Raw genomic sequence first — 1,059,506 nt, 5'->3', positions numbered from 1 at the left:
TCTTTTCCATTGTGGTGCACTTGCAAATGTTTTTATAATTGTATACACTTATCTTTTCCCCTTTGCCACTCTTCCTTTTTCATTAGCAAACAGCCCCTCAGCAACAACACCAAGAAGTCTGATGATCATACCTGTCAACACGGTCAGAACCTTTTTTCCAGAAGTCTCCCATATTTCACACCCATCTCCTGCAACCCTCCCGTTCTGTATTTTCATCCAGGGAACTCGCGTAATTTGTATGGCCCAAACCTCGTCATACGAATAATCACATCAATATACTGTACTACTAGGTTGTACAGTTGCCAGATCTTGTATGAAACATCATACTCACACAATCAACACATCATACAAATCTCAACCCATATGTGACCTGAGTCTGGCAACCTACACTACAACCCATTTGCGCTGTTGACGTCTGCGCAGGACGTGAGAAGTGGAATCAAGCATCACTGGTATAAATGGGAGGAGAAGACTCAGGTGGTGAACATTCTGGCATAGTATAATATATACAGTATAATGTTGAAGGGGGTGGATTGGAATCCACTGCTGCTTCAATGTATAATGAGTGGTTATAATCAAGGTATTAATAAATATTTTTCCTTCTAAATTTCAAATTAGTTGAATTTGATCTCTCTGGAGATTTTACTTGGTTATAGAAGTTACCAGTGTGATCACTGAAATGTTTTTTTAATGTATTCTTTAATGTCTGTATTTGATATTTGAATGCAGTAACATTGCTTGCCTATTTATCCCAGCTTCCAGAAATGAAATGAGGAAATGTTTTGTGTTTGAGAAAGGTCTTCAACATGTTAAAACACACAGGGTGTCATTGAAGTCTATAGTTTAAGGGACCATTTAAAGAACTTACTTTCCATTTAGACTAAAGTTTCCTATCCTTGAGAGAAAGAACTTGTTATCTTGATGTTTTGAGACGAGACTCCTGTTTATTGTTAGAGCCTGATAAAATCCAACCTTGGAAAAGATGTGTGTCTGTGTGTGTGTTAGTCTTCTTGCTTACAGGTTTAAGGGATACTCCACTTTAAAATGAAAATTCTGTACTCACCCTCATGTTGTTTCAATCCTTTATGAATTTCTTTCTTCAGCTGAACAGAAAGGAAGATATTTAGAAGAATGTCAGTAACCAGACAGTTTCTGGTCCCATTGACTTCCATAGTATATTTTTTTCCTACTATGGAAGTCAATGGGACCCAGAAACTGCAGATTCTTCTAAATATCTTCCTTTCTGTTCAGCTGAAGAAAGAAATTCATACAGGTTTGAAACAACATGAGGGTGAGTATATGATGACAGAATTTTCATTTTAAAGTGGAGTCTCCCTTTAAGGAACCACTGACATTATTGTAGATTGACGGAGTTGTTGTTCGGGACATGCTGGCACCCAGCAACCCAAATCTGCGACCTGAAACTTCAGAGTCCGAGTGTCAGCTGCATAATCTATGGAGATATGCTTCTGTCTATCTGTATATGTGGAAAATTACTATGTTTATCAATTAGACCTTGGAAATGGTATAACTGCTGTGATCTTTGTAACTGTAAGTGTGGCGGCCTACGAACTCCTGTGTGAGTCTTGAAGCTGACTTCTGCTGATGAAACTATCTTCAGTAAAACTTTTCTTAAATTTTTTATAATTCTGACTCTGGGTCTTCTTTCAAACATCTGGTCCTTGGGGCCTAAACTGTTAACCCCTAACAATGGGGAAGGGGGATCTTATTGTAAAGAAGATATTATTGTATCCCTTACACTAAGATATTCTGAATAACGGCAAACGAAAAGCTTTCTTGAACTCATGAAGTGCATTAGCTTGCCCATACTGTCACGTTGGTTTGGACTCCTTATGTTTTGTATCCACATGCCTTCATCACTCATCTGTTGTCATGGACACTAATTACATTCAGCTGTGCAATCATCACCATTCACCATCATTAACAGCTGTATATATGTTCTGTTCTGTGTCAGCAGTGTCCGGTATTGTCTACAGTATGTTAAGTGTGTTGCTATCCGTTTGCCTTTCTGTTGGATCTGTAGAGAAGAAACCTTTTGAATTGAATCGTATATATGTTCCTCATCTGTCTGCTAGCAACCACCCGGAGACAGATGTCAGTATGTTAACTCACTGTGTTTTTTATTTTCTCTCTCAAGATCAAAGCTGCTGAGGTTGTTTCAACCAAACCAGTGTTCAATTTTGTAAGGCACTTTTTTAAAATTATACTTTTAAGTTGTTTTTAGTTGTTTCTGCTTGTTGTTTGTCTTGTATATATAAAAAATAAAATAAAAAAAAGCATATATATAATAAAGTTGAGTGCTCAGTGACAACCATCTCACCCTAAATGCCATGAAGATAAAATATCTCATTGTGGATGTAATGAAAATAAAGGATTCATGAGTTGGTGAAAGAAAGCAGTTTCTACAAGACCATCAAAGGTGTCCTCACTTCTGATAGAGATTGTAATATATTATGAGTTTCCATCAGTCCATGAGAGATTCACACCAATTACTGTCACAGTAAGACTCAATCCACCATTCACTGCTTTTGTCCACCATGTGCACTGTTTATATATGTATGAATAAAGTCCTCTTCTATAATGATGCAAAGGATGTTAAATGCCGCACTGTACAGCACACGGAGAGTAAGGACAGCAGTGTGTCCTATTAGATAAAACTGATTTCAGATCATTTCCACAACACACACAAAGTCATGTTTGAAAAAACTGATAATTCAGCAAATAGGATGGCAATTGGTGTGATTAAGCATTATTGTGATTCAATATAAATGAATTAAACATATCTGTTGCTCTCTCATTAAGTCATGCAAACTTCTTCAGGATCAGTATTTGGTTTACAAAAATTGACATATGTGAATCTTTCAATAGCATCTGCACCAACAGGCTTTTTCAAAGAGTTTTTGTTTTGTTACCTCATCCAATCTTCTGGATTCATTCATTTTCACCTTGAAAATGGTGCCGTCCTTTTCCATTAGCTGCTGGTTTGGAAATCTTAGTGTGAAACATAAAAATGCACTAAATAAATCAGTCACAAACAGTGGGAAGATCAGAAGCTTGACAGTTCGAGTCCATTATGTGATTTAAGATAGTGACCGCTTCCTATTGCCTTCAGGTCTCGCTATAGATTACCAAAGAAAGATAAAAAAATAAATAAAAAAACGATGCAAATACTTCTTTGTTCCCTGCATGTGCAACTCGATTGTTAAATAGTCTTAAATGAATTTCTTAGGTATATATATATATATATATATATATATATATATATATATATATATATATGTGTGTGTGTGTGTGTGTGTGTGTGTGTGTGTGTGTGTGTCAGTTTGTGTCTATTTATGCCTTAATAAAGCTTGACCTTGACCTTGTCCTATTCTAAATATCTTAAGTCAAACCTCTTCTTCTGTGATCATAATAAATGAACGTATGGTTCAATAAAGGTCCCGACCTTCAGTTATTTACTTTACTGACCATAGCCAGCCAGTAATCAAGTTCCTCTGTTGCTGAAGATCATTAATGTGTTGTGACGTCATCACCGACACCTGGCTGGCGAAACCAACAGTTTTTCTACACTCACAGAGCTCTGCTCAGCGTGCAGTCATCACTGTTTCTTTGTTTGTGTTATTGTTTTTGTCGTTATGATTCAGCGACTCCAACCCGCTCGCGAGTCTTCTGAGGTGAGTTGTGCAGTTTACAGAGTTTCGTACATTTACCATAAAACACACATATAGGCTACTAACACGGGTCATTTCTGCATTGTTTTAATCGCGTCGTTTCTGATGTTTGCAAGCTGAATAATCATTTAGTGGCAGGTTAGCATTTAGTATTCGTTTAGTAGTTTTGTATAGCCTACTTTAAAAAATATGACTCAAATAATCTGTTTAAATCACTGTATAATAAAGTGAGATCTGTGCTGTTGATCGTGTCAAGCTTGTTTCAAGAGTGTCACTGTTAACAGAGCTGCTGACTTCATGTCAACAGTTCGTGTTTTTTTTCACTTCATTCATTATGCTGTTGTCTTCAATCTCATGTAAACTGCCACTTAAAGCTCATTTCATCGGTGCTGACAGACTGAAACAAACTACACCATTATCACTTTTGAAATCGACAAGATAGGCTATCTCTAAAAATCATTTAATTTCAGTCTGAAATGCAAAAACGACACAAACCTAAAAACCAACAAACAAAAACTAAGCTATAAATGAAGTTGAACTGAATTGGTGTGTTATTTCTTGCTTACAAATGTATTTTACCTTCTGTTTTATTTTTTATGTATTATTGATATATTTTTATATTTGAAAATGGAATCTTTTAATTATGGTAGGCCCTATTTATTTCCATTTTTCTATTTCTTTTGTCCATTTGTTCATATGACAGATAAAATAACTTTATTTGTAACTTTATCCATCTATGAAAATCAAAACAAAAAATTGAATGATTAAAATGTGTGCAATAATGAAAACATCAGTTTGCTAACTGATTATTTTTGATTTTAGCAGATCTGCTGTTCCTGCCACAGAACCTGAAGCTCCTCCCACAGCAGTTCACCTATAAATGCTGGAATATTCCCATCAGTCTAGAACTGAAGACAGTTGAACAGTGAGAACATGAGTGATCCAGAGTCCTGCAGAATGAAACCTGAAGATACTGAAGAACAAATAGGTTGGTGTTTGTTCTTGATTCGTCATTAATGAGTAATGAATATTAAATTCATAAAACTGAATTTATTGAACTAAAAGAGCTGTGAAATAACATGTTTAAAGTATCAAATAATATAGAGGACACTGGAGCCTGAAACTGAAATGTTCTTTTCAACAAAGTTATAAATGAAACAAGTTACTGATACACATCTACAGTTTGTGTAAAAGATTGTGTAAATTTTTTTTTAAATTAATGATAAAACAAAAATCATTACATTAATTAAATATCAGAGAGATTGTGTCAGAAACATGACATTTGTGTGTGTATATATATATATATATATATATATATTTGTATTGCAGTTGTCTATGTTCTTGTGTTACATTAGTGTTAACTTTATGACATTTCTTTTAAATTTTTTAAGGATATACAGAAAATAAACTCCCTCACGACTCTACATAGAATAACTGGTTTGGGGAAGTGATGAATGAAAATAAAACTTTGTTTTAATTAATTTTAGGCTTAAGTGAACAGAATGAGGAGAGTGAAGAAAAGAGTGAAAGAGATGAGAAACATCATCATGTCAAAATCAGTGAAAGATCTTTGAGTAGAGCCAAAAATTCTTGCCTTCATTGTGGAAAGAGATTCCCAAGCAAAACAAGTCTTAAACTTCACATGAGGATCCACACTGGAGAGAAGCCGTACACATGTGATCAGTGTGGGAAGAGTTTCACGCAAAAAGGAAACCTTAATGTACACATGAAAATCCACACTGGAGAGAAACCACATACATGTGATCAGTGTGGGAAGAATTTTACAGTAAAAGAAAACCTTAATATTCACATGAGGATCCACACTGGAGAGAAGCCGTACACATGTGATCAATGTGGGAAGAGTTTTACACGAGAAGAGCACCTTAAGGAACACATGAAAATCCACACGGGAGAAAAGCCACATACATGTGATCAGTGTGGGAAGAGTTTCAGACAAAAAGGAACCCTTAAGGATCACATGAGAATCCACACTGGAGAGAAGCCGCACACATGTGATCAGTGTGGGAAGAGTTTCACAAAAAAATACTTTAATGTACACATGAAGATCCACACTGGCGAGAAACCACACACATGTGATCAGTGCGGGAAGAGTTTCATACTAAAAGCAAACCTTAATGCACACATGAAAATCCACACTGGAGAGAAACCACATACATGTGATCAATGTGGGAAGAATTTTACAGTAAAAGAAAACCTTAATATTCACATGAGGATCCACACTGGAGAGAAGCCGTACACATGTGATCAGTGTGGAAAGAGTTTCACGCAAAAAGGAACCCTTAATATTCACATGAAGATCCACACTGGAGAGAAGCCACACACATGTGATCAGTGTGGGAAGAGTTTCACACACAAAAGATCCTTCAATGATCACATGAAGATCCACACTGGAGAGAAACCACATACATGTGATCAGTGTGGGAAGAGTTTTACACATGCATGCAGTCTTAAATTACATCTACATTTTCATTCTGGAAACCCATCTTTTTATTGTGATCAGTGCGGGAAAATGTATTTTTCAGCATCATCCCTAAAGGTCCATCTGAAAGTTCATACAAAGGAGAAGCCTCACGTGTGTTCTTTGTGTGGAAAGAGTTTTAGACAGCCGAGTGATTTAAAAGCACACCAGAAAAGACACAGTGGTGTGAAGAACCATGTGTGCTTTGATTGTGGGAAGACCTTTTTTAATAATGCTGAACTGAAACGGCACCAGAGAATTCACACTGTGATACAAGATTCAGTCAGTCAGGAAACATGAAAAAACATAATAGGATCCACACTGGAGAGAAGCCATGCATGTGTTCAGTGCGGGAAGAGTTTCACATGAAAAGAAGCCCTTAATGATCACATAAGGCCATGAGTACCTGGGTATTCGTAAGAGACAACAGTGATCAATTGTGAAAACTCTGAGAACACTGTTGTAAATTCCTTGTACTTTTAGCTGCCTGTGTAATATTCTCATAATTTTCATGAACAGTATTTTATTTTATTTTTTTATTAATCTTTTAACTGTTATGTTGATTTATCAATATTTTAATCTTAGCGAATAAAATGTGGCATTTTTTGATCGCCTCAAGAGTATTATGTTACTACTTACACCCTCACTCGAGCTATCATTTCTTTGTTTTGAGTATACTGATAAAAATTATTATTTTGTGGTGAAGTAAATGCTACAGAAAAAAAAAACAAATGTAGTTCAGGCAAGTAAGTAAATCCTATATTGGTACTCAATTCAATATTGCGCTATTTTGTGCATTTTCTCATCAGTCAGAAAACGATCGGTCATAAAAAAAAATATATATATACTTTTTAACCACAAATGCCCATCTTGTACCATCTCTGAGATGCGCCGCGCATTGCATCATCACGTTGGAAAGGTCACGCGTCACGTCATCTAAGTTATTTGTCTATGTATGTTCAAAAAGGTAGGGAAGGGCGAAAAACTCCATTGCTGCGTTCCAGTCCACTTTTAGACACGCACTTGCGAACTTCCCTAAGGCTGCGTTCCAGTCCACTTTTAGACACGCACTTGCAAACTTCTCTAAGCACTTCCCCTTGGGGGAATCCCTGCCGCCATTTTGAAGTGCGTTCCACTTCGTGAAGTGGACGAGGGAAGTTTATATGGACAGACCCTCGCTCCCTCGATTTTGACAGAGGGAGCGAGTCTGCTTCATATGTAAACTTCAGGCACCTATATGTCCCACAATGCAGTACGATTGTGACGTCACCACAGATCTCGTCTAATCACCACCACAACAGACAGCTCTATGATATATTAATTATAATTTTTTTAATTTAAAACAACCCAAACACACCTATAAACATTTGGATGCTGCATTAAACAAATTCTTAAAGGGACATTTTTTTTAAATAATAAATGATTCCAAGTGATCAAGGGCTTAGGACGTTCCAATTCAGCCCATTGCAGTTTCACCCAGTAGTGGGCACTCGCAATGACGTACATCCGAGTGAACGAGACGGAGGGAAGTTAGCGAGTGAAGGGCATGACAATTTTGGACTGGAACGCAGCACATCTCATTTTCTCCTCCAACTTCAAAATCGTCCTCCATCTTTGTTTAAATTTGTTTTTCGTTTTTTTCATTTTTCATTACCTTTCCAACGTGATGACGTAATGCGTGACGCATCTCAAAGATAGTACAAGACGGGCATTTGTGGTTAAAAAGTGTGTTTATTTTTTTATTTATTTTATGGCTTGGTTGAATTTCAATGTAGAATGCGGTCTGTTATTTCTTGATAACAGACCGCTGCGAAGGATAACACACCGTTGCCATGAAAAACAGAGTGTTGCTATGGACGCAGGATTCTAACCGTAGAGACGGAACATATTCATATTTATATATATTTATTTAATAGAAAATGACAATCGTTTCGCTAGATAAGACCCTTATTTCTCGACTGGGATCTTGTAGAGACTTTGAAGCTGCATTGAGACTGACATTTGAACCTTCTTTGAACATTTGAATGGTTAGTTGCCATTGAAGTCCATTATATGGAGAAAAATCCTGGAATGTTTTCCTCAAAAACCTTAATTTCTTTTCAACTGAAGAAAGAAAGACATGGACATCTTGGATGGCGTGGGGGGTGAGTAAATTATCAGGACATTTTTATTTAGAAGTGAACTGATCCTTTAAGACCTGACCGAATTTGTGTTTCATTGTGTATGTTGGTGTGGATGATTATTTCAGTATTTGGAGTGATAATTTTAAAGTCAGAATGGGAATTGGGAATCAATCACAAACAGTGGTGAAGCGATTGTATTGCTGTATTTCTCTTTTGACATTAACATTTGCAAATAGAATTTTAGTTACTTTTAGTTTTGAGAGTTTCACTATTAATATAGCAACGTAAAGGCCTCTTTATTTAATGTAAACCGCAGCAAACTAAACCATCACCATAAATCTTAACAGTATTTCATTATAATCTGTATAAATCATGTTCAATGTAAAAACAACAAAAAACTAAATGACAAGCTAAATTATGATGAACTCAGTTGAAATATTATTATTTAATGCTTACAGCACATTTTTTCTTCTTAATTTGTTTGTCTGTTTTTTTTATTATTTATTTTGATTATTTTAAATGTCTTCCTGTCATATTCTGTGGGAACGATGGGAAACCACAGTTTACCTAAGTGAAATGTTTAGCAGCTGTGGTAAATAGCTGTTGTTAGTACAGATTTACCATTAAGCTTGGTTTGCTTGATTATTTTTAGCATATACCATAAATTCTGTAATGTGACCAGCAATATTAACATTAACCTATACCTATGATATTAGGGCCTTAATATTGACAATGACATGATAAAAATGTACTGAGACCAAGCAAAAAAAAAAGTCCAGTTTCTTCCCCTACTCACATAGAGATGCAGGATGTCATTTTTTCTAATGCATCCCATATAAAATTAACACTGGTTAAATGACGTACTAGAGAGAAGTGCAATCCTCACACACTGGGCCATTTTGTGAATCTGAAATGAATAGAGGTTGAGTTGAAGTTTCAACTGTTTTTAGCAGACATGATGTTCTGGTTGAAGAACTTCAGGATCAGTCGGGATGCAGTTACCAGATACTTTACTCAGCATACTCGCATAGTGGTTTTACTTACAGCTGTTTTACTATAATTGTGAAAGTTAAAATGACAATAACCCATACTCAGAAATTTTCCTCTGCATTTAACCCATCCAAGTCAGTGCGCACAGATTAGGAGTAATGAAAACACACACACACACACACACACACACACACACACACACACACACACACACACACACACACACACACACACACACACACACACACACACACACACACACACACACACACACACACACAAAGCAGTGGCCAGACACTTTTGCTGTGGCACCTAGGGAGTGATTGGGGTTATGTATTGACTTGCTCACCTCAGTCATTTCCTGCCAGTATTGAGAATCAAAGTCTCCAGTCTGTGTCTCTAACCATTAGGCCATGACTGTCCCCAAATGTGAGGCCCAAAATGTTGAAACTAGTTAAAAATATCCTCACTTATATGGTGCAAGCTGTCGAAACAACTTGAGAGTTGACATCACTATTTAATAGGCTTTTAAATGAATCAAATAACATTTTATTTTATATGTAATAATGTAAACCAGTTTGTGTGAGGGTTTTGAGTAGAACCAATATCTAGACAAGCTCCTCACAATGATGTGCGTTTGTGTACCTGGTAGAAGTGGTTGAGTTTGAAGTAGCACTACCGTTTTTCATACTCTGAAGAACTGTAGTGCGACCGTAGCTCGTCTCCTTTACTCGTTCTGCCATGCGCTTCTCATACATGTTATTTTTGAAGTTGAGGTTTATATTTGAAGTTTATTAATCACATTAGGCTGTATCGTTTTTTCCATTCACAAATTGAAGACCTCTTAAAATAATTAAGATGTTTGTTTAATCATTTAAGATATTTAAGACATTTTATTAGCACTTGTGCTCCGGAATAAATGTTACAGTTAGAGAATAACTGATTGATTGAATCAGTCGTCTGACACATTCAGATCACTAGATCATTGAAATCCACAGAAGAAAGTCAGACCAACTATCCCTTTAAATAGATGTCCTTCGAAAAAGAGTAGGGGTGTAACCCCGGCATCCTGGCCAAATTTGCCCCTTGGCCTCTGTCGATCATGGCCTCCTAATCATCCCCATATACTGATTGGCTTCATCACTGTCTCCTCTCCACCAGTAAGCTGGTGTGTGGTGAGCGTTCTGGCGCAATATGGCTGCCGTCGCATCATCCAGGTGGATGCTGCACATTGGTGGTGGTTGAGGAGATTCCCCCATCTATGTGAAGCGCTTTGAGGTCTCAGAAAAAGCGCTATATAAATATAATTTACCATAGCATAGATGCATTAACGCTTTCTGATACTTGTTTCAATTATCATTTGTTTATTTATTTTATAACATTTTCCAGACGCCTTGGAAACCACAATGAGGAGGAAGATATGCTTTAATAAAGAATACAAAATTTTAACACAATTACTACAATATACATTTCTCCATACAGCACAAAAAAAAAAAAAAAAAAAAAAATATAGAAGTGTTTTAAAATGTAATGATATGATGATTTGTAAATTGCCATTGATTTGCAAAACAAACAGAAAAACTCTTAACACCTACTCACAGTGTATCATTGGTAATGGTTGTTTAAGTTCACCATCTATTGACCACATGGGCGAATATAGGATTAATCATTGAGGAACTGATGATGATTGACTGTTTTCTGTCTGTTTCCTCATTTTCTGTTCAACTTTCATGGATCTGAAATGATCAACCAATACAGCAACAGTAGCCACGCCCACCAGAACAGAGAGGACCAATCGGAAAACACAGCTTCAGTAAAACTACACTGGACAGAGTCTGAGAGAAGAAAAATAAAAACACTAAACCATTAGTGCACCCAATACCTCAAACAGTTGCAATATGCTTGCACCAAAAGCAGATTATATTAAAATATTAATCAAAAAATTATTTTTATGGTGTTTTCCAAAACAATGCCTCACTGCCTGAAAATGACCATATTACATCCATTGATATACCTGAACATTGTTGACAAAGTTGCGTGATGTTGAGATGTGTGGTCTGGTTTCTGATGGGATTGTTCAGCACACAGCTGTAAGTGTTGTTATCCTGATATTCCACCTCCAGAGGTAGAGAGAGACTGATGCTGAGATCAGACACACTGATGCTGGACAATACACTGATTCCTTTGTACCAGGAGAGAGTCACATCACTCACATTCAACACTGAACACACCAGTGAACATCTGGACTCTGATGATCTTGATGATGTTGAACATTGTGAAGAGTTACTGACAATCTCAGGTACAGGCAGAGGAGCTGGAAAAGATCTGGAAGATGAGGGAAGCTTGATGAGGTGAGACTCGCCTTGATCACTTGGAATTTGACTCTCTTCGTTTTGTGTGATTGTAGTGATGATTGAAACAGCTTCTTTCAAACAAAAATCAACAATTGAAATTGACAACAAAATGTATGAAAGTAAGAGAAATAAAGGTTAAAAGACAATGTGACAGTGATATTTATCTCACCATCTACAATAACCATGAATATCTCCCGCAAGGTTCTTCTGGAGCTGCTGATAGACACTGTATAATATCCAGCGTCACTGAATCTGGTGTTTGTGATGGTCAGAGATCCAGTCGGATGCAGTTTCAGTCGGTCTCTGAATCTCTCATCAGAACCAGGATACGTATGCATACTGTGTTTATAGACTTCAGCAATACATGATTTATCAGGTTCAAACTTCCATGTTATGTAATCATTTCTCTGAATGTTAGTAACTTTAGTGTGTAGAGTGACAGAATCTCCCTCCATCACCGATATTATCTTTATTCCATCCGCTTCCACATCTGCAATATATTTAAATAAATAAAAGATTTGATGGATAAAAACGTTTACAAATTTTAAAAACGGAAGTGTACATCATCAGGATTTTTTAATTCTTATTTCCAGAATTAATATGATCTTAGTTACCATAATTGTTCACTGCATGTTCATAAATCTGAGAACACAAATTCTAGATAGCATGAAAGCAAAGAGAGATCCAGAGAGCCAAGAGATTCATCAATGCACTTGCAAAACGCATTTATTAGAAGCAGAATAATTAATAATAATAATAATAATAATAATTTAAAAATACACTCACCATGAACGCATATAAAACAAGTCAACAAGCTCCACAGAAACATTTTTGAAAGACTGGATTTAGAAGAGCACAAAAAATATATCTGATAAGCCTCTTATTGTTATGAGAAGTTTTCCACTGAAAATAGCCACACGTTTAGAAGAACTGGGTTCGCAACAGTCTCTGATTTGTAGAGTATAATTAGACTGAAGGTTTATTCTCAGGTTATCATCATTATCACTCACACACTGAAACTGAAACTAAAGTAGCCACTTCTTGTTCTGAGCAACTTTCAAAAACAACAATGAAAGGTCTTGCATACTATTACTAATTTCACTATTGGCTCATTTCACCATGGTGAAATTGACCAATGTTGCACTATATTTTATTTTATAATTTGAAAGATACAGAGATTGAAAAAGAAAAAGTTGGCAAACTTTATGTTTATGTGGTTGAGAGATATGTAAATGTGCTCCTTTTCCTCATGGATATTATCAATGGCCAACTCCCTAGAAATATAATATTTACATTTTACATTATGAATGGGAATAATATAATATATATTTTTTCTTTGTAGAACTAGGCTACGTTTTTCTCACATAGCAAAAAATGCTGCCACTTCCAGCTCAACACCGGTCTTCACAGTCACAGATGTTACAATATTAGTTCCTGGAATATTCATGATATTTCAGAGGGCGTGTTCTTGAGGCATAAATGAATGGAACTTAAAATATTGATGCACACGCCTCAAATCACAACTTTATAATGGATTCTTTTAAAAAGGTAATAAAAGATTCAATGTTCACACAGGTAGGCCTATAACAGGGGCAGCGCCAAATAATTTTTAATGCATGTGCTAAGGGGGTGCTAGATCATTGACAGGGGGAGCTGCACAATATATATATATATATATATATATATTTTATAATTATAATATATATATATATATATATATATATATATATATATATATATATATATAATTATTTTAATGATCACAATTAAAGTTTTAATTTTATTAAATTGAACAAGCACAGCATTCAATCAAATATTCTAAAAGACGTATTATTAATAATAATGTTATTTCGACAATATCTCGTCATATGTGTGCGTGCAACAAGCAAGATGTGCATTTGTAAATCCGGTTGACCCGTGCATTGATTTTTATTAATAAACTAGTGTTTTATGTGTCAGGCTGCAAAGATGAAGTTGATCGCCATATTCGTAGTGAACGCGAAATGCACATAATGGATTACATAATCAGAGAGTAGCCTATTTCTTTTTGTTTTGAATTATTTTGTTTAAAGACATTTCAAACTTTGTGTATTTGATGTATTTCTCATGTCTGTGAGGCATATGAGTTTCAGTTAGGATGAGATGCACTTCAGTTAACGTGCAATGCAAGTGACTGCGCGGGCGCTTATATTGTCTGCTATATTTGCTTCTTATTTATTCAATCCAGGCAATGGTTGATGGAAAATTGATTAAATTTAAGATACAATTTATCCAAAACGTAATTCACTTTAAAGAAAGGTTTTCTACAAAACAAAACTTAGGCTAATGAAGTGGTCAAAATCATGTCTGACCCACTCCATGTCTCTCGATATATTGCGCATCCTATCTTACTCGTGCTGTTCACTTTTCATAATCAACATAGATGGAAAAAAATAACATTATAATATTTTAACAAATATGAAACTAAATGCGCTTTTTTAATGGCTACAACAGTATAGTAGGCCTACAGACACTCTCATGGGCGTCATATAAGGGGGGAAAAGTTAGGACAATTCCAAGGGCCCCTGACTGACAGGGGCCCCAACAAATAAGTAAAAACTAGTTTAAAAATTGTATTATATTATACACTATATATAATAAATTGATATAATAAATATAAATATAAATATAATAAACTAAATTGACAGTGTTTTGTTTGTATATATTGTGAAAATTATGGTAATGTACTTTGTATGATGGTCATCTTCCTTTGTACTTTAATAAAAAATTCAATCAATCAATCAATATAAACCATCATCGTTGAGTATATTTCAAACAATAATAAAATGAATGATGTCTTTGATTTTACTCAATACAAGTTAAATATCCCCATTGACCAAAAAGTAAACATTCATATTGACCGACCACTAGCGTTGCCACCCGTCCCGGTTTTCCAGGGATTGTTCTCTTTTTTGAGCGACAGTCCCGGAAAATGTATATTCTTTCCCGGGACACGAATTGTCCCGTTTTTTTGTGAAAATGTACTTCTAAAGTAGAATTTCCTGGTTTCAAATTAAACCGTTTCCTTCTACTGTTTTCTTCATGGTTGTGTACATCCAATCCTGTGTCCGTAAACGGGTAAAAACAGTGGATTGGCCAATGCCAGGCGTTTACTTTTATTTGATTGGAAGCTCAACTTATCGCCTATCGCCTATCAACTGCCTGTGCTGTCGGTCTGTCGCACGCATCCACACACATCCAGGATGAAACAGCTTTTTTTAAACTTTCTATTTACTCAGTTTTGTGAAATGGGGGGAGAGACGGACGAGAAGGATAACACAACAAAATCGGATGAGCCACCATGGTGCATTATGTGTGTGTGTAACACAGATACTGTCGCGTTCATAGGCAGGGGTGAGCACTGTACAGTGGGCACACATCCTACACTTAAAACATGAATGGCATGAGCCGGTTTGACTGACATAGACCAGGGGTGGTGTGAGACACCGTGTGGGTGACGCTTATGTGTAGGGGCGAACACTGGGTAGTGAGCACTCTTTCTACACTTAGCGGTCGAGCGGCATGAGCCAGCTTTATTGTTTTCGACCTTGGATGAGTATGACACACAGAGAGGTTAGTGTTTACGTGTAGGGGTGGGCACTGGGTAGTGGACACATTTCCTACATTTAGAACACCTTCGGCCTGAGCCGGAATATGACCAGACATAATGCTCTTTTTGAGATTTATGTGGGTCGCCGTGAGAATGGCGTTTGTGTGCAGTTGAGAAACCGGCTCGTTGGCTGCTGAATACACTCTTCGAAACGCCTCTGCTGAGGGGACTGAGAGAGCGAGTCGTGTCGATTTCAATGGTGGTCTGGCCACAGCGGGACTTAACCATCGGCGCCTTCCTAGGGGGGCTAGGAAGACTTAGGATGCCCGGCAGGCTTTGGTAGGTAGAGTTCCCTTGGAACGCCATCCAGCAGAGGGCGGACACAAGTGCGCAGCAACCGCTTCCTCGACCGGAGGTACAGAGAGATATCCTCTGTCTTTGGCGCCGTCAACCGCGGAGAGCGCCGAAAACGGAGCAGCCTGGCCGAAAATGGAGCTCCCCACGACTTGGAGAGCTCGTCATGCAGTTCAGGGAGGAAGGGAGCAGGCCTCAGAACAGGCGACGAGCGGCGGCCTTGAAGAAAGCAGCTATCCAGCCTGTTGGGCGCGGGCTCCTCTTTTAGAGGAATGACGTGCGTGTCGCAACGGCGAACACACACGGAAGCAATAAAAAGGATATAGGCGCCGGATAGCGCAGCAGGCACGGTGAGTGAAGGCGGTGATAATCCAGCCGGCGTCCTCTGTCTCAAGCTCGTCCCGCTGAATGCTGTTTGACGGCGCAGCTTCTTCTTCTCTGTAGATCCAGCGATGTGAATCACACGCTGAAAGGAGACGAAATCAAAGTGCAACATGGGCGATGGGAATTTTTAGGCTTAGGCCACACCCATTCTGGCAGGTCATGACGTGGCGCTGGGAAGGCTTCCCATTGGCGCTGGAGTCATGCCAGACGCACTGATAGGTTGCAGCAGTTGCTGCAGAGCAGCCAATGGGCGTGCGAGCTGCCTCGCCTATAGAGACAGAGCGTATTTAGGCCACGCCCACACCCAGGGGGAAAACAATCAAACCGTCTCCATTGACTTTGCATTGCGAGAGGCTGCCTCCTTGTCATTTCTTGCTTCTAACAAAAGACAGACAAATGCCTAAAAGTTGCTGTGTGACAAGGTGTACAGCAAACAAGCTAAAAAAAACAGAAATACGTTTTTATTAGCTCTCGACCTAAAAAAACGAGTGTTTAGGACATAAAAGTGGATACAGGCAGTTGAGACAGAGCGTCACGTGTCTCATTACTCTGAGAACTAATGTACGTCCGCTGGAGGAGACCGTAATCGGCAACACAGGATAGTTTATCTTACAGAAATATAATATATAAAACTGACATTTGGATATTTGACTCACCAGTGACCAAATGTTTAACTTACTGCACACGTAGTGTATTTTAGTGCATACTGAGTGTCAGGATCCCACAATTTACCCATTCGTTCCAGCCTGTATCCACTTTTATGTCCTAAAACGCTCGTTTTTTGGGGTCGACAGCTTATGAAAAATTATTTCTGGGTTTCTTAGCTTGTTTGCTGTACACCTTGTCACATAGCAGCTTTTAGGCATTATTCTGTCTTTTGTTAGAAGCAAGAAATGACAAGGAGGCAGCCTCTCGCAATGCAAAGTCAATGGAGGCAGTTGATTTGTTTTCCCCCTTGGTGGGCGTGGTCTTCCGATTATGACGCGTTGCGCTCTGTCTCTATGTCTGCCTGCTGCAGCAAGATGCGTTTTAAATGTTCAAAAATTAAGGATAATTTTTTGCTTCAGTATTCTCGAGAATAAGATGTCTGTTAGACATGTTGAGGAAAATGGTTTGGCATTCCGCTTGTGTTTTTCCGTGCTTACATGTTGTAGGAGGTCTCCATGGTGAGCACAAATCTCCGTTTTACAGTATCTGCACATCATTTTACTCTGATCACCAACCACTTGACCTATCCAGTCTTTAAGTTGTTTATCCTTTTCCCAGTCTTTTTTATACTTTTTGCCATACTTGGACCACTTCGTTGGAGGCATTGTTTGTAGAAATTGAAATATGTGCATTTACGTCTATCATAGCTTGGATTACAGCGTTGCACGCGCCTGCAGTTGAACGGGATTTTTCTCCAATGAGGGGGATAAGGGGGCAGATTCAGCGGAATGTTTTGACGAATTACGCCACAGCACTTATATGATTGCACTGATTGAGTATAGCTCTACAGGTTTGAGCAGACAGTGTCAATCAATGTATTGGAGATTGAGAAAACGGCAACCGCGACCATAGATGTAAAGAAAACGATGTTGCTTGTCAAATTTTCCTAACAAGCAACCATATTTTTTTTAAAGCCCAGAAAAATGCAACCCGCAGCCCATGCTGTTTTAAAGCGACTTACTAAAAAAAAATCCCAAAGTCGCGTTTTATAAGCGGACTTGGCAACTATGCTGGTGTCCACCTGAGATGATTTCATTCGCCACCGTTGCAAGCAAGTATCCTATTTGAATCAGATTCATTTCCACATCAGATGAATGAGGCCTGAAACCGATCTGAGAATTTCTCTTTATTACTGGTGAATCCAAGGACGAGGTGCCTCATCATATTTTCTTGTCTTATCACTGTCTACACCTTACGTGACGGTCCAATGCATCAGCTTCTACTGGATGCAACAATGCGTTAGCGCAGAACCATGCATCATTAATTTATATAAATTAAAAAGAATAAAGAATAAACAAAAATAAAGATTTCATTTGTCTGTTACAAACCAGCCTCTTCATTAGTAATTAGAAAAGTTTTTGGGGCAAACGTGTTCTGTTGAAGAGAGATGGTATTCATCCCTCCTGGGATGGTGCCACTCTTTTCTAGTTATATGGCACATAGTCTGAGTGTTAAACATTGACTAACTGGGGCTCAGCTAGCAGAAAGACTGGCTAAACAGACCGTCTGCTAGATGTCTCACGTCACAGAAGTCAGATAAACCCATCACATATAGACTCTTTCACCTAGATATCGTCATATAGAGACTGTCTGTTTCCAGAATTAGTAAATACAAAAACCCTCAAAGTACTTTAGGAGTAAAAATGTAATTGATGGTCAACAAATAAAAAACACACATAATACAGATGAACAAATGATAATTGCACTTTGAAACCAAACATCAAAGATTGTGTTCTCAGGTCACCAAAAAGCTGCTATCATGTAAATGAATGGCCAGAACACATTAAACGTTTTTTCTTTTTTTTCAGTAGAAAACAGTGTCATGAGTTAATGACTTATGATTTTAAATTTTAAAGATTTAAATTTTTTATATTTTTACCAACCTATGACTCGTTACCTGTCCCTGATCTATAAGATATATTTTTAGTGTGTCTATTATATATTTTTTATACAATATCTAATATCCAAATCTAATTTCCATGTGTAAAGTCAGTTTTTTGTAAAATGTACAATATTTGCCTCTGTAGAAGATTTTTACTCAACTCCACTTCATCTCAGTCACTGAATCGAGACAGCTTTTGAGTTGATTTGAAATCAAACTTGAAACCGCTGGTCTTGAAGATGAACTCTGTTTACTGTAAAAACTTCAGATTTCGTTGTCCTCTCGCTTGTTGTAAAGAAGATAAATGAGTGAAACTCTTCCCTCGTGGAGGAGGGCAGTGATCCGGCTTCTCTCCAGTGTGGATCCTCTCATGTCTTTTCAGGTTTGCTGACTGACTGAAACTGTTGTCACAGTGAGAACACTTGTAAGGTTTTTCTCCAGTGTGGATCCTCTCATGTGCTTTCAGATGTCCTGAATGACTGAATATCTTGTCGCAGTGAGAACACTTGTATGGCTTCTCTCCAGTGTGACTCCTCTCGTGTGACTTCAGGCTTCCTGACTGAATTAATCTTTTGTCACAGAGTGAACACTTGAAAGGTTTTTCTCCAGTGTGGATCCTCTTGTGTGATTTCAGGTTTGCTGACTGACTAAATCTTTTGTCACAGTGTGAACACTTGAAAGGTTTTTCTCCAGTGTGGATCCTCTCATGTTTTATCAGGTTTTCTGACCATTTGAATCTCTTGTCACAGTGAGAACACTTGTAAGGTTTCTCTCCGGTGTGGATCCTCTCATGTGTTTTCAGAGATGATGACTGACTGAATCTCTTGTCACAGTGTGAACACTTGTAAGGTTTTTCTCCAGTGTGAATTCTCTGATGCTTTTTCACGTCAGCTTCTGTAATAAAGGTCTTCCCACAATCAAAGCACATGTGATTCTTCACACCACTGTGTCTTTCCTGGTGTGCTTTTAAATGACTCAGTTGACTAAAACTCTTTCCACACAAAGAACAAATATGAGGCTTTTTCTTTGAATGAACGTTCAGGTGGATTTTCAGGGATGATGTTGAAAAATATGATTTACCACATTGATCACAGCTATAAGGCCTTTCTCCAGAATGAGAAAGCAGATGTGATTTAAAAGTGCTTACATGTGCAAATCTCTTCCCGCACTGATCACATGTGTACGGCTTCTCTCCAGCGTGGATTCTCATGTGACGTTTCAGGTTATCTAGATACGTAAAACTCTTCCCGCACTGATCACACGTGTGCAGATTCTCTCCAGTGTGGATTTTCATGTGTATATTAAGGCCTCTTTTTTTTAAGAAACTTTTCCCGCACTGATCACGTGTGCAGATTCTCCCCAGTGTGGATTTTCATGTGTATATTAAGGCTTCTTTTTTTTGTGAAACTCTTCCCACACTGATCACATGTGTGTCGCTTCTCTCCAGTGTGAAACTTCATCTGAATTTTAAGGGTTCCTTGTTGTGCCAAACTCTTCCCACAATGATCATAGGTGTGAGGCTTTTCTCCATTATGGATTATCATGTGTCTCTTCAGGATTCCATTTTCTGTGAAACTCTTCCTACACTGAGGGCAGGTGAAAGATTTTCTCAATAAATTAATTTCAGTCTGTGAGCGACTTGATTTTTCACCAGCTTTGACATGATGTTTCTCCTTTGCTTCTTTAAGTTCTTCACGCTCCTTGTCATCCATCAGATCTAAAATGAAAGAAAGGTTTAATTTTCAGTAAATCATAAAAAAATCTGGAGAAATGAGAAGGAAAAGAACATGATTTAACCTTGATAATTTATCAGGAAGAAACTAATAACTGCCTTTATCAAAAACAAAAAAATCTGATATCTATCCATTCCCAAATCACTTCTCCTTTGTAGGGTCACAGTAATCCTGGAGACTATCAGCATCTCTAGCCATAGACAGGGAAACACCCTGGATTGATTCACACAGAGTTCACAGATTACAGTGTTCACAGGTAGGTTAACTTGCTTTGATTTAATTACTAAAATGGTGCTGTCAGCATGTACATGTGACATAACATGCCATTAGAGGTGAACACTAACTCAGTTATGTATGTCCTGTTTTGTTTGTTACTTTCCTAATGTATAATTATGCCAGTAAATAGGGGTAGGTGATTTACCAGTAGAGATAAACCAGTAGAGAGTTGACAACCTCTATAAATGTTATACTATCATCATGGTTATACTCCCATAACCAACTTTTTGGGTCTGGTTCTCAAGGGAGCACCTGAAGATGATGCTCGTTACTCACACTTTATGCGGCACGCTTATCCTACAAGCTGTCTAAATGTAAAATAACACTATTTGTTCACTGTAGAAATTAAATATAGATTCATGTATATTTGGATAAATCCATTTTATGACAGCCACCATTTGAATGTTAATATTAAAAAAACTCGTAGAATCATAATTATGTAATTAAAAATGTATTACAACATTATTATAAAAACTTCCTTATGTAATTTATAAATCACGAATCAATTAATTTTAACCTTTAATATAAGGATGTACCAACTGTGGTTGCCTGTATAATTTACTGCATTAGATGAGAGATATTTTAGTCTTTGAGGAAATTTGCCATGTTAATCAATATTGAATCAAAATTGGATCGCAAGCTTATGAATCAAAATCGAATCCAATTGAGAAATTTATGTAAATGCCCAGACCTAGTGTCAATAAATATTTTTCTTTATTTTTACTTGAAGCAAATTTGATCTTTTCCCTTTATTTGAGTGCACCAGAATGCTTCGTAAAAACACAAACATTTTCTCCTGTGGGACGATGCTCCCAGACGCCGTACAACTATTTACTTCATAAACATGTCACCTTTTTCACCTCTTGTGAGTTTGCAGGTCTGTGCTATGTTTCAAGAGTAAATATCACCATTCAAAATACTTCTCTAACATTTCAAAATTCAGCATATCCCTAAACATGCACTTTCTGCAACTAACATTAATTGTTCATTTTCCAGGACAACAACAAGATTTTCCAAGGCCATTTTACATTTTACATGTGTTTTCCAGGACTGGAAACAGGGCGCATGAGAACCTTCATAGTTCTAATGACGGTTCTAACAACAACCATTAAATCGGATGAACTGCTTCAAGTTCTATAACCTTAAAGGCACAATATGTAATTTTTTTGCTTTAAAAATAGCAAAAATCACTATATCTATGTTATATATATTTTTTAGTTGTGTACTTACATTATCCCGACTGTTTCCAACAACTTTCAAACCAGGAGAAATTTTAATTTAATTCGAAGACACGAGTTTCTTCGAGTTTCTTCGAGTTTCTTTATTTCCGTTTTGTCGCAGTCAATGGCGTCATATCCGCGTTGTCCCTGGTTTCCGCTTGTACTGCCATGGTAACCAGAGCTATGAACCAGAGCCCTCTGATAGTAACCAAAGCGACTGACGGTAGTTCGCAATGTCTATCTGCACGCTGTTGTTATTTCGTTCAAACATTATGGACCATGGCAAGCAGACTTTGGATAAAAAAGGAGAACTAAACTGAGAATCAATATCAGCGCGGTGTTTTCGAGATGCCGAGAGCTCCCATGGACAGTAACGTTATATAAACGAGAGCTCCACGTCCGAGACTTCAACCGCTCCTACATGTACTTTATTAAACACATTTACATAAAACGAATCAATGTTATATAGCTCAACCTGATGAAATGTCAGAATATGATCTGTATGTTATTCTAATGTTGATCTAGCTTACTGCTAGTCTCATACAGACAAACTAACACATACATTTCAACACATTCAAATGCAGTTTATTGTGTGCTAGTGTAATGTTAGACCAAGTGAAACAGTGCTGCGTTACCTCACAAGTTTAATTTGTCTATTAAACTGACCTGTGAGTTGTAATTCTGCACTTGCGTGTAGTTCGGTAGAATGAAATGTCATATTCCTTTTATATCTGCGGGACTCGCGTCGCGTGTGGAGCTGATAGCTGTCTCTTAGCAACCCCGAACTGCTTCATATCACAGTCATGATAAAAGCATCGATGTATTCAGTCATCCATAAACATTATTAGATCGGTCGGCTTGACGTTGACGACAAGATCCATAATTCTTAGCAAATGTTGCGTCATCAAACTACGCCTTTGTTATTGTAAATATGTTAGCGACCCCTAGTGGAGAAAAAATTCCATAGTGTACGTTTAAAGGATTAGTTCACTTTCAAATAAAAATGTCCTGATAATTTACTCACCCCCATGCCATCCAAGATGTCCATGTCTTTCTTTCTTCAGTCGAAAAGAAATTAAGGATTTTGAGGAAAACGTTTCAGGATTTTTCTCCATATAATGGACTTCAATGGCAATCAACCATTCAAATGTTCAAAGAAGGTTCAAATGTCAGTCTCAATGCAGCTTCAAAGTCTCTACACGATCCCAGTCCCAATCCCATTTTTCATCTCTGAGCATCTTTGTTTTAATTTTAATTTTTTTTCATAACCTTTCCAACGTGATAACGTAATGCGTGGCGCATCTCAGAGATGGTATAAGACGGGCATTTGTGGTTAAAAAGTATATAATAGTTTTTTTTGTGTGTGAAAATTACCAATCGTTTCGCTAGATGAGACCCTTATTTCTCGACTGTGATCGTGTAGAGACTTTGAAGCTGCATTGAGACTGACATTTGAACTTTGAAAATTGGAATAGTTGGTTGCCATTGAAAGTGAACTAATCCTTTAATGTTCTTAGGGTGACCAGACGTCCCAAAATCCAAGCTGTTGTCCCAAATCCGGCCCTAATTGTCCCGAAAATTATACTAAAGCAAAATCTTGAGTAGTTATTGTTTGATAAAACATTAAAAACTGTCCATGGAGGTTGAGTCTTCCTGCAGTCAGCCCCCGCCGGCTGCTCATTGGCTGCAGCATCTTTTTTCTCTTTCTTTTCTTCATCTTTTTTGATGTTCTACAAAGATACCGTAGGCGCAAATTTATATGCATTGATAAGCGAGCGCAAGTTTCAGCAGCCGTGAGGACAATGAATGTGCAGGCAGCCAGTCGTAAAGAATTATAACAATTATTTAGTTTTCTTAATGACGGACAATTTAGTCGTAATAATAATTTTGGCATAAGGCTTATTAGCGTTAGGCTATAGCCTGAGAGGTCTGATTTACGCACTGTTACAACAGCCATTGTTTTTTTTTGTTTTTATTCACAATGACATTTGAGTTCATGATTTTAATGTTTTTTTGTGGCAGAATGACAGACTGTTGATCTTTGAAAAAAACTATGTTTGGTTCAGGTTTAAAATTCATTATCTTTTATTATAGGCTATGTAGTCTAATATCATAGCAGGCCTAGACCACCAAAGCAACCCCTCCATCCCGAATTTCAGCCAATCTCATCTGGTCACCCTAAATGTTCTTCAGCATCATTTATGAAGAATCAAGAATAAACACCAACCTGTTCAGTATCTTCATGTTTTATTCTGTAGGGTTCTGGATCATCCATGTCCTCTAAACTCTATTTCTTCACTTGTAAGTTGATGAAAATATTCCAGCATTCCACGGCCTATTGGTGAATTCCTGTGGGAGGAGCTTCACTGAATGCTAGTTGCTGTATAATGGGAGAATCAGATCTGCAAAAAATAAATAAATCGGTTTTACACATTAAGCATTTATGTGTTACGTTTAACTATCCACCAACAATCTATCAAAATGTAAATAAATACATAAATAAACAAAATAAACTGTTTTATATTTGGCTCAACTTTTCAACTACCTGCATTTTGTTAGCAGCTGATTATTTTAAACATGTTTTCCACCCCACATACTATAACAAAATTAATAAAGTTAAGAGATGTTTATCTTTAAGATCTCAAAAGAGTTCACTTTGCCTCAGTCCATTAATTACACCAATTAAATTAATTTAAGGGACAGATTATTATTTATGATCAAATACAATTTACGAGAGATCTAACAAATGAGGAGAAAACAAAAGCTGTTGACATTAAATAAAGAGATAATAATTTGATAAATAATCAGATAATATGAGTCAGTATTCTGAAAAAGATAAAACTGCACTATTATTTCTCACAGCCTAAAACGAGAAAAACATTAATAATGTATCAAACGTACAAGAGTAACATTCGAACATCGAAACAGTCATACACACAAACAAACAAAAACACAAAAAATCTCACAAAGAAACTGTCAAATTGCCAGCTATGCTAAATGTGTATTCCAGTAGGCAGACGCCAGAAAAATGCAAACAAATAGTGCAGAATCAAATGAAAGCAAGACAGAAAGGACAGCAAAAACGTCGCTTATACAAACGTTTTATCATGATTTTGTTAATATACAAAGCTGTGAGTAACTCACAGAAGACGTCTTTGACTGAGTGAGAACCAGACTGTAAAAAAAGACATTAAGCATTTATGTGTTACGTTTAACTATCCACTAACAATCTATACAAATTTTAATACATTCAATTGTTTTATATTTTACTCAACTTTTCAACTACCCGTATTTTGTTAGCTGGTTATTATTTATTTGTTTAATGTTTAAAACATGTTTTCCACCCCACCCCACAGACTATAACAAAATTAATGAAGTTAAGAGAGGTTTATCTTTAAGATCTCAAAAGAGTTCACTTTGCCTCAGTCTGTTCCACCAATGAAATTACTTTAAGTGACAGATTAAAATGATTAAAGACAATTTACAAGAGATCTAACAAATGAGGAGAAAACAGAAGCTGTTGAGAGATTATCATTATATCAATAATCAGATAATATGAGTCAGTATTCTGAAAAAGACGATAAAACTGCACTATAACAGTATTATTTGCCACAGCCTAAAACGAGAAAAAGAATTATAATGTATCAAACGTACAAGAGTAACATTACTACTTCAAACATCGAAACAGTCATACACACAAACAAACAAAAACACAAAATATCGCACAAAGAAACCGTCAAATTGCCAGCTACGCTAAATGTGTATTCCAGTAGGCAGACGCCAGAAAAAGGCAAACAAATAGCGCAGAATACAATGAAAATAAGAAAGAAATGACAGCAAAAACGTTGCTTATACAAACGTTTTGTCATGGTTGTGTTCATATACAAAGCGCTGTGAGTAACTCACCTCAGAAGACTGCTTTGACTAACGCGCCGGTGGACACGTCATCACTCCGAGACGAAATGTACTTTATGAAAAGCTGAATAAACAAATATTTCCTTAGACGAATGGAAGGCCATACAAACAGCTATTTCTTTAGACCTAACGTGTACAGACGATACAACGCGAAGACGCATTAAATATTGCGTGTTGACCAAATTGCATTAAACTATGGTGCAGACGTTTAAACCCAGGAGTTCAACTAGTCCCGCAAAATCTACACTTTTTATATTAAAGGTCCCATATTGTACACCTTTCTGGAGTTTTATTTCAGGTTTTGATGTCCTTAAAAATATATATTTGCAGTATAAGCACCAAGAAATATCTCAATATATTTTTACAGCTCTGCAGTGTCAAAGAAAAAACGATTTACAACCTACAACTCAGACTGGGCGAAAAGAAAAAAACTTTTCTGAATGGGTAAGGCCCACCCAAGGAGACCCGTTCTCCGCTAATTAAGTTGGCTTGAGAGAGCCAACTTACTGATATTGTACTTAAACTTAATATTATTCTTCTTCTTCTGAGACTAAAAAAATATAACTTTAATACAGCCTAGAGCTTTAACTCTACATACTCCAAACTCGGCTCAGACCTTCTGACTATTCTGACTCGGTATGCTATATCTTTTCTAACTGATCGGACTTACGGTTTTCCTAAAAATGACGATCAAAACTCGGAAAAACTCCCATTGACTTTTTCACCAACCGACAAAAATTCAAATCTAAATCCCTTGAAGACTAAACCAAACTGCCGTTCTATATACTATATGAGCCATTGAGACTCATTTAAACTAATAAACTCATCTATCTATCTACTTCAAACTAAATTAAACTTCAAACTAAATTAAACTTCAAACTAAATTAAACTTCAAACTAATTTAAACTTTAAACTTCAAACTAATTTAAACTTTAAACTAATTTAAACTTCAAACTACTAAATTTACTTCATTTAAACTAATAAACTCATCTATCTACTTCAAACTAAATTAAACTTCAAACTAAATTAAATTTCAAACTACTAAATTTACTTCATTTAAACTTATAAACTCTAAACTCATACACTTATAAACTAATTAACTTATAAACTCATGAATTCATAGACTTATGAACTCTTAAACTCATAAATGTATAAACTCTGAACTCTTAAACTCAAACTTATAAACTGTAAACTCATTTAAACTTATAATCTCTAAACTCAAAAACTCGTACTTATAAACTCATCAATTTATACTTATAAACTCTAAACTCATAAACTCTGAGTGTGCATGTGTGTCTGAGTGAGTGTGTGAGCGAGTTAGTGTGTGTGTGTGTGTGTGTCTGTCTGTCTATCAATCTAACTTATCTATCTATCTATCTATCTATCTATCATAAACTTCAAACTACTTTAAACTTCAAACCACTTTAAACTTCAAACCACTTTAAACTTCTTAATTTAGATATACCAGCTCCAAAGCAACGCCATAGCAACCAAACTTGAGTACCCTAGCAACCGTTTTGCAAGACCTATATCTCTGTATCAGAACATCGTATAGAGATGAGGTTTGGCTCTTTTGACTCATGCTAGCAAACAGCACTTTCAACATGCTACACATGCAAGCAGTGAATAGCTACATGCAGGGCTGGACTGGTAATCTGGCATACCGGGCAAATGCCCGGTGGGCCGACGTGCTTTTTGGGCCGATACATCTCATACTTTTTTTTTTTTTTTTTTTTTTTTTTTTACGGCCCATAAAACTTGTACATCGGCGGCCCATTCGTTTTGTTTTGTTTAGTTGACGGCGCTGGGTTAGTGCCAGTGTAATGCATTGGTCAAAAAAAAGTAAGCGTTAGTTTTTTTTCCACTGACAGACCGCCCAAGAAACGCGTAGATCAGCGCCCCATTGGTTGTTTTCTTGATTGACACTGGGCTGGCCCAATCACAGCTTTAAAAACCTCCCCCTTTGGGCTTTGAGTGAGCGTGCAATGTCAGTGTGTATCTGTCAAAACAGTCTGAGAGATGGAGAAGAAACGCAAGGAATGTGCAGATAAATAGCGTGTAATAGAAATAGCAGACGCTGTAAAATGTGTCAAAATATATACGTTTTCTGCAGCAGCAGGACCTTCATCAGCTCTAGTGGCTGATGAGGAGGATAGTGAGGAGGATCAGGAGAGATGAGAAAGTGTAGAGTCCGCGCGCGGTAAGCAGAACTACTTTCAAAACACTTTGGCTATGAGTGTAGGAACCCATTACCCAGTTACGCTTTATTTCCACATCTGCATAGTTGACGATTACAGAAATTTACTAGAAGTTTAAAGAGACGCGTTTTTATCCATGTTTTCCGCCAAAATAAAAGCTTGATGCAGTTTCCGTAAAAATAAAAGATCATGTGCTGATCTCTTTCAAGTTTAGAAATTAGTACAAAACTAATTATGAAAGTTTTCTTTATTTTTCAGTGCATTTGTTTTACAATATATGGCTATTAGGCTACTGTCATAAGATTAATATTATAACTATTATTATGTAGTAGTGTAATATAGACAGACACTGTTACTAAAAGAGGTTTGATTTTTTCTTTGTTATATTTGTACACTGAATATGGGTTGGAGCTTTTAATTTTGAACCCTCAAACTGCACCAGATTGATGAATTTAACATTAAAATGCACAAAATTTTCCACCCACCACAGTTTTACCAAAATTCCTGAGAAAAACACCGGTATTGCTATGCCAATGCAATAAATTACAATTTTGTACTTGTTTCATCTGTTAAAGGTCCCATGACATGCTACTGTTTGTAGGCTTTAATATAGACCTTAGTGGTCCCTAGTACTGTATCTGAAATCTCTTTCCAACCAAAAATTCAGCCTCGGTGCAGAATTATAGCCACTACAAGCCAGTCCCAGAATGAGCTTCCTTCAGACAGGCCGTTTCGGTGTCTGTAGCTTTAAATGATAATGAGGAGGAGAAAGGCGGCGCAAGGTGGAGGGTGGGCGTGGCCTTGACCATCTTGCGCAACGATACCATGCATGTTTGTATAAATTTTGGATATATTGCAATGGCACGAAGACACGCAGTCGTTCAAGCATTTCAGTTTGACCCAGAATCTGATCCAGATGGAGAAGCAACGGATGAAGAAGTTGCAACTCAGCGGCTCCAGCATAGTTGGGGGCCTTAAGCACATTTTCGCGCAAATTCATCTAAAAGCGCCAGATTTGGCACAGATGTAGCTCAGGTCATACCGAAATGATTTAGCTAGGGCGCCAGAGCCAGCGACCCTCGGGGCCAAGATGGCGGCCAAATCCAATATGGCCGCCGCCCGAAAAGGGTCCCGGCTAGGGATGCACCGATCCACATTTTTTCACTTCCGATCCGATCCCGATACCTGAATTTGGATACCGGCCGATACCGATACTATTCCGATACCAGAGCTGTGTTTGCTTTAATATTATTATTATCATTATTGTTTATTTTATATGATGCTGAAATAAACTCCTCTCAACAGGCAAGTATGATATGTAGGCCTACATATTTATGCATGTATGGTAAGTATAAGGTCAGAAAAGGAAGTCAGAAAAACAGTAAATCCTGTTAACAGGAAAAATCCCATTCTGAAAACAAATATGCAACTGTAGGTCATGTCAATATTTATTACATTCCCAAAATGTCAAATACTTGAGTCTTGAAATATAAGAAAAGTGCAAGTGTAAACATCTTACACACACACACACACACACACTATCTAAAGGGTGATCCTCGCTCCGATGCTGTAACTCTCTCGATGAATGCTCGATCAACATCAGCCATGTGCAAACAGACAAGCGGATTTCGCCTCAGACGCGCGTCAATTTCGCCTCAGACGCGCGTCAATTTCGCTTCAAACTTTTGCTTTTTACGAGCGTCAATTTCGCTCTGGGCGCGCGAATGGATTCAAAATATTCAAGCGTCCAACTAGACGCGGCAGACGCGAATTTGACGCGCTATTCGCGTTTGGTGTGAACGCACAGTAACGTGGTGCTTTTTTAAATGTTTGATTGCATTCGTTGTGTTGTACGACGCGAGGGAGCTTCAACGAGCTCTGAATTACGGCTTTGCAAACATTGCATTTTGCTGTCTTGCTCTGCGGTGTTTCCAGTGTGAAGAATTTCCACACAGCGGCCGCAAACTGCGGAATGGATTTCCTGAGCGGTGGCGTGTCTCATAACTCTGTGTCTCATTGAGCCGCGCCTCCGTTCAGGAAATCCATTCCGCAGTTTGCAGCCAGCTAGCAGACTAGCCGGCGGGAATCACTTTTGGAGTCATTTCAGCAGACAACGTTAAAGCGCAGACATGACTCAAGGATATCGGATATCTCCGCAGGTTGGATCGGGAAAATCCGATACGTGAATTACGCTGGTATCGGTCCCGATACCGATACTGGATCGGATCGGCCCCATCCCTAGTCCCGGCTTTAACTTTTGAACCACATGAGTTACAAATACAAACTTGATATGTTTTTCAGCTTAATTGATCATGAGAAACACATAGGAATGTTTATATTTATGACCCAGTATATCTGGACCCCTCGATCCTCCAATTCCAATATGGCTGCTGTCCAAAAAAGCAGTTTGGGCTGTAGTATGGGGCCTTACACACCATTGTTCGCGCAAATTCATCTACAAGCACCAAATTTGGCACAGATGTAGCTGAGGGGATACTGAAATGATTTAGCCAGGGCGCCCGAGCCAATGGTCCCTGAGACCAAGATGGCGGCCAAATCCAATATGGCCGCCGCCTGAAAGGGTTTCGGCTATAGCTTTTGAGCCAGATGAGATACAAATACAAACTTGATGTCTATTTTACCTTCTTTGACCATGGGAAACCCATAGGAATACTTACATTTATAATTGGGTATATCAGGACCCCCCAAATTCCCTAAATTCAATATGGCCGCTGTCCGAAAAACGGTTTTGACTACAAATTTTGAACCAAATGCGCTACAAATGAGGATGTGGTGTCTATGTTATGTTTATTGACCACAGGAAGTCCATTGGCATATTTATATTTATGCTTGTGTAAGTCTGGAACCTGTATTCTTTTCAAGACTGTGGTTGAAAATCCTTTTTTTTACCACAACTTTGAAGGTTATTCTCAATGTTGATTCATTTCCTTATAAAAGTGAAATGGTTTTCAGTGTACCACAGAATACATTTCAAAGTGTAATCATATAAGAAAGAATAAGACACAATTATTATTGCAAGGCAATATTTATATTATGTTAAATTGTTAAAATAATAATATAGTCAATTTTTCCAAAACTCTTAAAGGTTTGCTTAGCATAACAAAAAAACAGCAATAACATAAAAAACAACAGTGAATTCTTATGGTCTCTCACATGAATTATCATTATCACTCACAATCACCGGATCTCTCATTGTCTTCACCATCATTGTTTGTACAAGCACCCTCACATGCACATATAGAAGTGCAACGAACTCCGGCTTTACAGCACTTACAGTGCCCTCTACATGCTGTCTTGCAGCCACAGTGGAGGAGAATGGTGCAGGCTTTACTGGCGTCTCCGAGATTAGTCCAGTAAGGTTCCCAAGTCTTGCTCGTAGAGTCCCGAAACCATCCCCATGCATTAAACTCTGGGATATCTTGCTGGACAGCGGTTGCCTGATTCCAGTAGAAGCTGGCCTGCAGCAGTGCTCTTTTGATGTGCTGAATCAATGCAGCTTGGGTGGGTGGCAGGTTCTCGAGAGACTTGGTACCATTCGAGAAAAGGTGATGTCTAGCTTCATCTACACGGCTGGCACCACAGCTCTTGCTGTACATGATGACGACCATACGCTCCAGTCTTTGGACATGGACGTCATTGTTGATCTGTTCAGGCTCCAAGGTGAGGGTAACCAGAGATTCTGTGAGATCTGGTGTTGCCTCCCAAGCTGCCCATGCACTCTTTTTCCCATGGCACAGGAAGGCTGAGGTTGTGTCACAGCCTGTTAAAGCGTGGAAGAGTGGTAAGGCTAGTGACTTCTGGGGACCAAGATCCTTGCTGATTTCATGAGCAGGAATGTCCCTATAGTTTTTTCCACCTGCAAAGCCGATCCAGAGCTCTGTGAGGCCGAGTGTGTTGAAGAAGCGGATGGCAAGGATGACAACATCGCTGTCGACAGTCCGGACAAATGCCTTTTTATGGCCATTGGCCCCAGCATGTGCAAGATGCAGGATTATTCTTGTATCTGCTTCTGGATGATTACAAGGCTGAAGGGCAGACATGTCATACCCTGGTCTGTTGGAGAGTAGAGCATCTTTCTTGGTGGAAAGGAGGAGTTTACCTGACATGCCATGCTTGGTTATCTCTTCACTGATATATCCAAATAGTTAGATATATAACAATATATCCAGTATATATATAATAGATATATCCAGTTACGTTTTGGAATTGGAGTTCTCCCATCTACTTTAGTTCTTGATCTGGTTCCTCTGCGTTGGTGAGTTTGTGTTTTGAGGTTCTCCTCTGGATATGTATCAAACACAATATCCAATCACGTGACAGATTCATAGCTCATGTGTGACCTCACAAACCCAGCAATATTGGTGTTAACGTAGTCATGGAATGTTTTTTCAGTAGTTGGCCGGACCATTTGGACCATGAGCTATGAATCTGTCACATGAGCTCATCATGTACATCAAGAGCTGTGGTTCCAGCCGAGTAGATGAAGCTAGACATCACCTTTTCTCGAATGGTACCAAGTCTCTCGAGAACCTGCCACCCACCCAAGCTGCATTGATTCAGCACATCAAAAGAGCACTGCTGCAGGCCAGCTTCTACTGGAATCAGGCAACCGCTGTCCAGCAAGATATCCCAGAGTTTAATGCATGGGGATGGTTTCGGGACTCTACGAGCAAGACTTGGGAACCTTACTGGACTAATCTCAGAGACGCCAGTAAAGCCTGCACCATTCTCCTCCACTGTGGCTGCAAGACAGCATGTAGAGGGCACTGTAAGTGCTGTAAAGCCGGAGTTCGTTGCACTTCTATATGTGCATGTGAGGGTGCTTGTACAAAAAATGATGGTGAAGACAATGAGAGATCCGGTGATTGTGAGTGATAATGATAATTCATGTGAGAGACCATGAGAATTCACTGTTGTTTTTTATGTTATTGCTGTTTTTTTGTTATGCTAAGCAAACCTTTAAGAGTTTTGGAAAAATTGACTATATTATTATTTTAACAATTTGACATAATATAAATATTGCCTTGCAATATTAATTGTGTCTTATTTTTTCTTATATGATTACACTTTGAAATGTATTCACCTGTGGTAAACTGAAAACCATTTCACTTCTATAAGGAAATGAATCAACATTGAGAATAACCTTCAAAGTTGTGGTAAAAAAAAAAAGGATTTTCAACCACAGTCTTGAAAAGAATACAGGTTCCAGACTTACACAAGCATAAATATAAATATGCCAATGGACTTCCTGTGGTCAATAAACATAACATAGACACCATATCCTCATTTGTAGCGCATTTGGTTCAAAATTTGTAGTCAAAACCGTTTTTTGGACAGCAGCCATATTGAATTTAGGGAATTTGGGGGGTCCTGATATACCCAATCATAAATGTAAGTATTCCTATGGGTTTCCCATGGTCAAAGAAGGTAAAATAGACATCAAGTTTGTATTTGTATCTCATCTGGCTCAAAAGCTATAGCCGAAACCCTTTCAGGCGGCGGCCATATTGGATTTGGCCGCCATCTTGGTCTCAGGGACCATTGGCTCGGGCGCCCTGGCTAAATCATTTCAGTATCCACTCAGCTACATCTGTGCCAAATTTGGTGCTTGTAGATGAATTTGCGCGAACAATGGTGTGTAAGGCCCCATACTACAGCCCAAACTGCTTTTTTGGACAGCGGCCATATTGGAATTGGAGGATCGAGGGGTCCAGATATACTGGGTCATAAATATAAACATTCCTATGTGTTTCTCCTGATCAATTAAGCTGAAAAACATATCAAGTTTGTATTTGTAACTCATGTGGTTCAAAAGTTAAAGCCGGGACCCTTTTCGGGCGGCGGCCATATTGGATTTGGCTGCCATCTTGGCCCCGAGGGTCGCTGGCTCCGGCGCCCTAGCTAAATCATTTCGGTATGACCTGAGCTACATCTGTGCCAAATTTGGCGCTTTTAGATGAATTTGCGCGAAATTACCTATTTATGTGCTTAAGGCCCCCAACTAGCAGGACGTTTCCGAATGGTAAGTTTAAAATATTATGTTTGGATACAGTACTTTATTCGGATGGTTTACTGTTATCATCATGTAGCTAACGCTAACCTACTGTTGCCTTTTCATGAGAGATCTGTAACGTCTGCAATTTATCTTATTACAATTACATCAAGCTCTGCGATCTTGAAATGCGGATATCGCGCGCGCCATATAACCAACAGGAAAACGGTTATCCAAATAACAAAGAAGTGTACAACACTCGCGTTACAGTGTGTGTATTCACACACATAAACTGCATAGCTCATGTGACAGCCACATTCTACGTGTAACAAGCTAGGTAACCATAAACAGTAAAGCAACACACTTATATATTAGTTGACTTACTTGTCCGAGGTGTGTAGCTGAGCCAAAGAGAGTGATCCAGACTTTAGTTTCAGACGTTCAGCAAGCCCAGCTTTGTATTGACCCTTCAGTGTTCATTTGTACATCCAATTATTGAGCAATTATTATGCTTTGCTCGCTCAAAAGCCATGATATCTCTCGTGGACAAACTAAAATCGCGCGCGCGCGTTCCTGTTTCCTAGCTCGTTTTCTCATGGGCGAGAAATATCCTCTGGGCGGGCAAAGCAGAGAAAGGGGAGGTAACATTTCTCCTTGTAACATCATAAAGAGGGGATTCAAGATCAGCCTGATTGAGCCTCCATTTTCTCAAAGGCAGAGAAAGATAGGAAAAGCTCGATTTATACCGATTGAAATTTCTAGAAACTTGGGGACCATATACAGGCTAGGGGAACTCATATTAATGTTAAAAAACCTCAGAAATTGAAAATTTCATGTCATGGGACCTTTAACTCTCACTCGTTTATACTCACTCATTACATGGCATTAGTGGTTTTAATGAATAGGAGTTGAACAAAAACATATTCAAGGGCATGCAAAGATGGGTGGTGTTTATGATCATATATAGTGGGCCAGTCTGGGCCAAAATGCCAGGGCCGATTTTCTGTCCCAGTCCAGCCCTGGCTACATGCTAATAGCGATTAGTTAAGTAAGAACTCTATAAAAACTCCATAGTAACCATCTGTGACAACTACCAACCAACCTAGTAACACCATATCAACCGCTCTGAATACCATAGCAACCACCCAGAACACCCTAGCAACCACCTAGCAACCACCCAGAACACCCTAGCAACCACCCAAAAGACCCTAGCAACCACCCAAAATATCCTAGCAACCACCCAGAACACCCTAGCAACCACCTAGCAACCACCCAAAAGACCCTAGCAACCACCCAAAATACCCTAGCAACACCATAGCAACCACACAAAACATCCTGGTAACCACCCATAACACCCTAGCAACCACCTAGCAACCACCCAGAACACCCTAGCAACCACCCAAAACACCCTAGCAACCACCCAAAATACCCTAGCAACACCATAAAAACCACACAAAACATCCTAGTAACCACCCATAACACCCTAGCAACCGCCTAGCAACCACCCAGAACACCCTAGCAACCACCCAAAACACCATAGCAACCACCCAAAATATCCTAGCAACCGCCTAGCAACCACCTAGCAACCACCCAAAACACCCTAGCAACCACCCAAAATACCCTAGCAACCACCCAGAATACCCTAGCAACCACCCAAAACACCCTAGCAACCACCCAAAATACCCTAGCAACCACCCAGAATACCCTAGCAACCACCCAAAATACCCTAGCAACCGCCTAGCAACCACCCAAAAGACCCTAGCAACCACCCTAAATATCCTAGCAACCGCATAGCAACCACCCAGAATACCCTAGCAACCACCCAAAACACCCTAGCAACCGCCTAGCAACCACCCAAAAGACCCTAGCAACCACCCAAAATATCCTAGCAACCGCCTAGCAACCACCCAGAATACCCTAGCAACCACCCAGAACACCCTAGCAACCACCCAGAACACCCTAGCAACCACCTAGCAACCACCCAAAAGACCCTAGCAACCACCCATAAGACCCTAGCAACCACCCAGGACACCCTAGCAACCACCTAGCAACCACCCAGAACACCCTAGCAACCTCCCAAAATACCCTAGCAACACCATAGCAACCACCCATAACATCCTAGCAACCGCCTAGCAAAAAACTTTCTGGTCCAAACTTTCTCAAGCCAACTTAAAGTTTGGCTGCGTTCGAAACCGCATACTTCCCTACTATTTAGTATGGGAAAAAGAGTAGGCGAGCGAAAAAGTATGTACGAATCCAAAAGAGTAGGCGAGAATTACCTGGGTGACGTATTAATTATCGCGAGATTCGGACTTAAGTGCGTTCGAATATGCCTACTTTCCTACTATATAGTAGGCGGAAACAGTACGTGAAGGAAGCAGTACGTTCGAAACATCAGTATTCATAAAAGAGTAGGCGAGAAGTTCCCGGATGGCTTACTGCTTCCACACAGATTTTTGAGTGCTGATCCGTGGATACTCTTCTATCCCAGGAGGCCACGCGAGAGGACACGTCATTATCAAACATCGCGGAGATCAGCGACGCGGGTGCTTTCAAATGTGAGTAAACACGGTTCCTTGTTGAAGGTGTAAAGACGTTACACAGTGTAGTATAGTTGTGATTTTGCTGTAAAAACACGTTTTATTATGTATAACGTTAGCTAACAGGGGAGCTCCAGTAAGGACACGCAAGTTACGTCTCTAAAGTGGATTTACATAAGCCATATATATCTTAAAGACGCTTATTTTAAATGTCTATTTACATCTGACAGGAAAATATTCAGTAAGTATTGCAGAAGAGCACATCACTACATGAAATAGACATCTGAGTGATGAATGTGTGCTAGAACAAATAAAGTAACTGAACATAAGTTATCTATTTTATTTGTCCATTACTGTTGATAAATTGAGGAACATTTATGTTGGATAAAAAGTTAAAACAACCTCAACATGTAAATGTAGTGTTGCTCATAAATCACAGAGGTAATGTGAATCTTGTCTGAATGTTACAGGGTCAGATGAACAGATGTGTTTATCCAGTGGAGAGTGGCTCATGAAGCTGAATGCTGCCATCAAAGGCTTTGAGTGAGTATACTACAGACATGAATAACAACAACTATTTAAATATTAAGTTGTAGTTTATTTTAATTATTGTAATTTGAAACAGAGCTATTACAGCACTTTTCTGATTCTTGATTTCTGTGCATTTGCCGCACAGCTTTTGTGGAGCAGGACCTGCAAGGAAAGATGATGGCGGCATTTGTGAAAAAAAAACACGGCTTTGTCTTCTAAATAATACTGAAATCAAATGACATTGTGCGGTTAAAATGACTGTTTTTTGTGTTATGTTTGTGCATTTTTGTAGGATCTGAAATGTCAGCAGGCTGTTGTGAGCACTGAGGATGAGGAGCCCAGAGCTGAATCCTGGAGATGATGCCATGGATGAGACCCTCCATCACTCCACCTGCCCTTACGAGACCCTCCATCACTCCACCTGCCCTTATTGCCTCAGATTGTGAAGCACAACACAGCACGCAACAACCTCAGGCACGAACTAACGGCTCACCTGGTGGTCAGCTGATTCATAAGAATAAAGCCTCAGAATGGGAACCGCTGTGTTGAGATGGCAGAAGGATGTGGGGTTCAGCGCCTGTAGTCTACATACATGATTGTAGTTTGAATAAAGCTTTGTTTCATGTGTTGACTTGTATATGCATTTGTTTATTGTGTGATGGTGACTTTGATTCATTCTTTTACTAATTTATTAATATTTCTCATTGTTGTCAGTAAATAAAATATAAATATTTAATTAATGCTTTATTTATTGTTTGAATGAAAATGTAGATATGTTCACTATACACATCTAGAGTGTATTCATGCATAGCTTTGTTTTATTGAATTATTTTCAGTAAAAATTAATATAATTAAGTATTGGTCAGCATTTATCGTTGTTATTATTGTATGTTTTGGGGTGGGATAGCAATGCAATTCATTCTGGGGTAATATTAATTTTTAACATTAATGATACTTACATTTTTCGAGTATAAAATCAACAGTTTTCTCCAAAGGCGAATCTTCGCACAGCTGCCCTTTGTGCAGACATTACAAACGCTGGAGAAAACCGTTCTAGGTAGGGCTGTTGAGTTACTGATGTTATGAGGTATATATATATATATATATATATATATATATATATATATATATATATATATAGGCCTATATATATATATACACACACATATATCAATCATGGGTTTGCATACATAATATGAGATTTTATATACAGGGAAAAAGAACCTACAAGGTTGAATATCGTTATATATATTTTCTTAAATAATTAGTTATAATACACTTAAAAAATTAATTTTTTTTTATTTATAGGCCTAGGCCTGAGGGATGAAACAAGAGTTAAATTCATCAAGAAAAAGAGGAAAACAAAGCAGTAAGCCATTTTTGCTTGTGGCTGAAAATGTTTGGATATTAAATAAAGAAATTAACAACATATTCAAGAGATGACAATTTGGGGATTTTGTAATAAAAATAAATAATATCGTTAAGGATAAAACGGTGGGTCACATTAGTAGGGTTAAATATAAGAACTTAAATCAACCCTAAATGTATTCACAACATAAATGGGCAGCAGTTTCTTCAAAAAGACCACAAAATGAGCAAGTTTAATCAATATCAAGATATTTACAGATAGATGAATTAAACGTGTCGTTCAAATTTTTCAAGTTGTGGCTCTTGTGATAACGCGTCGTAGGTCACATGATAACGTCAACATGGCAGATGTCCGGTTCGCATTCATACTCAACGAGATCTGGCTATAAAGTACCTACTCTTTTAGCGCTCGTTAAGTAAGTACTTATTGAAATTAAGTACCTACTCATTGAGTATGCGGTTTCGAACGCAGCCATAGTCTCGACGAACTTTCGCATCTAGTTGTATTTTGTGTCCTGCCAAATTTCAGTTAAATATGAAGGAAAAACAGCACTGGAAAAGCATGCAAAAACAAAGAAGCACCAGAGTTTTGCATTAAGCAAACGCAAAACTCTAGCTATTGCAAAGTTTATGAAAAAACAAACAAAAATCATCTGAGTGTCCCGGTTTTTAACAAATCAAAGGTGGCAACCCTACCGACCACCCCCCTGTATCTGCATGAAATGGTTTGGTCCTGCCTTAGTCTGCGCGGTCTTTTGCAGACACAGACAGTCAGTCGATGCGCCAGAAATGTTGCATTGTTAAAAGAAAAACTGGTTTTCAAAAAAGGAAAGAGAAAAAAAGAGAGGTAAGACAAAAGAAAGGGTGTCAATCTGTAACCCAGTTTTCCCCAAGAAAGGTGGGTAGCCTTTAGTCTGTGAGTTGTCCATAGTGAAATAAGCTAGCTAGCTGCAGGCTAGTGTTAGCCTACATTTCTTTAACATTTAATCAGTGCAGTGAAACGTTTAGCAGGATATTCATATTAAATCATTGTCCATGCCTCTTTTAGCAGACTTAACAGACGAGTCAGCAGCACCCCAGTCTCCCCATAACTGCACCCCTCCCAGTCCCAGTGAAGAAGGTGAGCAACACTGTGTTAATGACTTTTTTCTCTGACTGTCTCTCTTGCTCTTTTTACCATAACAAAAAAGTAAATGAAATATTTATTAATGGCAAATTATTTTCTCACATAATGACCATTATGACATAAAAAAAAAAAAAAAAAAAAAAAAAAAAACCTCCTGTCTGTACTGGATGCAGTTAGAAACAGTTAATAGCTTACCTCAACCTGCATGTAAGTTACAGGCAATATTACAATAATCCAGTTTGATGCGTTCATTTAGACTGAATTTTGGCCGTTAAATGACATCTACAGATACAGACTTTATTATTACCATCATTCCAAACCTCAAAACCTATTTATTTAGTGATCACTTGATCTGTTTTGTAGCACTATAATAACCCTGATGTGGAAATTCTGTTTTACATGTCAACTTTATTTTGTTGTTGGCATATATGTGCAGTTAAGTAAAAAAATCTGCTGTTTTCATTGCTTTGAGATTATGATGTTAATTTATTTTAATTAAAAAGTTAATATATTTTTTTTATTATTTTTTTATCCGTCATTAATTTTACAATAAAAATACATTTGAGACTGTAAAGGACTGCCTTAAAGGACAAGTTCGGTATTTTACACTTAAAGCCCTGTTTACAGATCGTATCTGATGAAATAGAACGGTTAAGATTAAAATCTGGACACATGCTCCTGTCCCGAGAATTTTAGGTTTATTTTGGTTTTGTTGACCTATTTTGCCAAACGCGTCACGCCCGTGATTCTTCCGTTGAGAGCTTGAATAATAGACACTCCAGCCCAGTTGGTGGCGATAATGCACCTTTGCCAATTGCAAGCAAACCACGGGCATTTCATTGAATACACAGAAGAAGCAGAAGAAGAAGCGGCGGAGTAATACCGTAAAGGTGCTGCGGTCTCACAGTCAATGGAGTTGGACAAAAACTACGATAAAACCTGTTGGAATGCATCTTTTTCAGCGATTTTTGATGGAACATATCAGTGAACACCCCCTGACCACTCGGTGAGTTTCACGTCTTTGTAAACGAAAGTTTAATGTGTTTTTAGGACGGAATCTTCCAGTGCATATAGACAACCATTGTGGAGGTGGGGGGGGGGGGGAAGCGAAATAAACCTAAAATTCTCGGGACAGCAGCATGTGTCCAAATTTTAATCTTAACCGTTCTATTTCATCAGATACGATCTGTAAACAGGGCTTTAAGTGTAAAATACCGAACTTGTCCTTTAAAGCCACAATATGTAACTTTTTTGCTTTAAAAATAGCAAAAATCACTATATCTATGTTATATATTTTTTTTAGTTGTGTACATACATTATCCCGACTGTTTCCAACAACTTTCAAACCAGGAGAAATTTGTAATTTAATTCGAGAAACGTCCCGTTTCTTTATTTCCGTTTTGTCGCCGTCAATGGCGTCATATCCGCGTTGTCCCTGGTTTCCGCTCGTACTGCCATGGCAACCAGAGCTATGAACCAGAGCCCTCTGATAGTAACCAAAGCGACTGACGGTAGTTCGCAATGTCTATTTGCACGCTGTTGTTGTTTCGTTCAAACATTATGGACCATGGCAAGCAGACTTTGGATACAAAAGGAGAACTAAAACGAGAATCAATATCAGCGCGGTGTTTTCGAGATGCCTAGAGCTCCCACAGACAGTAACGTTATATAAACGAGAGCTCCACGTCCGAGACTTCGACCGCTTCTACATGTACTTTATTAAACAGGTGAGCACATTTACATAAAACTAATCAATGTTATATAGCTCAACATGATGAAATGTTAGAATATGATCTGTATGTTATTCTAATGTTGATCTAGCTTACTGCTAGTCTCATACAGACAAACTAACACATACATTTCAACACATTCAAATGCAGTTTAGTGTGATAGTGTAATGTTAGACCAAGTGAAACAACGCTGCGTTACCTCACAAGTTTAATTTGTCTAATAAACTGACCTGTGACTGTGAGTAGTAATTCTGCACTCGCGTGTAACGTTAGTTCAGTAGAATGAAATGTCCATATCGCGTCGCGTGTGGAGCTGATAGCTGTCTCTTAGCAATCCCAAACTGCTTCATATCACAGTCATGATAAAAGCATCGATGTATTTAGTCATCCATAAACATTATTAGATCCATAGATTAGATCGGTCGGCTTGACGTTGACGACAAGATCCATAATTCTTAGCAAATGTTGCGTCATCAAACTACGTCTTTGTTATTGTAAATAGGTTAGCGACCCCTAGTGGCGAAAAATTCCATACTGTACGTTTAAGGACATTTTTATGGTGGCTTTTAGTAAATATTGTGCTAGTACTAGTATTGAACTACAAGAAGCAAGACAGTTGCAAGCCTTTGATTAGAGTTATGTTATGCTTTTGATGGGACAGTTAGGTCCTAGAGATGTGCTGACAACAGCTGCACAGAGGGGCCCAATTCGATTTTTTTTGTCATGGGGCCCAAAATTCCTGGTGGCGCCCCTATTTGTACAAATTGCTGCACATTAATTCTGAATTTTGCACACACAAGTTGAAAGGCATTTGTTCAAATCAAGTTCACAGCTAAATTGTGCGTGCATTTATTAATCATTATGATACGAAATTCATAACAAAGTAGGCTATGATGTACAAAAAATCAGATGAGCCCAGAATATGAACGAAACCTTTAATTACACGTTAAGCATTTTCCTCCCATAGAAAACCATTATAAGAACACTTAATGTGGCTTAATGCAGATTAGATTGTGCCCTTATTATGTCGAAATAACGAGTTATTATGTCGAAATAACAAGATATTATGTCGAAATAACGACTTATTATGGTGAATATAATTGCTTCCAGAAATTATTTTTGGGGGTGCTGAAGCACCTGCTAGCCCCTCCCTAGCGCCGCCCATATAGACAAGACCAGACAAACAAGTCCTCAGAATTAAACGCTAGAATAGACCCCTTTTCAGTTGGTAAACATGGTGGCGTTTTTTGTGGGCGGAGCTTAGGTGGAGGCAGAATGATCCCTCTGGCCGCTTCACTAACGTTAGTTTGCAAGTTTTGTTAGCTTGTTTTTTTGACAATGACTGGAGAAAATCCGATTTTATCTTAATGTGCAAGGTCACTCAATGTCCAGGACCGTGATTGTTAATTTGCAAAAGTTAATTTTAATGGACATCCCAGATTGGCTGACCCGGCATACACGCTCATTCAATGGATGGACGATCTGACAGGATTAACGTCAATGCTACCTCCGGTTGAGTGGCCTGACTTCTACACCTACCCGATAGAGAAACTGAGGGTAAAGAGAAATTGAGGGCATATACATATTTAGATGCCTATAACTGTACTAAATGGTCACAAGACTTGTGTGGTAGCTTACGATCCGCAGTTCTGCCTAGCCAGCGCCAAGGCCAGTTGGTTTTAGTGACATTATGGTGCAATTTTAACGATGTGAATATTTTCTAGAAATAAAAATTCCAGATACAGCATATTCATTTTTTAACTATGTATTTGATTACACTTTCTTAGCAGTTTCTTCAAAAAGTCTAGTCACAATCAATCAAAACAATGTATACAGTCCAGAGTTTCCGCTAGAAAAAAATGGTGCCGGTCAAAGTGACCGGCAGAGATTTCGTTTTCCGGACATTTTGATGATATGCCGGTCAAATATTGCCTCTTAATTAGTCAAGTTGAGGAAAACTGGAGGCAGGCTATGTAACTTAAAAAAAATGACATAATCAGGCCGTATAGAATGCAACATGTTTATTAGCCTAACTTTCAAATAGACGGGAAAAAAAACATGAACGTCCGATTGGCGTCAATCAACGCCAATTGTTTTTACTATGGTTTCACATTCATAGTTTAACAAACCAATCCCCCTTCCCCACATAAAATATCTGAATATCTCGCGGTGTAAATAGCCGCATTTCCATTACAGATTTGCGCAAATGTTTTGCGCTATTATCTAAATATCGATAAAAAACTATTGCGAAATGACGGCGTTTCCATTAACCGATGTTATGCGACTAAACGTCCTTTTTTCTCTCACGATAAGTCATTTAAAAAATCACGGCAACAGACGTTGGTTTATATAATATCACAGCCACCGCATTAGACATTATTATTATGATTAATGGAAGGAGACGTGGCGTGTTATCCAAGCATTAATGGCAAGGAAAGACCCTTGTACTGCGAACGACACATAAGGAGTTTCTGGGTGTTTCGCCCTCATTTCTGCTCCGAGGTTTTGATTGTGGCATTTCTTTGAGATTTAGAATCCAGTATTCCTATAGGCTAATTATTGTTTCTTTTATGAATTTAATAAAGAACTCTGTCTCGTATTCTGTCCAAACGATCCATGTAGGCTACTTTTGTCCATTCGTTTTTCCTTTTTTAACCCGTAATTGAAAAACGAAAAATGAACGGTTGTTGTCTTTTTAAAACGCAAAGTTGAACACCAAAATTTTAATTTGAACTGGCTACACCAACTGCTGCGCAAAAAAGTAAATACCGACGCATTTTCTGATTTTTGTTTATGACTTTTTGCCCCTTTATTAAACATTTAAAATATTCACAAATTAATATGAAAAACATGTCGATTTTACTGGTTTTCTAAGGCCAAATTAGAACCTGGAATTGATGTTTTTCCCGCAGTGCTGAATGAGAAGAGCCATTAATATTATGAATAAACTATTGTTTTCTAAGTGTCGGCTAAAATCACATCTCCATCTCCGCTGTTAAGCAGATGCGCTTTTAGAGAGAAATGCACCTTTCATACGGATTAGGTAGGCTACATAATCAGAAGGTATTAGCTTTCGATTCGAATTTGTTCGTTTTAAAGTGGACATTTCAAGCTTTAGCCTACATAGGCTATATTTTGTTTCAGTTCTCGCTCCAGTTTATGGAGATCATGAAAGTGCGTCTGATTGTTTTATTTTATTTTACAAAAGCACAACGTTTTCTTGTTATTGTGAGTTTACACAAATAAAAGTAGTTGAGAATAATGTATTATTATTTTCTGTATGACCAGAAATGATAGAGTATTTTAAGTTGTTTCCACTGTTAATAGGAAAATGCAAGTGGTCACGCCCGCGCCTCCGTGCCATGCAGTGCGCGCTCCACGCTCAGCTTTGTTCCTTTTTTGCAAATGCGCAAAAACTGTTTCCATTGCAGTTTTGCGAAATATTCCTTTTTCGAATTGCCTGAAAAACCACCTCATGCGAGCATAAAAACGTTCTTGCGATAAACGGGAGTTTTTGCGAAATTAACGTGTTTCCATTGTGCGTATTTTTAATTTGCAATTTCAATTTGCGCAATTTGAAGGGTAGCCTAATGGAAACGCGGCTAGTGTCTCTCCACAACTTGCAATGCGCATAAGCCGCGTAACCTTGTTCTCCGCAAGGCGACTTCGCTGCTTCGTCTTGATCCGATTCTGCTTTTTCTCCGGTGGTGGTGGAGCTGTCTGGACATCTGAGGCTTCAGGCGTTCCTGATTCACCATCGTCCGTCGCGTCTGGCCTCTGAAAAAAGCTTTTACGGCTAGTCTGCCTGGGCCTGGCCATATTTGAAACGTCTCACTCATTCGTTCGTTGTTTAGGTCTATATTACAGCCGTTTTAGGCGTGCGCTTTATTTGAAATGCAGCATGATGTTGTTTAATAACTTTCAAACGGTAGAACCTGTTCCTACATAGCCAAAGGTTGGTGTATTTTTGTTTTATACATTTTAGGCTTATTCTCAAATTCAGATTGTGTTAGGGGGGCGGGATTATTAGGTCATTTTAATCGGACAATTTGACCGGAGAGATTTAATTTTGTCGGACATTTCATTTTTTTTTCGGCCAATGTCCGGCAATTACCGGACAACGGAAACCCTGATACAGTCATAGATGATTCACAAATAATCACAATAATTTAGAAAACATTGATATGGCAGTTTTTCACTAAACAATCATCTTTGGCGTAAGAGACAGTCTGGAATCAAATAATCATTTCAAAAGTAATTTATTTCTTGCAAGAAGGCCCAGTTGCCACACAGAGGTAGACAGTACAGTCTGTGGAACAAGTGCGACCAGGAGAGAGGGGCAGGCCAGTCTTTATACTGTTATTGTTATCTCCAAGGTTCTTTAAACACTCCATAGATGGATAAGACACTCCACCAGTGATCCTATTATACACTGAACTTTAGTTTAGCTTAACTTAGCAAGTCCTAAATTGGACACCCTTTGACCTTAGGGGTCAGGGCTTCAGCCTTCAAAGCTCTCCCCCTCTTCTCCTGCCTCACAGACGTTCCACATCAATCATTATATCACATGGTCAGCAGCACATAGAAGTCAATCCTGTGTATGTTAATGAAAATCAAAGTAATGAAAATCAAAAATCTCCCATTACAACATTATGCGATAAAATTTCAAATTGGAGCCTGTACTCCGTCGATTCTTGCACCCAACAACACAACAAGATGACATTTAATAACAATAATAATAATTTAAGCTCCTTATTATGTAGCTGAATCTGTGCTGTTTGTATTGGCCGCCTCCAATTTTCCCTTTGTTTTGCCACCAGCTAGCGCCGTGACGTAACTGTGACGTCGGCTCGTAATTGGTCTATGAGATGGTCTAGTAAGTGTGCATCACATCTTCCTGCCACCACAGCCACGATGCGAAAATACTATTACAATTCTATTCCACCAGGCGTCTTTATGCTCTAAAAGTGGTGTTTGTAGAATGGTGCACTGTTGCAGATATCGACCCCACGAGCTGTCCCGTGTCGGATGTTTTTAAGTTCCCTGCAGCACAGGTAGTCTACCTACCAAATAGTTAGGCTAGGGGTAGTTGTGAAAGTCGATGCCACGTAAATTCTTAGTTCGCCCATGTAGAGATCGAATATTCAAACCGTTTCTCCAATTTGGTTTTATTGTTTTTCCATTTGGCAGATTAGAACACAAGGTGATGAAAACAAAATTATGCGAAATATCTTTATTTATGTTAATGAGAAGGGTTGAATATGCGATACATGAACGGTTTCTTCTTTTTTCTGTTTAGGAGAAAAAAAACGAGAAAACGAATTATCCGAAAGTAAGGTACACTGGTCATTTTGCGGATTTTTAGCCACAAGTGAACAATCTCATTCCTTTTTTGCTATGGAAGCAAAAATTAGATAATCAAATTTACAATAACTGGTAGTAAAACGGTAATTTATATCTACTAGGCCTATATCTTAAAGGGGTGGTTTGGGATTTTTGACATCGGACCTCATTTTTAAGTCAGCCTGGTTGTTATTCGTCAGTGGAGAAATTTTTTTTTCAAAATTATCCAGTCCTTATATTTGGATAGTTAGCCGATGCTAGGCTAGCGCGAGTCAATGGTATATGTTAGCCAGCCATTAAAAAACGTTTTACCCACTCCACAGTGTACCAAACGCAAATCAATTATAACACTAGACTATCGATGCAAATGTCCGTTGAGAGAATAATGTTAGAAATCAAACTTACCTTTCATCTCAATGATCCCAAAGGAACTAGTTTCTCAGCAGCTGCGGAATTTTACTTTGCTCCGGTTAGTAATGCGGCAAAAAGTAAACACAGAACAGAAGCGCACTGTAATCAGTGTACCAGCGGCAGGTAAATACACTTGCGTCATGTGTGTACCGGCTCACTCGGTTGCCTAGGTAATCAATATCACTCCGCTGCTGCTGTAGACAAGGCTTATGATTACAGGGAACAAATTATAACTAATGCAATGTGATGAAAGGTAAGTTTGATTTCTAACATTATTCTCTCAACGGACATATACATCGATAGTCTAGTGTTATAATTGATTTGCGTTTGGTGCACTGTGGAGTGGGTAAAACGGTTTTTAATGGCTGGCTAACATATACCATTGACTCGCGCTAGCCTAGCATCGGCTAACTATCCAAATATAAGGACTGGATAATTTTTTTTTTTTAAATGTCTCCACTGATGAATAACAACCAGGCTGACTTAAAAATGAGGTCCGATGTCAAAAATCCCGAACCACCCCTTTAACTCAAATTATCTGTTTCTACCACAAAATCTAATAATAAAGTGAAATGTCTACTGATGATCCTGTAAGGCTTGTGTTGTTATGTGTCACTCTTAACAGCTACTGTAATGCCTCAACATTTCATATCAATTATTGGTTTCACCTCATTCATTTTGCTGATGTTTTTAGATCACCTGTGAATTGCTACTTAACGCTCAATGCAATGAGCGTTAAGCATTTGCTCATCCAGCAATTCTCCCCCTAAAACAATTCACCTGTGAAGCTCCTTCCACAAGAATTTACCAATAAATGCTGGAAGATTTTCATCAGTCTTCACTCTTCAAGTGAAGTAGAACAGCGACAACATCAGGTGTGATCCAGAAATCCTGCACAATGAAACCTGGAGATACTGAAGAACAAAGAGGTTGGTGTTTATTCTTGATTCTTTATTAATGATGCTGAAGAACATTAAGATTATAAAACTTAAAGCAGTCACACAAGCTGTAAAATATATTATTAAGGTAGCCAACAACAATCAGGACAAGGAACAATCTGGATCTTTTTGTTTTCAATAAATGTTAAGTGAAAGGAGGTTTGAGAAACGTTCATATTGTCAACAGCAAGAGTTTTTTTTTGTTTTTTTTTGCAAGGGTTTCAAGCATAAATGTATAGCTACTATTTAACTAATTTTCTCTTAAATTATATAAGTTAATCATAGTTATAGGAGGTGTTTTCTTACAGTAATTTTGGTAACACTGAATTGCACATGAACACATGAATGCAGTCAACGTTTTTTATTGATTATTTTCATATCTTCCCACCGTACTGTAGAAAGGGTCAAAATCCAGCCTGGTCTCAAATGTTAATATGTAGGAATTAATAAGTCTTAATTTAAAGGTACAAACATACTTTTTTGTACATTTGGATAGATGCGGAAACTTTCAGTATGGACATTTTGGAAAGATTTAAATGTAAACACTGGTTGTTAGAAGGCAGCTGCATGACTCTGAGATGGTGAACAGGGTCATATATGGCTGAACTAAACAGTATTTCCACTTGCCGTTGTGCAGCTTTAACTACAGTTAAAATGACCGAGTGGTGCTGGTATGAGTGAGTAGAGGCGGAGCTAATTATCATATTTGTGGTTTTGCGCATACTAAATGAAGCAAGGGTGTATAATTACATTCAAGCTATTTTAAGGCATGAAGATTTTTTTTTTCATAGGTAAAAACATTTAAATATGTAATTTTGGTGATCAAAGATGAGTTTTAAGGGATACAATTATTTACTACAGGGGACTTTAAAAATATGTACAGTTATAAAAGAAAACATAACAGCACCACAATAACTTATATATTGCAAAAATTAAAAGGGGTTCCAAAAGTAATCCAAATTATGTTGCAACGCAGTCCTTTCTAAGTTTTGTATGTGGCACAGAGCAGAATTTAAGCTATTAATAGTTGAAAATCTTATCCTGATTAACTCCGTGAAGGCGCACATTTCTCAAACAAACATCAACCAAAACACGAAATGTGCAATCTGTTACAAAGAAGGTGAGAGCCAATGAACGTTTCTGTAAACCCTAACACTCAAAATAATGAATTGGTTTGAGTAGGACAAACTTAATTTAAACTAATTAGTTCAGTCAAAATAACTTATATGAGTATTCAGCACTTTCTTTTTCTTTCAAGTTCACAAAACTGATATATTTTAAGTAAACTGAACTGTTTCATCGTTTTGAGTTTTATGAAATTATTTCTTTTAATTTAGACAAACTCAAGTGTAACACAAATTTTCACATTGAGGTTACATGAAATTTTTAAGTTAAATGTATGTATTAATGTACTCTAACACTTCACGCTAAGAACAAGCAAAATGTAGGAGAAAAAAATAAATATCTGCAAGTTCAGCTTACTTAAACTTTGAATATTTGAAACTTATATATAAGTTTCAAAGTTAAGAATATTTTGAGGCAATTGATTGCCTTAAATGTATTGAGTTTTGCCAACTTATTCAGGTTTACAGTGCATCACTGCCGTAAAGTGTGTTGTAAAGCTTCTTGAGGCACCAAATTTTAATTCATAATGTATACAGGATTTGATGCTTACTGAGAAAATAAATAAATAATATAGAAATAAATATTACATGATAAATAATTTTTAAACAGTTATAGAAATGTTATTTTAAGGTTTTAGAGTGTAGTCTTGTTTATCATTATGCAATCCTTAAAAGTGAGATTCATATTAAACTCCATTTAATAAATGCGACTGAAAACATCATTGATATGAGAATTGAATACAATAGAATCAATTTGTGCCAATGCCAAAAATGTAATATTCATAAATAAGAATTTGTACATCTGCTAATTTGTTCATGCAAATAATAATAATTTACGTTTTAGTGCTGTCAGTGTCAATACATCAATATTCTATGTTTCAGACTCAGTGTGTGTGAAAATGTAAGTTAATGTACGTGTGGTAGAACCATTTTATATAGAAATGCACACGCATACTCATGAGATCTCTTTGTAGAATCATGTCTCTTCCGATGCTAATTCTAATTGTAAAATTGTGCAAAATTATGCACCCATTGTATTTTTTGTTTTGTGTTAAGTTTATGTTAGATGGAGTTGGTCAAAATTATTTAATAGCTCTCACTACAAAAACATGGGATTTGTTCCCACTAACCAACATTAAAAAATGGTTTGAAGAATGGAGGGATGGATGAAAATGTATGTTTTTACTTTTCTATTAGACATAAAGGAAGAGAACAAGGAGAGTGAAGAGGAGGAACATCATGATGAGAAAAATGGAGAAAAATCTCAGAGTTCCTCACAAACAGCAAGGAATTTTTTGACAAAAAAATCTTCCACCAGCCCTCATGGTGGGAAGAAAAAAAAGTTATGCAAAAAAAGTCGTAAACATCACAAGAAAGTTCACACTGGAAAGAAGCTGCACAAATGTGACCAGTGTGGGAATCGTTTCACACAAAAAGTAAGTCTTACGAGACACAAGCAAATCCACACTGGAGAGAAAGTGCACACATGTGATCAATGTGGGAAGAGTTTCACACACAAAGAAACCCTTTATAATCACGTGAAAATCCACACCGGAGAGAAACCACACGTATGTGAGCAGTGCGGGAAAAGATTCACACACAAACGTTCCCTTAATGATCACATGAAAATCCACACCGGAGAGAAGCCGTACACATGTGATCAGTGTGGGAAGAGTTTTACACAAAAACAAACCCTTAATGATCACAAGAAAAGCCACACTGGAGAGAAGCCGAACACATGTGATCAGTGCGGGAAGTGTTTTGCACGAAAAGGAAACCTTAAGAAACACATGAGAATCCACACTGGAGAGAAGCTATACAAATGTGATCAGTGTGAGAAGAGTTTTGCATATTCAGACAGTCTTAAATTACATCAACGTTGTCATTCAGGAGAAAGACCATTTTATTGTGATCAGTGTGGAAAATTGTTAATTTCAGCATCAGCCCTGAATAGCCACATGAAAGTTCATACACAGGAGAAGCCTCACGTGTGTTCTTTGTGTGAAAAGAGTTTTAGGTGGCTGAGTAATTTAAAATCACACCAGAAAATACACATTGGTGTGAAGGATTATGTGTGCGTATAGTGGGAAGACCTTTATTAGAAATGTTGAACTCAAACAGCACCAGAGAATTCACACTGGAGAAAAACCTTACGAGTGTTCACACTGTGACGAGATTCAGATGGTCAGGTGAACTGAAAACACATGTGAGGATCCACACCGGAGAGAAGCCTTGTGAATGTGATCAATGTGGGAAGAGTTTCACACATAAAGGAAACCTAGGATTCATATGAAAATCCACACTGGAGAGAATCTGCACACATGTGATCAGTGCGGGAACAGTTTCCCAGTAAAATCAAGGCTGATCAGACGCCTGAAAATCCACAGAGATAATCCACAGTGATCAGTGTGGGATCAGTTTCACACGAAAAGGAACCCTTAAATTAGAGTGGGAATGAGGACCTGCATACTCAAAAAAGAAAGCATAAATCAATTGCTGTAATTGCTGCAACTGAAAACACTGCAACTCATGCTGAATGTGTGTAACATGGGAAGCTAAAGCACAAAGAATTATCAACAATATACTTCTTGGTAAATTGTACATGCATGTTTACATCATTTTGTGCAGATGTAAGTTATAATAATACATTTTCTCTAGGATGCATTTGGTTGAGGCTAAGTTCTTGAGTTTTGCTCTTCAGCTTCATCTTGACATTACTGACTATGATTGGGTTATTTGAAACAATCATATATTTTCTTTTCAAAAACATTGATGATGCATTATTAATAATTAGCAATGTTCATTTTCTCTCATCATATTTTTGTCAACAGAATGTTTTTTATTAACAATGTTTAATCATTTTCATGAGTCACGGAAATAATTTTCGTAAACATCTTTTCTAGTCATACAAAACCACAAAATGTTATTGCGGCTGGTTCTTCAAAGCTAGCTGGAAAGATAGTTGGCTACACATCTGCATTGATGCGTGTTCTAGTAGCGTGTCGTCTAATACTCTCACACGTTTATTTATTTATTTTTATTATTTTGGGAGGAGTAAAATTTACAAATGCGGTTTCAAGATGCATTTACACTTGTCTCGTTTTATTTGGAATGAGTCTCAGACCACTTCCTGATGTGGTCTGAGTGATCGGATTTAAATCCGTCTTAAAAGTGTTTCAGAGGGCATTTACACCTGGGCCCGTATTCATAAAGATTCTAAGAATCCTCTAAGAAAACTCTTAATTTAGCTTAAAAACTTTTACGTAGGAGTCTTAGCTTAAAAGCGATTCGGGACCGATCTGAGAGCAACTCTGAGTAAGGAAAAGCCAAAAACTTTCATCTTAGTAAGGAGGCGTGGTTGACCCCGTTGCTATGTATGACACAATCTTTTGAAGACTGTGATTGGTTGGTTGTCCAAGAAGGAAAAAAAAAAGTGATTTTAAGTATAGGGTCTATTCTAAGCCTTCACTTTGAAATTACATGCGTAATTTTTCCTATTTGACCGTTCTCACACACACACACACATTATATATGTGTATATAAATCCTTGTTATTTTATTTACCATGCTGTTAATTTCCTATAAGGTATTTGATTGGCTTAGAATGATAAAAATTGTTCCACTCTTTCCAATTACACTGATTGCTGGCATGTCTATTTAAGTGGTGGTTTGAATGTTGGTTTTAATGTATCAAACATGGAATTTTCCCAGTTGCCAAATATCGTAATGTAGTGATTACTTTCATTTCTGGCGCTATGGCATTTCTGTGCTGTGTCGGAGATGTTAGCGCGTCTCTCATAAGATCTGTCACAAACATGATCCCTGCACGATCTAATCTATAGCGTCTTATTAACTCACTGTTATTCATTGTCTGCAACACATTTCTTCTCCCTCTTCGTCTTTCTGCCATTTTTCTCCTCTGCTAAAGAAACTCTTAAGCCTCTTAAAAGTCCTCGTCCGTGCTCCTAACAATTTTGACCTTAAGACCTCTTTTAAGGGTTAAGATGCTTTCTGAATTACTTTTTTCTTTACTAGGATTTTTTCTTTAAATTTAAGAGTAAACGCCCACATTTCTAAGAATATTCTTAGAATTTTGTCACTGGGAGCTACTCTTTGCATTAAGATTCTTTATGAATACGGGCCCAGGTGTTTACAGGCCCATTGACATACACTGTTTTTGTTTTAAAAATGGTCTCACACACAGAAAGGAAGCAGAAAAACTGTATAAAGACGAGTGTGATTTGTATTTGCTCTTATGTATTGCTGTTTTTTATTCATCGCAAATTGTAAGAAACAATAAAATTATAGAGCAGTTTTATACACTTTCAGCAGTTTTCTTGACTCTAAGTAATGTTTCTAACTCAAACACTAAAGTGAGATCTGTGCTGATGGTCCTCTAGCTTGTTTCAGGAGTGCCACTGTTAATAGTTCCTGTTTTCACCTCATTCATTGCTGATGTCTTTAATCATCTGCATAATGTCACTGTAAACCGCCACTTTAAGCTTGTTTCATAGGTTTCAATGGATGAAACAAACTACACCGTTACCATTTTTGAAATCTACATGATATAAATCTCTTAATAGCATTTTTTTTTCATTATAGTTTGTGATAAACTGTTTCATGCAAAACTGAATTTGTTTATGCTTCTGTTTAATTATTTTATATTATTCTGTTTTATTACATCATTTTTATAATTGGAAATTAAATAATCCTACATTAAATATAATCCTACAATTAAATCTAATTTGAATACTTGGTTCTTCTATTTCTTTTATCTGTTCATATGACACATAAAAGTATAAAAAAGTTTATTTTAAATCGACCAACAAACAAAATAAAAATATATAGAATGAATTTGTAACTATCAATCCATCTATGAAAATATAAACAAAAAATGTAATGCAGTTTTAAAAATATTAGCAGATCTGCTGTTCCTACCACAGAACTCGAAGCTCCTCCCACAGCAATTCAACAGTGAAGCTCCTCCCACATGCAGTTCGCCTATACATGCTGGAATGTTCCCATCAAGTGAAGAAGACAGTTGAACATTGAGAACATGAGTGATCCAGAGCCCTGCACAATGGAAGATGAAGATACTAAAGAACAAAGAGGTTGGTGTTTATTCTTGATCCATCATTAATGATTAAGGGGATAGTTCATCCAAAAATTTTAATTAGTCCATGATTTACTCACCCTGAAGCCATCCTAGGTGTACATGACATTACTCTTTCAGACGAATACAATCAGAGTTATATATATATATTTTTAAATGTCCTGGCTCTTCCAAGCGTGATAAACTGAACTGGGTAAAATCTAGAGCCTGAAACTGAAAATTTCCATGCAATCTTTTGTAAAAAAAAAAAGATCAGTGAAAAGAGTTTTTTCTAAATATTTTATTTACATTTATTTTATATCTGGTTCAGAATTTTTGCAATTACTAAAGTTTTGAATGTGTAAATTAAGCAAAACCTAATTTAACTGGTAAATGTTTTTCCATTGTTTCAATTTTCTGAAATTTTGGTAACAGTTTTGATAAATGCATTAAAAAAAACTACAGTTTGTGTAAAAGCTTTTTTGTTAAAACTAATATATCTGAGAGATTGTGTTGGAAACATGGGATTTGTGCCTATAATTTATTTTTTTAAATAAGAACTTGAAAATCAATGTGCCCATTTCATGGAAAGTTCCAATGACATATAATTGATTTCATTTTGATATCAAAATTCATCGTACCATTGTATTGTAGTTGTGTTCTGGTGTTATGTTAGTCTTCACTTCCTCATTTTATTTTTTTTACGGATATTGTTGAAGAATTTATTATTCAGATAATAAGTAATTTAGCTATATATTTGTACACTATTATTTCCTCTGTGAGTGACTTTGGTCTGACTTTTGGGGGCTTAAAGGAAGGCTGATGCAACAGAGAATGCTATTTCAGTAAAGTCACATGGTACAAACTATTTCTCAAAATAATCTATAGAATGCATTACCATATTTGGTACAAGGAAGTGTGTATATATGTTAGCTGGACACTTTTTCTGGAGGCGTCGTTCTGCAGAAGGGCACTCGGCTTTGTTTGATTAATAAACTCAAAGATCTCTGAAGTCATTTCCCTGAAAAGAAAGAACTAAACCACAACAATATACATGTCAAACTTTTTTATTATTATTTCAGACTTAATGGAACAGAACAAGGAGATTGAAAAACTGAGCAAAGGAGAGGAGAAACAACATCATGTCAAAACTGGAGAAAAATCTTTGAGTAGAGCCGAAAATTCTTGCCTACATTGTGGAAAGAGATTCCCAAACAACAAAAGTCTTCAAATTCACATGAAGATCCACACTGGAGAGAAGCCGTACACATGTGATCAGTGTGGGAAGAGTTTCACACTAAAAGGAAACCTTACTAAACACACGAAGATCCACACTGGAGAGAAGCCACACACATGTGATCAGTGTGGGAAGAGTTTCTCATACAAACATCAACTTAATGATCACATTAAAATCCACACTGGCGAGAATCCACACACATGTGATCAGTGTGGGAAGAGTTTCACACAAAAAGGACACCTTAAGAAACACATGAAAACCCACACTAGAGAGAGGCTGCACACATGTGATCAGTGTGGGAAGAGTTTCACACGAAAAGGATACCTTAATAAACACACGAAGATCCACACTGGAGAGAAGCCGCACACATGTGATCAGTGTGGGAAGAGTTTCTCATACAAACATAAACTTAATGATCACATTAAAATCCACACCGGAGAGAAGCCGTACACATGTGATCAGTGTGGGAAGAGTTTCTCATACAAACATCAACTTAATGATCACATTAAAATCCACACTGGAGAGAAGCCGTACACATGTGATCAGTGTGGGAAGAGTTTCTCATACAAACATAACCTTAATGATCACATTAAAATCCACACTGGAGAGAAGCCGTACACATGTGATCAGTGTGGGAAGAGTTTCACACAAAAAGGACACATTAAGGAACACATGAAAACCCACACTAGAGAGAGGCTGCACACATGTGATCAGTGTGGGAAGAGTTACATATACAAAAGAAACCTTGAGTATCACATGAGAATCCACACTGGAGAGAAGCTGTACACATGTGATCAGTGTGGGAAGAGTTTCACGCACGCCATCAGTTTTAAATCACATCTGTTTTCTCACTCTGGAGAAAGACCATTTTACTGTGATCAGTGCGGAAAAACATATTTTTCATCATTTTCCCTGAAGAACCACTTGAAACTTCACACAGAGAAGCCTCACGTATGTTCTGTTTGTGGAAAGAGTTTTAGTCAGCCGAGTAAATTAAAAGCACACCAGAAAATACACAGTGGTGTGAAGAATCATGTGTGCTTTGATTGTGGGAAGACCTTTATTACAGATCATGCAGTGAAACTGCACCAGAGAATTCACACTGGAGAAAAACCTTACAAGTGTTCACACTGTGATAAGAGATTCAGTTTTTCAGGAAATATGAAAGAACACATGATCATTCACACTGGAGAGAAACCGCACACATGTGATCAGTGTGGGAAAGGTTTCATACAAAAAAGACGCCTTAATATTCACAGGAAAAAACATAATAGAGACAAGCCACACATGTAAGAACTCACATTGTCATTCTGGACAAAGACAGTACTTTTTTTTGCATTATCCCAGAAGAACCACATAAAAGTTCATGTAAGAATTGAGGAATTAGGAAATGCTTGAAGTGCGACCAGACCCTGAGAGAACAAAAGGACTTCTCTGGAAATTAGCATTTAAACTCACCATTTGTGAGACAAAGTCTCACCTCAGAACACATCTCTTCCCCCTCTTCCTCACTCCCCCCTCTCACATGCTGAGACCACATGTAAATCACCCAAGAAAATGTATAGTTTAATGTGAATGGTTACCACAGAGTATATTTAATGTTTGGTATCATTTAAAATGTCACAGTGCGACTGGTACAAATGTCTCATTTCCAAATAAGTAAAACAAAAGGTAATAAGGTTTTTAAGAGTTTATGGATAACTGACTTACAAAGGAAGGTGGTCTCTCAAGCAAATGGTCACACAACCCCAAAAGGTGTCAACTCTGAATGCAAATGTCTTTTGTTAGTACATGTTTCCATGTGAAAGGTTTGTCTGTATAAGGAAGTGCAGCATGGTGTAGCCACAACGACATCTGCTTCTCGCGTTAAGTGATCATATGGGAAGACACATCGTCTTGTGTCCTTGCTGGTTAATAATTGCCCCACGAGGACCCATTTACCAGCGCCCATGTGACTCGTATCCCCCAACTTTACGGCCTCATGGCATTCCGCACACACACACAAACACCCTTTTGTGTATAACTGAGAATAAGAGAAATATCTGTTATTTTCCTTTATAATGTGTGTACCTTCCTATATGCACGTGTGATAGAGGTTTGGTTTGCTAGAGTATAGTTTTGAATTCTAAATGTTCATTGAAGGGAATTCCTCAGTCGTGTCTTGTTGTAACCCTAACTCAGACCATAAAACTTTACGACCCAAGCCTCAAAGGCATTCCAGAACACACACACACACACACACACACACACACACTCTCTGGAACTTTGGAAACAGATATTCTTCCACATAACAAGCCACTAAATGTTTGATATGTATTCCTATGTTTCTCAAAGTGTCGTCATTTGCCATAACGGAAACACTGACAATTTTATTGTGTGTTTAATCAAGCTTTATTTGTGTGTAATGAGGCATATGAACGTAATGTTATGTGTGTCCAATATCTACCTGTAATTCTTGGTATCTGTCTGACCGTCCTGTTTTAATTCAGCCAGTCCCGCACATAGTATTACAGTAAGATGTATTGTTCCAGGTGTACAATCTTAAGAAGAAATATGAATTCTTTCTCTCATAAGACATATGGTGAAAGTAGGCGTTTTCTTCTTCACACAAAGAGAATTTTCCCGCTTCAGAAAAGACAATCTGATTCGCTGTCGTTCCAAGAGGGGGCGTAAACAGAGGTCTGATAAAACGTCAGAAGCCCCCTCATCGGGCTTCTTCTCTCCTCTCTTCCAACTCAACTCATCCAACTTCTCTGGACCCTCTTCCTCGGCGCAGCGTTTCTCCAAGGAACATCTGAAGGAGGCCCTGGCCTTCTCCTCGGACCAACACATGTTCGAGTCGTAGCTGCCGTTCGTTGCAACTAAGATTTCCAGCCTCTCCCATCCCGGGAGACGAATCTGAACTTTTCCGGTAACGTTAAATTCAAGTGAGCCTTTACATCGTTTTTCGAAACGACCCAGAAGAAGAAGCTAGACGCAAACCAGCCGGACACGCGCACGCGCGTCCCCTTTTCAGCATCACACTGAAAGAGTACCACATCTCGCAAGTATATTGATTCCTATAAAAGCTGTTCCAGGTGTCTAGGTCTTAGGTCTGTGATTTAAGTTACCCTCTATCTTCCCTCTATATCTTTCTTTCTTTCATTCCATTTTCATTCCGATCACGTCATGTTTGTTTAAATGTTTATGTGTTTGTTTGCATTTTTACGTACGTTTATATTTGTAGTTTATAATCTCTAGCGTGTGCCATTTTATTAATAAACCCATTTATACTTTTAACTGTCTCTGTGTTTGAAAACCCACTTTTTATAAAGTCAATGAAACAAAAGATCTATAAAGCTACAGGCTCTATAATATTAGACTACATTCAGTAGTTTTAATTAATAAACTCAATAAAGTTTAATGTTCTTGGCCAGAACCTAAACTTTAGTGGAGTTTGTGAATACCCCTTCTTAACTGTACTGACCTTACATCTACTCGCTGGCCGAGTTAAAGGTTGGTCAGACCAGTTACAGAACGAGGCATTTCCTATAATAAAAAAAAAATAAATGTACATGCGACTTATGAATTATGACCATGAGTCATAGATATTAATATCCCAAGATTCCCCATATTCTTGAGCTAATTCATATTTACCCAGATGCATATTCGCTACAATGGTGTTCAGCGCCTTTTCTGTATTTCAGATTGGCTCGTGAGGCTCAGCCTCATGTATTTCTTAATGTTGGGTTTGCATCTTCTCTCTATTCCATAGTATTTGATGTTTTGTATCAATTATCTTTTAATTGATTATGAAATTGGCATTATACATATACCTGACATAATAAATTGTTACATTTGATTATTCTAACTGAATTTTACATTATTTTCATTGAAGAGTTATCGGAATAGGCAAGGCAAGTTTATTTATATAGCACATTTCATACACAATGGCAATTCAAAGTGCTTTACATAGAAGAAATTAAAATAATTAAAAGGGATAAGAATAATTTCAACAGTTTAGAAAAATAAAATAAAATACAGTACAGCACAAACAGTCGGACGAACATTGGCACAGTGCTCATTCAGTAAATGCACAGCTAAACAGAAGTGTTTTGAGTCTGGATTTGAATGTGACTACAGTAGGAGCACATCTGATCTCTTCTGGAAGCTGGTTCCAGCTGTGGCTGGCATAATAGCTAAAAGCAGACTCGCCATGGTTAGAGTGAACCCTTGGTATTTCTATCTGATATGATCCTAATGATCTTGATCTGTTGGGTTTATATTCAGTGAGCATATCTGTAATGTATTGAGGTCCTAGGCCATTCAATGATTTATATACCAGTAATAATACTTTAAAATCAATCCTAAATCTAACTGGGAGCTGCAACTGTCTTATGGTATTTTTGGGAAGGCCAGTGAGGAGTCCATTACAATAATCCAATGAAAGCATGCACAAGTCTTGTCTGGGAAAAAAAAAGCATCTAATTCTTGCAATATTTTTGAGATGATAGTATGCTGATTTAGTTATTGCTTTGACATGACTACTGAAACTAACGTCTGAATAGTCAAACATTCGCTCATAATTAATGATCCACAGATATCATTAAAATCCTTTTCATTTATGGAGTCAGATGAAATAACGAGAGAATACATATTCAAATGTATTGCATTTAATCAAAAAATACTTTGCCTCGAGAAAAGGACAGTAACACGTTAAGACCTTCCGCACTGGTCGGATGCCTCCATTGGGGAGATTTAGCGCGAGCTTACATTCATATAAAGGAGGAGCCTCACATGTTTTTTTAATGGTTGTTTGTGGAATACAAATTCAAGATTGTGTTTAAGATCCCCTGATTCTATGGCCTGACATGACATCACATGATAAACTAAGGTGAAACACATTGGATCGCACTGATACAATGTGAAGGTGAACATTGAAGGTGAACATGATGGTGTCAGTTACTGATTCAATTGAACAGAGATTCCAGTGAGGGAGTTCTGATGGTCTCTGATCTTCTTACTGAGAGTCAGGCTATGTGTGAATTTTTACATGTTACCAGGTGCCATTCAACCAATCAAAGAAAAGATTCATGCTGCAATGCATGCTGGGTGCCAACATAGATCAAAACTCCCAGCATGCATTGCAGCACAGTTGTCCTATTGTTGTCTTCACTTCCATATCTTACTGTTTGCTCTTTTTTTTTTTCTGTTGTTTGACTTTTTAGTAGCTTGTTTTGAGATGTTCAGTGTTTATGTTTATCTAAATAAAAAAAATGTTGATTGTCACCATTGTTGAGTCTTGATGTCTAAATGTACCTCAGTGCTCAATGCATCATTGGGAAATGATTTCTGTTCTAACAGCAGTTTAATATTATTTCAGTAATGTTTCATAGATTGAAATTATAATACAACTACCGGTAAGTTAAAATAAAAGTGCATAAACTGAAATTTAGAAAAACATTAGATGATTTTATGGCACTAATTCAAAGGTCATAAACACTTAATTTAACATTGAAACCCTTATGTTCAATGTTAAATTGTCAATCATGATGACCATGATTGATTTTTGTACATCCCAAATAGATTTTGCCTAAATTATATTTATTCCACTCACTTTTTTCACACATGACTGAGATTGAATAAGGTTACTTTCCGCCAATTAATTTCAAAAGTAGCCTATGTCAAAAATAAATGGCACGTAGCACTGGAGATTCTTTCTTGGGAAATTTGTACCTCTTAGTCAAGAATTTGCCATTATGGTCACACAAACATGACAAAGTTTATATTTATTTAGATTTTTTTTAATCTAAAATATATATATATATTTTCAGTTATAGATGCATGAAAATATGTTTGTCAACGTTACATGAATGTGCATACACACAAATATATGCGCCATTACCTAGAAAAACACAAAACAGGCCTATTAGCAAAAGAAAAGTTGCCCTGTGTATCATCACCTTAACATCCACGTTTACTTGAGGCTTAAATCAAACTTCATTCACGCACACATATATGAAACGCTTGCATACACATACTAAGTAGTCACACATACATTTATAGGCCTACTGCTGAATGCTCAAACACATAGGCTACATTCAATGCACAACGTCACACCTAAAGTCACTCACGCACATACGCGCAAACTCTACACACACGAGACGAGTCATCTGAGACGCAAGCACACACACACACACACACACACACACACACACACACACACACACACACACACAAAAACTTGCGCACATAGGCTACTCAATGAGATGCGAGCACACACACACAAACTCAGGCACATACTCATATGAGACGCATGCTCACACACCTACATGATGCAGATGATTCTCAGAGTGAACAGAAGTCATTTCAGTGTAAGCGGAAGGCATTTCACTACGCTCAGATCATCATTAAACATGAAGTTGCGAGGGGTCTTTTTAACAGCTTTATTTGTATTTCGCAAGCAGCAATGAGGACGATATAATCGAGTTCTTTAACAGTGTGTTAAGGTGTGCATCAATACAGCAAGATCACGGAGATTCCTTTTAGAATTAGATGACCATGCCAGAACAGTTTACGGTAGGCTATTTCATCTGTAGTTTATCAAGATGCCCAGACTAGGGAACACATTGTTTTTGAGACCTTATACAGATGTATGCACCAAATCATCCACCAGCAGAGTGGCAGGAGAGCAACAGGACCACAACTGGCTCCACCATCATCTCAGATTTACCGCAGGGGTTGCCCAAGCTACGACATTTCACATGACCAGATTTCCCACAGTCTAAGTCATGGGTTGAATTGACAAGGAATTGCATCTTTATTCGGAATAGACCACCACACTTTATTTAGGCACAGACAACGTCTTGGAACAGGATAGGAATTTACATCATTGCCTAACGCTGCTTAACACACTCGTAAGACAGATTTTGCAAAGAACCCCAAATTCTGGCGAGAACTACATCTTGGACTGTCTCCGGTCTCGTGGCATCCAGCGTTGGAGGGTCCGACAAAGTTGGCAAGAAATAGATCCAGTGAGCCGATCATTCAGAAGCAGACGTGCTATTCGGAGAAGGGTTTATTCGGAACAAACCCCCAATCAACTATGGTAAGTTTCGCAGTTGTTACTTCGCTTTGAAATATAATGATAAAAAATAAACATACTTTTGAATTATTCGTCATATACAGTCTGAATTTATATTGAATCAGTTTAAATTGCATCAGTGTCAGACCCTAATAACTAATCCTCTTTATTACAGACATATAGATGGGAATCATAAGCTGATGAGGTGGAGACTGGTGTTCCATGGGTGTGTTGATGGATACAGCCGTACCATTATTTATATTGATTGTTTAGATAATAACAGAGCATTAAGTGTTCTATCTTTGTTCCAAGAAGGGGTACAAACTTTGGATTGCCATCTAGGGTCAGGTGTGACCATGGCCTGGTAAATGTTGAGGTTGCACGTTAATAAATAGACGTCTCAATAGGTCTCAATAGAAGATCTATTATTGCTGGACGAAGTGTCCACAATCAACGGATAGAAAGATTATGGGCAGTGTTAAATAGAGTTGTATCATACTATTATTCTAACTTGTTCTCTTTCATGGAGGATTTAGGCATACTTAATTCTCTTTGTGAGCTACATTTATTCTGTCTCCATTATATTTACTTACCCCGGATCCAGAGGGCAGTTAGAGAGTTCAGGAACATGTGGAACAACCATGGATTATCAACTGAAGGGAGACAAACACCTCTGCAGTTATGGCACAGGGGTATTGTTAGTCATATCTGGCACAACAACAAAGCTGTATCGAGTGCGTTTGAAACTGATAACCATTTTTACATGGATGAGAATGTACCTGAGATAGTACCAGACTAGAGACCAGAAACAATGTTGTAGTTCCTAACAACAGATACCAACCAAATGACACCACATTGGTAACTATTCATTAATTAATACAAAAAGGGCTGTTAAGAACATTTTCAATGCATCTTAAAGTTTTCAATGTTCTAAAATTTCAAAGTGATGAAAAGTTCATAAGTTTTACTCACTCAGATGTAGTTCTAAACCTGCATGACTTTTTTCTGCAGAATGCAAACAATGATGCTAGGGACTGTCAGCCTTACCATTCACGATTATTGCATTTTATTTTACTTGTACATTGAACATGAATGGTTACTAAGGCTGTCCATCCCTAATGTCATTTTTTGCATTCTGCAGAAGAAAACAAGTAATACAGGTTCTTAAAACAACAGGTTCTGTAAAACATTGCTTGATGTGGACAGATAGTTCGGAACATTGAACTTACAAAATTTTATACAACCATTTCATACAGAATTTGAAACAGTTTTTTTTAATAATAAAACAAAATAGCAAAATAGCAAACATGCTAAAGTATTAAAATTAAGTAAAACATTTGTAACATTTATCACTGAACTATTATTAAAAGGGATAGTTCACCTAAAAATGCTAATTATGTCATTTACCCTCATTTACATTTAGTCATTTAGCAGATGCTTTTGTCCAAAGCGACTTACAAATTAGGACTAAATTAGCGAGTCATCGTGAAGAGACAAAAAACAATGGAAGAAATGCTCAAAATACGAAGTTCAGGCACTGTTCAGAGTAGCATACCGGTAAGCCCGATAAGCGAGGATTTAAAGGAAAGGTTTTTTTTTTTTTTTATGTTCACGGAAGAGATGGGTTTTCAGATTCTGCATTCCGGATGAGGGTGGGGAGAGCCTTCCACCAGCATGGAACTGTGAATGAGAATGTTCTGGAAATCGATTTTGTGGCTCTCTGTGATGGAACCACGAGACGTCGCTCGTTGACCGATCGTAGGCTTCTGGTAGGGATGTAGACTTGTAGGAGTGAGTGAAAGTAGGAGGGAGCTGAGCCTTTGATAGATCTGTAAGCAAGCGTCAATGCCTTGAACTTGATGCGAACAGCGAGAGGTAGCCATTGACGTTAGCAATAGATTAGTCAGGGCAGCATAGCTCCGAGTACTCCATGGTGTTGATCGACGCTGATGAGATGAGCGCGTTCACAGAAAATCTGGTGCACACACACTGACGAGCACAAATGGGAGGGTGCTCGGTGGTAGCAGGGGAAGGGCATGAGACTTGTAAACATTCAAAATTTGGCCTAACTGTGCGTTCACTCCGCCGCCGGCGAGAGTGGCAAAAGTTGCTTGATTACAGACGTGTTGGAGCAAGGTTGAAAGTGAAGTCTGCAGGACGGTAGCTCTCCAGGAGTAGGGTTGGAGACCCCTGCTTTAAAGCTTTCATGCATCCAGGCACAGATCATTGACTTCTTTAATGACTATGCAGTCAATTTATAATAATTACTTATTACATTGTTACCTTCTGTAGTCCCTCCAGAAAGCAATTACTCTGTTCTCATCTGCTCTTTTGTTGCTTCCACTCTCTGACCACCGAATGTCAAACAGCTCATCCATTAAGTCAGCCGTGAGTGAATTTGACTGGTGACAAACACTAAATAAAGCATACATCAACATCACAATTGTGCAACTATTCAATTTTGTGTAACATCTTTAATGGACCACCAATCTCACAGTTTGGATCATATTACATTTTGAGTCACGGTTAGTTTTCCAGATCATCTTAAAAACAAAACAAAAAAACAAGGGGGTGAGGCAAATGTAACTTTGCTACAACCATAGAGACAGCAGGTATTTATTTAACTTTAAAACCTAATGCACAGATCCAATATAATGAAATACATTTGATTTCTTAACGATTTACGTTCACTTAAGACAAAACCAACAGTGTTTGTGAATGCTTGAGGTATTTTAAAAATGTTGTGCATGTATGTGTCGGTTCAAGCGCAAGAAGACGTGAAATAGAACTTTATTCTGTGCAAGACATCGCGTGAGTGCCGAATTGCGTTCTTTCACCTCTTCTGGCTCTTGAATGTTTTCAAATCACTTGAACGGTTTAAAATGGCAAGATGTGCAAATGATAAACTTTCAATGGTTTGATATGAACCCTGTAATTTTTAAAAAGCCTATACAGTATGTATTGGTACACAATTATTACAAAAAGGTACACAGTGTATGTTCTCGCTAAATTGCTCCCAAATGTAAGATTGTTGTATCATAATAGTAGAATAAGTACCCTTAGTTCTATAATACTTACAGTATAAATATTTTTTTAATTCTCCTGGTTGTCATTCCTTTATTCCCCAAACTTTACATATTGTTCCCTAATACTTACATGCAAGTACTTTATACGTACACTATAATTACCGAAAGTTACGCTGTAAATTTGTCTTAATTACACAGTACTTTCCGGGCTGTAATCTAAAGAGTTACCTTATCAGCCGAGTTACCAACTCTAAACTTTTCTACATAGCATATAACATAGTTATATTTTAAGGAATACAGATTTTATGGAAAACATTTGGTGATCTAAATCTTAACCATAACTTAACGGCTCAGTCCACCGCTCACCTTTCGAAGCACATGGTGGCTGACACGGGACAAAGATGTCGTCGTCTGAGACAGCAGTGAGTAGCCAGTCAAGCAATGAGGTTTCTTCTTACTTCTAACAAAGAACGGTCTCTGCTTCTAATAAACCAGACAACTACTACTTTGTGCGTATTCAACGTAGTGATGATGCAAGCTGCCTCTAAAACACAAACGAAGAAGATCAACATAGTGACGAAACACGCTCTGTAGAGCAGTTTGTCCATTTAGGGCCACTGTGGAAACATGTCGGCGCAAAACGGCAAGGAGACCCGCGGTGTATGTAGATAGAAATGGCTCATTCTAAGGTAATAAAAACAAAGGTTTATTATCTAAGGTCCTTAGGCACCATTCAAAACATAGTTATGTACAGTAGTCAACATTTGAAGTGGATCAAAAAAGTTCTAAGACAAGAACGAGTATTGTTGTGGTTTTAGGACAACTTTGATTAAAAAGGTTTTGATACAGTTCAAATGTTGACTACTGTATATTATATTGCATTTCAGTCAATAGAGCCTCCTAAACATTACACACTGGAGCTATAAAGATTAGGAATGGGATTTAAAAATGAATGAGATTTGTCAAAGATTAGGATGAATCAAATTTACATAAGCCTTATTATATATGGTAAATTGTAAGAGACAATACAATTATAGAGCATTTTTATACTCTTTTAAGCAGTTTTCTTGACAAAGTAATGTTTCTAACTCAAACACTAAAGTGAGATCTGTGCTGATGGTCCTGTAGCTTGTTTCAGGAGTGCCACTGTTAACAGTTGCTGATTTTATGTCAATAGTTCCTGTTTTCTCCTCATTCCTTATGCTGCTGTCTTTAATCATCTGCATAATTCCACTGTAAACTGCCACTTTAAGCTTGTTTCATAGGTTTCAATGGATGAAACAATGATGTAATTGATATATATTATATAAATCTCTTAACAGCATTTTTTTTTAATTATAGTTTATGATAAACTGTTTCATGCAAACAGTAGCACCTCACTGCAGTACACGAGATCCAGGGGGCGGAGTTGGATCCAGATCTAAGGGGTAGAGATTTGTAGGTTTAGGGTGGGTTTAGGGATCAGGGGTGGAGATGGGTAGGTTTAGGGCAGAGCCATTGATAAACAGAGTTACGAGCAGAATGCGACACTCGGCGTGAGGTGTGGCGGAAAATGGCGACGGAAGGGAGGAAAGTGTGGGGAGAAACATTGGATGACTGGATGACCCCGCAAGAACAATTACAGTGCTTTACAACTATAGAACAAAAAGAGTTAAATAAACGTATCACTTCATCTAAAACAACAACATGTTTATTAGATCCTATACCAACTAAACTACTGAAAGAAGTGTTACCTGTAGTGGAAGAGCCTCTCCTCAATATTATTAACTCTTTAAGATAAAGATAACTCTTTATCTTTAGGTCATGTTCCAAGAACATTTAAACTGGCAGTTATAAAACCTCTCATTAAGAAACCACAATTAGACCATAATAACCTAGCAAATTATAGACCCATTTCAAATCTTCCATTTATGTCTAAAATATTAGAAAAAGTGGTGTCTGCTCAACTGGGCTCTTTCTTGCAACAAAATGATATCTATGAAAAGTTTCAGTCTGGATTCAGACCGCATCATAGCACTGAAACTGCGCTCGTTAAAATCACAAATGATTTACTTTTAGCTTCTGACCAAGGCTGTATCTCAATACTAGTTTTACTTGATCTTAGTGCTGCGTTCGATACTATAGATCACACATTACTCTTAGATCGACTACAAAATTATACTGGTGTTCAAGGACAAGCACTAAGCTGGTTCAAATCATACCTATCTGACCGCTACCATTTTGTCTATTTAAATGGAGAAAAATCGATCATAACTCCAGTAAACTATGGAGTGCCGCAGGGATCTGTGTTAGGCCCTCTGTTATTCTCAAGATATATGATGCCACTTGGAAATATTATAAAACAACCTTTTTCCACCTTAGAAACATTGCTAAGCTACGTAATATGCTATCAGTTTCTGATGCAGAAAAGTTAGTTCATGCATTCATGACCTCGAGACTGGATTACTGTAATGCTTTATTAAAGCAGCACTCAGTAGCTTCGGGATTTCTTCGCTGTATTCTCGCTTTTTGCTAGCAGGTTTCTCTCTAGAGCTCCCCCCACAGCTTCGGAATAGATATTTGACAACACTGTTGTAAAAACTCGTTGGTGATTCTCAGACACCAGAGGCTATAGATCAACGACATCAAAGCAGATGGGACATTCTTTAAAACGTCTTCTTCATTCGGGTTCGGACAGCGTGAGGGAGCGCAATAATGACAGCATTTTAGCAGATTTCTTTTGGCCATAAAGCAATTGTTTACATCGCGAGACCTGATATCACGCGAGACTTTCTGACGCAGCGGCCGGCGGCCCGCCGGCTCAAAGTTGCAAGTGCGTATTTTCTGCTCACGGGCACCAGGGGGGTGCGAAACGACCACCATTCAACCCGAAATAAGTAATATAACCATTCCAATGACTACGAAGCTGTTCAGTTCAGGTAAAAAAAGATACTTAGTTCACCTTTAACTGGTTGTCCTGCATCCTCAATAAACAAGCTACAGTTAGTCCAAAATGCCGCCGCTAGAGTTCTTACGAGATCAAGAAAATATGATCATATAACACCGATTTTATCATCACTGCATTGGTTACCTATAAAGCTCCGTATTAATTATAAGATATTGCTACTGACTTATAAAGCCCTAAACGGCTTAGCTCCAGTCTATTTAACGGATCTTCTATCACCCTATAATCCATCGCGCTCTTTAAGATCACTAAATTCAAGGATTTTGGTCATACCTAGGATATCCAGAACCACCAAAGGAGGGAGAGCATTTTCACATTTGGCTCCAAAACTCTGGAATAGTCTTCCTGATACTGTTCGTTGCTCAGACTCGCTCTCCCAGTTTAAAACTAGATTAAAGTCGCATCTCTTCAGCCAGGCATTCATATAATCCTACAGTTCAAACTACAATCCGGCCTCTAGCTCATAAATGCCAGAGGAGAACTGGCCCCCGACTGAGCCTGGGTTCTCCCAAGGTTTTTTTTCTCCATTAGGTCACCTGATGGAGTTTTAGGACACCATTAGGTCACTTGATGGAGTTTTTCGGTTCCTTGCCACTGTTGCCTTTGGCTTGCTCAGTTGGGGATATTTTGGGGATATTTAATTTAATTTTATCAATCAATAAATTCCTCTTGAAACAAACTTTGTTGTATTATTTTAATTTAATACTGTGAAGCTGCTTTGATACAATCTGTATTGTGAAAAGCGCTATACAAATAAACTTGACTTGACTTGACTTGACATGACGACAATGATCAAGAAATGGATTATCAGGAAGTAAGATACAATAAAAAGAAGAAAAAGAGCAGTATGGGTGATGGATCTGATTGTGAACGAACAATTAATAAAGTAAATTAAATGAGAAGTGAAGCTGATAATGAGGAGGAAAGAGAAATCAAGGTCCTAATTTTGCTAAGCAGTCAGAACAACAAACTCATCCTGTTAAATTATCGAAAGCAATTGAGAAAGAGATAGGAGTAGTGAAAGCTGTCGAAACAATGGAAGAATAATGATTAAATGTAAGGATGAAAAGCAAAAACAAAAAATACTGAAAATGAAAATGCTGGCAGGAGGAAAGATATCATGCACAGAAATAGGTAATGGAATTAGAGGGGTTATTTCAGGAGTACCTCTTAATGTAAGTATGGACAATATTAAAGGTAATCTAAGTGGAGGCACAGTTGTCTCTGTTAGAAGACTGCAGATGTGGAAAGACAACAAAAGATGTGAGATTATGAGCGTGATGAATCAGTTTGAAGGGAGTAAACCGCAAGAGTGAAGCTAGGATTTGTTAGCTTCTTGGTGCGAGAGTTCATACCTCCACCTTTGAGATGCTTCAAGTGCCAACGGATGGGATATACTGCAAATGTTTGTAAAGGGAGAATGCGGTGTGTAAAGTCTGGGGGGGAACATGAATATGGCAAGTGTGAGGAGGGCGTAGAGATGAAATGCTGTAACTGTGGCGGTATACACAGGATGTCCTACAACGAGAAGCCCGCGAAGCACCAAAATTAAAACGGTGCAAAATTTTACATATGCAGAAGCTATGCGTAAGATAAAAGACAAAGGTAAAGCTGAACCTAAAGTAAATAATGTGCGAGGAAATAGGATGGAATCCTATTCTCAGAGAGCAGTAAATCATGATAGGAATGAGCCAGATCTGCATATCACAGTAAATAAAATTGACTTTGTGGCATTCATTTGTGCGGTGGTGAATGGTACCTCACAAGTGGAAAAGAAATCTGACAAATTAAGGGTTATCGTAGGATGTGCTAATAAATTTCTCAAGTTAACAGGAGTTTCAGCAGAGGAGGTGCATGGGATTTTGAAAGCGGAGGAAGGAAATGCTGCCATGGATATGACTCAGAGTAATAATACTTAACTGTAAGATGTCTTTCCTACTACTACATTGGAATGCTAGGAGTTTAACAGCAAATGGTCAAGAATTTAAAAAACATATCTCAGAAATGGAAAAGGCACCAGACATCATGTGCATTCAAGAGACATGGTTAAATAATTCTTTGGACTTTAAGATCAATGGATATGTATAGAGATGAAAGACAGATTAACTGGAAGAGGGGGAGGGTGTGCAACATTTATTAAAGAAGGTATAGTTTACTGTTAGGGGTTAACAGTTTAGGACCCATGGACCAGATGTTTGAAAAGAAGACCCGGAGTCAGAATTATAAAAAATTGAAGAAAAGTTTTACTGAAGATAGTTTGCAGTTTCATCAGCAGAAGTCAGCTTCAAGACTCACACAGGAGTTCGTAGGCCGCCCGCTTACAGTTACAAAGATCACAGCAGTTATACCATTTCCAAGGTCTAAGCTACGTCATTGCTTAAAGGCTGAATGATTCTTATTGGCCAAGAAATTGATAAACATAGTAATTTTCCACACATATACAGATAGACAGAAGCATATCTCCATAGATTATGCCGCTGACACTCTGACCCTGAAGTCAGGCACGTCATGACCTTCCAGGTCGCAAATTTGGGTTGCTGGGTGCCAGCATGTCTCGAACAACAACTCAGTCAATCTCCAACAATGCCAATGGTTCCTTAACCTGTAAGCAAGAAGACTAACACACACACCCGGCACACATCTTTTCCAAGGTTGGATCTGGCCAGGCTCTAACTATAAACAGGAGTCTCGTCTCAAAACATCAAGATAACAAGTTCTTTCTCTCAGAATAGGACACTTTAGTCTAAATGGAAACTATAGGCTTTAACTGACAAATGGTCCCTTAAACTATAGACTTAAATGACCCCTATGTGTTTTAACATGTTGAAGACCTTTCTCAAACACAAAACCAGTCCCTATTTAATTTCTGGAAGCTGGGATAAATAGGCAAGCAATGTTACTGCATTCAAATATCAAATACTGACATTAAAGAACACATGAAAAGAGCATTTCAGTAATCACACTGTAACTTCTATAACAAAGTAAAATCTCCAGAGAAGTCATTCAACTCATTTGATATTTAGAAGGAAACATATTGATTAATACCTTGATTATAATCACTCATTACATATACATTGAAGCAGCAGTGGATTCCAATCCACTCCCTTCAGTATAAGATAATAAATACAAGTAATAATGTAGAATGTGTAAGTATAGAAGTAATGGGGAGGTATGAAGAAATTAGAATTTCAAACTTTTATAACCCATGCAAATAAATAGTATTCTAGAAGATGTGATGGGTGATTCACAGGGTAAAATTATTATATGTGGGGATTTTAATGCAATAATGGTCTATGGGGTAGTAAGAATACAGACAATAACGGGTTAGTTGTAGAAGAATTTATAGAAGAACACTCATTAGTATGTTTGAATGGTGGGAAATCAACAAGAATGGATATAGTTAAAGGTGGTTTGTCTTGTTTAGATCTCACAATACCATCAGCTGCATTAGCAGGTAAGTGCACTTGGAGCGTACAAGAAGAAATTTTGGGCAGTGATCACTGGCCAGTAGTTTGTAAGATACAGTACAAAAGCAAAGTGTCAGTCAGTGTGCAAGGTGGGGATTTAAACAGGCAAGGTGGGAGGAGTTTTATGAGTTGTGTGAAGAAAATTAAAAAAATGTGAAGCTGGAAGGGAATATTGAGGAGAGATATAAAAAAGTAGTTAATGGAATAATTTTAGCACCGAACCTGTCTATACCATTAATAAGAGGCAATGGGAAAAGAACGAAAAATGTCCCATGATGGTCTGAAGAATGCATAATGGCAATTAAAGAAAGGAATAAGGCATTCTGGGTTTTAAAAAGGTTAATAACTCAAGATACAGTAATAGATCAGAAAAAAAGGGCAGCTGCAAGAAGGGTAATTAAAAGTGCAAAGAGAAAAGCATGGCAGGAGTTCTGTAACACAATTGGGAGAGAGACTGGAATGCACGAGGTATGGAGAATGATAAGGAAAATGAATGTTATTAATACTCATAAACAAATTCCTATAATTGAGGAAGATGGAAAGGTGGCCAGAAAAGATAAAGAAAAGATATAGAAATACTGGCTAAAACATTTGCTAAAGTCCATATGAAAACTTGAGTGATACGTTTTTAAAAAGAAGACAAGAGTTAAGTAAAATGTATGAGAATGTTTGTATGAAAAAAACAAGAAGTTGACAGTAACATGGATGCTGATTTTAATCTCTTTGAGCTAAAAATTGCTATTAGCAATTCAAAGGATACAACACCAGGAAGAGACAGGATCAGCTAGGGTACCTTCATTCCATATCTGGTTATATACATCCAATATTAGATTAATGGCTATACGTTCGGTAAGTTTTTAAACATACTATAGTATGTTTAAAAACTTACCGAACGTATAGCCATTAAACTAATATTGGATGTATATAACCAGATATGGAATGAAGGTACCTTACCCAAAGAGTGCAATAGTGATACCAGTAGCAAAACCAGGTAAAGATGCAACAAAATCAAGTATAGGCCAATTGCTCTTCTACATTATGTATAGGTGATGGAAAAAAAGAGATTTTATCAGCTCAAAGTGGGTTTTGGAGGAAAAGATCTACAATGGATGCTTTGATACTATTTGAAAGTTTAACAATTAAATAATTTCTTGTTGCTGTTTTATTTGATATTGAAAAGGCATACAACACTTCATGGAGGGAGGGACTATTAATTAAGCTAGATAAAAACGGAGCATGGGGGAGAATGTACAACTGGATATTGGATTTCGCTAGCCTGGCAAGCCAGACCTACATCAAGATGTTAGGTCTGGCAACTCTCCATAGACACGGCTTCATCCGAGGGGCGGGATAAACGTCTGTCTCTCAAAATCCCTCTGCACGCAATAGGACAGCGCTACAACCAATCAGAGCAACAAGCGGAGCTAATCGGTATCAGAATGAATAGAGAATCTCTCTATGGCTCTGATCGGTAGGCTATATTAAACTTTTTCCGTATCCAGTCGGCAAAACTCCGAACACATCTTCCTTTTTTTTAAATGACTGAAGTGCCGTTCTTTGCTCTTTTCTCAAAGAAAAACTTAACTGCAAGTCCTCCAGTGTTGCGGCCAAAGCCGATTCAAAAGGCCGCTGTTCTCCAGCAGCAGCTGCCATTCTTTGTTTTCAAGGTTCCCTAAAGGCCAATTTATACTTCTGCGTCGGGTGCGCGTAGAAGGTACGGCGTAGCATACGCATTGACATGTACCATACGTCGTACCCTTCGCCGTACCCTGACGCGCACCTCCTCAAAAATGTAACTACGCGTCACGGCGACGCGGACCGCAAGATCTGTGATTGGTCGGCTGGATAGCATCGCGTTTCCTCCTACCCATTTCCGGAATGATCTTCTGCACTCTCCACCGCCCGCCCGCCATTTTTAAATTCCGAAGATCAGTGAAGAGCCATGGAAATAAACCAAGTGACCGAGAGATTGCTTGAAGAAGTGCGGAAATACAGCCATCTGTATGACTCCTTCAGTCGCCATTGCTCGTAGAAACCTAAACTCAAAACAGCCGCGAGGAATGAAAACACAGTGGAACTGGAACATTAAAACCCACCCGCGCCAACTAGCGTTTCGGCGGTGTAACTGCCGAGCAACACAGACATTCGCAGAAGTATAAATGCTCACGACGGCGTCGCCTACGTGCGTACCCTACGACGTACACTACGGCGTACACTCGACGCAGAAGTATAAATTGGCCTTAACCGTCGCAACTCTGTCGTCATTTTGTTAAGCCCGCCCCACCGACTCTATACACGACGTGATTGGCCTGACCCAATTTAGGTTTTTGCAGCAAAAAGGTCTATGGAGAGTTGCTAGGCTACCCTGGCTGCAAAATACATTTTGCTGCAACTAGGGTGCGTCTAGATTTCTAGGCTAGGATTTCGCACTACTACATGTATATTAAGCCTTAATACGGTCAAGTTTAGATTATGGGTGTGCAGTGTATGATGCTGCAGCAAAATCAGAGCTAAAGAAGTTGGACATTTGCTGTGGAGCAATAAGATCAACCCCTTTAGATGCCATTAGGGTTGAAATGGGGGAGATGCCACTAGACTTAAGAAGGGAAAAGCTTACAATGATGTACTGGGTCAATTTGCAGGGTTGTAATAAGAGTCATCGCACACAAGCAATTTTAAATGACTGTTGGGAATATAAAAAGAATAATGGGAATAGTTTTGGATGGAAGTATAAACAATGGGTTAAGGAATGTGGTCTGGAAAATGTAGATATTTGTCCCAATATGCCATTAAAAGGGGTATCGGTGTGGAATATTCCTGAGCCTCACTGAAAAAAATTATTAATTTTTATCATAAGTGGTTGCACACAATTGATTTTAGCTAAATTTAAACAAATGCATTAAGTTGAACTAAAATGTATTAAGTTCAACTTAATGCATTTGTTTATAGCTAAAATCAATTGTGTGCAACCACTCACGATAATTTTTTTTAGTAAATTCTACTATCATTTTTTTCAGTGTAATGTTGAAATGAGATTGCTGGAGGATCGGGAGAAAGCAGAAGGAAGATAAACTAATAGTTATGAAATGAATGGTTTTATGAGAGAACATTTTTTTTTCTTGTATACAGATTTATACAGATGGATCTAAAGACCCAGTCGAACAAAAAGTGGGAGTAGGAGTATATATTCCAAAATTTGAGACGAAAATAAGTTTAAGGTTCAGTGACAAAATGTCTGTATATTCAACAGAACTAACTGCTATAACAGTAGGATTGCAGTGGTTAGAGGAGACTAACTCAAATGGGATGCCGAATGTAATTTGCTCAGATTCTGCATCCGCACTTAAAAGTATATTATCAACAAAAACTGACGGAGAAGACCTGCTAGTAGAAATTTATACATTATTATATAGGCTGACCATAGAGTGTATAATTGTATACTTTTGTTGGGTGCCGGCACATTGGGATAGTAGGAAACGAAATAACGGATAAATTAGCAAAAGAAGTGTTAAGGAAAGACTTGATAGATATTAAGATACCTTTAGGAAGAAATGAAGTTAGATCAATAATTAATAGAGAAATAATAAGAATATGGCAACAAAGATGTGAAAGTAGCAGTACAGGTAGGTGGTATTATAGTATTGTAAAATCAGTAGGGAAAAAATAATCGTGCAATGGGGGGTGGGGGGTGGGGGGGGGGGGGGGGGGGGGATGGGTATAGAGATACAAATATTTAAAATGTTTCTCTCTTTTTGCGTTTGTAATTATTATTATTTTTTTTTTTTACCCTTAACAGGTCCTGTATCAATTAAGTAACTTTAGATTTGATAAAAAGGGGCAGGTCTTTTAAAATAACTATTTACATCACTAATACACTTTACAACATTATAGCTTTTTGCTCATTTTAGAAAACTGTTACAAACTAAAAATGTTAATTTAATCTGAAATGCTGTTTTTCTTAAGAATTATTCTCACATCTGTTAATGTAGTATAACATTAAAGATTTTTGGCCATTGTTATTTTTTACATTTTTATTTTTACATTTTTATGTTTATTTAGACATTTTTTTTCTTCTTTTTTTACCACAACAGATCTTGTATCAGTTTAGTAACTTTAGATTTGAGGAAAACGGGGCAGGTCTTGAAAAAGATCTACTTCACTATAAGTTACAACATTAGCTTTCTACTCATTTTAGAGAATTCTGTTACAAACTCACCCATGTCCAGTTCATGCGTTATTGCTTTTTCATGAGCTAAAAACACAAGGTGTTGTGTTTTATTAGGCTACAGAGTGTGGTAACTCTTGATTACAAGTCATCATGAAGATGACTTGTAATCAAGTTCACAAAAAGTTCTAATAAAGCTCATTGGCTGTTACTGTCGTTATATTGCTTCATAATTCAGTACGTTCGTTTAAAGGGATAGTTCACTTTGAAATTAATTTTTGATATGTTTTAGCTTACCTCAAGGGCATCCAAGATGTAGGTGTCTTTGTTTCCGCAGTAGTTTCAATTTTTATATTTTTAGGTCAAACCGTTCTTGTCTGTCAGTCATATAATGCATGTCGATGGTCACTGGCTCAAAACACAAGCACAGAGTCCAAATTAAAACAATTCCCCATCGTCCAAATGAAACAATTCCCCATCATAAGTACACATTGATGGCCTAAGACACGAAACGAGCGGTTTGTGTGAGAAAACGAACAGTATTTATATCGTTGTTATCTCTTGAACACAGCACACGTCCAAATGATCTGACGGCGCGGGCGGGTATAGATATATACATAGATGTCGCCTTGGCTACTGCAGTTCATTGGAACGAAACCGTAGCCAAGGCGACATCTATGTATATATCTATACCCGCCCGCGCCGTCAGATCATTTGGACGTGTGCTGTTTGAATAACGGCGTGTACTGACGTCTTTCCACGGTTAAAACAACATTGCTTCTTATCTCTCTCTATGGCTCTGGGTGGGCCAAGCTTCTGATTGGGTGGGCCCATAGACTGTAAAAAATATGGACAAAGCGTCTGTGACGTCACCCATAGACTTTCTGAAGAACGGGTTTGAAGCCGTTTATGGGGGGTATGGGCGGCGCCATCTTGGAAAATCTTGGGAAACCCTAACCCCGCCCACCTTCACTCAGCTCGCTCTGCTACTCCGGTTATCTCTGTGTATATTTTAGGCAACGAAATATGTTATAAAACACCATACTAACTCTTTTCGTTTTCATTTAAAGAAATCTTAAACATTATAGCCACACAAATGTGGTTCAGGCAACGCGTATTGATTATATTCACTGCACATAACGTTTGCCTATTTATAACAAAACGAAATATAAAACACAAACCTGCCTCTTTTCGTTTTAAATATAATATACAAATATTAAACATTTGAATATGGTCCAGGCAATATGTGCATTTGTACTAAACAACAGATGTTGCAGTAAACAACATTACAGATCATCTTCTTTGTATTAAAATTTAAAATGACAAAACTCAACCCAGTCTCTTTTTGTTAAATTTCAGTTTTATCAATATTAGCTATTATAAAAGTATAAGTAAAAGGTAAAGTTACAAGAAGCTATACAAATAAAGCAAACAATTCAGTCAAACATAAAAAGTCATGCGCTCGATCTCTAATACAACGGTACAAGTTAAATATAGCTTATAAAGTTATGAAACTTCCCCTCAGCCAAAACGATTGCCCACGAGACCAAAAATCGCCCGTTAGATATAGACAAGACGAATTATATCTCATGTTTAACCACTACAGAGACGCCAGAGTCAGCGGCAAACCTCAAAACGTCTAGCCGATGAAAGGCTGCTCCAGGCGGGGTACATCGCGCCGAGCGCCCGGTCATCGCTGGATCTCACAACTGGATACAATTTTCATAAATCTTTATAAATAAACCACAGATTTGAGCTTTAAACAACTACATTCTCGCCTGAAAAACTCTTAAAACTACATTTCATGATACAGAAACAGTAGTATTATATGTCAACTGTATTAAAAAATGGCGCTTCTTATGTTGTCATTCTCCGTGGCGCTGCCTTTCAGCTGTCAATCAAGCTGTCAATCAAAGTTAACCACGCCCTTATTGTCATACATTTTATATCTAAATACTATCTAAACTAACGAGTTAGAAAAAAATTCACTACCCTCGCCGTTGTCAGGCACTCGGAACCTATCGAAAAATCCAATAAAAGTCCATGGGACCAACCTGTAAAAACATGATTTTATGCTGTGAAAACGGACATTTTAACATGGGGGCTATGGACATTTGCTCCCTTTTGGGACCTTCCCCTAGCGGATTTTCGATGTATTGCAGTTTTTCGCACTTCCGGGTAGGCTTCATTTTTCAGATCAGAATGTTGCCCCTTGGGTGGGCCAGGCCCACCCTGACCCCCCCGTGGAGCCGGGCCATTACTCATGTGCGCAAGGTATACAGTAGGTGGCGGTAATACTCGGCCATGAAACAGAAAGAAGAAGACGAAGAAGAAGAAACGAGGGCGCCGCTTTTGAACTTCCGTTTTTGCGGTCGCTCTGTATATTTCTGTGGCATTGCTGTCCAGGAGTATTTAGCTTTTGAAGAGGATTTACTGAATGTAAAGGTAAAAGTTATAACTTGATAAATCATGAGGATTGTAATGTTTAAAGCAGATGTCTTAACAAATGTCAGTAGACCGGGAAGATTTTAAAACGAGCCGTTCATTCATAAATACGTAAGATCGCTGTGAAAATACAGACGGGGAAAAAGACACGAGCTCAGCGCAGCGCTGAAAAGGGGCGGGGCTACATAAGGTCTGTAAATGCTGGAATGTTCCCAAGTCCCATCAAGTGAAGTCAGTTGAACACTGAGAACATGAGTGATCCAGAGCCCTGCATAAAGGAAGATGAAGATACTAAAGATCAAATAGGTTGGTGTTTATTCTTGATCCTTCATTAGTTCACCCAAAAATGAAAATTAGCACATGATTTACTCACCCTGAAGCCATCCTAGGTGTACATGACACTCTTTCAGACGAATACAATCGGAGTTATTTAAAAAAAAAATTATCCAAATATTATCTGAGCTGTTTTATTTACATTTATTTTATATCTGATTCAGAATTTTTGCTACTGTGTTACTAAAGTTTTTAATGTGTAAATTAAGCAAAACCTGATTCAACTGGTAAATGTTTTTCCATTGTTTCAATTTACAAGTTATAAGTAACCTGAAGTTATTTTTCTGATATTTTGGTAACAGGTTTGATAAATGCATTAAAAAAAAACTAAAAGCTTTTTTTGTTAAAAGTTATATATCTGAGAGATTGTGTTGGAAACATGAGATCTGTGCCTATAATTTTTTTTTTTTTAAATAAGAACTTGTAGGTCAATGTGCCCAATTCATGGAAAGTTCCAATGACATTGATTTCATTTTGATATTCAAAATGTATCATACCATTGTATTGTGTTTGGGTGTTGTGTTAGTCTTCACTTCCTCATTTCCTTTAAATTTTTTTACGGATATACATGACAAACTTTTTTATTATTATTTCAGACTTAATGGAACTGAACAAGGAGATTGAAAAACTGAGCAAAGGAGAGGAGAAACATCATCATGTCAAAACTGAAGAAAAATCTTTGAGGAGAGCCGAAAATTCTTGCCTTCATTGTGGAAAGAGATTCCCAAACAACAAAAGTCTTCAAATTCACATGAAGATCCACACTGGAGAGAAGCCGTACACATGTGATCAGTGTGGGAAGAGTTTCACAAAAAAATACCTTAATGCACACATGAAGATCCACACTGGCGAGAAACCACACACATGTGATCAGTGTGGGAAAAGTTTTATACGAAAAGGACACCTTAATGAACACATGAAAATCCACACTGGAGAGAAGCCGTACACATGTGATCAGTGTGGGAAGAGTTTTACACAAAAAGAGCACCTTAAGGATCACATGAGAATCCACACTGGAGAGAAGCCGCACACATGTGATCAGTGTGGGAAGAGTTTTATACGAAAAGAGCACCTTAATGAACACATGAAAATCCACACTGGAGTGAGGCCGTACACATGTGATCAGTGTGGGCTGAGTTTCAGACAAAAAGGAACCCTTAAGGATCACATGAGAGTCCACACTGGAGAGAAGCCGCACACATGTGATCAGTGTGGGAAGAGTTTCACAAAAAAATACTTTAATGCACACATGAAGATCCACACTGGCGAGAAACCACACATATGTGATCAGTGCGGGAAGAGTTTCATACTAAAAGCAAACCTTAATGCACACATGAAGATCCACACTGGAGAGAAGCCACACACATGTGATCAGTGTGGAAAGAATTTCACAACAAAAAATTACCTTAATGGTCACATGAAAATCCACACCGGAGGGAAGCCACACACATGTTATCAGTGTGGAAAGAGTTTCACAACAAAAAATAACCTTAATGATCACATGAAAATCCACACCGGAGAGAAGCCACACACATGTGATCAGTGTGGGAAGAGTTTCACATACAAACACAACTTTAAGAATCACATGAAAATCCACACTGGAGAGAAGCCGTACACATGTGATCAGTGTGGAAAAACATATTTTTCATCATCATCCCTGAAGAACCACCTGAAAGTTCACACAGAGAAGCCCCACATGTGTTCTTTGTGTGGAAAGCATTTTAGTCAGCTGGGTTCTTTAAAAATACACCAGAAAAGACACAGCGGTGTGAAGAATCATGTGTGCTTTAATTGTGGAAAGTGTTTTATGACAGATGATGCAGTGAAACGGCACCAGAGAATTCACACTGGAGAAAAACCTTACAAGTGTTCACACTGTGACAAGGGATTCAGCCAGTCAGGAGATCTGAAAACACACAAGATGATCCACACTGGAGAGAAACCGCACACATGTGATCAGTGTGGGAAAAGTTTCATACGAAAAGGAAACCTTAATGTTCACAGGAAAAGCCACAATAGAGACAAGCCACACATGTAAGAACTCACATTGTCATTCTGGACAAATACATTATATTATCCCAGAAGAACCACAATACAATGTAGTAGCCTACCATGATTGATTTTTGTCCATCCCAAATAGATTTTGCCTAAATTATATTTATTCCACTCACTTTTTTCACTCATGACTGAGACTGAATGAGGTTACTTTCTGCCTATTAATTTCAAAAGTAGCCTATGTCAAAAATAAATGGCACAAAGCACTGGAGAATTCTTACTGGTTTCACACGTAAATTAAACATTAAGATGTACTTAAAAAGCTGCAATAGAGACAAGCTCTCTTAAGTTACCCTCTGTATTGTAATTGTTGATTTACATTAAAAAAAATGTATTGTGGAAGGTAACTGCATGTCATATAATGTGGATTACACATCCAATCTGGTCAGCAAGGCACAATTTAAAAGCAATACAAATGCTCAATATGTCATTGTTCACTTATATTAAAACAAAATAGATAAAAAATCATAGATAAATTGTAATTTTGTTGTGACAGAACTGATGCGGGCTGCTTTCAAATTCACTTGGGAAATCTTACAAGTGATTGGTTGGGTCCTTACATGCGCTTCGTGAGGCACACGCAAGGTCTCTCGCTCCCTCTCTCTACACGTTCTTCCCCCGGTAGACGTACAATCCACAGCTAGATTAATGAGAAGCCCTATGATTACAACGACCATCATTTGAAGTGTCACATAGTTCTGAAATTATCGTACATTATAGGATTTTTTCCATTATTGATCGTACATCGTACAGAGGTCGAAATTATCGTACAGAGGTCGAAATTATCGTACAAATACGATAATTATCGTACATCTGGCAACACTGCTCGTAATACGCATGTGAACGCCGTCAGGTTCGCGTTTTAAAGTTTGCGTAGAGAGAACTTAAAGAGTTGGCCTCTAAGTTTATAACTCTAATGATCATTGCGACAGAAGTAAATCAATCAAAACTAACTTTAGCTGGACAATAACTTTATCCTTGAGCTGCTATAAAGACAAAACAATATATTTTACTTTAATTTCCTATTATCTCTGCAAAGCCACTTTGGAACAACATTGTTAAGAGCGCTATATAAATGAAGATGACTTAGAGATATCTACCTGCGTCGTTGATTGGAGTTGTGGACTCCAAGCAACTGCCATTTATACAATGGATCCTTTTCACAGACTGATGCGTTTCCAAAGGTAGACTATCAACATCACAAATGTAGTAAAGTTTTTCATACTTTTAATTATAATAATAATAATAATAATAATACACATAATGCTATACTTTTTACCTTGGCATTACAAATCTGATTAAAACTGCGCAAGGATATTTCAGTGGTTGGCAGTGACTGATTTAAAAAAAAAACATAATTCTCTCTTCTGACTATAGTTTATTTCTCTATATTTTTTCCTCCTTTTAGAATGTCGTCAACAATCTTTCATGGATTTTACCTTTTCTGTTGGAGCGAGTTGTTACACATTATAATGTATAACTACTCGCTCCAACAGAAAAGGTAAAATCTTTAAAATAAGCGATAGTTGTCAGATCGCTTATGAGATTCTCTGAAATGTGAAAAAGGTCTATTGATCTTCCATTGAAGGTAAAACACTAGTGATGGTAATGCATGGTTTTCGATATGAAATGATGTCAGCACGTCTTTAGACTTTCTTTCTATTGAAAAAAACAAAAACAATCAGCTTATGTACAAAATGATCCACAGGCAAACCTCCAAACAACCTATCTACAACCCTATTTCCGACTTAAAAATGTGAGCCGATATTCTTTGACTTTAAAAATGAATGACAAAAACAACAATGGTTCACAGAGAAGATTGTTGTATTGCATTGAGTATTGTATACAGAGCCAATGAAAAACACATCAAAACACTCTAGGATAAATACAGTCTTTCACAATAAGATCAGATTTAATATTCAGTTATAGAGAATCAATAATCAAAAGCAGCAAAAACAAACAGAAAAATGACCTCTTAGCACATCTGTCAAAGTTCCCTTCCTAAGAGTAAAAAAATAAAATAATTATTCGCAAGTTTACTACAGGCGAGCCGTTATGTTACACAAACAGACACACAGGAAAGGGTCCCTGTTGTTGAACTCTATGAAGCGTAGTGTTGTTGGAAGAGTTTTACTCTGGTAATGGTCATTTTCACAACTGCTGTAGGGAAGAGGTGCTGAAACACTACAGGCGTTCACTGCAGGAGCTCTTCCCAGGAAATGGGTTTGGAAAAGACCTCACGCTCTAGCCAGAGGTCATAGTTCATTTGGAAGTCTTCTGGAAGGTCGATCCGCTGTCCCAGCACACTTTGCAGGCAGTTGTCCACCGGGAGGAATTCTGGGTTGCTCTGGTTCTTGTCATAGCGTCGGCTGTTGAACCGTTCAATGTTGGCACGTAAGGCGCATTCTTCCGCCTGGAAATCCCACGGGCGAGCGTCCAGGTCTGCTGTCGGAAAAACAGAGAGCACGTTTAATTCTGACACCCAGGTGCTACTAAAATTTCAGGTTTAATATTGACGCATCAAATTGTTTAGTGAAGATCCCAGTCCAGTTTCTTCCCCCTACTCACCGTTTCCATAGGCCCAGTCGTCGTTGAGGCGATGACGCACTTTCTGGTATATCGCTGACATGGTTTTCATGTTGCTTTTCCTCCATTGCCGCCCCAGATACTTCGTCTGGACTTTGAGCAGCTTGAGCACATAGAGCTGCATCATGGCCTGCTTGACCTTCAGCGCCCTCTTCAGGATGGGAGCTGATTTGAACACCACCAACATCTAGAAATAAGCAAAATTTGAATTGACCACTAATGGATGGCTCTCTCCAGCTACGTTAAATGTTCGTGGTTTGCATGCTTGATTTGTGTGGTGTCTCACCATGGTCCTGGAGTGCTTCCATTTGGTGAGTTTGTTGAGGATGCGCAACAGATTAATACAGGAGAACAAGTTCCTCCAGCAGAACTGATTATTATCACCAGCTTCCTGTAATCAGAACGCATCAAACAGCTCAAAGACTAGCTCAGAGGAGCATTAGACACATTCAGGTGTGTTTTTCTCACCAGACTCTCAGCGGTGAGCTCTGGAAGCTCGTGAACGACGCAGTGCGGGAAATCCAGAGCCGAGATACTGCCGAGGAGATAAGATATGACAGATGTCATTACCCATAAAGCGTCATGAAAAATGAACACGGGTTAAAGCAAGTGCAAAGAAGTTATGGAATATTCATGCTCTGGGTCATTTTGACCCATGAACAGATGTTTTGTGAGCCTGAAATGAACAAAGGTTGACTTGAAGTTTTACCTGTTTTTAGCGGTAATGTAAGACATGATGTTCTGGTTGAAGAACTTCAGGATCAGCGGGATGCAGTTGGCAAACACCAGATGCTGTGCCATGTATTCAAACTGCAGGAGAAAACTTGCGTCAACATTCTCTTTTTACTTGCAGCTGTTTCGCTATAATTATGAAGCCCAAAATGGTGTCACTAGTCAAAAACATCCTCATTACTATGGTGCAAGCTGACAAAAAGTGAGCTGGACCTCACTATTTAAAAGGCTTACAAACGCCTCAAATCACATTTTGTATAATAAAATAATAATGTCAAATGGTTTGTGTGAGTTGGATGTAGGTTATGGTTAGGGTAAAACCAACATCTAGAAAAGCTCCTCACGGACAGCTTCAATAGTGTGTTTGTGTACCTGATAGACGTGGTTGAGCTTGAAGTGTTTCAGTAGCAGCAGCAGTATGGCTGAAATGGCTTTGACAATGATTTCTTTATGGCGATTCACATCTACGCCCAACTTCATACTCTGAAGAACCGTAGTGCTAGAAAGAGATACCAGACAGGCCGTGTCAAACCATGCACAAGTAAGGTACGATGACATTAACGAAATTGCAGCAAAAAAGTTCATTGTCTATTGTCAATAACGTAGTTGTATGAAGCACAGCTAACACAAGTCACTTTCAAACCATCAGCTTTCTGCTGTTCAGACCATATCATTCATGTGGCCTTGAAACTTGAAAATAACCAACATTTGGACAAAATGGAACTTTTCGGATCACATGGATTCCTTTCGGAATGACTGGATTTCACCCACGAAAATTCACTGAGCAACGGTAAATGTGACAACACCTTTAGTAAAGTAAGTCAGTCTATGGAAAGTGTTAAAAATGAAATTACACAGCTAAGTGACATTTTAGTTTCTTACCAGAGCAAGTTAACATGACAACGCATTAAGAGTAAAAAAAAAATAGTGACAAACCTCTAATATTATAGTAATATTATAGTAACCTTAAGAAAATCAAACTATTGGTATCGGTACATATCATTCTAAATAATCTGCAATCGGTATCAGCGGAACATTTTTGTATCAGTCTCATCTCTAACTAATACAAAAAATAAAATAATAAAAACGACAACAAAATTACTAAAACATTTAAATGTAAAAAGAACATCTATAAGATAATTTTATATATTAATAAATGCTAGAACAGTATCTCAAATTATCCTAAAATAGCTCTGATTTTAGGTACACGCATATTTGACAAAATCACAATCAATAATTTCAGAGAGAATGTCATGAATACTTATTACCCAGGAGATATTTTTTACAGCATCTGATGCCATGAACTCACTGTTGCCATGGCAACCAATGTGAGCGATTCAGCTCAAACACACACACACACACTCAAGTTGTTTGGAGAATCACTTTGATTCAGTTCATCAGTGGTATGATTCATTCACATCATAGGTTTACAAGCTCCACTGAAGAATCATTCAGTTTGATTCACGGAAGGCACAACTACATCTGCAACTGTGCTGTTTAACAGTGTCTTACGGCATTTCCTCGGGCAGCACGTCCGCCAGGATGTTGATGGAGTCGGTCTTGGCTTTGGATGTGGGAGCAGCAGCCAACAGGATCTTGAGCAGAGCGATCTGAACACACACACACACACACACACACACACACACACACACACACACACACACACACACACACACACACACACACACACACACACACACACACACACACACACACACACACACACACACACACACACACACACACACACACACACACACACACACACACACACACACAAACAAGGTCTGTCAGTATGAGAACGGCTCAAATCCAGTGCGACTAGTGTGTGAACTGTCAGTCTCTCACCATATACTGTGGTAAACTGGGTAAAATACCCTGGTACAAGAGCTCTGTGGAACACAACTCCAGCTCCTCTTCACCCTGAACACACACACAGGGTTACTAAACTCATCATCAGATGGCATTTTGCAGTTCTATCAGTGTACGGTCACTCACGCCAGAGAGTGGGGTCTTCTGATACTCCTCTTCTTTAGCGATCTGGACCTCAGCGATGGACACATACTTGTGCTGAAACAAACACACAAACTAAATGTTACAATGAATCTACATATGTATCTCAGAGCATTTAGCCACAAGTGTGATTTCACTATTGTTAAGATGTGTAAAATCAATAAACAACAGCTAGTTGAAATGGTTTACTGTTTTTATAAAATGGTAACAACGATGAAATAACATAAAATGATGTTCAATAAAGTTACATAATGATTAATATAATTAATCATTAAATCACAATAAACAATTCTTCCACCAAATAATGTTATTTGTTAGTCTTACAATTTTAACTAGTAAAAAATGTAAATAGATTTATGATTAATAAAAATTTTCACGAACGGTTACAAATATTGTATTAATTAAATTTAGTTGATAATTGTGTTAATGCTGATAACAAAAACAACACTACTACTAACAATAATATTCACAATAAACAATTCTTCATTAGTCTTACAATTTTAGGCTAACTAATAATTGACGTTTGATTTACGACCAAAAGAATGTTGTCGATTTTTTGTCACAAGAACAACTTGCAGTAAAAAAAAAAACATATGGGTTGCAAATATTTTATTATTAATTTAATTTTCATTCTATACTTTTACTATTGTTACAAACAATTTTTTTTATGGAGGACTAAAATGCTTCTTAAAAAGAAAATGAAGGAATCAATGATCAATTTATTTATTTATTTATTTAAATTTGAATAAATCACAAATGACAACCATTTTAACTAAAACATTGAAACCATGTAAAAAAAATAAGTGTAATAACAAAAAAGTACAACAATTTAATTCAAACTGAATATTGGTCTTGCCTAATTCAATCAGAATTAACAAAACTATTAAATTCATAAATCACGTTTTTTCAGTTCAAAGCTAGTATTGATGCGTGAAGAAATTGTGGAGTTAAGTTAATAAGTCATGGATGATGCTAATTACCTGTTTAAGAGTTTTGATGCTTTCATGTATCGGTCTGGGCAATCCGACCACTGTATCCGTGTCACTGCAACACAAACACAAACATGCATCACTGAGGCTCACAGGAAATGAGCAATTGAGTGGCATATAACAGACTCACTTTCCCAGTGTGTAACCGATGAATTTACTCCTGCTGGAGTCCAGGAAGTTCTCAATATCCTTTTCCCTGTTAAAATCAACATAGACACCAACTTATATTTGAGAAAACCATCAGACAAACCATATCAAATGGATGAAGTCGAGTTTCTACCTGACTTTCGGAGCCCACGGCAGACCCTTGGGAAAACAGACCCTCTCAGAGGGGGGGTGCGGGATGGGCGGCGGCATGACCTCATCGCGCTCCAGCGGGAAAGCCTCCGCCTCTAAAGAGTTGTCATTGTCGTCATTTTCCTCTTCGTCTTCGCGGGATTCATCGGCTTTATATGGGTCCTTCTCGTTAAACGCATCCAGATTGTCCTGCTTTATAAGACCCTGAAGAAATAGATTTAAAGGGTTCACTTTATCGTTTTATTTTCCACTCCACAGGTTTCCGTCAAATATATATGCGTCAGTGACCTTGTGTTCTCTCCGGGCACGTCTCTGTTGTTGCTCGATGAGGTCAGAGGCGGACGCTGGCGGGGATGCGGCTCTCATGCTCCGCACCACACGGATACTGTCCTCCGGCAGCGGCGGGAGACCCAACGACACCCGTCTACTGACCTTACAGCCCTGCAGCTGCTCGAACCCTCCCAGAGTGAACTGGGATGAGTCAGGAAACACACAGACCATTAATCATAAATCAATCATAAACCTCCTTTGAAAGTATTCATTGAGCATTATCAGCATCTATTATCTCTTATTGTCAACGGCTGCAATCTGATTTGAGCAGATCCAAAGAAACGAAACATCTGAGTGCAGTGGTTCGCGAAAATTAATCAGACTTTGCATCACTATTAGTGAGAGACTGAGAGGCGAATTAATATCTAGCTCTATTGAACTGAAAAAGGCTGTTAAAGAGGAACAGATTCCCTTTGAAAGAATGGATTCCAACCTTTAGAATCGATTCATTCCTTGGAATTCTTTTTGGAATCGATTCCCAACTTTAACAAACACAAGAATCTATCTAAACCCAAAAATTCAAGTTAAACCCATCATTCTCACCAGGATGGTCTTCCAGAGCAGCAGCAGGACTTTCTTCATGGGGAAATGGGGCGCGTGGCCACTGCAGAACTTGGTCACCATCCCGAACAGCATGACGGAGACGGGCTCATGGTTATAGAGAGGAGAACCTGCCAGGAAGAGTTACAGGGACATTCATGACATTTATACTCTTCCATACTCAACGCGCATCTTCAAAGCAACAGTCATTTTTCAGATAATCTTAGTCTAACTAACGAACCAAGCTCAGATTTGAAGGTTTCTCTAATGGTTCTCCATTCTGGACTGTCTGTGGGATCTTCACGCTGGATAGTCTCCACTATCAGATACATGATGTTCAGCAACACCCTGAAAACACAAGCATGCGCAGGGTTATGGAGGACTATGAGTGCGTCTTAAAGGTGCAGTATGTAATATTGACTAGCTGATAAAATGGGCACTGCAGTCCAAATTCAAAATATTGGAGATCTGATCCCCAAACCGCCTCCTCAGACTTGACACTCACGCGGGTTGCCAAAATTGAGGACATGCAACAAGAACAAGCGCGATTGACAATGGAAAGTGATGAGCTTTACACTAAGTTGATCAGTTAATGTATATGCAATGTTTTTATTGTTGAGGCCATTTAGGGCAAGTAGAAACTGCGATCTCTGACTAGGGTTGGGTATCGTTTCATTTTTAGCGATTCCAATTCCGATTCTGCTTATCGAATCCGGTTCTTATCGATTCTTGTTTCCGATTCCAATATTTTTTGGAGGGAGAAAAAAGGCCGAATAATTGAAGAATAAATATTTCTACCTTTTATTCTTGCCAATTTTAAGTAATAACCAATAAAATGGCTAAAGTGAAAGGAGTCTCTTCATATAAAGGTGTTGATTACATTATTACTCCAGCAGTAGGTGGCAAAAATCGACTTTTTAAATTTTTTTTATTGAATTATTTATTGAAGAAGACTCGAGAGATTCGTTCAAAAACGGTGAATCACTTTTACATGCAGCCAATAACCCGTTCAAAACCGGGATATTAGCAATAACCCGGTCGCGCACGGCCATGTAAACATGCATGGAAAAGCACGGCCGCGCCGTTTTCTCCTTCTTTCCACAAGCACTTGCGCTCCCGTGGCGTCTGTTGTTGCTATGCAACCAACCATTTACTAGGCTAAAAACCCGCCCTATTCAGCTATGATCAGTAGGGGTGTTCGGTTCCGGTTTCTTTGGAGTCGACTCCGACTCCTAATTTTGGAGTCGGTGGAATCGACTCCTCGACTCCATTTACTTTGAATTAAAATAGGGTCAGGATTCAGAAGGTGCGTCTCAATATGCTTCCTCGTTTCTCGCTCGTATGTCCTACGACCCTGAAACCGATCGAGCTCCGCTCTCATGTAGGACATCTAAATTCTTTAATTCCACCGGGAGGAGGATCACCATCTTGTCTAATCTTATTCTAAAAGTGACGTATTTTTGTAAGGGTTGTAGGTGATTTTACTGTCATTTAAATTTGATATATATGGACATTAACTCCTAAATAAACTCCTTATTTGGATTTACATTTCATTAGCTGAATTACGTGTTTTATCTTAATTAAATATTTATCTGGGACTGTACAGGAAAACATATAACTAGCGTTACAGCGTTTACCTCATCCATCTCATCTTGACTGGTGCTTGGCCGTTGAAGACTTGCGAGTTCTGTTCGATGAAACGCTTTCAAGTGTTTCCACATGCACGACGTTGAACTGTTGAATTTTAAACAACGTTTACAAATATCACAACGAACTTTAGTTTTGTCTTCGGTCTGGTTGAAATATTTCCACACGGTTGAGGTCGGGGGTTGCCATTATAAGTTAACGTTACTGGATTCAAAAACAGTCATCACTCAACAGTATCACTCAATCAACCACCACTTACCAATTATGGGCATGTCCCACTCTCACCCTGAGGACTGGTACATGATTGGTTCGTAAAACCTACTGCAGTGTTTTGTGCCAATCACAACCAATTGACTGTATTGAACCACATCATGATTGATTGAGCCGCAAAACAGACCCAACAGAAAAAAACTATCTATACATTATTGTTCTTTGTTTTCCTGGCATTACTTATTTTTTCCTCTCATTTCTTTATCTTTTTGTTTTAATTTCCGTATCTTTACATTCATTATAATCTTTTCGTTATAATGAACTGTTGCTGTGTTGAACTTGAAAAAAACACTCAACACTGGGAGTCGATTCCTGACCTGGAGTCGATTCCGACACTAGGGCTAGTGAGAGTCGAGGAATCGACTCTTTTGGAGTCGACTCCCCATCTCTAATGATCAGCTGTTCAGCCGAGCTTTTGATGTTACAAAAAGGTCGGTTGTTTTTTGTCACTTGACCTGCGCACCGCTTGCGCCATTCTGAAAAGTTGAGATGTTTTCATCTCGCCGAGGCATAGGCGCGCCTGCAAAAACGAGCGCCACGCACCGTATGCTCGTCGCGCCCACGGCGCTTCTATTATGAACGTACTTGCCGCGCGCCTACATTTGAAATAACGGATAGTCAGGAATCGATAAGAGGAATCGTAATGCGTGCGTCTTATCGAATACCCGGTTTTTGGAAATTTGTTACCGGTTCTAAAATGGAACCGGTTCTCGATACCCAACCCTATCTCTGACCCATTTTTTTTTTTGGCTTCAATGGCTGTTTCTGCTAACTGGCAACCCAGTGTGTCGAAATACTAAGGGGACATGGTTTTGCGTTCTCTCGTAAATGTCACATGGAAAGTGCGTGGATGGCCAAAGTATACTAAATGCATGTAACGTGTGGTGTTGTACCTGAGGTCAGTGCTGTCGGCCAGTGAGATGGCGGGTTTCCTGACCGCACTGCTGCACGCAGCACTGTTACTGAGAGACATTTAACAAGAGTTATTTCAGTTTTCACATGTGTAATATGAATGTTTGCATGTGCAGTTCATCTCACTCGATCTCCATGTTGAGCAGCTCCATTAGCGCAGTGAACGCTCCCACATCCAGCAGCAAGAAGACGTTATATCTCATCCAGTGCTGCACCTCCAGTTCTGAAGAACACTCACCAAATGTACCTGAAAAAAACAAACACACACCATCAATTCTTATTAACACGAGACTCTAGGGTGTTTACAATCAAATTAATGCATATATAATGCATAGTTTACCTTGAGCCATGTACAAGATGGCTCTGGCAACTTTTAATCTGCGTTCTCGGCCGATCACGTCCAGTCCGTCCAGCAGACGCATGGCGTGAGTTTTGTGCTGAACCAAATCCAGTTCGGTCCATTTCTGATCGGGCACTGCAAAAGCACATGGACATTTGCTCTTTTGTGACTTACTCATTATCTTGCAAAACCCAAAAATGTGCATCTTAGATGCACAAAAGAAAAAACATTTCAATAAAATGCGAGTTTGTATAACTTTGAAACAATCGAGTGAAAAATAATTAGATCAGTACTTACTGTGAGTGTGGAAATCTTCTTCGAAGCACTTTCTGTTGAGTAGAAACTCTGGTCCCTCTGTGTAACTGTACAACTCTACAAACAGTTTAAAAGAGGAAAATGCATTATTGTAGTAGCAGTTGGTTAATGAAGGCTGAAAGTTGAATATGATATTAGTACAGAAGAAATGAGCAGTAAACCAAATGAATAAACGCTCACCTGACAGTTCGATTGTCCATTTATCTGCATCTGAATATTCAAACTCCAAATCAGGAGTATCTGATAAACCCTGAGACACAAACACTGAGTCAGTGTAACTGTCCAATAGGAGCTGACAATTCAGTCACAACATTTAAGGACAGACAGAACAGGCCGTATTCACATTACATGGATCAAGTGACCTAATTCCGATTTTTTTTCCCTCCCATGTGGCACAGATTGGATATGACCCACAAATGTGTAAGCAGGAAAAAAGCACATGGTATTCTCAGATTGGTTTCAGCCCTATAAATCGGATATGTGCATTTGCGTCTGCCCTGTAAGCAGAAAGATCGGATATTTCTGTCCACGTGACCAATGTCGGATATTCCTGTCCAATGTCATACGTCATAAAAAAAAAAAACCTACGGTGGCGAATGATGTCTACTCAGGTGCAATCAAATGACTTATCAATGGCGCAATGGAGGACGAATGCTCAAACCACTTAAGAGACCAATGTTTTGCTGAACTTTAAAGATGGTGCTGAAAGCAAAAGCTTGTATTATCATTTCATCTGTATCCATTGCAAATCGCATCATTTTTAACTCCCTTTTCAGCCTAAGATTTTCCGGGTCAGTACGGTTGTTTTTCCCAAGTGTATAGTATAAATTCAGATATTATCGGATATGAGTCAACTTTAAAAGATGCAAGTCTGTTGGTCGTCAAAAAAACAAAATAAACAAACAAATTGGATATAGTCAACCAATCAGAATTGGGCATCAAGACATGCAGTGTAAATGCAGCCTTGTTTGAAATGAGTTATCCTTGTGAAAAGAAGTGCACTTAACTTTATGTAATGTGCACTTGTAGTGTATTTCAAATCTTAGAAGTATATTTAAAATGTTTTACTTCTTGCAGATAATATAAATGAAAATATATGCAAGTAAACTTAAGGTACACTTTCATGACTAACATGTTTTAAGGACATTTTAAATAATTGTTTTAATAATCTTTTGTTGTGCTTTCAAGTAAATTTGATATTGCATTTAAAGTTAATATATTTTAAATGCACTAAATTGCAACTTCATCATTAGAAACTTGTAATTTCTAATATATTTAAATACACGACATGCAACTTTCAATGGAAATTACATTAAAGTATATTAGTATGTATACTAAAATATATAGCCTACATGGTATGTATACATATACATGGTATATGGTATATGTACAGTGAGGAAAATAAGTATTTGAACACCCTGCTATTTTGCAAGTTCTCCCACTTGGAAATCATGGAGGGGTCTGAAATTGTCATCGTAGGTGCATGTCCACTGTGAGAGACATAATAAAAAATAAAAAAATCCAGAAATCACAATATATGATTTTTTAACTATTTATTTGTATGATACAGCTGCAAATAAGTATTTGAACACCTGTCTATCAGCTAGAATTCTGACCCTCAAAGACCTTTTAGTCTGCCTTTAAAATGTCCACCTCCACTCCATTTATTATCCTAAATTAGATGCACCTGTTTGAGGTCGTTAGCTGCATAAAGACACCTGTCCACTACTACTAACATGGCCAAGACCAAAGAGCTGTCCAAAGACACTAGAGACAAAATTGTACACCTCCACAAGGCTGGAAAGGGCTACGGGGAAATTGCCAAGCAGCTTGGTGAAAAAAGGTCCACTGTTGGAGCAATCATTAGAAAATGGAAGAAGCTAAACATGACTGTCAATCTCCCTCGGACTGGGGCTCCATGCAAGATCTCACCTCGTGGGGTCTCGATGATCCTAAGAAAGGTGAGAAATCAGCCCAGAACTACACGGGAGGAGCTGGTCAATGACCTGAAAAGAGCTGGGACCACCGTTTCCAAGGTTACTGTTGGTAATACACTAAAGACGTCATGGTTTGAAATCATGCATGGCACGGAAGGTTCCCCTGCTTAAACCAGCACATGTCAAGGCCCGTCTTAAGTTTGCCAATGACCATTTGGATGATCCAGAGGAGTCATGGGAGAAAGTCATGTGGTCAGATGAGACCAAAATAGAACTTTTTGTTCATAATTCCACTAAACGTGTTTGGAGGAAGAAGAATGATGAGTACCATCCCAAGAACACCATCCCTACTGTGAAGCATGGGGGTGGTAGCATCATGCTTTGGGGGGGGGGGGGGGGGGGGGGGACAGGGCTGCACATGGGACAGGGCGACTGCACTGTATTAAGGAGAGGATGACCGGGGCCATGTATTGCGAGATTTTGGGGAACAACCTCCTTCCCTCAGTTAGAGCATTGAAGATGGGTCGAGGCTGGGTCTTCCAACATTACAATGACCCGAAGCACACAGCCAGGATAACCAAGGAGTGGCTCTGTAAGAAGCATATCAAGGTTCTGGCGTGGCCTAGCCAGTCTCCAGACCTAAACCCAATAGAGAATCTTTGGAGGGAGCTCAAACTCCGTGTTTCTCAGCGACAGCCCAGAAACCTGACTGATCTAGAGAAGATCTGTGTGGAGGAGTGGGCCAAAATCCCTCCTGCAGTGTGTGCAAACCTGGTGAAAAACTACAGGAAACGTTTGACCTCTGTAATTGCAAACAAAGGCTATACTGTACCAAATATTAACATTGATTTTCTCAAGTGTTCAAATACTTATTTGCAGCTGTATCATACAAATAAATAAATAAAAATCCAGAAATCACAATGTATGATTTTTTAACTATTTATTATGTCTCTCACAGTGGACATGCACCTACGATGACAATTTCAGACCCCTCCGTGATTTCTAAGTAGGAGAACTTGCAAAATAGCAGGGTGTTCAAATACTTATTTTCCTCACTGTATAAATACATATATACATGGTGTACCATAAATGCTTGTCAGTACATTCAGCAGTACACATAACTTTAATATTTCAAAGACCACAGAATTACAAATTGCATATAAAGATGTACTTAAGCATGATTTTATATATATAGATAGAGATAGATAGATAGATAGATAAAACTCTTACAATAATACATTTTAATCTAATTGCAAATAACATGCACTTATGTGTGAAAAAACATTACATTTATTTCGCACTCAGGACATTTTTAAAAGTAAGTTATGCTAAAGTCTACTTTTTCACAAGGGCAGACAGACCGATATTAATGTTCATCAGTAAATCAGCTGATTATGTAGTGTTAAATAACCGATCAGAATCAACAAGAGAAGAGATAGACTTCAGAAATGGGCAATGTTAATAACATTACTCAATCATTTTAATGTGGTTTTCATTAACGTGAATATTCAAAAATAACTGTTTTATTAACGAGATAATTACAAAACGTTGTTCAGGAAAACTTACATTTTAATATTTGATTAATGATGCACTTTTCATATTATCAACTGTGGTTTATTTAATTAGCGTTGCTTAATCACTTGATACATTTTATTCTTGGAATTTCTGATGTTTATGCTAACATTGCTGTCAAAACAAACATTAAACTGCAAAAATACAAATCATAGGGACTTAAAAAGCTTCGTTTGACTCTTACCTCAGAGTCTTTCCTCTGGTTTCTGGTGAACTCGCCTCGCATTTTGTTCGGTAACATTTGATTTTGTTTCTGTTTGTTGTTAGCACATAATCCGACACCCTCCATCTTCACTGCACTTCCTGCTCCCGCTCACCTCTCGCGCTACTTGCACACATCTCGCGATGCTACAACCTGTGGCGAAAGTGACCACTGACGTGATGTGTCAGACGGACCTGTATGAGTCGTGTCTGACTTTAGTTACTAGTTTGCTTGATTTAAAAAAAAAATATATTGTTTGTTAAACATGTTTTATTCACGCAGACAATTTTCAAAATATTTCAGGGGACAGGATATTCCTTCAAGGTAAAACATTTGATGTGTGAAACAATCGGTGCTCACAAAATAGGTTATCATTCCAGCCATATTGAGTGAGAGCTCAAGAGCTGAGGGAAATACTGTCAGGATCTATTCTAAATGAATAAACTTACTTTTATGCCCACCAGGGCTCGCTAGAGGATCAAATCATTTCTGCCAACCCACTGCTGGAGGCTTATGGTAATGCAAAGACTGTGAGGCATTGTTTTGTAAGTCTGAGGTCATATGAAATACATTTGTGCATTTCATTAAACCTCTGCAAAAAGTTCTGAATCATTTCCTTCTCCTTAGGGTAAATTCATTAGGATTCACTTTGGATCCACTGGAAAACTGGCTTCAGCTGATATTGAAACTTGTGAGTCATGCTGTTTGGAGACAAATATGTTTTTTTTTTAGTTGACATTGACTGCATATTCAAAGTCAATGTTCTATGTCAAAGATCTGCTGAAAAAGTCAAGAGTACAATTCCAGTTGTCTGCTGAGAGGAGCTACCATCTTACCAGCTCATGACTGGACACAAGCCAGAGCTGATTGGTGATAAATCTCCAGTATTTTGGTGTATAAACCCCACGAAATGTCTGATGAGTCTTATTGTAAATAGCCTTTAGCTTTACCTAAAATTTTAAGTTACTGATGGGGAAAAAAGACACTATTAATAAACTCCAGCCACTTACTTAACAACCCAAGAATAGACTAGTCGTTTCATTTAATGAACCAACTAGTCTATTCTTGGGATATGGTTTACACTGATAAAAATGGTTTTGTGGTCAAGTAAATACTACAGAAAAAAACATTGTAATTTACATGGAAAAGTTAGTTCAGGCAAGAATAATAATAATAAATAAAAAAACGAAGTAAATTCTATATTAGTACTCAATTCAAGCATATAGAAATGAAAGCGTAAATATCAACGTTGGTGTTCCCATCATGCACTGGGCCTTGAATAATTAATGAGGTTGATTTTTCACTGTTTTCCAGCTGTATTTACACTGTTTTATCATTGCTTTTGTTGTTAGGATTAGTAACTTGCCATATTGTGACATTTGGAGTTCATTTTCTACTCAAAATGACACATTTAAACAAAAATGATCCATCACATGTTATATGCTGTCTTACGCTATATATGTCATATTAATTACTTAGGTATCTTAAATAAAGCATATACTTTAAAAGTGTGGCTTAATTAAGTATTATATTGTTTAAGTGAAATGTATTACAAAGGAAACTTCAACTAAATAAATGTAACTCAACCTTTTACTAGCCAAGTTAAAATGACTTTTCTTTGTTACTTTCACTTAATTAAGTAGTTTACTTGATTCCATATGTGAAATTTACTTCAAAAATATGCGTGTGAAATTTACTTAAAAAATATTTGTGCAAAAACTTGCCAAAGAAAAATTAAGTAAATTTTACTTATTGTTTTTTCCAGTGTAGACATTCTGTTAAATTTTTCACTGACAGCCCAAATTTTGCGTCTGGGCTGTGTTTGGATGGTTATTAGACGTCTTTTAAGCACAACATTGTGTGATTCCCTATGTAAACTGGTGTTGTAGATTCTAGGTTGAAGATCAGCACTGTAACTGTACTGGAGCAAGAGGAGTACAAGAAAGAAGGCATCGAATGGGAGTTTGGTATGGACATGGCTCCCTGTATTGAACTCATTGAGAAGTTAATTTGAGTAAAATGAGTAATTCACATAATGTTTAAATTTACCTTTTGCTTGTATGCGAGTGTGATTATTTCTCGAACAGCTAATGGACATCTTTTCCATCCTTCAGCAGGAGTGCATGTTCCCCAAGGCTACAGACACAAGCTTAAAAAAAACAAGCTCCATGAGCATCTTGGCAAAACCCAAGCATTCCAGAAGCCCAAGCCTTCCAAAGGTAAGGCAAAGCTACACCGGCACTGTGGACAACAACATTGTTGGCTGGTTGGACAAAAACAAGGAACCACTGAACAACCAAAACCACAATATCCAGTCAATTAATGAAGTGGACTAACTTTATTTTAGGTGCATGAATTGGAGGCTGAAGTTGAAGATAAACAGAGATGTTTATGAGACGTGTGCAAGTATGAGAGAAGAGTGAAGGAGCTCACCTACCAGGTACTTCCAATCTGTGCAGTGAAATCAAAAGATTGAACAATTTACAGTGTTGGATGAGGTTTTAAACCATTTCAACTTTACAGACAGAGGAAGACAAGAAGAACGTGACCAGACTGCAAGATCTGGTCGACAAGCTCCAGCTGAATATGAAGGCCTATAAGTGTCAGGCTGAGGAAGCTGTGAGTGATGACTCTTTGTCATGGTTTTCCTTTCAAAGCTTTATAGGAAAAAACGTTCATAGACACTCTTTCGGCTTGTGAATCATTTTGAGCATTCTGGTTTGCTGAGGGCGCATGTGGTTAACACATAAGTTAGCAAAGTGGATACATTCACTTAATGGCACATTCACTTCAAAGACTACATTACATTTTTTTCTATATAAAAATGAATTTGCCAGATCACTGAAATACTGAAGTGAACCGTCGAATAACTAAAAATATAGACTTTCCATTACAAATTTGAACTAAATCTTTTTGTCAAAAAAGATGGTTGACATTTTATTTGTCAACTATCAAAATACAGAAATAGTGAGAACTGCTACATAGCTATTTGTGATTGCATGATTAGCTAATCTTTTGGAGGGAAAAGCATTTTAGTTGTCAAGAACTAGCAAACACAGTTAGGGAGATTAGTTAGCACATATTCTAATACCAAATGAACTTAGCAATGAGTTATTCATGTAAATAAAACCTTTCTTAACAAGGGCTCATAACCTAGTGTTTAAAATAAACGATTGAAAAGTGTATTATATCAACACATAAGCTATCTGTGTTAGCAGTGCCAGTTAGCTAGCCACATTATTTACCACATAAACAATCTCGGGTTATTAACAGTAGTTACAGGAAAGTGCAGCATGAGCTGGAAGACATTGCCGAGTCTCAGGTCAACAAGCTGTGAGCGCCGCCAGCTACTACCTCTAATCTGAGACAAATACTTTACTGATTTTTAATTAATACAAATAAAAATATCTAAAAATGTAAGTTAAAATATATAAAGAACATAAACTAAATACCTTAAAATAAATTAAATATAGAAATATCAAAAAAAAAATATATATATATATATATATATATTTTAATGTACAAATAAGTAAAAATATGAAAATAAATATATTAATAACTAAAAAAAAAGTTTTTTACAGGGCAAGGAAGCAGCTGAGTCTTTAAAGCCTCAAGCTTAGAACACCACAGGAAGCAATCATAAAATATGATTACTTGCAATTGTTTTACTGCTGTAATAAAAACCTTCTGTTCTCTTTCATAATCAAATACATAACTCTGGAGTAAAAAATAAAAATCCATACCAAGTTGACGTGAAAAATATGAATGTCTTTATCTCACCAATTCTCTTATAAACATCTCCCAGAAGTGAATGACACAATATGATACAAAGTTAGCCTTTCTTGATAGACTTGTGCCATCTGTACAAAATGAAGTGATATGGAAGACCGCAGAAAGGGAGGAAAAACCCTTTCACAAAGTGTACAAACATCTGCAGAACAATGAAATAAAAAACAAACAAAAATAAAAATAAAAATACTTAAAACATTCCTATTCACATAATTAAATTCAATGTAACACTGAGAGAATTTTACATAAAGACAGTAGTATAAATACTCTTATTGGCATTAAATAATTCTGTTAGAACACTCATAGCTCACATACAAACATTAAGCCGATATTCAAAGACAAGCCTGAATCAAAGTCATCCAAAGAAAGCGGCTCAATACTGATTTCATGCTCTCCTTACACTAATTCAGTAGCGCTCACTTGCATTTCAGCGTAGTTGACATAATTCAAAGTATTGCTCAAGCCATTACAATACAAAACACGTCAAGCGAAACCCTTTCAGAATCTCGGCCCAGTCTGATTCATTTGGAAGTACAGTTGGTTTGGAAGTGTGGCCACATTAAAAGATGAAATACCACCAACTACTTTTTTTGGTCTAGATTGACCTTTGTTATAGATAATCAATGAAAAGCAACAAAACATCTGCGATAAAAACCAAAACATCTCAATAAAAGCATGAAAGCGTCTCAAAATTCACACTCGATACATTTCGCAAGCAATATACATAACGTATCTTTTAAACTAAATAAAAATAAATACATATCGACCCTTCGATAGCATCTATGAACTCAATGAGAACATAAAATCGGTCCATCGAATGGCTGTAAGGGTCGAGTGTCTTTCCAATAAATGTCCTGAAATCATTAAGTTTAATAGCAGTAATCATTTTTCCCCAGCATGCAGCAGGACAGCGAGACATCAGCTTGCATTCCATTTCATTAAAACACACTGAACTAGATCAACTCAGTGTGGAATTACCATATTTACATCAAAGAATTTAAAACCATTTGAGTGCCTTTCTAAAGACAGAATCAGTAGAACATGTATAGTAAAACCCATACTGAATGCTAAAGGACGTGCGCGGGGCGAGTCACGAGAAATCACCCCAAATTCAACAGAAAAGAAAATTATTAGAAGAAAATGAAAGGTATTTGTAGGAACACTGTGGATATTTCGCATTGTTACATTATTTTCATGTATTTTTTTATTTATTACTGAATTACAGTAAAAAAAATAAATAAAAAAAAATCACAAATTAAGGTAGTATAACAATTGCTAAAATCTGTATTTTGTCCACATTACGGTAATGAGAATTTTTTTTTTTTTTAATGAAGTGTATTTGTAGGAACACTGGATTTTTTTTGTTGCATTGTTACATTATTTTCATGTTTTTTACTGAATTACAGTAAAATACATTTAAATAATCACAAATTAAGGCAGTATAACTTGCTAAAAAAAATCCACATTACGGTAATAATAATAAATGTGTTTTATTTTTCATTTCGGTAATGAGAATTGTAAGGAAAATGTGCTTTATTAGTTTTAAAATCTTAATGGTCCTCAAAATACGCTTCATTTTCTTTGTGAATTTTTTTGTTTGTTTTGATTTAGGGTGAAAAATGCATGTTTGCCAGGTTTCATGACATTCACCCTTATGCTGCAAACCAAAGTCAAGTTAACATTCAATATAGTGACTTTCTTCAGCATTCATTCAGGGTCACTCTAATCCACGTCCAGTGCTATTATTGGTCCATTCGGACAAGTGCGCCAAGGCACTGTTGGGTAACAAACCAGGCAGCAGTTTTATACACAATATATGCCCTTAAAACATTCGACAAAGCTGTAAATAAACACGAAGCGAAATCAAAATCTTTTTCTTTTTTCCTAAACAAAGCAGTTTGCGATAATACGGCATTCTCTTTTGGCAAGAAAGCCTTGGAACAAAATATTTCAATGAAAGCTGCGTGTCCCTCACGTTTGAGCATACATCAGGGTTTGGCACTAAATCCAGAACAAAGCAAGACTCAAATAAACACTCAATGCGAGATTGTGATAATAACCGTCAAAACTTGTGTCGTGTTTCAGTCTTTCGAAACAAACCAGGTCCTTTCCTGTTTTTGGATTTGGCAAGCAAAAATACTTCACGGCAGCAGAAAGGTTGTTGTTGTTTTTTTGTACGTTTTCTGAATATAAAGGTGAACCATTTAAGACAGTTGTTTTGTTTTTTTGGGGATCTGCACAATGTCAGGGGTTACTAAGACATGTTTCCCATCATGCTCTGCTGTAACGGTACACAGCTGGAATGCACCTCACGATGAGAACTGGATAATCAGACGGATGTCAGGAGAGGACCCGGAGCGTTGTACGGATGAGGGACAGGAACACCAAAGGCAGTGGGACTCCGATTACGATCGTAGAATGAGGTAAAGCGACAATAACTGAATCCAGAGCAGAACTCCCATGGGACAGTGTAAAGAGTGAGCGCTGCCACACTCAGACGTGTTCTCCTGCAGGAAACAGAGGACGTTCCGGTTAACATTCACTATAAACGCACTATCACAATGCCAGGCTGTTTGTTGCTGGTTGCTAGGGTGTTGCTATGCAGTTTTAAAGTGTTCCAAGTGGTTTTAGTGCATTGCTATGTGGTTGCTTGAATGTCCTTGACAGTTGCTAGCACAATGTTATGAGGTTGCTAGGGTGTTATGAATGGTTTCCAGGATCTATATTGTTTCTTTGGTATTCTGAATAGTTGACAGGACATTATTATGTGATTGCTTGAGAGTTCTGGGTGGTTGCTAGTTCGTTGCTAGGACAATGTTATGAGGATGTTCTTGGTTGGTTGCTATGTAGTTTCTAGAGTGTTCTGGGTGGTTGCCAGGATGTTGCTATGCCGTTGCTTTAGTGTTCTTGGTGGTTGCTAGGACAATGTTATGAGGTAGCTAGGGTGTTCTGGGTTGTTGCCAGGATGTTGCTATGTGGTTTAGAGCCTGACCGATATATCGATATTAGGCATTTTCCAAACTATTGGTATCAGCATTTATAATGGCCGATAAATGAATATTTAAAAAATAAAATAAAAACAGACGAAACACCCTTCAACCATGTTATGAGTGTTGGCGTTGCATAGTTTGTCCACCAGAGGGCACTCTACAACGTCCCTGTTGAACAAAACACCAGCTGATCCAGCCAGAGTTAGGCCTAGCGAACATCCACAACTGAGATCATCTGTGAAGTGTGTTCATGGTAAGTTGGCAACTGTCACGAGACATACATTGCTTGAATAACAATTAAAAGAACATCCCATCAGTTCTCTTAACTCAAATAAGCATGACACAATTTGTGACAGCCATGTCCAGTTTTGCTGCTGTTACATGTAAGCCGAGAGTGAAACGGAATTAGCTAGTAATTGCGTTACGTTGTTATAGTATAGTTGACTGACTGTCAGTTTAACTTGGACAATGTGACTGAAGATTGTATTTCTTTAATAGCGTGACAGTTATAGCAATGAGATGTGTCATCTCTCCCCGGCCTGTTATTTTGAAAAAGTATGTTTTACAATAATTTTCAGTATGACGTTATCCATTGCTAAATTATGGCTATCATAGACTTTAGCTAACCACAAAGCTAGCTAATGCCATGGCTATCAGTGGAAGACCGCTAACATTAATGAACTTAGAAATCACAATGAACTTATTCTGCCTAAATAAAGTAATGATTACTGTATTTATAACTAGCATATCTGTAGTTCCAGTCCCTGCATTGTAAAGCATAAGTTAGGCACACGAGAAGTGAACATTTAGACATAGAGAAAAACGAGTCACATAATGGATTTAGTGCATCACTAAGTAGTAGATTTTAGAACGCAGGCAGCAAATGATGATTGAAAATGGTTTGTTGTAGCTTGATGGATAGAATTAAAAGAGTGCAGGTAAAGGGATAAGCAAGTTGACATTTATACATTTCATTTATTTTGATGTTCCTCTGTTCTGTTGTGACAAAAAAACAAACAAGTTTATTTTTAAACTGCATTATCATATTATTTTAGTGAGGACTCATAAATAACTACAAATAACTAATGTTAGGGAAATCTGTTTATGTTTTGTTACGCGTTTCTGGATTTTTTTTTTTTAGATGTATATCGGCCGATATATCGGAATATCAGATTTTTAAATCACCAAATATTTGGATCGGTATCGGCCTTAAAAATGCTAGGTTGTTCTAGGTAGTTGTGTGTGTGTGGTTGCTTGATTGTTTTTGGTAGTTCCTAGGACATTGCTATGAGGTTGTTAAGGTGTTCCGTGTGGTTGCCAGGATGTTGCTATGTGGCTGCTCAAGTTTTCCTAGTAGTTGCTAGGATGTTCTGGGTTGCTACTGTATGTAGTTTCTAGTGTGTTCTGGGTTCTTGGCAAGATGTTGCTATGTGGTTGCTAGAGCGTTCTGGGTGGTTGCCAGGGTATTGCTATGTGTTTTCTAGGGTGCAGTTACATTATAAAAATCATCTTTACAAAATATAAACTAAAGATGCAAAACAAACAGTGTTTGATCAGAGCAACAGACAACAATTCACCTCTGAGTTGTAGTCGAAGCATTTGTCAGGTCCTTTCCGATAGCGGGCAGAATTTAACACATCACACGGGTTCTCTTCTTGAGCTGGAGAAGAAAGGATTAAGGAAACGCCACAAGCTCTGTCTGTCATCCATCCATCAATCAAACAGAAAACAGAGTAGTTTAGGGTTAAAATCAGATCTGTTAGTGTTGCTCTGTGTGCAGGGGATCATGGGAAGGAAGGATACACTTTGTTCTGACAGGCAGGAGTTTCTCGATCTCGCAAGAGCTGCAGGGCAGCGTCTCAGCCACCACAAACAGCAGGTTCGTGTTTTCTATACGCTTGGCGTGGAACAACCTGACAGAAAAAGTGTTTGAGTTCAGAAAAGTGTGTTCAAATGCACAAAGGAATGTTCACACACACAAACACACACCTGGAGCAGTTCCCACAGTCCTGCAGCACGTTGAAGGAGTTGGTGGTGTTGGTGAAGTAGAACTGACTGTGAACCGTCACGCAGCTGCTGCTCCCTTTAGTGTCTGAACTCTCAGCCCAGGCGTCTGCTAGAAAACCGGCATAATGCAATCCCAGAATGATCAAAGCTCATTTAAAAATATATTCTATGAAGTATCAAGAGAAAATGTCTATTTAAATCTGTGTGCTGTGTATTTATTGAGTTTGGAGTATTGCTTCATTAGTTTAGAAACATGTGAATGCTATTTGTGCGATGCACCTTGTTGCTTTCTATGAGTGTTTCAGATGTTGAATTATGGTTAGAATGCGACTTTAAGCCTCGTGCACACCGGGGCGATTATCACTCGTGCTTATCACTCATGCTTATCGCCGACATTTAACACCTCGTGACTAAACAAAGGGCGCCAATGTGAGTATGCACACCGACGCGCAAAACGCCAGCTGTAAAAGTGCATTTTAAATAGAAAGAAACATCTCGGATTCGTTTTTTTGGTTTGACGCGCCACGTTAAAAACTGGCCGACCAATGAGAGCTGCTGAAGTTACAATATCGGCGTCTTTTCCATCGTCTTTCCTCATTCAATAGAACAATAATCTCTTCATAGTTGGAGCTTTTACTGCTGCTGCTTGAAATATACATGTTCTGTTTGCCATTTAGCAAAAAGTGTGTGAATGGTTTTGGCAAGCACGTAAATACTGGCTCCCTTCTTCTTCTGTGTGACAAGCGAGTGTCAGAAGCGTAAAGTTGCGCAGCGCCACTTTGTGTACTTGCGTACTGTTTTTCAATAAGCGCCATCTACTGTCAGGGAGTGAATTTGCACGTTCACTCGGCGTATCGCCAGTGTATTGCTTGGGTATGAACACAAAGACGTGTCGGAAAACGCTGGTGATAAGCGCGAGTGATAATAGTCCCAGTTTGCACGAGGCTTTAGAAGGTCCTGCAGAGAATTACTTCTCCAACCAGCCTAAACAGCTAAAATGTGCTCTATAAAACAAGCTAACAGACCAGCCTGACCTGTTGTAAATGTTTTTTTTAAACAACGTGACAAAATCAGAGAAAAACAAACCTGTGGTGAACCAGCTGCTGTAGATAAGTCCATACAGGGACTGCTGGAGAACAGACCTGAAAGAGACCAGCGACATTAACGCATGAGTATCTGAAACAATGTTATCAAGACATGAATGGATTTACCAAAACAGAATTTCACTTTCTTATATTTGACGTATATCTACTGAATGTTGCTCTATCAACCAACAGGGAAGGTTTTATCAACGTTCTTCAGTTGTACTCACCACGCTGCTGCTGACGTCCACCAGGCCAGACTGAGGAAATCAGCAATGGAGGGCTAATGACAAAAAAAGACTTTTAATACCAAAACACTGCTGCATTTCATCAGTTTCCCTACATGAGATTCAAATGGACACCATCAATGAATCAATGGAACATGAACAAATGAGTTTCTCACCACATAATATCCCCTGTGTGCGGCTCCCGTGTGGCTGCTGGCCGTCGGCTCACAGGCCGACTGAAACTGGAAGGTCTGATGGCGGGCGTAGATTGAGTTGTTGTAGAGGGCGAACATCAGGTAGGGGTCGACCTGGCCGAAGAACAGCCCCACCTGAGACAGACGTGGACATAAAGACGTGCTTATTAATATATTAAAGGGGACATATCATGAAATCTGACTTTTTCTGTGTTTAAGTGCTATAATCAGGTCTCCGGTGCATCTACCAACCCAGAAAACGTGAAAAGTGACAACCCAGTAACTGGTAAGCCTTTTCCTGCAAGCATGTAAATAAGCCGATCAGATTTCGCTCCCCTTCTGGCGTAGGAATATTATTATTATAATATTACCACCCCTTAATCTGCACGTTTACACACACGGCGCCGTCATTTGTTTTTTGCCAGCGACAACAGTGAGTGTAACCAGTTCTAACCAAGCGTGCCGCACAAGCCCTGAAAAGTGAAGCCAAAACGTCTCGATCGCCCCCCGGTGACTGGTCCTAGTATAGGTCATAAGCCCCGCCTCCCCGTGCTATTCAACGGGACGTGAGACCAACTAAACAATTAAATTACACTTCAAATATCTTTTTTCCAAAGGTGGTTTCTTTCATTTGCTGTCGTTTTTATCACGCTGATGTAAGTTCAAGTGTTTGTTTCAAAAATAAGTTGGTTTTTAGTTAGTTACGTGATGCGGTGGTGTAACGTCATGATTGACAGCTGTGATTGACAGGTTCTCTGAGCGAAGTAGTCACTGAAGCACCAACGGACATTTTTTTCGGGATCTTCGGAGGACTGAGGAGATTTGTATTTACTTTATTTTAACAAGCCTCTTGTCGTACTGCAATCAGTTTGTAAAAGAGTGCACTCAGGGAGAATGCATTCTGCGAGAGTGAGGGCGGAGCGTTGATTTCGCGGCTTTACTTCCTGCTCACTACTGCGCAGGTCTGGTCCCGAGATCGCTACTGCGCAGACTCAAGTTCCAAGATGTCAGCGCCATATCGGGACACTGGCGGCTTCACTTCTCACCAATGGAAGAGAGCGAAGGGGCGTCGTCCATCTTTTTTTACAGTTTATGGTTCTAACGCAATGGCAAAAGTTTGAGCAAAGCATGTCATATAATGAATCATGATTAATGTGTAGCTAACACAAATGTGAATTTAATTTAGGTATACTACAAACGAAATGTTTTATATTCTAAATATATATATTGTCGCTGTCGGGCAGAAACCTTGTATCACCATATTTCGCCAAGTACGATGCACTTACTGTTTCACATGCGGCCGTTCTAATGACGAACACAAATTCTCAGAAAAACTCCATTTGAGCTTGATCTTGGTAACATGTTAATTATATAATGACACATGCAAGTGTCTGACTATATATAAATCCACAATATAAAAATATAGACATCATAGTGTTCTTTCCATTTCCTAAAAAGAGCAAATGTATGCATTACATTTGGTGAAAGCACTACATAAGTGTACGTAAATGCGTTACCAATTTTAACATTATTTTTTTTCCAAAACTAATTAATTAAATTAACATTAAATCGACAGCCCTAAATATGATCTAATATAATCTAATATAATATTGTGTTAACAAACATTTTTATAAGTTTGATTTTTATATATAGATAGATTTCATGTGACTGTATACATATTATTTTTGGTGTTTTGGAGCATCTACCTTTTTCCAGTGATCTCTCTGATTGGACATAACCAGGAAACCGCCATCATCGATCAGATAACACAGCAAATCCTGAAACACACATTCAAAACCAGATCAACCAAAACATGTACAGCCAAGAAGATCTGTTATCATGTAGAGTTTGAGTGTGCAGGTTTTCTCACATCGCTGTTCACTTCACAGTCCATCTCACAGGATCTGGACGGGCCGCACTGCACAACACAAACATGAAGTTACAACATCTCACCACACTCATGCCAGTACAGATGAACATAATGTGAGAAGGGTGACGTTTTTCTTCCATAATTCCTCTTTTCCAAAAACAATCTTACCTTATGTGCGGACTGTCTGCTGTCTGATACGTTGCTGGCGAGGATCTTAAACTTGTCGACCCAGGCCTCAAAATCCAGCTTAACGCCGACCACTAATAACAGGAACACACGATGAGGATTGTCAGAGTACAATGTGATTTTAAACCTCAGCCGTAATGACTTATCAGCTTTGTCTCAAATAGGTTTTTTCTGAGAAACACACCAGCAGGCCTCATGGTTTTGCCTCCGATCACGACCTCCACAGCGGTGGTGACCAGAATCCCCACGGTGCCGTTCTCTGAGATTAACAGATCATCCATCGCTAGACACAAACATCAGAGTCATTCAAACGGTGAAAATTTTACATAAAGGGATGAATATCACCCATACTTAATGTATAAAGTCAACAGGAAATCAAAATTTAGAGACTTTATTTAGTGTCTTAACAAAGTTTTATTGCACAAAAATGTCTTCATACTCTTTCGTAATTACTTGCAACTTCTGAAACCGGTATGAAATGTATGAACCATCTAATCAATCTGTAAAAGACAAGACCCACCCAACTTTTATTTTCTCATTGAATATCCTAACGATTAGAAATATGTCACATTATGAAAGTTAAATGGGTTCCGGTTTTACGGTTGATAATTATGATTTTACAATAGCGGTCGAGCAATATGGGCTCATATCTATAGAACATGGTGGCTAATATCTGATTTAATGATGCTAAAATTGAAATGCTATTTAATGAACAAAAAAATTACATTTAGTCAAAAAATTATAAATATATAAAATAAATCACAAATATTTTCTAAATCTACTAATATAATTTAAATTGATTTTATTGATAAATAAAATTCTATAATTGTTATAAAATAAATTATGCATTTTTTAAATATAGTTTTGTTAAAAACGTTTATATACTGTAGATACCAGTCCATTTTGCAGCAGAGACAGCTATTGTTATAAGCAAAAAAAAATAAATAAATTATATATATATATATATATATGAAGAGTTCAGATGCAAAAGCCTCTAAATGCCATCTCAAATTTTCTTCTAGAATGATCATTTTTATCAAGCTCGTATGTTTAAGTTCAATAATTTCACTTAAATGGCAATGCAAATTACCTATTAATTGTCATTTAAGTGAAATTACTTAACTTAAATTATACAGGCTTTATAAAAATGATCATTCTAGAAGAAAATTTCAGATGGCATTTAGAGGCTTTTGCATCTGAACTCTTCATATATATATATATATATATATATATATATATATATATATATATATATATATATATATTATCCATTGGTTGATTTATTGTTCGGCCACTTTTTGCTTAGTGTTTGTAATTTATTAGGCTCACAGGCTCGTGTTGGCGCTCTGAAGATGTAGCCTTTGTTGTCCAGACTGCGACGGAAGAAGTTTGAGTTCAGGGGCTCGGGGTCCTCGTCCCATGATTCAGCAGCCCTGAAACACACACACACACACACACACACATATTTTAACGAAGCCTCCAGTAATTGTAATGTCATTACAGTACCGGCAGCGCCGTCACTCACATGTTGGGGTAAACGCGTGTGACGCCTCCATTGGTGGACGCGAACAGCGCCAGGAAGCCGTACCTGCAGAAATCAGATTGTCCAATGAACAGCTGAAAACATTCAAAGTAAATAAACAGACTCTGACGGGTCTGATCTTACGTGTTGAGGTCTTTGTTCTGCCAAACGCGTGTGGCGAGCTGCCAGAGGATCATTGAATCCAAGATCAGGTTATGAATGAGTCCCTGATCACCTGTGAGCACGGTTAAAAACATAAAATTATGAGATTCTCACAGTTAATAAATACAGTCTTCCCATTTTAGATGGCGAGAAAATATTAAATTGTGCATTATGACTTAGTTTTAGTTCATGAGGATTTTGTTGTTATTAGTCATTGAAAATATATTACTTTTATTTAATTATGGGTGCCTTAATATAATAATGTCATATTTAGTAATCAATACTAGCTGTAATATTAAGTAATCAATGCTGTAATATGTAGCCATTAGCTGTAATATTTTGAAATCAATATGAATTCATCAATATAGTCATATTTACTAAGAACTGTAATATTATTTAATAGTGTACTATTTAATTAGATCTGTAATATTTAGTAATAATTGCTGAAATATTTAGTGATTGATACTGTACTATTTAATTAGAGCTGTAATATTTAGAAATGAATGCTGAAATATTTATTAATAAATAGTGTAATATTTATTAATCAATGCTGTAATATTTAATTAGAGCTGCATATTTAGTAATCAATGCTTTAATATTGTAATATTTAAATGGAGCAGTAATATTTTGTAATCAATACTGTAATATTTAGTGATCAATACTGAAATATTTAATAATAAACGCTGTAATATTTAATTAGAGTTGTATATGTAGTAATAAATCCTGTTATATTTATTTAGAGCTGTAATATTTAGCGATCAATAGTGTAATATTTAATTAAAGCTGTATATTTAATAATAAATACTATTATATTTAATTAGAGCTGTAATATTTAGTGATCAGTAGTGTAATATATAATTAAAGCTGTATATTTATTAATAAACACTGCAATACTTAATAATCATTACTGTAATATTTAGAGCTGTTTATTTAGTAATAAATGCTGTTATATTTATGAGAGCTGTATATTTAGTAATCAATGCTGTAATATTTATTAATACATTTTGTAAAATTTAATTACAGCTGTAATATTTAATAATGAATGCAGTAATATTGTAATTACCAGAGGACACAAAATAACTGTTGCTATCATGTTTTATTACAGATCTGTAATGTTCAATAATAAGTGCTGTAATATGTAATAATCATTGCTGGTGTCGACATGTTCTCCGGTCTGGAGGTGAAGGTTACTCACAGTCTTCAGATTCAGGTGAAATCTCCACCATCAGAGACAGGAAGTTCGCCAGGAACTGTGTGTTATTCTCAGCCAACTGCAGACGCTTGCAGTATTCTCTACAGATAGAGAGAGTCAGTGAGCGCCCATACATATACACAATAATATTTAACAGAGGAAGTATCATAATGGATCTATGTGCACAAACCTGGGGGCCAGAAACACATGACCGGCGGACTCAAAGGAGTTCGGCAGCAGAGACTGTAAATCTGAGAGAAGGGCAGGAGAGATTATTGAGGATGAAACAGCAGGATCACTAATCTTACACAAGACAACATCCGTATTAAAGGAAACACTCACACTGCAGCTGTAGCATGACATCGCTGAGATCAGCCTGGATGTAATATTCATTGTACGGAGGAAGTACCAGACCCAGACTGCAGGAAAACACATGAAAACAACCAATGAGCTCAGAATGTTTAACGTCAAACCGTATAATCAGAACAGCCGAATCGACTCATACCTGTAATCAGTGTCGTTAATTGGTGTCCAGGAGTAAATGCGTATGACCTCATCAATGTAGCGCTGCAAGAAAAAAAAACATTTCATTATCAGACTTTTTTACTCAAGGATTTCAACTGTGCATTTGGGCAATATGGCGCATTTACTTAGATGTAGCAATTGCACAGATCTCTAAGAATCTGCAGTATTCTTGTTAGATTTCAAAACTAAACGTTTTTAGCCGTTTCTAGCCATTCTATGTATGTCTCAAATAGAAGTGCACTTAAAATTTTAATTTAGTGCACTTAATTAGTGTGTAGTGCACACTATTTCCGATGGATTTTTAAAGTATGCATCCATGCTTTTCAGTTATTATTAGTAAATGTCTATAAATAATAAAATTATTAGGAACTTGTCATTCGCTCAAAAAATGTTTGCGATTCACTGAGAAACATATACGTTTTGAAAAAAACGTTTGAGTTTTTGAGAGAGAACACAAAGGTCTTGTGAGCGAATGCAAAGTTTCTCTGGGGGTATGCAAAACTTTTGCTAGCGATCACAGAGTTTATTGGGGGAATGCAAAGGTTTTGTGAGCGAACGTGAAAGTTTTGCAAGCAAACGCAACGTTTCTCAGGAAAAGCAACATTTTTGACAACGATCGCAAAAGTTTCTTGGGGAACAAAGGTTTTACGAGCGAACGCAAAGTTTATCGGGGGAATGCAAAACTTTTGCGAGAGAAAGCAAAAGCATTGAAATATTTTTTTTTCCCGTTCCTTTAGGGGCTCCATATAAAATTTAAATATGTAAAATTACTTTTATTTTAACAAAAAAAATTATCTAGATTCTAAAATTTTCACACAAACATGCAAATAAATCGATTTGTGGTTTTAAGATGTAATTTTATGTAAAAACTGGAGTACTCTAACAAAATCCTCAATGTACTTTAACATTAGTAGTGAAGTATATACTTCTATTGTATATTTGGGACATAACGCAATTATGCAAATTGGGATCCGGCTAATTAATGACATCGTTTAGGGCATCATAGACATGTACATCTGAAATTTGAAACTGTAATTTTGAGCCATTTATAGAAAGTCATGTCCCAGATATCACACATGTCCTAGTTTCATCTGACACATTAATTGCACACACTTGCCTCGTCCAATGACTTAATTAGAGTTTTGATCGTCTTTTCTCCTGATCGGCCATCAATCATTTGCCGACGAATCTGAAGAGGATCAAAAGCAGGCGTTAGAACGTTATCCATGAGCTCCTGCTGATTTAACATACATTATCAGACATGATTCAGCCAAACGTCATATTTAACACATGAAGTGAGTGTGCTGGTGCCGCCCACTCCGAAAACAATGATTCATTTATTATGAACAACAGAGAAAGATGCGAGTTCTTTCGAGGATAATCAGAATGTTAGATCAGTAAAGACGGCACCTCCTGTTTACTACTGTCTTCTACTTCTGCGTCCAGGAAGTCCAGTGTCACCGGCTCTGGCAAATCCTCTTCCTGCAATGAGACAAACATCAACACAACCAGCGTTATTATCGCTAACTAAAACTAAAAACATTTTCGTTACTTGAAATAAAATAAACTTGAAATAAAAAGCTACTTGCCAAGGCAACAAATCTATTCTTTAGTTTAACTTTAAGTACTAAAATAAAAAAATATATTTAAACTATATAGATGTATATATATGTAAAAGACAAAAATGCACAACAATTACTAAAACTATACATCAAATTAAAATGGAAATTATTATTAAAAATATTAAATAAAAATATATATTATACTGAAACAACACTGAGACAAACACACAATCATGAGCATGATGAATCTTACGAAACCCGTCAAGAACATATCTGGGTCATATTGCATTCCCCAAAATAATACAAAATACAAAAATGGGCTGTTGGTGCACTTTGTTCATGAAAATGAAATTATTAAAAGACAAATGAGCGGGATTGTTTAGTCCTTTCGGTTTGCACACAGACAATCAGAGTCTCACTCGAGGCTGCAGGTTCGGATGCATGAGCACGTATCCATTTGGGTCAATGGCGAAGATGTATCCGTTTGCTCCCAGCTACACACAGAGAACGAGAAAAACAGTCTGTGATGACGTTTCCTGTTTCTCATAGTGGACGGATAAAAGACTAATAATAATACAATTACAATATACTGTATGATATAAAGCAACAATTGCAACTGAGACATACACAAAATTGCTAATATTAAATGCCATGATAAAATGGGAATCATGCTTTAACCTTTAACATGAAGGTGTTGGAGCAAACACACTTTTATTGATTGGACAAGCACATAATAAAAATATTATTATATCAGTAACATACATTTAAAAAAAAAAACTCATTAACCACATTTACAAAAAAGAATAATTTACATGAATATATTTATAATATAATATAAACTTATAAATGTATATACTGTAATATAATTAATATATATTGAATCAGTTACACAATTTAAAACCTCACTAACCACATTTAGAAAAACATATATTAATAATATACATTATAATTGCAATAAAATATAAATGAATATATGTTTATAATGTGATATAATAAATGAATACACATTTTTATTAAAATATGTATTTTCACAAATATTAATAAAACTTCACCATTTAAGTTAACCATCAGTGTATATTAATATATTATTAATATGATAAAATATGAATGTTTTATCATCACACACATTTTTAAAAACCTCATTAACCACATTTAGAAAAACATTAACAACATAATATTATATAATGTAAAATAACAATATTATATAAAATAATATAATATAAAAGTGTTAATATGCTAACTGTTTAATGTGGTAACATCTAACCTTTTTTATTTTATTATTAAGAGAAAAACAGAAATAAATCGAACTAAAGAGGTTACAGCAACAGAACTAAAAGGTAAAAGTAGCTCAAGAGAACAATTGCAGGTTGTGAGTGTAGAAGACTTCACCTTGTACTGTGGCGTGAGTCTCTTCAGCTCATCCAGATGAACGTCGACCCCCATCACTCCTAAAAGCAGCTGATTCTGAACACACAAACACTGCCATCAATGATCTGCACACAGCAGAGTTCAGCGTGAAGATGATCCATCAGTAATCGAGCGTCACCTGAGAGTTTCCGTCTATGGTGAGGTTGAAGACCGGCATCGTCCCCGTCACCACCAGCCCCAAACCCTGCGAGCGAAACAGAAACTCACGTTTAAGTACGACGGACCCAGAGTGGCCCATATGTTTCAGAGACAGAAGGCGGGTCGAAGCGACTCTCACCAGAGCATCCTGATAGACGTTGGTCCATTGCACCTGCTTGGCACTTCTGCCTGCCAGAACCATGGGGCGGCCCAATACGTCCAGATACTCCTGTGACACACATTCAAGCATTTTACCTTCCGGAAAATACCACCATTTGTGTTTGAATTAAGGCTGAGTGATTTGGCCAAATAAAATCAAATAAAAATGATAAAGTTATGAAAACAACAATATACATCTTGATATTTTTGACTATATTGAATATCTCAATATTATGTATTTTTTTCCATTCAGAAGAACAATAATAATTATATGCACCACTATAACGAAACATAAATACTTACTTGTACCCACACAATTTGCATAAAACAAATAACACTATGTTGCTCTCATTCTTGCAAATTGTTAAAGGGGTCATATAATGGTATATGCACTTTTACAAGTTGATTGTACTGAAATGTGTGTTGGCAGTGCCTGTACACAACCATCATAAAGTGATAAAAATCCATCCAGTGATTTTTTTATTATTTCCTTATATGTTTTCCCCTGTCTCAAATCAAGCCGTTCGATCTTGTGACGTCACAAGATCGGACGCCCCTCCCACGATTGTTGATTGACAGCAGCGTTTCAACACAGACCCGCCCTCGCTCGTGAGCGAGCTGTCTGTCATCATAGTCCGCGCGGTCATTGTTGATACGCTGGAGTAGAATGGCGTGTAAGAGATTGTGGTGTTCTGTTCTTAGGTGTAATAAGGAACACAGCAGTCATTTTGATGTTCCTAAATCCGAACCGCTGAAGACGCAGTGGCTGAGTTTTGTTTTCGAAGGGAATATTCCCCACGATCAACGTCAATGCTTTCATGTTTGCACGAATCATTTCACACACCAGACTGCTTTATAAACGAGGGTCAGCATAAAGCTGGTTTTGCTAAGAAGCTGCTCCTGAAAAAAGGATCGGTACCAACTATTCGTGTTCCTGCTGCACCTCCAGAAGAAGTGAGTGTAATGTTTTTTAACCTTTATATTAATCTTTATATTAATCTTTGCAAATCGCTTACACGCTTCACGATGAATGCGGCTAAGGTTTACACTCAGGGTACATTACGGCATGTTTTCTATGTACAACGTTCTCTCAATATAATTCATAATCCCACGTTTATAATGAACAACGCGTTATGGTTATTGTGTTATTATTACAAACGGTGTCCGCACAGAACAGAGGGGTGGGGTGAGCAAAGCTCATTATCATTTAAAGACACATGCACTTAAACGGCGTGCTGAAAACAGAGCTGTTTTTGACCAGGTAAAATTAGTGTTTTCTTACAATACTAATGAGAATTTTTAATTAAAGTATATTACAAACTTTTAATTTAGACCCTAAAGAATCATATTAGCTTGTACAAAAATGGCATTATATGACCCCTTTAAACAAAGAACATTTTTGCGTGAAGCACAGATGTTGTATAAAATCAGTTACAAAATTAACTGAAATAAACTGATTCCCTAAAATAAATCAACTTTAAACTCAAATGTTGTTTGCTACTGAATTTTTAATCAATTTGAATCACACTATTAAAGAGTCGCTGATTTGTGAGTTGCGAGACAACATTTTTGAGTGAAGCACACATGTCGTGTAAAACATATCAATTACGAATTGATTCATTGAAATGGACACTTTGAACTGATTCACAGAAATGTTGTAACAAATTAGTTAAGAATTGATTAAATTAAACACTTTTTCACTGAAACGAATCAAATGTATAAATCAACTCACTGACTGAATTGTGAATCAATTTGAATCATACCACTAAAATGTTTTGTTTCTCATATACTCGCGAGACAACAAACATTTTTGAGTGAAGCACGTCATATAAAACAAATCAGTTACAAGTCGATTAACTGAAACACTTTTTCACTGAAACAAATCAAACGTACCAACTAAATTGTGAATCAGTTTGAATCATACAAAGTGTTTTTTTTATAACATACTGTACTTGTGGGCTGCGAGATTGTGGGAGGTATTGATTCGTAACAAATCAGTTACGAATTAATTCATTAAAAATGAACACTTTGAACTCATTCACAGAAACGAATCAGATTTACCAGCTCTAACATTGATTTTGCTATAGAATTTTTAATCAGTTTTCAATTACACTATTAAAGTGTCTCATATTTGTGAGTTTCGATAGAATGAATAATCGTGAAAACAGCCTCTTTTCTTTAGTAACCTTAACTAAATAAACCAAGGCGCATTAAAATCATAAAATCATTTACAATGTTGCTTAATTTGATATTGCCAGCCATAACAGGAAAAAAAAACTTGCACACATTAATGTGTGTGTGTGTAACTCACTTGGGTGTTAATCCTTATAGCACAGATGGAGCGGATCTCAAAATAGTATCCTGCCGAGACAGTGAGACACTTAGTGAGATGTCACATGTGATTTCTGTATTTTTCAACATGCATCAGCATAAAAATCTACTTATATTATCATAGTAAGGGCAGATTTTAGTTTTTTTTCAGGAAGAAATCGCATTTTTACAAGAAAAATCCAATTGAGCATTTGTCTCACCCTTATTAGCACATGCGATCCACTGCAGCGGAGTGACATCATAATTGTGCTGCCCCACCGAGAACGTGAACACACGGACCTGCAGATGCCATCACATATCCCACAATTACCCCGGCAAATTAGACAGGAAACAAGCTGTTTCACTGGAGGAAAGTGCTAATTATGAGGAACACACACTTCCAGAAGACAACAGCAGAGCAGAAACACAAGACGCTCAACACACAATGAAGATATAAATCATAACATGTCAGGAAAGTGATGATCAGACCGTCTTATTGGGCCAGTTGTACTGCTCAAAGATGTCCTGAGCTCGGTCCTCCCCTCCATCAGTAAATAACATGATGATTTTATTGCAGTTGGCTCGAGGAACATTCGTCTTCTGTGAGAACGAGAAACGGAGAGAGAGAAGATTATAATACTGTGTCCGAACCAAAAGAGCAAGCAACAAATCATGACATCTCTTTAATCAAATGAACCGTGATTTTGTCGAGGCCTGGTTTCAAGCTGGGTAGCTCCGCCCACGGTGAAATCTCATTGGTCCAAATTTTCACAAAATGCAGGTGTGTTAAAGAGATATTCTGGGTCTTGTACAAGTTCAGCTCAATCTGCAGCATTTGTGGACTGATTTTTTACAAACTTAAATTTCAAAACTGACCCAAGAAGTCAAAAGGTGTTACAGATTTTAAAGGCAACATGAGTAAATCGTTATTTTTACAGTCATATGTGACCCTGGACCACAAAACCAGTCTTATGTGTAATTTTTTTTAAATTGAGATGTATACATCATCTGAAAGCTGAATACATAATCTTTCCATTGATGTATGGTTTGTTAGGATAGGACAATATTTGGCCGAGATACAACTATTTGAAAATCTGGAATCTGAGGGTACAGAAAAATCGAAATATTGAGAAAATCGCCTTTAAAGTTGTCCATTTCTATTGGCGATAGTGCTGCATCCATTCACAAAAGTAAATGTTTTATATATTTAAGGTGGGATATTTACAAAATATCTTCATGGAACATGATCTTTACTTAATATCCTAATGATTTTTGGCATAAAAGAAAAATCTATAATTTTGACCCATACAATGTTTTGTTGGCTATTGCCACAAATATACCCGTGCAACATAAGACTGGTTTTGTGATCCAGGGTCACATATTAGGGTTTATGGCATTGCATTATAGCAATGAAGTTGTGGAATGGATATATAAAGGTGAGTAAGTGATTTTCTGCACTAAAATCATGTTAACACTCATATTGTTCATGTCTTTTGGTTGTACTATTGAAACTGAGTATTTATATAAGCCATATATTCCGCTACAAATGCTGTCGATGAACTTCTCGTGTAAACTGTGTTCAGACTCACGTTGAGCAGCTGGTTGAAGGCGAAGTGAAAGCCGGATTTGTAATCGGTGGTTCCTTTGGCCTGCATCTGCTGCACAGCCTCTTTAAAGATCTTTTTGTTGCGTACATTGGCCTGAACCAGGTGCCTAAAGCAGGGCACCACTGCCTCAGCCTTCTCATTGAACTACCACAGAACGAGAGAGGAAATACAGCTCAAGTAAATGTACAGGTTCATGAATTATAAAAAAAAAAAAGAATAAACAGTGAATATTTAACACATAACTAACTTAGTAGCTTTATATTACAGCCTTTGTATTCTATTATATCTGCAAAAATTTCAAGAATATTTTATCAGTCGATTAACAAAAGTGTCAGTGCACTGCTAAAAAAAACAGCCTAGGCTGGTTGGCTGGTCTTCGCTGGTCTTAGCTGGTTTAAGCTGATCTCCAAGGCTGGCCAAGCTGGTGTTCAGCTTGTTTTGGCTGGTCTTTTAGCAGGTTTCCCAGCTAAGACAAACCTGGTCAGCTAAAAAGTGTCCAAAACCCCTTCTAAAACCAGTATGGGAGACCAGAAGCTACTTTCACAATCCAAAAAACATCATGGCATGTTCGAAATAGCACACTGACCCTAGCCACATTGACATAATCGTCATCGGAGAGCGTGTCGAGCATCTCTGTGACTGAAGCTTTGATCAGTTTGAGAGTGAGTCCACTGACGCTGCCGCTCCTGTGGATGGAAAAAAACGTCAAGGTAGAACAAACAACGCAAACGCACAGCAAAAAAGCACGTACATACTCACACGTCTACGAGGATGACCATGTCTTTCGGCGATGACGCTCCTTGAATGTACCTGAGGAAAACAGCAACACAAGTTTGAGTATCAACATGCCCTAGGCCACGCCCACAAACTGACCAATCAAAGCCAGCCAACTGTTTCTATAGATGTCTAGATGATTATGGATTTAAAAAAAAATTCTGATTTAGTTTTTGACAGTTTGACATGATTTCATGTCTCCAAATGAATATTACCACCATGTTAAATGCATAATTCAATTATTTCTTTGAAGAAAGCAGCAGATATGAATAATATATACAACATTTACTATTTTATGAGCACATTTTACAGGAAAATCAAGTTTTTCATCTAAAACATCACTTCAACTAGGCTATATGACAAAGTTTTGTAAGAAAAGTCTGGCTTAACAACCAAGGGGGAGGAGCTTAGCGAAGGGTCAATCTAGTGAATGAGTGCTTATTACATAAATAATATTAAATGAAAAAAATGTATATAGTAGTATTCTTATATTATCTTGCTGAATGTATTGACAAGCATGGTAAATTAAAATATACCATGATGTCAATTCTATTGAATGACATTTATTTAAATAATAAATTTAAATAAATGTAGTTTGACATTTTCACAAAGTGCACTTTGTAAAAGTGTACTTAAGTGTCATAAAAGTGTTCTCTCTTTAAGTACATTTAAGTGGCCTTTTATTTCATCAATATTATATTATTTGCAAATACAGTTATTTAAATATACTTTTAAGATTTGAACTACACTACAACACATTTAATACAATTAACCACACTTTTTTTTCACAAGGCAACTTATTATCTGATTCCTGTAAACACTTTAAAGATACAGAAAGTGTTTACCAGGGTCTCCGTCGTACATCGTAAAGGTCGATCTTATCCGGCGCTCTCCAGGGAGCAGCTAAAATGTTACAAAAATGTTTTGGGTAATAATATATTAATGCAAAACATACTGAAACCTTCAGTTAGACACAGATAAGTATGCACAGATAAGCATTATATCTGCAGATAAGCAGATTACCTGGGTAATATCTCGTGACCCCCGTGGCGCTCCCAAACGCTTGCCAGAGTAACGACGGGTCGTCTCTGCTGTTCTCCATGAAGACTCGCTCTAACGCTTGAGTCCAGTTCAGCTCATTTAGAATCACTGGAGCTACAGACAGACAGACACATTACAACTAGGACTGTCAGTCAATAACAATTATTTGGGCAATCAGACGATTATTCTGATGATTAATAGAGTAATCTGATCTTTTTTTTTTTTTTGAACAACAGCCTTTAAATGACTTAAAATACATGTGTAAGAACAATAAGGCAATAATAACTGTTTCAAATAAAGTATAAAAAGATAGTTTTAGTGAACAACACTTAATACATATTGTATATACATAATATAAACAATGCCAGCAGAGTGCGCCAACGCACATTGATTGTTGTTGTTACACTTTACAGCAGGATCAAATCCTTGTTTAATATTGACCAAACATTTAGTTCAAATGTCCACTTAATCTTTAATATTTGGCCAAATAGAAATGCTACAGCCACTGTAATTTCTTGAACAAGAACATGTCGACATAAAAACATGCAAACCCAGAGCGACGGTTCAAACTTTTATTTTGAAATCGCGATGAACATCTTTGCACATTAAGAAAGATATTGATGTATTCTCCAGTGTTGGCGTAGGTTTATAAATGATTTTCGTTATAAATCTGGTGTAATGTGTAACGCAAAGTTGAATGTTGTTGCCCAGAGAGAGAAAAACAATATGTGGTGTCGGAGGAAAAGATTCACGAGAGATGAGAGATGGCGTATTTTTCCCGGGTTTAATAAAATGACTTAAACGTCACACTCGTCCACATACATGGGGATTGAGTGAGAAAAAGCATTCAAATAAAAATTCAACTCAGGTCACAAAATATAAAAGGAAATAAAAGGAAGAGTACAAAGGTCGATAGAGCGGTTATCTCTTCTCCTCACCTGTCGAATCTATTACTGACACTCAACGCACATGCGCAGTTCTCATTTTACCTCAGATTACCATAAAAGCACAAAGTGACCGTTACAAATGGCGCACTTTGCATTTCCAGATAAACGTTATAAGCAACTCAAACTCAAAACTCCAAGCATGTAAATGATAACCAGTGGACCAATCGCATTGCACAGCATCTCAAATGTTGGTTCGTTCTTTCTGAAAAGTCTGTCCTCAAAATGATTTGGTATAATCACTTCCCACAACCATCTCACACGATTACATTCCCAAACATAACTACTGGCTCTTAGAGATCTAATAGCATCAGACTGGTTCCTCACCGCCTTTGTAGATGTCTGTGGGGATCTGGACGGCGGTGTGTGAGAAATTCACATGATTTTTAAAGATTGGGTCGTACACGAACTCCAGTTTCAGCGACATCTGAGAATCGATGTCTTCACCATCCTGACGAGAATAAACGATATAATCAGATACATTCACACACACATATTACATATGAGGCCATCGTTTCAGCTTGAGTTTGATTGTCAAAATCATAGTCATATGGTGATAAATGAATATGCAAAATAGTAGTTTTGAAGTTAGAAGTTTGAGCAACTAGCTTCTAAAAATAAATTGTGTATGAATGCATGAATATTTCCTATATACATACCAAGAAAGCGTCATTTTCATTAACATAAATATGCTTTTTCTCAAATAGTTTAAAATGTTTCATACAGGCCCACTTTCTAAAGCATGTAAATCTACATATTAAAAACTTTTACATGTTTTTCACATCGGCGATAGATAGAGATGTACTCAGTACTTACATAGTCCATCTCTGCTTTAGAGTTATAATATTCAATATTTTCCTCCTGAAATAAACACACAGAACAAAAATACAAAAATCTGCTGTTTAAAATCGGCTTGAGTATTTGAAGAGTCAAATACAGATGTCCTCCGCATGACAAACGCTCATTTAAGCACAGTTCACTCATATGAGCATGTGTGTTGTCAGTCGAGCTGAACATCTCTAATGAATCAAATCAGTCAGAAAAACGAGACGTCACAATCTATCGGGCTTAAACAGACCCTCAAGCTACAGACTCACAGAAATCATGACTCACAGCGAGTGTGTGTAAAGCTCGTATCTGGATCAGAGATATACGGATGTGAATATGAGAGGAAGAGGTGCATCAAGGTACACAGATGGAAGAAATGTAAAAAAGAGAGAATGAATCCGCTCAATTTGTGCGGTTCATTTGAATGAATCAGTTGAAGCAACATAGGAATAATTAGTCTGAATCGACTTGGATCATACATGCAAAATCAATTTTAAAAGTGAAATGTCGAAGTGCATGAAGAGTCTGGAAAATGCTTGCAAAATTATTGTGGAATGCATAAAAGTGAGCATAAAAACTATTGGCGCCGTTAAAACCATCTGACCTTGATTCCATCTTGCCAGTGATGATCTTTCTGAAGACGCTCCGCTTCACTCGCCAGTTTCTGACCCAAAACATAGGCGAGAACCGTCAAGAGTAATCCTGAAGGAAGTGCGTGTGTGATTGTGTGCATGTTTTCTTACCTCAAGCGCTTTGCGTTTCTTGGCCAGCAGTCTCTCAATGTCAGTCGCCACTTTTTCTACGATGTCTCGAGGGTTATTTCTGACCAGACTGAACTGTCTTCTCTTCTCACTGTAGATCTGAAACAACATTGACATCCATATTATATATATATATATAAAAAAATAATACTTGACTTGCTACTGCTAACAGATACACAGACGCGCTGCTGTGAGCATGTAAGATATGCTGCTGCTGCTGCTGCATAAATACATACATAGGCTAAATCCTGTAGCAGATCTCGGCAGGTGGAGCTGGGGGAGGTGGAGAGGTTCAGAGGAACTACTTTACAGCAAACAATGAACCAAACTATTTAAATGTTAAGCAAGCAATCTCATGGGCTGCAGAATCACCAGAGGCCAATCAGCTTGTGCAAAACAATAATGATGTGATTGCTTGCACTTTAGGACCTATCAGCCCGGGCAGTGCCGGTCCTCCCTATACACAAACTACACAAGGTGCATAGGGCCCCTGAACTACCAGGGGGCAACCTTGCTCTCAAAGACTATTTAAGTAGCATATTACTATGTAAACACATTTTTTTATAACATGCAAATATAAACGCAGATTCGGCTTAAGCAGAGTCGTGTTTACTTAAGCTTTCTCGGGTAAACTATATTTATCATGCTTTAGTTTCGTTAGTAAATCAGCCATTTGGAAAATCATTTCAGCTGTGTGTTATAGTTTTTCTGACAGCTACATGGTGACAGATCATTACTTTCATAAAGCATTTATTAAGCTGTCAACAAACATTTGGTTGACAGGTTGATTTTACTTGTTCTTACTGGCAGTTTAATGCGTTTTAAAGGGTTTTCCTTTATATATTTATATACTTTCTCTAAAGTGTAATAATGTTTATTGAAATTCAAATCACTGTACGCTATTTAACAGTCAAGGCTTCTTGAAACCTTCTCAAAGGTTTGCTTAGGGCCCTCAGAAGTGTTGGGCCAGCACTGAGCCAGCACCCTCCCTCTAGAGTTTCATGATTTCATATATATATATATATATATATATATATATATATATATATATATATATATATATATATATTCACCATCAAGAGGATATTCATCAGCTGGAGGAAACAGCGAACGAGATGCATGTTTGTGTTTTAAATTATTAATGCTCATCACTGGGAAACCCGTGTAACTTCCTGTCAGATGTGACGCACTAAAAATAAACTCATTTAACAGTGATTTTTGAGTGTAAATGAGTGTTTGCGCTCCAGCGTGAGATGTGAGACAACAGCTGCTGTAATCCAGCGGCGTGACTGAAGAAGACGAGCCTCATTAAGCCGGTAAATAACCTCTGAGTCCAGAACAAGAGCTGTTTAGAGCTCAGATCAATACAAGAACATCAAACACACGCTCACTTACACACTGACAACTTTAACTTTCAGATGCTGCATTTAAAACAAGACAGTGAGTCAAGATGAGACCCATGAACTTGTTATTCCAAAGAAAAAATTTAAATAAATCAATAATTTCGTAGCCTAACATTACACAATCCAATGTAGTCCTGCTAAATAAAATGAGACTCAGCATTTATTTAGCTATATTTATCTGCTTGCGTTATTTTGGCTCCTGGTTTTAAAATATTAGCACAAATTAAAGCCAAATGCAATTCGCAATAATAAAAACATTTTTATGTTAAGTTCAATTTGTCTTTTTCATTAATTTAGCTTTTTCGAGGTTAGTTTTATTTACAGTAATTAAGAGTTTTCTAGTTTCAGGTTAGTTTTTAGTCAACAATGTTTCAAAGTTAGTCCTGGTTTAACAAACAGGGCATAGATTAAACCAGGATTAGGCCTTAGTTGAATTAGGACATTTTAGTAGCTTTTAAAAACGTGCCTTAGAAAAAAAAAAAACATTACTGATGTCCATCTTGAGACAAAACAATGGCACTGACATATTTTAAGATATGTCAGAGTTGCTTTCAGTTAAAACAACTCAAACATGCATTTTGGTCTGGGACTAGACTTAAGCCATGTCTGTGAAACCAGGGGTTCATGTGTCAACTGGTATCATCAAACATGGTAAACTGTTATATTTCAGCATTTTTATGTTAATGAAGGTGGGTTTTAAAGTCACCATGAAATAAAAATTGTATTGAGTATTTATAATAGATGATTTATCTATGCATGTTACTATTATTTTTATATATATATATATATATATATATATATATATATATATACGTATTCACGTGCCCTTGTAATATTTAATCTAATTAAAGTGATCTGTTCTCTTCTCTGATAATGTGTTTACTAGCGTGAGGGCGGGTCAACCTGTCACTCACATGAGATCGACCAATAGTAAACCACAACCATTCTAGCAATTCCCCATTGACAAAAATCTTTATTTATTTAATCTTTATTTAGTTTTATAGTCATGAAAATGTATGTATTTTATTTTACTTTCAGTTTTATGATAAAGTTACTTTCAGTAATTATGATGCTAATCCTGATTACTCTGAAATGCATCACATTATAAAAATGTAATGAATTCTGTGTGATATTTCATGCTAAAAATGTTAAAAATATTAAACATGCAAGATGCTAAAAAATAAATATTTCAGAGAAAAGCATAAACGCAAACTCTGACAGAAAAATAAGCAGTCTGTACGGATGGAGAGACAATCAAACACTCGTCGCACACAGGCTGATGAAAGTCGAGGTCAGAGGTCAAGTATTAGGGTCAAGAGCATTAGCTCAGGGTCAGGTTTGATCAAAAGACATGGCGATTACATGGAGTGTATTTCGGCTTTATTTTTAAATCTCAGCTCTAGAGGTTTTTCAGAAGATCATTAGCCATCATTAGAAACATGTTTATCTCTAATAATAATAATAATATGATGATGATGATGACCGGACAAATAATACAACTATAAAGGAGCTGTCATATGCCTGTATTGATCATCAGCAGTGAAGCGTTCTGTCTACAGCGCTGTGGCATTCTGGGTAAATGAATGACTTTAGCATCAGAGGGGTGAACCATCTGTTCTCTCAGTGATGTGAGCAGACACACACAGACACACACACACAGACACACACACACAGAGCTTCAGGATGCATTCAGACACTGCAGCCTCTCAGTGCTGGAATGGCAGGATCATTATATTCTCCAGCACGGATTTTGCAGGAGTGTCTCAGTTCCTCATTGTTTGTGGGTGTTTGACATGCGGGCCAGACCCAGAGTAATGAGCACACGCTTGACAGAGATACTGGAAAAGCCACACACACACACACACACACACACACACACACACACACACACAGAGTCTTACCCCCTTCAGTTGTTGAGCGCCGCTGATGTGCTGCAAGACTCTGTCAATCTCCTGTTCAATGCGACGAGCCCAGTGCATGATCCTACACAACACACACACACAAACGTTACACAATGGGGGAAAAAAACAGGTTTGCTGTAGGTTTCATGACAGGCTTCAGAGGTTTATAATCACTGTAGCTGAATATATCATGATTTTTTTAAATGTTATTTTTACTTGAAATTCAAAGAAATGGACATGTTTATGTCATGTTCAGCAAAGAGCGAGCAGATTCTCAGCAATTTGCGCTGTGAATTATGGGAGCAAAAAGTTGTGAGGTACTGAATTTCAAGTAAATTATTAAGGCAAAAAATCTTTAAAAATCTAAATTGTGTTGACAATTGCAGCCCAGACCTCTATTTTGAGCGGGAGCACATTCGGTGCCATCTTGTGTCTTGTGTTCTAGAGTGTAGTGAAAATTACCAGCTCATAGGACTAGGCAGATTGTAATAATGCATTTTTCATCTGTGTGGTACAGTCAAATAAATCTCCTCAGGATGACACAATACGAGCGCTCCGCGATATTACACGGCTGACTGTACATCAGGGCTTTCAAATTCTGTCAATTTTATTAGAAAATATCAAACAATAAATACCGTTTTGGCCCTCTTTAAAGGGTTAGTTCACCCAAAAATGAAAATTCTGTCAGTAATTACTCACCCTCGTGTTGTTCCAACCCTGTAAGACTTTCGTTCATCTTTGGAACACAAATTAAGATGCCGACGCTGGTCATGTGTGTGATGCTGGCCAATAGTGAGCCTACATTCTGACATACAACCCAGAAGCGCTGTGCTGTTACACTATGTGAACTCACTCAGAGGCTCAAAAAGATGAAAATGAATAAAGTTGTTATTTTTGTTTGTTTTTTGTGCACAAAAAGTATTCTCGTCGCTTGAGGTTGAGCCACTGTAGTCACTTGGACTATTTTAAACATTGTCTTTACTAACTTTCTGGGCCGGCAAGTTTCAATTACAGAGAAGCCTATGGAGGAGTGAGAGAGCTCTCAGATTTAATCAAAAATATCTTAATTTGTGTTCCGAAGATGAACGAAAGTCTTACGGGGTTGGAACAACATGAGGGTGAGTAATTACTTTCCGAATTTTCATTTTTGGGTGAACTAGGCTATCCCTTTAATGTGGCGTATCACTGTATCGCCTCAGTTCAAGCGGCAAGTGAACCGATCTGTGTTCCTCTTTCTTACTAGTTATAGCACCAAATAAACATGAACGAACACCAGAAGCAGTTGAAAGATACAGTACAGTTTACTTAAATGTATCATGTCTCATGCAATCGTTCAATGAATGTTTCAACCGCGAAAAGACGTCAATAAAACAGCTTGTGAAAAATGTAACAAAGCCATTCAATGACTAGAAAAAACTCTAGAGAGGAGCATTTTGCTAAATATATGCACTATATTACATATTTACTATATTTTTAATTAAAAATATTCTAACACTATTATAAACAACACTTTTTATTTTTATAAGAATGAGTTGTTCATTTTAATTATTTGACAGGTTTCCTTGTATGTTTAGAGCATTAGTTGAGAGAGATTTGCTTCTTTGAGAAAATGTGTATTTAGGCCCTAATGTACTCTACTGTAATTTAGCCAAATGAATCAATTTTGAAACAAGATCAGAATCGAATCGCAAGCTTATGAATCAAAACTCTGTACTGCAGCCCTGCAACGTTATGATGATGATGATTATCTGAAAACATTCAAATGTTGTCTTTCTCTGCAATACAGGATAATGAACAGTTTGTAGAGTCTAATTTCACATCTTTTGTGTAAACAATGGATGCTAAAATCACTAAGTTAAACAATACATTTTCAGTGACCTCAACAGAACTGTCCTCATTCGTACTACACACAGTATCAGTGACAGAATATGATATAATATCCTCACAGTCGGCTAAACCGATCGATATAATCAATGTACAGAATGTGATGTTTATACTGTCCACAAACACACAGGCTACAAACAAACCGTGCTGCTCAACGAAACTGCCCTGATCTACAGATGCAGATGAATTATTGAACATCTGCGAGGTCTCGTTCAGCTTCATTAAACCGCCCTGTTACAGAACAGCATGTACGGTTAAATCATAACCCTGCAGTCTGATCATAAATATCACCTGTTTCCACGACAACAGAACAGATCTGCAAGTGATTACAGCCCGACTGCAGTTATGTTATATTACGTAAGTTCAGGTTGTTAAGCATCCATTGCTCGAACCTAATTAAATCGGAACTGTCAATTAACACGAGGAGATCATAACGAGCGAACGCTTAGAGAAATCTCTGAGGGTCCAGCATTTAATAATCAGTTTTAAATGAGAGGATAAGATGAGTTTGGGGGGCACAATATATCAGTAAATTTGTTTATTATTGGTATCAGAAGCAAAATGTAAAGGTTCATTTTTGGTAAAACCCTTGCAATGTTTTTTTAAAACTCTTATTTTTTTGTTTTAAAACACTTAAATAGTATACATTTATAATATCAGTCATATTATTGGTTACTTATCAGCCATAATAACACTAACTAGGCCTACATTTTTCGCATGTCTGATAAAAAAAAAGTGAGTGGCATCTTTGTTTGGTTATTAAACAGAATCAATGATTACAAAATGATTTGCATAATTATTGGCATACTGGTGCATTCTTTTTGCCAATCTGATAGATGAAATGTTGACTTTACTGAAAAAGGGGTTCAGTTCTTTGTTAAAGTGAGGTCACTTGGAAAATTAATAGGCTTTGCTATCATAGATGAGATTTAATTATATTAGAGGAACTCAGTCTGCAATTTTTCATCAAAGACGCTGTAAACACACAGCACACACACACGCACTTAATCTGGTTCACTGCACGTTTAGCATCATGTGTTACACAATATGTAAAGGTGAGAGTGTATCAGGGTGTGTGTGTGTCAGTGATTCAGGCGATCTGATGCACTCTCAGCAGCTGATCTGAGCATGCCCAGAAACACACACACACGCAAACACATCTTAGATCTTCCCCACTGCCTATTACCTGACACACACTCCCTAGAGACACGGACAGAGAAACAGGGAAATGAGGGGCTGTTGTGACCCATATTCACATTACAGAGAAAGAGCAGCTTTAAACCACAGAAGACAAACTGTGAGCATAGATAGATAGATAGATAGATAGATAGATAGATAGATAGATAGATAGATTAGTTGTGACAGTAATTACTTTGTGATGCTGAGGATTATTGAACCAGTTCATACATCTCAAATCACTGCTGTCTGTCTGCCAGAAGACACACACTGACCTTAAATATACACACGCATCCATCTATCTAAACGAGATAATAGATTGTTATATAAAAAGCAAATTAGAATGAATTCAAACACTAACCCTACAATAAATTATTTTAGAATATACATATAATGTCACCAAAAGTAGGTGTTTGCCATATTTAGCTCACTTCTAGGGGATAAATGTGTCCCCAAACTATGACTTATTAAACTTGCATTTACCCTAAACTATGAACAAGAAGTTAATGTCACCATACATCCCTTAAGTGTGTGGTAATGAGTTTTTCCTATGTGTAGTGTTGTGGAAATTAACATTTTGAAGTGTAACGTTGAGAAAATGTGTGTAATGTTGTGGAAATTAGTATTTCTTAAATGAAACGTTGTGGAATGAGCACTTATGTGTAATGCTGTGGAGAAGATTATGTCTTTCATATTATGTTGTGGAAATGAGCTTTTCTAACCAGTAACGTTGTGGAAATGAACATTCTTACGTGCAGTGCTGTGGAAATGAGGGTTTGTTACGTGTAATGTTTTGGAAATGAGCATGTTTTACGTGTATTACTGTAGGAATGAGTTATTATTTCATGTAATGCTGTGAAATTGTTAGTGTTTCTTACGTGAAATGCTGTGGAAATGTGAGCGCGTCCACTGCGGTCCACGATCCGCTGAAAATCACCATAATCAGCAGCAGACACGCGTGAGCCCATCTCGCCATTTTCCATGAAAACACTTCAATCCCGCGGCGCAAATATCCTCACGGTTATCCAGAAGAGCAGAATATACAGATATGACGCAGTAGTAGACGCTCTTTTTGTCTGTGAAGTACAAATTAATTGAAACGCTGAGATGTCTGTGGGCGAAAGATGCTGCGCGTGATGATGCTGCCGTGCACGCGCGCCCGAGACACCCCACAGAACTGCGCGCGACCCCATTCATTTCACAAACACACTGAAACACAAACCTCGTTATCAGAGAAGATATATTTACATGATATTCATCTCATACAAAAATATTAACACATTCTGAGCAAAGAGAAAACACTACAACACATCGAGGGGAGGAAAAGAATGGCTGAGCAATTTTAATTTGTTGTTAATGAGGAAATATGTTACATAAAGTTGCTATGTCAATCATTTGTTTTTAATCAGATTTAACTACTGACCCTCTGGCCTCCTGGTCTTAGGAACAAATCAATTTAAATTCAAGTTAATTAGTAGATTAAATAATATTTGTAGGGTGAATTCAGGTTGATTGGGACACTTTTTCCAAGTCATCTCAATGGCAAAAAGATTGTCTAATTCATCTGCATTAGTGATTACTGTCTAATAAAGATAATTTATTCATTCATTACATAATCTGTACACTTGCTGAGGAAAGTCTCAGCAGTGGTGAGGAGCAGGGAATATAGTGGAGTACAGAGTGGAATAATGGATCACAGCAGGAAAAGCAATCACACATAGAACTGTACAACACTTAGTTCTGCTGTCAGTGAGATGAGATTCTTCTCAAAGCCAGCTCATACTGTTGTGAAATTTTAAGTTCAAGCCCACAGCTTTAAGCAGGAGAATCTCTTAGGAGCACTAATTATACTTAAAGGTGGCTAGTGAACTAATGAACGTTTCAAACAAAATAAAATAATCAGAGTTTCAACTTTATATTCTCAATGTGCCACACAATACAATACAATACAATACAATACAATACAATACAATACAATACAATACAATACAATACAATACAATACAATACAATAGGGTACATAAATGCTGTGAACTGGTAAATACTGAAGCTTAATTAGATGGGAGAAGAGACTCCTCAAAGCATTATTGTCTCATGTACAGAACAACAAACATAATGAAATTCTTACTTGGATGCTTCCTTGCAGGAGTTGTTTTGCTTATGTGTGCATTAGTAATATAGTTATATAACTAACTTAATACAAATTCATATATATTATATATATTATATATATATATATATATATATAGATAGATAGATAGATAGATAGATAGATAGATAGATAGATAGATAGATAGATAGATAGATAGATAGATAGTATTGATTTGAATCTGTATATGTAGCCCACAATGATTTTAATCCAAATGTTTTCAGGCCTTTCCTGAAGACTAATAATCCACCTTATGAGCTCTGACCACATTCTCCTTCCTTCTCTTTTCCACCTGTAAATAAAACTAAATTAATCAAGGTATTCATATGTATTAATCAGTATTAATAGTAATACATAAAAGCTAGTTTAACAAACTTTACATTTGTAAAAGCAATGCTACTTGAAGCAGTTTAAGTTGTTTAAGCGTGTTTAAACGCATTGAATTCATAATAGCTGTAGGTTTTGAACAGTGTTTGCATTCATGAAATGCTGTTTGGAATTATCTCACTAAAAAATCCCAGTTCTGACATAGTTCAGTTTACCTTTTTGTGTGTGTGCTGATATTCATAGTTGACAACAGAGTTTATATTCGAATAGAATGTATATTTTAGATTTTGGTATACAGACATCACTTCATCACACATATTAATTTATACTCATAGTACTATAGTAAAGCTCTTCCGATGATCCCTCACCTGATGTTCACTGGTCTTGTTCTGTTGATTTCACAGGTTCTTGAGCTTTAGAAAATGAGGTAATCCATCCACCGATGCTACCAATGAGGTTTACACCAGCTCTCCAGCTAAACCAATGATCTCTCTCTAGGCTGCAAGAGGGAATCAGAAGAGAAAATAATCAATGTTGGGTGGAACAAGTTTCAAATTCTAATAACTTTTTTTTTTAGTGAAAAGGTGTAAAGTTAAATTAACAAAATTCCTGTAATCAGATTAGTTATGACTTTACTGACATTATGTGGTGAATATTTCTAAAAAAATATTTATTTTAAATATGAGTTAAAACACAAATTATGTTCATTTGTTTGTTGGTGTTAGCATGACTGTAACAAAAATATGTTTACTCACCTCAGTGTACAGTTTGAGTCTCGTAGCACGTCAATGAGCTGCGCCTTTGAGTCTCCTATGTTATTTTTACTCAGATCAATCTCTTTTAAAAACTCCAGTGCTTTTGTGTTTGTCAAAGACTGAGTTAAAGAAGAAACGTCTGTGATTCCACAGTCATTTAGGCTAGAAAGAAACAAACAAACAGAAAAAGAGAGAGTTCACCCAGAGTTTGAAATTAACTTTTTAAGGCATGGTCATATTTACCATGAAAAATAAAAGCACAATCAATGTGTCAGGGGTAGAAGGTTCTGCAGGTACACATACATTCTGCAACTTATTAATGATATTTTTCTGCAAATATTATTTTCATTATCTGATTTCATTACAGTTACTGTTATTTATAATCACATCAATTCTCAAATTTGTGAAAAATTCAATGACAAATATTTAATCAAAATGCACATTTTAGTCAAAATGTTTTGCTCTCATTTTGATTATTGTATGTGAATGTTACTGACCTCAATCTCTCCAGTTTACAGTGTGAATCCTTCAGTACGTCACATAAGTGATTCACTCCTTTGTTTTCTATTTTATTCCCACTGAGGTACAGCTCTCTCAGGTGTGATGGGTTTGATTTCAGAGCTGAAGTCAGGATGAGACACTGTTTCTCTGTAATACTGCATCCACATAGACTAAAGGCAGAAAGAGAAAAGAACAATGACTCAAGATCCACGTTAAATTCACGTGTTAAACACATCATGAGTAAACGCCATAAAGTCACTAATACACTCCCAAACACTTGGAAACCTAAAAACACAAAATGGGGGAAAATGTTTTCAATTTGAATCCCATTTCCTGCATTTACATAAATTTAGGGACTATGTTGATACAAAATCCAGGAAATAATTTGATTATAATGATAAATTCTGCCAAAAAGAATAGTAGGCTACTAAGGCTTCATCTAATAAGAAAAAATATGTCTTACTTTCTTTAGGGGCCAATCGCCAAGACTTTAGAGAATCATTTTATAAAGTCAAAAATGTTAGCCATTAATGTTTTGAGTAAATAAAATTTAAATAATGTGAGACTCAATTTGCATTATAATGTAGAAACAACATAAATACAGTATATTTTAAATAATTGCTTAATGTCATCTTTTTATGAATGAAGGCCAGTATCACTGATATTAATATAGCTACTGATGTCTCGATGAAAATTATTTCCCCCCCAAATTTAAACATTTATTAGGCTTCAAAAAATATAACAACTTTTAATTTAAGTGAACTTAAAACAAACCTCACATAAACCCATAATAAATGTCATATTAACCAGTGCATTTCCTGTCTAACAGGTATGAAATATACAGACATTGAATAAGGTTATCAAATAGTGCGCAGAACACGAAATCCAGGGGGAGGAGTTGGATCCAGATCCAACTCCTCCCACCTTACATATACCTAAACCTACCCATCTCCACCCCCTGATCCCTAAACCCACCCCTAAACCTACCAATCTCCACCCCTTAGATCTGGATCCAACTCCGCCCCCTGGATCTCGTGTACTGCAGTGAGGTGCTACTGGCTGCTGACAGGATCTCACGCATCTCATTTTCTCACTACTCTTTACTGATACACACACTGAATCATGAGCCCATAATAAACTTTAATCACACTGTAACTGCTGTACAGTATAATTATACTAACACTAATTTTTCCAGGTTGAATTCTGGGTTCATCAGTAGATCACTGAGGTTTTTCACTCCAGAATCTCCTAGTTGATTCCCACTCAGCTCCAGCTCTCTCAGGTGTGATGGGTTTGATTTCAGAGCTGAAGTTACAGCAGAACAACCTTCATCTGTCATACTGCAGTATCTTAACCTACATGGATAGAAATGAAATAAATGTATTCTGTAAAGTTACAACATCTTAATAACAAACAAACAGAGAGATACTTTATTTCACCAGATCACAAAACACATCACACATCACTAAGGTGAAGAATTTTCCACAAATATAATATGAACTCAAGCTATTTATAAGACATTGAGTATGAAGCAGGGGCATTTCTAGGTTTTAAAAACACCAGGGGCTGAGCCCAAAACATCAGGGGCTGGGTAACAAGATAACATGATTCGATACAGAGAATAATGTATATTTTAGGCCTATGTGCAGAGGGGCAGACTGGTTAAAAAATTCAGTCCTGGCACTGTAGCCACACCAGCCCATATTACCACACAGACACACATTCAAATGTGAGGTAGTTAGGGGGGTTCGGTGGCATGCTCCCCCGAGAAAATTTTGATTTCTCAGACCTACATATGTGCATTTTAAGGTGTTTGAAGGCCAACATTTTTTGATAACAATAGCTTTAAAAGCATGTCAGTGGGCAGTAGCATAAATTATTTGTCAACAGATTCTTAAACATGAGAATGAGGATAAATGTTGAAATGAATGATCCACACTATAAAATGGAAATGCAAAATCTGCTTATTGTTGACAATACACAACCACATATTCCAAACAGGAATGGCCTTAAATGAGAAATCTTTCAAGGATTATTTTGCATAGATGTAAACTTTTTAGCATTAAAGATTGGTTTCAGCAACTTGTTTCTTTCTTGAGTTAATCAATGTTTTTGGCACTATTAAATCAGTTCAATTAAATTTCAATTGTTCACTCATAAAGACAGTCACTTGTCACCATTACTGGCCTAATGATGCAAGTTGTGCAAACACAGACAAGCGGAGTAATAGAAACTGTGAAAAGGCTGATGCTGGTGAAATATTCGAACACATTCGAGGACCTTATATATAGGCTACATATCAGAGTAAAATAGGAATACATTGTAATAATGTTAATCAAGCAGACTAAATCACACGACTGCGCAGCAATGTTGTTGCACATTATACAAAGAAATAATACAGATCTAGACAAATTGGGTTGCTTATAGTGAAAAGAATGTCATGAACGATCATTTAGGCTAGATGTAGGCCTATTTTTCACATTTTTGGTCACAAAATATTTAGTCAGTTTTGATGACTTTGCAATATTGATAAAATGTTAGAATATTAATAAAGAAAATTGAGTAGGGCTACGCCAAAATGTGTAACATTTATGTAGCCTACAAAGGAATACAAAAGACCCGACATAGAGTTTTGACGCAGCTTTAATCTCCCTTTTGGTTATTTCAATACTTAATTGACGACAGAACACGACGTTACATGCTAGTTTATTTTGCGTGATACAGGGCACGCCGCATTTGGGTGATTGAAGAGTGCGCGCCGCGAGCAAACGGCTGGCACGACGTAAGTAAGTTCGTTTTTCTGAGTTTTACTGACATATAGCCTGACAATATCTGGTGTGACTGAAGACTGTGCGGCGGTGCTGACTGCGTTATTTTTTTGAAACCGGTACCGCGCGCCCCCGAAGTTCATCCGTGAGAAACTTGAAACCGGTGCTTGAACTTGAATTCAGGTGACTCATTAACACTCGCGCTACTGTCCACGCCCTGCTCTCACGGCTCGTGGACTCGTGCTGCTTGCCACTTTGCCTAATAATAATTATCAATAAATAAAAAAAATTGAGATGCGGGGCTATAAAAAAAACATCCGGGGCTTCAGCCCATGTCTAACGACGCGCCTGGTATGAAGGCCCTGAGATATTCAGCATAAAAGTAATTTTCTGCTCGGGTGTAAAAGGAAGAAAAACAGCTGAAAAGCAGTATACTGTGTGGCGTTTTAGTGGAGCATTTAAATATGTGACTCCGGAACAGATTAAAACGGTTGAAGTGATTTTAAAGGGGTCATGACATGAGAAATCAAATTTTCCTTGATCTTTTAGTGTACTTTCACATGTGGTTCGATTGCCCACCCTTCCCCCGCTGGACTGTGTTTAGATTATATTATTTGGGTCCGGACCGCGGTGCATTTGCATCAAAGCAGCAGCTGTTTACCCCGTTGCTTGGTAAAGACGGCGCAGCGTGTTGCTCACTTCACTTTTATATTTTTGTTTTTGAAGCATTGGTTTTGTTTCCAAAGCTTCAGTACGTCTTGCGTCTATCTGCTGCGAATGTACTGCAAATGCTCTAAAGAATGCTGAAGGCGAGCAGAAATTAGATATACAGCTCTCTGTTGGCAGTGCGCCAGTTACGCTCATCAGGAAAGTGAGTGAAACACACACACAAACACAACTTTTTATCAAATCATAAGTCATTAATAGCAGTTCACTTCGGCGATTTAGTACGATTGTGTTCATATGAGCAGCGAACTGTACCGGAGTTCACATGAACTGTACCCCAGAACACCCTTTTTAAGAGGACTCGGGTACGGTTTGCGGGTGCGCACCCGAGTTTGGAAGACAGTGTTCACAACTTCCAAACGAACCAAACTCAATAATGTCAATGGACCCCGGGTGCGTGCCAAAAGTGCTATTGTGAAAGCACCTTATAGAGGTCTTTGTACCATTAAAACATCCTCCTCATTATAAACAAAGCATTTAATTAATCAAGCTCAAAAAACATCTCACTTGGATGTTGGGGGAATTGTGACGTCACATGGGCCAATACATTTGCATATGGCTGCCTCCAAAACAAGACATCGATGAATAGTTACATATCATCGCATCATAGTCCTCGCTCACTGCCGTTCAGACATTTGCCTAATCTGGATGTAAGCACCATGGGGACACCATGGCAGAGATGATGGAGGGAGGAGCCAGCAAGGAGGTTATGGAGGAAGGAGCCAGAGAGAGACCCAGAGGTGAGCCATCCTGACGAAGGCCCATGGCGCAACCGATGGAGGGAGGAGCCAGGGTAGGTTTAGGAATACGACTGACAATAGTGGAGCCAGGAGAGTTGGAGACCCAGGCCGAGCTGAGGAGACGAAGGGACCGGGCAACACTGTAGGACCAACAGCCCAAGGCGGAGCTGCTGTCACAAGCAGCCCTGGTACAGCCAGGGTGCCAGAGGACAGAGGTGGGACTGAGGACCAGACGGAGCCGGAGGGAAGGAAGAGCCTGACGGAGCTAAAGGGGAGGAACTCCACTCTATGCCATCATACTCCACTAGAATGCCCACTTTGACAGATGTTGTTGCCGGGTCACACACCTGGTCAGACTCTCTGTAGGGCTAGGGCGGGATGAAAATGCCCTCAGTATTAAGCTCAGGCACTCGCACGCCTGTCTCTGGCTCAGCGCCAGCCAACGCGCGAAAGCACATTGAATTTAGCAGTTGATCACGTCATGCATTGACCGTTCTAATCACACCGGTGTGATCGTACGCTCCAGGGACCAGCCTAGACTGATCACACCGGTGTGATCGTACGTGCGAAAGGGTTAAAGTGGATTGTATTTTATACCTTGTACAAATTAATTGAAAGTTATTTGCAAATCAAAACTGACAAATGAATAGGGAGAAAAAAAAAAAAAGGCCAGAGAACTTTAATCTCTTTAACTTTTAACTCACCCAAGAATCTCCAGTTTACAGTCAATTTCAAGGTTAATCTTCGAAAACTATACAGGAGTGAAAGTCTTTGATCTGAATAAAATGTGCAAATCCTCAGTAGAGATCACGTTCCAGGGAGGTTGTGGTATCTTGGATTTGGAATGACTAATTTGGAACGAAGTAATTGATAAACAGAATTTTAAATTTTGGGTGAACTATCCCTTTAAGCATTTTTCATACTGCCCATATGAAGGAAAAATAAAAAATTAATAATTTGTCAATTGAATGTCCATTCAAAAAATGCAATCCCATATATAAATGTTCTAAATCATATCTAAAAGAAATCACACTTTCAGTTTTGCTTGAGCTCATTTTTTGTCTGTCACACTTACCTCAGTATCTCCAATTTACACTTTATATTCTTCAGTCCAGTGCAGAGCAGCTTCACTCCGGAATCCTGCAGATTATTATTGTTCATGTTCAGCTCTTTCAGACTGGTATCTGATCCGAGAACTGTAGCCAGAGCTGAACAGCTTTTGTCAGTTAAATTACAATCATTTAGTCTACAAAGAAAATAAATTACATAACAGAATTATATTGAATATAATACATTTGCTAAATACAAATATTAAGTATAATTAACACCTATTAAAAAACTAGTATAGATAAAACTTGATAGATAAAACAAAACAGAATGTTTGAATAAAAATGATTATGGTTTGTAGCATTAATAACAATAAGTTATACAGTTGTGGTCAGAATTATTAGCACCCTTGGTAAATATAAAAATAAAATAAAAACTGTAAAAATAAATATGCATTGTTAATCCTTTATTTTATACACACACACACTATACTGTGTATATATATATATATATATATATATATATATATATATATATATATATATATATATATATATATTCTAGGGTTGCCAATAATTGTGGCCAATGTGTTTTGGAGAAAAACATTTATTTCATAAAGAGATTTTCCCCACATTTTCAATTTTTTTACTTCAATCAAAGTTTTTTTGTGATTTATTTGAACAAAATATCAAAAGGATAAACAATGCATATATTTTTTTTACAAGCTTCTTTGTTCATATTTATCAAGTGTGCTAATAATGACCAATAATGACTTGAAAGTGCTAGCTTTATTGTGACTTGAGGTGTAGAATCTGGGGGTTAATAATTTGAGCATTGAGGTTTCGTAAGAGTGTCCTCTATAGCAAAAGTTAAAGAGAACTGCATTACTGCAGTCAAAAATAATTATGGAGCAATGTGTTGTATAATAACGTGAGTCTTCTTTCTCTGTTAACTTAAGTGCATGTTTTGCTGAAGAACAGAATTTTCTAGATAATACATTAATATAAATACAATCAAATAAGCATTATACTTTAATCATATTTGACTGATAAAAAGATAAAGAAAAAAATTATCATTGATCCGTGTAGGTAAACATGTTTATCAGATGAGTGCAAAAACGTGACTTTATTAAATGACTTACAGAGCTCTTTTGGAGGTTTTGATGACTGCAGATAGTCTAATGAGAAACTCATCTGATTTCTTGAATTTCTGAAGCTCAAACTCCTCGCGTTCTTCTTCTGATGTCAACAACACAAAGGCCAAAGCAGACCACTGGGCAGGTGAAAGATCACCAGATGAGAGACTACCTTTGCTAAGGTGAGTCTGTATCTCTTTCACCAGACTTTGATCACTCAGTTCATTCAGACAGTAGAACAGATTGATGGATCTCTCTGGAGACAGATTATCTTCTAATTTCTGCTTGATGTACTGAACTATTTCTTTTTTGCTCTGGTCATTGTCTTCTTGCTGTGTCAACAGTCCTCGTAAGAGTCGCCGATTAGACTGGAGTGACAAACCGAGGAGGAAGCGAAGGAAAAGGTCCAGGTGTCCATTGTCACTCTCGAGCGCCTTGTCCACTGCAGTCTTGAGCAAATCAATCATGGCTTCATTTTTGTTTTCCTGTTCTGCAGACTCTTGATTAAACACACTTTTCTTGTTGATGTCTTGAAACAGATGTGCATAAAGGCCTGCAATAAACTCTTGAATGCTCAAGTGAACAAAGCAGTATGTGGTACCAACAGTGATCCCTGTTTCCTCCTTAAAGATCTGGGTACACATGCCTGAATACACTGATGCTTTATAGACATCAATACCACAGTCTTCCAGGTCTGTGTCATAGAAGATCAGGTTGTTTCTTTCCAGCTGATGAAATGCCAGTTTCCCCAATGAAAGGATGGCGTCTTTATCCCAGGAAACATCTGGTGTGTATTCTCCATCATATTTTCGTCTGCTCTGCTGGATCTGAAAGCGGAGAAAGTGTGTGTACATTTGTGTCAGAGTCTTGGGAGTGTCTTCAGTATTTGATTCCTGCAGTGTTTTTGAGGCTTCATCTGCCTGATTGTTTTTTACATCATTATTTCTTTTTTCCTCCAAAATGTTCTGGAGAACAGTGGCTGAAATCCAGCAGAAGACTGGGATGTGGCACATGATAAAGAGACTCTTTGTTTGTTTAACATGATCAAATATTTCACTGGCCAGATTCTTATCCTTGAATCTTCTTTTGAAGTACTCTTCCTTTTGTGCGTCATTGAATCCTCTTATCTCTGTCAGCCGGTCAATACATTCAGGAGGAATCTTAATGGCAGCTGCTGGTCTGGTGGTGATCCAGATGAGAGCAGAAGGAAACAGATTTCCCTTGATGAGGTTTGTCAGAAGAACATCCAGAGAGACTGGTGATGATACATCACACCAAGTCTCATTGTCCTTAAAGTTTAGAGGAAGACGACATTCATCCAATCCATCAAGGATGAACAGGACTTTGAATTGATTCCTTCTTGTAAGGCTCAGTCCTTTTGTCTCTGGGAAAAATGTTGATATAAGATCCATCAAACTTTTTGTTTCTTTCTCCTTTAAGTTCATCTCTCTGAATGGAAGAGGAAATAATAAGTTGATATCTTGATTTTCTTTTCCTTCAGCCCAGTCCAGAACAAACTTTTGTACAGAGACAGATTTTCCAATGCCAGCAACTCCTTTTGTCAGTACAGTTCTGATCTCCTTGTCTTGTTCAGGAGCTTCAAACAAATTTTTGCATTCAATCGGGATCTCTTGTGGTTCATGACGCCTGGAAAAGGACTCAATCTGTCTGACCTCATGTTCAGTATTGACCTGTTCACTACAACCCTGAGTGATATAGAGATCTGTGTAGATGTTATTCAGAAGTGTGGAGTCACCAGGCTTTGCAATTCCTTCAAACACACATTGATACTTCTTCTTTAGGCTACATTTCAGTGGATGAATGAAGGCCAGCTCATCTGAACACCGGGATAAAAATACAGATATTTTTATCCTAATTTTCTCTCAATTATAAGTGACACAATTATAAGTGATAATCTGACAGATGGTCATGAGTCTCTTACCTTCTAGAGTATCAGCAGCTTCATCTTGCTTCATCTCTCTCAGGTAGTGTAGTGTGAGATCAAGAGCTGCTTCTTTAATACTGCATCTGTTCTCATTAAAGTCCTTCACAAAGCATTGTGTGTTCTCCTTTTGTAATATTTTCTTAAACTTTCCAAGCTCATTCTTCAGAAACTTGATTATTTTGCTCTCAAGATCCTACAAACAAAGCAAGAAAAAATATATACAGAACAACAAAATGTAACCAAATCATCCACCAATATTTGGTCAAAACTATTTATTTAGTAACTAACAATTAGACAAAAATATTAATTAGCTTTCATTTTTGACAAATAAAAAATGTCATCCCTATTTTTTGGCTAAGGAATTAGAAAATAAATTGTATTGAGTATTTTTGAGAGGGTACTTTGTTCAATAACGTTTGTTATGTTAAAAATATAAAACAAAGGAACATGTGTTTTCCTACCTGGAAGATCCACAGGAGATCACCTTTGAAATCCTTGTTGTTCCTCTGAGTCTGGAAATCTGAATCTAATGACCCATACTGAATGCTATTAATAAATAAAAGAAACATATATAAAATAAAATACAATACAGAATTTTCAGGCAAAATATAAGAGAAATCACATTATAACCAAGAGAAAAAGAAAGCATAAGTTCTTTAAGTTATTGTTAAAGGGTAGGATCTGGGTACCTAATTTTTGCTTCAGAAGGCCTTTATTAACCCCCCGGACTCCCGGAGCCATGTGGAGTTCTTTTATGATGGATGGATGCACTTTTTTGAGCTTTAAACTTATGGTTGCAATCCACTATACAATCTATTATAAAGCTCGGAAGCGTCAGGGTGTTTATTAATATAACTCCGATTGTATTCGTCTGAAAGAAGGAAGTCATATACACCTAGGATAACTTGAGGGTGAGTAAATCATGGGGTAATTATCATTTTGAAGTGAACTACTACTTTAAGTTCAATTTTAAGCATTTTTTTTTCCTATTTTGAGCTTTATTTTATGAACAGATTTAATTTGGGGTTTTATTCACATAAACATCAATCAACGGACATATATAGAGCACATAAAATACAGTCAACTGCAGCTCAACCTTACATGCTTGAAGCACAAGAACAAACATCACTGGTCCTCCTCACACATCAAGAACACATGTTTGAACCTCCGTTTACCATATTTGATGTGCTCTATGTATGTGCGATGATTCATGTTTATATGTCAATAAAATGCTAAATTAAATCTGTTCATCACATAAAGCAATCGTGTTTCTTCAGAAGACTTTGATTAAACCGCTCGATTCATATGGATTCGTTTTAAAATGTTAATGTACTTTAAAACTTCAAAGTTTTGGTTGCATGGACATTCAGTGGAAGGACAAAAATTATGAGAGACTATTAAAAAAATATCTTTCTTTGTGTTCCGAAGATTTTGAATGACATGATGGTAAGTGAATGATGACAATTTTCACTTTTGGCTGAGCTATACTTTTAAATAAAAACTAGGTCTTATTGTAATATTTTCTGTCCTATGAGCAAAGAACACCAGGCCAAGTGTTAATAGTAAATACTGTATTGACCACAGGCATTTTAACCTGTTGTGCAGCAGTTCAGCACACCAGAATGAAATGGGTAATATAAAAAAAAAAAACTCACTTCAAAAATATAACTCACTCCCCAAAAACACAAATTCATGCTTTTAGCATTACCATTAACGGAGAGATAGTTAAAAAGGGTAGAGTATATCAAATATTACAAGTATATCAAGTCCCAAAATGTGCATGCATCCTTCACAAAAGTAATCCATCCGGCTCCAGGTGGATAAACAAAGGCCTTCTGAGGGTAATCCGTGCGGTTTTGTCGTAAAAACATACATACAGTATTTAAAACTTTATAAACTTTATAGGCCTTCGTTTATCCCCCTGGAGCCGGATGGATTACTTTTGTGAAGGATGCATGCACATTTTCGGACTTGAAGAAGGTGAACACCATAGCTTCACATTATAACCACTGAAAGATCTAAGACATTTTCTAAAATAACTGAAAATGTGTTCGTCTGAAAAAAGATTGACATATGGATCTCGAACGGCTTGAGGGTGAGTAAATCATGGGTTAAATATAATTTTTGGCCGAACTATCCCTTTAAGACACTTGACTGTTCAACCTCGTCGTCTTCTTCTTTTGTATCACAGTATAATTGAGCCAGTCCTTTTTTTTCATATGCTAACAGTTACCAACAAGAACAAATTCTTAAAGATAACTTATTTAGCAAGTACAATTATTGGTGTCCCTAGCCCTAATTTTTCGGATAGTGTCTACATTGACGTTGTGAAAGGCACAAAACAATGTAAACGACCCAGACCACCCACTCTATAAATATTTTATCCCCCTGCCTTCTGGCCGTAGGTATAGGTTACCAATGTGTAGAAAGGCAAGGTATAGTAAGAGTTTTGTTCCTGTATCTATACGAGCTCTAAATTCATAGAAAATCAGCTATTGATACGTCACTTATGCTCTCTTTGTTGTTGTTTTTTTGTGATGTCAGCGACTATTTTTGATTGTATTGTGGTATGTTGATAATTTAACGTTATGTGTGTTTGTGTTATGTACGCATCTACAGTGGAAACAAATTTCCGCTCGAGGACAAATACAAATATCTACATCTATAGATCTAAATAGTTTCAGTGCTTAGATCTTTTCTGCTGATGCTCCCTTTAGGTTTTTAAATCACTGCTCTTTGCATATCCTCTTTGTGAGAATAAGTACAGTTAAACATCTTATTAAAACTCTAAAATGAATACTCTGATAAATATTTGAAATTTAATGTTTAATGATAAATGTTCAATGTTCTATGTGTGACCAAAAATAAGAAACACATGAAGTACCCTTTGGTTAACATTTAAGCCATTTTAAACGTAAATTTGGTAAACATATCTTTCATTAATGACACAAAGAGCAGAAAGGAAAAAAACACTTTAATAAAGGAGATTCTTCAGTCTCATTTGAAGAGCTTTGGTGTAACTGAATGCAGTCTATAGCCATACATTTGTCCTTCTCATGGCAATAGACAGTTTTATGTTTGATTGCCTGGTGTCTTTCCATGGTGAATGTATGCCCCCTAGTGACTACCTGTGTAATTGTGTTAATGGAAAGAAGCTCTAAAGTTCATTAGAGAGAAGCAGCTTCCCAGAAATCTTGTTCTGAGATTAATTGTTTTACTCAGTCAAGTTCTATCACATACACCACAGTGGAGAAATTAGCTAATGCAGGGCTATATGAAGAATGACAAACCGTTCGGTAGATGATGTTGTTTTCTCACTGAACTTTGGAGGTAAACTTTGTTTTGAATGGTCACTCTTCACAGACACAGAGCTGGACACATGTGAGCCTGATATTTCACTAATGACACAAAGAGCAAAACACTTTACAGTAGATATTTAAGTCTCATTTGAAGACATTTAGTATGGAAAATTGTGGTCAAATCCAAAAGACACTAACAGGCAATTTTTGCACAACACTTTGCACCTTGCACAAATCATATCTTGTTACTTTTTGTTCTGCCACAATATAAATGGGCCCTTTGTCATCTGTGCAAGTAGAACAAGGACAAAAGGCACAGTTATTTCCTGCATTCCTCTATTTAACTCTAGTTTTTCCTGCCTACATTCTTTCCGAGCGTAGGCTATATCTTTGCCTTCCCTTAACTCTTCTAAACTTAATTCATCTAAACTGAGTTTTAAGTTTTTTTGAGTTCTTAATCTCCCACATCACATACTTCAGTCTCACATGAAGAGATTTATCATCCAGATGGATATCATAGAATAAAAGTATGACCTAATATAATAAATACTCATAAAACTGAGTGTGTACTTGAACTGTGTGCAGTAAATGAAAGGCTGAGAAAAAGAGAAAAACCTCAGTACATTATTTATTAACTTGGACATTGTCTATAAAGTGCAGTCTTACCTCTGTTTCTCTGAGAGACTCATCTCAGATGGAGAGTCTTGTCCTCGTTCCTCTGACATTACTGCAGCAGAACAATGCCAGAAGAGATGACCTGGAGATCACAGTATGTTACTAAGATAAACAGAGATATGTTACAGTTATTCAAAAAGAAAAATGACCAATGTTGAGTTAGCCGAATACATTGTATCACAGTTTTGCTTTCATCTCCTCACAACACATGGCTCTAGCCATAAGTAGCCTACATTGCAATGGAGGGAATAAATATATTATAAACACTACCTGTAGCCTATGTGTTAGCCTGCATATTGTATCAGTTTACATGATTTTCACTATATGTGCTTAACCTTTAATTAACTGGACAAATTATAGTTACTTTCATGTGTCATTTTAATCTTTTCTTCAAGTTCACAATCTATTCTATTATTTTTGAATTAACTTAAAATAATTGTTTATTGTGAATTATTATGGACATAGGCTATTCCTATAGAATATATGAATTAGCCTACTATTTGTGAACCAAATATTTAATTTAGCCCACAGCTTTATTTTGTTTCACGTTTCGTTGACAAAAACTAAATGCATAAGCTCATTCACCGTAAACGCTGGTGGTTATCTGTCTGTCTAAATCTAACGGTCTGATTTCAAGATAACGTTACTTAAGTTTTGATTTCGCATAATCACATAATAACAGCCTAAGATAAAAACAGAAAATTGAGGAAAGAAAAACATTTAGAAACGTTTTATTCATTTTCAGGAGCCTAACGCTTTCAACAAGCTTCATGTCTGTGGCCGTTTAAAAGTTCGAACCCACTGAACAAGAATAAAAATAGGCGTAGGCTACTCTAACTTCGAATTTAAATCACGATAGATCACATTCATACTGTTTTACCAAAGAGCTGTAATCTGTAAACTGTAATGAGAAAGTATTAAAACTTACGTCCAGTCTTGCGCACCACTGATAAGAGAATTTCGATGTATTTGAAACACTGCTTCTGTCTTTTCTGTTTGTTTTCTGTTTGTCACGTGGTACGATTCCAAAACAAGAAGCCCAGTCTGCCCTCTGATGGAGAGTCTGTTTGATGTGAAATATTTAATTATTTTTTATAAAGTTAAAGATAATAATCATTTTTATTGTTAGTAAAAAATCAAGATGGACATTTAATGGACTGAAGCGACTTGGGTTTACCTGATTGTTAGGCTATCAATATCATTTAGCCTATGTGTATTTATTTTTCTAATAATGCTTTTTGTATTAGTAGCCATTTTAAAGGGGTAGTTCACAGAACAATGAAAATTCTCTCATCATTTACTCACCCTTAATTGTTCCAAACTTGTATGAATTTCTTTGTTGGCAACCAAACAGTTGATGGGCCCCATTGTGGAAAAAAACTGTGGTGAGATCTGGTATTACTCTCACTTTACTGATTAACCCCTAGTATCAATGTGTCTAGGCGGTGTCTAGGCGGTCTTTTGCTGTCAGGTCAGTATAGGTATTATTCCCTCACTTGCTTGTTATAATTTATACCAGTAAATCTAGGTGTAGTCCCTACACTCCCAGGAAACAATAATATCCATTACTTACAAGACATATGAATGAAATTCATGCTTACCTTCCAGCAGAATCGCTCTTAGAACCCTTGTTTTCTTTGGTTATAAAAGGATTAATTAATTGCTCTGTCTTTTGCTATTAGAACTGTTTATAATAGCTGAAGTAAGACTTAACAGTGATTGTCTTTAGAAATAAAAATGTATTTATACAAAAGATAAAAACACTGGTTACACAAAGATTAAAACTCGTAGCAAATAAAAGAAAATGTTACAGGATATAACACTTCAGCTTATTCAATCTCAACAGGGCAGTCCTGTATGAGTGAATATTACAAAGGCTAATTACCTTGTAAGCAGTTCAAGCAATTGGAGTAAATATGAACTTGTTCTCATCCGAGGTTTTTCAAGTTACAGTAATACAGCAGAGCAGTTTAGACCAAAAGAAATTTAGCTAGGATTAAGCTAGAAGATATTTGATTTCTCTCTAGGGATGCAATCAACATCAAAATCAAAAATGCAGCAACGAACAGTCAAAAATGCAGTCATATTTATACGGAACTGGGTTACATTGTTCCAATGCAGTTTCTTGGTTTTTTTCCAGAAGAACTAAGTCCCATGACTGAGCCTTGCAACATTAAAGGGATAGTTCACCCAAAAATGAAAATTCTGTTTTCAAGTTGTTCCAAACCTGTATGACTTTCTGTCTTCTGCTATACACAAAAGAAGATATTTTAAAGAAGGTTTGTAATTAAACAGTTGCTGGTCCTGCAGGAAAATTTTTTTTCCTACTATGGAAGTCAATGGGGTCCATCAGACATCTGGTTACCGACTTTCTTCAAAATATCTTCTTTTGTGTTCAGCAGAAGGAAGAAAGTCATACAGGTTTGGAACAACTTGAGGGAGAGTAAATGATCACAGAATTTTCATTTTTGGGTGAACTATCCCTTTAACCTTCTATTGCTTCAGATGGGGTTTTTGGTGACATCACTGTTTCCCATATATGGGCATTCTTGTGCCCTTTGGACTTCTATTTATGTGTGTGCGTGCATATGTATCTGGAAGTGTATTTGTAGGTTCAAAATACCTATTAAAATGTACAAATCCTCCTACAAAACACACACACAAAAAAAAAAAAACACAGTTCACCTCCCACAGACTTGCGAGACACAACTTTATCTAGGCTCTATGTATAGCAATTTAAGGATCCTGAATATTCCTTTAACCAAGCAAGTCTCTTTGAAAAATAACAAGTGACTTTGCCTAAAGTCACTGACTGTCATGTTTAATTTCCACTGCCAATTCATCAATTTTATTCCTCAGTATAGCATACATTAAGGTATTTACCGGTATAAGGGAGTTTTAACGCCTCTTTGTTTGAGCCTTTGCTGACCCCACCACTCGATCCTTGTTTCTTCTTAGATGGGTGCTTGCATTCTTTTGCCGTGGGATACCTAATCAATCCATTACAATATTCTGGTAAATTCACCTGGCTGTAGACGTCAGGGTCGAGACCGTTCTGGCCATTCATAGTATTCGCTTCTGAGCCGGTCATGATTAAGAATGTTGCCAGACATACCGCCATCCAAACCATAAAACAATAGCTTACCATTCATAACCCTAGTTCTCTGAAACATATGAAACACGTACCTGACCTCTGCAGAAGCATCCAAATGCACCAAGTCTGGCTCGACAGAGTGAATGTCCAATGCCAGGTAAGGGACCGCATGGACTTAGAGCCCCCTGTGGCCGTGCATCGGGCCGGCTGCTTGCGTTTGGGGTCAGAGGGATTGGTGTTTGGTTTCTTGGCCACAGCCTCAGCGAAAGATATTTTCCCCCAGTAGGAGAGGGGTTACTCTGCTGGGCCGATGGCTTACCATGGTATTCATTAGCCGTGTCTGCATTATGGACATGCCATCCAGTGGCAGGGGAGTTAGGCTTTCTAGGAAAGCAAAGTTTGAAAGCCTCGCAGCGCTGAGGCATTAAAGTGACAGCAGGTACAAGGAGAGCCTGGCCAGGCTTAACCGATGCTCCAGCTATGCGCCACTTTTCACTATCGGGGAGACCAGATAGATTAAGCCACAGTGGACATTCTCCGACCACAGAGAGAGCCATTGAACACCTGCTAGCTTGGACTACTTGACAGGCATTATAGGGAACAAGGTCATTAACAGCAACAATCTCCCTCCAGGGAGCAGGTGAGGGCATTCTTTTCTCCAGTTCCCCCATGTCAACAAGGAGCACGGTAAGCGTAAAGTAGGGAGACGTACAGCAAAGGCAGAAGCTTTATCAGAGGCTGTTGTGGCCAATGCACAATCTTTGGTTCAGGTCTTCGATGTGTGGTTCAGGTCTCAGAAGAAATCTTTCAGAGTCGAAGTTTCAGGTCTCAGAAGAAATAACTTTATTGAGCAGTTCAACAAAGTGAGATGGTAGCTAGTCATCTGATCTTACAGTGGTTTACACTCAGGTCTTATACCTTTTTTCTCATCCCTTGGTGTCCAATTAGCTTTAACATAGTTATCTTTTTCTTTTTGCTCCTCCTCGTCACTTCTCCACGATTAGAAACACCTGCATTAATGTCCAATTTCTATTGGTGGCCATACTTGCGCATGCGCTTTTTAAAATATTATTTCATATATGTTTTTTTGGGTACTTTTCCACTCTCGTCCTCACACAACCTTTCACTCAGTTTTTATCCTGTCCTCACACAACCTTTTTCCCAGTTCTTATCCTCACATACACTTTTGACAGGTTCAGTGTTTCCCATCATTTTGTTCCCTTTTGACCTGTTCTCTCTGTTTCCCATAATTTTAGGCCTCTCATATCTTAGGCCTAGTATCCCTAATATTTATATCATGCATTTGAATTGGACTCATGTATGAGACAGATTAGACAGATGAAATTCTCCAATAAGGCCTGGTGGATGGACGTGTGAAAGCGATTCATTTTGCCAGGGAGAACAGGTTAAGGAGGTGTGAGGAGCCCATCTTGGCATGGGTTAAGGTGCCTTAAAGGAATAGTTCACTTAAAAATGAAAATTCTGTCATCATTTACTCACCCTCAAGTTGTTTCAAACCTGTATGAATTTCTTTCTTCTGCTGGACACAAAGGAATATATTTTGAAGAATGTCGGTAACCTAACAGTTGAGGAACCCCATTGACTTCCATAGTATTACTATGCAGTTGGCTCAAAAATCTGAGGGGGCACAACAGGTACTGTCTGAATTGGCATGATGCATCTTTGTAACTATCTACAATGTATGGCATGTAAACTACATTTACATGAGCACCTTTTGTTTAATTTAATCCCGAATAATTCCAATTGATGCTTTAGCCTAAGATGTGTGATTAATCAGTATCTAGGAGCCACATCTTTGAAAGTTGTGTTATATTTTTAACCATTCGAACTGTCACATGTTGTGCATGCAAATTAGGAAATGCGAATGGAAACTGAATTTGCAGTCGTGGTTCAAACGCATTGATCAATATACTTGCGTAGACTTCAGTGAAATGTACTCTGGTTTCTCTGAGCTGGTGTGCGAGTCTCATCGACAATAAAAGCAAACTCTTATCAGCCTCATCCAGTGTATTTACATAAAATGTGATTAATACTGTATCATTTCACATGTACATGCTTCTGTGTAAAAGTGTCTGCTCTCAGATCTGTTGAAGATGCGGCTTCTGTTTATGTGTGCCAAGACATTTTAAAAATCCCGACCGGATGATTTTATTATGGCCATGTCCAGGATAAAGAGTATTTATGATCACCCAATATAGCATGCAGTTAGGGTGATATTAAATGACTTCGAGATGGGAAATATGGCCAAAATCTTTTATCATGCTTTAAGTCATTAATTTCCTGTGTGACTTGCAAAGGGCATGTGCCCACAGCCCACACACACCTCTCAACACACACCTCTCATTTCGTTTGTTCACACCACAAAGTGTCACTGTGACCTCAAAGCTTCAGCACTGCCACTCTGAGCTCTGTCTGAGGTAAAACATGCCCCCCTTATTACATGAGGACAAAGAAATGTAGAAATAAATAAATAAGAACAAAATAAAATTAAGACATAAATACATGTATACAAAAATAAATGTGGAAATATTTTTATTTCTTTATTTATTCTTCATTATGTTTATTTATGTACTTATTATTTTGGCAGCTTTGGAATTCCAAAGGAAAAGCAATCACAAACAGAGCTGTAAAATACTAGTTCTGCTGAAGATGTGGGATAGTGATGTGCTAAAATGTGTTGGTTGTTGACCTCTCGTGGTCAGCTTGAGAACTGCAGATGTGACATTTTATTTCTGTCTACTGAACTAATGAACACGTCAAACAAAATAATATTATACAATTTTATTTTACAATATGCCAACACATTACAATACCATGGAAGCCCTGAACCGCAACGTGAAAAACAAAAACAAAAAAAATACAAGGTGGGGGAAAAAATAGGCACAGTTTCACAGACAGGGCTTAGATTAAACCAGGATTTGGCCTTAGTTCAATTAGATTATTTTAGGTAGCTTTTATAAACTTTTTTTAAAAAGATAAAAAAAGATCCTGGTGTGCATCTTGAGACAAATCAATGGCACTGATATCATTTAAGATATGCCAAGGTCTCTAGAAAGAGGTTTGGTAAAGTGCAGCATTGTTTATAGATACTTGGATTTTTATCTAAACAATCGTGATATTTGAATCAGGATAATAAGGCATAATGAAGAGGTTTTGTATTATGCTTCTCAGAGTTTTCTGTACAGGTTATTTTCATTAAAAGCTGCATGTAACTGGCAAAGTTCATTTGTTTCAGCTTAGTGGATGATTGACAGGCATGTAGGAGGAACTTCAGTCTTTTATTTTATATTTTTTTATATTTTGTTTACTTGTAAGGCTTTGTTTTTAAAATAGGGAAATTAGTTTGGCTGTAATGGTCACTTGCAAAATAGTAAAATCAACATGAAAAAGAAACGTGATAAAATCATGAATCGTGATTTTCCTAAAAATTTTTTTTATATATTTTTGTTATATCTAGTTTTTAAACGTTTTACCTCAAAATATCTTCTTTTTATAATCCTTGGAAGCCAAAATCAAAAATAAAATTAGATTAATATCACAGCCCTAAAGTGTAACCAGACTAAACTTTTGTTTAGTTCTATCGGCCATTACTATCACTAGTGGGGATTCACTCTCTCTCTGATTGCGAATAGCAAAAAACATTAAAGACAAATGGTTTAATATATCGCATAACGTGATTAAGATGAGAGGGCAGTGATCAACCCACCAAACCCCCCACCCAAACATTTTTATTACTGATCTGCATGAGTCACGTGGGTCATGATTTTAGGCCGATTATTCCGGAAGAATCTCATCCCTGAAAATGTCCACAAATGGAAAATGACAGTAAGGCATAAAGAAATCATGTAGCTCACAACACTTTAACGTTCAATATCACTTGATACATTTGAGTGCTGAATTTGGCAATGACAGTTATGATTAACAATATTTTAATTGCTTCAATATGGATGAGTTTAATTCCAATAACATCATGATTGTAGGCCTTATACTAAAGACTTATTTATTCTTGCTTCATCTCAGCTCTGACCAAGATCTTCTCAATCCATTTCACCTGTAAATAAAATAAAATTATAATTTGTAAGAGTACTAAACCAACAATAATCATTCAATATCACTTATGTGTACATGTATATTTCTAATAATGCTGTTTACATTACTAGTCATTTTAAATAGTAATACATTAGAGCTAGTATGATAAACATTTGTCGAGGCAGTGTGGTTTGAAGCAGTTTAAATTTGCTATTAAATTCATGCATTTCTGTATAATCACTCTGAATTCATAAGATATGTTTTAAATGGTCTCACCAAATCTCACCAAAATCCTCGTTCATTTTAAAGATATAAAACTGATCTTGTTGAGAACAGACTTTATATTTGAATATAGAATGTAAATTTTAGATTAAGTTGTACAGACATCAGATCCTCACTCGTTTCTTAGAGTTTATAAAGTAAAGAAAGCCTAAAGCAATGTGACGTGATGCTTGTGAAAGTAGAAACACAAGAGAGAGAGACATTGATCATGTGAGGCTGGGCGGCTGTGAGCTGAATAAAGCTATTGTTAAACAAAGTTGTTTGTTCCTTAGTTTTTTTCTCCAGAAACCACTAAAGTACAAACCCCGCCCCCCGGCTGATTCTAGAGATTTCATAGGTCATGTCAAGCCAAGTCACCTTCATTTATACAGCGCTTTTTACAATACAGATTTTTAAAAAGCAGCTTTACAGTGATAATAGGAAATTGATGGAACAGATTTTTTGTCTGTACAGCAGCTCTAGAAGAAAGTCATTGTCCAGTTTAAGTAAGTTCAAGGTTGATTCATTTCTGTTGTAAAAATCATTACACTGTAAAAGATTTTGGGTGCAGCACTTGTGCTTGTGCAAAAGAAACCGTATTCTCTTTTGATTCCATTATATTGTGAACACCAAAAGGACTGAGGTCACTTTCGGCTGGTTCGCTTTCTGGTTCACTTTAAGTGAACTGGGTTTGGTTCTTTTAAAACAAACTATATGTGACAACACCCTGAATATTCATCTGGCCTGCATAATACCGATTTTTAGTCGTTTTCATGGATCAGTGTGGACGAGGATCATTTTTACTGATTGCCTACACAATGATGAAACAAATCTACTAACCCCTATCCTACCCTAAATCCTAAACTTAACCTAGAAGTTTGTAGCACATCATGGTAGAGAGCATTACAGTTTTTCACAATCAGATCCATCCATGATTTTTCTGAAGTCTGAACTGTCTTGTCAGGTGACTGTGATTGACCAATGGTTTTGAATTAGCTTGTGCTTCACTGGTTTTCAATTCATTTAAATTTTGCACTCATTGTTTCAATAAAACTTAATTATAATTTCCTTGCACAAATATTTAAAGACTGTCAGAGATAAATGAAAGTATCTTTAACATCACAGTGATGTTTACTCACCTCAGTGTACAGTTTGAGTCTCGTATCACGTCTCTGAGCTGCTTTGAGTCTCTGATCATATTGTCACTCAGATCAAGCTCTTTTAAAAACTGCAGTGCATTTGAGTTTGTCAAAGACTGAGTTAAAGCAGAAACATCTGTAATGCCACAGTGCTTTAGGCTAGAAAGAGACAAACAGACAGAGATCATCTTACTTTCACCAGATCACAAAACACATGACTAAGGTGAAATATGTTTCACTTTAAACAGTCTTTTCAGGAGAGAAAGAGTATAAAGTGTCTTGGTTTAAAAGGTTGAAGTGTTTGTTAAAGAGATCCTCCACACAAGGTTACAGTTGGTTTATAGATATGATGGTTTATTGTTTGAAAAGTTTAAAATATAATTTTTCCTCACAAACAATTATCGTTTTTTCTTTTTATCAACTGGGCTCGTATGGATAACGTGTGTGCTTTGTGTGGTGTATGAAGCGTCATCTTTGGAGGTCTAGTACATAGAGAGAGATTGTTTATCTAAAAATCTTGTTCATCTGAATAAACTCATATAAATCTGAGATGGCGTTAAGGAATGTAAATGATGAAACTTTCATTGTTGGGTTGAGTATCTCTTTATCGCTACACTACAATACACTTTTGTCCCTCTATTGGTGAAAAATAAAGCTAACTACTGGAGTTACTTTTCTCTGTGTAAGTGTGTATGATGCAAGTAATTTCCTATGATATCCAAACAGCTCTAAAATACAGTTCAATATTACAGGTTTATCAAAGTGTATTTGGGTAAATCCACAGTTTGGAAGACTGATCTGTTTGCACTCTCAGATTAATAACGTGTTATTTAAAAAAACATAAAAAACAACTGCATAGTGTAGCTTTAAACATTTTGATTCTTTCAGTCGTTCCTATCTCAGGTGGAACAAAGCACAACCAGGCCTGGATATACGGGGTGTTGAGCACCTATTGATCTTTAAACCAGACAGAGCACTTCAAGCACCTCTAAACAGATGGGAAGAGTTTTGAAATAGACTGAATTACTACAGATGTTTATGTAAGGAATAATTGACTCCACTCCGCTTCGTGTCGTGACCGCATTACCACCTCGGGTGTGCATTATTTTTCTAATAATAATAATTCAACGGCCTGGAGTCAATTATTCCGCTTTTTACAGTTACCACACCTCGAAACATTGTTCAGACGATGTATTTCAAGACGCTTGTCAAGTTTTTGTCATTAAAACGCTCTTGTATGTAGGACTAATTTCTTACGCATCAATTTCCATTACTTTGTTGCTAATTCCAAAAAGTAATTTAAGAGTTAGTAACGGAGGTTTGAGCCACTGATAGCAGACTAATGCAGTTATAAGGGCAGTTATTAGATAGAAAAGCATGTGTGTCAATATTATTTAATTTATTTATTAATTAATTCGTTTTAATTCATTAATTAATTGTTTATATTATTAACAGTAGGCTGTAACGAAAACCCGTGCAGCAGGACTATTTATGTATATTCAGTTCAATGTTCTATTGATTATAGATAGGACTATATACTTTATTAAAATTAAACTGCACATTTCCATTGATTGTGAAGTTATCGAAAATGGCAGATCAAGCGCATGGGGCTGCATGTTAGCAGAGGTAATATATAGTAGCCTATTATTATATTATTATATAGCGGTTAAGTCCAGCTCGTAGGGAAAACTTGACACTGAATACTCTGCGCCTGATGCGTTTCGGACAGTGGCATAGAAAGCCCGCATCAGGGTATTTAAAGCGTCTCCCCCATCTCTCTCTACTTTGTCCACATACGTATTTTTGGCCTTAAGCCAGTCGTTAAACACATTGACAGCCCAAGCTGTTGTTTTTTTGTGTTTTCTTCATGTTTTTCGCCCTTGAGTCTGATCTAGCTGTTCTTCACTGATTGTTTTATGTCTTTTGTTGTTGCCTGCTGCTTCTGATGTCCTCTTCCGTTTATTTGTTTTTTCATCTGGGTTGTCCAACACTGCCGTCGCCCAGTTGTTAAAATTTTCATGTTCACTATAAATATTCAAATTTACTTCCGGAAAATCAAAATAGTCTGTCATTTTTTTTTTTATTGTTATGAATTGTATTTGATATGAATCCTATTTTCCGTTATTACAGTTAACTACGCGAAGTGATATGGAACTGTAATGCGGTCGACCTGCCTGGAACTACTTTAGCCGTGCGCTTCCCTGAAAATAATTGCACACATTAGAACGTTCGTCAACCAATCAGATACAAGCATTCAACGGCCCTGTAGTATAAATGTATTTATTTGGCTTTCAAAACTTTTAAGTGTTACTATTGTGGTGTGTGTGTGTGTGTGTGTGTGTGTGTGTGTGTGTGTGTGTGTGTGTGTGTGTGTGTGTGTTATTAGATTCCACAGATCTGCAAAAGGAAAGAGTCAAAGAACTGATGTGTGTCTCATAAGCACGTGATTCATTAACTGGACTACATGAAAATTGATTTTAAACAAAATATGATATCCAAAATGTGGTTTATGACCATAAGAGAAGTTTGAGAACCACTGTTGTATGTGAATGTTACTGACCTCAATATCTCCAGTTTACAGTGTGAATCCTTCAGTATGTCACATAAGTGATTCACTCCTGTGTTTCTTATTTCATTTCCACTGAGGTCCAGCACTCTCAGGTGTGATGGGTTTGATTTCAGAGCTGAAGTCAGGATGAGACACTGTTTCTCTGTAATACTGCATCCACGCAGACTGAAGACAGAAAGAGAAAAGACAATGACTCAGATCAATGTGAACCACCAAACTGAAGTTCTATATCAGACACTAGTTTAATTCCCATATTCTATAAGATGTTGTTTATTCTCTTTCATTTTTCTTCAATTTCTTTTATGTCTCTTTTCTTTACTCTTTATCATAGCAGTAGATTTATTTTCCACATTTACACAATCAGTACATTGTATTAAATTCTTCATATTTAACACAATAGACCTCAGGTTAGATGACATATTTTATTTTATGTGGATTAAAAAAAATGAGGCTGTTAGAATTTTTTTAATATATATCAGTGTACTAAGATTTATTACTAGTTAAAAGACATTTAAAATAAAGTGTAACAGAAGGTGCCGAGCTATAAACACTATTTATATACACTATTTATATACACTATATATACCGAGCTATAAACACTATCACTATTACTGAGGTTTGATTTAAACTGTAGAAGTGATTTTAAGAATTATGATTGATGTATGTTATTGTTACTGACCCCAATATCTCCAGTTTACAGTGTGAATCCTTCAGTACGTCACATAAATGATTCACTCCTGTGTTTTCTATTTTATTCTCACTGAGGTCCAGCTCTCTCAGGTGTGATGGGTTTGATTTCAGAGCTGAAGTCAGGATGAGACACTGTTCCTCTGTAATACTGCATCTCCACAGACTGAAGACAAAAAGAGAAAAGACAAACTGAAGAGCTACATCAGGCATTAGTTTAATTTCTGCTACTCTGTTTTTAAGGCTGTCACACTAATTCTGTGTGTTGGAAGATGTCGATTCTTCTCTATTATTTTTCAACAATATATTTTGTCTGTTTTCTTTACTCTTTATCGTAGCAGATTTCTGCAGAACAACATTTACACAATCAGTACACTGTATCAAATTCTTCAACAGTAACACAATAGTACATATCTAGCTGTAAATTCTGTTCACAGTAATAGTTATCTGTATATTATATTCATAGGACAAATCTATCTGTAAATTTTTGTTTATAATAGTATTCAACTCTATATTTATTCAGTACATATCCATGTTCTGCACTTATGGAACCACTGTATATCCTGCACTTGCTGCTATTGCACTTCTGGTTAGACCTAAACTGCATTTCGTTGCCTTGTACCTGTACTTGTGTAATGACAATAAAGTTGAATCTAATCTAATCTAAAAATAGACCTTAGTTAGGTTAGACTCCATATTAAATTTTATGCATATGAAAATGAGTGTGAGAATTTTAATATATACACTGGTACACTAAGATTTATTACTAGTTTAAAAAACATTTAAAACAAAGTGTAACAGAAGGTGCAGACTCAGAGCTATAAACACTATTACTTGAGTCCTGTTGTCTTAAAATAAACAGTGAACTGTAATCTCACAGTAACTGCTTTACAGTATAATGTTACTAACTGTAGTTTCTCCAGTTTGCACTGTGGGTTCATCAGTAGATCACTGAGGTTTTTCACTCCAGAGTCTCCTAGTTTATTCCCGCTCAGGTACAGCTCTCTCAGGTGTGATGGGTTTGATTTCAGAGCTGAAGTCACAGCAGAACAACCTTCATCTGTCATTTTACAGCAGCCTAAGCTAGATTTGGAGAAATGAGAAAAAGAAAATATTCATTCTGCAAAGTTATAGCATCTTCAAAACAAATAAAGGACAAATTCCACACTGATTTTTTGCGCCCTTCAATGGCAGAGGAGACACGATCTGTAGGGACGTTCAAAACTAAAGTGATTAACTAAATCCCTTCATGAAGGGACCTTCCACAAGTCTGTTAACAAAGGGTACATGTGATGGTCAGTTTTTAATTTTACATTACAGTTTTTTATTTTATTTTATTTATTTTATTTAATGGTCATGTGACCCAGAGGACAAGGCCTCGTGATTCATTTAAAAGACAGATGACGGGAGAGTTTGAGTAAACATATGATCAAAATAATTCAAGTTTTTTTGTTTTGTTTTTGATATATAGGCCTATTACACACATTTTCATCTTGAATTTCATATGAAGTTTAAATAACTTAACAGGTAAAAAATGTTTTTAATAAGGTAAATGTGACTTTACCAGTGTCCAAAGAAGACACAGCAAGTTTTTATAAATTTGAGAGAAGAGAGAACACCCACACACACACAAAGCATATTTTAAAAGCTTCATTACAAAATGTATATTTATTTGCAAAAATCATATTATTGTAAGAAAAGCTAATGGGCTGCTGGACGCCAAACTGCGTTGTCATGGTAACATTCCAAGTGAAAATAATGAGGAAATTACATTGTCTTTTTCTTCACCAAGTGTGTTCCAAACAGCTTCATTATGACACACAAAAGCCCTGATGCCCTTAAAGTCCCATTTCAAGGACTATCAGAGTGAGAAGGGCATAAGGATGCTCACTTACAGTTGGAATTCACCAAAAAAACTCAGGACATGAAGACACTAGACTCAGTGTCTTGATTTAAACTGTAGAAGTGATTTTAAGAATTATGATTGATGTATGTGAATGTTACTGACCTCAATATCTCCAGTTTACAGTGTGAATCCTTCAGTACGTCACATAAGTGATTCACTCCTGTGTTTCCTATTTCATTTACACTGAGGGTCAGCACTCTCAGGTGTGATGGGTTTGATTTCAGAGCTGAAGTCAGGATGAGACACTGTTCCTCTGTAATACTGCATTTATACAGACTGAAGACAGAAAGAGAAAAGACAAACTGAAGAGCTACATCAGACACTAGTTTAATTTCTGATACTCTGTTTTTAAGGCTGTTACACTAGTTCTGTGTGCTGGAAGATGTCAATTCTTCTCTATTATTTTTCAACAATATATTTTGTCTGTTTTCTTTACTCTTTATCGTAGCAGCAGATTTCTGCAGAACAACATTTACACAATCAGTACATTGTATCAAATTTTTCAACTGTAACACAATAGACCTTATTCAGGTTAGACTCCATATTGAATTTTATGCATATGAAAATGAGGTTGTGAGAAAAATCGTAATATATACTGGTACACTAAGATGTATTACTTACTAGTTAAAAAACATTTAAAACAAAGTATAACAGAAGGTGCAGACTCAGAGCTATAAACACTATTACTTGAGTCATGTTGTCTTAAAATAAACAGTGAACTGTAATATCACAGTAACTGCTGTACAGTATAATGTTACTAACTCTAGTTTCTCCAGCTTGCACTGTGGGTTCATCAGTAGATCACTGAGGTTTTTCACTCCAGAGTCTCCTAGTTTATTCCCGCTCAGGTACAGCTCTCTCAGGTGTGATGGGTTTGATTTCAGAGCTGAAGTCACAGCAGAACAACCTTCATCTGTCATTTTACAGCAGCCTAAGCTAGATTTGGAGAAATGAGAAAAAGAAAATATTCATTCTGCAAAGTTATAGCATCTTCAAAACAAATAAAGGACAATTTTCAAACAGTTTTTTTTTGCGCCCATCAATGGCAGAGGAGACACCATTTGCAGGAACGTTTGAAATGAAAGTGAACAACTGAATCCCTTCATGAAGGGCCTTTCCTCAAGACTGTTAGTGATGGATTGCAGAGTTCACACGGCATGATTTTAAAAGTGATCAGATCACTGTTCTTTCCACACTACACGACTATCTGGGGTAACATTCAGTTGCTGCTGTGTTCACTGCACAATGGATCGGTTTGGTTACACATTGAAGGACTTTACAATAGGAAGATTCACTGACAACTCTAAAATGTAAATCACCCTATATATATATTTTTTTTCGTGGGCCTTTATCGTGGGGGTGCAGGACAAGGTAATAAACACTCCTCTTTCATATGGAGAGTGTCGGATTATAGCCAACCTGATGATCAGATTTTTTCTTAAAGAGCGGGCAAAGGCAAAGTTCCTTTCAGGATAAATCTCTCGATGTGTCCAAATGTAGGCCCTACCTAATTATAAATATTGTAACTAATGAATAAGGCTTTTCATAAAAATGTTCAATTGAAGTGTTCAATCCAGTTGTTTCAACTGGTTTTGTAGAGTTTTAGAATGTTTGATCAGTGGGTAGGGCTGGGTACCGAGTTCGATAATTTTTAGGTACCGACCGAATTGCCTCGATACTATCGAGCATCGAAAAATTACTTGTTTTTCGGTACCAGATTTCGATACCTAAGGGGTTAACTCGTCAACGTCAGTGCTCAAACAAATACATGTGAAATACACAACGACACACCTAAAGTCGCTCACGCACATACACGCAAACTCTACACACACGAGACGTGTGGAACTCTCCGCGCACATACTCATATGAGACGCGCGCGCGCACAAACTGTCCATGTACATACTCATATGTTTTCATATTTCTGAAGGATCATGTGACACTGAAGTAATGATTTTGAAAATTCAGCTTTGACGTCACAGGAATAAATTACATTCTGAAATATATTCAAATAAGATTTTAAATTGTAATACTATTTCACAATGTTACAAGTTCTACTGTAATTTTGATCAAACAAATTCAGCTTTGGTGAGCATGAGCTCTTTATAAAAAAAATTTTGTTCCTTTCTGGACTGACTAAGGAGCATGAGTCAAACTGAAAAAATAAAACCAAAGTTTTTCTGAGGTAATGTGTTATGTAATATTGTTACAATGGATTTCATAAAATTGGTATCGAAAAAAGTATCGTTCAGGAACCGGTATCGAAATCGGTATTGGTATCGAAATTTTTTGAACGATACCCAGCCCTATCAGTGGGTGTATGATTGTCAACAATCTGGCATTATCTAAACATGAACTTTTGATGAAACGCGTTCATGCCAACTAGAAACGAATGCAAGTGAGCAATAGATACAGAGTGCTTTTATTGTAAAGTGAATTCAGCAAGGCATTCTGTTTCTTTTCAGCAACAAAAGCTAAATAATTTGTTGCAGTTTTTTTCTTTTTTTATTGGTGTGGATGACACGCAGCGACATACAGTATTATCAGCTATATGATGTGTTTCTACCCTGAAGGGCGCGCGCAGTGAGGGATACAAAATAAACTTGCTAAAAAAAGATCCAGCCATACCTGTCAAGTACACCTTGCCATACCTGCGAGAATAGACTAGCTCCCATATATCACACCCATCTCCTGTCCTCCTCCCGTTATTTATCCCGTAAAACTCCCGTAATTTGTATGGCCCAAACCTCACTATATGAATAACCACATCAATATATTATTCCAAGGATGTCCAGTTGCCAGATCTTGTGTGAAACTCATCCTACTCACACAATCAACACATCATACAAATTTCAATCCATTTGTGAGCACAACCTGGCAACCTACAACCGAGTCGCGCTGTTGATATTTGCGCAGGAATTAGATGCGGGAAGTTGAATAAAGCGTCACTGGTAGAAATGGGAAAAGAAGACTCCGTGGTAAATATTTAACGCAATTAACGCAGCATCCGTTTTTTTCCGTCATCCTTTGGCTGGCGTTACATTATATGATGCACTTTTATTCATTCAAATGATTTTAAACCATTCAAGCCGAGACAAATTGACTCTTTTGGCTTGAAGTTGAACGAACACTAACACACGCAATTATGCCGAAATGTCCGTTTTGTCGACTATCCTCATAAGAGCAGACTGAGCAGTCTGTTAAATGAGTTAAATAAAGTCTTAAATGAAGGCAAAGAGTTGTGAGAGAATGAGATGTGTGAGATCCGCGTCTCTGTCAGCAGCGGTTGATTTTAAAGTGACAGCAGCCAATAAAGCTTTTTATCAGTGAAGTTAATCAAAGAACAAAGGTAACAGGGAAAAACACTCACTGCTCTTGACTAAACTTTTGAAACTTGAATAAGGATTAATCTATGTATAATTTAAAATGTATGCAGTGCAGACTGTCTGAGATAGCTTTATTCAATTTCTGTATATTTCCTACATGTTAGACAAATATTTAAAATATACTGTCTTTATGTTGTTTCTACATTAATTTGGAGATTAACTGTGAAATTATTACATTATAAAATATTTTAAAAAACGTAAGGTGATAATCGTGATTAATCAGAAAAAAAGTTGGATTAATCTAGTTAATTTTTGCAATCGATAAAAAAAAGAAAAAAAGAAACATGAATAAGTCTTATTCATGTTTATTTTTATTGAATATTATGTATTTATGTTAATATCTGCACAATTAATCTGTATTTAGACTGCCTCTGCCATCCAGCACCCCCCATAATCCCGCAAGAGAGAGGCAAAGAAAAACGCCTGTTCTTAATTTGTTTCTTTGTACTATTTTCATTTTGTTTCTTTGTACTATTTTCATTTTGTACTGTTTTAATTGTACACAGCAAAGCTGCAATTTCTTTGGCAATACAAATTGTAAAGAATAATATTTCTCATTTTGCAAACAAAGGGAATAACGCTAAACTTGATGCAACCCTGTTTTAAATAAATAAACTGCCCTGACACTTTATTTAAACCTTGAAATTTGCGATGGGGTTTTAATTTTAGTGTTCTTTTACATTTTCATTGGTTTTTATATTGAAAGCAATACGATTTAGTTAGTCTATTATTTTTTGTAGCCAAGTCAACAAAATGTTAAGAGTATTTTTCTGATTTGTTCAATGTATGGATCTGTTTTGAAAATGTTCTTTCGTTGGGTCACTTTCAGTCATCTCAATTTCGTGAATGATTCACAAATCAATAATTGAGCAGATTAAAGATGAGCTTTATCGGGTGTTATCGCCTGTGCGTGTTTTGTCGTCTGTGCAGTGCAACAGAGGCTCTACTGGAGCAAATTTATGTTGTAATGTGCCATTATTAATTCAACAAAACGCTTGACTTTAATAATATGTTACCTACTTGAGCATCAAGAACGGTAAAACATAAACACTGTTGGCCAACATCGGTTAACAGCAGGCTGCAATGTTATCGTCTAAACGGCTATTAATAAAAATGACAGACAATGAATAACAAGCTCTGAAAAGTGTTTTGAATCAATAAATGAACATTTTAAAAAAATCTATATTTTTGACAAATATTATGGAGATATTTTTTAGCGCTGAGATTCGAACTCAGAACGCTTGAAACACCGCGAGACACATGTCGAAGCGTAGACCACACAGCTATCGTCTGAACACTGCTTTAAGAGCATGAGCTTAACTAAGTCTTATGATCATGCAAAACCTCATTGATGTAACATTTTTCTATTGTAATGTTTTATGTTGAAATGTTTCCATTATTTAAGAAAATTATGCTAATCATAACAACCTACTGTAAACCTATTTAATTCTTAATATAATAAAGAATGCTTAAACAAATGCTGCCGACTGATATCGGTTAGCAAGTCCTGACAATGTTTTAATTTTACAATCATTTAGTATAATGTATTTCACTGTTTCAGTAAATAAATCTACTAACAAATTAAAATAACACAACGTATAAGACACATAACCTATTGACATGCGTAGCCTTTCTAAATCATAGAAAAACTGGGCACACAATGTTAATATTTACCATTTTAATGTTTAGCCTACTTTGCTTAAATTTGATCCAATAATAGAAGCCTACATTTGTTTCAGTTCTAAATTTGTACTGTAATTTCAGTATTGTGATTATGAATTCGTTTAACTATAGTGTTTCTCTTGAATTTATCTGCTACAGCTCTCAATGAACTGCGACAGTTTACGCAATAGAGACTGACACTTTTCAAAGTCTGTGATTATAGCAGCTCTTAGTGATAAAAGGCAGCAAATACACACCCGCAATTTTACCACTGCGGAAACGACGGCGGTAAAAGTATTATTCTGGTTGTCTACCAACTGTATGATTCATGTATGTGAATGTTACTGACCTCAATATCTCCAGTTTACAGTGTGAATCCTTCAGTACGTCACATAAGTGATTCACTCCAGTGTTTGTTATTTCATTTATACTCAGGTCCAGCTCTCTCAGGTGTGATGGGTTTGATTTCAGAGCTGAAGTCATAGCAGAACAACCTTCATCCGTCATATCACAGTCTCTTAACCTACATTGGGAGAAATAAGACAAACAAAATCTTAAATCTGTTTTAGTCAAATACCAAAACTCTATTGCCTTTCGTTTAGATTAAATTAATCTTCCTCACCACAATCTCTCCAGTTTACAGTGTGAATCCTTCAGTATGTCACATAAGTGATTCACTCCTGTGTTTTTTATTTGATTCTCATCGAGGTACAGCTTTCTCAGGTGTGATGGGTTTGATTTCAGAGCTGAAGTCAGGATGAGACACTGTTTATCTGTAATACTGCATCCACTCAGCCTGAAGACAGAAAGAGAAAAGAAAGTGACTCAGATCTATGATGGCCCACTCATTATTTTTGTTTTGTGTTTTTGTTTATTGGAGGTCATGTCCAAGGACGTAGTTTTGGTTTGAACATTGGGGGAGTTGAAGTGTCAACCATTTAGTGGGGTCCCGGGACATGCTCTCTCATGAGATTTCTTTCTTTCTTTGTTTTAGCAAAATAGTTTTTTTTGTGGTATCATCCACACATGCATTGATAACATAACTGCAATAAAGTAATAGCCTAGTTAACAATTATTTGTTTACATAGGATAATAATGTATTTCTATTTTATTTAAGCTAAAACTTATCAGTTTGACAGACTTTTCTAAATCAAAGTGCCATGGTAGGTCAAACTAATGTAGCAACAATGACGTCCGGCCAGCTGCTTTTCACATTAAGTGAATCATGAGGGTGTCGAACACATCTTCTTTGTCCTTAGGAAGACGAGCTCTGGTTAATGTTACTCCCTAAGGGCTAATTCACCAGCGCCGGGGTGTCGGTTGCCCCCCCAGTTCAGCGTGGGCTCCCCGTGACTTTTATAGACTCGTGACATTCCAACGCACACACACAAACACACTCTGGACTTTGAAACAGAAACCCCCTACAGAAAAGGACTTATACCCATAAAGTCACTCTTAAATGTACTAAATATATACATTTTTGTGTTAAGAGGTGTGTGTAAACCATAGGAAAGCATATGTCCTATTGTAACATTAATAGAACTGCAAATGCCTATACTAATGCATAATAATGTATCTTTGCATTGCTACAACGTCTATATTCTATTTTTGATATCTCTGTAATCCTCTCCAGCTAACGGAGTTGAATTTTGATAACCAATTGCAATAATTTGTATCGTTTGACACCTTTCATATGTCTGGAGCAAATCTTCTCAAATTCGATCTCTCACATGACAGTCAAAGTGGGCGTTTCTTCACAAACAAAGAAACCTCTTCCCGCTTCAGATCAGAAGATCCGATTCGTCCTCCACGCAAAAGGAGGCGTACACGGGATTCCCTCAAAAGACGGAACTCGCCTGTTACACGCTCTCTCTCAACTCTCTCTCTCTCAACTCAACGCTCTCAACCCTCTTCTGACCTTCTCCTCCACGCGCAGCGCTTCTCCTCAACGCAACCAGCTGGACAGGCCTTGGCTTCTCCTCTGGGACGCCTGCCCGCGTCATGTAGAAGCTGCCGTTCTTTTGCAACTAAGTTCCTACACGTCTTTCCCCTCCACAAGGGAAATTATCTGAACTTTCTCGGTAACGTTAAATTCAAGTGAGCCTTTACATCGTCTTGCGAAACGACCCAGAAGACGAAGCTAGACGCAAACCAGCCGGACACGCGCACACGCGCGCCCCCTCTTCAGCACCACACTGAAAGAGCACAGAATCTTGCAAGTAACGTGATCTCTCTCTAAACGCTGATTTCAGGTGTCCAGCTCTTAGGTCTGTGAATTAAGTTACCCTCTATCCCTTCTCTCTATTTCTTTCTTTCTTTCTTCATTTCATTTTATTCTCTCTATCACGTTATGTTTTATGTTTTTGGTTTGGTTAAATGTTTGTGTGTTTTACTGTTTGCATTTTTACGTACGTTTATATTGTAGCTCATATAATCTCTCTAGTTTACATTTGTTAAAAATCAATTTATACTTTTAACTGTCTCTGTGTTTGAAAACCCACCTTATGAGTCAATGAAATCAAAGATCCAAGCTACAAGCTCGATATTGACTACCTTGAGTAGTTTTAATTCATAAACTCAGAAAGTTTTATGTTCGTGGCCAGAAGATAAACTTTCTTGGAGTTTGTAAACAGGGATACTCCTTCTTAACTGATAATCTTACATTTATTCGCTGGACGAATGACTGATGACGAGACCAGTTACAGAACGAGGTATTTCCGAAAATTGATAAAGTAATGTATATGCGATTTATGAATTATGACCATGAGTTATGATTAGTAATATTTCCCAAATTCCCTATATTCTTGAGCTAATTCGCATTGACCCAGAGTCGTTTACGTTACACTAACTTTACTTAACATTTTCTTATATTGAAAATGTTAATTTCCTGTCATCTCTTGGCATATCTGAAAGCCAGGGTTTTCCTAATATCTGTCATTATTAGCAGAAAACACACATTGTTTAGTCAATAATTCAAGAAGGTCCTCTTGATTCTAACTTGTACTTGTTAACTTTTTTCTTTCTTTTTTATCTATAGCATTTGCAATGAAAAATAGCAACCTACACATTCAGAAACTATACACATGCCACAGTTGGAATATGAATTTAGTGAAAAAATCTATACCCAGATAATCTATTTTAAATTCTACAAGTTAGTCAAAATTTACCACAATAAATAAAATAGAATTTGATAAATTCTAGTAAAAGGTCATGAGTTATTTAAATAGCTTTCTATTTTATGTTGGTGCAGGATAATGCTTTCTCCTCTTTTCATCAGTCTTTTTGGTTTATGTGGCTGTTTTAGATCATGTTTGACTTCATCGATTATGTTTTAAAGCGGTCAATTCTCAATAGAATTCAAATGGATTGCACATTTTATCACCAGCTCGGAACGGCTTGATAGGAACGTCTCGAGCAAATCTTATCACACTTTTGTAACGCGCTGGTGAACGCTCGTAGAGTAGCGGTGATTCGCGAGCGGCACTCATGCACAGTCAAATAAACTCCAGACTTCAGTCATAATACACAGATAATTGGTCCGTTTGATTCGAACAGGTGTTGTGCCGAATTCCGACCCTCTGCCAAATTATTATCCCCCTCGTTGAAGTCAGTACCTGACTGCCTAATCCTAACCCCACCCCTAATCCTAACCCCTCCCCCACAACTAAACCTACCAATACTAGAGGGGAAATAATTTGGCGGGGGTCGAAATTCGGCACAACACCGGAACTTTGTGCTTGCAGTATGGGAGAGCGGGGCACAACCTAACACATTTTGGTTTTGGCTCAATTATTAAAAATATAATTAAAGGGTTAGTTCACCCAAAAATGAAAATTCTGTCAGTAATTACTCACCCTCATGTTGTTCCAACCGCGTAAGACCTTCGTTCATCTTCGGAACACAAATTAAGATATTTTTGATGAAATCTGAGAGCTGATCACTTCTCCATAGGCTGCTAGGTGGCCCAAACTTGCTGGCCCAGAAAAGTTATTAAAGAGATTAAAGAGATGACATGTAACAGACGCGCTACGCAAAAACACTATGAGGCCCAGAGAGAAGGAAATGAATAGTGGAATAAAGTCGTTATTTTTGTTTGTTTTTGCACACAAAAAGTATTCTCATCGCTTGATAAACTTAAGATTGAGCCACTGTAGTCACTTGGACTATATTAACGATCTCTTTAATAACTTTTCTGGGCCAGCAAGTTTGGGCCACCTAGCAGCCTATGGAGAATTGATCAGCTCTCAGATTTCATCAAAAATATCTTAATTTGTGTTCCGAAGATGAACGAAGGTCTTACGCCGTTGGAACAACATGAGGGTGAGTAATTACTGACAGAATTTTCATTTTTGGGTGAACTAACCCTTTAAGTTAGATTCATCTTTTTTTTCTTTTTTTTTTACACAAGCAAGATACACATCTCAGCTACAAATGAACACTTGAAGTTTTTCTCTAGGACCTACCGTTTTCGTTCAGTTGCACTGAAAGTGACAGAAGTCCAAATGTTACAACTTACCCAATGTGCGGGGTTAATTGTAACAGACATAGGGGTTAGTTGTAACACTTGTGTGTAACACACACAGTTCAATACTATTTTGTCTGTGTAGTTTGATATTGTTTGTACATCTGTATAGATAAATATCCATACATCCATCCCTCACCCAATCACCCTTCTATTATGGATCAATATCATAGAGATATATGAAAAGGGCTGCACAGTTTAGCAATAAATAAATAAATAAAATCATCAGATATCGAAACCGATATTGAATTATATTTGTGTGTAGCAGCTGCATGCAAAATTATTATTATTAATTATTTCAAAACACTCTTTGTCCAGGTTCTTCACATAATCGTATCAAAACTTTCCACAAATCCGCGGGAGACCTTCTTTTGGCAGAGAGAAAATAACCGGAAACACAACCTGCTTGACCCTGAATAACTATGCAAAAAGTCTGTGTTACATTTAACCCCGCGTTAGGTTGTGCACCGAGCTCCCCGAAAATCTCCGAACACGCGATGTATAATTAATTAATTGCCTGATTCTATTATAAAATCTCCGAACACGCGATGTATAATTAATTAATTGCCTGATTCTATTATAAAATCTCTGAACGCGCGATGTATGTAATTAATTAATGGCCTGATTCTATGTTTACATTAACCATTGGGGGGTTATTGGTTATTGTTTTGGTTATTTACTACGCCCCTGGTCATGTCTGGCTAATTTGTCATTTGAAAATCACTACACATATTAACTGAAAAAAAAGAAAGAAATCAGAATAATCTAATGTGTTTCCTTCAACAGTCAAAAACTGAATTAATTATTAAAATCAATTTATTGTGGTTTTCTGTCTGTCAATCGCCCCTGACTGAATCAAATGAGGAAATAGTAACATTACTATTAAAGGTAATAAAAATACTATTATTAACCATGTGAAATACTCACTTCAGTGTGTTGAGTTTACAGTGTTTATCCTGCAGTAGAGCAGCGATCTGATTCACTCGTGTGTCTCCTAGTTCATGTCCACTCAGATCCAGATCTCTCAGGAGTAACGGGTTTTTACCCACAATTCCTCTCACATACTGACAGGCTTCCTCTGCATCAGGACTCAAAAACCTACAGAAGAGAAGATGAAGCAGGATTCAGCTAAATTTTCAACTAAACTTGGTGTAATGACAAAATCCATTTTTTCATGACTTTAGTCTTGGAATGCAGTCAACTTTGATGTAACAACATATGTAGCTTGTTGTATTATTGAAATAATATTTCTATAAATAAATAAGCTGCATGCAATGTATGTTGTATAATTTCATCACGTCTCACCTCAGTGTCCTCAGTTGACAGTTTGGATCCTGTAGTAAATCACTGAGCTCCTTCACTCCTGATTGTCCATGATCATTTCCTGTGAGATCCAGCTCTATCAGGTGTGAAGGGTTTGATCTCAGAGCTGAAGCCAGAGCTTTATAACCTTCTTCTGTGATTCTGCAGTCTGAAAGTCTAGAAAAAAAAAGACCATGTAACATTCAGTTAATTAAGGGACTGTTCGTTTTTTATTTAAGGGGCCACCGGAGGAGTTTTGAGATCTGTTGTCAAAAAAGACATGACCCTCCCTTCGCCAGCAATACATTTTTCTATGACCCTCCAAAATGATTGTGAAAAAAGGCATGACCCTCCCCGATAATTTATTGATTAGCCTACTTCTGTACTGCGCTTGACAAAGATGTTCAGATAGCCATTGTTTGTTTGTTTTTTAAAACCATAAACTCTTGCTTTCTCATCTTACTAGGGCTGTAACGATAGACCAAACCTACGATTCGGTTCGTATCACGATTTTTGATTTTAGATTTGAAAAAAATCATGTGGGTGGCGCTGCCAACAAAGCATCTAAAAGCTGTCACAAAGAACCGGCAAAAGTAATTATTATGAATATGTCAAATATAGCAAGGAGACATTTTAATTGTTTATTAATAAACGTGTTTTCTGTGTCGACTGCAAAGATGAAGTTGACGATGCGTCGCGATCTTCTCAGAACGCGCCAGAGAGAAATGCACATTTCATAAGCAGAAAGCAGTCTGTTTTCCTTCGTTTTGAATTGTTCTGTTTAAAAGTAGACATTTCAAGCTTTCTATATATTTCTCAGGTCTGTGAGGCAAGTAGCCTTACGCTGAGTTTCGGTTCATTTATGAGACGAGTCCAGTTCTCGCCCGCGCCTCCGTGTCATGGTTATCTATTTTCTACTATATTTACTTCTTAGGCTATTTAAATCCAGATAAAACATTGATTCAAATTAAGATACAATTAATAAAAAAACGAAATTCACTTTAAAGAAAGGCTTTGTGCTTTCTGTTTGAGGTCTCTGTGAAATTTTTAAAGTCGCTTTCAGAGCAGTCATGTCCGTAATGGAGAACTGTCACGCCCGTAACATTGGTTTTTTTTTTCACATAAATGCGACCACGAAAAATAAAATAAAAATAATATGTTATGTTCTGTGGAGGCCGATCTTTATTCATCCGGTGGGTATATATCTTTTGGTTTGCACAGTGTAATTTATAGAATTACAAAAAAATATTTTGCCACCTAAAAGTTAAAGATTTTTTGTGTCACGTCACATGTGTATTTCCCTCATATTAAATATAAAACGCATGTGTAGACTGATATTTTTCTAATGTCTTGACTCCTTTCAGACGTTTCAAAATATTGGTATTAAATGCATTTTCTGAGAATTTATATTTCACGTATTGACTGCAAATGTCACGTCCATAACACTGGAATCGCCCAAGTTTAACGAATTTATCCTCAACTAGTTTTTGTGGTGTAGGTCTACGTATTTATGTTAACTTAAATAAATCTAATAGTAATTTAAAGATGTGGTAGCCCTACATCTTCGTGGAAACAAAATAAGAATGGAAACTAAAATATGGTAGTATGCGCCTCAGTCCCAATACTGTAAAACTCGACGTAGGCCTACGTTCACAACATGTTAATGCAGCGGTAGAGTTAAGCCTGTTTTATGCTTCTGCGTCGAATCGACGGCGTACCCCCGCGGACCCCTCTGCGTCGACGCGAACCTCGACGCGACCCCTCCGCCGTAGCTTGACGTGCACCTCCAAAAAATTGTAACTACGCGTCGCGGTGACGCAGACCGCAGGGGCTGTGATTGGTCAGATTATACATCATTTCCGGAGTAAAATATATTAAAATAGAAAACAGTCATTTTAAATTGTCATAAAATATGTTTTGTTTTATTGTTTTTTATATACTAAACACAGCCTTGGTGAGCAGAAAAGACTTATTTTAAAAACATAAAAAATCTTACCGATCTAAAACTTTTGACCGGTAGTGTATATGTATATATTTATATATATTCTTTTCTTTTTTTGTTGTTGCTAGAAATAAACTTCAATCAATCAAATCAATGTTTGTTTTGAAAAAAAGTTTGTTGTTTATTTACAATACAATGTTCACGGGTACATCATGGATATCAAGTAATTAACCAAGTCTGCCACGGGACACTACATTATCCTGCCATGGCACCGTGGTCGAACCCATTTTGTAGCCCAACCCGGTGATCTGTTGGTTTGCACCCGAAGATAAAATCTTTAAAGTCACTGCCAGTCTCTGAGCGAGGTCAATAGGCATACTGTGTGTAGTCTGATGCTGTATTAACGGCTTTAAACGATGAACAAGATCGTCAAATCGACCTTTCGACATCCGAAAATACTTAAAGTGCATTTCTTCGTCCAAGTCCCTCAGCGGTCGAACAACCGTAACAAATTCGCCAATCCTTCCCCTGTCTTCGTGCACTGGTCGTACAGACCACCTTCGCTGACGTCTTCTTTTTCTTCTACGATTAAACATTTGCAATAAAATCATTTGTTGTTCAACGTTGATTAGCTCCAGCTGCAACAACACTCTCTCTCTTTCGCTCGCCATTGTCGGAAATGAAAAAGCGGAACCGGCGCATGGAACCAAAACAAACTAGGAAAGAGATTCGCGAACCACACCACCCCCCTAGCGTTCTGGCGGTGAAATGCACCGCGATGCAACGCAACCCGACGCAGAACCATAAAACGGTCACGACGCCGTTGGAGTGACGGCGTAGCTACGCCGTGGAGTTGACGCAGAAGCATAATGAGGGCTTTACACTCACAGGACACTGTGCACTTATTCGCAATCACAAAAGTTCATTATTTGCTCGTGCTTTAAAGCTCTGCCGGGTAAACATTTCATTGGCATTCTGTTCTGACATGATGCACTTTTTCTAAGCGCGAACTGAAGTGCGCGCGCACTGTCAAACAGCGCCAAACTGGATTTTTGTTGGGTCAGACCCATCTGATATCGAAGGGGGGCTGATAACGCGAGATCAACATCGATCTAAATGGAAAAAAATAGCACCAAACAATAGGGATGCACCGAATATTCGGCCACCGAAAATTTTCGGCCGAAAATGGCCCAAAAGTGTATTTTCGGTTTTCGGCCGAAAGACTTTTATCACCGAAACAATACGGCCGAAATGTTGTGATGACGCAAACAGCAGATACCGCGACCTGCACGTGCTTGTCTGAAGCAACATATCTGCGGTGTGGACGTATTTCAATATATCTGAGAGTGACCCACGGACAGCGATTTTTAAAACACAGACGTCCCAAGTCTTCCGGAAGTTCCGGGAGTCTCCCGCGTATTGATAGCGGCTCCCTGATGCCCGCAAATTAGTTTAAATCTCCCGGAATCGCGAGCGAGCATGAGCGCGCATACGTAGCGCGCGCGCAGCAAAGAGAGGGAGCGAGAGACCTTGCGTGTGTGTGCAGAGCAGCCGTCATTTATCAGAGGTGTGTGTGTTTACCTTAGCTGTTTATGGTTTTTGCAACTCACGTCCATGAGCATATAGCTGCAGATATTATTATGGGCTATGGCAGTATTGACCTAAATGCACTTTGTTTTTATGAGAGAACATTTCATTTTTAAACCTTTCTGCAGGCCAGTAGGCTTTTACATTATTATTTAATGTACACATGAGTGGGGTCAAGTTAAACATTTAATTTTATACTTTGCAATGTGCTAAATAAATATTTGCATAGAATTTTAATTGATTTATTCTTTGAAACTTTAATATTAATTTATGCAATGCCTTGATTATAGTAAAGTTAGTACACAGTCATAGCCATAAATGCAATGGTACTAATAATTGGCATAATTTATTTCGGTGTTTCGGTTTTCGGCCTTAGTTTCCTCTTTTTCGGTTTTCGGTTTCGGCCAAGAATTTTCATTTCGGTGCATCCCTACCAAACAAGCCACTTTGAAATGTTGCTGTTTTCATGAATATAAAAGTTGGGTGACCCTCCCCCTAGACTAAAAAAAATTGGATGACCCTCCCCTCAACAAAGAATAAAAAGACATGACCTTTCGTGCATTGCTATTTTCCTCCGGTGGCCCCTTCCATAAATACCGAACGGTCCCTAATCAGTTATTCTAGAAAGTACCTGAACACAATAAATAAAATTAACTGAACTGAATTATATTTTGTTCCTTGTACAACACAATTTAAAGTCAGTTGCAAAACAAAAACAGACAACTGGAAATGCAGTCAAACAAAAGGCCCCAAAGAAGATGTGAAATGTACAGTTCATGCTGGAAAGCCTACATATTTCACTCTAGATGAAGCAGTTTTTTTAAGGCTGAATCTAACAAAATGTTTCTAAAATATATCCAGAGTGGTGTAAAACTCATCGGCCTGGTTTCACAGACAGGGCTTTGATTAAACCAGGAGTCGGCTTCAGTTAAATTAGAATATCTAAACAGCTTTTATAAACAGCATTAGAAGAAAAAAAAGAAAAGTAAAAAACATTAGTGCTGTGCATATTGAAACAAATCAATTGCACTGACATATTTTAAGATATTTCAGTGCAAGTTGCTTTCAGTTAAAACCTCTCAAACATGCATTTTAGTCTAAGACTAGACTAAAGCCTAGTCTGTGAAATCGGGGGATAAACAACTACAGGAAATGTTTGGTTGGGACAAAGTTGGCAAGCTGAAAGCAGAATCAATAATAAGTATATATCTTAAAGCACTAAGATAATTTTTTTAACATGTAATTTTAAGATATCTAAGTCTTAAATATCAGGGCCCTAATTTATCAAGCATCTCAAAGTGTCATTTTAGTCTCAAGTGCTGATAATTCATGAAATTTACTCCTACTTTCAAACTTACGAATAAAAGCAAGTTATCAACTTTCTTAAAGCTAAGAATCACTCTTTACTCTCCCAGTTATTTAAAGGTGCATTGCGAAAGTCTCTGAGTTTTTGCAGAACTATGCCCCCTCTGGCGGCAAGCGAAACTGCAGCCAGAAGTGTGCACGCTCACGGACAAAAGTTTTCTTTTTTTTATCTTACGTGGAGTTTGCGTTGGTGTTTGAAATGAACTACAAGCCGGTCTCTTAGAATCCATCTTCTACGGAGAATGGCTGCGAATACACAAACCTGCCAGACAGCCAGGTGAGCGTGCCGTGAACGCGCATGACGTCACGCCCAGTCTAAAATTCCGGCCCGAATCCCTCTTATTTATTTTACTTTACAGGATTATAGAGACAATCTCAGTGATCAGAGAAGGGCTCATTCAGCCCATCAGGCAATTGTTTAAGCATGTATGGGTTAGAAAACGGGTATTTTTAACATGAAAAAGTTGCTTAATGCACCTTTAACCCTCTGAGGTCTAAGGGCATTTTTTCACTTTTTCTTCGATTTTACATATCTTATTAAATTCACCTTTTAAAGGCAATTACATAACACAATCCCATGTGTTTTATATCAAAATGTGCAGAGAAACCCCAGCTCTCTTAATGACGAGGTCACCACTTGTCCTAGAGCATTGTGTAAAGAGAGAGAGAGGGATAATTTGGCTCTAAAAGGTGAAAAATATAAGTCCGATTTTTGAAATTCTTCAAATCTCTTGTGGAAACATACCATTACTCATGTGGACGAATTATTTTGGTCCTTGATATGGGTTTGCCAAAGTCTTAGGGTCACAAAAGTAGTGTAAGTAGTAATACCAGACACCATGTGTCAAAATGATTGATGGCTTCCGGTTGTCATTGACCTTTCCGGTTGCCCTTCCGGTCACTATTGTTATGGATTGACCTATTGACCCTTCCTATCCGTTGATCATGTGGTTTTGACAGTTAGTTTTGACCTATTGCCCCTTCCTATCCCTTCGATCATGTGTTTTGACAGGTTGACCTTCCGGTGTCTATCCGGCATATGTTGTTATGGTTTGCCCTATTGACCTAGCTATTCTTTAATCATGTGGGTTTGACAGAAGCTTTTGCCCTATTTGAACCTTTTTAGTCCTAGATCATGTGATTTTGACAGAAGCTTTTGCCATTTAACCTTTTTAACCCTAGATCATGTGGGTATGACAAAAGCTTTTGCCATTTAACCTTTTTAACCCTAGATCATGTGGGTATGACAGAAAGTTTGAAGGCTCTGTTAGGATATGTGTCAGCATCTCCTCCGCATTCCAGGGCACATTGTGGGCCCCTGCGGAAAAGTGAGAAGAAAAAGACTGTTTTTCCTGAATGCCTCACCAGCCAGAGTAGTGTGTGTGTGTGTGTGTGTGTGTGTTTGTTTGTGTTTGCGCGCGCGTCCTCTGACATGATCCCCTCCACATTCCTGAGGTAACAGTGAAAGTGAGAAAAAGAGAGTTGCCCTAATCATGTTTTATATTTCACACAAATAATATACAATAATATCTTACTAAAAATCTACTGAAACCATTTAATTCAGTTTTAGATAAACAAAACAATAAAAATCATATTACATAAAACATCCCGTTCTTTATAAGTGTATAAAATAAAATGGTTATCTTGATAATTTAACTAAAGTTGAAAACCATTCAGTTCTTTATAAAAGTATATAATGAAATGCTTATAAAATAAATATCTTATTGATCCAATTGTTTTAGATAAACAAAAGAATAAAAATTATATTACATAAAACATTCCGTTCTTTATAAATTAAAATAATTATATTGCTAATTTAACTAAAGTTGAAAAACATTCTGTTCTTTAAAAGTATATAAATAAATTGCTTATAATATAATATAAAATCACAGAGTGGTTCTCTCTCTCTCTCTCTCTCTCTCTCTCTCTCTCTCTCTCTCTCTCTCTCTCTCTCTCTCTCTCTCTCAGCTCCGTCTATCGTTCTCTGACTCAGAGGGGCCTCTGTGCATCATGTCAGAGCGTATGTAATGTTAGTCTGCTAATGCATTTCCAGAGACAAAGTTTTGTTCATACTAAATTTATTTCAAAATATAATCGTAAAAGTTTAAATATGATCTTTTAAAATGAAAGACTGTTTAAATTAAATCTTTAAAGTTTGAATACATACGCATCTTCTATTTATCTTTTAGAAGATTACTGTAATGATTTTGTTTAACGGTTTAAAGTATAATTGTTATTAAACAATGTCTGTTCAAAAACTTTAGATGGTTGAAAAACTGTACTTAGTCAATCATAATTTTTTGTCCATGCGGGGGTTTCAATTTTTATGTTGGGGGCTTTCCATAGAATCCATAGAATATTGCATATTCTATCCCGTACACCTAAACACGACCATCGCAGAAAACTATAAAATAAATAATTTAATATCATTTCTAAGCTGTGTTGTGTGCGCACACACGCGGTTCTAAAAAATCTCTATTTTAAATTAAATTATTAATAAATATATAACCAATGAATAATAACATATGTTACTAAAATGTATTTAAAAAATGTAAACAAAGTTTTGGCTAAATAAATATATAAATAAAAACACCTTACATTTCCAGAGAGGCGAAGAAGTTCTTTATGCAACGATAAAAAACAATCCAAAAAGCAAATAGTTGACCAGATGAGCCTCGGGAGGACAATGTCACAGTAAATCTAGTCTGCGTTCCAGAGTACATCCAGAGTTTTATACTAAATTCATTTAAAAGCATAACCTTATAAATTAGATATTTTAAAATTAAAAGACTGTTTAAGTCAAATCTTTAAAGTTTTTTTTTTATTTTTTTATATAAATTAATATCTATTTATCTTCTTAGAAGACTTATGTATTTAAAAAAAAAAAAAATTTTACTAAACAGCGTCTGTTCAAAAACTTTAGATTTAAATAAAAGCAAAAATGATGCTTAGATCTTATTTATACAAAAATATTTCAAACAGTATTTTTGTCCATACAACATGAAACATGTTGTCAAAGTTTGTCACAATGTTTTTGTTGTTGTTGTTGTTATGTTGTTTTTAAGAAATCCGAGGACTCCACGTTGCTCTTATTTAGACTAAGTTTGTATCATTTGGAAAATCACCACACAATTTCAGAAACGCGATGTGTGATAAGTAAAGTTTGTCTTGAGCGAATATTTAATTTGACTCGTCTTGATTCAAAGCATGATCTTACTGGTAGCTATGATCTATTACACGTATAAGATAATTTTTACTTGTATCTCCCGAACTATCCTTAATCAGTGTGGAAACACACAAGGTGAAACCCTTTACTGAGAATATACTATCGGTTATCTACTCAAAATATATGTAGAAGTTTAAATCCGGTGTTTAAAATCTGTCTGGTGGCCGCATGAACAGACTTTGGGTAGAGCTATAGCAGGAAGCATCCCCTTTGACCTCCTCAATTGTGGAGGGGTTTTTTTTGTTTGTTTTTTGTTTGTTAAAGACCCTACTACAAGTTAGTTCTCCCAAAATAATTTCTCCCATCTAGCGGTGAAATTGTTTTCTGCATTTAAACAAATAGTGCTCTCTAGCGCCTCGCTTTTTGCAACTGCGTGTTGCAACTGCGGTAGCCGTTATGTGAAACTATGACAACATGTCTTCCAATAGCACTTCATCGAGTTTAATTGTACATGTTCTACTGTTATGCTGCCTATATAATGATTTACACAAGCAAGCAATGAAAAAAAGCTTGTAATTCAGACCGTAACTTTGACTCACCCGTCGAGAAGAAAGCAGACAACTTCCCTTTCAAAGTCTTTCTCCTTCATTAGCTCTTTCCACCTGGGAGAAGCTATCCCGATATTTATTTACATACCGATAAATTACATTTTTGCTTTTTGGCCTCGAGGATTCCTTCTCCTGTGGCTCGGCATAAGTATGATCCAGCATTATATTGTACCGTGCAGTGTAGCCTTTTCAAATTTGCCGGGGGCAGTATCAACGCCTCTCATATGGTCTAGCGGTTAGGATTCCTGGTTTTCACCCAGGTGGCCCGGGTTCGACTCCCGGTATGGGAAGACAATTTTTTTATATTGCCAACAAAATTCAAGTTATTCAAGTTCATCAATAATCATTTTTAGTCATTCATAGTCTTAGAGGCCTACACGAACTGCAGAAACAAGAAGAAGATATGTAAAAACTCATAAATGCTGTTTCAGTACTGAATCATTTTCACAAATACAATTATATTGAATTCAGAAAATTTCACTATGGAATATTTACTTTATCTATCATAATTTCAATTTAGTATGTCATCATTTCAATTTTTCATCTCATAATTATGGCGTATAGTCATAATTTAAATTTCAACTTTTTAAGTCATAATTTCGACTTTTTGTCATAATTATTACTTAATTAAGAATTACAATTTTAGTCAATTACGCCTTTTTTTTTTATGTAATACTTAAAACGTTTTTTAAGTCATGTGCTGCTGACTATAGTAGTGTTGCACCTGCATGTCCACTAACTCGCTTGTGAGAGTCAGAGTGTGTAAAGTAAACTCTCATTAAGAGTGGTGGTGGTGGCGCAATGGATAATACACATGCCTTTGGTGTGAGAGACCCGGGTTCGAATCCACTGTGAGACACCAATGTGTCCCTGAGCAAGACACTTAACCCCTAGTTGCTCCAGAGGCGTGCGACCTCTGACATATATAGCAATTGTAAGTCGCTTCGGATATAAGCGTCAGCTAAATGAATAAATGTAAATGTAAATGTCATTAGTGTTAGTAGAGTATTAGTGGACTGGTAGGGTTAGAATAAGTTGAGATATAGTTGAGTTACTTATAGTCAGTACTAGAATATCTGTTGGGGAGCATCACAGTAAAGAGTTAGCAGATATTGAGCACAGTCTATTTTTTCAGATATTTAAATGACAAAATACCATTTTTCAACCGATTGATTCTAGGCCTTCAGAAGTCATAACTTCAGGGTTCAACGGTTTAGGCCAGTTGGCGAAAACACTGCGTGTGTAAAAATCAAATACTGTATTACACTTTTCAAAGGATAATCTAGTTAGAATAAAAAGTTAAGTGTCACAAAGTCTGACACAAGGTCATTAACTGGTTCTTTTTGTTTTATAAATGTATTTTGCTTATTTCTACAAACATCAACCTGATAAATATGGATTTACATGATTAAACAAGATAATCATGCTACCCAATACGTCTGACACAACATTTGTAAGAAAAAATTGTGAAATACAATCAAAAATACAAAATTAAAATATTTTTAAAATTTTGACAGTCCTACATAAATGCATGTTGATTACTAAGCTTCAGACGTAGCGCAACCACGCAATGTTAGATTTCTCTAACACTGCGATGTCTCATTCACAACGCACAACTTTGTAAATAAAATCAAATATTATGGAAGTCATTTCCAAACTGTAATTGTACCATATTTTATTAATATTATGTTGATTTAAAGTTTTTGTTTGTTTGTTATTAACTAATACCTTCATCTTTTAACTAACATCCAGCACAAAATTAAAGAGATGTATGAGCTGAGGGTGTTCTCTGACCCCAAATAAACAGATAATGGAATGTTCACAATATACAGTTAGATATCTCCTACTTAGTATCTTTGGGTGTATCTTTGGGTGTATTTTTAGACACCAGAGTGATGCAAAGTTCCACACCCTATGGACCAACTTTTTAAAAAACAAAAAATACCCATACATAAATATATATAACATACACCAATCATTTCTTAACCAAGCAACTGTTTCTTAAATTATCAGACACTCACCGCACCGATGTTAACATTTTCTACCATGATTGTAGCAACTATTGTCCCACCATTCATCTGGTCAATTGTTAAGTTAAGCCGATTAGGGTTCTGAATTAATGGCCGTCCGAATGATGTAGAATTATTATTATTAGTATTATTATGCTGTCGTTGTGGAAGGTTGTTAGGCTGTTGATTTGTCATGTTTCCAGAATGTGTTTGAACGTCACCATCTGTTAAAAAAAATTACAATTAATTACACAACCAAAACCATGTAAACATTATAGTAAAGCTTATTGAAGATTGAGAAACATACTGACTACTAACAAAGTAAATTATAAATCTTTTCCTACGTTTGATATTCTTTTTTCTGATTTTTTTCACTATGGACTTGATCCTTTTTAATGCTGTTTTCTCTCCATATTTATTCTGTAGTTCCTCTACTGTGTCTTCCAACCTCCCTGTTGTTCTTCTCCAGCTGTGTTAACCAAAGACAAACAGTTAGAAGAATAAAATGTATGTACAATAGCTAAAATAATTTTGGTCATTAGTTGTTAGGGGTAGATACACCTGTAGACACATTCATACACCAGTTCAAAGTCAATGAACCGGTTGATGCTGCAGGTGTTAGAGCACATGATGGACAGTGAACAGACGCACAGCAGGTTAAACCAGAGTTAAAACAATAGTCTATGTTAGGACAATAACAATAATAGTCTATGTTAGGACAATAGTATGTTCACAGGAGCCGCTGAGAGCGAGTTCCAGCTGATAATGGTCATAAAGTGCGAAGTAATGTGCAAGTAGCTAAACTAAACATTTCATATTTGACAGCTGTTTTGAGAAATGTTAAACAACGACAAAAATAATCAGGCAAACTAATCAACTTTTTTCCTAATTTCACCATTTTGAACTTAAAATAGGCCTAGATAATACATGTGATTTAATGTGATAGGAGAAGAAACAAATAACAGCCATTTTCATCATATGTGACCCTGGACCACAAAATCAGTCTTATGTGTATTTTTTTTTAAATTGAGATTTATACATCATCTGAAAGCTGAATACATAATCTTTCCATTGATATTAGGTTTGTTAGGATATGACAATATTTGGCCAAGATACAACTATTTGAAAATCTGGAAACTGAGGGTGCAGAAAAATCAAAATTTTGAGAAAATCGCCTTTAAAGTTGTCCATTTCTATAGGCGATTGTGCTTCATCCACTCACAAATTTTTTTTTTTAATATATTTAAGGTGGGAAATTTACTAAATATCTTCATGGATCATGATCTTTACTTAATATCCTGATGATTTTTGGCATAAAAGAAAAATCGATAATTTTTACCCATACAATGTTTTGTTGGCTATTGCCACAAATATACCCGTGCTACTTAAGACTGGTTTTGTGATCCAGGGTCACATATTAGGCATAAGATTAATAATGAATCTGTACATATTGTGAATTAATTTAATAAACATTTACCTAACATCCATAGCCTTCAGTAAATTAAGGCTAGACAAAGTTCCTTTTTAACTCTGCCCCCCTGCTCTAGTTAGAACTTTGGAGCGCTTAAAAGTGTCGGGCTCAAAAATAACTGTCATTTGGAACTCTATATAGTTATTTTTATCAAAAATATGTTGATAATGATTAAAAACTTCAGTGTCCTTCGAAGGCACCATTTTAGATAGTTTGGCATGTATGAGATCTTTACACTTTCCCCCGGATATCTGTTTCCTACTGTTAGCTGTAATGTTAGTGAACTCTAGGTCTTCTCTTTGTTCATATACGACAGTATTCGCATGAATTGGCTTGATTTGATAAAATGATGGTTTAAACCATCATCTTCATGTGAGACATTTACATTATATTATTATACCGTCCTAGTTTTAAATAGCGCTAAAATGTATATTTTATATTTCAACCCTTTATGCGGATATAGAATGCCGCACAAGGTTCTCTGTTCTCTGGTTCTATGTTTTAAAAATACCGCGAAACAAAGACAAGGACACCTCTTTCTATAAGCGACCCTCAAAATCTGTGCATACAACAAAACACATGTATGTGTACGATGATTTATCCGAAAATTACTTTTGTTTGAAGAAAAACTTAAATCAGCTGGTGCTTGATAACTATTGAAGTTATTAAACTGCCCTGAATTCGGTAATGATGCGTTTAATGCGATATTGATTTTAATTTTAACTCAATGCGCTTAAGGTCTATGAACTTTAACATCTTCATAGTCAAATTAACTTAAAGCATGTGCAAAATGAAATAATTTCTAAATGTTTGTTACAGAACTTATGGTGAACAATTCACCCATGTTTAATCAGATTTTGTCACTGGATTGAGTGAAAATAATAAACTTCTCCTTTGTTTTTATTCATCAAGTTAAATGTAAAACCTGTTGTTACTTGGATGATAAATATCTTCGTTTTATGATAGGAAAGTACGGACAGCGCCTTTGACCAAGCCTCTACATATGGGGCACTTGCTCAGAGAAGGCGCACATTCTTTGCACACAACAAGGTGACCACAGGGGATGAAGACAATGTTCACTTCCTTATCCATGCAAACTTTGCATGTGCGCTCCTCTTGAAGTCTTCTTAACTGTTCCTCCATAGACAAGTCTGAAAGATCTTGACTCGGGGATGCTGCTTCATTTGTCTGGGCCGTCAGGCCACACTCAAATTCCATCTCTAAAGCAGACTTCACCACAGGATTGTTCTCTTGTTCTCTCACAAATTCTCTTGAGTCGCAGTCTCCATTAGTCAATAGCTGTTCAAATAGTCTTGGAAATCTTGCTTGAATCTGATGAACAAACTCTTGGCCCTTTTCTTGCAAGAGGTATTCACATCTTGGAAACCACTTGGCATGTTCTACCCATGGATCATCACCAGACTCCCAACATCCGAGTCCACCATCGCAACAAAAGCACTTCACGTCATCATTACGACCAACATAGTAAAAACCAGCCATAGCCAATTGGTCTGGTCGAACAGTTATTCTTGAGGGCCAGTAGACAAATGTGAGCAACCTTTCTTCACACTGTTGCATTGCCGATACATTGAAAAGGCTAGATAAAGGTACATTATCTGCACGGTCACCTCGAACGAAGCGGCAGTTGGGGTAATGCCTCTGGTGTTCTGATACTGCACGATCTCCCGGTTCCCAGTTGCTAAGCTGGCCTCCACAACTGAAGCAAGCCACTCTGTCGCCCTGGCCAAGGTAGTAGAAACCAGCTTTGGCAAGCTCGGTCGGAGCTACTGGTGCAAGAGTCCAATTCTGAAAGGTGTCAAGGCGTTCCTGTTCCCGACGCATGCCAATATTGTGACAAGCCGGAGGGCGCTGGTGAGACATATCCTCAACTCCACGGGAGGAAATGGGGCTGGAGAGGGTCAGGTTGCTGAATGCCATGTTTAACTCCTCCGTTTGACCTGAAACGAATGCCGTGGTGGTCGATGTTACGGCTGTCACAGGGGCGGAAAGAGGATGGCTACGTTGCGAAGCGGGGGAAAAGGCAGAGTGAGAGGACGACAGGAGGTTTGCGGTGGCGGGTAAACTCTGGATGAAGACATAAAAATGTGACCACTCAAGCCCTTCTCTCTGTCGGACATGCCATGACTAGTGTCTAGTCGTCCTCTCACATAATCTTATTAAAAAATTAAATGAACCTCCTGAACAGATAGAAGGTCGACGTAGGGGGTATGAGCTTCCATGAAGCAGGAACCGATGCTAAGAACAAAATCGAATTTTGTTCAACACCACAAAATGTCCTTTCTTCTGTTCTGTACACAGCAGGCAAATTAGTTGTATCATTTGAAAAATCACCACACAATTTCAGGTATTCACATCTTGGAAATGGTTGCCACTTCGGGAATACAGTAATTAAAATGCAGAAAACAAATATTGGAATATTTAATCTTTTAAATCATGTAGTATTTTTAATTATTCTAAATATTATAATACTATTTTTATAAACTCAGACAGTACCACAATAGTCATTTTTGTATTTTTATTTCAACATTATACTTTAGACATGATAGACCGGCATTACGTACATAAAGTAAAACAATAATGACATTTACAGACGATCTAACCAGAATAGAAAATCTCTGCAGGCTATCATGTCTTGCTCTAGGATGTAGTTGACCAGATTTTCAACTATTTCACCAACGTCAGTTTTTGCATTTTTTGACACCAGTGACACACAGAGATCTGTTACAAAAGTACATATACAGAGAATTTCGTCAATTTCGAATTCGTCGCAAAATGAGCGCAACACGTCCAGAACTTTTCTGAGGATTACGCCGTTCGGCTCTTTGCCGTTAAAAAACATGGGCGTTACATCAGGCCATGACTTTGTCAGGCCTCTTACGACATCCATTTCATTTTTGAGATTTGTCACACGTTTGGTATCCTGTGCACAATCGTTTTTCATATCACACGCAGCATCGATGATCCTGTGCATCAAGCCAACCATCTGGCCTCTAAAATGATCTTTAAACATAGAGTCTAGCGTAGCTCTTAAAGGACACTCTTTGCCCGTGGCGCACTCACAAGCCGGATGATACCTGTGCCCAGCATCGTCAGAACTCAACGGGGCACCGCTCTCCATCAGGTTTTGCGTCGCCATTTTAGAAGTTTTCAGCTTTTTGTTCCTGGAATGTTCCTGGAATCTCCTGAGTGAGTCCTTGTGGCACAGTCGTCCAGGGTTTGTGCGTTAATGCTCGGAAGTTTTTGGGTCAGAAGCGTGACTTGTAGAAGCGTAGTTTGCGTCAGGTTCAGGCAAACAGGAATGTTGAACCGGGCTTTGATCAATGAGATGTTGCAGTAGCGCAGCAGTCCGCGGCTAGTAGAGCTAGAGCGTGCGATGTCCTGAAATATTTATCAGGACAACAGCTCAGCCCGCCCCACTGTTGTGTAGAATGTACGGGGGTACAGGAAAGCCATAAATAACTAGTCCCTGCATAACCAACAAGTCCTACATGTCGCCAGAGAGAAGTTTATTATTTTCACTCAATCCAGTGACAAAATCTGATTAAACATGGGTGAATTGTTCACCATAAGTTCTGTAACAAACATTTAGAAATTATTTCATTTTGCACATGCTTTAAGTTAATTTGACTATGAAGATGTTAAAGTTCATAGACCTTAAGCGCATTGAGTTAAAATTAAAATCAATATCGCATTAAACGCATCATTACCGAATTCAGGGCAGTTTAATAACTTCAATAGTTATCAAGCACCAGCTGATTTAAGTTTTTCTTCAAACAAAAGTAATTTTCGGATAAATCATCGTACACATACATGTGTTTTGTTGTATGCACAGATTTTGAGGGTCGCTTATAGAAAGAGGTGTCCTTGTCTTTGTTTCGCGGTATTTTTAAAACATAGAACCAGAGAACAGAGAACCTTGTGCGGCATTCTATATCCGCATAAAGGGTTGAAATATAAAATATACATTTTAGCGCTATTTAAAACTAGGACGGTATAATAATATAATGTAAATGTCTCACATGAAGATGATGGTTTAAACCATCATTTTATCAAATCAAGCCAATTCATGCGAATACTGTCGTATATGAACAAAGAGAAGACCTAGAGTTCACTAACATTACAGCTAACAGTAGGAAACAGATATCCGGGGGAAAGTGTAAAGATCTCATACATGCCAAACTATCTAAAATGGTGCCTTCGAAGGACACTGAAGTTTTTAATCATTATCAACATATTTTTGATAAAAATAACTATATAGAGTTCCAAATGACAGTTATTTTTGAGCCCGACACTTTTAAGCGCTCCAAAGTTCTAACTAGAGCAGGGGGGCAGAGTTAAAAAGGAACTTTGTCTAGCCTTAATTTACTGAAGGCTATGGATGTTAGGTAAATGTTTATTAAATTAATTCACAATATGTACAGATTCATTATTAATCTTATGCCTAATATGATGAAAATGGCTGTTATTTGTTTCTTCTCCTATCACATTAAATCACATGTATTATCTAGGCCTATTTGTCACATGCCTGTCCTGTCTTGTGCTGCACATGGGTGTTTTGTTATTTTGGGCCATGTGCTCGTGTCTATTGTCTAGCCCCTCCCATCTTGTTATCTGATTATTGGTTAATTTGTCCCACCTGTCTGTCTCGTTACCCTCCTTTGTTTGTTCCCCTATTTAGCCTCCTTGTGTTTGTAGTCTTGTGCTGGTTCGTTGTCTGAGTTACCTGTCCTTGATGTTCCTGTCTGTTGGATATCTGAGTTCTGAGTTTTTGTACTTTGTTTGTGTTTGTTTATTAAATCTCCTCTGCACTTGAATCCTCGTCTCTCGTTTAGTGTTCCGTGACAGAACGAACCAGCCAAATATGTGGATTCAGCGGAGTGAAATTTTTTCTGGCGAGGATAAGGGGTCTTCAATTTCCTTGTTTGAATACTTCGCCAGGTGTGTTCAAAGGACTATGGAGGAGGAGAGGACCATGGCAGATGGCGGTCAGCAGAAAGGCAAGCCTTCACCGCTGGTGCCGAAACGGAGGAGAGGAAGGAAGAACCCCTCCGTGACTGTTCCGGTGGTGCCAGTTCCGGTGGTGCCAGTTCCTGTGGTCCCAGTTCCAGTGGTCCCAGTTCCGGTGACCCCGAAACGGAGGAGGAGAAGGAAGACTTCCTCCATTCCTGTTTCGGTGCTCCCGAGTCCGGTGGTCCCGAGTCCGGTGATCCCGAGTCCGGTGGTCCCAGTTCCGGTGGTCTTGAGTCTGGTGGTCCGGAGGAGGAGGAAGACTTCCTGCCTCCCCAATGACCCGGAGGCCGTCCCCTCCGAGCAGCCCGCTGTCGTCCCGGAGGCCGTCCCCTCCGAGCAGCCCGCTGTCGTCCCGGAGGCCGTCCCCTCCGAGCAGCCCGCTGTCGTCCCGGAGGCCGTCCCCTCCGAGCAGCCCGCTGTCGTCCCGGAGGCCGTCCCCTCCGAGCAGCCCGCTGCCGTCCCCTCCGAGCAGCCCGCTGTCGTCCCGGAGGCCGTCCCCTTCGAGCAGCCCGCTGTCATCCCTGAGATCGTCTCGGAGTCGCCCACCATCAGTCCTGCCACGGCCAAGAGAGTGGTCTTCCTTTTTTATGCAGTGGCGGTACTGCAGGCGTGGAGGAAGCACAGGACGTCTGCCGATCCAGAGACTGTTCTTGAGCCTGTGTCTTCGGACAAGATGGCCACCGCCGAGCCTGTTCACGTCATGCCTGCCGAGCCTGTGTCTTCGGACAAGATGGCCGCCGCTGAGAGTGTTCACGTCACGCCTGCCGAGCCTGGGTCTTCAGACAAGATGGCCGCCGTCGAGCCTGTTCACGTCACGCCTGCCGAGCCTGTGTCTTCGGACAAGATGGCCGCCGCCGAGCCTGTTCACGTCACGCCTGCTGATCCTGTGTCTTCGGACAAGATGGCCGCCGAGCTTGTTCACGTCACGCCTGCCGAGCCTGTTTCCCCTGACAAGATGGCCGCCGTCGAGCCTGTGTCTGTTCCTGAGCCTGAGCCGGTGGTGTCTGTTCCAGTTCCTGGGCCGGTGGTGTCTGTTCCAGTTCCTGGGCCGGTGGTGTCTGTTCCAGTTCCTGGGCCGGTGGTGTCTGTTCCAGTTCCTGGGCCGGTGGTGTCTGTTCCAGTTCCTGGGCCGGTGGTGTCTGTTCCAGTTCCTGGGCCGGTGGTGTCTGTTCCTGTTCCTGGGCCGGTGGTGTCTGTTCCTGTTCCTGGGCCGGTGGTGTCTGTTCCTGTTCCTGGGCCGGTGGTGTCTGTTCCAGTTCCTGGGCCGGTGGTGTCTGTTCCAGTTCCTGAGCCTGAGCCGGTGGTGTCTGTTCCTGAGCCTGAGCCGGTGGTGCCAGTTCCGGTGCCTGAGCCGGTGGTGCCAGTTCCGGTGCCTGAGCCGGTGGTGCCAGTTCCGGTGCCTGAGCCGGTGGTGCCAGTGCCAGTTCCGGTGCCTGAGCCGGTGGTGCCAGTGCCAGTTCCGGTGCCTGAGCCGGTGGTGCCAGTGCCAGTTCCGGTGCCTGAGCCGGTGGTGCCAGTGCCAGTTCCGGTGCCTGAGCCGGTGGTGCCAGTTCCGGTGCATGAGCCGGTGGTGCCAGTTCCGGTGCATGAGTCGGTGGTGCCAGTTCCGGTGCCGCGGCCGCCCGAGGGGTCTTCACCGCCGTGGCCGCCCGAGGGAAAGTCTCCGCCCTGGCCGCCCGATGGACTGTCGTCTCCGCCCTGGCCGCCCGATGGACTGTCGTCTCCGCCCTGGCCGCCCGATGGACTGTCGTCTCCGCCCTGGCCGCCCGATGGACTGTCTGCTCCGCCCTGGCCGCCCGATGGACTGTCTGCTCCGCCCTGGACTCCCGAACTTTGTGTGCCTCCCTGGCCTTCTGAACGGTCCATTCCCCTTTTCCCGCCCTGGTCTGTCCCCCTTTTCCCGCCCTGGTCTGTCCCCCCCTTCCCGCCCTGGTCTGTCCCTCCCTTCCCGCCCTGGTCTGTCCCTCCCTTCCCGCCCTGGTCTTATGGAGCGTCTGGTAGCCGCTCCGTAGGGAGGGGGTAATGTCACATGCCTGTCCTGTCTTGTGCTGCACATGGGTGTTTTGTTATTTTGGGCCATGTGCTCGTGTCTATTGTCTAGCCCCTCCCATCTTGTTATCTGATTATTGGTTAATTTGTCCCACCTGTCTGTCTCGTTACCCTCCTTTGTTTGTTCCCCTATTTAGCCTCCTTGTGTTTGTAGTCTTGTGCTGGTTCGTTGTCTGAGTTACCTGTCCTTGATGTTCCTGTCTGTTGGATATCTGAGTTCTGAGTTTTTGTACTTTGTTTGTGTTTGTTTATTAAATCTCCTCTGCACTTGAATCCTCGTCTCTCGTTTAGTGTTCCGTGACACTATTTTAAGTTCAAAATGGTGAAATTAGGAAAAAAGTTGATTAGTTTGCCTGATTATTTTTGTCGTTGTTTAACATTTCTCAAAACAGCTGTCAAATATGAAATGTTTAGTTTAGCTACTTGCACATTATTTCGCACTTTATGACCATTATCAGCTGGAACTCGCTCTCAGCGGCTCCTGTGAACATACTATTGTCCTAACATAGACTATTATTGTTATTGTCCTAACATAGACTATTGTTTTAACTCTGGTTTAACCTGCTGTGCGTCTGTTCACTGTCCATCATGTGCTCTAACACCTGCAGCATCAACCGGTTCATTGACTTTGAACTGGTGTATGAATGTGTCTACAGGTGTATCTACCCCTAACAACTAATGACCAAAATTATTTTAGCTATTGTACATACATTTTATTCTTCTAACTGTTTGTCTTTGGTTAACACAGCTGGAGAAGAACAACAGGGAGGTTGGAAGACACAGTAGAGGAACTACAGAATAAATATGGAGAGAAAACAGCATTAAAAAGGATCAAGTCCATAGTGAAAAAAATCAGAAAAAAGAATATCAAACGTAGGAAAAGATTTATAATTTACTTTGTTAGTAGTCAGTATGTTTCTCAATCTTCAATAAGCTTTACTATAATGTTTACATGGTTTTGGTTGTGTAATTAATTGTAATTTTTTTTAACAGATGGTGACGTTCAAACACATTCTGGAAACATGACAAATCAACAGCCTAACAACCTTCCACAACGACAGCATAATAATACTAATAATAATAATTCTACATCATTCGGACGGCCATTAATTCAGAACCCTAATCGGCTTAACTTAACAATTGACCAGATGAATGGTGGGACAATAGTTGCTACAATCATGGTAGAAAATGTTAACATCGGTGCGGTGAGTGTCTGATAATTTAAGAAACAGTTGCTTGGTTAAGAAATGATTGGTGTATGTTATATATATTTATGTATGGGTATTTTTTGTTTTTAAAAAAGTTGGTCCATAGGGTGTGGAACTTTGCATCACTCTGGTGTCTAAAAATACACCCAAAGATACACCCAAAGATACTAAGTAGGAGATATCTAACTGTATATTGTGAACATTCCATTATCTGTTTATTTGGGGTCAGAGAACACCCTCAGCTCATACATCTCTTTAATTTTGTGCTGGATGTTAGTTAAAAGATGAAGGTATTAGTTAATAACAAACAAACAAAAACTTTAAATCAACATAATATTAATAAAATATGGTAGAATTACAATTACAGTTTGGAAATGACTTCCATAATATTTGATTTTATTTACAAAGTTGTGCGTTGTGAATGAGACATCGCAGTGTTAGAGAAATCTAACATTGCGTGGTTGCGCTACGTCTGAAGCTTAGTAATCAACATGCATTTATGTAGGACTGTCAAAATTTTAAAAATATTTTAATTTTGTATTTTTGATTGTATTTTACAATTTTTTCTTAATGTTGTGTCAGACGTATTGGTAGCATGATTATCTTGTTTAATCATGTAAGTCCATATTTAGCAGGTTGATGTTTGTAGACATAAGCAAAATACATTTATAAAAACAAAAAGAACCAGTTAATGACCTTGTGTCAGACTTTGTGACACTTAACTTTTTATTCTAACTAGATTATCCTTTGAAAAGTGTAATACAGTATTTGATTTTTACACACGCAGTGTTTTCGCCAACTGGCCTAAACCGTTGACCCCTGAAGTTATGACTTCTGAAGGCCTAGAATCAATCGGTTGAAAAATGGTATTTTGTCATTTAAATATCTGAAAAAATAGACTGTGCTCAATATCTGCTAACTCTTTACTGTGATGCTCCCCAACAGATATTCTAGTACTGACTATAAGTAACTCAACTATATCTCAACTTATTCTAACCCTACCAGTCCACTAATACTCTACTAACACTAATGAGAGTTTACTTACACACTCTGACTCTCACAAGCGAGTTAGTGGACATGCAGGTGCAACACTACTATAGTCAATAGCACATGACTTAAAAAACGTTTTAAGTATTACATTAAAAAAAAGGCGTAATTGACAAAAATTTTCATTCTGAATTAAGTAATAATTATGACAAAAAGTCGAAATTATGACTTAAAAAGTTGAAATTTAAATTATGACTATGCGCCATAATTATGAGATGAAAAATTGAAATGATGACATACTAAATTGAAATTATGATAGATAAAGTAAATATTCCATAGTGAAATTTTCTGAATTCAATATAATTGTATTTGTGAAAATGATTCAGTACTGAAACAGCATTTATGAGTTTTTACATATCTTCTTTTTGTTTCTGCAGTTCGTGTAGGCCTCTAAGACTATGAATGACTAAAAATGATTATTGATGAACTTGAATAACTTGAATTTTGTTGGCAATATAAAAAAATTGTCTTCCCATACCGGGAGTCGAACCCGGGCCACCTGGGTGAAAACCAGGAATCCTAACCGCTAGACCATATGAGAGGCGTTGATACTGCCCCCGGCAAATTTGAAAAGGCTACACTGCACGGTACAATATAATGCTGGATCATACTTATGCCGAGCCACAGGAGAAGGAATCCTCGTGGCCAAAAAGCAAAAATTTAATTTATCGGTATGTTAATAAATATCGGGATAGCTTCTCCCAGGTGGAAAGAGCTAATGAAGGAGAAAGACTTTGAAAGGGAAGTTGTCTGCTTTCTTCTCGACGGGTGAGTCAAAGTTACGGTCTGAATTACAAGCTTTTTTTCATTGCTTGCTTGTGTAAATCATTATATAGGCAGCATAACAGTAGAACATGTACAATTAAACTCGATGAAGTGCTATTGGAAGACATGTTGTCATAGTTTCACATAACGGCTACCGCAGTTGCAACACGCAGTTGCAAAAAGCGAGGCGCTAGAGAGCACTATTTGTTTAAATGCAGAATACAATTTCACCGCTAGATGGGAGAAATTATTTTGGGAGAACTAACTTGTAGTAGGGTCTTTAACAAAAAACAAACAAAAAAAAAACCCTCCACAATTGAGGAGGTCAAAGGGGATGCTTCCTGCTATAGCTCTACCCAAAGTCTGTTCATGCGGCCACCAGACAGATTTTAAACACCGGATTTAAACTTCTACATATATTTTGAGTAGATAACCGATAGTATATTCTCAGTAAAGGGTTTCACCTTGTGTGTTTCCACACTGATTAAGGATAGTTCGGGAGATACAAATTATCTTATACGTGTAATAGATCATAGCTACCAGTAAGATCATGCTTTGAATCAAGACGAGTCAAATTAAATATTCGCTCAAGACAAACTTTACTTATCACACATCGCGTTTCTGAAATTGTGTGGTGATTTTCCAAATGATACAAACTTAGTCTAAATAAGAGCAACGTGGAGTCCTCGGATTTCTTAAAAACAACATAACAACAACAACAACAAAAACATTGTGACAAACTTTGACAACATGTTTCATGTTGTATGGACAAAAATACTGTTTGAAATATTTTTGTATAAATAAGATCTAAGCATAATTTTTGCTTTTATTTAAATCTAAAGTTTTTGAACAGACGCTGTTTAGTAAAAATAATACATAAGTCTTCTAAGAAGATAAATAGAAGATATGATTTTAATAAACATTTAAAGATTTGATTTAAACAGTCTTTTAATTTTAAAATATCTAATTTATAAGGTTATGCTTTTAAATGAATTTAGTATAAAACTCTGGATGTACTCTGGAACGCAGACTAGATTTACTGTGACATTGTCCTCCCGAGGCTCATCTGGTCAACTATTTGCTTTTTGGATTGTTTTTTATCGTTGCATAAAGAACTACTTCGCCTCTCTGGAAATGTAAGGTGTTTTTATTTATATATTTATTTAGCTAAAACTTTGTTAACATTTTTTTAAATACATTTTAGTAACATATGTTATTATTCATTGGTTATATATGTATTAATAATTTAATTTAAAATAGAGATTTTTTAGAACCGCGTGTGTGCGCACACAACACAGCTTAGAAATTATATTAAATTATTTATTTTATAGTTTTCTGCGATGGTCGTGTTTAGGTGTACGGGATAGAATATGCAATATTCTATGGATTCTATGGAAAGCCCCCAACATAAAAATTGAAACCCCCGCATGGACAAAAAATTATGATTGACTAAGTACAGTTTTTCAACCATCTAAAGTTTTTGAACAGACATTGTTTAATAACAATTATACTTTAAACCGTTAAACAAAATCATTACAGTAATCTTCTAAAAGATAAATAGAAGATGCGTATGTATTCAAACTTTAAAGATTTAATTTAAACAGTCTTTCATTTTAAAAGATCATATTTAAACTTTTACGATTATATTTTGAAATAAATTTAGTATGAACAAAACTTTGTCTCTGGAAATGCATTAGCAGACTAACATTACATACGCTCTGACATGATGCACAGAGGCCCCTCTGAGTCAGAGAGAGAGAGAGAGAGAGAGAGAGAACCACTCTGTGATTTTATATTATATTATAAGCAATTTATTTATATACTTTTAAAGAACAGAATGTTTTTTAACTTTAGTTAAATTAGCAATATAATTATTTTAATTTATAAAGAACGGAATGTTTTATGTAATATAATTTTTATTCTTTTGTTTATCTAAAACAATTGGATCAATAAGATATTTATTTTATAAGCATTTCATTATATACTTTTATAAAGAACTGAATGGTTTTCAACTTTAGTTAAATTACCAAGATAACCATTTTATTTTATACACTTATAAAGAACGGGATGTTTTATGTAATATGATTTTTATTGTTTTGTTTATCTAAAACTGAATTAAATGGTTTCAGTAGATTTTTAGTAAGATATTATTGTATATTATTTGTGTGAAATATAAAACATGATTAGGGCAACTCTCTTTTTCTCACTTTCACTGTTACCTCAGGAATATGGAGGGGATCATGTCAGAGGACGCGCGCGCAAACACAAACAAACACACACACACACACTACTCTGGCTGGTGAGGCATTCAGGAAAAACAGTCTTTTTCTTCTCACTTTTCCGCAGGGGCCCACAATGTGCCCTGGAATGCGGAGGAGATGCTGACACATATCCTAACAGAGCCTTCAAACTTTCTGTCATACCCACATGATCTAGGGTTAAAAAGTTTAAATGGCAAAAGCTTCTGTCAAAATCACATGATCTAGGGCTAAAAAGGTTCAAATAGGGCAAAACTTTCTGTCAAAACACATGATCAAAGCAAGGTCAATAGGGCAAACCATAACAACATATGCCGGAAAGACACCGGAAGGCCGAACTGTCAAAACACATGATCGAAGGGATAGGAAGGGGCAATAGGTCAAAACTAACTGTCAAAACCACATGATCGATGGATAGGAAGGGTCAATAGGTCAATCCATAACAATAGCGACCGGAAGGGCAACTGGAAAGGTCAAGGTCAACCGGAAGCCATCAATCAAATTTTGACACATGGTGTAGGGTTATTACTACTAATAGATTGTGAACTTGAAGCAAAGATTAAAATGACACATGAAAGTAACTAATTTGTCCAGGTAATTAAAGGTTGAGCCCATATAGTGAAAATCATGTAAACTGATATAATATGTAGGCTAACACATAGGCTACAGGTAGTGTTTATAATATTTATTCCCTCCATTGCAATGTACTTATGGCTAGAGTCATGTGTTGTGAGGAGATGAAAGCAAAACTGTGATACAATATATTCGGCTAACTCAACATTGGTCATTTTTCTTTTTGAATAACTGTAACATGTCTCTGTTTATCTTAGTAACATACTGTGATCTCCAGGTCATCTCTTCTGACATTGCTCTGCTGCTGTAATGTAAGAGGAACGAGGACAAGACTCTCCATCTGAGATGAGTCTCTCAGAGAAACAGAGGTAAGACTGCACTTTATAGACAATGTCCAAGTTAATAACTAAATAATGTACTGAGGTTTTTCTCTTTTTCTCAGCCTTTCATTTACTGCACACAGTTCAAGTACATACTCAGTTTTATGAGTATTTATTATATTAGGTCATACTTTTATTCTATGATATCCATCTGGATGATAAATCTCTTCATGTGAGACTGAAGTATGTGATGTGGGAGATTAAGAACTCAAAAAACCTTAAAACTCAGTTTAGATGAATTAAGTTTAGAAGAGTTAAGGGAAGGCAAAGATATAGCCTACGCTCGGAAATAATGTAGGCAGGAAAAACTAGAGTTAAATAGAGGAATGCAGGAAATAACTGTGCCTTTTGTCCTTGTTCTACTTGCACAGATGACAAAGGGCCCATTTATATTGTGGCAGAACAAAAAGTAACAAGATATGATTTGTGCAAGGTGCAAAGTGTTGTGCAAAAATTGCCTGTTAGTGTCTTTTGGATTTGACCACAATTTTCCACACTAAATGTCTTCAAATGAGACTTAAATATCTACTGTAGTAAAGTGTTTTTCTCTTTGTGTAATTAGTGAAATATCAGGCTCACATGTGTCCAGCTCTGTATCTGTGAAGAGTGACCATTCAAAGATGAACCGCTAAGGTTCAGTGAGAAAACACCATCATCTACCGAAAGGTATGTCATTCTTCATATGCATTAGCTAATTTCTCCACTGTGGTGTATGTGATAGAACTTGACTGAGTAAAACAATTAATCTCAGAACAAGATTTTCTGGGAAGCTGCTTCTCTGTAATGAACTTTAGAGCTTCTTTCCATTAACACAATTACACAGGTAGTCACTAGGGGGCATACATTCACCATGGAAAGACACCAGGCAATCAAACATAAAACTGTCTATTGCCATGAGAAGGACAAATGTATGGCTATAGACTGCATTCAGTTACACCAAAGCTCTTCAAATGAGAATCTCCTTTAGTAAAGTGTTTTTTCCTCTCTGCTCTTTGTGTCATTAGTGAAAGATATGTTTACCAAATTTACGTTTAAAATGGCTTAAATGTTTACCAAAGGGTACTTCATGTGTTTCTTATTTTTGGTCACACATAGAATGTGTTAGAACATATTTTGGTGAACATTTATCATGAAACATTATAGTTCAAATATTTTTTGTTTTTTAATAAGATGTTTAACTGTACTTATTCTCACAAAGAGGATATGCAAAGAGCAGTGATTTAAAAACCTAAAGGGAGCATCAGCAGAAAAGATCTAAACACTGAAACTATTTAGATATATAGATATAGATATAGATATATTTTTATTTGTCCTTGAGCGGAAATTTGTTTCCACTGTAGATGCGTACACAACACAAACACACATAACGTTAAATTATCAACATACCACAATACAATCAAAAATAGTCGCTGACATCACAAAAAAACAACAGCAAAGAGAGCATAAGTCGTATCAATAGCCGATTTCCTATGTATTTAGAGCTCGTATGGAACAAAACTCTTACTATACCTTGCCTTTCTACACATTGGTAACCTATACCTACGGCCAGAAGGATCAAATATTTATAGAGTGGGTGGTCTGGGTCGTTTAAATTTTTTTGTGCCTTTCACAACAGTGTTTGAATTTGAAAGAATTAGGGATGGTAGTTGATAATTTAACGAACGTAAAATACTGTACGATTGTTTTTCAACCTCAGCCTGGTCTGTATGATACTTTGTAGTTCAATTTCCTTGATTTAATTTCTTGTGTAGCTAAAAAAAATCAAAAAAATTCTTCATATCCATTTCCTCTGCAGAAATCCTGAACAAAGGTCGAAAAGGCTGAGATGAAGGAAACCAAACGTTTACACATTCCTCCAAGACTGCTGAAGTTCCTGTATGAACAACTGAAAACCCATGTAAAGTTTAAGCTTTTGTCAAATCTCTTAATGGACCTTTAACTGAACATACCGAAGAAGGAAAGTTTTTCACGCAAGTTGTTCACTCAAAAATGAAAATAATGTCATTAATTACTCACCCTCCTGATGTTCCAAACCTGCAAGACTTTAGTTCATGTGAAATGAAGATCTTTTTAATGAAATCTGAGAGCTTTCTCTTCCTCTGTTGACAGCTTACTCAACTACCACTTTCAAGCTCCAGAAAGGTAGTAAAGACATCAAAGTAACACGGTGTCCTAATCAAATGCAATGCGATACGATTCTAGCAACAAGCTGTTTTTCTGTCCACATCAAATGCATCGTGACCATGTAAAGCGACAAAATCAATTAAAAACCAAAAAGCCAATCAGAACAGTGTGTGGGCAGGTTCTCTTGGCAAGTGCACAGCAGTCACAATGAAATTGATAAGTACATAATCAAATTCATAAATATTACACCATTTAAACAACTGAGTGACTGAAACAATCTTTGTCAAAGAATACACCTGTTTGTTTACAATGATTTGACAGGTTTTTTTTTTTTAAGGCAAATGAGATATTATTTTTGTTGATTTATTTGAAACTTAATAGATATCATGTAAAAATCTAGTAGCCTATTGAATCGAATCGAATCGAACCGTATCGCGGGGAATTCTGAAGTATCGAAAATAATCGAATCGTTGGCTTAAGAAATCGGTATCGTATCGAATCGTCATGTAGGCGTGGTAGTGGCGCAGTGGATAAGACACATGCCTTTGGTGTGAGAGACCCGGGTTCGAATCCACTGTGAGACACCAATGTGTCCCTGAGCAAGACACTTAACCCCTAGTTGCTCCAGAGGCGTGCGACCTCTGACATATATAGCAATTGTAAGTCGCTTTGTATAAAAGCGTCAGCTAAATGAATAAATGTAAATGTAAATGTAGGCTCCGATTTACACCCCTAATTCGTATTCCTTTTGTTTGTTTGTTTCTGTATTGTATTTGTATTGTATTGCATTTGAAAATGTTTTGAATCTTGACTTTTATAGTTTATGAGTTTTTTATTTTTTTATTCTGTCTCTTGTTTGTTTAATCTCTAAACTTATTCCACAATACAAGCACTTTTTAATGGTGCTTTGTACACGGTTTCATTTATGTCATATATATGTATGTATATATATATATATATATATGGGCTGTCAATCGATGAAAAAATTTAATCGCGATTAATCGCATGATTGTCATGAGTTAACTCGCGATTAATCGCAATTAGTCGCACATTTTATATTTGGTCTAAATGTACCTTAAATTAATACTTTTCAAGTTTGTAATACTCTAATCAACATGGGCATGGATAAATATGGATGCTTTAGAGCATGATGACGAGACATGTTTCAAAGGTTTATGTTTTTTAAAGAACTTGTTCATGTCTATTAGACACATGTAGAAAGAACAAAGAAATGCCAGGTTCCCATTACTTCTCTTTCTTTGCACTGAGCAATTTACTAACACAAACATGTTTAGATTTTTGCATGACAGGGCAGCTCTTCTGAAAATGCTAAATGTACATTTATTATTTATTATTACATTAGTTTGTCTCTCTCTGTGCCCATTTTGATGTAGCTAAATTCTCAATAAAACTGTTTTCATTGGTATATTTTACTGTTTCTGTTGTCAAACAACGGAATGAATATGAAATAATGACTGAAACGCGCCATTAAGACATAACCAGCTCTCCCTTCAAGACGTTAATCTGCACAAAAATCCTGATAATCGAGCCGTCGTCTGATGAAATCAAATACACATAAGATAAAGACAATATCTGTGTTGTGATTTCGGCTATACTTGCATGTAAAATTAGAGAAGCAACATAATATCTGTGTTTAACTGAATTAAAGTGCTGCTCCTCTCTGCCGCGCGAGACGCAGAGAGAGAGAGAGAGAGAGAGAGAGAGAGAGAGAGAGAGAGAGAGAGAGAGAGAGAGAGAGAGAGAGAGAGAGAGGTGCGCGCGCATGCTGGGAGAGCAGTACCGGCGATTCTCAGAAACTAAATAAGGTTTGGGCGCTTTTTTGAAGGGAAAAAATCAATAAAGGGGTCTGCAATGTCGCTAAGTTGGCAACACTGTGTATCTCCATGTGGCGAGCACGACGAGGTCGAGGGCCGTGGGAGGACGGCGCGAGGCCGGTGGCGCGATTGATAATGAGCGACACGTGCGCGACGCACCGGTCTCGCATCTCTCACGGAGGAGCGGAAGCATAAAGGAGGAGCGACGACAGTGAAGAGCGAGAGAGGACTGTGTTTCTGTTTTGTGTTGCCAGCAGTCGTCCGTGAGGGGCTGCTGGCTTTTACTTTCATTTTTGTATTTGTTTATTTATTTATTAAAATGTTGAATGTTCGCCGGTTCCCGCCTCCTTCTTCCCATAACATCTGTCTGAACCCCGTTACATTGGTGCCGAAACCCGGGAAGAAGGAGTGACACGCTGTCGTAGAGCCCTCACTGCTGGGGGGGATCGCGGTGCTGAGGAGGTCGGGCAGCACGAGGGAGCGACGGCCGCCGATTGCTGCCCGAGGCGATGGTGCTGGAGCGATGGAAGATCTGGTGGGACGGAGAGCTCGACACCGTGCTCCTGGATCGAGGAGGGGTGGCTGCCGTCCAAGAGGGAGCGGAGGAGTCGCTCCCGTTCGCCGTGGGCCGGAGCCTGTTGCCGTCGGCCATGATGGGGGCGGAGCAGGGAACGGGAAACTCGCTGCCGGCTGCCCTCGACAGGAGGAGTCACCGCCGGCCGCCAGGAGGCGGAAGAGCGTCGAGCCGTTCCCCAACGAATGTCCAGTACCATCGCATGGCACCGCGAGTGACTCTCAGCCGGTTGAGGACCGAGCGGCAGTGTGTCCGGGAACCGGATCAAGAATTTTATTTTTTTTTTATTATTTTTTTTTCCTCTCTCCCCTCTCTCGTCTCTGTCGCTCCTTGTGCTTCCGTTTCCTTTCTCTCGTACCTCGTCTATCCATACCCCCAGCCCAGGTACAGCAGCCGCCGTTATCGGTCCCCCCCGGGGAGGGGGGGGGAGTAGGCACAGTCGCGTGGGTGCCCCCCGGCCTGCGAGGGGTGATGGGGGTATGTGGCGAGCACGACGAGGTCGAGGGCCGTGGGAGGACGGCGCGAGGCCGGTGGCGCGATTGATAATGAGCGACACGTGCGTGACGCACCGGTCTCGCATCTCTCACGGAGGAGCGGAAGCATAAAGGAGGAGCGACGACAGTGAAGAGCGAGAGAGGACAGGCCTGAATTTTATTTGATGTGTTTCTGTTTTGTGTTGCCAGCAGTCGTCCGTGAGGGGCTGCTGGCTTTTACTTTCATTTTTGTATTTGTTTATTTATTTATTAAAATGTTGAATGTTCGCCGGTTCCCGCCTCCTTCTTCCCGTAACATCTGAACTTCGTTACACTCCATTTCTCCAACTAGAGGTTGGGCCACGGGTCAAACAGAAAATACGCGCTGCGTTAAACGCGCGTTAAAAAAAATAGTGCCGTTAATATGATTTTGCGTTAATGCGTTATTAACGCGCTAACTTTGACAGCCCTAATATATATATATATATATATTCTGCAAGTTCTCCCACTTAGAAATCATGGAGGGGTCTGAAATTGTCATCGTAGGTGCATGTCCACTGTGAGAGACATAATCTAAAAAAATATCCAGAAATCACAATGTATGATTTTTTAACTATTTATTTGTATGATACAGCTGCAAATAAGTATTTGAACACCTGAGAAAATCAATGTTAATATTTGGTACAGTAGCCTTTGTTTGCAATTACAGAGGTCAAACGTTTCCTGTAGTTTTTCACCAGGTTTGCACACACTGCAGGAGGGATTTTGGCCCACTCCTCCACACAGATCTTCTCTAGATCAGTCAGGTTTCTGGGCTGTCGCTGAGAAACATGGAGTTTGAGCTCCCTCCAAAGATTCTCTATTGGGTTTAGGTCTGGAGACTGGCTAGGCCACGCCAGAACCTTGATATGCTTCTTACAGAGCCACTCCTTGGTTATCCTGGCTGTGTGCTTCGGGTCATTGTCATGTTGGAAGACCCAGCCTCGACCCATCTTCAATGCTCTAACTGAGGGAAGGAGCTTGTTCCCCAAAATCTTGCAATACATGGCCCCGGTCATCCTCTCCTTAATACAGTGCAGTCGCCCTGTCCCATGTGCAGAAAAACACCCCCAAAGCATGATGCAGGGAATTCACATGGCAGGGAATTCACATGGCAGAGCATCCCCGCTAAACGCCGGTGAGCAACGGACTTTCAAAATAATAATAAACTGCGTTAACGTGCGATAAAAAAATTGTCGGCGTTAATTAATAAATGCGTTAACGCGATAATAACGCGTTAACTTGCCCAGCCCCTAATATATATATATATATATATATATATATATATATATATATATATATATATATATATATATATATATATAATATCTTTACCCATTGAATGTATTTAAGAATGTTTACATGAAAATTTTTTTTGAAACATCTTCATGAAAATAAAATTGAAATTGGCACTGTAGCAATCTAGAAATGCACTGCAGCTAAAGCCACATGTGTGACCATGTTATATTTAAAATCTGAAAATAAGTCTAAAACTCTGTATTTAGTTAAATGTTTTTCAAGATCATGTCAAATTACTTTTTGATTAGACTCTAAAAATGCTACTGATGTTTAGTCATCATCTAAGTAATCTATTCAGTCTATTGTCTCTATTGTTTTGTGGTGCAAACGAGCCCCATTCAGTCTCCCCCTGCACACATTCACACACCTCTCCACCCAGGTTATGGCTCTAAATATGCATATCTTTTGTGTGCATTATAGTTACTAACGATTGGCTATTCACAGGCTATTCATAGGGTTTCAATCCCTAATTTCTTTTATCAAAGTTCTCGCGTCACATTTGAAACTGTATCAAATGCACTAAAACATTTCAGTAAGCATTCCTATTTAGAAAAAAAATAAAAATCATAAAAGAATAACTTCTAGGTGGCAGGTGCACCTGGGCTAGCTAGCATGTTAGCTTAGCACACCATCAATTCACGACAATTTATGAGATTAAAACCATTTTTGTGCTCCAAACTTACTTTATAACGCAAGTCGAGTGTTTTAAATAATCTTCTGTGATCTAATTTGGCTTCAGATAAAAAAAAAATCAGACAGAAAATATATTATTTATAGTTTTCTGCACAATGATAAAGTCTATATCGATTAGCATTACATTATAAATATAATCTATTGTTTTTAAATACCTGGCATGGCTTGAAGAACACAGGCAAATGAAATATCATTGCAATCATGTTTATTGTCTTCAAAACGTCTATATCTGCATGTTAGAGCGATCTCTGGTTAGCTTTTTATTTTTTTTATTTTTTTTTACAACAGCTTTATTGAACTTTTTTCTTATCACAATAAACAATAAAAACGTCTGACAAAGAAGAAAAAAAAATAAAAGAAAAAATATGACATCCTCAAAATGTACAATATAAATCTTATTGTATTATAAACTAAGAGTCACACCTCCAGCAAATCATCTGAAAAGACATTTTCTATACTGTACACATGACAAGGGAGAACAAACTAGATTGAAAGAACTCAAAACAATAAAAATAAGCTAAAACAAAATAAATAACATAAAACAAACCAAATAAGAGGGACTCAGCTCATCTGAAGTGTTATTAAACGTTTATGCAGTTTTTTAGCCTGGGCATTCTCAACCTTTATAAGACAGTTTTGGAACAGCAAAAGTTCATTTTTAAGTGCAGACCATGTGGGGGAGGACTTAGCAAATCGACATTTATGCATATAATATTTTGTTGCTATAATTAGATTATTGACCAAAAACTCATCATTTTTATTTTGTAGGATTACACCCATCTGAATGTTTTGATATGAAAAGAAATCTATGTTTATAGATCTGGAGGACAACAGGTTGTGAAGAGATTTCCATAAATTCTGAGCCAGTTGACATTCATAAAACAGGTGTTCAGTTGTTTCAACATTAATGTTGCAGATATGACAATTGCCTACCTCAAAATCGAATCTTTTCTTTACAAATTCATTAGAGGGATATATTCTATTTATTGTTTTAAAATGTACTTCCTTAAATTTAGGGGGAATTGGATATTTTAGGAATTTTGTTCTAATTGAAGATATTTCAGATTTGTTATAACCAAGAAAAAAGAGAGTGCTTCTTGTTCTACCCGGGTACAAAATGTTAACAAGAGTTTGCTTAAGGAATTTATTATTACATTATCAACCAGGTCCACATAATCGATTTTAATTTTGTGTAGTCTTGGTGATGCAATGTTCAAAAAAGTATTCTTTATTGCTTGAATAAGGACCTTTGGAATGTTCTGTGTTACTTTGTTGTAATCCACAATTGAGCAGTTAATATTATATTTAGAATTAAATTCCTCCAATTCAAGAATATTACCATTTTCATCCAATATGAACAATTGACCATATTTGTTTTTCCCACCAGTCTTTCAGAAACATAGATTTCCTTCTACACAATATAACTCTGTTGTTCCATAATGGAACATTGTGGGGACTGAAGTTATGTTTAAACATCAGTTTCCACTGTAACAGAACCTGTTGATGAAAAGTTGAAAGTTTTATAGGCAATTTAGATATTTCAAAGTCACATGTTATTAAAAATGTAATACCTCCCACTCTATCAAAGATATATGTCACGGTTCATAGATCCAATGTCTCTCTCTCGTCTCGTGCTTTGTTTGTTTACATGTGTGTGAGCGCGTGAGTGGGTGTGTCCGGCTTGTTATCACTGATCAGCGATCCAGCTGCAATCACTCATCATCAGCTGCAGCCCATCTCATCACAATATATAAACTCACCACTTTCTCATCTCCCCTGTCAGATCGTTGTATGAAGTCCTTGTGTTGTGTCTGATCCCGTTCCCGTTCCTGTTCATCGTCTCCGTCCTGAGTTCCTGTGTTCCGGTCTCCGTCTTGTGGATTCGTTTGATGTCAGGATTTTGTCGGCACTTCAGAGCACCCTGCACTTCTGTCTTCACCGCGTCTGGCCATCGAAGTCCCTGCGCCACAGCCTGCATCATCTTGGACTTTCATCATCATCATCATCATCACTACTTCATTCTAAATAAAAGAGCTTTTACTTGCACATTGTTTCCTCGTTTCTGTCGTAACAGAACGATCTGACCCAACATGGAAACAGCGAGTAGTACAGCACCATCGATGGAGGATTACATCAATAACAGCATGGCGCGTATGGATCTTCAAGAGAAAAACCTCAATGATACTGGTCGCGCTGTTCAGGCTTTAGTGGCGCAGGTGTCCGAGCTCACCCGGCAGATCCAACAGATGCGAGCTCCCACTGCGCCGCCCACACCAGCCGTTCCCCCCACACCATCGGAAGGCCCATCCCAGTCAGAGCCCCGCCTACCAGTTCCAGAACCCTACTCAGGTGAACCTAATTTTTGCAGGGCTTTTCTAACCCGGTGTTCCATGCATTTCTCCCTCCAGCCCAAAACCTTCAATAATGAACGTTCCAAGGTCGCCTTTGTCCTCACTCTCCTGACTGGGAAAGCGGCATTATGGGGGACGGCGGTGTGGGAAAATCAAGACCCGTGTTGTTCCTCGTTCCAGGAGCTCTCCGCCGAATTGAAGAGAGTGTTCGACCGCGCTGTCGCCGGGAGAGAAGCCGCAAGGATGCTGGCCGATTTACGTCAAGGAGAAAGATCTGTATCAGAGTTTTCGATCGAGTTTCGAACCTTAGCGGCGGAGAGCCAGTGGAACGAGGAGGCGCAGTGGGACATGTTCCTGCATGGGCTGGCTGACCGCGTCCAAAGGGAAATCTACGCCTTGGACTTACCTCAGTCACTCAATGACCTCATCGCTCTGGCGCTACGAGTCGACGCACGGCTATCAAGAGTCGGAAGTCGCGCAACGAGCAGTCGCCCTCTGGCAGGAGCCGAGGGTCCACGTTTTGGAGGCGGGGACGCGGTCAGCCCCGTCTACGATCACGAGCCCATGCAGGTGGGTCGAGCTCGGCTTTCCCGGGAGGAGAGGGAAAGGCGGAGGTCCCAGGGCCTTTGTCTGTACTGTGGAGGAGCCGGGCACTACGCTTACAACTGCCCGGTAAAAGGCCAAGCCCGATAGTAAGTATGAGGCTACTATCGGGTGGGATCTCCGCCGAGAAGACCTCATCAACATCTACCCTCCTTCCGGTAAGACTGAGATGGTCAGCACGCATTCACGATTGTCGAGCACTCTTGGACTCCAGGGCTGAGGGTAATTTTATGGACCATTCATTTGCACGTCAGTTTCAGATTCCCCTCAAACCCCTCACACATCAGATCGCTGTACATGCACTCAACGGACAAGAACTTCCTACCATCACTTTTGCTACTGAAGACATCACCCTCATCACATCAGGCAACCACACTGAGACCATCTCATTCTACATCCTGGACACTCCCCTTGCACCCATAGTACTTGGTCACCCCTGGCTCACCCGTCACAACCCCAAAGTGGACTGGCAGCTCAAGTCTGTGTCAGCGTGGAGCAGTCGATGTCATGAGTCTTGTCTAGTGTCTGCTTGTCCGTCTGTTTCTGTCCCTGTGTTCCAGGAGGAGGCAATGGATCTGTCTAACGTGCCCGCGGAGTACCTGGACCTGAAGGAGGTGTTCAGTAAGTCTCGGGCTGCTTCTCTTCCTCCACATCGTCCCTATGACTGTGCTATAGACTTATTACCAGGTACGGCTCCGCCTAAAGGCAAGTTATATTCACTCTCGACACCTGAGAGGGAGGCTATGGAGAAATATATTTCTGATTCTCTAGCAACGGGGTTCATCCGTCCTTCCTCTTCACCAGCGGGGGCGGGGTTCTTTTTTGTGGGGAAGAAGGACGGATCCCTGCGACCTTGTATTGACTACCGGGGGTTGAACAACATCACGGTAAAGAATACCTATCCTTTGCCGTTGATGTCTTCAGCCTTCGAGAGGTTGCAGGGAGCGTCCATCTTCACAAAATTGGATTTACGTAATGCTTATCATTTGGTCCGCATCAGGGAGGGGGATGAGTGGAAGACCACTTTTAACACCCCCAGAGGGCACTTTGAATATTTGGTTATGCCTTTTGGCCTTTCCAACAGCCCAGCGGTCTTCCAGGCACTCGTCAATGACGTGCTGCGAGATATGATAGATCAGTTCATATATGTCTACCTGGACGACATACTGATTTTTTCTTCTTCTCTCCAGGAACACGTGCAGCACGTCCGACGAGTGCTTCAGAGGTTGCTAGAGAATGGGCTTTATGTCAAGGCGGAGAAATGCGATTTTCATGCACAGTCTGTTCCATTCCTAGGGTACATCGTGTCGGTTGAGGGAATGCGCATGGATCCTGAGAAGATCAAGGCTGTGGTGGAATGGCCAAGTCCAGAGTCTCGTAAGGCCCTACTGAGATTTCTGGGGTTCGCCAATTTCTACCGGCGTTTTATTCGCAACTTCAGCCAACTAGCCGCACCTCTGACCGCCTTGACCTCCCCCAGAACGACGTTCAGGTGGTCAGACGCAGCCGAGGCTGCGTTCGCCAAACTAAAGGGTTGCTTCGTTTCAGCCCCTATTCTGACAACCCCTGATCCATCACGTCAGTTCGTGGTGGAGGTCGATGCGTCAGAGGTGGGGGTAGGAGCAGTTTTATCCCAGCGCTCTCTTTCAGACGACAAGATGCATCCTTGCGCGTTTTTGTCTCATCGTCTATCTCCTGCCGAACGCAATTATGACATTGGGAACAGAGAGTTGTTGGCAGTCAAGTTAGCATTGGAAGAGTGGCGGCACTGGTTAGAAGGGTCGGGGGTACCTTTTATCGTTTGGACTGATCACAAGAACTTAGAATACATTCGGACTGCTAAAAGATTGAACTCCAGGCAGGCTCGGTGGGCACTTTTTTTCGGTCGTTTTGATTTTACTCTCTCGTACCGCCCAGGTTCTAAAAACATCAAACCTGATTCTTTATCGCGCATTTTTGATCGTTCCGAACGCCCGTCTACTCCCGAGTGCATTTTACCGGAGACTCTATTCATCTCCACACTCGTATGGGAGGTCGAATCGAAGGTCAAGAAGGCCTTAGAAGGGGTAACGCCTCCGGTCGGTTGCCCACCAAATCGTTTATTTGTGCCTGAGGGTCTGAGGTCCAGCGTCATTCAGTGGGGGCATTCTTCCAATGTGGCTTGTCATCCAGGAGTCAGTCGCACTAGATTTTTAGTCAAGCAACGATTCTGGTGGCCTCTCATGGCTCGTGACATTCACAATTTTGTTTTGGCTTGCTCAGTTTGTGCCACTGGTAAAACTTCCAATCGACCTCCAGATGGGTTACTCCAACCGCTGCCGGTCCCTTCGAGACCCTGGTCCCATATCGCTCTAGATTTTGTTACCACCCTCCCACCCTCTCAGGGTCACACGGTAGTTTTGACTGTGGTGGACCGGTTCTCGAAGGCGGCCCATTTCATTCCCTTGCCCAAATTACCTTCAGCCAAGGAGACAGCGGTGAGTGTCGTTGACCACGTCTTTCGGTTACATGGCCTCCCGATAGACGTGGTTTCTGACAGGGGACCCCAGTTTGTGTCCAAATTTTGGCGAGAATTTTGTAAGCTTTTGGGGGCGACTGTCAGTTTGTCCTCAGGGTTCCACCCCCAGAGCAATGGCCAAACTGAGAGAGCCAACCAGTATTTGGAAAGAACGTTACGATGTTTGGTTTCCAAGAATCCTTCCTCGTGGAGTCAACAACTTTCTATGGTGGAGTACGCCCACAACACGTTGCCAGTGTCATCTACGGGCCTATCTCCGTTTGAGTGTAGCGTAGGGTACCAGCCACCAATTTTTCCTAGTCTGGAATCCGAAGTCGCGGTCCCCTCCGCTCACGCCTTCGTCCAGAGGTGTCACCGCACGTGGACTAGAGCCCGTGAGACTCTACTCCAGGTGGGGTTGCGCACCAAGGCCAAAGCCGATCGCCACCGGTCTAGGCCCCCCGTATACGTCGCTGGTCAAGAAGTGTGGCTTTCTACCAAGAACATTCCTCTCCGTTCCGTGTCTAATAAACTTGCTCCCAAATTCATTGGCCCGTTTACTGTCACCAAGATCATTAGTCCGGTGGCAGTCCGCCTCAACCTACCTCCAGCGTACAGGAGGATTCACCCCGTCTTTCATGTATCCAAAATTAAACCCGTATTTCATTCTCGTATTAATCCGCCAGTCCCGGTTCCTCCCCCGCCGCGACTCGTAGATGGGGAACCCACTTATTCGGTCAATCGTGTACTGGACTCAAGGCGGAGGGGACGCGGATTTCAGTACTTGGTGGACTGGGAAGGTTACGGTCCAGAGGAGAGAAGTTGGGTACCTGCCAGAGACATTCTGGATCACTCCCTTATCGATGATTATAATCGGCAGGTAAGGGGGCCTGGTGGAGGGGGGTACTGTCACGGTTCATAGATCCAATGTCTCTCTCTCGTCTCGTGCTTTGTTTGTTTACATGTGTGTGAGCGCGTGAGTGGGTGTGTCCGGCTTGTTATCACTGATCAGCGATCCAGCTGCAATCACTCATCATCAGCTGCAGCCCATCTCATCACAATATATAAACTCACCACTTTCTCATCTCCCCTGTCAGATCGTTGTATGAAGTCCTTGTGTTGTGTCTGATCCCGTTCCCGTTCCTGTTCATCGTCTCCGTCCTGAGTTCCTGTGTTCCGGTCTCCGTCTTGTGGATTCGTTTGATGTCAGGATTTTGTCGGCACTTCAGAGCACCCTGCACTTCTGTCTTCACCGCGTCTGGCCATCGAAGTCCCTGCGCCACAGCCTGCATCATCTTGGACTTTCATCATCATCATCATCATCACTACTTCATTCTAAATAAAAGAGCTTTTACTTGCACATTGTTTCCTCGTTTCTGTCGTAACAATATATGCCGGTAAGGAGAACCATATCTCTTCGCCGTTCCTCAAAAAAGATTGGAGCCATTTAATTTTCAATATTCCATTCATAATTTCAAAGTCGATTGCCTTTATGCCACCTTCCTCATAATTTTTCAACAGATCCCCTTTTCTAATGTAGTGATGTTTATTTTTCCAAATAAAATTAAAATTGATTCTATTAATTTCTTTAATTAACTTTGGAGAAATAGCAAGAGAGTAGGATGGATATATCAGTCTGGAAATAGATTCAATCTTGGTCAACATCGTTCTTCCAAATAATGTTAAATCTCTTTGTAGCCAACTGTTTAATGTTTTTCCACATTTAGCAATATTATCTTGGATATTCTTTTTTTCACTTGTATCTGATGATTTGGTAATCCAAATACCTAGATATCTAATGTCATTTTTGACTGGTATATTATATAGTGAGGATTCAGAGCAGTTATGAATGCTCATCAGTTCACATTTACTCAGATTCAGATATAGGCCCGATGCTTGTGAAAACCGCTCTATTACATTTACAGCCACTGGTATTTGTTCCTTATTTTGTAAAAACAGAGTTGTATTGTCAGCGAGCTGACTTATGAGTAACTTGTGGTTGTTCATCTCTAAACCTTTAATTTTTCTCTGGTTAGCTTTGTGTGTGTTCGTGGCTTCCTGGAATGTCACATGATTATGGCTCTTCTTCATCTTCCATATATGGAGTATTATTGTGCATATAGCGCCCTCAGGCTATTGGTATGAATTGAAAACACAGCACATCTCAGTAAGAAGCGCTCATAATGATTACATCGACGCATTTGGGTATAAATTCCTTATTCCTTTCTATAGAAATATGATGTAAATCTATGAGAATCTATCAATATTTCTCCAAATCTGCTAATTTTTGAGCTGAAAGACCTGAGGGACGTTGTTTTGTCAAGCACTGTCATGACGACAGCACAGAGTTTTTTTTTCTGAATGGGAGCGGCTGACGCTCATAATTCATATTAAAGGTATCGACTCATTTTTTCATTACATAACTCCTGACACAAATTAAGACATAACTGTCACTATAAGTTTCTCAGAATACAATAGTGGTCAAATACTGAAACTTGAGTCTTATATCTTTTTAATGATGTAGTTTGTCAAGGTATAACATTAAATCTGATAGTAACTTTGAACCAAAAAAAAAAAAAAAACGCTTCAGTGCGCGGGCGCACTGGCAACGGTTAACAGGTTAAAGGGGTCATATAATGGTACATGCACTTTTGCAAGCTGATTGTACTGAAATGTGTGTTGGCAGTGCCTGTACACAACCATCATAAAATGATGATAATTTTGTGACGTCACAATATCGACGCCCCTCCCACGATGGTTGATTGACAGGAGCGTTTCAACACAGACCCGCCCTCGTGAGCGAGCTGTCAATCATAGCCCGCGCCGACCGGCGTGTTCAGTGTTGATAGCTGGAGCACTGAGTAGAATGGCGTCTAAGTTATTGTGGTGTTCTGTTCTTCGGTGCAATAACGAACACAGCAGTCATGTTTATGTTCCTAAATCCGTACAGCTGAAGACGCAGTGGCTGAGTTTGTTTTCGAAGGGAATATTACTCACGATCAACGTCAGTGCTTTCATGTTTGCGCGAATCATTTCACCAGACTGCTTTACAAACGAGGGTCAGTATAAAGCTAGTTATTTGCTAAGAAGCTGCTCCTGAAAAAAGGATCAGTACCAACTATTCGTGTTCCTGCTGCACCTCCAGAAGAACTGAAGTGAGTGTGTTTTATTGACCTTTATATTAATCTTTATATTAATCGTTGCAAATCGCTTGCACGCTTCACGATGAATGCGGCTATTTTTACACTCAGGGTACATCACAGCTATGTGTGACGTTCTCAATATAATTCATAATCCCATGTTTATAATGAACAACGTGTAATGGTTATTGTGTTACAAACGGTGTACGTACGCACAGAACAGAGGGGCGGGGTGAGCAAAGCTCATTATCATTTAAAGACCCATGCACTTAAACGGCGCGCTGAAAACAGAGCTGTTTTTGACCAGGTAAAATTTGTGTTTTCTTACAATACTAATGAGAATTTTTAATTAAAGTATATTACAAACTTTTAATTTAGACCCTAAAGAATCATATTAGCTTGTACAAAAATGACGACATATGACCCCTTTAACGGAAAATGTCCTGGTAATTTTCTGCCAGTACATTATCCGTTTTTTTACGGAATTATTTTTTACAATGTAAGTCATCTTAAACGGATATCTGTTCTCCGATCTAATAATGTTTGCAGATGGTCTCAGTTCTTGTGGTTTATTTTCAGCATCTTCTGTTCTCTGTGGTTACTTACAGACCCTGTCTAAAGAACAACAGCATTAATAAAACCTTTCCAAACCTAGATACAACCAAATCACTTTGGTATATTAGTATGTGGATACATATCAAAACTCACAAAAATAGTTATTTTCATTTATCATTTCATACCGACTGAACTTTGTTTTTTTGTCTCTTTGAGTTCCAGTAGACCACATCCTGTAGATAATAATAATAATAATAATAATACATTTTATTTAAAAGCGCCTTATCAGGACACCCAAGGACACTGTACAAAGCAGATAAAAACATTAAAACAATAAAATTGGCAATACAACATTGAGATGATATGGGTCAGGTGGAATATGATTGTCTGAACAGAAAAGTTTTGAGTTTGGATTTGAAGAGATGAAATGAGTCCATGGTACGAAGGTCTGGAGGGAGTGAATTCCAGAGATGGGGAGCAGAGCGACTAAACGCCCTGCTCCCCATTGTGACAAGACGGGCAGGGGGGACAGAAAGCTGGCAGGTATGGGAGGATCGAAGTGAACGGGTCGGGATGTTTAAATGAAGGAGATCAGAGATGTATGGAGGAGCCATATTGTGAACTGCTTTGAAAGTAATGAGAAGTATTTTAAAGATGATCCTCTGTTTGATGGGAAGCCAGTGAAGTTGTTGCAGGATGGGAGTGATATGATGAGAGATGGGGGTCCGAGTAATCAGGCGTGCAGCAGAGTTCTGTAGGAGCTGCAGCTTCTGGAGTGACTTATTAGGGAGGCCAAACAGGAGTGAATTGCAGTAATCTATCCGAGATGTGACAAGGCTGTGAACCAGGATGGCGGTGGTTTGGGGAGTGAGAGAGGGACGGAGACGGGAGATGTTACGCAGGTGAAAATAGGCGGACCGTGTGATGCTGTTAATGTGAGAGTGGAAAGATAATGTGCTATCGAGGACGACACCCAGACTCTTAACCTGTGGGGAGGAAAGGACAATTGAGTTATCAATGGCAATGGAAACTTTATTGCCTTTGGAGAGAGTATGAGGTGTGCCCACCAAGAGAACTTCAGTTTTTGAACTGTTCAGTTTGAGAAAATTGGATGAGAACCAAGAGTGGATTTCTTGGAGATGTGCTCGTCGAGTCGAGTATAAACCAGATATGCTATGCTGTTGGACATGAGGTGATTATGAAGTTGAGAAGCGACTGTTTTTTCCAGAATTTTGGATATGAAGGGTAAGTTAGATATAGGACGAAGATTGCTGAAATTGGTGGGGTCCAGGCCAGGTTTTTTCAGAATGGGTGTGACCGAGGCAGTTTTAAGTGAAGGTGGGACTAAACCAGAGCTTAGGGAGGAGTGGATAATCTCAGTGATGAGAGGGGCAAGTGAAGAGCAACAGGATTTAACCAGAGTGGAGGGAAGTGGATCGAGCTGGCATGTGTAAGGTTTAGATTTATGAATAATATCCGAAATGGCTTGAACGGAAGGAAGGTCAAAACTGGAAAAAGTATTAGTTAGTGATGGATAAGGGGTGTTGAAGTTGCCTCCAGAAGCTGCAGCTCCAGATGAAATCAGGTAGTTATGGATATCAGTGGTTTTGGAAACAAAGAAAGACATAAGTTTATTACAGAAATCCTGGGATTGCATATGGTAGGGAAGAGAGTCAGGAGGTTTTGTAATGGAGGTGAGAAGGGAAAACAGGGTTTTAGAATTGTGATGATTAGAGTGAATTAAATGAGAGTAGTAGGCAGATTTAGCTGAGGAGAGGGAGTCCTTATACAGATTGACATGGTCCTTGTACATATTGTTGTGAATGGTGAGTCCAGTTCTATTGGCAAGGCGTTCCAGCTGACGGCCCTGAGATTTCATAAGGCGTAGGGCGGGAGTGAACCAGGGTGCTGAGCGGGTGAAGGAAACTGATCTGGATCTCATAGGAGCATGGGTGTCCAGGAGAGTGTGAAGATTTTTATTGTAGTAAGAAACTAATTCATCGGGTGAACAGCCGGCAGATACTCTTGGAAAATTATTGATATCAGATGCAAAGGTGACAGTGTTAATGTCCTTAATATTCCGGAAGGAGATGGTGCGAGGGAGAGTCATTTTAGATAGCGGGAGGGTGATGTTAAAAGTAATGAGCATATGGTCCGAAAAGGCAACAGAGTGAGTTTTACAGGCAGGGGGGATGACACCAGAACAACAGACTAAATCCAGTATGTGCCCCCTACAATGAGTTGGAGAGTCAATATATAGATGCAGACCGAAGCTTTCCAGGCAAGATAAAAAGTCTCTTGAGAGCGGAGAACTGATATTATCCATATGAATATTAAAGTCACCCAGGATGATTCAATTATGGGATAGGGTTGAAAGATGAGTGAGAAGCTGAGAAAAGTCATTCAGAAAATCTTTGTTATATTTTGGGGGACGGTAAACAGTGACCACAACTGTGGGAGAGGGTCCGGGCAACAATGATGCAGAATACTCAAAGGATGAAAATAGAGAAAAAACAGGAATCGGCGCAACTTTCCAGGTCTCGCGATGAAACAGTGCGAGACCTCCGCCACGTCCAGAAGCACGGGGCTGGCAATTGTAAACAAACCCCGGCGGGGCAGACTCATTAAGAGGAATAAAATCGTTAGTCAGCTGCCAGGTCTCAGTCAAACATAAAAAATCAAGATTATAATCCATAATGACATCTCTGATTAATGGACCCTTGTTATTGAGAGAACGAATGTTCAGGAGACCGAAGTTAACAGTGGCAAAGCTACTTTTACAGGCAGAGTTAGCCACTTTGGGCAGGCTAGCCAGACTACTATGATTGGCTCCCCGGCTAGCGTTACGAGAGCGGCGGCGTGTGGTAAACCAAGTTGGTATGGAAGAATAAAGGTTCTTGTAAAAGCGCTTACCGCGCGATCCACGGTGGATGTATCTCCGGTTTGGCTGGAAGAAGATGTCCGAAGGAATGGAGCAACCAGATGGAGGCTGGAGGACATCGACATGGCGTCGGAGCTTCAGAAGCTCAGCAACAGAGTACTGGAACAGAGCGTCGGCATGCAGATGGGCAAGGGAGACCAGAAGCCAGCCAAGCACAAACCAGAGAATTGACCGGAGAATCCACGTCATCCTGCACAGGAGAGAGAGAAAGGCTGGGGGGGCCAGAGATCCTCAGGTAAGCTCAGCGGTGAAGATGTTAGGACGCAGTCGGGATCACAGAAGAGCGATACTCCAACAGTTACTGGTCATAAGCAGCAACCAATGTTGTACAGGCGATGTAATGATTCAATTTGATCAGATTGAAACACTGTCTATCTGAAAATTCGCTGGTATTGTCATAATTTATGCCAAAGTTATACCGGTGAGTAGCGGCGACAGTCACGCCAGCGTTCACTCCCCGCCCTTTAGATGTTTGACAGTATCTCAGCAGACACTAACTGACCCTTCATGTTCTGTGCACAGTTTAATGTAAATGTGTATTTAGAGAGAATCTAAAGTTCAGAGTGTGTATTTACTCCCTGCTAGTATTTAATTCCTCACTTTGGCATGATATTCTGCACTTTTTGTCTAATGATACATTATATTTCAAGGAAACTGAACATGGCTTGTGACTTTGTTTGGAACAATACTTTTGTGCATTTTTTGTTGTCTTATTATTATATTAGGTTATTTTAAACACATTGTTTTTTAACTTCAGACCTCAGATTTTACTAAGTAAGGGTCTTGGCACGCCCCCTAGTGACTTGGGTTGGGTACCGAAACCCGGTTCCAATAGGGAACCGGTTCCGACGTAAACGGTAGTAACGAGACCGAATAAGAACGAAACTTTCGGTGCCTGATTTCGGTGCCTGACTTTTTTCACCGCCCCCTATAAAACATCTCGCGGCACGAATGTTCCAATAATAAAACATCTCCAGTTAACCAGCAGAGCATTCATTTAGTTCGTTTGTTAAATAAGAGACGATGTGTTTTTTAAATCAAGTGATCAAAGTGCTCGTTGCCACTGCGATCAGTGGCGCGGATACAGTGTTTTCTCTTGTGGCTCGCGCACACCGCACTTTCTTCACTCGGATGCGCGCTTCAATACGTTGCAGAGATCGATCTATTTATGAGGCGCCGTCTATGATATGAGTATGTGCGCGGAGAGTTTGTGTGCGTGCTCGCGTCTCAGATGAGTATGTGCGAGTTCGTGTGTGTGTGTGTGTGTGTGTGTGTGTGTGTGTGTGTGCTCTCGTCTCAGATGAGTATGTGCACGGAGAGTTTGTGTGTGTGTGTGTGTGTGCTCGCGTCTCAAGCCTTGGTTATACTTTCGCCTGGCTCCGCAGCGCGAGTCTCCGCAGACTGCGCGCGCACCTCCGCAAACGGACGAGGCGTTTATACTTGACGCGCTCGCCGTTGTACTATTCTGTGAAACGATAGGGGGCGACTCGAGTAATTGTCCTCTAAACCATCAGGAATCAGCGGTGAGAAGAAGAAAGCTACACACGTGACAATGTTTATTTTAGTACACCACCAATACCACACTACAAAAAGAATTGTGTAAAACCCAGTAAACCCTGAGATTATTACTCGTGACAATAAAACGAAATATATGGATATGAGAATGTGTATACAATATAACTAAATTAACAATCTCTAACATATTTTCTAATTTCACTAAACATTTCATTAAGTTTCGTGAACATTTTTATTAAACATGGACCTTTATGTTCATTAAAAATACTTTTTATGCTATTGAATGCTCATTTTTTAAATGTAAGCAACTAATTTAGACGTGCAAACTGGGTGCCGGTGTGGTGAGAAGTTCGAGCTCGGCCAGATTCGGCTCGAAGTCGTTCATCTTCGGATGCGGCGCCGCGCGCGTTGTTACAAAATCTGCCGTGCACACCGCCAGGCGAAATGGGCCCTTGCGCACCCAACGCGCGTGACCGCCCACACCGCGATGACGTCATTTTTGCCGCGCGCACCTTCGCGCTCGTGCGGACGCGTCGAGTATAAACCAGGCTTTAGATGAGTATGTGCGCGGAGAGTTCCGCGCGTCTTGTGTGTGTAGAGTTTGCGTGTGTGTGAGCGACTTTAGATGTGACGTTGTGCATTTCATATAGTTGGAGCATTCAGCAGTATACATGTGTGTGTGACTACTTAGTATATGTGTTATCAAGCGTTTTATGTGTGCGTGAATGAAGTTCGATTTAAGCCCTAGACGGCGCCTCATATCTATTCGTTCTGGTGAAATCACAACATATAATGCACACAAAGTGTCCCTGCTTGATATACAACCACTGATGAGCATAATCAAAAAAAAAAAAAAAAAAAAACTACGAATGCGGATTAGAACCCAAAACCGGGTAAATCTAGTATTTTAATGTCAACTGCAAATATTGCATATCAAGAATGAAGTATATCAAGTATATTTATATGAGGCTTGAGGCTATACTATGTGTGTTAAATATTTCTGCTCAGTGTCAGATATTTCTCTGTTTTGTAAAAGTCTATAATATATAATATGTAATATAATATATATATATATATATATATATATATATATATATATATAATATATATATAAATAATATGAGAAGACAAAATTTTGATCTTAAGTGTTTTCGGCTACATCAGCACAATTTTTAATTTAATCAGAAATCAGAAAATCTTTTTCAGAAAACACACACAGGTATTATTTTTTTTATAAAGTGTGTGCGGTTTCGTTTTCTTAAGTACCGGTTTAAGAACCGTTTAAGCACCGGAACCGTTTGAAAAATACAGAGTAGGTACTGGTATCGGATAAAACCCAACCAATACCCAACCCTACTAGTGACTAAACATGAACATCTCTTTTTTCTTCTTACTGCTGCATGCCATGAGGAGGGGGATCATGGCTTTTATTTCATTTCATTTTAAAATTTTATTCAAAAATGAATGGTCATCAGCTACTTCCTAAACCACTCACACCTCATTGTTTAAAACAGCATGAGTGTAGGTAAGTCTTAAAAATAACCTTCTTAATTATACAGTCAAAAATTATTACATTTCAATATGTAAAACTTGGCCTATTTAAATACTTGAATTTTAAACTCACTAAAATAAAATTCACAAATGTTGAACTGGTTCACAAACTTTTTCAATAACCAAGGGAAAATCAAAAGCATTAATATGATCATGATAGACAGTAACTGAGAGCTACCGGTAATACGGTGTATATTGAGAAATGACAGCGCAAAAATTGTTTTTTAAAGGTTTATTTTGTTCAGTGACCATTCAGCATTAACAGAAACATGTAAATGATGATTTTTTTTACAGGTGGAATAAAGGAAGAAGAAGAGGCTGGTCAGATCATAGATGGGTCCTGTCAGCAGAAATCTGGCTCTTCAATAAAAAGCCTACAAACTATTGAGATTAAACAAACATAATGAAGTATATGTTGCTGATCTTAAATCTGATTTAGCAAATCAAAATTTAGCACATACATATATCAAATGATACAAACTGTACTGTGTCTAAATTGTAAGTTAAATCATTGTTTCTTACATTTTATATATTGCATCCTATATATTAACATCCTTTTTGTATATTTATTATTCCATAATTTCAGTTTACATTTATATACATTATATATCTCTTACATTTTATGTACTGATTACATTTATTTTTGTTAATTTGTTTTGTAAGCTGTATCTGGCCAAATATACTGTATGTATTCTTATTTCAGTGAAGAAACATTAAGCTAAGAGTTTCATTGTGTTTTGTACTCTATACTCTATTCCTGCTTCCTGCTCAGCTACTGTTCGGACGCTCTTGCTTACTGCTCCGCGCTTTGCTCTATCGCTTTTATATTTTATCTTCTATACTTTTATAATTTGAGCTCCTTTTATCACCTAATTTTAACTTCAGCAAATCAGCACAGTGCTCAAACGACAAAGTTTGGATTACTACAAAAACGCAGAATTCTTCTACCCGACCAGCTTACATTCCGGGGAAAGGAAAACACAACTGCCTACAAGGATAAGAGAGAAAATGCCTCTTCTGGAATCTACTTGCTGCACTAACTGCCACAGACTTTTACAAAGGATTGCAGTTCTTGAAACAAAGTTATTTACGGGACCACCAAACCAGACGGAACACACAACAGAGCTTCGTCATGGACGCCCTCAGCATATAGCCGGTGAGTCCCATGAAACTAGTGCTCCTCGACAGGTAGAGAAACAAGCCGATCGACTTACAAACCGATGGCACAAACAGGGAGCGAGACCCAAAGGCACTCGAGACATCAGATTGTCACGAGCCTCACATATTACCGCAGTAGCATCCTCTACCCCAGATACAGCTCTGACAAAGATTGCAAACACTGGTCTCCCACCAACACCTATACATCTTGAGAACAGATTTGAAGTACTAATGAATGTAAATGAGGAATCCCAAACGTGATGAATGTGATCGAACACAGACTGTATCAGCCAGTAGCTAACACTGATGCTAACTGGCGCTCAAGGTCGAGCAGACAGCGGCACAGAGCGCAGCCGAGCCCAGGACTGCAGGGATACAACTACGTGCTGCCTTCCACAAGCAACAACTTCTGATATAAACAGGGAACTTCAGAACATTCTAATGAAACATAAGACTGCAAATCGACTCATCATTCATGTGGGGAAGAATGACATTCATAAAGAGCAGTCAGAACTCCTTAAGAAGGATTTCAATGAACTTTTTGAAACACTTAAAAAACTGAAAGTTCAGACATTCATCAGTGGACCACTCCCAGCAAGAGGAACAAACAGGTTTTCACGGTTGCTTGGGATTAATACATGGCTGCAAAAAACCTGCAATATAAAAGGAGTAAACTTCATTGACAACTTCAATCTCTTCTGGAGTCAGAGACAACTATTTCATCGGGATGGCCATCACCCAAACAAACTTGGTTCAAGAGTGTTAAAGGACAACATCTACTTCTCCCTCAATCATCCTTCTGGGTAGTCTGGTTCATGCTGGAACCAGACTATCACACTCTTTTGCTGCAAGCCCCCAGATATCAACCAAAAAAGTCGGGCACCGCTACCACCAAAGCCTGCAGGCCCAGCTCGCCCTCCCCCTGGATAAGACCATATTAAGCAACTATAGACCGATCTCAAATCTTCCTTTCATAGGCAAGATCATTGAAAAAGTTATCTTCAATCAGCTGAACAAATTCTTAAGCTCGAATGGATACTTTGATAATTTTCAATCTGGTTTCCGACCGCATCACAGCACAGAGACAGCGCTCATAAAGATAATAAACGATATTCGCTTAAATACTGATTCAGGCAAATTATCAGTGCTGGTACTACTCGACCTCAGTGCTGCATTTGACACTGTCGATCATAACATACTTCTTGACAGGCTGGAAAACTGGGTGGGGCTTTCTGGGATAGTCCTAAAATGGTTCAGGTCATACTTAGATGGGAGAGGTTATTATGTGAGTATAGGAGACCATAAGTCTGAGTGGACATCCATGACATGCGGAGTCCCTCAAGGCTCAATTCTTGCGCCACTCCTGTTCAACCTGTATATGCTCCCAATGAGCCAAATAATGAGAAACAACCAAATTGCTTACCACAGCTATGCAGACGACACACAGCTGTACTTAGCCCTATCGCCTAACGATTACAGCCCCATTGACTCCCTGTGCCAATGCATTGATGAGGTCAACAGTTGGATGTGTCAAAACTTTCTTCAATTAAACAAAGACAAAACTGAAGTTATTGCGTTTGGAAACAAAGATGAGGTTCTCAAGGTGAACGCATACCTTCTCTCTAGGGGTCAAACAACTAAAAATCAAGTCAGGAATCTTGGTGTGACACTAGAGTCAGACCTTAGTTTCAGTAGTCATGTCAAAGCAATAACTAAATCAGCATACTATCATCTGAAAAATATTGCAAGAATTAGATGCTTTGTTTCCAGACAAGACTTAGAGAAACTTGTGCATGCTTTCATCACCAGCAGGGTGGATTATTGTAATGGACTCCTCACTGGCCTTCCCAAAAAGACCATAAGACAGTTGCAGCTCATACAGAACGCTGCCGCCAGGATTCTGAGCAGAACCAGAAAATATGAACATATCACACCAGTCCTCAGGTCTTTACTCTGGCTCCCAGTTAGATTTAGGATTGATTTTAAAGTATTATTACTGGTATATAAATCATTCAATGGTCTAGGACCTCAATACATTGCAGATATGCTCACTGAATATAAACCCAACAGATCACTCAGATCATTAGGATCATATCAGCTAGAAATACGTCTCGGTTACGGATGTAACCCTCGTTCCCTGAGTAGGGAACGGAGACGTTACGTCGGATGACGACGATTGGGGTTTCGCTTAGAAAGCCTATCATCTTCGAGTATATAAAACGAGCCAATGGCAATGAAATGCCATGGGTCTGCGGAATTTGCATAGCGTAACTCCGCCCCACCCTGGGGGTATAAAGGAAGTGCGCTGGCAACATGCAGATATGTCTTCGCTGAGGAGCCGAGACTGAACTCAGGCGTTCCAGCGGTACAGCGGAAGTGGCAGGAAGACGTAACGTCTCCGTTCCCTACTCAGGGAACAAGGGTTACATCCGTAACCGAGACGTTCCCTTTCGTGGTCACTCCGAGTTACGTCGGATGACGACGATTGGGGTTCCAGTCTAATCACGCCACCTCGGCTGTCTTCCAGTGCCCTGCGTAAGTCTGAGCTCCCTGTTGTGAGACTAGCACGAACGAAGGAGTCCTACTTAACACAGGAATACCAAGGTACACTGGGAAGCATATCTCAGCGGAAATATGCAATCATGCCCAACCCGAAGGGGGGGACTTGGAATACACATATGGCCCAGAGGGCTGCATATGGAGTATCACTGGGGTGTCCAGCCGCAGGTGGAATATTTCAACCCCAGGGGTGGCAAGGTGGCTTGCCAAGGGAAAGACACACGCTCAAAAGAGGACTTACAGTGGAATACACATGTGGGGGTCGCCCAGAGGGGGGACCATGCACATGGAGGCACCTAGTCAAGCGCAAAAGCTGCGTTATGGCAGATTGGCATAACTCAGGCGTTGACGTAACCAGCGCTGGAGGAAACTCAGAGCTTATCAGACTCACCTGAGAAGATAATCGCACGTATCCCGTCCGTGGAGAGGAATGGCGAGCAAGCGAAGACACCTGAGCAGAATCTAGTACCGGCTGGTTGAAGCGAGTACATGGGAAGAAACTGGCTCTACTCGGAGATTATAGAATCTCGTGAATGTGTTGGGTGTCGCCCAGCCTGCAGCTCTACAAATGTCTGTTAGCGAGGCGCCATGCGCTAGAGCCCAAGAGGAAGCCACACTACGAGTGGAGTGGGCTGGCTTTCACACCAAGGGGGCATTGACGACCTTGCTGCTGGTATGCCAAAGCAATGGTATCCACTATCCAGTGAGATAACCTCTGCTTTGAGAGAGCCTTTCCTTTCAGCTTCCCACCATAACAGACAAAGAGCTGGTCTGAGGTCCTGAAACACCGCGTTCTGTCTACGTAAGCACGGAGGGCGCGTACTGGACAGAGCAGTGCCAAGGCTGGGTCTGCCTCCTCCAAGGGCAGCGCTTGCAGGTTCACTACCTGGTCTCGAAAGGGTGTGGTAGGAACCTTGGGCACATATCCAGGCCGGGGTCTCAGGATCACGTGAGAGTTAGCCGGCCCGAATTCCAGGCACGCTTCGTCAACCGAAAAAGCCTGCAGGTCCCCTACCCTCTTGATGGAGGCCAATGCAACCAGGAGCGCTGTCTTCATAGACAGGAACTTAAGCTCCACTGATTGCAGAGGCTCAAAGGGAGCACTCTGCAGGGCAGTTAAAACCACTGAGAGGTCCCAAGAGGGAACGAGAGGAGGGCGAGGAGGATTCAGTCTCCTCGCTCCTCTCAGGAACCTGATGATCAGGTCGTGCTTTCCAACGGACTTACCATCAACTGCATCGTGATGTGCGGCAATGGCGGCAACATACACTTTCAGGGTGGAGGGAGACAGCCTTCGCTCCAACCATTCTTGCAGGAAGGAAAGCACGACACTGATCGGGCATTTCGTGGGTTCTTGATGTTTAGAAGAACACCAGTTGACGAAGAGGTTCCACTTCAACGCATAGGCATGTCTCGTGGACGATGCTCTAGCGGAAGTGATGGTAGCCACCACCGCAGGTGGTAGGGTACTCAAACCTGCCTCGTCCCGTCCAGGAGACACACGTGGAGGTTCCAAAGATCGGGACGAGGGTGCCATAGGGTGCCCCGTCCCTGAGAAAGGAGGTCCTTCCTCAGAGGAATTGGCCAGGGAGGTGCTGTCGCGAGGAGTACTAGTTCGGAGAACCAGGTCCGGTTGTGCCAATACGGGGCAACCAAAGTGACCTGCTCCTCGTCCTCCCTGATCTTGCGCAAGGTCTGCGCAAGAAGGCTCACTGGGGGAAACGCATATTTGCGTAGGCCCCGCGGCCAGCTGTGCGCCAGTGCATCCGTGCCGAGCGTGCCCTCGGTCAGGGAATAATACAGGTCGCAGTGGGAAGAGTCGTGGGAGGCAAACAGATCTACCTGTGCGTCCCTGAACTGATCCCAAATCAGCTGGACCGACTGGGGATGGAGTCTCCATTCTCCAGCGAGAGGCCGAAGCCGAGACAGCTCGTCGGCCGCCTGGTTCAAGTGGCCCTGCTACCAACTCTTTAGAAGAACTGATCCCTAACTCCAAGGTGCCCATCTCAAAAGTGCTGCTTAGCCTGGCGTTTTGGCCAGCTAAGGGGCGGAGACGGGCAGGACCGCACGGACGGATGACCGTCGGTGCAGAAGGCCTCGGTCTGCTTCTGGGGGGGTCAAAAGGCTGTAGGGTACAGTCCTCAACCACACCGCCGAGGAGCCCAGCCTGGGACATGGGGGAGCTGAGAAAATGAATTCTCAGATCCCCTCACATCAACCTGGCTGAGCCCATTCCTGGACCACAGCTGTGGACATCACCTGGCCCCGGGATCACGCAGGTACCGATGTCGCCCGAGAGCGAGGTCAGTAATGTGCGCGGCGGAACGACCAGGCCGGGCATGGGAGGCATAGCGTCCCAGCAAGGGGGCGTGGTCGAGATTCCGCGTTCTGTCAGTGTTGGCCAGGGAAGGACTAGCGTTCCACTGCGGCCGGTTCTGACAGAACTCCCGAGTCAGCACTGCCTCGAAGGCGAAGGCGACACACAGCACTGCATGCCTGTGCCACGATAGTGACAGAGAACATACAGCCCATGATCACCACGCGATCGAGTGCAGCGAAGGCGGAGGACGCCCGCGAAAAGTCACGTGGACTCCCGCGGGCCGGAAGCATCCTGATGCACATCCGGGAAGCCTACAGCGCTCGGGGGGAGGGCGGCGCCACTCCTGCCGATGCTTTCAGCTGCCCGGGAAAGCATGGCCATCAGCTCTGGATCTGACCCGACTAACGCTGACACTCCAGAGGGAGGCAACGCAGTCGAATCCTCATTTCCAGAGGAATCAAGCCCGCCTTGTGATGCTGTGAGTGACATGACACCACCTGCTGGAGCCCCGAATGAAAACACTGGGTCCCCGAGAGGAACCAGGCACACACGGAAGCCCCACGGTTTGCGATGTGGAGGGGGGCGTGGCCCGAGGAATGCTCGTCGGTATTATGCCACACTGTAACCCTCAGATCACCCTGGCCACCAGCCAAAGTATCCCCACTCGTAGGAAGAGATAGATTGGGGTGTGGCAGAGGGGACTCTACCCACACGGAGATCATTGAGTCTCGATCTATAAACATCGCGATGGTCATGTTCCCGCAATGAAAACATGACTCATCCACGAGCGCTGCCAAGCGTGATTAAGCCCAACACGCAAAACAGCGCTCGCGACCGTTAAACAGATGAGTCACGCGCCCACATCCAGTAATACACGGGCCGCTGGAACACGCCGTCACACCAACACACTGAAGAGCCGCTTGTCTCGTAGAGTGAAGATGATACAGAATGGCTTGTAGGAGTGAAGAAAACTCTTGGCTCCGAAGCGAAAACATATCTGCATGTTGCCAGCGCACTTCCTTTATACCCCCAGGGTGGGGCGGAGTTACGCTATGCAAATTCCGCAGACCCATGGCATTTCATTGCCATTGGCTCGTTTTATATACTCGAAGATGATAGGCTTTCTAAGCGAAACCCCAATCGTCGTCATCCGACGTAACTCGGAGTGACCACGAAAGGGAACCAAGGGTTCACTCTAAACATGGCGAGTCTGCTTTTAGCTATTATGCCAGCCACAGCTGGAACCAGCTTCCAGAAGAGATCAGATGTGCTCCTACAGTGGTCACATTCAAATCCAGACTCAAAACACTTCTGTTTAGCTGTGCATTTACTGAATGAGCACTGTGCCGCTGTTCGTCCGACTGTTTGTACTGTACTGTATTTTATTTTATTTTTCTAAACTGTTTTAATTATTCTCATTTCTTTTAATTATTTTAATTTCTCCTATGTCAGCAGGGCATTTAGCCCGTAACTGTAAATGCCCACTCAGAAGGTGTAAAAGAAAGTGATAATGTGAAAGTGACGTGTATTAATGTGGGTTTGAAAGTAGAACAGATTTTAAATGACGATATTAAAGTTTTCGTCTGAGAAAGAATGTGAACGCAGTGCTAAAGAAAGTGAAAAGAACGTGTGAGTAAATGAGGGAGAAAAGAAAGTTAAAGGAAAGTTGATAGATGGAAGTCGTAAGAATATTGAAGGTTAAAAGAAGGTTGAAAGATTTAAGTCTTAAGGGAATCCTTTGAAGGAAAGATCTATAATAACATTCTTTTTTTTATTTTTAAAAGTACTGTATTTTATTTTATTTTTCTAAACTGTTTTAATTATTCTTATTTCTTTTTATTATTTTAATTTCTTCTATGTAAAGCACTTTGAATTGCCATTGTGTATGAAATGTGCTATATAAATAAAATTTCCTTGCCTTGCCTTGCCTATCTTTCTTACAGTCCCAGTTCACATTGAAATCTCCAATTACAATAACTTCATTGGACTTGTTGTGTGTTGTATGATGTTTAAGTAGTGCCTGCAGTTGTTCATAGAAGTCAACTTTGGCTGATGGTGGATGGTAAAGGCAAACCAGAGTAAAACTCATCTCTGCAGAGAGGGACATTTTAACTGAAATATTGATCTCATTTGGCACACTTAGTTGTAAACACTTCATATTATTTTTCACATACAGCAGTACACCCCCACCTCTTCCTTTACCTCTGTCCCTTCTAAACACATTATAGTCAGGGAAAACAACACCAGCTTCAGGGGATGATTCTTTAAGCCAAGTTTCTGATAGGCCTAATATATCAATATTTGAATTCCTGAGAATATGGTCCAGTTGTTCACGTTTAGGGAGCATACTGCGTATGTTTAGGTGAGCACAAAGAAGCCCTTTTGGCCTATTTTTATTGTCCCATATTAATTTAGCCTGGTTTAATGTATTAAAAATATTTGTCTCTCGATATCTTCTCATTACATAATTTCTAATCTTTTTAATAACTTGGCAGGAGTTTGGTGCAGTGCAGTCAGGTACGAACCCGTTTTGGATCCCTGGCGTAGGTGGCGTTGTTTCCAATTCAGCTGTCATGTTGACATCCAATGTCACATGACCATCGATGCATGCTGCAGTTGTTTGTAGCCTCTTAGCCGACACGCTAGCAGCAGTAGCCCCCACTGCCGCCATGCCACATCGAGGGCTATTGCGGACTGCATCTCAGCTGTCAATCCTCCCTCCGCAATCCCGACTCCACCACAGCCCGAGGACACCCCCGGCACAAGGCCCAACGTGCCCACGGCAGTCCCCGCGGGACCTCCGGCGCGCGTCAACGGACGCAGCGCATCGCACGTGCACTGCTTTTCCTGTTTTTAATTGAGCAGTAGAGAGATGGAAAAACAAAAGCCGCAGCAACGGCGTGTCTCCCAAATCCAAAATGTTTATTGTTCGAAATTTTGTGTGGAACTTGTAAGATTGCTCCCGGATATTTTTTGCAATTTTTGCCAGCACTGTAGTACTTGCATTGTGATGAAAAACAGGCAGTGTCGTTGAGTCTATATCTTAAATTGTCCAAAAATAGCACATAAACAAGGAGCGCTATGACAACTCCCGTCATACCTGCTGCTGCCATCTCATCACATCTCCAGAGCTGTGATTAATACTGTATAATTTCACATGTATGTGCTTCTGTGTAAAAGTGTCTGCTCTCAGATCTGTTGAAGATGCGGCTTCTGTTTATGTGTGCCAAGACATTTTAAAGGAGTCATGACCTGTAATTTTAACTTTTCCACGAGAATCAATGTATGTTATGATTGCCTAACGATTATACACTGGCCGGGAAGCCGATATTTAAAAGTGAAGCGTTTGTTTACCCCTGAGTTCGTAAACCAGCCCACGTGCACGCGCACTCAAATACGAGATTTTAATTTCTGCCCTGACTTGACGTCAAGACGGGGCAGGATATACCATATATGGACACCGCAGATGCTGCAGGAAGCCCGCCCTGCCCCTCTCCCCCTCATATTCAGTCGCGAAAGATGCAGAAACATAGTGCACACGTGAGTTGCTCTGTTGTTGACTGCCAGAATCAACGTGTTACTTAAATGTGTTTTCTCTCCCAAGAACGGACCAAGCTGTCAGGGACCAGTGGATTAAATTCATTTTTAATGACGCGGTTCCTACAACCCTTCCCACTGGCTTAACGTTAGGTGTCTGTGCTAATCATTTTACGCCGGAATCGTTCACAAATTTGAATGTCTAAAAAACCACAACGTGAAACAAGGCAAAAACACCACATAATAGCAAACGTTGATCTCAATAACCACTGTAAGCTGATAAAAAAAAAAGTAGACTACATCTCCGTTAATGTAATCTACATTAAATAAAAGGTATAATGTATGTCTCAGTCAAAATGATTGTCTTTACCATTCAGAGACATCTTGATGTAGACGTCCTTCCATCGACTCTACATCTTCCCTTTCCAGCTCAGGTTCAGAGTCTGGCTCGTGCATATACGGTTGAATTCCGTAGGTCGCGGCCAGGTCGGGTTCATTCACAACTTGCGCCATGATGTCATTTTGGAATGATATGCTGAAGTTTCCTGCGGTGTCAACCCCCCTCCTTCCTGCCACCAATCAACGCGCCCCTCATTTGCATTATTAAAATGACCGTCCACGACAGCCAAAATATCGCATCAGATCTCGCGAGACAATAATGCCTTCAGAAATAAGGGTCAGAGGAGCTCTGTGTTTATTTTTTTTCCACTTTTCTTTTTTAGAAGGGCCTGAAAGACTATAATAGAGCATGGGTATCCAAGGTAATACTAGGTTATGACTCCTTTAAAAATCCCGACCGGATGATTTTATTATGGCCATGTCCAGGATAAAGAGTATTTATGATCACCCAATATAGCATGCAGTTAGGGTGATATTAAATGACTTAGAGATGGGAAAAATGGCCAAAATCTTTTATCATGCTTTAAGTCATTAATTTCCTGTGTGACTTGCAAAGGGCATGTGCCCACAGCCCACACACACCTCTCAACACACACCTCTCATTTCGTTTGTTCACACCACAAAGTGTCACTGTGACCTCAAAGCTTCAGCACTGCCACTCTGAGCTCTGTCTGAGGTAAAAAATTCCCACCTTATTACATGAGGACAAAAAAATGTAGAAATAAATAAATGAGAACAAAATTAAATTAAGACATAAATACATGTATACAAAAATAAATGTGGAAATATTTTTATTTATTTCTTTATTCTTCATTATGTTTATTTATGTATTTATTATTTTGGCAGCTTTGGAATTCCAAAGGAAAAGCAATCACAAACAGAGCTGTAAAATACTAGTTCTGCTGAAGATTTGGGATAGTGATGTGCTAAAATGTGTTGGTTGTTGACCTATGGAAGTAAAATAATGTCAAATGTTTTTGAAATAAAAAGCCTGTTGAATTGCACTACTTGAAAAAAAATAGGCATTGCATTAACCATGCTTGCATTTTAATGCATTGTATTTTTAGGGCTTGCATTTTTATGGGCTGAAATTCAACATGGTTGAATATTTAAGCTGTGAATATTTCAATTAAAAACATTTCAAACACCTTTTCATTATTAAAAATTCAATAATCCATATTCACCTTTCATATTTCACTTCCAAAATATTCAAACTGTTTAAAAATACAACCAATAATATTCAACAGGCATTTTTCGGTCCATTTTATTTCGCTTTGCAAATTCGCTTCCACAAATTCAGTGGTTCAAATTCGACAGTAAATTCAACATTGACGTCCAGGAACTGCAGGAAAAGCAGTAGATTACCGAGCATACTCTCCATCTGGTGTTAGTCGACCTCACCATCAGATGGTGCAAAAGCGCTTGTTGTTGACGAAGACATTCATTCATAAAATGGAAATGATTATCTGTGTCAGTATATGCGGAAAAGATGATAAACACACAAAAGCTGTGTTTATGTTTCATTCAATAACTTCATTGTTACTTTCCCTGTGTAGCCTACATGTCATCAGCTTTCTCTACCATTAACGGGATTATAATCGGTTTCCCTCAATACCTCATACTCAAGGATTCCCCTTCCATTGGGACAAAACGCTAGCTTAATGGACTAATACAGTGATATGAAAGACCATTCTTGCACCTTATTGGGGAAGTAGGCTGTAGGCTACTATATAGGCTACAGGCAAGAAGATGGACTCAGAATATGAACTTAACGCGCAAAATTTAATGCTGAGCGTTTCGTGATATACTGGCATAAAACACAGTTTGATCAATTAATACTAACACTTTCTCTTCTATTCTCTTCTATTCTATTTTCTCTCTCTCTCTCTCTCTCTCTCTCTATATATATATATATATATATATATTATGCCTACGTGTATTGCATTAGCTTAAACTGTCATAGCACTTGCATATTGTTGTCCTATTGTTAGTTTAACTGTAAATCGCTTTGGATAAAAGCGTCTGCTAAATGACTAAATGTAAAATTGCCTTGACATTGGACACTCGCACATTTAGGGACCGTCTCTAAAGTTGCATACAACATTGGCATACACGTTCTCTTTCATCATCTCGTTTCGAGATCCACCTATGGGAAGGGCATCCTGTACCTGACCTCTGCAGAAGCATCCAATTGCACCAAGTCTGGCTAACAGACAGAAGCGCACAGCCAATGCCAGGTAAGGACACACCCCCTTACCTAAGGCATATAGCTGTCAGGCGCGCTCCTCCCCCTCAGTTGACATTCGCTTCTCGCGATCTCTGCACTGACACAGTTCGGTTGGATTAACGTTACGCTGCTCACTTTCGAGTCTTCAGGAGGACATATCGCCAGATCAGCCTCCGCCAGACGTGAGTGACAGTCGTTTCTTCAGCCTATCCGCTGTGTTTTTTGCATCCGGAGCCGCCCGCGCTCTCGCTTTCCTTCACCTGCTCCTCCTTACATGGCTGCCCGCCACGGATTTTTCCCGAGTTCTTCACCGCTGGCCCACCCATGGCTATGTGACCGTCTAAACCGCCGCTTCTCCGGGGAACAGCCTATCACGACGAGCCTGCCCGGCCGCGTGTGGTGCTCTCATCGCCGCTAAGGACCCTCTCGTTCTGCGCGGTCTGCTTGGGCTTAACACGCTCAAGAAGCTTTGGAGAACCCGGAGATTTGCGGTCATTGTAATTGCTGCCCATGTAGCTTTTACTAAGCCGGCTTTAGTTGCACGACCCAGCGTGCCGTGCTCGGCCTTTCTGACTCGGATGGGGGACACAGTGATGACGCACTACCGGGGGACTCCCGGAGCGCCACCTCTCTCAAATATTTGAGCTGACATCAGCCCAATCTGCATTCCCTTAAGAGGACATCTTCGCGGGAAAACCTCACTTTCGTTGACGAACCGGCCGGTTCCGGCGACGGGGATGACGCGGTCCTTTTAGCGTTCCCTAGGCTAGCGCTCACGCGGCTTTGCCTCAGTCTATCCTCCTGGAAGTTTGTGAGCGAGCGGCCGTTCGTCTCAACATTGTGTGGCCAGCTCCACAGAGCGCCACCGACCAGGAAATAGGAATATTTACGACGGGTAAGCGCTGGGACCACCGCCCAGTCTGAGGAAACAACTCTTAAAACCGTTTCTTCCAGCGTTCGCGAAGCTCTTAAGCACGGCTGGAGCGTCCCGCTAGACTGTTAACACGGTCTCACGGGCCTTGATGTGTTACGATTACGGGTTGAGGCTTTAAATTTATGCCTTCCTAGGAAGGCGGCCCCGAACGCAAGCAGCCTGCCTGTTGTTCGACCGTTGGGAGTATCGAGCCCTCCGGATTCTCTCCCGGTCCTGGAACCCCTGTCCAAAAGACACAGGGTCTCCCGCGGACGGTCGGTTAATCCCGTCTCGTGGCTGCCCAGCCCGTCTGTTTAGTGGACTCCTAAACAAGGGAGCGATTCAGATGGTGCCACCCAATCTGATAAACCATGGTTTTTATTCCTGGTATTTTCATGTTCCAAAAGGCGTGGCGCCCCCCGCCCTATATTGGACCTTCGAGTGTTGAACAAACACTTGAGGAAATACAATTTCAGAATGTGACACAAGGCTCTCTCGCCTGTGCCATAAAGCAGAACGACTGGTTCACATCAGTCGATCTGAAAGATGTTTTCTTTCACATAAGCATCTACCCTCCACACAGGAAATATCTTCGTTTCGCCTACCAAGGCATTTGTTACGAATTCACAGTTCTTCCGTTCGGGGCAATTTGAGTCCCCGAACTTTCTGTCTGTGTGTGGAGGCGGGCGTGGCGCCCCTGAGACTATCAGGGCTGAGAATTCTGACTTACATTGACGATTGGCTCATCATAGCCAAATCGAAGGTGAAGGTGTCGCTGGACACCGGCCGGGTGCTCGCGCACATCACATCCCTCGGGTTCAAGGGGAATGCGAGCAAAAACAATCTGACTCCCAGTCAGAATGTCATTTTCCTGGGCTTGGAATTGAACTCAGTCTCCATGCGAGCGCTTCTCTCTCAAGAGTGCGTTCGGTCGCTGATGGACTGTCTGTCTCAGTTCAGAGAAGGGGCAAGAGTACAATATCGCACATGCCTCAGGCTGCAGGGTCTCATGGCTTCATCTATCCAAGTTGTGCCGTTGGGTCTCCTGAGAATGAGAGCGTTCACGAAATGGGTTTTGTCACTACATTTCAGCCCGATTCGCGATCTCTGCCGCTCGGTAACGGTGACGCCTGCTCGGCGGCCCTGCGCCATTGGGAGAGCGAGAACTTTTACGCATGGGGAACCCCCCTCGGGACGGTTCCGATGCAGAAAGTTTTGACGACAGATGCGCCCTTAACAGGCTGGGGAACCACCCAGGAAGGCAGAACGGTGAACGGTCTGTGGCTGAGCAGACTACGTTCAGCGCACATTAACTATTTAGAGCTTTTACCATTTGGAAAGCTCTGAATCATTTTCTGCCTCGCCTGCAGGGACATCCCGTTCTAGTACGGTGCGATAATACCACGGCAGTGGCTTATATCAACCGTCAGGGTGGCATGCGCTCGTTGAAACTCCACGCTCTAGCTTACAGGCTTTTGGTGTGGAGCAGACGGGTTTTTCTGTCATTACGCGTGACTCATGTTCCGGGCATTCTGAACAGAGGCGCGGATCTGCTATCGAGGGGAAACCCAATCTACGGGGATTGGCGTCTTCACCCGCAGATAGTGGAGATGTTATGGATGAGATTCGGACAGGCAGCCGTAGATCTTTTCGCCTCGCGCGAAAACCACCATTGTCCTATGTTCTTCTCGCTGAAGGACGTGGACGCGCCCCTCGGGGCAGACGCACTGGCCCACCCATGGCCCAAAGTGCTGCTGTATGCTTTTCCTCCCCTGTGCCTGATAATTTCACAATGGCCAGGGTGAGAGAGCACGGCCTGTCTCTCATTCTGATAGCACCCAGGTGGCCCAAAGCCCCGTGGCTGGCAGAGATAATCCCTCTGTTATACGCCGAGCCATGGCGCCTCCCCCCTCGCACGGACATACTGTCCCAAGCCAACGGGGAGATTTACCACTCCCACCCGGACAGGGTGGCTCTCTGGGCCTGGCCCGTGAGAGGACGAACCTAAATGCACTGGGGCTCCCGCCGCGTGTAATCGCCACTAATCAGAATGCCAGGGCCGTTTCCACGCGATCCCTATATGGCTGTAAGTGGCAAGTGTTCGAAGGGTGGTGTGATGGGCGTGGTCTCACATCTTATCAGTGCTCGGTGCCTAATATTTTGTGTTTCCTGCAAGACCTCATGGAAAGAGGCAGGTCCTTTTCCACCATTAAGGTCTACCTGACTGCGATTTCAGCCTGTCATGTGGGTTTTGAGGACTCCACCGTCAGGCAGCACCCTCTAACCCGCAGTTTTATGAAGGGTGCATGCCGCTCTTTGCCGGTCATCAGGAGATCTGTTCCAGAGTGGGACATCTCCATGGGGCTGGAAGCGTGTTCTCTGTATCCTTTTGAGCCTCTGGGGAGTATTTCCCTTAAGCTGCTGTCCCTCAAGACAGCTTTGCTCTCGGCCGTGGCATCTGCTAAACGGGTCAGTGAGCTACATGCACTCTCGGTTCACCCCTCGTGCGCCAAATTCTCCCTAAGTGGAGATAAGGTTTCCCTTAAGCCTAACCCGGCCTTCATGCCGAAATGCTTCCCTGCGTTCACTTCGGAGGTTTTGGAGCTATCCGCTTTTCACCCTCCACCCTTTGCCTCCCCGGAGGATCAGGGGCTGAATGTTCTGTGTCCCGTCCGTGCTCTGCAAGCATATATGACCAGGACCAGTGCTTTCCGCAAGAGCGACCAGCTCTTTGTTTCAAGGGCTCCCCAGCACAAGGGGAGTCCCATTTCAAAGCAATGCCTCTCACATTGGCTTGTGGACGCTATACTATGGCTTATGAAGCAAAGGGAGTGCAGCCCCCAGGGGGCATCAGAGCTCATTCCACAAGGGGCTTAGCCGCCTCTTGGGCTTTGTTCAGGGGAGTGCCACTGCAGGACATCTGCTCCGCAGCCAGCTGGGCCTCTCCTCATACCTTTGAGCGTTACTACCGGTTGGATGTCACCAGAACCTCGGTGGCACACTCGGTCCTAGGGGTAGGGTCCTCTTAGCCCTTTCCCACAGCCCCGTTTGGTTAACCAACGAGGAGTGAATGGGCCGGCTGGCCGTGTTCATTCCTGTCACAAAGCATTCGCATTCCTTCTTGGGTTTAGCTATGTGCATTGGTGGTGCGGGGGCCATTATCATGTATGTGTCTCATGCGTGTTTCATGCCCTGCTTGCCCACAGCAGTTTAGCGTGGCGTCACCCTTGCAGGGTCATGTTTGTGGGACGTGTCAGGCACCGCCTCTCTGAGGTGACCGTCCTTCTCTGGCCTTCAGAACCTCACTGTGAGTGTATTGGGCAATCGGGGAGCTGTCCATGTCTCTTCCCATAGGTGGATCTCGAAACGAGATGATGAAAGAGAACAATAGGTTACTGTCGTAACCCCGGTTCTCTGAAACATCGAGTGGAGAGATCCACCAGCTTTGCCCCGCTTGCCGCACGAGAAGCGAATATACTTACTGAGGGGGAGGAGCACGCCTGACAGCTATATGCCTTAGGTAAGGGGGTGTGTCCTTACCTGGCATTGGCTGCGCGCTTCTGTCTGTTAGCCAGACTTGGTGCAATTGGATGCTTCTGCAGAAGTCAGGTACAGGATGCCCTTCCCATAGGTGGATCTCTCCACTCGATGTTTCAGAGAACCGGGGTTACGACAGTAACCTATTGTTTCTAACTTCAATAGCAAACTTAAATTTATTTGAATAAATATAAAAAATCCAAAGGGTGCGCATTATGCCTGACACTACATGAACACTTTACAGTTGGTTTTATGACTGTAAGTCGTTCTATTCAAATGCTATCGGAGTTAGAAACGTGTATACCAAAGTCGTATACACTTTAGAGACGGTCCCTAAATGTGCGAATGTCCAACATCAAGCCATCTTTATGCCAGTCTAATCTATCACTGGGAAACGCTCAGCATTAAGCTTTGCGCGTTATTCTGAGTCCATCTGCTTGCCTGCGAGTTTGGTCTTTTACATCACTGTAGTCCATTAAGCTACGTTAAGCATTTTATATGTGAAATGGAAATGGTTAAGTCCAAGATGGCCGAACCGCCGCGGTGCCAGGGTGTAACGTTTGACAAACAAAAGCTTAAACTTTAAAGACTGACTACTGCTTGTGGACTCAGAGACAGTTTATTACGACTTGAACCATCAAGTTATTATTAAAGAAAAAAAAGAGCGCCTAATAATGCCAAAACCAAGTCAAAGACGAGGCGAGTTGTTGGATATCGTGCCAGCAAACCAAACCTGTTTGGAGGGAAAGGGCGCTGGTAGCGCCGATAATACTTCAGAAATACTGAAGGAACTCAAATTATTTCGAACTGAAACGGCTGAAAACTTTGGTGTGCTGAGGAAGGAGGTGAGCGACATAAAACTGAATTTTGAAGAATTAAAAACAAGGGTGAATGACGCCGAACAGAGGATTGCGGACAACGAGGACCGTAACATGGATTTGACTAAGGTGCTGTTTCATCTAATGCGCAAAAAGCAAAAAGCAAACAAAAGTACCTTGAGGAGAAGTGTGAGGGTCTGGAAGGCCGTTCACGGAGAAATCAATTAAGAATTTACTCTGTACCGGAGAAAACAGAAGGAAGTAATATGATTGAGTTTATAGAAAAGCTTATTCGTGAGCAGCTTAATATCCGGGAAGAGATTTACATTGAAAGGGCGCATCGCGCCGCAGCAACAGGTGTCTCCACGGGACGTGTAGCGGACTTCACCAGATCAATCATTGTTTGTTTACGTAGTTTTAAGGAGAAACAACGAGTGCTATATGCTGCATGGTCTCTAAAGGACATTCGGATCAAGGATCAACGGATATATTTTGATGAGGATTACACCACCGATGTTTTTAAGGAGCGCGTAAAATACAGAAGCGCAAGGAAACAACTCCAGGAGCGAAAAATCAAGTCTCGCATTCTCTACCCCGCAAAACTCATGTTGTTTCTGCAGGATGGAAAGACTAAGATTTTTGAAAACCCACGAAAAGCAGCTGAGGGTCTAAAGGACTTTGGCGTAGCGATGGAAGTACCAAGAAAAGAGCCGGATTGGGACTCAGCGCTGCGGGCTGTAGGATGGCAGTCTCCCCGCAGTAGGAGCAAATATGCTCCCGCTGGGGAAATAACAGCCAGCGTTGAATCTCTTCGACTTTCCTTGGACAGTTATGAAATTGATAAGACACACGATGAATAAGGTATGTGGAGATTACATTGTGGAAAGCGCTAATTTGTATAATTGAGTGCAATGTCCGCAGTGTGTGAACATATCCTTACACAAGTTGAACATTCAGAAGGATGTGTCTATGACCATGATGAACTGGACTCGGAGTCAAATTTATTTCCAAACATAAATGATACATGTAAATATTACACAGATGCAGAATTTACTAGTAGTATAGAAACGGCTGGATCATTTTCTCTTATTCATTTAAATTGTAGAAGCCTGTATTCAAATTTTAGTAAAATACATGATTATTTGAACACATTACAAAATAAATTTACTGTTATAGCTTTGTCTGAGACTTGGTTAACGGATGAGAAAGGTGTGGAATTTCATTTTGAGGGTTATGAATTGTTTTATGTAAATCGGATTAATAAGAGAGGAGGGGGGGTTGCTCTATATGTTGGTAGTGATCTGAAATGTAAAACAATTGAGTGTATGACTAGTGATGTATGTCTCGAGACCGGTCTTGGTCTCGAGACCGGTCTCGAGACCACTTTTACGTGGTCTCGGTCTTGTCACGGCCTTGACGGTCTATGGTCTTGGTCTTGTCTTGGTCTCGGACCTCTCGGTCTTGTCTAGGTCTCGCTGTCTCAGACCGACATAGTGGTCGGGGAATTTAGCAATACAATACTACAATATCCACGACGACACAACGTTCGATAATGCAACATTATTATCCGCAACGGAACGGATTGAAGCGCGCGTCCGAGTGAAAGTGCGGCGTGTGCGCGAGCCACATCAGAAAACACTTTATCCGCGCCACTGATCGCAGCGGCAACGAGCACTTTGATCACTTGGTTTAAAAAACACATATCAGTGACATGATGGGTTTTAACTTCATTCAGGAGATTTTGGGTAACTGCACAACTGACAGATGACTTTGAGCGCACCGCCAACGGTGTGTGTGTGTGTAACCATAGCGACAAAACGATCAACTTTCGGATCCTGCACTTAAGCCTATAATTTCGTTTTTTAAAATTGAATTATGTATTTAAAAGTTGCAGAATGGATTCATTTGGAGACTCCGAAATCGGCAGAGATAGGCAGGCATTTGCTTAGATGAATTTGTGACTTTGATATCTCTGTGTGTGTGTGTGTGTGTGTGTGTGTGTGTCAGTGTGTGTGTGTGTGTGTGTGTGTTGTTTGATTACAGTATTGTATTTAAGATGGTGTTAGACTAAATAAATATCTAAATAAATAGTCTTTTAAATATCAAATGCATATCTCCGTTGTGTTGACTAAACATTAGGCCTAATCCAAGTTTACAATTGTGTATCTTTAATTTGATGTTATGATTTCATCTACACATTAAGTATAATTTCAATTGGTTACATATTTCTCATTCTTTAGACAGTTGTTGGAGGAGCAAGATGGTGTTGGAGGTGTTTGATGTTTTGTCAGATGAACCATCAGTACCAGTCATGTCAGTCCTCAACAGTACACAAAAGTTAAGGGAGTCTCAATCCTTTAATAGAGCAATAACAGCCATCATGCAATTGCTACACATAGTTGATCTCACCCAGTCTGCAAAAACATTTACAGTGAGCTCACAGTCACACACATGACATGGTCTGTCTCTGTATTGTTCTGCCTGTGAAGTTGAAGTAATACCGTCTAATATGTGTTGAATGTAAACTGCGGCTGAACCCTAGTATGCTGCTGTTCTTGAATTCATACAAGTTGCTTAGCTTCAAGTCAACACTAGTCTGTTTTTTTCCCCCTCCGGTCTCGACTTGGTCTCGGTCTTGGTCTCGACTTGGTCTTGGTCTTGGTCTTGACTTGGTCAGTCTTGGTCTTGGTCTTGGTCTTGTCTTGGTCTCGATACCCTCTGGTCTTGGTAGTGTCTTGGTCTCGGTTTAGGCGGTCTTGACTACAAGTCTATGTATGACTACTGCAACAGAAGATTTAATGGAATGTTTAACTGTTGAGATCGAAATGAAGAAACAGAGGAATATTGTTGTCACATGTATATATAGAACTCCAGGGTCTAGTATTGCAGTATTTAATAACAAGCTGGAGCAATTATTAATTGGGATGAATGAAACTAAAGTGTCTATAATTTGCGGGGACTTCAATATAAATCTTTTGAATGTGTCTAATCATACTAGTAGTTTAGATTTTCTAGATTTAATGTATAGTAGAGGCCTTTATCCTACCATTACTAAGCCTAGCCGAATAACCTCCAGTTGTGCTACATTAATTGATAATATTTTTGTAAATATATTTGAAAAAACAGTCAAAAGTGGTCTTTTGATAAATGATACAACTGATCATTTACCGATATTTGTAACTCACTTCTGTGAAGTAAAAACAAATAAAGAAAAGTCTAGTAAAGTTGTTAGGTTAAGAACTGAGGAAAGACTAAATAGATTTAGGGATGATCTTATGAAAGAACATTGGGACAATGTTTATAGTACAAATGATGTAGATAGGGCTTATTAAATATATTTTTTAAAGTATCTATGGTTATATAATAAAAATTGCCCAATAAAAATATTGAATGATAAAGCAAGAAATAATAATAAACCTTGGTTAACGAAGGGTATATTGAAATCTTGTAAAAAAAAAGAATAAGCTTTATCGGGACTTTGTAAAATATCGGACAGTAAATGCAGAAAAAAAATATAAAGTCTATAAAAATAAGTTGATTACTATAATGAGATGTGCAAAGAAAGATTATTATACAAACTTGTTGATGGAAAACAAAAGCAATATCAAAAGAATGTGGAAAGTATTAAGGGAGGTTATGGGCAGTAAAATGAATTATAGTCAGCCATTATATTTAATGAATGAACAGAATGTCGAGATAAGTGGTGAAAAAATGGCTGATGAATTTAATTCATTTTTTGTCAATGTTGGTCCAAATCTTGCCAAAACTATACCACTACATAATGAAAATAAAAGCTGGACAGGTGAAAGCAGAGTCATGCAATCCCTTTTTTTGATGAAGTTAGTGAGACTGAAATTATGTCCACTGTCTCTAAATTAAAAAGTAAATATTCATGTGATAGTGATGGCTTAGATATGTATATTGTTAAAGAAACTATATGTTGCATTATTGGACCATTAAAATATATAATTAATTTGTCTTTTAAAACAGGTTGTTTTCCAGATAAAATGAAGGTGGCTAAAATTATTCCCCTTTTTAAATCTGGTGATAGGCATAGTCTCACAAATTATAGGCCTATATCTTTGCTTTCTCAATTTTCAAAAATTCTGGAGAAGCTTTTTGTAAAAAAATGTGATAATTTTCTTGAAAAACATTCTTTGATACATGATAATCAGTTTGGGTTTCGAAGCAGCCGCTCAACAGATATGGCTTTGATGAAAATCACAGAGGACATTATTACAGAATTGGAGAATAAAAATCACACAGTTGGTGTTTTTATTGACCTTAAAAAGGCCTTTGACACTCTTGATCATGGTATATTGATATCTAAATTACATACATACGGAATTAGAGGTGTAGTATTAAACTGGATTATTAGTTACTTAAAAAATAGACAACAATATGTAGAGTATATAGGCCATGAATCTAAGTTGGAAACATTACAGTGTGGAGTCCCTCAAGGCTCTGTGCTGGGGCCTAAATGATTTACTTTATATATTAATGATCTCTGTGATGAATCAAAGATTTTACGTTTTGTTCTTTTTGCGGACGATACAAATTTTTTTGTATCGGGGAAGAACTTAAAAATATGAATGAAAACTATTGAACAAGAATTGGTCCTACTTCAGAAATGGTTTAATAAAAATAAACTGTCGTTAAATTTAAGTAAAACAAAATGTATGTTGTTTACAAATAAAAAATGCCCTGATAATGTTCGTTTGACTTTAAATGGAATAACTATTGAGAGAGTGTCAGAATTTAGGTTTTTAGGAGTACTCATTGATGAAAAGTTTAAATGGAAGTCACATATAGCGTATGTAAGAAATAAAATTTGTAAAAAACATTGCCGTTTTGAGTAAAGTAAAGTATATGTTAAATTATAAGGCAATGAGAATCCTATATTGTTCCTTTATTTTGCCATATTTTATGTATTGTTTGGAGGTATGGGGTAATTCTTATTTCACAAATTGAATGCCTTTATTTATTTTGCAAAAAAGGGCTATAAGAATAATTAATGGAGTTGCTCCAAGAGAACATACTATAGGACTGTTTCTGAGGTCAGGACTACTCAAATTGAAGGACTTGGTTTCTTTACAAACTTTATTAGTTGTTCATAAAGCAAAACATTGCCTGTTACCGTATGGACTGCAAACCCTTTTTACTGTAAATAGTGAGACAAGTAGAAGAAATAATGACTTTAAACAGCCTTTTGCTGGAAAAACCCTCAAACAAATGTGTGTTTCAGTTTCTGGTGTGAAAATGTTCTAAAATGTTGTTCAAATATTCTTCAATTTAAATATAAGTATAAACAGAAGATACTTACCTTGTACAATGATGAATGTGAAAATTGTTAAAATTATAACAACAATGATGGTCTCGTCGTTGTTTTTGTTACAAGACTCATCATTGTATTATTGTTGTGTTTGTTTTTGTTTTAGTGTTGTGTAAGCAGAACTAATAATAAAAAAGAAAATTTAAATAAATAAAAAAAAAGAAATTTGTTAAACTGGAAAGTAGATTACATCTGGTCTGCGCTATTTTGTTATTTTTTTGGCGTTGTTATTTTTTGTTATGTCGGTGAGGCCATCTAATTTGTAACTTTCTTAATATAAGAATGGGGTAGGAGTTTATAAGATTTTTTTTCTTCATCCTACTCCTGTTCTTTTTGTCATGGAATGTATTTTTGTTGTGTTTGATTGTTGTTGTGGCATTTCGTGTTGCATTACCATGAAAAGAGAATATATAAATAAATGAAAAATGAAATGAAAAATGAAATATGTCCAGCAGGGGAATCCTGAAGTATTGAGGGAAACCCTAATAGCCTGCATGCAGCACATCGCCACAATATAAAGTTAAGGCAACTGAACAACCAAGAGAAATATATGTCAACCTCAAAAATGTAATATTGGATCTGTATATCCGCATCGGGGAATAACATTAATCTCATTCACGGCAGAGAAAGATGCATGTAGGCTACACAGGAAAAGTAACCGTGAAGACACTGAATTTAACATAAAACAGCCGTCATAATAATCACAAATACACTTACATTGCTGTAAATGAGTTTTATGAATGAATGACTTGCTCTAATTTTGCTGGTCTTCGTCTACAACACGCGCTTTTGCACCATCTGATGGTGAGGTCGACTAACAGCAGATGGAGAGTATGCTCGGCAATCTACTGCTTTTCCTGCAGTTCCTGGACGTCAATGTTGAATTTACTGTCGAATTTGAACCACTGAATTTGTGGAAGCGAATTTGCAAAGCAAAATAAAATGGAACGAAAATTGCCTGTTGAATATTATTGGTTGTATTTTTAAACAGTTTGAATATTTTGGAAGTGAAATATGAAAGGTGAATATGGATTATTGAATTTTTAATAATGAAAAGGTGTTTGAAATGTTTTTAATTGAAATATTCACCGCTTAAGTATTCAACCATGTTGAATTTCAGCCCATAAAAATGCAAGCCCTATAAATACAATGCATTAAAATGCAAGCATGGTTAATGCAATGCCTATTTTTTTTCAAGTAGTGCAATTCAACAGGCTTTTTATTTCAAAAACATTTGACATTATTTTACTTCCATATTGACCTCTCGTGGTCAGCTTGAGAACTACAGATGTGACATTTTATTTCAGTCTACTGAACTAATGAACACTTCAAACTAAATAATATTATACAATTTTATTTTACAATATGCCAACACATTACAATACCATGGAAGCCCTGAACCGCAATGTGAAAAAAAATAAAATAAAATACAAGGTGGGGGGAAAAAATAGGCACGGTTTCACAGAAAGGGCTTAGATTAAGCCAGGATTTGGCCTTAGTTCAATTAGATTATTTTAAGTAGCTTTTATAAACTTTTTTAAAAAAGATTAAAAAAATAATAATAATAATTCCTGGTGTGCATCTTGAGACAAATCAATGGCACTGATATAATTTAAGATATGCCAAGGTCTCTAGAAAGAGGTTTGGTAAAGTGCAGCATTGTTTATAGATACTTGGATTTTAATCTAAACAATCGTGATATTTGAATCAGGATAATAAGGCATAATGAATAAGTTTTGTATATGCTTCTCAGAGTTTTCTGTACAGATTATTTTCATTAAAAGCTGCATGTAACCGGCAAAGTTCATTTGTTTCAGCTCAGTGGATGATTGACAGGCATGTAGGAGGAACTTCAGTCTTTTATTTTATATTTTTTAATATTTTGTTTACTTGTAAGGCTTTGTTTTTAAAATAGGGAAATTAGTTTGGCTGTAATGGTCACTTGCAAAATAGTAAAATCAACATGAAAAAGAAACGTGATAAAATCATGAATCGTGATTTTCACCCAAAAAAATCGTGATATATTTTTGTATAATTAATGTATAATTTGCTTGTCTTTTGCGGTCCGTTTCAGAGCACACACACACGAGCCACCTTGAAATTGAAAACACCGTCTCTCGCACAGTATTAGTTTACAGCAATCACGGAAAGGGAAGGAAGTTGTGCTAGACAGAATGTAGCTAGTTTTTAAACGTTTTACCTCAAAATATCTTCTTTGTATAATCCTTGGAAGCCAAAATCAAAAATAAAATTAGATTAATAATCACAGCCCTAAAGTGTAACCAGACTAAACTTTTGTTTAGTTCTCTCGACCATTACTATCACTAGTGGGGACTCGGACTCTCTCTCTCTCTCTCTCTCTCTCTCTCTCTCTCTCTCTCTCTCTCTCTCTCTCTCTCTCTCTGTGATTGTGAATAGCAAAAAAAACATCAGAGAGAAATAGTTTAATATTATCCCATATCACATAGCGAGATTAAGATGAGAGGGCAGTGATCAACCCACCAAACCCCCCACCCAATTTGTTTAATTACTAATCTGCATGATTCACGTGGGTCATGATTTTAGGCCGATTATTCCGGAAGAATCTCATCCCTGAAAATGTCCACAAATGGAAAATGACAGTAAGGCATAAAGAAATCATGTAGCCCACAACAATTTAATGTTCAATATCACTTGATACATTTGAGTGCTGAATTTGGCATTGACAGTTATGATTAGCAATATTTTAATTTCAATATCATCATGATTGTAGGCCTTATACTAAAGACTTCTTTATTCTTGCTTCATCTCAGCTCTGACCAAGATCTTCTCAATCCATTTCACCTGTAAATAAAATAAAACGTACTCGGTAACTAACGTAACCTTGGTTCCCTTTCAAGGGAACTCCCGTTGCGTCGAAACTGACGCTATGGGAACGCTTTGTGTGATGACGTCTTGAAGCACATGTAAAATCAGTCCAATGGCGTGGCGGAACGTCAGAGGCGGGTGACGTCACGTACCAGGAAGCTATAAAAGCCGGCCCGAAACAGAAAACGAAAGCTTTCTGAGTCTTCAGTTGCGCTCTGTGTTGAATCTGTCCTTGTTATTTGGTGTTGTCTGTCTATATTATATATATATATATTCAGTATGGCGAGCAAGCAGCAGTTTAGAGTGTGTGTCCATCCCTGCCCGCGTTATTTAACGGGAGGTGATACTCACACTCTTTGTGTTGTTTGTTTGGGTGAGGAGCATGCCCAGTCAGCACTCGAGGGTGGTGACTGTGTGCATTGCGAGGCGCTTCCATTGCGTACGCTCCGATCCCGCTTGGCTCGGTTCAATCCCGATCACGTTCCCCAGGGCTTGGGTCCCGCCGCTGCCGAGGCACGGCGTCGATCTCAGACCTGGGGTTCACAAATGGATTTATCAGGCAGAGCCCGTCTCAACATCCTTCTGATAGATCCAGTGCCTCTCATCAGGGTGTGGAAGCACGCGCTGCGGTTTCTTCCCCCCCAATGGAGGCACCAATACTGCAATTGTCCAGCTCTGAGGAGTTGGACGTTGTTAGTATTGAAGCTGAGTCTGAGGATTCGCCACCTCAGTCTCACGCTTTTGAGGAATTGCTCGATGTTGTCACGAGAGCAGTTCACAGATTATCTATTGAGTGGCCAGAGGATAGGCAGGACGTTCGTTCGAAAAGTAAGCTCGACGAACGCTTCCTGCCATCTCGTACACAGCCTCAGCGAAGAAGCCTTCCGTTTTTCCCCGATCTCCACACCGAGGTGTCGAAATCGTGGGGAAAACCGGTTTCATACAGAGTGTATGCACCACAAACATCCCACTATTCTTCCATTCACAAATATAAAGAATATGGTTATGGGGAGATGCCGAAGGTGGAGGAGACGCTTGCGAGCTATCTCTCTCCAGCAACGGCATCTTCCCTGAAAGCTCCTTCACTTCCCTCTAAGCCAGTAAAATTCACATCATCTCTGGTTCATAAATCGTATGCAGCCGCTGGTCAAGCTGCAGCGTGTCTGCATACGATGTCTATTATGCAAGCCTATCAGGCAGAATTATTGGGGGATTTAGAGGAGGGCGGGGGAATTGGTCCTGACACAGTGGCTGAACTACGCAGAGCCACAGATCTGTCTCTCAGGGCCACCAAGGAGACCGCTAAATCAATCGGGCGGTCTATGGCAGCCCTGGTGGCCACTGAGAGGCATCTGTGGCTCAATTTGAGCGATATAAAAGAGAAAGAAAAGCATGTTCTCTTAGATGCTCCGGTTTCCACTGTTGGTTTATTTGGTGATGCAGTAAACAGTGCGGTAGCTAAATCTCAGGAAGCTGCTAAACAGGCAGCTGCATTACAAAAACTTCTCCCCCGCCGTTCTTTCATTGAGGCTGCTGAGCGGGAGCAGCCTCACTCCTCTAAAAAGAGCGCTGAACATCGTGCCACTCAAAAACAGAGTGTGTCCTCTCGTGCTCCCCCACAAAAATCTCGGGGACACGGAGGGCGCTCTCAAACCCAGCAGTCTTCGAGGGGTAAAACGGATCTGCGGACCGTTATTACCGCCAAGAAGGCTGCTGGGAAAAAGTCCTGATGTCTGAGGGCTCAGGACAAATGAGGGTAGTCCCCCCGAAGCAGAGCGGTTAACACCTCTTTTCACGGTGCCCGTCTCTCTTCGGTGCCCTCAGGGGACCGTTCTGCCAACCCTGCCACCTCTGGTGTTACAGGGCGCAGCGGTCTCCGGCGAGCACATATCTCAAGGTCCACCCGGAAACGTAGTGGCCTCGGGATGCCCGCCCCCTCTGAGGAGGGTGCTAGAGCAGTCTGTTTGGTCGTTCCCTGCCGGTGCGCCGTTACAGGGCGACGAACCGACTACTCAACAGCAGGAGAAAAATACGGTGCCGTCTCTCTTCGGTGCCCTCAGGGGACCGTTCTGCCAACCCTGCCGCCTCCGGTGTTACAGGGCGCAGCGGTCTCCGGCGAGCACATATCTCAAGGTCCACCCGGAAACGTAGTGGCCTCGGGATGCCCACCCCCTCTGAGGAGGGTGCTGGAGCAGTCTGTTTGGTCGTTCCCTGCCGGTGCGCCGTTACAGGGCGACGAACCGACTACTCAACATCAACAAAATCCAGAAACCAGTCTCGAGAGACTGGTACCTCTAGTAGAATCTTTGACAGCGTGGAAGCTACTGTCAAATGTTTCTCGTTGGGTCCTGCAGACCGTGGAAAAAGGGTATTAGATACAATTCTATTAACGCCCACTGCGGTTTATGGGGGTCCTGCCCACAGTGGTGGGCCCCGAGCAGGTTCTGGTTATGGAACAGGAAGTAAACACTCTGTTAGAGAAAGGGGCCATAGAATATGTACCCCCCTCCAACAGGGAAACCGGGTTTTACAGCCGGTACTTCATAGTTCCAAAAAAGGACGGGGGATTGCGTCCCATTTTAGATCTTCGAGTTCTGTACGAGTCAGCCATGCAGCTCAAGTTCAAAATGTTAACCTTGAGACAAATCGTGCCACAGATCAGGTCCGAGGACTGGTTTGTCACGATAGACCTCAAGGACGCATATTTCCATCCGTCCATGTCATTGGAAGTTCCTGAGGTTTGCTTTCGGGGGCAAAGCATACCAATATCGAGTTCTTCCATTCGGCCTGGCTTTATCACCCCGCACTTTCACCAAATGCGTGGATGCAGCTCTGGCGCCTCTGCGCCTCCGGGGTATTCGCATCACGAACTACATCGACGATTGGTTGATTTTAGCTCAGTCGCATTAGATGGCGGTTCAACATCGAGATGTTGTTCTCGCCCATATGAAAGAGTTGGGGTTACGGCTGAACGCCAAGAAGAGTGTGCTTTCTCCATTTTAGAGGACCACTTTTTTAGGCGTGGTTTGGGATTCAGTGTCGATGCAGGCGCGCCTGTCATCGCCACGCTTCGATTCCATCCTGGCAGCTGTGAGAAGTGTAAAGCTAGGCCAGCTACTCACTGTCAAACAGTTCCAGAGACTGTTGGGTCTCATGGCAGCAGCTTCCAACGGGATACCTTTTGGACTGCTACACATGAGGCCCCTGCAGTGGTGGCTCAGGACCAGGGGGTTTTCCCCGAGGGGCAACCCATTTCGCACAATCAAGGTCACGCGGTGATGCCTACGTGCCTTGGTTATGTGGAAGAAACCTTGGTTCCTGTCCCAGGGCCCAGTGCTGGGAGCTCCTTGTCGTCGCAAACTGCTAACGACGGATGCTTCCCTCACGGGTTGGGGAGCGATCCTGAGGGTCGCTCATCTCAAGGTCTGTGGGAAGACCATCATCGTTCCTGGCATTCTATAGCCTAGAGATGTTAGCTGTCTTCCGGGCTCCGAGGAGCTTTATCACAGGTCTCAGGGGACACCATGTGTAGTACATACGGACAACACGTCGGTAGTCGCCTATATCAAGGGGGTTTGCGCTGGCATGCCATATCCTCTTGTGGTCCCAGGGGAAGTTGCTGTCACTCAAGGCAGCCTACATCCCCGGGGTCCAGAATATAGGAGCAGACACTCTGTCGAGACAGGGGCCGAGGCCCGGGGAATGGTGGCTCCACCCCCGAGGTGGTGGAGCTGATATGGAAATTATAAGTGGATCTGTTTGCGTCTCGAGAGACGTCTCACTGTCCACTTTGGTTCTCCTTCACGCATCCAGCTCCTCTGGGACTGGATGCTATGGTACAGACGTGGCCGAGGCTACGTCTGTACGCCTTTCCCCCAGTTGCTCTGCTCCCAGGAGTTCTGGAAAGAGTTCGCAGGGACCGGGTTTGCCTGCTTCTTATAGCCCCGCGCTGGCCGGGCAGAGTATGGTTTCCCGATCTTGTGTCCCTCCTCGACGGGCCTCCTCTGGAGCTACCCGTCAGGAGGGACCTTCTGTCCCAAGCAGGGGGCTCAATATTTCACCCCCACCCAGAACTGTGGAACCTGTGGGCTTGGCCTCTGAGGGGGCCCAGCTCATAGAGTCAGGTCTCTCAACTGAGGTTGTTGAGACCATTCTACAGTCCAAGCTCCCTCCACGAGGAAACTTTATGCCCTGAACTGAAGAGTATTCACCTCTTTGTGTAGTGACCGTCGGTTGGATCCAGTCAACTGCCCAATTGGTACAGTTCTGGAGTTCCTGCAGGACCGGTTCACTGCAGGTCTGACCCCGTCCACTTTAAAGGTTTATGTGGCGGCCGTAGGTGCTTACCACAGTCCTTTGGGTGGAATGTCTGTGGGGAAAGACCCTTTGGTATCTCGTTTCCCTCGTGGCACTTGGAGGTCCTCCTCCCTTTCGAAATCAGACCAGGAGGCGAATAATTTGCTTTGCCCTGTTCGGGCGTTAGACGCGTATGTCCACAGAGCTGCCCTGTGGCGTAAAAGTGACTTTTGCTCCCCTAACAAGGGAGGTCCAGTGTCTAAGCAAAGGATGAGCAAGTGGGTGGTTGAGACTATCTCACTGGCTTATGAGGCGGCTGGACAGCCTTCTCCTTTGGCTGTCCGGTCGCTCTCTACTAGGAGTATGGCGGCCTCTAAGGCCCTTATATCAGGAGTATCGTTACAGGACGTCTGTGATGCGGCAGGCTGGTCCTCACCGCACACCTTCGTCAGGTTCTACTCTCTGGATTTAGACTCTACTCCAGGGTCTCATGTTTTGTCTTCTTAGTGCTGCTCACATGATTACACACAGGACAGACATTTGTAGCTATGGAGGCGTTGGTATAGACGTTCCCATAGCGTCAGTTTCGACGCAACGGGAGTTCCCTTGAAAGGGAACGCCTCGGTTACGACTGTAACCTCGGTTCCCTGAAGAGGGAACGAGCGTTGCGTCGCCTTGCCATATCTCCTTCATGCCTGTCAGCGCGACTTCAGACTTTCGGGCCGGCTTTTATAGCTTCCTGGTACGTGACGTCACCCGCCTCTGACGTTCCGCCACACCATTGGACTGATTTTACATGTGCTTCAAGACGTCATCACGCAAAGCGTTCCCATAGCGTCAGTTTCGACGCAACGCTCGTTCCCTCTTCAGGGAACCGAGGTTACAGTCGTAACCGAGGCGTTCTCTCTAGAAGAGGGAACGAGTACTTGCGTAAGTATCTTACGCTAGGGGAAAACCTCTTTTCCTCGAGATATTGAAGCCAAAAATTATCCTTAATTTTGCAATAATGTAAAACGCATTGCAGCAGCATGCAGACATGGGCGAGACAGCTCGCGCGCCCATTGGCTGCTCTGCGGCAACTGCACCAGTCTATCGATAGAGGCCCCTCATGACGTCAGAACCAATGAGGGTGCTTCGCGCCCATTACATCATGTCCCGCCGAAAACGGGTCGGGCTAGGGCTATAAATATGGCCCAGAGAGGCTGGTTTGGTCAGTTTTTTCATCGCTGAAGCGAATCAGAACGTGACGCATGCACGGCAAGATACGCAAGTACTCGTTCCTATCGGGCACCTATCGGGCATTGCAGGCCCTTGGATGTGTAAGCTAGCGCTTTAGCATCAACTATCCATCTGGATAGACTCTGTTTTGATGCAGCTAGTCCCTTAGAACGTCCGCTGAACAAAACAAAGAGCTGCTCCGTCTGTCTGAAAACAGATGAGCGAGACACATAGGCTCTTAACGCCCTGACCGGGCAAAGGAAGCCTGCGTCCCCTTCCTCTTCAGATACCGGCAGGGCCTACAGGGAGATAACCTGTGCCCTAAACGGTGTATTGAGGGATTTAGGAACATATCCGTGCTTTGGTTTGAGTATGACTCTCGAGTCATTAGGCCCAAACTTCATACACGTCGCGCTCACTGAGAGCGCTTGCAAATCCCCTATGCGCTTCACTGAAGCGAGAGCCAGAAGAAACACTGTTTTGAAAGACAAGAGTTTCAGGTCTATTGACTGTATTGGCTCGAATGGGGCACCTTTCATGGCTTCCAGAACCGTGGAAAGGTCCCAAACGGGAACTGAGGGAGGTCTGGGAGGGTTCAGCCTCTTAGCTCCTCTAAGGAAGCGAATGACCAGATCGTTCCTTCCTAATGACTGGCCAAGCGGTGGTTCAGCGAACGCTGCTATGGCCGCCACATAAACTTTGAGCGTGGATGGGGTTCTGCCCTTATCCAGAAGCTCTTGTAAAAGGAGAGAACCTCCGCACCCCACAGCGTGAGGGTGAAGTGCCACTCGCTGTACACCAGCTAGTGAACACAGACCATTTTGAGGAATAGAGCCGCCTCGTAGATGGAGCTCTAGCCTGTGTGATCGTGTTTAACACTCCCGCTGGGAGGTTAACGGGTACCCGTTGATGGCCCACACATGTAGGGACCAAAGCTCCGGGTAAGGATGCCAGATCGAGCCGTTTGCCTGCGAGAGGAGATCCCTCCTCACCGGTATCGGCCACAGGGCGGTACTCGTCAGCTGCATCAGGACTGGAAACCAGACTTGGTTTGTCCAAAAATGGGGCGACGAGTAGCACCGGGCATCCGCTCTCCCTGATTCGCTTTAACACCTGGGGTAGGAGCGTGACAGGGGGAAACGCATAGAGCGGGCAGCGGGGCCACGTGAGCCAGCGCATCCCTGCTCTTGGAGAAAAATTCCTGACAATGAGCGTTCTCTTGAGACGCAAATAGGTCTATTTTCGCTCTGCCAAATGTCCTCCATAGCAGTTTGACTGTCTGTGGGTGTAAAGACCATTCTCCTGCCGGAAGATAGTTTCTGGACAGTCTGTCTGGTCCCACATTCAGATGGCCGGGCACATGCGCTGCCCTGAGCGAGCGCAGATTGTGCTGAGCCCAGACCAGGAGGTGTTCCGTCAGCCTGTGAAGGATTCTGGATCTGATACCTCCTTGGTGATTTATATAAGCCACCACTGACATGTTGTCTGAACGGACCAAGACGTGGTGTCTTTTATCTGGGGACAAAAAAGCGCCTCAGCGCGTTGTCGACTGCCATCATTTCCAGGCAGTTTATATGCAGAAGCTTCTCCCGTTCCGACCACTGGCCGAATAACGGTCTGCCCTCGAGCAGCGCTCCCCATCCCGAGGTAGAGGCGTCCGTAGACACCACCTTCACACTCGAGGAAGTCCCCAGGCTTACTCCTGACCGGTACCAGTCGGTCACTGTCCAAGGTTTCAGAGCTGCGACGCATTTCTGATCGACCTTGAGGCGCGCGAGACCGGAGGTCCAAGCTCTGCGCGGCGTGCGCTTTCAACCAATACTGCAGCGGGCGCATGCGAAGCAGACCCAGCTGAAGCACGGAGGATGCTGAAGCCATGAGACCCAGCATCCTTTGAAACTTTTTGAGCGGGACTAAAGCGCTGTGGCGAAAAATCTCTGTCATGCGCTGAACACTTAGTCTGCGCTGCGGCGACAGCTGTGCTGTCATAGACAGCGAGTCCAGATCTGTGCCCAGAAAATATATTTTCTGACTGGGAGACAGCGAACTCTTCGCCCAATTGACTGTGAGACCTAAATTCTCGAGGTGATCGAGTAATATGGTCCTGTGTTCTATGAGCTCCGACTGTGATCGAGCTAGAACCAGCCAATCGTCCAAATAATTCAGCACTCGTATGCCTCGGAGCCTGAGGGGTGCGAGCGCTGCATCCATGCACATCGTGAATGCGCGAGGTGCCAGGGATAGGCCAAATGGCAGGACTGTGTACTGATATGCCTGACCCTCAAAGGCGAATCTCAAAAATCGCCTGTGACGTGACGCTATTTGTATTTGAAAATAAGCGTCTTTCTGATCTATCGACATGAACCAGTCCCCTTGGCAAATTTGCGAGAGGATTTTCTTGGTCGTGAGCATTCTGAACCGTCGTTTCAGAAGTGCTTTGTTTAGTCGTCTTAGATCTAGAATGGGTCTGAGACCCCCGTCTTTTTTGGGTACCAGAAAATATCTGCTGTACATGCCCCCTTCGCTCTGAGCTTGTGATAAGGGTTCTATAGCCCCTTTGCTCAGTAACTTCGCTATTTCGGCTCGAAGTAGGTGTGCTACTTCCTTTTTCACCGTAGTATCGATTCGCGCCGCTTTGCGTTGCGGGCGTCGACCGAACTGTAGCGAATAGCCTCTTTCTATAATGTCTAGCACCCACTTCGAAACCCCAGGTAGCCTTGCCCATGCGTTTGCACGAATGGCTAGGGGTTGAATGCGAAGCGCGCTCTGGTCGCTCAGCGACAGAAGGGCTTCAGTGTGCTGCAACATAAGCGTCGCGCTTATGACATTTGAGGCAGGGGGCGCGCTGATAACAGCGGGCAGATTGCCCGCGCTCGACTCCTCTGCGGTGGTCAACCGAGAGGGGGAGGGCTGGGCGAGTCCCGTAAGACCTGTCATGTCTATGTGTGAATGTGGGCGTGGGATAGCGGGCACATTTACAACACTGAGAGCATTGTCCGCCTGAGCAGAGCGAATGCATGTTGGTTTCGTTTTACAGAAACCTTGAGACATGCAGAACGTAGTGTTTGTGGGCACTGGGCAGTGGGCACATTTACCACATTTAATGCACAATCGATCTGGGTCGATTTCATGTGCGCGAGCCCTGTGTGACGGGCTGTGTTTCTGTGTAGGAATGAGCACTGGGCAGTGGGCATTTTGTCTATACTCATAACACCATCGGCCGTGGCCGGAACACCAGAAAACACACTCTTATGGGATTTATCTGGATAGCCGTAAAAGCGGCGTTTGTGTGCAGGCAAGCGGGCTGTGTCGCCGACTTGTTTACTGCAGAATACACTGGAACAGTCGCATTTACTGGAACTGAACGAGCGAGAAGTTGCCATAGAAACAGAGAGCGTCAACATGCTGGCGCTTGTTTGTAGGCGTGCGTGTATTACAATAGGCTCGTCCACTGCAATATTGACATTTCCAGCTGCAGCTGGACTAGGAACACTCTGTTTTCTCCTTTCGCCAGTGACGCACGGAAACCATAGAAACGGTGCTTGGGTGCAGGCGAGCGGGTTGTACAACGCGCTCGTTGGCTGCAAAAATACACATCTGCAGTCGCCTTTTCAGGGAACTGACAGAGCGAGCATTGATGGCATAATTTTATCTGTCGGTCGACCCGGGCTCGAACACGGGTCTCTCGCGCGATAGCCTGAGAATCTGCCACTGGGCCACAGGGGAATACACATAGGTATTTAGTTAGCGCGAGTATTATCAGAGAGCGTCAACATGCTGGCGTTTGTTTGCGGGCGTGCGTGCATTACAACAGGCTCGCTCACTGCAGTATTGACATTTCCAGTCGCCTGAACTTCAGAGGGGAATGAGAAATGTGTGAGAAATAGATTTCGGCCCGGCCGCAGCGGGACATAAACGCTCTTTTCTCCTTTCGCCAGTGACGCACGGGAACCATAGAAACGGTGTTTGGGTGCAGGCGAGCGGGTTGTACAACGCGCTCGTTGGCTGCAAAATGCACATCTGTAGTCGCCTTTCAGGGAACTGAAAGAGCGAAGCATTGGAGCCATAATTAATCTGGGATTCGAACACTGGTCTCTCGTGTGAAAAACCAAAGATTCCGCCACTGAGCCACAGGGGGGGACACAAAGGCTTTCAGATGCACGAGCATATAAGAGCGTCAACATGTTTTCTTCGGCGTTTGCTTGCAGGCGCTGCAATATTTATATTTCCAGTCGCCTGATCAGGGAACTGAGAAATGTGTGAGAAAATTCAGGTCCGTCCAGCTTCGGCGGGACTATAAACACTATTTTCTCCTTTCGCCGGTGAGTGACGCGTGAATGGGGCGCAGGGGCAGGGTAGCTTTCTTGTACGTAAAGAAAAACTAACCCCGACCGTCCGCTTCCAGCCTCCCCTGTGAACGGCGCAGTTTGCGCGTCTCGAACAGAGGGAGAGAGAAAGCTAGCCCCGTGACCGTCCGCTCCTGACATCCCCTGTGAACGGCGCGGTTTGCGCGGCTCGAACAGAGGGAGAGCAGGTATCATCCTCCAAGCAGGCAAGGCAAGCGGGCGCACCGGCGAGCTTTGCGGGCGGGGGGGCGGAGGCGCAGTCTCGGAGAAGGATGCCAGGTGAGTCCGCAGAGTCACCATAGGCAGTAACTAGCTCGCAGTGAGGGCAGTCGCCGTCAGCGAGCGCGAGAGCTGCGCGTCCTCAGGAAAGGGGCGTCTTGAAAAAGACGCCCGGCTCTTTTAGTGCAATGAGAATGTGTGTCGCGGCGGCGAACACACACATACACAAAACACAGTAGCAGAGAAAAGGATATGTACGCCGGAAAGCGTGAGCAGGAACGGCGACTGAAGGCGGCGAGTTGTCGACCGGCAGCTTCAGATGCAGAACAAATCCCGCTGAGTGCTTGAATCAGACGGCGCGGCTTCCTCTCAGGATCCAGCGATGCGTAGGCTCGCTGAAGAGATAAAAAACTGACCAAACCAGCCTCTCTGGGCCGTATTTATAGCCCTAGCCCAACCCGCTTTCGGCGGGACATGACGTAATGGGCGCGAAGCACCCTCATTGGTTCTGACGTCATGAGGGGCCTCTATCGATAGGCTGGTGCAGTTGCCGCAGAGCAGCCAATGGGCGCGCGAGCTGTCTCGCCCATGTCTGCATGCTGCTGCAATGCGTTTTACATTATTGCAAAATTAAGGATAATTTTTGGCTTCAATATCTCGAGGAAAAGAGGTTTTCCCCTAGCGTAAGTAACTTACGCAAGTACAAGAGAACCTCTCGTAAGAGAACTATCATTTGTAAGAGTACTAAACCAACAATAATCATTCAATAACACTTATGTGTACATTTATATTTCTAATAATGCTGTTTACATTACTAGTCATTTGAAATAGTAATACATAAGAGCTAGTATGATAAACATTTGTCGAGGCAGTGTGGTTTGAAGCAGTTTAAATTTGCTATTAAAAACATGCATTTCTGTATAATCACTTTGAATTCATAAGATGTAGGTTTTAAATGTTCTCACCAAATCTCACCAAAATCCCTGTTCATTTTAAAGATATAAACTGATATTGTCAGTTGAGAACAGAGTTTATATTTGAATATAGAATTATAATTTTAGATTAAGTTGTACAGACATCAGATCCTCACACATATCTTAGAGTTTATAAAGTAAAGAAAGCCTAAAGCAATGTGACATGATGCTTGTGAAAGTAGAAACACACAAGAGACAGAGACATTGATCATGTGACGCTGGGCGGCTGATTTTACCTGCATTTTACAATCTGTGAACAACTATCAGTCTAATTTTATTCTATCAAATTCTATTGATTTTCTGCTGATGAGCTATATACTATATATTATATATATATTATAACATAAAGCTATTGTTCAACAAAGTTAATTGTTCTTTAGTTTTTTTCTCCCAAAACCACTAAAGTCCAAACCCCGCCCCCAGCTGATTCTAGAGAATTCATTGGTCATGTCAAGCCCAGTCACCTTCATTTATATAGCGCTTTTTACAATTGATTTTTTTGGCTGTACAGCAGCTCTAGAAGAAAGTCATTGTCTAGTTTAAGTAAGTTCAGGGTTGATTCATTTCCATTGTAAAAATAATTTATAGGGCCATTTACACGACAGTTTTCAACAGAAAACGTTGAATGCATTCTGGTCATTCATTTACATGACACAGCATGTTGGTGGCATGAGAACGCAAACTTTGAAACACATTGCAATAAAACTTAATCATATTTTCCTTGCACAAATAATGAAAGACTGTCAGAGATAAATGAAAGTATCTTTAACATCACAGTGATGTTTACTCACCTCAGTGTACAGTTTGAGTCTCGTATCACGTCTCTGAGCTGCTTTGAGTCTATGATCATATTGCCGCTCAGATCAAGCTCTTTTAAAAACTGCAGTGCTTTTGAGTTTGTCAAAGACTGAGTTAAAGCAGAAACATCTGTAATGCCACAGTCAGTTAGGCTAGAAAGAGACAAACAGACAGAGATCATCTTACTTTCACCAGATCACAAAACACATGACTAAGGTGAATTATGTTTCACTGTAAACAGTCTTTTCAGGAGAGAAAGAGAATAAAGTGTCTTGGTTTAAACTGTTGAAGTGTTTGTTAAAGAGATCCTCCACACAATGTTACAGTTGGTTTATAGATATGATGGTCTATGGTTTAAAAAGTTTAAAATATTAGTATTTTTCTCACAAACACCTATCGTTTATTTCTTTTTATCAATTGGGGTCGTATGGATAACCGTTGTGTGTGCTTTGTGTGGTTTATGAAGCGTCATCTTTGGAGGTCCAGTACACCAGATCATAGAGACAGATTATTTATCTAAAAATAAACTCGTATACATCTGAGATGGCATTAAGGAATGTAATGAAACTTTCAGTTTAGGGGCTCTGTACTTTATCGCTACACTACAATACACTTTTGTCCCTCTAGTGGTGAAAAATAAAGCTAACTACTGGAGTTACTTTTCTCTGTGTAAGTGTGCAAGTAATTTCCCATGAAATCCATACAAACAGCTCTAAAATACAGTTCAATATTACAGGTTTATAAAAGTGTATTTGGGTAAAGCCACAGTTTGGAAGACTGATCTTTTTTGCACGCTCAGAATAATAACGTGCTATTTTTTAAATTAATTAAAAGAAAATGCATAGAGTAGCTTTAAAATTTGGATTATTTTAATCGTTTTCATCTCAGGTGGTACAAAGCACAACCAGGCTTGGATATACGGGGTGTTGAGCACCTATTGATCTTTAAACCAGACAGAGCACATCAAGTGTGTGTGTGTGTGTGTGTGTGTGTGTGTGTGTGTGTGTGTGTGTGTGTGTGTGTGTGTGTGTGTGTGTGTTATTAGATTCCACAGATCTGCAAAAGAGTCAAAGAACTGATGTGGGTCTCATAAGCACGTGATTCTGAACTACAGGAATATTAATATTAAACACAATATGTGACCTGATCCAGCAAAATGAGTCACAGTGACCCAAACTTCAAAATTGAGATTTTGGTATTAATGGAAAGAGGAGACCGTAAGCTTTCAACTGATATCCTAGTCAAAGTCATACCTTGAATGGTTGTAAAGATATACACATTTGAATTATGGTCGTCTGCCCTCTTTTTCCAATTGAAAACCTGAGAAAATCGCTTTTAAAGTTTTTTGCCCGTTTTTTGTTGATATCTTTCAAAATCCATTGCATTTAAAGGGATGAACAATTTATTGTACAGCTTAATTTGACCAAAGACATTAATATATGCTATTATGCCAGGCTGAAGCTCAAATTATTTAATTTTTTTTTATTTGAATAAATAATTTAAAAGGCACTTTTACAAACATTTACTAAAATCAGAAAGATTGAACAGAGGTGCTACAGTTTTGCTTGAGAGAGGGTGTGTGTGTGTGTGTGTGTGTGTGTGTGTGTGTGTGTGTGTCTGCGTGTGTCTGCGTGTGTCTGTGTGTGTGTGTGTGTGTGTGTGTGTGCGTGTGTGCGTGTGTGTGTGTGTGTGTGTGTGTGTGTGTGTGAGAGAGAGAGAGAGAGAAAGTGAGAGAGGCAGAGAGACAAGGAAACAGAGAACAAATAATGTTAGCCTATGCAATCATATCTTTGTGTAGGCTAGATGACAATAACAGTGTAACATATTCATAACGGAGATACCAACAGTTAAATATTGGGTTCAAATAAATCAAACACATTGTAATGGATTCTCCTTGCAGATAAATACACTCACAGAATAATTGCACTCACTCACATCCATACACGATAAATACCACAGGGCTGTCACTTTCGCTGTCACTGTCATCAGAGGATGACACGTCTCCAGATCCCAAAAAAATCACTGACTAGCCTTAGCCACTCTTGATGACCAGCAGCAGAGCTTAAGTTAGAAGCCTCTAGTGAGTTCAACGCTTTTGGCGACTTTTTGGCGACTTTGCTCTCTTTTGACAGCGACATTTCTCAAATTAATAATATTTAATCTTTCTGAGGAGATCTGCTAGCTTGTTTACACATAGCGCTACGAGTCTGACAGGAGGATGGCTGGACCAATCGCGTGCCGGTCAGTCGAAACGGGGCTTCCCATTGACAAATGATCAGCATTTGTGTACATTTCTAAGCTTTATGATTGGTTCTATACAACGTGTAACACCATATTTGGAAAGCAGAGACGTTTGAGGGGATTCCCGGGAAATGCTCAGAGGTGACGAGAGGAGTTGAGAAAAGCAATATTCATTCCCAGCGAATTTAGTAAAACTTTGTAATCTTTAATAGTCATTTAAATACCTTTTCTCAATTATCTGGACTACGAAACTTTAGGATATTATTTTTGAATGTCTGTTCTTTGAAATTTAGCAATAATAATAATAATAAAAAAAATCTATTATTTCATTGTTTTTCCACATAAACGGCCCATATCTTAAAATGGAACGTTGCGACTTCCGACTCATTTCGCCAGATCGGGTCACATATGATATCCAAAATGTGGTTTATGTCCATAAGAGTAGTTTGAGCATCACTGTTGTGAATGTTACTGACCTCAATATCTCCAGTTTACAGTGTGAATCCTTCAGTACGTCACATAAGTGCTTCACTCCTGTGTTTCTTATTTCATTTATACTCAGGTCCAGCCATCTCAGGTGTGATGGGTTTGATTTCAGAGCTGAAGTCAGGATGAGACACTGTTTCTCTGTAATACTGCAACTCCACAGACTGAAGACAGAAAGAGAAAAGACAATGACTTGGATCAATGTGAACCACCAAACTGAAGTTCTACATCAGACATTTTTCTTCTATTTCTTTTATGTCTCTTTTCTTTATTCTTTATTGTAGCAGCAGATTTATTTTCCATTCTTTTCCATTTACACAATCAGTACATTGTATTAAATTCTTCAAATTTAACACAATAGACCTCAGGTTAGACAACATATTGAATTTTATGTGTATGGAAATGAGGCTGTGAGAAAAAAACCCACATACATAGCAGTGTTCTAAGATTTATTACTAGTTAAAAGACATTTAAAATAAAAAACAAACAGAAGCTGCAGAGCTATAAACTATTACTTGAGTCCTGTTGTCTTAAAATAAAATAAACAGTGAACTGTAATCTCACAGAAACTGCTGTACAGTATAATGACACTAACTGTAGTTTCTCCAGCTTGCATTGTGGGTTCATCAGTAGATCACTGAGGTTTTTCACTCCAGAGTCTCCTAGTTTATTCCAACTGAGGTCCAGCTCTCTCAGGTGTGATGGGTGAACAGTCAGGATGACACACTGTTTCTCTGTAATACTGCAACTCCACAGACTGAAGACAGAAAGAGAAAAGACTAACTGAAGTTCTACATCAGTCACTAGTTTAATTTCTGCTACTCTGTTTTTAAGGCTGTCACACTAGTTCTGTGTGCTGGAAGATGTTGATTCTTCTCTATCATTTTTCAACAATATCTTTTGTCTGTTTTCTTTATTCTTTATCGTATCAGCAGATTTCTGCAGAACAACATTTACACAATCAGTATATTGTATCAAATTCTTCAACTGTAACGCAATAGACCTTATTCAGGTTAGACTCCATATTGAATTTTATGTGTATGAAAATGAGGTTGTGAGAGAATTTTTAATATATACTGGTACACTAAGATTTATTACTTACTAGTTAAAAAAGATTTAAAACAAAGTGTAACAGAAGGTGCAGACTCAGAGCTATAAACACTATTACTTGAGTCCTGTTGTCTTAAAATAAACTGTGAACTGTAATCTCACAGTAACTGCTGTACAGTATAATGATACTTACTCTAGTTTCTCCAGTTTGCACTGTGGGTTCATCAGTAGATCACTGAGGTTTTTCACTCCAGAGTATCCTAGTTCATTCCCGCTCAGATTCAGTTCTCTCAGGTGTGATGGGTTTGATTTCAGAGCTGAAGTCACTGCAGAACAACCTTCATCTGTCATTTCACAGTAGCTTAATCTACATTTGGAGAAATGAGAAAAAGAAAATCTTCATTCTGCAAAGTTATAGCATCTTCAAAACAAATAAAGGACAAATTCCAAACTGATTTTTTGCACCCTTCAATGGCAGAAGAGACACCATTTGTAGGGACGTTCAAAATGAAAGTGAACAACTGAATCCCTTCATGAAGGGCCTTTCCACAAGTCTGTTAGTGATGGATTGCAGAGTTCACATTGCATGATTTTTAAAGTGATCAGATCACTGTTCTTTCCACACTACACGACTATCTGGAGTAACATTCAGTTGCTGCTGTGTTCACTGCACGATGGATTGGTTTGGTTACACATTGAAGGACTTTACAATAGGAAGAATCGCTGACAACTCTCACAACCAAACACACACGAGAAGCGATAAGGAAATAATGCAAGATTACGCGTGAGACCAGAGTTCTGGCGCACAACTGGAATTGTTATTAAAAATGGTAGCCCGTAAGAAGCTTGGGATCTGATAAAACATCAAATAGACATGGATGCTTCTGTCTAAGCTCGACTAAACTTTCCTCCATTTCTTGGGTCCAAATGAACAGAGGAGGAGCCTTTTTCAGAACCGAAGCCATGCTTGCTGATATTCTGGTCTATAACTCCTCCCTGAACTTCCCGCTGCCCTGTATCTTGCTCTCTTATTGGCTGTAAGTCATCGCCGATGTAGTTTTCAGTCAGAACACATTTCTCACAGCAGGATTTTGAATCGCCGACAGATCCAGATATTTAGGCATGCCAAATCTGGGCTAAAATCCTGCAGTGTGAACTCAGCTTTATGGTCACTTCAAGGGAGTCATTTTATAATTTATGGTCATGTGACCCAGAGTGACGAGGCCTCATTTTAAAGACAGATGACGGGAGAGTTTGAGTTAACATATGATCAAAATAATTCAAGTTGTTTTGATTGTGATATATAGGACTATTACACACATTTTCATCTTGAATTTCATATCGTCGCTGTCGGGCGGAAACCTCGTATGTCCAAATTTGGTAAATTTCATATTTTTTCACAAATCGATGCTATTGGTCAGTCCCCACGTGGTTCTGTTATTTTTACAAATTATTAACCAATTCAAAGTGTTGAAAATAGCTTGAGAGCAAATCTCGTAACTCCATTGGACACTTCAACTGTCTGAGAATCCTCGTAACTCCACCTCTTCTTCAGTCCGCGGCGGGCGGGAGCCTCGCGGCATTTTGTCTCCTCAGGATTGAAACTCGCAACGATTAAGAAACCCTCGTCGAGCAAAACGTAAAGCAAGCCTTAACTCTGATTTTATCTGTGTTAAACTATGATATCAGTTATTGATGTATTTTAAATGTCATTATAGCCTACTTGTGCATTGAAGTTTTAAAATGTATCTAATATAATACTTGAATTGAAATAAATGTTTTGGATACCAGCTTTAAATTATTGTTTTTATTATTATTTTAATGACTCGAAGTTGGCACTGTGCATGTAAAATACCCCAAGTAGCAGGTTTTATTTATGGGAGAAAAAGGGTCTGTCTACTGGCGCCAGTAAGTTAAGCCTATTTTTGCATAACTCTGTCTGTTTTTTAGACAATAACGAGTGAAAATAGTTTGGTTAGATACATTTGAGTAGGCTTGTTTTGTTAAAAATCGATAGCTGTAATGCTTCGGTGCAGAAGGAAGCCCGTGAGCCACGGAGGTAAGTTTGCGTGCAGATTAGGCAAATTTCCACCTATTAGACAACTTTAGTCAGCTCATCATTTTTTGTTCTGCTTCACTTATAGCTCTTAAACCTTTAAAATGGAGTTTAGGAAGATGTATGTAACCACAGTCGTTAGCTTTAGTGAACTATTGAAGCCTTTTCTCTTGTCAAAAGGCTCAACGCGACCGCCGATTTTGTTTGCGTGCAGATTAATTTCCGCCTATTTTAGACAGCCTAATATTTTGGTATTGCATCACTCATATCTCTTAAACGTTTAAAATGGAGTTTAGGAAGATGTATGTAACCACAATCATTAGATTTGAATGGCTCTTAAAGCCTTATCTCTTATCAAAAGGCTGAACGCGACCGCAGACTTTGATAAACACTGCTGGCAGCAGCGACGTCTGTGTCCGTTCCATTCTAATCAATGACATCGTAACCTCGTATCTCCCTGCTCTCAAGTCATAAATCTCGTATCTCCGATTAAACATAATTTTAGGGAAATGTTGTGTTAATGTTGGTATACAACAGTATATGATAGCAATATAAGGTATAATACCAACTTTAACGATACAATGTTTAATAGCTCAAAAAATATGCAGTTTTTTTAATTTCCTGAAAAATAATGGTTTTGGAGATACGAGGATTCCGCCCGACAGCGACGATATGATGTTTAAATAAGTTATTAAGTAAGAAATGTTTTTAATAGTAGATATGTAAGGTAAATGTGACTATACCAGTGTCCAAGTTTTTATAAATTTGAGAGCAGAGAGGGAACACAGCAACACACACACACACCCACAAAGCATATTTTAAAAGCTTCATCACAAAATGTATATTTATTTGCAACAATTATATTACTGTAAGAATATTAATGTAAGAAAAGCTATTGGGCTGCTGGACGCCATACTGCGTTGTCATGGTAACATTCCAAGTGAAGATAATGAGGAAATGACATTGTCTTTTTCTTCACCAAGTGCGTTCCAAACAGCTTCATTATGACACGCAAAAGCCCTGCTGCCCTTAACCCTCTGAGGTCGAGAAACGCGCCGACGCGTTTTGCTGGATTTTTTTCACATAGCAGCAACATAAACTTAAATTACTCCGTCATTTATGGTTATACAGAAAAAAGAAATATAAAAAAATAATCTGTGATATTTCTACTTTTGTATGTGTCCACTTACAATCAAATCAAAACATTGTGCTTTTGTAAAATAAAGAAAATAAACAGGATGTGCGTTCTGCCTCTCCGTCGCGGTGAACTTTTTTTTCTTGAGCACGTCTATAAACTGAAACAAAACTCAGCGAATACTTCTCACACATTTATGAGCCATATACCTTTATACACATTTAAGTGTGTACTTTTAAATGATCGGATTCAAACTGAAAACAAATATTCTCTGTTTAAGTAATTTGTATAAAACCAACAGGATGTCCAGTATCTCAAACGCTTGCTAATTACTTTTTAATTCGACACGCCCACTCGCGCAAAAGAGATTCACATGCAAATCTCCACATGGAATGCGAACGCCCTCGTTACCTCAAACACAAAACACCAACAAACTTCACAAGTCTCTGCTTTTCGTCGAGTTTGGAAGACACGTCTGAGCTTACATTGGATTTACCCCCAGAAGAAGAAGAACGCGATTTGAAGACAAGAAAGATGTAAGGTAAGAAATTCTTACTTATTAGTTTATGGTATTGTTGCATAAACTTCACATTGCAGTTGAACTGTTGCTAGATATGTGGTGAATATTATACTATTTAGACCCGTGTTTACTGTTAAATACTGTTTGTGGATATCTGCTCAAACATAGATATGTATAACCATAATGTTTAATATTTTGGAGCGCGATGGCGTTTGAATGTATCATATTTTGGAGCGCGCTGTGGGTTTTAATGTATCATATTTTGGAGCGCGATTGCGTTTGAAAGGAAAAATGCACCAAACATTAGGCTTTATGTTTTTACTATTATCTCATTTCATATCATCATAACGAATGGAAACATTTGAAGTAACATATGATAATCAATATATTTTTCTCTAGCGTAGTTGTTCTTGAAATCTTTTGGAAGATTTAATTTATTGTTATTATTATTTTATGCAGCACTGCGGAGCCTATGCCTACAAGGCACAACAAACCTGGTGTTCATTATATATTGTTGGAAACGTGTGTGTGTGTGTGTGTGTGTATTCTGTGAATTTTAAAAAGAAATTTTAACCAGAAAAATCTCAAATCTATTCCCAAAATCGGGCAGCCCTATAGTTTCTCTTGATATCAGTATGTTCACAGTTTTTTCTTTTTTTTTTCTTTCAGGGACCAGATGCAACTGAGTCCTGCTGACTTCAACATTCACATGAGTCTCTGTACATGAACATGGTAAAGTGAAAATCAAACACCTTGGAAATAAAAGGTATGTACAATGTTTTTAGGAATGGCACAAAGGTCTCTGTCTTTGGATCATTGTTTTCAATGTGCTCTTTTGTCATTTGTATTTTTGGATTGTGTTGTGTTGTAAATAAATCCAAACAATCTAAAAGCCATTCTTTTTTAAATCTCCTCATTCTTTGTGCAAGGTTGCTCTGAATGACAGGGCCTGATCGCTCCTAATAGGGCAGTTAGGGGAGTGTCTTTGTCTTTCTCAGGTGTTGAAGGCTTACATATTCATGAGATGATCACGCCTCTTCGCATATGGCTTTCTCACACAAAACACGTCTTAGAAATTTTAAATCAATATATTGTCTTATCTGAATGAGCAGTCAGGGTGATTTTCACATAGTTTTGGAGCAAATATTCTAGGCTATGTCATACAATTTTCAAAAGTCTTGTGAAGAAATAATCAGTATGGGTTTCATGGCCTTATTTCAGTGAGAATTTTTTTTTGTATTTTCACAAACCACGCATAAATGTCATTATCTCAAAACTACAAACTTTTACATACATGCTGCTGATATATTATTGTAGCAGAGTTTGTGCTGAATACAGTGTAATTAGACTTTAGCCATGAAAATGTCACTAGTAACAGAAAAAAACACAAATGTCAGAGCATGTCAGACCACCTCCAGGGCCCAGAAAACAGCTGTTTTCTGGGCCTGGAGGTGGTAAAACATGCTCTAACATTTGTAAAAGTTTGTTTCACACACACACACACACACACACACACACACACACACACACAAACACACACACACACACACACACACAAATGTTTCCAACAATATATAATATAAAGAACACCATATTTGTTGTGCCTTGTAGGCATAAGCTATGTGCAGTACTGCATAAAATAATTTTATTTTACAAAGCAGCCTATAAATCTTCCAAAACATTTCAGTAACAATGCTAGAGAAAAATATATTGATTATCTTATGTTACTTCAAATGTTTCCATTCGTTATGATGATATGAAATGAGATAATAGTAAAAACATAAAGCCTAATGTTTGGTGCATTTTTCCTTTCAAACGCAATCGCGCTACAAAATATGATACATTCAAATGCCATCGCGCTCCAAAATATTAAACATTATGGTTATACATATCTATGCTTGAGCAGATATCCACAAACAGTATTTAACAGTAAACACGGGTCTAAATAGTATAATATTCACCATATATCTAGCAACAGTTCAACTGCAATGTGAAGTTTATGCAACAATACCATAAACTAATAAGTAAGAATTTCTTACCTTACATCTTTCTTGTCTTCAAATCGCGTTCTTCTTCTTCTGAGGTAAATCCATGTAAGCTCACAGCGTGTCTTCCAAACTCGACGAAAAGCAGAGACTTGTGAAGTGTTTTGGTGTTTTGTGTTTGAGGTAACGAGGGCGTTCGCGTCCCATGTGGAGATTTGCATGTGAATCACTTTTGCGCGAGTGGGCGTGGCCGAATTAAAAGTAATTAGCAAACGTTTGAGATACTGGACATCCTGTTGGTTTTATACAAATTACTTAAACAGAGAATATTTGTTTTCAGTTTGAATCCGATCATTTAAAAGTACACACTTAAATGTGTATAAAGGTATATGGCTCATAAATGTGTGAGAAGGATTCGCTGAGTTTTGTTTCAGTTTATAGACGTGCTCAAGAAAAAAAAGTTCACCGCGACGGAGAGGCAGAACGCACACCCTGTTTATTTTCTTTATTTTACAAAAGCACAATGTTTTGATTTGATTGTAAGTGGACACATACAAAAGTAGAAATATCACAGATTCTTTTTTTATATTTCTTTTTTCTGTATAACCATAAATGACGGAGTAATTTAAGTTTATTGTAATACAATGTGAAGAAAATCCAGCAAAACGCGGGGGCGCGTTTTCCGACCTCAGAGGGTTAAAGTCCCATTTCAAGGACTATCAGAGTGAGAAGGGCTTAAGGATGCTCACTTACAATTGGACTTCACCGAAACTGTGAACTCAGTGTCTTGATTTAAACTGTATTTGTGATTTTAAGAATTATGATTGATGTATGTGAATGTTACTGACCTCAATATCTCCAGTTTACAGTGTGAATCCTTCAGTACGTCACATAAGTGATTCACTCCTGTGTTTGTTATTTTATTCCCACTCAGGTACAGCTCTCTCAGGTGTGATGGGTTTGATTTCAGAGCTGAAGTCAGGATGAGACACTGGTTCTCTGTAATACTGCATTCACGCAGACTGAAGACAGAAAGAGAAAAGAAAGTGACTCAGATCAATGATGGCCCACTCATTTTGTTTATTTTCATTTATTTATTGGAGGTCATGTCCAAGGGTGTAGTTTTGGTTTGAACATTGGGGGGAGTTGAAGTGTCAACTGTTTAACGGGGTCCCGGGGCATGCTCTCTCATGAGATTTATTTATTTGTTTGTTTGTTTTACATACGTGTACGTATTTAGAGTGTTGCAATAGGGATATGTGGGTAGTTTGTTGTTGTTGTGTGTGTGTGTGTGTGTGTGTGTGTGTGTGTGTGTTTGTTTCAGATGTTCATTGGATCAATCTACAGCCTGTCAGTTTTCCTGAAGGATGATGACGTCCCGGTTCACCCATCCAATCACATTACACCACCTTCCTCAAATACCCGTATCTCTTCCACGTCCCCAGCTTTTTGCTCACTCTGGCATTTGTCTTTGTTTGGCTCGCTGTTGCTGATTTCTGTGTGTCTATCGTGTGAATTAATCAGTTGTCGTATAGTGGTTGTGAAGTGTTTTTGTTTGTTATACTGTTCATCCTTGTTCAGTCATCACGGTGCATGTGAGGCTGGGAAGGAGGGAGCAGGTTAGTAAGTCGGACATTTTGAACTGTATTAGACACACTAGGTTTAGGAGAGTGCCACACCCTGTAATTTTTGTTATATTGTAGTTAGTGTAGTTTGGTTAGGGCGTCTTGACGCCGAAGACTTTTCTTTTCTACATTTTTCGTTTGGTAGTTAGTTTAGTTTCATTAATCTTATAGCTAGTTTGTTCTGTTTTATATATTTATTTTATTTGGCATCTCTCAAGCTCGCCTTCCCACCTTTGTTTGTTTTTGTTTAGTATTGTTATTTGTCTTGTTGTTTCTCCTCATTGTTTGTAAATATTGTAAATATTATTTTCTCTTCATTCTTTCACTTTTGGGTTCTGTAAAAAATAAATACTTAAGCGGAGTTTTTGAGTTTATCTTACGCACATCTTTATTTAAATGTTATACTCCCTTACCTATCTAAATCAAAAAGGGACGTAACTTTTTTTTTTTTTTTGCAAAATAGATTTTTTGTGTCGTATCATCCACACATGCATTGATAACATAACTGCAATAAAGTAATAGCGTAGTTAACAATTATTTGTTTACATAGGATAATAAAGTATTTTATTTTATTAAAGCTAAAACTTATCAGTTTGACAGAATTTTCTAAATCAAAGTGCCATGGTAGGTCAAACTAACTTTACATTTTCTTATATTGAACATGTTAATTTCCTGTCATCTCTTGGCATATCTGAAAGCCAGGTTTTTCCTAAAGGTCCCATGACATGAAATTTTCAATTTCTGAGGTTTTTTAACATTAATATGAGTTCCCCTACTCTGTATATGGTCCCCAAGTTTCTAGAAATTTTAATCGGTGTAAATCGAGCTTTTGCTATCTTTCTCTGCCTTTGAGAAAATGGAAGCTCAACCGGGCTGATCTTGAATATCCTCCTTATGACGTCATAAGGAGAAATGTTACCTCCCCTTTCTCTGCTTTGCCCGCCCAGAGAATATTTTCCGCCCATGAGAAAATGAGCTAACGAGGATGTAGGAACGCGCGCGCGCGATTTTAGTTTGTCCACGAGAGAGATATCATGGCTTGTGAGCGAGCGAAGCATAATAATTGCTCAATAACTGGATGTACAAATGAACACCGAAGGGTCAATACAGAGCTGGGTTTGCTGAACGTCTGAAATTCTGGATCAGTAACAACTCTCTTTGGCTCAGCTACACACCTCGGACAAGTAAGTCAACTATTATATATAAGTGTGTTGCTTTACTGTTTATGGTTACCTAGCTTGTTACACGTAGAATGTGGCTGTAACATTAGCTATGCAGCTATGCAGTTACTTGCGCTAATATAAAGGTAGACAGCATCAAGTATGTGTGTGAATACACACACTGTAACGCGAGTGTTGTACACTTCTTTGTTATTTGGATAACCGTTTTCCTGTTGGTTATATGGCGCGCGCGATATCCGCATTTCAAGATCGCAGAGCTTGATGTAATTGTAAGAAGATAAATTACAGACGTTACAGATCTCTCATGAAAAGGCAACAGTAGGTTAGCGTTAGCTACATGATAATAACAACTGTAAACCATCCGAATAAAGTACCGTATCCAGACATAATATTTTAAACTAACCATTCGGAAACGTCCTGCTGGAGCCGCTTAGTTGCAACTTCTTCATCCGTTGCTTCTCTATCTGGATCAGATTCTAGGTCAAACTGAAATGCTTGGACTGCGTGTCTTCTTGCCATTGCAATATATCCAACATAAACATGCATGGTACCGTTGCGCAAGATGGTCAAGGCCACACCCACCCTCCACCTTGCGCCGCCTTTCTCCTCCTCATCAGCATTTAAAGCTACAGACACCGAAACGGCCTGTCTGAAGGAAGCTCATTCTGGGACTGGCTTGTAGTGGCTATAATTCTGCACCAAGGCTGAATTTTTGGAAAGAGATTTCAGATACAGTACTAGGGACCACTAAGGCCTATATTAAAGCCTACAAAAAGTAGCATGTCATGGGACCTTTAATATCTGTCATTATTACCCCCCCCCACCCCACAAACTACGCCCCTGGTCATGTCTGATAGTACTTTGTCATTTGAAAATCACTACACATATTGACTGAAAAAAGAAAAGAAAAAAATCTATCTGACTAATCTAATGTGTTTCCTTCAACAGAAATAATTATTAAAATAAAAATGTTTGTGGTTTTGTGTCTGCCAAGGGAAAATTGCCTCTGACTCAATCAAATGAGGAAATTGTATTACCAACTACTGTAACGTTACTATTAAAAGGTACTAAAAATACTATTTTTAACCATGTGAAATACTCACTTCAGTGTGTTGAGTTGACAGTGTTTATCTTGCAGTAGAGCAGAGATCTGATTCACTCGTGTGTCTCCTAGCTCATGTTTACTCAGATCCAGCTCTCTCAGGAGTAATGGGTTTTTACCCACAATTCCAGTCACATACTGACAGGCTTCCTCTGCATCAGGACTCAAAAACCTGCAGAAGAGAAGATGAAGCAGGATTCAGTTAAATTCTCAACTAAACTTGGTGTAATGACAAAATCCATTTTACATGATATTTGTCTTGAAATCACTCTGATTTCTTTGATGTAACAACATATTATGTAGCTTATTGTATTATTGAGATAATATTCCTATAAATAGTTTGGTTGCATATAATATAATTTCTATTATTTCATCACGTCTCACCTCAGTGTCTTCAGCTGACAGTTTGGATCCTGTAGTAAATCATTGAGCTCCTTCACTCCTGATTGTCCAGGATCATTTCCTGTGAGATCCAGCTCTATCAGGTGTGAAGGGTTTGATCTCAGAGCTGAAGCCAGAGCTTTATAACCTTCTTCTGTGATACTGCAGTCTGAAAGTCTAGAAAAAAAGACCATGTAACATTCAGTTAATTAATCAGTTATTCTAGAAAGTACCTGACCAAAATAAATTATATTAAATAAACTGACTTATATTTTTGTTCCTTGTACAACAAAAATTATAGTCAGTTGCAAAACAAAAAGAGACAACTGTAAATGCAGTCAAGCAAAAGGCCCAAAAGAAGATATCAACATCACTTTCAAAGTTTCAATTATATAACATTATATTTATTCAGTTGGGGATATCTTGGGGATATTTAATTTAATTTTATCAATCAATAAATTCCTCTTGAAACAAACTTTGTTATTTAATACTGTGAAGCTGCTTTGATACAATCTGTATTGTGAAAAGCGCTATACAAATAAACTTGACTTGACTTGACTTATTTCAACTATATTTCACAGGTGTGAAAGTTTTTGATCTGAATGATCCACAATGTACAAGCAACATGTTTGGAAATGTCCTAAAAGTTCACATATAAACCCCATTGAAATGTTATGGCAAGACCTGAAATGTCCAGTTCATACTGGAAAGCCTACATATTTCACTCTAGCTGAAACAGTTTTGTAAGGAGGAATCTAACAAAATGTGTCTAAAATATCTTCACAGTGGTGTAAAGCTCATAGGCCTGGTTTCACAGACAGGGCTTAGATTAAGCCAGGAGTCGGCTTCAGTTAAATTTAAACAGATTTTATAAACGTGCATTAGGAAAAAAAACATTAGTGCTGTGCATCTTGAAACAAAACAATGGAACTGACATATTTTAGGATATTTCAGTGCAAGTTGCTTTTGTAAGAATTGAGAAATTAGGAAATGCCGGACAGTCTGTTTGAAGAGCGACCAGACCCTGAGACGACAAAGGACTTCTCTGGAAATTAACATTTGAACTCACCATGTGAGAGGCAAAGTCTCACCTCAGAATACATCTCTCCCCCTCTTCCTCACTCCCCCTCTCTCATGCTGAGACCACGCGTAAATCACCCAAGAAAATGTATAGTTTAATGTGAATGATTATCACAGAGTATCTTTCATGTTTGGTATCATTTGAAATGTCTCAGTGCGACTGGTACAAATGTCTCATTTCCAAATAAGTAAAACAAAAGGTAATAAGGTATTTAAGAGTTTATGGATAACTGGCACACAAGGAGGGGTTGGCCTCTAGACAAGTGGTCTCCCTACACCCAAAGGTGTCAACTCTGAATTTTTCCAAGTGAAAGAGGTCCTGACTATATAATGAAATGCAGCAGAGGGTTCAGGGCCTTTTCTGTAACTCAGATTCGCCCGTGAGGCTGAGAGGTCTCCCTCTCTGTCAGGGAGACCTCTCAGCCTCATGTATTTCTTAATGTTGGGTTGCATCTTTTCTCTTTATTCCAGAGCATTTGATGTTTTGTATCGATTATCTTTGAAATGATTATGAAATTGGCATGATAAATTTACCTGACATAATAAATTGTTACATTTAATTATTCAAACTGACTTTGACATTATTTTCATTAAAGAGTTAAAAGGAATAGTCAAACATTCACTTACAATTAATGATCCAAAGATATCATTAAAACATTTTTATTTATGGAGTCAGATGAAATAACGAGAGAATACATATTCAAATGTATTGCATTTAATCAAAAAATACTTTGCCTCGAGAAAAGGACAGTAACACGTTAAGACCTTCCGCGCTGGTCGGATGCCGGGTTTTGGGCCGATCGAGCGCGAGCTTACACTATCAGTTAACCTGTTAAGCTTTACCAGTGCGTCGGCGCACTGAAACGTTTTTTTATTTATTTAGTTCAAAGTTACTATCAGATTAAATGTTATACTTTGACAAACTATACATCATTAAAAAGATATAAGACTCAAGTTTCAGTATTTGACCACTATTGTATTCTGAGAAACTTAAAGTGACAGTTATGTCTTAATTTGTGTCAGGAGTTATGAAATGAAAAAATGCGTCGATCCCTTTAACCCCCTGAGGTCTACGGTATCGCCGGCGATACCAGCTCGCTTTTTTTTTGTCAATGTAAAAGAAACTCATAAATACTCTGTTGACTTTGATTTTCCATAGGAATTTCATACATCAATCGATTCTGTTAAATGTGTATTATTTTTGTGTATACTCACAATAAAAACAAAGTGTTGTGCTTTTTGCCAAATAAAGAAAAATAAACACGAAGCGAGTTCTGCCTTCTCTCTGCCAGTGAAGTCCATTCTGAAACGCGTCCGAAAATGAACAATAACTGAGCGAATACTCAGTCAAACAGGCATACAGACACACAGGCATGAAGCTTGAATTTTCTTCTTTTAAATGAAGTAATTTATATAAAAAACAAATATTCTCATCTTGTGAAATCTGTATTAAAAGAGAGCGATTCCAGTCGAGCTCATCTCATCTCATTACGTTATAATCGGCCCCGCCCACGGAGAGCGCGCGCTATTCAAACGCAAATGACTGAGACGATCCCATACAAACTGTGAACGCCCCCATATCAGCTCGAGAAAACACATCAAGTTTATTCAGATAAGTGTAGTTGTCTACACTGTCTCGCAGCGCTGTGAGGAATAATAATAATGGAAAACTTACCTCAGAAGTGCTGGTATTTCGAGGAGCAACGGATGGAATAATGTAGTAAGTTTTTTTTTTTCATTCTCAAGTAAATCGCGTTTCTGTGTGAATGAATGAACGAAAGAGATGCGCTGTTTACCACAACTCGCAAAAAGACGGTTTAAATTTGAATTGCGTTTCTGTGTGTGAATAAATTATCTGCTTTTAGCAAACTATTTAGCTATACCTACTGAGTAAAATCGATTGAAATATGTTGAAATAAAATGTATTTGTATAAGCAACGTATTAAACTGCAAATTAACATTTATATTCCTTATAATAAAAACGAAAGACCTATGTTACAGACATATGAAAGACAACATTTCGTTGATTAGTTTTGGATAGATTACACATTTTTACTGTAAAATATCTGCCACCTCAAATAAGCTTTTGTTTGCCAATTTTTGCTAATATGTTAAATATAGTATGTTTTGTCAATGTAGGCTATATTCGAAGTTTGAAATATGTATGATAAAATGTATACTTTAGTTTTTACAAAGAAAGATTACACTTCAATTGTTGTTGTAATTGTAACCTTTTTAATAAAAAAATATATATTTACAAGGTAGATGTAAACAAATTTTAAAAGGTAAATATAAGCATTTTCTTTAAATAATTTTTATTGTGTTTTATTATTGACAAATTTGGGGAGAGGATACATATTCCAAAACTGAAAATACAGTATGAGAATTAACTGCACAATTAATAGACATGTTTTCCTTGGATATTATACAATTTGCAAGCAAAATTTGTGAAAAAAAAAAAAATTGACATGCTTCCAACTGTGAACCAATTTGGTAGAATATATATATATATATATATATATATATATATATACTGTATATATATTGCTCTTGCATTCTTTCTTGTGGCTATAGGTGACACACCTGAATGAATGGCTCATTAGGTATGCGGGCCCCATTGTCTCCTGAGGTGTGAACCACTACATATGCATGATGCTGTTGAATGGTTGACGCCCCTTGCGCATATTGCCTTTACAAACAAAAAGTGTTTTACAAGATTTAAATCAATGTATTGTGTTATGTGAATGATAAGGGCAGGATGATTTTCACATCATTTTGAAGAAAAAATTCTAGGCAAAGACATCAATTAGTCAAAAGTCTTATTGACACGTATTTAGTATGTGTTTTGTGGCCTTATTTCAGAAACTTTAGTTTTTAGTTTTTTCAATAACCATGCATAAACATTATTCTCTCAAAAATACAAACATGTACATGCATGTTGCTCACATATTATGGTAGCCCTGTTTGTGCTAAATAGAGTGTAATTATACCTTTGCCATTAATATGTTTATAAGCAACTGAAAAAAGCACAAATGTCAGGGCATGTCAGAACATCTCAAGGACCCCAAAAACCCCTCAGACCTCAGAGGGTTAATATGATTTATGAACGTCAGCTGGTCCATTCGTAAAAAAAAACTCCGTGCTGTCGTCATGACAGTGCTTCACAAAACAACGTCCCTCAGGGCTTTTAGCTCAAAAATGTGCAGACTTGGAGAAATATTGATATATTCCCAGATAGCATGTATAATCGGCCCGAGCTCGGCTGCCCCGCGGCGCCTGCGGCTCAGACTCGGCATCGGCGTGTGTTAACCGGGCCGATTGTGGCCCGCAGCTCGCTCTGGCACATGCATTTTTGTTACGGCTGTAAAGCACTGGGCCGATTCATGTTCACCGTAACTGGTCGGCTCTGCTGTATGATCTGGACCACTTCTGGAAATGACTCGGCTTAGGTTAAATCAAGGATGGTTTTAATGTAGCAATAATTAACATAAAAAATATTTTAAAATTGACGTAAATTCCTGACTGTATCTTAGTATGTTATACTCGTCGAATGTCGTTGTCCAAAACAAAATATATGCGGTAAATAATAATAATAATAGAGTCATTTTGCACAGAGCAATTTTTAATATTTATAACCATAGCAAAAATATTTAGTTGTCATGAAGATTCTTTACGTGTATTTTAAAAATGCATGGGCGCTCGACATCACTCGCACAGTCACGGTGATTGCAGTCGCGCATCGGCTGAGTAGTTGGGTAGTCTAAAATTAACACTGAGTCTAAAATTCATTTTACTGGCTATTTCAAATGTTTACCAGCAGTGACGGTTAAACTCTGGGCGCTCGGCTCAGATGCGTTTACCGGTATGAAGCCGATTTCAACAGTTGCTGCAGCGAGCGTCAGCACGCAAGACGTGTGCACAACTTTCGGTGAGATAAAACTCAACGCCTGACTTAAAATCATCCCTTTTCGATCCTGCGTCATTACAGTGAACTTGAGGTAAGTTGTGTTCAATTTCCTTAAAAAGCATCAACATTTCACGCCGAGCATAGTTTCAATCGAGTTACGTCGACCTACATATTTCGAACTGTTGCTGATTAAATGTTGATTATTATCGATCCGTTTAAACTTTGTTCATGTTCATTTGACAGTGCTTCCCTAGATGAAACGAAAAGAAAGAATTCAGAACTTGAATTCTATTAATTAGGACAACAATATAACATTTTTGTCTGAGTAAAGTAGTGCAAATGTGGGGGTAATATGAAAGCTTTTATGGCGCGAAGTTAACAAAGCTAACATTGACTAACGTTAGCTGCGCTGTTTTTGCGCTAGCAGCTCATATTTTCGTTCTGCTAGTTGGCAAAGAATTAGTTGCTAGGCTAGACACCATTTTTATTGAATGCAATTTACGTGAATAATATTTACGAGCACAGTCTTTGATCTGTGGAAGAAAATAAAGTGGAACAAATGTTAGCTGGCTTAAGGCCAATTCATACCGCACAGACAAACGCCAACAAACATTTTGATCCTGTAAGAAAATATTTATTTTACTTATGTAAATAGAGGAATGATGTGGGACTTTGGTCTGCTGAAAGCTGGGTCATGTCTGTTGCTGAGTGAGATCGGGACTCTTATTATGAAAATGAACTGAGGACTCTTATAACGGTAGAGGAGCAGCTGCGCCTGCGCCGGCGACCTCACAGTTGATGGGGATTATGATTACGCTGACACGTTTGCTCCTGGTTTTACAGGTATGATACAACATATGTTCATGCTGCAAATATTTTGTGTATTAATGTTCTGGGTTGTGAAGATCTATGTGCAGACCGTCCGCCATTTTGTGAACGCTGTGTATGACGTCGTGAAGTGCATTTAATGGCCTTTTGCACAGGGGCCTGTAACAGATGCACTCTCGACATTTAACAATATAAAACGAGAAGAAAGTTGTGTCTGAAAGCTGCAATCTTTTACTTGTATTGGTTAAAATTAATGAATATCTCGTGTTTTTCCGTGGGTGCTTGAGTTTGTCGGTTTCTGTTGGGGCAGTGTGAACATGACACTTATTTTTCATAACATTCTGAATACAACGACCAACTTTTGTTGGTGACTTTTTTTTGTTGGTGTTTGCTGGCGTTTGTCTGCGGTGTGAATTGACCTCTAGTTGTACTTTTATGGCGCAAACTGAAATCGCACTTTATAGCTAACATCAACATTACCTTTGGCTAAATGCGGTCTGTACAGACAGGTTTGAAAAGTTTATTAGCTACCCTAGGGCTGGGCGATATGACTGAAAACTGTATCATGATGTAAGCGTTTCATATCAGTCGATAATATTGATATTTTTTATGACCTATTTAAAATAAGGACCAGGAGAAAAATATATTACATTAAAAAAATTTATTTTAAACTTAACCTTCCTCTGATTATAATCCCCTCAGTTATAAAGGCAGAAATGTCAACACAACCATGGAAAGCAACACCATGGAAGACACAAAAGACAGGTCTTCTCAGGAGGCTGTGCCTACAGGTAGGAATTCTACAAAGTGAACTCTCTCGGTTTCCTCTGACATATCTACGTACAATGTTTTGCTACTAATCTGTTATGCCTGCTTTTTCTTGTGTCTTACAGCAATTGCTAAGGAGATCCTCATCCAGCTTGATTCTATCAGAGAGCAGCAGTTGCTCATCCTGATGCAGCTCCTACAAATCTCCAGCAGTTCCAGACTTCACGCCAGACCCAACACATTTTGGGCTCCTACTTTCAACTATTGAGGAGCTACAATGTTTGGAGGAGACGTTAAAGAATCCAGAGGAGAAGAAGAATTTGGTGAGTTAAATTATGCATTAATCAGATCATTCCTAAAAGTCAGTCCCCACTCTCACTCATGCTATATTCCTTAAATAACTAACGAGTTACATGTCTTTGTTTCAGACTGTTCTCCTTGGAATGGTCGGAGGCATGACTCTTAAAGACACTGTGGGGCAGGTCCTGAAAAGAGCAATGAACACTTCGCTGGCGAGACTCATTAAAAGTGTGGTTCTGGGTGAGTGTCAGTGCTGGATAACTGCACTGTGGTGACACCCCAGGGCTCTACAGTGCAACCTATTTATTTATTTATTTATTTATTTACTGGCTGTGACGGTGACAAAGTATTTAGGAGCACCAGTGCGACTGACCTGATCAGGTTCTATGGGTGCACCCTCCATTGAAACTAGAGCTGCAACGATTCCTCGATTAAAGTCGAGCACTCGATTAAAAAAAATCCTCAATAGCAATTTACCCGTGTTGAGTAACCGGCAAAATACCGGAAGTGGCGCATTCCACAGACCAGAATCCATGAATAACATTATTACACCGTTTTCTAAGGCTACGCGATCTATTTAATTAACCATTTACAATCATAATATAGCATAGTGCTATCATGAAATCACAAAGGCTGTGATTTAGTTAAGAATATGCGCTTTAAAAAAAAAAAATGCCCCGGCAAGTCATTTTATCAAATACCGCCTTTTAATGGGTAGGTTAATTTGTCATTGATCAGAAGGTGCTCCTAAATTTTTGACTGTGCTCCTAAACTTTTTAAATTAAAAAGAAATGTAAGTGTAGAGCCCTGCATCCAAATTAAGTTTTGGTGGTTGCTGAGTAACATCACGTGGTCATGCTGCCCTCTTTTATCTTGTGTTTTTCTCAGATGCAGTCCGCCGCAATGCCCTGACCAAAGATTCTACAGAAGAGGAAACAGAGCTGCTCATCACCAGGTGTCTGTGGTTAGCCTCTGATAGGGATGGTGGCCGAAGTCAGAGGGCGAACAGGCAGACAACGTAGACAACTCAAATATCGCGGTGGGCCAGAATTAAATGTTTCAAAGTTAAAAATGTTGATATTGGAAAATGGTATTTGAACTCCTTGATTCTACATTAATGCTGTGATATTATTTCTATTCTATTCTTTTCAATTCAAATCTGTTATTAAAAAGTGTGTGCGTAGACTACTCAAAAACGCAGTGGGCCAGAATTAAATGTTTCAAAGTGAAAATGTTGATATTGGAAAATGGTATTTGAACTCCTTGATTCTACATTAATGCTGTGATATTATTTCTATTCTATTCTGTTCTATTCTATTCTTTTCAATTCAAATCTGTTATTAAAAAGTGTGTGTGCGTAGACAACTCAAATGCAGTGGGCCAGAATTAAATGTTTCAAAGTTAAAAATGTTGATATTGGAAAATGGTATTTGAACTCCTTGATTCTACATTAATGCTGTGATATTATTTCTATTCTATTCAAATCTGTTATTAAAAAGTGTGTTTATCCTATTTTTGTAGTGTGGTCCAATAAAAAATGCATTAAACATGAAACCTGTCTTCCTTGTGCTGTTTTACTTTGTTTATCTTGCATAAATAACGGCTGCATAAATAACGGCTGCTAAGCAATTTTAGTATTAACCTGATATGAATGGAAATCAAAGTTCAAATAAGCCCAAATAAGGAACGGGATTGGAGGCGAGCTATACGTCCTCTCACTCGGTTTCCGCAATCGGGCCGCGTTAAAACCGAGCGCTCGGCCGAGTGTCTTTAGCCTTAATCGGGCCGCGTTAAAACCGAGCGCTCGGCCGAGTGTCTTTAGCCTTAATCGGGCCGCGTTAAAACCGAGCGCTCGCGGAGCAATCGGACCTAGATTCATGCCGAGGATTGGCCGATTGTTTTAGCCTTAATCGGGCCGCTTTCGGGCCGCACAATTTTTGCTAGCTGGGTTCTCATAGATTCACATCATATTTCTATAGACAGGAATAATATTTATTGAATTTATACCCAAATGCGTCGATGTAATCATTATGAGCGCTTCTTACTAAGATGTGCTGTGTTTTCAATTCATACCAATAGCCTGAGGGCGCTATATGCACAATAATACTCCATATATGGAACATGAAGAAGAGACATAATCATGTGACCTTCAAGGACGTCACTGATAGCAGCTACACACAAAGCTAACACAGAGATCGCTGTAATATGCAGATACAGACGTTTTGAAGACAATAAAAAATATTGCAATGATATTTGATTTGCCTGTGTTCTTCAAGCAATGCCAGGTATTTTTATAATAATAGATTATATTTATAATGTAATGCTAATCGATATAGACTTTATCATTGTACGTAATTCTATAAATATATTTTCTGTCTGATTTTTTTTTATCTGAAGCCAAATTAAATCACAGAAGATTATTTAAAATACTCGAATTGCGTTATAAAGTACGTTTGAAGCACAAACATGGTTTTAATCTCATAAATGGTCGTGTATTGATGGTGTGCTAAGCTAACATGCTAGCTAGGCCCAAAATAAAGTAATTTGACATGATCTTGAAAAACATTTAACTAAATACAGAGTTTTAGACTTATCATTTTCAGATTTTAAATATAACATGGTCACACATATGGCTTTAGCTGCAGTGCATTTCTAGATTGCTACAGTGCCCACTTCAATTTTATTTTCATGAATATGTTTCATAAAAATAAATTTCTAATAACTTTACAAAACTTTGAAGCTATTTAAAAAATGTTTTTTCATTATGACAATAATTAATTCTACATTTACAATAAACTACCAGGAGTCAGCTTTCAAATGATATACTTGTGCTTTTAGTGCAAAGGGTTCATGAACTGTATGTGTTTCAGTTTGGGTATGTCATTTCTGGGGATTTTTCAAAAGTGGCGTTGCAGCTTAACAGGTTAAAACAGCTCAAACATGCATTTTAGTCCAAGACTAAACTAAAGCCTAGTCTGTGAGACCAGGGGATAAACAACTACAGGAAGGGTTTGGTTGGGACAAAGTTGGCAAGGTGAAAGCAGAATCAACAATAATTAGATATCTTAAAGCACTAAGATATCTTAAGATTATATGTAATAAAAAATAATCTAAGTGATAAATATCAGATCTCACCCTTCTTTCTCAAGTTAACAGACAGATATAAATCAAAATACACAACACCACTTAGCTCAAGTTTTTTTCTCTGTTATCTTTAAATGTTCGAGGTATTATGTGCAAAGTTAAACCTAAGGCACTTTTTCTAAAAGCAAGTAAAAGTTAATTGTTTCTTTCTTCAAGAGACTCATTCAACTGATGTAGATGTGAGATTTTGTAAGTCACAATGGGGTGGAGAGGCTTTATTCTCTCTTTATTCTGGAACTTCTCACACAGCAGAAGTCTTCTTTTGTTTAAACAGCAAAATTGTTGCAAGTTCAGGCGATAACGGGTCACTGGATTATCGTGGTTCTTGAATCAAATGGATATTGATCACACTAACAAGGCCGGCAGGCCGCTAATAAGTGTTTTTTTTTTCTTCAGAATATGGCTACCAAAAATGACGACTGGAAGAACACATTTTACAGACAAAATTATTATGGGAGGGGATTTTAATGCCGCTCCAGATGAATGTCAGGATTCCCTGATTTCTAATATATCCCAGTTTCTTGATCTGATTGATGTTTGACGTGTTCTGGGTGCATTCAATGTTCTAGATTGAATTTTTGTCTGATAACTAGTAATCTTCTTTCTTCCTAATTTGACTGTAACACTTCTCATTCAGTTTTAAAGGGTACCAATTATGGCACTTTTTTACAAAATGTAATATAAATCTTAGATGTCCCCAGACTGTGTTTGTGAAGTTTCAGCTCAAAATAGATTATACAACACAGATGCGCTGCGCTAAAACACTACGTGAACTAACTCGACGCCCAGAGAGAAGGAAATGAATAGTGGAATAAAGTCGGTTTTTTTGTTTTTTTTGCGCACAAAAAGTATTCTCGTCGCTTGATAAACTTAAGATTGAGCCACTGTAGTCACTTGGACCATATTAACGATGTATTTAATAATTTTTCTGGGCCGACAAGTTTCAATCCCTTAGAAGCCTATGGAGAAGTAATCCAGCTCTCAGATTTCATCAAAAATATCTTAATTTGTGTTCTGAAGATGAACGAAGGTCTTACGGGGTTGGAACAACATGAGGGTGAGTAATTACTGACAGAATTTTCATTTTTTGGTGAACAAACCCTTTAATGCATTGTATTTTTAGGGCTTGCATTTTTATGGGCTGAAATTCAATATAATTCAATTCAAACTATTGAATATTATAGCCAGGTTGTATTTTTAAACAGTTTGAATATTTTGGAAGTGAAAGAATTTTTTTTAAAATCAAAGTGCCATGGTAGGTCAAACTTACTTTACTTAACTTTTTCTTATATTGATGTCTCCTCATTACCATAAGGCCAATGCTAACTTTTTTTTTCTTTCCTTTTCTATCAATAGCATTTGCAATGAAAAATAGCAACCTACACATTCAGAAAGTAGACACATGCCACAGTTGTAATATAGCCTAGGCTAAATCTTTAGTGTAAAAATATATTCCCTTAAAGGTAGGGTAGGTAGGATTTTTATAAAAAAATGTTTTTCAAATTTGTTTAAACTGTCTTTATATACCAATACATAATAAAAATGTAAGTGCTCTGAAAAAGAGAGTATAAAAATCGAGTGACTGTAGACCTTTTAACGTCGAACGAACACTCGTTCTCATGGAGACGCGGTGTGCACTGAGGGGAGGGGCTGTGTGTGTGTGTGCGTCCGCGCGCATGTGAGAGACGCAGGGAGAGCAGGGAAAGGAAATGCAGCTGAACGAATATAGGCCTACGCTGCGTGTTTTAAATAGCGTTAAAAAATGGAAGACATTGACAAAGACGAAAACTAAGGACATTTACTCTATAATTTTATTTTATTTTAGTTAGTTTTGCCAAACACACATTACAGTTTTAGTTAGTTATCATTTTTTCGTAATGCCTCGTTTTTATTTTTATTTCAGTTAATGACAATGTTTTTTTCCCACCTAGTTTTCGTTTTTTTCGTTCGTTTTCGTTAACGATTATAACCTTGGTCATGTCTGATAGTAGTTTGTCATTTGAAAATCACTACACATATTAACTGGAAAGAAAAGAAAAGAAAAACAAATATCAGAATAATCTAATGTGTTTCCTTCAACAGTCAAAAACTGAATTAATTATTAAAATCAATTTATTGTGGTGTTGTGTCTGTCAATCGCCTCTGACTCAATCAAATGAGGAAATAATATTACCAACTACTGTAACATTACTACAGAGGGGTTAAAGGTACTAAAACTATTATTTTTAACCATGTGAAATACTCACATCAGTGTGTTGAGTTTACAGTGTTTATCCTGCAGTAGAGCAGAGATCTGATTCACTCGTGTGTCTCCTAGTTTATGTTCACTCAGATTCAGCTCTCTCAGGAGTAACGGGTTTTTACCCACAATTCCTCTCACATACTGACAGGCTTCATCTGCAGCAGGACCCAAAAACCTGCAGAAGAGAAGATGAAGCAGGATTCAGTTCAATTCTCAACTAAACTTGGTGTAATGACAAAATCCATTTTTACATGATTTTAGTCTTGGAATCATGCAGTCAACTTTGATGTAATAACATATTATGTAGCTTATTGTATTATTGAAATAATATTTCTATAAATAATTTGGCTGCATATAATGTTTGTTGTATTATTTCATCATATCTCACCTCAGTGTCTTCAGTTGAAACTTTGGATCCTGTATTAAATCATTGAGCTCCTTCACTCCTGATTGTCCAGGATCATTTCCTGTGAGATCCAGCTCTATCAGGTGTGAAGGGTTTGATCTCAGAGCTGAAGCCAGAGCTTTATAACCTTCTTCTGTGATACTGCAGTCTGAAAGTCTGTAAAACAAAAATAAGTTTGGACAGAGATTAGTTGTGGGCTTATAAATACATTCTGAAAAACATCATGAACTAAAACACATTTACATAGTTTATTCAGTAATGTAGTGCTGAAATCATGAACTCAAATGTCATTGTGAAAAGAAAAAAAAAAACAATGACTGTTGTAAGTAACAGTGCATAAATCAGACCTTTCAGTATAGCCTAACGCTAATAAGCTTAAACGACGTTTTGCAGTGCCGTGAACAATCAATCACAATCAATCACTCCTTTACGCGTGCAGCACTGTCCTCGCGGCTGCAGCAACTTGCGCTCTAATAATAGGCAAAATAGGCTACAGAATATTTCGTTCTGTATTGACAGGTGCAATATTTGAAAATCGATCATATATATTTTTTTATTACATTTATATCTGCATTTATGTAAAAACTTAAACTTTCAAACATCAAAATGTCATTTATTAATAGGCTATGTTTTCATGTCAAAATGACATACAAACATCTTTTCCTATTCTATTTTGCCTGGAAACGCTTCCAACACGCTTGCGTGTCGCGTGAAAAATAGGCGTCGGTTCTATTTCTAGCATGCACGCGTTTTCCGCGCGGCTCGAGGCACGCCTGAGACACGCGTGTCACGCAGGCAGTGTGCAAGCTCTAACCTGTTAACAGGGGAGCCGAAATAAAAATGGACACGCCACGCAGCCAGTGTGTCGCCGGCCTCAACCTCCGCAGACAGTTTTTAATGTTTATAAGACAATAACTACTCAAGATTTTGCTTTAGTATAATTTTCGGGACAATATATATATAGTATGCCTACGTGTATTGCATTAGCTTAAACTGTCATAGCACTTGCATATTGTTGTCCTATTGTTAGTTTAAAGGTGCTCTAAGTCATGTCACGCGTTTTTTAGGCCAAAAATATTTTGTCACATACAGCAAACATCTCCTCACTATCCGCTAGCTGCCTGTCCCCTGAACACACTGTAAAAAAAACGCGGTCTCTCTAGACACCACAGGCTCCACAAACGGCAACAAAAACAAACTGGGCTCACCCGCACCACGAAACATAACAAACAGTGCTCCAGCCAATCACTGCAAGAAGTATTTGAGGGTGGGGTCTGGGGGTTAGTGCGCATACACATGAAGGGGGTGTGTGGAGGAGAGAGAAGCATGAAGAGGGAAGTTTGAATTATGGCCGACACACGACCAAAGAGACGACGTTCCGATGAACAGAACAACTTGCAAGAGGGACAAGGATAAGGAACGCGTGAAGTACCGAATTTACATCGGAAAAACCTTTGAAAGGTGGCGAGAACTCCGCCGGCAGAAGGGATTAGCTACTATCCGACATTCAGTTTCTCTGTTTTTGCAGAACAGGTAAATCCACTTTTCTTTCTAAACTGACGTTCATGTTCGCAAAACCAACACAATGATGTAATTAGCTAGATTTATGCTGTCAGCGTTAACTTTGGTGAATACAACATGTATGTTTCTAGCAGCGATCAATCTCTATTGTAAATGATCAAGCAAATTCACAATAGGGCGACAATTTGTGTAAGTTAACGGTTGTTTTCACCCACGGTTTGTTATGAATTTGAATGTTCATATATAAGTTAGGCTATTGACAACTTTGACTAAATTTGTTTACGCCGCCACCGTTGTTTATGCTCACTGGGAAACGCGAAGCTAACGTTATCTTGCTATCATTGCGTCCTTGTATGGGAGCTAACATATAGTTATAACCTCAGGTGGCGAGACGATTTTAAGATAATGTTTCTCTTTTTCTGTATTCTGTTCTGCAATATATAAAAGCATTTATCTAACTTGGCGACATTACACATTGAATGAAGTATCAGTAAAACTTAACTTTGTAGTGACTATTTTGACTTTCCTTTATGCCGGAAGGGAAGGGAAGGGAAGGGAAGGGAAGGGAAGGGAAGGGAAGGGAAGGGAAGGGAAGGGAAGGGAAGGGAAGGGAAGGGAAGGGAAGGGAAGGGAAGGGGAGGGGAGGAGGGAGGAGACGGGATGAGGAGGAGGGAGGGTCTAGCCAGCCTCCGTTTTGTTTGACAACAATTCGAATGTCAACAAGAAGTAACGTCTCCCGACATCGGTTAGAGAACCTTTAACTGTAAATCGCTTTGGATAAAAGCGTCTGCTAAATTACTAAATGTAAAATTGGCTTGACATTGGACATTCGCACATTTAGGGACCGTCTCTAAAGTTGCATACAACATTGGCATACACGTTTCTAACTTCAATAGCAAACTTAAATTTATTTGAATAAATATAAAAAATCCAAAGGGTGCGCATTATGCCTGACACTACATGAACACTTTACAGTTGGCTTTATGACTGTAAGTCGTTCTATTCAAATGCTATCGGAGTTAGAAACGTGTACACCAAAGTCGTATACACTTTAGAGACGGTCCCTAAATGTGCGAATGTCCAACGTCAATTGCCGTCTTTATGCCAGTCTATCACTGGGAAACGCTCAGCATTAAGCTTTGCACGTTATTCTGAGTCCATCTGCTTGCCTGCGAGTTTGGTCTTTTACATCACTGTAGTCCATTAAGCTAAGTTAAGTGTTGTATATGTCCAGCAGGGGAATCCTGAAGTATTGAGGGAAACCCTACAATGCAGCACATCGCCACAATATAAAGTTAAGGCAACTAAACAACCAAGAGAAATATATGTCAACCTCAAAAATGTAACATTGGATCTGTACATCCGCATCGGGGAATAACATTAATCTCATTCACGGTAGAGAAAGATGCATAGGCTACACAGGAAAAGTAACCGTGAAGGCACTGAATTTAACATAAAACAGCCGTCATAATAATCACAAATACACTTACATTGCTGTAAATGAGTTTTATGAATGAATGACTTGCTCTAATTTTGCTGGTCTTCGTCAACAACACGCGCTTTTGCACCATCTGATGGTGAGGTCGACTAACAGCAGATGGAGCGTATGCTCGGCAATCTACTGCTTTTCCTGCAGTTCCTGGACGTCAATGTTGAATTTACTGTCGAATTTGAACCACTGAATTTGTGGAAGCGAATTTGCAAAGCGAAATAAAATGGACCGAAAATTGCCTGTTGAATATTATTGGTTGTATTTTTAAACAGTTTGAATATTTTGGAAGTGAAATATGAAAGGTGAATATGGATTATTGAATTTTTAATAATGAAAAGGTGTTTGAAATGTTTTTAATTGAAATATTCACAGCTTAAATATTCAACCATGTTGAATTTCAGCCCATAAAAATGCAAGCCCTAAAAATACAATGCATTTAAATGCAAGCATGGTTAATGCAATGCCTTTTTTTTTTTTTTTCAAGTAGTGCAATTCAACAGGCTTTTTATTTCAAAAACATTTGACATTATTTTACTTCCATAATATTATAATTAAACTTTATTCGGAGTACTTCTTTATTGTACAATTCACATTTCTTGATTAAGCCTAAAATGTGTTTTAATATCACTATTAGTAAGGATAGTATGATCAATGTATAACATCAGTTTTAAATGCAAGATATTCAAAGTACATGTCTTTTCTCTAGTTTACTAATATAAACCTTGTTTCCAGCCAGGCAGTTCTTTTTCATTTACAGAGGTCAGCCCAGCTGATGTGCAAAGGGCCATAAGTGAACTGTCCTCTATCAGTGGTGCTGGTCCAGATGGCTTTGAGAATAAGTGTATTAAAATTGGTTCTCATGTACTAGCAGTGCCATTGGCCTCACTTTTCAACTTGTCGTTCTCTTCTTGTAAATTTCCTTTAGCCTGGACATGTGCCAAAGTTATCCCACTTCACAAAGGTGGCGATCCTGAAAATATTAATAACTACAGACCAATCTCAATCATCAATAGTGTTGAAAAAGTTTTTGAGAAAATAATCTTTTTCCAATTATCGAATTATTTAGCTGACAATAACCTATTATCTCAATGCCAATCTGGATTCAGAAAACATTTTTCTACCACTACAGCACTTCTTAAATTTACCAATGATGTGTTTTCGAGCTTTGATAATCACAGGTGCATTATTTTTAGATCTTACTAAAGCTTTTGACTTAGTTGATCATTATTTACTCTTAGACAAATTGTATTCTGTTGGTCTGTCTACCTCTTCTTTGCTTTGGTTCAATTCTTATCTACATAATTGTCGCCAGTGTGTGTCCGTTGGGGGCAGCATCTCTTATTTCACTGGCATTGACAGAGAAATTCCTCAAGGTTCCTCTCTCGGGCCTTTAAATATTTTTCTATATTTATCAATGATCTTCCACGTAGCTGCACTGAATGCAGTATCCAACTTTATGCTGATGACACGGTCATTTATTGTTCCAAACCTAATATTTATGACATCAGCACTACATTACAAAATGGTTTTGATTCAGTCCAGCAGTGGCTATTGTCCAACAAGCTTTTACTTAACAAATCAAAATCATATTCAATGTTTTTTCAAAAAAAGCCAAATCCTTCATCTGAAAATTCACTAAAAATTTAATTTCTTGATCAAACTCCCATAAAACCTACTAGGCAGGTCAAGTATCTTGGCCTTTGGCTTGACTCTGATCTTTATTTTAGCACTCATGTACATAATATAACTAATAAGCTCAATTGCTCACTTAGAATTTTATACCAGTCAATTAACTGTTTTAATTTTCCTGTCAGAAAAATAATTGTTTCTCAACTTGTATTGCCAATCTTGGATTATGCCGACACCGTATACAAAAACACTACTGCCTCCTGCCTTCAGTCTCTTAACACTGCCTACAATAGCCTGTGTAGATTTATTCTCCGCTGCCCCTACAGAACACACCATTGTGAAATGTACCATCAACTGTCCTGGCTGACCCTACCAGATACCAGGCGTTTTCATTGGTTACAATTTATTTTTAAATGTATTTATATGGACTATCCTTCCTATTTAAAACAATATCTAATTCCATTTAGCTCATTTTAAAACTTGCGACACAATAACCAAATCTATTTTCTCATTCCTCAAATCAATAAAGAAATAGGAAGATATGCATTTCAACATAAAGTACCGGATGAGTGGAATAACCTTCCAATTTCAATTCGCTCTTTGACTTCCTTTCCGATGTTTAAAAATGCCCTAGCTCAACATCTTCAGAATACATGCAATTGTTTTTACTTTTTTTTTATATATATCTCTGTGCTGATTTGAGGGCACAGGTCAGGACAGATGCTGGAGCATTATCGGTGGTCACTACTGCACTACTGCTCTACAGTGGTTACTATTGATAGAGTTTACATTTATTTGTGCATATGTGTTTACTGGTGTCTAGATGTGTGTTTCGGTACATACATATTACATGCGTTTACTCTGTTGAGGGATGAGTGAGCAACCTTTGGAGAGTCTTGTATGAGTGAATGTCTTGATTGTATGAGTTATGTATTATATATTTCTGCACTTAATATTAGCGTAATGTGTTTTCTGTTTCATTTGTGTATGTGTTTTCTGTTTTATCTGACTGCCGCTGTAAGTTCAATGTCAATTTTGTACCTGGACTCGAGGACCCCCTCGAAAACGAGATGGTTCATCTCAAAGGGTTATTCCTCTTCAATAAATGTCAATATAAAATATTTAAACTTTGACCAGAAGATAATTTCACTATTAAAAATAAACAGTGGTTAATTTAAATCACCTGAGTTTCTCCAGTCTACAGTTTGTATTTTCTAATGCGTCCTGGAGTTTCTTCACTCCTGAATCCTGCAGATTATTGTTGCTCATGTCAAGCTCTTTCAGACTGGAGTTTGATCTCAGGACTGTAGCGAGAGCTGAACAGCTTTCCTCTGTTAGACCACAATTACGCAGCCTAAAATGATGAACAGGAGAGAGAGAATTTACAAACACAAAGTACTTAATGCCAATATTCAGTGATTACTGAGGATTATTGTGTTATGGTCACCTGATTTCTGTAAGATACTTTAGATATACAATAATAAAAGAATACAATACTCACATCAGTGTGTTTAGTTTACAGTGTTTATCTTGCAGCAAAGGAACAAGATTATTCACGTCTGAGTCTCCTAGTTCACGATCACTCAGATTCAGCCTTCTCAGGAGTAACGGGTTTTTACCCACAATTCCTCTCACATACTGACAGGCTTCATCTGCAGCAGAACCCAAAAACCTGGAGATAGACGTTCATTAAATGGCCAGTAATGTCAAAGACATACAGTATCTTGTGAAAGTGCCTTCAGTCATTTCCAAGACACCATAAACAATTTTTTATGGTTTATTTCTCTCTGCTAAAACTGTTTTAAAACTACTGGACTTTGTTATTTTAATAACACTAACCTCAGTGTCTTCAGTTGACAGTTCTGATCCTGTAGTAAATCATTGAGCTCCTTCACTCCTGATTGTCCAGGATCATTTCCTGTGAGATCCAGCTCTATCAGGTGTGAAGGGTTTGATCTCAGAGCTGAAGCCAGAGCTTTATAACCTTCTTCTGTGATACTGCAGTTAGAGAGTCTACAGAAAAGAATACAGAGATAATATCACTGAAAAATAGAGACAAATGAAATTACCAGTGTTAGACACAGTAGAGTTAGAGTCTAACATTAATTTGTTAGACATTAACTCACCTGAGTTTCTCCAGTTTAGAGTTCTCTTTCAGTCCATCAGAGAGCAGCTTCACTCCTGAATCCTGCAGATTGTTATTGCTCAGGTCAAGATCCTTCAGGGTGCTGGAGTCTGAACTGAGAACTGAAGCCAGATCTGAACAGCTTTCCTCTGTTACCGCACACTGGCTGAGTCTGAAAAAAAATTGTCAATTTATATGATTCAAACCATCTTCACTTGTCTTCACTTTCATATGGAGAGTGTCGGATAGCCAACCTGATGATCAGATTTTATCTTAAAGAGCGGGCAAAGGCAAAGTTCCTTTCAGGATAAATCTCTCGATGTGTCCAAATGTAGGCCCTCAAATGTAAAATACTCACTGAAGTATGTTGAGTTTACAGTGTTTATCCTGCAGTAGAGCAGCGAGCTTCTTCACATTTGAGTCTTCTAGTTTACGTTCACTCAGATTCAGCTCTCTCAGGAGTAACAGGTTTTTACCCACAATTCCAGTCATATACTGACAGGCTTCATCTGCTGCAGGACCCAAAAACCTGTAGAGAGAAGATGAATTAACTTTCAATAATGAAAAACAGCATCCGATTATGATGGGAAAAAAGTGTAAAATGTTTTTTCTTGAATTTATTTTGATCCAACAGAAAGTATTAGTTAAATAATATTTCTATGAACAATTCACTTGCATATAATTTTTCAGTTATTTCATCATATCTCACCTCAGTGTCTTCAGTTGAAACTTTGGATCCTGTATTAAATCATTGAGCTCCTTCACTCCTGATTGTCCAGGATCATTTCCTGTGAGATCCAGCTCTATCAGGTGTGAAGGGTTTGATCTCAGAGCTGAAGCCAGAGCTTTATAACCTTCTTCTGTGATACTGCAGTCTGAAAGTCTGTAAAACAAAAATAAGTTTGGACAGAGATTAGTTGTGGGCTTATAAATACATTCTGAAAAACATCATGAACTAAAACACATTTACATAGTTTATTCAGTTACATCATTGATTACGATTTTTAAAATAAGTGACACGTGAAAAGTCAAACTATCCAAATAGTGAAACTGAGCTGAAAAGAATAAATATTAAATTTAAGCCACTGTTTTCATTTTCAGTTAATCTGATAAAAGGGACATTTACAAATGTATATTAACATTCAGAAATGTTGATGAATAAAAATACACACTTGAGTTTCTCCAATCTGCATTGTGTATTTTCCAACAGAGGACAGATACTCATTATTCCTGAATTTCCTAGTTTATTCCCACTCAGATCCAGCTCTATCAGGTCTGAAGGGTTTGAATTAAACGCTGAAGTCAGAGCAGAACAACCTTCTTCTGTAATACTGTTATTATTCAGCCTGAAGAGAAAGAAAACAAAGACAGGAAGATTCTTCAGTTTATTTCACCCTCAATAACAGAGAGATAAATCAATATGATGGTTTATTTAATAGCCCCCCAAAACTTTAAAGAACAGCAATAAAAGTATTCGATTAGACTCTGAAATGTATTACTTTGCAGAGTATATAACAATATAAAATACTCACTGAAGTATGTTGAGTTTACAGTGTTTATCCTGCAGTAGAGCAGCGAGCTTCTTCACATTTGAGTCTTCTAGTTTACGTTCACTCAGATTCAGCTCTCTCAGGAGTAACAGGTTTTTACCCACAATTCCAGTCATATACTGACAGGCTTCATCTGCTGCAGGACCCAAAAACCTGGAGAGAGAAGATGAATTAACTTTCAATAATGAAAAACAGCATCCGATTATGATGGGAAAAAAAGTGTAAAATGTTTTTTCTTGAATTTATTTTGATCCAACAGACAGTATTAGTTAAATATTTCTATAAACAATTCACTTGCATATAATTTTTCTGTTATTTCATCATATCTCACCTCAGTGTCTTGACTTGACAGTTTGGATCCTGTAGTAAATCACTGAGCTCCTTCACTCCTGTTTGTCCAGGATCATTTCCTGTGAGATCCAGCTCTATCAGGTGTGAAGGGTTTGATCTCAGAGCTGAAGCCAGAGCTTTATAACCTTCTTCTGTGATACTGCAGTTAGAGAGTCTACAGAAAAGAATATAGAGATGATATCACTGAATATAGAGACAAATGAAATTACCAGTGTTAGACACAGTGGAGTTAGAGTCTAACATTAATATGTTAGACATTAACTCACCTGAGTTTCTCCAGTTTAGAGTTCTCTTTCAGTCCATCAGAGAGCAGCTTCACTCCTGAATCCTTCAGATTATTATTGCTCAGGTCAAGATACTTCAGACTGCTGGAGGCTGACCTGAGAACTGAAGCCAGAGCTAAACAGATTTCCTCTGTTACCGCACACTGGCTGAGTCTAAAAAAAAAAAACACCAGTATGAGAAGCATGCTAGCGCCTCTTGAGGCCCAGGGAGTGAGTTTTACTGCACATCTCTTACTATTAGGCCTCAGTTACAGGCTCATAGTTTCATGACTCATGATTAGTTAAGATACAGTTATCAGGATACTGCAATATTTCATGATTCTTATTATTCATCTTTTTTTCATTTGGACCTTGCCACAATAATTTTTCTATGTTATAATTCACGTGGCTTCTTCAATATTGAAAAAGCAGAGCAGATAGATCTACAACCAGCAAATCATGAATTCATTATGGTCATGAAGGCAATGTAAATTGACCATATTTGTTTCTGAAAAAAGTAGATGGTATAGTAGTGGTAAACTAATTTTTAGTCGTCACAATTTATGTTAATTAATTAATGGTATTGAAATCTATTTATACACAAACTTTGTAAAGGATATCTAAATCACACCTTACCTCAGTATCTCCAATTTACACTTTACACTCTTCAGTCCAGAGCAGAGATGAATTACTCCTAAATCCTGTAGATTATTATTGTTCATATTCAGCTCTTCCAGATTATTATCTGAGTTGAGAGCTTTAGCCAGACTTGAACAGCTTTTGTCTGTCAAGTCACAATCATTTAACCTACAATAAATAATTTAGAAATAAAGTAAAATTTAATACAAACAATGGATTTGCTATATAGAAATATTTTTGAATTACCCATTTAGTAGTTTTAAACAAACAATAAATATATTCTAGTGTGGTGGGCTACACTGACAATACAGTTAATCTCATTCTGCTACATAAAAACAAACAAACATGATTGAATAAAATAACTGTAATCTTTAAAGGTGCCTTGTGTAATGTCCGCCAATAAAATCAATTCATACTCCACATTCCATACCAGATGGGGGCAGTATACCTCCAGAAAGTAAGTTGGTCTACTCTAGAGTAACAACCGAGAAACGGCATAGTCTCTATGCTCCTAGGGAAAACTAGTTGTTGTCTCCAGCGATGGAAAGCAGTGGCAATATTTACTCTGGTTCTGTTCCTTTTTTTATCAGATTTTATTTGCGATTCCGAGCGCGGTTTTTTCCCTGCAGCGGGTGGTTGTGGTGGTGGTAAGGCCGGTGACACACTGGCTGCGTGGCGTGAGCGTGGCGTTTTCCATGTCTTTGCACACCAGAAGCGTGTCTGACGCGGCGCTGCTGCTGCTAGGTGACATATGATAAGCCTCATTGGTGATATATTTGACATATGGGGAGAGAGTTGTGGAAGGTCTATACTTCATTTTAAACATAAATATATAGCAGCAAAGACAACGTCGGCAGTGTTGACGGCAAAATAGGCAACGTAATATTTTGTTCTGTATTGACAGGTGCAGTATTTGAAAATCGATAATATTTAGTAAAATTACATTTATATTTGCATTTATGTCAAAACCTAGACACTATTAAACATCAAAATGACATTTATTAATATGTATTCGTGTCAAAATGACATATAAACAGATTTTCCTATTCAATTTTGCATGGAAACGCTTCCAAGACGCTTGCGTGTCGCGTTAAAAATAGGCGTTGGTTCTATTTCTAGCATGCACGCGTTTCCGCGCGGGACGTGCGTGTCACGCAGGCAGTGTGCAAACTCTAACCTGTTAACATGGGAGCCGAAATAAAAACGGACACGCCACGCCACGCAGCTGAGACGCTTACGCCACGCATCCAGTGTGTCACCGGCCTAAGGGTCTCTTGCCAAGGGCTTCAGCCATTCTTCCGCTCTCTTCCCTGAACTGAAATGTAGTAGTGGGCTGTACTTTCCACACGATTGACATCAGGTTCAAGTACGCCCACAAGCCGTGCGAGTTATTCGTGTATTGCAGTTTGGCTGGTGGTTATGTTGCCCGCATACCGCCTCCCATGGCCGAAACTGGTATTATGACACCTGTCGGGCTGTGGCTAGTAATTTAGCATGCTAATTCAGGTTGATATCTCTGCAGCACTATAACTTGTCATTTTTTTAATGATATCATCGCCCTTATTTCTTCTCATCTTCTGATGCGTGTAGCTCATCTTTTGGATATTTTTACCTCAATTCTTACAAATGGCACCTTTAATCAAAAGGAGTTTGATTTAACTTTCTTAATGAGTCTGCAGAGGTAGATAATCTGGGAGTTAATGATGATTTGATGTGGGCGACATAAGTATATATTTTGTCACATGACTCGTACAGAGATCTGGAGGGCAAAACATCCATAGAACTACAGCACAGATCTGTCAATTTTACACCTTTTCCTAGCTACAAATATTTAGATTACCTCTCAAAATAAGAAAATCAAAGATAAAATGGCTGGACATTGTAAAACACTCAACGTAAAAAACAAAGCTATATGTTTAACTGCAGTGATATTAAGAGATCAAATTTAGTACTCCCTAATAATGATGCATACTATATAGATGCAAGCAGAATACAACCTCGACTCGCTGTATGTCAATATGATTTGCAGAATTTAATTTTAATGGTGTTGTGTTTCTTCCTCTACAAAAACAATTGTTGAAAAACAGAATGTCCTATGTGCTTAAAACTATTTTACACATTTTTTACTATCTTAATAATCAACAATGGTTATAGTTAACCATAAAAATTGTAAATAAATATGGTTAAATAACATTAGTAGTGTAGAACACAGACTCTTTATAATTGTTGTGAAATTGCTGTTTTATTTTGCACCGGCATTCATAGGGTTAATTCATAGGGTTTCAAAGCGGGGACGAGGAACTAGAGAGTGAGTTAGGCTGGTGCGCCTGTGATACATTTGTTCTCCGTTACGACTGCCTGTCGTTCTTCAGACATTACAGTATATACTTATATCTGGTATATGATTAATAATTTCTTATGGAGGTTTGTGATTAATTTTTAATCATAAAATCATGTCTTCAACCTGGCTCCTGGAGGCCCAGTGTCCTGCAGAGTTTAGCTCCAACCTTAATTATCACATCTGAACCAGCTAATCAAGATCTCCAGGATTACTTGAAAATCACAAGATAAAGCAGGTTAGATATACACTATGTAGGACAGTGGGCCTTCAGGGCCGGGTTGAAGACCTCTGCTTTAAATTACTTACAGGGCTTTTTTGGAGATTTTCACAACTTCCAACAGTCTGAAGAGACACTCGTCTGATTTCTTGAATTTCTGAAGCTCAAACTCCTCCATCTCCTCCTCTGATGTCAACAACACAAAGGCCAAAGCAGACCACTGGGCAGGTGAAAGATCAGCAGATGAGAGACTTCCTTCTCTAAAGTGGGTCTGAATCTCTTTCACCAGACTTTGATCACTCAGTTCATTCAGACAGTAGAACAGATTGATGGATCTTTCTGGAGACAGATTATCTTCAAATTTCTCCTTGATGTACTGCACTATCTCCTTTTTGCTCTGGTCATTGTCTTCTTGCTGTGTCAACAGTCCTCGTAAGAGTCGCCGATTGGACTGGAGTGACAGACCGAGGAGGAAGCGAAGGAAAAGGTCCAGGTGTCCAGTGTCACTCTCGAGCGCCTTGTCCACTGCAGTCTTGAGCAAATCAATCATGGCTTTATTTTTGTTTTCCTCTTCTGCAGACTCTTGATTAAACACACTCTTCTTGTTGATGTCTTGAAACAGATGTGCATAAAGGCCTGCAATAAACTCTTGAATGCTCAAGTGAACAAAGCAGTATGTGGTACCAACAGTGATCCCTGTTTCCTCCTTAAAGATCTGGGTACACATGCCTGAATACACTGATGCTTTATAGACGTCAATACCACAGTCTTTAAGGTCTGTCTCATAGAAGATCAGGTTGTTTCTTTCCAGCTGATGAAATGCCAGTTTTCCCAATGAAAGGATGGCATCTTCATCCCAGGAAACATCTGGTGTGTATTCTCCATCATACTTTCGTCTGCTCTGCTGGATCTGAAAGCGGAGAAAGTGTGTGTACATTTGCGTCAGAGTCTTGGGAGTGTCTTCCGTATTTGATTCCTGCAGTGTTTTAGAGGCTTCATCAGCCTGATTGTGTTTTACATCATTATTTCTTTTCTCCTCCAAAATGTTCTGGAGAACAGTGGCTGAAATCCAGCAGAAGACTGGGATGTGGCACATGATGAAGAGACTCTTTGATTGTTTAACATGATCAATGATTTCATTGGCCTGATTCTCATCTGTGAATCTTCTTTTGAAATACTCTTCCTTTTGTGCGTCATTGAATCCTCGTATCTCTGTCACGCGGTCGATACAGTCAGGAGGAATCTTAATGGCAGCTGCTGGTCTGGTGGTGATCCAGATGAGAGCAGAAGGAAGCAGATTTCCCTTGATGAGGTTTGTCAGAAGAACATCCAGAGTGGCTGGTGACGATACATCACGCCACGTTTCATTACCATCAAAGTTTAGAGGAAGACGACATTCATCCAAACCATCAAGGATGAACAGGACTTTGAATCGATTCCTTCTTGTAAGGTTCAGTCCTTTTGTCTCTGGGAAAAATGTAGATATAAGATCCATCAAACTTTGTGTTTCTTTCTCCTTTAAGTTCATCTCTCTGAATGGGAGAGGAAATATGAAGTTTATATCTTGATTTTCTTTTCCTTCGGCCCAGTCCAGAACAAACTTTTGCACAGAGACAGATTTTCCGATGCCAGCAACTCCTTTTGTCAGTACAGTTCTGATCTCCTTGTGTTGTTCAGGTGCTTCAAACAAATATGTGCATTGAACTGGTATCTCTTGTGATTCATGATGCCTGGAAGCAACTTCAATTTGTCTGACCTCATGTTCAGTATTGATCTGTTCACTACAACCCTGAGTGATATAGAGATCTGTGTAGATGTTATTCAGAAGTGTGGAGTCACCGTGCTTTGCAATTCCTTCAAACACACATTGATACTTCTTCTTTAGGCCACATTTTAGCTGATGAATGAAGATCAGCTCATCTAAACACAGGAACAAATACAGATATTTTATTTTCTCTCCTACATTTATAAGTGATAATCTGACAGATGGTCATGAGTCTCTTACCTTCTAGAGTATCAGCAGCTTCATCTTGCTTCATCTCTCTCAGGTAGTGTAGTGTGAGATCAAGAGCTGCTTCTTTAATACTGCATCTGTTCTCATTAAAGTCCTTCACTAAGCATCCTATATCATCTTTTTGTAATATTTTCTTAAACTTGTCCAACTCATTTTTCAAATAGGTGATTATTTTGCTCTCAAGATTCTACAAACAAAGCAAAAAAATTTAAAATAAACAATAATAATAATAATAATAATAATAATAAATCCATACATGTACATTTGGTTTAAACTAATAATAATAATAATAATAATAGGCATAATAATAATAATAATAATAATAATAATAAATAAGTAAAAGTTAAAAAAATCTGTTAAAATAAAAATAAATAAATTATTAGCTGTCATTATTATGCATTTTTATTATGCATTATTAAGCTGTCGTTATAAATAAAAATAAACAATTTTCACATTTTCATTCTTGTTTTATGAGTTCTTAAAATGAAAAGTAAATGGTCACAAATAATTAGAAATTAAATAATACATGATAAATAATCCATTTGTTTGTTATACTTATTAAATATTTATGACAATTTAAGAAAGTTTTCCTACCTGGAAGATCCACAGGAGATTGTCTATGAAATTCTTGTGTTTCCTGTCAGTCTGGAAATCTGAATCTAATGTTTCATATTGACGCCTGCTAGCGAACAAAATAAATCAAAAGACTGCATTTCCAGGAGAAATATTACCAAAATGTCCAGTAAATATTTTTAGCAAAAAAAAAAAAATACAAAAAAAAAAATACTCTGGTAAATATTAGAACGATACAGCTTTAAGATAATTATTCATCAATACACTTTCTAACACAGTCTGTGACCAAAAATAAGAAACACATGAAATACCTTTTGGTTGGTGATGGTGTTTCCTCACTGAAGTTTGGTTGGTCACCATGTTTTGAACGGTCACTCTTCACAGACACAGAGCTGGACACATGTGAACTTGATCTTACACTGATGAAACAAAGAACAGAGAGAAAAAAACACTTCACTACAGGAGATACTTCAGTCTCATTTAGGACGTTTAATGCTTCAAATGGTAATTAAATACAGTATAGTTGTGTATTTGTCACTGATAGATGGATTTATTCATGTTTGGTTGCATGATCTTTTTTGGTAAATTTATGCCCCCTAGTGGCTGCCTGAGTGTAAGGCCTGTCCAATCGGTCCAATGACAGTTTCCACTAAGCGGTGAAGGTTTAATGTGTGTTCCTGTCTTTTCATTGTGGCAAAGTTTTAATTCCAATTTTAATTCCAATTAAACTCATCTGACTCCATTTTATCATGACATCGAATTTAGGTTAGAATGCCAATTGGTTATTGGTCATTTATATAATAGTTTAGCAATACATTTGATTATTCTATTTAACCCTTTACTTTATATTTTACCCGTTCATTTTAGGAATCTATGTCGCGTTGAGGTCCTCATGCCGATCGTTTAAAGCGGGTCTCACGATCACAAACTCGTCAGTTTTGGTCACTAAACAGAGGTGATTGGCTAATCTCTTTAAGGGATATTTCACCGCTGGAAAGATGAATGTGTATTTAAATTGGGTCATTTATCTAGTAGAAATGGGTAATTATTTTAGAAGTTGACTGAGAAAAGCCACACTCTAAAAAATGCTGGGTTGTTTTAACCCAAATGTGGGTCAAATATGGACAAACCCAGCCATTGGGTTACATTTTTTTAATAAAATGTTTAACCCAATGTTTGAGTTTGTCCATATTTGACCCAAAATTGGGCATTTTTTAGAGTGCAGAAATTTTTTTTTTGGCTCATGTGGATGAAAGACAACAACTCCCAGAATGCACTCGCTTCGCTGCCCTACGAGGCCACTCCCAAGCCACGCCTACCGGTTACAGAGGGCAGTATTGAAAGAAATGATACAACTAAAACGCTGTTTTATCGTGAGCCTATCGTGACCCCAGCTCAAGTCTGCCCGGGATCTTCGGACATGTCCGGCCAGGATTTCGAGATCACCCAAAATGCCCAGGATTCGGCTTTTGCGTTCTACAGTCGCCAGGAAGCACTGTAATTCGAAAATACTTCAGGTTTTCTACTGATACAAAGTTTAATGCTAATCGGTGAAGAATCCCTTAAATAGGTAAAAGATTACAAAGTAAACAAACATTACAAAGACAGCACTTCAAGTAATAAAAAACATTACTGGGTATGGGGTTAGAATTGTTGCATTATTCCAAATAAACAGTTTAATATTCACAAATAAATGTAAAGAGATTCACAAAAATGTATCAAATTCACAAATAAATAGATTAAGATCCACAAATAAATGTAAAGAGTTTCACAAAAAATTATAAAAATTCACAAAATAAATAAAATGAGATTTGGAAATAAAAAAACATTTACAAATGTTTTATTATTTTACACACATACAACTCTGCCTGGCCATTATTTTTGAACCGCTTTCTGTGCATTTGTAAATCCCCTCACGCATCTGTGGATTTTGAAACATGTGCAGACAAATCCACAAATAATTTGACTCCACCCACCGTTTACTCAAGCCAATCAGATAACGTCCACATTGAGCTGGCCAATCGTAGCACGTTCTCGCTACAACCAATCACGTTTGGCTTTACACTTGGGGCGGGAACTGATTCTTGCACCCTTGAAAGGAGCAGAAATAATCTTTGGGTGCTTCGTTCAAATTGAGCTGAACTGTTTGTGTGGTTAAAACACTCTGTTTGATTGATTTAAGTATCATACACATAATAATTGGATTACATTGGTCATGCTCAGTGGCGGCTCCAGGATTTGTTTCTTGGGGGTATTAAGGCAGGGCTTAACAGTTCAGAAGTGCATCAATAACTGTAATATACTGCATTTATTGATTTTTTTTTTTTTTTTTTTTTTTTACCTAACTAGGGGTGCAACAGATCGCAGTTGATCCGTGATCCGTGACCAGGCCCCGCACGGTATGGCACGCATGTGATTCGCGGATTAACTGGCAAGTTTAACTATCATAGAGTGTAAGTTTATCATTTGGACGTGTTATGTCTTGCCAATTTACGGACACATACACACAAAATGATGTCAAAATACTCATCTCAGCAAGTATTCTCTCGTTTATGTATAAATGCACAGTTGAGAAAGAAACTGGATGTTTGTCAGTTTATTCGGTCCATGCATTTGGTCTTAAAGTGACAGTCACAGGAGCCTAATATTCCTGCTGTTGTCCATGTCATTAATGTTAATAAAACAACCAAATACAGCTTTAACAAAGATGAACCTACGTATATTTAATTTATACAGTGAACAAATAGTGTTATTTTACATTTAGGACTAATTATTCATTTCTGTACCTGAATACTACTGTTAGACTTTGTTATTTAGTATTCATCTTTGCTTGTAATTTATGTATTTGTTCTTATTTTATTACTGACTGTTCAGTTGTCTTTAATAATTTATTTACATATATTTTTACGTGAGAGAAGGGGTACGTCGGTATATTTCTGTTACCCAGAAGTGAAACATTATGTGAATTTAAAGTGGCTGCGTTATAAATAGAAATATGGGTATAGCCTAAATGCTGTTGTTGGTTCCCATGACATGCAACATTTTAATGTCTTAATGACAGCAAGAGTTTCTTGGCTATAAATAATGATATGACCCACTTTTTCTGAATTTTACTAGCCCATTTTATTTGTCTCTCATAAGATTGAATAATCAAAATACATGACAATAGACTTTTATTACAAAGTTACATCTATCATTGGGATACCAAATGTATGTACTTAACAGACATTCGCATTATAGAAATAAGTAGAAATAAGTAAATCAAACGTAGTCCTACATAAACTGCCAAAATAAGATTATCTATGATAATGTCAATAACAGTAAATGTATGAGAAAATAATGAAAATTAGCTCCAGAAGTATGGGAGATGCACAAATTCACGTTTGTAAACTTATATCGTGGCAGACGGGCAGACGTGCAGACATTAAAGGGATACTTCACTTTAAAATGAAAATTCTGTCATCATATACTCACCCTTAAGTTGTTTCAAACCTGCATGAATGTATTTCTTCTGCTGAACACAAAGGAAGATATTTCGAAGAATGTCAGTAACCAAACAGTTAACTGGTCCCATTGACTTCCATAGTAGGAAAAAAAAAATACTATGGAAGTCAATGGGACCAGTTAACTGTTTGGTTACTGACATTCTCCAGACGTTCCTATTTACAGACATAATCCACACGTTAACTTCTAACGTGACGCCGCCGTCACGTCTGTAAAGATCAACAGCTACACGTTATTGACGTGTCTAAGTGACGTGATATTTGCGTGTACGTCTCCATATAAAACAAATGGAGACGTACACGCACGTATACACGTGTGCTATCTGTCGTGCTTGTCAGTCTCGTCGCCGAATGGAACATTGAGCGCCATAGATCGGAAAGCCATAGACACACACTGTTATACGTTCCTACTGTGCAATCGCCGTGATCTCACTCAATTAAACAGACTCCAACCTCTCCACAATGGCCAAGACCAGAGAGCTGTGTAAGGACATCAGGGATAAAATTGTAGACCTGCACAAGGCTGGGATGGGCTACAGGACAATAGGCAAGCAGCTTGGTGAGAAGGCAACAACTGTTGACGCAATTATTAGAAAATGGAAGAAGTTCAAGATGATGGTCAATCTCCCTCGTTCTGGGGCACCATGCAAGATCTCACCTCGTGGGACATCAATGATCATGAGGAAGATGAGGGATCAGCCCAGAACTACACGGCAGGAACTGGTCAATGACCTGAAGAGAGCTGGGACCACAGTCTCAAAGAAAACCATTAGTAACACACATTACACCGTCATGGATTAAAATCCTGCAGCGCACGCAAGGTCCCCCTGCTCAATCCAGCGCATGTCCAGGCCCATCTGAAGTTTGCCAATGACCATCTGGATGATCCAGAGGAGGAATGGGAGAAGGTCCTGTGGTCTGATGAGACAAAAATAGAGCTTTTTGGTCTAAACTCCAATCGCCGTGTTTGGAGGAAGAAGAAGGATGAGTACAACCCCAAGAACACCATCCCAACCATGAAGCATGGAGGTGGAAACATCATTCTTTGGGGATGCTTTGCGGCAAAGGGGACAGGACGACTGCACCATATTGAGGGGAGGATGGATGGATGGATGGATGGGGCCATGTATCGCAAGATCTTGGCCAACAACCTCCTTCCCTCAGTAAGAGCATTGAAGATGGGTCGTGGCTGGGTCTTCCAGCATGACAACAACCCGAAACACACAGCCAGGGCAACTAAGGAGTGGCTCCGTATAAGCATATCAAGGTCCTGGAGTGGCCTAGCCAGTCTCCAGGCCTGAACCCAATAGAAAATCTTTGGAGGGAGCTGAAAGTCTGTATTGCCCAGCGACAGCCCCGAAACCTGAAGGATCTGGAGAAGGTTTGTATGGAGGAGTGGGCCAAAATCCCTGCTGCAGTGTGTGCAAACCTGGTCAAGAACTACAGGAAACATATGATCTCTGTAATTGCAAACAAAGGTTTCTGCACCAAATATTAAGCTCTGCTTTTCTGATGTATCAAATACTTATGTTATGCAATAAAAAGCAGATTAATTACTTCAAATTATTTTAAGTTTTATATTCCATCACTCACAGTTGAAGAGTACCTATGATACAAATTACAGACTTCTACATGCTTTGTAAGTGGGAAAACCTGCAAAATTGGCAGTTGATCAAATACTTGTTCTCCCAACTGTATATACAGGGTATCCCTATCCATTCGCCAAACTAAACTCAACTGCTAAACTTGCGCTTTGGCTGGCGCTGAGCCAGGGACGGACGCACTCAGCTATGTCTTATATCACAACTATTCAGTGTTTTGAACCACATAATGTTTATTTTAGGTTTCAGACATTTAAAATCACATGCGTACTAGCAAAACAATGAATTTGAGTTTGTAAAATACACACTGATATCTATGGAAGTGGAATAATAATCCTTTCCATTATAATTAGATGACACATTTTATTCATATCAGATACACATTGTGTAAGTAGCTTTAAAGTTTACTCTATTCTGCTCCCAGTTCACCGGCCAGGTTCACTCACTCACTCACTTATAAAACACATCCACTTGCACATATTTGACAATCGGAATATCAGATATTTCATGCTATAGCTAAAAAATGTGTGAATATTTTGAATAACAAAGGAAAAATGACATAAAAGCAGACCATCATTCATTCAGTGCTGTTGTGGTTGCGGAGTGTCACGTGACAAGCAATGATGCATCACCATGGAAACAATAAAGTGACAGGTTCTAAATAATGGTCACCTTGAAAAACTCACGCTGGGGGGTCAGCCAGAATATTTTAAACTTGCATGTGAAAAGGTTAATCATGTTGTCAGCGTTCACTCAAACAGATTTGCTGAAATAAAAAAATGGACGGTAATAAGCGCCAGCCTATGAGATTGCCGTTTGCACGTTATTTCCGCCCACTACCGGAGAATCCGGCATATCTTCTTCTTGTTCTTAAAAGCTGAATAATTCCAAATGAATGCTGTTATTTTGACAGGAAAATACAACAAAGAATATATTTTACATATAGTGCGTCGATTCTGCGTAAGACTCTCTTTCTCTCTCTCTCTTTGCGTGTGCACGAGAAACACAACTCAGTAAAGCGACGGTGCGTCATGGGAGTTTACGGTACATCAAATACTCTGCAGGACAGTAATAGAAGTTGCCAGATCAGTGGGTGAGGCCATAAACAGAGGGGTGTTTTCGACAGTGATTTGCCCACATCACAGTGAGGGTAGGGTTTAGGGGTGGGGTCCGGTAAAGGGCATAATATTCATTGCATGATTTATAAACACCCACCAGTTTGAAAACACCCACAATTTAGAAACGCCCACTTTTGTTCCTCAGAGACCCCATCCTCATCCACTGAGCTGAATTGAAATGGTACAGATCGCTCTCAAGCACTCAGTGTTCAGCGAGTGAAAATATATCTATGCTAAACTTATGCTTAGCCTCTAACACACACACTGGCGAGTAAAATCTAATAATGGCTAATGATAGAGTGAAACAGCTTACCAGACATCTCACCACAGTGGAGAAATTAGCAAATGCAACACTAAAATTTAAAGCACATGAAATACCTTTTGGTAGATGATGGTGTTTCCTCACTGAAGTTTGGTACACCACCTTTTGAACGGTCACTCTTCACAGACACAGAGCTGGACACATGTGAGTCAGATCTTTCACTAATGATGCAAGGAACAGAGAGGAAAAAAACATTTTACTACAGGAGGTTTGGTGGCATTATCTTTCCATGGTGAATATATGCCCCGCGGTGTCTGCCTGTGTAATTGTGCTACTGGAAATAAACTCCAGACTGAAATTGTTAAAGAGTGAAACAGACATCTCCTTCTTGATTTGTTTTATTCAGTCAAGTTGTCTCACATACACCAAAAGTGGAGAAATTAGCAAACACAATGCTAAAATGTAAAGCACATGAAATACCTTTTGGTAGATGATGGTGTTTTCTCACTGAAGTTTGGTACACCACCTTTTGAACGGTCACTCTTCACAGACACAGAGCTGGACACATGTGAGTCTGATCTTTTACTAATAACACCAAGAACAGAGAAAAAAAACAACACTTTACTACAAGAGGTTCATTTGTCTCATATTCCTGTCTCAATCTCACTAAATATTAAAACTATATGAATGATTATTCTTAACTGTAGAAAGAGAAATTATCAAACATAATGCTATAATACTTTAGACACATTAGTTATATTTTGCAGTGTTTGACATTTGATTAGCTTAAAACAAATCCTGTCACTCCACAGAGATTCAGTTGAATGGGAACAAGCTTTGTTCTAATTAAACTATTTCTCATTAATTTCACACCACGTCTCCACTGGACATGAGCGGCAGTAAGCAATGAGAATTAAGACTGGTGCAAAAAGCCACTGAGGGCAAAACTTTTTAATAAAGTTTAAAAATAGTCGCATATGGTGCGTCGCTTAAAGTTGGTGAGTATCAGAACCGTGCTTCACATTAAGAGGAAAAATCTTGCAGGGTGAAGAACTAACATGTCTTACCTCAGTTTCTCTGAGAGACTCATCTTAGAGAGAGAGTCCTTTCCTCGCTCTTCTGACATACTGCAGCTAAACAACCAGTGCCAACAGATCAACTGGGATCTTTGTGAAAACAATCAGTTCAGCATGACATGGAGATGACAATGTTACTGAGATCCCACATGGAAAGAACCTATAAACAAATATGTTTGATATAGGTTTTGAATATATTTGACATATATAAAATTGGCCATTTTCCTATATTATATGTACATATATGCACATATGTGTACATATATGTACATAATATACTGTATACGTGCATACATGTACCTATATAGGTACATATATGCATGTATATATGTGTGCATATATGCACATATATATGCACCAGAGCATGTGAGCGGAGTGGAGCGGGAGCGAGCGGGGAGCGCGAGCGGGCGGATCTTGGACAGAGCGCAGAGCGGCAATTTCAAAAGGACGGAGCGTCGCACTATTTCCCGCTCCAATTCCGCTCCGCTCACGCCACGCATCAGTCAAAAAATGCGCCATGAAGAACAAAAAACATATATAGGCATAGCCGTCGCACTGGACTATAAGTCGCATTTATTTAGAAATTTGTTTCACACAAAAAAAACTAAAACAATGTTACAGATGGGACAGTTCTCCGTTACGGACGTGAGCGCTCTGACAGCGGCACTAAAAGACTGCTTTAAAACTTTCACTGAGACCTCAAACAGAAAGCACAAAGCCTGTCTTTAAATTTAATTTCGTTTTGTATTAATTGTATCTTAATTTTGATCAGTGTTTCATCAACCAATTTTCTGGATTTAATAAATAAGTAAATATATTAGATAATCACGACACGAAGGCGCCGGCGGGTGAACCTGGAGTTTGTCTCATAAATGAACCGAAACTCAGCGTATAGCCTACTTGCCTGACAGACCTGAGACATATATATAAAGCCTGAAATGTCTACTTTTAAACAGAACAATTCAAAACGAAAGAAAACAGACTGCTCTCTTGAATCCGTATGAAATGTGCATTTCTCTCTGGGGCGTTCAATACTGCGAAGATCGCGAGTCAGCATCTTTCCAGCCACAGACATAAAAAAAAATGGTTTATTAGTAAACAATTAAAATGTCTCCTGCTATATTTTACATATTATACATAATCATTAATTTTGCCGGTTCGTTGTGACAGCTTTTAGGTGCGTTATTGGCAGCGCCACCCTTATGTTATGAACGCATCAGCACCGAAAACATGGAGATTTTTTTTCTTTTGGGGGCATTTTGTTTGTGTTCAGACTTTCAGTTGTCTTTAGGCGCGATGTTAGAGGACGCTGCTAATAAAGTTGCTAGTATGGCCTACACATATTGGATTCACGTTTATTATTATAGGCTATTTAAAAAAAATACCCAATTTTTTATGCCGTGCGTATCATTTTATTTTGTTGTATTTATCCGCCACACCTTGGCCGGTCCGTGAAAATATTGTCTGATATTAAACCGGTCCGTGACGCAAAAAAGGTTGGGGACCGCTACAAGTGATATACATGTAGATTTTTTTCCTTTTTTGGAGCGAGCGGGGGGCGATTTGAGTGGAGCGCGAAGCAAACTGCGTTGAGCGCTGAGCGAAAATGAGCGGAGCGGCCTGATGTAGCTTTGAGCGGGGGAGCGGAGGGGTGAACAGTTCCGTGAGCGATGAGCGGAGATTCTCACCGCTCCACTCCGCTCATATGCTCTGATATGCACCCATATGTTCACCTATATATGCACCTATATGTTTACCTATATATTAGTAAAATTATTAAAATCCATAGCTACAACATAAATAAAAGCCCAAAATGAAGAAATGTACATTATTTATTTACTTAAGAACAATCAAATAGTACAAGAACAAAAATAAGACAAAAAAAAAACAAAAAAAAACAAACAAACAAAACAATTTATCTTTTTGATCTTCTCAGCTCCGTGAGCTTCGAATTGATAGATGTGCCTATCTGAGCTAGGCATCATGTATGACAGTTGCCAAAGTGAGATATGAGCTACAAAATGACCAAATCCTGCCATGAGCTATATAGGAGACATATCTTGTATGTACATAGGGCTTATATGTGGATATAAAGAAGCAATACAGGAGACCTATATGGCCTGTATATGCACCTCAATTTTGCCTATACAGTATGTGGCATATATACGTATATATGCAGCATATATATTATCATATATGTGCATATATGCTGTAGGCTATATATGCAGCATATATGTGCATATAAACTGCATATAGGTTTCATATATGCACATATATCCTCATATAGGTTCTTTCCATGTGGGATGTTACAAATATACAGCCATGTATTGCAACAAAATGGTCCTATGGTACCTAATCATTTCAGATCATTCAATAAGATTAAACTGGCTTCCATTCTATCTAAATATAAGAACATTAGGAAACAGATATTATTATCACTATTCTTAAAACATTGAGGGGGCTTTCTGTATTGCAGTTTAATATCATACACTCATATTTATTTCAAAACTGTTTATTATAACTTCAAGTTTACAATCTATTTAATTATTTTCAAAATGCTAAAAATGTTCTAACATTTACGTGTTCTAACAAGAACGTAACCTGAATTATGGTCACTCATACATGTATTATATAATTCATTTTTGTGTGAACCGAATACTATATTAAGCAGATATTATATTTAGCAGAGTTTGGTTAAAGTTTTGTTTGACACGAATTAACATCACTATATGATGTTGTTTATCTCTGAAGGTCGGATTAAAAATGATATAGGCCTAGGCCATAGGCCATAGCTACTTTCAATTTAGCACCATCAAACATATGTGCCTAAATGTAAAAGGTTTTTTAATAATCATGGTAAATAAATAGGCATGTTTTAACATCCATGGCCATGGCCTTCAAAAGATTTGTTATTTTCTAGCAGCTTCATCATCTGTTGAAGTAGACTACAAACAATTCCGTATAATAAGCCCGCCTGTTGTAATTTCAAATTTAAATCAAAGTTGCACAAACATTATAAAATGCCTACTTTATTTCCTTAATACCTGTAATCGAGAAATTATTCAAACTTACTTGAAGTCTTGTCTAAGAAGAGAATTTAGACTTCGACTTTCTGTTAAGCTGGTTGTCTGTCACATCATGGTACAACTCCAAAGTCCAGTATCAGGCGGAAGAGATTCACCGTCTGTTTGTAAGCTTTGGTAACGATTAACAGCGTTGGCTTGTCATTCCGACATCCTACTTTACCATAGAGCTCTAGAACCACGTGTCTACTGTACTATTGCAGAGATCGATGAAGAACGAGCGAAACCAATCATGGGAGCTGAGCAACGCTCGCACTCAGAAATAGTCGAGTCAGACCGTTAAAAAATGACTTCATGCAAACGTTTAGAAACTGAGAGAATATTGGCTCTTCACTTAACGGTAACGTTTTATTTTCTTGTCCTAATACAAAATAATAAAATTAATATCCAAGCATATGCTTTGCCGGGTCACCGAAGCGCTGCCCAAACGGAGCAGTTTAATAAGATAGAGCCTTTATATTTCAATGACCTTAACTCCACCGCACTGATCATCTTCATTAGCTTAAACACATCATGAACTCTCAACGTGAAGAAAATTATTTTAATCTTTATTCTCCTTATTATTTCTCAGCGATGAGTGGATTTTTTCCACCCGTTTAACACTTTCGGTGTCGTTAACCGAACTGCACGCATTTGCTATGGCTTACTGTCTGTCATATGACCTTTTTAAAGGGGTGGTTGACTGCTTTTTTTCTTTGCATGATTGTGTTTATGGGGTGCAATATAACATGTCTTCGTGTTTTTTTGTTTTTTTTAAAGCCTTATTTTTCATAAATTTCACCTTTATTGTAAGCCGCTTTCTCCTCTGTCATTCGAACGACCGGTTGACTTCTGATTCTATGAAACCACTCCCTCAGAAACAGGCAATGGGCTCAGATTGGTTAGTTGGGCCGGTGTGTTGTAATTGGCTAAACTGCGTAGTGCATGTTGTCCGGAAACTTCACGCCCATTACCTTTACGGGCGAAAGTTGCATGTGCTCCAGTCAAATGTAAATAATGGTGTCGATACTGCCGTATCAGTTTGAGCCAGAATCAGACCCAGAAAGCGGCAATGAAGAGAGTCAAGCAGAACCTCCGCAAACACGGCTCTTACAAAACGTTTCTGAATGGTACATTTATTTTATTATTATTATTCTATTCCATTCTATTCTATTCTACTATTATTATATAAGAATTTCGATACGCTGTTACTTGAAAATGCTACTGCTGCTTGTTAGCTTTTGAGATACGGTTTTCTTCTGATTGAACATTTAATATAACTAAATAAATGACAGAGTAATACCGTTTTTTAAAGTTATTGTTTTATCGATATAAAAAACAGCCGTTTATCTATTCACAAAACGTACTCGGTTACTATCGTAACCTCGGTTCTCTCTAGAAGAGGGAACGAGTATTGCGTAAGTAGCTTACGCATCGGGAAAGTCTTCTTTCTTCGAGATCTGAAGCCAAAAATTATCCTTAATTTTGTATTTATTGTCAACGCAGTGCGGCAGCTAGCAAACCATAGCAGGCTGAACAAGCGTGCTCATTGGTTGCCTGGCGGCAACTGCTTAAGCCTATCAGTGAGCCCTGCGTAACTTCACATCCAATGAGGGCGCTTCGCGCCCTCCACACCCCTCTAACCGTCAAGATGGGTGTGGCCAGTGTGTATATAAGCAAGGCTCACAGGCTGAGAATCTGGTTTTCGTAGTCTGAAGCGCAAAAGCTCGTGGCGCGACACGGCAGGTTACGCAATACTCGTTCCCTCTTCTAGAGAGAACCGAGGTTACGATAGTAACCGAGTACGTTCTCTTACGAGAGGTTCTCTCGTATTGCGTAAGTAGCTTACGCATCGGGAACCCCTTGTCAACGCCGTGCGCGCCGAGCATGCAGCATATGAATCCCAGGGAGACCGGGGAAAAACATAACGCTGGAACAGGTGGCCGGTAGATGAAACGGGCCAACACATGTACAAAAACACTTCATTTTATGAGTAGATAGAGCGGCACAGCCGGTCCATTCATATTCATGTAAGTAATGAGGCCGGCGGAGCGGGCCCACATAATACATTAGCACGAATAAGGGAGAATAAACAGAGCAGAGCGCAATCTATTTATGGGGAGAATAAGCCCTCGCGCGGTAGAGTGTAAGAGAAGCGGCCAGCAGAGCGGGCCAACACCGATACACAGCGCGCAGAGGGAAATAAGGGATAGAACGGCACAGCCGGTCTGAACACCAAACTCTCCTTCCCCTGGTGCCATACCAGAAATATAACCAGTATGCAAGCGTAGTCTGCGCATAAGTGACTGGACAGAGCGTACAGCTTATTCATATTGATAACAGTTTAGCCTGCAAGGCAGGAACTTCTAGGTTATAAAACCTCACGAATGTCGATGGGGAGGCCCAGCCCGCCGCCATACAAATATCGTGAATAGAAATTCCGCTGGACCAGGCCCACGAAGAGGCCATGCCTCTAGTGGAGTGGGCTCTGATACCCAAAGGACACTGCAGGTGTTTGGAGGCGTAAGCTGCTGCAATCGCGTCCACAATCCACCTGGACAGGCTCTGTTTCGAGGCGGCGAGACCCTTGGTGCGCCCGCCGAAAGAAACGAAGAGCTGCTCGGAACGCCTGAAAGCGGCGGAGCGCGTGATGTAAACTCTCAACGCCCTAACAGGGCATAGGAGGTTATCACTGTCTCCGTTATCGGATGCTGGCAGAGCCGAAAGGGAGATGATTTGAGCCCTAAAGGGGGTTCCAATCGCCTTGGGGATGTAACCGTGTCTCGGTCTGAGGATGACTTTCGAGTCATTCGGTCCGAACTCAAGACATGCAGGGCTAACAGATAGCGCGTGCAAATCCCCCACACGTTTTACTGATGACAGAGCAATCAGAAAAACGGTTTTGAGCGAAAGATACTTAGAATCCACGGATTCAAGCGGTTCAAAGGGAAAAGCCTTCAGGGCCTCCAGGACCAAGGACAGATCCCAAATAGGAACCGAGGGGGGCCGCGGGGGATTCATCCGTCTGGCTCCTCTGAGGAAACGAATGATAAGCTCGTTCCTTCCTATTGCGCGGCCGAGCGTCGTCTGAGCGAACGCTGCGATAGCCGGCACATAAACTTTGAGCGTGGAAGGGGACCTGCCCTTATCCAACAGCTCCTGTAGGAAGGAGAGCACCCGCGGGACACCACATGCTTGTGGATCCAAGCTCTTGGTAGCGCACCATTTAGTGAACACAGACCATTTAGAGACATAGAGCCGCCTCGTAGAGGGGGCTCTAGACTGCGCGATCGTGTTCAATACCCCTTCTGGCAGGTCAACGGGTATCCGTTGATCACCCATGCATGTAGAGACCATCTCTCCGGACGGGGATGCCAGATCGATCCTCCGGCTTGAGAGAGGAGGTCCTTTCTCAGCGGGATCGGCCATGGGGGTGAGTGCGACAGCCTCACTAGCTCTGGGTACCAGACTTGGTTCTCCCAACGAGGAGCTATAAGAAGCACTGGGTGGTGCGTTTCCCTGATTCTCGCTAGGACCTGCGGTAGCAGGGAGATGGGAGGGAAAGCGTAAAGCGGGAGGCTGGGCCAGGCTTGGGACAGCGCGTCCTCGCTTTTTGAGAAGAATATCGGGCAGTGCGCGTTGTCTTGTGACGCGAAGAGGTCGACTTCCGCTCTGCCGAACAGGCGCCAGAGGATCTGGACTGTCTGAGGGTGCAGGGACCATTCTCCCGGGGGAATGATGTTCCTGGACAGTCTGTCTGGGCCGACATTCAGGTGGCCCGGCACGTGCGCTGCTCTCAGGGAGCGCAACGAGCGGTGAGCCCACACGAGAAGGCGTTCTGTCAGTTTGCACAGGTTCCTGGACCTGACACCGCCCTGTCGGTTCACATAGGACACCACAGACATGTTGTCCGAACGGACTAGTACATGGTGATCCCGTATGAATGGGAGAAAGCGCTTGAGCGCGTTCTCGACCGCTATCATCTCCAAACAATTTATGTGGAGGCATTTCTCCTGGTCTGACCACAGGCCAAAGACCGGCTTGCCCTCGAAAAGAGCGCCCCAACCTGAGGTGGAAGCGTCTGTCGAGATAACTTTGCGGTGTGAGATGGCTCCCATTGTTACCCCTTGCTGGTACCAGTCGGCCGCTAACCAGGGCTTCAGTGCTGAAACGCAGCTCTGAGTCACTCTGATTCGAATGCCGCCGGAGGTCCAGGCTCTGCGAGGCACTCGGGCATTCAGCCAGCGCTGTAGCGGGCGCATATGTAATAGACCCAGCTGAAGCACTGCGGCAGCTGAAGCCATACAACCCAGCATCCTCTGAAAAACGATGCTGCCCGGCCGGAGGGACGCGGCTAGGCGTCGAATGCGGCGCGCGCGCTGTGGTGACAAGCGGGCCGTCATTGCCACAGTGTCCAGTTCCAAGCCCAGAAACGAGGTTGATTGACTGGGCACTAATGAGCTCTTGGTCCAGTTGACCGTGAGCCCCAGGCTGTTCAAATGGCTGAGAAGCACTGCTCTGTGAGCGATGAGCTCGGCCTCTGACTGTGCTAGAATCAGCCAATCGTCCAAATAATTCAAAATTCGCATACCCTGCCCTCTCAGGGGAGCGAGAGCCGTGTCCATGCACTTCGTGAATGTGCGAGGTGCCAAAGACAGGCCGAATGGTAGGACGGTGTACTGATAAACCTGGCCGTCGAAGGCGAATCTCAAGAATGGCCTGTGACGGGGTATTATCTGGATCTGGAAGTATGCGTCTTTCAGATCGAGGGAGATAGACCAGTCTCTCGGGCGAATTTGCGCGAGGATCTGTCTGGTCGTGAGCATTTTGAACGGTCTTTTCATAAGAGCTTTGTTCAAATATCTCAGATCCAAAATCGGTCTGAGAGCTCCGTCCTTCTTGGGAACGAGAAAATAACGGCTGTAAAAGCCTGACTCGCTCATAGAAGGGGGAACCGGTTCTATAGCCCCTTTGCACAGAAGTGACGCTATTTCTGCACGAAGTAGGTGTGCTACTTCCTCGTTCACTCTCGTCTCGGTACGCGCTCGAAAGCGCGGAGGGCGGCGAGCGAACTGCAGAGTATAGCCGTGTTTTACTGTGCTTAGCACCCATTCTGATGCACCTGGAATCGCTTCCCACGCTTTCGCATGTGTCGCCAGGGGCAGAATGGCCTCCGGGCTCTGATTGCCGCGCGTAGCGGGCTCGAGAGCTCGAAACGGAGGGGCGGGCGCAGCGCGCGCGCTCTCTGTGCTTAGACACGGCGGGTCGCTCACAGCGATAGCCGGCTGTTTTACACATAACGTCCCGGTGGCTATGGACGGGGAACGAATAGTGTGAGACTCGACGCGCAAGGGCGGGGGCGGAGTGTTCGTGATAATGTGTGAGCGCAGGGGAGCGGGCACAGCATTTGTATTTGGAACATGACCGGTCGTGAGGGGCCGTGTGACAGATAGAGCAGTGAGTAGGTGTGGGCACTGCGAAGCGGACACGTGACCTACTTCTATCACTCGAGCAGCCGGTGGCTGCTTTATGAGAGTGGGCTCTGTGATAGACACGGGGTTTATAGTGCTTAGGTGCAGAGGTGAACACAGAAAAGTGGGCACATTTACTGCATCTGAAACATATGCGGCGCGAGCCGTGTAACCAGACATTATGCACTTTTTGAGATTTCTCTGGTTCGCCGTGAAAACGGCGGTTGAGTGCAGGCGAGAGGGTAATTTTACCGGCTCGTTGGCTGCGGGATGAACATCTGCAGTAGCCGTGGCCACGGGGACTGACAGGATATAATGTTTCAACGGCGGTCCGGCCGCAGCGGGACACATCCGTCTTTTCTTCCCTCTGGCTAGGAAGACTTTGCGGGCTCGGGTTTCACCGCGATCCTCTGCCGGGGTCCCCGGGGAGGAGGCGGTCTGTTTCGGCTGTTCGAGCGGCTGTTCGAGCGCGAACGAGGGCGGCCGCCCTGTCGTCGCTGCGAAGAAGGAGGTTGAGCTGGACGCTGGTTGGAGCTTCGCGCAGGCTGATCGCGAGGGCGGCGTGCGGCAGAGCTAGAGCGTCGAGGCAGAAAAAGGTTCATTGCCTGAGTGGTTTTCTGAACCTCCGAGAAGCGGTCTACGATCCCGTTAACCGCTGGGCCGAAAAGGCCGGTGGGGGAGAGGGGGGCGTTGAGAAACACCGCGCGCTCTGACTCCCTCATGTCGGCGAGCGTCAGCCAGAGATGCCTCTCTGTGACCGTCAGAGAGGACATGCACCGTCCCAGGGCCTGTGCAGCGGATTTCGTGGCGCGAAGGGAAAGGTCCGTCGCGCTCCTCAAATCCGTTACCAACGCAGAATCCCTGCTCTTCTCGTCCAAGTCGCGGAGGAGATTCGCTTGAAGGATCTGCAGCACGGCCATAGAGTGAAGGGCAGAGGCAGCCTGTCCGGCGGCGGAGAAAGCGCGGCCGACGAGAGCTGATGTGGTTCTGCAGGCCTTAGACGGCAGGGCAGCCTTTGAGCGCCAGCCAGAGGGCGGGCAAAGGTGCGCTGCGACCGCCTCTTCCACGGGGGGAATGGCATTATACCCCTTCTCAACGGCGCCGTCAACCTGTGAGAGCGTCGATGAGGCGTGTGAAGAAACCCTCGCGGAGAAAGGTGCGTTCCACGATTTAGAGAGCTCGCTGTGGAGCTCGGGCAGGAAGGGTGCGGTCCTGGACACTGGCGATCGGCGGCGGCGATGCAGAAAGCAGCCGTCGAGCCTGTTCGGCGCTGGCTCACTAGGGGGAGCCCACTCGAGGCCCAGCTGATCGACAGCCCGGGTGAGGAGGCGTAAGAGCTCCGCGTCCTCGCCCACTCGAGTGCGGCCGGACTCCTGGACTGAAGAGGAGGCGGTGGACCATTCCTCGCTGTCCGAGGCCAGGATGGAACAGCTGTCAGCGGCATGTTCCTCGAACACATCCGCCTCGTCCCCAGAAGCGGCGGCGGCGCGGGCGAGAGCCGGCGGTTGAGCGGCCGAGAGGGGGGGCGGAGAGGGCGAAAGAGAAGCTCGAGGGAGGGGCTCCGGCGAGCTTCTGGGCGCTTCCTCATTCTCCGGTGGTCGCTGCGAGCGGCGCTTCTTCTTGCGCGGCCCGACAGGGACAAGCGGAGTGACAGCATTGTCAAAAACTTCAAGCCGAGCCCGCAGGGTCGACATTGATAGTTCCTCGCACTCAGGGCAGCCGCCCGAAGAGAGTGCGGCAGCAGCGTGATCACGGCCCAGGCAGAGAGCGCAAATGAGATGGCGGTCTCCGTTGCTGAGCGGCGCGCGGCAAGAACCGCAGGAAAAACGAGGCATTTTTAGAAAAACGCCTCGTGCTCTTTTAGAAATGAGAGAGAGTGTGTGTCGCGGGGCGAACACACACAGCAATGAAAAAGGATATGTCGCCGGATAGCGTAGCAGGCACGGATGGCTGAAGGCGGCGAAGGCGGCCGGCTTCCTCAGGCGCTGTCCTAAGCTTGCTGGTCGCTGGTTTCAACGGCGGCGGCTCTCAAGATCCAGCGATGCGAAGAGCTTCGCTGAAGACAAGAAAATCAGATTCTCAGCCTGTGAGCCTTGCTTATATACACACTGGCCACACCCATCTTGACGGTTAGAGGGGTGTGGAGGGCGCGAAGCGCCCTCATTGGATGTGAAGTTACGCAGGGCTCACTGATAGGCTTAAGCAGTTGCCGCCAGGCAACCAATGAGCACGCTTGTTCAGCCTGCTATGGTTTGCTAGCTGCCGCACTGCGTTGACAATAAATACAAAATTAAGGATAATTTTTGGCTTCAGATCTCGAAGAAAGAAGACTTTCCCGATGCGTAAGCTACTTACGCAATACGAGAGAACCTCTCGTAAGAGAACTTAGTTTACTCAGTGTATCGTTTTCTTTAGGTGTACATGTGGCAACTGTGTTAAAATGCCAACAGAACGTGAATGTTACTTATTGTCTAACAAATATGTTTAGGTTGTGCATCAAATGATGCAGATTCCGGACCCACCTACATGCATGGTTCTGCATCCAGGGTTCGAACCAAATTGCTTAAATGCATTCACTTTACAAAATATACATAATATTTATAGAGCTGACTATGGAGCAGTGAGACGCAGAACTGAAGCAGAGTAAGTTTTTATTTATTGTTCAAAAAGGTTGATGAGTGAAATAACTTTTGTAAAATCAGTTACATAGCAAACAGATATAACGAATAAAAGAAATATAAGATATTCACAAATAATTATCTTTCTGTTTCAATGTATTTATAAAATCAATATTTTCAAACGACATGTATCATTTTCCTGTAAAATCAAATGTTTCAAACACACAACATTGTGATTTCCTGCCATAGACGTTTTCGTTATCTGGGCTACCGTAGCTTTGTCAGCTGGTGCTGGGGCTACCTAGGACGAGATATGAGGGTTGTCATCCCGTCATGTGTTGTTGACCGGATCCGCCAGCAGTTTCCAGATCCAACTGGCCAGTATGTTGGATTCCGCCCCCCCTTGACTGAAGCGGGACACATGGCGTGCAATCACCTCTTCCTTTGATGGTTTTTCATACTCTGAAGACAGAGGTGGGGGAATGGGGACTGCATGCAGCTCTTCTGTGTATGGTGTTGGGTCCAGAAAGACTTTATTTACCAGCAGACTGATAAGCTCATCGACATAGTCTGTAAGAAGAGATGAAAACCTAAAGTCACTTTATTGTTTTATATAACTATTGATAAACAATCAACCTTTGCTGTGCAATTTTCTTGTGTAATGTTTAGTAATATTTATTTCCTCGTTTATTTCTTACAGTTATTTATTAGCTTTATATTGTTGTAAATAAAAAATTATTTGTTCATCTTACTGTATGTTGGGTCGATTTTCACTGGCTTTGCTGTGCATTCCCCCTTTTTGGACTTCGGAAAAACGAATTTGAACACAGCCTGTCCTGCAGTTGTTGTTGCCTGGTGACGGTCAGAATTTTCATTGTAGTGCATGGCTGCGAGATACAACCTTTAAACGGAGAACAACACATAAAATAAGGAATATTTGTAGACAGTAAGAATTTTTTTTTTTTTTTTTGTAATATTGCTAAATATGACATTATGCCTTTTACCTGCACAACATCCCTATGAAAGGGAAAACAACGTTCTTTGGGGCAAAACGCAGAATAAGGCTGTGAAATGCCTCAAGTGACGATGTATGGAAAGAACCTATATAAACATATATGTTTTAATATAGGTTTTGATATAGGTTTTTAATATATGTGACATATATAAAATTGGCCGTTTTCCTATATTATATGTACATATATGCACATATATGCACCTATATGTTCACCTATATATGCACCTATATGTTCACCTATATGTGCACATATATGCACCTATATGTTCACCTATATGCACCTATATATGTTCACCTATATGTTTACCTATATATTAGTAAAATGATTCAAATCCATAGCTACTAGGCCTACACTGTAAAAAAAAAAAAAAATCCCGTATACAAACGGTAAATCTCTGGCAGCAAAGTTTCCAGACGGATTCCGTTAAATTACAGCAAATAACCATTTCACAAAATTACAGGCAAAAACAGTGAAAATACAGAATTGACTTTACAGTCAAAATTAATTAAGTTACAGTACATTACTGTTGATAATGGCTTATTAAACCGTGGAAAAATGGATAAATTATATCAAATTACATTAAAAAAAAACATTTAACTTTCAAGTTAAACTGTAAATTTAGGGTTTTATAAAGTTATTTTATAATAATGCTGTCTATCTACAGTAATTATCTTTTAATATATAGTTTTTCTGTGTATAATATCTATGAAGTTATGTATAAAAATGCATTAAGTACATAAATTCAAATACAAAGTTTGTATATTTACAGTTTTAATTTTTGCATTTCCAATTTCACAACTTTGACCAATCTCTAATTAAGTACTTAATAATAGCAAATGTACAGTCAATTTCTGTTAAATTAATTAAACGTATAAGTACAAAATACCTGCACATTTACAGTATTACTCATTAAACAAACACTGAACATCAAGATATGTGAATGATAGGAAATACAATCTTAGTATATAATTTAGAACATGTAAAAATATCTACATTAAAAGGCAATTGCTGTATGCCTTTATACTCTAATATAACTTATTTTACACATTTACAATTACATTTTATCCAAAGTGATTTAAAAATTAAGAGAACAATAGAAGCAACAAGTGCAGTGACAAGTCCCAGTTAGTGTAGCACAGTACACAAGTTTATTTATTTATTATTAAAACAAAGATTTAGTATTATTGGGTCAAGTGTTTATGAAAAGATGGATCTTTAGCAGTTTTTTGAAAATGTGTTAAGTTGGGCAGGTCATCCCACCAGCAGGGAACAGTCCAGGTAAAGGTCAGTGAAAGTGGTTTTGTGTCTCTTTGGGATGATGGCACCACAAGGCGCCGTTCACTTATACCCCTTTTCCACCAAGGCAGAACTGGTGCTGGTTCGGAGCCAGAGCCTAGTTTCAAATCGGTTCTTTGTTTTTCCACCGCCAAAGCACCAGCTCCGAACCAGAAAAACTGGTTCTTAAGTAGCACCAAATCATTGCAGGGTCTAGAACGGAGCCAAGAAAGAACCGCTTGCGTCAGAGGCTGGGGGCGGGGTTACCGTGGCCAACAAGACTGAAGAGAAACTTGTGACCGCCATTTTTAAATAGCAGCTAGTCGAGCTAATAGCAGCTCGATTATAATATCCGTCTATGTAAGTTACGGCGAGCTGCACGAACGCGTTGGATTCGCCGTGTTTGGATGCCGATTTATTTTCGCAAACCCATGAGCATCCATAGTAACGCAACGTCTATTATTGTTGATGCCTTGTTCGAGATGCATCGGAGCAGCGTGGACCGATCAGAGCTGCGGGAGTGTTTGGAGATCATACGACTCCTTGTGCTTTTTGATCGCTTTCGCAGTGCTTTGATTTCATGTGCTGATCGTTCTGCGAGAAGCCGATGCATCTCGAACAAGTCTGGTGTGTTTGTGTTTGGCGTTGCTGGGCAACATGATACGTATGCAGTGACGTAAGATATAGCTCTGTTGTGGCTCTCTGGCCGGTGGAAACGCAAACCGGTTCTTAGTAAGCTCGTCAGTCGAACCAACTCCGAACTGGCAATAGCTCTAGCTCTGAACCAGCACCCGGTTCTTGTTGGTGGAAAAGGGGTATTACAGAACACAAGCTTCTGTGAGTTTAGGTCTTCACATGAGTTTAGGTCTTGCTGTAGCATCTGGATCAGTTGCAGAGGTTTGACTGATGCTGGAAGGCCTGCCAGGAGAGCATTACAATAGTCCAGTCTGGATAGAACAAGAGCTTAGACAAGGAGTTGTGTGACTCCGATAGGAAGGGCCGGATCTTTCTGGTGTTGTATAATGCAAATTAGCAGGATCGCATGGTTTGGCTGAAAGTGAAACCATAAGCAGTTCTGTCTTGGCAAGGTTAAATTGAAGGTGAAGGTCATTCATCCAGCAAGAATTTTCCATCAGGTAGGCTGAGATGCGAGCAGCAACCGTCAGATCCTCTGGCTGGAATGAAAGATAGAGATATGTGTCATTAAGTGAAAGCCATGTTTCTAAATGACAGAGTCTTGATAGCCACGTCAACCCTTATGAAAATTAACTATGGTTAACCAAAAAAAAAAAAACTTGGTAACGTTAGGCCTATTTGTAGTATAACTGGTTATTAAAAATGGTAATAAAATCCGCCAAAAACGTGGTTACTATTTTTTAAGAGAAGAGTTTTCAGCTTCCAGACAGTGTTTAAAAATGTCCCGCCATTTAAGAGATTGATTTACTGACAGATACTATCGCGTATTAACAAAGATTTTATACACAATTAAACAGACTTTATGTATAACAAGTCTACGAAAGCTTGTTTTAGGTCTTTTGAGGTGTGGGTTCAACTGATCTTTCTTAAAACAGATGGGAAATATAAAGACGCATGCTACATTTTCAGTGTTTTGCCTCTAGCTCTCGCAAGCGGGAAGGAAGTCGCCCGGAAGTTGAAGCCGGTCGCGTGCCACCCTCTTGTAGCAGAACTTCACCTGCTGTTAGCATCCCATTGACTCCCATTCATTTTGGCGTCACTTTGACAGCGAATAACTTTACATCTGAGGCGTTTGAAGACTCCATTTGTCCATTATTTATTTCTAAAGAAACACGACAATGTATAAAATGCTCCATTACCTTGTAGCTTACGTTATGGCCCCGTAAAAACAGTTTTAGTACAAGTAGGCTAACGATTGCGTCATAACACGCGACTCTCTGTCGCACAGTAGAGAGATTACCGTATTGACGGGAGGAGAAGCTCGCGGGCAATCGGGGAGACGTGGAGGCAAAATGACAAAATAATTAATCAGAATACCTAGCAAAAGTTTCTCCTGCTCCTAGCTCATGGACACCTCCTACTCACGATCTCCGTCTCTGCAAGATTCGGAAGGGAATGATTCAGATTTCTCATGCCACAGCCACTAGAAGACAGACGGGTTGCTCACGTCACATCTACGTCGTCAAGCTCAGTTTGAGTCTGCGCGTCAGGAACGGAAGTCCTAAACAAACGCTGAAAATGGGCTTCACTTGCCTCAATTGAGTTCCAATGAGATGACTCTGTCCATTTCTTATACTGTCTATGAGCTCTCGCCAGTTAACTGAACATCATTTAAAATGCTAACGTTAGCTTGAAAACTGTAACGTAAACTTAACACAAATGTAATATAAAATATCGTTCACATGCAGACTCTTACCTCAGCCGGTGATCGGTTGGCATGATGTCCGCTGTGACGAACCAGGCTCACTGAAAAAGGTGTTATTTCCGAAGAATCCAAACCAATGACATTATATAGATCAGTGATCCAAACGGACTGACTGACAACAGGACTCCTGCTCACGGCTGCTCTCGACGAATACGATTGCTTTGAACCACTGTTAATCTCATAATCCACTTCACGAGAGTAGACTGAATTCAAATCTCCCGCTTGCCCTTGATACAGATCCAAAGTCGACTGAACAGCTAACTGTTGTGGGCGGGACTAAACAGCGGAAACGTAATGGCGGCGAATTTGAATCTGCGTCATCACGTGCGCGCGCACACACACACACACACACACACACACACACAAAGCCCTGAATGTGCAGCAACGGAGATTTGGAAAAATATTAATAAAATATACATGAAATTATGGGAGAATAAGACAATTAAATAATGATCAAAATGAGCATCTATTTGCAAGACAAGATTAAAAGACTATGCAATAAAAAAGAATTCAATACAGGTCTACTGTAGCCTATGTAGGGTAGGCTACAAATACTATTATTTAACCTTAAAAAAAAACTCACTTTAACCCCCACATGCTTAATAATCTGTAAGGACAACATATTGAATAGATGCAGATTTCTTCAGTTATACCTTCTTTTCTTTGTTTTCTAATTTCACAGAAAAAAATCTGTAAAATATTACTTTGTAAAAATACAGACAAGTTCCTTTTAAAAAACGTAAAATTTATGTAAAACCAAAATACAAGCAAGCAATTACCTGTAAATTTAATAGTGGACCTTTAAATTACAGCAAATATCTGTAAAATAACAGGCATTATAATGACAAAACGGTAAAATTCTGTAAAAAAAATACAGACCATTACCTGTAAAATTACACTTTTTTTTTACAGTGTAGGCAACATAAATAAAACCCCAAAATGTAGAAATTTACATTATTTATTTACTTAAGAACAATCAAATAGTACAAGAACAAAAATAAGACAAAAAACTGAACAGAAAAAAAAAAAAAAAATCTTTTTGATCTTCTCAGCTCCGTGAGCTTCGAATTGATAGATGTGCCTATCTGAGCTAGGCATCATGTATGACAGTTGCCAAAGTGAGATATGAGCTACAAAATGACCATCCTGCCATGAGCTATATAGGAGACATATCTTGTATGTACATATAGGGCTTATATGTATATATAAAGAAGCAATACAGGAGACCTACAGTGCCCTCCACAATTATTGAACCCCCTGGTAAATATGATCAAAATTGGCTGTAAAAAATAAATCTGCATCGATTATCCTTGTGATCTTTCATTCAAAAAATGTGCAAAATTCTAACCTTTCATTGAAGTAAAAGAATTGAAAGTGGGGGGAAATCACATTATGAAATAAATGTTTTTCTCCAAAACACGTTGGCCACAATTATTGAAACCCCTAGAATTTTTTACGAGTAAAATATCTCTGAAGTATATTCCCATTAATATTTACCTTTTTTAGTACACCAGGGTGACTAGGAACATGAAACTGTCCAGCTATGACTTTGTGTTTCACAGGAGTTTAAATATGAGGAAACACAAAGGCCAAATCCCCTTAATCATCCATCACAATGAGTAAAACCACAGAATATAGTTCTGATGCGTAGCAAAAGATTGTTGAGCATCACAAACTAGAAAGTGGCTGTAAGACAGTAGCTAAAGAATTGAAAATCCCAATTTTGACCATCAGGGCAATAATTAAGAAGTTATAACCAACTAAAGATGTTATGAATCTGCCAGGAAAAGGACGTGTGTCTATACTGTCTTAATGCATGGCGAGTATGAAAGTTTGAGTGGCCAAAGACTCTTCAAGGATCACAGATGGAGAATTGCAGAGATTAGTTGAGTCTTGGGGGTCAGAAAGCCTAAAAAAAAAATTATCAAACAACCCCTACATCCCCACATGTTGTTTGGGAGGCTTTAAAAAAAAACTTCCTCGCTCATCCAAAAACAAATTCCAGCAAATTTAATTGTCAGACACGACTGGATCTTCAAACAACACAGGGTTCTGTGGTCAGATGAGACTAAAACAGAGCTTTTTGGCAGCAAACGCACTAGATGGGTTTGGTGAACACAAGGATAAAAAGTACCCCATGTGTACAATTTAATATACCATTGGATCTTTAATGTTGTGGGCATATTTTTCTGCTGGAGGTCCTGGACTTCTTGTTCAGATACATGGCATTGTGGATTCTATCAAATATCAACAGATAAAAAATCAAAACCTGATGCTTTCTGCTAGAAATCTTATAATGGGCCGTGATTGGATCTTCCTTCAGGACAACGATCCAAAACAAACATCAAAATCAAAACAAAAATTTGTTGTGGAGCACAAAATGAAGCTTCTGCCATGACCATCCCAGTCCCCTGACCTGATGAGTGGGCTGAACTGAAGAGGAGAAGCACCAACATGGATCTGGGAATCTGAAGGATCTGGAGAGATTCTGTGTGGAGGAATGGTCTCTGATCTCTTGTCAGGTGTTCTCCAAACTCATCAGGCATTATAGGAGAAGACTCAGAGCTCATCTTGGCAAAAGGAGATTGCAAAAAGTATTTAATAAAAGGGTTTCAATAATTGTGGCCAACGTGTTTTGGAGAAAAACATTTATTTCATAATGTGATTTCCCCCCACTTTCAATTCTTTTACTTCAATGAAAGGTTAGAATTTTGCACATTTTTTGAATGAAAGATCACAAGGATAATCGATGCAGATTTATTTTTTACAGCCAATTTTGATCATATTTACCAGGGGGTTCAATAATTGTGGAGGGCACTGTATATGGCCTGTATATGCACATATATGCACCTCAATTTTGCCTATATGTGGCATATATACGCATATATGCAGCATATATATTATCATATATGTGCATATATGCTGTATATATGCAGCATATATGCTGTATATATGCAGCATATATGTGCATATAAACTGCATATAGGTTTCATATATGCGCATATATCCTCATATAGATTCTTTCCATATGGAAGTGGTGACTGAGTTTTTCTACGTCCTTCAGTACTCTCTTGTTGTATAGTACCTTTCCCAACTTGTGGAGTTCCACTGATCCTGTAGCGGCACAGAGATGAAACTATAAAAATGAACTGTAAATCTGTAGTTATACTTTTTATATAGTCATACCTGATTGAAACCATTTCTTTTGATCCCTGGAAACTCTGTCCGGGTGTTCACACTTAGGGAACAGGGGGTTTTCGTGAACATGCACATTTTGAATGTGGTTCAGCAGGGAGGTCCACTTAGCCAGCTTTTCTGGGCCAGACACAGAGGAAGTCGCACTCCAGTATATGTGATTTTTTATGCTGCGCAACCATGTCTTCAGCACCTTGCAGTCCTTGTTCTGTGACAGTTTGTCTAGTTTCTTTGACAGCCCTATACCAACACATACGTCTGTTGTAAAATCATTACTTTTACATAATCAAATATCAAGCGATATTTAAATTTACAAGCCTGTAATCATAATTAAATACAAAAAATAATATTTACCTTTCTGAAAGTGCCACACGTCATAGAACTGAGTGATACTACGTTCCCTCAGATACTTTTGAATCTGTGGATGTCTATCGGTTATTAGGTAGTCAACAGCTAAACCATTAGACTCCAGTTTATCCAGGCAACGCTTTAATCCCTCCTTTTCCATGTGGTAACTGCCTCCCACCTCGTTGCTCTATTTTGAGGAATAGCATATTAACAATATGTAAATGTTAAGAGTAACAGATAGCAGAAATTGACAACATGATTATAGATATGTAGTACTTACTAACCTGAATTAGTTGAAGATCCAGAATTTTGTTGGTTTCCACATGCATCAAAGTGTAGCTACCGAATTTGGCTGAGTGTCCTATGGCACACATTATCCAAAGTAGACCATAAATGATACCACTAACACATATTTTTTTTTTTTTTACAACTACAATCCTTTCTAAATAAACGTACTACATATTAATATTGTTGTAAGCATACCTGGTGTGTCAGCACGCATATCTCCAGCTAATGGAACCTTTCCCTGCTGTTGCAGCTGTGAAATAATATGTAGTTGATCTCTGTTCCACTTATGTATGATGGTAGGTTCAATTAAATTCCTGGCATGTTTCCTGAAAGTGCTATATGTTGTCATCTGGAGGTTCATGGCCTTGAAAATCTATGAAAGAACAAATACAGAAACATGCATTTGCATTATAACTGAATTAACACAGTTTATTTACTATAAATGAACTTGTATTATGGTTTTACACCTTCTGCAGTTGAACAAAGGAGCCACCAGTAAAATATGTTGCAGCAGACAGTAACAGGTTACCAACTGATGTACTTCCTATTATGGGCTGGCTCTGCCACTGTCTGTTGTACTGACACTTCTCACACAGCTGAGTGAATGCCACAAAAGTCCCCATTTGCCTGCTTTGGTCTGTACCAGAGCCATAGAGAGAGAGAGTTGCGACACTCCCATAGACCTCCGTTGTAAATAATGGCGGCGCTTTTAACCACCTACTTCCGGGATATGAAGATCGGAATAGTTCCAAACACTGTCATCTGGGCGTTGGACACCATTCACTTACATTGCTGCGCGTCGAGTTGTTCCAGAGTTAAGTTGCCGAAATATCGACCTCTTTTGAATTGTCAACTGTCTATATTGTATCAGAGGCCCTTTGCGATGCTTATACTGGTCTTCATTTGTACATGCACAGCGTAATTATTTATATTTTATGTTGGTTGTTTCAACCAATTTTCAAGCACTGCCTGCTAGCTAACGTTAGTTAGCTAGCGCGACTTCGTCAGCTGTGACAGTAAGAGTTCGGTAATGAATCGCTACCACCTTTATAGCAACTTTTATTTAATTTAATTTTTTGGGATATACTAACTTTTCATTATGTTATTATTGTCTTGAGTGAAGCGGCTTGTGAGAACAATGCTGGACCTTTAGGATTGTTATGGCCATCACCAGTCCTGTCTGTTTCATGGATCACCTGCCCCTGGTTTTTGTTTTTCTTGTTCACACACACAAGCACACATTTTTGTTGTCTGTCATTGTTTAATAAAAAATAATTTATTTGAAAGCCTTCATTTGTATCAGCCATGCTTAAATTCGTTTTTAATCTGTTATAGTTTTGATAATGTGTATGGCCTTAATCTTAAAATTATATTCTTAGTCTTAACATGATCATGTTTCACGTTATGGTCCTGGGGGTGGCCACTTTCATCAGAAGAAGTGAGCTAGCTTAAGCGAATTCTGAACGGACCGCCACGGCAGACCTCTTTGCGTGATCACGAAGGTAGGCTAATGGCTGAATCAAAATTTATAAGCAAAATCACAGGAATCAATAGCCTAATACAGCCCAGTTGTGCTAAAATAAATATCATGAGACGGCCATCATCAGATGAATGATATGGAAAAGTTAAGTTAGAGCCGCTAAAGCCAGTGCTACTACCCATGCGAACATGAACACTAGCTTTTCCCTCCAAAAATATAGCCTAAAACTTATCTCCAAATGCAAAACTGACATTAACAAAATGCAATAATGCAATAACAGCTGAAAAAGTACTTGGGTGTGTGTTTTATTTTATATTTACCGTTCAATAATGCAATCGCTGCTGTCTGTCCCATAGAAGAACATGACAGCCAGCGTACGTTTTGGAACTATTGGGGCTTACATGAACCACGTGACAGCCATAGCGGCGACATCAAAGAGTGTCGCAACTCTCTCTCTCTATGGCTCTGGTCTGTACATTTTGTCTTACAAATTGGACAGGACCCAAATAACTCTCTTAGGCAACTTTCAAAAACAATGTATTTTTTTTCACCAGAGTTAGTCTGTGGATCTATCCTAAATAAAATATAGATATAAAAAATAATTAAACATTAATTATTCTTAAAAACTGTTACATTTATAACTAATATAAAAATGTTGTTTTTATAACTTACAACAATTCAGATTCCTCAGTGGCAGTACTCTCTGGGTTATATGTTGAGTCATGTGGTTCCACTTGTACTTGTGATTCAGTGTCATCCTTTTCCTCCTCGTCCTCATCCTCCTCCTCCAATACCAGACGAGGTCTCTTGCTTGGTCTGAACATTGAGCCTTTTATTGGTGTTGCATAGACAGATGCATATCTTGCAACATGACAGTTGTTTCAGTACCAACATTTTGACTAGAAACTGTTGCCTGAATTCCTACAAGTGACAAAAACAAAAATAGTATAAATCACATGTCATGCTATTACAAATGAATTGTACATGGAGACAATTTTCATGTTTGCAATTTTTAATACACATCACAGCAGCTTATAATAAAATAAAATGTTGTCATAATGAATTTGATCAAATAATACATTAACACATAGTGTGTACTTCATACCTCTGCTCCTTGTTTGAAAATCCCTCAATTGCCCTGTCCCAAATGGCGCACTTCATGCGGACTTTCGGTCTCGTGGACTTGAATTGCGCGTGCTCGCTGAGTCTACGAGTCCGTAGGCCGTCCCATTCAGCATTTTACCGCTCTGAAGTGTGCTCAGCAGCGCCCCCTTTGTACCCTTGAAGCGGTCTTCCACGAAGCCCGCATAGATGCAGGCTCCACGCACTTTAACTACCCAGGAATCCTTGCGAAAGGCCAATCAGACAACAGATGGGAGGAGATTTCACTCACGGATAATTGTTGACATGGCTGTGAAGAAAATATTACTGTTTTTATGACCTAAATGTACATTTTACCAGTTGTTACCTACAGTTTAAACAAACATTATGGTCATCGACCAGTGGTTGATGTCTCAAACATAATAATAGCGTGTTTAATAATACGATCGCATTATGATTCATTAAATAAATAGAACCGAATGGCAGGGCTTTACTGAGTCATATGTAAACATAGTATGAATATTGAAACCTGTAAATTGAAAAAAATATGTTTAAATTATGTTTTAAAATTGTAATCTTAGTTCAAATGGAACATTATGTATTATTATGTACAACTGTATACATCATTTAAATAAGCATGATTTATCTATTGTCTAATGCCCAGGTGATATGCATAATATCAAAATATAGAACTGTAAAATTAGGCTGTGTAGTGGACATGGAGATAAGACGTCGGAGCGGAAAAATGTGATTTCTCCTGTCCAACAACAACCAGACCGTTATTTCCGGCATGCCGATCGAGTCTGTCCCAAAAATACCTCTCAATGCGCCCTCGTGGACTCGCGCCAAGGGCCCTATAGGTCTGCACTACATGACGTCACCAAAGTGTGGACTCTGAGGAAGTCCACAAGTCCGGAGTGTGCCATTTGGGACAGGGCCAATGTGCCAGTAGAAAGTTGTGTGGCCACTGATCGCATGTTTGGCGATATCTCTGTGGCCAGACTTTCTGACTTCATAGGGTCTGTCTGACATCCAACTTCAACACTTACAGATATACTGGGAAACTCTTGGGTACTTGGACCTTGCTGAGATGTAGACTGTAACAAAAGACAATGTCTAATTAATGATAATTTATAGATAAATGTATAATTTATATCTATAACAGTAATAAGTATGTAGATAAACAATACATAAAACCTGTAAATAAACCATAGGCTACTGTACACTGATAACAGCAGCTGAAGTTTACTGTTGCGATTACATATAATTTTTGGAACTTTATACACGTTTGTCTTATACACACAAATTAACATCGAACTAACTGGCTACTATAAACAAACAGCGTTGGCATTGGTTTACGTTCTTGATCAAATCGAAAAATTACGTCATAAAGTATACATGGAAAATTCATTTACAAAATTAGTACATAATTACAAATTCAGGTCCAAATTGTTTGTACGCGTTTGTCATAGACACACGAAATAGCAACTAAGTGGCTACTAAAGCCGGCGCTGGCATTTGTTTACGTCCTTGATAAAACTAAAACATTACGTCTGAAATTATACATGAAAATACATTTAAAATTATTAAGTCTTACTTACAGGTTGTGGCCCAACAACTGCTGCCTCTGGTTTTAAAGTTGGAACTGCTTCATGTTTTAGTAGCAGTTTCTTGTTGAATCCGGCATTGAACTCGTGCAGATTCTGGAAGCTGTCTTCCGTAAAATGTGCAGCACAAAGAGCTAAATTACGATTGTAATTTTCAGGAACATAACCAAACATAAATTGTAGCCATTGTTGACGAACTACAGCGTCCGTAGGAAGCCCGAACACAGAAGACCTGACAGATGGGTGAAAATAGCACACTTTCGACGGCATGTCTACAGCTCTCCACTATAACTCTTCCTCTTCGACAAAGCCGCAGAAATATGGCCATGCCCACTTTTTTGCATATTCCGGAGGGAGGGTTGATGTAAATTTATGGGTTAGTTACGTATAAAACCCGGGAAGTATCTCGTTGTAGTCCCAGTCGAGTCGTTTTTGTAGGCATTAAACTTCCTGTTTTTTAAAAGACGATATCTCTGCTTACAATGAACTTTCAGCGCAGCAACTTTGCAGATACTGTTCATGCACCAACAGCAACATTACACACTATTTAAAATGAAAAAATTGAAATTGCAATCAACCACCCCTTTAAATCCTCATGAGTCGCAAATCTATTGTGGCTGTAATGACACTTGGACGAAAGCTGTTTTAAGGGATGATTAAACCATTGATTTGATTTATTCTAACCCCAAACTTTAAAATACACAATCTAATGTATTCCGGCTAAATAAAATGAGACTCCTGCAGCATTTTCTTTATTTATCTGCTTATGTTGTTTTGGCTCCTGGTTTTAAAAATATGCAAATGTGATATTAGCACAAAATTAGACGAATGCAGTTTGCACCATCACAATTTCCAACCCTGCGTGTCGGTTCTGGGTGCAAGAATAAAAACTAAATGTCGCTGTTAAGTTCAATTTGTCTTTTTCATTTGTTTAGCTTTTTTAAAATTTAGTTTTATTTACAGTATTTATGTGTTTTTTTCTAGTTTCAGGTTCGTTTTAGTAAACAATGTTACACAGTTAGAGTGTTAAATTGTAGGCTATCATCAAACATGTTTAACTGTGTTCAATTTCAGCATTTTTATGTTAATGAATACGGTTTCCAGGACCAGGAAAACATCATGCTGAAAATGTGAAAAATTAAAATAAAAAAATTCTGCGAAAAGCATCAAAGAAAAATCGGACAGAAAAAAGTATGGATGAAGGGACAATGAAACACTTGTCTCACACAGACAGATGGGCAAACCATCTGTTCTCTCAGTGATGTGCAGCAGAGACACACACACACACACACACACACACACACACACACACACACACACACACACACACACACACACTATTGTTTTTATTTTAGATACCTTTTTAAAATACTACATTGAAAAATTTATATATTATAGCCAAAAATTCAACCCGCCAAAGTGCCAAGTAGAAGTGACAGCATTACACACCACTGCTGAAATACACCCGCATTCGTCAAGCCCTGGTTACATAACATAAAATGTTATTTTATCTTGATATTATATTGTCTTTATATTAGCCAGAATAGCATGTTTATTCTTAAACAGTTCTTCTCAAGACCTTTTAAGTTTCAAGTCTACATCTGGCTAGCGAAAAATTATTTTTAAACAACAAAAAAAATAATGTTTTTACTGTATGTTTACAATATGTGAATATAGTAACTTAAATACTAACTGGTAATATTTAAGTTTAGGAGGTCAGGATTGGTGTAGGAGAAGAGGATCCAGGCCGTTTCCAGAATGTAGCATCAAGCATCATAAAAAAATCATGTTATTATTCAAATCTTGAATATATATTGTCACGCCCGGCTTTGCCGTGCTGGGTGTGCTTACTCCACCATGGACAGAATGTGTTTGGGCTGTCTCTCTCCTCCCAATCTGAAGGGGGAGCTGTCTGTTTTAGGTCCATCTGACAGCAGCTGATGGGCGGGACTGTTTAAGAACATCTATCTCCTGCTAGTCTCTCTCTCTCTGCTCTGCGCTGCGGGTCTCTGCTTCTGCTCTGGCCTCCCGGCTGGAGGCAGCAGCATCCTACTCCTTTTTGTTTGTTTTGCATTACACATAGTCAACACTTTACTGATCTGCACTACACTTTTGATTTGCTTTCTTTTGTTTTTCACTTACTGACTTGATACATTTATTGATTCAAAATATGATTTCATCGTATATTTTAATATTCTAATAAATTTTGGATTTAACTTAACAAACGGTGTGGTCTCCCCCTCATGTCATTGCTACTGTGAGCCAGGTAGTCGTGACATATGGGGGCTCGTCCGACCATTTGGATCCCGAATTATAAGTAGACTACTATAATTCGCAATATTGTGTAGGCTTAGTTGCGTGGGTAGTGCTACGTCATTGGTTCACATTTTGTGAATGAAACGTACCGGTGATCAGCTGATGGTAGTAGTCTAATCAGCTGGCACGCGGTGTGTTTGTTTGTTGGGGAGTTCTGCATCGAGTGTTCAGTTAATGAATTGAATGTTACTTTATTACTTTGATCGCTAAAATGAGTTTTTTGATTGTGGAAAAAAATGGGAGTATTATGGCAGATTGGAGAAATTTACCCAACCACATTTTGTTTGCCTAGTTAGAGTGGCGACGTGTGTTTGTAAACCTACTTATGTTGCAGGATGGCATTTTACGGAGCCTGTTTTATCCCCGATTAGTGTGCTTCGGCGTTGTGGGTTTAGGCTGCTGGTCACTGAAGTCTGAACGAGGGCACCGCCGTGGAACACCGGCTGAATTGACTTTTGTCGGGACAGTACGATTCCATCGGTATTGGTGAGTAAATTAGCCTTTTTCTTGGACTTAGTGTGAAGATAGGTCAGAATGGTAGGGGGGTAAATGTTTAGGGGGAAACTCCATTGTTGTCCTGTAACGTGAGCTGCATTCCGCTTCGCCCGATTTAATTTATGTGGTTGGAATTGTTTAGTAACCCGAAAGACATTGAAATATAGGTCTAGTTTTTGTTTGTTTGACTAGATTTGCTACTGGGTGTTTATTTGTAGACTATAGCCTGATTTGATTGTTGATTGGTGACTTATAACTTAAGTTGTAATGAGTAGGCCTACACTTGAGGCGTTTTTGGCTGCTCCTTCAGTGGCTTTGCTTGCTGCGTTATTGCATAGTGTGGCCAAGCACTATAAAATTGATGTAACATTGCCAAGGGGAGCTAAGAAGCATGAGCTGCTTGACTTCATTCGTGCGTGTTTGGTTGACAAGTACGTGTTACCTGACGAGAAATTGCCAAAGCCTTGTAATCAGGGAGCGTCGGGTTCAGATAGTGAGCCCACTTCAGATAGTGAGCCCACTTCGAGTTTGATTGTAGGCCCACAGGTAAAATCCAGTGTATTAACTTTTGGAACAGCAAGTCGAATTGTTAAAATTGCAACATGATTTGCAAGTGAAACAAAAGACGTTGGAATTGGAACAAGAATTAGCAAGAAAAAAATTAGATGACGAATTGGCTCAAAGAAGGCTTGATAACGAATTGGACCGCAAAAGGTTAGAAGCTGCACAGAAAGACAAAGATCATGAGTTGGAATGGGAAAGGCTTAAAAATTTAGAGCAGGATCGTGAGATTGAGCGTACCAGGCTGCAATTAGTAGCTGAAGGCAAACTGGGCAAATCGCAGCCGTCTGGCCTGGCCGGTATGATCAAGTTCCTGCCTAAGTTTAACGAGCATGATCCAGATGTGTTTTTTTCGTTATTTTAGAATATTGCTGCTGAGCAAAATTGGAGTGATGAGGATAAAATTGTATTGTTACAAACTACGTTAATTGGCCGTGCTCAGAAGGCATTTGTGGCTTTACCAGCTTCTGAAAAGAAGGTCTATCGATGCGTCAAGGAAGCTGTGTTAAAGTGTTATGAGTTAATCCCCGAGGCTTATAGACAGCGTTTTCGATCATAGAAAAAATCAGACAGGCAAACCTACGCTGAATGGGCTAGGGAATTAACCAGTTTTTTTCATCGTTGGCTTACAGCTGAAGAGATTGATTCTTTTGAGGAGTTGTGTGATCTTATGATATTAGAACAACATAAGAACACTTTGCCTGATTGAATAGCCACTTATATTAGCGAACATCACGTGAAAACAGCAGCAGATGCCGCTGTTCTTGCTGATAATTTTTCTCTCATAGGCTACACAAGACTCCAGCTCGTGATTTCAGTTCACGTTCTAACATTAATTACAAAGAACGTCGCTATCGTGGTAATACGGATACATCTGTTTTTTCCAATTCAATTGCACGTGGTAAGCCATCGGATTTCGATCTTAAAGGACAAGTTCGGTATTTTACACTTAAAGCCCTGTTTACAGATCGTATCTGATGAAATAGAACGGTTAAGATTAAAATTTGGACACATGCTGCCGTCCCGAGAATTTTAGGTTTATTTCGTCACATTTAAATGTAAAATACCGAACTTGTCCTTTAAAACAGACTGTAATTACTGTTTTGGGAAAAATCATTGGAAGAAATATTGTCCGGTGTTATTGGAGCGTAATGGGGGAAGGGGGATGGAGGAAAAGTTGGCCTCTGAACTGCCTTGAACACGAAGGACTGGTTAATGCTGAACTTCTGAAGCACAGGGAAGTTCCTTGTTCTTTATATTTTATAGCACTTTTATAGCTACATAGCACAATGTGCTTTACAAAAAAGTAAAAACACATTAATACAATAGACAATAAGAGAAAGCTGTTCCTATGATTGGTGGTGACTCTGTGTTAATGTCAACCATTCAGCATTACTCATGTGTACATGTCTGTCTCTATTAATGCTGCATTCCACCTGTATGCATTAGTAATCATTTAAATAGTAATGCATAAAAGTATAATAAACTAATATATAAAAATAAAATATAATGTAATTAATAACAATGTAATAAACTTCACGTTTGTTTGTTAATTGTTATGTATAGCTCTAGAAATGACACAGTGCTCTTCTCGAAGATTTAAAACTCATACAAACACTGATTTTGTTAGATCACATCATCATACATTTATTACAGTGCTAAAGTGAAGCTCTTCTGAAGATTCCTCATCTGATAGTGTCTGGTCCAGTCCTGGTGATTTCACAGGTTTCTGAGATTTAGATGTAAACTAGGGCTGCAACTAACGATTATTTTGATAATCGGTCGATTATTTTTACGATTAATCGGTTTATGTACTTATATTTTAGTTTTGCCCATTTTTTTCCCAAGTAAATTATTAACAAAGGGTCTTTATCATTCAACATAGACTTTTTAGAGATTTTAACTATTTTGCATTGTCATATCCTCATCAAAAACATACCTGGAGTTGTGTTTTATTATGTGTTAGTAATCCTTTGTCGAACTCTTCTGCAATCAAAACACTGACCCATATGTACTCTAGCAAATTTCACAAGGAGATTTCAAATAATGTTTTCACCATGGCTGTCCTTAGGGCTACTAAAGTAGTTTAACATCCCGAACAAAGCTTATTAAGGAATCTTTCAGAACATATTTTCACGAAGAATAAGAATAAAACTGAATAAAATTGCAGTAAATTGCATTTTATTATTTTTTTCCTGTAAACACACAGCTTATACCTGGGAAACAGCTTTATAGCTTATGCTGTGAAATTGTAAACAATCCTTCGAATAAAGTGCCAATGGCATGAAACCTGAATGGAACTCACATTTTAAAGGGATAGTTCACTTTGAAATACATTTTTGGTATGTTTTAGCTTACCTCAAGGGCATCCAAGATGTAGGTGTCTTTTTTTCCGCAGTAGTTTCAATTTTGATATTTTTAGGTCAAACCGTTCTTGTCTGTCAGTCATATAATGCAGGTCTATGGTCACCACTTCAAAGAGCATGCACAGAGTTCAAATTAAAACAATTCCCCGTCGTCCAAATTAAACAATTCCCCATCGTAAGTACACATTGATGGCCTAAGACACGAAACGAGCGGTTTGTGTGAGAAAACGAACAGTATTTATATCGTTTTTACCTCTTATACACAGCCATGTCCAAGTGATCTGATCTGACATGTACGCAGACTGGTGCATAGATATATACACTAGATGTCGCCTTAAAGACATTCGTTCCAAAGAACTGCCGTAGACAAGGCGACATCTAGTGTATATATCTATGCACCAGTTTGCGTACACGTCAGATCAGATCACTTGGACATGGCTGTGTATAAGAGGTAAAAACGATATAAATACTGTTCGTTTTCTCACACAAACCGCTCGTTTCGTGTCTTAGGCCATCAATGTGTACTTACGATGGGGAATTGTTTAATTTGGACGATGTGGAATTGTTTTAATTTGGACTCTGTGCATGCTCTTTGAGGTGGTGACCATAGACCTGCATTATATGACTGACAGACAAGAACGGTTTGACCTAAAAATATCAAAATTGAAACTACTGCGGAAAAAGACACCTACATCTTGGATGCCCTTGAGGTAAGCTAAAACATACCAAAAATTTATTTCAAAGTGAACTATCCCTTTAAAGTAAAATTTAAAGTAAAATCCATCAGAAGGTTGTCCAGAAAAAAATTGGACACACACAAAAAACCTGCTGTGTGAAAAAGAGCAGTGAATACTTAGGAAAAAAAGTGCATTTGAAATACATTTAAACATTTACCTCTCTCATTCAGTCACAATTAGGCTGCAAGACTGAATTATGAACTGGTAAACAACAAACTGATCACAGAACATGTTTGTAAAGCTTTAAACAGCAATGTTATCAGCTTTTACGACTAAACATTTGCAAACAACATTGTGGGCTACTGCAGAATCTGCGTATCAATTGATTTTGATTAATATGCGCGAGGGAGAGAGCAAGACAGCGCTCGGGTGAGTGCGCGCGGCCGGTTCTCTCTCTCTCTCTCTCTCTCTCTCTCTCTCTCTCTCTCTCTCTCTCTCTCTCGACAAAGACGATGTTTACTCACCTCAGGTTACAGTCTGAGTCGTTGAGGACTTTACTGAGCTGCTTCTTTGAGTTTCTGATCTTATTGTTGTTATTCAGATCAAGCTCTTTTAAAAAATGCAATGCTTTGCTTTTAGCCAAAGTCTGAGCCAAACAAGCCACATCTGTAACGCCACAGTCATTTAGGCTAGAAAAAGACAGAGAAAGAGACTTTCACTTTAACCCTTAGAGTTAGAAATGAACTTTTTAAGGTGTGATCATATTTGTCTTTGTCCAGCAGTTCCAATGCCTGCTTTCAATATAATAACCAGTTAGAACAAAATAAATAATAGGCGAATAACATTCTTTTTAAAATGAGATTACACTATACTAAAAATAAGGTCGAAATAACATTGACAATAAAGGTGCACTATGCCACTTTTGACGCTCTAGTGGTTAATAAACAGAACTGCATGCATCTTGCAGGAGAACATTGTAGCCGGAGCTACTTCTCTTTGTTCTCTCGCTCATTAAATACATTTAGTACATTTTGAACAATGAAAAGTTGCATTGTGTGGCTTTAAATCAATCACTGACAATGTTATTCAGATCCAGATGCATGTGTAACTGAAACCTTTTATGTATTACAATTGTATTAGTCTACAGCAAGAACTATATTCATCCAAGTTTATCAACACGGAAAGCAGCGGCGGTTGTGTGCCTTAAGTTGAAGAGATTTTCAAGACACTTTATTTTCCCCACATCCCTTTGCAATAAAATTATTTTATTTGCAAAAATGTCAATTTTTTTCCTATGAATTTTGTTCCAGTCGCAATCGACAATCGGCACATTGTTTACAGTGGTATATATATATTTGGACCATGATTTCATGACAAATTATCTGAACAAAACCACTAACAACTTACTGACTTCAACTGCGAAATAATGACTTTAGCTAAATAAAGCATTTAGTTCCAGTTTTCTATTACGTTCTGCCAAATAATTTAATCATTAGCAATATTCTTTCATTGAAACTTGACCCTTTCAGTGTCACATTAGTCAAGGACCAAATGTCCATCTCTCATCATGGCATAAAATTTCCATTTTTAATTCAGTTAATTCACTCAAAATTCATGCCGGATCTCATCCAAGATATGTAAACTTCGAGCATTGTATTTTCCATAATGTATAAAAAATATTATGGTGTATTAAATATATTTTTGAATTGATGGCTATGAATTTGATTCATTTAGATAATCTCAGGTGTATCCAATCCTGCTCCTGGAGTGTCACTGTCCTTCAGGCTACATTACACAACATCCAAGTACTAAAAACAGAAACACTTTTCCTTTGCATTTTCCGTGTACAGACAACACTGTCAAAAAGATCCCCAGGATCCGCGAAATGGACTAAAAAAACGCATTATGCAAGCTAGGCCAATAGGGGCAATGTCACTTTGAAAAGAAACAACGAGCCTATAGCCTGAATATGTAATATGCATGAGCATGATTTCACAAATTCACGTTTTTTGTAGTTTACACAGAGAAGATGAATAGCCAAAACGCAAAAATGTTTTCAGTTGAAAATGCTGTTGTGTAAATGGCCCCTTAGTTGGAGAGTTTAGCTTCAACTCTATTTAAACACACCTGAAGCTGCTAATCAAGGTCTTTGAGATTACAATAAACTTCCAGACAGTTGTGATGGAACAGGTTGGAGCTAAACTCTGCAGGATGTTGGCCTCCAGGAGCACCTCTGTTGTAGACAAATCCCTCTCACCTCAATCTCTCCAGTTTACATTGTGAATCCTTCAGTACGCCACATAAGTGCTTCAGACCTTTGTTTTTTATTTTATTCCCACTCAGCTCCAGATCTCTCAGGTGTGATGGGTTTGATTTCAGAGCTGAAGTCAGAGCAGAACAACCTTCAGATGTCATATCACAGTATCTTAACCTACGTTGGAAGAAATGAAACAAACAAACTTTTATTCTATAAAGGTATATCATCTTCATGGCAAAAAAGACTAAAGTGAAAAATTTGCCACAAATATAATGTGCACTTACGCTCTTTACAAGATATTGAGCATAAAGCCCCAATATATTAAGTATAAAATTAGTTTTTCACTCATATGTAATAAGTTCAAAACAGCTGAGTGGATGCTATAACCATGTTGTTGGACTTTTCATGCCGCATTTAAATATGTAATGCCAGATTCACACATTCTGAGTGTGTGGAGTTAAAGGCAGACTTTTTTTTTAAACTCTCAACCTAAACCACAATAATATAAACTCAATAAACAAACTCAAGATTTCATTTGAAATCATGTCACACGTTCTTCCATTTTATTTTAAGTATATCAGGGTCTTAAAATGTCAGGTTAAACGTGTTTTGATTCTTGTATGTGAAAGTTAATTACCTCAATCTCTCCAGTTTACAGTGTGAATCCTTCAGTACGTCACATAAGTGCTTCACTCCTGCATTGTTTAGTTCATTCACACTGAGGTCCAGCTCTCTCAGGTGTGATGGGTTTGAACACAGACCCAGAGTCAGGATGAGACACTGTTTCTCTGTAATACTGCATCCACACAAGCTGAAGACAGAAAGAGAAAAGAACAATGACTCAGATCCATGTTAAGTCTGGAAACTTAATTTTATAACCATAAGCAAATATAGCATAACTAGGATTTGAGAATGGTGCCATCTGCACGTGGACAAAAAAAATGGACAATTCATTATTCGTGTAGATTAAGATATAGGATCAACTATATTAATTATTGAAAAATTTACATTTCAATGTACAATTTTTTAATGTGGGAATAACACGGAAATTTGGTACATGAATCATAGTTTAGTTGAGTGTAGTTTACCAACACTAAATACAAATGTTACTTAATAAAAGTAGATGTTGTCAAAAGTACTATTAGTGCTGGAAAAAAAACATGTAATTCTGTCAAAATAATCTAGTATTATGCATGTTATGCTAGTTTTTAGTCTGCTGTCACTTCTGTCTCACTTTACAGTAAATATTTTATCTGATTTCAGAATATGAAACATTGCTCTTTCTATTGACAATACCCCTTTTCCACCAACAAGAACCGGGTGCTGGTTCAGAGCTAGAGCTATTGCCAGTTCGGAGTTGGTTCGACTGACGAGCTTACTAAGAACCGGTTTGTACGTCACTGCATACGTATCATGTTGCCCAGCAACGCTAGTGCGGCAGCGCCAAACACAAACACACCAGACTTGTTCGAGATGCATCGGCTTCTTGCAGAACGATCAGCACATGAAATCAAAGCACTGCAAAAGCGATCAAAAAGCACAAGGAGTCGTATGATCTCCAAACACTCCCGCAGCTCTGATCGGTCCACGCTGCTCCGATGCATCTCGAACAAGGCATCAACAATAATAGACGTTGCGTTACTATGGATGCTCATGGGTTTGCGAAAATAAATCGGCATCCAAACACGGCGAATCCAACGCGTTCGTGCAGCTCGCCGTAACTTACATAGACGGATATTATAATCGAGCTGCTATTAGCTCGACTAGCTGCTATTTAAAAATGGCGGTCACAAGTTTCTCTTCAGTCTTGTTGGCCACGGTAACCCCGCCCCCAGCCTCTGACGCAAGCGGTTCTTTCTTGGCTCCGTTCTAGACCCTGCAATGATTTGGTGCTACTTAAGAACCAGTTTTACTGGTTCGGAGCTGGTGCTTTGGCGGTGGAAAAACAAAGAACCGATTTGAAACTAGGCTCTGGCTCCGAACCAGCACCAGCTCTGCCTTGGTGGAAAAGGGGTATGATCGCTGTTGAGAAAAGAAGCCTATAATGTAAAATGCGTTTTCTTTTTGAAGACATCTGGAGAAAAGGGAACGATATATTCTGCACCATCAACTATAGGCTACTTCACGTCTGCAATACTTCTTTTCTCGATTAACATGTTGACTGGGCGTTTTGACATCCTCCGTTTAAATTCCTTAGGTTGAAAAAAGAAAAAGTAATAAAGAGTCTCTGTGGTCAGGGGATCTCTGGGTAATCTGTAATTCGTTTGTAATTATAAAACGAAAATACCGTTTTTTGTTTCAAAACGAAAAACCAAATAACCGTTTTTGGTGTCAGAATCAAAAAACGAAAAACCAATTAAAAACGGCCCGTTTTTCGTTTTTGGCGATCATTTTATCGTTATTCCTTTTTGAACAAAGAATGAAGAGAGTCTTTGAACTTCAGTCAATTCGTTTTTCGTTTATAAACCAAAAACGGAAGTCACCCCTTTATTCGTTTTTCAAAAAAACTAAAAAACAAGATTTCGGCTTGAGTTTTTTGTTTTTTAGTTCACAGGCAAAAAACGAATAAATGACTTCAAAATTTGTTTTCCACATGTGGGCGGTCTGACACGCCCCCTTCCGCCGATTGGTCAAGCAAGTCTGAGCATGTGACGTCATCAGTTGTCGCTCAGGTCTGTTCAACAAAATAATAGTCCTCTACTATGGCTACAGATTCTTAAACTGTACAGGGCAGGTCATTGGGCTTTCTTCTGTGCAACTTTACACGTTTCACAGAAATCTTTACATCAGAAATATTAATTATTAGTCTGCCACCAGCCTGTTTTATTTAGCTGTGCTGAGTTAAATCTGTGTGGTGAAGCTGCGCTTGACAGCGCCGAGCGGGAGAGGCTCACTGACCAATGTTCAGTCAGCAGTCAGAACTTTTCTTTTAGACGCTGCGTTTTGCCACGGAATGGTGATTGCAAATACTGTAATGCCTATCGGCTGAGGGTGGGTACCGATGATGGTGAAATACATTTTTACTGAAACTGTAATCATAGCCGCGACCCGCGAGAATGAGACAGACGATTGAGAGGACGATAGCGGAGGCAATTAAAGGTGGTATCAGTGATTTCAGGCCCAAAAATATTTTTGTCACATTCATCTAATCTTTCCTAACGATCCGCTAGCTGCCCGCCCCATAAGCATGCCGTCAAAAAACCGCGTCTCTGTAGGCAGCCTAGGCTCTGAGATCTGCACACAAAAACAAATGGTTTAGCCAAACACTCAAAACCAAAACAAATAGTGTTCCAACCAATCACCGACAGGGGGAGGGTGTTGTGAGGTTTTGAGCCAGCTTTTTCTTCAGCTCTGACTTCGCGTGCAGCCGTGCACGAGCACAAAACCTCACAACACCCTCCCCCTGTCGGTGATTGGTTGGAACACTATTTGTTTTGGTTTTGAGTGTTTGGCTAAACCATTTGTTTTTGTGTGCAGATGTCAATCGTCTGTCTCATTCTCGCGGGTCGCGGCTATGATTACAGTTTCAGTAAAAATGTATTTCACCATCATCGGTACCCACCCTCAGCCGATAGGCATTACAGTATTTGCAATCACCATCCCGTGGCAAAACGCAGCGTCTAAAAGAAAAGTTCTGACTGCTGACTGAACATTGGTCAGTGAGCCTCTCCCGCTCGGCGCTGTCAAGCGCAGCTTCACCACACAGATTTAACTCAGCACAGCTAAATAAAACAGGCTGGTGGCAGACTAATAATTAATATTTCTGATGTAAAGATTTCTGTGAAACGTGTAAAGTTGCACAGAAGAAAGCCCAATAGGACCTGCCCTGTACAGTTTAAGAATCTGTAGCCATAGTAGAGGACTATTATTTTGTTGAACAGACCTGAGCGACAACTGATGACGTCACATGCTCAGACTTGCTTGACCAATCGGCGGAAGGGGGCGTGTCAGGCCGCCCACATGTGGAAAACGAATTTTGAAGTCATTTATTCGTTTTTTGCCTGTGAACTAAAAAACTAAAAATCAAGCTGAAATCTCGTTTTTTCTTTTTTTTTGTAAAACGAATAAAGGGGTGACTTCCGTTTTTGGTTTATAAACGAAAAACGAATTGACTGAAGTTCAAAGAATCAGTGTATCATTCATTCAGTCGTTTTTTGAATTAATATTGAAAGTAGAAAAATTTGAAAACGGTTCCTTTTTCTTTTTTTCCAAAAAACGAAAAACAAGAATTCAGCTGGATTTTTCATTTTTCGTTCTCAGTTAGAAAAATGAATAAACAGCTTGAATATTCGATTTCTACACGTGGGCGGGAATTAAAAGCCCCTTTCCTCTGATTTGTCAGCCGAAGATCAAACTGTTCCGTCATCAGTTCTGCACAGCAGAATAAGAGTCCTCCGTTGTGCGGATTCTTAACGTATTTATTGCAACTACATTTAATCTTTTCTCATCAAACAACCAGACTAACGAATGTCTCGACACAGCCCGTACCGGGGAATAGACTAGGTGGGGCTTTCTTCTGTGTAGACCAGGAGTTCTCAAGTGCCAGGGGGTCCGTGACATAATTTGCTATTTTCCGGATTGTAAAGTCAAGTCACGGGTTTTTTTTTTTTTTTTTTTACATGAAGCACGCTGTGATTAATCCTAATGTTGACCTTCAAAAATATATAGGCGCGCCAAGAAGGCTATTGGCTGTAGGCTATTTTGGTTGATTTTTGGTGTGCGCCAGAAAGAATATAATAATCATTTATAATAATAATAATTCTTATATAATAATTTCAAAGGCATAATATGTTGTAGTCATTTTGAAAGTACACAAATAGACATGTTAATATAAATGTTAATGTTTCGAATGAGAGTATTAAACGACAGTAGCTATTAAATCCCCCGTTGAGCAACACATCCAAGTGATGTCGGGTGTCGCAGCCTGTTCGTTATTAAAATAAAACACAGTCAACCAAACATATAAAACGTTATTCTGCTTAACTGGTCTGTTGACATTCCAAACTAATTTCCCTTGCTGTGGAGATGCTGATTTACGTGTATAGCCTATTGAGACTCGAATGAAGTACGAAGCCTTCTTTACATTATTAATTAGCATCCAAATGTTACATTGCAAATATGGATAGGCTACTGGACGAATGAGAGATGCCTGAAACCAACGTCTGCTCTGTACAGTTTCAGTTTCTTGTTAAAATACGCATATTATGTTATTAATAGTGTTTATAATGTTAATGTTGTATTTTATTTACCGGTCTTTTACACCATTTATGAATATTCTTTTTTTTACAACGATGTGACGCGCGCGTTTCCCTCTCAACATGACCCGGCGCGCCACGCACAAGCGCCTATCCTAGAGATATAAATTATAATACATTTTAATAAAACACAAGGCCTACATCATAAAACTTCTCCAGTTGTTAGATAGGCTAGTCAGTCTGAATGACAGTTACGTTAATGTTAATATAGGCCAATTATATATAGCCTACTTATCATAGTACGAGCATGGAGCATTAGTTCAACGTCAAGCTGATAAAAGTAACCTATTATTGTAACGTTGCAGTGGGAGTTTACCTGAGTTTCCAGCATGTTGTGGGATGCTTTCTCCCGTGTGTTGCGTGACGCGTCTCAGTCTGGCCGGTACCCACAGTGCTCGCTCATAAGAGCACGCGCTTGTAAACTTATTGGTTGCAATCTGAAACATCACCGCTAGAGGCCGCTAAAAACTACATACAGCACCTTTAACAGTGATTGTCTTTAGAAATAAAAATGTATTTTACAAAAGATAAAAACACTGGTTACACAAAGATTAAAACTCGTAGCAAATCAAAAGAAAATGTTACAGGATATAAAACTTCAGCTTATTCAATCTCAACAGGGCAGTCCTGAGTGAATATTACAAAGGCTAATTTCCAAGTTACAGTAATACAGCAGAGCAGTTTAGACCAAAAGAAATTTAGCTAGGATTAAGCTAGAAGAGATTTAATTTCTCTCTAGGGATGCAATCGACATCAAAATAAAATAAAAATGCAGCAACGAACAGTCAAAAATGCAGTCATATTTATACGGAACTGGGTTACATTGTTCCAATGCAGTTTCTTTTTTTTCTTTTTTTTCAGAGGAACTAAGTCCCATGACTGAGCCTTGCCACATTAAAAGCTGCATGTAACTGGCAAAGTTCATTTGTTTCAGCTCAGTGGATGATTGACAGGCAAGTAGGCGGAACTTAAGTCTTTTATTTTATATTTTTTATATTTTGTGTACTTGTAAGGCTTTGTTTTTAAAATAGGGAAATTAGTTTGGCTGTAATGGTCACTTGCAAAATAGTAAAATCAACATGAAAAAGAATCGTGATAAAATCATGAATCGTGATTTTCCTAAAAAAAAATCGTGATATATTTTTGTTATATCTAGTTTTTAAACGTTTTACCTCAAAATATCTTCTTTTTATAATCCTTGGAAGCCAAAATCAAAAATAAAATTAGATTAATATCATATAACTTTTGTTTAGTTCTATCGTCCATTACTATCACTAGTGGGGACTCTCTCTCACTCTCTCTCTGACTGCGAATAGCAAAAAAACATCACAGACACAAGTCACATTGAAGTTGAAAACAGCTCTCTCGTGCGGTATTAGTTTACAGCAATCACAGATTGTGCTGATTCTGATGTGAAGTTTGGGTTTTAGAGAGGAAAGAATGCGCACCACTGTGAAGGGAAGGAAGTTGGGCTAGACAGAATGTATCTAGTTTTTAAAAGTTTTACCTCAAATATCTTATTTTTTATAATCCTTGGAAAATCAAAAATCAAATTAGATTTATATCACAGCTCTTAAGGGTAACCAAACTAAACTTTTGTTTAGTTCTCTCTGCCATTACTATCACTAGTGGGGACTCACTCTCTCACTCTCTCTCTGATTGCAAATAGCAAAAAAAAAAACATCACAGACAAATGGTTTAATATTATCCCATATCGCATAACATGATTAAGATGAGAGGGCAGTGATCAACCCACCAAACCCCCCACCCAATTTTTTTTATTACTGATCTGCATGATTCACGTTGGTCATGATTTTAGGCCAATTATTTGGGCCATTTCTATTTTTGCGAAATAAAATGGACCGGAAATTGCCTGTTGAATATTTTAGCTTGTATTTTTAAACAGTGAAATATGAAAGGTGAATATGGATTATTACATTTTTTATAATGAAAATGAGTTTGAAATGTTTTGAATTGAAATATTCACAGCTTAAATATTCAACCATGCTGAATTTCAGCCCATAAAAATGCAAGCCCTAAAAATACAATGCATTAAAATGCAAGCATGGTTAATGCAGTGAACAAGAACATTTGGCATTGTTTTACTTCCATAATGTAGCCCACAACAATTTAACGTTCAATATCACTTGATACATTTGAGTGCTGAATTTGGCAATGACAGTTATGATTAGCAATATTTTAATTGCTTCAATATGGATGAGTTTAATTCCAATATCATCATGATTGAAGGCCTTATACTAAAGACTTCTTTATTCTTGCTTCATCTCGGCTCTGACCAAGATCTTCTCAATCCATTTCACCTGTAAATAAAATAAAATAATCATTTGTAAGAGTACTAAACCAACAATAATCATTCAATATCACTTATGATATATCACATGTATATTTCTAAAAATGCTGTTTACATTACTAGTCATTTTCAATAGTAATACATAAGAGCTTGTAAGATAAACTATTTTTGATACATTTGTTGAAGCAGTGTGGTTTGAAGCAGTTTAAATCTGCTATTGAATACATGCATTTCTGTATAATCACTCTGAATTCATAAGATATAGGTTTAAATGGTCTCACCAAATCTCACCAAAATCCCTGTTCATTTTAAAGAAATAAAACTGATATTGTCAGTTGAGAACAGAGTTTATATTTGAATATAGAATGTACATTTTAGATTAAGTTGTACAGACATCAGATCCTCACACATTTCTTAGAGTTTATAAAGTAAAGAAAGCCTAAAGCAATGTGACATGATGCTTGTGAAAGTAGAAACACACAAGAGACAGAGACATTGATCATGTGAGGCTGGACAGCTGATTTTACCTGTGTTTTACAATCTGTGTACAACTATCAGTCTAATTTTGTTCTATCAGTCAAACAAACAAACAAACAAACAAATATATATATTATATTATATTATATTATAACATAAAGCTATTGTTAATTAAAGTTGTTTTTTCCTTAGTTTTTTCTCCCAAAACCACTAAAGTACAAACCACTAAAGTACAAACCCCGCCCCCTGGCTGATTCTAGAGATTTCATTGGCCATATCAAGCCCAGTCACTTTCCTTTATATAGCGCTTTTTACAATACAGATTTTTTACAAAGCAACTTTACAATGATAACAGGAAATTAAAGCAACATTATTATTTGTTTTTGCTGTACAGCAGCTCTAGAAGAAAGTCATTGTCTAGTTTAAGTAAGTTCAGGGTTGATTCATTTCCATTGTAAAAATAATTTATAGGGCCATTTACACGACAGTTTTCAACAGAAAACATTGAATGCATTCTGGTCGTTCATTTACATGACACAGCATTCTGGTGGCATGAGAACGCAAACTTTGAAACAGGTTTTTAATAAAACTTTTCCTAGCACAAATAAATGAAAGAATCTTTAACATCACAGTGATGTTTACTCACCTCAGTGTACAGTTTGAGTCTCGTATCACGTCTCTGAGCTGCTCCTTTAAGTCTCTGATCATATTTTCCCTTAGATCAAGCTCTTTCAAAAACTGCAGTGCGTTTGAGTTTGTCAAAGACTGAGTTAAAGCAGAAACATCTGTAATGCCACAGTCATTTAGGCTAGAAAGAGACAAACAGACAGAGATCATCTTACTTTCACCAGATCACAAAACACATGACTAAGGTGAATTATGTTTCACTGTAAACAGTCTTTTCAGGAGAGAAAGAGAATAAAGTGTCTTGGTTTAAACTGTTGAAGTGTTTGTTAAAGAGATCCTCCACACAAGCTTACAGTTGGTTTATAGATATGATGGTCTATGGTTTAAAATATTAGTATTTTTCTTACAAACACCTATCATTTATGTCTTTTTATCAACTGGGGTTGTATGGATAACCGTTGTGTGTGCTTTGTGTGGCTTATGAAGCGTCATCTTTGGAGGTCCAGTACACCAGTTCATAGAGACAGATTATTTATCTAAAAATAAACTCGTATACATCTGAGATGGCATTAAGGAATGTAAATGATGAAACTTTCAGTTTTGGGTTGAGTATCTACGGAGCCCCTAAAGGGACATTCATTTAGGATGGGAGAATTTTTTTTATTTTTGCATTCCCTCTCAAAACGTATGCGTTCCCTCGCCAAAACCAGTTGTGAGCTCAGACAGACGCTTCCTGTTTAATGTCCCGCTGGCTCAGAGCTCCGTACGTTAATGGAGCGTTTCATATTGTTTGAACTCAAATATAAAGAAATGCGGTCAGTGCTTATCTCAAGGAGTTCAGTGAAGTTGGCAATATATTCACATAGGCTATTCAAACTTCCCGGATCAATATTCTTGAGATAAACGTTGTTAAAACACAAACAACACCTATTTACAATCACAGTAACCTAGACAACGAGCTACAACCCAATTCTCCTCAAAACAAGCTTTTATAATATAGGCTAAATGGATCTCTATGAGCAGGCGGCTGAGAGACAATTTCGAAGGGACCGTCTGCAAAGTGCAATATAACCCAAAAAAACGACTACAGCATCAACTCACAGTCAAAAAATAACTTCAATGTTACAAACTACAGTGCCACCAAATTCAGTTTACACAATGGTGACCCACTGGTCATACTACACTGCTTTTGCACATTTTATATTATGAAAAATATTTAATAACTTCACTGTAACACACCAAATTTACTGTAGTTCACACATCACTGCTCTACTGTTGGTTATACAACACTTAGTTTGAAGTAATTGCAGATAAGTAGACCTATTCTTTACACAAATTATACTGGTACTGTACGCAGCTAACATAATAGTTACAACCATAGCTTTTGCATTATATTTACTTACTGAATTTGATGGCATTACACTGCTTCTGCCGAACACAAAAGAAGATATTTTGAAGAAAGTTGGTAACCAAATGTCTGATGGACCCCATTGACTTCCATAGTAGGAAAATAAAATACTGCAGCAACTGTTTAATTACCAACCTTCTTTAAAATATCTTCTTTTGTGTATAGCAGAAGAAAGAAAGTCATACAGGTTTGGAACAACTTGAGGAATAGTAAATGATGACAGCATTTTCATTTTTGGGTGAACTATCCCTTTAAACAAAATATGATATCGAAAATGGACCACTGATGTATGTGAATGTTACTGACCTTAATATCTCCAGTTTACAGTGTGAATCCTTCAGTACGTTACATAAGTGATTCACTCCTGTGTTTTTTATTTGATTCTCACTGAGGTCCAGCTCTCTCAGGTGTGATGGGTTTGATTTCAGAGCTGAAGTCAGGATGAGACACTGTTTCTCTGTAATACTGCATTCACACAGACTGAAGACAGAAAGAGAAAAGACAATGACTCAGATCAATGTGAACAGTCTAACTGAAGTTCTACATCAGGCACTAGTTTAATTCCTATACTCTGTTTTCAACTGTCACAATAGTTCAGTGTGCTGGAAGATGTTTATTCTCTTTCATTTTCCTTCTATTTCTTTTATGTCTCTTTTCTTTATTCTTTATTGTAGCAGCAGATGTCTTTTCCACATTTACACAATCAGTACACTGTATTAAAGTCTTCATATTTAACACAATAGACCTTAGTCAGGTTAGATGACAAATTGAATTTTATGTGGATGAAAATGAGGTTGTGAGAAAAACAAACATATATAGCAGTGTACTAAGATTTATTACTAGTTAAAAGACATTTAAAATAAAAAATAAACAGAAGCTGCAGAGCTATAAACACTATTACTTGTTGTCTTAAAATAAAATAAACAGTGAACTGTAATATCACAGTAACTGCTGTACAGTATAATGATACTTACTCTAGTGCCTCCAGTTTGCATTGTGGGTTCATCAGTAGATCACTGAGGTTTTTCACTCCAGAGTCTCCTAGTTTATTCATGCTCAGGTTCAGTTCTCTCAGGTGTGATGGGTTTGATTTCAGAGCTGAAGTCACAGCAGAACAACCTTCATCTGTCATTCTACAGCAGCCTAATCTACATTTGGAGGAATGGGAAAAAGAAAATCTTCATTTTGCAAAGTTATAGCATCTTCATAACAAATAAAGGACAAATTCCAAACTGATTTTTAAGCCCTTCAATGGTAGAGGAGACACTAACCGTGCTTTACACGCGACCCGCAAAAAAAAAAGGATTTGCATGATTTACGAGAGCATCATTTTCAGGTCGGAAAAGCCGGATTTCCGGATTTATCCGGAAGAATCACCCCTGAAATCAAAGTGCCATGGTAGGTAAAACTAACTTTACTTAACATTTTCTTATATTGAAAATGTTAATTTCCTGTTATCTCTTGGCATATCTGAAAGCCAGGGTTTTACTAATATCTGTCATTATTAGCAGAAAACACACATTGTTTAGTCCTCTTGATTGCAATAAAAAAAATAGCGACCTACACATTCAGAAACTAGACACATGCCACAGTTGTAATATAAATCTTAAGTGAAAAAAATCTATTCCCTTAACAGATAATCTATATATAAAATCTACAAGTTAGTCAAAATTTACCACAATAAATAAAATAGAATTTGACAAATTCTAGTAAAAGGTCATGAGTTATTTAAATAGCTTTCTAGTTTATGTTGGTGCAGGATAATGATTTCTCCTCTTCTCATCAGTCTTTTTGGTTTATGTGGCTGTTTTAGATCATTCGGTTTCTGACCAACTCAGAAACCGAAAAAAAAAAAAAAAATGATTTACTTGCGTCAAAACACTCTTTGTCCACAAAATCTTATCAAAACTTTCCACAAATCCGCGGTAGGCCTTCTTTTGGCAGCGAGAGAAAATAACCGGAAACACAACCTGCTTGACCTTGAATAACTATGCAAAAAGTCCATGTTACATTTAAACCTGCGTTAGGTTGTGCCCCACGCTCCCCTATAAATTCTCTGAACACGCGATGTATAATTAATTAATGGCCTGATTCTATGTTTACATTAACATGGTGGGCTATAAATATTGGGGGTTATTGTTTTGGTTATTTACTACGCCCCTGGTCGTGTCTGGCTATTTTGTCATTTGAAAATCACTAAAAATATTAACTGAAAAAAAGAAGAAAAAAAAAAGAAATCAGAATAATCTAATAATCAATTTATTGTGGTTTTGTGTCTGTCAATCACCCCTGACTGAATCAAATGAGGAAATAGTATTACCAACTACTGTAACATTACTATTAAAGGTAAAAAAAAATACTATTTTTAACCATGTGAAATACTCACTTCAGTGTGTCGAGTTGACAGTGTTTATCCTGCAGTAGAGCAGCGATCTGATTCACTCCTGTGTCTCCTAGTTCATGTTCACTCAGATTCAGCTCTCTCAGGAGTAACGGGTTTTTACCCAAAATTCCAGTCAAATACTGACAGGCTTCATCTGCATCATAACTCAAAACACTGCAGAAGAGAAGATGAAGCAGGATTCAGTTCAATTAAACTTGGTGTAATGACAAAATCCATTTTACATGACTTTAGTCTTGGAATCATGCAGTCAACTTTGATGTAACAACATATTATGAAGCTTGTTGTATTATTGAAATAATATTTCTATAAATAAATAGGCTGCATGCAATGTATGTTGTTTTATTTCATCATATCTCACCTCAGTGTCTTCAGTTGACAGTTTGGATCCTGTAGTAAATCATTGAGCTCCTTCACTCCTGATTGTCCAGGATCATTTCCTGTGAGATCCAGCTCTATCAGGTGTGAAGGGTTTGATCTCAGAGCTAAAGCCAGAGCTCTATAACCTTCTTCTGTGAAATTGCAGTCTGAGAGTCTAGAACAAAAATGACATTGTAACATTCAGTTAATTAATCAGTTATTCTAGAAAGAACAAAATAAATTAAATGAACTAAACTGAATTATATTTTGTTCCTTGTACAACACAATTTAAAGTCAGTTGCAAAACAAAATCAGACAACTGGAAATGCAGTCAAACAAACGGCCCCAAAGAAGATGTGAAATGTCCAGTTCATGCTGGAAAGCCTACATATTTCACTCTAGCTGAAGCAGTTTTTTAAGGCTGAATCTAACAAAATGTTTCTAAAATATCTCCACAGTAGTGTAAAACTCATTGGCCTGGTTTCACAAACAGGGCTTTGATTAAACCAGGAGTAGGCTTTGGTTAAATTAGAATATCTAAACAGCTTTTATAAACGTGCATTAGAAGAAAAAAAAAGAAGAAGAAAAAAACACACATCACTGATGTGTATCTTGAAACAAAACAATTGCACTAACATATTTTAAGATATTTGCAAGTTGCTTTTAGTTAAAACCGCTCAAACATGCATTTTAGTCTAAGAATAGAATAGACAAAGATGGCAAGGTGAAAGCAGAATCAATAATAAGTAGATATCTTAAAGCACTAAGATATCTTAAAATTATATGTTTAAAAAAATAATCTAAGTCTTAAATATCAGGGCCCTAATTTATCAAGCTTCTCAAAGTGCCATTTAAGTGCTGAGAATTCATGAAATTTACTACTTTCAAACTTCAATGTTACAAACTGTAGTGCCACCCAATTCAGTTTACACTAAAAAGGGTGAAGTTATTGATTTAATTTCATAATAAATAATCATAAAAATTATGCTTTTTTTTTTAAATCAAACTAAGTATTGTAGTATAACCAGCAGGAGAGCAGTGATGTGTGAACTGAATTTGGTGACAGTACAGTGTGTCACAGTGAAGCTATTGAATATGTTTAATAATATAATATGTGCAGAAGAGTTTTGGGATTTGCACTTTGGAGACGGACCCTTATTTGTACTTGTCTCTCATTCGTCTGGTTAGAGACAAATGTATATTATAAAGCTCGTTTTGAGGAGAATTGGGTTGTAGCTCGTTGTTTAGGTTACTGTGATTGTAAATAGGTGTTGTTTGTGTTTTAATAACGTTTAGCTCAAGAATATTGACCCGGGAAGTTTGAATAGCCTATGTGAATATTGCCAGCTTCACTGAACTCCTGAGTTAAGCACTGACCGCATTTCTTTAAAAGTCTAAGTTCACTAGACTTATAAACAATATGAAACGCTCCATTAACATACGGAGCTCTGAAACACTGGCAGCGGGACATTAAACAGGAAGCGTCTGTCCGAGCTCACAACAGGTTTTGCGTGGGAACGCAAATATCTTCGAGAGGGAACGCAAAGTTTCTCGGGGGAATGCAAAAGATTTAAAAAAAAAATAAAAAAAAAAAAAATAATAATAATAATTCTCCCACCCTAAATTTTTTTCCACCACCATGTCCCTTAGGGGCTCCGTACTTTATCCAGTCCCGGCGCTATGGGCGGGCCTTAGGGGGCCAGGCCCGCCTACAGAGCTCCATCCAATTTGCATTTAATAAATTATTTTAAAACTAATAATAATTTACGTGTAGTATTTATATATTTATTGATGTGTGTATTTAAGTGTAATGTTTGACTCATAATCTTATGAAAAAAACCCCACCAAGTTTGAATGATTATTGTTTACAAAAAAGGGGTTTCCCGCTGACCGCTCTAACAGCAGCAGCATCTCGGTAAAGTTATAGCGACGTACGCGACATGCGCTCGGTTTTGCCTAAGCTAGCTAGCTAGGTTAAATTAATCGTGAAAGTGTAAATTGAAAATATGGATATACGAAAGTTTTTCAAATCGTCAGCTTCTGGAGGAAAGGAACTAACACCTGTGGCGCCTGAAACACCTGCTACAACGACAGAAAGTGGTGGAGCCTTGGCTAGCAGCACCAGTCATGATCCAAGCTATGTTTTTTCTGACGCTAGCCAGTCTGGTGAGCATGTCGTCACGGTGGGACCAAGCAGGCCAGTGGAATTATTAACAGACTCAGTGTGTGACCTTGGTACTGCTGAACCTCAGCAGGTGATTTTGGACAAATATCCTGTGAAACTGTATGGACTGAAAAAACGTTCTTTTAGCTGCAGTTGGTACAAAAACAGGGATTGGCTTGAATACTCGTTGACCACAGATGCAGCCTTTTGTTTCGCATGTCGCAAATTCCGTTCCTCAGACAACATTCACCATGAAAGGATTCACTGATTGGAAACATGCAACTGAGACTAGTAAGGGATTGAACAAGCATGGTTCCTCTAAAGAACACTTGAGGTGTGAATCTATGTGGAAAGAATCCAAAAGACGCAGACAGACAGGTACAGAGATCAGCACTCTTGTCCACGCAGACCAGCTGGCACGTAATAGATATTATATATCGGCTATTATTGACATGATTGAGTTTTTAGCTGTAAACCAAATGGCATTCAGAGGAGACGATGAAAGTTTTGCCAATATGACAGACGAAAATGCAAACACTGGAGTTTTTCTCTCATTATTTGAGTATACTTTGAGAAAAGATCATCATCTGGCTGAAATAACCAAATCCATCCCTCGAAATGCAACATACACAAGCCATGATGTGCAAAACGAGGTCATCGAAATGATGAGCGCCATACTGACAGAAGAAATTGTCAGAGAGATCGGGGACTCATGGTACACCATCAAAGTGGACGGAACCCGCGACCCAACAGGTCAAGAAAACATTTCAATAGTTGTGCGTTACGTTGATGAAAATTTCACAGCATGTGAACGCTTATTAGTCATGGCTACAGCTGAAAAGGGGGATGCGGATACTCTAACTACAACAATAATTGATGAGTTGAAAAAAATCGGACTCAGCACTGACAAGATACTAAGCCAGGTTTATGATGGTGCTTCCCTTATGTCAGGGAAAAATGGAGGAGTGCAGAAACTACTCAAGGATAAACTTGGCCGTGATATCCCATACGTGCACTGCTTTAATCACCAGCTTCATTTAGTTATTGTTCATGCCATGTCAGTCGAGAATGCAGTTGAGGAAGTTTTCCATGTCTGCAATCTGCTCTACAAATTCTTTAGAAAACCCACAATATCAATTCACTACAAAGGCCAAACTTTAAAAAAAACTTTAGAGCCCCCAAACCGCATGCTACAAGCCGAGAACATGGACTTGTATACTGCTGTAACACTCGTTAACAGTGCGTCGGAATGCATCGGACAACTTCGCAATGAGACAGCATTTTGTGCGTTATGGAATACATCTGTACCAGCCGCCAATGACGACGCGACAACAACAACTGGACCAAGTAAGAGAAAGCGTGTCTTGAACCAGAATCTACGGGATTTTGTTGTGGAGGAAAGTGTTGGACAAAACAAAACGAATGAAAAATCTGAACTGGAGAGGTTGTTTTATAGTGTTGTGGATGCAGTGCACAGAGAGCTATGTGCGCGTTTTGGTGAACGTAATAGCCATCTCATTGGTGCGCTGGGTGCCTTGGACCTGGAGGCCGACAGAGAGAACTTTATGGATACAGTTAGGGTAAAACCACTACTGGAGCACTGAACTTGTTGAATCAGAGTATATCGTGGGCCGCCAGTTCCTTTACAACAAACTCCGTGAAAGGGAACTTCCTCCGGATGATGGAAAATGGACACTGAGCAACATGTTAACCAAATTCAGCGGTGCCCTGCAAGCAATGCCCAGTGTGCTTACTGCCATGACAAATGCTGTGACACTGGGCGCATCAACAGCTATGTGTGAAAATTCATTTTCCACACTCAAAAACATTTATTCTGAACACCGGCGGAGCATGCTTCACAAGCGGAAAGCCCATCTCATCCAACTTGCCTTCGAGAAGGACCTTACCAGGAGATTCAGAAACGAATGGAAAGAGAAACTCATGAGGAGATTCCACTCCCAAAAACGGCGACTTCAGCTGTATTAAGAACGTGAGTAGGCCAGTTGTTTTTATTACTCTTCTCAAGTTGCACCAGCCGTGGTGTAAATTATGCATTTGACACTGATATGCTATATGTGTGTGAGTGTGTCGTAGTTGATTATGCATGGTTGATTTAATACTTAACTTGAGATTTGTGACTATTAGGCTGTTATTATAGGAAGTTGGCTTATAGCATGCTGTGTTCACGGAACAATACAGACCAAGACTATAACTGTAACATGATATCTTCAGTAGCCGAAATATGAGAAATAGGCTAATTGTAGTTTGGTATTGAAATCGCCGTGAAACTGTTGTAGCAATAGTTGGTTGTCCTATAGAAAAATTTATTGGATGTCATAATTAGGCCCCCCCAAGAATATTAAATGCCCGTCCATTGATTTGTTTCTGCCGCCGGCTCTGACTTTATCGCTACACTACAATAAACTTTTGTCCCTCTATTGGTGAAAAATAAAACTAACTACTGGAGTTAATTTTCTCTGTATAAGTGTGTACGATGCAAGTAACGTTAATTTCCCATGAAATCCATACAAACAGCTCTAAAATACAGTTGAATATTACAGATTTATCAAAGTGTATTTAGATAAAGCCATGATTTGGAAGACCGATCTTTTTTGCAGGCTCAGAATAATAACGTGTTTTTTTTTTTTTTTTTTATTAGAAGAAAATGCATAGAGTAGCTTTAAAGGAAACCGAGTGCCTTTGTTGTAATGAATGGGACCGGGTATTGCCATCAATGTCAAGGCTTGATGACAATCAAAATATTTGCGTCACTACCACGGAAGATTTCTCTGCCCTAATACACCCGGTGTTACGGATCAACTGGGGATCATGTTAACTGGGGAACGCGCGTGCACGCAGATAGTTTTACCTGGATTTCCAGCAGATGTTAGACGGCTACAGATTCGTCGCTGCCATTTTTCACGGATCCATGATTAAAAACGTATGTTGTATACACACTGGTATGCATAAAGCGATTTGTTTTTGAAGTGTATATTCCTGCGTATTTGACGCAATTTCAAATAAGTTTAACATACTTAAAGGTGCTGTATGTAGCTTTTCTACCAAAACTAATCCTTTTTTTATTGCCTGTGTGTGAAAGGGTTGTAATCTCACATTAAAATTATTCACTTTGCGGGTTTTGCTATTACCTCTGAGAGCAAGTATTCTTATTTTTATGTGAAGGTCCCGGGTCGGATTTACCGCCAGTGACGTGACTGACGTCACCTGCATGCGCGCTCCCGAGCCTCTAGACTCGTCTAGCCTACTGACTTTGCACTCAACAGCGACGACACTGCAACTTATGACATGGACTTATGACTTATGCAACTTATGACATGTCTGATAACACTAAGAAACGACCTGCTCCCAGCACAACACAGACTCCAACACAAACTCCACATATTGATTAAAAAAAAAAAGTTTTTTCTGCTGAAGCTCGTAAGGCCAGACGTGAATCGGATGAACTTCGGGTAAAAAACACGGATCAGCATCGGCAGGGCATTTGAATCATGGAGAAACCTTATCTACAAACCTAGAATTTACATTTCCTGAAGAAAATGTGAAGTGGTGTTTGCAGTGGCAAAATTCGGCACGGTTGATAGGGTTCCATAGCCTACTTATCATAGTACGAGCATGGAGCATTAGTTCAACGTCAAGCTGATAAAAGTAACCTATTATTGTAACGTTGCAGTGGGAGTTTACCTGAGTTTCCAGCATGTTGTGGGATGCTTTCTCCCGTGTGTTGCGTGACGCGTCTCAGTCTGGCCGGTACCCACAGTGCTCGCTCATAAGAGCACGCACTTGTAAACTTATTGGTTGCAATCTGAAACATCACCGCTAGAGGCCGCTAAAAACTACATACAGCACCTTTAAGTGTCAAGCTCAGAAACCACGCCTATGTTAACATGGGGCATTCAGTTTCATTGGATGAACAGACTTGTCAGTGCACTTCAGAAGACGTGTAAGAATCTTCTCAACATTAGTGTATCATATTTTCTGTAGTGTGTTGTCATGAGTTCTAATCACAAATAACAACAGACAGTAGATAAATTAAAATAGCTAGGCTACCTAAAAGAAACAAATTTCAAAGTCATTTACATTTTTTTCAAGTTGCATTTATTGATCTGCATATAGCCTAATTTTATAATGGATCTATTATTTTTTATTTAAAAACACTTATCAGCTTATTTTACTCTGCTGATTATATTAAGATCTCTTTTCTGTAGCTCTGACGCCTCTGTATCCTTTTCCCTGGACATATAATAAAGCAGCAATGCTTATACATGTAGGGTCATAAAGTTAATTATCTCAGGAACTTGTAACATTTTCAACAGATTTATAAAATAAAAAAATAAAAACGAATTTTGACTCTTTAAATTACACTTCCTGTAGCTCAAACAGTAGAGCGTTGGTACTTACAACGCCAAAGTCATGGGTTTGATTCCCAGGAAAAGCAAGAACTGATAAATGTAAAGGTGTACTTTGAAACGCGATGTAAGTCACTTTGGATAGTGTCTGCCAAATGTGTAAATGTACATTATGCTCAGTAGGAGCATGAACTTGAATGTTGTGTATATGTCTTGTATTGGACATGTAGAAAACACTTTGTCTTTAGTGATTAAAGTCCACCTTAAAGGCAACCACAAATTGTATTACTGAAATAAGCAAAATATATGATATAGTGATAATGAATTATTACAAATATATACTGATATTCTCTATGGCTAATATTCTTATAGGCCTACTGTCACCAACCTCTTAATCATTTGTCACCTCAGACGAATAGCTTGACCCTCTCTAAAACAATAGGAAATGCTTTATTGTTTACTTTTTTGCTGACATCTTTAACAAAAGAAATATGACACAATCTTTTTATGTAATATAAATTCTTCATTTGACTGGTACCATGAATCTCATTAACATATTCTCTTTACTTGTTATTCATCACATCATGTGCTTTCATTATTGTTGTATGCTAACCATTAGGAACAGATTAAAAGGTCTATAAATTAAGTGTCATTGTTGTTAGGCCATATACTGCCACAGCAAATGGATGCAATTAAAGTTAGACAAATCAAAAACTTTGCAGGATAACCAATATCCCGATTGCTGCTCAAGAAAGGAGCGTGATTATATAGAGAGGAGATGTGAAAATTTCACAATGAAGGGTGATGGTGTGTTAAATTGTTCTTAAAAAGATAATACAACTGTGACATTTATTTACTAATATAACATGATTACATTAGATGGAGAGCAGCATAGGTATGAAGGCCAAACTGGCCAATGGGTAAGAATATACATTGCAAAACAAGTAACTGTTCTTCATTAACATGTAACTTAGTCTATAGTTTGTTCTCCCTTCTTTAGATTGAATGTTCAGAATGTGGAAGGTGGGACTGTGTGGTCAGATCTTCCACTGTTGGCAAATACAGCTGTCCTGCATGCATGCACATTTGCCTATTTTTTTCCTTTTTTTTTTCTTCCTTTTTTTATTGTTACTTTGACCTGTTAGCTAATTAATATGTTTGTTGAACATTCCCCTGAATAAATGCTGTGGGTAATTCACTGATCCATAAACTATGGCTTCTCAATTTTCAACACTCTTTAGGAACATTTATGGAGTGTAGCATACAGTAGCTTTATGCTTTAACTCATTCCTCAGTAACATTAAAATAAATAATAAATAAATGCTTGACATCCCTTTTACCACAGCAGTATTGCTGCTCAATTTAAATTAAGCCACAGCTCGGGCGTATGCTATATTCCTCCATGCACCCAGTATTTAAGCAGAAATTAATATAAATGTGCAATTAGTCAACCGGAAAAATCTTTTGTCTGGTAACTCTAATCAATACATTTACTATTTACTTAGTTATAAGTATCCAGTTATTTAGCCTATATTGAATTTGAATTTGTTCCAAGTGTTTAAATATGTGTTCTGTTTAACTTAAATGCTAATTTTTTGCATTGTGATTTTATTTTTTGTTTTAGATGCTCTACTCAGCAGATGGGGACAGCCGCCGTCACCCACAGGCTGTGCAAAAGTGGCTGCGCTATGCGCCAGACCGGGCAGGAGGGACTGGACGGCAAAATATTTGGCATCAGAGGACATTGAAGTGTAAATAAAGAGTACAAATAATTAAATAAAAAGGCTAAAAAAAAAGAGTGTGGTGTGTTCAGTGTTTTATACGAGATTTCAAATGTTCTACTACTGGCTGTAGATAAAGCAGGCTATTTAAATTATGGCATTACATTTAAAATTAACATTTAAAAACTATTGAAATTCCATTGAAATCACGTTGATCCTTAGTTTAGTTGAAATTTCAACATTGTTTCAATATTCCTGATAATTTAAATACTATTGAAATTCCGTTGATCTATGGACAGGATTTCAACGTTGTTTCAATATTAAAACAGGGTGCAAAATGATGTAGAATCAACATCAGAGTTCGATGTTGATTCAATTACTTATTGTTGAAAAAGGAATGTTGATATAACATAGTTTCAATAGCCGCGTTTCCACTGTCGGGCCAGGGCCGGGCCGTGCTAGTGCGTGCCAGGGCCAGTCGCGTTTCCACTGTCACTTCCGGGGTTTGATCGGGGCTTACTCGGGGCCAGCGGCCAGGATTTCTGGCCCGTCGAATACCTTGGGCCAGAGCGGGCCAGCTCGGGCTAGAGGAGTGGTTACGAACAGAGGCGGAGTTCACCTGAGTCGGGAGACGGCAGCGCCGGATGATTCTGTCAGCATTAAAGACTTTTAAAATAATTTAACTCGCGTTCATGTTTGAATGCCTTGTGTTTGTGATGCAAAAGACTATGCGCGCTAACCATTACCATGGTAAACATAGTAAACGCTTGAAGATACGCATAGTAAAAAAACATACGCTTGAAGAAATCAGACCAATCATAAAGGCTATCACAGTCATGTTTTTATTTTATCTGTCAGTAGCCTACGTCTCGTCTCTTTATACCGGACTATCATAAAATAAAGCAACTTTTTTTTTCGGGAGCTTCCTCTGTTTCTCTGACTGAAAATATCTGTATGGGAGTCGAGAGAGTGCTAAAGCTCCTCAGGTCGTATTTTTGGTGGCATATATTTGTAGAAATTATCATTCTTTCTAAATGTGATGTAAATATGTCCTGTAACTAGGCTACCAGATAAACAGTAACAGACGTGACTGAAGAAGTAAGTGTGTCCTCTTTCTTTTGTGAAATAGACCTAACGGTAATTTATTTCTGAGTGACTAATGTGCAATTTTGACATAAATTAATTCATTATGATCAATGTATCACTTTTTATTGTAAACCTGTGGTAAAACATCGATGCTTGGGTTTTAAATATTCAAGTAAACAACAAAAATGCCAGCAAACGGCCGCTTTTATCATGTTTGTTTTCAACGCTGTGTCCAGTGATTTCTGATTAGTTTTCTGATAAAACTTCCATTTGTTGGTGAATGGGTTAGTGTGACGTTGTTCCAGAGAGGCGTGTTACGGGCGTGTTTTAGTGAAGCGCTGTGGAGCTTCTGGCACGACAGTGGAAACGCGGCCTGGTGCTATTAGCCCGAGGCTATCAGCCCGGCACGGCCCGTTTAAAGCCCTGGCCCGGCCCTGGCCCGACAGTGGAAATGCGGCTAATGACTGTTTGCTATCTGGGTTTAGCACACGTTTCATGGTCCGTGTGGCAACTTGCATCTATAGTAAAATGTTCAGAGCAAACGAAATACTTTGTGATGCTGTTTACAGGTGTGTTTGGATCTATACCCAGAACAAGTAGCCATCGATTCATCAGGTCAGCGTTTTTGGTTGGAATTCTATGAAACATCATAGTATTACCTGGTCTCCCCTTTGTCGCAGCTCTTTACAATACAGTGAACACCCATGACTGTAAACTATAAATGTACTATCTACTGTAGTAATTGCTGACTCTACTCCAACTCTGAGCGAACTCTCTGCTCCTCACCACAGGGCGTCTCTTGTGCTGCGCTAATCACTCCGCCCAAGTAACGTTAGCTGTGCTCCTACGCCTAGTGAGAATATAGTTCCCAGTATTTATACGATTAAAAATGGTCTCTGTCTCTTATAGCCTTGTTATTTGTACACGCTGTGACTATACAGATCACAACATGTAAATAGGAAAATGTTTGCATTATTTTGTCACTTATTGGGATTAGTATGCTACCATTATCCATTTACATCCAGTCTTTGTGCTAAGCTAGGCTAGCGGTGGGTGCGTCAAATAACACTTACACAGAAATGAAAAAGGTATGTATGGACTTATCTAACTCTGGGGGATACTGTGAATAAGCTAAAGTCCCAAAAAGTCGGAGTGTTCCTTTAAAATTTTTGATTATTTTCATCGTTTTCATCTCAGGTGGTACAAAGCACAACCAGGGGCCTCATTTATAAAACTGTGCGTAGGATCCTTACTAAAAGTGTACGTGCCCCCGAAAGCCAAAAATGGCGTACGCAAAAAAATATTCAGACTTATAAAACCGTTCGTACGCCAGAACCTGCGCAGAATTCACTTTATAAATCCCAGTCAGTGGGAGATTGTGCGCACATGCGTCTCCACCCCGAAATAACCATATATGGAGCTTACAACGCCTAGTTTTACTATGCAGATCCTCATCTGCATATCATTTGCATATAATTATTCATCCACGTGATAACGTTTAACGGTACAAGACACATTACGTTAATAAAAATCATGTACTTGCCTATCCTTGCCTTGTTTTTGAATACATAAATCAAATAGTGTAAAATACATTTCAGAGAAAGTTTTTTCTCAATCTTTTCCACTGGCCGAATTGTATTTTTAATTGATTTCTATTTTTAATGGAAACGGATAGGCATTATTTGCACGAAACTATTTTCTCAGACAATCTGGTATTATCATGATAAGCAATTATCTCTGTGGTTAAAACATTAAAACACAGCATGCCACAGGAAAAGTGTTAAAAAAAACATCGCATCCATGCACAACAAATATTTCTATTGATTGAATATAAAAAATGTTGTAACTTCAGTAATGATTTCATGTTTAAGTGTTTAACTCCATAATTTGAATGGCATATTTAATCTAAATGTTTATATCAGAAGTAAAACATAGTTTAAATCATTATTTTATTTATTTAAACTGCGTCAGTTTCACTAAACGGCCCAACGCGCTCGCTAGGCGTGGACATTTAAGAAGGGATGGATATTTGCTTCAAGTGACAGGCTTGGTGAGTGAAATTATATTTGTATTATCTTTCTGTAGATGATTAATTTTCTTTAGATTTTCTGTCTAAAAAGACACTAATCTCCAGCTCACCATCGGTGTCGCCAAACTGCTCCATCTCCAAAACGTTCATACGCATGGGTCAGAGTTTGCGTGCAGGTGCGCAAATTTTCCCGTCAAGTTTGTTTTTATAAATCACAACTTATGCGTCGGAAGTGGCGTACGCCTCTTTCAGGGCCTGTTTTGTGCGTACGCAACGGTTATAAATGAGGCCCCCCTGGTCTGCATATACGGGGCAGGGTGTTGAGCACCTGGGGCCTCATTTATAAATGTTGCGTACGCACAAAAGAAGGCGTACGCCGCTCTCTACGCAATAATTGGTATTTATAAAAAGCAAACTTGACGGGAAAATGTGCAGTCCTTCACGCAAGGTCTGACCCAGGCGTACGCACAAAAACGGGTGAAATGAGAAATGGCGACACCGTCGGCAGAATGAAGAAACACGTGAAAGTGTGTGAAACTGTAGAAACTGTAAAAGAAATGGCAATACTGCCTCTCATAAATAACATGAAGACTTAGCAAGTCTTACAATTAACAGCCTACACGAACACCCGTTTGATCGATCTGCAGTGTAAACAAACAAAAGCAAACGAAGATTACAACAGAAATGCAAATTAACACATGCAAAATGAAAAGTGAAATATGTTCTGCAATAATATTGGCATGTTATGCAATTCATCCTCATAACACATCTGTAGCTTGTCAGATGCAATCAAATGGATGGTAATAAAATGCCATGATTCCGTCACAAGGCGTAATGACGTGAGTGAAGTTACGTTTCTTGGTTTTCCTCTGTGTTTGCCATGATTTCGCAATCGATGAATATTAACTTGTGGGCGTTTCACGGACTATTTATGGGCAACTATGGGCGTGACATGAAGCCGCAAAAGCTGCACTACATTTAGAATTGATTGTGATTTATTAAGAGAAAACTGCGTAGGATGTGCGTGCGCACGGTTTTATAAATCCGAATATTTCTGTGCGTACGCATGTCCTATGTTTCATCCGTACGCCACTTCTGATGCAAATCCTACCCAAAGTTTTATAAATGAGGCCCCTGATCTTTAAACCAGACAGAGCATTTCAAGCACCTCTAAACAGATGGGAAGAGTTTTGAAATATACTAAATTGCTACAGATGTATAAATGTATTTATTTGGCCTTCAAAACTTCTCAACTAACTATTGTGGTGTGTGTGTGCGTGTGCGTGTGCGTGTGCGTGTGTGTTATTAGATTTCACAGATCTGCAAAAGGGAAGAGTCAAAGAACTGATGTGGGTCTCATGAGCATGTGATTCTGAACTACAGGAATATTAATATTAAACAAAATATCCAAAATGGACCACTAATGTATGTGAATGTTACTGACCTCAATCTCTCCAGTTTACAGTGTGAATCCTTCAGTACGTTACATAAGTGATTCACTCCTGTGTTTTCTATTTTATTCTCACTGAGGTCCAGCTTTCTCAGGTGTGATGGGTTTGATTTCAGAGCTGAAGTCAGGATGAGACACTGTTTCTCTGTAATACTGCAACTCAACAAACTGAAGACAGAAAGAGAAAAGACAATGACTCAAATCAATGTGAACAGTCTAACTGAAGTTCTACATCAGGCACTAGTTTAATTCCCATACTCTGTTTTCAACTGTCACAATAGTTCAGTGTGCTGGAAGATGTTTATTCTCTTTCATTTTTCTTCTATTTCTTCTATGTCTCTTTTATTTATTCTTTATTGTAGCAGCATATGTCTTTTCCACATTTACACAATCAGTACACTGTATTAAATTCTTCAACTTTAACACAATAGACCTTAGTCAGGTTAGATGACAAATTGAATTTTATGTGGATGGAAATGAGGCTCTGAGAAAAAACAAACATATATAGCAGTGTACTAAGATTTATTACTAGTTAAAAGACATTTAAAATAAAAAATAATCAGAAGCTGCAGAGCTATAAACACTATTACTTGTTGTCTTCAAATAAAATAAACTGTAAACTGTAATCTCACAGTAACTGCTGTACAGTATAATGTTACTTACTCTAGTTTCTCCAGCTTGCATTGTGGGTTCATCAGTAGATCTCTGAGGTTTTTCACTCCAGAGTCTCCTAGTTTATTCTCACTCAGGTTCAGCTCTCTCAGGTGTGATGGGTTTGATTTCAGAGCTGAAGTCAGGATGACACACTGTTCCTCTGTAATACTGCATGTACACAGACTGAAGACAGAGAGAGAAAAGACAAACTGAAGTTCTATATCAGTCACTAGTTTAATTTCTGATTTCTGATTTCTGTCACACTAGTTCTGTGTGCTGGAAGATGTTGATTCTTCTCTATAATTTTTCAACAATATCTTTTGTCAGTTTTCTTTACTCTTTATCATAGCAGATTTCTGCAGAATTACATTTACACAATCAATATATTGTATCAAATTCTTCAACTGTAACACAATAGACCTTAGTCAGGTTAGACTCCATATTGAATTTTATGTGGATGAAAATGAGGCTGTGAGAAAAAAATAAATATATACTGGTACACTAGGATTTATTACTTAGTTAAAAAACATTTAAAATAAAGTGTAACAGAAGGTGCAGACTCAGAGCTATAAACACTACTACTTGAGTCATGTTGTCTTAAAATAAACAGTGAACTGTAATCTCACAGTAACTGCTGTACAGTATAATGATACTAACTCTAGTTTCTCCAACTTGCATTGTGGGTTCATCAGTAGATCACTGAGGTTTTTCACTCCAGAGTCTCCTAGTTCATTCCCGCTCAGGTCCAGTTCTCTCAGGTGTGATGGGTTTGATTTCAGAGCTGAAGTCACAGCAGAACAACCTTCATCTGTCATATCACAGCTGCCCAATCTACATTTGGAGAAATGGGAAAAAGAAAATCTTCATTCTGCAAAGTTATAGCATCTTCAAAACAAATAAAGGACCAATTCCAAACTGATTTTTTTTTGCGCCCTTCAATGGCAGAGGAGACACGACGATCTGTAGGGACGCTCAAAACGAAAGTGAACAACTAAATCCCTTCATGAAGGGCCTTTCCACAAGTCTGTTAGTGATGGATTGCGGCGTTCACACTGCATGATTTTTAAAGTGGTTCAGATTCACTGTTCACACTACACGACTATCTGGGGTAACATTCAGTTGCTGCTGTGTTCACTGCACGATGGATCGGTTTGGTTACACATTGAATGACTTTACAATAGGAAGAATCACTGACAACTCTGGCGCAAGACGAATTGTTATTAAAAATGGTAGCCTGTAAGAAGCTTGAGATCCGATGAAACATCAAATAGACATGGATGCTCCTGCCTAAGCTTGACTAAACTTTCCTCCATTTCTTGGGTCCAAATAGACAGAGGAGGAGCCTTTTTCAGAACCGAAGCCATGCTTGCTGATATTCTGGATATAACTCATTCCCGAACTTCCCGCTGCCCTGTATCTTGCTCTCTCATTGGCTCTCGGTCATCGTCGATGTAGTTTTCAGTCAGAACACATTTCTCACAGCAGGATTTTGAATCGCAGACAGATCCAGATATTTAGCATGCCAAATCTGGGCTAAAATCATGCAGTGTGAACTCAGCTTTATGGTCACTTCAAGGGAGTCATTTTATAATTTATGGTCATGTGACCCAGGGTGACGAGGCCTCGTGATTCATTTTAAAGACAGATGACGGGAGAGTTTGAGTTATAATCAAAATAATTCAAGTTGTTTTGTTTTGTTTGTGATATATAGGCCTATTACACACATTTACGTCTTGAATTTCATTATGAAGTTTAAAGTTATTAGGTAAAAAAAATTTTTTTAAATAGTAGATATGTAAGGTAAATGTGACTAAACCAGTGTCCAAAGAAGAGATGGCAAGTTTTTATAAATTTGAGAGCAGAGAGGATTACACCAAAACTGTGAACTCAGTGTCTTGATTTAAACTGTTGAAGTGATTTTAAGAATTATGATTGATGTATGTGAATGTTACTGACCTCAATCTCTCCAGTTTACAGTGTGAATCCTTCAGTACGTCACATAAGTGATTCACTCCTGTGTTTCTTATTTCATTTATACCGAGGTCCAGCTCTCTCAGGTGTGATGGGTTTGATTTCAGAGCTGAAGTCAGGATGAGACACTGTTCCTCTGTAATACTGCAACTCCACAGACTGAAGACAGAAAGAGAAAAGAAAGTGACTCAGATCTATGATGGCCCACTCATTTTGTTTAGTTTTGTTTTATTCCCGCTTTTATTTATTTTTTGGAGGTCATGTCCAAGGGCGTAGTTTTGGTTTGAACATTGGGGAGAGTTGAAGTGTCAACCGTTTAGCAGGGCATGCGCTCTCATGAGATTTATTTATTTGTTTGTTTGTTTTACGTACGTGTACGTATTTTAGAGTGTTGCAATAGGGATATGTGGGTAGTTTATTGTTGTTGTGTGTGTGTTTCAGATGTTCATTGGATCAATCTACAGCCTGTCAGTTTTCCTGAAGGATGATGACATCCCGGTTCACCTTCCTCAAATACCCGTATCTCTTCCACGTCCCCAGCTTTATGCTCACTTTGGCATTTGTCTTTGTTTGGCTCGCTGTTGCTGATTTCTGTCTGTCTATCGTGTGAATAAATCAACTGTCGTATAGTGGTTGTGAAGTGTTTTTGTTTGTTATACTGTTCATCCTTGTTCAGTCATCACGGTGCATGTGAGGCTGGGAAGGAGGTAGCAGGTTAGTAAGTCGCGCGACATACATTGTGCACCACATAGGACATTTTGAATTGTATTAGACACACTAGGTTTAGGAGAGTGCCACACCCTGTAATTTTTGTTATATTGCAGTTAGTGTAGTTTTGTTAGGGCGTCTTGACGCCGAAGACTTTTCTTTTCTACATTTTTCGTTTGGTAGTTAGTTTAGTTGCATTAATCTTATAGCTAGTTTGTTCTGTTTTATTTATTTTATTTGGCATTTCTCAAGCTCGCCTTCCCACCTTCGTTTGTTTTTGTTTAGTATTGTTATTTGTCTTGTTGCTCCTCTCATTGTTTGTAAATATTGTAAATATTATTTTCTCTTCATTCTTTCACTTTTGGGTTCTGTAAAAATAAATACTTTTGAGCGTAGTTTTTGAGTTGATCTTTTTCCATTTATTGCCCGGTCCTAATATTAAATTATACATACATCTTTATTTAAATGTTATACTCCCTTACCCCTATCTAAATCAAAAAGGGACGTAACAGTTTGTTTATGCAAAATAGTTGTTGTTTTTTTGTGTGTGGTATCATCCACACATGCATTGATAACATAACTGCAATAAAGTAATAGCCTAGTTAACAATTATTTGTTTACATAGGATAATAATGTATTTTATCTTTATTTAAGCTAAAACTTATCGGTTTGACAGAATTTTCTAAATCAAAGTGCCATGGTAGGTAGGATTACCTCCCCCATCCCCTCCACAAACTAAGCCCCGGTCATGTCTGATAGTAGTTTTTTCATTTGAAAATCACTACACATATTGACTGAAAAAAATAAAAGAAAAAATCTATCTGAATAATCTAATGTGTTTCCTTCAACAGTCAAAAACTGAAATAATTATTAAGGCGAGACACTACAGGTGAATAGGGTAAAATTTTTAACTAGCAGATATCACCATGAAACTTTCCCAGCTGATTACCTACATTAAGATGAGAAAAAAAATTATTACAAGTTTTCTGTAATTTAATGTTTAAATATGCAAATTAGGCAATATCTAATTAAATATGCGCTAATTTGTATATATTTTAAAAAACGAAATCTGAGTATTGGATAAAGCCAGGTTAAAAATTTGTTTTTCATTGTGTTCACATATTAGATGGGAAAAAAATTACAGAGGGATTTATGGATATCTACTTTTGTTATCCTGTAAATCAGAATATACTGTCAATAGCCTTAAAAAAATGATATTCGCCATGTTTTTTGGAATAAAATGTTATGTATATCAGGCTAGGAATAATATATTTACAAATCCCTCTGTAAATGTCTTCATAATATAACTAGGTACAAGACTGGAAAGTTTGGTGTATATAGGTACTACTGAAGTGGAGATTTCGTACTTGGAGAATGAGAGAAAGGTCATTTTGAGAAAACGGGCTTTAAAGATTTATCATCAGCCAATGAGATTGCGTATTCAGCCCTTTTACTTTCGCGATTGGTTGCTGATAAAAAGGAAATGACCATATTTGGATCCGACAGCATTGTACAGTGAAGAGAGAGCTTTCCAGCGGTGCCTGTGATGACAGAGAGCAGACAGAGATCGCGAATCGGCGGGATGATTTACAACGACAACTTTTGTTGAATTTATGCGAAATCTACTGACGCAAACAGACAAAGTGTAGTAAAATAAAGACCTACATGTGTATTTCGGACTTTTTTTCACCACAGTCAGAAAGAAGACATGCTATTGAAGACAAATAGCCAAAAATCTCAAAATTGACCAGTAAAAAAAAAAACGATGTTTTTGCCTGCCGTGTCTCGCCTTAAAATCAATTTATTGTGGTTTTGTGTCTGCCAAGGAAAAATCGCCTCTGACTGAATCAAATGAGGAAATAGTATTACCAACTACTGTAACATTACTATTAAAGGTACTAAAATACTATTTAACCATGTGAAATACTCACATCAGTGTGTTGAGTTTACAGTGTTTATCCTGCAGTAGAGCAGCGATCTGATTCACTCCTGTGTCTCCTAGTTCACGTTCACTCAGATTCAGCTCTCTCTGGAGTAACGGGTTTTTACCCACAATTCCAGTCACATACTGACAGGCTTCCTCTGCATCAGGACTCAAAAACCTGCAGAAGAGAAGATGAAGCAGGATTCAGTTAAATTCTCAAATAAACTTGGTGTAATGACAAAATCCATTTTACATGATATTTGTCTTGAAATCACTCTGATTTCTTTGATGTAACAACATATTTTGTAGCTTATTGTATTATTGAGATAATATTCTTATAAATAGTTTGGTTGCATATAATATAATTTCTATCATTTCATCACATCTCACCTCAGTGTCTTCAGTTGACAGTTCTGATCCTGTAGTAAATCACTGAGCTCCTTCACTCCTGATTGTCCAGGATCATTTCCTGTGAGATCCAGCTCTATCAGGTGTGAAGGGTTTGATCTCAGAGCTGAAGCCAGAGCTTTATAACCTTCTTCTGTGATTCTGCAGTCTGAAAGTCTAGAAAAAAAGACAATGTAACATTCAGCTAATTAATCAGTTATTCTAGAAAGTACCTGAACAAAATAAATTATATTAAATAAACTGAATTATATTTTGTTCCTTGTACAACAAAAATTATAGTCAGTTGCAAAACAAAAAGAGACAACTGGAAATGCAGTCAAACAAAAGGCTGCAAAGAAGATATCAACATAACTTTCAATGTTTCAATTATATAAAATTATATTTCAACTATATTTCACAGGTGTGAAAGTTTTTGATCTGAATGGTCTACAATGTTCAAGCACCATGTTTTTAAATGTCCACCATGTTTTTAAATGTTTAAATGTTTTTAAGTTCACATATAATCCCCACTGAAATGGCAAGACCTGAAATGTCCAGTTCATGCTGGAAAGCCTACATATTTCACTCTAGCTGAAACAGTTTTGTAAGGAGGAATCTAACAAAATGTGTCTAAAACATCTTCACAGTAGTGTAAAACTCATAGGTCTGGTTTTACAGTCAGGGCTTTGATTAAACCAAGAGTACGCTTCGGTTAAATTAGAATGTCTAAACAGCTTTTATAAATGTGCATTAGGAAAAAACATTAGTGCTGTGCATCTTGAAACAAAACAATGGCACTGACATATTTTAGGATATTTCAGTGCAAGTTGCTTTCAGTTAAAACAGCTCAAACATGCATTTTAGTCTAAGTCTAGACTAAAGCCTAGTCTGTGAAATCGGGGGATAAACAACTACAGGAAGGGTTTGGTTGGGACAAAGTTGGCATGGTGAAAGCAGAATCAACAATAAGTAGATATCTTAAAGCACTAAGATATCTTAAAATTGTGATAAAGTGATAAATATCAGATCTCACCCTTCTTTTTCAAGTTAACAGACAGATATTAATCAATATACACAACACCACTCAGCTCAAGTCTTTTTCTCTGTTATCTTTAACCCTTTAGGCGCCAGAGGTTTTTTCCTAAAACGTTCGATTTTGACATCTTAATTTCAAAAGGCTATATCTTAAAAGTTATAAAAGATAGAGACTTTCTGTAAATTAGAGAAATATTAAGGATGACCCAAAGTTTATGTAGGGATTACATTTTCCCATCTAATTAGCATATTATGACGTCATATGGTGGCGGTCATCTTGGATTATAGAATTTTTATGGTTTTTGTTGATGTTTATTTGTTTTTTGTTTTTGTTTTTTAGCTGACAAAGAGGCACACATCACAAGGACATGAACACACAAAAAAGAACACATATTGTACACTACTAAATGGTCAGGGAAATAGATAGTAAATCAACAGTGTAATAAATGGCAGACAAAAACAATTGTTGCAGGGCTTTTGCTGTAGAGATAATGACTCCCTATTCATCCAGGTGACATTTCTTGTAGTGTTTCATGGTGTGGTCTTGCGATAGACTATGCATAATTGCCCCTCTGCCCCGTGTCACATCGCCTCTTCTCCTGCTACGAGCAGCAGCGCGGGCGCGGCCAGATCTGTCTCGCGCGCGCGCCGAGTGTGCACAGCTCGGACTACTGTCATTGTCATTGCGACTCCCCACCCTGCCTCCACGTAGCCCCCTAACTGTCCTATGAATACTTCGACCTCGTCTAACATACCCAGTGGCATTAGACAAAGTCTCCACCACAATACTGTCGCCGCGATTGCAGAGAGGCACACGGTCACCATGGCTAGCGCGGTAAAAATCTCCCGCGGCCGCCTCGTTCCCCACAACACTAACACGCCTGCTAACTTCGCGATGAACACTCCGACCCCGGGAAACATTGTTCCCATCACTGACATTGGGCAAAGGACCATCTAACGTTATATTGGGCAAAGGATTCACCGTTTGTGCTTGGTGTAGGGATATACTTTCACTTTCAGAATCACCGTCATTTTCTAAAGGCAGATATTCCCCTTCAGAATCAGGGTCCGCGAATAGAAGACCCAACACTTCATTGCGGGTAAGCTTTATTGATGCCATTAGATAATAATAATAATAATAATAATCTAATGCAAATACTCGCTGACGTTGACAATATTGCTCTGATAAAATGGCTCACTCGCACACTAGCTCCGCTTTTGTTCGCACTGATTCAATGCGCTCTAGCTCGAATATTTTGTATAGAAGCATGACTTTTTTTTGAGTCGGGGATGAAGTATGACATGTCTGCCAACTAGTGGAGGGGAGGTCGAACGAAATTTGACACCCTTTTTGACAAAATCGGCCGTTTTATTCAGTGCCGCATCTTGTCGAGTAAACTCGACCGTGGCGCCCAGAGGGTTAAATGTTCGAGGTATTATGTGTATGTTAAACCTAAGGCACTTTTTCTAAAATCAAGTAAAAGTTAATTGTTTCTTTCTTCAAGAGACTCATTCAACTGATGTAGATGTTAGATTGTCACAATGGGGTGGAGAGGCTTTATTCTCTCTTTATTCTGGAACTTCTCACTCAGCAGAAGTCTTCTTTTGTTTAAAGGGGACATATCATGCTAAATCCACTTTTTTAGCCCTTAAATGCATTTTGTTGTATATTTGGAGTGTTTAGAAGTACAGAAAAGTTTAAATTATTCTCTTCAGGTGCTTCGTTGATATCTTTATATTCTGTTTTGGTCATATTTTTCAACCTGTTCCGATTTTTCTGTTATCTATGACGTTTTGTGAACTATTACGTCACAGTATTTGCAGCGGAACTGCCAAATAAGGACATTGACGTCCAGCCCAACACTTCGAGCAATCCGCCATTTTCATTTCTCGCTGCAATTTTGTAGTCCAAGCTAAAAGATGCAGAAGTTACGAGAGGGTAAGTTAAAATGTTCGGTTGTTGGATGTAGTAACCCACACGCTTCATTACACCGTCTAATGTAGATGAACCGCCGCGCTTGTGACGGCGCATGTTTAACTGAAAGAACGAGCAGAGAGAGAGAGACCCGGTCGCGCGCACGCACTCTCTCTCTCTTCGGAGCCAGGCGAAAATGTAAACAAGACGCCGTCTCCAAACTAGACGCTGTCTTGCTCTCTCTCCCTCGCACATATTAATCAAAATAAATCGACACGGTGGTAAAAGGTCGGAAGACCAAAGTTTCATAATGTAAATACAGTAACACACCATTGCGATACATCCATATGAAGACATTGTTCTGCAGGTTCGTCGTCTTCATTTTCATCTCGCTCCGGCTCCGACTCTGGCTCGAACATGTAAATTGGCTGGCTGGACAAGTCTTCCGTTGTTGACATTTTGTTAATAACGTGTGAATAAAAAGTTTCTGTGCCGCTAGATAATCGTATCTCTGCTATCAAACTACAAAAATGGCCGAACGGGGTGGAGTTGAACCGAGTGTCACCTGTGCAACCTGGAGAGGGGGCGGGGTATGAAGTGTCTCAATTGTATTTAAAGAGACCGCACCAAAACGAGTTGCTCTCAGACGCACATCAGAAAAGGGGTAGAAAAGGGGCCTGTGGAGCTATAAAAATTAGGAATTCAGACCCAAGCATTGCAGTTCCGCTTTATATAGACTACAAATGTATGATTTATATGTAAAAAGGAACGATTTAAAAGCATGATATGTCTCCTTTAAACGGATGGACAGCAAAATTGTTGCAAGTTCAGGCGATAATGAGGGTCACTGGATTATCGTGGTTCTTGAATCAAATGGATGTAATTACGTCTTGATTAATGTTGGTTACACTAACAAGGTCGGCAGACTGCTAATAAGTTGTTTTTTTTCAGAATATGGCTACCTAAAATGATTACTGGAAGAACACATATTTTTCAGACAAAATTATCATGGGAGGGGATTTTAATGCCGCTCCAGATGAATGTCAGGATTCCCTGATTTCTAATATACCCCAGTTTCTTGATCTGATTGATGTTTGACATGTAAAGAACCCACATAAAAACCTATTTGCATGGAGGTCCTTTTCAGGGCACATTCAACGTTCTAGATTTAATTTTTGGCTGATATCTAGTAATCTTCTTTCTTCCTCATTTGACTGTAACACTTCTCATTCAGTTTTAAAGGGTACCAATTATACCACTTTTTTTTTTTTTACAAAATGTAATATAAATCTTAGATGTCCCCAGACTGTGTTTGTGAAGTTTCAAATCAAAATACCCCACAGATTATTTATTATAGGATGTTTTAAAAGCCCCTATTTGCCTGTTTGCCAACACACATTTATGTTCAAACACCATGTAAAAGAGAATTTTGCATAATACGTCTCCTTTAACTGATCACAGTGCTATTTCACTCTCTCTTGGGAGCAATGGGAGCTCACCATCTACCAGAACTCATTGGAGGTTTAACAATGATCTCTTAAAATGTGAATCATTTTTGTTTTGTTAATGAATGTTAAAACTATGTCTGAATTAACTTCAGTTGGTGAATAGGAATGGGTTAAATTTAGCATTAATAGATTTAATTTATTAATAGGCAATTAATCAAATTTGTAAATGCTAGAAAATTAAGACAGATAATTTTATCAAGACTAAATTATTTTGGTAATAAAGATCCTTAGTGATAGAGAGCAGAAATAACTTCACTTTCTTTAATCAGAGCTGGCAAATTTGTATACTGAAAAGACTAAAGGAGCATTTATACAATCTAGAGACAGGTAGATTGAGGAGGAGGGAAAATTCTTCATATTTCTTTAACTTAGAAAAACACAAATAAGCCTTAAAAAATTGTTATTTAACTTGGCATTAATAACTATATAAGTGCAGAGAAAACACTACATCTCTTCCTTCTATAATGATTTGTATACATGTTTTAGGCTATAAATATTTGGGGGGGGGGGGGGGGGGGGGGGATTATTGGTTATTGTTTTGGTTAGTCAAAAGTCAAACAGTCAAAAACTGAAATAATTATTAAAATCAATTTATTGTTGTGTCTGTCAATCGCCCCTGACTCAATCAAATGAGGAAATAATATTACCAACTACTGTAACATTACTATTAAATGAACTAAAATACTATTTTTAACCATGTGAAATACTCACATCAGTGTGTTGAGTTTACAGTGTTTATCCTGCAGTAGAGCAGCGATCTGATTCACTCCTGTGTCTCCTAGTTCATGTCCACTCAGATCCAGCTTTCTCAGGAGTAATGGGTTTTTACCCACAATTCCAGTCACATACTGACAGGCTTCCTCTGCATCAGGACTCAAAAACCTGCAGAAGAGAAGATGAAGCAGGATTCAGTTAAATTCTCAAACTAAACTTGGTGTTATGACAAAATCCATTTTTACATGATTTTAGTCTTGGAATCATGCGTAAACTTTGATGTAACAACATATTATTTAGCTTATTTTATTATTGAAATAATATTTCTATAAATAATTTGGCTGCATATACTGTTTGTTGTATTATTTCATCACATCTCACCTCAGTGTCTTCAGTTGACAGTTCTGATCCTGTAGTAAATCATCGAGCTTCTTCAGCCCTGATTGTCCAGGATCATTTCCTGTGAGATCCAGCTCTATCAGGTGTGAAGGGTTTGATCTCAGAGCTGAAGCCAGAGCTTTATAACCTTCTCCTGTGATTCTGCAGTCTGAAAGTCTGTAAAACAAAAATAAGTTTGGACAGAGATTAGTTGTGGGCTTATAAATACATTCTGAAAAACAACTTACAACAACATGAACTAAACCACATTTACATAGTTTATTCAGTTACATAATTTATTATGATTTTTAAAATAAGTGACATGTGAAAAGTCAAACTATTCAAAAGTGAAACTGAGCTGAAAATAATAAATATAACATTTAAGCCACAGTACTTTTCATTTTCAGTTAATCTGATAAAAGGGACATTTACAAATGCATATTAACATTCAGAAATGTTGATGAATAAAAATACACACTTGAGTTTCTCCAATCTGCATTGTGTATTTTCCAACAGAGGACAGATACTCATTATTCCTGAATTTCCTAGTTTATTTCCACTCAGATCCAGCTCTACCAGGTTTGAAGGGTTTGAATTAAATGCTGAAGTCAGAGCAGAACAACCTTCTTCTGTAATACTGTTATTATTCATCCTGAAGAGAAAGAAAACAAAGACAGGAGGCATTATTCAGTTTATTTCAGCCCCAATAACAGAGAGATAAATCAATATGATGGTTTATTTAATAGCCCCCCAAAACTTTAAAGAACAGCAATTCAATAGTAGTGTGATGATTAAGGGGAAATTAAGTGATTGAAGCACACGCCCCCTTTGTCTGAACGAATGAATGGATGTGTAATTAAATCAATGCGTACAGGTGAAGGGGGAGGAGTGGAGGATTATTTATTGAGGTGTGGAGTTCTGCTCGAGAGAGAGGTGGGAGAGCTCTCACTTGGGTACCCGTTTGACGGCCGCTCGCGGTAACTAGTACCACCGGCGGTGAAGATAGCCAGCCAGTGGGGGGGTAAATGTAGACAGATAGGGACTCTGCTTGGATTTAGGAGAGCTCTGGACACATGTACTCTGTTATCAAGTTAAAGGGACTGGAGAGGCCGATCCTGTCTGTTTGAGGACGGTCCCCGATTCCTGTGTGCATCTATTGGATGCGAGCCCGTCTACGTGGACCTGTCGAAAATTGAGGATTTCTGGTAGCCCGCCCCTCCTTATCGGACGTGAGCTGGACTGTTTCACGGGACATTGTAATCAACAACCCAAGGGGGGTAACACGTTTTTTTAAGAGCCTATCATGTTTTAAAATTAATAAAGAATTTTGTACGTTTCACATACCATCCGAGTGTGTTTGATCTCTGCTTCCCTAGCATTTTGTTCGGTTGTTACAGTATTCAATTAGACCGGGGGTCGGCAACCCGCGGCTCTAGAGCCGCATGCGGCTCTTAAGCGCCACCCTAGTGGCTCCCTAGAGCTTTTTCAAAAATATGAAAATGGAAAAAATATTTTTTGTTTTAATATCATTTCTGTAGGAGGAAAAACATGACAAACATTCTTAAAACACTTTCGCACGTACGATCGCACCGGTGTGATTAGAACGGTCAGTGCATGACGTGATCAACTGCTAAATTCAAATGTGCTCTCGCGCGTTGGCTGGCGCTGAGCCAGAGACAGGCGCGCTCAGAGCTGTCATATATCACAACTTTTCAGTGTTTTCAACCACATAATGTTTATTTTAGGTTTCAGACATATAAGTACTAAAAAAACAATACATTTAGAGTTTGTAAAATACACACTGATGTTAAAGGAAGAGGCAATAATAATCCTTTACATTATAATTAGACACGTTTTATTCATATCAGATACACATTGTGTAAGTAAGTTAACTTTAAAGTTTACTCTATTCTTCTCCCAGTTCACCAGCCACTTACTTTTATGTATTTCGGGAGAAGTGGATGAATTCACGTGTTGTAAATCCAACAGATCCGATTCTCTGAACTGCGTCTGCGGCACAAACTAAGATGGCGGCGCCCATCGCGCATACAGCTCAACTAACTCGATCGTTATAAAGGTGTTTAAACAACAAAACACTTCCACTTGCATATATTTGACAATCGGAATATCAGATATTTCATGCCATATCTAACAAATTTGTGAATATTTTGGATAAAAAAGGAAAAATTACATAAAAGCAGATTATCATTCATTCAGCTCTGTTGTTGCTGCGGTGTGTCATGTGACACGCAATGACGCGTCACCATGGAAACCATAAAGTGACACAATCTAAATAACGGTCGCCTGAAAAACCATGTGAAAAACTCACGCTGGGGGGTCAGCCAGAATATTTTAAACTTACGTGTGAAAGGGTTAAAGTTTTTCAACGTTGTAAAAATGTGTATAATAAATATTTAATTTCAACATTTCTGTCAACGAACATTTAATCATGAATGCTCATTGTAGCCTACTTATCATTTTGATACTAGGGGGCTAATAAAGCTAATATAGACACTTAAAGCATGTGTTGCCTTCATTATAAGGCTTATCTAAGGCTTTTAATTTTTTGCGGCTCCAGACAGATTTTTTTTCTTTTTCTTTTTTGGTCCAATATGGCTCTTTCAACATTTTGGGTTGACGACCCCTGAATTAGACTCTGAAATTGATTACTTTGCAGTGTATATAACAATATAAAATACTCACTGAAGTATGTTGAGTTTACAGTGTCTATCCTGCAGTAGAGCAGCGAGCTTCTTCACATTTGAGTCTTCTAGTGTATGTCCACTCAGATTCAGCTCTCTCAGGAGTAATGGGTTTTTACCCACAATTCCAATCACATACTGACAGGCTTCATCTGCAGCAGGACCCAAAAACCTGCAGAGGGGAAGATGAATTAACTTTGCGTAATGAAAAACAGCATCCGATTATGATGGGAAAAAAAAGTGTAAAATGTTTTTTCTTGAATTTATTTTGATCCCACAGACAGTATTAGTTAAATAATATTTCTATAAACAATTCACTTGCATATATCTTTTCTGTTACTTCATCAAATCTCACCTCAGTGTCTTCAGCTGACAGTTTGGATCCTGTAGTAAATCACTGAGCTCCTTCACTCCTGTTTGTCCAGGATCATTTCCTGTGAGATCCAGCTCTATCAGGTGTGAAGGGTTTGATCTCAGAGCTGAAGCCAGAGCTTTATAACCTTCTTCTGTGATACTGCAGTCTGAAAGTCTAAATAATAAAACTGTAATCAATTACTCATTTAATTTAAAAAAAATTTAATTATCAGCATTACACCATTAAGACATTTATAATGTCCAGCACCTCAAAAAGATGAATGTTTTTCAATAGTTGTATAATGTTTCTATGCATATTGTGCACCAATGCATTCACTGCTGACTACAGTACCTGCCAAATAGCATGTTTGCCAACATTTTAAACTTTTTTTACCGGCCAGCTTTAGGCTTCAATATTATTGATTCATGTTTACATGAACTGAATTCAGACCTGAGTATCTGCAGTGTACACTGTGAATTTCCCAGTAGAGTGGAGACTTGTGTTACTCCAGAGTCTCCTATTTTATTCCCACTCAGATCCAGCTCTTTGAGGTTTGAAGGGTTTGAGTTAAAAGCAGACGCCAGAGCAGCACAACCTTCTTCAGTAATACAGATGTTATTAAACCTGTAGAAACAATGTGAAAAATATAGCTAAAAAATATATTATATTTTATTTGGCAAGCCTGTAACAACCTAGATCATAGATGGAAAAGACCATTCACAGCAAAAACAGGCCATGTACTAAGGAAATAATATGTTTGAGCTTTTTCAGTTATCGAGTTTGAGCCAAAAATCTAGGGCTAGTAAACGAAAGTAGGTTTTTGAAATAATTTCCTATATTTAATGAAAGATTCGATTGACAGCGGCGGTCCTAGAAGCAAATTTCTTTTGAATTTCTCACAGGCCTCTAGGAGCGCGAGTTAAACAGGCCCAGCGAGTTTCGTTTCGATCGCCCACCACGTCCTTTTTCTCGTGACCACAGACTGAGACCGTACATGGGTGTACTGAGTTTGGTGGAATTATCTCATTCCGTTTAAGAGGGAAAGCCAATTATTGTCAGTCAGAATCTTTCTGAACTGGTTTGGTTGCAATCGGGCAAAAATCCTCAGACTAGTTTGCAAAAGTAGGTTTTTTTTCATATAACCCAAAATACAAAAACATTTGGATGAGGTTCCTCTTGACCCAAGGATTTCAATGATATAATACTCTTGTGTCTGTGACTGACAGTTTGGGAGTTATGAACCATTATGTATTTTTGATCGCTGTAGCGGCACCATCAGGCCAATTGGGGTGATCCTTGGTGATGTTGTAGACAATGTGAGTACTTCCATCCCTCAAAGTTTCAAGTCTCTACAACTTACAGTTTGGTCTGCCCAATCACTTTTAGGTGAGAATGCTGATCCTTGTAAATTTGAACAATTACAATAGGGTTTCAGGGCTACGTACTTGAAACTCTAACAAAGAGAACACTGTAATATCAAAATCTAAGTTATACAAACAATTACACAACTAATAGCTTTGCTACTGCTTTTATACATCAATATGAAATTTTAATAAATATTTTTTATTCAGTATTGTACCTTTGTATTACACATTTAGACTTACTTACTTCAGCTTTACCAGTCTGCTCTCTACATTTGCAAACAGAGACGAGATGATCTTGATTCCTGAATCTCTGAGAATACTCCGACTTAGATCCAGCTCTTTCAGATTTGAAGGATTTAAATTTAAAGCTGTAGCTAAAGCATTACAATCTTCTTCTGTTATATGGGTGTTATTCAGACTGTATAAAGAGAAAACTAAGTGTCAGTCAGTATTACCTAAGTAAAGATGTGTTAGATACTACTTTTAGTGACAATTGATAATGGTGATGCAAAAGAAACATATAGCAGTTCATTCAGCACTCTTTTCAAATAATAAATAAAAAACAGGTTTAAAAGCACTTGAACTTGTCATAATAACAACGATACAACTTGCATCAGTCTGTTGAGTTTACAGTGTTTATCCTCCAGAACAGGAACAAGTTTCTTCAATCCTGAGTGTCCCAGATGACATTCATTCAGATTCAGCTCTCTCAGGAGTAACAGGTTTTCACTCAGAACACGAGTCAAATTCTGACAGACTTTCTCTGCTTCAGGACTCAAAAACCTGCAGAATGGAGATTCAACCAAATTGAATTAAAATGAAAAAAGTCTGAAATGATTACTTTTATTGAAATATTTCAGTGCTACAGTACTTTCATTAAGTAATTTGCTTGCATATCATTCATTTTGTATTATTTCCTAATGTCACCTTATTGTTAGTTGACAGTTTGGATCCTGTAGTAAATCACTGAGCTCCTTCACTCCTGTTTGTCCAGGATCATTTCCTGTGAGATCCAGCTCTATCAGGTGTGAAGGGTTTGATCTCAGAGCTGAAGCCAGAGCTTTATAACCTTCTTCTGTGATACTGCAGTTAGAGAGTCTACAGAAAAGAATATATAGATTATATCACTGAATATAGAGACAAATGAAATGACCAGTGTTAGACACAGTAGAGTTAGAGTCTAACATTAATATGTTAGACATTAACTCACCTGAGTTTCTCCAGTTTAGAGTTCTCTTTCAGTCCATCAGAGAACAGCTTCATTCCTGAATCCTTCAGTTTATTATTGCTCAGGTCAAGATACTTCAGACTGCTGGAGGCTGACCTGAGAACTGAAGCCAGATCTGAACAGCTTTCCTCTGTTACCGCACACTGGCTGAGTCTAAAAAAAAAAAAAAAAGATTGTCAATGTATTTGATTCAAACCAGCTTTACCACTATGAGAAGATTTAGAAGATTATTTACACTGATCTCTTACTATCAGGCCTCAGTTACAGTCTCATAGTTTCATGTCTCATGATTAGTTCAGATACAGTTAGCTGGATATTGCAATCTTTCATGATTCTTATTCATCTTTTTTCATTTGGATCTTGCCACAATCGTTTTGCTATGTTATAATTCAAGTGGCTTGTACAATATTGAAAAAGCAGAGCAGATAGATCTACAACTAGCAAATCAAAAATCTAATGTAGGTTTCATGAATTCATCATGAGGGCGATGTCAATTAACCATATTTGTTTCTGAAACAAAGTAAATAGTATAGTGGTAAACTATTTTAGTCGTCACAAATTATGTTAATAATAGTATTGAAATCTATTATTTATACACAAACTTTGTAAAGGATATCTAAATCACACCTTACCTCAATATCTCCAATTTACACTTTACACTCCTCAGTCCAGAGCAGAGATTAATTACTCCTGAACTCTGTAGATTATTATTGTTCATATTCAGCTCTTCCAGATTGTTATCTGATCCGAGAGCTTTAGCCAGACTCAAACAGCTTTTGTCTGTTAAGTCACAATCGTTTAACCTACAAGAAATAATTTAGAAATAAAGTCAAATTTAATACAAACAATGGATTTGCTATATACAAATATAAAAAAAAAAACAATTTAGTAATTTTAGACAAACAATAAATATATTCTAGCGTGGTGGGCTACACTGACAATACAGCCAATCTCATTCTGCTACATAAAAACAAACAAACATGATTGAATAAAATAAATGTAGTCTTTAATCAAAAGGAGTTTAGTTTGATTTAACTCTTAATGAGTCTGTAGAGGTTGAAAATCTGGGAGTTAATGATGATTTGATGTGGGCGACATAAGTATATAAAGTTAGTCACATGACTCGCACAGAGATCTGGAGGGCAAAACATCCATAGAACTGCAAAGGATCGTCAATTTTACACCTATTTCTAGCAACAAATATTTAGATTACCTCTCAAAAGTAGAAAAACAAAAATAAAATTAACAAACGATTTTCGAAGCCGCCGCAGCATTTTAATCACTAAAATGGCTGGACATTGTAAAACGCTCAACGTAAAAAAACAAAGCTATATATTTAACTGCAGTGATATTAAGAGATCAAATTCAGTATACTCCCTAATAATGATGCATACTATATAGATGCAAGCAGAATACAACTTCGACATGCTGTATGTCAATATGATTTGCAGAATTTAATTTTAATGACGTTGTGTTTCTTCCTCTGTTGACACAATTGTGCTTAAAACTAGTTTACAATTTTTTTACTATCTTAATAATCAATAATGGTTATAGTTAACCATAAAAATTGTAAATGAATATGGTAAAAAAATAACATTAGTAGTGTAGAACATAGACTCTTTATAATTGTTGTGAAATTGCTGTTTTATTTTGCACCGGTATTCATAGGGTTAATTCAAAGGGTTTCAAAGCCCGTGTTGCGCCTGTGATACATTTGTTCAGCATTACAACTGTCTGTCGTTCTTCAGACATTACAGTATACTTATATCTGGTATATGATTAATCATTTCTTATAGAGGTTTATGATTAATTTATTTTTAGTCATAAAATCATGTCTTCAACCTTGGCTCCTGGAGGCCCAGTGTCCAGCAGAGTTTAACTTTAATTATCACATCTGAACCAGATAATCAAGCTCTTCAGGATTACTTGAAAATCACAAGATGAAGCAGGTTGGATATAAACTTTGTAGGGCAGTGGGCCTTCAGGGCCGGGTTGAAGACCTCTGCTTTAAATTACTTACCGAGCTCTTTTGGATGTTTTCACAACTTCCAACAGTCCAAAGAGACACTCGTCTGATTTCTTGAATTTCTGAAGCTCAAACTCCTCCATCTCCTCCTCTGATGTCAACAACACAAAGGCCAAAGCAGACCACTGGGCAGGTGAAAGATCACCAGATGACAGACTTCTTTCTCTAAAGTGGGTCTGAATCTCTTTCACCAGACTTTGATCATTCAGTTCATTCAGACAGTAGAACAGATTGATGGATCTTTCTGGAGACAGATTATCTTCAAATTTCTGCTTGATGTACTGAACTATCTCCTTTTTGCTCTGGTCATTGTCATCTTGCTGTGTCAATAGACCTCGTAAGAGTCGCCGATTGGACTGGAGTGACAGACCGAGGAGGAAGCGAAGGAAAAGGTCCAGGTGTCCAGTTTCACTCTCGAGCGCCTTGTCCACTGCAGTCTTGAGCAAATCAATCATGGTTTCATTTTTGTTTTCCTGTTCTGTAGACTCTTGAACAAACCCACTTTTCTTGTTGATGTATAGAATCAGATATGAATAAAGGGTCTTGAGCAAATCAATCAAGGTTTTATTGTTGTTTTCCTGTTCTGCAGACTCATGAACAAACACACTTTTATTGTTGGTGTCTAGAAACAGATGTGCATAAAGGCCTGCAATAAACTCTTGAATGCTCAAGTGAACAAAGCAGTATGTGGTACCAACAGTAATCCCTGTTTCCTCCTTAAAGATCTGGGTACACATGCCTGAATACACTGATGCTTTATAGACATCAATACCACAGTCTTCAAGGTCTGTGTCATAGAAGATCAGGTTGTTTTTTTCCAGCTCTTGAAATGCCAGTTTCCCTAGTGAAAGGATGGCATCTTTATCCCAGGAAACATCTGGTGTGTATTCTCCATCATACTTTCGGCTGCTCTGCTGGATCTGAAAGCGGAGAAAGTGTGTGTACATTTGTGTCAGAGTCTTGGGAGTGTCTTCAGTATTTGATTCCTGCGGTGTTTTAGAGGCTTCATCAGACTGATTGTTTTTTACATCATTATTTATTTTCTCCTCTAAAATGTTCTGGAGAACAGTGGCTGAAATCCAGCAGAAGACTGGGATGTGACACATGATAAAGAGACTCTTTGATTGTTTAACATGATCAATGATTTCATTGGCCAGATTCTCATCTGTGAATCTTTTTTTGAAGTACTCTTCCTTTTGTGCGTCATTGAATCCTCGTACTTCAGTCACACGGTCGATACAGTCAGGCGGAATCTTACTGGCAGCTGCTGGTCTGGTGGTGATCCAGATGAGAGCAGAAGGAAACAGATTTCCCTTGATGAGGTTTGTCAGAAGAACATCCAGAGAGACTGGTGATGATACATCACGCCACGTCTCATTGTCCTTAAAGTTTAGAGGAAGACGACATTCATCCAAACCATCAAGGATGAACAGGACTTTGAATTGATTCCTTCTTGTAAGGTTCAGTCCTTTTGTCTCTGGGAAAAATGTAGATATAAGATCCATCAAACTTTGCTTTTCTTTCTCCTTTAAGTTCATCTCTCTTAATGGAAGAGGAAATATGAAGCTGATATCTTGATTTTCTTTTCCTTCGGCCCAATCCAGAACAAACTTTTGCACAGAGACAGATTTTCCAATGCCAGCAACTCCTTTTGTCAGTACAGTTCTGATCTCCTTGTCTTGTTCGGGTGCTTCAAACAAATTTGTGCATTGAACTGGTATCTCTTGTGAATCAGGGCACCTGGAAGCAACCTCAATCTGTCTAACCTCATGTTCAGTATTGACCTGTTTACTACCACCCTGAGTGATATAGAGATCTGTGTAGATGTTATTCAGAAGTGTGGAGTCACCCTGCTTTGCAATTCCTTCAAACACACATTGATACTTCTTCTTTAGGCTACATTTCAGTGGATGAATGAAGAACAGCTCATCTAAACACAGGAGCAAATACAGATAGTTATAATTTTAGTTTTCTCTCCTACATTTATAAGTGTTAATCTGACAGATGGTCAGAGTTTCTTACCTTCTAGAGTATCAGCAGCTTCATCTTGCTTCATCTCTCTCAGGTAGTGTAGTGTGAGATCAAGAGCTGCTTCTTTAATACTGCATCTGTTCTCATTAAACTCCTTCACAAAGCATTGTGTGTTCTCCTTTTGTAATATTTTCATAAACTTTCCAAGCTCATTCTCCAGAAACTTGATTATATTTCTCTGAAGATCCTACAAACAAAGCAAAATAATAAAAATTATAAAAAATATAATAATCAAATCGTACATCTACAAAAAATATCAGTTAAAATACAAACATTTTAATAAGCTGTCATTATTATTAAATAAAAATAAACAATTTTCACATTTTCATTCTTATTTTATGAGTTCTTAAAATGAAGAGTAAATGGTCAAAAACAATTAGAAATGAAATGTCTACTTTTGCAGGAAAACATGATAAATAATCTATTTGTTTGTTATAATTATTAAATATTTATCAAAATTTAAGAAAGTTTTCTTACCTGGAAGATCCACGGGAGATCGTCTGTGAAATTCTTGTGTTTCCTGTGAGTCTGGAAATTTGAATCTAATGTTTCATATCGAAGCCTGTTAGCGAATAAAATAAATCAAAATACTGCATTTCCAGGAGAAATATTACCAAAATCTCCAGTAAATATTTTAGCAAAGACAAAAAAATGCTCTGGTAAATATTTGAACTCTACAGCTTTATGATAATTATTCATCAATACACTTTCTAACACAGTTTGTGACCAAAAATAAGAAACAAATGAAATACCTTTTGATTGGTGATGGTGTTTCTTTACTGAAGTTCAGAAGGCCACCATCTTTTGAACGGTCACTTTTCAAAGACACACAGCTGGACACATGTGAGCCTGAGCTTTCACTAATAACACAAAAAAAACACTTTACTACAGGAGATACTTCAGTCTCATTTAAAGAGGACGTTTAATGTTACAAATGCTGATTAAATACAGTATAGTTGTGTATTTGTCCCTCTCATGACTGGATAGATGGATTTATTCATGGTTGGTTGAATGATCTTTTTTGGTAAATGTATGCGCCCTAGTGGCTGCCTGTGTAATTGTGTTACTGGAAAGAAGCTCCAGGCCGAGTTCAGTAAAGAGGAAATCAGACTAGCAGACACTGTATTCTGTGAATTTTTGTTGTATTTAGTTAAGTTTCATCACATAGACCATTGTAGAGAAATTAAAACTCTATAATGTAAAACAAATACAAATACCGTTTTATAGATGTCTTTTTCTCACTGAAGTTCAGAAGGCCACCATCTTTTGACAAGTCACTCTTCATAGACACAAAGCTGGACACATGTGAGCAGGGCCGTCCATAAGGGGGGATAAAGGGGAACGTTTTCTGGGGCCCAGCCGCTAGAGGGGGCCCATACAGTCCAGCTATAATTGTGTTCATCCTAAATATAAGCAAAAGTTACCATATTTTATTTTGAAACAAAATAGCACCATTAATTGTTGAAAGTGAGAAAAAAATGCATTTTATTTAATGTTGCTTGACTAAAATGTAGCCTGTGTCATTATGAAACACCCCTTTCCTGAAAATGGTCTGAGCTATTTTTTGTTGTAGCTACTAAATATCGCGAGCGGGCGCGTGCGCCGTGAGCGCTGAGCGAGAAGCAGGTACGAGTAGTGAGTTGTCGTCGAAAAAGATGGATAAAGCAAAAACGCTGGTGGGGGCTAAACATAGAAAAAGAAAGAGGGAAAAGGAGATGGCATGTAAATTGATGAGACAGCAGCTAAATAAGTGGATGAAAGGCAACAGGTAGGATTTAAAGTGTGACATCCAGGCATGTAGATCCATCTGGCCATCGGGACTACCGGGAGATTCCCAGTGGGCCGACGTGCTTTTTGGGCCGATGCATCCCATACTTTTTTTCTTTTTTTGTCTTAACGGCCCATAGAACTGTACATTCGTTTTGTTTTGTTTTGCTTAATCGGCGGCGCTGGGTTAGTGCCGGTGTAATGCATTGGTCAAAAAAAGTCAGCGTTAGTTTTTTTTTCCTGAAACACCGGCCTATGAAACAAGTAGATCAGCGGCCCATTGGTTCTTTGGAACTATACGGTTATCCGGACCAGTGACGGGTAGGTTTAGGGGCGGGGTTAGGGGTAGGCCATCGTATGGTCCAGATAACCGTATAGTACCGGTTCTTTTCTTGATGGTCACTGGGCTGGCCCAATGCTATTTCATGCATAGGCTACTGAGTTTTTTACACTGTTAAAGAGTTGGATTCCCATGCTAAACATGAACAGAGTTTCAAAAGGTTGTACGTTTGATGGAGTATTTCTGTGCCAAAAATACTCCTTCCGGTTTGTCACAAGTTTTGGAAAGTTTTTTCCGAGTATGGGCATGTGTGACGTCAGATGGGGCGGAATTTCCTTATACGGTCCTAAGGGCAATACTCCCGGAAGGGCGCACACGCACCCGTAGACCACCAGAGCAAGAGAGCGAAAGCAGTACGCCCATCATCAGTGATGCGCGGGTTGATCCGAAATGAGCGGATGCCTGCGGTCACCCGCGGTTACGAGTCATCCAAAAATATTTTTTATGATATTCGGGTTGCGGTCGGTCGGGTCGTTTGAAATAAAGATGCCAATTAAACCTTTGTAATTTATATAGTACAAGAGAGCATATGAGCGGAGTGGAGCGGTGAGAATCTCCGCTCATCACTCACGGAACTGTTCACCCCTCCGCTCCTCCGCTCAAAGCTACATCAGGCCGCTCCGCTCATTATCGCTCAGCGCTCAACGCAGTTTGCTCCGCGCTCCACATTCAGATCGCCCCCCGCTCGCTCCAAAAAAGGAAAAAAAAATCTACATATATCACTTTTAGCTTTACCTCCTAAAGAACTAATGAGCAACAACAGCATTTTTCAAATTGAAATGTTTTATTTCAAATTACAAATTAGGCCTATAAGAAGAATAGCCTACAAAGTCCTGTAAAATTAAACAAATAAATGGGCCTAATAATATAAATAACAATTATATAAACAAAAATATAGCCTACATAAATTTTTTTTAAGTAAATTTACTATTAGGCCAGAATTTTGATAAGTGAACTTTTGCGCAACGCACACGATTAAAATTTAAATGGGCTTATCCCATATCCATTGTAGGCCTACACACAAACTGCTGTAAAATAAAACGAATAAATGGGCCTAATAATATAAATAAAATACGTAAACGTTTTAAAAGTAGACAAAATTAACTATAAGGCCAACATTCTTATAACTGATTTTTTGCGTAGCGCGCAGAATTAAAATTTAAAAATGGGCTTGTAGCCTATCAATTGTTTGAATATTATTTACACTTTGTTACAAGTTACCGTTTTCAATTTACTAACCTTTTGCTTTCTTCCCAGCGTGTTCACATAGCACACTGCATGTTTTCGAGAGATGTCTTTTTAGATTCCAAAATGAATCCTTACTGACTGAAACGATGTCTCCACATTCGTTTTCTTCTACCACATTATAGTTCGTTTTATATTACACCTGTATGACTTCTTATTTACCTTTTTGAAGTAGGCTACTTTTTGAACTCCATTATTGAGCCGAGTTTTGACTGAAAATAGAATCCATCTTGCAGTCAGTAGACAGTAGACTGAGTCAGGCTAGACTGAGCATGCTTCAGAATCGTGGTGTGAGCGGAGCAAAATTGGAGGGGGAAACAGGGCGACGCTCCGTCCTTTTAAAAATGCCGCTCTGCGCTCCTCCCCGCTCGCTCCCGCTCCACTCCGCTCACATGCTCCACAATTTTCTATGAAATACATAGGCCTACACTTTATTGGCTGAATAACTGGCGCGAAGATGACGCACAAGCTCAGTCTGCAGGTAGAGATGGAGGCGGCAAGAGAAAAGTTGAAGACTGGGGAGTGGAAGCTCCGCAAATAGCCTACACACAAAGTGTGGGAGACATTTGACGAAATAATGAAAGATGATGACCAAAGTGCTGGTTTTGTCATGTGTACTTCTTGCTATGCATTTACTACTTTTAAAAAATGCGGGTCAGGAAGCGGGTCGGGTACAATATTTTCTTCTTTTTTTTTTTGCGGTCCGAGTTGTGGGCAGGTTAGTTGAAAACGTCGGTCGGGTGCGGGTTGTATATACATTGACCCGCGCATCACTGACGCCCATCAAAGCGCTGTGCTCGCTGCAGTCACACTAGTTAGTTAAGTTTCATCACATAGACCATTGTAGAGAAAGTATAACTCAATAATGTAAAACATATAAAAATACCTTTTGATAGATGTCTTTTTCTCACTGAAGTTCAGTAGGCCACCATCCTTTGACCGGTCACTCTTCACAGACACAGAGCTGGACACATGTGAGCCTGATCTTACGCTAATGACACAAAGAGAGAAGAAACAATTTCATTACAGAAGTTCATCTGTGTTGGATCAATCAACCTTCAATCAACCTTTATTTATACAGCCCTTTACAACACTCTAAGTGAACCAAAGTGCTTTCCAGGAAAAATTAAATAAAAAATAAAGCAAAATATGTAATGACAACAATATAATGCAAAATATAATAATATATATATATATATATATATATATATATATATACAAAATATATAATGCCACAAAACAAAGTATAAAAACAAAATGTATGCCACAAAGAAAACACAAAATGCCACAACAACTGCTATAAATTAAAAGCCAGTCTAAATAAATAAGTCTTAAGCTTAGCCTTAAAAAAGGCCCAAGTCAGTGATTGTACGTATATCATCAGCAGGTAGCTTGTTCCAGAGGCTTGGCCCAGCTACAGAAAAAGCCCGGTCACCCCAGAGTCTGTACCTTGTCCTTGGGGCTTCCAGCAAAAGTTGATTTGTTGATCTAAGAGCCCTGTTTGATTGACGCAAAGTTAACATCTCAGTTATGTACGGTGGTGCGAGGCCATTGAGAGCTTTAAAAACAAACAATAAAATCTTAAAATCAACTCTAAAAGAAACTGGAAGCCAGTGGAGCGAAAAAAGAATTGGAGTAATATGCTCACGTTTACGTGTGTTAGTTAGAAGACGGGCTGCTGCATTCTGCACCAGCTGAAGGCACCTGAGTGATGACTGTGATACTCCAACATAAAGTGCATTACAATAATCTAGTCTAGAACTAATAAAAGCATGAATAGCTGTCTCCAGGTCCGAACGATTTAAAAATGGTTTGACCTTGGCCAATAGACGTAGCTGAAAAAAACTAGCTTTAACCACACTGTCAATTTGCTTATAAAATTTCAGGCTACTATCAAAAGTCACACCGAGATTTCTGATAGTCGGTTTAAGCTTCGAAATTAGCATATTAGGGTCCGAGGTTGCAGACTCATCAAATAAAATGTATTCAGTCATATCTTCATTTAAATTAAGGAAATTTTGCTCTAAACCATAATTTAATGTCATCAATGCAATCAATTAGCGACCCGAATGCATCAGTGTTTGTTGGACTCATAGGCAAATAAATTTGCAAATCATCAGCATAGCAGTGATAAGCTATGTTATGCTTGGCTATGATGGACCCAAGAGGCAGCATGTAGAGCGAAAATAAAACCGGTCCAAGAATAGAGCCTTGTGGCACCCCACAGGAGAGAGAAGTAGTAGAGGAGGACGAGTTTTCAATCACTACAGAAAAGGTTCTGTCCGTCAAATATGACGAGAACCACTGAAACGCAGTACCCTTAATGCCAACATAGTGATTAAGGCGAGACAGAAGGATTGCATGGTCCACTGTATCAAAGGCAGCCGTGAGATCGAGGAGCACTAAAATAACAGGGCTCTTGGCATCAACAAACCGGGCAATATCATTGTGCACCTTTAACAGTGCAGACTCAGTACTATGTCGCGATCTAAATCCTGATTGAAATTTCTCAAACAAAGAGTTATTTTCTAAAAAAGATTGTAATTGTATAAAAACAACTTTTTCTAACACTTTTCTAACACACGAGAGGCCCAACTGTTGTAAAAACCTCTTTTAACAAATTAGTTGGAACAAAGTCCAGGGGGCAATTTGTAATTTTAATTTTTTGCACTACTTCATTAAAAAATGATAGTGAGACTGGTTCAAACTGTTCAAACACAGCGGAATTTGCTGCAGTGACAACTGAATCAGTTACAGAACTATTAGTCGTGAGTTGTCTGACAGACTCCACTTTATTAATAAAAAAGTGAAGAAAATTCTCACAAGTGGAGACTGAGGCATCTGTCAGAGAACAAGTATGTGGGTTTATGACAGAATTAATTGTATTAAACATCACCCTTGGACAGTAGCGCGGGAAGACGGGTGCTGCGGGGGCTGCAGCCCCCTCGTCATAGCATCAGCACCCCCAAGTGGGGGGCTGTGGACTAACATAATATTGTACTTTAAAAACGTGAAATAAAAACAAATAAATGGACAGCGTTAACTAACTCTCTTATGCCTTATGTAGTGAGTGTTCAAGCTACGGAGAAAACGAAATAAAGTTTGAATTTGTCATGCTTTGTTGCAATCAGAGCTCGTGAGCGGAGAGCGCATTTCTGAATATTCCACTCCGCTCGCTCATTCCGCTCAGGGTCGCTCGCTCAACCCAGAATGGCCTGCTGGTTCGAAAATATGTGGAATAAGGGCTGCCTCCAACTAAAGTTTTTTTTTTCTAGTCAACTAGTAGTTGTTCATTTAAGCCAGTGGTTCTCAACCTCTCCTGCAGGGACCCCCTGATAGGCCATGTTTCTGTTTTAACCCTGAAATGGCACATCTGATTCAATTAATGAGTAGTTATTAGAGTAGGAAGAGTAGGAATTAGTCAATTAATCAATTAGTCAACTACTCATTAAGCCTTTAATTAACTGAATCAGGTGTGCCATTTCAGGGTTAAAACAGAAACATGGCCTGTCAGGGGGTCCCTGCAGGAGAGGTTGAGAACCACTGATTTAAGCCATTAGTGGACAATTCGCCCCTTTATATTAATTTTTTTACTTAAATAGGCTATATACAGGATAATGAGCGTGTACGTAGCCGCACTCAAGCGCACGGCCGCACGCATGGCTGCCACAAATAACCGGCAAAAGTAATGATTATGAATGTGTCAAAAATAGCAAGGAGACATTTAATTGTTTATTAATAAACTGTGTTTTCTGTGTCGCTGCAAAGATGAAGTTGGCGATGCGGACTCGCGCCATGAACGTCAGAGAGAAATGCATGTGAAATGCACATTAATGGATTACATAATCAGAGTGCCTATTTCTTTTCATTTTGAATAGTTTCATTTAAAAGACATCGTCCAGACATTTCAAGCTTTCTATAATAGATAGCCTATATTTCTCAAATCTGTGAGGCACGTAAGCTGAGTTTCGGCGCCCTCCAGATCACATGCAATGCAAGTGATCGTGTCAGCGCCTTATTACATTGTCTACTATATATTTGCTTCTTATTTATTAAATACAGGCATTTGGTTGATAAAACATTGATAAAAATTAAGATACAATTTATACAAAACGAAAATCTCTTAAAAATAGTATTTCTACAAAACAAAACTCATGTCTTACCCACTCCATGTCTCCAGTCATATTGCATCTCATGATGTATCTTTATCTTTCTCATGCTGCATATGCTCACTTTCATAATCAACATTGATTAAATAAAATAAAAAATAACATTAGCCTATAATATTTAAACATAAATATGAAAATAAATATTTTCTTTAATGACTACAACACATAGGCTATACAGTACAGAGAAATTTGTACTGATGACGTGATGACGTCACATATTTTACAAGTTACAACCCAGCCCCCAGCCCCCTCGCATGAAACAGCTTCCAGCGCGCCTGCCCTTGGACAATGCCCACTATTAGTGATAATATTTGACAAATATTTAGATTTTGCCTCCTTTACAGCCCTTTGATCAAAAAGACAGCCCCTTAATATTTCCAAAGACACATGTAATTTGTCCTTCTTCCATCTCCGCTCTGCCTGTCTACAGCGCTGCCTAACCCCTCATTTACACTGCACACGTGTGCGGTGCATTACGTCTGCGACAAGGTTTTATTCCGTCCTTCACGCGGTGCCAACTCACACCAGGAGCATTTCAGAAGCGGAGCGACTGGATGCGCGAGACCACGTGATTTGCCTGTCCGACGTGGTTTTTCTTGATTTTGGGGTTTCTACCATACAGTCTATGGTTTCTACCTAGGATATTGGTATTCAAAATAAAACTTTGTGTCTACGTGATATGTGTGTGTACTGTGTATAATTAGTCCACCCCTGGATCTGCTCTTAACTTAGGGAGATCTGTGTTTGTAAGGAGCAATAACGTCTAAAATTTCAGAACAGGTGGAATTAAAAGATGAAAGCAGGCCATCAGGGCATATAGAAGAGACAGATTCACTAAGGGCATAAAGTTCAGAGTCCATAAAAGCAGCAGAAAATTCTTCAGCTGTTGAGGAAGTCACGACGATAACATGGCGAAGCAATAGACCTGCTGACTACAGACGGTACTGGAAATTCAACAATAATGGGGAAATGATCTGAGATAGCAGTCTCAGATATTTCAGTAAGGGAGATAGAGAGCCCATGAGAAATAATAAGGTCCAAATTGTGTCCAATAAGATGTGTGGGTCGGTCCACCAATTGATGTAAATAGAAAGATGACAAAAGTCGTTTAAAATCATTGGCCAACTGATCAGACGGACAACAAACATGGATATTAAAATCACCACAAATAAAAAGTTGGTCATACTTTGAGACAACATCAGCTAAAAATTCAGAAAACTCTTGAATAAAATTCTTATTGTATTTAGGTGGACGATAAACAACAGCACACAACACAGGGCGTGTAAACTCAATTAAAAATAGCTGTAGCTCAAAACAAGAATAATAATTTATAGATAAAAGTCGACATTTGAAAATGTCTTTAAAAACAGTAGCCGCGCCCCGACACTCGCGGGGAGCTGAAAAAACAGCACCGAGGTGGGAGGAGCTCTGTAAAGGCACTGTTGTCACCTGGTTTAACCCAGGTTTCCGTCAACAAAAGAAAATCCAAAGAGTGAGAAATAAAAAAATCTTTCAAAATGAAAGTTTTGTTAGTTATCGATCTAGTGTTGATCAAAGCAACACGTAATGTGTTGAGGCCAGACTGCTAAGAGATAACGTTACGTGAAAGCGGGCGAAGATTCTCCTTTACGGAATGCCGTTTGCAGATCCTTACGGGCCGTCGGCAAGCATGTGTATTCACCTTATTCCGCCCCGCCCACTTTTACTTCTGTCCAGTACTTCCGTTGTAAACCAACTTCCGGTTTAGCGGACCCTCATTTAATTTCGAGGAGAACTGCAGAGAAGTCTCACTGATAAAATGTCACATAAGATAAGCTAATTTGTGCCAAATGTGCTATGTACGTGTGTACCAACAGTACAGCAATGCACTGTTTCTCGGGGTAATTTTTAAACGACTTTTAGGTGTTTATATGACCCGTCTGCCTGTCTGATCGCAGCCCGGCCGATGTGTAGTGTTTAGCCTACATTAGCCACAAACATCTAATGTTGTAATGGTCTCACTACAGGACACATACACATGCTATACCTTGTTTGAAAGCTATGGTCCTCTAGAGAATTCAGTCGCTGGATTTATTTTACAGCCATTACTTGTGTTAGAGATCAAACCATAAGAAATTGCAGCTAGCAGTTAGCTAAGCTAACGTTACCCTCTTGTTCATCTAGTTGAGGCTCTACTTTCTTTCTACACCAGTTCGTGGCTATTTTTTTTCTCATCTGTTGGCTATACACTGCAAATGTATCTGGTGATTAAGCAAACAAACTGTGGTGTAATAATGTTTCAAACTTTACATGTAGTAGTGTTTGTGCACATCTTCATAACTAAGTAATAGCTATTAGAAAGACAGCTATTAAATAATTTGATTGTGGCATTGTTTCAAAAGCTTCAAGTGAAATGTACTTTAGTACGTTGCAGCAGTTGTTAATAACCATAGTCCAACGCATTTGGCTATAATATTTTAGTCTATCTACTTATATCAAGACAGATAACAGATTGGACCAGGGCAAACAAAGCGCTAAGTAGCTAAACCAGGAAGTGAGATTACGCGGATGGCGCCACCCACTGCTACTCCCGGAATAAGGTGAATACTCAGCATCAGGAACAATGGGTTGAAGCCACCGGTAGCAGTATTCTGAGGAACACTTCACAGCGTAACCGTCGTACTCTCGAGAGAGCTCCGTGAGACTGCGAGGATCAGATGCCGAAGTCAGAGTCAGGTCAGGTAGGCTCTTCTTAATCTGACAAGTCTACCGCCTCTCCGCCCACGCCGCCTGCTGCGCTTTCTGTAGCGGTTGATGGCAGGTAACAAGCGGGGCACATGCCGCCCACAGGTGCGAAGGTACGGATGACAGTAATGGTGGCGGCATCTTAGACTGTCCACTGGAGCCACGAGTTGTAGGTTTAACCACATAATTCCTTATATTCAGAAGAGTCTGGCGATCATATACTAACAGTGGTGACACATTCTGTGCAAAATGTGACAAAATTACCAAACACAATAACACACAGAGCAAAGGAAAACGGCCAGCCAAACACAGCGGCGCCATCTTAACTCTTACATTTGTTTAAATATGATAACGGCACAAACTCTCTCTTTTCTTTTTACAGACAGAATGCTGATGAGGCATTTGCACAATCATAACTGTAAACTTATTTTTTATAAACATTTTAATACAAAAAAAAAATCAATGTAACTATAACCATATTTTAGTACTGCAGTATAACACTATACTGAAGGAGAAACTGGAAATTTGATTTAGACTAAATCCTTTTCAGATTTTAGATGTTTAACTACTGGCCACAAAATATGTTTTTTATTAGGAAGTTCTGCAAAGAATTTGCAAATATAAAACAATGCTTTGTTCTTCACAGGAAGAATCTAAAACTTAAGTATAGTTTAAAATGATTGTGTGAAACAGACTCAGTCTTACCTCTGTTTCTCTGAGAGACTCATCTTAGAGAGAGAGTCCTTTCCTCGCTCCTCTGTCATACTGCAGCTAATCCACCATTAATAACAGATCAGCACTGGTTTGTGGAAACAATCAGTCGTTCAGTTTGACCTGGAGATGACAATATGTTCCTGAGATTAATAACATGGCAGTTATTCAAGAAAATAATGAATAATGTTAGCAGTTAAAGTTAGCAACAACAACAAACACTGTAACATAAAATAAAGTCATGGGTCTAAATATAAATTAATTAGTGAATAGACATTTACACTGTTAAAAACATTGAGTGGAAAAAAATTAAACCAGTTTGTAGAGAGACAAAAAATTCTAGAGAAGTAGAGAATTTCTAGAAAAAAACTCTATAAATGCATGAACGGCCATTTCTAATGTCTCGGCTAGATTACCGCAATTCCCAGTAGCACCTCACTGCAGTACATGAGATCCAGGGGGCGGAGTTAGATCCAGGTATAAGGGGTGGAGATTGGTAGGTTTAGGGGTGGGTTTAGGGATCAGGGGGTGGAGATGGGTAGGTTTAGGTATATGTAAGGTGGGAGGAGTTGGATCTGGATTTCGTGTTCTGCAGTGAGGATCATCTCGCAATTCCTTATATTGCGGTATATTAAGTTCTCAAATTGTTAGTCTTCAGTTCAGTCAAAAATGCTGTGGCCACACTTATTCATAAGCGTCACAAATATGACCACATCTCTCCGATTCTCAAATCTCTACACTGGCTGCCAGTTCGACAGAGAATAGATTTTAAAATTCTACTCTTTGTTTTTAAATCTCTACATAACCTAGCTCCTGCCTATCTCTCTGAACTTGTTCATCCTTACACTCCGTTCGGAAGCCTAAGATCCAACGACCAGCCTCTGCTGGCAGTCCCTCGCATTAGACTCAAGCGTAGAGGGAGCCTGCATTTGCGGTGGCAGGGCCACGACTTTGGAACACCCTGCCTCTAGAGATTAGAACGGCCCCTACCCTGTCCACCTTCAAGTCTCTGTAAAAAACCTAACCGTTTTCTTTAGCATATTGATCTCTATTCTTAGGTTGGTTTTACTATTTTATATTTGAGTCTGATACTGTTTTGCCACTCCTGTTTTACCATTCTATATTTAAGTCTGATACTGCTTTGCCACTTCTGTTTTACCATTTTATATTTGAGTCTGATACTTTTTTAAGGTTGCTCTAGGCTTTGCTGCTTTTATTTGTGTTTTATGTGTTGTTATGCAGGTATTATTTTATTATTTACCTGGTTGTTCTGGAAGGCACTTTGGTCAGCCTGGTGGGTGTTGTAAATGTGCTAGGCAATATAAATAAAGTGAACTTGAACTAGTTTGTTACATTCTCTATTGCAGTTTAGTATAATTTTACAATCATATTTAATGTTTTATTAATTGTTGATTCTTTTGACATTTGATTATTGTTTCAAGTTCACAATATATTTAATTATTTTCAAATGCTCCCCTCAATACATGTATCATTCATTCATTAAGTTGTATTATTATTATTATTATTATTATTTAATATTGAAAGTAGAAAAATTAGAAAATGGCTCCTTTTTCACTTTAAAAAAGAAAGCAAGATTTCAGCTAGCTTTTTTCGTTCAGGGGTAGAAAAATGCAATACCAAATTGAACCACATAGAGATGCCAACAGACCACTGCCTTAACCTTACAGCATACACAAACAGACTGGCACATGCCCGATTGCCATTGTAATAATTTTTACCTTGGTTGATTTAATCAACCCATAGATAGTCCTGACATTAGCAGTGGCTCGTTTGGGGAGATAAAGAACATTGCCCATTTCAGACAAGATTTTAGGAGGCCGATTGGCAAAATTTTATGTCATTATCTTTTAATGTTCACAGCAATTGGCTAAAGTGCTATAAACCCGCCTTCTGTGGCCATTTCTCTGCCGCCCCAGAGCTGAACTTGAGACATGTGGACAGGCAGAGGGGTCATATAGGAAAAGTGTATATTTTGCAAAGATGATTTTCTATCATATCATACACATATCAATATAGTTTATATAAATTTATATAATATTAAAGGGGTGGTTGATTATGATTTAACTTTTTTAACTTTAGTTAGTGTGTAATGTTGCTGTTTGAGCATAAACAACATCTGCAAAGATACAATGCTCAAAGTTCAAAGATAATTTAAAGAAATCGTTTTTTAAGGACTACAACAAACGGCTGGTAGGGACAACAGACATTCCTCCCGGGTTAGTGACATCATTCACCAACCCTAGAATTTACATAAACTCCGCCCCCTGAACACAATTCATAGATTATCATGACATAATATGCTAATCAATGACTGGAAGATTACACATATGCTCTTGAAGAGCACACAAGCTCTTGAAGCTCCACCCTCTGTGCTGGGAGCAGCAGCTCATTTGCATTTAAAGGAACAGACACAAAAACGGTGCGTTTTTGCTCACCCTCAAAAAGTGACAATTTTAACATGCTATATAAAAATATCTGTGGGGTTTTTTTATGCTAAAACTTCACATTTACACTCTGGGGACATCAACGACTTATTTAACATATTGTGAGAAGGGCATTATACCACCCCTTTAATTATTATCATTGTTTTGTTTGTGTGGCCCTCTATTGACCAGCCACCACCAAGAGTTGGTCAGCTAAACCAAACAGGCCAAAGAAGTAGACTAATGGGCAATGTATGGATGAAGATTCAAGGTACATTAATATTTCTGATATAAACACCTGTAAGAGCCTAGCCTATATCTCTGACACAGTTAGCCATAAGTGAATTTATGTCTACACAGAATAAAGCCCTGTCTAGCTCTGCCTCAATACCGTTTGTTAGTCCGTTTGTTTGTTGAGAATAAGATGAATTGTAGTTGCAATAACCACATTAATAATTCATACAGCTATTCTGTAATTTAGGTGGAATTTAGGAACAACAACTTAGGATGACACGGTTTCATCTTCTCTGACCAATCAAAGAAAAGGGGCGTTATTCTGCCCACGTAAAGAGATTGAATATTAGATGCCTTGTCCAATACCCACATTGCGGTCTTGGCCACTTGAGAGCGTGTGCTTGCGACAGGAAGTTTGCGACAACTGAACAGACATGTAGAAGTTTATTTTAAAATGCAAAGTATTGATAATATAATAAATAAAAAACTCTGTGAACACTTGCATTTTTTTACCCATCGGTCCATGTACTTTTTGCAATTCCTTTTTCCTTTTTTAACTCGTAATTGAAAAATGAAAAACATGCTTTCTTCTTTATTCGTTTTTAGACTGGTGAAAAAATATTATGGTGATAAAACTGGTGATAAAACTTATGAGGTTGGTCCTGTCTGTATAGTGGTGAAACAAATTAACTGGAACACAATGGCCTGGTTTCACAGACAGGGCTTAGACTAAGCCAAGATTAGGCCTTAGTTCAATTAGGACATGCAAGTGCCTTTGCCTTTGAGAAAAAAAGAAAAAAAAAACATTACTGGTGTGTATCTTGAGACAAAAGATCTCAAGTCTCTATCTGACTTAATTTAAGATATCTCAGTTGCTTTCAGTTAAATACTTTGTATTTTAGTCTGGGACTTGCTTAAATCTTATCTGTGAAACCAGGGGTATATGGAACAGACAAGCCATTAGTTCTCATCGGAGTTGGTTCAATCAGTGTTTTAAAGCAGAGGCAGATCTTTGAATGCTATTTAACTGCCATTGTGAATAAAATTAGATGCGCGATAACAACGTCTGCGTGCGCTAGGTCAGTGGTTCTCAATTCCAGTCCTCGGGACCCGCTGCTCTGCACATTTTGTATGTCTCCCTTATTTAACACACCTGAACCAGATCATCAGCTCATTAGGAGAGACTCCATGAACTGAACTGAGTGTGTCAGATAAGAGAGACATACAAAATGTGCAGAGCAAGGGGTCCCGAGGACTGGAATTGAGAACCACTGCGCTAGGTTACGATGTAATCAGATTTGTTTAAACCTGCCATCCGGCAGAGTATGTTGTTAAGCCATCTTCCGAGCCAAATACACATCACATGATCATTATTCACGTAGCCTATAATTTTTTTTCGAACTAAAATTAGATTTTTGCCATTTATAAGACTCAAAGCAGAAACATTAAAATGCATACCCATGGCTATCATGACAAAAATATGTCGCAAAAGCACAGCATTAACTGCTGATATAGGCCTACAGTAAGATATTTTTAACTTCTGGATAATGATTTTATGTAATTAATTAATTCAATTCATGAGAGTTGCATTTGGTAGGGACATCACACCCGAAAATGACTGACTACTACCGTGATGCATACAGCTTTGTCGAGATAACACCACAGGTCACATAGCCTAAATTATACTCATTATATTATATTATACTCTTATTTGTAAACGACGCTGTTGATGTTGATTCCTGCGATTATCATGAGAACAGTTGTCAATATCTCACATAATTATCAGGACGTAAATAAGCCTAGAGGTTGTAAATAGTGTAAATGAGCACAATTTGCAAACTATTACGATAAATTGGAATAATCATGTCTAATTACATCATTACGGTCAATGTTATGAAATAATGCGACGTACATTTAACTTTATTGATGTCATCTGACATTTTGTAATGTTTACATTACTATCAAAAAACAAATGAAATTATACAGTAGGCCTAGAGCCCTAGACTATAGGCTATTTACTTGTGATTTAGCTGCAGTCATGTAAAAATGTTATAAGCCAGCAAACGCAGTAGGCTACTTTATTATTATAAAGTAGTCTAACACTTGACATAAACTTATTATTATCCTATCATAATCCTATCCATATCACCATCATCATTTATGACAGTGCAAGTATTCCACAGCGACTCTAGGGGTCGCTGTTTGACAAAAACACAATTCTTGCATCCGTGTGCCTTTAACAAGATCGCCAGGTCAGCATCGCGATTGCATACAGTGCTGCTTTTTAGCTCGCGCCAACGACTGAAAGCCTGACCGATTGGGACTATGGGACTCTTGTCCAGTTCCTCACGCGGTCAGATTCTCTCTTCCTTTTCCTACACTCTTCCGACCGCGCTTTCTTTGTTTTTTCCATCGCCAAGTCTTCCAAGAATCACGTCTAAAATTTGCGCAAGTGTCTTCGTGCTTCATGTTGTTGTTGATGTATGTGACGTCGTTGCCGTAAAGCAAGTCGTGGTTCTCGCGAGATTTGTCGGGGGTGCTCCTCTCAAACTTGCATTGCTGGTTTTTCCAGCGGCGTCCCCCCTAAGCTTTACTACCAGGATGATTCGCCCCACTATGAGTTTGTTTACCACCGAAATGACTTTGAAGCTGTTATATTAAGGTACAATTCTTGCATAGTGTGCCTTTAACACATCGTGCCGACGAATTAATAAACCGTACCCACGAGTTCCTAATCCACACTCTCAGATTTGTAAACCGTGCCTTCCGTTTTTGCAATCTGTACCCATAAATTCATGACGTCACGTAATACGCAATTACGTTGAAAAGGTCACGATTGACGTGTTTACAAATGTGCGGAAGGAGGACTATATACACATTTTCAAATGTATTTGTGTCAGTTTATCGTTTAAAATGCCCATTTCGTGTGCGTATCGTGGGTGTTTTAATATTAAAAAGCCAAAAATAACATTTTCTTCAGGACAGAAATTTTTCAAACTTGACCTTTTCAACGTAATTGCGTATTATGTGACGTCACGAACGCGCATCACAGAACAGAGCAAGGCGAACATTTGTGCTTATAAAACTTAAACTTTTTTATTTATTTTTGAAATGACCGATCGTTTCGCTAGATAAGACCCTTATTCATCGTCCGGTATCGTTTAAAGCCCTTTGAAGCTGCACTGAAACTGTCATTTGGACCTTGAACCGTTTGGGTCCCATTGGAATCCATAATATGGGGGAAAATCCTGGAATGTTTTCATCAAAAACCTTAATTTCTTTTCGACTGAAGAAAGAAAGACATGGACATCTTGGATGACATGGGGGTGAGTAAATTATCAGCAAAAGTTTTTTTTTAAAGTGAACTTGTCCTTTAAGTTTGGTTGGCCATCATCTTTTGACTAGCCACTCTTCACCGACAAATGTAGGTTCCTTTTTAAAGATAAAAAGTGTCTTCAATAAAGATGTTGACTTAAATATTTAATTGTAAATATTTAATCACAAAACAAATAGGCCTACATGAACGAACGTTCACATTATCTGCCTGTCTAGCTGGAAACGTCTGGTTTAAAAATATTTTCAATTTTGAATAACAAAAGCAACAGCATAAGCTGGAAGCGAAATGTAGAAAAACCTAAGAGAAATTTTGTTCAATAAATTGTCAATAAATTTCATGTTCATGAATTTAGGCCTATAAAAACTTCCGGCCTTCTGTAAATTCAAATTTAAATCACACTTACATATAGTATAAAAAAGCGAAAGAATTCATATTTTATTCCCCCAATTAGTTGTAATCGAGAAAGTATCAAAACTTACTTACAGTCTTGTCCATTAAAAAGTGAATTTATAAGTATATAAAAAAAACTTTTTTTTTCTGTCCTTTATGCTTGTGGCCTGTCAGCGCGCGTCACCAAAATTCTCAAAATCTCTCGCTGGTATGGATTGTGGATGAAATATAAATAAATGACCGAAAATATTAAACTTGGTTGGTGCTTAATTAAAATTCGGGGACACACATGCATCAAATCCAATGTGCAACGTTTTTGTTATCTCCGTTTGTATTTTTCTTACTTACTTTCGTTTTCTTCTTCTTCTTGGGTTTTACTGGTGGGTTTGAACCAGCTGAACATGTGTTTACCGCCACCTACTGGAGTGTTAATATTCTACAACATATCGTTATAAATCCTGCAAGACGAACAAATACATACTATAAGTAAAATATACCGTATACTACAAAATATTTAGTAAAAATAAAAAATTTAAAATTATATAATCTAAAGCTTCCTGTCCAACTGATTTTGGTTCCATCATTACTTTGCCTGGCTGATGGTCATATACTCTTCACATGTGATGAATTCAAACTGCAGATTAGTTTTACATTATATCAGAAGACTGGAGCAGCATTACATCCTAAATCAATAAACACTATAATTATATCAGATTTGATTTCCTTATGCTAATGTGTTTATGATAAAAATCAAATGTGCACACCGGACATGTGTCCAAAGCTGTCCTGAATCAAATCCCAGTCTCATCCCTATTTACTGTCTGCACATTTTCGTTCAAAAATAAAGATAAAAGCACATAAATAAAGTCATATATAAAAGTGAAGTAATATTTGTATTCAATTTGGTTGCACATTTTAAACACAACATGCTTTTCTATAAAGAGGAAAAAGATTTTACTTTTCTAACAATTAAAAGTCTAATACTGATAGTGTGGACATTCCCATTTAAATTGTTTTCTCTCCATCATTTGACAATAGTGTGGCTTTTCCATGTTAATAACAACTCTTTGATTTGACAATGATTACATAAAGTGATATGAGAATGGGTTATTAAACTTTTTTTTAAGCTTCAAGTCTACATATGGCTAGTGAACTAATGAATCTTTCAAACAAATAAAAAAATCTTGTTTTTAAGATGTACTGTATATAATGTATAGAAATGTAAACTGACATTTTGGTATGAAAAATTTATAAAATAAATTGTTCATCTAAGAAACAATGATTTAACTTACAATTTAGACAGTATACTGTTTGTATAATTCATTTGTTATATGTGTGTGCTAAATTTTGATTTGCTAAATCAGATTTAAGATCAGCAACATATACTTCAACATATACTTCATTATGTTGGTTTAATCACAATTTCATCAGTATTTTTGTAGGCTTTTTATTGAAGAGCCAGATTTCTGCTAACAGGACCCATCTATGATCTGAGCAGCCTCTTCTTCTTTCTTAATTCCACCTGTAAGAAATCATAATTTACATGTTTCTGTTAATGCTGAATGGTCACTGAACAAAATAAACCTTTAAAAAACTATTTTTGTCCTGTCTTTTCTCAATCTACACCTGTATTACCAGTAGTTCCCAGTTACTGTCTGTCATGATAATTTTAATGCTTTTGATTTTCTCTTGGTTACTGAAAAAGTTTGTGAAACCAGTTCAACATTTGTGAATTTTGTGAGGGGGAGGGGGAGGGGATACACCGCTCTACAGTCATTTGAAAGTGATTGCAGTACCAGTTTTGGCCACAATCTTACATACAGCTCCTTTAAATAGGCCAAGATTTACATATTGAAATGTAATAATTTTTGACTCTATTAAGAAGGTTATTAGGAAGTAGCTGATGACCATACATTTTTGAATAAAATTTAAAAATGAAATGAAATGAACTAAAATGAACTAAAATCCTCGATCACCCTCCTCATGCATGCAGCAGTAAGAAGAAAAAAGAGATATGTTTTCATGTTTAGTCACTAGGGGGCGCACCAGGAGCATTAACTGTGAGAAGACCAGAGTAAAATCTGAGGTCTGAAGTTAAAAAAAACTCCTTAGATTCTCTCTAAATACACATTTACATTAAACTGTGCACAGAACATGAAGGTCAGTTTATGTCTGCTGAGATACTGTCAAACATCTACAGGATGTGGTCTACTGGAACTCAGTTACAAAAAAAACAAAACAAATGAGAAATGAAAATAACAACACAAAGCTATTTTTGTGAGTGGAGGAGTTCAAGTATCTTGGGTTCAAGTATCTTAAATTACATTCAATGAGTTCAGTATCTTTATCATAAAACATGAACTCCAAACATAATTGCTGGACAGTTTTGTTTGGACTATTGGAATTTTAAAAGTGATAAAAAGTTAAATGAAGCATAAGAAAGAACCGAAAAAATAGTGACCAATCACAAATTTTTTTTTTTTTTTTTTTCTGAAGTCTGAGCTTATAAACGCCTTCTTCTGCTAACACGGTATGACTTCCCATCAAAACAGTTTTTATGCTGGAATAAAAACAGTTAAATAAGGGTTTTTTTACTCTTGCAAGAAACATCATGTTTCCACTGAATACTTTAGACACTCTCAGCTCAGTTTCTGAGTTAAAGTGAAACTGCTGTGGTCTGAGTTTATTTCAGGTTAGTTTAGTGGAAGAGTGACCCAAATGAATGTGGTTTCTGTTGAGTGGACAAACGTCTTGCTCCTGTTTACTATTGCATGTAGTTGACTGATGGGGAAAATACATTATTTGTAAGTCAGATTTCTACTCTACACAAAAGATTCACTGTAAAATAAAGTGAATTCCTCAACAGTGGTATTTGTCAAACCCATCATGCATCATTCAAGAACCTCTCTATTTTATCTAGAACAGATTAACAGATGATCAGATTAAACCAAACATCGACTGCAACACTCTGATCAGAAGAGTTTTTGAGACAATCACTTAAACCTATGGTCACCTTGACCTGGTCAATACTCGCTGACTAATTCATACAACTTTAATAATTTTGCAACTGTTTAATTGATTTTGTTCCCATACGAACAGTGAGGATCAATAGAATATAATATTATAAATCTAAATTGAATAATGCACATTAAGAAAAATACATCAGGCAGGCCAATAAATGGGGTTTAGCACACTCGAAAGCTCAGCCTCACTCTTGACAGCTTGAGAATCTTTGAGTTCATTTTTAAAAAACAATACACACAGGCTTTTGGTTAATATATGATTCTGTTTATGATTTCTTATGTAAAAAAAAGTCAGACGGCTACACTATAAAATAATAAAATATTAGCAAATTAAACATTGGTTGAAAAACAAATTGCTTCAGAATATAGTCCTACAGATGTCTTTGAATGGTCGTTGATATAAAAACATGCCGAATTGTTTGTGGTGTGTTTGTTAGTCATGCATTAAATAACAGACAAACTGCAATAAACAAGCTTAATTCTTACCGGTATGTACAGAGCATTTCATGTAAACTAAACAACGAGAACCTAAAATGTAGTATTTTCACTTAAAAGCACAAATGATCAGATTTTAGATACAGCTAAATCAGTGGTGTCCAATCCTGTTCCAGATCAAACAGAGTTTTCTTCCTACAGAGTTCAGCTCCAACCCTGATCAAACACACATGAAGCAGTTCATGAAGATCTTCAGGAGCACTTGATCATTACAGACGTGTGTGCGTGTGCATGCGTGTGTGCGTGTGTGTTGGACCAGAGCTGGAACTGAACTGGTAGGTATAGGTCTCCAGGAACCAGATTGGGAAGCGCTGATCTAAATAGTCAGTCAACATGTCGGTGGATGGAAGTCGACTATTCTGGCTAGATGAGACACAGGTCAATAGATCTGTGACCACTTTCTGTACATATATGTAATTACAGCTGAATGCAAACTTTATTTACCATGTCAATTTTTTTATCCAACTTTTACACAGAAGATCAATGACAGGGTTGTCAGGTCTGTGTAACAAAACCAGCCCAAACATCAATCAATAATAGCCAATAAAAAGTAAATAAAAGTCCACTGGCCCTATAAAAATATCAAAACTCAACATATAGGCTACCACTCCCATAACTAAAATACAGTTACAGTCACTGTTAAGCTTTGTACACAATTTCAACTTAATCACTAGTAGTTATCATAAACATTCTGTTTTTATAAATAAGCTTATAAATAATACTGCCCATTGAACTAGATTTCCGAAAGCACATACGGACTAACCTATCTAAAAACTCTCATTAGTTGAACAGATGCATACGTCACCGTGTTGCAGCCAGGACTAATTCACGCCCACAGGTGCGCACACAATAATGTGTGTGTGTGTGTGTGTGTGTGTGTGTGTGTGTGTGTGTGTGTGTGTGTGTGTGTGTGTGTGTGTGTGTGTGTGTGTGTGTGTGTGTGTGTGTGTGTGTGTGTGTGTGTGTGTGTGTGTGTGTGTATAGAAGCCTGGGCCGCCGCTGGAAACGCTGTCAGATTGCATTATTGTGTGTGTGCGGCGCACTGAAATAGCACTTCCGTCAGCTCTTTGTAATAATACTAATCTGCAATTTAGACACTGAAAAGCCTAAATATGTTTATCAACATACATGACAAGCAACTTTCTGAATCACTGTATGGTCATCTGAGATTTCACGTATTATAACCTTCTTCACTGATACTGCAGTTTGAAAGTCTAGAACAAGAATGAACATCAGAAAATGAAAATGTAACATTTAAATGATTAATCAGTTATTCTTGAATTTACCTGAATATTAAATCATAAAAGAAACTGAATTTTACACAAATTAATTCAAACATATTTTCAAACAAAAACTCTTGACTGAATATGGAGTCAAACAAAAGGCCCAGAGACCTAAATGCTAGACATCAACTCACTTGAGTCCATCAGAGAGCAGCTTCACTCCCAAATCCTTCAGATTATTATTGCTCAGGTCAAGATCTTTCAGACTGCTGGAGTCTGAACTGAGAACTGAAGCCAGAGCTAAACAGCTTTCCTCTGTTACTGCACACTGGCTGAGTCTGGAAATAAATAGCTTGTCAATGTATACACATTGTAAGAAAAACAAAAAAACAAATGCAAAATGGACGAGTCATATGAACGTACAGTCTGGACCACAAATTGCTTCTTGATGAGTATATTAGTATATTACTAACTTAATAGATAGTATTGCAATACATTATTTAACACCCATTTAAAAAATAATCTCACAAACAAGTCAAATACCTCAGTAGCAGAAGGAAACAGATTTCCCTTGATGAGGTTCGTCAGAAGAACATCCAGGGAGGCTGGTGAAGATACATCACGCCAAGTCTCATTGCCCTCAAAGTTTAGAGGAAGTCGGCATTCGTCCAATCCATCAAGGATGAACAAGACTTTAAATTTATCATTTCTTGCAAGATTCAGTCCTTTTATCTCTGGGAAAAACTGACTTATAAGGCTCATCAAACTTTGTTCTTCTTCCTTTAAGTTCATCTCTCTGAATGGAAGAGGAAATATGAAAGTAATATCTTGATTTTCTTTTCCTTCAGCCCAATCCACAATAAACTTTTGCACAAAGACAGATTTTCCAATGCCAGCAACTCCTTTTGTCAGTACAGTTCTGATCTCCTTGTGTTGTTCAGGTGCTTCAAACAAATTTGTGCATTGAACTGGTATCTCTTGTGAGTCTGCACTCCTGAAAGCAACCTTAATCTGTCTGACCTCATGTTCAGTATTGACCTGTTCTCTACAACCCTGAGTGATATAGAGATCTGTGTAGATGTTATTCAGAAGTGTGGAGTCACCATGCTTTGCAATTCCTTCAAACACACATTGATACTTCCTCTTCAGGTTACCATTTAGCTGTCCCTGATGAATGAGGACAAGCTCATCTAAATACACAAACAGGAACAAAAACACAAAGGGATTTACCCTTTTTTCTCTTAAAAATATAAGAGTGACAATATGTCAGATTATGTCATGAGCATCTTACCTTCTAGAGACTCTGCAAGGTCATCGTGCTTCATATCTCTCAGGAAGTAGAGCGTGATATCAAGAGCTGATTCTTTGATACTACACATGCCCTCATTGAAGTCCTGCACAAAGTATTGTGTGTTCTCCTTTTGTAATATTATCTTAAACTTTTCCAGCTCATTTTTCAGAAATACGATTAATTTGTTCTCAAGATCCGAAAAGTATGTAAAAAAAAGAAGTAGAAAAATTTAAACATATGCTCATGCTTATTAATATAAACATTAGACAATCAGCAAATACATTAATGAAGTTGTGCTTGTGAGACATTTAACTACAAATGAATAGAACATAAAATAGACAAAACTAGTTAATTTTTAATAATAATAGTCTTTTTATTTGATACATTTGTGAGATTAAAAACACAACATAATATATCATTTTTGGTGTTCTAAAATGAAAGCTGCTCAAAACCAATATTAAATATGAATAAACAGTATAGGATAGAAAGAATAGAAATAGAGATTTTTAGAACATCGCATGAAATAAAAACTATTGAAGTAAAAATTATTATAAATATCTTTATTAACACTCTGGGGTCGACGAACGTGCCAACGGATTTTGGTGGATTTTTTCCACATAGCAGCAAAATCAACTTAAAATACTCAATAATTTTTTGTCATATAGAAATAAGTAATACATCATTCAAAACTGATCAGGGTCTACTTTTATCTGTGTACAGACTGTACACTCAAAATAACAACTAAACTCTGTGCTTTTGTAAAGTAAAGAAAACAAACAAACAGCTATGTGAGTTAAAGTCATTTACGATGTGCATTTGAAAAGCAAAATGCAGCAAACATTACATGTTTTTACTCTATACTCACTTCATAACGTCAGTCGAGTGTTTGAAATAACTTCCATTTGGAATCTGAAGTGGCTTATAATGAGGTAGACAATATATTATTTTGTATTCTATACGTAATTAATGCTATGTCGATTAGCATTGCATTATAAATATACTTTATTCTTGTGAAAATACCCGAGATGGCTTGAAGTGTACAGATAAACCATACATTGTCGCAGTTGTGGGTTTATTGTCAGATTTACTGCCAAAGCATTTCTATATTTTTATTCAGCTACAACAATAACTGCATTAGAGGTTTCCTGGAGACCTTACGTCTGTGAGACTTATTAGGACTTTCTGCGCGAATGTGCCCTTCGGCTTTCAGTATGAATGAAACATACATAACGTGTTTTTAGTGATTAATAATGTTCATACCACCCTATTTTGTGTAAAAAAATTAAATATATATATATATATATTTTTTTAAGTAAACATATGATAATCCATGTAATTTTCTATACTGAAGTGTTCCTTTTTAATTTATTGTTATAGTATTTCCCATAAATTAAAAGTTTTTTGTAAAGTAAATTTTAATTACAATATTATTATATTTATTCTTAAAGGAGAACTCCGGTCAATTTTACGCACATACCTGTATTTACTTCCTGTTTTCGGTCGAAGTCCACAGTAGTCGATTGTCGAGTTGCTTAGTTACCTATGATCACGCGCGTGAACTCGAGAATCGACTACTGTGGACCGAAAACAGGAATTAAATACAGGTATGTGCACTGGCTGAATTAACATCACTTTTATTAATATCTTTCACATCTACTGCAGTCAGATTCACCCGTGTTCACTCTGAAGGAATCACTCACATGACCTGTGCACTTGTAATGACACATCAAGGATGTTAAGAGGCTAAAAGCAGGTTTAAAACTTGCCCCATTGAAGTCAACAGGGTGCAAATTTTAAAAAGAGGATAACACGGTGTAGGCAACACCGATTTTTGTCGTTGTTCTCTGTATTGACAGCACTCCAAATTTACAAAAAAATTAGCTCAATGTTAAAATTGACCGGAGTTCTCCTTTAAATAATGTATTTTTAATTTAATAATGAAATTGTGTTATTACTACAGTAATAATTAAAATTTGTTATATTTTTAGTCAGTACTAACAATAATAGAAATCATAATAATCATTATTAGTCATACCGATCTATAAGCACCAATTTTTTGGGCCAAATTGTGCATCCCTAAAGTAGGCACAACAAACCTGGTGTTCTTTGTCATTTTTTTTTTTTTTTTTTATGTTAAATTGCAAATCGCAATTTTAACCAGAAAGGTCGCAATTAGATTTCCTCCCTAAATCGTGCATACATCAAAATGTTCCCAGGTTTTTACAGGGACCAGATGCCACTGGTGAGTCCTGCAGACTCAAACTTTCAAACAAGTCTCTTTAAACTGTTTTACTCAGATGACATGGTAAAAGACAGGGATGTTGAACAGAACTGTTTCAGGAATAGCACAAAGGTCTGTTACTGTTCAAGTCTCTGTGTTTAGATCAGTCTGTTGAATAACGTGACAGACCAATATTCATGATGATTCACAGCTCCGAGCTTTCAGCTTTTGTGACACAAAATATATCTTAAAAATATTAAATCAATATATTGTTTTTTGGTGAATGAGGTCGCAGGATTTTCACATCGTTTTGAAGGAAACATTCTAGGCTACAAAATCTAGTTCCCAAAAGTTTTGTGAACAAATATTTAGTATGGGTTTTAAGGCCTTATTTCAGTGATTTTTTTTTCTCCCCCAAACCCAGCGTACACTTCATTTTCTCAAAATTACTAACTTTTATGTACATGCTGCTCACACTTTATTGTAGCAGAGTTTCTGTTAACAGTGTAATCAGACTTTAGCCATTAAATTATTAATAGTAACAGAAATAAGCATTAATATGGCAGGGCATGTCAAAACACCAGAAAACACCTCAGACCCCAGAGGGTTAAAAAAGAAATGTTAATTAGCAATATATATATATATATATATATATATATATATATATATATATATATATATATATATATATATATATATCAAATAGACAATTTGACAGTTTTTCAATAACATATTCATATTTGTTATAATCTAAATATAAAAAAAAAAAATTATGAAATTCTTTCCTACCTGGAAGATCCAGAGGCGATTTTCACTGAACTCCTTACGGAGGCGGTACTTCTGGAATTCTGAGTTTGATTTCTCATATTGAACCCTGTTAGCAAAATAAATTTGGCCAGTGTTTGCAGTAAATTAAAATACAATGCTGTGTTTCCAGAAAACATTTTAATATATCCAAAGCAATCTGAGGATAAAAGTACTTTGTGAACAAATATGTGGTGCATAGAAGCAGCTTCATACGCAATACAAGACTATTCTTGAGATTAACATTAATAGTGGGATTTTTTTTTTTGTTGGGGTGTAAGCAATTATTATTTTGTAACTCAACATGAAGGCAAGCATAAATGTGCTTAATCATTTCACCTTGACGAAAGTGCAACACATCAGTGTCATCAAAAACATTTAGCTACACACATTTCCTCTTCAGCCTGCTAATGCTAACTGGGTCTAAAGTACTTTAACTTAAATTTTTGTTCTGATTGCAAGGCACTAATTTTACATTAAAGAAATGTTCAATAGGATTAATATTTTCATCTTTATATGGGCCACTGAACACGGTCAAACTTGATTCAGAAGATGAAATCACATATCACATTTAAAAAGCAGGGATGAAAACTCATCAAGGGTGAAAAAGGTGATCAAGATGTGAACCATTCTATTAAGATTCTGTCATTTTCAGTGCGATTAGCTTTTGCCCACTTTCGCAAGCGACATAAATAGGCTACTGTAACATGCATTCCATTTAATTACACAAGTAACATACAGTAAGTCCATTTTAGCCAAATGTCTACACCGTTGTCTCGTGACTTATGTCTCATGACCCACAGATCCAAAATCAAATTGTTTAATTATATTGAGGTTATGACAGTATTAGCCTTGCTTGTATTAAAGACAATGGAATCATATGCTATTACATTAACATTAACTTTAGTAGTTTAGAGTGATGAGGTCAACTGGCATTGGCATGGAAGCTTATTAATGTTGTAAATTAAACAGTGCAAGGTAAACTGTGGTCTCTTGTGTTTCTACCTGTTGAGAAGAAAAGATGCCAGTTCCACATCACTCTTCAATCCCTTCTGTGCTTTTAGAGTTTGCCATCGTGTAAATTCTGCTCCAATATTTACTGTAGTCTTCTGCTCTTTGTAACTAAATCACACATAAAAAAAGACATATGGAATCTATCAGGAACACAGTTGTCTTTATCATTTGGGTCAAACCATCATCAAACCAGAAGGTTATTATTACCCAGCATTCATCAATACAGAAACAGAGTTGGTGGGAAATCCAGTTTTATATCCAGTCAATTAATTACTTTCTAACACAGTTTATGTGTGACCAGCAACAAGAAATGCATGAAATACCTTTTGGTAGATGATGGTGTTTCCTCACTGAAGTTTGGTGCTTCACCTTTTGACCAGTCACTCTTCTCAGACACAGATCTAAATATACGTGAGCCTGATCTTTGACTAATGACAGAAAGAGCAGAGAAAAGCATTATTTTACGGCAGGAGGTTCTTCAGTCTTTGCTCTCATTGAGGTTTGCTCTCATTGAGTTAGAAGCACGAGTATTTATGGCATGCAGAAACAATCATAGGAACAATTAAAGCCGTGCAACATCATGGAAATAAACAACTATGACCCACAAAAGTGTCTCTCAACTACTGTAATGTCACAGTTTGAAGTGTCTGTTATAGGAAAGCGCCACTGTGCTGTCATAAATAAATGAGCACAGTCTTCTCACAGGATAACACCATGTCTTAACAAGACTTGACGCGACATCACGGCTGAAACAAGAACATACATGTACGGATGATGAGCTTTGTTAAATGTTAAGAGGGTTTAATGTAAACGCCAGAAGTTCTCCGTGTGCGTTTTACAGTATTCCTGTTAACAATTAATTATTTACTTGATTGTTTCTTTTAATGGAAATCAATTATTCATCAATTGTTTTTGAAAATGTACAAACCTATCCCAAAATGTTTAAAAAAAAATTCAGATACTAAAACTATCCTCTATGATGCGCAAAACAATCTCAGAAAAAATGTAGTTTAACATTGAATGACCTTTTAAAGAGAAGCTTATCTTGTTCTTTGATTGTTTTATTTATTACGTTTTATCACAGTTAACACAAATCTACAATATAAAACACATGAAATACCTTTTGGTAGATGATGTTTTTTTCTCACTTAATTCTGGTATTGGGCCGCCATCTTTCGATTGGTCACTCTTCACAGACACAAAGCTGAAAACATGTGAGCCTCTTCTTTCACTAGTAATGACACAAAGAGAGAAAGAAAATATATACAGGTGATTTGTGGTTTATAGGTGATAACTCTTTATTATTCAGTGAAGTTCTATTACATACACCACAGAAGAGAAATGAGGTAACACAACAACACTAATCTAAAACACATGAAATACCTTTTGGTTGGTGATGGGCGTTTTCTCACTGAGTTCTGGTGGTACATCTCTTGAATGGTCACTCTTCACAGACACTGAAACATGTGAGCCTGATATTACACTAATGACACAAAGAACAGAGAGAGAGAGAGAGAGAGAGAGAGAGAGAGAGAGAGAGAGAGAGAGAGAGAGAGAGAGAGAGAGAGAGAGAGAGAGAGAGAGAGAGAGAGAGAGAGAGAGAGAGAGAGAGAGAGAGAGAGAGAGAGAGAGAGAGAGAGAGAGAAACAAGAGTCTTAATATGAAGACATTTAGCACTGTACATGGTTTCTGCAGTTTAACAAAACCTGTCCTGTCTGAGACTAAAATCTGACCAGGCCTGCTACAATGGAATCATGGTTAAAATAACAGCCAAGAAAAGCACTGGTTCCTCACCCTGAACAATTTACAATACATGCATGTTTTTATTTGTTCAATACTTAATAACCCATGTATGTAAAAAAAAAAAAATAAAAACAATAAAAAAAAAGCTTTTAGGCAGTTCTATATTTATATTTGCAAATGTAAAAAAACACAGCAAGTATAAAACACTCCTTGTTAAAAAGGTTTTGTTGATTAAAACGTGTTTAAAGTTAAAAAGTGTTCAAAATGCTTAATTGAAAACTGCCTTACCTCTGTTTCTCTAGGAGATTCACTTCAGAGAGAGAATCCTTTCCTCGCTCCTCTGACATTACTGTAAAGCTGCCAGTGCAAACAGCAAAGCATTGATTTGTGACAAAAATCCGCCACTCTGTTATGACCTGGAAATTACAATAATGTTACTAAGATCAATAACATGGTAGTTGTTCAAGAAAAAAAAGACGTAAAGTAAAATTAAAAATACTTTCTATTCAGCATAATCACAGCCTAAAAAAAGAGGGGAAATGGGGAAATCCTTCAAAAACATATATGTTGTCAAAAGTTTTCATTTCTTGCAGCTGCTTGGTCTGTTCAATAACTCTGGAATAAGAACAAGCCTTCTAACTTCTAATTTGAATAATACATGCTTTGCCATTCTAAGTCCACAAGACTGCAAGAGTACGTGAAGTGTGCTAATCTATCTTTTTTTTCTTTTCATTGTACACTGTGATAAAAGTAAATCATAAGAATTCCTTTAGCACTGAAACTTATGTTGGTATACAACATGCTTATAATGCAATTTCAGCATTTAGGCCTACAGTGTAAAAATGCATGTTAAACGCACACTAACGCACAGATTACACTGAATAATGAATTTGTATCATTCACAGTTTATTAGCTTTATGTGTTGTAGGCCTATTTTTGATGCAGAGGAGCAAAGGCTCTACTCAAAACCCCTCCCGAACATCCGAGCTTCGCACCCTGTTTTGTTTTCTTCTTTTCTTCGCAAACCCTAGATTGCCTTGAAGTCACGGCTATTTGGAACAATATCTTCTACATACAACATTTTGATATGTTACATGCACCTTTACACAGGCAGCAAACATAACACTAATACAACAACGCGGTAAAGAGTTAAACAGGGAACAAACAGTAAAGCGTCTCGTATTCATGCTTGTAGGAACTTTCATACTGTAGGGTACAGAAATAATTTCAAAAATAAGTTCATTATCACAAAACAACCTAAATGCACGCATGGGCCTTTAAGGCTTAAAATGAAAAGCGTGTAACTTGGATAAATGAAGAGTTCAGATGCAAAAGCCTCTAAATGCCATTTGAAATTTTCTTATAGAATGATCATTTTTATCAAGCTTGTATATTTAAGTTCAGTAATTTCACTTTAATGATAATTAATAGATAATCTTCATTGCCATTTAAGTGAAATTATTGATTTTAAAGGTATAGCGGAGGATCTTTCCAAATTTTAGATAAGACCCGCCCTCTCCACTTTTTGAAAAGTTTGATTGATTCACCAGAATGATTGACAATTAGGAGGACCAATAAGGTAAAAAGGTTTTCAAGCAGTACTTCATCCAATTAATAATTTGTTTTTCAATTCAGTTTACCATTATTTGTTTTATTTTTCAAATAATATTTTTTTCGTTCAAAACATAGTTAAATATAAATATTTTTCATTAAGAGCTCAAATAAGAAATATTTGTTTCGACGAATGTACAATTTCAAGGTTACACACAGGATTGCGCATGGGTATTAAACACAAATCTTCTCGACGACAACAGAGAATGTCTAATAGGAAGAGAATTGGCACTCTCTGCTTACTTCCGGTTTCTGGACTGGCTGCAGTAACACGTCTCTGTCCATGCGGGGGCGCTCGCAGGCGAGTGCAGAATGAATGGAGGTCTATGGCGAAAACCCCTCAAAATCCACTTTTCTCAGGATATAATTTTTTGTCTAGTAATTTGAATGTTGTATTCGAAAGGAGATGCAAAGAAATTACACATTGCTGGGTGTTAGATTTTTTAGAGTCACTTATTTGGTTTAAAAAGTCTTTTAAAATGTCAATGACGTCAGAATGCTGACGTCATTAGCAGAATGCTAGCGTGTTATGGGCAACAACAACTCAAACTGTAAGAAATCGAAAAGAAATAAGTACTCGTTCATTCAACTTTCGACCTATAACCAATGTTGAACTTGCAAAACCTGAGATTTCTCAACGGCAATCGGGTGAAAGAGACACATTTAGCCGTCTAGCCCCATAGACTCCCATTCAGTCTGCACTCGCCCGCGATCACCTCCAGTGGAATTCTAATGGAACTGCAACCAAGATCGATACAATGACACTTGTCGGTACACGATCCGTTCCACCTGCACGATCCGTTTCACGCATGCGTAGTAGACGCAGTAGAAAACGCACATGCGCAAATGATAATTCTGTTTTGCGACGATTTACGACACTGCACGATCTGTTCCACGTAGTTCTTTCTTCATGTAAACTGCAGATTGTTTAGGCAGAAATGCATATTATGTTCCTTATTGTCTTCTGTAAACAACATTGAAGGGATCATTTTCCTCATTTAGATTATATAGACCCATACCATACTAATACAAAATTACTCAACTTAAAAGTTAACTAATATTAGCAGCTTTTAATAATAAAAAAACGACACAAACCGTCTTTGACAATACTACTGACCTCAGACCAAAACACGGCAAGTTAAGCCTAATACCATACAGCAGTGAATCGCAAAGGAGAGTAGCCTATGGAGGAAACTGATCATGTATGTTAATGTAACAACTCACAACTCCTTTATTATTTTTGGATTGGCAACCACGTAAACACATCGTAATGCATAGCGTAAGCTACATTTAAAAGCATCAAAATAGACCCGCTGTGAAATGTTAAACACAATACAACGTTACACAAATATGCCGCAAGTTGTGCCATCGCATGCGTGGTTCCGATAGTGTAGGAAAACCGTGACGTTTTCTACTACGTAATTACGCGCATGCGTGTACGGATCGTGCAGGTGGAACGGATCGTGTACCGACAGGGCTAATAGGAAGTGCCAAGGCTCTCCGTAGACGGGCTCTGACGACAACGACCACGTCAGCAGACCGCTGTAACCGCTCTTCTAAGTGCCGTGGATCACTTTGCTGCTCCAGAGAGAATCAGATTTCATCGCGGATAAACTGAAGTAAGTGAAACAAACAACCATTTAAATGTGCTGCTGTATATTTAGAAGCCTGTACAAGACATGTTGCTCTGCCGAATTTATCTGTTAGATATCGTTATGTAACTTACGTTAGTTTAAAAATGTGTTAGCTAGCTTAGTTTACACTAGGCAAGTTAATGTGTCGACGTTAATCAATTCCTGACCGATTGCAAAAGGGAACATATAGCCTACGTTTACCCCTGGCTTATTTTGATTTTACAATGGTAATTAACGTGAACGTTTAATCATTAAACATAACGTTATCTCAATGCAGCGTCATAAAAACCGACGTTCTCTGGTTAAAACCGTAGAAACCTGATCAACTAAGGAGCTAAAGTTAACTTACATGTAAAAGGACTGACGTTCACTTGTGATTAATGGTAACGTTATCTAACACGTATGACTGTCGACCCTCACAATGGTCATTTATTTATGGATTGTATGCATAGAAGTATAATGCTGCATTGGCGCCAATCGGTTGATGTCGGTTGGTTTTCAAAAAAGTGTAGTAGCAGCTACTAGCCAGAGGACTCTGGGGGGCAGACATTTTTTCGTGGCGTTAGTAATAGGATTGACACACTATTGAATCATATATTATAATGATTATTATATCAACTGATAACGTATATTGTGCTAAAGTTTGTTGACCATAATGTACCCTCATGCCAAATTTGTACTATCTTGATGCAGGATACTGACACCGATACAAAGAGCACTGAAATATCTCATCCTTTATATGGGAGAAACAGTGGAGGACCTCATCAAAGATTTCCTGGTAAGGCCAGATTACTTTAGAGATGTGAAAATGCTAGATATGGCTGTCCACTTAAAATTAGCCATCAGACTATGTTCAGATATATGTCTGATAACAGTCTGAAGGCTAATTTCAAATATAGAAACAATTACTTTCAGCTAAAATCAGAGTCCCATGTGCTGGAAAGTTTGTGCAACTTATATTTATATGTCAACAACAAATTGGAGTAAATTTTATAATTAGTTAGAAGTATTAGTATTATGTAAACTAATTTGGGGGGAAACCCAAGCTGTATTGATTCCTTATTCTTTTTTTCTTTTTCTTGTCTCCTTCCTAAATTCTTTTCCAGGTGTTGGAGAAGGAAGAGGCTGAAAAAACTCTTCAGCAGAAACCATGGAAATCTTTGTCATCAGAGATGCACAAGCTGTATACCCACAAACATTGGAATCATACTTGAGGGTCAAGAGGTTCTGAGGGACTTGCTGTCTGTCGCAAATGTTGAAAAAGTTGAAAATCTGACACGAAATTGTGGATGTGTTGAAGTAATGTATATAATAATTTAATAAATATCGATTTAATGAAAATTATGTGTCTTTTTTATTTGATTTTGGACAAGATTAATTAATGTTCCTTAATGGGAAATATGTTTTATTGAATCCATATCTTTTTGTTTGTTTAAAATAAATAATTTCTATTAACTTGTATTTTTAAAAATGAGAAATAATTGTATTGTTAAATCAATATCTATTTAATTGGAGAAAACAAATAATTTCTAATACATATTTATTAAATGAGAATTTTTGTTTTGATTAAATCTATATATTTTTGTTTAGATCAAAAATAGGATTTAAATTAATTGATATTTTTCAACAAGAAAAATATGCTTTGTGCCAAGTTTTATAAAATAGTTTTCATAGACATAGAAAATATTGGTAAGGGCAAGTTATTTATTTTTCATTGGCTCAAGTTATAAAATATAGATGTGAACCATTACCCTAAAATTTTTTAATTGGATGAATGAAAATATTTTTTCAGTGCACCAGGAAGTAAAACATCCTCCGCTATACCTTTAAGTATACGAGCTTGATAAAAATGATCATTCTATAAGAAAATTTCAAATGGCATTTAGAGGCTTTTGCATCTGAACTCTTCAAATGTAGGCTGATAGTGGAAGATCAAATTAATGGAAGCCCACAGTAGCTAATTGATCTCAGAAGCCTACACACACTAAATGACGCACATGCAACAACAACAACTCAACACTGCGGCTTTGCATTCAGAGTTTGAGATCATCTGGTCTATCCCAAATGTCAAGCTATACGCCCATGCCTATGGCATTAAATTCTTCCAGAACCGCCTCCACAAATACTGGAATATCATTATGGGTGTTAGTCAGAGCATAAGACATTTTGGCAGTCATTCATGTATTCCCTTCAGATGATGTAAACAGCTGAAAAAGTATTACGTTCCCATGCAATGACTTTTAGGTCATTGTGGCGGAATCTCTATTACAGGAGTAGGGGTGAGCTGTAACACACATGGTTTAGAACTTTCCACACATGCCAGCATGACGAAACTTAGTGTATTTAGCCTGCTATTTGCCATATCAACACTATTGTTATACAGTACACAGAAAAAAATTGTGCCAAATTTAAAAATCTTTGGAAGATATCACTGAACATTTATTTAACCACAGCATAAGTTAATATCTTGCTGAAGCAAATTTTTCATATGTTGTTTATTTAAAATTACACAATCTGATATTATTTTAAGTTTATTTTAAACTTATATCTGTTATTTAACAGTTGAGGCAGTTCTTTAAACCTGATCTAACCAGAAGACACTAGCAGGGTTTAATTCCCGCAGATGGGGCTCATTGAAACACTGCGTTACAATGTGCCCCTATTATGCTGTTCTACTTTTATGAATTCTATTGAGAAACCATGAGAAAAGGTGAATAAAGACTGAGAGTCAATGTTCAGAAATGATTAAGTATTGTTTTGAACTATGGTGTATAGTCCGATGTGTTTGTTGTAAAAATCTGTTTATTTTTAATTATTAAAAAATGCTATTATTTTATATGAAAAAGTTAATAATTGTATTTTATTGAGAACATATTTTAGTTTGTCTTGTATATTTTTTTATTAGATCAGATAATTTTTTTAGTCAAAGTGTTAGGTTGTGCCCCGCTCTCCCCTACTTTTTTGTAATGTGTGTATTAATAACATAATTGGAATAAATTGCAATACTTTACATTCGCCACTGAACGTAGCCAAAGCACAGTCGTGCGCAACAGATTGGTGTGCACTTTAGTGATACAGATGTGCAGAATCTCTACAACGAACTTCACGTCATTGTGCGTTTGATTTGTTTTCTATGGGAGGAAAACGTTTAAAGTGCAATCTAGCAGTAGACTGAAATTCAGTAAAATCTTTCCGTGGCAGGGGCAGCTGCCACCGGCGCCTGTCACTCAACCTGCCACCGCTATATGCGCCTGTCACTCGACCTGCCACCGCTATATGCGCCTGTCACTCGACCTGCCACCGCTATATGTGCCTGTCACTCGACCTGCCACCGATATATGCGCCTGTCACTCGACCTGTCACGGCTATACTCGCATGTCCCGTGACCCGTCACGGCTATTTGCGACTGTCCCGCGACCTGTCACGGGTATACTCGACTGTCCCGCGACCTGTCACTGGTATACTCGCCTGTCCCGCGACCCGTCACGGCTATATGCGACTGTCCCGCGACCTGTCACGGGTATACTCGACTGTCCCGCGACCTGTCACGGGTATACTCGACTGTCCCGCGACCTGTCACGGGTATACTCGACTGTCCCGCGAACTGTCACGGGTATACTCGACTGTCCCGCGACCTGTCACTGGTATACTCGCCTGTCCCGCGAACTGTCACGGGTATATGCGTCTCGCGACCTGTCACGGGTATATGCGGCTGTCCCGCGACCTGTCACGGCTATACTCGCCTGTCCCGCGACCTGTCACGGGTATACTCGACTGTCCCGCGACCTGTCACGGCCAGGGGCTGCGCCAGATATTTTTTAACGCATGTGCTGGGGGTGCTAGATCATTGACAGGGGGAGCTGTAGCCTATATAAATGAGCAAAACTTGCCCACTAAATATTTAATATTCAATTATTTTAATGACCACAATTAAAGTTTTAATTGTATTAAATTGAACAAGCGCAACATTCTGCATTCAATCAAATATAAAATGTATTAATAATAATAATAATGTTATTTCAACATAATATCTCGTTATTCCGACATAATATGTGTGCGTGCAACAAGCGAGATTTTTGTTAATAAACTAGTGCTGCAAATATGAAGTTGACGATCGCCATATTCGTAGTGAACGCGCCAATAGGCCTAGAGAGAAATACACATAATGGATTACATAATCATAGAGGAGCCTTCTTTTCCTTTTGAATTATTTCGTTTAAAGACATTTCAAGCTTTGTGTATTTGATGTATTTCTCATGTCTGTGTGAGGCATAAACTGAGTTTCGTTAAGTTAGGATGAGATGCGCTCCAGTTAACGTGCAATGCAAGTGACCGCGCGGGCGCTTCCATGATTATAGTGTCCGTTATATTTGCTTCTATTACTTATTAAATCCAGGCAATTGGTTGATGAAAAATTGATTAAAATTAAGATACAATTTATACAAAACGAAATTCACTTTAAAGAAAGGCTTTCTACAAAACAAAATTTAATGAAGTCAAAATCATGTCTGACCCGTTCCATGTCTCTCGATTGCGCATATCTTACTCGTGCTGTTCACTTTTCTTAAATCAACATAAATGAAAAAAAAAAAAAAAACTATAATATTTTAACAAATATGAAACTAAATCCGCTTATTTAATGGCTACAACAGTATAGTAGGCATATAGACTCTCTATTTACAAATTGCTGTACATTCATTTAGCCTAATTCTGAATTTTGCACGTCAAGTTGAAAGACATTTGTTCAAATCAAGTTCATGGATAATTGCGTGCATTTATTAATCATTATGATACTAAAATCATAACAAAGTAGGCTATGCTATGTACAAAAATCAGATATGAACGCAACGTTTAATTACACGTTAAGCATTTTCCTCCCATCGAAAACCATTATAAGAACGCTTAATGTGGCTTAATGCAGATTAGAATGTCCCCATTATGTCGAAATAACGATTTATTATGTCAAAATAAGACTTCTTATGTCGAAATAACGAGATATTATTTCTTAAAAATGCGGTTCAGGGCTTCCATAGAATACAGCCAAAATATAATTGCTTCCAGAAATAATTTTTGGGGGTGCTATCGGGGTGCTTTGCTATCGGGGTGCCATCACGGCTATGGTCCCGCGAGTCCGCGACCCGTCACGGCTATGCGCGCCTGTCACTCACGGTTAAATAAAGATGTCTTGGGCTAGTTGTAATTCTACATGTAGCCTACACAATATAGTAGTAGGCTAGGCTTAGCCTAATAATAATTATAATAATACCAATAATAATATTGATAATGATGATAATAAAAATAATAATAATAATAATAATAAATAATAATAATAATAATCATAGGCTATATCAAGCCAACCTCGCATGCTATCTTAAGGTAAACTTGCACTAGCTACTGTTGGACTGAGACATAGTCACGGCCAAGCTTGTAGCCTATTTTGTAATTCAAAGGATATTCAAAAGATTTCAAGTCAGAAAGATTTCAAAATCACATCGATTTCGTAACTGCGCCACCTATTGGTCGAAAGTGATAGCCTACCATTTACCATCTTATAAGTTAGGCTACTGTATGATTTTTCAGCCATTTGCCCAAAATCCTCTAATTGCTGGTTGCAGTTGGTCTGTTGGCATGTCTTCTCGTCTGCTTTTCAAATCTTGCTTAAACAGTGTTACATAATGACAACAACAACAACAAAAAAAAAAAAAAAAAAAAAAAAAAACTTCAAAATCGGGATGCGGTTTCCAGGTCAACTTTGTTTTTTTAACAGTAACTTCGGGTCACGTGACACACACAAACATTAGGCTTGTTTGAGATGAGCAAAATCTGCGCAGAACCGATCACCGGTGATCAGCGCGAGATGCATGCCGGTTAGAAATGTGTCCGAGTGCGGACCGCCTGGCTCTGATGTCATGCTGACGTATGTCAAAAATCTCTCGCGAGCGCAAGGCGCACGTGTCGGATTTTGCAGTCGAGCGCAGTTGCTCTCCACCGACTGCGCTGATCAAAAGCACGATGGGAAACGACTTGCTGACGACACAGCTTAATGCTCATTGGTTTAAACAACTGTGATGTATTGTTCTCTTTTAAAATGTTTGATTTTAAAACTCTAATATCAGGTTTTATGTGTATATGTTATGTGTGAATATTCCCAAACTATCTGACAGTGCGATCTCTTTGGGTTATGCAATTAATTTTTTATAAAAAAAGAAAATAAATAAAAACACATATGTCTGTATTAAAGAAAAAAAATATTGATAAACATCAGTGATGCGCGGGTTGATCCGAAATGAGCGGGTGCCTGCGGTCACCCGCGGTTACCCGCAGTTACGAGTCATCCAAAAATATTTTTAATGATATTCGGGTCGCGGTCGGTCGGGTCGTTTGAAATAAAGATGCCAATTAAACCTTTGTAATTTATATAGTAGAGAGCATAAGCGGAGTGGAGCGGTGAGAATCTTCGCTCATCGCTCACGGAACTGTCCACCCCTCCGCTCCCCCGCTCAAAGCTACATCAGGCCGCTCCGCTCATTATCGCTCGATCAGCGCTCAACGCAGTTTGATCCGCGCTCCACTCAAATCGCCCCCCGCTCGCTCCAAAAAGGGGAAAAAAAATCTACATGTAGCCTATATCACTGTAGCTTAGACCACAGCCTTACCTCCTAAAGAACTAATGAGCAACAACAACATTTTTCAAATAGAAATGTTTTATTTCAAATGACAAATTAGGCCTATGTAAGAAGGAATATAGCCTACACCAAGTCCTGTAAAATTAAACGAATGAATGGGCCTAATAATATGAATAACAATTATATAAACAAAAATATAGCCTACATAAAAATTTTAAAAGTAAATTGACTATTAGGCCAGAATTTTGATAAGTTAACTTTTGTGCAACGCGCACGATTAAAATTTAAATGCGCTTATATCCATTGTACACACAAACTGCTGTAAAATAAAACGAATAAATGGGCCTAATAATATAAATAAAATTTATATAAACAAAAATATAAAATAAATATACATAAACGTTTTAAAAGTAGGCCTAGGCTAAATTAACTATTAGGACAACATTCTTATAACTGAACTTGTGCGCAGCGCGCAGGATTAAAATTTAAATGGGCTTGTATCAATTGTTTGCATTTTACGCTGTATTTAATTTAGGCTACACTTTAAGTTACCGTATTCAATTTGCTAACCTTTTGCTTTCTTCCCAGCGTGTTCACATATCACACTGCATGTTTTCGAGAGATGTGTCTTTTTAGATTCCAAAATTAATCTTTAGGCCTACTGACTGAAACGATGTCGTTTTCTTCTACCACATAATAGTTAGTTTTACACCTGTATGACTTCTTATTTTCCTTTTTGAAGTAGCCTACTTTTTGAACTCCATTATTGAGCCGAGTTTTGACTGAAAATAGAATCCATCTTGCAGTCATCAACAGTAGACTGAGTCAGGCTTGACTGAGCATGCTTCAGAATCTTGGTGTGCGCGGAGCGGGAAATAGGGCGACGCTCCATCCTTTTAAAAATGCCGCTCTGCGTTCTGTCCAAGATCCGCCCGCTTGCTCCCGCTCCACTCCGCTCACATGCAATTTTCTATGAAATACATAGGCCTACACTTTATTGGCTGAATAACTGGCGCGAAGATGACGCACGAGCTCAGTCTGCAGGTAGAGATGGAGGCGGCAAGAGAAAAGGTGAAGACTGGGGAGTGGAAGCTCCGCAAATACACAAACAGAAAGAGCAAAGTTGCCGAAATAATGAAAGATAATGACCAAAGTGCTGGCTTTGTCATGTGTATTTCTTGCTATGCATTTACTAGCCTACTTTTAAAAAATGCGGGTCAGGAAGCGGGTCGGGTAGGCTACAATATTTTCTTTCTTTTTTTTTTCGGTCCGAGTTGCGGGCGGGTTAGTTGAAAACGTCGGTCGGGTCCGGGTTGTTTATACATTGACCCGCGCATCACTGATAAACATGTATTTGGAATGGAATTAAATAACAAGTACTTTGGGTGTCTTGTTCATTTTATTTATTTTCATAAAGAAACATAACTTGAATTACATCCAGTTTATTAGCAACACTGTGCACGAACGTGAATCCCGCGATATCCATCTTTGATCTCACAGGTGTCAGATCCACTGCGAGAAGAGAGAACTGTCCGGCTTGCCTGCGCTTTTTTCACTCCTCTCCTCACTGCAGCCGCCTACTCTCGCATACATTTCAGGCGAGGCAAGGCGCATCTCAAACAAGCCTAGTGGTTCGACTTCGAGTGAGAGGCGCATTTAACGCTCATGGGACGCAAGGCAGATGCATTAGCTGTGACGGGTCAAGTGGTAAGCGCTTATAGCCGTGACGGGTCGCGGGACAGCCGCGTATAGCTTTGACGGGTCGCTGGACAGGCGAGTATAGCTGTGACGGGTCGCGGGACAGGCGAGTATAGCTGTGACGGGTCGCGGGACAGCCGCGTATAGCCGTGACGGGTCGCGGAACAGCCGCGTATAGAGATCGCTAAGACATGTGACCAAATGGGCGGCAACCGCTTCAGAACGCAAAGAATTATGGGTATGTTTGGCCAGGCTGGCATATCCATATGTCTATGGGCATAGCAGGCTAGTGTTCTGCCATGAAAATAATGAAAAATTAGCATGAAAAACAGAATTTAATCCTACAAAATGCAGCGGGCTAAACATTGTCAGAGCATACCGCCTAAAACTAAATCCTAATGCAAAAACGAGATATGACGAGAAAATAAAGGGAATCAAAGGACTGGATCCTTACGAGCAGAGCGATCGCGATCGAACAGTGGCAACATAAAAACATACTTTGTCATTTTGTTCAATTGTGCAAAGTGTTTACTATTTGTGTACACTCGCAATAAAACACAACATTGTGCTTTTGTGAAACTGTAATCTGTAAACTCTTGTCAAACTAAGGGTGACCAGATGAGATTGGTTGTTGTTGTTGTTGTTTGGGGAGGTTTTGGGGTAGTCCTACTAGAGACTACATAGCCTATAATAAAATTATTTTTCAAACCTGAACCAAACATATTTTTATTCAAAGATCAACAGTCTGTCATTAATCTTTAGTCTGCCACAAAAAACGATAACATTAAAATCATGAACTCAAATTTCATTGTAAAAAAAAAAAGAAAAGAAAAAAAGACTGTTGTAACAGTGCGTAAATCAGACATTTCAGGCTATATAGCCTTACACTAATAAGCCTTATGCCAAAATTATTATTATGACGAAATTGTCGGTCATTAAATAAGAAAACTAAATAATTGTGTAGATGATTTGCTTTGTGTAACCCAACATCAGACATTAGGCCGAAGAATTTTTTTGCACACAGTGCCGCGACCAATCAATCACTCCTTTATGAGTGGCTGCCTGCACATTCACTGAACTCGCGGCTGCGGCAACTCTCGCTCGCTTATCAATGCATTTAAATTCGCGCCTACAGTCTCTTTGTAGAACTTCAAAAAAAAAAGAAAAAAAAAAAAGATGCTTCAGCCAATGAGCAGCCGACGGGGGCTGCCTGCAGGACGACTCAACCTCCACGGACAGTTTTTAAAGTTTTATCAGACAATAACTAGGCTACTCAAGAATTTGCTTTAGTGTAATTTTCGGGACAATTAGGGCCGGATTCGGGTTTCGGGACAACAGCTTCGATTTCGGGACTGTCCCGAATTTTTCTGGACGTCTGGTCACCCTAACTGTAACCTACAACTGTCACCCAACCAAAATCTCTCTCTCTCTCTCTCTCTCTCTCAAACACACACACACACTGTTTAAAAGCAAAAAATATTTATCCAACTTCATTTAAAAACAGTCTGTCAATGCCATCTTTTGGACATTCATCATTGCGTTGGTTTTAATTTCTTGTCCTTAAACAGAGCTCTAATCTTTTTTTTTGTTTTGTTTTTTTGTTACACTTAGATTAAAAAAGAAAATCAAATGTACACTGCGTTCTTCCCTCCATGCAATGAAGTTTGGCGCCTTATGTTTGTGCCGCGGATTCCCAAAATGCTTTGCGTTCACCACTGGGAATACGTCATGATGACGTCATATTAGCAAGCCGCCAAGCGGGAAGGAAGTTGACCGGAAGTTGAAGCCGGCCGCGTGCCACCATCTTGTAGCAGAACTTCACCTGCTGTTAGCATCCCATTGACTCCCATTCATTTTGGCGTCACTTTGACAGCGAATAACTTTACATCTGAGGCGTTTAAAGACTCCATTTGTCCATTATTTATTTCTAAAGAAACACGACAATGTATAAAATGCTCCATTACCTTGTAGCTTACGTTATGGCCCCGTAAAAACAGTTTTTGTAAAAGTAGGCTAACGATTGCGTCATAACCACACGACTCTCTGTCGCACAGTAGAGAGATTACCGTATTGACGGGAGGAGAAGCTCGCGGGCAATCGGGGAGACGTGGAGGCAAAATGACAAAATAATTAATCAGAATACCTAGCAAAAGTTTCTCCTGCTCCTAGCTCGTGGATACCTCCTACTCACGATCTCCGTCTCTGCAAGTTTCGGAAGGGAATGATTCAGATTGCTCATGCCACAGCCACTAGAAGACAGACGGGTTGCTCACGTCACATCTACGTCGTCAAGCTCAGTTTGAGTCTGCGCGTCAGGAACGGAAGTCCTAAAAAATCGCTGAAAATGGGCTTCACTTGCCTCAATTGAGTTCCAATGAGATGACTCTGTCCATTTCTTATACTGTCTATGGCAAGCCGTCGAGTGACAGGCACATATAGCGGTGGCAGGTCGAGTGACAGGCGCATATAGCGGTGGCAGGTCGAGTGACAGGCGCCGGTGGCAGCTGCCCCTGCCACGGAAAGATTTTACTCCCTCTCCTGAAATTGGTCCTCCAATATCACTGACATAAGCCCCTCTTTCAACGTGTGGCCTTCAAAAGTTTGTTCGAATCATTTCTGGCTGCATCATCTGCTAATCTACAAGCCGACTGTAAATTCGAATTTGCATCACTCTTACACAAATAAAGTCCCCAAATAACTGTAGGCTAATTAAAGTTAAACTTACTTAGCCTACAGTGCGACAATCTTGCTCACCAAGAAGAGAATAATCCAGAAGTCTTTGAAGCACTTTTAATGTCTGATCGCTGTTGAGAAAAGAAACCTATAATGTAAAATGCGTTTTCTTTTCTTTTTGAAGACATCTAAGGGAAAGAGAGATTCTGCACCATCAACTAGGCTACTTCACGTCTGCAATACTTCTTTTCTCGATTAACATGTTGACTGGGCGTTTTGACATCCTCCGTTTAAATTCCTTAGGTTGAAAAAAGAAAAAGTAATAAAGAGTCTATGTCTGGTAGACATGGAAACGGCGCCGTCTAGAGACACGTCATATTACAGTAAGTCCACTGTTCATATTTATTATTAGCCTGAAGTCTTCAGCAACATGAATAGTATTTCAACATTTCTTTTCTCTTATTTTTTTTAACTCTTTCAGCTTCGTTTCTACAAACCGTTTTTCGTAGTATTTTACTGCATCCTATTGCACTGTATACATTCATTTCTTTATTCTTTAAATATATTTTATATAAATTTGTATTCTTATTTCTATTTCCTATTTTATTTTTTATTTAATTTAATTCACTTTCATAAAGCAATTTGAATAACCAAATTGTATGAAATGTGGTATATAAATATTGTCTTGCCTATTTTTCATTTAATTCTTGGTAATCAGAGGGGGAAATTGGATTTAACGCTTAATTCTTATTGTTATTTACCAGAAATTGGATTTAACGCTTAAACCAAGTACTGGTAAATAATAATAATAAAAAAGTACAAATGTAGATAAAAGTAAATAAATATAGTTTCTGTAGCAATGAATCTTTCACAAAATGCATGTAATGCCATTTTAACATTTTGTGTAAAGCGGTTAATGGAAACACAGTCAGGAAACAATAAGATTTTACGACTTCTCAGTTTTTTGCTTTCTGGGCTCTCTTTTCCCCAATAAGGTAAAGATCGTATATGCTACTTATAGAAATAAAACTATAATTTAAACAGAACATAAATGATTTCAAACATGGAAGGAGATCAAAGACTTGAAAATAAAAGCACAAACCTGAACAGAAATCACAAAATTCAAACCAAAAGATCCCCAAAACCATCACAGCACCTCAACACGCTGATAAAAGTCTGTCTTAACGAGTATAGAAAATCACTAACCTCAACTGAATCGGTTAATGACAGTGATAGATAAATTAAAACTTTATATTCTTTAAATTTATAACAGTTTATTGTTAATACTTTTTAATAAACAATGAACAGTTCTCGTATTTACTGTCAATTCAATTTATTCTCAAATATTATCCATCTCATCTGAAACAATAGCTTTCATAAAATATGTAAAAAAATTAATAAAAAATGAACACAATGACCAGTTATAACTTACCTCAGGAATTAACTACGTGCATTAACTTAACTTACAACTAAGAACAATCAAGGAGGATTGCAGAATAAATGAACATTATGTAAACTGGAGGGAGTGTCAGCTGACCAATCTAAAGGATTTATGAGATAGTGGATAACTTGTAGAAGGAAAACACAGGTGCAATAAAATGAATTTTATTAAGAAAAAGATAGACACAAGTAACTAACAGAACTAAATGAAAACCATGAGTGGATAATGAAATAAAGTGCATTAGATTCATAGAATGTAAGTGATTAAGTTGTTGCTATGACAGAGTTATCTGATGAAAAGAAAAACTGATGAAGAGGAAGAACCTTATTCTGCTTCAAACAAATAAACAAGATTATTTGTTATTAACTGAATCAGCGATACAACATCTAAATGTAAGTTTGTAAAAATAATCACATACTAATAATATAGGCTCCACTAATGCCAATGTCTCTAGAAAGAGGTTGTATGAGGTTGAGGTTATGCAGGTTGATGTTGAAAAGGACAGTAAGGCATAAAGAAATCATGTAGCTCACAACAATTTAACGTTCAATATCACAATGACAATGACAGTTATGATTAGCAATATTTCAATTGCTTCAATATGAATGAGTTTAATTCCAATAACATCATGATTGTAAGCCTTATAATAAAGACTTCTTTATTTTTGCTTCATCTCAGCTCTGACCAAGATCTTCTCAATCCATTTCACCTGTAAATAAAATAAAATTATAATTTGCAATCGTACTAAACCAACAATAATCATTCAATATCACTTATGTGTACATGTATATTTCTAATAATGCTGTTTACCAGTGGTGTAGTCTAGTTTTTTGTAGTGAGTATACTCTAATACCCCCCCCCCGCACGCCGCATACTCACCCATCCCAGAGCGTCACCCCATAAGCACCACCACACTCACTAATATGCATACTATGCATCGACATGTAATTGAGAGCATTATGAAATACTAAGTGTTATCAACATGTTAATTTATTATAAGCAACACAAGACTTTAACAGCCAATGACATTTACCGCTGGGGAGGCTGGACTGATTTTCTACTGTTTAGTGTTAATCACCATCTAACTCAGTCAGTTAAGAGCTACCTTTAGCCTTAGATGTTAAATGAATAATGGTCCCTGAAGCACAGGTTTTATCAGCGGACAATTTTCACCCAAAAATTTTTTTTTCAACATTATAGGCACAAATACAAATTTACTTTTAGAAATGGTGTTTTTGAAAAAAAAAAAAAGTGTTATTTTAAAATACATTTTACTGTGCAATTTCTTTCTAATTAATTTGAGTTAGACCGAACTTTTATTTTGGTGGGTTGTAGACATTTGAGTTTCTGTGTGTTTTAATAAACTAATATTATTATTATTATTATTATTATTAGGCCTGAAGTATACTCTACTGTGCAATAGTAATATATTTCTGTTAATTAATTTCTTCAAGTTATACCGATCTTTTATTTTGACAGGTTGTCGTAAAGACATAACAGTTTCTGTGTGTATATGAAACGAATGAATGACGATAGTTTTATCAAATGAAATGGTGAAATTCTCGTCAAGTGACTCTCATAGCAGCTCTGCGATGAAGTGCACATGTGTAGCTGTAGCCTACATCATTCATGTCTCAATCGCTGAAAACACCACGAGCGTGAGTATGGGGGTATTTTTGGTGCAAAACTACTGAACGCCTGTGACAGTGGAATTTGTAGTTGTAGAGAATAGCCACACATGTGTATCAGTAAATTTGAAGTCACAGAGAGAAATGTTTTAAGAGTTGCAAACTTGTAGACTTTTTTTTATCTTCCACAAACACAACACAACAGTTACACCTTCTCAAATTCTTCATTGCAGGTGCACAAATCCTATTCTACAAATCACAAATTAAGAAACTCATACGCTCACATTTTTGCTACAGTTGCTGCAGTGAATATGGTGCAAAACGCATTTACACCCCGCATCAAGAAATGTGAAGTCACGGAGAAATTTTGCTCATCTGCAAATCAGTATGTGAATTCATCCAATGAGAGTTGCACACTTGTAGAATATTTTCTCACAAATGTCTTGTATATTTTTCTAGCACAAACACAAGTACATAACTACAGCTGCTTGAATCTGCTGCGACGAATCTCAAACACTGTTTTTCGCTTTCAAGTGACAAGTTTCGCGCGCTCTCCCTTTTGCACCAAGTGCACCGTGAAATGTGGGGCAAAAATGAGTTGTGCATCTGTAGAGGCAGTGGGCGGAGCCTACATGAATATTCATGAGTTTCCCGGGCATGCGCGTGGAACTGCTCATTCTAGTTCACGCTCCTCGTTTCTCAGCAGGTTTAATGGATTATTTCAAAAAAGGTAAATATAGTTTCAGCGCGAACTTAAACTACAATTGTGTATCGTTTTGTTAAACTCATAATGTTTTTATTAATTCGTCACTAACTGAATGATTGCTGGCATTCACTTCGTGTAGGCCTATATACAGTAGCTACAGCAAACTTCAACTCGCCGTATAAATTGCACATTGCGAAGCTTTAAAACTGTGGCTTTTACTAATTATTATCATTTGTTGATTGCAATAAATTAAATAAACCTTCACAGATGTATCTGTGGGCTAACACTTTTTAAAATATATATAATATATCCTGGTGTGATTGTTCTTAAATTCTTGTTCGTTTAAATAAGCCAAATCATTTAAGACCAAACTCAAGCATGAATGTGTTGCTTTAATACATACGTACAATTTGGATTAAACAAAATTGTATGGACAAAAGTGGATAAATTACATTTGATACAACTAGGTTACTGTAAATGAGAAACAAAAAACACTTAACATTATTTTACGGAATATAATAAGCCACCAATTTGATGTTCTAAAAAAAAAAATGTACAAACATACTGGCAAAATAATGTAACAATATTATTTTTAATGTTTTGATTGCAAGGTGTGCTTGTGCTGGTTTTGATTTAATAATATATACACTGTTCAAAAGTTTGGTATTAGTAAGGTTCTAAGGTAAGGTACCTCTAAGGTACCAAGACTACATTTATCTGAAAAACAGTAATATTGTGAAATATTTTTATCAACTGTTTTCTATTTTAATGTTTTAAAAAATATATTGTGATGGCAGAGCTCATTTTACTCTAGATTTCAGTGTCACATGACCCTTCAGAAATCATTCTAGTACTGAATTGCTGCTCAAGAAACATTTCTGATTATTATCACAGTTGAAAATGGTTGTGCTGCTTAATGAAGTGTGGAAATTGACCTTGCCTGCTATAAAAGTATAACATTTCTTAAATCATAGTGATTCCAAACTTTTGTCATGCAAATCTTAAATACCAGAATGTCATGTTTTAACATTGATCCAACAAAGTTTAAAGGTTTAATTTTCAAGAGTTCAAGTCAGAAGTAGATCATGCATTTGTATCAATGGTCATCATTGTGTATCATCCAGGCACACAGAGCAACACATAAGGTCAAAGAAAGAACATGACAAAGAGAAACATCAGTATAGGGTGCAAAATGTTTATTTGGACATGGATATGGTTGTGCTCATGGATATTTCCCAGAGATTATTGCCAGAGATGACACAGTTGTAAAGCTTCATAAGGTAAGGTATCAGAAGAGCTTAGCAATAAATAAATTAAATGGTAATGGTTCATGTATTTAGGAATATTCTGCTCTTCTGTTGGAAATAAGTGTTGCTGTAATCATTCAGGTGTTCTGGAATTTTTGGTTTTACGGTAAAAGTGGAACGTTATTTAATTTGTATTTTTTTTATTGCAGTGACATTCAACAAATGATAACAAAAGACAGTTTAAAGCATTGCAATGTACAGAGGAAAACAACGAAATGAACGAGTTGAAGTTTGCTGTGCTTTATAAACTAGGCCTACACGAAGTGAATGCCAGCAATCATTCAGTTAGTGACGAATTAATAAAAACATTATGAATTTAACAAAACGATACACAATTGTAGTTTAAGTTCGCGCTGAAACTATATTTACCTTTTTTTAAATAATCCATTAAACCTGCTGAGAAACGAGGAGCGTGAACTAGAATGAGCAGTTCCACGCGCATGCCCGGGAAACTCATGAATATTCATGTAGGCTCCGCCCACTGCCTCTACAGATGCACAACTCACTTTTGCCCCACATTTCACGGTGCACTTGGTGCAAAAGGGAGAGCGCGCGAAACTTGTCACTTGAAAGCGAAAAACAGTGTTTGAGATTCGTCGCAGCAGATTCAAGCAGCTGTAGTTATGTACTTGTGTTTGTGCTAGAAAAATATACAAGACATTTGTGAGAAAATATTCTACAAGTGTGCAACTCTCATTGGATGAATTCACATACTGATTTGCAGATGAGCAAAATTTCTCCGTGACTTCACATTTCTTGATGCGGGGTGTAAATGCGTTTTGCACCATATTCACTGCAGCAACTGTAGCAAAAATGTGAGCGTATGAGTTTCTTAATTTGTGATTTGTAGAATAGGATTTGTGCACCTGCAATGAAGAATTTGAGAAGGTGTAACTGTTGTGTTGTGTTTGTGGAAGATAAAAAAAAGTCTACAAGTTTGCAACTCTTAAAACATTTCTCTCTGTGACTTCAAATTTACTGATACACATGTGTGGCTATTCTCTACAACTACAAATTTCACTGTCACAGGCGTTCAGTAGTTTTGCACCAAAAATACCTCCATACGTGAGTCACCCGTGCTTCTGTGTGTGTGTGTGTGTGTGTGTAGTGGAGCACACATTGAGCGCTCATTCCCAGAGACGCGTAGAACAATTGCAGTCTCTTTTAGCTTTAATATTCATAGACACTAGTCCATATCGATATTGATTCATTGTACAGCCCTACTTTTGATTTATTCATTCAAAAATTGCCAAAATCCGTGACGTTCTGCCCTATAGCAAGTTCCATTTGTGACTGGATTCCGCGATTCGATCCGTCGCTTCGCAAACACAGACGGGGTGAATTTATGAATGAAAGTGAAAGTTCTGACACAAAACGAAGTTGTTACGTATCCTCACGCTTTTTTAAGTGGGTATACGCAAATCCTTGGCCTTTTCTAGTGGGTATACGGCGTATACCTGCGTATCACGTAGACTACACCACTGCTGTTTACATTACTAGTCATTTTAAATAGTAATACATTAGAGCTAGTATGATAAACATTTGTCGAGGCAGTGTGGTTTGAAGCAGTTTAAATTTGCTATTAAATTCATGCATTTCTGTATAATCACTTTGAATTCATAAGATATATGTTTTAAATGTTCTCACCAAATCTCACCAAAATCCCTGTTCATTTTAAAGATATAAAACTGATATTGTCAGTTGAGAACAGAGTTTTTATTTAAATATAGAATGTCAATTTTAGATTAAGTTGTATAGACATCAGATCCTCACACATATCTTAGAGTTTATAAAGTAAAGAAAGCCTAAAGTAATGTGACGTGATGCTTGTGAAAGTAGAAACACACAAGAGACAGAGACATTGATCATGTGAGGCTGGACGGCTGTGAGCTGAATAAAGCTATTGTTAAACAAACTTGTTTGTTCCTTAGTTTTTTCTCCAGAAACCACTAAAGTACAAACCCCGCCCCCCAGCTGATTCTAGAGATTTCATAGTTTATGTCAAGCCCAGTCACCTTAATTTATACAGCGCTTTTTACAATACAGATTTTTACAAAGCTTTACAGTGATAACAGGAAATTAATGGAACAGATTTTTTGTCTGTACAGCAGCTCTAGAGGAAAGTCATTCTCCAGTTTAAGTACAAGGTTGATTCATTTCTCTTGTAAAAATCATTACACTGTAAAAGATTTTGGGTGCAGCACTTGTGCTTGTGCAAAAGAAACCGGATTCTCTTTTGATTCCATTATATTGTGATCACTTTCGGCTGGTTCGCTTTCTGGTTCACTTAAGTGAACTGGGTTTGGTTCTTTTAAAACAAACTATATGTGACAACACCCTGAATATTCATCTAGCCTGCATAATACAGATTTTTTTGTCGTTTTCATGGATCAGAGTGGATGAGGATAATTTTTACTGATTGCCTACACAATGATGAAACAAATCTACTAACCCCTATCCTACCCTAAATCCTAAACTTAACCTAGAAGTTTGTAGCACATCATGGTAGAGAGCATTACAGTTTTTCACAATCAGATCCATCCTTGATTTTTCTGAAGTCTGAACTGTCTTGTCAGGTGACTGTGATTGACCAATGATTTTGAATTAGCTTGTGCTTCACTGGTTTTCAATTCATTTAAATTTTGCACTCATTGTTTCAATAAAACTTAATTATAATTTCCTTGCACAAATATTTAAAGACTGTCAGAGATAAATGAAAGTATCTTTATCATCACAGTGATGTTTACTCACCTCAGTGTACAGTTTGAGTCTCGTATCACGTCTCTGAGCTGCTTTGAGTCTCCTATGTTATTGTCACTCAGATCAAGCTCTTTTAAAAACTGCAGTGCTTTTGAGTTTGTCAAAGACTGAATTAAAGCAGAAACATCTGTAATGCCACAGTCACTTAGGCTAGAAAGAGACAAACAGACAGAGATCATCTTACTTTCACCAGATCACAAAACACATGACTAAGGTGAATATGTTTCACTTTAAACAGTCTTTTCAGGAGAGACTGAGTATAAAGTTTCTTGGTTTAAACGGTTGAAGTGTTTGTTACAGTTTTTACAATCACTTTGTTATTATTTTCAGAACCTTGATGTCATTTTTCACAACTCTAGACACAAAACTCACAACCAATGATCAAAATGCACATTTTTCAAAACTCTAACCCTTTTCTCAATTGCTTGGATACAATACACATAAAACTTAGATCATTTGTTCATTCAACAAAAATCACCTGTTCAATATGACACAACTTAACATCAAAGTACTACTATTTTAAAAGGCAATTCACACATTACATTTCAAATGAGTGTCTATTCATTTCCTTACAATGATCTAGGCTAACTATCAATTGATACAACTGCTCAAAATGATAAGTAACTGTTGCATTACTCTTAATGCATAGTTGTATGGAAACAGACAAACAATCTTCCATGTTTACAGTAAATCATGAAAGTTTCAAGATAACGAGATTCATTGTCACCAATTAGCGTGGAGCATGAACCAATTGGACTACAATATCCATGGATGTAGCCTAATATTTTATCATAATGCTTCATCAGACACGGTGTCTATGGTCCCAAATACTGTACCACAAATCCACAACACAGAGTTGATGACAACGTAGAAGTACAGTAATCACTCCTGTTTTGTTTCTTACAGTACAAGCAAGCAAGTTGAGGAACACTGCATTTGATGTTTTACAGTACTGTCTTTTCTTTTCCATTTCATAGCTAATTATTTTTGCTTTGATTCAAATAAACCTATGTTGTGATTGTACTGTAGTGTTTTGCATCAATATATTACAAACTTTGTTCAATGATTCCACTGTCTGTAGTATTCTCTCTACTACTGCAGTACTTTTACAGAGATGTATTTACTGTACATGTAGTACCATAATGAAACCTGTATCACCTATTTTGTTCTACAATATTTAATGATTGTACGAACAATGACACAGTGAAACTATCGGTTGCTTGTGTGTGTGGGTGATCTATAGTTATGTTTCAATGGTATTTCACAGTAAATTTGTTTTTTGAACCAATGATTGTGCAAGTGCAAGATTTCTTTAAAGATGTGAATGCACAATGCAATGTTTTGAACATTAGACAGCCTGTTTTACAAGTGATAACCGTTTTGAGTTTTGTATCTACAGTTCTGAAAAATGACATCAAGGTTCTGAAAATAGTAGCAAAGTGATTGTAAAAAACTATAAAGAGATCCTCCACACAAGGTTACAGTTGGTTTATAGATATGATGGTTTATTGTTTGAAATGTTTAAAATATTATTTTTCCTCACAAACACCTATCGTGCTTTCTTTTTATCAACTGGGGTCGTATGGATAACGTTGTGTGTGCTTTGTTATGAAGCGTCATCTTTGGAGGTCCAGTACATAGAGACAGATTATTTATCTAAAAATCTTGTTCATCTGAATAAACTCATGTACATCTGAGATGGCATTAAAGAATCTAAATGATAAAACTTTCAGTTTTGGGTTGAGTATCTCTTTATCACTATTTTGTTATCCCTCTAGTGGTGAAAAATAAAGATAACTACTGGAGTTACTTTTCTCTGTATAAGTCTGTATGATGCAAGTAATTTCCCATGAAATCCATACAAACAGCTCTAAAATACAGTTCAATATTACAGGTTTATCAAAGTCTATTTGGGTAAAGCCACAGTTTGGAAGATTGATCCGTTTGCACTTTCAGATTAATAACATGTTATTTTTTAAATAAATAAAAAAAACTGCATAGTGTAGCTTTAAAAATGTTGATTATTTTAGTCTTTTTCATCTCAGGTGGTACAAAGCACGACCAGGCCTGGATATACGGGGTGTTGAGCACCTATTGATCTTTAAACCAGACAGAGCACATCAAGCACCTCTAAACAGATGGGAAGAGTTTTGAATTAGACTGAATTACTACAGATGTATAAATGTATTTATTTGGCTTTCAAAACTTCTAAGTGTTACTATTGTTGTGTGTGTGTGTGTGTGTGTGTGTGTGTGTGTGTTATTAGATTCCACAGATCTGCAAAAGGGAAGAGTCAAAGAACTGATGTGGGTCTCATAAGCATGTGATTCTGAACTACAGGAATAATCAAATTAAACAAAATAAACAAAATATGATATCCAAAATGTGGTTTATGTCCATAAGAGAAGTTTGAGAACCACTGTTGTATGTGACCTGTACACTGACCTCAATCTCTCCAGTTTACAGTGTGAATCCTTCAGTACGTCACATAAGTGATTCACTCCTGTGTTTTCTATTGTATTCTTTCTGAGGTCCAGCACTCTCAGGTGTGATGGGTTTGATTTCAGAGCTGAAGTCAGGATGAGACACTGTTCCTCTGTAATACTGCATTCACGCAGACTGAAGACAGAAAGAGAAAAGACAATGACTCAGATCAATGTGAACCACCTAACTGAAGTGCAACATCAGGCACTTAGTTTAATTCCCATATTCTGGAAGATCTTGTTTATTCTCTTTCATTTTTCTTCTATTTCTTTTATGTCTCTTTTCTTTACTCTATATCGTAGCAGCAGATTTTCCACATTTACACAATCAGTACATTGTATAAAATTCTTAAAATTTAAAGCTACACTTATAAAAGATTTTATCGGGGCGGCAGTGGCTCAGTGGTTCATGTAGATTGTCTACAAACCGGAAGGTTGGTGGTTCAATCCCCGGTTCCACCTGACCAAGTGTCGAGGTGTCCTTGAGCAAGACACCTAACCCCAGCTGCTCCTGACGAGCTGGATCGCCTTGCATGGCTGACACCGCCGTCGGTGTATGAATGAGTGAGTGAATGGGTGAATGTGAGGCAATTTTGTAAAGCGCTTTGGTGGCCATTGGGTCTGTGAAAGCGCTATATAAATGCAGTCCATATCAGAAGATTTTCTCCCATCTAGCGGTGAAATTGTATATGACTACCAACTGAATATAACTTTCTAGCCCCTCCCATTCCAAGACGTTTTAACTCCTACGTGGCTGTATTATTTCAAATCTGCCGGCAGTCACGAGTAACCTCCCTCTCACATTCGTCACGATGCCACTGAGTAAAAGCGCGAAAGGTGAAGCTTGAATTTCCAGGTATGTCCCTCTTTGGCTAATGTATTTTCAAGATGGAGGCACAACATGGCTTCCGCCATTCGAGCGACTCGCTCGTATGTATTCTAAATGGTAGATTCTACGCTTACAAAAATACTTGATTGGTTGGTGGAAGTAATTACACATGAATGAGCACATATCATTTTGAAAGAACAAAGTGTTTTTTGCTAAGAATCAACTTAAAAAAAGTACACAGTGTAGCTTTAACACAATAGACCTTTGTCAGGTTAGATGGCATATTACATTTTATGTGGATTAAAAAAAATGAGGCTGTTAGAAAAATTTAAATATATAGCGGTGTACTAAGATTTATTACTAGTTAAAAGACATTTAAAATACGATGTAACAGAAGGTGCCGAGCTATAAACACTATTACTTGAGTCCTGTTGTCTTAAAATAAACTGTAAACTAATCTCACAGTAACTGCTGTACAGTATAATGTTACTAACTGTAGTTTCTCCAGCTTGCACTGTGGGTTCATCAGTAGATCACTGAGGTTTTTCACTTCAGAGTCTCCTAGTTTATTCCTGCTCAGGTCCAGATCTCTCAGGTGTGATGGGTTTGATTTCAGAGCTGAAGTCACAGCAGAACAACCTTCATCTGTCATATAACAGCAGTCTAATCTACATTTGGAGAAATGAGAAAAAGAAAATCTTCATTCTGCAAAGTTATAGCATCTTCATAACAAATAAAGGACAAATTCCACACTGATTTTTTGCGCCGTTCAATGGCAGAGGAGACACGATCTGTAGGGACGCTCAAAATGAAAGTGAACAACTGAATCCCTTCATGAAGTCTGTTAACAAAGGGTACATGTGATGGTCAGTTTTTAATTTTACATTACAGTTTTATATTTTATGGTTATGTGACCCAGTGACGAGGCCTTGTGATTCATTTTAAAGACAGATGACGGGAGAGTTTGAGTTAACATATGATCAAAATAATTCAAGTTGTTTTGTTTTGTTTGCGATATATAGGACTATTACACACATTTTCATCTTCAATTTCATGTGAAGTTTAAATAACTTAACAGGTAAGAAATGTTTTTAATAGTAGATATGTAAGGTAAATGTGCCTTTACCAGTGTCCAAAGAAGAGACAGCAAGTTTTTATAAATTTGAGGGAAGAGTGAACACCCACACACACATAAAGCATATTTTAAAAGCTTCATTGCAAAATGTATATTCATTTGCAAAAATCATATTATTGTAAGAATATCAATGTAAGAAAAGCTAATGGGCTGCTGGACGCCATACTGCGTTGTCATGGTAACAGAAGTGAAGATAATGAGGAAATTACATTGTCTTTTTCTTCATCAAGTGTGTTCCAAACAGCTTCATTATGACACACAAAAGCCCTGATGCCCTTAAAGTCCCATTTCAAGGACTATCAGAGTAAGAAGGGCATAAGGATGCTCACTTACAGTCAAGGCTGGATTAGTACCCCCAGGGGCCCCTGGGCACTGAAGCTCATGGGCCCCCCTCCCTACCTGACAACCACACCCTCCAAAGGAACACACACACACAGATGGCCCACCAGGTGTGGGATTTAACATGCCAATCACTATTGATTAAAAGCTGAATGACTAGTTCACAAGACAACGATACAAAATACATTTTTCTGAAAAGTAGGGCTGCACGATTTGGGGAAAATGTCATATTGTGATTATTGAGGTCAATATTGCAATATGCGATTGCGATATAGTAAACAAATGGTTTCATGAGTTAACTTGCTTATTTCTCAAGTAAAATGCACACACAGATTAGTGATAATGCTGAAATTTGTAGCCTATTTCTCAACTCAAACTAGAAACAACAACTAAATGCACTGTGTTTTCAAATTAAAATTATATTTTTTAAAAATTAAATATTGTTATTTGTCTCAATACAAGAGTTAAAAAATAACTGTCATATTTACCTGTGCCTGTCTAACAGGTAGACCTATAGGACATATACCGAAATTGAATAAAGTTATCAAACTGCACTGCATTATAAATTAAATAGTTCTTTTTGTTCTTTGATTAACTTTACTGACAGAAAGTTTTATTGGCTGCTGTCTCTTTAAGACCAGCTGACGGAGACACGGATCTCAAATGCGCCTCATTCTCTCACAACTCTTCACGTTCATCATAAGACAGCTCTTATGTTATGAAGAAACTCGACAAAACTGACATTTTGGCATAATTGTGCGTGTTATTGTAAGTTCAAGCGTATTCTGGCGTGCTGTCTGTGCGCGCGCGCGCCTTTCTGTATCTGTGTGTGTGTGTGTGTGTCACAGTCACACTTTTGTCTTGTCGCACATGAATTGTTTAAAAGCATTTGCATGAATAAGAGATCATATAATGTAATATACACTTTTTTTATTATGATTGGATAATTATCAAGATCGAGGCCAAGCCTTGTGTAGCCTCTATACTATTTTTATGTAGCAGCGTACGTGGCGCAAAAAAACCCCCAAAAAAACCTCCGATCACGGAGGGCCCCTCTCTGCGCAAGGGCCCCTGGGCACGTGCCCAGATTGCCTGTATGGTAGATCCGGCCCTGCTTACAGTTGGAATTCACCAAAACTTTGAACTCAGTGTCTTGATTTAAACTGTAGAAGTGATTTTAAAATTATGATTGATGTATGTGATTGTTACTGACCTCAATATCTCCAGTTTACAGTGTGAATCCTTCAGTACGTCACATAAGTGATTCACTCCTGTGTTTCTTATTTCATTTATACCGAGGTTCAGCCCTCTCAGGTGTGATGGGTTTGATTTCAGAGCTGAAGTCAGGATGAGACACTGTTTCTCTGTAATACTGCATTTCCACAGACTGAAGACAGAAAGAGAAAAGACTAACTGAATAGCTACATCAGGCTCTTAGTTTAATTTCTGATACTCTGTTTTTAAGGCTGTCACACTAGTTCTGTATGCTGGAATATGTCAATTCTTCTCTATCATTTTTCAACAATATATTTTGTTTGTTTTCTTTACTCTTTATCGTAGCAGATTTCTGCAGAACGACATTTACACAATCAGTACATTGTATCAAATTCTTCAACTGTAACACAATAGACCTTAGTCAGGTTAGACTCCATATTGAATTTTATGCGTATGAAAATGAGGTTGTGAGAAAATGTTTAATATATACTGGTACACTAAGATTTATTACTTACTAGCTAAAAAACATTTAAAACAAAGTGTAACAGAATGTGCAGACTCAGAGCTATACACACTATTACTTGAGTCCTGTTGTCTTAAAATCAAGAGTGAACTGTAATCTCACAGTAACTGCTGTACAGTATAATGTTACTTACTCTAGTTTCTCCAGCTTGCACTGTGGGTTCATCAGTAGATCACTGAGGTATTTCACTCCAGAGTCTCCTAGTTTATTCCCGCTCAGGTTCAGTTCTCTCAGGTGTGATGGGTTTGATTTCAGAGCTGAAGTCACAGCAGAACAACCTTCATCTGTCATACAGTATCTTAACCTACATTGGGAGAAATGAGAAAAAAGAAAATATTAATTCTGCGAAGGTATAGCATCTTCAAAACAAATAAAGGACAAATTTCAAACTGCTTTTTTAGCGCCCTTCAATGGCAGAGGAGACACGATCTGTAGGAACATTTGAAACGAAAGTGAACAACTAAATTCCTTCATGAAGGGCCCTTCCACAAGTCTGATATGGATTGTTCACACGGCATGATTTTTAAAGTGATCAGATCACTGTTCTTTCCACACTACACGACTTACTGGGGTAATATTCAGTTGTTGCTGTGTGGACTGCATGATGGATCGGTTTGGTTACACATTGAATGACTTTACAATAGGAAGAATCACTGACAACTCTGTCTGGTCTTTCACAACATGAGGAAAGGATGTCAACATGTTGCGATATTGTTTCATTTAAGTTCATATTTATTTTATAAATCTTATTTAGTTTAACAGCAGCACAAAATACCCACCTTCGTTTGAGATTTATAAAAAATAAAAAAAAATAAAAAAAAAACACTTCTTCAAAACCATCCCCCTTCTGCTTTATTCACAAATCGCACCCTGGTTGTAAGGATCCAAAGATCACTGTGGAATTTAATATTGAGTTTAACCTTTTGTTCATGACAACAAATGAACATGAGTTTGAAGTTTGTATTTCGTTTTGCTTGGAAAAAGCCGGCCTAAACCAAAGTAGCGTTTTAATTCTTCAATCATTGAAATAAATATTTAGTTAACAAACTTTTATGACAACATGTAACCTAAATTATTTAATTCCTTCATTATCAACACTTTAATAATGCTAATGTCTACAATATTTAAGTGTGAATTGCAACTTCTCTTTGTTTTAAGTCAGTCTCAGACGCTCCTCTCCTCTTAGATAGCCTGTGGGGGGTTTGGGGGGACAGTTCAGTGGCTTTATCGTGGGGGTGCAGGACAAGGTGATAAACACTCCTCTTTCATATGGAGAGTGTCAGATAGCCAACCTGGGGTGTGTTTCGCGAACAACGACGTAACTCGCTGTTTAACTACCATAGTACGATGCATCGTTGAAGAAATCAACTAGCTAGTCACGACTTTTTCCCGAAACCGTATTGTCGCAAATTGGCCGTTCAACCATGTTAGTTTATGACATCACGCACGTGGTGGAGTAATAACTTATTTTAATGAATCTGTTTGAGATCGAATTAACGCTGGATGTTTTGCTACAAATTACAGATATGACATCTGAGGACTATTTTCATTTTTCTCAGTTATTTTTTCAGATTCAGTCATAGGCTCGTTCTTACATAGTAGAGCACGTTCGCACTCTTCAAAAACGGTGCTTTAAATCTCTTGACAAACTAAAAGACGTAAATTACATTTGTATGCATTCTAAATAAAAGACACAGGTTGTACTGAATGTCAGCTTGCTTATTTTGCTCAAGATAAGGATTTATTAAGTCCACATGTCATGCAAATTAGAAACTATGCTTCTAACCACAGCTCGAGAACTGTCGTTCCAACTACACAACTTTGCGATGCTGTTTGCGAATGCTCGTTAGAACGATGGTTTCGGGAAACACTGACTCGTTGAACTATGAACTGATAGCGACGGAAATTGCGAACATAGTTGGCTAACGATGCTTTTGGGAAACGCACCCTTGATGATCGGATTTTATTTTAAAGAGCGGGCAAAGGCAAAGTTTCTTTCAGGATAAATCTCTCGATATGTCCAAATGTGGGGCCTATCTAAATTATAAATATTGTAACTAATCTAATGTATAAGGTTTTTCATAAAAATGTTCATTTGAAGTGTTCAATCAAGTTGTTTCAACTGGTTTTGTAGAGTTTTAGAATGTTTGATCAGTGTGTGTATGATTGTCAACAATCTGGCATTATCTAAACATGAACGTTTGACGAAACGCGTTCATGCCAACTAGAAACGAATGCAAGTGAGCAATAGATACAGAGTGCTTTTATTGTAAAGTGAATTTAGCAAGGCATTCTGTTTCTTTTAAGCAACAAAGGCTAAATAATTTGTTGGTTTTTTTTTTTTTTTTTTTTGGATGACATGCAGCGACACACAGTAGCCTATTATCAGCTGTGTTTCTACCCTGAAGAGACCCGGGCGCGCAGTGAGGGAGACAAAATAAACTTGCTAAAAAAAGATCCAGCCACACCTGTCAAGTATACCTTGCCATACCTGTGAGTCTAGACTAGCTCCCATATATCACACCCATCTCCCGCCCCCCTCCCGTGAAACTCCCTTAATTTGTATGGCCCAAACCTCACTATATAACCACATCAATATATTATTCCAAGGTTGTCCAGTTGCCAGATCTTGTATGAAACTCATCCTACTCACACAATCAACACATCATACAAATTTCAACCCATTTGGGAGCACAACCTGGCAACCCACAACCCAGTTGCGCTGTTGATATCTGCGCAGGTAGTAGACGCGGGAAATTGAATAAAGCGTCACAGGTAGAAATGGGAAAAGAAGACTCAGTGGTAAATATTTAATGCATTACATTATATGATGCGCATTTATTCATTCAAATAATTTTAAACCATTCAAGCCAAGACAAATTGACTCTTTTGGCTTGAAGTTGAACGGACACTAACACACGCAATTATGCCGAAATGTCCGTTTTGTCGACTATCCTCATAAAAGCAGACTGAGCAGTCTGTTAAATTAGTTAAATAAAGTCTTAAATGAAGGCAAATAGTTCTGAGAGAATGAGATCTCTGTCAGCAGCGGTTGGTTTTAAAGTGACAGCAGCCAATAAAGCTTTTTATCAGTGAAGTTAATCAAAGAACAAAGGTAACAGAGAAAAACACTCACTGCTCTTGACTAAAGAACTTTTGAAACTTTAATAAGGATTAATCTATTTATAATTTAAAATGTATGCAGTGCAAACTGTTTGAGATAGCTTTATAATAATAATAATAATAATAATAATAATAATTCTTCATTACATTTATATAGCGCTTTTCTCTGCACTCAAAGCGCTTTACATATAAGGGGGAATCTCCTCAACCACCACCAATGTGCAGCATCCACTTGGATGATGCGACGGCAGCCATATTGCGCCAGAACGCCCACCACACACCAGCTTACTGGTGGAGAGGAGACAGTGATGAAGCCAATCAGTGTATAGGGATGATTAGGAGGCCATGATGGACAGAGGCCACTGGGCAAATTTGGCCAGGATGCCGGGGTTACACCCCTACTCTTTCGAAAGACATCCTGGGATTTTTAATGACCACAGAGAGTCAGGACCTCGGTTTAACGTCTCATCCGAAGGACGGTGCTCTTTGACAGTATAGTGTCCCCGTCACTATACTGGGGCATTAGGAGGACCCACACAGACCACAGGGTGAGCACCCCCTGCTGGCCTCACTAACACCTCTTCCAGCAGCAACCTGGTTTTCTCAGGAGGTCTCCCATCCAGGTACTAACCAGGCTCAGCCCTGCTTAGCTTCAGTGGGCAACCAGTCTTGGGCTACAGGGTGACATGGCTGCTGACTATTCAGCCTATTTATTCAATTTCTGTATATTTTCTGCATGTTTTAAATAAACTGCCCCGACACTTTATTTAAACCTTGAAATGTGCGATGGGGTTTTAATTTTAGTGTTCTTTTATTGAAATTATATTGAAAGCAATACTATTTAGTTAGTCTATTATTTTTTGTAGCCAAGTCAACAAAATGTTAAGAGTATTTTTCTGATTTGTTCAATGTATGGATCTGTTTTGAAAAACTTCTTTCGTTGGGTATCACTTTCAGTCATCTCAATTTCGTGAATGATTCACAAATCAATAATTTAGCAGATTAAAGATGAGCTTTGTCGCCTGTGCGTGTTTTGTTGTCTGTGCAGTGCAACAGAGGCTCTACTGGAGCAAATTTATGTTGTAGGCCTAATATGCCATTATTAATTCAACAAAACGCTTGACTTTAATAATGTTACCTACTTAAGCATCAAGAACGGTAAAACATAAACACTGTCGGCCAACATCGGTTAACAGCAGGCTGCAATGTTATCGTCTAAACGGCTATTAATAAAAATGACAGACAATGAATAACAAGCTCCGAAAAGTGTTTTGAATCAATAAATGAACATTTCAAAAAAATATATATTTTTGACAAATATTAACTAGTGACATAATTATGAAGATGGTTTTTAGCACTGAGATTCAAACGCGAGGCACATGTCGAAGCGTAGACCACACAGATCGTCTGAACACTGCTTTAAGAGCATGAGCTTAACTAAGTCTTATGCTCATGCAAAACGCCTCGGTTACGACTGTAACCTCGGTTCCCTGAAGAGGGAACGAGCGTTGCGTCGAGAAATGACGCTATGGGGAACGCTTTGCGTGATGACGTCTTGAAGCACATGTAAAATCAGTCCAATGGTGTGGCGGAACGTCAGAGGCGGGTGACGTCACGTACCAGGAAACTATAAAAGCCGGCCCAAAACAGAAAACGAAAGCTTCGTAAAAAGTCTGAAGTCGGGCTGACAGGCATGAAGGAGATATGGCAGGGCGACGCAACGCTCGTTCCCTCTTCAGGGAACCGAGGTTACAGTCGTAACTGAGGCGTTCCCTTTCAAGGGAACTCCCGTTGCGTCGAGAAATGACGCTATGGGGAACGTCTATACCAACGCCTCCATAGCTACAAATGTCTGTCCTGTGTGAAATCCGTAGAGCAGCACTAGGAAGACAAAACATGAGACCCTGGAGCAGAGTCTAGATCCAGAGAGTAGAACCTGACGAAGGTGTGCGGTGAGGACCAGCCTGCCGCATCACAGACGTCCTGTAACGATACTCCTGATATAAGGGCCTTAGAGGCCGCCATACTCCTAGTAGAGAGCGACCGGACAGCCAAAGGAGAAGGCTGTCCAGCCGCCTCATAAGCCAGTGAGATAGTCTCAACCACCCACTTGCTCATCCTTTGCTTAGACACTGGACCTCCCTTGTTAGGGGAGCAAAAGTCACTTTTACGCCACAGGGCAGCTCTGTGGACATACGCGTCTAACGCCCGAACAGGGCAAAGCAAATTATTCCTGGTCCGATTTCGAAAGGGAGGAGGACCTCCAAGTGCCACGAGGGAAAACGAGATACCAAAGGGTCTTTCCCCACAGACATTCCACCCAAAGGACTGTGGTAAGCACCTACGGCCGCCACATAAACCTTTAAAGTGGACGGGGTCAGACCTGCAGTGAACCGGTCCTGCAGGAACTCCAGAACTGTACCAATTGGGCAGTTGACTGGATCCAACCGACGGTCACTACACAAAGAGGTGAATACTCTTCAGTTCAGGGCATAAAGTTTCCTCGTGGAGGGAGCTCTGGACTGTAGAATGGTCTCAACAACCTCAGTTGAGAGACCTGACTCTATGAGCTGGGCCCCCTCAGAGGCCAAGCCCACAGGTTCCACAGTTCTGGGCGGGGGTGAAATATTGAGCCCCCTGCTTGGGACAGAAGGTCCCTCCTGACAGGTAGCTCCAGAGGAGGCCCGTCGAGGAGGGACACAAGATCGGGAAACCATACTCTGCCCGGCCAGCGCGGGGCTATAAGAAGCAGGCAAACCCGGTCCCTGCGAACTCTCTCCAGAACTCCCGGGAGCAGAGCAACTGGGGGAAAGGCGTACAGACGTAGCCTCGGCCACGTCTGTACCCTAGCATCCAGTCCCAGAGGAGCTGGATGCGTGAAGGAGAACCAAAGTGGACAGTGAGACGTCTCTCGAGACGTAAACAGATCCACTTATAATTTCCAAATCAGCTCCACCACCTCGGGGGTGGAGCCATCAATCCCCGGGCCTCGGCCCCTGTCTCGACAGAGTGTCTGCTCCTATATTCTGGACCCCGGGGATGTAGGCTGCCTTGAGTGACAGCAACTTCCCCTGGGACCACAAGAGGATATGGCATGCCAGCGCAAACCCCCTTGATATAGGCGACTACCGACGTGTTGTCCGTATGTACTACACATGGTGTCCCCTGAGACCTGTGATAAAGCTCCTCAGAGCCCGGAAGACAGCTAACATCTCTAGGCTATAGAATGCCAGGAACGATGATGGTCTTCCCACAGACCTTGAGATGAGCGACCCTCAGGATCGCTCCCCAACCCGTGAGGGAAGCATCTGTCGTTAGCAGTTTGCGACGACAAGGAGCTCCCAGCACTGGGCCCTGGGACAGGAACCAAGGTTTCTTCCACATAACCAAGGCACGTAGGCATCACCGCGTGACCTTGATTGTGCGAAATGGGTTGCCCCTCGGGGAAAACCCTCTGGTCCTGAGCCACCACTGCAGGGGCCTCATGTGCAGCAGTCCAAAAGGTATCCCGTTGGAAGCTGCTGCCATGAGACCCAACAGTCTCTGGAACTGTTTGACAGTGAGTAGCTGGCCTAGCTTTACACTTCTCACAGCTGCCAGGATGGAATCTACACGTGGCGGTGACAGGCGCGCCTGCATCGACACTGAATCCCAAACCACGCCTAAAAAAGTGGTCCTCTAAAATGGAGAAAGCACACTCTTCTTGGCGTTCAGCCGTAACCCCAACTCTTTCATATGGGCGAGAACAACATCTCGATGTTGAACCGCCATCTAATGCGACTGAGCTAAAATCAACCAATCGTCGATGTAGTTCGTGATGCGAATACCCCGGAGGCGCAGAGGCGCCAGAGCTGCATCCACGCATTTGGTGAAAGTGCGGGGTGATAAAGCCAGGCCGAATGGAAGAACTCGATATTGGTATGCTTTGCCCCCGAAAGCAAACCTCAGGAACTTCCAATGACACGGACGGATGGAAATATGCGTCCTTGAGGTCTATCGTGACAAACCAGTCCTCGGACCTGATCTGTGGCACGATTGTCTCAAGGTTAACATTTTGAACTTGAGCTGCATGGCTAACTCGAAGATCTAAAATGGGACGCAATCCCCCGTCCTTTTTTGGAACTATGAAGTACCGGCTGTAAAACCCGGTTTCCCTGTTGGAGGGGGGTACATATTCTATGGCCCCCTTCTCTAACAGAGTGTTTACTTCCTGTTCCATAACCAGAACCTGCTCGGGGCCCACCACTGTGGGCAGGACCCCCATAAACCGCGGTGGGCGTTAGTAGAATTGTATCTAATACCCTCTTTCCACGGTCTGCAGGACCCAACGAGAAACATTTGACAGTAGCTTCCACGCTGTCAAAGATTCTACTAGAGGTACCAGCCTCTCGAGACTGGTTTCTGGATTTTGTTGCTGTCGAGTAGTCGGTTCGACGCCCTGTAACGGCGCACCGGCAGGGAACGACCGAACAGACTGCTCTAGCACCCTCCTCGGAGGGGGCGGGCATCCCGAGGCCACTACGTTTCCGGGTGGACCTTGAGATATGTGCTCGCCGGAGACCGCTGCGCCCTGTAACACCAGAGGTGGCAGGGTTGGCAGAACGGTCCCCTGAGGGCACCGAAGAGAGACGGCACCGTATTTTTCTCCTGCTGTTGAGTAGTCAGTTCGTCGCCCTGTAACGGCGCACCGGCAGGGAACGACCAAACAGACTGCTCTAGCACCCTCCTCAGAGGGGGCGGGCATCCCGAGGCCACTACGTTTCCGGGTGGACCTTGAGATATGTGCTCGCCGGAGACCGCTGCGCCCTGTAACACCAGAGGTGGCAGGGTTGGCAGAACGGTCCCCTGAGGGCACCGAAGAGAGACGGGCACCGTGAAAAGAGGTGTTAACCGCTCTGCTTCGGGGGGACTACCCTCATTTGTCCTGAGCCCTCAGACATCAGGACTTTTTCCCAGCAGCCTTCTTGGCGGTAATAACGGTCCGCAGATCCGTTTTACCCCTCGAAGACTGCTGGGTTTGAGAGCGCCCTCCGTGTCCCCGAGATTTTTGTGGGGGAGCACGAGAGGACACACTCTGTTTTTGAGTGGCACGATGTTCAGCGCTCTTTTTAGAGGAGTGAGGCTGCTCCCGCTCAGCAGCCTCATAGAAAGAACGGCGGGGGAGAAGTTTTTGTAATGCAGCTGCCTGTTTAGCAGCTTCCTGAGATTTAGCTACCGCACTGTTTACTGCATCACCAAATAAACCAACAGTGGAAACCGGAGCATCTAAGAGAACGTGCTTTTCTTTCTCTTTTATATCGCTCAAATTGAGCCACAGATGCCTCTCAGTGGCCACCAGGGCTGCCATAGACCGCCCGATTGATTTAGCGGTCTCCTTGGTGGCCCTGAGAGACAGATCTGTGGCTCTGCGTAGTTCAGCCACTGTGTCAGGACCAATTCCCCCGCCCTCCTCTAAATCCCCCAATAATTCTGCCTGATAGGCTTGCATAATGGACATCGTATGCAGACACGCTGCAGCTTGACCAGCGGCTGCATACGATTTATGAACCAGAGATGAAGTATATTTTACTAGCTTAGAGGGAAGTGAAGGAGCTTTCAGGGAAGATGCCGTTGCTGGAGAGAGATAGCTCGCAAGCGTCTCCTCCACCTTCGGCATTTCCCCATAACCATAATCTTTATAATTCTGAATAGAAGAATAGTGGGATGTTTGTGGTGCATACACTCTGTATGAAACCGGTTTTCCCCACGATCTCGACACCTCGGTGTGGAGATCGGGGAAAAACGGAAGGCTTCTTCGCTGAGGCTGAGTACGAGATGGCAGGAAGCGTTCGTCGAGCTTACTTTTCGAACGAACGTCCTGCCTATCCTCTGGCCACTCAATAGATAATCTGTGAACTGCTCTCGTGACAACATCGAGCAGTTCCTCAAAAGCGTGAGACTGAGGTGGCGAATCCTCAGACTCAGCTTCAACACTAACAACGTCCAACTCCTCAGAGCTGGACAATTGCAGTATTGGTGCCTCCATCGGGGGGGAAGAAACCGCAGCGCGTGCTTCCACACCCTGATGAGAGGCACTGGATCTATCAGAAGGATGTTGAGATAAGGCAGAGCCCGTCTCAACATCCACTGATAAATCCATTTGTGAACCCCAGGTCTGAGATCGCCGCCGAGCCTCAGCCGCGGCGGGACCCGAGCCCTGGGGAACGTGGTCGGGATTGAACCGAGCCAAACGGGATCGGAGCGTACGCAATGGAAGCGCACCGCAATGCTCACAGTCACCACCCTCGAGTGCTGACTGGGCATGCTCCTCTCCCAAACAAACAACACAAAGAGTGTGTGTGTCACCTCCCGTTATATAACGCGGGCAGGGATGGACACACACTCGATACTGCTGCTTGCTCGCCATGACTGAATCAATATATATATATATATAAAAACAGACAACACCAAATAACAAGGACAGATTTCAACACAGAGCGCAACTGAAGACTCAGAAAGCTTTCGTTTTCTGTTTTGGGCCGGCTTTTATAGTTTCCTGGTACGTGACGTCACCCGCCTCTGACGTTCCGCCACACCATTGGACTGATTTTACATGTGCTTCAAGACGTCATCACGCAAAGCGTTCCCCATAGCGTCATTTCTCGACGCAATGGGAGTTCCCTTGAAAGGGAACCTCATTGATGTAACATTTTTCTATTGCAATGTTTTATGTTGAAACGTTTCCATTATTTATTTAAGAAAATTATGCTAATCATAACAACCTACTGTAAACCTATTTAATTCTTAATATAATAAAGAATGCTTAAACAAATGCTGCCGACTAACATCGGTTAGCAAGTCCTGACAATGTTTTAATTTTAAAATCATTTAGTATAATTTATTTCCCTGTTTCAGTAAATAAATCTACTAAGAAATTAAAATAACACAAAGTATAAGACACATAACCTATTGACATGCGTAGCCTTTCTAAATCATAGAAAAACTGGGAACACAATGTTAACGTTTAGCCTACTTTGCTTAAATTTGATCCAATAATAGAAGCCTACATTTGTTTCAGTTCTAAATTTGTACTGTAATTTCAGTATTGTGATTATGAATTCATTTAACTACAATGTTTCTCTTGAATTTATCTGCTACAGCTCTCAGTGAGCCGCGGCAGATTACGCAAAAGAGAATAAACTGACACTTTTCAAAGTCTGTGATTATAGCGCCTCTTAGTGGTAAAAGGCAGCAAATACACACCCGCAATTTTACCACTGCGGAAACAGTGGCAGTAAAAGTATTATTCTGGTTGTCTACCAACTGTATGATTGATGTATGTGAATGTTACTGACCTCAATATCTCCAGTTTACAGTGTGAATCCTTCAGTATGTCACATAAGTGATTCACTCCTGTGTTTCTTATTTCATTTATACTCAGGTCCAGATCTTTCAGGTGTGATGGGTTTGATTTCAGAGCTGAAGTCACTGCAGAACAACCTTCATCCGTCATATCACAGTCTCTTAACCTACATTGGGAGAAATAAGACAAACAAAATCTTAAATCTGTTTTAGTCAAATACCAAAACTCTATTGCCTTTCGTTTAGATTCAATTAATCTTCCTCACCACAATATCTCCAGTTTACAGTGTGAATCCTTCAGTATGTCACATAAGTGATTCACTCCTGTGTTTCTTATTTCATTTATACTCAGGTCCAGATCTTTCAGGTGTGATGGGTTTGATTTCAGAGCTGAAGTCAGGATGAGACACTGTTCCTCTGTAATACTGCATCCACGCAGACTGAAGACAGAAAGAGAAAAGAAAGTGACTCTGATGGCCCACTCATTATTTTTGTTTTGTGTTTTTGTTTATTGGTGGTCATGTCCAAGGACGTAGTTTTGGTTTGAACATTGGGGGGAGTTGAAGTGTCAACCATTTAGCGGGGTCCCGGGCTCTCTCATGAGATTTCTTTCCTTCTTTGTTTTAGCAAAATAGTTTTTTTGTGGTATCATCCACACATGCATTGATAACATAACTGCAATAAAGTAATAGCCTAGTTAACAATTATTTGTTTACATAGGATAATAATGTATTTCTATTTTATTTAAGATAAAACTTATCAGTTTGACAGAATTTTCTAAATCAAAGTGCCATGGTAGGTCAAACTAACTTTACTTAACATTTTCTTATATTGAAAATGTTAATTTCCTGTCATCTCTTGGCATATCTGAAAGCCAGGGTTTTCCTAATATCTGTCATTATTAGCAGAAAACACACATTGTTTAGTCAATAATTCAAGAAGGTCCTCTTGATTCTAACTAGTACTTGTTAAATTTTTTTCTTTCTTTTTTATCTAAAGCATTTGCAATGAAAAATAGCAACTTACACATTCAGAAACTAGACACATGCCACAGTTGTAATATAAATTTAGTGAAAAAATCTATACCCAGATAATCTATTTTAAATTCTACAAGTTAGTCAAAATTTACCACAATAAATAAAATAGAATTTGATCAATTCTAGTAAAAGGTCATGAGTTATTTAAATGGCTTTCTATTTTTCTGTTGGTGCAGGATAATGCTTTCTCCTCTTTTCATCAGTCTTTTTGGTTTATGTGGCTGTTTTAGATCATGTTTGACTTCATCGGTTATGTTTTAAAGCGGTAAATTCTCAATAGAATTCAAATGGGTTGCACATTTTATCACCAGCTCGGAACGGCTTGATAGGAACGTCTCGAGCAAATCTTATCACACTTTTGTAATGCGCTGGTGAACGCTCGTAGAGTAGCGGTGATTCGCGAGCGGCACTCATGCACAGTCAAATAAACTCCAGACTTCAATCATAATACACAGATAATTGGTCCGTTTGATTCGAACAGGTGTTGTGCCAAATTATTACCCCCCTCGTTGAAGTCAGTACCTGACTGCCTAATCCTAACCCCACCCCTAATCCTAACCCCTCCCCCACAACTAAACCTACCAATACTAGAGGGGAAATAATTTGGCGGGGGTCGAAATTCGGCACAACACCGGAACTTTGTGCTTACAGTAGGGGAGAGCGGGGCACAACCTAACACATTTTGGTTTTGGCTCAATTATTAAAAATATAATTAAGTTAGATTAATCTTTTTTTTTTTTTTTTTTTTTTACACAAGCAAGATACACATCTCAGCTACAAATGAACACTTGAAGTTTTTCTCTAGGACCTACCGTTTTCGTTCAGTTGCACTGAAAGTGACAGAAGTCCAAATGTTACAACTTACCCCATGTGCGGGGTTTATTGTAACAGACAGAGGGGTTAGTTGTAACACTTGTGTGTAACACACACAGTTCAATACTATTTTATCTGTGTAGTTTGATATTGTTTGTACATCTGTATAGATAAATATCCATACATCCATCCCTCATCCAATCACCCTTCTATTATGGATCAATATCATAGAGATATATGAAAAGGGCTGCACAGTTTTGCAATAAATAAATAAATAAATACATCAAATATCGAAATTGATATTGAATTATATTTGTGTGTAGCAGCTGCATGAAAAATTATTATTATTAATTATTTCAAAACACTCTTTGTCCAGGTTCTTCACATAATCGTTTCAAAACTTTCCACAAATCCGCAGGAGACCTTCTTTTGGCAGCGAGAGAAAATAACCGGAAACACAACCTGCTTGACCCTGAATAACTATGCAAAAAGTCTGTGTTACATTTAACCCCGCGCTAGGTTGTGCACCGAGCTCCCCGAAAATCTCCGAACACGCGATGTATAATTAATTAATTGCCTGATTCTATTATAAAATCTCTGAACGCGCGATGTATGTAATTAATTAATGGCCTGATTCTATGTTTACATTAACCATGGTAGGCTATCAATATTGGGGGGTTATTGGTTATTGTTTTGGTTATTTACTACGCCCCTGGTCATGTCTGGCTAATTTGTCATTTGAAAAATCACTAAACGTATTAACTGAAAAAAAGAAAGAAATCAGAATAATCTAATGTGTTTCCTTCAACAGTCAAAAACTTAATTATTAAAATCAATTTATTGTGGTTTTCTGTCTGTCAATCGCCCCTGACTGAATCAAATGAGGAAATAGTATTACCAACTACTGTAACATTACTATTAAAGGTCCCATGACATGCTACTTTTTGTAGGCTTTAATATAGGCCTTAGTGGTCCCTAGTACTGTATCTGAAATCTCTTTCCAAAAATTCAGCCTCGGTGCAGAATTATAGCCACTACAAGCCAGTCCCAGAATGAGCTTCCTTCAGACAGGCCATTTCGGTGTCTGTAGCCTTAAATGATAATGAGGAGGAGAAAGGCGGCGCAAGGTGGAGGGTGGGTGTGGCCTTGACCATCTTGCGCAACGGTACCGTGGCGTGCATGTTTACATTGGATATAGCAATGTCACGAAGACACGCAGTCTTTCAAGCATTTCAGTTTGACCCAGAATCTGATCCAGATGGAGAAGCAACGAATGAAGAAGTTGCAACTCAGCGGCTCCAGCAGGACGTTTCCGAATGGTTAGTTTAAAATATTATGTCTGGATACGGTACTTTATTCGGATGGTTTACAGTTATTATCATGTAGCTAACGCTAACCTACTGTTGCCTTTTCATGAGAGATCTGTAACGTCTGTATTTATCTTATTACAATTACATCAAGCTCTGCGATCTTGAAATGCGGATATCGCGCGCGCCATATAACCAACAGGAAAACGGTTATCCAAATAGCAAAGACGTGTACAACACTCGCGTTACAGTGTGTGTATTCACACACATAAACTGCATAGCTAATGTTACAGCCAGATTCTACGTGTAACAATCTAGGTAACCATAAACAGTAAAGCAACACACTTATATATCATTAGTTGACTTACTTGTCCGAGGTGTGTAGCTGAGCCAAAGAGAGTTGGTACTGATCCAGACTTTAGTTTCAGACGTTCAGCAAGCCCAGCTCTGTATTAACCCTTCGGTGTTCATTTGTACATCCAATTATTGAACAATTGTTATGCTTCGCTCGCTCAAAAGCCATGATATCTCTCGTGGACAAACTAAAATCGCGCGCGCGCGCGTTCCTACTTCCTAGCTCATTTTCTCATGGGCGGAAAATATATTCTCTGGGCGGGCAAAGCAGAGACAGGGGAGGTAACATTTCCTCCTTATGACGTCATAAGGAGGAGATTCAAGATCAGCGCGTTTGAGCCTCCATTTTCTCAAAGGCAGAGAAAGATAGCAAAAGCTCGATTTACACCGATTGAAATTTCTAGAAACTTGGGGACCATATACAGGCTAGGGGAACTCATATTAATGTTAAAAAACCTCAGAAAGTGAAAATTTCATGTCATGGGACCTTTAAAGGTAATAAAAATACTATTATTAACCATGTGAAATACTCACTTCAGTGTGTCGAGTTGACAGTGTTTATCCTGCAGTAGAGCAGCGATCTGATTCACTCTTGTGTCTCCTAGTTCATGTTTACTCAGATTCAGCTCTCTCAGGAGTAACGGGTTTTTACCCACAATTCCTCTCACATACTGACAGGCTTCCTCTGCATCAGGACTCAAAAACCTGCAGAAGAGAAGATGAAGCAGGATTCAGCTAAATTTTCAACTAAACTTGGTGTAATTACAAAATCCATTTTTACATGACTTTAGTCTTGGAATGCAGTCAACTTTGATGTAACAACATATGTAGCTTGTTGTATTATTGAAATAATATTTCTATAAATAAATTGGCTGCATGCAATGTATGTTGTATAATTTCATCATGTCTCACCTCAGTGTCTTCAGTTCACAGTCTGGATCCTGTAGTAAATCATCTAGCTTCTTCACTCCTGATTGTCCATGATCATTTCCTGTGAGATCCAGCTCTATCAGGTGTGAAGGGTTTGATCTCAGAGCTGAAGCCAGAGCTTTATAACCTTCTTCTGTGATTCTGCAGTTTGAAAGTCTAGAACAAAAATGAGAGTGTAACATTCAGTTAATTAATCAGTTATTCTAGAAAGTACCTGAACACAATAAATGAAATGAACTGAATTATATTTTGTTCCTTGTACAACACAATTTAAAGTCAGTTGCAAAACAAAAACAGACAACTGGAAATGCAGTCAAACAAAAGGCCCCAAAGAAGATGTGAAATGTCCAGTTCATGCTGGAAAGCCTCCATATTTCACTCTAGCTGAAGCAGTTTTTTTAAGGCTGAATCTAACAAATGCTTCTAAAATATATCCACAGTGGTGTAAAACTCATCGGCCTGGTTTCACAAACAGGGCTTTGATTAAACCAGGAGTCGGCTTCAGTTAAATTTGAATATCTAAACAGCTTTTACAAACAGCATTAGAAGAAAAAAAAGAAAAGAAAAAAAACTTTAGTGCTGTGCATCTTGAAACAAATCAATTGCACTAACATATTTTAGGATATTTCAGTTCAAGTTGCTTTCAGTTAAAACCTCTCAAACATGCATTTTAGTCTAAGACTAGACTAAAGCCTAGTCTGTGAAATCGGGGGATAAACAACAACAGGAAATGTTTGGTTGGGACAAAGTTGGCAAGGTGAAAGCAGAATCAATAATAAGTATATATCTTAAAGCACTAAGATATCTTAAAATTATATGTTAAAAAATAATAATCTAAGTCTTAAATATCAGGGCCCTAATTTATCAAGCATCTCAAAGTGCCATTTTAGTCTCAAGTGCTGATAATTCATGAAATTTACTCCTACTTTCAAACTTACGAATAAAAGCAAGTTATCATCCTTCTTAAAGCTAAGAATCACTCTTTACTCTCCCAGTTATTTAAAGGTGCACTGTGTAATTTTAGCCACTAGATGGCTATAGAGCCCCATTATATGCTATTTGCTATTTGACTAACTAAATATATATCTTTTCACAAGTTTTTTCCAGTTGGATTCATATCTAAATATTATGAAATCACAATTCTAACAATAAAAATGAATTTGTCTAAGTTTAGCATTTTTTGTACTGATTATTTTTTCAATAATGTTACATTATGATTAGAATCAAACCTAAAAAAGATAAAAGTTGAGTTTTAAGAGTTTATCATTTATTTCAATCTTCTTTTTTTCATATAATTGTACAAATGTAATCTACACTTCAGTTACTAACTGTAACAGAACATATATGTACAGTTATATTATATATTGAGTACAAATACATGACGTGAACATCAAAATGCAATGAATTGAACAGCATAACAAATGAGCAAATAAAGCAGTAACTTTTGTCTCTTTCTCTCTCCCTCTCTCTCTCTCTTTCTGTGTGTGTGTGTGTGTGTGTGTGTGTGTGTGTGTGTGTGTGTGTGTGTGTGTGTGTGTGTGTGTGTGAGGGTTCACATTGTCGATGTGTCAGTGTCACCAAATTTATTTTTGTGGTGGTTCCGCATTTTGGACTATTTTATTTGACAAATTATAAGAGAGCAGTATTTATAGTCTCACAAATGTATTTCTCTGTGTGTGTGCGCGCGCACGAACACACGTGAGCATGATAATTTTACATTGTGAATGTTTTGTTTTAAAACTGTTTTTATGTCTGTCTATCTGTGTTCTGCTTTTTTTCTGATTTTGATGATGAATTTTCTCTATTTTTTATTTTATTTTATCTGGGTTTTTTTTCAGTACAATTTTTTAAAACTTTGACAAAAAAAGTCATTTTTATTGTTAGAATTGTGATTTCATAATATTTAGATATGAATCCAACTGGAAAAACTTCCAGTATATATCTTTCAGTTAGTCAAATAGCAAATAGCATATAATGGGGCTCTATAGACATCTAGTGGCTAAAATTATAATTTTTTACTTTTAAAACTACATTTTCCAAAATATAGGCAAAAAATTTACATAAAACCATGTCAAATGATCCATGTCATCCCCATGAATGAAATTTAGAAATTTATAAAGTGAATTTTACATAAAATACTGTATAAATTGTTTTGTATAAAAACCTATTACAAAAAAAAAACATTTTTAATTTATTTATATAAATTTAAAATAAATCATAAATCCTCCCAAAACTGCACAAATGTGGAGTAAAAACATTAATAAACAGAGTAAAATTACATTTGTTAAAAAAAAAAATATTATTCTGTTACAAAATTACATGTTATTGTCTGGGGTCTCTGGAGACCCCGAAGACCACGAATGTCACAAATTTTTTCACGCTAATATAAAAACAGATATCATTACAATTTTATTTTTTTTATTGTACATCTAGAAAGGGTTGACAGCCGTACAAAGTTTCATGCCATTTAGACAAAGAGAACATTTTTTTTAAAATTCAGCAAAAGTCATTTGCGGGTCAAAAAGACCCCGAAGACCATCAGAGGGTTAATCAAATTATGTAATTAAATCCTCCCTATAGGGTCATTTTGACTCGGAAATTATTTTTTAAATTGAGTGCTCATTGGAGTGGTCCAAGACCCCAGGAATGTTGTCACACTTGAACCACAAATACACACACACAAAAAAAAAAAAATTAAATGGATTCCAGGAGTTTTGTAGTTGAATCCTTCCCTCACGAGTCAAATTGACCCCCATAGAATGGAATGTGAGGAATGCTTCAGTACACATAGAAAAACCTAAAAATGCTCAAAATTCAAACTAAAAATGCTAAAACTTTAACAAAATATGATTTTATAATGTCTACATGTGTATCTGAACGCATACTGAAGGGAAATGACTTTAGGACCCAGCAGAACAGCTCATTTGCTCCATATAGAGCTATAAGGATATAGTGGCAAGTCATGAAATATATATATTATATATATATATATATATATATATTTTTTTATTTTATTTTTTTTTTACACAAGAGGTCGTCAAAGACACCCAATGTAAGATATTTTGAGCTGAATGAAAAGGATTATGCATGAAATTATGAGTTTAAATAACAAATAAAATCTCCAAAAAACTTGCATAAAAATATAGAAAAAAATATTATCAAAATTAAATAAAAAAAGCTTTCTAGACAAAAAAAATTAAGAATAATTTTAGGGCTTTGGGTCAGTTTGACCCGCGAGGAAAGGATTTTGTTACAAGATGTGAGGCAAGGATGAGAGTTAATATTAATGGTTACACTAACAAGGCCGCTAATAAGTTGTTTTTTTCAGAATATGGATCCCAAAATTGATGACTGGAAGAACAGATTTTACAGACAAAATTATAATGGGAGGGGACTTTAACGCCGTTCCAGATGAATGTCAGGATTCCTTTCAAAACTTTTTCCTATAACCCACTGATTTCTAATATATCCCAGTTTCTTGATTTGATTGATGTTTGATGTGTAAAGAACCCACATAAAAAACTATTTACATGGGGGTTCCTTTCAGGGCACATTCAACGTTCTAGATTTAATTTTTGGTTGATAACTAGTAATCATCTTTCTTCCTCATTTGACTAATATTTCTCCTTCAGTTTTAAAGGGCACAGTTATGCCACTTTTTTACAAGATGTAATATAAATCTCAGATGTCCCCAGAATGTGTCTGAAGTTTCAGCTCAAAATACCCCACAAATAATTTATTATAGGATGTTTTAAAAGCCCCTATTTGTCCCCTATCTGCCGGCACACATTTATGTTCATCTAACAGAACTCATTGGAAATTTAACAATAATCTGTTCAAATGTGATTAATTCAGGGTTCTTGCAGGTTTCAGCAAGTCAAATTTAAGACCTTTTTAAGACATTTTAAGACCATAAAGTTTGAAATTTAAGACCTACAAATTTATTTACGACGCAATGCCAAAAAAAAAATATATATTCAAATCAAAGAATTCATTTTATTTCAATTAATTAAGTAATTGAAAAAACATTAATTTAATTTACAGATAAAACAATCACATTAGTAACCTTCCACACCCAACAACGTGTGTCAGAATCAGATATATAATTTTTTTTATAGAAAATTGTACTATGCATATTATACTGTAAAAAACACATAATTAGTTGATTTTAGTTGATCATAGTTGATCATAACTAGAGATGAAATGGCATGAACATTTCATTTCAATGATTATAGTGACAAAAATGATCACGGTTATCACAGAATCCTGTTCAAAAAGTACTAATACTACACAATGTCGAAAACCAGCAAATAACAAATAAATATGCACTTTTTGTTTACATAAACATTAAAATAATACCATTAAAAATGATAGCCAGATTTTAAAAGTGTCTTGCAACATGTTATATACTAACATGTACAAGTTCAAATAAAGTTTTTTTATAAAAAGATAAACCACACATATTTCAGACTTTAAATAATTTTTTATAAAAAGATAAATTACTGACATTTACAATGCACTTTAGCTTATCTTTTATTAAGTGTCCACAATGACAGTGGCTAATGGATTTCCACTGGCGAGAAACGCTTGCTGTAGCTCTGCTTCAAGATTTATTTACGGAGAAGAGAAAAACACCCGTAGTGTTTGGGTGCACCCGCATCCTTCCAGTTGAGTGAGCTTTCAATGTTGTTACGGAAAGGGGCGAAGCTGATTGGTTGGTTCTTGTCAAATGACCTGCGGTGCGTTTGCGGCATTAAGGCTTTTTTCAAACTGCCAGCATCTGTTCTACATTATAACCCTATGGAGTGAACCGTTTTTTCAAAAAAGTCCTGAGCGCTTTTTTAGACGCCACCGCCGGCGTCTTTTTCTGCAGCTCAGAGCGTCTTTTTAAGTTGAAAAAAGTTCAACTTTTCTGAAAAGAACGCCCTACGTCAAGCGCCTTTTTGACAGCTGACCAATGACAAGCGAGTAGCGAGACCTGTCGTTTCCATAACAACAAGAACAACTGTCTGTCGTGCACCCACAAACGTCTTTGTGAACCGACATTCTCCTCCCCGGTAACTTCAAAAGCCAACGCAAGAGCCAACTTTCTCTTTCTCGACATTTTTTGCATCACACAGCACTAGGCTACTGTTCCAGCTCTTGTTATAGCAACGAAAGACGCGCTCGGCTGCTATTTGTAACCGAACGCTGCCAGCGTTTTTTTTTGCTAAAAAAACGCCGTTGTCAACTTTTTCTTGTCAAAAAAGACGCTAAGTGTGAACATAGCCTAAGAGTTGAGATTTTTTTTTATCTCGCTGCCCCTGGAAAAAAACGAGTGCGCCGCTTCAATTATGAGCGCGCGCCTACATTTGAACGAACTTGAGCACGCAAAAGATGGGATATGTGAACGGCCTGTTGGCGAGACCTTTTTTAGACCTGACTAAATGAAATTTAAGACCACGGATGAAAATCTGGCCGTTTTTAAGACATTTTAAGGCCTTAAATTTAAAGTTCAGAATTTTAGACTTTTTAAGACCCCGCGGGAACCCTGTTAATTTTGTAATTTTGTTTAGTTAATGATCAACAATGTTAAAATTATGTCTGAATTAACTTCAATTGGTTGAATAGAAATGGGTTAAATTTATCATTTAATGATTGGCAATTAAACAAATTTGTAAATGCTAGAAAATTAAGGCAGATAATTTTATCAAGACTAAATTATTTTGGTAATAAAGACATCCTTAGTGATAAAGAGCAGAAATAACTTCACTTTCTTCAATCAGAGCTGGTTAATTTTTATACTTAAAAGGCTAAAGGAGCATTTACACGATAGAGCAGGTGGATTGAGGAGGGGGAAAAATATTTTAATTTCCTTAAAAAAACACAAACAAGCGTTAAAGGTGCATTGTGTAATATTTAGGAGGATCTGTAGACAGAAATGCAATATCATAGTGGTGTATAAAAACCTTACATAATGAACCGTTATGTTTTTATTATCTACATACACCACAGTTCCCTTTCGAAAGCTACAATCGATGTTGCGCTGCTCAGCGCATTGGGAACGTCTTTAACCGTGACCAGCTGTGAATATTGTGTGTAACACGTCAATAGAATTGACCCGGAGGTAATATAGCCTCGGTCGGTGACGTCATCGGCGCGCTCCCGCGACACGAGGCTATAAATAGATGAGCCACAGGTGCATCATCAGGTCTTTTGTTTTCAGACCATTACTGTGCAGTGTGTGCGTCAAAAACTCTCTCTCTACCTTCGTTCTGATACAGATCTGTTGCTAGGAGTTAGTTTACTACAGGCAGTGTGCAGAAATTTTCATCTTTCTCATTTCTAAAATCTTTTTCTCTCTCGTTACATCATAGAGTTTAAAAAGTAAAAAAAGAAGTGAAATGAGTCAACAAAGCAGTAAGCGTTGTGTTCCTCCATGCTCCCGTCCTATGTCTGAGCTGGACACACACGATTATTGCTTTGTTTGTTTGGGGGAAGAGCACGCGGTACAGGCTATAGAGAAGGGCGGGTGTGAGCAGTGCGATCAGCTCACAGTTAAGATGCTCCGCGCCCGCCTGAACTATTTCCAGTCCGCACCCACATTACCATCGTGGGGCTCTCGCATGGATCTGCATGACGAGCAAGAGACGGGTCCGTCCCTTTCGCTTGCTGCGTCACCAGATCCAAACATCCCTTCTCGTGAATTCGAAGCGCGCTCCGGTGCTTCTTCGGTTCACGAGGGGGATGATATATCTCTTGGTTCGTCAGATCATAACGAGCAGCCACCTTCTGAGCATTCCACTCGTGATAAGAAATCTGTCGAGGAATTGCTAGAGGTGGTTACTCGCGCGGTGGCCAGGTTACAGCTTGACTGGCCACGCGACCAAGAGACCCCCAAACCCAATAAGCTTGAGGATAGGTTTCTGTCCGGTGGCAGGGGGGAGAGAACATTACATCAGTCTCTCCCCTTTTTCGAGGACCTCCATGACGAGCTGTCTAAGTCATGGAGTAAACCATATACTTCTCGTGTTTTTGTGCCCTCGACGTCGACTTTTTCGACTATCGTGGGTGCGAAAGCGCGGGGGTATACGGAGATGCCTCGGGTTGAAGAGACGCTCGCGGGCTATCTCTCACCCGAATCAGCATCTTCGATAAAGAAACCTACCCTCCCCACTAAACCCTGTCGTATTACATCATCGTTAGTGGGAAAAGCTTATCAAGCTGCAGGTCAGGCTGGTGCTGCGCTGCACACTATGGCAGTGTTACAGGCGTACCAGGCTGACCTGTTGAAGGATTTGAGTGCGGGCAGTACGATCGACGAGGAATCTTTCACGGAGCTTCGTCGCGCCACAGATCTGTCTCTCCGTGCGACCAAGCAGACGGCCCGTGCCATCGGCCGTTCTATGTCTGCTTTAGTCAGCACGGAGAGGCATCTGTGGCTTAATCTGACAGGGATTAAAGAAAAAGATCGATTGTTTCTGATTGACTCTCCTATATCTCCATCTGGGCTGTTTGGTGACTCGGTTAACACCGTAGTCACACGCTTTAAGGAAGTCAAGAAACACGAGGAAGCGTTCGTTCAGTTTCTTCCTCGCCGCACTCAAGGGGAGGGGCCGTCTGCCACCCAGCCCCGCCCCGGTCCTTCAAAAGCCAGGGAGGTGAAAAAGCAGAGCGTGGCGAGTCGCGCTCCCCCTCAGAGAGACTGGAGGCAGACTCGCCAGGCTCAGCAACCTCCCAAGTCAGACCTCAGGACTATTATCAATAGAAAGAGAAAGTCCTGATGGTCTGGCGCCCAATCTAGTGGGGGTAGTCCCCCGCGGGATGGGGCGCGTTCAAGAACTATTCGTCCCTTCCCGCTACCCTCACAAAACCACTCCATCCCCGCCACCTCTCGTGCTTCGGGGGGCAGCGGTTTCCAGCGAAATATTAGATGTTCCGTCGTGTCCGGAATGACAGGCGGAAACTGATATCCTGATATACTGATATCATCTGATATCCCCTCAAAAGGAAGTATTAAAATTAATACCACTCTCAGAAAGTCTGGCAGCGTGGAAACTTCTGCCGGGCGTTTCTGCGTGGGTATTAAGCACAGTACAGTTAGGATACAGAATCCAATTTATTCGTCGTCCTCCGCGTTTCAGCGGCGTGATTTTCACTACCGTGAAACCGGAGCAGATGCATGTACTGTCGCAAGAGCTACAAACTCTTCTGAGCAAAGAGGCCATAGAACGTGTTCCTCTTCCAGAGAGGGAGTCAGGTTATTACAGCAGATACTTCCTAGTACCCAAAAAGGATGGGGGGTTGCGTCCAATCTTAGATCTTCGAGGCTTAAACCGCACAGTCAAAGCACTCAAGTTCAAGATGTTAACCGTCAAGACGGTCGTGTCGCAAATACAACATCACGATTGGTTCGTCACGATCGATCTGAAGGACGCATATTTTCACATAGAAATACTGCCACAACACAGGAAGTTCCTGAGGTTCGCTTTCGGGGGCGAAGCGTACCAATTTCGGGTTCTTCCATTCGGTCTAGCACTGTCACCCCGCACATACACAAAATGCATGGATGCAGCACTGGCTCCATTACGACTCCAGGGCATTCGCATTTTGAATTACATCGACGATTGGCTAATACTAGCACAATCACGAGAGATGGCGCTCCAACACAGAGACATCGTGTTAGCTCATCTAGTTTCTCTAGGGCTGAAACTCAACACCAAGAAAAGTGTTCTTTCTCCTGCTCAGAGAACGAATTATCTCGGGATCGTTTGGGATTCGGTTATGATGCGGGCACAAATGTCTCCCGCTCGAATCGAGACCATGACCAAAGTCAAGCTAGGCCAAGTTCATACTGTTCGTCAGTATCAAAGAATGTTAGGTCTCATGGCATCAGCCTCCACGGTGATTCCTCTGGGGCTGTTGCACATGAGACCGTTTCAGTTGTGGCTAAAAGCCAGAGGATTTCATCCAAGAGCCAATCCTCTAAGGCAAATAAAAGTGACGCGCCGCGGGCTTCGTACACTATCTCTGTGGCTCAGACCCCGGTTCCTCGCCTTGGGTCCCACTCTAGGGGCGCCATGTCGTCGCAAACTGCTAACGACGGACGCCTCCCTGACGGGCTGGGGAGCGGTCTTGGATGGCCGTCCAGCTCAAGGGGAATGGGAGGGTCATCAGCTCGATTGGCACATCAATTGCCTCGAGTTGATGGCCATATTTCTGGCTCTGAAATATTTTCTCCATCATTTGAGGGGCTGTCATGTCCTAGTGCGGGTGGACAACACAGCAGCAGTCTCGTATATAAATCACCAGGGAGGTCTGCGCTCACGCAGTTTGAACAGAATAGCGAGGCAGATTTTTCTCTGGGCCCAGGGCAAGTTCCTGTCACTCAGGGCAGTATACATTCCAGGGCATTTGAATGTGGGAGCAGATCTTTTGTCCAGACAGACACTACCGACGGGGGAATGGAAACTCCACCCAGAAGTAGTGAAACAGATTTGGACCAAATTTTACGAAGCGGAGGTGGACCTCTTCGCCTCCCAGCAGACAGCGCAATGTCCCCTCTACTTCTCTCTGAGTCACCCAGCTCCTCTGGGTCTGGATGCGATGGCGCACTCATGGCCCAAGATGCGCCTGTATGCGTTTCCTCCAGTTTCTCTGCTCCCGGGAGTTCTAGCCAGAGTTCGCCAACAAGGGTCTTGCCTCTTACTGATAGCGCCACGTTGGCCGAACAGAGTATGGTTCTCGGAGATAATGTCTCTCCTCGACGGCTCGCCGTGGGCGATTCCGGAGAGGAGGGACCTTCTGTCTCAGGCGGAGGGCACGATATTCCATCCCAGGCCCGGCCTGTGGAATCTTCACGTTTGGCCCCTGATGGGTACCAATTAAGAGACACTGGGCTTTCGCCGGATGTTATTGAGACCATTCTGAGTGCTAGGGCTTCCTCCACTAGAAAAAGTTATGCCGGTAAATGGGGCGTTTTTGAAAGGTGGTGTGTTGAACACAATGTAGATCCAGTTAACTGCCAGATTGCTTCAGTGCTGGACTTCATGCAAGAGAAATTATCAACAGGCACATGTCCTGCCACTCTTAAGGTTTACGTGGCCGCTCTTTCGGCTTGCCACGCCTTAGTTGACGGGGCACCACTTGGGAGACACCCTCTGCTCTCTCGCTTCCTTCGGGGAGCCAGGCGACTGAGGCCTCCAGCAAGAACCAAGGTCCCTTCATGGGACTTAGCTATAGTTCTCGAGGGTCTGGTTGACACCCCCTTTGAACCTATAGAATCAGCGTCTGACAAACTTCTGACTCTAAAAATGGTTTTTCTAATGGCAATAACTTCCTTGAAAAGAATTGGGGATATGCAGGCTTTGTCTATCTCGCCATCCTGCTTAGACTTTGCCCCAGGAATGGTGAAAGTGATTTTGCATCCACATCCTGATTACCTGCCTAAGGTTCCATTTTCGGCTGTACATCCTGTCACTCTTGAGGCTTTCTGCTCCCCGCCGTTCTCAACGCCGGAGCAGGAGAGATCTCATAGACTGTGTCCAGTCCGTGCTCTTCAGGTTTACGTCCACCGCACTAGCCAGTGGCGTAAGTCGGAGCAACTGTTCGTCTGTTATGGGGGCAGCAACAGAGGAGGAGCTGCTACCAAGCAGACTATGTCTCATTGGGTCAGGGATGCTATCGCTCTTGCTTATGAGGCGCGCGGCCAAGCTTCGCCTATAGGCCTTAGGGCTCACTCTACCAGGGGGGTCGCCTCTTCTAGTGCTCTGGCAAGGGGGGCCCCTTTGCAACATGTTTGTGATGCGGCAGGTTGGTCCTCTCCGCACACATTCATAAGATTTTATAGTTTGGATGTTCATTCCACTCCGGGCTCTCATGTCCTTGAGTCAACATCGCAAGCTAATGTCTAGGCCTTCTTACGTTCTTGTGAAACACACCTGCACAACCGTGGGAGTCCAGACATGTTCAAGCACGGCGGCGTGGGTATTCTCGTTCCCAATGCGCTGAGCAGCGCAGCATCGATTGTAGCTTTCGAAAGGGAACGTCTCCGGTTACTTAATTGTAACCTTGTTCCCTGAGAAAGCGGAACGAGATGCTGCGCTACTTTGCCGTGCTGAAGATGTCCCAGGACTGCTCTTCAGACAAAATATCCTGATGATGCACCTGTGGCTCATCTATTTATAGCCTTGTGTCGCGGGAGCGCGCCGATGACGTCACCGACCGAGGCTATATTACCTCCGGGTCAATTCTATTGACGTGTTACACACAATATTCACAGCTGGTCACGGTTAAAGACGTTCCCAATGCGCTGAGCAGCGCAGCATCTCGTTCCGCTTTCTCAGGGAACAAGGTTACAATTAAGTAACCGGAGACGGTCCTCTTACATTGGAATAGCCATTTTGTTCCAACATGTTTCTACAGTGGCCCTAAACGGACAAACTACTACAGAACGCGTTTCGTTACTATATTGTTCTTCGTGCAAAGAAGCTAGCTTAAGTCAGTGAATAAAACACTGACACAATGATGGACAAGTAACAATAATATTTGCAATAACATTGTTTTACTGAATAATAAAGTAAATATAATTTCTTAATTTATCTTTGTAAAGAAACCTCATTGCTTAACTGGCTACCCTCTGCTGTCTCAGATGATAGCATCTTTTCCTGTCGGCCACCGTAACTTTTGCTGGTTGCAATTTGTAACCTCACTACTAGATGCCACTAGAAATCACACACTTCACCTTTAAAAACTATATCCAGGATAATATGCATCCTGATAAAGTTCCCTTGGCCTTTGGAATTAAAATAGCCCCACATCATCACATAGCCTTCACCATACCTAGAGATTGGCATGGAGTACTTTCCATAAGATCATCTCTCAATGCAAATCTATTAGCAATTAGGCTAACTGAAATAAAACCATCCAAGGGAACTTTATCAGGATGCATAGTATCCTGGATCCAAGTAACTGGCCTTTAAAAATAAAAATCTGCCTGCCTCTATGGGAATTTAACATAGGGGTGTCCAGACTTATGCACCCTGCATTTTAAGGAAGAACATTTATTTATTTACGATACATTATTCATTCACAAAGAAAATTGGTGTCCTTAAAGGTTGGATTTTTCCTATTTTTTTTTAATTAAGGCATTAAGTTCAATTTCCAAAAGATGATTTTTTAATCCTCTTTTTAGTCAACTTTAGCATGGGTGTCTAAACTTATGCATATCACTGTACATTTACAGAGAGATTGTGATCTTTTCTTTTCCTTCTTAAAAGATAAAGTTCCTATTATAGACGCTGATTTTAGAAATATGATGGAAGCTGACATTGAGATTTCAGAATTAGACATTGCTATTTCACGACTGTCTACTGGAAAGTCCCCAGTATTGATGGCATCACAGCAGAACTATAAATATTTTTGGCCCAAAATTAGAATCTTAGTTTTTGAATCACTAAAAGAGTGTATAGATAAAGCTGAATTATCTCCATCAATGAAGCATCTTTTAATTATTCTAGTTCCAAAGTTGAACAACTGGAGACCAATAACTCTTTAATGTATCAATTTCAAACTGCTCTGTTATTTTTGCAAATAAACTTTAAAAAAGGCATTGGTGAAATTATCTGTGAACTTTTATCAAAAGGAGACGTATGTACAGTCATAGTAGATTAGTCCTTGATATGTTTGATTATAATTATTCAATTTCTCAGACAAACTTTTATTCCTAGATTTTTTAAAGATGTCTGATACCCTCAAAAACTCTTTTCTATTTAAGTCTTTAGAATTGTTTGGCTTTGGTCCTATGTTCTGTAGAGTAATTTCCATTTTCTATAATGAAATGTTTAGTAGTGTTTCCCTTAACTTAGGTTCATCACCGAGATTTCAAATTAAACAAGGAATCCTTCAGCGATACTATATTTTACCATTACTTTTTAATCTTGCAATCAACTTAATATCTCTATTCATAAAAAAATCAAATAAAAAATCAAATAAAAAATAGGACAATATAGGTATAGACATTCTTGGTAGGACCTTTACTATAAGCCAATTTGCAGACTACACTGTTTTATTTCTTAAAAATAAAGAGGTGCTTCCATTAATTATTGATAAAATTTCTATCTTTTCAAAAGGCATTGGGTCTGACCCTAAAAAAAAGTGCGAATTAATGGCTATTCATAATTGCGTTCGTTCGTTTATTTATATATATAGCACCTTACAGACTACCACCGTAGTTCCAAAGTGCTGTACATTGCAATAAGACCAATAGGACAGGAAAAACAAGACATACAACATCCATGTACAAAAATGCTAAAAAGCCAAAGAATACAGATAAGGTTTTAAGCGGCCCTTAAAAACATTCAGATTCAAGGAGGATCTAACGTCCAGTGGTAGATTATTCCACAATCTAGGACCAGCAACGGTGAAGGCACGGTCACCTTTCATTTTAAGACGCGCCCGGGGAATCGTTAAGAGAAACTTGTTTGCTGATCTTAATCTTACACCTGCGCTATAGGGCTTAATGAGCTCAGCCAAGTATTCTGGCGCCATTCCGTGTAGTGCTTTAAAAACATATATCAAGATCTTATACTGTATCCTAAATTGTATTGGAAGCCAACCTAACACAGATAGAAGGGGAGTAACATGGTCTGTTTTCCCAGCATTCATCAACAGCCTTGCAGCAGCATTTTGTACTAGCTGCAAACGGGCAATGTGGGTTTGACAGGTCCCAACATAAAGTGCACTACAATAATCTAGGCGTGAAAAAATATACGCGTGGACAACTTTTTCCAGATCACTGGCTGAGAGAATTGGTTTCAGTTTTGCTATTGCTCTTAAATAAAAGAAGCAATTGCGTACTACTGTCTTTATCTGTCGATCAAAAATTAAGGATGAATCAAAAATGACTCCCAAGCTCTTTACTTGATCCTGCAAATATCCCTTCCACGGGCCCAATTGATCAATTAACTACCAGCTGTGCGACCAAAAATGATCATTTCTGCTTTGTTTTCATTCAATTGGACGAGATTTTCAGCCATCCACAGCTTTACTTCCTCCAGACATTTAAGAAGAATGGCATTTGAATCCTTACCACCGGATCTCAAAGGCACATAGACTTGAGTGTCATCTGCATACAGATGGTAAGAGATGCCAAACTTCTTAAAAATCATTCCCAGCGGGAGCATATACAGTGAAAACAGTGTGGGACCTAAAATGGACCCTTGTGGAGTCAAGCGCACATACTTGCTTATTAATAATTACATTAATATACATTTCCTTGTCATTTGAGGTGTAACAAAGTACTATCGATTAGTTGCTGCATTGAAATATTTCACTTATTGCCTATTATTTTATACCTGTATAAGCAACTCTTGTTCAAATGATTTATCTTTACAAGATCAAGCCTGTACTAATGTCATTCTAAGCATTATAATCCCGCTCATTCAAGTTTGGATTTCTGATATATGGTCTGGTTTTATGGCTCTTTAATCATTATCAATTAATTGCTGTTAGCTAAAATTTGGAAATAGTGCTTTTCAACACTATGATAGAGAAGATCAGCATTTTGCATATTGCCCATATTTGTGAAAAAATGAGATGGTAAAATGGGATAATTCATAATTTTTCTATTTAATGTACACTGTATGAAAATAAACCCATAAAAAACGAATAATGTCCTAGCAGAAAACTGCCAGTACCTTTTCTGTTAAAGTTACAGACAATTCCTTCAACCCTAAAACACAATACAATGCAATGAGTAATTCAGAATAAGGGTAACACACCTGTGAAAAATCAATATGAAACATTCCTTTATATTAACAAAAAACATACTTTATATAACACATTTTTACAGAAATTTCTTAGGCCACGTACACACTGCAGCTAAATTCAGTTGTCAGTTCACCTTTTAGTGCTTAATCCTGTTCTGTACACACAGAGTTCAGTAATTTACAGGAGTGACAATCTCATTCTACAACCGAATTAACTCCCGAAAAATGCATGTAGTGACAACCGTATTTTAAAAAATTCTACGCAGTGTGTACAGAACAGAACTGAACAGCTAAAATTCTCTCTTCTTATGCGCGGAGCAAAAAAACAACAAAGGGAAAGCGGTTTGAGCCTTGACTCATTTGTGTTGCCAGATCTTACTAGAAAAACAGCAAAGAAGAACAAGCCCACAATAAACAGAAATAAATCCAAATGCTTTATGCTGAAAATAAGACAAAAATATCGTGACCAGCACTTTAATTATATATAATAAAGTTGTTTCTTTATGAGCTAAGCTTAAACAATAACCCCAAATAATTCTTATAATAAGTGGACATGGCAACACAGCAAAAGCACGCTCTTTGAAACAGTTTTTACAGCATAAAACACGAAGCCTCCGTCGACTGTGCTTTAGTTAATATTGCTTAACATAACGAGTCTTTTGTCAATTTAATTTTTTTTTTTTTTTTTTGGTCAGAATAGAGTGTAAGGCTGCTGCCAGTATGTCTGGTTGACCCCTCGATGGAACAAAAGGCCCCCCCTGGACATTAACACTTGAACTATCTCCTGCATATGTAACAGGGATTTTGAGGCGCTGCACACAGTGCAGTTCGCACTTCACACACACATCTCCCCTTCATCCCCCCTCCTCCTCACCTGAAATACACTGAAAACCTATGCAATGTAAAGTATGTACAAGAAGTATCTATGTATGTTTGATATTATTTAAAGTGTCTCAGTGCGTCTGGTAAAATGGTCTCATTCTCCCAACCATAATGAAAAGCTAAAAGAAGTTATAAAGTATTAGAAAGTGATGTGCCCCTTAAAGGTGTTTTTCCCTCCCCAGATCTTCCATTCAGACTGTACCTCCGTATGTCAAAGAAGAACCTATTCAAATACAAATTCTGATCTCCCAGTGTGAATCCCTGAATAGGGAACCAAAATCTAATTATAATGACAGACCACCATTTGGTAAGAATATTGAATTATCTGGGTATATAAGGAAAAGGTGTAGAAAGTTCGAGGAGTCTGTAGGTTGACTGCCCCCACAACCGCATGTGTGTAATTTTCATTGCCAGGTAATAATCCTTACAAATCCTTCGATTCCCGAATTGTTGTTATGTTATGATTAACTGATGTTTCTATTCTTGCGAATGGGATTTTGAATTATTGCTTCATTACCTGGTCAATAAATTGTAAACGTTTGATTTTATTCTGAACGACTCTGAGACTTGTTTTTCCCAAATAAGATTAACGGATTCGTATATCACCATAAGGCTGCGTCAGAGATTAGCGACGGCTAAAAACTGATATCAGGGAGTGTGCGGGCGACTTGGATGAGAGGATGTGTTTGTCCGACTAGGATCAGCACGACGCTGTTTGGGTAACCTAGCTTGGACGCTTCCGATGACTTCTGTTCTAATTTAATGTTACTTTAGGTAAATGTTCGGGCTTGGCTAATCCAAGGCTATTAAAGAGCCAAAACTTACTAAAGTAAAAACGATTGAATTAAGTTCCTGAAGGGCATCCGAGGGGGCTATTGAATATATCTTTGATTGATGAGCGGGTACGGCATAATCCTAGATATTTAGCCAACTGCCCCAGCTTCTGATCTTCGGGGCTGAACACTTGTGTTGGAGACCTTGGTAAGGATCTCGAAGCGATATAGTTTTCCTGATCTAAGCGGGTAAAGTATAAACAGAGTTTAAGAGAATAATCAAATATTCGTTCACGTTTAATGATGCACAGATATCATTAAAACCTTTTCATTTATGGAGTCAGATGAAACGAGCTATTGTATGTGAGAAAATATATTGTATTTAATCTTGTTGTGTTGCGTAAAAGGAAAGACAGTAACACGCAGAGAAACCTTCCCCGTTTCATTGGAGACCTTCTTTGGACCAATAGACGGGCTTACAAGAGGATACTAAACACGCAAGATGTCAGAACATTATGGTTCCCACAGTGCCAATCATTGCAGTTTCGTGAGTGAGTCATGTTCCATATACACATGGAAAGATTATTTACAGAACAATTATTTACGATAATTTACACAGATGGAACGATAATTTACAGGACTCACTCCCACATTTAAATGCAGTTGTCACTTCTGAAACTTTACAATGTTTTCGGGCCTTCCATCCAAACAACACATTCTTATTCATATATTTTGTAAAGAATATCTAAAGCAAATCACACCTTTCATTTTGGTTGAGTTATTTTTATTTTTTTTTGTCTGTTGACACACCACTTACCTCAGTATCTCCAATTTACACTTTATATTCTTCAGTCCAGAGCAAAGCTTCTTCACTCCAGAATCCTGCAGATTATTATTGTTCATGTTCAGCTCTTTCAGATTGTTATCTGATCCAAGAACTGTAGCCAGAGCTGAACAGCTTTTGTCTGTTAAGTCACAATTATTTAACCTACAAGAAAAAATAAATCACATCACAGAATTGGATGGAACATAATACATACTCTGTTTAGATATATTAAATAGGTTCCATTATTTTTACATTAACAGTAAATATACAGTATGAACTACACTGACATTACGGTTTAAATAGTATTTTCTTTATCTTAGTATTTTTGACAAATTTGCTAGATAAAACAAACATAAATTGAGTGCTTCGTCCTTTGCTAACTGAAGTTCATGTTTTGCTGAAAATATGTGTTATATGATTAAGAATCACTTTAGAGCAATGCAGATAAATGAGATGTATCTGACTTACAGAGCTCTTTTGGAGGTTTTGATGACTGCTAATAGTCTAATGAGACACTCATCTGATTTCTTGAATTTCTGAAGCTCAAACTCCTCCATCTCCTCCTCTGATGTCAACAACACAAAGGCCAAAGCAGACCACTGGGCAGGTGAAAGATCAGCAGATGACAGACTTCCTTTGCTAAGGTGGGTCTGTATCTCTTTCACCAGAGTTTGATCATTCAGTACATTCAGACAGTAGAAAAGATTGATGGATCTCTCTGGAGACAGATCAGATTCTAATTTCTGTTTGATGTACTGAACTATTTCCTTTTTTTTTTCCTTTTTCCTTTTTTTCCTTCTCTGGTCATTGTCTTCTTGCTGTGTTAACAGTCCTTGTAAGAGTCGCCGATTGGACTGGAGTGACAGACCGAGGAGGAAGCGAAGGAAAAGGTCCAGGTGTCCATTGTCACTTTCGAGCGCCTTGTCCACTGCAGTCTTGAGCAAATCAATCATGGTTTCATTGTTGTTTTCCTGTTCTGCAGACTCTTGATTAAACACACTCTTCTTGTTGATGTCTTGAAACAGATGTGCATAAAGGGCTGCAATAAACTCTTGAATGCTCAAGTGAACAAAGCAGTACATGGTACCAAGAATGATCCCTCTTTCCTCCTTAAAGATCTGGGTACACATGCCTGAATACACTGATGCTTTAGAGGCGTTAATACCACAGTCTTCAAGGTCTGTGTCATAGAAGATCAGGTTGTTTCTTTCCAGCTGATGAAATGCCAGTTTCCCCAATGAAAGGATGGCGTCTTTATCCCAAGAAACATCTGGTGTGTATTCTCCATCATACTTTCGTCTGCTCTGCTGTATCTGAAAGCGGAGAAAGTGTGTGTACATTTGTGTCAGAGTCTTGGGAATGTCTTCAGTATTTGATTCCTGCAGTGTTTTAGAGGCTTCATCTGCCTGATTGTTTTTCACATTCTTTTTTTCCTCCTTTAAAATGTTCTGGAGAACAGTGGCTGAAATCCAGCAGAAGACCGGGATGTGGCACATGATAAAGAGACTCTTTGATTGTTTAACATGGTCAATGATTTCATTGGCCATTTCCTCATCTTCAAATCTTTTTCTGAAGTACTCTTCCTTTTGTGTGTCATTGAATCCTCGTATCTCTGTCACACGGTCGATACAGTCAGGAGGAATCTTACTGGCAGCTGCTGGTCTGGTGGTGATCCAGATGAGAGCAGAAGGAAACAGATTTCCCTTGATGAGGTTTGTCAGAAGAACATCCAGAGAGACTGGGGACGATACATCACTCAACGTCTCATTACCCTCAAACTTCAGGGGAAGACGACATTCATCCAATCCATCAAGGATGAACAGGACTTTGAAATCATTCCTTCTTATAAGGTTCAGTCCTTTTGTCTCTGGGAAGTATCGAGTTATAAGACCCATTAAACTTTGTTTTTCTTTCTTTTTTAAGTTCATCTCTCTGAATGGAAGAGGAAATATGAAGCTGATATCTCGATTTTCTTTTCCTTCAGCCCAATCCAGAACAAACTTTTGCACAGAGACGGATTTTCCAATGCCAGCAACTCCTTTTGTCAGTACAGTTCTGATCTCCTTGTCTTGTTCAGGTGCTTCAAACAAATTTTTGCAATCAACTGGCATCTCTTGTGATTCATGATGCCTGGAAGCAACTTCAATCTGTCTGACCTCATGTTCAGTATTGACCTGTTCACTACAACCCTGAGTGATATAGAGATCTGTGTAGATGTTATTCAGAAGTGTGGAGTCACCAGGCTTTGCAATTCCTTCAAACACACATTGATACTTCTTCTTTAGGCTACATTTTAGCTGATGATTGAAGATCAGCTCATCTAAACACAGGAACAACAAACAGACAGTTTTAATCTTAATTTTGTCTCATACATTTATCATACATGTTAATCTGACAGATGGTCATGAGTCTCTTACCTTCTAGAGTATCAGCAGCTTCATCTTGCTTCATCTCTCTCAGGTAGTGTAGTGTGAGATCAAGAGCTGCTTCTTTAATACTGCATCTGTTCTCATTAAAGTCCTTCACAAATGATTGTGTGTTCTCTTTTTGTAATATTTTCTTAAACTTTTTCAGCTCATTTTTCAGTAAGGTGATTATTTTGCTCTCAAGATCCTACAAAGCAAAAAAAAAAAAAAAAAAAAAGTAAAAACACAAACATTTTAATTAGCTGTAATTATTAATAAATACATTTTAAAAAACTCAAAAAAAAAAAAAAAGTTACAAATAATTCACATTTCGTTCTTGTTTTATGGGTTCTTAAAGGTGCTGTATGTAGTTTTCAGCGGCCTCTAGAGGTGATATTTCAGATTGCAACCAATAAGTTGACAAGCGCGTGCTCTTGTGTGCTCGAATTTATGAGCGAGCACTGTGGGTACCGGCCAGACTGAGACGCGTCACGCAACACACCGGAGAAAGCATCCCAACATGCTGGAAACTTAGGTAAACTCCCACTGCAACGTTACAATAATAGGCTACTTTTATCAGCTTGACGTTGAACTAATGCTCCATGCCCGTACCATGATAAGTATGGAACCCTAGCAACCGTGCCGAATTTTGCCACTGCAAGCACTAACTTCACATTTTCTTCAGGAAATGTACATTCTAGGTTTGTAGATAAGGTTTCTCCATGATTCAAATGCCCTGCCGATGTTGATCCGTGTTTTTTCACCCGAAGTTAACCCGAAGTTCATCCGATTCACGTCTGGCCTTTAATACGAGCTTCAGCAGAAAAAAACGTTTTATTGTTTTTTATCAATATGTGGAAATTGTGTTGGAGTCTGTGACGTGTTGTGCTGGGAGCAGGTCATTTCTTAGTGTTATCAGACATGTCATAAGTTGCATAAGTCATAAGTCCATGTCATAAGTTGCAGTGTCGTCGCTGTTGAGTGCAAAGTCAGTAGGCTAGACGAGGCGAGAGGCTCGGGAGCGCGCCTGCAGGTGACGTCACTAGATTTCGCGGTAAATCCGACCCGGCACCTTCACATAAAAATAAGAATACTTGCTTTCAGAGGTAATAGCAAAACCCGCAAAGTGGATCATTTTAAAGGAGAACTCCGGTCAATTTTAACATTGAGCTCATTTTTTTGTAAATTTGGAGTGCTGTCAGTACAGAGAACAACGACAAAAATCAGTGTTGCCTACACCGTGTTATCCTCTTTTTAAAATTTGCACCCTGTTGACTTAAATGGGGCAAGTTTTAAACCTGCTTTTAGCCTCTTAACATTCTTGATGTGTCATTACAAGTGCCCAGCCAATGTGAGTGATTCCTTCAGAGTGAACACGGTGAATCTGACTGCAGTAGATGTGAGAGATATGAATAAAAATGATAATAATTCAGCCAGCGCTCATACCTGTATTTATTTCCTGTTTTCGGTCGAAGTCCACAGTAGTCGATTGTCGAGTTCACGCAGTTAGTTAGTTACCTATGATCACGCGCGTGAACTCGACAATTGACTACTGTGGACTTTATTAATTAATAATAAATTAATTTTATTGCTGGCTGAATTAACTTCATTTTTATTCATATCTTTCACATCTACTGCAGTCAGATTCACCGTGTTCACTCTGAAGGAATCTTGCCCCATTTAAAGGGATAGTTCACTTTGAAATTAAATTTTGGTATGTTTTAGCTTACCTCAAGGGCATCCAAGATGTAGGTGTCTTTTTTTTCCGCAGTAGTTTCAATTTTGATATTTTTAGGTCAAACCGTTCTTGTCTGTCAGTCATAATGCAGGTCGATGGTCACTTGTCTCAAACAGCATGCACAGAGTCCAAATTAAAACAATTCCCCGCTGTCCAAATTAAACACTAGATGTCGCCTTGGCTACTGCGAAACCGTAGCCAAGGCGACATCTATTGTATATATCTATACCCGCCCGCGCTCTCAGATCACTTGGACGTGGCTGAGTTCAAGAGGTAAAAACGATATAAAAACTGTTCGTTTTCTCACACAAACCGCTCGTTTCGTGTCTTAGGCCATCAATGTGTACTTACGATGGGGAATTGTTTAATTTGGACGACGGGGAATTGTTTTAATTTGGACTCTTTGAGACAGTGACCATAGACCTGCATTATGACTGACAGACAAGAACGGTTTGACCTAAAAATATCAAAATTGAAACTACTGCGGAGAAAAAGACACCTACATCTTGGATGCCCTTGAGGTAAGCTAAAACATACCAAAATTTTATTTCAAAGTGAACTATCCCTTTAAGTCAACAGGGTGCAAATTTTAAAAAGAGGATAACATGGTGTAGGCAACACCGATTTTTGTCGTTGTTCTCTGTACTGACAGCACTCCAAATTTACAAAAAAATTTGCTCAATGTTAAAATTGACTGGAGTTCTCCTTTAATGTGAGATTACAACCCCTTCACACACAGGCAATAAAAAAAGGATTCGTTTTAGTAGAAAAGCTACATACAGCACCTTTAAAATGAAAAGCAAATGGTCCAAAATAATTAGAAATAACATTTATATTGAGTACTTTTTCAGGAAAACAAAATAAATAAAACATTTTTTATTATAATTATTAAATATTTATAAAAATTTATGCATTTTTTTACCTTGAAGATCCTGTCTGTGAAATTCTTGTGTTTCCTTTGAGTCTGGAAATCTGAATCTAATGTTTCATATTTAAGCCTGTTAGCAAATAAATAAATAAAAATCTAAATACTGCATTTCCAGGAAATATATTACCAAAATCTCTAGTAAATGATTTTAGCAAAATCTCTAGTAAATGATTTTAGCAAAGTATACTCTAGTAAATATTTGAACTATACAGCTTTATGCTAATTATTCATTGATACACTTTCTAACACAGTCTGTGCCCATAAATAAGAAACACATGAAATACCTTTAGGTTGGTAATGGTGTTTCCTCACTGAAGTTTGGTAGGCCACCATGTTTTGACCGGTCACTCTTCACAGACACAGAGCTGGACACATGTGAACTTGATCTTTCACGGATGAAACAAGAACAGAGAAAAAAAACACTTCACTACAGGAGATACTTCAGTCTCATTTTAAGAGGACGTTTAATGTTACAATTGGTAATTAAATACAGTATAGTTTTGTTTTTGTCCCTCTCATGACTGGATAGATGGTGTATTGACTTTACAGTGCCGTTGCCATTGATAATAGGAGTGAGCAAGTTTAGAACGCGTACAGAGTCCATGCAGACGGATGAGGATGCAAACAAATGTTTTTCTTTATTACTTGTGCTCTATTAAACATGATCTCAAAACTCGTCTTAAAACTTCTTGTGGCCTTTCCTTGTTCACACGTACACACAAAGCCATACCTTGTGGACAGCATAAGAAATCCACCCTGCGAGCTACTCGGCCGTGCGGTCAAAAAACGGTGTGCTTCCCAATTACCAACACACACACTTGTTGCTCAGGTGCTTTAATTATACACAGCACCATCCAGTGGACAAAAAAAACTTTACCATCCAACAAATGGCTCCTACAGATGGATTTATTCGATGGATTTATTCATGTTTGGTTGCATGATATTTTCTGGTAAATGTATGCTCCCTAGTGGCGTTCTGTGTAATTGTGTTACTGGAAAGAAGCTCCAGACTGAGTTCAGTAAAAAGGAAATCAGACTGGCGGACTTTGTGTTCTGTGAATTATTGTTGTATTTAGTTAAGTTTCATCACATTGTGTAGAAATTATAACTCTATAATGTTTTTACATTATAGAGTTATAATTTCTACACAATGTGATGAAACTTAACTAAATACAACAATATAAAAATACCTTTTGATAGATGTCTTTTTCTCACTGAAGTTTGGTTGGCCACCATGCTTTGACCGGTCACTCTTCACAGACACAGAGCTGGACACATGTGAGCCTGATCTTACACTAATGACAAATAGAGACAAGAAAAAAAAAGAATTACAGAAGTTCATGGGCGTCAGTTTGGTTTGAAATGTGCTGGGGACAGAGACGCATTCGGAAGTGCATTTTCAGAAGTGCTGGGTACAATGACGCATTAATTTTTTTTTTCTCTCTTTCGCGCAGATTATGTTTTGAAAGACGATGTACTAGCTCAGATTTTTTATACATACTATGGTTTATAAATATGATGTGTACTGAGTTTGGTCCTTTAATATCACTGTCTTAGTACAGTAAGCCACGTTAAGCTTTTTTCACGTTAAGCGTTTTAGAATGTCCCACGGAAGGCTGATGAAGCATTTGCACAATCATTACTGTAAACTTTTTTACATACATTTTCATTTTAAAAATCAAAGTACATTTAGCCTATAACACTAGTACTGCAATGTAACACTACTGCTGAAGGAGAGGCAGAAAATATTGATTTAGACTGTAAATATTGATTTTCCTTTTCAGATTTAAAATGTTTATCATCTACCGGACACAAAATAATGATATTTTATGCTATTTTTTAATGAAGAAGTTCTGAAGTTCTGCAAAGCATTTGCAAATATAAAACAATGCTTAGTTCTTCACAGGAAGAATCTAAAACTTCAATAGTTTAAAATTATTGCGTGAAAACAGACACAGTCTTACCTCCGTTTCTTTGAGAGACTCATCTTAGAGAGAGAGTCCTTTCCTCGGTCCTCTGTCATACTGCAGCTAAATAGCCATTGAAAACAGATCAGCACTGGTTTGTGGAAACTATCAGTTGTTCAGGGGTGCGTTTCCTGTACAACTATAGCTCGCTGCTTAACTACCATAGTACAATGCATCGTTGGAGAAATCAACTAGCTAGTCACGACTGTTTCCCGAAACCGTATGTCGTAAAGTATCGTTCAACCACGTTGGTTTATGACGTCTCGCACGTGGTGGAGTAATAACTTATTTTAATTAATTTGTTTAAGATCGAATTAACGCTAGATTTTGTCATACAAGTTACAGACATGGCATCTGAAGACCATTTCTAATTTTTCTCAGTTATTTTGCTTTATTACCAGACTCAATATTTGGCTCGTTCTTACATAGTAGAGCACGTTCGCACATGCGCAGTCTTCAAAAACGGTGCTTTAAATCTCTTGACAAACTAAAAGACGTAAATTACATTGTATGTATTCTAAATAAATAACACGGGTTGTACTGAATGTCAGCTTGCTTATTTTGCTAAAGATAAGGATTTATTCAGTCTACATCTCATGTAAACTAGAAACTATGCTTCTAACCACAGCTCGAGAGCGATGCTGTTTGCGAACGTTCGTTGGAGAACGATGGTTTCGGGAAACACCAAATCGTTGAACTATGCTGATAGCGACGGAACTTGCGACCATAGTTGGCTAACGATGCTTTCGGGAAACGCACCCCAGTTTGACCTGGAGATGACAATACATGTTCCTGAGATTAATAACATGGCAGTCATTTAAGAAAATAATGAAGAATGTTAAGTTAGGAACAACAACAAATAACATAAAGTGAGTCATGGCTCTAAATGTAGGCTATTAGTGACATTTACACTGTGTTAAAATCATTGAGTGGGAGAAATGAACCCAGTCTGTTACATTCTCTATTGCAGTATAATATATTTTTTTTACAATCATATTTAATAATTAATTGTTGATTATTTTGTCATTTGATCATTATTTCAAGTTCACAATATATTTATTTAATCCTTTTCAAATGCTCCCCTCAATATGTGTATCATTCATTCAGTGTTTTTTTATTTTTATTTAATGTTGAAAGTAGAAAAATTAGAAAATGGCTCCTTTTTCCATAAAAAAAAAAAGAAAACAAGAATTCAGCTTGCTTTTTCGTTCAGGGGTAGAAAAATGCAATACCAAATAGGACCACTTGGAGATGCCAACATACCACTATACCAGCTGCCTTAACCTTACAGCATACAGATACATATCCATTAAGAATTATTAAACGCAGCAAAATACAAATTAAATAATATAGCTGCGAGCAGCGATTGCGGGCCCAAGCCGGTGGCACCGCCACCCTGGTGCCTTTAGTTACACTAAGGGTATGTCCCCCACCGAATCGGCTTCATTAGCCTACCACTTATGGTTTGCAAAGATACAATTATAAAATTACTGCAAACCTTTAATCTATCAATATTTATGTTCTATTATGCGTTTTCCTTGTTATATGAATAACAGAAATTCAGGAAATAATATATAGGCAGACACACAGTAATAAGATATTTATTCAAATGTTGATTTTGAAATTAGCGAACATCACCATATATATGATTTGAAAAAAAAAAAAAATTATAATAAAAAAAAAAATTATAAATGAACATTTCTAAAGACAGTTAATCTTTTACATAGAATATCACAAAAATATTAACAACTTGTTTTTTCAACATCTTCAGTGAAAGTGCACACAGTGAACGTTTCAATGGCAAGAACAAAAACAATCTGTGAATGTCCTATTACAGGCGGAAAGGTACAAAAAAGATGTGCAATCTAGCAAGTGCACACATGAACTATAAACAGTACTAAAATAGAAGTGGTGCCATAAGATCTCAGTAATTAATCAGACACCACCATCTATTGTGTGTGCATTTGTGTATGAGAAGTTTTTTTGTATTTTTTTTCTTTTTGTGAGAGAAGAGGCATTGAAATAGAATGGAAGCATTAGTCAAAAAGATGTGTAATCTAGCAAATGCACACATGAACAAAAAAGAACTCTGAACATCTTTCGGATGCAGCTTTCAGTCCGTAATGGCGGACGCGCCTCCGCAGCGCCATCTACAGACTGTTACCCATAACACAACAGAGTTTCGCCTCTTGGGCTTCTATACTCTTTGGCCACGGCCAAACCGTTCGAGATATCAAAAATCCGTTCGCAAGAATTCATCCTCAATGTCTTGACTTCATTCACACCGAATTTGGTGGCGATCGGATGAATACCCTAGGAGGAGTATTTCACATTCCATTGTATGCGTTTTCCAAACAATGTATAATAACCAACTTCCTGTTGGGCTGGTGTAAAACTTAGAGAATAGAATAGAATAGAATAGAATAGAATAGAATAGAATAGAATAGAATAGAATAGAATGAGGCATTTATATAGCGCTTTCATATGTACTACTGTACACCCAAAGCGCTTTACAATCATATCAGGGGATCTCTCCTCAACCACCACCAGTGTGCAGCATCCACTTGGATGATGCGACGGCAGCCACAATACAACGGCGCCAGTGCGCTCACCACACACCAGCTATAAGTGGAGAGAGGAGAGAGAGTGATAGAGCCAATTCAATGTAAGGGGATTATTAGGAGGCCATGATTGGTAAGGGCCAATGGGTGGAATGTGGCCAGGACACTGGGGTTACACCCCTACTCTTTACGAGAAATGCCATGGGATTTTTAATGACCACAGAGAGTCAGGACCTCGGTTTTACGTCTCATCCAAAGGACGGACGAAAGTTGAGCACGAAAGTTGTTCGGCCCGATGAGATCTATATGTGTACTGAGTTTCATATTATTACATGCAAGCGTGTTGGATTTATGGACCACAAATAATAATCCTTCCGGAAACAATAGGGCCTTCGCCCTTTCAGGGCTTGGGCCCTAATTAAACATTTTGAATATGGTGACCTGAAGGTGGATCGATAAAAACCACAGTGAGATTTACACGCACAGCCTACAAACACCGCTTGTTTCACATTAATAATAATGGACTGGCACTAGCCTGTATGCCATTGTAATCATTTTTACCTTGATTACAATTGTCATCCATCAAAACTATACTGGTGAGATACTTGTTTGCTTTAAAGGGCACCTATTATGCAACATTAACTTTTACATGGTGTTTGAACATAAATGTGTGTTGGCAGTGTGTGTACACAACCACCCTATTATGATAAAAATCCACCCAGTGCTTTTTTTATAATCCCCATAAATCATAAGCACTATCTCAGAATGGGCTGTTCTCAGATTCGGGGCAATGTGACGTCACGTTGCACATGCCCCTCCACAACTGTTGATTGACACTGCAGTTTGAGCATAGACCCGCCCTGAGGGAGCGGGTCACAGTCCGCCATTGTTTCGACGCTTGAGCAGCTGTAGACAAGAATGTCTCCTAAGCGATTGAGGTGTTTTGTTGTTGGATGTAAGAATGAACATAGCAGTCTTCACAGGGCCGGCCCTGACCAATTTGCTGCCCTAGGCAAGATTTTACCTGGCGCCCCATGCATCACAGCCCATTTCACCCCGTCATTGTGTTCATGATTTAGCATATATATATATAGGCCTATATACACACACACACACATTACAGCCTAAACACAAATACCAAGAGCATTACATGGCATTCAAGTCAAGTCCCCATTATCTTTTATAGCACGATTTACAATAAAGATTTAATGTGAACTTTGCTATTTTGAATAAACCTGTAAATAAATATCATTACTATGCCATAAAATGTACAGGCCAAAAGTTTGGAAACATTACTATTTTTAATGTTTTTGAAAGAAATTTCTTCTGCTCATCAAGCCTGCATTTATTTGATCAAAAATACAGAACATTTTTTAATATTGTGATATATTATTACAATTTAAAATAATTGGTTTTCAATTTATTATACTTTAAATTATCATTTATTTCTGTGATGCAAAGCTGAATTTTCAGCATCATTACTCCAGTCTTCAGTGTCACATGTGACATCCGGTCTATCACATGATCCTTTAGAAATCATTCTAATATGATGATTCATTATCAAAGTTGGAAACAGTTCTGCTGCTTAATATTTTTTCATAACCTGTGATACTTTTTTAGGATACTTTGATAAATAAATAGTAAAAAAAAAATTTTTTTTAATGTTTTAAAAATAGAAATCTTTTGTAACAACAATATACACTACTGGTCAGTAATTTGGGGTCAGTTGTTTTTTTTTTTTGGGGGGGGGGTTTTGGTTGAAATAAATCAATACTTTTATTCAGCAAGGATGTGTTAAATTGATAAAAAGTGATCGTAAAGATGATTTATATCATTAGAAAATATTTTATTTTATTTTAAATAAATGCAGTTCTTTTTAACATTTTATTCATCAAATATATTAGGCAGCAGAACTGTTTCCAACACTCATAATAAATCAGAATATTAAAATGATTTCTAAAGGATCATGTGATAAACTGGATGTCACATGTGACACTGAAGACTGGAGTAATGATGCTGAAAATTCAGCTTTGCATCACAGAAATAAATGATAATTTAAAGTATAATAAATTGAAAACCAATTATTTTAAATTGTAATAATAATATATCACAATATTTATAATTTTTTCTGTATTTTTGATCAAATAAATGCAGGCTTGATGAGCAGAAGAAACTTTTTTCAAAAACATTAAAAATAGTAATGTTTCCAAACTTTTGGCCTGTACTGTATCCCCACAACTGCACAACTGTAGAGTAAAACATTAATAAAAAAGTGATAATAAAAAATGCGTCTTAAAACTGACATGATTGTTACAAAACCACACAGTCTGGGGACTCTGGAGAACTCAGAACAACTGCTAACATTAAGTTTAAGGTAAAAATAACTGCCATGAAATTATAGTATCTTACTCCTATGCCATAAATTGTTCATTCACTACATCACTTTACCTCTGTCTTTATCCCCTTTTATCCTCTTCTCTTCTTTTTGGCACTGTATCTATCGCAGACTATGCTCATTTATAATGTGTCATGTAAATTCGGCCTTCCGTCACAATCAGGAAACTTTCACCGCGTCTAGAACTGGCGCGAGCTGCCAGGCCCGTTTCTACGAGCTGTGTGTTAACAAAAGCAGTGCTGTCTACATTGGATGCGGAGTCGCGCACACTACACAACAAATTACCAACAACTGATCGCGCGCGCGCGCTCTGTTTCTGACGCACTTCAAGCACTCGATGGGCGGGGGACGATTGGTGAGCTGGACTTTTTTTTTTTTTTTTTTTTTTTTAGTATTTCGAATTAATGGTTTTAAAATAGTATTATATATATATATAAAAATAATAATAATAATAATAATAAAAAATTCACTCGTTCACTCATTCTGGCGCCCCTATGGATGAGTGGCGCCCCTAGCATTTGCCTATACCGCCTATGCCGCGGGCCGGCCCTGAGTCTTCATTTACTCTCGTTGTTACTCGAGGATGGATCTGTACCAACTGTTCGTGATCCAGCTTACGGTCTCCGGAGCGACAGGCCTAACGTTATTGATCACGGCAGAAATGAAAGTGAGAGCGCGCACTTTATGACAGCTCATCGAGTAGTTTTATGGATATACAGTGTACCAGTTTATTAAGCACAGACTGAAAAGGTGTGTATATATTTGTTTACTGTTAGTTGTAACAAGTGTTTTGTGTACTTCGCTGTATATGTTCCATGCTAATGAAAGGGTGAGAGAGAGTTTTGGATAAGATTTAAATGCTCACATCTTAAACTGTGTTTATTTAGCTGCTCTTACGGTGATTTTCTGGAGTAAAACTAACGCTTCATCTTTTGTGTCATGTACAATAAACTTAATTGAACTCATCAGTATATTTTGGTCATCATTCGGACGAGGTCTGCTACAGCAGGCTTGTATTAATAGTTGATAAAAGCAGATGACAAATAAGTTATAACCATAATTAAGCTAAACTATACCTTTTCAATCTCCATACAGTATTCTCTGGCTCTGTGGGCATATTGTCTGACTCCGAGTCGAAATGAACACCGCTACTGAGAGTTTCTGTTTTGATATTATCAGATGAGATTGTCCTGGCTCTGAGCGCGAGCTCGTGAGGCTCCGCCTTTTGGGCCGGCAGCAGCAGTTAATTTGCATTTAAAGGGATACACACTAAAACGGCACGTTTTTCTGAGCCCCCAAAAAATTACAATTTAAACATGCTGTAAAAAAATATCTGTTGGGTAGTTTGAGCTAAAACTTCACATTCATACTCAGGGGACATCAGAGACTTATTTTACATCTTGTGAAAAGGGTCATAATAGGTGCCCTTTAAATCAACCCATACAGACTATTCATGGGTTTCATCAGGTCCCTTTCCACAGGTGTATAAAATCAAGCACCTAGATTATGAATGCAAACTGCATTGTGCTTGATTAATACACCTGTGGAAAGGGACCTGATGAAACCCATGAATAGTCCTGACTTCAGCAGTGGCTTGTTTGTGGTGATAGAGAACATTGCCCATTTCGGACAAGATTTGAGGACGCTGATTGGCTACATTTATGTCATTCTCTTTATAACCACATTAAGAATCTGTACAGCTATTCTGCTGCGCAGAACATCAACAACTCGTGAGCTTAGAATTATAAGGTTCTATCTCCACTTTTGGTCAAATTGAGTTTTTGACATAATCTGATCCATTAGGTGTTTATTAATGCCTGTGTGGTGTTATTTTTGTAAAAAAATATTTTGTTAGTAGTTATTAATAAAATAAAAAGGTTCCATCTCTCCATTGCCAGCTGGGATGTAAAAACTTTGATGCTCAATATCTCAGAACTACCCTAAACGGAGATATAACCTTATAATTCTAAGCTCACGAACTGACGATGGCACGGTTTGGTCTTCGCTGACTAATCGAGAAAGGGGCGTTTCATTCCCGCCCACGTACAGAGATTGAATATTCAAACTCTTTATTAATTTTTGTACCCCTGTACGAAAAAATTAAATCTAAATTCATGTTTTTCTTCTTTTTTTTTTAAGAATGACGAAAAAGAAAACCCGAATAAAGGAGCCATTTTCTCCTTTTTCTACTTTCGATATTAAATCAAAAAACAACTGTCAACGAATAGCAATCAAATCAAAAACTTTATTACAGACTCAGGGTCCAATTTTTAAAACACACCCAACATATAAAACAACAACAATAACTAAATAATAATAATAATAATAATAATAATAATAATACATCTATGCGTTACAAAAATGCTTACACAATTTAGACTGATAGACTTGTGTAGTGCTAAACCTTATATTTGATAGACCCATGATAACCTCATTTTTAGAAGCATTAGGTCGGCAGATAAATCTGTACATAAGATTCTGTAACACAGCTTTAAATGTGTTAACTCCCATACAAACATCTCACTTGCACTATGCCATATAGGTCTCCTTAATACAATTCTCATTGCATCATTGTAAGGTACTTGAAACCTCTAAGCTAGATATTCTATAATTTGTCCACAAATGGGCAGTATAAAGTGGTTTACAATAGCCTGTTTTAAACAGTGATGTCTTCACTTTGTCTGAACAAGAGCTAAACTTACGCAAAAGTATACAAGCCTGCATAGACAACATGCAACGTTTGCCGTTCAATGTCCTCGTCATCTGTCATATGCTCCGCTATAAAATGTCCAAGATATTTTATATCACACACAACAAGATCCTTTTCAGACAATTTAAAAACAGGAAAATGTAGACTCTTGTCCTCCTTAGTTCTGCAAATCATCACAGCACTCTTACTAGCATTATAAAAAACATCAAGACCAGGGTTAAAAACCACAAGATCATCTGCATACATAATGTGGTTCACCAAGATGTTCCCAACCATACAACCAGTTTTACAAGCGTCCAGGGCCCGTATTCATAAAGATTCTAAGAATCCTCTAAGAAAACTCTTAATTTTGCTTAAAAACTTTTACGTAGGAGTCTTAGCTTAAAAGCGATTCGGGACCAATCTGAGAGCAACTCTGAGTAAGGAAAAGACAAAAACTTTCATCTTAGTAAGGAGGCGGGGTTGACCCCGTTGCTATGTATGACACAATCTTTTGAAGACTGTGATTGGTTGGTTGTCCAAGAAGGGAAAAAAAAAGTGATTTTAAGTATAGGGTCTACTCTAAGCCTTCACTTTGAAATTACATGCGTAATTTTTTCCTATTTGACCGTTCTCACACACACACACACACACACACACACACACACACACACACACACACACTATATATGTGTATAAAAATCCTTTTTTTTTATTTACCAGGCAGTTCATTTCCTATAAGGTATTTGATTGGAAAGAGTGGAACAATTTTGATCATTCTAAGCCAATTACACTGATTGCTGGCATGTCTATTTAAGTGGTGGTTTGAATGTTGTTTTGAATGTTGGTTTTAATGTATCAAACATGGAATTTTCCCAGTTGCCAAATATCGTAATTGATTACTTTCATTTCTGGCGCTATGGCATTTCTGTGCTGTTTCGGAGATGTTAGCGTGTCTCTAATAAGATCAGTCACAAACATGATCCCTGCACGATCTAATCTATAGCGTCTTATTAACTCACTGTTATTCATTGTCTGCAACACATTTCTTCTCCCTCTTCGTCTTTCTGCCATTTTCTCCTCTGCTAAAGAAACTCTTAAGCCTCTTAAAAAGTCCTCGTCCGTGCTTCTAACAATTTTGACCTTAAGAGCTCTTTTAAGGGTTAAGATGCTTTCTGAATTACTTTTTTCTTTACTAGGATTTTTTCTTTAATTTTAAGAGTAAACGCCCACATTTCTAAGAATTTTCTTAGAATTTTGTCACTAGGAGCTACTCTTTGCATTAAGATTCTTTATGAATACGGGCCCAGGCATTTAGATAAGTCATCCATATAAAGATAAAAAAAGAACAGGGGACAAAATTCCTCCTTGTCACACACCATTGCTAACCCCAAAATGTGCAGAGACTTTATTGCCCAATTTTACTCGCATCATCTGGTGGGCATACCAATAAGCGATTCTTACAATATATTCTGGCACCCCTCTTTGTCTCATTTAAAAAATTTTTTTTTACATGGTTAACTTGATCAAAAGCTTTAGATGCATCAATAAAACATAAGAACTGATGAGTTTTTATCTCTATACTTATTTACCATTTCCTTTAAGGCATAAATGCACAGATCGGTATCGTGTTTAGCTTTAAAACCAAACTGGTAATCTGTAGATTTAATAAACACATTTATCCGATCCAGCAAGATCTTCTCTAGAACTTAAGACAAAATACTGGCTACCGCTGTGGGCCTATAATTATCTAAGCTACCCACCATACCAGCTTTGTCTTTAATAACTGATACTAACAAAACAGACAACATTGAATCTGGTAACACGGCATGAATCATAAAACCAGAAAAACAAAGAGCTAAAAGAGGAGCTATCCTCTTACTACCATATTTAAGATGTTCAGTGGAGATATGATCTAAACCACTTGCTTTGTTGTCAGACAGATTTGCTTATAGCTTGGTACACCTCATGTGACAATCATTATTGTATCATTACCTTCAATGTCAACAACATTATATAATAAATTTTGCACACAATTAAAAAGATTACAATAATGCTGTCTCCATAACTCTGCAATATTATCTGCTTCAGAAACTCTATCTAAAGTACATGGAAGAGATATCCTGCAATTATTAGTAGTTCTCACTTCTTTCCAAAAATCATCAACATTATTATTTAAGAACTTCATGGCCATAGAATCAGCCCTCAGGGTTTGCCCATCCTTGGTTAAATGGATATTACTCAAGGATCAATCTGTACCAACATAATAAGTCGCTATAAGATACTCCACATTTATCAACAGAACAATAGGTACAGTATGTGATCAGTTGTTACTGTCATATAAAATACTCATTCCCTTCAAAGAGGCATGTGCATCAGCTGTACTGATACAATGATCTAACCAAGATGTAGTGTTCCAAGCCTCACAAACATAAGTAAAGCTATCTACAGGCAAAAACACTTCACTTGACAATATAAGATTAGGCCTAGTATCTTGACAAAATTGAACAATGCGTTTAAAAAACAATGATTTTTTGTCTGAATTGTCTGCATTCATATCCTCAATGACATATTCAGTGGCTTAGTAAATATCACATTAATAATTAACTTTATTAACTGAAAAAAATAATTTACTTGATTGTTTGAGTTAAACATACCGAAATAATTGACTAAAAATCCAACAGTTACTTTTGTCTAAAATGTACTGTTATATTTAAGTTTATTTTTCTCTAAAATAATTTAGTATTTGACTAACCAATTATTTATTTATAATACACTTAATATATTTGTGAAATTTCTATAAATATATTTGAGAATGGAGAATTAAACTGATCTGTTTCAAGAACCACAAATACTATTAATATATTTAACACACTAGTAAGTTTACTCAATTAAAACAATGCACCCCTCCCCCACCCTCTGACGTGACGACAACTCAACGGTTGAGTGAGCGCGGGCTGTTTAAATTCTCTCTGGTCCAGAACAGTTCTTCTCTTCTCAGCATTGCAGAATTGGTAGCCTGGAAATCCAGACCTAAATCTAAAAGATTAATGGTCTGGCATCGACTAATGAATATCGGCCAGCTCGAGGGGTGGCATCATTTGAAAATCTCACTGCACGCAATTGGATAACACTACGACCAATCACAACAAGTTATCGCTTAGCTACCAGCGGAGCTAACTGGTAGATTAGACCGTATTCGGTCGGCAAAACAGCAAAAACGCCCTTCTTGCAAAGGAACGATTGGAGCGCCTTCTTCTGTTCCTCTTTTAGATAAATAGTCTAAATCTTTTATTGTAGCGGCCAAAATTTAAAATTTGCACCCTGTTGACTTAAATGGGGCAAGTTTTAAACCTGCTTTTAGCCTCTTAACATTCTTGATGTGTCATTACAAGTGCCCAGCCAATGTGAGTGATTCCTTCAGAGTGAACACGGTGAATCTGACTGCAGTAGATGTGAAAGATATGAATAAAAATGAAGTTAATTCAGCCAGCAATAAAATTAATTTATTATTAATTAATAAAGTCCACAGTAGTCAATTGTCGAGTTCACGCGCGTGATCATAGGTAACTAACTAACTGCGTGAACTCGACAATCGACTACTGTGGACTTCGACCGAAAACAGGAAATAAATACAGGTATGAGCGCTGGCTGAATTATTATCATTTTTATTCATATCTCTCACATCTACTGCAGTCAGATTCACCGTGTTCACTCTGAAGGAATCACTCACATTGGCTGGGCACTTGTAATGACACATCAAGAATGTTAAGAGGCTAAAAGCAGGTTTAAAACTTGCCCCATTTAAGTCAACAGGGTGCAAATTTTAAAAAGAGGATAACACGGTGTAGGCAACACCGATTTTTGTCGTTGTTCTCTGTACTGACAGCACTCCAAATTTACAAAAAAATGAGCTCAATGTTAAAATTGACCAGAGTTCTCCTTTAATACATTATAGAGTTATAATTTCTACACAATGTGATGAAACTTAACTAAATACAACAATATAAAAATATATTTTGATAGATTTTTTTTTCCTCACTGAAGTTCGGTAGGCCACCATCCTTTGACCGGTCACTCTTCACAGACACAGATTTCAGATTTAAAATGTTTATCATCTACCGCCCACAAAATGATGATATTTTATGCTATTTTTTAATGAAGTTCTTAAGTTCTGCAAAGCATTTGCAAATATAAAACAATGCTTAGTTCTTCACAGGAAGAATCTAAAACTTCAGGGCCCGTATTCATAAATATTCTAGAAAACTAGATTAAGAAAACTCTTAATTTAGCTTAAAAACTTTTACGTAGGAGTCTTAGCTTAAAAGCGATTCGGGACCGATCTGAGAGCAACTCTGAGTAAGGAAAAGACAAAAACTTTCATCTTAGTAAGGAGGCGGGGTTGACCCCGTTGCTATGTGTGACACAATCTTTTGAAGACTGTGATTGGTTGGTTGTCCAAGAAGAAAAAAAAAAAAAGTGATTTTAAGTATAGGGTCTATTCTAAGCCTTCACTTTGAAATTACATGCGTAATTTTTCCTATTTGACCGTTCTCACACACACACACACACACACACACGTACTGCTGTAATATGTCATGCGGCGTCGCGTTATCAACCAGGCAGAACAATCCTCCCATCCACCATAGATAATTTCTCAAATTGCTTATCTAATCTGTCTCAGCTTCTGCCTGAACCCAAACAAACAGATGAACTAGAAGAACTAACTAGCACTATGAGCACCATTCTCTCTAGAACATTGGATGTGGTTGCACCTATTAAATTAAAAAAGGTCAGAGAGAAAAATAAAGCACCATGGTATAACAATACTACGCATGTTTTAAAGAGAGAAACCCGTATTTTAGAGCGTAAATGGAAACAAACTAATTTAGAGGTCTTTAGAATCGCGTGGAAAGACAGTATGTCACGTTATAAAAAGGCCCTAAAAGCTGCCAGGGCTGAGCACCTCCGCAAACTAATAGAAAACAACCAAAACAATCCAAGGTTTCTATTTAACACCGTGGCTAGACTAACAAATAAACAGACGTCACCCGAACAAAATATCCCGTTACAGTTCAGTAGTAATGATTTCATGAACTTCTTCACTGAGAAAATAGAAAGCATCAGAACCACAATTATAAACGTTCAATCTTCAATCGCGCCTTACAATTCAGCTTCAATTATCACCCCGAAAGAACAATTACAGTGCTTTACAACTATAGAACAAAAAGAGTTAAATAAACTTATCACTTCATCTAAAACAACAACATGTTTATTAGATCCTATACCAACTAAACTACTGAAAGAAGTGTTATCTGTAGTGGAAGAGCCTCTCCTCAATATTATTAACTCGTCTTTATCTTTAGGTCATGTTCCAAGAACATTTAAACTGGCAGTTATAAAACCTCTCATTAAGAAACCACAATTAGATCATAATAATCTAGCAAATTATAGACCCATTTCAAATCTTCCATTTATGTCTAAAATATTAGAAAAAGTGGTGTCCGCTCAACTGGGCTCTTTCTTGCAACAAAATGATATCTATGAAAAGTTTCAGTCTGGATTCAGACCGCATCATAGCACTGAAACTGCGCTCGTTAAAATCACAAATGATTTACTTTTAGCTTCTGACCAAGGCTGTATCTCAATACTAGTTTTACTTGATCTTAGTGCTGCGTTCGATACTATAGATCACACAATACTCTTAGATCGACTACAAAATTATACTGGTGTTCAAGGACAAGCACTAAGCTGGTTCAAATCATACCTATCTGACCGCTACCATTTTGTCTATTTAAATGGAGAAAAATCGATCATAACTCCAGTAAACTATGGAGTGCCGCAGGGATCTGTATTAGGCCCTCTGTTATTTTCAATATATATGATGCCACTTGGAAATATTATAAGGAAACATGGAATTAGTTTCCATTGTTATGCTGATGACACTCAAATATATATTTCATCACGGCCGGATGAAAACGCTACATTTTCCAAATTGACAGAGTGTGTTAAAGATATAAAAGATTGGATGACGCGTAATTTTCTTTTATTAAATCCAGACAAGACAGAGGTAATACTTATCGGTTCAAAAAACCGCCCACAAAACCTCGCACAATACAACTTTAACATCATAGGATGTCCTGTTACTTTATCCTCTACAGTAAAAGACCTGGGTGTTATACTCGATTGCAACCTGTCTTTTGAAAATCATATTTCTTATGTTACAAAAACAGCCTTTTTCCACCTTAGAAACATTGCTAAGCTACGTAATATGCTATCAGTTTCTGATGCAGAAAAGTTAGTTCATGCATTCATGACCTCGAGACTGGATTACTGTAATGCTTTATTAGCTGGTTGTCCTGCATCCTCAATAAACAAGCTACAGTTAGTCCAAAATGCCGCCGCTAGAGTTCTTACGAGATCAAGAAAATATGATCATATAACACCGATTTTATCATCACTGCATTGGTTACCTATAAAGTTCCGTATTAATTACAAGGTATTGCTACTGACTTATAAAGCCCTAAACGGCTTAGCTCCAGTCTATTTAACGGATCTTCTATCGCCCTATAATCCATCGCGCTCTTTGAGATCACTAAATTCAAGGCTTTTGGTCATACCTAGGATATCCAGAACCACCAAAGGAGGGAGAGCATTTTCACATTTGGCTCCAAAACTCTGGAATAGTCTTCCTGATACTGTTCGTTGCTCAGACTCGCTCTCTCAGTTTAAAACTAGATTAAAGTCGCATCTCTTCAGCCAGGCATTCATATAATCCTACAGTTCAAACTACAATCCGGCCTCTATCCAATGCCAGAGGAGAACTGGCCCCCGACTGAGCCTGGGTTCTCCCAAGGTTTTTTTTTTCTCCATTAAGGCACCTGATGGAGTTTTAGGACACCATTAGGTCACTTGATGGAGTTTTTCGGTTCCTTGCCACTGTTGCCTTTGGCTTGCTCAGTTGGGGATATTTTGGGGATATTTAATTTAATTATATCAATCAATAAATTCCTATTGAAACAAACTTTGTTGTATTATTTTAATTTAATACTGTGAAGCTGCTTTGATGCAATCTGTATTGTGAAAAGCGCTATACAAATAAACTTGACTTGACTTGACTTACACATTATATATGTGTACATAAATCCTTTTTTTTTATTTACCATGCAGTTAATTTCCTATAAGGTATTTGATTGGAAAGAGTGGAACATTTTTTATCATTCTAAGCCAATTACACTGATTGCTGGCATGTCTATTTAAGTGGTGGTTTGAATGTTGTTTTGAATGTTGGTTTTAATGTATCAAACATGGAATTTTCCCAGTTGCCAAATATCGTAATTGATTACTTTCATTTCTGGCGCTATGGCATTTCTGTGCTGTTTCGGAGATGTTAGCGTGTCTCTAATAAGATCAGTCACAAACATGATCCCTGCACGATCTAATCTATAGCGTCTTATTAACTCACTGTTATTCATTGTCTGCAACACATTTCTTCTCCCTCTTCGTCTTTCTGCCATTTTCTCCTCTGCTAAAGAAACTCTTAAGCCTCTTAAAAAGTCCTCGTCCGTGCTTCTAACAATTTTGACCTTAAGAGCTCTTTTAAGGGTTAAGATGCTTTCTGAATTACTTTTTTCTTTACTAGGATTTTTTCTTTAATTTTAAGAGTAAACGCCCACATTTCTAAGAATTTTCTTAGAATTTTGTCACTAGGAGCTACTCTTTGCATTAAGATTCTTTATGAATACGGGCCCAGGCATTTAGATAAGTCATCCATATAAAGATAAAAAAAGAACAGGGGACAAAATTCCTCCTTGTCACACACCATTGCTAACCCCAAAATGTGCAGAGACTTTATTGCCCAATTTTACTCGCATCATCTGGTGGGCATACCAATAAGCGATTCTTACAATATATTCTGGCACCCCTCTTTGTCTCATTTAAAAAAAATTTTTTTACATGGTTAACTTGATCAAAAGCTTTAGATGCATCAATAAAACATAAGAACTGATGAGTTTTTATCTCTATACTTATTTACCATTTCCTTTAAGGCATAAATGCACAGATCGGTATCGTGTTTAGCTTTAAAACCAAACTGGTAATCTGTAGATTTAATAAACACATTTATCCGATCCAGCAAGATCTTCTCTAGAACTTAAGACAAAATACTGGCTACCGCTGTGGGCCTATAATTATCTAAGCTACCCACCATACCAGCTTTGTCTTTAATAACTGATACTAACAAAACAGACAACATTGAATCTGGTAACACGGCATGAATCATAAAACCAGAAAAACAAAGAGCTAAAAGAGGAGCTATCCTCTTACTACCATATTTAAGATGTTCAGTGGAGATATGATCTAAACCACTTGCTTTGTTGTCAGACAGATTTGCTTATAGCTTGGTACACCTCATGTGACAATCATTATTGTATCATTACCTTCAATGTCAACAACATTATATAATAAATTTTGCACACAATTAAAAAGATTACAATAATGCTGTCTCCATAACTCTGCAATATTATCTGCTTCAGAAACTCTATCTAAAGTACATGGAAGAGATATCCTGCAATTATTAGTAGTTCTCACTTCTTTCCAAAAATCATCAACATTATTATTTAAGAACTTCATGGCCATAGAATCAGCCCTCAGGGTTTGCCCATCCTTGGTTAAATGGATATTACTCAAGGATCAATCTGTACCAACATAATAAGTCGCTATAAGATACTCCACATTTATCAACAGAACAATAGGTACAGTATGTGATCAGTTGTTACTGTCATATAAAATACTCATTCCCTTCAAAGAGGCATGTGCATCAGCTGTACTGATACAATGATCTAACCAAGATGTAGTGTTCCAAGCCTCACAAACATAAGTAAAGCTATCTACAGGCAAAAACACTTCACTTGACAATATAAGATTAGGCCTAGTATCTTGACAAAATTGAACAATGCGTTTAAAAAACAATGATTTTTTGTCTGAATTGTCTGCATTCATATCCTCAATGACATATTCAGTGGCTTAGTAAATATCACATTAATAATTAACTTTATTAACTGAAAAAAATAATTTACTTGATTGTTTGAGTTAAACATACCGAAATAATTGACTAAAAATCCAACAGTTACTTTTGTCTAAAATGTACTGTTATATTTAAGTTTATTTTTCTCTAAAATAATTTAGTATTTGACTAACCAATTATTTATTTATAATACACTTAATATATTTGTGAAATTTCTATAAATATATTTGAGAATGGAGAATTAAACTGATCTGTTTCAAGAACCACAAATACTATTAATATATTTAACACACTAGTAAGTTTACTCAATTAAAACAATGCACCCCTCCCCCACCCTCTGACGTGACGACAACTCAACGGTTGAGTGAGCGCGGGCTGTTTAAATTCTCTCTGGTCCAGAACAGTTCTTCTCTTCTCAGCATTGCAGAATTGGTAGCCTGGAAATCCAGACCTAAATCTAAAAGATTAATGGTCTGGCATCGACTAATGAATATCGGCCAGCTCGAGGGGTGGCATCATTTGAAAATCTCACTGCACGCAATTGGATAACACTACGACCAATCACAACAAGTTATCGCTTAGCTACCAGCGGAGCTAACTGGTAGATTAGACCGTATTCGGTCGGCAAAACAGCAAAAACGCCCTTCTTGCAAAGGAACGATTGGAGCGCCTTCTTCTGTTCCTCTTTTAGATAAATAGTCTAAATCTTTTATTGTAGCGGCCAAAATTTAAAATTTGCACCCTGTTGACTTAAATGGGGCAAGTTTTAAACCTGCTTTTAGCCTCTTAACATTCTTGATGTGTCATTACAAGTGCCCAGCCAATGTGAGTGATTCCTTCAGAGTGAACACGGTGAATCTGACTGCAGTAGATGTGAAAGATATGAATAAAAATGAAGTTAATTCAGCCAGCAATAAAATTAATTTATTATTAATTAATAAAGTCCACAGTAGTCAATTGTCGAGTTCACGCGCGTGATCATAGGTAACTAACTAACTGCGTGAACTCGACAATCGACTACTGTGGACTTCGACCGAAAACAGGAAATAAATACAGGTATGAGCGCTGGCTGAATTATTATAATTTTTATTCATATCTCTCACATCTACTGCAGTCAGATTCACCGTGTTCACTCTGAAGGAATCACTCACATTGGCTGGGCACTTGTAATGACACATCAAGAATGTTAAGAGGCTAAAAGCAGGTTTAAAACTTGCCCCATTTAAGTCAACAGGGTGCAAATTTTAAAAAGAGGATAACACGGTGTAGGCAACACCGATTTTTGTCGTTGTTCTCTGTACTGACAGCACTCCAAATTTACAAAAAAATGAGCTCAATGTTAAAATTGACCAGAGTTCTCCTTTAATACATTATAGAGTTATAATTTCTACACAATGTGATGAAACTTAACTAAATACAACAATATAAAAATATATTTTGATAGATTTTTTTTTCCTCACTGAAGTTCGGTAGGCCACCATCCTTTGACCGGTCACTCTTCACAGACACAGATTTCAGATTTAAAATGTTTATCATCTACCGCCCACAAAATGATGATATTTTATGCTATTTTTTAATGAAGTTCTTAAGTTCTGCAAAGCATTTGCAAATATAAAACAATGCTTAGTTCTTCACAGGAAGAATCTAAAACTTCAGGGCCCGTATTCATAAATATTCTAGAAAACTAGATTAAGAAAACTCTTAATTTAGCTTAAAAACTTTTACGTAGGAGTCTTAGCTTAAAAGCGATTCGGGACCGATCTGAGAGCAACTCTGAGTAAGGAAAAGACAAAAACTTTCATCTTAGTAAGGAGGCGGGGTTGACCCCGTTGCTATGTGTGACACAATCTTTTGAAGACTGTGATTGGTTGGTTGTCCAAGAAGAAAAAAAAAAAAAGTGATTTTAAGTATAGGGTCTATTCTAAGCCTTCACTTTGAAATTACATGCGTAATTTTTCCTATTTGACCGTTCTCACACACACACACGTACTGCTGTAATATGTCATGCGGCGTCGCGTTATCAACCAGGCAGAACAATCCTCCCATCCACCATAGATAATTTCTCAAATTGCTTATCTAATCTGTCTCAGCTTCTGCCTGAACCCAAACAAACAGATGAACTAGAAGAACTAACTAGCACTATGAGCACCATTCTCTCTAGAACATTGGATGTGGTTGCATCTATTAAATTAAAAAAGGTCAGAGAGAAAAATAAAGCACCATGGTATAACAATACTACGCATGTTTTAAAGAGAGAAACCCGTATTTTAGAGCGTAAATGGAAACAAACTAATTTAGAGGTCTTTAGAATCGCGTGGAAAGACAGTATGTCACGTTATAAAAAGGCCCTAAAAGCTGCCAGGGCTGAGCACCTCCGCAAACTAATAGAAAACAACCAAAACAATCCAAGGTTTCTATTTAACACCGTGGCTAGACTAACAAATAAACAGACGTCACCCGAACAAAATATCCCGTTACAGTTCAGTAGTAATGATTTCATGAACTTCTTCACTGAGAAAATAGAAAGCATCAGAACCACAATTATAAACGTTCAATCTTCAATCGCGCCTTACAATTCAGCTTCAATTATCACCCCGAAAGAACAATTACAGTGCTTTACAACTATAGAACAAAAAGAGTTAAATAAACTTATCACTTCATCTAAAACAACAACATGTTTATTAGATCCTATACCAACTAAACTACTGAAAGAAGTGTTATCTGTAGTGGAAGAGCCTCTCCTCAATATTATTAACTCGTCTTTATCTTTAGGTCATGTTCCAAGAACATTTAAACTGGCAGTTATAAAACCTCTCATTAAGAAACCACAATTAGATCATAATAATCTAGCAAATTATAGACCCATTTCAAATCTTCCATTTATGTCTAAAATATTAGAAAAAGTGGTGTCCGCTCAACTGGGCTCTTTCTTGCAACAAAATGATATCTATGAAAAGTTTCAGTCTGGATTCAGACCGCATCATAGCACTGAAACTGCGCTCGTTAAAATCACAAATGATTTACTTTTAGCTTCTGACCAAGGCTGTATCTCAATACTAGTTTTACTTGATCTTAGTGCTGCGTTCGATACTATAGATCACACAATACTCTTAGATCGACTACAAAATTATACTGGTGTTCAAGGACAAGCACTAAGCTGGTTCAAATCATACCTATCTGACCGCTACCATTTTGTCTATTTAAATGGAGAAAAATCGATCATAACTCCAGTAAACTATGGAGTGCCGCAGGGATCTGTATTAGGCCCTCTGTTATTTTCAATATATATGATGCCACTTGGAAATATTATAAGGAAACATGGAATTAGTTTCCATTGTTATGCTGATGACACTCAAATATATATTTCATCACGGCCGGATGAAAACGCTACATTTTCCAAATTGACAGAGTGTGTTAAAGATATAAAAGATTGGATGACGCGTAATTTTCTTTTATTAAATCCAGACAAGACAGAGGTAATACTTATCGGTTCAAAAAACCGCCCACAAAACCTCGCACAATACAACTTTAACATCATAGGATGTCCTGTTACTTTATCCTCTACAGTAAAAGACCTGGGTGTTATACTCGATTGCAACCTGTCTTTTGAAAATCATATTTCTTATGTTACAAAAACAGCCTTTTTCCACCTTAGAAACATTGCTAAGCTACGTAATATGCTATCAGTTTCTGATGCAGAAAAGTTAGTTCATGCATTCATGACCTCGAGACTGGATTACTGTAATGCTTTATTAGCTGGTTGTCCTGCATCCTCAATAAACAAGCTACAGTTAGTCCAAAATGCCGCCGCTAGAGTTCTTACGAGATCAAGAAAATATGATCATATAACACCGATTTTATCATCACTGCATTGGTTACCTATAAAGTTCCGTATTAATTACAAGGTATTGCTACTGACTTATAAAGCCCTAAACGGCTTAGCTCCAGTCTATTTAACGGATCTTCTATCGCCCTATAATCCATCGCGCTCTTTGAGATCACTAAATTCAAGGCTTTTGGTCATACCTAGGATATCCAGAACCACCAAAGGAGGGAGAGCATTTTCACATTTGGCTCCAAAACTCTGGAATAGTCTTCCTGATACTGTTCGTTGCTCAGACTCGCTCTCTCAGTTTAAAACTAGATTAAAGTCGCATCTCTTCAGCCAGGCATTCATATAATCCTACAGTTCAAACTACAATCCGGCCTCTATCCAATGCCAGAGGAGAACTGGCCCCCGACTGAGCCTGGGTTCTCCCAAGGTTTTTTTTTTCTCCATTAAGGCACCTGATGGAGTTTTAGGACACCATTAGGTCACTTGATGGAGTTTTTCGGTTCCTTGCCACTGTTGCCTTTGGCTTGCTCAGTTGGGGATATTTTGGGGATATTTAATTTAATTTTATCAATCAATAAATTCCTATTGAAACAAACTTTGTTGTATTATTTTAATTTAATACTGTGAAGCTGCTTTGATGCAATCTGTATTGTGAAAAGCGCTATACAAATAAACTTGACTTGACTTGACTTACACATTATATATGTGTACATAAATCCTTTTTTTTTATTTACCATGCAGTTAATTTCCTATAAGGTATTTGATTGGAAAGAGTGGAACATTTTTTATCATTCTAAGCCAATTACACTGATTGCTGGCATGTCTATTTAAGTGGTGGTTTTAATGTTGGTTTGAATGTTGGTTTTAATGTATCAAACATGGAATTTTCCCAGTTGCCAAATATCGTAATGTAGTGATTACTTTCATTTCTGGCGCTATGGCATTTCTGTGCTGTGTCGGAGATGTTAGCGCGTCTCTAATAAGATCAGTCACAAACATGATCCCTGCACGATCTAATCTATAGCGTCTTATTAACTCACTGTTATTCATTGTCTGCAACACATTTCTTCTCCCTCTTCGTCTTTCTGCCATGTTCTCCTCTGCTAAAGAAACTCTTAAGCCTCTTAAAAGTCCTCGTCCGTGCTCCTAACAATTTTGACCTTAAGATCTCTTTTAAGGGTTAAGATACTTTCTGAATTACTTTTTTCTTTACTAGGATTTTTTCTTTAATTTTAAGAGTAAACGGCCACATTTCTAAGAATTTTCTTAGAATTTTGTCACTAGGAGCTACTCTTTGCATTAAGATTCTTTATGAATACGGGCCCAGTAGTTTAAAATTATTGTGTGAAAACAGACGCAGTCTTACCTCCGTTTCTTTGAGAGACTCATCTAAGAGAGAGAGTCCTTTCCTCGCTCCTCTGTCTTACTGCAGCTAAACAGCCATTGAAAACAGATCAGCACTCGTTTGTGGAAACTATCAGTTGTTCAGTTTGACCTGGAGATGACAATATATGTTCCTGAGATTAATAACATGGCAGTCATTTAAGAAAATAATGAAGAATGTTAAGTTAGGAACAACAACAAACACTATAACAGAAAGTGAGTCATGGCTCTAAATGTATTAGTGAATAGACATTTACACTGTGTTAAAATCATTGAGTGGGAGAAATGAACCCAGTTTGTTACATTCTCTATTGCAGTATAGTATAATTTTTACAATCATATGTAATAATTAATTGTTGATTCTTTTGTCATTTGATCATTATTTCAAGTTCATCATATATATTTAATCCTTTTCAAATGCTCCCCTCAATACGTGCATCATTCATTCAGTGTTTTTTTTTATTTAAAGTTGAAAGTAGAAAAATCAGAAAATGGCTCTTTTCATTTAAAAAAAAAAGAAAACAAGAATTCAGCTTGCTTTTTCGTTCAGGGGTAGAAAAATGCAATACCAAATAGGACCACTTGGAGATGCCCACAGACCACTATACTTAGCCTTACAGCTTACAGATACAGATCCATTAAGAATTATTAAACACAGCAAAATACAAATTAAATATAAAAATGTTGAATATGGTGACCTGAAGGTGGCTCATTATCATCAGTGAATAGTTCATATGTCAGAGTCAGTGTTTGTGTCTGTGCTTGGAGTGACGTCTGATGTCCATATGTACATAAACACCACTGACCCTCGCAAACACCTAAAAAACACTCACCAGACATCCCACCATACTGAAATGTGCTCTTGGGAAAGCTATCAGAGCACTGAAAGCGCACATATGTTACCGGTCCTACTCAACCTTGTTCGAGTGGTATTCGTACCGGAGTCTCCGGGATGGGAACTGCATGGGTGCGCTAACAAGGACGCTAAAAACCACAGTGAGATTTACACGCACAGCCTACATTAGACAAACACGGCTTATTTCATATTAATAATAATGGACTGGCACTTGCCTGTATGCCATTGTAATAATTTTTACCTTGATTACAATTGTCATCCATCAAAACTTTACTGGTGAGATACTTGTTTGCTTTAAATCAACCCATACAGACTATAGTCCTGACTTCAGCAGTGGCTCGTTTGTGGTGATAGAGAATGTGATGGCCCAAGCCACACAGGATAAATAACCGGCAAGGCAGGGTAACAGCCAGCAATGGTAATACCGCACACAAGCCATGTTTTAGGTACACAGGTAAAGTTATTTTTGCAGTTAGCCACACCCCAAACAATTTATGATTTGAATACACTGATCACATAGTTTATTTTAGGTATAATATAGATTTATTTGCTTTGACCATACACTGTTTAAATGGAGTGCACACATTTTTACATTGTAGGGTTATGTAAACATTTTCTGTTTTATTAATCATTGTTTCTTTGTTACCATGTTGGAGAGAGGTCTGTCCTGGGGGAAGAAAGGCATGGCCAAGGGTGGAGGACTGTTATATCCTGTGACCTGCCAATTAAGCCATACCATGTGCTGCCATGTTGGAGGGGGATTTTGGGTTTAGAATTTTTTTGCTTTGTAGTTGTTTGTATTTGTCGTCCATTTTGTTTTCCCTTTATGTGTAAATTGGTTTGGCCAAGCCACTATATATGTTTCCTTGTGTCTTATTCAGTTAGGTCAGTTTGTTCAGTTTATAGCCTGTTCTGTTGTATGCTGTTTTGAGTATAGTTATATTTTGTTGACCTCTTTTATAGGCCTAGTTGTTAACTTTTTGGTTTCTATTGTTTAGTATTTTTTGGGGTAAATAAAAAAAAATACCATTTTTCAACAAGAAACGTCTGTTTTCCTCATTGCCGGACTGTTTGGTCCGTGACAATTGGTGGCAGCGGTTGGATTATCCAGTTGAGGAAACAGATATTTTTTTTTTTTTTGGTTGCTGATCCCCCAACACTGAAGAAAGATGATAAGGGGAAAAAGTGGGAAAAGACTTGGTGGGTCTACATTGGCCCAGGAGAAGCAAGCCAGTGAAGAGGAAGAAGGTGGAGCCTCAGGAGGGGCTGAGAACGCAGAGGGTAAGGAGCCAACCCTGTCTGACTTGATGGCCATTTTTCAGGCTCATATGGGGCAGCAGGACGCTCGAGAGGCAAAGCAGAATGAGGTAACTGCAAGACAAGAACAACGTTTTAAAGCTCTACAACACCAGTTTCAGCTTTTGCAGTTAGAAGTTCAGGCACGAACATCTGTGGCGCCAAATCCACTGTCAGAGGACTCTGATCCCCCAGATAGAGAGGTTCAATCATCCACTATGCACCCTCTACCAGACCCAGCTGAGCCCATGATGATCACTCAAACAGGGGCCGCTGCAGGTCAGTCTTGCTCACAACATAAACCCAGGTTGGACAAATTAACTGATAGTGATGACATTGAACATTTCCTCATTACATTTGAACGCATTGCGGTAGCATGCAGGTGGCAGAACGCTGATTGGATTTTTCAGTTGATTCCATTACTAACTGGCAAAGCTAGAGGGGCATATGTGCATATGGACATTGATGACTCCCTTGACTATGATCAAGTAAAATCAGCCATTCTAGCTAAATATGACATTAATCCTGAGACCTACAGGCAGAGATTCTGTTCCCTAGAGGTGAATCCTGATGAGAGCCCCAAGGAGTTGTATGCAAGGCTCAAGGAGCTTTATGGAAAGTGGATCCAGCCTAAAGGTAAAACCATCCAGGAAATTGGTGAGGTGATAATACTAGAGCAGTATCTGAGAATGTTGTCTACTGAGCTGCAGGTCTGGGTCCGAGAGCACGACCCAGATTCAGCCATGGAGGCTGCTAGACTGGCTGAGGTTTTTGTGGCTGCCCGAAAGAAGGGTCAACCATGGAGCTACAACTCATGGAGAACTGCGAGGGACAATCGCCAACCAACGCACCATCCAGGCACCGGGGTGGGTAAGTTTCCCATGAGGGAAAGCCAGCCAGCTAACAGACCAGTAAAATCCTTAGGGAGGAAGCCAATTTGTTATCTTTGTGGAGTAGAAGGCCATACGAAACCTATGTGCCCCAAAAACTCAGTTAACATGACTCAGATGTGCTTTGTACCGCGAACTCCGGAGGAACCTGAGCTTAAGAAGGTCCAGTCTATTAAAATGAGAAATATTGAAGTTAATGGGATAATGCTCAAGGCTCTGCTTGATTCTGGAAGTGATCAGACTCTTGTGCACAGGAAGTTTGTACCTCCCAACATACTTAACACGGAAGACAGCATACCTATCTGTTGTGTACATGGGGATGAAAAGAGCTATTCGACATCTGACATGTACATAAAAGTAGATGGGCAAACTTACCTGTTGAATATTGGGGTTGTCGATAGCTTACCTTTTCCTGCTGTGCTAGGAAGAGACCTTCCAGTGCTGTTTGATTTGATGGAGTCAGACCAACGTCGAAAATGTAATGCAGTTGTTACCAGAGCACAGGCGACGAAATCCAATGACTACTCTGAGACTTTATGTACCCTGCCTTTCTACAATGAGGAGTTGGAGACAGCACCCGGGAAGTCTCGGAAAACTCGTAGACAGAGACGGCAAGAGAAGTTCCAACATACAGTGGTGAAACCAACAACCAATCTTGAACCAGAGTTATCCGTAGGATTTCAAATGCCAGAGAACCTAATTGAAATGCAGAAAGCTGATCCATCTTTAGTGTCTCTCTTTCAGAAAGCAGAGGGGAAGGAGCCAGGAGCTGGGCAAGACTCCAACAGAGATGAGTATATTCTGCAAAATGGCATGCTCTATCGTCAACAGGGGTCAGTGTTGCAGTTAGTGGTTCCCCAAGCGACTAGACATACCATACTCACCATGGGGCACTCTGTTCCCTGGGCTGGCCACCTGGGTAAGCACAAAACTACAGCACGCATTAAGCGCCATTTTTACTGGCCTGGCTTAAGCAGAGAGGTAGCTGAATTTTGTAGAAGCTGCCCTCAGTGCCAAATAACATCGGCTAAAACTCCTTCCAAAGCTCCCCTCCGACCCTTACCCATCATTGGCACCCCATTTGAGCACCTGGGAATGGATATTGTGGGTCCTGTTGAGAGGAGTAAATCAGGGAACCGGTACATGCTGGTCATAACAGACTATGCTACAAAATACCCTGAAGTCTTTCCACTTAAGTCTATAAAAGCAAAATCAGTGGCTTTCTGTTTGGTGTAGTTCTTTTCCAGAGTGGGTCTCCCTTCTGAAATACTAACTGATCAAGGAACTCATTTTATGTCTACACTGCTAAAACAGGTGTATCAGTTACTTGGTATAAGGAGCCTGAGAACTACGCCGTATCATCCCCAGACAGATGGACTGACAGAGCGCTTTAACCAGACTCTTAAGCAGATGATCCGGAAATTTGTCAACGACAGTGGTACAGATTGGGATCAGTGGCTGCCTTATCTCCTCTTTGCCTACAGGGAAGTACCCCAAGCCTCCACTGGTTTTTCTCCCTTTGAACTTTTGTACGGGCATGAAGTACGGGGTCCTCTCTCACTGCTGAGAGAGATTTGGGAGGGAGGCAAAGGGAAAGGGGAATCAATTAATATAATATCCCATGTTGTTCAGATGAGAGAGCGGCTGGAAAGGATGAGTGAACTCGCCCAATCACATATGGTGGAAGCCCAGTAACACCAGAAGTCCTGGTATGATCGGTCAGCCCGGCAGAGATCTTTCAACCCGGGACAGAAGGTGCTAGTGCTCCTCCCCAGTGACGACAACAAACTCCTGGCAAAGTGGCAGGGGCCGTTCGCGGTTATAAAGAAACTTGGGCCCACCACATACCAGGTAGCAACCCCAGGGCGGCCACGGTCAAGCAGGACACTTCATATAAATCTCCTGAAGGAGTGGGTGCAGCGACCTGAACAAAAAGAGGTGATGCTTATCAGAGGTGTGCAAGAGGAGGAGGAAGTGGACGAACAGTACTTGCCTTCAGTTCGGGTTCCAGGGGACCACAACCTCAACCACCTTTCGGAAGAAAAGCAGCTTCAGGTGAGAGAAATCTGTAGTTATGAAGTATTCCAGGAGAATCCTGGGAGGACCGATATTGTTGAACATGACATTGTTGTTGAGGAGGCGGTGGCAGCTTTCCAGGACATCCAGCAATCACTAAGTAAGGAACCAGTTCTGTATAGTCCAAACTTTGATGGCGATGTGTGTGATGGCCCAAGCCACACAGGATAAATAACCGGCAAGGCAGGGTAACAGCCAGCAATGGTAATACCACACACAAGCCATGTTTTAGGTACACAGGTAAAGTTATTTTTGCAGTTAGCCACACCCCAAACAATTTATGATTTGAATACACTGATCACATAGTTTATTTTAGGTATAATATAGATTTATTTGCTTCAACCATACACTGTTTAAATGGAGTGCACACATTTTTACATTGTAGGGTTATGTAAACATTTTCTGTTTTATTAATAATTGTTTCTTTGTTACCATGTTGGAGAGAGGTCTGTCCTGGGGGAAGAAAGGCGTGGCCAAGGGTGGAGGACTGTTATATCCTGTGACCTGCCAATTAATGCTGCGTTCCAGTCCAAAATTGTAATGCCCTTCACTTGCTAACTTCCCTCCGTCTCGTTCACTCGGATGTACGTCATTGCGAGTGCCCACTACTGGCGGAAACTGCAATGGGCTGAACTGGAACGTCCTAAGCCCTTGATCACTTGGAATCAGCTGTGGAGTTGATTTATTATTTACATTTTTTTTCCCTTTAATAATTTGTTTAATGCAGCATCCAAATGTTTATAGGTGTGTTTGGGTTGTTTTAAATAAAAAAAAATATATAATTAATATATCATAGAGTTGTCTGTGTGGTGGTGATTAGACGAGATATGTGGTGACGTCACAATCGTACTGCATTGTGGGACATATAGGTGCCTGAAGTGTACATTTGAAGCAGACTCGCTCCCTCGGTCAAAATCGAGGGAACGAGGGTCTGTCCATATAAACTTCCCTCGTCCACTTCACGAAGTGGAACGCACTTCAAAATGGCGGCAGGGATTCCCCCAAGGGGAAGTGCTTAGGGAAGTTCGCAAGTGCGTGTCTAAAAGTGGACTGGAACGCAGCACCAGCCATACCATGTGCTGCCATGTTGGAGGGGGATTTTGGGTTTAGATTGTTTTGCTTTGTAGTTGTTTGTATTTGTCGTCCATTTTGTTTTCCCTTTATGTGTAAATTGGTTTGGCCAAACCACTATATATGTTTCCTTGTGTCTTATTCAGTTAGGTCAGTTTGTTCAGTTTATAGCCTGTTCTGTTGTATGCTGTTTTGAGTATAGTTATATTTTGTTGACCTCTTTTATAGGCCTAGTTGTTAACTTTTTGGTTTCTATTGTTTAGTATTTTTTGGGGTAAATAAAAAAAAAAACATTTTTCAACAAGAAACGTCTGTTTTCCTCATTGCCGGACTATTTGGTCCGTGACAGAGAACATTGCCCATTTCGGACAAGATTTGAGGACGCTGATTGGCTACATTTATGTCATTATCTGTATAACCACATTAAGAATCCGTACAGCTATTCCGCTGCGCGGAACATCATCAACAACTGATGATGGCACGGTTTGGTCTTCGCTGACTAATCGAGAAAGGGGTGTTTCATTCCCGTCCACGTACAGAGATTGAATATTCAAACTCTTTATTAACCCATTTAATCCCAAATTTTTCCCAGACACAAAAATATCCAAATCATGTGTCATTAGTATCCCTTTGAAACAATCAATTTTTAGAAATTTTCATGGAAAAGTGTGTGAAAAAGTGTGTTTTATGCTCGGTCACAATTGTGACCGGTGGGATACTGTGTTGTATCAACCATTGGACAGACTGAATATAGGTCTATTTGACCTGTGTGCAGTGTGTTTGTGTGTGTGTTTCTGTGTGTGTGTGTTGTATCAACCATTGGACAGACTGAATATAGGTCTATTTGACCTGTGTGCAGTGTGTTTTTGTGTGTGTGTTTCTGTGTGTGTGTGTTGTATCAACCATTGGACAGACTGAATATAGGTCTATTTGACCTGTGTGCAGTGTGTTTCTGTGTTTCTGTGTGTGTTTCTGTGTGTGTGTTGTATCAACCATTAGACAGACTGAATCTAGGTCTATTTGACCTGTGTGTGCGCGCGCTTTGTGTGTGTGTGTGTGTGCGCGCGCGCGCTGTGTGTGTGTGCGCGCGCGCGCTGTGTGTGTGTGCGCGCGCGCGCTGTGTGTGTGTGCGCGCGCGCGCTGTGTGTGTGTGCGCGCGCACGCTGTGTGTGTGTGCGCGCGCGCGCTGTGTGTGTGTGTGTGTGTGTGTGCGCGCGCGCTGTGTGTGTGTGTGTCTGTGTGCGCGCGCGCGCTGTGTGTGTGTGTCTGTGTGCGCGCGCGCGCTGTGTGTGTGTGTCTGTGTGCGCGCGCGCGCTCTGTGTGTGCACGCGCGCGCTCTGTGTGTGTGTGTGTGTGTAAAATTAGGTTGAAAGTTAGGTAGCAGCAGAAAGTAAGGTAGAACAGTTAGCCTATGTGTATTAGCATGTAGATACAATGGGTTATCCCATCGGTCACTATTGTTGCCGCTGACATGTTTGTGAGTTCTATGACCACATTAAAAAAAGTTGAGTAATTGCAAATGCATATATCAATACTAGACACCTTAAACATGATGTGTACCAAAAATCTATGTTCTATCTTTATGTTAACATACTTTACTAACATATTCTTTGGGAGCTTTCTTACTGCCATCCTCTTCTCTTGGCGCAAACAGGAAGTAAACAGCTCTGGTCATGTGACAATTTACAGTAAACATGCGACACTGCACATATTTCATTGAGACCCTTTATTATTTCAATATCTACTGGAAATGCATTGATAGATCATTCAGTAACGTTTTTATAGCCTTAGAAATGAAAAAAAAAAATTCAGTGACCGGTGGGATTAAATGGGTTAATTTTTGTACCCCTGTACGAAAAAATAAAATCCAAATTCATGTTTTTTTTGTCGTTTTTTTTAAGAATGAAGAAGAAAACCTGAAAAAAGGAGCCATTTTCTCTTTTTTCTACTTTCGATACCAAATCAAAAAACAACTGTCAACGAATAGCAATTAAATCAAAAACTTTATTACAGACTCAAGGTCCAATTTTTAAAACACACCCAACATATAAAACAACAACAATAACTAAATAATAATAATAATAATAATAATAACAACAACAACAATCATAAAAATGCATGTGTTACAAAAATGTTTCCACAATTTAGACTGATAGACTTGTGTAGTGCTAAACCTTATATTTGATAGACCCATGATAACCTCATTTTTAGAAGCATTAAGTCGGCAGATAAATCTGTACATAAGATTCTGTAACACAGCTTTAAATGTGTTAACTCCCATACAAACATCTCACTTGCACTATAACATATAGGTCTCCTCAATAAAATTCTCATTGCATCATTGTAAGGTACTTGAAGCCTCTGCTAGATATTCTATAATTTGTCCACAAATGGGCAGTATAAAGTGGTGTACAATAGCCTATGTTTTAAACAGTGATGTCTTCACTTTGTCTGAACAAGAGCTAAACTTACACAAAAGTATATTTTAGCCTGCATATACAACATGCGACGTTTGCCGTTCAATATCTCGTCATCTGTCATATATGCTCAGTTATAAATTGTCCAAGATATTTTACTTTCGCACACACAACAAGATCCTTATCAGACAGTTTAAAATAAAACACATAAGAGCTGATGAGTTTTTATCTCTATACTTATTTACCATTTCCTTTAAGGCATAAATGCACAGATCGGTATCGTGTTTAGCTTTAAAACCAAACTGGTTATCTGTAGATTTAAAAAACACATTTATCCTATCCAGCAAGATCTTCTCTAGAACTTTAGACAAAATACTGGCTACCGCTATGGGCCTATAATTATCTAAGCTACCCACCATACCATCTTTGTCTTTAATAACTGATACTAACAAAACAGACAACATTGAATCTGGTAACACGGCATGAATCATAAAACCAGAAAAACAAAGAGCTAAAAGAGGAGCTATCCTCTTACTAACAAATTTAAGATGTTCAGTGGAGATATGGTCTAAACCACTTGCTTTGTTGTCAGACAGATTTGCTTATAGTTTGGTACACCTCATGTGACAATCATTATTGTATCATTACCTTCAATGTCAACAACATTATATAATTAATTTTACACACAATTAAAAAGATTACTATAATGCTGTCTCCATAACTCTGCAATATTATCTGCTTCAGAAACTCCATCTAAAGTACATGGAAGAGATATCCTGTAATTTTTACATTATTATTTAAGAACTTCATGGCCATAGAATCAGCCCTCAGGGTTTGCCCATCCTTGGTTAAATGGATATTACTCAAGGATCAATCTGTACCAACATAATAAGTCGCTATAAGATACTCCACATTTATCAACAGAACAATAGGTACAGTATGTGATCAGTTGTTACTGTCATATAAAATACTCATTCCCTTCAAAGAGGCATGTGCATCAGCTGTACTGATACAATGATCTAACCAAGATGTAGTGTTACAAGCCTCACTAACATAAGTAAAGCTATCTACAGGCAAAAACACTTCACTTGACAATATAAGATTAGGCCTAGTATCTTGACAAAATTGAACAATGCGTTTAAAAAACAATGAATTTTTGTCTGAATTGTCTGCATATCCTCAATGACATATTCAGTGGCTTAGTAAATATCACATTAATAATGAACTTTATTAACTGAAAAAAATAATTTACTTGATTGTTTGAGTTAAACATACCGAAATAATTGACAAAAAATCCAACAGTTACTTATGTCTAAAATGTAGCCTACTGTTATATTTAAGTTTATTTTTCTCTAAAATAATTTAGTATTTGACTAACCAATTATTTATTTATAATACACTTAATATATTTGTGAAATTTCTATGAATATATTTGAGAATGGAGAATTAAACTGATCTGTTTCAAGAACCACAAATACTATTAATATATTTAACACACTAGTAAGTTTACTCAATTAAAACAATGCACCCCTCCCCCACCCTCTGACGTGACGACAACTCAACGGTTGAGTGAGCGCGGGCTGTTTAAATTCTCTCCAGTCCAGAACAGTTCTTCTCTTCTCAGCGTCGCAGAATTGGTAGCCTGGCAATCCAGACCTAAATCTAAAAGATTAATGGTCTGGCGGCATCAAGCATACATTTGAAAATCTCACTGCACGCAATCGGATAACACTACGACCAATCACAACAAGTTATCGCTTAGCTACCAGCGGAGCTAACTGGTAGATTAGACCGTATCCGGTCGGCAAAACAGCAAAAACGCCCTTCTTGCAAAGGAACGATTGGAGCGCCGTCTTCTGTTCCTCTTTTAGATAAAAAGTCTAAATCTTTTATTGTAGCGGCCAAAGCCGTTTCGAACAAATGGTGTTCATCCATAGCCATCTTGCAATGTTTACTAATGACTTTGACGTCACAGCGCTGTCGTCATCTGGCCTCTGGCCCACCTATATCAGATAACCCGATGTGATTGGTGCAGCTCAGATCGAGGGGCATATTTAATGAGCATCATTACTCAACACCAGAGTAACTCGCTGAGCAAATTCAACTTGTGCTCTCGCAAGAACTCTGGATTATCAGGTTACAGAATTGGTGCATTTCCTCTGTGAAATTCAGGTGTGTGCATGTTTTATTTTATCTATAAAATCATTACGGTGCTTTAAATCATTTTATTTAATGCAAAACAACATACTGGGACGCAATGTGAGTCACCTAAACAAGTGTCACGTCTGTTTTTTATGCTAATTGAAATGCCTGATGCCTTGCATAAAACACACGACTTTATTCCTAATGATAATGAATATAATTAATTTGGATGATAAAATGTCCTCAGAACTGTGCACAGTTTGTTTATTGGCAGGTTAATCGCAGTATCTTTCGGCTAGGAGTGAAACGCAGGACGGTGGTCTAAAGTTAGATGTTCACCCGCAGAGCACGAGTCACCAGCGCTGATCCGGTGGAAATTGGATAACATTTTTTTGTTTTTACTTCCAATATTTTTGTTATATGAGTTTAAATGTATGGTGTATACATGTTAAAACAGTATAAAATATGCTGTATTGCTGTACTCATCGACAATAAAGGCAGATGTTATGTATAATGTTACCTGGTTGTGTGGAGTATTTTACAAAGGCTTACAGGAAAATTAAAGGGGTGGTTGATTGTGATTTCACTTTTTTCATTTTAAATGGTGTGTAATGTTGCTGTTGGTGCATGAACAGTATCTGCAAAGTTGCTGCGCTGAAAGTTCAACGTAAGCAGAGATATCGTCTTTTAAAAATCAGGAAGTTTAATGCCTACAAAAACGACTCGAATGGGACTACAACGAGATACTTCCCGGGTTTTATACATAACTAACCCATACAAAAAAGGGGGCATGGCCATATTTCTGCGGCTTTGTCGAAGAGGAAGAGTTATAGTGGAGAGCTGTAGCCATGCCGTCGAAAGTGTGTTATTTTCACCCAGCTGCCAGGTCTTCTGTGTTCGGGCTTCATACGGACGCTGTAGTTCGTCAACAATGGCTAAAATTTATGTTTGATTATGTTCCTGAAAATTTCAATCGTAATAGCTCTCTGTGCTGCGCATTTTACGGAAGACAGCTTCCAGAATCTCCACGAATTCAATGCCGGATTCAACAAGAAACTGTTACTAAAACATGAAGCAGTTCCAACTTTAAAACCAGAGGCAGCAGTTGTTGGGCCACAACCTGTAAGTAAGACTTAATAATGTTTGCATGTATAATTTCAGACGTAATGTTTTAGTTTTATCAAGGACGTAAACAAATGCCAGCGCTGGCTTTAGTAGCGCACTTACACGTACAAACATTTTGGACCTGAATTTGTAATTATGTACTAATTTTGTAAATGTATTTTCCATGTATATTTTATGACGTAATTTTTCGATTTGATCAAGAACGTAAACCAATGCCAACGCTGTTTGTTTATAGCCAGTTAGTTCGATGCTATTTTGTGTGTATAAGACAAACGTGTATAAAGTTAAAAAAATTATATGTAATTGCAACAGCCAACTTCAGCTGCTGAAGTTAAAACAATAACTTTAAAAAAAACTGTAGTACTCAGTCATTTATTCAGTTATATTAAATGTTTAATCAGGAGAAAACCGTATCTCAAAAGCTAACAAGCAGCAGTAGCATTTTCAAGTAACAGCATATCGAAATTCTTATATAATAATAGTAGAATAGAATAGAATAGAATAGAATAGAATAATAATAATACAAAATGTACCATTCAGAAACGTTTTGTAAGAGCCGTGTTTGCGGAGGTTGCTTGACTCTTCATTGCCGCTTTCTGGGTCTGATTCTGGCTCAAACTGATACGGCAGTATTGACACCATTATTTACATTTGACCGGAGCACATGCAACTTTCGCCCGTAAAGGTAATGGGCGTGAAGTTTCCGGACAACATGCACTACGCAGTTTAGCCAATTACAACACACCGGCCGAACTAACCAATCTGAGCCCATTGCCTGTTTCTGAGGGAGTGGTTTCATAGAATCAGGAAGTCAACCGGTCGTTCAAATGACAGAGGAGAAAGCGGCTTACAATAAAGGTGAAATTTATGAAAAATAAGACGTAAAAAAAAAAAAAAAAAAAACACGAAGGCATGTTATATTGCACCCCATAAACACAATCATGCAAAGAAAAAAAGCAGTAAACCACCCATTTAAAAGATAATGTTACTCATAAATAAAAACAATTAATATTAGGCTACTCATATATATATATATATATATATATATATATATATATATATATATATATTTTTTTTTTATTTATTTTTTTTGTTTTTTTTTTGTTAAATTAATTCTACTCAATTTTATTTGTTAATGTACCAAATACAGTTACTCAGATCTACTTAATTTCTTTACTTACATTTACTCAGTTCATATGGTATATGTAATTCATTTTACTGCGTTTCAATTTAATCAATATTTTAAGTGTAAAAATGTTCCACCCAAAAAATTTAGTAAAATCATAGTAAAAGTTTTTAGAATGTATACACTAGAATAGAAGAGAAGGTGTAAATGTTAATGGATCTAGTGTTGCTGAAAAAGATGCGTCTTCAGCCGTTTCTTGAAAATGGCTATGGACTCAGCAGCTCGGGTTGAGTTTGGCAGATCATTCCACTAGCAGGGAACAGTCAAGATGAAAGTCCGAGAAAGAGATTTTGTGCCTCAGAGAGATGGCACCACGAGACAACGTTCACTAGCAGAACGCAAGTTTCTGGATGGCACATAAGTCTGGAGTAATGAGTTGAGGTAAAAGGGAGCAGAGCCAGTGGTTGTTCTGTAGGCAAGCATCAGTGCCTTGGATTTAATGTGAGCGGCAACTGGCAACAAGTGCAATTTATTAAGGAGAGGTGTGACGTGTGTTCTCTTCGGCTCGTTAAAGACCACTCTAGCTGCAGCATTCTTCATCAGTTGCAGAGGCCTGAAAATGCAAGCTGGAAGAGCATTACAGACCTGCCAAGAGAGCATTACAATAGTCCAGTCTAGATAGAACAAGAGCTTGGACAAGGAGTTGAGTATGCTCTGATAGGAAGGGCAAAGTTGAGATATGTTCAACTTTATGCAAATGAAGAGCGGCTTTTGGGAGCGACAACCAATATGAGTGAAGTCAGTGGAGCGCATGTGATCCGTCACTCTTCAGTGTCGAGTCCAACCGAGGCAAGATGGATGAGAAGCTCATTTTAGCAGTCAGAAACTGTCCTATAATGTATGATATGTCTCTGTGTACATGCGGTGGTACTCGCCGTGCTGACTCTTGAGTCTGAATGGCTTTGTGAACCTAGATAAACAGGCATTTGCCTGTTAAATAGCCGCTATGGCCGCTAATAGCCACTCAAAAACATTACTAGGCAACCAGTAGTGGGAACGCCCCCTAGCGACCTCACTGCCAGCCACTGGAGACATGCAGCGACAAAGTCACTTGTAGTGTGAACGCACAGTAAGAAATCTGTATTGCAATACCCCAGCTGACACCAAGTCTAACCACCTTCACAAGTGAGTCCAACTTTTTATTCCACAATATAGCCACACCCCCAGGTATTCTATCTCTAATTATACCCGTATCAATATCTGTTGTGGATTCACCAACACCATGAAAATTGACATTAAAGAATTCAGTTTTTCCAAGTCTTGCACCGCTAAAACCGTCTCTTGCAAACATAGAATATCACAATTCTCCAAAAGTCTGCCAACAACGTAACAGCGGGCTTTATCCCCACTTTACCTGTCTGGGAGTGACAGCAGGCGATCTTACTTTTTAAGGCAGCTTTTTATATTGGTCACATCTTTCTGTGGCCTTTTATGAGAAACATTTTGCTGCGTGGTTGAACAGTTCAAACAGTACCTTCTTTGAGGACTCAATCCACTCAGATTCAAACATACTTGCAGCCAACAGAACAATTTTGTCCTGGCTTAGAGTCTTAATTTTAACAGCAAGAAAATTAAGGAATTCATTCTACTTTAATTTTGCTGTCAGGAGTGTTATAAATCTCAGGTTTTAATCGAGGGCGTTTAAACACAGACACAGGTGAACCTCGTGCTGCTGCAGCGTCCGCATGTCCCGCACGGAATAATACACGGATACACTCTTAAAATAACTGATTGCGTAAAAGTAACCTGATTTACTATGATCATACAGAATAACTAAAATCTATAAATGAACGTTCCATTATCTGCCGGTCTAACTGTAAATGTCTGGTATACAAATATTTTCGATTTCGCATAACAAAGAAAGCATTTAAAAAACATATAGAAGGATGTTAGCAAATAAAATAAATCAAAATAGCCTACTGCATTTCCAGGGAAAATATTACCAATATCTCCAGTAAATATTTTTTTAGCAAAGACAAAAGAAAAAGGCTGGTAAATATTTGAACTAGGCCTATAGTTTTATGATAATAATTCAGTGATACACTTTCTAACACAGTCTGTGACCAAAAATAAGAAACACATGAAATACCTTTGGTAAGTTTATTTGGCCATCATCCTTTGACGAGTCACTCTTCACCGACAAATGTATGCCCCCTTTTAAAGATAAAGAGTGTGTTCAATAAGGATGTGGACTTAAATATTTAAATTTAATAACAAATGTTTATTACGTTCTTTGACAAATGTAACCCCTTGTCCCTGTGCTAATTATGGTACTGTAGGTAGCTAACCCACTTTAGTAAATGTAACACTGGATGAAGCCTTGGGTCTGGTTCGAAAATTAAATACTAATAAAACAAATAACTCCGCTGTTATGTTTATTTTATAACTAATTGTTTAAACAAAACTTTGTAAACACTTTGGCGGTGCCTCCAATTAGTAATTTTAACTTTAATTCCAATTATCCCACTAAGAATGAAGCCTTTGTAATTCACAGTATTAAATCCAAATAACACAAATAAATATGAATGGGAGAAGTTATACAATTTAATGAAATAAAATATGACACTATACATGATTAAATATAATATGCAGACAATACAATACAAAATTAAGCAATTCCAATATGAACCCTCAATTCAATTGACACCAAAATCAATGAAATCAAATCAAATCAGTAGAACATCTGTGACAATAAAAGTGGGCCCACAAACTCATCCATGTTCATTCACAGTCTTAAACCAAATAAATTGTTGCAGGTCTGTGACGTGGCTTGAGAGCGTGATGGCAAACACACACACACAAAAAAAAAAAAAAAAAAAAAAAAAAAAAAAAAAAAACAACACTGGCCGCTTCATTTAAAAGAAAACAAAAATAGTTGAACTGCGCGTGCTTGGTATAGTACTCACGACCTGAGAAGATGTCCAGTTGCAACGACCGTCAGGCACAACTGTACAGGGCTGCAAGTTCAGGAATCCAGTGAAGGCCTATAACTTACTCGACGCCACGAATCATCAGAGAGGATGTAGAATGTCTTTTCCCATGGACGAGGAGGTTATCACGGTAAATAAACATAACTAAAAAAACAACTGTCCGTTTTCTGTGTAAAATATTATATAATCAGTCCATGTAACGTATCAAATAAATTACAAACATTATATAAAATGTGTGCAAACACTTTAACAGTCATTAACTGTATGCTAACATACTATTAGCATTCTTTCCAGCATTATACCATATTGAATACGCACCGCACAAGAAACAGATAATTTACCTTCAAACAAGTAGACAAGCATCCCAGAAAAGCACATCGATTTGTCATCTATAATACTGGGGGTAGGTTACTTTATCATATTTTAAGAGAACTAACGCGGATTGCAAGTTCCTTTCACTTTCTCCTCGCAAGTTGCAAAAAATGCTGCCTATATCTCCCAAGCCCCGCCCCCTCATGAACAGTAAACATGGGAATTTACCCATGTAAATAATTTATATTTTTATATTACCCATGTAATAATAATAATAATAATAATAATATATATATATATATATATATATATATATATATATATATATATATATATATTTACAGTCTATGGAATTTACCCAAACAGAAAACCAGTAAAATAAAGATGAGCAGGTATTTCAGTGCAAGCAAGATAGGATTTATAAACGCAAGTAAATTATAGTACCTTAAAACCAAACTTATTAACCCTTTGCATTCTGTATTTCTATAAAATTACATCTGGGCTACAAAAAAAAAAAAAAAAAAAAAAAAAAAAAAAAACGCCCACAATACCAAATATGTACGAACGAACATCGTATCGAACGAGAACGAACATATAGCCTATATATGGCCCGATACGATGATTTAACTAATTTAGACACAGTATACAGTTTGTACAATTTGTTATATTTATGTGCTAAATTTTGATTTTCTAAATCAGATTTAAGATCAGCAACATATTCTTCAACATACTTCAGTATGTTTTTTAATCTCAATTTCATCAGTATCGTTTGCAGGCTTTTTATTGAAGAGCCAGATTTCTGCTGACAGGACCCAATATGATCTGACCAGCCTCTTCTTCTTTCTTTATTCCACCTGTAAAAAATCCTCATTTGTATGTTTCTGTTAATGCTGAATGGTCACTGAACAAAATAAACCAAAATAAACCAAAAAAAAAAAAAAAAAAAACTCTTTTTGCCCTGTCATTTCTCAATATACACCCGTATTACCGGTAGTTCTCAGTTACTGTCTATCATGATGATATTAATGCTTTTGATTTTCCCTTGGTTATTGAAAAAGTTTGTGAACCAGTTCAATATTTGTGAATTTTATTTTAGTGAGTTTAAAATTCAAGTATTTAAATAGGCCAAGTTTTACATATTGAAATGTAATAATTTTTGACTGTATAATTAAGAAGGTTATTTTTAAGACTTACCTACACTCATGCTGTTTTAAACAATGAGGTGTGAGTGGTTTAGGAAGTAGCTGATGACCATACATTTTTGAATAAAACTTTAAAATGAAATGAAATAAAAGCCATGATCCCCCTCCTCATGGCATGCAGCAGTAAGAAGAAAAAAGAGATGTTCATGTTTAGTCACTAGGGGGCGTGCCAAGACCCTTACTTAGAAGACCAGAGTAAAATCTGAGGTCTGAAGTTAAAAAACAATGTGTTTGAATGCAATGAGGTAAATATGATTTAAAATAACCTAATATAATAATAAGGCACAACAAAAATGCACAAAAGTATTGTTCCAAACAAAGTCACACAAGCCATGTTCAGTTTCCTTGAAATACAGTATAATGTATCATTAGAAAAAAAGAGTGCAGAATATCATGCCAAAGTGATGAATTAAATAGCAGGAGTAAATACTCCTTATATTCTCTCTAAATACACATTTACATTAAACTGTGCAAAGAACATCTTAGTGTCTGCTGAGATACTGTCAAACATCTACAGGATGTGGTCTACTGGAACTCAAAGAGACAAAAAAACAAAGTTCAGTCGTTATGAAATGAGAAATTAAAATAACAACACAAAGCTCTTTTTGTGAGTCCTGATATGTATCCACATACTAATATACCACTGATAAAGTGATTTGGTTGGATAGGTTTGGAAATAAAGGAAAGGTTTTATTAATGCTGTTGTTCTTTAGACAGGGTCTGTAACCACAGAGAACAGAAGATGCTGAAAATAAACCACAAGAACTGAGACCATCTGCAAACATTAGCTTTAGATCAGAGAACAGATATCCGTTTAAGATAACTTACATTCAATGAGTAGAATCATTATTATAAAACATGAACTCCAAACATGATTGCTGGACTGTTTTGTTTGGACTATTGGAATTAAAAGTGATACAAAGTGAATGAGAAGCAAAATAAAGAACAGAAAACACACACACACACAAAAAAAAAATGTTAATGTAAAAAAAAAAAAAAAAAAATCTGATGTCTGAGCTTGTAAGTTTAGTGCTTATAAAGGCCTTATTCTGCTAACACGGTATGACTTCCCCTCAAAACCGTTTTTATGTTGGAATAAAAACAGTTAAATAAAGGTGTTTTTTCTCTCTTGCAAGATAAATCATGTTTCCACTGAATACTTAGACACTCTCAGCTCAGTATCTGAGTTAAAGTGAAACTGCTGTGGTCTGAGTTTATTTCAGGTTAGTTTAGTGGAAGAGTGACCCAAATGAATGTGGTTTCTGTTGAGTGGACAAACGTCTTGCTCCTGTTTACTATTGCGTGTGTGCGGCTGACTGATGGGTAAATCAGCAAAGACTTTTTTTTATTTTCCTTTAAGTCAGATTTCCACTCTACACAAAAGATTCGCTGTAAAATAAAGTGAATTCCTCAACATGGTATTTGTCAAACCCATCATGCATCATTCGAGAACCTCGCTATTTTCTCTAAAACAGATTAACAGATGATGAGATTAAACCCAAACATCGACTGCAACACTCTGATCAGAAGAGCTTTTGAGACAATCACTTAAACCTATGGTCACCTTGACCTGGTCAATACTGACTGACTAATTCAAATCATAATAATTTTGCAACTGTTTAATTGATTTTGTTCCATACGAACATCAATAGAATATAATAGAATAAATCTATATTGAATAATGCACATTAAGAAAAATACATCAGGTAGGCCAATAAATGGGGTTCAGCACACTCGAAAGCTCAGCCTCACTCTTGATATCTTTAGAAATTTTTGCAAATTACAGAATTTTTATACACATCCTTGAGTTCATTCTCAAAAACAATACACACAGGCTTTTGGTTAATACATGAAAGTTTATGATTTCTTTATATGTGAAAATGTCAGACGGCTCTCTTTCCAATACACTATAAAATAATAGAATATTAGCAAATTAAACATTGTTTGAAAAACAAATTGCTTCAGAATATAGGCCTACAGATGTCTTTGAATGGCCGTTGATTTAAAAACATGCTGAATTTTACATGGTGTGTTTGTTAGTCATGCATTAAATAACAGACAAACTACAATAAACATGCTAAATGCTTACGGTACATTTAAAGGGATAATTCACTTTGAAATTAATTTTTGGTATGTTTTAGCTTACCTCAAGGGCATCCAAGATGTAGGTGTCTTTTTTTCCTCAGTAGTTTCAATTTTGATATTTTTAGGTCAAACCGTTCTTGTCTGTCAGTCATATAATGCAGGTCTATATGGTCACCACCTCAAAGAGCATGCACAGAGTCCAAATTAAAACAATTCCCCGTCGTCCAAATTAAACAATTCCCCATCGTAAGTACACATTGATGGCCTAAGACACGAAACGAGCGGTTTGTGTGAGAAAACGAACAGTATTTATATCGTTTTTACCTCTTGTACACAGCCATGTCCGAGTGATCTGATCTGACGTGTACGCAGACTGGTGCATAGATATATACACTAGATGTCGCCTTGTCTACGGCAGTTCATTGGAACGAGTGTCTTTAAGGCGACATCTAGTGTACATATCTATGCACCAGTCTGCGTACACGTCAGATCAGATCACTCGGACATGGCTGTGCTTGCTCTTTGAGACAGTGACCATCGACCTGCATTATGACTGACAGACAAGAACGGTTTGACCTAAAAATATCAAAATTGAAACTACTGCGGGAAAAAAGACACCTACATCTTGGATGCCCTTGAGGTAAGCTAAAACATACCAAAAATTAATTTCAAAGTGAACTATCCCTTTAATGTAAACTAAACAACGAGAACCTAAATTGTAGTATTTTCACTTAAAAGCATCAAACTTCCTGCAGAGTTCAGCTCCAACCCTGATCAAACACACCTGAAGCAGTTCATGAAGATCTTCAGGAGCACTTTACAGACATGAGTGTGTGTGTGTGTGTGTGTGTGTGTGTGTGTGTGTGTGTGTGTGTGTGTGTGTGTGTGTGTGTGTGTGTGTGTGTGTGTCCAGAGTAGGTCTCCAGGAACCGGATTGGGCAGCCCTGATCTAAATAGTCAGTCAACATGTCGGTGGATGGAAGTTCACTATTCTGGCTAGATGAGACACAGGTCAATAGATCTGTGACCACTTTCTGTAGCCTACATATATGTAATAATACACAATTACAGTTGAATGCAAACTTTATTTACCATGTAAATTTTATTATCCAACTTGTTAAACAGGAGCTCAATAACAGGGTTGCCAGGACTGTGTAACAAAACCAGCCCAAACATCAATCAATAGCCAATAAAAAGTCAATACAAGTCCACTGGCCCTATCCAAATAGCAAAACTCAACTAAGATACCACTCCCATAACTAAAATAGGCTACATATGTTACAGTCCCTGTTAAGCTTTATAAACAAATTCAACTTAATCACTAGTTAAACATTCTGTTTTTATAAATAAGTTTATAAATAAAACTGCCCACTGAACTGGATTTCCGAAAGCACAACGGACTAACCTCTTTAAAACTCGCATTGGTTGGACAGATGCATACGTCATCTTGTTGCAGCCAGGACTAGTTCACGACCACAGGCGCGCGCACAATAATGTGTGTGTGTGTGTGTGTGTGTGTGTGTGCACTGTCGCAGTTCTGAGGGCTTTTGTGATATGCTCTAAATTTTAGCGCTTTACGAAAAATAAACTTTTTAATTAGCCTACCTTTTAATGTCACATTAGTTTCAGTTCTCAGAGGCTTTACGAAAATGATTCGCACATTCGTTTTGTTCTTTTTGTTGTGTCTGGTTGGTAAGTTATAAATCTATATTTATGGCAATAGTTTTATCATAAAATAAGAAAATAAACTTTGTTTAAATATTTACGTCATATGATTTTATTCTGCAGGTGTGTTTGATGTCGAGTCACATGAAGTTTCCGTGATGGTGGGAGATTCTGTCACTCTGGACTCTAATATTTCTGAAATACAGCTAAAGAATGAGATCGAGTGGAGGTTTAACGGCATTCGCTTAGCTAAAGTAATTAAGGGCAATCCTACATATTATGATGATGAGAGATTCAGAGACAGACTGAAGCTGGAGAGAAATGGATCTCTCACCATCACAGACACCAGAACCACAGACACTGGAGTCTATGAATTAAGTATTATTATCAATAATGAGTCAATCAAGACGTTCAGTGTTACCATTTATGGTGAGTAGAGTATAATGTATGTCATATCCTATTCATATTGTAAATAGTAGCCTACAATATCATCATACAATATTTTACAATGGTTTTAATATTTGAATTTACAGATACATTCTAGACTGTGGTCCCACTTTAGTTAAAACAGCATTTTTACTTTTTCATGGAGGTATCACCTGTTGCACAATGTGCATTAGCCTGATTTAAAAAAAAAGTTATTTCAAATAAATAAGCACACTTTTTGATATACTTCTTGTCAGGTTTTACTCCTGAAATGAACTGAACAAATGTAACTCATTCGGGTTTTCAAACCGCTCCTGGAGCCTTTCCACATTGTGGATGCCTCTGTCTCATTTGAAACACCCAGTTCAGAAACACCAAGTTCAGGTCCCAACTATATGTGGTCACAGTAAATGCTCATGCAAAACTTAAAGCACTAACAAATAAAACAGTCCTCTTGTTACTCTTAAATGTACACAGGTTTCATCTTATTTCATGTTTTGCAGCTCCACTATGCATTCCTGTCATTACCAGTAACATTTCAAAATGTTCATCAAGCTCAAAATGTTCACTGCTGTGTTCAGTGATGGATGTGAGTCATGTGACTCTCTCCTGGTACAAAGGAATCAGTTTATTGTCCAGCATCAGTGTGTCTGATCTCAGCATCAGTCTCTCTCTTCCTCTGGAGGTGGAATATCAGGATAACAACACTTACAGCTGTGTGATCAACAATCCCATCAGCAACCAGACCAAACACGTCTGCATTACTGATCTCTGTCGTTTGTGTTCAGGTACATTAGCTGTGATGTTATCATTTATTTATGAACCAGTCTCTGTCAGGTTCATTAGTGTAATATTAGCGGAACAGTGTCGGAACATTTTGTTTCTGTGCTTAAGTTCTCTCTTCAGATGAAGTCCATTATTGTGGAGGGACTGAAGCTGTGATCCGATTGGTCGTCACTGCTCTGGTGGGCGTGGCCGCTGTGGCTGCTTTCATTGTGCTGGTTTATGACATCAGATCAAGAAGAGTTGAACTGGAGAGACATCAGACCCACAATGATGGATCTAAGATTCTAAAATGAGAATAAACAGTTTGCGTTTTTGATTCTTTCTCTTCGTTTTTCTTTTTTGGAAAATGTAATGAAATATATAAAATATTTTCATTTTCACATGGTAGATGGTCATTTTTAATTCTAAATCCTGGTTCCAATTTGGTTATAAAGAAATGTAAATCGAAATGCAATTTTTGCTAATTTTATAATGATGTAAAAAGGCATTACACCATTAGGACCATTAGTCTCACAAAAAGACTGTCACTGGTTCAAAAATAACAGCTGAAACTACATGTTGAGTAATTCTGCATAGCTGAGCAAGTTTATTATTATTATAAATTTTTTTACTATTAAGATCCAAGTAGCTTTATTTGCTTGGTAAGAAAGCATTACATTGTAAAAGCTTTGGTTACAATAAATTAAACTAAATTACATTGTCATTTCCCAAAAATGTTTCTGAGCTTTTTATGCATGTTGCTGTTATGATTCCTGTCTTGTGTTTCAGGACTCTTATTTTGACTGTATTATTGTTCCTGCTGTTTGTCTTCCTGTGATTAGTTCCTGTTACCATATAGTATACCTTGTTTGTTCCCATAGTTACCCTTGTTAGTCACCATAGCAACTTGTGTCTGTGTGTGTGTGTGTGTGTGTGTGTGTGTGTGTGTGTGTGTGTGTGTGTGTGTGTGTGTGTGTGTGTGTGTGTGTGTGTGTGTGTGTGTGACATGACAAATTAATCAAAGACTTGGAAGGTAAATTAAATATTTATGTTCCCTGTAAATTATCTATGGCTGCACTATAATGATTTCTTAATTCAACATATGATCAAGATTGCGTAGGTGGATGTTTTCTGGGAATTTGTACGGTGGCCGAGAGAGCTCAACGCGCTGCAACTGAAGAAAACACATGCAAATAGAAAAACACCTGCAAATTAAGAAAACATCTTCATCAGTTTCACAACACATGTGTGCTCCAAATACTCACAACACAACCAAATACAGAAACGCGCTGCAAAAGTTCACAACACAACCAAATACAGAAACGCGCTGCAAATAGGACAGAACACAACGGAAATGTTTCCGGGGAACCCAATAAGTGACGGACCCGGCTGGGACGTTTTTTACGTTTTTTATTGCTCGTGAGCATTACCTATTTTTTTTTTTTTTTTTTTTTTTCTTTTTTTTTTTTTTTTTCTTTATTGAGATAACAGAAAGGGGGGAATACAGAGACATTTGAATCCGTAAAACAAAAAGATTAAAATTCTACACCTTACATCACATATCAATCATGTTACTAATACATTAAGAATTCTTTTCAACAGTTTAGATGTTTTTAGAGCTTTTCGATTGTTTTGTATTGAAGTTAGAGAGTCATAAAAATTCTTCAGATCAATGGAAAATAGTCTACCATTTGGTACAGTCGACATACATCTTGCTTTATGTATATGATATTTTCCAAATAGAATGAGAAGTTTAATTATTTTATCCATTTCTAATAAGCCAGTATCACAATCCATAAACAAGACCATTACATCAGTTATTGTAACAAACTTATAAAATAACTCAAAAATAAACCATGAAACTTGGGACCAAAATAATTTAGTATAGTTACAACTGAAAAATAAGTGTACAATTGTTTCATTTTCTTCTTTACAGAAACTGCATAATGGCGAAAACCCTTCTTTAAACTTACTAATAAAATCATTACATGGATAATATCGGTTTATTATTTTAAAGTGAGTTTCTTTGACTTTATTAGGAATTACATATTTATTTATATCGGACCACAAATTCTTAAAACCAAGGAAGTGGTAATCCTGTTTCCACTTTACCATTGCCTTAGGTGAAGAACTTTTTTCTTTGGTTAAAATTCTTCTAATATATATATTATTAAATTTTTTATCTCTAATGGAAAGGCCCCCAACAGTCAGACTAGGAAGAGAGCCAATTACAGGATTATACACCTTTTCGTTTTTTATAAGATAAAGTAGTTTCGGGGAGATACAATGAATAAGTTTAAAGTATTCTTTAGAAGACACATTTGTCCCAAGATAATTAACAAATTCGTTGTAATTATATAGGTCACCTGATTGATTTAACAAATCTGTAACAAAAATTAAACCTTTGTTAAACCAATCGTTCCAAAAAATGGTTTTGTTTTTGAATAATACATATTGGTTATTCCAAATAATACAGGAATGGGGAGAGAAATTGTGTTTGTAAATTAATTTCCATGTATTCAAAGCTTGTTTGTGAAAGTTAGACAACTTAATTGGGAGTTTACTACATTTAAAATCACAAGCAAGTAGAAAATTAAGACCACCACATTCTTTGAAGACTAAATTGGGAATGAAAAACCATGGAAGGTTATTTTCACAAAGACAATGTTTGATCCAATTAATTTTAAATATATTATTGATAGTGTCAAAGTCTAAGGCATTTAGTCCTCCTTCTGATACGCTTCTAATTATGGTTTTCCTTTTAATATATTCTGTTTTGTTTCTCCAAATAAATTTAAATATGATTTTTTCAACTGCGGCACACATTTTAGAATCTACATAAAGAGATAACGCTGGATATACAATTCTGGAGATCCCTTCGGCCTTTGAAATCAATACACGACCATGAATAGATAAATTTCTTTGGAGCCAACAGTTAAAGATATTTCTTGTTTTTTGTAATCTTTGCAAAAAATTCTCTGTTAGTCTCTCTGTGTCTGACTTACTAATTACAATACCCAAGTATCTGACTGATTGCTTAACCTGTATTCCAGATATACTTGAGTCTTCAAGTTGGTGTACAGCCATTATCTCACTCTTAGATTGATTCACAGATAGACCTGATGCATCAGAGAACAATTTGAGTGCCTCCAAAATAACAGGGACCTGATCTTTGTTTTTCAAAAATAAACAAGTGTCATCAGCAAGTTGACTAATAGTTAAAGTGAAATCTCCCATCTCAATACCTTTGATTTGAGAGCAATGTAGAGTGTAAAGATTCAAAGTTTCGGCTACTACTAAAAATAAAAATGGGGAAATAGGGCATCCCTGTCTAATGCCTCTTTGGATAACAAAACGAGAAGATGTACCACTGGATAAAGAAACACTACTTGAAATATTTTTATAGAATGTGTGCACCATATTTGTAAAAGTTGGGCCAAAACCAAAATGATCAAGAGCTTGATACATAAAATTGTGCTCTACTGTATCGAAAGCCTTACAAAAATCTAAAAACAAAATAAGAGCTTCCTCATTTACCAAATCTGAATAATCTAAAAGGTCTAAGACCAGTCTAATATTGTTTGAAATTTTTCTTCCCTTCATAAATCCAGACTGTGTGACAGATATGATTTCCTCCAAACATGGTTTTAACCTATTGGCGTAAAGAGATGCTAACAATTTGTAATCCGAGTTAAGCAGTGTGATTGGGCGCCAGTTATCTAAATGCAAAACGTCTTTATTTGGTTTTGGAACTAGTGATATTACTCCCTGTTTCATAGATTCTGTAAGTTCTCCATTTGCTGCACACTCATTGAACACATTCAACATAAACTCTCTAATTTCTTCCCAAAAACATCTATAAAACTCAAACGGTAAACCATCGGGTCCTGGGCTTTTGTTAAAAGGTGTCTTTTTAACGATATCATCTAATTCTTTCAATGACATCTCCTCTTCACAAAGGTTTTTGCTGTTTATACTTATACTAGGAGTGTAAGGCTGTATCCTGTTAAAAAATAAATCACTTGAATCAGGATTAAAGGATGATGTATATAATTTTTGGTAAAAATCTGAAACAAATTTTGAAATTATTTTGTCATCTGATATAAGAGTGTTATCAATATACAAAGAGGAAATTTTTTTTAGTTCGGCTCGTTTTTTTTCCAAATTGAAGAAATATGCAGAGTTTTTTTCTCCGGCTTCTAGCCATTTGGCCCTAGATCTAATGAAGGCCCCTTTAGCCTTTTCTATATAAAAGGAGTCTAATTTTTCTCTTAATAAGTATAAACTTTCTTTCTCTGCATCATTTGGATTGGCAAGACAAGAAATGCGGTTAATTTCTTTCAATATAAATTCAAATTGTAATCCTTTTGATTTTAAAAGATCTTTACTAAATTTAATAGAAAACTTTCGACACTCATATTTAAACAATTCCCAGTTTAAGGTATGAGAAATATTAGTTTGTTTTTTTAAAGAATCAATTATGCCTTTAATACCCAAACAATAATCAGAATTATTTAATAAAGAGCTATTCAATTTCCAATATCCTGGTTTCCTAAATAAGTTATAATTGATGTCAGAAATTTCTAACTCGATACCTGCATGATCAGTTAAAGGTGCATTGGAAATAGAACAGGATTTAACAGAAGAAATCAGATTATCAGATATCAACCAAAAATCAATACGTGATTTTTGTGTCAAATCAGATTTAAACCAAGTGAAGGAAGGGGAAGAGTCATTATGTAAGAATCTATGAATATCTACCAACGAGAGACTGGAACATATATCACTAATTATTTTGTTAACAGTAGTAGTGCCATATTTTGGAGGAAATCTATCATAGCATAAATCAGGAGCCTCATTAAAGTCCCCGCCCATAATTAGTGACGTAGATGGGTATTTTGTTTTTAAAGAAAGTAATTTGGAGGATAAATCTGTAAAGAGACAACTATTAAGACTGGATCTGTTAAAGCCATAGATATTTGCTAAAACAACAATATTTTCCCCAAACTGGATAACAATAATTAACCACCTGCCTTCATTCGAACAAAGTGTTTCAAGTACAGTGTAATTAAAGTTCTGATTAAATAAAATCATAACCCCAGCAGAATTATTGGAACCATGACTATAGATAATTTTACTCCCCCACTGATTCGACCAGAAACTTTCGTCTTTCACAACTGAATGCGTTTCTTGTAAAAAATAGACATCTCTGCTTTTTGATTTACAGAAAAGAAATAAAGCTTTACGTTTGGTTAAGTCTCGGATTCCCCTAACATTGAGTGAAAAACAGTTCAACTTAAATGACATAAAACAAACAACAAGAACGTGTAACCAAAATCTAGTGTTTAGTAAATAAAACTAAACTCCTAAATGGATTAAGGTAGAAAAAAGTGAGTGCAATACTTATCCAGACCTCCTCACTGTAGTAAGAACGAGTTTAACATTTCTCTAATCTAGGTTGGAACCCTAACAAGAAATAGATTCCATGAGGATGAAAAACCTCACAGAATGTTATAGAGACACGGTAAAGAGTCACTTATATGTTGTCAACTGTAATTTTCTTCCCGTCGATGATGGCAGCTGAACCCTGAAACTGAGCATTACCTATGCCCTAACGTTACAGACGGCAGAGCCCTTGACGTGGGCACACTCGTGGGCACTTACATTATGTAGCCGTTTGGAACGGACTTGATGAAGGGAGCAACGAAAGCCAATGTAATTTCCTCATTATTTTCACCTGGGATGTTCCCATGACAACGCAGCGCCGTCTCATATTTGGACCTCTTATATAGCCTACTGTCTATGATTTGGACCCTTCATTCTAACATTTCTTATGAAACTTATTTTAACATAACATGAATGTGTACAATGTAACTGATGTATATATTAATATCTTTCCCTCATGTTCTTTTTCTCTATCTTTTTTTCTTTTAGTATTCAGCTTGTTCTTTTCTGATTAGTATTCTTATGACATTGAACATATTACAAATGCATTTTGTATATTGTATACAAAGTTGTATGTCATAAACGTGTAATCTACGTTTTGCAACAAAAATAAAATAATAAATTAAATTAAAGTAGACCGCTCCGTAGGCACGTCCCAGTCGGGTCCGTCACTTATTGGCTTCCCCGGAAACATTTCCGTTGTGTTCTGTCCTATTTGCAGCGCGTTTCTGTATTTGGTTGTGTTGTGAACTTTTAGAGCGCGTTTCTGTATTTGGTTGTGTTCAGTTGTGAACTTTTGCAGCGCGTTTCTGTATTTGGTTGTGTTGTGAGTATTTGGAGCACACATGTGTTGTGAAACTGATGAAGATGTTTTCTTAATTTGCAGGTGTTTTTCTATTTGCATGTGTTTTCTTCAGTTGCAGCGCGTTGAGCTCTCTCGGCCACCGAAAATTTGGCTGTTAAAAGAATAACATTTTAAAGCCACTTAAATGAACAAAATGAGATCGAACGATGGTGACCAATGAGGGTAACTATGGAAACTAACAAGGCAGCAATGGAAACAGGAACTAATCACAGGAAGACAAACAGCAGGAACAACAATACACTTCAGAATAAGAGTCCCGAAACACAAGACAGGGGAATGTCATGATACTGTTTCTTATTGTAATTACGATTCAAAGTGAATTGTTCTAAATTTGCAAATACTGCGTTTGAATTGAATCATGAACCATTACAAGATAATGCTGCCCCTCCAAGTTTTCAAAATACCACTGTCACACTATTCTATTAATGTGACTCTGGACCACAAAACCAGTCACATGGGTCAATTTTTTGAAATTGAGATTTATACATTATTTGAAAGCTGAATAAATAAGCTCTCCATTGATGTACGGTTTGTTGTTAATATTTGGCTGAGATACATCTATTTGTAAATCTGGAATCTGAGGGTGCAAAAAAATCGAAACATTGAGAAAATCGCCTTTAAAGTTGTCCATTTATGTTCGCGATTGTGCTGCATTCACTCAAAAAAAAAAGAAAAAAAAAAGATATATTTACAGTAGGAAATTTACAAAATATCTTCATGGAACATGGTCTTTACTTAATATCCTAATGATTTTTGGCATAAAAGAAAAAACTATCATTTTGACCCATACAATGTATTGTTGGCTATTGCCACAAATATACCCGTGTGATTTGTGACTGGTTTTTGTGATCCAGGGTCACAAATGGGCCTGTTTAAATTTGTTAATATTTAAATGTTAATAATTTTATGATATTTGTGCATGTATATAAATAATGTTAAATACGGCATGTCTGCTCATAGAATAATCATTCACATGATCAGCACAATTTGTTTTATTTAAATGCAAACAAAAGTAGAGCATATACAGTATGTGTTTCAATTCAACAGATTACTTAACCAATTTGACACTAAATCACACAGGACAGAACAACATGAAAGTAAGATACACTGTACATTTAGCACATATACAGCAAAAAGTATGTGGACACATCTTCTAATTAACAGGTTTGGTTATTCCAGTAATTCCAATGAAGACGGACCTTAATTCTACAGCATACAATTACATTCTAGAGAACCATTCAGTGAGAAAGCAGTCCAAACAAATTAAACTGAATCACAAATGAATTCAGATCATTTTGAAAACCCATTTGACCAATTAAACAGAATGAATGATTAAATATCATCACTAAGGGGTAATTTACATGGCACTGTTTTCAACTAAAAACAAAAAAACTTGTTTTGGTGTGTTTATTTACATGACAACAGTGTTTTGGGGGGCTGAAAACAAGTTTTTGAAAACAATACCGATATCGTCTCCATGTAAACTACAAAAATGTGAATTTGTGAAAACTGACGTCATGCGCATGCATATTACGCTTTCAGTCTATAGATGTAGTGTTTCTCTACAAAGTGAGATCGCCAACTACTGGCCCGGCAGCATAATACAGCATTTTTAGTCTATTTCTTTTTTTGGATCTGTGTGAACAGGGATTATTTTGACAATGTTGTCATCTGTACGTGAAAAGCGCAAATGAAAAAATCACTGTATATAGTACATCATTGTCGTGTAAACGTACCCTAATTATGAACAGCTGATATAAAGACTGGACACACATCATATTTGCTGAAATATTCTCAGGTAAAATGTTTCTCAGGTCAGTTGGAGTGCTCATGGTACGCACAGCACGTACAGCCATAGTCGAAGGCACCACTGTATTACAATTTCAACAGGCTGAGGATAAGCATATGCTAGACTATGAATTTATTTATTTATTTATAAAGAGAACAGATATGAAGATATGTTCCTAACAAGACCTTAGGGTGTCAGAAGGGTGCTCACATGCACCCCCTTTGTGGCCCATATGCGCCCTTGATGCGCACTTTCGCCAAGCTCTGTAGTAGACTTCTACCTGATAGAAAGCGACATTACGTCATGAAAGTTTGGACGGAAGATCGCGAGGACTTAGGGTTCTATTTGAAACAGAGAGTATGACTTAGATTTTTTTTTTTTAGCAGTGTCTGAAAAATCTAGTCAATGATAGGATATATTTGGTTAACGTAACCTGTTACGAACCCCTTAAAAGAACACAGTGGTTGAAAAAATTTAAAAAAAATTTAAAAAAAAAAAAAGATTTTGCGTTCACTCACAAAAGTTTTGTGTTGCGTTCCCACAAGAAACTTTGCACAAGAAACATGCAACATGCTTGTCAGAGAACACTAATGTAATTTTTTCTTTATAATAAATTAAAGTTGTCTATTTATGCTACACCAATGAAAGTCTTAAAGTTTAAGAAACTTTAAGAAATTAAGAAATTTAATTTCTTAAATTTAAGAAATTAAGAAATTTATTCATTAAGAAACTTTTCTGAGCCTGGGTTCTCCCAAGGTTTTTTTTTTCTCTATTAGGTCACCTGATGGAGTTTTAGGACACCATTAGGTCACTTGATGGAGTTTTTCGGTTCCTTGCCACTGTTGCCTTTGGCTTGCTCAGTTGGGGATATTTTGGGGATATTTAATTTAATTTTATCAATCAATAAATTCCTCTTGAAACAAACTTTGTTGTATTATTTAAATTTAATACTGTGAAGCTGCTTTGATACAATCTGTATTGTGAAAAGCGCTATACAAATAAACTTGACTTGACTTGACTTAACTCATTTTACAGTGCAAAATGTTTGATTTTCAAACACTATTAATGTGTGCTGATTCTGATCTTCTGCTGCTGGGCATCTTTGCTCAATTACAGCATTGCATCATGCTCTGTATTTGTACCACCATCTATAATAAAACACAAAAGAATCACAGACATTAAAAAGAGACAGAGAAATAGTGATCTACATGCAATGCTAATGCTACAAATGTGGGTGTTTATTTTTCATTTTTTACAGTCTCTAAGGGTTAACTGAAATGGGAAAATTAGTACATAAGAGATTTAAAAAAAAGAAATGTGTGAAATATTTTTGATGTTAAAATACTTTCTTTCCCCAGTTTATTATGCAGAAACATGTTAAATTATATTCTGTTTGAAATCAAGCTGATGGTGATCAGTTGAAACAAGAAGAGAAACACACAATGATATGTCAAAATCTATGGCTTCTCTTTTTAATAAATAATACAATTACAAATAATGATAAATCGAAAATGTTGAAATATACCATATACTTGACAATAGCTCAGTGGGTAGCATTGTCGCCTGCATTGGGTCCCTGATCCAGGCATTCTTTCTCTGTGAGGTTTGCATCTTCTCCCTGTGTTGGCATGGGTGCTCTAGTTTCCCCCTCTATCCAAAGACAAACAGGACAGGTCAATTGGAGATAGTAAATTGCCCTTAGGTGTGAGTGTGAATGCCTGTGTGAGTGCTGTGATGGACTGGCCATCCATCCAGGGTGATTCCCTGCCTACAGCCCAAGACACTGGGATAGGCTAAAGCATCCCTGTTACCTAACATACAGTAGGACAAGTGGTTTGGAAAATGGATGGATGGGTACCTGATACCCTGTACTCCAATTCTTGTCAACACAGAGGAAAACTGGGTTCATAAAGTCAATTCACAGGGACTTTAATATTTGTAATGGTGTTTCTTTGGAATGGTGTCTGATGTCTGAATGAAGTCACATCACACACACAAACAGACAAATTATTCAGAAGCCAAACACTGATTAATCTGTCCTATCTGTACTTAGAGTTCAGATATCAGATGCAGATGTGATCAAGTAAAATAGCAGGATCTTCCTCAGCCAAAGGTATTTCAGTGGTATCTATTACTTTTCCATCAGTCTGGAGTATTTATTACAATGATAATCATTTAATAAAACAGGCTAGTTTTAAAGAAATGTTCATGCTTGAATTGCACTTTTAAATTCATGTTACTTACTCTTACTCCGGGATACTTTAATACAACCCTTCTTGATCCCAATACAGATTGCGATCCCAATCACGACTGCAATGACTGCCAACACTGGACCAGTTTTTTCCCAATGTGAACTTGGGGGGAGTTCTGTAATAGTTCAGCAAAAACATTAATGATACACTCCTGCTATTCTGACCTTATATGTTGACAGACAGGCTGATTAACATTTTATTTCATCCCCAATGCCTAATACATATGCATGAACATTTACATGAAGCTTTTAATAAGACTGCAGTACCCCACCTCACATCTGCCGGTGATCAACACCAGCAAGAGGAGCATTTGGTTGAGTACACTTTATAACACTATTTGTCATAATTTCTGGTGTATCGAGTAGGCTACTTACAACTGCCTGGGGTTCTGTTGGGACAGGAGGCTCCAAAAGACATATTACCATCAGAATCTGTTGGGACCAACAAAAAACCCAACCCAAAGTAAAATAAATGGAAATATCAAAAATAGCCTATATAAAAAAATAACACATATGTAAACCTCTTACATTTTATGAAGGGTCTTCGATCTTCGGGAGTGACTGGCTCTGAAGTCCGTCCAGGAATTCCCTCAGCCAAATATGCTGCTGCACTGCTAGACACTGGATGCTATTTAGTTATTTAATATGTCAAATGTTTGTAAAGGCAGGTAGCCTACACCCATGACATGCTCAAGCCTTACTTGATTGAATTATGTTTTTATATTTAATTTTCAGCTGCTGCCATGTTCTTTTAATGCCTGCAGGATTGCACCTACATGAAAATTAAAATGAGGTTGAATAACATACTGTTCTTCCAGTTTCACCTCTGATATTATAACAGTTGGGTAAGTTACTTGTATTGCTAACTACAAATGACATCTTCAACAGTGTAATTAGATTAATGTAATAATGACTATCTTTAGAAAGTATTGGTCTTCTTATTACTAATTACTAAATCCCATATCAACCTCAACCACTTGAAAAATACAAGGAGAGACAAGAAACTGCACTTTTAATGCTTATAAACAATATACAATTGCATGAATTATTCTTGAATTGACCAACGTGTGTAGAGGGAGAAGGTTACATAAAAATAAAATATACCTTTTAAAAATGTATGTTAAATATACAGAATATAGTCTATCTAAATGTATATAGTCTAATGCAAGTACATCAGATTTTACTTTAAATGATAGAAGAATTAAGAGTAATCCCTTTATTAAATTGCACTATTTAGATTACTTGGTAATTAATTACACCCAACACTGTATAACAGTAATTAAAATGTAAACGTACGCATTGACTCATGTTACGAGTGAGCGAGTACCCTGTGGTAAGATGGCCGCCGTGTGCGGACGTCGACCTCCATTGGCCAACAGCGCACACGAGACATCTAGCGTTTATTATATGATATCTATGCTGATTACGACCAGAGATACCGCTTGATGGCATCGTGGCATCCGAAGCGGGACCAGAAACAAACAAAACAAAAACTCTTCTAGCACGTGTATTTACCTGTGTCAGCTGTGTTGTCGATGCCTCGAGAGAAAAGAAAGTGCAGAGCGCGAAAGCACCAAAGTGACTGAAGGATTGCGGTAAAGCTGGTCGTACGATTTGTATGACGTCATTGACATTTTAAAAGACTTTTTAAAACAAATAAGTGACTATAAAAAAAAAATCGAACACCCAGCAATGTGTAATTTCTTTGCATCTCCTTTCGAATAAAACATTAAAATTACTAGAAAAAAAATGATATCCTGAGATTTTGAGGGGTATAGCTCCATAGACCTCCATTCATTCTGCACTCGTCCTGTGAGCGCCCTCATATGGAACCAGAGTGGAACTGCAACCAGTTCACAAGCCGGAAGTTTACTGAGAGTGGAACTTCTCCCCTTATTAGACATTCTCTGGTGGTGCTCACACGTCGTCGGAAGAACGGTAAAAACTTGTATTGTTCGTAAATGTTATTTCTAAGAGCTCCAAACTGTTAGGGTGTGTCGACTGTCAAGCTAGAGAGCATGCTATCTGATGGCAAAAACTCTTTGATTAGCGCCCTTGGAGAGCGGAATGAGGTATGAAGGAAAATGTGTGGAGTGTGTATTATTATCAGAAGAGATTTTGTTTAAGGAAAAGAGAATGTCATTACTTAATTTGTTTATGGGTTAAGTGCACATGTCATCAATATAAAAACAATATATTCTTTCTGTGAACAATTGTATTGTAGGCTATTTCATTTAAAGGAAGCATGTGATATTGTATTTGTCATAAAGGCTTAGAAAACACATTTCATATTGGTTATTAGTTATAATTATTTATATTGGGTGTAAACATGATGAATATGTGAACACGATTTATGTGCAAATTATTTGTGAAGCTACAGAGGCATTTTGTATTTCTTCTGTTTATTCTGTAGTTTTCACGGTGTTCATGGTGTTTGTGGTGCATGGTGCTCGTTGAGAGGAAGAAATAAATCGACACCCGTTGCGTCTTGATCAATAAATCCAAGGGGCCGCTACAATTAGCAATCACATTCGTATATTTTAACAAAATTCCTATTATTGCACCAGGCCAAACAGTGCCGTCCAAACACAAACGGAAAAACGTATTTGGATTTTACAGTGGTGACTCAACAGCATATAGTAGGAAGAAGCAAACTATGTCATATCAGGCCAAAATCAGCATGACTAAGACGCTATACACACACACACACACACTACTAGGCTACATTAAGCTTAAACATAAAAGCACATTATAAACATTATGCGTGTTTAAAACTTTAATATAGGCTAATGTTGTCACATTTATCTCATACAATCAAGATAGTAGACTGTGAAAGTTAGTGTAAAGTAGTGCTACTACTGACTGTAGTGGCTGAGTGGTTGGCTCGAGGTCATGGTGCAAATGACCCTAGGATGAATTTACTCCGAACCATCCCTTTAAAGGAACACTCCACCGTTTTTTGAAATAGGGCTTATTCACCTTCTTTCCTACAGTTAGATAGGTGGGCAAATGCATTTTTGTCTCAGTGCATGCATTGTTTTAGTTTGACAGGGTCGGCGCTAGCTTAGCTTAGCATAATGAATGGAATCCTTTGTTGCCAGCTAGCATGTCCTGAGTAAAAGTGATATAAAAAAAAAAAAAAAACCCACCTAATTACTTCTTGTGGCCTGCGTATTCACAACAAGTACAAATAGCGATGCAGATTAACACTAGACGATTTCCTATGCAGATATTGACTTGGGACTATATTAGGGGGAAGCACAGGTGAAGCACTGCTACTTGGGCGCAGAGATATCACGCCCAAGTAGCAGTGCTTCGCCTGTGCTTCCCCCTAATATAGTCCTTAATATATAAGTCAATATCTGCCTAGGAAATCGCCTAGTGTTAATCTGCATCACTATTTGTACTTGTTGTGAATACGCAGGCCACAAGAAGTAATTAGGTGTTTTTTATTTTATTTTTTATATCACTTTTACTCAGGACATGCTAGCTGGCAACAAAGGATTCCATTCATTGTGCTAAGCTAAGCTAGCGCCGACCCTGTCAAACTAAAACAATGCATGCACTGAGACAAAAATGCATTTGCCCACCTATCTAAATGTAGGAAAGAAAGTGAATAAGCCCTATTTTAAAAAACGGTGGAGTGTTCCTATAAGCAGAGGCTTGTGTCCACAAATGATGCACAGAATAGTATAGGCCGTCAGCGCCCTCTTGTGTTTATATCACCAAACGCACACATGCACAACCAACTTTACCCCCAAAAATACACTTAAACTGGTGATGTGTGATTTATCACAATGTCTATTTGACTAAATTAGGTTGACCATACTCCTCTTTTTTCCCAGACATGTCCTCTTTTTGGATCTAAAAAATGCGTCTGTCTGGCAGGGATTTCTAGATCAACCAAAATGTCCGGGATTCGGCTTTTGCTTTCTCCAGTTGCTGTTTTTGCATCGCTTTAGGTCCCGCCTTCTCGCACACCACCGTTGGTCGGTCATGTACGTAACTCAAACATTGGTCAAACTGAATCTCAGTCATTACCCTCAGCACCACGAGAGCACAAGATAGAGAAGAGCAGCGCTTGCTTATCAACACTCATCATATCAATCACTGACATAAGCCCGTCTTTTTAACGTGTCCTTCAAAAGTTTGTTCGCGTCATTTCTGGCTGCATCATCTTCTACAACAAATCTACAAGCTGACTGTAAATTCGAATTTGCATCACTCTTACACAAATAAAATCCCAAAATAACTGTAATTAAAGTTAAACTTACTTTCAATGCAACAATCTTGCTCACCAAGAAGAGAATGATCCAGAAGTCTTTGAAGCACTTTTAATGTCTGATCGCTGTTGAGAAAAGAAGCCTATAGCCTACTGTAAAATGTGTTTTCTTTTCTTTTTGAAGACATCTAGAGAAAAGGGAAAGAGAGATTCTGCACCATCAACTATAGACTAGGCCTACTTCACGTCTGCAATACTTCTTTTCTCGGGCGTTTTGACTCCGTTTAAATTCCTTAGGTTGAAAAAAGAAAAAGTAATAAAGAGTCTCTGGGCCCTATCTTGCACCCAGTGCAATTTACTTTGTACACCGACGCATGTATCATTCCTATTTTGCACCCGCGCACAGCGGACTTTTCCCTCCACAGACGCACGTCGGTAAACTAGCAAATGCATTTGCGCTCCCGGGGGCGGTTCAGCGCAAAGAGGAGGCGTGTTCCGGCGCAAACGTTCCCTGGTGCTATTTTGCAGGTTTAGAAAACAATTTTGTTTTCTAACTGACAGGAAAAAACTAGTTTAAAGTCAGTGGCGCATTGTATTGTATTGTAATTTCTGTAGCAATGCATCTTTTACAAAATGCATGTAATGCCATTTTAATTTTTTTTGTGTAAAACAGTTAATTGAAACGCAGACATTTAGCCTACCCAATAAGGTAAATTTCCTATATGCTATGTAAAAAAAAAAACAGGGAAGGAGACCAAAGACTTGAAAATAAAAGCACAAACCTGAACAAAAATCTAACCAAAAGATCCCCCAAACCATCACAACACCTCAACAACACTGATAATAAAAGTCTGTGTCTTAACATGTTTTATAGAAAGTCACTAACCTCAACTGAATCGGTTAATGACAGTGATAGATAAATTAAAACTTTATATTCTAAAATTTATATTTATAACAGTTTATTGTTTGATACTTACATTTTAATGAACAGCTCTCGTATTTACTGTCAATTCCATTTATTCTCAAATATTTTCAATCTCATCTGAAGCAATAGCTTTCATAAAATCTTTGTTTAAAAAAAAAAAAAAGGCGGAACCTGTTGCTGTTTGAACTGTGTAGAATTTTTTTTTTTATAAATCCCATTTCAATACATTTTTGAAAGCCACTTGGCTTCAGAAATTTTTATTTTGTTATTACTATCATTTAGTATAACAAGCAATTTTACATTTACAACTGAGAGACTTACAGTGGTAACTTCAGTCTTGAAGACATGTTTAGCTCAGTTTGACCACCAACTGTCCAGAGGAGAAACATCTGAGGCGGAATATTTGCCTTCATAAACGTGCATTTAATGCAAATCAAGAGATTATAGTTCAGCACAATGAACAGTTATAACTTACCTCAGGGCTCCAGTTGAGGAATTTCACCTTAACTTGCATTAACTTAACTTACAACTAAGAACAATCAAGGAGGATTGCAGAATAAATGAACATAAACTGGAGGGAGTTTGTCAGTTGGCCAATCTAAAGGATTGAGATAGTGGATAACTTGTAGAGCGTCTGACTGCATTATCAACACAAGGAAGACACTGGTGCAATAAAAGGAATTTTATTAAGAAAAAGACAGACAACAGTAACTAACAAAACTAAATGAAAACCATGAGTGGATAAAGAAGTAAAGTGCATTAGATTCATAGAATGTAGTGATTACGTTGTTGCTATGACAGAGTTATCTGATGAAAAGAAAAACTGATGAAGAGGAAGAACCTTATTCTGCTTTAAACAAATTAACAAGATTATTTGTCATTAACTGAATCAGCGATACAACATCTAAATGTAAGTTTGTAAAAATAGCCACATACTAATAATACACACTAATGCCAAGGTCTCTAGAAAGAGGTTTGGTAAAGTGCAGCATTTTTTATAGATTTACTTGGATTTTAATCTAAACAATCGTGATTTTTGAATCAGGATAATCGGGAGAAGTAGTTTTGTATGTATATGCTTCTCAGAGTTTTCTGTACAGGTTATTTTCATTAAAAGCTGCATGTAACTGGCAAAGTTCATTTGTTTCAGCTCAGTGGATGATTGACAGGCAAGTAGGCGGAACTTCACTTCAGTCTGGGATGCATTGAATGCTACTGTTGAACACACCTACTGTAACTGAACAACACTGTAGCCTATATACATTTGTATATTATGTTGTGTATATAGGCCTATATAAATGTAAATCGTTGTTTACGTTGTTTACAAAGAAAAGAATAACTCTGTCTGAATGTCTGCCATTCTTTTTTATCTTTAATTTTTTTAAAATATTTTGTTTCCTTGTAAGGCTTTTAAAATAGAGAAATTAGTTTGGCTGTTGGTCACTGGCAAAATAGTAAAATCAACATGAAAAACAAACGGGATAAAATCCTGAATCGAGATTTTCCTAAAAAAATCGTAATTTATTTTTGTATAATTTGCTTGTCTTTTGCGGTCCGTTTCGGAGCGCGCGCACACACACACACACACACACACACACACACACACACACACACACACACACACACGAGTCACCTTGAAGTTGAAAACAGCGTCTCTCGCGTGGTATTAGTTTACAGCAATCACAGATTGTGCTGATTCTGACGTGAAGTTTGGGTTTTAGAGAGGAAGGAATGCGCTGTGAAGGGAAGGAAGTTGTGCTAGACAGAACGTGGCTAGTTTTTAAAAGTTTTACCTCAAATATCTTCTTTTTATAATCCTTGGAAGCTAAAATCAAAAATAAAATTAGATTAATATCACAGACAAAAGTGTAACCAGACTAAACTTTTGTTTAGATCTCTCGGCCATTACTATCACTAGGGACTCACTCTCTCTCACTCTCTGATTGCGAATAGCGAAAAAACATCACAGACAAATGGTTTAATATTATCCCATATCGCATAGCGTGTTTACGATGAAAGGGCAGTGATCAACCCACCAATCCCCCCCCCCCCCCCCCCCAAAAAAAAAAGTATTACTGATCTGCATGATTCACATGTCATGTGGGTTATGATTTTAGGCCGAAATAACCAGAATTCCGGATTAATCCCTGAAAATGTCCACAAATGAAAAATGACAATAAGGCATAAAGAAATCATGTAGCCCACAACAATTTAACGTTCAATATCACTTGATACATTTGAGTGCTAAATTTGGCAATGACAGTTATGATTAGCAATATTTTAATTGCTTCAATATGGATGGGTTTAATTCCAATATCATCATGATTATATTCTTTATTCTTGCTTCATCTCAGCTCTGACCAAGATCTTCTCAATCCATTTCACCTGTAAATAAAATAAAACTATCATTTGTAAGAGTACTAAACCAACAATAATCATTCAATATCACTTATGTGTACATGTATATTTCTAATAATGCTGTTTACATTAGCAGTCATTTTAAATAATAATACATAAGAGCTACTATGATAAACTTTACATTTGTCGAGGCAGTGTGGTTTGAAGCAGTTTAAATTTGCTATTAAAAACATGCATTTCTGTATAATCACTTTAAATTCATAAGATGTAGGTTTTAAATGGTCTCAGCAAATCTCACCAAAATCCCTGTTCATTTTAAAGATATAAAACTGATATTGTCAGTTGAGAACAGAGTTTATATTTTAATATAGAATTATAATTTTAGATTAAGTTGTACAGACATCAGATCCTCACTCGTTTCTTAGAGTTTATAAAGTAAAGAAAGCCTAAAGCAATGTGACGTGATGCTTGTGAAAGTAGAAACACAAGAGACAGAGACATTGATCATGTGAGGCTGGGCGGCTGTGAGCTGAATAAAGCTATTGTTCAATAAAGTTGTTTGTTCCTTAGTTTTTTTTTTCTCCAGAAACCACTAAAGTACAAACCCCGCCCCCCAGCTGATTCTAGAGATTTCATAGGTCATGTCAAGCCCAGTCACCTTCATTTATACAGCGCTTTTTACAATACAGATTTTTACAAAGCAGCTTTACAGAGATAACAGGAAATTAATGGAACAGATTTTTTGTCTGTACAGCAGCTCTAGAAGAAAGTCATTGTCCAGTTTAAGTAAGTTCAAGGTTGATTCATTTCTGTTGTAAAAATCATTACACTGTAAAAGATTTTGGGTGCATTGCTTGTGCTTGTCTGACAGATGTTGTCGAAAGTGGAAGTGTGCACATACAAAGTGCACAGAGAGCTGGGATCGGAGTTCTTTTGAGGTTGTGGTGTGAACAAGAAAGGTCTGAGATCACTTCAATGCAGAAGAGGATCAAAAAAGAAACCGGATTCTCTTTTGAGTCCATTATATTGTGAACACCAAAAGGACTGAGGTCACTTTCGGCTGGTTCGCTTTCTGGTTCACTTTAAGTGAACTGGGCTTGGTTCTTTTAAAACAAACTATATGTGAAAACACCCTGAATATTCATCAGCTACTGAATATTCAATACATTTCATCAACGACTACTGGTAGTCGTATGGTATATAGATGAGACTTAGTAGACCATTTATTTATGTTATGTATTTCTTTTTTAATTGTAGGTCGGTACAGAGTCGGAAGTGACTTATTTGTTAAGTGTGGTGCTGTGTCTTTGTGTGTTGAAGCTGCCGTGACAATGTCATTTCTGGTAAAGGATCAATAAAGTATCAACAATTGCTTTAACTTATCTTTACTTTTTATAAAGTTATACAAGATTCAACTCATTTTTTAAACTCAGTTTAATGTAATTTAAGTTTAAATGAATTAAACATCCAAGTTGAGTGTACTTAATTTAAGGCAGCAACTTTTCTTTACAGTGTAGTTATTAACTTAGGGCAATTTACACGACACAGTTTTCAACTGAAAACAGAAAACCTTCAGTGCCATCTTGGCATTTATTTACATGACACAGCATTTTGGTGGCCTGACAGCACAAACTTTCAAATAGGTTTCAGAGTGCAAGTTTTTGAAAATTATATCATTATCATCTCTGTGTAAACTTCAAAAACTTGAATACGGTGACGGCGTGCACATGCATATTACACGTTTAGTTTATAGGTATGTGCATTTGAATGCGTATTTGCGCAGGTGCGCACTCTTTCTTTACGAAGTGACATCGCCAACTACTTGTCTAGCCTGCATGATACAGATTTTTAGTCGTTTTCATGGATCACTGTGGACGAGGATCATTTTTACTGATTGCCTACACAATGATGAAACAAATCTACTAACCCCTAACCTACCCTAAATCCTAAACTTAACCTAGAAGTTTGGTAGCACATCATGGTAGAGAGCATTACAGTTTTTCACAATCAGATCCATCCATGATTTTTCTGAAGTCTGAACTTTCTTGGCAGGTGACAGTGATTGACCAATGGTTTTGAATTAGCTTGTGCTTAACTGGTTTTCAATTCATTTCAATTTTGCCCTCATTGTTTCAATAAAACGTAATAATTTTTTCCGTTCACAAATATTTAAAGACTGTCAGAGATAAATGAAAGTATCTTTAACATCACAGTGATGTTTACTCACCTCAGTGCACAGTTTGAGTCTCGTATCACGTCTCTGAGCTGCTGCTTTGAGTCTATGATCATATTGTCGCTCAGATCAAGCTCTTTTAAAAACTGCAGTGCTTTTGAGTTTGTCAAAGACTGAGTTAAAGCAGAAACATCTGTAATGCCACAGTCATTTAGGCTAGAAAGAGACAAACAGACAGAGATCATCTTACTTTCACCAGATCACAAAACACATGACTAAGGTGAAATATGTTTCACTGTAAACAGTCTTTTCAGGAGAGAAAGAGAATAAAGTGTCTTGGTTTAAACGGTTGAAGTGTTTGTTAAAGAGATCCTCCACACAAGGTTACAGTTGGTTTATTGATATGATGGTTTATTGTTTATTTTATTTCTCTCACAAACACCTATTGTTTTTTTTCTTTTTATCAACTGGGGTCGTTTATCAACTATCCATAATGGATAACCGTTATGTGTGCTTTGTGTGATTTATGAAGCGTCATCTTTGGAGGTCCAGTACATAGAGTCAGATTATTTATCTAAAAATCTTGTTCATCTGAATAAACTCATATACATCTGAGATGGCATTAAAGAATGTAAATGATGAAACTTTCAGTTTTGGGTAGAGTATCTCTTTATCACTACGCTACACTTTTGTCCCTCTAGTGGTGAAAAATAAAACTAACTACTGGAGTTACTTTTCTCTGTGTAAGTGTGTATGATGCAAGTAATTTCCCATGAAATCCATACAAACAAATCTAAAATACAGTTCAATATTACAGGTTTATCAAAGTGTATTTGAGTACAGCCACGGTTTGGAAGACTGATCTGTTTTATCTAAACTCTCAGATTAATAACATGTTATAATTTTTTTTTTTACAAATGTGTATAGTGTAGCTTTAAAAATGTTGATTCTTTTAGTTGTTTTCATCTCAGGTGGTACAAAGCACAACCAGGCCTGGATATACGGGGTGTTGAGCACCTATTGATCTTTAAACCAGACAGAGCACGTCAAGCACCTCTAAACAGATGGGAAGAGTTTTGCAATAGACTGAATTACTACAGATGTATAAATGTATTTATTTGGCTTTCAAAACTTACTATTGTAGTGTGTGTGTGTGTGTGTGTGTGTGTGTGTGTGTGTGTGTGTGTGTGTGTGTGTGTGTTATTAGATTCCACAGATCTGCAAAAGGAAAGAATCAAATAACTGATGTGGGTCTCATAAGCACGTGATTCATTAACTGAACTACAGGCATATTGGTATTAGACAAAATATGATATCCCAAATGTGGTTTATGTCCATTAGAGAAGTTTGAGAACCACTGTTGTATGTGAATGTTACTGACCTCAATCTCTCCAGTTTGCAGTGTGAATCCTTCAGTACGTCACATAAGTGATTCATTCCTGTGTTTTCTATTTTATTCACACTGAGGTTCAGCTCTCTCAGGTGTGATGGGTTTGATTCCAGAGCTGAAGTCAGGATGAGACACTGTTTCTCTGTAATACTGCAATTATGCAGACTGAAGCCAGAAAGAGAAAAGACAATGACTTGGATAAATGTGAACCACCTAACTGAAGTTCCACATCAGACACTCAGTTTAATTCCCATACTCTGTTTTCAACTGTCACACTAGTTCTGTGTGCTGGAAGATGTTGTTTATTATCTTTCATTTTTCTTTTTATTTCTTTTATGTCTCTTTTCTTTACTATTTATCGTAGCAGTAGATTTCTTTTCTACATTTACACAATCAGTACATTCTTCAAATTTAACACAATAGACCTTAGTCAGGTTAGATGAAATATTTGATTTTATGTGGATGAAAATTAGGCTTTTAGAAAAATGTTTAAAATATAGTACTAAGATTTATTAGTTAAAAGACATTTAAAATAAAGTGTAACGGAAGGTGCAGAGCTATAAACACTATTACTTGAGTCCTGTTGTCTTAAAGGTCCCATATTGTCAGAACTGAAATTTCCTGGCTTTTTTCATGATAACGGAGGTCTAGGGGCTTTGAAACAGTCGATCCACAGACAAATGGACACAGCCTGCATAAAGTAGCTGTGCCTTTTCACAAGCTGTTGTGACTTCTGTATAAATGTGATGTCAGAACTACTCAGTCACCACCCCCACCAATGGTGAGTCACTCAGAAAACAACAGGCCAATCAGAAGAGAGGCTGATGAATATTAATTAGACAGGCCAAAATCGACCTGTTCTTGGCAGAGCTCCTGAGAAAGGAGCTGTAAAATATATATCGAGATTTTTTTGGTACTTATACAGCAAATATATATTCTTAAGGACATCAAAACCTAAAATAAAACTTCAGAAAGGTGTAAAATATGGGACCTTTAAAATAAACTGTAATCTCACAGTCACTGCTGTACAGGATAATGTTACTAACTCTAGTTTTTCCAGCTTGAATAGTGGGTTCATCAGTAGATCACTGAGGTTTTTCACTCCAGAGTCTCCTAGTTTATTCCAACTCAGGTTCAGATCTCTCAGGTGTGATGGGTTTGATTTCAGAGCTGAAGTCACAGCAGAATAATCTTCATCTGTCATTTTACAGCAGCATAATCTACATTTGGAGAAATGAGAAAAAGAAAATCTTCATTTTGCAAAGTTATAGCATCTCAATAACAATAAAGGACAAATTCCAAACTGCTTTTTCTGCGCCCTTCAATGGCAGAGGAGACACGATCTGTAGGGACGTTCAAAACTAAAGTGAACAACTAAATCCCTTCCTGAAGTGCCTTTCCACAAGTCTGTTAACAAAGGGTACATGCATTGTGGTCACTTTTTAATTTACATTACACTTTTATAATTTATGGTCATGTGACCCAGGGTGACGAGTCCTCGTGATTCATTTAAAAGACAGATGACAGGAGAGTTTGAGTTAACATATGATAAAAATTTGAGAGAAAAGAGGGAACGCAGCAACGCACGTACAACACACACACACACACACACACACACAAAGCATATTTTAAAAGCTTAATTATAAAATGTATATTTATTTGCAACAATCATATATTACTGTAAGCTAAAGGGCTTCTGGACGCCATACTGCGTTGTCATGGTAACATTCCAAGTGAAGATAATGAGGAAATTACATTGTCTTTTTCTTCAACAAGTGTGTTCCAAACAGCTTCATTATGACACACAAAAGCCCTGATGCCCTTAAAGTCCCATTTCAAGGACTATCAGAGTGAGAAGGGCATAAGGATGCTCACTTACAGTTGGAATTCACCAAAAAACTCAGGACACTAAGACACTAGACTCAGTGTCTTGATTTAAACTGTAGAAGTGATTTTAAGAATTATGATTGATGTATGTGAATGTTACTGACCCCAATATCTCCAGTTTACAGTGTGAATCCTTCAGTACGTCACATAAGTGATTCACTCCTGTGTTTCTTATTTCATTTACACTGAGGTCCAGCGCTCTCAGGTGTGATGGGTTTGATTTCAGAGCTGAAGTCAGGATGAGACACTGTTCCTCTGTAATACTGCATTCCCACAGACTGAAGACAGAAAGAGAAAAGACTAACTGAAGAGCTACATCAGACACTAGTTTAATTTCTGATACTCTGTTTTTAAGGCTGTCACACTAGTTCTGTGGAAGATGTCGATTCTTCTCTATTATTTTTCAACAATATATTTTGTCTGTTTTCTTTACTCTTTATCGTATCAGATTTCTGCAGAACAACATTTACACAATTAGTACACTGTGCACAAATTCTTTAACTGTTACACAATAGACCTTATTCAGGTCCATATTGAATTTTATGTGTATGAAAATGAGGTTGTGAGAAAAATTATTATATATACACTGGTACACTAAGATGTATTACTTACTAGTTAGAAAACATTTAAAACAAAGTGTAACAGAAGGTGCAGACTCAGAGCTATAAACACTATTACTCGAGTCCTGTTGTCTTAAAATAAACAGTGAACTGTAATCTCACAGTAACTGCTGTACAGTATAATGTTACTAACAATAGTTTCTCCAGTTTGCACTGTGGGTTCATCAGTAGATCACTGAGGTTTTTCACTCCAGAGTCTCCTAGTTTATTCCCGCTCAGGTCCAGCTCTCTCAGGTGTGATGGGTTTGATTTCAGAGCTGAAGTCACAGCAGAACAACCTTCATCTGTCATACAGTCTCTTAACCTACATTTGGAGAAATGAGAAAAAGAAAATATTCATTCTGCAAAGTTATAGCATCTTCATAACAAATAAAGGACAATTTTCAAACAGTTTTTTTTGCACCCTTCAATGGCAGAGGAGACACCATTTGTAGGAACGTTTGAAATGAAAGTGAACAACTGAATCCCTTCATGAAGGGCCTTTCCTCAAGTCTGTTAGTAATGGATTGCGGAGTTCACACGGCATGATTTTTAAAGTGATCAGATCACTGTTCTTTCCACACTACACGACTATCTGGGGTAACATTCAGTTGCTGCTGTGTTCACTGCACGATGGATCGGTTTGGTTACACATTGAATGACTTTACAATAGGAAGATTCACTGACAACTCTGTCTGGTCCGAGGAAAGGACAAAATTTCACTCTAATAAAATGTAAATCGCTCTCAATGTAAAAACAGATCATATATATATATATATATATATATATATATATATATATATATATATATATATTGTGTTTTTTTTTTTTTTTGGTCAACATGTTGCGATATTTTTATTTTATTTTATTTTTGTAATTTTTTTTTTCATTTTTCAAGGAGAAATACAATATGCAAGCCTTCAAAACAGTATTAATACTGATCATAATAAACAAAAAAAATATCTGCAAATATATATATGTAAACATACAAATATAAATAAAACAGTTATCAATACAGAGTGTATTCTCTCAGGCCTGGAGTCAAGTTTCACAAATGTTACCATTGCTTTGTTTCCTCCTATTTACAGAAACTATATACAACAAAACATGGGGAGCTATTTTTTACAGAAAGTTGCCATATTCCAAAATAAAGATGAAATAAAATAAACACCTTTTAAAAGAAATCTGGGCGTACTGGTTTAATATAATCAATCCATTTACTCCATATTTGGAGGAAGTCTTCCCTTAATGCTCTTAAAGCCACACTAAGTAGAAATTGTGTTTTTGTCAAACAGCGACCCCTAGAGTCGCTGTGGAATACTTGCACTGTCGTAAATATATTATATTATAACGTTTTTACATGATTGCAGCTAAATCACAAGTAAATAGTCTATAGCAGTGGTTCTCAACCTCTCCTGCAGGGACCCCCTGACAGGCCATGTTTCTGTTTTAACCCTGAAATGGCACACCTGATTCAATTAATGAGTAGTTATTAGAGTAGGAAGAGTAGGAATTAGTCAATTAATCAATTAGTCAACTACTCATTAAGCCTTTAATTAATTGAATCAGGTGTGCCATTTCAGGGTTAAAACAGAAACATGGCCTGTCAGGGGGTCCCTGCAGGAGAGGTTGAGAACCACTGGTCTATAGTCTAGGCCTACTGTATAATTTAATTTGTGTTGTTTTTATTGGAATGTAAACATTACAAAATGCCAGATAACATCAATTAAGTTAAATGTACGTCGCATTATTTCATAACATTGGCCGTTATGATGTCATTAGACATGATTATTGCAATTTATCATAATAGTTTGCAAATTGTGCTCGTTTACACTATTTACAACCTCTACGTTAGGCTTATTTATGTCCTGAGCTATTGAATGCTATTATGTGAGATATTGAAAGCTGTTCTCATGATAATCGCAGGAATCAACGTCAACAGCGTCGTCTGATATCCCTCAGGACTACGTGATAAATACACCTCACAACACCTGAGTTCAGCTGGCAAACTAATTCGTGAGGCATAGCTATCTGATTTATCAAAACGATTCCATTTACACCTGGTCACATAAATGTATTTTTGCAAAACGGATTTAAATTCGATCTTCAATTCTCGCGCTATATGCAGATTTAATGGAGTGCACGTCACCGAAAGCAACAGATATGAGCTGCATTTTATAGATCATCAGCTAAAATTTCAAAATCAAAGACCGCAATAAGAGAGAGCAGTAACAGCCCTGGTAAGATCATTTCGTTTCTTTACTTTTACTGATGAAGATTGTGTGTTAAGCGTCTGCGACTTACTTTCACTTTGATTTGCTATAGTTTGCAGGTTGGCTTGATGCAGTTGCTCATCTGCGGTGATGCGTGTTCCAGCGCGTCGTCATATCTGGATATAACATATAGCCTATAACACGCTCTCACACGTTTTTTTTTATTTATTTTTTTAGCATTTTTGGGAGGAGTACAATTTACATATGTGGTTTCAAAAACCATATGCATTTACACTTGTCCAGTTTCGTCTGGAATGCGTCTCAGATCTCCTCCTGAAGTGGTTTGAGGGATCGGATTCAAATCCGTCTCAAATGCGTTTCGGAGGGCATTTAAACCTGGACTGTTCACGATCGGATAGCTATCCGATCTGAGAAAATGCATGAAGTGGCCAGGTGTAAACAACCCCCATGACAAAAACATACGCACGAAAGCCGAAAACAAACGCTGGTTGGCCTCTCACGTCTAAATTTGACGAAGTGGTGGGGGAAGTGACGTATGCCGTAAAGCAGTCGAATTTTGTAGTTCTTTTTGAGCTCTGGTTACTACCCGAACACCGAAGTTACATAGTGCCAGTAAAAGCGATACAGACCCTGTCAGGCTATGGCAGACGTGTCATTCAACCTATTGTAAGTCGATGTACCATCACAAGGATCTTGGAAATATATTATGAAGGTTGAAAAGTTACATAGTGTCGCTTTAAGGAGAAAGATAATTTTTCCATCACATATATATTGTGTGTTATATCGATCCACTCCTTCACCGTGGGTGACTCTGGTTTTAACCATTTTCTGGTAATTACTTTTTTCTAGCTGCTAGGAGAATTAACAATAACTTCTTATCCTTTCTGTTCCACCTCTCTGAGGGGATATTACCCAAGTATAAAAATTCACAAGTAAAGTCAATATCTACCCCAAAGACAGCATTCACAGCTTCTTTAATCTCTAGCCAGTACTGATTCAATTTCTGACACTCCCAAAAAATGTGATAATGGTTCGCTTCCATTTCCCCGCATGATCTCCAGCAGCTAGTACCCTTCCCTTGATGTTTATTCTGTGATGGTGAAATAAAAAACCTAATAACATTTTTCCAACAGAATTCTCTCCATGTGGCTGAACTTGTGGATTGCCACTGTGGCTCTACAAATTCTCCCCCAGTCCTCATTTGAAATATTTAAGTCTCCTTCCCTTATCCACTTGTCCCTTATATAAAGAGTATTTTCGGGTAGATTTTAACATGTTGCGATATTGTTTCATTTAAGTTCATGTTTATTCTAAAAATCTTATTTAGTTAAACAGCAGCACGAAATACCCACCTTCTTGACACTTCAAAAAACACTTCTTCAAAACCACCCCCCTTCTGCTTTATTCACAAATCGCACCCTGGTTGTAAGGATCCAAAGATCACTGTGGAATTTAATATTGAGTTTAACATTTAGTTCATGACATAAAAAGATGAACATGAGTTTGAAGTTTGTATTTCGTTTTTCTTGGAAAAAGCCGGCCTAAACCAAAGTAGCGGTTTAATTCTTCAATCATTGAAATAATTAAATATTTAGTTAATAAACTTTTATGCCAACATGTAACCTAAATTATTTAATTCCTTCATTATCAACACTTTAATATGGAAGCTTGTTTCCGCCACAGAATAAAACATTTTAAGAGATAATTGTGACTTTTTATCTCACAATTGCGAGTTTACATCTGGCAATTCTGACTTTATTTCTCAGAATTGCGAGATATAAAGTCAGAATTGCGTGAAATAAAGTCGCAGTTGCATGTTATAAAGTCAGAATTGCGAGATACAAAGTCAGAATTGCGTGAAATAAAGTCACAATTGCGTGTTATAAAGTCAGAATTGCGAGATATAAAGTCAGAATTGCGTGAAATAAAGTCGCAATTGCGTGTTATAAAGTCAGAATTGTGACTTTTTTTCTCGCAATTCTGACTTTATATCATGCAATTCTGACTTTATATCTCCCAATTGCGTCTTATAAAGTCAGAATTCTGACTTTTTTTCTCGCAATTGCGACTTTATATATCACGCAATTCTGACTTTATAATACGTAATTGGGAGATATAAAGTCAGAATTGCATGATATAAAGTCAGAATTGCGAGAAAAAAAGTCACAATTCTGACTTTATAACACGCAATTGCGAATTTATTTCACGCAATTCTGACTTTATATCTCGCAATTCTGACTTTATTTCACGCAATTCTGACTTTATATCTCGCAATTCTGAGAAATAAAGTCAGAATTGCGAGATGTAAACTCGCAATTGTGAGATAAAAAGTCACAATTATCTTTTAAAATGTTTTATTCTGTGGCGGAAACAAGCTTCCATACTTTAATAATGCTAATGTCTACAATATTTAAGTGTGAATTGCGACTTCTCTTTGTTTTAAGTCAGTCTCAGACGCTCCTCTCCTCTTAGATTGCCTGTGGGGGGTTTGGAGGGACAGTTCAGTGGCTTTCTCGTGGGGGTGCAGGACAAGGTGATAAACACTCGTCTTTCATATGGAGAGTGTCGGATAGCCAACCTGATGATCAGATTTTATCTTAAAGAGCGGGCAAAGGATACGTTTCTTTCATGATAAATCTCTTGATGTGTCCAAATGTAGGCCCTATCTAAATTATAAATATTGTAACTAATGTATAAGGTTTTTCATAAAAATGTTCATTTGAAGTGTTCAGTCCAGTTGTTTCAACTGGTTTTGTAGAGGTTTAGAATGTTTGATCAGTGTGTGTATGATTGTCAACAATCTGAGTTTATCTAAACATGGACTTTTGACGAAACGCGTTTATGCCAACTAGAAACGAATGCAAGTGAGCAATAGATACAGAGTGCTTTTATTGTAAAGTGAATTCAGCAAGGTATTCTGTTTATTTTAAGCAACAAAGGCTAAATATTTTGTTACAGGAATAATTTTTTATTTTTTTTGGTGTGGATGACACGCAGCGACATACAGTATTATCAGCTGTATGATGTGTTTCTACCCTGCGCGCGCAGTGAGGGAGCCAAAATAAACTTGCTAAAAAAAGATCCAGCCATACTTGTCAAGTACACCTTGCCATACCTGCGAGTCTAGACTAACTCCCATATATCTCACCCATCTCCCGCCCCCCTCCCGTTATTTCTCCCGTGAAACTCCCGTAATTTGTATGGCCCAAACCTCACTATATGAATAACTACATCAATATATTATTCCAAGGTTGTCCAGTTGCCAGATCTTGTATGAACCTCATCCTACTCACACAATCAACACATCATACAAATTTCAACCCATTTGTGAGCAAAACCTGGCAACCTACAACCCAGTCGCGCTGTTGACATCTGCGCAGGTAGTAGATGCGGGAAGTTGAATAAAGCGTCACTGGTAGAAATGGGAAAAGAAGACTCAGTGGTAAATATTTAACGCAATTAACACAGCATCCGTTTTTTCTGTCATCCTTTGGCTGGCGTTACATTATATATGATGCGCTTTCATTCATACAAATGATTTTAAACCATTCAAGCCAAGACAAATTGACTCTTTTGGCTCGAAGTTGAACGAACACTAACACACGCAATTATGCCGAAATGTCAGTTTTGTCGACTATCCTCATAAGAGCAGACTGAGCAGTCTGTTAAATTAGTTAAATAAAGTCTTAAATGAAGGCAAAGAGTTGTGAGAGAATGAGATGTGTGTGAGATCCGCGTCTCTGTCAGCAGCGGCTGGTTTTAAAGTGACAGCAGCCAATAAAGCTTTTTATCAGTGAAGTTAATCAAAGAACAAAGGTAACAGAGAAAAACACTCACTGCTCTTGACTAAAGAACTTTTGAAACTTTAATAAGGATTAATCTATGTATAATTTAAAATGTATGCAGTGCAAACTGTTTGAGATAGCTTATTCAATTTCTGTATATTTCCTACCTGTTAGACAAATATTTAAAACATACTGTCTTTATGTTGTTTCTACATTAATTTGGAGATTAACTGTGAAATTATTACATTATAAAATATTTTAAAAACGTAAGGTGATAATCGTGATTAATCAGGAAAAAAAAGTGTGATTAATCTAGTTAATTTTTGCAATCGATAAAAATAAATAAAGAGAAACATAAGTCTTATTCATTTTTATTTTTATTGAATATTATGTATTTATTTATGTTAATATATGTGCAATTAATGTGTATTTAGCCTGCCTCTGCCATCCAGCACCCCCCATAATCCCGCGAGAGAGAGGCAAAGAAAAACGACTGTTCTTAATTTGTTTCTTTGTACTATTTTCATTTTGTACTGTTTTAATTGTACACAGCAAAGCTGCAATTTCTTTGGCAACACAAATTTAAAATATTGCAAGAATAATATTCTGTATTTCACATTTTGCATCGCAAAGGGAGTAACGCTAAACTCGATGCAACCCTGTTTTAAATAAATAAACTGCCCCGACACTTTATTTAATCCTTGAAATGTGCAAAGGGGTTTTAATTTTAGTGTTCTTTTACATTTTCATTGGTTTTTATATTGAAAGCAATACTATTTAGTTAGTCTATTATTTTTTGTAGCCAGGTCAACAAAATGTTAAGAGTATTTTTCAGATTTGTTCAATGTATGGATCTGTTTTGAAAATGTTCTTTCGTTGGGTATCACTTTCAGTCATCTCAATTTCGTGAATGATTCACAAATCAATAATTGACCAGATTAAAGACGAGCTTTATCGCGTGTTATCGCCTGTGTGTGTTTTGTCGTCTGTGCAGTGCAACAGAGGCTCTACTGGAGCAAATTTATGTTGTAATGTGCCATTATTAATTCAACAAAACGCTTGACTTTAATAATATGTTACCTACTTGAGCATCAAGAACGGTAAAACATAAACACTGTCGGCCAACATCGGTTAACAGCAGGCTGCAATGTTATCGTCTAAACGGCTATTAATAAAAATGACAGACAATGAATAACAAGCTCCAAAAAGTGTTTTGAATCAATAAATTTACATTTAAAAAATATATATATATATATTTTTGACAAATATTAAACTAGTGACATAATTATGAAGATGGTTTTTAGCGCTGAGATTCGAACTCAGAACGCTTGAAACACCGCGAGACACATGTCGAAGTGTAGAACACACAGCTATCGTCTGAACACTGCTTTAAGAGCATGAGCTTAACTAACTCTTATGCTCATGCAAAACCTCATTGATGTAACATTTTTCCATTGTAATGTTTTATGTTGAAATGTTTCCATTATTTAAGAAAATTATGCTAATCATAACAACCTACTGTAAGCCTATTTAATTCTTAATATAATAAAGAATGCTTAGACACATGCTGCCGACTGACATCGGTTAGCAAGTCCTGACATTGTTTTAATTTTACAATCATTTAGTATAATTTATTTCCCTGTTTCAGTAAATAAATCTACTAACAAATTAAAATAACACAAAGTATAAGACACATAACCTATTGACATGCGTAGCCTTTCTAAATCATAGAAAAACTGGGCACACAATGTTAATATTTACCATTTTAATGTTTAGCCTACTTTGCTTAAATTTGATCCAATAATAGAAGCCTACATTTGTTTCAGTTCTAAATTTGTACTGTAATTTCAGTATTGTGATTATGAATTCGTTTAACAACAATGTTTCTCTTGAATTTATCTGCTACAGCTCTCAATGAGCCGTGGCAGATTACGCAATAGAATAAACCGACACTTTTCAAAGTCTGTGATTATAGCGCCTCTTAGCGGTAAAAGGCAGCAAATACACACCCGCAATTTTAGCACTGTGGAAACGGCGGCGGTAAAAGTATTGTTCTGGTTGTCTACCAACTGTATGATTGATGTATGTGAATGTTACTGACCACAATATCTCCAGTTTACAGTGTGAATCCTTCAGTACGTCACATAAGTGATTCACTCCTGTGTTTCTAATTTCATTCCCGCTCAGGACCAGTTGTCTCAGGTGTGATGGGTTTGATTTCAGAGCTGAAGTCACAGCAGAACAACCTTCATCCGTCAAACCACAGTCTCTTAACCTACATTGGGAGAAATAAGACAAACAAAATCTTAAATCTGTTTTAGTCAAATACCAAAACTCTATTGCCTTTCGTTTAGATTCAATTAATCTTCCTCACCACAATCTCTCCAGTTTACAGTGTGAATCCTTCAGTATGTCACATAAGTGATTCACTCCTGTGTTTTTTATTTGATTCTTATCGAGGTACAAATATATCAGGTGTGATGGGTTTGATTTCAGAGCTGAAGTCAGGATGAGACACTGTTCCTCCGTCATACTGCATCCACGCAGACTGAAGACAGAAAGAGAAAAGAAAGTGACTCAGATCTATGATGGCCCACTCATTATTTTTGTTTTGTGTTTTTGTTTATTGGTGGTCATGTCCAAGGACGTAGTTTTGGTTTGAACATTGGGGGAGTTGAAGTGTCAACCATTTAGCGGGGTCCCGGGCTCTCTCATGAGATTTCTTTCTTTCTTTGTTTTAGCAAAATAGTTTTTTTGTGGCATCATCCACACATGCATTGATAACATAACTGCAATAAAGTAATAGCCTAGTTAACAATTATTTGTTTACATAGGATAATAATGTATTTCTATTTTATTTAAGCTAAAACTTATCAGATTGACAGAATTTTCTAAATCAAAGTGCCATGGTAGGTCAAACTTACTTTACTTAACATTTTCTTATATTGAAAATGTTAATTTCCTGTCATCTCTTGGCATATCTGAAAGCCAGGGTTTTCCTAATATCTGTCATTATTAGCAGAAAACACACATTGTTTAGTCAATAATTCAAGAAGGTCCTCTTGATTCTAACTTGTACTTGTTAAATTTTTTTCTTTCTTTTTTATCTATAGCATTTGCAATGAAAAATAGCAACCTACACATTCAGAAACTATACACATGCCACAGTTGTAATATAAATTTAGTGAAAAAATCTATACCCAGATAATCTATTTTAAATTCTACAAGTTAGTCAAAATTTACCACAATAAATAAAATAGAATTTGATCAATTCTAGTAAAAGGTCATGAGTTATTTAAATAGCTTTCTATTTTCTGTTGGTGCAGGATAATGCTTTCTCCTCTTTTCATCAGTCTTTTTGGTTTATGTGGCTGTTTTAGATCAGGTTTGACTTCATCGATTATGTTTTAAAGTGGTAAATTCTCAATATAATTCAAATGGGTTGGATTGCACATTTTATCACCAGCTCGGAACGGCTTGATAGGAACGGCTCGAGCAAATCTTATCACACTTTTGTAACGCGCTGGTGAACGCTCGTAGAGTAGCGGTGATTCGCGAGCGGCACTCATGCACAGTCAAATAAACTCCAGACTTCAATCATAATACACAGATAATTGGTCCGTTTGATTCGAACAGGTGTTGTGCCGAATTCCGACCCTCTGCCAAATTATTACCCCCCTCGTCGAAGTCAGTACCTGACTGCCTAATCCTAACCCCACCCCTAATCCTAACCCCTCCCCCACAACTAAACCTACCAATACTAGAGGGGAAATAATTTGGCGGGGGTCGAAATTCGGCACAACACCGGAACTTTGTGCTTACAGTAGGGGAGAGTGGGGCACACAACCTAACACATTTTGGTTTTGGCTCAATTATTAAAAATATAATTAAAGCGACACTATGTAACTTTTCAACCTTCATAATATATTTCCAAGATCCTTGTGATGGTACATCGACTTACAATAGGTTGAATGACACGTCTGCCATAGCCTGACAGGGTCTGTATCGCTTTTACTGGCACTATGTAACTTCGGGGTTCGGGTAGTAACCAGAGCACAAAAAGAACTACAAAATTCGACTGCTTTACGGCATACGTCACTTCCCCCACCACTTCGTCAAATTTAGACGTGAGAGGCCAACCAGCGTTTGTTTTCGGCTTTCGTGCGTATGTTTTTGTCATGGGGGTTGTTTACACCTGGCCACTTTATGCGTTTTCTCAGAACGGATAGCTATCCGATCGTGAAAAGTCCAGGTTTAAATGCCCTCCGAAACGCATTTGAGACGGATTTGAATCCGATCCCTCAAACCACTTCAGGAGGAGATCTGAGACGCATTCCAGACGAAACTGGACAAGTGTAAATGCATATGGTTTTTGAAACCACATATGTAAATTGTACTCCTCCCAAAAAAAAAAAAAAAAAAAAAAAACACGTGTGAGAGCGTTGTATAGGCTATTATGTTATATCCAGATATGACGACGCGCTGGAACACGCATCACCGCAGATGAGCAACTGCATCAAGCCAACCTGCAAACTATAGCAAATCAAAGTGAAAGTAAGTCGCAGACGCTTAACACACAATCTTCATCATTAAAAGTAAAGAAACGAAATGATCTTACCAGGGCTGTTACTGCTCTCTCTTATTGCGGTCTTTGATTTTGAAATTTTAGCTGATGATCTATAAAATACAGCTCATATCTGTTGCTTTCGGTGACGTGAACTCCATTAAATCTGCATAAAGCGCAAGAATTGAAGATCGAATTTAAATCCGTTTCGCAAAAATACATTTATGTGACCAGGTGTAAATGGAATCGTTTTAATAAATCAGATAGCTATGCCTCACGAATTAGTTTGCCAGCTGAACTCAGGTGTTGTGAGGTGTATTTATCACGTAGTCCTGAGGGATATCAGACGACGCTGTTGATTGATTCCTGCGATTATCATGAGAACAGCTTTCAATATCTCACATAATTATCATAAATAAGCCTAACGTAGAGGTTGTAAATAGTGTAAACGAGCACAATTTGCAAACTATTATGATAAATTGCAATAATCATGTCTAATGACATCATAACGGCCAATGTTATGAAATAATGCGACGTACATTTAACTTAATTGATGTTATCTGGCATTTTGTAATGTTTACATTCCAATAAAAACAACACAAATTAAATTATACAGTAGGCCTAGACTATAGACTATTTACTTGTGATTTAGCTGCAATCATGTAAAAATGTTATAATAGAATATATTTACGACAGTGCAAGTATTCCACAGCGACTCTAGGGGTCGCTGTTTGACAAAAACACAATTTCTACTTAGTGTGGCTTTAAGTTAGATTAATCTTTTTTTTTTTTTTTTACACAAGCAAGATACACATCTCAGCTACAAATGAACACTTGAAGTTTTTCTCTAGGACCTACCGTTTTCGTTCAGTTGCACTGAAAGTGACAGAAGTCCAAATGTTACAACTTACCCCATGTGCGGGGTTAATTGTAACAGACATAGGGGTTAGTTGTAACACTTGTGTGTAACACACACAGTTCAATACTATTTTATCTGTGTAGTTTGATATTGTTTGTACATCTGTATAGATAAATATCCATACATCCATCCCTCATCCAATCACCCTTCTATTATGGATCAATATCATAGAGATATATGAAAAGGGCTGCACAGTTTTGCAATAAATAAATAAATAAAATCATCAAATATCGAAATTGATATTGAATTATATTTGTGTGTAGCAGCTGCATGCAAAATTATTATTATTAATTATTTCAAAACACTCTTTGTCCAGGTTCTTCACATAATCGTATCAAAACTTTCCACAAATCCGCGGGAGACCTTCTTTTGGCAGAGAGAAAATAACCGGAAACACAACCTGCTTGACCCTGAATAACTATGCAAAAAGTCTGTGTTACATTTAACCCCGCGTTAGGTTGTGCACCGAGCTCCCCGAAAATCTCCGAACACGCGATGTATAATTAATTAATTGCCTGATTCTATTATAAAATCTCTGAACGCGCGATGTATGTAATTAATTAATGGCCTGATTCTATGTTTACATTAACCATGGTAGGCTATCAATATTGGGGGGTTATTGGTTATTGTTTTGGTTATTTACTACGCCCCTGGTCATGTCTGGCTAGTTTGTCATTTGAAAAATCACTAAACATATTAACTGAAAAAAAGAAAGAAATCAGAATAATCTAATGTGTTTCCTTCAACAGTCAAAAACTGAATTAATTATTAAAATCAATTTATTGTGGTTTTCTGTCTGTCAATCACCCCTGACTGAATCAAATGAGGAAATAGTAACATTACTATTAAAGGTAATAAAAATACTATTATTAACCATGTGAAATACTCACTTCAGTGTGTTGAGTTTACAGTGTTTATCCTGCAGTAGAGCAGAGATCTGATTCACTCGTGTGTCTCCTAGTTCATGTCCACTCAGATTCAGCCTTCTCAGGAGTAACGGGCTTTTACCCACAATTCCTCTCACATACTGACAGGCTTCATCTGCATCAGGACTAAAAAACCTGCAGAAGGGAAGATGAAGCAGGATTCAGTTAAATTTTCAACTAAACTTGGTGTAATGACAAAATCCATTTTTACATGACTTTAGTCTTGGAATCATGCAGTCAACTTTGATGTAACAACATATGTAGCTTGTTGTATTATTGAAATAATATTTCTATAAATAAATTGGCTGCATGCAATGTATGTTGTATAATTTCATCATGTCTCACCTCAGTGTCTTCAGTTGACAGTTTGGATCCTGTAGTAAATCATCGAGCTTCTTCACTCCTGATTGTCCATGATCATTTCCTGTGAGATCCAGCTCTATCAGGTGTGAAGGGTTTGATCTCAGAGCTGAAGCCAGAGCTTTATAACCTTCTTCTGTGATTCTGCAGTTTGAAAGTCTAGAACAAAAATGAGAGTGTAACATTCAGTTAATTAATCAGTTATTCTAGAAAGTACCTGAACACAATAAATGAAATGAACTGAATTATATTTTGTTCCTTGTACAACACAATTTAAAGTCAGTTGCAAAACAAAAACAGACAACTGGAAATGCAGTCAAACAAAAGGCCCCAAAGAAGATGTGAAATGTCCAGTTCATGCTGGAAAGCCTCCATATTCCACTCTAGCTGAAGCAGTTTTTTTAAGGCTGAATCTAACAAAATGTTTCTAAAATATATCCACATTAGTGTAAAACTCATCGGCCTGGTTTAAACAGGGCTTTGATTAAACCAGGAGTCGGCTTCAGTTAAATTTGAATATGTAAACAGCTTTTATAAACAGCATTTGAAGAAAAAAAAAGAAAAGAAAAAAAACTTTAGTGCTGTGCATCTTGAAACAAATCAATTGCACTAACATATTTTAAGATATTTCAGTGCAAGTTGCTTTCAGTTAAAACCTCTCAAACATGCATTTTAGTCTAAGACTAGACTAAAGCCTAGTCTGTGAAATCGGGGGATAAACAACAACAGGAAATGTTTGGTTGGGACAAAGTTGGCAAGGTGAAAGCAGAATCAATAATAAGTATATATCTTACAGCACTAAGATATCTTAAAATTATATGTTAAAAAATTATAATCTAAGTCTTAAATATCAAGGCCCTAATTTATCAAGCATCTCAAAGTGCCATTTTAGTCTCAAGTGCTGAGAATTCATGAAATTTACTCCTACTTTCAAACAAGTTATCATCTTTCTTAAAGCTAAGAATCACTCTTTACTCTCCCAGTTATTTAAAGGTGCACTGTGTAATTTTTAGCGACATCTAGCGCTGAGGTTGTGAATTGCAACTAACAGAAGTTACGGTGGCCGACAGGAAAAGATGTCGTCGTCTGAGACAGCAGAGAGTAGCCAGTTAGGCAATGAGGTTTCTTTACAAAGATAAATTAAGAAATTATATTTACTTAATTATTCAGTAATACGATATGTTATTGTGAATATTATTGTTACTTGTTCATCATTGTGTAAGTGTTTTATTCGCTGACTTTAGATAGTTTCTTTGCACGAAGAACAACATAGTGACAAAACGCGTTTGTCTGTTTAAAGGGTCGGCGCATTTTGATGTAAGGGGACCCGCGGTGTATGTAGATAGAAATGACTCATTCTAAGGTAATAAAAACATTATTAGAGGTTCCAGGTAGGTAAGGTCTTTATACACCACAGAAAACATATGATATTGCATTTCCTCCTAAATATTACACAATGCCCCTTTAAGACAGCTCAAGAGGTTTCTCAAGTGAGGAGTTGCCAGTAGGGGCTTGTGATGGCACTGAGGAGACAGAGATGTGCACAAATCTTTCAGGAGAGGAAGAATGTTTTCACTGGATTATCGTTGTTTTTTTTTTAATCAAATTATGTAATTAAATCCTCCCTATAGGGTCATTTTGACTCGGAAATATTTTTTTTAATTGAGTGCTCATCAGAGTGGTCCAAGACCCCAGGAATGTTGTCACACTTGAACCACAAATACACACACACACACAAAAAAAAATGTAAATGGATTCCAGGAGTTTTGTAGTTGAATCCTTCCCTCACGGGTCAAATTGACCCCCATAGAATGGAATGTGAGGAATGCTTCAGTACACATAGAAAAACCTAAAAATGCTCAAAATTCAAACTAAAAATGCTAAAACGTTAACAAAATATGATTTTATAATGTCTACATGTGTATCTGAATGCATACTGAAGGGAAATGACTTTAGGACCCAGCAGAACAGCTCATTTGCTCCATATAGAGCTATAAGGATATAGTGGCAAGTCATGAAATATATATATTTATTTATTTTTTACACAAGAGGTCGTCAAAGACACCCAATGTAAGATATTTCGAGCTGAATGAAAAGGTTTATGCATGGAATTATGAGTTTAAATAACAAATAAAATCTCCAAAAAAATTGCATAAAAATATAGAAAAAATATGATCAAAATTAAATAAAAAAAGCTTTCTAGACAAAAAAAAATTAAGAATAATTTTAGGGCTTTGGGTCAGTTTGACCCGCAAGGAAAGGATTTTGTTACAAGATGTGAGGGAAGGATGAGAGTTAATATTAATGGTTACACTAACAAGGCCGCTAATAAGTTGTTTGTTCAGAATAATTATGGCTGCCAAAATTGATGACTGGAAGAACAGATTTTACAGACAAAATTATAATGGGAGGGGATTTTAACGCCGTTCCAGATGAATGTCAGGATTCCTTTCAAAACTTTTTCCTATAACCCACTGATTTCTAATATATCCCAGTTTCTTGATTTGATTGATGTTTGACGTGTAAAGAACCCACATAAAAATGTGCCTTTTCAGGGCACATTCAACGTTCTAGATTTAATATTTGGTTGATAACTAGTAATCTTCTTTCTTCCTCATTTGACTAATATTTCTCCTTCAGTTTTAAAGGGCACAGTTATGCCACTTTTTTACAAGATGTAATATAAATCTCAGATGTCCCCAGAATGTGTCTGTGAAGTTTCAGCTCAAAATACCCCACAGATAATTTATTATAGGATGTTTTAAAAGCCCCTATTTGTCCCCTATCTGCCGGCACACATTTATGTTCGTCTACCAGAACTCATTGGAAATTTAACAATAATCTGTTAAAATGTGATTAATAATTTTGTAATTTTGTTTAGTTAATGATCAACAATGTTAAAATTATGTCTGAATTAACTTCAATTGGTTGAATAGGAATGGGTTAAATTTATCATTTAATGATTGGCAATTAAACAAATTTGTAAATGCTAGAAAATTAAGGCAGATCATTTTATTAAATTATTTTGGTAATAAAGACATCCTTAGTGATAGAGAGCAGAAATAACTTCACTTTCTTCAATCAGAGCTGGTTAATTTTTATACTTAAAACTAAAAGGCTAAAGGAGCATTTACACGATAGAGCAGGTGGATTGAGGAGGGGGAAAAATATGTTTATTTCCTTAGAAAAACACAAACAAGCGTTAAAGGTGCATTGTGTAATATTTAGGAGGATCTGTAGACAGAAATGCAATATCATAGTGGTGTATAAAAACCTTACATAATGAACCGTTATGTTTTTATTATCTATCTACATACACCACAGGTCCTCTTACATTGGAATAGCCATTTTGTGCCAACATGTTTCTACAGTGGCCCTAAACGGACAAACTACTACAGAACGCGTTTCGTTACTATATTGTTCTTCGTGCAAAGAAGCTAGCCAAAGTCAGTGAATAAAACACTGACATAATGATGGACAAGTAACAATAATATTTGCAATAACATTGTTTTACTGAATAATAAAGTAAATATAATTTCTTAATTTATCTTTGTAAAGAAACCTCATTGCTTAATTGGCTACTCTCTGCAGTCTCAGATGATAGCATATTTTCCTGTCGGCCACCGTAACTTTTGCTGGTTGCAATTTGTAACCTCACTACTAGATGCCACTAGAAATCACACACTTCACCTTTAAAAACTATATCCAGGATACTATGCATCCTGATAAAGTTCCCTTGGCCTTTGGAATTAAAATAGCCCCACATCATCACATAGCCTTCACCATACCTAGAGATTGGCATGGAGTACTTTCCATAAGATCATCTCTCAATGCAAATCTATTAGCTATTAGGCTAACTGAAATAAAACCATCCAAGGGAACTTTCAGGATGCATAGTATCCTGGATCCAAGTAACTGGCCTTTAAAAATAAAAATCTGCCTGCCTCTATGGGAATTTAACATAGGGGTGTCCAGACTTATGCACCCTGTATTTTAAGGAATAACATTTATTTACGATACATTATTCATTCACAAAGAAAATTGGTGTCCTTAAAGGTTGGATTTTTCCTTTTTTTTTTTAATTAAGGCATTAAGTTCAATTTCCAAAAGATGATTTTTTATTCCTCTTTTTAGTCAACTTTAGCATGGGTGTCTAAACTTATGCATATCACTGTACATTTACAGAGAGATTGTGATCTTTTCTTTTCCTTCTTAAAAGATAAAGTTCCTATTATAGACGCTGATTTTAGAAATATGATGGAAGCTGACATTGAGATTTCAGAATTAGACATTGCTATTTCACGACTGTCTACTGGAAAGTCCCCAGTATTGATGGCATCACAGCAGAACTATATAAATATTAGAATCTTAGTTTTTGAATCACTAAAAGAGTGTATAGATAAAGCTGAATTATCTCCATCAATAAAGCAGCTTTTAATTATTCTAGTTCCAAAGTTGAACAAGGATAAAACATTTTTTTTTTTGACAACTGGAGATCAATAACTCTCTAATGTAACAATTTCAAACTGCTCTGTTATTTTTGCAAATAAACTTAAAAAAGGCATTGGTGAAATTATCTGTGAACTTTTATCAAAAGAAGACGTATTTACAGTCATATTAGTCCTTGATATGTTTTATTATAATTATTCAATTTCTCAGACAAACTTTTATTCCTAGATTTTTTAAAGACGTCTGATACCCTCAAAAACTCTTTTCTGTTTAAGTCTTTAGAATTTTTTGGCTTTGGTCCTATGTTCTGTAGAGTAATTTCCATTTTCTATAATGAAATGTTTAGTAGTGTTTCCCTTAACTTAGGTTCATCACCGAGATTTCAAATTAAACAAGGAATCCTTCAGCGATACTATATTTTACCATTACTTTTTAATCTTGCAATCAACTTAATATCTCTATTCATAAAAAATAAAATAAAAATAGGACAATATAGGTATAGACATTCTTGGTAGGACCTTTACTATAAGCCAATTTGCAGACTACACTGTTTTATTTCTTAAAAATAAAGAGGTGCTTCCATTAATTATTGATAAAATTTCGATCTTTTCAAAAGGCATTGGGACTGACCCTACACTTTAAAAAAGTGCGAATTAATGGCTATTCATAATTGCGATTTAGAAAACATACAGGAAATTCCAGTGAAAAACGAGGTTAATACCTATAGGGGTTTATGATTACCAAAGATTACAAATGCTTAAAAAAAAAAACTTTAAATAAAGTCTGAAGCTTTGTTTCTCTTTGTCAAAATATTTATTTATTATTATTATTTTATCTATATTTTTCTTTGATGTATATATCGGCTACCTGTTTGTCTTCACCCTTGAAGCCATATGAACCGCAAATTATGAAATTTGGCACACTTGTAGTGATGGTGACGTACACCTTCAGTAATGATCTCCACTTTTGACGGCCCACTACCGTTCCCGAGATATTCGTCTCTGAATGTGACCTTGCCTGTATTTGTTGCCATATGCTAGTTAGCTTAGCAGCATGCTAATCAGAGGCTATTCTTTCTAATGTGGATTTTGACTACCAGGTTAAACACAATTTATGTTAGTGACAAAGTTATCTTAGATATTATTGTTGTTTACGATATGCTGCTTGGTCTGATTGTTAATCTGTTTAACAATGATAATATGCGCCTGCTTGTTATTTGAAATTATTTAATAAAAAAAGTTATCTTAGATGGTTAAATGGTTAAGATGCTAACTAACGGTTTAGTGTGCACATTCTCACACTGAAGGCTCTCCTTGACAAATTTGGAAAATCAGCATCAACAGGGTGGTGCAACTTGCTAAGCCACAAGCCCAAAACCTTTCAGGTTGTGGGTTTGAGTCCCGTGTGGGGCAACTTTATAAAAGTGTGTCATTTAGAGTCAATAGCTGTGCCTTCAAAAGCTCAAGTCTCTGTAAAATTAAACTAACCATTGTATTCGTTGCATGCTGTTTAAAGCAACAGGCTATAGCTTTGAAGATTGTTTAATCAAATCCAGTGTGTAGCAAACATTAAACCATGAGAATTGTGCAATGCTCAAAAGATTCCTATTTTAAAAAAATCTTACCGTAAAACTTCAAATAATAGCCGAGTCCCAAATAGACGTCTGTCTCTTTTACACGCCTGATGTAGCTACAGGTTTGGATAAATAAAGGCTGGTCTCAAATAGAGGTCTGGTCTGTTTTTTAGTTTCGGGTTGCATTTAATCTTCTAAAACCCGTCAGATCGTCTGTTTAAGCCAGTTCTATGGAGCAGATTGCGCATGCAAGAGATCTGTTAGCGCAAGCAAGGCAGGCAGAGTTAGCGGAGGCCGGAGAGGGAGAAGTGGAGGAGAGCGACGAGGAGAAGGAATTCGCCAATGAACTTGTAGTTGAGGATTGCGGTGATGATGATAGTGATGAATAGGGTCCTTTTGGATCACATGATTGCAGTTGTTTTACAGGATAGCCTTCATTCTTTCTTGTTGATGTGTTTCGGGCAACTAGTTCATAGGCTCGATGGATATTACCGGTAACTTGTGTTGTTCAGCCCATGGCTGTCACATCATTTCGTTTTTTTATTCTGCCAATAATCTAAAGGGGGTCGAGACCGTACGAGAAGCGCAGCGTTCAACTCAACACCATCAGGTTGCAACTGTAGCTTTAAGTTACTTTGTTTTAATCCACTTTGTTACAACTCAAATGACAAGGACATGTCTATTAATGTAATTATTAATAAGCAAGTCTGTGCGCTTATTCTTTGGAATGGCTCAGGCACACAGAACATTGGCAGCTTATGGACCCTACAACGTTGATGCTATTTCACTACTGTAAAGTTGCTTCACTGGCTGAATTTTTAACAACGTACAGACCTGACTTAATGATAACATAAATTGTTTTTGTTGATTATTTCCATGTTCAAGGAAGAATCAGCGCACAGACTTGCTTATTAATAATTACATTAATAGACATTTCCTTGTCATTTGAGGTGTAACAAAGTATTATCGATTAACAAAGTATAATCGATTAGTTGCTGCATTAAAATATTTCACTTATTGCCTATTATTTTATACCTGTATAAGCAACTCTTGTTCAAATGATTTATCTTTACAAGATCAAGCCTGTACTAATGCAGAAAACTGCCAGTACCTTTTCTGTTAAAGTTACAGACAATTCCTTCAACCCTAAAACACAATACAATGCAATGAGTAATTCAGAATAAGGGTAAAACACCTGTGAAAAATCAATATGAAACATTCCTTTATATTAACAAAAAACATACTTTATATAACACATTTTTACAGAAATTTCTTAGGCCACGTGCACACTGCAGCTAAATTCAGTTGTCAGTTCACCTTTTAGTGCTTAATCCTGTTCTGTACACACAGAGTTCAGTAATTTACAGGAGTGACAATCTCATTCTACAACCGAATTAACTCCTGAAAAATACATGTAGCGACAACCGCATTTAAAAAATTATACGCAGTGTGTACAGAACAGAACAGCTAAAATTCTCTCTTCTTATGCGCGGAGCAAAAAAAAAAAATCAAAGGGAAAGCGGTTTGAGCCTTGACTCATTTGTGTTGCCAGATCTTACTAGAAAAACAGCAAAGAAGAACAAGCCCACAATAAACAGAAATAAATACAAATGCTTTATGCTGAAAATAAGACCAAAATATCGTGACCTGCACTTTAATTATATAATAAAGTCGATTGCTTTATGAGCTAAGCTTAAACAATAACCCCAAATACTTATTATAATAAGTGGGCATGGCAACACAGCAAAAGCACGCTCTTTGAAACAGTTTTTACAGCATAAAAACACGAAGCCTCCATCGACTGTGCTTTAGTTAAAATTGCTTAACATAATGAGTCTTTTGTCAATTTAATATTTTAATATTAATAATATATTTAATATAATATTTGTCAAATTTTTGGTCAGAATAGAGGATACTAAACACGCAAGATGTCAGAACATTATGGTTCCCACAGTGCCAATCATTGCAGTTTCGTGAGCGAGTCATGTTCCGTATACACATGGAAAGATTATTTACAGAACAATTATTTACGATAATTTACACAGATGGAATGATAATTTACAGGACTCACTCCCACATTTACAGTTTTTTTCGATTGCTAAACGACAGTGGGCACAACTGGAGTCACATGTGCAAAACTCTAACTACAGTCTGCACAGCAGCAGTTCATGTGGACCAAACTCTAGTTCGTTTTGCATTGCTTGAACACAGTTTTCAAAACTCTACACAATTATCCCATGACTTTAACCACAACCTGCACAACACTGTGGATTTACAGCACTTTGTTCAAATGCTAACACACTCCTGTCAAAACTGTGAACCACACATTCAAAACAGAATAGATTTCAGCCTTGTGCCTTTCAAACACTGATGACTGCAGTTTCAGCCAGGGACGGACTGGGACTAAAAAACGGCCCTGGACTTTGACTAGGCCCGGCCCAAAGCAATCGGCGCGCGGAAACTCGACAACAACAATAACGCCTGGCATGAGTGTCACAAGACTTTAATTGTGGCTCATGATACTATACCATCCAAATTATAGCAATAGCACTGATGTTGACTAGATGTTGTGTTAAAAGCACATTATTCTAGATTAACTTGAATACTCACATATAAATGGACTTGATCTAAGCTCAACCTGAATAAACAAATGATGGAATGGATAAAAAAAAAAAAAAGGTTTTATTCCAAGATAGCATGGAATAGATTATATAATATGCTGTTATAACAGGATATTATACAATCTATTCCATGCTGTCTTAAAATTAATTTATTACTTAATAATCTTAATTAATTTATGCAGTAATTAATCTTACTGCACAAATAATAATACCACATCTAAATGAAAATACACCATTACAAATGTAACTTCTGTATTCAAAATCTTCAAAGTTTGTAAGCATTAACTGTAACGTTACCAACATTTTTAAAAGTAAAAGCACAACATATTTCTTAATATTACCTACTGCATGTGGCATTTTACAGCTAAAATGTTGAAGTTTAGCTGTTTTAACTACTGTAATCATTAAAAATGTAGCAACCTGAATATCACTTCCTAACATCATCCAACTCACTTTCTCCTCTCATGTTCCATACTTACTTGCCCTGGATCTGCCTGTTCATCTTTCTGTCCCTCATCATCACTGGTGGCATGTTGCTGTCTGGCTCACTTCTTCACTGCTGCTAATATTTAACTGCGAGGTGCTGCTGCTGGCTGTGCTGCTAAATATTTCAGTTAGTTTGCGACATTTAGCGGCTTCAGTATCTAAATTCCGCAAATTTTTTTCTCTCGCCTTCTCAGCCACACCCTTTTCTTTCCGTTTTTTACCCGCGGCCGCGTTATGCATATTGTTTGTTTGTTTCTATGCTTCTATCTAACGTCTTTGCTTCTCCTTACTTGGCGGCCACGGCCAGTGCAGCTGGCATCCAACTTAAAGGTGCATTGCTGCCACCTACAGTACTGGAGTGTGAAACAGATTAGTGGGGGGAAAAACAGGTGATAACTGCGTGCGTGGCGGGTGGTGGGCCGGCCCGTCGGCCGGCCTGGAGTACCGGCCGTTCTGTGATTCTCCAGAGAATCTGGCAGGGAGAGGGCGGATGCGTGCCGGATGTGAGGACACGAGTCCAGAGGACTGCCAGGGATGGATAAGGCACTCCAGAAGGTTCTTCCCCAGGTGCATGGCAAGAGAGAACATTAGATGTGATGTTGATGAAAACCTGTGGCCTTATGCTAGAGAGAGGCAGGATTAGCCCCTCAATTATTTGTTCGAATTACAGTATGTCCTTTTAGTTTCTACCTTTTTTTTCTCATTACTGTAATTCCGTAAATTACTACAGACTATTGAAGCAAACTGCTAATTTTCATTTACCTTAAATAATTGTTATGTTCTAAAAATGTTAATAAATCATGTGAAAGAATGTCACTCGTTTCTTTGAAGAAAATATTACTTTGTATGAAGTCACTGAAATTGTTCAAACTGTAAAGATGAAAAGTTAGTATTTTCTGTATTGGTGTTTGATGCTAGTGTTTTTACTCTCAGTGTGTTCTGTGTGACAGTGTGTGTTATCTCAGTGAGGGTTGTGCATAGTGTTTGGCTGCACTGAGCCTGTTTTGAGCCATGTGTTAAGAGTTGTGTTGCTTGGAATGAGTTTTGCAGGTGATGTGAACTGTTTAGCTCAGGTGACTGTTGGTAGTGCAGACTGTAGTTAGAGTTTTGCACGTGACTCCAGTTGTGCCCACTGTCGTTTAGCAATCGAAAAAAAAAACTGTAAATTAAGTTGTCACTTCTGAAACTTTACAATTTGTTTGGGCCTTCCATCCAAACAACACATTCTTATTCATATATTTTGTAAAGAATATCTAAAGCAAATCACACCTTTCATTTTTTCGAGTTATTTATTTTTGTCTGTTGACACACCACTTACCTCAGTATCTCCAATTTACACTTTATATTCTTCAGTCCAGAGCAGAGCTTCTTCACTCCAGAATCCTGCAGATTATTATTGTTCATGTTCAGCTCTTTCAGATTGTTATCTGATCCAAGAACTGTAGCCAGAGCTGAACAGCTTTTGTCTGTTAAGTCACAATTATTTAACCTACAAGAAAAAATTAATCACATCACAGAATTGGATGGAGCATATACAATACATTCTCTGTATAGAAATATTAAATATGTTACATTATTTTTACATTAACAGTAAATATACAGGATGAGCTACACTGACATTATGGTTTAACTAGTACTTTCTTTATCTTAGTATTTTTGACAAATTTGATAGATAAAACAAACATAAATAGAGTACTTCATCCTTTGCTAACTGAAGTTCATGTTTTGCTGAAAATATGCGTTATATGATTAAGAATCACTATAGAGCAATGTAGATACATGAGATTTATCTGACTTACAGAGCTCTTTTGGAGGTTTTGATGACTGCAGATAGTCTAATGAGACACTCATCTGATTTCTTGAATTTCTGAAGCTCAAACTCCTCCATCTCCTCCTCTGATGTCAACAACACAAAGGCCAAAGCAGACCACTGGGCAGGTGAAAGATCAGCAGATGAGAGACTTCCTTTGCTAAGGTGGGTCTGTATCTCTTTCACCAGAGTTTGGTCGTTCAGTTCATTCAGACAGTAGAACAGATTGATGGATCTTTCTGGAGACAGATTATCTTCAAATTTCTGCTTGATGTACTGCACTATTTCTTTTTTGCTCTGGTCATTGTCTTCTTGCTGTGTCAACAGTCCTCGTAAGAGTCGCCGATTGGACTGGAGAGACAGACCGAGGAGGAAGCGAAGGAAAAGGTCCAGGTGTCCATTGTCACTCTCGAGCGCCTTGTCCACTGCAGTCTTGAGCAAATCAATCATGGCTTCATTTTTGTTTTCCTGTTCTGTAGCCTCTTGATCAAATGCACTTTTCTTGTTGATGTCTTGAAACAGATGTGCATAAAGGCCTGCAATAAACTCTTGAATGCTCAAGTGAACAAAGCAGTACATGGTACCAAGAATGATCCCTCTTTCCTCCTTAAAGATCTGGGTACACATGCCTGAATACACTGATGCTTTATAGACATCAATACCACAGTCTTCCAGGTCTGTGTCATAGAAGATCAGGTTGTTTCTTTCCAGCTGATGAAATGCCAGTTTCCCCAATGAAAGGATGGCGTCTTTATCCCAGGAAACATCTGGTGTGTATTCTCCATCATACTTTCGTCTGCTCTGCTGGATCTGAAAGCGGAGGAAGTGTGTGTACATTTGTGTCAGAGTCTTGGGAGTATCTTCAGTATTTGATTCCTGCAGTGTTTTAGAGGCTTCATCAGACTGATTGTTTTTCACATTATTTATTTTCTCCTCCAAAATGTTCTGGAGAACAGTGGCTGAAATCCAGCAGAAGACTGGGATGTGGCACATGATAAAGAGACTCTTTGATTGTTTAACATGATCAATGATTTCATTGGCCAAATCATCATCTGTGAATCTTCTTTTGAAGTATTCTTCCTTTTGTGCGTCATTGAATCCTCGTATCTCTGTCACGCGGTCGATACAGTCAGGAGGAATCTTACTGGCAGCTGCTGGTCTGGTGGTGATCCAGATGAGAGCAGAAGGAAACAGATTTCCCTTGATGAGGTTTGTCAGAAGAACATCCAGAGAGACTGGTGATGATACATCACGACACATCTCATTGTCCTTAAAGTTTAGAGGAAGACGACATTCATCCAATCCATCAAGGATGAACAGGACTTTGAATTGATTCCTTCTTGTAAGGTTCAGTCCTTTTGTCTCTGGGAAAAATTGAGTTATAAGACCCATTAAACTTTGTTTTTCTTTCTCCTTTAAGTTCATTGTAACGGGGTTCAGACAGATGTTATGGGAAGAAGGAGGCGGGAACCGGCAAACATTCAACATTTTAATAAATAAATAAACAAATACAAAAATGAAAGTAAAAGCCAGCAGCCCCTCACGGACGACTGCTGGCAACACAAAACAGAAACACATCCAATAAAATTCAGGCCTGTCCTCTCTCGCTCTTCACTGTCGTCGCTCCTCCTTTATGCTTCCGCTCCTCCGTGAGAGATGCGAGACCGGTGCGTCGCGCACGTGTCGCTCATTATCAATCGCGCCACCGGCCTCGCGCCGTCCTCCCACGGCCCTCGACCTCGTCGTGCTCGCCACATACCCCCATCACCCCTCGCAGGCCGGGGGGCACCCACGCGACTGCGCCTACTCCCCCCCCCCTCCCCGGGGGGACCGATAACGGCGGCTGCTGTACCTGGGCTGGGGGTATGGATAGACGAGGTACGAGAGAAAGGAAACGGAAGCACGAGGAGCGACAGAGACGAGAGAGGGGAGAGAGGAAAAAAATAAATTAAAAAAAATTCTTGATCCGGTTCCCGGACACACTGCCGCTCGGTCCTCAACCGGCTGAGAGTCACTCGCGGTGCCATGCGATGGTACTGGACATTCGTTGGGGAACGGCTCGACGCTCTTCCGCCTCCTGGCGGCCGGCGGTGACTCCTCCTGTCGAGGGCAGCCGGCAGCGAGTTTCCCGTTCCCTGCTCCGCCCCCATCATGGCCGACGGCAACAGGCTCCGGCCCACGGCGAACGGGAGCGACTCCTCCGCTCCCTCTTGGACGGCAGCCACCCCTCCTCGATCCAGGAGCACGGTGTCGAGCTCTCCGTCCCACCAGATCTTCCATCGCTCCAGCACCATCGCCTCGGGCAGCAATCGGCGGCCGTCGCTCCCTCGTGCTGCCCGACCTCCTCAGCACCGCGATCCCCCCCAGCAGCGAGGGCTCTCCGACAGCGTGTCACTCCTTCTTCCCGGGTTTCGGCACCAATGTAACGGGGTTCAGACAGATGTTATGGGAAGAAGGAGGCGGGAACCGGCAAACATTCAACATTTTAATAAATAAATAAACAAATACAAAAATGAAAGTAAAAGCCAGCAGCCCCTCACGGACGACTGCTGGCAACACAAAACAGAAACACATCCAATAAAATTCAGGCCTGTCCTCTCTCGCTCTTCACTGTCGTCGCTCCTCCTTTATGCTTCCGCTCCTCCGTGAGAGATGCGAGACCGGTGCGTCGCGCACGTGTCGCTCATTATCAATCGCGCCACCGGCCTCGCGCCGTCCTCCCACGGCCCTCGACCTCGTCGTGCTCGCCACATTCATCTCTCTGAATGGAAGAGGAAATATGAAGCTGATATCTTGATTTTCTTTTCCTTCAGCCCAATCCAGAACAAACTTTTGCACAGAGACGGATTTCCCGATGCCAGCAACTCCTTTTGTCAGTACAGTTCTGATCTCCTTGTCTTGTTCAGGTGCTTCAAACAAATTTATGCATTGAACTGGTATCTCTTGTGGTTCATGATGCCTGGAAGCAACTTCAATTTGTCTGACCTCATGTTCAGTATTGACCTGTTCACTACAACCCTGAGTAATATAGAGATCTGTGTAGATGTTATTCAGAAGTGTGGAGTCACCGTGCTTTGCAATTCCTTCAAACACACATTGATACTTCTTCTTTAGGCCACATTTTAGCTGATGAATGAAGTTCAGCTCATCTAAACACAGGAACAAATACAGATAGTTATAGTTTTAATTTTCTCTCCTACATTTATAAGTGTTAATCTGACAGATGGTCATGAGTCTCTTACCTTCTAGAGTATCAGCAGCTTCATCTTGCTTCATCTCTCTCAGGTAGTGTAGTGTGAGATCAAGAGCTGCTTCTTTAATACTGCATCTGTTCTCATTAAACTCCTTCACTAAGCATCCTATGTCATCTTTTTGTAATATTTTCTTAAACTTTTCCAGCTCATTTTTCAAATAAGTGATTATTTTGCTCTCAAGATCCTAAAAACAAAGCGAAAAAAAAATAAAAAATAATAATAATCAAATCGTACATCTACAAAAAATAAAAATAAAAAAACTGTTAAAATACAAACATTTTAATAAGACGTCATTATTAATAAATACAAATTTTCATTCCTATTTTATGAGTTCTTAAAATGAAGAGTAAATGGTCAAAAACAATTAGAAATGTCATGATAAATAATCTGTTTGTTATAATTATTATATATTTATGAAAATGTATGAAAGTTGTATTACCTGGAAGATCCACAGAAGATTTTCTGTGAAATTCTTGTGTTTCCTTTGAGTCTGTAAATCTGAATCTAATGTTTCATATTGAAGCCTGTTAGCGAATAAAATAAATCAAAATACTGCATTTCCAGGAAAAATATTACCAAAATCTCCAGTAAATATTTTAGCAAAGACAAAAAATACTCTGGTAAATATTTTAACTGTACACCTGATAATTATTAATGATAATTATTGTAACACAGAACTTTTAACTTCTAACACAGTCTGTGACCAAAACTAAGAAACAAATGAAATACCTTTTGGTTGGTGATGGTGTTTCCTCACTGAAGTTTGGTGGGACACCATCTTTTGAACGGTCACTCTTCACAGACACAGAGCTGGACACATGTGAGCCTGATCTTACACCAATGACACAAAGAGAGAAGAGAAACTTTACTACAGATGTTCATCTGTGTTTGATAACGGCACAAACTCTCTCTAGTCCTTCACAGACGGAATACCGATGAGGCATTTGCACAATCATTACTGTACACTTAGTATTTAAAATGAATTTTAAAAATCAATGTACCCAGGACTTCCGGGTAGCCCTATGGTCGAGATGCACGTGTAGTCGAGAGCTCCGTCTCAGGTCCTATTTTTTTTTTGCTTTAATCCGACCGATTTTACTGCTTAATTCAAAGATAATGGCTTCTGAAAACAAGAAGACAAGTGCGGGCACACAAATGAATCTAAAATCATACACTACCAGGCTTAAAAATAATCAAACTCCGGCCAAAGACCCATCGGAAGACCAAACAGACCCGGCTGTGTTATTGGCGTTAAAACAGCAAGAGACGTCGATGCGTGATATGATGAAGCAAGTGGTAAAGGAAACTGTTCAGGAAGTTTTGTCAGGTGAATTTAAGCAGATGAAAGAGATGTTCGAGACGTCTATTTCAGCCATTGAACAGCTTTCAAAAGATGTGAAAGCGCAGGCCGAAGTCTCTGACACCTTAAAGATGCAGCAAAACGCCATGGATGTCTCGCTCCGCGCTGTGAAGAAGAATATAGCTGAACACGGTGGAGAAATTAGTCAATTACGAGAAAGAATTGTAAGCCAAGAGGACAGAGCCAGACGTCTCAACTTACGGCTCGTGAATCTACCAGAAGGGGCTGAAGGTTCTGACCCAATTGGGTTTCTCCAAGAAAACCTCAGCAAATGGTTTCCTGCACTAACAGGTCCCAAAGTTGAAATTCAGAGGGCACATCGGATCTATGGACCCCGCTCCGGTGGACGTCCGCGCACGCTGATCTTTTGCTTGCTGAGGTACGGCGACCGAGTGAAAATTCTTCGAGAGGCCAGGGCCCTGAAATCTCCTCCATCCCATGCCAGGTCGAATCTGTACTTTTCGCGGATTACAGCCCCGAGACGACTTCCCGACGGAAGGCCTTTGACGCGATCAAGAAACAGCTCTACGCAAAAGGCTATCATCCTTTCTTGGTTTATCCTGCCGTCTTGAAGGTTAGAGAGGATGGCGGAGAAGTTCACGAGTTTCACTCGCCGTCGGACGCCGAAAACTTTCTAGCCGGTAAGCAGAATGCCGATCATGAAGACCCGGAATGCAGTAACAACTTTGACGCACTTGCTAATACGGAGAGTGGTCATGCACTGTAAAAAATCTGAATCATAGACTTTGGTGGACTTCGAGAATCAACACTCGAACATTTGTGGATTGTTCATTAACATAAGCAGTTTGATGTAGCGATCTGAGCTAGAGGGGCTTGGGACGGTTGCGTCACTGTCAAGGAGCTACGCGGAGTATTTCTCTTTTTTTTCGTGTGAGTTTAACCAAAGACAGAGATAGGCAAGTTATGCCGCCTCAGTTGTTAACGGTTAAAAGTTCTCCCGGTTGGGAGTTTAGGTGGTTGTCAGAGTGGATCTTTTGTTTCTTGAATTTGAAGGTGTTTTTCATTTTATTTTATTTTTTGTGGTCTCACTACATGCAGTGTCACGTTAAAGCGCAAATGTATCCGTTCATTTCTCCACTACAAGAACTGGTAGAGTGGTGCAGGATTTAGTATTGATATCATGGAATGTCCGAGGTCTGAACTCGAAAGTAAAACGGGCTAAATGTTTACATTATCTTAAGCAGAATAAGGTAACCATAGCATTAATACAAGAAACACACTTAAGACAGAAGGATGTGCATCGCTTTCAAAACAGACACTACAGATCTGTCGCATATTCCTCTGCTAACAATAAAACAAAAGGAGTACTAATTTTATTTAGTAGGAAGTTCAAAGCCCATGTCGAATATATTGGATCTGATAATGTGGGTAGAATGGCTTATGTATGTGTTGTCATTAATAATAATACGTTTTGTATAACATGTATTTATGCTCCAAATGATCGTAATTCTAACTTCTTATCACTTTTGACAAAAACACTATTATTTAATAATTGGAGGTGATTTCAATCAAGTGTGTAATCCTGCCCTTGATAAATCTTCAGGTCCGGCGGTAGATATAGCGCACCCTCCTGGTGAATTGAATATATTCATGGAAGAGCTCAATGTAATTGATGCGTGGCGCTCTAGGAACTTATCCATTAAGGATTATTCCTTTTACTCATCCCGCCACAAAACATATTCTCGAATTGATTATATTTTTGTTTCACCTCAACTTGATGGATGCATTGTGTCCACACAGATATTGCCTATTCTTATATCTGACCATGGTGCGATACTGTATACACTTCTCATAGGGGATAGAGTGAATTCCAAGACTAGGCGTTGGAGATTTAACAATGCTCTCCTGAAAAACAGTGACTTCATTTTACAGCTTAACTCTAATCTTGCTGACTTTATTCTTCGCAATAAGGATTCTGCTTCTAATCCACAATCCCTATGGGAAGTAACTAAATGTTTTCTACGGGGGAATGCTATTTCCTTCTCATCGCGTCTCCATTCGGCTAGGAAAAAGACTTTATCTGATTTACAAACTCAGATCTCTCTAATAGAAAATAGGCAAAAATCTGCATATTGTGAATCGAGAGAGAAACAGCTGACAGCACTGAAAAAAGAATATAACACTGCTACGCAACATATTGCAGAATTTATAATTCATAGAACTAGAGTCAACTACTATTATTATAACGAGCGGTCAAGCAGACTTTTGGCTTTAAAAATGAAGGAAGGGTAGTCTTTGTCGTTTATCAGTAATATTCAAACACCCCAGGGGCTGATCACTCACAACCAGCAAGAAATAAATTGTACATTTAAGGAATTTTATTCCACATTATACACCTCAGAAGCGAATCCAAATGAATGCGCGATGAGGGAATTTTTAGCCGACCTAAACCTTCCCTCCTTATCTCCGGAGGAAGCTATGGCTCTAGGCGCTCCTATCACACTAGAGGAGTTGACAAGAGCTTTAAAATCTCTGAAACTGGGCAAGTCCCCGGGTTTAGATGGGCTTCCTCCTGAACTTTTTCAGGAGGTATGGGATCAGGTGGGGCCACTGGTCCTGGCTTCAATAAATTATGCCATTGAACATGGGAGGTTTCATAGAGACCAAAATACATCTTTAATTACTCTACTTTTAAAAAAAGACAAACCACCGTTTTCCCCCAAAAGCTACCGGCCTATTTCTTTAATATCTTCAGAATTAAAACTTTTTGCAAAAGTACTTGTAAATCGAATTGACCCACTAATTGGTAAACTGATACATGAGGACCAGACTGGTTTTATCAAAGGTAGACAGGCTTCTGATAATGTCAGACGACTTTTTCACATTCTTAATATCCTTGAAACATCTAACAATCCAGCAGCACTTTTCAGCCTAGATGCTGAAAAAGCCTTTGACAGACTTGAATGGAGGTATTTATGGGCAGTTCTTAATGTATTTGGCTTTGATTGTAATTTTATACGAATGATAGAAACACTATACAGCTGCTCTCAGGCAGTGGTTAAACAGGGCAGGTTATCTCCAACTCTTTTCCTCTTAATAGAGGGTCTCGTCAAGGCTGTCCACTTTCGCCAGTCTTATTTGCCCTTTCCGTGGAACCTTTAGCACAGGCCATAAGACAAAACCCCTTGATTTCACCAATAATTATTAAAGATACAAGTCATAAAATCTCATTATATGCTGATGACATTATCCTTTATTTTTCTGATATTACTAATTCGCTTCCTCAGATCATGAACCTTTTTTCTAGCTTTAGTTCCTTTTCAGGATATAAAATAAATTGGGAGAAGTCCCTATTAGTTCCTTTAAATGATGCAGCGAAGAAGACCCCCCTCCCTGACAGCTTACCTCTCGAGTGGCACACCTCAAAATGTACTTACCTTGGTCTATGTATTCCTCCCTGTTTTTCAAATGTCAGCTTTGAGAATTATGTTACAATTAAGAGTAAAATACAGGCGGATTTACAAAGATGGTCTTCCCTGAAATTGACATTACAAGGGAGGATTGCGTTAGTAAAGATGAATGTTCTTGGGCGTTTAAATTTTTTGTTCTCCATGTTGCCATTTTCTCCCCCTAAAGATTATTTCACAGACCTCCAGAGGATGACTTCTAAATTCATTTGGAATAACAAAAAACCCCGCATCAAATTCGATACCCTAAAACGTCCTAAGTCTTTGGGTGGCCTATCATTACCGGACTTTAAGTTGTACTATTGGTCTTTTCAGTTAAAGTCTTTAAATTCTTGGTTAGATGTACAACCTTCCCTGGTTCCTCAGTGGAAATTAATTGAAGAATCATTGGTTGCTCCTCATAGATTGCAGGATGTGCTATTTTCAGGAATCAAACTTAAAAAAGCTTCTAAAGAATTTGGCCCAATTATAGCTAATTCAATTTCTACATGGCGTCTGGTGGAAAAATATGTTAATCATTCATCAAAATTTTGCATACAGTCTCCTATTTGGAACAATTACTGCCTATTACGAAACATGAAACCATATACTTGTTCGCTGTGGTCAGATAGAGGTATTAATACATTAGATAATATTTATGATCAGACAGGGTTAAGGACATTCCGGGATCTGCAGTCTTGTTTTAATCTACCTGGATTCTCATGGTTCTTGTATTTACAGCTAAGATCTTCACTTAAAGCTTATGGAGTTCCTTGGGACAGACCTTTGACATCTCACCCCATGGCTCATTGGTTTGAATCCATGAAGGGGAAAACAGCCAAGGTCTCTATTATTTATGGTAGCCTTGTCTTGGAGAAATGTGGAACTCTTGGTATCACCCGAATTTGGGACAGAGAGCTTTTGGCACAGGATCACAGTTTTGATTGGGAGACAATATGGCAAAATGTCTCAGTCTCGTCTAAAAACCCTGCCCACCAGCTGATAAACTACAATGTAATCCACAGAATATATTATACACCTCTGAAGCGTTTTAGAATGAAACTTATTCCCTCCCCTGTGTGTGATAAATGTAGCACTGGGGCAGTCGGCAGCTTTCTCCATCTATTCTGGGAATGTCCTCCGATCTTCAGCTTCTGGGTTAAAATCTCTTCTGTTCTGTCACAACTTTTGGAACTGACAATTGATCCTGAGCCATGTCTTTTCCTTCTTAACGATGTCTCTTCTGTTGCCCTTACGTTAAATCAAAAACGGACTCTCTTCTCTGGGTTAACTGCTGCCAAGAAAACCATAATTAGTTCTTGGTTTCCCCCTAATTCACTATCAAAACAGCAGTGGTTGTCCTATTATATAGATATTGTTCGTTTGGAGCGATCCACTGCCTTAATTAATAGGGCAAAGATTAAAACTATTGAGTACTGGAGCCGAACTCATGACAGCTTAATGTCTATTCTTTAAACTTAAGTGTTCTAAAGGGATAGGGGAGTATACCTAGATGTGGATCAGGGCTAATGGGACGGCATGTTCTCCCTTTTCCCCTTCCTTTTTTTTATTTTTTATTATAGAGGCCTTAATTATCTTTATTTCAATGGACACTTTCTACCTGTAAATCATTTATCTCTGACTATGTATATAGTTCAATTTTGTATATTTTTTTATTTTTAATTTTATTTATTATTATTATTATTTTATTAGTTCTTCTGTATAGGTATATGTTTCTCTTCTGTACATTTGTTTTGTATTTGTTATCAGTTATGTCCTTCGCGCTGAAGTAATTTTGTGAAAATCTGTCAGTGCTAATACTGATAGCCTTGTTCGTAAGAAACAATAAAGTATTGGTAAAAAAAAAAAAATCAATGTACCCATAACAATACTTTAGTACTGCAATATAACATTACTGCTGAAGGAGAGACTGTACATTGATTTTCCCTTTCAGATTTTAGATGTTTATCATCTACTGGCCACAAAATATGTTTTTTATTAGGAAGTTCTGCAAAGCATTTGCAAATATAAAACAATGCTTTGTTCTTCACAGGAAGAATCTAAAACTTCAGTAGTTTAAAATGATTGAGTGAAAACAGATTCTTACCTCAGTTTCTCTGAGAGACTCATCTTAGAGAGAGAGTCCTTTCCTCGCTCCTCTGTCATATTGCAGCTAAACTGCCATTGAAAACAGATCAGCACTGGTTTGTGGAAACTATCAGTCGTTCAGTTTGACCTGGAGATGACAATATATGTTCCTGAGATTAAAAACATGGCAGTCATTTAAGAAAATAATGAAGAATGTTAAGTTAGGAACAACAACAAACACTATAACATAAAGTGAGTCATGGCTCTAAATGTATTAGTGAATAGACATTTACACTGTGTTAAAATCATTGAGTGGGAAAAATGAACCCAGTTTGTTACATTCTCTATTGCAGTTTAGTCTAATTTTACAATCATATTTAATGTTTTATTAATTGTTGATTCTTTTGTCATTTGATCATTATTTCAAGTTCACAATTTTAATCATGTTCAAATGCTCCTCAATATGTGTATCATTCATTCAGTGGTTTTTGATTTAATATTGAAAGTAGAAAAATTGAAAATGTCTAATTTTTCATTTTTTTTTTTCTAAAAAAAAAGAAAAGAAAAAAAAGAATTCAACTTGATTTTTCATTCAGGCATGGAAAAATGCAATACCAAACAGGACCACTTGGAGATGCCAACAGACCACTGCCTTAACCTTACAGCATACAGATACAGATCCATTAAGAATTATTAAACACAGCAAAATACAAATTAAATATAAAACATTTTGAATATGGCGACCTGAAGGCGGCTCAAGATCATCAGTGAACAGTTCCTCTGTCAGAGTCAGTGTTTGTGTCTGTGCTTGAAGTGACGTCTGATGTCCACATAAACACCACTGACCCTCGCAAACTCCTAAAAACACTCACCAGACATCCCACCATACTGAAATGTACTCTTGGAAAAGCTATCAGAGCACTGAGAGTGCACATATGTAACTGGTCCTACTCAACCTTGTGCGAAAGGAATTCGAACTGGAGTCTCCGGGATGGGAACTGGGCGCACTAACAAGGCTCATTAAAGACCACTATGAGGTTTACACACACAGCCTACATTAGACAAACACGGCTTGTTTCACATTAATAATAATGGACTGGCACTTGCCTGTATGCCATTGCAATCATTTTTACCTTGATTACAATTGTCATCCATCAAAACTTGGTGAGATACTTGTTTGCTTTAATCAACCCATACAGACTATAGTCCTGACTTCAGCAGTGGCTCGTTTAGAGCGATAGAGAACATTGCTCATTTCAGACAAGATTTAAAGACGCTGATTGGCTACATTTTATGTCATTATCTTTAAGTGTTCACAGCAATTGGCTAAACTTCTACATAAACCCGCCTTCTGTGGGCGATTTCTCTGTCGCCCCAAAGCTGAACTTAATATCATCAATTTATATCATTTATAATAATATTAATTATGGTATTATTATTATTGTTTTGTGTTTCTGGCCCTAGCGCCCTCTATTGACCAGCTGCCACTGAGAGTTGGTCAGATAAACCAATCAGGCCAAAGAGGTGGACTAATGGGCAATGTCTGGGTGAAGATTCAAGATTCATTCATATTTCTGAAATAAACACCTGTAATAGCCTAGCCTATTTCTCTGACACTTTAGCCATAAGTGAATTTATGTCTACACAGAAGAAAGCCCTGTCTAGCTTTGCCCCAGTACGGTTCATTAGGCTGGTTGTTTGTTGAGAAAAAGATGGACTGTATAGGCCTAGTCGCAATAACCACATTAAGAATCCGTACAGCTATTCTGCTGCGCAGAACTGAGGAACAACTGATGATGGCACGGTTTGATCTTCACTGACTAATCAGAGGAAAGGGGCGTTTCGTTCCCGCTCACAATATTAAAATGCCTTAAGTACTCAAGTAAGTACTTAAAGGCTGAGTACTCAGTACTTAAGTGTTGCAGTCAATAAAATGACACTTTGTTGACTCTATGAATGTCTCCAGATTTTTTGTTGTTGTTGTTGGAAGAACCCTTACAGTGGGTATTTGGATGACACAAAACTCTTTATTCATTGTTCTACCCCTGAACAAAAAATAAAATAAAAGCTGAATTCATGTTTTTCATTTTTTGAATGAAAGAAGAAAAAAAAAAGGCATTTTCTCCTTTTTTTACTTACGGTATTAAATAAAATAAAAAACGCTGAATGAATGATATACGGATTCAATCCTAAAATAACTGATTGAGTAAAAGTAATCTGATTTAAAATTGTCATACAGAATAGCTATATACTTAACTGCAATGTGAGCTTAAATATTTAATTTTAATAACACATTTTTGTTAAGTCATTAGACAAAAAAAAAAAAAATTATGTTACACTATCTACTGTCTAAATGTATATGTCTGGTTTAAAAATATTTTCGATTTTACATAACAAAAACAGCATACTGAAAAACATATTGAATCATGTTAACGAATAAAATAAATCAAAATAGCCTACTGCATTTCCAGGGAAAATATTATCTCCAGTAAATTTTTTTTTTGGCAAAGACAAAAGAAAAGCGCTCGTAAATATTTGAACTATATAGTTTTATGATAATAATTCATTGATACACTTTCTAACACTGTGACCAAAAAACAACAAAAAAACAAAACAAAAAAACACATGAAATACCTTTGGTAAGTTTGGTTGGCCATCATCTTTTGATGAGTCACTCTTCACTGACAAATGTATGCCCCCTTTTAAAGATAAAGAGTGTGTTCAATAAAGACATGGTCTTAAATATTTAATTTTTATAACAAATTCTTATTACGTTCTTTGACAAAAAAAAAAAAAAAAAAAAAAACGCCCACAGGAAACAAATAGCCTACATGAAAGAATGTTCACATTATCTGCCAGTCTAACGGTACATATCTGGTTTAAAAATATGTTTGATTTCGCATAACAAAAACAACAGCATAAACTGGAAGTGAAAATGTAGAAAAACCTACAGAAACATATATATTTTTTCAATAACTTGTCAGTAAATTTCACTTTCATGTTCATGAACATATAGGCCTATAAATCTGTAACTTCACATAAAGTATGAAATCCATATTTTATTCCCCCAATTAACTGTAATCGAGAAAGTATCAAAACTTACTTGCAGTCTTGTCCACTAAAAAGTGAATTTATAAGTATAAAACACTAATTTGTGGCCTGTCACCGCACGTCACCAACACATTCTCCAAATCTCTCGCAGGTGGAGTTTAAATGGTTCTTGCAGGTGGAGTGATGTCCGGTTCGTGAACGAATCGTTCTTTTGAACCGGTTCTTTTCAGTTAACCGGTCGAACCAGTACACCAAATCGGACTGAATCGTTGAACATTTCGCGTCTTGAGTAAGCGCTGATCCCCAAGTTACTAAAGTTACTCACTTTCGAACATGCCTGACTGTCCGACTCGAAATAAACCAATATTCCGGAGTATATTTTACTCCAGTAAATCCAACAGTTCACTGAACTGAGACATGTTGTGCTGAGAGAACTGATAAGCACGAGCAGCTACTGAGCATGCGTGTAGGCTAACGTACAGGTACAGCGGTTCTCGAATGAAGAAAAACGCTTTTTCTTTCAGACACGTTCGACATCTAGGCTACTGAGAACCTATGGGCTATGCGTGTATTTTTTTTTTTTTTTTCAGAGGGACTATTAAATGTTATTATTTAACTGAAGTTATTATTACAAATTTCTTTATTTGAATGTATTTTTATCTACCGGGTTGATACAATTGACGTCATTACGTGAGGACGTAAAATAACTGGTTCGCGGAAAAGACCCGGACAATTATGAAACGAACACAATAAATGAATCAAATCCAATAAGCTCTAGGTATCGTGTTTTCCCTAGTTACTTTCGTTTCCGTCTTCTTCTGGGGTTTTACTGGTGGGTTTTGAACCAGCTGAACATGTGTTTACCACCACCTGCTGGAGCGTTAATATTCTAACATAGTTTTTTTTTAAAGTTTTTTTATGCTTTATTTGAACAATCAGTTTACAATATGAAATAACAGAATCAGAACACAACAATAATTATTAAGAATGACAAAAATATAAAAGTAGTGAAAGAAAACACTTCAACAACATCATCGCACAAAGCAAAAAACAGGTAGACAGTGATGTAAATAAAATATAAAAACAAAAACAAGACAAAAAAAAGAAAGACAGAGGGCATTACTTAAATGAAAATATATCTAAACATTTATTACGGTAAAAAGTTTGTAGGTCTTGCAAATTGCACATGTTCTGAGTGCTTTTGGGTTAAGGGAGGAAGAAATTGTAATCAAATGTTTATCGGTACCACTTTACTTGAAGGGGTGTACATAAGACTGACATGACACCTTCATAATCATGACATGACACATGTCATGAATATGAAGGAGGTTTTATGCATCTTTATGACTGTCATTAAGTATCATTCGCTCAATTATGACATTTTTTATGCAAATATGACATTGTTTGAGATGTCTTTGTTATGACAACGTGAAATAAACCAATACATCAAAAAACCTGTCAGTGTCTTTGTCATGACAACTTGACATTACCAAGACAACATAAATTGTCTTGTCCTCAACTGCAGTGGTACAAACTGAATTTGTCATTAAAATGTCACTCTAATGACAAATTCAATTTGTACCACTGTAGTTGAGGTCAAGAAAAGTATACATGACACTGTTATAAAATAATTTGACAGAGTATTAACACTTAATGATATTTTAATGACAAATTCAATTTGTACCACTGTAGCCAATGTCAAAACCAATCACATGACAGTTTAATGTAATGTTAACCCATAAAGCTAAGTGGTTTCTTAAGTTTGATAATTAATCTGCTATGTCATGTTTATGACATATTTATGACAATTTATGTTGTCTTGGTAATGTCAAGTTGTCATTACCAAGACACTGACAGGTTATGATGTATTGGTTTATGTCAAGTTGTCATAACAAAGACATCTCAAACAATGTCATATTTGCACTAAAAATGTCATAATTGAGCGAATGACACTTAATGACAGTTGTCATAAAGTCAAGTCAAGTCAAGTTTATTTGTATAGCGCTTTTCACAATACAGATTGTATCAAAGCAGCTTCACAGTATTAAATTTAAATAATACAACAAAGTTTGTTTCAAGAGGAATTTATTGATTGATAAAATTAAATTAAATATCCCCAAAATATCCCCAAAATATCCCCAACTGAGCAAGCCAAAGGCAACAGTGGCAAGGAACCGAAAAACTCCATCAAGTGACCTAATGGTGTCCTAAAACTCCATCAGGTGACCTAATGGAGAAAAAAAAACCTTGGGAGAACCCAGGCTCAGTCGGGGGCCAGTTCTCCTCTGGCATTTATGAGCTAGAGGCCGGATTGTAGTTTGAACTGTAGGATTATATGAATGCCTGGCTGAAGAGATGCGACTTTAATCTAGTTTTAAACTGGGAGAGCGAGTCTGAGCAACGAACAGTATCAGGAAGACTATTCCAGAGTTTTGGAGCCAAATGTGAAAATGCTCTCCCTCCTTTGGTGGTTCTGGATATCCTAGGTATGACCAAAAGCCTTGAATTTAGTGATCTTAAAGAGCGCGATGGATTATAGGGCGATAGAAGATCCGTTAAATAGACTGGAGCTAAGCCGTTTAGGGCTTTATAAGTCAGTAGCAATACCTTGTAATTAATACGGAACTTTATAGGTAACCAATGCAGTGATGATAAAATCGGTGTTATATGATCATATTTTCTTGATCTCGTAAGAACTCTAGCGGCGGCATTTTGGACTAACTGTAGCTTGTTTATTGAGGATGCAGGACAACCAGATAATAAGGCATTACAGTAATCCAGTCTCGAGGTCATGAATGCATGAACTAACTTTTCTGCATCAGAAACTGATAGCATATTACGTAGCTTAGCAATGTTTCTAAGGTGGAAAAAGGCTGTTTTTGTAACATATGAAATATGATTTTCAAAAGACAGGTTGCAATCGAGTATAACACCCAGGTCTTTTACTGTAGAGGATAAAGTAACAGGACATCCTATGATGTTAAAGTTGTATTGTGCGAGGTTTTGTGGGCGGTTTTTTGAACCGATAAGTATTACCTCTGTCTTGTCTGGATTTAATAAAAGAAAATTACACGTCATCCAATCTTTTATATCTTTAACACACTCTGTCAATTTGGAAAATTTAGCGTTTTCATCCGGCCTTGATGAAATATATATTTGAGTGTCATCAGCATAACAATGGAAACTAATTCCATGTTTCCTTATAATATTTCCAAGTGGCATCATATATATTGAAAATAACAGAGGGCCTAATACAGATCCCTGCGGCACTCCATAGTTTACTGGAGTTATGATCGATTTTTCTCCATTTAAATAGACAAAATGGTAGCGGTCAGATAGGTATGATTTGAACCAGCTTAGTGCTTGTCCTTGAACACCAGTATAATTTTGTAGTCGATCTAAGAGTATTGTGTGATCTATAGTATCGAACGCAGCACTAAGATCAAGTAAAACTAGTATTGAGATACAGCCTTGGTCAGAAGCTAAGAGTAAATCATTTGTGATTTTAACGAGCGCAGTTTCAGTGCTATGATGCGGTCTGAATCCAGACTGAAACTTTTCATAGATATCATTTTGTTGCAAGAAAGAGCCCAGTTGAGCGGACACCACTTTTTCTAATATTTTAGACATAAATGGAAGATTTGAAATGGGTCTATAATTTGCTAGATTATTATGATCTAATTGTGGTTTCTTAATGAGAGGTTTTATAACTGCCAGTTTAAATGTTCTTGGAACATGACCTAGAGATAAAGACGAGTTAATAATATTGAGGAGAGGCTCTTCCACTACAGGTAACACTTCTTTCAGTAGTTTAGTTGGTATAGGATCTAATAAACATGTTGTTGTTTTAGATGAAGTGATAAGTTTATTTAACTCTTTTTGTTCTATAGTTGTAAAGCACTGTAATTGTTCTTGCGGGGTGATAATTGAAGCTGAATTATAAGGCGCGATTGAAGATTGAACGTTTACAATTGTGGTTCTGATGCTTTCTATTTTCTCAGTGAAGAAGTTCATGAAATCATTACTACTGAACTGTAACGGGATATTTTGTTCAGGTGACGTCTGTTTATTTGTTAGTCTAGCCACGGTATTAAATAAAAACCTTGGATTGTTTTGGTTGTTTTCTATTAGTTTGCGGAGGTGCTCAGCCCTGGCCGCTTTTAGGGCCTTTTTATAACGTGACATACTGTCTTTCCACGCGATTCTAAAGACCTCTAAATTAGTTTGTTTCCATTTACGCTCTAAAATACGGGTTTCTCTCTTTAAAACATGCGTAGTATTGTTATACCATGGTGCTTTATTTTTCTCTCTGACCTTTTTTAATTTAATAGGTGCAACCACATCCAATGTTCTAGAGAGAATGGTGCTCATAGTGCTAGTTAGTTCTTCTAGTTCATCTGTTTGTTTGGGTTCAGGAAGCAGCTGAGACAGATTAGATAAGCAATTTGAGAAATTATCTATGGTGGATGGAAGGATTGTTCTGCCTGGTTGATAACGCGACGCCGCATGACATATTACAGCAGTACGTAATATGCAAGTTACCATGTAGTGATCAGTGACTTCATCACTTTGTGGAATGATATCTATATCGGTTGGATCGGTTCCATGTGATATAATTAAATCGAGTGTATGATTAAGACGATGTGTTGGTCCGGTGACGTTTTACTTGACCCCAAATGAATTTAATAAATCTGTAAACGCAGCTCCTAACGCATCATTTGGATTATCTACGTGTATGTTAAAATCTCCAACAATTAATGCTTTATCGACATTGACTAATAGGTCTGAGAGAAAATCTGCAAACTCTTTTAGGAAATCAGCGTAAGGCCCTGGCGGTCTATATACGGTAGCCAAGGCTAGAGATAATAGGGATGTTTTTCTAACATCTAAGAGCGTAACATTTAGTACAAGTACTTCAAATGAAATAAACTTATAACCCGTTTTCTGAGTAACATTTAGAATATCTCTATAAATGGTTGCAACACCTCCGCCACGACCAATCAGACGGGGCTCATGCTTATAACAGTATCCAGGAGGAGTAGACTCATTAATACTATAAGAAATTATGGTCTGTTCCAAACCACTTCAACTCCAATATATATATATCAAAATGTTCCTTCACTTAAAAGAGCTTAATTATCATATAGAGACGATTACATCCAATCTCAGTAATATGAAAATAGTATCACAGAGGCACAGGTGTCACCTATAGCTTGGGAGTGACTGAGGGCAATCGAGAACCATCTTGATTAAAGGGACTTCAAACAATCTTATCACTTTAACCTTTGGCTGTTCTTATTTGAAAGAATAACAGAGAACCTTCTGTGGGACACTAGGGACCATGGGGTGTCTCAACTTCATTAACATACAGACCACAGCTGTTGCAAGAAGAGCAACTTCATTTACATTAAGACCAGGATAAAAGGTTTAGGATGGGGTATGTTCGGGGTTCATTCTGATGCCGGTGAACCCAAGGTGCTTCGTGTACCTTGCCACTGCTATGCTGTAATAAACTTCATTTTTGAGATCTTCGACGTCCACTTCATTTTTTCTTACATTGGCGAGCCAGACCCAGGAATCGACGGATTTCCAACAAAAAAGGGAAAAGGTAAGAAAAAGCTGTTTTCTTTCATTTATGCTGTTTTTGTCAAGGAATTCCTCGGTTTAAAAAAATCTAGAAAAGAAAAATTAAGGACAGAAGAGATCGAATTTGGTTTATTCAGTATTAGCAGGAGAATTTTAAGCCTATTCCGTACATTTTTGTTAAAGATTCTAACGTAACTGAATAAGCCCGAAGCAGTGTGGTAGCAGACTTGTATTGGAATTGTTGTTTCTAAAGTAATTGAAACAAAGTGCTTAAGTGTAAAGTTTCTAAAGTAACTGAAATTTGGAGTTGGTCTCTTATAATTCTGTTAAGATTCTAAAGTAATTGAATAAACCCGAAGTGGTGGCAGAGTTATAATAGATTGGTTGTTTCTAAAGTAACTGAAACAAATGTATATGTTTCTAACATACTTGAAACCGATTGTGAAGTTGTAATAATTCTGAGGAAATTCTAAAGTAATTGAATAGACCCGACGCAGTGTGGTCACAGAATTATTTCACAACTATTGTGTGTTATAGCATAGGCTAGACTAGTGAGTCTGATGTGCTGTGAGTTTGTGAAGTTTAAAACAAAGAACCCGAAGCAGTGTGGCTTTGCCCGACGTACTGTGGCATTGTTTTAAAATTCATAAATATAGTTTGAACCCGAAGTACTGATAAGCAAGCTGTTTTAAGAAAATAACATAAAAACCCGACGTAGTGTGGTTGTGTCCGACGTACTGTGACAGTGTTAATTTTTTTTTTATATTGTTTAAGCCTGACGTACTATGGCCAAGTTGTTTTAAGAATATAACATAAAACCAGACATAGTGTGGTTTTGTCCGACGTACTGTGACAGTGTTGCATTTCTTAACTGTTTTGCGTAACGAAATTTAAGGACCAATGGATTGTGACTGTGGTTAAGTTTAGAAGCCTCAGGTAATGTGGCTATTTTGATCATTTGTGTCCGAAGTACTGGAGCTGTGAATAATTAGACTAACAGATATCTTAAAGGAACTAGATAACGTGTAGTCATTTAAATCAGACTTTGTGAATAACTATTAGATCACGAGATATTTTAAAGCTTGATAAGACTTTTGAAAATGGAAGAAATTATTGTTAAATACATCGCTAAACACGGTTCTCAGGGAATGTTTGATGGAATAGAGAATATTGTTGATAAACCGTACAAGTGGGCTATCTCTAAGTTTGAAAATGATCCCAAAATGCCTAAGAACAAAAATGGGAAAATTGCTAATGCGCTTCAAGCACTTTTTGCTTCATACAAAGTAACTAGGAGGAGAGTAGATGAGTTAGAGGCTGAAAATGAGCGACTCAGTGTTGGGGTAATTTCTACAAAAAATTACCTGGCTAGTGAAACGATATGGAAAGAAGAAAAGATCAAGATGCAGAATGAGATTTCACTTCTTAGAACTAACAATAGTATGCTTAAATCATCTGTGGAAACATTGTCTAAAAATTTGGAGGAGGTGAAGGCGACTTGTCAGTTTATGATAAAGAATGGCTCAACAGAGAAAAACCCTGGTAAGACATTGTTAGGTGTCACGTTGTGTAACCCAGTTCCAGAGATGCCAGATTTGCAGGAAGACAGTGCTGAGGGTTTGGAAAAAGATTATCAGTCATTCAGTAGCCAATACTCTGACTGTAGAGTTAGATTTCCGATGGCACCAGTTCATTCTACTACGACTACGCCTGCTAGAGAAGGATGGGAGGAACCAATGACCACTACCATAGTCCGAGGATTTAATCCAACTGAACTAGATGCTGTGATCAAGAATATTGGGAAATTTGATCCTGCCAAACAAGATCCATTAGATTTTCTAAAAAACTTGGAGGAATATACTGAAGTTTACAATTTTACTGATGGTGATGCGTGCGTTTTGTTAAGAATGTGCTTGCCTGAGACTTTGTCTGGAGCCTTAACTAAGAAAGTAAAGGACAGAAATGCTAATAAGTCAGAGAGGAAAAAGGCACTGCTTGAAGTCTTAGGTGTGATGTCAGTTAATTGGGATAAAATATCTGAAATGCACATGAGGAAAGGGGAGCATCCAGCAGCATTTTCAGAACGATTATTGGAGATGTTTAAAACTTTCAGTGGCAATCCGGACATTACTAAGAATGATGTCACTTTCAAGTCTGCCTTGATTAACAAATGTGACAAACTCACCCGGTCTGCTGTGACAATGCATGTGACACCACTATCTGAATATAATGACATTATTGCTAAAATGACACAGTTTTACAACAATAATGTTCATGCAAATAGTCAAATGAAAGCAGCCAAATCTAGACATCCAGTTGCTGCCTTTGGCGAGAGAGAATGTTCTATTACATTGCCTAATGGTTTCCATCATAGACCAAGGAGATTTGCAAGAATAAATTCAGAAGGTGTTATTCTTTGCTATGCATGTGGAAAAGCTGGTCACATTGCTAGACATTGTCAAGACAGTGAGAGACCTCTTCAAAACTTTGTCTGTCATGCATGTGGAAAGGATGGTCACATTGCAAGGCATTGTTTGGAGAAAAGAAAGGAAGATCAGGAAGTTGTTTGTTTTGCTTGTGGAAAGGATGGTCACATTGCAAGGCACTGTTTAGAGATAAGAAAGGAAGATAAGGAGGTTGTTTGTTTTGATTGTGGAATGATGGGGCACAAGGCAAGACAGTGTCAATTTTCACACAAAAGAAAGATGGACTATCGTTGTTTGCTTAAGAAAATAGGCAATTTAGAAACCCAGTTGGCACTGTTGAAAGGAAATAAAGAAGTCATTCACACCTTGTCAAATATATCACTGCACCAGCAACATGACTGTAGCTCAGTCACAAGCAAAAGCTGATGCAAATTAGAATAAGTTTTTGATAGTAACACATTGTAGAGAAAGGTTTACTATCAAAAGGGGGGGTGATTATTTATGATTATTTGATTGTTTGATGTGATTCTTTATGATTTTTTGATTTGTAAAGTGAAATTTTATGACATTAATAATGTTTGATGTTTATTTGATTAAACCTTTGACTTTAATGTTTTGAATGTGAAAAGATGATTGTGGGGAAAAGGGGGGGCAACTTCTTTTTGATTATCATTTCAGATATAAGCATAAAGATGTTTGCCTGAAAGGAGTAACCTCATGTAGAAACATGACATGGTCGTTTGAAGGACGAGAAGGAAGTACTGTAGAACCAGTGGAGCCAGGGGATTTTCTCATGAAAAATTACAGAATACAGAGATTTCCAGACCTGCAAGATCATGAACTGCAGGCCTAAAATACCTAAAAACCCTGAAACCCACCATGGGATGGATGGAACTGATGAAGAGGCACAGACTCGAACAACACCAGTGACTGCTTCTTCTAGAAGGACTTATGGTCCAAGTGGAAAAGAATTGACAATGAAAAGAGAAAGAAAAGGAGATTTCAGAAACAAACCATTTCTGAGACTATGGACAACAGTCTTTCCACAGAGGGAAAACAAGTGGATAAAGGATGTCCACACGGAGAAAATGGACACAAACACACACGTGCACAGTACACACACGCACATTTTATTGTCTATTGATTGTTGATAGTTTGAGTTATCAAAACTAAACAATATGCTAATATCACTGAGGCAAAGGAAAGATTGAGACATTGTGAGAGCCCAACAAGGCCTTGAAGAAAGAAAACAAATGCTTGATGGACACTTTGAGATATGCCCTATTCTGGTTCAATTTGGAATGTCACATTTAAAATGGCTGTATGTATCTTTCTTATTATTTGCCAATGCATAATGTTATTTGTTCCATGTTGAGACGTAAGATTGAAGATAATTCTATGATCAATATTGAATGTTCTAATTGGATATGATGGTTTTTGATTACCTCTTAAAAAAAAAAAAAAAAAGAAAAAAAAAAAAAGATTTTCTTTCTTAAACACAAAATATGATAATTCTGCTCAAGTGAAGTAGAGCCATAACTCAGTGTGCAGGAGGTGTTTGACCCTATGACGGGTAAGATTCTCTGATGGCCATAGATGGGAACGACCTAAGACACGGGCTACACCGCCACTGGGGCACCTGCCCACCAGGTTTCGGGAGGTGTTATCTGAAAAGGGAGTGGTTGTGATGCTACTTTGGGCCAAGAGCATCAAATGGGGGTCTATAAGAAATTATGGTCTGTTCCAAACCACTTCAACTCCAATATATATATATCAAAATGTTCCTTCACTTAAAAGAGCTTAATTATCATATAGAGACGATTACATCCAATCTCAGTAATATGAAAATAGTATCACAGAGGCACAGGTGTCACCTATAGCTTGGGAGTGACTGAGGGCAATCGAGAACCATCTTGATTAAAGGGACTTCAAACAATCTTATCACTTTAACCTTTGGCTGTTCTTATTTGAAAGAATAACAGAGAACCTTCTGTGGGACACTAGGGACCATGGGGTGTCTCAACTTCATTAACATACAGACCACAGCTGTTGCAAGAAGAGCAACTTCATTTACATTAAGACCAGGATAAAAGGTTTAGGATGGGGTATGTTCGGGGTTCATTCTGATGCCGGTGAACCCAAGGTGCTTCGTGTACCTTGCCACTGCTATGCTGTAATAAACTTCATTTTTGAGATCTTCGACGTCCACTTCATTTTTTCTTACAATACCGAAATAATCATTTGGTTTAAGCCAGGTTTCAGTAAGGCAAAGTACATCGAAGCTATTATCTGTGACTATTTCATTTACAATAACTGCCTTAGGTGTGAGTGATCTAATGTTTAGAAGACCTAGCTTTAGAAATAGTTTTTGTTTACTAATAGCAACATTTTCTGTTTTAATAACAATTAGATTTTTCCTAGATCCTGCATTAGATTTATTATTTGATCTCACTAAACAAGGAATAGACACGGTTTCTATGCAATGTTCTACACTAGTATTTATATCAGTTGAATTGGTGCAGCAGAGACTATGATTTGGACTTTTGGTTACTAGTCAAAGGGTATTTAACATTTTGGAGATGTTATCTGACAGAAGAGCCGCTCCGAATCTGTTTGGGTGTAAGCCATCAGCACGGAAAAGCCTAGGACGCTCCCAAAACAGATTCCAATTATTTACAAAGAGCAGTTTCTGCTCATTGCACCATGACATTAACCATTCATTTAGCGCAAATAATCTGCTGAACTTTTCATGCCCTAGTCGGTACGTGGGAAGCGGTCCTGACACAATGATCGTTGTTTCAGGCGATGTGCTGCGTACCGTATCGAATAGATTCCTGAAGTCTTTCTTCAGAATCTCCGTCTGGCGCAGCCTGATGTCGTTCACTCCCGCGTGCAGGACCACAGTTCCGACGCGCTCGTCACCGTTCAGGATCTCGGGAACGCGAGCAGCGATTTCAGAAACACGAGCACCAGGAAAGCAGTGACTTTGCACCTTACTTTTACCTAACGTAGCGTGTACGTGCCGAACGATGGAAACGATGGAATCGCAGATGATCACAGCATCGTGTTCTGTTTCGCGTAGAGGGGAGAAGCGGTTTTGTGTGGATAACTCGAAAACCGGGAGGGTCGGAGAAAGTCTTGGTCTAAACCTGACTCGCGTCTTCCGCTGCGGAACCACCCAGGCTTCGTGGTGGCGTGTTGGAGCCGGAGTGAACGAGACCATGGCTGATTGCGACCGATGCTGAGGAACGCACGGAGTAGACGCGGTCGGAGTCAGCGGGTTAGTAACGTTAAACACTGATTTGTGTGCATCGGCACGTGATGTTTCAAGAGCCAAACACCGGTCTCTCAGCTCGGCCTGTCTCAATAAAAGGTTGTGGATCTGTTTCTCAACAGCTTCCAGCTCAGACTGCAGTGCGCGCAGCTCAAATGTGTCCTCACCTGCACCAAACGGTAGACTACTTACATCTGATATATTCGCCATTTTAACAGATGGACAGTGAGTTAGCAACGAAGCTACCAGTGATGCTATCAATATTAATACTAATTTATATTATAAGTTTGTTTGTTTGTAAGTGAGTGTGGAGAAGACGCGTTCAGCCGTGATCCACGGACGTAACCTTTAAGAGTATGCAGCGTTGGATCACTAATAGGCTTGAGACGCGTCTGCTCAACAGTCCGCGTTGTAACTATGAGGGGTTCCCTTTCAAGGCGGTCACTTCGACATTACGTCACTGACGTATATGGGAACTCCCTTCCTTCTCCGTTTTCACTGAAATCTTATAGGCTAACGCCAGCTGGAGACAGCTGGCCAATTGACGCGAAACATGCAAATGCTGACTGGACCGCGGGCAGTATAAATAGCATGGGCGCGACAATTACGTCAGAATCTCTTTCTTCACGCTAGAAGTCTTATCTGAAGTCATCGTGGAAGTTGCAATAGAGGTTACTCACCATGTTTCCTCCCCGCATCCGATGGCTGCTACATGCCAGATATGTGCGGGTCCTATTGACTCGATCTACCCTAACAAGGATCAACCGAGGCCGCACTCGTGGACGACAGGCAATGTGCCGGACAGTGCGCGCCCTCAGGGGAATAAACCCGGGCATCAGTGGGGATGAGGCCCACTGCCGCCAGCAGGCCGCTGGTGGGCCCTCTCCTGCCCAAAGACGAATTAGCACTGCCCGTCGCCACTCCGGTCCTTTTCGCGTGCTCGCTAGAAGGACTCGACGCGATAGGCTCTGTGGAGGATACTTAGCCCGGTATCTCAGCCAGGCTACTTCAAGAAAGACTCCGTCTTCCACGACGTCCTATGGATAGTCATGCGTAAGACGCGCGTCTAGAAGGATGAGGCAAAGGCCATGGCTCCGTGTCTAAAAGGCGCAAAGTGCGGATGCTATGAGTCTCTTGACGCCCCAATCTGACAAAAGTGCACAACCGCAATTCGGTGAGTGTTTACCCCTTCTAGTCAGTCTTGACTACGGGGTTGCGCAGTCGTTACCGCTTATGCTGTTGACGCTGGGCCTACGTAACATTACATATTGATGTGCTTACAGCTTATGTTGTCAGGCTGCCCTGTATCCTTCAGTGCAACTGGCCATTCTGATTTAACTACGTATTCACAGTTGTTGTCGCTACGCCACTGACGCTGTGTTTATGTACACACTGCACACTGATATGTGCTATGATTTGTGCCGTTATATTGCCCTGTATCCTTCAGTGCAACTGGCCATTCTGATTTAACTACGTATTCACAGTTGTTGTCGCTACGCCACTGACGCTGTGTTTATGTACACACTGCACACTGATATGTGCTATGATTTGTGCCGTTATATTGCCCTGTATCCTTCAGTGCAACTGGCCATTCTGATTTAACTACGTATTCACAGTTGTTGTCGCTACGCCACTGACGCTGTGTTTATGTGCACACTGCACACTGATATGTGCTATGATTTGTGCCGTTATATTGCCCTGTATCCTTCAGTGCAACTGGCCATTCTGATTTAACTACGTATTCACAGTTGTTGTCGCTACGCCACTGACGCTGTGTTTATGTACACACTGCACACTGATATGTGCTATGATTTGTGCCGTTATATTGCCCTGTATCCTTCAGTGCAACTGGCCATTCTGATTTAACTACGTATTCACAGTTGTTGTCGCTACGCCACTGACGCTGTGTTTATGTACACACTGCACACTGATATGTGCTATGATTTGTGCCGTTATATTGCCCTGTTTCCTTCAGTGCAAATGGCTATTCTGATTACCACGTATTCACAGTTGTTGTGCGATGCCACTGACGCTGTGTTTATGTACCTGATTGTGTGTATTATGCTTATGCCACGATATTGCCCTGTTTCCTGCAGTGCAACTGGCTATTCTGATTACTACGTATTCACAGTTGTTGCGCGATGCAACTGACGCTGCGTTACGTACACACTACACACTGTTATGTGTATGATTTATGCCACTTATATTGCCCTGTATTTTCAGTGCAAATGGCTATTCTGATTACTACGCAGTACGTATTCACAGTTGCTGCGCGACGCAACTTGCGCTGTGTTACGTACACACTACACACTGATATGTGTATGAATTTTGCCGTTGTATATTGCCCTGTATCCTTCAGTGCAAATGGCTATTCTGATTACTACGCAGTACGTATTCACAGTTGTCGTGCGACGCAACTGACGCTGTGTTTACGTACACACTACACACTGTTATGTGTATGAATTTTGCCGTTGTATATTGCCCTGTTCCTTCAGTGCAAATGGCTATTCTGATTACTACGTATTCACAGTTGTTGCGCGATGCAACTGACGCTGTGTTACGTACACTCCGCACTCTGTTATGTGTAATGATTTATGCCATTATATATTGCCCTGTGTCATTCAGTGCAAATGGCTATTCTGATTACTACGCAGTGCGTATTCACAGTTGTCGTGCGATGCAACTGACACACTGTGTTTACGTACACACTACACACTGATATGTGTATGAATTTTGCCGTTGTATATTGCCCTGTATCCTTCAGTGCAAATGGCTATTCTGATTACTACGCAGTACGTATTCACAGTTGTCGTGCGACGCAACTGACGCTGTGTTTACGTACACACTACACACTGTTATGTGTATGAATTTTGCCGTTGTATATTGCCCTGTGTCATTCAGTGCAAATGGCTATTCTGATTACTACGCAGTGCGTATTCACAGTTGTCGTGCGATGCAACTGACGCTGTGCACACACTACGCACTGATGTGTTACGATTACGCCGCTATTTATTGCCCTGTATCCTTCAGTGCAACTGGCTACTCTGATTACTGTGTATTCACAGTTGTTGTGCGATGCCACTGACGCTGTGTTATGTACATTGATATACGTGTCTATGATTTATGCCGTTATATATTGCCCTGTATCCTCAGTGCAACCGGCTATTCTGATAACTACATATTCACAGTCGATGTCGCTATGCCTCTGACGCTGTGGTTTTTGTACACAAAATGTAACTATGCTTATGCATAGTCTCAGTCGTCGCTACGGCGACTTGCGCTGCATCTGTGTACACACTGAAGCGTTATGCTGTTATGTTGCCCTTCAACGTAACTGACCACTGTGTTTGAACTGAGCATATTCATGCAGTTTCGGTCGCTTCAGCGACTTGCGCTGCATTATACACACAGATGTTTAAAATGTGCACACTGATGTGTTATGCTGTTATGTTGCCCTCTATCCTTCAGTGCAACAACCAGCTATCCTATCTACTGTGCATATTCACAGTTCTGTCGCTACGGCGACTACACTGCACTTATGTACGTACAAGGACGTGTTTTTGCTATTTGTTGCCCTGTTTCCTTCAGTGCAAAACTAGCTATCCTAATCTAACCGTGCATGTTCACAGTTTCTGGATGTAGGTACGTACACGGATGTGTTATGCTGTAATGCTGCCCCATTTCCTTGTTGCAGCTAGCCATCCTGATCTAACTGTACATCTCAGTTCTGTCTCTACACAGTTTCTGTCGCTACGGCGACTTACGCTGCGTTTATGTACATACATGGACGCGCTACAGCGACCGATGCTGTTACGTACATGGGCTACGCTGTTATGTTGCCCCGTTTCCTTCAGTGCAACTGGCTATTGTGTGTTAACTCGTTTACTCACAGTTGTAGCTACGGCTACGACTGTGTTTGTGTACTTACTGAAGTGCTATGCTATTATGGGGATATTATCTAACTGCGTATATTCACAGTTGTTGTCGCTACGGCCACTAGCACTGTGTTTATGTACATTCAGTTATGTGTTGGTTTGCACTTCTGTGCATCGGCTTAGAACATTGGCTATGTTCTACAAGGGAGTGTCAGTTCCTCGTGACCCCCTTACTAGCCTATCATCCCCAAGCTGTGAAACCTTCTTGTGTGTCCGCTGCTGGGTCCATAGTTGAGCAAGACACTTACACTATCAAGTGTTGGGAGCTCTCTTGAAATGGCCTTAATTCACCTGCTCTCGCCCCAGTGAAGCACGTTGGAGACCTACGCTCATTCTAAGCGAATGATGTTGCATTGTCTCGGACCTGGTGACTGCAGCGTCACTCTCCGTCCGATACCAAGCTGCGTTCCGAAGTCGCTTACACCGTTCAGAGCACAGATTTGATCCCTGCCCACCTTATCTGCTGAGCCGTCAGCCTCGCATGATGCCGATGCTCAGAGTGCTGTTGGCCCTGTAAGGGCTTTGCGGATGTACGTGGATCACTAGGCAGCAGTCTGACCAGCTGTTTGTGTGCTTGATGGATGGTACTAGGGACGTGCTGTTTATACTGAGACTTTCTCACTGAATTCGACGCTTTCAATGTTGGCTATGCCTATGGGATTTAGGTATGCTGGCTGTCTTCTCAGAACACGTTCGCCAGGGTTTCAAGTTTGATGCACTGCCTATAGCGTCGTGGGTTCGGTGAGTTTTATTAATGTACTCATGAACTGTTACCACCAGCTGTGCAGTAGTCTGCATTATGCAGAGTTACCATTGCTGCTAACTCTGTGTTATGACTATAATGTTACATAGCTGTTTCCGCATTACGCAGTAGTTTTCAATTCCTGTTAACTCTGTGTATGGCTATAAGGTTATGCAGCTGTCACCGCTATTGCCGTCGACACTGTGTTAACTCTTGTGCTCGAGTGCTTATGGTGTTGTGCTGCCCTCTCCAGTGCAGTCTTTGCTTCATTGCATTGGATATGCAACTTGTTAAGGTCGGAGCAGACGTTCTTGGTCTAGTTTCGCCTATCAGTTTCGAGTGCTCCTAGCGGCGCTGCTGGCTTAGAACTGTTGTCTCTCGTGGGAGTGTAGCTTGACCCCGTTCTGGGCTTATCTTCACTGCGCTCACGGCGGGATTCTATACAGTTCCCATATACGTCAGTGACGTAATGTCGAAGTGACCGCCTTGAAAGGGAACGTCTCCGGTTACTACCCAGCTAACATGAGTCCAGCGGGCCAGTGGCGGACCACCGGTGGCAAAGTTGGCGGCCCGCCGGCTAGCGGACCTCCAGCGGCAGCCGCCGCTTTCCCGACGGTGGTCCGCTATCGTGCCGCTGGTTTATAATAAGTGTTTTCTGGCGGACCACGGTCGGTCCACGGTTTATAATCAGTTACTCATGCTAACCAAAATTCACTATAATGGATAAAAAAAGCAATGTACACCAATCTCAATAGCAGTTGCAAATAAATTTTTATTAAATTAATTTTCAGTGAACAGATGAAATGGATACATTTGCATTACATTTATCAGATTCTTTTATCCAATGTGACTATTAGTCAAGGACATTATAGGATAAGTTGTACCCTTATGAAAATTAACCATGGTTTTACCACAGCATTTGCAGTAAAACCATAGTTGCTAACAAAATGAACCATGCTTTCACAACAACCAAGGTTTAAAAACATACGTTTATAGTCATGATTACCATAATTTTACAGCAATTATTACAGCAATATTACTAGTTGAACCATGGTTTGAAAAATAAATAAATAAATAAATAACATGGTTGGTACAGTTGTACCATAGTAAAACCATATAGTGCTTTTCACAATACAAATTGTTTCATAGCAGCTTTACAAAAAATGCATGTTCAAGGTTATACAATCGCAAAATATCCTTTAATCAGCCAGAGGCGACTGCTACTCACTGGAGAGCATCTTCTGGCAACAAAGTAATGTCCATAAGATAATCCAAGTCATGAGTTTAAAGTCCTAATTGCTATCCTTCAAAGGGTTGCAGATTTTTAACCCGCTATTCTTACAATGTTGGTAATATGTTAGAACAATGTTTACTCTTTCTCTTAGTTACGTGTACTAAGATATTCCTGTTTATTTGTCAGCAAAACTGTCATGCAAACCTTCCCTTACCTTCCCCGGTTTCACAGAAAAGGCTTAAGATAGTCCCTGACTAAAATGCATTTTTGAACTGTCTTAACTGGAAGCAACTTGCACTGACATATCTTAAAATATTTCAGGGCCATTGTTTTGTCTCAATATGCACACCAGTAATGTTTTTTTTTCCTTCTTTTTTTCTGAAGTACATTTAAAAAAGCTACTTAAATATCCTAATTTAACTAGGGCCAATGCCAGTGTGTGAAACTGGGCCAATGCAATGTAAGGATAATATCTGGCAGTTTTGTGTCCATCTATAGGTGCCACCATCTGAAGTCTTTTTGAGTGTTGGTGTCATTAGAAGTCTTCACGAGTGAGGCTGGATCCACACTAGAAACAGGGAAGCAACAGGAGAAAGATTAGCATTGCTGCTGTCATATTATTTTAGGCAAAAGATGATCATGTGCACTTTTTATTATTTCATCACATATAACTGTAGTGCAAGATTATGAGATGTGTAAATTGAATGCTTGGCTACAGAGATGTGTCTTTAATCTAGATTTAAATTAGGATCATGTTTCTGGGCCCCAAACATATCAGGAAGGTTATTCTAGAGTTATTCCCTTACATTCTATTGAATTAATAGGAAATCGTCAGATTTTAATGAGAAAACATGACCTAACGAGTCAGCATTTTTATATTTGAATACTATACATTCTCACAATGCAAACGTCCTAAACATTTCTGAGTATTTGCAATGTTGAAAACAGTTGTGCTGATTAATATTTTTTTGTAAACCAGTGTAACATTTTAATCCACTTTCTTTTTTCTCTCTCCAGGATTGTTAAATAGACCCAACATATATAAATGGTAGTTTACACTACTATTCAAAAGTTTGGGTTCAATAGAATGATTATTTTTATAAGAATAGAAAATAAATATTTTTATTCAGCAAGGGTGCATTAAATTGACCAAGAGAGAGAGTAAAGATTTTTCAAAAAAATGCTTTTTTTCCCTTTCTATTCATCAAATAATCCTGAAAAACACAAAAATGTGAAGCAGCACAACTGATTTCAAAACTGATAATAATCATAAACGTTTCATCAAATCATCATATTAGATTTCTGAAGGATAATGTGATGTTTTCCATAGAAAAGAGTTATTTAAATGTTTTAATATTATTTCACAATATTATTGTTTTTACTGTATTTTTAATTAAATAAAATGCAGTCTTGGTGAGCATAAGAGACTTCTTTAAAAAAAAATATTTTTTTTTTACCAACAACATTAGTGTATGTTTGAAGCTTTAGTTTAGTTCCTTTATTGTCCACAAGTGGAAATTTGTCTTTGGCTTGGTTTTACTTACTAGTCATATGGGTGATAGCGCCTCAGAGATGATGATTAGCTCAACTCTGCTATGGTGCAGGGCATCTGCATGGAAGGATCTAGGAACACAACTAACCATTTGCCACAGAGACAACAATATTATTATATAATGACAGGTTTATTAAAAGGACAGAAGCTACAACAGAAGTGAAATGCAGAAAAGAGAAAGAACAGACAATGATTTCTTAATTAGGATAACAAAATGTATGTTTTTAGGTTTACTTTTTCATTGTGTTGTGTTCAAAACCCTATAACACTTGTGGTGTTCCCGGTCAAAAATAACTGGTCTATAAAAAATAGCTTATAAATCACTTGTTATGCTATATTATCACCCAATTCTGGATTCAATATTTTTGTCAACTTGTTTTCTTTCAGTTACGACTGTTTTTATATTTCTATTTGCATCTGATTAATCGTGGGCCTCATTTTTCTGAGAGTAGGCATTTATGAATAATTTTGAAAATATTAAGTAAAATATGAACATGTTCATTATGTTCATATACACATATGTGCATGTGTGCTTGCAAACATCGAGCCCTTGGACCTGAGCATGTGTGGATACACGCATACACACGCTACCCAAACACACACACACACATTAAAACACAGAAAATATTTTGAATATTACACACATTATTTTTCACAGAGAGAAACTTGATCCTACCCTGAACTGCATCTAATATTCATTTATCCATCTGACATTGATACACACAAAACAAATCAAACTTCCTTTTGAAACATTAAAGTAGACTAGTTTGATCAACAGTGCAATGTTTTTCATATTTTATTTAATATTTCCAAAATTATTCATAAATGCCTACTCTCAGTTAAATGAGGCCCACGATTAATCAGATGGAAATAGAAATATAAAACCAGTCCTAATTGAAAGAGAACAAGTTGACAAAAATAGCAATGAGATAACATTAACTAGTATTTTCGGGAAAAAGAAAATCTTCTCTGTTATTTAATGAGCTTCCTCACCTCACCTGTGTTTCCCACTTCTCTGGCAGCAGCTTTCTTCAAAAATGTCGACATTTTGGAGCTTTCCTCTGTTGTAGAGGGATTATTTGTGTTGCTGCTGAAATCACAGAACAATTTTTATCAATATTTGTTAACCGTTGAGCTAGTTTCAGCAATTTTTAAGTACTCCATGTAAGTGACGTCACCGATTAACAGTACGTTTACGATAAATTAGCTTACGTCCAAGCAAAATCTTTACAAAACTATCAAAACCTCTCATCTACACATAAGATGTGATTAAAGGCCCAAACTTTCATAAACAAAAGCTCAAGCTATAAAGTTAGCCTACCTCTTCTGAAAACGGTTGAGATGCTAACGGACTTTTTCGAAGACACTAAACCATTTCTATAAAGTAAATATTCAACAGAAGCGTGTCAATTACAAGTAAGATAAGTGTCAAGAACAGTTGTGTGTATTATTTGTGTGATTCTAGAGGCTAAACTCACCTGAAAGCAGTGAAAACAACAGCGAGAGACGGAGTTTTGCTGACGGTCCCGCGCCGTTTCCTTGGCAACTCATCTCTGCTCCAGTGTTTGAACCCGGCTCGAGTGTTCACGCGCACGCACATTAAAACGCGTCACAGTCACACAGCATTTACAAACATAAATATCTAAAATAAGAACCTTACTTGAATAAAAATCTCTTCATAAAATTATGAATTTAAAACTCATTTTGAAGTTATATGACCCATGCATAGGTGCAATTACCACTACTGCACGTGATAGTGGGACAATTGTGGCTTTTTTAAAATAATTTAAATATTTTTGTTGTTGTTTTTACGAACACTCAAGCCCCATATTTCATTTGAACGCGTGCTAAAAATGCTCATAGGCAGTATTTTTTATATCACCAACATTTTGCTTTTGATATTGCTGCAGCTATTAGGTCAGTTTCACCATTTTTTTTATTCTGTGCTTTCAGATTCTTTTTAACTGTAAAAATAAATTAAAACAAATATACATTTATAAATTAAAGACGTCCTGTAAGCGCTCAGAAACACGTGGACCGACTATCGGCTTGCCACTGGTGTGCCGACGGTGGGCCAGCCGCGGAAAACCGCTGGTGGCGTGCCACCCAAAAAACGCTGGCAGACCGACGGGGTTTTCAGATTAGTCGGGTTGCCGATGGTGTGCCGCCGGAGGTCCGACCGTGTCAAACCGCTGACTTTGTGCCGCCCAAAAAACGCTGGTGGACCGCCAGGTCATTGTTAGCTGGGTATCGTAACCTCGGTTCCCTGAGAGGCGGGAACGAGACATTACGTCAGCCGCCGTGCTAGCGTTCAGTCTTGATTCTGACGTAATTGTCGCGCCCATGCTAATACTGCCCGCGGTCCAGTCAGCATTTGCATGTTTCGCGTCAATTGGCCAGCTGTCTCCAGCTGGCATTAGCCTATAAGATTTCAGTGAAAACGGAGAAGGAAGGGAGTTCCCATATACGTCAGTGACGTAATGTCTCGTTCCCGCCTCTCAGGGAACCGAGGTTATGATAGTAACCGGAGACGTTTTTTTAGGGTTTTTTTTTTTTAGTGGTAGGGGTGTAGAGTAGACGCACGATAGGCGAAAAAAAATAAAAAAAATGTTTGTTTATAAGTGAGTGTGGAGAAGACGCGTTCAGCCGTGATCCACGGACGTAACCTTTAAGAGTATGCAGCGTTGGATCACTAATAGGCTTGAGACGCGTCTGCTCAACAGTCCGCGTTGTAACTATGAGGTTTGAGCAGTAGTGCTTCTCAGTGAGGAAAAGTAGAAAATCTTCGTTGTAAGCGAGTTTAAAGAGAAAAATCAAGAATTATAAATCAAATCGATAGAGCTCCAAAAACAACAACGCATTCAGACGCGACGCATGATAATAACAGGACAAGACATTACTCACCGTGTTTGTTGAGTGATTCTTACTCACCTGAGCTTTTATGAACTCAAAGGCGCGAGCGCGCGAGAGAAAATAAATAAATAAAAATAGCTGAGCGCACGGGTGGCGCGTTACAGGCTAGCGAATTACCAGCGTGTTGTGCTAGTAAGCCAGCGATGTTGGGTAAGCTGTATTTAGTAGTAGTATAAACAACTAGAAATTGTAGTAAATGATGGTTCAAAACAAGGAAATACGAGGCTAATACGGAGCTTACAGCACCGAAGCAGACAAACTCACAGCAGGCACTAGGCAGCGAGGCAGACAGGAGCAATCGAGTGCTGCAGGTCGAGTGCAATATTCCACAAAAAAGTGGAATTGGAAGTGAAAAAGAGGTTTTATAAACATGCATAAAACCTCCTTCACATTCATGACATGTGTCATGTCTTATGCACACCCCTTCAAGTAAAGTGTTACCGTTTTATCTCTTGTAAGAATACCAAAAAAAAAAAAAAAATGGTTTACAATTTGAAAACTTACATTTGTGAATATAAAATCTACATAGGAAAATAATTAAATTTATTACGCGGGCATTTGAATCCGCTTCAAAAAATCCAAAAATAACAGTTTTGGGATTCATAGAGAAATTTTGCAAGATATTGCTTGAGATAAACCAACTAACATCTTTCCAAAGTTGCACAGTATAACTGCATGACCAAAACAAGTGAAGAATAGTTTCAGTGTCATTCTGACAGAAAGAGCAATTAGTGTCAAAATCAAAACTGATTTTTTTTGACTGGGTAAATAAATTAATTTAAAAGATATTTCTTTTACTTTGTTTGTGAGGAGAAACCTTTGTTGTACGGACCATATATTCTTCCAATTTAAATGATCAAAAAGACCATTCCAATATGAGATTGCAGGAGGTGCAGAAATAATCAAGGAAAATAACTCTTACTTTATAATTTCTTCCTTTTTTTTCCAGTGAAACATATCTCACCAATAGGAGTGTTGACAGGTTCAAGAGAAGATAATGAACCCGACGAGAGAGTGTTATTTTTGAAAAGCATGAGTATGCCAGATGGAATAATATCCATAACTGTGGCAAACTCTTTACGGGTATATTATATTCTGAAAGAAATTCTGCATACCTAAAAAGCAGACCTTCATTATTAAAAAGCTGTCTAACATGAAATATACCATTACTAAACCAATGATTATAAAACAAAGATTTATTTTTAAATAAAATACTCCTATTATTGTTCCATATGTAACACCGATGAGGAGAAAAGTTATGCTTGTAAATGAGAGTCCATTCATTTATGAGAATGAAATGAGAATGGGTTATTTAATTGGCAAGAACACCCAGTTTATTCTTAAGCAGATCTCAAGATCAAGATCTGTTTGCTGAGCTCTTAAATAAATGTTCATTGTCACAGTATTAATTCTCCCGAGTCTTTCTGGTAGAAATATAGTTCATGTAAGAAACAATGATTTAACTTACAATTTAGACAGTACAGTTTGTATCATTTGTTATATTTGTGTGCTAAATTTTTATTTGTTAAATCAGATTTAAGATCAGCAACATATACTTCAACATATACTTCATTATGTTTGTTTAATCTCAATATCATCAGTATCGTTTGCAGGCTTTTTATTGAAGATAAAATGTTCTTCTTCCTGTATTCCACCTGTAAAAAATCATCATTTACATGTTTCTGTTAATGCTGAATGGTCACTGAACAAAATAAACCTTTTTTCTTATCCTTGAATCTTCTTTTGAAGTACTCTTCCTTTTGTGCATCATTGAATCCTCGTACTTCTGTCACACGGTCGATACAGTCAGGAGGAATCTTACTGGCAGCTGCTGGTCTGGTGGTGATCCAGATGAGAGCAGCAAGAAGCAGATTTCCTCATGTCTGAGTTCGCAGATGCTGTCGCTTCTGATGCTGCAGATGCTTTTTCTTTTCCTTCGGCCCAATCCAGAACAAACTTTTGCACAGAGACAGATTTTCCAATGCCAGCAACTCAGTACAGACTCAATGCCAGCAACTCAGTAACTTTGTCAGTACAGTTCTGATCTCCTTGTCTTGTTCAGGAGCTTCAAACTAATTTTTGCATTCAATCGGGATCTCTTGTGGTTCATGACGCCTGGAAAAGGACTCAATCTGCCTGACCTCATGTTCAGTATTTACCTGTTCACTACAACCCTGAGTGATATAGAGATCTGTGTAGATGTTATTCAGAAGTGCAGAGGTGGGTAGTAACGAAGTACATTTACTTCGTTACATTTACTTGAGTATTTTTTGGGAAAAATTGTACTTTTAAGAGTAGATTTGAATTTGGGTACTTATTACTTTTACTCGAGTACATTTCTAATGAAAAAACTGTACTTTTACTTCGTTACGTTGGGCGACGTCCTTCTCGTTACTTTATTTTGATGCAATGTGTTGTTAAATGCGTAGTTTATCTTTTTTTCTGGGCTTGAGCGATGCTCAATTCACAAATGAATCACTCTTTTGAGTCGATTCTGTTCAAAGACTTCATCAAACAAGTTGGCAGATCTGTCTAAATCGGTTCGCGAATCAGTTTGAATGATTCAGTTCCTGATTCTGTTCAGTTCCTGCACGCACTGAATCGTCTGAAGCGATTGCAATTCACACTCGACTCGGAGTCGTAACAGGAAGATTTAAGGACATCAAGAGCGTTGGATGAAGTGGCCGTGGACCTACAGTACAGTCAAGTGAGAGCAAATCTTCAAATGCATCATATATTTGCCAGCGATGAAGATCTTTATTAGTTGAACATCTTCGTAAGCTGTCTGTGAATGAATGATTCCACAGGACGATACATTCGATTTCATTTAACTCAGGTAATACATTTTACAACCAAACAGATTATTATGCCATGATAGCACTACTAGAAAGGATGACATTACCCGTTTTTTGGACATAATACATTCATTTCTACATTAAATAAGCTACCATTGTTCACAGTTTATGAACACCCGCCATCCCGCGGTAGTGTGTGTGTATTGTTGCGCAGTGGCGTACGAACTCGACTTGAAAACGAATGCCTTTGCCTTCCGTACACACAGTTAACCAGTTTAAACATGCTTGCAGAAATATACATTTGATTATATTTCGGAGAACAGACAGAAAAAGATCCGTCGATGTACTTGTGTTTGTTTTTTTGTGTTCAGATGTTATTAAGTAGCAGTCATGAGCGCGAGCACATGTGAAGAGTTTTAACTCTTTCTTCTCTGTGTCAATTACATGCCTTTGAATGCAACACTCTGCAGATTCACTTTATTTCGACATTGTCTAATAATCCAAATGTAGTTGTATAAGTTACTATTATACAAACCAAAGGACAGGCAATGATTTTCGGGCTACAGATGGCAGAAATAATGTTTTTTGTTGCAAAGAGAGCCAATCTACTTATGAAAATAATAGTCATTTAAATAAAAAAAATCTAAATAATATTATTTTATATATATATATATATGACGACTTAAGATGCAAAAGCCTCTAAGTACCATCTGAAATTTTCTTCTAAAAGAGCATTTTTATCAAGTTTGTATGTTTATGTTCAGTTATTTCACTTAAATGGCAATGAAAAGTACCTATTAATTGTCATTAAAGTGAAATTACTGAACTTAAATATACAAGCTTGATAAAAATGCTTGTTTTAGAAGAAAGTTTCAGATGGCAATCAGAGGCTTTTGCATCTGAAGTCTTCATATATATATACTGTATGTATATATATATATGTATATATATATATATATATATATATATATATATATATATATATATATATATATATATATATATAAAATAGAGGCCTGCCCTATATGATCCGAAGTAAGTTACTCGCTACTTGAGTAGTTTTTTCATTGGATACTTTTTTACTCTTACTCAAGTAACTATTAAGATTATTACTTTTACTTTTACTTTGAGTAAATATTTCTATAAGTACTTGTACTTTTACTTGAGTACAGTTTTTGGGTACTCTACCCACCTCTGCAGAAGTGTGGAGTCACCAGGCTTTGCAATTCCTTCAAACACACATTGATACTTCTTCTTTAGGCTACATTTCAGTGGATGAATGAAGGCCAGCTCATCTGAACACCAGGATAAAAATACAAATATTTTTATCCTAATTTTCTCTCAATTATAAGTGACACATTTATAAGTGATAATCTGACAGATGGTCATGAGTCTCTTACCTTCTAGAGTATCAGCAGCTTCATCTTGCTTCATCTCTCTCAGGTAGTGTAGTGTGAGATCAAGAGCTGCTTCTTTAATACTGCATCTGTTCTCATTAAAGTCCTTCACTAAGCATTGTGTGTTCTCCTTTTGTAATATTTTCTTAAACTTTCCAAGCTCATTCTTCAGAAACTTGATTATTTTGCTCTCAAGATCCTACAAAAAAAAAAAAAGAACAACAAAATGTAACCAAATCGTCCACCAATATTTGGTCACAACTATTTATTTAGTAATTAAAAATGTACATAAAAATACAGCCAAAAGACAAAAATATTAATTAGCTTTCATTTTTGACAAATAAAAAATGTCATCCCTATTTTTTGGCTAAGGAATTAGAAAATAAATTGTCTTGAGTATTTTTGAGAGGGTACTTTGTTCAATAACGTATTGTTTGTTATGTTAAAAATATAAAACAAAGGAACATTGTGTTTTCCTACCTGGAAGATCCACAGGAGATCACCTTTGAAATCCTTGTTGTTCCTCTGAGTCTGGAAATCTGAATCTAATGACCCATACCGAATGCTATTAATAAATAAAATAAACATATATAAAATAAAATACAATACTGAATTTTCAGGCAAAATATAAGAGAAATCACATTATAACCAAGAGAAAAAAAAAGCATCAGCTCTTTAAGTTATTGTTAAAGGGTAGGATCTGGGTACCTACTTTTTGCTTCAGAAGGCCTTTATTAACCCCCCGGACTCCCGGAGCCGTGTGGAGTTCTTTTATGATGGATGGATGCACTTTTTTGAGCTTTAAACTTATGGTTGCAATCCACTATACAATCTATTATAAAGCCTCGAAGCATCAGGGTTTTTATTAATATAACTCCGATTGTATTCGTCTGAAAGAAGGAAGTCATATACACCTAGAATGACTTGAGGGTGAGTAAATCATGGGGTAATTATCATTTTAAAGTGAACTACTCCTTTAAGTTCAATTTTAAGCAGTTTTCTTTTCCATTTTGAGCTTTATTTTATGAACAGATTTAATTTTGGGTTTTATTCACATATAAACATCGATCAACGGACATACATAGAGCACATAAAATACAGTCAACTGCAGCTCAACCTTACATGCTTGAAGCACAAGAACAAACATCACTGGTCCTCCTCACACATCAAGAACACATGTTTGAACCTCCGTTTACCATATTTGATGTGCTCTATGTATGTGCGATGATTAATGTTTATATGTCAATAAAATGCTAACTTAAATCTGTTTATCACATAAAGCAATCGTGATTCTTCAGAAGACTTTGATTAAACCGCTCGATTCATATGGATTCATTTTAAAATGTTAATGTACTTTAAAACTTCAAAGTTTTGGTTGCATGGACATTCAGTGGAAGGACAAAAATTATGAGAGACTATTAAAAAATATCTTTCTTTGTGTTCCGAAGATTTTGAATGACATGAGGTTAAGTGAATGATGACAATTTTCACTTTTGGCTGAGCTATACTTTAAAATAAAAACTAGGTCTTATTGTAATATTTTCTGTCCTATGAGCAAAGAACACCGGGTCAAGTGTTTAATAGTAAATACTGTATTGATCACAGGTATTTGAACCTGCTGTGCAGCAGTTCAGCACACCAGAATGAAATGGGTAATATAAAAAAATATATAACTCACTTCAAAAATATAACTCACTCCCCAAAAGCACAAATTCAAGCTTTTAGCATTACCATTAAAAGGAGAGATAGTTGAAAGGGTAGAGTATATCAAATATCTCGGCATTACTTTGAATCAAAATCTCAACTTCAACCAGCACACTAGGGGATTACAAGTGCTGTCAACAAAGACTGATAGCTATTCGTAAACTTAAGACACTTGACTGTTCAGTCTTGTCTTTTTCTTCTTTTGTACCACAGTATAATTGAGCCAGTCCTTACTTATGGTGTCATTTTTTATTTCTTTTTTCATATGCTAACAGTTACCAACAAGAACAAATTCTTAATGATAACTTAATTAGCAAATAAAATTATTGGTATCCCTATTCCAAATGTATCGGATAGTGTCTCTACATTGACGTTGTGAAAGGCACAAAAAAAATGTAAACGACCCAGACCACCCACTCTATAAATATTTGATCCCCCTGCCTTCTGGCCGTAGGTATAGGTTACCGATGTGTAGAAAGGCAAGGTATAGTAACAGTTTTGTTCCTGTATCTATACGAGCTCTAAATACATAGGAAATCGGCTATTGATACGTCACTTATGCTCTCTTTGTTGTTGTTTTTTTGTGATGTCAGCGACTATTTTTGATTGTATTTTGTGATATGTTGATAATTTAACGTTATGTGTTTGTGTTGTGTACGCATCTACAGTGGAAACAAATTTCCGCTCAAGGACAAATAAAAATATATCTCTAAATAGTTTCAGTGTTTGGATCTTTTCTGCTGATGCTCCCTTTAGGTTTTTCAATCACTGCTCTTTGCATATCCTCTTTGTGAGAATAAGTACAGAACATCTTATTAAAAATCTAAAATGAATACTCTGATAAATATTTGAACTATAATGTTTCATGATAAATGTTCACCAAAATATGTTCTAACACATTCTATGTGTGACCAAAAATAAGGAACACATGAAGTACCCTTTGGTAAACATATCTTTCACTAATGACACAAAGAGAAGAGAGGAAAAAACACTTTACTAAAGGAGATTCTTCAGTCTCATTTGAAGAGCTTTGGTGTAACTGAATGCAGTTTATAGCCATACATTTGTCCTTCTCATGGCAATAGACAGTTTTATGTGTGATTGCCTGGTGTCTTTCCATGGTGAATGTATGCCCCCTAGTGACTACCTGTGTAATTGTGTTAATGGAAAGAAGCTCTAAAGTTCATTAGAGAGAAGCAGCTTCCCAGAAAATCTTGTTCTGAGATTAATTGTTTTACTCAGTCAAGTTCTATCACATACACCACAGTGGAGAAATTAGCTAATGCATATGAAGAATGACATACCCTTCGGTAGATGATGGTGTTTTCTCACTGAACCTTGGTGGTTTATCTTTTGAATGGTCACTCTTCACAGACACAGAGCTGGACACATGTGAGCCTGATATTTCACTAATGACACAAAGAGCAAAACACTTTACTACAGTAGATATTTAAGTCTCATTTGAAGACATTTAGTGTGGAAAATTGTGGTCAAATCCAAAGACACAACAGGCAATTTTTGCACAACACTTTGGCACCTTGCACAAATCATATCTTGTTACTTTTTGTTCTGCCACAATATAAATGGGCCCTTTGTCATCTGTGCAAGTAGAACAAGGACAAAATGCACAGTTATTTCCTGCATTCCTATTTAACTCTAGTTTCCTTCCTACATTCTTTCCGAGTGTATATCTTTGCCTTCCCTAAACTCTTCTAAACTGAATTCATCTAAACTGAGTTTTAAGTTTTTTTTTTTGAGTTCCCAATCACCCACATCACATACTTCAGTCTCACATGAAGAGATTCATCATCCAGATGGATATCATAGAAAAAAAGTATGACCTAATATAATAAATACTCATACAACTGAGTGTGTACTTGAACTGTGTGCAGTAAATGAAAGGCTGAGAAAAACCTCAGTACATTATTTAGTTATTAACTTGGACATTGTCTATAAAGTGCAGTCTTACCTCTGTTTCTCTGAGAGACTCATCTCAGATGGAGAGTCTTGTCCTCGTTCCTCTGACATTACAGCAGCAGAGCAATGTCAGAAGAGATGACCTGGAGATCACAGTATGTTACTAAGATAAACTGAGATATGTTACAGTTATTCAAAAAGAAAAATGACCAATGTTGAGTTAGCTTAATATATTGTATCACAGTTTTGCTTTCATCTCCTCACAACACATGGCTCTAGCCATAAGTACATTGCAATAGAGGGAATAAATATTATAAACACTACCTGTAGCCTATGTGTTAGCCTACATATTATATCAGTTTACATGATTTTCACTATATGTGCTCAACCTTTAATTAACTGGACAAATTATAGTTACTTTCATGTGTCATTTTAATCTTTGCTTCAAGTTCACAATCTATTCTATTATTTTTGAATTAACTTAAAATAATTGTTTATTGTGAATTATTATTATGGACATATGCTATTCCTATAGAATATATAATGAATTAGCCTACTATTTGTGAACCAAATATTTAATTTAGCCCACAGCTTTATTTTGTTTCACGTTTCGTTGACAAAAACTAAATGCATAAGCTCATTCACCGTAAACGCTGGTGGTTATCTGTCTGTCTAAATCTAACGGTCTGATTTCAAGATAACGTTACTTAAGTTTTGATTTCGCATAATCACATAATAACAGCCTAAGATAAAAACAGAAAATTGAGGAAAGAAAAACATTTAGAAACGTTTTATTCATTTTCAGGAGCCTAACGCTTTTCAACAAGCTTCATGTCTGTGGCCGTTTAAAAGTTCGAACCCACTGAACAAGAATAAAAATAGGCGTAGGCTACTCTAACTTCGAATTTAAATCACGATAGATCACATTCATACTGTTTTACCAAAGAGCTGTAATCTGTAAACTGTAATGAGAAAGTATTAAAACTTACGTCCAGTCTTGCGCACTGATAAGAGAATTTCTATGTATTTGAAACACAGCTTCTGTCTTTTCTGTTTGTTTTCTGTTTGTCACGTGGTACGATTCCAAAACAAGAAGCCCAGTCTGCCCTCTGATGGAGAGTCTGTTTGATGTGAAATATTTAATTATTTTTTATAAAGTTAAAGATAATAATCATTTTTATTGTTAGTAAAAAATCAAGATGGACATTTAATGGACTGAAGCGACTTGGGTTTACCTGATTGTTAGGCTATCAATATAATTTATGTGTATTTATTTTTCTAATAATGCTTTTTGTATTAGTAGCCATTTTAAAGGGGTAGTTCACAGAACAATGAAAATTCTGTCATCATTTACTCACCCTTAATTGTTCCAAACTTGTATGAATTTCTTTGTTGGCAACCAAACAGTTGATGGGCCCCATTGTGGAAAAAAACTGTGGTGAGATCTGGTATTACTCTCACTTTACTGATTAACCCCTAGTATCAATGTGTCTAGGCGGTGTCTAGGCGATCTTTTGCTGTCAGGTCAGTATAGGTATTATTCCCTCACTTGCTTGTTATAATTTATACCAGTAAATCTAGGTGTAGTCCCTACACTCCCAGGAAACAATAATATCCATTACTTACAAGACATATGAATGAAATTCATGCTTACCTCCCAGCAGAATCGCTCTTAGAACCTCTTCTTTGGTTATAAAAGGATTAATTAATTGCTCTGTCTTTTGCTATTAGAACTGTTTATAATAGCTGAAGTAAGACTTAACAGTGATTGTCTTTAGAAATAAAAATGTTTATACAAAAGATAAAAACACTGGTTACACAAAGATTAAAACTCGTAGCAAATCAAAAGAAAATGTTACAGGATATAACACTTCAGCTTATTCAATCTCAACAGGGCAGTCCTGTATGAGTGAATAATTACAAAGGCTAATTACCTTGTAAGCAGTTCAAGCAATTGGAGTAAATATGAACTTGTTCTCATCCGAGGTTTTTCAAGTTACAGTAATACAGCAGAGCAGTTTAGACCAAAAGAAATTTAGCTAGGATTAAGCTAGAAGAGATTTGATTTCTCTCTAGGGATGCAATCAACATCAAAATAAAAAATGCAGCAACGAACAGTCAAAAATGCAGTCATATTTATATGGAACTGGATTACATTGTTCCAATGCAGTTTCTTGGTTTTTTTCCAGAAGAACTAAGTCCCATGACTGAGCCTTGCAACATTAAAGGGATAGTTCACCCAAAAATGAAAATTCTGTGATCATTTACTCTCCCTCAAGTTGTTCCAAACCTGTATGACTTTCTTTCTTCTGCTATACACAAAAGAAGATATTTTAAAGAAGGTTGGTAATTAAACAGTTGCTGGTCCTGCAGGAAAAATTTGTTTTCCTACTATGGAAGTCAATGGGGTCCATCAGACATCTGGTTACCGACTTTCTTCAAAATATCTTCTTTTGTGTTCAGCAGAAGGAAGAAAGTCATACAGGTTTGGAAAAACTTGAGGGAGAGTAAATGATCACAGAATTTTCATTTTTGGGTGAACTATCCCTTTAACCTTCTATTGCTTCAGATGGGGTTTTTGGTGACATCACTGTTTCCCATATATGGGAATTCTTGTGCCCTTTGGACTTCTATTTATGTGTGTGCGTGCATATGTATCTGGAAGTGTATTTGTAGGTTCAAAATACCTATTAAAATGTACAAATCCTCCTACAAAACACACACACACACAAAAAAAAACACAGTTCACCTCCCACAGACTTGCGAGACACAACTTTATCTAGGCTCTAGCAATTTAAGGATCCTGAATATTCCTTTAACCAAGCAAGTCTCTTTGAAAATAACAAGTGACTTTGCCTAAAGTCACTGACTGTCATGTTTAATTTCCACTGCCAATTCATCAATTGTATTCCTCAGTATAGCATACATTAAGGTATTTACCGGTATAAGGGAGTTTTAACACCTCTTTGTTTGAGCCTTTGCTGACCCCACCACTCGATCCTTGTTTCTTCTTAGATGGGTGCTTGCATTCTTTTGCCGTGGGATACCTAATCAATCCATTACAATATTCTGGTAAATTCACCTGGCTGTAGACGTCAGGGTCGAGACCGTTCTGGCCATTCATAGTATTCGCTTCTGAGCCGGTCATGATTAAGAATGTTGCCAGACATACCGCCATCCAAACCATAAAACAATAGCTTACCATTCATAACCCTAGTTCTCTGAAACATATGAAACACGTACCTGACCTCTGCAGAAGCATCCAAATGCACCAAGTCTGGCTCGACAGAGTGAATGTCCAATGCCAGGTAAGGGACCACATGGACTTAGAGCCCCCTGTGGCCGTGCATCGGGCCGGCTGCTTGCGTTTGGGGTCAGAGGGATTGGTGTTTGGTTTCTTGGCCACAGCCTCAGCGAAATACATTTTCCCCCAGCGCTTAGTAGGAGAGGGGTTACTCTGCTGGGCCGATGGCTTACCATGGTATTCATTAGCCGTGTCTGCATTATGGACATGCCATCCAGTGGCAGGGGAGTTAGGCTTTCTAGGAAAGCAAAGTTTGAAAGCCTCGCAGCGCTGAGGCATTAAAGTGGCAGCAGGTACAAGGAGAGCCTGGCCAGGCTTAACCGATGCTCCAGCTATGCGCCACTTTTCACTATTGGGGAGACCAGATAGATTAAGCCACAGTGGACGTTCTCCGACCACAGAGAGAGCCATTGAACACCTGCTAGCTTGGACTACTTGACAGGCATTATAGGGAACAAGGTCATTAACAGCGACAATCTCCCTCCAGGGAGCAGGTGAGGGCATTCTTTTCTCCAGGTGTTCCCCCATGTCAACAAGGAGCACGGTAAACGTAAAGTAGGGAGACGTACAGCAAAGGCAGAAGCTTTATCAGAGGCTGTTGTGGCCAATGCACAATCTTTGGTTCAGGTCTTCGATGTGTGGTTCAGGTCTCAGAAGAAATCTTTCAGAGTCGAAGTTTCAGGTCTCAGAAGAAATAACTTTATTGAGCAGTTCAACAAAGTGAGATGGTAGCTAGTCATCTGATCTTACAGTGGTTTACACTCAGGTCTTATACCTTTTTTCTCATCCCTTGGTGTCCAATTAGCTTTAACATAGTTATCTTTTTCTTTTTGCTCCTCCTCGTCACTTCGCCACGATTAGAAACACCTGCATTAATGTCCAATTTCTATTGGTGGCCATACTTGCGCATGCGCTTTTTAAAATATTATTTCATATATGTTTTTTTGGGTACTTTTCCACTCTCGTCCTCACACAACCTTTCACTCAGTTTTTATCCTGTCCTCACACAACCTTTTTCCCAGTTCTTATCCTCACATACACTTTTGACAGGTTCAGTGTTTCCCATCATTTTGTCCCCTTTTGACCTGTTCTCTCTGTTTCCCATAATTTTAGGCCTCCCATATCTTAGGCCTAGTATCCCTAATATTTATATCATGCATTTGAATTGGACTCATGTATGAGACAGATTAGACAGATGAAATTCTCCAATAAGGCCTGGTGGATGGACGTGTAAAAGCGATTCATTTTGCCAGGGAGAACAGGTTAAGGAGGTGTGAGGAGCCCGCCTTAGCATGGGTTAAGGTGCCTTAAAGGAATAGTTCACTTAAAAATGAAAATTCTGTCATCATTTACTCACCCTCAAGTTGTTTCAAACCTGTATGAATTTCTTTCTTCTGCTGGACACAAAGGAATATATTTTGAAGAATGTCGGTAACCTAACAGTTGAGGAACCCCATTGACTTCCATAGTATTACTATGCAGTTGGCTCAAAAATCTGAGGGGGCACAACAGGTGCTGTCTGAATTGGCATGATGCATCTTTGTAACTATCAATGTATGGCATGTAAACTACATTTACATGAGCACCTTTTGTTTAATTTAATCGCAAATAATTCCAATTGATGCTTTAGCCTAAGATGTGTGATTAATCAGTATTTTCAGAGCCGCATCTTTGAAATATGTGTTATATTTTTAAGCATTCGAACTGTCACATGTTGTGCATGCAAAATTAGGAAATGCGAATGGAAACTGAATTTGCAGTCGTGGTTCAAACGCATTGATCAATATACTTGCGTAGACTTCAGTGAAATGTACTCTGGTTTCTCTGAGCTGGTGTGCGAGTCTCATCGACAATAAAAGCAAACTCTTATCAGCCTCATCCAGTGTATTTACATAAAATGTGATTAATACTGTATCATTTCACATGTACATGCTTCTGTGTAAAAGTGTCTGTTCTCAGATCTGTTGAAGATGCGGCTTCTGTTTATGTGTGCCAAGACATTTTAAAAATCCTGACCGGATGATTTTATTATGGCCATGTCCAGGATAAAGAGTATTTATAATCACCCAATATAGCATGCAGTTAGGGTAATATTAAATGACTTCGAGATGGGAAATATGGCCAAAATCTTTTATCATGCTTTAAGTCATTAATTTCCTGTGTGACTTGCAAAGGGCATGTGCCCACAGCCCACACACACCTCTCATCACACACCTCTCATTTCGTTTGTTCACACCACAAAGTGTCACTGTGGCCTCAAAGCTTCAGCACTGCCACTCTGAGCTCTGTCTGAGGTAAAACATGCCCCCCTTATTACATGAGGACAAAGAAATGTAGAAATAAATAAATGAGAACAAAATAAAATTAAGACATAAATACATGTATACAAAAATAAATGTGGAAATAAATAAATGAAAAAATAAATAAATGTGGAAAAATACAATTATACATAAATAAGGAAATAAAAGTACAAATACAATTTTAATTTTAATTTTTTTTTAATTCTTCATATGTTTATTTATGTATTTATTATTTTGGCAGCTTTGGAATTCCAAAGGAAAAGCAATCACAAACAGAGCTGTAAAATACTAGTTCTGCTGAAGATGTGGGATAGTGATGTGCTAAAATTTGTTGATTGTTGACCTCTCGTGGTCAGCTTGAGAACTGCAGATGTGACATTTTATTTCAGTCTACTGAACTAATTAACACTTCAAACTAAATAATATTATACAATTTTATTTTACAATATGCCAACACATTACAATACCATGGAAGCCCTGAACCGCAACGTGAAAAAATAAGAATAAAAAACAAGGTGGGGGAAAAAATAGGCACGGTTTCACAGAGAGGGCTTAGATTAAGCCAGGATTTGGCCTTAGTTCAATTAGAATTTTTTAAGTAGCTTTTATAAACGTGCCTAAAAAAAAAGATATATATTTAAAAAAAAATACTGGTGTGCATCTTGACACAAATCCATGGCCAGCTAACATTATCATTGTACGGTGATCTGGAAGGGAAATGTTTGGTTCACTGTCACGTTTTGGGTTTGTTCTGGTCATGTTTCTGTGTCATGTCTTGTTTCCATGTCTGTCATGTGATTCCCTGTTTGTCATGTGATCCTGCCATGTCTTGTCATTGGTTAAGTGTCTGATCATTGTTCACAGGTGTCCCTTGTTTTGTCATTAGTCTGTGTATTTAAGCCCTCATGTTTGCCATGTGTCTTTGTCAAGTATTGTTTCCTGTAGTCTGCTGTTGTGCGAAGTTCATGTTCTTGCTTTGGTTTTTGTTTTCATGCCACGCCATGTTTTTGTTTCATGTTTTGTTTTAGTTACAATAAACTACACATGGGTTCTCATCTCACAACTTGCCTCCAGTGGATCCTTTACAGAATACTTGACCTACAACAATGAACCCAGCGGTTGCCCTCCTGAACCTACGCCAGGGAAATTTTCCCATTGAAACGTATGTGGCTGAATTTTGTGAACTCTCTCACCAGTTGGATTTTAACGACGTGGCCCTCAAGGACATATTTAGAGTGAATTTGAATGAGCCCATTCGCTCCCAGCTTCCTGGGGGAAAAATCCACTGGTCCTTGGCCCAATATATTGACTATGCCCTATTATTGAGTGGTTCCTCATTTACTGTGGGTTTTGAGGAGAAGCCCCACAAACCCACAGTATCTGCCAAGCCTGAGCCACTTCACGTCATGTCTGCCAAGCCTGAGCCACTTCAAGTCATGTCTGCCAAGCCTGCCAAGCCTGAATTTCTTCATGTCATGTCTGCCAAGCCTGAATCTCTTCACGTCATGTCTGCCAAGCCTGAAACTCTTCATGTCATGTCTGCCAAGCCTGAATCTCTTCACGTCATGTCTGCCAAGCCTGAATCTCTTCACGTCATGTCTGCCAAGCCTGAATCTCTTCACGTCATGTCTGCCAAGCCTGAATCTCTTCACGTCATGTCTGTCAAGCCTGAATCTCTTCACGTCATGTCTGCCATGTCTGGGTCTCTTCACGTCACGCCTGCCAAGTCCGAGTCTGTTCACGCCAGTGTCTCCTGACAAGATGGCCGCCGCCGAGCCTGTGTCTCCTGACAAGATGGCCGCCGCCGAGCCTGTGTCTCCTGACAAGATGGCCGCCACCGAGCCTGTGTCTCCTGACAAGATGGCTGCCGCCGAGCCTGTGTCTCCTGACAAGATGGCCGCCGCCGAGCCTGTGTCTCCTGACAAGATGGCCGCCGCCACGCCAGAACCTGAGCCCTCAGTTATGGCTACACTAACAATTATGGCCACAGCCATATGGTGTGTGTGGTCGGTGCACACATTTGAAGTTCACGTCACGTCTGCCGGGCCAGAGCCTGTTCACGTCACGTCTGCCGAGCCAGAGCCTGTTCACGTCACGTCTGCCGAGCCAGAGCCTGTTCACGTCACGTCTGCCGAGCCAGAGCCTGTTCACGTCACGTCTGCCGAGCCAGAGCCTGTTCACGTCACGTCTGCCGAGCCAGAGCCTGTTCACGTCACGTCTGCCGAGCCAGAGCCTGTTCACGTCACGTCTGCCGAGCCAGAGCCTGTTCACGTCACGTCTGCCGAGCCAGAGCCTGTTCACGTCACGTCTGCCGAGCCAGAGCCTGTTCACGTCACGACTGCTGAGACTTTTCACGTCACTTCTGTTCTGGAGTCGTTGTCTGTTCCAGCCCATAACCCCATAGCTGTCCCAAAGAAAATTTGGGGGGGGGGGCAGTAGGGTCCTTGATAGGACCATGGAGGCCGCGCCGCCATGGCCACCTGAACTGTCTGGTCCACCCTGGCCACCTGAACTGTCTGGTCCACCCTGGCCACCTGAACTGTCTGGTCCACCCTGGCCACCTGAACTGTCTGGTCCACCCTGGCCACCTGAACTGTCTGGTCCACCCTGGCCACCTGAACTGTCTGGTCCACCCTGGCCTCCTGCACTGCCGGATCCGCCCTGGCCTCCTGCACTGCCGGATCCGCCCTGGCTTCCTGCACTGCCGGATCCGCCCACGCCATGCCACGGCCCAGGTCCGCCCACGCCATGCCACGGCCCAGGTCCGCCCACGCCATGCCACGGCCCAGGTCCGCCCACGCCATGCCACGGCCCAGGTCCGCCCACGCCTTGCCACGGCCCAGGTCCGCCCACGCCATGCCATGACCCAGGCCCGTCCACGCCATGCCACGTCCCATGTCCTGTCCCCCTGCACGGGCCTGGCCCACCATCCCTCCCCCATGACCTCCTCCACTCCACCACCCTCCTGATCTTATCTTGTGTTTTGGTTTTGTTGGGCGTCGGGAGACGCCCTTAGAGGGGGGGATTCTGTCACGTTTTGGGTTTGTTCTGGTCATGTTTCTGTGTCATGTCTTGTTTCCATGTCTGTCATGTGATTCCCTGTTTGTCATGTGATCCTGCCATGTCTTGTCATTGGTTAAGTGTCTGATCATTGTTCACAGGTGTCCCTTGTTTTGTCATTAGTCTGTGTATTTAAGCCCTCATGTTTGCCATGTGTCTTTGTCAAGTATTGTTTCCTGTAGTCTGCTGTTGTGCGAAGTTCATGTTCTTGCTTTGGTTTTTGTTTTCATGCCACGCCATGTTTTTGTTTCATGTTTTGTTTTAGTTACAATAAACTGCACATGGGTTCTCATCTCACAACTTGCCTCCAGTGGATCCTTTATTACATTCACTTACTAGAATCACTAAACAAAAAGGGAAAATCTGTACTGGTGACAGCAAAAGCACATACCGATAATATGGATACATAAAGTCTGTCAACTAATAATTCTTCTACTAAAGATTAATCTGGGCTGGTGTGGGAGAACAGACTTTCAAAGCCAAAGTCAAAGCTTTGTCTTATGTACAGAGACATGTTTCTTATGAGACAGACAAAGAACTTACAAATACAAATTTAAAAAATATATATATTCTGTATAATAAGTATGAAATGCAATGTAAAACACATACATTCTTTCATATAATTTCTCTCAGCATTCTACCTTCTGTCATGTTTTCACACAAAAACTAAACCTATGCTGCGTCTGCGCGAGACTGTAACTAACTTTGCTTGTTGCCGAGCAGTATTTACTGTGAGTTTTTCAAATCACGATAATTGGATTTAATGATGATTATAATATGAAAAGTTATTAACCGTGAGAACTTTTTATTGTCAAACCGGTAACTATTTCATCCCTGATTTAAGTGCTAAATTACAAATCACAGTTATGATTAGCAATATTCAAATTGCTTCATCATGAATGAGTTTAACCGCAACATCATTATGATCATATTCCATATAATCCCTCTCATTTGAATGCTCGTCCAGGCTCTTCTTCCTCCACTATGTCACCTGTAAAAAATAAACACACAAAATATCATGTAGCCAACTATGAATACTGTACTAAACCAACAATAAACATTGAACATTACAATGTTTCTATTAATGCTGCTTTAAATAATAATACATTAGAACTAGTATAATACACTTAACATTTGTTAAAGCAATTCTATTTGAAGCTGTTTAAATAGGCTATCAAATAAATTAATGTGTGTGTATAAACATCTTGAATTCATTATAGCTGTAGGTTTTTGCGTAGTGTTTGCATTTAGGAATTGTTTAGTAACATCTCACCCAAAATACCCGTTCTGGTGTTTTTAAAGATTAATTTTTGTATTTTTTTTTTTTTTGCTGATATACTCACAGTTCCTATTTGAATATATAATGAACATTTTAGATTTTGGTTACAGAAATCACATCACATGTATTACAGTAGTGAGAACCTTCTGAGGATTCCTCATCTGATGATGTCAGGTCTGTTCCTGTTGAATTCACAAGATCCTGAGCATTAGACCAGGGTGTAAACCATCCACCAATGAGGTTTAGACCACTTCTGACCAGAGTCTGGTCACTGTCTACTCTGTAAGGAGGAATCAAAAGATAAAATCAGTGTTAAGTGGAACAAGTTGCAAATTAGTTGCTATATTTCAATTACTTTGAAATTACTTACAAGTGTAATAGGCTATAACTAACATTAAATGACCGATTTTACATTATTTGACATTTCTAGAACAATATTTGTTACATTCATATGTTTGTCTGTGCAAGACAAGTTTGACTTTGACAAAGTGATGTTTACTCACTTCAGTGTACAGTCTGAGTCTCGTATCACGTCTCTGAGCTGCTTTGAGTCTATGATCATATTGTTACTCAGATCAAGCTCTTTTAAAAACTGCAGTGCTTTTGAGTTTTTCAAAGACTGAGTTAAAGCAGAAACATCTGTAATGCCACAGTCATTTAGTCTAGAGAAAGAGACAAAGACAGGCAAAAGAAAAGACAGAATTTTTACTTTCACCCAGAGTGTACAGTCACATTTGCCCTTTTCTTCTTGCAGGTTAAAACGGTCATCTCAATGGGAATCTATGTGATGCGGATTTTCCTCTAATGGACTTCCAATGCCAAATAAATTCCCCATATGAATTTTGCATCAAGTTCAAATTTGACAGGAAACCATTTATTTTATAAAAAAGAGTAAAAGACCCAAATAATTTAAATAACACTAACTTATAAATAATAAATACAAATAAAAGCACAATCGAAGGTTCTGCAGGAACACACACTCCTCTGCAACTTGTTATTTTTCTGTTAATGTTATAATCCCATTACAGTTACTCTTATCACAAATATATTATTTCTAGCACACATTTTAGAAAAATTCAACAACATATTGCAAATTTCTGTCAATTTGTTTCTGTGCTCCTTTGCTTACACTCTGTCTGGTTTGAGGCGCATGTGCATTGGGCAACCTGGGTCATGGCGTTATCCTGCTGTTATGCCATTTTTTGAAAGCGTCTAAAACTTGCACATTTTTTATGACTGTTTGTGAAGTTAGTGACTGTCAGAGGTTCTTCGTGCCACAGTGCATAATTTAAAGCTAAGTTGTAAGGAAATTATCAGCCACCATAGTGGTCTGTGCAAAATTCAATGGCCAAAATGTACCTGCGCTTGGTACCTGGTGGGTGTTTATATCAGACCCTGCTTTCATCAGATCACAAAACACATCACTAGGAGGAATTAGTTTCCACAAATATAAAGCAAAATCAGGCTTTTCATGAGATATTGAGTAAATGTGTTTTGGTTAAATTCTAATGTTGAAGTGATTTTAAGCATTTTGATTATTGTAGGTGAATGTTCCTCACTTCAATCTCTCCAGTTTACAGCGTGAATCCTTCAATATGTCACACACAATCTCCACTCCTTTGTTTTCTATTTGATTTCCACTGAGGTCTAGCTCTTTCAGGTGTGAAAGGTTTGCACACAGTGTTGGAGTCAGGATGAGACACTGTTTCTCTGTAATACTGCATCTACACAGACTGAAGACAGAAAGAGAAAAGACAATGCTTCAGATTCATGTTCATTTCATGTATGAGTTAAATTCATCATGACTAAACACCATACAGTCAGTAATACGACACCAAAATATGAAAACTTAATTACAGAACCATAAACCAATCCATAACTAGGATTTGAGGATAGTTAGAATCAAAGTCTGTAGCCAACTTTAGTTGGACGAAAATAGTTTGTGAATTATAAATGTGGATTAAGACTTTTTTTTAATTTAAAGTTATTTTAGTGTAATTTACCATCACTAAATACTAGGGGTGTGACGAGACACAAGACGAGACACGAGATTGGGTTCACAAGAACGAGACGAGATTTTTGCACAATATTTTATAGAAAACCTCAATGACTGGAAAAACAGTCGGCAGGTGCATTTTTAAACGTTTTAACTAATAATCTTGTAATGAATGTAATTTCAGTTCTACTTTATGAGTATGAATTATCAAATGCAATGAAAGACAGCAATATACAAGCACTGTAAAAGGTTTTGCCACAAACTCAACTAGCTGACTTTTACATGAGTTTCTTCAGATCTTACTGTAAATTTATGAGCTTCCAGAACTTCTAAATTGAGGCTGTGTGTGACCTACTGTCCACAAATTGAACACATAAATAAAAACATAAATAAAAAATAAATAAAAATAAATTCTTAGTCTTATTAAGTGCACACAAGTGTAAAACCTAGGTTTGATGAAGATCACTACTCACAGCAGTAGGTGGGTGTTTCTCTGCATTTCTGAAAAAGGTAAAGTCCCTTAAAACTCAGTGGTTTTGACAGAGGGAAAATGTTTTTTGTTCTGTTTATCAATTTTTACAATTTTTTTTTACTTTTTTGGTGCAAAAAACATTGCTAACTAAATAAGCTAACATCCAGAAACATGCATTTCATGACCCATTTTAGATTGAGAGAAAACTACCATTAGTGTTGTAGAAACCATGTCTGTTAGAATAATCTAGTGACATTCATGTAATGCAAGCTTTGTCAAATTTCAGCATGAAACTTTCTACTGACAGACATAAACCACCTGTTGAATATTTTTTCAGACAGGGAAATGTCAGATGATGCAGTGCTATAATTTATGTAACTTGGGCCATTTTGTCTTAAAAAACTTGAATCACACAGTAACTGCTGTACAGTATAATGTTACTAACTGTATCTTTTCCAGCTTGCATTGTGGGTTCATCAGTAGATCACTGAGGTTTTTCACTCCATAGTCTCCAAGTTTATTCCCGCTCAGCTCCAGCTCTCTCAGGTGTGATGGGTTTGATTTCAGAGCTGAAGTCAGGATGAAACAACGTTTCTCTCTAATCCTGCAATCACTCAGACTGAAGACAGAAAGAGAAAAGAAAATTAAAGAAAGTTATTAAGTGCATGTGTGTTAAATGCATCATGAGCAAATGCCATACAGTCACTGATACAGTACACCAGCAAAAAACATAGAAACTTAATCATAGAACCATAGGAGAATAACTAGGATTTGAAGATAGTTACAACCCAAGTCAACCCAAGGAACCTAAGCTGGTTTGCCTCTTATCTTCAAAATAGAACCTTTTCTGTTAAAATTGGAAACTTTTCCTCAGCAATAGCTTCAATCACAAGTGGGGTCCCTCAAGGTTCCATTCTGGGACCAGTGCTTTTTGGGACCAAAATAGAATCTTGGTTCTATTTTGAAGAAATATAGCATTTCATATAATTTTTATGCTGATGACACCCAAATGTATCTGCCCATAAAGTCTGGAGATGATAAATCCGTTAATTTACTTGTCTAAAAGATGTAATGCTGGATGAAAAATAACTTTCTCAAGTTAAATTATCAACAGAAATTATTATATTTGGCCCTAATAGCGGTGCAAATACACTGTAAAAAATTTCTAACCTCCCTAACTCAAAATTTTCTAGTGACTGATAACATCTAAATTTTTCAATTGGCCCAAGTGAAATTCTGTAAATTTCAATTGGCCCAAGTGAAAATCTGTAAATTAATTTTATAATTTACAGAATTTCACTTGGGCCAATTGAAAAATTTAGATGTTATCAGTCACTAGAAAATTTTGAGTTAGGGAGGTTAGAAATTTTTTACAGTGTAATATAGCTGAAAAACTAGGTCCTCTGTCATCCAATCTGAATACACATTAATAATCTCGGTTTTAACTTTGACACAGAATTAAAGTTTGATAGACAGATCAATTCAGTGGTGAATAGTGATGGGTCGTTTTGAACGAATCTTTAATATGACTCAGGACTACCCCATTGTCTCAGAGAGTGATTTGTTAATTTTGTTGTTGACCATGCATGCGCAACATCCTATGGGTTCTGTACTGTCACAGGATGAACGAACGGCTTCGGGAGGAGAGGTAAACAAACAGACTACATAGCCTGAAGACCAAGATAAATTAATTAATAATTTCTGTTTCTCATAATTTGGCCTTTTCCTTGCATTGCAAATTTTTTCTTATTCTAAATGCGATCAACATTTGATGTGTTTGGGGAATCTGGCTAACATGTAAAATTTTAAATATATTCTGCTGAAATGAACGAAATTGTCACGGGTGGGATGATTGCAAAAAGGTGCGAGGACTCAAGTGCAGAGATATGATGGTTTATTTACTAACGGGAAAACAAATACAAAACAAAACCCACGAGGGGGAAAAACATAACTGGAAAATACAAAACCAAAAACAGAAGCAGAACTTACTAGGGATTTACAGGGAACAGGAAACATCAGACAACGAACCGACACAGACTGCAAACAAGAGGGGACTAAGGGAAACTAATCAAGGGGGAACAGGTGGGAGAACTCAAACAATAATCAGATAACAAGGGGGAGGGACCAGACAATGACATGAGCACATTGCCCAAAATAACAAAACACCCATGTGCAGCACAAGACAGGACAGGCATGTGACAGAAATGACTCGAAAAAAATATTCGTTAATTTTGATGAACAAGATTCAAAAAAGATTCAGTAAAATGATCCGAACTTCCCACTACTAGTGGTGAAGAATAGTTTCTTTCAATTGCGAAACATCGCTAACCTTAAATCTATCCTATCTTTCAGTGATCTAGAGAAAGTAATTCATGCTTTTATTTCTTTCTTATTTCTCTTGATTACTGTAACGTTCTGTATCTGGGTGTAAGTCAGTCTTCTCTGTCATGTCTTCATATTTCATGTGTGATCATATAACCCCTATTCTGGCCTCATTACACTGGCTACCAGTTCATTTTAGAATAAAGTACAAGGTACTTTTGTATACTTTTAAAGATCTGCATAGACTGGCACCATTATGTTTCTGAGCTTATACATTTTAGTTGCTCACAGAGATCTCTAAGATCCCAAAATTAGCTGCTCCTTGAAATTCCTCGGTCATGCTTAAAAAGTAAAGGAGATTGTGGTTTTTCAGTCGCTGCTTCAAAGTTGTGCTTCTATCTGATCCTCTACTACTGTAAATATGTTTAAAGCTCGTCTAAAGATATTTGTTTGAAGAGGCCTTTGCTACTTTGTAAGGATGCTTTTATTTGGATGCTTTGCTTTGGTTTGGTAAGGATGCTTTGATTTGAAAAATGCTTTGATTTGATGTTTATATTAGTATTATTATCATTTTTTCCCCTGTATTATTTCTTTCCTTGTATTTTACTGTTTTATCTAATCCGTTTTAAAATTGTACAGCACTTTTGTACACACTGTGTTTTTAAGGTGATTTATAAATAAACTTTGATTTGATTTGATTTGAAGTCTGGCCCAGCAAGCAGTAGCCGTCATTTCACCATCTAGGTTAACTATAGACCCGATATAGTGCAGCTTTGAGTAACCCACTTCTAACCAAAATAACTTACAAGGTATATGATATTCCAAAGCAAAGTCAACAGTGATTACAAGGTGTTTGGTTTTTGTGTCTTTGACATGTTCTATGCGTAGCATGTCATCTATTCTTGGGCTATGGTAAGACGTCTATTAAATTTTCACTGACAGCCCAAATTTGGCCTTTTTTTTAGCTTAGACGTCTTGGCTGTGTTTGAACGGCTATTAGAAGTCTTTTTAAATGCCAAATTGCTTGCTGGGGAGGCATCTTTACACTCGGACATAAAAAGTTCATAAATTATAAATGTAGATTAAGATATAAAATCAACAGAGCACAGAGAGAAAAAAACATTTAAATTTACTGTTTTTATGTTAATTTGCAAAAGTCAAGAATCTTCTGTACACAAATGTCATAGTATCATAATAAACTTTTATCACACAGTAACTGCTGTACAGTATAATGATACTAACCGTAGCTTTTCCAGCTTGCATTGTGGGTTCATCAGTAGATCACTGAGGTTTTTCACTCCAGAGTCTCCTATTTTATTCTCACTCAGCTCCAGTTCTCTCAGGTGTGATGGGTTTGATTTCAGAGCTGAAGTCACAGCAGAACAACCTTCATCTGTCATATCACAGCGCATTAACCTACATTAGGAGCAAGAGAGAGCAGAAAATTAGACAGACGAACCTAATTCTTTAACAAACAAAACAGAGAAAGACAGAGAAAGAGAGATCATTTTACTTCAATAGATCACAAAATACTCTCTTCATGATAAATTGTTAAAGGGGTCATTTGATGCGATTTCTTGTTTTCCTTTTTCTTTTTCTAGTGTGTTATGTAGTTGTTAGAGCAAGTATACGATCTGCAGAGTTACAAAGCTCAAAGTGTCAAACCTAAAGAGATTTAAGGCTCAGCCACGCCTTCTAAAAGCACTTAGTTCAAACGCCCCCCACAAATCTAAGTCAGTTTGTGGGGGCAAAGTTTCAAATGTATATGCAAAGAAAGAAGGCGTAACTTTTATTCTCGCTGTGTTATTGTTGCCGCCGGCGCCGCCATGTCATGGAGAAGCTGTGTTTTTCATTGTGAAAGGCAAACTACTTTGTTTGGCCTTCCAAAAGAGGAGGACACAATTAGAAAACAGTGCTTATAAGCTTTATTTACAACATTGTTCCAGAACCAAATTTTCGATTGTGTGCTGTGCATTTTTCGGAGGACTGTTTCCAGAACCTGGGAGATTACAAGGCCAGCTGTGCAGAAAGGCTGATTCTAAATACAATCTGGCGCTTCTGACTGACATACACAGTCTGTAAGTATGTTTTCATATTTTAAGAAGTTGCTACTGACTATTCAAACGCGAGTTTTGAGCAGTATAGAGTAGTGCTTGCTTGTCGTTTCTACGATCACAAATACAGACATGGTTTTATATTTACATAATGTTCATAATGGGTTTGATATCAGAGCTGATGTGAGGATGATACACTGTTTCTCTGTAATACTACATTCATACAGACTGAAGACAGAAAGAGAAAAAACAATGTCTCAGTCAGATCTATGATGTTCAACTAAGGTTGGAGGATTTTGGTCTTTTTCTGACTGTAATTTATCATTTGAAAGTTACATTTGAAATTCTCTGTGTTTTCTCATGAGATCAGTTGGAGGGCCTTTGAATACTGTCTCGGACAACAGGGGACATTGAAGTCAGAAAGGTTGAGAACGACTGTTCTAGATGAATGTCTACATGTTAACTGTTATGGTTTACTCACTATTGTCATAATTCTCTCTAGTCAAATCAATGTTCTGTTGACTAAAGAAGTCAAAGACAAAGACTTTGCTTTTAAAAAGCTTGTGTGTGATTCTCAAACAAGACTCTGCCATGGACTGGAAATTGTTTTACATAATGCAAGACACTACAAACAATAACTTTTGTACAATAACAAAGATTTTGTTTCCATAACTTGTCGTCTTTCAGACTACTGGAAAGGAAAATTAGAATATACATTTAAGTGTTTATTACATTTTATTTCTATTGGCATCTGTAGATTTCAATTAGTACTGTCGATTTAACACTTTTATTTGGTGCGATTAATTATGGAAACAATAATGCATTAAACTTAACATATTTAACGCAGCCCACCCCAGCCCAGACCTGTATGGCATCTTACATTTCATGCAGTTGCTGACATGCAGGACAAAGACTGGGTGTGTGATGCAGCCTATTAGAATGCAGTTATAATGCCCCTAAAATTCAAGATATGAGGTGAAAAAAAGGCCCCTGTATGGATTTAATCTTATATTTATATGATATAGCTTAGCAATATCACACAAGCAAAAGTATTGTTTTAGGGCTGTAGCTATCGATTATTTTAGTAATCGAGTATTCTACGGATTATTCCATCGATTAATCGAGTAATCGGATAAATGGTGGTAATAAAAATAGATCCAAGTGAACAACAGCCTTTAAAATGACTTAAAAATACAAATAGGTAACACTTTACAATATGGTTCATTAGTTAACTACCTTAGTTAACATACTAAGAATGAACAATACTTCCACAGCATTTATTAGTCTTAGTTAATGTTAATATTAATTTCAACATTTACTGATACATTATTAAAATCAAAGGTTGTATGTTAACATTAATGTACTGTGAACTAACATGAACAAAAATTTAACTAAAATGAACAAAGATTAATAAATACAGTTACAAATGTATTGTTTATTCTTAGTTCATGTTGGTTAATACATTAACTAATGTTAACTAATGAACCTTATTGTTAAGTATTACCTAAATATATAATAACAAGCAATAATTATTTGTTCAAATAAAGTATCAAAGTAATCATATGGGTTTTATTAAACGACACTGTTAAAATACTTAATGTAAAATAAATGATATAAAATATAAACATAACTTATGTACATTACGTTAAAAAATGTCCGCAGAGAGTGCCAACGGCCTGGTTACATTATAAGGTGACCATAACACAATAATCAGGTGACCATAACACAATAATCCTCAGTAATAACTGAATATTGGCATCAAGTATTTTGTGTTTGTAAATTCTCTCTCTCCTGTTGATCATTTTAGGCTGTGTAATTGTGGTCTAACAGAGGAAAGCTGTTCAGCTCTCGCTAGAGTCCTGAGATCAAACTCCAGTCTGAAAGAGCTTGACATGAGCAACAATAATCTGCAGGATTCAGGAGTGAAGAAACTCCAGAACACATTAGAAAATACAAACTAGACTGGAGAAACTCAGGTGATTAAATTAACCACTGTTTATTTTTAATAACGAAATTATATTCTGGTCAAAGTTTAAATATTGTATTATTAGTAAACTAAAGAAAAGACATGCACTTTGAATATCTTGCATTTAAAGACTGGTGTTATACATTGATCATACTATCCTTACTAATAGTGATATTAAAACACATTTTTGGCTTAATATTAAAGGTCCCATGACATGCTACTTTTTGTAGGCTTTAATATAGACCTTAGTGGTCCCTAGTACTGTATCTGAAATCTCTTTCCAAAAATTCAGCCTAGGTGCAGAATTATAGCCACTACAAACCAGTCCCAGAATGAGCTTCCTTCAGACAGGCCGTTTCGGTGTCTGTAGCTTTAAATGATAATGAGGAGGAGAAAGGCGGCGCAAGGTGGAGGGTGGGCGTGGCCTTGACCATCTTGCGCAACGATACCATGCATGTTTGTTTATGTTGGATATATTGCAATGGCACGAAGACACGCAGTCGTTCAAGCATTTCAGTTTGACCCAGAATCTGATCCAGATGGAGAAGCTGCAACTCAGCAGCTCCAGCAGGACGTTTCCGAATGGTAAGTTTAAAATGGTATGTTTGGATACGGTAATTTATTCGGATGGTTTACAGTTATCATCATGTAGCTAACGCGAACCTACTGTTGCCTTTTCATGAGAGATCTGTAACGTCTGTCATTTATCTTATTACAATTACATCAAGCTCTGCGATCTTGAAATGCGGATATCGCGCGCGCCATATTACCAACAGGAAAACGGTTATCCAAATAACAAAGTGTACATCACTCGCGTTACAGTGTGTGTATTCACACACATAAACTGCATAGCTCATGTGACAGCCACATTCTACGTGTAACAAGCTAGGTAACCATAAACAGTAAAGCAACACACTTATATATCATTAGTTGACTTACTTGTCCGAGGTGTGTAGCTGAGCCAAAGAGATTGATCCAGACTTTAGTTTCAGACGTTCAGCAAGCCCAGCTCTGTATTGACCCTTCAGTGTTCATTTGAACATCCAATTATTGAGCAATTATTATGCTTTGCTCGCTCAAAAGCCATTATGTCTCTCGTGGACAAACTAAAATCGCGCGCGCGCGTTCCTGTTTCCTAGCTCGTTTTCTCATGGGCGAGAAATATCCTCTGGGCGGGCAAAGCAGAGAAAGGGGAGGTAACATTTCTCCTTGTAACGTCATAAAGAGGGGATTCAAGATCAGCCTGATTGAGCCTCCATTTTCTCAAAGGCAGAGAAAGATAGGAAAATCTCGATTTATACCGATTGAAATTTCTAGAAACTTGGGGACCATATACAGGCTAGGGGAACTCATATTAATGTTAAAAAACCTCAGAAATTGAAAATTTCATGTCATGGGACCTTTAAGAAATGTGAATTTTGCAATAAAGAAGTAATTTGAATAAAGTTTAATTATAATATTTATATCAGTAAGTCTCAAGCGATATGTCAGTAAATATGTTAATGGATTTTTTGTATCTTTAAAATAACTAAACTCAGACTCCTTTAAGTAGACCAAGAGGAGAACCAAGTGAAAAAGGACCCAGTTCTCTTTGCATTCACACTGTCCCTGAAAGAGGAGTCAGATCATTTTGTGTTCATACTGTTGCTCTTTGGATCTAGTCCAGTTCAGTGTTTTGATGGCTGTCCTATGGTCTTCAATATTGTATACCATTCATTTACATTGTATGTGCCTCACTAACCAAGATATTTGTTTGTAAAGATTATTATTATTATTAATTATTATTATTACATGTTATGTATTCTTAGTATGAAATAAGTTTTGTTTGTTTGTTTGTTTGTTTGTTTGTTCAGGGCTCCAGACTAACTTTTTGCCTTGGTTGCACTGGTGCGCCTAACTTTTTTATTTAGGTGCACCAGCACAAAATTTGGGTGCACCGAAAATTTTTCTCGGCTCGCGTCACCTTTAACGCCACAATTTCAAGGTCACCTTTTTATCACGCTCTATATACATTAATATTATGTAAATGATTTTAAACAAGAATAAGGTGTAGGTAAATAAAAATCAAAAAAAAAAAAAAAAAAATTTTTAAATGCTTCACTGAGCTGCCAAACTAACTATTTTGAGTCTCTAGCTCAGGCGCGGTATAGCCTCTACCTCCGTCTCTGAGTCGGATGCCATCTCTGACGAAAGACCAGGGCTTGGCATCTTACCAGGGACTGGGGAGAATGGTGGCTGAAGTAGCTTCATGTCTGGGCTGTTGTCGGAGCATTGACCGGGGAGTAAAGGGTTTTAACGGTATTCCTACTCTTACCGATACTGCTTATCGATCCGGTACTTTAACTGTATTCTTATCGGTTCTTTTTGTTTTTATATATATATATATATATATACACATATACACACATATATATATATATATATATATATATATATATATATATATATATATATATATATATATATATATATATATATATTAGTCTAAAAAGAAATCTAATAAAGTAATCAAATGTAAAATAACACTGCATAATTTTTCATAAATAGATTAATGCTTAATAAAGCTGAAGTTATTCTTTCAAGAGCTTTGTAGTGATTTTTCTCTTGTTGTTTGATTCGCAGCAATGGCGCAGTCGTCCGCATGTTTACTAGACTGCGGCCCCTTTAAGACCGAGTGCAGATCTGCTACTGATCTGATGCACCATATTCTCCCAACTATTTCCATAACTACGTCCATTTAAGACATAAACTGTTTTTAGTGAATCTCCAAGCCGGTCATTTTGACATACTTTTGTGTACATTTGATCGTTTAGACACGCACATTAAACCCAAAGTAGGCTATAATTTGCTTGTCTCGGTTTCGGTTTCGGAGCGCGCGCCGCCTTGCGAACAACATCTCTTGCGCAGATTTTGTGCTTTTAATAGCTCTTTTAATTATTTAACGTGTCTCGCAAGTTAGCAACAGTAGCTAGACTGCATTTTACAACAATCACCGATCGTGCTGATTCTGTCGTTAGGTTTGAGTTTTAGGGAGAAATGACAGTGTAATGCTGCGAAGGGAAGAAGTTGCACTAGATAGAATGCGGCTATAGTTTTTAATGGTTTTACCTCAATATATTATTTTTTATAATCTTTGGAAGCCGAATTCAAAATCAGACTAATATCACAGACCTTAAGTGTAACCATGCTACGTTTGAATGTTTAATTCTGTCCTCCGTCATCACTCATTAAGCGTGAGAGAAGAGTGTGAGTTCCCATGAGTGTGTGAGTTCCGTCAAAGGAGAACAAACACTTAGTTCGTGGAGAGGCAGCGGATGCGAGGACGTTAGGTGCACCGGTGCGACCTAGGAAAAATTTTAGTCGCACCCTTACAAAATTTGGTCGCATCTGCGACCAAATTGGTCGCACTCTAGAGCCCTGTTGTTTTAGTAGGGATGCATGTGATGTTTTTACAATATACAATATTTTTTAGTATTTAGTAATTCAATTCTCTTTTCTATAGACTTTCATACTGCAGTATAACTGAAGAAGGTTATAAAGCTCTGGCTTCAGCTCTGAGATCAAACCCTTCACACCTGATAGAGCTGGATCTCACAGGAAATGATCCTGGACAATCAGGAGTGAAGGAGCTTGATGATTTACTACAGGATCCAAACTGTCAACTGAAGACACTGAGGTGAGACATGAAATGATACAAAATAAATTAAATGCAGGCTAAATATTCATACGAAATATTACTTTACTAATATAGCAAGCTACAAATGTTGTTGCATCTGGGTGCTGTGGGCCTGATGAAACAAGTTTAGCTGTGGTACAATGTAAAGTACAGTTTAAATAGACATTATGGGTCACCAGATGTGCTGGTATTCAGTGGTATGATATTAAATTGTTAAACACACTGTAGTTTAATTCTCATCAAGCCCAGATTCCCAACACTGTATCAATCTACAGCAGCTCTATAGGTGTTCACAAATGTGTGGTGTATGGAAAGATATTGACACCCTAACTTCACTGACCATATTTGAATAAATATATGAAAGTCAAAGAGTCATAATAATTTTTTTGTGGAATTATTATTATATGTTCAAAGTAAAAGTGCTAAAAGTAACTAGAGCTTTTCATTAGGAACTATGATGAATTTTGCTTTAACATGTTTTGTAATTAAATGGACATTTTTAGTTCAGAACTGAATTAAATCCTGCATCAACTTCTGCAGGTTTTTGAGTCCTGCTGCAGATGAAGCCTGTCAGTATGTGAGAGGAATTGTGGGTGAAAACCCGTTACTCCTGAAAGAGCTGAATCTGAGTGAACATGATCTAGGAGACACACGAGTGAATCAGATCTCTGCTCTACTGCAGGATAAACACTGTCAACTCAACACACTGAAGTGAGTATTTTAGATCATTTAACATGTTAAATAACTTTTAATAGTAATATTACTGTAGTTAATAGCTACTACTCTTTTCTCATTTAAGTCATAGCAGTTTTTTTCTCAACATCAAAAAGAATCACAATAATATTTTAAACAGTTGGCTAATGGCGGACATGCCACTTACACTGCAAGTTTGGACACTTAAGGTTATGAGCCATTGTAGTCACTGAACTATAATAATATACATAGATCTACCCTATTTAACATGGTTTTGTATGATTTGGCAGTATAACAGAGCCTATATACCGGTATACACCGGTCAAAATTGTGCCGACTCCCCAAATCTTTTAATTTCAGCTCGGGAGGTGCTCGTAAGGTGTTTGGCTTGGCTCGTAAATACTCTCACACGATGAGAGCCGTATGACCACACGAGCATCAACGATTTCCACGTTTCTCTCAATGTGACAAAATTGCTTGCGAGCTTCTATAACAGCGAACATCGCACCGTGTATGCCAGACATACCTCCTGACACACCTTTCATCAATGCCTCATCTGAGATTCGTACAGCTACTGTTGGATCATCTGGTTGAAATTAAAAATAGAGCTGTGTGTCATCAGCATAGCAATGGTAGAAGCCATGTGCCTGTATGATGGGTCCCATGGATAAAGTGTCTATGGAGAAAAGAGGGGTCCAAGAACTGATCCTTGAGGAACCCACATGATCAGTTGTCAACCTACCTATGAGATAAGACTGTTTTCATCGGTGAAGTTGAGCCAAAATAGACAATACTGACAATATTGTGTTAAAAAGGTAACACAATATTAACTTTTTGTTTATTGAACTGTTACCCCGGTTTCACACCGCAAGCGTGAGCGGCGCGTGAGCAGCGCGTATTTTTTTCGGCGTCCATGTTAATCAATGACTGCATTCACACCGGGAGCAGGAGCAGCGCGTGAGCGTCAAGCAGGAGCGTCGCGTGAACAGCAGTGCAGCGGGGGTTTCGGCGCCCAGTCTATTTTTTGCTGTGCTGCTCACGCTCAATTAAAGTGAAAGCACACTTTTGATGGACAAAATAAATGTGATTTAACACAAAACGTGCTCAAAATGCACAGAATAAGCATGTCAAGAGTTTTAACAACAATGCCAATGTCTAGTGTTTTACATTTACATTTACATTTACATTTAGTCATTTAGCAGACGCTTTTATCCAAAGCGACTTACAGATTAGGACAAAATTAAGCGAGTCATCATGAAGAGGCAAAAACAACGCAAGTAGTGCTCAAAAAACAAAGTTCAGGCATTATTCAGAGTAGCATAAACCCGACAAGTGAGGTTTTAAAGGGAAGTGGAAGGATTTTTTTGTTTTTTTTTTAATAAGGTTAAGTGCTCACGGAAGAGATGGGTTTTCAGCTGTTTTTTGAATGTTGTCAGGGATTCTGCATTCCGGATGAGGGTGGGGAGAGCGTTCCACCAGCATGGAACTGTGATTTTGTTTTGTTTTAACAATTATGCCAGAAAATATTGATTAAGTATAACAAATATGTTTACCCCTTTACATTTTTTAATTATTCGTTTTGGGTGAAAGTATGGTAGTATTATAAAATAAAATAAAACTAGTAAACTAGCCACAAAATAAGATATAAACTTTATTTGAGTTTATTATATAATACACAGACACTATGCTATATAGGCTCTAGTAAACATGTGCGTGCGGCAGATGATGTAAACACAACCTGTATCAATGGATGACACGAGGAGGTCGAGAAGCACAAAGTGCTTTATGACCCAAAAAACAACACGTTCTAAAAGGAATTAAAACAAAATGTTTAAATACGTACGGCGGTAAAGTAGACCATGAACAACGATTTTAGATAAAACAAACTCTTCCAGGTATTACAAATATTCTGCAAGTTATAATGTATAAAAACAAAAATGTTGAAAGAACTTGTCATTGTTTGAAATGGTTTTATTGTCTGCCGAACACGCAGCCGCTGCTGTGACGCTGTACTTAGCTACGCTTCCAGTGTGAATACTTGCGAGAGTCTGCTGCTCCAGTGACGATGTAGTTGCGCGGACGCGCCGCTCGTGCGCCGCTCACGCTTGCGGTGTGAAAGAGGGGTTAGCCTATATATAATCAGTATCACATTTACTATCATGCATATATTTAGGAAAAAACAATATAGGGCTGTAACGATTCCTCGATTTAAGTCGAGTACTCGATTTGAAAAAATCCTCGATTGCAATTTACCTGTGTCGAGTAACCGGCAAAATACCGGAAGTGGCGCTTTCCACAGAGAATATGAACCGCATTATTACACCGTTTTCTAAGGCTACGCGATCTATTTAAAACCATTTACAATCATAATATAGCATAGTGCTATCATGAAATCACAAAGGCTGTGATTTAGTTAAAAATATGCGAAATATATATTTTTTCACAGAGAAATAGAATAACGTATAACGTGCAGTGAATAACGTTGCGCATGAACCACATTTGTGTCCCTATAATGTTTAATTTATTTAAATGAAAACGAAAAGAGGCAGAGTGGTGTTTTATAACATATTTCGTTTTATTGTTGCTTAAAATGTACATACAGAGTAACCGAGATAACCGGTGTATCAGCGACGCTTTTAAGAACGCGCTGTACCATTTGCATGTAGGAGTCGCACATGGCAAGTACTTTGCGTAGCCTACTTGATATTGAGAAAAGCCTAATGTCGACGCTTGTCTTCTTGTGACAAACATGTCGAGGAGCAAGAATAAGATCTGCTGCATGTCATCCATTGTAGTTTACTATGTTCTTCTTCGCGCGAAAATGACGTCGATCGAAACACCACGCCTATCAAGTAAGGGTACTGTTGGCAGTGGAAACGCTAGCCAGATCATGGTTAACAGACCCGAACCGTACCGTACTGTCCCGTACCGTACCGTACTGCTCAGTGGAAACGAGGCATAAGATACTTTAGATATACAATAATAAATGGCCAGTAATGTCAATGACATACAATATCATGTTTTCATGTTTTTCAATATCAATGCCTTCAGTCATTTCCAAGACACCATAAACCAATTTTTGATAGTTTATTTCTCTCAGCTAAAACTGTTTTAAAACTACTGGGCCCGTATTCATAAAGATTCTAAGAATCCTCTCAGAAAACTCTTAATTTAGCTTAAAAACTTTTACGTAGGAGTCTTAGCTTAAAAGCGATTCGGGACCGATCTGAGAGCAACTCTGAGTAAGGAAAAGACAAAAACTTTCATCTTAGTAAGGAGGCGGGGTTGACCCCGTTGCTATGTATGACACAATCTTTTGAAGACTGTGATTGGTTGGTTGACCAAGAAGGGGAAAAAAAAGTGATTTTAAGTATAGGGTCTATTCTAAGCCTTCATTTTGAAATTACATGCGTCATTTTTCCTATTTGACCGTTCTCACACACACACACACACACACACACACACACACACACACACACACACACACACACACACACACACACACACACACACACATTATATATGTGTATATAAATCCTCTTTTTTTTATTTACCATGCTGTTAATTTCCTATAAGGTATTTGATTGGCTTAGAATGATAAAAATTGTTCCACTCTTTCCAGTTACACTGATTGCTGGCATGTCTATTTAAGTGGTGGTTTGAATGGTGGTTTTAATGTATCAAACATGGAATTTTCCCAGTTGCCAAATATCGTAATGTAGTGATGCTGTGTCAGAGATATTAGCGTGTCTCTAATAAGATCAGTCACAAACATGATCCCTGCACGATCTAATCTATAGCGTCTTATTAACTCACTGTCACCCATTGTCTGCAACACATTTCTTCTCCTTCTTTGTCTTTCTGTCATTTTCTCCTCTGCTAAAGAAACTCTTAAGCCTCTTAAAAGTCCTCGTCCGTGCTCCTAACAATTTTGAACTTAAGACCTCTTTTAAGGGTTAAGATGCTTTCTGAATTACTTTTTTCTTTACTAGGATTTTTTCTTCAATTTTAAGAGTAAACGCCCACATTTCTAAGAATTTTCTTAGAATTTTGTCACTAGGAGCTACTCTTTGCATTAAGATTCTTTATGAATACGGGCCCTGGTCTTTATATTTTAACCCCTTAAACACTGAGGCCATTTTTGGAGTTTTTTGTCTGAGTGACACACAAAAAAGTAAAGACTCATAACTTCAAAACTATAGAGAGGAGAGTCAAAAGGTAGATATCATTTGTTAGGAAACTTTTTATATTTTTAGAAAATATAAATTTTTATTACTTTTGGACAATCTAATGCTGAGAAAATGCTGATAAAAGACAAAAATATTAATATTATTTTTTAATAATTTAGATATCTTTCTTATTTGAAATGCAATAATTCCGGAAGGAAATACGGTAGCAAAATAATTCTTTTTTTGTGATGTTCCCCTATGTGTGGTCTGCGTCTGGATCATTATTTTATGATGATAGCATAAAGTAATCCAAAGTTACAGCACTTGGAACAAAGGGAGCCTTTTTGTTAAGTCCTCACACATTTGGAAGGCAATAAAAAAAATGAGTTTTCTTAGTGACATACACAAAACTAAAGACTCATAACTTCAAAACTATAGCAAGGAGATTCTAAAGGTAGGTATCGTTTGAAAGAACACTTTTCAAATTTTTTGAAAATATACATTACATTACATTTGGACATTCTCCTGCCGAGAAACTGCTGATAAAAGACAAAAAATATATATAATTTTTATTATGATAATGCATATCTTTCTTATTTGACATGGAATAACTCAGGAAGGAAATAAGGTAGAAGGAAAATTCTTTTTTGGGGAAGTCCCTCTACATATGAGCTGCATCTCGATAAAATTTTGTGGTGATTGGATAAAGCAATCAAAAGTTATAGCATTTGGAACCAAGATAGCCTTTTTGTTGAGACCTTGACGCCCCCTCATGGGCATTTTTAAAATTGTTTCACCATGAAGAAAATCTTGTCATAAAAGCAATAGATTAAGTAAATTTTGGGCTCATTTGAATTGTATTAATATGCTGTAAAAAATTAAGTGCAATTTTCAATGATTTTTGAATGTTTCATGAGATGTATGATGTTTTTGACACATTGCAGTACATAGTACAACAAACTATTTTATAGATTATGAAAAAAAATATTCTATTTATCAACAAATAACTCAGCAGTACTTAGGAGTTTTTCGAATTGGCTACATTCACTGTAAAGTTCAGACTCTAAGCTTTCAAATGACACCAATTTTGTTTGAATCAAGGCAATATTTTGGAAAAATATGATAATTAATATTTTCGCAGCTAGGTGGCGCCTGTGGGGCGTCCGCGGGCGGTACACTCCGGTTGAGAGAGACTAGTCAGCACTCGTTCAGAGTTGATCGAAGTGGTTGGATGCATTAAAAAGCTGAGATTCTAAGCTTTAATATGATACATATTTTGTGTTATTCCACGTTTGAAATCGAGCACGGATGGTTCCGGGAAAACTGGAAAACACTTTGCACCCCGGGAGGATGAGAGACTTGTTTTTTAGCCAAGTATGCATCACTTCGTGAGGAATATCTCGTGATCAAAGCAATGGATTATGTTGTGTTTGGGCTCTTTGTAATCGTGAGAATCTGCTGTCAATAAAGATGTGTGATTTTTCACAATCCATGCATGTTTCATTGAGTTATGAGCTAAAACGTCACATCAAAACAACATCGCATCACTGCTATTGCTACTTCATAGATCCGCCTGTGGAATTTTTTGTGTTAGAACGCCATAAGGAATATATTTAGATCTGAGTGATGGATTATGGCGAGTTTGGGCTCTTTTTAATCTTAACAATCTGCTGTAAATAATGATGTGCCATTTTCCACAATTGATGCATGCTTCATTGAGTTATGAGTTAAAACGCGACAAGTGCTACATCTATAATAAACGGTCTATGCGCGCCGGTGGTGGTTCGTGTGTTACAACTCCCACGAGGAATATCTTTAGATCTGAGTGATGGATTTTGCTGAGTTTGGGCTCTTTTTAATCGTGAGAGTCTGCTGAAAATAATGATGTGCATTTTTCTACGATCTGTGCATGCTTTGTGAAGTTATAAGTGAAAACCAAACGCGAGTGCTTCATGAGTATATGGGTCATTCCTGGGATTCGGTAATATTTCAACTTGGACTTTTTTAATTTTTGAACTACATATGATTATATTTCTAAATACCCCAAATTATTAGGCACATATCAAACCTTCAAAAAATCATATTTTCCCATCTCAGGCATTAAAGACTTTTTATTATTTTCATTTTTTTTCAGATTTGTACACAACCCCGTAACGGACAAAATTGAATTAGTTTAAACAGGATTTTACACAAAACTTGTTATAAAACAAACATCTACATACTGCTCATGTGTCCCTCGTACCAATTCAATGACTTCAAATGTAACATTTATGATAATTTTCACATTTGTATGTGATGGAAGTTACAAATATCCAAATTGTCTGTCCGTGGTCTCTTTATTTTAGTAAGAACATTTTTAATTTAGATGTTTCACTAAAACCACAATTTTACTGTGTTAGCCCTTAACATGTCGGGTGGTAATCAGCAAGAAATGCTTTAATTTTTAATTGTCTTCCTTATTTTATTTTCCAAAAATATTAATGTGACAGGGTTGAGAATACTGTGATGGGGTTGAATACTGTAACAGGGTTGAAAGGACACATTGGCCTACTTTTAATTTGTATTTGTTTAATACGGAAATCCCTCTTTGAGACTCAAACAAAACACTATTTTATTTTAGGCAACCATGTAATAAAGACATAGTCATATTTAGTTTTTTTAGTTTTTACTTTATTATCTGAACTGCAGTGAGAATTTAAACAAAGAAAACTACTGCAGACAGTACGGCCATTAGTAACTTTCAAATATTTTTGGAAACAAAAAACAAAAATAGATTACCAAACAGAACCTTTTATCAAATGGGCACAATAGGTAAATTCACTAGTGTCTAAAACATTCCTCAGTGCTGGAACATAAAACAAAACTGCAGCAGATAAAAGTTCATAATAACATAAGTAACAATCAGTGGGTCATTTACAAAAGAAAATGCCATGTTAACACAAAAAACTCAACATAAGCAGGACTCTTGCACGCACTCAACAATTCCAACATTTTAAAATAGTTACTTTATGAACATTTGCATAAAATACCTGAACAAATGTAAAGAAAAAAAGGGTCTAATCCATATTTATTCATAGAGGCACCACAGTGTGTGTGTGTGTGTGTGTGTGTGTGTGTGTGTGTGTGTGTGTGTGTGTGTGTGTGTGTGTGTGTGTGTGTGTGTGTGTGTGTGTGTGTGTGTGTGTGTGTGTGTGTCTGTGTGTGTGTGTCTGTCTGTGTGTGTGTCTGTCTGTGTGTGTGTCTGTCTGTGTCTGTGTCTGTGGGTCTGTGTCTCTGTGTGTCTGTGTCTCTGTGTCTGGGTCTGTGTCTCTGTGTCTCTGTGTGTCTGTGTGTCTGTGTCTCTGTGTCTGGGTCTGTGTCTCTGTGTCTGTGTCTCTGTGTCTGTGTGTGTCTGTGTCTCTGTGTCTGGGTCTGTGTCTCTGTGTCTGTGTCTGTGTGTCTGTGTGTCTGTGTCTGTGTCTCTGTGTGTGTGTGTGTGTGTGTCTGTGTCTCTGTGTCTCTGTGTGTCTGTGTCTCTGTGTCTGTCTCTGTGTCTGTGTCTGTGTCTGTGTCTCTGTGTCTGTGTCTGTGTCTGTCTCTGTGTCTCTGTGTCTGTGTCTCTGTGTCTCTGTGTCTGTGTGTCTGTGTGTGTGTGTGTGTGTGTGTGTGTGTGTGTCTGTGTCTGTGTGTCTGTGTCTGTGTGTGTGTGTGTGTGTGTGTGTGTGTGTGTGTGTGTGTGTGTGTGTGTGTGTGTGTGTGTCTGTGTCTCTGTGTCTGTGTGTCTGTGTCTCTGTGTCTATGTGTCTGTGTCTCTGTGTCTGTCTCTGTGTCTCTGTCTCTGTGTCTCTGTGTCTGTCTCTGTGTCTGTGTGTCTGTGTGTCTGTGTCTCTGTGTCCGTGTCTCTGTGTCTCTGTGTCTGTGTCTGTGTGTGTCTGTGTCTCTGTGGGTCTGTGTCTCTGTGTCTGTGTGTCTGTGTCTGTGTCTCTGTGTCTGTGTGTCTGTGTCTCTGTGTCTGTCTCTGTGTCTGTGTCTCTGTGTCTCTGTGTCTGTGTGTCTGTGTGTCTGTGTCTGTGTTTCTGTGTGTGTCTGTGTCTCTGTGTCTGTGTCTGTGTGTGTCTCTGTGTCTGTCTCTGTGTCTGTGTGGGTCTGTGTCTGTGTCTCTGTGTGTCTGTGTCTCTGTGTCTGTGTCTCTGTGTCTGTGTGTGTCTGTGGGTCTGTCTCTGTGTCTCTGTGTCTGTCTCTGTGTCTGTCTCTGTGTCTGTCTCTGTGTCTGTGTCTCTGTGGGTCTGTGTCTGTGTCTCTGTGTGTCTCTGTGTCTGTGTCTCTGTGTCTGTGTCTCTGTGTCTCTGTGTCTGTGTCTCTGTGTCTGTGTCTCTGTGTCTCTGTGTCTCTGTGTCTGTGTCTCTGTGTCTGTGTCTCTGTGTGTCTGTGTCTCTGTGTTTGTCTCTGTGTCTCTGTGTCTCTGTGTCTGTGTCTGTGTCTCTGTGTCTCTGTGTCTGTGTCTCTGTGTCTGTGTCTCTGTGTCTCTGTGTCTGTCTCTGTGTCTGTGTGTCTGTGTCTGTGTGTCTGTGTCTCTGTGTCCGTGTCTCTGTGTCTGTCTCTGTGTCTGTCTCTGTGTCTGTCTCTGTGTCTGTCTCTGTGTCTGTCTCTGTGTCTGTGTCTCTGTGGGTCTGTGTCTGTGTCTCTGTGTGTCTCTGTGTCTGTGTCTCTGTGTCTGTGTCTCTGTGTCTCTGTGTCTGTGTCTCTGTGTCTCTGTGTCTCTGTGTCTGTGTCTCTGTGTCTCTGTGTCTGTGTCTCTGTGTCTGTGTCTCTGTCTCTGTGTCTCTGTGTCTGTGTCTCTGTGTCTCTGTGTCTGTGTCTCTGTGTCTCTGTGTCTGTGTCTCTGTGTCTGTGTCTCTGTGTGTCTGTGTCTCTGTGTTTGTCTCTGTGTCTCCGTGTCTCTGTGTCTGTGTCTGTGTCTCTGTGTCTGTGTCTCTGTGTCTCTGTGTCTGTGTCTCTGTGTCTGTGTCTCTGTGTCTCTGTCTCTGTGTCTCTGTGTCTGTCTCTGTGTCTGTGTGTCTGTGTCTGTGTGTCTGTGTCTCTGTGTCCGTGTCTCTGTGTCTCTGTGTCTGTGTCTGTGTGTGTCTGTGTCTCTGTGGGTCTGTGTCTCTGTGTCTGTGTGTCTGTGTCTCTGTGTCTGTGTGTCTGTGTCTCTGTGTCTGTCTCTGTGTCTGTGTCTCTGTGTCTCTGTGTCTGTGTGTCTGTGTGTCTGTGTCTGTGTTTCTGTGTGTGTCTGTGTCTCTGTGTCTGTGTCTGTGTGTGTCTCTGTGTCTGTCTCTGTGTCTGTGTGGGTCTGTGTCTGTGTCTCTGTGTGTCTGTGTCTCTGTGTCTGTGTCTCTGTGTCTGTGTGTGTCTGTGGGTCTGTCTCTGTGTCTCTGTGTCTGTCTCTGTGTCTGTCTCTGTGTCTGTCTCTGTGTCTGTCTCTGTGTCTGTCTCTGTGTCTGTGTCTCTGTGGGTCTGTGTCTGTGTCTCTGTGTGTCTCTGTGTCTGTGTCTCTGTGTCTGTGTCTCTGTGTCTCTGTGTCTGTGTCTCTGTGTCTGTGTCTCTGTGTCTCTGTGTCTGTGTCTCTGTGTCTGTGTCTCTGTGTGTCTGTGTCTCTGTCTCTGTGTCTCTGTGTCTGTGTCTCTGTGTCTCTGTGTCTGTGTCTCTGTGTCTCTGTGTCTGTGTCTCTGTGTCTGTGTCTCTGTGTGTCTGTGTCTCTGTGTTTGTCTCTGTGTCTCCGTGTCTCTGTGTCTGTGTCTGTGTCTCTGTGTCTGTGTCTCTGTGTTTGTCTCTGTGTCTCTGTGTCTCTGTGTCTGTGTCTGTGTGTGGCTGAGGCACTTTATTCAGGCTTTTATCTTGAGAGTCTGGCCCAAACCTCCTTCAGAACCTCTACATGGCGAGATGTCACATGTTGTGGAGCTGGAATCATCTCAATGACTGTTGAAGTTTAAGTGGACACATTACATCAAATATTTTATCTATAACAAAAATATGAGTTATGATTTTGGTAATAATATATTTACTGAAATAAAAAATAATAATAAAATGTTTAAATTGAAATCATTGATTAAATTAAGTGAATAACTCAACCCTGTCACAAAGTTTACAACCCCGAAACAATGACATATGTGACGGGGTTGAGTGTGATGGGGTTGAGTTTTTTTGCTCAAAATGGCCACTGCTCTTAATGTGGTGTAGAAGAGTGGGCCACATGGCAGCCAATGAAATAAGTATATTTTAGATTTTTATGGATTAAAATAAAATTTTGAAAAGTCATAATTTTCCATCTTAATTGTATGTGATGGAGTTGAGTTGTTAAGCTTGACAGTACCCTCCCTGACTATAATACACCTCAAAAAAATAATAAAAAGTCTGATATCACTCATCTTCTTCTGCACCATGCTGTTGAAGAGAGCTGAATGATGCAACTTCCTGTGAATGATGTCACATATGGGTGGAGTCTATATTATTATGGGCGGAGAATGGTTGGCGTGACGGGGTTGAGTTCAGACTGAGGGACGTAACTTTATAAGTTGTTTTTTATCAAATTTCTTGATTTTTTTTTAAAGGTTTCTTTTCAAAAGCAAAGAACACAAATAAATACTTGCATTATTGCCGAAAATTATAGACACTGTGCACATTTTATTAATTATTTTCCAAGTACAAATTCAGCGAAGAACCTCAGGGACATGACAAAATGCTTGCTTTAAGGCAGAAATAAGATTTTTTTTAATGATAAAAATTATTTAAATGCAATAATTATTTGTATTCATTATAAAGGACATAACAAAGTATTGTGAAAAGCTTTTAACATTTCATTTTGGTGAACCACCACTTTTTAAAATCTAGGGGACTGAAATATTACCGAATCCCAGGAATGACCCATATACTAGGATAGGCGCGTCTGAGGTATTTTTTGTTTTAGAACGCCATGAGGAAATATCGTTAGATCTGATTGATGGAATATATTAAGTTTGGGCTCTTTGTAATCGTGAGCTCCTGCTGTAAATAACGATGTATAATTTTTCATGATCGGCGAATGTTTCATGAAGATACGAGTAAAAAGGCCAAGTCTAAGCTACCTTGCTAGGCTACGTGAATCAGTGGATTTTTTGTGGTTTAGAACTCCATGAGGAATATCTTTAGTTCTGAGTGATGGATTATGTTGAGTTTGGACTCTTTTTAATTGTAAGCATCTGCTGTAAATAATGATGTGTCATTTTCCACAATTGGAGCATGTTTCATGAAGTTACAAGCGGAAATGTGTCTAAAATGCAGCATCCATATATGGTTTACACATGGGTCTCTTAAGGGGTTATTTTACAAAAACCTTGCTCAAGTTTATTAAAAACCCTGGAACAATTATGCTTGTTGTATTCTACTCATTGAGACCTTTCAAATGACATATGACACAGGACTATCTGAGCTGTATGATGTTTTTGACATATTGCAGTATGTGGTACAAAAAAGTAGTTTATAAATTATGAAAACATTTTTTTTCTATTTATCAGCAAATAACTCAGCACTACATTGGAGTTTATCAAATTGGCTACATTCATTGTAAATTTCAGACTCTAAGCTTTCAAATGACATCTATTTTAAGTTGATCCAGGTAATATTTTTGAAAAAAAATTATGATTATTAATTTTGCAGCTAGGTGGCGCCTGCGGCGGGTACACTCGTATTTAGTGGAATAACTCTGCAATCATTAGAAGTTGATCGAAGTAATTAGATGCATTAAAAAGCTGAGATTCTAAGCTTTAAAATGATACCTATTTTGTGTTGTTCCATTCAGTGGTTGCTTAGTAATTTGATTATGAATATTTTTCATGGGGTGGCGTCCCGCCGGCGGGACGCTTAGGGTTTAAGGGGTTAATAACACTCAACTCAGTGTCTTCAGTTGACAGTTCTGATCCTGTAGTAAATCAGTGAGCTCCTTCACTCCTGATTGTCCAGGATCATTTCCTGTGAGATCCAGCTCTATCAGGTGTGAAGGGTTTGATCTCAGAGCTGAAGCCAGAGCTTTATAACCTTCTTCTGTGATACTGCAGTTTGAAAGTAAAAAACAAAACAAAAAACAAAACCTTAACATTGTGGATCTAATTTATTATAGATGAATGCTATCAGATACACGGTAAACCACATTCTGTCATTAATGTCGAAGTTGATTAATGAATTACAATAAAATAATGGTGACCAGGAGTCTGCGATAGTGTTTTAAACTTCATCCTAAATGTAGAAAGTATAATTATGCACTTTTTGTTGTGTTTATTAGTATTGTATTTAGTTAGTGATATCACTGTTGTGAGGTTTAAAGACTCAATGAACTGCTGCCATGTCAAATCTGAAACAATCTATGCAGGGAAGTGCACAGAAATTTTGAGGGGCAGTTCCTCGACCTATTTCAAAGATTATTTAGAGTAAGCAAACTGTACTTTTTATGTAATTTATGTAATAAATAGAACCTTATTGTTTAGTGTTACTGATTAGTTATAGGCTACACCGATTCAGACGTCTCCTGAGTTCAGTTGGAAAGATCAGTTGTTTTCATAGGTTGTTTTAACCATTCATTAAAATGAATCGGTTCAAAGGAGTCATAGTTCGCGAATTGGACGTGTCATGCGCGTTGTGTGATTATCCCAGCAGTTAGGACATGGACACATCCAAGATTTGTCTCAACACAGAAAACATTTCATCACTGGATAGTTTTTTCTTTCTTTTTTTTTTTGGTTTAATTAAAGTTTTGTTTTATGTCAGCTGAATGTCCGGAACGCTTTTCAGAGAAGATAAGGCAACTTTAGCACAATTCACACCCAGCCCAGCGGTAATTCAGGAAAAAAAAATCTCTGAATGCTCCACATGAAACTTTTGGTCAAGACAGCGCTTACTTTGGAGACAGTGAAGTCTAGTTTACACTTTCGCCTGGCTCCGAAGAGAGAGAGAGAGAGAGAGAGAGAGAGAGAGAGAGAGAGAGAGAGAGAGAGAGAGAGAGAGAGAGCATGCGACCGGGGCTTTCTCCCTCTGCTCGATCTTTCAGTTAAACATGAACCCTGTCACAAGCGCAGCAGTTCATCTACATTACTCACCGATCAAATAAGACTTCAGTTTGGCGGGACACAAATTCACTTTGGCCTGATGATGATCGTTTGTTTGTTATACATCACAAACTCACCTTTTCCGACAACGTTGAGACGTTGAGACATTGAGACAATCTCCATCTAGGGCCGCTCATGCAGGCTCAGCTCAGGTGCCGGTCGCGTGCAGCGCTGCTGCAGCCACGTAAACAGAGTTTGCCCTTCCCCCACTGACTTTTACTTTCGGTGCCCGAATGGAAGTGAATGAGGCTTTGCGATTTTTATTTATTTATTTATTTTTTTCCCTCGGAAGGGCAACGTGAGTCGAGAAGGGCATATGGGCAGTTGCCCGGGCAACCTGAGCAACCCCCCTGTGCACGTCCCTGAATCTATGCCAACCACAAGCCTCAAACACACTTGTTTGTTATCATTTGTTAAGTTGACATTGTTTTAATTGTTCAGCCAGAGGAGAAGTGGCTCCCCCGGTGCAGCCTGGTTTTTCATTCCTTGCCACTGTGACCTCTGGCTTGATCACAGGGGGATTAATGCAACATGTGGTGACTTTCTAGCAGCTCCCTAGTTAAACTACTTAGAGGTTGGTACGTTTTATGACCAAAATCTTTAATTGCCAACAATTGACAGTGCAATTGACTTTGTGCACCGATGCATGTATCATTCCTATTTTGCACCTGACGCACTGCAGACTTTTCCCTCCACAGACGCACGTCGGGAAAAATTAGGGAATGAAATTGCGCTCCAGGGGAGAGTTCAGCGAAAAGAGGAGGTGTGTTCGGCCGCAAACGTTCCCTGGTGCTATTTTGCAGTTTCAGAAAACAATTCCGCCAAAGACCAGGAAAAACCTAGTCTAAAGTCAGTGGTGCGTTATTCAGATGCTATTTTAAGGGCGCATGCTTGGCCATAATGTAGTGTGTGCACAACGCGCATACACTTTGCTTCTCTCATCTACACGCAGCAGTTCCCATTTTTGCAAAACATGCATAATTACAAGGACAAATATTACCACAGAGGGAAATCATTGTGGTGTCCACGAAGATGTGAAAAAAATAGGCATAAATCTAGCTTACACATTTACCCAAATTATTATACACCTGTGTAGCGATTATCACTTCTGGGGAATGATTAACTCAAATGAAGGTAATATTCATGAGTTTATGAATATGATTTTCTTATCGACTACATAAATTAGATTACCCAAAAAGGGAATATATGATCAATTTGTAAGGGTAACCTTTACCAATGTTAATTTCAGTTATCATACTGTTTGTCCTCAAACTTTATATAAGACTTCCTTATCACATGTCACTAAAAGTACCCTTCTTACAATTCCAAGAAAGATAAATTTTCTGGCCGGGAACATTAATCTTTCAAGTGTTCATAAAATTAAACTACTCAACGTAGTAAATAATAAAAGCTTTGTAGCTTGGATCATTACGTTCTCAGGGACTTCGATTTGATGAGCAATAAATTAGATTCAATTTTTAAGAAGATTATTGGGTTTAATAAAAATAAACTAAAGAATACATCACTACGAATCACACAGAGTAAATATGAGTATATAGCAAAACTAACAATACAATTCAAAACAAAACCATCGAAATAAGGATAATAATAGGAGAGAAAGGAAGATGTCTTCCTAACATTGTCCGGGAAGCAGACACACTCTGTCAGTTCAAAGCTAGACTAAAAACACATCTCTTTGACCTAGCATTCACATAACACATTAAATACTTCTATAATTCCATGTTAGGCTGCATAGATTAGGCCAGCCGGAACCGGGAACACTTCCCATAAATCCTGATGTACTCGTTACATCATAAGAAGAATGGCGTCTACGTTAATATTAGTCTCTCTGCTTATACCGAGGTTTACCGCAGTCCGCCGGATCCAGATCAGATGAAGGACCTGTGCCTGGACGCGACGACAACGCAGTACTGAAGTGTCAACCAGTCTCTCCGTTTCTAAAGTGAGGTGGATCCCGGCCGTATCCAGATTAGATGGTGGATCTGCACGTGGACCCAACCACGCATCCTGAAGTGCCGGCCTCATCGACACGACCAATCAGACATCTGACCTGTAATGCTGCGTGGATCATAATCATACACTGTTCGCTCGTTGGCCAGAGGAGAACTGGCCCCCGACTGAGCCTGGGTTCTCCCAAGGTTTTTTTCTCCATTCTGTCACCTGATGGAGTTTTGGTTCCTTGCCACTTTTGCCTTGGCTTTTGGCTTGCTTAGTTGGGGACATTTAATATTCAACAATATTATTGGTCTGCCTATTTAGGGTGGACGATAATGCAATTTTCTTCTAGAAACAAACTTTGTTGTATTATTTTCATGTTATCAATGTGAAGCTGCTTTGATACAATCTGTATTGAAAAAAGCGCTATATAAATAAAGGTGACTTGACTTGACTTGAGCCACGAAAGCCCTTATGCTGGCTTTGTGTGTGTGTGTGTGTTTGGAATGTCCTATTGCGCTGCGCTCCCCCCCGGGGTGAGCCAGGCGTTTGGTTTTCCCTTGAAGCTTCGTGGCGTGTCTCTGGAGTCTGGACCAGGGGTTCCCAAACTTTTTCGTTCTAGGACCCACCTAGACAAGTATAATCAATCTCAAGACCCACTTGCACTGGTGCTACCAACTTTCTCAGTTGGTCGCACCACCATGATTTGGTCGCACATTTTTTTTTTTTTTTTTTTTGCTACATGCCATGGGATTAATCAATGCATGCTGATGGTCTTAATCTGCATTCCCTAGTTTTGCACTGATGTAAAAAGACTGACAGTGACAAGCCTTCATGTTAGCAAAATATTTTTAACTTTTAACTTTTAAAAAAACTTTTAAAAACATGTGTGTTCTTTAATGTTTGATTATAATTTTACCGTCTTCACATAGGGATGGGAAATGATAAGATTTTATCAATAATAATAATGCCACTGACGATTCTGATTATCGATCCGATTCTTTAACGATTCTCTTATTGATTCTTGATAGCACTGTTTGGAAAAATGTAGTCATATGCTTTTCAAAAAAAACAAGGGGTTTTATTTATTTTAAAGCTTAAGCTTGAGTAAGCAAACTGTACTTTTTATGTAATTTATGTAATAAATAGAACTTTATTGTAAAGTGTTACCGATTCAAACGTCTCCTGAGTTCACTGTTGGAAAGATCAGTTGTCCATTCATTAAAATGAATCGTTCAAAGGAGTCATTAGTTCGCGAATTGGACGTGTCATGCGCGTTGTGTGATTATCCCAGCAGTTAGGACATAGACATCCAAGATTTGTGTCAACACAGAAAACATTTCATCACTGGATAGTTTTTTTCGTTTAATTAAAGTGTTGTTTTATGTCAGCTGAATGTCTGGGACGCTTTTCAGAGAAGATAAGGCAACAACTTATTTAGCATAATTCACACCCAGCGGCAATTGAGGAAGAAAAAAAAAATCTCAGAATGCTCCACATGAAACTTTGGTCTTCCGACCTTTTACCACCGTGTCGATTTATTTTGATTAATATGTGCGAGGGAGAGAGAGCAAGACAGCGCTTAGGTTGGAGACGGTGAAGTCTTTTTTACACTTTCGCCTGGCTCCGAAGAGAGAGAGAGAGAGCGCGCGCGCGCGACCGTCTCTCTCTCTGCTCGTTCTTTCAGTTAAACATGCACTGTGACTCTGTCACAAGTTACTCAGCGATCAAATAACACTTTGGCGGGCGCTAAAACTCATAGTCGTTTGGTCATTAATCGGACTGGTTTTGTTTCACTCAATTGGTGCCTTTGTGCGACCCACCTTTTCTCACTGTGTGACCCACAAGTGGGTCGCGACCCACAGTTTGAAAACCACTGACTACCTCCTGGGGTGTCATACATGTCATAACGCCAGGGAGTCTCCAGACATCGTGGCGTCTTGTCGAAAGTAAATTGCGTTAGTGTTGACCCAAAGCTTTTTAAAGTTTGTTAACACAATCGCTGAATGTTTCTTTTGCACACCTTTTTATAACTTGTTTAGTGTGGTTGTCTTATTCTAAAGTACATACATTCACACATACATAGACTACACAATTACCCTAAACATATAATAATTTAGGTGTGTATTTTTGTCCTTACCCTTAATGTTAAAAGAAGGAAATAAGGGTTGAAAATGTTGACAATAATTTATATATCTGGGTACATTTCTCATATTTTTAAGGTTTCCCAAAACCGGAAAGATAAGGAGGCAGAGTGGGTCATTCGGCAGGCATCAGGAAGGACCAGATGATCACAGCCCATCAAACTGCTTGAGTTTGTTTACATTGTCTGAAAAAAGATCGGTTCAGAGGATGTGTTAGGGGAGCACATCGGCGAGACGCAGTATGGGATAGACAGCCACCAACATATGCTGTTAAAATAAATTGTGTTCCTGTTTTTTAAGTTAAGGCTGCACCACATTGCCAGAATTACAAACCACAGCTTAAAGAGCAACAATATGCGACAGAAGCTTAATAAAACGCTCTCGGTTACTAACGTAACCTCGGTTCTCTCTAGATGAGGGAACGAGTGTTGCGTAAGCTAGCTTACGCTACGGGAAAATTCCTTTTTCTCGAGAATACTGAAGCCAAAAATTATCCTTAATTTTGCATTAATTTAAAATGCATTGCTGCATAAGGAGACCTAGGCGAGGCAGCTTGCGCGCCTATTGGCTGCCCTGCAGCAACTGCTGCAACCTATCGAGGGACAGCTCGTGACATAAGCACCAATGAGGGCACGTCACATGTCTATGTCGCCTATGTCTATAAAAAGAGGGTCCCGATAAGTTGCTCTTTGGTTTTTCATATTGAAGCGAACCAGAAGTAGCACAAGCACGGCAGGGTTACGCAACACTCGTACCCTCATCTAGAGAGAACCGAGGTTACGTTAGTAACCGAGAGCGTTCTCTTACGAGAGTACTCTCGTGTTGCGTAAGCTAGCTTACGCTACGGGAACCCAATGTGAAACGCTGTGTGTGCTAGAATATCCACATAATATTCTCCAAGGGCATGTGCCCGAGGATACACATAATAGTGGTAAAAAGAATATAATTAACACTTTCTGAGTAGGGGAAAAGGGTGCTTAGTACAGTACAACAGCCGGGATAACATCCATATGCTGCATCTCATAGAATGATTTAATCTGTTTGTCAGCCAAAAGAACTCTGAGCCCGAGGGACAGACATGAGAGTATAGTTACAGTCAGGGGAACAATCAGCCTGATCTGTCGATCTAATTTCCGTGCCGGCAGCACGTACCTAATATACAGTCTGTTCAGACGTGACTCGAGCAGAGCAATACGTGTCATACTAGACTGACAATAGTTTGGCCTGTAAGGCGGGAACTTCCAGGTTATAAAACCTTTTAAATGTAGACAGAGAGGCCCAGCCTGCCGCCATACAAATATCCTGGAGTGAAACTCCGCTAGACCATGCCCACGAAGAGGCCATGCCTCTGGTGGAATGAGCTCTGATGCCCAAAGGACATCGAAGGTCCTTAGACCTATAAGCCAGAGCGATAGCATCCACTATCCACCTTGATAAGCTCTGTTTCGACGTGGCTAACCCTTTAGTATGGCCACCGAAGGAAACAAAGAGCTGTTCTGACTGCCTGAAAGCAGCAGATCGATCAACATATATAACGCCCTAACAGGGCAGAGAAAATTCACATCGCCTTCATCATCAGATCTTGGGAGAGCTGACAGTGAAATGACTTGTGATCTGAACGGAGTGGAGAGCACTTTGGGGACATAACCGTGTCTTGGTTTAAGGATGACTTGGAGTCATTAGGCCCAAACTCAATGCACGTAGCACTCACAGAGAGTGCGTGAAGGTCACCCACTCGCTTAACTGAAGCGAGAGTCTCGAGGAAAATGGTCTTAAACGAAAGATACCGCAGATCCACGGACTGAAGTGGTTCAAAGGGGTCTCACTTCATCACAATATATATGCGTGTATATATATACACACACACACACACACACACACACACACACACACACACACACACGTATATATATATATATATATATATATATATATATATATATATATATATATATATATATATATATATATATATATATATATATATGTAATATGCATTACACCTATCTGGTTCTGTTCAAGGATATTTTCTTATGGAAGTCCATTGTTATAATTATTCATATGTATGCAGTGTTATAATAACAACTACGCCGTCATCCGGATATTGTGCTGTGCAAAAAAATAAATAAAAATAAAATATTGCGAAAAATTTTATTAAACAAATTAAAATATATATATATTTTACAACAAGACAACAGAAGAAACTCACTGGAACTTAAAAAAAATTTCGGAGCTCAACTTACTGTAACAAAACTGAGCAACATACTGTATTGCTGGTGACAAAAACACAGATTAAATGTAATCATTTTTTTTTTTTTTTGCTGTAAGATGCGCAATGGTTCTTTTTTTTTTTTACTTTTTAACTTTTTTATTGAATTTTTAAAATGACAGAATTCAATATCAAGTCCTTGACGCATTACTTTTACACATTTTCACATTTAGTAACAATATAGTTTAAATAAAAAGAACCAAAAAAATAAAAAAGAAAGAAAGAAAAAGAAAAAGAAAAAAGAAACTTAAAATAAAGGGCATCACAAACGTATGTTAAATTCATTTAGCAGAGATAGGCCTACAGATCTTTGGGCTTTTCAATTTTTTTTTTTAAACTTTAGGCTCTAAAGACTCTAATATATTGTAAAGGCTGCTTAAAAATGCGATATAGCCTATACTGTCGTAATGACCCGCTGATCGCTGTCAGATTCTGTGATATAAATGCCCGCATTGCATTGTGGCTAATGGGCTTAGAAAAAAGCCCGGCTCGGCCCGTGTTCTGGCTTACTGTAATATTTAACCGGTAATAAGACCGCAATAATATTATTAAAATAAAGAAATGAATACAATGATATTAACATATAAATGTTGATAGATGTAGTGTTGTAGTTTTAAAAATATCAAAAAACAGAAAAGCAATCCAGCTTCGAAATAATAACCAAAAAAGAACGAAATAATAACCGAAAAAGAACGAAATAATAATACAGCGGCAGCGCCGCTGTAAGAACTGATTTTCCTGCTATAAACAAAACGCACCCTGCAATAAAGCCATAAAATGCACCCTGGACAGAAGATAGCAAAGTCAGAGCACAGAACCTTGTCCTGCCCAAACTTATCTCCTTGTCCCCTTGTTTGACTTCAACTCATCCCCCCTCTCCCTCCTCAAGGCACTGAAAGTTCATTAAGAATGTCTATATATCACATATGGTGTATCTTGTGAATATGTTGTTTTTCCTTTACATGTGAGGTGTCATTTTAATGGTCGCAGTGCGATTGGTAAAATGGTCTTAATTTCATTGCAGTCATTGGTTTAATGAAAAAGATTGAGAACTTAGGAGAATCCTGTATCTGCTCTCTGGCTGATATCTCTTTACGATATCTCAAGAAACCAGGTGCTACCCCCCTGGGGTAAATGGATTGGCCCAAACAACTCTAAACAACATTTGTTTAACCCCTTTTGTTCTGATATGGTATTTAAGGTGAGGGAACAGAGCATACTTTGGGACTTTTTACCAGCCCCCATAGTGATGTTTCAGGGCTTTCCGGTTGGAGAGCCCTGACACATTACTATGTCTTTGTCAGGAAAATATTACTTACTTTTAGAGTCATCTTTGGGTAAATGATGTCATGTATTTTCTGAATTGGCTTTTAATAATTTACTTCTGTAATTGGCATGATACATTTTACCTGACAAATAAATGTTACATCTTGAATTATTCTGAAGTTTTAGAAATCATTCATTTTAGTAGATTAATGTGTAGTCTGGTGTTTCTGCAAATCTTTGTCCAGGATAGATCAAACTGAAGGCACTATGAATGGAGCATGGGGTACATCTTAGGAAGACCTTCTGATTTCTGACTATCTCCTGACTTGGCATGTTGCACGCAGCAAATATTATAAAAAATTACACCAATGGGTCTGCAGTGTGCGGCTGCATAGGGTAAAATATTTGCACTGCACCCTCTGACTATTTCAGGACTGGCTAGTTTGTGATCGTGAGCGCGCAGTCGCGACGTGACGTCTCAAAGCGACACTAGGTCCGTAATGAACGAATAATTGAAAGTATGGGATAATCAGAATAATCAAAGATCTAAATTAATTCATAATCAATATTTATGATTATTCTCTAATCAGAAATACGATCTAAATTTGATTATCATTTGAAATTGGAGTCAGATTAAGCGTAGAGCTAAAGTAATACTAAAACTAAATTCCAATAAATTAAGTGAACTTCACTGGAGCGCTGAAAAGACAAACACGCATTAAACCTTCGCCAGGCCGTTGGATTCCGTCATTGGGCCAATGGGTGGTCCTTACACCGCCACTCCCACCACGCGCAATCACGCGCTGTGCGTAGGGCACCGACTTGCTGAGGGGGCACCAAAAATAGCCTAATGAAAAATCAATAATTATAATGCAGATATTATTTCAGTATATATTAGGCACATTTCAGGCATAACAAAACAGGCATAACAGGAGTATTTAATTGCTCTAGAGATGGTGCCCCCCAATAACTCGATATCCCATCAAGCCCAGCGGTCTGCTGGATTGCACAATTTGCGCACAATGCGCAGCACCTGACGAAAGATAGTAGGAGGTGTATAAAAGACTGGGAAATGTTTAAAATCATAAAGGAATTATGGTTAGGGCACCAAAATTGCTAGCAGCAGCACTGCACATATAACCTGGCTAATGTCAGACCTCTTTCTCTTTGAGACGTGGTCTGGGAACCACATTCATTTTCTCGTATTTGAGGCGTGGTTTACGAATGCCCAGAGCCGTTTATTGGGCACTACAAATGTCTATCAAATGTGCCTGTACGTAGCTCATAGCCAATCGTTTCAATACCAGATTACGTATGTAGAGCGACAGATAGGCTATTCAACGAAGAAGACGACGATGGGTCAGAGAAACAGCACCCGACCCGTTTCCCGACAGCAGCACTAATTAAAATCTGCACCCGACCCACACCCGAAATAAAATCAGTTTAGACTATCACATTATAGACACACTTACAAATATGTTTATTGCCAGGTCATACAGAAGTTATTACACGACAATTAACACAAGGACAACTTCAGCCGAAGCTGTCAAAAGGCCGGTACATGAAGAACATGGCTAACGTTACCACAAAACTGAGTAACTTTTAGCCTTATAACATTTCACCAATCGAACAGCAGTTTTACCTCAAAATATCTTCTTTTTATAATATTTGGAAGCCAACATCAAAAATAAAATTAGATTAATATCACAGCCCTAAAGTGTAACGAGAATAAACTTTTGTTTAGTTATATCGGCCATTACTATCACTAGTGGGGACTCACTCTCTCTCTGATTGTGAATAGAAAAAAACATTTAAGACAAATGGTTTAATATATCGTAAAGCATGATTAAGATGAGAGGGCAGTGATCAACCCACCAAACCCCCCACCCAAACATTTTTATTACTGATCTGCATGATTCACGTGGGTCATGATTTTAGGCCAATTATTCCGGAAGAATCTCATCCCTGAAAATGTCCACAAATGAAAAATGACAGTAAGGCATAAATAAATCATGTAGTCCACAACAATTTAACGTTCAATATCACTTGATACATTTGAGTGCTAAATTTGGCAATGACAGTTATGATTAGCAATATTTAATTTCTTCAATATGGATGAGTTTAATTCCAATATCATCATGATTGTAGGCCTTATACTAAAGACTTCTTTATTCTTGCTTCATCTCAGCTCTGACCAAGATCTTCTCAATCCATTTCACCTGTAAATAAAATAAAACTAACATTTGTAAGAGTACTAAACCAACAATAATCATTCAATATCACTTATGTGTACATGTATATTTTTAATAATGCTGTTACTAGTCATTTTAAATAGTAATACATTAGAGCTGTATGATAAACATTTGTCGAGGAGGTGTGGTTTGAAGCAGTTTAAATTTGCTATTAAATACATGCATTTCTGTATAATCACTTTGAATTCGTAGGTTTTAAATGGTCTCACCAAAATCCCTGTTCATTTTAAAGATATAAAACTGATCATTGCTAAGCTACGTAATATGCTATCTGTTTCTGATGCAGAAAAGTTAGTTCATGCATTCATGACCTCGAGACTAGATTACTGTAATGCTTTATTAGCTGGTTGTCCTGCATCCTCAATAAACAAGCTACAGTTAGTCCAAAATGCCGCCGCTAGAGTTCTTACTAGATCAAGAAAATATGATCATATAACACCGATTTTATCATCACTGCATTGGTTACCTATAAAGCTCCGTATTAATTACAAGGTATTGCTACTGACTTATAAAGCCCTAAACGGCTTAGCTCCAGTCTATTTATGGATCTTCTATCGCTCTTTAAGATCACTAAATTCAAGGCTTTTGGTCATACCTAGGATATCCAGATCCACCAAAGGAGGGAGAGCATTTTCACATTTAGCTCCAAAACTCTGGAATAGTCTTCCTGATACTGTTCGTTACTCAGACTCGCTCTCCCAGTTTAAAACTAGATTAAAGACGCATCTCTTCAGCCAGGCATTTATATAATATTTTTAATCTTACAGTTAAATCCGGTCTCTACTTCATAAACGCCAGAGGAGAACTGGCCCCCCGACTGAGCCTGGGTTCTCCCAAGGTTTTTTTTCTCCATTAGGTCACCTGATGGAGTTTTTCGGTTCCTTGCCACTGTTGCCTTTGGCTTGCTCAGTTGGGGATACTTAATTTAATTAATCAATCAACAATACTATTGATCAGCATTACCCAACGTGGATGTTTTACACTAGAAACAAACACTGATGTACTATTTTATCTAATACTGTGAAGCTGCATTGATACAATCTGTATTGTGAAAAGCGATATATAAATAAAGTTGACTTGACTTGACTTGATCTTGTCAGTTGAGAACAGAGTTTTTATTTGAATATAGAATGTACATTTTAGATTAAGTTGTACAGACATCAGATCCTCACCCGTTTCTTAGAGTTTATAAAGTAAAGAAAGCCTAAAGCAATGTGACGTGATGCTTGTGAAAGTAGAAACACACAAGAGACAGAGACATTGATCATGTGAGGCTGGACGGCTGTGAGCTAAATAAAGCTATTGTTCAATAAAGTTGTTTGTTCCTTAGTTTTTTCTCCAGAAACCACTAAAGTACAAACCCCGCCCCCGGCTGATTCTAGAGATTTCTTAGGTCATGTCAAGCCAAGTCACCTTCATTTATATAGCGCTTTTTACAATGCAGATTTTTAAAAAGCAGCTTTACAGTGATAACAGGAAATTAATGGAACAGATTGTTTGGCTGTACAGCAGCTCTAGAAGAAAGTCATTCTCCAGTTTAAGTAAGTACAAGGTTGATTCATTTCTGTTGTAAAAATCATTACACTGTAAAAGATTTTGGGTGCAGCACTTGTGCTTGTGCAATAGAAACCGTATTCTCTTTTGAGTCCATTATATTGTGAACACCAAAAGGACTGAGGTAACTTTCGGGCTGGTTCGCTTTCTGGTTCACTTTAAGTGAACTGGGTTTGGTTCTTTTAAAACAAACTATGTGACAACACCCTGAATATTCATCTTGCCTGCATAATACAGATTTTTTGTCGTTTTCATGGATCAGTGTGGATGAGGATAATTTTTACTGATTGCCGATGAAACAAATCTACTAACCCCTAACCTACCCTAAATCCTAAACTTAACCTAGAAGTTATGTAGCACATCATGGTAGAGAGCATTATGGTTTTTCACAATCAGATCCATCCATGATTTTTCTGAAGTCTGAACTATCTTGTCAGGTGACAGTGATTGACCAATGATTTTGAATGAGCTGTGGGGTGGGCTTGTGCTTAACTGGTTTTCAATCAATTTACATTTTGCCCTCATTGTTTCAATAAAACTTAATTATTTTTTCCTTGCACAAATATTTAAAGACTGTCAGAGATAAATGAAAGTATTTTTAACATCACAGTGATGTTTACTCACCTCAGTGTACAGTTTGAGTCTCGTAGCAGGTCTCTGAGCTCCTGTAAGTCTCTGATCATATTGTTTCTCAGATCAAGCTCTTTTAAAAACTGCAGTGCTTTTGAGTTTGTCAAAGACTGAGTTAAAGCAGAAACATCTGTAATGCCACAGTTTTTTAGCCTAGAAAGAGACAAACAGACAGAGATCATCTTACTTTCACCAGATCACAAAACACATGACTAAGGTGAAATATGTTTCACTTTAAACAGTCTTTTCAGCAGCAGAATAAAGTGTCTTGGTTTAAACTGTTGAAGTGTTTGTTAAAGAGATCCTCCACACAAGGTTACAGTTGGTTTACATATATGATGGTTTATTGTTTGAAAAGTTTAAAATATTATTTTTCCTCACAAACAATTATCGTTTTTTTTTTTTTTTATCAACTGGGGTCATATGGATAACGTGTGTGCTTTGTGTGGTTTATGAAGCGTCATCTTTGGAGGTCCAGTACATAGAGAGAGATTATTTATCTAAAAATCTTGTTCATCTGAATAAACTCATAAATCTAAGATGGCATTAAGGAATGTAAATGATGAAACTTTCAGTGTTGGGTAGAGTATCTCTTTTTCGCTACACTACTACAATACACTTTTGTCCCTCTATTGGTGAAAAATAAAGCTAACTACTGGAGTTACTTTTCTCTGTGTAAGTGTGTATGATGCAAGTCATTTCCTATGATATCCAAACAGCTCTAAAAATACAGTTCAATATTACAGGTTTATCAAAGTGTATTTGGGTAAATCCACAGTTTGGAAGACTGATCTGTTTGCACTCTCAGATTAATAACGTGTTATTTAAAAAAAAAAAAAAAAAAAAAAACCTGGCTGCATAGAGTAGCTTTAAACATTTTGATTCTTTCAGTCGTTCCTATCTCAGGTGGTACAAAGCACAACCAGGCCTGGATATACGGGGTGTTGAGCACCTATTGATCTTTAAACCAGACAGAGCACTTCAAGCACCTCTAAACAGATGGGAAGACGGAAGAGTTTTGAAATAGACTGAATTACTACATATGTTTATGTAAGGAATAATTGACTCCGCTTCGCGTCGTGACCGCATTACCACCTCGGGTGTGCATTATTTTTCTAATAATTCAACGGCCTGGAGTCAATTATTCCGCGTTTTACCGTTACCACACCTCAAAACATTGTTCAGATGATGTATTTCAAGACGTTTGTCACGTTTTTGTCATTAAAACGCTCTTGTTTGTAGGACTAATTTCTTACACATCAATTTCCATGCCTTTGTTGCTAATTCCAAAAAGTAATTTAAGAGTTAGTAACGGAGGTTTGAGCCACTGATAGCAGACTAATGCAGTTATAAGTCCAGTTATTAGATAGACAGATAGAGAGACAGAGAGAGGTTGCAATAATGAGACAGAAAAGCATGTGTGTCAATATTATTTTATTTATTTATTAATTCATTCGTTTTAATTCATGGATTTTTTGTATTATTGACAGTAGGCTGTAATGAAAACCCGTGCAGCAGGACTATCTATTTATGTATATTATTCGGTTCAATGTTCTATTGATTATAGATAGGACAATATACTTTATTTATTAAAATTAAACTGCACATTTCCATTGATTGTGAAGTTATCGAAAATGGCAGATCAAGCGCATGGGGCTGCATGTTAGCAGAGGTAATATATAGTAGCCTATTATTATATTATTATATAGCGGTTAAGTCCAGCTCGTAGGAAGAGAAAACTTGACGCTGAATACTCTGCGCCTGATGCGTTTCGGACAGTGGCATAGAAAGCCCGCATCAGGGTATTTAAAGCGTCTGCCCCATCTCTCTCTACTTTGTCCACATACGTATTTTTGCCCTTAAGCCAGTCGTTACATTGACAGCCCAAGCTGTTTTTTTTTGTGTGTGTTTTCTTCATGTTTTTCCCATGTTTTTCCCCTCGAGTCTGATCTAGCGGTTCTTCACTGATTGTTTTATGTCTTTTGTTGTTGCCTGCTGCTTCTGATGTCCTCTTCCGTTTATTTTTTTATTTTATTTTTTATCTGGGTTATCCAATACTGCCGTCGCCCAGTTGTTAAAATTTTCATGTTCACTATAAATATTAAAATTTACTTCCGGAAAATCAAAATTGTCTGTTTTTTTTTTTTTTATTGTTATGAATTGTATTTGATATGAATCCTATTTTCCGTTATTACAGTTAAATAGGCGAAGTGATATGGAACTGTAATGCGGTCGACCTGCCTGGAACTACTTTAGCCATGCGCTTCCCTGAAAATAATTGCACACATTAGAACGTTCGTCAACCAATCAGATACAAGCATTCAACAGCCCTGTAGTATAAATGTATTTATTTGGCTTTCAAAACTTTTAAGTGTTACTATTGTGGTGTGTGTGTGTGTGTGTGTGTGTGTGTGTGTGTGTGTGTGTGTGTGTGTGTGTGTGTGTGTGTGTGTGTTATTAGATTCCACAGATCTGCAAAAGGAAAGAGTCAAAGAACTGATGTGGGTCTCATAAGCACGTGATTCATTAACTGGACTACATGAAAATTGATTTTAAACAAAATGTGATATCCCAAATGTGGTTTATGTCCATTAGAGAAGTTTGAGAACCACTGTTGTATGTGAATGTTACTGACCTCAATATCTCCAGTTTACAGTGTGAATCCTTCAATACGTCACATAAGTGATTCACTCCTGTGTTTTTTATTTGATTCTTATCGAGGTCCAGCTCTCTCAGGTGTGATGGGTTTGATTTCAGAGCTGAAGTCAGGATGAGACACTGTTTCTCTGTAATACTGCATCCACACAGACTGAAGACAGAAAGAGAAAGAACAATGACTCAGATCAATGTGAACCACCTAACTGAAGTTCTACATCAGACACTTAGATTAATTCCTATATTCTATAAGATGTTGTTTATTCTCTTTCATTTTTCTTCCATTTGTTTTATGTCTCTTTTCTTTACTCTTTATCATAGAGGTAGATTTATTTTCCACATTTACACAATCAGTACATTGTATTAAATTCTTCATATTTAACACAATAGACCATCAGGTTAGATGACATATTTAAATTTATGTGGATTAAAAAAAATGAGGCTGTTAGAAATTTTTTAATATATATCAGTGTACTAAGATTTATTACTAGTTAAAAGACATTTAAAATAAAGTGTAACAGAAGGTGCCGAGCTATAAACACTATTTATATACACTATATATACCGAGCTATAAACACTATCACTATTACTGAGGTTTGATTTAAACTGTAGAAGTGATTTTAAGAATTATGATTGATGTATGTGAATGTTACTGACCTCAATATCTCCAGTTTACAGTGTGAATCCTTCAGTACGTCACATAAGTGATTCACTCCTGTGTTTTCTATTTTATTCTCATCGAGGTCCAGCTTTCTCAGGTGTGATGGGTTTGATTTCAGAGCTGAAGTCAGGATGAGACACTGTTTCTTTGTAATACTGCATTCAAACAGACTGAAGACAGAAAGAGAAAAGACAAACTGAAGAGCTACATCAGACACTAGTTTAATTCCTGATACTCTGTTTTTAAGGCTGTCACACTAGTTCTGTGGAAGATGTCGATTCTTCTCTATTATTTTTCAACAATATATTTTGTCTGTTTTCTTTACTCTTTATCATAGCAGCAGATTTCTGCAGATCGACATTTACACAATCAGTATATTGTATCAAATTCTTCAACTGTAACACAATAGACCTTAGTCAGGTTAGACTCCATATTGAATTTTATGCATATGAAAATGAGATTGTGAGAAAATTTTTATATATACTGGTACACTAAGATTTATTACTTACTAGTTAAAAAACATTTAAAACAAAGCATATTTTATCTTAAAATAAACAGAGAACTGTAATCTCACAGTAACTGCTGTACAGTATAATGTTACTGTCAGGTTTCGTACAGGAAGCAGACAAAAAGATAAGTTTAAGTGCTTTATTTGCAGAACGGAACGGATCCAGTGGAGAATGGTGAGTATGCAGATAACAGATAAACAATGGTAACTTAACTCAATGATAATAATGTCTCTATTGCAAGTGATGATGGCAGATGACAGATGAACCAGGCTGAAGAAGATCGGGAAAGCAGGTGTGTGTCAATGTTAGAGACGGGTATTGACGAGACCAGACCAAGAGTGAGTAACTGAGTGCTGAATATAAAGGTGAGCTGGTGATGGGATCAAGTGGCAGTGATTACTACTTAGAGGAGAGTAAGTGCAGGTCTGCGCCAAGGAGGATTCTGGGGAGTGTAGTGCATAGACAGATGAGGAAGACAGACGATGGATGTGACAGTTACTTACTCTAGTTTCTCCAGTTTGCATTGTGGGTTCATCAGTAGATCACTGAGGTTTTTCACTCCAGAGTCTCCTAGTTTATTCGCGCTCAGGTTCAGCTCTCTCAGGTGTGATGGGTTTGATTTCAGAGCTGAAGTCACAGCAGAACAACCTTTATCTGTCATATCACAGCTGCCTAACCTACATTTGGAGAAATGAGAAAAAGAAAATATTAATTCTGAAAAGTTATAGCATCTCAATAACAAATAAAGGACAAATTCCACTCTAATTGTTTGTGCCCTTCAATGGCAGAGGAGACACGATCTGTAGGGACGTTCAAAACGAAAGTGATTAACTGAATTCCTTCATGAAGGGCTCTTCCACAAGTCTGTTAACAAAGGGTACATGTGATGGTCAGTTTTTAATTTTACATTACAGTTTTTTATTGAATGGTCATGTGACCCAGAAGACGAGGCCTTGTGATTCATTTTAAAGACAGAGAGTTTGAGTAAACATAATTATGATCAGAATAATTCAAGTTGTTTTTGTTTTGTTTGTGATATATAGGCCTATTACACACATTTACATCTTGAATTTCATATGAAGTTTAAATAACTTAACAGGTAAAAAATGTTTTTAATAAGGTAAATGTGACTTTACCAGTGTCCAAAGAAGAGACAGCAAGTTTTTCTAAATTTGAGAGCAGAGAGAACACCCACACAAACATTAAGCACATTTTAAAAAGCTTCATTACAAAATGTATATTTATTTGCAAAACTCATATTATTGTAAGAAAAGCTAATGGGCTGCTGGACGCCATACTGCGTTGTCATGGTAACATTCCAAGTGAAGATAATGAGGAAATTACATTGTCTTTTTCTTCACCAAGTGTGTTCCAAACAGCTTCATTATGACACACAAAAGCCCTGATGCCCTTAAAGTCTCCATTTCAAGACTATCAGAGTGAAGAAGGCATAAGGATGCTCACTTACAGTTGGAATTCACCAACAAACTCAGGACACTAAGACACCAGACTCGGTGTCTTGATTTAAACTGTAGAAGTGATTTTAAGAATTATGATTGATGTATGTTATTGTTACTGACCTCAATATCTCTAGTTTACAGTGTGAATCCTTCAGTACGTCACATAAGTGATTCACTCCTGTGTTTCCTATTTCATTTACACTCAGGGTCAGATCTCTCAGGTGTGATGGGTTTGATTTCAGAGCTGAAGTCAGGATGAGACACTGTTTCTCTGTAATACTGCATTTCCACAGACTGAAGACAGAAAGAGAAAAGACAAACTGAAGAGCTACATCCGGCACTAGTTTAATTCCTGATACTCTGTTTTTAAGGCTTTCACACTAGTTCTGTGTGCTGGAAGATGTCAATTCTTCTCTATTATTTTTCAACAATATATTTTGTCTGTTTTCTTTACTCTTTATCATAGCAGCAGATTTCTGCAGAACAGCATTTACACAATCAGTACATTGTATCAAATTATTCAACTTTAACACAATAGACCGTAGTTAGGTTAGACTCCATATTGAATTTTATGTTTATGAGGTTGTGAGAAAAAAATTTATATATACTGGTACACTAATATTTATTACTTACTAGTTTAAAAAACATTTAAAACAAAGTATAACAGAAGGTGCAGACTCAGAGCTATGAACACTATTACTTGAGTCCTGTTATCTTAAAATAAACAGTGAACTGTAATCTCACAGTAACTGCTGTACAGTATAATGATACTAACACTAGTTTCTCCAGTTTGCATTGTGGGTTCATCAGTAGATCACTGAGGTTTTTCACTCCAGAGTCTCCTAGTTTATTCCCGCTCAGGTACAGATCTCTCAGGTGTGATGGGTTTGATTTCAGAGCTGAAGTCACAGCAGAACAACCTTCATCTGTCATTTTACAGTCTCTTAACCTACATTTGGAGAAATGAGAAAAAGAAAATATTAATTCTGCAAAGTTATAGCATCTTCAAAACAAATAAAGGACAATTTTCAAACAGTTTTTTTTTGTGCCCTTCAATGGCAGAGGAGACACTATTTGCAGGAACATTTGAAATGAAAGTGAACAACTGAATCCCTTCATGAAGGGCTCTTCCTCAAGTCTGTTAGTGATGGATTGCAGAGTTCACACGGCATGATTTTAAAAGTGGTAAGATCACTGTTCTTTCCACACTACACGACTATCTGGGGTAACATTCAGGTGCTGCTGTGTGAACTGCATGTTGGATCTATAACAAGCGGCAACATTCTGATCTGAAAAATGAAGCCTACCCGGAAGTGCGAAAAACTGCAATACATCGAAAATCCGCTAGGAGCAGGTCCCAAAAGGGAGCAAATGTCCATAGACCCCCATGTTAAAATGTCCGTTTTCACAGCGTAAATTCATGTTTTTACAGGTTGGTCCCATGGACTTTTATTGTATTTTTCGATAGGTTCCCAGTGCCTGACAACCATGAGGGCTGTGAATTTTTTTCTAACTCGTTTGTTTAGATCATATTTAGATATAAAATGTATGACAATATGGGCGTGGTTAACTTTGATTGACAGCTTGATTGACAGCTGACAAGGCAGCGCCACGGAGAATGTCAACATAAGAAGCGCCATTTTTTAATACAGTTGACATATAATACTACTGTTTCTGTATCATGAAATGTAGTTTTAAGAGTTTTTCAGGCGAGAATGTAGTTGTTTACAGCTCAAATCTGTGGTTTATTTAAGGATTTATAAAAAATGTATCCAGTTGATCCAGCGATGACTGGGCGCTCGGCGTTCATGTACCCCGCCTGGAATAGCTTTTTCTCGGCTGGTCGTTCTGAGGTTTGCCGCCAATGCCGCAGACTCTGGCGTATCTGTGGTGGTTAAACATGAGATATAATTCGTCTTGTGTCTAATGGGCGATTTTTGGTCTCGTGAATCTATAATTTGTTCCCTGGCCAATCGTTTTGGCTGTGGGGAAGTTTCATAACTTTATAAGCTATTTAACTTTACCGTTGTATGGTTAGACTAGAGCGCTGACTTTGTATGTTTGACTGAATTGTTTGCTTTATTTGTATAGCTTCTTATACCTTTTACTTATACTTTTATAATGGCTAATATTGATAAAACTGAAATTTAACAAAAAGAGACTGGTTGAGTTAGTACAAATGCACATTATATTATAGAATATTTTTATATTATATTTAAAATGAAAAGAGGCAGGTTTGTGTTTTATATTTTGTTATTTCATAAATAGGCAAACGTTATGTGCAGTGAATATAATCAATATGCGTTGCCTGAACCACATTTGTGTGGCTATAATGTTTAAGATTTCTTTAAATGAAAACGGAAAGAGTTAGTATGGTGTTTTATAACATATTTCGTTGCCTAAAATATACACAGAGATAACCGGAGTAGCAGAGCGAGCTGAGTGACGTGCGCTGCGTCAGAAGGTGGGCGGGGTTAGGATTTCCCAAGATTTTCCAAGATGGCGCCGCCCATACCCCCCATAAACGGCTTCAAACCCGTTCTTCAGAAAGTCTATGGGTGACGTCACAGACGCTTTGTCCATATTTTTTACAGTCTATGATCTATATACAGTATATATATATATATATATTTTTTTTTTGTCAACATGTTGCAATATTGTTTCATTTACGTTCATATTTATTCAAAAAATCTTATTTAGTTAAACAGCAGCACGAAATACCCACCTTCGTTTGAGATTTATTTTTAAAAAGAAGAAAAAAAACACTTCTTCAAAACCATCCCCCTTCTGCTTTATTCACAAATCGCACACTGGTTGTAAGGATCTAAAGTTCACTGTGGAATTTAATATTGAGTTTAACATTTTGTTCATGACAACAAATGAACATGAGTTTGAAGTTTGTATTTTGTTTTGCTTGGAAAAAGCCGGCCTAAACCAAAGTAGCCTTTTAATTAAATATTTAGTTAATAAACTTTTATGACAACATGTAAACCAAATGATTTAATCCCTTCATTATCAACACTTTAATAATGCTCATGTCTACAATATTTAAGTGTGAATTGCAACTTCTCTTTGTTTTAAGTCAGTCTCAGACGCTCCTCTCCTCTTAGATGGCCTGTGGGGGGTTTGGAGGGGCAGTTTATCTTTAAAGGCAGTTTATCAGTGGCTTTATCGTGGGGGTGCAGGACAAGGTGATAAACACTCCTCTTTCATATGGAGAGTGTCGGATAGCCAACCTGATGATCGGATTTTATCTTAAAGAGCAGGCAAAGGCAAATTTCCTTTCAGGATAAATCTCTCGATGTGTCCAAATGTAGGCCCTACATAATTATAAATATTGTAACTGATGTATAAGGTTTTTCATAAAAATGTTCAATTGAAGTGCTCATTCCAGTTGTTTCAACTGGTTTTGTAGAGGTTTAGAATGTTTGATCAGTGTGTGTATGATTGTCAAATATCGGGCATTATCTAAACATGAACTTTTGACGAAACTCGTTCATGCCAACTAGAAACGAATGCAAGTGAGCAATAGATACAGAGTGCTTTTATTGTAAAGTGAATTCAACAACGCTTTCGGTTTCTTTTAAGCAACAAAAGCTAAATAATTTGTTGCAGTTTTTTTTTTTTTTTTTTTTGGTGTGGATGACACGCAGCGATTTACAGTATTATCATACAGTATTATCAGCTGTTTGATGTGTTTCTACCCTGAAGGGCGCGCGCAGTGAGGGAGACAAAATAAACTTGCTAAAAAAAGATCCAGCCATACTTGTCAAGTATACCTTGCCATACCTGCGAGAATAGACTAGCTCCAAGATCACACCCATCTCCTGTCCCCCTTCCGTCATTTCTCCCATGAAACTCCAGTAATTTGTATGGCCCAAACCTCACTATATGAATAACCACATCAATATATTATTCCAAGGATGTCCAGTTGCCAGATCTTGTATGAAACCCATCCTACTCACACAATCAACACATCATACAAATTTCAACCCATTTGTGAGCACAATCTGGCAACCTACAACCCAGTCGCGCTGTTGCGCAGGTAGTAGACGCAGGAAGCTGAATAAAGCGTCACTGGTAGAAATGGGAAAAGAAGACTCAGGGCCCTATTTTAACGATCTGAAATGCAAGTATCAAGCGCAAAACGCAAGTAACTTTGTGGGCGGGTCTTGGGCGCTGTTGCTATTATACCGGCGGGATAAATGACTCTTGTGCCCGACGCAAATCTAAAATGGGTTGGTCTGGAGTAGCTTCATTATTCATAGGTGTGGTTTGGGCGTAACGTGAAATAAAGCAATCAGAGCGTCATCTCACATTCCCTTTAAGAGCAGGCGCGCTTGTTCTAAAGCGGATTCCTATTCTATCTATCTATCTATCTATCTATCTATCTATCTATCTATCTATCTATCTATCTATCTATCTATCTATCTATCTATCTATCTGTCTATCTCTCTCTCTCGCTCTCTCTCTCTCTCTCTCTCTCTCTCTCTCTATCTATATATCACACTGTCAATCTATCTATATATCACACTGTCAATCTATCCATCTATCTATCTAACATACTGTTGCTATCTATCTATATATCTCTCTCTCTCTCTCTCTCTCTCTGTCTCTCTCTCTCTCTCTCTATCTATCTATCTATCTATCTATCTATCTATCTATCTATCTATCTATCTATCGTAATAATGTATGATTTGCAAAAATGGGTTTCATACAAGATCTGGCAACTGGACATCCTTGGAATAATATATTGATGTGGTTATTCATATAGTGAGGCGTCTGTGTGTAGATGAGAGAATCAAAGTGTATGCTTGTGACACTTAAAGCACACGCTACACTGACTTTAAACTGTATTTTTTTTTTTCCGGTCAGTGGCGGAATTGTTTTCTAAGGTCCCGTCCACACTACTGCGTTTTCATTTAAAAACAGAGACCTTTTGCTACGTTTGCACCTCCCGTACACACTAAAACGGCAAAAACGGAGAAGTTTAAAAACGCTGCCGACCCGTTTTTCGTTTTGAATCTCCGGAGAGCGTTTTAGTATGGACGGGTCAAAATGGAGGACTTTAGAAACGATGACGCAGAAGCTCACGCTCGGCTTTATGATTGGGTGTCATCAGTCATGGTGTATATCTTTGCTAGCAGTTGTCCAAGTAAATTCAGCATTTTACAATGCTATAACTGCCTACATGCGCCGGAGGCAAGCTATCATTCGAGCGGTCTGTTTCAATTCCTGTGTGCAGCGGCGGTATCGACCGTACATGGAGTAGTGTTGTCACGATACTAGAATTTCTAACTTTGATACGATACCTTGAAAAATATCGACATTCGATACCACGGAGAAAAAAACTGCAACAATATTAAGTTTTTTATTTTTTTATTTAAAGCTAAATATAACAGCTAAATATAATATAACTAGAACATGACAATGAGGTATATTTTACATGAACAAAAATGTCCTGAAGTAGTGCACTTGTTCAAAAGCATTAATGCTGGTTAATACATTAACGTTATTTGATGAACAGATTTTAACGTAAACGTGTGTGCATCACACGCGAAAACAATGCTATTAGTGCTTTTAACAATACAGATTGTGTCAAAGCACTTAACAGTATCAAATTGTAGGATAGAGTTTCAGTAATGTATAATAATAAGATTAAACATTTTACAATACATTTTCAGTTAAAGGCATTTCATTATTGAATTCAAAGATGTCATTCAATAGCTCAGTTTAGTTTAATTAGTATCTGTGTAATCAAATTGATGAAGATATGAAGGCAAATTGCAGAATTAAATACTAATTTTTGAATAAAGTTAAATAAGCACAAGTTAATTTACATTTGACCACAGTTAAAATATTTAACGTTACTTATCTAAGATTTCTCAGTCAGATTATATTAACTTTAAGAATTACGGTGAAAAAACGAGACAACACACAGTCATATCAACAACAATACTAGGCCATCTTGGTTAATGTTTCAGAAATGTTAAAATGAGAAGAGTTACCAACCTCTCTAAATTATTTATATGGATTATTTATATTATATATAATGCGTTTTTCAGGTTCGAAAACGCGAGGTGCACAGCACTGCCCCGATCACACAGAACGAGCAGTGCGCTGCGTTTATGTTGCTCGTCAACCACTGGAACAGCTGTCCAGTCAGTCAAGTAAACGTCAAAAACAGCCTTTTATTAACTTTATTTACTTTCTGTTAACATTGTGGTAGTTACGGTTCGTGAAGTCGTTAAGCTCCTGGTAACCCGCGAGAGCACCACAAGTTTATCCTCCATAATCGCACTCTCCGGGCGTTCAAGCAACTTTCATCACTAAAACGGAAGGCTCGCGAGTCGCAGCAGGCGCATAAACAACTGAAACTGAAAATAGGCGCCTCTCACTTCAAAAAATACGTCAGTGTGATCGGCCCCGTTTACTTCACTTTTGCTATTTAACCAGAGCGAATGAGACGAGTGCGCGTGTGGTGTTGTCAACGCACCTTTGGAGAGAAGTGAAAGTGACAGCTCGGCTAGTATCGATACTTCAGGAAATTAGTATTGGTACCGTTCAGATATTTCAGTATCGATATTTATCGAAATATCGATATTTTTGACAACACTAACATGGAGCGTCGGTTTTGGGTTAACCCAGGAAGAACTAGCGCATGGTGGGATCATTTTATTAATGAAGTATGTGTTTACACCGGCACACGCATGCCCAGTGTTGGTGAATAGTTACGTGATCCGCGTTTTCAGTCGTTTTAATGTGGACGGAGATCAATTCTAATACGCAGCTAAAATGCTGGTGTGGACGGAGATCGTATTCGTTTTAATTCTTCGTTTCTAAATGAAAACGCAGTAGTGTGGATGGGGCCTATAACCTGTAAAACCAGGGAACGTTTGCGCCGGAACACGCCTCCTCTTTGCGCTGAACCACCCCGGGGAGCATGGGCACAACTACCCAGTGTCAGAGAGGGGTATGCAGCAACAATTTTGGCGCCCTGCGGCTGTGAACCGCTCCTCGCGTGCGCCTGGCAAATCCGCCATTACAATAGGAATCCGCTTTAGAACAAGCGCGCCTGCTCTTAAAGGGAATGTGAGATGACGCTCTGATTGCTTTATTTCACGTTACGCCCAAACCACACCTATGAATAATGAAGCTACTCCAGACCAACCCATTTTAGATAAAAAAAAAACAACCAAAGAAATAAATAACTGTGCCATGTAGCCTAATGAGTGAGGAACAAGTGATAGTGAACAGATGAAATAAGTACAAAATTGTCATAAAATTTTGTGCTTTTTAGGGGTTCAAGCATGAAATGCTGAAACCCTATTGTAATTGTAAGGATTTGTAAAACGCATCGTGCAGGACAAACCGTAAGGCCTAGGGACTTGAAACCTGGCCAGATGGTAGGCCTCAATTTGGGGACAACCTATCAGAGTATGACCCCGATTGGCCCATAGGTGGCGCTACAGCAACCAAAAGTTCAAAATCGCTCATAACTCTTAGACCGTTTGTCCCAGGATCAAGTGTCTCATATCGTTGGAATCCTTGGCTCAAGGCGGGCAAAATGGCTATCTCCGATTTGGATGTAGGCAGGGAAAATTTTCTGCTATGTCGAATTTTGTCCAAAACCTACTTTTGCGAACTAGTCCCTGGTTTTTCGCCCGATCGGAACCAAACCAGTCTAGAACAATTCTCTGGACTCTCTAGATCAATAATTATCGAAAAAAGTTGAACTTTGGCATTTGGGTGGCTGTAACGGGGTCATTTAGAAAAGGGGCGTGGCAAAATACACTCAAAAGCCTATAAATCCCAAAGGAAAACTCAGAACTTCACAAAAATTAATGAGCATATGTGTCAGAACATGGTGAGGAAGCATGCAGAGTTTCATGGAGATCGGACCATAGGTGGCGCTATAACTGGCAAAAAGCCTTCATTCTTATTAGGGGTTCAAGCATGAAATGCTGAAACCCTATTGTAATTGTAAGGATTTGTAAAACGCATCGTGCAGGACAAACCGTAAGGCCTAGAGACTTGAAACCTGGCCAGATGGTAGGCCTCAATTTGGGGACAACCTATCAGAGTATGACCCCGATTGGCCCATAGGTGGCGTTACAGCAACCAAAAGTTCAAAATCGCTCATAACTCTTAGACCGTTTGTCCCAGGATCAAGTGTCTCATATCGTTGGAATCCTTGGCTCAAGGCGGGCAAAATGGCTATCTCCGATTTGCTCGCCCTTCAGGCGCCAATTTCGAGTAAATTAATTTTTTTTGAAAAACCTATTTTTGCGAACTTCTCCTAGGTTTTTGGCCTGATCGGAACCAAACCACTGCAAGAATATTCTTTGGAGTCTGACAATCAATAATCATCCAAAAAATTCAAAATTTCAATTAACGGTCGATAAGGGCAACCAAAATATTTGATGGCACCAGGGCCACTTTTACTAAAATGGTTATAAATTGTGAACGGAAAGAGATTTTTTTTGCTAAACTTGGGATACATCTTCCTGAGCTCAACCTGAGATCACTTGAAAAAAATAGCAACAATTGGCCACTTGGTGGCACTATAAAATGGTTATAACTTGTGAACGGAAAGAGATATTTTTGCAAAACTTGGGACACATGTTCATGAGCTCATTCTGAGGTCACGTGAAAAAAAATCATGACAATTGGCCACTTGGTGGCAATATACAATGGTTATAACTTGTGAGCGGAAAGAGATATTTTCGCTAAACTTGGGACACATGTTCATAAGCTCAATCTGAGTTGACATGAAAAAAATCGTGACAATTGGCCACTTGGTGGCGCTATAACAGTGAAAAAAAATCATGAAAATAGCTATAAGCGCACCCAACTGTTAGTCTACTGAAAATTGGCACGCAGTGTCTTTGTCCAGGGTGCCATGATAGTCTATGAGAACATTGGTGTATCTCAAAAAACTCAGTATTGGCACAATGCCTTGAAGGAGCCTGAGAAGTTTCAAGCCAGTGTTTTTTCACAGGAGTGACCTCCTAAGACTCCTGAATCCTTGCCGAGTCCAACAATACCAAACCCGCCCACTTTAGTTACTGTTGCTATGTCTGACAAGCGACGCTTGTCACACTCTCACACCACACCAGTTCTCACGCAGTGAAAAATACATTGCGGATCAGAGAGGAGACTGCGCGCTGACAGACAAGTACTTTTGATATGAAACAAATGGCGCTTTTCCACTACACAGTACCAGCTCGGCTCGGCTCGACTCGACTCGGCTTTGTTTGGTTTTCCACTGTGTAAAAGTTGTACCTGTTTTTTCGGCGAGGTTCTAAGCGAGCTGGGGCAAGCTGAGGCGATACTAAAATGTGACGTGAAAACACGGCAGACTGCTGATTGGTCAGAGAGAATCGTCACTATTCACTGTCTGGCGCACTATTCCGTCTGGCGCATCATTGTACGCGCCAGACGGAGTATCCTGAATAAAAAACAGCAAAAACAAAAACATCCAAAAACAGCATACACTCGATTTCCTCCATTGTCCATTGTGTGTGGCAGCGGATGTATCTCGCGTAGAAGATTAAGTCACGGCAGTTTCCTGCGGCGTCGCTATGACGACCAAGTACTATTGTGGAGGTACTATCTGCAATGGAAAACGGAGCGAAAAGCGAGTCGAGTCGAGTCGAGTCAAGTTGAGTTGAGCTGGTACTGGTAAATGGTGCCAAAAGTCTCACCTTTCAAATGTAGTAATTTTTTAGAGACATTTAAACAATAAATACCGTTTTGTGACTCTTTAATGTGTCTGACAGATCGCTGTAGACTCGAGGCTCAGTTAAAGCTGCTCGTGAACCGATCATCTCTTCCTTCTAGTTAATTTATAGCATTAAAATAAACATGAATGAACATAAAAGGAATGTTGTTTTAAAGTGCTAAGACGTCAGTACACTTTGTTTTTCAAATGTAAATCCTCCAAAATTAATCTACTAACTCTCCTGACTGCTTTGTGGGACAAAATGGCGGATTATGATTAGTCAGATCGCCTGTCAGTCAAACTCCCTGCGAAGGGTCAATTGAGAATCCCCGTGCGCACAATCCTGATCTAATCGACAACTTTGCAGTTGCACATAGGAAAGCACGGAAAATCCCGCTATAATGTAAGAGAACATCTTTTTTATGTATTGATTTTGGACCTAGGCCTAACAATGTGTTATGGTGCGCTGTCACCAGTGTTTTTTTTTTTGTGTTTTTTGTTTTGTTTTGTTTTTGGTGAGCGTAAGCTCCTCCTGATTTTGTTAGTCATCTCATCTCTTATATGCTGTGTATGATCATATCCTGCCCTATTCATGGTAGCCTACTTGCGGACATTGTGTCATCAATGTCATCAGTTGTGTCATCAAGGGGCCCGCCTTTATAATCCTATTTAAGGGCCCGGTGTTGGCTCATTACGCCACTGAATATAATTGTCTAAACTCCTTATCAAAATGACATATTTACAACAAATTTGACACATATATATGGGCACACTTTGAGTACTACAAATAAAAGTGGTGGAGATCAGGCAAGACTGTAAGAAGACTCCAGGCAAAAAGGTGCTATAACTGTAAAAACGCTTTAAAATCATATATTTCCTATGGTAAACTGCCTGTATTGGCTGTAAATTGACTATGTAAAAAATCTATGATGGCAGTTGTTAAATGCTTGCTAAATAATACGTAATGTCTTTTGATGCTTGTGTGCTTAAAGGCCTTAACTGCTTGAACCCCGATAAATGCTGCTTGCAGCTTTAATTAATGTTGAATTCATCAATCTGGTGTACTTTGAGAGTTCAAAATTAAAAGCTCCAACCCATATTCAGTGTGCAAATTAAACAAAGAAAAATTTAACACTTTATATTACGACCCGCAAACAACTGCGTAAGTAAACCGAAATTACGGTGTACGTTTCTGTAATTATAGTGTACTTCCATGTAGGTATAAGGGAACAATATGTTAAGTTTTGGGTAATAAAGGGGTAACAAGCAGATATACAACCTGCAAAGAACTTCGTAAGTAAACCGGAATTACGGTGTACGTTTCTGTAATTATAGTGTACCTCCATGTTGGTATAAGGGAACAATATGTTAAGTTTTGGGTAATAAAGGGGTACAAATATACAAGCAAATTATTTATAATGTATAATGTAAAATAATAGTAATTGTGTTTCATGCTTTTTTGTTTTTTGTTGCTGTCAGAACAACTATGCCTTTTTTAAAAACATTTTCTGCTGCACTACAGTCATTATCACTATAAAATATCACAACCCCCCCATGATCTGACCCAAACTTCACCAAAATGTGTTACTTTGTTGTTTGAGTACACTGTAAAACTTTACTGTAAATTTACAGCGAATTTCCTACAGAATTGTACTGTATTTCCATAATACAGTATTCGGCTGTATCTTTTACAGAACAGCTGTAAATATACAGCACATTTCTGTTTTCAACCCGATAAATTCGTAATACAGTATCATACTGTAAAAGCACTGCATTGTGGGATTGATTTCTTTCGCGCTCAATTCAGTTCAAATGTGACGCGAGCAGACAGGCAAACTTGATTTGTCAGCGGGATTCAACTGAACAGAATAATCATTCCTGTTATCAAGATAAACAGTGTCTGCGAATCTGTGAGCATTTTTTAAGCTTTTGTGAGCTTCGGTTCGTGTTTCAAACATTAGTTGCCTGTGACGCAGCAGAAAATGGGAGACATTAACTTTACATGAAGACGGATGGAAGAATTTGTCATCTGAATAACCTGCGCCTGTGACGATTAGTGGGATTTAGAGTTTGAGAAGATGGAAAATTGTTCAACTGAGTGATACGGTAAGCCAATATATATATATATATATATTGCGTTCGCATTTCTAACTTACGTTGATTTCACGAATGCTTATTTGGTTTGATTTTGGTTTTCTACCGCGGCCGCGCAAACAATTCACTCTGTTCCACCTGTTTACCAAGTAACGTTAACGTTAACTTCGATATTTCACATAATAGGCAACATATACCATGTTATTTGCATGACCTGCTTTTGATATATATATTTTTCGTTTCAGGCTTTGTAATCTGATGACGGTCCAGTGCTAATGTAAGTACTTTTAAGTAGTGTTACAGTTATAGTCTAGCCTATGTGGTAAAAAAAAAAAAAATGCTATCAAATGCTGTCAGTTCTGTGATCGTGCTTTTGAATCGTTGTCATAATTTTGCTAGCACAAGAAAATCCATGTTCCTAATGCTGTTTTCAAATGTAGTATTCCTGATTGCCATGCCATGGTCCTACAACTAACAATTCAAAGAGAAGTTAGACGGTGTTACTGTTATCCTTCAAGCAGATAAGTAGAGATTATTCAACCAATCTCATTAATCTGTAATTTTTTTATGTTTTGGTTCTATTGATCATGGCTGTGCTGTCCTTTTTAAAAATTGTTTCAGGAATTTGCATAGCTGATGTCCAGCAATCTACACTTGCCAGAGAGTCCACGCCTTATTTCCTGGTATGTAAACATTAAAGGGGTAGTTTAAACCTAAAATGAAAAGCCATCATTTACTCACTGCACTGCAAAATATATTTTTCTTAATTAGTGTTTTTTTCTTGTTTCCAGTCCAGATATATAAAATTCTTACATGAAGAAGCATTTAATAGACAAGTAAAAATTGTCTTGTTTTCTGAAAGAAAATGTCAAAATTTAGTGAGTTTATGCTTAAAACAAGCAAAATAATATGGCAGTGCGTTTTAACGTTCTAACCCTAATCAATTTAAATTTTTAGGTGAAAATTTTAATTTATAGAACTATGAATAGATAGACAACTACATCGAACCACAGTGGAACCCACAATAGTTATTTTAATTATTAATATTATTTATTAATTCATTTTATTATTATTTTTTCAATTACAGGTCAATCTCTAAGCAACCAGTGCTGGACATTACGTTTGGAAGGTCAAGGTGTGTGTGGAAAGGATCACAGCCTAACTTCATCACTGGCCTGGCAGCGCTGTTTGCCTCCTCCTATAACTTCAGCTTGCAGTACCAGGAAGAGGCAGCACCTTGAGTTTGTTCAGAGGTTAGTCATTAGCATATTTGCCATTCATATAAATATTAGACTGAATTGTGACTTGTCTTGACAGTATTTATTATGTTGACTACTGGTATGAACAATATGGCCCTGGTTTCCATACTGGGCTTAGCTTAAGACAGGTCTAGGCCTTAATAAAATTAGGGTATTTAAGCAGCTTTTATAAAAATGTCTAATAAAAAAATAAAAAACATTACTGGTGTGCATCTTGAGACAAAACAGTGACAGTCACATATTTCAGATATGCCAGTGCAAGTTGTTTTCAGTTGAAGGATTAGTGAAAATTCTGTCATTAATTACTCACCCTCATGTTGTTCCAAACCTGTAAGACCTTCGTTCATCTTCAGAACACAAATGAAGATATTTTTGATGAAATCTGAGAGGTTTCTGAACCAGCCATAGACAGAAACATCTTTGTAACTTTCAAGGCCCAGAAAGCTAGTAAAAACATTGTTTAAATAATCCATGTAACTACAGTGGTGCAACCTTAATATTATGAAGCGATGAGAATACCTTTTGTGCACAAAAAAACCCAAAATAACGACATTATTCAACAATCATCTCTACTCTTTCACGTCATTCTCCTACGCTGTTGACGTAGTGTAAACAGTGTCAAGTCACCTTCATTTATATAGTGCTTTTAACAATATAGATTGTTTCAAAGCAGCTTTACAGTGATAATAGGAAATTACAGTAACATAGATTGTTTTGGCTTTACAGCAGCTCTAGAATAAAGTTATTAGATCGACTATTTTTGACTGTCAAAATGCAGGCGGACACAGTTTCCGTGAGTTGTTCAAAATCTTTCTTTTTAGTAAACTCTGTGTACACAAACAATGTTCTCAATGCTGGAGTTCATGTGTAGAGTCTCTGGTGATACTGAGAGCACAGTTTCATGTTGTGTCGAGCCTTCTTAGTGTTTTAAAAAATAGCGATTTTTGATGCTATCATAGTCGTGCCACAAGCACTCCCATTCAAAAGGCAATTTGACCGAAAACGAAAATACGGTCAAACTTAAAAGTGGCGTTTCCATCCTAATTATGCTTTTAAACGAAGGTTTGCCTCGGGTAGATTAACAAAAAGACCCTAGGTTGCATTTTGGCAAGAGTTATCCTTTAATACACTCCGGCCCACTCATCCTCACAAAACAGTGTAGGAGAATGACATGTAAAAGAAGAGATTGTTCAACAATGTCGTTATTTTGGGGTTATTTTGCACACAAAAAGTATTCTCGTCACTTCATAATATTAAGGTTGAACCACTGTAGTTATATGTACTATTTACCAATGTTTTTACCACCTTTCTGGGCTTTGACAGTTGCAATGACATTGATGTCAATGGAGGGACAGAAACCTCCCAGATTTCATAAAAAATATCTTAATTTGTGTTCCGAAGATGAACAAAAGTCTTAAGGATGAGCAATAATGACAGAATTTTCATTTTTGGGTGCAAACATGCATTTTAGTCTGGTAAATTTCATGTTTAACATTATCATGTAGTCATGCATGCAATAAACATTGCAAGGCTTGCAATTAAAGTTAAATTATGTCTGTCACAAAGGTTTGGGCTGGATTCTGGCAATGTGTGCTCTACATAAACAGAGTCTATGGCTGCCTTTCCACTGATATTCTGATGGGACCTGATGAGGGGATGATATTAAAAGTTGTAGAATAAAACTTTAAATCTGGCAACCCCACTTCCAAAAGTTTAGTTAGTTGACAGTGCGCATGTAAACAGACACATTGAGTTGATGTATTTTAACCAGGGCAGAAAAAATATCAGTTATTGATCACAACATCCAACATTGCATTTTTTTTCATGTTGTTCAGTTTTATCCAAACAGTTTAGTCGTCAAAACCGATATCTGGTTTTTATTTACACATCTTTTGTGCTGTCTCTCTTTGTCAAAATATATAAACTCAGTCCATAATATTTCATTGTTTTTTTTTTCCCTTTCTTTTCTGCCTTTTAGACGATTTCTTGACATCAATCCTGAACGTGGATCAAAAACAAAGAAAGGACAAGTAACTTCAAAGAAAACTGGCCAAGTTGTGCAAAAAAAGAACACTGTAAGCCTACAGGTGTCCTCACTTCTGCGAAAACTTGAAGACTTTGAATGGGATTTCGTTTGCACTTGTATGGACTTCAAAACAGAAACAATTCACTGCCATTATAAAGCTTGGAAGAGCCAGGACATTTTTTAATATAACTCCGATTGTATTCGTCTGAAAGAAGAATGTAATGTAGACCTAGGATGACTTGAGGGTGAGTAAATCATGAGCTAATTTTAATTTTTGGGTGAATTATCCCTTTAATTAAGTGCTAAGTGTTACCTGTTTGTTGTTAAGTGTTAAAATTGCATTTTATGTTTAAAAAAAATTCAGCCAACATGTTCACAGAAGGCAATTTTCTGATCTTTGCTTTTAACCAAAATAAATGTTTTAAAACCCAGAAAATGTTGTTTTCTTTTTCATAGTGTGACTACTATACAATTTATTGCTGTAGACAAGTTTAATATTGTAAAATTATGTGGTATGTACTGTATTTGGTAATTACAGTGGAGTACTGTAAATGCTGTTTACTGTACTAGTGCTGTAAAAATACAGTATGTGGCTGGCAACCCAGCTGCCAGTATTTTACTGTAAATTTACAGTACAACGTTTTACAGTACAATACTGTAAATTCTGTTTACAGTACTAGTTCTGTAAAAATACAGTATGTGGCTGGCAACCCAGCTGCCAGTATTTTACTGTAAATTTACAGTGAAAAGTTTTACAGTGTATAGCCTACTGTAGAAAAGACAATGTTTTATTAAGATGAAAAAGTGTTTTGACATTTTTTTGTAAAATAAAAGTCAGAAATTAAATGGGATCCTTTATTGTATATTTACTGCACTTATCCTGTAACTACACAGAACAAGGGCGTAACAAGCGCCACTTTAATTTACAGCCCACAGGAGTTACACTTACCTTGTAACTACACAGAACAAGGGGGTAACAAACACTACTTACTATGTAACAATACGAAACAACACTATTTGCACAGTAATTACAGAGAAAGGTACTCTTATAAAAAAAAAAAAAAAAAAAAAAAAAAACTTTTAATTACACAGTATATTTGCCCTGACATTTAAGTGTCATTGCAATACAATGTGATAAGGTAAGTACTAAGTACTACATGGTACGTTCTAAATTAAAATCATAGCAGAAACTATATATTTTTTTTGGCTTAACGTTAAGTAGTTTAGTAAGAAAAGCCAATAAATAGCATTGCCAATGTTTTTCGAAATCAGCTGTTATAAAATTGTTTCATATTAAATTTTTATCATACTGTGCTTACATACAGCCATATATATATATATATATATTACAACCCACAGGTGTCAAAATTACCCTGTAACTACATTGCATAAGAACATATTTTGCCAGAAATGTGATAAAAACGTTTATATACAACAGACGTACAATTTTTGCCTGGAATATATTAACAGAATAGGTACCTGTTAGTTTTAAAATAATTACATTATAAATAATTTGCTTGTATATCTGGTTGTACCCCTTTATTACCCAAAACGTAACATATTGTTCCTTTATACCTACACGAAGGTACACTATAATTACAGAAACATACACCGTAATTTCGAAGTTCTTTGCAGGTTGTATATCTGCTTGTTACCCCTTTATTACCCAAAACGTAACATATTGTTCCCTTATACCTACACGGAAGTACACTATAATTACAGAAACGTACACCGTAATTTCGGTTTACTTACGCAGTTGTTTGCGGGTCGTAATATAAAGTGTTACCAGAAAAATTCAAACCTTTTTTAGTAACAGTGTCTGTCTACATTACACTACTACATAATAATAGTTATAATATTAGTCCCATTATAGTAATAATAGCCATATATTGTAAAAACAAATGCACTGAAAAATAAAGGAACCTTTCATTATTAGTTTTGTACTAATTTCTATACATTACAGATGTGATTGGGCCAGCCCAGTGTCAATCAAGAAAAGAACCAATGTGCCGCTGATCTACGTGTGACCTACGTGTTTAATGAAAAATGTAAAAAAAAAAAAAAAACTAATGCTGACTTTATTTCTTTCTTTTTTTGACCAATGTATTACAACGGCACTAACCCAGCGCCGCCAATTGAGCAAAACAAAACGAATGGGCCGCCGATGTACGAGTTTTGTGGGCCGTTAAGACAAAGACAAAAAAAAATAGCCTATTAGATGTATTGGCCCAAAAAGTAGGGCTGCAGCTATCGATTCTTTTTGTAATCGATTAATCTAGCACTTTATCGATCGATTAATCGAGTAATCGGATAAAAAAAAATTAGTGTGTTTTTAAACAACCAAAACAAATAATGCATAACGAAAATGATGTGGCTGTAAAATAATCAAGCATTTGGCTTTTATTTCTCAAAAAAAGAAAGAAAAAAAAGAGCTATTTATTCCAACTCCAACATTTGGCTCCAAAACTAAGCCTATTTATTGTACTTTTTACCCATTTAGTGTTTATAAGTACCAGTGCCAACAATTATATAACAATACAGTTAAGTCAACTTTATACTGTAAAACATGTATAACATGTAAAACTATGAATACAAACTTAAATAGTAAAGGCCATTTGGCCTTAGTTTTGTCTTCTTAATGCAACATTACAAAAAAAGGATTGCACCTTCTGCAAATTACCCACCGGAGAACAAAAATAAATTAAATGAATATAAAATATCAAGCCAAACAGGTACACAATGTATACAATTTATAAAAAAATAAGTGTAGCTTTAAAAAGGGGAATGTTTTATTGCAAATATGTTAAAAAGAACAGCATTTTGTTTCTCACTTAGGCTAGCTGAGGTATATATTAGCACGTTTTGTAGTATTATATTTTTTTGTTAATTGAAAATGTTCTATGCTCAATTACTTTGGTAGCCGATTATGTCTTCCCCAAAAGTACGAGTGGATTTGGAGAAGCAGGCTGGGGAGTTTCATTTTTTGTTGTTGTCTGTAACTATTTGGCAGACGTGACAAACAAGGTCTCGCAAAGACTGCAATGCAATATTTGTTCCTCCATCACGTACCGGTGTATACAGTGAATGCATGCTGAAATTATTGTTGCGTGGCTACATAAAAGTTTGAGCATATGTGATGCATTGCCGCAATTGGTCTGACTGGCGCGTGAGAGAGACGAGGGTGCGCGTGTGTGTGTGTGTGAAGGGGTTCTTTTTTAGGCTATACTCTCTTGCAGTTGAACATGAATACATTTACTACTTTAAAACATCAAAGCTAAACATCATATCTAGTCAAACCGCATCACGACATCACTACAAATACAGTATGGGATTAAAATCAGCGAACATCAATGTAGGCTTCGGCACGGGCGGAAATATTGGCGCTGGGTTAAAAAAAAATGCGGGGGACAGAATCTTGTTTCAGCGACGCTGGAAGGAAGCGATCCCAAACTTTATGGACATCTTTACTCTCCCAACTAAATTCAAAATGTATCACGCGCTATTGTGCTTCCTGAACACTGAACAACGGCCCGTGTGAAATCAGATCCCTGCGCGTATAGTGCGCGTCATAGGAATTTAACGAGGCTTCGAGGCAGAGTTTTTGCCTCGAGGAATTTTTGTAATCGAGTAAATCGATGAATCGTTGCAGCCCTACCAAAAAGCACGTCGGCCCACCGGGCATCTCCTAGCCTACATGCGTGGACGTCACACTTTAAATCCTACCTGTTGCCTTTGACCATCCACTTATTTAGCTGCTGGCGCATCAATTGACATATCTCCATCTCCTTTTCCCTCTTTCTTTTTCGACTCGTACCTGCTCGCTCAGCGCTCACGGCGCCCCCGCCTGCTTGCGATATTACTGCTCTCTATGTCAAAATTCTATGATGGAATATGAAAATCCTACTCTAGCCTGTTAGTCCTCTAAAAAGTTATAACATTGAGGAAATGCAGAAATTATTTAGAAACGCACAACAGCAGCTACATAGGCTATAGATTTAAATAATAATAATAATAATTACCATCGCTTTAGCGCCCCCCTGGTGCTGCGCCCCTATCCGCCGCATATAGCGCATACCCACTTTTTGCGCCAATGCCGGGGAGCGCAAGTGTATTTCTTAGTTAACCGACGTGCGTCTGTGGAGGGAAAAGTCGGCTTTGCGCGGGTGCAAAATAGTAATGATACATGCGTCGGTGTACAGAGTCAATTGCGCTGGGTGCAAGATAGCGCCCTCGGTGGTAAATATTTAACGCAATTAACGCAGCATCCGTTTTTTTCCATCATCTTTTGGCTGGTGTTACATTATATGATGCGCTTTAATTCATTCAAATGATTTTAAACCATTCAAGCCGAGACAAATTGACTCTTTTGGCTTGAAGTTGAACGAACACTAACACACGCAATTATGCCGAAATGTCCGTTTTGTCGACTATCCTCATAAGAGCAGACTGAGCAGTCTGTCAAATTAGTTAAATAAAGTCTTAAATGAAGGCAAAGAGTTGTGAGAGAATGAGATGTGTGTGAGATCCGCGTTTGTCAGCAGCGGCTGGTTTTAAAGGGACAGCAGCCAATAAAGCTTTTTATCAGTGAAGTTAAAGGTGGGGTAGGTAGGAATGGTCTAAAAACTTCTTTTTCAAATTTGTTTAAACTTTATGTATATATCAATACATAATTAAAATGTAAGTACTCTGAAAAAGAAAGTATAAAAATCGAGTGTATGTAGACCTCTCACGACTGTTTTAAAGACAGCTCATTATTTCCATTCACTCCACCCCCTCCCTTCTGGGCTCCTTCCAAAGCCACGCCCCCAAAACACATGAACGTGTGACTCCGACCGCTGAGCTGGAAGATGCATTATTTACCTGAGACCAGAGCCATAGAGAGAAAGAGTTGCGACACTCCCATAGACCTCCGTTGTAAATAATGGCGGCGCTTTTAACCGCCTACTTCCGGGATTTGAAGATCGGAATAGTTCCAAACACTGTCATTTTGGCGTTGGACACCATTCACTTACATTGCTGCGCGTCGAGTTGTTCCAGAGTTAAGTTGTTGAAATATCGACCTCTTTTGAATTGTCAACTGTCTATTTTGTATCAGAGGCCCTTTGCGATGCTTATACTGGTCTTCATTTGTATATGCACAGCGTAATTATTTATATTTTATGTTGGTTGTTTCAACCAATTTTCAAGCACTGCCTGCTAGCTATAGTTAGCTAGCGCGACTTCAGACCAGCATTTATAGCAACTTTTATTTAATTACATTTTTTGGGATATACTAACTTTTCATTATGTTTTATTGTCTTGAGTGAAGCGGCTTGTGAGAACAATGTTGGACCTCTAGGATTGTTATGGCCATCACCAGTCCTGTCTGTTTCATGGATCACCTGCCCCTGGTTTTTGTTTTTCTTGTTCACACACACTCACACAAGCACACATTTTTGTTGTCTGTCATTGTTTAATAAAAATGTTTTATTTGAAAACCTTCATTTGTATCAGCAATGCTTAAATTCGTTTTTAATCTGTTATAGTTTTGATAATGTGTATGGCTTAATATTAAAATAATATTCTTAGTCTTAACATGATAATGTTTCACATTGTGGTCCTGGGGGTGGCCACTTTCATCAGAAGAAGTGAGCTAAGCGAATTCTGAACGGACCGCCACGGCAGACCTCTTTGCGTGATCACAAAGGTAGGCTAATGGCTGAATCAAAATTTATAAGCAAAATCACGGGAATCAATAGCCTAATACAGCCCAGTTGTGCTAAAATAAATATCATGAGACGTCCATCATCAGATGAATGATATGGAAAAGTTAAGTTAGAGCCGCTAAAGCCAGTGCTACTACCCATGCGAACATGAACACTAAGCTTTTCCCTCCAAAAATATAGCCTAAAACTTGTCTCCAAATGCAAAACTGACATTAACAAAATGCAATAATGCAATAACAGCTGAAAAAGTACTTGGGTGTGTGTTTTATTTTATATTTACCGTTCAATAATGCAATCGCTGCTGTCTGTCCCATAGAAGAACATGACAGCCAGCGTATGTTTTGGAACTATTGGGGCTTACATAAACCACGTGACAGCCATAGCGGCGACATCAAAGAGTGTCACAACTCTTTCTCTCTATGGCTCTGCCTGAGACGAGTGGAGAGGAAGGAGCGCAGTGCATGTAGTGACATCATGTCAGAATCACATGTAATAAAAAAAAATCTAACTTTTTCATTATGAATATAAACAAATAAGATGTATTTTAGTACTCACTATCAAGCTAGCATATCGATATTGGTAAAGTTTAAAATATATATTTTTTGATTCGCTAACAAGCTAGTTATAACTATAAGGCAAAGCTAAAAACAGGTTGCATTGATACATGTTTTTTAAAATGTCTTGATTACAGATAAACAGAGTAAAATACACTCAAACAACACCTCACAACTGCATTGCAGACACAAAATAACACACACATACAACACAGTGTGTACGACACACACAGATACAAAATAAAGACATCAGTAAACATAGGTAGAGAATATAAAAACAAAACAAAGGCGAAAAAAAAAAAGTGCAGGTAAAGTTCCCGGTGAACATGGTAAAATAGTTTAGACAGAGGGTAAATCTAGTTCTAAAAAAAGTTCCTGGATGCAGATTAACGTTAGGCCTACCAGCTGTTAAACATGTATTTTGTTATGTAAAGTTCAATTTTGCACAATTCAACACGCCAGCTATCTGTCATGATCGGACAAAACTGGAAACAGTTGCAGGTTCTCAAAAGTGTTTATTAAGCTCAAAAGGGTCAGACAAACAGTTCAGAACAACGGAGGGCGGCGACTCAGGCTCGTGCAGGGACTTGATGGTCTGTGGTGCGCTGGTGCTGTGACGGTGATGAATCCCGATTCCGGTGCTGGAGTGCGGTGAGTCCAATGACAAAGAACAGGAACGGCAGGAAGACACGGCAGGCGAACAAAGACACGGCAACTCCACGGGAAACACAGACACGGCAAACACAGGACCTCAACAAACAATCCGACACTGGAACAGAGAATGGTGTGAGTATATATAGGGAATGGAAATGAATAGCAGCTGTGAACAGAGATTGATGATGATGATGATCAGCTGGAGCGCTGACAGACACGTGAGCGGGACAACGCCCACTCACACATAAACAACAACGACACAAGGCAAGAAGGAAACAATGCATTCAACAACCGTGACAGTACCCCCTCCTCTAGGAACGCCTCACGGCGTTCCCAGACTCCCTTACCTGTCGATTGTAATCATCGATAAGAGAGTGATCCAGGATGTCACGAGCCGGAACCCAACTTCTCTCCTCCGGACCGTAACCTTCCCAGTCCACCAGGTACTGGAATCCGCGTCCCCTCCGCCTAGAGTCCATAATGCGACGGACCGAATAGGATGGTTCCCCATCTACGAGTCGCGGCGGTGGGGGAACCGGGGCAGGCGGATTAATGCGGGAAAAAAAAACGGGTTTAATTTTGGACACGTGGAATACCGGATGAATTCTCCTGTACACTGGAGGGAGGTTGAGGCGGACTGCCACCAGACTAACAATTTTGGTGACAGAAAACGGGCCAATGAATTTAGGAGCCAGTTTATTGGATACGGAGCGGAGCGGAATGTTCTTAGTAGAAAGCCACACTTTGGAACCGACGACGTATACGGGAGGCCTAGACCGGTGGCGATCGGCCTAGACCGGTGGCGATCGGCCTTGGCCTTGATGCGCGCCCGCACACGGAGAAGAGTCTCACGGGCTCTTGTCCATGTGCGGTGACACCTCTGGACAAAGGCGTGAGCGGAGGGGACCGCGACTTCGGATTCCAGACTGGGAAAGACCGGTGGCTGGTATCCTATACTACACTCAAAAGGAGATAGGCCCGTAGCTGACACTGGCAACGAATTGTGGGCGTACTCCACCATAGGCAGTTGCTGACTCCAGGAGGAAGGATTCCTGGCAGCCGTACATCGCAAGGTTCTCTCCAGGTCTTGGTTGGCTCTCTCAGTTTGACCATTGCTCTGAGGGTGAAACCCGGAAGACAGACTGACCGTCGCCCCCAGTAACTTACAAAACTCTCGCCAAAATTTGGACACAAATTGGGGACCCCTGTCGGAAACCACGTCTGTCGGGAGGCCATGTAACCGAAAGACGTGATTAACGACTGCAACCGCTGTCTCCTTGGCTGAGGGTAATTTGGGCAAGGGAACGAAGTGGGCTGCCTTCGAGAATCGGTCCACCACGGTTAAAACTACCGTGTTACCCTGGGAGGGTGGGAGGGTGGGAGGGCGGTAACAAAATCTAGAGCGATATGGGACCAGGGTCTCGAAGGCACCGACAGCGGTTGGAGTAACCCATCTGGGGGTCGATTAGACGACTTACCAATAGCACAAACTGAGCAAGCCAAAACAAAATCGTGAACGTCGCGAGCCATAAGCGGCCACCAGAATCGTTGTTTGACCAAATAGAGGGTGCGACTAACTCCTGGATGACAGGCTAGACTAGAACAATGGCCCCACCGAATAACGTCTGGACGTAGTTCCTCCGGCACAAATAAGCGGTTCGGTGGGCACCGGATCGGAGGCGTTACCCCTTCTAGAGCCTTCTTGACTCTCGATTCGACCTCCCAAGTGAGCGTAGAGATAATTAGGGTCTCAGGAAAAATACGCTCGGGAGTAGGTGCGTGTTCGGATCGATCAAAAATACGCGACAAAGAATCGGGTTTGATGTTTTTGGAACCCGGACGATACGAGAGGGTAAAATCAAAACGGCCGAAAAAAAGTGCCCACCGCGCCTGCCTGGAGTTCAACCTTTTAGCGGATCTAATGTACTCCAGATTCTTATGATCCGTCCAGACAATAAAGGGTACCCCGGACCCCTCTAACCAATGACGCCATTCTTCCAAGGCTAACTTGACCGCCAACAACTCCCTGTTGCCAATGTCGTAATTTTGTTCAGCTGGTGATAAGCGATGGGATAAAAACGCGCATGGATGCATCTTGTTGTCTGAGGGTGAGCGTTGTGAAAGAACTGCGCCTACCCCCACCTCTGACGCGTCGACCTCCACCACAAACTGACGTGAGGAATCAGGGGCGATTAAGATGGGAGCCGAAACAAAGCGGCTCTTGAGGTTGGAAAAAGCAGTCTCGGCTGCTTCCGACCACCTGAACGCAGTTCTGGGGGAGGTCAAGGCAGTCAGAGGTGCGGCTAGTTGGCTAAAGTTGCGAATAAAACGCCGGTAGAAATTGGCGAACCCCAGAAACCTCTGTAGGGCCTTACGGGAATCTGGGTTTGGCCACTCTACCACAGCCTTAACTTTGTCAGGATCCATACGCATACCCTCAGCCGACACGATGTGTCCTAAGAAAGGAACCGACTGTGCATGAAAAGCGCATTTCTCCGCCTTGACAAAAAGCCCATTCTCTAGCAACCTCTGGAGTACTCGTCGGACGTGCTGCACGTGTTCCTGGAGAGACGAGGAAAAAATCAGAATGTCATCCAGGTAAACATAAATAAACTGATCGATCATGTCTCGCAGCACGTCATTGACGAGTGCCTGGAAGACTGCGGGACTGTTGGACAAACCGAAGGGCATGACCAAGTATTCAAAGTGCCCCCTAGGGGTGTTAAAGGCAGTCTTCCATTCATCCCCCTTCCTGATACGGACCAAATGATAAGCATTACGTAAGTCCAGCTTTGTGAAGATGGATGCTCCCTGCAACCTCTCGAAGGCTGAAGACATCAGCGGTAAAGGATAAGTATTCTTTACCGTGATGTTGTTCAGCCCCCGGTAATCAATACAAGGTCGCAGCGATCCATCCTTCTTCCCCACAAAAAAGAACCCCGCCCCCGCTGGAGATGAGGAAGGTTGGATGAACCCGGATGCTAGAGAATCAGAAATATATTTCTCCATAGCCTCCCTCTCCGGAACCGAGAGTGAATAAATCTTGCCCTTAGGCGGAGACTTACCTGACAGCAAATCTATAGCACAGTCGTAGGGACGGTGCGGAGGGAGAGAAGCAGCCCTTGACTTAGGCCGGTGACACACTGGCTGCGTGGCGTGAGCGTGGCGTTTCTGTTGCGTGTCAGCTGCGTGGCGTGTGCGTGGCGTTTTCCATGTCTTTGCACACCAGAAGCGTGTCTGACGCGGCGCTGCTGCTGCTAGGTGACATATGATAAGCCTCATTGGTGATATATTTGACATATGGGGAGAGAGTTGTGGAAGGCCTATACTTCATGTTAAACATAAATATATAGCAGCAGAGACAACGTCGGCAGTGTTGACGGCAATATAGACTATAGAATATTTCGTTCTGTATTGACAGGTGCAGTATTTGAAAATCGATAATATTTTTTTAAATTGCATTTATATTTGCATTTATGTCAAACCCTAGACACTTTCAAACATCAAAATGACATTTATTAATATGTATTCGTGTCAAAATGTCATATAAACATCTTTTCCTATTCAATTGTGCTTGGAAACGCTTCCAAGACGCTTGCGTGTCGCGTGAAAAATAGGCGTCGGTTCTATTTCTAGCATGCACGCGTTTTCCGCGCGGCTCGAGCCGCGCCTGAGACGCGCGTGTCACGCACGCAGTGTGCAAGCTCTAACCTGTTAACATGGGAGCCGAAATAAAAACGGACACGCCACGCAGCTGAGACGCTTACGCCACGCATCCAGTGTGTCACCGGCCTTACTGAACACTTCCCTCAGGTCACGGTACTCCGCGGGCACGTTTGATAAATCCACTGCTTCCTCCTGCAACACAGGAACAGAGACAACAGAACAGGCAGACACAAGACAAGAACTATGACATTCAGCGCTCCAGGCTGATATGGTTCTCTGTTTCCAGTCAATGCGGGGGTTGTGTTGATGGAGCCAGGGGTGACCCAAGACAATGGGGGTGTGATGGGAGTCCGTGATGTAGAATGATATTGTCTCTGCATGGTTCCCTGAGGTGATGAGTGTAATGTTCTCGGTGGCCTGGGAGATGGTTGGTAGTGACTGTCCATTGAGTGCATGTACAGTGATTCTCTGGGGAAGTGTTCTGAGTGGGACTTGAAACTGTAGTGCAAAGGTGCGATCCATAAAATTACCTTCGGCCCCAGAGTCCACCAGTGCGGTGCAGTGATGATCGTGGACAGACCATCTAAGTCTTCCCGGGAGGATGGTGGATGTAGATGAGGACTTTTCGGCGGAGATCCCACCCGATAGTAGCCTCATACTTACTATCGGGCTTGACCTTTTACCGGGCAGTTGTTAGCAAAGTGTCCCGCTCTCCCGCAGTACAGGCAAAGGCCAAGGGATCTCCGCCTCTCCCTTTCCTCCCGGGAAAGTCGAGCTCGACCCACCTGCATGGGCTCGGGATCGGAGGGACCGACCGCGTCCATGCCACTGGACCACTGATGTTCCACCCCCCCACGAGGCAGGCTGGGTGGAGCGCGTGGTCCGACCCGGGCTAGTCGGGCGTCCACCCTCAGCGCCAGATCGATGAGTCCATTCAGTGAGGGGGGTAGGTCCAGGGCGTAGATCTCCCTCTGGACGCGGTCGGCCAGCCCATGCAGGAACCTATCCCACTGCGCTTCCTCGTTCCAGCGACACTCTGGTGTCCAGCGACACCCTGGCCAGGGTCTTGAACTCAATGGCATAATCTGAAACAGATCGTTCTCCCTGGCGTAGATCAGACAAGACCCTGGCAGCCTCTCTTCCCGCGACCGCGCGGTCGAAAACTCTTCTCATCTCCGAAGAGAGCGCCTGGAACGAGGAACAGCATGGTTCTTGATTCTCCCACACCGCCGTCCCCCATAGTGCCGCTCTCCCAGTCAGTAGAGTGAGTACGAATGCCACCTTCGTCTCCTCTCTCTCAAATGTCCGGGGCTGGAGTGCAAAATGCATGCCGCATCGAGTCAAAAACGGCCGGCAAAAGTTAGGCTCACCAGAGTATGGCTCAGGAGTCGGAAGGCGAGGTTCCGACTGGGAGGCGGGCATCGGTGGTGTGGGAGGGACGGGCGGTGCGGCTGGCGCAGCGGGAGGTTGCAGCTGTTGAAAACGCTGGGTCAGCTCGGACACCTGCGTGACGAGAGCCTGAATCGCGCGCGCCGCTTCCCCTTGATGACGGTCCTGAGCGTCCATCCTTTGAATACTTGCACGAACAAAGTCATCCATTGTTGCGGCGGCGGCACCTGCTGCTTCCATGGATTGGTCGGATTGTTCTGTCATGATCGGACAAAACTGGAAACAGTTGCAGGTTCTCAAAAGTGTTTATTAAGCTCAAAAGGGTCAGACAAACAGTTCAGAACAACGGAGGGCGGCGACTCAGGCTCGTGCAGGGACTTGATGGTCTGTGGTGCGCTGGTGCTGTGACGGTGATGAATCCCGATCCCGGTGCTGGAGTGCGGTGAGTCCAATGACAAAGAACAGGAACGGCAGGAAGACACGGCAGGCGAACAAAGACACGGCAACTCCACGGAAAACACAGACACGGCAAACACAGGACCTCAACAAACAATCCGACACTGGAACAGAGAATGGTGTGAGTATATATAGGGAATGGAAATGAATAGCAGCTGTGAACAGTGATTGATGATGATGATGATCAGCTGGAGCGCTGACAGACACGTGAGCGGGCCAACGCCCACTCACACATAAACAACAACGACACGAGGCAAGAAGGAAACAATGCATTCAACAACCGTGACACTATCAACTTGAGCTAGGCCTATTGATTATTTATCGTCTCTACTATGGCTCGCTAAGTAATGTTATGTTAGCTATATTAGGCAGCTACGTGTGCTAGTGATACATGCTTCATGAAAACATAAAAAAAATATGTATAATCAAATTACAAAAAGAAAGATTACCTGTCCAGCAGAAATAAAGCCATCAAGGAGTCACTTTTCAGCCCCTTGAGGTCCCTCAGTTCTCACCATCGCTGGAAAGCCTCGCCGATATTGACTCGCGTTTTATTTCTTTGTTTATCCAAAGACTTTTTGTTCATTGACTTTTCTAGTATTGTCTTCCTTTTTTTGGCTTGTTTGACTTCGCTAACTGCATATGCCGGTAATGTGAATTTTGAATGCTCTTTCTCTGCCATTATTTTGCTATTCCTAGGTTCCGTGCCTCTTGAACTCCTCAAATCAAATGGGCGCGCACATGTGGGCAGATCCAATAGCAACAGGGTGGTTGCCATGGTTGCGAGAGAGAGTGACAGTCGCCTAAGCCAATCCTTTGTTTCGTCCCGAATGGAAATAATGAGCTGTGTTTAATGCAGATTAAACGGTCTAGAGTCACTCGATTTTTAGTACTTACATTTTAATTATGTATTGATTGATATATAAAGAAAGTTTAAACAAATTTGGAAAAAACTTTAAGCCAATCCTACCTACCCCACCTTTAATAAAAGAACAAAGGTAACAGAGAAAAACACTCACTGCTCTTGACTAAAGAACTTTTGAAATTTTAATAAGGATTAATCTATTTATAATTTAAAAAGTATGCAGTGCAGACTGTTTGAGATAGCTTTATTCAATTTCTGTATATTTCCTACCTGTTAAGACAAATATTTACAATATACTGTCTTTATGTTGTTTCTACATTAATTTGGAGATTAACTGTGAAATTATTACATTATAAAATATTTTAAAAACGTAAGGTGATAATCGTGATTAATCAGAAAAAAAAGTGTGATTAATTAGTTAATTTTTGCAATCGATAAAAAAAGAAAAAAAAAGAAACATGAATAAGTCTTATTCTTGTTTATTTTTATTGAATATTATGTATTTATTAATGTTAATATCTGCGCAATTAATGTGTATTTAGCCTGCCTCTGCCATCCAGCACCCCCTATAATCCCGCAAGAGAGAGGCAAAGAAAAACGCCTGTTCTTAATTTGTTTCTTTGTACTAGGGATGGCTCGATACCACAATTTTGGTTTCGGTACGATACCAGAAACTAATACCTCGGTATCGATACTAAATCGATACCACAGGTGACAAATAACCAGCCTCAAAATTTAAGTGAATTGAAACAATTTTATTAAAAAACACTGCTTGAAACTCTGCTGTACCGAAATGTGCAAACAAAAAGTTATCAAAATGTTTAAAAAAAAATTAAAATAAATAAAACAGTCAGGGAACTTACAGTAGGTTACATTTTGATTTAAAAAAAAAAATATATATATATTTTTTAATTCTATAATACTGTTAGGTCAGGTTAATGAATGTTGACAATGTAGCTTAAATGTAAAGTGTTACTCTAACATTCATATTATATCCATATTACTACTATTACTCTCTCTCGGCTGATTCCTCAGTCGGACGCCACAGCAGCAGTGATATGCCATTAATTTTACTATCACTAATACTAAAATTAATATCACTAATCTCTTTATTCATTCAAATTCAATGAATATATGACTGTTTGAAAGTGCAAAAATTATGAGGACTAAACTTCATTGGTTCTAGCGTGTCATGCAATCACATTTGAGCTTTCATGTTTACCGTGTCATAATTGATAAGCTCTTATGTATGTGCGCTGTGAATAAAAGTCTAAATTAAATCAGTTGAATGATGGACTCACCTGTCGATCTCTGAACTCTTTGAACAAGTCAGGATGATCAAGTGACAAGTGGTTCTTAACGTTAGCCAGATTTGATGTGTTGCCTCCCGTGGCTAATTTAAAGCAGCGTTTGTAGAGTGGTGCATTGAGGTCTGTTGCTTCACCTTTCTCATTACTTTTGTAGGCAAAGTAATGCCATATTTCACTCCTATTGCTCTCTTTATTTATTAATTTCGGGCGTGTAGAATGAGCTTCATCTGTTTGATCCATCGTGTTCCTCTGTTGTCACCGTTTGCCGGTTTTGCGTGACCCGCGTCAGTTTGGGTAGCGCACTGCCGCCTAGCGGTGAACTTCGAAACAGCAGCGCATCAAATACCGAATTGAGCAAAATTATGATATTGTACCGTTTGAAATATAATATATACCGGTATTTTTGCAGTACCGGTATACCGCGCATCCCTACTTTGTACTATTTTCATTTTGTACTGTTTTAATTGTACAAAGCTGCAATTTCTTTGGCAATACAAATTTAAAATATTGCAAGATTAATATTCTGTATTTCTCATTTTGCAACACAAAGGGAATAACGCTAAACTCGATGCAACCCTGTTTTAAATGAATAAACTGCCCCGACACTTTATTTAAACCTTGAAATGTGCGATGGGGTTTTAATTTTAGTGTTCTTTTACATTTTCATTGGTTTTTATTTTGAAAGCAATACTATTTAGTAGGGCTGGGTACCGAGTTCGATACTTTTTAGGTACCGACCGAATTGCCTCGATACTATCGAGTATCGAAAAATGACTTGTTTTTCGGTACCAGATTTCGATACCTAAGGGGTTAACTCGTCAACGTCAGTGCTCAAACAAATACATATGAAATGCACAACTACACGCCTAAAGTCGCTCACGCACATACACGCAAACTCTACACACACGAGACGCGCGGAACTCTGCGCACATACTCATATGAGACGCGCGCGCGCACACAAACTGTCCACGCACACATTCTCATATGAGACGCGAGCACACACACACAAACTCGCGCACATACTCAATGAGACGCGAGCACACACACTCACAATACCTTAAAGATGTGGAAAAGCCGATCAAAAGTGTGGATACATTTCTCCAGGCTCGATGCCAACAGCGCGCAATGCAGTATTTGCGGTAAAATAATTGCTGCAAAGACGGTACCGCGACAGATATGATGAAGCCCTTGACAGTGCACGGAGTAAACATAAGAGCAAAAAGTTGCTCCGTCTTCGACTGGTAACTGAAGAGAAACCTGTTGTTCACTCTGACAGTGTTTATATAGCAATAATGACCAACTGAATGTACACTGCCGTTAAAAAATGTGTTGGTCAGAATTTTTTTTCAGTAAGGATGCATTAAAGTTATCAAAAATGACCTTAAAACATGTGTAATGTTACTAAAGATTTCTGTTTCAAATAAATGCTGTTCTTTTGAATTTTTTTATTCATCAAAGAATCATGAAAAAATATATCATAGTTTCCAAAAACTGTTTTCATATTTCTGAAGGATCATGTGACACTGAAGTATCATGTGACACTGAAGTAATGATTTTGAAAATTCAGCTTTGACAACACAGGAATAAATTACATTTTGAAATATATTCAAATACTATTTTAAATTGTAATACTATTCCACAATATTACAAGTTTTACTGTATTTTTGATCAAACAAATTCAGGTTTGGTGAGCATGAGCTCTTTATAAAAAAATATTTTGTTCCTTTGTGCTTTTTTTTTTGTTCCTTTCTGGACTGACTAAGGAGCATGAGTCAAACTGAAAAAATAAAACCAAAGTTTTTCTGAGGTAATGTGTTATGTAATCTTGTTAAAATGGATTTCATAAAATTGGTATCGAAAAAGTATCGTTCAGGAACCGGTATCGAAATCAAGGTATCGGTATCGGTATTGGTATCGAAATTTTTTGAACGATACCCCGCCCTACTATTTAGTTAGTTTATTATTTTTTGTAGCCAAGTCAACAAAATGTTAAGAGTATTTTTCTGATTTGTTCAATGTATGGATCTGTTTTGAAAATGTTCTTTCGTTGAGTATCACTTTCAGTCATCTCAATTTCGTGAATGATTCACAAATCAATAATTTAGCATATTAAAGATGAGCTTTATCGGGTGTTATCGCCTGTGTGCAGAGGTGGGTAGTAACGAAGCCTACATTTCCTTCGTTACATTTACTTGAGTACTTTTTTTGAAAAATTGTACTTTTAAGAGTAGATTTGAATATGGGTAGGTAGGCTACTTATTACTTTTACTCGAGTACATTTCTAATGAAAAAACTGTACTTTTACTTCGTTACATTGGGCGACGTTCCTCTCGTTACTTTATTTTAATGCAATATGTGTTGTTAAATGCGTAGTTTATTCCAAGCGCGCTGTATCTTTTTTCTGGACTTGAGCGATGCTCAATTCACAAATAAATGACTCTTTTGAGTCGATTCTGTTCAAAGAGTTCATCAAACAAGTTGGCAGATCTGTCTAAATCGGTTCACGAATCAGTTTGAATGATCTGTTCAGTTCCTGTATGGAATTATTCTTGTGCCAATAATAATGAACGTAACTTTTCAAGAAACTAATGGAAATATAAATTGAAACTGAATAAAATATCTTTGAAACTGAAAAAGAGTAAATCGCAGGCAAATTTTTTTACTTCGTTTTTAATACACTGCATGTTTTGCTAACTATTTCTCATATTTCATTCGCTGATCTGAACTTACAAATGCGCTTCCAGAGTTTTCATTTGCGCTACTGAAGTTTTCTTTTACGCTTCTGGAGTTTTCGTTCGCCGTTCTGACACATTTCTCTCGTGGGGGCGGGGCTAGTGGCAGTGTGTTCTCATTGGCTACTGAGGTTTTGAATGACAGCTTATTCACCTGGAAGTGAAGACGTCAGTGTTGTGTTTACATCTTACAGTCTATGGTTTACATGTGTGGATTTAAGCGTCTGTAATCGCAGCTTTCTATTTCATTTGAGTGATATTAAGTTTATATCTGTATTTATTTGCTGCTACACTATATTGTTGAGATGATTTCTTATAGAAGGAATAGTACAGACGAATGATATCATTATCATTAGTCATCGTCGCTATCAGGATACTGGATAGCCTACTCGTGGTAAGTCTGATTTTTTTAAAATACTATACTAATACTATTTATAATACAGTACTGGCTTTTTTCAGGTGGAGAGGCATTTTAGAGCTCAGTGAGAGCCCATAACATTATACAGATGTGTTGTCTTGATTTAACTTAGCCCAATCATTAACTTACATGACTTGTTTATCTAACGTTACATTCGGTTACAGTCTTCGATTAGATCATATTTTCCCCCAGCCACCCCAAACATCATTGGGCTAGAGTACTGTACAGTATCTGTACTGTAGCCTAAAGTACAAAAAGTACTGTATCAGTCAATGACCGATGCCATAGGACCAGAGCGCTGTCAATCACTGCCTGATTCAACTTTGGCAATGTAAAGCCTTTTTTTTACCATGCCAATAAAGCTATTTAAACCTGAATTTCTCAATAGCTGATTAATTTGCAATGCAGAGTTTTTGAAAGAGGAGACCACAGACCACGTCTCATTCATATATGTGAACACTCAATTATTCTGAAGTATCGCCCTGGTCGCAATATTTATTCTGATTACTTTTGTGTGATAAAGGTGACTGATAAAGCTATTATAGCTAGTATGAGTAACACAATGCTTTTTCTGTGTCCATATTTGACTAATAACAATAATGCAAAAAATTGCACTTCAAATGAACATTTCTGAGAAAAATGTTTAATCTTTAACAGTCTTTAATAATAAATATATGTCCAAATTAAAAACTTAAAACATGCAAGTAATTATGACTGAAAACATCCAGCAACTAGGGAATACACAGCCATGGATATTAGGGTTGTGCCGATGGACGATATCATCGTCCATCGTGATGGCTGACCGACATCACGATGGTGAGCCACCATCGTGATGCCACGCCCCCACCCTGAGAGACCAGCCCAGTCTCACCGACTCTCACGGCAGTTCGTGTTCGTGTGTACACCAGTGGTTGGGAACCTGGCTCGCGAGCCACACCTGGCTCTTAGGCAAAAATCATGTGGCTCGCAAGGTCTCTCACCCTTTACCAACGAACGATAAAAAAATTAAGACGTGCGTGTTCAGTGCTGTTCGCGAGTGTCACGAGTCACCACAGCAATCAACTAACCGCTTACGTTTCTGTGGTAACCTAACAGTTACAGCTCCTGCACTGGGATTCAAGCAGCTGCTGCTTGTTTAAGGTGATGGCGAAAATCATTTTAGAACAGCAGCGAAAATGTAAAAGTAGGCTATATAAACTTTAATATATCCATTTATTGAAACGGGTGCTTTACTGTTCAAAGAGACATTTCGAAACATTTCACCCGCTGGCCGCTGGTACTTTCACTTTTGCCGCAGAGACCCTTTATGTCCTATAAATGTGTCGTATTGTTGATAATCCGCGCAGATTTCAGCTGACGATTCTGTTTAAAGTTATTAATAATAAAACATGAATGAATGAGAAAGAGCAGGATGTGCTTTATATTGAAAAGAAATATTAAAAGCGCGATAAGTCGCGAAAGAGACCTGAATTGTACTGACAGGATGCTGTGCACGCGCTCCGAGCGCAACACGGACAAGCATATTCTTTGTCTTCGGTTGCGAGCCTAAACGGCCAAATAAACATATAAATATTTCAAAATGCCAAGCCGAGTATTCCCGTGGCGTAAACACAGTAGAAGTAGCTACTCTCTCTCTCTCTCTCTCTCTCTGTGATGGTCAGCGCGATTCCGTAGCATCCCCCCCCCCCCCCCCCCCCCCCGACGATATCATCGTCCATCGCGATGTTTTACTGTAAACATCGTCAACTGCCAATTTAGGGGACATCGCCCAACCCTAATGGATATATGTTTATATATAGGGCTATACAGCCATCTACTGGTTACACAACAGTATTACAGATGATAAATGCTGCATGACTCCGAGGTAAATATTTAGTACTGTAAAATCTCTTAAAACATTTATATAATTTGTTTGGAATAAATATTTTAAGTCTTCAACTTGTTACTGTATGTGGGAGTTCAAATCAGTTTGTATTGTTAGATTATAATACATTTCCTCTCTCATTTTCCAGGGAGTGGAGCAACTTTTCCATAAACAAAATGCTGATGCTGACACAGAGGATGGAGTGATAGTACCAGAGATCCACTGTCCCTATCAGACAATAATCTTACTTTGTTCAGACACATCACCTTTGAATGACTGGGATCTTGATCTTCAGACACCTGATTTATTTTATTTTAATATTAGAAACTAGCAAATGTTTCAATTTCCTCTAGATTAAAACAAACACAGTTCACAAGTACACAAGAGGTTGCACTTTATTCTTATTAGTCTATGCTGATCTTGGATTAGCATACCAACAGCATATGAATGTTAAGGGCATAGTTCACCCAAAAATAAAATTCTCACTTATTTTACTCACCCTCATGCTGTCCCAGATGCATTTTATTTTCTTTCTACAGATAAACACGAATTAAGATTGTAAGGAAAGTAATCCATCTCTGCGAGTCCTAAAGACACTTTAAAAACCACACACAGTGAGCGTGACGGTAATCCATGCGGACCTCAGTGGATGAATCATTGCCTTCTGAAGTCAAACAACAGGCTAGATAAAAGAAATACTAATATTGTAAACTGTTTAAACTATTAAAAATCACTTCTGACCAACTGTCTTACGTACATGGGTTACAATCCACTTGTATTATATGGACTCACAAAGATGGATTATTTCCTTTAAAATCTTTGTCTATGTTTATGTGAAGAAGAAAGTCATATACATCTGGGATGGCATGAAGGAGAGTAAATGATGAGAGAATTCTCATGTTTTGGGTGGACTATCCTTGTACTGCTTGTGTCCAGTCACTGCTTTGCTATTGTACTGCAACAGGAACTGTTCAAAGAATCATTGCATCATTATGACCGCCGTTAGCATAGCTAGCGAAAGCGGTCATATAGGGAATCGGGATTGTCAAAGGTTTTTTTTTCTTTTTTTTTTTCTCGTCATCTACTGAATTTTTCGTCACCGATACCAGGGACACCGAAACACCGGGGAACATGAAATTTGGTGGGCATGTAGCCCCACTAGACTTTTACGGAAAAATTTCGTTTGGTCCCCGGGGGCCACTCTCCCCCCGCGCTGGGCCCCCCCAAACCCAAAAAATTCATTTTTTCCTAAATAACTACCTGAACCGTGGCACCGAGGATGAATACATTTTTATGGTATGTTGCTCTTAAGGGCCCACATCAACCTAGCCCATAATCACTCATTTGTGATTTGCGCCCCTCCCATAAAAAAATGAAAATGCAATATTATTCTGCTTTAATCGCCCCTATCTTCAGTTGAGATGTTCAGAACTGCACCATATTTCATGTGTATGATTAACTTGACATCCTCTGGGGGTATGCTAAGTTTCGTAGAATTTCATCAAGGGGGGGGGGTATAAAATAAATTCATTTATGTGCACATTTAGTGACTGTACACTCATCGGCCTGTAGATGGTGGTGTTGAGCGAAGAGTTGCTGGTTTAGGATGATACTGTCACACACACACATGCAGGAATACAAACAAACGCAAGCATGCACACACACTGACATCCACACGCACAGACACACACACACAAACACACACGCGCACACACATGTACGCATGCATACATACACGCACAGACACACACACACACACAGACACACACATACACAAACACACACACATACACGCACACACAGACAGACATGCACAAACTACTACTTTTTTTAGGTATCAGCCATATACCCGATTTACCAATACCCAATGTGTTATGCTTGGGCAGTATACTAATGAGGTGGGTGGGACATGTTTCATGCCATGTTAGATCACATCCTGAGAGTCTACGCTTTCAGAAAATATATAGTTTATATAGTTGAATCAGTTTTCTCTTCATGGTACAGACCAAAATGTATTATGTGTACACTTTCTTCACCTAAATCCATAAAATCCCATTAATTTCAATGGGACATTTACTTAAGTGTTCTACTAGGTACAGTGGGAATGAGTTTTGGACTTGCTTGAACACAATAAGTGTGTTTTTGAAACTCATTTTTATAATACATTATGTAGGGAAAACCACTGTTATGAATGTGACATTTTCACATTACGGATGTTAAGTGTCTAAACTAATGACTTTTGATATAAAACTTAAATAGTAATAGCAAATAATTACAAAACTCTAAATTATCCATGATCCACAGGAATACTCCAGACAGTCTTTTAAAATATACAACTTATATACATAAACACGCAATACAGCCAAATTGCTCCACGTCATTTATTTTTGTGGAAAGCCAGTGCAGGCCTGAGCGGCGGTCATATTTTGTACCGCCATGCGGTACATCTAGTTTAAAATGTATATGAATTTTTTTCATGTATTCTGTATTTGTAATTGTGCATTTTGTATAGTAATGTATATCATGAGAATACTGTGCATTACATGTATAGTATGGAGTTAATGTTTTGTGGATTCTGGTCTTTCCTGTCACAACATAATTGCATCCAAGACTTTCACTTTGATACTTGTGTAAATGCTTTAGTGACAATAAAGAATGTAAATTTATTGGAATTCATATTTTCAATTACATTCATTTAACTGGTTGTAGAAGTCACAACTGAAACGGTTGATGATTGTTAAAATTTATTTACAATTTTAAATGTTAGAAGATAGTATTAATTAAATGAAATAACTAAATACAATTATCAATAAAAAAATGGCAACAAGAACATTCTTTGTGTGACATATGTAATGAAATGTATCATTTGAGGTCTGTATCATCTGACATGAGGCCACGATTGTAATTTTCATATTGTTTAAATTCCTCTTATTTAAGTGATCATTAATTTTGATGGTGTAAATGTATATCATGCTAACAATGAGTAGTGTGATGGCCATGGTTGCCAACCTTGATTACCTGAAGTGAAACTTTCTTGACGGCTGAATATATCACACACGTTTGCTAGTATTCTCTTTAAATTGTAACAGCTCAACCTAATCAGAGCCTAACAAGCAGAATAATCATCAGGAATAAACAAATATTCTCTGAAAACATTGGACACTACAATATTTTAAGTATTATATACAGTACTTTAATGTACAATTACACCTGAATAGACTGAATAGATCTCTTGTGCTCCTAAAAGCTTCTGTCGACAAAGTAGTAGCAGCAGGTAAATACAGATAAAAAAAAAAAAAAAAAAACATAACTTAATATCACTAAAATGAAATAGAAAGCTGCGATTACAGACGCTTAAATCCACACATGTAAACACAACACTGACGTCTTCACTTCCAGGTGAAGAAGCTGTCAGTCAAAACCTCAGTAGCCAATGAGAACACACTGCCACTAGCCCCGCCCCCACGAGAGAAATGTGTCAGAACGGCGAACGAAAACTCCAGAAGCGTAAACGAAAACTTCAGAAGCGCAAATGAAAACTCTGGAAGCGCATTTGTAAGTTCAGATCAGCGACTGAAATATGAGAAATAGTTAGCAAAACATGCAGTGTATTAAAAACGAAGTAAAAAAATTTGCCTGCGATTTATTCTTTTTCAGTTTCAAAGATATTTTATTCAGTTTCAATTTATATTTCCATTAGTTTCTTGAAAAGCTACGTTCATTATTATTGGCACAAGAATAATTCCATATTCCTGCACGCACTGAATCATCTGAAGCGCTTTCAATTCACACTTGACTCGGAGCCGTAACAGTAAGATTTAAGAACATCAAGAGCGTTAGATGAAGTGGCCGTGGACCTACAGTATAGTCAAGTGAGAGCAAATCTTCAAATGCATCATATTTTTGCCAGCGATGAAGATCTTTATTAGTTGAACTCAGTGGCGTAGCCACGGGTGTGCCAGGTTGTGCCGGTGCCACCCATAGTGGCAGCTGCCACACCTAAAAATGGATGCAGAATTTTTTTTTATAGTATCAATAAAAAATGTTTTACTAAACTTGGGCTGTTGCTGTTTATTTAGAATATACATTTTTTTTAAATCAACCCTTTCACACGTAAGTTAAAAATATTTTAACTGACACCTTGTTTCCATGGCGTGATGTCACGTGACACACAGCAGCCACAATAACTAACAGACGTATCGCTATTCGTTTTATTTCGTTTTTCCTTTTTTATTAAAAATATTCACTAACTTGCTTACCATGTCAACTATCTGATATTCCGATTCTTCGTTTAAAAAACTTTATAAATTATCTTGATCTATAACGAGATGAGCGCTGCAGTTCAGAGAGTCCTGTCAGCCGGATTTACAGCACCTGAATTCAGTTTCTCCCGGAAGTAAGTGGCTTGCCGCTTCCATAGACATCAGTGTGTATTTTACACTGCAAATGTATTGTTTTACTAGTACTTATGTGTATTTAAATGTCTGAAACATAAAATAAACATTATGTGGTTGAAAACACTGCATATTAGTTGTGATATTGATATATGACAAACGCTCAGCGCGTCCGTCTCTGGCTCAGTGCCAGCCAACGCGCGAAAGCAGTTTGGATCAGGTTTGAATCTGGCACCGTTCTGTGACGTCACTGAACATTCTAAATCATACTCAGGGGCACAGAAATATGGTGCCATAACGCTGGTGTTCGGGTCATGTAACGTGCGTGTGTTTTTTTAAAGGATAAGTGAAAGAGAACTGTACTTGCCCAAACCGGATAAATGCCCTGATTAAAACAATTTTCAATATAAAAAATAAAATAAAATAAGAAATAACGTAGCCTACTCGGTTACTAACGTAACCTCAGTTCCCTGAGATAGGGAAAGAGTATAGAGAGTAAAAATTAGGGAAAGAAATGCCCTTTATTAAAGCTAAAAAAAAAATTATTCTGATCAAAATTAAATTGTCAATGTTTAATTACATCACTGTTGGAAAACACTCTTATCAGATTCTGTTTAGGCTGGAAATGTAATTTTCACAAAAGAAGAACTTTTATTTTAAGTAAATCTTAATTTTAAATCAGCCTACTTCAGTGTGATATTTTATCATATTATCATGCTTAACCTTGAGAATTTGAATAATTGAAATGTGATGATCAGATGCAGATATCTAAATCAGAGAATATCATAGGTTCGGGAGGTTGGCGGGTGGATTATTTATTTTTAACAGCAGATTCGGGAGACTCAAAGTGCACCAGATTAATGAATTTATCTTTAAAATGTACAAAATTTTCGAATTGATACAATTCGAACACTGTAAATGCCAGAGAATTATTTCAGCCGCTATGTTATGACTGACTTATTGGCGATCCTGAGTGTAATGTATAGTTATATTTGATATAGTTTTATGGTCATGTGGGGCATGGTTATGTGGTTATGGTTAATACTTTTGCACAGTAATCTGACAATAAATGTGGCACACCCAGATTTTCAGATGCACACCGAGTCTCTTTTCTGGCTACGCTACTGGTTGAACTTGAACATCTTCGTAAGCTGTCTGTGGACGATATATTCGATTTCATTTCACTCAGGTAGGCTAATACATTTTACAACCAAACAGATTATTACGTCACGATACTAGAAAGTATGACATTACCCGTTTTTTGGACATATAAATTAATTTACATTAAATAAAGCTACCATTGTTCACAGTTTGAACACCCGCCATCCCGCGGTATTGTGTGTATTGTTGCGCAGTGGCGTGCGAACTCGACTTGAAAACGAATGCCTTTAATTGCCTGCCGTAGACAGTTAACCAGTTAACTGCTTGCAGAAATATACATTTGATTATATTTTGGAGAACAGTCAGAAGAAGAACCGATGATGTACTTTTATTTGTTGTTGTTTTTTTTGTGTGTGTTCAGATGTTCAGTAGCAGTCATGAGCGCGAGCACATGTGAAGAGTTTTTAACTCTTCTCTGTCAATAGGCTACCTTTGAATGCAACACTCTGCAGATTCACTTTATTTCGACATTGTCTAATAATCCAAATGTAGTTGTATAAGTTAGTATTATACAAACCAGAGGACAGGCAATGATTTTCGAGCTATACAGATGGCAGAAATAATGCTTAGGGGAGACCGGGGACAGTTGCAACAGGGGATGGTTGCAACATGTCATTTTTCTCCAATCAGAAACAAGCTAGAGTGATGACACTCACACTGCACATGCACAGTTAGACCCTCCCCCCACCAAGAAGACAGTAGACATATTCAACAAATGCTTCTGCATTTATTGAACAAAACTTGTTTTGGAGGTATGAAAGTACATTTTTTCAGGAGATATATTTTTGTCATACTGTCCTGAAATTTTGTATGAATTAATCAAAACTTGAATTTGAATTATTGTTTTGTTGACTTCTAAGTGACAAGGTTAGCATGTGTCAAAGTCAGTGTGTCTAGCAGGAATATGATGTTCTGTCATGGCTGATAGGTTCGGGGACGGTTGCAACAAGTTATAAATTGCATGTTTAATAAAAGTTTGTTGCATTGTAAATTGTTAAATTCTTCCTGTCTGACACTGAAATATGCAGAGATTGAATAGCATCTATAGAAAAGCTTAAGTTAATTAATGAAATTTAAGGTATTTTTAACATGTTGTAACTGTCCCTGGGTTGTGTTGCAACCGTCCCCTGGGTCGGGGTCAGTTGCAACATCTGACTTCTTTCATTCAAATAAATACTGTGAACGATATGTCATATATAATCATCTTTAAATGGTATGGGTAATTAGCAGACAGATGCAAGTTTAATATATACGAATTTGGTTGGTCTAGTCCAAATAGTCTCTGAGTAATTGAGAGGAATGCAAAAAGTGTTGCAACTGTCCCCGGTCTCCCCCTATGTCTCTCTTCTGTTTTTGTTGCAAATATAGCTGATAATAATAGTCATTTAAATAAACAAAATCTAAATAATATCATTTTATATATATGACGACTTCAGAGGCAAAAGCCTTTAAGTACCATCTGAAATTTTCTTCTAAAAGAGCATTTTTATCAAGCTTGTATGTTTATGTTCACACTTAAATGGCAATGAAAAGTAGCCTACCTATTAATTGTCATTAAAGTGAAATTACTGAACTTAAAGGAGTCATAATGTTGTGTTACCTTGGATACCCAAATGCTCTATTATAGTATTTTAGGCACTTCTAAAAAAGAAAAGTGGAAAAAAAATCAACACAGAGCCCCTCAGACCCTTATTTCTAAAGGCATTATTGTCTCGCGAGATCTGATGCGATGTTTTGGCTGTCGTGGACGGTCATTATAATAATGCAAATGAGGGGCGCGTTGATTGGTTGCAGGAATGTATTTTACTACTTCCAAGCGGTACAAAAACATAGACAAAATACTGCAATAGCTCAATAAATGTGACGGTACTTATTGTTAGTGAAACTGTAATCACAACCAATGAAAAAAGAAAAAATACACCATTGCCAGATACATTCTTACAGAAGCCCCACTAACTGAAAGCTATTTTCAAACTGCATGTTTTGCATGAGTTTGGCTAATAATGTTTAGTGGTATATTGTTTTCATACTTGCATTTAAACAGTTTTAGCCACTGAGCATGGACTCCTGTACCGTCACTACTGTAGCTGCTAGTGTAAAACAAAGTCGAAAGATGTGGCTAGCATTCGTAGAGTCCATTCCCCGTGTTTACCTCGAAGGTAACGTTACATACAATAGCCGCATTAGCAGTTAGCTGCTATTTGTTAACCACAGTAGAGCAATAAAAACACAGTCTTACCTTTTCAATTTCTGGCAAGTCCCTGATGGTTGGGATGGCACCTTTTCCCAAACGGAGCTTCGAGGCCAAGTTCGGCTGATACTGCCCCAAATTTGTAAAAGATTCCGGTGTAAAATGTTTAGCACACACACCTAACGATACGCCACTTGAAAGAGTTGTTGGGACAGCGTCATTAAAAATGAATTTCATCCACTGTTCCCTGATAGTTTCGTCCGTTTTTGGTAGATAAAACACATTTGCATGTTGTTTGTGGCAGTCACCCACAGAGCATCTCAGGTGTGCACTCGGTTTCTCCATCTTTCGCGAGTCAACTAAACTGAATCTGAGGGGGAGAGGGGGAGAGGGGCGGGCTTCCCGCGGCATAGGTTTGCGGTGTCCATATTTGGTATATCCTCCCCCGTCTTGACGTCAAGAAGGGGAAGAAATCAAAATCTCGTTTTTTCGTGCGCGTGCACGTGGCCTATTTTACAAACCCCGAGGTAAACAAACGCTTCACTTTTAAATATCGGCTTCCCGGCCAGTGTATAATCATTATGCAATCATAACATACATTGATTCTCGTGGAAAAGTGAAATTTCTACATTATGACTCCTTTAAATATACGAGCTGGATACAAATGATTGTTTTAGAAGAAAATTTCAGATGGCACTCAGAGGCTTTTGCATCATGAAGTCTTCCTATATATATATATAGGCCTATATGATTCGAAGTAACTAGTTACTCACTACTTGAGTAATTCTTTTCATTGGATACTTTTTTACTCTTACTCAAGTAACTATTAAGATTATTACTTTTACTTTTACTTTGAGTAAATATTTCTATAAGTACTTGTACTTTTACTTGAGTACAGTTTTTGGGTACTCTACCCACCTCTGCCTGTGTGTGTTTTGTCGTCTGTACAGTGCAACAGAGGCTCTACTGGAGCAAATTTATGTTGTAGGCCTAATGTGCCATTATTAATTCAACAAAACGCTTGACTTTAATAATATGTTAGCCTACTTAAGCATCAAGAACGGTAAAACATAGCCTACTGTAAACGCTGTCGGCCAACATCGGTTAAAAGCAGGCTGCAATGTTAGCGTCTAAACGGCTATAAAAATGACAGACAATGAATAACAAGCTCCGAAAACTGTTTTGAATCAATAAATGATCAATTAAAAAAATATAAATATTTTGACAAATATTAAACTAGTGACATAATTATGAAGATGTTTTTTAGCGCTGAGATTCAAATTCAGAACTCTTGAAACACCGTGAGGCACATGTCGAAGTGTAGACCACACAGCTATCGTCTGAACACTGCTTTAAGAGCATGAGCTTAACTAAGTCTTATGCTCATGCAAAACCTCATTGATGTAACATTTTCTATTGCAATGTTATATGTTGAAATGTTTCCATTATTTATTGAAGAAAATGATGCTAATCATAACAACCTACTGAAAGCCTATTTAATTCTTAATATAATAAAGAATGCTTAAACACAAATGCTGCCGACTGACATCGGTTAGCAAGTCCTGACAATGTTTTAATTTTACAATCATTTAGTTGCATTTATTTCACTGTTTCAGTAAATAAATATACTAACAAATTAAAATAAAACAAAGTATAAGACACATAACCTATTGACATGCGTAGCCTTTCTAAATCATAGAAAACCTGGGCACACAATGTTAACGTTTAGCCTACTTTGCTTAAATTTGATCCAATAATAGAAGGCTACATTTGTTTCAGTTCTAAATTTGTACTGTAATTTTAGTATTGTGATTATGAATTCGTTTAACTACAATGTTTCTCTTGAATTTATCTGCTACAGTTCTCAATGAGCTGCGACAGATTACGCAATAGAGAGAATAAACTGACACTTTTCAAAGTCTGTGATTATAGCGCCTCTTAGCGGTAAAAGGCAGCAAATACACACCCGCAATTTTACCACTGCGGAAACGGCGGCGGTAAAAGTATTATTCTGGTTGAGTACCAACTGTATGATTGATGTATGTGAATGTTACTGACCTCAATATCTCCAGTTTACAGTGTGAATCCTTCAGTACGTCACATAAGTGATTCACTCCTGTGTTTCTAATTTCATTCCCGCTCAGGTCCAGTTGTCTCAGGTGTGATGGGTTTGATTTCAGAGCTGAAGTCACTGCAGAACAACCTTCATCCGTCAAACCACAGTCTCTTAACCTACATTGGGAGAAATAAGACAAACAAAATCTTAATTCCGTTTCAGTCAAATACCAAAACTCTATTGCCTTTCGTTTAGATTAAATTAATCTTCCTCACCACAATATCTCCAGTTTACAGTGTGAATCCTTCAGTACGTCACATAAGTGATTCACTCCTGTGTTTTCTATTTTATTCTCATTGAGGTTCAGCCCTGTCAGGTGTGATGGGTTTGATTTCAGAGCTGAAGTCAGGATGAGACACTGTTTCTCTGTAATACTGCATTTCCACAGACTGAAGACAGAAAGAGAAAAGACAAACTGAAGAGCTACATCCGGCACTAGTTTAATTCCTGATACTCTGTTTTTAAGGCTGTCAATGTTGTTGGAAAATGTCAATTCTTCTTTATCATTTTTCAACAATATCTTTTGTTTATTTTCTCTACTCTTTATCGTAGCAGCAGATTTCTGCAGAACGACATTTACACAATCAGTACATTGTATCAAATTCTTCAACTTTAACATATAGGTTAGATGCCATATTGAATTTTATGTGGATGAAAATGAGGCTGTGAGAAAAATGTAAATACTGGTACACTTAAATTTATTACTTACTAGTTAAGAGATATTTAAAATAAAGTGTAACAGAAGGTGCAGACTCAGAGCTATAAACACTATTACTTATTGTCTTAAAATAAAATAAACCGTTTTTTGGGGGGAGTTGAAGTGTCAATCGTTTAGTGGGGTCCCAGGGCATGCTCTCTCATGAGATTTATTTGTTTGTTTGATTGTTTTTGCAAAATAGTTTTTTGTGGGATCATCCACACATGCATTGATAACATAACTGCAATAAAGTAATAGCCTAGTTAACAATTATTTGTTTACATAGGATAATAATGTATTTCTATTTTATTTAAGCTAAAACTTATCAGTTTGACAGAATTTTCTAAATCAAAGTGCCATGGTAGGTCAAACTAACTTTACATTTTCTTATATTGAAAATGTTAATTTCCTGTCATCTCTTGGCATATCTGAAAGCCAGGGTCACATATTGTCATTGTAATCTGTCATTATTACCAGAAAACACACATTGTTTAGTCAATAATTCAAGAAGCTCCTCTTGATTCTAACTTTTTTATCTATAGCATTTGTAATGAAAAATAGCAACCTATACATTCAGAAACTATACACATGCCACAGTTGGAATATAAATAGTTAGTGAAAAAATAATCTATCATAAATTCTACAAGTTAGTCAAATTTTACCACAATAAATAAAATAGAATTTGATCAATTCTAGTAAAAGGTCATGAGTTGTTTAAAAAGCTTTCTAATTTATGTTGGTACAGGATAATGTTTTCTCCTCTTTTCATCAGTCTTTTTGGTTTTCGTGGCTGTTTTAGATCATGTTTGACTTTCTCGATTATGTTTTAAAGCGGTAAATTCTCAATACAATTCAAATGGGTTGCACATTTTATCACCAGCTCAGGGGCCGTATTCACAAAGAATTTTAAGGCTAAAAGTAGCTCCTAACTGGCGAATTTAGGAGCAACTCCTAAAAATAATGGGCGTGTCACTCGTGACTTTAGGACTCCTAATTTTTTTTACTTAAGGCCATTGCACACTGAGTCCGAAATTCGCATCCGAAATTTTCGCACGTTAAAGTCCCCGTGAACCGGAAGTTGCAAACGACTTTTCTCCAGTGCTGTGACGTATTTCCCAGTGAAAAGGAATATTGAACAGAGGGCAGGGGGTGCTTCTCAATTCTTATTTGTGTATCCTCATTTCCTCTCCTCGCTTCCTTTCCTCGCGTCTCAGCTCCACCCCCTGTAGGATGCGAGGGAAGGCTGCAAGGAAAAGACGCGAGTACGGAGGATCGAATGAAAGCTTTTTTTATACATTGGAATCCTTGATCACTCAAGCGTCACTTCATCGCGTCATCAGCAGCGCTCAGAGGATCTGCCCTTATGTTGTTGAAATTTGTTTATTTAAGAAATTCATAATAAATAATAATAAAGAAAGATACCCTGTTGAAATATGTGAGGTGTGTGGTTTATATAAACTGCAAAAGTAAAGTATAAATCAAAATGATTGTGACCGATGTGAAGGGGGAGGAGAATTTAGACGTGCGTCACGTTTAAGTCGATAAAACTCTTCCGCATAGGATACACCTGTGTATCCTCGCTCATGACTCCTCTGGAAGCCTCCTCACTCCTCGATCCTCGACTCCTCGCGGTGCAATTAGAGAATTGAGATGTCCTTCAAGATGGCTGAGCTCGATCGGTTTCCGGGTAATAGGATGGAGGACGGAGGAGAGAGGAGACGAGGAGGGATATTGAGAAGCACCCTGGGTTTTACTCTAGTGCTCCTCCTCTCCATCTCTCGCTCATAGCAGACTAATGCTGCGTTCACACCGGACGCGAATAGCGCGTCAAATTCGCGCCTGCCGCGTCTAGTTTGACGCTTGACCACTTTGTGTTAATTCGCGTGTCTAACGCGCGTAAAAACAAAAGTTTGAAGCGAAATTTACGCGCGTCAGAGGTGAAAGTTTTGGCGGCCATCTTTTTTAGATGTTTATCGAGCATTAGCATTAGCATTAATCGAGAGAGTCACCGCTCGTATATGCTCTGGAGAGCAGAAACAGCTGAGTAGGGGACATCGTCGCTGTACTCGGGTCCACCAGACCCTCCGGAGGGTTTCAGGAGTTTCACAATTTGCTCCAGGAGCTAGGTTTGGTGGACCTAACGGTGAGGACGCTGACGAGGACAGCGTAGGCCGTAAGCCCTCGGCCTCGAGTGGTCGCTGCCTGACGAGCCCGCGCTCTACAGCCCGGCGCAAGGTTCACCCTCGCCCGCACCCACCTAATCTGTCATTTATTTTTGTTTTGATAATAAATTGAGTCAGCCTCCAAAAGTGAAACCTGTCCTGTGATTTTTGTTTTTATACACTAAATTGTGTTTGTTGTCTTTACATTAGAATAATAATGTTTCATATAATCTAGAATAGATATGAAAAAAATAGCATTCAATACAAAATGAGTATCTCTCATATATTGAAATCGAGTTTTTATGTGAAAGATTTGCTTTGTTGTGCATTTTAGTCATATTACAAAATAATTTATTGAGGCCAAACATAAAATAACATTGTAAACTGTCACTTCACCACGTGACAGCAGCAAGCAGGCTCCTGATTGGTTAACGCGGCGCGAATTGACGCAGAAGTTCAGATTTTTCAACTCGGGCGGCAGACGCGAATTCGCGTCAAACACAAGAATGCACAAAAAGCACTACATAAAACATTCGCGCGTAACGCGCTTAACGCGCCAGACGCTCAATTCGCGCCATTCGCGCGAACTTGACGCGCGAATGAGGCGTATTCGCGTCTTCCGCGCCGCGCTCTACGCCTCATTCGCGCCGCAGGAATTTTTTACGCGCGTAACGCGTCTTTGCATTGACTTACGCCGGTTTCACACTGCACGCGTTAGCAGAGCATAAGCAGAGCAGGAGCAGTGCGTATGGTGAGCAGGAGCAGGACACGTGCGTTTTGCTTTCACACTGGCAGCGTTTGTCATGCGCGGCTGAACCGCGGCGTGTGTACAGACAGAGTACTCTATAATGGGTGAGTTGGCATTGCTTTATTTCGTTTTCAAATACATTTAGGAGAAAAGACTTGTCAAGAAGCTTATTTTATTACAAAATTCATTTATATATCAATTGGTTCATCTTTGTTTTTATTGTTCTGGCAACAAGCTTGTTTTTGGACATTTGTTTTCTTTTTAAATTGCTGTTGGTCATTTGATTGACTGTTTAAAACACAATAGATATCATCAATGCACTTTTTGGATAAAACCGGTGTATTTTGGCCATGATCAATGCATTGTCACTTTAATTCAGCGTAAGCGGCGCGTTAAAAATAGACTGGGCGCCGAAACTATCGCGGCACTGCTGTTCCTGCTCTGCTCCTGCTACGCGCTGCCGCGCCGCTTCTGCGTGCGGTGTGAATGCACTCATTGAATAACATGGACGCCGAAAGAAATACGCGCTGCTCACGCGCCGCTGACGCTTGCGGTGTGAAACCGGCGTCAACATTGAAATCACTCGCGCCTGACGCGCTATTCGCGTCCGGTGTGAACGCACCATAACGGTTTGAGGGGAGTGGTTAAGCGTTTCCCAAACCAAGCCGTCAAACATACGTCATCAGGGAAGGTCCTCCAATGCAGAGGGGAGGGGCATTTTCAGATTTTGATTAAAGATTACAAAGCCAAAAAAATGTTTTGTGTGGATTGACTTGCATGGATGAATTGTTCACCACAAAACTAACAATTTAGGCAAACAAAGTAAATATGGTAAATTTGGAATTCATGTGGACTTTAAAAAAAAAAATTCGACCTCACGTTATGTCAATCATGCTTGCACACTGTCTACGAAACTTTCGTCCGTAAAAAAAAAACTCGGATTGGGTTCGATTTTCTGCGTTTTTCGCATCCACAGCCAGTGTTTTGTGAGGTTTTTTGAAAATTCAGAGCCACCGTACAAGCGAACGACAAAATCCAGAATGACGTCTGACAAGTTGATACACTTCGTCTCGCAGCACAAGTAGGCTACTGTATGAAAAACAAAATGCGGATTACAAAGACACTGAATAAAATATAACCTGTATACAGCTGTTCTGTCTGCCCAGCGCTTCTGCCGGCCGCGTGTGTGTGTGTGTCCGTCCATAGACATACTGCCAGTTTCTGTTCAGGATCGATTGGTTCACGGAAATTGGTGGTCTTCTTTTTAATATGTGGCTCCAGCATCGCAAAGCATCAAACTGTTCCACTGACATTCTGAGGTAAATTTTGAATCGTTTGGGATAATTTCGCAACTCCTTGATAAGGAGGTGAAACTCTCCTTCCTCTCGGCGCTATCTCAGGATTGGATGGACCCAATATTTCCTCTTTCTTTTTCTCTTTTTAAGAAGAAAGAGGGCAACAAATTCATCCCCACTGCTTGACGAATCCATTTAGTATTTTTTGCGTTTTTTTCCGCAAAGGTTTAATAAATACGCATCGGACTCAGTGTGCAAGGTTTCTGTGCGTGACGAATTTTACTGCTGACGAACACGAAAAAACGCATACGAAAATTTCGGACTCAGTGTGCAACGGCCTTAAGAGTAATTCACGAAGCATTTTAGCCCTAAAAGTAGCACCTAAGCCTGGGACAGCTTAAAAGAAGTCGAGAGGACTCCTAACTCACTAAGACCGATTCACAAACCGCTTTTTGTGGCATTTCACGTTGCGATGTTTTGAAATGCGTATGCGGCGGCTACAGGAGCGTCCAATCGCGAGGGAACAATTTTGCATTGTAGGCATAACTATGCAATATAATAACGCCACCAACAACAACCAAAATACTCATTGCATGTTAATTATAACGTTTCATTGTGAATCAGATGTTCTTCTCGGCAGAGGCATATGTGACAGATTAATTCAATAATGTTGCAAAGATATTGCATCAATCCATATGTTTCATTAGGCTACTAGGCTATTTGTTTTGCCTTAAGGCCATTGCACACTGAGTCCGAAATTCGCATCCGAAATTTTCGCACGTTAAAAAATAAATTCGACCTCACGTTATGTCAATCATGCTTGCACACTGTCTACGAAACTTTCGTCCGTAAAAAAAAAATTCGGATTGGGTTCGATTTTCTGCGTTTTTCGCATCCACAGCCAGTGTTTTGTGAGGTTTTTTGAAAATTCAGAGCCACCGTACAAGCGAACGACAAAATCCAGAATGACGTCTGACAAGTTGATACACTTCGTCTCGCAGCACAAGTACTGTATGAAAAACAAAATGCGGATTACAAAGACACTGAATAAAATATAACCTGTATACAGCTGTTCTGTCTGCCCAGCGCTTCTGCCGGCCGCGCGTGTGTGTGTGTGTGTGTGTGTCCGTCCATAGTGCCAGTTTCTGTTCAGGATCGATTGGTTCACGGAAATTGGTGGTCTTATTTTTAATATGTGGCTCCAGTATCGCTAGCAAAGCATCAAACTGTTCCACTGACATTCTGAGGTAAATTTTGAATCGTTTGGGATAATGTCGCAACTCCTTGATGAGGTGAAACTCTCCTTCCTCTCGGCGCAATCTCAGGATTGGATGGACCCAATATTTCCTCTTTCTTTTTCTCTTTTTAAGAAGAAAGAGGGCAACAAATTCATCCTCACTGCTTGACGAATCCATTTAGTATTTTTTGCGTTTTTTTCCGCAAAGGTTTAATAAATACGCATCGGACTCAGTGTGCAAGGTTCTGTGCGTGACGAATTTTAAGGCTGACGAACACGAAAAAACGCATACGAAAATTTCGGACTCAGTGTGCAATGGCCTTTACTCTTTATTCGTTTAGGCTATATATTCAGTTATTCATCATCTTCCGTCCTTCGCACTACTTGTGTAGCGCACGCATTCTCAGACCTGTCACCTTCTTCTTCTTCTTCTTCAGTGAATTTTATTGGCAGCTTGCAATCTTTGTGCATTACCGCCATCTACAGGATTGAGGTGTGATCACATTGGGAAGTCATAAAAAAAAAAGTTAAAAAAAAAAAGGAGAAAGGAGATCAGAGCCCAAGCTTCAGCTAGCGCTGCGTGTTCAGCTCCTCCAGCTTCAACCTCAGCTCAAACCTCCATAAATAAAATAAAAAAAAACTAAAGTCTTCTTGCTAGTTGTGTTTCTTTTAGAAACTCTATCACTGCTTTGGTTGTAGACTGTGTTCCAGGTAGACTCAACAAGTTGCTCAAAGTAACAGAGTTATTTGTTACCCTCTTAAATTTTTCTCTCTCTTCAGAGTACTGCCTACATGTCAGAAGTACATGCTTCACGGTTTCTGTTTCCGTACAATATGGGCACATTCCTGTCTCATGTTTCCCTATTGTGTGTAAGCCGCTATTCAGTCCTGTATGTCCTAACCTTAGCCTGGTGAACCAGGTTTCCTCCTGTCGTGAAAGTGAACTGATCATTTTAACTGTTACATTCTGTTGAATACTATATAAATGCCTACCTTTTCCCCCCTTATCCCATTTATCTTGCCAGAGTTTATGAATACCATCTTTAATTATTGTTTTCAATTCTGATTTGCTGAGTGGAACCTGTACTTCTACATGTTCTGCTTTAAGTGCTTCTTTTGCCAACTCGTCTGCCTTCTCATTGCCCTCAATACCTGTGGTGCGCTGGAACCCAAGTGAACTGTATTATTAGCTTCTGTTGAGTTATCCTGAAAATCATCTGATGAACTTCATCTAAAAGATCCTGTCTGCATGCAGATTTCCCAGTCTGGATGCTAATTAGGGAGGACATAGAGTCTGAACAAATAACAGATTTATATGGCTTCACTTCTTCTACCCACTGTAGTGCCATTATGATGGCTATCATCTCTGCAGAGAAGATTGAGAGGTGGTTTGAGGTTCTTTTTTGTATTCTAACTTTATATTTAGGAATGTATACTGCCACCCCCGTTTTACCTGCTGATTCTTTGGATGCATCTGTAAATATTTGTACTGTGTCATCATACATTACTTCTAGATACTGCTGTACACTTTGATACAAACCTGTCTTGATTACATCTTTAACTTCTAGATTAACTACAGGATAGCAGAAAAACCAAGGTGGAATTGTGCTCAAGTTGACATTTTTAGACCTGTCACCTGTCACTCATCATCGTAGGGGAGGTGTTTGGAATCATTCCCGCGTTACAATCATCAGCCAATCAAGGTGGTCACTTCAGTCAAGCTCGTGCATGAGTAATGACGTCATCCATAGCAACGAAGACTCACTCTTAGTTTAGGAGTTGTCATTTTTCTTTACTAAGAGTAGGTCTGAAAGGCGTTGTGAATAACTTTTAAGAGAAAACTCCTAGCTAAAATATTTTAGTGCGTTTTAGGAGTACTCCTAGTGGTAAGATAAAATGCTTTGTGAATACGGCCCCAGAACAGTTCGAGAAAATCTTCTCACACTTTTGTAACGCGCTGGTGAAAGCTCATAGAGTAGACGTGATTCGCGAGCGGCACTCACTTTGTGAATACGGCCCCAGGGGTGCCTAATCCTGCTCCTGCCGATCAACCATCCTGCAGAGTTAATCTCCAACCCTAATCAAACACACCTGCCTTTAATTTTCAAGTTAATTGGTTGCTTCAGGTGCGTTTGATTAGGGTTGGAGATGAACTGTGCAGGACGGTCGATCGGCAGGAGCAGGATTGGGCACCCCTGTTGACTATTTGAATTTTGATAGAAATGTTGGACCTACAAACACACAGATACATATGCACGCACACACATACACAGAAGCCCAAAGCGCAGAGGACGGAAAGGACACAAGAATGCCCATTTATGGGAAAAACCCCCAAAACCCCCTCGACTGAGGCAATAGAAGGTTGATGTCACAAAAATGATTTCCTCTGGAAAAAAAACAAGAAACTGCATAGGAACAATGTAACCCAGTTCCATATAAATATGACTGCATTTTGACTGTTAGTTGTTGCATTTTTGATTTTGATGTCGTGTGCATCCCTGAGGAGAAATTAGTTCTCTTCTAGCTCAGTTTATTAACTGAGATTCTTTTTGCTTATATTGCTCTGCTGTATTATCTTAACTTGAAGACCTCGGATGGGAACAAGTTATGTTTTACATCTATTGCTTGATTCTGCTTACAAGGTAAACAGCCTGTGTAATATTCACTCAGGACTGCCCTGTTGAGATTGGATAAGCTGAAGTATTATAACCTTATGATGATTTGCTACAAATGTTAACTATTGTGTAACCAGTATTTTTATCTTTTGTTTAAATAAATTGTTATATCTAAAGACAAAGACTGTTAAGTTTTACTTCAGCTTACAAAGACAGTTCTATTAGTGATAGACAGATCATTATAATAATATTTGCAAGACCAAGGACAACAAAGGTTCCAGGAACGATTCTGCTGGAGAGTAAGCATGAGTTTGATCCATATGTCTAGTTGCCAATGATTATTATTGTTTCACGAGAGTGTAGGGACAACACATAGATTTGCTGGTATAAATTAAACAAGCTAGTGAGGATATAATCCTATTCTGAACTGACAGCAAAAGACTACCTAGCAACTTTGATAGGGGTTATTCAGGAAGATGAGATAAATACCAGATCTCACCACAAGCTGCATGCAAAATTATTATTATTATTATTAATAGCAACAGTAATAATAATAATAATAACTAGCACATTTTAAAGGGTTTATTGCATTAAAAACAGGCTTTTAAATAAATTTACAAGTGATAAATGCAAAGTTAACACAAAAAATCATACTTTGAAATTTAGCCTAAATTCCAACATTGTTTCTGAAAGTCCAACAAAGTTGAATGTAGCAAACTAAATATAAATACTCAAACCTGAAAAATTGCCGGGCTCCATGTTTTCATTTCATTATCGTTGTACACTTGGCGACTTAGTTGTAGCCTAACACCGTGCTACAACTAACCCGCTGTTTAAAACATATTTACATACGCTATGTTTTAGCAAACAAAACTGTGATTAAGGTCATATAAAGTTCGATTTGGTGACGTACACATCAAAATGTAGGCTATTTACTTGCATCAAAACAGTCTTTGTCCAGGTTCTTCACAAAATCGAATCAAAACTTTCCACAAATCTGTGGGATCCCTTCTTTTGGCAGCGAGAGAAAATATCCGGAAACACAACCTGCTTTATCCTGAATAAATATGCAAAAAGTCCCGCATTAGGTTGTGCCCTGCGCTCCCCTATAAAATCTCTGAACATTCGATGTATATAATTAAATAATGGCCTGATCCTTTGTTTACATTAACCATGGTAGGCTATAAATATTATAGGTGGTATTGTATGGGGGGGGGGGGGGGGGGGTATTGTTATAGTTTTGGTTATTTACTACGGCCCTAGTCATGTCTGGCTAGTTTGTCATTTGAAAATCACTAAAAATATTAACTGAAAAAAAAAAAAATAATAAAAAAAAAGAAAGAAATCAGAATAATCTAATGTGTTTCCTTCAACAGTCAAAAACTGAATTATTAAAATCAATTTATTGTGGTTTTGTGTCTGTCAATCACCCCTGACTAAATCAAATGAGGAAATAGTATTACCAACTACTGTAACATTACTATTAAAGGTAATAAAAATACAAATTTTAACCATGTGAAATACTCACTTCAGTGTGTTGAGTTTACAGTGTTTATCCTGCAGTAGAGCAGAGATCTGATTCACTCGTGTGTCTCCTAGTTCATGTTCACTCAGATTCAGCTCTCTCAGGAGTAACGGGTTTTTACCCACAATTCCTCTAACATACTGACAGGCTTCATCTGCAGCAGGACCCAAAAACCTGCAGAAGAGAAGATGAAGCAGGATTCAGATTAATTCTCAACTTAACTTGGTGTAATGAGAAAATCCATTTTTACATTTCTTTAGTCTTGGAATCATGCGTCAACTTTGATGTAACAACATATTATGGAGCTTGTTGTATTATTGAAATAATATTTCTAGAAATAATTTGGCTGCATATAATGTATTTTCTATTATTTCATCACGTCTCACCTCAATGTCTTTAGTTGACAGTTTGGATCCTGCAGTAAATCATCGAGCTCCTTCACTCCTGATTGTCCAGGATCATTTCCTCTGAGATCCAGCTCTATCAGGTGTGAAGGGTTTGATCTCAGAGCTGAAGCCAGCGCTTTATATCCTTCTTCTGTGATACTGCAGTTTGTAAGTCTAGAACAAAAATGGCAGTGTAACATTCAGCTAATTAATCAGTTATTCTAGAAAGTACCTGAACAAAATAAATGAACTGAATTATATTTTGTTCCTTGTACAACACAATTTAAAGTCAGTTGCAAAACAAAAACAGACAACTGGAAATGCAGTCAAACAAACGGCCCAAAAGAAGATGTGAAATGTCCAGTTCATGCTGGAAAGCCTACATATTTAACTATAGCTGAAGCAGTTTTTTTAAGGAGGAATCTAACAAAATGTTTCTAAAATATATCCACAGTAGTGTAAAACTCATAGGCCTGGTTTCACAGACAGGGCTTTGATTAAACCAGAAGTAGGCTTCAGTTAAATTAGAATATCTAAACAGCTTTTATAAACTTGCATTAGAAGAAAAAAAAAAAAACATTACTGGTGTTTTCTTGAAACAAAACAATTGCACTAACATATTTTAGGATATTTCAGTGCAAGTTGCTTTCAGTTAAAACCGCTCAAACAATCATTTTAGTTTAAGACAAGACCTAAGCCTAGTCTGTGAAATCGGGGGATAAACAACCACAGGAAGGGTTTGGTTGGGACAAAGTTGGCAAGGTGAATGCAGAATTAATAATAAGTATATATCTAAAATCACTAAGATATCTTAAAATGAAATGTTAAAAAAATAATCTAAGTCTTAAATATCAGGGCCCTAATTTATCAAGCGTCTCAAAGTGCCATTTTAGTCTCAAGTGCTGATAATTCATGAAATTTACTCCTACTTTCAAACTTATGTATAAAAGCAAGTTATCAAATTTCTTAAAGGGGTGGTAAAACACCTTTTTTCGAAGGCTTGATTGTGTTTGTGGGGTGCACTGTAACATGTGTTCGTGCTTCGTTTTTTAAAATTTGCATTATTTTTCACATATTTAACCATTATTCTACACTGCTCTGTCCCTCCTTGTAAAAACGGTCGTATGATTTCCTGGTTCTATGAACCCGTCCTAAAAAATACGCAATGGGCTCAGATTGGTTAGCTGGCCCAGTGTGTTGTGATTCGCTAACCGCCAAGTGCACATTGTTTCGGAAACGCCCCTTACCCTTACCGGTAGTTTGTGCTTCAGTAAACAACGGCGTTAATATTCCCATAGCAGTTTGAGCCCGAATCAGACCCAGAGAATGTTAGTGGAGAGGATCGAGCAGAACCTGTTCAAGAACGGCTGTTAAAGGACGTTTCAGAAAGGTTTTTTTTTTTTTTAAGACTGCAGATCTATTGTGATCGCTATATGTCACTGTTACTTTTGTATATTTAAAACGATTGTAGCTAAATATCTGTCGCCAGAACTATTAACCCAATACGAACACTAAACATCGGCTTTACAACACTAGCCAAATCAAACACAAACCATGTTTAGCATGCCTGTAGATAAACCATACATAAAAGCTATAATCAAAGAATAATTTACAGTGATCACATAAACGACAACAACCACGAACATTCCAAGTTCGCTGCGCTGGTGATATTAAACAGAAGTTTGTATATGTTTGTCGGATAAGTATGAATTAACGTTAGCATTTAACAAACTAGTTTGTGGAGACTAACAGCGTTGTCCTTCGTTTACTTCCTCGCTACAATGTACAATCAACAATACGAACTATTACAGGAAAACTCATCAATGAACAAATCATACTTACAGGTTGTGGCTCGTGAACAACAGCTTCTGTTTTTAAAGTTGGAACTGCTCGATCTTTCAGGAGGCTGTTCCATAAAAGCCGCTTAGAAAAGCGGGGATTAAAGTCCAAAACCTGACTTGGTCACTTTCTTTTGCCATTTAAGAGAAATTACTGAACTTACATATACGAGCTTCATAAAAATGATCATTCTAGAAGAAAATTTCAGATGGCACTTAGAGGCTTTTGCATCTGAACTCTTCATATATATATATATATATATATATATATATATATATATATATATATATATATATATATATATATATATATATATATATAGTTTCCTTCAACAGTCAAAAACTTAATTAATTATTAAAATCAATTTATTGTGGTTTTGTGTCTGTCAATCACCCCTGACTTAATCAAATGAGGAAATAGTAACATTACCATTAAAGGTAATAAAAATACAAATTTTAACCATGTGAAATACTCACTTCAGTGTGTTGAGTTTACAGTGTTTATCCTGCAGTAGAGCAGAGATCTGATTCACTCGTGTGTCTCCTAGTTCATGTTCACTCAGATTCAGCTCTCTCAGGAGTAATGGGTTTTTACCCACAATTCCTCTCACATACTGACAGGCTTCATCTGCAGCAAGACCCAAAAACCTGCAGAAGAGAAGATGAAGCAGGATTCAGATTAATTCTCAACTTAACTTGGTGTAATGACAAAATCCATTTTTACATGACTTTAGTCTTGGAATCATGCGTCAACTTTGATGTAACAACATATTATATAGCTTGTTGTATTATTGAAATAATATTTCTAGAAATAATTTGGCTGCATATAATGTATTTTCTATTATTTCATCACGTCTCACCTCAGTGTCTTCAGTTGACAGTTTGGATCCTGTAGTAAATCATCGAGCTCCTTCACTCCTGATTGTCCAGGATCATTTACTCTGAGATCCAGCTCTATCAGGTGTGAAGGGTTTGATCTCAGAGCTGAAGCCAGCGCTTTATATCCTTCTTCTGTGATACTGCACTTTGAAAGTCTAGAACAAAAATGACAGTGTAACATTCAGCTAATTAATCAGTTATTCTAGAAAGTACCTGAACACAATAAATGAAATGAACTGAACTGAATAATATTTTGTTCCTTGTACAACACAATTTAAAGTCAGTTGCAAAACAAAAACAGACAACTGGAAAAGCAGTCAAACAAAAGGCCCAAAAGAAGATGTGAAATGTCCAGTTCATGCTGGAAAGCCTCCATATTTCACTCTAGCTGAAGCAGTTTTTTTAAAGGAACACTCCACCGTTTTTTGAAATAGGGCTTATTCACCTTCTTTCCTACATTTAGATAGGTGGCCAAATGCATTTTTGTCTCAGTGCATGCGTTGTTTTAGTTTGACAGGGTCGGCGCTAGATTATCTTAGCACAATGAATGGAATCCTTTGTTGCCAGCTAGCATGTCCTGAGTAAAAGTGATAAAAAAATATATAAAAAACCCCACCTAATTACTTCTTGTGGCCTGCGTATTCACAACAAGTACAAATAGCGATGCAGATTAACACTAGGCGATTTCCTAGGCAGATATTGACTTGGGACTATATTAGGGGGAAGCACAGCAGAGCACTGCTACTTGGGCGCAAAGATATCACGCAACACATGAAATGTCAACATACCGGCGTGAATAGTAGCTGGCTATTTTTCCTACAGTATATGAATGGCAATGAACATGGCTAATTCTGTGAGAGACTAAGAGGGTGACTTCTCAGACAGTCAAGAGCAAGAGCCAGAACCATACCTGAGTTTTCAGAGGAGCAGCTGCGTGCTTTGGAGATAGAATGACAGGAGGAGGTTGCGATCGCTCAACAGCCTGAGGACGTGAGGATGAGAGCCAACACGAACTGGTGGTGTGAATGTGGGGGAATATGCCAATCTATCCCGACTGAAATAGTGTCTGTGCTGTAGAGAGTGGGACATGTTTCTGCCATCGATGACCAGGCTCAGCGCGTCAGATCAAGATGAGCGTGCCGGCAGTTGTGCCACAGCTACCTAGGATTTCACGGCATTGATCCATCCTGCAGTAACTTTTACTCAATTTTTTTCCCCTGGTGTGATAAAGTGAACTGGAAAAAAAAGCCTCTCGCCGAATGGACCAAATGGACAACTGTCCACAGAGTAAGTGATTATTTTAAACATGACGCATGTAATAGATCGGTAAGTAAATGTGGATAGGAGCAGGCTTCACTCAATGTGTACACTTGTCAATTTTAAGAGTGCTGGCCTAGATAATTATAATATATGAAGTGGGAGAGAGGCCGCACTATGCTTAAATATATTTTTATTTTTATTTGCACAGACGCGTTTTAGCACGTCCCTTCTTCAGTGTGCACATGAAACGTGTCTGTGCAAATAAAAATAAAAATATATTTAAGCACAGTGCGGTCTCTCTCCCACTTCATGTATGTATAGATCGACCCATATTATACCTGTATTCACATTCACATATTCACATTTCATGTGTTGCGTGATATCTCTGCGGCCAAGTAGCAGTGCTTCGCCTGTGCTTCCCCCTAATATAGTCCCAAGTCAATATCTGCCTAGGAAATCGCCTAGTGTTAATCTGCATCGCTATTTGTACTCGTTGTGAATACGCAAGCCACAAGAAGTAATTAGGTGTTTTTTTGTTTTTTTTTGATCACTTTTACTCAGGACATGCTAGCTGGCAACAAAGGATTCCATTCATTGTGCTAAGCTAATCTACTAGCGCCGACCCTGTCAAACTAAAACAACGCATGCACTGAGACAAAAATGCATTTGCCCACCTATCTATATGTATGAAAGAATGTGAATAAGCCCTATTTAAAAAAATGGTGGAGTGTTCCTTTAAGGAGGAATCTAACAAAATGTTTCTAAAATATATCCACAGTAGTGTAAAACTCATAGGCCTGGTTTCACAGACAGGGCTTTGATTAAACCAGAAGTAGGCTTCAGTTAAATTAGAATATCTAAACAGCTTTTATAAACGTGCATTAGAAGAAAAGAAAAAAAAAACATTACTGGTGTTTTCTTGAAACAAAACAATTGCACTGACATATTTTAGGAAATTTCAGTGCAAGTTGCTTTCAGTTAAAACCGCTCAAACATGCATTTTAGTTTTAGACAAGACTTAAGCCTAGTCTGTGAAATCGGGGGATAAACAACCACAGGAAGGGTTTGGTTGGGACAAAGTTGGCAAGGTGAAAGCAGAATCAATAATATGTATATACCTTAAAGCACTAAGATATCTTAAAATTAAATGTTAAAAAAATAATCTAAGTCTTAAATATCAGGGCCCTAATTTATCAAGCGTCTCAAAGTGCCATTTTAGTCTCAAGTGCTGATAATTCATGAAATTTACTCCTACTTTCAAACTTATGTATAAAAGCAAGTTATCAAATTTCTTAAAGATAAGAATCACTCTCCCAGTTATTTAAAGGTGCACTGTGCAATTTTTAGTGACATCTAGCGCTGAGGTTGCGAATTGCAACCAACAGAAGTTATTGCCGACAGGAAAAGATGTCATCGTCTGAGACAACAGAGAGTAGCCAGTTCGGCTTCTTTACAAAGATAAATTAAGAAATTATATTTACTTAATTATTCAGTAAAACAATATGTTATTGTGAATATTATTGTTACTGTAACAATATGTAATTATTATAATGCTTGTTCAGGTTATACCTGCCACTAGGGGGCGAACAAGGGCAGTTCTAGACAGTAAGCCTGAGAGTAAGCGAGGAAGTAAGGCTTGGACATGACACTGTGTTTGCAGACTGTTCAATAAATGCTGACCCCGTTGGGCTAGAGCAAAGAATATGGACTCTTGTTTTATATAAAAAAAACACACTTTATCATGGTGGCAGCGGAGGTGGATTTTTGCCCGAGTTTTTAGTGGTTTGCTGCGGAGGCGCCGGCGACGTCCGAAGACGGTAAAGTGCTAACGTGTAGCGTGGATTAGCATCGAAGTAAACAAGCTAACGCTAACAGCATGGACGTACTTAGACCTCCACAGACGTTGTGTCTGGACTCCAGTAATCTGTCTAAAACGTGGAAGTCTTGGAGAGACGAGTTTGAACTGTACATCGGATTAACTGTTGCCGAGGACGACGAGAAGAAAAAGGTCAGGCTCTTCAGTTATCTGGTCGGTGAGAGTGGCAGAGAGCTACTGGATACGGTAATGGGAGACACAGCGAAGTCGGACTGGAAGATTAATGACGTAATTGAAAAGTTTGATAACTACTGCAGTCCTACAGTGAACGAGACAGTGAAGCGGTACAAATTCTTCACAAGAAATCAAGGTACCAGTGAATCCATAGATGGCTATGTTACTGAACTCAAGGTGCTAGCAAAAACATGCAACTTTGGGACATTGAGAGACTCACTCATTCGTGACAGGATCGTATGTGGGATTAACAGCAGCAACATGCGAGAGAGACTGTTACGGGAGAAAGCCATGACATTGGACACTTGCATTCAACTTTGCAGGGCTGCGGAGTGGTCGCGGGAAAACTGCAAGGCCATAGCGGGGCACACAGTGGAAGAAGTTCACGCAGTGCAAGGAGCTTCGCGCTTACAACAGAAAGAAAGCACCGTGGATTGCAAGTTTTGCGGCAAGACACATGAAAGGAGCAAACAGAAATGTCCAGCATTGGGAAAGAAATGCAAAAAGTGTGGTAAGGAAAACCACTTTGCGGTTAAGTGTAAAGCCCGCATTGAACCAAAGAAGAAAAAATCTGTGCATAACGTCACTGAATGTGAAAGTGAATATGAGGACATACTGTGTGTAAGTACTGTAATACTGTGCCTATTAACATGCTGAACACAGATGCTAAGCTTGAGGATACAAATTCTGTGTTAGTGATGTACAATGGAAGCAAAGTGAAGCCACTGGGTAGATGTAAAGTGAAATTGGACTGGAGAGCAGCCCGGCTCAAAGACTGCTGAACCGTCGAACGAGGTCTCTGTTACCGGCGAAAAACAGCCTTCTCCAGCCTAAAGTGGTTCAAGCAGAGCAGGCACTGTTTAACAACCAACAGCGTCAATGTGCGTACTACAACCGATCAGCCAGGGATCTAGATGCCCTACGACCAGGTGACACTGTCAGAGTGCAGACATTTGAGCCTCACACCAAATGGAAGCTGGGCAAGGTGAAAAGACCAGTTGACTTTAGATCCTATGAGGTTGAAATGGATTCGGGTGCAGTTCTCAGGAGAAACCGTAGACACCTCAGACGCGCTCATGTTGTTCCTCAAACAGAGGTTGTTGATATAGAGACAGTAAACACTCCGGGAACCCATACAGATGCTGTACTATCCCAGCAGAGCCCTCAAACTCAGAGCGATACCTGTGACAGTGATGTGCCGAAGACAACTAGATATGGTAGAGTTATTCGTCAGCCTCAACGCTACAAGGACTTTACTACTTAAACTGGCATTTAGGGGACAAAAAAAAAAAAAAAAAGTTTTTTGTACATTTGAAAGTACATTTAAATGTTTGCAAATGTGTTGCAGAGAAAAGAAAAACTTTCTAAAAGAGAAAGGATGTAACAATATGTAATTATTATAATGCTTGTTCAGGTTATACCTGCCACTAGGGGGCGAACAAGGGCAGTTCTAGACAGTAAGCCTGAGAGTAAGCGAGGAAGTAAGGCTTGGACATGACACTGTGTTTGCAGACTGTTCAATAAATGCTGACCCCGTTGGGCTAGAGCAAAGAATATGGACTCTTGTTTTACCTATAAAGTTCCGTATTAATTACAAGGTATTGCTACTGACTTATAAAGCCCTAAACGGCTTAGCTCCAGTCTATTTAACGGATCTTCTATCGCCCTATAATCCATCGCGCTCTTTAAGATCACTAAATTCGAGGCTTTTGGTCATACCTAGGATATCCAGATCCACCAAAGGAGGGAGGGCGTTTTCATATTTAGCTCCAAAACTCTGGAATAGCCTTCCTGATACTGTTCGTTACTCAGACTCGCTCTCCCAGTTTAAAACTAAATTAAAGACGCATCTCTTCAGCCAGGCATTTATATAATATTTTTAATCTTACAGTTAAATCCGGTCTCTAGTTCATAAACGCCAGAGGAGAACTGGCCCCCCGACTGAGCCTGGGTTCTCCCAAGGTTTTTTTTTTCTCCATTAGGTCACCTGATGGAGTTTTTCGGTTCCTTGCCACTGTTGCCTTTGGCTTGCTCAGTTGGGGATACTTAATTTACTTAATTTAATGAATTAATCATGCTGTGAAGCTGCTTTGATACAATCTGTATTGTGAAAAGCGCTATATAAATAAAGTTGACTTGACTTGACTTTTATATAAAAAAACCACACTTTAACAGTTACTTGTTAATCATTGTGTCAGTGTTTTATTCGCTGACTTTAGATAGCTTCTTTGCACGAAGAACAACATAGTGACAAAACGCGCTTGTCTGTTAGGGGGTCGGCACATTTTGATGTAAGGGGACCTGTGGTGTATGTAGATAGAAATGACTCATTCTAAGGTAATAAAAACACAGAGGTTCTAGGTAGGTAAGGTCTTTATACACCACAGAAAACATAGTTATGTATATGATATTGCATTTCCTCCGAAATATTACACAATTCCCCTTTAAGACAGCTCGAGAGGTCTCTCAAGTGAGGAGTTGCCAGTAGGGGCTTGTGATGGCACTGAGGAGACAGATGTGCACAAATCTTTCAGGAGAGGAAGAATGTTTTTAAAATGTTTGACAATGAGCAGTTAATCACACATATCATTTGAACAGAACGGGCATCATCTTTGTAAGCGATGGTTAATGTTGGGCTGAACTTGCCTTTTAAAACATGTTTCCACTGTTTGAATAATTCAGCAAGCAGAGCTTCTTCTTCCCACCAGTTCGGGTTTCTTTTGGAATCCATGGTGGCTGATTATATATATATATATATATATATATATATATATATATATATATATATATATATATATATATATATATATATATATATATATATACACACACAGTATATATGTTAACAGCACACCATTTTAAAAATGATACTTAAGACATGGTGGAAAACGTGTTTATCTTTCATTTCCATTGTGTATATCAGTGTATTCTCTTTTAAATGATTTATTGTCAAATGACTATTGAATGTAAACTCTTAGGAAATTAATATCACCATTCAATTGTGAATTTATCTGAGAATATTCTTAAATAAGGAAATCTATTCAGTGATTGATCCATGCCTATGTCGTCATCCAAAATCCCGTTTGTGGCACAGCAAAGTGTCGGGAATCATCTCCAAGACTGACACTTAAGTTTTAGTCCTACACCTCACTTTTACGAGTGAGATGCTTGATAACTAAGTTTTAAGCACAGCTCTGAGCAAATAATTGTTTTACTCTCAAGTCCATTCTTAGCAGTGTTCTTGTGAGTAATTCTCAGAGGCTTGATAAATCAATATATACAACACCACTAAGCTCATGTCTTTTTCTCTGATATTTTTAAATGTACGAGGTACTAGGTATATTGTTATACGCAAGGCAGTTTTTCTTTTAGCAAGAAACAAGTAAAAGTTAATTGTTTATTTCTTCAAGAGACTCATTCAACTGATGTAGATGTGAGATTTTGGAAGTCACAATGGGGTGGAGAGGCTTTATTCTCTCTTTATTCTGGAACTTCTCACTCAGCAGGAGTCGTATTTTTGTCTATATGGAGGGAGAGCAAAATTGTTGCAAGTTCAGGCGACAATGAATCACTGGATTATCGTGTTTGTTTTAATCAAATTAATGTAATTAAATCCTCCCTAGGGTCATTTTGACCCGGAAATCATCATGGAATTATTTTTTAAATTGAGTGTTCATCAGAGTGGCCCAAGACCCTAGATACACAAATAAACCACAAATACACAAAAAAAATGAAATAGATTCCAGGAGTTTTGTAGTTGAATCCTTCTCTCACGGGTCAAATTGACCCCCATAGAATGGAATGTGAGGAATGCTTCAGTACACATAGAACAACCTAAAAATGCTCAAAATTCAAACTAAAAGTGCTAAAATTCTAACAAAAAATGCTAAAACTTTAACAAAATATAATTTTATAATGTCTGCATGTGTATCTGAATGTATACTGAAGGGAAATAACTTTAGGACCCAGCAGAACAGCTCATTTGCTCCATATAGAGCTATAAGGCCATAGTGGCCAGTCATGAAATATCATGTTATATTATATAGATTTTTTACACAAGAGGTCGTCAGAGACACCCAATGTAAGATATTTTGAGCTGAATGAAAAGGTTTATGCATGAAATTATGAGTTTAAATAACAAATAAAATCTCCCAAAAAATTGCATAAAAATATAGAAAAAATATTATCAAAATTAAATAAAAAAAGGGACACAATTTTTTTTTTGTCCTTTCTGGACAAAAAAAAAAAAAAAGAATAACTTTAGGGCTTTGGGTCATTTTGACCCGCGAGGAAAGAATTTTGTTACAAGATGTGAGGGAAGGATGAGGGTTAATGTTAATGGTTACACTAACAAGGCCGCTAATAAGTTGTTTTTTTCAGAATATGGCCGCCAAAATTGATGACTGGAGGAACAGATTTTACAGACAAAATTATAATGGGAGGGGACTTTAATGCCGTTCCAGATGAATGTCAGTATTCCTTTCAAAACTTTTTCCTATAACCCACTGATTTCTAATATATCCCATTTTCTTGCTTTGATTGATGTTTGACGTGTAAAGAACCCACATAAAAAACTATTTACATGGGGGTCCTTTTCAGGGCACATTCAACGTTCTAGATTAAATTTTTGGTTGATAACTAGTAATCTTCTTTCTTCCTCATTTGACTAATATTTATCCATCAGTTTTAAAGGGCACAGTTATGCCACTTTTTTACAAGATGTAATATAAATCTCAGATGTCCCCAGAATGTGTCTGTGAAGTTTCAGCTCAAAATACCCCACAAATAATTTATTATAGGATGTTTTAAAAGCCCCTATTTGTTTATCTGATGGACACACATTTATGTTTGTCTACGAGAACTCATTGGAAGTTTAACAATAATCTGTTAAAATGTGATTCATTTTGTAATTTTGTTTAGTTAATGATCAACAATGTTAAAATTATGTCTGAATTAACTTCAATTGGTTGAATAGGAATGGGTTAAATTTAGCATTTAAAGATTGGCAATTAAACAAATTTGTAAATGCTAGAAAATTAAAGCAGACTAAATTATTTTGGTAATAAAGACTCTAGGTGATAGAGAGCAGAAATAACTTCAGTTTCTTCAATCAGAGCTGGTTAATTTTTATACTTAAAAGGCTAAAGGAGCATTTATATGATAGAGGCAGGTGGATTGAGGAGGGGGAAAAATATTTTAATTTCCTTTAGAAAAACACAAACAAGTGTTAAATGTGCATTGTGTAATATTTAGGAGGATCTGTAGACAGAAATGCAATATCATATACATAACTGTTTTCAGTGGTGTATAAAAACCTTACATAATGAATCATTATGTTTTTATTATCTATCTACAGTACATACACCACGGGTCCCCTTACATTGAAATGCCATTTTGTGCCAACATGTTTCTACAGTGGCCCTAAACAGACAAACTACTACAGAACGCGTTTCGTTACTATATTGTTCTTCGTGCAAAGAAGCTAGCCAAAGTCAGTGAATAAAATACTGACACAATGATGGACAAGTAACGATAATATTCACAATAAAATCGTTTTACTGAATAATAAAGTAAATATAATTTCTTAATTTATCTGTGTAAAGAAACCTCATTGCTTAACTGGCTCTGCTGTCTCAGATGATAGCATCTTTTCCTGTCGGCCACCGTAACTTTTGTTGGTTGCAATTTGTAACCTCACTACTAGATGCCACTAGAAATCACACACTTCACCTTTAAAAAAAACTATTAATAAACTTAGCATTAATAACTATATAAGTGAAGAGAAAACAGTGATATATGATTACATCTATTCCTTCTATAATGATTTAAAGGTATAGCGGAGGATCTTTCTGAATTTTAGATAAGACCCCTATCCACTTTTTTAAAAGTTTGATTGATTCACCAGAATGATTGACAATTAGGAGGACCAATAGTATAGGTGATCCACTCTGGAAGTAAAAAATCCTCCGCTATACCTTTAAATAAATAAATTTACAGAGAGATTGTGATCTTTTCTTTTTCTTCTTAAAAGATCCTGACCCTACACTTTAAAAAGTGCGAATTAATGGCTATTCATAATTGTGATTTAGAAAATATACAAGGCATTCCAGTAAAAACGAGGTTAATACATATGGGTTATGATTACCAAAGATTACAAATGCTTAAAAACATAAAACAAAGTCTGAAGCTTTGTTTCTCTTTGTCAAAATACTTATTATTATTATTTTAGCATATTTTTCTTTGATGTATATATCGGCTACCTGTTTGTCTTCACCCTTGCTCCGTGTCTTTATTAGGGGCCAAGCCCTGAAAGGGCTGTAGCCCCTATTGTATCTGTTAGTTTTCTTATTATTATTCCTCCCCAATGGGGAGTCAATGGCAGCCATATGAACCGAAAGTAGCAAAATTATGATGGTAACGTACACCTTCAGTAATGATCTCCACTTTACAGGGCCAGCAGAGAAGGCCCAGCTGACCCTGACTGCCCACTACCGTTCCCGAGATATTCATCTCTGAATGTGACCTTGCCTGTATTTGTTGTCATATGCTAGTTAGCTTAGCAGCATGCTAATCAGAGGCTATTCTTTGTAATGTGGATTTTGACTATCAGGTTAAACAAATTATGTTAATGACAAAGTTATCTTAGATATTATTGTTGTTTACAATATGCTGCTTGGTCTGATTGTTAATCTGTTTAATAATGATAATATGTCAATGACTGTTTGTTATTTGAAATGATTTAATAAAAAAAAAGTTATCTTAGATGGTTAAATGGTTAAGATGCTAACTAATGGTTTAGTGTGCTCATTCTCACACTGAAGGCTCTCCTTGACAAATTTCTAAAATCAGCATCAACAGGGTGGTGCAACTTGCTAAGCCACAAGCCCAAAACCTTTCAGGTTGTGGGTTTGAGTCCCGTGTGGGGCAACTTTATAAAAGTGTGTCATTTAGAGCCAATAGCTGTGCCTTCAAAAGCTCAAGTCTCTGTAAAATTAAACTAACCATTGTATCAGTGGTATGTTGTTTAAAGCAACAGGCTATAGCTTTGAAGATTGTTTAATCAAATCCAGTGTACAGCAAACATTAAACCATGTGAATTGTGCAATGCTCAAAATATTCCTATTTAAAGGGATACTTCACCTCTGGGAAGATGAATGTGTATTTAAAATAGGTCATTTAAGTAGAAGAAATGTGAAGAAATGTTTGAATTTGGAGCTTTCTAGACTGAGAAAAGCCAGAAAATGTATTTTTGGCTTATGTGGATGAAAGACAACAACTCCCAGAATGCACTTGCTTCGCTGCCTTAGGAGGCCACGCCTATCGGTAAGAGTGCGCAGTTGTTGAAAACAACAAAGCTAGCCTACGTGATGAGTTTGCGAGGGATTTAGAGATCGTCCAAAATGTCCGGGATTCGGCTTTTGCGTTCTACAGTCGCCATTCATCATGTTTACTGTGGCGAGCAGGATGAGGCTGACGGCCGCGGGAGAACAGCGCGAGGCCGGTGGCGTGATTACTGAGACGCGCCGGGTCTCCCATCTCTCACGGAGGAGCGGGAATTTTTCTTAGCAATGGTAAAACGCACATCAACCGATCACTTGTTTAGCGTTCATGTAAACACTACATTCAAATTCACCAATCGGAATGAATTCAGTCAGATTGAAAGGTGTGCATGTATGTAAACAATGAATGGCGACCGCAGAAAGCAAAAGCTGAATCCCGGACATTTTGAACGATCTCGTCCGCTGGACAAGTCCGGGAAAAGGAGGATGGTTACTTACTCAGCTTTCTCCTACTATTCAGCTTTCTCCACAGAACAAGAGCTTGCTAGCTTAACTTCCAAAGAAAACATGCGGAACAACGCCTTCTACTGGCTGTAGTCTTTAGCCTCTGTCCAGAAAATCCTCCGATGACGCAAAATGACGATTTTTGCGTCATCGGAGGATTTTTTCCAGACAAAAAATACATAAATCTCTTGTCTCAGGGTCATATGAGGGTGGAAAGCATGGTAATTCAAAAATACTACAGGTTTTCTACTAATACAAAGCTTAATGCTAAATCCTGAAGTAACCCTTTAAAAAAATCTTACCGTAAAACTTCAAATAATAGCTGAGTCCCAAATAGACGCCTGTCTCTTTTACACGCCTGATGTAGCTACAGGTTTGGGTAAATAAAGGCCGATCTCAAATAGAGGCCTGGTCTGTTTTTTAGTTTCGGGTTGTATTTAGATTGCGCACGCAAGAGAGCTGTTACCGCAAGCAAGGCAGGCAGAGTTAGCGGAGGCCGGAGAGGAAGAAGTGGAGCAGAGCAACGAGGAGGAGGAATTCGCCAATGAACTTGTATTTGAGGATCGCAGTGATGATGATAGTGATGAATAGGGTCCTTTTGGATCACATGATTGCAGTTGTTTAACAGGGTAGCCTTCTTTCTTTCTTGTTGATGTGTTTTGGGGAACTAGTTCATAGGCTTTGGATGGCTCGATGAATATTACTAGTATATTACCGGTAACTTGTATTGTTCAGCCCATGGCTGTCACATCGTTTCTTTTTTTATGCTGCCAATAATCTAAAGGGGGTCGCACACCATACGAGAAGCGCAGCGCCGTCCTACTGTCATGCTTTCCGTCTATCAGTCTATGCTATTTGGATCGTTGTCTCTGGGCCTACACTCAATGAACACTAAATTAAAGGCCCGACTCATATAGACGCCTGTCGCAAATACAAGCCGGTTTTACGGTATATCCAAACAAACCAAAAAAAAAAAAGAAAAAAAAAGAAAAAGCCATAAGGGCTTGTAACCGTGTCTATTTTATTCTCTGGCTCTTCTTTTTCTCTGGCTTCTTTTCGCTGGCTCTCCTTAGCTCTGGCTCTTTCTCTCTTCCCTTTTCTAAAGGGACATTCTGCAATAATAATAACAAAAATTATAATAATAATAAAACACTACTCATCACCAGGCTGAAACTGTAGCTTTAAGTTACTTTGTTTTAATCCACTTTGTTACACCTCAAATGGCAAGGACACGTCTATTAATGTAATTACTAATAAGCTAGTCTGTGCACTTATTCTTTAGAATGGCTCAGGCACAGAGAACATTGGCAGCTTATGGACCCTACAACGTTGATGCTATTTCACTACTGTAAAGTTGCTTCACTGGCTGAATTTTTAACAACGTACAGACCCGACTTAATGATAACATAAATTGTTGTTGTTGATTATTTCCATGTTCAAGGAAGAATCAGCGCACAGACTTGCTTATTAATAATTACATTAATAGTCATTTGAGGTGTAACAAAGTATTATTGATTAGTTGCCGCATTAAAATATTTCACTTATTGCCTATTATTTTATACCTGTATAAGCAACTTTTGTTTCAAATGATTTATCTTTACAAGATCAAGCCTGTACTAATGTTATTCTAAGCATTATAATCACACTCATTATTCAAGTTTGGATTTCTGATATATGGTCTAGTTTTATGGCTCTTTAATCTTTATTGATTAGTTGCTGTTAGCTCAAATTTGGAAATAGCGCTTTTCAACACTTTGATAGTGAAAATCAGCATTTTGCATATTTCCCATATTTTTTTTTCTTCACATATTTAATTTTATGTGGATAAAAAAATGAGGCTGTTGGAAAAATTTATATCAGTGTACTAAGATTTATTACTAGTTAAAATAACTTTTAAAATAAAGTGTAACAGAAGGTGCCGAGCTATAAACACTATTTATATACACTATATATACCGAGCTATAAACACTATCACTATTACTGAGGTTTGATTTAAACTGTAGAAGTGATTTTAAGAATTATGATTGATGTATGTTATTGTTACTGACCTCAATATCTCCAGTTTACAGTGTGAATCCTTCAGTACGTCACATAAGTGCTTCACTCCTGTGTTTCCTATTTCATTTACACTGAGGGTCAGCTCTCTCAGGTGTGATGGGTTTGATTTCAGAGCTGAAGTCAGGATGAGACACTGTTTCTCTGTAATACTGCATTCACACAGACTGAAGACAGAAAGAGAAAAGACAAACTGAAGAGCTACATCCGGCACTAGTTTAATTTCTGATACTCTGTTTTTAAGGCTGTCACACTAGTTCTGTGTGCTGGAAGATGTTGATTCTTCTCTATTATTTTTCAACAATATATTTTGTCTGTTTTCTTTACTCTTTATCATAGCAGCAGATTTCTGCAGAACAGCATTTACACAATCAGTATATTGTATCAAATTATTCAACTTTAACACAATAGACCTTAGTTGGGTTAGACTCCATATTGAATTTTATGCATATGAAAATGAGGTTGTGAGAAAAAAAATTATATATACTGGTACACTAAGATTTATTACTTACTATTTTAAAAAACATTTAAAACAAAGTATAACAGAAGGTGCAGACTCAGAGCTATGAACACTATTACTTGAGTCATGTTATCTTAAAATAAACAGTGAACTGTAATTTCACAGTAACTGCTGTACAGTATAATGTTACTAACTGTAGTTTCTCCAGTTTGCATTGTGGGTTCATCAGTAGATCACTGAGGTTTTTCACTCCAGAGTCTCCTAGTTTATTCTCGCTCAGGTACAGATCTCTCAGGTGTGATGGGTTTGATTTCAGAGCTGAAGTCACAGCAGAACAACCTTCATCTGTCATTGTACAGCCTCTTAACCTACATTTGGAGAAATGAGAAAAAGAAAATATTCATTCTGCAAAGTTATAGCATCTCAATAACAAATAAAGGACAAATTCCACACTAATTGTTTGTGCCCTTCAATGGCAGAGGAGACACGATCTGTAGGGACGTTCAAAACGAAAGTGATTAACTGAATTCCTTCATGAAGGGCTCTTCCACAAGTCTGTTAACAAAGGGTACATGTGATGGTCAGTTTTTAATTTTACATTACAGTTTTTTATTGAATGGTCATGTGACCCAGAAGACGAGGCCTTGTGATTCATTTTAAAGACAGATGACGGGAGAGTTTAAGTAAACATATGATCAGAATAATTCAAGTTGTTTTGTTTTGTTTGTGATATATAGGCCTATTACACACATTTTCATCTTGAATTTAATATGAAGTTTAAATAACTTAACAGGTAAAAAAATGTTTTAATAAGGTAAATGTGACTTTACCAGTGTCCAAAGAAGAGACAGCAAGTTTTTATAAATTTGAGAGCAGAGAGAACACCCACACACACATAAAGCATATTTTAAAAAGCTTCATTACAAAATGTATATTTATTTGCAAAAATCATATTATTGTAAGAAAAGCTAATGGGCTGCTGGACGCCATACTGCGTTGTCATGGTAACATTCCAAGTGAAAATAATGAGGAAATTACATTGTCTTTTTCTTCACCAAGTGTGTTCCAAACAGCTTCATTATGACACACAAAAGCCCTGATGCCCTTAAAGTCTCCATTTCAAGACTATCAGAGTGAAGAAGGCATAAGGATGCTAACTTACAGTTGGAATTCACCAACAAACTCAGGACACTAAGACACCAGACTCAGTGTCTTGATTTAAACTGTAGAAGTGATTTTAAGAATTTTGATTGATGTATGTTATTGTTACTGACCTCAATATCTCTAGTTTACAGTGTGAATCCTTCAGTACGTCACATAAGTGCTTCACTCCTGTGTTTCTAATTTCATTCTCGCTCAGGTCCAGATCTCTCAGGTGTGATGGGTTTGATTTCAGAGCTGAAGTCACTGCAGAACAACCTTCATCCGTCAAACCACAGTCTCTTAACCTACATTTGGAGAAATAAGACAAACAAAATCTTAATTCCGTTTCAGTCAAATACCAAAACTCTATTGCCTTTCGTTTAGATTTAATTAATCTTCCTCACCACAAAATCTCCAGTTTACAGTGTGAATCCTTCAGTACGTCACATAAGTGATTCACTCCTGTGTTTTTTATTTGATTCTTATCGAGGTCCAGCTTTCTCAGGTGTGATGGGTTTGATTTCAGAGCTGAAGTCAGGATGAGACACTGTTTCTCTGTAATACTGCATTCACACAGACTGAAGACAGAAAGAGAAAAGACAAACTGAAGAGCTACATCCGGCACTAGTTTAATTTCTGATACTCTGTTTTTAAGGCTGTCACACTAGTTCTGTGTGCTGGAAGATGTTGATTCTTCTCTATTATTTTTCAACAATATATTTTGTCTGTTTTCCTTACTCTTTATCATAGCAGCAGATTTCTGCAGAACAGCATTTACACAATCAGTATATTGTATCAAATTATTCAACTTTAACACAATAGACCTTAGTTGGGTTAGACTCCATATTGAATTTTATGCATATGAAAATGAGGTTGTGAGAAAAAAAATTATATATACTGGTACACTAAGATTTATTACTTACTATTTTAAAAAACATTTAAAACAAAGTATAACAGAAGGTGCAGACTCAGAGCTATGAACACTATTACTTGAGTCCTGTTATCTTAAAATAAACAGTGAACTGTAATCTCACAGTAACTGCTGTACAGTATAATGTTACTAACTTTAGTTTCTCCAGTTTGCATTGTGGGTTCATCAGTAGATCACTGAGGTTTTTCACTCCAGAGTCTCCTAGTTTATTCCCGCTCAGGTACAGATCTCTCAGGTGTGATGGGTTTGATTTCAGAGCTGAAGTCACAGCAGAACAACCTTCATCTGTCATTTTACAGTCTCTTAACCTACATTTGGAGAAATGAGAAAAAGAAAATATTAATTCTGCAAAGTTATAGCATCTTCAAAACAAATAAAGGACAATTTTCAAACAGTTTTTTTTTTGTGCCCTTCAATGGCAGAGGAGACACTATTTGCAGGAACGTTTGAAATGAAAGTGAACAACTGAATCCCTTCATGAAGGGCTCTTCCTCAAGTCTGTTAGTGATGGATTGCAGAGTTCACACGGCATGATTTTAAAAGTGGTAAGATCACTGTTCTTTGCACACTACACGACTATCTGGGGTAACATTCAGGTGCTGCTGTGTTCACTGCATGTTGGATCTATAACAAGCGGCAACATTCTGATCTGAAAAATGAAGCCTACCCGGAAGTGCGAAAAACTGCAATACATCGAAAATCCGCTAGGAGCAGGTCCCAAAAGGGAGCAAATGTCCGTAGACCCCATGTTAAAATGTCCGTTTTCACAGCATAAATTCATGTTTTTACAGGTTGGTCCCATGGACTTTTATTGTATTTTTCGATAGGTTCCGAGTGCCTGACAACTGTGAGGGCTGTGAATTTTTTTCTAACTCGTTTGTTTAGATCGTATTTAGATATAAAATGTATGACAATATGGGCGTGGTTAACTTTGATTGACAGCTTGATTGACAGCTGACAAGGCAGCGCCACGGAGAATGACAACATAAGAAGCGCCATTTTTTAATACAGTTGACATATAATACTACTGTTTCTGTATCATGAAATGTAGTTTTAAGAGTTTTTCAGGCGAGAATGTAGTTGTTTACAGCTCAAATCTGTGGTTTATTTAAAGATTTATAAAAAATGTATCCAGTTGATCCAGCGATGACTGGGCGCTCGGCGTTCATGTACCCCGCCTGGAACAGCTTTTTCTCGGCTGGTCGTTCTGAGGTTTGCCGCCAATGCCGCAGACTCTGGCGTATCTGTGGTGGTTAAACATGAGATATAATTCGTCTTGTGTCTAATGGGCGATTTTTGGTCTCGTGAATCTATAATTTGTTCCCTGGCCAATCGTTTTGGCTGTGGGGAAGTTTCATAACTTTATAAGCTATTTAACTTTACCTTTGTATGGTTAGACTAGAGCGCTGACTTTGTATGTTTGACTGAATTGTTTGCTTTATTTGTATAGCTTCTTATACCTTTTACTAATACTTTTATAATGGCTAATATTGATAAAACTGAAATTTAACAAAAAGAGACTGGTTGAGTTTTGTCATTTTAAATTTTAATACAATGAAGATGATCTGTAATGTTGTTTACTGCAAAATCTGTTGTTTAGTACAAATGCACATTATATTATAGAATATTTTTATATTATATTTAAAATGAAAAGAAGCAGGTTTGTGTTTTATATTTAGTTTTTTCATAAATAGGCAAACGTTATGTGCAGTGAATATAATCAATACGCGTTGCCTGAACCACATTTGTGTGGCTATAATGTTTAAGATTTCTTTAAATGAAAACGGAAAGAGTTAGTATGGTGTTTTATAACATATTTCGTTGCCTAAAATATACACAGAGATAACCGGAGTAGCAGAGCTAACTGAGTGACTCGCGCTGCGTCAGAAGGTGGGCGGGGTTAGGATTTCCCAAGATTTTCCAAGATGGCGCCGCCCATACCCCCCATAAACGGCTTCAAACCCGTTCTTCAGAAAGTCTATGGGTGACGTCACAGACGCTTTGTCCATATTTTTTACAGTCTATGATCTATATACAGTATATATATATATATATATATATATATATATATATATATATATATATATATATATATATATATATAGGCCTACTTTTTTTTTTGTCAACATGTTGCAATATTGTTTCATTTACGTTCATATTTATTCAAAAAATCTTATTTAGTTAAACAGCAGCACGAAATACCCACCTTCGTTTGAGATTTATTTTTAAAAAAGAAGAAAAAAAACACTTCTTCAAAACCATCCCCCTTCTGCTTTATTCACAAATCGCACACTGGTTGTAAGGATCTAAAGTTCACTGTGGAATTTAATATTGAGTTTAACATTTTGTTCATGACAACAAATTAACATGAGTTTGAAGTTTGTATTTTGTTTTGCTTGGAAAAAGCCGGCCTAAACCAAAGTAGCCTTTTAATTAAATATTTAGTTAATAAACTTTTATGACAACATGTAAACCAAATGATTTAATCCCTTCATTATCAACACTTTAATAATGCTCATAATGCTAATAATTTAAAGGGGGGGTACAATGGTGTTTCATGTATTCAGAGTTGTTTACAGTGTTAAAGAGATGGATTCTCATGCTTAACATGGCCAAAGTTTTAAGAAAATATTTTTGACGAATAACGGAGAATTTATGTGCCGAAAATCTTACTTCCGGGTTGGTACAAGTTGATTTTTTTTCGATCGTGGATCTAATGACGTAGACCAGAGTGGAACTCCTTATATGAACATTTCTCCCGGAAAAGCTCGCCCGCGCACACGTCGACCAGAGGAGAGCGAGACCGCGCACATCAACGCGCTTCAACAGGAAATCATCGGCAGCGCTACCTAGGATTTGTTCAAAGTGTGTTTTTGGATGTGAGAGAAAGTTTACCGTGTTCAGCTTCCCAAAGAACCCAGCGTTAGGAACAGTGGATGCAGATTGTTTTTCCGGGGCAAAAACGAGTTGTGTAAGACTGTTTGTTCCCTGCATTTCGACGATGATTGTTTTATAAACAAAGCCCAGATCGACGGATTTGCAGATCGTCTAATGCTTAAGGATCGAGCAGTCACAATGATAAAGGTTTGCGGTCGCAGGCGGTGAGTAAAACTGCTTCAAATGTCTCTGTGTTGTTGTTAGCTCGGTTAGCACAGCTTTAGCTCCGCCCACACGGCACGCCTCCAGACGCTCGTTTTTTCCGGAAAGACTCGGTACAGCCTATCTTTCTTTTATAAATATAATAAAACTAAAGACTTTTTGGAGATATGAAGGATGCAATACTACTCTATAGGTACTCAAGATTAACAGGAGATTGAGTAAAAATGAGCATTTCACCCCCCCCTTTAAGTGTGAATTGCAACTTCTCTTTGTTTTAAGTCAGTCTCAGACGCTCCTCTCCTCTTAGATGGCCTGTGGGGGGTTTGGAGGGGCAGTTTATCTTTAAAGGCAGTTTATCAGTGGCTTTATCGTGGGGGTGCAGGACAAGGTGATAAACACTCCTCTTTCATATGGAGATTGTCGGATAGCCAACCTGATGATCGGATTTTATCTTAAAGAGCAGGCAAAGGCAAATTTCCTTTCAGGATAAATCTCTCGATGTGTCCAAATGTAGGCCCTATCTAAATTATAAATATTGTAACTAATGTATAAGGTTTTTCATAAAAATGTTCAATTGAAGTGCTCATTCCAGTTGTTTCAACTGGTTTTGTAGAGGTTTAGAATGTTTGATCAGTGTGTGTATGATTGTCAAATATCGGGCATAATCTAACATGAACTTTTGACGAAACTCGTTCATGCCAACTAGAAACGAATGCAAGTGAGCAATAGATACAGAGTGCTTTTATTGTAAAGTGAATTCAACAACGCTTTCGGTTTCTTTTAAGCAACAAAAGCTAAATAATTTGTTGCAGTTTTTTTTATTTATTATTGGTGTGGATGACACGCAGCGATTTACAGTATTATCATACAGTATTATCAGCTGTTTGATGTGTTTCTACCCTGAAGGGCGCGCGCAGTGAGGGAGACAAAATAAACTTGCTAAAAAAAGATCCAGCCATACTTGTCAAGTATACCTTGCCATACCTGCGAGAATAGACTAGCTCCAAGATCACACCCATCTCCTGTCCCCCTTCCGTCATTTCTCCCATGAAACTCCAGTAATTTGTATGGCCCAAACCTCACTATATGAATAACCACATCAATATATTATTCCAAGGATGTCCAGTTGCCAGATCTTGTATGAAACCCATCCTACTCACACAATCAACACATCATACAAATTTCAACCCATTTGTGAGCACAATCTGGCAACCTACAACCCAGTCGCGCTGTTGCGCAGGTAGTAGACGCGGGAAGTTGAATAAAGCGTCACTGGTAGAAATGGGAAAAGAAGACTCAGGGCCCTATTTTAACGATCTGAAATGCAAGTATCAAGCGCAAAACGCAAGTAACTTTGTGGGCGGGTCTTGGGCGCTGTTGCTATTATACCGGCGGGATAAATGACTCTTGCGCCAGGCGCAAATCTAAAATGGGTTGGTCTGGAGTAGCTTCATTATTCATAGGTGTGGTTTGGGTGTAATGTGAAATAAAGCAATCAGAGCATCATCTCACATTCCCTTTAAGAGCAGGCGCGCTTGTTCTAAAGCGGATTCCTATTCTATCTATCTATCTATCTATCTATCTATCTATCTATCTATCTATCTATCTATCTATCTATCTATCTATCTATCTATCTTTGTAATAATGTATGATTTGCAAAAATGATAACTGCTGTATCTGTGTGTAGATGAGAGAATCAAAGTGTATGCTTGTGACACTTAAAGCACACGCTACATTGATTAAGGCCAAGCATGCGCCCTTAAAATAGCATATGAATAACATGCGCAACGCGCCACTGACTTTAAACAGTTTTTTTTTCGGTCAGTGGTGGAATTGTTTTCTAAACCTGTAAAATACGTTTGCGCCGGGACACGCCTCCTCTTTGCGCTGAACCGCCCGGGGAGCGCAAGTGTATTTCTTAGTTAACCGACGTGCGTCTGTGGAGGGAAAAGTCGGCTTTGCGCGGGTGCAAAATAGTAATGATACATGCGTCGGTGTACAGAGTCAATTGCGCTGGGTGCAAGATAGCGCCCTCGGTGGTAAATATTTAACGCAATTAACACAGCATACGTTTTTGTCCATCATCTTTTGGCTGGTGTTACATTATATGATGCGCTTTTATTCATTCAAATGATTTTAAACCAATTAAGCCAAGACAAACTGACTCTATTGGCTTGAAGTTGAACGAACACTAACACACGCAATTATGCCGAAATGTCCGTTTTGTCGACTATCCTCATAAGAGCAGACTGAGCAGTCTGTTAAATTAGTTAAAGTCTTAAATGAAAGAGTTGTGAGAGAATGAGATGTGTGAGATCCGCGTCTCTGTCAGCAGCGGCTGGTTTTAAAGTGACAGCAGCCAATAAAGCTTTTTATCAGTGAAGTTAATCAAAGAACAAAGGTAACAGGGAAAAACGCTCACTGCTCTCAACTAAATATCTTCTGAAACTTTAATAAGGAATAATCTATTTATAATTTAACCCTCTGGGCTTCTTCGTAAAATAGTCACACTTAGCTTCCTCCCGCCCGAAAACGGGCGACGCCTTAAAATTTTACTTTACTTTTTCCCAGGATAACCAATCAAATATATTTTTGTTCTATGTTTTCTGATTATTATTTAAATTTTTTAATGATACTTTGCATTAATTATATAATTTTTATGAGCTATTTATATATATTTTTTTATTTTTTTTATTTTATTTTTCAATAATTGCAACATTTCACATCAAAATAGAGTGCAGGCCTAAAAAAAAAAAAATTCAAGTGAGAAGAGCGCCATCTAGTGGCTTCAAAATGTATTAATTTGTGTCATGTCCTATAACCGCCTATAGGCGGCCTATAGCTTTTTTATTTATTTATTTGATTTATTCCCATTCAGAAAGAAAAAAGATTATTACTAAGCAACCACTGAATGGAACAACACAAATTATATATAATTTTAAAGCTTAGGATCTCAGCTTTTTAATGCGTCTAATTACATTTATTAACTCCTAACGAGTGCTGAGTAATCCCTCTAAAACCGAGTGTACCGTCAGCAGGCGCCACCTAGCTGCGAAAATATTCATTACCATATTTTTCAAAAATCTTGCCTCGATTAACACAAAGTTGATGTCATTTGAAAGCTTAGAGTCTGAACTTTACAGTGAATGTATCAACTTTGAACAACTCTTAAGTATTGCTGAGTTATTTGCTGATAAATAGAATTTCTTTTTTTTTCATAATCTATAAAATAATGTACTGCAATGTGTCAAAAACATCATACAGCTCATGAAACATTCCCAGATAATTGAAAATAGCACTTCTTTTTTTTTAACAGTATATTATTACAATTAAAATGAGCCCAAAATTAACATAATCTATTGCTTTTATGACAAGATATTCTTCATGAAGAAAAAATTGCACATGAGGGGGTGTCAAAGACTGTACAAAAAGGCTATCTCTTTTCCAAATGCTGTAACTTTTGACTCCTTTATCCAAAAATTATTATTTTTTTATCCAAATGCAGCTAACATGTAGGGGGACTTCACTAAAAAATAATTTTCCTCCTACCTTATTTCCTTCCTGAGTTATTCCATGACAAATAAGAAAGATATGCAAAATCATAATAAAAATTATATATATATTGTCTTTTATCCGCTGTTTCTTGGCAGGACAATGTCCAAATGTAATGTAATTTATAAATATTTTCAAAAAATTTAAAAAGAGTTCTTTCAAACGATACCTACCTTTTGACTCTCCTTGCTATAGTTTTGGAGTTATTATGATTATATCATTTTTATATAGTTTGGGGCAAAATTTGCTTTTTCAGTCTTACCAGCTCATTTCTCTGTGTGTGTGTGTGTGTGTGTGTGTGTGTGTGGGGGGGGGGGGGGGGTGTCTTATTTGCACTCTTGATGTTCTAGAGTGTCACCCCTTCATTGCTGTACACTTTTTTTCAGCACAGTGGCTGATCTGTAGCTTGTACCACCAAAAGTTTCTCTGAGTTTTCCTATTTTTTCGTATTTCCCATTCATTTCCTATGTCGCCCGTTTTCGGGCGGGAGGAAGCTAAGTGTGACTTTTTTTTTACGACCCTTTAACATATCAGAATCATCTCCTTGATTTTTTTGTGTGTTCATATAGGTAATAAAACAAAAGTCACCAAGTTTCACCCCCATCCGATGAAGCAAAAAAATTAAACAATTTGAAACGTTCAAGTTTTTGCCCGTTTTCGGGGGAAGAAGCCCAGTGCAGACTGTTTGAGATAGCTTTATTCAATTTCTGTATATTTCCTACCTGTTTACACAAATATTTACAATATACTGTCTTTATGTTGTTTCTACATTAATTTGGAGATTAACTGTGAAATTATTACATTATAAAATATTTTAAAAACGTAAGGTGATAATAGTGATTAATCAGAAAAAAAGTGTGATTAATGTAGTTAATTTTTGCAATCGATAAAAAAAGAAAAAAAGAAACATGAATAAGTCTTATTCTTGTTTATTTTTATTGAATATTATGTATTTATTAATGTTAATATCTGCGCAATTAATGTGTATTTAGCCTGCCTCTGCCATCCAGCACCCCCCATAATCCCGAGAGAGAGAGGCAAAGAAAAATGCCTGTTCTTAATTTGTTTCTTTGTACTATTTTCATTTTGTACTGTTTTAATTGTACACAGCTGCAATTTTTTTGGCAATACAAATTTAAAATATTGCAAGAATAATATTCTGTATTTCTCATTTTGCAACACAAAGGGAATAACGCTAAACTCGATGCAGCCCTGTTTTAAATAAATAAACTGCCCCGACACTTTATTTAACCCATTCAGACCCTGCGTCCATTACAATGGACATCACATGTCAACCCCCCTTTTTTTTACTTCTGGAGCATTTCACCTAGTTTAAAGCCTGCAGTCCATTAGATTGGACGCTTGTCATCCAATCAAATGGCAGTAAAGCTCTGCATGTAGTAATTATAAAAAAAAAACACTACTTTGAAGAGAAGCATGTCAGCACTTCACTCCAAACACAGAAGCAAGCAACATTTTATATGGTTTTATTTACATTTTTTGATATGTTTGCCAGTATTTCATAGTTTGTATGTAAAATAGAAAGATTGAACTTATTAATTAAAGTTAAAAATGGATTGTAGAATTGCTAATTTTAAATCAGGATTTTTTCAAATGTGTCTGTCCATTAGAATGGACAGTGGGTTCAAAAGCCTGTTACTGAAATCACATTCCAGTAATTGAAGTCCAGTAATGCTGATTGAAATTTCTTATATAAAAATTCTATATCACAGTACCGATACATTTTTTAAAACTTTTTCATATGCAGAATATAGTTCTTGAAGTGCTTGAACATATAGCTGATAGAAGTATCTCAGATGTTGACTTTATGTGGAGTGATGATGAGGAAGATGGAGATGTAAGAAAAATATCCATATTTAAAACTTTATAAAGTAAAATGACTAGCTTCCGGCCAAACGAAACATATGGATTTGACATAAATCTAAAGCCTAACTTGAAAATGAATTATTTTTCTTACACAAACGCATCGCTTCGCTTCAGAAGGCCTTTATATACCCCCAAGAGCCGCATAGAGCACTTTTATCATGGATGGATGCACTTTTATGGACTTTCAAAACAGAAACAACCATTCACTGCCATTATAAAGCTTGGAAACCAGGACATTTTTTAATATAACTCCGACTGTATTCGTCTGAAAGAAGAACGATGTCATATACACCTAGGATGGCTTGAGGGTGAGTAAATCATGGGCCAATTTAAATTTTTGGGTGAAGTATCCCTTTATAGGTATAGTACACCCAAAAATGATATTTGTCATCACTTACTCATCCTCATGTTGTTCCAAATCTGTATGAGTTTCTTTATTCTGCTGAACACAAAAGAAGATATTTTGAAGAATGTCGGTAACTAGACAGTTGACAGTATAGTCATTGATTTCCATATTTTTTCCTACTATAGCCTATATTTCCTAATAACTACATATTATATTATTATGATATAATATTATCATTATTAGTAATTATTTTGAAAATGATAATAATATTTATCAGTAATGTATCAATATAGATATTACAGTACAATACCGTATAATTAATTACAGCAAAAGCAGATCAAATGACGAAATACAGTACAAATACAGTAAAGTACTACTTGGTAGTTTACAGTACTGATCTTGTGTACTGTAAAGTGAATTACAGTACAGTTACTGGAAATCGAAATACATGCATCATGCATGGCAACCGTGCTGCCAGTAATGTACTGTAGAAATACAAGAAAATCGTTAACAGAGAAATTGTTTCAAAGATGCACACAGGAAATTACTCTAACGTGAATGCGTTGATTGATTCCTAGGTTTATTTTGTTATGAATAAACAAATGTGCGATCTATAAAGCAAAAACCTAACAATTAAAGTTGAAATGTTGTAATGTTCAAGATTTTGATCTAAAAAAAGAAAGATGTGCAAAAAAAATGACTCTAACATGACCATATTGATTGATTCTAAGATATTTGGTTTGTTACAAACAATGTGCAATCTGTAAAACAAAAACCTCAAAATTAAAGTTGAAATGGTATACTGTTGAAAGGTTTTTGACCTTGAGAAAAAGCTTTAAGTATATACTAACAATTTTTATGTTTATTATTAAATTTTATGTACATTTTTGTGAAGTACTCCTGTTTTGACGTGACGTCCATTGAAATGGACAAAAAAAATTACAATTAAAGCCAAACATTTTTTTTTTTTTTTTTTTTTGGTCTCATTTATAGAAGCCTCATGAGCTGGGAAAATGTACTTTTATATTTTTCAGAAACCTAAAACATAATTCAGGTCTGAAGGGGTTAAACCTTGAAATGTGCGATGGGGAATTTTAGTGTTCTTTTACATTTTCATTGGTTTTTATATTGAAAGCAATACTATTTAGTTAGTCTATTATTTTTTGTAGCCAAGTCAACAAAATGTTAAGAATACTGATTTGTTCAATGTATGGATCTGTTTTGAAAATGTTCTTTCGTTGGGTATCACTTTCAGTCATCTCAATTTCATGAATGATTCACAAATCAATAATTTAGCAGATTAAAGATGAGCTTTATCGGGTGTTATCACCTGTGTGTGTTTTGTCGTCTGTGCAGTGCAACAGGATCTACTGGAGCAAATTTACGCTGTAGGCCTAATGTGCCATTATTAATTCAACAAAACACTTGACTTTAATAATGTTACCTACTTAAGCATCAAGAACGGTAAAACATAGCCTACTGTAAACGCTGTCGGCCAACATCGGTTAAAAGCAGGCTGCAATGTTAGCGTCTAAACGGCTATAAAAATCACAGACAATGAATAACAAGCTCCGAAAACTGTTAAAAACTCCTGACAAATATTAAACTAGTGACATAATTATGAAGATGTTTTTCAGCGCTGAGATTCAAACTCAGAACGCTTGAAACACCGTGAGGCACATGTCGAAGTGTAGACCACACAGCTATCGTCTGAACACTGCTTTAAGAGCATGAGCTTAACTAACTCTTATGCTCATGCAAAACCTCATTGATGTAACATTTTTCTATTGCAATGTTTTATGTTGAAATGTTTCCATTATTTATTGAAGAAAATTACGCTAATCATAACAACCTACTGAAAGCCTATTTAATTCTTAATATAATAAAGAATGCTTAAACACAAATGCTGCCGACTGACATCGGTTAGCAAGTCCTGACAATGTTTTAATTTTACAATCATTTAGTTACATTTATTTCACTGTTTCAGTAAATAAATCTACTAACAAATTAAAATAACACAAAGTATAAGACACATAACCTACTGACATGGGTAGCCTTTCTAAATCATAGAAAATCTGGGCACACAATGTCAACGTTTAGCCTACTTTGCTTAAATTTGATCCAATAATAGAAGCCTACATTTGTTTCAGTTCTAAATTTGTACTGTAATTTCAGTATTGTGATTATGAATTCGTTTAACTACAATGTTTCTCTTGAATTTATCTGCTACAGTTCTCAATGAGCTGCGACAGATTACGCAATAGAGAGAATAAACTGACACTTTTCAAAGTCTGTGATTATAGCGCCTCTTAGCGGCAAAAGGCAGCAAATACACACCCGCAATTTTACCACTGCGGAAACGGCGGCGGGAAAAGTATTATTCTGGTTGAGTACCAACTGTATGATTGATGTATGTGAATGTTACTGACCTCAATCTCTCCAGTTTACAGTGTGAATCCTTCAGTAGGTCACATAAGTGATTCACTCCTGTGTTTCTAATTTCATTCCCGCTCAGGTCCAGATCTCTCAGGTGTGATGGGTTTGATTTCAGAGCTGAAGTCACTGCAGAACAACCTTCATCCGTCAAACCACAGTCTCTTAACCTACATTGGGAGAAATAAGACAAACAAAATCTTAATTCTGTTTCAGTCAAATACCAAAACTCTATTGCCTTTCGTTTAGATTAAATTAATCTTCCTCACCACAAAATCTCCAGTTTACAGTGTGAATCCTTCAGTACGTCACATAAGTGATTCACTCCTGTGTTTTTTATTTGATTCTTATCGAGGTCCAGCTTTCTCAGGTGTGATGGGTTTGATTTCAGAGCTGAAGTCAGGATGAGACACTGTTTCTCTGTAATACTGCAATCAGACAGACTGAAGACAGAAAGAGAAAAGAAAGTGACTCGGATCTATGATGGCCCACTTATTTATGTATGTATGTATGTATGTATGTATGTATGTATGTATGTATGTATGTAATGTATGTATGTATGTATGTATGTATGTTATGTATGTTATGTATGTATGTATGAGCCGTAAATAAAATGACCCACATGATGACCTTTCACCTGACGAACTCATCCGGGACGATTCCTCACGCTGCACTCACATTTTTTAATTTCGCGCGGCTACGCACACTACCAGAGGATATCTTCAAATCTGTGGCTGCTGGTGGCGTTTCATTCTCAGCGAAGTGATTTTGATGTTTCTTTACTTATTATTATTATTATTATTATTATTATTATTTTACAAGGACGACGTGAATAGAGCATGCAGAGATGTTGTTTATATTGCTGTGTGTAGGCTGTAGAAGTAACTGTTTTCCTGAATGCCATCAAGATTGAAACCGAGACTGATTTCATAAAAGGTCAATAAACAAATAGTTAAAATTAAGTCACTTACATTTTAGACGCAATGACTGTTTTTGTTCTGTTTCAGCAGCGAAAAGAGTTCCAAACAAAGATCACAGCAGAACCATCATGCATCTCACAGCAACACTTGTTGCATTACTGAATAAATCAGCTTTTTGAACGAATCGTTTGAATGAATGACTTCATAAAGTATCATTCTTTTCAACATTCCTTATTTGTATATTCAAAAATATTTAAAATAATCGGGGGTCGAAATTCGGCACAACACCGAACTTTGTGCTTACAGTACGGGAGAGCGGGGCACAACTTAACACATTTTGGTTTTGGCTCAATTATTAAAAATATAATTAAGTTCGATTTTTTTTTTTTTTTAAGATACACATCTCAGCTACAAATGAACACTTGAAGTTTTTCTCTAGGACCTACCGTTTTCGTTCAGTTACACTGAAAGTGACAGAAGTGCAAATGTTACAACTTACCCCATTGTGCGGGGTTAATTGTAACAGACAGAGGGGTTAGTTGTAACACTTGTGTGTAACACACACAATTCAATACTATTTTATCTGTGTAGTTTGATATTGTTTATACATCTGTATAGATAAATATCCATACATCCATCCCTCATCCAATCACCCTTCTATTAGGGATCAATATCATGGATAGAGATATATGAAAAGGGCTGCACAGTCTTGCAATAAATAAATAAATAAAATCATCTAATATCGAAATTGATATTGAATTATATTTGTGTGTAGCAGCTGCATGCAAAATTATTATTATTAATTATTTCAAAACACTCTTTGTCCAGGTTCTTCACACAATCGTATCAAAATTTTCCACAAATCCGCGGGAGACCTTCTTTTGGCAGCGAGAGAAAATAACCGGAAACACAACCTGCTTGACCTTGAATAACTATGCAAAAAGTCTATGTTACATTTAACCCCGCGTTAGGTTGTGCACCGAGCTCCCCGAAAATCTCCGAACACGCGATGAATAATTAATTAATGGCCTGATTCTATTATAAAATCTCTGAACACACAATGTATATAATTAATTAATGGCCTGATTCTATGTTTACATTAACCATGGTAGGCTATCAATATTGGGGGGTTATTGGTTATTGTTTTGGTTACTTACTAAGCCCCTGGTCATGTCTGGCTAGTTTGTCATTTGAAAATCACTAAACATATATTACCTGAAAAAAAGAGAAAGAAATCAGAATAATCTAATGTGTTTCCTTCAACAGTCAAATACTGAATTAATTATTAAAATCAATTTATTGTGGTTTTCTGTCTGTCAATCACCCCTGATTGAATCAAATGAGGAAATAGTAACATTACTATTAAAGGTAATAAAAATACTATTTTTAACCATGTGAAATACTCACTTCAGTGAGTTGAGTTTACAGTGTTTATCCTGCAGTAGAGCAGAGATCTGATTCACTCGTGTGTCTCCTAGTTCATGTTTACTCAGATCCAGCTTTCTCAGGAGTAATGGGTTTTTACCCACAATTCCTCTCACATACTGACAGGCTTCCTCTGCATCAGGACTCAAAAACCTGCAGAAGAGAAGATGAAGCAGGACTCAGTTAAATTCTCAACTTAACTTGGTGTAATGAGAAAATCCATTTTTACATGACGTTAGTCTTGGAATGCAGTCAACTTTGATGTAACAACATATTATGTAGCTTGTTGTATTATTGAAATAATATTTCTATACATAAATTGGCTGCATGCAATGTATGTTGTATAATTTCATCATGTCTCACCTCAGTGTCTTCAGTTGACAGTTTTGATCCTGTAGTAAATCATCGAGCTCCTTCACTCCTGATTGTCCAGGATCATTTCCTGTGAGATCCAGCTCTATCAGGTGTGAAGGGTTTGATCTCAGAGCTGAAGCCAGAGCTTTATATCCTTCTTCTGTGATACTGCACTTTGAAAGTCTAGAACAGAAATGACATGCAGTGTAACATTCAGTTAATTAATCAGTTATTCTAGAAAGTACCTGAACACAATAAATGAAATGAACTGAACTGAATAATATTTTGTTCCTTGTACAACACAATTTAAAGTCAGTTGCAAAACAAAAACAGACAACTGGAAATGCAGTCAAACAAACGGCCCAAAAGAAGATTTGAAATGTCCAGTTCATGCTGGAAAGCCTCCATATTTCACTCTAGCTGAAGCAGTTTTTTTAAGGAGGAATCTAACAAAATGTTTCTAAAATATATCCACAGTAGTGTAAAACTCATAGGCCTGGTTTCACAAACAGGGCTTTGATTAAACCAGAAGTAGGCTTCAGTTAAATCAGAATATCTAAACAGCTTTTATAAACGGCATTATAAGAAAAAAAAAAGAAAAGAAAAAAACATTAGTGCTGTGCATCTTGAAACAAATCAATTGCACTAACATATTTTAAGATATTTCAGTGCAAGTTGCTTTCAGTTAAAACTGCTCAAACATGCATTTTAGTTTAAGACAAGACCTAAGCCTAGTCTGTGAAATCGGGGGATAAACAACCACAGGAAGGGTTTGGTTGGGACAGAGTTGGCAAGGTGAATGCAGAATCAATAATAAGCATATACCTTAAAGCACTAAGATATCTTAAAATTATATGTTAAAAAATAATAATCTAAGTCTTAAATATCTGGGCCCTAATTTATTAAGCGTCTCAAAGTGCCATTTTAGTCTCCAGTGCTGATAATTCATGAAATTTACTCCTACTTTCAAACTTATGTATAAAAGCAAGTTATCAAATTTCTTAAAGATAAGAATCACTCTTTACTCTCCCAGTTATTTAAAGGTGCACTGTGCAATTTTTTAGCGACATCTAGCACTGAGGTTGCGAATTGCAACCAACAGAAGTTATGGTGGCCGACAGGAAAAGATGTCGTCGTCTGAGACTGCAGAGAGTAGCCAGTTAGGCTTCTTTACAAAGATAAATTAAGAAATTATATTTACTTTATTATTCAGTAAAACAATATGTTATTGTGAATATTATTGTTACTTGTTAATCATTGTGTTGTAGTGAATGTGAAAGACATAATTAGGGCCCAAGCCCTGAAAGGGCGAAGGCCCTATTGTTTCCGGTAGGATTATTAGGGCCCAAGCCCTGAAAGGGCGAAGGCCCTATTGTTTCCGGTAGGATTATTAGGGCCCAAGCCCTGAAAGGGCGAAGGCCCTATTGTTTCCGGTAGGATTATTTATTATTATTAGGGCCCAAGCCCTGAAAGGGCGAAGGCCCTATTGTTTTCGGTAGGATTATTATTATTATTTTTCTTACGACTATTCAGGCACTTTTGGGGCCCTTAACATGCTCAAAAACTCTTGAAACTTTGCACACGGGTCAGAACCCGCGGCCATCAGGGCCGGGCTGAAGCTGGTACCCGGGCGTGGCAGGGGGGCTCGACAGCGCCCCCTGGAACGGGGTCCGAAAACTTGGTCCATAAATCAAACACACTTGCATGTAATAATATGAAACTCGGTACACATAAAGATCTCATCGGGCCGAACAACTTTCGTGCTCTAAGTTTTACGCAAGCCCAACAGGAAGTCGGCTATTATGGGTTGTTTGAAAAACGTACGCTCTGGAATTGAAATACTCCTCCTAGAGAATTCATCCGATCCCCACCAAACTCGGTGTGCATGAAGTCAAGACATTGAGGACGCTAAATTGCGGACAGATTTTTGATATCTCGAACGGTTTGGCCGTGGCGAGGTCACGAATTGATGGCGAATAATGGAAACAGGAAGTGTGTTATAACTTCTGCATACATTAACTGATGCAATATTGTAACTGACTTGATTGTAACTGTTTTTTAACCTGTTGTATGAAATCAATGTCACAGTTTCAATCGTGATTGTATTCAGGAAACAGCCTTCTCGTCAAGTGAGGTTGCTTAACTGTTATAAAATATATCAAAACTCCATATTTATAATTTTTATAGTCAGTAAGTTGTTAACTGAGTTTGTTTTTTGTGTGCTGATCTCATTTGTTTACATTTCTCCTGGAGAAGCTGCATGAGCCTCAGCAGCGCAACCTTGTTACCATTGATAAACTGATTACTGGTAATCCATTTATTAACAACTGTTGATTGCAACTTAAAATGAATGTAATAAAATTAGAATAATCTCTCGTTTTAGTGATTCCCAAGTTATTTTTTTGTCATTGACGTTCTAATCAGGCTACTCTGGTCGGGCAAGTAAAATTCTCTTTCAGGTTGGCCTATTGTATTTATATATAAATATATTAGGGATGTGACTGTGGGAAAATGTTCCCACCAGTTAATCGATGTGTGACATCGCTGGGGGCTTTTGAATCGGTAACTTAAAAACGAAAGTAAAATATGTTCGTCCGCACGGACATTGATAATGGTGCAGAGTGAGCGCATTGCAATCTTGATATCGCAATCTGTTCATTATAGCCTTTATAAAATATAATAATAAAATAGTCAACCTAACATATAAAAATTACACTGCTCTGAATAGTATGAATTGTACTGACTATTTAAACACAGTAATCACCGCTAAACTGTGATGTTTCCAAGCACATATTTGCGCATGTGAAGAGGATAATATTTCCCTTCAATAGTGGAACGTGAGTGAAGTACAAAGCCTATAATAAACAAATGTTTAGCATCCAAAAAATTTAATATATATATATATATATATATATATATATATATATATATATATAACAAAAAAAAAAATATATATATATATATATATATATATATAAACACACTTAAAAAAAAAAAAATATATATATATATATATATATATATATATATATATATATATATATATATATATTTTGTTTTTGTTTTTGTTTTTGTTATATATATATATATATATATATATATATATATATATATATATATATATATATATAAATATAGCTGCGAGCAGCGATGGAGGGCCCAAGCCGGTGAAACCGCCACCCCGGTGCCTTTAGTGTAACTAAAGGCACCAGGGTGGCGGTGCCACCGGCTTGGGCCCGCAATCGCTGCTCGCAGCTATATTTATTATTATTATTATTATTCTTATTTTTCACATATAGATCTCATCGGGCCAAACAACTTTCGTACTTTTACTTTTTACGCCAGCCCAACAGGAAGTCGGCTATTATGGGTTGTTTGGAAACGCATGCTGTGGAATTGAATGTACTCCTCCTAGGGAATTCATCCATTCGCCTCCAAACTCAGTCAGCATGAAGTCAAGACATTGAGGATGCTAAATTGCGGACAGATTTTTGATATCTCGAACGGTTTGGCCGTGGCGAGGACACGAATTGATGGCGAATAATGGAAACAGGAAGTGTGTTATAACTTCTGCATACATTAACTGATCTTGATTAAACTTCAGCAGTGTGTTCGTTGTAAGAGGCCGATCACATGGATGTGACTATTGTGAGTCAAAGTTATAGCGCCACCAACTGGCAGCAGGAAGTGTGTCCCTTTCAAAATGCTTTGAAATCACCCTCTTATTTTTACCCGATTTGCTTCAAAGTTTATGTGTATAATGTAAACACACGGCAGATGTAGACCTGTGAAAGGATTTTTGATATCTTTAATACTGTTGCCATGGCAACGCTTCACAATTTAATATTCTTTTTTGATGCTTTTGAGACTCTTAACATACTTGAAATTGGATGAAACTCGACAGACACATCACATTTATTAGCCCGTAGACATGTGCAAAGTTTCAGAAACGGGCGTGGTGAGGGGCTCAGTAGCGCCACCTTTAGTCATAAGTGGGGGGGTTAGTTTTATCAACAGCAACAAAACTTGGTATGTGTATTGTTCTCATCAAGACGGACAACTTTCTAATTTACATTAACGATCTCCGACCAACAGGAAGAGAGATATTTTGGTTTGAATGTGGATTTTCTGAAGAATTTTCTCTCCCTCTCTCTGTGTCTCTGTGTGTGTGAGGGGAGGGGGGATTTGACTATTGCTTTTATATTGTTAATCAAGGTTTCAGGGGCTTTTGGGGTCCTTAACGTGCTCAAAAACTCTTGAAACTTTACATACAAGTCGGAACCCCCTGCCATCAGGGACGGGTTGAAGCTGGTACCCGGGCGTGGCAGGGGGGCTCAACAGCGCCCCCTTGAACGGGGTCCCAAAACTTGGTCCATAGATCAAACACGCTTGCATGAATTAATTTGAAACTCGGTACACATATAGATATCATCGGGCCGAACAACTTTCCCCCCGTCAAGTTTTACGCCAGCCCAACAGGAAGTCGGCTATTATGGGTTGTTTGGAAAACGCTTGCTGTGGAATGCGAAGTACTCCTCCTAGAGAATTCATCCAATCCCCACCAAACTCGGTGTGCATGAAGTCAAGACATTGAGGATTCTAAATTGCGGACGGATTTTTGATATCTCGAACGGTTTGGCCGTGGCAAGGAAACGAATTTATGGCGAGAAAAGAGAAACACGAAGTGGAATAACTTCTGCATACATTAACTGATCTTGATGAAACTTCAGCAGTGTGTTCGTGGTAAGAGGCCGATCAGATGGATGTAACTATTGTGAGTCAAAGTTATAGCGCCACCAACTGGCAGCAGGAAGTGTGTCACTTTCAACATGCTTTTGACAAAAGTGGGCGGGTTAGTTTTAACTACAGTAAAAAAAAAATAGTTTGTATATTGTACTCATCAAGCCGGACAACTTTCTAATTTACATTCATTAGCTCCGGCCATCAGGAAGTCAGATATTTTGGTCTGAATGTGGATTTTTTTTGCAAAATCAGCCTCTGAATTTTTAGCCACTCCTCTTAAACTATTTATTTTATTCCCACCAAACTTTTTCAACATGATACAAATATATTAATGATGCTAAATTGTAAACGGATATTGAATATCTCAAACGGTTTTGCTATGGCGAGGGATTAAATTAATGTCAAAAAGGAAGCAGGAAACATCTCATAACTTCTAAAAATGTAATTATACACCATTTATTTTTATATAAAATTATACAAATATTAGAACTAAACCCATTTTATTCTGTTTTTGCTATTCAAGGAGTATGAAAAAGTTAAAAACAGGCTATTTAGTGCTATTTGGTTCAACAAAAAAGCAAACATAGGGCTATACTGCCCTCTTGTGTCCAAAAGGAAATCAAAATAGAATATAAAATGTTTTACTAGGTAGGCCTATTGTATTTAAATATAAATGTATTAGGTATGACTGTGAGGATATTTTCCCATCGGTTAATCGACGTGTGACACGAGCGGGTGCTTTTAAATCGCTAATATAAAAGTGAAAGTAAAAAACGGACGTCCGCACTGACATTGATAATGGTGCACGTTGGAAAGAACGATACTTTTAAACACTAAACCGCCATTAGGTGTCGCCAGGCGACCATCTTAATGAGCGAGTCATTGATTCATTCGTTCAAACGATTCGTTCGAATGACTGAGTCATTCATGATTGAGACAGATGTTTATGGATTGACCATTGAATCTTTGAGTCAACCGATTCGTTTCAAAATGCTGAATCATTCAGTAATGAGAAAACAAGTTCCTGTGAGATGCGCGATGGTTCTGCTGTGATCTTTGTTTAACTATTTTTGCTGCTGAAACAGAACAAAAACAGTCAATATTGCATCTAAAATGTAAGTGACTTAATTGTAACTGTTTATTAACCTGTTGTATGAAATCAATGTCACAGTTTCAATCGTGATTGTATTCAGGAAATAGTAGCCTACTCGTCAAGTGAGGTTGCTTATATGTTATAAAATATATAAAAACTCCATATTTGTCATTTTTATAGTCAGTATGTTGTTAACTGGGTTGCTTTTTTGTGTGCTGCGCTCATTTGTTTACAATTCTCCTGGAGAAGCTGCATGAGCCTCAGCAGGGCAACCTTGTTACCATTGATCAGTAAGACATTTATTATTAACTGCTGATTGCAACTTAAAATGAATGTAATGAAATTAGAATAATCTCTCATTTTAGTGATTCCCAAGTAATTTGTTTTGTTATTGACGTTCTAATCAGGCTATACTCTGGTCGGGCAAGTAAAATTCTCTTTCAGGTAGGCCTATTGTATTTATATATTAGGGATGTGACTGTGATAACATTTTCCCACCGGTTAATCGACGTGTGACACCGCTGAGGGCTTTTAAATCGCTAACTTAAAAGCGAAAATAAAATACAGATGTCCGCACAGACATTGATAATGGTGCGGAGTAGAGCGAGCATTTTCAATGTATTCCTATGGAAGTAGGAATAAACTAATACATTTTATTTATGTTTTTTTGTGTCCACTGTTCAACCGCAACCGCGTCACACACACACACACACACATTCCAGAATTGCAATCTTGACATCGCAGCCTGTTCATTATAGCCCTAATACAATATAATAATAAAAATAGTCAACATAACATATACGAATTACACTGCTCTGTTTAAATAGTCAGTAGTACAATTTGTACCATTCACAGTAAGCAGAGCTCCACTGTGATGTTTCCAAGCACATTTTTGCGCGTGTGAAGAGGATGATTTTTTCCATCGATATTGGAACACGAGTGAAGTACAAAGCCTATAATAAAGAATAGTTTAGCATCCAAATACATCGCAAATATTGAAACATTTTGATTCTAATGAGAGAGTTACGTGAGACCAACACGGCTTACTTTCGTTTTTATTTTTACATTAAATTTAAAGGGTCATGAAACCCTAAACCAAATTTTCTGAGATTTTAACAGATGTATGTGTGTTGAACACCATTGAAGACAATGTTAGCATCTGTTAGATTTAATAGTATGGGGAAAATGGTTAAATTTGTGTTTTTTTCTGCTATTTTCGTCTTCCGGGTTTAAAATCTTCATCGTGTCCACGTCACAGGCAGTGACGTGGCAGAGCACTATAGTACTTTGATGACTCATCGGTGTCTCATAATTATTCATGTACTGAGTTTTCTTATCCAATGAGAAGACACTTTCTCTTAATTATTCATAACACCACGTGGAACTTTCCAATGACAGACATGTCAAACTGTGATATCGCGTAGTAGATGAGAGAGGCAATGATGGGACGCGCGTTTGTTTTCATGGTGCAAAAGTTCCAGTGCATCTTTCCCCGCGATTCTGCCAGGGCTAGACTCCGGCCATCAACCACGGACACATCTAAACTATGTGTGTGTAGCAACCATTCAACTGGAGAATGGTGGACTTCGGCCTTGTAACACCAATGCAGGTTTCGTCTTGCGAGTGATGCGGTCCCGAGGACTTTTCTATCGCTTCAGAGGTAGGTGTGTGTGTGTGTGTGTCTAAAACGTAACCCTGACCGTTATGCCTTTTGTTAAATAATCACTCGTTATTAAAATGTAGATATTTCGATAATACCTCAATTGTATGGAACGTATGCTTAGTTTGTGCAAATTTCTATGTCACTGTCCATCTTTATTATGTGGGTTTAGGGGGCGCGTAGATATAGGCTATGTACGGAACGTTTTTTTTTTGTTTTGTTTTTTTAAGCGGAAAATTTATTACTTTCAAATGCATTTATAGTTAGTGTGTATATAAAAAAAATATTTATTTTATAATGACATAATTATACATGTACATTTAAATGTTTTAAATACAATTATGATTACTGTAGTAGGCTAATATGTAGCAGGGCATTCAGTTACTTTTGAAAAGGACAAAAATAAGGTGTCCGTGTATTTCATTAGATTGTAACTTTGCCAGCTATTAAAAAAATCTAGCATTTCCTCACGTTTTACCACTGATTTTTAGTGACAGTCGATATGCATGCATGGGCCACTGGCGATGACAGTTTCCCCCCCTCCCCTCTCCCCTGCCGTGCCATACCACACCCACTCCCCTCCCTTCTTCTCACAGCCACCACGCCCAATTAAGTTGCATTTTTCAAAAAGATTGTGAGCTAGACTTGAGCTGAAAGAGGGGGGTTTCATGACCCTTTAAAGGATTTGTTGTGGAATATTTTGAGTGTATCATAAAATCAGAATAAGGTAAGACAAGTAAAATTTCCCGTCTTTATTATATATATATATATATATTAGGGGTGGAGCCGAACCCGAATACGGTATTCGGAAAGCACAAATAATGTGTTTTTTACGAATACTTATTTCGAACAAATACTTTTAAAAATATTTGTATTCGGGAACAAGAAAAACTTTATATCAAAAAGCTACGTTTCCTCATGAGACATGGCGACCGGCGGTGCTGCTGATGTGGTGGCTGAAATATTTTGGATTAGGCTAATGTCACGTTGTCATAAGGGGTAGTTCACATAGCGCGTTTTTTGCGCGTGCAGATTTCAAATGTAGGCGCGCGGCAAGCGCGCTGCATAGCAACGACAGACGCCACGGGAGGGCAAGCGCTTGTGGAAAGGAGAAAGCGTGCGAACTGCGCTCTTCATGATTACGAAGTATCAGCAAAGAATTAATTGATTTCTAGCCCTTGCATTAGCTTTAGATATATTTATGGAGATGAGAAATGAAATAAAAAAGCCGTCATTTTGTCATTAATATCAGTCCGTCAGAAAAGCAGTTCTAGGCTTATTCTTGGCTGGATAACTCTTAGCAGGTTTAAAAAGCTCTTTTAAAATTAAATATGAATGCAGTTTTGGATTAAATATAAGTACAGTCAAGTCAAATAAAACATGTTTTATCTCCTGTTTGGTAACACTACAATAAGATACCATTCATTAACATTACTTAATGCGCATCTAACATCAACACATTGAGTGAACAATATATTTTTACAACATTAATGTTTGTGAATGTTATTTAATACAAACACTTGATTGGTCATGTTTGTTCACTTCATTCATTGTGCATTAAATAATGTTAACATAAATAATGTTAACTTTTGATTTTAAAAATGTATTTTTAAATGAACCCCAAGGAGAATAATTGCGACAGTATATAGCCTAACTATTGTTTATTGTTAGGTCATTTTATCTATTGTTATCTAACAAATGTAATATTAATGTAGTGTTTTTAATACTACAGTTTCCATCTTTGTAACCGTGATATAAACTTTAATATATGTAAATTTAATCTAAATTAAGCTTTACCGAAATTGTTACCGAGAACCGTGGATGTTCACAGGTATTGGTACCGAATACTGAAATTTTGGCACCGTGACAACACTAGTAGCTCTGTTAGCTTGGTAATTTAGACAATATGCTGTTGACAGAGTAACATTAACGTAGGTAATGGCTGTTATGTTATTTTCTTTTCAATGACGTTCCTTGTTACATGTTCATTGCTGGATTTATGGAAAAACATCAACCAATATTGCATATCCATAATTATTATAATTGATATATAATTAAAGAATACTTACACTATAACGTAAATTAGAAGTGTAACGCAAAAAAATGGATTTTTACACCTATTTTGAAATTTACTCGAATACAAATACAAATACAAATACTTTTCCTCTCTCAACAAATACAAATACAGATACAAATACCGGCTGCTTTGCACACCCCTAATATATATATATATATATATATATATATATATATGTGTATATATATATATATATATATATATATATATATATATATATATATATATATATATATATAAATATAGCTGCTCGCAGCTATATTTTATTATTATTATTATTATTATTATTCTTATTTTTCTGTCAACCTTTCGGGCACTTTTGAGACCCTTAACGTGCTCAAAAACTCTTGAAACTTTGCACACAGGTCAGAACCCGCGGCCATCAGGGCCGGGCTGAAGCTGGTACCCGGGCGTGGCAGGGGGGCTCAACAGCGCCCCCTTGAACGGGGTCCGAAAACTTGGTCCATAAATCAGACACGCTTGCATGTAATAATATGAAACTCGGTACATATATAGATCTCATCGGGCCGAACAACTTTCGTACTTTTACTTTTTACGCCAGCCCAACAGGAAGTCGGCTATTATGGGTTGTTTGGAAACGCATGCTGTGGAATTGAATGTACTCCTCCTAGGGAATTCATCCATTCGCCTCCAAACTCAGTCAGCATGAAGTCAAGACATTGAGGATGCTAAATTGCGGACAGATTTTTGATATCTCGAACGGTTTGGCCGTGGCGAGGACACGAATTGATGGCGAATAATGGAAACAGGAAGTGTGTTATAACTTCTGCATACATTAACTGATCTTGATTAAACTTCAGCAGTGTGTTCGTTGTAAGAGGCCGATCACATGGATGTGACTATTGTGAGTCAAAGTTATAGCGCCACCAACTGGCAGCAGGAAGTGTGTCCCTTTCAAAATGCTTTGAAATCACCCTCTTATTTTTACCCGATTTGCTTCAAAGTTTATGTGTATAATGTAAACACACGGCAGATGTAGACCTGTGACAGGATTTTTGATATCTTTAATACTGTTGCCATGGCAACGCTTCAAACTTTAATATTCTTTTTTGATGCTTTTGAGACTCTTAACATACTTGAAATTGGATGAAACTCGACAGACACATCACATTTATTAGCCCGTAGACATGTGCAAAGTTTCAGAAACGGGCGTGGTGAGGGGCTCAGTAGCGCCACCTTTAGTCATAAGTGGGGGGGTTAGTTTTATCAACAGAAACAAAACTTGGTATGTGTATTGTTCTCATCAAGACGGACAACTTTCTAATTTACATTAACGATCTCTGACCAACAGGAAGAGAGATATTTTGGTTTGAATGTGGATTTTCTGAAGAATTTTCTCTCCCTCTCTCTGTGTCTCTGTGTGTGTGAGGGGAGGGAGGATTTGACTATTGCTTTTATATTGTTAATCAAGGTTTCAGGGGCTTTTGGGGTCCTTAACGTGCTCAAAAACTCTTGAAACTTTACATACAAGTCGGAACCCCCTGCCATCAGGGACGGGTTGAAGCTGGTACCCGGGCGTGGCAGGGGGGCTCAACAGCGCCCCCTTGAACGGGGTCCCAAAACTTGGTCCATAGATCAAACACGCTTGCATGAATTAATTTGAAACTCGGTACACATATAGATATCATCGGGCCGAACAACTTTCCCCCCGTCAAGTTTTACGCCAGCCCAACAGGAAGTCGGCTATTATGGGTTGTTTGGAAAACGCTTGCTGTGGAATGCGAAGTACTCCTCCTAGAGAATTCATCCAATCCCCACCAAACTCGGTGTGCATGAAGTCAAGACATTGAGGATTCTAAATTGCGGACGGATTTTTGATATCTCGAACGGTTTGGCCGTGGCGAGGAAACGAATTTATGGCGAGAAAAGAGAAAAACGAAGTGTTATAACTTCTGCATACATTAACTGATCTTGATGAAACTTCAGCAGTGTGTTCGTGGTAAGAGGCCGATCAGATGGATGTAACTATTGTGAGTCAAAGTTATAGCGCCACCAACTGGCAGCAGGAAGTGTGTCACTTTCAACATGCTTTTGACAAAAGTGGGCGGGTTAGTTTTAACTACAGTAAAAAAAAAATAGTTTGTATATTGTACTCATCAAGCCGGACAACTTTCTAATTTACATTCATTAGCCGCAACCAACAGAAAGTCAGATATTTTGGTCTGAATATGGATTTTTTTGCTAAATCAGCCTCTGAGTTTTTAGTTACTCCTCCTAAAAGGTTTATTTTATTTCTACCAAACTTTTTCAACGTGATAAAAATATATTAATGATGCTAAATTGTAAACGGATATTGAATATCTCAAACGGTTTTGCTATGGCGAGGGATTCAATTAATGTCAAAAAGGAAGCAGGAAACATCTCATAATTTCTAAAAATGTAATTATACACCATTTATTTTTATATACAATTATACAAATATTAGAACTAAACCCATTTTATTCTGTTTTTGCAATTCAAGGAGTATGAAAAAGTTAAAAACAGGCTATTTAGTGCTATTTGGTTCAACAAAAAAAGCAAACATAGGGCTATACTGCCCTCTTGTGTCCAAAAGGATATCAAAATAGTATATAAAACCTTTTACTAGGTAGGCCTATTGTATTTAAATATAAATGTATTAGGTATATGACTGTGAGGATATTTTACCATCGGTTAATCGACGTGTGACACGAGCGGGTGCTTTTAAATCGCTAATATAAAAGTGAAAGTAAAAAACGGACGTCCGCACGGACATTGATAATGGTGCACACACAAATCACACACACGTTGGAAAGAATGATACTTTTAAACATAACACTAAACCGCCATTAGGTGTCGCCAGGCGACCATCTTAATGAGCGAGTCATTGATTCATTCGTTCAAACGATTCGTTCTGAATGACTGAGTCATTCATCATTGAGACAGATGTTTATGGATTGACCATTGAATCTTTGAGTCAACCGATTCGTTTCAAAATGCTGAATCATTCAGTAATGAGAAAACAAGTTGCTGTGAGATGCGCGATTGTTCTGCTGTGATCTTTGTTTAACTATTTTTGCTGCTGAAACAGAAAAAAAACAGTCAATATTGCATCTAAAATGTAAGTGACTTAATTGTAACTGTTTATTAACCTGTTGTATGAAATCAATGTCACAGTTTCAATCGTGATTGTATTCAGGAAATAGTAGCCTACTCGTCAAGTGAGGTTGCTTAACTCTGTTATAAAATATATAAAAACTCCATATTTGTAATTTTTATAGTCAGTATGTTGTTAACTGGGTTGCTTTTTTGTGTGCTGCGCTCATTTGTTTACAATTCTCCTGGAGAAGCTGCATGAGCCTCAGCAGGGCAACCTTGTTACCATTGATCAGTAATACATTTATTATTAACTGCTGATTGCAACTTAAAAATGAATGTAATGAAATTAGAATAATCTCTCGTTTTAGTGATTCCCAAGTTATAATTTTTTTTGTTATTGACGTTCTAATCAGGCTATACTCTGGTCGGGCAAGTAAAATTCTCTTTCAGGTAGGCCTATTGTATTTATATATAAATATATTAGGGATGTGACTGTGATACAATTTTCCCACCGGTTAATCGACGTGTGACACCGCTGAGGGCTTTTAAATCGCTAACTTAAAAGCGAAAGTAAAATACAGACGTCCGCACAGACATTGATAATGGTGCGGAGTAGAGCGAGCATTTTCAATGTATTCCTATGGAAGTAGGAATAAACTAATACATTTTATTTATATTTTTATGTGTCCACTGTTCAACCGCAACAGCGTCACACACACACACATTCCAGAATTGCAATCTTGACATCGCAGCCTGTTCATTACAGCCCTAATACAATATAATAATAAAAATAGTCAACATAAGATATACGAATTACACTGCTCTGTTTAAATAGTCAGTAGTACAATTTGTACCATTCACAGTAAGCAGAGCTCCGCTGTGATGTTTCCAAGCACATTTTTGCGCGTGTGAAGAGGATGATTTTTTCCATCGATATTGGAACACGAGTGAAGTACAAAGCCTATAATAAAGAATATTTTAGCATCCAAATACATCGCAAATATTGAAACATTTTGATTCTACTGAGAGGGTTACGTGAGACCAACACGGCTTACTTTCGTTTTTATTTTTACATTAAATTTAAAGGATTTGTTGTGGAATATTTTGAGTATCTTAAAATCAGAATAAGGTAAGACAAGTAATATTTTCTGTCTTATATATATATATATATGTGTGTGTGTGTGTGTGTGTGTGTGTGTATATATATATATATATATATATATATATATATATATATATATATATATGTAAATATAGCTGCGAGCAGCGATGGAGGGCCAAAGCCGGTGCCACCGCCACCCCGGTGCCTTTAGGTAACTAAAGGCACCGGGGTTGCGGTGCCACTGGCTTGGGCCCGCAATCGCTGCTCGCAGCTATATTTCACCTTTGTTATTAAGTGTAGTTCTGTACACTGTTTTTCTGCATAACTGTTCAGGGATCGCGGTCCCTTTAAGATGTTGGGAAGGCGTGATGACGGAGGACGCGTTTCAGCGCCATTCTTCCGCGGTTTTGTTTTCCTTGAAAAATAAACGACACACGCATTCGTGTGCTCAAAGTGAGAAGTTGTCTCTTGCAAATTACTGCAATTTCCACAGTGTCAGTGTTTTATTCACTGACTTTAGATAGCTTCTTTGCATGAAGAACAACAGTGACAAAACGCGTTTGTCTGTTTAGGGGGTCGGCACATTTTTGTAGATAGAAATGACTCATTCTAAGTAATAAAAACACAGAGGTTCTAGGTAGAATATACTATATATATATATATATATATATATATATATATATATATATATATATATATATATATATATATATATAGTATATTCTACCTAGAACCTCTTTCCTTCAACAGTCAAAAACTTAATTAATTATTAAAATCAATTTATTGTGTTTTGTGTCTGTCAATCACCCCTGACTTAATCAAATGAGGAAATAGTAACATTACTATTAAAGGTAATAAAAATAAAAAATTTAACCATGTGAAATACTCACTTCAGTGTGTTGAGTTTACAGTGTTTATCCTGCAGTAGAGCAGAGATCTGATTCACTCGTGTGTCTCCTAGTTCATGTTCACTCAGATTCAGCTCTCTCAGGAGTAATGGGTTTTTACCCACAATTCCTCTCACATACTGACAGGCTTCCTCTGCAGCAGGACCCAAAAACCTGCAGAAGAGAAGATGAAGCAGGATTCAGATTAATTCTCAACTTAACTTGGTGTAATGACAAAATCCATTTTTACATGACTTTAGTCTTGGAATCATGCGTCAACTTTGATGTAACAACATATTATATAGCTTGTTGTATTATTGAAATAATATTTCTAGAAATAATTTGGCTGCATATAATGTATTTTCTATTATTTCATCACGTCTCACCTCAGTGTCTTCAGTTGACAGTTTGGATCCTGTAGTAAATCATCGAGCTCCTTCACTCCTGATTGTCCAGGATCATTTACTCTGAGATCCAGCTCTATCAGGTGTGAAGGGTTTGATCTCAGAGCTGAAGCCAGCGCTTTATATCCTTCTTCTGTGATACTGCACTTTGAAAGTCTAGAACAAAAATGACAGTGTAACATTCAGCTAATTAATCAGTTATTCTAGAAAGTACCTGAACACAATAAATGAAATGAACTGAACTGAATAATATTTTGTTCCTTGTACAACACAATTTAAAGTCAGTTGCAAAACAAAAACAGACAACTGGAAAGGCAGTCAAACAAACGGCCCAAAAGAAGATTTGAAATGTCCAGTTCATGCTGGAAAGCCTACATATTTCACTCTAGCTGAAGCAGTTTTTTTAAAGGAACACTCCACTGTTTTTGAAATAGGGCTTATTCACCTTCTTTCCTAAATTTAGATAGGTGGCTAAATGCATTTTTGTCTCAGTGCATGCGTTGTTTTAGTTTGACAGGGTCGGCGCTAGATTAGCTTAGCACAATGAATGGAATCCTTTGTTGCCAGCTAGCATGTCCTGAGTAAAAGTGATTAAAAAAATATAGAAAAACCCACCTAATTACTTCTTGTGGCCTGCGTATTCACAACAAGTACAAATAGCGATGCAGATTAACCCTCTGGGGACCAAAAACGCGCCCGCGCGTTTTGCTCGTTTTTTTTTTTAGCAATGAAAAATAAACTCAAAATGCTCTGTTAATTTTGATCTTTCATTTTCGTGTAATACATCAATCGATCCTGTTCAGTTTCTATTTTTTTTCTGTATACTCACAATAAAAATAAAGTGTTTTGCTTTTTGACAAATAAAGAAAAACTAACATGATGCTATTTCTGCCTTCTCTCTGTCAGTAAACTCCCATTTGAAACGCGTTCGAAAATGATCTATAACTCCGCGAAAATTCAGTCAAACAGGGAAACAGACCCACGGGCATAAAGCTTGAGATCGCAGCTTTTAAATGAACTAATTTATATAAAAAACAAATATTATCAGCTTCTGTAATCTGTATAAAAAGAGAGCGACTCCAGTCGAGCTCATTACGAGATGATTCACAGTAATTTGACCACGCCCCGGAGAGCGCGTGCTATTCAAACGCAAATTCTGAGAACCTTTTCAGTCTGTGAAACGCCCACATCAACTGTAAACAAAGAGGCATAATATAGCCTACCTTATGGAGAAAATTTTCCGTGCTGATATGAGGAGCAGATCCCTCTGAGGAGTGAGGTAGGCTAAGTTATCCTTTCTCAAGTGTTAATGTGGAATAACGTTATGGAATAACGTTAGTGTAGGCCTATGTAAACAAAAAGATGAATCGCGTTTCTATAATATGAATCGCGTTTCTGTGAGATGAATGAAGGGTACATATTTGTAAAGACTGTTTACTCTAAATATGAATCGCGTTTCTGTGAGATGAATGAAGGGTACATATTTGTAAAGACTGTTTAGCCTAAATATGAATCGCGTTTCTGTGAGATGAATGAAGGGTACATATTTGTAAAGACTGTTTAGCCTAAATATGAATCGCGTTTCTGTGAGATGAATGAAGGGTACATATTTGTAAAGAGTGTTTAGCCTAAATATGAATCGCGCGTCTGTGTGTGAAAGAATAAACTGCTTTGCTATAGCCTACTGAGATGAGTAAAAATCGACTGAAATATGTTGAAATAAAATGTATTTGTATAAGCAACGTATTAAACTGCAAATTAACATTTATAGGCTATGCCCTAATATTTCATAAAAACAACGTTACAGTCAGGCGAAGTATGAAAGACAATATTTTGTTGACTAGATTTGGGTACAGTTTTTACTGTAGAATATACTGTCACATCAAATAAGCTTTTCTGCTCATATATATAAAATACTATTTTGTCAAAAATAAAGTCATAGACTAAGATGTTCCAATGTTGGCTATATTCAAACTAATGAATACATATGATAAAATGTAGGCCTATAATCTTTTTTTTTTTTTTTTTACAAAGAAAGAGTACTTTTTTTGCAGAAATATTGCTGAAATTGTAATTATTGTTGTAATTGTAACCTTTTTAATAAAATAGCAAAACATATTTACAAGATAGATGTAAGCAAAATCTTAAATGGTCAATATAAGTCTTCTTCTAAATATATAGGCTATTTTGTCCTTGCATTGTGGCTCAGTCAGTGTCACACCTGAATGAATGGCTAATTATGCAGAGTCATTATGCAGAGTGGGTGGGACTGGGTAATCTAAGGTGTAAACTACTCCTCCCCCTCGCATATTGGCTTTCCAAGCAAAACCTGTTTTACACCATTTAAATCAATGTATTTTTTTTTGTGAACGATAAAGCAAGACTATTTTCACATAATTTTGAAGCTAGAACTCGAAGAGAAAACATCCATTAGTCAAAAGTCTTGTGGGCACATATTTTGTATGAGTTTTGTGGTCTTATTTCAGCAACTTTCATTTTTATTTTTTTAGATAACCACGCATAAACATTATTCTCTTAAAAATACAAACATCTACATACATGTTGCTCGCATATCATGGTAGGCCTGTTTGTGCTATATAGAGTGAATTTACACCTTTGCCATTAACATGTTTATAAATAACTGAAAAAAGCACAAATGTCAGAGCATGTCAGAACATCTCAAGGGCCCCAAAAACAGCTTGGTCCCCAGAGGGTTAACACTAGGCGATTTCCTAGGCAGATATTGACTTGGGACTATATTAGGGGGAAGCACAGGCGAAGCACTGCTACTTGGGCGCAGAGATATCACGCAACACATGAAATGTCAACATACCGGCGTGAATAGTAGCTGGCTATTTTTCCTACAGTACATGAATGGCAATGAACATGGCTAATTTTGTGAGAGACTAAGAGGGTGACTTCTCAGACAGTCAAGAGCAAGAGCCAGAACCATACCTGAGTTTTCAGAGGAGCAGCTGCGTGCTTTGGAGATAGAATGACAGGAGGAGGTTGCGATCGCTCAACAGCCTGAGGACGTGAGGATGAGAGCCAACACGAACTGGTGGTGTGAATGTGGGGGAATATGCCAATCTATCCTGACTGAAATAGTGTCTGTGCTGTAGAGAGTGGGACATGTTTCTGCCATCGATGACCAGGCTCAGCGCGTCAGATCAAGATGAGCGTGCCGGCAGTTGTGCCACAGCTACCTAGGATTTCACGGCATTGATCCATCCTGCAGTAACTTTTACTCTATTTTTTCCCCGGTGTGATAAAGTGAACTGGAAAAAAAAGCCTCTTGCCGAATGGACCAAATGGACAACTGTCCACAGAGTAAGTGATTATTTTAAACATGACGCATGTAATAGATCGGTAAGTAAATGTGGATAGGAGCAGGCTTCACTCAATGTGTACACTTGTCATTTTAAGAGTGCTGGCCTAGATAATTATAATACATGAAGTGGGAGAGAGGCCGCACTATGCTTAAATATATTTTTATTTTTATTTGCACAGACGCGTTTGCCTTCTTCAGTGTGCACATGAAACGTGTCTGTGCAAATAAAAATAAAAATATATTTAAGCACAGTGCGGTCTCTCTCCCACTTCATGTATGTATAGATCGACCGATATTATACCTGTATTCACATTCACATATTATACCACCCCATACATAAAATAAATATATTTGAATTATATTTTCAGGAAATATTTTGGAATATATGCAAATATTTGAAATTGGCCCAATAAATATATTTCATACTTATATTTCATATAATTTTGTTATATTTCAGAATATATTTCAATGTATTTGGAATATATGCCACATATATTTTTGGCATTTTTGGGGACCCATACAGAAAAAAATACATTGAAATATATTCTGAAATATAACAAAAATATATGAAATATAAGTATGAAATATATTTATTGGGCCAATTTCAAATATTTGCATATATTCCAAAATATATCCTGAAAATATATTTATTTTGTGTATGGGACATATTCACATTTCATGTGTTGCGTGATATCTCTGCGCCCAAGTAGCAGTGCTTCGCCTGTGCTTCCCCCTAATATAGTCCCAAGTCAATATCTGCCTAGGAAATCGCCTAGTGTTAATCTGCATCGCTATTTGTACTCGTTGTGAATACGCAAGCCATAAGAAGTAATTAGGTGGGTTTTTTTTTTTGATCACTTTTACTCAGGACATGCTAGCTGGCAACAAAGGATTCCATTCATTGTGCTAAGCTAATCTACTAGCGCCGACCGTGTCAAACTAAAACAACGCATGCACTGAGACAAAAATGCATTTGCCCACCTATCTAAATGTATGAAAGAATGTGAATAAGCCCTATTTCAAAAAATGGTGGAGTGTTCCTTTAAGGAGGAATCTAACAAAATGTTTCTAAAATATATCCACAGTAGTGTAAAACTCATAGGCCTGGTTTCACAGACAGGGCTTTGATTAAACCAGAAGTAGGCTTCAGTTAAATTAGAATATCTAAACAGCTTTTATAAACTTGCATTAGAAGAAAAGAAAAAAAAAAATACTGGTGTTTTCTTGAAACAAAACAATTGCACTAACATATTTTAGGATATTTCAGTGCAAGTTGCTTTCAGTTAAAACTGCTCAAACATGCATTTTAGTTTAAGACAAGACCTAAGCCTAGTCTGTGAAATCGGGGGATAAACAACCACAGGAAGGGTTTGGTTGGGACAAAGTTGGCAAGGTGAATGCAGAATCAATAATATGTATATACCTTAAAGCACTAAGATATCTTAAAATTAAATGTTAAAAAAATAATCTAAGTCTTAAATATCAGGGCCCTAATTTATCAAGCGTCTCAAAGTGCCATTTTAGTCTCCAGTGCTGATAATTCATGAAATTTACTCCTACTTTCAAACTTATGTATAAAAGCAAGTTATCAAATTTCTTAAAGATAAGAATCACTCTTTACTCTCCCAGTTATTTAAAGCCCCACTAGGTAAGATTTCCGTTTTGGTCAAACAACGACCCCTAGAGTCGCTGTGGACTACTTGAATTTAACGTTACTGTCGTAAATACCACTCACGCAGAGCAGTCTCTTCACTCACGGCCTGATCCCCTCCCCCCTGTATACCGGTCCCTGTTCAGTCGGATGGAAGCTGTAACGAGTGGAAATAAGGTGTGGCCCCTTTAAGAGCTGCGCGCGCCCTGTTTAACTGTCGGCAGTCTGTATTGTATGTGTGCCTCGAACACCCCGTAAGCTGGTTGTTTCTATTTGATGCTCATTATTGTCCTATTTTTGTCTATCAAGTAATGCTGTGGACGGTAGAACGTGTGACAGACAGTTACACGAGTTCGATTGGGGAATAAACACAACGCGTTACAAATCGTCGGACATCGAACAAGCACAGCTAGCCTCCGAAGATGTCTAAGTTACTAATCCATCAACAAGAACGCCAGGTGCTTTTTAGCTCACACCAACGAGTGAAAGCTTGTCCGAGTGATATACAATATAAGCAATATACTTACAAGTCCAACAGCATGTGAGGACGTGTTGGGGGAAGTGAGGTAGCCTATGCCGTAAAGCAGTCGAATTTTGTAGTTCTTTTGTGTGCGCGGGGTTACTACCCGAACCCCGAAGTTTAAAAGTACGATTAAAAACGATACAGACCCCGTCAGGCTATGGCAGACATGTCATTCAACCTATTGTAAGTCGATGTACCATCACAAGAGTCTTGGAAATATATTATGAAGGTTGAAAAGTTACCTAGTGCTGCTTTAAAGGTGCACTGTGCAATTTTTAGCGACATCTAGCGCTGAGGTTGCGAATTGCAACCAACAGAAGTTATGGTGGCCGACAGGAAAAGATGTCGTCGTCTGAGACTGCAGAGAGTAGCCAGTTAGGCTTCTTTACAAAGATAAATTAAGAAATTATATTTACTTTATTATTCAGTTAAACAATATGTTATTGTGAATATTATTGTTACTTGTTAATCATTGTGTCAGTGTTTTATTCGCTGACTTTAGATAGCTTCTTTGCATGAAGAACAACATAGTGACAAAACGCATTTGTCTGTTTAGGGGGTCGGCACATTTTGATGTAAGGGGACCTGTGGTGTATGTAGATAGAAATGACTCATTCTAAGGTAATAAAAACACAGAGGTTCTAGGTAGGTAAGGTCTTTATACACCACAGAAAATATAGTTATGTATATGATATTGCATTTCCTCCGAAATATTACACAATTCCCCTTTAAGACAGCTCGAGAGGTCTCTCAAGTGAGGAGTTGCCAGTAGGGGCTTGTGATGGCACTGAGGAGACAGAGATGTGCACAAATCTTTCAGGAGAGGAAGAATGTTTTTAAAATGTTTGACAATGAGCAGTTAATCAAACATATCATTTGGACAGAACGGGCATCATCTTTGTAAGCGATGGTTAATGTTGGGCTGAACTTGCCTTTTATAACATGTTTCCACTGTTTGACTAATTCAGCAAGCAGAGCTTCTTCTTTCTTTTGGAATCCATGGTGGCTGATTATATCATAAAATTTAGGCTATATATATATATATATATATATATATATATATATATATATTATGGCAAGCCGTTCAGGAAATAATTATATTTATAATATGAAGTCTGAATATATAGAATGAAAGTCTGAATATATATATATAGAATGAATGTCTGAATATATAAAACAAATATCTGAATATATATGGAATGAAAGTCTGAATATATATAGAATGAAAGTCGGAATATATATAGAATGAAAGTCTGAATATATATATAGAATTAAAGTCTGAATATATATAGAATGAAAATCTGAATATATAGAATGAAAGTCTGAATATATAGAATGAAATTCTGAATATATATAGAATGAATGTCTGAATATATAGAATGAAAGTCTGAATATATATATAGAAAGAATGTCTGAATATATATATAGAATGTCTGAATATATGGAATGAAAGTCTGAATATATGGAATGAAAGTCTGAATATATATATATATATATATATATATATATATATATATAGAATGAATGTCTGAATATCTATATATATAGAATGAAAGTCTGAATATATATAGAATGAAAGTCTGAATATATAAAACGAATGTCTGAATATATGGAATGAAAATCTGATGTTATCAGCGCCATCTTGTGTTATTCATCTACTATTTTTTATAAACATTTTGAACAATGAACGAGTCCGCACGAAATTTAGTAGCAGCAATTTTAAGTAACGATCATCTAATTAACACCCTGGCGAATGCGTGTACGGGCCAAAATACTTCGTTCTACTGATGAAGAAATTAATTCGCTATTTCATCGCGGAAGAGCGAATGCTTAAGGCATAATGTTCTTTCAGCAACATTTTGTTGAACATGACTGCCCATAAGCGCTAAGAATGTTGCACGAATGGAAATATGATCCTCGAGATGACGTTATGTAGACTCCAAATTGTTTATGTTGTTTGGAGTATGACCAACTGTTGCAAAAAAGTCTTGTAGCTCACCAAAGTATTGGGAAATTTCAGGGAAAATTTCATTTTTAAATGAATCACAATTCAAAAGGCTAAAACAAGCTACACATTATTCAGTGAGAATTGTCAAATGTACACTTTCTTTTCACATATTCACACTTTCACATACATTTAGACTTTCATTCTATATATATTCAGACTTTCATTCTATATATTCAGACTTTCATTCTAAATATATATTCAGACTTTCATATTCAGACTTTCATTCTATATATTCAGACATTCATTCTATATATATTCAGACTTTCATTTTATATATTCAGACATTGATTCTATATATTCAGACTTTCATTCTATATATTCAGACTTTCATTCTATATATATTCAGACTTTCATTTGATATATTCAGACATTCATTCTATATATTCAGACTTTCATTCTATATATATTCAGACTTTCATTCTATATTCAGACTTTCATTCTATATATATTCAGACTTTTATTTTATATATTCAGACTTTCATTCTATATATTCAGACTTCATATTATAAATATAATTATTTCCTGAACGGCTTGCCATAATATGTATATATATATATATATATATATATATATATATATATATACACACACAGTATATATGTTAACAGCACACCATTCTAAAAATGATACTTAAGACATGGTGGAAAACGTGTTTATCTTTCATTTCCATTGTGTATATCAGTGTATTCTCTTTTAAATGATTTATTGTCAAATGACTATTGAATGTAAACTCCTCTTAGGAAATGAATATCACCGTTCAATTGTGAATTTATCTGAGAATATTCTTAAATAAGGAAATCTATTCAGTGATTGATCCATGCCTATGTCGTCATCCAAAATCCAGTTTGTGGCACAGCAAAGTGTCGGGAATCATCTCCAAGACTGACACTTAAAGGAGTCATAACCTAGTATTACATTGGATACCTACTGCTGTATTATAGTCTTTCAGGCCCTTCTAAAAAAGAAAAGTGGAAAAAAAATAAACACAGACCTACTTTTACCCTTATTTCTGAAGGCATTATTGTCTCGCGAGATCAATGCGATGTTTTGGCTGTCGTGGACGCTCTATATGGCTCTGCACGCCAGTTGAAAGGGTTGTTGGGACAGCGTCATTAAAAATGAATTTCATCCACTGGTCCCTGATAGTTTCGTCCGATTTTGGGAGATAAAACACATTTACATGTTTTTTATGGCAATCAACCACAGAGCAAGTCCGGTGTGCACTCGGTTTCTCCATCTTTCTCGACTGAAATGACTATGAGGGGGAGAGGGGAAGGGGGGGCTTCCTGCTGCGGTGTCCATATATGGTATATCCTACTACCTCATGACGTCAAGAGGGAGCTGAAATCAAAATCTCGTATTTGAGTGCGCGTGCACGCGCGCTGGTTTATTTACCCTGAGATAAACAAACGCTTCACTTTTAAATATCGGCTTCCCGGCCAGTGTATAATCGTTAGTCGATCATAACATACATTGATTCTCGTGGAAAAGTGAAAATTGCAGGTTATGACTCCTTTAAGTTTTAGTCCTACACCTCACTTTTACGAGTGAGATGCTTGATAACTAAGTTTTAAGCACAGCTCTGAGCAAATAATTGTTTTACTCTCAAGTCCATTCTTAGCAGTGTTCTTGTGAATAATTCTCAGAGGCTTGATAAATCAATATATACAACACCACTAAGCTCATGTCTTTTTCTCTGATATTTTTAAATGTACGAGGTACTAGGTATATTGTTATACGCAAGGCAGTTTTTCTTTTTGCAAGAAACAAGTAAAAGTTAATTGTTTATTTCTTCAAGAGACTCATTCAACTGATGTAGATGTGAGATTTTGGAAGTCACAATGGGGTGGAGAGGCTTTATTCTCTCTTTATTCTGGAACTTCTCACTCAGCAGGAGTCGTATTTTTGTCTATATGGAGGGAGAGCAAAATTGTTGCAAGTTCAGGCGACAATGAATCACTGGATTATCGTGTTTGTTTTAATCAAATTAATGTAATTAAATCCTCCCTAGGGTCATTTTGACCCGGAAATCATCATGGAATTATTTTTTAAATTGAGTGTTCATCAGAGTGGCCCAAGACCCTAGATACACAAATAAACCACAAATACACAAAAAAATTGAATAGATTCCAGGAGTTTTGTAGTTGAATCCTTCTCTCACGGGTCAAATTGACCCACATAGAATGGAATGTGAGGAATGCTTCAGTACACATAGAACAACCTAAAAATGCTCAAAATTCAAACTAAAAATGCTCAAATTCTAACAAAAAATGCTAAAACTTTAACAAAATATGATTTTATAATGTCTGCATGTGTATCTGAATGTATACTGAAGAGAAATAACTTTAGGACCCAGCAGAACAGCTCATTTGCTCCATATAGAGCTATAAGGCCATAGTGGCAAGTCATGAAATTTCATGTTATTATTATATCGATTTTTTACACAAGAGGTCGTCAAAGACACCCAATGTAAGATATTTTGAGCTGAATGAAAAGGTTTATGCATGAAATTATGAGTTTAAATAACAAATAAAATCTCCCAAAAAAATTGCATAAAAATATAGAAAAAATATTATCAAAATTAAAAAAAAAAGGTGCACAATTTTTTTTTGTCCTTTCTGGACAAAAAAATATAAGAATAACTTTAGGGCTTTGGGTCATTTTGACCCGCGAGGAAAGAATTTTGTTACAAGATGTGAGGGAAGGATGAGGGTTAATGTTAATGGTTACACTAACAAGGCAGCTAATAAGTTGTTTTTTCAGAATATGGCTGCCAAAATTGATGACTGGAAGAACAGATTTTACAGACAAAATTATAATGGGAGGGGACTTTAATGCCGTTCCAGATGAATGTCAGTATTCCTTTCAAAACTTTTTCCTATAACCAACTGATTTCTAATATATCCCATTTTCTTGATTTGATTGATGTTTGACGTGTAAAGAACCCACATAAAAACCTATTTACAAGGGGGTCCTTTTCAGGGCACATTCAACGTTCTAGATTAAATTTTTGGTTGATAACTAGTAATCTTCTTTCATTTGACTAATATTTATCCATCAGTTTTAAAGACAGTTATGCCACTTTTTTACAAGATGTAATATAAATCTCAGATGTCCCCAGAATGTGTCTGTGAAGTTTCAGAACAAAATACCCCACAAATAATTTATTATAGGATGTTTTAAAAGCCCCTATTTGTCTATCTGATGGACACACATGTATGTTTAGCTACCAGAACTCATTGGAAGTTTAACAATAATCTGTTAAAATGTGATTCATTTTGTAATTTTGTTTAGTTAACGATCAACAATGTTAAAATTATGTCTGAATTAACTTCAATTGGTTGAATAGGAATGGGTTAAATTTAACATTTAAAGATTGGCAATTAAACAAATTTGTAAATGCTAGAAAATTAAGGCAGACTAAATTATTTTGGTAATTAAGACTCTAGGTGATAGAGAGCAGAAATAACTTCAGTTTCTTCAATCAGAGCTGGTTAATTTTTATACTTAAAAGGCTAAAGGATCATTTATATGATAGAGGCAGGTGGATTGAGGAGGGGGAAAAATATTTTAATTTCCTTTAGAAAAACACAAACAAGTGTTAAATGTGCATTGTGTAATATTTAGGAGGATCTGTAGACAGAAATGCAATATCATATACATAACTGTTTTCAGTGGTGTATAAAAACCTTACATAATGAATCATTATGTTTTTATTATCTATCTACAGTACATACACCACGGGTCCCCTTACATTGAAATGCCATTTTGTGCCAACATGTTTCTACAGTGGCCCTAAACAGACAAACTACTACAGAACGCGTTTCGTTACTATATTGTTCTTCGTGCAAAGAAGCTAGCCAAAGTCAGTGAATAAAATACTGACACAATGATGGACAAGTAACGATAATATTCGCAATAAAATCGTTTTACTGAATAATAAAGTAAATATAATTTCTTAATTTATCTTTGTAAAGAAACCTCATTGCTTAACTGGCTCTGCTGTCTCATATGATAGCATCTTTTCCTGTCGGCCACCGTAACTTTTGTTGGTTGCAATTTGTAACCTCACTACTAGATGCCACTAGAAATCACACACTTCACCTTTAAAAAAACTATTAATAAACTTAGCATTAATAACTATATAAGTGAAGAGAAAGCAGTGATATATGATTACATCTATTCCTTCTATAATGATTTAAATAAATAAATTTACAGAGAGATTGTGATCTTTTCTTTTCCTTCTTAAAAGATCCTGACCCTACACTTTAAAAAGTGCGAATTAATGGCTATTCATAATTGTGATTTAGAAATATACAGGGCATTCCAGTAAAAAACGAGGTTAATACATATGGGTTATGATCACCAAAGATTACAAATGCTTAAAAATAACATAATACAAAGTCTGAAGCTTTGTTTCTCTTTGTCAAAATACTTATTATTATTAATATTTTAGCATATTTTTCTTTGATGTATATATCGGCTACCTGTTTGTCTTCACCCTTGCTCCGTGTCTTTATTAGGGGCCAAGCCCTGAAAGGGCTGTAGCCCCTATTGTATCTGTTAGTTTTCTTATTATTATTCCTCCCCAATGGGGAGTCAATGGCAGCCATATGAACCGAAAGTAGCAAAATTATGATGGTAACGTACACCTTCAGTAATGATCTCCACTTTTGACAGGGCCAGCAGAGAAGGCCCAGCTGACCCTGACTGCCCACTACCGTTCCCGAGATATTCGTCTCTGAGTGTGACCTTGCCTGTATTTGTTGTCATATGCTAATTAGCTTAGCAGCATGCTAATCAGAGGCTATTCTTTGTAATGTGGATTTTGACTATCAGGTTAAACAATTTATGTTAATGACAAAGTTATCTTAGATATTATTGTTGTTTACAATATGCTGCTTGGTCTGATTGTTAATCTGTTTAATAATGATAATATGTCAATGACTTTTTGTTATTTGAAATGATTTGGTTTAGTGTGCTCATTCTCACACTGAAGGCTCTCCTTGACAAATTTGTAAAATCAGCATCAACAGGGTGGCGCAACTTGCTAAGCCACAAGCCCAAAACCTTTCAGGTTGTGGGTTCGAGTCCCGTGTGGGGCAACTTTATAAAAGTGTGTCATTTAGAGCCAATAGCTGTGCCTTCAAAAGCTCAAGTCTCTGTAAAATTAAACTAACCATTGTATCAGTGGTATGTTGTTTAAAGCAACAGGCTACAGCTTTGAAGATTGTTTAATCAAATCCAGTGTACAGCAAACATTAAACCATGTGAATTGTGCAATGCTCAAAATATTCCTATTTAAAGGGATACTTCACCTCTGGGAAGATGAATGTGTATTTAAAATAGGTCATTTAAGTAGAAGAAATGTGAAGAAATGTTTGAATTTGGAGCTTTCTAGACTGAGAAAAGCCAGAAAATGTATTTTTGGCTTATGTGGATGAAAGACAACAACTCCCAGAATGCACTTGCTTCGCTGCCTTAGGAGGCCACGCCTATCGGTAAGAGTGCGCAGTTGTTGAAAACAACAAAGCTAGCCTACGTGATGAGTTTGCGAGGGATTTAGAGATCGTCCAAAATGTCCGGGATTCGGCTTTTGCGTTCTACAGTCGCCATTCATCATGTTTACTGTGGCGAGCAGGATGAGGCTGACGGCCGCGGGAGAACAGCGCGAGGCCGGTGGCGTGATTACTGAGACGCGCCGGGTCTCCCATCTCTCACGGAGGAGCGGGAATTTTTCTTAGCAATGGTAAAACACACATCAACCGATCACTTGTTTAGCGTTCATGTAAACACTACATTCAAATTCACCAATCGGAATGAATTCAGTCAGATTGAAAGGTGTGCATGTATGTAAACAATGAATGGCGACCGCAGAAAGCAAAAGCTGAATCCCGGACATTTTGAACGATCTCGTCCGCTGGACAAGTCCGGGAAAAGGAGGATGGTTACTTACTCAGCTTTCTCCTACTATTCAGCTTTCTCCACAGAACAAGAGCTTGCTAGCTTAACTTCCAAAGAAAACATGCGGAACAACGCCTTCTACTGGATGTAGTCTTTAGCCTCTGTCCAGAAAATCCTCCGATGACGCAAAATGACGATTTTTGCGTCATCGGAGGATTTTTTCCAGACAAAAAATACATAAATCTCTTGTCTCAGGGTCATATGAGGGTGGAAAGCATGGTAATTCAAAAATACTACAGGTTTTCTACTAATACAAAGCTTAATGCTAAATCCTGAAGTAACCCTTTAAAAAAATCTTACCGTAAAACTTCAAATAATAGCTGAGTCCCAAATAGACGCCTGTCTCTTTTACACGCCTGATGTAGCTACAGGTTTGGGTAAATAAAGGCCGGTCTCAAATAGAGGCCTGGTCTGTTTTTTAGTTTCGGGTTGTATTTAGATTGCGCACGCAAGAGAGCTGTTACCGCAAGCAAGGCAGGCAGAGTTAGCGGAGGCCGGAGAGGAAGAAGTGGAGCAGAGCAACGAGGAGGAGGAATTCGCCAATGAACTTGTATTTGAGGATCGCAGTGATGATGATAGTGATGAATAGGGTCCTTTTGGATCACATGATTGCAGTTGTTTAACAGGGTAGCCTTCTTTCTTTCTTGTTGATGTGTTTTGGGGAACTAGTTCATAGGCTTTGGATGGCTCGATGAATATTACTAGTATATTACCGGTAACTTGTATTGTTCAGCCCATGGCTGTCACATCGTTTCTTTTTTTATGCTGCCAATAATCTAAAGGGGGTCGCACACCATACGAGAAGCGCAGCGCCGTCCTACTGTCATGCTTTCCGTCTATCAGTCTATGCTATTTGGATCGTTGTCTCTGGGCCTACACTCAATGAACACTAAATTAAAGGCCCGACTCATATAGACGCCTGTCTCAAATACAAGCCGGTTTTACGGTATATCCAAACAAGCCAAAAAAAAAAAGAAAAAAAAAGAAAAAGCCATAAGGGCTTGTAACCGTGTCTATTTTATTCTCTGGCTCTTCTTTTTCTCTGGCTTCTTTTCGCTGGCTCTCCTTAGCTCTGGCTCTTTCTCTCTTCCCTTTTCTAAAGGGACATTCTGCAATAATAATAACAAAAATTATAATAATAATAAAACACTACTCATCACCAGGCTGAAACTGTAGCTTTAAGTTACTTTGTTTTAATCCACTTTGTTACACCTCAAATGGCAAGGACACGTCTATTAATGTAATTACTAATAAGCTAGTCTGTGCACTTATTCTTTAGAATGGCTCAGGCACAGAGAACATTGGCAGCTTATGGACCCTACAACGTTGATGCTATTTCACTACTGTAAAGTTGCTTCACTGGCTGAATTTTTAACAACGTACAGACCCGACTTAATGATAACATAAATTGTTGTTGTTGATTATTTCCATGTTCAAGGAAGAATCAGCGCACAGACTTGCTTATTAATAATTACATTAATAGTCATTTGAGGTGTAACAAAGTATTATTGATTAGTTGCCGCATTAAAATATTTCACTTATTGCCTATTATTTTATACCTGTATAAGCAACTTTTGTTTCAAATGATTTATCTTTACAAGATCAAGCCTGTACTAATGTTATTCTAAGCATTATAATCCCGCTCATTATTCAAGTTTGGATTTCTGATATATGGTCTATTTTTATGGCTCTTTAATCTTTATTAATTAGTTGCTGTTAGCTCAAATTTGGAAATAGCGCTTTTCAACACTTTGATAGTGAAAATCAGCATTTTGCATATTGCCCATATTTTTTTTTTCTTCACATATTTAATTTTATGTGGATAAAAAAATGAGGCTGTTAGAAAAATTTATATCAGTGTACTAAGATTTATTACTAGTTAAAATAACTTTTAAAATAAAGTGTAACAGAAGGTGCCGAGCTATAAACACTATTTATATACACTATATATACCGAGCTATAAACACTATCACTATTACTGAGGTTTGATTTAAACTGTAGAAGTGATTTTAAGAATTATGATTGATGTATGTTATTGTTACTGACCTCAATATCTCCAGTTTACAGTGTGAATCCTTCAGTACGTCACATAAGTGCTTCACTCCTGTGTTTCCTATTTCATTTACACTGAGGGTCAGCACTCTCAGGTGTGATGGGTTTGATTTCAGAGCTGAAGTCAGGATGAGACACTGTTTCTCTGTAATACTGCATCCACACAGACTGAAGACAGAAAGAGAAAAGACAAACTGAAGTGCTACATCCGGCACTAGTTTAATTCCTGATACTCTGTTTTTAAGGCTGTCACACTAGTTCTGTGTGCTGGAAGATGTCAATTCTTCTCTAATATTTTTCAACAATATATTTTGTCTGTTTTCTTTACTCTTTATCGTAGCAGCAGATTTCTGCAGAACAACATTTACACAATCAGTATATTGTATCATATTATTCAACTGTAACACAATAGACCTTAGTCAGGTTAGACTCCATATTGAATTTTATGCATATGAAAATGAGATTGTGAGAAAAATTGTAATATAAACTGGTACACTAAGATTTATTACTTACTAGTTTAAAAAAACATTTAAAACAAAGTGTAACAGAAGGTGTAGAGTCAGAGCTATAAACACTATTACTTGAGTCCTGTTGTCTTAAAATAAACAGTGAACTGTAATCTCACAGTAACTGCTGTACAGTATAATGTTACTAACTGTAGTTTCTCCAGTTTGCATTGTGGGTTCATCAGTAGATCACTGAGGTTTTTCACTCCAGAGTCTCCTAGTTTATTCCCGCTCAGGTCCAGATCTCTCAGGTGTGATGGGTTTGATTTCAGAGCTGAAGTCACAGCAGAACAACCTTCATCTGTCATTGTACAGCCTCTTAACCTACATTTGGAGAAATGAGAAAAAGAAAATATTCATTCTGCAAAGTTATAGCATCTCAATAACAAATAAAGGACAAATTCCACACTAATTGTTTGTGCCCTTCAATGGTACAAGAGACACAATCTGTAGGGACGTTCAAAACGAAAGTGATTAACTGAATTCCTTCATGAAGGGCTCTTCCACAAGTCTGTTAACAAAGGGTACATGTGATGGTCAGTTTTTAATTTTACATTACAGTTTTTTTATTGAATGGTCATGTGACCCAGAAGACGAGGTCTTGTGATTCATTTTAAAGACAGATGACGGGAGAGTTTAAGTAAACATATGATCAGAATAATTCAAGTTGTTTTGTTTTGTTTGTGATATATAGGCCTATTACACACATTTACATCTTGAATTTAAAATGAAGTTTAAATAACTTAACAGGTAAAAAAAAAATGTAATAAGGTAAATGTGACTTTACCAGTGTCCAAAGAAGAGACAGCAAGTTTTTATAAATTTGAGAGCAGAGAGAACACCCACACACACATAAAGCATATTTTAAAAAGCTTCATTACAAAATGTATATTTATTTGCAAAAATCATATTATTGTAAGAAAAGCTAATGGGCTGCTGGACGCCATACTGCGTTGTCATGGTAACATTCCAAGTGAAAATAATGAGGAAATTACATTGTCTTTTTCTTCACCAAGTGTGTTCCAAACAGCTTCATTATGACACACAAAAGCCCTGATGCCCTTAAAGTCTCCATTTCAAGGACTATCAGAGTGAAGAAGGGCATAAGGATGCTCACTTACAGTTGGAATTCACCAACAAACTCAGGACACTAAGACACCAGACTCGGTGTCTTGATTTAAACTGTAGAAGTGATTTTAAGAATTTTGATTGATGTATGTTATTGTTACTGACCTCAATATCTCTAGTTTACAGTGTGAATCCTTCAGTAGGTCACATAAGTGCTTCACTCCTGTGTTTCTAATTTCATTCTCGCTCAGGTCCAGATCTCTCAGGTGTGATGGGTTTGATTTCAGAGCTGAAGTCACTGCAGAACAACCTTCATCCGTCAAACCACAGTCTCTTAACCTACATTTGGAGAAATAAGACAAACAAAATCTTTATTCTGTTTCAGTCAAATACCAAAACTCTATTGCCTTTCGTTTAGATTTAATTAATCTTCCTCACCACAAAATCTCCAGTTTACAGTGTGAATCCTTCAGTACGTCACATAAGTGATTCACTCCTGTGTTTTTTATTTGATTCTTATCGAGGTCCAGCTCTCTCAGGTGTGATGGGTTTGATTTCAGAGCTGAAGTCAGGATGAGACACTGTTTATCTGTAATACTGCATTCACACAGACTGAAGACAGAAAGAGAAAAGACAAACTGAAGAGCTACATCCGGCACTAGTTTAATTCCTGATACTCTGTTTTTAAGGCTGTCACACTAGTTCTGTGTGCTGGAAGATGTTGATTCTTCTCTATTATTTTTCAACAATATATTTTGTCTGTTTTCTTTACTCTTTATCATAGCAGCAGATTTCTGCAGAACAGCATTTACACAATCAGTACATTGTATCAAATTATTCAACTTTAACACAATAGACCTTAGTCAGGTTAGACTCCATATTGAATTTTATGCATATGAAAATGAGATTGTGAGAAAAAAATGTATATATACTGGTACACTAAGATTTATTACTTACTAGTTTAAAAAACATTTAAAACAAAGTGTAACAGAAGGTGCAGACTCAGAGCTATAATAAACACTATTACTTGAGTCCTGTTATCTTAAAATAAACAGTGAACTGTAATCTCACAGTAACTGCTGTACAGTATAATGTTACTAACTGTAGTTTCTCCAGTTTGCATTGTGGGTTCATCAGTAGATCACTGAGGTTTTTCACTCCAGAGTCTCCTAGTTTATTCTCACTCAGGTCCAGCTCTCTCAGGTGTGATGGGTTTGATTTCAGAGCTGAAGTCACAGCAGAACAACCTTCATCTGTCATTCTACAGTCTCTTAACCTACATTTGGAGAAATGAGAAAAAGAAAATATTCATTCTGCAAAGTTATAGCATCTTCAAAACAAATAAAGGACAATTTTCAAACAGTTTTTTTTTTTGTGCGCCCTTCAATGGCAGAGGAGACACTATTTGCAGGAACGTTTGAAATGAAAGTGATTAACTGAATTCCTTCATGAAGGGCTCTTCCACAAGTCTGTTAACAAAGGGTACATGTGATGGTCAGTATTTAATTTTACATTACAGTTTTTTATTGAATGGTCATGTGACCCAGAAGACGAGGCCTTGTGATTCATTTTAAAGACAGATGACGGGAGAGTTTAAGTAAACATATGATCAGAATAATTCAAGTTGTTTTGTTTTGTTTGTGATATATAGGCCTATTACACACATTTACATCTGGAATTTAATATGAAGTTTAAATAACTTAACAGGTAAAAAATGTTTTTAATAAGGTAAATGTGACTTTACCAGTGTCCAAAGAAGAGACAGCAAGTTTTTTTATAAATTTGAGAGCAGAGAGAACACCCACACACACATAAAGCATATTTTAAAAAGCTTCATTACAAAATGTATATTTATTTGCAAAAATCATATTATTGTAAGAAAAGCTAATGGGCTGCTGGACGCCATACTGCGTTGTCATGGTAACATTCCAAGTGAAAATAATGAGGAAATTACATTGTCTTTTTCTTCACCAAGTGTGTTCCAAACAGCTTCATTATGACACACAAAAGCCCTGATGCCCTTAAAGTCTCCATTTCAATACTATCAGAGTGAGAAGGGCATAAGGATGCTCACTTACAGTTGGAATTCACCAACAAACTCAGGACACTAAGACACCAGACTCGGTGTCTTGATTTAAACTGTAGAAGTGATTTTAAGAATTATGATTGATGTATGTTATTGTTACTGACCTCAATATCTCCAGTTTACAGTGTGAATCCTTCAGTACGTCACATAAGTGCTTCACTCCTGTGTTTCTTATTTCATTTCTATCCAGGTCCAGCTCTCTCAGGTGTGATGGGTTTGATTTCAGAGCTGAAGTCAGGATGAGACACTGTTCCTCTGTAATACTGCATTTCCACAGACTGAAGACAGAAAGAGAAAAGACAAACTGAAGAGCTACATCCGGCACTAGTTTAATTCCTGATACTCTGTTTTTAAGGCTGTCACACTAGTTCTGTGTGCTGGAAGATGTCAATTCTTCTCTATTATTTTTCAACAATATATTTTGTCTGTTTTCTTTACTCTTTATCATAGCAGCAGATTTCTGCAGAACAACATTTACACAATCAGTACATTGTATCAAATTCTTCAACTTTAACACAATAGACCTTAGTCAGGTTAGACTCCATATTGAATTTTATGCATATGAAAATGATATTGTGAGAAAAAAATTAATATATACTGGTACACTAATATTTATTACTTACTAGTTTAAAAAACATTTAAAACAAAGTGTAACAGAAGGTGCAGACTCAGAGCTATAAACACTATTACTTGAGTCCTGTTGTCTTAAAATAAACAGTGAACTGTAATCTCACAGTAACTGCTGTACAGTATAATGTTACTAACTGTAGTTTCTCCAGTTTGCATTGTGGGTTCATCAGTAGATCACTGAGGTTTTTCACTCCAGAGTCTCCTAGTTTATTCTCACTCAGGTCCAGCTCTCTCAGGTGTGATGGGTTTGATTTCAGAGCTGAAGTCACAGCAGAACAACCTTCATCTGTCATTTTACAGTCTCTTAACCTACATTTGGAGAAATGAGAAAAAGAAAATATTAATTCTGCAAAGTTATAGCATCTTCAAAACAAATAAAGGACAATTTTCAAACAGTTTTTTTTTGTGCCCTTCAATGGCAGAGGAGACACTATTTGCAGGAACGTTTGAAATGAAAGTGAACAACTGAATCCCTTCATGAAGGGCTCTTCCTCAAGTCTGTTAGTGATGGATTGCAGAGTTCACACGGCATGATTTTAAAAGTGGTAAGATCCCTGTTCTTTCCACACTACACGACTATCTGGGGTAACATTCAGGTGCTGCTGTGTGAACTGCATGTTGGATCTATAACAAGCGGCAACATTCTGATCTGAAAAATGAAGCCTACCCGGAAGTGCGAAAAATTGCAATACATCGAAAATCCGCTAGGGGCAGGTCTCAAAAGGGAGCAAATGTCCATAGACCCCATGTTAAAAAGTCCGTTTTCACAGCATAAATTCATGTTTTTACAGGTTGGTCCCATGGACTTTTATTGTATTTTTCGATAGGTTCCGAGTGCCTGACAACTGTGAGGGCTGGTTTTCTAACTCGTTTGTTTAGATCATATTTAGATATAAAATGTATGACAATATGGGCGTGGTTAACTTTGATTGACAGCTTGATTGACAGCTGACAAGGCAGCGCCACTTATGACAACATAAGAAGCGCCATTTTTTAATACAGTTGACATATAATACTACTGTTTCTGTATCATGAAATGTAGTTTTAAGAGTTTTTCAGGCGAGAATGTAGTTGTTTACAGCTCAAATCTGTGGTTTATTTAAGGATTTATAAAAAATGTATCCAGTTGATCCAGCGATGACTGGGCGCTCGGCGTTCATGTACCCCGCCTGGAATAGCTTTTTCTCGGCTGGTCGTTCTGAGGTTTGCCGCCAATGCCGCAGACTCTGGCGTATCTGTGGTGGTTAACCCTCTGGAGTCTGAGCGTTTTTTTGGGCCCTGGGGGTGTTCTGACATGCTCTGACATTTGTGCTTTTTTCAGTTGCTTATAAACATATTAATGGCAAAGGTGTAAATTCACTCTATATAGCACAAACAGGACTACAATAATATGTGAGCCACATGTATGTACATGTTTTCATTTTTGAGAGAATAATGTTTATGCGTGGTTATCGAAAAAACTAAAAATTAAAGTTTTTGAAATAAGGCCACAAAACACATACTAAATATGTGGCAATAAGACTTTTGACTAATGGATGTCCTCGCCTAGAGTTTTTTCTTCAAAATTATGTGAAAATAGTCTTGCTTTATCGTTCACATAAAACCATACATTGATTTAAATTGATGTAAAACAGGTTTTGCTTGGAAAGCCAATATGCGAGGGGGCGTGAACGAGGAGTGGTTTACATCTTAGAATACACCCACTCTGCATAATGATGAGCCATTCACTCAGGTGTGACACTGACTGAGCCACAATGGATATAGGACAAAAGATATATTTAGAAGAAGACTTATATTGACCATTTAAGATTTTGCTTACATCTATCTTGTAAATATGTTTTGCTATTTTATTAAAACGGTTACAATTACAACAATAATTACAATTTCAACAATATTTCAAGTGTACTCTTTCTTTGTAAAAAAAATGATTATAGGCCTACATTTTATCTATGTATTCATTAGTTTGAATATAACCAACATTGGCACAGCTAACATCTTAGTTGATGACTTTATTTTTGACAAAAATAGTATTTTATATATAGAAATTGCTAAACAAAAGCTTATTTGATGTGGCAGTATATTCTACAGTAAAAACTGTACCCAAATCTAGTCAACAAAATGTTGTCTTTCATATTTCGTCTGACTGTAACGTTGTTTTCATGAAATATTAGGGCATATTGTTAATTTGCAGTTTAATACGTTGCTTATACAAATAGCCTACATTTTATTTCAACATTCAGTCGATGTTTACTTATCTCAGTATAGCAATGCAGTTTGCTAAAACATCATCATTCATTCACACACGCGATTTAAATTTAAACTGTCTTTGCCAGCTGTGGTAAACAGCGCGCATCTCTGCCGTTTATTCATTCATAAACAGAAACCCACGTGAAGAAATTCACGTGAGAAGGAAAAAACTTACAGTATTCCTCAGCTCGCTCCTCGATATACCCGCACTTCTGAGGGACATTTTCCATTAGTATTATTCCTCACAGCGCTGCAAGACGGTGTAAACAATGATCTAAATAAACTTGTGTGTTTTCTCGAGCTGATGGGGGCGTTCACAGGATTGCCCCAGCCATTTGCGTTTGAATAGCGCGCGCTCTCCGTGGGCGTGGCCGATTATAACGTAATGAGATGAGATGAGCTCGACTGGAATCGCTCTCTTTTAATACAGATTTCACAAGATGAGAATATTAGCTTTTTATATAAATTACTTCATCTAAAAGAAGATAATTCAAGCTTCATGCCTGTGTGTCTGTATGTCTGTTTGACTGAGTATTCGCTGAGTTATTGTTAATTTTCGGACGCGTTTCAGAATGGACTACACTGACAGAGAGAAGGCAGAACTCGCTTCGTGTTTATTTTTCTTTATTTGGCAAAAAGCACAACACTTTGTTTTTATTGTGAGTATACACAAAAATAATACACATTTAACAGAATCGATTGATGTATGAAACTCCTATGGAAAATCAAAGTCAACAGAGTATTTATGAGTTTCTTTTACACTAATAAAAAAAAAGCGAGCTGGTATCGCCGGCGATACCGTAGACCTCAGGGGGTTAAACATGAGATATAATTCGTCTTGTGTCTAATGGGCGATTTTTGGTCTCGTGAATCTATCATTTGTTCCCTGGCCAATCGTTTTGGCTGTGGGGAAGTTTCATAACTTTATAAGCTATTTAACTTTACCGTTGTATGGTTAGACTAGAGCGCTGACTTTGTATGTTTGACTGAATTGTTTGCTTTATTTGTATAGCTTCTTATACCTTTTACTTATACTTTTATAATGGCTAATATTGATAAAACTGAAATTTAACAAAAAGAGACTGGTTGAGTTTTGTCATTTTAAATTTTAATACAACGAAGATGATCTGTAATGTTGTTTACTGCAAAATCTGTTGTTTAGTACAAATGCACATTATATTATAGAATATTTTTATATTATATTTAAAATGAAAAGAAGCAGGTTTGTGTTTTATATTTTGTTTTTTCATAAATAGGCAAACGTTATGTGCAGTGAATAGAATCAATATGCGTTGCCTGAACCACATTTGTGTGGCTATAATGTTTAAGATTTCTTTAAATGAAAACGAAAAGAGTTAGTATGGTGTTTTATAACATATTTCGTTGCCTAAAATATACACAGAGATAACCAGAGTAGCAGAGCTAACTGAGTGACTCGCGCTGCGTCAGAAGGTGGGCGGGGTTAGGATTTCCCAAGATTTTCCAAGATGGCGCCGCCCATACCCCCCATAAACGGCTTCAAACCCGTTCTTCAGAAAGTCTATGGGTGACGTCACAGACGCTTTGTCCATATTTTTTACAGTCTATGATCTATATACAGTATATATATATAATTGAGTTTAACATTTTGTTCATGACAACAAATGAACATGAGTTTGAAGTTTGTATTTTGTTTTGCTTGGAAAAAGCCGGCCTAAACCAAAGTAGCCTTTTAATTAAATATTTAGTTAATAAACTTTTATGACAACATGTAAACCAAATGATTTAATCCCTTCATTATCAACACTTTAATAATGCTCATAATGCTAATAATTTAAAGGGGGGGTACAATGGTGTTTCATGTATTCAGAGTTGTTTACAGTGTTAAAGAGATGGATTCTCATGCTTAACATGGCCAAAGTTTTAAGAAAATATTTTTGACGAATAACGGAGAATTTATGTGCCGAAAATCTTACTTCCGGGTTGGTACAAGTTGATTTTTTTTCGATCGTGGATCTAATGACGTAGACCAGAGTGGAACTCCTTATATGAACATTTCTCCCGGAAAAGCTCGCCCGCGCACACGTCGACCAGAGGAGAGCGAGACCGCGCACATCAACGCGCTTCAACAGGAAATCATCGGCAGCGCTACCTAGGATTTGTTCAAAGTGTGTTTTTGGATGTGAGAGAAAGTTTACCGTGTTCAGCTTCCCAAAGAACCCAGCGTTAGGAACAGTGGATGCAGATTGTTTTTCCGGGGCAAAAACGAGTTGTGTAAGACTGTTTGTTCCCTGCATTTCGACGATGATTGTTTTATAAACAAAGCCCAGATCGACGGATTTGCAGATCGTCTAATGCTTAAGGATCGAGCAGTCACAATGATAAAGGTTTGCGGTCGCAGGCGGTGAGTAAAACTGCTTCAAATGTCTCTGTGTTGTTGTTAGCTCGGTTAGCACAGCTTTAGCTCCGCCCACACGGCACGCCTCCAGACGCTCGTTTTTTCCGGAAAGACTCGGTACAGCCTATCTTTCTTTTATAAATATAATAAAACTAAAGACTTTTTGGAGATATGAAGGATGCAATACTACTCTATAGGTACTCAAGATTAACAGGAGATTGAGTAAAAATGAGCATTTCACCCCCCCCCTTTAAGTGTGAATTGCAACTTCTCTTTGTTTTAAGTCAGTCTCAGACGCTCCTCTCCTCTTAGATAGCCTGTGGGGGGTTTGGAGGGGCAGTTTATCTTTAAAGGCAGTTTATCAGTGGCTTTATCGTGGGGGTGCAGGACAAGGTGATAAACACTCCTCTTTCATATGGAGATTGTCGGATAGCCAACCTGATGATCGGATTTTATCTTAAAGAGCAGGCAAAGGCAAATTTCCTTTCAGGATAAATCTCTCGATGTGTCCAAATGTAGGCCCTATCTAAATTATAAATATTGTAACTAATGTATAAGGTTTTTCATAAAAATGTTCAATTGAAGTGCTCATTCCAGTTGTTTCAACTGGTTTTGTAGAGGTTTAGAATGTTTGATCAGTGTGTGTATATGATTGTCAAATATCGGGCATAATCTAACATGAACTTTTGACGAAACTCGTTCATGCCAACTAGAAACGAATGCAAGTGAGCAATAGATACAGAGTGCTTTTATTGTAAAGTGAATTCAACAACGCTTTCGGTTTCTTTTAAGCAACAAAAGCTAAATAATTTGTTGCAGTTTTTTTTATTTATTATTGGTGTGGATGACACGCAGCGATTTACAGTATTATCATACAGTATTATCAGCTGTTTGATGTGTTTCTACCCTGAAGGGCGCGCGCAGTGAGGGAGACAAAATAAACTTGCTAAAAAAAGATCCAGCCATACTTGTCAAGTATACCTTGCCATACCTGCGAGAATAGACTAGCTCCAAGATCACACCCATCTCCTGTCCCCCTTCCGTCATTTCTCCCATGAAACTCCAGTAATTTGTATGGCCCAAACCTCACTATATGAATAACCACATCAATATATTATTCCAAGGATGTCCAGTTGCCAGATCTTGTATGAAACCCATCCTACTCACACAATCAACACATCATACAAATTTCAACCCATTTGTGAGCACAATCTGGCAACCTACAACCCAGTCGCGCTGTTGCGCAGGTAGTAGACGCGGGAAGTTGAATAAAGCGTCACTGGTAGAAATGGGAAAAGAAGACTCAGGGCCCTATTTTAACGATCTGAAATGCAAGTATCAAGCGCAAAACGCAAGTAACTTTGTGGGCGGGTCTTGGCGCTGTTGCTATTATACCGGCGGGATAAATGACTCTTGCGCCAGGCGCAAATCTAAAATGGGTTGGTCTGGAGTAGCTTCATTATTCATAGGTGTGGTTTGGGTGTAATGTGAAATAAAGCAATCAGAGCATCATCTCACATTCCCTTTAAGAGCAGGCGCGCTTGTTCTAAAGCGGATTCCTATTCTATCTATCTATCTATCTATCTATCTATCTATCTATCTATCTATCTATCTATCTATCTATCTATCTATCTATCTATCTTTGTAATAATGTATGATTTGCAAAAATGATAACTGCTGTATCTGTGTGTAGATGAGAGAATCAAAGTGTATGCTTGTGACACTTAAAGCACACGCTACATTGATTAAGGCCAAGCATGCGCCCTTAAAATAGCATATGAATAACATGCGCAACGCGCCACTGACTTTAAACAGTTTTTTTTCGGTCAGTGGTGGAATTGTTTTCTAAACCTGTAAAATACGTTTGCGCCGGGACACGCCTCCTCTTTGCGCTGAACCGCCCGGGGAGCGCAAGTGTATTTCTTAGTTAACCGACGTGCGTCTGTGGAGGGAAAAGTCGGCTTTGCGCGGGTGCAAAATAGTAATGATACATGCGTCGGTGTACAAAGTCAATTGCGCTGGGTGCAAGATAGCGCCCTCAGTGGTAAATATTTAACGCAATTAACACAGCATACGTTTTTGGCTGGTGTTACATTATATGATGCGCTTTTATTCATTCAAATGATTTTAAACCAATTAAGCCAAGACAAACTGACTCTATTGGCTTGAAGTTGAACGAACACTAACACACGCAATTATGCCGAAATGTCCGTTTTGTCGACTATCCTCATAAGAGCAGACTGAGCAGTCTGTTAAATTAGTTAAAGTCTTAAATGAAAGAGTTGTGAGAGAATGAGATGTGTGTGAGATCCGCGTCTCTGTCAGCAGCGGCTGGTTTTAAAGTGACAGCAGCCAATAAAGCTTTTTATCAGTGAAGTTAATCAAAGAACAAAGGTAACAGGGAAAAACGCTCACTGCTCTCAACTAAATATCTTCTGAAACTTTAATAAGGAATAATCTATTTATAATTTAACCCTCTGGGCTTCTTCGTAAAATAGTCACACTTAGCTTCCTCCCGCCCGAAAACGGGCGACGCCTTAAAATTTTACTTTACTTTTTCCCAGGATAACCAATCAAATATATTTTTGTTCTATGTTTTCTGATTATTATTTAAATTTTTTAATGATACTTTGCATTAATTATATAATTTTTATGAGCTATTTATATATATTTTTTTATTTTTTTTATTTTATTTTTCAATAATTGCAACATTTCACATCAAAATAGAGTGCAGGCCTAAAAAAAAAAAAATTCAAGTGAGAAGAGCGCCATCTAGTGGCTTCAAAATGTATTAATTTGTGTCATGTCCTATAACCGCCTATAGGCGGCCTATAGCTTTTTTATTTATTTATTTGATTTATTCCCATTCAGAAAGAAAAAAGATTATTACTAAGCAACCACTGAATGGAACAACACAAATTATATATAATTTTAAAGCTTAGGATCTCAGCTTTTTAATGCGTCTAATTACATTTATTAACTCCTAACGAGTGCTGAGTAATCCCTCTAAAACCGAGTGTACCGTCAGCAGGCGCCACCTAGCTGCGAAAATATTCATTACCATATTTTTCAAAAATCTTGCCTCGATTAACACAAAGTTGATGTCATTTGAAAGCTTAGAGTCTGAACTTTACAGTGAATGTATCAACTTTGAACAACTCTTAAGTATTGCTGAGTTATTTGCTGATAAATAGAATTTCTTTTTTTTTCATAATCTATAAAATAATGTACTGCAATGTGTCAAAAACATCATACAGCTCATGAAACATTCCCAGATAATTGAAAATAGCACTTCTTTTTTTTTAACAGTATATTATTACAATTAAAATGAGCCCAAAATTAACATAATCTATTGCTTTTATGACAAGATATTCTTCATGAAGAAAAAATTGCACATGAGGGGGTGTCAAAGACTGTACAAAAAGGCTATCTCTTTTCCAAATGCTGTAACTTTTGACTCCTTTATCCAAAAATTATTATTTTTTTATCCAAATGCAGCTAACATGTAGGGGGACTTCACTAAAAAATAATTTTCCTCCTACCTTATTTCCTTCCTGAGTTATTCCATGACAAATAAGAAAGATATGCAAAATCATAATAAAAATTATATATATATTGTCTTTTATCCGCTGTTTCTTGGCAGGACAATGTCCAAATGTAATGTAATTTATAAATATTTTCAAAAAATTTAAAAAGAGTTCTTTCAAACGATACCTACCTTTTGACTCTCCTTGCTATAGTTTTGGAGTTATTATGATTATATCATTTTTATATAGTTTGGGGCAAAATTTGCTTTTTCAGTCTTACCAGCTCATTTCTCTGTGTGTGTGTGTGTGTGTGTGTGGGGGGGGGGGGGGGTGTCTTATTTGCACTCTTGATGTTCTAGAGTGTCACCCCTTCATTGCTGTACACTTTTTTTCAGCACAGTGGCTGATCTGTAGCTTGTACCACCAAAAGTTTCTCTGAGTTTTCCTATTTTTTCGTATTTCCCATTCATTTCCTATGTCGCCCGTTTTCGGGCGGGAGGAAGCTAAGTGTGACTTTTTTTTTACGACCCTTTAACATATCAGAATCATCTCCTTGATTTTTTTGTGTGTTCATATAGGTAATAAAACAAAAGTCACCAAGTTTCACCCCCATCCGATGAAGCAAAAAAATTAAACAATTTGAAACGTTCAAGTTTTTGCCCGTTTTCGGGGGAAGAAGCCCAGTGCAGACTGTTTGAGATAGCTTTATTCAATTTCTGTATATTTCCTACCTGTTTACACAAATATTTACAATATACTGTCTTTATGTTGTTTCTACATTAATTTGGAGATTAACTGTGAAATTATTACATTATAAAATATTTTAAAAACGTAAGGTGATAATAGTGATTAATCAGAAAAAAAGTGTGATTAATGTAGTTAATTTTTGCAATCGATAAAAAAAGAAAAAAAGAAACATGAATAAGTCTTATTCTTGTTTATTTTTATTGAATATTATGTATTTATTAATGTTAATATCTGCGCAATTAATGTGTATTTAGCCTGCCTCTGCCATCCAGCACCCCCCATAATCCCGAGAGAGAGAGGCAAAGAAAAATGCCTGTTCTTAATTTGTTTCTTTGTACTATTTTCATTTTGTACTGTTTTAATTGTACACAGCTGCAATTTTTTTGGCAATACAAATTTAAAATATTGCAAGAATAATATTCTGTATTTCTCATTTTGCAACACAAAGGGAATAACGCTAAACTCGATGCAGCCCTGTTTTAAATAAATAAACTGCCCCGACACTTTATTTAACCCATTCAGACCCTGCGTCCATTACAATGGACATCACATGTCAACCCCCCTTTTTTTTACTTCTGGAGCATTTCACCTAGTTTAAAGCCTGCAGTCCATTAGATTGGACGCTTGTCATCCAATCAAATGGCAGTAAAGCTCTGCATGTAGTAATTATAAAAAAAAAACACTACTTTGAAGAGAAGCATGTCAGCACTTCACTCCAAACACAGAAGCAAGCAACATTTTATATGGTTTTATTTACATTTTTTGATATGTTTGCCAGTATTTCATAGTTTGTATGTAAAATAGAAAGATTGAACTTATTAATTAAAGTTAAAAATGGATTGTAGAATTGCTAATTTTAAATCAGGATTTTTTCAAATGTGTCTGTCCATTAGAATGGACAGTGGGTTCAAAAGCCTGTTACTGAAATCACATTCCAGTAATTGAAGTCCAGTAATGCTGATTGAAATTTCTTATATAAAAATTCTATATCACAGTACCGATACATTTTTTAAAACTTTTTCATATGCAGAATATAGTTCTTGAAGTGCTTGAACATATAGCTGATAGAAGTATCTCAGATGTTGACTTTATGTGGAGTGATGATGAGGAAGATGGAGATGTAAGAAAAATATCCATATTTAAAACTTTATAAAGTAAAATGACTAGCTTCCGGCCAAACGAAACATATGGATTTGACATAAATCTAAAGCCTAACTTGAAAATGAATTATTTTTCTTACACAAACGCATCGCTTCGCTTCAGAAGGCCTTTATATACCCCCAAGAGCCGCATAGAGCACTTTTATCATGGATGGATGCACTTTTATGGACTTTCAAAACAGAAACAACCATTCACTGCCATTATAAAGCTTGGAAACCAGGACATTTTTTAATATAACTCCGACTGTATTCGTCTGAAAGAAGAACGATGTCATATACACCTAGGATGGCTTGAGGGTGAGTAAATCATGGGCCAATTTAAATTTTTGGGTGAAGTATCCCTTTATAGGTATAGTACACCCAAAAATGATATTTGTCATCACTTACTCATCCTCATGTTGTTCCAAATCTGTATGAGTTTCTTTATTCTGCTGAACACAAAAGAAGATATTTTGAAGAATGTCGGTAACTAGACAGTTGACAGTATAGTCATTGATTTCCATATTTTTTCCTACTATAGCCTATATTTCCTAATAACTACATATTATATTATTATGATATAATATTATCATTATTAGTAATTATTTTGAAAATGATAATAATATTTATCAGTAATGTATCAATATAGATATTACAGTACAATACCGTATAATTAATTACAGCAAAAGCAGATCAAATGACGAAATACAGTACAAATACAGTAAAGTACTACTTGGTAGTTTACAGTACTGATCTTGTGTACTGTAAAGTGAATTACAGTACAGTTACTGGAAATCGAAATACATGCATCATGCATGGCAACCGTGCTGCCAGTAATGTACTGTAGAAATACAAGAAAATCGTTAACAGAGAAATTGTTTCAAAGATGCACACAGGAAATTACTCTAACGTGAATGCGTTGATTGATTCCTAGGTTTATTTTGTTATGAATAAACAAATGTGCGATCTATAAAGCAAAAACCTAACAATTAAAGTTGAAATGTTGTAATGTTCAAGATTTTGATCTAAAAAAAGAAAGATGTGCAAAAAAAATGACTCTAACATGACCATATTGATTGATTCTAAGATATTTGGTTTGTTACAAACAATGTGCAATCTGTAAAACAAAAACCTCAAAATTAAAGTTGAAATGGTATACTGTTGAAAGGTTTTTGACCTTGAGAAAAAGCTTTAAGTATATACTAACAATTTTTATGTTTATTATTAAATTTTATGTACATTTTTGTGAAGTACACCTGTTTTGACGTGACGTCCATTGAAATGGACAAAAAAAATTACAATTAAAGCCAAACATTTTTTTTTTTTTTTTTTTTTGGTCTCATTTATAGAAGCCTCATGAGCTGGGAAAATGTACTTTTATATTTTTCAGAAACCTAAAACATAATTCAGGTCTGAAGGGGTTAAACCTTGAAATGTGCGATGGGGAATTTTAGTGTTCTTTTACATTTTCATTGGTTTTTATATTGAAAGCAATACTATTTAGTTAGTCTATTATTTTTTGTAGCCAAGTCAACAAAATGTTAAGAATACTGATTTGTTCAATGTATGGATCTGTTTTGAAAATGTTCTTTCGTTGGGTATCACTTTCAGTCATCTCAATTTCATGAATGATTCACAAATCAATAATTTAGCAGATTAAAGATGAGCTTTATCGGGTGTTATCACCTGTGTGTGTTTTGTCGTCTGTGCAGTGCAACAGGATCTACTGGAGCAAATTTACGCTGTAGGCCTAATGTGCCATTATTAATTCAACAAAACACTTGACTTTAATAATGTTACCTACTTAAGCATCAAGAACGGTAAAACATAGCCTACTGTAAACGCTGTCGGCCAACATCGGTTAAAAGCAGGCTGCAATGTTAGCGTCTAAACGGCTATAAAAATCACAGACAATGAATAACAAGCTCCGAAAACTGTTAAAAACTCCTGACAAATATTAAACTAGTGACATAATTATGAAGATGTTTTTCAGCGCTGAGATTCAAACTCAGAACGCTTGAAACACCGTGAGGCACATGTCGAAGTGTAGACCACACAGCTATCGTCTGAACACTGCTTTAAGAGCATGAGCTTAACTAACTCTTATGCTCATGCAAAACCTCATTGATGTAACATTTTTCTATTGCAATGTTTTATGTTGAAATGTTTCCATTATTTATTGAAGAAAATTACGCTAATCATAACAACCTACTGAAAGCCTATTTAATTCTTAATATAATAAAGAATGCTTAAACACAAATGCTGTCGACTGACATCGGTTAGCAAGTCCTGACAATGTTTTAATTTTACAATCATTTAGTTACATTTATTTCACTGTTTCAGTAAATAAATCTACTAACAAATTAAAATAACACAAAGTATAAGATACATAACCTACTGACATGGGTAGCCTTTCTAAATCATAGAAAATCTGGGCACACAATGTCAACGTTTAGCCTACTTTGCTTAAATTTGATCCAATAATAGAAGCCTACATTTGTTTCAGTTCTAAATTTGTACTGTAATTTCAGTATTGTGATTATGAATTCGTTTAACTACAATGTTTCTCTTGAATTTATCTGCTACAGTTCTCAATGAGCTGCGACAGATTACGCAATAGAGAGAATAAACTGACACTTTTCAAAGTCTGTGATTATAGCGCCTCTTAGCGGCAAAAGGCAGCAAATACACACCCGCAATTTTACCACTGCGGAAACGGCGGCGGGAAAAGTATTATTCTGGTTGAGTACCAACTGTATGATTGATGTATGTGAATGTTACTGACCTCAATCTCTCCAGTTTACAGTGTGAATCCTTCAGTAGGTCACATAAGTGATTCACTCCTGTGTTTCTAATTTCATTCCCGCTCAGGTCCAGCTCTCTCAGGTGTGATGGGTTTGATTTCAGAGCTGAAGTCACTGCAGAACAACCTTCATCCGTCAAACCACAGTCTCTTAACCTACATTGGGAGAAATAAGACAAACAAAATCTTAATTCTGTTTCAGTCAAATACCAAAACTCTATTGCCTTTCGTTTAGATTAAATTAATCTTCCTCACCACAAAATCTCCAGTTTACAGTGTGAATCCTTCAGTACGTCACATAAGTGATTCACTCCTGTGTTTTCTATTTTATTCTCATTGAGGTTCAGCCCTGTCAGGTGTGATGGGTTTGATTTCAGAGCTGAAGTCAGGATGAGACACTGTTTCTCTGTAATACTGCAATCAGACAGACTGAAGACAGAAAGAGAAAAGAAAGTGACTCGGATCTATGATGGCCCACTTATTTATTTATGTATGTATGTATGTATGTATGTATGTATGTATGTAATGTATGTATGTATGTATGTTATGTATGTTATGTATGTTATGTATGTTATGTATGTTATGTATGTATGTATGAGCCGTAAATAAAATGACCCACATGATGACCTTTCACCTGACGAACTCATCCGGGACGATTCCTCACGCTGCACACACATTTTTTAATTTCGCGCGGCTACGCACACTACCAGAGGATATCTTCAAATCTGTGGCTGCTGGTGGCGTTTCATTCTCAGCGAAGTGATTTTGATGTTTCTTTACTTATTATTATTATTATTATTATTATTATTATTTTACAAGGACGACGTGAATAGAGCATGCAGAGATGTTGTTTATATTGCTGTGTGTAGGCTGTAGAAGTAACTGTTTTCCTGAATGCCATCAAGATTGAAACCGAGACTGATTTCATAAAAGGTCAATAAACAAATAGTTAAAATTAAGTCACTTACATTTTAGACGCAATGACTGTTTTTGTTCTGTTTCAGCAGCGAAAAGAGTTCCAAACAAAGATCACAGCAGAACCATCATGCATCTCACAGCAACACTTGTTGCATTACTGAATAAATCAGCTTTTTGAACGAATCGTTTGAATGAATGACTTCATAAAGTATCATTTTTTTCAACATTCCTTATTTGTATATTCAAAAATATTTAAAATAATCGGGGGTCGAAATTCGGCACAACACCGAACTTTGTGCTTACAGTACGGGAGAGCGGGGCACAACTTAACACATTTTGGTTTTGGCTCAATTATTAAAAATATAATTAAGTTCGATTTTTATTTTTTTTTAAGATACACATCTCAGCTACAAATGAACACTTGAAGTTTTTCTCTAGGACCTACCGTTTTCGTTCAGTTACACTGAAAGTGACAGAAGTGCAAATGTTACAACTTACCCCATTGTGCGGGGTTAATTGTAACAGACAGAGGGGTTAGTTGTAACACTTGTGTGTAACACACACAATTCAATACTATTTTATCTGTGTAGTTTGATATTGTTTATACATCTGTATAGATAAATATCCATACATCCATCCCTCATCCAATCACCCTTCTATTAGGGATCAATATCATGGATAGAGATATATGAAAAGGGCTGCACAGTCTTGCAATAAATAAATAAATAAAATCATCTAATATCGAAATTGATATTGAATTATATTTGTGTGTAGCAGCTGCATGCAAAATTATTATTATTAATTATTTCAAAACACTCTTTGTCCAGGTTCTTCACACAATCGTATCAAAATTTTCCACAAATCCGCGGGAGACCTTCTTTTGGCAGCGAGAGAAAATAACCGGAAACACAACCTGCTTGACCTTGAATAACTATGCAAAAAGTCTATGTTACATTTAACCCCGCGTTAGGTTGTGCACCGAGCTCCCCGAAAATCTCCGAACACGCGATGAATAATTAATTAATGGCCTGATTCTATTATAAAATCTCTGAACACACAATGTATATAATTAATTAATGGCCTGATTCTATGTTTACATTAACCATGGTAGGCTATCAATATTGGGGGGTTATTGGTTATTGTTTTGGTTACTTACTAAGCCCCTGGTCATGTCTGGCTAGTTTGTCATTTGAAAATCACTAAACATATTAACTGAAAAAAAAAGAAAGAAATCAGAATAATCTAATGTGTTTCCTTCAACAGTCAAATACTGAATTAATTATTAAAATCAATTTATTGTGGTTTTCTGTCTGTCAATCACCCCTGATTGAATCAAATGAGGAAATAGTAACATTACTATTAAAGGTAATAAAAATACTATTTTTAACCATGTGAAATACTCACTTCAGTGTGTTGAGTTTACAGTGTTTATCCTGCAGTAGAGCAGAGATCTGATTCACTCGTGTGTCTCCTAGTTCATGTTTACTCAGATCCAGCTCTCTCAGGAGTAATGGGTTTTTACCCACAATTCCTCTCACATACTGACAGGCTTCATCTGCATCAGGACCCAAAAACCTGCAGAAGAGAAGATGAAGCAGGACCAGTGACGGACTGGCCATTGGGCAATGTGGGCAAATGCCACTGCGGCCGCCTGGTCTCATCACTTGTTGTGGCCGCATCACAAACAAATAAATAGGCTAAATAAAGCGAGGAAGCGGGGCGCAATGGCTGCAAGCGGCAGCACCACCAGCGGCTCGCTCGCCGCTCATCACAACTTGTGGCGCACAACCATATAAAAAGGCTAAATAAATAAATAAAGCGGAGATGCGGCCGCCTTTTGGCGGATTGGCCGCCCGCAATCGGCAGCACAGCCAGCGGCTCGCTCGGCGCTCATCACAACCATATAAAAAGGCTAAATAAATAAATAAAGCGGAGTGTCTGCAAAGCGTCTGCCAAATGCATAAATGTAAATGTAAATGTAAATATGAATCAAATTATAATAAATTAAGCGGAGCTGCAGGCGGCCACAAAAAAACAAGGAAAAAAGCAAACAAACAAACAAACACAATTTCGGCCTATCTCTGAAAAATAATAGCCCAATGAACTAAATAATAATAATGACTTTTTATTTATATTTTTCCTGTGAAGGACAAATAGCCTAAATGTATGTAATCTCTCTATTTATAAGGTATTTTGAATGTTTTTAGTCAGTGGAATTTCTCGCGATCATTGACCTGATGAGATGAATGATAGATAATGACAAGTGAATGATGGGTAATGAGAGCATATCAACAACACGGAGTGAAAGAAAATGGATCGAGGAATGAGAAAACGGCGAGTAGAAAAGGGTGGAGCAGAAAAAAAGAGAGAGAAGAAGCGTAAGGCTTTATTGGCTGAAAGTGGGAAAAGCGTGGCCTCTCGGCTAAAATTGCCAGGGCCTCTTTTTGGTGCCAGTCCGCCACTGAGCAGGACTCAGTTAAATTCTCAACTTAACTTGGTGTAATGAGAAAATCCATTTTTACATGACGTTAGTCTTGGAATGCAGTCAACTTTGATGTAACAACATATTATGTAGCTTGTTGTATTATTGAAATAATATTTCTATACATAAATAGGCTGCATGCAATGTATGTTGTATAATTTCATCATGTCTCACCTCAGTGTCTTCAGTTGACAGTTTTGATCCTGTAGTAAATCATCGAGCTCCTTCACTCCTGATTGTCCAGGATCATTTCCTGTGAGATCCAGCTCTATCAGGTGTGAAGGGTTTGATCTCAGAGCTGAAGCCAGAGCTTTATATCCTTCTTCTGTGATTCTGCACTTTGAAAGTCTAGAACAGAAATGACATGCAGTGTAACATTCAGTTAATTAATCAGTTATTCTAGAAAGTACCTGAACACAATAAATGAAATGAACTGAACTGAATAATATTTTGTTCCTTGTACAACACAATTTAAAGTCAGTTGCAAAACAAAAACAGACAACTGGAAATGCAGTCAAACAAACGGCCCCAAAGAAGATGTGAAATGTCCAGTTCATGCTGGAAAGCCTCCATATTTCACTCTAGCTGAAGCAGTTTTTTTAAGGAGGAATCTAACAAAATGTTTCTAAAATATATCCACAGTAGTGTAAAACTCATAGGCCTGGTTTCACAAACAGGGCTTTGATTAAACCAGAAGTAGGCTTCAGTTAAATTAGAATATCTAAACAGCTTATATAAACGGCATTATAAGAAAAAAAAAAGAAAAGAAAAAAACATTAGTGCTGTGCATCTTGAAACAAATCAATTGCACTAACATATTTTAAGATATTTCAGTGCAAGTTGCTTTCAGTTAAAACTGCTCAAACATGCATTTTAGTCTAAGACAAGACCTAAGCCTAGTCTGTGAAATCGGGGGATAAACAACCACAGGAAGGGTTTGGTTGGGACAGAGTTGGCAAGGTGAATGCAGAATCAATAATAAGCATATACCTTAAAGCACTAAGATATCTTAAAATTATATGTTAAAAAATAATAATCTAAGTCTTAAATATCTGGGCCCTAATTTATCAAGCGTCTCAAAGTGCCATTTTAGTCTCCAGTGCTGATAATTCATGAAATTTACTCCTACTTTCAAACTTATGTATAAAAGCAAGTTATCAAATTTCTTAAAGATAAGAATCACTCTTTACTCTCCCAGTTATTTAAAGGTGCACTGTGTAATTTTTTAGCGACATCTAGCACTGAGGTTGCGAATTGCAACCAACAGAAGTTATGGTGGCCGACAGGAAAAGATGTCGTCGTCTGAGACTGCAGAGAGTAGCCAGTTAGGCTTCTTTACAAAGATAAATTAAGAAATTATATTTACTTTATTATTCAGTAAAACAATATGTTATTGTGAATATTATTGTTACTTGTTAATCATTGTGTTGTAGTGAATGTGAAAGACATAATTCACCTTTGTTATTAAGTGTAGTTCTGTACACTGTTTTTCTGCATAACTGTTCAGGGATCGCGGTCCCTTTAAGATGTTGGGAAGGCGTGATGACGGAGGACGCGTTTCAGCGCCATTCTTCCGCGGTTTTGTTTTCCTTGAAAAATAAACGACACACGCATTCGTGTGCTCAAAGTGAGAAGTTGTCTCTTGCAAATTACTGCAATTTCCACAGTGTCAGTGTTTTATTCACTGACTTTAGATAGCTTCTTTGCATGAAGAACAACAGTGACAAAACGCGTTTGTCTGTTTAGGGGGTCGGCACATTTTTGTAGATAGAAATGACTCATTCTAAGTAATAAAAACACAGAGGTTCTAGGTAGAATATACTATATATATATATATATATATATATATATATATATATATATATAGTATATTCTACCTAGAACCTCTTTCCTTCAACAGTCAAAAACTTAATTAATTATTAAAATCAATTTATTGTGTTTTGTGTCTGTCAATCACCCCTGACTTAATCAAATGAGGAAATAGTAACATTACTATTAAAGGTAATAAAAATAAAAAATTTAACCATGTGAAATACTCACTTCAGTGTGTTGAGTTTACAGTGTTTATCCTGCAGTAGAGCAGAGATCTGATTCACTCGTGTGTCTCCTAGTTCATGTTCACTCAGATTCAGCTCTCTCAGGAGTAATGGGTTTTTACCCACAATTCCTCTCACATACTGACAGGATTCATCTGCAGCAGGACCCAAAAACCTGCAGAAGAGAAGATGAAGCAGGATTCAGATTAATTCTCAACTTAACTTGGTGTAATGACAAAATCCATTTTTACATGACTTTAGTCTTGGAATCATGCGTCAACTTTGATGTAACAACATATTATATAGCTTGTTGTATTATTGAAATAATATTTCTAGAAATAATTTGGCTGCATATAATGTATTTTCTATTATTTCATCACGTCTCACCTCAGTGTCTTCAGTTGACAGTTTGGATCCTGTAGTAAATCATCGAGCTCCTTCACTCCTGATTGTCCAGGATCATTTACTCTGAGATCCAGCTCTATCAGGTGTGAAGGGTTTGATCTCAGAGCTGAAGCCAGCGCTTTATATCCTTCTTCTGTGATACTGCACTTTGAAAGTCTAGAACAAAAATGACAGTGTAACATTCAGCTAATTAATCAGTTATTCTAGAAAGTACCTGAACACAATAAATGAAATGAACTGAACTGAATAATATTTTGTTCCTTGTACAACACAATTTAAAGTCAGTTGCAAAACAAAAACAGACAACTGGAAATGCAGTCAAACAAACGGCCCAAAAGAAGATTTGAAATGTCCAGTTCATGCTGGAAAGCCTACATATTTCACTCTAGCTGAAGCAGTTTTTTTAAAGGAACACTCCACTGTTTTTGAAATAGGGCTTATTCACCTTCTTTCCTAAATTTAGATAGGTGGCTAAATGCATTTTTGTCTCAGTGCATGCGTTGTTTTAGTTTGACAGGGTCGGCGCTAGATTAGCTTAGCACAATGAATGGAATCCTTTGTTGCCAGCTAGCATGTCCTGAGTAAAAGTGATAAAAAAAATATAGAAAAACCCACCTAATTACTTATTGTGGCCTGCGTATTCACAACAAGTACAAATAGCGATGCAGATTAACCCTCTGGGGACCAAAAACGCGCCCGCGCGTTTTGCTCGTTTTTTTTTTTAGCAATGGAAAATAAACACAAAATGCTCTGTTAATTTTGATCTTTCATTTTCGTGTAATACATCAATCGATCCTGTTCAGTTTCTATTTTTTTTCTGTATACTCACAATAAAAATAAAGTGTTTTGCTTTTTGACAAATAAAGAAAAACTAACATGATGCTATTTCTGCCTTCTCTCTGTCAGTAAACTCCCATTTGAAACGCGTTCGAAAATGATCTATAACTCCGCGAAAATTCAGTCAAACAGGGAAACAGATCCACGGGCATAAAGCTTGAGATCGCAGCTTTTAAATGAAGTAATTTATATAAAAAACAAATATTATCAGCTTCTGTAATCTGTATAAAAAGAGAGCGACTCCAGTCGAGCTCATTACGAGATGATTCACAGTAATTTGACCACGCCCCGGAGAGCGCGTGCTATTCAAACGCAAATTCTGAGAACCATTTCAGTCTGTGAAACGCCCACATCAACTGTAAACAAAGAGGCATAATATAGCCTACCTTATGGAGAAAATTTTCCGTGCTGATATGAGGAGCAGATCCCTCTGAGGAGTGAGGTAGGCTAAGTTATCCTTTCTCAAGTGTTAATGTGGAATAACGTTATGGAATAACGTTAGTGTAGGCCTATGTAAACAAAAAGATGAATCGCGTTTCTATAATATGAATCGCGTTTCTGTGAGATGAATGAAGGGTACATATTTGTAAAGACTGTTTACCCTAAATATGAATCGCGTTTCTGTGAGATGAATGAAGGGTACATATTTGTAAAGACTGTTTAGCCTAAATATGAATCGCGTTTCTGTGAGATGAATGAAGGGTACATATTTGTAAAGACTGTTTAGCCTAAATATGAATCGCGTTTCTGTGAGATGAATGAAGGGTACATATTTGTAAAGAGTGTTTAGCCTAAATATGAATCGCGCGTCTGTGTGTGAAAGAATAAACTGCTTTGCTATAGCCTACTGAGATGAGTAAAAATCGACTGAAATATGTTGAAATAAAATGTATTTGTATAAGCAACGTATTAAACTGCAAATTAACATTTATAGGCTATGCCCTAATATTTCATAAAAACAACGTTACAGTCAGGCGAAGTATGAAAGACAATATTTTGTTGACTAGATTTGGGTACAGTTTTTACTGTAGAATATACTGTCACATCAAATAAGCTTTTCTGCTCATATATATAAAATACTATTTTGTCAAAAATAAAGTCATAGACTAAGATGTTCCAATGTTGGCTATATTCAAACTAATGAATACATATGATAAAATGTAGGCCTATAATCTTTTTTTTTTTTTTTTTACAAAGAAAGAGTACTTTTTTTGCAGAAATATTGCTGAAATTGTAATTATTGTTGTAATTGTAACCTTTTTAATAAAATAGCAAAACATATTTACAAGATAGATGTAAGCAAAATCTTAAATGGTCAATATAAGTCTTCTTCTAAATATATAGGCTATTTTGTCCTTGCATTGTGGCTCAGTCAGTGTCACACCTGAATGAATGGCTAATTATGCAGAGTCATTATGCAGAGTGGGTGGGACTGGGTAATCTAAGGTGTAAACTACTCCTCCCCCTCGCATATTGGCTTTCCAAGCAAAACCTGTTTTACACCATTTAAATCAATGTATTTTTTTTTGTGAACGATAAAGCAAGACTATTTTCACATAATTTTGAAGCTAGAACTCGAAGAGAAAACATCCATTAGTCAAAAGTCTTGTGGGCACATATTTTGTATGAGTTTTGTGGTCTTATTTCAGCAACTTTCATTTTTATTTTTTTAGATAACCACGCATAAACATTATTCTCTTAAAAATACAAACATCTACATACATGTTGCTCGCATATCATGGTAGGCCTGTTTGTGCTATATAGAGTGAATTTACACCTTTGCCATTAACATGTTTATAAATAACTGAAAAAAGCACAAATGTCAGAGCATGTCAGAACATCTCAAGGGCCCCAAAAACAGCTTGGTCCCCAGAGGGTTAACACTAGGCGATTTCCTAGGCAGATATTGACTTGGGACTATATTAGGGGGAAGCACAGGCGAAGCACTGCTACTTGGGCGCAGAGATATCACGCAACACATGAAATGTCAACATACCGGCGTGAATAGTAGCTGGCTATTTTTCCTACAGTACATGAATGGCAATGAACATGGCTAATTTTGTGAGAGACTAAGAGGGTGACTTCTCAGACAGTCAAGAGCAAGAGCCAGAACCATACCTGAGTTTTCAGAGGAGCAGCTGCGTGCTTTGGAGATAGAATGACAGGAGGAGGTTGCGATCGCTCAACAGCCTGAGGACGTGAGGATGAGAGCCAACACGAACTGGTGGTGTGAATGTGGGGGAATATGCCAATCTATCCCGACTGAAATAGTGTCTGTGCTGTAGAGAGTGGGACATGTTTCTGCCATCGATGACCAGGCTCAGCGCGTCAGATCAAGATGAGCGTGCCGGCAGTTGTGCCACAGCTACCTAGGATTTCACGGCATTGATCCATCCTGCAGTAACTTTTACTCTATTTTTTCCCCGGTGTGATAAAGTGAACTGGAAAAAAAAGCCTCTTGCCGAATGGACCAAATGGACAACTGTCCACAGAGTAAGTGATTATTTTAAACATGACGCATGTAATAGATCGGTAAGTAAATGTGGATAGGAGCAGGCTTCACTCAATGTGTACACTTGTCATTTTAAGAGTGCTGGCCTAGATAATTATAATACATGAAGTGGGAGAGAGGCCGCACTATGCTTAAATATATTTTTTACGTGTCTGTAAACGTGTCTGTGCAAATAAAAATAAAAATATATTTAAGCACAGTGCGGTCTCTCTCCCACTTCATGTATGTATAGATCGACCGATATTATACCTGTATTCACATTCACATATTATACCACCCCATACACAAAAGAAATATATTTGAATTATATTTTCAGGAAATATTTTGGAATATATGCAAATATTTGAAATTGGCCCAATAAATATATTTCATACTTATATTTCATATAATTTTGTTATATTTCAGAATATATTTCAATGTATTTGGAATATATGCCACATATATTTTTGGCATTTTTGGGGACCCATACAGAAAAAAATACATTGAAATATATTCTGAAATATAACAAAAATATATGAAATATAAGTATGAAATATATTTATTGGGCCAATTTCAAATATTTGCATATATTCCAAAATATATCCTGAAAATATATTTCTTTTGTGTATGGGACATATTCACATTTCATGTGTTGCGTGATATCTCTGCGCCCAAGTAGCAGTGCTTCGCCTGTGCTTCCCCCTAATATAGTCCCAAGTCAATATCTGCCTAGGAAATCGCCTAGTGTTAATCTGCATCGCTATTTGTACTCGTTGTGAATACGCAAGCCACAAGAAGTAATTAGGTGTTTTTTCGTTTTTTTTTGATCACTTTTACTCAGGACATGCTAGCTGGCAACAAAGGATTCCATTCATTGTGCTAAGCTAATCTACTAGCGCCGACCGTGTCAAACTAAAACAACGCATGCACTGAGACAAAAATGCATTTGCCCACCTATCTAAATGTATGAAAGAATGTGAATAAGCCCTATTTCAAAAAATGGTGGAGTGTTCCTTTAAGGAGGAATCTAACAAAATGTTTCTAAAATATATCCACAGTAGTGTAAAACTCATAGGCCTGGTTTCACAGACAGGGCTTTGATTAAACCAGAAGTAGGCTTCAGTTAAATTAGAATATCTAAACAGCTTTTATAAACGTGCATTAGAAGAAAAGAAAAAAAAAATTACTGGTGTTTTCTTGAAACAAAACAATTGCACTAACATATTTTAGGATATTTCAGTGCAAGTTGCTTTCAGTTAAAACTGCTCAAACATGCATTTTAGTTTAAGACAAGACCTAAGCCTAGTCTGTGAAATCGGGGGATAAACAACCACAGGAAGGGTTTGGTTGGGACAAAGTTGGCAAGGTGAATGCAGAATCAATAATATGTATATACCTTAAAGCACTAAGATATCTTAAAATTAAATGTTAAAAAAATAATCTAAGTCTTAAATATCAGGGCCCTAATTTATCAAGCGTCTCAAAGTGCCATTTTAGTCTCCAGTGCTGATAATTCATGAAATTTACTCCTACTTTCAAACTTATGTATAAAAGCAAGTTATCAAATTTCTTAAAGATAAGAATCACTCTTTACTCTCCCAGTTATTTAAAGGTGCACTGTGCAATTTTTAGCGACATCTAGCGCTGAGGTTGCGAATTGCAACCAACAGAAGTTATGGTGGCCGACAGGAAAAGATGTCATCGTCTGAGACTGCAGAGAGTAGCCAGTTAGGCTTCTTTACAAAGATAAATTAAGAAATTATATTTACTTTATTATTCAGTAAAACAATATATGTTATTGTGAATATTATTGTTACTTGTTAATCATTGTGTCAGTGTTTTATTCGCTGACTTTAGATAGCTTCTTTGCATGAAGAACAACATAGTGACAAAACGCATTTGTCTGTTTAGGGGGTCGGCACATTTTGATGTAAGGGGACCTGTGGTGTATGTAGATAGAAATGACTCATTCTAAGGTAATAAAAACACAGAGGTTCTAGGTAGGTAAGGTCTTTATACACCACAGAAAATATAGTTATGTATATGATATTGCATTTCCTCCGAAATATTACACAATTCCCCTTTAAGACAGCTCGAGAGGTCTCTCAAGTGAGGACTTGCCAGTAGGGGCTTGTGATGGCACTGAGGAGACAGAGATGTGCACAAATCTTTCAGGAGAGGAAGAATGTTTTTAAAATGTTTGACAATGAGCAGTTAATCACACATATCATTTGGACAGAACGGGCATCATCTTTGTAAGCGATGGTTAATGTTGGGCTGAACTTGCCTTTTATAACATGTTTCCACTGTTTGACTAATTCAGCAAGCAGAGCTTCTTCTTTCTTTTGGAATCCATGGTGGCTGATTATATCATAAAATTTAGGCTATATATATATATATATATATATATATATATATGTATATATATTATGGCAAGCCGTTCAGGAAATAATTATATTTATAATATGAAGTCTGAATATATAGAATGAAAGTCTGAATATATATATATATATATAATGAATGTCTGAATATATAAAACAAATATCTGAATATATATGGAATGAAAGTCTGAATATATATAGAATGAAAGTCGGAATATATATAGAATGAAAGTCTGAATATATATAGAATTAAAGTCTGAATATATATAGAATGAAAATCTGAATATATAGAATGAAAGTCTGAATATATAGAATGAAATTCTGAATATATATAGAATGAATGTCTGAATATATAGAATGAAAGTCTGAATATATATATAGAAAGAATGTCTGAATATATATATAGAATGTCTGAATATATGGAATGAAAGTCTGAATATATGGAATGAAAGTCTGAATATATATATATATATATATAGAATGAATGTCTGAATATCTATATATATAGAATGAAAGTCTGAATATATATAGAATGAAAGTCTGAATATATAAAACGAATGTCTGAATATATGGAATGAAAATCTGATGTTATCAGCGCCATCTTGTGTTATTCATCTACTATTTTTTATAAACATTTTGAACAATGAACGAGTCCGCACGAAATTTAGTAGCAGCAATTTTAAGTAACGATCATCTAATTAACACCCTGGCGAATGCGTGTACGGGCCAAAATACTTCGTTCTACTGATGAAGAAATTAATTCGCTATTTCATCGCGGAAGAGCGAATGCTTAAGGCATAATGTTCTTTCAGCAACATTTTGTTGAACATGACTGCCCATAAGCGCTAAGAATGTTGCACGAATGGAAATATGATCCTCGAGATGACGTGATGTAGACTCCAAATTGTTTATGTTGTTTGGAGTATGACCAACTGTTGCAAAAAAGTCTTGTAGCTCACCAAAGTATTGGGAAATTTCAGGGAAAATTTCATTTTTAAATGAATCACAATTCAAAAGGCTAAAACAAGCTACACATTATTCAGTGAGAATTGTCAAATGTACACTTTCTTTTCACATATTCACACTTTCACATACATTTAGACTTTCATTCTATATATATTCAGACTTTCATTCTATATATTCAGACTTTCATTCTAAATATATATTCAGACTTTCATATTCAGACTTTCATTCTATATATTCAGACATTCATTCTATATATATTCAGACTTTCATTTTATATATTCAGACATTGATTCTATATATTCAGACTTTCATTCTATATATTCAGACTTTCATTCTATATATATTCAGACTTTCATTTGATATATTCAGACATTCATTCTATATATTCAGACTTTCATTCTATATATATTCAGACTTTCATTCTATATTCAGACTTTCATTCTATATATATTCAGACTTTTATTTTATATATTCAGACTTTCATTCTATATATTCAGACTTCATATTATAAATATAATTATTTCCTGAACGGCTTGCCATAATATGTATATATATATATATATATATATATATATATATATATATATATATATATATATATATATATACACAGTATATATGTTAACAGCACACCATTCTAAAAATGATACTTAAGACATGGTGGAAAACGTGTTTATCTTTCATTTCCATTGTGTATATCAGTGTATTCTCTTTTAAATGATTTATTGTCAAATGACTATTGAATGTAAACTCCTCTTAGGAAATGAATATCACCGTTCAATTGTGAATTTATCTGAGAATATTCTTAAATAAGGAAATCTATTCAGTGATTGATTCATGCCTATGTCGTCATCCAAAATCCAGTTTGTGGCACAGCAAAGTGTCGGGAATCATCTCCAAGACTGACACTTAAAGGAGTCATAACCTAGTATTACATTGGATACCTACTGCTGTATTATAGTCTTTCAGGCCCTTCTAAAAAAGAAAAGTGGAAAAAAAATAAACACAGACCTACTTTTACCCTTATTTCTGAAGGCATTATTGTCTCGCGAGATCAATGCGATGTTTTGGCTGTCGTGGACGCTCTATATGGCTCTGCACGCCAGTTGAAAGGGTTGTTGGGACAGCGTCATTAAAAATGAATTTCATCCACTGGTCCCTGATAGTTTCGTCCGATTTTGGGAGATAAAACACATTTACATGTTTTTTATGGCAATCAACCACAGAGCAAGTCCGGTGTGCACTCGGTTTCTCCATCTTTCTCGACTGAAATGACTATGAGGGGGAGAGGGGAAGGGGGGGCTTCCTGCTGCGGTGTCCATATATGGTATATCCTACTACCTCATGACGTCAAGAGGGAGCTGAAATCAAAATCTCGTATTTGAGTGCGCGTGCACGCGCGCTGGTTTATTTACCCTGAGATAAACAAACGCTTCACTTTTAAATATCGGCTTCCCGGCCAGTGTATAATCGTTAGTCGATCATAACATACATTGATTCTCGTGGAAAAGTGAAAATTGCAGGTTATGACTCCTTTAAGTTTTAGTCCTACACCTCACTTTTACGAGTGAGATGCTTGATAACTAAGTTTTAAGCACAGCTCTGAGCAAATAATTGTTTTACTCTCAAGTCCATTCTTAGCAGTGTTCTTGTGAATAATTCTCAGAGGCTTGATAAATCAATATATACAACACCACTAAGCTCATGTCTTTTTCTCTGATATTTTTAAATGTACGAGGTACTAGGTATATTGTTATACGCAAGGCAGTTTTTCTTTTTGCAAGAAACAAGTAAAAGTTAATTGTTTATTTCTTCAAGAGACTCATTCAACTGATGTAGATGTGAGATTTTGGAAGTCACAATGGGGTGGAGAGGCTTTATTCTCTCTTTATTCTGGAACTTCTCACTCAGCAGGAGTCGTATTTTTGTCTATATGGAGGGAGAGCAAAATTGTTGCAAGTTCAGGCGACAATGAATCACTGGATTATCGTGTTTGTTTTAATCAAATTAATGTAATTAAATCCTCCCTAGGGTCATTTTGACCCGGAAATCATCATGGAATTATTTTTTAAATTGAGTGTTCATCAGAGTGGCCCAAGACCCTAGATACACAAATAAACCACAAATACACAAAAAAATTGAATAGATTCCAGGAGTTTTGTAGTTGAATCCTTCTCTCACGGGTCAAATTGACCCACATAGAATGGAATGTGAGGAATGCTTCAGTACACATAGAACAACCTAAAAATGCTCAAAATTCAAACTAAAAGTGCAAAAATTCTAACAAAAAATGCTAAAACTTTAACAAAATATGATTTTATAATGTCTGCATGTGTATCTGAATGTATACTGAAGGGAAATAACTTTAGGACCCAGCAGAACAGCTCATTTGCTCCATATAGAGCTATAAGGCCATAGTGGCAAGTCATGAAATTTCATGTTATTATTATATCGATTTTTTACACAAGAGGTCGTCAAAGACACCCAATGTAAGATATTTTGAGCTGAATGAAAAGGTTTATGCATGAAATTATGAGTTTAAATAACAAATAAAATCTCCCAAAAAAATGGCATAAAAATATAGAAAAAATATTATCAAAATTAAAAAAAAAAGGTGCACAATTTTTTTTTGTCCTTTCTGGACAAAAAAATATAAGAATAACTTTAGGGCTTTGGGTCATTTTGACCCGCGAGGAAAGAATTTTGTTACAAGATGTGAGGGAAGGATGAGGGTTAATGTTAATGGTTACACTAACAAGGCAGCTAATAAGTTGTTTTTTTCAGAATATGGCCGCCAAAATTGATGACTGGAAGAACAGATTTTACAGACAAAATTATAATGGGAGGGGACTTTAATGCCGTTCCAGATGAATGTCAGTATTCCTTTCAAAACTTTTTCCTATAACCCACTGATTTCTAATATATCCCATTTTCTTGCTTTGATTGATGTTTGACGTGTAAAGAACCCACATAAAAACCTATTTACAAGGGGGTCCTTTTCAGGGCACATTCAACGTTCTAGATTAAATTTTTGGTTGATAACTAGTAATCTTCTTTCATTTGACTAATATTTATCCATCAGTTTTAAAGACAGTTATGCCACTTTTTTACAAGATGTAATATAAATCTCAGATGTCCCCAGAATGTGTCTGTGAAGTTTCAGAACAAAATACCCCACAAATAATTTATTATAGGATGTTTTAAAAGCCCCTATTTGTCTATCTGATGGACACACATGTATGTTTAGCTACCAGAACTCATTGGAAGTTTAACAATAATCTGTTAAAATGTGATTCATTTTGTAATTTTGTTTAGTTAACGATCAACAATGTTAAAATTATGTCTGAATTAACTTCAATTGGTTGAATAGGAATGGGTTAAATTTAACATTTAAAGATTGGCAATTAAACAAATTTGTAAATGCTAGAAAATTAAGGCAGACTAAATTATTTTGGTAATTAAGACTCTAGGTGATAGAGAGCAGAAATAACTTCAGTTTCTTCAATCAGAGCTGGTTAATTTTTATACTTAAAAGGCTAAAGGAGCATTTATATGATAGAGGCAGGTGGATTGAGGAGGGGGAAAAATATTTTAATTTCCTTTAGAAAAACACAAACAAGTGTTAAATGTGCATTGTGTAATATTTAGGAGGATCTGTAGACAGAAATGCAATATCATATACATAACTGTTTTCAGTGGTGTATAAAAACCTTACATAATGAATCATTATGTTTTTATTATCTATCTACAGTACATACACCACGGGTCCCCTTACATTGAAATGCCATTTTGTGCCAACATGTTTCTACAGTGGCCCTAAACAGACAAACTACTACAGAACGCGTTTCGTTACTATATTGTTCTTCGTGCAAAGAAGCTAGCCAAAGTCAGTGAATAAAATACTGACACAATGATGGACAAGTAACGATAATATTCGCAATAAAATCGTTTTACTGAATAATAAAGTAAATATAATTTCTTAATTTATCTTTGTAAAGAAACCTCATTGCTTAACTGGCTACTCTCTGCTGTCTCATATGATAGCATCTTTTCCTGTCGGCCACCGTAACTTTTGTTGGTTGCAATTTGTAACCTCACTACTAGATGCCACTAGAAATCACACACTTCACCTTTAAAAAAAACTATTAATAAACTTAGCATTAATAACTATATAAGTGAAGAGAAAGCAGTGATATATGATTACATCTATTCCTTCTATAATGATTTAAATAAATAAATTTACAGAGAGATTGTGATCTTTTCTTTTCCTTCTTAAAAGATCCTGACCCTACACTTTAAAAAGTGCGAATTAATGGCTATTCATAATTGTGATTTAGAAAATATACAAGGCATTCCAGTAAAAAACGAGGTTAATACATATGGGTTATGATCACAAAAGATTACAAATGCTTAAAAATAACATAATACAAAGTCTGAAGCTTTGTTTCTCTTTGTCAAAATACTTATTATTATTAATATTTTAGCATATTTTTCTTTGATGTATATATCGGCTACCTGTTTGTCTTCACCCTTGCTCCGTGTCTTTATTAGGTCAATGGCAGCCATATGAACCGAAAGTAGCAAAATTATGATGGTAACGTACACCTTCAGTAATGATCTCCACTTTACAGGGCCAGCAGAGAAGGCCCAGCTGACCCTGACTGCCCACTACCGTTCCCGAGATATTCATCTCTGAATGTGACCTTGCCTGTATTTGTTGTCATATGCTAATTAGCTTAGCAGCATGCTAATCAGAGGCTATTCTTTGTAATGTGGATTTTGACTATCAGGTTAAACAATTTATGTTAATGACAAAGTTATCTTAGATATTATTGTTGTTTACAATATGCTGCTTGGTCTGATTGTTAATCTGTTTAATAATGATAATATGTCAATGACTTTTTGTTATTTGAAATGATTTGGTTTAGTGTGCTCATTCTCACACTGAAGGCTCTCCTTGACAAATTTGTAAAATCAGCATCAACAGGGTGGCACAACTTGCTAAGCCACAAGCCCAAAACCTTTCAGGTTGTGGGTTCGAGTCCCGTGTGGGGCAACTTTATAAAAGTGTGTCATTTAGAGCCAATAGCTGTGCCTTCAAAAGCTCAAGTCTCTGTAAAATTAAACTAACCATTGTATCAGTGGTATGTTGTTTAAAGCAACAGGCTACAGCTTTGAAGATTGTTTAATCAAATCCAGTGTACAGCAAACATTAAACCATGTGAATTGTGCAATGCTCAAAATATTCCTATTTAAAGGGATACTTCACCTCTGGGAAGATGAATGTGTATTTAAAATAGGTCATTTAAGTAGAAGAAATGTGAAGAAATTTTTGAATTTGGAGCTTTCTAGACTGAGAAAAGCCAGAAAATGTATTTTTGGCTTATGTGGATGAAAGACAACAACTCCCAGAATGCACTTGCTTCGCTGCCTTAGGAGGCCACGCCTATCGGTAAGAGTGCGCAGTTGTTGAAAACAACAAAGCTAGCCTACGTGATGAGTTTGCGAGGGATTTAGAGATCGTCCAAAATGTCCGGGATTCGGCTTTTGCGTTCTACAGTCGCCATTCATCATGTTTACTGTGGCGAGCAGGATGAGGCTGACGGCCGCGGGAGAACAGCGCGAGGCCGGTGGCGTGATTACTGAGACGCGCCGGGTCTCCCATCTCTCACGGAGGAGCGGGAATTTTTCTTAGCAATGGTAAAACACACATCAACCGATCACTTGTTTAGCGTTCATGTAAACACTACATTCAAATTCACCAATCGGAATGAATTCAGTCAGATTGAAAGGTGTGCATGTATGTAAACAATGAATGGCGACCGCAGAAAGCAAAAGCTGAATCCCGGACATTTTGAACGATCTCGTCCGCTGGACAAGTCCGGGAAAAGGAGGATGGTTACTTACTCAGCTTTCTCCTACTATTCAGCTTTCTCCACAGAACAAGAGCTTGCTAGCTTAACTTCCAAAGAAAACATGCGGAACAACGCCTTCTACTGGATGTAGTCTTTAGCCTCTGTCCAGAAAATCCTCCGATGACGCAAAATGACGATTTTTGCATCATCGGAGGATTTTTTCCAGACAAAAAATACATAAATCTCTTGTCTCAGGGTCATATGAGGGTGGAAAGCATGGTAATTCAAAAATACTACAGGTTTTCTACTAATACAAAGCTTAATGCTAAATCCTGAAGTAACCCTTTAAAAAAATCTTACCGTAAAACTTCAAATAATAGCTGAGTCCCAAATAGACGCCTGTCTCTTTTACACGCCTGATGTAGCTACAGGTTTGGGTAAATAAAGGCCGGTCTCAAATAGAGGCCTGGTCTGTTTTTTAGTTTCGGGTTGTATTTAGATTGCGCACGCAAGAGAGCTGTTACCGCAAGCAAGGCAGGCAGAGTTAGCGGAGGCCGGAGAGGAAGAAGTGGAGCAGAGCAACGAGGAGGAGGAATTCGCCAATGAACTTGTATTTGAGGATCGCAGTGATGATGATAGTGATGAATAGGGTCCTTTTGGATCACATGATTGCAGTTGTTTAACAGGGTAGCCTTCTTTCTTTCTTGTTGATGTGTTTTGGGGAACTAGTTCATAGGCTTTGGATGGCTCGATGAATATTACTAGTATATTACCGGTAACTTGTATTGTTCAGCCCATGGCTGTCACATCGTTTCTTTTTTTATGCTGCCAATAATCTAAAGGGGGTCGCACACCATACGAGAAGCGCAGCGCCGTCCTACTGTCATGCTTTCCGTCTATCAGTCTATGCTATTTGGATCGTTGTCTCTGGGCCTACACTCAATGAACACTAAATTAAAGGCCCGACTCATATAGACGCCTGTCTCAAATACAAGCCGGTTTTACGGTATATCCAAACAAGCCAAAAAAAAAAAGAAAAAAAAAGAAAAAGCCATAAGGGCTTGTAACCGTGTCTATTTTATTCTCTGGCTCTTCTTTTTCTCTGGCTTCTTTTCGCTGGCTCTCCTTAGCTCTGGCTCTTTCTCTCTTCCCTTTTCTAAAGGGACATTCTGCAATAATAATAACAAAAATTATAATAATAATAAAACACTACTCATCACCAGGCTGAAACTGTAGCTTTAAGTTACTTTGTTTTAATCCACTTTGTTACACCTCAAATGGCAAGGACACGTCTATTAATGTAATTACTAATAAGCTAGTCTGTGCACTTATTCTTTAGAATGGCTCAGGCACAGAGAACATTGGCAGCTTATGGACCCTACAACGTTGATGCTATTTCACTACTGTAAAGTTGCTTCACTGGCTGAATTTTTAACAACGTACAGACCCGACTTAATGATAACATAAATTGTTGTTGTTGATTATTTCCATGTTCAAGGAAGAATCAGCGCACAGACTTGCTTATTAATAATTACATTAATAGTCATTTGAGGTGTAACAAAGTATTATTGATTAGTTGCCGCATTCAAATATTTCACTTATTGCCTATTATTTTATACCTGTATAAGCAACTCTTGTTCAAATGATTTATCTTTACAAGATCAAGCCTGTACTAATGTTATTCTAAGCATTATAATCCCGCTCATTATTCAAGTTTGGATTTCTGATATATGGTCTATTTTTATGGCTCTTTAATCTTTATTAATTAGTTGCTGTTAGCTCAAATTTGGAAATAGCGCTTTTCAACACTTTGATAGTGAAAATCAGCATTTTGCATATTGCCCATATTTTTTTTTCTTCACATATTTAATTTTATGTGGATAAAAAAATGAGGCTGTTAGAAAAATTTATATCAGTGTACTAAGATTTATTACTAGTTAAAAGAACTTTTTAAATAAAGTGTAACAGAAGGTGCCGAGCTATAAACACTATTTATATACACTATTTATACCGAGCTATAAACACGATCACTATCATTATTAATTAGTTAATAATGTATTACTGAGGTTTGATTTAAACTGTAGAAGTGATTTTAAGAATTATGATTGATGTATGTTATTGTTACTGACCTCAATATCTCCAGTTTACAGTGTGAATCCTTCAGTACGTCACATAAGTGATTCACTCCTGTGTTTCCTATTTCATTTACACTGAGGATCAGCGCTCTCAGGTGTGATGGGTTTGATTTCAGAGCTGAAGTCAGGATGAGACACTGTTCCTCTGTAATACTGCATTCAAACAGACTGAAGACAGAAAGAGAAAAGACAAACTGAAGAGCTACATCCGGCACTAGTTTAATTCCTGATACTCTGTTTTTAAGGCTGTCACACTAGTTCTGTGTGCTAGAAGATGTCGATTCTTCTCTATCATTTTTCAACAATATATTTTGTCTGTTTTCTTTACTCTTTATCATAGCAGCAGATTTCTGCAGAACAACATTTACACAATCAGTACATTGTATCAAATTCTTCAACAGTAACACAATAGACCTTAGTTAGGTTAGACTCCATATTGAATGTTATGCATATGAAAATGAGATTGTGAGAAAAATTGTAATATAAACTGGTACACTAAGATTTATTACTTACTAGTTTAAAACATTTTTTAAAACAAAGGATAACAGAAGGTGCAGACTCAGAGCTATAAACACTATTACTTGAGTCCTGTTGTCTTAAAATAAACAGTGAACTGTAATCTCACAGTAACTGCTGTACAGTATAATGTTACTAACTGTAGTTTCTCCAGTTTGCACTGTGGGTTCATCAGTAGATCACTGAGGTTTTTCACTCCAGAGTCTCCTAGTTTATTCCCGCTCAGGTACAGCTCTCTCAGGTGTGATGGGTTTGATTTCAGAGCTGAAGTCACAGCAGAACAACCTTCATCTGTCATACAGTCTCTTAACCTACATTTGGAGAAATGAGAAAAAGAAAATATGAATTCTGCAAAGTTATAGCATCTTCATAACAAATAAAGGACAATTTTCAAACAGTTTTTTTTTTGTGCCCTTCAATGGCAGAGGAGACACTATTTGCAGGAACGTTTGAAATGAAAGTGAACAACTGAATCCCTTCATGAAGGGCTCTTCCACAAGTCTGTTAGTGATGGATTGCAGAGTTCACACGGCATGATTTTAAAAGTGGTAAGATCACTGTTCTTTCCACACTACACGACTATCTGGGGTAACATTCAGGTGCTGCTGTGTGCACTGCATGTTGGATCTATATCCAGTATATATATATATATATTTTTTTTTTTGTCAACATGTTGCAATATTGTTTCATTTACGTTCATATTTATTCAAAAAATCTTATTTAGTTAAACAGCAGCACGAAATACCCACCTTCGTTTGAGATTTATTTTTAAAAAGAAGAAAAAAAACACTTCTTCAAAACCATCCCCCTTCTGCTTTATTCACAAATCGCACCCTGGTTGTAAGGATCTAAAGTTCACTGTGGAATTTAATATTGAGTTTAACATTTTGTTCATGACAACAAATGAACATGAGTTTGAAGTTTGTATTTTGTTTTGCTTGGAAAAAGCCGGCCTAAACCAAAGTAGCCTTTTAATTAAATATTTAGTTAATAAACTTTTATGACAACATGTAAACCAAATGATTTAATCCCTTCATTATCACTACTTTAATAATGCTAATGTCTACAATATTTAAGTGTGAATTGCAACTTCTCTTTGTTTTAAGTCAGTCTCAGACGCTCCTCTCCTCTTAGATAGCCTGTGGGGGGTTTGGAGGGGCAGTTTATCTTTAAAGGCAGTTTATCAGTGGCTTTATCGTGGGGGTGCAGGACAAGGTGATAAACACTCCTTTTTCATATGGAGATTGTCGGATAGCCAACCTGATGATCGGATTTTATCTTAAAGAGCAGGCAAAGGCAAATTTCCTTTCAGGATAAATCTCTCGATGTGTCCAAATGTAGGCCCTATCTAAATTATAAATATTGTAACTAATGTATAAGGTTTTTCATAAAAATGTTCAATTGAAGTGCTCATTCCAGTTGTTTCAACTGGTTTTGTAGAGGTTTAGAATGTTTGATCAGTGTGTGTATGATTGTCAAATATCAGGCATAATCTAACATGAACTTTTGACGAAACTCGTTCATGCCAACTAGAAACGAATGCAAGTGAGCAATAGATACAGAGTGCTTTTATTGTAAAGTGAATTCAACAACGCTTTCGGTTTCTTTTAAGCAACAAAAGCTAAATAATTTGTTGCAGTTTTTTTTTTTTTATTGGTGTGGATGACACGCAGCGATTTACAGTATTATCATACAGTATTATCAGCTGTTTGATGTGTTTCTACCCTGAAGGGCGCGCGCAGTGAGGGAGACAAAATAAACTTGCTAAAAAAAGATCCAGCCATACTTGTCAAGTATACCTTGCCATACCTGCGAGAATAGACTAGCTCCAAGATCACACCCATCTCCTGTCCCCCTTCCGTCATTTCTCCCATGAAACTCCAGTAATTTGTATGGCCCAAACCTCACTATATGAATAACCACATCAATATATTATTCCAAGGATGTCCAGTTGCCAGATCTTGTATGAAACTCATCCTACTCACACAATCAACACATCATACAAATTTCTATCCATTTGTGAGCACAACCTGGCAACCTACAACCCAGTCGCGCTGTTGATATCTGCGCAGGTAGTAGACGCGGGAAGTTGAATAAAGCGTCACTGGTAGAAATGGGAAAAGAAGACTCAGGGCCCTATTTTAACGATCTGAAACGCAAGTAACTTTGTGGGCGGGTCTTGGCGCTGTTGCTATTATACCGGCGGGATAAATGACTCTTGTGCCCGACGCAAATCTAAAATGAGTTGGTCTGAGTAGCTTCATTATTCATAGGTGTGGTTTGGGCGTAACGTGAAATAAAGCAATCAGAGCGTCATCTCACATTCCCTTTAAGAGCAGGCGCGCTTGTTCCAAAGCGGATTCCTATTCTATCACTACTGCGGAAACAAAGACACCTACATCTTGGATGCCCTTGAGGTAAGCTAAAACATATCAAAAATTAATTTCAAAGTGAACTATCCCTTTAAGGCCAAGCATGCGCCCTTAAAATAGCATATGAATAACATGTGCAATGCGCCATTGACTTTAAACAGTTTTTTTTTCGGTCAGTGGTGGAATTGTTTTCTAAACCTGTTAAATACGTTTGCGCCGGGACACGCCTCCTCTTTGCGCTGAACCGCCCGGGGAGCGCAAGTGTATTTAACCGACGTGCGTCTGTGGAGGGAAAAGTCGGCTATGCGCGGGTGCAAAATAGGAATGATACATGCGTCGGTGTACAGAGTCAATTGCGCTGGGTGCAAGATAGCGCCCTCAGTGGTAAATATTTAACGCAATTAACACAGCATCTGTTTTTTTCCATCATCTTTTGGCTGGTGTTACATTATATGATGCGCTTTTTTCATTCAAATGATTTTAAACCATTCAAGCCAAGACAAATTGACTATTTTGGCTTGAAGTTGAACGAACACTAACACACGCAATTATGCCGAAATGTCCGTTTTGTCGACTATCCTCATAAGAGCAGACTGAGCAGTCTGTTAAATTAGTTAAATAAAGTCTTAAATGAAGGCAAAGAGTTGTGAGAGAATGAGATGTGTGTGAGATCCGCGTCTCTGTCAGCAGCGGCTGGTTTTAAAGTGACAGCAGCCAATAAAGCTTTTTATCAGTGAAGTTAATCAAAGAACAAAGGTAACAGGGAAAAACGCTCACTGCTCTCAACTAAATATCTTCTGAAACTTTAATAAGGAATAATCTATTTATAATTTAACCCTCTGGGCTTCTTCGTAAAATAGTCACACTTAGCTTCCTCCCGCCCGAAAACGGGCGACGCCTTAAAATTTTACTTTACTTTTTCCCAGGATAACCAATCAAATATATTTTTGTTCTATGTTTTCTGATTATTATTTAAAAATTTTAATGATACTTTGCATTAATTATATAATTTTTATGAGCTATTTTTTTTTTTCAATAATTGCAACATTTCACATCAAAATAGAGTGCAGGCCTAAAAAAAAAAAAATTCAAGTGAGAAGAGCGCCATCTAGTGGCTTCAAAATGTATTAATTTGTGTCATGTCCTATAACCGCCTATAGGCGGCCTATAGCTTTTTTATTCATTTATTTGATTTATTCCCATTCAGAAAGAAAAAAAAAATATTACTAAGCAACCACTGAATGGAACAACACAAATTATATATCATTTTAAAGCTTAGGATCTCAGCCTTTTAATGCGTCTAATTACATTTATTAACTCCTAACGAGTGCTGAGTAATCCCTCTAAAACCGAGTGTACCGTCAGCAGGTGCCACCTAGCTGCGAAAATATTCATTACCATATTTTTAAAAAATCTTGCCTTCATTAACACAAAGTTGATGTCATTTGAAAGCTTAGAGTCTGAACTTTACAGTGAATGTATCCACTTTGAAAAACTCTTAAGTATTGCTGAGTTATTTGCTGATAAATAGAATTTCTTTTCATAATCTATAAAATAATGTACTGCAATGTGTCAAAAACATCATACAGCTCATGAAACATTCCCAGACAATTGAAAATAGCACTTCATTTTTTTACAGTATATTATTACAATTAAAATGAGCCCAAAATTAACATAATCTATTGCTTTTATGACAAGATATTCTTCATGGAGAAAAAATTGCCCATGAGGGGGTGTCAAAGACTGTACAAAAAGGCTATCTCTTTTCCAAATGCTGTAACTTTTGATTCCTTAATCCATTTTTTTTTTTTTATCCAGATGCAGCTAACATGTAGAGGGACTTCACTAAAAAAGAATTTTCCTCCTACCTTATTTCTTTCCTGAGTTATTCCATGACAAATAAGAAAGATATGCAAAATCATAATAAAAATTATATATATATATATATATATATATATATTGTCTTTAATCCGCTGTTTCTTGGCAGGACAATGTCCAAATGTAATGTAATTTATATTTTCAAAAAATGTAAAAAGAGTTCTTTCAAACGATACCTACCTTTTGACTCTCCTTGCTATAGTTTTGGAGTTATTATGATTATATCATTTTTATATAGTTTGGGGCAAAATTTGCAGTTTCAGTCTTACCAGCTCATTTCTCTGTGTGTGTGTGTGTGTTTGTGTGTGTGGGTGTGTGTGTGTGTGTGTGTGTGTGGGGGGGGTGTCTTATTTGCACTCTTGATGTTCTAGAGTGTCACCCCTTCATTGCTGTACACTCTGTGTGTGTGTGTGTGTGTCTGTGTGTGTGTGTGTGTGTGTGTGTGTGTGTGTGTGTGTGTGTGTGTGTGTGTGTGTGTGTGTGTGTGTGTGTGTTTGTCTGTGTGTGTGTGTGTGTGTGGGGGGGGGGGGGGGGGGGTGTCTTATTTGCACTCTTGATGTTCTAGAGTGTCACCCCTTCATTGCTGTACACTTTTTTTCAGCACAGTGGCTGATCTGTAGCTTGTACCACCAAAAGTTTCTCTGAGTTTTCCTATTTTTTCGTATTTCCCATTCATTTCCTATGTCGCCCGTTTTCGGGCGGGAGGAAGCTAAGTGTGACTTTTTTTTTTACGACCCTTTAACATATCAGAATCATCTCCTTGATTTTTTTGTGTGTTCATATAGGTAATAAAACAAAAGTCACCAAGTTTCACCCCCATCCGATGAAGCAAAAAAATTTAACAATTCGAAACGTTCAAGTTTTCGCCCGTTTTCGGGGGAAGAAGCCCAGTGCAGTGCTGTTTGAGATAGCTTTATTCAATTTCTGTATATTTCCTACCTGTTTACACAAATATTTACAATATACTGTCTTTATGTTGTTTCTACATTAATTTGGAGATTAACTGTGAAATTATTACATTATAAAATATTTTAAAAACGTAAGGTGATAATCGTGATTAATCAGAAAAAAAGTGTGATTAATCTAGTTAATTTTTGCAATCGATAAAAAAGAAAAAAAAGAAACATGAATAAGTCTTATTCATGTTTATTTTTATTGCATATTATGTATTTATTTATGTTAATATCTGCGCAATTAATGTGTATTTAGCCTGCCTCTGCCACCCATAATCCCACGAGAGAGGCAAAGAAAAACGCCTGTTCTTAATTTGTTTCTTTGTACTATTTTCATTTTGTACTGTTTTAATTGTACACAGCTGCAATTTCTTTGGCAATACAAATTTAAAATATCGCAAGAATAATATTCTGTATTTCTCATTTTGCAACACAAAGGGAGTAACGCTAAACTTGATGCAGCCCTGTTTTAAATAAATAAACTGCCCCGACACTTTATTTAAACCTTGAAATGTGCGATGGGGAATTTTAGTGTTCTTTTACATTTTCATTGGTTTTTATATTGAAAGCAATACTATTTAGTTAGTCTATTATTTTTTGTAGCCAAGTCAACAAAATGTTAAGAATACTGATTTGTTCAATGTATGGATCTGTTTTGAAAACTTTCTTTCGTTGGGTATCACTTTCAGTCATCTCAATTTCATGAATGATTCACAAATCAATAATTTAGCAGATTAAAGATGAGCTTTATCGGGTGTTATCACCTGTGTGTGTTTTGTCGTCTGTGCAGTGCAACAGGATCTACTGGAGCAAATTTACGCTGTAGGCCTAATGTGCCATTATTAATTCAACAAAACACTTGACTTTAATAATATGTTACCTACTTAAGCATCAAGAACGGTAAAACATAGCCTACTGTAAACGCTGTCGGCCAACATCGGTTAAAAGCAGGCTGCAATGTTAGCGTCTAAACGGCTATAAAAATGACAGACAATGAATAACAAGCTCCGAAAACTGTTAAAAACTCCTGACAAATATTAAACTAGTGACATAATTATGAAGATGTTTTTCAGCGCTGAGATTCAAACTCAGAACGCTTGAAACACCGTGAGGCACATGTCGAAGTGTAGACCACACAGCTATCGTCTGAACACTGCTTTAAGAGCATGAGCTTAACTAACTCTTATGCTCATGCAAAACCTCATTGATGTAACATTTTTCTATTGCAATGTTTTATGTTGAAATGTTTCCATTATTTATTTAAGAAAATTACGCTAATCATAACAACCTACTGAAAGCCTATTTAATTCTTAATATAATAAAGAATGCTTAAACACAAATGCTGTCGACTGACATCGGTTAGCAAGTCCTGACAATGTTTTAATTTTACAATCATTTAGTTACATTTATTTCACTGTTTCAGTAAATAAATCTACTAACAAATTAAAATAACACAAAGTATAAGATACATAACCTACTGACATGGGTAGCCTTTCTAAATCATAGAAAATCTGGGCACACAATGTCAACGTTTAGCCTACTTTGCTTAAATTTGATCCAATAATAGAAGCCTACATTTGTTTCAGTTCTAAATTTGTACTGTAATTTTAGTATTGTGATTATGAATTCGTTTAACTATAGTGTTTCTCTTGAATTTATCTGCTACAGCTCTCAATGATTACGCAATAGAGAGAATAAACTGACACTTTTCAAAGTCTGTGATTATAGCAGCTCTTAGCGGTAAAAGGCAGCAAATACACACACGCAATTTTACCACTGCGGAAACGGCGGCGGTAAAAGTATTATTCTGGTTGAGTACCAACTGTATGATTGATGTATGTGAATGTTACTGACCTCAATATCTTCAGTTTACAGTGTGAATCCTTCAGTACGCTTAGGGGAGACCGGGGACAGTTGCAACAGGGGATGGTTGCAACATGTCATGGTTGCAACATGTCATTTTTCTCCAATCAGAAACAAGCTAGAGTGATGACACTCACACTGCACATGCACAGTTAGACCCTCCCCCCACCAAGAAGACAGTAGACATATTCAACAAATGCTGCTGCATTTATTGAACAAAACTTGTTTTGGAGGTATGAAAGTAATTTTTTTCAGGAGATATATTTTTGTCATACTGTCCTGAAATTTTGTATGAATTAATCAAAACTTGAATTTGAATTATTGTTTTGTTGACTTCTAAGTGACAAGGTTAGCATGTGTCAAAGTCAGTGTGTCTAGCAGGAATATGATGTTCTGTCATGGCTGATAGGTTCGGGGACGGTTGCAACAAGTTATAAATTGCATGTTTAATAAAAGTTTGTTGCATTGTAAATTGTTAAATTCTTCCTGTCTGACACTGAAATATTCAGAGATTGAATAGCATCTATAGAAAAGCTTAAGTTAATTAATGAAATTTAATGTATTTTTAACATGTTGTAACTGTCCCTGGGTTGTGTTGCAACCGTCCCCTGGGTCGGGGTCAGTTGCAACATCTGACTTCTTTCATTCAAATAAATACTGTGAACGATATGTCATATATAATCATCTTTAAATGGTATGGGTAATTAGCAGACAGATGCAAGTTTAATATATACAAATTTGGTTGGTCTAGTCCAAATAGTCTCTGAGTAATTGAGAGGAATGCAAAAAGTGTTGCAACTGTCCCCGGTCTCCCCCTATGTCTCTCTTCTGTTTTTGTTGCAAATATAGCTGATAATAATAGTCATTTAAATAAACAAAATCTAAATAATATCATTTTATATATATGACGACTTCAGAGGCAAAAGCCTCTAAGTACCATCTGAAATTTTCTTCTAAAAGAGCATTTTTATCAAGCTTGTATGTTTATGTTCACACTTAAATGGCAATGAAAAGTAGCCTACCTATTAATTGTCATCAAAGTGAAATTACTGAACTTAAATATACGAGCTTGATACAAATGATTGTTTTAGAAGAAAATTTCAGATGGCACTCAGAGGCTTTTGCATCATGAAGTCTTCCTATATATATATATATATATAGGCCTATATGATCCGAAGTAACTAGTTACTCACTACTTGAGTAGTTTTTTCATTGGATACTTTTTTACTCTTACTCAAGTAACTATTAAGATTATTACTTTTACTTTTACTTTGAGTAAATATTTCTATAAGTACTTGTACTTTTACTTGAGTACAGTTTTTGGGTACTCTACCCACCTCTGCCTGTGTGTGTTTTGTCGTCTGTGCAGTGCAACAGAGGCTCTACTGGAGCAAATTTATGTTGTAGGCCTAATGTGCCATTATTAATTCAACAAAACGCTTGACTTTAATAATATGTTAGCCTACTTAAGCATCAAGAACGGTAAAACATAGCCTACTGTAAACGCTGTCGGCCAACATCGGTTAAAAGCAGGCTGCAATGTTAGCGTCTAAACGGCTATAAAAATGACAAACAATGAATAACAAGCTCCGAAAACTGTTTTGAATCAATAAATGATCAATTAAAAAAAATATAAATATTTTGACAAATATTAAACTAGTGACATAATTATGAAGATGTTTTTTAGCGCTGAGATTCAAACTCAGAAGTCAACCTAACATATAAAAATTCCACTGCTCGATATAGTCAGTAGCCTAGGCTACAATTCGTACCATTTTGCGCATGTGAAGGATGATTTTTTCCGTCGATTTTGGAACACGAGTGAAGTACAAAGCCTATAATAAAGAATAGTTTACCATCCAAATACATCGCATGTTGAAACATTTTAATTCTAGAGAGTTACGTGAGCCCAACGGCGCTTACTTTCACTTTCGCTTGAAAGTAGCCTAACCGATTTCATTTTGGCTTGTTTATGGATTATTTATTTGTTATTGTTCTGTTCTGAATATCATTACATTTAAATGATTTGTTGTGGAATGTTTTGTGTATTTTTTACCACTTTTTATTGTTGTGTATATTGGTATTATGTATAATAATACCGCGAAATTCAGTGCGGTCAATATGACGGTTTATGGCCGAAATAGGTAAATATGTTCATTTGTTTTTTTGCCTTATGTGTAATTTATATGAAAAGCATTTTAAATGAAAATACAGACACTTTTAGGAAAAGTCAGGTACCAGCAGGATTTTATTTATTTTTTCAACAAAGTTATTGCAGATATAAAATTCAAAACGGTCAAAATGACCGCCATGGCAGTTCTAGTGTTAAGAGCATGAGCTTAACTAAGTCTTATGCTCATGCAAAACCTCATTGATGTAACATTTTCTATTGCAATGTTATATGTTGAAATGTTTTCATTATTTATTTAAGAAAATGATGCTAATCATAACAACCTTCTGAAAGCCTATTTAATTCTTAATATAATAAAGAATGCTTAAACACAAATGCTGCCGACTGACATCGGTTAGCAAGTCCTGACAATGTTTTAATTTTACAATCATTTAGTTACATTTATTTCACTGTTTCAGTAAATAAATATACTAACAAATTAAAATAAAACAAAGTATAAGACACATAACCTATTGACATGCGTAGCCTTTCTAAATCATAGAAAACCTGGGCACACAATGTCAACGTTTAGCCTACTTTGCTTAAATTTGATCCAATAATAGAAGCCTACATTTGTTTCAGTTCTAAATTTGTACTGTAATTTTAGTATTGTGATTATGAATTCGTTTAACTACAATGTTTCTCTTGAATTTATCTGCTACAGCTCTCAGTGAGCCGCGACAGATTACGCAATAGAGAGAATAAACTGACACTTTTCAAAGTCTGTGATTATAGCGCCTCTTAGCGGTAAAAGGCAGCAAATACACACACGCAATTTTACCACTGCGGAAATGACGGCGGTAAAAGTATTATTCTGGTTGAGTACCAACTGTATGATTGATGTATGTGAATGTTACTGACCTCAATATCTCCAGTTTACAGTGTGAATCCTTCAGTAGGTCACATAAGTGATTCACTCCTGTGTTTCTAATTTCATTCTCGCTCAGGTCCAGCTCTCTCAGGTGTGATGGGTTTGATTTCAGAGCTGAAGTCACTGCAGAACAACCTTCATCCGTCAAACCACAGTCTCTTAACCTACATTGGGAGAAATAAGACAAACAAAATCTTAATTCCGTTTCAGTCAAATACCAAAACTCTATTGCCTTTCGTTTAGATTAAATTAATCTTCCTCACCACAATATCTCCAGTTTACAGTGTGAATCCTTCAGTACGTCACATAAGTGATTCACTCCTGTGTTTTCTATTTTATTCTCATTGAGGTTCAGCCCTGTCAGGTGTGATGGGTTTGATTTCAGAGCTGAAGTCAGGATGAGACACTGTTTCTCTGTAATACTGCATTTCCACAGACTGAAGACAGAAAGAGAAAAGACAAACTGAAGAGCTACATCCGGCACTAGTTTAATTCCTGATACTCTGTTTTTAAGGCTGTCAATGTTGTTGGAAAATGTCAATTCTTCTTTATCATTTTTCAACAATATCTTTTGTTTATTTTCTCTACTCTTTATCGTAGCAGCAGATTTCTGCAGAACGACATTTACACAATCAGTACATTGTATCAAATTCTTCAACTTTAACATATAGGTTAGATGCCATATTGAATTTTATGTGGATGAAAATGAGGCTGTGAGAAAAATGTAAATACTGGTACACTTAAATTTATTATAGTTAAGAGATATTTAAAATAAAGTGTAACAGAAGGTGCAGACTCAGAGCTATAAACACTATTACTTGTTGTCTTAAAATAAAATAAACCGTTTTTTGGGGGGAGTTGAAGTGTCAATCGTTTAGTGGGGTCCCAGGGCATGCTCTCTCATGAGATTTATTTGTTTGTTTGATTGTTTTTGCAAAATAGTTTTTTGTGGGATCATCCACACATGCATTGATAACATAACTGCAATAAAGTAATAGCCTAGTTAACAATTATTTGTTTACATAGGATAATAATGTATTTCTATTTTATTTAAGCTAAAACTTATCAGTTTGACAGAATTTTCTAAATCAAAGTGCCATGGTAGGTCAAACTAACTTTACATTTTCTTATATTGAAAATGTTAATTTCCTGTCATCTCTTGGCATATCTGAAAGCCAGGGTCACATATTCTCATTGTAATCTGTCATTATTACCAGAAAACACACATTGTTTAGTCAATAATTCAAGAAGCTCCTCTTGATTCTAACTTTTTTATCTATAGCATTTGTAATGAAAAGTAGCAACCTATACATTCAGAAACTATACACATGCCACAGTTGGAATATAAATAGTTAGTGAAAAAATAATCTATTATAAATTCTACAAGTTAGTCAAATTTTACCACAATAAATAAAATAGAATTTGATCAATTCTAGTAAAAGGTCATGAGTTGTTTAAAAAGCTTTCTAATTTATGTTGGTACAGGATAATGTTTTCTCCTCTTTTCATCAGTCTTTTTGGTTTTCGTGGCTGTTTTAGATCATGTTTGACTTTCTCGATTATGTTTTAAAGCGGTAAATTCTCAATACAATTCAAATGGGTTGCACATTTTATCACCAGCTCAGGGGCCGTATTCACAAAGAATTTTAAGGCTAAAAGTAGCTCCTAACTGGCGAATTTAGGAGCAACTCCTAAAAATAATGGGCGTGTCACTCGTAACTTTAGGACTCCTAATTTTTTTGACTAAGAGTAATTCACGAAGCATTTTAGCCCTAAAAGTAGCACCTAAGCCTGGGACAGCTTAAAAGAAGTCGAGAGGACTCCTAACTCACTAAGACCGATTCACAAACCGCTTTTTGTGGCATTTCACGTTGCGATGTTTTGAAATGCGTATGCGGCGGCTACAGGAGCGTCCAATCGCGAGGGAACAATTTTGCATTGTAGGCATAACTATGCAATATAATAACGCCACCAACAACAACCAAAACTAGGTTACTCATTGCATGTTAATTATAACGTTTCATTGTGAATCAAATGTTCTTCTCGGCAGAGGCATATGTGACAGATTAATTCAATAATGTTGCAAAGATATTGCTTCAATCCATATGTTTCATTAGGCTACTAGGTTATTTGTTTTGCCTTACTCTTTATTCATTTAGGCTATTTATTCAGTTATTCATCATCTTCTGTCCTTCGCACTACTTGTGTAGCGCACGCATTCTCAGACCTGTCACCTGTCACTCATCATCGTAGGGGAGGTGTTAGGAATCATTCCTGCGTTACAATCATCAGCCAATCAAGGTGGTCACTTCAGTCAAGCTCGTGCATGAGTAATGACGTCATCCATAGCAACGAAGACTCACTCTTAGTTTAGAAGTTGTCATTTTTCTTTACTAAGAGTAGGTCTGAAAGGCGTTGTGAATAACTTTTAAGAGAAAACTCCTAGCTAAAATCTTTTAGTGCGATTTAGGAGTACTCCTAGTGGTAAGATAAAATGCTTTGTGAATACGGCCCCAGGGGTGCCTAATCCTGCTCCTGCCGATCAACCATCCTGCAGAGTTCATCTCCAACCCTAATCAAACACACCTGCCTTTAATTTTCAAGTTAATTGGTTGCTTCAGGTGCGTTTGATTAGGGTTGGAGATGAACTGTGCAGGACGGTCGATCGGCAGGAGCAGGATTGGGCACCCCTGTTGACTATTTGAATTTTGATAGAAATGTTGGGCCTACAAACACACAGATACATATGCACGCACACACATACACAGAAGCCCAAAGCGCAGAGGACGGAAAGGACACAAGAATGCCCATTTATGGGAAAAACCCCAAAAACCCCCTCGACTGAGGCAATAGAAGGTTGATGTCACAAAAATGATTTCCTCTGGAAAAAAAACAAGAAACTGCATAGGAACAATGTAACCCAGTTCCATATAAATATGACTGCATTTTGACTGTTAGTTGTTGCATTTTTGATTTTGATGTCGTGTGCATCCCTGAGGAGAAATTAGTTCTCTTCTAGCTCAGTTTATTAACTGAGATTCTTTTTGCTTATATTGCTCTGCTGTATTATCTTAACTTGAAGACCTCGGATGGGAACAAGTTATTTTTTACATCTATTGCTTGATTCTGCTTACAAGGTAAACAGCCTGTGTAATATTCACTCAGGACTGCCCTGTTGAGATTGGATAAGCTGAAGTATTATAACCTTATGATGATTTGCTACAAATGTTAACTATTGTGTAACCAGTATTTTTATCTTTTGTTTAAATACATTTTTATATCTAAAGACAAAGACTGTTAAGTTTTACTTCAGCTTACAGACAGTTCTATTAGTGATAGACAGATCATTATAATAATATTTGCAAGACCAAGGACAACAAAGGTTCCAGGAACGATTCTGCTGGAGTGTAAGCATGAGTTTGATCCATATGTCTAGTTGCCAATGATTATTATTGTTTCACGAGAGTGTAGGGACAACACATAGATTTGCTGGTATAAATTAAACAAGCTAGTGAGGATATAATCCTATTCTGAACTGACAGCAAAAGACTACCTAGCAACTTTGATAGGGGTTATTCAGGAAGATGAGATAAATACCAGGGCCCGTATTCATAAAGAATCTTAATGCAAAGAGTAGCTCCTAGTGACAAAATTCTAAGAAAATTCTTAGAAATGTGAGCGTTTACTCTTAAAATTAAAGAAAAAGTCCTAGTAAAGAAAAAAGTAATTCAGAAAGCATCTTAACCCTTAAAAGAGGTCTTAAGGTCAAAATTATTAGGAGCACGGACAAGGACTTTTAAGAGGCTTAAGAGTTTCTTTAGCAGAGGAGAAAATGGCAGAAAGATGAAGAGGGAGAAGAAATGTGTAGCAGACGATGGATAACAGTGAGTTAATAAGACTCTATAGATTAGATCGTGCAGGGATCATATTTGTGACTGATCTTATTAGAGACACGCTAATATCTCCAACACAGCACAGAAATGCCATAGCGCCAGAAATGAAAGTAATCACTACATTACGATATTTGGCCACTGGGAAAATTCCATGTTTGATACATTAAAACCAACATTCAAACCACCACTTAAATAGACATGCCAGCAATCAGTGTAACTGGAAAGAGTGGAACAATTTTTATCATTATAAGCAATCAAATACCTTATAGGAAATTAACAGCATTGTAAATAAAAAAAAGGATTTATATACACATATATAATGTGTGTGTGTGTGAGAGAACGGTCAAATTATTGAAATTACGCATGTAAGTTCAAAGTGAAGGCTTAGAATAGACCCTGGCTGCGTTCCAAACCGCATACTCAATGAGTAGGTACTTAATTTCAATGAGTACTTACTTAACGAGCGCTAAAAGAGTAGGTACTTTATAGCCAAATCTCGTTGAGTATGAATGCGAACCGGACATCTGCCATGTTGACGTTATCATGTGACCTACGACGCGTTATCACACGCGCAACAACTTAAAAGATTCGAACGGACACGTTTAATTCATCTATCTGTAAATATCTTGATATTGATTAAACTCATTTTGTGGTCTTTTTTGAAGAAACTGCTGCCCATTTATTTTGTGAATACATTTAGGGTTGATTTAAGTTATTTTATTTAACCTTACTAATGTGAACTACCGTTTTATCCTTAACGATGTTATTTATTTTTATTACGAAATCCCAAAATTGTCATCTCTTGAATATGTTGTTAATTTTTTATATCCAAATATTTTCATCCACAAGCAAAAGTGGCTAACTGCTTTATTTTTCCCTCTTTTTCTTGTTGAATTTAACTGTCGTTTCATCTCTCAGGCCTATAAATAACAAAAAATGCTTTTTTAAAATGTATTATAATGAATTATTTAAGAAAATATATATTAAGATATTCAACCTTGTAGGTTCTTTTTTCCTATGTAAAAAATCTCATATTCTGTATGCAAACCAATTATATATATATATATTATATATATATATATATATATATTGGGTTTGCATACATAATATGAGATTTTTTACAGATCTCATAACATCAGTAACTCGACAGCCCTACCTAGAACGGGTTTCCTCAGTGTTTGTAATGTCTGCACAAAGGGCAGCTGTGCGAAGATTCGCCTTTGGAGGAAAACTGTTGATTTTATACTCGAAAATTTTAAGTATCATTAATATTAAAAATGAATATTACCTCAGAATGAATTGCATTTCTATCCCACCCCAAAACATACAATAATAACAACGATAAATGCTGACCAATACTTAATTATATGACTTTTTACTGAAAATTATATAATTCAATAAAACAAACAAATTGTAATGTATGTCATATGACATAGCTATGCATGATTGAATACACTCTAGATGTGTATATAATGAACATATCTACATCTTTCAAACAATTAAATCAAACATTAATTAAATAATTATATTTTATTTACTGACAACAATGAGAAATATTAATAAATTAGTAAAAGAATGAATGAAAGTCACCATCACACAATAAACAAATGCATAAGTCAACACATGAAACAAGCTTTATTCAAACTACAATCATGTATGTATGTAGACTACAGGCACTGAACCCCACATCCTTCTGCCATCTCAACACAGCGGTTCCCATTCTGCAGCTTTATTCTGCTGAATCAGCTGACCGCCAGAGGTGAGCCGTTCCCTTGTGCCGGAGGTTGTTGCGTGATGTGTTGTGCTTCACAATCTGAGGCAAGTGGAGTGATGGAGGGACCATCTCCAGGATTCAGCTCTGTGCTCTTCATCCTCAGTGCTCACACCAGCCCGCTGACATTTCAGATCCTACAAAATGCACAAACATAACACAAAAGCAGTAATTTTAACCACACAATGTCATTTGATTTCAGTATTATTTAGAAGACAAAAACGCTTTTTTTCCACAAATGCCGCCATCATCTTCCCTTGCAGGTCCTGCTCCACCACAAAAGCTGTGCGGCAAATGCACAGAAATCAAGAATCAGAAAAGTGCTGTAATAGCTCTGTTTGAAATTACAATAATTAAAATAAACTACAACTTAAGATTTAAATAGTTGTTATTCATTTCTGTAGTATACTCACTCAAAGCCTTCATGAGCAACTCTCCACCAGATAAACACACATCTGTTCATCTGACCCTGTAACATCCAGACAAGATTCACGTTACCTCTGTGATTTATGAACTCAACACTACATTTACATGTTGAGGTTGTTTTAACTTTTTATCCAACATAAATGTTCCTCAATTTATCAACAGTAATGGACAAATAAAATAGATAACTTATGTTTAACGTTAGTTACTTTATAGATTTGTTCTACATAATAGCACACATTTCACTCAGATGTCTATTTCATGTTGTGATATTTCAAGATTTTCCTGTCAGATGTAAATAGACATTTAAAATAAGCGTCTTTGATGTATGGTTTGTTTATGTAATTCCACTTTAGAGACGTAACTTACGTGTCTTTACTGGAGCTCCCCTGTTAGCTAACGTTGTATACAATAAAACGTGTTTTTACAGCAAAATCACAACTATACTACACTGTGTAACGTCTTTACACCTTCAACAATTCAACAGTTTACTCTACAGTAGTTCAACACATGCAATTTTAACAAAAAGGAACTGTGTTTACTCACATTTGAAAGCACCCGCGTCGCCGATCTCTGCGCTGTTTGATAATGACGTATCCTCTCGCGTGGCCTCCTGGGATAGAAGAGTATCCATCCGATGAGCACTCAAAAATCTGGCCGGAAGAAGTAAGCCATCCGGGAACTTCTCGCCTACTCTTTTATGAATACTGATGTTTCGAACGTACTGCTTCCTTCACGTACTGTTTTCGCCTACTATATAGTAGGAAAGTAGGCATATTGGAACGCACTTAAGTCCGAATCTCGCGATAATTCGTACGTCACCCAGGTAATTCTCGCCTACTCTTTTGGATTCGTACATACTTTTTCGCTCGCCTACTCTTTTTCCCATACTAAATAGTAGGGAAGTATGCGGTTTGGAACGCAGCACCTATACTTAAAATCACTTTTTTTTTTTTCTTCTTGGACAACCAACCAATCACAGTCGTCAAAAGATTGTGTCATACATAGCAACGGGGTCAGCCCCGCCTCCTCACTAAGATAAAAGTTTTTGTCTTTTCCTTGCTCAGAGTTGCTCTCAGATCGGTCCCGAATCGCTCTTAAGCCAAGACTCCTACATAAAAGTTTTTAAGCTAAATTAAGAGTTTTCTGAGAGGATTCTTAGATTCTTTATGAAACCTGAAAAGTTGCCGGGCTCCATGTTTTCATTTCATTATCGTTGTACACTTGGCGACTTAGTTGTAGCCAAACACCGTGCTACAACTAACCCGCTGTTTAAAACATATTTACATACGCTATGTTTTAGCAAACAAAACTGTGATTAAGGTCATATAAAGTTCGATTTGGTGACGTACACATCAAACTCAGAAACCGAAAAAAAAAATGTAGGCTATTTACTTGCGTCAAAACAGTCTTTGTCCAGGTTCTTCACAAAATCGAATCAAAACTTTCCACAAATCTGTGGGATCCCTTCTTTTGGCAGCGAGAGAAAATATCCGGAAACACAACCTGCTTTATCCTGAATAACTATGCAAAAAGTCCCGCATTAGGTTGTGCCCTGCGCTCCCCTATAAAATCTCTGAACATGCGATGTATATAATTAAATAATGGCCTGATTCTTTGTTTACATTAACCATGGTAAGCTATAAATATTATAGGTGGTATTGTATGGGGGGGGTATTGTTATAGTTTTGGTTATTTACTACGGCCCTAGTCATGTCTGGCTAGTTTGTCATTTGAAAATCACTAAAAATATTAACTGAAAAAAAAAAAAGAATAAAAAAAGAGAAAGAAATCAGAATAATCTAATGTGTTTCCTTCAACAGTCAAAAACTGAATTATTAAAATCAATTTATTGTGGTTTTGTGTCTGTCAATCACCCCTGACTAAATCAAATGAGGAAATAGTATTACCAACTACTGTAACATTACTATTAAAGGTAATAAAAATACAAATTTTAACCATGTGAAATACTCACTTCAGTGTGTTGAGTTTACAGTGTTTATCCTGCAGTAGAGCAGAGATCTGATTCACTCGTGTGTCTCCTAGTTCATGTTCACTCAGATTCAGCGCTCTCAGGAGTAACGGGTTTTTACCCACAATGCCTCTAACATACTGACAGGCTTCATCTGCAGCAAGACCCAAAAACCTGCAGAAGAGAAGATGAAGCAGGATTCAGATTAATTATCAACTTAACTTGGTGTAATGAGAAAATCCATTTTTACATTTCTTTAGTCTTGGAATCATGCAGTCAACTTTGATGTAACAACATATTATGGAGCTTGTTGTATTATTGAAATAATATTTCTAGAAATAATTTGGCAGCATATAATGTATTTTCTATTATTTCATCACGTCTCACCTCAATGTCTTTAGTTGACAGTTTGGATCCTGTAGTAAATCATCGAGCTCCTTCACTCCTGATTGTCCAGGATCATTTCCTCTGAGATCCAGCTCTATCAGGTGTGAAGGGTTTGATCTCAGAGCTGAAGCCAGAGCTTTATATCCTTCTTCTGTGATACTGCAGTTTGTAAGTCTAGAACAAAAATGGCAGTGTAACATTCAGCTAATTAATCAGTTATTCTAGAAAGTACCTGAACAAAATAAATGAACTGAATTATATTTTGTTCCTTGTACAACACAATTTAAAGTCAGTTGCAAAACAAAAACAGACAACTGGAAATGCAGTCAAACAAACGGCCCAAAAGAAGATGTGAAATGTCCAGTTCATGCTGGAAAGCCTACATATTTAACTATAGCTGAAGCAGTTTTTTTAAGGAGGAATCTAACAAAATGTTTCTAAAATATATCCACAGTAGTGTAAAACTCATAGGCCTGGTTTCACAAACAGGGCTTTGATTAAACCAGAAGTAGGCTTCAGTTAAATTAGAATATCTAAACAGCTTTTATAAAAGTGCATTAGAAGAAAAAAAAAAAAAAAACATTACTGGTGTTTTCTTGAAACAAAACAATTGCACTGACATATTTTAGGATATTTCAGTGCAAGTTGCTTTCAGTTAAAACCGCTCAAACAATCATTTTAGTTTAAAGGTGCACTGTGCAATTTTTAGCGACATCTAGCTCTGAGGTTGCGAATTGCAACCAACAGAAGTTATTGCCGACAAGAAAAGATGTCATCGTCTGAGACTGCAGAGAGTAGCCAGTTAGGCTTCTTTACAAAGATAAATTAAGAAATGATATTGACTTAATTATTCAGTAAAACAATATGTTATTGTGAATATTATTGTTACTTGTTCATCATTGTGTCAGTGTTTTATTCGCTGACTTTAGATAGCTTCTTTGCACGAAGAACAACATAGTGACAAAACGCGTTTGTCTGTTTAGGGGGTCGGCACATTTTGATGTAAGGGGACCTGTGGTGTATGTAGATAGAAATGACTCGTAATAAAAACACAGAGGTTCTAGGTAGGTAAGGTCTTTATACACCACAGAAAATATAGTTCTGTATATGATATTGCATTTCCTCCGAAATATTACACAATGCCCCTTTAAGACAGCTCGAGAGGTCTCTCAAGTGAGGAGTTGCCAGTAGGGGCTTGTGATGGCACTGAGGAGACAGAGATGTGCACAAATCTTTCAGGAGAGGAAGAATGTTTTTAAAATGTTTGACAATGAGCAGTTAATCAAACATATCATTTGGACAGAACGGGCATCATCTTTGTAAGCGATGGTTAATGTTGGGCTGAACTTGCCTTTTATAACATGTTTCCACTGTTTGACTAATTCAGCAAGCAGAGCTTCTTCTTCCCGCCAGTTCGGGTTTCTTTTGGAATGGTGGCTGATTATATATATATATATTAGAGGTGGGCATAGATTATTTTTTTTAATCTAGATTAATCTAGATTCATTTTGAAATTAATCTAGATTAATCTAGATTAAAATGGCTCATTTGAATTCTGCCGAAGGCATTCAGAATATGTGTGCTACCCAAATAATGACTATAAAAGTAAGTCTTTGAGAACGGGTTTCTCAAGCCAGGTGGCGCATTAGACCAGGGGCTCATCTCCTGTTTCCAAAATGCATCACAAACTGCTTGAGAAAGCTGTTCGACTCACTGTAAAGGTTACTACTGTACTGTTACCGTCCGTAGGCAACATTAGGTAGGCCTATGTTATTATCAACTACTATAGACTATCAATTAGGGATGGGCGATATGGCCTAAAATCTATATTGTGATATACATTGCAGCCTCTTGCGATAACGATATAAAACCATTTCAGAACAGGTTACACAGACCCTGCTAAACAACTGCTAAATGTTTTTTTTTTTTTTTTAAAGGGTGCGTGTAGTTTTGAGAACATATAGGCTATTGTGCAAAACGATACTTGGTTACTCACGTAACCTCGGTTCTCTCTAGAGAGGGAACGAGTATTGCGTAAGCTTGCTTACGCTGCGGGAAAAGTCTTCTTTTCTCGAGATACTGAAACCAAAAATTATCCTTAATTTCATGTTTTGTCAACGCAGTGCAGCTGCATATATAATGTGTGTGTGTGTGAGAGAACGGTCAAATTATTGAAATTACGCATGTAAGTTCAAAGTGAAGGCTTAGAATAGACCCTGGCTGCGTTCCAAACCGCATACTCAATGAGTAGGTACTTAATTTCAATGAGTACTTACTTAACGAGCGCTAAAAGAGTAGGTACTTTATAGCCAAATCTCGTTGAGTATGAATGCGAACCGGACATCTGCCATGTTGACGTTATCATGTGACCTACGACGCGTTATCACACGCGCAACAACTTAAAAGATTCGAACGGACACGTTTAATTCATCTATCTGTAAATATCTTGATATTGATTAAACTCATTTTGTGGTCTTTTTTGAAGAAACTGCTGCCCATTTATTTTGTGAATACATTTAGGGTTGATTTAAGTTATTTTATTTAACCTTACTAATGTGAACTACCGTTTTATCCTTAACGATGTTATTTATTTTTATTACGAAATCCCAAAATTGTCATCTCTTGAATATGTTGTTAATTTTTTATATCCAAATATTTTCATCCACAAGCAAAAGTGGCTAACTGCTTTATTTTTCCCTCTTTTTCTTGTTGAATTTAACTGTCGTTTCATCTCTCAGGCCTATAAATAACAAAAAATGCTTTTTTAAAATGTATTATAATGAATTATTTAAGAAAATATATATTAAGATATTCAACCTTGTAGGTTCTTTTTTCCTATGTAAAAAATCTCATATTCTGTATGCAAACCAATTATATATATATATATTATATATATATATATATATATATTGGGTTTGCATACATAATATGAGATTTTTTACAGATCTCATAACATCAGTAACTCGACAGCCCTACCTAGAACGGGTTTCCTCAGTGTTTGTAATGTCTGCACAAAGGGCAGCTGTGCGAAGATTCGCCTTTGGAGGAAAACTGTTGATTTTATACTCGAAAATTTTAAGTATCATTAATATTAAAAATGAATATTACCTCAGAATGAATTGCATTTCTATCCCACCCCAAAACATACAATAATAACAACGATAAATGCTGACCAATACTTAATTATATGACTTTTTACTGAAAATTATATAATTCAATAAAACAAACAAATTGTAATGTATGTCATATGACATAGCTATGCATGATTGAATACACTCTAGATGTGTATATAATGAACATATCTACATCTTTCAAACAATTAAATCAAACATTAATTAAATAATTATATTTTATTTACTGACAACAATGAGAAATATTAATAAATTAGTAAAAGAATGAATGAAAGTCACCATCACACAATAAACAAATGCATAAGTCAACACATGAAACAAGCTTTATTCAAACTACAATCATGTATGTATGTAGACTACAGGCACTGAACCCCACATCCTTCTGCCATCTCAACACAGCGGTTCCCATTCTGCAGCTTTATTCTGCTGAATCAGCTGACCGCCAGAGGTGAGCCGTTCCCTTGTGCCGGAGGTTGTTGCGTGATGTGTTGTGCTTCACAATCTGAGGCAAGTGGAGTGATGGAGGGACCATCTCCAGGATTCAGCTCTGTGCTCTTCATCCTCAGTGCTCACACCAGCCCGCTGACATTTCAGATCCTACAAAATGCACAAACATAACACAAAAGCAGTAATTTTAACCACACAATGTCATTTGATTTCAGTATTATTTAGAAGACAAAAACGCTTTTTTTCCACAAATGCCGCCATCATCTTCCCTTGCAGGTCCTGCTCCACCACAAAAGCTGTGCGGCAAATGCACAGAAATCAAGAATCAGAAAAGTGCTGTAATAGCTCTGTTTGAAATTACAATAATTAAAATAAACTACAACTTAAGATTTAAATAGTTGTTATTCATTTCTGTAGTATACTCACTCAAAGCCTTCATGAGCAACTCTCCACCAGATAAACACACATCTGTTCATCTGACCCTGTAACATCCAGACAAGATTCACGTTACCTCTGTGATTTATGAACTCAACACTACATTTACATGTTGAGGTTGTTTTAACTTTTTATCCAACATAAATGTTCCTCAATTTATCAACAGTAATGGACAAATAAAATAGATAACTTATGTTTAACGTTAGTTACTTTATAGATTTGTTCTACATAATAGCACACATTTCACTCAGATGTCTATTTCATGTTGTGATATTTCAAGATTTTCCTGTCAGATGTAAATAGACATTTAAAATAAGCGTCTTTGATGTATGGTTTGTTTATGTAATTCCACTTTAGAGACGTAACTTACGTGTCTTTACTGGAGCTCCCCTGTTAGCTAACGTTGTATACAATAAAACGTGTTTTTACAGCAAAATCACAACTATACTACACTGTGTAACGTCTTTACACCTTCAACAATTCAACAGTTTACTCTACAGTAGTTCAACACATGCAATTTTAACAAAAAGGAACTGTGTTTACTCACATTTGAAAGCACCCGCGTCGCCGATCTCTGCGCTGTTTGATAATGACGTATCCTCTCGCGTGGCCTCCTGGGATAGAAGAGTATCCATCCGATGAGCACTCAAAAATCTGGCCGGAAGAAGTAAGCCATCCGGGAACTTCTCGCCTACTCTTTTATGAATACTGATGTTTCGAACGTACTGCTTCCTTCACGTACTGTTTTCGCCTACTATATAGTAGGAAAGTAGGCATATTGGAACGCACTTAAGTCCGAATCTCGCGATAATTCGTACGTCACCCAGGTTATTCTCGCCTACTCTTTTGGATTCGTACATACTTTTTCGCTCGCCTACTCTTTTTCCCATACTAAATAGTAGGGAAGTATGCGGTTTGAAACGCAGCACCTATACTTAAAATCACTTTTTTTTTTTCCTTCTTGGACAACCAACCAATCACAGTCGTCAAAAGATTGTGTCATACATAGCAACGGGGTCAGCCCCGCCTCCTCACTAAGATAAAAGTTTTTGTCTTTTCCTTGCTCAGAGTTGCTCTCAGATCGGTCCCGAATCGCTCTTAAGCCAAGACTCCTACATAAAAGTTTTTAAGCTAAATTAAGAGTTTTCTGAGAGGATTCTTAGATTCTTTATGAAACCTGAAAAGTTGCCGGGCTCCATGTTTTCATTTCATTATCGTTGTACACTTGGCGACTTAGTTGTAGCCAAACACCGTGCTACAACTAACCCGCTGTTTAAAACATATTTACATACGCTATGTTTTAGCAAACAAAACTGTGATTAAGGTCATATAAAGTTCGATTTGGTGACGTACACATCAAACTCAGAAACCGAAAAAAAAAATGTAGGCTATTTACTTGCGTCAAAACAGTCTTTGTCCAGGTTCTTCACAAAATCGAATCAAAACTTTCCACAAATCTGTGGGATCCCTTCTTTTGGCAGCGAGAGAAAATATCCGGAAACACAACCTGCTTTATCCTGAATAACTATGCAAAAAGTCCCGCATTAGGTTGTGCCCTGCGCTCCCCTATAAAATCTCTGAACATGCGATGTATATAATTAAATAATGGCCTGATTCTTTGTTTACATTAACCATGGTAGGCTATAAATATTATAGGTGGTATTGTATGGGGGGGGTATTGTTATAGTTTTGGTTATTTACTACGGCCCTAGTCATGTCTGGCTAGTTTGTCATTTGAAAATCACTAAAAATATTAACTGAAAAAAAAAAAGAATAAAAAAAGAGAAAGAAATCAGAATAATCTAATGTGTTTCCTTCAACAGTCAAAAACTGAATTATTAAAATCAATTTATTGTGGTTTTGTGTCTGTCAATCACCCCTGACTAAATCAAATGAGGAAATAGTATTACCAACTACTGTAACATTACTATTAAAGGTAATAAAAATACAAATTTTAACCATGTGAAATACTCACTTCAGTGTGTTGAGTTTACAGTGTTTATCCTGCAGTAGAGCAGAGATCTGATTCACTCGTGTGTCTCCTAGTTCATGTTCACTCAGATCCAGCTCTCTCAGGAGTAACGGGTTTTTATCCACAATGCCTCTAACATACTGACAGGCTTCATCTGCAGCAAGACCCAAAAACCTGCAGAAGAGAAGATGAAGCAGGATTCAGATTAATTCTCAACTTAACTTGGTGTAATGAGAAAATCCATTTTTACATTTCTTTAGTCTTGGAATCATGCAGTCAACTTTGATGTAACAACATATTATGGAGCTTGTTGTATTATTGAAATAATATTTCTAGAAATAATTTGGCAGCATATAATGTATTTTCTATTATTTCATCACGTCTCACCTCAATGTCTTTAGTTGACAGTTTGGATCCTGTAGTAAATCATTGAGCTCCTTCACTCCTGATTGTCCAGGATCATTTCCTCTGAGATCCAGCTCTATCAGGTGTGAAGGGTTTGATCTCAGAGCTGAAGCCAGAGCTTTATATCCTTCTTCTGTGATACTGCAGTTTGAAAGTCTAGAACAAAAATGGCAGTGTAACATTCAGCTAATTAATCAGTTATTCTAGAAAGTACCTGAACAAAATAAATGAACTGAATTATATTTTGTTCCTTGTACAACACAATTTAAAGTCAGTTGCAAAACAAAAACAGACAACTGGAAATGCAGTCAAACAAACGGCCCAAAAGAAGATGTGAAATGTCCAGTTCATGCTGGAAAGCCTACATATTTAACTATAGCTGAAGCAGTTTTTTTAAGGAGGAATCTAACAAAATGTTTCTAAAATATATCCACAGTAGTGTAAAACTCATAGGCCTGGTTTCACAAACAGGGCTTTGATTAAACCAGAAGTAGGCTTCAGTTAAATTAGAATATCTAAACAGCTTTTATAAAAGTGCATTAGAAGAAAAAAAAAAAAAAAACATTACTGGTGTTTTCTTGAAACAAAACCATTGCACTAACATATTTTAGGATATTTCAGTGCAAGTTGCTTTCAGTTAAAACCGCTCAAACAATCATTTTAGTTTAAAGGTGCACTGTGCAATTTTTAGCGACATCTAGCTCTGAGGTTGCGAATTGCAACCAACAGAAGTTATTGCCGACAAGAAAAGATGTCATCGTCTGAGACTGCAGAGAGTAGCCAGTTAGGCTTCTTTACAAAGATAAATTAAGAAATTATATTGACTTAATTATTCAGTAAAACAATATGTTATTGTGAATATTATTGTTACTTGTTCATCATTGTGTCAGTGTTTTATTCGCTGACTTTAGATAGCTTCTTTGCACGAAGAACAACATAGTGACAAAACGCGTTTGTCTGTTTAGGGGGTCGGCACATTTTGATGTAAGGGGACCTGTGGTGTATGTAGATAGAAATGACTCGTAATAAAAACACAGAGGTTCTAGGTAGGTAAGGTCTTTATACACCACAGAAAATATAGTTCTGTATATGATATTGCATTTCCTCCGAAATATTACACAATGCCCCTTTAAGACAGCTCGAGAGGTCTCTCAAGTGAGGAGTTGCCAGTAGGGGCTTGTGATGGCACTGAGGAGACAGAGATGTGCACAAATCTTTCAGGAGAGGAAGAATGTTTTTAAAATGTTTGAGAATGAGCAGTTAATCAAACATATCATTTGGACAGAACGGGCATCATCTTTGTAAGCGATGGTTAATGTTGGGCTGAACTTGCCTTTTATAACATGTTTCCACTGTTTGACTAATTCAGCAAGCAGCGCTTCTTCTTCCCGCCAGTTCGGGTTTCTTTTGGAATGGTGGCTGATTATATATATATATATATTAGAGGTGGGCATAGATTTTTTTTTTTAATCTAGATTAATCTAGATTCATTTTGAAATTAATCTAGATTAATCTAGATTAAAATGGCTCATTTGAATTCTGCCGAAGGCATTCAGAATATGTGTGCTACCCAAATAATGACTATAAAAGTAAGTCTTTGAGAACGGGTTTCTCAAGCCAGGTGGCGCATTAGACCAGGGGCTCATCTCCTGTTTCCAAAATGCATCACAAACTGCTTGAGAAAGCTGTTCGACTCACTGTAAAGGTTACTACTGTACTGTTACCGTCCGTAGGCAACATTAGGTAGGCCTATGTTATTATCAACTACTATAGACTATCAATTAGGGATGGGCGATATGGCCTAAAATCTATATTGTGATATACATTGCAGCCTCTTGCGATAACGATATAAAACCATTTCAGAACAGGTTACACAGACCCTGCTAAACAACTGCTAAATGTTTTTTGTTTTTTTTTAAAGGGTGTGTGTAGTTTTGAGAACATATAGGCTATTGTGCAAAACGATACTTGGTTACTCACGTAACCTCGGTTCTCTCTAGAGAGGGAACGAGTATTGCGTAAGCTTGCTTACGCTGCGGGAAAAGTCTTCTTTTCTCGAGATACTGAAACCAAAAATTATCCTTAATTTCATGTTTTGTCAACGCAGTGCAGCTGCGGGCAGCTGAGCTAGAGCGGCATACTGCGCGCTCATTGGCTGCCGCGCGGCAACTGCTTAAGCCTACCAGTGAGCCTGGCGTGACGTTACGCCCAATGAGGGCGCGCGCGCCCTCGCGCGTCACAGCCCGCCAGAATGGGCGGCGTCAGAGCGTATATAAGGAAGGCTCGTAGGCTATATTCTCTGTTTTCTGTCGAATGAAGCGACACGAGCTATAGGCTTTAAGCACGGCAGGGAACGCAATACTCGTTCCCTCTCTAGAGAGAACCGAGGTTACGTGAGTGACCAAGTATCGTTCTCTTACGAGAGGTTCTCTCGTATTGCGTAAGCTTGCTTACGCTGCGGGAACCCCTTGTCCACGCCGTGCGCGCCTAACGATCACATATGACTCTTTATGAAAAGCATAGAGGTGAAATGACAGGTGGCCAGCGGTGCGGGCCAACACATGTTCATAAGCACACCTAGGGAACACAAGAACGGCACAGCCAGTCTATGCATACTGATACCCTGAGCGTGCAGCTCAACAGACAAGCTAATCGATAATACAGCCTGCGCACATGAGCAGGACATGAACACGACTAGACTGACAGAAGTTTAGCCTGCAGGGCGGGAACTTCCAGGTTATAAAACCTAACAAATGTAGAGGGGGACGCCCAGCCCGCCGCCATACAAATGTCATGAATGGAAATCCAGCTGGACCATGCCCACGATGAGGCCATGCCTCTGGTGGAATGAGCCCGTATGCCCAACGGACATTGCAGGTCTTTTGACGCATATGCTGCTGCAATAGCATCCACTATCCATCTGGATAGCGTCTGTTTCGAGGCGGCGCGGCCCTTAGCGCGCCCTCCAAACGAGACGAAAAGCTGCTCTGAGAGCCTGAAGGCCACACTGATGATGGCTTAGGCCGAAACGCGTCTGTGAGGGCATGGTAATAATAAATGTATGAAAATAGAACCTGAGAGTGCGGTTTTTCATCTTTACTTTTGCAGAGCGCGTGACATAACACCTTAACGCCCTGACCGGGCAAAGGCGGTTAACACCCTCCTCACTGCCGGATGACGGCAGGGCCGATAGGGTAATGACTTGAGCCCTAAAGGGAGTACCTAACACTTTGGGGACATAACCGTGCTTCGGTTTGAGAATGGCTAACGAGTCGTTAGGTCCAACTCGAGGCACGACGCGCTGACGGACAGCGCATGCAAATCACCCACTCGTTTGACTGAAGCCAGAGCTAGCAGAAAAACGGTTTTAAGCGTCAAGTATTTCAACTCCACAGAGTCCAAAGGCTCGAAGGGATGAACTTTTAGGGACTCAAGGACCAGAGACAGGTCCCAAATAGGGACTGACGGGGGCCGAGGAGGGTTCATCCTCCTGGCCCCGCGCAGAAAGCGGGTAATGAGTTCGTTCCTGCCCAGTGAGCGGCCCCGCGCCGAATCGGCGACCGCTGCTATGGCCGCGACGTAAACCTTGAGCGTGGAGGGGGACCTGCCCGCGTCCAACATCTCTTGGAGAAAGTTTAATACCTGTGGGACTCCACAGGACTGAGCATTAGAACCCTTTTCCACACACCATTTGCTAAACACCGACCATTTAGACGCATAGAGCCGCCTCGTCGAGGGGGCTCTGGACTGCGTGATCGTGTTAATTACCCCTTCTGGCAGATCAACGAATATCCGTTGATTTCCCACGCATGCAGAGACCAGTGCTCTGGATGGGGATGCAGAATCGATCCTCGGGCTTGAGAGAGAAGATCTCTCCTCACCGGAATCGGCCATGGGGCTGTGCCTGCCAGCCTCATTAGCTCGGGGAACCACGGTTGGTTTTCCCAGCGCGGAGCTATGAGGAGCACTGCGCAGTCCGCCTCCCTGATCCTCGCTAGCACTTGAGGCAGCATCGAGATCGGGGGGAACGCATACAGCGGAACGCTGGGCCAGGTCTGGGCCAGCGCGTCCTCGTGTTTTGAGAAAAACCTCTGGCACTGAGCGTTCTCGCTCGCGGCGAAGAGGTCGATCTCCGCTTTGCCGAAACGACGCCAAAGCGTTTGGAACGTCTGGCGGTGTAGAGACCATTCCCCTGGGGGAACGTTGTCCCTGGACAGTCTGTCCGGGCCGTCGTTCAGACGACCGGGTACATGAGCTGCCCTTAGGGAGTGCAGCGGGCCCTGGGCCCAGGATAGGAGGCGCTCTGTGAGAGCGCGCAGGGTTCTGGATCTGATTCCGCCCTGGCGGTTCACGTAAGACACCACTGACATGTTGTCCGAGCGAACTAGCACATGGTGTCCCCGTAGAAGCGGTAGAAAGTGCTTCAGCGCTTTCTCGACCGCCAGCATCTCTAGACAGTTTATGTGAAGGCTTTCCTCCGTATTCGACCATGGGCCGCAAATCGGACTGCCCTCGTGAGTCGCTCCCCAACCCATGTTGGACGCGTCTGTCGAGACCACTTTGCGGTGTGCGATGACCCCCATCGTCACTCCCCGCTGATACCATTCGGCCGCCAGCCAGGGCTGCAGGGCTGAGACACAGCGCTGAGTCACTCTGACTGGTGTACGGCCCGAAAACCATGCTTTGCGGGGCACTTTCGACTTCAGCCAGCATTGAAGCGGGCGCATTCGAAGTAAACCCAGCTGCAGGACCGCTGCGGCTGATGCCATATGGCCCAAAAGCCTCTGAAAGGTTTTCAGGGGAAAAACTTTTCCCACTTGAATGGAAACGGCGAGGTGTCGAACACGGCGTGCGCGCTGTGCTGACAATCTGGCCGTCATTGCCGCCGAATCCAGATCTATGCCCAGAAAAGTGATAGACTGGCTGGGGGTTAAAGAGCTCTTGTCCCATTTCACGTAAAGACCCAGGCTTTCCAAATGACGAGAAGCGCTTTCTTGTGAGAAACTAGTTCCTCTGTTGAGTGCGCTATAATGAGCCAATCGTCCAGATAGTTCAGAATTCGCATTCCCTTTGATCTCAGGGGTGCGAGAGCCGCATCCATGCACTTCGTAAATGTACGCGGTGCCAGGGACAGGCCAAACGGCAGGACGGTGTACTGATATACCTGACCGTCGAAGGCGAATCTCAAGAATGGCCTGTGACGGGGTATAATCTGAATCTGAAAATACACGTCTTTCAGATCGAGAGAGATGAACCAGTCCCCCGGGCGAATCTGCGCGAGGATTTGACTGGTCGTGAGCATTTTGAACGGCCGTTTCACGAGCGCTTTGTTCAAATATCTCAGATCTAATATAGGTCTGAGCGCTCCGCCCTTCTTGGGTACGAGGAAATAACGGCTGTATAAGCCTGCCTCGGTAACCGGAGGGTGAACTCGTTCTATCGCCCCTTTGTGCAGCAAATTCGCTATTTCTGCGTGAAGCAGATGAGCTGCATCCGCCTTCACTTGAGTCTCGACCCGGGCGCGAAAGCGCGGGGGGCGGCGAGCGAATTGAAGCGAATAGCCCTTTGTCACTGTGTTTATTACCCACTTCGACACTCCCGGAATAGCTTTCCATGCATTCGCACTCATAGCTAGGGGTCGAATCGCCTCCTGGTCCCGCCCGCCGCACAGCGCGGGACAGGGAGCCTGTGGCGGTATGTGCGCGAGTCGCGCAGTGGCAGTGAGGGGAGACGGGGGCTCGCTCATAGCGGCAGCCGGCTGAGTGACGCTGTGAGAGAGCGTTGTGTGTGACGGCTCGCGGCGCGGAAGCGGGGCGGGCTCGTGAGTGTTTACATGAGAGTGTGCGTGCTGTGTAGCGGGCACAGGGCTCTTTATTAACACACAGCCGGTGGCGGAGTGCTCTGGTCCCCGAGTGTGTGAGACAGAGCGAGCACTGTGTAGGTGTGAGCACTGGGGCGTGGGCACGTGACCTACAACTAACACTCGAGCGGCCGTAGCGCGCTTTATGCGAGTGCACTCTGTGGGGTACACAGGGGAGATTGTGCTTGTGTGTAGCAATGAACACTGGGACGTGGGCATGTTTACTACACTCATAACACTGACGGCGTGAGCCGAATGACCAGATTTCACACTCTTTATTTGATTTATCTGGGTCGCCGTAAAAACGGCGTTTGTGCGCTGGCGCTGCTGCGAAGCTGGAGGTCGAGACGGGCGCTGGGTGGAGCTGCGTGCAGGAGGCTGAGTGTTAGAGCGGCCTGCAGCGGAGCTCGAGCGGCGGGGCAGAAAGAGGTTCATGGCCTGTGACGCCTTCTGAACTTCAGAGAAGCGGTCCACGAGGCCACTTACCGCAGGGCCGAAGAGACCGGCGGGTGAGAGCGGGGCGTTGAGAAACACGGACCGCTCTTGTTCCCCCATGTCGGCTAGCGTTAGCCAGAGGTGGCGCTCTAAGACGGTCAGCGAAGCCATGGACCGTCCGATAGCTTGGGCCGCTGTCTTCGTCGTGCGAAGGGAGAGGTCCGTCGCACTGCGCAGGTCGGTTAAGGCAGACTTATCCAGTTCTCCCTCGTCGAGCTGGCGGAGGAGGTCTGCTTGGAGAACCTGAAGGACCGCCATTGTGTGCAGGGCTGATGCGGCTTGACCAGCGGCGGAGAAAGCGCGGCTGGCAAACGCCGAAGTAGTCGCTGGAGCTTGTCGACTGGCGGGCAGGAAGCATCCGTCGAGCCTGTTGAGCGGGGGCACCGCTGGCGGAGACCATTCGAGGCCCAGGTGCTCGACTGCCAAAGTGAGGAGGCGGAGAAGCTCGGCGTCCACACTGGCGTGAGTCCTGCTGGACGCTCTGGTGGAGGAGGCGGAGCGGACAGAACCAGACCATCCCTCGCTGTCCGACGCCATTAATGAGCATGCGTCCAGTAGCGCGTCGTCATCCGCTTCATCCCCTGAGGCGACGGCATCGAGGGCGAGAGCCGTCGGCTGCGTGTCGGGAAGCGGGGGCGGAGAAGGAGAGAGCGAGGCTCGCGGGAGAGACTCCGGCGAGGCCCTGGCTCGAGTCTCGGGCTCCGGTGGTCGTTGAGAGCGGCGTTTCTTTTTTCGCAGGCCAACGACGGTTGGAGCAGGCTCTGTGAAGAGGGCGAGTCGAGCCCGCAGGGTCGACATCGGCAGCTGTTCGCAGAAGAGCTCTTCGCAGCTCTTCGCAGCTCTCCGCAGTGGTCCTGGCCCAGGCAGAGAGCGCAGAGAAGATGGCGGTCTCTGTCGCTGAGCGTAGAGCGGCATGAGCCGCACGTGGCGCGAGGCATTTGCAACAACGCCTCTGCTCTTTTAGAGAGTGCTGCGGAAGCAAAACACACACACAAAGAGCTTGCAATAAAAGGATATCGCCGGATAGCTGAGCTGGCACGGCAGGCTGAAGGCGGCGAAGATTCGTCCGGCTTCCTCAGGCTGTCCTAAGCTGGCTCGTTAGCTGTTCCTTGCAGGACAACGGCGACGGTTTCTTCTCAGAGATCAGCGATGCGAGTGCTTCGCTGAAAAGACAGAAATCAGAGAATATAGCCTACGAGCCTTCCTTATATACGCTCTGACGCCGCCCATTCTGGCGGGCTGTGACGCCCTCATTGGGCGTGACGTCACGCCAGGCTCACTGGTAGGCTTAAGCAGTTGCCGCGCGCAATGAGCGTGCAGGTTGCCGCGCGGCAGCCAATGAGCGTGCAGTATGCCGCTCTAGCTCAGCTGCCCGCAGCTGCACTGCGTTGACAAAACATGAAATTAAGGATAATTTTTGGTTTCAGTATCTCGAGAAAAGAAGACTTTTCCCGCAGCGTAAGCAAGCTTACGCAATACGAGAGAACCTCTCGTAAGAGAACTGTAAGTATACAACATAATTTTGCAGATAAATAAAATGTAAGTACACTAGCTGCAGAGACTTAAGTAGGTCTAATGTTTATTATGGCTTGGAGCTTATGAAACCCCAAATTTAAAATTAGAATATTGTCTAACTGATGTCTTTTCAGTTAAAAAGAAACAACAACGATTCTTAAAATCGGGCGCAGACAGAGATTATGTGCTAACGTTACACCACTAAGATATTGGGAATAATACGCGCGAGCTGGTATTCAGTTTAAACTGATATGTTTCGTTTTGAATTTGAGGTGGTAGAACGGATTAGTCACGTGTTAACTTACCGAACTGTTACCTCACACACTCTGTCTATATAGTTTGCTGCTGCTCGTTGCACTTGCACCGATCTTTACCAGTTCACCAGCTTTCACTTTCAGCCGTGTTGATGACGACGAATCAATCGACGAATATGCGTTGCAGCCGCAGCCATGGTTGCAGCCGGGTGTACCTCGCGGCCGCGGGTAGATTGCGTCATCATAGCTTCATACAACCGGCGTAGCGTCATAGAACGTCTCTGAAAAGGTTCACGCCCACTTTTAGGGAAAAACAATCAGGTGTCGTGCCGAATTTTGACTCCTGCCAAATTATTACCCCCCTAGTATGGTAGGTTTAGGCTTAGTTGTGGGGGTGGGGTTAGGATTAGGCAATCAGGTCTGACTTCAACGAGGGGGGTAATAATTTGGCAGGGAGTCGAAATTCGGCACAACACCGGCGAGCGCCATACACAGTAACGGATTGAGGACGTGTACTAGGCTAACCCTTACAAACATGTAATTTGTATTTAAACTTTTTTTTTCACACAGTAGGCTACCCCTATTATGTATTTGTATTTAATTTTTTTTTTCCACACAGTATTTTTTATTTTAAATACATTTCCATAAATGCCCATCTCTGCCTGCCATCATCATCAATATCTTGCTGTTATGGAAATATCATGAATTACGGATGATGCTATCGAAAGCTAAATCAGGCTAGTTGTATAGCTGGACAGAAAAGTACACTCAGTAGCTACTCTAAATATAAAGACACAATATACATTTAAAGATGTTTACTTCTTAAAACCGTAGTAAAATCATTCACTAGCTACCTGGTGACTCGATGAGGTACGAGTAAATGTCCGGGTAAACCACTGGGTGGGGTTGATAGGCCAATTTGACGCTGGTAGAATGAAACGGGATATGTTTTTAAGTTGCCCAAATTAAGTTTATAAATGTATCGTTCACGCTCTATGGAAGGCAGTGTGGACATATAATTACTCGACATATTTCATCTAAGTGATTTCTGAAGTTATACACGTCTGCCGGCTGTGTACGGACGTTGTTTTGTGCCGCTATTTTGTATTGAAGTCTATGGGAAGTCTGGTTTGTTTTCCCCTAAAAAGGGGCGGTTACGAAATTTACAGTTAAGTTCCCGGATGTGCCGGTTGTATGTATTAGAAAGCTCCCAACGCAACTTGGAGAACAGATTAACGGCGATATTTTTTTTATCGCGCGATAAGAGTCTCGCGTTAACGCAGCACGTTAACGCCGATAACGGCCCACCACTAATATATATATATATATATATATATATATATATATATATATATATATATATATACAGTATATATGTTAACAGCACACCATTTTAAAAATGATACTTAAGACATGGTGGAAAACGTGTTTATCTTTCATTTCCATTGTGTATATCAGTGTATTCTCTTTTAAATGATTTATTGTCAAATGACTATTGAATGTAAACTCCTCTTAGGAAATGAATATCACCGTTCAATTGTGAATTTATCTGAGAATATTCTTAAATAAGGAAATCTATTCAGTGATTGATCCATGCCTATGTCGTCATCAAAAATCCAGTTTGTGGCACAGCAAAGTGTCGGGAATCATCTCCAAGACTGACACTTAAGTTTTAGTCCTACACCTCACTTTTACGAGTGAGATGCTTGATAACTAAGTTTTAAGCACAGCTCTGAGCAAATAATTGTTTTACTCTCAAGTCCATTCTTAGCAGTGTTCTTGTGAATAATTCTCAGAGGCTTGATAAATCAATATATACAACACCACTAAGCTCATGTCTTTTTCTCTGATATTTTTAAATGTACGAGGTACTAGGTATATTGTTATACGCAAGGCAGTTTTTCTTTTTGCAAGAAACAAGTAAAAGTTAATTGTTTATTTCTTCAAGAGACTCATTCAACTGATGTAGATGTGAGATTTTGGAAGTCACAATGGGGTGGAGAGGCTTTATTCTCTCTTTATTCTGGAACTTCTCACTCAGCAGGAGTCGTATTTTTGTCTATATGGAGGGAGAGCAAAATTGTTGCAAGTTCAGGCGACAATGAATCACTGGATTATCGTGTTTGTTTTAATCAAATTAATGTAATTAAATCCTCCCTAGGGTCATTTTGACCCGGAAATCATCATGGAATTATTTTTTAAATTGAGTGCTCATCAGAGTGGTCCAAGACCCCAGATACACAAATAAACCACAAATACACAAAAAAAATTGAATAGATTCCAGGAGTTTTGTAGTTGAATCCTTCTCTCACGGGTCAAATTGACCCCCATAGAATGGAATGTGAGGAATGCTTCAGTACACATAGAACAACCTAAAAATGCTCAAAATTCAAACTAAAAATGCTAAAATTCTAACAAAAAATGCTAAAACTTTAACAAAATATGATTTTATAATGTCTGCATGTGTATCTGAATGTATACTGAAGGGAAATAACTTTAATTAGGACCCAGCAGAACAGCTCAAATTTGCTCCATATAGAGCTATAAGGCCATAGAGGCAAGTCATGAAATATCATGTTATTATATCGATTTTTTACACAAGAGGTCGTCAAAGACACCCAATGTAAGATATTTTGAGCTGAATGAAAAGGTTTATGCATGAAATTATGAGTTTAAATAACAAATAAAATCTCCAAAAAATTGCATAAAAATATAGAAAAAATATTATCAAAATTAAATAAAAAAAGGGACAACATTTTTTTTTTGTCCATTCTGGACAAAAAAAAAAAGAATAACTTTAGGGCTTTGGGTCATTTTGACCCGCGAGGAAAGGATTTTGTTACAAGATGTGAGGGAAGGATGAGGGTTAATGTTAATGGTTACACTAACAAGGCAGCTAATAAGTTGTTTTTTCAGAATATGGCTGCCAAAATTGATGACTGGAAGAACAGATTTTACAGACAAAATTATAATGGGAGGGGACTTTAATGCCGTTCCAGATGAATGTCAGTATTCCTTTCAAAACTTTTTCCTATAACCAACTGATTTCTAATATATCCCATTTTCTTGATTTGATTGATGTTTGACGTGTAAAGAACCCACATAAAAACCTATTTACAAGGGGGTCCTTTTCAGGGCACATTCAACGTTCTAGATTAAATTTTTGGTTGATAACTAGTAATCTTCTTTCTTCCTCATTTGACTAATATTTATCCATCAGTTTTAAAGACAGTTATGCCACTTTTTTACAATATGTAATATAAATCTCAGATGTCCCCAGAATGTGTCTGTGAAGTTTCAGCTCAAAATACCCCACAAATAATTTATTATAGGATGTTTTAAAAGCCCCTATTTGTCTATCTGATGGACACACATTTATGTTTGTCTACCAGAACTCATTGGAAGTTTAACAATAATCTGTTAAAATGTGATTCATTTTGTAATTTTGTTTAGTTAATGATCAACAATGTTAAAATTATGTCTGAATTAACTTCAATTGGTTGAATAGGAATGGGTTAAATTTAGCATTTAAAGATTGGCAATTAAACAAATTTGTAAATGCTAGAAAATTAAGGCAGACTAAATTATTTTGGTAATTAAGACTCTAGGTGATAGAGAGCAGAAATAACTTCAGTTTCTTCAATCAGAGCTGGTTAATTTTTATACTTAAAAGGCTAAAGGATCATTTATATGATAGAGGCAGGTGGATTGAGGAGGGGGAAAAATATTTTAATTTCCTTTAGAAAAACACAAACAAGTGTTAAATGTGCATTGTGTAATATTTAGGAGGATCTGTAGACAGAAATGCAATATCATATACATAACTATGTTTTCAGTGGTGTATAAAAACCTTACATAATGAATCATTATGTTTTTATTATCTATCTACACCACGGGTCCCCTTACATTGAAATGCCATTTTGTGCCAACATGTTTCTACAGTGGCCCTAAACGGACAAACTACTACAGAACGCGTTTCGTTACTATATTGTTCTTCGTGCAAAGAAGCTAGCTAAAGTCAGTGAATAAAATACTGACACAATGATGGACAAGTAACGATAATATTCACAATAAACTCGTTTTACTGAATAATAAAGTAAATATAATTTCTTAATTTATCTTTGTAAAGAAACCTCATTGCTTAACTGGCTACTCTCTGCTGTCTCAGATGATAGCATCTTTTCCTGTCGGCCACCGTAACTTTTGTTGGTTGCAATTTGTAACCTCACTACTAGATGCCACTAGAAATCACACACTTCACCTTTAAAAAAACTATTAATAAACTTAGCATTAATAACTATATAAGTGAAGAGAAAACAGTGATATATGATTACATCTATTCCTTCTATAATGATTTAAATAAATAAATTTACAGAGAGATTGTGATCTTTTCTTTTCCTTCTTAAAAGATCCTGACCCTACACTTTAAAAAGTGCGAATTAATGGCTATTCATAATTGTGATTTAGAAATATACAGGGCATTCCAGTAAAAAACGAGGTTAATACATATGGGTTATGATCACCAAAGATTACAAATGCTTAAAAATAACATAATACAAAGTCTGAAGCTTTGTTTCTCTTTGTCAAAATACTTATTATTATTAATATTTTAGCATATTTTTCTTTGATGTATATATCGGCTACCTGTTTGTCTTCACCCTTGCTCCGTGTCTTTATTAGGGGCCAAGCCCTGAAAGGGCTGTAGCCCCTATTGTATCTGTTAGTTTTCTTATTATTATTCCTCCCCAATGGGGAGTCAATGGCAGCCATATGAACCGAAAGTAGCAAAATTATGATGGTAACGTACACCTTCAGTAATGATCTCCACTTTTGACAGGGCCAGCAGAGAAGGCCCAGCTGACAATGACTGCCCACTACCGTTCCCGAGATATTCATCTCTGAATGTGACCTTGCCTGTATTTGTTGTCATATGCTAATTAGCTTAGCAGCATGCTAATCAGAGGCTATTCTTTGTAATGTGGATTTTGACTATCAGGTTAAACAAATTATGTTAATGACAAAGTTATCTTAGATATTATTGTTGTTTACAATATGCTGCTTGGTCTGATTGTTAATCTGTTTAATAATGATAATATGTCAATGACTGTTTGTTATTTGAAATGATTTAATAAAAAAAAAAATTATCTTAGATGGTTAAATGGTTAATATGCTAACTAATGGTTTAGTGTGCTCATTCTCACACTGAAGGCTCTCCTTGACAAATTTCTAAAATCAGCATCAACAGGGTAGTGCAACTTGCTAAGCCACAAGCCCAAAACCTTTCAGGTTGTGGGTTTGAGTCCCGTGTGGGGCAACTTTATAAAAGTGTGTCATTTAGAGCCAATAGCTGTGCCTTCAAAAGCTCAAGTCTCTGTAAAATTAAACTAACCATTGTATCAGTGGTATGTTGTTTAAAGCAACAGGCTACAGCTTTGAAGATTGTTTAATCAAATCCAGTGTACAGCAAACATTAAACCATGTGAATTGTGCAATGCTCAAAATATTCCTATTTAAAAAAATCTTACAGTAAAACTACAAATAATAGCTGAGTCCCAAATAGACGCCTGTCTCTTTTACACGCCTGATGTAGCTACAGGTTTGGGTAAATAAAGGCCGGTCTCAAATAGAGGCCTGGTTTGTTTTTTAGTTTCGGGTTGTATTTAGATTGCGCACGCAAGAGAGCTGTTACCGCAAGCAAGGCAGAGTTAGCGGAGGCCGGAGAGGGAGAAGTGGAGGAGAGCAACGAGGAGGAGGAATTCGCCAATGAACTTGTATTTGAGGATCGCAGTGATGATGATAGTGATGAATAGGGTCCTTTTGGATCACATGATTGCAGTTGTTTAACAGGGTAGCCTTCATTCTTTCTTGTTGATGTGTTTCGGGCAACTAGTTCATAGGCTTTGGATGGCTCGATGAATATTACTAGTATATTACCGGTAACTTGTATTGTTCAGTCCATGGCTGTCACATCGTTTCTTTTTTTATGCTGCCAATAATCTAAAGGGGGTCGCACACCATACGAGAAGCGCAGCGCCGTCCTACTGTCATGCTTTCCGTCTATCAGTCTCTGGGGCGCTGTAAAGGGGGGGTAAACGATGACGATTCTCGGGGCCCATGACTAAGAGGGGGCCCAGAGAAGCCCCCAATAAAATTGTGGTGCTAAAAAAAAAATATTTGATAGTAAAAATTATTAACTTTAAATTATTCTATTTGCTGTTTCCTGGTGTCAATTTTTTTTATTTGTTTAGGAAACACAAACGTCCGTGGGCCCCTCTCCCCCTCTCGATTATCATAAAATGGTTCAGTCCGCCCAAATTGTATCCAGGCAACACAAACAGCTTGACTTCACTTATAGCGCCGGTGTGGATACAGAATATCAACTTGACGGAAGAGGACGTGAAAATGCCTCAAAAATCTGGAAGTCAAAAACGGAAAGAGAAAAAAATAAAGCGTGGCAAGCGCGCTCATAATGTAAGAGACGCCGGCGCGACCACAACATGGCCAACATCAAATGTGCAAACGTAATGTAAGCGGAACGAAACTGGGCTACTCGTTATTGTGTGGTTGAAGGACCGCTAATCAGTTTGGACCAGTGCAGCGCGAGCCGATCATGATCAAGCGACACTGTTATTACACAGCGCTAAGAGATCCAGTAATAAATCACTTGAATTCGTCACAGAAGTAATAACATCGCTGTGAGATCTAGTGAGAAACATTCACATTTCTCCGTTTTTATCGGATCAAACAGCACATAGAAGCCAGGAAGAAACATTGTGCCATGAATGAACTATCCAGTGTCCACAGATCTGCAACATTTACCATGGATTTACTGTAGTAACACTAACTGCAACCATAGAAGTTTGGCAGGAATAGTAGGCTATAATGCTTTCAAGTAACGTTACGTTGGTTTTATTTTGACATTATGAATAAAACTGCTGCCCTCAAATGTTAATATGAACTAAAAATAGACCTTTCTTTATAACTACTACAATATTAGGTTACATTTCATTTTTTTCCAAGGAGCTGTTTTGTTTATGCTCTTAAGAAGAGTCTATTATAGCTCCATCATTGGTCAAAGTGTGTTAGTTTTAATAAATAAAATAATAATAAAAAATAAAAAAAAATTCTCTGGCATTTATTTCTTTTTGCTGTATCGAAAACGTACCAAACCGTGACACAAGTGTATCGTATTGAACCGAACCGTGAATTTTGTGAACCGTTACACCCCTACTATCTATATCTCTCTTACCTATCTGTCTAGATCTCTGAAGCAATGTTTGAAGCAATTTGAATGCTGAGAAACTTTACTAAGGCGATTTGAAAAGTTAGTTTATCTGTTTATTGTTATGAATGTTTGATATTTACCAAAAACATCACTTTGCAGTGTGTTGTTGAATGAGTTTTTTTAATAATAAATGTATTTTTAATTAAAATATTTGTTAGTAATAGTCATTATTGGGATTTGATCTGGTGTTTTACGACTGCATAATGGGTGCGATGTAGGTCTTAATTTTCATTAAAGTGGTCTTAAAAAGGTCTTAAAAAAGTCTTAAATTTGGGGTGATCAAACCTGGGGAAACCCTGGAAAGAGGCAAAGGGTCGACAGTATGTTACCCAATATTTCACAAGAAAAGGTGGGTTTGTAAGTAGGCCTAAATTGTTAGTGGACCGCCCGTGACAATGATCGTAGCCTTCGGCACTTTTCTGTGCGTACGCACGCTTTGTACATGAGGCCCCAGGTCTCTACGGTACCATTTTTTGACAAATATGTACAGTACATACATACAAATATAAATATATGTGAATACACTATATGACACATGTACAGCTATGCACAGTATTACACAGTACTGAAGTAGTGCAGTATTACAGAGGACAAATTACGGGTGTGGACATGGGATGGAGTTCAATTGTCTGATTGACTTAAATATATGAGAATGATAGTCAAAATACCATAAACCATGATTTTATGCAAATTAATATGAAAAAAGTCTCAGCTGTGTTGGGGGCCCTGTCAAGATTCTTTTCATGGGGCCCAAAATCCTTAGCAGCGCCCCTGATCAGTCTATGCTATTTGGATCGTTGTCTCTGGGCCTACACTCAATGAACACTAAATTAAAGGCCCGACTCATATAGACGCCTGTCTCAAATACAAGCCGGTTTTACGGTATATCCAAACAAGCCAAAAAAAAAAGAAAAAAAAGAAAAAGCCATAAGGGCTTTGTAGCGTTTATACGCCCACGTATAAATATTATTAATTATTATTCATAACGGAATATGACCAATAATTAATATTTTCATTATTTTTAATTATCTTCAGAATTTACTGTAGCAGAATCAATAGTATGATCATTTTATCAGTTCATCCAATGAACAGAAAGCATAAACAAGTATTAACTCTAGGAAATATAATATCTTCCTGGTCAAGAAAGAATTAATCCCCAGCTAACAATAAATTACGAAGTAAATTAAGGGTAACAGCATAGGTAACCTAAATCGAAGTTCAAGACAATAAATCTGATAAGCACACACGAGTAATCTCTTTTAAATACAAACAATACTTTATTGATTATATAGACTACTAACACATAAAGCTAATATCTAACACAAACACACGCACACACACACACATACACATTCATACGCGTTGCAGAAAGGGATAGAGTGAGGAAAGAGTGGGTTTAAGAGTGAAAGGATGAAATCTCACGATTCCATATACACTAGACATGACCTGAACAAACCATCAATCATTAATTTAACCCTTCTATCGTTTTAGGCAGGTTATTAAAGTTATATAAATACACCAGTTAAGATTTTAGCCTGCATGGAGGTACTTGCGTATTTGCTTTTGGGGATTCCCTTTTTGTTGCGTGAAAGGGGTTTTCCCGGTCCGTTTGGTCTCCTCGTGCCTGATGTCTGGATCACGGGGTCAGTCACGTCGTGTGCTGGCGGAATGAAAGTCTTTGTTTGAAGCTGGCTTTGCAGAAGAAACGTGGCTCGAAATCTTGTCGCAAAACTTAACTTAGAACCGACACTCACAACGGAAAAGAAATGAAACTAAGAAAAGAAAGGAAATTGAGAGTAGATGATGATGGCTTGAATGAAGCTATTTAACCCATGTTCTTCAGATCTTGATTTGGGTTATTTCGTTTGCGCGTTTACATGGTTCCTATAGAGAGAGAGAGAGCTTCGAGAGCAGCGAGAGAGAGAGCGAGAGAGAGCAGCGAGAGAGAGCAGCGAGAGAGAGAGCTTTGTTTTTGGGTCTAAGGTTTTAAACTAAAATTTTGTCCAACCTCCAGGATGAGTTCTGGCCAATTAGACACTGGCTGAATTTAGGAGGTGACGTTCTTTTCAGTTCTGATCGTAAATCATGCTTATCTGTGCTCTCCTTACTAACAGAGAGAACAGGGGCCACAGTTTAGACATGATTTCTAATTAAAAGAAGATCAAAACATATTACACCGATATCATTCAAGCCATCTTGCTAGTTGTGTTCGTAAGATAGCATTGATATGAAACAGTACACACTTTCATTCATTCACTCCTTCTAATAGTTAATATAATAACTATTACCTGAATTAAATGGGATCAAAACATATTATCTTATTAAAATATACATATAAGTGGTGGAAACAACCCAGGATTAGGTAGTTGCATGATTGTTTGATCATGAGTCCATTGAAAATTGTTCTTGAATGATTTTATGTATAGTTATTGATAAGAATCAGTTCTCTGGTGAAGAGACAGAACTCTGTTTGTTCAGAGGTCTTAATGAGGAGGTGTTCAGGAATGTAGTCGGGGGTTTCAGTAACATCTGCTGGTGTCGATTCTTCTTCTAAAGGGTCTTTTGCAGACTCTCTGGCACCGGGATGGGTGACTTATGGCTCTGGTCTGTGCGGACACTGTCTTTATCTTAACCAGTCCGTATTAGGCCACAAAGCTAGCCATTGACCAGTTATGTGATAGTGCCGGGGGCTCCTTCAATTAGTCAGACCGGTGATGATCATGAGACGTTCTGAACAAATCTTCCCCCCTCAGTCATCGAGAAGTAGAGAATTTGAATTAATATTCAAAAAGAATATTAGTTGGTGGTTGCTTTCTACCCATTGTCGTTACATTTTATATATTTTAATTTAATATTTAAAAGTGTTAATAAACAAAAAGACAAAACTTATAAGTATAAATAACTTATAACATAAAAGGCTTATGTTTATTTGTATTGTCTTTTTTTTTTTTTGCTGATCCGAAAAATTATCCGATCCGTGACTCTGATCCGAGAAACGATCCGAACCGTGAGTTTTTTGATCCGTTGCACCCCTAATATATATATATATATATATATATATATATATATATATATATATATATATATATATATATATATTAAATTGACAAAAGACTCGTTATGTTAAGTAATATTAACTAAAGCACAGTCGACGGAGGCTTTGTGTTTTTATGCTGTAAAAACTGTTTCAAAGAGCGTGCTTTTGCTGTGTTGCCATGTCCACTTATGTTTAAGCTTAGCTCGTAAAGCAATTTATTATATATAAATTGACTTTATTATATAATTAAAGTGCGGGTCATGATATTTTGGTCTTATTTTCAGCATAAAGCATTTGGATTTATTTCTGTTTATTGTGGGCTTGTTCTTCTTTGCTTTTTCTAGCAAGATCTGGCAACACAAATGAGTCAAGGCTCAAACCGTTTTCCCTTTGATTTTTTTTTTTCATAAGAAGAGAGAATTTTTTTGATGCATGTTAAAATACGTCATTAACAACTAGCTGTTCAGTTCTGTTCTGTACACACTGCGTAGAATCTTTTTAATGCGGTTGTCACTACATGCATTTTTCGGGAGTTAATTCGGTTGTAGAATGAGATTGTCACTCCTGTAAATTTCTGAACTCTGTGTGTACAGAACAGGATTAAGCACTAAAAGGTGAACTGACAACTGAATTTAGCTGCAGTGTGTTCATGGAATTTTCTGTTTTCTGTTAAAGGAATGTTTCATATTGATTTTTCACAGGTGTTTTACCCTTATAATAATACATTTAATTTAAAAGGCGCCTTTCTGACACTCAAGGTCACCGTACAGGCATACATAAAAGTTTAATGTTTAATACAATAAACAAATAATAAAGTTATACAAAAAGTAGATTAAAATCAATTTAAAATCAAGTAGAATTACAGATGAATGGATTATTATTATTAATTATTAATGGAATTATTCTGACTTACACATTGTTTTAGGGTTGAAGGAATTGTCTGTAACTTAAACAGAAAAGGTACTGGCAGTTTTCTGCTAGGACATTATCCATTTTTTATGGGTTTATTTTCATACAGTGTACATTAAATAGACAAATTATGAATTATCCCATTTTACCATCTCATTTGTTCACAATTATATGGGCAATATGCAAAATGCTGATCTTCACTATCTAAGTGTTGAAAAGCGCTATTTCCAAATTTTAGATAACAGCACCTAATTAATAAAGATTAAAGAGCCATAAAACCAGACCATATATATCAGAAATCCAAACTTGAATAATGAGCGGGATTATAATGCTTAGAATAACATTAGTACAGGCTTGATCTTGTAAAGATAAATCATTTGAACAAGAGTTGCTTATACAGGTATAAAATAATAGGCAATAAGTGAAATATTTTAATGCGGCAACTAATCAATAATACTTTGTTACACCTCAAATGACTATTAATGTAATTATTAATAAGCAAGTCTGTGCGCTGATTCTTCCTTGAACATGGAAATAATCAACAACAACAATTTATGTTATCATTAAGTCGGGTCTGTACGTTGTTAAAAATTCAGCCAGTGAAGCAACTTTACAGTAGTGAAATAGCATCAACGTTGTAGGGTCCATAAGCTGCCAATGTTCTCTGTGCCTGAGCCATTCTAAAGAATAAGTGCACAGACTAGCTTATTAGTAATTACATTAATAGACGTGTCCTTGCCATTTGAGGTGTAACAAAGTGGATTAAAACAAAGTAACTTAAAGCTACAGTTTCAGCCTGGTGATGAGTAGTGTTTTATTATTATTATAATTTTTGTTATTATTTTTGCAGAATGTCCCTTTAGAAAAGGGAAGAGAGAAAGAGCCAGAGCTAAGGAGAGTCAGCGAAAAGAAGCCAGAGAAAAAGAAGAGCCATAGAATAAAAGAGACACGGTTACAAGCTGTAACGACAATGGGTAGAAAGCAACCACCAACTAATCTTCTTTTTGAATATTAATTCAAATTCTCTACTTCTCGATGACTGAGGGGGGAAGATTTGTTCAGAACGTCTCATGATCATCACCGGTCTGACTAATTGAAGGAGCCCCCGGCACTATCACATAACTGGTCAATGGCTAGCTTTGTGGCCTAATACGGACTGGTTAAGATAAAGACAGTGTCCGCACAGACCAGAGCCATAAGTCACCCATCCCGGTGCCAGAGAGTCTGCAAAAGACCCTTTAGAAGAAGAATCGACACCAGCAGATGTTACTGAAACCCCCGACTACATTCCTGAACACCTCCTCATTAAGACCTCTGAACAAACAGAGTTCTGTCTCTTCACCAGAGAACTGATTCTTATCAATAACTATACATAAAATCATTCAAGAACAATTTTCAATGGACTCATGATCAAACAATCATGCAACTACCTAATCCTGGGTTGTTTCCACCACTTATATGTATATTTTAATAAGATAATATGTTTTGATCCCATTTAATTCAGGTAATAGTTATTATATTAACTATTAGAAGGAGTGAATGAATGAAAGTGTGTACTGTTTCATATCAATGCTATCTTACGAACACAACTAGCAAGATGGCTTGAATGATATCGGTGTAATATGTTTTGATCTTCTTTTAATTAGAAATCATGTCTAAACTGTGGCCCCTGTTCTCTCTGTTAGTAAGGAGAGCACAGATAAGCATGATTTACGATCAGAACTGAAAAGAACGTCACCTCCTAAATTCAGCCAGTGTCTAATTGGCCAGAACTCATCCTGGAGGTTGGACAAAATTTTAGTTTAAAACCTTAGACCCAAAAACAAAGCTCTCTCTCTCGCTGCTCTCTCTCGCTGCTCTCTCTCGCTCTCTCTCTCGCTGCTCTCGAAGCTCTCTCTCTCTCTATAGGAACCATGTAAACGCGCAAACGAAATAACCCAAATCAAGATCTGAAGAACATGGGTTAAATAGCTTCATTCAAGCCATCATCATCTACTCTCAATTTCCTTTCTTTTCTTAGTTTCATTTCTTTTCCGTTGTGAGTGTCGGTTCTAAGTTAAGTTTTGCGACAAGATTTCGAGCCACGTTTCTTCTGCAAAGCCAGCTTCAAACAAAGACTTTCATTCCGCCAGCACACGACGTGACTGACCCCGTGATCCAGACATCAGGCACGAGGAGACCAAACGGACCGGGAAAACCCCTTTCACGCAACAAAAAGGGAATCCCCAAAAGCAAATACGCAAGTACCTCCATGCAGGCTAAAATCTTAACTGGTGTATTTATATAACTTTAATAACCTGCCTAAAACGATAGAAGGGTTAAATTAATGATTGATGGTTTGTTCAGGTCATGTCTAGTGTATATGGAATCGTGAGATTTCATCCTTTCACTCTTAAACCCACTCTTTCCTCACTCTATCCCTTTCTGCAACGCGTATGAATGTGTATGTGTGTGTGTGTGCGTGTGTTTGTGTTAGATATTAGCTTTATGTGTTAGTAGTCTATATAATCAATAAAGTATTGTTTGTATTTAAAAGAGATTACTCGTGTGTGCTTATCAGATTTATTGTCTTGAACTTCGATTTAGGTTACCTATGCTGTTACCCTTAATTTACTTCGTAATTTATTGTTAGCTGGGGATTAATTCTTTCTTGACCAGGAAGATATTATATTTCCTAGAGTTAATACTTGTTTATGCTTTCTGTTCATTGGATGAACTGATAAAATGATCATACTATTGATTCTGCTACAGTAAATTCTGAAGATAATTAAAAATAATGAAAATATTAATTATTGGTCATATTCCGTTATGAATAATAATTAATAATATTTATACGTGGGCGTATAAACGCTACAAAAATCAACAGCAACGGGATGTCGTAACGTGGCTCAAGCACTTTCAGCATGTGTTTAAAGCCCTCGTTTTGCACAACCGAATATGGCCTCATGTCTGCACCTATAAACACACTGATAGCGTTTGTGATGGCTTTAGCCCGGTCTGATTGTGAAACGTTGAGCAGCCTTCGTTTTCACTCATGTCAGTGAAACACCGGGGTGATGTCGCTTCAAATGCGTGGCCATAGGGATGTCCCGATACCACTTTTTCACTTCCGATATGATACCGATGCCGCAGCTTTGGCTAGTTGCCGATACCGATATCAATCCGATATTTTTATTTTATTCTTGAATATAGTCCACAACAACAGTTGATAATGAAAGACTGCCACCCTTTATTCAAAAGGCCTTGAGATATGTTTGGTAATTGTACCTGAATGAATTTAAAATTAATTTGCTATATTTCAGATCAATATATTTGTTTCCTTAAAATTTAAATTAACTTTATTCTCATCTGAATTATAAATAATTTATTTCTGTATAAAATAATACTACCATTAAAAACACATTTGATTTTCTATTAGTATTAGTGTTCGATTAGTGCTCTGTTTTAGGACAAGAAATGAAAACCAATGCAATATGATGAATGTCCAAAAGATGAGATAATTTTTGCTTTTAAACAGTGTGTGTGTGATTTTGGTTGGGTGTCAGTTGTAGGTTACAGTTTGACAAGAGTTTAAAGTTTGACAAAAGCACGATTTTGTGTTTTACACAAATATAATTAGGCTAAACACTTTTTGCAGTTTTAATGATGTCCTGTACAAAATGACGGAGTATGTTTTTATGTTTCCACTGTTCGATCGCGCCCGTGCCTCTCTCTCTCTCTCTCTGACACACACAATCCAGCATTGCAATCTTGACAACGCAGCCTGTTCATTTTGCTGCGTTCATACCAAACGCGAATAGAGCGTCAAATTTGCGTCTAGTTCTATGCTTGAACAGTTTGAATCCATTCGCGCGTCCAAAGCGAATAAAGACGCGCCGCGCGCGTATAATGATAAAGCGAGCATTTGAAGCGAAATAGACGCATGTTCAGAGCTAAGACGGGGCTACAGATTCCTAGTTTCCACAGTGCCTACACACCGTCACGGTTTTATCCACTAACCTCTTTTCCTTCATCATTATATTTGACAGGGAAGCCAAAATGCTCCCATACAGGGGATTTAAATGAAGCGGGGTGTTCAAGCTCCTCCGTTCCTCCGCTCGCTATGACCACGCTGTGTGTGGACTGAACATGCGCACAACTTTTTTTTTTCATAAATCAATCCGCGGATCACGTATGTGCCGAACCGAAGATATTGATCCGAACGGATCACGGATCAATGATGATCCGTTGCACCACTAATATATATATATATCAGAATAGAGGATACCAAACACACAAGATGTCAGAACATTATGGTTCCCACAGTGCCAATCATTGCAGTTCCGTGAGCGAGTTATGTTCCATATACACATGGAAAGATTATTTACAGAACAATTATTTACGATAATTAACACAGATGGAACGATAATTTACAGGACTCACTCCCACATTTAAATGCAGTTTTCACTTCTGAAACTTTACAATTTTTTTGGGCCTTCCATCCAAACAACACATTCTTATTCATATATTTTTTAAGAAAATCTTAAGCAAATCACACCTTTCATTTTGGTTGAGTAATTTTTTTATGTTATTTTTTGTCTGTTGACACACCACTTACCTCAGTATCTCCAATTTACACTTTATATTCTTTAGTCCAGTGCAGAGCATGTTCACTCCTGAATCCTGCAGATTATTATTGTTCATGTTCAGCTCTTTCAGATTGGTGTCTGATCCGAGAACTGTAGCCAGAGCTGAACAGCTTTTGTCTGTTAAGTCACAATTATTTAACCTACAATAAAAAATAAATCACATCACAGAATTGGATGGAACATATACAATACATTCTCTGTATAGAAATATTAATGTTCCATTATTTTTACATTAACAGTAAATATACAGGATGAGCTACACTGACATTACGGTTTAACTAGTACTTTCTTTATCTTAGTATTTTTGACAAATTTGCTAGATAAAACAAACAAATGGAGTGCTTCGTCCTTTGCTAACTGAAGTTCATGTTTTGCTGAAAATATGTATTATGATTAAGAGTCACTATAGAGCAATGTAGATAAATGAGATTTATCTGACTTACAGAGCTCTTTTGGAGGTTTTGATGACTGCAGATAGTCTAATGAGACACTCATCTGATTTCTTGAATTTCTGAAGATCAAACTCCTCCATCTCCTCCTCTGATGTCAACAACACAAAGGCCAAAGCAGACCACTGGGCAGGTGAAAGATCAGCAGATGAGAGACTTCCTTTGCTAAAGTGGATCTGAATCTCTTTCACCAGACTTTGATCGTTCAGTTCATTCAGACAGTAGAACAGATTGATGGATCTCTCTGGAGAAAGATTATCTTCAAATTTCTGCTTGATGTACTGAACTATTTCCTTTTTGCTCTGGTCATTGTCTTCTTGCTGTGTCAACAGTCCTCGTAAGAGTCGCCGATTGGTCTGGAGTGACAGACCGAGGAGGAAGCGAAGGAAAAGGTCCAGGTGTCCATTATCACTCTCGAGTGCCTTGTCCACTGCAGTCTTGAGCAAATCAATCATGACTTCATTTTTGTTTTCCTGTTCTGCAGACTCATGAACAAACACACTTTTCTTCTTTATGTCTAGAAACAGATGTGCATAAAGAGCTGCAATAAACTCTTGAATGCTCAAATGAACAAAGCAGTACATGGTACCAAAAATGATTCCTCTTTCCTCCTTAAAGATCTGGGTACACATGCCTGAATACACTGATGCCCTATAGATGTCAATACCACAGGCTTCCAGGTCTGTGTCATAGAAGAGCAGGTTGTTTCTTTCCAGCTCTTGAAATGCCAGTTTCCCCAGTGAAAGGATGGCGTCTTTATCCCAGGAAACATCTGGTGTGTATTCTCCATCATACTTTCGTCTGCTCTGCTGGATCTGAAAGCAGAGAAAGTGTGTGTACATTTGTGTCAGAGTTTTGGGAGTGTCTTCAGTATTTGATTCCTGCAGTGTTTCAGAGGAATCGTCAGCCTGATTGTTTTGCACATCATTATTTATTTTCTCCTCTAAAATGTTCTGGAGAACAGTTGCTGAAATCCAGCAGAAGACTGGGATGTGGCACATGATAAAGAGACTCTTTGATTGTTTAATATGATCAATGATTTCACTGGCCTGATTCTCATCTGTGAATCTTCTTTTGAAATACTCTTCCTTTTGTGCTTCATTGAATCCTCGTATCTCTGTCACGCGATTGATACAGTCAGGAGGAATCTTACTGGCAGCTGCTGGTCTGGTGGTGATCCAGATGAGAGCAGAATGAATCAGATTTCCCTTGATGAGGTTCGTCAGAAGAACATCCAGAGAGGCTGGTGATGATACATCACGCCAAGTCTCATTGTCCTTAAAGTTTAGAGGAAGGCGACATTCATCCAATCCATCAAGGATGAAGAGGACTTTGAAATTATTCCTTCTTGTAAGGCTCAGTCCTTTTGTCTCTGGGAAGCATCGAGTTATAAGATCCATCAAACTTTGTTTTTCTTTTTTCTTTAAATTCATCTCTCTGAATGGAAGAGGAAATATGAAGTTGATATCTTGATTTTCTTTTCCTTCGGCCCAATCCAGAACAAACTTTTGCACAGAGACAGATTTCCCGATGCCAGCAACTCCTTTTGTCAATACAGTTCTGATCTCCTTGTCTTGTTCAGGAGCTTCAAACAAATTTTTGCATTCAATCGTTATCTCTTGTGATTCATGATGCCTGGAAGCAACCTCAATCTGTCTGACCTCATGTTCAGTATTGACCTGTTCACTACAACCCTGAGTGATATAGAGATCTGTGTAGATGTTTTTCAGAAGTGTGGAGTCACCCTGCTTTGCAATTCCTTCAAACACACATTGATACTTCTTCTTTAGGCTATTTTTAAGCTGATGATTAAATATCAGCTCATCTAAACACAGGAACAACAAACAGACAGTTTTAATCTTAATTTTCTCTCATACATTTATAAGTGTTAATCTGACAGATGGTCATGAGTCTCTTACCTTCTAGAGTATCAGCAGCTTCATCTTGCTTCATCTCTCTCAGGTAGTGTAGTGTGAGATCAAGAGCTGCTTCTTTAATACTGCATTTGTTCTCATTAAAGTCCTTCACTAAGGATTGTGTGTTCTCTTTTTGTAATATTTTCTTAAACTTTTCCAGCTCATTTTTCAGTAAGGTGATTATTTTGCTCTCAAGATCCTAAAAAGCAAAAAAATAAATAAATACAATAAAATAAAATAAAACCGTACATCTATATTTATAAAAATAAAAGTAAAAACACAAACATTTTAATTAGCTGTCATTATTGATAAATAAAAATAAACTGTTTTCATATTTCGTTCTTATTTTATAGGTTCTTAAAATGAAAAGTAAATGGTCAGAAATAATTAGAAATGACATTTCTATTGAGTACTTTTTCAGGAAAACATAATAAATATATTTTTTTATTATAATTATTAAATATTTATAAAAATGTATGAATTTTCTTACCTGGAAGATCCACAAGAGATTGTCTGTGAAATTCTTGTGTTTCCCGTGAGTCTGGAAATCTGAATCTAATGTTTCATTTTTAAGCCTGTTAGCAAATAAATAAATAAAAATCTAAATACTGCATTTCCAGGAGATGTATGACCAAAATCTCTAGTAAATGATTTTAGCAAAGTATACTCTTGTAAATATTTGAACTATACAGCTTTATTCTAATTATTCATTGATACACTTTCTAACACAGTCTGTGCCCATAAATAAGAAACACATGAAATACCTTTTGGTTGGTGATGGTGTTTCCTCACTGAAGTTTGGTAGGCTACCATCTTTTGAACAGTCACTATTCATAGACACAGAGTTGGACACATGTGAGCCTGATCTTACACTGATGAAACAAAGAGCAGAGAGAAAAAAAACACTTCACTAAAGGAGATACTTCAGTCTCATTTTAAGAGGGCGTTTAATGTTACAATTGGTAATTAAATACAGTATAGTCATTGTAGCGTATACGACTCTGGGTAAATATGAATTAGCTCAAGAATATGGGGAATCTTGGGAATATTAATATTTATGACTCATGGTCATAATTCATAAGTCGCATGTACATTTATTTTATCAATTATCGAGATTACCTTGTTCTATAACTATCTGACCAACATTTAATTCGTCCAGCGAAACAAATGTAAAATCATTACAGTCAAGAAGAGGTATTCACAAACTTCAAGAGAGTTTCATGTCCTGGCCACGGACACCCAACTTTCTGAGTTTATAAATTAAAACTACTGAATGTAGTCTAATATCGAGCTTGTAGCTTAAATAAGATCTTTGATTTCATTGACTTCATAAAAAGTTGATTCTTCAAACACAGAGGCAGTGAAAAGTATTTATGAATTTTAATAAATGCAAAACTAGAGATTATATGAGCTACGAATATAAACGTACGTAAAAATGCAAACAATAAACAAACAACATATAACCAAACAATAACATAAGTGATCAGAATGAAATGAAAGAAAGAAAGAAAGAAAGAAAAGAGAAGAGGAAGAAAGGGTAACTTAATTCACAGACCTCAGAGACACCAGGAAATCAACTTTTATCAACTCAATATACTTGCAGAATTCTGTGCTCTTTCAGTGCGATGCTGTAAAAGAGGCGCGCGTGTCCGGCTGGTTTGCGTCTGGCTTCGTCTTCTGGGTCGTTTCGCAAGACGATGTAAAGGCTTACTTGAATTTAAGTTACCGAGAAAGTTAGATCATTTCCCTTTTTGAGGGGAAAGGCACGGATGAGCTTAGTTGCAAAGGCAAGGCAGCTACTCGAACATGTGTTGGTCCGAGGAGAAGGCCCAAAGCCTTCCCAGAGGTTCCTGGAGAAGCGTTGCCAGGGAGGAGAGGAGGAGGTCAGAGCGATCGAAGAGAGAAGAGAGAGAGGAAACTGAAGGTTTGGACTTTTATCAGTGTCCCAAGTACCGCCCCCCTTCTTCGAGGAGGACGAATCAGCTGTCGAGATCTTTTCTAGCGGGAAGATCCTTTGTTCGTTTGGAACGATCTCCTGGCTCGAGTTACAGGGACGATTGACTTAAACCTTCCAGTTCCAGAAATATGAAATGTGTAAACAATGTATATTACTGCATTCTGCTATTGGAATTTGGCTCTGTTATATTGAGAGAATTCCATAGACATCAGACACATCACATGAAGGTTGTAGAAATGCAAAGTTACAGGAGATATGCAGAATTATACACATTTAAAGTTTTGATTACCACATGACAAAATCGTAGACACCCCAATATGACATGGTCATAACAAAAGGCACCTCAGAAATATATCACCATTTTGGTAATGTCCTATGTGGGTAAGTCAATGGGAAATCTGTGTGTGTGTGTGTGGTGCGTTTGGGACGTGACTCGCTGGAATGTTAGTTTTCCTGGGTTGTAAAGTTTTATGGTCTGAGGTAGGGTTACCACAAGACACTATTGAGGAATTTCTTTCATGAACCTTCAGAATTAAAGATTTTACTCTAGCAAGTCACACCTCTATTATAAATTTGTAATGAATGGTAAAATGAAATTTTACTATGTGGAAGTCCATATATGGAAATGTGCTTCAGTTGCATCTCGTGGTGGGTTTCTGGTTGAAAGTCCACGAGTGTGTGTGTGTGTGTGTGTGTGTGGAATGTCACAAGGCTGTAAAGTCACAGGAAGTCCAAGCTGAACTAGGGTGTTTTACAAGGGGTTCTTAAAAACAGGGTCCTCTTTATGACTAAAATGTCCCTCTGGGGAACACCAGATTGCCATTTTGACATGTCCAAGCAGACTTAGTGACGCCGTGGACAGACCCGTTGTCTAAAAGACAACGAAGGATGTGTTTGGAAACAAGGAATTACTAATTGGAACAGCATGTGACCGCATGTCAGGCATTGTCGCTACATCATGTATTTGTCCCTCTCATGACTGGATAGATAGTGTATTGACTTTCCAATGCTGATAATGATTGACAATGATTGATAATAGGAGTAAGCAAGTTTAGAACGCGTACAAACAGAGTCCATGTAGACGGATGTAGATGCAAACAAATGTTTTTCTTTATTACTTGTGCTCTATTAAACATGATCTCAAAACTTGTCTTAAAACTTCTTGTGGCCTTTCCTCGTTCACACGTACACACAAAGCCATGTGGACATGGCTTTGTGTGTTCGGTTGGCCACCATCATTTGAACAGTCACTCTTCACAGACACCGGGCTGGACACATGTGAGCCTGATCTTACGCTAATGACTCAAAGAGAGAAGAGAAACGTTGCTACAGATGTTCATCTGTGTTTGATAACGGCACAAACTCTCTCTAGTCCTTCACAGAAACGTATGCATCACCCATCGCTCATTCTTTTCACAGACGGAATACTGATGAGGCATTTGCACAATCATTACTGTACACTTAGTATCTAAAATGATTTTTAAAAATCAATGTTCCTATAACAATACTTTAGTACTGCAAAATAACACTACCGCTGAAGGAGAGCATTTGTACATTTGATTTAGACTGTAAATATTGATTTTCCCTTTCAGATTTTAGATGTTTATCATCTACTGGCCACAAAATATGCTTTATGCTATTTTTGATCTTCACAGGAAGAATCTAAAACTTCAGTAGTTTAAAATGATTGAGTGAAAACAGATTCTTACCTCAGTTCCTCTGAGAGACTCATCTTAGAGAGAGAGTCCTTTCCTCGCTCCTCTGTCTTACTGCAGCTAAACTACCATTGAAAACAGATCAGCACTGGTTTGTGGAAACTATCAGTCGTTCAGTTTGACCTGGAGATGACAATATATATTCCTGAGATTAATAACATGGCAGTTATTCAAGAAAATAATGAAGAATGTTAAGTTAGCAACAACAACAACAAACACTATAATAACATAAAATAAAGTGAGTCATGGCTCTAATAGTGAATAGACATTTACACTGCGTGTTAAAAACATTGAGTGGGATAACTGAACCCAGTTTGTTAAATTCTCTATTGCAGTTTAGAATAATTTTACAATCATATTTAATGTTTAATGTTTCAATAATATTAATTGTTGATTCTTTTGTCATTTGATCATTATTTCAAGTTCACAATAAATTTAATAATTTTCAAATGCTGTGTATTTGTTAAATGGTTTTTGATTTTATGCGGTAAGTATAAAAATTAGAAAATGGCTCTTTTAAATTTTTTGGCCTTTTTAAATTTTTCAAAAAAGTAAAACAAGAATTCAACTTAATTTTTCGTTCAGGGTAGAAAAATGCAATACCAAACAGGACCACATGGAGATGGCAACGGACCCCAGTCCGTGTACTTTTGCATTCCTTTCTCTTTTTTTAACCCGTTATTGAAAAACGAAAAATGAATGGTTGTTGTATTTTTAAAATGCAAAGTTGAACACCAAAATTTGAATTTGAACTGTACACACCAAATGCTGCGCAAAAAAACAATAACAACAACAATATATATATATATATATTATATTGACCTATTTTCAGATTTTTGATTATGACTTTTTGCCCCTTTATTACACATTTAAAATATTCACAAATTAATATGGAAAAATGTCGACTTTACTGGTTTTCTAAGGCCAAATTAGAACCCGGAAATGATATTTTTCCCGCAGTGCTGAATGAGAAGAGCCATGTCTCTGAAACAGAGAGGTGATTCATAGGCTAATGATAATAAATGTGAAAAAAATTGTCTTATAATTGTCTGCAAAAAATAATAAGGCATTTTAATTGTTTATTAATAAACTAGTGTTTTCTAAATCAGTGTCGGCTGCAAATATATCTCAATCTTCGCTGTAAAGCAGATGCGCCTTTAGAGAGAAATGCACCTTTCATACGGATTACATAATCAGACGGTATTTGCTTTCGATTCGAAATTGTTCATTTAAAAGTGGACTTCTCAAGCTTTATATAGGTAGGCGATATTTTGTTTCAGTTCATTGTTGAGACACGCTCCAGTTCACGGAGATCATGAAAGCGCGTCTGTTTGTTTTATTTTATTTTACAAAAGCACAACGTTTTCTTGTTATTGTGAGTTTACACAAAGAAAAGTAGTTGCGAATGATGTATTATTGTTTTCTGTATGACCAGAAACTATAGAGTATTTTAAAGGGATGGTTCGGAGTAAAACCAACCTAGGGTCCTTTGCACCATGACCTCGAGCCAAACACCCCCCCAGAAGCCTTTTTACCCTTGGTCGAACATTATTAAACTTAGAGCTTATTTAGAGATATCAGCCGAATAGCTTAGTGCAGGCGTAAATGTCTGGTTTGAAAATATTTTCGATTTCATATAACAAAAACAGCATAATGAAAAACATATTGAAGCATGTTAGTGAATAAAATAAATCAAAATAGCCTACGGCATATCCATGGAAAATATTACCAATATATCCAGTAAATAATTTTTAGCAAAGTCAAAAAATATATTTCTGGTAAAATATATGCTGGTAAATATTTCACATATATAATTATATTATAATATTAATTGATACACATTCTAACACAGTCTGTGACCAAAAATAAGAAACACATAGAATACCTTTGGTAAGTTTGGTTGGGCCACAATCTTTTGACGAGTCACTCTTCACTGACAAATGTATGCCCCTTTTAAAGATAGAGTGTGTTCAATAAAGATGTGAACTTAAATATTTGTCAGTAAATTTCATGTTCATGAACTTATAGGCCTATACAAACTTTCGGCCTTCTGTACCTTCAAATTTAAATCACACTTACATACAGTAGGCTAGTCTATGAAATCCCTATTTTATTCCCCCAATTAATAGTAATCGAGAAAGCATCAAAACTTACTTGCAGTCTTGTTCACTAAAAAGTGTATTTATGAGTATGTAAAAAACGAATTGTTCTGTCCTTTACGCTTGTGGCCTGTCAGCGCGCGTCACCAACACATTCTCCAAATCTAGGTGGAGTGGAGTGATATCCGATTCATGAACGAATCGTTCTTTTGAACCGGTTCTTTTTAGTGAACCGGTCGAACCAGTACACCAAATATGATTACAAATTACTGTCTTTGAATATATATATATATATATATATATATATATATATATATATATATATATATATATATATATATATATATATTCTCCGCCTGGATTATACGTGAGGACGTAAAAGAACCGTTGAACCGTATTTTTGAACCGGTTCATTTAAACGAACTGTCCGAAAGAACCGGTTGGCGGAAAAGAACCGGACTACCCACCACAATTGTAGATGAAATATAAATAAATGATCAATAAATCAAATTTCTGGGACATATACATAAATCAAATCCAAAATGAGCAACGCTTTCTCTTGGTATCGCTGTTTGTTTATGTGTTTTTCCTAGTTATTCGTTTTCGTCTTCTTCTTGGGTTTTACTGGTGGGTTTTGAACCAGCTGAACATGTGCTTACCACCACCTGCTGGAGTGTTAATATTCTACAACATATCGTTATAAATCCTGCAAAAAATATAGGCCTACCACACTACAAACTATTTAGTAAACAAATTATAATATAATCTAAAGCCTCCCGTCCAACTGGTTTTTGGGTCCATCATTACTTTGCCCGGCTGATGGCCAGAAATACACTTCACATATGATGAATTCAAACTGCAGATCAATTTTACATTGTATTAGAAGACTGATGCAGCATTTGGTTCAATGCTGTTCAATGCTATTCAATTTGGTTGCACATTTTAAACACAACATGTTTTTCTATAAAGACAAAAAAGCCTAACCCTGATAGTGTGGTCATTCCCATTTTTACTTAATTTCTTCTCTCCATCAATAGTCTGGCTTTGTGCATGTTAATAACAACACACTGACTTTGATTTGACAATGATTACTTACAGTGATATGAGAATGGGTTATTTAACACTTGTCTGTACATTGGCCAGAGTAACTTGTTTAACGGTTTAATTTTGACTGTATTAAGAAGGTTATTTTTAAGACTTACCTGCACTCATCGCTGTTTTAAACAATGAGGTGTGAGTGCTTTAGGAAGTAGCTGATGACCATACATTTTTAAATAAAATAAAATCCTAGATCATGACATTTAAACAGTAAGAAGAAAAAAAAGAGATATGTGTTCATGAGAAAAAAGAGATATGTTTTCATATTTAGTCACTAGGGGGCGCCCAATGAGCCTTATCTGTTAGAAGTAAAATCTGAGGTCTAAAGTTAAAAAACAATGTGTTTGAATGCATTGTAGTTAATATGATTTAAAATAACCTAATATAATAATAAGGCACAACAAAAATGCACAGAAGGATTGTTCCAAACAAAGTCACAAGCCATGTTCAGTTTCCTTGAAATATAATTCATTAGTATCATTACAAAAAAAGAGTGCAGAATATCATGCGATTCATCAAGAGATGAATTAAATACTATAAGGAGTAAATACTCCTTAGATTCTCTCTAAATACATTTACATTAAATTGTGCACAGAACATGAAGGGTCAGTTTGTGTCTGCTGAGATACTGTCAAACATCTACAGGATGTGGTCTACTGGAACTCAGTGACAAAAAAAAACAAAGTTCAGTCGGTATGAGAAATTAAAATAACAACACAAAGCTCTTTTTGTGAGTTCAGATATGTATCCACATACTAATATACCACTGATAAAGATTTGGTTGGATAGGTTTGGAAATAAGGGAAAGGTTTTGTTAATGCTGTTGTTCTCTAGACACGGTCTGTAACCGCAGAGAAGAGAAGATGCTGAAAATTAACCACAAGAACTGAGACCATCTGCAAACATTAGCTTTAGATCAGAGAACAGATATCCGTTTAAAATTACATTCAATTAGTACAGCATCAAGACTCACATGGAGTTCATAGGCTGATGTTACTGCATTCAGACATCAAATACAAATACAAACATTAGAGAACACATGAAGGAACATTTCAGTAATCACACTGGTAACTTCTAACAAAGTAAAATCCCACAAGCCTAGAGAAGTCATTCAACTCATTTGAAATATTGATTAATACCTTGATTATAATCACTCATTACATATACATTGAAGCAGAACATTGATTCCAGAATCCACCCCTTCACTGGTGCTACCACAGATCTGTGTCCAGGACAGGTCAAACTAAAGGAGCATGTATGAACGGAGCAGTCACGTCATCTGAAGAGCATTTGATTTCTGTCTATCACTGACTTGGCAAGTTGTACAGAAATGGCTAAATAAACTACACTTTTTTGTGCGAGTGAGCTGTAGGCAACCGATTAAAGAGGTATTAGCAAACCCTGCACCTTCTGACCAAGATCAGACTGGCGAGGCTGTGTCCGTGAAATCCATGTAAACCCAGGACTGTGACTCTGTGCGGCATTGGGTCCAGAATGAACAGATAATAGTAATATGAGATAAATAGAACAGAAATAATGGGTTACCCAAAATGATCAAATATTTTAATTAATCAATAACATTAATCATGGAGCTAAAGTAATATTGAAACTAAATTCTAATAAATTAAGTGAACTTCACTGGAGCGCTGAAAAGACATACACACATTATACCTTCGCCCACGCCGTTGGATTTCGTCACTGGGCCGATGGGTGGTCCTTGATACATTTAAGAAATTATTTAACCATCACATTTTAAAGTCTTTCACTTTCAGTGTATGTAATTTGATATATTTGTGTGCTAAATTTTGATTTGCTAAATCAGCTCTAAGATAAGCAGCATGTTAATTGTTTCATTGTGGATGAGTTTAATTCCAACACCATTATGTTTGTAGCAGTGATGTGCGGTGGTGGTTTAAAATTAGGAGACATCCTCTCGTTTTTATATTCTGTATATCAAAGGTAAATTTATGTCTGCTATACTTAATTTTCCTGGTTAAATAAACATTACATAAAAAGACAGACAAATACAATTCTATTTTGCATTTTCGTTTTTTTGCTATAACTATGTAGATTTCTATTTATAAGTATAAGTATAAATTTCATCAAGTAAGTGTTTTTACACATTTTTACATTTATTCCAAAATAATAACTAAAAACAGTAACAATGTATATTATTTGTGAACTAATGTTCAGCTTTTCTTTTTAATAGTCAACTTATTTTCAGCCGTCATCAAGCTTGTACACACTGGTCAAAGACAAAAAGATGTACCTTTAATTTTCCCAAGCTGACTGATGAAAAAACCCACAGTCATCAAGTTTTCAGACCATTTCAGGTTTGATTTTGACATTACATAAATGGTGAAATTAATGAGTTGTTTTCTTACTTTTTAATTAGTCTTCCCATTAACACCATCATTTTCTTCATTCAGGCCAATGAGAACTTGCACAAAACAAGTGGTGGGATTTATTGCGTTAACCAATCAAATCCAATCATATCCAGTTATAACGCCATGGAGACATTGCCTCCTCTAATGTGACTTTCCTCCATTCATTCTCAATTACCCCCCACTAAACCCACCGCACGCATTAGGCTGTCTGTTTTAAGTCAATGGGGACAGAGGAGGTGCGCTTGTATCTTCACCTGCGGATGTCGCTGTTACTTTATAAAAATGAGTGACTTACACTTTTTAACGTCACATTTTGTAATATTTGCGGCGTTTTCATTTTTGTAATATGGATTATTTTCTCTTCCAGGTTTTTTGAGGAGACACTGCCTCCCTTGACTCCTCGGAGGAAACACCCCTGGTTTGTAGGCCTTTTCCTGAAGAGCCAGGTTTCTGGTTTTTGGACCCGTCTGAGCTCTGAACAGACTGAGCTTCTTCCTCCAGTATTCCACCTGTAAACAAACAACACTATCAATTGCATGTGTACACTAATGCTGTATCATTTAATTTAAACGTCTGAATCTCTTAACACATGTGTGCATTATAAATAGTAATACATAAGAGTTAGTATAAACTTAAAGGTACAATATGCAAGAATTTTGCATTGAAATATCCCATAATCTCAAGGCCAGTGTTATATATTTTGTTGATTACTTACAATATCCCAAATGTTTCCAAATATTTATAAATCGTGAGAAAAAAATTGCGATTTTAACCAAGGAAACGGGGCGTTAGAGCAGGGGGGAGCTGGGAGTTGCCAGTCAATTGCGTCATATCCGTGTTACCCTCGGTTTCCACTCGTACTGCGTGGAGTCCTGGACAAATGCGGAAGTTGTAGTTGTAGCGTCTATCAAGCAACAAACGTTAGCTTGTTCGTGCAGTCGTTGTGGAACACAATTATTCTTTACCGATTGCAGCTGGTTCTGTCGACAAAGCATGCTTAATTTTATATTTTCCAAATGTAGCATTCGGATATACTTATGTTTATGTAAGGGAAGTATTATTGCTTTAGATTTGTGTTTAGTTTATTGAAATTGTTTATCACGTCTGGTGTTTATTAGCCTGGCTAACGTCAGACCAAGTCTCATTTGAGACTTGGTCTGGGAACTACGTGTGCATTTTCTCGTATTTGAGGCGTGGTTTACGAATGCCCAGAGCCGTTTATTGGGCGCTATGAATGTCTATCAAATGCGCCTGTACGTAGCTCATAGCCAATCACTTCAATTATACCAGATGACGTATGTAGAGTGAGAGAAATTCGACGAGGAAAAAGACGATGGGTCAAAGATTTATTTGTACACGATGGCGTTTAGCGAATATTACCGTTTGTGCAAGATAAACATGAGGGTAGAAGGTAACGTCGAGTCTGATATAAACAAACTGCTTCGGTGTCATCGTCATCTTGCTGCTCCCTCCCCGTTCTGTGATTGGTTCCCTTTTTCAGGGGAAAATTTGTTCCATGGTGTCCAGACTGCCTAGCAGCGTGAATAGAATCGCGCTGCGAGCAAGGCAGTATGGGGAAACCCAGGCTAGGTGTTTATGGCCATGTAAATAAATATAGCATGTGTTATACATAAAGATTAATCAGTATTTTGTCAAATGATGTGGGTATGTTCGAATGTACTTTTACAACAATTGTTTAGAACACGTAAAACTGTGCCGCGTTATCACAACAATGAATTCGACATACAGCAACATCTATGATAACCAATTTAGTACTGAACCTTACTTTTCTTGCGGTTAATTCATTTTAATGAAATAAAAGTGTGATGAGGTTCAAGAGTCAGGAAGGAAGAAGACAGGGGTCGGCGTGACTGGGACTCGTACTTTTATTAAAATAAAGAAAAACAAACAAAAGTCGTGCACAACGCGCATTCACCGTGGCAACCGCGACGGCACAAAACAGTTCCAAAATGAGAGCTCGGATCCACCGGTTTTCTTTCTCTGCGTCCAATTTTCTCTCCAGTCTCTCTATCATTCCAGCGCGCGGCTTATAAGCGGTCTCTCCACGCAGATCACAGCAATAAGACACAGGTGTTCGTCATTTGCACTTGACCTACTTGCTCGTCTCTTCTCTCTCCCATTACAGACCGCGCTGAACCACGCCCCCCTCGCCACAAAAAGCATGTCATTATAAAAATAGAACTTAGCCTCATCCATGAACATGATTTTTCGATTCCCGTCTGACTGATTTACATCCACGGTGGAGTTTAAAACGACAGTTCCCATCATTCCATGCTCCTTCACATCGTCATCAAGCTACGCCGTTGTTGTTTGGAATGTAGCGCCCTCTAGCGGCGAAAAATTCGTGCATATTGTAGCTTTAAATAATATAAAACAATGCCATTTAAATTTTCTGATAAAATCAGATAAAGGCATATGTATGAACACACTGAGTTCATAATGTAAGTGCTGAAAAGTTTTACCTAGTGCGTTTTTCAAAGATTTAAAACTCATACAAAAATCGAGTTTATATTTTGTGCTTGTATTCTCAGATTTTATATTTGAATATATAAGGTATATTTTAGATTTTGCTGTACAGACATCACATCATCAATGTATTCTGATAAGGACAGTAATATAGTGAGGCTCTTCTGAGTATCTCTCACCTGATGATGACGGGTTTGTTCCTGTTGTTTTCACTGGTTCCGGAGTTTTAGATGTAAACAATCCACTAACGTAGTTTACACTAGCCCAGAACATGCTTTCCTTGTCTAGACTGTAATGAGGAATCAGAAAAGAAAATAATCAGTGATGGGTGAAACAAGTTCCAAAATTATACTATATGAATGAGTGACTGCATGCTAGTGGAGTAAAGTAAGTAGTGCAGCAAGTTAGTATTTTGCATGCAAACACTCCCAAATAATCTCCTCTGCAGCCTTTCTTCACTCTAAGCAAATTTATTATGCTCTCTAAAGATGTGCTCACATTTTTTTCATGTTTACAATAAAATTAAGGATGAATTGATGAAACAATTTGTTTGTGAACATTTGCAAGAAGATTTACACTATGCACTATTTTTAGTGAATGAGAATATTTGTTAAAATATAATGCATTTTAAACATGATTTATATTGATATGAATTCTAGCGAGTCAGTGTAAAGGAGAAAATGCTCACGATGCTTTAAATGTGATAAATGAAAAGGAGCAAATACACACGTTCATTTTTAATAATAAAAAATAAAAATAAAAAGTCAACATTTTGAAGCTTGCCCTCTAGTTTAAATGTGTTTGTAGTGGTTAGGGGTTTTCGATTCCAGGTTTTTTGTAGTCGACTCTGACTCCCGACTTTACTTTACATCAAAACAGGGTCAGGAATAATACAAGATTGCAGTCGTTAAACACTTAATTTATTTTCCCCCGAAGCCTTAAAATCCCCTTGTGTGTTCAACAGCACACTTTTGACTTAATTGATGAGTAGCTATCAACATTACTAGCTGTTGCGAAACCTAATTTTACAGAAGGAAAAGTCACGAAAAACAGCCGTTGTCGAATATTATGTCAGAATTAAATAAACAAGAAAGAAGGTATTCTTTAATAAATCTTATTATAATAGTCAGGTGATGCTGCTAAACACACATGATCATTGTCTTAAAAGGTTGTGCAGGAGAGTTAAAGATACTAAAAATGAATACAATACATACAATAATACATACAACAATGTACACTTACGTGTTTATTCTTGATGTGATTTTTTATGATTTATGGTTAGTTTAATGATTATGAATGCAAGGTTAACCATGGAAAACCAAATCTATATTTATTGCATTCATATAACATCAATTAAACTAAAGCTGACATGGAGGTATGTATAAACTCAAGTGCTATTGACCTTTCTATGTCTAAAGTAAACTACATGTAGGATAAATGTATGTGACAAAGTTTCTGCGACAGCTCTCTTACGCGGTGTAATACAATTGTCCGAATTCATTCGTTCACTCTTTGCTTATACAGTGCACTCAACTGCCATGCACTATATAGGGATCAGAGAATCAGTTAACAAGTGAGCGATTTCAGATAACGAGAATCGATTCCTATGCTTGAGTCGACCCCATTTGTACTGATTTTAGCAGAAGTTTTTTGTTGTTGTTATATGAAATTGTAATTATTTTCTACCAAAGCAATTATTAAAGCAGGTATTGTTCCATAAAGCTGTGTTTGTGCAGTATCAGATTCACAGGGGAAAATATCTATTTTATACCACAGAGACATGTACTCACCTCAGTTTACAGTTTGAGTCTTGTAGCACGTCACTGAGTTGCTTCCCTGAGTCCCCTATTTTATTGCCTCTCAGATCAAGCTCTTTTAAAAACTGCAGTGCTTTTGTTTTAGACAAAGACTGAGTTAAAGAAGAAACATCTGTAATTCCACAGTCATTTAGGCTAGAAAGAGACAAACAGACAGAAGAAGAGAGATTATCTTACTTTGACCAGATCACACAAATGCAGGTGAACAATGTGAACGCTTCATGAGATATTTAGTAGCGATGCACCAAAAGGGTTTTGGAGGGCCTAAATCAGTGACTGAAACAGACATTTAATTAGAACTTCTCCACTGGCACACTTTGACTGTGTTCAGCGTCTATCTCATGCACACAATGTGGACAAGCTACAACAGTTAAACATGACAGCTGTTTGGACATTAAAGGGGTGGTTGATTGCTATTTCACTTTTTTCATTTTAAATACTGTGTAATGTTGCTGTTGGTGCATGAACAGTATCTGCAAAGTTGCTGCGCTGAAAGTTCAACGTAAGCGGAGATATCGTCTTTTAAAAATCAGGAAGTTTAATGCCTACAAAAACGACTCGAATGGGACTACAACGAGATACTTCCCGGGTTTTATACGTAACTAACCCATACATTTACATCAACCCTCCCTCCGGAACATGTTCTGCTGTCGAAGAGGAGGAGTTATAGTGGAGAGCTGTAGCTGTCAGGTCTTCTGTGTTCAGGCTTCCTACAGACGCTGTAGTTCGTCAACAATGGTTAAAATTTAAGTTTGATTATGTTCCTGACAATTACAATCGTAGTTTAGCTCTCTGTGCTGCGCATTTTACGGAAGACAGCTTCCAGAATCTACACGAGTTCAATGTCGGATTCAACAAGAAACTATTACTCCAACATGAAGCAGTTACAGCTTTAAAACCAGAGGCCACAACCTGCAAGTAAGATTTAATCATTTTAAATGTATTTGCCTGTATAATTTAAGACGTAATGTTTTAGTTTTATCAAGGATGTAAAAAAATGCCAGCGCTGGCTTTAGTATATGACAGATGCGTATAAACATTTTGGACCCGAATTTGTAATATGTACAAATTTTGTAAACGTATTTTCCATGTATAGCTACTTTATGACGTAATTTTTTTATTTGATCAAGAACGCAAACCAATGCCAAAGCTGTTTGGTTATAGTAGCTAGTTAGTTCGATGTTATTTTGTGTGTATAAGAAACGTGTGCAAACTTCAAAAAATTATCGCAACAGCGAACTTCAGCTGCTGTTATCACATGTACACCTAAAGAAAACGACAAACTGAGTAAACTACCGGTAAGTTTTGTGAATAGTTAAACGGTTGTTCATTCTATCAATAAAACAATATGTTTTAAAAACGGTATTACTCAGTCCTGTATTCAGTTATATTAAATGTTTAATCAGGGGGAAAGCGTATCTCAAAAGCTAACAATCAGCAGTAGCATTTTCAAGTATCAGCGTGTGGAAATTCTTTGAGAAAATAATAATAATTAAAAAAAAATTACCATTCAGAAACGTTTAGTAAGAGCCGTGTTTGCGGAGGTTCTGCTTGACTCTCTTCATCACCGCTCTCTGGGTCTGATTCTGGCTCAAACTGATGAGGCAATATTGACACCATTACATTTGACCGGGCCAGGAGCACATGTAACTGTCGCCCGTAAAGGTAATGGGCGTGAAGATTCCGGACGCAGTTTAGCCAATTACAACACACCGGCCGAACTAACCAATCTGAGCTCATTGCCTCTTTCTGAGGGAGTGGTTTCATAGACTCAGGAAGTCAACCGGTCGTTCAAATGACAGAGGAGGAAGCGGCTTACAATAAAGGTGAAATTTATGAAAAATAAGGCGTTTTTTAACAAACGAAACACGAAGACATGTTATATTGCAGCCCATAAACACAATCAAGCAAAGAAAAAAGGCAGTAAACCACCCCTTTAACTCTGGATTGACAATGTTATTATTATTTTTTTTTAAATTTAAATCGGTACTGATATGGTTTCCTAGATCTAAAATCTTTGAGTCTGTGCTGTTTTCTGTTTATGCTTGAACAAACCTTTTGTATTTAACATTTTTGTATTTGTAGCATACCTGCCATCCAATAATGGCAAAAAGCTTTGTTTCTTTTAATATGAAGCAAAGTCTCAACTTTAAAATGCTGTCGATTTTATTGCAAAATTCAAAAAATAAATGATGTTTTGGCACTCTTAATGCGCCATGACAGATCGCTGTAGAGCCTCAGTTCAAGCGGAGCACAGATCAAGTGAACATGAACTGATCATCTCCTCTTTACTATTAGTTACAGCACAAAATAAACCTGGGTGAACACTAGAATGTATGTTGAAAGATACATTACAATTTTATTGAAATTAATCATGTCTCATGTAAGTCTCATGTAATCCTTCAGTGTTTCAACCGGGGAAAGACGTCAATAAAACAGCTTGTAGGCTATACACTTAATGTTACTTTTACGTTAAGAAAGCTGTTCAAATGTCCATGAACTCGTAAATTTAGTTAGCTAGAAAAAAAATTGTCTAGAGAAGAGCATTTAGCTAAATATATGCACTTTTTTACATATTCATTATATTTTTACTTAAACTATATAATGAAGACATCACAAAAACAGGTTATGTTTGTAATAAATCTGTCATGAAAACAAGTTATTAAGTCAAGTCAAGTCAAGTTTATTTATATAGCGCTTTTCACAACATAGGTTGTATCAAAGCAGCTTCACAGTAATAAATTAAAACAATACATCAATGTTTGTTTCTAGTGGAACGTCCACGTTTGGTAATGCTGATCAATAGTATCGTTGATTGATTAATTAAATTAAATATTCCCAAATATCCCCAACTGAGCAAGCCAAAGGCAACAGTGGCAAGGAACCGAAAAACTCCATCAGGTGACCTAATGGAGAAAAAAAAACCTTGGGAGAACCCGGGCTCAGTCGGGGGCCAGTTCTCCTCTGGCGTTTATGAACTAGAGACCGGATTTAACTGCAAGATTAAAAGTATTATATGAATGCCTGGCTGAAGAGATGCGTCTTTAATCTAGTTTTAAACTGGGAGAGCGAGTCTGAGCAACGAACAGTATCAGGAAGACTATTCCAGAGTTTTGGTGCTAAATGTGAAAATGCTCTCCCTCCTTTGGTGGACCTAGATATCCTAGGTATGACCAAAAGCCTTGAATTTACTGACCTTAAAGAGCGCGATGGATTATAGGGCGATAGAAGATCGGTTAAATAGACTGGAGCTAAGCCGTTTAGGGCTTTATAAGTCAGTAGCAATACCTTGTAATTAATACGGAACTTTATAGGTAGCCAATATAGTGATGATAAAATTGGTGTTATATGATCATATTTTCTTGATCTAGTAAGAACTCTAGCGGTGGCATTTTGGACTAACTGTAGCTTGTTTATTGAGGATGCAGGACAACCAGCTAATAAAGCATTACAGTAATCTAGTCTCGAGGTCATGAATGCATGAACTAGCTTTTCTGCATTTTATTACCATTAATTGTTGTTTAAATGTTTATATTTCACTAACAAACTGTAATAGAAACTGTTCTGTTATTAAAAAGTTGATTTAAAACTTGTCTTAGGTGCAATTTAAATGTTTGTACATCTCAGATGTATCTTGTTTGTTCAACTCAATTTTATCTATTTAAGTGTTGGTTATTAAATAAGTTTGATTAATTAATTGATTATTCATTTCTAATTTATATGTCTGTTTCGGTTTTTGGCGAAGTGCATCCTGAATTTTTTATTTCGGTTTTGACACAGAATTTTCAATTCAGTGCATACCTAATATTTAGTATATAAAGTGTCTTAGTTTAAATTGTTGTATGTGAAGATTACCCACCTCAGTCTCTCCAGTTTACAGTGTGAATCCTTCAGTACGTCACATAAGTGATTCACTCCTGTGTTTTCTAGTTTATTCTCGCTCAGGTTCAGCTCTCTCAGGTGTGATGGGTTTGATTTCAGAGCTGAAGTCATGATGAGACACTGTTCCTCTGTAATACTGCATTTACACAGACTGAAGACAGAAAGAGAAAGAACAATAAGCCAGATTCAGTAAAATGTATTCCTAAACCCACAACAAACAGACAAAAGAAGTCATCAAATGTATAGTAGATTAAGCTATTAAGAACAATTAATTAATTAATCATTTAAATAATAAATTAATTAGAAAAAATAACATTTAAATATACTATTTTCAAAATTTAAATGTGAGAAAGTCATGAATCATGAAGTGCCCTTTGCGATCCCTAAATACAAATTTTGCTAAGTTAGCATTAGACTGAACCATTGTTTTAAACAATTTTTATCACTGAATTATGGCATATTTCAGAGTGAAACTGTGGAACAAAAATAAATAAATATGCAGGGCATCTTGTATATTCCACCATACTTGGGACAGATTACTTTTTTTGTATACTGTAATGGAGGCAGCTCTGAATGCAGTTAGGCTTAATGGAAGTGAAGTGCATTGATTTACGTATAAGTCATAGACGTCAAGTGAGCATATCTCAGAAAGATCAAGTTTTATCTAAAGATTACAGTACATGGGCAAATTACTTTATGGTTCCTCGACAATAAGTGCAGTAATATGCACTAATAAAATGAACATTATGTATAATAAAAAATGTTATACCAACTTTAAACTAAACAGAGAATAACACAGTATCTGCTGTTAAGTATTGTAACTTACTCTAGATTTCCCAGCTTGCATGTTTTTTTCATCAGTAGATCGCTGAGGTTTTTCACTCCAGAGTCTCCTAGTTTATTCTCACTCAGGTCCAGTTCTCTCAGGTGTGATGGGTTTGATTTCAGAGCTGAAGTCACAGCAGAACAACCTTCATCTGTCATTTTACAGCCTCTTAACCTATATTAAGAGAAATGTGACATTCAAATACCACAAAATAAATTCCCAAGGCTTTGGTTTAAACTAGTGATTTTAAGCATTTAAGCCTATGTGAATGTTCCTCACCTCAATCTCTCCAGTTTACAGAGAGAATCTTTCAATATGTCACATAAGTGATTCACTCCTGTGTTTCTTATTTCATTCCCACTGAGGTCCAGCTTTCTCAGGTGTGATGGGTTTGATTTCAGAGCTGAAGTCAGGATGAGACACTGTTTCTCTGTAATACTGCATCCACACAGCCTGAAGACAGAAAAAAAAAAAAAAAGTCTGTAAGTCTTAATGCACAGATCCGATCTTTTGACCATATCGGGTTTTTTTGTTTTTGTTTTTTTGGCCCGCCTAGTTACATTCACTTTAGACAGGACACTTTTTACATTAAAGGAGAACTCCGGTCAATTTTAACATTGAGCTCATTTTTTTGTACATTTGGAGTGATGTCAATACAGAGAACAACGACAAAAATCGGTGTTGCCTACACCGTGTTATCCTCTTTTTAAAATTTGCACCCTGTTGACTTCAATAGGGCAAGTGTTAAACCTGCTTTTAGCCTCTTAACATCCTTGATGTGTCATTACAAGTGCACAGCCAATGTGAGTGATTCCTTCAGAGTGAACACGAGTGAATCTGACTGCAGTAGATGTGAAAGATATGAATAAAAATGATGTTATTTCAGCTAGCGCACATACCTGTATTTACATCCTGTTTTCGGTCGAAGGCCATAGTAATCGATTGTCGAGTTCACGCGCATAGGTTTAGTACCTATGATCACGCGCGTGAACTCGACAATCGATTACTATGGACTTCGACCGAAAACACGACTTTCACATCTACTGCAGTCAGATTGACCCGTGTTCACTCTGAAGGAATCACTCACATTGGCTGTGCACTTGTAATGACACATCAAGGATGTTAAGAGGCTAAAAGCAGGTTTAACACTTGCCCTATTGAAGTCAACAGGGTGCAGATTTTAAAAAGAGGATTACATGGTGTAGGCAACACCGATTTTTGTCGTTGTTCTCTGTATTGACAGCACTCCAAATGTACAAAAATGAGCTCAATGTTAAAATTGACCGGAGTTCTCCTTTAATTCCCACCCAAAATGATTTTCGGTGATCGTTTTACTACGGTAGACCCCTTTTTTTGAATGGCCGTGCTATTAAAATTATTTATATAATTCATGTTGGTTGGTCATGATTAGTTGCCAGCATGGACTAGAGAACAGCTGTCATGACTGTTTTGTCATGTTGAATTTTTTGCAGTGCAAAATCTGACAGAACAGATTGCCTATATTTTTATTTATCGACAGCTCAGATCTAGAATTCTGAAGTGAAATAAAGTAGCCCTGTAATATTTGAATGAATTTGAATGAATCATGAATCAATGAATCGAGAGAGAGAGAGAGAGAGAGAGAGAGGGCCCTATCTTGCACCCAGCGCAATTGACTTTGTACACCGACGCATGTTTCATTCCTATTTTGCACCCGCGCAAAGCGCGCTTTTCCCTCCACAGAAGCACGTCGCTAAACTAGGGAATGAACTTGCGCTCCCTGGGCGGTTCAGCGCAAAAAAGGAGGCGTGTTCCGGCGCAAACGTTCCCTGGTGCTATTTTACTGTTCCATAAAACAATTGCGCCACTGGCCAGAAAAAACCTAGTCTAAAGTCAGTGGCGCGTTGCGCGTTGTTCATTATGCTATTTTAAGGGCGCATGCTTGACCATAATGTATAGAGTGCACAACGCTCATACACTGTGATTCTCTAATCTACACAGTTAAGCAGCAGTTTTCATTTTTGCAAATCATATTATTACAAACGATAGATAGATAGATAGATAGATAGATAGATAGATAGATAGATAGATAGATAGACAATTTATTATAAATATAATAATTTATTATAAAAGCATACATCTAGCTTACACATTTACCCACATTATTATATGCCTGTTTAACCGAAGCGAATTTGGGTGTGTTTCTCCCATCCCCAATGTCACTTCTCTCTCTTTTACGGCCGTGACGAGAGCGTTGGTCTCCTCGGCTGTGAACCGCTCTTGGCGCGCGCCTGGCAAATCCGCCGTTATAATAGCAATACGCCAAGGAAAAAGCGCGTCTGCTCTTAAAGGGAATGTGAGATGATGCTCTGATTGGTTTATTTCACGTTACGCCCAAACCACACCTATGAATAATGAAGCTACTTCAGACCAACCCCTTTTAGATTTGCGCCCGGCGCAAGAGTCATTTATCCCGCCGGGAAAATAGCAACAGCGCCGAGACCCGCCCACAAAGTTACTTGCGCTTTGACACTTGCGTTTCAGATCGTTAAAATAGGGCCCAGAGTGTGTTAATAGTAACGCTTGTTTGATAGTGACTAACTGAAATAATTTGTGTCTTGTTCAAGCTTGATGTCACTAGTTTCCACAGCTTTGGGTAGAAGCTTGATTCATTTTTATACATTTTCTTGTTTCTCTGTGAAAGGGAATAAGACTCCCACAAAGAAAATTATTGACATAGTATGGTCAACTAAATAAATATTTTAAACCATGTGAAATACTCACTGAAGTATGTTGAGTTGACAGTGTTTATCCTGCAGTAGAGCACAGATCTGATTCACTCGTGTGTCTCCTAGTTTATGTCCACTCAGATTCAGCTCTCTCTGGAGTAATGGGTTTTTACGCGTTACTCTATTCACATACTGACAGGCTTCATCTGCAGTAGGACCCAAAAACCTGCAGAAGAGAAGATGAAGAAGGATTCAATTCAGTTATGACACATTTATGGTATAATGGAAACTATAGAAAATATTAATAAAAACCTCTTGAAATCATTTAAACGTTGATACAACAGCAACATTTTTAAATATTTTATATTGAAAAATAAAAATAAATAAATTATATATATATGCTTCCATATCATTTGTGTTATTCCATCACGTCTCACCTCAGTGTCTTGACTTGACAGTTTGGATCCTGTAGTAAATCATCGAGCTCCTTCACTCCTGATTGTCCAGGATCATTTCCTGTGAGATCCAGCTCTATCAGGTGTGAAGGGTTTGATCTCAGAGCTGAAGCCAGAGCTTTATAACCTTCTTCTGTGATACTGCAGTATGAAAGTCTACAGAAAAGAGAATTGAATTACTAAATACTGAAAAATGTTTTATATCGTAAAAACATCAAATGCATCCCTAGAAAAAACAAAAAACAAAACAAAAACACTTATTTCATACTAAGAATACATACCACTTCATTACTAATTAATAATAATAATAATAATAATCTTTAAAAACAAATATCTTGGTTAGTGAGGCACATACAATGTAAGTGAATAGGATACAATATTGAAGGTGATAGGGTCAGCCCTCAAAACACTGAACTGGACTAGATCCAAAGAACAACAGTGTGATCACAAAGTGGACCAAATAAGGATCTGAGTCCTCTTTCAGGGATAGTGTGAACATAAAGAGACTTAACATATTTACTGACATCCATTAACATATTTACTGACATATCGCTTGAGACTTACTGATATAAATATTAAAATTAAACGTTATTCTGAGTACTTCTTTGTTGCACAATTCACATTTCTTAATATTAAGCCTAAAATGTGTTTTAATATCACTATTAGTAAGGATAGTATGATCAATGTTTAACATCAGTTTTAAATGCAAGATATTGAAAGTGCATGTCTTTTCTTTAGTTTACTAATAATAAAATATTTAAACTTTGACCAGAAGATAATTTCACTATTAAAAATAAACAATGGTTCATTTAACTCACATGAGTTTCTCCAGTGTGCAGTTTGTATTTTCTAATCCAACCTTGAGTTTCTTCACTCCTGAATCCTGCAGATTATTTTTACTCATGTCAAGCTCTTTCAGACTGGAGTTTGATCTCAGGACTGTAGCGAGAGCTGAGCAGCTTTCCTCTGTTAGACCACAATTACGCAGCCTAAAATGATGAACAGGAGAGAGAGAATTTACAAACACAAAGTATTAGATGCCAATATACAGTGATTACTGTGGATTATTGTGTTATGGTCACCTGATTTCTGTAAGATACTTCAGATACAATACTAAAAGAAAACAATACTCACATCAGTGTGTTTAGTTTACAGTGTTTATCTTGCAGCAAAGGAACAAGTCTCTTCACGTTTGAGTCTCCTAGTTCATGTTTACTCAGATCCAGTTCTCTCAGGAGTAATGGGGTTTTACCCACAATTCCTCTAACATACTGACAGGTTTCATCAGCAGCAGGACCCAAAAACCTGGAGACAGACGTTCATTAAATGTCCAGTAATGTCAATGTCATACAGTATCTTGTGAAAGTGCCTTTTCAGTAATTTCCCAGACACCATAAACCAATTTTTGATGGTTAAAATGTAAACACTCAGCTAAAACTGTTTTAAACCTACTGGACTTTATTATTTTAAAAACACTCACCTCAGTGTCTTCGGTTGAAACTTCGAATTATGTAATAAATCATTGAGCTCCTTCACTCCTGATAGTCCAGGATCATTTCCTGTGAGATCCAGCTCTATCAGGTGTGAAGGGTTTGATCTCAGCGCTGAAGCCAGAGCTTTATATCCTTCTTCTGTGATTCTGCAGTTTGAAAGTCTACACACACACACAAATTTAAATAAAGTTAACATTGTGGATGCAATTTATTAATTAGCAGAATCGCTTATCAGATACACGGTAAATCACATTCGGTCATTAATTTCTAAGTTGCTTAATGAATTACAATTAAATAATGGTCACTAGGAGCCTCACTGTTGTGAGGTCAAAGACTCGATGAACTGCTGCCATGTCAAATTTGAAACAATCTATCCCAACCACAAGCCTCAAAGACTCTTGTTTGTTATCATTTTTTAAGTCGACATTGTTTTAATTGTTATGCCAGAGGAGAAGTGGCTCCCCCAGTGTAGCCTGGTTTCTTTCAAAGTATTTTTCTCCTGCTACAACCATATTTGATGTTTTTCATTCCTTGCCACTGTGACCTCTGGCTCGATCACTGGGGGATTATTGCAACATGTGGTGAATTTCTAGCAGCTCCGTTTAAACTACTTAGAGGTCAGGACGTTTTATGACCAACATGTTTAATGTCAACAACAGACAATCTACATGTCACAATCTACATGTCACAATCTGTTTAAAATTAGAGATGTTACTAATTGAAATTAAATCCATATCCTGTATTTTCTCTTAAATTACTGTAAATTAAATAACTCTCATCAGACTAAGAGAGACTGCTATTTTCATCATAAGACAATCAATCATACCTTTGTATGCTTTTAGATAAATCTTTACTGTTGCTTAGAAAAACAACAAACAATATTTAAATCTCTTAATAAATCAGAGGTAACCAAAAAAAATTAATCTCTTAATTATCTTTGAACACTGTGTGACGAGTCACCGTTGCACTGATATATGTGCTGGATAATACTACACAATAAAGCTAGATCTGGTTTGTGTAGCTGATGGTGAAATATACTCACTTCAGTATCTTCAGCTTTGAATTCTTCAGTCCCTTACAGATCTCTTTGACTCCTGAGTCCAGCAGACGGCTGTTGTTCAGGTCCATCTCTTTCAGGATGGTATTTTTGGAGGAGAGAACAGTAGATAGAACTGCACAGCTTTTCTTTGGCATCTCATAATTATTCAGCCTAAACAGGAAGACTTGTTTTCAGCAAATATTCAACACACATCAGTTCAACAGGTTTTCATATATGTTCACACATGTGGCTGACAGTGTCAAAACTTTGTAGCAGTTCAGAAACTCTTGCTGTCACACACTGGCTGGGGAAGAAGATCAGGCGAAGTGGATCTAAAACAGCAGTGTAACTATTTAATAAAAGAAACGGTGTGCATGAAACGCGAAGAAAACTGGACTATATATAGGCTAGTTTGAAATGTGCTTCGCCTGAAATGGAAGGAGTGAAAAAAAGTGCAGGTAAAGACGGACAGTTCTTTCAAAAAGTTCAGTTTCAAAATTCAAACATTTTAAAAGAGAATACATCATGGTTGTTTAAACGAATGAACATTAAGCTGTGTCGTCAGCAAGTCGGTGGAGAGCAACTGTTTCTGACTGCAGAATCCGACACGTGCGCCTCACCGTCGCAAGATTTTTTTTGACATACGTCAGCATGACATCAGAGCAAGGTGGAGCGCACTAGGACACAATTCTACCCGGCATGCATCTTGCGGTGACCACCTGTGATCGGTTATGTGCAGATTTTTCTCATCTCAAATGTGCTTAACCCTCTGAGGTCGGCAAACGCGCGGGCGCGTTTTGCTGGATTTTCTCCACATTGTAGCACTATAAACTTAAATTACTCCGTCATTTATGGTCATACAGAAAAAAAGAAATATAAAAAAAGAATCTGTGATATTTCTACTTTTGTATGTGTACAATCAAATCAAAACATTGTGCTTTTGTAAAATAAAGAAAATAAACAGGGTGTGCGTTCTGCCTCTACGTCGCAGTGAACTTTTTTTTCTTGAGCATGTCTATAAACTGAAACAAAACTCAGCGAATACTTGTCACACATTTATGAGCCATATAACTTTATAAACATTTAAGTGTGTACTTTTAAATGATCGGATTCAAAACAAAAACAAATATTCTCTGTTTAAGTAATTTGTATAAAACCAACAAGATGTCCAGCTTCTCAAACGCTTGCTCATTATATTTAATTACGCCCACTCGCGCAAAAGAGATTCACATGCAAATCTCCACATGGAACGTGAACTCGCTCATTACCTCAACAACAAAACACCAAAACACTTCACTTCACTTTTCGTCGAGTTTGAAAGACGCGCCTGAGCTTACATTGGATTTACCTCAGAAGAAGAAGAACGCGATTTGAAGACAAGAAAGATGTAAAGGTAAGAAAATTTATTTTTTTATCAAAAATATCATCACACAATGAGTCCACAAAAAAATAACCTTTTGGCAATTGGCACTTAAACTCTGTAAAAGTCTACCTGGAAATGTACGAGGAATCAGACATACCTCTGTTTAAAACTAAATTAGAGATGTTTCAAAAGTCAACTATTTACTTCGCTTTTTTTACAAATTGATTTATTCATGCGTTTTCAATGTCAATTATTATGTGATGGAACCATTACAGATGTCCATGTTAATATATGCCTACAAATCATATTCATGTCGCTTTCCTTGTCTGTCTCAGCATCTCTCATACTTAGAGTTGAGACTTAAATTTCTCCATGACCATCTGCATCAGCTCCTATAGGCCTCATTTTGCCTGTTTAATGAATCACGTGACCTGCATAACCTTAGAGCTATTTATTTGTGTCATAAGGACATTCATTTGTTGCTAGAGGAGGATGGGCTTCCCTAGCTGGGTATGATTCCTATATGAAGGCTTTTTGCTCTTCAATACCTCACTGTTAAAAACGGACAGATTTCCTGTAAAGCTGGTTTGAAACAATGTGTATTGAGAAAAGGATATACAAATACAATTCTTAAAAGGCATGGTCACATTTACTGTTGCTCAGCAAACGTTTGTGACACAATGGAACTACAACGGATTAGGCACTGACTCTGGGAGTGTCAGTTTTGTATAACATTACTCCAAGATTATAAAATGATCCATATAAAAAGGATGTTTGAAAAGCAGTTAAGGTTGGTTGGTTCATTTTTTCCCCTGCAAAACTTCACAGAGCTACGGTAAATCTCCACATTGCGAAGTTATAATGTACAAAATCATGTTTACTCACTTTATTTTATCCACTTTGCAATAAGAGTCCACCAGAAATTCAGATAGATTCTTCCAATGTTTATCTCCTAGTTCAATTCCGCTCAGATCCAGTTCTGTCAGCTGCAAGGGATCTGTATTTAGAACTTCAGTGAGATACTTACACGCATCCTCTGCAGCAGCATTTTTCAAAAAGCTACAGAATGTAGAAAAAAAAAATCTGATTAGAATTTTTTCTTATAATTTATACATTTTACATCATCCATCCTCTTTATGTGTGCAGATTAACATGTATTAACATGTAGTAAAGTGTGTATGAAGGGTAGAAGTCTGAAGTTATGTTTATAAGTTTATACCCTTGAGTGAAGATTTATTATAAATAATAAACAGGAAATAAATAAGCAATGTCAAAATTTATGTTTTTACATAGTTCTAAAACTTAGTTCTAGTTCAAAATGTCACACAGTAGTGAAAAAATCTTGTGTTGAAAATCTTCAAATTGCAATTCAGCAAATTCCTCTTTACAATGCTATACCATCTTACTTGTCTTTTTAGCACTCTTAAATCTTAACACTCCTGACTCCATGACTGTGGCTTACTTTCAAATATTTTAAGGATTTTATCACCTGATGTTCTTTAATTTAGACCATCCAGCCCGGATCATATCAGTTAATATCTTTACTCCTGATCCTCCAGGATCATTTCCTCTCAGATCCAGCTCTTTCAGGTGTGAGTTTGATTTCAGAGAGGAAGTCAAAATTTCATAACTTTTTTCTGTGATACTGCAGTCTGCAAGTCTGTATGAAAAGAGGCTTATATTAGGTGTTGCATGTTCTAGGATAGAACAAATAAAACCTATTTAGAAAAAAAAAAAAAAAAACATTGCCAAAGAATGCAGAAAAATTTGCCTATTTGCAAAAAGTTTCACCCCAGAGATATACATACAACAAATACCTTAACATACGCTTAATTTAAATTTCTAAATATTTCTTACAATATTAAATATAGCATATGTAAGTATACCTGTAGCCTTTTTACCCTTTTCGGTTAATATAATCAAATTAACATTTACAGATGAATATTATTATGAAGAAATAGATGAAATACACACTTCAGTATCTCTAATCTGCATTGTGTTTTTTCCAACAGGCAACAGATATTGTTAATTCCAGAGTCTCCTAGTTTATTTCCACTCAGATCCAGCTCTATCAGGTTTGAAGGGTTTGAATTAAACGCTGAAGTCAGAGCAGCACAACCTTCTTCAGTAATACTGTTATTATTCAGCCTGAAGAGAAAGAAAACAGACAAAAAAAAAGATTGTAAACCTTAACTGTTTCTGCACATATTATCATCATTTGTACCAAAGTCTGTGCAAGAATACACAAAGTGGGTGGCAATTAGTTATTTGGGGGACCTGCATTTGATTTGTGTTATGGTCATTTGAGTTTCGGTTTAAAGGATCTTTCTCACAGGACGCAGCAAGCACAATTTTGATGGAATTGTGGCACAGCTGCCACAAAGTGTTTTGTGTAGTCGAGGAGGTGCTCACTTTATGGTTTTGGAGATGTTGCAATAGTCACAATCAACAACGTCATTGCACCTCATTGTCAAACCTTCAAATTTGTATTTATAAATAAAATAATAAAATATTAACAAAGCCTACCTAGGTCATATATTACTTAAAGGCAGGGTAGGCAATTTGTTCCAGGTTTTTTTTTTGTTTTTTTTTGTTTTTTGCAAATGCTGGTCAATGCAATGAAAGTCTCTTCACATCCTGATAGCAATCAAAACATTTAGGTGGTCAAAATATATTATATACATTGCATTCAGTCTGAACGATGTCCTACCTGCCTGTCAACATATTTTCATATGTCCTCACACCTGCTCGCACAGACATCACTCATCATCAGCGTGCTTCATGCTATGCAGAGTTAGACAGACATCAGTCACCGACTCGAGCAACGCAACCGAAACAGCAGCCGTCTTTTACAGTTCCTCCTGAACCAAAACAACCAGCTTATGCTGTGCCATTCACACCATAACTAGTGTTATTTGGAATAGATTCAAACCTGTGGCGTTATACTCAGAGTGATTTGTTTCTCGAATTTATGCGTTTCAATGTCAAGACTATCAATGCTGAAATTAATCTGCAGCAGTCAGCTGATACAGGTCAGTGCTCTTTAAGTTGATTATGTTCATTATTATTGTAATATTATGTGCTTTGAGACATGAAGTAGTTTAACGCCGTCTCTCATCTTGTTATGCTTTGCAGAATCTGCTGTGTGCGTTCATGTGTTTTGAAGGAGACGTGGCTTTAGAAACACTCTGAAGGGAGGGTGGGATCTCAAGCTTTCAAAGCTAGCTCGCTCTTGCTAGCCGCTCAAAAATTGCCTACCCTATCTTTAAATCAAATCAGATATTAGTAAGATTATAATAATAAGTTAAATCATAATCAGTTGATAATGCAGACAAAAGTGAACAAATAAAATGAGGGAGATCATGCAATTATGAAATTGTCTACATGTTTTTAGCTCTATATGAGCTTAGTGATTTTTTTTTACGATTGGTTTTCAATAATCTTTTTGATTAGATAAAAACTTTTAACCAAAAGCCGCGCTAGAGGAAGTGTGCATGAGCACCATTTGCACACCGCCTCTGCTACATTAGTGAAAGTTTTGCTGCTTTTCTCAATGTCTCCCATTGAAATTGAACAAGACTTTCATAACTGCTGCGACCCATGTACATCCTGGTCCGGAAGTGGGTGTCTTTTTGCTTTGATAAATAAATACATGTAGATGAATACATACATTAATCTAAACCAGTCATTAAAATACAATATAAAACAAATGTTATAATTTTAAGATACTTTTAAGAGATATTTCCCCCAAAAATGAAAATTCTGTCATCAATTACTCGCTCTCAAGATGTTTACAATCTGTATTCATTTCTTTCTTGTGCTAAACACAAAAGAATATATTTCGAAGAATATGGGTAACCAAACAATTTCTGGTCCCCATTGACTTCTATAGTATTTTTTCTATATCAAAGCTGCCGTCTGCAAATTATTTTTGATCATATTCAGTGAAATCGACACTATAATCTGACAGAACAACATAAATAAGGTGGTTTCAGAAAAAAAAAACAGAGCTTCTAACTCCACCTGGAGCGTGTTATTTGTTTTGCAAAAATCCACCGCTCCCGGATCATCGGGTCCAATCAGGGCTGGGGGATGTGAGATCTGACTGTCAATCACAGGTCGTGCACACACCACAGATCCCACTCCCCCCTCGCACACGTTACAATCACATGCACACGCCTGAAGTTCGCGCAGTAATGAAGAGTGATGATGGAAAAGATTCCAATTCCTCGGTTAACCTCAAGAGCTAGGAGGTCAGAGCTTGCAACATTTCGTCTCGACAGGTAATTGTGCTTTATCAACCATTTACTTTATGAGTACTCCATGGTGTTGATCGATGCTGATAAGATGGGCGCGTTCACAGAAAATCTGGTGCACACGCACTGACCAGCAGGAACTAGATGGGAGGGTATTAGTTGATATTGGGGGAGGGGCATGAGAGTTGTAAACATTCAAAATTTTGTCTTAGTCCACTCAATCTTCCAGGGTTGCCGACGGCAGCTTTATGGAAGACAGTGTGGACCATTCCTTCATGTTCAACAGAAGAAACAACCTCATTTAGAACAACTTGAGGTTGAGTACATGGGCCATTTCATTTTTGGGTCTATCTTTTTAATGCAAAATGCAAATGTAAACCATGTAAAATACTCACTGAATTACTTTCAGTTTACAGTGTTTATCCTGCAGTAGATCAGCAAGCTGCCTTACTTCCTTTGAGTTTAGTTTACATCCACTCAGATTAAGCTCTTCCAGAAGTAACAGGTTTTTACCTGTTACTCTTTTCACATACTGACAGGCTTCATCTGCAGCAGGACTCAAAAACCTGCAGAAGAGAAGATGAAGCAGGATTTAGTTCAGTTATCAAAGTTGCTGTAATGAAAAATTGCATTTGATTCTAATAAAAAACAATTAAGTGCTTTACATAGAAGGTGGAATCTCATCAACCACCACCAATGTGCAGCATCCACCTGGATGATGCGACGGCAGCTTATGTGCGCCAGAATGCCCATCTAGGGCTGTGCGATATAGCTAAAAAAATTATCACAATATAATGTTTCATATCGTTCGGTATCGATAATTATTGGCAGTTTTTATAACCTTTATTTTTTTTAAAGACAAGTAGAAATGTTTGAATTTAAACCACTGTTTTTTTATTTTATTTCATTAATCCACATGATTAAGGCAAACAACAAATGATATTAGTTATAGCAGTCAAAAATAAAATGTAAACAAAAATATCTTTCTGTCTTATATATTAAGATAAAAAAGTAAGCATTAAAGAAACTCTTGAACTTGAAATGTTACAAAATGTGTGCAATGTAAAACTGTAAACGCAGAACAATCAAGGTAAACTTTGTGGTAGATCAACATCTGTAAAAAGTAGGGGTGTAATGGTTCACAAAATTCACGGTTCGATCCAACACAGTGGTGTCACGGTTAGGTACGTACAGCAAAAATAAAGAAATGCCAAAGAAATTTCCTTGATTTAAAAAAATATATATTCTTAAAAGAACAATTATTTTTAAATAAGTGTGAGTTTTCCTACATCTTGACACTTTTAGTTTTATAAATGGGGGTAATATCTGAAGGATGAACAAAACATGTTTTGGTCATCACATTAAAAATAACATTTAAAAATGATAATATTTGAGTTTTGAAGTGCTGGAAAAAGTTGTGAGACATACATGAAAGCATTTTACTCATGCCAAACTTCCATGGTTAACTTACAGTTAGTGTTATTACATGAAATCCATGGTGAATGTTGCAGATCTGTGGATTAAAAGCCTATAACTGGTTCATTCATGGCACAATGTTTCTCCTGGTTTCCACGTCAGCGCTGTTTGATCCGTTAATAAAAGACAAATGTGAATGCTTTTCACTAGATCTCGCAGTCATGTTATTACTTCTTGTGGAGAATTCAAATGCTTTCTTTACTGGATCTCTTAGCGCTGTGTAGTAACAGTGTCGCTTGATTAAGATCGGCTTGCGCTGCACTGACATTGATGGTCCAAACTGATAAACAGTCCGTGAAACACAAAATAATAGCGCGGTTTTGTTCCGCTTTCATTGCGCTTGCCATTTGATGTTAGGCACGGTTGTGGTGGTCGTGCCAGTGATGTGCGGGATTTTTAATAAAAATATTGAGCGTTATATCGAACATTTTTATATCGTTACTGACAATGGTGTACCGTCGATAAATAACAATACCATTTTATCGCCCAGCCCTACACCCATCACACACCATCTTATTGGTGGAGAGGAGAAAGGGTGATGAAGCCAATAAGTATATATTGGGATGATCAGTAGGCCATGATGGACAGAGGAAAATAGGCAAATTTGGCCAGGATGCCGGGGTTACAAACCATACTCTATTTTCAAAGGACATCATTGGATTTTTAATGAACAAAGATAGTCAGGACCTCGGTTTAACGTCTCACACGAAGGATGGTGCTTGTTACAGTATAGTGTCCCCATCACTATACTAGGGAGTTAGCACCCCCTGCTGGCCTCACTAACTCTTCATCCAGCAGCTGCCTAATTTTCCCAGGAGGTCTCAACCCTCCTTATCTTCAGTGAGTTTATCTGGAATATACTTTGATGTAATGCATTTTTTAAAATAATTTATCTAATTTCACCTTATTTTTAGTTGACAGTTTGGATCCTGTAGTAAATCATTGAGCTGCTTCACTCCTGATTGTCCAGGATCATTTCCTGTGAGATCCAGCTCTATCAGGTGTGAAGGTTTTGATCTCAGAGCTAAAGCCAGAGCTTTATAACCTTCTTCTGTGATACTGCAGTCTGAAAGTCTTTAAAAAAAAAAAATTTGATAACTGAATATGGAGACAAAAGACCTAGAGACATTTAATATGTTAGATTATCAACTCACCTGAGTTTCTCCAGTTTACAGTTCTCCTTAAGTCCATCAGAGAGCAGCTTTACTCTTGAATCCTGCAGATTATTATTGCTCAGGTCAAGATCCTTCAGACTGCTGGAGTCTGAACTGAGAACTGAAGCAAGAGCTGAACAACTTTCCTCTGTTAGATCACAATTACTGAGCCTGGAAAAAATAAAAATAATAACAATAAAGCATCAATGAAGACACATAATGAAACTTTTCACAATATTTCTGTATTATTGAGTGTAGCTGATAGTGAAATGTACTCACTTCAGTATCTTCAGCTTAGATTTCTTCAGTCCCTCACAGATCTCTTTGACTCCTGAGTCCAGCAGACGGCTGTTGTTCAGGTTCATCTCTTTCAGGATGGTTTTGGAAGAGAGAACAGTGACTAGAATTGAACAGTTTTCCTCTGTCAGCTTACAATTATTCAGCCTAAACACAAAAACAGCATTATTTATTATTCAGCACATGTTCAACACACATCAGATCATCAGGTCTTCGTATCTGCTCACACATGTGACTTACAGTATTTTAGAATGAGTAAACCGAAAAGTTATAATGCATAAAATCATGTTTACTCACTTCATTTTGTCCACTTTGCTATGAGAGTCCATCAAAAGAGCAGAGAGCTTCTCTCCATCCAGATCTCCTAGTTTATCTTCACTTAGATCAAGTTCTGTCAGTAATAATGGACTTTTACCCAGAACTTTAGTGAGATACTCACATGCTTCAAGTGCAGCAGGACTTTTCAAAAATCTAAACAAAGCAGATTATCATTTTATATCACATAATCTTAAAATTAAATGCCTTTTGCAGCACTCTTACTTTTTAATGGGCCCAGTTTATGTACATAGTGCGTGGTTAGTGTCTAATTGCAAGATTCTGATTTCGGTTCTTTTGGAGCACATTTTTAAATTCTAGCAACATTCGTTTTGGGTAGGGCTGGGCGATATATAGAATGACATTGTTATGCGCGTCTCATCAGTAAAGCCGGTTCCTTGATTAGTAGTAAATCGCCATCACCTGCTTTCAGATGGAGCAGCATTTACTACACAGAGCCGTAGTTCACTGACAAGCTGAGCCATATCACATTAATTATCGCGGACGCCTGCGTATGCACGGATTTACTACTAATCAAGGAACCGGCTTTACTGACGAGACATGCATAACAATGTCATTCGATATATCGCCCAGCCCTAGTTTTAGTTATTAGTACCAGAAGCTAACATTCACAATAAACTAGAAGGAAGTTTTTATGTTATTTTTTAAAAGTTAACAGACATTACCAATTTATTTATTGAATAGTTGTTAGATGTGAGGTTAAATATATATTTTTTCATTATTTTACACAGAAATACTATGTTAAATTGTAATGTTAAGTGATGTTATTCAACAGTATTTTAAATGTTTATTACAGTTGTATAAAACATTTGATTTTATGCAGTTTCAAAGGGGCAGACATTGTTATCGGTAAAAGGAAAAACACAGATTTCCTTTGTGCACTTACAGTATGGTAACTGATTAAACACTTCTGCTATGCTATGTTAAACCAATGTGTTTATGGCTTATGCTAATGTTCCTTCCCAAATTGTATGTGATGGAAAGGGTATTTTAAATGTGCAGTTTTAATAAATATATTTTTTTAAATTAATCACCTGATGGTCTTTAATTTATAGAGTTAATTCAAAATACTGCACTATATGATTTTAAGACACTCACATCGGTGTTAGTTTACAGTCTGGTTTTTGTGCTACATCAAGGAGCTCCTTCACTCCTGATTGTCCAGGATCATTTCCTGTGAGATCCAGCTCTATCAGGTGTGAAGGGTTTGATCTCAGAGCTGAAGCCAGAGCTTTATAACCTTCTTCACTGATACTGCAGTCTGAAAGTCTGTAAAACAAAAATAAGTTTGGACAGAGATTAGTTGTGGGCTTATAAATACATTATGAAAAACAACTTGGAACAACATGAACTAAACCACATTTACATAGTTTATTCAAATACATAATTGATTACGATATTTAAAATAAGTGAAGAGAAAAGTCAAACTATCCAAATAGTGAAACTGAGGTGAAAAGAGTAAATATTAAATTTAAGCCACTGTAGTTTTCATTTTCAGTTAATCTGATAAAATGGACATTTACAAATGTATATTAACATTCAGAAATGTTGATGAATAAAAATACACACTTGAGTTTCTCCAATCTGCATTGTGTATTTTTCAGCAGAGGACAGATACTCATTATTCCTGAATTTCCTAGTACATTCCCACTCAGACCCAGCTCTATCAGGTTTGAAGGGTTTGAATTAAATGCTGAAGTCAGAGCAGAACAACCTTCTTCTGTAATACTGTTATTATTCAGCCTGAAGAGAAATAAAACAAAGACAGGAAACATCTTCAGTTTATTTCAGTCACAATAACAGAGAGATAAATCAGTATGATGGTTTATTTAATAATCCCCCAAAACAGTATTCAATTAGACTCTGAAATCGATTAGATACTTTGCAGTTTATAACAATATAAAATACTCACTGAAGTATGTTGAGTTTACAGTGTTTATCCTGCAGTAGAGCAGCGAGCGTCTTCATGTTTGAGTCTTCTAGTTTACGTCCACTCAGATTCAGCTCTCTCAGGAGTAACGGGTTTTTACCCACAACTCTATTCACATACTGACAGGCTTCATCTGCAGCACGACCCAAAAACCTGCAGAAGGGAAGATTAATTATCTTTGCGAAATGAAAAACAGCATGCGATTATGATAGGAAATTTTTTTTAAATGTTTTTCTTGTATTTATTTTGATCCAACAGACAATATTAGTTAAATCATATTTCTATAAACAATTCACCTGTATATAATTTTTCTGTTATTTCATCATGTCTCACCTTAGTGTCTTGACTTGACAGTTTGGATCCTGTAGTAAATCATCGAGCTCCTTCACTCCTGATTGTCCAGGATCATTTCCTGTGAGATCCAGCTCTATCAGGTGTGAAGGGTTTGATCTCAGAGCTGAAGCCAGAGTTTTATAACCTTCTTCTGTGATACTGCAGTCTGAAAGTCTAAATAATAAGACAATAAAAACAATATTTCATTATCAGCATTACACCATTGAGACATTTATAATGTCCAGCACCTCAAAAAGATTAATATGTTTTTCAATAGTTGTATAATGTTTCCAGGCATATTGTGCCCGCCAAATAGTATGTTTACCAACATTTGAAACTTTTTTACCGGCCAGCTTTAGGCTACAACTTTACTGATTCATGTTTACATGAACTGAATTCAGACCTGAGTATCTGCAGTGTACACTGTGAATTTCCCAGTAGAGTGGAGACTTGTGTTACTCCAGTGTCTCCTATTTTATTCTCACTCAGATCCAGCTCTCTGAGGTTTGAAGGGTTTGAGTTAAAAGCAGACGCCAGAGCAGCACAACCTTCTTCAGTAATACAGATGTGATTAAACCTGTAGAAACAATGTGAAAAATATAGCTTAAAAAATATATTATATTTTATTTGGCAAGCCTGTAACAAGCTAGATCATAGATGGAAAAGACCATTCACAGCAAAAACAGGCCATTTACTAAGGAAATATATGTTTGAGTTTTTTCAGTTATCGAGGTTGAGCCAAAAACCAAGGGCTAGTAAACGAAAGTAGGTTTTTGATATACAATCCTTTTTTAACGTGAAAAACGTGAAGGTGCCCTCCTGTGGCCGATTTCTTTTGAATTTCTCACAGTGAATCCGTGCATCAAGTCCGTGAATCAAACAGGCCCAGTGAGTTTAGTTCCCATCGGCCTCCTTTAACCTTGTCTGACAGCCGCTCGAACTTTATTGGCCGACAGCGGCCGTTTTTCTTTAGATATGTTAATGTACTCGTAGACAATCGCGGCACCTTGGACACAGCATGCCAGTTTTCAAGTCAATCAAACAGATGGTTGCGCAGCTATAGCCCTCTTTGTGTGTGTTTTTTTTTCATTTTATAGCGCCATTAAGTGGCCAGTTGCCGTGTCCTTATTCTCGTGACCACAGACCGAGACCGTACATGGGTGTACTGAGTTTGGTGGAATTATCTCATTCCGTTCAAGAGGGAAAGCCAATAATTATTGACAGTCAGACTCCAGAGACTACAGATTCACTGCACTGGTTTGGTTGTGACGGGGGAAAAAAACCTAGGACTAGTTCACAAAAGTAGTTTTAAAAAAAAATCCAGAATACATAAACATTTGAGTGAGGTACCGTATGTCTTGACCCAAGGATTACAATGATATAATACACTTGAGTCTGTGATGAACGGTTTAGGAGTTCTGAACCATTTTGTACTCTTGATCGCTGTAGCGGCACCATTAGAATGATTGGAGTGATCCTTGGTGATGTTGTAGACGATGTGAGTACTTCCATCTCTTAAAGTTTCAAGTCTCTACAACTTACAATTTGGCCCAATCACTTTTTGGTGAGAATGCTGATCCTTGGAAATTTTTATAATTACAATAGGGTTTAAACACTACGTAATTGAACCTCAAAGATAACTAAGTGATAACATCCAAATCTAAGCTATGCATACAATTATACAACCAATAACTTTGCTACTGCTTTTATACATCCATATGAGATATGACAATCTTTTTTTTTATTAAATATTGTGCCTTTGTAATACACATTTAGATTTACTTACTTCAGCTTTACCAGTCTGCACTCTACATTTGCAAACAGAGACGAGATGATCTTCATTCCTGAATCTCTGAGAATACTCCGACCTAGATCCAGCTCTTTCAGATTTGAAGGATTTAAATTTAAAGCTGTAGCTAAAGCATTACAATCTTCTTCTGTTACATTGGTGTTATTCAGACTGTATAAAGAGAAAACTAAGTGTCAGTATTACCTAAGTAAAGATGTGTTAGATACTACTTTAAGTGACAATTGATAATGATGATGCAAATACAAAAGAAACATATAGCAATTTATTCAGCACTATTTTCACATAATAAATAAAATGCAGGTTTAAAAGCACTTGAACGTGTCATCATAACAACATACAACTTACATCAGTCTGCTGAGTTTACAGTGTTTATCCTTCAATACAGGAACAAGTTTCTTCAATCCCGAGTGTCCCAGTTGACATTCATTCAGATTCAGCTCTCTCAGGAGTAACAGGTTTTCACCCAGAACACGAGTCAGATTCTGACAGACTTTCTCTGCTTCAGGACTCAAAAACCTGCAGAATGGAGATTCAACCAAATTGATTTCAATTCTTAACTAAGCTTGATGTAGCATTTGATTTTAATGGAACAAGTGTGAAATGGGTAATCTTGAATTTACTTTTATTTAAATATTTCAGTGCTACAGTACTTTTATCAAGTAAATTGCCTGCATATCATTAATTTTGTATTATTTCATCATGTATCACCTTATTGTTAGTTTACAGTCTGGCTTCTGTAGTACATCAAGGAGATTCTCTACTCCTGATTGTCCAGGATCATTTCCTCTGAGATCCAGCTCTATCAGGTGTGAAGGGTTTGATCTCAGAGCTGAAGCCAGAGCTTTATAACCTTCTTCTGTGATACTGCAGTCTGAAAGTCTACAGAAAGGAGATTTCAATCAAAAGTTGATCACTGAATATAGAGACAAACGAAATGTCCAGTGTTAGACACAGAGTTAGAGTCTAACATCAATATGATAGACATTAACTCACCTGAGTTTCTCCAGTTTTGAGTTCTCTTTCAGTCCATCAGAAAGCAGCTTTGCTCCTGAATCCTTGAGATTATTATTGCTCAGGTCAAGATCCTTCAGACTGCTGGAGTCTGAACTGAGAACTGAAGCCAGATCCGAACAGCTTTCCTCTGTTACCGCACACTGGCTGAGTCTGAAAAAAAAAAAAAAGTAATTTTCAATGTAATTGTTTCGATAAATGAGAGGCATGCTAGCAAAGGCAGTTGCTAGCGCTTCTTGAGGCCAAGGGGAGTGAGGTTTACTGCAAAGCTCTTACTATCTGGCCTCTGTTACAGTCTCACAGTTTCATCTCATATCTATAAGACCTTTACCATTTTGTCTACTTAGCTAACTGGATATCAAATCTTTCCTGATTATTATTCATCTATTTCAATTTAAACCTTACCACAAACATTTGCTATGTAATAAATCATGTGGCTTCAACAATATAGAAAAAGCAGAGCAGATAGATCTAGTAAATCGAATATTTAATTTTGTAGGTTTCATGAATTCGTTATGGTGAATTGCCATTAACTCCCCTTATCCGTCAAACTGAAGTAGATGTAAATTAACCTTTTTTTCTGAAACACAGTAGCTACTGTATTATAGTTGTAAACTAATGAGTAGTCATTACAATTTATATTAATTAACTGTTGGTATTGAAATCTATTATTTATAGACAAACTTTGTAAAGGATATCTAAATTACACCTTTTGTCTGCTGACACACAACTTACCTCAGTATCTCCAGTTTACACTTTACACTCTTCAGTCCAGAGCAGAGATGAATTACTCCTGAACTCTGTAGATTATTATTGTTCATATTCAGCTCTTCCAGATTGTTATCTGATTCGATACCTTTAGCCAGACTTGAACAGCTTTTGTCTGTTAAGTCACAATCGTTTAACCTAAACAAAATCATTTAGAAATTATTAAATTACAAAGTAAAATTTTATAAAAACAATGATTTTTGCTATATACAACTATTTTTAAAATTCCATTTATTACATGGACGAACAATAAATATACTCTAGCGTGGTGAGCTACACTGACAATACAGCTTATCTCATACTGCTACATATAACCAAACAAACATTATTATATAAAATAAATTTCATCTTTAATGAAAAGGAGTTTAGTTTGATTTAACTGTCTTTATGAGTCTGTAGTGGTGGAGAATCTGGGAGTTAATGATGATTTGATGTGGGTGACCTAAGTATTCAAAGTCTGTCACATGATTCTCACAGAGATCTGGAGGGCAAAACATCCATAGAATGTTACACCTTTTCCTAGCTACAAATAATTAGATTACCTCTCAAAAGAAGAAAAACAAAGATATATTCATAGCGTAGTGCACAGATTTTTTATAATTGTTACTGCTGATATTGCTTTTTTTATTTTGCACCGGCATTCAAAGGGCTAATTCACAGGGTTTCAAAGGGCTAATTCACAGGGTTCCAAAGCCCAAAGGGTTCCAAACTAGATAGTGAGTTAGGCTGGTGCACCTGTTACATTTTTTCAGCGTTACAATTCAAAGTTCAGAAACGGAGCCTCCTTTGTTGGTGGTACTTCAGACATTATAATATACTTGTACCTGGTATATGATTAATAATTATTTACGAAAATTTTTGATAAATGTTTTTTTTTTTTTTTTTTTTCATATGTCTTCAACCTGCCTCCTAAAGGCCCAGTGTCCTTCAGAATTTAGCTCCAACCAGTGGCGTGCACAGACCTCTCAAGCCACAAACCCCAGCTCCAACCCCCCCATGGACTACACCCTAATTAATACACGTAAAGCAGCTAATCAGGCTCTTCGGGATTACTTGAAAAACACTAAATGAAGCAGGTTGGATATAAAAATTGTAGGGCAGTGGGCCTTAAGGGCCGGGTCGAGGACCTCTGCTTTAAATTACTTACAGAGCTCTTTTGGAGATTTTCACAACTTCCAACAGTCTAAAGAGACACTCGTCTGATTTCTTGAATTTCTGAAGATCAAACTCCTCCATCTCCTCGTCTGATGTCAACAACACAAAGGCCACAGCAGACCACTGGGCAGGTGAAAGATCAGCAGATGACAGACTTCCTTCTCTTAGTTGAGTCTGAATCTCTTTCACCAGAGTTTGATCATTCAGCTCATTCAGACAGTAGAACAGATTGATGGATCTCTCTGGAGACAGATTCTTATCTAGTTTCTCTTTGATGTACTGAACCATTAACTTTTTGCTCTGGTCATTGTCTTCTTGCTGTGTCAATAGACCTCGTAAGAGTGGACGATTGGTCTGGAGTGACAGACCGAGGAGGAAGCGAAGGAAAAGATCTAGGTGTCCAGTTTCACTCTCGAGTGCCTTGTCCACTGCAGTCTTGAGCAAATCAATCATGGTTTCATTTTTGTTTTCCTGTTCTGCAGACTCTTGAACAAACACACTTTTCTTGTTGATGTCTAGAAACAGATGTGCATAAAGGGCTGCAATAAACTCTTGAATGCTCAAGTGAACAAAGCAGAAAGTGGTACCAAGAATGATCCCTTTTTCTTCCTTAAAGATCTGGGTACACATGCCTGAATACACTGATGCTTTAGAGGCATCAATACCACATGATTCCAGGTCTGAGTCATAGAAGAGCAGGTTGTTTCTTTGCAGCTGATGAAATGCCAGGTTCCCTAGAGAAAGGATGGCATCTTTATCCCAGGAAACATCAGGTGCGTATTTTCCATCATACTTTCGTCTGTTCTGCTGGATCTGAAAGCGTAGAAAGTGTGTGTACATTTGTGTCAGAGTCTTGGGAGCATCTTCAGTATTTGATTCCTGCAGTGTTTTAGAGGCTTCATCAGCCTGATTGTCATTATTTCTTTTCTCTTCCAAAATGTTCTGGAGAACAGTGGCTGAAATCCAGCAGAAGACTGGGATGTAGCACATGATAAAGAGACTCTTTGATTGTTTAACATTGTCAATAATTTCATTGGCCAGATCCACATCCGTAAATCTTTTTCTGAAGTATTCCTCCTTCTTTTGTGCGTCATTGAATCCTTGTACTTCTGTCACACGGTCGATACATTCAGGAGGAATCTTAATGGCAGCTGCTGGTCTGGTGGTGATCCAGATGAGAGCAGAAGGAACCAGATTTCCCTTGATGAGGTTCGTCAGGAGGACATCCAGAGAGGCTGGTGACGATACATCACGCCACGTCTCATTACCATCAAAGTTTAGAGGAAGGCGACATTCATCCAATCCATCAAGGATGAACAGGACTTTGAATTTATCATTTCTTGCAAGGTTCAGTCCTTTTATCTCTGGGAAAAAAAAACTTATAAGACTTGTTAAGCTTTGTTTTTCTTTCTCCTTTAAGTTCATCTCTCGAAATGCAAGAGGAAATATGAAAGTAATATCCTGATTTTCTTTTCCTTCAGCCCAATCCACAATAAACTTTTGCACAGAAATGGATTTTCCGATGCCAGCAACTCCTTTTGTCAGTACAGTTCTGATCTCCTTGTCTTGTTCAGGTGCTTCAAACAAATTATTGCATTCAACTGGTATCTCTTGTGATTCATGCCGCCTGGCAGCAGCCTGAACCTGTCTTACTTCATGTTCTGTATTGACTTGTTTACTAGCACCCTGAGTCATATAGAGATCTGTGTAGATGTTATTCAGAAGCTTGGAGTCACCGTGCTTTGCAATTCCTTCAGATACAGATTGATGCTTCTTCTTCAGGTTTGATTTTAGTGGTCGTTGATGAATGAGGACCAGCTCATCTAACATACAAATGATAATAAAAAATGGATATGCATAATTTTCTCTTGTACATTTTATAAGTGACATAGACAGATTGTTATGCCCATGAAACTCTTACCTTGTAGAGCATCTGCAGCTTCAACATGCTTCATATCTCTCAGGAAGTAGAGTGTCATATCAAGAGCTGCTTCTTTAATATCACGCATTTCCTCTATAAAGTCCTGCACAAAGTATTGTGTGTTCTCTCTTTTCAGTATTTTCTTAAACTTTTCCAGCTCATTCTTCAGAAAAATGGTCATTTTGTTCTCAAGAGCCTAAAAACAAAGCAAGAAAAAATAAGGGGCAGACCAAAAAAAGTAACCAAATCCTATACCCTTCTCAAATACATTTAAAACGTAAAAAATTAAACAATTTACTTGTAGTACAAATGACAGACAAGCAACAATAAAAGTCACTCATTTAGTTTGACAGTATTGTCCATACGTGAGGTAAAGTCATGGTGAATACAAAAACACAAACAGCAGGCCCGGTTCCAGAATCAAATAACTGACGGTGCTTCTGAAATTATTGAGGGTATTTTGTTAAAGTGCAGATGAAGGCAGAGCAACGGTTCTACCATAGCAGTGTAGGCTACAGAGGGACATTTAAGATTATATGCAACACAATAAATCTCTAACTTACTGTACACCGTGTCTACACCTTGTTTGTTAATGAGAGGTATCGCAATCCTGCATAACTCAGCACTGAATAAAACTCTGGCGTTTTGAGCGGTGAGTGGATTCTGACTAACTTAAACACCTCTGATTCACCATTGTGTTCATGAGATCAACAACAATGTCTATGATTGGCTACATTGCTCACTGCTGCAAAAAACACATTGTAAATAGATACGTTTGACGTTCTTCAGAGCGGAAACGTAAATATGCACTGAAGCGTTTGTCAAATTTGTTTTGCCGATATAATATAACAATATTATTACATTATTATTACCTGGTATGGATCAAATCCAATTATCAACATGATTTCTTGGTATCTCAGTTCATGTGATTTTTTAATCACTGCCATTAATAAGTCATGAGTTTGACTTATTTTTGAGTTAAGATTTGAAAAATTAGGGATTGTTAGAACATCAGTTAGTATGATTCTATTTATGTTTTAAGTTTTAAAAATAAGAATTAAATACAGTTTTAAATTTGTTCAATAACATTTTTTTTACTTACCTTGAAGATCCAGAGGAGATTTGTTTTGAAATCTCTGCGGAAGCGGTAATTCTTGAAGTCCGAGTCAGATTTCTCATATTGAACCCTGGAAGCAAAATAAATGTGATTTTTTTGCATTTCAATCCATACTATTGGCTCAGTTACAAGAAAGAGCAGAATTTTGTGGGGGCATTATCCTCTTGGTAGTAATAATAGACTATTGCATATACAGTATATTCCACTTGACCCTGATGACTGAAATTTATGATCTCATTGCAAAGTGCTGAATCGAACTTTCAAAAATTGTCAGTGTGATTTATATTTAAATGGGTCACTGCACACAGTCAGTTTGATTCAAAAGGCACAAATACATTATATTGAAAAACCATGTTACATATCATGGCTTATTACGTCTGAAAAAATAAACCTAATTACATTTTGACAACATAGATCCATTTAAGTTGGAAGTGAATGGTAAACTGTGGTATACAAGACCCTTTCCAAAAAATTTGAATATCATGGAAAAGTTTATTTATTTCCATAATTCCATTCAAAACATTAAACTTCCATAGATTATAGATTCAGGGCCCACAACTTAAACGATTTCAAGTATTTAGTTGTTCATTTGTACATAATTTGGGCCTCCAGCTCATAAAACCCACGAAAACATTTGAATATTACATGAAATCACACAGTAATTACACAGTGATACCATGGTCATTGAACCAGGTTTTGGTTCTTTCGGCAGTGTGGGCAGGTGCAAATCCTGCTGGAAAATGAAGGAAGCATGAAGTGCTCTGAGAAAATGTCCTGGTAGATGCCAAAAGAACCAAAACCTGGTTCAATGACCATGGTATCACTGTGTAATTACTGTGTGATTTCATGTAATATTCAAATTTTTTGAAATCCTGTTTTCGTGTGTTTTATGAGCTGGAAGCCCAAATTATGTACAAATAAGCAACTAAATACTTGAAATCGTTTAAGTTGTGGGCCCTGAATCTATAATCTATGGAAGTTTAACGTTTTGAATGGAATTATGGAAATAAAAAAACTTTTCCATGATATTCTGATTTTTTGGAAAGGGTCTGTATTGTGTTCTCACCTGTTGAGAAGAAAAGATGCCAGTTCCTCATCACTCTTCAATTGCTTCTGTGCTTTTAGAGCTTCCCACCGTGTAAATTCTGCACCAATATTTACTGTGGTCTTTTGCCCTTTGTTACTGAACCACACACAAAAAGAAAAAAAAACACATAAAAATTAACGGGTTCACAGTTGTCAATTTCATTTGGCCAAAATCAAGAGTAGCGTCAGTTCTGGCAAGTCACGTTAGTAAAGCTAGCATCAGCTGACTCTCAGCTTCTCCATGTCTACCTACAGGAATACGACACCTTTCACAGCATCCATATATTTAAGCTCCTTCAGTATTATCAACAACAATCTTGTTTCTCAGGAGCTAATTACCCTCCTCTGTTCCCCAGCTGCTCCTCTCGTCCAGTCAGGATTTGGCATTCTGATTCCCCTTTGAACTAGTCTAAATTCTAGAATTATCTTGTACATTAAAATATTGAATTAATGATATCTGCAATACGTTCATGTTGGTTCTATTCTGTTTACCCTAAGGAGGGTTATTTCTGCTCTCCCTCCTCTTATCCATGCAAGGCTGCATGTATGCGCAGGGAGTTCTCGCCCAGAACAGAACCGTCAATACAAACTGTTGGCCCTATTTTAACGATCTACGTTGTTTTGGGTGTTGAGGGAGGTCCACCTGAGAGTGGCACTTCCTTCGCTTCATTTGCACCTCCAACTCGACATCAACGCAGAAAGGGTCACAATAAGAAATCTGTAACTCAGGATGCAGCCCACGAGCTGACTTGGTTACTAAAATATATAACCATCTAAAAATATTCTACTGAATAAAGAGGTTGCTGTCCATCTCTGTCTTTCTCAAATCGCATGAGAGAGCAGTGACCAGGCTCATTATCCACAAATACAAAGGAACTATTGTATCTTCGGAGAACAAGCCACTGGCCAGACATCGTCATGCTTACACAGAAATAGCAGGACTACACTTGCTGGGACCAGCAAGTCATACATGTGATATTCAGTGTTGGGAGTAACGCGTTACAAAAGTAATGTATTACAGTAACTTATTACTTTTTGTTGTAACGCAGTAGTGTAAGGCATTACTGATCAATTTTCAGTAATATTTTACTCGGTACATGTTCAGTAACGCTTGCATTACAACACACTTTTAGCCCAAAATGTAATTGTTCAAAAAAAAACAAACAAAAAAAACAGCCAGACCGCGAGACTTTAACGAATGAAAAATGCAAGCAAGTTATTACCTGTTTGTGGTCAGTCAATAGCCGTCCAAGTTTGTAAATAATGACTAAATTACAGCTTCTGATATATTTGTATAGCGATTTATTTCATTCATCTCCCTCTTGCTGGTGTACCTTTTGTATTGTGTGACACAGTCCAGTAAAAGCGTGTTTAGGGCAGGTTTTACAGGAGTGCCGCGAGGCATGATTTCTGTCTATGTGCTGGTGCTGGCCAGTGAAGAGCGGTTAATGGGATAATATGGTAAGAAGACTGTACATTCGCGGAATGGACGTACACGCATTACTCTGTTTGTTCTGTGTTTTCTTTCTAACCAGAGAGCAGTCTGTTTTCTTTTGTTTTGAATTGTTCTGTTTAAAAGTAGACATGTCTGACTGTGAGGCAAGTAGATGCTATGTTTCGGTTCATTTATGAGAAGAGCTACAGTTCACGCGCCCGAGCCTCCGTGTCCTGATTATCTCTTGTCTACTATATTTACTTCTTATTTATTTAATCCATGCAGGCAATTGGTTGATGAAACATTGATTAAAATTAAGATACAATTAATACAAAACGAAATTCACTCCAAAGAAAGGCTTTGTGCTTTCTGTTTGAGATTTCTGGGAAAGTTTTGAATCAGTCTTTTAGTGCCGCTTTCAGAAGGCTCACTGAAGAAGGAACTGTCCCAACCGTAACATTGTTTTTTCCTCATAAAAGCGAACACGAAAAATAAAATAAAATAAAATGAATATATTATGTTCTGTGGATAGCCAACCCTTCTTCATCCGGTGGGTAGTATTAGTTTTGGCTTGCTTAGGCTATAGTGTAATTCACAGAATTACTAAACAATATTTTGCTTCCTAAAAGTTAAAGAGTTTTTGTGTCACGCATGCATGCATGTCTATTTCCCTCATATTAAATATAAAATGCGAGAATGTGTAGACTGATATTTTTCTAATGTCTGGACACCTTTATTAAGGGAGTAGCCTATGGATATATAAACAGACGTTTCAATATATTGGTATTAAATGCATTTTCTGAGAATTTATATTTCAAGTTTTTACTGCAAATGTCACATCCATAAAGCTGGAACTGCCCAATTTTAAAAAATGTATTCTCAACTAGTTTTGTGGTGTAGGTACGTATTTTATAATGTTAATTTCAAATAATACTATAAATTAAAGATGTGGTAGCTTTGGATCTGGACGGGAAAGATAACTCTGGGAGTTGGAAGGGGTGTGTCGTGATTCTGCCTTCTCACACCGCGCACCGTGACACAGGTTTGTGGATCTGAGTGTCACAGTTTCATATCGCATATCGTTACAGCCCTAATCATTTTAGAATGTTGAGTAATGAGTAATGTAACGCATTACAATTCTGAGACAGTAATATTTTAAGGTAATGAATTACTTTTAAATAACAGTAACAAGTAATGTATAATGTATTACAGTTTGGAAGTAACTTGCACAACACTGGTGATATTGAACTAACAGTCATGTGCCTTACAGTAACTATGATGAAGACCTCTGAATTCAGACTATAAAAGAAGAGACCTGGACAGGACTCTTTGCTCTGCCTTGCAATCTCCAGTCCGATACGCCAGCAGTTATCGGATGCAAGAAGCTTTAAAGCCTAGCTAGTATTTCTCTGTTAGTTAGTACTCCTTTTATAATCTGTAACAAGTATTCTTTTCATTTGATTCTTTTAATAAATATTGTTAAACATTTATTATAATCATCTAACTGGACCTTGGATTTTTGGGTACGTGTCACATTCTTCTTTCTGGATCAGGAAGATCCTGACCGGAGGAAACGACAAGAGGGTAAGCATTCTTTTGATATAAGAATAATCACTGTGAGATTTGATTGATTAAAAAGCCTAGCCAAAGAGGCAGCTTACGACAGGGTTATTGTTGTATAGCGAACACGGTTGAAGAGTACCTAAAAATGTAGACTTATACTACGAAGGGGAAATCTATTATCTTTCTAATAGAATACAAATTTGTAGAGACTGATCGCCTAACTATTGAGGACACGACTAAAGGATAGGCTCTTTAGTAACCGCGGGATTATCTATATGTCCTGGATAGGATGTAGGATAATTTGGAACGGTATTAATCGTGATAAAACTTCGCAATGTGCATGGTCTACAGCACAGGGCGCAAGTGCACTTAGGGAGTGTCCGAATCCACCTTTGCTAGTTTAACAACGGGAAAAATGGTCGCCCGTCACTGTCACATGCCTGTCCTGTCTTGTGTTGCACATGGGTGTTTTGTTATTTTGGGCCATGTGCTCATCATTGTCTGATCCCTCCCCCTTGTTATCTGATTATTGTTTGAGTTCTTCCACCTGTTCCCTCTTGATTTGTTCCCTTTATAAGTCCCCTCTTGTTTGCAGTCTGTGTCGTTTCGTTGTCCATATTTCTCGTTCCTGGAGTTTCCTGAGTTTTTGTTTTGTACCTTGTCTGCATGTCATTAATAAATTTCCTCTGCATTTGTATCCTCGTCTCATGATCATCTATACCGTGACAGTCACATGGTCTAAAAGGGTTTTCCCTATTCTCTTAATGAGTAATGGGTGTGTTTTGGGCGTAACCTGCAAAAAACCTATCAGTGTAATTTCCCATTCCCTTTAAAGCCAGTTTGCAAGCGGAAAGAGTAAACGCATCTCAAGAGAGCAAATGGACCTGCTCGTGCGCGAGGTTAAAGCGCACAAACAGACCATCTACGGGACAAGCCAGATTCCATCATATCTTCTCTATGTCTTCATATCTACAATATTAATTTTTTACATTGTAATATTTTTTCTTTTGTAATATTTGGCATGTTTGTGTGCTGCTACGCATCCCTGTGTTGTGGACCCACCAACAGGCACACATTACTAACTTGCTCTTTAATTAACAAAAAATAAAAAATAATATATATATATATATATATATATATATATATATATATATATATATATATAGTATATATACACATATATATATATATATATATATATATATATATATATATATATATTTTTTTTTTTTTTTTGCGCCATTGACTTTAGACCAGGTTTCAGTTGATCAATGGTGCAGTCTATTTCAGTTGCCTCAAAATACCAATGCACAAACAACGTACCTGAACACACCTCATTTTCAGACCAGCACGCCCATGGGCACACAAATGGGAGCAAATGCATTTGCTATTTAAACAACGTGGCGCAGGATATGAAAATGTAAATTACGCTGCATTGCGCTGGGTATAATAGGGCCCTGTATGCTAATTGACAATCGAATTTGACGATAGTGGTCCTGACAGAACCATTATCAAACCAGCAGCTTACTGCTACCTACTTCATGAGTACAGAAAGGTGGTTGATTGAAAAAACAGTTTTATGATAAAAAAAAGAACACAAGAAATACCTTTTGGTAGATGATGGTGTTTTCTCACAGAAGTTCGGTCCATCACCTTTTGAATGGTCACTCTTCATAGACACAAAGCTGGATGCATGTGAATACGATCTTTCCCTAATGACACAGAGCAGAAAGAAGAAGAAAAAAACTACAGGATACTGCTGTGTCATTTAAAGAGGTTTGGCGTTGCAAATGGTACTTAGATGCAATATTGCCCCATATGGAATGTATTTATACTTTATTGCCTGTTCTGTATTTCCACTGTGGAATGTAGTGCCCTAGTGGCTACCTGTGTTACTGAACGACCATGTTCATTAACAAGTAAAGCCGATTACAATTTTCTTTCAAAATTCTTTGATTTATTCTTGGATTTAGTCAAGTTCCAGTACATACACTAAGTTAACATCACTGCATGTTTGTGTAACATGTTTGTTCTGTTTTGGTTTGGTTCTGTCATTTGCTTCTGTGATCTTCTGCGTGTTTGTTTTGTATAAAGTGTTTGTTTTAGATGTTCCTTCTCTTAATATAGACATGCACCCCAATACAGTTACATGTGACAATAGATTTTACTTATTTAATAATAATTAATCAATGGATCACATGTAAGACGCTTTGAGAAACAGATTAAATACCTTTTGTCACCTGGTGTTTTCTCACTGAAGTTTGGTCCATCACCTTTTGAATGGTCACTCTTCACAGACACAGAGGACAAACGTGAGCCTGCTCTTTCACTAATGACAAAGAGACAAAAAACACTTTACTACTGGAGATACTTCAGTCTCATTTGAAAAAGGTTTGATGTTGCAAATGCTAATTAGATGGGTAGATGGAAAAACTACAGCAAAGGAGGCTTTCTTTGAACTCTATGCCTGCTCTTACACGGCCAAGGAGGCCATCCCTGAAAACCCTGTGAGCCCCTGTTCTGTCACAGCCAAGGAAGCCTTCCTTGAACTGTCGGCCAAAATTAACTCATGATCTACTTGCCAAGGAAGCCAGCTTCGTGGTGGTCCCCTGCTCCACCAGCTCCACCATAGTGGTCACCGGCTCTGCCTGCTCCTCCGTAGTGGTCCCTGCACTTTGATCCTCATCTCAGTCTGCTTTTGTTTTTATTGGTTCCTTTGTTTCTGTGTCATTGTCTTATTGGGTCATTGTGTTGATTACTTTCAGGTGTGTCTTGTTATGTCATTAGTCCTTGAGTATATATAGCCCACATTTCCATTGTTTCCTTGTCTAGATTTGGTGTGTGTGTAACCTATTGTTTAGTGAGTTTGTCAAGCCTGATCTGTTCATAGTGAAGTCTGTTCAATTTAAGCCATATTCTAGTCTTTAAGTTTGTCATGTTTTTGTTTGGTTTGTCTTGTATTCTGTTTCCATAAACTGCTCACTTTCAACTTGCCTCCAGAAGATTAATATTACAGAAAGCTAGGCTAAAATTAACCTTGCAGTTTGTCTTCTTCGACTACGTCAAGGAAACAGGACTATAGAGGACTACGTTGATGAGTTTCTTGGCCTCTCCAACCATGTGGATTTTCAAGACATCACCCTTAGGGACATTGTTTTGCAGGGGGTTATGTTAATAAATTTGCTTCACCATGGCCTTGCAATCTACCAAATCCACCATGGCGACTTACTGCTCTACTGTTGTGGTCATCTCCAGCTCTACCCTGGTGGCCCACTTAGCTCCTGGCTCTGCTATAGCCACCTGATCCTCCATGGTTTCTTTGACTGCTCCACAGTCTTTGATCTTGTCCATGATCCAGGCCCTCACCCTCATCTCCTTCATGGGCCTGGCCCTCCATTCCTCCCCTTGGGCCTCCTCCAATCCACCACCCTCCTGATCTTGTTTGTGTTTTGGGTGGGTGTGCCATTGGCATATGGAGCCGCCATTTGTTGGGGGGGATACGTCACATTCGGATTTGATATCACTTTCATATTTTTATGCCTTTCATTTTGTATTTGTCACACTTCTGTTCCTGGTTTTGTCATGTGATTCCCTGATCTCATGATGTGATCCTGTCATGTTCTCCTTTTGCTATAGGCTTGTTTGACTTCATGCAGCGCTGAGCAGACCAATCGGGGACTGACTTGAAGTAGCACATGCTGGTTAGAAAAACGTCTTGAAACATTTCCAACGCCACGTGACTGTGACCTATGCTATCAAAGTACTGCAAGAGCGAATTGAGATCAGCTGGTTCGTTCAATCTGCACAGCTTCTCCAGAGTGGCTGCACCAGCTCTGATGACGTTCACGATTTGCCCGATTCACCGCATGACAATGATCACGTCTGTTTCATGTTTTTTCTCACACCTTCAGTTCTACTAATGTTCACAAATCTGTTTTTTATAACAGTAAAAGCTCTTTTCATGTAGTCGTGATGTTATATTGTGTCATGTATATCAAAATAAAACTGATAAAAAACATAGACCCCCCTTTATTGATTGTATAGGCTTATGCTGAACTACATTCCTGTACAAACAGACATTATATTAAGCAGTAAATAAAGTATTGAATGAAAATACTGAAAATTCTGTTTCAATGAACTGCACATGAATTCTCACATTCAACTTTGTGTGTATTACACAGACATTGTGTGTATTAATTAATTTATTCTTGTATTTAGTCAAGTTCTATCACATTTACCACAGTGAGAAGATTAGTTAACGTTGCTGTAATGCAAAACATATAAAATACCTTTTGCCAGGTGTTTTTTCCTCACTGAAGTTTGGTCCATCCCCTTTTGAATGGTCACTCTTTACAGATAAAGATTTGGATACATGTGAGCCTGATCTTCCACTAATGACACAAAGAACATGAAGAAAAACACTTGACTACATGAAATTATTCCAACTACATTGTCAAACGTTCTCACAACAGCTCACGTACAGTAGTTCAGCCGTTTGTTAGATGTTACCTTTTGTTAGATGGGGTTTTCTCATTGAAGTTTGGTCCATCACCTTTTGAATGGTCACTTTTCACAGACACAGAGATGGACACAAGTGAGCCTGATCTTACACTAATGGCACAAAGAAAAAAAAATCTTTAAGAATTACTTCAGTCTCCATTGAAGAGAAGTTGCAAATAGTAATTAAATAAGGAATAACCGTGCATTTATTGTATTATTCATTCAAGTTCTGGTTTCAGTTTACTTTATTATCCACATTGTGCAAAAATGGCCTCTGTCTCCACCATACAATACATAGCATAATTTAAATAATGTAACATAAATCATGTGGAATACCTTTTGGTTTGTGACAGTGTTTCTTTACTGAAGGATACACGTGAGCCGGATCTTTTACTAATAACACAAAGAGCAGAGAGTAAAGAAAATTTGAACTACAGAGTCAGATTTAGTTTTGCAATTAAGTTATTAAATACAATGTACTGCGAAAAAACAGTTTAAACATGTATTATTATTATTTTATCAACCATGACACTAGAAAATGCATTAACACAATGCTTTAAGAAAAGAAATCTAAATGTTTTAAGACAAATATTTATTGAAATACTTTCTTACAGTCTATGTGTAGCAACAATAAGAAACCCATGAAATACCTTTTGGTAGATGATGGAGTTTTCTCACTGAAGTTTGGTCCATCACCTTTTGAATGGTCACTCCTCATAGACAAAGAGCTGGACACATGTGAGCCCGATCTTTCACTAACAAAAAAAGAAAAAAGAAAAAAGAATAAAAAAACACATAAAACATTACAACATGAGGTTACTCAGTGATATAGAAAATGCATTAACACAATGCTTTAAGAAAAGAAATGTAAATGTTTTAAGAAAAATATTTATTAAAATACTTTCTTACAGTCTATGTGTAGCAACAATAAGAAACCCATGAAATACCTTTTGGTAGATGGTGTTTTCTCACTGAAGTTTGGTCCATCACCTTTTGAATGGTCACTCTTCATAGACACAGAGCTGGACACACATGAGCCCGATCTTTCACTAACAAAAAAAAAACAACATAAAACATTACAACAGGAGGTTACTCAGTGATATATATAGAAAATGCATTAACACAATGCTTTAAAGTTTCAATATGCAATATTTTTTTGCCGCTAGAGGGCGCTACATTCCAAACAACAACAACAACGGCGTAGCTTGATGACGATGTGAAGGAGCGTGGAATGATGGGAACTGTTGTTTTAAACTCCACCGTGGATGTAAATCAGTCAGACGGGAATTGAAAAATCATGTTCATGGATGAGGCTAAGTTTTATTTTTATAATGACATGCTTTTTGTGGCGAGGGGGGCGTGGTTCAGCGCGGTCTGTAATGGGAGAGAGAAGAGACGAGCGGGACGCAAGTAGGTCAAGTGCAAATGACGAACACCTGTGTCTTATTGCTGTGATCTGCGTGGAGAGACCGCTTATAAGCCGAGCTGGAACGAGAGAGAGACTGAAGAGAAAATTGGACGCAGAGAAAGAAAACCGGTGGATCCGAGCTCTCATTTTTGAACTGTTTTGTGCCGTCGCGGTTGGCACGGTGAATGCGCGTTGTGCACGACTTTTGTTTGTTTTGCTTTATTTTAATAAAGTACAAGTCCCAGTCACGCCGACCCCTGTCTTCTTCCTTCCTGACTCTTGAACCTCATCACACTTTTATTTCATTAAAATGAATTAACCGCAAGAAAAGTAAGGTTTAATACTAAATTGGTTATCATCGATGTTACTGTAACGTTATGTTGAATTCCTTGTTGTGATAACGCGGCGCAGTTTTACGTGTTCTAAACAATTGTTGTAAAAGTACATTCGAACATACCCACATCATTTGCCAAAATACTGATTAATCTTTATGTATAACACATGCCATATTTATTTACATGGCCATAAACACCAGACGTGATAAACAATGTCAATAAACTAAACACAATTAAAGCAATAATACTTCCCTTACATAAACATAACTATTACCAAATGCTACATTTGGAAAATATAAAATTAAGCATGCTTTGTCGACAGACCAGCTGCAATCGGTAAAGAATAATTGTGTTCCATAACGACTGCACGAACAAGCTAACGTTTGTTGCTTGATAGACGCTACAACTACAACTTCCGCATTTGTCCAGGACTCCACGCAGTACGAGTGGAAACCGAGGGTAACACGGATATGACGCAATTGACTGGCGACTCCCAGCTCTCCCCTGCTCTAACGCCCCGTTTCCTTGGTTAAAATCGCAATTTTCTAACGATTTAAAAATAGTTGGAAACATTTGGGATATTGTAAGTAATCAACTTAACAAAATATATAACACTGGCCTTGAGATTATGGGATATTTTAAGGCTAAATTCTTACATATTGTACCTTTAAGAAAAGAAATCGAAATGTTTTAAGAAAAATATTTATTGACATACTTTCTTACAGTCTATGTGTAGCAACAATAAGAAACCCATGAAATACCTTTTGGTAGATGATGGTGTTTTCTCACTGAAGTTTGGTCCATCACCTTTTGAATGATCACTCTTCATAGACACAGAGCTGGACACATGTGAGCCTGATCTTTCGCTAATAGAAAAAAAAAAAATAATAATAATAACATAAATAACATAAAAACATAAAACATTACAACAGGAGGTTAATATATATATATATATATATATATATATATATATATATATATATATATATATATATATATATATATATATATATATATATATATATATATACCCATGATATAAAAAAAAATGGCTGTAAAAAATAAATCTGCGTTGTTTATCCTGTTGAACTTTCATTAAAAAAAATTGTTGGCAAAAATCTAACCTTTCATTGTTGTAAAAGAATTTAAAAAGGGGGGCAATTCACATTATGAAATAAATGTTTTTTCGCCAAAACACATTGGGCACAATTATTGCCACCCCTAGGATTTTCTACGAGTAAAATATCTCTGGTAATATTTACCTTTTTTTTAGCACACCAGGGTGACTAGGAACATGAAATTGTCTAGCTATGACTTCTTGTTTCACAGGGGTTTAAATATGAGGAAACACAATAGCCAAATTCCCTTAATCATCCATTCACAATGAGTAAAACCAAAAAATATAGTTCTGATGTGCAGCAAAAGATTGTTGAGCTTCACAAAATAGAAAGTGTTGTAGGAAAATGGCTAAAGCATTGACAATACCCATTTCCACCATTAGGGCAATAATTAAGAAGTTCTAATCAACAGGAAATGTTACGAATCTGCCAGGAAGAGGACGTGTGTCTATATTGTATTAATGCATGGTGAGGAGGAAATTTTGAGTGGCCAAAGACTCTTCAAGGATCACAGATGGAGAATTGCAGAGATTAGTTGAGTCTTGGGGGTCAGAAGCTTACCAAAAAAAAAAAAAAAAAAAACCCTACATCACCACATGTTGTTTGGGAGGGTTTCAAGAAAAATCCTCCTCACTCATCCAAAAACAAACTCCAGCAAATTCAGTTGTCAGACACGACTGGAAATTAAAATTGTTGTCAGATGAAACAAACAAAAATAATAACTTTTTGGCAGCAAACACGCTAGATGGGTTTCTATCAAATATCAACAGCCAAAAAAACTAAATCAAAACCTGACGGCATCTGCTAGAAATCTTAAAATGGGCCGTGGTTGGATCTTCCATCAGGACAACGATCCAAAACAAATATTAAAATCAACACAAAAATGTGTTACGGACAGTGTTGGGGAAGTTACTTTTAAAAAGTAGTGTTTGCTCGTTACTCGTTACTTTTTTAAAAAGTAATCCGTTACTTTACTTAGTTACCCCGTTTGGAAAGTAACTTTTTACGTTACTCGTTACTTTTACGTTACTTTTATGTTGCTTGACTTTGGGCAGAACCCAATATCTGTTCCTAAATATGTAGACATAAAGTTATACAATGGAGGACATAGGCTAACAGGTAATTATTTTGTGCTCTTTATTATAAAAAATTGTATCAATTTCAAAAGAAAAAAAGTCCTTCTCATTGGCGCTGCTGTGTGCGGCAACTTTTATTCTCAGCCGGCTCTGCATCATGGGGTAGAGTGCGACACTCCGCGATGAGCCGTGTGCTCGCGCCACTTCTCTCCGCTCCGCTTCCCCTATCCACCGAACTTTAAATTTCGGCAACAGCCAATAAAGCTTCCCTGCTCTCTAACACCGGTGCGAATCGCGTCTTGATAACATATAGGACAAAATGATATAGAAGACATAAGCTTAGTTTTCAGACATACGACTCACTCTATCAAGGGAGTAGGAGAAAAAAAAGAGATTTTGAGAGAAAAATTTTTTTTGTTGTTTAAAAGTACACATATTCAAGCTTTCTATATATTTCTCAGGTCTGTGAGACAAGTAGCTCATGAGTTTCGGTTCATTTACTGTATGGAGAGGAGCTCCAGTTCACGCGCTGGTGCCGTCATGATTATTTTGCATGCCATATTTACTTATTTATTAAAATCAGGCAATTAATTGGTTGGTAAAACATTGATTAAAATTAAGATACAATGAATACAAAACGAAATTCGTTTTAAAGAAAGTCTTTCTACAAAAACAAACTTAATAAAGTGGTCTAAATCATGTCTGCCCACTCCATTTATCTCCCAATATATTGCACAAAATTATGATCTTACTCACGCTTTTCACTTTTCATATAATCAACATAGATTAAATTATTTATTTATTTATTTTATTTAAACATAAATATGAAACTAAATAGTTTTCTTTAATTTACTTCTTATTTAATTCAGCCAACTGGTTGATAAAACATTGATTAAAATTAAGATACAATTAAAACAAAACGAAATTCACTTTAAATACAGGTTTTCTACAAAAACAAACTTAATAAAGTGGTCAAAATCATGTCTCCACACTCCATTTGTCTCCCGATATATTGCGCAATTTTTTTATTTAATTTAATTTAAACATAAATACGAAACTAAATCGTTTTCTTCAGTTCTCAACAGTTCTCTTCTCTCAAGCGCGCAGCTGAGGCAGTGTCGCTGTCAAATATATCCATGGGAAAAGTAACGTTGCGCCGAATTGAAAAAGGAACTACGTTTCGTTACCAAATTTTTTGTAGTAACGCGTTACACTACTTTTTACCCAAAAAAGTAGTTACGTTATTGTAACGCGTTACTTTGTAACGCGTTACACACAACACTGGTTACGGAGCACAAAATGAAGCTTCTGCCATGACTGTCCGTCCCAGTTCCCTGACCTGATGAGTGGAGTGAACTGAAGAGAAGCAGCACAAACATGGAGCTGGGAATCTGAAGGATCTGGAGAGATTCTGTATGGAGGAATGGTCTCTGATCTCTGGTCAGGTGTTCTCCAAACTCATCAGGCATTATAGGAGAAGACTCAGAGCTGTTATCTTGGCAAAAGGAGATTGCAAAAAGTATTTAATAAAAGAGTGCCAATATTTGTGGCCAACGTGTTTTGGAGAAAAACATTTATTTCATAATGTGATTTCCCACCCACATTCAATTCTTTTACTTCAATGAAATGTTAGATTTTTGCAAATTGACCCTTCGCTAAACCACGCCCGAAAACCGCCACAGGCCAATCGTGGCTTAGCAACCGTAACTAGGCGCGGGAGGTCTGGCAAGCTTTCGAGCGAGGGAAACATGCCGAAGCGTTGTGCGTATGGATTGTGCAAATCTGATACCCGGTATCCTAAAAGTTTGGACAGGGTGGTGGATTTTGTTCCCTTCCCGAAACCTAAAACCCAAGGGGAGAAATGCCGGGCGTCATCTTCATTTATATAGCGCTTTTAACAATGTAGATTGTTCCAAAGCAGCTTTACATTGATAATAGGAAATAAAAAGTAAAGTGTTTTGGCTTTATAGCAGCTCCAGAATAAAGTTATTGTCCAGCTCGTGGATCAAGCAGTGTGATTAAAGGCAAGACGGAGGCTCACTGACATAATTTAACATTACTTAAAAATATATTTCAGCATTTTGTTAATCGACGGCCAAACTAGAAACGTTACCCCAATCCGATCGCGACTCTCCGGGTGTTAGTTTTAGTAAAAGTAAAAGGTAACGTAATTTAGTAAAAGCAGTGAACATCACGGGGCTTGCCGGAGATCTCCAAGGAAAAGGTTGGTATGCAAACTTAATCAGTTCATAACAGTACTAGTCACTTATATGACCCACGACGTGTGAGCAGTAACGTTAGCCTGGCGCACTACAAATATAAGCGGGAGATCGTTATCATTGCAAAGTGGTCAGGCTATGTCTTGTGTTTATTCCACAATACATATGGATAAGTTGTTTGATCTATAAATATTAGAATATTTTCACATTTCACTTACCCTGCTGGCTCAATTTGTGTGTTTCCCATTTAAATGATCAGTGTATGAGACGGCTGCTGCTTGCGCTGGGACCTAACGTTATAGACTTTAGCTTCAATTTTGATAAAATTATTCTCTAATCGTTTGCATATTATGTCGTGGATATATCCCTCGAATGCATACTGCAGTCTTGTTCTCTCATATTTTCACCTGTTCGCCAAAAATGACTAATTATCTCCTTAGGAATGTCTGAAACCAGTGCATACACACTGTAATAGACGTGCCAGGCGCAAAAGCTTGACAGGCGTAGCAACAGTAACTAAGGAGGGCGGGGCTTAGCGAAGGTTTGAATGAAAGAACAAAAGGATAAACAATGCAGATTAATTTTTTTACAGCCATTTTTTATCATATTTACCAGGGGTGCCATTAATTCTGACCACAACTGTATATGAATGTTGTATTAAAACCATTCATTATTATTCTTCACTCGAATCCAAAAGGAGAAATTGATTCATTGAGTGCAGATCAATGCATTCAGCAACACTCCAAGACTGTTGTATGTTTGTTTTCATTGGTTGTCATGGTTATTTATGATTTTTATGGTTAGTCCTCCGGCTCCCTGGCTCCACCTCAGCCGCTCTTCCCCGTGGCTCTGCCTTGGCCATCTGGTCCTATGGTGTTTGAACTTTGCGACCGTTAAAACTGTATGTTCTAGTAAGAATGTACTACATGTGGATGTACTACATCCATCATGTTGTCATTATCATGTACACTATCAGTGTCAGTTGTGTCACTTCACCTCCATTCATAAATTCTCTCCCGTGGCCTCATGGGATAGTAAAGTATCCATCAAATGAGCACTTCAGAATCTTGCCGGAAGTAGTAGGTCATCCTGGGACTTTTCACCTACTGTTTTTTTAATACTATGTATTCGTACATACTACTCTTTTGGTATACTGTTTTTTCGCATACTGTATAGTAGGGTAAGTATTCAATTTCAGATGCAGCACTGGTCTCCACCACTCCCGTTTACAACTCCCCCAACAACCCCGGCTCCACCCTCCATCATATGTTGATGAGTCCTCCTCCTCGTGGCTCCTATCTGAGACGCTCAAGGCACTTGCTCTCCACCAGAGCCCCCATGGTCTGGTCTACCACCGGCTCACACGTGGTCTCTTCCGTCGACCTTGCTACGTCCCCCACCCTCCTTCTACTTTTATTGTTTCTTTCATGGTGCCAGGAAGCGGGATAATGTCACGTTCAATTTTGATTTCAGTTTTATTTTCATAAACTTTCATTGTTCATCAATATTTCCTGAGTTTCCTTGGTTGTCTTGGTTACAAAGTATGCTTTCATTGGTTGACATGGTTCCCTATCAGTCAGTCATGTAAACTAAACGAGCCAATGCACATTGGCATGCAAGATTTGCATCAAGCCCCCCGCCCCACTAAGCAGTTATATAAGTCGACGTGTGTGCGATCACACTTCAAGCTTTCACTTAGGAGCCGAGCATTTCAGTCTAATCCTGCTCTACAATCATCAACGAGTCTGCTATGAGTTGGGAGAGTTCTTCAGCAAGTTTTGGTGTGACGGCGTGTCAGCGGTGGTTGCTTCAAGAGCATTTCCTACTGCTTCCTGCAGTTCTAAAAGAGAATTATTGCACACTGCAGACTTAAATACAGGTCTCGCAAGTTGTGCTGCGACCATTCCCCTGTGTGCTTCAGCACTATTAAAAGAGCTATTTCCCTAAAAGAGTAAGCACGGGTGTAACGTTGTGTCTTTTTAAAGATGTTATTCCACCCATGTGTTTCTGGATGCGGTCGTTTCCAGCTCTGTCTGACAGTCACGATCACTGCTTCATGTGTCTGGGCTTAAAGCACACTGAGGTGGCTTTTGTGGATGAGTCATGTACCCATTGTGGGAAGATGACCATCTTGATGCTGCGGTTAAGACTCCAATACCCCCAAAAAGGTGGAGTCCCCTCTGTTATGCCCTGATCTAGTTCCTCTGCCCAGCAGAGGGCTACTTGGTTGAATAAATGGGTTGACCTGAGGTTCACAGTAGGGCTGTGCAATAATTAATCATGATTAATCGCATCTAAAATAAAAGTTTGTGTTTACATAATATATACAGTACCAGTCAAAAGTTTGGAAACACTACTATTTTTAATGCTTTTGCAAGAAGTCTCTTATGCTCATCAAGCCTGCAGTAAAAAAAAAAAAAAAAAACTGTAATATTATGAAATATTATTACAATTTAAAATAATGGTTCTCTTTTTTAATATACTTTAAAATGTAATTTATTTTTGTGATGCAAAGCTGAATTTTCATCAGCAAGTACTCCAGTCTTTGGTGTCTTATGATCCTTCAGAAATCATTCTAATATGATGATTTGATACTCAGTTATTATCAATGATGGAAACAGTTGTGCTGTTTAATATATTTTTTTGGAATACTTTTTCAGGATTCATTGATGAGTAAAACGTTAACAGCATTTATTCATAAAAACAGCATTTATTCAAAATAAAAACATTTCTAACAATATAAATCGTTACCATCACCTTTTATCAATTTAACGCATTCTTGTTGAATTAAAGTACTAATTTCTTAAAAAAAAAATTGTTATTGTTTCCAAACTTTTGAACGGTAGTGTATATTGTTACAAAAGATTTCAATTCTAAATAAATACAGTTCTTTTTAACTTTTTATTCATCAAATATTCCTGAAAAAAGTATCTCAGGTTATAAAAAAATATTAAGCAGTGTTTCCAACATTGATCATAAATCATCATATTAGAATGATTTCTGAAGGATCATAAGACACCAAAGACTGGAGTACTTGCTGATGAAAATTCAGCTTTGCATCACAAAAATAAATTACATTTTAAAGTATATTAAAAAAGAGAACCATTATTTTAAATTGTAATAATATTTCATAATATTACTGTTTTTTTTTGTTGTTGTTGTTGTTTTTAACTGCAGGCTTGATGAGCATAAGAGACTTCTTTCAAAAGCATTAAAAATAGTAGTGTTTCCAAACTTTTGACTGGTACTGTATGTGTGTGTACTGTGTATAGTTATTTTGTTTATATAAATACACACATATATGGCAAGCCGTTTTAACATTTAATCCTTAAAACTAGTGTTGTTACTAGTAACATTTTTTTTTGCCATTGACTTCTATGGGGATCTGTCATTCAGATATCAACTATTCAGTTCTGACTAGTGTGTATTCCAACTGTGACTAGTAAGTATTTATTAGATACTAGAAGTTATTTATTAGGTACCAGTACTTATTTTTTTAGATACTAGTACCTATTACTAGATACTAGTATTTATTCAATAAATACTAGTACTAAGTCATTAGATACTAGTACCTATTAAATAGATACTAGGACTTATTCATTAGCTACTAGTACTTATTCATTAGCTACTAGTACTTATTCAATAGATACTAGTACGTATTTATTAGACACTAGTATCTTTTGTAATTGTTACTAGTAACTATTCTTATTTTACTAGTCACAGTTGCTTTTTTACTCATCTTATGTTATGACTAGTCAGAACGGCCACTGTAGAGTTCAATTAAAAATCTTACTAGTAAAATAAAAAATATTAACATTTGGAATAATTAATAGTATCTGATAAATAGGTACTAGTATCTATTGAATAAGTACTAGTATTTATTGAATAAATAATAGTATCTAGTAATAGGTACTAGTATCTAAAAAAATAAGTACTAGTACTACTAGTATCTAATATATATGTACTAGTCACAATTGGAATACATAATAGTCAGAACTTAATAGTTGATATCTGAATGACAGATCCCTGTAGAAGTCAATGGCAAAAAAAAAATTAATTTGTTACTAGTAACAAAAGAATAGTTACTAGTCACTATTGAAATAAGTACTAGTATCTAATGAATAAGTACTAGTATCTATTTAATAGGTACTAGTATCCAATGAATAAGTACTAGTAACTAATGAATAAGTACTAGTATCCAATGAATAAGTACTAGTATCTAATGAATAACTACTAGTATATTTTAAAAAGGTACTAGTATCTAAAGAATAAGCACTAGTAGCTTATGAATAAGCACTAGTACTTAATGGAATAGATACTAGTGTCTAAAAAATAAGTACTAGTAGCATGAAAATAGAGACTAGTAGGTTTAAATGTTAAAACGGCTTGCCATAACGCATGTAAATGTATATATTTGAGAAATATTTGCATGTATATACTGTATATATATATATATATATATATATATAGGGCTCTGGCGGAAGACCACGTCTAAAACAGCATCGGAGGGTGGTGTAGACTCCTAAAATTCGGCTGTGTTGCCCCCTTTGGGGAGAGTAGCATTTACTGTGTCCCGAACGCTCAAGGCTGGATGATTGGTGGGGGGCACTGAGGTTACCAGGTCATGGAAGGCATATTTTTCTGCTCAAAACCGAGCTGGTGCCTTCTCTGCCCTCACTACCTTCGATGGTGGGGTGGCCAAGGGGTACATGGAGATCTGGTGGGGTAATCTGCGTGTCCCATCCAAGGCTTGTAAGTTCTCGTCCATGCTTATGGCCGCGGCTTAATTAAAGAGCCACTGGACAGGCTGCCTCCCCTGCATGCCATGGCCCCCCAGCCCTACGTGCGACGAAAGTCACTGCGCGGTCACTGACTCAGGCGATGTCCACACTACTGCCGTGCAAAGGCAAAAGACTGTAACTTCGTTTTTGGTCGAAAATTAGTTATTTATATTTTTGGCACATTCAAGATCTCCTTTATCATGTGGATGAGTATCTTGAATCAATTCCGTTGTTTTTTCGAGAAAATAATGAGTTGTCTTAACAGTAACTTCTAAAAGCCCATGAGAAACAAAGGCAGAACACCGTCACATCAGTTACCGCTCTTTGGCTTTGTTTTGGAACGCTCGAAATTGAGTTACGGTACTCTGCCTTTGTTTAGCCGCGCGTCAATATGAAGTTACTGTGCTGGTGTTCTATCAAATAATGCTACCTACCAGATTGTACGGTGTTCTGCCTTTGTTTTACTGTCCATAAAAAAAATTACGGTGTAGCCTGTGTACTTGTCATAGCAAAATGTCATAGCAAGCAGTACTCCTGAGACGGACGACCTGGCAATGGAGGAATCAGCTCTTCGGGTCTGCCTTGCCACTCTCATCCCCCTCTCCTATCACCAGCAGTCAGCGGTGTGCAGTTCGAGGACAGATCTTCACGCACCCCCTGCCCAGCCAGGTAAATGTTACACCGCACACTCAGACCCCACTCCGGGATGCTGTGCCTTCCACCTCGCTGCCCAACTGCGGATACTTCTGTGATTCCTCTGACCCCGCTTGCACGGTCTCTGGAGGCCTTTGCTAGCTCTTCTCAGGCCATCTCGCTGGCTCATTCAGACTCAGCTATGCGATTCAGTTCGCCCGGCTTCCCCCCCGAGTTCAGGGGCATTCAGTTCACCTCAGTTCTGGACAATGATGCTCCTGTCCTACTGGCAGCGATTGCAGCCTTGCTGGTGACGGACCCGATGGAGCCAGTCCCTCCAGCCAATATGAAGACTATGAATAATGAATAAGGGTTTTAAAGCCCTTACTTCATTGAAGTACCCAAAAAAGGCAGTGGGTTAGGACCGATCTTGGATCTGCGTGTTTTATATCAGGCCCTTCACAAGCACCCGTTAAAAATGTTGATACAGAGACGGATTTTTTAATGCATTCAACCACAAGATTGAACCTGATCTACCAGAAGGATGCGTACTTTCATGTCTCGATCCTCCCTTGACACAGACCATTCCTACGCTTTGCGTTCGAGGGTCAGGCAGTACATAGTACAAAGTCCTCCACACACCTGTTTCTTCTTTTGACCATTAGCTTGCTCTGTATATATAGCCCTCTGTTCTGTTCTTTGTTTGGCATTGCTTGTGTTTAGTGCACACTTGTGTATATTTTGGGTTTAGCCTTGCTTGTATCTTTATTTTGATTTGTTTATTAAAGTATATTAATATTAAGTATATTGTATTTACATCTGCTTTGCCTTGTCTCATCTCGTATTTGCCTGATCAACTGTGATTTCTATTTAATATTAACCTTTTGTACTTCAACACCACAACTACCAGCAGTGGCATGTCTTATCAATCTTGTAATCTTACCAGTGTTTGGTCTGCCACAATATAAACTACCAATAAAAGCTAACAATATCCTGCATCCCTTTGTGGACCCGATACGTCCACGTCCAGCTTGTCAGTGAACTACGGCTCTGTGTAGTAAATGCCGCTCCATCTGAAAGCAGGTGATGGCGATTTACTACTAATCAAGGAACCTGCTTTACTGACGAGATGCACATAACAATGTCATGCGATATATCGCCCAGCCCTAGTGTGCACATATCGCCGTCATCATATAACTCCATCAAATCGCAGGGATTATAATCATCCAGTCTATAGTGAACGCTACACACTACCATGTTTTTCGAAGCAGATGCAGAAGTGAAGTCCCGTCTTTTCATCTGCACATAACGCACCCAGGCATGGAAGATAGCACCATCCTGAATAGCAATCATCCGGAAACCTGTGGACTCGAAGTCCTGACAGGTCATAATTCACAATAATTTACCACAACAATAATGAATTGAAATACAATAACGACGAAAACATACTGAATCACGACCACTCTCACTGAGCACCAACCTACTCTGCAGTGCACTAAGTGAACACAGAGCCCGGCAAACGACTCCCTCTCATGACGTAATATGACGTGATGATGAAAAAACAGCTTTTTCAACACGGTCAAGGAAACTGTCACGTTTTCTTTGCAAAACAATTTTAAATCCTGCATTAACTTTTTATATGGTATTTTCATACAAGTTTATAAATTAATTTTGAAAGAAAAAAAAACGGCAATATGCCCTTTAAACAACTATTCAAAGACTGGGACAGGGGCTCCAAGAGCCATTAAAGACAAAAGGTGATAGTCTCCGCAATCTGACTCATTTGACTTACAATAAAGAGAACAGGACTGGCAGGAACCTCTTGCAAAAATCTTTGCTTAACCGAATCATTCATCTGATGTTATCATCTTTACCTTAAATGCTAAATACAATGTACTTACCCTTAGTTTTTCATGTGATGTTATGTAAGGATGTAAGATCAGCAGATCTTAAAGGGTCATTCCACCCATTTGAACATTGTTTTTTTTATTTAAAGTGGGTCATATATGTAGTCGAAATGTAAAATAAATTTTGAATTTGGTGCCTTCGTGACCGAGGAAAGACAAAAAATAACTTCAGGACGCATTTGTATGAAAGACAACAACTCCCACAATGCACCACATTGCACAGCTCCGCAAGCCACTCCCACTAATCCAGAAAGCGCATATCTGCCTATAAGAGAAATCACTCTTCCGTCTACAAGGCTAGCTACCACCAGAGCTTGAAATTCATTTCACATTCACACAAAATGTCTAGTTAGTTGGCGAACTCATTACTCCTCGTTTGTATTTCTTTCGAAAAGGTGAATTATTGCATGGTACCTGGATGTTCAGTCAGAACATATGCGGTGCGAAACTAGGATAGTTCTCAACACAAACGTCCGTGTCCTCGTCTGATTCAGAAATTTCGTCCAGGAGAAATTGTCATCGTTGAAATTCTTTGCCGCAGACGGACTCTATCTCTGTGTTCGTAGCGGTTCGTAGTTGCATAGTGAGATCACCGGCGCCACCAGTCCGCCCTAACCCGAGCCAGTCCGGGCTCCTCGTCCGCGGCAGGCAGGTCTTCTGCCTCGGCTGCTCTTCGCTATAATGCGGCTTGTAAAGGTAGCCACAAACACCTGATTCAAGCATCAGACTTCCGAAATCCTCTTCTTCTATATCATATTGAGTACTCTCCTCCGCTATTGTCATAACTTTACATCTGTCTCCACAGCGCCTGTTAGCTTAGCTTCCAACAAGATGGAGGATATTGCTTTCAGTTTCAGAGAGTAAAGTCCCACCCACTGATCTGTAATAGGTCTAGCGTGAGCGGGTCCCGCCCCCTGGGAAAGATGAGGAACGATTGCTTGTAGTCTCAACAGAAATCCCCCCCTCTTACACTTCCTCCTACAATGACGCAAAATGACGATTTTTGCGTCATTGTAGGAGGAAGTGTAAGAGGTAAATAATGGATTTCTCCCATCTCAGGGGAAAATGAGAGAGTGTTGCACGACCATTCAATAGTATGACTGGGTTTCTAACAATGCAAAGCTTAATGCAAATGGGTGGAGTGTCCCTTTAAAGAGATTCTTAAATTTGTAATTCCACATTGCTTTGGCTGGAGCTGAGCCAGAGACGGATGTCCTCAGCACCAGCCATATATCACATAAATTTTCATTTCAGATACACATTGTGTATGTAACCATAAAAGTCACTCTTTTCGTCTCCAAGTTCCCTGGCAAATTACTTTCATGTATTTTGGGAGAAACTGATGAATTTACGTGTTGTAAATCCGACAGATAGAATTCTCTGAACTGCAGTGCAAACTAAAGGGCGGCACTCATTGCATGTTATAGATTTATAACATAATCATTATAAAGGATTTGAAATGGCAAAACACACTCACTTACATGTATTAAAAAAAATAAAAATTAAAAAAAACCGATATGGTATACAGCAAAATTGTGGCTACGGTGAGTCACATGACAAGCATGACATGTTGCCATGGAAATAATAAGGGGAAACGTTCTAAAAAACTTACTCTGGGGTGTCAGCTAGAATAATTTAAACTTATCCGTGAAAGGGTTAAATACCTTATGGCAGATGATGTTTTTTCCTCGCTGAAGTTCGGTCCGTCACCTTTTGAAAGGTCACTCTTCATAGACACAGAACTCCGTACAGGTGAATCTGATCTTTTACTAAAGACACAAAGAGACGAAAGAAGAAAAAAAAACACTCTTGAAGGTTCTTCAGTCTCATTTGAAGAGTATTTGTCCTTCTCACAATTTGAACAAGACTGTCTGTTCAGTCAGTCAAGATAATTCACAATTTCACAAACACCACAATGGAGATATTTAAATGAAGCATAAAACACATTGAAAAGCTTTTGGTTGGTGATGGTGTTTCCTCACTGAAGGACACGTGTGAGCCTGATCTTTCACTAAAAACATAAAGGAAGTTCCTCAGTCTCATTTGAAGAAGTTTAATAATTAAATGCAGTTAAATACAATTTAACAAACAATAACCATGCATTATTATTCTTCTCCCACCAATAGAAGGAAAAGTTAGCTAATCATAATATTATAATGCAATTGTTTGTTTGAGAAAAAAAAACTTTAAAGTTTTATGATAAATATTTATTAAAAAAACTTTAACACAGGCTATGTGTAACCAACAGTGGAAAAACGCACAAAATACCTTTTGGTAGGTGTTTCTTCAGTGAAATATGGTACATCACCTTTCGACTGGTCACTCTTAACAGACTCAGAGCTGGAAACCTCTGAGTCTGATCTTTCCCTAATAACACAAAGATGAGAGCGAAAGACAACAAGAAAGAAACATTTTACTAAATACGGTACTTCAGTCTCATTTGAAGAGGTTTATTGTTGCAAAAAATAATTTAAAACAAACTTTAACTGTGCATTATTGTCATTTTGTTTTTATTTTATTTTTTTAAATGTTGACGTGATATCTGAGTCTAATAAGCGAGTAACTTATTCTCTTGGCGCTTTGAGTGTGATTGGATGGAAAGAAGTTCTTCTTAAAAACTTGTATTACATTACTACCGCCAACCTATCCAGAAATTTCACTGGAATTTGGAAGATACTTTTATCCAAAGCAACATATATTTAATTCAAGATACATATGTTATCCATTTCCGTGATCTTGTGATACTCTCTGAGTTACAGCAATATACCATACCATACCACTTTATTTATATAGCACAATTTAAACAAACAACAAGGTTACCAAAGTGCTTTACAGAGATAAAAATATAAAACAAAACAAAATAAATAAATAAATAAAAGCATCAACAATGACAACGACAACGAAGACCACATCAGCTCTCATGTTGAATCAAAAGCCAAGGAATAAAAATATGTTTTTAAACGAGATTTAAAAGTGTGGAGGGTGGGCGCAGCTTTAATGTGCTGCGGTAAATCATTCCACAATTTGGGAGCAACTGCTGAAAAAGAGCGGTTGCCTCTGGTCTTCAGCCTGGTCCTGGGCACATTCAGCCGCAGCTGATCACCAGACCTCAGTGACCTTGACGGGGTGTAAATGTGCAGGAGCTCTGAAATGTACTGAGGTGCCAAGCCATTTAGCGACTTAAAAACAAACATTAAAATCTTAATATTTAAACAGGAACAAAGTTGTGACACCTGGCAGATCCCTATAATGTTTAACCCCTTAGCCAATAAACCTTGATCACTATTGGCATCTCTGTGACCTTACGAATGTAAAATACCTTTTTTGGCACAGAAACTTAAGTTGTAACTGAGATGCAGGACACTTTTAATTTTAACACAGTTAATTTTCAACCCTACACCTTTACTGGACTTTGAACAAGCCAATTTCTTCCCTTCACTTTATTCCTGAGTGTTTCTTGTGTTCTATAGACTCATATACACCAGAGGTGGACAGTAACAAAGTACATTTACTTGAGTACTGTACTTAAGTACACTTTTTGAGTATCTGTACTTGAGTATTATTTTTTTCTGGAAACTTTTTACTTTAACTTCACTACATTTGAAAGACAAATATCGTACTTTTTACTCCACTACAATTCTGTCAAGGTCCTTGAGTAGAAAGTAATATGTCAGTCAGGGGATGATTTTGGTTACAGGGGTTACATTTTGGTTGGAAATGAAAGTCGGATTGACGTCAGAAAACGACTGATGTTGGTTTCTGACATCAACCCGATTTTCGTTTTCAACCACAATACAACGTCTGTCCAACGTTTACGATTGACGTAAATCCGGCGTTGGATTCTGACATCAACCTGATTTTCATTTTCAACATTAGGTTTGGTCTTCTAAATGCAAATTTTGTCATTGTTTTGGTGCACACTAGCTTATAGATAACAGTAAGGTTAACATATACTAAAAGCCAAAAAAATTGAAATAGGGCACTATTTGAGGGAACAGCCATTTGGGTGTCCGAAACCATTGTGGACGTTATTGAGTGCACTTATTCAATCTCACATTCAATCCCACTACTGGAACTGTGTTCTAGAAATAAATTTGATATAGATATGAGGGTAGGCAGGCATAGATTCAGAGGCATAAGGTACTGTAAGTATTACACACAACAATGCAACAATAATAAAACAATGCATTGACATTTGATTATTAAGTACTTTTAAAAACAAGTACTTCTGCTTTTACTTAAGTAAAAATCGTTCTTTACAACTTTTACTTGTAACAGAGTAATATTTGACCAGTAGTATATGTACTTTCACTCAAGTAAGGAAGTTGTGTACTTTGTCCACCTCTACACTAACACTAAGTCTTCCATCTTACTGAGCTTCTTAAAGGGATACTTTAGTGTTCCCAAAAATTAACATTTTGTCATCTTTACTCACCCTGAATTTGTTCCAAACCTGTATGAGTTTCTTTCTTCTGTTGAACACAAAAAAAAGATATTTTGAAGTGTGTTGGAAACCAAACAGTTTATGGAAGCCATATAGTATTTTTTTTCGTATTATGGAAGTCAATGGCTACTGTCAACTGTCTGGTTTCCAAACATTCTTCAAAATATCTTCTTTTGTGTTCAACACAAGAAAGAAACTCAAACAGGTTTGGAACAGCTTGAGGGTGAACAAATTATGACAGAAATTAGTTTTTTGGGTGAACTATCCCTTTATTGATGGAGCTGCATTATCACTTTAGTTTATTATGATTTCAGTAAAGAATATATTGTAATGAATTGTATACTCAAAGTTTATGATTGTTGATTAATGATGACTGTTTAATGACATTAAACTAAAACTTTGTGATAAATACAGTACAGTTGACTTACGGTAACAGAGCTACAATTGTGACTCTTCATTTGAAGAATGAGGAGAAGATTTAAAAGGACTGTCTGAAAACAGACTCAGTCTTACCTCGGTTTCTCTGATAGACTCATCTTAGAGAGAGAGTGATTTCCTCGCTCTTCTGACATACTGCAGCTAAACTGCCATTAAAAACAGATCAGCATGGGATCGATGTGTTGAAGACATTCAGCTGCTCAGCACGACCTGGACATAACCATAATGTTATGAGGTGAATATAATTATGAGTGTTGAGTTGGTAACAAACAAGCTGCATAAAAATAGCATGGACTATGAAACAAACATTTCCATTTAGTGCAACCACATGTGCAGGTGCATTTCAAATAACTTCTGAAAACATAACTAAATATAAATACACAACTACTCAATGAGAGAAACTTTTTTCAGCACTGGATCAAAACATTGAAGGGAAAACTGATCATGGCTATTGTAATTTTATATGATTTTACACTCATATTTACTTATCCAACAACATATACCATATTTTGTCTCATATTTACTTATCCACCACAATTATTTTCATTTGATTTCACATAATTTGACCACGTCATGCTCAGAATGTTGGCTATTAATTTCAAATTCTTCCACAATAGTTAAAAATTGTAATGTAGGCTATGTCATTGTGGTAAGTGAACGGAAATATTCTAAATATTCTATTAGTTAAAGCTGACATGTGTTAGCTATATTTGACACACACACACACACACACACACACACACACACACACACACACACACACACACAAAAAAAAAAAAAAAAACATTAAAGCATCATTCACCGCAGTGCTTGGGTTTACCCGCCTAAGGGTCTGATTTTCCGTTAGAATATGCTTTCGATTTCGCATACAAAATAAAATTTAATAAAAAAAAAAAATTAAAAATTAAACAAGGCCTCGTAATACTAGTACTGAAAAATAAAAATTACCTGTTCTTTAACGTAATTATCAATAACTGTACTCAAGGACGTATTTTAACAAAAACAACAAAAAAAAACAACTTACTTGCCAGCAAGCACGTCAGTCTGGAGCATCAGAAACGATTTGCAAAATGGTTTCTTTTTCTCCCTTTTACTGCTAGTCACATGGTACGAATAGGCTACACCCATTGAGACCCTTGCCAACAACCAGACTGTTCTGCTACATTACGACCTTTATGTCTGTAGATTTGTTCACATTTAAAAATCGACTGGTCATGTCACATCATATTTGTGTTAGTCACATCTTTTTCAAGTGCACATCATGCCATAATATGCAAAACAATTGTGAAATGTGTTCATATGGTTCATATGAAAGGTTCATGTGAAAAGTATCCCCTCACCAGTGTAGCCTTTTTTATCCTGGTTTATCCTGATGGATAAGTTTAAGCAGCCTAGTTTTACTTCTTTGAATTTTTTTATTTTTTTATTAGCCTACTTAACGGTGACTATTCTGCGTTTGTCTACAAAACACTTTCAGTTTCGTTTATAGGCTACAAACATAAAATGAGTCTTCACACTATTGACATAAGTTTAGTATAGAGACTTTGTGAATAACACACATAGTCCTAGGCCTAAATGATTTGTTAAAAACTGTTTCTGTATTTATTAAATCAAAACGGCGCTAAAGGACCGGTTGAAAAATCAGGCATAAAGGAGCTGCATTTCATCTTTATGCACATTAGATGGCGCTAACCCCATGTTTTGTAACTTAGCACTGATTTACGGGTGGAATCCAACCATGTTATTTCATCCGAGTTGCCTTATAATTACATAATCTCTGTAAAGTAAAAGCGCAGTCAGCAAATTTCATTTGGCCCAAAAAAACTAAATTTAATCATTAAAATAAATGTAATAATTTAACAAAATAGGCCTACTTGTTTTATAATACCAAAAAAATGTCATTTAAAAAAGCAAGAGAATGTGCATTAAATTATATACAGATACAAATTAAAATGCCACATAATATAACATTTACTTAGGCACGTATTAACGAATAGGCTATGGCAAATCAGCTGTTCTCCCACAGTAGACTGTTATAGTAGAACATTCGCAGTTTTATGTCGTGCAGGCGCAATAGAACACCAGAACGCCGTTGCCATTCCATCCCTATGGGACAAAAAGTTTTATTAGGGACAAAAAGTCCCTAATAAAAACAAATAGTAAAAATTAATTTACAATAATAATTGCTACATTTAGCAATGTAAGGAAAAGGAAGATTAAAAAGAAATACATTAGTAAAAGAAACAATTAGTATAATGCATCAGATATATATTTTTTTTAAAGCACATAGGCCTATTAAAAATGATTGTAAATCAACACATGTTGTAACTACAACCGAATGCTTAGATAATGTGATGTCTATCTTCCACATATTGCCCCAAAAGTTCTTGCTATTTGGGAGGCTATTCTACGGAGCCCCTGAAGGGACATATGAGGAAAAAAAATATGAGATGAGGAAAAATTATTTGTCAATGCTTTAGTGTTTTCTAAAGCATACAATGTTTTGCATTCCCTCGCTAAAATGTTTGTGTTCCGCCGAGAAACTTGCCGTTTTGCAAGTGAATGCAAAGTTTGTACAAATGGCGTGAACCCCATTTCAATAGCCTACATTTGTGCTGAAAGCCTCACAGATTCAGACTACTGGCATCACCATTTTGTAAGAGCAAGGCATTTAAAAGAGACCAAACAGTAAAAAAAAAAAAAAAAAATTCATACAATATTAACTTGTGAAAGATTGAGTCAACATGAAGGTGAAGGAATTTAAATTTTTTAATGAACTATCTCTTTGAAATGAACCCATAATTTAATAACAAATATCAGCACGTGTAAATGCTACTAGAACAGCAAAAACATGTTCAATGACGCTGTGTAGGCTACACTTTGAAACTGCAGCGCGCAAGCCTAGAATAAGCAGACTGTTATCGTTCATGGTGTGGACGCAAATAGTTATCATTAGTTGTCATTCTTAGTGTGAACGGCCCTTTAGGCTACGTTCATAATGTCAGTCTGAGTCCAAATACAATTTTTGTGCATATCCAATTGAGATCCGATCAAATTTAGCAAGTCTGAATAGCCAAAAATCCCATGAAATGTGGCCATTCAATCATTTTAGGTCAGATTCCAATCAGATTTGAAATGACAGTGTGAACGTAGCCTAAGTGCTCAATTATAAGTTTTGCTTAGATCAAATTTTTTTGTATAGCTGACTGTTCACATTGTTTTATATGTGGCAAATATCAGATTTCCAGTGTGAACACATCATGGTTCTGAACTGACCCTCATGCAAAGAAAGGGTTGCCAGGTTTTCACAATAAAATCTGCTCAGTTGCTTCTCAAAACTAGTCCAAATCGTGTTCCTGGGGGTAAATATTGTTAGTGGGGTCACTTTAACCCACAGAGTTGAACAACAACCAGGGGCAACGGTGAAAAAATAGCCCAATTCTGTGGGAAAACCGCAGACTTGGAAACACTAATGCAGCGCGCTGTCATACAGAAGTAAAATGGAGGACAATAAAGGGGTGGTAGATTATGATTTCACTTTTCTAACTATAGTTAGTGTGTAATGTTGCTGTTTGGGCACAAACAACATCTGCCAAGTTACAAAGCTCAAAGTTCAAAGAAAAGGGAGATATTTTCTTTTACAGAAATCACTTTTAAAAGACTGATAAGGATTAGACAAGCTTTCTCCCGGGTTAGTGACATCACAAACCCTAAAATGTACAAAAACGCTGCCCCTGGAAACACACAACAAAGGGGTGAGTCCATGTTGAGAAGAGGTAGAGCTGTTGTAGTAGAGCACATTTGGGAGTCTGCTCAAGCTGTCACATCCGTCTTTACACATTTATTGCAATGAAGTATGTAACAAATGCAATAGCATGTCACTCTGTAGACGTCTTACACCGGTTCCCAAAAGAGCGATTTATAGATTATCATGACAGAATATGCTAATCAATTACTTGAAGATATTTAACTCCACATCAGCTACATTATTGTCCGACTACAGTTTGAGAGACTCTACTTGGGCCTCACGATAGTCTCTCAGAGACTTAGTTTACATCTTGTAAAAAGGGACATGATACCACCCTTTTAAAGTAAGCAATTTTCGTGACGAATGTTGATCTCGAGTGACATAAAAGTTGCATAAATTTCAGACTGTCATCACATTGCTATGGAGCTCATAATATGACAATACTATTTAAATTTGAATTGTGTAAATTTGAATTATAAGTAAATATTATGTGGCAATTTGCATAGTTCTGAACATTTGAAATTAAACGATGCATTTTCAAACGACGCAAAAAAATATAGTTTGGCTTGGTTCGGCACACAGTCTAATAGTTGAACGAAATTTTAATTTTAAACAACTTCTTGTTGTACTAATGTTTAAAGGAGTAGTTCAGCCTCAAGCTAAGGTGTTTATCTGATCTTCTTTCAGACGAATACAATCGGAGTTATATTTAAAAATATCCTGGCTCTTCCAAGTTTTATGATGGCAGTGGATTACAACCTAAAGATTGAAACTCAAAAACATGCATTTCGTGAGTTGTACATTAGGGGCGACCGGGCAAGTAGAATGCGTTTGGCCAGAAACTAGAATTTTACTTTGTAACGTGTTAAATATGAATATTTTTCTTCCACAAACTCATTGTTTAGCTTCAGAAGGCCTTTTTTAACTCCCCGGAGCCATGTGAAGTTCGTTTATGACTGATGGATGCACGTTTTTGAGCTTCAATCTGTTGGTTGTAATCCACTGCCATTACAAAACTTATTTTTTTAATATAACTCTGATTGTATTGTATTATTCTGAAAGAAGTAAGTCATATAAATCAAATAAATCATGGGCTAGTCTTCATTTTAAAGTGAATTAACTAATCCTTTAGGAACTATATTCTTCAGTCAATGAAGGACAAGACAGAAAATTTCACTTGATTTATTTGTGAATTTGATACATTTTTGTGAAACTCCTAACATATATTTGTGGATGTCATTCTAATTATATGTGCATATGATAATTTGTGAATCTCTTTACATTTATTTGTGGATCATAATCAAATTGGAATAATGGAACAAGTCTATCTCCATATAAGTTACTGCTGTGTAGTAAGACCAGATATGTCAAAATCTAAAAAGATCTACATATAAAATTGATGGTTTCACTCGAACTTCAACCAGAAGGAGCTGGATTAAGTAATATCCAGTTGTTTTATACTTCTGCGTCGGAGCTACGCCGGAGCCTCTATGATGTAGGCAACACGTTGGTTTTAATTTATACTTCTGCGTTGTTGTCTGCGTTGACGCGCAATTACACATGCAGAGGGAGCGGTTCTAGCAGACCAATCACAGCAATCACCGCGTAGAATTGACGCGTTGTTACATTTTTGGGGAGGTGCACGCCGAAGGGTGTGCGCTACACACAGCCTACGATGTAGCTACGCCGCGAGTTTGACGCAGAAGTGAAAATTGGACTTAATACTTAAAGGCGAACTAAGTAACTTTTTTACCTTAACCGAACAGCTTCGGAGTCATTGGAATAGTTATATGACTTTTTTCGGGTTGAATGGTGGTCGTCTCTCACCCCCCAAGCACCTGTGAGCCGAAAAACCACCCTTGCAACTTTGGGCCGGCGGGCCGCCGACCGCAGTGTCAGGAAGTATCGCGTGATATCAGGTCTCGCGATGTAACGAATTGCTTTACGGCAAAAAAATCTGCTAAAATTCTGTCATTATTGCGCTCCCTCACGCTGTTCGAACCCGAATGAAGAAGACGTTTTAAAGAATGTCCCATCTGCTTTGATGTCGTTGATCTACTAGCCTAGTCTCTGGTATCTGAGAGTCGCCAATGAGTTTTTCGACAGTGTTGTCAAATATCTATACCGAAGCTGTAGGGGGAGCTCTATAGAGAAACGTGCGAGAATAAAGCGAGAATACAGCGAAGAAATTCCCGAAACTGCATAGCCCTGCTTTAAGCAACTCACATCACATTTTTACATACTCATCTAAACGTCGCTCACAGCAGCGTAGGCAGTGTCTCAATGTTCGCCAACAGTTTTTTTTACCACATGTTTTTTACCACATTTTTTTTTAGTATGACGCAGCAGAGAACCTGAATTATTATAACTCTTCCCGCACTGATCACATGTGTACGGCTTCTCTCCAGTGTGTATCATCTCATGTCTTTTCAGATTTCCTGACTGGCTGAATGTCTTGTCGCATTGTGAGCACTTGTAAGGTTTTTCTCCAGTGTGAATTCTCTGGTGTTGTGTCAATAAGGCATTTGTAACAAAGGTCTTCCCACAATCAAAGCACATGTGATTCTTCACACCACTGTGTCTTTTCTGGTGTATTTTTAAAGTACACATCTGACTAAAACTCTTCCCACACAAAGAACACATGTAAGGCTTCTCCTTTGTGTGAACTTTCAGGTGGATCTTCAGGGATGATGATGAAAGACATGATTTCCCGCATTGATCACAGTTATATGCTTTTTCCCCAGAGTGAGAACGCAGATGTAATTTAAGTGTGAATGCATGTGTGAAACTCTTCCCACATTGATCACATGTGTACGGCTTCTCTCCAGTGTGGATTCTCATGTGATTTTTAAGGGTTTCTTTTTCTTTAAAACATTTCCCACATAGATCACATTCGTGTGGCTTCTCTTCAGAGTGGACCCTCTCATGTTTTCTCAGATTTCCTGACCAAGAGAATCTCTTGTCACAGTGTGAACACTTGTAAGGTTTTTCTCCAGTGTGAGTTCTCTGGTGCTCTTTCAATATGGCAGCTGTAATAAAGGTCTTCCCACAATCAACGCACACATAATCCTTCACACCGCTGTGTATTTTCTGGTGTATTTTGAAATAACCCAGTTGTGAAAAACTCTTTCCACACAAAGAACACACGTGAGGCTTCTCCTTTGAATGAACGTTCAGTCGGCTCTTCAGGTGTCCTGCCCTAATACATTTTTTACCGCATTGATCACAGTTAAATGATCTTTTTCCAGAGTGAGAGCAAAGATATAGTTTAAGACAGTTTGCTTGTGCAAAATTCTTCCCGCACTGATCACATGTGTGTGGCTTCTCTCCAGTGTGGATCCTCTCATGTCTTTTCCTATGTCCTGACTGGCTGAATGTCTTCTCACAGTGTGAACACTTGTAAGGTTTTTCTCCAGAGTGAATTCTCTGGTGCCGTCTCAATACGGCAGCTGTGGCAAAAGCACTCCCACATTGATCACAAGTGTGCGGCTTCTCTCCAATATGAATTCTCATGTGACGTTTAAGACATTGTTTGTATGGAAATCTTTTTCCACACTGAGGGAATTCTTTGATGGCTCTTCTCCGTACACATTTACTTTCGGTCTGTGAGCATCTCAAAGATTTTTCTTCAGTTTTGACGTGTTTCTCCTCCACTTCATTCAGTTCTTCTCTCTCCTCATGTTCTTCCATAAGGTCTAAAAAAAAAAAAAGTAATTTTAAGTCACACATAATAAAATATTAAAGACCGTAATGTGAATGTCAAGGACATTTGCTACAAATGCTGTGCTTTGATGAGTTTTTAAAATAATTTAATTATATGCGATTTAATCTCTTCCAACCCTAGCAACTACCCTGATTCATGATAGTAAATTATTCAAAATTAAATAAATCTCATTACCACAAATGTAATTAAGGTGTCACATATGAATCAGTAATGACTAGACCCAGATAGCACACATACATCATGGAGACGTTTATTTGATGTGCGCGTTTACATCTGGAAGACGTATTTTTAAGTGTTTGCTCATCTGCAATACGTCAATAGAACGTTTCCTGTCAGATGTCAAATAGACGTTTAGAATATGTCTTTAAGATGTAATGATTTAGAATGTTGTTAAACTAACATCTTAAAGATGTTAGTAAACAGCAGATGCTTTCCAGATGAAGTGATCTTTAACAGACATCTTGCAGATGTACTTGTGCTATCTGGGGATGTACAGAGGAATGTCTAAAAAAATAAATTATTAAAACATATAATTTGTTAGTAATTAAAGGCCAATTCACAGCAAAAATTATAATTGCAATCTAACTATAAAATGTAAAAAATCGTTCTAAATTTAAAAGAATAGCAAAGTCCACTCCACAACTAGCCTATAACGATAATGACTAAGTTACCTGAAAGATTCTAGGCAGATTATGAATATAATTTGATACTACTGATCATGCTGAGTCAGAGACATTTGCGTTCAGTCGGTGTTTACAGTCGGTATTTAACATCATGTAGTCATATTGCTGCTATTTTTTAAACCTATAATCCAGCAATAAAGACTGTTATTCTCAAATGGATTTGAAAATATCTTTACGTTTACCTATGATTAGATAGTCTCCGGTATACTAACTGACAATCTGCTTTAAGTTTTATAACCTTCATGTTTTACAGCATAATAAATGAAGAATCAAGAATAAACACCAACCTCTCAGTTCATCAGTATCTTCATGCTTCACTTTGAAGGGTTCTGGATCACTCCTGTTCTCACAGTAATCTTCAATAAACTCCATCTTTACAGATTTCTGTTCTTCCAGATAGTCTGAATGCATGTCTTCACTTGTAAATTGTGTCCGTGATGCTTTAAGAAGGCTGCAAATATTTTGTTTAGAAACAGCAGTTCGGAAAGCCTCTCTTTGTCTTCTTCTTCTGGTTTTTAGAGGTCTGGGAAAACAACGTAAAATGTGCATTTCCGCCACCCACTGGTCTGGAGTGTGAAGCGCATAGTTTAACACTTTTCTGAGTTTATAACATGAAATATAAAATTACTCCTCATTCCACACACCACTGACATTAACTGTTTTCCCTATCATCAATTTGAATCAAAAAGCCATATCATACTGTTTGCCATCTCTTCAAAATACTAACAGACTTCCATTCCATCACCCAACAGTTTTGCACATTCAATGTGCCCAACTTAGCCTTCAATGTATCAGTAAATTTCAAAGGATTTGGGGATCCTGGCAATTCAATCCCCCTGTGGACAGTTAATAATCTACACAGTCAGATAATAATACTACAAACCCATGTCATTCACTCTCAGTCATGTTTGGGGTCAAATATCATTTATTAGACATTAAAAGATTTAAAAGTTGGAAACCGTACTAAGGATCTTAATTTGAGTATTGAAGAATATCTGTATGGTAATTGTAATGGTGGTGTGAGTGCAGGTGTGAGCCGGAGAGGATGATGGGACATGTAGTGTAGACACTGACTAATGGGTGACTGTGACACTTACCAAATATTACACAATCTAAAAACACAAAGCTATTGTGAAAATGTGAAAAGCTATCTGTAGTTACTCTACAACTTTTGACTTATTTACCAAGTGCAGATGTAAGAGAAACTATCATGTAGTTTTTCAACCGGCTGCTTCTTTTATTCTATACCTCATGTTATTTTTCAATATCTTTTAAGTCAATAAAGAGAGAAATCTATCTCATTCATTTTCACTTTAGTTTGATTTTTATATTTATTCAGCGACTAATACTGACTAAGCATGTTACTCATTTTATCAACAGATTTTTATTGTGGAAGAAAATTTGTACTATGAACCCGAGAGCACCTGTAAAGAGGTGGTCGGCAAAGGGAGGGAAGTCTCGCCACATAGCCAGATCTTCAGACTGATGGCAGAAGGTCTGGGGTGCTTCTCAATTCTTATTTGTGCATCCTCGTTTCCTCTCCTCGCTTCCTTTCCTCGCGTCTCAGCTCCGCCCCCTGTAGGATGTGAGGAAAGGCTGCAAGGAAAAGACGCGAGGACGGAGGGATCGAATGAAAGCTTTTTTTATACATTGGAATCCTTGATCACTTGAGCGTCATTTCATCGCGTCATCAGCAGCGCTCAGAGGATCTGCCCTTATGTTGTTGAAATTTGTTTATTTAAGAAATTCATAATAAAAAATAATAAAGAAAGATACCCTGTTGAAATATGTGAGGTGTGTGGTTTATATAAACTGCAAAAGTAAAGTATAAATCAAAATTATTGTGGCCGATGTGAAGGGGGAGGAGAATTTATACGTGCGTCACGTTTAGTCGATAAAAACTCTTCCGCATAGGATCCACCTGTGTATCCTCGCTCATGACTCCTCAGGAAGCCTCCTCACTCCTCGATCCTCGATCCTCGCGGTGCAATTAGAGAATTGAGATGTCCTTCAAGATGGCTGAGCTCGATCGGTTTCCGGGTCATAGGATGGAGGACGGAGGAGAGAGGAGACGAGGAGGGATATTGAGAAGCACCCCAGGTGTCCATGGTAGCTTTTATTGTCTTATGGTGCGTTCAAGTCATCTCGTATAGATCGTATTTACGAGTTGAATGCACATGAACGCCACCACAATGTCGTAAATACCAGTGGGGAGCTCGGGATTTTCTTTAAGCCCCGATCTGTACGAGTTGGGGGCGTGTCAGTGAGAAGCATGGCGGAATCAATGAATGCAACGTCTGTAGTTGAGCAAAGTGATAGTAAAATATAGCCTATCACTTACAGGTTTAGCAGTGACATTGTAAGGCTTTTTCATTTATAACAAAGTAAGCTCTCTGCACAAAATATGATATAGCCTACTTGTAATATAACAATTAACTAATTATATAATGATACAGTTAATTTACATTGGCCTCATAAGTTAATTAAAAACATAAAAAGAAAAACACACCCGATGCGCATTCTTTGTTCTTCATTTTCTATAAGCAGAGTTAACAAAACTTGCTATATTTTCGTGTTATTCATTAAAAGAAGGTACACCACCATCTTGCTCCGACGAAACTGACTGAACGCACCTCACGTCGTCAACACGACTTCCCACCTCGTACGTACGAAATTCCCAGGAGGACTTGAACGCACCATAAGGACCGCTCAAGAGCTGTCTGACTGACAAGTAAAGCAACCAATCACAGTTCGTTTTGTTCATTGTCACATTTTGGAGTGTGGAAATGTTAAGTCGATGTTCTTACAATCACAGGACGGGGTGTAAATCTCTTTTTTATGCTGTGAACTTCACATACTTCACATACAATGTTTATCCGGTTACTCAGTCCTTGTCACAGTTGTAAACCCAACAACTCTATTCTTTCGTGAGGGGGTTTGTCATTACGACAGCTTTGTTTCCAGGTGTATCATTAAAGAACGCAGCATTTACATCTCCCAGATGTACAAGCGATCCGATGACAACTTTGAATCTTTTGAGGTGTTTCCAACTTTAGGGCTGAAAGTAGCAACGGGAGATATATTATTATTATTATTTGTATTTATTTTTCTACCTTTATTTAAGCAGGATAATCTCTCTGATATTAAAAATCTGTTTCACGGGAGTGTCCTAGCCATGACAGCAGTACAATTAGATTCAATCAGGTTAACAAAACAGAATAACAATAAAGACCAAAACACTTCAAAACAATTGAACATCACTGAGTCACCTCAGAGTGAATGAATAATGCGTTTAATTATCCCTTTTTTTGGTGGCATAAATGCACCTCGAGCTTGTCTGCCAACTGCAAACAAACAGAAAAGGAGACGATATACCCATTAGCGCCCTCACTTTCACTCACTCACCGTTGAGCAGTTCACTGTGCTATGTAAGCTTCAAATTGGCTTAACCAACCAATCAGAATCAAGGACCACAACTGTCTGTATTATAAATTAAATGAAACCCAATTTGAGGGAATTACACAGACATACAAATGGTTTCAGATCTGTATTTTTCTGTATTTATGCTTTTAATTTTAGTTTTTTTTTTTTTTTTTGGTATTTGTTCATTTATGTTCTTTTCTAAACTTCAATATAGATGTCTGCCTAATTGTTAATAGGGGATTGTGCATCCAAACTGTCAATGTTTATTCTGAATTCCTTCATAATATTTTTCCTATCAGCGTTATTCATTTATGATTTGTTCCTTAGTAATTAAAAATCTTTGAATATCAATCTCCATCAAATTTCATATTCAAGTATTTACTCATTTACTGTTTCTTATGTTAATCTTTTATTCAATTTTATATGCAGTATTTATAGTATTGTCCATGTGATGTATATATACTTATTTCATGTTTGTTAAGAAACTTTGTTTCTCCCATGGATTGTTTTTCTCCATTCTGTCACCTTATGGAGTTTTGGTTCCTTGCCACTGTCGCCTATTAATATTGCACAATATTAATGATCTCCCTGCATTGACACCATTATATGAGAACTGAACTGAGCTGGACAATGACATCACTGTTTTCTCCAGAGTGGCTATAGATAAATGAACTGAATAACTTTTTTATAAAAGAAATTAATCAACACTGAACTTACTTAAGCTGGACAATGACACTATTTTCTTCTGCTGTAAATCCAAAAGCTTTGTTTGCTGTACATCGGAAACAAACATTATTTTCCTTCCATAATTTTCAATCTATTTTTCAAGTATTGTAAAAAGCGTTATATAAATAAAGGTGACTTTACCCCACGATGAAAAACTGTTGATAAAATAAGTGACAAGTTTAGTTAATGATTACTTGGCGAAAAACTTTCTCTCTTTATAGACTTAAAGGTGTCCAAAGCAACACTAGCAGAAGAGAATCAAAGCAGCATCCAGTCACAAAGCTACATGATCATTTCTTACATCCTCAATATAATTATAAATAGATAAATAGAGTAACTAGATACGATGAAGAATACTTTAATAAAAAATTGAAGACATGTCCCTCTTAAAAGTGTCCTCTTCTCCAGAAGAGAGTAAAAGATAAAGTCACACATATGCATAAGACATTTGGGGAAACAAATGACAATGCAAAAATCATAATGTATAATGATTCAATTTATATCATAGCTGACGACGATATATAGGAAAAAAAAAACTGAATATCTTTGTCACAGTGTGAACACTTGAAAGGTTTTTCTCCAATGTGAATTCTCAGTTTTTTTCAGTTTATCAAATGTCAGTAGTGTAAAACTTTTTTCACATGCAGAACACATGTAAGGCTTCCCCTTTGTATCAACTTTCTTGTGCTTCTTTCTTTCTTTCTCCAGAATGAGAACACAGATGTAATTTCAAAGCTCGAACACTTCTGAAACTCTTCCAGCACTGATAGCATGTGTGCGGCTTCTCTCCGGTGTGGATTTTCATGTGATCCTTAAGGAGTCTTTATTGTGTGCAGCTTCTCTTCTGGTGCTGCTTCAGTTCACCCTCTGTAAAATAGTCCTTTCCACAAACATAGCACACATAATTCTTCACACCACTGTGTCTTTTCTGGTGTTCTTTTAAACCATTTAGCCATGAAAATCTTTTTCCGCACAAAGAACACACATGAGGCTTCACCTCTGAATGAACGATCATGTGCTTATTCAGGGAACCTGCCGAAAGAAATTTTTTACTGCACTGATCACACTTAAATGGTTTTTCTCCAGAATGAGAACGCAGATGTACTTTAAATGAACATGCGAATATGAAACTCTTCCCGCACTGATCACATGTGTACGGCTTCTCTCCAGTGTGGATTCTCATGTGGTATTTAAGGTATCCTAGTTGTGAAAAACTCTTCCCACATTGATGACAAGTGTTTGGTTTATCTTCAGTGTGGTTTTTCATGTGACTCGTAAGGTTTGTTTTTAGTGTGAAACTCTTCCCACACTGATCACATGTCTTCAGCTTCTCTCCAGTGTGGATTTTCAGGTGTTCATTTAAGACTCCCTTTTGTGTGAAACTCTTCCCACACTGATCACATGAGTACGGCTTTTCTCCAGTGTGGACTGTCATGTGTCTCTTAAGGTTACATTTTTCGATGAAACTCTTCTCGCACTGATCACATGAGTACGGCTTCTCACCAGTATGAATTCTCATGTGACGTTCAAGACCTTGTTTGTATTTGAAGCTTTTTCCACAGTGAGGACAAGTGAAATTGTTGCTGGCATTTCTCAGTACAAATTTACTTTCAGTCTGTGAGCAACTCAACGATTTTCCTTCAGTTTTGATATGATGTTTCTCCTCCGCTTCACTCAGTTCTTCACTCTCCTTAATTTCCTCCATCAGGTCTAAAATGAAATTTAAAAAAGTTTTATTCATCAAAGAAATGCGAAGAGATAAGACAACTTATATGCAAAATTATGACTGCCTTGATTTTTTTTAAAGGGGTAATATAATGCTACTTCAAAAGTTCATTATTTTGTTCATTGGGTGTAATAGAAATTCAAATATTTAAGTATTTTTATTCTGAGGAATTTTTACTTTACTACATTCCAAAGCACAATATCATACTACATTTCTTAATGTATAATTTTTCTGTATTTTGAACTGAAGAATTTTTCACATAATCTGATACTCGTGAATAAACTGATTCTTTTCAATGATTCTGTTAAAGGTATAGTGGAGGATCTTTCCGAATTTTAGATAAGACCTGCCCTCTCCACTTTTGAATAAGTTTGATTGATTCACCAGAATGATTGACAATTAGGAGGACCAATAGTATAGGTGATCCACCCGGAAGTAAAAAAAATCCTCCGCCATACCTTTAAGAGTAAATGAAAATCATATTGGTTTGTGAACTAAATCTGCTGTAAAAGGATGATATGTTTAAGCTCGCTGAAATGCTTGCATGCAGACATGACCACATCAATATCTCTATGGTGTGGGTTTTAGGAAAAATACAAAACATTTAAATAATGCAAATTAATGCACATGCATCTTCCCCACTGCTGTAGCAGTTTCAAATGATATAAAACTAATATGTTTGCATAGCGTTCTTTGTCAAATGTTATGCATTGTTGTATTACAAATGTATTATGTTTAAATTAGGCTCCAATACAATAGTATATAAACTGAGAAAGCTCTGTACCTTGTGTTTTACATTGAGGCATAGATGAATAGATTCAACCCAGGTGTCTGACATTAACCTTTTGTCTAGCCTGGTTAAAACCAGACCATTCTCAGTAGTAACTGAATTATGGTCTGGCAAAGCTTCATTAATAACTCATTTCCAAAGGGGTGTCACCAACGGACGTCCCTCAAATGCCTCTGGGCACAATTGGATAGACCTAAAACCAATCAGATCGTCATCGTGTAAAGCCATATGCTGCGTCCCAATTCGCCTAAGTTACACTACGCCATAAAAGTATGTACTCTTTTTGTGAAGAAAAGGTATTTACTTTTGAATGTGTAGCAAAAAAGTAGGCAAGCTTTGGGACATACTACTTCGTCATCTTTAGCGGACGGATCTGTCGCGTGTCATGTAAACTGCCCTGTCAATCATCTTGTCACAGTTAAAATCCTCCATTAAATCCAATTTCATTTCCTACCGTTTCATAGAGAAATTTAGTAGCACGTTCATCTGCCAGTGGGTCTTTCATGGAGACTGTCCTCATGTGTTTGCAATTTGAATCTAATAATGCATTTAAAAGTTGGTGCGCTTCACCAACGGACGTCACTCAAATGCCTCTGGGCGCAATTGGATAGACCTAAAACCAATCAGAGCGATCGTCATCGTGTAAAGCCCGCTTCAACGTTTCTGATTGGTGCCTCGATTTGGACGGATTAGAAATCGGCTTGAATGGGCTTTTTGCCAGACTACTTGCAGAGCAAATCTAAATTTGCAGGAAGTTTGTCTGGGTTTTCCCAGGCTACCTTTTGTCTGTATGCACCTCCTGTATGCAAAACAGTGTCATTGTCCCAAGTTAAGCTATGATGATGATGTGAAGGTATGGGTGATATTGTCAGGCTGACTGGATTAGCATTTATGCATGTGAATGACACTGTTATGCTGATGAGATCAGGAAATCTCTGTAAACGAGTTGACTCACGTAGGAGCTGACTCACTGCATCCACTAACCTTCATTACTGACTAGTGCTGGCTATATGATATTTCATAATAATGTTAGACCCAGCAATTCCCTCTCCACAAGGGATTTATGAGCAATGTGATTAAACTGTACATTATTGTAGCTCTTCTATGCCAATACTTTCTACAAAGCCCCTCCTTGTTCTCTGATTGGCCAGGGTTGAAAATATTTTACAAACACTGTTGCAAAAAATTCTGAACCAGAAATAAAAGAAATGTAAATAAACAGCTCGTATATAATTTCCCTCATAAAAGCCAATTTCATTGTTGAAAACAAAAAAGATAGAAAATAGATTTAACTTTGAGGCTCTATTTTGTACCTAGTTATATTATTTGCTACTGTTATTTCATCCCACAACCACTAAACAAAAAATCAAGAATAAAAACCAACCTCTTTGTTCTTCAGTATCTTCAGATTTGATTTCGCAGGATTCTGGATCACTCATGTTCTCACTGTTCTTTCACAAACTCTTCTTCGCTTGTAGACTGTAGACTATTCCAGCATTTCTAGTCTACATTTCTAGACTACTATTGTAGACTATTCCAGCATTTCTTGGCGAATTGTTGTGGGAGGAGCTTCACTGAAGGTGGTAGGTGGAGCAGACCTGAAACCGAAAATAAAATCAGAAGTAAAATGGAAATTTTTACTCATTCACACATTATAAGCATTTATGTACCATATTTATTTATCCATTCAGAAAAATGTAAAGTTACTGAATTTGTTTAATTAATTCTGTTTTAACATTATTTTATCTTCAACATAGACATAATGGACAAAGTGATATAGAAAAAATATTATACATAATCAGAATTAAAATAATTCACAGAAAAAGTAAGAATAAATGTAAGAATAAACCAATTCAGAAATAAATGTACAGAACATATAACACTTCAAGGCACAATATGTAACTTTTTTGCTTTAAAAATAGCAAAAATCACTATAACTATGTTATATTTTTTTTTTAGTTGTGTACATTATCCCGACTGTTTCCAACAACTTTTAAACCAGGAGAAATTTGTAATTTAATTCGAAGACACGTCCCGTTTCTTTATTTCCGTTTTGTCGCCGTCAATGGCGTCATATCCGCGTTGTCCCTGGTTTCCACTCGTGCTGCCATAGTAATAGCAGAGCCCGTCTACGGAGAGCCTGCCCACTCCCTATTAAGCCCTATTGTACCGAATTTTGGTTGTAGTACCACCAGAGTTCCACTGGGGGCGCTCGCCATGAGTGCAAAATGAATGGGAGTCAATGGGGCTAGACGGCTAAATTTGTCTCTTTCACCCGATTGCCATTGAGAAATCTCAGATCTGATTGTAGATTTTGCAAGTTCAACATGGGTTTTAGGTCGAAAGTTGAATGAACGAGTACTTATGTCGTTTTGATTTCTTACAGGTTGAGTTGTTGTTGCCCATAACACGCTAGCATTCTGCTAATGACGCCAGCATTCTGACGTCATTGACATTTTGAAAGACTTTTTAAAGCAAATAAGTGACTCTAAAAAATCTAACACCCAGCAATGTGTAATTTCTTTGCATCTCCTTTCGAATACAACATTCAAATTACTAGACAAAAAATTATATCCTGAGAAAAGTGGATTTTGAGGGGTATACCGCCATTGACCTCCATTCATTCTGCACTCGTCCTGTGAGCGCCCTCATATGGAATCAGAGTGGAACTGCAACCAGTTCAGAAGCCGGAAGTGTAGTGAGAGTGAAACTTCTCGCCATATTAGACATTCTCTGGTAATAGTACACATAATAATAGCCTTTGATAGTAACCAAGGCGACACGTGGACAACACAATGTCTATTTGCACGCTGTTGTTGTTTCGTTCAAACATTGGACCATGGCAAGCAGACTTTGGATAAAAAAGGAGAACTAAAACGAGAATCAATATCAGTGCGGTGTTTTCGAGATGCCGAAAGCTCAGTACACAGTATATAGACAGTATATAAACAAGAGCTCCACGTCCGAGACTTCGACCGCTACATGCACTGCGGTCAGGTGAGCACATTTACATAAAACTAATCAATGATATATAGTTCAACAATGATAAAATGTTAGAATATGATCTGTATGTTATTCTAATGTTGATCTAGCTTATACTGCTAGTCTGATACAGACAAACTACTAGGGATGCAAATTATCGATTAATTCATTAATCATTAGTTGACTGACCTTATCGATCGATTAACGATTAACTGATAATGTCAAATTCTCACGGTATCAATAGTGTCTTTAACATAAAAAGCAAAATATTGCTTATATATTGAATAAAAATGCATGTTATATTGCTCAATTTATGTTTTATTGTAACAGCTGGGATATGGTACAGATGGAATTTATGTAGTTTAAAAAAATAAATTATGCACAGAAAATTAAAATACATTAAAAAAAATTGTGCACTGGCTCACCTGTTGCATGTGAAACATTAAGCAACATAAAATAAGTTTTAAATAAAAATCTATATGGGTAGGCTTAGCCTATTATGCCTACATATAATAATCTATTCTGGTAAACTACATATGAAAAACTTGAACAGCAGCAGCACTTATAATCCCCCTTGGTCTGAGAAAGGTAATAGTAAGATTACTAGACCAGGAAACTTATATAGAACTGAACACAATTGAAATCATCCCTGAGGAAGATGACAGTAAAATTAGAGGGCGTATTAGAACAGTCAAATGAAGATATAGGCTACCTGTCCTGAAACAAATATACTGCACAAAACGCTAACTGTTATGTTCCTCACCAAATGAATGAGATGTTGCTCACCTTGCATTGCTGTTTGAGCTGCGCGTGAAATGAATGCCGTTAATCTGGATCGCATTATTTAACTCAAAGAAACGTATCCTTTATGAGATTGATCAGATACAAAATATAAACATATAAACTAGGGATGCACCGAATATTCGGCCACCGAAAATTTTCGCCGAAAATGGCCCAAAAGAGCATTTTCGGTTATCGGCCGAAAGACTTTTATCACCGAAACAATACGGCCGAAATGTTGTGATGACGCAAACAGCAGATACCGCGACCTGCACGTGCTTGTCTGAAGCAACATATCTGCGGTGTGGACGTATTTCAATATATCTGAGAGTGACCCACGGACAGCGATTTTCAAAACACAGACATCCCAAGTCTTCCGGAAGTTCCGGGAGTCTCCCGCGTATTGATAGCGACTCCCTGATGCCCGCAAATTAGTTTAAATCTCCCGGAATCGCGAGCGAGCATGAGCGCGCAGACGTAGCGCGCGGCAGAGAGAGGGAGCGAGAGACCTTGCGTGTGTGTGCAGAGCAGCCGTCATTTATCAGAGGTGTGTGCGTTTACCTTAGCTGTTTATGGTTTTTGCAACTCACGTCCATGAGCATATAGCTGCAGATATTATTATGGGCTATGGCAGTATTGACCTAAATGCACTTTGTTTTTATGAGAGAACATTTCATTTTTAAACCTTTCTGCAGGCCAGTAGGCTTTTACATTATTATTTAATGTACACATGAGTGGGGTCAAGTTAAACATTTAATTTTATACTTTGCAATGTGCTAAATAAATATTTGCATAAAATTTTAATTGATTTATTCTTTGAAACTTTAATATTAATTTATGCAATGCCTTGATTATAGTAAAGTTAGTACACAGGCATAGCCATAAATGCAATGGTACTAATAATTGGCATAATTTATTTCGGTGTTTCGGTTTTCGGCGTTTTAGTTTCCTCTTTTTCGGTTTTCGGTTTCGGCCAAGAATTTTCATTTCGGTGCATCCCTAATATAAACATAATATTATAAATTGTATCTGCACAAAATGAAGCGAATGCACAAGTGAACTTTAACTGTGCCATTCAGAATGACTCATGTTGTGGACGCGCTATTTCTGGAGCAACGCGACTATGGCAACTAAACCCAAATAATTCACAATATTTTATTACAATAACCTATTGTTATATGTGATAAATCAGATATAGATACGTTAGGCCTACACAAAATAAACACAACATTACAACTTACATTTGCACAAAACAAAAGGCTGCGAATGCACACGCAAACTTATAGTCATGATGAAGGTGTAAAATGGTCCCAAACATAACTCCGGCGTGCTCGCTAATGTTTGCGGTTCTTCTTCTTCTTCGTTTGGTGTTTTATGGCGGTTGGCAAACCAACTTTCGGTGCATTACCGCCACCAACTGGACTGGAGTGTGAAGCACTAAAAAACAATAAGCAACTAAAAAACAATAAGCAACAACAACAACAAAAAACTTTATAGCTGTGTCCCAATGTTGAAGGCTGCATCCTTTGAAGGACGCAGACTTCAAGGATGCAGCCTATGCGTCCTCTGAAGGACGCACCATGTAGCCTTCCTATTTCCTAATTGTGCAACCAGGTGTTCCCGATCACCACTCTGGCGCCAAGCAACGGTGCGAGAGGACAGCTGCCATCCTGATCATTCATTTTGATAATTGAGTAAACAGCTATGGAGCAAGAATTGGCTATTGTCATTTTTATGTTTTATATTTTACTGGAGGACATGGTGAGGATTTTTAGCCCCGGCGCTGCCGGATCATGTATTTTCGGTTTAGCCCTGTTTGAATATAAAACCCAATTGAATATAAAAAGTCCAGTATTTCTCGCGCTCGTCATCTGCAGCTGTCACGGTTGCCAGGCGACAAGAACAATCCTCCGTAGGCTAGACCGGTCCGAACGCTTCAGATGCGCCCTTTGATATGGGACGCTGCTGTAGTTAGCAACAATTTGTTAATATTGTGACAATAAGCCTACATTTTGTTACTTTCATTTTCGGAACTGCATATTTCGTTAAGTATTCACTTACAAATGTGAAGTAACCTACTGAAGTACTGTTTTCCCTCACATCACAATATGATTACATTAAACTACACAAAAGTATATAATGTAACAACCAGATATTACTGTATATTGAAAATATACAGAAGTAAAATGCAACATAGCCTACGCAGTAATGCAGTAGCCTAATATAAATGCAGTATTAAAAGTACTTTTTTCAGAAAGCCGTCGATTGAATCAGCCCTGCAAACCTGTTGGTAGACAACTTAGTGGATAGTGGAAATATGCACTTAAACACTCTGGAGACCATCCCAGATGATGTCCCACCAGCAGGAGGCATTACCAGGGGCAGCCCATCCCGGTCCAGCAGCTCAGCTCAATAGAGTCTACATCATTTTTTTCTTATTTTATGTATTGTAAAATTAAATGTTTATGTTGATTTTGATATGTTTAACGTATTTTGTAAATAGTTGGAAAAAGTACTTTAAAGGGACAATAAGTAGCTTTTTAGGTATTTTATTAGGCCTATCTAAAATCAATATTTTTATTCATAAATATGCCCTCAATGGTGTACAAATACCTATGCCAATGATCAGACTAATCCTCGTAAACGAAGAATTTATTATCTTTATATACATGGGACGGGTAGGTCCACGGAGGCTTCCATGTAGTTCCGCCATCTTGAAAAACTATAATAGCAGAGAGGGACAAAAAGTACTAGGCCAACGCGTTTCCACAACGCGTTTCGTTCAGAGCCAGCGTCACGTGACTGAAGCCAGCAGAAGCGGAGGAGCAGAGCAGTTGAGAGGCGCTTGTCACTGCCGCGGCAAGTTTAAAAGGATGCACACTGCACGATTATTTATACACCGTTCATTCATACATACATATGAGTCACAGGATAAGGAGTCCTCGTCATCGAAAAAGTCCAAAATAGACCGTAAAAGGAAACGTGACCGGAGATTACAAAAACAAGGGTAATGTCGGGATCGCTAATGAAGGAGAAAGCTTTCAAAAGAGATGCTGAAGTTGCCTGCTTTCTTCTCGACAGGTAAGTCAATGTTACGGTCTTAATTACAAGCTTATTTTTCATTGCTTGGTTGTGAACTTTATTATATAGATAGTAGAACATTTATAGTTATATCTATTTATCTATTCTATTCATAGTAGGCCTAAGTTAAACAGGCTCTTTGATGAATAGCAGCTACTGAGTAAAGTAACGTTAGAGAAGGCACGGATGATGATGATATCTAACAATGCACGTACTTCAAAAATATAACGAATAAAGGCGGCATTACTACTAACTACCATAGTTAATGTTTTTCACAGTCAGTAATTTATACTGTAACATTCTTTTTTTCGTTGATTCAAGTTTCAGTTTGTTTTAAATAACAAACCTGTTCACCCGAAGGAAAACTCGAAGTGCTATTATAAGACATCCTGTCATAGCTTTTTGGTACATAACGTCTACCGTAGATGCAACGCGCATTTGAAAAAGTGAGGCGCTGGAGAGCATTATTCGTTTGAATGCAAAATACAGTTTCACCACTAGATGGGGGAAATTCCTACTTAATGTCCCTTTAATGTAGCCTATAGAACAAATGATTTTCATTTACCAATTTTATTTGAAAAAATAAAAAGGTATAGAATTTGTTTCATGCAGAAAGTATTACTGTCATTACAAAAATAAACAATGTCCAGAACAATTCATTCTCTTTTATTTACACAATTAAAGTTGCATAAAAATAAATGTACATAATTTTTCTTTTAAAAAATAAAAGTGAAAAAAGTTAAACAAGAATATGTAGAAAATGTATATATTTTTCAATCATTCTTTCAAGAAGAGAAAACAGCCTGTCCATCCTCTCCCTTCTTTCCTGTGCTTTCCTCGCCTCTGCCTCCCTCTGTAGTTGCATTTCTTCTCTGATCATGTCCAAAAACTCGTCCTGTCTCGCCGCCTTTGTGCTGGTGCTGGTGCTGGTGCTACTGGTGGTGCTGGTGCTGCTGCCCCTGGCTCCTCCTCACCGTGGGTACCCACTACTGAACTCGGCCCTGGTCTGTCCTCAGGGATTGAGGCAATGAGGACAGCGGGGTTGGTGCAATGCCTCTGTCCCAACACCTCATTCATGAGGACAAACCAGGGCCAAGTTTCATCAGTGGGTTTCCCACTCACACCCTCACCTGTCCCAGGACACTTGCAATCCTAAAGGCAGAGCAAATGAACCATGGCTTGTTAACAACAACAGGACAATACATTTTTAGCCAAGATGTGTGTATTACTTTTCTTTATATATATATATATATATATAAACCCATTTTTTCCTGAATTGTTCTAAAAAAGCAGAAAAGGGTACTTAACACAAGGGAGCAATCTTAAGTGCATTGTTAACACTGCAAAATATGACACATCAAGACATGCATACAAAATACTTAAGAAATCATATTTCTGTATACTAAAATTTGGTTAAAACCACATAGCTTTCATGGCAGCACTACAAAAACACATAAAAGTGAAATCCCATTGCCTTATCTACTGCTTTTCTTATTGTTTTGGGCTTTACTGGGTGAGTGATATTTCTTATAATACACAAGTGCAAATATTACAAATAGGTCGTTAAACTAAATTATTACCACAAGTTTTGCCTAAAACTACCTGATAAATGAAACCACGCAATGGTGACGAAGGAATTAAGAAGAAGTTTATAAGAAACTTTAACTCTGGTTTCGCTAGCTATTTGAGTAAATGAAAACATAATACTTACATTTAAATGTGAATTTGCTGTCCACCACCGATCTCTAGTCTCGGCCGCCTTTAAAAATAAATAAATAAATGCTGTCGTCAACGGCGCGCAATGACTTATGGGCAGTGTTGGGAAAGTTCACTTTCTACATGAACTAGTTCAAAGTTAAGTTCACAAATTTTAAAATGAACTAGTTCAGTTCATAGTTCATATACTCAAAATTTTGAACTAAGTTCACAGTTCCAAAAATGAACTAGTTCATAGTTCTTTTTGTCCATGTTACTGCGAGATATTATTTTTCAAAATGATTGCCACAGCCCATATAGAACCACAGACAATTATTTGATCAGTTTTAACACTGAAGCTATGCGTCAGATTTTTCCCATCCTCACCGACCTTGTCATAAAACTCGTTTAAATGATCATACGACGCCTCCTTGCTGCTTTCCGTTTTGATTTGATTTGTATCCTAAGTGATGAGTCGTTCATGAACGATCCATTCATTGCGTCTGTCACGTGACAAATAAACGAAAGACTCGAGGTAAAGTAGCCTAATTATTTATGTTCCCTGTAAACGATTTTTGACTGCATTATAATAATTTCTAATTGATCAAGATTGCGTAGGTGGATGTGTTCGGGGAATTTGCCAGTTAATAGTATAACATTTAAAGCCCCTTAAATGAACGAAATGACTCGAAAAAAGATTTGTTCATTTTGATGAACGAGATCGAACAACGCGGCGGTGCGACACTGGTGGCTTGTGTTGCCAGATTGCGTGTTTTTTCCGCTACATATTAAGGCCGGTTTAGGTGGGTTTTCGCCTGGAAGGCTCTATAGAAATCTGGCATCCTATTGAACGAAGTTAAACTGAGAGAGCGTGCGTTCACAGACACCAGAATGAACGAGTTCACAGTAACGTTCATCAGGCAGTAATACGGTATACGTTCAGTTCACGTTCACCCAAAATACGAGTTCATGAACTATCGTTCAATGAACGCGTTCAGGCACAATACTGCTTATGGGGTAGAATAGGCCGCTAAGTGTCCATTTATGTATCCTATTTTTCAAGGGGAAACGAAGGGTGCATTTGGCGTCGCTTTTGAATCAGGGAAGCCTTCGTCGCGGCGCGATGACGCAACCGGCCTTCGAATCAGGGGGGCATGGATTTCTATTATTTTGAAGGTACCCCCGGGCGCCGCCATTGGCTAGCGGACCCCCACCTGCTGTTAGCATCCCATTGACTCCCATTCATTTTGGCGTCACTTTGACAGCGAATAACTTCACATCTGAGGCGTTTAAAGACTCCATTTGTCCATTATTTATTTCTAAAGAAACACGAAAATGTATAAAAGGCTCCATTACCTTGTAGCTTACGTTATGGCCCCGTAGAAGCAATTTTTGTAAAAATAGGCTAACGATTGCGTCATAGCCACGCGACTCTCTGTCGCACAGTAGAAAATTACCGTATGGACAGGAGGAGAAGCTCGCGGGCAATCGGGAGGACGTGGAGGCAAAATGACAAAGTAATTAATCAAAACACCTACTAAAAGTTTCTCCTGCTCCTAGCTCATGGACAGCTCCTACTCACACTCACCGTCTCTGCAAGTCTCGGAAGGGAATGATTCAGATTTCTCTTGGCACAGCTACTAGAAGACAGACGGTTTGCTCACGTCACATCTACGTCGTCGAGCTCAGTTTGAGTCTGCGCAGTACGCTCGACCCCCAGGAAGTAAGAGTTTCTAATTGGCTTCACTTTGTCTCCGTTGAATCCAATGGGGTCGCTGTGTCCATTTCTTTTACTGTCTATGCTTCGAATACGGCCTTCGAAGGATGGAGAATTGAATTGGGACAGCCTTCATGGAGCCGCGGGCTGCGTTCCAAACCGCATACTTCCCTACTATTTAGTATGGGAAAAAGAGTAGGCGAGCGAAAAAGTATGTATGAATCCAAAAGAGTAGGCGAGAATTACCTGGGTGACGTACTAATTATTGCTTCCGCCCAGATTTTTGAGTGCTCAACCGATGGATACTCTTCTATCCCAGGAGGCCACGCGAGAGGATACGTCATAAAAAAGAAGAAGAATAGGCTTGTTTGAGATGCGCCTTGCCTCGCCTGAAATGTATGCGAGAGTAGGCGGCTGCAGTGAGCGAAGGAGTGAAAAAAAGCGCAGGCAAGCCGGACAGATCTCTCTTCTCGTAGTGGATCTGACACCTGCGAGATCAAAGATGGATATCGCGGGATTTACGCTCGTGCACAGTGTTGCTAATAAACTGGATGTAATTCAATTTATGTTGCTTTTATATGAAAATAAATAAAATGAACAAGACACCCAAAGTACTTGTTATTTAATTCCATTCCAAATGCATGTTTATCAATATTTTTTTCTTTAATACAGACTTATGTGTTTTTATTTATTAAATTTTTATAAAAATTAAATTGCATAACCCAAAGAGATTGCACTGTCAGATAGTTTGGGACTATTCACACATAACATATACACATAAAACCTGATATTAGAGTTTTAAAATCAAACATTTTAAAAGAGAACAATACATCACAGTTGTTTAAACCAATGAGCATTAAGCTGTGTCGTCAGCAAGTCGTTTCCCATCGTGCTTTTGATCAGCGCAGTCGGTGGAGAGCAACTGCGCTCGACTGCAGAATCCGACACATGCGCCTTGCGCTCGCGAGAGATTTTTGACATACGTCAGCATGACATCAGAGCAAGGCGGACCGCACTCGGACACATTTCTAACCGGCATGCATCTCGCGCTGATCACCGGTGATCGGTTCTGCGCAGATTTTGCTCATCTCAAACAAGCCTAAGGATAGGTCATACTCGAACGTGACGGAAAGGATGACGGACGAGACTCAAATGTGAGTATTACAAATCAAATGATCGCATGTGTTGAACTACTGTACAGTAAACTGTTGAATTGTTGAAGGTATAAAGACGCTATATATTTGTGATTTTGCTGTAAATCACATTTTATTATGTAGCTAACAGAGGAGCTCCAGTAAGGACACATACGTCTCCAAAGTGGATTTGCATACATTTTAAACCGTATACATCTTAAATACAATTACTAAATGTCTATTTAATATCTGGCAAGAAAATCTTCTATAAGAATTGCAGATTACTACGTCTAATAGATATGAAATAGGCATCTGAGTGATGTATGTCTGCTATTATGTAGAACAAATCTATAAAGTAACTAAACATAAGTTATCTATTTTATTTGTCCATTACTGTTGATAAATTGAGGAACATTGTTGGATAAAAAGTTAAAACAACCTCAACATGTAAATGTAGTGTTGAGTTCATAAATCACAGAGGTAATGTGAATCTTGTCTGGATGTTACAGGGACAGATGAACAGATGTGTGTTTATCCGGTGGAGAGTGGCTCATGAAGCTGAATGCTGCCATCAAAGGCTTTGTGACATTACAGAAATGAATAAATATTTAAATCTTAATTTGTAGTTTTTTTTTTATTATTGTAATTTCAAACAGAGCTATTACAGCACTTTTCTGATTCTTGATTTCTGTGCATTTGCTGCAGATCTTCTGTGGTGGAGCAGGACCTGCAAGGAAAGATGATGGCGGCATTTGTGGAAAAAAGCGTTTTTGTCTTCTAAATAATACTGAAATCAAATGACATTGTGCTGTTAAAATGACTGCTTTAGTGTTATGTTTGTGCATTTTTGTAGGACCTGAAATGTCAGCAGGCTGGGGTGAGCACTGAGGACGAGGAGCCCAGAACTGAAATTGTGGAGATGGTGCCATGGACGAGTCCCTCCATCACTCCACCAGCCCTTATGAGACCCTCCATCACTCCACCAGCCCTTATGAGACCCTCCATCACTCCTCCTGCCCTTACAAGACCCACCATCACTCCACCTGCCCTTATTGCCTCAGATTGTGAAGCACAACACATCACGCAACAACCTCAGGCACGAAGGCACGGCTCACCTCTGGCGGTCAGCTGATTCATCAGAATAAAGCCGCAGAATGGGAACCGCTGTGTTGAGACGGCAGAAGGATGAGGGGTTCAGCGCCTGTAGCCTACATATATGATTGTAGTTTGAATAAAGCTTTGTTTCATGTGTTGACTTGTATATTTTCATTTTCATTTATTTCGGTTTGGTCATTTACAGATTATTCAAACAAATCATTCGAAACATAAATATGCATTTGTTTATTGTGTGATGGTGACTTTGATTCATTCTTTTACTAATTTATTACGGTAATATTTCTCATTGTTGTCAGTAAATAAAATACAATTATTTAATTAATGCTTTATTTATTGTTTGAATGAAAATGTAGATATGTTCACTATATACACATCTAGAGTGTATTCATGCATAGCTATTTCAAATGACATACATTACATTTTGTTTGTTTTATTGAATTATATCATTTTCAGTAAAAAGTAATATAATTCATTGGTCAGCACAAGTTGTTATTATTGTATGTTTTGGGGTGGGATAGCAATGCAATTCATTCTGGGGTAAAATTAATTTTTAATAATGATACTTACATTTTTCGAGTATAAAATCAACAGTTTTCTCCAAAGGCGAATCTTCGCACAGCTGCCCAACGTCTCCTTTGTGCAGACATTACAAACGCTGAGGAAAACCATTCTAGGTAGGGCTGTCCAGTTACTGATGTTATGAGGTATGTATATATATATATATATATATATATATATATATATATATATATATCATGGGTTTGCAAACATAATATGAGATTTTATACGCAGGAAAAAAGAACCTATAAGGTTGAATATCTTAATATATATTTTCTTAATTAATTATATAATACATTTAAAAAATTCATTTTTTGTTATTTATAAGCCTGAGGGATTAAACGAGAGTTAAATTTAACAAGAAAAAGAGGAAAACAAAGCAGTAAGCCACTTTTGCTTATGGATGAAAATGTTTGGATATAAAATAAACATATTCAAGAGATGACAATTTTGGGATTTCATTATAAAAATAAATATCGTTAAGGATAAAACGGTGGGTCACATTAGTAGGGTAGGGTTAAATATAAGAACTTAAATCAACCCTAAATGTACTCACAAAATAAATGGGCAGCAGTTTCTTCAAAAAGACCACAACATGAGCAAGTTTAATCAATATCAAGATATTTACAGATAGATTAATTAAACGTGTCGTTCAGATCTTTTAAGTTGTTGTGCTTGTGATAACCGGTGATAACGCGTCGTAGGTCACATGATAACGTCAACATGGCAGATGTCCGGTTCGCATTCATACTCAACGAGATCTGGCTAAAAAAAGTCCCAACTCTTTTATCGCTCGTTAAGTAAGTACTTATTGAAATTGAGTACCTACTCATTGAGTATGCGGTTTGGAACGCAGCCGCGGTGACGCAATCGGCCTTCAAATGCGACCTTCCAAGGATGCAGCCTTTGAATTGGGACGTCCTTCGTCGCGCCGTGGTGACACAATCGGCCTTCAAATACGGCCATCCGGCCTTCAAATACGGCCTTCGAAGGATGCAGCCTTCACTTTGGGACACAGCAGCCGTTTCTCAATACCAAGTACGCAAAGTTCGGACATGAGACCTTGGTAGTTCGGACTTAACAAGTTCGACTCAGGAGAACGAACTGCCGAGGACGGGAGGACGCAAGTCCGATAATTCTGAAATGGAACAGCGGTGTACTTGATAACGTCACTCAGCTCGCTCTGGCATATACATCTCTTTATGTATATTGGCTACAAATAAAAAAAAATATGTTATAAACCACCACTCTGCCTCTTTTCATTTTCATTAAAAAAATTCTTAAACATAATGGCCACACAAATGTGGTAATGTGGCAACGCAATTGATTATCTTCACTGCATATTTATAACAACACGAAATATAAAGCACAACCCTGATTCTTTTTGTTTTCATTTTAAAAATATGATAAATAAAAAACATTATAACATTGATCATTAAAACTAACATTTAGAAAGAAGAGACAGGGTTGTCATTTTATTATATTATGTACATACAGTGAAGAGAATGTAGGCAACATAGGCTATAATACAATATTTTATGTTTTAAATATATAAAATAAAATGACATAACCTTTTTTGTTAAATGTCAGTTTTAATGATCAATTATAGCCATTATAAAGGTATAAGTAGCCTAAAGGTATAGGCTTTAATAAGCTATACAATAATAAAGCAAACAATTCAGTCAAACATAAGTCAGCTCTCTAGGCTACAACGTTAAAGTTAAATAGATAAAGCTATGAAACTTCACTTTGCCCTCAGCTTAACGTTTTGCCAGGGAACAAATTATAGATTAATGAGACAAATAAAATAAATAAATAAATAAATCGTCCGTTAGATATACAAAAGACTATTTATATCTCATGATAAACCACTAGACTAGAGGCATCCGAGCCAGCGGCAAACGTCAACTGCAGCACTAACAGAGGAAAGGCTGTTCTCGGCGAGTCGGCGGGGTACATGAGCACCGAGCGTCCGATTGCCTGGATCTCACACCTCTGAAAACGTCAGATCAAATTTTCAAATAGGCGCTATCTTTATAAATAAACCAAAGATTTGAGCTTTAAACAACTACATTCTCGCCTGAAATACTCTTAAAACTACATTTCGTGACACAATAACAGCAGTATTTTTAAATTACGCGGGGTTTCTCCTCCGCTATTGACGCTTGCTGGTTGGTATGAGATGCATTCTGGGATACCTGGCTGTCTCAAGTCCGCACAAGTCACCTCTCGATGCATCCTCGGTAAAAGGGGCGGATCAAGAACATATCCGGGGATTTGAACTGGACTTGGCTAGATGTGAACTTTGAATTGGAACAGTACTTGGGCAGCGACTGATGACGTTTCACAAGTCCACAAGAACTCAAGTACAGACAAGAACGCATATTGAGAAACGGCTAGCTTATGTTTGCGGTTGAGCAGCACGCACGCGCATGCATAGATATCATATATAAACGCTAGATGTCTTATGGCGCAGTCACTTCCGGCATCATCGTTCGGCCATCTTGTGACAGTGCTCTGTGCATTAAGGTGAATGATCAGCACGCACAGAAATCCTCTTATCTCGCTGAAATCTTGACGGATTTACAAACGGTTTGGTTTCTTACAAACGTTATTAACGTGGCTATAATTCCGAATGCTTGAAAATGTATGTTATAATTTTTCATATGTATGCAGTGTATGTATGCAGTGTCATAACTACATCTCTGACGTTTATAACAAACCAAACCGTTTGAAAATCGGTAGAAAAATGAGCAAGTTATGGTTATTTAAAAGTACATGCACCATTGAAGTAGTGAGCGAGTACACTGTCGCAAGATGGCCGCCACGTGCGGACGTCGACCTCCATTGGCCAGCAGTGCGCACGAGACATCTAGCCTTTATATATGATATCTATGCGCGCATGAACCTTGTTCTTCTTCTTCTAAGATTTAATGGCGGTTGGCAAACCAACTTAAAAGGTGCATTCCCGCCACCTACTGAAATGGAGTGTGAAACGCATATTGGAAAGGAAGTTTAAGCTAGATCTACTCATTCAAAAAAAAAAAAAAAACTCATATATGAGTTTACACAGAAGGGAGTTTTACATCCTATTAAATAATTCTGTTTCCTTTAAAAATATAAATAGCTCATGATAAATTCTTGATTGTTTGGTACTTGGAGAACTGGAATTGTCAGCTCATTGATTTCTATATTTCTTAAAGCGTGTCTTAGCTGGGACCGCTCTCTTTCATAGGCTTCGCATTCTATAAGCACATGTTCTACAGTTTCAGCTAACCCACATTTATCACAATTTCCATTCTCATGTTTACCAATTCTTTGTAAGCATTGATTTAATAAACAATGTCCGATGCGCATTCTTGTGACTAAAACGTCCTCTTTCCTGTTTCCGAATCTTCTTCTCTCTGAACCAACTTTTTCTTGAATGCAGTAAAAATGTCTACCTTTTGTTCCTTCATTCCATTCCTTCTGCCAAATTTCCTGTATTTGTTTCGCTATTATCACTCTAATTTCTGTTTTACTTAATGCCACTTCAATGTCAATTTGTGAATGATTTAATGCCTGTTTAGCCAGATTGTCAGCCTCCTCGTTTCCTTTCACACCCATATGCGATGGAACCCATACAAGATTTTACAGAAGTCCATACTGTCTTGTTCTGTAAAGACTCTGCATTACTTCGTTTATCATGTCTTGCCTTGCTGATGATGCTCCACTTCAAGCTATTTAGAGCTGATAAAGAATCTGTACAAATCACTGCCCTTGTTGGTTGTATTTCTTCTATCCACTGAAGTGCTAGACATATTGCTATTATTTCTGCAGTTAATACCGAAATATTATCTGAGGTTCTTTTTGACATTCTAATGTTAAAAAGTGGAATATATACCGCTACTGCTGTTTTCCCAAATTCCGGGACTTTTGAACCATCAGTGTATATTTGGACTGCACTATAATAAGTTTGATCTATGTATTGCTGTATACATAAATTTTCGAATCCATTTGTATCGTTATGCTTTTCTTTAAGCAATTGGATATCAATCAAAGGCATTGGGAAAAGCCAAGGAGGATTTGCTGACCTAGCCACAGTAGGGGCAACATTGAAATCACTTAATCCCATTCTCCGGGCTTCCTCATTGGCCTTCCATCCAAAACTTGATAACTTTTTGTGTCCATATTCCCAACAGTCCTCCAACTGGCGACATGCTCCCCATCAACTCCTGCTAAACACCTCATGATATTTAATGCTTTTTTGCATTTGTCAACCAGTTTCTGGATATGTATTTAAATTTCAGTTAGAAAAAATCGATATTGTACATTTCAGTTTAACCTAGTTAGCCTATTTAGCAGAGTTTTTGTTCACTGTTTTTTGTTGTTGTTGCTGTTTTTTTTTTTTTAATAAAACATGTTTTATCACAAATTATAGTATTTAAGTCTGTTGACACCAATGAAAGGAGCTTTAAGTGGCAGTTAACATGTGATTTTAATGCATCAGCATAATCAATGAGGTGAAAACAGGTGCAGTAGAAATACAGAGCAGACTCCCCAGACAATTGTTCAGTCTAAAAAGATTGAGCTTGGTCTGGTGATAGCCAGACTAATTTAACTTCATTACAGCACGAAGAAAATATATGGCCCATATAATGTTTGTATGCCTTATGTGGGGCTTAACAATAAAAAAAAATAAATAAAAAAAATAGTAGGCTATAGCTTACAGATTGAATTTGGATCATTCCTATCCCGATCCACCAAAGAATGGCAGTGGCACTTCCCTAGTTAGGACAGATTTATATGAAAGATAGCTTTTATTCCTCAGTGTATTGTTATATTTGTGTGGATTTAGCAACACACTTAAAAGTGCTGGATGTAAGGGAACTATGATGAATATAACTCAAAGGGTGATTGAATTAGTCTACAGTGAATAAGAACCTAATTAATATGCAAATGATTCAGAATTAATATTTAACACTATCAACTATTCGTCCACCGGTAAATTGAGATTAGGGTATTTTATCAATTCTGGACAGAATATTTTCCCGAATGTATCCCCAAAATTATGATCACCGATTACGAGCAAGGTAACAAGATCAACAGTTTAAGGCAACTTGTAAGCACAAAGTCCAAGACACTCGTATGTAAAGTCAACCAAGACTTTATTGAACTATAAAACACACAAACTAATCTAAATCTGGCAGGTTGGATACAACTAACAGGGCTTAGGCTCAGACAATTAGCAGACTACGCCACGATGGGACTTACATACGGTGACGCATTGCTGCCACATACATATTATTTTTCCCCTCAATTATGTCGTAATAACGAGATCTTACGGTACGTTCACACGGGGCGTCAGCGTCAACGCTTCCCATTGACTTTGAATGGGTGACGTCAAGCGTTGCCGAAAAGAATTGTGGATCCGTCGGCGGCGCTTCACTGGCGTTGCTCGCGGCAGAAGTTGAGAATTTTTCAACTTCTGCCGCGAGCAACGCCAGTGAAGCGCCGCAGACGGAAGCGTCAGCCAATCAGGATCGCTCTATGCAAATACAGTAGCCAGGCGGCAGCCAATCACGTTCATCACGTTCATCCTGTTCAAGAGCAGCAAACTGAGGATAAATCATTGGCTGACGCTGCTATGACCATGGCGTCAGTGCCAAACTTCAGCCACGCCTTCCGTCAAGCGTTGACGCTGACGCCCCGTGTGAACGTACCGTCATGTCGTTTTAACGACATCTTTTCTCGTAATAACGAGATCTTATGTCGTTTTAACGACATCTTTTTCTCGTAATAACGAGATCTTATGTCGTTAAAACGACATCTTTTTCTCGTAATAACGAGATGTTATGTCGTTAAAACGACATCCTTTTTTAAGAAAAAAATGTCTCCTGATTAAGAAAAAAACTATCGCAAAACACTGTACAAATTAATAAAACATGAATTATACAAAACCATCATATGCTTCATTCTAAAGGGTTGGTATTTGATGGTTTGTAGATTGCATTTAGTAGATGAGACATTCAAATAAACATTTGTAATTGGTTTCTAAAAAGGTGTTTTATGCATGTTTGGACTGAGTTTTCGTTGCATGTAGGCTACACTAGACCTGTAGATCCGTTTTTATTTTTAATCTTGGAATGAATATAAAAAAAAATATACCACAATTAATGTAACCCAACACTCTCGGAAAAAAAAGGTACAAAAGCTGTCACTATGGTGGTACCTTTGTACCTAAAGAGTGCATATTAGTCCCTCAAAGGTAAATATTGGTACCAAAAGTGTACATATTAGTACCTAAATGGTACATATTAGAACCCTTTTGAAGGGTTTTGTCCCAGTGACAGCTTTTGTACCTTTTTTTCTGAGAGTGAATGAAAAAAAAAAATGTAAGCATAAAAAATAGGAATATACAAATTCAGAAATAAATGTACACATTTGTTAACAAGAAATAACACTCCAGTTTAGTTCAACTTCATTTAGCTTATCATTTACCTGAATATTTGTTCACTGGTTTTTAGTTTTGGGTTGTTTTTACATTGTTTATCAGACTATAACAAAGTGATATTAATCGATTTACGGTGTTGGTGAAGTTTGTCTCAGCTGTTGACACCAATAAAATGAGCTTTAAATGTGATCAAATATGAACATCGGCACAATGAATGAGATGAAAACAGGAACTACTGAAATGAATCGTAATGCAAACTCATCAAGAGTTAAAAAGGTGACAAAGATGTGGCCCTCAACCCCAGTGCATCCAGCCTCGAAAAACTCAATATCCAAAACAATAATTGAGTTTCTTGAGGTTTCTCATGATTCCTTGTGGCTTATGTTACTGTTTTAAAAAGAAGACATAAAAAGAATAGTTCTTATCAATGCGAGTTTATTAATTGATGTAAGCCAAATATCTGAACACGTCTCTTACATGCATTGTAATAAAATAGTCACTTAAAAATAATTTCATTTTGTATTTAACAAAGTAACACGTTATAGAATGAAATGCATCCGCTTCTCTGACACAGAACAATGACGTGCATATTAATAAAATACATTTTAACAGTTAACAGTGTTATAAATTAGCATCCTCATAAAACTTTTCACAGGTCTTCAAACAAAAACAGATCTGTACTCACATCACATCACTCAACCAGTTTCAAATCATTTATTTTAGTTCGGGGTGTAGCTATGTTTTCCTCTCCTCACACAATTGGGAACAACAGAAACTCAGCCACGAAGTGGTAAGCCACGTAAAATCACAGAGCGGGGTCAGGGCATGTTGAGGTGCACAGTGCGCAGAAGTCACCAAATTACTGTATGTTGTGGCAAATTCAAAGTCTTCAGATCAGGTCTCAAAGAAAATCTCTCAAGAGTCGAAGTTCCAGGTCTCAGAAGAATTAACTTTATTGACAAGCAACAAAGTGAGATGCCAGCTGGCCATCTGACTTGCAATGGTCGAACTTCAGATCTTATACCTTTGCTTATCACTAGGTAGCCAATCAGCTATCGTTTTCTTCTTTGCTCCGCCTCCAGATCTCGCTACTGTTAGAATCATCATTCGCGGAGACATCTCTTTAGTGGTGGGAAAAACTTTGGCCACACCCATTTAAAAAAAAAAATATCTGAGGTAACATGATTCTCTGCGCAGTGTCCTTGTGCCATCCATCATTTAATGAACATGTTTTTAGTTCTATCTTATTAACTACCTATACACATCTTCTCTCTGAGCTTGTTAGGTACTTTTCACAGACCCTTTGACTTGATTTAACCTGATTTAACCCAGTTTCTGACTGAGACACTGCAATACAGACTTTACATGGGAATCTCAAACACTTTCTGCAGAGTCAATAGCTTTGTGGGGCCTTCAGATTAGCTCAAGAACAGTTCATAAAGAGCATCATGGAATGGGTTTCCATGGCCGAGCAGCTGCGCCCAAGCCTTACATCACCAAGTGCAATGCAATGAGTGCTACGAAATGAGGGGGATTATGGTGTGGGGTTGTTTTTCAGGGGTTGGACTTGGTCCCTTAGTTCCAGTGAAAGGAACTCCTAATGTTTCAACATGATGAGACATTTTGGACAATTTCATGCTCCCAACATTGTGGGAACAGTTTGGGGATGGCCCCTTTTCTTTTCCAACATGACCACGCACCAGTGCACAAAGCAATGTCCATAAAGACATGGATGAGCAAATTTGGTGTGGAGGAACTTGACTGACCTGCACAGAGTCCTGACCTCAACCTGATATTGTCACAGTGTCTGGTTTGTGTTTCCCCGGGTGTCCACTAGAGGTCTCTCTCCCTTACTGTCACATTCATTCTGGAACTGCATTTCCCACAATCCTTTGTCTGTTCTCATCACGCATCATTGCACGCACATGTTTCCCATTACATTGTTTAGTTTCTGTGTATAAATAACCTGTCTGTTTTAGTCCTTGTCATGGAGTCATTGTTAATTGTCACTACACTTCTGGTCTGCGTTCTTGCCTGTTTCTTGTTTTGTTTATTTGTATTTGTATTTTGGATTGCTAACATGGACTTTGAACCTTGCCTGGATGACTACGAGATGGATTACACTTTAATAAACACCTATTGCCATACTGCATTTGGATCTACCTATTTTCCTGTGTCCCCGTGACAGATATAACATCTTTGGGATGATTTCGGAGACTGTGAGCCAGGCCTTCTCGTCCAACATCAGTCAATCAATCAATCAATCAATCAATCAATCAATCAATCAATCAATCAATCAATCAATCAATCAATCAATCAATCAATCAATCAATCATCAATCCACAGACAAATGGACACATCCTGCATAAAGTAGCTGTCTTTTCACAAGCTGTTGTGACTTCCGTATAAATGTGATGTGAGAACTACTGCCTTAAGTCACTACCTCCACCAATGGTGGGTCACTCAGAAAACAACAGGCCAATCAGAAGAGAGGCTCATGAGTCATGAATATTAAGTAGACAGGCCAAAATCGTCCTGTTCTTGGCAGAGCTCCTGAGAAAGGAGCTGTAAAATATATATTGAGATGGTTTTTGGTAGTTATACCAAATATATATTCTTAAGGACATCAAAACCTAAAATAAAACTTCAGAAAGGTGTACAATATGGGACCTTTAATTCAACAATACAAAAATAATAAAGCATAATGATTTAATTGAGCAAAATGATTTACGAATAAAACATATAAAAGCATAATGTGTCACGTTTCATAAATTCATTGTTTCCTTCTTGTCTCGTGTTTCTGTTGGTATGCGTGTATGGGTGTGTGTGAGTGGGCGTTACCGCTCATCCCGACTGATTAGCGCTCCAGCTGATCTCATTCATCACTCCAGCTGCAGCTCATTCACGCACCCTTAAAACCTCACTGCACTCTCCTCTCATTGTCAGATCGTTGTTTGATGTCTCCCGTGTGTGATCCTGTTCTTGTCTGTGTTCCCATTCCCCTTGGATTTCGCCTTCACCTGGATCGTCACGTCTACAGCACTTCACTTCACTTCACAGACACCATCGCTGACCATCTAGTCCCTGTGTCACCAGTCTGCCCAGCTTCACCAATGCATATATTTCATTGTCAAAACAGAGTTTTACTTGCATATTTGCTTCGTCTTTTGTAACCATGACTTTTGTTCACTGTGACAACTTTGAAAGATATATTTATTGTTCAATGCCATATTTTTAAAGTACCCATGAAAAACTCTTTGGACACAGAAAACACATGTGAGGCTTCTCCTGTGTATAACATTCAGGTGGATCAAAAGCGATTTGTTCATTGATCAGGCTTCTCTTGATGCGGCTTCTCTCCAATGTGGATCCTCTTATGTTTTTTCAGATTTCCTGACTCACTGAATCTCTTGTCACAGTGTGAACACTTGTAAGGTTTTTCTCCAGTGTGAATTCTTTGGTGCATTTTCACTTCACCTTTTGTAATAAAAGTCTTTCCACAATCAAAGCACATGTAATTCTTCACACCACTGTGTCTTTTCTGGTGTAAATTTAAAACACTAAGCTCTGAAAAACTCTTTCCACACAAAGAACACACGTGAGGCTTCTCCTTTGAATGAACTTTTAGGTGCTTCTTTAAGGAATCTGTCGAAAAAAAGTTTTTACCGCACTGATCACAGTTAAATGTTTTTTCTCTGGAATGAGAACGCAGATGTAATTTAAGTGAGTTTGCATGTATGAAACTCTTACTGCACTGATCACATGTGTACGGCTTCTCTCCAGTGTGGATTTTCATGTGTATAGTAAGGTTTGCTTTTCGGGTGAAACTGTTCCCACACAGATCACATGTGTGTGGCTTCTCTCCAGTGTGGATTTGCATGTGTCCAATAAGGGTTGCTTTTTGTCTGAAACTGTTCCCACACAGATCACATGTGTGTGGCTTCTCTCCAGTGTGGATTTTCGTGTGATTAATAAGGGTTAGTTTGTGTATGACTCTTCCCACACTGATCACATGTGTGTGGCCTCTCTCCTGAGTGGATTTTCATGTGTCTCTTAAGGTTTACTTTTAGTTTGAAACTCTTTCCACACTGATGACATGTGTGCAGCTTCTCTCCAGTGTGGATTTTCATGTGATTATTAAGGCTTCCTTTTAATGTGAAACTCTTCCCACACTGATCACATGTGTGTGGCTTCTCTCCAGTGTGGATCTTCATGTGATTATTAAGGCTTCCTTTTAATGTGAAACTCTTCCCACACTGATCGCATGTGTGTGGCTTCTCTCCAGTGTGGATCCTCTCATGTTTTCTCAGAGATCCTGACTCACTGAATCTCTTGTCACAGTGTGAACACTTGTAAGGTTTTTCTCCAGTGTGAATTCTTTGGTGCGCTGTCAATTGATTAGCTGTAACAAAGGTCTTCCCACAATCAAAGCACATGTAATTCTTCACACCACTGTGTCTTTTCTGGTGTAAATTTAAAAGACTAAGCTCTGAAAAACTCTTTCCACACAAAGAACACACGTGAGGCTTCCCCTTTGAATGAAAGATCAGGTGCCTCTTTAAGGAATCTGCCCCAAAAAAGTTTTTATCGCATTGATCACAGTTAAATGTTTTTTCTCTGGAATGAGAATGCAGATGTAATTTAAATGTGTTTGCATGTTTGAAACTGTTCCCACACAGATCACATGTGTACGGCTTCTCTCCAGTGTGGATTTTCATGTGTTTAGTAAGGGTTGCTTTTCGGGTGAAACTGTTCCCACACAGATCACATGTGTACGGCTTCTCTCCAGTGTGGATTCTCATGTGTTTAGTAAGGGTTGATTTTCGGGTGAAACTGTTCCCACACAGATCACATGTGTGTGGCTTCTCTCCAGTGTGGATTTGCATGTGTCCAATAAGGGTTGCTTTTTGTCTGAAACTGTTCCCACACAGATCACATGTGTGTGGCTTATCTCCAGTGTGGATTTTCGTGTGATTAATAAGGGTTAGTTTGTGTGTGAAACTCTTCCCACACTGATCACATGTGTGTGGCCTCTCTCCTGAGTGGATTTTCATGTGATAATTAAGGTGATATTTGTGTGTGAAACTCTTCCCACACCGATCGCATGTGTGCAGCTTCTCTCCAGTATGAGCACTCATGTGATGTTTGAGACTTTTTTTGTCTGGGAAACTCTTTCCACACTGAGGACAGGTTCTTCTTTTCGGTGAGCAACTTAAAGATTTGTCCAGTTTTGACATGATGATGTTTCTTCTCCACTTAATTCAGTCGTTTACTCTCCGCTTTCTCTGCCATCAGGTCTAAAATGAAAGATAAATAGGTTTAATTTTAAGAAAAAAAAAAAATCAAAGACAAAAATGTGAAGGGAAAAGACAAAAATGACTTTGAAGTAATAGCAAAAAGTAGACAATTTCTATACAAAAATATAATAGTTTATAAATTAATTATACGCCCATGGAACTTGAATAGGCTAATTCATTATAATAATACTCTTTCAAATATTGTTTTTAAAGCTAGGAATGCACAAGTTTGAATATGTGAGTGCACAAAAACGGTCCCACGTAGAGTGTTTCCATACAAAGAAATAAAAAAAAAACAGAACAAAGAGATGAATGAAGATATCAGAGATTAAGTATGTCTATGATGTAAAAGTATTGAATTAGAAGATAACTAAACAATTAAAACACTGTGTAAACCCAGATTTTGTTTCTAATTAAACGTACGAGTGATCATTACTTATTCTTTTATGTTTAGTAAAAACCTGCTATCATTACTAAACAACATTAGTTATATGTACTATTTAGCTGAAAGATTCATTTCACTAATCAGGTTTAGCAGAGATAACTTGGTATGTTTAGTGTAAAGACGTATGTTGTTACGGGAAGAAGGAGGCGGGAACCGGCAAACATTTAACATTTTAATGATAAAAATGAACCAAATACAAAATGAAAGTAAAAGCCAGCAGTCCCTCACAGACAACTGCTGGCCACACAAAACAGAGACAAAACATCAACTAAAACACAGGCCTGTTCCTCTCTCCCTCTTCACTGTCGACGCTCCTCCTTTATGCTTCCGCTCCTCCGTGAGAGATTCGAGACCGGTGCGTCTCGCAGGTGTCGCTCATCAGAGTAATCACGCCACCGGCCTCATGCCGCTCTCTCACGGCTTTTGGCCTCGTCCTGCTCGCCACATACCCCCATCGCCCCTCGCAGGCCGGGGGATACCCATGAGACTGCGCTCTACCCCCCCCCCCCCTTCCCCTCCTCCAGGGATACTGAACACGGCGGCTGCGGTACCTGGGGGTATGGACAGACGAGGCGAGAGAAAAGGAGACTGAAGCATGAGGAGCGACAGAGACGAGAGAGGGGAGAGAAAAAAAAATAATTCTTGGTCCGGTTCCCACATGCGCTGCCATCTGGCCCTGCACCAGCTGGGTGATCTACTCCGCGGTGCCTGGCGGTGACGCTGGATAGCCCTCGGTGGACGGCACGAAGCTCCTCCGCCGCCTGTTGGACGGCGACGGCTCCTCCGGATACGGGCAGACGGCAGTAGTCCCCCGTTCCCTGCTCCTCCCTATCATGGCGGACGACAGCAGGCTCCGGCCCACGGCAAACGGCGGCGACTCCTCCGCTCCCTCACGGACGGCAGCCAACACCCAGGCGGCCGGCAGCGAGCTCTTCCATCCCCCCGGCAACTCACCGGCAACTCACTTCCTGTGTGGAGTTCCTCCTTCTTCCTGGGTTTCGGCACCAATGTAACGACGTATGTTGTTACGGGAAGAAGGAGGCGGGAACCGGCAAACATTTAACATTTTAATGATAAAAATGAACCAAATACAAAATGAAAGTAAAAGACACAAATGTGTCTGAATTTCTTTTTTCTGCTGAAAAATGTCAGTAACCAAAGTCAAAGGGGTCCATCAACTGTTTGGTTACCGACATACATATATACATCATATATATATATATATATATCCATATCCATATATATATATATATATATACAGTGCCTTGCGAAAGTATTCGGCCCCCTTGAACTTTTCGACCTTTTGCCACATTTCAGGCTACAAACATAAAGATATAAAACTGTAATTTTTTGTGAAGAATCAACAACAAGTGGGACACAATCATGAAGTGGAACGAAATTTTATTTTTTTCAAACTTTTTTAACAAATAAAAAACTGAAAAATTAGGCGTGCAAAATTATTCGGCCCCTTTACTTTCAGTGCAGCAAACTCTCTCCAGAAGTTCAGTGAGGATCTCTGAATGATCCAATGTTGACCTAAATGACTAATGATGATAAATAGAATCCACCTGTGTGTAATCAAGTCTCCGTAAAAATGCACCTGCTCTGTGATAGTCTCAGAGGTCCGTTTAAAGCACAGAGAGCATCATGAAGAACAAGGAACACACCAGGCAGGTCCGAGATACTGTTGTGGAGAAGTTTAAAGCTGGATTTGGATACAGAAAGATTTCCCAAGCTTTAAACATCCCAAGGAGCACTGTGCAAGCGATAATATTGAAATGGAAGGAGTATCAGACCACTGCAAATCTACCAAGACCCGGCCGTCTCTCTAAACTTTCAGCTCATACAAGGAGAAGACTGATCAGAGATGCAGCCAAGAGACCCATGATCACTCTGGATGAACTGCAGAGATCTACAGCTGAGGTTGGAGAATCTGTCTATAGGACAGCAAACAGTAGTATACTGCACAAATCTGGCCTTTATGGAAGAGTGGCAAGAAGAAAGCCATTTCTTAAAGATATCCATAAAAAGTGTCGTTTAAAGTTTGCCACAAGCCACCTGGGAGACACACCAAACATGAGGAAGAAGGTGCTCTGGTCAGATGAAACCAAAATCGAACTTTTTGGCAACAATGCAAAACGTTATGTCATCACCCTGAACACACCATCCCCACTGTCAAACATGGTGGTGGCAGCATCATGGTTTGGGCCTGCTTTTCTTCAGCAGGGACAGGGAAGATGGGTAAAATTGATGGGAAGATGGATGGAGCCAAATACAGGACCATTCTGGAAGAAAACCTGATGGAGTCTGCAAAAGACCTGAGACTGGGACAGAAATTTGTCTTCCAACAAGACAATGATCCAAAACATAAAGCAAAATCTACAATGGAATGGTTCACAAATAAACATATCCAGGTGTTAGAATGGCCAAGTCCAGACCTGAATCCAATCGAGAATCTGTGGAAAGATCTGAAAACGTACTCGGTTACTAACGTAACCTCGGTTCTCTCTAGAGAGAGGAACGAGTACTGCGTAGAATACGCTAGGGGAAAATCCTTTTCCACGAGAATACTGAAGCCAAAAAAATTATCCTTTAATTTTGTATTAATGTAAAACGCGTTGCGGCAGCATACAGACATAGGTGAGGCAGCTCGCGCGCCTATTGGCTGGTCTGCTGGCAACTGCTTAAGCCTATCGAGCGAGACCTAGAGTGACGTCAGACCCAATGAGGGCGCTTCGCGCCCTCTGCGTCACGTCCCGCCGAGACGGGCGTGGCTTAGGTCTATAAATACCGCTCGCAGGCATTATTTCTCTGGTTTTTCATAGTCGAAGCAACCAGAGCGCGTGCAGGCACGGCAGGATACGCAGTACTCGTTCCTCTCTCTAGAGAGAACCGAGGTTACGTAAGTAACCGAGTACGTTCTCTTACGAGAGATACTCTCGTACTGCGTAGAATACGCTAGGGGAACCTACTGTAAAACGCCGTGCGTGCTGGGATCTGATACCATAGACTCAAAGGCGATAGCCCGGAGTTCATACAGTACATAATCACCCAGGGGACTCACAGGGAATCCTGGAAGAGAGGGGGGTTAGCCACTATCTTCCTTATAGCAGCATAGAGCAAGGATTGCAATACTCAATAGCTGCATAACTGACAGCGCCAGTTATGAGATTTTGGCCATACTAGACCGACAGTAGTCTGGCCTGTAGTGCGGGAACCTCTAGGTTGTAAAACCTTATAAATGTAGACGGAGAGGCCCAGCCTGCCGCCATACAAATATCTTGCAAGGCAATCCCACTTGACCATGCCCACGATGAAGCCATGCTTCTCGTGGAGTGCGCTTTGACACCCAGCGGGCACTGCATGCCCTTGGTTGTGTAAGCTAGCGCTATTGCGTCCACTACCCATCTGGATAGGGTCTGTTTCGAAGCGGCTAGTCCCTTAGAATGCCCGCTGAACGAAACAAAGAGCTGCTCCGTCTGTCTGAAAACAGACGAGCGAGACACATAAGCTCTTAACGCCCTGACTGGGCAAAGGGAGCTTTCGTCCATATTTCCTTCAGTGACCGGCAGGGCAGACAGGGAAATGACCTGTGCTCTGAACGGGATTTAGGAACATAACCGTGCTTAGGTTTGAGTATAACTTTAGAGTCATTCGGCCCAAATTCCATGCACGTCGCGCTTACTGAGAGCGCGTGTAAGTCCCCTATGCGCTTCACTGAAGCGAGAGCCAGAAGAAACGCCGTCTTGAAAGACAGGTGTTTAAGATCAATCTCCTGCAAGGGCTCAAATGGATGACCTTTCATGGCTTCCAGTACCGTAGAAAGGTCCCATATAGGGACTGTGGGAGGTCTGGGAGGATTCAGTCTCTTAGCTCCTCGAAGGAAGCGAATGACTAAATCGTTCCTTCCAATAGACTGGCCGAGCGTGGTCGAAGAGAACATTGCTATGGCCGCTACATAGACTTTGAGCGTGGAAGGGGACCTGCCCTTATCCAACAGCTCCTGTAGGAAGGAGAGAACCTCCGTCACACCGCAATGCAGGGGTGACACACCACGAGCTGTGCACCAGCTAGAGAACACTGACCATTTTGAGGCATAGAGACGTCGCGTAGACGGAGCTCTGGCCTGTGTGATAGTGTTTAACACTCCCTGTGGGAGGTCAGCGGGTACCCGTTGATGGCCCACACATGGAGGGACCACAGCTCTGGGTGAGGATGCCAAATCGAGCCGTTGGCTTGAGAGAGGAGATCCCTCCTCAGAGGCACTGGCCACGGGGCGGTGCTCGCTAACTGCATCACAATTGGGAACCAAGGTTGGCTCATCCAAAGTGGGGCTACAAGCAGCACTGAGCATCCTTCTTCCCTGACCCGTTCTACCACCTGAATCAGGAGGGAGACGGGGGGAAAAGCGAAGAGAGGACGGCGAGGCCACTCGTGGGTCAGCGCGTCCTTGCTCTTCGAGAAAAATTCTGGACAGTGAGCGTTTTCTTGAGACGCGAACAGGTCTATTTCCGCTCTGCCGAATTTCTTCCACAGCAGCTGGACTGTCTGTGGGTGCAAAGACCATTCTCCTGTCGGAACCTGGTTCCTGGACAGTCTGTCTGGTCCTATATTTAGGAGCCCTGGCACGTGCGCTGCTCTCAGCGAGAGCAGGTTGCTGCGGGCCCATATCAGGAGGCGCCTGGTTAGCCTGTACAGAGTCAGGGACCTGAGGCCGCCCTGGCGATTTATGTAGGACACCACTGAGACGTTGTCTGAACGTATTAGCACGTGGTGTCCCTTTATGAGGGGACAAAAGCGCGTGAGCGCTTTGCTCACTGCCAACATTTCGAGGCAGTTGATATGTAAGAGCTTCTCCTGCTTTGACCATTGGCCAAAAAGCGGTCTGCCCTCGAGCGGCGCTCCCCATCCCGAGGTGGATGCGTCCGTGGACACCACCATCACTCTCGAGGAAGTCCCCAGGCTTACACCTGATTGGTACCAGTCTTTTGCCTCCCAAGGTTTCAAAGCTGCAATGCATGCTTGATTGACCTTGACGCGAAGCCGACCGGAGGCCCACGCTGTGCGTGGTACTCTCTTTCTGAGCCAGAACTGCAGTGGGCGCATGCGCAGAAGGCCCAACTGGAGAACTGAAGATGCTGAGGCCATCAGACCGAGCATCCTTTGAAAGGCTTTGAGAGGGACTATCGCGCCACAGCGGAACGAGCCGGCTGCGCGCCGAATGTCCAGTGTGCGCTGAGATGACAGGCGTGCTGTCATTAGCAGCGAGTTCAGCTCTATTCCCAGAAAAGATATAATCTGTCTGGGGAAAAGCGAGCTCTTTTCCCAGTTCACTGCGAGACCGAGATTCTCGAGGTGATCGAGTAAAATGGTCCTGTGCTCTACGAGCTCTGAGTGAGATTGGGCTAGAATCAGCCAGTCGTCCAGATAGTTCAGCACTCGTATGCCCCGTAATCTGAGGGGTGCGAGCGCTGCGTCCATGCACTTCGTAAATGTACGGGGTGCCAGGGACAAGCCGAAAGGCAGGACTGTGTACTGATATGCCTGGCCCTCGAAGGCGAATCTCAAAAATCGCCTGTGACGTGACGCTATCTGTATTTGAAAATACGCGTCCTTTAGATCTATTGACACAAACCAGTCCCCCTGGCGGACGTGCGCGAGGATTTTTCTGGTTGTGAGCATCCTGAACTGGCGCTTCATAAGCGCTCTGTTCAGCTGCCGCAGATCTAGTATGGGTCTGAGACCCCCGTCTTTTTTGGGCACCAGGAAGTATCTGCTGTAAAGCCCCCCTTCGCTTTGAGCTTGAGATAGGGGTTCTATAGCCCCTTTGCTCAACAGTTTCAAAATCTCGGCTCGAAGTAGATGAGCTACTTTCGATTCTACCGTGGTCTCGACGCGCGCCATGAAGCGGCGAGGGTGTCGGCGAAACTGCAGCGAATAGCCTTCTTTTATGATGTTCAGCACCCATCTCGAAACCCCGGGAAGCTTTTCCCACGCAGGTGCGCGAGTAGCTAGGGGCTGGATGCGAAGCACGCTCTGATCGGCTCGCGATACAGCGGCTTTTGTGTGCTGTGACATAAGCGTCGCGCTCATGACATCTGAGGCAGGGGGCGCGCTGATAACAGCGGGCAGAATGCCCGCGCTCGACTCCTCCGCAGTGTTTAGCTGAGAGGAGGAGGGCTGGGCTAGTTTCATGTCTGTGTGTGGGCATGGGCGCAGAGCAGCGGGCACATACACCACCTTTACAGCATTGCTCGCGTGAGCAGAGCATATGCATACTGGTCCTGTATTTACAGGGACCGTGAGACATGTGGGAAGTAGCGTTTGTGGGCACTGGGTAGTGGGCACTTTTGCTACATTTGAAGCGCAATCGATCTGAGTCGATTTTATGTGCGCGGGCCCTGTGTGAAGGGCTGTGCTTGTGTGTAGGAATGGGCACTGAGTAGTGGGCATTTTTTCTACACATGAAACACCGTCGGCCGTGGCCGGGACACCAGAAAATACACTCTTTAAGGGATTTATCTGGGTAGCCGTAAAAACGGCTTTTGTGTGCAGGCAAGCGGGTAATGGAACCGGCTTGTTGGCTGCTAAATACGCTGGACCAGTCACATTTCCTGGAACTGGACGAGCGGCAAGCTTTGGTGGAAGTCCGGCCGCAGCGGGACTTGGACACCGTCGCTTTCCTAGGCGTGCTAGGACGATTACGGGGCCTCTGGCTTCAACGCAATCTTCTGCCGCGGGCCACGCGGGGCGGGGCGGCGGCCGGATGAGCGAGAGCGCGGTCTCGAGCTCTGGGTTTGGCGGCGTTGAGAAGAGGAGGCGGCGGGCGGAGGCTTAGGCTGTGAGCTCTGAGCAGACGGTTTCGCACGGCCTGCTGCAGAACCGGAGCGCTTCGGGAGGAAGTGCTTCATGGCCTGGGTCGCTTTCTGCACCTCAGCGAACCTATCGGCGAAATCTTTGACCGAGGTTCCGAAGAGGCCGGCAGGGGAAAGCGGCGCGTCGAGGAACGCAGTGCGTTCTGACTCAGTCATGTCAGAGAGCGTAAGCCACATATGTCTCTCAGACACGGTGAGCGAGGCCATGCTCCGTCCAATGGCCTGTGCTGCTGACTTGGTGGCGCGAAGAGCGAAGTCTGTAGCGCTCCTCAAGTCCGGCACGCAGATTGCGTCAGGTCCTCTCTCGTCCAGCTGGCGGAGGAGATCGGCCTGGTATATCTGGAGCGTGGCCATGGTGTGCAACGCTGACGCGGCCTGCCCGGCGGCGGAGAAAGCGCGGCGGAGCAGGGCTGACGTCGTGCGGCAGGCTTTTGAGGGCAGCGCCATCTTAGCACGCCGTCCAGCAGAGGGCAGGCATAAGTGCGCTGCAATAGCCTCTTCGACCGGCGGTAGGGAGTGGTAGCCTCTGTTCTTTGCGTCGTCGACAGCGGAGAACGCCAAAGAGACAGAGGATCGTGTCCTGACCGAAAAAGGGGAGCCCCAAGACTTAGCGACTTCTTCATGAAGCTCAGGAAGAAAAGGCGCTGGCTTGGATGCAGGTGAAACGCGCTCCCCAGGCAGGAAGTAGCCATCCAGCCGGTTGTGAGCAGGCTGCTCAGGCGTAATCCACTCGAGGCCGAGGCTCGCCGTGGCCTGAGTGAGCACGCGCATGAGCTCCGCCTCAATGCTCGCTCTCTTTCCCGTAGAAGCACGGGCAGGGGGGGCGGGATCCTCAGAGCTCGCCCAATCCTCACTGCCTGATGCTATGAGAGAGCAGGAATCCCCCTCTCGTAGCAGCGCGTCGATCTCATCAGCGTCATCGACAGAAGCGGCGGCAGACCGCGGCCGCTGTCCGTCCGGAAGTGAAGCTGATGAAACCGGAGAAGCAGGCGGGCGCACCGGCGAGCTTTGACGGCTGAGAGAGGGCTCCGGGATTCGCTGAGCGCGGCGCTTTTTACGGCGCGGCACAACAGCAGGTGTGGGCGCAGTCTCGTTGAACAGTGCCAAGCGAGTCCTCAGAGTCGCTAATGGCAACAGCTCGCAGTGATGGCAGCCGCCATCAGCGAGCGCGAGAGCTGCATGTTCTTGACCCAGGCAGGAAGCGCAGATGACATGGCGGTCCCCGTCGCTGAGTGTGGCTTTGCACGAGCCACAAGCAGGCATCTTGAAAAAGACGCAGCTCTTTTAGACAGTGTGAGTCGCGCCGGCGAAGGATATGGGCGCTGGATAGCGCAGCAGGAAGGCGATGAAGGCGGCGCGGCCAGCAGCTTCGTCGACTCGTCCCGCTGAGGTGCTTCTTCAACAGCGCGGCTTCTTCTCGGATCCAGCGATGTGAGTTGCTTCGCTGAAGGATGAAAAATCAGAGAAATAATGCCTGCGAGCGGTATTTATAGACCTAAGCCACGCCCGTCTCGGCGGGACGTGACGCAGAGGGCGCGAAGCTCATTGGGTCTGACGTCACTCTAGGTCTCGCTCGATAGGCTTAAGCAGTTGCCAGCAGACCAGCCAATAGGCGCGCGAGCTGCCTCGCCTATGTCTGTATGCTGCCGCAACGCGTTTTACATTAATACAAAATTAAAGGATAATTTTTTTGGCTTCAGTATTCTCGTGGAAAAGGATTTTCCCCTAGCGTATTCTACGCAGTGAGAACTGCTGTTCACAAACGCTCTCCATCCAACCTCACTGAGCTCGAGCTATTTTGCAAGGAGGAATGGGCAAAAATTTCAGTCTCTCGATGTGCAAAACTGATAGAGACACACCCCAAGCGACTTACAGCTGTAATCACAGCAAAAGGTGGCGCTACAAAGTATTAACTTAAAGGACAAATCAAGTGAAAAATGAACCTAGGGTTAATTAACACATGGTTACCGAGTCGATCGTTCCCTGCGATGCGTTATCATGAAAATCGAATGTATAGAGTTTTATCTTTAAAAACAGTACATTACACGTTGACATGCAGGATCCATCTTGGAAAACAGTCTCGACTAATCGAGCCACGAACGCCGTGCTACGTTAGATTTCACAAACGTAACTCCTATCGACCAGCTATCCTATTGACGGCGTTCGTGGCTCGATTAGTCGAGACTGTTTTCCAAGATGGATCCTGCATGTCAACGCGTAATGTACGGTCTTTATAAAGTATCTTCTTATTAAACTGTCTGTACACTTACAAAGTTCTCAATGCTTCGGTTTGTATGTAAGGACCCTCATTATGTTACCGTGTTAGTGTGAGGCTATTTTGAGCCTTGTTAGTGGTATTAACTAGCGATTTACTTTTACTTACTCTGTGCCCCATATACTACTGCTATGAGCTAATCTGTTTTTAAAGATAAAACTCTATACATTCGATTTTCATGAAAACGCATCGCAGGGAACGATCGACTCGGTAACCATGTGTTAATTAACCCAAGTTCATTTTTCACTTGATTTGTCCTTTAAGTGGGCCGAATAATTTTGCACGGCCAATTTTTCAGTTTTTTATTTGTTAAAAAAGTTTGAAATATCCAATAAATTCCATTCCACTTCATGATTGTGTCCCACTTGTTGTTGATTCTTGACAAAAAATTACAGTTTTATATCTTTATGTTTGAAGCCTGAAATGTGGCAAAAGGTTGAAAAGTTCAAGGGGGCCGAATACTTTCGCAAGGCACTATATATATATATATATATATATATATATATACACTGCTCAAAAAAATTAAAGGAACACTTTGAAAACACATCAGATCTCAATGGGGAAAAATATCATGCTGGATATCTATACTAATATGGACTGGGTAATGTGTTATGAACGAAAGGATGCCACATCGTTTGATGGAAATGAAAATAATCAACCTACAGAGGATTGAATTCAAAGACACCCCGGAAATCTAAGTGAAAAAATAATGCAGCAGGCTTGTCAATTTTGCTGAAATTTCATTGCAGCAACTCAAAATGGTTCTCAGTAGTTTGTATGGCCCCCACATGCTTGTATGCATGCCTGACAACGTCGGGACATGCTCCTACTGAGACGACGGATGGTGTCCTGGGGTATTTCCTCCCAGATCTGGACCAGCGCATCACTGAGCTCCTGGACAGTCTGAGGTGCAACCAGGTGATGTCAGATGGACCGAAACACAATGTCCCAGAGGTGTTTTATTGGATGTAGGTCAGGTGAGCGTGGTGGCCCTTCAATGGTATCATTCCTTCATCTTCGAGGAACTGGCTGCATGCTCTCGCCACATGAGGCCGGGCATTGTTGTGCACCAGGAGGAACCCAGGACCCACTGCACCAGCATAGGGTCTGACAATGGATCCAAGGATTTCATCCCGATACCTAATGGCAGTCAGGGTGCCATTGTCTAGCCTGCAGAGGTCTGTGCGTCCCTCCATGGATATGCCTCCCCAGACCATCACTGACCCACCACCAAACCGGTCATGCTGAACGATGTTACAGGCAGCATAACATTCTCCACGGCTTCTCCAGACCCTTTCCTGTCTGTCACGTGCCCTGTGCTCACTGCTCCCTGGTGCTGGGCAGTGAGCACAGGGCCCACTAGAGGCCGTCGGGCCCTCAGGCCACCCTCATGAAGTCTGTTTCTGATTGTTTGGTCAGAGACATTCACACCAGTGGCCTGCTGGAGGTCATTTTGTAGGGTTCTGGCAGTGCTCATCATGTTCCTCCTCGCACAAAGGAGCAGATACCGGTCCTGCTGATGGGTTAAGGACCTTCTACGGCCCTGTCCAGCTCTCCTAGAGTAGCTGTCTGTCTTCCTGGAATCTCCTCCATGCTCTTGAGACTGTGCTGGGAGACACAGCAAACCTTCTGGCAATGGCACGTATTGATGAGCCATCCTGAAGGAGCTGGACTGCCTGCGCAACCTCTGTAGGGTCCAGGTATCGCCTCATGCTACCAGTAGTGACACTGACCCTAGCCAAATGCAAAACTGGTGAAAAACAGTCTGAAAAGATGAGTAAGGAAAAAATGTCAGTGGCCTCCACCTGTAAAACCATTCCTGTTTTGGGGGTTGTCTCACTGTTGCCCATCTAGTGCACCTGCTGTTAATTTCATTAACACTAAAGCAGTTGAAACTGATTACCAACCCCCTCTGTTACTTAACTGACCAGATCAATATCCCAGGAGTTTAACTGACTTGATGCTATTCTCTGATTAAAAAGTGTTCCCTTTATTTTTTTGAGCAGTGTATATGTATGGGCTGGGGGAATTAACGCGCTAATCTTTGCGATTAATTTGAGATGATTTAACACGTTAAAAAAAAATTACGCATTTAACACATTTTTTTTTTTTTTTTTATGATTTCTTGTTGCGGCTGCTATTGAAAAGCCGAAAATGTGGCGATCGGGTTTCATTCTCACGCAGCTTTCATGAACAGGTCTTTTCCGTTCCGTGTGCGCTGCCGCACTCTCCGTTCCGTGTGTGTGTGTGTGCGTGTGTGTGTGTGTGTGTAGGGGCGTAGCACAAGATCCCGGGCCTTATGCATAGGCAGTCCTGATGGGTCCCCATGTTACTCAATTATATAACTCCCAATGTAGGCTATAAAATTGATAATTATTTCTAATTTTAGATATTATGGCCTATTAATTTAAAATTAAACAGGTTTCAATTTAGGCTATTATAATTGGAGTTAACCATGAGGGAGATTACTCTGAGATTACAAGACGGCGTCTCGAGGTCAAGACATATTTGTATCGCGTCTGTTTACATAGTGTGTCTATTGTTTTAAACGTGCACGTCGTTTTTATAACCTTGTTTTTATAAAAACAATTCTCGCACGCACTCCAGTGGGCTTCATTACTTCGCTCATCCTGGGACTATCTTTTTATTACATTGTTGATTCCCTCGATTGCACGGTGATCTACAGGATCACTCCTCAACTTATTGGACTATTACAGCCAACCATTGGGCCAGTAACAGCCATAAACTACCTAGCTCAGCTGACTAGCCGCAACCGCGTACATTACAGCACCTCGTAGTAGCAGGTAGCAACGGAGTTCGGTCTACCTCGACCTGGTCGGCTGGCTGGCAGGCGTCCTCACTCCCCAGCGTTGTCCTCTCGGAGCTCTGCAGGTCCATCGCGAGTGTCTTGCCGACAGGATTACACAACGACGCTTCAGTGTGCCTTTCCGCCATGAAGTTCACCTTTGAAACGGATCTTTTGACCAGTTGTCGGGAACTTAGTTCTCCAACATACCCCCAACCATCGGGCCAGTAACAGCCATCAACTACCTAGCTCAGCTGACTAGCCGCAACCGCGTACATTACAGCACCTCGTAGTAGCAGGTAGCAACAGAGTTCGGTCTACCTCGACCTGGTCGGCTGGCTGGCAGGCGTCCTCACTCCCCAGCGTTGTCCTCTCGGAGCTCTGCAGGTCCATCGTGAGTGTCTTGCCGACAGGATTACACAACGACGCTTCAGTGTGCCTTTTCGACGTGAAGTTCACCTTTGAAACGGATCTTTTGACCAGCTGTGGGACTAGCTGCCTGGATTAGCGGGTCCACACTAGCAACATTCTCCCTAACGTTACTGTTTGGATTTTTGACACTATTTATATTTTCCTCTGATTTTGTGAATTGAACCTGGAAAACCAGTTCTCCAACATACCGTAAGAACTCAGCATCTTTGTTGTTATTTGTGCGAGCGCTCATAATTTTTACGTGCAGCGCCCCTTCTTTTTTTTTTTTTTTTTTTTTTGTCCATTTCATATCAATATGTTTTGCCTTTTGTTGCTTGAGTTAGTTTTTATTGTCCAATTTCAGTATAGACCAGACAGTCGTGATAGCACAGACATCCATTTTACTCCTCTCACTAATTTCACTGAGACCTTTACTGGTTCAACTGGTTTATACACCTCCCCTAGAGATGCAATCTGTTTCTTTGTCACTCTACACATAGGTTTACCCCCCCCCCCGATATACTCACTGTACTATAACTTTGTCTGCCCATAGGGCAATGAATATATTCCATTCTGCCCAAAAATCTTCTCTACATATTTACCCTGCCCAATGCTCTAAACGCCCTATTCTGAATGCCTTTTGCAGAATCCTTACACTGCTCTTACTTTGCTCAGGTGATATTGAATTAAATCCTGGACCTGTAGCAAATAATGTCACTCCAACCCCTCAGGAGTTGTCTTATGCAGATTTCTGTAATAGCAATAATTTGAGGTTTATGCACATTAACATCAGAAGCCTACTTCCTAAAATGGATTTATTTGTTGCCCTTACACACTCAACTAATCCTGATATTTTAGCAGTGTCTGAGTCCTGGCTCAGGAAATCCATTAAAAATTCAGAAGTTTCAATCCCGGACTATAATATTTACCGTCAAGACAGAACTACAAAAGGAGGCGGAGTCATTTTTTACTGTAGACAGGCTCTACAATGCTCTGTCATTTTATCTAGGTCTTTGCCAAAAGAGTTTGAGCTCTTAATTTTGCAAATCCATCTTTCTAGAAACAAGTCCCTGACTGTAGCCACCTGTTACAGACCCCCCTCTGCACCCAGTTGTGCCCTAGACAACCTATGTGAACTGCTTGCTCCATATTTATCTTCTGAGTTTTTACTTCTGGGCGACTTAAACTGGGACATGCTTAATGCTTCATCCAGTTTACTTTCTAAACTTGATGCCCTCAATCTCACGCAAATCATTAACGAACCCACCAGATACAACCGAAAATCTGCAAATAAGAGCACCCTCATAGATATTGCCCTAACTAATATGCCCACTAAATACATCTCTGGTGTCTTTAGCCAAGACATCAGCGATCACTGCATAATTGCATGTGTCCGTAATGGGTCTGCAACCAAAAGGCCTCCTCTTATCATTAACAAACGCTCTCTAAAACATTTCTGCGAACAGGCCTTTTTATATGATTTAGCCCAGGTACCCTGGAAGGACATCAGTCACCCTGGAAGTCAAAATGTTCCACGTTTTTCCTTTGCCCATGTCCAGATAGCTGACGTTCTAAGGGAGTTGCAGCATCTTGACCCCTTCAAATCATCAGGATTAGACAATCTGGACCCTTCCTTTTTAAAGTTGTCTGCGGTAATTATTGCTACTCCCATCACCAGTCTTTTTAACCTTTCTCTTAACTCATCAGAACTACCTAAAGATTGGAAAACTGCTGCAGTAATCCCTTTATTCAAAGGAGGGGATAGTTTAGATCCAAACTGCTATAGACCAATCTCTATTCTTCCCTGCATTTCAAAGGTCTTCGAAAGAATTATTAATAAACAAATTATTCACCACCTCGAATCTCATGCAATCTTTCCGAAATGCAATCTGGTTTCCGAGCCGGTCATGGGTGTACTTCAGCCACACTTAAAGTCACAAATGACATCATAGCTGCTATTGATAAAAGACATTATTGTGCAGCAGTCTTTATTGATTTGGCCAAGGCCTTTGATTCTGTCAATCATAACATCTTAATTGATAGATTGAGGAACTTGGGGTTCTCAGATGATTGCAATCTCAAAACCTCGAACCTCGAATCTCATGCACCACCTCGAATCTCATGCAGTCTTTCCGAAATGCAATCTGGTTTCCGAGCCGGTCATGGGTGTACTTCAGCCACACTTAAAGTCACAAATGACATCATAGCTGCTATTGATAAAAGACATTATTGTGCAGCAGTCTTTATTGATTTGGCCAAGGCCTTTGATTCTGTCAATCATAACATCTTAATTGATAGATTGAGGAACTTGGGGTTCTCAGATGATTGCAATCTCAAAACCTCGAACCTCGAATCTCATGCACCACCTCGAATCTCATGCAGTCTTTCCGAAATGCAATCTGGTTTCCGAGCCGGTCATGGGTGTACTTCAGCCACACTTAAAGTCACAAATGACATCATAGCTGCTATTGATAAAAGACATTATTGTGCAGCAGTCTTTATTGATTTGGCCAAGGCCTTTGATTCTGTCAATCATAACATCTTAATTGATAGATTAAGGAACTTGGGGTTCTCAGATGATTGCCTTGCTTGGTTCACAAATTATTTCTCTGACAGTTTTCAATGTGTTAAGTCAGAGGGCCTACTTTCCAGTCCTCTGGCTGTCTCCATGGGGGTGCCTCAGGGATCAATTCTAGGGCCGACTCTATTTTCTGTATATATTAATGACGTTGCTCTTGCTGCAGGTGATTCCTTGATCCACCTCTATGCAGACGACACCATCCTTTATACGGCTGGCCCGTCGTTGGACACTGTGTTAAAAAAATCTTCAAGAGAGTTTTAATAATATACAGCATTCACTCCGTTCCCTTCAACTGCTTCTAAATTCTCCCAAAACTAAATGTATGTTTTTTAACCGATCTCACACTGTACCTACCTGCCCATTAAGCATTACCACACTAGATGGGTCTGCTATAGAACAGGTAGACAATTACAAATACCTAGGGGTTTGGTTAGACTCTTCTCTTTCTTTCCAGACTCACATTAATAAGCTCCAAACTAAAATTAAATCCAGGATTGGATTCTTATTCCGTAATAAAGCCTCTCTCACTTTCCCAGCAAAAGTTGCTCTCGTGAAAATGACCATCCTTCCAATCATTGACTATGGTGATATTATTTACAGAATTGCTTCAAACTCTCTTCTTAGTAAACTAGATGTTGTATATCATACCGCCATCCGTTTTGTCACCAATGCTCCATATAATACCCACCACTGCAATCTCTATAGTTTAATCGGCTGGTCTTCATTACAGACCCGACGTCAAAAACATTGCTATCATTTAATCTACAAATGTCTACTGTGTAAAACCCCACCTTATCTAAGATCACTAATCTCTAGAGCTACCCCCTTTATGAACCTTCGTTCAAGCAGGTATATCACTTTGACTGCTACTAAAGCCCGTACCTCCTTTGGCCGCCTTTCTTTTCAGTTTTCCGCTGTTAACGATTGGAATACACTTCAAAAATCTCTGAAGCTCGAATCCATTGTCCCGTTATCTACATTCAAATTATTATTAGCAAACACATTGTCAGACCATTGTACATGCTAATCCGACTCATACTTTAGTCATTAATATATGTATTTGTACATTTTAATATACCATGGCTGTCTTTAAACCTCTATATTTATTTCGTCTATTGATTGTATGGCATAGAGCAATGCCGTTTTTATTTAATAATCATTACCTCAATATATTGACACCTTTTGTACTACTTGTATAAATTTGTAAATGTTTGATCTGTTTTGTCTTGTAATTACATGTGTAACTTTTGTACCTCGACGCTTTTATCTTGGCCAGGTCGCCATTGTAAATGAGAAACTGTTCTCAATGTGCTTACCTGGGTAAATAAAGGTTAAATAAATAAATAATGGTGTGTTGTATGCAAACAACATTGTTAGTGTACGGTTATTTATTTAGCCTTTACCTCAGATTACATGTATAACCAAATTATCATCTGAAAGTGTATGAAAGTGTATGTTCTGCTCTTTCAATGGGTTGTCTCAGTTCATTTTTAGCATTAACGATCGCAGAGATTTTAGCATTATAGATTTCGTGTTCAAGTTTGTGCTCACCTTTCTTTGAAAATAAGTCAGTTACCAATTGTTTCCCCTCATTTTGTTTTATTTCCTTCTCCTGTCTTTCCTTTCTTATTTGGTGGTCTGATTTGGCTTTCTTTGAGAAAGACATTTCTACAGCATAAGTTTGCACTCCATCAGATGCTCAACTAACTAACTTAAACTAAATGTGTGATGGACTAAAACATTTGGCGCATTAGCAAGGGGTGGGACCAGTCAGTCAATCAACCAAGTTATTCAGCGAATACACCAACTTCACATTTCATCTGACATTCATTGTGAAATTTAATTAGGAAATGAAAATATCCAGGTAAAATAAAATATATTCCAGACTTTTCAAGGGCCCTCTCTTCCCTTGGGGCCCTGGTAATCAGTACTGGTTTTACCCCCAGTCTGACGCCCCTGTGTGTGTGTGTGTGTGTGTGTGTGTGTGTGTGTGTGTGTGTGTGTGTGTGTGTGTGTGTGTGTGTGTGTGTGTGTGTGTGTGTGTGTGTGTGTGTGTGTGCCATAGACTGTAAAAAAATATGGACGTAGTGTCCGTGACGTCACCCGTAGGTTTCTGAAGAGCATTTTTGAAGCCTAAAGTGGGCGGAGCCGGCCGTCGCCATCTTGGCCTTGCGTCACTCCCGGATAACAGAAAATAGGCAAACAGGCGGGGCGTGAGTGGAGCTAAGAAGCCTGGCCATAGATATGAGCCTGGCTATCTGAAATCACCTAGCTCGACGTGATCGAGTTAGCTGATGATGTAAAGCCAATTAAAAGTTCCTATTTTTGCCCTTCGAAATATTATAATAGTTAAAAGACATGGCTACAAGTGAGACTGTGTATTACTTCGAGAGTGTTTGTGCGTGACAGTGATTTATGTGCATAACGTTACATGTCAGTCACTCTTTCATGGTCCGTCAGCGCGGCATCGCTCAAGTTCGTAGAGAGCTTATTCAGTCCATTTTAAATTCTGATTTTGGCCGCCTCTCAAATTGGTTAAACCGTTAAACCATAGATATATTGCCTTTGAAGTGCAAGTAAATGCGCTAGAAAATCCGCGCTCATTCATGTGCATTTAATGCACGGACGGAGAAAGCGCCGACGCCTACATGATTTCATCTGACAGTACATAAGCATATTATAATCCATCTGTTCCATGATAGCAGAATGAACGAGCCTTTATTGACGTTTTAAATTTGAGAACCCCAAAAAGCAAAGAAATTGTCAGACATCCATCCATGTTCACAGAGGAAAACAACTGAAATACAGCGCTGGTTGTTCTCTCAAACGATAACGACGGAATCCAAAGACGTGGGCTTTGTACCCAAGTATTACATTTTATGAAATAACCCCGAAAAAAAGCACAAACACTGCAGAGAAGGCAAGTTCAGCAGCTAACATTTGCTGAGGTGAAGTGACGGCTAGTAACAGCACACAAACGGCTAGCATTGACAGCGGCAATCCATCTGTCACTCAAGTGGCCACACCCTTAAATTTAAATATTAATCAACTAAACGGACGAGTTATAAAAAAATTCACCCCCCTCACAGTTGTTATGAAGGGCAAAATTAGCTGTATAGACCAAAGCCACATAGAGATCCAGGCTGTAAACATGTTTTTTTCTGCTGTAAAGTTGGCAATTTTAACATGAGGGAGATACAGATTTGACTCACTTCTGCAGCCAGGCCAAGCGGCCAGTTAATGAATTGCAGTTTAACTCACTTCCGTGTTGGTTTCAAGAGAGAGACGGGGAGGTTGCCGCTTGGTGGGCGCGCTGCGCTCTCTGCTGCTCAATGTTCGACTCATGTTTGCGCTGCGCGTTCTGCTCTGTCATTAACGCCCCAAACGCTCCAATCATGTACCGATCACGCACTGGAAAAGCAAAGTCCGCTCAAATAACGTGAAATTTCTCAGTAGTAGACTTCTGTTTGCTGAGCTGGTATAGTCATGCTCGGTTGGCTGTCACATCTCCCAAAAACCCAAACTTAACATCAGAATCAGCACAATCAGTTGTTGTAAAATACAGTCTCGACTGTTGTAAAATTGTTGTGCATGTTTGATAAAAAAAGAGCAATTAAAATCACAAAAAATACACGAAGGGGTTGCTGTTCCCAATTATGTGTGCGCCCGGGAAGCGAGTTATTTTACTTTATAAAGTTTTAAATATAGATATTTTTCTTAATATATAGCTTCAGAATGCCTTTTTCAACCCCCGAAACCGTGTGGAGCACTTTATGATGTATAGATGCACTTTAATGGACTTAAAAACAGAAACAGCAATTGACTGCCATTATAAAGCTTGGAAGAGCCAGGGCATTTTATCAGGAAAATCCAACTTTTCCGTGTTTAAGTGCTATAACCTAGTCCCCAGTCCATCTACCAACCTAGAAACTAGGGACGCACCGAATATTCGGCCACCGAAAATTCGAAAGACCGAAAGACTTTTATCACCGAAACAATACGGCCGGAATGTTGTGATGACGCAAAAAGAAACCGCGACCTGCACGTGCTTGTCTGAAGCAACATTTCTGCAGTGTGGACGTATTTCAGTATATCTGACAAATTTGTGGCATAACTAGTCGATCACGAGTGGCTGAACAGGTAGATCTATAGATAAACTCATCTTTCAGGCATTTGAGCGACCGGGTTGACACTTCAGCATGAGAAATCAGCTGGGTGCGGGTCGGGTGTCGGTTCTATTTTAAGTGTGTCAGGTGCGGATTTTAATTAGTGCTGCTGTCAGAAAACGGGTCGATTGACCCGTGTGAGATCAATCAAATGCGTGTGTCTCACGGCCAATGCGTGAGAGTTGGCAGATCGATCTGCACCCGGTGTGTTTACCTGAGCTGTTTAATGTTGTTGCAACTCACTTCCATGAGCATATAGTATTATATAGCAGTTCACTTGCTCTGAATGCACTTTCTTGTAGTAGTTCTAAAAAGAAAAATTATTATATTACCGCCCCTTAATCTGCACGTTTCCACCCACGGTGCTGACATTTGGTTTTTGCAAGTGACAACAGTGAGTGTAACCAGTTTTAAGGCAATGGCAAAAGTTTGAGGACTATTTGACCCAAAAATGTCACAGCTGTCTCAGGGAACTGTGTCAAAGTTAAACATGGCGGTACATGCTAGTCGATGAGATGAATCAATGTAACTCCACAACATACAGTATAATGCATTCGACCCGTTTTCTGACAGCAGCACTAATTAAAATCCGCACCTGACACACTTAAAATAGAACCGACACCCGACCCGCACCCAAGATAAAATCAGTTTAGCCAATCCAATTATAGACACACTTACAAAAATGTTTATTGCCAAGTCATACAGAAGTTATTACACGACACAAGGACAAATTCAGCCAAAGCAAAACATTCCTCACCTACGCTAGTGCCTCAAACAAAGTGTCTAATATCATTGCATACAAACAAAGTTCACAGACAGCCTGGTTATGGTGTCCTTATCCTCTCTAATGCTTTTCCACTGCATGGTACGGCTCGGTACGGTACAACTCGGCGTGAAACGGTTCGGCTCGCTTCGCTTTTCCACTGCGTGGTACGACTCGGCTCGGTACGGCAGGGTTCGGTTCGCTTTAGCTCGGTTGCTTTTCCACTGCAGTTAGTACCGCTTCAAAGTGGATGGGACTGATCGTTATAGTTGGCGTCTCTACTGCCATGACATCATCATATTAAATGTGAATTTTTCATTCTGTGTTGCCACATCCGCTCCTCGGCAACCAATGAGAGGAACGTCTGCAACTCGTCCACTGACCACGATTCAGCCATTTCTTTTTTTGAAGTTTATACTCTTTTTTTGAAGCAAATACTTTTAAAACAGGTGCTAGAGTGTTGGCTGTTGTCTGGCTATTTTAAAAAAAAGCGGGTTTAGTGTCTCGTGTCGCAAATACAATGACTCTGGTAGTGATGATTCTGTCTGACCAATCAGTGATCTGCATTGTTTTCTGCAGTATCGGTATGGTACGCTTGGAACCTCAACAGAGGTGGTACCATTTAAAGCGAGCCATACCGTACCATGCAGTGGAAATGCGCCATAAGTGAGCCGTACCGTACCGTACCATGCAGTGGAAAAGCGCCATAAGAGCCACCTTCAGTTCTGTCCCCTTTGAAAAATACTGTTCAATAGAACTGCTTTTAGAACTGCTGAAATTAAAAAATATATAATTTTTATATATTATGATCAATTAGCAAACGCCAGCGCACACCTGCAGGTGAAATGTGCGTGGGCAAAAATACAAAGTCAGTCAAAAAAACAAAACAAAAAAAACAAGGAACTCCCGCACACTATAAGTACTGATGATAGTGTGTGGGAGTTGCTTGTTTTTTATATATATTAGAATGAATTAATCAAAGATATTAAACATTTTTTTCCTACTCTATATAATCTCATATTATGATGAACACAAACCCATAATATTTATATTTTCTGTTTTTATCATTGATGATTGTTAAAGATACAACCATGGTATCTTTCCCTGACTATTTATTGCAACTAAGTTTGCAATAAATAAAAAATGAGCGACAGGTGGACTAGCACTTCATAACATCAGTAACTCTAGCCCTACTAATAACTCTAGCGGCCAGGGTGGAGCAGGTCGTGCAGGAGGCCAGGGCAGGGACGACAGTCCATTGGGCGGCCAGGGCGAAGACGTGGAGCAGGTCATGCAGGCGGCCAGGGCGGAGACGACAGTCCATCGGGCGGCCAGGGTGGAGATTTATCCTCAGGCGGCCATGGCAAAGCAGTCTGTGCAGACGGGCAGGGCAGAAACGTCAGTACATCGGGTGGTCAGGCCAGAGACTTTCCATCGGGCAGCCACGGCGGATACTTTCCCTCGGGCGGCCATGACGTAGACTTTCCCTCGGGCGGCCACGGCAGAGATTTTCCCTTGGGCGGCCATGGCGGAGACTTTCCCTCGGGCGGCAAATGGCAGAGGCTCAGGAACAGACAACAGCTCAGGAAAAGACACCGGCTCAGGAACAGACACCGCCTCAAGAACAGACACCGGCCCAGGAACAGGAACAGACACCTGCTCGGCGGCGGCCATCTTGTCCGGAGACACTGGCTCGACAGCGACCATCTTGTCCGGAGACACTGGCTCGTCGGCGGCCATCTTGTCCAGAAACACAGGCTCGGCGGTGGCCATCTTGTCCGGAGACGCGATGAGACGGTGAGACGGCAGACGTGAACGGTCTCTGGATCAACAGAACCCACCTTTGCCGTCCATCATGTCCCTCATTGCTGTAGTCAGACTGGAATCTGATCATGGATGGGAAAGGGACAACGAGGCTATCGTTGCCCGAGCACACCATCTGCCTCATCACCTCACACAGAGAGTGAGACTCGTCTCAACAGCATGCACTCCCATGAGCGAAGCATATTAGAGTGAGGCTATGACATGCTGAAAACACACTGGTGCTCTTTCTTCACAGCCAGAGGTGAGCCGTGCCTTTGTGCCTGAGGTTGTTGAGTGCTGCGCTGTACTTCAAAATCTGAGGCAATAAGGGCTGGTGGAGTGATGGAGGGTCTCATCCATGGCATGGCATTTCAGATCCTACAAAAATACACAAACATAATACAAAAGCAGTCATTTTACCTGCACAATGTCATTTGATTTCTTTGATTTTAGTAAGATCCCTAAAATATCTTTTTTTTCCTCACAAATGCAGCCATCATCTTTTCTTTGCAGGTCCTGCTCCACTACAAAAGATCTGCAACAAATGCACAGAAATCAAGAATCAGAGAAGTGCTGCAATTGCACTGTTTAAAATTACAATAATTAAAATAAACTAAAACCTAATAATCATATAGATTGCTATTAATTTCTGTAGCAACATGACATCATGACTTTGCGTAAAAATACACGCCACTTTCAAGTCAAGTGGCGTGTTATCTATACGCATTTTGAGCTATCCGCGTGTAGGCCTATGTCCACGCCGAAACGAACCGTCATCTTCCGCGTGTATGTCTACGACGTTAAATGTCAGAGTGATTCCGCGTGTACGTGTACGCCGTTAAATGTCCGAGCGAAACGGAGCAAAATGTATATCTACATCTGGGGAGCAATATTTTTTTCCTAGGATGGTAGGGGAAGACTCATAAATGGTATTAACCCCAGTGACGGGTAGGTTTAGGGACGGGGTTGGGGTAGGTCATATATATTTATATATACAGTAGTTTAACATTAAGTCTACGGCGTTGATAAACACGCTGAAAAGCGATTATGCGTGTTGATAGCACACCAAAAATGTAAATTAGTGATGTTACGTTCGTGAACAAATCGTTCTTTCTGAATGAATCATTTCGGTGAACGAATCGTTCTCATTCACGTAATCCATTGACTCATATTTCTCGTTCACTGTAATCCCTCCTTCCACAGCAGTGCGGCGCTATAAGCAGCGCATGCGCATCTCAGTGAACCAGTGTTTTCAACCTGTCAAAGAATGAACCTCGAGCCAATAGCCTTCGAGTATGAGATGTGACGGAGCATATGATTTGTTGGATGTAGTGAACGAATACGCCCTTCACTGACTGTGACCGAGTTGCTTTTGAGGCTGACTCTGAACCATGGGCATAGGTCTGAACGAGAGAGAGATCTTATCGTTTGTGAACGAGTTGAACGAACTGGTACATGTCGTTCATGAACGAAAATAACCAGTTGTTTGAACGATAATGACGGCGAACAGATAGAGCTAGGTTTGTGTAGTTAGCATGTTTGCATCAAAGAAACAAATTTACACTTTACCATTGTAATGAAAAGGTTAATAACGCAAGCTAATGGTTAAATATAACAAAGGCAAATTAACATTGTCATTTTTTTCTTGGTTTAAGCTGGGGGGGGGGGGGGGTGCACTTGACTGTTTCCTTGATTTAAATTTACACTTCTCGTTACCTGCTTTTCTTATATTTTGTTTGTGTGTTTTAGTCTTAGTTTTGTGGTATTTTGCACTTTGAACAATTTACTTGACTACTTGTGTTAATTTTGTATTATCAAAAATGAATTCATTACGTTTTATTCATGCCATATGCACTTCTCTAAAAACTAAAACAAACCAAAAAAATATGACAGTATTGGTTAGGTCTCATTTGCGTAACGCCAGCAAATAGCATTTCAGTTAGGGCTGTGAAGGGGTATGTATTTGGTTGGATCTACTGAACGAATGCCTATCACTGACTGAGATCACTCTGTTTTGAGTCTGAACGAGATAGAGAGATCTCGTTCGTGAACGAATTGAACTAACTGGTACTTTCATTCGTGAATGAGAGTAAGCCTACTGGGTAGATCGGTCATTTAGCATGTGATTCAATCTCATTCAAAGCACATATTTTTTACATTCATATTCAACATACAGAACATCAACGTTTAATATAATCCCAGATTTATGAATGTGTATGTCTGACTAAACAATTCAAATGTTAATTATGCAAGAAAAAACCTTGGTTTGGACCAGGGGTTAAAGTGGGCCGGAACGGTCCGGAACTGCGTTCCGGCACCTCAGATAAATAAATTAATTAATTAATTCAAATAAAATCATTCTCATCAAATTCAATGATTCTCATCATTCATCAAATCAAAAAGTAATATCACCCCCTGGCCCCGCCTTCACAAACACGCTTCCCGACTTTATGTTCTCAGTCAAGGTTCTCCTGTCTGATTTAAATGCATCTACACCTATGATCTAGACCGGTTCACGCATGCAGACAAAGTCATTCCTCCCTCCCCACTGAACGCCAGCGATTACTAATGCGTGAAATGCACTCACGGTGGTTTAGCGCGGTAAAGTTAGTTTTAGATTCGATATTCGCGGGCATTTGTTTTCCCTTTGTATTATATAATTGTTTTCATTTTGTATTATACTTTATTATTTATTATTATATTATATTTATACCTGAGAATGCTTTGACGCGTTTCCACAGCGCATGATGCCTCAAGGGAACGTCTGCCAATTCCACCAACTGCATTAAACGTAGACTATAATTTGTCTTATTTAAAATTATTTTTAACATTTAAAAACAGACGTTTTCAAATTCCAAAGCTTGTAGAAGGTTACTATTGGCAATACTGACTTAGGCTACAGCTTTCCTGGTAGCCTTGAGTAAATTAACTTGTCTAAGAAAATGATTCATAAAACATATAAATATCAGTTGAGCCTATGTTTACTTTCTTCACTGACAGAGACGAAAATGAAAAGACTATCAGTCAAAGTTCAGCTTTAGGGGAACAAATAGGGAAGGATAAGGAGACAGAGAAAAAGAAAGATGAAGATGAGGTGCGAGCAGGTATTGACAAATAATCTAATGACAAGGTTTTAAAGCTATTTCTTATAAAAAAAAAAAAAAAAATGGCCTTCAAAAGCCCTAAATTGCACATAGCCTAATTATGCCAGAGAAATCCAAATTTTCTCGGGGGAGCATGCCCCCGAACCCCCCTAACTACCTCACATTTGAGTCAGTTTTGGACGTCCCATTTTTATGTTTGAATATACTTTGTGAAAAATAAGGTTATGTGACATATTGAGGTGGTCAGCAATTTTAAAGTGGGATTTGGCAGGTGGAAGACCCCCAAAATTTTGTGTTGGTGCAACAGGGAAAAATGACTCACTGTGGGACAACATATTGAGTATTGTGGTAGGCTATAGCAATACTTTTTGGGACAAGAGTGTCACTGTGACACCAAGTATCACAATACTTATTTACTTTATATTTAAATGGTATTATTTTGGTCCATCTACATCTACACTGATATGATGACGATATATGTTAAAATTGCTGACCACCTCAATATGTCACATAACCTTATTTTTCACAAAGTATATTCAAACATAAAAATGGGACGTCCAAAACTGACTCAAATGTGAGGTAGTTAGGGGGGTTCGGGGGCATGCTCCCCCGAGAAAATTTGGATTTCTCTGGCATAATTAGGCTATGTGCAATTTAGGGCTTTTGAAGGCCATTTTTTTTTTTTTTTTTAATAAGAAATAGCTTTAAAACCTTGTCATTAGATTATTTGTCAATACCTGCTCGCACCTCATCTTCATCTTTCTTTTTCTCTGTCTCCTTATCCTTCCCTATTTGTTCCCCTAAAGCTGAACTTTGACTGATAGTCTTTTCATTTTCGTCTCTGTCAGTGAAGAAAGTAAACATAGGCTCAACTGATATTTATATGTTTTATAAATCATTTTCTTAGACAAGTTAATTTACTCAAGGCTACCAGGAAAGCTGTAGCCTAAGTCAGTATTGCCAATAGTAACCTTCTACAAGCTTTGGAATTTGAAAACGTCTGTTTTTAAATGTTAAAAATAATTTTAAATAAGACAAATTATAGTCTACGTTTAATGCAGTTGGTGGAATTGGCAGACGTTCCCTTGAGGCATCATGCGCTGTGGAAACGCATCAAAGCATTCTCAGGTATAAATATAATATAATAATAAATAATAAAGTATAATACAAAATGAAAACAATTATATAATACAAAGGGAAAACAAATGCCCGCGAATATCGAATCTAAAACTAACTTTACCGCGCTAAACCACCGTGAGTGCATTTCACGCATTAGCAATCGCTGGCGTTCAGTGGGGAGGGAGGAATGACTTTGTCTGCATGCGTGAACCGGTCTAGATCATAGGTGTAGATGCATTTAAATCAGACAGGAGAACCTTGACTGAGAACATAAAGTCGGGAAGCGTGTTTGTGAAGGCGGGGCCAGGGGGTGATATTACTTTTTGATTTGATGAATGATGAGAATCATTGAATTTGATGAGAATGATTTTATTTGAATTAATTTATTTATTTATTTATCTGAGGTGCCGGAACGCAGTTCCGGACCGTTCCGGCCCACTTTAACCCCTGTACATACGCCAATTCATGAGATCAGTCTGTCTGTAGTGTACTCATTTAAAGCCTTTGATGGCAGCATTCACAACATTCATCATATAAGATAACTTATGTTTACTTATTTGATAGATTTGTTTATTTACCTTACTTACAGCACATTTATCTAATGTAATCAGTGTTGACAACTGAATTTTTCCTACATAATTTCACACATACATCACTCAGATGTCCATTTCATTTTGTGATGTGCTCATCTGTAATACTTATAGAAGATTTTCCTGTCAGATGTAAATGAACATTTAAAATAGGTGTCTTCTAGATTTATATACTTTATGTAAATCCACGTTAGAGATGTATGTGTACTTACTGGAGCTCCCCTGTTAGCTATAATACATAATAAGATAAGTTTTTACAGCAAAATCACAACTATACTATACTCTCTAACGTCTTAACACCTTAAACGATTTAAAACAATAACACCTTAAAACAGTTCAAGAAACCATGTTTACTCACATTTGAAAACACCCGCGCTGTTGATCTCTGTGATGTTCGATTATGACGTTCCTCTCCTGTGGCCTCCTGGGATAGAAAAGTATCCATCGATGGGTACTTCAAAATGTGAGTGGAAGCAGTTGGTCATCCGGGATCTTCTCGCCTATACTCTTTATGAATACTGATGTTTCAGACATGATACTCCTTTCTGTTTTCTCCTACTATATAGTAGATAAGTAGGCATATTTAAAGGGATAGTTCACCCAAAAATGAAAACGCTGTCATCATTTACTCTTCCTCAAGTTGTTCCAAACCTGTACGACTTTCTTTCTTCTGCTGAACACAAAAGAAGATATTTTAAAGAAGGTTGGTAATTCAACAGTTGCTGGTCCCCATTGACTTCCATAGTTCGGTATTTTTTTTTCCTGCTATGAAAGTCAATGGGGTCCATCAGTCGTTTGGTTACCGACTTTCTTCAAAATATCTTCTTTTGTGTTCAGCAGAAGAAAGAAAGTCATACAGGTTTGGAACAACTCGAGGAAGAGTAAATGATGATGTTCACGAAACACATCCAACTTCGCCATTGGATCCAACTGCAGCACAGCCAATGAGTGAGCCAGTCACTCTCTGTGCTCGCTGTGCGGCTGCAATGCGTTTTACATAAAAGCTTCAATAATCTGAGGAAAGGAATTTCCCCACTGCGTAAAGGTATGCAATACGAAATGACCGTTCACGAAAGGGAGCCAAGGTGGTTAGTAACAGAGTACATTATCTTGGCAAAAAATTAAAAAAAAAAAAAAAAAATTATGCATCAGCCATAGGAGAGAAACAAGAAATGTATGTCCATGCCAACTGTGTGTGTTTCTCTGAAGCTGTAGGCCTACTACTTCAATTCCTTATCAGGTAGAAGAAGAAAAAAAACATGTTAGTTTATGTTAAAAATAGACGTATGCCTCATGCTTACGTGGCACAATCCACTATCCATATAAAGAATACAATCACAATCCACTTTCCATATAAAGCATGCTGTCCTTTAGTGTATAGATTCTTAGTCCATATATGCATCAGTGGAAAACATATGCTACATTACACACCCAAAATAATCTCTGCTCCCTGTGCCTGACATATGATACTAATGTCCATGTAGTTTTTAGCATGTGCAGCTCATAAACTGTCTCATGCACTTAAACTTCAAATAAACATCTGATTATGAATATTAATAAAGAATAATAATAATACTGAAATAATATTAAATAATGCAATTTTAGTCTTCATTATAATTGGTTAGTGAGTGTTTCGCTCATAATCACTGGTTTTTAGATTTTGCTGTTTAAACATATTAAGTGGTTAATCTCAGACTATTATAAAATTAAGAGATTTAGCCTATATCTTGTATATCAAAAGTGGTGATGGGTCAGTATGCTGACACCAGATCACTTGCAAACTGACACTTAAGCCTGGTTCACACAGCAGGATAATTAGGCCGATTTTAGGCCGATTTTACCCCGATTCACCCCTTCCGACAATCTTAAAGGGATACTCCACTTTTTTTGGGCAATAGGCTCATTTTACAACTCCCCCAGAGTTAAACAGTTGAGTTTTATCATTTTGGAATCCATTCAGCCGATCTCCGTGTCTGGGGGGTCCCACTTTTAGCATAGCTTAGCATAATGAATTGAACCGGACAAGACCATTAGCATCTCTCTCAAAAAAATTAACAAAGAGTTTCGATATTTTTCCTATTTAAAACTTGACTCTTCTGTAGTTACATCGTGTACTAAAACCGACGAAAATGAAAAGTTGCAATTTTCTAGGCTTATGGCTAGGAACTATACTCTTATCCCTGCGTAATAATCAAGAAACTTTGCTGCAGTACCATGAGTCCAGCAGGCATAATGATATGACGCAGCGCCTGATAGTATAGTTCCTTGCCATATCAGCCTAGAAAATTTTCATTTTCCGTCGGTTTTAGTACACGATTTAACTACAGAAGAGTCAAGTTTTAAATAGGAAAAATTTCGAAACTCTTTGTATATTTTTTGAGAGAGATGCTAATGTTATTGTCCGATTCAATGATCTATGCTAATCTATGCTAAAAGTAGTAACGCCAGACCTGGAGATCGGCTAAATGGATTCCAAAATGATAAACACTTACAAATAAGTCAGATAGAATAAATGCATATTTGGCGTGCTGTCCGAGGAGAGGGCGGGCTCGGTATTCGGAATTTTAAAAGAGGAACAGAGAACCGTGTTCAAGGCATTTGTCGATCGGAAACACGAATGAAAACGTACGCCATTGCTCTGATTGGTTGTAGGTCTATCCAATTGAGTGCAGAGGCATTTTTCTTCCTGATTCGGTTGAAACATGCCCCATAATCACAGCCCAATGGAGCAGTATCAGACTCACATTCTGACTAGAATCTGACTTTGACAACGTCAGGCTAGCGTGTAGCCAATCAGAAAGTGAGGTGACGAGGCGGCGAGGAAGCTACGGGAAACAAAATCAAAACAGCCGGTGGACGTTTTTTTCGGTTTAAAACAAACTACAAACTATAGCCACTGCATCCTCTTCATCCGCAATGATTGTTTACTCTGAAGTCATGTTTGATCTCGAGGGATTTTGCGAGATTTCCCGTCTGACCTGGGAATGCTCTGGAGTCAAATCGATTTGTGTGTGATGTGTTGATTTTGCCGTGTGGCTGCGCACCACACACTGTACGACCAAAACTGTTAGACCTATGATTTTTTATCCCCGTGTGTGGGATCTCTCATGTTTGGAAATCGGCCGACAATTTTAAAATCGTCCCATGTGAACCAGGCTTAGATCATTTCATTGAAGACATCAGTATAAAAAATGAGAAAACAGAAATTAGCCTACATCATTGAATGATTTTTAAAAAAAAACTGTTAAAGCAACACTTAGGATTTTTTCCTATTTGGTCACCCTACAGGATGGAAGCGGATTTGTCCATTAGCGCTGTCGTAAATAATTTCGCTGCCCGCAGCCTACTGTCGCAAGCACACTCGCTGTTTATCTAGCACGGGCTTTGTAATGAACTATGTCCACTGACAAGGTAGAGTATCATATGTTGCATGATTTCATGAAAGTATGATGTATTGCGACATCAGAAACGAAGGAAAGCTAAATGACTATTGTAACGCTTGACGTAAAGCAAGTCAAATTTGTAGTTTTCTTATGTCTTGAAGACTCAAATTTCATCATTTACTGTTGTTTTTAGTATTATTATTATTATTACTTTTTATTAATATCCATAATTAGTAGTGTTATGCATTTGTTTTATACTTTTTATATACATTCATTATCATTTGTACAATGTATTTTGTAAAGATATGAGGAGAGAGACTTTGGGGGACTTTGAATGTGTGCTAGACTGAAATGTATGCAGTGTAAGCATAGCATAAGGGGATAAACATTCCTATGTTAATGGTAAACCATATGTTCCTCTGCTGAATGTGTGGGTTGCTATAGTGATGTAGTTTTTTCCTGGTCACCATAAGAACTGAGCCCTTTGTCCGAAAGGCAGAGAAAATGATGAGAAATTAGGACTTTTGTATTGGTCCACTGCCTCTTCTCCCCTAGGCTGTCTTATATAATTTAAATAAATAAGAGATCTCTTGGCAAAATCACTGGTGTCTGTTTCCATGAAATCAAACAACAGGGGAAAGCAAGATTTTTAAATCAACAGTCTCATTTGAACTACAGAAACGTGACTCGGTTTGGCAAACTTGCACGGTGTGGTTTATCAGATATAGGGCTGCAAAGCGAATCCAGAAGTGCCTTTCACCCTGTTATGACTTGATGAAAAACTGATACGATTTTGGAAACATTATTTTGAGGTAAAAAATGTTTATTAGTGTTGCTTTAATAGTCACACTCGTGAAAGAAATCGTACAGCAACATCAGCAGAGATCTGAATTTAGGCTATTCTAAGTGTTTGGTAGAAACAGATAATGAGTCAGGATAGTGAACGAGTATAAAACTGCCAACTTATTAGTATTACTCAATAACAGAGATGACTAAAACATCAATTATGCATAAAAAAAATACAAATGGCACCAATCTCTACAGTACAATAGCCCTGCTGTAAGAAAACACACAGCTAAAACCATCCTAAATTGGTTGGACTTCTGGCTGGTTTAGGGGGGTTGAACACTTTTTTTTATGTTAGGCTGGCTTAGCTGGTCAAGCAATGATCATAAAACCCTTTTGCTTAAAAAAAAAGTCAGGGCATAGTTTTAAGTTTCCAGTGTCAAGTAGGCTACCCGTGGTGAATTTACTGGCTCAATAAAGTATTCAAAATACAAATTTTAACGACGTAAATTAAACGTCAAAAGAGAAATAATGAAATAAAATCACTGCAGCACTGCTTGAGATCGATTCCCAATTCCTGTTTGGACTAATATTATCAATCCAAATATCGAAATAATAAAATCACAAAAATAACTCAGTTCTTCTTGCAGAGTAGTTTCTCACAATGCTGCTCATGCCTGCTGCGCTAACTGTTTAGTCAGCAGACGCCAGAAAAGACACATGATGGCACAATGCTAAAAGAAAACTACAGAAATTACCTCGAAAAATGTTACTTAAACTTTGATTGTAAAGGCTAAATAGGCTACGAGGTACAGTGAGTGAACAGCTCAACTTACCTCAGTCTGAACGCTGAGTGAGTGAGTGACCATGCGTCTAAACCAATGTCCATATCCATCTTAAACTGTATGCGAGATTAAATAATAAGTGTGTCCCAAAGCATAGGACCTATAGGCGTAGAGTGTGCCAGAAGTCCCCGTCTACTGGTCTACTATTTCCGAAGTGTGGATCCGTGCACATACCATTCTAAAGGCTGCAGTGCTTTGGAGGAGGGACTACAAACACGAGTAAAAAGTGTTTAGATAAACTACAAAACAAGGCGAATATGCTCGCGACGCGGTGCGCGTGACAATGACAACGTTGTGAGGACGCGTCGTGGTAAACAAAGTTCCATTTTTTAGAATCTTGGCTAACGTTCCAGAGACGTTGTGGGCGCGTCCTCAAAACATCACTTTATCCATGGAGAACGTTGTAGAGACGTGGTCCACTGGTCACCACCTAATAACTTAATAAAATCTTTGATGAATTAACCCTTTCATGCATGAATTATGATAACCTCAATCAGGATTTTTTTTTTTCATATGTGTTTTTATTGCTCTTAGGGCATGAAAAACAAGAATTGATTTTTATTTTATTTTTTTACAAATTTTTCAAAGAGATCTTCAGATGTCCACTTGAGTGGACAACATGTGGTTATGGTTTAAACTTAAGATATTAAATATAAGACAATAATCAAACAGATAAAGTAAGTGAATTTAACAAACTAATCAATACAATTATATCAAATCATGAGAAAACTATATATTAAAAAAAAAAGCAAAATATTGCAAAGGCTTCATACAACTTCATACAAATTACACTTCGCGTATCTTTGATATCATATCAGAACATGAGGACGTGATTCCATCAGAATTTTCTACAGTCTGTCAAAGTACAACTGTGGAAACCACTCAGATGCTCCCTCCAGTGCACCAGAGTATGGAGATTTACCCTTATTAGCTGATAATTCTGATTATGTTCAAGATGGACATGCACATTTCTATCATAGTCCTCCTCTGAAAAAACCTAGCAGACGTTTTTTTTTCAATCTCATCTGAAATGATCAGTGTTGGGGGTAACGCATTACAAGTAACATGCATAACGCATTCAGATTACTTTTTTGATGTTACAAGTAACATGCATTACCTAATCAGGTTTGTGATGTTATGAGTAAAGAAACGCATTACAATAACGCACATTACATAATCAGATTAATTTTTGATGTTATGAGTAAGGAAACGCATTACAATAACATGCATTACGTAATCAGATTTGATCTAACAAGTAAGTAATGCATTGCAAGTGTCATACATTATGTAATCACATGACGTCAAAGAAAACTACATTCTAATAATACAAGTACATTTATTTACAGTAAAACTGCAGATTAAGTTTTTAAGTTTTAAATTTCAAAACCAATATTCACATTATAATTATGAATTGTAGCTGAAATATAGCAATTGATGCATGACGTCCACTACAGTGGACATGTGATTAATCAGAGTTTTCTCTCAATCTAAAATCAAAACGTGGAAAATTTTACTGTGATATGACTCATTAGATATTGCTTGATGCTGCAATATTTTTTTTACCAACAAGAGTCTCCTATAGAAGGAATGGATGGATATTCCGGAGCAACTTGGCATGTCTGACTGACCCTTGGCCATCTTGGTTTGGAGGGGGAAAAAATCTAAACACAAAGGCTTGCCACTTGGTTGCAATTTATAGGATGATGCACCAGGGTCCAATGAAGAGGCTGATGTGCAACTTTGCCATAAAAACCCATGCAAATTCAAGAAAATGCTTTTTTAATAGCTGTCTTCTGTAGTGACCACACTGTAAAAAATCCAACGTACGTTTTGAATGACAAATTCAGTTTTTAAAGTTTATTAAACTATTTAACATGAAAATATTTGAGAAAAGTTGAGAACTCAAACACGTAAGTTGAGAAAACTAAAAAATGTCCTGCAGCTGGTTGCCTTAAACTTTTAAGGTTTCTCAACTTTTTTTTTTTTTTTACAGTGCACTATGCGTGAAATGGTTAAGTAAATTTTCCATATAATATTCAAATGGCATATTATCACTAGGATAATATTTGTAATGCATTCATTTATATAATTGCAAACTTGGCCTGCCAGAACTGACCATTTATATTGCAATTTATATGCTTGAACACATTAACTACTCTATATGTTTTTACCTGATCTCGGATCAGTTTTATAAGTTTGGACATTTTATTAACTAATTTGTATAGCCTAATACAAATGGAGAGTAGTAGATTTGTCTCTAATTAGCCTGATTAAGAAAAAATAATAATCACAAAACACGGTACAAATTAATAAAACATGAATTATACAAAACCATCATATACTTCATTCTGAAGGGTTGGTATTTGATGGTTTTTAGATTGCATTTAGTAGATGAGACATTCAAATAAACATTTGTAATTGGTTTCTAAAAGGTGTTTTATGCATGTTTGGACTGAGTTTTCACTGCATGTAGGCGACACTAGAACTGTAGATCAATTTTTTTTTTTTTTATCTTCCGTATGGATGTAATGAAATATACCACAATTAAAGTAACCCAATGAAAAAAAAAAAGCATAAAAAATAGGAATATACAAATTCAGAAATAAATGTACACATTTAACACTTTTTACATTGTTTATCAGACTATAACAAAGTGATGTTAGTCAATTTACGGTGTTGGTGAAGTTTGTCTCAGCTGTTGACACCAATGAAATGAGCTTTAAATGTGATCAAATATGAACATCGGCACAATGAATGAGGTGAAAACAGAAACTATTCACTGAAAAACCCAACAAGTTAACTCAACTCAAACCGATTGAAGAAACTGATTGCGGCAAACCATTTAAGTTTAAAAATAAATATATGAGTATTGTGAACTTATATATATTGAGTCATCAATATATTTAAGTTCATAATACTCATATGTAACATATTTCATGGTATTGTGTCATGCAAGGTAATTGCAAAATCTATAGAAATGTGCGAGTTGGCCAGCGGGGGACAGTTGGGACACACGTGTATCAACCACAGACTGTAAAAAACTGTACCCCCGATAAAGTTCTATTAGATCACACACTGTTTAGTTGTTCAGTTAAACGTGTAATTAGCCAGCATAGGACGCAAATGAAAATAAAATTTGATATTTGTGATATTTAAACTGTGCATTATAAATAAATATTGTTTCATATCTTGTTCCTGCTTTATGAATTTTAACCAGTGCTAATTTAAATAAAAATTAATTCTGACCATGAATTTATAGCACATTTCATATGACAATTCAAAGTGCTTTATGTACATAGAGAGGAAATAATCACTAAATAAAACAGGGAAACTCAAACAGTTACATACACAAGCTACATAGAAAAAGGTATTATAATAATCACACTTTAGCATAGAGATTTGCATAGAAAACACAAAATAAAAGCAGGGGGAATTAAAGCAGTTTATAAAAGGAAACAACAGAGCTAAATGATACAGTTATAAAATGAATTTGAGTAAAATGAATTAAAATACTAAAAATATGATACATAGAATAAACTCATCTGGCAAAACACCGGTGTATCTTATTTTGACACTGAGATTTCCACATGGCGTAAAGGCCTCATTATACTTCTGCGTCGGACCTACGCCGGAGCCTATACGCCGTAGGCAACGTGTTGGTTTTAATTTATACTTCTGTGTCGTTGTCCGCGTTGACGCGTACCTAGGGAGCGTGTGAAACCCCGAGGGAGGGGTTCTGGCAGACCAATCACAGCGCTTGTGTCCGCGTAGAATTGACGCGTTGTTACATTTTTGGAGAGGTGCACGTCAGGGTACGCCGTAGGGTACGCGCGCTACACACAGCCTACGACGTAGCTACGGCGGCAGTTCGACGCAGAAGCATAAAACAGGCTTAAGTATTCTTCTGTGGATTTTCAGTATAGTACCGTGGATTATCTGAGCCCACCAGATTAGTAATCTGTACCAATCCAGACTAGTAATCTGTACTAGTCATCACAGTGTTCTCTTGATAATCCATACCAGACTAGTAATCTATACTAGTCACCAAAGTGTTCCCTTGACCGTCATGAGTCAATCCCTCTCAAACTCCACCACAGGATTTAGTGCAAAACATCGGTTCAACATATCAATCAGTGCCATTTGAGTTCAGTTTAGAATCAAACGGAGAATGCAGAAATAAAATACAGTTTAATCAGTCGTCTGAACAGTGGCACGGTGCTCATTCAGTAAATGCACAGCTAAACAGATGTGTATTGATTCTGGATTTGAATGTGACTACTGGGAGGAGCGCATCAGAGGCCTCATGTACAAAGACTTGTGTTGAATTCATACTAAAACATTGTGTACGGACAAAGCTTTAAATGAGCGTACGCACAAAAAAACAGATGTATGAATCTCTGCGTACGAAGGACCCCACGCATATTCTCTTTGTACATCCCAATTAACGTAAAATTGAGCGCACATACACGAGCACAACGCCCCACCCAGTCTCCTCCCTTAATTAAATCAATTTAAATATGGTAATGACTCCACTTTGGCAAAAGAAAGCAGTAAGAAAATGGCTAAAGCAAGCGGCAAAAAACGAAACTTTACAGAGAGCGAATTGGAGGTGCTACTATCGGAGATAGAAATGAGAAAAAATATGTCCTCCGGAATTAATAACAAAAGGAAAAAATATGAGTGGGAGTGTTTGGCTGATGCCGTCAATGCGGTGGGATATGAAAGTCGCACTGTAAATGACCTTAAAAAGAAATGGTCTGATATAAAGGTGGACGTTAAACGGAGAACTGTTGCGCACCGACAAAGTGTGGGCAGAACAGGCAGTGGTAAAGGGGTTGATGAACTTACACACTTTGAGCAGAGAGTTGCCTCAAATATAGGTGACACTTTACTCTCTGGAGTAGTATCTGCTGCTGTGGGAGACTCGGATTTACTACAGGACTGCCACGAAGGTAACCGATTTCTCAATTGTTTTTACTTTGGTACACACAGCTTACCTATTTAGTTTTCAAATGCATGCAATGTAGCTGACCAAAACCCAAAAAGTACACCAGAGAATTTACGTATCCATTGCATTTATGGCAAATGTGTGTACCCATTAATAAGGAAATTTTAATTGTTAATTGTTGTTAACAATTAAAATGAATTAATTTAACCAACAATTGGGACCTCGACCAAGGAAAAAAAGCTTCTTGGGGGGTGTTTGGTTCGAGGTCATGGTGCAAAGTGTTATGAATGCTCCGAGACACGAAGATAGATCCAAACGCAGCTTTATTAAATAAGGGTAATCCAAACTCGTAATCCAGTAAACAGGCAGTGGTCAAGGCAGGCAGCAATAAAAAGAGTCCAATAAACAATCCAGATAGGGGCAGGCAGAACAGAGTCAGAAACCATAAACAGTCCAGGGACAAAAACAGAAAACAAACACGGGTATGGAAGTAAAATAATGTCAAATGTTTTTGAAACAAAAAGCCTGTTGAATTGCACTACTTGAAAAAAAATAGGCAATGCATTAACCATGCTTGCATTTTAATGCATTGTATATTTAGGGCTTGCATTTTTATGGGCTGAAATTCAACATGGTTGAATATTTAAACTGTGAATATTTCAATTAAAAACATTTCAAACACATTTTCATTATTAAAAATTCAATAATCCATATTCACCTTTCATATTTCACTTCCAAAATATTCAAACTGTTTAAAAATACAACCTATAATATTCAACAGGCAATTTTCGGTCCATTTTATTTCGCTTTGCAAATTCGCTTCCACAAATTCAGTGGTTCAAATTCGACAGTAAATTCAACATTGACGTCCAGGAACTGCAGGAAAAGCAATAGATTACCGAGCATAATCTCCATCTGCTGTTAGTCAACACCACCATCAGGGGGTGCAAGCGCGTGTTGTTGATGAAGACCAGCAAAAGTTTAGAACAAGCCATTCATTCATAAAATGAAAATGATTATCTGTGTCAGTATATTTGCGGAAAAGATGGTAAAGACACAAAAGCTGTGTTTATGTTTCATTCAATAACTTCATTGTTACTTTCCCTGTGTAGCCTACATGTTATCAGCTTTCTCTACCTACATGATAATCGGTTTCAATACCTCATACTCAAGGATTCCCCTTCCGTTGGGACAAAACGCTTAACATAGCTTATGGACTATACAGTGATATGAAAGACCAAACTCGCACCTTATTGGGGATGAAGGCTGTAGGCTACTATATAGGCTCGATGGACTAAGAACGTAACGCGCGCAAAATTTCATGCAGAGTGTTTCGTGATACTGGCATAAAATCAACACATGATCAATACTAACACTCTCTATCTCTCCCTCTCTCTCTCTATATATATATATGCCTACGTGTATTGCATTAGCTTAAACTGGGAAGAGTCATAGCACTTGCATATTGTTGTCCTCCTATTGTTAGTTTATCTGTAAATCGCTTTGGATAAAAGCGTCTACTAAATAAATGACTAAATGTAGCCTAATAAATGTAAAATTGGCTTGACATTGGACATTCGCACATTTAGGGACATTTAGAAACGTGTAAACCAAAGTCGTACACTTTAGAGACGGTCCCTAAATGTGCGAATGTCCAATGTCAAGCCAACTTTATGCCAGTCTATCACTGGGAAACGCTCAGCATTAAACTTTGCGCGTTATTCTGAGTCCATCTGCTTGCCTGTGAGTTTGGTCTTTTATATCACTGTAATTAGTCCATTAAGCTGCGTTAAGCGTTTATATGTCCAGAAGGGGCTAATATAGCCTAATAGCCTGCATGCAGCACATCGCCACAATATAAAGTTAAGGCAACTAAACAACCAAGAGAAATATATGTCAACCTCAAAAATGTAACATTGGATCTGTATATCCGCATCGGGGAATAACATTATAATCTTGTTCACGGTAGAGAAAGATGCATGTAGGCTACACAGGAAACGTAACCGTGAAGACACTGAATTTAACATAAAACCGCCGTCATAATAATCACAAATACACTTACATTGCTGTTAAATGAGTTTTATGAATGAATGGCTTGCTCTAACTGTTGCTGGTCTTCGTCAACAACACGCGCTGTTGCACCACCCGCTGGTGAGGTTGACTAACAGCAGATGGAGAGTATGCTCGGTAATCTATTGCTTTTCCTGCAGTTCCATTGAATTTACTGTCGAATTTGAACCACTGAATTTGTGGAAGCGAATTTGCAAAGCGAAATAAAATGGACCGAAAATTGCCTGTTGAATATTATAGGTTGTATTTTTAAACAGTTTGAATATTTTGGAAGTGAAATATGAAAGGTGAATATGGATTATTGAATTTTTAATAATGAAAATGTGTTTGAAATGTTTTTAATTGAAATATTCACAGCTTTAATATTCAACCATGTTGAATTAAAATGCAAGCCCTAAAAATACAATGCATTAAAATGCAAGCATGGTTAATGCAATGCCTATTTTTTTTTTCAAGTAGTGCAATTCAACAGGCTTTTTATTTCAAAAACATTTGACATTATTTTACTTCCATACACGGGAAAACCGCTCAGAAATGCAGACTAACAGTACAACAAGACTTCGCGATAAGTGAATGTAAAAACCAGGTATTTATGGTGTGAGTGAAACAAGGTGATGAGAAACAGGTGAAAGAGATGAGTGCTGATGAGTCCGGACAGTGCTTTATGGGAAATGTAGTGTTTGAAGGAGTGATCAAAGTCTAGTGTGGAGTGGCCTCTGGTGGCTCTCGAAGGCACTCCAGCTGGTGACCGTTACACAAAGAACCCTAGGTTGATTTTACTCCGAACCATCCCTTTAAATTACATCTGCGTTTTCAGTCTGGAGTTTTTAAGAGTGGATTTTCATGTGTCTTTTAAGGTTTCTTTTTCGTGTGTAACTCTTCCCGCACTGATCACATGTGTACGGCTTCTCTCCCGTGTGGATTTTCATGTGTCTGTTAAGGGATCCTTTCTGTCTAAAACTCTTCCCACATTGATCACATTTGTACGGCTTCTCTCCAGTGTGGATGCTCTTATGTTTTTTCAGAGATCCTGACTCACTGAATCTCTTGTCACAGTGTGAACACTTGTAAGGTTTTTCTCCAGTGTGAATTCTTTGGTGCACTGTCAATGCATTAGCTGTAACAAAGGTCTTCCCACAATCAAAGCACATGTGATTCTTCACACCACTGTGTCTTTTATGGTGTACTTTTAAAACACTAAGCTCTGAAAAACTCTTTCCACACAAAGAACACACGTGAGGCTTCTCCTTTGAATGAACGTTCAGGTGCCTCTTTAAGGAATCTGCCCGTTTTTATCGCATTGATCACAGTTAAATGGTGTTTCTCCAGAATGAGAACGCAGATGTAATTTAAGTGATTTTGCATGTTTGAAACTCTTACTGCACTGATCACATGTGTACGGCTTCTCTCCAGTGTGGATTTTCATGTGTCTCTTAAGATTTACTTTTTGTGTGAAACCCTGCCCGCACTGATCACATGTGTGTGGCTTCACTCCAGTGTGGATCGTCATGTGTTCGTTAAAGTGACTTTTCTGTGCAAAACTCTTCCCACATTGATCACATGTGTGTGGCTTCTCTCCAGTGTGGAATTTCATGTGATTAATAAGGGTTGGTTTGTGTGTGAAACACTTCCCACACAGATCACATGTGTGTGGCTTCTCTCCTGAGTGGATTTTCATGTGTTCTTTAATGTTGCTGTTGCGTGTGAAACTCTTCCCGCACTGATCACATGTGTACAGCTTCTCTCCTGAGTGGATTTTCATGTGATCATTAAGGTGATGTTTGTGTGTGAAACTCTTACTGCACTGATCACATGTGTACGGCTTCTCTCCAGTGTGGATTTTCATGTGATTAATAAGGGTTTGTTTTCGTGCAAAACTCTTCCCACACTGATCACATGTGTGCAGCTTCTCTCCAGTATGAGCACTCATGTGAAGTTTAAGACTTTTTTTGTGTGGAAAACTCTTTCCACACTGAGGACAGGCTCTTCTTTTCGGTGAGCAACTCAAAGATTTGTCCAGTTTTGACATGATGATGTTTCTCCTCCACTTAATTCAGTTGTTCACTCTCCGCTTTCTCCTCCATCAGGTCTAAAGATAAAAAGGTTTAATTTTAAGTAAGAATGTAAAAAAATATATATATATTTTTTTAATTCAAAGACAGAAATGATAATAGCAGATAGTAGACAATTTCTATACAAAAATATCATAGTTTTGATGAATGTTTATAAATTAAATATATGCCCATGGAACTTGAATAGGCTAATTCATTATAATAATACTCTTCCAAATATTGTTTTTAAAGCTAGGAATGCACAAGTGTGAATATGTGAGTGCAAAAACCGATCAAGCAGAATGTTTCCATACAAAGAAATACAGAAAACAACAAAAAGAGGAATGGAGATATCAGAGATTAAGTATGTCTATGATGTAAAAGTATTGAATTAGTAGATTACTAAACAATTAAAATGCACAGGTTCAATATTCATTAAGGATGCAATATTCATTAAGGATGCACCGAAATTTCGACCACAGAAAATTAAATTTTCGATTTTTGCCAAACTTAACATCAGAATCAGCACAATCACTATAGCCGCGTTTCCATTACCCTTCAAATTGCGCAAATTGAAATTGAAAATTGAAAATACACCCAATGGAAACACGTCAATTTTGCAAAAACTCCCATTTATCGTAAAAATATTTTTACGCTTGCATTAGGTGGTAGGTGGCATTAGGTGGTAAAAATTAAAATCGCAAATGTTTTGCGCAAATCTGTAATGGAAATGCGCCTAGTGATTGTTGTAACATGCAGTCTCGACTGTTGCAAAATTATGGGACATGTTTGATAATAAAAAGAGCTATTAAAAGCACAAACATCCACGCAAACAATGCAGTGCTGGGGAAAATGACCACAACAAGACAAGCAAATAATACTATGGGCTTGGTGTGCACGTTTAAATTATATGGGCTGAACGACGTATGCTTAGCCACACACCATTCACGGTTCTGCCCTTTTGAGTGGCTCCCTATCCTGTTAAGGGGATATATCACCCCAAAATGAAAATGAGCTCATGATTTACTCACCCTAAAGTCATCCTAGGTGTATATGACAATCTTCTTTCAGACGAATACAATCAGAGTCATTAAAAAATGCCCTGGCTCTTCCAAGCTTTATAATCGCATTGAAATGCTGTTTCTTGCATTTGCTGTTGGGCTTTACACTTAAGTGAAATCTGTATGTTCATTTGGCTGGGAGCTAGTTATTTTACTTTATAAAGTTTTAAATATGAATATTTTTCTTTCACAAATGCATTGCTTCACTTCAGAAGGCCTTTATTAAAAGGAGGTGTTCTGACATGCTCTGACATTTGTGCTTATTTCTGTATTCTGTATTCAGCACAAACTATATGTACGTAAAATATATGTAGCATGTACGTAAAAGTTTATAGTTTTGAGAAAATTACATTTATGCATGGTTTGTGAAAAAAAAAAAAAAAGCCATTGAAATAAGGCCATATAACCCCTACTTTAACTTTTGAGATTTGTATCACATATTCTAGAATTTTTTATTCAAAACTATGTGAAAATCATCCTGCCCCCTGCCCACAAACAATATACTGATTTAAAATGTGTAAGACATGTTTTGTGTAAGAAAGGAGGGTGTGAATCATCATGAATATTGTTTGGATCTATTTACAACACAACAAACTCCAAAGATACACAACGAAGGTTAAAAAGGCACATTATTGGGCACAATGATCTAAACAGACAGACTTGAACAGTCACACACCTCTATGACATTCCTAAAACAGTTATCATTTAACATACCTTTCATTTCCAAGGAGTTTGCTTTTTCATTTTACCATGTTACTGTACGGAGTCTTGTGCGAATGTTTAAGTCAGCAGGACCCATCGGTGGCATCTGGTCCCTGTAAAAAAAAACAAATGTGAACATGATATCAGGAGCGAGGCTGCACGATTTGGGGAAGAAAATCGAATTGTGATTTTTCTGGTTAATATTCACACACAAAATGTGTGTATATATATATATATATATAAAAAGGACACCAGGTTTGTTGTGCCTTGTAGGCATATACTTGTAGGGCTGCATAAAATAATAGTTACAATAATAATCATTTTTACATTACGAAAAACAATTTTTTCTTTAGTATAGCGTACTGAAAGTATTTCTTTTTAATGATTTATAGTTAATAACAATAATAATATTTGTTATTTATCTGTAAAGAAAAGAAAATATGATTGTTGTTATTAACTAAATCATTAAAAATGAACACTTCAGTACACTACACTAGAGAAAACATATGGATTATCAGATGTTACTTAAAATGTTTTCAGACGAAATGAGATTGGAGTAAAAACATATCCTAATGTTTGGCGCGTTTTGCTTTTCAAACGCACATCGCGAGTCACTCTATTGAAGCTTGTTTCCGCCACAGAATAAAACATTTTAAAAGATAATTGTTCTGACTTTATATCTCCCAATTGCGTATTATAAAGAAAAAAAGTCAGAATTTCAAGTAGCCTATATTTCTCGCAATTGCGAGGTTATATTTCATAATTCTGACTTTATATCACGCAATTCTGACTTTATAACACGTAATTCTGAGATAAAAAGTCAGAATTGTGGGATTAAAAAGTCGCAATTAGACCTACCTTTTTTTTTATTTTTCACTCTGTGGCGTAAGCTTCCATACTCTCAAACTCACAGAGCTGGCAGAGACCGCAATGGATCGCTCCTGGAAACTTTTGTCACCACATAAACATATTTGAGCAGATATCCACGAACACAGTATTTCACAGTAGGCCTAAACACCGGCCTACATTATAATATTTATGATTTTAGTGTAAACTCATATAGCCAACCTACTTTTTTATATTAAAGAGTAAGCCAGCCTATAAAAACCTTCTCGTGTCATAGCCTACATGTATATTTATTTAGCATTTAAATGTTGCCTACCTGTCTATAGATCGTATTTCAACATGGTTCCGTCGATTTCATACATTTTAGTCTAGCAATAGTTCTACTACAATGTGAAGTTTATGCAACAATAACACTAACTATTCAGAATGTATACATTTCTTACCCTAAAATTATCTTCAAATCGCGTTCTTCTTCTTCCGAGGTAAATCCAACAGAGCGTGTCTTCCAAACTCAAAGAAAAGCAGAGGAATGATGAAGTGTGGTGCTTTGTTTTTGAGGTAACGAGGGCGTTTATGTGGACAATTTGCATGTCAATCTCTTTTGTGCGCGTGGGTGTGGTCACGCTAAGGAGCACGCGGCTTAGAAACTGTTTATTGTTGGTTTCATACAAATGACTTTAACCCTTTCACACGTAAGTTTAAAATATTCTGACTGACCCCCCAGCGTGAGTTTTTCAAGGCGACCGTTATTTAGAATGTGTCACTTTATGGTTTCCATGGTGACGCGTCATTGTTTGTCACGTGACACACCGCAGCAACAACAGAGCTGAATGAATGACGATCTGCTTTTATGTCATTTTTCCTTTTTTATTCGAAATATTCACAATTTTTTTAGATATGACATGAAATATCTGATATTCCGATTGTCAAATATATGCAAGTGGAAGTATTTTGTTGTTTAAACACCTTTATAACGATCGCGTTAGTTCAGCTGTATTCACGACGGGCGCCGCCATCTTAGTTTGTGCCGCAGACGCAGTTCAGAGAATCGGATCTGTTGGATTTACAACACGTGAATTCATCCACTTCTCCCGAAATACATAAAACAAGTAAGTGGCTGGTGAACTGGGAGAAGAATAGTGTAAACTTTAAAGTTACTTACACAATGTGCATCTGATGAATAAAACTAATTATAATGGAAAGGATTATTATTGCCTCTTCCTTTGACATCAGTGTGTATTTTATAAACTCTAAATGTATTGTTTTTTTAGTACTTATATGTCTGAAACCTAAAATAAACATTATGTGGTTGAAAACACTGAAAAGTTGTGATATATGACAGCTCTGAGCGCGCCTGTCTCTGGCTCAGCGCCAGCCAACGCGGGAAAGCCCATTTGAATTTAGCAGTTGATCACGTCATGCTCTGACCGTTCTAATCACACCGGTGTGATCGTACGCTCCAGGGACCAGCCTAGACTGATCACACCGGTGTGATCGTACGTGCGAAAGGGTTAACAGAGAATATTTGTTTTCGTTTTGAATCGGGGCATTTAAAAGTACACACTTACATTTTATAAAGATATATTGCTCATATATGTGTGACGAGTATTAGCTGAGTTTTGTTTCAGTTTATAGACGTGCTCAAGAAAAAAAGTTCACAGAGGCAGAGAGGCAGCACACCCTGTTTATTTTCTTTATTTTACAAAAGCACAATGTTTTGTTTTGATTGTAAGTGGGTACATACAAAAGAAGACATCTTACAGATTATTTTTTTTTCATATTTATTTTTTTCTGTATGACCATAAATGACGGTGTAGAATTGAAAATAATCCAAGATATTTTAAATGAACAAAGATATTTGCTTGACTGTTTTTCTACCCCCTCTTCCTAACACAATGACCATTTGGAGTTCCTAAAGGCACAAAGGTTTCTGATAGTGATCTAGCAAGATGTGTGTACTTTGAGGGTCAATGGATTGTCACACACCTTTACAGTGGGGGACGTGTAATTATCTGATTGGTCAGATTGGTCACATCTGCATGGGTTTTAGTCACATGGTCAAGGAAAGGATAAAAGAAGATTGAAACTGTTGCTCTGTCTTTTTGGATGCTCTGGCTCTTCTCTGGGTCCCTTTCTTGGGGGCTCTTTCCTTTTGCTTCCTCTTTTCTTTCTTTCTTTCTCTCTCTCTCTCTCTCTCTCTCTCTCTCTCTCTCTCTCTCTCTCTCTCTCTCTCTCTAAGAAACTGTTATATAACATCATACAATTTTTCATATATGCTGGGTACAATTAATAATATAAGTTATCATCATCTCATACATCTATTTTGTAACTATTTTAAGTGTAACCATAACCATATTTTGTCATTAAACCTTTTCAATTACAACTAATGTGCTAACTAGTTTTGATTTGGTATTGACTTTGAAGTACTACATATTGCAATACAAAATCGTCACTCTCTATAGCAACGCTCTCCCACACATATTAAGCTATTGTCACTGCGCTTATTTCTGTTGTTGGTATAAGTGGCAGTGGGTGGTATAGACGAGAAATGTGCAGTTTTCTACCATCTTGCTAATAACGTTTCTTTAGTCATTCGGCGGTTCTTGCAGCTTGAACCACTGCAGGAATCCACCCTTACAACGGAGTAATTTAAGTCTTGTGCTACTAGTGAAGAAAATCCAGCAAAACGCACCAGCACGTTTGTCGGCCCCTAAGGGTTAAGTGCTTTAATCGGGTGTCCAGTGCATCTACCAACCTAGAAACCGTGGAAAGTGACAACCCAGTAACTTTATTTAGGTAAGCCTTTCTGTATAAAGCGCCAACATTTGGTTTCTGCCAGCGACAACAGTGAGTGTAACCAGTTCTAACGCAATGGCTAAAATTTGAGTCGTTGCTGCACAGACAAGCACAGAACACTATTTGACCAAAAATGTCACCGCTGTTTTATAAAGAACGGTGTCAACTAAGTTAAACATGAAGGTACATGCAAGTCGATGAGATGAATGTAACTTCACAACAACTACATGAATGTATCCACTAACCATTCAGAAACGTCCAGGTGCGTCTTAAAGTTGCAGCTTCTTCCATCCTGAGTCCCTCCATAAGGCTGTACTCCACTACTGGTTATTTCTGAGATTTTGGTTTTGTAATTGCTAAAGTATCCGAAGCTTGAGTAAAGGATCTGCTGTCTTCTGAATGGGGGCAGGGAGCAGCAGCTCATTTGCATTTAAATGGACAAAAAACATTTATTGTAATATAGGATATTTTGAGCTGAAATTTCACTGACACATTCTGGTCACCATATATTTATATTACATCTGAAAAGGGGCATAATACATTGCCTTTTATATAACTCTAAATGTATTCATCTGAAAGAAGAATGTCATATACACTGAGGATGACTTGAGGGTGAGTAAATCATGGACTATTTTTCATTTTTGGGTGAACTATCCCTTTAAGCATCTCATTTGTTACTCATTTCAGCAGCATGATCGCTCAGAAGGGTGTCACATGAGCGTAAAACTCTGCAGGTGCTTTATACACTCTGGTAAGGGGCCTTAAAGGCGCTTCAGTGCTTCTGTCTGTCATGCCAGACTTGGTGCAATTTGATGCTTCTGCAAAGGTCAGGTTTGGATGCTCTTCCCATAGGTAGATCTCCATCCAATGATGAAAGAGAACAGGATTTTTTTTTTTACATTTTAATTCCTGAATAGTCCTATAGCTTACTCTGAAATTAATGTTTAATGGTAAACACATTGAACATGAGCGGATAGGTCACCAATTCATTAAGTGATCAGCTATTTCCTAACATAAGTCAGTGTACTAATTCTGTGAACTGAAACCTCCATTGATATAAAAAATTATTTTAAATACCATTAATAATGAAAATCATTGACAACATATCATGTCAAGATGACAAAATCATGTCCCAGCCTATAATTTCATGATGATAAAATTCCCATGCCCTAAGTGCCCTACGCTCACTTTTTTAATTTTTTTAGGAGAAAAGTAAGTTATTTTTTTAAATTTTCTGATGAATAACAGACATTAACTTTATTATTACAGAGTGACATTTGTCCCTTTAAATTAATTTCCAGGGGCATTTCTACCATTATAAGTGCTATTTTTTCTAATCTAATTAAATGTATGCATCATATTTAGTCAATTTCTTAAATTAAAATAGAAGATTTGTTTTTAAATGTTAATGTATACAAATTCAGACTGTTACCAATCAAATGAAATAAGCATAAAAAAAATCCATCTTTGCACTGCAGAAGTGGCACAGAAGCGCCATCTGAAGTGGTATTTACACATTTACATATATTTAGACATGTATTTTAATATAGCTAGTGGGTAAATAATGCTGTGTGGAAGTTTTAAATTAAACAATATAGAATAGAACAAGTCTATGGCTGCGTCCGAAACCGCATACTCACTGATATGTACAAAATTTCAGTAAGTACTTACTTAACAAGCGCTGAAAGAGGTATTTTATAGCCTGATCACGTTAAGTATGAATGCGATCCAGACATCTGCCTCGTTGACGTTATCACAAGCGCAACAACTTAAAAGATATGAGGGACAGGTTTAATTAATCTATCTGTAAATATCTTGATATTGATGAAACTTGCTCATTTTGTGGTCTTGTTGAAGAAACAGCTGGACATTTTTTTGTGATTGTATTATAACCAATACATTTAGGGTTGATTTAAGTTCTAATATTTTTAACCCTACTAATGTGACTCACAGTTTTATCCTTAAAGATATTTTTATTACCAAAACCCCAAATAGTCATCTCTTGAATATGTTAATTTCTTTAATTTTTATATGCAAATATAAAATAGTTACTTTTTCACACACAAGCAAAAGTGGCTTAAATCTTTATATTTTCCTATATTTTTCTTGTTGCATTTAACTCTTGTTTCATCCCTCAGGCTTATGAATAAAAAAAATAAAAAAAAAAAATAAATAAAAAAAAAAAAAATCATTTTTTATATATTATGATGAATTATTCAAATATTTAACACATATTTAACATATTTGTTTTTCCTGCTGTATGTAATCTCATATCATGATGTACGCAATATACAAGTAAGCAGCATAGATACTGTATTAGATATTTATATTTATTTATAGGCTAGCATAAGATATTTCTGTTTTCTGTTTTTGTCATTGTTAAAGATACAACCATGGTATCTTTCCCTGTTCTTGTATGTAACCAAGTTCTGCAAAAAAAAAAAAAAAAAATGATATGAGCGACAGGTGCACTAACACCTCATAACATCAGTAACTCGACAGCCCTACCTAGAATGGTTTTCCTCAGTGTGTTTGTAACGTCTGCATAAAGGAGACGGGCAGCTGCCGTGTTCTACTGACAACAGTAAGAAAAAATTATAAACGAGTAAAAGAATGAATAAAAGTAACCATCACAATAAATACATGCATACACAAGTCAAGAAAACATGAAACAAAGGTTTATTAAAACTTATTGTTCTAACAATCATGTATTTACAGGCGATGAACCCCACATCATACTGCCATCTCAACATAGTGGTTCTCATTTTGCGGCTTTATTTTGATGAATCAGCTGACCAGCTTTGCCATCCATCATGTCCCTCATTGCTGCGGTCAGACTATAATCTGATCATGGATGGGAAAGGGACATGGAGGCTCATACAGAGAGCCTGTAGGCTACTGAACCCTGTGAGACTCGTCTCAACAACAGAAAGCAGTCCCGTGAGCCAGGGGTGTAGCAGCCTTTATAAAAGTGGGGGGGACAAAAGCTGTATGGTGATGATACCCCCTATGTTGGGTGGACCTCTGTCCTTCTAGGGGGGTTCGGGGGCATGCTCCCCCGGAAGATTTTTTTTTTTTTTTTGCATTTTAAGGTTAAATGCATCAATCTGCTGCACTTTGAGAGCTCAAAATTAAGAGCTTTAACCGGATTCAACCCATGAACTATGCACATTGAACAAAGAAAAAGCATTGACTTGTACCTAAAGAGGGCTCAAACATCTTTTTAGTTATGATAGCCTATAGTCTACCGTCTACATTACATTATCACTGGTGTTTTAGAATGCCAAACAGTTATTAGAAATAATTATACAAATCATTATTATATTATTATATGACGTAAAATCATAGCCTATAAATGTCTATACTTTATAAATGAAAATGAATATTTCAAAAGTATATTTTATATTACACTATAGTATAGGGAAATTACAATACTTTTGTCCTAATTTCTTCACTTGCAAGAAATAAACCCTTGAGTGGTTTTTAACGCCAGATCACCAGCTGATCGGTGAGCAAAGTGCGCACTTTTCTTTATATCACGCAGCACAAACAGACTGGCTAATTAGTTAAAGTCTTGTTCTGTTTTAGAAAGGAACAAACAACAAAGCCATATCACGGTTTCAATTTTAGTTTGTTGGCAAAATATAACGCTAGAGACCTTTATGTTAGATAAATTTGACATCTCATATGTGTTGGGAAAATGGAGAAGAGCGAGTTCGGCAAAAGGCGGATTCGAACTCGGGTCGAACGCGTCAAAAGCTGCTTTCAAGCACCTCACGATCTCATTGTCATCATCAGACAGCCAAAAAACTGATCATGATGCTTTTTTTGTGTGCAAATAAATTATTGTTAACATAATGTGTTTGTGTGTTTGTAAAAAGGATGTAATCGTCCTCTGCTTTTTTTCTGGGGTGCATTTTACTCCAGACGGCCAAACAGCAAAGGGACTAAACGAACGAAAATTCGCAAGAGCAACAAGAGATTTGAAGCTCATGCAGACACACCCACCAAGAGATGATTCGCGCTGTGATTGGCTGAATGTTAGTTCACTCAAGTCTAAGTAACAAATCAGAGAACACGGGCGGAAATATTGACGCTGGGTCAAAATAATTGCGGGGGACAGAATCCCGTGTTTCTAAAAGTGCGGGGGACGTGTCCCCCCCGTCCCCCCCGGTTGCTACGCCCCTGCCGTGAGCGAAGCATAGTAGAGCTAGCCTTTGACATGTTGAAAACATGCTAATGCTCTATTTTCTTCATGGTCAGAGGTGAGCCGTGCCTTTGTGCCTGAGGTTGTTGCGTGCTGCGCAGTAGGCTACTTCACAATCTGAGGCAATATGGGTGTCACTTTAAATGTATGGCAGAAGTTTTTTTTATTTTTTATTATTGAGCTAAAAATAAGCATAAAATAATCAATATTAGAAGGTATAGGTATATTAGGGGATACATAAAATATAATTAGAATAATAAGTAGCCTATACTAAAAAAATATAAGTATTCTTTAAAAAAACATATTGAAATAATGCAAACTGATTAACAGTAGATCTACGTAACTAACAATTTAAGTTTTCATTAACAATAAATTTCCTTATGGAGAAAATGAAAATTATATGATTTAGTATGATTTAGTCTATTTAGTTTTGTATCAAATACAATGTGACTTTCGCTATATATATATATATATATATATATATATATACACACATATATATACACATATATATATATATATTAGTGCAGTCAATCGATTAAAAAACATGTACTAATTAATAAAAAATAAAAATTTATTTGCCTTCTTCCCACCACTAACCTACCTGTAATACTAGTCCCTCTCCTAGTTAAAGAAAGAGTAAAAGAAGAAAACAAACAAAACAAAACAAAACAAAACAAAACAAAACAAAACAAAACAAAACAAAACAAAACAAAACAATAACTTGATAATACAGCATAAACAGCAATTGCGTGATTCACTTTCAACCGGACCTTCTTGCCGAGAGATCATCCTGAATTAGGGTTTTAAGACGCTTTTTAAGGCGCTTTTCAATATTGGAATTTTAGGTGCGTCTCTAACCTGCCTGTAGCTTTAGTGGTGTAATCTTAATGACCCTGATTAACTCGTTCAGGTGTGTCCGAGTGCTACTTAAGGGCACGTAATAATAATTACCGTAATTAGGAGACAGGGGCGGATCTAGAAAAATATTTAAGGGGTGGCGAGAGGGGGGCAGGAATTTTTGAGGGGTGGCAACATATGGCAGACGTACTGAATTTAATCACAGTTATCACAGTTTGATGATAAATAGCATGTACACACTTCAAAAGGGCACAGGCTGACATTTACAAACTCATACAGACAAACTGTATGCAACTGTATCTCATGCAATCAATGTCTTGCATTTGAGGTATTATGTAAAACAGTTCATATTAGGAATAAGTGACCATACAATGTGATCTCCCTTAATAGGACATAGAAGTATGATAGAAGTTAGGGGCATTATCACAGGAAAGGCATTAAGGTAAGACACAGGTGAGTGGCAGATGAGTGAGAAGGGAAGCAAACAGTGTCAGAGAGGCAGCATTTGTACAAGAAGAAACTACCGGTATACAAAGAAAACCGTACCCATGAAGATCTATGGACTGAGCTGAACTAAAGTGAGCATAAATATTAAAATACACTGTGGAAATAAATGGGTCACGGCACTCAAACAAGGTCCTGGACACTGCTTTTATTGTTTACTCAGGACACACATTCTCCACATTTGTCCCTCAGTAACTTGAAATTTTTTTTGACAGATGAGGTTTTTACTGAAAAAGTGATGAGAAATACAGTAGCCTACAGTATATAAAATATTCACAGCAGTTAAGGCAACATGAAAGGGACATTTCATGCATGTAATTATGAGCTGCTGTATCATCAAATCAACAAAAAGACTCCCAGAGTTACAAAGGGTTAGATCAAAATCATTTACATCAAAAGAGTTTCTTCTCCACAAACCTGAAAAGAAGTCACATAAAAATACATTTAGCTAAATTAAATGCATGAAATGTCCCTTTCATGTCACCTTAACTGCTGTGAATATTGTATATACTGCACCGTATTTCTTATCACTTTTTAGTAAAAACCTCATGTCAAAAAAAAAAACAAAAAACCCAAGTTACTGAGGGACAAATGGGGAGAATGTGTGTTATGTGTAAACAATAAAAGCGGTGTCCAGGACCTTGTTTGAGTGCCGTGACCCATTTATTTCCACAGTGTATTTTAATATTTTTGCTCACTTATCTTCATGGGTAAGTTTTTCTTTGTATACCGGTAGTTTCTTCTTGTACAAATGCTGCCTGCAACGCTGCCTCTCTGACACTGTCAAAAACTGTTTGCTTCCCCTCTCACACATCTGCCACTCATCACCTGTGTCTTACCTTAATGCCTTTCCTGTGATAATGCCCCTAACTTCTATCATACTTCTATCTCCTATTAAGGGAGATCACATTGCATGGTCACTTATTCCTAATATGAACTGTTTTACATAATACCTCAAATGCAAGACATTGATTGCATGAGATACAGTTGCATACAGTTTGTCTGTATGAGTTTGTAAATGGCAGCCTGTGCCCTTTTGTAGTGTCTGTACATGCTATTTCTCATCAAACTGTGATTAAATTCAGAATATGTCTGCCATATGTTGCAACCCCTCAAAAATTCCTGCCCCCCTCTCTTCTTCTTCTTCTTCTTCTTCTTCTTGTTCTACGGCGGATCGCAAACAAATATGTGCATTACCACCACCTATCTCAAAAATGGACCATTGACACTTTCCTATACTTTAACCCAGAGCCTATCAACCGACATAAATTCCCCTTATTTACCCGCATAAAGGCTTCGTAGAATTTAATCCGGCGCTGCCTGTTCAGCTCCTCCGTCCACTCTCAGCCCCCATGACAGGAAAAAAACAAAAAAAACACCCTCATTTAAATACGCTTATTTAACCCAGTATTTCCCAAATATTCTACCATTAAATCTATTATACTCCTATCTGACTTTAATACATTATGAATTGTAAACTTAACTCCTATATTATTTAATTCCTCCTTCAACTCTTTCCTTTCAACATATCTCCTACAGTGCATAAATACATGCTCAACTGTTTCACTAACTTCACATACCTCACATAAACCTGTTGGATGCTTACTTATTAAGTGCAATGTACTATTTAATCTTGTATGCCCCAATCTTAATCTTGTAATCATATTCTCTTCATACCTATTCCTACCTGATATTCTTCCCTTACCCACTGTTGACTGTATTTGATGCATATGTCTACCTTTTAGTTCATTATCCATACTGCTGCCATAGTTTCAGAATATTCTTTTTAATAATTGATTTAATTTCTGACCTACTAAATAAAATCTGTATATCTACCTTTCTCATTCTATTGCCTTTTTTGCTAATGCATCAGCCTCCTCAATACCTCTCAACCCAATATGAGCTGGAACCCACAAAAACTGTATTTTTAAACTAGCTTGTTTGATTGAATATAATTCTTGAATTATCTCTATTACCATATCCTGTCTTGTTTCTGACTTCATCTCCTTCAAACCTATTAGACCTTAACTACAATCTGAACATATTACTGCCTTGGATATTTTAACTTCCCTAATCCACCTTATTGCCATAATTATTGCAAACATCTCTCCAGTACACACTGATAAACAGTCTGATATCCTTTTACTCTTATACACTTTAACCTTTGGAATAATGAATGCAGAACCCACATTTTTGAAGCATCTGTAAAAATGTGCATATATTCCTCATATCTTGACCCAATATACTCGCTTACATTATATACTTCTGTTTCATATGAACCTTCCTTTTGTCTTTTTTCTAATAAACTTAAATCTACTTCTGGTTGGGGCATAACCCATAATGGTACTGGAGATAAAGGAATTATTGGAGCATATCCAACCTCCTCCAATCTTATATCTCTAACTAATTTCCCCACACTCCATCCAAAACTATTACACTCTCTTTTCTCATATTCCCAACTAGGACTCATTACTTTTCTTGTTGGATGATCCTCACTCTGTCCTCTCAAATTTGCCCAATAAGATGCCATTAATTGCTGTCTTCTTATCTGCAAAGGCATTTCACCCATCTCTACCTGAAGAGCCGAAACTGGAGAAGTTAGATATGCTCCGCAGCAAATTCTTAGTGCTTGATACTGGATTCTTTCTAATTTAATTAAATGAGATTTATTTGCAGAACCATATACAATACAACCATAATCCATTATAGATCTTATCATAGATATATATATATATATAGTTTTTAAAGCCAATCTATCTGCTCCCCATTCCTGACCTGAAATACATCTCATTACATTCACTACTCGCTTACATCTTCCCACCATTTTTCAAATATGCTCTCTCCAAGTTGATCTACTATCAAACTCCTAGAAATCTTACTATACTTACACGCTCTAATTCTTTTTTGTTTAATTTTAACTTAACATCCACATTCCTACTCATTTTAGTAAACAATATTATTTTTGTCTTTTCCACTGAAAACTTAAAACCATTTTCCCCTGACCACTTTTCTTCATTTAGCGCACATTGCTTTTTCTTTATGTTATAGTCTATATTCTTTCCTCTAAACCAGATAGCCCCATCATCAGCAAACAATGATTTCCCCATACTTCTATCAATCCTTGAAAAAAACATTGTTAATCATGATAATAAATAAAAGTGGACTTATTACACTGCCCTGAGGTGTACCATTATCAGTTATTCCACTTGAAGATATAGCTCCACCCACCTTAACTCTAATACTTCTTCCAATTAAAAGCTCTTTAATCCAATTATACGTTCTTCCTTTTATACTCATCTTCTGTAACTTTATTAGTAACCCCTCTTTCCACAACATATCATAGGCCTTTTCTATATCAAAGAAAACAGCAATGACACTTTTCTTATTTATAAATGCCTTTCTTATTTCATCTTCTAAATATACTATTGGATCCATAGTCCCTCTACCACACCTAAACCCACTTTGATAAGAAGAAAACCAGTTCATTCTTTCCAACTGATAAGTCAATCTATCAGTTATCATTCTCTCCATTACCTTACATAAATGAGAAGTTAAAGCTATTGGACGATAATTTATAGAATTACTTGGATCTTTCCCAGGCTTTTTAATAGGTATAATTAATGCTTCCTTCCAACTTTGAGGAATTATACCTTCCATCCATATTCTATTATAAAATGTTAAAATCACTTCCATAGAAGTTTCACTAAAATGCTTCATCATACTGTAACCAATTCCATCCACTCCTGGAGTAGATTGTTTCATTCTTCTTACAGCATTCTTTAACTCACTCATAGAAAATTGCCCCCATCTCGCCACCCCATAAATATTTTTATAGATCCGCCCCTGTCTCCTAATTACGGTAATTATTAGTACGTGCCCTTAAGTAGCACTCGGACACACCTGAACAAGTTAATCAGGGTCATTAAGATTGCACCACTAAAGCTACAGGCAGGTTAGAGACGCACCTAAAATTCCAAAGTTGTATATAAAAGCGCGTTAAAACCCTAATTCAGTGCATTTCCAGCAGAGACAGAGTCCACTGTGAGATCGCAGGTTTCAGGATGACAGCTCGGCTTTACTGCTCGTTGGTCGCTGTTTTATTGTGTTCCTCTGTTTGCTGGAGCGTAAGATACCCAGAAGATCGATTCAACGGTGAGATATTTTAACTTCATTATAGCGCGAAGAAAATATGTAAACAACCTAAACAAAATATGACTTTAGGCACATCTCAGAACATTATAAGTAGGCCTAGCCTATACAGTACCAGACGTCCAGTAATCGTTCAACTTTGTATGTTAGTTCTAAACAGTTAAGTTTAGTCTTTATTTATGTGACATGCTTTTTTTTCCCCATTGTACACGGAAAACACAATTGTGTATAGAATATATAATTTTTTTTTTAGTTTTTTTTTTGTTAACAGATCCATTAGTTTGGTTATGGATCTTTAGTTTATTATTATTATTATTATTATTATTATTATTCCTCCCGAATGGGAGTCCAAGGCAGCCCTAAAAAAATGATGATATTTGTAACACTATTGTTTTAGAGTCTCTGACCTACTCTATAATACCACCAGTTCAAAGATTAACTTTTGAAATGGTTATAACTTTTGCACCTTTTGATGAAGAAAAATAACATGCTTGCATGCTTATCACGTTCAACATATTAAATTAAGACTCCGCCCATTACAGTAGTGGTCATTTTGAAAAGTACAGTATTTAGATTTTTTGCTACTTCAGATTTTGCTCAATTTTAATTGCTTCAAAAATGGCCTCAGATGATCTTTGGACTGAGATGCACAGAAACGACTGAACAACTGACTTCTTTGTTAAATGATGATGTCAGAAACTAAACAATGTTGATCCAAAATTGGTTCCAAACTTTGATCAATCTAAACAAAAATTGGGTGTCAAACTCAGTTCCTGGAGGGCCACAGCCCTGCAGAGTTTAGTTTCAACTCTAATTAAACACACCTGACCAGATAATCAAGTCCTTCAGGTGTGAGGGTTGGAACAAAACTATGGCTGTGGCCCTCCAGGAACTGGGTTTGACACCTGTGCTTTATCGGAACCATGATGTGATTGTCCATGCCAATTTTGGGAACAGCACCACCTACAGGTCATGAGATCTGGAAAATGGCTATTATTGCCAATAACGTTTGAACAGTTTGTCAGAAAATCATGTCTGTGGATTCCTTGTGTCATGCCGAATTTGTAGATACAGAGTTTCACAATATTGTTTTTTGACATAAATTGCAGTATCCTTTTTTTTAAAAAAATTTTTTTATGAACTAAAGTTCCTGAGACATTGTCTCCAAAGTTGACCTTGCCTGTATTTGTTGCTTTATGTTAGTTATATAGCTTAGCATGCTACCCAAATGCCATTCTTCTAATGTGGCTCTTCGGCTTTCAGGTTGACCATAAGCTACATTTAGCATTTTAATATGGTTACACTCACACTGGCGGCTCTCCTCTGCAGTTTGGTGTGTCAGCGTCAACTGAATGGTGCAAGCTGCAAACAGTGGCATTTTTCACCTTCTGAACAGCTGTTTCCCCATTGACATTAGATTTCTGCTGTTTTTGTTCTTCTGGCTCTGCACTGCTGTTGCTGTTTCTTCAGGGGCATGGCCCTGAAATCGCTGCTTGCAGCTTTTGCAGTTTTGTATTTGTACTTGTCCCTTTACCCCTTTAACAATGATGCACCATTAAGCATGGGGGATAATTATAACTTATTTATTGAAGTATAACCTGACAAGCCACTTTTGTTAAAAGAATGTCTGATTGCATGAGTTCTGTGTTTTGCTAAAAATGTGTTACTATTTTCTTTTTTTGTATTAAAATGCTTAATGTAACTGTTAAACATAATTATGCCACAAAATATGAATCGCCGTCCATGTTTTATAATAGCATTACAATGCACTAGTAGTGGTAGGTTCTGTGTTGTAATTGCACTTTGTAACAATTTAGGGATAAATGGTAGATTTCTAAACTAATTTGACTTGATGCAGATAAATGTGTGGCTATTATACTTCAGTTTGATACACACATTGCAAATTCTCAGATGAGCCTCTTGAGTTATCTTCTGCATAGTGGCCAGTTGGTGTCTGGTGAAACTGAATTGCGTTTGTTTCTGATAAAGACTGTTCTAAATGACACGTGCAATGATATGATTGTGGAACTGATTTGATTGTGTGTTCTCCCTGCATTCAACCATTTTCATTAAGTAGTGGATGTCAGAGGTCCTCCAAAAGAAACACTGAATTTTTTGCTGTTGAGTTTCACAAGATACTGCAAGTGACTTAATTTAATTTTGACTGATTGAGACTGACTGATTTTTATTTTTTTCATGGTAAAGGAAAGTTATTTAATGGTGAAGGAGACATTCAGCGTTCAGTAATTATGGTTTCTGTCATGTGTTTAAATATCAGTAAAGCCAGGAGTGTGTCCAAGCGTGGAAGACGGAATGTTAGGACATTGTGCTGAAATTTGTTTCGGTGATGATGACTGTCCGGGGGATGAGAAATGCTGCAGTAATGGATGTGGACATGACTGTACAGCTCCATATAAAGGTAATTATATTTTATTATTGTGTGGATCAGCTTTTTTTTTTTTAAATCAAAATGCATAGTCATTCAACGTTCACTGATATGCTGTTATTTAAATGCATGACAGGGAAACCAAAGCCCGGAGTTTGTCCAAAACCAACCCTTGAAGTAGCAGTGGCAGGAGTGTGTGTCGAGTTGTGTTCCCATGACCGTGACTGTCCGACCGATAAGAAATGCTGCAGCAATGGATGTGGACATCAGTGCACAGCTCCATATAAAGGTATTATATTAGCGTGTGGATCTGCTTTTTTCTTTCAAAATACAGAGTCATTCAACATACACTGATATGCCATTATACAAACCCATGACAGAGAAACCAAAGCCTGGAGTGTCCAAGCAAAAACATTGAAATAGGATTTTTAGGAGAGTGTGTCAAGTCATGTGTGAATGACGGTGACTGTCCGAACAATAATCAATAATAACTGGTTAAAATTGATTATGAATATTTGGATCAGTTAATATAATTAACTTGATGTCGTAAATTGGCATTCTCCACCAGTTAAATGTACTTGTAGGGGTTTCCCGACAGGTCAATTTAGCTCAAAATGAATTCATTTATAGGGAATTCGAATGAATCACTTATGGCCATGCAAATGACTCGTCCAGCGTTCATTTGAACTGGCCGTAACTATCAGCTCTGCAGCGAATATAAATATCCAAACTATAGTGAAACACTATTTATTAACAAGGTAACTTAGATCAGCAGTTTAAGACATTAAATTCGTAAGCACATAACACAAGTAACACTTCTCTTTAAAATGCAAACAAGACTTAATTGATTATAACTAACACATAAAACTAATATCTAACACAAACACACACTCACATTCATACGAGTTGCAGAAAGAAACAGAGTGAGGAGAGAATGAGTTTTAAGAGTGAGATGACGAAATCCCAAGTTTCTATATGCACTTATAAGACATGACCTGAACGAACCATCAATCATTAATTTAACCTTTCTATCGTTTCTTAGGCGGGTTATTAAATCTATATCAATGCACCAGTTCAGCTTAAGAGTCTGGAGGCTACTCGCTTGTCTTTGTGTTCCTTTTGGAGATTCCCTTTGTTGGCGTAAAAGGGGTTTCTCGGGTTCGTTGGCTGGCGTCTCCTCGTGCCTGGATAGATGTTTGGGGTGGCCAATCACGTGGTGTGCTGGCGGATGGATGGAAAGTCTTTGAAGTTGGTAGCAGGCTTTGCAGTTGAATCGTGGACCGAAACTTTACCACAAAACTTAACTTAGAACCGAGACTCACACGGAAAAGAAACTAAGAAAAGAAGGAATGAGACGAGAGTTGCTAGATGGTTTGAGTGAAGCTGTTTAACCCATGTTCTTCTGATCTTGATTTGGGTTCTTTCGTCTGCTCGTCTGGTTACTCCGTCATGGCTTCTCCATGATCGTTTTTGACTCTACTTTTCTCTTTTTTTTTTTTTTTTTTTTTTCTAAGCTTGTTCGGGTGCTAAGATTTTAAACTCAAATGTTTGTCCAGCCTCCTGGATGAGTTCTGACCAATTAGGCACTGTCTTTATTTGAGAGGTGGCATTTTCTTCACTTCTCATCGTAAATCATGCGTTATCTGTGACCTCCTTACTCTCCGGCTTTAGCAGAGAGTACAGAGGCCACAGTTTAGACATTACTATTATAAGAATACAAAACGTTTTACGCAGATTTCAATCAAGCCATCTTCATAACTGTTAACATATGATCGCACTGATAGGAAACAAGACACACTTTCCTTCAAACATCTAATAGTTATAACAATTACATTTCAATCATATTCATAAATCATCTCTGAACCAATCAGTCTTTTCCAAACTATCTAACATTGACAACGTTCTTCCTTTTAGTTGGGGTTTTTTCGTTGGTTAGCGTAGACTGGCTGGAGCCTGGATTTTATGGTTCTGGATTGGTGATTTGGAATCTGGAGTGTTGAGTTCTGTGTGGAATTATGTTTGAACGAATCGCCTATAAGATTAATTTGTTTGGTTTGCCCTCAAACCCTACAATAAGGAGCTTATAATATTATTATTATTATTATTATTAATAAATGTCATTTGTTGTTGGGTGCAAGAATCGACGGAGTACAGGCTCAAATTTGAAATGTTTTCTAAATGATTGATTATTTGTGAATCATCTATGATTGTATACATTGTTTTGATTGATTGTGACTAGACTTTTTGAAGAACCTGGTCAGAAAGGGTAATCATAGTTCAAAAATGAATATGCTGTATCTTGAATTTTGATTTCTTGGAAATATTCACATCATTAAAAATGTCACTGTAATGTCACTCTTTACATTGTCGTCTTCTGTCTGGCCTTGGCCCTGGCTTGGCAGAACTGCGGATCGTATAGGCTACCACACAAGTCTTGTACGTGACCATTTAGTACAGTTATAGGCATCTTAAGATTTATATCAGGTAGGTGTAGAAGTCAGGCCACTCTACTGGAAGTAGCGTATAAGGTGATGCATTCTATAACGGTCGCCTTAAACTCATGCTGGGGTGTCGATACAATATTTTAAAATTGCGTATGAAAGGGTTAAACATTAATTATAGATATATCAATTTAACAATATAATTGAACATTACTCATTTGAACGTGTATTAGGATGTGAAAAGACGGTCCATTCGGACTTGTCTCTGTCGCCTGCTCTGAGATATTTATATGGCTCATTTTGAGGAATTAGGTTGACGCTCCATGGAACCCTTCAATGTTAACGTATAGAGCTGTCTGAAACCCTGTTTGTCCGGCTCTGAAGGCATACGTATGTGCAGTGTGTAATTCAGCATTCATTGATATGACAGTGAAACCAAAGCCCGGAGTGTGTCCAAACACAAACCCTGGAGTAGAAAGACCATGTATTGAGGCGTGTTCCGATGACAGTGAATGTCCGAAAGATGAGAAATGCTGCAGCACTGGATGTGGACATCGTTGTACAGCTCCATATAAAGGTAATGGGGGATGGGGGGGAGCTGACCCACGCGCAAGTAGAACATTCATTGAATGAGACATTCAGCAATTAGTGATCTGGCTTACCTGTTTTTTTTTGTTTTTTTTTTCTTGTTTTTTTAAATAGCAAAGCCAGGAGTGTGTCCAATCATACCCCTTGGAGGAGTGTGTAAGGATTCATGTGTTGATGACAGTGACTGTCCCGACACTGAGAAATGTTGCAGCAATGAATGTGGACGTCAGTGTTGGGCTCCATACATAGGTATGTGTTAGTGTGTGGGTCAGCTTTTTCTTTTAAATGCAGTGAGGCATTCATTGATAATGTTATGCAAACACAGATAAACCAAAGCCCGGAGTGTGTCCAAACACAAACCCTGGAGTAGAAAGACCATGTATTGAGGCGTGTTCCGATGACAGTGAATGTCCGAAAGATGAGAAATGCTGCAGCACTGGATGTGGACATCGTTGTACAGCTCCATATAAAGGTAATGGGGGATGGGGGGGAGCTGACCCACGCGCAAGTAGAACATTCATTGAATGAGACATTCAGCAATTAGTGATCTGGCTTACCTGTTTTTTTTTGTTTTTTTTTTCTTGTTTTTTTAAATGGCAAAGCCAGGAGTGTGTCCAATCATACCCCTTGGAGGAGTGTGTAAGGATTCATGTGTTGATGACAGTGACTGTCCCGACACTGAGAAATGTTGCAGCAATGAATGTGGACGTCAGTGTTGGGCTCCATACATAGGTATGTGTTAGTGTGTGGGTCAGCTTTTTCTTTTAAATGCAGTGAGGCATTCATTGATAATGTTATGCAAACACAGATAAACCAAAGCCAGGAGTGTGTCCAAGCAAAATCATCAAACCACGAGTGTGTACCAAGTCATGTTCCTATGACCGTGACTGTCCGAACGATGAGAAATGCTGCAGCACTAGATGTGGACAACAATGTGGTATATTTTATTTATTTAATTTTATGAATGCCACCATAGCATAATTTGTTTATTTTATAGCCTAGTTCAATATATAATTTTAAGCTACTTTTTTTTTCTTTTTTTTTTTTTTTTTTTTTCTTGTTTTGAATACCACTGAATTTAAAGGATTTGTGAAATGAGGGGTAAATAACCCAGGCTATAGTGTTTGTTGATAAATGTTTAGTTTTATTTACCTGTATTTAATACACATAAATTAAGTTAAATGTTTGTTTTTGCAGTAAGACCAATTTCTCTTTCAACATAACTTCCTCTTCTTGGCCAGGTTACATTTATCTGTGGCGTAAACTCTAGAGATGAGGCTTCAAAACCATGAATTTTTAGGGCCGTGATTTTCAAATGACGATTGTTTTCAGCCGCCACATTTATCAACACATGATCATTCATACGATCTGATTGGCAGCATACTGTTAAATTTCTGCACTTGAATCAGCGCTTGTTTCTACGTTGGATTGACATGAGAATGAAATGATTAAAGGAGAACACCGGTCAATTTTAACATTGAGCTAATTTTTTTTGTACATTTGGAGTGCTGTCAGTACAGAGAACAACGCCAAAAATCGGTGTTGCCTACACCGTGTTATCCTCTTTAAAATTTGCACCCTGTTGACTTCAATGGGGCAAGTTTTAAACCTGCTTTTAGCCTCTTAACATCCTTGATGTGTCATTACAAGTGCCCAGCCATGTGAGTGATTCCTTCAGAGTGAACAGGGTGAATCTGACTGCAGTAGATGTGAAAGATATTAATAAGTTATGTTAATTCAGCCAGCGCACATACCTGTATTTGCTTCCTGTTTTCGGTCGAAGTCCAAAGTAGTCGATTGTTGAGTTCACGCACGTGATCATAGGTAACTAAGCAACAGTGGAGAACTCGGCAATCGACTACTGTGGACTTCAACCGAAAACAGTCAGTAAATACAGGTATGTGCGCTGGCTGAATTAACATCAATTTTATTAATATCTTTCACATCTACTGCAGTCAGATTCACCCGTGTTCACTCTGAAGGAATCACTCACATGACCTGTGCACTTGTAATGACACATCAAGGATGTTAAGAGGCTAAAAGCAGGTTTAAAACTTGCCCCATTGAAGTCAACAGGGTGCAAATTTTAAAGAGGATTTTTGTCGTTGTTCGCTGCACTCCAAATGTAAAAAAAAAAAAAAAATTTGCTCAATGTTAAAATTGACTGGAGTTCTCCTTTAGACAAACATTTATCAAAGGTCTGCTTTACAAAATAAAGAATCATAATACTTAAAATACAACTTGGTCCAAGTAAAATGGTTCATGCTTTGAGTTTTGTGCTGTTTCTGAAATTGAATGCCACTAAAGCTGAATATTTGTATCCATGTAGTGACGCCCAGATGTTATCCATCCATTTTGTGCCGACAAGTGGATCCGTGATGGCCAATGTCCTGCCAGACAGAAGTGTTGCCCAACCACCTGTGCTGGTTTAACCATCGAAAAGAGTCCTCTGAGATTGATTTTGCGTACCATACTTGAGGACTGACTTTTCACCAAATAAATCTGTTTAGTAAAACATTCCTCTGGGTGAAATTTTTTTATTTATTTTTTTTATACGCTTTTGGCAGCAAAAGTATACCTCAGTGTAAGGCTTTTCAATTACTGTTTAATTTTTTGTTTTTTGTTTTTTTGTTAAAGAACCAGAAATGAAACCGAAAAAATGCAGGTTAAAACTGATGCGATGTTTAACAGTTTAAGACTTTCAGTAAAGTGGCCAAAACCCCTCTAACCATCCAGAAGGCCAACCAACTTAGGATGATTTTAGCTGTGTTTTTCCCAGCAGGGTTTTTGCACTGTAAATACTGCAAAGATGCTTTTTTTTTTTTTTTTTTTTTGCATTATTGATGTTTTGGTCATTTCCGTTGAGTAATAAGTTTAATGGAATTAGCAGTTTTACACTTGGTCGGCTATCCTTTACACATAATCTGTTTCTACCAAACACTTAGAATAAAGTCATCTCTGCTGATGCTGTATGACTTGTTTCACTAGTATGACTATTAACAGAGCTTCAGAAAAAATATTCAATGATGTAAATCCTGTTTTCTCATTGTCTTCAATATTATGAGCTTAAAGTGGCAGTTTGGAAGTGATCTGATATCAGCAGACTGACCCATCTCCACTTTTGATTAACAAGATATACATCTATTTTATTAGTCTGAGGTGAACCACGTTTAATGTAAAAACGGCAAAAACTAAGAACCAGCGACGAGTGAAACACTTACCAATTATAATGATGACTAAAATTGCATTATTTAATATTATTTTCAGTATTCTTTATTAATATTCATAATCGGATGTTTATTTGAAGTTTAAGTGCATAAGTAAGTTTGAGCTGCACAAGCTGAAAACTGCATGAACATTGGTGTAATGTAGCACAAGTTTTCCACTGATGCATTTGGACTAAGAATGTGTACACTAAAGAACAGTATTCTTTATATGGAAAGTTGGTTGTGCCACGTGTAAACCTGAGGCATACGTCTATTTTTAACATAAACCAACATGTTTTTTTTGTTTGTTTGTTTCTTTGTACCTGGTAAGGAATTGAAGTTAGTACTGCTCCAGAGAAACACACAGTTGGCATGGACATAAATTTCAAGTTTGTCTCCTATGGATAATGCATGTGTGTATATATATATATATATATATACACTGCTCAAAAACATAAAGGGAACACTTAAACAACACAATGTAACAATCACACTTCTGGCAATTAGCAAGTCACCCCCAATAAAGGAGTGGTTCTGCAGGTGGTGATCACAGACCACTTCTCAGTTCCTATGCTTTCTGCCTGATGTTTTGGTCACTTTTGAATGCTGGCGGTGCTTTCACTCTACTGGTAGCATGAGACGAAGTCTACAACCCACACAAGTGGCTCAGGTAGTGCAGCTCATCCAGGATGGCACATCAATGCGAGCTGTGGCAAGAAGGTTTGCTGTGTCTGTCAGCGTAGTGTCCAGAGCATGGAGGCGCTACCAGGAGACAGGCCAGTACATCAGGAGACATGGAGGAGGCCGTAGCAGGGCAACAACCCAGCAGCAGGACCGCTACCTCCACCTTTGTGCAAGGAGGAGCAGGAGGAGCACTGCCAGAGCCCTGCAAAATGACCTCCAGCAGGCCACAAATGTGCATGTGTCTGCTCAAACGGTCAGAAACAGACTCCATGAGGGTGGTATGAGGGCCCGACGTCCACAGGTGGGGATTGTGCTTATAGCCCAACACTGTGCAGGACGTTTGGCATTTGCCAGAGAACACCAAGATTGGCAAATTCGCCACTGGCACCCTGTGCTCTTTACAGATGAAAGCAGGTTCACACTGAGCACGTGACAGACGTGACAGAGTCTGGAGACGCCATGGAGAACGTTCTGCTGCCTGCAACATCCTCCAGCATGACCAGTTTGGCAGTGGGTCAGTAATGGTGTGGGGTGGCATTTCTTTGGGGGGCCGCACAGCCCTCCATGTGCTCGCCACAGGTAGCCTGACTGCCATTAGGTACCGAAATGAGATCCTCAGACCCCTTGTGAGACCATATGCTGGTGTGGTTGACCCTGGGTTCCTCCTAATGCAAGACAATTCTAGACCTCATGTGGCTGGAGTGTGTCAGCAGTTCCTGCAAGACGAAGGCATTGATGCTATGGACTGGCCCACCCATTCCCCAGACCTGAATCCAATTGAGCACATCTGGGACATCATGTCTCGCTCCATCCACCAATGTCACGTTGCACCACAGACTGTCCAGGAGTTGGCAGATGCTTTAGTCCAGATCTGGGAGGAGATCCCCCAGGAGACCATCCGCCACCTCATCAGGAGCATGCCCAGGTGTTGTAGGGAGGTCATACAGGCACGTGGAGGCCACACACACTACTGAGCCTCATTTTGACTTGTTTTAAGGACATTACATCAAAGTTGGATCAGCCTGTAGTGTGTTTTTTCCACTTTAATTTTGAGTGTGACTCCAAATCCAGACCTCCATGGGTTGAAAAATGTGATTTCCATTGATAATTTTTGTGTAATTTTGTTGTCAGCACATTCAACTATGTAAAGAACAAAGTATTTAATAAGAATATTTCATTCATTCAGATCTAGGATGTGTTATTTTAGTGTTCCCTTTATTTATTTTTTTAGCAGTGTATTATCAACACAATTGTTAGATTCCAAAGACATCAGTGAAACAGGTTATTTCATGATGATTATAAAACCATCATCACCTGATCTCGTTTCACTTTAGCTTTCTTTGCTGCTGCAAATGACTGACAAACACACTGTCACAGCGGCCAAAAAACAAGACAAAAAATATAATAAGAGGCCAACTAATGGAAACACTAATCACTGTTATGGTGATGTCAAATGAAACACATTAGAGTTAAACCTCTGTTAATTCTCAATAAAAACTTTTGTAGAAGTCTGACAGAAATAAAATCAGTCTGGTTAGTAATAAGTGAAGCTGGTAATGCTGTTTGTGGAGTTGTTTAATCCTCCTCTGCTGAGATCTTCACAGATTTAATGTCTTCTTTTCTCTTCACTCGATTTCATCTGAGACTGTGGCTGAAGTCAGTTGTCCTTCTTGTGTTTCTGCTCGTCTTTTTCTGTTCTCTTCTTTCCTTCAGTGATACTGCTTGTTAACAGGCTTATTAAAGCTGAGATGACTCCATATTTAATATACACAGACTTTGCGGCTCAGATAAGGTCCAGTTCTGGTTTATTTCTTTGCTCTTGGCTGACATGTGGCATTGCTATGGCCTGCTTGTGTCCCAGATCTGGCAAACAGGAGCGGTCCGCCCAAGTGCCATCATTCCACGCTGCATGTGGGCCAGATTCGCATTCCACAAGTGCCAGATGTGGGCCGGATCTGGGCTGAAACAATGTTGCTATAAAGTTATTTTATTTTAAACCCCTAGCTACTAATGTGACCTACCGTTTTATCCGTAATGATATTATTTATTTTCTATTACGAAATGCCCAAATCATCATCTCTTGTTGTTAATTTCTTTATTTTATATCCAAAAATTTTTTTATCACAAGCAAAATCTTCTTTATGTTTTCCTCTTTTCTTGTTGAATTTAACTCTCATCACTTCCCTCATGCTTATAACAAAACTGCATTTTTTATTATAATGAAATATTCAAGAAAATATTTAAGATATTTAACCTTGTCAGTTCTTTTTTCGTGTGTATAAAAAATCATATTATGTACGCAAACCCATGATATGTTAATTGTTGTTGTTTTTGTCATAATGATTGTTTATTGTTAAAGATACAACCATGGTATCTTTCCTTGATCTTAAGTTCTGCAATAAAAAAATAAAAAAAATGTTGTCGGTGCACCAGCGACAGGTGCACTAACACCTCATAACATCAGTAACTCGACAGCCCAAACAAAACTTTATTCAAACTACAATCATGTAGTTTATTCTGCCCTCGTAAAAGAGTTCCCCTTCTTCAACTATAACTCCTTCCACAAGAAAGTTGAACTGAATCATGGATTTATTAACACCACCACTTCAAATGCAAGTGGGACAGAGTAAAACTGAAATACAGAAAAAAGGGAAAAATAATTTTCTAAAGACTGTACATTAATAATTGTAAAAGTTTGCTTAAGGTATAACTGGACATAATATGCACAAATAATAATCCAGATGCATGAAATATTGTACTGAATAGTCTCTTTTAATATACATTTTATCCTAAAATTACTGGTACTAATTCCAAGCAAAAGATGAAAAACAAGCTTCTAGCAAACACATTAATACTTACAGACAAAGCTTCTATAAATGATTGCAAAGATGATGAAGAGATTGAGCTGCTTTAACCGTGTGACTATCAGAATCAACTGAGTAAAACAAGCAAAATTTTATTGAAAGGAAAACAGGACAGTCATTATATTTGCAAGAGAAGGACGTTCTTCTTTACTTTGAGGACATTAATTTGGAAAAGGACTTGATTTTCTTTGTACAACTTGTTTTATTTTTAGGAAAATTTCACATTCATAAAAGAAAATGGACTGACAGCAAGCCTTTATTTACCCTATTTCTACAAGAGCTATCTCATTACAGCACCACCATCAATGATCTTAAACAGTCCAAGGCTTTAAAAACAAATTCTATTCTGGAAAAATTCCTATGCAACTAATGTGTTTTTTGTATATTCTTTGTAACCTTATTTCTTTTAATGTTTGTACCCCTGGCAAACAGTTTTGTTCTGTACATATTTGTTAATAAAATTAATAATAATAATAAAAATAAAAAAAATGAGTAAAACAAGATGGCTGCAATTAAGGTCAGAGGTTACTCTCTCTGACAACATCAAAAACATACATGGACTAGCACCACCTAGTGGCTCTAAACATAAACTACACTAAGAACAGTACATAGTTAGAAGTGCTGAACATACATACATATATATATATATATATATATATATATATATATATATATATATATATATATATATATATATATACATACATACATATATACATACATATACATATATATATATATATATATATATATATATATATATCTTTTTTATATATTTATATATACCGGTATATATGCATCAGTCATAGGAGAGAAACTTGAAGTAATGTATGTCCATGCCAACTGTGTGTGTTTCTCTGGAGCTGTACTAACTTCAGTTCATTACCAGAAAAAAAAAAAAAAAAAAAAAAAAAACGTTGTTTAACATAAATGTTGGTTTATGTTAAAAATAGAAGTATGCCTCATGTTTACACGTGGCACAATCCACTTTCCATATAGACGGTTTCAATGGCAACAACATAAACAAACGTTACTGCGCATGTACGCTTTTGTGGCCCAAACTTAACCTCCGGTAGAATCAATAACAACAGAGTTCATCTGTAGAAACCAAGCGACAACATCCTAACCTGAAAAATGAAGCCTACCCGGAAGTGTGAAAAACTGCAATACATCGAAAATCCGCTAGGGGCAGGTCCCAAAAGGGAGCAAATGTCCATAGACCCCCATGTTAAAATGTCCGTATTCACAGCATAAATTCATGTTTTTACAGGTTGGTCCCATGGTTTTTTATTGTATTTTTCGAGATGTTCCGAGTGCCTGACAACTGTGAGGGGGGTAAATTTTTTTCTAACTCGTTTGTTTAGATCGTATTTAGATATAAAATGTGTGACAAATAAGGGCGTGGTTAACTTTGATTGACAGCTTGATTGACAGCTGATAACGAGCATAGGCTGCGCCGAGTGGAATTCCTGAAATTTGACGTCTCGGCCATGATCTGACAACACATCATACCACCTCTGTATCCTGGATGTCCCAAGATTTTCCAAGATGGCGCTGCCCATACCCCCCATAAACGGCCTCAAAACCATTCTTCAGAAAGTCTATGGGTGACGTCACAGATGCTTTGTCCATATTTTTTACTGTCTATGGTAGAAACAAGCAAATTACATTAGCTAGCAAGTATGTCTAGCCAGTATTATTTGGGACTACCAATAGAAGAAAAGAGCCGTTACTTTGGCCAAACTTAAATGTGACAACGTTACACTACCAGCCCCGTTCAGCAAAATTTTGAGGCAAACATTTTTTTCTACAGACCTGTCTGATTTACCGGAGGTCAGTCAGGTAAATATCTTTGAATACTTAGTCGAGAAGGAATGCGTGTAGGCTACACAAGGGAGGTGTTCAAAGCATATCTCAGCTTGGATGCCTATAACTATTCATATTTCATTCCGGAAAAGTAAAAAAAAATCTAACACACACCACTGCACGGATGGAAATACCTTTCTTTTCCGGGAAATCGAGGCGGGTCAGACGATTTCAAAAAGCTGCTCCGCCTGGATCTTTGTGAAGAAGTCTGGCAAAATCCAGATGGGCATTGCACCTGCATGGCAGGGTAAGTATGGCTGGCTAGCTAACGTTACATTTTACAATAGCATTTAGATACACTTTTCAATACTTGCATTTATCCCGTTGAAATAATGTGTAGCCATGTGGGTACGATTTTGGTTGCTGCGGAGCAGTGTGTTCAGGATGGACTCCAGAGTGGCCCATCTGTCACTTCAAAACCAAGTGTTTGGTCACGGGTGACTAAAAAGGGGAGCATTTTAACAATTATTATATTTAATAATTATATCCTAGTCTTTTCAAATATCAATGTACAATTGGTGGGTATTTTGTACAGCACTACATATGCCAATTTTCCTTGATAATTATTTTTATTCTCATGTATATTTATGTATAATGCACATTTTAATTATCCTTTCAGGCTGATCCACAACCAGTAGCTCAGTGTGATTTCTTGAAACCTGGCAAGAAGATCAAGCTACAAGCCCCTCTGCCTTCCCCCACTAAATCCAGATGGGTCACCAAAAAAGCTTTTTAAAGCCCTGAAAGTAAGTTATAGTTCACATATCTCTAACAAATCAACTAGTCTAATGTAAAAGATTCAGTACTATATATATATATATATATATATGGCAGTGTAGGTAAGGTCTTTTCACCATTTATTTTAGGAAGTTGTGCCAGGCTGTGCTCTCTTTTCCGTCATGTGTGACAGCAGTGAAACAGACACAGCCTCGTGAGTCAGGTAGTCAGGGTTTCACCAGCAGTCAGGGAGAGCAGGATGCTCAGGGAGAGGAACTCAACGTGTTCAGCAGCTTAGCTCAGCCCCACAGTGAGCATGGTAGTGCTCTGAGCTGTCCAAAGTGCACAATATTTTATGATGCCTTCATTAAACTGAACCCAGATCAGAAACACTAGAAAACAGCATAGAACCACTCTGACATGATGCGCGCAAGCTACGCATAACAGCAAGCACAGCCAGCAAGGTGCCTCAGCGTGAGACAACTGACCCGGCTAAGTTTCTCACTGAACACCTCTACCCAAAGTTCCAGGGGAGTGTGGAGGTATGGGAAGGAAAGCGAGGGACTTGCTAAGGAGCAGATTAGGGAGAGGGGCTGCATAGTGATGGACAAAGGGTTGGTGGTGTGTGCAGGAGACCCATGGCTGGCAGCAAGCCCTGATGGTATCATTGATGACAAGCTGCTAGAAGTAAAATGCCCTATCACACTCAGTGCCACAAACCAAGACATCAGAGTGGAGGGCGGGCAGTACATTGTGAACCCAAAAGGCCCCAGAGGTTACTACAGGCAGATACAGTTTGGGATGAAAACATCCTGTCTTGTTATTTGGACCCCAGTACAGCACCTGGAACTTGATGTGCCTTATGACAATGGTTTTGTCTCCACATATATGCAAAAGCTACGTAGCTTTTACTTTAAACAAATGCTGCCAAAAGTTGTGGATGCATTTTTAGAGGGAAGACTGCAGTTGAGTGACAGCTACATGAAAACTGTCTCAAAAGCAGCTTAATAGTGCTGATCTGAAATCAGTTTTACAAGAAAAAGAGTTTTTTTTCTTAAAGCATAGGTTGTTCCTGCCCTTTTGAGCACCAAGCTTTTTCACTTTTTACATCAAATACATAAATACATTAAAAACGGAAATCGTAGTCTATACTTTATTTATCAGTCAATAAATCAGTTAATCAATAGTGTTCATTGAATATATAATTTCATTTTATAATTACAATCCATGTGAAACATTGTGATACAAGTGCAACACTACAAATATCATAATGCATATGTTTGGTATTTTAATATATTTAATAACAAAAAAAAGTAACCCTGTAGGTAAAAGTATCAAATTAAACTGTTAGTTTACCCAAAAATGAAAATTCTGTCATTAATTTCTCTCCCTCATTTCGTTCCAAACCTGTAAGACCTTCGTTCATCTTCAGAACACAAATGAAGATATTTTTGATGAAATCTGAGAGCTTTCTGTCCCTCCATTGACAGCCTAAGTAATTAAAAATAGCTTTATTTGTGTTCCGAAGATGAACAAAGGTCTTGCAGGTTTGGAACGACATGAGGGTTTTTAGGTGAACTATCCCTTTAAGTTGTGGTTTAGTCCTACTTTATTTTGGTACAAGTGGTTTCCCCAGATTTGAAAGTGCTGCACAAACAATTAATATTTTATCTATTGTGCAAAGACTGTTATCATTTCTCCGTTTGACCATACTGACCGGCAGGGTGTTCCGCAGAATTCTGAATGACTTCAGTTTTCCAATGGCCCTTTCCATGTGGATTCTCACTCGGGACATTTTTCTAGAGTGTGTCACCTCTAATCCTGTCAATTGTTTTCTTCCCTTTGTAGATGCTGGTACATGAAGACACATTTGGTGGCAAAATATTCAGGAAAATTGAAGCCTTGATCAGCCATTACATGGTCTCCTTGTTCAAGGAGGTCAATTAACCCTGAATTTTTTGTTATAATAACCTTGTCACTAGCATGACCACCCCAGACTTTTGATAAAAATGTAATAGCTCCTGTTGGACTAATACCAACAAGGAACTTCACAGTATTATGTGATTTGTAGTGGGAGTATGTGACTGCCCATGTTTGCAAACTAGTTGGCCTCTCAATGAACACTTCAGTACAGTCTATTATACATCTAACTTGTTGGAAACCTGTAGTCTTTGTGGTGAAGTGCCCCCTTTAAGCATGACTCCACCCCATCATTATTTAGCGGGCCTTATTTGGGCTATATAAAGGGCATTTCCAGAGTGGTAAGAGATGGCGTCATCCTTGCGTTTACCTGGGTGTCATGGTTGCTGGTACCCACTTGCTCTGTGAGCTGACTTTTCCACGCAGCTGGTGTCTGTGTGGAGGTGCGGAGTGTACTGCTCAAGGTTGTTTTTCCCTCTGCATTGCTGCTATAGTTCCAGTGTAGAAAAGAGATCCGACCGCACGTATAACACGGCGTGCTGTAAATGACTGCTGCTCTCTTGCGCGGTAGGTCCATTGTATTGTGTATATGCAGGCGTGGGACTGTATGTATTTTACAAATGTATGACGCGTGAATTCCTCTGTGTAGTAAATAGGATGAGGGAATGGTCTGCCGGATATTTGAACGGAAGTTCTGCTGATCGGTATGTAAACCCGTTTATGTCTATGTCCACTTTGAAGTAAAAAGTGTGGTTTTAATTCTGTTTCTTGTGTATTTTAGGCCGTTAAAGATGGCGCTTGATCGCAACGCTGCTTAGCCTCAACGCTGCTGTTTTGTTTCTATTCGTTTTGCTTTTAGTTTTCTTTTTATTAGTTTTGTTTCTATCTGTTTTGTTTATTCTTGTTTTTATTTGTTTTACTGATAACTGTTCCTGACAATTGTTTTGCGTGCAGCTGTTTTGAGTACAGCTGCTTGCTTTTGGGTCTTCTTTTTCTCATTGTAATATTTGGTTTATGCTTAGATTCCGATATTGATTATTTGTTTTTGTGCTTTTTGTTTTCACTGTCGGTAAGCAACTGTGTTTGTGTGCGTTTATTGGGCGTTAACTGCCTATTGCTGACCACATTAACAATTAATGCTGTTACCAACTAATGCTGTTTGTTTGTAATTGGTTTTCTTTTCTTTTCTAGGAGCAGGGGTGACTCAAAGGCGGGCAGGCTAGCCATTCTGTGCCTGGTGTACAGCCATTCTCCTTAAGTGTGCGGTAGAGGTTTTCTTGTAGTGAATTTCACCTGTGTGTGTGTGTGCTCTGGAAGTTTTGGGCACTTGCGGGCTGATTCGAGGCCTACTGCTTAGCCTGTCCAGCTAATGTGGCACCCCAGCTCCGTCATGAGAATCTACATGTCTGGTTATTGACTGAACTTCAATGCTCATATACAAACTAGTGGTCTTGCCACCCAGTACCGTTGTTTTATGGACTCTAGTAGTCT

At 38.1% G+C, this 1,059,506-nt stretch overlaps 20 protein-coding genes and 14 long non-coding RNA genes across 65 annotated transcripts; 15 read left to right on the top strand and 19 right to left on the bottom strand.

The window, feature by feature from the left end:
- Positions 1-3,597: 3,597 nt before the first annotated feature.
- Positions 3,598-6,314, top strand: LOC309474977 (uncharacterized protein; the record flags this gene model as incomplete). Its single annotated transcript, XM_082137596.1, has 4 exons — positions 3,598-3,695; positions 4,515-4,680; positions 5,180-6,130; positions 6,214-6,314. The coding sequence occupies exons 2-4, from the start codon at positions 4,626-4,628 to the stop codon at positions 6,312-6,314; spliced, it is 1,107 nt and encodes a 368-aa protein (XP_081993722.1). The 5' UTR covers positions 3,598-3,695; positions 4,515-4,625.
- Positions 6,315-10,672: 4,358 nt separating this feature from the next.
- On the bottom strand, positions 10,673-12,726 carry LOC309475651 (uncharacterized protein). The gene is made up of 5 exons (XM_082138551.1): positions 12,425-12,726; positions 12,253-12,295; positions 11,808-12,128; positions 11,299-11,709; positions 10,673-11,119 (listed from the first exon to the last, which is right to left on the bottom strand). Exons 1-5 carry the CDS (start codon positions 12,425-12,427, stop codon positions 11,013-11,015), a joined length of 885 nt encoding a protein of 294 aa, XP_081994677.1. The 5' UTR covers positions 12,428-12,726; the 3' UTR covers positions 10,673-11,012.
- A 5,987-nt stretch (positions 12,727-18,713) lies between these two features.
- Positions 18,714-25,910, bottom strand: LOC309475627 (uncharacterized protein). The gene is made up of 3 exons (XM_082138493.1): positions 25,691-25,910; positions 22,451-24,186; positions 18,714-20,272 (listed from the first exon to the last, which is right to left on the bottom strand). Exon 3 carries the CDS (start codon positions 19,847-19,849, stop codon positions 18,806-18,808), a length of 1,044 nt encoding a protein of 347 aa, XP_081994619.1. The 5' UTR covers positions 19,850-20,272; positions 22,451-24,186; positions 25,691-25,910; the 3' UTR covers positions 18,714-18,805.
- Positions 20,413-58,628, top strand: LOC309475610 (uncharacterized protein). Of its 6 annotated transcripts, XM_082138459.1 has the most exons (6): positions 38,401-39,196; positions 39,398-43,047; positions 45,350-46,081; positions 47,654-47,888; positions 53,964-54,131; positions 55,195-58,628. In XM_082138459.1, the coding sequence occupies exons 5-6, from the start codon at positions 54,077-54,079 to the stop codon at positions 56,640-56,642; spliced, it is 1,503 nt and encodes a 500-aa protein (XP_081994585.1). In that variant the 5' UTR covers positions 38,401-39,196; positions 39,398-43,047; positions 45,350-46,081; positions 47,654-47,888; positions 53,964-54,076; the 3' UTR covers positions 56,643-58,628. The 6 variants fall into 6 exon arrangements, with proteins under 6 accessions (XP_081994589.1, XP_081994585.1, XP_081994588.1 ...); XM_082138462.1 differs by lacking the exon at positions 45,350-46,081 and having other exon boundaries at positions 39,401-39,469; XM_082138458.1 differs by lacking the exon at positions 45,350-46,081 and having other exon boundaries at positions 39,398-39,469.
- LOC309475703 lies at positions 44,742-47,660 on the bottom strand. Its single transcript, XR_014197792.1, has 2 exons — positions 47,477-47,660; positions 44,742-46,672 (listed from the first exon to the last, which is right to left on the bottom strand). It is a non-coding gene; the product is annotated as an uncharacterized lncRNA (long non-coding RNA).
- Positions 58,629-78,273: 19,645 nt separating the features above from the next.
- Positions 78,274-82,529, top strand: LOC309475611 (uncharacterized protein). Its single transcript, XM_082138464.1, has 2 exons — positions 78,274-78,765; positions 79,389-82,529. Exons 1-2 carry the CDS (start codon positions 78,711-78,713, stop codon positions 80,828-80,830), a joined length of 1,497 nt encoding a protein of 498 aa, XP_081994590.1. The 5' UTR covers positions 78,274-78,710; the 3' UTR covers positions 80,831-82,529.
- Positions 82,530-82,653: 124 nt separating this feature from the next.
- On the bottom strand, positions 82,654-95,662 carry strip1 (striatin interacting protein 1). Of its 3 annotated transcripts, none has more exons than XM_082138434.1 (21): positions 95,512-95,662; positions 91,999-92,068; positions 91,801-91,875; positions 91,504-91,638; positions 91,290-91,410; positions 91,145-91,207; positions 88,576-88,682; positions 88,338-88,465; positions 87,753-87,935; positions 87,448-87,668; positions 87,298-87,363; positions 87,159-87,222; positions 86,164-86,235; positions 86,014-86,088; positions 85,678-85,775; positions 84,538-84,664; positions 84,143-84,243; positions 83,902-83,968; positions 83,720-83,824; positions 83,416-83,620; positions 82,654-83,292 (listed from the first exon to the last, which is right to left on the bottom strand). In XM_082138434.1, the coding sequence occupies exons 1-21, from the start codon at positions 95,614-95,616 to the stop codon at positions 83,042-83,044; spliced, it is 2,439 nt and encodes an 812-aa protein (XP_081994560.1). In that variant the 5' UTR covers positions 95,617-95,662; the 3' UTR covers positions 82,654-83,041. The 3 variants fall into 3 exon arrangements, with proteins under 3 accessions (XP_081994560.1, XP_081994558.1, XP_081994559.1); XM_082138432.1 differs by having other exon boundaries at positions 91,145-91,213; positions 95,512-95,661; XM_082138433.1 differs by having other exon boundaries at positions 82,654-83,289; positions 91,145-91,213; positions 95,512-95,661.
- A 3,614-nt stretch (positions 95,663-99,276) lies between these two features.
- Positions 99,277-130,338, bottom strand: cacna2d2b (calcium channel, voltage-dependent, alpha 2/delta subunit 2b). 3 transcript variants are annotated; one of them, XM_082138418.1, is made up of 38 exons: positions 130,070-130,338; positions 126,132-126,213; positions 122,810-122,926; positions 122,671-122,730; positions 122,055-122,099; positions 121,566-121,689; positions 120,277-120,408; positions 120,099-120,156; positions 119,239-119,289; positions 119,066-119,165; positions 118,462-118,623; positions 117,362-117,472; positions 117,094-117,172; positions 116,874-116,923; positions 114,543-114,632; positions 114,384-114,449; positions 114,227-114,301; positions 113,257-113,331; positions 112,686-112,757; positions 112,393-112,464; positions 111,256-111,317; positions 111,093-111,169; positions 110,941-111,001; positions 110,754-110,851; positions 109,541-109,631; positions 109,400-109,462; positions 109,204-109,307; positions 108,059-108,157; positions 107,857-107,948; positions 107,689-107,736; positions 107,525-107,596; positions 105,801-105,953; positions 105,628-105,680; positions 105,402-105,457; positions 104,298-104,424; positions 104,112-104,221; positions 103,886-103,968; positions 99,277-101,825 (listed from the first exon to the last, which is right to left on the bottom strand). In XM_082138418.1, exons 1-38 carry the CDS (start codon positions 130,165-130,167, stop codon positions 101,724-101,726), a joined length of 3,270 nt encoding a protein of 1,089 aa, XP_081994544.1. In that variant the 5' UTR covers positions 130,168-130,338; the 3' UTR covers positions 99,277-101,723. The 3 variants fall into 3 exon arrangements, with proteins under 3 accessions (XP_081994544.1, XP_081994545.1, XP_081994546.1); XM_082138419.1 differs by having other exon boundaries at positions 104,298-104,421; XM_082138420.1 differs by lacking the exon at positions 122,055-122,099.
- A 744-nt stretch (positions 130,339-131,082) lies between these two features.
- On the bottom strand, positions 131,083-585,173 carry LOC309475587 (uncharacterized protein). Its single transcript, XM_082138405.1, has 54 exons — positions 584,912-585,173; positions 584,443-584,507; positions 581,828-581,956; positions 575,683-575,784; positions 478,979-479,064; positions 410,538-410,559; positions 387,021-387,125; positions 384,000-384,185; positions 383,535-383,642; positions 383,260-383,344; positions 382,774-382,969; positions 380,746-382,681; positions 379,358-379,528; positions 378,708-378,878; positions 378,425-378,595; positions 378,110-378,280; positions 377,742-377,915; positions 376,584-376,757; positions 376,134-376,307; positions 375,780-375,950; positions 373,555-373,728; positions 373,080-373,253; positions 372,696-372,866; positions 367,530-367,703; positions 367,147-367,317; positions 364,493-364,666; positions 363,194-363,367; positions 362,546-362,719; positions 361,877-362,050; positions 349,067-349,240; positions 289,717-289,887; positions 289,357-289,530; positions 288,894-289,067; positions 287,561-287,731; positions 287,243-287,413; positions 281,400-281,573; positions 281,016-281,186; positions 265,302-265,475; positions 258,951-259,124; positions 257,698-257,871; positions 254,974-255,132; positions 169,459-169,629; positions 164,632-164,805; positions 164,359-164,532; positions 159,727-159,900; positions 159,067-159,240; positions 157,968-158,141; positions 157,051-157,224; positions 156,363-156,536; positions 134,105-134,278; positions 132,920-133,093; positions 132,423-132,584; positions 132,036-132,166; positions 131,083-131,632 (listed from the first exon to the last, which is right to left on the bottom strand). Exons 3-53 carry the CDS (start codon positions 581,884-581,886, stop codon positions 132,043-132,045), a joined length of 9,906 nt encoding a protein of 3,301 aa, XP_081994531.1. The 5' UTR covers positions 581,887-581,956; positions 584,443-584,507; positions 584,912-585,173; the 3' UTR covers positions 131,083-131,632; positions 132,036-132,042.
- Positions 137,616-147,430, bottom strand: LOC309475597 (NLR family CARD domain-containing protein 3-like). Its single transcript, XM_082138430.1, has 9 exons — positions 146,564-147,430; positions 146,187-146,321; positions 145,250-145,340; positions 144,575-144,682; positions 141,746-141,830; positions 141,282-141,477; positions 139,346-141,176; positions 138,233-138,403; positions 137,616-138,005 (listed from the first exon to the last, which is right to left on the bottom strand). The coding sequence occupies exons 3-9, from the start codon at positions 145,306-145,308 to the stop codon at positions 137,909-137,911; spliced, it is 2,547 nt and encodes an 848-aa protein (XP_081994556.1). The 5' UTR covers positions 145,309-145,340; positions 146,187-146,321; positions 146,564-147,430; the 3' UTR covers positions 137,616-137,908.
- Positions 256,129-291,968, top strand: LOC309475713. The gene is made up of 3 exons (XR_014197802.1): positions 256,129-256,579; positions 256,730-257,622; positions 291,732-291,968. It is a non-coding gene; the product is annotated as an uncharacterized lncRNA (long non-coding RNA).
- LOC309475685 lies at positions 273,056-277,179 on the top strand. 3 transcript variants are annotated; one of them, XR_014197757.1, is made up of 5 exons: positions 273,056-273,820; positions 275,260-275,348; positions 275,451-275,648; positions 275,754-275,865; positions 276,514-277,179. It is a non-coding gene; the product is annotated as an uncharacterized lncRNA (long non-coding RNA). The 3 variants fall into 3 exon arrangements; XR_014197758.1 differs by lacking the exon at positions 273,056-273,820 and adding an exon at positions 274,529-274,572; XR_014197759.1 differs by lacking the exon at positions 273,056-273,820 and adding an exon at positions 274,816-275,127.
- On the top strand, positions 302,739-303,233 carry LOC309475723. Its single transcript, XR_014197813.1, has 2 exons — positions 302,739-302,820; positions 303,107-303,233. It is a non-coding gene; the product is annotated as an uncharacterized lncRNA (long non-coding RNA).
- LOC309475679 (uncharacterized protein) lies at positions 314,940-315,923 on the bottom strand. The gene is made up of 3 exons (XM_082138603.1): positions 315,848-315,923; positions 315,596-315,744; positions 314,940-315,413 (listed from the first exon to the last, which is right to left on the bottom strand). Exons 1-3 carry the CDS (start codon positions 315,856-315,858, stop codon positions 315,175-315,177), a joined length of 399 nt encoding a protein of 132 aa, XP_081994729.1. The 5' UTR covers positions 315,859-315,923; the 3' UTR covers positions 314,940-315,174.
- Positions 340,399-343,717, top strand: LOC309475708. The gene is made up of 2 exons (XR_014197797.1): positions 340,399-342,442; positions 342,495-343,717. It is a non-coding gene; the product is annotated as an uncharacterized lncRNA (long non-coding RNA).
- On the bottom strand, positions 401,018-410,294 carry LOC309475661 (NLR family CARD domain-containing protein 3-like). Its single transcript, XM_082138566.1, has 5 exons — positions 410,206-410,294; positions 406,176-406,278; positions 405,428-406,074; positions 405,079-405,222; positions 401,018-401,665 (listed from the first exon to the last, which is right to left on the bottom strand). The coding sequence occupies exons 2-4, from the start codon at positions 406,261-406,263 to the stop codon at positions 405,136-405,138; spliced, it is 822 nt and encodes a 273-aa protein (XP_081994692.1). The 5' UTR covers positions 406,264-406,278; positions 410,206-410,294; the 3' UTR covers positions 401,018-401,665; positions 405,079-405,135.
- LOC309475717 lies at positions 415,084-416,490 on the top strand. Its single transcript, XR_014197807.1, has 3 exons — positions 415,084-415,187; positions 415,896-415,980; positions 416,309-416,490. It is a non-coding gene; the product is annotated as an uncharacterized lncRNA (long non-coding RNA).
- On the top strand, positions 426,264-541,619 carry LOC309475692. The gene is made up of 2 exons (XR_014197772.1): positions 426,264-427,770; positions 540,197-541,619. It is a non-coding gene; the product is annotated as an uncharacterized lncRNA (long non-coding RNA).
- On the bottom strand, positions 427,789-946,665 carry LOC309475585 (uncharacterized protein). The gene is made up of 102 exons (XM_082138403.1): positions 946,609-946,665; positions 945,660-945,794; positions 942,971-943,069; positions 942,367-942,471; positions 929,730-929,834; positions 928,173-928,274; positions 927,876-927,980; positions 927,562-927,618; positions 927,235-927,336; positions 927,015-927,116; positions 924,956-925,054; positions 924,333-924,437; positions 919,708-919,824; positions 918,627-918,711; positions 917,525-917,720; positions 915,596-917,426; positions 914,416-914,586; positions 913,663-913,833; positions 913,378-913,548; positions 913,015-913,185; positions 912,646-912,819; positions 911,263-911,436; positions 910,860-911,033; positions 910,509-910,679; positions 910,166-910,339; positions 909,695-909,865; positions 908,558-908,731; positions 908,243-908,407; positions 907,964-908,134; positions 907,713-907,883; positions 905,729-905,899; positions 903,052-903,225; positions 902,567-902,737; positions 901,963-902,136; positions 899,718-899,885; positions 898,663-898,836; positions 898,317-898,487; positions 898,001-898,171; positions 897,165-897,338; positions 896,783-896,953; positions 894,299-894,472; positions 894,020-894,193; positions 893,171-893,344; positions 834,558-834,731; positions 824,601-824,771; positions 823,939-824,112; positions 809,262-809,435; positions 808,879-809,049; positions 807,013-807,186; positions 805,761-805,931; positions 803,694-803,867; positions 803,421-803,594; positions 790,734-790,907; positions 790,073-790,246; positions 788,985-789,158; positions 788,321-788,494; positions 788,048-788,221; positions 786,965-787,138; positions 786,303-786,476; positions 770,762-770,935; positions 770,379-770,549; positions 755,745-755,918; positions 755,364-755,534; positions 753,306-753,479; positions 753,033-753,206; positions 741,854-742,027; positions 741,193-741,366; positions 740,920-741,093; positions 739,840-740,013; positions 739,179-739,352; positions 726,018-726,191; positions 725,635-725,805; positions 723,320-723,493; positions 722,937-723,107; positions 712,870-713,043; positions 712,597-712,770; positions 668,852-669,025; positions 668,197-668,370; positions 667,753-667,782; positions 667,120-667,293; positions 666,104-666,277; positions 665,427-665,600; positions 630,310-630,483; positions 627,191-627,364; positions 625,837-626,010; positions 624,781-624,939; positions 560,365-560,535; positions 556,366-556,539; positions 556,093-556,266; positions 548,127-548,297; positions 547,478-547,651; positions 546,533-546,706; positions 455,453-455,626; positions 455,075-455,245; positions 451,296-451,469; positions 451,023-451,196; positions 440,699-440,869; positions 440,041-440,214; positions 437,848-438,021; positions 436,487-436,660; positions 434,033-434,191; positions 427,789-428,349 (listed from the first exon to the last, which is right to left on the bottom strand). Exons 2-102 carry the CDS (start codon positions 945,716-945,718, stop codon positions 428,346-428,348), a joined length of 17,802 nt encoding a protein of 5,933 aa, XP_081994529.1. The 5' UTR covers positions 945,719-945,794; positions 946,609-946,665; the 3' UTR covers positions 427,789-428,345.
- LOC309475609 (protein NLRC3-like) lies at positions 473,163-477,838 on the bottom strand (the record flags this gene model as incomplete). Its single annotated transcript, XM_082138457.1, has 3 exons — positions 477,764-477,838; positions 475,116-475,311; positions 473,163-475,018 (listed from the first exon to the last, which is right to left on the bottom strand). Exons 2-3 carry the CDS (start codon positions 475,147-475,149, stop codon positions 473,163-473,165), a joined length of 1,890 nt encoding a protein of 629 aa, XP_081994583.1. The 5' UTR covers positions 475,150-475,311; positions 477,764-477,838.
- On the top strand, positions 522,572-525,204 carry LOC309475662 (CD48 antigen). Of its 2 annotated transcripts, none has more exons than XM_082138568.1 (4): positions 522,572-522,904; positions 523,001-523,306; positions 523,807-524,091; positions 524,210-525,204. In XM_082138568.1, exons 1-4 carry the CDS (start codon positions 522,862-522,864, stop codon positions 524,380-524,382), a joined length of 807 nt encoding a protein of 268 aa, XP_081994694.1. In that variant the 5' UTR covers positions 522,572-522,861; the 3' UTR covers positions 524,383-525,204. The 2 variants fall into 2 exon arrangements, with proteins under 2 accessions (XP_081994694.1, XP_081994693.1); XM_082138567.1 differs by having other exon boundaries at positions 522,576-522,904; positions 524,198-524,975.
- LOC309475684 lies at positions 533,186-535,490 on the bottom strand. Its single transcript, XR_014197756.1, has 4 exons — positions 534,947-535,490; positions 534,412-534,850; positions 533,693-533,817; positions 533,186-533,315 (listed from the first exon to the last, which is right to left on the bottom strand). It is a non-coding gene; the product is annotated as an uncharacterized lncRNA (long non-coding RNA).
- On the top strand, positions 556,546-720,795 carry LOC309475704. Its single transcript, XR_014197793.1, has 3 exons — positions 556,546-557,343; positions 714,124-714,241; positions 720,718-720,795. It is a non-coding gene; the product is annotated as an uncharacterized lncRNA (long non-coding RNA).
- Positions 601,575-605,080, bottom strand: LOC309475688. Of its 6 annotated transcripts, none has more exons than XR_014197763.1 (3): positions 604,602-605,080; positions 603,601-603,691; positions 601,575-602,624 (listed from the first exon to the last, which is right to left on the bottom strand). It is a non-coding gene; the product is annotated as an uncharacterized lncRNA (long non-coding RNA). The 6 variants fall into 6 exon arrangements; XR_014197764.1 differs by having other exon boundaries at positions 603,601-603,679; XR_014197767.1 differs by having other exon boundaries at positions 603,601-603,679; positions 604,607-605,080.
- On the top strand, positions 605,087-609,143 carry LOC309475725. Its single transcript, XR_014197815.1, has 2 exons — positions 605,087-606,217; positions 606,351-609,143. It is a non-coding gene; the product is annotated as an uncharacterized lncRNA (long non-coding RNA).
- On the bottom strand, positions 610,340-616,907 carry LOC309475675 (uncharacterized protein). Of its 7 annotated transcripts, none has more exons than XM_082138592.1 (7): positions 615,989-616,900; positions 615,324-615,455; positions 614,387-614,497; positions 613,722-613,826; positions 611,194-611,278; positions 610,717-610,912; positions 610,341-610,611 (listed from the first exon to the last, which is right to left on the bottom strand). In XM_082138592.1, the coding sequence occupies exons 3-7, from the start codon at positions 614,443-614,445 to the stop codon at positions 610,475-610,477; spliced, it is 582 nt and encodes a 193-aa protein (XP_081994718.1). In that variant the 5' UTR covers positions 614,446-614,497; positions 615,324-615,455; positions 615,989-616,900; the 3' UTR covers positions 610,341-610,474. The 7 variants fall into 7 exon arrangements, with proteins under 7 accessions (XP_081994724.1, XP_081994721.1, XP_081994723.1 ...); XM_082138594.1 differs by lacking the exon at positions 615,989-616,900 and adding an exon at positions 615,693-615,924; XM_082138593.1 differs by lacking the exon at positions 615,989-616,900 and adding an exon at positions 615,693-615,721 and having other exon boundaries at positions 614,387-614,477.
- Positions 633,627-637,478, top strand: LOC309474919 (ribonuclease inhibitor-like; the record flags this gene model as incomplete). The annotated part of the gene is made up of 4 exons (XM_082137538.1): positions 633,627-633,672; positions 635,710-635,761; positions 636,590-636,763; positions 637,304-637,478. The coding sequence occupies 4 exons, from the start codon at positions 633,627-633,629 to the stop codon at positions 637,476-637,478; spliced, it is 447 nt and encodes a 148-aa protein (XP_081993664.1).
- Positions 684,097-687,939, top strand: LOC309475724. The gene is made up of 2 exons (XR_014197814.1): positions 684,097-685,549; positions 685,612-687,939. It is a non-coding gene; the product is annotated as an uncharacterized lncRNA (long non-coding RNA).
- A 3,164-nt stretch (positions 946,666-949,829) lies between the features above and the next one.
- Positions 949,830-954,250, bottom strand: LOC309475608 (uncharacterized protein). Of its 2 annotated transcripts, none has more exons than XM_082138455.1 (3): positions 954,027-954,250; positions 951,512-953,027; positions 949,830-951,049 (listed from the first exon to the last, which is right to left on the bottom strand). In XM_082138455.1, exons 1-2 carry the CDS (start codon positions 954,148-954,150, stop codon positions 951,613-951,615), a joined length of 1,539 nt encoding a protein of 512 aa, XP_081994581.1. In that variant the 5' UTR covers positions 954,151-954,250; the 3' UTR covers positions 949,830-951,049; positions 951,512-951,612. The 2 variants fall into 2 exon arrangements, with proteins under 2 accessions (XP_081994581.1, XP_081994582.1); XM_082138456.1 differs by having other exon boundaries at positions 951,512-953,015.
- On the bottom strand, positions 949,830-1,032,249 carry LOC309475731. Its single transcript, XR_014197821.1, has 2 exons — positions 1,032,180-1,032,249; positions 949,830-950,366 (listed from the first exon to the last, which is right to left on the bottom strand). It is a non-coding gene; the product is annotated as an uncharacterized lncRNA (long non-coding RNA).
- On the bottom strand, positions 958,231-967,251 carry LOC309475057 (uncharacterized protein). 6 transcript variants are annotated; one of them, XM_082137663.1, is made up of 3 exons: positions 964,173-967,251; positions 961,789-962,002; positions 958,231-959,598 (listed from the first exon to the last, which is right to left on the bottom strand). In XM_082137663.1, the coding sequence occupies exons 2-3, from the start codon at positions 961,841-961,843 to the stop codon at positions 958,712-958,714; spliced, it is 942 nt and encodes a 313-aa protein (XP_081993789.1). In that variant the 5' UTR covers positions 961,844-962,002; positions 964,173-967,251; the 3' UTR covers positions 958,231-958,711. The 6 variants fall into 6 exon arrangements, with proteins under 6 accessions (XP_081993789.1, XP_081993790.1, XP_081993792.1 ...); XM_082137664.1 differs by having other exon boundaries at positions 961,789-964,250; positions 965,408-967,251; XM_082137666.1 differs by having other exon boundaries at positions 961,789-964,234; positions 965,408-967,251.
- On the bottom strand, positions 971,824-975,100 carry LOC309475699. 2 transcript variants are annotated; one of them, XR_014197786.1, is made up of 3 exons: positions 974,292-975,100; positions 973,476-973,563; positions 971,824-973,000 (listed from the first exon to the last, which is right to left on the bottom strand). It is a non-coding gene; the product is annotated as an uncharacterized lncRNA (long non-coding RNA). The 2 variants fall into 2 exon arrangements; XR_014197787.1 differs by having other exon boundaries at positions 974,296-975,100.
- On the bottom strand, positions 984,196-1,017,506 carry LOC309475678 (uncharacterized protein). 2 transcript variants are annotated; one of them, XM_082138602.1, is made up of 4 exons: positions 1,017,140-1,017,506; positions 1,012,493-1,012,558; positions 1,007,807-1,007,856; positions 1,004,896-1,007,699 (listed from the first exon to the last, which is right to left on the bottom strand). In XM_082138602.1, exon 4 carries the CDS (start codon positions 1,007,289-1,007,291, stop codon positions 1,006,869-1,006,871), a length of 423 nt encoding a protein of 140 aa, XP_081994728.1. In that variant the 5' UTR covers positions 1,007,292-1,007,699; positions 1,007,807-1,007,856; positions 1,012,493-1,012,558; positions 1,017,140-1,017,506; the 3' UTR covers positions 1,004,896-1,006,868. The 2 variants fall into 2 exon arrangements, 1 of the variants encoding a protein (XP_081994728.1); XR_014197752.1 differs by lacking the exons at positions 1,004,896-1,007,699; positions 1,007,807-1,007,856; positions 1,012,493-1,012,558 and adding an exon at positions 984,196-985,196.
- Positions 1,032,250-1,041,122: 8,873 nt separating the features above from the next.
- On the top strand, positions 1,041,123-1,049,276 carry LOC309475621 (uncharacterized protein). Its single transcript, XM_082138476.1, has 10 exons — positions 1,041,123-1,041,146; positions 1,041,222-1,041,346; positions 1,043,622-1,043,762; positions 1,043,866-1,044,018; positions 1,046,601-1,046,747; positions 1,046,873-1,047,007; positions 1,047,084-1,047,230; positions 1,047,356-1,047,490; positions 1,047,567-1,047,695; positions 1,049,088-1,049,276. The coding sequence occupies exons 2-10, from the start codon at positions 1,041,256-1,041,258 to the stop codon at positions 1,049,135-1,049,137; spliced, it is 1,128 nt and encodes a 375-aa protein (XP_081994602.1). The 5' UTR covers positions 1,041,123-1,041,146; positions 1,041,222-1,041,255; the 3' UTR covers positions 1,049,138-1,049,276.
- The last annotated feature ends 10,230 nt before the right edge of the window (positions 1,049,277-1,059,506 follow it).

This window comes from Leuciscus leuciscus (genome assembly GCF_965113295.1).
Source record: "Leuciscus leuciscus genome assembly, chromosome: 15".
NCBI classification, from domain to species: domain Eukaryota; kingdom Metazoa; phylum Chordata; class Actinopteri; order Cypriniformes; family Leuciscidae; genus Leuciscus; species Leuciscus leuciscus.
This window is presented reverse-complemented; position numbering and strand designations above follow the sequence as displayed.

What these genes read in the sequence shown, in the direction of transcription:
- LOC309475651 (XM_082138551.1), bottom strand. An exon ending in ACATGCAGTGAACAATTATG is followed by an intron (nt 12,129 to 12,252) that starts GTAACTAAGATC and finishes AATATATTGCAG; the next exon opens with ATGTGGAAGCGGATGGAATA. An exon ending in ACTTTGTCAACAATGTTCAG is followed by an intron (nt 11,120 to 11,298) that starts GTATATCAATGG and finishes TTCTTCTCTCAG; the next exon opens with ACTCTGTCCAGTGTAGTTTT.
- LOC309475627 (XM_082138493.1), bottom strand. Translation starts at nt 19,849, where the DNA reads ATGAAAATCCACACTGGAGAGAATCTGCACACGTGTGATCAGTGCGGG.
- LOC309475610 (XM_082138463.1), top strand. Translation starts at nt 54,077, where the DNA reads ATGAGTGATCCAGAGCCCTGCACAATGGAAGATGAAGATACTAAAGAA. An exon ending in AGATACTAAAGAACAAAGAG is followed by an intron (nt 54,132 to 55,194) that starts GTTGGTGTTTAT and finishes TTATTATTTCAG; the next exon opens with ACTTAATGGAACAGAACAAG.
- LOC309475611 (XM_082138464.1), top strand. Translation starts at nt 78,711, where the DNA reads ATGAGTGATCCAGAGCCCTGCATAAAGGAAGATGAAGATACTAAAGAT. An exon ending in AGATACTAAAGATCAAATAG is followed by an intron (nt 78,766 to 79,388) that starts GTTGGTGTTTAT and finishes TTATTATTTCAG; the next exon opens with ACTTAATGGAACTGAACAAG.
- strip1 (XM_082138432.1), bottom strand. Translation starts at nt 95,616, where the DNA reads ATGGAGGGTGTCGGATTATGTGCTAACAACAAACAGAAACAAAATCAA. An exon ending in GTGCCCGGAGAGAACACAAG is followed by an intron (nt 87,669 to 87,752) that starts GTCACTGACGCA and finishes CTATTTCTTCAG; the next exon opens with GGTCTTATAAAGCAGGACAA. An exon ending in AGCTCAACCACGTCTATCAG is followed by an intron (nt 84,244 to 84,537) that starts GTACACAAACAC and finishes TTTCTCCTGCAG; the next exon opens with TTTGAATACATGGCACAGCA.
- cacna2d2b (XM_082138418.1), bottom strand. Translation starts at nt 130,167, where the DNA reads ATGGCGAGATGGGCTCACGCGTGTCTGCTGCTGATTATGGTGATTTTC. An exon ending in AGAAACGCAAAGCGCTTGAG is followed by an intron (nt 122,731 to 122,809) that starts GTAAGAAAACAT and finishes GTTTTGGGTCAG; the next exon opens with AAACTGGCGAGTGAAGCGGA. An exon ending in ACAACTGGCCCAATAAGACG is followed by an intron (nt 117,173 to 117,361) that starts GTCTGATCATCA and finishes TGGCATCTGCAG; the next exon opens with GTCCGTGTGTTCACGTTCTC.
- LOC309475597 (XM_082138430.1), bottom strand. Translation starts at nt 145,308, where the DNA reads ATGTCAGAGGAACGAGGACAAGACTCTCCATCTGAGATGAGTCTCTCA. An exon ending in ATCTCCTGTGGATCTTCCAG is followed by an intron (nt 141,478 to 141,745) that starts GTAGGAAAACAC and finishes CTTTGTTTGTAG; the next exon opens with GATCTTGAGAGCAAAATAAT. An exon ending in AAAACCTCCAAAAGAGCTCT is followed by an intron (nt 138,404 to 139,345) that starts GTAAGTCATTTA and finishes TTTTCTTTGTAG; the next exon opens with ACTAAATGATTGTAATTTAA.
- LOC309475679 (XM_082138603.1), bottom strand. An exon ending in GAAAATCGACCCAACATACA is followed by an intron (nt 315,414 to 315,595) that starts GTAAGATGAACA and finishes CTCTTCTTACAG; the next exon opens with ACTATGTCGATGAGCTTATC.
- LOC309475661 (XM_082138566.1), bottom strand. Translation starts at nt 406,263, where the DNA reads ATGTGTAGTATCAAAGAATCAGCTCTTGATATCACGCTCTACTTCCTG. An exon ending in CCTTGCAGAGTCTCTAGAAG is followed by an intron (nt 406,075 to 406,175) that starts GTAAGATGCTCA and finishes TTGTGTATTTAG; the next exon opens with ATGAGCTTGTCCTCATTCAT. An exon ending in TGTTTCCTTCTGCTACTGAG is followed by an intron (nt 405,223 to 405,427) that starts GTATTTGACTTG and finishes ATTTATTTCCAG; the next exon opens with ACTCAGCCAGTGTGCAGTAA.
- LOC309475662 (XM_082138567.1), top strand. Translation starts at nt 522,862, where the DNA reads ATGATTCGCACATTCGTTTTGTTCTTTTTGTTGTGTCTGGTTG. An exon ending in GTTCAGTGTTACCATTTATG is followed by an intron (nt 523,307 to 523,806) that starts GTGAGTAGAGTA and finishes CATGTTTTGCAG; the next exon opens with CTCCACTATGCATTCCTGTC. An exon ending in TCTCTGTCGTTTGTGTTCAG is followed by an intron (nt 524,092 to 524,197) that starts GTACATTAGCTG and finishes TCTGTGCTTAAG; the next exon opens with TTCTCTCTTCAGATGAAGTC.
- LOC309475587 (XM_082138405.1), bottom strand. Translation starts at nt 581,886, where the DNA reads ATGACAGAGGAGCGAGGAAAGGACTCTCTCTCTAAGATGAGTCTCTCA. An exon ending in TGTAAACTCAACATACTTCA is followed by an intron (nt 373,729 to 375,779) that starts GTGAGTATTTTA and finishes CTTTCTCTTCAG; the next exon opens with GATGAATAATAACAGTATTA. An exon ending in TGTAAACTGGAGATATTGAG is followed by an intron (nt 255,133 to 257,697) that starts GTCAGTAACATT and finishes GTCTCTTTCTAG; the next exon opens with CCTAACTGACTGTGGCATTA.
- LOC309475675 (XM_082138598.1), bottom strand. Translation starts at nt 614,445, where the DNA reads ATGTCAGAGGAACGAGGACAAGACTCTCCATCTGAGATGAGTCTCTCA. An exon ending in AGTCTCTCAGAGAAACAGAG is followed by an intron (nt 613,827 to 614,386) that starts GTAAGACTGCAC and finishes TTGTGTCATTAG; the next exon opens with TGAAATATCAGGCTCACATG. An exon ending in ATCTCCTGTGGATCTTCCAG is followed by an intron (nt 610,913 to 611,193) that starts GTAGGAAAACAC and finishes TTTTTTTTGTAG; the next exon opens with GATCTTGAGAGCAAAATAAT.
- LOC309475585 (XM_082138403.1), bottom strand. Translation starts at nt 945,718, where the DNA reads ATGTCAGAAGAGCGAGGAAATCACTCTCTCTCTAAGATGAGTCTATCA. An exon ending in TGTAAACTGGAGATTTTGTG is followed by an intron (nt 803,595 to 803,693) that starts GTGAGGAAGATT and finishes CTCCCAATGTAG; the next exon opens with GTTAAGAGACTGTGGTTTGA. An exon ending in TGCAAACTGGAGAAACTAGT is followed by an intron (nt 668,371 to 668,851) that starts GTTAGTATCATT and finishes TTCTGTCTTCAG; the next exon opens with TCTGTGGAAATGCAGTATTA.
- LOC309475608 (XM_082138455.1), bottom strand. Translation starts at nt 954,150, where the DNA reads ATGCATTCAGACTATCTGGAAGAACAGAAATCTGTAAAGATGGAGTTT. An exon ending in AGATACTGATGAACTGAGAG is followed by an intron (nt 953,028 to 954,026) that starts GTTGGTGTTTAT and finishes TTTTTTTTTTAG; the next exon opens with ACCTTATGGAAGAACATGAG.
- LOC309475057 (XM_082137663.1), bottom strand. Translation starts at nt 961,843, where the DNA reads ATGAGTGATCCAGAATCCTGCGAAATCAAATCTGAAGATACTGAAGAA. An exon ending in AGATACTGAAGAACAAAGAG is followed by an intron (nt 959,599 to 961,788) that starts GTTGGTTTTTAT and finishes ATTTCATTTTAG; the next exon opens with ACCTGATGGAGGAAATTAAG.
- LOC309475678 (XM_082138602.1), bottom strand. Translation starts at nt 1,007,291, where the DNA reads ATGGCCACCGCCGAGCCTGTGTTTCTGGACAAGATGGCCGCCGACGAG.
- LOC309475621 (XM_082138476.1), top strand. Translation starts at nt 1,041,256, where the DNA reads ATGACAGCTCGGCTTTACTGCTCGTTGGTCGCTGTTTTATTGTGTTCC. An exon ending in GTGTTGGGCTCCATACATAG is followed by an intron (nt 1,047,008 to 1,047,083) that starts GTATGTGTTAGT and finishes ATGCAAACACAG; the next exon opens with ATAAACCAAAGCCCGGAGTG. An exon ending in TTGTACAGCTCCATATAAAG is followed by an intron (nt 1,047,231 to 1,047,355) that starts GTAATGGGGGAT and finishes TTTTTTAAATGG; the next exon opens with CAAAGCCAGGAGTGTGTCCA.